This window comes from Triturus cristatus, chromosome 5_2 (assembly GCF_964204655.1).
Source record: "Triturus cristatus chromosome 5_2, aTriCri1.1, whole genome shotgun sequence".
NCBI lineage: Eukaryota > Metazoa > Chordata > Amphibia > Caudata > Salamandridae > Triturus > Triturus cristatus.
This window is the reverse complement of record NC_140588.1, coordinates 486,635,084-487,788,516: the sequence shown is the minus strand read 5'-3', so window position 1 is coordinate 487,788,516 and position 1,153,433 is coordinate 486,635,084. Positions and strand designations below refer to the sequence as shown.

Here is a 1,153,433-nt window from a genome sequence, read left to right as displayed (position 1 = left end):
ATGCAGCAAATAACAGACTAGCGGATGTAGAACAGAGAGTAAGTGATGTGGAAGACAAAGAGCAAAATTCCAACAAGGCTATGCAGGAACTCTCAAAAACAGCAGCAATACTGCTAAAACAAATGGCTGAGATGGATGATCACAATAGGAGAGGGAACATCAGGATTTTAGGAATTGCAGAAGGAGAAGAAGAAAAAAACGGTTCCTGCATGGCCTTCCTACAAGATTTGATCCCTAAACTCACCAATCTGAAGTTCGATATGCCTCTTGAACTAGAAAAAGCATACAGAGTTCCGGCATATAGATCGACGAATATGGCTGGGCCGCGCCCCATAATATGCAAACGACTGAGACTCCAACATACGGAAGCCATTTTTGCACTGGCCAGAAAAGAATTTGATGTGGATCGGCCAAAAAATAATCCTAACTCAGGACTACTCGAAACACACAGTAGATAAAAGGAAACGTTTTCTTATACAAAGGGAAAAACTGAGGAGGGAAAACATCCTCTTCTCCTTCATAGGCCCTACGAAATTCAAAATCACAGACAGAGGCAGAGTGCACATCTTCGAAGACTCCAACGATCTAACCAACTACTTAAGAGGACCATCAACACAAGATATGGAGCTATCGCAAGCAAACGCGAACAAAACAAGAGCCTCACCAGAACTAGGGGAGAGTGTGTGAATCTGGTTCCACCTCATAACCCCGGATACTATCAAATGTACAACCACCTACCTCACCCTCAATATCTACCTCACTTAAACCATTTTTTCTAGACACTCGACTACCTCAAGAACCAAGGCCATGGATCGACCTTCAGAAAAGACTACGTGCTGGGAGCTGCTTGGCACCTGGAAGGAACAATCACCGAATCCAACATCGCAGACAGGCGTTTTAGTGTCTCGAAGCGAATTAAACGAACACTAGATCAATAATATCCTTTTCTTAAAATCAATGTTATGTCACGGACCTCCAGTCTAACTAAGAGGCAAATAGAGCAAATGAGATGCAAGTAATTTGGGAGGCAAAGATGATAAGCATGGTAGAAATACCATCCCAGGGAAGGGGAGAAGGAGCTTTGCCGTCACACGTCCAAAAGTCAACTAGTATGACGTGGGGGGCGCGGGAGGGAGGGCTCTTGTGGGGGGGGGTTTAATTGTCTGTATGTCATGTTAGTTCTAGCTCTGTTTGTCAAGCACTCAAATGTAGCTCCTACATCATGTACCCTCTTGTCTCCAAATCTCTTCACCCACAAACTTATGCACATTGTTGAAACGAAAGGAGCATGGGCAAAAGCGAATATATGCACAGAGAGAGACCTGAGTCAGGGACAATACCCACGAAACACTAAGAACCAATGTGAGTACTATCATATCGAAAGGGGGCAGGGGACGAAACTCACAAGCACAGCTTAGCCTCACATAATGGCCCCCATACAAAATAAGGCACCATCTCTCTCATCCAATCTGAAGATTGTGTCCTTGAATGTCAAAGGCCTTAATCACCCAGTCAAAAGGAAGAAAGTGCTTGACTATTTAGCTAAAACAAAAGCGGACGTATTTCTCCTCCAAGAAACCAGGCTATCACAAGATGATGCAGAACGGATTAGGGCAAGATGGACAGGGCAAATGGCGTGCTCTCAGGCCGTAGGGAAAAAAAGTGGGGTGATCACATTAATAAATAAGAACGCCAAGATAAGCATAGAAGACCATAAATCCGATTTAGAGGGAAGAATCCTATTGACATACCTCAAAAGGGGAGACGAAAAATTTCATGTACTTAATATATATGGCCCAAACAAGGATGATGCCATCTTTTGGCATAATGTGTCAGAAAGGATGGAAGCGCTCCCACAAAATGAGCTAACAGTGCTAGCAGGCGATTTTAATATGGCATTGGACTACACCCTAGACAGACAATCGCATTGCCACACACTACCTCCGGGGGGGGCATAAAGTACTTAGAAATATATGTACCAAATACAACCTGAAAGACACCTGCAGACTTCAACATTCGGACGCAAGAGATTACACCTTCTACTCAAACCCACACAACTCATATAGCAGAATTGACTACATACTGATCTCTGGCTCACACACCCACCCAATAGAGCATACCAACATAGCCATGAGAACAAGTTCAGACCATTCCTGTATCAGCCTACTCCTATACGGCCGCCATAATGAAGACCACCCCCGTAGATGGAGATTTAATAGCGATGTCTTAAAAGAACAAAGTAATAGAACCAGAATAGAACAAGCCATAAAGGAATATACTAATTTTAATGACACAGCCGATACGGACCCCAAAATCATTTGGGACGCCCTAAAAACCACAATTAGGGGAACACTTATGGACATCAAAGGCAGGATGAACAAAAATGCCAAGACCCAGTTAGACCAGCTAGAGCTCGATATTCAAGAACTAGAATCATCACACATTTCAGACACAAAGAACATGGGGATCCTGACAGATCTCGCAAGAAAGAAATACAAATACAATAGAATTCTAAGCGAGAGAGCAGGCCTGTGGGTAAACAAATACAAGGCAATTAACCTGTGTGAAGCCAACAAAGCGGGGAAAATTCTAGCATCTTACTTAAAACACAAACAAAGGCAACACACCATCTTCGCGATCACAGACCCCCATAACATCACACACACACAACATAAAGAGATTCTACGCACATTTAGTGACTTTTACCAGGAGGTCTATAATAAGGACCAAACATTAGATGAAAAGGGCAGTTCAGAATACCGTAACAGCTTAAATCTCCCAAAATAACACCGGAGGACGCACTCAGTTTAGAGAAAGAGATCAGCACAACAAAATAGAAAAGGCAGTTAATTCTCTTAAATCTAATAAGGCCCCCGGACCAGATGGCTATACAGCCATATTCTATAAAACATTTATCACATTACTACAGCCTATATTAAAACAAGTTTTCAACCATTGCGAAGGGACGGGGTCGATCTCTCAAACAATGTCCGAGGCGAACATCATAGTCATACCCAAGGAGGGCAAAAACACTCAGTTCCCACAAAATTACAGGCCGATATCCCTGATAAAAGTGGAATGCAAGATATCCGCAAAAATCCTAGCAGTGTGACTTAATAGGTTACTCCCAAAACTAATAAGGAACACACAAGTGGGCTTCCTCAAATCACGCATGTCACATGACAATACCAGACTCCTTTGCCACATTATCGACAGAGAAGCCAAGCAACTCAACCCAGCAGTGGATATAACACTCGACGCTGAGAAGGCCTTCGACAGGGTATCATGGCATTTTCTAGAACAATGCATGCAGAGTTTTAACTGCGTTCATAAAGAAAGTAATGGCGCTATATGACAAACCATCTGCCCGCATAGTGGTAAACGGGGCCATCTCCGAACCTTTTAAACTCCACAGAGGCACAAGACAAGGATGCCCACTATCCCCCTCTCTATTTCTACTTGCACTTGAACCACTGACAGGGATATTGAAGCCAACAAGCGGGTGAAGGGTTTTGCCATTACAGACACTACAACGAAACTAGAGGCATATGCGGATGATATTCTTGTTGTTACTGAAAGCCCTGAAACCTCCATCATGGCCCTTATGGACTCCATGAATAGATATTCGGCTCACTCCGGCTATGAACTCAACAGAGATAAGTCAGAATGTAAAACCCTCAACATACATACAACTAGAGAGATATTGGGAGACTCGGGCCTCACTTGGCAAAACGGGTTCATCAAATACATCGGAGTCTATTTTGACAAAGATCTTAAAAACACGCTAGAACACAATGAGAAGATGCTTTTGAACAGGATAAAAATGCTGCTTGAGGGATGGTCACCAAAATTTATCACATGGTAGGGGAGGATTGAAACAATCAAAATGATGGTCACACCCATGATCAACTACCTCACTAACATGCTCCCCCTAACCCTCACTGTAGATTTCCACCGCAAAATAGACAAGATGCTAAATAACTTTATCTGGCGAGACAAAAAACCAAGGATGACTCTTAAGAAACTAAGATTGACTAAAACTCTGGGGGGTTTAAACCTGGCAGACTTCAGGACTTTCCAAACGGCCTTCCTAACAAAACAGGGCAGCTACTGGATACTACCAGACCAGGAATATACACCGGCGTGGCTGAAAGTAGAAAGAGCCATCCTAAACAATCTAGAGCCAATAGCACTTCTAACAACCAACAGACACAACACTCTAATGAACATTATACTTACAAACACCAGAAACGCCCTACTGAAGGTTGATCAGAAGTTAGAACACAAATTAACAAACTCGAGATGGGAATCAATATGGTCAAATAACAAAATAAAATACAAATGCAAAACACTCTATATGGAGACATGGGTGGAAGCAGGAATATCCCTCCCCATCCAGCTAGAAGAGGAAGGGAGACCCATCACTTTCAGCTCGCTTAAGGACAAACACACACTACCGGACATCGAACTGTACAACTTCCTAAAAATCAAGACGGCAGTGTCCAGAGTGAGATTGTCCAATGCCATACCCTCAATCTTCCAATATATGTGTGGTATCAACAAAACGGGCCACCAAGTACCACACATCTATAGACTTCTGCGCCCAAATACTTCAAGACTCAACGTCAAAGCACAAACTTACTGGGAGACACAGCGAGGTAACACCCTAAGCGAGAAAGAAAGCCAAACATTATGGTCCTCCCCCACACACAGTAAAGTAACACCGGTACTGGCTCAGACAAAATTCTGGATCTTACACAAACTACACTGGACTCCTGCTCGCCTAGTGAAACTGGGCATAAACACAAATGACCTATGCTGGAACTGTAATAGTGAGAAGGGAGATCTAGCACACCTCACCTTCTACTGCCCTAAAGTTAAAACCTACTGGGAGAAAATCTTTACCTTCCTAACTGACATGCTAGGGTGTTCCCTTAAGGCAGATTTTGCAACCCTGGTAACTACCCCTATCACGACAGAACCACTATCACAAAGAGACAGCGATCTACTTGACCTTTTGCTTACTGCAGGGATTAAAATGATTCTAAATAAGTGGAAGAACACATCCAAGGCATCGTTCAAAGGGTGGCTCAACTCGGTAACATACCTTAGAGGGGCGGATACGTTGTCCCCATGAGACTCACCGTGGAGACAACCCAACAGAGGGATGTGGACATCTATGGACCAGTACATAGGCCCATACGAACCCCCATGAAAAAAGCGGGTGCGACTTCGGCCTAATAGCTGTTAGAACAAAATTACCAAGCTCTCTCTCTCTATCTATGCTCCTGTGCAAGTACCACAGCTCAGGCCCCTATCTCCTCTCTAAACAAACTAGACTCATTACTAGAACAGAGGGGAAGGGCAGACTATAAAAGAAATAGAAGGAAGCGGTGGGTACCTTAGACTATAGAATTCACGGATTTTGTGCATGTTCTATGTGTTTAGCTTTGTATGTGCTGGTTTTGTTTTTGTTTATATGACAAAAATCTCAATAAAAATTATTGAAATTAAAAAAAAGAAGCTGACCTGGTTTATGCTTTTATTTGTTATTTTTCCTTTCCTTTTCAGAGTTTGACTACAGGGGTCTCTCCCTCACTCTCCTGCCATGGGGCGTGTAGAAAGCTCGACCAGGCTAAGATAGCGAGCTAGTCTCACATCCAGTGCTAAATGATAATGCATGTGTTCCATGGTTGCAGTGTCACGTGTTACACACAAATAGCCACTATATGTATGAATGATGCATGTGGGGCATTCTTTTCCTTGTGACCGAATATATATGATGGCAATCTCTTCTCTTTCTTTTTCTTTCTCTAGCACCCATTCAGGTTTCAGGAAATCAACTGACAAAATTAACCACTACGGTGATGGGGTAGTAAATCCCCTTTTCACTATTCTTGTATTTTTCAATATCATATAATCCCCTAGCCGAATAAAACAAATTCTGGCGATTATACTGATTTTTAAGACTCATTCACGTCACGGGCCCTCACTTAGTTTTAGAAGTGCCTCCCTGTCTCCAGGTGTAGGCCCACTCTCTATCAAACTTGGGGGCATATTATCAAGACAGGCGATAAAATTATCGCCGCTTTAGCGGCAGAAAACTGCCGCTAAAACGGCGATAATGGGCTTGATAATATGCTCTATGGAATTCCAATTGAAGCCCATGTTAGATGTGAAGGACATCTAACATGGGCTTCAATTGGAATTCCATAGAGCATATTATCAAGCCCATTAACGCTGTTCTAGCGGCAGTTTTCTGCAGCTAAAGCGGCGATAATTTTATCGCCTGTCTTGTTAATATGCCCCCAAGTTTCTAGAGAGCGAGGACTGCTGATGATGAAGCATGACACCTGGTGGTGTGTGAGGACAGCCCTTCAGTTTTTGTGAGATGCCATCACCCTCTTTACTTAGTATTCTCTAAGTTCCGGTCATTGCACTTGGAGCAGCTTCTGTTGTGTTTTCATGTTAGGTTGGAGGCTGGCTTGCTCCGAGCGCCCTGTGCCTCTATTCCCCCACCCCCGGGACCTTTGGCTGGAGTCAGAGCAGGGGTGTAACACAGGCTCCCACGCTCCAGGGGCCCCCTCCGCGGCCACGCAGCCAGCAACACTTAGTGCTCCACGCATCCGATCTGTCTCGGATGCTGAGAGTTACGATCACCGTAGTTGTCCGCGCGGCCCCGTCATCATAAATTAAATGGTGCGCGGCCGCGTCTGCGCACTCTTTACCCTCAGGGTGGAGGCGGTCCGCCAAGGATTAATGGTGCATTTTTTTGTCATGGTGAGTGGTGACTGTCTGCCCGCTTTATTTATATATTATTGCTTTGATGGGCGAAACTCTGTCGAACCTCCACTGGAGACAGAATAGCTGCCAAAAAGCAGCTGGTGGACGCCTTTCAGCCAGAACTCCACCCGCAGGTCATGATTTTGCTTTCAGTTATAATAGCCATGGCGGTTAATCCTCCATATCAGACCTGGCGGTTTCATACCAATAAAAGCAGAATACAAAGCTCATCTTCATTTCCACATCAATTTTTCATCATGCACCTGATGTTGCAAGGCTTCTCTTACCTGCGGTTCGATATGGATGACAGGCCCCGATGTCGCAGACATAATCCAAGTATGTTAATTTTTCCCCTTAAATAACCCTGTTCTGAAATGTGATCTATTGAGTTAAAGTGTTGTTATTATTTTTTCTAAGCATAATTTTTTAATTATTAGTATTGCAAATGTTTACCTATAGTCTTTAGGCTTAAAAATAAAAACTTTCAAGCAACCTTCTAGATCCTATTTGTTTTCCTGCATTACTATTCATTGTCATAGCATACACCTCCATTAATATGATGGAAGTGCACACCTAACTATCAATGTTTAGAAAACATTTAAAGTACAGCTACAATACTTTTTTTGTTTTCTCTTCATTGCTGTTTTCATATATCGTATGATATTCCTCCTCCTACAGGGGCTACCCTCACACCAGTAGCGGATGGAACTCAGGCACCCCAAAGATTTATTGGGGGTGACAGTCTTGTTTTGAGGTGTTAGGGAGTAGGAGTGCGTATCTGTGAGGGAGCTGTAAGGAGAGATTGGGTGGGTGAAGTGGGTGTTTGGAGGTACTGGGATGGGTGTGGCGCTTTGGGATGATTTATGTGTTGTGCTGGCTTCATGTGTGGTGGTGGTTTGTGATGTGCCTTTGAGTGTTGGTGAGGGTGTGTGTTTGGGTGTGAGTGTGGGTTTGGGTGAGGGTGTGTGCTGGGTGATGGTATGCTTGGGTGAGGGTGTTCTTTGAGGGAGGGTATTTTTCGGATATGCGCTTGCATGAGAGTGTAGGTTTGGGTGAGGGTGTTTTTGGGTGGGTTTTGGGATGTGGGTCTGGTTATCTGTGTGTTTCTTGTGTCTGTGGCATGGTGTGAAAGTTGTGAGTAGTGGTGGGTGTATGTGAGTCTGTGTGTTGGATGGGTCTGTGGTGGAGGTGGTGTGGTGCTGTGTGTTTTGTTTTTTGTTTGTGTATGTGTTTGGTTTGTTGTGTTGGTGATGCTGTGGGAGAGTGTTGTTTTTTTCTGTGTGCACATTGGGGTCTGGTTTTTGGATTGTTTTTGGAGAGGACCGGTTTCGGGGTTTCACCCCTCTTCAGCCAGGATAGCTTGATTCCAGTGGCATGGAGAGCACGGGACTCACGTCTGAGCATACCCGTCCCACGTGGGTCCCTTGCTCACTTTGCCACTGGATTCAAGATAGCCTGGCTGATGAGGGTTATGAACCCGAAACCGGTCCCAGGATGCTAGTTTCCGGTCCAGGGAAGACATGGCTTGGCAGTTCGGGCTGGACTGTTCCCATGAGGCACAGGGTCAGACTGATTTGCATATGGCCATGTCTGAACTGGGGTGGTGGAGTGAGCTAAAGAATGATGATGGATTAAACCCAGATCAGTTGACTGGGGGTGAGTGTTTGATTTGCTCAAACGCTCCGTCCATCATCCCCTTTGGTATCACCCAGAGTGGAGAAGAGCATCAAAGAATGGAGAGTTGCCGAGTGGAGTAGAGTGGCCTAGAGTGAAGTGGCATTAAGTATAGTGGTACAGAGTAGATTGGCATAGAGTGGATTGGTATTGAGTAAAGTAGTATAGACTGCATTGACGCAGAGTGCATTGGTGCAGTGGCGTATAATAGAGTGATGCAGATTAGTAGAGATCAGGCCATCAGCGCAGTAGTTATAGCGTGCAGCTGCAGCATGGGTGCATCAGTTGCCTCATATCAGTCCAGCGGCTAGGCGGCCTGCCTCATAAATTAAATGGTGCGTTTCTGAGCCTCTCAATAGTGAAGATGGGTTGGCCCTCTCTCCTGTTTACCAGCCCAGCATCATTAACTTTGTTGTAGCACATTCTGATGACCAAGTTAGAGATAGAGCTACACTACTATAGGGGCAGCAATTACATGTTACGCTACGTTAATTATGTTTATATACTGCATTCTATGGAAAATATGGACTACGGCCCAAATACCATGTCTGTGTAATCTAAATGTTCTATTGAATGTGTTGTGTTGGACGTTTGTGTGTGTTCGATGCTATTGAAAAGTACTCTTTGGGGCCACATTGTAGCCAGCTGTATAGTATATCTGCTCTATGTGGGGTGTATGCAAGGTCTGTTCAGTGCATTCTGTTCAGTGCTTACGTGTATTTAAACTACTTACAATGCTCTTAGGAGCTGCATGCCATCCAGCTATATGGTATTTCTGAGCTATGTGCTATATAAGCTCTACCCAGTGTGCGCTGTTACATGTCTGCGTGTGATGTACATTATCGAAAAGTGTTATTGGGTGCTACAGTGCATCACAACAGTCATCTGCACGCTCTATTTGAGGTGCATAGTCAACATACCTTTGTAAACTGGTTACAGAGGCTTAGTTTTTGTCTGGTTCAAGTACCCCCTGGGCCCCCACTCTGCCTATTCCTTGCATTTGAAATTTACATTTACTGCTGTAGTGTGAGAATGAAGTTCATGAAAAGGAATAAAAAGTGGGGTTGCCAAAAGAAAAATACCAGCCATGTGTTTAAAGAGTCTGGAAAGACCTCATCTTGGCACTAAATAGGGCTATAAATAAAAAAAGTATGTATTAATTTGTAATGTGACTTTTCTGTCTTTGTTTCCTTTAATTATCAAAGTGTAGCAAAAAGGATCTGTGGATGACGGATCAAAAGAACCTAGCCAAGGACATACGGGTGGTTCACCAATTTGGGGGAAACCAACCTCTGTTAGCCGAAAAGAAACATTTCTTTTCTTGAGTCCCCTCACTCACCCAGGGTTGCCCCTAGGTGACATGCTTCATAATTGGGGCCATTCCAAGCATCTACTGCTTGGGGTGTGCTGCGACTTGCGGAGTTACATAGGAGCACTTATTTTGTGAGGATATGTGTAGTGCAGAGTAGGGGGAGTGGTGTAAGTGATATTTAAAAATGTACCTAACTAGTGAGCCAAAGTTTCATTCCTGCTCCCAGTTGGCAAGGATAAAAAGGGGTTAATAAAAGGGAAAAATAACCGTTATGTAATTATAATCCCTAGTATTGTGTCGACATGTTTCGAGGTATCCCCTAAACCTCTTCTTCAGGACAACAAAGGGACCAGCCCCTTATGTACCACTCCGTACAGGACCTATAGTTAAGTGAAAATAAAGATAATGAATGCACACCTATTGTCATGGTCTTCAAGATGCAGTCTACCCTGGGAATGAGTAGGTCGTATTGACGGAGGGTTGCTGAGCACAGGTTCTACAGGCCCCTCCACCCAGACAGACCATGAGGCGCAATTTGGCCATAAAATAAATACTACGTGTTCAGAATCAACCGTATGTATTTTTTCAAAATGCTCACACAATAGGTGTGCATTCATTATCTTTATGTTCACTTAATTATAGGTCCTGCACGGAGTAGCAAACAGTCATGTGCACTTCGCATGTTCTCCATGAAGGCTGCATCACAGCCTATGTAGAGAACATACCCAGTCCTCCAGTTGCTGTCTGAGCGCCCAAAAACGCGCTCAGACCTCGGCTGACTGGGAGACTCGGTGTACTTCCTGTGGCTGACTCCGAGCGAGGGAGGACTACGAAGGAGAGACGGACAAGGAAGCGGCGAAAAGGTACGTTTTTAATTTAATTTTTTCTTACCCGCTTCCCCGTGTCCTCCCCCCTCCTTCATCCTCCCCCTGCCCCAGCATCCTCCCGCCCCCTGCCTCTGACCGGTGCCAGCCGCATCAACCTTTACTATTAAGCTTTCTGGTTCTCCAAAGTTTTCCAAAACAAGAGGATGAAGAGGAAGCAAAAAAAACAAAGGGTGTGAATCATGACTCTGGGGATCTCTTGGTATCTCAACATGTGACTTTCATAAAAGTGTGTGTGCCCTTGAAATTGGCCCATGGTAAATAAGGGCATTGTGAGTTTTGTATGTTATCAACTGTCTCCATTTTACAAGATGTTTTTAAGTTTGTGAAGTGTGAATTATCTTGTATATTGTATTATTCTGTAGGGAATTACTGAATTAACAAATAACTCTGGAACAAGAATCTAAGGTCACACCTTATTGGGTGTCCATATGGTTCTCAAATGACAATCACACCTCAGTACCACTCAGTGTCACTATCATAGGACGAGGACTTAGAGAGTAACAATGACACAAGAACAAAATACCACAAGTACAAAATACCAATCAGACACCAAATCAATTTGGAATTAGAGAAAAAAACATATGTTGCTTTCTGTAAAGCTACTAATTCTTACTTTTTGTTACGTACACAATTTCGCAGCTCCTTTGTCAGACAGTTACCCAAATTAAAAACATTTTTTAAGCAATACCTGAACACCCCATAAGACCTTAAGCATTCATTCTGGGAGACGGTCTAGGGCAACTGAGTCAAATCATAGAACCCTGTCCCAGAGCCATCTCCCCCACCCTGTGGTCTGTAGGTGGTGTTCTCCCCGGAGCATGCAAAACAGCCCCAGAAACGACTTGTCCCAAGATACCACAGCTTATAAATGGGTTTACATCAAATCAATACATGACCTGTTCTGGTGTTCAGTGATCAAACATATTAACAATGAGGCTAACGCTTTCACCGATCAACAAAAATAGGACCAAGAAGTGCTGTGGTCCTACATACTTCAGATGACACATGTTTCTCTATGGCTAAAGCAGGTCACAAGCTTTTTCAAGGTTTTGGTATAATGCTTAAGTTCTGTGCTTCATAGAACTGTATGGCCTCCATCATGGGCGAGTTTATCTGACGATTTGCTTTCTCATTATATTTTTGTGCCAGTCACCAAAGAATTGTTTAACCACTATTTGATCTGAACATTTAGCAACATTAAAGGGGTTGTGCATACTCTAACACTTTACAGCTGAAGACCCACTTTTTATGCCAAAATACAACCAAAATAAGTATCCTGATAACATTTACTAAAACATTCTCACCAACAAAATAAACGATTACTCCAAAACCACCTTAATTCAATCAAGCCAATATAGAGGTACAGGTACCAGCATAAAGGATGCTAAACAATCATAGCATCTAGTAAAGATCTGGGCCTGGAACACTGAGCACCTGTGTGGCTATGGGGACATAAAGGATACAGCCAGCATACTGCTGGATTTTCTTTACATCGTTGTCCTCACAATGCAGTTCGCCCACCTCCAGATCTGATGAAAAAGGGACTGCCATCATGGGCAAAAAAAACTGCTCTGAATGTAGGAAGGTTGTGGGAGCATGATCCCACCACTGTCGCCTGTTCTAATCCCACTGTTCCCGCTCCTGAGGAGCATGCTCTAGATAGATAGAGAAACCATCTGTGGTCACATATTAATATTTACTGTGTTCCAAAATCTTGTGAAAAACACACATCGTAATTCTCAAGTGATTCTAAATAGTATTAATCCTGTAGACCTCTCATTAGCACTATTTTTGCATCTTCCTCACTGCATATCATCTCCTTTTAGAAAAACCAACAATCTTTTTTGTTTATCTACAAAATACATTTTCCAGCTCCTCTACTGAAGAATGGAATTAGTTTAAAATAGTTATTTACCATGCATGATTGCACCACATGCTTTTCAGGAGATGGCCCTGAGCAACTGGGCCAAATTCTGGACCCTTGGCACAGACCTTCCTCTTGCAACCACAAGGACCGTAGTTAGTGACATTTTAAGATTTTTGGATTCACAGGCAGGACATATTTTGGGACCCCCTGTTCGGAATAAGTTACATTTATTTTCTGTTTCAGCGAATTGAATCTTTATGTTGCCAAGCAGTATTGAATTATACATTAAACTTTCTTTCATAAAAGGGACATGTAAAAAAAGCCAAAACCTCTAGCTGCCCAGTGTCCAGCAGTCAAACTGTGCAAAAGGAGAGCTTGAACAAGCATTGACAAAGCTATTTCATTTTGCAATATTTTTTGTCTTGCAATATTAGTATTTTACTTGGAATTCAGTGTGCAATCAGTCACTTCCTCTCGTCCTAAGAAGAACACAGTAAAGCCGACTTTATGGATGTTCAGTAAACTAATGCTCATATTAAAGTAATACATATTCACATAGCCCTTGAACGTGCATTTTAATTGCCAGATATTCATAATAAAAAATGAAGTCCCTTTCACTATTTGCATTCCTACAGCCACACTCTAAATCGAGTAAACAAAAAAAGTTGCCAGTACTGATTGTACTTTAGTGATTAATTGCCTAGAGGTGCATTGATGTGAATCAAAAAGGCACCTAGATACATTTTTATCAAAATTGATTTTATTCAATCTTTCATCAGAGCAATCACATCTTTTTTTATTTAAATGTGCGCATCACGTTCAAAAAGCACACACGAGAAAAGCTTTAAATGAGCATTAGAAACAACCATTGGTGAGAATCTATACATTGACAGTACATAACAAGAAATTAATATTTTGAGACAACATTTAGACTCAATTTAGACAAAGACCAAGACAACATGTAACAAATAACAAAAAACAAATATGCATTCATAGGAAGAACATTGATTAAACAGAACCTCTATATTAATAAACAATTATCAAACAGTGTAAATGTTCAATAGTAATATACTTCTGCACGAAATCAATCAAATCAATTTAAATGATTTAAATTAGCAGAAGCACGAACTGAAATATATAGCCACACTTGTTTGAAAAAAAGAAGAAAGACTGGTCGACGCGTTTCAAACCCCACGATAAGTCAAATTGGAGATTCTCTTCAGGACCTATTGCTATTAGTGGAGATCAGCCGATCTCGAAATATCACTTAAATCGTGCGTTCAAATTTTTTGTCCAACAGTCGATGTCTGTTAAGCATTAATGCTGAGGAGTAGTCGTTTTATGTTTGGAAAATATCTTATTGCGTGCGTGTGCGGACGTAGCAGAGATGCGCAAAGTATCTTCCAACACGTTAATGGAATCTTAATCAACCCGGGTCCGTGTATGTGGCGTCTCTCTGCAGCTCACTTGCAGTCTGCACTACTCAGAAGATTGGAAAGCCGTGTGTGTGAAAGCTGATAACATTGTTCTTCACTGCCTCATCACTTCTTACTATGTGTGCACTTCTCTGACAGTGACCACTGGCTCTGCTGTGTAAGAGAAGGGTATTGTAGAAAACAATGGTTCTGTCGGGTATGATCAAACAATTACTTTGTTCTACGAATAGATCAAAACACACTGAATTTCTCAATCAGAAAGTGAAAGAATTAATCATGGAGAAGAGTATTCCACTTTTTTTTTTAAAGGACCACGTAAATTATAAGGTACAAATCACATCAACAATGAAAAAATAACAGATCACGATGAAATCATATATGTTGGGTGACATGCTCTTCTTTATATATAAATTGCATCATTTATATTAACACCCATATCATTTATAGCAAAGCACGGTTACCAACGTAGTAAACCATAAAGTGAATTAGTGAATCAGTGAAATAGTGACATGAGTGACAAAATTGTGCATAATATATACAAAAATTGAATACAAAAGATTTTTATGTACACGATATAAAAAGAGGGGCCAGTTTTGAAGAAAGGTACAATGACACAGTTTCCACGAGTAAATCAAGATATGTATGAAACCGGGTCTTAAACTGGTCCAAGCTATTGTCGTCGACGTTTCAACCCAGTGTAAGCGATATTAAATCATCATGCGGGTCTTCATCAGGACTTTAAAAATAAACGATGGCAACCTGCAGAAGCAAGTAAAGTGCGTATCAAAGTGTAGTACTTAATAGTCTAATGTGTGTGGTCCTGAATCTACAAAAGATGTAATAAAAGGGCCATGACTCACCTAGCCGTTAGTTTAGGATGGCATAGTATTCAAATATTCTAAAGACCAGTCAATCATCCAATGGGGTTTCTGAAAATTAGAAGTGGGATGATATTAAATATGACATCATCATCCCGCCTTCACTAAAAGTCATAATACTCCTGTGGAGCTCCACCAGCGATTAAGGGGACTCATAATATTCAAACAACCCCTAGTGCATCATTATACACTGAGGGGATGGTAAAAAGCAAGAAATGCGTCTGAAAACGGTATCTGATTAAACAAACAGAATAGCCCCGTTAGAACCCTCACTAAACGGTGGCTAGTCAGAAAAGCGACTTGTTAGGGATAATATGCCCATGCTGAAAAGCGGAATGCTCACAGGACAATTAAATAAAAAGGCAAGAATTTAAGTTCTTAATATAAAGGATCGATATTGAAGCCAAGTGTAACGGTCTCGTTATGTATCTTACGAAACGAAAACCCTAACGGATTAGCTCACCTCAAAGCGCAGCTTACTGGCTGCAAAGCTATGTTGATTGAATATTGTTCGTTAGATCAAATCTGGTGTCAAAGTCGTTAAATCAGTCTGACAGCGTCTACAATAAACGACAAAGGCACGCTTAATGATACGCTCGTGGCAAAGTGAAAGAAGGGGAGTTAAGACGCTTTAGAATAATACTCACAGTGAAAGATTTCAAGGATTTGCTGCCAAGCGGTATCTACTCACGCTCCCAGGCCACCTTTCGTTGTGGTGGGGAACCGCAAATGACGAACCGGCTGCTATACGTAAGCAAGCTAGTTCAGCCCTGTATGACGTAGGAACGATGACGTACCGTGAGGGTTGCCAAGCAACCCCGGTCGCGTCAAAAACCTAGGACAGCTGAAGGCCAACGTGAGCGTCTGAGAGCGCTATACTGTCGTCAGCCGTGGGGGCCTCAAAGAATTTAAGGCGTCAGCCCAATTAGGTTACTATGTAGAAGGAAACAATGGTTCTTAATGGCCTATGAAGGTCCAGGACAGAGAGGAGCCCTTAAGAGGGCAGGTGATTTAGTATAGGTACAAAGACTCATACGGGAGAGTGATACTTAATATAGAGAAAGGGCACAAGAGAAGTCAATATATGACACTTATTTATTATACATAAGATGAATTCAAGTGCTCACATATTTAGTGACAACAAGCGTGACGTGCAGGTGAGGGTGAACTTTAAAAAAGAACATCGCATTGGCAACAGTAGTGAACCATTTTTTGTTAGATCAGTATAAAGGGTTCAAGTTGCGTAAGGTTGACGACGTTTCGAACTCAGTTATTCGAGTTCATCTTCAGGACAAATGTGAGCATATGAACTCTAAATATAAGGAATGCAAAGAAATAAGTATAAATAACTCATAATGTAGTCCCTGAACTGTATATAGCATCACAATCAATTAAATGTGTGGTACATAATGCTCTCCAAAAAGTGATGCAAAAAGAGTAAACATTTAGAGTGCCTAATTGTGAAAAAGACCAATTGAAGAAATAATCAATAATTAGAATAGGTAAACTGTGTACTACCATAAATAATGGACACATTGATCATTTTAGAAAGTATTCGCATTACACTCTTATCGTCGCAAGGGAAGAGGATTAATTAAAAAATGGAAAACAAGGTGCTAACAGAGTGATATATTCTGATTGCCATCTAGGAAGCGGGGACATGAGGCAGCGCGGGAGAAGTTAAAACACTTACTTAGCATATGGGAAGGTTAATCATTGAAGGTGTCGACAATTAAATAGTGTTTCACCGGTGGTGTCACCACTTCAGTGAGTGCCTCGAGGAAGATCGATGGCCTGGGGAGAGGGGGTAATTTGTGTAAACGAGACGTACAGCAATGTGGCGTGCAAGGATACGGGGTTGGGCCGGAGTTAGCAAAGGACTTACTTGAGAACAAAGCTGTATCCAACCACATCAATTTAGGATGGATCAAGGGTGTTCTGGTGCCGGGAATTGAATCTGCAAAGGAGGGGGAATGATTACGAGCAAGCGGACATGGCGGCCGCGAGGGAGGAGGAGGACGAATTAAGGGTTACTTACTCTTTGAGGCGGCACACAGTCCAATCAATGGGGGTCTCAAGGAGGGGTGGAGCGGGTCCTGTGCGTGTGCAAGTACGCGCAGTGACTGGGAATTGAGCCAGAAGCGCTAGGTATATAATACAGAGGGTTGCTATTGGTTACGTTAAGAGGAAGCAGCTGCGTGCGCTAACACGCGTGTGCACCCGACGGCGGTAGTAGGCTCGGGACATGCCTGATTACAATAGGCAACGAGTGAGAAAGGGAGCATGCGTGTGGGTGCAGAGTAGATGATTGGTAAGAGAAACGTGTGTATTGACTACACGTGAGGGAAAAGGGGCTAACCTCGGGGGCAGTGCATGCTTACAAGATGCAAGGCAAATGAGTGTAAATGCTTGCTACATCTTGATGAAATCACATAAATTAATTAATATATAAACAGCCAAATCGCTAGATTGGTTAATTAATAGGAGTTGCGAGATCAGTCTTAAGTCAAAAATGAAATAAAATAAAATAAAATAAAATAAAGTTAAGTACAATACATTAACCAGTCTCATGGCTGGAATTTGGACAAGAATGCATACATGTAGCGGTGGAGTGAACAACCAATTGGACTGGATTTACAGAATTATTGGCATATGTGGCCATGATATCTGTTTACAGAAGAGTCCTGTATTCATCCAGAGTGTTAAGCCCATGTTCGATAGTGCGGCATTTGAAAATCCATTTGCATTCCATGCGGTTAAGGATTTGTTGTTGGTTTCCTCCTCGGTGGTTAGGGTGTAGACTGTCAATCACTTGCCATGTGAAATCAGTTTCAGAGTGTCCTTTGGCCAAAAAATGTTCCACCAGTGGTGCCGTTTGTATTTTGCAGCGGATCCTATTTCTATGTTGAGAGATCCTTGTCTTGATTTTCTGCGTGGTTTGTCCGATATAGAGCAGTTGGCAAGGACATTTAATACAGTAGACCACATTTTGTGAATTACAGTTAGAAAAAAACTGTAAAGTGTGTTTCATGCCATTAAATTCAAAAGACTTGGTGTTACACGTAGAATCACATGACATGCAATTGTTACATTTATAGTGGCCCTGTAGAGGAGGGAGGCCAAGAAAAGAGTGTAGAGTATTGTCCTTGTGTGTGGGTTTTTGGGCCCTGACTAGGTAGTCCTTAATATTGCGTCCTCTTTTGAAAGCAAATAGCGGGGTGCCTGTGTGAAGCTCCAATGGGCCTAGTACTGACTAATGTTTTTTTATCATTTTGGTGAGTTTATTGCTGACTGGGCAGAAAGTAGTCACACATGTGATCTTGTTAAGGGATGCTCTTTCTTTGGGTTGTAGTAGAAATTCACGATGTGAGTACCAAGCTCGTTTCATTGAACGTTTAACTAACCGTCTAGGATAGCCCCGGTTAGTGAGTTTCTTGCACAGGATTTCAGCCTCCTGGAAGAAATCCTCTTTGAATTTACAATTTCTACGAATTCTGAGAAATTGTCCGTAGGGTAAGCCATCCCTCAGTGCTCTAGGGTGACAGCTATCGTATTGCAAGAGGGTGTTACGCTCTGTCGGTTTTCTGAATAAGGAAGTGTAGAGTTCGCCATTGGAGTTCTTGACAGTGACGTCTAGGTAATCAATTTTGGTGTTGTCAAAATTATAGGTGAATTTGAGATCAGGCTGGATGTTATTGAGCCATGAGCAGAATAGTTGAAGTTCGGTTTCAGTGCCAGACCAAATCATAAACACGTCATCTATGTACCTGCGCCAGACACGGATTTTGTCTAGAAATGGGTCAGTACTATTGAGAATGAAATTGGTCTCAATGTCGTCAACAAAAAGTATGACAAAATTGGGGGCAAAATGGCCCCCATCGAAGTACCTTTACACTGTCTGTAATACTGATCTTGGAACATAAAGTAATTTCTGGTAAGGGCTATTTCAAGGAGTGAAATGATAAACTCTGTGGGGACCTGATGTGGAGCTGGACGTAGATTAAGGTGTTTTCTGATGACTTCTATACCTTTGTCTTGGGGGATATTGGTGTATAGTGACTCGATGTCAAGAGTGACAAGGAGTTCTGTTTGGGGGTCAAAGGGTTGGGATTCAATGAGATTGATAAAGTGTGTGGTGTCCTTTACATATGTGGTAGTGTCTTGTACCATATTCTTTATAAAAAAGTCAATATAACTCCCTAAAGGTTCTAAAATCGAACCACAACCGGAGAGGATGGGTCTGCCTGGTGGAGTTTCCAGATTCTTGTGGATCTTGGGGAGGGTGTATAGGACTGGAGTCCTGGGGCTTTTGTTGTTAAGAAAGGTGAATTCATGTTTGCTAATGTAACCTTCTTCTAAAGCCGTTTTGGTAACCGTGAGGATAAGATCACTGATGTCTTGGAGGGGGTTGCGCATAAGGCGTTCATAATGAGATGTGTTCTTCAGTTGGCGGTGAATTTCATTGTCGTAGGCGATTTTGTCCTGTAGGACGATACCACCTCCCTTGTCACAGGGTTTTATAACCACATCGTCCAAGTTTTTGAGAGTGTTAAGGCTGTGTCTTTCTTCTAGACTAACATTAAAAGGAGTGAACCTGTGGACGATGTGGTTATAAAACCCTGTGACAAGGGAGGTGGTATCTTCCTACAGGACAAAATCGCCTACGACAATGAAATTCACCGCCAACTGAAGAACACATCTCATTATGAACGCCTTATGCGCAACCCCCTCCAAGACATCAGTGATCTCATCCTCACGGTTACCAAAACGGCTTTAGAAGAAGGTTACATTAGCAAACATGAATTCACCTTTCTTAACAACAAAAGCCCCAGGACTCCAGTCCTATACACCCTCCCCAAGATCCACAAGAATCTGGAAACTCCACCAGGCAGACCCATCCTCTCCGGTTGTGGTTCGATTTTAGAACCTTTAGGGAGTTATATTGACTTTTTTATAAAGAATATGGTACAAGACACTACCACATATGTAAAGGACACCACACACTTTATCAATCTCATTGAATCCCAACCCTTTGACCCCCAAACAGAACTCCTTGTCACTCTTGACATCGAGTCACTATACACCAATATCCCCCAAGACAAAGGTATAGAAGTCATCAGAAAACACCTTAATCTACGTCCAGCTCCACATCAGGTCCCCACAGAGTTTATAATTTCACTCCTTGAAATAGCCCTTACCAGAAATTACTTTATGTTCCAAGATCAGTATTACAGACAGTGTAAAGGTACTTCGATGGGGGCCATTTTTGCCCCCAATTTTGCCATACTTTTTGTTGACGACATTGAGACCAATTTCATTCTCAATAGTACTGACCCATTTCTAGACAAAATCCGTGTCTGGCGCAGGTACATAGATGACGTGTTTATGATTTGGTCTGGCACTGAAACCGAACTTCAACTATTCTGCTCATGGCTCAATAACATCCAGCCTGATCTCAAATTCACCTATAATTTTGACAACACCAAAATTGATTACCTAGACGTCACTGTCAAGAACTCCAATGGCGAACTCTACACTACCTTATTCAGAAAACCGACAGAGCGTAACACCCTCTTGCAATACGATAGCTGTCACCCTAGAGCACTGAGGGATGGCTTACCCTACGGACAATTTCTCAGAATTCGTAGAAATTGTAAATTCAAAGAGGATTTCTTCCAGGAGGCTGAAATCCTGTGCAAGAAACTCACTAACCGGGGCTATCCTAGACGGTTAGTTAAACGTTCAATGAAACGAGCTTGGTACTCACATCGTGAATTTCTACTACAACCCAAAGAAAGAGCATCCCTTAACAAGATCACATGTGTGACTACTTTCTGCCCAGTCAGCAATAAACTCACCAAAATGATAAAAAAACATTGGTCAGTACTAGGCCCATTGGAGCTTCACACAGGCACCCCGCTATTTGCTTTCAAAAGAGGACGCAATATTAAGGACCACCTAGTCAGGGCCCAAAAACCCACACACAAGGACAATACTCTACACTCTTTTCTTGGCCTCCCTCCTCTACAGGGCCACTATAAATGTAACAATTGCATGTCATGTGATTCTACGTGTAACACCAAGTCTTTTGAATTTAATGGCATGAAACACACTTTACAGTTTTTTTCTAACTGTAATTCACAAAATGTGGTCTACTGTATTAAATGTCCTTGCCAACTGCTCTATATCGGACAAACCACGCAGAAAATCAAGACAAGGATCTCTCAACATAGAAGTAGGATCCGCTGCAAAATACAAACGGCACCACTGGTGGAACATTTTTTGGCCAAAGGACACTCTGAAACTGATTTCACATGGCAAGTGATTGACAGTCTACACCCTAACCACCGAGGAGGAAACCAACAACAAATCCTTAACCGCATGGAATGCAAATGGATTTTCAAATGCCGCACTATTGAACATGGGCTTAACACTCTGGATGAATACAGGACTCTTCTGTAAACAGATATCATGGCCACATATGCCAATAATTCTGTAAATCCAGTCCAATTGGTTGTTCACTCCACCGCTACATGTATGCATTCTTGTCCAAATTCCAGCCATGAGACTGGTTAATGTATTGTACTTAACTTTATTTTATTTTATTTTATTTTATTTCATTTTTGACTTAAGACTGATCTCGCAACTCCTAGTAATTAACCAATGTAGCGTTTTGGCTGTTTATATATTATTTAATTTATGTGATTTCATCAAGATGTAGCAAGCATTTACACTCATTTGCCTTGCATCTTGTAAGCATGCACTGCCCCCGAGGTTAGCCCCTTTTCCCTCACGTGTAGTCAATACACACGTTTCTCTTACCAAACATCTACTCTGCACCCACACGCATGCTCCCTTTCTCGCTCGTTGCCTATTGTAATCAGGCATGTCCCGAGCCTACTACCGCCGTCGGGTGCACACGCGTGTTAGCGCACGCAGCTGCTTCCTCTTAACGTAACCAATAGCAACCCTCTGTATTATATACCTAGCGCTTCTGGCTCAATCCCCAGTCACTGCGCGTACTTGCACACGCACAGGACCCGCTCCACCCCTCCTTGAGACCCCCATTGATTGGACTGTGTGCCGCCTCAAAGAGTAAGTAACCCTTAATTCGTCCTCCTCCTCCCTCGCGGCCGCCATGTCCGCTTGCTCGTAATCATTCCCCCTCCTTTGCAGATTCAATTCCCGGCACCAGAACACCCTCGATCCATCCTAAATTGATGTGGTTGGATACAGCTTTGTTCTCAAGTAAGTCCTTTTCTAACTCCGGCCCAACCCCGTATCCTTGCACGCCACATTGCTGTACGTCTCGTTTACACAAATTACCCCCTCTCCCCAGGCCATCGATCTTCCTCGAGGCACTCACTGAAGTGGTGACACCACCGGTGAAACACTATTTAATTGTCGACACCTTCAATGATTAACCTTCCCATATGCTAAGTAAGTGTTTTAACTTCTCCCGCGCTGCCTCATGTCCCCGCTTCCTAGATGGCAATCAGAATATATCACTCTGTTAGCACCTTGTTTTCCATTGTTTAATTAATCCTCTTCCCTTGCGACGATAAGAGTGTAATGCGAATACTTTCTAAAATGATCAATGTGTCCATTATTATGGTAGTACACAGTTTACCTATTCTAATTATTGATTATTTCTTCAATTGGTCTTTTTCACAATCAGGCACTCTAAATGTTTACTCTTTTTGCATCACTTTTTGGAGAGCATTATGTACCACACATTTAATTGATTGTGATGCTATATACAGTTCAGGGACTACATTATGAGTTATTTATACTTATTTCTTTGCATTCCTTATATTTAGAGTTCATATGCTCACATTTGTCCTGAAGATGAACTCGAATAACTGAGTTCGAAACGTCGTCGACCTTACGCAACTTGAACCCTTTATACTGATCTAACAAAAAATGGTTCACTACTGTTGCCAATGCGATGTTCTTTTTTAAAGTTCACCCTCACCTGCACGTCACGCTTATTGTCACTAAATATGTGAGCACTTGAATTCATCCTATGTATAATAAATAAGTGTCATATATTGACTTCTCTTGTCCCCTTTCTCTATATTAAGTATCACTCTCCCGTATGAGTCTTTGTACCTATACTAAATCACCTGCCCTCTTAAGGGCTCCTCTCTGTCCTGGACCTTCATAGGCCATTAAGAACCATTGTTTCCTTCTACATAGTAACCTAATTGGGCTGACGCCTTAAATTCTTTGAGGCCCCCACGGCTGACGACAGTATAGCGCTCTCAGACGCTCACGTTGGCCTTCAGCTGTCCTAGGTTTTTGACGCGACCGGGGTTGCTTGGCAACCCTCACGGTACGTCATCGTTCCTACGTCATACAGGGCTGAACTAGCTTGCTTACGTATAGCAGCCGGTTCGTCATTTGCGGTTCCCCACCACAACGAAAGGTGGCCTGGGAGCGTGAGTAGATACCGCTTGGCAGCAAATCCTTGAAATCTTTCACTGTGAGTATTATTCTAAAGCGTCTTAACTCCCCTTCTTTCACTTTGCCACGAGCGTATCATTAAGCGTGCCTTTGTCATTTATTGTAGACGCTGTCAGACTGATTTAACGACTTTGACACCAGATTTGATCTAACGAACAATATTCAATCAACATAGCTTTGCAGCCAGTAAGCTGCGCTTTGAGGTGAGCTAATCCGTTAGGGTTTTCGTTTCGTAATATACATAACGAGACCGTTACACTTGGCTTCAATATCGATCCTTTATATTAAGAACTTAAATTCTTGCCTTTTTATTTAATTGTCCTGTGAGCATTCCGCTTTTCAGCATGGGCATATTATCCCTAACAAGTCGCTTTTCTGACTAGCCACCGTTTAGTGAGGGTTTTAACGGGGCTATTCTGTTTGTTTAATCAGATACCGTTTTCAGACGCATTTCTTGCTTTTTACCATCCCCTCAGTGTATAATGATGCACTAGGGGTTGTTTGAATATTATGAGTCCCCTTAATCGCTGGTGGAGCTCCACAGGAGTATTATGACTTTTAGTGAAGGCGGGATGATGATGTCATATTTAATATCATCCCACTTCTAATTTTCAGAAACCCCATTGGATGATTGACTCGTCTTTAGAATATTTGAATACTATGCCATCCTAAACTAACGGCTAGGTGAGTCATGGCCCTTTTATTACATCTTTTGTAGATTCAGGACCACACACATTAGACTATTAAGTACTACACTTTGATACGCACTTTACTTGCTTCTGCAGGTTGCCATTGTTTATTTTTAAAGTCCTGATGAAGACCCGCATGATGATTTAATATCGCTTACACTGGGTTGAAACGTCGACGACAATAGCTTGGACCAGTTTAAGACCCGGTTTCATACATATCTTGATTTACTCGTGGAAACTGTGTCATTGTACCTTTCTTCAAAACTGGCCCCTCTTTTTTATATCGTGCACATAAAAATCTTTTGTATTCAATTTTTGTATATATTATGCACAATTTTGTCACTCATGTCACTATTTCACCGATTCACTAATTCACTTTATGGTTTACTACGTTGGTAACCGTGCTTTGCTATAAATGATATGGGTGTTAATATAAATGATGCAATTTATATATAAAGAAGAGCATGTCACCCAACAAATATGATTTCATCGTGATCTGTTATTTTTTCATTGTTGATGTGATTTGTACCTTATAATTTACGTGGTCCTTTAAAAAAAAAGTGGAACACTCTTCTCCATGATTAGTTCTTTCACTTTCTGATTGAGAAATTCAGTGTGTTTTGATCTATTTGTAGAACAAAGTAATTGTTTGATCATACCCGACAGAACCATTGTTTTCTACAATACCCATGCCCAGGTTCTGAGGGACACAGGGTTACCCCATTGTTCAGGTAATATGTGTAAGAGAAGGGTGCAGGAGACCGAAGGACAGAGAGGTAAAGAGGACAGTAGAGAGAGCAAGGTGAAATAGAAAGAGAAAGAGGAGCTTGAGGTAAGGTATAGAAATAGGTGAGGTAGAGGAAGTCCTAAGGACAGACATTACGACCAACTATTTTTAAGATAACTGCCGAATATACTAAATTATAATGGCAATTAAATGTATACAATGATTATATTTTTAACAAATATTTCCTATTTATTCCCAGTTATCTCATACTTCAAAACAGAACAACAGCCAGTCCTGGCATTAACTGAATGATGATGACTGAACATAGCTGAGACTACAAACATTGAGATATTGACAAACATCAATACAAACACAAGCATTGGCAAAGCCTATAGATCTGGTCTTAGCAAGGCTTATTTTTGATTTCGTTTTTTGCAAACTTATGCAATAGACATTAAAAGTGCTAGAGTAGCCACAGTAGAAATGATGCTGTCTAAAGGTGGCAGGCATAGGTTTGCAAGACACGTGAACAATGATTAATTGCAAACCATAAATACAAAAATGAAATGAAAGCAGAAATGAAAGCGGAGATTGACTTTCAACTCTGGCAATGAAGTGGACTTCTTTTTGGGTGGCTGTGCACATCTACTGCGACCACTCACAGTGAAGAGAAGAAATGGCTGAAGTGGGCTGCCCCATGCCTTAAGCTGTGGTGTGTGGAAGCAAAATGTGAATGACACATCAACAGACCAATGTCTAAAGAGAGCTGACCAACAGCCACTGTATATCTATAAGCTGATTTTTTTTATAATGATCATTGGAAACATGAGGTTGGTGAGATAGCTACGTCAGAAATAAATGTATGTATTGTATTTAAAGCCTTCACTTGCCTCTACCCACTCTGCCATTCTCTTTGGATTGAGCAGTCCTAGCCCCTTCACCCTCACCACACCGTCTTCTGTTGTGTCTTCCACTCTGTACCGTCTTAGCACTTTTACTCTCACCACTCTGTCTTCTGTTGTGTCTTCCACTCTGTACCATCCTAGCCCATTCACCCTCACCACTCTGTCTTCTGTTGTGTCTTCCACTCTGTACCGTCCTAGCCCATTCACTCTCACCACTCTGTCTTCTGTTGCGTCTACCACTCTGTACCGTCCTAGCCCATTCACCCTCACCACTCTGTCTTCTGTTGCGTCTTCCACTCTGTACCATCCTAGCCCATTCACCCTCACCACTCTGTCTTCTGTTGCGTCTACCACTCTGTACCGTCCTAGCCCCTTCACCCTTACCACTCTGTCTTCTGTTGCGTCTTCCATTCTGTCCCTCTTTTACAGATATGCTACTAAGGATAGAAACCTCCTCCATTTCGGAAGATATCACTTGCTCCCCTGGTTGAAAGATGGCTGGTCTGCAGTTTCTCTAGTGCTGAGGTCATTTGCACCAACTGTTGGCCACATTTCCACTATAGTGGACGATTTCTACAGTATGTTTGGTCAGGAGAGCAATTGAACTGTCCAGCAAGTATACTTTCTGCAAACTGATACTCTACTAAGTAGTTAGCATTGAATGCACCTTTATGTACTTCCTACCTTCTTCAATGCACTACATAGTGCTGCAACTGCCTCTTCTAATGGACATGGATATGAAACTATCCCTCCATGGCAGTACAAACTGCATGGTATTCTTGTTTTATATGTGTGCCAACGTCACAACTCCTTCTGTTTATGGCATGCAAGTCCTTAAGTGTTGCAGTTGAGCACCCTGCATAGAGGGTTCACTCATCTGAAACTGGGCAGATGTTGGGTTACTCCCCTCTCCTTCCTCCTCATTGGAGCCTCGAGTTCAATGCAACACAACACTTACTTGAGAGTCTGTACCACCCTTTACTTAATGAAGAGTATCTGGATAAATCACAATTGTGAGCAACACATTCATCCACCAATATATCTAGTTTTCACACCAAGCTTGTTCTTGCTTTCTGGTACCATTCTCCTTCTGTGGATCCTGTCTTACATGGATGTTTTTTAATTGCGTACATGCTAAGTTGCTTTCCTGTGTGCTCTCCTTGGCTGGATATACTGAGCATATGGTGTTGCACTTTGTCAGAAATGTGATTATTAATTTGGGAGTGCTGCCCCCTACTAATATAATAAACACAATCTAGTTAGGTCAAAGCAGAGTTCTGGGAGAATCTCTTTTCAACCCCTGGTTGTTATAGCACAGATATCAGGAAATCCACAGAGAAGACTGGGCTAAGTTCAAGCAGTAACAAAAATTTCAAAATAAAGAATGCATCACAATAAAATTCCCAAACCATGGTAGAAAAATAGAGAAGACAAAGAGTGGGTAAAAAGACACAAAGATCACTAAAATGGGCTAAGGGTATTGGAGATGTGACTTTCTAAAGTATTAATTTAAAAAGTGCCCAGAAAAAGTACATCGCCTTTGAAAACAATAGTGGTGGACTGGGACCTATGCAAAATTTCAGGCTGACCACTATGGAGCAGAGGTCAGATATACCAAGAGGGTCATCCAGGTCAAAGTTTTTACCTTCAGGCTTTGTCTCTGAAATGGAAGTCAAAATATTTCAGTAGGGCAAGGACCAAGGCTGTGTTCTATGAGGGTCCCTCGAAGGTGGCTGCATCATCATTGGGCTTCTGCTGAAGCAGGTAGCTTTTCTGCGAGAAGTGCTGACTGGGACAAAGCCGACTTTTGTGGCCACTGAGGCTGTTTCATTCAGCTGATAGATTTCTCATCTTATTCCTATTCATTGTTTTACCTTCAAACTTAGGGCTTGATTTAGAGTTTGGTGGGTGAGAGTCTGCCAGTGAAGGTGGCAGAGGACATTACATCTGCCACCATGATGAAATACTACCCACCACATTTGGAGATTAATGACCGCCCAGCGGTGTTCTCTGTACCTGTAGAGGAACTACTGTCATGGCAAAACCTCTGAAGGTACCAAGAATTTTATGGATGGCCACCATTAGTTATGACAGTGGTTCACCAAATATTTTGTTTAAAAAAATTAAAAAAACTCCCAAAGTGAGAGTTTGTTTTTGAAACAAACAAAAACAATGACCCCCACACAGAGGAAGTTTTCCCCTGGTTTTAGCTGTCATTATTTACATTTTCCTGGTGGTGATCAGACTCCCTGCCCTATCTTTGACAGCTAACACTCTGTCAACCAGTCAGAGCAAGTTTCTATTGATGGAGTCAAAAGGAGCACTACTGATGGAAATCTGACGGTCCACCCAACACAAAATAGGGTACGTGTACTAAGTGTTTGGCGCATAGGATAGTTCATCACATTTGTGAGAGAGAATACCCTGTCTGTTAAACTTTAAATCAGGCCTTTAGTTTCCTTTTTGTAGGCCACAATCCTCTAGTGGGGCAAGGCTGGAAGATGTAGCTAGTCACTGCTCTAAAAGGCCAGCTACATTACTACAAGGACCTAATGTTAGCACTGCAAAAAGCTCAGAGCGGGGTGAACCAGGTTTTCTTGCCTACATAGGGTGCAGCCTCCCTACTCACATTGGGGTGGATGTGGGAGAGCATATTTTCTATTTTAACTACAGTTAATCAAACATTGGTGATAGTGTATACATGGGGGGGTCCAACTCATTATTCTAACTACAGTCTAAAAAACATGTGGGAAAGTTAATACTCTGGGGGTGGTGAGATCCACTATTTAATTCCAGTCCAGCAAGTTTTGGAGAAAGTGTATATATATATATATATTAGTGTGTGCGGGGGTTAATTTACTTTTCTAAATCCAGCCTAACAAACATTGGGGATGGGGAAAGAGCATATAAATGGGGAGTGGGTTAGATTTACTATTCTAACTCCAGACCAACACATTTTGGGAAAAATGTGTACATGTGTGGGGGTCTACTGTACTATTCTAACTCCAGTCTAACAAACGTTGGTGAAAGTGCATATGTTTGAGTGGGTCAGATTTAATATTCTAGCTTCTGTCCAACAAAAATCATGGAAAGTGCATACATGAGGGTGGCAGATTTATTATTTTAACTCCAGTCTAGTAAATATTGAGGAAAGTGTATACACTGGCAGGAGGTCACACATACTGTCTGAACTCCAATCTATAAAGTATTTGGGAAAGTGCAAACATTGTGGGTAGGTCAGATATACAGTCCTAACTTCAATATTAATATAACAAACATTGGGAAAAGTGCAAATATACACCCAACTATATGAAGTACCCATTAAAAAATGAACAACTTAAAAATCTTTAAAATATTTTGAAATTAAAATAAATTAAAATGTTTTTCAACAGAATTTTTAACAAATTAAAACTTTTAAAACATCTTAAATAGGAAGGATTCCTCTGCACACAAATAAAACATACTAACCCAAAAATATATGTATATCTTCTTTTACATATTTATGTATTTTTGCATGCAAACAATGTATTTTAATTATAGATAAATATTTTTTTTTTAAAAGCTAACCATCCATTCCTTAAAAGACCCAACAACCTGTCAAAAGTATTACTTAAATGTACTTTATGTAGACATAATGATTTTCACTACAGTCCCAGCAAACAGACTGCACCACTCCAGACCGGCCTGAATGATGCGGACCAAGTAGGATTTGTGAAGGATAGACAAGGCGGTGGCAATGTCAGAAGAATTGCTCACCTGGTGGGGAAGGTCACACACAAGAAAAGTCTGGCGATCCTTCTTAGAAATGATGCTGAAATGGCATTCAATCAGGGGCGGCTCCTCCATTTGGGCGGAGGAGCACCCCCCACTGCTTTTTCGAAGTGCTAGAAGCACAAACATAAAATGAGAGAAAGCAGAGGACAGGGGTATGCCTGGTTGGGGGCAGGCGGGAAGGTATGCCTGGTTGGGGGCAGGCGGTTGGGCGGCTCAGGGAGGAGTGGCTTGCACCACTCTGAGTACTCTGACTGTTTGGTAAGCCCTGGGGCCGACCAAAGCAGTCATGCACACTCTACATTTTCTCTATGTAGGCTGCATGCAGCCTACATAGAGAAAATGGCCTCCTTACAGGTGCCCGGCTGAGCGCTGTCCGTGACTCCGCACCAATCACAACGCTGCCATTTCAGCGTTGTGATTGGTTTACAGGAGGGGAGGGAGCATGCCTGTTCCTGTTTCTGTTAAGGGGAAACAGGAAAACGCGGGACCCGGCCCAGGAACAAAGGCAGCATGGGACCCGGTCAGGTAAGTTTTGTTTTTATTTTAACACCCCCCCGCAGTAACCCCCTTTGCGAACCCCCGCCCCCCACCCGCGAGTATTGCGAGCCGCAACTGCATTCAATAGGATTAATTGGCAATGTCTAGAAGCCTTGCTGACTTGACTGAATTTCAGCTCAAATAACAGGCTAGATCGTAGCTAATTTTAAACAACCCCAAGCAATGTTCAGACTTAAGGGCATCTCCTCACAACCCTTTACCATTTGAGAGCGACACAAGACAGGGCTTCTCCATCCCTTTTGCTATTTGAGTTAGTAGTTTAGCCCTTGACAAGTACTTTGAGACGAGGATAGAGAGATGAGGGATTACATTTGGGGACAATCAATACAAGGTCTGCATGTGTGTGGCTGATGTTCTGTTGACACTCACAGACACCAAGGTTTCCTTTCCTGCTACAGTGTTCATCTTAAATGGCTTTTTAGAAGTCATAGGATTTAAGGTTGAACTGCTTTGAGGTTTTTTTCTCAGAGCTGATTATGACGTTTGACTGATCCTTGGAGTTGGGCGGTTTATGCATTTGGCTATTAAGCTGGTGGAAATTTTGGACATGTGAACCTTCGCAATTGTTGTGGTTTTCTTTTGGAATAGTGGCTTCTACAGAACATTTGTTGCATATCAGAGGTCCGCAGATTAAATGGAATTTTCCAGGCAAATGTTTTGCAGTGATGTATTTTTTCTTGGGGGGGATTTTGAGCAGCATATGACTATAATTTTGGAGCAAGCTTGGAAAAATAAAAGAATGTAAATTCTCCATAAAATTGTATCAACCATTTTTATTGGGTTCTAGTTGAGCAAACCCTTCAAACACAAATATCTGTTTGAAACTGTAGGAAGATTTTCAGGAGTCCCAGGAAATCAGGGTAACATTGGGAACCTTTTGCAATTGCTGTCCTGGGTTACTACTTTGCTGTTGAACACAAAATAGAGCACCACGTACACCCCGTTAGCACTTGACTCTCCTTGACTCTCATGGAGGTGAAGTCATGAAGTCCAGGTGTTACTCCTGGATATGGTTTGGCATGGAAACTCCCAACTCAATCAAGTATATATTAGTAGTAATTAATAATTCAATGTTCAGCTACTGCTTTTACTTGAGAATAAAAAATCCTTTAATCATGTCACACAACTAAACACTGCGCATGAATCACATAATGCGCAAATATGGATATTTCTCAAGTAATGGTTTTAGATTACTCATAGTGCTTTGTAGGGAGCAAAACAACGATAAGGACAGCAGTGCAGTCACTGGCCCCTACTGACTTGTTTGTTATAATCTCTTGTCATTTCCTCTCTGTCAGAATAGTTGGTATCATAAGACTAAAGTGGGCAATACACAGTTTTCTCAAGGCTCCTTTAAAAATCCCCAGAATTTATCAATTAATCCTAACCACCTGAAACGATACTTGCTCACAGTACCTCTGGATGTTGGTACATCCTCGCCTCCCACCATGGCTGTCATGCTACACTTGCTATTGCATGCAATGGCATACACTCGCTGGTGAGAGCAGATCCTTTTTCTTCCCCGGGCCTGAGGCCTCTTCCACCTTCCTGCAGTGGTTAAGCAGTTTGCAGGCACATACCTCTGTTCCAGGAGAGGCTGCGCTGCATGGGCACCAGTGGAAAGAAGCCACTCTTCCCCTTCCTAGTCGGAGTCCGGAGTTTTCCTTCGGCAAGTGAGAAGATCATGATGCCCAATGGAAATGCAGATTTCTGGAGGGGATTATCGTGCTTTGGAGCACAGAGAAAGCAATGTTATTTTTTTTTCTTTTTTAAAGTTTTATATAGCACGAAGTAGACCCGAGACAACGGGTATCAGAGCGCTTTACATGAGCACCAGTTTCGTTACAGAAGGACACATTCATTTTTGGTAGGCACTGGGGAGATTAAGTGATTTGCCCAGGATCACAGTATGTTGAGCATCGTTGCCGAGACTCGAAACAGGTTCCCCAGCTTCAAGGTCGACCGTTCTAGCCGTAAGGCTACGTCCTCTTATTATTATTATTAATATTATTATTATTGTACCGTTGTCTGTAGAGCGCATGAATACCCAGGCATGGGCTTCCCAAGGCAGACAGAAATCGTAAGAAATCCAATGATGAGCTTATTATATAAACAAGTAGGCTTTTAATTGCTTTCTAAAGCTGAGCACGTTATCATTGGCCCTAAGATGGACGGAGAAAGAATTCCAGAGTTTAGAGAGCCGATAAACAAATGATTGCCCTCCACTTCTGGCTCTCCTAATTCTGGAAATCGCCAGAAGAAGGCAGTTGTTTGGTCTCAGATCTCGTGCATTGCTATATGGGACAATTAGATTGCTCACGATATGTGGACCCTGAAGGTACTTTATCTTGTGTGCAATGCAGAAAGGTTTGAAATCAATACTTTTCCTTATTGGCAGCTAGTGAAGGCTATGATTTAGTAAAGCTTAGCAAAATACGGGCTCCCAGCATTTTGAATAGTCTTCAGTCTCTTTAGGACATATGTGGGCTGCCTAGGTAAAGTGAATTACCATAATCCAACCATGAGAACATGAGACAATATATAACTGTTCTTGGGGTTTCCGCAGGGAACCATTTAATTGTCTTCCTCAAGGCTCTTAAAAGGCCAAAGCAAGTCCCTGCAACTTTCTTGGCATGGGAGGCCATGGTGAGATCTTTATCCAAAAGACCTCTCAAGCTTTTGACTTCCAGTGTGGTCCCCCATGCATGAAGGCCAAATGAGGTGGTCCCACAGAGATGGACTGTTCCCAACCACCATGACTCTGGCAGCTAGAGGCCATTCATTTGTTGACTTGCTCAAGGCAGCTAGATAGGTTTACAATGGTTTGACTCATATTAAGTGTCAGGGAGATGACAATCTGGGTGTCATCAGTGTAAGACAGCATAGTAAAACCAAATGAGCAGATAACATCAGCTAAGGCCCGTACTTATATGTTAAAAAGAGTGGGGCTTAGGGAGGACCCCTGAGGCACACCACACTTAAGGTGGTGGACCGCCGACAGACAAGACATTTCTCTGACCTGATCTGTTATTGAGGGACGCAAGAGTTCCCTACATGGCTTGTAGAGCAAGTCCTTCACTGGGTTAAAAAAGCCCTCTATCAGGTGGTTGTACAACAGAACAATGCAGGTAAATACATTGCATGCCTTTACCACGCATTTGTTACCTCACTTTTTTAACCACGTATATGCTTTTACAACGCATGCCATTATAACGCATTGTTTTTATATATAAAAAGAATGTCTTTGTGGGAGGAAACACCCCAGTCACCCACCTTACCTTAAATAAGTAGTAAAGGCATGTGTTGTAAAGGCATATATGTGGTAAAAACATTTGTGGTAAAAAATGCGTGGTAAAGGCACAACATAGTAAAATCCTCATTGTAAAGGCTGTTTGCCCTTCAGGTCATCAAGCACAGCTCCTCATGACCATCTATTCTATAAAGTCTTTCCTTTGTGCAAACATGCATCCAGCTTCCCCCCTCAGCTGTCAGTGGGCTCCTTCCCACAAGGTAGTTTCAAGGCAGTTCTTCCTGGCAGAATGCAGAACGTCTAGGCTCTTGTTTTCAAATCCAGTAAAGAAGAATTATCAGTCAACGACAACAGGCCTGGTGCTCAAAATTCTTTCTCGCTGGCACTGACAGATGAGAATTCCTTACATCTAGATTGGGGTTTCTTTTACTGTACCTATATCAAAGATACCGAGTTTGAGTATTCTACAACTCCAGCTTTGGGATGGGCTCCAGTAATTTCCTATCTGAAACAGGTGAGGACCTGCATTTCATATTGCTGACTAGTAGGCTCCCTCCAACTTCTATCTTAAGTACCACTCATGTATGGGAGTCATTACTCCAGTCCAGTCTGCACGCAACAAAGTACGCCTCAAAGCTACGTCCACACTCCACAGTGCTGCCTCGCAAGCCTCTCTGTTACCGCCGGTGTTTTTCGGATATCGGATGCTACCAGAGGCTACCGGAGGCAGCGGGGGGCAGGGGGTTGGATGTGGGCTCCAAGCAGCCTAAAAATGGGGGAGTCTGCTCTCGGGCGCCACCCATCTCTACTGCCAGCACCTTCTCGCAAGTGCAGCGACTCAGTGCTTTCATAGAACTTCCAGAACTAGAGCAGCAGCATGTGTTCGCTAGAGCTTGAAGGAGCCTGCAGTAGGAGTGGCCAATGTACAAACAAGTAAGTAACCGTGGGAGCATGAACCCCCCTCGCTGGAGCCTGTTTGCCTGTCTCTTGTCTCCTGCCTGCCTGTCTGCCTCTAGCCTTGATTCTGCCTCAATTCTGTCCAGCTTAGCCAGGTCCCTTGCCCCATAAATTATTGCACGTCCTCACACTGATGGGGAGAAGCAGGGGTAAGGGGGAAAGAGGGAGAAATGGAGACCATTGCGGCCCACTGGTGCACAAGTGGAAGCTAGTGCTCCCTACCAAGTGTTAGGCTGGTGGGCCCATGATGTGGCTTTTCCTCCACAGCATGCTCTTCCCCACCAGCCTGCCCCGGGACTTAAAACCTGTGCTCACCGTGCTCATCAGCACCGCCCCAAATAAAATGTTGCTTACAAGGGCAGGGACTGCTCCAGGGATAGCCTGTGCAATGGAAGCTGATTCATATCACCTACCATCATTAGAACTGTATCGTCCAGCAATGCAACCAGTCTCATCACTCATCGTGCTCTGGGCAGCCACTCAGGTGGGCCATCCAAAATTTCGAACCTCTGGGACGCACTGGTACGTTCCCTGTGAGAAGCATGCTTGTGCCTCTCCCCTCAGCCTCATCAGGGCCCTAAGTGCACTGATCGGGAGGCAAGGCAGTGCTATTAACACTCACTTCTACAAACCTAAAGCCTAAATTATATAAACTAATGCTTCAAGCATCCAGGAGAGACCTGGCACTATGACTAAAAGGAAAGCTTTGCCCCAGAATAAACCCAACGCCCTTGCAGACAATTACCTTGCTCCTGTACTGGTATTCCTCTCCCAGGAGCATGAGCCCGGTTCTTTTTCCTCTAACACGTTGAGAAAACCAGGAGTAAAGGAGACTAGTCAAGGAGGTACACTCCCGACCTCACCAACGGCTGTAACACCTGACCTGATGACGTTTCAAGGGCCAAACGGTGAACATACTTATAGGACCCTGATCCAAGGACCCTATCTGCTGTCTCAGGGGCTGGTCAGTGAATATTTACTCAAAGCCCCTCATACAGGATGTGTTAGAAATGGAGGTCTCTAGTTGGTAATGGTTTGCACCGTTGTCCAAGTAGGGACCCTTCTTCCTAGTCAGGGTAAGGGGGATATACTTCTAAAATAACCCCTGCTCATCCCCTTGGTAGTTTGGCAGGAGCAGACAGTCTTACCTCAGAGGCAGTGTGTTAAGCATTTGTAGACACATACAGTAATACAATGAGAACACTACAAATGATCACCACACTCATTTAGGAAAATAAGTAATCTTTATCTAAACCAAACATGACCAAAATGACAAAATCCACAATACAGTAATCAGTCAGTCAGTCAAAGGCTTTATTTCGATAAAAACATATCATAAAAGCATAACAGTTAAAAATGGAATAAGTTAATTTCATTAAAAAAGAAAAAAACTATTTTTACAATAGAGAGCAAAACAGGTCATAAATAATTGTTTAAGAGTGAATTAAACAATTTCCTTGAGCCTTTTACTTCTAATACGCCATGCCCAAGATAAGAATTTTGCAAGGGCACAAACGTACAATGGGCGAGCGTCTGACATTAAAATGCGGAGTGCCACAATATGGTGTCTAGTTCCCAAGGAGCGGCACAGTTGCTTAAGCCATCTTTTCCTTGGGAGGGCGTACTCATGGCATTCAAATAAAAAGTGAGCCACAGACTCACGTCTGGATGTGCAAAAGGGACAAAGATCAGAGGTCTGAGGAAAGGAATTCCATCGTGATGTAAAACTATAGAGTAGGAGGGTCCCGGTCCTAAACTTAAAATACAAAGCTCTGTCAAAAGGGCTCTCGATGATATCGAGATATAGTTCCCGGATTGGATGATCCTTAAAATTCAGGAAGTCCTCTGTAAGTCTCCCCAATGACGTGTTCGTAATCCGTTGGGTCGCAATCCAGTTCCAATATAAGAGCTTAAGCGTGGCTTTCGGAGGGGAAGATCTATTTTCCCATGCTGCATTAAGCCCCAGATTATACAAAAGGGCTTTCATGTCACGCAACCATTTTATCCTATGCCATCCTGGAAGTGACATGATTTCTGAGAGACCTTTGGCATATTTGGCTAGTTCCGGGACCCGCCACAAACGAGCCCATAGCAATAGAGGGCGAAATTTCGCCAAATCACCGATGGGGCGACAACCAAGATCGAGCATTAATGGAATCGTGGGGGTACCTTGGGGAAGTGACATAATGACCCTGAAGAACTTCCTCTCTGCTCTTGATAAGTCACCAATATCACAAGAGCCCCAAAGCTCGGCTCCATAAAGGGCAGAGCTAACTCCTCTTGCTGCATAAATATCAATAACGGGGGCTATCGGTCTTATAGCACAGGAGCGCTGCTCCTTCACAAGAGCCCCTGTAACTCTTTTGTGGGATAACAGCATCTTGCATAAATGGGGGCCCCACTGCATATTATGGGATAAACGAATCCCTAAGTAATCAAACACATCCACCCTCCCCAGAGGTTCGTCATTCAATTTTGGGGGGCGTATAGATTTTTTAGGGGGATTTAACACAAGATACTTTGTTTTGTCTCTATTGATTACCAGTAATCAAAATATGACTTTTAAAAGGTAGAATAGTTCAGTCAATAGCAAACTATAGATGCAACACTTTTCAGCACAAAGTACCTTGGATTCGTCAAAATCATAAACAAAAACAGCCGCAGGGAAGGTGATGCGTCTGTTCCTTACTCCAGGGGAGATGATGCATTGGTTCCTTACTGCCACGCAGGGGAATTAATGTGTTGGTTCCCTACTGAAGGGGAGGTGATGCGTCGGTTTCTTACTGTGTGGGAAGGTGATGCGTCGGTTTCTTACTGCAGCCCCAGCATTAATGTAGACTTGGCGCCCCGGTGCGATGCGTGAGGATAAGGTATGTGTCAGTTCTCGATGCGGCGGCGGCAATGGTGCTGCGTTGGTTGCTCCAGTCGCAGTCCCACGATGCGTTGGTTCTTGCAGCCACACAACACGGCCTGCATCAGAATCGGTGCACGGATCTCGGACTCCATAGATCAGTCTACTCGATGCGGCATGCGGCAATTTCTCCAGCTGCGGGCAGGCGCTGCGTCGGTTTCTTCCGCGGTGCATGGGAAACAGGTGCGGATGCATTGTGCTTCTCGTCGTTGCGTTATTTTTCCAGCTCTCCACAGCAGGAACAACCTCCAGAGGCCCAAAACAGCAAGGTGTACCTCTTGGCAGGTCAGAACTCCCAGCAAGGAAGTTCAGGGGAGCTGGGGGTGGTCTTTGTATCCCTGAGACGTAAAAAACAGGAGACAAGCTCTACTTCAAACCCTTGAAGATTTCCTCAAGCAGGGGACACAGCACACAGCAAAGTCCTTATCCTTTCCTTGGCAGAAATAGCCACTGCAGGCTAACCCCACACAGCACACAGCAAAGGGGCAGTACTTCTCCTCAGTTTCTCCATCTCTTCTCCTTGGCAAAGGTTCCTCCTAATTTCAGAAGTAATCTAAAGTTCAGGGGCCTGGGCCTCACATTTTATAGCACATAATCCTTTGCTCTCTGGTGGCAGAGAAGCTGTTTGCCCAGTCAAAACCAGTTATGTCCTCTCTGGTGCAGCTTCCTGGCAGGAGGTGGAGACAGCATTGTCAAAGGCAGACCAGGCCCATTCAGGTGTGAAAGAAATCTCCTCCCCCTACTCTAAATGCAACCCAGGTCTATTTAGCCCAGCCCTGACCCACCCTGGAAAGGCAGGACACACCTCAACTCCCCAAGTGGCTGTCTGAACAGAATGCACATCCCCATCCCCTGGCACTCTAAAACCAGACAGTCAATACACATCCTAGCAGTGGTACACAGGAGGGCTAAGCAAGAAAATTCCTACTTTCTAAAAGTGGTATTTTCAAACACATAATGTAAAAATAATCCTCACTAAAAGATGCATCTTTATATTCTCTGTTCAGGCATACTAAACTTTCCTTTCCTATCTTGTCCCAATGGGAAGTTATATTTATAAGATGTTATAAATGAACTTCCATTCTATCCTATGGAACAGATAGCCTTTCAATAGTGAAAAACAAAATGAGCAGCATTTCACTATCAGGACATGCCACACACATCAGTGCATGTCCTTCCTTTCACATATACTGCACCCTCTCCACAGGGGTGCCTTGAGCCTACCTTAGGGGTGACGCACATGTAAGAAAAGGGAAGATAGGGCCTGGCAAGTGGGTGCACTTGCCAAATCAACATGGCAGTACCAGACAGCACACAGACACTGCAGTGGCAGGTCTGAGTTACAATTACAGGCTGCTCATGTGGGTGGCACAATCAGTGCTCCAGGCCCACTAGCAGCATTTGGTTTACAGGCCCTGAGCACACACAGTGCACTGTACTAGGGACTGAACATTAAACCCTAATACATAACAACAATTTACAGAGGGAACTCTTGCACTTTGGCATTGAACAGCAGTGGCAAAGTGACCAAAGCATCTAGACCTGCAAAAACAAAGTCCGACAGACAGTAAAACTACAGGAGTCATAGGCAAAAATACAGGGAAAACCCAAGCCAGGTCTAACAGGCCCCACTTACCACCCTCACTGAACTCTTAAGAGTCCAACAAGCTTTCAATGACCCTTCATAGCGTAAGCCAAAATGAATTGCCTGTGGAAAGGCCAAAATCTTGCAGGTTATATTCCTGTCCAGGGCTACACTGGGAGATTCCGGCCGCAGCTTCTCTACTGCGAAGGGGCACCGGCAGAGAGAGCGGGCCCCCTTTCCTGAGCTGTTGCCAGGTTGAGGTGGGCTACTTATCCAATACTCTTAGGTAAGTGTATTTGTTTGGACCCTTACCAGAGGACGCCGCTTATTATTCCCTTTGCCCTGTGGTCTTGGGCTTGCTGCTGCGGACCTGTGCCTGCTGCCATTCCGACATCTCGCCGCACCCGCTTTGCGGGTGCTGCTTCGTGCAGCTGGTGGTGACGCTGCGAGGCGGCTGGCCGACTCAAACAGGGGAGGAGCATTGCGCTGCAGGGACTCATTCACCCAGGAGTCCCTGCACGGCCCCTGACACCTGGCCTGCGCACCCTGTGAGCCCTGCCCCCGGACCGGCACCTTGTTAAAAGGTCCAGCCTCTCCTGACATCTGTGGGATACTCTCTTTGTTTGGACCCTTACCAGAGGACGCCGCTTATTATTCCCTCTGCCCTGTGGTCTTGGGCTTGCTGCTGCGGACCTGTGCCTGCTGCCATTCCGACATCTCGCCGCACCCGCTTCGCGGGTGCCGCTTCGTGCAGCTGGTGGTGACGCTGCGAGGCGGCTGGCCGACTCAAACAGGGGAGGAGCATCGCGCTGCAGGGACTCATTCTCCCAGGAGTCCCTGCACGGCCCCTGACACCTGGCCTGCGCACCCTGTGAGCCCCGCCCCCGGACCGGCATATCCTATACTTATTTGGACCTACTCCACGCTTCGCGGGACGCGTGCGGGACGCGCCGGGAGAAGCCCGGGACAAGGGCGGGACCGTCTGTGGCCGTCAGGGGCCAGAGGAGGCCGGGCAGGGCCATCCCCCTAAGTCGCCCAGGCAAGGAACAGGGACGTGGCCCTTCCTATCAGGTGTCTCTTGCTCTCCCCTGTGAGACGCACTTAGGTTACCCCTTTACCCCTCTAGGTAGCGCGTTGATGTAATTTCGGGCCAGTCGACCATCCCTAAATGCCGATGGCAACTCGCTCGAATAAATTGCGAAGAGGGGGGGGTGACTGTGTGAGCGGCACCATGGATCAATTTATAACGCGTGCCTTTTCTATTGTAGAGAAGGAGATTGTCCGGACGGAGCGTAAACTCTCTCGGGAATCTCTTACCAACAAACGCTCATCCCTGGGCAACCTGGCACTAGCTCCATCTCCCGTCCATGTTCCTGTTTCCCTGATTGTTGATCCTTCACCTCATGATGAGCAACGAGTTAATAGAATTAGGGCAAGCCTGGATCGGCTGTCTCTAATTGCTCAGGGTGGTGTTAATTTAACTGAACCAGATAGCCCTCCAATAGTTCAGCTACCCTGTCCCGTAGTCACAACTTCTCCTGTGCCTCAGGCCCCTAATATTCCCTTCCCAAGTACAGGTAGTGGGGGGAGCTGCCCCAGTCAAAAGAAAACGTGTTGTCAGCCCTCGTAGGGGGAATTTGATCAAACCCCACAATAAGCTAAGGAAGAAAAATCTTCACAAGGGGGTTGTATTGGGGAAGAGCTCAGGGGTGGGGTTAGATCCCTCAAAAAAACAGCAGGCAGTAGCAGGGGCGGATAATCTCCCTCAACAGTCGATTATAGAATTAAATCTGGCCTCACACTTAGGTGCGCCCTCGGAGAGCCTCTTGCTCCCTAAGTTTGAGTGTTTAGTGAAATCACTGATACTTCCGGTTATAGAGAAGTTAATGTCAGAGCGGGTGGATGCCTTTGAACAGACTGTCCTCGACAACTTTTTTTCGGTAAAATCTTTGATTAAATTCAACTCCAAAATTAGAGAGGATGGGCAATCCTCTCACTTGTTACCTGGGCCCCCTGCAAGGAGTCCGAGTCCAACACCAGTCATAGCGGGGAAGACACAGGTTGTAACCAGGGAAAGCATGCTGTGTAAACCCACTTTGCATCCGGGGGGGGGGGGGAGGTACCAGGGACCCCAACTATGGTTAATAAAACACAGCCCAAAACCATTGGTAACCTAAAAAAAACCATTAAATCTGTCATGAAGATCACAGATCATTCAAAATTGGGTGCAGTAGCTTTGGCCAAGAACACCAATACTTCCTGTAGCGCTACTGTTGGCGGGTCCTGTCTAGCACCCTCAACCTCTTCTACCACCCCAGTATCAAAAGTGCAGGAAACGGGGAAGAAGGGGACTTTAACTGCACCACATCTTAGCCTTCCCCCTGGTTGTCAACCATTTGTGGTGGTCCTTACTGGCGTCCCCCCATTAAATCCAGGCAGTCAAGAGTCGTATACTGAGCTAAAAAATAAAACAGTGTTCTGGCTCAGAGAAAATAGACCTCTACCTGGTGACATTGATGGTCGGGTTATTCATGTGAGACGGGTTGGTTGGGTGGGCAACAGGCCAAAGAACCAAAATGGAGATTGCATCCTAGTTAACTTTAGGGATCCAAGAGCAGCTAGGCTTATTTGTAGCCAGGAGTCTGACCGCGCCCTATCTGCCATTAGTACTTGCGATCTTGGCTACTTTTATCGGCCTCCACCATCGTACTGGCCTGGTAGGCAGATAACCAGGGAGGGTAGGGGCAGTTGGTACCCCCGTTATGATACTCTCGATCCCAGTCTCATGTCTCGGAACGTCGGCCCTTGCCCATACCTATCGTGGCAGGACTGCTGACGTGATGATCATGGAGCGGCCAATCCGGGTTCTCCGGGGGCCGCTGGGGCTACATACAGTGACTTGAGCGTATCAGTATGCATTGAGCCTCTTTGTGTTAGTGACCCTTCCTCACCTCCCTCCTTGGCCCCTTTGCATAGCTGCCAGAATGGGATCGCTCCTATTGGATCCAGCACTGTTGCAAACGGAATTGAGTCGGCAACAATTGATGTTGGAAGCAACCTCATTTCCCCTAGGCCGACCCATAACCCCCTCCTACTTCATGTAGTGCACGCCCCCAGCATTGAGAACCTTAAGGTGATCAGCTGGAACGTGGCGGGCATAAGCCATAATTTAGAGCTGACTGATTGGAACTCTTTCATTGAGTCCTTTGACATTTGTGCATTCCAGGAGACTTGGTCTGTAGAACCCCGGCACAAAGTGGGCTATATAACCTTTTGTGTTGCCGCAAGCATATCCACTGCGGGAAGGGGGCGCCCATCAGGTGGGCTACTCATCTGGGTGAGACTTTTCTCGGGTTTGCACGTGAGGCAGCTCAAGACTAATTCCCCTGATTTAATGAGACTGTCTGTGAGGGGCTCTCGCAGTGGCAGCCCTCTGGAGATCTTTAACATCTACACTAGAGGCCCAAAAGGAGGTTTGCCTTCCCCGACCCTAGTGGCCTTGGAGGACGGGCTCAGGGAGTGCAACCCGAATTCATACACTCTAGTCATGGGGGATTTTAACTGCACGTACGAGCCACTTGCAGGGGACGATATCCTAGACACCCTAGGCGAGGACACCAGAAGAGGTATTCCGCCCCTCAAAATAAGCCCAATTAAGAGATGGTCTCAACGTGCAATACAACTGAATGCACTCACACTGGAGTTTGGCCTAAGGGCGACCAATGGGAGATCCATTTCTGATCAGAAAGGGGCACATACATACAATAGGGTTGGACATACATCTAGGATAGATTACATCCTCTTAGATTTTCGTCCTTGGTCCCATTTGGTAGACATGGAGGTTGTTGCATCTACGGATAGCGACCACAACCCGCTTTCTTTGAGCCTAACCCCCTTATGGTGCAAGAACATCAGCCGTGTAACCCCTCCTGTCATAAGGTTGACCGGAGAAGTCTGCCCTTCGAATTGCGGGAGGCGGTTAAAATGGGACAAGTTTGTCCTCGATGAGGAGAAGGTCACGGGCATAAGGGTAATCATGTCAAACATCATACCAAGGCTATCAGCCGCTACACTAAATGCTGATGAGGTTTCCTCCCTATTTAGTAGTACCACTAGATCAATAGGGGATCTTTTTGCTATCCCCATTCGAGCGGACGGCGATCGGAGGGTGCCGCGCCCAAAGGGTAATCCTGGCTGGTACTCCGCCCCCTGTCGGAAAGCGAAGCGAGAATTAATTATGGCAGTGAAGAAAGGGGATGGAGGGTTAGTGGCGGCTGCGCGGAAGAAGTACAGGTCAGCTCAACAGGTCGCTAAGAGAGACTGGGAGGACAAGTTCTGGAGTGACCTGAAATCCGCAAGTGCAGAGAAAAATCCTAGGGGTTTTTGGAACCTATTTAGAGCTAAACACAGGCCCATAGACTCGCTCATCACTTGTAACATTCCTGAGGAGTCCTGGTTTGAGCACTTTTCTTCCCTCTACACTGTGAACATGGAGGATGAACTAGACCCTTTTTTCCCACCCATTTCTGGTTGTCACGACCCAGGGGTGGATGTCCTTTTTACAGCTAGGGAGGTTGAACACTCTATCAAATCCCTTGTCCCGTTGAAAGCTGCAGGGCCGGATGGTTTGCCTGGGGACCTGTTCCGCCTTAATCCGGGAGAGTGGGGGGCTCTTATTGCTTCCTTGCTTAATGTATCTAGGCAAGGAGCACCACTCCCAGAGTCGTGGATGGGTGCAGAGGTCGTCCCGATCTATAAGAAAGGGTCTCGGGATGACCCAACTAACTATCGCCCCATAAGCTTGATAGACTCGTCCCAAAAAGTGGCAGGGAAAGTAATTCTGAGTAGGGTTCTCCAATGGGCAGAAGAGAATAAAATACTGTCTGACTTCCAAGCAGGCTTCAGGGCTGGTACCGGGACCATCGAACAGTCATTTCGACTGTTGATGATTTACTGGAAGGTGGTAGTGATATGCAAAGGCAGTCTGTATCTGGCATTTATTGACCTGCGGACTGCCTTTGACCTAGTACCCCGGGAGCGCCTGTGGCGGGTCTTGGCAAAACTAGGCATGCCCTCGTACCTACTGTGTCTAATAATAAAACTCCATGAGAACAACTTTGCGCAGGTGAGGTGGGGAACCCAGGGACAAAGGACTGCTCGCATTAAAGTTAGCAGAGGTGTGCGCCAGGGGTGCGTCCTCGCTCCCACCCTCTTTTCACTTTATATAAATGGAGTCGTGGATCATCTCCTTAAAATCCCAGCTGATACACCATCCTTGGCAGGGAGGAAGATCCCAACCCTACTATTTGCCGATGACACCCTGCTAATTTCCAAGACCCCGGTTGGCTTACAGAGTCTCTTGGATGGTTTTGATCAATTCTGCGAGTTAACAGGTTTAAAGATCAATACTGACAAAACCAAGTTCCTTGTTTTGAACCCTCCCAAAAAACTTGGACGGCCCCCAGTGCTTAACTTGGCTCCTTTGGAAAGGGTCAAGGAATTTGATTACTTGGGCATACGCCTCCTTGATACCATGAAGTGGGACAGTCACCTCCACAAAATGACCTTAAGCCACAAAAGGGTGGTGGGGGCTCTTCTGAAGATGCAGAAGGCATCCTCTATGAAACCTATCGCCCCGGTGCTCGACATTTATGCTGCTAGAGCCGTTAGTGCGGCACTCTATGGAGCAGAGCTATGGGGCGCTCAGAATATGAGCCAGTTGGTGTGCTCAGAGAATAACTTTCTGAGGGACTTGATGTCCCTTCCTAAGAGTACTCCCACTCTCCCCCTTTTGTTGGACATGGGGTGTCGCCCCATCCAGGACGAGGCTAGGCTGCGTCGTCTTTTGCTGTGGGCTCGCCTGTGGAGGGTCCCGGAACTGGCCAGTTATGCCGAGGGGCTAAAGGAGATTTTAGGCTTGTCTGGATGGGCAAAAATAAGGTGGTTAAGGGACGTGAAAAGCTTGCTGACTGATTTTGGTCTTGAGGGGGCTTGGCATTCTCGGTCTGCCCTCCCAAATCAGTCTTGAAGAACTTATACTGGTCTTGGGTAACAAGTAAAAGAAATACCGATCTTCGCCTGTGCCATGCCTCCAGGGATTTTTTGCTTGTAAAGGATGTGGCAGTTCGGGAACTTTACTTGGACCTCATTACAATTCCCAGGGACAGAGCTCTGTTTTTTAAGTTCAGAATTGGTGTGTTGCCGGTGAGATCATTGACCGCCTGGTGGAAACCTCCGGCCCAAACTATACCCTACTGTCCTTTTTGCCCACTGAAGATAGAATCGATCCCCCATTTTCTGTTTGTATGCCCTGCCTACAAAGCGCCCCGCTCCAGGTGGCTAAAGCCACTGTGCAGGGAGTTGGGTACTCGACAATGCAGCGTGGCCCTGCGAATTTTGAGCTCAGATACTCGGCCGCTGTATGTTTGTGGCTTAGCCAAATACTTAAGCTGGGCGTGGCTTATTAGGACAAAATGGCTTTTACTAATTGTTTAATTATGGTCTTTGCGACTTGACCTTTTTTAGCCACTTATTGTTCATGCTTTTATAGATTTTAATTAACTTTGTTGTGTTTTTATTTCTGTAATACTTTTAAAGATATTTTCATATCGAAATAAAGCCACTTTGATTGATTGATTGATTGATTGATTCAGTGCAGCAAGAAAATTCTTCCACCTTTCTTCCCTCTAGGTTCCCGGGTGACACCGACCCATAGAACTGTCTTTGAGAGAGCAACAGTGGAAAGAGACAACTATCTTCAAAACCTGTCCGACACAGATGACTGGGAAAGTCCTGCCTAGCAAACAGAGCCCATACCGGTGACTGCGCAAGTGCACAAAAGTATGACTGCCCCTTCGTCTAAGACAACACCACTGAAACATGAGTTGGGAAAAAATATATTAGAGGCCAATCACCCTCAATCGCCAGCAAAGAAAACCAGGAGGGAAAGCATATCTGATCAGGAACTGGGCAATTTATCGGACTGCTTTCTCACCACCCTGGAAGCCCAAATTCAAACATCACTGGCACAAACCCCTGTATTCAGATGTGAGTACTACCGCAGGTCCACCAGCCCCATACAAACAGAGACCCCCTCATCTCCCCTCACTGAACCTTCCAGCCACTACCTGGCCTTCCATCAATATCAAGCAAGACACGATAGTCAGATCACTTTTATGGCAATCTCAAAAAATGGAGCTACAGCTGGACTTAACCCAATCTATTGCCCTGAGTTTAGCAGATCGGGGGCTCAGATTACGCTGATTGGAAAACCTTATTGGGCAGGCAGTGGTGAACCAACACTGTTTATGCTCCCCACTGATTGACAAACTAAGCTCTCTGCCTGAAATACTATGGACACTTGCGGATAACGCTAAAGTCAAGGTTTGCTGCCATGGAATAAACACAAATGCGCCACCCGCTAACAATCTCATTCCAGCTGAACGAATTGGCACTAATGGCACCTTTCTCCGGTCGTGGGAACATTGGCTCCCCTAGGATTTGGAAATGGGCCTCACTCTCCTATCAAACAGCACACTTACACTCCTTGTACCACAGTGGCCACGTCTGTCCCAAGCCCGATTGAAGAAGATGCACAAGCCCAACCTTGCAAACCTTCAACAAAGCCAGCTGCTATAACTAACCTTAAACTATTGAGAAAGGCAAAAATAAAATGAAAAAACTGTTTAAAAAACAGCACCTTGCAAAAAGGAGATCTATGACTGCTGGGACCGTTTTCATCTCTCAGGAGCACAAAGAGCAGGGGTCCACAAAGCTCTTTCAAATATTTAACTTAGCATCCAAACCAAGTATGGAGAATGAGGAACACCGAGGCATATCGAGCCACTGACAAGGTCCTCCGGGAAATCTCACCCCTCTAGATTCAGCGTCGGCAGGATCTCCAACAGAATTAGCAGCCTCTAGCCCTGCAAATTATTCTAAACCAAAAAAAAAGTGGCTCAACAAGGAACTAATATGGCACAGGTACCAAAAGTCAGTAATCATGCAGTCGGAGTCACTCCATCACCCACCTCCACCGATGAGCCGCCTAAGACATTCAAGGAGACCCTGGAAGGCATTTGCACACTAAATAGAGTAACAGAATTTATAGAAATCAGCTCCTTCCCAGATACAGCGATGATGGGCCTGTATGCAGAGGTCGCACCTGCAAACCTAATCTACGCAGTAAACAAACTTATAGTGGCCACACATGAATCTATTGGGGCTCAACCACCAACGCCAAAAGTGCAGGGGCCGAGGGCTCCCGCACCCATAACCACCTCTAGGGCACAAATGGTAGAATCAAGTATCAACACAACCCTATTTTGCATTGAATTAACCAATTGGTCTCCCCCTACAAAAGACCCCCTAGGCCAGCAATCAGTTGTCAAAACACTCTTTGGTCTCATGCCATCTTGCACAGCAACTTGGATCAGGGGTGAATACAGCACGGCCTAAGTGTCAACTTGCAAAGTGTCCTACAAACTAGCAGGTCCACTCCACACTAGGTGGCTGGAGGGAACATGGTAATTAGCTATAAACATCATCAAGACAAACAGCCCAGTGGCTGGAGACAGAATGGCCCCATAAGCAAACTCCCCACCAGATCACATGAGCTGCCTTTAAGGTGAATCCAGTCTTCTACCCTTTCTATCTCTAGGTGCACCAGAATCTCAATCCACCAGACCAGGGGAAGCCACCCACGCAGGCACCACGGATCATCTCGAACTGGTGTTTATTCCACACTATACTCTCAAGGGCTCTCACAACATACTAAATAGAGGTAATCCCTTATGTCCATTCCAGCACATTCCAATACTGAAGGACCTGTCTTCGCCCGACCTAATATCAGTAAAATTTGCTCAAATTTCAGAAAAAGGAACCACAGACTCTGCTATAACCACTGGGCTGAGTGAGGGCCTCAGAGACATCATTTTGAGCGAATCAAGGATCTTTGAGGAATGGGAAATAAAGCTGTTAAAGATACATCTCCTGAAATACCAATGTGCTAATGCTGCAGGAACCTCGGTGGCCACACAGAAGTGTTCTGAAAGGCACGTGGGGTGCTACCCATGACTGGCACCCAAGTGCATCAGAAGTGGCAAATTCCCTAGAAGTATTATAAGTCCATAAACAAAGAAATGTAAGACATTACAAGAAGAACCTATCATGAAGGGTGGGGTCAACAGGGGAACTTCCATTGTGGTAGTTGAGAGAAGTACTCCTAGCTACCACCTCCCAGTCCACTTACAACCCCAGAAAACCGCAATGGGGCCTAAGTTTACAATCACATCATGGAACGTGGGGGGCCTTAAGTAAATCTGCACTGACATACCTGCACAGAGTGATATTCTCTGCCTACAGGAGACAGAGACGCTTACCCAAACAGTTCTATAAGGCTTCTACAAGATTTTCAAGACAGCAAAACGCACCAACTTATTTGGTCGTCCATTGGGAGGTCTTTCAATCTTCATTAAGCATACCTCGCAAGGTTGACATTGTGCCCATCAACCGATATTCTCGAGCTTTGCAAGCCGCCACGATTTCAGGAATAACAATCTGCTAGAAACAAACTCCCCTGCTCCTAATAAACTGTTATCATAACGCTCCCAAAGCCCTCAAACTGTTCACAACTGATGGCTCATATGATTGCTCAGAGGTCCTCCTTCTGGACTTTGCCTCACACAAAGTTATGCTCACAGCTTCCACATCAGGGGCCTGGGGATTGACGCCAACCTTGCCCGCAGATCTAAAGAACAAGCAAAAACGAATGACCTCCTGAGGACTTTTAAATGAATCTCCACTGAACAAGCATTCAAGGCTCAAGCTCCTCACCATCAGGCTCCTTTTCCTTTCACCTTCAAAGGAATCTTAACAATCCACTACATCTTCTTGTCTTAATCCTTAGCAAGTCGTCTCATTAACTTTGAGTTACCCAGTGGGTCGGAAGTGACCACAATCCCCCAACTTTAACTGTCGATGCAAGAGCTCCCACAGCAGCCAATTGTCAGTAGTGTGAGCTTCTATGGGAGCCAAAGCAATAAACCTAGTCAAGAGGATCAAATGAAGGGTGACAGACACCTCAACAGTGGTAAAATGGCTTGGCAAGGTGACTTAATCCCAATATCTCCCCGGCAGTCCCACAAGTGGGACAGATTGACTAAGGAGTTAACAGACTTCCTACTGGTAACTGGAGTCTGCAAGCAACATTCAAGGGTGAAAGGGAAGGAGCAACTCAATCAGCAGTAGAACAAGACCATTGTCATGGCAAGGAGAGCCCTAAGAAAGTCCCTTCACATCCACAAGCTCAACCCCACTGTAAAAACTGCAATTCGCATCGTCAACCTGCGCAAAGAACATAAGAAAGTAACGTGGGAAGCAAAGACAGTCTCAGAAGAACTGGAATGGCTAAAGAAATATTGAATGCTCCAGGAAACAAGCCTATCCCAGTTTTGGAATTACATCAACATCAATAAATTAAAATCCCAAATTCAACCGGGGAAAATGAAGTCCCGGAAAGATCTTGGGTGAGACATGTAAAAGTGCCATAGTCCAGCCAGACAGCTGCACCAGATCACTCAGAGAGAGGAGGGTTCATAGATCAGCCCATAGGGATCCAGCAGGACCTAACTACACTGGCCCAGGTCTGCACATTCATTAATGCAATGTAAAACTACTGAGCTAGGCCCAAAGGGCTTCCGGCTGGCATTTTTAAATGTGCCTCGGAGGACTGGGCAAAGGTGTTAACTCTTCTCTTCAATCAAGCTTTCCTCTCCATCCAGGTCCCAAATGCACGGAGGGGCTCCACTTTGAGCCAGATATTCAAGAAAGGGGACCCGACAAAACCAGTTAATTACTGTTGAATAGCCTTCTTGATCTAGAGGCCAAAGCTACGTGTGATCACTAATTAAATAGCTGGAGGTCTGGGTCACGGAAAACAACATTCTTCTATTCTTCCAGACAGGATTTTGAGCATCTGCTTCAACTATAGATAATATCACCACACTCGCTGTCTTGAGCCACCAAGCTGCCCAAAAAAAGCCAGCTACCACTCTTCTGCTGATTCATCGACTATAGTGCAGCCTTCAATAATGTAGACCGTCCCACGCTATGGAGAAAACTGAACACGTGGGGCGTTCCCTCTAAATTATTAGGGACTATTATCTCTTTGTATTCCAAGTGAGAACTGGCCCACAAACCGTCACTTCTAAAATCACCAGCCAAGGCGGCCTGAAGCAGGGTTGCGTCCTTGCACCCCTTTTCTTCAACTTCTACAGAGCGAACTTGGGCAAAGCCCTTCAGAGGAGCTGTCTGGCTCCCCCACAACTAGGCCATTCGAAACTACACACCCTGCAATATGCAGATGACATTGTAGTAATGGACCACATCGAAGTGGACATACAGCTGGCATTGAGCAGTCTCCACGCATACAACTAACAAAACTATCTCACGATCAACCATGATAAAACCAAAGTTCTGATTTTCAGCCGTTTCAAGAACAAGACGTTTTTAGCATGGCACATAGGGACTATGATTATTAAAACAGCAACGAAGTACAACTACTTGGGGGTTTGGTTTACAGAGACCTCCACTCCCACGGCTCACATAGCCTCGCTGAAGAAGAAAGCTGCAGCCATCGTATTTGGTTTCACCTGCCTCAACAAAGAAACTAAAAAGTGGCTTTGCCGCACCTATTCTCAAACAAAGTCATGAAGGCTTCCCTTCCCCCTGCATTACACTAGGGGCACCAGCCTTTTCCCGGGGCCTGTGCTCCTAGTTGAGAGCATACACAGTGCTCAGGGTATAAGAAAGTTTTCCACCTGCCCAGATATCTTCGCAGGTCTAGACTCCGTCTGGAATTTGGCCTGTCAAGTCAAACACTAACCTGTGAGTTTGACACTTCGAAATACTACATATGTATTCTGAAGGCATTCGGTAACTCACTCAAAGCCTGCTTGAAAGAAACATTCGAGAGCCCAGGGAATCCACGGTATCAGCAACTACAAGAAGCAATTACATCTTACCATATTGAAGCACCAGCACTAACACTTTATACCATCTTCTTTTTCACCTGGAAAAAGACAATCAGCGGGCTGCTCCGAATAGCTTCATTTCAGCAGGACACTTTTTCCCCAAAGTCCTCAGGCATTCTGCTTCCTCTGCACACTTCTTATCTGGTAGGGAAACCTCAACCATACATCTCAAAGGCCATCAATAGATGAGTGTGTAGAAACATCTTGTTTACGAACTGGCAGTGGCAAGAGCCCTTTGTTTACGAACTGTACAAACTGGTTTTTATAGATCTGTTGTCCTTATTTGTTGCCCCCAGGAGTTAACCCGGGGTACAGCCACCACTCTCACCAACTTTTGTCCTGAGTCTAACTAAGTACTGTCTTCATGCTGCCATTATCCTGGGCACTCACACCACATCTGGTATCGTTTTCCACAAACGAATATAACATCTCGCACTAGCACTTTATCCACGTGCACTTTGCTTTTACCCTCTTCTCTTGTTTCAGTTTTAGTAACTCAAAAGATTTTATCAAAACTAATCTCCGCCTCCAGTTTGTCACAGAGCATACCTTGAGTTGTAGCAATCATTTTAATGGCAGAGTTAAGACCTACTCTTTTTTTACAGTTGTATCTGGATGGATTTTTATGTTATGGTTTTTATCAACTAAACAATAAATTATGATTGCCATTGACGCTCATGTATGGGAAATCAAAATGTATTCCTGGGCAGTCATAGTTATGCGCAGTGCATAGGTTAATGGTCAGACCTCAATACAGACATCATGTAGACATATTTGCCCCATCAGGCCTCACGTGAATGGAGCAAAGGATCGGGCTGCAGCTGAAACAGGAGTGAGCTGCTCTCATCTTTTGCTGCCATCACTGTCATTCCTCCAAAGCCTAACGGATTAAAAGTAGTCAGGCTTGGTGAAAGAGGGCACACAAGATGTGTCCCATCATACTGCAGAGTCTAGCTTTGGACTTTATCCATGTTACTGACGGCCTTCAGCAAACACGCTTGATTGTTCTATCTCTGAGGTCAAAAAACAAAACTATCAGGAACTTTGCTACATAGAACTAAGGGTAAAGGGTGCACACTCTTTTGAGCAATGCAGAGGAACTTTTCTATTCCAAAAGAAGCATTTCATGATAACACTGGATATTTTCAACCTCATCAGCAGTCTTCTTGAATTTGACGATTCTACTCATTTAAGGAATACCCTTCAAATGCCTGGATGTACTCATTAAAAAATTATTTGTATCATCTTGTACTTCATTATTTTAAATAAATTACTTATAATGCTATGTATATTAACATTTTGATATGCTTAACTTTTTTTAACAATATTCTCTTCAACAATATTTTTGACACCATATTTTGGTTGTTTACATTCAAAGTATGTAAACTTGTTATTTTTGTAGATGATATTTTAGACACAATATTATTGTTCCCGATATTCTATCATGCAATCTGATAGTGAGGAACCTCATTGTATTGCATTATTGGGAGAGTATGTGACTTAACGGCTAGAGTAGCAGACCTTGAAGCTGGGGAACCAGGTTCAAGTCTGGCGGGAGGCTCAAGCATCCTGTGATTCTGGGTAAATCACTTATTTTCCCTGTGTCTAAAATGAATGTGTCCCTCTGTAATGTAACTGGTGCTCATGTAAAGCACACTGATACCTTTGGGTCGAGGTCGCACTATGTAAAACTGCAAAAAAACCAAAATTCCATTCCTTAACCAAATCTAAAATACACTTACATTTAACATGTTTCTTGTGGAACAGGGGGGTGAGAATATATATCTTAACAGTGCTAGCTGGCTCTATTATCCCCTAAAATCCAGTGCTGGAGTAGGAAAACATTTGCTCCAGGAGCCCATAAATTGGGGGGCATGGTGTGGCAGAGGAAAGGAGGATGAGTCACAAGGGGCAGAGTATGAAAAGCAGTTTCAGACAGTCAATTTATACATTTATGTTAAAAAATCAGCAGCAAAGAAACTGGCATAATTTTGTAACACAAGAGAAACTCAAATGTCCATGAGAACATGGTTATCAATCATAAACTTGGAACAGGCGTTCACATGGAACTTGTGTAAGTAACAAACATACTGGGACAGAGAGTACCTGTCAAAATCAATTTGAAGCAACACATATCAGTGACAACCAGTAAGATGTTGTAGCATTCAATTAATCCAAGTTGAAATGTATGCTAGACAAGAAAGGTCAATTTGTACAGGAGAAAATACACTATTAAGTGACTTGTGAGAGAAGAATTTGAGAGAAAGCCCCTAATGATAAAAACCCATAACCAAACAAGAAAAATAGTGGCAAATGAGCGCAAATAAATGGTACATTGGTATTAGAACAGACAGCATTATTCACTTTTGATATATCAGTTAACACTGGGTAATTCCCACAGTGTGTATTTGAAAAAGGGGGTCTGTCTGTGATGGCAATGTTATTTCTCACTTGGGGATTTTCTCAAATTCTTCTCTCATAAGTTACTTAATAGTGTATTTGTCTTGTAAAAATCGTCATTTCCTGTCTAGAATAAATTAAACTTGGATGAATTGAATGCTACAACGTTATACTGGTTGTCACTCATATGTGTTTCTTAGAATTGATTTTGACACTGAGATAATTTTGTTACTCCCATTTCATAAATTGCGAGTCTTTAATATAGCACAGTGCTCTATATACCAGCATCAAGGACCTGTATGCAAACTGTAAGTCATGGGTTTAGAACCTTATTGTTTTTTACTCAATATGCTGTTATTCAAAGATTGCAAAGAAGTGTTGGTTTGGTAAGTAGTAAAGTCTTATTAGACAACCACAACCGCTTCATTAGGTTTTATATTCTGGGTTTGTGTTATTTCTAACTGTTCACTCTAAGGCACTAATTACGATGAGACTTGGAAAGCCTTAGGCCACAGGTCAGAGGCTTTCCGAGTCTCATCGCGGGTTTCACTTTTGACCGCCGCATTACGATAAAGGTGTTCGAAAGTGAAACCGGCCGGTCATTGCAGCTGGATTCCGACAGGCTCAAGTAGCTCGTCGGACAGTCAAAGGCCTGCCCGTAATCCCTATGGATGGTTTTTCTGCCATAGGGATTACGATGTCTGTTTCTCAAAGGGCTTTCTATGTCAGGCTTTCCAACATGGAAAACCTGTTGGAAAGCAACAGTGTGGGACCCTAGCTGGGCCCTCTTCACCCTGCGACCTCAGGTTGAGGGCCAAGGGGGCACCTATAGTGCAGTGACGGCCCGTGTAGGGCGTTATACCGGGGCGGTGACGTGGCGCAGAGGAAGGGCAGGGTGGGGGATTGCAAAATGCGGCAAACGGATTGCGCGCGCTGCATCGCATTTGGCGATGCAACACTCGCAACGAAATTCGTTTTATTGATTTTTTTCGTAACTTACCTGAACTCGGCCGTATGCCGCATTTTGCAACCCCCCCACCCTGCCCCTCCTCTGCGCCACATCACCGCCCCGGTAAAATGCCCTACACGGGCCGTCACTGCTATATTGCCTCCCTGTTAATCGCTGCACTGTGTGGCAGACACCCTGAGGTGCCTGCCACTCAGTGCAGGCATGACCTGATTCTTCAATTTCTCTATGGGAGCTTGTGCTACAACCAATTTACAGCCACTGCACAAGCTCCCATAGAGAAATGGAAGTATGCGACCGCACCATGTGTGGTTGCTTTGTAATGCTGCGCTTGTGACCACTGACCGGAGGTCGGTCGGTCCCGATTCCGCAACGGTGTTGGGCGGTCTTGAGTCTGCCCCACATCGTAATTAGGCCCTTAATGTCTACAAGTATGGATGATATATGTTAGAAATTGGGTTACTGGTTGACTGGGGTGTGAGCCTTGGTCAAGCAGCAACCACAATCCTAGTCAGGGTAAGACACAAGCAAACTCCAAATTAACCTGTGCTCAACCCCCTGGAAGCTTGGCACAGACGAGTCATGCTTAATTTAGAGACAATGTGTAAAGTATTTGTGCAACACTTCAAACAGTAAAACAGTGAAAACACCACACAAATAGAATCCACACTAGGTTAAAAAAATAAAGCTTAATTTAATAAACAAAACAAGACCAAAATGACAAAAAGCCAATCAGTAGAAGCAGTATTATGAATTTTTAAAGAATAAACTGCAATTTAGCGCCTAAAAGCAGAAAGCGCCAACCATGACTAGCTGGTCATGCTGGACTGGGTCAAAGTCAAAAATTGGGATACAGTCCGTGGCTAGTCCCACTGAAGTTTTGTGGTAAGAGTCCTGTTCACATTGGAAAGGGTTGCTGGGAGCAAGGAGAGCATTGCAGGTGATGGTCAGCATGGTGCGAAGAGCAGGCCAGGTGTTGCGGAAGGGCAGGCTGGAGCTTTGCGTTGGCTGTCCTTCACGGGCTGATGATGCTGCTGAGCAAAGATACTGGCAAGCGGCAGCTCGCGCTGATTTTCGGAGCAAGCAGTACGGATCCCAAAAGCTTGATTTCAGGAGCTCGAGAGCCACATCAATGGTCCAGGACCTCATGGGCAACACTTGGGTGTCAGGAACTTGCTATAGACGGGTCCAGGAGCTGTCTGGTGAGCTTTTTATGTCCCTGAGGCTCAGATCAGGAAAATAGTAGACCAGCCCTTTAAGTCACTCTGGGGTCATGGTTTCAAGATGGGTTACAGGCTCAGCTATTCTTCCCCAGGCAAGAGGGCAGTAAGCAGCAGGGCAGCACAGCAGGGCAGCAGTTCCTTTAGAGCAGCAGTTCAGCAGATTGGCAGCCCTTGTAGCAGCACAGCAGTACCTCTTCAGGCAGGGTATCCAAAAGTCCAAAATATATTGAAGAATTGGTGTCCGAGGTCCTTCTTTTATACATTGTTATGCCTTTGAAGTGGGGAGAAGCTTCTATAAGCATGCCTTTCAAGTGCACAGATGCCCTACCTTCCTGGCTCCAGACTAACTACAGAAGGTATGCAGCCCTTAGTGTGGAGGCAGGACACAACCTATTCAGGTATAAGTGAGGGTGGGCCAGCTCCTCCCTCCCAGTGATGGTCCATCCAGTCACACCTCAGCTCCCACTGTGTGTGGCTGTCTAAGAGGAATACGCAAAGTCCAAGAGCCAACTACACCCAGTCATGTGACCCAAGGTAGACTGCAGGCACCAAATGGCTAAGGCAAGAAAATGCAAACTTTCTAAAAGTGGCATTTTCAGAATAGCAGTTTAAAAACTGACTTAACCATAAGTTAGGATTTTAAAATGCGACTCCAGAGACATTAAACATGAACTGGCTATATCTTCCCATTTGGAAGTTACACTTACAAAAGGTAATAAGATAACTCCAGTATTATCCTCTGGGTAGGACTTGCAGTAGTAAAAAACGCATTTGAGAGTTGTTCACAACCAAGCCAAGTAAAACATAAAGTACTTGTCCTACTTCCTAAATACATTGTACCTTGCCCTCTGAACAGTCCAAGACTTACCTTAGAGGTGACTTATATGTATTAAAAAGGAAGGTTTGGGCCTGGCAAAAGGTTTATTTTGATAGGTCGACATGGCAGTTTAAAACTGCACACACTGGTTGTGCAATTGCAGGCCTGAGACAGGTTTAAAGGACTACTTATGTGGGTGGCACAATCAGTGCTGCCGGCCCACTAGTAGCATTTAATATACAGGCCCTGTGCACATGTAGTGCCCTTTACTAGGGACTTATAAGTAAATTAAATATGCCAATTGGGGGGGGCGTGGCTTTGTCGAGCTGCGGAATGGCCGCGAGCTAGAGCGGCTCCGCCGGCCGAACTGAATTAATCCGACAACGATCCGCTAAAACTGCCTAAAGAAGGAACCTGCTGCCATCCGCCTGTCCTGTGGGTGCGGCGATAGCACCGGTGAGCGAAACTGTGACGTCTGGAGATGGCTGTGTCGAAGACGCATGTGTGGCCTACCATTGCGCGTCTCCCATGAAGCCGGGGCCTCGGGTGAGTGCTGTCCCGGGAGGCTCCGTGAGGCGAGAGGGGCGTTGCAAAGAAGTGCGCGAGACAGCGGATGGAGGGTGGACAGAGGTCTATGCTATAAAGTGCACACTGCTGCAGACGGCCGAAGGTGACTGCAGAGGGGCCGGCTGAACTGAGCTCGGTGGGGAAACTGTGTGGAGACCCCCTGACCCGAACTGTGATCGGAAGCGGCGGCGGGGCAGTGAAACATGGCGGAGTGATTGGTCTAAGCTGCATGGGAGCATTCGTGGCGATATAGCCCACCCAACACGAGAGAGGGGGGGCGCTAAACTACCGCCCACGCTGGGGCCAGAAGATAGGACATTGCGCTAGGGGAATGAAGACATTGTGGGGGAGGCCACACCCGGCTGCTGCTAACCGTACCTTGGGCTTCCTGCCTGGATGCCAAAGAGCTTCCTAGATTCGTCGATGGAAGGCTGAAGTGGTCCTGACATTGGAAAGTGGCTGCCTGGGGAGGACTCTGAGTGGAGGCACCGGGTGATGCCGAACAGGTGCACAGATTACAGAGGGTAGCAGCGGATAGTGCGGCACAAGACGGCAGAGGAGACAGGGGTCAGGATCGTCGGCTCAGTGCAGCGGCTTCAAGGACATTGGAGGTGGCAGACAACTGCACGAGGGCAGAGGTGTGGAAAGCGGCTGAGGAGTGGTGCACCATCGATCCTATACGTGGAAGACCAGTTATTGTAACCACGTGCAGGACAGCGCTGATGCTTTGGGGTGCAGAGGCCGGGTAATACCGCGGAGCGCTCCCTGAGGCGCAGGGATAGGAGGGGTCGGCCCCTGGAGTACACAGAACGCGTCAGAAAATAAATGCAGTAAACCGGTCATGCATGGGGAGCCACGTGGGGCAGGAGACGACGTCTGCAAGGTAGAACACCAGTGGAGTAGCTGTGTATAGTGGCGGCGACCCCGCGAGAGCCCAAGAGAGTCATGGAGGAGGAGCTAGAGGCATGCCGGCCCTGCTCATCTAAAGGAGAATAAAACACTGCAGTGGAACTGAGTGGCGGTCATCGATCTTTGACGGGCTTGAGAGGCTAACATCTGAGCTGAACCTCTGGGCTAGCAGTGAAGTACCCGGTACGCGTGAAGACTGCTTGTGGTGGACACTGCCACGCGGAACCAGAAAGCCGGCTGAGATGGGGAAACCGGATACGCGGCAACCCAGGATCAATTTCGACAAAAAATCCAACAAGGGGGCGGATGGTGAGTCCAGCCAGATGAGTCTGGCAGAGGAGGGTGCCACATCGGTGCCGCCGGCAGATGACATCCGATCTATGTTCAAGGAGCTTAAATCAAGTCTTCAAGGCCTCAACTCCAAAATGGACTCCCTGGCAGAGCGAATGGACAGGATAACGCAGAGGATGGAAAAGCAGGAGGGCCGTACGAGTGTACTGGAAACTAGAGTCACGGAGACCGAAGAGGGACACACAGAACTGGACAAAAAACTGCGAGAAATGGATGGAGTGCTGCAGGTGATTAAGTTAAAGAATGAGGATTTGGAAGCAAGATTGAGGAGGAACATTGTAAGAATCATAGGCATTTCGGAAACTACAGATATTCAAAACATGGAGAAGTACATAGAGACCATGATGCAAGAACTATTCGGCCCTGTTTTGTCCCCCATGTTCCTAATAGAGCGGGCCCACAGAATGCTAGGGCCTAGGCCGCGACCAGGTACTCCGCCGAGACCTATACTGGCAAGAGTCCTCAACTATAGAGATCGGGATGCGATCCTCAGATCAGCACGGGAGAAAGGAGACATGCAATACGATGGGTATAACATTGCAATGTACCCCTACTTACCTTCAAGTCCAAATGGCCCGCAGAGAGTTCCTGCCAGCAAGGAAGGTTTTCCAACAAATCGGCACCAAATATTCATTGATATATCCCGCCAAGCTGCGGATTCAAGGTCCTGGCAAACCCACTTTCTTCACGGATGCGAAGGCTGCGCTGACCTACGCTAACAAATGGCTAAGGAGCAGAGACAGAAAAAGCAGTCGGAAGATTCGCATGCAATGAATATTCTGAGCGATAATGACTGAGAACACCGGCATGCTGCACCAGCTGGGCAGATAAGTCCATATTTAAGACTTATTGAAGGGGGGTGAGGTGGCTGGCTGGGGAGACCTTTGGATTTGCGATAGTAATACATGGCAATTACAATTTTTCTTGCAATGTCGGGCTCTCTGGGCGCACATGTTGACCTTGGTGCATGCATTTGATGTCAGCAGGACTTAGGGCAGTCAGCGAAAAGTTCGGCCACCCTGCCATGAGTGCAGGGGTTTTATGCCGGCGGACCCATGTGCCCCATGGGATGATTCCCTTATGGCTCCTTCCATGGAGCTACTGTTTGCAATTGTGGGAAGTTGGGGGGAGAGTCACAACCTGTTTGAGGGGTTGGTGTGGGAGGGGAAGGGGGAGGGGTCAGTTCTTTTTTGGGTATCTGCCAAACAATAAATGTACACCCAGCAGTCGAAGGTGGGGGATGCGAGTGGATATACACGCATGTGGACACAGACAGGCTGTTGATACAGAAAGGGCTCTGCCTGAGTTTTTCTTCGCAGTTGGCCTGGGGGGCACCACATCTACTACAGGTTGTCCATGTATCCATAGTCTACTCTCATTATGTCACATCTAAAAGTCTCACCTGGAACGTTAGAGGCTTGAATGATCGATGGAAGTCGAGACTAGTTCATTCCTACCTCTCCAGACATGGTGCGGACATATGTCTACTGCAAGAAACACACCTGACGAACAGTACCGCGGGTGTGCTTAGAAACAAAAGGTGGGGGGAGGTGGTTGCCGGGGGGGACTCCAACTACTCACGGGGAGTGGTTATATTGTTGCGCAGGGGACTGCAGTGGCGCACACATCACACAATGATAGATAGGGAGGGGCGTTACATTATACTACAGGGCACACTGTTCAATACACCCACGGTGATAATTAATACATATGGCCCTAACATAGATGACTCTGATTTCTTTCGACACATTGGACAAACGGTGCAGGCATTGAATAGCGCTGCAATCATCTGGGGTGGTGATTTCAATGCAGTACTCTCGGATGTGGCAGACAGGCAGGGGGCATCACGTGAACACCACCCGAGGGCAACTGCAATGCTGCAGGAGATTATATTTGACTTACACCTAGTAGACTCCTGGAGAGCGCTACACCCTACTCTTAGAGAGGGCACATGTGTGACACAACACTGCAGCGCCTGGTCGAGGCTGGATTTTTGGCTGCTCTCTAGAGATATGCACACCTGGGTGACCGATGCTGCACACCACCCACGTACACTATCGGACCACGCACCAGCCCAGCTGACAATTAAAGTGCCCAGTCCATACATCTCTCCGTTCAGCTGGAGATTTCCCTCAGGGGCATTGCAAGATCAAGTTTTTAGGGAAGAGTTACGGGGAAAATTGAAGACTGCTTCACACTTAATGAGGGATTGGTGGACTCACCTGGTACGTTATGGGAAGCATTTAAAGCTGTGATACAGGGAGATTGCATAGCACTTAAAACAGGGGTCCTGAGAGCTATACACTCCAATTTGCAGAGACTGGAGCGTGAGATTGGAGAGTTGGAGAAAATGTAAGTTCGCTCCCCATCCCCTGCCATTACGGCGCAGATCCAGACTAAGCTGTCGGAGTTTCAGGTAGAGGCGGAGAGAGAAACGGTGTATTTATATAAAAATGCTCAGGCACGGCGCTATGGAAAGGGGGAAAGAGCTGGGAAAACACGAGCGGGCATGCTCAGGCCACCAAGGGGAGCGAATTATATTACTGAAATGCTTATGGAGGATGGAGAGCTGGTTAGAACACAGCCAGAAAATCTAAACACAATGTACCATTATTACAAAACATTATACACCTCCAAGTCTGACCCGCCGCAGTCTGATATAGTGGACTACCTGGATACCATGGCGTTGGCATGGTTTAGCGACAGTGCCAGGCAATACATGGAGTTCCCCATTACGGTGGAAGACATTAGGCAAGTAATAAGCAGTATGCCGGCGGGGAAGGCTCCGGGGGCGGACGGCCTCACAGCGGCCTTTTATAAAGAATACTCTGATATACTAGCACCTCGACTCTTACAGGTATACCTCGAGGCTATGGAGACAGGCATCCTGCCCCCCACGCTGAGAGAGGCCACTATAGTCGCCCTGCTGAAACCTGACAAGGACCCCGCTGCGCCAGACTCGTATCGCCCACTTTCCCTAATTAATTTGGACGCTAAGATTTATGCCAAACTCATTGCTAACAGGCTGCAACCAATGCTGCTGCAGATAGCATTGCCAGACCAGTCTGGTTTCATACCGGGTCGCTCAACTGCACATAATCTACGTACATTGTTTGGGGTTCTGCACTATCTGGACCCCCCATGTACAAGCAATTGCTGCACTGCTAGACGCCACGAAGGCGTTTGATTCGTTGGAGTGGAAATTCCTCTTTGTGCTGCTGCCCCGTATGGGGTTCAGCCCCCTATTTCTCAAACAAATTCAGTTGCTATACACGAAGCCTATGGCACGGGTCAGGATAAACGGGCAGGTATCGGAGTCTTTTGCCATAACGAGGGGGACAAGACAGGGCTGTCCACTGTCGCCACTGTTGTTCGCCATCGCAACGGAACCATTGGCTGCCCGGCTCCGCCAGCATCATACACAGCCAGCATCATACACAAAGGAGTATTGGATTCACGTCCAGAGGACTGTTGATCTCAATGTATGCCGATGACATGATAATCTATCTTACAAACCCCAGGGACAATTTTGTGGCAGTAATGAGAGAGATCGTGCGATATGGAGGGCTTACGGGCTTACGGGCACACAGGTAAACTGGTCTAAATCCATGATCTTTCCGCTCACCGATAACACCACTCAGGTAGACACAGAATATCCCATACAGTGGGCAAGTGGGGAATTAAGATATTTAGGAATATGGGTGAGTAGATCGGTGCATGAGATATGGCTGGGAAACTACGGAACAGTGGTGGACTGGCTTGAATGCAAAGTACAGAAATGGAGACATTTACCGCTGTCCTTGATGGGTCGAATAGCCATTGTAAAAATGGTGATACTACCCAAGCTCCTGTACCTGTTTGTCAATATTCCAATGCTGCTTAATACACATTTTTTTCGGAAACTGCAATCTCATATCCTAGATTTGGTATGGGCAGGCAAGCAGCCCAGAGTGTCCTGGAAGCTGCTGACACTGCCTTTCGCCCAGGGAGGCTTAGGGGCTCCTGATTTCGAACTTTATGCCTATAGTGCTCAGGCACAATATTTGCATTTCTGGCAGCATCCTACACCCTTTCAGCCCCACGTGGCGGTAGAGATGGATAGGGTTGCTCCCATTCCGTTGAATACCGCGATCTACCAGCCTTATAAAAGGCCCCAATTAGAAATTGACACGGTTGAAACCATGAGATGGGCATGGAAAGGGTTTGCTAAGAGGGCTCATCTGGAGGAGCTATATGCACCGTCCATGCCACTGGGGGGCAACCCGTTGCTAACTCCACTAATGGATAAAGCAGTCACACGAAGAGCCATGGCGCATGCATTAGTGAAGGGTAGGGATCTCTTTCCAGATGATACATTCCTGACATTACAGCAGATGTGCAATTCTCAAACACCGACGGCATCAGACACGCTCTTATACTATCAGATTAGGGCAGCTTGCTGTGCTAGATATGTGTCCTTCCCACAGGTGCCTCCTGCAGTACCTGCGTTAGAAAATGTGCTGTCTAACCCTTCTCCTCGTAAGTTGATTACACGTATCTATAGTATAACACAGCAAGAATCACCGGTCACGGTATGCACGGCCAGGGCGGAGTGGGAGAGAGATTCGAATATTGTCATCACGGATAAGCAATAGCAATACTGCTGCTCGCAATTGGAACAACTCTCACCCAATTACAGGCTGCGCCTAATCCACTTCAACTTTTTACATAGGCTATATCGAACACCCTCCCAGCTGTATCGCATGGGCATACATCCGGACACGAGATGTTGGAGATGCGGGGCCCCTGACGCCACATTTTCACACTTGGCATGGGCGTGTGGACCGATAGAGAAGTTTTGGGTGGAGGTAGTGGGGTACATTCGTCAAATCACGAAGCATCAGGTTCAGGCCACTCCACTGACGGTGATTCTGGGTTTTGTTTTTGATGTCCCGAAGAGCTCTCGAAAGCTCACGGCTATGCTGTTGCTGCTGGCTAAGAGGCAGGTGGCAATCTATTGGAAGAAGCAGCGGCCACCTACAATAGCGGCGTGGTTGAATAGTGCGGCATACGCTAAAAACAAATTGTCACACTATTGGGAATTAATGCCTAGCAGACCCAGGCCGACAGACATTTGGAAACCATTTGTGGCCTGGTTAGACGCTGGAGGCTCAGACCTTCAAAGGGGTTAAGCGGTGGAGCGTGGGTGGGGTTGCTTTACAAATGGGGTCATTGATACATTTCTAGGGTTGCAGTACCAAGTGAAGGGACGCAAGGGGAGAGTAGTTTGAGACCAGAACCATAGAGGGGAGTGCGGGGCGTGTCTGACTATGACAACCACATACACCAAGAGACAGCGGGGTGACATTACAGACATTTTGGGTAAGGCAGAAGGGGTGGGGTGCTGTTGTTTTGTAAGATATTTGTAAGCACAAAGTTGCGTCATACGTTGCACGGTGCTGTCGAGTGAACATAGCATATGTTGTAATCTGTGATCGATACATCGCTGCCAGCCCGCTGGGTTGTAGGCATGCAAGCCGTGTCTTGAGGGTAATGCTGATAATGGATTGTATGCTGCCGGCCTCCTTATTTTGGGCGAACAGCAGTGTTGCACTGAAAATTTCTTAAAAAATAAAATAAAATATATATATATATATATATATATATATATATATATATTCACTGAAAAAACCATAGGTTTCACACATGTTATAGTTAGCTGGACATTTCTCTCATACAAAACCAATGAAATTCCCCCGTTATAGTTAGTTCAGCTAACTATAACTCGCGCCCCCGCAATGCACTGCTGATGACGTCACATATTACATCACTCATGACATGGTCAGTGACATCACTCATGACATCACTCATGACATCTCAAATGACATCACTGATGACATCACTGATGACATCATCCAGTGAATGTCTGTTTTTCTGAAAATTAAATATGTTTTATATATGTATATCTCAAGGTCGATGGAAGAATAAATGGGTATATAAGTGTCTAAATGGATGATTTGTTTTTGAAAAATTGATTGTATAACTGACTGATTAAGTGTATCTTAGTGAATACATGGCTTAGTGAGTAATGTTTAAATATGTAAATATCTTTATCAGTCTCTCACTTTGTGTATAAGTGGCTGCATGGGTTGGTGAGTAGCTACATGGGTGTCTATATAGGTTATTAGTTGTTTTTTTTAGTATCAGTGTGAGTGTGTGTATGGTTCGGTGGGGGGTATTACGTAGTGCATAGGTGCATGAATGAGTGACTCACTGTTTGTATGTGTTGAAGACAGCATGTCTGCAGGACTGTATGGGTGGATGAGTGTGTGTATGGGTGTGTTAGTGAGTGAATGACTGTCTCAATAGTGTCTCTATGAGTAACTACATATGTTTTAAACTAGTATATGTGACTATTGGTGTATATAACTGAGTATATGTGAGAGTGAGAGATTGAAAGAGTTCCTGTATGAATAAGTATGTGTTTCTATAAGTGATTGTTTAAAAGACTAAGTATGTGTAAGTTCCCGTAGAAGTAAGTGTGGTGGTGTGTGTATAACTGTATATGCAAGTAAATGTATGTTTGTTTCTTTATTTTCATGAGTGACTATGTGTGTCAGTAACTCTGTGGATGAGAGGCATTGTGTAACAGGATGTATAGGTGTATGAGTACATATGATGAGTGAGTGCATGTATGAGTGACTGTACAGGACTGTTGGTGAATGAGTGGATGTGTATGTGGATCTTAGAATTACTGAAGAGGTTGTTGTAACTGGTATTGGTATGTCCATTGTTTTGAAAATTGTATTCTCTCTTTTTGAATGTGTGTATCAAAGGTTATATTAGGCTGAGAGGAGGTCTGCCACTCTATCACAAGGATGATGTCATCAGTGATGTCATTTGAGATGTCATCAGTGATGTTATGAGTGATGTCACTGACCATGTCATGAGTGATGTAATATGTGACGTCATCAGCAGTGCATTGCGGGGGCGTGAGTTATAGTTAGCTGAACTAACTATAACGGGGGAATTTCATTGGTTTTGTATGAGAGAAATGTCCAGCTAACTATAACATGTGTGAAACCTATGGTTTTTTCAGTGAATTTGCAAGGTTTTTTAAATGCTAATTCCTAACTATAAAGTGTGTGAAACCTTTGGTTTTTTCAGTGAATTTGTACGTTTTTTTAAATGCTAATTTTTGAATTATTTAATTAATTTTTATTTTTTATTTTAAAAACAAAATTCCTATGTATCCATTTATATATTATCTGTATCCTTTTATTTGTTTTTGCTTTTTTTTTAAAAATTTCGAATAGGATAAAGTTGAACAGTTTTTTTAATTTTTGCAATTAATTTTTCGCCACTTTTTTTTTTTAATATAAATTCTTGGGGTGCGCGCTCTGAGCGCGCTCCTAGTACAATTTCGTAAGTTTTTTATGAATACCATCGTACGTTATTTACGTACGCATATATACGTCATAGTGCGCGCTGGGAGCGCGCACCCAGTACGTATGCGTACGTACGTTCGCATGCGTGCGTGCGTCCTACGCGCTCCACGCGGTTTACTTCTGCATACGCTTAAATTACGCGCAATAACTTTCACGTATACGCGTGTTCAACGTATGCGCGCTACGTACGCGCATATGACGTATGCACATGCGCACCTACGCGTTCGCGCATGCGTAATCACGAGGTGCGCGCTCGGAGCTTGCGCAGTGCGCGCACCTCGGGTTATATGCATAATAAAACAACACTTCTTATTGGTTATCATTACTTTCAGTTTCTGATTGTTTCAACACCACACCCAATCCCCTCATGGCAAGTCATGTGATCAAGAATCATCACTTTTGATTGGCTTGAAGTACTTTCAGTTCCAGATTCTTCCCAAACCACACCTACTCCCCTCATTATTAGTTCTGATTCCTTTGGAGAAGGAGCTATTCTGTTGTTGAGAGACAATGGCTGAACAGCAACCATCTTCAGACAGTGACCAGGACACTCTTGAGAGGCAGAGGAGCAGGAAGCAGAAAGACAGCTTTATATGGCAGTTTTTCACTTTTCCAGAGGGACAAAAAAAGGTAAATGCACCTAAAGTTACATGTGTACTTTGTCAAAAAGTTTTGTCACGTGGGAATCCTAACAAGAAGTATTCTTTTAGCATTCACACTATGTTGAGGCATGTTGACAAAATGCATCCAGTGACTTTTCGTCGAGCTTCTGGAGCAAACCCTCCACCTGCTCAACCGACGACATCTGCAGCAGCACAGCCGAGCACATCTTCGGCAGCTCAGCCGAGCACTTCTTCTGCAGTGGTGCCTTTGCCTTCTTCCACACCTCGTTTTGGACCACCTTGTTTTGCGAGGTTGTCCACACGCTGCACTGATTGCGGTAAACTTATTTCTGTGTGTGAGACCAGTCTTGATCTCATTCAGAGAAAATTTGATGCCCATGAGTGCAGTAGGCCATAGATGTTTTTTCTTTTTTTTTCGTTTTTCTCTTCCTGTTTCCCTCCATTAACTCAAGGGCTCTTTTAAGAGCCACTTAAAAACTAAACCCCAAAAATTTTTGGGGGGGATTTTTTTTTTTTTTTTTTTTAGGGGTGCGCGCACCCTGCGCGCACCCAAGGTTTTTTTTTTAATTTTTTTTTTTTTTTTTAAATTTAATGTACAAAAAGAGGTGAAGAAATGGAAGCATGAAAAGGGAGGATTGAGTAATACTAATATTTTTCACTTATTTTTTTTAAAAAAATAAAGTTTTTTGAAAAAAAAATTTTAAAAGTATTTTGCAAGGGAACAGAATTTTTTTTTTTTTTTCTTTCCAGTTCTGCAAAAAAAGAAAAAAAGTATTAATATTCAATCATACATTACAAAAAGCATTACATGTTTTTACATATTTTACAAAGCAATTTTTTGCCCTTTTTTTGCTGTTTTCAGAATTTTTTATTTTTCACTTAAAATAGTGAAAACAATTGTATTCATCATTTAACAGCGGGCAAAAAAAAACAATCTGAAAGATTGTTTAAAAAAAGCCCTAAAACTTTCCTCACTAAAATATACCTTGTTAGAAATATTACATATATATTACAAGTACTTTTCTAGATGAATAAAATTTTTCTAGACAAACCGTCTTTAAACCTTGTCGCAAAAGCACACATGCCAAAATAATTTCTGTCAAAGGAGTCCACAATTGTTTTTATTACTTTTCCTTTAGGCCAAATAGTAATTTCAAAATCCTTTTTAAGTGATATCTTCAATTATAATCCTTTAAAATTACAAAAAATGCTTTGTTCGGATGCAGTTTTTAGTTTTCAAAATTTAGGTTTCAGAAAAATTAAATAAGAATTGGGTAAATCATAAGGCAAACATTGCTTGAAAATCAATTCGGAATCATTACACAGTGTCCAGCCTTTTTCACATTTAAGATAAACTGTGTAATGTCCAGAAGTTACAGTAGGTCCTTCATGAAAAATTATTGCAACTGTAACAAAAGTTTTTCCAGAAATTGATAATTGTTGTCCTGTAAACTTCTTTATTAAAGTTTCCAATTTTGAACCATCAGCTCTACAACGTTGCATCATTAAAATTACATACTGACCATATTTCTGTAAAAATAACGTGGAAAACATGTCAGATTTGCATTCAGAACATTCCATGTTGTGATTGGCATCTTTAACTAATTTACTAAAAGTCACTGATTTACTCTATGGTAATGGTAAAAGTATGAACCTTTCTGAATCAACATGACTACTACATGTGTTCATACAGTTTTCACAGCAATGTTCCCATTTGTAAGAGACACCAAATACGTTTTCTACTTCTACTCCTTCATCTTCAAGTACACTCAAAATATATATTAAGAATTCCTGTGCATCTTGCTGGACATTTTCTTTAAACTGTGTAGAACCACAACATACATCTAAAAGATTTCTAACATCAGTAGCACTTTCTATTTCAGTTTTATCAGTACTCAGCTTCTCAAAAAGGAGACTCAGCAGAGAACACAATCTTTTTCCATGATTTACTATTATCTGTTCTAGCAACTTTTCAAGATAAAATACAACATTCAGCACTACATTTGCATAGCAGTTGACACCAGAGCTATTTTCAAAATGGCAACCAACAACCTCTTCAACACTGTCCTTTTTCTTTTTCCTTGCTATCACATCACTGTCCTTTTTTTTTTTTGTTCTGTTCATCCACATTACAGATATTTTCAAATCTCCTTTTCCGAGAAGCAACATGTTTTTCAATCACAGGATACTGACCTAAATGAGGAGCATAGGTTCTTCTTAATCTATTATACTCCTTTACACAGTTTGTATCAGCACTAACTTTTGAGTCATCAAAGTCTATCATAAATAAACCAGATAATGTTTTCACTCGTGACAAAGCAACATATGCCATACCTTCTTTGAACACAGTAGAACCAATGTTTACAAAAGCACTATCTACAGTCAATCCTTCAGACTTGTGAATAGTTACAGCATATGCTAGAGAAAACGGAAATTGCTTCCTACGTACATATAAGTCTTTCACAAGCATGAAACGAACTGAACAACGACAAATGTCTTTAACTTCTTCTATCTGATCAAATTTTATTTTTAAACATTCAATTCCTTCTTTTTTCTGATAATTAATAAAACCCACAACTCTTCCCATAGCTCCATTCACTAAACCTTTTTCTACATCCAAATTTCTCCTTAAAATCACTCGACAATTCATGCAAACATATAGATTTTTTTCTAATCCAGCTGTTTTGGAAATGTTCTTCTCTAGTGAATCCAATTTATTTTTCAGTTTGTCTGTTAATGTAAAAGTAATTCTTTCATGCTGAATTTTGTCCTCTGCTTCCATTTTCTTAATCTCTTCCTTTTCCAATTTCAAAAGTTCCTCATTGAATATTGAGCACTCAAGTAGTGTTGGCATTAAGCAGATTACAGTATTTTTTTCTGCAATGTTCTGGTATGTTTTCTCTGCAACTATTTCTTCATTTGGAAATAAATTATGTAGCAACCGACTCTGTAATGCTTTTTTGCCAACTTCTGTGAGTAGTCCAATTCTGATATCTTTCAGAATACTTGCATAATCTTCGTCGTTTGCTTGTCTCATATTGGTAGTGAGTTCTTTGTACTCAAAGAACGACCAAATATTCGCATTACCAATGCTTCCTAATGACTTCTTCGTGTCTTCATGTGTCACAGTATTAAACACTGGTTGTCCTTTAACTGGAGTGAGCTGTAAAAGATCTCCAAAAACTATGACGTGTTTACCTCCAAATAACACGTCATAGTCTCTCTTAAGAATTTGTTGCATTCTTAAATGCACAAAGGCAAGCATTAAATTTGAAACCATGCTCACCTCATCAATAATGAGAACTTGCATCTTCTTCAACACTCTTGAAACTTCGAAGCATGCTTCTCCAGTTAGCTTGTGGTATTCTATTTTGTTCTCATGCTCCACTTGTAATATTAGCAAGCGATGTAAGGTAATTCCTTTTATGTTATAGGATGCTAACCCAGTTGGAGCAGTTACCACACAAGACAAATTTGAAGCTGTTTTTTGCTGTAGGTAGCTTCTGATGACTTTTATTAAGAAACTTTTACCAGTTCCAGCTTGTCCACTCACATACATCCTTCTTGGTTCAAATGATGTGCATGAGCACTCTTTCTTTTCATGTAGTAATCCATGATCAATTTCTTTGGTGACTTCTTCATAAATTTCTTTTTGTTCTTCATTCAGTTGTTGTTCCAGATTTAGTAAGTCGATTGAATCTTCCTGTGCTTGATTCATAGCCGTTTCTACTTCAGTCATGGCTACTGCAGCTTCATTTTCTATGATTGGTTGTCCTAGGGGATCTTGACTAAGTGTTCCTGAACTTTGGCTGTCTTGAGAACTGTCTCTAGCTACTTCAGCTGCAATTTTTGCTTCCTGTTCATTTTCTTCATTTAACATTTGGACATAAGTTGTGAAAGTACTGCATTCTATGCTGTCTTTGCTAGCATTAAAAGAATCTTCATAGCTTTGAAATTCTCCCAGTAGTTCGTCCTCTGAACGCCATGGTTTAAACAGCTGTAAAAGAGCCAAGTAGTAAAATTCCTTTTTGTCAGTAGTGTCGCAACTCAGCTTCCTGTGATTTATCAAACTTCCTTTTGTTTGCTTCACCAAACATCCTTCCTCACCAATGACTTTATATTTTCCATTGTTGATGTCTTCTGTGGCTTTCCGTGAATAAATGTAGTTCTGCAGCACTTCATAGAGACACATGTTCTCAAGATGATGACTTCTTTTTGGGTAATATGTGTCCAACATGTTTGTTTTCAAAATATCTGTACTTTCTGGGTCATTCTCGGCCAAATATTCAATTTCTCCAACAGATTTCAGTACCCGATTTCTCATTCCTGCAAGGCCTAAGCTTACCCAAATTATTCTTCTGGATTTTGAGTAAAGACTTGCAGATGATAACCTATCTGAGCATTCGTAGGATCCAATTTTTCGATGCGATAACATCTTTAAACTGAAACTGTACAGCTTCTTACTGACAGTCTTCTCGTGAGAAATCTCTTCCCACATTTCCTTCAATTCTGTTTTCTCAGATTTAGTGATGTAAGATGTGACATACCGAGCAACAGCAATAGAATTGTCTGCCACATACTGAATATCCATGTTAGCATTCCACATGGATAAAATGACTGGGTTGAAGTCATTTATAAATTTTGACTCTTCTTTTTTTCTTAGGTTGTATGTATTTTTGGGAGATTTTCTGGTTATAGTATGTCGCAGAGCTGACATAAAACTGTTGACTCTTCCTTTTGAAAGAACAGGTCTAGGAAATCCAAATCAACACTTTGTGTAGAATTTATCTTTGGTCTTGTACTTCCGTCGACAGTATTTTCCACACCGATGACTTTGGAAACGTAAAACTTGTTCTTTTAACTTTTTCTCTTCTGTGCTTTTAGGTATAGCACATGTTGCATATTCTTCAATGAAAGATAACACTGCTTCATCAGCATCTGTTCCAAACTTTGGGGCATCCTTGATCCACAACAGCATATGAATATGAGGAGCACCTCTTGCCTGGTACTCTTTCTCCAAAAGAAATCCATTACTTCTCCAAGAGGTGGATTTTTTTTATTGCAGATGAAGGACATCATAGCCTCAAATCTATGATTGAAATATCTGCAAACATTAACTGGATCCAATGAGCACAGTTCTCCAGCTGTCTTGTATTCAATGTTTTTAATGTTTGAATTTGCCTCTCGTAGAAAATCCAGTAAATCACCCCAAGCGTACTCGGCACAGCTTAGGGTTAGAAACCATGTAGGAGTTCCTAAATTCCGTAACATGCATTTTAATTCACCATGGCGTCGGTACCAATATTCATTTGTCCCACGCTGACAAGCCATCAGATTGATCAGTTGTGTTTCCAAATGATCATCTCGGTGCTGCACTTTCTCCATAAAATCCTTAGCAGACACATTATGTAGATGTACTCCACTTTTTAAAATGTGATTTACTGCATAAGATAATGCAGACAAGTCGCTTTCAAATAAAAGATGAAACAAATAAGGAATACTTTGACGAAATCTTGAATCTTCAGCATATAGTCTTGTAGTCCGATACTCAGAAGCTGGAATCTGTTCTGGGCGTTCATCGTATCGTCCACCTTTTCCTGTAGGAAACAGCTGAGGAAAACATCGAGCTTCCAAGCTCTTCTCCCATACACTCACGGGAGTTCCTTTTGCTTTCTTCATCTGAAACAGATCAATAGTGTCTCCCATAGCTTCTTTTGAATGAAGAGGATGTATGCTAAAATGTTCATAAATTTCTTCTTCCTTTGACTTGTCCACTTTTTCAATTTGACCAGTTGGTGTTTCTGTGTCTTCTTGTAAATCTTCTTCTTCTTCATCTATATAAATTGATTCATACCATTTATTATTCCTTTTCAAATATAAATTTGCTCTTTGTACTCTCCGTACATCTACCAGCTCCTGCCAAATCTTCTTATTCTTATTCTTTGTAGGTACACCATTAACCAGAATTACTAATGGTTCAGTTTCCAAAGTATCTGCATATCTGCATCAATAGTTTCCATATTTTTTTTCAAATCCAAGGGCAAATACACCACTCTTCCTTTTAAACCTCTCAGTAAATTAGAAGGAGGTAATTTACCAGTTTTGGGCTCCATACGTACTATGGTCTGGAACGGATGAACACATTGAATGAGTATAGAATCATATGTATTTAATTCAGAAAGTTCGGCAGGAATAGCATCCAATTCTAAATTATTATGTACAGCTCTGGTCGGCATTCTATTTTCTTCTAACTTGTTATAACAGTATTTACAAATACGCTGATCTTCACCCAATTCAAAACAATTTTCAAGAAATATATATGTTGCAAAATCCTTCCACTTATAATTATCTTCATTTTCACTTTTTTTATACAGATCAACATTCCTTGTTTGAATTTTATAATGACTTCTGCGGCAACAAATACAAGTAATATTTGGTCTTTCATTAGAGGTGATAGTAAATTTTGTCATTTCATCCTCAAAATTTTTAGTAATAATGAGTTCTACATTCTGTTCCTCATTTTCCTCATTTACTGTGTCCTTTTCTGCACTTTCTTGTTCTGGACCAAAGTAACAAAACTGAATCTCATCAGTAACCTTCACTACATCTGATACAGATCCACGGAACAGAGCATTATTCAACTCATTCAACTTTACTGCTGGACTTTTAGCAAAATACAGTGTTCTCACAAACTTTCTCATTTCAGTATGATGAACAGCCAGCATCCTAAAATGATGAAAAACACTTTTACACACTTTTCTAGATAGACAAGCCAGAGAATGTCCCTGCAAACCAGTATTTTCTCTCACTCTGCATGGATCTAGTGTTTGAAGCGCCTTCATCTTCTGTTTTACACTCTTTTTACTATATTCTCTTAGAAAGTCACGTAATTTATCAATAGATTCCTGACGCACAGTACAAATACTACTACAGTTCCAAGTGTACACTGGGGCTTTTGGATGTCTCCCCATAGCCTCAGCAGCCATTAATTCTTCCTCATTTCTTGGGACCATTTTCTCTTTTTCCATCACACAACCATCCTTAACTTCATATGCTCTACCATTGGTGTCAACTGCATGCAACAAACTATTACTTTGAAGATAACTCTCTTCATTAAAAAAGTACTTGAACTGTGTTTCCATTCTCCCAAGAACACTTTACAAAAGTTACTTTTTTTCACTTCTCTTTTCCTTTTGCTTTGTGACTTCATTGCATTCACTAATTTATCTAATCTACGCATCCTATTCAAAATTAGAATAAAAAGTTTTCTTTTTATTTCCAAAGCCTTACTTACAATATTTTTTAAACATTTTTTTTTCTTTATAAATTTTGTTTTTTTCTTATATTTTTTAACATCTTTTAGCAAATTTAACATCACTCTTCTCTGAAACATTTTTCGACGAATGTTTTTAAAATCTAATTTTCGTGTTAAATCAGTTTGACATACTTCTGATTGTACATTAGCTTTTTTTTTTTGCTGTTGACTGTGTTGTTGCTTTGTACATAAAACACTGTTTGTTTTACAGTTATTTTTGCCATTTTTTTGTTTTTTGAAAATTTTTTTTAAGAAATGTCTGCTCTGCTTACCAGTAGACTTTTTCTTTTTGCCATCACCAGCTTCTCCTCCTATTTTATTTTTCCCAGTTTTGTCCAGATATACTTGTTGTTGCTTTTCTTTCCTCTTTCTTGTCCTTAAAGGCATTTTTTTTTTCACTGTTGCTCAGCAATACCTGCAAGGAACTTAAAAAAAAATCCTTTTTTTAATTATAATTCATTAAAATATTTTTTTTTACTTTTCATTAATTTCAAATGTTTTTCCATTTGCCTCTCATTTGTGATTTACTAATTTGTGCACAGTGCTAACCACCACAGTTGAAAAAAAACAAGCTGCCCCTTTCCTGCAAGTGCATGTTTTACAGAACAACTGCAACACAAATTATATCTGTGGCCACAATTCCTGTGCGCACACAGCCTCATGGTGTGCTTCTAAGCAGAAAACAGAATTTGATTTGCAAATTCAAAGCACATTTACTACTCTGGAAGATCAAGTGATAATTGCTGTTACAGCCTTACACATTTTCCTTGTATATCACAGAGGCAGAAAAGAGCACATTTCCTAACAGCTACTTCATACCATAAGCATCTGCAACGTGGGTGAGTGTTTAGAGTAGAGCAAAGAAAATGAGGCCTTGGTGACGTTGAATGTGTTTGCATTACACACAGACCTGAGTAGTACGCATGGGAGTGTTGGAGAAGCTGCTGCGTGTGTGCCAAGTGTGTGTTTCTGCAGACTATGTATTGTCAGCTGCAAGAGAGATGAGCAAGGAGATTTCCAGAACTGCATGAAGACTGCAGGGATGTATGTAACAGTGCATGTGTGCTAAGGGATAATTTGTGTAAACACAACAGGCTGCCCCTTTCCTGGGACTGCAATTCTTACTGAACAACAACTTCACAAATTAAATCTCTGCCCACAATTCCTGTGCGCACACAGACTCATGCCATCATTTTAATCACATAACACAGGCTGCCCCTTTCCTGGGACTGCATTTCTTACAGAACAACATCTTCACAAATTAAATCTCTGCCCACAATTCCTGTGCGCACACAGACTCATGCCATCATTTTAGGCACATAACACAGGCTGCCCCTTTCCTGGGACTGCAATTCTTACTGAACAACAACTTCATAAATTAAATCTCTGCCCACAATTCCTGTGTGCACACAGAGTCATATCATCATTTTAAGCACATAACACAGGCTGCCCCTTTCCTAGGACTGCATTTCTTTCAGAACAACAACTTCATAAATTAAATCTCTGCCCACAATTCCTGTATACACACAGACTCATGCTATGTTTTTTGGAACAAAACAGTGTTCCTGAATAGTACCAAATTACTGTTACAGCCTGACACATTTCCCTTATCATTTACAGAAGCAGAAAACAGCACATGTCCTAACAGCTCCTTAAGACCATGACCATGTGTTACAGGGTGAGTGATTAGACTAGATCAATTTAAATGAGGCCTTGGTGACGTTGAATGTGTTTGCATTACACAGTGCTATCTGAAACAGCACACAGAGCTGAGTACTACACATAAGAGTGTTGGAGAAGCGGCTGCGTGTGTGCCAAGAGTGTGTTTCTAGACACTGTGTATTGTCTGGTGCAAGACAGATGAGCAAAGAGACTTCCAAAACTGCATGAAGACTGCAGGGATGTATGTAACAATGCATGTGTGCTAAGGGATAATTTGTGTAAACACAACAGGCTGCCCCTTTCCTGGGACTGCAATTCTTACTGAACAACATCTTCACAAATTAAATCTCTGCCCACAATTCCTGTGCGCACACAGACTCATGCCATCATTTTAGGCACTTAACACAGGCTGCCCCTTTCCTGGGACTGCATTTCTTACTGAACAACAACTTCACAAATTAAATCTCTGCCCACAATTCCTGTGCGCACACAGATTAATGCCATCATTTTAGGCACATAACACAGGCTGCCCCTTTCCTGGGACTGCAATTCTTACTGAACAACAACTTCATAAATTAAATCTCTGCCCACAATTCCTGTGTGCACACAGAGTCATATCATCATTTTAGGCACATAACACAGGCTGCCCCTTTCCTAGGACTGCATTTCTTTCAGAACAACAACTTCATAAATTAAATCTCTGCCCACAATTCCTGTATACACACAGACTCATGCTATGTTTTTTGGAACAAAACAGTATTCCTGAATAGTACCAAATTACTGTTACAGCCTGACACATTTCCCTTATCATTTACAGAAGCAGAAAACAGCACATGTCCTAACAGCTCCTTAAGACCATGACCATGTGTTACAGGGTGAGTGATTAGACTAGATCAATTTAAATGAGGCCTTGGTGACGTTGAATGTGTTTGCATTACACAGTGCTATCTGAAACAGCACACAGAGCTGAGTACTACACATGAGAGTGTTGGAGAAGCTGCTGCGTGTGTGCCAAGAGTGTGTTTCTGAAGACTGTGTATTGTCTGGTGCAAGACAGATGAGCAAAGAGACTTCCAGAACTGCATGAAGACTGCAGGGATGTATGTAACAGTGCATGTGTGCTAAGGGTTATTTTCAGTTTTGAACATATGGCATCTACATGTGCCTTTGCTATTTTGAAAGGGAAATCTACCCTGTTGGTTTCAAATTTTTTAGCTTTTGCCTCCAATTTGCGATTAAGTGATTTCTGCTGAGTGCTAACCACCACATTTGAAGAAAACAAGCTGTCCCTTTCCTGCAAGTGCATGTTTTACAAAACAACTGCAACACAAAATACATCTCTGGCCACAATTCCTATATTCACACAGACTCATGCTGTGTTGGTAGGCACAAAACACAGGCTGCCCCTTTCCTGGGTCTGCAATCCTTACAGAACAACAACTTCACAAATTAAGGAAGGCTCGGAGGATGAACGGCTGACGTGGTCCCACCCACGCTGCCGCTGTGCTTCCTGTTTCTGTAGTCTGTGAGCACGCCCCCATGGACACGGCGCTGCCGCTGCTGCTGCTTCGCTCGGATGTCGGATGATGGACGACGGATGCCGAGCTGAGTTAACCGGAGTTCAGGGGGTCTAAGCTGCGGTTCTGTGCTATCGACGGCAGAGATAGCAGTCTCTCCGCCACGCCAGTGACTGCCTCTCTGCTCGGATCCAAACGGAGCAAACGGAACAACTAAAGCTTTGTGAGTGCCTTGTGAGTGCCTTTCGTGGAGCGGAGCCGAGCTATTGGCTGGTTGCGAGGTAAGGCGCACTAGGCGTTTACCCAGTCCGCGCTCACTGTGTTTGTACCCTTCTGAGACTTTATCCTGACGTGCTGTCAGTGAAGCTGGCCACAAGTAGCGATCACCGGCGGGTAACGGCGTTTGGCGAATAACCTGCGGCCAATAGAAGCTGTTGTTTTACCTGTGGGGAGAAGAGAGGTGCACCGGATCTCGCGCTCATTCTATCACATCATGCTTTTCTTCTACCTTTTCCTAGCTCTGTCCGGATAGGAGCTGGGAGCGCTGGGAGGTTTGCGCATTATCTTCCGCTGCTATTCCACCACCACCAAGAGCGTCTGCATATTTAATTACTGTTGACGCCTGTAAAAGGGCGAACTACCGGGGGTCAAGGGACATTTTCTGCCAGCCCTTAGATCACCCCGCTGAGGCAAGGCATACTGGGCATACTGGGCATACTGGGTTGTGCTGGTGCTGGTGCTGCAAAAACTGAGGGGGAAAATTTATTATTTTTCTTCCGGAGTTCAGTTTAGCTATAGTTCAGTTATAGCCCGTGCTCAGCATTTTAATCGATCTGCTCATGAGGCAAGGTGCCGGGCCCTACTTTGCTGAATTTTGTCAAATGCATTCCTGAGGGCGACTGATCAGAGGTGATAGAACTTAATCTCCCACGGGTTCTAGCAGCAGACCGATTCATATTACAAGTCTCAAAAAAAAAAAAAAAAGAAAAAAAAAAAAAAAGGTTTCAGATGGCGGCAAGAGTGAGGGGCAAACAGACCAAGCCAGAGTTGGGAAAGGACGTTAAGTCGATCGGTTCTCCATCAACTATAAAAGGAGGGAGAAAAAGTAAAAGGAAAAATCAACAAAAGGAAGCCGTAAAACAGAAGGTGCTGGATTCTACCGATTTATACAAGAAAAATAAGTATAATGCGTTAAGGAATCAGGCCAAGGATGATGACAATGAGGAAAATGATCAAGAGGAGGGCGAAGAAGAAGTAGAAGCAGAGAGCCTAACCTTGTCTGAGCTATCTGCAGAACTGAGCTTGCTTGTTGTCGATGACAAAGAAGGGGAAGGTCTGAAAGATAAGGGAATAAGGATGGACCAGGGAGATAAAAGTGCGGAGGAAACGGTTAAAATGGTCTCAAGGGCCTCATTTGCTATTACGTCCTCCACTACCTGCCATGAGAGCCACGAGAGTCTCTCTACCCCGAAACAATACCCTCTTTTTTTAAAACCCTTTCTCCAGCAGGGTCAGTCTTCAAGCACTCCTACACTTGGGGGGTTAAAGCAGGGGGTGGGCACGTCAGATCATAATGCTCTTAACACTGGAGGTCAAGTATGCAGTCCCACTGTGCAGAAGATACCGACAAGGATAGACGAGGCTGCATTACTCACTCCAATGATTTCTTCTGCCACACTCTCCAATACTTCCCCTTCCCTCCACCCTCTTCTGCCACCAGCTTTAAGTTCAAGCCCAGGTTCAAGCGGCAAGCAAACCATGACAGTTCCAAGTCAAATTCAAAGTCAAGCTCCAAGTCTAGAAGCCTCCCCGGAGGACAACTTGCTCACTCTTCCGAGTACTACAAAAGCAAATACGATAGAGGATATCCTGGTTACCATTCTTCAGGAATTAAGAGATTTTAAATCCTCTCAGGCTCAGGAAATCTCACTTCTACATAGCAGGCGTACGAAGATGGAGGAGTGCTTCGGCAATATCCCTTTAAGGGTCTCTGAAGCCGAAGTTTGGATATCTTCTCTAGAAGACTCCTTAACCATAATTCAGAAAAATCTTGTAGAGGCTAATAGAGAGAAATCGCACTTAGAGGAAAAACTACAGGACCTCGAGAACTATAATAGGAGATCCAATTTACGACTTGTAGGTATACCAGAGGGCCTTGAAGATAAAGATGTAGCCAGGTGGTCAGACTCTCTATTGAAAAAAGCTATTCCTGATCTACAAGGTGACCTGACTATTACAAGGGCGCACAGAGTCCCTGCACATAAACCGAATAACTTGAAATACCCCCGTACAATTTTGCTTAATTTTTCATACTTTAGGGTAAAAGAGAACATTTTAAATACCTAAAAGAACTTTCAGCGTGGAGGGGGTGAATAATTTCCGAATTTTTGGCGATATGTCGGTAGCTTCTGCCCACAGACGCAGGGACTTTGTGAAATTAATTGACTCCTTTAAGAGCAAGGGAGCCCAAGCAATGATAGTGCAGCCATCGAAACTCAAGGTCTTGGCTAAAGGAAAGTTTGTTATATTTTCGGCCCTTCATGAAGCTCAGACATTCCTTGACGGACTCGAGGGGTAATTAAATTAAATGCTGAGTATTGCTTTAGTTATTATTACCTTAGGGCGTCCACGGGTGGAAACAGGAAGCACACAGGATGCAACGAGATGGCATCCATAAAGAAGACACAACAGAGAAGGGCGGAAGTGGGACACTGGGGTTTCCGCCCTCTCGGGGGGGAGGGAAGGGTGGTGAAGGGGGGTGTAGCAAGGGGGGGAAAAGAGAGTTCAAAGGCGACATGTTTTTTTTACACTTTATTGAATATGGTATGAGTAAGGTTACTCTATGTTTATTCATCTTTTGCACAAACAATATTTTGCACTCGCTACTTTCGTATATCTGGATTATGTTAGGATGACAAGTCTTCATAAGTATATTTGCCTACTTTGCACTAGGGGGGGTTTAAAATGTTTAACCCCGTGCTGCTATTGTACTATTTTTGCTGCTTACCTGCATATTTGCACAGTTAATGGCATTTTTTTTTGTTTTTTGTGGTCTTTACGACGTTATTATATACGGTCAGATTTTACAATGTGCTGATCCTGTGTTGACCATGCTCTCCATATTGAATCCCACGTTGTGTCGCTTCTTTAGGTCAACACCATTTTATATTTTTGCTGCTTATTTGCATATTTGCACATTGAAATTTAGACTTTGCATGTTTTGCCTTCTACTGTATAATTATATATTTATATACTATTTATCAGCTATATATGATGTTGCTGCTGCCTGTACATTTTTTGCACATTTGCTAATTTGCACATTTGCACACCTGCATGTTAGCTGAGGGCTACGTTTATTACCTTGAACGGTAAATAATATGGTAAAATTTATTTCTTTAAATGTTAATGGCCTAAATAACGTTCGTAAAAGGAACGCCATTGAGTGTTGGTTGAAAAATCTTTTACCAGATGTTATCTATCTTCAAGAAACCCATTATAAAGATCAGGCAGATTCAGCTAAACCCTTCAAAAACTGGGCGAGCTATAACATATCTGCTCCTGCCGGGATGGCCCAGAGAGGAGTTTCCATATTAATAGGAAGACATATAGGTTTTGCCCTCGAAGGGTCCTCTATAGACCCTAGAGGGAGGTGGGCAGTTGCATACGGTAAATTAAACAACGTTTATGTTATCTTTGCCACAATCTACGCACCAATTTTGGACGACCCTCAAGCTATTTTACAGGTCAAACAGGCATTAACCGGTCTTCCTGGATTGATAATTTGGGGGGGTGATTTTAATTTATTACAAAATCCCCGGTTGGATTCTTCCAAGAAAGACCGCCGACAGAATAAACCTCAAGTTGCCTTAGCTGTCCAAAGTTGCAAAACTGATCTAGATGTTACTGAATTTTGGCGTATCTCAAATCCTACCAAGCGCGAGTATACGTGCCATTCTGCAAAATACAATTCTGCGTCACGGCTGGATTTTTTTCTGTCATCCTATGCTTTAGAATTTTATAAATACGCCTATTTACCTAACGCTTTTTCAGACCATGCAGCTCTCTGCATGGAGGTCAAGTTGGGGAATTGTGAACCAAGAACTATAAGTAGATGGTTTTTTAATAAAATCAACCTTCTTGACCAACAATGGTGCATGGAAATCAATGAAAAGATAGAGCAATTTTTTACACAGAATAATGGTACTGCCCCATTAAACACAATCTGGGATACATTTAAAGCCACTCTACGTGGAATAATCACAACTAAAGAAATTCCCAAGCTTAAGGCAAGAAGGGAGGAGAAATCCAAACTTCAAACTGAACTCTCGCAGGCTACTTTAGACCACTACAGGGTCAGATCTACGATCTCTGGACATAAATTGTATGAGGCGAAGCGCAAGATGAAGGATTTCTATTATGATTTAGGTGAGATAAATAGTAATTCACAAACACAAAAGATTTACGAGGAGAGTGAATATACAGGAAAGCTGTTGGCCTGGCAATCTAAAGAAAAGCAGGTGCGTAATAGAATAGATCAGTTAATAGATCCTATCACTAAAATACGAGTTAAGACCACCGCTTCCATCGGTAAGCTATTTTTAAATCATTATGAGGGGATATATCAAGTATCTGAGGGCGCTACATCTGACTCTATCACGGAATTCCTACAGCCACTTGAAATACCTAAAATAGATGCTGAGGGTATGATTAACCTTACACAGGATTTTTCACTATTAGAATTAGATGCAGTGATAGAGGCCTTCCCCAATGGCAAGGCCAACGGTGAGGATGGCCTTCCCATTGAATTTTATAAAAAATTTAGGGGAGCATTACGCAAGGAACTTTTGAAATTAATGAATAGCTTACTTCAAGGGAGCCCCCCGCCGGACTCCTTCCATACAGCAGTGGTGGTCAGTATTTTAAAAAAAGGAAAAGATAAGGAAAATATAAATTCATATAGACCGATTAGCCTTCTGAATACCGATTATAAAATTTTTACAAAACTTTTAGCAAATCGATTAAATAAAATAGTAGGATCTCTGGTAGCACACGATCAGTGCGGTTTTATTGCAGGAAGGCATCTTCATTCCAATACCACATTTTTACTGGAGGCACTAGATTATTTTAAAATTAACAAGGTAGAGGCTCAAATCTGTTTTTTAGATGCGGAGAAAGCCTTCGATCTAGTGTCTTGGGATTGCATGTTTACAATTCTACGCAGTTTTAATTTCCCGAATGTTTTTATCTCTCTTTTACGTCAATTGTATATGAATTCTAGGGCACAAATTATTATCAATAACACTAACATTGGGTCCTGTGAGGTCACTAGAGGCACGCGACAAGGATGCCCCTTGTCGCCAATTTTATTTGCGTTATTTATTGAACCTCTAGCGATTGCCATTAGGAATATTAAAGCTGATATTGCCCCAATATTAGGAATGACAAACATAAAATTATATGCGGACGACATTGCCCTTTTCATAGACTCTAAACCCTCAAGTCAATTGAAGATTTTAAAAATTTTCGCCGATTTTCAAAGGCTTGGGGGTTATAAAATTAATGTAAACAAAACGGAAATTATTCTACTTAACTGCACTATAGACACTTTAGCTCCAGAATTTAGACAGATATATAATACGGATCCAAAGAGATATCTTGGATTATTTATATCAGATAACCCAGATGATTTTTTCTCTCTCAATTTTTTACCTCTATTAAAAAAAGTGGGCTCTCTTTTAGATCGATGGAATTTATTACCCCTGTCTCTAATGGGGCGAGCATCGCTAATTCGAATGTCGGTCCTACCCCTTTTCAATTTCCTTTTTAGCGCAATTCCCTGTGCAATCCAGGCCTCTTATTTTAAGAAAATAGAAACCTTGATCTCTTCTTTCTTATGGGCAAAAAAATCACCCAGACTAGCACTGAGCACTTTATATTTATCATCTACCCAAGGAGGGTTGTCCCTCCCAAATATCAAAGAGTATTATTTTGCGTCTTTTGCACATTATAGCCACAGGTTTCTGCTCCTAGACTCCCAAGAGACAGATAATTTCTTCATGAAAAAAATGTTGCTGGAATTGAAAATCTATGATCCGGTCAGAATCACGAAAGATCCAAAAAAAGTTCGATATAAAACCATTCAGTGGATTTTTAAGGTGAAAACTCAGTTTTTTAAATTTTATGACTTATCGGTTTTGAGTAATAGGACGAATCTAAAAAACTTCAGTTTGAGAGATGCTAGTTGTATGGAACAAAATATATTAACTCTTCGGAAGGAGAATGGTTTCGAGAAAATTGAAGACTTCCTGCTGGGAAACAGATGGAAATCTTGGAACGAAATTCATAGTCAGTTAATCCATTCACACTTAATACTTAACTGGTCCTTTATAAGAATAAATCCAAAACTCAGAGAACTCAATATAGGAAACTTATTCAATAAAGAAAATATCTCGACTATTCTTAATAATAAAATACAAAAGGAAGTGAGTATCTGGATAAAAATATTAAAAGAAAGTAAGGACCATGACATTTATAGCAAGATTATTGAAAGATGGGAGAAGAGTGAAGATATTATATTTAATCGACCGGTATGGGACAAAATAAATAAATTCAATAAAACCCTCTTTCGTGGTGCAAACTTTAAACAAATGCAATTTTACAACAAATGGTTACTATATAGAACTCCGTCCTTTTTACACAAAATCTTCCCGCAAGTAGCAGATAAATGCTTCCGTTGTGATGGAAAGGGCTCTTGGAAACACATTGTTTGGGAGTGTCCAAAAATCCAGGCTTTATGGAAGGAAATAGAAAAATATCTCTCAATTGTTCTCAAAACTAATATTGTATTTGATGATTTAATTCCCCTTCTAGGTTGTTCTCCTATCCACACTCCACATGATGAGTCCCTCTTTATAGCTTCTTTAATAGCTAAATCCCTCATTCTACAGTCCTGGAAAACAGATCTTGTTCCTTCCTTTCAGGCATGGAAGTCAAAGCTACTTTTAATCCAGGGTAGGGAAAGAAAATATGCTCTCAGATTAGGGGCTCTCAAAAAATATGATAAATATTGGAGTGTGTTTGATTTTTAATTTAATCAGATTTATACTGTTGTCTATTAGTCCACTACAACTGTCCGGATTTCGCATGTTGCACTTCATAAATTGTGAAGACGCTTATTGTATTTAAATGACAAATATTCAATTTCGCTGCATTTCAATGATTTTTTAACTGTCTCTTAGTTTTTATACGACCTTGCACTTTATAATTATAATTTTATTACTACAATGACAATCTACACGGTTCTTAATATTTTTATTCTCATACTGTATTAATTGAATTCTATTTGTGTTTATTAATATTGTATTGTCATACTTGAACTCTCAATAAAAAAATAAATAAAAAAAAAAAAACTTCACAAATTAAATCTCAGACAACAATTCCTATATGCACACAGACTCATGCTGTGTTGGTAGGCACAAAACACAGGCTGCCCCTTTCCTGGGTCACCAATTCTTACAGAACTAATGCTAATTTCAAATGTGCTGCCATTTTCCTCTCTTTTCTTTCAAAGTGATTTCTGCTAAATCCTAACCATCACAATTAAAAACAAGCTGTCCTTTTCTTTCAACTGCAGGTCTTACTTTTCAACAGCAACACAAATTAAATCTCTGTCAACAATTCCTGTGTGCACACAGAGTCATATCATCATTTTAAGCACATAACACAGGCTGCCCCTTTCCTAGGACTGCATTTCTTTCAGAACAACAACTTCATAAATTAAATCTCTGCCCACAATTCCTGTATACACACAGACTCATGCTATGTTTTTTGGAACAAAACAGTGTTCCTGAATAGTACCAAATTACTGTTACAGCCTGACACATTTCCCTTATCATTTACAGAAGCAGAAAACAGCACATGTCCTAACAGCTCCTTAAGACCATGACCATGTGTTACAGGGTGAGTGATTAGACCAGATCAATTTAAATGAGGCCTTGGTGACGTTGAATGTGTTTGCATTACACAGTGCTATCTGAAACATCACACAGAGCTGAGTACTACGCATGGGAGTGTTGGAGAAGCTGCTGCGTGTGTGCCAAGAGTGTGTTTCTGGAGACTGTGTATTGTCTGGTGCAAGACAGATGAGCAAAGAGACTTCCAGAACTGCATGAAGACTGCAGGGATGTATGTAACAGTGCATGTGTGCTAAGGGTTATTTTCAGTTTTGAACATATGGCATCTACATGTGCCTTTGCTATTTTGAAAGGGAAATCTACCCTATTGGTTTCAAATGTTTTAGCTTTTGCCTCTCATTTCAGATTAAGTGATTTCTGTTGACTGCTAACCACCACATTTGAAGAAAACAAGCTGTCCCTTTCCTGCAAGTGCATGTTTTACAGAACAACTGCAACACAAAATACATCTCTGGCCACAATTCCTATATGCACACAGACTCATGCTGTGTTGGTAGGCACAAAGCACAGGCTGCCCCTTTCCTGGGTCTGCAATCCTTACAGAACAACAACTTCACAAATTAAATCTCAGACAACAATTCCTATATGCACACAGACTCATGCTGTGTTGGTAGGCACAAAACACAGGCTGCCCCTTTCCTGGGTCACCAATTCTTACAGAACTAATGCTGATTTCAAATGTGCTGCCATTTTCCTCTCTTTTCTTTCAAAGTGATTTCTGCTAAATCCTAACCATCACAATTAAAAACAAGCTGTCCTTTTCTTTCAACTGCAAGTCTTACTTTTCAACAGCAACACAAATTAAATCTCTGTCAACAATTCTTCTCTGCACACAGACTCATGGTTTGATGGTAGGCACAAAACAGTATTCCTCATTGTTACCAGTACACATTAACTTATGGTGAAAACATAGTCCTTAATATCTTACAAGTTCAAGACAGTTAAATATCTCCCAAACCTCAAAATATAAAACATAACTTTTGAAGAAGATTCAAAATTCTAATATTTATCTCAAAAATCACCACATACTTTCCCTCTCAAACTCATAACTCACCTTTAAAATTAGTTAGTTGTTTAAGAAATGTGCCACTCAAACAGCAGACTATCAGAGTCAGAATATCAGAGCTCTACACCTCTCTCCTCTCTGCAGAACCAGTAAATGGCAATGTTTCCCTCTCTTTTTTCACACATATACATGTTAATTTCAAATCTCAGTGCTTCCCACTTTTTTTCAAATGAAATCACACATTTCTATTGGTTGAAAACTTGAACCCCTTTCCAAATGTACCCTTCCCCCAACTTGTCTTCTGTCTGCTACCATAGCAACAGGTCATGGAACACTGCTGTGAGGAGAGAGGTCAGAAGTTCAGCAGACAATGTTTCATATCCAAAGAGCAAGATTGCTTGACTTTTCAAACCTAACAGCCAATCCATAGTAATGTTCTTTGGTAACACATTTTTCTGTACCAATACAAAACATGCTTTTTAAAATTTTTCAACTGTCTTTCATTTCATATTGCCTTTCTACTGAAAGACACCTCCTGAGTGCATCCAGATCTCCTTGGAAGATGTTCACAGTGTGGATTGTAGGTCACAGCTATGTCTTCTGGAGTGAAAAATTTGCAGAAAAAAGAGGTATGGTGAGAGACCTTGCTTTACCAAATGTAGACATTAAATTGATTGGTCAGAGAGGGTTAAAGTGGCACCAATTAATGCCTTTGGTGAAAACCTTTCTACATCTCCCACAGCCTAACCTTATTATTGTGCACTGTGGTGGAAATGACCTAGGCACTTTAACTGGGGTAGGTCTGGAAATGCTTATTAAGGACACCTTTGTGCAATTGATGTCACTTTTTCCACAAACTGCCTTTGTATATTCTAACATATGCCAAAGGTAAAAGTGGAACTGGTCCAACCAACATTGTCCGCAGATTGACAAAGCAAGGAAGCACATCAACAAATCTATTTCTGCTTTCCTCAGAGACTTTGGTATGGGTTCTATATACCACAACAACTTGCGTTACAACATGCAAGACATTTATAGAGGAGATGGTGTACACTTCACTGATGAAGGCAACAGAGTCTTCCTCTTGAACTTTAGACTCTGCATCGGTACTTACTTGTAGGTACCAAAAAACACACAATAAACACAAGGGCTCTTTTTAGAGCCACCTTATATCTTTTCACTTAATTGCGAATTTTTATTATTTAAAAAAAAAAAAAAAATTCTCGGGTGCGCGCTGGGTGCGCGCACTCGGCGATATTTTTTTTCAAAATATAAATCTTTTTTTTTGCCCTACAAGGTCCTACTGTGACCCCCTTACAATGCCTAGTGGGTCAATATCTCCCCACTCTGCCCCCTTTTCACGTTCTCCCCCTTTGTTTATCACCCCCTCTTTATGCGACAGACAAAATGGCGGCCGCCGCTTCCTGATTTCCACCGATTCGAATGTTTACTGACATCTAACAACCAATCAGAAGTGCGCTCGCGCACGGCAAGGTGCGTGCACAGGACTTGCTCAGTGCGCGCACGCTGCGCGCTTACAGATATATATATTGATTTAAATGCTATTTTCTCAGGAAATACTGAACAGATTTACACCAAACCTGCAAAAGGCACTTCATGGACCTTATAGCTACCTCTCTGCCAAATTTCACATAATTCTGTTCAGCCGTTCGGGCTGTAGCTGCGACTAAAGTCCCTACGGAAAAATGCATGGGGAAAACGCGTTTTGGGACCCCCCTTTTTTCTCGGCCCCCACTTGACGAATCACCCCGAAACTTTCAGGGTAGGAACTGAGCGGAGCTCCTCATTAGTTTTGAAAATTTTGCGAAGATTCGTCAACCGGCGCCAAAGTTATTCAAAATAGAATTTTGAGATTTCCTATGGAAACTCGGTCCTAACTATAACTACCTACTGGCGACCGCCAGTAGGTAATATATATATATATATATATATATATATATATATATATATATATATATATATATATATATATATATATATATATATATATATATATATATATATATATATATATATATATATATACATATATATATATATATATATATATATATATATATATATATATATATGCCAATTGGGGCAATGGTGGTTAGCCCACCAAGAGATATACTAGTTGAATCTATGTGCCCCCTGCACCACGCTTCCCTGCCTGGTGGGCTAACTCTAGGGCTGCAGAGGGTCGGTTTATAATTCTAATTGAAGCCTTGGTGGGTGCCTCTTTCTAGGTTTTTGCAGTCATTGTTACAGTTCCATATCAATGCCATGGCTAAAAATCAACAAGCCTATCAAGGCAGGTCAGGCTTTTGTAATTCCACAGACAGCCTCCTTTGGTGGTACCAGGCACAGCTTTTTAGTTTGGGATCAAAGCCAGTGCTGAACATGCAGTTAGCAGCCCATGCAAAGCTCAATAAATGAATCAGTATACAATGTCTCACCTAGAGGGACATTGCTCGAGGGGCTATGGTGCTGGCACAAGCACACTGAATAGGTGAGAGCAGATTATGATGTTGGGTAATGCCACAGTGAGCTGTGGGACCAATAAGCAGTTGGAAGCTGCCATAGGGTTAGTAGCTAACTGTGCCATGTAATCTTGGTGTGGTCTGGACGAAAGGGATGGCAGAGAGACAGTGGTTGAAGCAGGCGAGAGTTACTGGGAACGATTTTCCCAATGTTTTCTAATTGTACACTAAAAATTCCAATACTTCTTGTTTCTTCGCCCCAAATTTGATGACCCTCCACCCCCATTGCACTCATGATAGATCACATACTTATTTTTAAGCACTTCAACCTCTGTAGGGATGTGGCTGTAGGTGCTGGATCCTGCAGAGCAAAGCAGGTTGGTGCCTTTCGGCTTTGCTAACAATTGCCATGTTCCACAGGCCTTCACTTACCACCAAGGGCATGAAATAGTATCAGTCACAAATGTTTTGTGATCCAGTTGTAGAACTTAACATGAAAGGTGTGCTGTTTTGTTTGACTAAAAACCTTTTTATTGGAAAATAATGAATAACACTTTTAATAATATTGTAAACGTATCTGAGTTTCTTGTTTCCTAATTTTGCGGTAGAGGAGAATCATAAAAGTGTCATTTTTGCAGATTGAATTCCTGTGACACCATAGTCCAGAGCTTTTTGATTAAACTGTGCAACACTTTGAAATATTAGTGATGCAACGAGAGCATAAATAAAAACTTTAAAGTAAATTGTTTCTGCATTTCCAGTGTTTATAATGCAGAATTTTCTTTAATATTTGATTGTTGTTTGGATGAAATTCGAAGATTTTGAAGATATGGCAAATTAAAATAAATTAAAAATTATACTAAGTATGAACTAGCCACACAACCTCTTCTTAAAGTGGTTGCACCTGTTTCTTGCCAGTACAAGGCAAACAGAGGCTTAATGTTCAGCTAGTATAAATAGCAAACGTCTCAGAAACATCCAAATGTGATATAAAAAAAAGCAATATGGAAGGCCTATTTTCATTGTTAGCCATCACACGTTTACAGAATACAGGGTCTGGTTGATACATAACAAGTCAGAAATCCCAACAGACCTGGGCTTATACCTATGGTTTATGGAGAAATTTGACTTTGACATTAGCCTCTATGATCTAGACATACTTGAATATGCATTAGAGAAACTCTCAGGGAAGAGTTTCAGTGTCACGGTGATTTCTTGCAGTGTCTTTTCTTCTGTTGGACCTTTCCCTTTTTTCAGGTTTATCGCCAAATCTTTTGCCTTTCCCTGCCTATTTATCTGACCTTCTTTTGTTGACTTTAGGACTCTGGGAGGTTTACCACTGCTAATTAGTGCTAATGTGCATACGCTCTCTCCTCTAAAACATGGTATGATTAGTTTTTCCATGATTGGCATATTTTACTTAGTAATAAGTCCCTTGTGTGTGTCGATGCCCTGTAAATCAGATGCTACCAGTGGGTCTGCATCACTGATTGTGCCACCCACAGGAGTAGCTCTACAAACCTGTCTCAGGCTTGCCACTGCAGAGCCTGTGTGTGCAGGCCCAAACCTTCCCTTTAAATACATGTAAGGCACCCCTAAGGTAGGCCCTGGTTAGCTCCATTGGCAGGGTACAATGTATTTAAAAGGTAGGGCATGTACTTTTGATTCTTACAAGTCATGGTTGGGAAAAACATCTAAATTAATTTTTCACTACAACAAGGCATATCCCTCTGATTGGTTAGCATTGGAGCTGTACACGTGTTTCTTCCAATTAGGAGCAGATAGAAAATTGGAGTTAGGTGTCTCTATACTCACAATTTAAAAATACATCTTTTAGTGAAGGTGTTTTTTAAATTTCAGGTCTGAAAATGCTACTTTTAGAAAGTTTACATTTTATTACTTAAACCATTCTGTGCCTCTGCCTGTTCCTAGAATACAAGTCTGCGTCAGGGTGACAGCTGGGCTTTGTGAATTCACTCTAGACAGTCACACACAAAGGGAGCTGAGGTGTGCCCTGCATATCCTTAATAGCCCATCACCAGGCTGATGGGTCTTCCTGAGCTAGAGGGGTGGGAGCTAGAGTGGTGGGAGTAGTTGACACTTTCGTCTCCCCACACAAAGAGCTGCATACCCCCTGTAGTGGGTCTGGAGCCAGGGCCAGGAAAGGAAAGTTCTTGTGCACTACAAATACCTTTCTTTGAAATCGTCCTGCTTCAAAGGCTAAAATGGGTGTAAGTACTGGACTTCTGAAGTACTGGACTTCTGACACCATATACTCTGAACATTTCTGGACTGAGGACATTCTGCCAAGAAGAAGAGATGTACTACCAGGAGGGACTGCCAATTTGCTGCTTGCTTTGCTATGTTGGCCAGCTTCTTCTGTCTTGGAAGTGAGAGGACTGGACTCTGCATCCTGTTTTCTAAAGGTTCTCCAAGAGCTTGAGTTGAGCTTGCCTCCTGTTGAAAATCTCAGGCCCATCAAAGACTTCACCTGCAGCACCTGGGCTCCACTACTGAGAGTCCTATTCTGCGAAGGGGTGCCAAATCCAGGTCCCGGGCCCTTGAAAGTGAGTTCCCTGCTGAAAACAGGAAAAAATTAACATCTCTACTTCAAGCGGGAAACATCTTTCCAACACATGTGATACAGCACATGTCATTACAATGCAAGTCGTTACAACGACGCCTTGTTACATCACATGCCATTACAACGCAAGTCGTTACAATGACTTGCTGCAGGGGGCAGAAGGTATTGGATTTGTTGGATTTTCAATCCAACACCTTCCTTACTGTTGCACACACTGGAGCTGGAATAGTGTATTATACTATTCCAAACTCCAGCTCCCCCCTACAGCAAGTCATTGTAACGACTTGGTTTGTAATGGCACACGTAGAAAACGCATGACTTGTAACAACTATTATTCCTTCAAGCTTCTCTTCGGAACCGATGCAGCACTTCGACACTGTGCTGTTGCCTGCACCAGTGCCGTGGTCCCTGCTGAATGCAACGACCACGACTTACAATGCAAGTCCTGATGCCACCGCAGCGCCATCCGAAGAAGCACTACAAAGGGAGTCCCACATCATCGAAGTCTGTGGCGCCCGACCCCAACTTCGCTGCCACACCGTTGGCCCTGTGATGTGACATTGACATTGCGAAATCAACGCGCCGTGGCTGGTCCTTCGACACCTCATTGACACCACACCGCCAGCAGAACTGATGCCTACTGCCACATCACCTCCCCTGCGCCTCGAATTGTCCCCGTGCATCTGTGGCTCAATGACTCGGTAATGAATCGGCACCGCCTCCAGGAACCAATGCCTCGCTTGGTTCAGTGATGCCTCACCTCTGTTTGGCAATGCACCATCTCCGTGCACCAATGCAGTAACAACCTGCATAGCAGTATGGACCTGCCTATGCGACGCCTCACCTACCTGGCGCTGTGCAACATCTTTGTTTCTCAACCTTTCCAAGGCACTGCACTGGGAGTCTGTACGACTCTGTAGCCAGTTCGCGCTCCCTTACGGTTGGCCTGAACTTGTGGATTTGTCCTCGTCAAGCACGTCGGAATAGCCCCAGCCAGGGCTATTGTGCTTCTAAACGCTATAACTTGATTTCATCCTTAAAAAGATTCTTGACTTGTGTATGTTGGAGTTTTGTCCTTTTGCTCTTGTTTGATTCTCAGATAAATATTGACTATTTTTCTAAACTGGTGGAGTACTTTTGTGGAGTTTTCCCTGTGTTAGTGTGTGTGCACAAATACTTTACAAATTGCCCAGTTAGTTTAGCCCGACCGCTCTGAGCCAAGCTTCCAGAGGGTGAGCACAGGTAAACTTAGTATGTACTACACTTACTCTGACTAGGACTGTAGGTCCCTAATTGGGCAGGGTGCATACCTCTGCCAACTAGAGACCCCATTTCTGACACCTCCTTTTTACTTCATGCAGAAAATAGTTGTTCATGTGGTAATTTACCTTCTCCTATACGGCTGCAGTAAAGGTGGTGCCGCCTGCACTTTTTCACTCCTACTGCGCCATTTACCCAGAAAGCACTACAGGAAAAAATCACAGGGTTCCATTTAAAAAAGATATCTAAAACGCACATAACTACAGCGAGGCTATCGCTATAAATTGATTGTCTTATGAATTGTGCTTTGGTTATACAATGTGACGTTTCAATTAAGACCTGTGTGTGCCTAGGCACGCCTACACGCATATAAGTGAAGTTTCCCCTTAAAATTAGGAACGTAGACCAGCGTAAGCGCATAACTCCTGCTCAATGGGGAGAAAACAAAGCAACGGAATTGCAGTTTCGAGGGGTTCTGTTGTATTTTCATGTACTCGACACTGTGGTATTCTTCGTACTCTTACTGATGTCCCAGAGAAAAAGTAACACAACAGGTGGGAAAACAATCTGAAACACGTTTCAATCCTGTTGTCAACTAAACAATCTTTAACGATTATGTTCTACTGATGCATCATTCAGTTCAGCGGGAACAAGTTCAGCATCCCCCATTCCTGATAACATGCATTGTCAGGGACCGCTTCAGATCTATTCATTTTGGAACACACGCCATCTGGAACTAATTCAATTACTTTAGCAGAAATTGTTTTGCTGTCAGATTTGCTCTTCTGTTTTGTATTTTAAATTATGAGAATTGTGTGTATTCACGAATTAAGACCATCTGTAACCCATCCCTTACTTAAATCTATCCATTATGTCTCTATTAGTTTGTTGACAAATGCTAAACGTCTTAGTCTGCATTTGTCTTTCACTGCCCCATAAATAAACGTCCCCCTGTGCATTCACCTTCTCACAGCGCGCGAGGGCAGCTGACAGATACTTAGCATAATCAGAGCAAGGACAGATTGAAAGGAGACTGAATGCAATGTATTGGTGGAAATTGTGAAATACATCTATCTCTCTGTCTCTCTGTCTGTCTGTCTGTCTGTCTGTCAGTCCACCGACCGACCGACCGTCCATCCGTTCGCCCACGTCCGTCCATCCATCCGTCCGTCTGTCTGTCTGCCTGTCTGTCTATCTAATCCATCCATCCATCGTCTGTCTCACTCCAACTTTGTCCCTTCTTTAAGAATCCAAAATCCTTTTTCCATCACATAACCTGGGAAACACTTGGTGAAGATATCTGAAGTAGCAAAACAACTATAAATAGGATGGCCGATGTAAAAGTGTGCTTTCCAATTTAGTACTTTATAGGCATACTTTTGTTTGCTGCTATGCAGACACTGCTGTACTGAAATGTTTATAAGGCATAAGGAGTATATGTGGTGGATTCACCTAAGGTCAGACTACAGACCCAGCAGACTTGAGGGTACGTTTATCAAGAGCTAGCATTGCCCCTGGATCACGCAAGGTGTAGCAACGGCAACACAAGCCTGTAACTGAGATATACCATGCCACACCTTGCGTGGCTCTATGTGGTTTAGTACATTTGGAGTAACACTAAGCTGCACAAGTTGCTGCCTTGTGTTTCTCTTCCCTGGGAAGGCGTTAAATGGGTGGAGCATGGGCATTCCCACGCATCCACTCATTGTTTTTGGCGCATTCCCAGATTTACTAACACTAGTAAACCTGGGAATGAGTCAAAATGGTATGGCTTCCCAGGGCAGGTGTAACGAGAAAAAAAAATGTTCGACTCATTTTATTTCTTCATGTATATAGGCATAGAAAGAGGAAAACGCCTCAGAGGGTTGTTTTTGTGCAGGAAGGTTTATCTTCCTGGACAAAAACAATTCAGGATAAAACACAGGCTCCCTTGGACTATGGGGCAAGAGTGCCTGCGTTGGCATCCACTAGTGCACCAGCACAGAGGGAGAGCAGGAAGGCAACATATCTTAGTAGATATGGCCCATTCCTGCCCTCCCCATTTGCCTCAGCAAAGTAAGTTGTCTTCCTATGTTGCACCAAATATTAGTAAATCTGCCACCTGGTTTTAGTCCTGGGTCCCCATCTAACCAAATCACTTCTGATTCTGTGCAAACACCTATCCCCTTATGTCTCAATCTCCATCCTGACATGGTTTAGATTTCAATGAAAGCCATACAAGAATATTAATTTACACCATGTAGTCATATCACTACAGAGGAGAGCGATGAATAGTGACTTGCAAGAAATTTAAACTCCTGCTACCCTGTGGGCCAAATCCTCACAGCAGTCTCCACCTGCCAGAGAGGTGAAGGGGGAACTCCAATCCAGCATGAGCTTTCCTGTTACATTCAGCTGCTGAGATACAAAGCTTACAGTATTGTGATGCACCATGCAGGCATGGTACTATTAATATACTAAGGCCAATTGGTGAAACATGTCACTCCGGCAAGGGGATCAGGCTCATTGTGTATATAACGTTATCAGTGTCTCCTTTTGCAATCTGTTTCATGACTCTGTTGTCATGTTTACCTGTCCTGCATTAGCTCTTCTACCTTCCATCCTCTGCCTAGTGGTCTTGCTCCCACTAGTGAAGTCCAGCTAGCCTTCACTGACACAGTTCAGGTTGAGTCTTAGACACACCAGTCAAGGAGTTGTGACAGTTCCATTGCCTTGTGCATTATCGTGCCTGATGGGAACCCTGCGGTGGGACAGAAGGCTGTTGTGACTTAAACCGAGATTAAAATTCACATTGGCGTGGTCTTTGTTTAACCACCCTTATGTATTCATGCATTTATTTTATTGCTTGACATAATACAATCACATCCCCAAGCATCGAATAACACGGTGCTTTACAACGTAGTACAGTGATGTACACAACAGGTGGAAATAGACGGCTTACATTGTTAAGAAATATTAATATCACAGCAGTGTAGGTGAGAGGAATAGTCAGCGTTGGATAGACATTTTTGGATTGTTTGGGTACAGGGTATGGTTGCAGATTATGTAAGGTTTCTAAGTAACTTCTGATTGGGGAGGAGGAGATTGATGTAGCTTTTCTGATGTGTACCACAAAAGTGTTCCATATCTTCTCCAGCACGTTCCAGGAGAAGGATTGTTTGAGGGTAGAGGGCTTTTGAAAGCTAAAGCTGTCCTGCTTGAGCAGAGCTTGTCCTCTTTAAATCCTGTTTGGGTGAGAGATCATTTAAGATACATTTTCAGGTTTGCTCAGGTGGTTCGCCTTGTATGTAATACATGCACAATTGTAAGCAGACCTATGTTCAGGTGAAGCCAAGCTTTTCTCACAGATCCTCTCGCTCCAAGCTTGGAAACACCACGGACATTCTCCTAGACGGTAGGCGGGTGGGACTATGGTACTAGTGTCGTGACTGGCAACAACTTAATTGGCTTGAAGGAGAGGCTGAGTTTCACTAAACCACTTCAGTGCTTTGCTTCTTGGTTGGAATTCCATCCCTGATTTTCAACTGAGGCAGACAAAAAGTCCCCAAAGGCAAAACAATGTAATTGAATTAATTTAATAATCAGTGGCAATTGATCAGCACCACTGCCAATTCAGCTTAATGCTTACAAAGCTCCAGTTTAATAAGGGGCTACCACAACAATTTATAAGGGATAAAGTACCTCCTTCAGCACATTATAAGACTAATGCAAACCACTGAGACGTTCCACTACCATTTAGAGGAATGAGGCTGAAGGCTGAGTTACTTTATATGGTTATGTAACTTTGAGGTGACTTTCTATATCTTTATCATGTATGCCATGGGGTGCTTTATTCCATATAATATATGGTCATACCATGGCCTTTTCTCACAAACCACTTAAAACCTTGGTGTGCAGCTCTTTCATGTGAAAGAGTAGAGTAAGCATGGTTGCAAAAATGAAGAATAAAGTTAAAACATTTAGTGCAAAATTAAATGCATCAAGAACCTGTTCGCTATTTGTTGCAAACATAAATTAGAAACAGTTCAATTCAAGTCCATTTAAAGAAAAAAAAGCTGCGCTAGCTTGAATGTGTGGAAACATGCAAAAAGATTCTAGCGCTTCTCTAGCTAAAGGGTGCACAAAAATTAACATGTTCTTTCTGCTTGTCATTGTGAGCTAAAATAGAGCAGAAGAAAGAAAAGCAATGTTTGCCTTAGTTGCTTTAAAAAGCTGCTTCAATTATACTCTGTGTCCTGACCTGCCTTTCATCTCAGCTGCTGGTTCTGTACTCCACTGTAATAACTTATAATAGTCCAGTTATTTATTTTTTAACTGTATTTCAGTTTCAAGTCAACCACACAGAGAAGGATGACATGGAAAACACTGGTATGGTACAGAGCAAATGTATCAATCAATCAGCATTTGTAGAATTCAGCACTGTCACCCCTGAGGGTATCTGGTGCTGGGGTGTGAGATCTCCATCAAAAAGCCAGGTCTTGAGGAAATGGCGGAAATAGGGAAGAAAGAAGCAGAACAATGTCTGCAGGGATAGTTGACTGCTGCATACAACCAGTGGTGCAAGTCAGTAGGTTAAGCCCCATACACAGTTTACTGCCTAAGAGGGTTTCTGACATTTATTCTACGGCAATATCAAGCTGGGAGGCTTCATTGGTGATTTCTCAGCAGCACTAAAAAAGGTGGGTTTCTTGCTGCAAAATCTTGGTAGCCCAAACTCAGTAGCAATACAACATAGCAAAATCCTTCACAGTTACTTATGATATGCTTCTTTGAAAGGGCAAATTCTCTGGGAACAGTTTGCACCTTTTTCTGCTGTTAAAACTGCTCAAAACTGATAAATCAGAACAAATTAAAGGTCTGCCAAATGCCACAAAAAATGGAGTTGTGTGGCACAAAATTTGCTTTTTTGGGCAGCTAAATTTGTGAATCCATGCCCAATATCGCATGAAGGGGGGTGAGGGTCTGTGATAAGCACATTTAAAAAAAAAAAACAGTTATAATACACTGTTATCACCACCGGGGAGAAAAATGTACAAAAGGTGCACTGCCATGCTTGAGAGATGGGCTTTCCTTAGTACATGGTAAAAGTTTGTTTGTCAATCATTGGATAGCACTTGAAAAAATCTGTACTTCCATGTATTGGACTGCTTACACACTCTCTGATAATTTTGGAAAGAATGAAAAGCTTTGTCCAAAATCTATTTCACACAACATTGTTGGGTGACTCACTTCCACTGAATAATTTTACATGGTCTTGTACACCCCTCTATCATCTATATTATACATGATTCATGTATATTATATTCTACACTTCCTGTGCCATTTTTCCAGAGCTCAGTGCTCGGTTTATTCTGAGTTCACATGGTGGGGCTTCTAGAAGGACATGGTCCCAATTCAAAGCATCACTTCAGAACAATTTTGCACAATACAGACTTATGATGTATGTGTTTTACAGAAAGCACTATAAGTTTTTATAGTGTGAAACATATAAAAGAAACTCAAAATGTCAGTAACTCTTTAAATTTCCCCAGCGAATACTGTAAAGTAAACATAAGGTGGCATCACCTGTGAAATAAAGTATATTCATGGCAAATGATGAATCATCCTATCTGCCATGACTGAGTGGTATTTAAACATTTAGGACCTCATTATGATGTCTGTCGGATCGTAACCAACAGGTAGTCAGTTGCGGTCCGACTGACATCTGGTGCTGAGTTCCGACCGCCGCATTATGGTGTGGGCAGTCGGAGGCAGCAGGCGGAGTGACCAACCAACGCTTCCAACAGGCTCAGGGAGCCCATCCAACCATTGGAGAATAATACCCTACAGTAGGGGAGGTGCCTGCTCAGGCACTGCCATGAGAATTACGATGTCCCTTTCAGACAGCCTTTAGATGGCGGTCCGCCCACCACAGAAAGGCTGTCGGAAATGGACTTAGGGCACCCCTAGCAGGGATCCTGTCCCACCACAGCTCTGCAATGAGGCCTGGGGGGGCACCTGTTGTGTCCTCCCAAACATCCATACCCTGTGTGTCAGGCACCACGTGGTGCCTGGCACACGGTGCATGAATGTTTGAAAATATCTATTTTTCCAATGCAGCTTGTGCTGCGGCCTGTGTACCGCCGCAACACAAGCCACAAAAGAAAAATTGATGTTTCTGACCATCACATGGGCAGTCGCATCCTAATTTGGCAGATGGAACTGCCAAGTCAGGCGGTTTCCATTCTGAAATGACTTTGGTCAGACACGAGTCCGACCGGCTTTGTAATAAGACCCGTAGTCTTCTATTTCTGGATCTAAAAAAAATGCTTCACCTATTTATCTATGAGAATTATGATCTATTAGGAATATTACCATCACATTTTCGCCTGCTTGGTGCCAGAATTTATCTGTCTGCAGGTTGAAGAATTTGAAAGTGTATTTAACACTCAATCAATGTTATCAGAAATATTAGGTCCAGTATAATGGCCAATTGTTAACTGTATAGTTTGCCAGGCACCTTAACAGGATCAGTAAGGGGTTTCAGTATTACTGTGCCTTGTCAATGATTAGAAAAGTAAAATAATGCCTATTGCATGCACCTTCCTGTCGATTGCTGGCTACTAATACTGTAATTTCCTGTAAAAAATGTAAATGCCTTAGATCAGTACATTAAAAAGATCACTCAATCAGGGTACAGGGAGCAACAAAACAGTAGATCGCACTCTGGGAACAACAACTAATGAGGATAGCAATGTGGGGGAGAGCTAATCCCTCAACTAAATCCAGATATTGAAAGTCAGCCTGGGACAAAGAATAGAGGCCCAATTCACAAAAGTAATCTGAGACAAAATCCTAACTTTACGACTTTCGGTATTCACAAAAGGCATTTAATAGTAGTAAAGTTAGGATTCCTTTACTTATATAACTTTACTATTACTAAATTTAGTACTACGAAATCGTTTTTGTGATGAAAAATCCTAACTTTACTACTCCTAAATGCTTTTTGTGAACACCAAAAGTCTTAAAGTTAGGATTTTGTTTCAGATTACTTTTGTGAATCGGGCCCAGAGTGATAGTAGGAGATTTTGCCTGTAGAGAGGCTAGAATTTGGTAGCTTGGTAAATTGCTTACTAGCTAAATGGCTTGACTTTTTTACCTGGAGGCAATTCTCTGTCTTTGTGTGCCATGTATTTTTGCTCACTTCTAGACTGAGGATCATATTTTTGGTGAAAAGCTACTTTTTCCTGAGAACAGTCTTGTGTACTCATGACAACTTAAGAGTGAGCCCCACCCGCCTATCATCATGGCGGAGAAACCCGGCCTGACTTTTACCGATGAAGATTTCAGTGAAATTCTCGCAGACCCCTCCCTACTGGCTGCTGTAAATATATCACAAATAATAGCCCAAGCTTAATGAGCAGAAGCGCAATAGGATTCGCACAATTCTACACAGCGTGATCCTCACGGAGTAGCTCCGCACCAACACTGCACCTAAAGGCCTACTAGTGACTATCGCTCCCAGAATCTTCCTGGAAGATGCTTCTTTCAGGAAGGACTGGGCGCAGATTGCATGGCACTGCACCAAGGATTGGCTTGTGCTCATCATCAAAACTGCGAAACGACTATCAGATGCCATGATCATCGACATAAAGGCAACCGAAAGCCACCTCAAAACCACGATTACATCATTTAAGAAAAAGCTGGATGAATCCATCAAGGAACTAGCTGAATACAAGGAATATCTTACCCAGGCAAAAATCAATAAATTCCAAAAGGACCTCAAAAGGTTCGCATGCAGCAAGGTTTACTCGTATGCAGATGATAACTATGTCGGCCCAACTCGACAAGACTCACCATCAGACAGCAGCGGAGATGAAAGCTCACGCTCAAGTGGATCCAGTAACAACAGTTCGCATAAACCTAGAGGCAGAGGTAGAACACCTAAATGGCAACAACTATGGGGTACATACCCACACCCAGGCCAAAATTACGGCCCACCCATGTTCAACCATCCACCCCAGAACCCCTTCTTTAGGTGGCCACCAATGTATCATCTGGGACAACAGGCCTATTACCAACCCAATCAAAGGCCACCTTTTTGAGGGAGAGGCCTCCCCAATTGGGGAAAAAGACGGAACCAACCACAGGTACACTGGATGGACGAAGAAGGACCAGTAGGCGCCAACATGAGGAGCAAGACAAAGGAACAACCGGGACACAACGGAATGAGATAACCAGGAACAACTCTGAAACGCCATCCCTGGTATTTAACCTGTCCAACACCACTCTCTCACCCATTGAGGAAGATGTCTTAAACAAAGGCCTCTCTTACGTGCCAACAACCCGCCTGGATAAGTTCCAGCTGCATGCGGAATTGGCAGAATTCTTTGAGAAGCAACCACCCACAGAACCAGAACAACAGATTAATGAAACAGGACTGGGACCAAAATCTACATTCCTTCCTCCACCATCTTGTATCCCAGTCGAGATCACCACCTTTGAACAGGCGGTATGCAACCAAATTGAGGAACTCAATCCACCGAGGACCTTCAATAACCTAACCACCAAGGAAAGGGAAGCAATTTGCAATCTCCAGGATAACCCCTGGATTGTCATCAAACCAGCAGACAAAGGGGGAGGAATAGTCATCCAGAACAAGACAGATTATACCAACGAATGCAAAAGACTACTGAGTGATACCAGGACTTACAAACGCCTACAGGAGGACCCAACTAATGTACTCCGGGACACCATAATCTCACTGGTAGAGACTGCAGAAGCCAACATCCATATATCTAAACAAGAAGCAGAATTCCTCTGTACCAAGAAGGCCAAGACACCTTATTTCCACACGGTCCCAAAAATCCATAAGGAGGTACGACCCCCTCCTAGATGACCTATAGTAACAGGGATCAATTCTCTACTGAAACCTCTATCACGGTTTTGTGACTTTTTCCTAAATCCCATGGTACAGGAGTCCTCCACACACATCAAGGACACAAAACATCTCCTAAACCTGATCAAGGATATACATTTTGATCCCACCTCACAACTCTTAGTGCAATTAGACATCGAGAGCTTATACACGAGCCTCCCACAGGACGACACACTATGGGTCCTCAGAAGCATGTTGTTTGATACTACTTGGGAGCATAACGCGAGGGAGTTCATACTACTCTGTGCAACTCTAGCACTTAAAGAGAACTACTTCGATATTCGAAGGGGTGTTCTATTTACAAACAAACGGAACATCCATGGGCAGTGTCTTCACCCTGAGTGTGGCCAGACTATATGTCAATCACTTCGAGAAGGAACACATCTTGCATGTCACAAATTCCTACAAAACCAACATCCGATTCTGACGTCGTTACATTGATGACATCTTCATGATATGGACAGGATCCAATGACTCACTGACTACCTTCCTCACATGGCTCAATGAGAGGGACCCATTCTTGCACTTCGCGAGTAGTGAAAGCGCAACCAAAATTGCATTCCTGGACCTCAACACTGAGGCAGTGGAAGGAAGATTGCAGACCACCACCTACAATAAACCAACATCTAGAAATTCCCTCCTACAATTTGAGAGTTTCCACCCTAGGAGCCTGAGAGAGAACCTCCCATATGGCCAATTTTTACGTATAAGCCGTATCTGTAACCGGACACAGGACTACAAACAACAGTCCAAAGATCTGGCAAAAAACTAAAAGAGAGAGGATACCCCCAAAAAATAATCCAAACAACTAAAAAATGTGCACGTAATCAACCAAGAGATACGCTCCTGGAGGACACAAGACGAGAAAACACCACCATTCCATTAACATGCATCAACACATATAAAGTGGCTTCTAACCAAGTGGCTAAAATACTCAAGAAAAATTGCCGCATACTCAAAACTGGCAACCTCAAGTGGGAACAACCACTTTTTGCATATAAAAAAGCAGGCAGCCTGCGAGACCGTTTGGTCTCCAGCAGGCCAGAGAAACCAAGGACACAACCCCCAACGCGATACTCAATGCATGGGGTTTTCCTGGTCTAGTGGATCACTACCCATGCGGAGACTGCAGTGTCAGCCACCTCACCCAGGCCACCAAAACACTGGATCTGGAGACAGGGAAAACCTGGTGCCAGATCAAGCACACCAACTGCAACTCATCGAATGTAATCTACCTTATAACATGCATGTGCGGTCTACGCTATTTGGGCATGACCAGTCACAAAGTAAAAACATGTATCGTAGAACATCGCAGCACAATACGATGCAAAAAGAACATAAGCAAATTGACTGACCACTTCATACAGGCAGGACAAACACCTAACGACATGAGGTGGACCGTGATAGAACAAATTAATTCCCAGAACCCCAACGACAGGATACTTTTACACAAAGAACAGAGTTGGATATACCAACTTTCTACCTACAGGGTGGGATTGAACGTTAATATCCCGTGAAATAGTCTGAACTAACGCACACCGGCATTAGCGTGAGCCAGCTAGTGAGCCCTGTGCACAGTATGCCCTATGTAAGCCCGGAATAGCCTGAACCAATGCGTGCACTAGCACCTGTTGGGAGCACCAGTACAAGCCTGGCATACAGTATGCCCAGTATAAGTCCTGCATATCATGAACATCACACATATGACGAAACTTTGAATACACATTAAGCACTAAAACCCCTCCCCGTGCATGATTTTGCATATGTGCGCCAAGTACATCGCGCTAACTATTACGCATCATTTAAAAAATCTCCACACAAGACCGGGATCACCATAACCATGTTTGCCCTGACACCAGAGGACAGACACCCAGTGTCAATATTACAACCTCTGTAACTCACATTTTATTTCCCTATGATATCGCCTATGTGCACTATTGCAGGAGACACTCACATGCTTATCCCTCATGAACAGCGATAGTCTTTTTTCCAGTTTGCGATATAATCCTGACAAAATCGGCCATTATATTTATTTACACATCGTGTAAATAATTTGTAAATTTCATCCCTTTGAGACTTTTTGAGAGTCCACAGTCTTAATATAACTTTATGAGTAGACAACACAACACGTGGACGCGTCTTTTTTTTTTCTCCCCTCTTTACTCCCTAGATGCCACTCTACGAGCAAGATTTCCGGCACCTGGAATCATTCCAAGAGTATTTAAACCCCCGCCCAGCTCCAGGCACACATCGTTGGAGTTCCGATGCGGCCGAAGTAGGTACGAACGCGGGCCTCTGATCTTGAAGTAGTAAGTGGGTCTTTTGACAACAGGGGGGGTCTCCCGAATCGATGACAGCGGAGTTCTCACTCCTCAAGACACATAAGTCTTAAAGCAAGCTCTGTACTTCTTTTTCCTTATAGCACAGTGTGTGACAATAGGTCAGGCCCCCACAACGAAACTCATGGGGCATTTTCCAGATAATTTCTGAGTAAGCAACATCGCCATTACGTTACCTTTTATTTATAATTATTGATATGCACCATGTATACTATGCATTGACTACCACATGGTACCGCATATAAATAAAGCATTTAATACATTCACCAAAATGCCAAGCTCCTTCCTCACTATGTTAATATCCGTATAGAGCACGGACACCATGCATCTACAGTCACCTTTTACATTGTGCTGCAAATAAGCATGTCTTAATGTTTTATGTTTGTATGTTTGTCGTGTGTTTCTCTTTCCACACAGGAATGCCCCGTTAGAGGAAACCATCCTCTACCACATAACGCACCTTAGCATGTGCGACACATAGATGGTCTCTAAAGCAACACTTTGTTATACCACCACCTTAACACCCATTCACATAAGGTCCTGACAAAAGCCACCCAAATAACGAGAGCATGGCTGAAACATGTTGCCAGTAAGGATATCGGAGTTACTAATAACCTAAGTTGATATCCGCCTCTCGCTTTTAATCACTGCCTAGGCCCCAGACATTAATATAATCTCTTTTTGTTACTTGGGACCCTCTGGACAGTTATTTAACTCACATCCATTCAATTGCACTGCACACTCACTGCACAAAACCTGCTCCGCTGTATTCAGGCGTTGATCACACCCGAGGTACATGATGAAGCATGTCACCAACTAGGTTGGTGAATGAGGGTTTTCTAAAAACACAAATGTGTTTCCCCTGTACAAGCATACACTAGGAGCACCGACATTAAAGCTAGTTCTCCTTGATTTACACAAACTCAAGAGTGAAACCTTGATGTCCTGTCTGTATCTGTATCTGAATGGATTTACTGAGCTCTGTGGGGGATTTCAAATTTATTATTCCCACTCCAAGTGAACCACATTGTTGAAAGTGTAGGACTTTTAGTGCGCCCGGTTTACTATTTCCACTCCAAACTTAACAACATTGGGGAAAGTGCTGGACTTTTAGGGTTCGTACTCTCACTAAACTATAACAGACACTAAATTGAAAATAATACTTTGCAAAAAACATTTTAATAGTCCCAAAAAAGCAAACTGCATAACATAAATAAGGTAAATCTGGAGAAGTACAACAAAACACACATATTCACTATAACTATAATTTATAACTATATTTAGCTTAAAACAACAATCAATGTACACTGTGTAAAAATGAAAAGTAAAATATTCTAAATTTTGAAAACAAATTGCATAAATGTATACTTACCAATAACAAACACAAATTATTAAAATACCTTTATTTAAAAAACATGCCAACAATTTTTTTAATGAAAAATATGATTAATAAAAAACATGCATATATTTAAATCTCTAAAATAATTTATAAACAAATTAGAAATTGATATATAATATATGATTTTTTTAAAATAAAAAAATAAAGAACAAAATCACACACCAATTTTAAACAAAACACACATATAAAATAAAAATGTTTATTTGCTCACCACCCACTTCCCCTATAAAATCAACATCTCACTCTTAAGATTATTATACAAAAAAGAAACACAATGGGTTAATGCAACAATACCATAAACAAAATGCACTTAAAACAATATACATTATAACAATATAGCAAACAATAATATTTTAATGATTTTTAATAAACGTGTAAAAAATAACAATATTGTCACCTGCCATATTCTGATCCACAATAATTTTGACATCACAATATTTAAGACTCGATATTTGTGTTTACCAATTCTTCAGATAATATTTTTGCTGGACACCTTATGAGAAAAGCTTTCGAACAGCAGCACTTGACAATACAACTGGGTTTAGAGCAAGAATAAAAGAATAGGAATCTAACTGCATCTACATAGAGAGGGACTAAGGCTGTGGATCCTACTACCCCTTCAGTACCCAAGCTTGGGAAGTATTTCCCAGTGTCTCAATTGTCAGACCTGCTAGCCTCCTGTAGATTGAAGGAGATGGAAAGTCAAAGGAAAGAAATCATGGGGGGAGGGCCGGCAGATTAGTTGGGGCTGCGACCAGTGCCAGAAGCCCGACTAGAGAAATTGGCTGAGATCGCCTCCTATTAGCTGACTGTTTTCTAGTATCCAGCTAGGTAAACACAACTGTCATTGAGGTTCAGGAATGGCCAAGAGGAAGTTACATAACATCTGAAGAGTTTTGTAGTTTGACTGTAGCAGAAAGCAAGACTAGAGAGGTTTTTCCCGGCTGTATTTCTCCACAGCGCAAGTAAACCCTAAAATTACCCCTGCCACCCCAAAATCCCTACCCACCCAAAACCCTAAAAGTACCCTTGCCACCCCAAAACCCATACCAACCCTAAACCATAAAAATTACCCTTGCCACCCCAAAACTCATAGCCACCCGAAACCTATACCCACCTTCAACCCTAAAATCACCCTTGACACCCCTAAACCCATACCCACCCTAAACCTTAAAATTACCCCTGCCACTCCAAAACCCATAGCCATCCTAAACCCTAAAATTACCCTTGCCACCCCAAACCTCATACCCACCCTAAATACTAAAATTACTCTTACCACCCAAAAACCCATATCCACCCTAAATCCTAAAATTACCCTTGCCACCCCAAAACCCATAGCCACCCTAAACCTTAAAATTACCCTTTCCACCCATAGCTACCCTAAACCCTAAAATTTACCTTGCCACCCCAAAACCCATAGCCACCGTAAACTCTAAAATTACCCTTGCCACCCCAAAAACCTATACCCACCCTAAACCCTAAAATGACCCCCGCCAACCCGAAACCCATACCCACCATAAACCTTAAAATTACCCCTACCACTCCAAAACCCATACCCACTTTAAACCCTAAAATCACCCTTGCCACCCCAAAAACCATAGCGACCTTAAACCCTAAAATTACCCATGCCACCCCAAAACCCCTACCCACCGTAAACCCTAAAATTACCCATGCCACCCCTAAACCCATACCCACCCTAAACCCTAAAATTACACATGCCATCTCAAAACCCCTACCCATCCTAAAACCTAAAATTGCCCATGCCACTGCAAAACCATACCCACCCTAAACCCTAAATTTACCCATGCCACCCCAAAACCCTACCCACCCTAAACCCTAAAATTACCCATGCCACCCCAAATCCTATAGCCACCCTAAACCCTAAAATTACCCTTGCCACCCCAAAACCCATACTCACCCTAAATACTAAATTTACCCGTGCCACCCCAAAACCCATAGCCACCCTAAACCCTTAAATTACCCATGCCACCCCAAAACCCATGTCCCCCTAAACCCTAAAATTACCCATGCCACCCAAAAAAATGCATACCCACCCTAAACCCTGAAATTACAATTGCCACCCCAAAACCCATACCCACCCTAAAACTTAAAATTACCCATGCCACCCCTAAGCCTATACCCACCCCAAAATTACCCATACCCACCCTAAACCTTAAAAGTACCCTTGCCACTCCAAAACCCATACCCCCCTAAACCCTAAAACTACCCTTGCCACCCCAAAACGCCTACCCACCCTAAACCCTAAAACTACCCTTGCCACCACCTCAAAACCCATACCCATTCTAAACCCTAAAATTACCCATACCACTCAAAACCCATACTTACCAATTACTTACATTTGAAGAGCATTTCCCTTAACCATTCATGCCTTTACAACAAAATTTGTTGTAAAGGCATGCGTTGTAAAGGCCTATGCATTATGATGGTCACGTGTTGTTACAATGCATGCGTTGTAACGCTTGCGTTGTAATGGCATGCGGGGTAACAGCCGTGTTCCCTGTTTTTCTCCACATTGGGTCTGAGGCTGAATCCTCCAGAATGGCATCAGGAAGATTGGAAGCATATGAAAGTACCAGCCAAAATGTAACTGACACTGCCCCTACTCTCCCAGATTGCATGGACAACAGTTTGCTGGTAACCCCTGTGTATTTTTGGTGCAAGAGTGGCCACTGATGGGCACTTTCGCTAATGTATAATAGTCTGGTTTAGTCCATGTTGAGTTTTACACCCTTATTGTTCATTTGGGCATCTTTTTTAAATTTTCTCTTCTCATTTTATTGTTGTCATTTGGTTGTTGTAGTCATTATAGTTATTTTATTGTTGATTGGTTTCTAGACATTAAAGTTGCCTTGGTGTTGCTTAAATTCTTGAGACGGTTTCTCTGCAGAAAAGACTGCCTCCTTTTCTGTTACCAGGGCTTAAACCCAGTTTTTCTTATTGTAAAAGAATTTTACCTAAAAAGAAATTGATTTAATATCTTTGTGGGAGTTTATAACATTTATTGCCCCCACATAATAATCGAGAATCTTACAAAAATGTTGTCATTTGGCTTAACCTCTTCAATTATTATCAACAGATTTAAATGTTAGATCACCCCATCACTGAAAGTACACTGGTCAATACTACCTTCATTTGTTTTAATCCTAATCTGCACCATTCAGTATGATATCAGCAAGAAAAGCATATGTCCTTTCCAATTATTTAACAGAAGCCGGTTCTATTAGCTTACTTAAATAATGTATTGACTTCAGAGCTGCATGGTCCAGCTTCCATCCATCAGAGGTTGATAAAGGAAGGACGATGGAGTTCAATAACAATAAGTACAATTTTCTATCAATAAGGTCTAAAGAACCTCTGGAGGCTCAATTTGTGTTTCACAAACAAGCCTGCTATGCCATGTTATTTTAGACACTCAAAAAGGCAGATCCATGTACACAAGCCAAAATGCCTCTCTTGGCATTGACTTCAACTCAGAGTGCATTCGAATCTGAATAATCATTAGGGGGTTAAGCCTTGCACAAAAGGTCATTTAAACAATCTAATAGAGATAGAGGAAGGTAAATGGTCTGTCCAACTTTGCCTGAGAACCCTCTCAAATTTACACATATGGGCAGCCTTACTCTCCATTATTGCTCTAACAGATGTCATTCAGGGCTCCCAATGGGGTTGACTACTTCTTCTTCTTCCATAAATGTATTTAACTCTTCTCCCAATTGTTTCCTGAAAATAAAAAGTATGTTGCTCATCTTATATACAGGAAGATGCACTAAATCGTTTCCACCTCATGCATACTCTGCAAATCAGATCATCCCCTTCCATCTTATCGACAGACCTAATAGGATGAACAATGCATTCATTGATGAATTCTCAGATCTCCTCACCAACTCTTCTATCTGACATGCCCACATTACCCTCTTAAGTGACTTCAACCTCCCAGGCAACATAATCTAAAAAAACAAGCAACACTTTCTTTAACCTCATTGATCCACTCAATGTGGTACAGCATGTCACACAAAACACACTCCAAAGGCTACATCGTCAACAATGTCTTCTCAATATCACCAACAATATAATGCAAACCACTCATACCTGTGGACTGCAATGATCACTTTGGCATTCTTATTTTCTTGCTCAGTGCCCTACAAACAACACAAAAGAGAAAACAAACTCCTCAGATCCATCAAAGACCTCTGCATAGACAACCTAAAGTTGAACTCATTTCTCACCCTACCAAATCTATGTCTGATGCCAACCCCCTTCTCAACAAGTTTTCAAAAGTTATGTGGACATACACTTCCCCACATACAACAAGCAAGTGCAAAACAAAGCCTTCAGCACCCTGGTACTCTAATGACCTTTGCTGACAGTAAACAATCCATCTGCAGATAGGAAAGAAAATGGCATCAAAATAGAACTCGCAAGGTCCTCTTGATATTGAAGTCACTTAGTGGAATTCTAAGGCAGCTCATCACGTCAGTCGAAGCAAACTACTGCACCAACACCATCAATGAAGCCACCCCCAGAAGAAGAATGCTGTTTAAGACAATCAAGCACTGCATGAACCGCCTGCTGGACTCAACTATTCCTCACTCCGCTCCACTCCACTCCACTCCACTCCACAGAAAAGTGGAATGCCATTGTAGGAAACTCGGTTACTGGTTGAGGGGGAAGAAACCCTACTCAAGCAGCAACCACAATTCTTGTCAAGTTTAAACACAAGCAAACACCAAATTAACCAGTGCCTATCCCTCTGGGAGCTTGGCACAAAATAAGTCAGGCTTAACTTAGAGGCAATGTGTAAATTATTTATGCAGCACACAAACAGATATAAAGTTTCAAAACAACACAAGAAAAACCCCACAACAATTTATAAAAATAGAGTAAAATTTAGTAAATTATTTGACACCAAAATGACAAAAAATACAATCAGTAGAAATGGAGATATGTAATCTTAAACATTCAAGTAAAAATAGTGCTTAAAAGCACGAAGCACCAACTGTAGTTATCTGAACTCTCCGGATGGGGACAAAGTCACAAGTTCAGGCAGACAATGATTGAGCATAGGCTGAATAAGGGACAAAGTTAGTCCTGCTGAGAAATGTACCACAGACCCTGGTTGCGGAGAGTTACGGCTCGCAGCAGCAGTCCTGAGGAGTGATGCAAGGTCTGCGTCAAGGATGCATTGCACAGCAAAGGGTCACAACGAGCTGCAAGGTCTACGATTTTTACTTGTGTCAAGGCTGCATTGTGCTACGTCGCTTCCGATGAAGAACTGAGAGCTCGGCATCGAAGATGTGTTGCACATTGGCGATTCTGTTGAGCTGCAAGGGGAAGCCTGATACAGGGTTGACATGGCTACTGAAGTGGGTGGCACAATAAGTGCTGCAGGCCCACTAGTAGCATTTAATTTACAGGCCCTGGTTCATGTAGTACCACTTTACTAAGGACTTACAAGTAAATTAAATGTGCCAATTTGGTGTACATCAATTTTACTATGTTTAAATGAATGATCACAAGCACTTTAGCAATGGATAGAAGAGGTAAAGTGCACAAATTCTAAAATATCAACAAAAACCAATTCAGTCAACAGGATGGTGAAAGGAAAGCAATTGGGGAATGACACTGCAGAGAAGGCCAAATCCAACAGGCATCAACCTCTTCTTCAGTGAAAAAACAGACAGAAGATCTGATAGCACATCCACAATACCAAGCCTGCTTCATCTCTTATTCGTAAACCTTCCCCTAGAATCTCTCAATGGCCAACCCTCACAGCCACTTCTTTCCCAAACCTCGATGAACTACTCAGCTCCCTCAAAGCTTCTTCTTAAGAAGATGATTTCTTACCATTGTTTTTCATGAAAGGTCACTCTGGGGTTACTCTCTTACTACCACTTACGATCGTTAGTGACTCTCTCACACGAGACATCTTCCCAGAAGCTCTCAAGACAGGCCAGATACTCCCACTGCTACAGAAACCTACACTAGACACCGATGACCTCACCAACTACCGGACCATTACTCACCTACCATACATTGGCAAGATCATTGAAAAAGCAGTCTATTTTCAACCCCAAATCACATCAGTGCTAACCATCTTCTGCACAACTACCAGTCTAGCTTCAGATCACACTGCAACACAGAGACCTCTACCTTGCTCTTTGTACAAAATGCCTCTTTAAATAGTGATGAAAATGACTACTATATCCTGATATTGCTGGACCTCTCAGCTGCCTTTGACACAGTCGACCATACCACCCTCATACATATCCTGGCGTCTTGAATGGGATTTACCAGCAATTTCCTTCACTGGTTTATACCTCTCCAACTGACATCATTTTGCTCACATACGCACCTCCAGATCACAAAAGATCCCTATCACCTGCAGAGTCCCCAGTGTTCCATACTGTCTCCTCTCATCTCCAACCTTTGCATGGAGCCGCTTGATGCTCTACTCAAAGATCACAGAAAAATATTGGCAACCCTCTTTCCTCAGTTTGGCCAAGCCCCCATTCAATGTATTATTCATAAACACCAAGTGGTGCCTACACACTTTGGTAATCTTTCATACAAACATAAGTAAAAACAACGATCAGAACATATATACTGACAATGGTTTCTGTGGTTGGTTCCGTGTTATTTTTAAAAAGTTCTATATGGAGATAATGATATAATGAATAATACAGGTGCAGGTGCAGGCGACGCAGTGCTCAAATGTGAAAAACATATATACAATATACACATAAGTAGCAAGAAATAAAGGTTCACTGGTTAAGTATTTACAGGAAAATGCACATATGTATATCCCATTACAACATGTGAAGCAATTACTACTCAAAAGCAACCAAGTGAAAACATTTGTTGACGTTTTGACCCCTATAGAATCTCGGGGTCTCCCCAGGACAATAGTTGTCTGACTTATTACCAGGAGATATCTATCCACTGGTCAGGGTGTAGTCCAGTCTGGGGACTCGTCTATATGTCTGGCTTAATTCTTTCGGGGGAATACTACTTTCAGCTGGTAATGCCAATGTCACCACCAGTACTGATAAACATGTCACAATCTGCCTATACGTGGTTCCGCACTTTCAAGTCCTGGCTAAGTTGGAACAGTTCTGACTCTGTTAAGATCAATTGAAAAGTACAGATGCAATGTGTCAATACTCCATCTCCGTGCTCTGCTGATTCTGTTCTGTAATAGATTGAATGGGGGCCTACCCAAATTGAGGAAAGTGGCTTGCCAATATTTTTCTGAAAAGAGTCCCACCATGGACACTGTTTTGTATATAAATAACACTGACCCTAGTTCCCGTGGGCATAGAAGGGGTTGTCCTTGTGAGACTACATACTACTCAAAGATCGCAGCATTAAAGTTTAGCAATATACTGATAATACACAACTCTTCTTGAAAGAATTCTCTGCTTCAGACATCCAACAACTCAAACACAGCATACACATTATCCAGACTTGGATATTTAGCACTTACTTGAAGTTCAACCAAACAAACTCAGAATTCCTGTAGTTTGCCAAGAACAACAAAAAAGATACAGTATAAACTTGTCTCAATTACATGAACGTTGATGCCCTAATTTTCACTGACTGACAAGTCACTTGCATTCACCCGCAACACCAATCTCACCTTCAAGGAACACATTGCCAAAAAAACCAAGATGGACTAGTAACCACTCTCTCTCTTTTAAAGAGAGTCAAACTGTTTGTTCCAGAAAGCAAATTCTAAAATACTATTCATGTGCTCAAACCCCTGCATCTGGATGGTGGCAATGCCCTACTCCTGTCCTCCCATATTCCATAATGGTACCTCTTTAGGACCTTCCTACATGCCAGAGAGCATTTGAGAACTCATAGAAAATGCATCCTGATTTTAGCTCTCCAGAAAAACTAACCACAATTTGTATGATGAAAAGAAATTACACATTTCTTAACTTACTGCAGTATCCTATATAGTAAATGCTTACAGTTGTAAAGCTTTGATTTCATCAAGATGTCATGCCACACTTTTCTCATAAATACAGAAACTATACCACTCCAGTTGCTCATTGGAACACCGTGGTGAAGCTACAGTAGACAACTGAAGAATCAACTGACAGGCTGCTGCTGATGTTGAAGGTGCATTTCACTCAGCATATGAGACTTTTTCTGACATTGATGAGAACGTTATAAGAGAATATATAGAAAAAGTGTCCTCATTGTAGTTTTCTGGAGCACTAAGCATAATTTCTATAACAAAAAAAACTGCCTCATTTTGTGCATTTCTAAAGAAAATGCTTTCAGCATTGAGTCCATAAAGATGGTGTGTAGGACAGTATGCCACACATTTGTCATAAATGCAGAAAGCTAGCACTCTATTTGTTTCTGAGAACACTGTTTTGAATATGCAGTAGAACAACGAGGAATTATCTGACAGGTGCTGCTAGTTTTAAAAGTACGTTTCACTCAGCATTACAGTTTTTTTCTGACATTAATCAGGAAGATATTTGAGAATGTAGGGAAAATGTGTTCTTGTTTTAGCTCTCAAGAGACTAACCATAATATATATATGACAAAAAGAAACCCCTTGTTTTGTTCATTTATTGTATTATCCTCTGTAGGAAATGTTTTCACTTTTACAGCTTTGATTCCACCAAGATAGCTTTCAGGTGTGTCAAACTTTTGTTATAAACTCTAGTTTTTCATCAGAACACTGTTGTGAAGTTGCAGTCAAACACAAGGAAATCAACTGACAGGCTGCTGCTTCTGTTGACAGTAAATGTTTTAGTCAGAATATCAGCTATTCTTACATGGCTGAGGACAATGATGCAAACTTATAGAAAATGTATTCTCATTTTAGCTTCTCAAACACCTTCCATAACCTCCATATGAAAATCACAAGAGAAAACTGTTTTTCTCAAGCACGGTTAATCAAATCCCAGCAGAGAATCAGAATTTTTCAGAGGGAAAATCACCTTAGAACACACCACAATTCCTAACATTATTATGGCACTACCAACAAGCAATTTACATTGTGACTAAAATCTGCTATCATATCACCCTTCAAATGTGTTCCTTGTTGTGACCCTCAAAAGCATGCTTTCTCTAAAATGCATTCCATTGGGGACCATACCCTGACTCCTGTAACAGCTGACACAAGATGTTCATGAGACTGCAACTTCTGCTTGGCATTTAAAACCGTAAGCAGATGTTTGTTTTTTTTTATCCTGAAAACCTTTATTTCTTGGAAGCATGTTGACAAGCACAGTAGCCACAGCCAGAAGCCTGGAAACATATAAAACAACCCCAGTTCACATACACCTTTTGATGGGAGTCACAGCAGTGTAAATGATAGAACAATGAGGTTTCGTTGGGAGTGTGTACAGCGGGCCGGAGTTTAGCTGCTCTCCCCCAGGGTGTGCTTGTCACACAGGTACTCGCCCATGCCATTTTGGGGCACCCCCAGGCGCTTCAGGTTGGTGATATGATCTCCAAGTTCCTTGATGGACTTCACCTGTTCCTCCAGGTACTCGGACTCCAGGAAGTCACAGATGTGGGGGTCCACGTTGTCAGATGCCACCTTGTGCAGGTCCAGCAGGGCCTGGTTGACGGTCTTCTCCAGCTGCAGGGTGGCCTGCATGGCTACCAAGGTGTTGCTCCACTTGTCACACTCTGGTTTCTTGACATCCTGCAGCACCACGCGCCCACCGTGCTTGTTTTGGTACTTCATGAACTTCTCGGCGTGCTCGCGCTCCTCGTGGCTCTGCTCCTTGAAGAACTTGGCTACGAGGCTCAGGGCCACGTCGTCACGGTCGAAGTAGTAGGACATGGACAGGTAGACATAGGAGGAGTACAACTCGGTGTTGATCATGCGGTTGATAGCCGCCTCGCACTCGCGGTTGTAGTTCTGGCGCACCTGGGACTCCATGGCGTTGCTGAGGGTGTGGTTGTTGGCGATAGATGTAGGTAAATAATGGATAAAGTTTTCAGGAGAGCTCTGGACTCAGAGCGACGTTCCGTTCAAACACTGTTGAAGCAAAAACACAACTCAGAGCTTGCCAAGTGTTAAACTCTCCTTCTATCACACACATGTAACCCCTAAGGTTGGCCCTAGGCAGCCCTAAGGGCAGGGTGTTGTGTAAGTAGAAGGCAGGACTTGTACTTTTAAGTTTTACATGTCCTGGTAGTGACAAACAGCAACATTTGTTTTTCACTACTCTAAGGCCTACTCCTCTCATAGTCTAGCATAGGGAATTCCTTAAAACACTTTTAAGCTGTAATTCCTGATTAGAAAGGAGTTGCTACATCACATTTATTATCCTTGGAATTGCAATGATAAATCCTCCTTACTGGTAACGTTGGTTTAACATTACTATTTTGAAAATGACACTTTTAGAAAGCGGATATTTCTCTGTTCCTACTCCTCTGTGTGCCTTGAAGCCTGTCCCCAATACACATCTGGGGTGGGTGACAGCTACACTTTGTGTGTTCCTTTTAGACAGCCACAAACACAGGAATGGTGGGTGTGACAGGGAACTCATCTGCATGTTTCTACATTCTGATAGCTCTTCCTGGGCAGAAAGAGGGAGGGGGAGCTGACACACGTGAATAGGCAGTGTCCTGTTTACCATACAAAGGGATGATTACCCCCACATATAGCCTGGAAGATACGGCTGGGATGAAAGGGCAACTGTGCTCTTTAAGGATCTGCTTTGAACTCACACCCACTTCAAAGTCACATTTGGGAATAAGTACTTGGGCTCTGACCCTACTAAGACAGTACTCTACTGGACCTGTGAATAACTCTGCCAGTAGTAAAGACTGCAGTGCTACAAGGATTGTCACTCTGCTTGACTGACTGTTCTGGAGGAACTGCTTCTCTGTTTTGCTGAGGTGGATTGCTGCCTGGTGCTCTCTGCCCTGTTGAGGAGAATGACTGGAACCATCCCACATGAAGCCAGTGTGACCCCAAGGGCTTGCTGGCTTGCCCCCTTTTCTGAAGTCTCAGGGCCATCAAAAACTTCCTGCAACCCTGCTGCTCTACTCTCCCATCTGTTAGTCCCCACTTGCCGGAGGTGCTAATCTAGTCCTGGTCCTCAGAAGTGGGTTTGGCAGCTGTTTTGCTTCAAAATCGACACAGTGACAACTTTAGCACCCATCAATCCTGTCACACTGAGGCTTTCTCCATCCAAAGTACTTTATCATTGTTGTATCGCGGTCACCTGAACTTTGGATTTGCTCTGGTCCAGCACGACCTCAAGTAACCTTTAAGCGCTATTTGACTCACAGCACTACTTTTTGGTTTATTCTTTAAGAATTCATAACTTTATCTTTACTTATTGGATTTTTGTCACTTTGGTCTTGATTTTCTCATAAAGATATTCACTACTGTTCTAAATCTGTGTGGTGTAATTTTGTGGGGTTTTCATTGTGTTACTGTGTGTGCGTTGCACAAATACTTCACAGGTTGCCTCTTTATAAAAGCCTGACTGCTCTGTGCCAAGTTACTAGAGGGTGAGCACAGGTTATCCTTTAGTGTGTATCGAACTTACTCTGACTAGGATTTTAGTCCCTTCGTGGACCGGGTGCATACTGTTGCCAACAAGAGACCCAATTTCTAACAGTGCCCATACCGAGTACCGCAGCTCTCATTAGCAATTTAAATAATATTGTTCTTTAAATCTAATTAGTGATATCACCAATAATGTCATGTAACATGTCATGAGTAAAGTAATATGTGGGATGAAACTGATTCCTCAAAAATTTACACCAAATAATGAAAAGCACACTTTCTGAGTAAAGTTTTACCTTTCTGCCAAATTTGGGGTAATTCTGTTCAGACGTTTTTGCTTGTATCCATGAGCAAAAATTCCTATGGGAATAAAAATAAGAAATCAACCCTTTTGGACCCCCCTTTTACTTGCCCCTCACTTGATGAATCAGTATAAAACTTTTCCATGAAGGAGCCAAAGTAGATGAACTTTTAAGTCTGACTTAACTTGAACAACTGTGGTGCTATTGCTGCTAGAGTGATACACACACAAACACACATTTCTAAGGGGTTAATAGTTATACTTACCAACCTACCTGTGAAGGAAAGTCACTCTCAATGTAAACCCTTGCAATATAAAGTTATTCTTAATGTAATCACCCAGATGTAATAACTCCAGATGTAATACTATGCAAAGTAACGACTGATATTCCTTGTATAATCTATCTATCCTTGAATTACCTCTATTGCTTTAGACATATGTGTGAGAGATGTACACCATTTCCTTTCCCACTCACGTCCTTTCAAAGTAAATTATCAGCTGAACAAAAGGACATGAACAGTTGTAGTTAAGGGAAATGCTATGTACCTTACTAAAACATTTGGCAACCATAATCAATTGTAAACACATTTTACTGCTTTTTGACCATTCCTTGGGCAATATGTTCTTCAATATAGAGAGTTGATATTTGGGGGCTGCTGAAAATGCCAAGACAATGCTTGTACACATAATTTGTTTATTGATTATTTAACTTGGAATTCTAGTATTTGGGAAGAAAAGGAGTGTATTTTTGGAAAATAAATAAATTGTTTGGGGCATTTGGAGGAAAATCAGTTTCTTTTCAGAAAATGACAAGCGGATATTTTGAGACCAAAATTTTGTATTTTCAAATAATTTCAATCTGATATTTGCATGATAGTTTGTACTGATTTGAAACATGTATTCCTGCCTATTTCCTTGTTGCGAAAGGCTATCTGGCCATTACGGTTATGGTTTTTTAATTCTATTGCTCAGGCAGATAAGCTTCATGATTTAGCTGGATATTATGTACGAGATTATAATCAATGGATGCACCATGTTCTTTGAACCTGAAAGATTTGTGTTAACTAAAAGATATGGCTCCTGTCTGCAATCATACATTGTTTGCCACCAGTAAGATTTGCGTAACCTGAGTATATCTGCTGCTTAAGGCATGGCATTGTGAGATCTGTGTAACAATCCATTATTACATTCTTCCCATTTTTGCCTTTCTATGTGAATTCTCAATCATAGTTTAGGACTAGGAGTCTTAGAAGAGGCAGTGTGAAAATTAGGGGTGTGTGAAATTTGCTCTGACGTAATTAAGTGATATTTCTGGAAAATTACATACATTTGGTTCCTAGATGCTATTTTAAATCAATTGTTTTAACTGTGTTTGTGTGGACTGTGTTTTTAGAAACTGATTTAAAAATAAAGCAAAAAAATAAAGTTAAATGGCATTTTAATTCAAAATCTACAGGTGCTGTAGGAAATCAACTCTGCACCGCACGACGAGGTAGGTGTTACTTGACTTAACTTCAAGTGTTCAAATATTTCATGAGTGGTCAGCCAGAATTGTCAATAAAATCTATGGCTAAGACAACTGCCCTAGAAAATTGTTCTTTAAAATCCACCATTTGACCACGGACCTAATTTATTTCACAAAATGCTCTTGAAAACAGAAATACTGTGGCCTCCACCTGTTGGAAAGAGGTTTCACTTCGCTCATTTGATAACTGAAATTCGAGATTTATAGTTGAATTCATCAGTTTGAAAATTCTTCAGCTGTCCATGGTGCATTGTTTTCTCCACTGAAAATTGAGACGTCACGATCATCATTATAACTCTGAAGACAAATGTGTGAGAGTCCTTTAGTATGAACATTCTCATGCTATATGTAGCCAGACTAGCTATTGCTCACCATTACTGTCCAACAAATTCTCCTTTTCCTCCTGTCCTGCATGATTTTGAATAATTGGAAAGCCGTTACCGCAGCCTTGTTACCACCAATTTCACAAAGACTGTCTTCACCAGCCATTTTGTATTGGACACCTTCCAATCGACGATCCCTTGCTGGCTAAGATGGCGGCTTGGTAGGAGCCACTGCTATCTTGATGGTGTCACCCTGAAGCTCAGTGGCAATACAGTGGTAACAAATCACCTGCATCCTCTGAATTACTCACACACGTTTTACCATTATTAAATGTGAAAAACCCTCAATGATACAACGTTATTACTGCCAAGAGGCTCATATTGCCAAAGAGTAGTAGCAGGGCTGGTCATGGGGAGAACAACATCAGTCCTGGGAATGCCCAAAATACAGGCGCATAATTCCTCAGCCTACCGAAGAAATCTCTGACCAGGAGAGTTGGGAGTGGGGGGGGGGGGGTGACTCCCTCTAAAACTGATATCAAACTCATTTTGCGTCCTCGTTTCTGGGGTCTGTGTACTAAATATATGTACTAAATAATGTTGACTCAAATTCTGAATGACTCTTGACAAATCATATATGTCTATCCATCTATTAGCCAATTGCATGTGCCACAGTAAGTGCAAACCATCGCACTGCTCAGTGCATTACAACTGCATGGTTCTTTCGAAGCTGACCTTCTGCCATGATTTCTCATTGTATTCTGTAGGCATTTAAAGGATATCATGCTGTTGTGAGAAATGGCAAACTTCATCCTGGTGACCTGCTCTGTTTCGTAGCTGTGGCTGGCTATCACTTTGTTGAGCTTTGGAATGGTGTAAAAAGACAGTGCTGTTCTTATGACTTTGATACAGAAAATCTACGCTTGAACTGTCCTTTCCCTGGAGTGATGCTGAAATGACAGACTGAAAACATCCTCACCAACATCCCAGCATCACTACAAAAACACTTCAATGTCACCTACACTGAGAGGGGATTACAGAGGCAAACTGCCAGGACCTTTAAACCCATTAGTTGCCTCCCTGATGCAAATTCAAGGTTGGAAAGAAAAAGTCTCTACTGAGACCCATGGGCTGACAATCAGATTATAGTCCAATTGCCAGTGGATAATGTGCTAAAAGCTTTCCCACTTAGTGTAAATCCGTACTGAAAATTATTCACACTTTACAGGCAGTTGCACCCATGCCACAGATCACAGCTCCAATATGTCCACAGAGACCGAGAGAGATGGTTAGTCTGTAAAACGTGTTGTTTACGTGCATATACCTTTGTAAATGCATGCTCAAGTCTATGCAACATTGCCAACCTACATTTCCACGCTCCGATTTTATTATAAATCCCAAAGCATGCCAGCTGGCTACAGATCTGGAGAGCCGCAATTACTAATAATTGAACATTTTAAAGAAACCTATGTATGAAGTATCATAGCACACACGGTCAGTGGAATTAAAATAAGCAGCCACGTGTGCATTTTGCAAAGACTTGTTATGAATCCTAGCATTTGACATTTGGCTGTTCTAGGTAACATGTCAAATGCATTGGGTCAAATCATTCAACATTTTTGGCTCGCGCTATTACATCTCCTTAGTAGTATGCAAGGCAGTGCTTGGTGCAAACAATGTATGCAACTATTTTATGACAGCAGATTTGTCGAGATGGTAATGTGTGTCAAGAATATTTGTGCATATAGAAGCAGATAGACTACAGTTGAAGTACAGCACCACCACAACACAAAAATGATGCACCATAAGAGACGTAAAACATAAATCCACAACATAAGGAAACAACAATGTAACAATAAAACAACATATATATAACAGAATGCAAGAAACCTACAAAACAATAACCCAATTCGACAATACAACACCACAACAGAGCATAATGGTATAGTACAACAACAGAAAACAAAACAAAAATACACATTTCTAAATGTGTTATGTTAGATTGTCTTGTATTTTATGTGTTCTGGTGTGGTGCTACTGCATTGTGTTATGCTGTGCTGGTGCTGTGTTGTGCTGCTTTGTGGTACATTATTCGACTGCTGTCAAAGTGTACTAATATATTATTGAAGCGTATGGTATTCGTGCACTGGTTGTTTTGCTGTGTTCTTCTGTGCCATTATTCTCTTTTTATTGTGTCATTGTAATATTTTGTACTATGTAATTGCTTTTTATGCTAAATTGTTGTGGTGTCCTTTTGTGCACTGTTGTATTTATGGAATGTCTTGCTGTGTTACCCTGGGGGCATATTGTTGCTTTATATTACTGTGCTGCATTTTGTTGCAGTGGTGACATGTTGTGTTGTTTTTTGTGAAGTTGTGTTTTTGTGTAGCATTATTGAATTAAATTGCTTTTGTGTTGTAGTGTGTTTGCTGTGTTGCAGCATATTTAGTGGCAGATTTACAAGAAACTGACGCATCTGCATAGATGCATCAGTTTCCTTGCGCCAGTGCCAAATGTCCTTGCATTACCATGGATGCGCTGTATTTACAATACAGTGCTCCATGGTGCAAGGGTTAACAGATGGGTCAGAAATAATAACGCATCTGTTGACACAAAAGTGATGTATTGCTGGAGTTGCTCATGAAAGTGACGCAACTCCAGCAATGTGCCACAACAGATAGACGAGTCCCATACAAAAAGCCCTGTGTCAATCCTTACGCCTGGTTTGAGCAGGCATAGGGATTTTGATGCAGTGAAGGCATAAAGTGACGCAGTTGTTGTAAATTTCACTGCGTCAGTTCTACATGGCTTTTTGTGTTGGAACACCCACCCTGCATACACTATACCTGGCCCAGGTATAATGTGATGCTGGGCTTTACAACATGACGCATCTCCCTAGACAATGGCAGCGCAAGGAAGCGCAAGGAGGCGCAAGGGGCTTGCAAATCTGCCCCACTGTTTTTTTCGTTATTGTGTGTGGTGCCATTATGATTTTGTGTTATTTTAGTTTGTGAAGTGCTAGCATGTTGTGCTGTTTCCTGCTCTGTTGTTACTTTATATACATCAATAAATGTTGCAATTTTTCCAACTAAAAGCAGCACTTGCTTTAAAGGTTCAGTAACAACCGACCATTTACCACTGTCTAAGGTGGTAACATATCTCTGCTCAAGCTCTTCAACTGTTTAAGACACCATCAGATCAAAACTGTGGCTTAGATGATGGCTTTAATTATGAGGATGCCTTTGCAAGAACTCCCATTGTCCCTGGTTGAATCTATTCCTGTTGCCTGCACTTGGCACAGACACATAAGTGGGGTAGCACTTTTATCGGGACAAGTGGAGAAAAGCGGTGTTTTAGGAATTTTGTGGATCCCTGCAGGTTCCGGAAGGTTCTGTTACAGGAATGCAGGTAAAATGTGGATTTTTAGGCAAGGTTTGAGGTTTTGGGGATCATTGTGGGTAAGACAACTTTGTGGGTTCCATACAATGCGAACCACCCTGCACTCCCTAAGTGCTTGGTTTTCAGAAATGTTTTCGTAGGTTTCCCTGGGCAGCGGCTGACCCCGAAAAGCACAGTCATTGTGGCAAGTGAGCTGATATTGGGATTTAGTTCCACTCTTCAGGCCCATAAGTAAAACCCTCAAAAGAATCAAAATTTCCCCTTGGGTGCCATAGGAATAGGTGGGGTTACTTTCCTACAGAGCAGAAAGACTGTTGAGGGTTTCGGGGTGGGGCCTGATGTCAGCAGGGGCAAGATCCCACCCCATTGTTTTATAATAAATATTCCTGGCATCCATTGGGCTTTCTGCCCTCCCACCCCATGAGCCAAACTGAGGCAAACCCCCTTTCTTTCCCCTGGCAGAAGATAGGTTGGATTGTTCCTTTTGGGAGTGGGGTTGTGGCCTAATGCCAGGGTGACTCTGCACCTCATTGTTTGGCCAAAATGTAAAATCCATGGTGTCTAGTGGGCTTTCTACCCCCACGGGCAGAGGAGATGCATCCTCCCCATTTGGGACAATCCTCCTATCTGTCCTTCAGGAAGGCAGAAAGACTCTCCTGTCCCTTCTGGCGTGGGGTTATGGCGCAGTGCCAAGGTGGGCCACCATCATCGTTTTGTTTGTTTTGGCACCATTTTGAAATGCCTGGTGTCTACTGGGCTTTCTGCCCCCTAAGACTTGTTTGCTACTTCTCAGGTGGGGGTATGGCCTGTTGTCAAGGTGGGACACCTGAAATCCTTTGTTTTGCAAAAACCTACAACCCATGGTATCTAATGGTCTTTTTGTCCTCCCCTTGGGCAGAGGGCAAACCTCCAGTCTACCTCCAGGGGGAACTAGAAACACTACATTGTCTCCTTTTGGGGTAAGGTCATGACCCTATACCATAGTGGCCTGCCCACACCCATTTGTTTATTTTTCAATAAGCACAATCCCCAGCATCTTGTGGGCTTTTTACCTCCCCGGGGGGAAAATTGGGACAAAAGCCCCAATCTGCCTCACATGGGCCAGAAAGACTATAAGTCCTCCTTTTGGGGAGGAGGAATGACTCTATGCTATGGTGGGCTGTGGGGCTGCTCTGACCCCTTTGTTTTTTTTAGGAAATTATCCAGGTGTCTAGTGGGGGCTTTATGCCCTCCGAGAGGGCAGACTGGGGCTGACACCCATACAAGCCCCTAAGGGAGGAATAAAGAGTGTGCTCCCTTTTTGGGGTGGAAGTATGGCCCTAGGCTAGGGTGGGCTCCTTCACCCCTTTATGTTTTAAAATAGTTTTGAAGGTGTCTAACGGGCAACCCCCACACCTAAGGGTCTGATTGTGGCAAACATCTAATCTGGTCCTAGGGGGTCAGAAACATTATAATGCCCCTTATGGGTGGGTGCATGGCCCTGTGCATGGCAGGCTGCCCCAAAACCCTTGAATTTCTTTTGGCAAATCATCCCTGGTGTCAATTACAGTTTCTTGGGCTTTCTCCTTCACCACCCCTGGGGTCTGACTGGGTGTAATCACCCCTATCCATAAAAAGATAGAAATTATTGGGGCTGTGGGGGGCACAGAGGCATGTCCCCTACAAAAAATATCCATAGTGTTTAGAGGAAGCACCAGGCAAAAACATCCCACTTTTATTGGCGGCGCTTTGAAGAGAAAGGGAAGTATCACTAGAGAACTGAGTTTATCAATTTTCCAACAACTCCTCCCTTTTGGAATAAAGCCCTGGGAGTGCAGAGAACAGGGCTCTTTTCAGCTCCCTCTGTGCTCAAATTGAAAACTGGGAGCGGTTTCGTGTTTGCCAGTCCTGCTAATGATGTGAAAACATTACTGACATGATCATATCGGTGGCAGGACAGTCACAAACCCCTGGTCCAGAGTAGGAGAGTCTCCAGCTTCAACACAAGGGAGTGTGACAAGCCTGTGGGTACCGGAGCAACACATAACAACTGCTGCTTCAGTGCCAAGTGCTTAGATGTGACCTCATGTCCATGTTGTGAGTGCTATGAATATTGAGGTCACGCCCATTGGACTATTGGGGTTAATGGATGCCAGTCTGACACTATGTTACTGATTAAGTTTTCGAGGTTGTCTGTTAGGGGATGGTGTTTTTAGTATTTAAGGGCAGTGTTAATTAGCCAGGGACAACTAACATTTTGTTGCACGTATCCTGGAGTCCAATCTGGAATGAAGTACTCTTTCATTTGGGTATTGTGAACATAACACAATGGCTTAAATTCATGTGGGCTATGGTCTTGAGAAGCAGATAGCATTTAACACAGAGAAAAGCATGTTAGTTAGAAGTCATATGAGGTGTAAGTGTGTGTATGAACATGACCTCACATTTGGTTACCAACACACAGAGGTGCAAAATCACCATTGATGCCATATAAGCATGAGTGTTGAAAACGCTTATGAGTACAAATCACATTTAGATGCAAAGATCAAATCTAGGTGCCAAATGGCTCTTAGTGTGAAGTGTGCAGACGCCTAGTATCACATTTAGGAGGAAAGTCACATTGAGGTGCAAAATCACTTTTAAGCTTTCAGGTACAACATCACCAGTGAAGGATTGTGGAAAAGATTTTATGAACACAAATCACATGTAAATGCAAAACCAATTTTAAGTGCAAAATCACCCTCATGCCTTAATAAACCAACCGTTGTTGTAATGTAATGTAACCTAGAGTCGTGAAGTTTATCAGCTTATGGAAACACTGTAAATGGCACAAATCACATTTAAGAGAAAAAAGCCATTTAGGTGCAAATTCATCTTAGATTTACAGGAGTCTGGTGTCACATTTAGGTACACATTCATTCAGTACAGAGGGAACATTTTTTAGTAATTTGCCATGTTAAGTGTCAAATGTGTGCATGATGATATCAAATTTGGTTGGCAGCACATTGAAGTGTAAATCAAGTTAATGCAACATCAACATGAGCGTAGAAAACTTCAAAAATAATCTGGAATAATAGTTACGGTTGGTAAAAAAAAACTGACTAACTAAAGGCTGACACAAATTTCACAGAACTCTTTTAGATATGAAGTAGACTGGTCAGTCCACTCCCAGCACAGGGCAATCATGACTCTGGGACACATTAACTGTTATCTTGAAGACCTCATTTTTTTTTAACAACAAGCCTACCACACTCATTGTGAATATTTTCTCCTAACCAACACACCATAATCTCCTCAGTGATGTGCATTCAGGATTTTGTCTTACTGATTAATTTAAACTGCCCTCTTGTACATCTAGGTGAATTGGCTCTCTATGAAGGATCCAGAATGGAAACCTAACCTTACCGCAGGTACAGGCATCATAGCAAACAAATAGACACAATACTACACTACATTATTTGTAAACAGGGAGGGGCAATGGGTCACTAGGGAAGACTGGCCTATTTGGTTGCACATATCTAGGAAAGCTATATTCAGCTTCTAAGAAGTCACTATGCCACAAAGCAAGATCTTGTTTTCTCTATTCTTTAATTCCTACTTGGCTCTAATGCTAAGGAACCTAAACAGGTCCATCTTAGGCTATCACATGTGCACAGGTCAGGTGGCACCATGAGCCACCTATGCTTGGCAATTAATTGCTAACTTTCTATAACAAGAGCAGAGATGTATGCAGCAAAAGTGACAGCACTGAAAAATCTTTCATTGAATTAGGAAACATTTATTTGATTCCTAATTGATGAGACTGCCACACTCATCCCAGAAAAATATTTGGAACTTGGACCTTTTTTAAGGTGACCTCTTATCCTTCTAAGCTTCCAAAGCAAACACTTGACATAAAATGTAGGATACTACAGGCACCTTCTGCATGCAAAAAATGCCGTCTTGCTTTCTCTGCTGATGCTGCCTCAACGAAATGCACAATCCTTCACATTTGTTTACTACAATTGTATATACACAGGTCTTCCAAATGTATGGCCAAATTCCTGAGAGCACCAAATCACAGACTCATTCTCAGCGTACACCTGAAGAGATCAGACTGCTTTATATTTTCATGATTTCATAGCACCTGAAAATAAAGCTGGACTTTGGGGGAGTGGAAAGCGTAGTTTAAGTCTTTCCTCTCTGGTCTCGTACACTAGGTCAAGGAGTCCTACCTTGGTTCAGAAATCATTTGCATCACAAGCTAGGCCTTATCCCAAACCTCTTTAAGTTCTACTTGACTTACACAGCAGTGCCTTTATGCAATAAGTATCTCCGTGGCTTTGAATATGTTCAAAATGATATGCAAGAGGCAATATATATCAAGAAGCAGATCAAGACAAGGAGTACTTGGTAGAACAAAAATACATAGGTCCATGCTATGATCTGTGTTGGTAAGATGTGTGGTTGGTTTCAAAATCATGTGTTGTGCTAAGTACAAAGGACGTTAAAGGAATGTAGTTTAGATTTTACCAAATATTTGGAATCTCATCTTAAGTTTGTACATAAGCTTAGAATTGAGAATTGTACTGTAGCAGGAAGCATTAGCTAATGTTTATTAGCCAATCATTAAGTCTGACTTTCATGTCCCAGCACATGTAAATGGAAGCATGCACAACTGCTGTTTGTATGGGTTTCATGTACAAATGCTGTTTTAGCACAATAATGAATGATCTATTGGCTTTGGCCAAGTTGGGGAAAAGTTAGCAAAAATAGCAAAAAAAGGAATGTTTTCTTTATGCATTGTTAGGAGACAGGGAACAGAATGTGACAAATAGCATGATTGTTGGGGGTACTTTTCAGATTTCAAGTAGTCCCTCTTGCATGTCAGTGGAATGATACATCAAACTGAAATAACATAGGTAACAAAGGTAAGAGAGTTATACTCTGGAAGCAGCCAATGCCTACTCTATGTATATTTCACATAACTGTCAGTGATAAGGTCGACTAATTAAAATGCAAATTATTTACATTAACAGTTAAAAATGTGCTTGATTAATGTGAAATTGAAAGCAATGACATGCATTTTAAATTTGCAAACTGCATAGGCTATGTGTATGGGCCATAGAAATATTAAGAAGCAAGCTTCCTTTGACTAGAAGTGAACCTTATATTGCTGAACTGTGCGAAATATAGTTTATTGTGACATGTTTAGAACTGTTCGTCATAACTGCAGAATGTTCCGGTTTTAATCAAATGTAACATATTGTTTGTATTTATTAAACTTCAAATTCTCACCCTGTTTTATATAATGCCTGAACAGAATAGTTGCACATTCAAAACTACATTTCTTGCTTGTAATATTGAAAAGCATTACAAAACAGTATTTTCACAAAGACAATGTTTCTGCTCTTTAGCATAGTTCATTATGCATGCAGTGAAACAATTATTTTAGAAGACCAACTTGAGATCGATGCCTATGGGAACTGAGGCTTATGTTTCCAGACCTTAACTGCATAAGAATGTCTGTAGCTAACTTGTGGAAAGGCTGTACAATCCACATGTATTTTTGTGGGGAAGGAGGAACAGAACATGCACTCAAAGAAGAGTTCTGTAGGTTTGTCTGGGCAAGATTGTTAGTCTTGTTTTTTGAGGAAAAATTCCAATCCAATGCAAATTGATCCAAAGGTGAGTAATCTTTTATTCGCACTCTCTGTATAGGAGTGTATACGAAGGATAGAGAAAGAGGTGGCACAGCCAACACGTGTTTCGCCCCCTACAAGGCCTTCTGGCCTGGGGCTTCCTCAGGGCTGTACAGTTAAGGTGTAATGAAACAGTTTAGAAAACATTAAGTGAGATGTATGAGTATATAGCGAGAGAGTGAGGAAAGCAGGTGGGGCGGGGTATTAGGGTCAAGGGAAGAGAGGAGACGGAAGGAAAAGAAAGGAAGAGGTGGGTGAAAGAATGATAGGTGTTAATGAACGGAGCCCATATCATTAGAGTTTAGTGAAGACACGAGGAGGTAGTGAACAAATGATGGAAGATAAGAGTAAGGTAGTAATTACACCATTGCGTACAAGAAAAATGATTTGAAGGCAAATATCATTACAACAAGAAAGAAGAAAAGAGGAAGGAAGAGTGAATAGTTAAAGATTAGCGGGAGAGAGGAGGGGAAGCACATATTGCAATGCAAATTGTTTAGATACATCATATGTTGAGGAAAAATTATAATATTTTTGGAAAAATAACATATGAACATGTATGGAAGAAAAGAGAACAAGGTAATATACAGTACGACAGTATAGCCGGCCATAAAGTAACATCAAAGCGCGTGTGGACCATAGTCATATTGAAAAGGGGGACAGGTGGAAAGGGGCAAAATTGTGTATAATACAAATTTCAAACAACCGTTTGAGAGTTCACGCGCGTGGGTATTACAAGTTGCATGGTGATTCATAATGCAGACCACGTATTCGAGCCGGAAATTAAATAAAAATTAGACATGTAATGGAAAATAAGGGCAGAGCAAACTATATAGTAAAGATACAGCAGCTAATTCCATCTTGCGAGCTGATAGTTTTCACCCACGTCACAACAGTAGGAAGATCCCAAAAGGGGAACTCCTAAGGACACGCAGGAACTGCAGCGAAGATGAAATATTTGAAGCTAAAGGAAAAAAGATTGTATCAAGGCTAACCCAAAGAGGATATGATCAATCGACACTCAAAGACACCATGTCTACAGTGGCAAAATTAGAACGCAAACAGATGTTCCTACACAACAGTAAAGAAAAAAGAACAAGTCATTGATGCGATTCATCACAGACTACAACAATGGCCATCATCAAATAAGACAAAGCCTCAGAAAACACTGGCACCTGCTACAACAAACGCCGAACTTAATTGAAGATATCAAAACATACCCAGAAATAACATTCAGACGGGCCCCTAATCTGAAAGACATCCTGTGCAAATCCGAGTTTGAAGATAAACATAACCCAACTACCACGTTTTTGGACAGACCACCAGGATTTCACACATGCAAAAATTGCAGTGTTTGCAAACTAAGCCGCAACAGAACGAAGAAAATATCAATCACACAGGGGAAAGAATTCACTATAAAAGAATGGATTGACTGTAACAGCAAATTTTGTATCTATGTGATCATCTGCCCATGCAACCTACCGTACATTGGCAGCACGATTCGACCCCTACGTATCCGGATACAAGAACACTATCGCAATATCCACAAACACGTCTATGGCCACCCATTGACAGAACATTTCGAGGACGAACACCAACACAAAAAGGATTTCCTCTTTTTTGGTCTGGAGATTGTACACCAAACTAAAAGAGGGGGCAACCGTGAACTAAGACTACGGAGACGCGAAAGCGAACTGATTATGAACTTTAAAACAACTGATTTGGGACTTAACAAAGATGCAGATATGCATGTATGGCTGGGGGATGACTAACTCTTTTCTAATGTCCCCTGCTTGTATCTCATTATGTCTTTTCTCCTTCCCTGCTATGTATCTTTGACTACATTCCCATACCTCCGCCCATCTAATTTGGGAATCAGCAGGATCTGACTACCCAAAACAACATATGGTTTTACCACCACGACCACATTCCATTCCATTTTGTGCCCCCGCTTAAATTCTGTACATGACTGTCTGTGCCTACTTACAGAACATACCTTCTGTAATCCCTTACATGACCTTCCCCTCCAAATAGAGATTATCCAGGTCATTTCCCCAATCCAAAATGGTGCCTATTCGCGCTAACCTGGCTCCTTCCGGGTCATAACCCGGATGTTCGTTCCACAGAACCCATATTGGCCGATTTTGTTCAGAGCCCATTTGAACACCAAACCGAACAGAACAATTGAACCAGGCATTAGCCACTACTTTAGGTAAGCGTTGCCACGAACCTCATACTACCTTCCTAACTCACCCATAACCACGCGCTAAGGTATTTTTCTCCTTTTTCCTCCCCCTAGAATCCCTCGGTAATTTTACCATTTACTTCGCTGAAATTACTCGTTACGAAAGCACTCGGTAAGCCCTAATCTGATCATTATTATTCTACCACTACAATTCTGCGCTAATAGTTTTAGAGGTGCACTGCCCGTTTTGGCACTCTCTCACAAACCTAGTCGATTGTTTCGGGCTTACGAGCACGTTAATTCCTTTCTCTCACTACTGCTTCAATCATATCATAACACGCCTATTTTATTTTTCAAGACCGCCCTGACGCTTTGCCGACCTAAAGCTGGAGTCACTTCCATTACTTATGTCCTCACGCATGTAGCGCTTACGAACACCTTGCCCTCGTCCATCACTTTCGTCTCACTTAAATGTTTATCACCTTACGTCAATTCCTCTTACTGAGACCATGTCTACCATCCAGGAGAGTTTGGCTCGAGCCACTACCACTTTTTTTCACCACGCATGGTTCCTTAAATGTTTAAATATCCTAGTCGCCGTTACACGACCTTAAGACCTCTTCAATACGCTAATCTTTACAACTCACCCACTCAACTCCTTGACCACCCCGTTTAAGTCTGATCTATACTGCATTTCCGACAGATTAATATTGACATATACTAACTGTGACTTCTCTCTCATGTAAACATATACAAACTCATTACCTGGCTGACCCTGATGCGGAATTCACTACTGTAAATATACTTCTTTTTCTATTCTACTCTTTTACTGTAATTTATTTGCTTTAAAATATTTCCTTGCGCATGCAATGGTGCTATTGTTACTCTGCCCTTATTTTCCATTACATGCCTAATTTTTTTATTTCCGGCTCGAATACGTGGTCCGCATTATGAATCACCATGCAACTTGTAATACCCACGCGCGTGAACTCTCAAACGGTTGTTTGAAATTTGTATTATACACAATTTTGCCCCTTTCCACCTCTCCCCCTTTTCAATATGACTATGGTCCACACGCGCTTTGATGTTACTTTATGGCCGGCCATACTGTCGTACTGTATATTACCTTGTTCTCTTTTCTTCCATACATGTTCATATGTTATTTTTCCCAAAAAATTATAATTTTTCCTCAACATATGATGTATCTAAACAATTTGCATTGCAATATGTGCTTCCCCTCCTCTCTCCCGCTAATCTTTAACTATTCACTCTTCCTTCCTCTTTTCTTCTTTCTTGTTGTAATGATATTTGCCTTCAAATAATTTTTCTTGTACGCAATGGTGTAATTACTACCTTACTCTTATCTTCCATCATTTGTTCAGTACCTCCTCGTGTCTTCACTAAACTCTAATGATATGGGCTCCGTTCATTAACACCTATCATTCTTTCACCCACCTCTTCCTTTCTTTTCCTTCCGTCTCCTCTCTTCCCTTGACCCTAATACCCTGCCCCACCTGCTTTCCTCACTCTCTCGCTATATACTCATACATCTCACTTAATGTTTTCTAAACTGTTTCATTACACCTTAACTGTACAGCCCTGAGGAAGCCCCAGGCCGGAAGGCCTTGTAGGGGGCGAAACACGTGTTGGCTGTGCCACCTTTTTCTCTATCCTTCGTATACACTCCTATACAGAGAGTGCGAATAAAAGATTACTCACCTTTGGATCAATTTGCATTGGATTGGAATTTTTCCTCAAAAAACAAGACTAAAAATCTTGCCCAGACAAACCTACAAAACTCTGCTTTATTTTGGGGGGATAGGGGTTTCCCCCTGTTTTCGGGCAAGAACCAGTACCAATATGATTAATGCTTAATACCTGGTGAGTAAGGGGTCGGGACCTTTTTCCCCTTTTCTTGAAGAATCCATGCACTCAAAGAAGACCTGGCCTGCCTTTTGATTGGAATAGAGAGGAAGAAGCCTGATACAATGTCTGCAACATATATTCGTATATTTTCTATTAGTGAGTCTTCCTAGTTAGTTTCAATGTTTTTGAGAATGCTTTTTCTGAATGCTTCTCTGAAGGCTTTTTCTCCTATGCTCTCTTTCTCCAAAGTCGGTCCTGGAGGGTCGGATCCTTGCTACATTTTTAAAATAACTACATTTATCTAAATGGGGATATGCTAAAAATCTGTCATAGATCCGCCCCCCAGTACAGACTTTGGAGAACCCTGCCCTAGACTGAGGGTTGTGGCAACTGCTGCTTCTGTGCATTCTTACTTTATTTTGATGCTTTATGTTTATGATTTGCTACTGCAACTGTATGATCAACTGCTTGTATTAATGCGACTCGGCTGAGTTTCATGAACTACCCTTTATGGGAAGTTCCGCTGCTTTAACTTGGCTTTGAGTTTTGTGCTCTATTATTCTCATTAATTATCTTGAGATAGAATTCTTCATTAGTTCTACTAACTCTGAAATTCCCTGCCTGATTCTAGAATAGGGTTTTATACCTTTATGGAATATGCTTGATGCACAATTTAATTAACTGTCCTGACCAAAACTTTGTACGAGATTTCTGTAAACGTACTTGATTATTGGACTAATTTGAATAAAGAAAGAAAAAGAAAATTTACTAATCTCTTAATGAGAGTAAAGGTTTTGAAAATAATTTCAAACTCTCATCATTGACTGAACTTTGAATTTCTTTGGTATTTGCTTGTAAGGCTGAAATAGCTCTTTGAATCATAATATGGTGACCAAGATCCATCCCCTAGAGAAGAAGTGACCAGCCTGGGAATGGGGCTTAACCCTGTAAGTGATAGTAATTGAAATGGTGAACTATATTAATTATTTTTTCCCCCAATCCGGGCTATCATCAGCATAGGTCTTGCACACTTAATGCACTGTTAAGCGTTACCTAAAAAGTAACTTACAAAATATAGAGGACCATATGGGTCTATATATGTTGAGAGAAATGAACATGCAGTGAATGTTTTTCTGAGATGAGAAGATCTTTTTGGATATTAGTTATGTAGCAATTTGATTTTTTGTCTTTTTTATGCTAGAACCCATTGTTATCTTTAGAGATTCAAGATTTCCTTGTAGAATACAATTTAGATATATTGTATTGTCCTGAAGAAGGTGGAGAATACATTAGAGAAATTTCACTAAAAACATGCATAGACAAACATTTTGGACATACGCCCTCTTAAAAATACACTAACGCTGCTTTTGTGGCTCATCAGAGGACTAAACAACCATCATGAAGTGAGATTAGTATTGACATATATTTAGACAGACATGGAATCATGGAGATGCATCAGGCACCATGGCGCCCTAACAGTTTTGCTTGTAGATGGGTCTCAACAGATACATTTCTTCCTATAGTTCTTACTCCCAGGGTTTCTGTATCCATATATGCAGCTGAACTGCTTTTAAATTGATCTAGAAACTTGAAGATCCAGAGGGTTGATATATTATACATGTGGGATGGTAAGACAACAGGAAATTGGTACTCCTGAGAGGCCCTGGGTCAGAAACGGCAGTATTGGGCAGAGATACAAATGTTGGTAATAAACCCTGCATTGGATTGTTCTGGGGTAAGGAGTTTGTGTTTACTGTATAAAATCTGAGTACTTGCACATCTTATCAAGTCTTCCTCAGGCTGGCTATTTCATTCATCAGCTGAATTATCACAACTGCAATTTCCTTCCTTGACACCGTGTTTGATTCTTGATCATTACAATTTTGGCTAGCCTTATCAGCAGTTGGACTGCCATCTTTGTCTGCACCTCTGTTTTTTCCTGAGCTTGTGCTTTTATATCTATTTGGAAGGACGCTACTACTAACTGAACCATTTTAAAGGCAATTGCTGCTATCTGATCTATTTTACGTAGGGCTAACACAACAGTAGTTATTGTCCGACTCAAATGAGGTCCCAGCTAGATAAGAACACCTTCTTGAGGCTTTTCTCATTTATATTTCCCTACTGTTATACTATAATATTAGTTGTATCCGCCTCTGCTTCTCTCAAAATTGTTTGAAATTAATTCAGAAAATACTGTCACATTCCCTGCCAGATTAGTTTTCCTTGATCCCTACTCAGAGGGGGTTTATTTCTCTTTCCATTCATTAAGTTCATCTTCCATTAAGCCTGTCTCTAAATCAACAAATTCAAAAGTACATTGAATGTTTCAAGATAGGTTTGACTAAGAAAAATGAAACACCTATAGTCTTGCAAGAGAAAAATCCCTCTCTATCTGTTCTAATTGAACTGGATCACTTGCTCATGGAGCTTGGACTTGTCTGTTGGAGATCAAGGTTAGGGAGATGCTGGATCAGAAGCAGGTGGAGAAGGCTTGGTCAAGTGTAAGGAGAGGCCTCTTTTTGCATGATTACCCACCAATTTTTAGACTGATGCTGCTAGGTTTTTGACTCTGTTGCGCTGGGGTCCTGCTAACTTATAACACCTTGTAATGCAGAACTTCAGTTTGGGTACAGCTAGAACCATGGCTCAGGACTCAAATTAATAGTATTTTAACATCGAATCTAATGGTCAAGTTGGATTCTTAATTACTATTTAGAAATACATTTTTTTGAAATCTGTCATTTTCCCATATACAGCCTCTAGTACCCTTTCAGAGTTAATTCCCAACTGTTATCTGGCTACATGCTGGGAGGGGTGAATAGATCCTAGGGAAGGGAACAAAAGAGGCCTTGACTGGGAGGAGGTGAGGTGTGACCTCCTCCTGACAGGATGTGCCCACCAACTGCACAACCTTCAAAGGGGCATCCCTGGTCACCGTTAGATGTAAGTCACACCTATGCTTGCTCCTGCCATAGTCCAGGTCTCAAGAGTAGCACCGATCTGAGTAGGGGAAATCTGATCCAGCACTGGTTTGCAGGGTGAATTCCACATTTTGATAGACAAACTTCAGGGGTGTGTCCAGAGCTCGGAGCATGGGAAGAAAGATTCTGCCATGTTGGGTTTTGGCAGACCAGGACACTGTGGGATTGTTTAGGGCCAAACACCCAGGGAGTGATGTCAAAGTTGGAAGGGCTGCCGCTGGGACCTTTTTCCTATTGGACAGGGAGTTTCCCTCACCCACAATCTAGTGCCAGGCATAACAGTGACATTCGTGGGTACCTTCTTCAAATCATTGCTGGACCTGAGGCAGAGAGAAAAAGACTGCGTCTGCCAAACACTTTGAGAATTCAGAAAGAGGACAACACCTACTTGAAGCTATGGAGAGAAGCTGCAAGGGTTTGACCTGCTCCCATTTAAACCTAGGACAGAAGAATAGACACCAAGGGCTAGTTGGCTAGTCTCCTGTTAAGCTACGGGGTCACAAAAGCTGCATTAAGCCCAGTTTCCTGGAGAGCCCAACTGACCAGTTCCAACTGGACTTGCCCTGGACCCTGCTGGTGGCTTCCCCTTGAGTGAGTCATCCCTATGTTTGGCATCCCTATGTTTCTGGGGCCCTTGGATAACTGTTGGAGTCTCCTCTTCCTGCCTAACCCTAAAAGCTGGGACTTAGAAGTTTTTTCCAGGATTTTTGACCGAAGAACCAGAGGCTACCACCAGACCACTGCCGAGCAGCAGCCGTCAATGTTGCACTGCCGGCAGGACTTAAAGTGCTTGTTTGCCCCGCTGAAAGGACCCTAACTACCAAAAATATGTCCTAGGTAGAAATCTTCACCAGGCAAAGGTGCCAAAACTATCTGGGCAGCAAGGAACCACCCTTGGGTACACATTTTAAATTCCTCCCGCTCGGAGCCTTCCTGCCAAAAGTCAATGGATTAATCTGGACTTCACCCAATGGCTATCCAGCCCTGTGGACCGCATCTTGGGCACAACTCTCCACCGGACCAACCTTGGTCCTTGTATCAATCCATACACCATTGCAGTCAGCCTTAACTTTTCACTATGACACAATTTAGTATGATCAGATACCCGCAGTTGGCGCTTTGCATTTTTTGGCACTAAAAACATTTAAAACTTTAAAAAATCATATCTCCAGTTCCCTAAAACCAATTTGTGTTATTTTAATGTCTATTTGCTCAATAATCTTTTTTTCTATTTCTATAAATTGGAGTGGGATTTTTATTGTTTTTCTACTCTTCAACCTTTGGTACTGACAAATGCTTCACACATTTCTCTTAGGTTTAGCCTGTTTGCTCAGTGCTACAGCTACCACGGCTTGGGGTTAAACTATTCTTATTATGGGTAAGACTGGAGAATGTGTATCATTTCTCTAATTAAGCATCTGAGACATCTATCAGAATATTCCTCCAAAAACCTTTGCAAGCATGGCAGAATATATCACAGCTGGTAGACATGTGGTAAATAAAATATCACGCTGTCATAATTTTTCAGATATCAATAAGATCATGCATAAAGCAAGAGGCTGAGTCTGTGGTATCAGATTCATAAAGGGCTTTATTCCAATAACTCGAGTCAAAGGGAGAATATCTCCATCACCAAAAAGGATCTGGACGGGGCTGAAAAGTATTCTCAATATTCTCAAAACATTATTCACAGAGTACAGTATATATACATTTCTCAATTGTACGTAAGCAAGAGAGCAAGAGAGAATGAGATAAAAGCATGTGGGCGTGTAAGTAGGCGTGAAGGTGGGCGTCCATGTGGGCGTCCACTTGATGATAATGGGTAGTGTGGGTGGATACCTGGAGATGATTTCGCAATGTCAGCAGAAATACTTGGCAGAGATGCGCGCGCAGCAGCATGACGTGTGATTGACGTGCAACTAGAGGGTGAAAGGGACTTGACATTTAGCTCTACATGTGGAGACAAAAGTCTGGGGTTATGTCAACCTAATCCCAAATCATATCTAATATCCTATGTTTAAAGAACTATGTTATCCACAAGGGAAGGGCTCTCGGACAGAATCTATTCTATACTGACTGTGTGTGTGTGTACAAGCGTCTAAGTGTCTACACTGAATGCGAGGGGATGGGAATATTCCATGGTGACAGGGCTATGAATTACTTGCATGAGGGCAGAGAAACCGGGCCTTTTGCTTGGTAACTGGAGGAATGTTTACTTAAGCTACTAGGCAGGAATGCATCGGCTGAGGGGGAAGCAGATAATTCGAAGGTGAAATACAGCTCTTGGCAGAGAATAGGCTGATGTCAGGCTTCGTGAGCCGCGCAGAGAATGAGACAAAGTTCATGGTCACAGATGCAAGCTCAAGCTGAAGCTGTCAGAGGCAGAGAGCAGGGAAAGGCTTTGAGGACAGAATCGGGCCTACTTGCCTGAACTGTAAAAATGGAGTAACTTAGCCATATAAAGTCGGTGGCCTTTCATACTTAGGAATCGAATATCCAGCCCATTCATGGCGGATCTGACAGAGGACATGTTAACGGTGGACGCACATGTGTTTGCGTCTTCGAAACTGGAACTGAAGGGAACATACATGTATTTGTAACATGCACATAGAACCGTTGGGGTCCAAGATAGGGGACATAACTGGTCAGGAGAATCCACATTTCCACATTCCCTCCTTGTCCCCTACTTGCCCTTCAAGAGATATCAATCTTCATCAATCCATTGATCTGTTCATATAGCATCATTTGTTCTTCTTTCTTCTTCCGTGATCTTGAATGAAATCTTGGTGGTGGAATACACGATGTGGCACACAGACCACAGATCGCTGGTCCACATTGTAGACATAGACAGCAACTGAATAGTATGAGAAGGCCAATACCTAGGAAGGATAGGACCCTCCATCCAAAGGTAGATAATACACTCCAAAACCAACCGGACCAAGTCCAGGTGCCTGGATTCTGGTGTATCTGGCTTACAATCTTATGAAGGCGAGTTATGGCTTTATATACAGATGGCGAATTTTCTGGTATGAAAAATGCAATAGCTTGATCCGATGACCCTACAAGCTCCGCCCCTATCGGCCAGGATAACGTCAAGGACAGGACTATTTTGAAGCACAACAATCCGCATAGCAGACTGCTCTTCTGTTAAATTGCCTAAGGCGGGAATAGTTTCGTTCACTCCTGCTTCAAGGGTTCTGGTTAATCTACGTATCAGTTTACTATTGGTAACTGTACCTATATAGGGAAAGAAACCTTTATTGAAATCTGTGTATTTTTCCCATGCTGTTTCAGTGTAATTGACAATTGGGAGATCTCTCTGCTGTCTATTGTGTACTAAATGAGTATTTCTATGAGAATCAGGAGGAGCTAGGAAAACAGGTGGTAGGAGGAATGCTATGTAACAGGTACCATCCCAATCTAGAGGTAGGCGTATATATGCGGTCTGGCCACATATAAAGTAGGAATGACGAGAAGCTCTAAATGTAGACTTGCCTTGATCACTGAATTTTATTACAGTGGTGCATTTACTATGGCCCATGTGTATGGAGCCATTCTTTCTTATACATAATTCCTCTTTTACTGGGAATACGGACATGGCGGGCAAGATTGGTGTAGCTTCAGATTCAACGTTCAGGATCATGAGGTTAAGTGTAAAATTACCTAATCCATATACTTCATTTCTTAGATCAGTTCCTGTTCCTTTGGGAAGTCCCTCCTTGTTAGGGTAGCAGACTTTAAGCAAAAACTAAATTCAGGTTTCCCCATACCCAGTTGTCTTGATAAACTGCGGAATTCGAATCTAGGGAATTAATCAAACTAAACCATGCTCCACAGGAGCCATTGTGTGTGAACGGATAGAGAAAAAGGGGCAAAAACTCCCTTATAGTTCTGATAGGGGGGGAGTCGGCCACAGACCCAGCAGTCTGTAGCATTGCTAGTCTGATGTGAATGGTGCAGCATCTGAATAAAGGTATTGTTGCGTAAGGCAAGTCGATATGATAGCTCATAGGATGGCAGATCACTAAATGTGTGCTTTATGGTATCATTAGTGGAGGAGTGTAAAAGTGAGGCAATAGGAGGAAAAATAGCATGTAGTATTAAGCTGATACATATTATCGTGATGCTCTTAAGATATTGAAAAATTACAGTCACTATACATCTATTTGCTTCTTATCTAACTCTCTTATTTTTGCTTTATGTTATTGTCCAAGATCTTATGCGAGCCAGAATACATGTTCAACCGCTTCACCACCTAGTGGACTTAATTGATCAAACGGGTTCTGACTTTTTGAATCAAGGTTTAGCTTTGTGGAAACTTCTGGGCATTCTCCTCTAGAAAATGTTGTTCAAAATCCAAGTTCAAAGTTTTTTTTCCTTTGTAAAAGAGTGGTGAAGGTGCACTTTGACTTTAACGGCCGTCCCCGTGGTCCAGAGCACTGACTTCGGCGCCTGTCATCCAGGAGCGATGGAGTATTCTTTGACCTGGGTGTTGTCAGGGAAGGCGGCAGCAACCTGCGAACAACAAGAGAGTAGTGCAGACATCAAGGAAGCCAGGTAATCTGTCAGCATGTTACTGTCAACATAAGTAATCTTTTAGGCATTGTAGTGCCCACATATTTTGGTGGTCTACCAAAGACCACTTCATAGGGAGATAAGCCTGTTCTAGAATGAGCTACTATTCGCATGTAAAAGAGGGCAACCGGCAGGGCTACCATCCAGTCTATACCTTTGTCTGCGCAAAATTTTAATGTCTGATTATGTCTTTCTACAAGGCCTGCTGCTTCAGGATGTCGCACACAATGGAATTTCCAGGTATACCCTAACAGAAGGGACACCTGCTTCATTAGTACCAGGACATATTTGTAACCTCTACATCTGTTTATTTGGATATAATCCATTTGGAGCACTTCAAAAGGGTGGTCAGGTGGATGGAATCCACCTTGTTCCATCGGAATGCCTTTACCTGCATTGAATTGGCAACAGATCATACATGTTCTGACCTTTTGTTTCGCTGCTGCACGCAGGTGCTTGTTGAACCATATATTCTGTAAGCTATCTATCATTGCTTTCTCTCCTAAGTGTGCAGGACTATGTGCGGTATTTATAATCACTTGTACCATGGTATCAGGAAGAAACTATGTGGATTTGCCCTTTGTCATCCAACCTTGATCAGTCAGTACCCCTCCTTGTTCCGATCATTTCTTTAATTCGTCTACAGTAGCATGTGTCTGAATGTCTTGTACATCCCTGGAAGGATCCCTAACTGTCATGGCTTTGGACAGTGATAGTATCTGTGATTTTGTCATGTCTAGTGGGGTCTGAGCTGTCTGTTTAGCAGTTCGGTCTGCCAGATCATTGCCTTGGGAAATGGGATCTGTGGCTCTAGTATGTGCTTTACATTTTAGGATAGCTATGGCTGTTAGTAAATGTATCGCTTCCAGAAGGGCTTGAATATGGGGGCCATGCTGTATCTTGGCCCCATGAGAGGTCAAGAAACCTCTTTCTCGCCAGAAAATCGGTGTAAATGTTTACTCTCAGGTGCTTAGCTCTTATGCACGCTTGTGTCAGGGCGATGAGCTCTGCTGCTTGTGCTGACAATATGTCTATTCTTTTAGTCTCTATTATTACAGTATCAGCAGTCACTGCATATGCTGCCACTAATTCTCCCGCCCCTGTCCTCATGCATGAGCCGTCAACATATAGTGTTAGGTCGGGGTCTGGGAGTGCAACATCTGTCAAGTCTTGTCTTGGTTTAGTCACGGTATGTATTACTTCAACACAGTTGTGTGGTGAAACGCTTTCTGTACTGGAGGGCAAAAGGGTAGCGGGATTCAGTATGTTGCATCGTCTGATCTCTATGTGTGGTTGAAATAACGTTGGCTCATAATCCGTCAGTCTAGCTACAGTCAGGTGTTGTGTTTGTGTCCGGTTCAAGAGAACCTCTACTGCGTGTGGTACTTGTACTGTCAGAGGGTGGCCCAGCACTATCGAGTCACTTTGTCTTATGGCTAAGGCCGTTGCTGCAACTGATTTTAGGCACGCAGGCAAAGCCTGTGCTACTGGGTCTAATGTACTAGAAAGATAAGCACAGGGCTCGTGTTTTCCTGCATGATCTTGTGTTAGGACAGATAGTGCTGTTCCATCCCGCTCTGTCACAAAAACATAAACGATTTGTTGTAATCAGGGTTTGCTAAAACTGGTGCTTGACATAAAGCTCTCTTTAATTCTTCAAATGCCACAGTGTGTTCTTGAGGACTTTAGTAGAAGCTGTATTAGGGGCTTGGACTAATTCCCCTGAAAGATCACAATAAAACATGAGGAAAAGGGGAAAGCACCATACCTATTTCCTCGGCTTAATTTCTAAGGGGGCTAATTTCTAAGGGGCTTAATTTCTTAAGGGGCTAGCGGGAAGCGAACCTCCTCAGGGGCCAGCAGAAAGCCAATATTCTCCTCCTTCCCCCCCTTTTTGACAGGAGGAAATCTGAAACAGATTTCACTGCTGTCAAACACTATCAAACCCTGTGTCTTGTCAACACTATTAATCCCTGTGTGTAGCTACTGGGCGTAAGCAAAATTATAGGAGATACACAGCGTATGTGAAACGGCGAGAAATCCTTCAAATTAATGTACAAACCTCATTGTGTTAGCTCATAAGCTGGCCAAATGACATCTCATATGCAAATGTCCCTAGTACATGAACCTACACCAACCTGAAGTCAATATTAATGCTAGGAGGCCCTAATAGGAATGCTAAATTACCTAAATATTCGGAAAACCAAGTTTAAGAACAGTTGTTAATGTTGATAATTAATAATTTATCTGCTAAAGAAATCAGTCATTGTGCAATAATTTCCACCTATACAATAAATAGCCTAATTCAAAAACAAGTCAACTTTTGGGGCCACCACTCACAAGAATGAGCTTACTAAAGCAAACTTTAAAAAAGGAAATCCTGTCAGATATTTTTCTCATTACCCTAAATACCGGGCCTCATTTGTCACTCTGTGGTGGCAGTCCTTATTTAAAACAGGCCTTTCAAGAGTTAAAATGCGAGTGCACAGATCATAATTGTTCCTTAATGTCCAATCTGGAAACATATGACCGAGGCTGCCTGTCTATAAGAGAAAGGCAGTTATGTGAAAAATATTTTAGTCTTGCATAGCCTTTTTCTTTTGTTTCATTCATCTCCAACACCAATTAGACATACACTGATAACGTGTTGTCTGCTATTTTGACAGCATGATAATGGTAATATCATGTCTGTGAAATTTAGTAATTGTGCCAAGCCATCAGTATACCGGGCACAGAAAGCATAGATAATTACACTAACATATATAAATGAGCAGCGATGCGTAATTACAGTACCTACAGCTCAGATGCGAACATTCTGGCCTGCTTAATTTGTCAGGCTTATAATCAATAACTTATTTACCTGCCCTATACAACCCCATCTGGCAGTGGGTCATCCCAATGATGACCGCGTCAAGTCTGACACACAGGATCAGCAACAATAATCAAAAAATGACGAACACACGAACCTGTCTCTTTTTTTTTTTTTTTTTTTTTTTTTTTAATAAAAATGTGCTATGCTTCTGTGTACACAATGTACCCTCATGTCCTAGTCGAAGATGCATCCCACATCTTTCCTCACAGACCCGTAACCACTGGATCATTTATCCAATGCAACTGGTGGCAGCTTGTGGCCACAATTCAAAAATGTCTGAATTTGAAAATCGTTTTTATATAGGCACATAGCCCTTAAAATTCCAAACAAGAGCAACATTTTACTTTCTGACCAGAAGCAATATAACAATTGCTAAAAAATAAAACAAATCTTCTCCATAGACATTTCCTCGGGGCTCTTGTTTTGCACAGAATAGAACAAGGGAATCTTTCTCGACTTACATTTCTCAGCTGCCCTGTCTTATCAGAGAAGTTAAAAATAGCCCCTCAGCGCGGCCTGAGCCTGGGCTGCCAGCCATCTTTTTTTTGTTTTTCCTACTCCTGGCCCCAAGGCTCTCCAGCTGCAGGCATTACACAGATGCGATGTCAGAGAAGCCTTCTAAGCAGTGCCCTGTTCTGCTCCTCTCATCGGCCCCCACCTACACTGGCTACAAGGTCAGAATCTGTCTCCGATTTCTGTATCACATTCTGCTCTACACGGCCCCCACCTTCTCCTCACTCTGAAGCTGTCAAAGACAAAAAGACTACTCAATTCCATAAAAACTGCAATAATTCGCTCAATTGAAAAATTATTTTTACATACAATTTGCACTCAGGGGGTCATAATCTTACCGACTTGACCCAGCACATTGGCTCACTGGACCATCAAGAACACAAACCTGTATTCATGAAAAATTTGCAAATTCGAAATACCCACAATTCTTTTTCCAAGCTAAACTTGTCACTAATTATTTTTCGTTAACACTTTGTACATTAGGGGTGTCATCAAATCACAGGAGTTGCTCCTTCTCTAGCTGCACCCCTCTCAATTTCCTATTGACAATGTAGTCAAATGTTGGACCATGTAAACACCAGCTATGCGCTGTTCATTTGGTGGGGGGCTCAAGAACCTTTGGGCTACTATGTAATAAATATATGTATTATAACTGGTCTTTCTACTGGGGCCACTCTTGCTAGGTCCTCTGAAAGGACGGGATAAATACCAGCAACGTCAGTATTTCTTTTTCTGTCAGCCTACGCTCATTTTACCAGCTCTAATTCCTCCTGTAACATCTCATCCTTGGCTTTTCCAGACACCAGTCCACTTCTCTCTGCTTCGTGAAACACTTACTCTGTCCTTCTATGTCACTCCTTGCGCCAAAAACTCAATGGCATCCTTCCAAGCTGGTCTACATTTTCTCTTTCATAAGAGTGTTTCGTTGTCCATCTACTTGTCCTGCTTTTACTCGTATACCTTCCTCAACTAACACGTTTTCTCGGGCTTTGTCTGAATCCTCCCTACTTTTCTCTTCTTTTCTGAGCGCTTACTCTGTGCGTCTATGCTATTCTTTACGCCATAATTCAACAGCGTCTTTCTGTGACTGTCTAGCTTTCCTCTTCCACAACTCTTCTTCGACTTTCATGATACATTCGGCATCCCAGGTCCCAGCTACGGGCCATCTCTGACTTTCTGGTAACTCTTTGGTGTAGTCCACCCATAGATCAAGGAATAATATGGCGTCTAAGCCATGCTTGTGATACATTATTTGCCCTGGAGTGTCCCTAGGAGGAATAGGAACTGCTTCTTCAAGCACCCCTTTTCTAGTAATAATCTGTCTTAACTTCGAAAAGAGCGGCATATTGACAACTGATCTGATACTTAATCTGGAACACACTTAATACAAAAAGCACAATAATGAACAATCATTCATACCACAATATGCAGGACATTTTAACACATTAAACATTGAACATAAAACATTTTAACCTTTAAAAATGACCAACAATGATGACAGTCTGCATAACTAATCACCAAGCAGAATTCTTGACAATAACTAGATACTTCGGAATACTTGATATACTGCTAAACAGTACATATACACTGCTAAACAGTGCAGACCGGATTTGTGTACCCAAATCCGTCTTGACCGGCACAACCTATGTGCGCGTCAACACGCCTCCCCGGCGATGGTACTCACCGAGTAGCTCCTTGAAACGGAAGGCCTCAGAGAATGGACTGGACTCGACGACTGCGGACATCGGACCCTCTGGACATCGGGACTTTGAAAACCTGGTTGGCCTCTGTATACCTCAGACGCAGCTCTCTCGCAGGTGGGCTCTGGGTAGACAATCTGCGTTCCTCACCGCCTCGTATGGATGCCTGGTCACAGTCTGTCCCCTTCGGTGGCCTGAGGGAGTTGGCGGGAAAACCCGCGACGTGCACGCTTGAAGTCCATCACGGCTATGGAAGGGGCAAAACTGGACCTTCATCTCCGGCGTGTGGGGAAAGAGATTAAACTGTTCGGGCGCCATTCTGTGGTAAATAAAATATCACGCTGTCATAATTTTTCAGATATCAATAAGATCATGCATAAAGCAAGAGGCTGAGTCTGTGGTATCAGATTCATAAAGGGCTTTATTCCAATAACTCGAGTCAAAGGGAGAATATCTCCATCACCAAAAAGGATCTGGACGGGGCTGAAAAGTATTCTCAATATTCTCAAAACATTATTCACAGAGTACAGTATATATACATTTCTCAATTGTACGTAAGCAAGAGAGCAAGAGAGAATGAGATAAGAGCATGTGGGCGTGTAAGTAGGCGTGAAGGTGGGCGTCCATGTGGGCGTCCACTTGATGATAATGGGTAGTGTGGGTGGATACCTGGAGATGATTTCGCAATGTCAGCAGAAATACTTGGCAGAGATGCGTGCGCAGCAGCATGACGTGTGATTGACGTGCAACTAGAGGGTGAAAGGGACTTGACATTTAGCTCTACATGTGGAGACAAAAGTCTGGGGTTATGTCAACCTAATCCCAAATCATATCTAATATCCTATGTTTAAAGAACTATGTTATCCACAAGGGAAGGGCTCTCGGACAGAATCTATTCTATACTGACTGTGTGTGTGTGTACAAGCGTCTAAGTGTCTACACTGAATGCGAGGGGATGGGAATATTCCATGGTGACAGGGCTATGAATTACTTGCATGAGGGCAGAGAAACCGGGCCTTTTGCTTGGTAACTGGAGGAATGTTTACTTAAGCTACTAGGCAGGAATGCATCGGCTGAGGGGGAAGCAGATAATTCGAAGGTGAAATACAGCTCTTGGCAGAGAATAGGCTGATGTCAGGCTTCGTGAGCCGCGCAGAGAATGAGACAAAGTTCATGGTCACAGATGCAAGCTCAAGCTGAAGCTGTCAGAGGCAGAGAGCAGGGAAAGGCTTTGAGGACAGAATCGGGCCTACTTGCCTGAACTGTAAAAATGGAGTAACTTAGCCATATAAAGTCGGTGGCCTTTCATACTTAGGAATCGAATATCCAGCCCATTCATGGCGGATCTGACAGAGGACATGTTAACGGTGGACGCACATGTGTTTGCGTCTTCGAAACTGGAACTGAAGGGAACATACATGTATTTGTAACATGCACATAGAACCGTTGGGGTCCAAGATAGGGGACATAACTGGTCAGGAGAATCCACATTTCCACAGACAGACTAATATTTTGTTCTTCTTTCAGTTGAACTAATAGGTAAAATTAATTCTTTTGATTATATTGTGCCCACCTATTATTGATAATTGACTATACTAATTTCTTCAGCCCATCAAATGCAAACATTACTGTGGTAAGGCTCAATAAGTCACTTCAGTTATTATAGAAGAAATATGACCCTTGCTGGGGGGTTTGTAAAAGGCACGCTCATATATTGCAGATGACATATCCTGGTTAACCTGGGACAACAAAGTTCACTACTATAGATATTTGGAAAAGTTTCTTCCAAAACATGGGTTATATTCCTGTTCCAAATCGGTGAATGATTTCAATGTAACAAGATAATATATTCAAACAAACCCGATAATAACTTTCTTTTCCCGTTCCTTGGAGATTGTGTGAGACCATTTGGAAAATTAGGATTTCTCAGTAAGGGAATACAGCCAATAGGCCCAAAAGGATGACACTTGATAAGCCACCTATGATAATGTTTACACATGACATGTAGTAAGGAAAACTTGAGCGGATGACAACATTTCTATCTAAAGAACCTTGGCAAAAAAAATGGTATAGTCCAAAATCACCATCCATTTATCAGACTCACAGTTCCATACGGAGATGTCTGCATGCACTTCGATGATTTTCTGTCTTTGCTACCTTGTTCTCTAAGGAGGCTAAAAGCCACTCCTGAGAACAGGAAATTAGAAGAGACACACACCACTGTGTAGCAACTTCTTTCAAACCTGTTAAGAATTTGACTCATGCATTTGAGTCATGAAGAAAATAAATGAATAATATTAACTATAGAAATTAACTATCACATTGTGAGACTGTGTGGGATATACTTTTTAGATCTTGCTCTTGAAAATTTGCTGCAATTATTCTTGAATGTGAAATTATTGGCACAGAAGACTCCAACTTTATGGATGAATCAGGAATTGGATTTCTTGATAATGCATCTGCTCTTCCATTTTGACATCCTTGTCTAAAAGTGATGACAAAATCATACTCGGCAAAGAATAAAGACATCTTAATTGTCATGCTGGTGATCCTTACCCGGTCTGAGGGAAGTAAGATTTTGTATAGTTTATTTTCTGCAATAAAAGGCTACAGTATCCAACTGGCACGTCTGTGGATGCTGTAGAATGCATTGCTCCAAGGATAGCGTCTGTCGTATCCACTTCTACAGAATATGGTTGTTGGGAGTTTTGAAGAAGTAGTATTGGTGCTATGATAAAATGCTTCTTAGGGGTTTGAAAGGCTTCATTTGCTACTTCAGGTGATTAGAACAACAGCATTTTCTTTACCAGTCTTCTGATGAGAGTGATCACCTTTGATGGCAAAAATTAGCTGTACTGAATATCTCTCACATTTTGAGGAGCAGCTCAATCTAGAATACCTTTAACTCACCTTCCTTCTTGGGCATCAAGAAAAAAGGGATATCAAAAGGTGACTGTTGTGGGGAACAAATAAATCCATTTGTCACATATTCATCCACATATTTACAGAAATGCTCAGTATGTGGCCCAGTCAATGCATACATTCGACTACATGGCATAGCTGCCCCTGATTTCAAGTGAATTGGGCAATCAAGGGGGTGATTATGTGGTAGTGTTTCCACCTTCCTATTGCTAAGCACATCATAATATTCATGATACTGTGGTAAATAATTTAATTACCGGTACTTAATTTGATGCGGAAAATTAATAAGAATAGCTCAATAAAAAAGAGGCAGAATCCGTGGTATTAGAGGTTCGGAACGGGCTTTATTCCAAAACACAATTCGAATTTGTGGGCTTCATATTCCATCACCACGAAGGTTCAGGAAGTGAAGGACAATACTTTATTGACAGGTAATCATTTTTATAGAAGAGGCATTACAGTGAAACAGATGCAGGAGGCGTAACAGTTGATAACAGAGATAAAAACATACATGCGTAACTAAAATGGGTGTAACTAGGCGTAACTAAAGAACGTCATTAGGTATGATGTCACAAATGGGTGGTTCCATGAAAGAATTTCGCAATGTCAGCAAAAATACTTGGCAGAGATGCGCGCGCAGCAGCATGACGTGTGATTGACGTGCAACTAGGGGGTGAATGGGACTTGACATTTAGCTCTACATGTGGAGACAAAAGTCTGGGGTTATGTCAACCTAATCCTAAATCATATCTTACATCCTATGTTTAAAGAACTGTGTTATCCAAAAAGAGAGGTCTCTTAGGATAGAATCTTATTCTATACTGACTATACTGACTGTTAGTGCGTGTACAAGCGTCTAAGTGTCTACACTAGATGCGAGGGCAGAAATCTTCCATAGTAACAGGGCTATGAATTACTTGCATAAAGACAGAGAAGCCGGGCCCATTTGCACGGTAGCTAGAGGAATGTTTACTTAAACTGCTAGACAGGAATGCATTGGATGAGGAGCGGAGCAGAGCAGATAATCTTGAAGGTGAAATACAGTTTTTGGCAGGCAGACAGGCCGGCAGGCCGAGTCAGGCACCGTTAGCCGCGCAGGGAGTAGGACAAAGTTCATGGATACAGATGCGAGCTCAGACTGGAGCTTTCAGAGGCAGAAGGCAGGAAAAGGCTTAATGGCAGAATCAGGGCCTACTCGCCTGGACTGTAAAATGGCATAAATTAACCATATAAAGCCGGTGGCCTTTCATACTTAGGAATAGAATATCCGGCCCATTCATGGCGGATCTGAAAGAGGACATGTTGACGGTGGACGCACATGTATTTGCGTCTTCATAACTGGAACTGGAGGGAACATACATGTACTTGTGACTTATACATGAAACCGTTGGGGTCCAAGATAGGGGACATAACTGATCATAAAAATCCATATTTCCACATTCCCTCCTTGTCCCCTACTTGCCCTTAAGAGATATCAATCTTCATCAATCCGTTGATCTGTTCATATAACATCATTTGTTCTTCTTTCTTCTTCCGGGATCTCGAACGAAAACTTGGATGTGGGATACACGAGGTGGCACACAGACCACAAATCGCTGGCCCACATTGTAGACATAAGCAGCAACTGAATAGTATGAGAAAGCCAATACCTAGGAAGGAGAGCATTCTCCATCCCCAGGCTGACAACACGCCCCAGAACCAACCGGACCAAGTCCAGGTGCCTGGATTCTGGTGTATCTGGCTTACAATCTTATGAAGGCGAGTTATGGCTTTATATACAGACGGCGAATTTTCTGGTATGAAAATGCAACAACTTGATCCGATGACCCTACAAGCTCCGCCCCTATTGGCCAGGATGACGTCAAGGACAAGACGATTTTGAAGCACAACAATCCGCATAGCAGACTGCTCTTCTGTTAAATTGCCTAAGGCGGAAATAGTTTCGTTCACTACTGCTTCAAGGGTTCTGGTTAATCTACGTATCAGCTTACTATTAGTGACTGTACCTATATAGGGGAAGAAACCTTTATTGAAATCTGTGTATTTTTCCCATGCTGTTTCAGTGTAATCGACGATTGGGAGATCTCTCTGCTGTCTATTGTGTACTAAATGAGTATTTCTATGATAATCAGGAGGAGCTAGGAAAACAGGTGGCAAAAGGAATCCGATGTAACAGGTACCATCCCAATCTAGAGGCAAACGTGTATATGCAGTCTGACCACATACGAAGTAGGAATGATGAGAAGCTCTAAATGTAGACTTGCCTTGATCACTGAATTCTATTACAGTGGTGCACTTACTATGGCCCATATGTATGGAACCATTCTTTCTTACACACAATTCACCTTTAACTGGAAATACTGACATAGCGGGCAAAATTGGTGCAGCTTCGGATTCAACATTCAGGATCATGAGATTAAGCGTGAAATTACCTAATCCGTATACTTCATTTTCTAGATCAGTTCCTGTTCTTTTGGGAAGTCCCTCCTTGTTAGGGTAGCAGACTTTAAGCAAAACTAAGTTCAGGTTTCCCCATACCCAGTTGTCTTGATAAACTGCGGAATTCGAATCTAGGGAATTAATTAAACTAAACCATGCTCCACAGGAGCCATTGTGTGTGAACGGATATGGAAAGAGAGGCAGAATTCCCTTATAGTTCTGATAGGGAGGGAGTCGGCCACATATCCAACAATTTGTAGCATTGCTAGTCTGATGGGAATGATGTAACATACTAATAAAAGTGTTATTGCGCAGCGCAAATCTATAGGACAACTCATGTGGGGGTAATTCACTAAAAGAATGTTCAGCAGTAACATTGTAAACATGTTTAGAAATAGGATAATATATGTGTAACAATATACTTGCAGCGATTATTAAAAGACTTAAGAAAAACAAAATTAATAACGTCACTGTGCAATGACTACGCAGTGATTTACAGTACGCATGCTTTTTCAACTGCATTTTTCCGTTTCTTTCTCTATTCAGGTCTAGGGGATACATGTCAGAGACAAATTCGACCGATTCACCTTGGAGAGGACTTAAACAATCAAATTGTCTGACTTCTTAGACCGTAATTTTAGTTTGTATAGTTCCTTATCGCTTAGTTCAACCAAAGGGAGCTTTGAGTCAATCGGTGAAGACACGCGAGGTGTATCGTTTACATCAGACGGTAGTCCATGAAATTTCTTGATATGACTTGAATGTATCCAACCTTTGCGACCTTCGATCTTCACGGCTGTCCTCGTGGTGAGCAGTACAAGTTGAGGCGATTTCCACCTAGGATCCAGCTGAGTCTTCCGGTCAAAATTCCGCACTAACACCAGGTCCCCGGGAACTACGTCATGGGGTTTCACCTCGGTGTTGTCGGGAAAGGCTGCAGCTACCTGTGAACGACAAGATTGTAGTGCAGACATCAAGGAAGCCAGGTAATCTGTCAGCATATTACAGTCAACATCAGTTATTTTGCGTGGTATAGGCGTCCCCCACATATTTGGTGGTCTACCGAAGATCACCTCATAAGGGGATAGCCCTGTTCGAGAGTGCGCTACCATTCTCATGTAAAAGAGTGCAACTGGTAAGGCTACTACCCAATCGACACCTTTCTCCCTACATATTTTGGACAATCTAATTTTCAGAGTTTGATTATGTCGTTCCACGAGACCTGCTGCCTCGGGGTGTCGGACACAGTGAAATCTCCATTGATAGCCTAACAAAAGTGAAACGTGTTTCATTAGTTCGGATGAGAACGGCTGGCCGTTATCTGAGTAGACAACACGTGGTAAACCGTACCGTGGGAAGAATTCTCGAACCAACTGTTTGGCAGTAGTCGGGGCAGTGTAATCTGAGACCGGGTATGCTTCTGTCCAACGGGAAAGAGCACAGACAACTACAAGAACATATTTGAATCCTCGACATCGTTCCATCTGGATATAATCCATCTGGAGGACTTCAAAAGGGTGCTCAGGAGGCTGAAATCCACCCTGTTCTACAGGAATGCTTTTACCTGGGTTAAACTGACAACAGATCATACAGGTACGAACTTTTTGTTTAGCTGCTGCTCGTAAATGTTTGTTAAACCAAATGTGTTGAATGCTGTCTAGCATAGCTTTTTCTCCTAGGTGTGCTGGACTATGTATTGTATTAATGATAACTTGAACCATAGAATCAGGAAGGAACCATACAGATTTTTCCTTCGTCATCCATCCTTGATCCGTTTGGATCCCTCCTAATTCAGTCCATTTCTTTATTTCATCTGGTGTAGCATGTGTCTGTATGTCAATTACGTCAAGAGCGGGATCCTTAACCATCATGCAATGTGTTGGTGTCGGAACTATTGTCTTTGTCATGTCAGATGTGTGAGTTTGAGCAGTCTGTTTAGCTGTTCTGTCAGCTAGATCATTGCCTTGGGAAATGATATCAGTAACTTTCGTATGAGCTTTACATTTCATAATTGATATTGCAGTGGGTAGATGTATTGCATCTAATAAGGCATGAATGAGGGGTCCGTGCTGAATGTGGGCACCGTGAGAAGTTAAATAACCTCTCTCTCGCCACAGCACGCCGAAGTCATGTACAACTCCGAATGCATAACGTGAATCAGTGTATATGTTGACTTTCTTATTCGTAGCTTGAATACAGGCTTGTGTCAGAGCGATGAGCTCTGCTGCTTGAGCTGACAAGGTATTTATGCAATTTGTTTCAATGACTTTAGTGTCTGTTGTGACTGCATACGCGGCCACTAACTCTCCTGTACTTGTTCTCATACATGAACCATCTACATACAACGTCAGGTCTGGGTCTGACAATGGGACGTCTGTCAAGTCTTGTCTAGGTTTCGTCGTGATAGTAATAACTTCAATACAATCATGTGCTAGTGGGTCTGTTCCGTTTACTGGTAACAGTGTGGCAGGATTTAATGTACTACAACGTCTGATTTCTATGTGTGGCTGAAACAATGTTAATTCGTAACCAGTGAGTCTTGCTATAGTCAAGTGTTGTGTTTGCGTTCGGTTCACAAGAACCTCTACTGCGTGTGGTACTTGTACTGTTAATGGATGTCCTAACACTATGGCATCGCTTTGTCTGATTGCTAAAGCTGTCGCTGCCACTGATTTCAGGCACGCAGGCAGAGCCTGAGCTACGGGATCTAATGTACTAGAAAAATAAGCACATGGTTTGTGTGATCCTGCTTGTTCCTGAGTGAGTACTGACAAGGCAGTACCTTCGCGTTCTGTAACAAAGAGTGTAAACTGTTTATTGTAACATGGTGTTGCTAAAACAGGTGCTTGACATAAAGCTTTCTTTAGGCTTTCAAAAGCTTGTGTATGTTCCTGAGTCCAAGGGAGGACAGTCGATGTGGCTGCCTCCTGTGTTGTCAACTGAATGAGTGGTTTTGCTAGAAATGCATACTGAGGGATCCACTGCCTACAATATGAAGTGAGGCCTATAAAAGCCCGCACCTCCTTTTGTGTCTTGGGTATTGGCATGTTAGCAATTAACTGGATGCGATCGGGTGTAAGCTGCCTTCCCTCCTTGGACAGCGAGTGCCCAAGGTAAACAACTCGCTGGACACAGAATTGCAGCTTAGAAGGGGACACCTTGTGCCCCTTTTCGGCCAAGAATTGTAAAACCGTCAGTGAGGCTTTTTCACATTCAGGTTCGCTTCTAGCGGTGATCAGCAGATCATCGACATATTGAAGCAGGGCAGTGTTGACTGGCATGTGGATACTGTCAAGTTCTCGTTTCAGTGCTTGGCTATAGATGCTGGGGCTTTCTGTGAATCCTTGAGGTGCGCGTGTGAATTTAAAGCTTCGTCCATTTAAACTAAATCCGAACAAGTATTGGCTTTCCGGATCTATTGGGACGCTGAAAAAGGCATTCTTGAGATCAATTACAGTAAAGAATGTTGCTTCGGAATCAATGGCTGTCAGTAATGAAGAAATGTCTGGGACTACGGGGTATTGTGGTACAATACATTTATTTAATTCGCGCAGATCAATAACCAGTCGATATACTGGCGGGGCTTTTGGATCAGTTCGTTTAAGAATCGGAATTATCGGGGAATTACATACATTGGAGTCGGTTTCCACAACCACTCCTTGGGTAATAAGCTCGTCAATGATTTGCAGTAAAGCCACTACAGCATCTGGGGGTAACTTGTATTGTTGCATTCGTGGTAGTACCACTCCTGTCTTTAGTGTGACTCGATATGGTGTAATGTTCATGCAACCAACATCTGTAGGGCCTTGTGCCCATAAATGTGTGGGTAAAGTCTGCAGTCGGTGATCCATGTCTCGGGACACGTAGTGCCCTTTGAAATCACGTAAAAACAATCTTACTCCTTCCGGAGAACAACATATTATAGCTCCTAGAGCTTTCAATGTTTTTATACCTAACAAGTTTTCTGGACATGATTTAGTAAGCAATAAATCTGTAGTTCGTGTCAAGGGACCAATCGTAAGGGGAAGAGGCTGTGTTACTTCGTTAATGATAGGTTTTCCTGAAAAACCAAGGGAAATATTCTGTGAGCCTGAGAGGGGTGCCCCTGGAACTTCACTACGTTTTATGGTTGTTCGGCTTGCCCCTGTATCTAGGAAAAATTTTCTATCTTGGCCTAATAGTTCACTGTGTACATAAGGTCCTTCTTGATCTACAGGGACCTCGATAAGGGGTAAGCCAACTTCCCTCTCTAGGCTGTTTCATGAGTATCGTTGATAATCAGGATAGTCATACTGTGCGGTCTGGTACATCTGTTGTGTGGTTGTTTGTGTGGCAGCAATAGGCTGCGGTGGTGGAGCTGGCATAGATTGTTGCGGAGTTGGCATGGACTGTGCATGCTGCGGGCTCCTTGTTGGTTCTGATCCTGTCTAAGTGGCCGTGGTCTTTCTTTTGTATTACCTATGGCGATATTATGTTTTAAAACTGGACAATCGTGTACATAATGACCTGGCTGTTTACAATAGTTGCATGTCCCTTTTACAGGACCTGCTGAAACACTGGACTGTGTCATACCCTTTTTATGACCGTCAGCTGGAACTGTCTGGGAAACTAGCATTTTCATTTTCGTGTCTTTCATGCGTCTTTGTTCATGTTCTTGTTCCTCTCTAATTCTATTGTGATGGTACTGTAGCATTTGTAACATTTGTGACGGAGTGTTACCTTGCCAGGTACTCTCGAATTTCAATACTCTATTCTTAACTTGGGGCAAGGAATTTTCAACTAATTTTGTCACAAACAGATGTGGATACGATTCGCTACTTGCTTTTATTCCACTATTTATACCAAAACATTTTTCGAATCGGGCATAAAAATCACTAGTGTCTTCATCTTGCTTTTGTTTACAGGCTGAGATTGCACCCCAGTCTTCCTTTTTCGTAGTTAATAAACGTGGCAGTACCTGTACTAATAAACCTGGTAGTATTCTGGTCTTTTCCCCGAGCCCTAAACCTGGACCTCGAGCTGTTTCTTCGTTTTCTAATGCTGTCCAATCTATTTTTTGGTCTCCCACCTCCCAATCCTTTTCTTTGAGTTTTTCGTAAATGCCCGCAGGCATTAATACCTTTAATATTTTCATAATGTCGGGATAGGTATACTCTCCCATGAGCAACATGTCTTTAATTTCACGGTGGAAACCCGCTGGGTCTTTGTCATGGCTGGGTACCACTTTCTTCATTTCTAACAGTTCCATTTTAGATATGGGTGTGTATACAAACACACGTTTAAACTGATTGTCATCACCTTTTATCGGGTGGACTTCGCGTAAGGGATTCTGTCTATCCATATAATACGTCGTTCTTTCCTTGATGGGCAGTGAGACATGTTCGGGGCATACAAAAAGAATGTACTGCTTTCTGGATTCCAGTATTTCTCTAATTAACTCAGTACCTGAACCTCTCCATTTATTCGTGAGTAATTCAGTCAATATATCAGGTAGGGGACCAGGATCGGAGTGTTGGCTTTTATATAATATAAGGAGTTGTTGAATCATATAGATACCAGCTAAACGCTGTTCATCTGGGGTGAGGTTCAAAAACGTATGTGCTAGTGTATCATCACTATATTTTCCGGGACTGTCAACCCAGTGAACGGCTGACCTGGCTAATTCTTGTTCGTCCATAGAATCGAGTATATGATAACCCCTTCGTTCTCGGAGTAATTTGTCAGCGGCTTGGAACGAATGTTCGGGGGACCTTATATTTATTATAGGTGTTTGGAAATTTCGGTTATTATCTGGACGTATCGGACGTATCGGATCAGTAAAGCATCTAGTATTATTACAAGATCTCCCTCTACCTACATAGGCCATGGTTTCTAACTGTCCTGTGGGCAGTTCTATTTCTTCCTCCTCCTCGTTTTGTTCAGGCTGGTCTACCGCTAATCTTTCTTCGTGTATGCGTTCTACTTCTTTGCGGATCTTTCGGCACATAGCTACTATACTTAATAGTTTATTATGTCTCCCCTCTGATATATTCCGACTCCATGTGGTAAGAATTCGCATTTCTTCCGGATTTACCCCTGGTCGGTCTTGATTTCTGATCACACAATTTATGAGGAAACGTAACAGTTCCCCCTGTATCTCCACTTTCTGGTACTCCATGGCTCTATTAATACTTTCAGAATCTCGTCCTGACTGGACAAAGTGATATATATTTTCTAAATGTGTAGTCATTCCTGGTAGCCTCCCTAAATATATTGCAGCTCGTCGGATACGTAATGATGCCAGCAGCATTTCGTCCTCTTTGCCGGGCACAGGGTCATATCTACAATCTACTAGCAGTTCCTTAAGCATGTCGGGAGTTACTAGTTTGGGCGTACGTTGGTGGGCTAATTCTTGAAAGGAAAGTTTATTTACTCTGGGTGGCGTGGAAAAAATGTTTGCTGTACCTCCTGTAGCACCACCTGGGGTGCTGGACGTGAAAGGATTAGTTGAACGTGATATAGCAACCATAGGTGTGGGTACAGCTGTAGAAACAGGTGTGCTTGCCGGAACTTGTGTCGGAGTTTGTTGTTGCGGAGGTACAGACGGAGGGTCTTGGCGTTGAACCCCCTCGGCAGGCGGTCTATGTGGTGCAGTATTAGCATACTCGTGAGCTGCGTCGTCTAAATAAGAGGAAAGGAAAACATCTTCTGCGGTTCTGGGATGCCCTTTGGGATGTACTTTTATCGGAAACAATGGCGGTGGCAAGTCTTTTGGTATCTCCGGAGTAGCCTTAGGTAACCCTTCGGCCAGAAGAGGATACATACCATTCATAAGGGCATTTCTTTGTCTGTCTGCTTGTTCTGATTTTGCTCGGGTACCTTCTTCAATTAATAGATTTTCTCGGACTTTATTTGAATTCTCCTTACTTTTCTCTTCCTGTCTGAGTGCTTTTTCTGTACGTCTATATGATTCTTTACGCCATAATTCAATGGCATCTTTCTGTGATTGTCTAGCTTTCTTTTTCCATAATTCTTCCTCTACTTTCATGATGCAATCTGCATCCCAGGTCCCAGCTGCGGGCCACCTCTGAATTCCTTGGTGTAGTCTACCCATAAATCAAGAAATAATATGGCGTCTAGGCCATGTTTATGATACATGAAGTACCCTGGAGTGTCCCTAGGAGGAATGGGAACAGCTTCTTCGAGTACCCCTTTTCTAGTTTTGATCTGTCTTAATCTCGAAAAGAGCGGCATATTGAGAACTGATCTGATACCTAATTTTGAACACGTTTAATACAACAAAACACAATAATGAACAGTCATTCACACCACAATATGCAGAACGTATTTAAAACATTTTAACATTTAACATTTAATGAACAACAATGATGGCCATTTAGGGAACTAGTCACTAAGCATAATACTCGGCACTAACTAGGTAATTCTGAATTATATACTAGACATACTTGATATACTGCTAAACAGTACAGATACACTGCTGAAACAGTGCAGACCGGATTTGTGTACCCAAACCCGTCTTGACCGGCACAACCTATGTGCACGTCAGAAACGCCTCCCCGGCAATGGTACTCACCGGGTAGCTCGGAACGGAAGGCCTCGGAACTGAACTGAACTTGGACCAGACTGGACTCGACTCGAAACTTCGGAACTTCGGAACCTGGTGGGCCTCTGTATACCTCGGATCTTGCTCTCTCAGCTAGGCTCTGGTCGGGATACTTCGCACTTCTCACCGCCTCGTCTGGGTGTTGATCGCAGCCTCAGTTACCCCCGCTCGGCAGGAGGGAGATACAGGAAATCCTGTGGGTACGCGTTGTTGTCCGTCCAGCTGTGGCAGGAGACCGGGCCTGCAACGCACCTCCGGCGCGTGAGATGAGAAAGTGTCCCTGTTCGGGCGCCATATATGTGGTAAATAATTTAATTACCGGTACTTAATTTGATGCGGAAAATTAATAAGAATAGCTCAATAAAATAAGAGGCAGAATCCGTGGTATTAGAGGTTCGGAACGGGCTTTATTCCAAAACACAATTCGAATTTGTGGGCTTCATATTCCATCACCACGAAGGTTCAGGAAGTGAAGGACAATACTTTATTGACAGGTAATCATTTTTATAGAAGAGGCATTACAGTGAAACAGATGCAGGAGGCGTAACAGTTGATAACAGAGATAAAAACATACATGCGTAACTAAAATGGGTGTAACTAGGCGTAACTAAAGAACGTCATTAGGTATGATGTCACAAATGGGTGGTTCCATGAAAGAATTTCGCAATGTCAGCAAAAATACTTGGCAGAGATGCGCGCGCAGCAGCATGACGTGTGATTGACGTGCAACTAGGGGGTGAATGGGACTTGACATTTAGCTCTACATGTGGAGACAAAAGTCTGGGGTTATGTCAACCTAATCCTAAATCATATCTTACATCCTATGTTTAAAGAACTATGTTATCCAAAAAGAGAGGTCTCTTAGGATAGAATCTTATTCTATACTGACTATACTGACTGTTAGTGCGTGTACAAGCGTCTAAGTGTCTACACTAGATGCGAGGGCAGAAATCTTCCATAGTAACAGGGCTATGAATTACTTGCATAAAGACAGAGAAGCCGGGCCCATTTGCACGGTAGCTAGAGGAATGTTTACTTAAACTGCTAGACAGGAATGCATTGGATGAGGAGCGGAGCAGAGCAGATAATCTTGAAGGTGAAATACAGTTTTTGGCAGGCAGACAGGCCGGCAGGCCGAGTCAGGCACCGTTAGCCGCGCAGGGAGTAGGACAAAGTTCATGGATACAGATGCGAGCTCAGACTGGAGCTTTCAGAGGCAGAAGGCAGGAAAAGGCTTAATGGCAGAATCAGGGCCTACTCGCCTGGACTGTAAAATGGCATAAATGAACCATATAAAGCCGGTGGCCTTTCATACTTAGGAATAGAATATCCGGCCCATTCATGGCGGATCTGAAAGAGGACATGTTGATGGTGGACGCACATGTATTTGCGTCTTCATAACTGGAACTGGAGGGAACATACATGTACTTGTGACTTATACATGAAACCGTTGGGGTCCAAGATAGGGGACATAACTGATCATAAAAATCCATATTTCCACAATACACCAGAGGCTAGATGGAGAGTGTAGATAATTTTAGTGACTCAATGTTATCTGTAGAAGTAGCAGCTAGAAACAAACATCTCTCAGGTGCAGTCATCTTTCCATCACTCATTTTGCATCATTGTCCAACATTCAAATTGACATTGTGTATAGGTTAATTGTAAACTACCCTGTCTCCAGTTAATAACTAGATTATGTGTGATCAGTCATCGAAGTCCAAAAATAATAACTGGATTATATAGGGGCAGTCAGACAAGTCCTAAAAAAATATTTGAAGTGTGAGGAGTCCAACAATTCAAAACGTAATATTACCTGTGAAATTGGAATCAAGACTTGATCAGTTCCCGATGAGAGTTTAATGTAATAGTCCCGATGAGGGTTTTATGTATAAATTTGGCGCCCCCGATTTAAAAAAAAAAAGTCAGTCTGGATCTCTTATGTGCTGCTGTTAAACTATGGTTTGACTGCAGTTCAAGTTTAGGTATACCCTATTGCAGCGAATGGGCCCCCGTGTGGGAATCCCCGGGAACACCTAAGTACCTATTGGATCCCCAAGCTCAGCCACTGAAAATAGTGGGTGTAACATGTTGGGGGACATAGTGGAGGGAAGTAACTGTTTGTCTTGGGATATTTGGAGAAACTTGAGTAAAGGCTTGATATCAAGATTTAAATCCCACCAAATTTCAACGTGGTGCACGAATCAACAGTGGCATTTTCCATCGGACAATTCAATTGAGGACGACCTCCAAGCTTCCTGATCTCGCTGACGTGAGGTGGAGGAGGGAGAGGTGTTGGACGCTGCGTTGCCTCCCGTGATTGCTGCCATTCTGCTTTCCTCACTCTCCTGCTTTTGTGCGGGGATCGGCCAGAGCCCACAGACGAGCTGCAGCCGGCCAGGCATTGGGTGCTGCTAATCACGACTGACCCCCCCACGGTGCCCTCTTGTTGTGCTCAGTGCTCAGTTGGCGGCACTCCACCAGGCGGCCGCTGTTTTATCCAGCTGGCACTGGAGGACCTGAGAAGTGGAGAACCACGCGCTTGTGCCCCGTGGTTGGGTGAGTGCAGTGCGTGTGCCACTGTTAGTTGGTGGTAGTGGGGAGTGTGCCTCAGGCGGGGACAGAGGCGGCCCGGGCGGCGCTGGTTGCAGCTTGCGTCCACCTGTAGTGTACCACTCACTGGTAATTGCCTTTTTCTTTTTTGAGTTTTTTTCTTTTTTGTTTGTTTATTTTTATTTTTAATAAGTTCAATATTTAATACCTGACACTCAATAAGTCTGATGACGTTTGCTGCCTAAGTGAAGTAAGTGCTGACAGCTGTGAAGAGATGGGAGGTGCCGGGAGCTGTGAGGAGCGACTCCTTAAACCATTTTGGTCCACCATTAGCTGAGAGGGGCTGTGGCTGCAGTAAGTCCTGTTAAGAGTTTTGCTAAATGTGCCCCCCTTCCGAGCATTATGACCTCTAGAAAATTACGCTCGGGGTGTGTGCTCTCTTCATCTCCAATTTAGTCATATACATTAAAGAGATCATATAGTGGCACTAGACAACTGCAGCAACTCTGTTATAAAGCCAACCCAGCTATTACAGGCTTTTTTCGCAAGGTGCCCCGGATCGCACCTGAAGTGGCAGCAGTAATTCAAGACGGAAAGTTTTCGAACTGCCACACAGCAATGCTCTCTCCCCTTTTTTCTGAGGACTCACTGGGAGACACTTGCATCTTTGCAGGGGGGCTTGAATCGCTCCATGGAAGGGGTGCAAGCACAGAAGATTGATGTTGTCGAGGATGGTCAAAGTGGGCAATCCCAGGTCGCCCCCTCACATGCAAATCCGGATTTTTTCTCTTGTGACATCCAATAGAGCCAGCAACAGTCTTCTCTAAACAGGTTAAAGCAAGATTGTATGTCTGGTGGGTTATCTGTTACACCTGACATTTTTTCATGTACAAAATTGTGCTCAGACTTTCCAGCTAACCCTCAAGGTCAACAATATATTTCTTTGGATGGTCAAAAGTCTGACAGTATGTTTGTTGTTTTACCAGCTGCTTTATCTGCTCGGGGGGACATTTGTAAGTGAATAAGCGGGGAGGGTGTTCTGGATGGTATATTGGACAATGCTCCTGCTATGGTTGAGAAGTCAATTGCATGCGAAGGGTTAAGCCTAGGGGAAGACTTTACTCTCTCAGACATTGACATTGAAACCAAAACAAGAGGCTGGGAAGTCCCTCACAAGGAAGTCTCTCCGGCGAGCGGTCTCAGGGGAAATAATACTCCAATTATAACTTCTTCTCCTAGGCGTCTCTCTCTGCCTCTTCTGTATTGTAGTACAAGTCATTTGATTGGTACTTTTTTGGAATCCGCCCACAATGTTTTTTTGCCTTTTACACAACCAAAGTTGGCAAATGAGAGGGATGTTGTGCCTTCGGAATATCTTGTTTGCAGTGAACAAATTCTAAATTCCATTTTGTCTCTACTAGAGAAATTGGTTTTGAGTTCTGATCTTATATTGGAAATGATCTGTAATGTTATTTGAAGTACAAATGGCAACTAAGCTTGATTCTATTCAACCCAAGCCTACGACACATCCCCATTTGGAAGAACTGGTAAATGGAAGGCTTCCCTCTTCTGTCCCCGTGAGAGAGTTGAGGGATGTTTATGTTCAAGCGGGAATACCTCTTTATCTGTTGCCCCCTAGTGAACCCATGTGTAAATCTTGAGTTATATTTAAGTATTCTATTTGGGGAGGTTGTATCGAATGTTCCCTCTAATTTTGTTCCTCTGTGTGCGACAAAGAAGGATGTTTGTGCACCACAGGTAAGGCTACGTGCGCCGACATACAAAAAATCCCTACGCAAGCAAATGCTCTCTATAAACTAACAAGTGCTTAATGTGTGTTTTGATTTAATTCCAATCAATTCCACCAATTAAATGAGATCACTTCAAAATTAAGGTGCAATTTCTGTGGAAGAAATTGGTGTTCGGGAATTAAGCATCCGTGAGGGCTTAGAATAATTAATGAACACGAAAAACAGGAGCAAGCCCGTTAACCCAGCTGAGACCGGGTAAATGTGGTAACAAAAACAATGTCTCAACAGGGAAAATAAGTCAGGGGACCAATAAATACACGATTTAATCAAAAGACCAAGGAGGGACAAGAGAGACCAAGAAATTGAAAAAAAGAGACAAATTTTATGATTAAATACACAATTGGTATATACAATTTAGAGTAACCATAACGAACATATGTGCACTGACAGTGAAGTGAACAAGTGAACGACGCAGTGACATAAGTGTTAAGATGACAACATGGTGCGGCAAATTAATTCGAATAATTTCAGGGTCGAGAAAGAATATATACAATAAACAGTTTACAAAATATCTTTGAAGTCACAAAAGGCCCTTTAACTAGCCGCAAATAATGCTGTCCAGTCGACGACGTTTCAACCTCCTTGCGTTGAGGTCATCATCAGGACTATGGTTATCAAATTATTTAAAAAAAATACCTATGTGTAAAAGAAGAAAAAAAAAAGAAAAAAGCAATAATGAATTGTGAAGCCCAGAAAAGCCAACGACGTAGAGAACAAGGATGAAAAAATAAATCAAAAAGAAAAGAAGGAAAGGAGGAAAGGAGAAAAAAGTAGAACTAATCGTACCTGTGTACGGGGTTAATTAATTCACAGCGTCATAGCTGAATACAGGAAGGTATTAGGACAAATGAATATGGCAGCAACAAAGAAGGTCCGTCAATCTAGGGGGGTATCTTTAGGTGTCTGAAACAATAATTTAATTAGAATAAATTAATAAAGGTGACCAACTACTAAAGAAAATCATGTAACTAAGTCAAAAGGGGCGAAGGGCGCTTACCTATAAAGGACAACGGAGGAACGAAGGCACACAAAAAATTCGCCTTGAAGGGTATTGGTTGCTGTACTTTAATCAGCAATCTATCAAAAAACGGGAATTACAAAGGCGTGCTATGATAAATGACAAGGATGTGCTATGGTGAACAGAGATACAATAAGGGCATAAAGGCAAGTGCGCTTACCAGGGACAATTTATAAATCTGGAGATCAAGTCTGGGAAAGTTCGAAGCATCCAGCGGTAGAAATCCACGGCGCTGTGTGAATCAGCGATCTGAGGAGGGCGAGGGAACGGGTGTGTGAAAGGCGTACAATTACTCTACCAACCGTAGTTAGAGCAAAATACCATGTCAAGGGGAAGAGGGAAAGGGGTTACTTACTAGGAGGGCTTGTCAAGTTGCCAAAAACGGGATCAGTCCAGGAAGAGTCACGCAGTCAGAACGAGCAAAGCGTGTGTGGAACGCCAGACGCTTTGCTCGTTTGATTCCTTGTCATTTATCATAGCACGCCTTTGTAATTCCCGTTTTTTGATAGATTGCTGATTACAGTACAGCAACCAATACCCTTCAAGGCAAATTTTTCGTGTGCCTTCGTTCCTCCGTTGTCCTTTATAGGTAAGCGCCCTTCGCCCCTTTTGACTTAGTTACATGATTTTCTTTAGTAGTTGGTCACCTTTATTAATTTATTCTAATTAAATTATTGTTTCAGACACCTAAAGATACCCCCCTAGATTGACGGACCTTCTTTGTTGCTGCCATATTCATTTGTCCTAATACCTTCCTGTATTCAGCTATGACGCTGTGAATTAATTAACCCCGTACACAGGTACGATTAGTTCTACTTTTTTCTCCTTTCCTCCTTTCCTTCTTTTCTTTTTGATTTATTTGTTCATCCTTGTTCTCTACGTCGTTGGCTTTTCTGGGCTTCACAATTCATTATTGCTTTTTTCTTCTTTTACACATAGGTATTTTTTTAAAATAATTTGATAACCATAGTCCTGATGATGACCTCAACGCAAGGAGGTTGAAACGTCGTCGACTGGACAGCATTATTTGCGGCTAGTTAAAGGGCCTTTTGTGACTTCAAAGATATTTTGTAAACTGTTTATTGTATATATTCTTTCTCGACCCTGAAATTATTCGAATTAATTTGCCGCACCATGTTGTCATCTTAACACTTATGTCACTGCGTCGTTCACTTGTTCACTTCACTGTCAGTGCACATATGTTCGTTATGGTTACTCTAAATTGTATATACCAATTGTGTATTTAATCATAAAATTTGTCTCTTTTTTTCAATTTCTTGGTCTCTCTTGTCCCTCCTTGGTCTTTTGATTAAATCGTGTATTTATTGGTCCCCTGACTTATTTTCCCTGTTGAGACATTGTTTTTGTTACTAGAATAATTAATGAGACACAGATTTAGGCTATAAATAGGGGTGTAAACCTTAACTGGGAGACAGTGCATTGCTCTATAGGCTGAGACATGGTCCAGCTTCATCGAGTCCTTGGCTGATGTTCTGTCCCACATGAAGACATAGCTGTACAAAACAAATGGGAACACCCATGTACCACCCATGTAACACCCCCTTAACGAAAAGTAATGCAAAGCAGCATTTAGCACTGCTTTGTGTTACTTTTCCATAAAAACCAATGCAGATATATTTTTGCTTTGGTTTGTAAATCCCAAAATGGGCTTTGTCGAGTTAGCATTGAAAAAGTAATGCTAACCTGACGCTAAACCTTTGAGAATCTGGGCCTTAGTATATTATTTATTGTTAAACAGACACACAGCAACTCTCATATCCGGTATAATGTGCAAACAAATGACCATTAAATTGATATTTCTATTTCTGTAAAATATACCATCAACATTGCAAACAGGCATACAGCTGCCACACAGCTAATATTTACATTATCAATTGGCTGTTTATATTCTGCAGTGGCATCTAAGTGCTTCAGTACCTCGTTGGGTTTGGGGAGGCTTCATAAATACTGTACCATATAATTTTCATGTGATGTACTTTCTTTGTGCACGATGCATAATGGACTGCAGGAAGGGTAGCCACCTGGTTTGTATTCTACCACTAGTATTGTAATGTCCGGTCGGTACAAAAATAAGAAGAATCACTTAAAGCTATTATTTTTAGCCCTTATTGGTACAACTTCAAACAGGAATTATAAATAGAAAACTTTTTCAAAGGTGTTCCAGAGTGGAGATAACAATGCCTTAAAAATAACTAAGGTAAATAAAATCAGAACATTCATGTTACTAAGGAGTACATTTGATTCTGTCTACAGTCCTATTTAGTATCATGCCCATGCAGACTCTTAAAAAGGGTTAGTATTTTTCCCCTTGAAAGGTGGTGAACCTAACTGCAGCTCCTTCTCAACAACAGCCCTGTGAATAAACACTGTCCTGCTAAAATGCCCTGTTTGTAGAAAACCTTAAAAGTGACAGAGCTGTGAAGTACAGCTCTGTCACTTTTAAGGTTTTCTACAAACAGGAATTGTTTTGCTCTATACCAAGCAGATGTGGCAGAAGGCAGACCTGGCAAAAGCCCCTCTGTGCAGCTCAAACCCTCAGGCTAATAGTAAAAACAAGCATTTGCAATGCAATAGGTCTCGCAATTACATTATTTTGAGCTATTGACATTGTAAATGGCAATGCCTTTAAAAAAATTAAAAGGCATTGCTATTTACAATACCAAAAGCAACACCTATTGCATTGCATAGCGTGGTGTCCGTGAAGACCCGCGCTTATTAAAGTTACAAAAAAAAAAATGTGTGTTGGGGGGCAGAGAGCATTGGCATAGCCAATAGGTCTCGCTTTTGGGACCTTATAAGTTTTTAGTTATGCAGCACAATATCCTTGGTGCAACAATAGCAACTGTTGCATGGCTAAGCACTTATAAGGTCCCAAAGGCGAGACTATTGGCTATGCCAGTGCTTTTTTTACTTTCTTTTCACTGGAACAGTTGAAATAATGTGAAAATAACGTACAAGCAAATTTCATACAATCCACTAACCCTATGCAGGAGATTTTCACACTGGCATCAAAGTTTCCCAGTCCTCTGTATGACTCACCGCTTCAGTCTAGGTTTTATTTGTATTCTGGAACTGGAAGTCCAGTTTTTTTATAACGGAACAAATAACGCTAAAAATTCCAGAATGCAAAAAAAAAAGATTTGAACTGGGGCAGGCAATCATACACAGGTCCACCTGGGAACATGCACAAGACTGCATACCACTAGAGCTAAAGCTTACTAATAACTAAAGGATGTAGCCTGTAATGTTGGAAACTTTATCAAACTTGGATATTTGAAATTCTTAAATGGAAAGGAAGAAACTGGTGGCACATTGGACAGTATCAATGGAGCAGCCATCGTTGCTTGTGTACCTTCAGGAGTTTTGACATGCATCTTTGTCTACTGTGTGCTCAATGTCGTTTATTACATTATATTACTGTATATTTTACTTTTGCTGATGCACATATCAGACTGCTGTAGATGCACACCTCATTCTGGTGTAGATGTGAATGTTATAACACTGCAGACGACGCAGGCACCATTGCAGAACTATATAACAGAATGGTTTTATGTCGACAGTATTCATTTTATCTGGTGACAGACAGCCATACTCCACATCACGTTGCCTAAGAGCCTCATCTTTATTTTGTTTAAAGCACATGTGATGTGATGCCTTGATTAATAAAATAGGCTTTATCTCTGTTAAAGTCAATATGAAAAAAAACAAAAGGCACGGTATGGCAGCAAGGCCAAACATATGTCAGCATGTATTGGCCCTACACAAATCCAGGAAGAAAGGGACAGGCCAGAAGGAGAAGCAGGGATAGGATAATACAGCCGTGCACCAGAGTATATTAGCGATAGAAGCCACAACCATGCCTGTTATGTTGGCCTTAGTTCTTTGACACCTTCCAGCAATCAAGGTCTATTAACAAACAGCATGTTGAATGCTGTGAGTTTTAACCTCATACTATAAAGGGTGAAAGTGGGATTACAAGGCTCTAAGTGGAAAACACTGATGCCAAAGGTGGCACATATGGCATGGGCTCTATGGGCAAATGTCCATCACCAACAAAATGAAGTACCAAACTTGCTCCCTAGTCTCTATAATACAAGAATAACAGCTGCAACCTGCACATGAGGGAGATGAGGGTTTTGAGGCAGCAAAGCCCGTAAGAAAGTAGATTCCCTAGAGCGGTGTTCCCTCGGCAGGCCCCGCTGTCCAGACAGGGATGATGCACTCCCGCTTGGGAACAGGAGCCTGGTTCTGAGGGTTACACTACTCTGACCAAAGCTGCGTAAGCCTGCAGATGCCGGCACTGCTGACGTCTACACGCGGAAACAAAGCCCCTGGAATACGAGCGCTTACTCGTTTTCTATATATTTATTTTCTGTCTGCTCGGATGGGCAAACCACACCACAGGCAATGCAGGCACTGTCTGGAAAAACTAAATGGTAAGGACTTGAGGCAAAATGGATGCCAACCTGTGCGAACCTCGCCTGTTCGTTCATCGACAATGCGGTGTCATACCCCAGGGCAAGCAGTATGCATATTAATGTTTTATTTACAGCCTTAGCTCCGTATTTCAGTCCCATTAAACCAACAAAGTGTTTTTGAGCAGCGGTTTAACGTTTTTAATGATTTAGATCTGCAGTAGCTAGAAGGCACGTAAAGAGCAGAAATCCCGCCCCCCCTTCTGTGCTCTGGATGCCCAGGATGTTGTGCAGCTTTCAACCACCACAGGGGTCCGACACCTCCGAGCCCCTTCCCAGTGGGTTTCCTTTCTCTTTCTCAGCAACACTGCCTTTCACACTGATCGTCTGTCCAAAAGACGATCTGCTAACAAAAAGCAGGCTCTCTCCTTCCTAATTTCTTGAGCGATCTGCGCGCTTTCAGATTAGTTCTGAGTGCTTGGTGAAGGCAGTGTGCGCGCACGCTCAGGCGCGCAGCTTGGAGGGAACATAGATCAGGCCCCCCCTCCGGAAAAGTCTATAATATACCTTTCCCTTTGTTAAATAATGGTAAAAGAGGGGGCAAAGGAGAAACTAAGAAAATTAGGGGTTCTGAAAAACAAGAGGGTGGGGAGAGGGGAAGGGGAGGTTTTGACTCCCTCTATCTCCCAGGCCAGTTCCTCAGACCTGCCTGAGAAGGAAGGGCCGAAAACATGGAATAGGGGATGCCCCACAACAAATCATAAGGGGGAAAATATGAAAAAGAAACACAAAAAGTTGAGGTGATTTTCTAAACAGAAAATTTCAAAATTGCACTTCTCACGGATTCTTGGAAACCAGAGCGATACTCAAACACTAGAGGAGAAGGGAGACCCCGGTCCCCCGTCTGATGAGGGTGTTCCTTTAGAGCCCCATATAGTGCATATGTCAATGACCGGGAAAACGTGGGTATCTGGAAAATCGATACAAAATTCAATGTCGCTGTCCACCTAAGTATCTCATACTCCCCTGATTAACGAGTTGATTGATCACTCTGAAAGGGAACCACAAATGGGAGGTGGGATTCCTCTGCTCCAGACTCGGTCCGGGGCCTCTGGGGATGGGGTGGCCGAGAATCCAGAGGAGGGGTACCAAATACGGAGCATCAAGCAGGTTGGGTGGAATAGAGCTCTTATAGGGAATATATCTTTACCCATCAGAAGTTTAGAGGTCCCAATTTCCACAACGGTGCCGGATTCGAACATTCAGCCAAATGATAGCTCACATGTGGCCAGTCGTGGTGATAGGGTTCCTCTATGGATCCCCCCAAGGGATGCCTTAAAGAATCTCACTATGGGGCAAAGTGCACTATCCCCCATGATGGATTTTACCTGGCTATTTGACAATGAATTTTATCTTGTAAATCGAGGATCCATTCTAAGTCTATTTTCAGAAATTGAGGTTGATATGAAGTAGGAATATTTGAAATGTGAAGATTAATTTACATGACTCCTCTTATTCTAGAGTTACTTTTTGTTCTTTAATCATTGGCAACTTGGTTATGCAGAATTGTGAGCATTTCCTGAAACGAGGGCTTGACATAGCATCTGTTCCTGAATATGATTAATATCCCTCTATGTGTTTTCCAACGCATTGTCCAACAGCTTCTAGGGCCATTAAATCTTTGGTACAAGATGCAATGGGCCCCGAGATTGAGTATTCTTTGAGCAACAAATATTGGGGGTTCCCTGGATAGAAGGGGCCGCTCAATAAATCTGGTGTCTGATATGGTAGCTGTTCCCCAGGCCTTAGATGTAGAAGCCGAATCAGCCCAGTGGACCTGGGTCGCAAGAGCATTGAATAACACCTGTCCAGAAGCAGAAAGAAGCGCTCCTTTGAGGTAGCCTGGGTGGGTTACTTCTATCTTGGAATATGGCTGGCTTGGTTTACAACGAGGAGCAATTGAATTATTTGAAAACCTTGAATCCCCTAATCATCTGTTTGCAAGAAACTTGGTCTTGCAAGGACTTTGAGTGTGATGGTTATTTTACTTTTTCTTGCCATGCTAAATGTTCCGATAGCGGTCACGCTAGTGGGGGAGTCTCTATTTTGCTTAAGCATTTGATTAACTGGAACCAGAAGGTATTCTGTCAATCTTCAAATCTTTGTATATGCTTGAAGTTGGCTTGTTTGGGAGACCTTGGTAGGCCTATTTTTTTCATTGTGGCAAACCTGTATATCCCTCCTGGGAGAAATTTTGATCATCTGTTAAGTACTTTCTTCTTTCATTCAAGAAATACCCATCAGGGAAGAATGTTCGCTTGTGGTTACTGTTGGAAACTTAAATGCCAAAATTTCCAACTCTGCTCTAGAGATTTATGTGAATATAAATAAAGAGGAAACTTGGCATATCCCTGAGATCCTTTTCCCAGAAAAAATAAAAACAGATAAACGGGGCTTCTCCTTGTTGGATAGTATTAGAAGCACAGACCTTGTTATCTTAAACAGAAGAGTGCCCACTGAAAAAATAGCCCAATTCACTTTTCACTCCCGTCACACTCTTTTAGACTATGTAGTTATGTCTTATCAAATGTTTGGGGCCTGTGAATACGTATGTGTCCTACCGACTGTATGGAGTGACCATAGGATAGTGGCTATGACAATGGCTTTTGCTCTTCCTGTATTGGATTTGGGGAACTTGGACCAGGGCAGGGTGGTTTATAATAAAGTAAATGGACGTTCTTTCTGGACGTTCAAAAATATTGTTGAAGTGAGCTCAATAGTGAAGAAGGCTCATGTAGAACAGGAGGGTCTTGCATATGCAAATGTTGTACAGCCTTTTGAGGCCCAAACGGACGAGATACGGAATTTAAGTTCCAAATCTGCTGGTCCCAGTCTGCTTACACAGGGCAAGTCATCGTTGAAATTGTTAAACCAGGAAATTAATCACCTGGTTCGTATTCAACACATTCAATTTTCAATAGGTCAACAGCAGGAAATCAATCGCCTCAAGCGAATAGGAAGCCACCGCAAACTTAGCAAAAAGAGAAGGGAGTTTGACGCCAGATGGATTGGGCTGAGGGAAGCCGCAAGGGCCAAAGAGTCAAGAAAGTACTGGCACTTGATTGCGGAATACTGTTACTCAAGTCAGACGGCTTTACCAATACCAATTCCAGAGAAGGAGTGGGTGGATTATATCTCTTTATTATATAAAAACAATGGCTCAGTAGCTCCAGTAGCGATACGCATAGGGGAGTCTTTTCTTCTGGAATATGGTCCCCCGTCAGGGGATGAGGTAGTAGGATTTATAAAGAATACTAAAACCTCTCGCGCACAGGGGCCAGATGGAATTCCGATTGTGTTAATTAAAAAGGAGTCAGCTACATGGGGTTCTTTTCTGGAGCCATTGTTTAAACATTGTTTTCTAATGAGTAACATTCCACCCTCCTGGAAAGGAAGTATTACTGTCCCCTTGTATAAAAAGGGCCCGAAAACTACACCAGCTAGTTATAGACAGATTGCTCTGTGGATGCTTCGGGCAAGTTGTTTCCAAAAAGTATTTTAAGTCATCGGCAACAATGGGCCCATGATCAGAACATTTAACTCCAGAGCAAGCTGGCTTTAGAAAGAATCATGGTATTCTGGACAGCATTGCGGTTGTCCAGACCATTGCAGAGAAATATGTATTGCTGCGAAGCATGCCAGTTTATACGGCATTTATTGACTTCTCCACAGCGTTTGACAAAGTTGATCGCCAAATGTTGTGGAGAAAGCTTGATCAACTTGGCATACCACAGCACCTCTTGAGTCTAGTCATAGAATTACACACAGATACTTGGGGGCATATTATCAAGCCCCAGAGATAATTATCGCTGAGCGCGCTTACCGTGCTTTTTATTATGGCCAGCTATCGCTGGAATATATCGCCATGCTAGCGCTGTATTATCAATGCTTAGCGCTATGGCGATAAATATTTCAGCGATAGCGGGAAAATGGCCAAACATCGCTGAAAAACCAGCGATGTCCCTTGTAAAACGGCGATAGGCTTGGTGATAAGGCCCAGTGGCCTTAACCCCATAATCCACCTCCCATGTTAGGTGTGCCTTAGTCAGCAATTTAGCAGACGTTAAATTCCTGCGTTAAGGCAGAGTTAGCGCGATTATGATTATCGCTACGCCTCATTGTTAATATCGCGAAGCTGCCTTAGCGATATTTACCCGTGTTGTTTTGACAGCCACGCCTACTTTGCATCTCATTATCGATGCGATGCGTGTTGTGACAAAAACGGGAGCTAAATCAAGGAGACGCGCTTGCGTGTCCTTGATAATAATACGATAAAATTATCGCCACTTTTCGCCCGGAAACGGAGACTAAAGTGGCAATAATTCTATCGCCAGCCCTTGATAATATGCCCCTTGTTGTCAGGTACTGATGGGAGGTGCGCTGGGGTTATCATGTAAGATTAAAACTTACAATGGGTTAAAGCAGGGTTGCTTGTTGTCCCCTTTATTGTTCTATTTGTACATATCTGAATTCAGTGCGGGGGGATGCCTCCAAGATTGGCACAATGTCCATTGGCTCTTTATTATATGCGTTTGACGTTGCGCTTTTTGATTTAACGCCTATTGGTCTGCAGCGTTGTCTGGATGTCCTAACTAGTTATGCAGAAGGCCCCTTTTTGAAAATAATAATGCTAAAAGCTAAATTTTGGTATTCCGTAAAAAAGGCCATAGATTAAAGAGACATTTTAAGTGGTCACTGGGGCCCAAAGAACTGGAATTGGTGGATTCTTATTTATATCTGGGTAAGGTCTTTTCGAAAACTGGGCGAAATCTAGACCACATTAATCTCTGTGTTAGCAAGGCTGTCTTCCAGGCGGGAGCCTTAAATAGACTCTACAAAACTTGTGGGAAATGCAATTTTGGTTATGTTTTGTCAGTATTTAAGGTAAAAACTCCCTCCTCATTAATACACGCTGTTGAAGTATTGGACACAAAATACTGGCTTTCTTTTGACAGGACTGAAGGTCGACTCTTTCGTCAAATTTGCAACCTAAATTCTCAGGCTGCTGCACATGTCTTATGCCTGGAATTTGGTTTAGTTTCCTCATATGTTCTATCGTAGCCTGCGGTTTTGAGATGGGGTAATTCTCTGTGTTGGGGGGAGGACGGCACTCTCAGGGCTGCTTTGAGATGGGAAATCTTTGATAAATTGAGAGAACTTCAACATTTTTTAGGTCCTTCGTTCAAGCAAATGACTCACTTGGGCTTACTTTGAATTTATATTCCCCCATGTCAAAAACTGGATGAAAGTTGTTTATAAAGAAGTTTGCACCATCTATCAGCTTGGCTAGAGATATCAACTTGAGCCAGTCCAAGCCTTGTAATAAGGTGGTTTGTGGGTGTGTGTTGGGGAATAGACCTCAGCCCTATTTAACATGGAACCTGCCTCATGGAATCAGAGGGGTAATACTTTTATTAAGAATTAATTTGTTGCCCCTAAGATAGGTTAGCGGTATTTGGGACAAAATTCCTAGTGAGGAGAGAATCTGTGAAATGTGCCAATTGCAAATTCAAGATTTTAATCATGTGTTATTTGTTTGCACAAAGCTACAAAGGGCCAGGCATATGTTTTAAAGACCTGTTTTTATCAAATATAATATTCATTCTGCCCAGGCGGCCCGTTCCTTTGTTCTGTCCCCTCCAAATGAAATGGTCTGTTTTAAGATATATCAATTTTTTAAAAAAATTTGGGTTATTTATTAGATAATCTTTAATGCTATTTTTGCACATTGTAATATCTGTTGGCTGAATACGGAAGAATTTTTGTATTGTACATAAAGTTTTCCTTTCTTAATTTATTTGTGCACTTTTGTGGACCTCCGTTGGAGTTCCATATCAAAATAAAAATAAATTGTATTGTATTATTGTGAGGACGGCCTCCAAGACCAAAACCCAAAGAAAAAGGAAGTAGCGGTCTGGTACAGTTTTCCCTCACTGCAGTGGACAGGAATTTAGATCACCCTCATCTGGTCTGGGGGAAGTGCTTACCTGATGAAGAGCTGAAAAAAGTATTGCAATTATCTTTAGACATGCTTTACCCATTGATTAAATCTGCTGCACTAAGGAGAAACCACTTTTTTAACTTCACACGATATATTGGTCCCCACTCAAACTGTCCAAAATAAGAGGTGGAGGAGAAGCCAGATGCACAAGATGCCGTTTCCAGGAGGTGGACGACATACACCTGTTTACTACCTTTCTGCTGCTGAAAGAGTTCTGGGATAACGTGGGTAAGACCCTGTCAGATGCATTGGGCAAAGAAGTGGAGGTACGCCCTTCTTTAATCCTGTTTTGTATTGTGCAGTCTGAGGGTATGGATGGCCCTTCAGGGTTGCAGAGTAAACTTGTGATTTACTTGATTCTCTTAGCAAGAAGGGAAATATGTTAGAACTGGCGCCAGGTGGCTCCTCCAACATGGAGAGGCTGGTGGAATTCTGTGAGATTCTTTAGAGACTTAGACCAAAAGGTGAATTGTTTTAGGAAAAGAACTGTGTTTGGGCTATTTTGGAACTATTAGACTCTGAATAGTGGGTTGTAGTTGGAATAATGTGTCCAATGATTACACCTCTTGGTCAGCTCATGATGTACAGTGCGGGCTGGGTCTCATAAGAACATCAGCTGAGATCAGACCCCAAGATATAAGCAATTGGGATGGTTAAGACCGAGAGGATGCTTATTCCATGGAGGTTATATGAGAACATTAAAAAGTAAAAAAAATAAAAAGGCTTGATCAGTTCCATTGTGCAATTTGAGATGGGTCCTGACCTGTGCCTAGTACCATCAACTGCTTTACTGATTTAACTTCTTCAGATTTATCTTTCTGAGGTATGAGACATGCTGACATTTTAGCATATTTCCAATCAATGACATTTCCTGTAGCATCCAAGGCAATTAAATCTGATAAATGAGTGTCGTCTTATGATCATGCAATGTTACATGTATTATAAGGTGAGAGTAACCCATGTGGACAGTATTTGATATTGATTTATCTGGCATCAAAGGGAAAATGGCGCTCAGAAGGAAGACACCAAGTTTGTTTGTACTTCTTCATTCTCCCTGCCACTGATGCACCGTTTTCTGGGGAGAAGTCTTTATGAAACTTGAATCAGCCCCACAAAACAAACATAGATTCTTGGACCTGCAATACTATTTTTTCTTCATTCAATAGCTGTTCCAATCTGTATTGGTTCTGGGGATACACTTCTACTTTTTTATGCTGATTCATAAAGTGTTCTCTTGCAATCTCTGAACTTAAACTCAATGTGCCTTCTTTCACCTTTACGTTCTGCCACATGGTGTTTTGTTTGGAATGCCAAATGTATTAATGCAACAGAATAATTAGGTCTACTCCATATCTGGGCTAGCATTTGTTTAATATCTTCATTGAGCCCTTTATAAGTGTACCACCCTCTAACCTTAGGCGATCCTGTTTCAAAATCCAAGTGTTGAAACTGTATGAAATAACTCAGAAAATATTTTTTACCCTGTTATAATTCCAGTAATTCTACATTTATGGACTGGAATACTGACCTCTTATCAAAGAGTCACTGACATTTTGCCTTAAATAATTCCACATCATATACTAGAGAGCTATTTTAAGAAACAAAGGTAATGACCAATACAAGGTATCATCTTCTAAATTCTAAATAAGACAAAATAAATGTCACCTTGGACTATGGGATAATACTAGGGGTGGGCGGAACTCACAGAGTTTCACTCTGCGGAATTCGGCGGAGCTAGATGAAAACTCCACCACCCTCTAAGGCATTCCACGAATGGGCAGAATTAGGAAGGTCATGCTGATCACGCAGATTTTTTGTGCCGATGGCTCATTCCATGCTGAAACATCAGCATTAATGGCACCACACATCGTGCCAGAGGGTGCTGTTTCTCAAGTTGATTTTGCTGCCACTCTAGTAGATCTTCTACTTGAGCAGCAGCTTTCTGACGTGAACCGACTTGACCGCCCATGACCACCCGCATTGGGGAAAACTCGCCAGGTGCTCTCCTAGTGACCAAAAATCGTATTACAATTGGTGAGCCACACACGAGAAAAAACTCAGCCACTTGGAGGATGGCGGAATTTGGCTGGAACTCATCATTACATGCGAAACGTAAAGTGGCCAAAACTTCCCCAATTCCACCAGTGGAGCTGAATTTATCGTCTACCCCTAGATAGTTCACATCAACGTCTGGCAGAAAAAAATGAAAACTATATTTAGTTAGAAATTGTCTTCATTATTTGAGGCCTACAAATTTTTTTACAAGAGCTGCTAATGGTATTTGGTCTGATACGACTCCACTGACGTAACTACGGTGTTCGTATAAGAAACTTGAATGCATTGAACAGCAATTTCAAACTGTGATACAGGTGATATTGAATAAATTTACTAGCTCATCTGGTAGATAATGCCTAACAGCTTCAATCAGTCTGAACAATATAAAATATCTGATAACCGTGGACATAAAGATTGATTTCCTGTTTGAGCCTTAGCCATATCTTTTTTAGGGCATTAATAGCTAGCACTATTTTACTCAAGGAGACATTATGTGGATCCATGACACACAAACAGCGAGCCAATGTGATTTCCCAATATGTCAGACTTACAACACCACTGCAGATTTGTCTGGACTTGGATGTTTCTCCGTCTCTCCCACCTTGTACTCTAAGGATGCTAAAAAACACTCCCAAGAACATGGAGGAGAGGGGAATAGGGAAAGACACACATCACTTCATATCACTCTTTCCTGCACCTGGAATAAATTTGTCTCATGCATTTGAGTCCTGGAGGGAATAAACAAACATTTTTCTATATTTTCTTCTGATTCGAACTATTGCCCACTTTCTAAAGTACGGTGTATGTTATATCTTCTAGTGTCGGGTAGCATACTGTGGCTACTAATGCTTGTGAATAGAAATGGCTCACCTGCAATGTATAACATGATGTGTTTGTTTAAGTCTATCACTTCTGCTGTGTACTGTTGTATGCATGCATACTCTAATTTCTTAACTATCTATGCAAAATCAAATGAAGCTTATAATACTTTCAAGAACCACATCAAATGTATAATTCATTGTCTGTAGAAGACGTTGGAGATTGTAGCTCCCCAGACAAAAACGTAATTTTAGTTCATATAGAATCCTTCAATAAGAAATACTGCCTTTTAAGTAGCACCCTAGTCAATGGAAGGTCAAGGAATCAAATGATGAGAAGGATTAAAATAATAAAAAGTTGTGTAAAGGAGGATGTGCTTGCCAGTCAGAGTCACCATTGTCTCACCTATGCTTGCTGATTTGATTTCTTGGGTAACCCACCTACATCAGATGACACTGAGCACAGTGAGCGCAGGCAATCTTTACACTCTCTGTAGGTGCAGGATGGCTTGGGTTGTCTGGGACTTCCACACTGGGCACTTGCCCCAGTAGCAATGCAGGCAAGTTGAGCTTCAGCAGAGCCACTGGCTTTGTCCTAGCCAGAAATATGTGGGTATAACCCAGACTCCACTCTCTGCAAAAAGTTTCAGCAATGAGGGGTTCTTGTGGAACGAATACATAACCAGTTCAGTGAGTTGTAATCTGGCTATAGAGTATATTCTCCAAAGTTTACAGTTGGCAGATGTCCTGTGTCTACACATAAAGAAATGCATTCTTATAATTTCAAAGTTCAGCCAATAAGACTAAGATGGGTTTCCCTCCAAAGGAAGGAATTTCTGATACCAGGAGCCTTTGCCTCTGTGCAGGAGCTCAGGTTGAAGAATCTAGGAATACATCAGGTGGAAAAGTAAGTAGATTCCCACAAACTGCATGAAATAAAGGTGACAGGGCAGGAAACAGGGAAGAATGGAATTGTCCTCTCTGGGCAGCACTCCTGTTGTACTCTATGCCAAATGTTTGCAAATATTTACAGGGAATCCTAATTTAAGCATACAGGTAATGGTCCTCATCCCTTATAATTAAGACAAACTAATGTTTAGAGTGGGTCATGGCCGTGATAGCAGCACTGTACTATTAATGATCATTAATTTCAGCCAAAACAAATCAATAAATGTGGATGGGGCCCATATGCCACAAACGGGGAGGACAGTAGGAAACACAAATAGATATGCCTATTTACCACAAAAATGATAATCGTTTGCCTCCTGCTCGGACTTGCACAGAGGGTGCCAAAGGAGACTTCTCCCTTTAGACAAAACAACGGGGAGTAATGGCAGTTTTCCCACTTCTCAGGACACCCAACAGTGTTATTGAGGAACAGCAGATATATACTTTTAGTGGCTCCTAGGGATTACAGGTCCAGCAAACTCTGCTAAAAATGAAACATTCAAGGAAAACTTCTAGAGACAAAGAAAAAATGGGCATGGATGACACAGCTGGTGTGCTGGTACTGGGCCTTCATCCATTAAAACAATAATAAGATCATGAATAGCAAAGCTTTGCCGACTCAATGCAAAGCAATCCATTCTTGGTGGGAGGATTGTGATCATTGATTTTCCAGTGTGAGGATTAAAATCAGTTAGTGGTCAAGGCCAGTGTTTGATTTCCAATATCATTCTACCATTCAATTTTTCTGGTAACGATATTGATATTGTGCTGCGTTTTTGCCTTAAGAATTGTGCTGGTGTTGTAAGGTTGTATTTCACAATATAGTACACAGAAATGTAATCTGAGAACAAATATAATATCCTGTCTTAAGTCTGTATAAAAATATTGTCCAATATATTGTGTATATTTACATTATTTAAGACAGAGTGTTTGTTTCAGACAATATTCTTACAATAGGATTCTGGTACAATACAGTTCACTAGTATTTGATAGTCATGAACAGTAAATGGAGTATATATGCCAACGCCTGCTTTACCTTGGTATTATGTTGTATTACCTTTTTGTCCATTACTGTGTTTTATGTACTTTCTGCATTTCAATTCCCATGTGTATTGTAAACATATTTATAGATATTTTATTCATAATGCTGGCTGGTCAGTTACATCTTAATTCCAACTGTAACACTAGTGTTGTGCTCTTCCTTGATGTAGACCTGACTATTCATACACTTTCAACCTAAGAGTTAGGGGCGTTTTGGAGGCCAATTTTCCAATGCAGACATAGAAAAATGGTTAGTGGGGATCATTGACGCTCTCACCTTTCATAGGGCCTGACTGTCTCTGTACATGTGTGGACTGAGGAAAAAGCCCAAACCTTCCATAATAGACAACGCTGTCATACAGCTTAAGGCAGAAATGTGTGGTATAAATATAGACAGGTATTACATTGATTTCTATTAATAATATGTGTTCTGGGGGGGCGGAGCTTAGCTCGCAACGAAGATGGCTGCTTGAGCTCGGAGCTCCGGCGAGCCACGTCAAATATTCGCTAATAATCCTTACCCCGACGAATCCCAGAACAACGGTTGGCCCCAGCGGAACGTCCCGAGGTGCTGGGCAGTTGACTGACGCGATTTCCAGCCCGATCGAGCGAAGGGGCGACCACCGGAGCCGGCGACTCGAGAGGCGTCCTAGGCCGCGGATCCCCGGCCTCGGGTGAGGTGGACGGCCGACGACGTGAGGCGACGTGCGGCCAGCGGCGGCCGCGTGAGGCGGACCCGAGGCGCATGGTGGAGGACAGCAGCGATCCGAGGTGGGGACCTGCGGCGAACACAGAGGCAGCGGATGGCGCCGTGAGTGGGGCGCCGAGCAGCAGAGAGCGAGATCGGCGGAGAGCACGCTGAGAGGCCCGGGGTGAGCCCCACGGCGCCCGCAGCGCGGAGGGTCGGCGGTGCCCCCTGCACGCTCCGAGGCAGAGCGACTGGTGGTGAGGCGCGTTGGGGGCGCTCCCGGGCATTGTTGAAGCGGCGGCCTGGACGAGGGGCGCTGGTGTGCCCTACAGCGGTGGTGCGGAGGAGGCAGCAATATTGGAGACAACTCGGGTGAGACACCCCCGGGGCAGGGCTGAGCGCGAACGCCGCGAGCTTGGAAGCCTGGAGGCTGAGGCGGAGCGGGCGGCCTGCCGGACACCTGGTGTAGACGGTAGATGATTGGTACGCCGGGTGAGGACAACAGGTGCTGAGTGAACCGCCGAGACGCCCGAGGAGGGCTACCTGCGATTGTGCCACGGCTGGGTGGTGACGGGGGCTTGCCCAGGCCGAACGGCAACGCGCTGAGCGGAGTGGGGGTACAAGATGGGCAAATCTGATAAAACCCAGTCGAAACTGAAGTTCGAGCAGCGGCGCCCCCAGCCGCAAACACCGATGGAGGGTGCTATGGGAGGCGGGCCTGAACCCGCGGAGGACGACCGTGACTTGAGGGGCCTCTTGTTGTCCATGGAGAAGGGGTTGCAGAGCGGCATCACCGCCCTGGGCGCCAAAATTGACGCGCTCTCCTATCGAATGGACCGCATGGGAGAGCGCCTGGACAGGCACTCGGAGCGCCTAGACCAGGCTGACAGTCGCATATCGGAGGTGGAGGGCGCGCAGACGACACTAGACAGCGACCACAAGAAGCTCGAGCGCCAAATGCAGATGCTGCAGGACAAAACGGAGGACTTAGAGGCCCGTTCTCGGCGGTGTAACTTGCGCATCACTGGCCTGCCGGAGTCCACTGCCACGGGCCGAATGGAGACCTTCGTGGAAACACTGCTGATTGCGCTGCTGGGGAAAGAAGTGTTCTCCGGGATGTTCGTGGTAGAGAGAGCGCACAGGTCCCTGGGCCCAAGGCCCCCGCCAGGAGCACCGCCCCGACCGGTTATAGCTAAACTTCTGAACTATAGAGACCGGGATGCGGCGCTGAGAGTGGCCCGGGAGAAGAAGACATTGTCCTACGAAGGGTCGCCTATCTCGCTCTACCCGGACTTCACGGCCCGGGTGCAGGAGGCCAGGCGACAGTTTACCCCTGCCAAAAAGCAGCTCCGGGAGCTCGGAGTGGACTATGCAATGCTGTACCCGGCTAAGCTGCGAGTCAACCGGCAGGGCAAGTCACACATCTTCCAGGACCCTACAGCACTTCAAAAGGCACTGAAGGCCTGGGCGAAGGAGCAGCGTCGGAGCCCAGCGACGTCACCGCGAGGGGACGAGAGAGATGGCGACCTGGACGCTCAGGACTGACCAAGAGGGCAGACCTCATCTAGTTGGTATTTTGTCGGGACATGCTTGGCTAAAGGGAGGTAGGATTGGAGGGGCACGGGTGGGGAGCGGTTGGACGAGATAGTTATGGGGTACAGTACAATGTGAAATGCACTCCCCACCGGACTAGTCGCAACAGGGAAGCCCATGGACAGTGACTTATCCCCCAGTTGCTCCACTCCTTTATAGGATTATAGAGAATGCTGCTGGGGCCCACCACCTGAGAGGGCTGCTAAGAAGTTGTACCAAGGCGCTGGGAGGGGTCGGGAGACACAATAGTGGCCCGCTGGGCCGGGCGGCGGCAGTTGGGTACTGGGCGCTTCCACACTAACGTGTGAGCGCAGAGCGACCTCTGCCCGCGTGTGCGTCCCACTCCGTTGGGGGTTCAAAAGTTAAGGTTGGGGAGGCGGGAGGTATGGGGTGCCCAAGTTTGGGAATCTGCAAGGCCGAGTTGGGGAGGGTCTGCTGTGGGCGGGGGGGAGGGAGAGGTTTGGGTTACGGGGGTTTGAGGTCATTAGGATGGGGTGCGAGATTTGCACTGCTAGTATGCTCCTGCGCTTGGAGACGCGCTCAGTTGAGGGATTTGCACCCTAGAGCAAGCTATGGCCAACACCGAAGCGGCCATGCCTGAGAGGCGCGACGCACTAAGAATCCTCACTTGGAATGTACGGGGACTTAATGATTACCGAAAAGCCCGTAAAGTACTGCACTACCTTAAGAGGCATGAGATAGATATTGCACTCCTACAGGAGACGCATCTTCCTACTAACAGCCCTATCCTGCGCACCAGGGACCTGAGGGAGGCACATGCAGCGGGGTTCACTACACACTCTAGAGGGGTGCTGACATGGGTCAGTGCGCGGGTGGAGCACAGATTGCAGTGCATTGCTACTGACAACGCGGGCAGGTATGCACTCACGCGCTTTCAGGGAAAGGGCATGGATTTACTCCTGGTTAATTGTTATGGGCCGAACTATGACTGCCCTGAGTTTTTCACAGCGCTGGCGGGAGCGGTGGGGGATACAGGCGCGCGGCAGGTGCTATGGGGAGGCGACTTTAATGTAGTGTTAGACCCGGAGCTTGATAGATCAGGCGGCCCGAACCGAGCGCAACCTGCGGCAGCGAGGGCGATCGCTCGAGGTATGCTATGTTTGGATCTCGTGGATTTGTGGCGCACCCGTAACCCGGCAATGGGGGGCTACACACATTACTCGGCATACCATAACCTGCATACGCGGATAGATTACTGGCTACTATCTGCGCCCCTCATACCGCAGATTCGCGAGTGCGCGGTACTCCCGCGAACGCTTTCTGACCATTCGCCGATACTGCTCTCCCTGGCGACGCCCAGAAAGGCCCCCCCGCCGTTTCTTTGGCGATTTCCCCCTTACTCGCTGCTGGATCCCCTATTTAAGGAGGAGCTGACGGCTGCGATCGAACAATTCTTTGCCACCAATTTGGGCTCCGTGGAGGATTTCCAGACTGTCTGGGAGACCTTCAAGGTCCACATTCGCGGAGTGTCGATGGCTAAACACTCGGGGGTACTCCGAAATATCCGGCGCCGCCTTGCGACGCAGGAGCGTCATCTGGCTGCATTGGAGACCAGACTGCTAGAGACGGGCGGAGAGGACACTACTGAGGAGATAAAAGCTCTCCTGGCAGAGTACCACGCAACTGCTGATGCAGAAGTGCTGCATCTGGGGAAGTACGCTACGGCCAGGGTTTATGGTGAGGGTGACAGACCGGGGTCGGTGTTAGCTAACCTGCTCAAGGCTCGCAGGCGCAGGACCGCCGTCGCGCAGGTCAAGGCAGTAGATGGCTCACTGCTCACGGCTGAGGAGGACGTGGTGGAGCGCTTTCGGTCGTACTACGCTGGGCTCTATGCTTCTAAACAAGCCGGAATGGAAGACGGCATAGGGGACTATCTGGACTATATAAAGTTGCCGTTCCTAGTGAGCGAACACAGGGAGTTCCTATCACTACCTATCGAGAGGGATGAAATTCTAGAGGCCCTAGCGAGCATGAAGGCGCAGAGCGCCCCTGGAGCTGATGGCCTTACTGTCGCGTTCTACCGCGCTTTTATAGACCAGCTATTGCCACACGTGTCGACGCTGTTCGACGATATGTGCACCAAGGGACATATGCCACCGTCCATGCGCGAGGCGCTCTTAGTCGCTATACCGAAGCCAGGCAAGCCACCCGATGAGTGCAGCTCCTATCGACCGCTGTCGCTGCTCAACGTGGATGCGAAATTATATGCCAAGGTCCTGGCCACGCGGTTGGCCCTGCTCGCTCTCGAACTGGTCGCCCCAGAGCAGGCGGGATTCATGCCGGGCAGGAACCTCACATACAATTTGCGGACGGTATTTGGCGTCATGCAACACGTTCGCCCTGAAGCGCGCGCGCTCGCTGTGTTCCTCGACATGGAAAAGGCTTTTGACTCTGTCGAGTGGCCATTCATGCGACAGGTCCTGACGCGAATGGGGCTAGGTTCGATCTTCCTTCAAATGATAGGGGTACTATATAATGGCCCCACGGCGAGAATACGCCTGGGCGATCGAGTCACGGAACCGATAACAATCTCGAGGGGCACGAGGCAGGGCTGCCCCCTGTCGCCTCTGCTGTATGCCCTGGTGGCAGAACCGCTGGCGTGCGCTATGCGAGAATACCACAGCCTACGAGGTATTAATTTCCCAACTTACAGGATAACGATATCCACGTATGCAGACGACACCCTGCTATATGTCAGGGACCCGGAAAATAACCTAGCCCCAGTGTTGAGGGAGGTGGTTCACTTTGGAGCGCTCTCCGGGCTGAAGGTGAACTGGGATAAATCTATCGTGTTCCCGCTGACGCCAGTCACGACCCCATTTGCTATGGAATACCCGTTGCACTGGTCTGAGGAACCGGTCCGATACCTGGGGATCCAACTCCACAGGGACTCGGAGGTGGTGCTGTCTGAGAATTACGGACGGGCCATCAGTAAACTGGAAGACGACGTGGAGACCTGGATCAAGCTGCCTCTTTCGTTATTGGGGCGCATATCCATCATGAAGATGGTGGTGCTCCCTCGGTTTCTGTTTCTGTTTACGAACATCCCCATGGTGCTCTCGCGTGCTTTCTTCACGCGGCTACAGGCGTCAATGCTAAGGCTGGCGTGGGCTGGCAAGCAGGCGCGGACCAGCTGGAGAGTACTGACGCTACCTTACCAGATGGGTGGCCTTGGGGCACCCGACATGGAGCTGTACTATCGGGTGGCGCAGGGGGCTCAGGCGCATAGTTGGATACACGGGGGCGAGACTGTCCCGTATCTCAGACTGGAGACATTGTTTGCGGCGCCGCTGCCGCTCCCCGCGGTCATTTTTGAGCATCCGGACCGCCGCACGGGATTTCTTGATTCCTTGAACTCCACTAGGCATGCCTGGAACTGTATTCTACAGCGCGAGTCTGGGGCGCAGCTGTATTCGCCGGCAATGCCAACTGCCTGGGCGGTGTGGCTGGCCCCTTGTAATGAGGAGGGAGTGCGGCGAGCGCTAAAGGAGATAGGTGTACACACCATGGGTGACATGTTTGCTGACGGTCAAGTCAAGACGTGGGAGGCGGTGGCGGCCTCGGGCGTGGAGGGCACACAATTGCAGCGTTTTCAATATCACAGAGTCAGGCATGCCTGGAAGCAGTTGTTGGGGTGTGATATGGAGGAGCCGGCGGAGGTTCAGGAACTGACATACATGATTAAGAATGACAACCCCCGCGGGTTGATCTCTAAGCTGTACCGAATGGCGCAATCTCATAGGGTGCACGAGTTCGCAAATTGCAGACTGGACTGGCAAAGAGACTTAGGGATCACCATTGACGATGCTATGTGGGCGTACTGCTGCACGGGGATTAGACGCATCTCTCTGCATGGCAGACACCGGCTTGTCCATTTCAAATTCCTCAACAGGTACTACTACACGCCGGAGCGCTTACATAGATATGGGCTGAGTGAAGACTCGGTATGCGAACGGTGCAAGCACCCGGCGGCTGACTTTCTTCACCTAGCGTGGCAATGCCCGGGCATACACAACTATTGGGAGGCGGTCTACCACCAGATAGTGGGGGTGACGGGGGTGGAGTTGGCTCCGGACCCGGCAGTGGCGTTATTGGGGCATTCCAGAGTGGTGCCGAAGGCGGACAGACGCCTGGTGGATATGGGGATGCTAGTGGCGAAACGACGAGTTGCGATGAGCTGGATGCGTGGTCCCGTGCCCACGGTGGAGCAGTGGAAGCGCGATGTGCTGTACTGCTGCACCCAAGCGGAGAGGTTCAGTGAGTTGCTGCCGCCGCGTAGCCGGCCTAAAAACTTCTGGGAATTGTACGAGGACTACCTGAGCGGGCGGGGGGCTGCAGCGGGGAGCCCGGAGGGGGGCCCAGATACGGAGGTTGCAGAAGAGGAAGCTCCTGTGGGAGGTGTTCGTGTGGGTGACGCTAGATGAAGATGAGTGGCGGCTGAGTGCGGGAAGCGATCGAGACTGCGACTGACTTAGGACCTCAATTGTTTAGTTGGGGAGGGTGGGTTAGGGGAGTTGGGGGAAGCGTGAGGGGAGGGAGGGGATTTGGAGTTTATGGCCATAAAATGAGTGACTGTGCCCTACACTTTGGGGGAAGGAACGCGTCAGAGCCTGGCCGCAGACAGGGGGTATATCCCGCACACGAGCGTTGAGATGGAGGGACACTCGGGAAGCATCGGGTATTTATTCAATTAGGTACGGTGATGCCCGGCCTCCGGGATGTGGGATAACCGATATAGTTGATTGCGATGTGAGAAAAGATGGCGGGCCTCAGGTTGATGGCGCACGGATATGTACATTACTGTTCCTTGCTTGCAGTCAATAAATACATTTAAAAAAAAAAAAAAAAAAAAAAAAGAAGACCGTTCCCGCCATTCTCCCCCAAGCAGTGCTTAAATTGTGCCGGTGGTTTCCGGTGCTCAGCACCGACACATAATTGTCAGCACCAGAACTAGTGACAGTCCATCACATGGTGGCGTTGTCTATTTAATTTCAAGATGAGCACAGCAATCGTGTTTATTAAATCAACATGTTTTGAAAATGATTAAAAAAAAAATAAAAAAAAAAAAAAAAAAAATAATATGTGTTCTGGTCCTCTAAAGCAATCCAGTGAGCTGCTATGACCCCTGACTGTGCATTTTATCTAGCATTCGGAATATTCCCTACAAATGAGTCAGTGGTGTCTCGCTGGTGTGACGAGCAGTGTGCGACCAACTTGTGTACAAATTATTACGGCTCCCTTGAGCTAACGGGCTGACGAGCCTTGGATCTGCACCTGCGCGCCATGAGAGGTACTTGACCTGTTTTTAATTACATTTTGGCAGTCCACACGGCACCCCTTTACACTGTCCTGCTCCCTGCTGACGAGAGGCAACTACCTCGAAACACGTGTCCAGGGATGGCTAAATGCAACACATACTGTTCTCTTTACACATCGTGGCATAGGCGTACCCGCCGTCGCCACTACATTTACCACAGTCCTTTGGGGCAACTTGCTGGTGTGACGAGCAGTGTGCGACCAACTTGTGTACAAATGAGTCAGTGGTGTCTCTGCCCTGCCCATTCATAACCTATTCTTGAGCCTCTATGAGTGAAAAATATCTGAGTTGCCATGTTGTTAGTTCTGAGTTGAGCGAAGAAGCTTCACCTGGACAACAGTGTGTGGTGGAATATGACATGTGTTAAAGAGTAATCACTGCATTTAGTTTATAACTTGGTCCTAGATACATGCTGTAGAAAGGGCATGATGAAGCCCATGGACATATGATGATCTGGGACACAGAGACTTATTGTGCTATATTGCACATTTCAGGTTAGAAAGAGGCTTTGACTGGGGGCAGAGGAGTGTTGCCAACACCATTGGAGTCCATCATGGATGCTACAGGTATGTCTCTCCAATATGGCCCTTAGCAAGTTGGGGGAGGGAGATTGGGAGTTACCGATGCCTACTCCTGTATCTCTGTGGTGCTTGGATGTAACAGGCCTTCAGGGTGTTTCTGTAAGCAGTAGAGGAGAGAGCGTTAGTAGACATTTCAACCCATAATCACATTTATGTAATCTTGCATGAACACATAATGCTGTACATCAGAAGCCCTGGAAACATACCAGAGTGCATTCAGGATAACAGCATAGAAATACACAGATATGGGCACCTTCAATAAAGCAGAAATGACTGGAAAATGGCCTCCTAAATATTTCACTGGAAAGTGCCTAGTTCCAACTTCTGGCACTATTACAGCTACAGTGCTATTGTGACACCTTTTTCTTGTTCATGGTGTTCTTACATTTACAACAGTTTGTGTTTGTTTTTCTGGTGTATTGTATGGATGAGAGAAACACTCAGTAGGCCATATGTAGGTAACATACAATTTACCGGTTCATAAATACCGAATTTTACCGAATCAGTAATTATGAATCGGTAAATAGTATGTAGGTAAACAATCGGTAAAAATTACCGATTCGGTAAAATTCGATAAATGAATACCGAATCCAAAATACCGGCCGGAATCATGAATCGGTATACCGAGGTGGTATTTACCGAATCGGTAAATACCGAATCGGAGTTTACCGAATCGGTAATTCAAATAGACATCACTTGATGAATCAGCCAATCCAGTGCAAGGCCAACCCCACCCAACCAGGAAGTGGCCACACCCAGGCAGGTGCACACAATCAACAGACTCTGGAGAGGCTGGGAGTGCAGAGCAGAGCAAGGGAGACAGTGCCTGATTGTGAGCCTCAAACTGACAATGTCCAGCCAGGAGACAGAGAGAGATGGAGGGGAAAGGAGGAGGAAAACAAAATTAGCCCTAAGGAACTGCAGGTACTAGTGGAGGAGGTGGTCAAGCAGCACCAGAAGCTGTTTGGAAAGCAGTCCATGCAAGTGCCTGAGTCGGAGAAGAGGAAAATCTGGCTGGGAATCCAGGCGCAGGTGAATGCAATCGGAGTGACCCCCAGGGACATAGACGTGCTGAAAAAGCGGTGGTATGACCTACGCATCGTCACCAAGAGGAAGATGGGGGAGCTGCGGAAGGAGGCCAGCCGGACAGGAGGGGGAAGGAACAGGGCACCTGCCCTCACAGAACTGGAGGAGCTGGTGGAGTCCACAATAGAGCCCGAGAGTGTCGTGGGGATTGGGGATGCCGACAGCTCTGCCAGAGCCGCCACCACACAAGGTAAGACGCATGCACAGCAATGTGGCCCCCCCTACCCCTATCCCAACTCCCCAAGTGGGCAATGAGTATCCCACTCCAGTCCATGTGTTAGTGCATACTAGCAATGCATTATGGGAGATGTAGTCCGGGAAACCCCAACCATGAACTGAATAGCACAGAACAACAAGGCATGTTACACACATTAGCGAAAAGCAGGCAGAGGACAATGTGAGAGTGTTTCAGAATTGTATTGTGATGCTAGCAATGCAGGGCTTCAGGTACACTGAGCTGATGTTGCATTTCTGTCCACAGACGATACATTGCGCAGGACTGCACATGAGACGGGAGAGAGGGCACACCGGAAAGACAGCTCAGGGAAGGCCACCACCAGTTCTGGGCAGAGATCAGCACCACATGCAGCCTCACCACCACAGCCAGCATCACCACCACAGCCAGCATCGCCACTCATGCTGGAGTCACCGGCATCATCACCGCCTGCATTGCACAGGTCGAGGAGGCGTGCTGCTTCCAGGTTGCAAGTGTCGGAGTCCTCATCCGAAGACTGCAGGGGGCCGGAACCATCCACTGTGCCCCTGGATGGCAGCCATGCCAGTGTGCCCTCCGCCTCTGAGGGAGCACACACAGGTGCCAGACGTCGCCGCAGGGCTCGGGTGCAGAGTCCACCACCACAGGGTGAGAGCCATGGAGTGTTCTCGGGGCTGGAGGCCACCATGGTAAAGACACAGCCCCTACAGGCAAGGGCAATGATGTCAGTGCAGCGGCAAATGCGGGGACTCCAAGATACATTTGTAAATATGGACAGGGGCATCAGCACTATGGCTGAGGGAATGAGTGAGATGGCTGCGGGCATGCGGGACATGTCCCAGTCCATCATGCTGCTGTGCAGTAAGTTTGATGCAGACAGAGCTGCACGGCGCTGGGAACGGCAGAGAAGAGACAATCATACACGGGCAGTCAACCGGCTGGCAACTGCCACTTCGCTGCTCTGCAGGCGCTCTGTGGCAATGCAGGAGGGCCTGACGCACTGCAGCAATGACGTCTCAAGGGGATGGTGAGGGTCACCAGTGCACTGGAAGTGTTACTGACAAGCCAGTCGGCCACAACTGGTGCTGGGGATGCTGTGGACAGCGTTGAAACCACCAGCAGGAGCAGCAATACCCCCCCTGTCCCAGATACACGGAGGAGCAGCAGGCGGCGTGGGGCTGCCACTAGCGAGGATGCACAATCAATGGCATCCCGCACTGTAGTGCGTGGGCGCAGACACTAATGCTGCCCAGCATAGCATAGGACATTTGGGTGAAGTAACCCTTGATTTGCTACTGGTTATTGCACAATATTGAGAGCACAGGTTTTTCTTTGTGTTGTGGCGTAGTGCCGCATAATTAAACTACGTCATGCCATCCAACTACTGGCTGTGTCCCCTTATTACTCAGAAATAGTTGCATGTGATCTCTGCCCGTCTCTCTCTCCCATCTGTTGCTGTTGCCACTCCAGCTGCGTTGGCCTCTGGCTGTGCAGACTCATCATCATTGTCCTCATAATAAGTTAGCTCCACCGCTGTACCTCTCTTCGTGGCAAGGTTGTGCAGCATTGCACAAGTGGCAAAGATTTTGCAGCAGATGATGGGTGAGTACTGGCGTGCGCCTCCGCTTTTGTGGAGGCAGCGGAACCTGCTTTTCAATAGTCCAAACGTGCGCTCCACCACATTGCGTGTTGATTTGTGTGCCACAATATATCGTCTCTCACTCAGGGTTGATGGGTGTAGGTAGGGAGTGAGGATGAATGACCGCACGGCATATGCACTGTCGCCTAGGTGAGTAAGAGAGAACCATCAGTCACATGCCTCAATACACAATAATTTGCACTAAGTGTTAGGGAGCGTCACAGTGATTTACCTAGCAGGTATCCTTCTCCAAATTCTCCGGCAACCAGGCGTGTGTAGATCCCACTGTTCTGGAAGATGAAGGAGTCGTGGGTGCTCCCAGGAAACTTTGCTACGATATCAGTGATGATGTTCCCTGCATCGCAGATTACCTGCACATTTATGGAGTGGGTGGACTTTCTGTTCCTGTATATGTGCTCAGTGGCTGCTGGTGGGCAGATTGGAATGTGTGTGCCATCAATACAGCCTATGACATGCGGGAACTGTGCCATCTGGTAAAAGTCTGTCTTGGTTTTCTGCAGTTCAGCCTGTGTGTTTGGGAAGCTGATGTAGTGTTGCAATCTCTGCATCATGGCATCCAGGAACTTCCTGAAGAAACGGGACAGGCAACTCTGGGATACACCGCCTACTGCAGCTATCACCCCCTGGTAACTGCCAGATGCAAGTAGATGTAGGCTACAGAGTACCTGCACATGTGGTGGTATGGCATGCGCCCTTCTTGTTGGCTGGTCCAGGAGTGGGTGCAGGTCCCTTATCAGGTCCATGATGGTTTGTGGGTGTAGCCTGTACCTTTCATGTATCTCAGCCTCAGTCTGTTGAAAGAGTGTGATGCGCTGTCTGTAAATGCGTTCCTCCCATCTCCAAATCCTCAGACCTGCTGCCTGTAGACGTTGGCGCCTTGCAATCACATACAGATCGGCCATGGTGTCCATGCTGTTGCATTTTGGGATTGCTGATATGCACTGTTGCTGATTACCTACATCTCTTTTCTCGTTTTACCACTTGTATTCGGTAAATATGAATCGGTAATTTAGAATTCGGTAAATATGAATCGGTGTTTACCGATTCTTATTTACCGAAACCTTCTTTTTGGCCTCCTACATCTCAATTGACTAAATACCGGTCGGTAACGGGATATTTACCGAATTTCGGCCGTTACCGACCGGTATTTAGCTACCTACATATGGCCCTCAGTGTGGGGATTATGAATGGGGTCAATGTGTGTGGAGGAATGGGTGAGAGGTGCATGGATTGATGCAGAATGTATAGGTAAGTGAGCTTAGTGGCATGAGTGGAGCATAGACTTCTGCCACCAACATGGCTGTGGCCATCACATTACAAGAGCCCTGAAATTCATGATCCAACAGATAACAGAATTACCAGCCTCATCTGGTATTATAGGGTCTATGTAAACACCATGGACCTTTCATGTTTCCTCCACAAATTTCAGTTGTTGAAAGCAGCCAAAATCTCCTGTGAAACATTAGGGAGAATGAGAATAAGTAGAACAGTACATGATACTCCTGAGATTTCTTGATTTCACAGGGGATTCCCAGAGTTAAACCCATAATTCCTATTGACTCTGCACAGCTAAAGGTTACAGGATGCCCATTGTGGCTAGCTCCAGGGATATAGAATTAACACCCCATTCCAGGACATTTCTAATGAGAATGACCTGCAACATAAAATACTGAATCCTTACATTCCTGAACCTGGCAACTGAGCCTCTATTTGCTTGCAATATGGTCGAACCTGCATCTAAATATTGAAAACAAATCCCACAAGAGGCTCCTACATATTAATGAGTAATTAATTTAGTATGCGGTGCTGCAGAAAGGATGTAGGACCAAGAACATTCCGAGAAGACAGTATAGATGTTCCTTTTATAGCTAGCAAAATCTATCCTTCATTGCTATTCTTTTAGATTGCATTTAACAGCCATAACATCTTACATTATATTTCCTTTATAAGCATATATTTTCACTAGTGCGGCGATCAAGAATTTACTTTCTGAACCCAGACAAAGAAGAAGGAGAGGTGGAAGCTAACTACCAAGCAAGAGAAGACAAATCTTTGCCTAATGTTTGATAAAGCTAAGCCTTGTAACTTCGAATGATGATCCAGAGTCGAAGGTAAGGCATAAAACATTTATTTCCATGTAACCATTTCCCTCAAGTCAGAGAGCAGCTTCCCCAATAATCAGCCTTGCAATAACTCATTCCAATGGAATGCTCCCTCATTACAAACCAACACAGAATCCAGAATGCAGTTCACACTCTACATTCCTTTAACTCATCTCATACCAGGACAACATATCAAAACTAGATCACAACATATCTCCCCCTTTACAACCACAATAGACACAACACTGAAACATATCACACAAACAACAGATAAACCGAAACCACATTCTGCTGCAAAAAACAAATGCATCATTGAGCAAAGTCCCTCAAATACTCTGGTGATCTGCGCAACCTGGTATTCCTTGTAGAAGAATGTTCCACACTCCGTGAAGCCTCATCACCAGTGGCTAATGAGGATGGTCCACTAGCCCGCCCTAATGAGGAAAGACTGCTGGTAAGTGTCTGAGAAGCACTCATGTCATGATCACTCATGAGCATGAAAGTGTTATTCTCTTGTTCTTTAATACCGCAGCCATGACCACCTGTTTGATACAAGGCTACACGTTTGTTATTCTAACTTTCTCCATTCTCCAGAAACACCGAGAATCGAATATAGCATGCTACAACGTATGCTTTTACATCGCGTTCCATTACAACGCGGTCGTTATAACGACCACGTTGTTAGAACGCGATACCTTTAAAACGCAAGTCATTAGATCAACTTGCACTCGATGGCGCTCCAACCTTATGAGTAGTATAATTTACTATTCCAACTCCACCCTGCGCAACAGTGGGGAAGGTGTTGGAATTAATGAGTTGAGATATGACATGAAATACGCCATGGTAGTGGTAGACGCTTATTCAAAGTGACTCATTGTTAAGTTTTTAAGGGCAATCACCACCAGAACTACCATCCTAACATTGAGAGAGATTTTTTGGGAGGAGGGCATGCCCTGTGTCATCATGACAGACAATGGTACTCAGCTCATTACTGCTGAAATGCTTATTTTTTTGGAATCTTTGGATATTCTACACAACTGCACTTCCTTTTACAATTCTCAAGTAAATGGTATTGTGGAGAGAGCAAACAGGATTAGTAAGAGGGGGCATCCAAATGGCAGTTGCAGGTGGGCATGATGTTGATGAGGGATTCTGAGGCAGATTATCCCATCTAACTTGGCTGCTGCATCATCACATTTATGTGTCAGTCCTCTTAGTGAGGGGATTCCCCTCTCAGACCAATGAGATTCACCAAACTGGCAATTTAAATACCTAAACATATAGCTTTTTTGTCTCTGCAATTCTTGCAACGCAGCCAGATGTCATAGGCAGCATGTAGCCTCTAATCACTGCGGCTCCTTCCTTTGCAAAGCTGAGGGGTGGTTGTCTCATAGCCTGCAATGGAGAATGATTCGTTGTGTAATGGAAAAAGACTCTTTTGCTAGTCACTACTCAGAAGAAAGAATGTACAGACTGGATGAATGATGACTCTTTTCTCACAAGAAATTGCAGAAAAGGGTGACCCAAATAATCCACTGGCTAAGAGGGTGCTCCACAGGCCACTTTCTACACATGCTTTACTTGAGATTTGGCTAACAGCTAAAGCTATTGATGCCAGACCCAAAAATGCAGTCTAATTGCCCACAATTTTTTCGAGCTGCAATCAGTTTGTAAGGATGAGACCCTGTGCGATCACTGTAGTCTGTAGTACCACCTACACAACATTTTATGAGTGACTTTTTGAAGATGAACGTTTCATTAGCTGCTTTTGACACATATCCAGATCAGCTTCCGGTTGTCTACTGCAACTGATGACCCCCAGTGTGTATTCATTGTCTTAAGGTATGCTGTGGAAAACTGCCTTTGTAATTTTTTTTGTAAAACCCTAAAAATTTTAATCTATACATGTTGCTCAGGTTGTGGATAAAAAACTCAAACACTAATGAAAAGTTTCATATTCACCATATTCTACAGCTATTGTGTATGCTGCACATAGCTAAGCATTCAACATTTTGCCCCCCAAAAAGTTAAAATAGACCTAGACGTAGATGCTTAGTTTTTCATAGCCTCCCAAATCCCATTTCAAAAGGAATGTCTGCGTAAACTTTGGGGTGCATGGAGAATTTGTAGAGGTTATGTAGCTTTACAAAGCACTAAATAAACATTGCTTATCGTTGTTAATCACCCAGTCATCAGTAGATGCGACGTAATTTGTGTGTCTCTCTCACAACACTAAGTTGGGCTGCATAGAAGAACTTGTTAATTTCAGGACAAGAAAAGTTCCTGTTCAGCAGTTGTGATGCAATACATGTACAGGGGTTCTCTATTTCTTACTCCCCACATAAAACACAACAATTCATCAGGTCTGTTCTAGACCACTTTTGGTGGAAAATGTAGTGGCAGAATTTGAAAAACATAATATTCTTGGGAGAATAGCTGCTGAATTTGATTCCCTCCGTCCAGCTCTGACATTATATAATGGTTGTGTGTTGTTAGGTATGCACACTTTTTAAGGCATCATTAAAATGTATTCACACCTTATTAATGCTCTTCTTCGCCTATTTCCTTTGCATCCATTGTTAAATTAAATATCTCAGATTTGCCCACATTTTCAATGACTTCTGAGACTGATTAGTGACATTTTTATTCTGTCAACATCAATAATCTTGTTAGGAATGTTAGGATGTCACCAGCAAATATTTCTAGCTTTTCCTATGCACTACTTAATGATATAACATATGACATTTATAATAAAATGTTGTCTAAATCATGGTGGGCAATCATTTAAATTGCCAAATGAAATAAAAGTGAACCAGAGGGCACCTCTGCAGTTCCACAAGTTCAATAAAATATTTTCCATGAAATTAACATGTGTTAAGGTGCCTAGCTTACAGACGGCATCTGTTGTCAAAAACCTGTAGCGGCCAATACAATAATAGTGCAGGCTTAGCTTTGGGTCAGGCTGTTGCTGGGGCTGGTGACTGGAAAGTTTTATTGTCTAGTTCAGTTAGTTGCTCCTGAATTATTGGCTTTCCGAGCTGTACTTGCCACACCAATTTAAAACAAATAGAGAAAAATGTAGTAAATAACTAGGCTATAAAACAAATTGGATGCAATCAGTAGAACCACTGAACTTGATCTTCTCAAAGACTTTTCTGTGTTCGAAGGTAAGCTAAGACCGGGCACAATCCACTGCGTGTATCCGAAACATGCTCCATTGCGGGTGGCCTTAACTTCTGACTTTGCCCCAGTCACGTGCAACCAGATACCCGTGGTTGCTGCTCTGATTTTTTAGCAGCTACCATAACTCCAGTTCTATTGATTGGATTTAATTTGTTCTGCTGTCAAATTATTTAATAAAGGTTTCTATATTTTTCCAAATTGGTTTGGGATATAGTTGTTGTCAGGATCTGCCTTCCAGAATCCTCGGGGCTGTGCTGATGCTCAAAAGGGGTCCACCTCTCAACTGCCCCAAGTCCGGAATACAATTCTACGTGGACTAGTGGGATAGTTAAGCGAGGGAAGGAAAGGGTAGGAACAGCAGGGAGGGAGACCTAAGGATGACACAAAAAAGGAAACATAGTAAACGCTCAGTATGTGGTGCAAGACTACAATAGAACAGGAGAACTCTCTAGGTGGTTATTTCGAGGTACATATAAGAACACTCTACCTGTAAAGGAATCAAAGGGAGGGTTCTACCAGAAGAGAGGAGAGGGTGATTGCTGATTTCCAACATAAAACGCTGCACAGAGGAGAAAACATTCATCAGTTTATATATATAGATAAGTCCCACACAGTCCTCACGGTTGTTAATGTAACACACTTTGTTTTGTGCTCCACCTACCCTGATCATGCGTGGAATAGCCCCCAAAGCAACAGAGGAACCTCCAAACGCCCTCTATCTCTCTCTCTTTCTCCTAGGAAAATGGTATATGAAAACAGACCACACATGAACAAAACCAAATCTGATGTGCATGAAACCATCTGCACTTAAATGTCACAAGATTTTCCCCTGGAGGAGTTCAGTAATCTTATGGTCGCGATACATGAGCAAGGTGAGTATAACGTGAGGCAGGCCAGGTTCGGAGATCCTCTAATGCAGACAGTAATTAAAGTTCACCCCTTCAAGCCGGACCTAATGGTCAACATAAGCAGGTTCACTCCCTGCATGAGATCACAGACTTCTCTGGTCTCGCCAACAGGGAAGGATCCACGAAGGAGTGTGGCGCTGTTACATCACAAGCGTCGCACCTCTTTAGGATCTGGCTGGTTACCTGCAAATGAAACAGGTTCTGTAATGACCCAGCCTGTCCGGGAGAACACTGTGCAATGCTTCTCACAAGATTCTCTGCATGAAGACAGCCGGCATGCTGTCTTCCCCAACAGAGTAACAAAAGCCCCCGACCAAGCCGGAAACGCCACTTTCCAGTGCGTGTTGACACAGTACTACGAGGCAAAAGAGGAGCAAGGTGCGGGGAGGCACCCTTACCGCCTTGAACCGATACGGTCACTGACGATCACCACAGCCGCAGGTCCTCGGATTCTTCAGCCGCGTCCAGAGTGCTTGATACTCCTATATCCAGTTACGATGAGCCCCAGCGTCTCGCGGAGCGTGCTCCCGCTGCGGACGCTGGGAAGTGTAGTTTCAGGAGGGACTTCCTGTTTCTCCTCGGGATCGCGTAGTCAGTGGTTACCGGACTACGGATCCTGACAGTTGTATTGTGTTTCACTTTATTACTCTTGGTGTGCTGCATAAATACTTAACACAGTTCCTCTTAGTTAATCCTGACATCTTTTTTGCAACGCTACCAGAGGGTTAAGCACAGGTTAATTTACTGACTTTTCTGATTCACAGTGACAGGGATGGTGGTTGTTGCGTGAGAAGGGTTCACACACCCCTGAATCAAAACCACAATTTCCTACAGTCAAATTATGCCGCATGCATAGCATAGAACTAATATCAGTTGTACTATATCAATTCATTTATCTTTTACAAATAATCAAAACAAGATTTTCAAAAAACCAGAAATCAAAGCAGAAAGTTAAAAATAGATATTCTGTTATGGTTTCATTCCTATTGTTTCAGAGATATATTGCATTTTAAGTTCATTATCCTGGTTCCAGTGTATATCCTCTTAGAAATCCCCTTGTTATTTTTAAGGGCATGCCAGCACAAGCAGACTTTTCAAAACATTTTAATTCCCCCATTCCCCCTCGAATAACCTGGTCTTTGGGCCGGACTGGGACAGAAATAGGTCTGGGTTCCAAAATAAAAGTTTCCCCCAATTAGTAAATTAGAAAGCTAAATAAGTGGTCCATGTTTGCAAATTGGATCAGTTTTCGACTTGTAAGACAAGATATATTGTCAGGGCTTTAAGTGGGATGAAATAACTGGGGGGGTCTCTCAAAGGGGAATGGTCAATGTAATTAAGGGCGTGGCTTAAAAACAGTAGTTAAAAATCTGTGTTTAGCATAGTGTGGCCCCCGACTTATATTTTGCTGTTTCTGTCATTGCATCCAGATATGACACAAGTAACATCATACCTACAAGTCAGGACTATTGGCTTTGTCAATGGTTATTAGTTGCATAAGATAAATAAGCAGCAACTATGGCTTGTATAGAATATTGAAGAAGTTTACACTTAGAGACCTTGTGACACCACAACATTGTTGCTGCTCCTGAGTTTCAAAAAGAGAAGGGAAATCCAGAGAGAAAATGACCCTTTACAGGATTTCCCTTCCCCCTACAACGCTCACCTGGCATGACTGCCATAAATTCTCCACTTGTGAGTAGTGTGAGCAGAGTACATCGATGTGCCTGCTGTCTCGAAACGGGTCCCTTTCCTGCTCTGTTTTGTGCCCTGGCACATTTTTCTGGACTGCAGTGATAGCAGGGTGCTGTCACTGCAGTACGGAAAAAAACAGCGCGTCTGTGCCAGCGCACAAAACAGAGCCCGATAGAGACCCGCTTCGAGGCCCCCTTAAAAACAAGCATTTGCAATGCAATGGGTCTCGCAGTTACACGAGTTAAAGCTATTGGCATTGTAAATGACAATGCCAATAGGCATTGTTATTTGCAATGTCAATAGCTCAAACTCGCGTAAATGCGAGACCTAATGCATTGCAAATGCTTGTTTGTTTGTGTTTTAGCAAACAGTGGTCTGAGTGTGGGGAGAAAGCGGGGTGGTGGGGGTCAGGTGTGCAGCTGTGACCTGCAGAACTGGGGTCGGTGCAGAGGTTGCAGGGCCGAGGGCAAGGGTCATGGGACTACACAGCACTCTGCTTGCTGCATGTGAAGGGCAGTGTGTGTTATCTGAGCCTTGTGCATAACATCCAAGCCAGAGCAGCGGGGGTTTATGGGGTGAGAGGAGGCGGGGGGGGGGGGAAGGGGCGTTGTGCAGGAGCTGCGCACAGCCATGAGCAGGGAATGTTCACTATGGACCGCCCATGGACAGGGGGGCCATATGCGAAACACAACTAGATTCTAGACCTCGCGCAAAAAAAACAATTTGAGTGAATTAGCCAGGGCTGGGAATAGAAAACCTTTATAGGACCCCATACATCGGAAGTCAAAGGGGTGGCAGCAGCAGAAGGGAGGGCTCACGAGGGGGAGTCCTGTGAAACAGAGTGAGTCTGAACCTATACATTTATTTCTAACACAAAAGCCTCTGCACCAAAAGAACAGACAGCATTTTAAAATATCTTCTGAGTTAAGGCACCGGCTGCGGAGACCACTGTGCACCCAGCAAGCTGAAGGGTGTAACAGCCGTAAGATGACCCCCCTCGGGGAGCAGTGTGCATGGTACCAGGCATTAATTTACAGCCTTAATGTTCCTTTTTCAGTCTTTAATTACATTACGATTGATGAAACATTTGCTTTGGGTAGTAATAAACACATGAATAAGTACTTTATATAGAGCTATTACTGTGATCGCCCCCGCCGGATACATCTGGCATTGTTACAGTGCAAGCATTCCTTTCTCTTGCAAACAGCTTGGAAAAGTCGAAAACATGCCTCCAACTCACGGTTTATCTCTTAAGCACTTGTTAAGTGACAACACGCGGAGTATCTCTGTTCCCCGGGGGCACTGGCATCAAGGTGTCAGGCGCCAGCTGGCACGTGGCCAGGGTTTGAAGTGCCCATGGCCCTTTAAGAGGAGGGGTTCGTGGTGGGCCCAGCTGAAGCTGGCAATAGGAGACCCCTCAAGCCCTGCAGTCGACGCAAACGCACCAGGGCCCCGATTCAGAATGACGCATTTGATAGCAAATATAAGCTTGTGACTAAATTTCCTTTGCATGTCTGCCAGGGATTCATAAACGAATGTCTGGCAGGCGTGAGGCGCTTTACGCGTGCGAAGTTCACTGGCACGGGAGCGGCATCCCCCCCGGCCTGTAAATCCCGTTCAAGGGGCGCGAAAGAGGGCATTCCAAAGCATGGCGAAAACTAGAATGCCATCTCATGGGCTTCTGTGGAGCAGATTCCACTTGCGTGTTGAACTGATCATTGGTGTCCTCTGGAATCGGTCAGTGGTTGCATTTTACCTCCAGAAATACGCATATTTGTTATTTCATTGTCCAGCGTCCAAAATCCATATGCTGTAACAACTGGCCGTGGTAGGGTATGTGCGTGTGTGAAAGTAATCGCGATCGCGATCACATCAAAGCAGACGTGCGGCCCGCGAAAGGGAAAGCAAACGAGTGCTTTCAGGCCTCCAAATGGTGCGCGCGCCCGGCCGACGCACATGCACTGTATTTGGAGGCCTGAAAAGCCACTGTTTGCACTTCCAAAACGCGCTTACTATAAGTCTCGCCAGAGCAGCGCTAAAGCGCTGTCTCAGACGAGACCTAAAAAATACCGGTGCTCAGACCTGGTGAGACCCGGCCCACATAAAGCCCAGTCTATGGTTATTTTGCAAGGTATGGAAGACTGCATGGATTTCAGCTTGCTGTAGGCAATGTTTGTTTTAATTTCAGGTAAATCTACAATAAAGACCGGTCCGCCCAAAATCACGGCCACTCACCGACCTTGCAGACGAGCACATCGGGCGCGGCGAGATTGCCCTGTAGGCCAGTCCGATACTGGTCGTGCTTCGAAAAGGCCACAGGGAGCGTGATCGCTGTGCTGTCTGATTCTGCTTTCACAGGTTTCACAGTTTGCGAATGACAGCGACCTGCGACTGCAGGTAAAAACACTGAAGCATACCTCTTCTTGACGAAGCGTGTTTTTCTTCTGCCCCCGTTCTGGTGCTCAGAAACAAAGTGGTTTTGTGCCCAAAAAGTTTACATTTCTGCCATTGAAAAGAACGAATTTCAAGTAACCTACAAAGAAAGGTTGCAGTGTTTAATCTGTTAGATATGTTTCTACAAACGCGTTAAGCACAGTGTGGAAACAAACAAACAAACAAACCATATTGTGAATTTGTTTGACTGAAAATATTTTTATTTCACTCTGTGTTTCTTCTTCCTGGGTCTCTCATTCTTTCTACCCTTTTCTCTTGTTACATCTCTCTTTTACTCACCTTCTTCCTTCTACAATTGCTGACTTGCTTGCTTCCCCTTTTCCTTCTTTTTGCTTTCCCAACTTCCCTGAATGTATCCTTTACCCCCTCTTTTTTTTGCAGTCTACTGTGTATCCTAGTCTTTCATTTCTCCTTTCACTTCGTTAGTTTTGTTTTGTTTAGCTATATTTTTAGACCACTTCTTTCTTTCTTTCTTTACTTCTCTCTCCCCGTCTCACTTTCGTTCTGCCTTCCTAACTTTAATACCCCACTCTGTAGTTCAGAGATGTTTCTCTGAGTCGCAGCAGGTTTTGCATGCCTGCTCATTTGCAGACTCTCTGATTCTGACAGCAATCCGGTATGTGTGGCGGATCAGGAGTGAGCTATGTACCTCTCCAGTAATCACCTCCTTTATCAGACAGGGTTTGCAGAATGGCGCCAGGGAAGCTTATACCATTAGCATTCCAAATGGAGAGTCAGTCCCCAGCAGACCTCTCTCCACTTGCACACATTTGCTCTTACACTATCTTTAACTCTGAAACTACAGTATTAATTTTAATGGCTTGTGAATCCCACAGCTCCTTAAAATCGGACATTCCAAACTGAGGCTAAATGTGATGGGGCTGCCATTCCCTTCTATTGTTTGTCAGGTGTGTGTCATAATTACTGATACTTGCGCCTCTCTATGGTTTACAGTACTCTACTTGCTCGCAATCTTCATACCGCAAAGTGATATTGTATCCGCCTCTTTTCCGCACCTAAGCCGTAAACATCAAGGACTCTGAATTTGCCGCCCTCTGGCTGCCTTTGATGGCGACACAGGGCTTCGTTCTCGAGCCTGTGTTTTTCGAACGCTACATGGCTTCATCTGAAGATCTGAATGCAAACTAAACTGTAAAAATCCACCAAATAATTCAATTGATTAGCGAGACATAATTTTCCCAGAATGCCTGAGACAAATAAAATACCATGTCACACCATTACCTGAAACTATTCATTGGAAGAACTGAAATTCAGCTTTCCTTTTCATCCCCCTCCAACATTTATTTTAAAAAAAGTGGGTGTCATCCATGGCGATACGAGACTTTTTCCTGATCCTGGTACTTACAACTTGGTGCAAAATCCGTAGGCTTCATGCTGTACGGCAACCTATATAAGGCAACCACGCCCAGTGTTGCTGCAAAACTTGGAACATGTCATCCCAAAAACCAACGTGTGGCCAGTACTGGAGAGACAAGTCACCCAGCAGGAATGATAGGAGCACCCTTTAAAAAATATTCTAATGTGCTACTGTGTGTATATAGAGTATGTTATATATTGATCTTTTTTAAGTGAATTATTTATGGTGATGTCCTTGAACTAAATTAATTTGTGATTCTCTGGGGACGTCTTTCTGACATAGGTCCCAAAAATCAGGCTTCCTTTAGTGAAAGAATTCAATAAGCATATTTTTAGCTTCTTTCTCTGGCCCTCAATTCATGTACGATGCACCTTTCATACTGAAGGACTGGCTCAAAAATCGCGAGCCCCTGAGTCTCTAAAGGACCCAGGGAATAACCACATTATCCACGGAGACTTACTGGCACTATCTGGCAAAGAGGAGTCTTAGAAATCCCGATCCATTGGGCAATTTTTCGAAGGCTGTGCTTTGAAACTTTGAAGGTCACTCTCTGTTGTGCTTCCAAGAGCTCTGTCCATCATAATTGTCTTAAAAATTAAGACTAATCCTTTCACTAGGCACCACACCATGAAGATTGAAGCGTGCCACCTGGCCTCTACTATACTTTGTAGCAACCACGCAGCCGTGGTCACTCTACAATACCACCTATACTGTGTGTGTGTGTGTCCTGTTGTTTAGCTGACCTGCGTTCTGCATAAATTGCGACCAGTGCCTATGCATGAGGCCTTTACATTGGATACAACGGTGTTAAGACCCGGTGCCGATGCACCCATCACTGCGGATCATGCTGTGTGGCTCAGTGAAGTTCATACTGTGGCCTGGCTGGGAGGCTCTTACTGCATGAACCGGCTGACAGCGAGTGGTCATGTCGCCTGACTGCAGGTGAGACACATAGAGCCCTAGGCCCAGGGCTGCATCCGCACCCCAGCCATGCGCACATGCGTCTGTCACAGATCTACCACCATTTAGCCATTTTGGACTCCGCGACGGTGGCCTCATGCTGCTGGTGCTAGTGGATAGAACACACCAAACCTTCTTTTGCCCCACGCGCAAGATGGACAGAGCAGTCAAGAGATCCATGATGCTGCATGTGGGCTGTGCAGAGCTGTATGACCTGTTTGAACATCTCCAACAGAGGGGAGGACGATGACTTTGATGCTGCCGTCGCAGCCCTGAAATGCAATTTTGACCACCAGTTGAAGTCTGACTACGAAATGTTCATGCTGAGGCAGGCCAAGCAGACTGAAGACGAAATCAGGGCCCAGCTGATCCAAGGTTGCGGCTTATCTGCCTTCTGGAAACTCATATTTCACCACCCAGTTATCAGGTTGGACAACATCCTGATATTTGCCAGATCCCATGAGCTGGAGGAAAGCTGGATGTAGGACATGGAGGCAGCGCTTGCAAGAGGCAAAGCTCCAACAAACGCACAGAGGACCGTCAAAACAGCAGAGAAGCAAGTCAATGCCATCCAGTGGCACCCTGCCCAGCCACACATTGCTCCGAAAGCCACACAGCCTGAGAAAGGGGTCAGGAACTGTGGATTGACGCATCGAACGTCAATCCACAGTTCCTGACCAACGTGTGCCCAGCAGAAGGGAGATCCTGCTTGAGATACGGCCGAATGAACCACTTAGCCAATGTGTGCTGCAGTTGAAGGTCGAGTACCAGCACAGGATACTGTGGTGGAGGAAGGTCTAACCTCTACCAGATGTTCATCGAAGGAGGTGAAGAAGGGCAGCCCAGGCATCAGGTGGAAGCCATAGGTTGCCCCTATGATAGTGATGACAAAAAGGTATTCACAGTGTTGTTCATTGGCAGAGAAAACCAATTCAGAAGACCCCTGCTGATGTGCAAAGTGGAAATCGGAGAGTCCCAGATCACAGCTCTGATCGACAGAGGTGGCTCTGTGAATGTCATGGACACAACCTTGTTCCACAAACTCATACCATGGCGAGGTTAGAACCCACAAAATCCCAGATCTGTACGTATGGTGTCACAGAACTCATACACCTGAGAGGAGTCATGGAGGTGATGGTGCAAAATGAGGGGGAGAAGACACAGGCTTCAATGTAACGAAAAGAGACACCGGCACCCTTCTAGGCTGTCACACAGCAGAAGACATCAGCCTGGTCTTCTTTGCCCAACAGGTGTATAAATCACATGCAGAGAGCATTCAGAAGGAATTCCCGCAGTTGTTTGTAGGCCTAGAGCACCTTGAAAGGGGTGAAAGTAAAGTTCCTTATTGATGAGACCATAAGACTGGTAGCCATGTGACGAAGGAGAGTACCATTCCACCTACACCTGATGGTTGAAAAAGAGCTGTAACAACTTGAACGACTGGGGGTGATCGAAAAAGTGACTGGGCCGACTCCATGGGTGTCACACCTACTGATAGCCCAAAGCAACCAGGAGCCAGAAGACTCTGCATTGACATGTGGCTCCTGAACAAAGCGATACACTGGGATCGGCACATCACCCCGACAGGCGACAACATAGTAGCTGATCTGAATGGGGCTCTCTGGTTTTCCAAATTGGATCTGAATGCTGGACACCACCAGCTTGTGCTCGATGAGGCGAGCAGATATATCACTACCCTCTCCACCCATGTGGGTCTTCAAAGATACCTCCACTTTGGGATCTTGTTGCAGCCACAGTGTTCCAAGACGTCATTCGATAGACTCTGTCTGGGCTAGTCAGCGTATTGAATGTGAGTGACGACATCTTGATATTCTCAGACACTTTGAAGGACCACCATGTGAGGCTGAGAGCCACCCTGAGGCGCCTACTGGAATGTGGACCAACCATCCACTGGCACAAATGCTGTAGAGGCGCTTCGGGTACCACTTCTCAAGTGACAGACCACAGACCGTTGATCCCTTTGTTTGCCGGCACCGCCAGAAATGGACCACTGAGGATCGAGCAATGGGCTGTACAGCTTCAACAGTACACCTTTGAGGTTGTGTGCCACTCATGGTGAAGAATCCAGCGGGCCACTTATTCAGACTCCCGCTCACGCTGGTGAGAATCAGCAACCTTGAAGAAGATGAAGGTGCAGAAGACTTTGTAAGGATGATCATTCATGATCCCTACCCAAAAGGCCTATCTCTGACGGAGATCCAAGAAGCCATCGAAAGCGACACTTGCATATCAAAAGCCAAATAGGCACTTTGAGGAAAGCAATGGCACAATTTCCTTGATGGCGTCAGTGCACTTGCCACGGATGAGCAAGAGGCAATCAGTCAGATATGGTGAGTCTGAGATGAGCTGAGCACAAGTGAGGGAGGTCTGCTATTGCGAGGACACCAGATTGTGGTTCAGGGGAGTCTGTGGACAAGAGTAACTGAGCGGGCACACCAAGGTCACTATGGCATCACAAAGACTAAAGCCTATCTCTGAGACAGTGTGGTTCCCAGGCATGGACAAACAGGTGGACAAAAAAGGCAGAGGCTGTCACTCCTGTGCTATCACAAGCAGAGTCCCACCAGCTGCACCAGTGATCAAGCCTCACTCCAAGGCCATGCGTCAGCATGGATTTCGGCAGCCTCCCTGATGGCAGACTCACAGTGATAGTCATGGACAGCCACACAAGGTACACTGTTGTCAAACTAGTGAGATCCTCTGCACTTGTATATGTCAAACCTGTGCTGGAGAAGATCTTCATGCTGCTGGGGATTCCTTACAGAATCAAGACTGACAATGGGCCCCCGTTCCAGGGGCAGGATTTCCAATCGTATCTACACAGCCTCAACATTAAACATTTCAAAGAGACTCCGCAGTGGCCCCAAGCCAAAGGGAGGACGAGTACTTCATGTGCACTCTGAATAGAACCTTGAGGATCAGAGCGGAGAGAGGAGAAGATGCAGAGTGTTGCCTGCACCGGTTTCTGAGTGCTTGCCGGCAGATGCCACACAGCACCACCGGATGCACCCCAAGAGACGTATTACTGGGGAGGTGCACTCGGAACATCCTTCTGGCTGGACCCAGCTGGAGGCCAGCAGTCATCGATGTCCAAGCCGTACAGGAAAAGCGCCAAGTCACAAACGACCAGGCTAGCAAAGACCGCAGCGCAGTAGCGTAGGACATCGTTGTTGAAGACATGGTGATCATGAAAAATCAACCCTGAGGGTGGAAGTTCCACACCCCATTCAATCGAGAAGTGTGGGAAGTCATGAGCATCCATGGAACTATGATCTCCGTTCAAAGAGGGGCATCCATTGTGCCCAGAAGCGCATCGTGGTTCAAGAAGATGGAACAGCACCCAACAAAGCCAGCAACCTAACACCTGCTGTACCAAGGGGTTTAAGCAATAGTCAAACCAATAGCCCGGATTCCAGTGGCTGCAGTCAGAGGTATGAACTTTGGCCCAGTCCAGCATCCAGTCAGAGACTGAGAGACTATGTGTGCTTCATCCCGGTTCCATGATTACTCCCATTAATGTTATGTGCATGTATAAGTTGGGAGGGGTGTAGAGTTCCATCCTGCCTCTATGACAATTTGCAGCAACCATGCAGCTCGGAGAGCTGAGAGCGGCCCAAGGGAAAAAAAAAGGTTGGGTGATTGTTCGTGGTCACTCAGTGATACCAGCTATACTGTGTGAGTGTTCTTGTTTTTTAGCTGGGCTGTGTGCTGCATAAGTTGCAACCAGTACCTGTGCACAAGGCCTTTACAAAGGTCTAGTCTCTAACAAAGCTAGCCCGCATTCATCACTGTCTGTTTCAGTGACAATGGTGTATGGCCATGTACTCTCTATGTGCTCCCCATCCTTTTTACATATGAGGTGAATCAGCTCTAAGCGTCTGATCAAATGAGATGATGTAAAAAAAGAGAAGGGGTCTGGATCAGTTTGAGCATAACGGGGGGCGGAGGGGGTTCTCCGATTTATTATACATAAATATTGAAATATTTGTGACACTGACCATGGACAAACACATAAAATTCAAATCAGAAATTAATCACATTTCTGCATACAGCCTTTACAGTACAACATGTTAAGTATAAGCACCACTGATTAAAAATAATCATTCACAAGTTTTTTAGCTGGCCTGTGTGCTGCATAAGTTGCGACCAGTACCTGTGCACAAGGCCTTTACAAAGGTCTAGTCTCTAACAAAGCTAGCCCGCATTCATCACTGTCTATTTCAGTGACCATGGTGTATGGCCATGTACTCTCTATGTGATCCCCATCCTTTGTACATATGAGATGAATCAGCTCTAAGCGTCTGATCAAATGAGATGATGTAAAAAAAGAGAAGGGGTCTGGATCTGTTTGAGAATACTGGGGACGGGGGGGCTCCGATTTAATATACATAAACCTTAAAATAATTGTGACACTGACCATGGACAAACACATAAAATTCAAATCAGAAATTGATCACATTTCTGCATACAGCCTTTACAGAACAACATGTTAAGTATAAGCACCATTGATTAAAAATAATCATTCACAAGTTGATATAGAAATGTAAAATATGAAGCATACTTGAAAACTATGCACGTCTGCAAAACCAAGTGCATGTGAGGTCTTCACCAAAATTTAGTGAACTTTCATGAACTACAACTATGAGGTGCATAAACTTTGGAGAACGCGGAGGGAATCAATTGGTTCTAAGAATCTTGGCTAACAATAAGACCTAAAATGAAATCTTGACAAGAGGGCCAATGCAATAGTGATCTTGTCTTTTGCTATAGGCATTGACCTCTGAGGAGACTTGTAGTCAGTCCACGAAGGTGGCTGTCTAAATCCACTATTGCCTTAATCTTGGAACTTAATTTTGGTTAATGACTTGAACAATTTTATGGAAAAGGTAGTATTGGGTCTTCCTTTGAACATTTAATAATTTTCGGCACTGAATTCACCAAGACAGGGGCTCTTAGGTCTCTGCAGTGTCTTTATGTTATGTTATGTTATGTTATGTTATGTTATGTTAATTTGGATTTTTTAAGCGCTTAATACCAAAAAGGTCTCTTAGCCTGGTAGTTACACTTCAGGCAATGTTCAGTACTGAAAACATGCATTTCATGCAGTAGTGGTATTGACTGCTCGGTCCTCTTGGCACTGCCAATGGTCGATGAGCCAATAATTGAGTGTCTTCTGGGCATCTGTGGCTGAGGTCAGGAAATTATAAGAGTGTGGTTTTGGTTCATCCTGCCAGCTCCTGGCACCTCTAGAATCTGCTACGAGCCTGTCTCTGGAGTTTGTGCACAGTGGCATCTAAAGAGCTGAGCTTCTTTCTTTGGTTTCTGCTGGGTTATTTGCTAAGCAGAAATTTGATGAGATATTCATTGTACTTAGTAAATAACAACACAACACAAGAGATATTTACAAGGTGTCGCAAGTCTTAGTCTGAGATAATTGGAGAATAACATGTGGACCTTAAAAGAATTCCTTATGTATTAGTATTTTCTGGGTATTTTCCAATTTAAATGTCAGCAAGTTTGACCTTCTTTGCATTCATTAGCACTTTAATCGAAAACTATTGTCTTTGCCAATGCTAAGTGTCCTAAGAGTTCCAAGTATTTTTTGTACTGCAGGTTAAATGATACTTTGCTGTTTGGTTACACCTTTTCCACTAGCAGAATGGTCTCTTTATGACCATTGGCTGCAATTTAGCACTATTTTGGGGCCATGAATGTTGGCAATGGTGAGCAACTTCCTACAATGGCCTGAATACAACAACAGGTCAGGCCGGCTCTATGCAGATGAAGTGCAGTGACATGGCGTAGGCCTCCCGGAAAGGTAAAACTCTTTATGCATCAGAATTGAAAAGTGCGTGTGGCCAAAAGCAGCCCTCTCAAAGGCCCATTCACACACTGAGGTCCATTTAAGTACCAGTATTTTTCCCTCCAGAGATGATGAGCTGGCTACACAAACAGTGACACACATTTTTGCTTGATGGCTAGTTTGTTTCACTTCATCTTAGCAATATAGTATTAGTGTGATGAAAACATCCTCTTCTATTTGTGTGCTGCTAGTGTTGTATGTGTGTGTATATAAGTTTTAATTGCCATTGCTTGTGCTGTATGCTTGTGTGTGAAGAACGTTTGCTCTGCTACTATGTTTGCTGTACTTATGCTACTTGCTGCAGTGAAAGCACAAAACAAAGAATGATTGCTTTCTGTGTAGAATGCAATGCATGTATGAGACAAAGAATTCCATATGTGATAATTCAGTTTTCTTTTGAGATGGAAATAATCTGTAATACAGTGGAATCCAAACACTCATTGGGGGGTGGAATGTTTTGCAAACAACCAGTTGCATGAAGCGAGAGCTAAATAGCCCTCTGCTGGAGCAAAAGCCCATCCAATGTATGTTTAAAAAACTGAGAACAATAAAACAAACTGACAGCTCTGCTGTCAATCCAGACCTAAAAAGCAGAACATTATTACAATTATTATCAAATGACTCAATTCATCAAGTGGGCTTAATCACCCAAAATTACAAACAAAGAACATAGAGTAATCTATTTTAAATCAAATGTATTGAAACGTATAATCTCAAGGCAGGCTCAATAAATGTTGCAACTGAAAATAAAAGCATCAGTGTCCGTTGAAAGAGTCATTTTCAGGGCGGCTATTGGACTTGGCCCTCTATGCAGAGTCACCCCCAAAACTTTTCCATTCCCCCTACTGGTTTCAGAAAGTGTTTTTGTTGTTTTTTACGACTCTGTTCACTTTACCACTGATAACCACCGCTGAAGTGTTTCTGCCCTTGCCTTTAAACGTGGAAAAACTGTCTTACACCCAATTGGTACATTCAATGTACTTATTGTTAGACTTCGGGGTCTCTAGTTGGCACAGGTATGCACTTGTGACAAATAGGGACCTCCTCCTCTAGTCAGGGTAAAGGGGTACACTCCCAAAATAACCCCTGCTCACCCCCTTGGTAGCTTGGCACGAGCAGACAGGCTTAACTCAGAGGCAGAGTGTAAAGCATTTGTGAACACATACAGTAACCAAGTGACAACACTACAAATGGACACCACACAGGTTTTATGTTAAAATTAAGTATTCTTTATATAGATTTACCACAAGACCATTAAACGACAAAAACACACAATACTGTTACTTAGATGGTAGAATTTTGCTTAGTTCTCTTAAGTTCTTAAATGCGACACTTTAAGTCAGTGTATCTTCTAGATGCGACACGCAGGGCAACGAAAGTGTTGCAACGATGTTGATGCGATTACGTTTTTGGTGCAAAGAAATAAAGACGTGAAGATCTTCCAGATGCGTTACGCTTCTCCGATGTTGCGAGAAGACTCGACTCGATGCATCAGCTGCAGCGGCATCACCCTTTACGCGATGCGACAACAGCGGCCTTGGCAGCGGCACTCTTCTCCGACGTTTGCGAGACGCTTCTGCTCGATGCGATGTTGCAACTGCGACACCCCTTTACGCGATGCGATGACAGCAGCTCCGACGGCGGCACGCTTCTCCATGGATGCGAGGTGCTTTTATTGATGCGGTGCAATGCAACAACTACGATGGCTGCGATGACGACACGCTTCTTCCTCGATGCAAGACTCTTCTCTTGATGCGGTGCAATGCGTCAGCTACGATGGCTGCGATGGTGACACGCTTCTTCGGCGTTGCGAGACACTTACTGGATGATGCGAGATGCTTCCGCTCGATGCGATGCTGCAGCGGTGACACACTTTACGAGATGCGACGACAACAGCTCCGACGGCGACACCCTTCTCCTTCTTGAGTCGCGCTTCTAGCTCTTTGTGACCCGCAGTCCCTCAGAAGGCCCAACAACAGCAGCAGGCACTTCCAAAGAACTCTGGGGAGCTGGGGGGTGAAGTCTGTTGTTCCTGAGACTTCAACAGGAGGCAAGCTCTTTTCCAAGCACTTGGAGATCCTTCACAAGTTGAGCAAAAGTACACACAAAGTTCCTTTCTCCTCTCTTTGGCAGTAAGGCAACCACTACAGGCCAATCCCCCAGTTTCAGGGATAGTTTCCTCCTCAGCTTCTTCTGGTTCCTCCCTCAGCAGAGGTTCTTCTTGTTTTCCCAAAGTGATCTAAGTTCTTGGGATCAGGGTCCCAATATTTATACCCAGAAATCTTTTGTCCTCTGAAGTCAGAGGGGCCTGTGCCCCGTCCAAACCAGTTCCTGAGCACTCTGTTTACCAGACTTCTCCTTTCCTTTCACAGTGCAGGCCAGAAACATTAGACGCCCCACAGGAGGTGGAGCCAGCATTGTGGAAGGCAAGTACAGCACTGGAGCACTTTGTTGACAGGATTCCTTCTCTTCATTCACTGTGCAGGGCAGAGACATCAGCCGCTCCCCAGGAGGTGGAGCCATCATTGTGGAAGGCAGGCACAGCCCTATTCAGGTCCCAGGTGCAGCTCCTCCCACCCATCTGGATGTAGATCTCTCTATTCACCACTGGGACACCTCACCCTGTCTCCTGGAATTCCCCAGCCCTGTCACTCAAACTCCAGACAAAGTAATACACACAGCCTAGCAGCGGCAGGTTTGAATGGTTAGACAAGAAAATGCCTACTTTCTAAAAGTGGCATTTTCAAACACAGAATGTTAAAACCAACTTTACTAAAAGATGTATTTTATCATCTTGAGTTCAGGCATACTAAATTCGAATCTCTACCATGTTCTCTGAGTCAGTTAGGATTATAAAATGTAATAACCAAACTGCCCATTCTGGCATATGGAGAACAGGTAGCCTTGCAATAGTGAAAAACGAAAATGGCTGTAATTCACTATTAGAACATGCCACAAACACCAGGGCATGTCCTACCTTATACTTACAATGCACCCTGCCCTTGGGCCTACCATAGGGGTGTCTGATATGAAGAAAAGGGAAGGTTTAGGGACTGGCAAGTGGGTGCACTTGCCCAGTCAGCATGACAGTGCCAGACTGCACGCAGGCTCTGCATTGGCAGACCTTAAATGCATGTTTACAGGCTGCTTCTGTGGGTGGCACAACCAGTGCTGCAAGCCTACCAGCAGTATTTGGATTACAAGCCCTGGGCACTCCTGGTGCACTGTACTAGGGTCTGACAAGTAAACCAAACCAACCAATCATGGTATCACAAATTATACCTTAATTTACAATAGGGAGCACTTGCACTGTGGCACTGGACAGCAGTGGCACCAACAAAAATACATGAGGCACAACGAAAAAATGGAAGGGAGACTCACGCCAATGTGCCAGGTCTAACACTTATTAATCCCTAGTCAAGTGTAAATTAAATTATACTATTTGGACTGCAGCACTCATTATGCCATCCACTAAAAGTAGCCTTTTCAAACATAACTGAGGGCTGCAATTGTAGCCTGTGTGCAGTTTTAAACTGCCATTTCACATTGGCAAAATAAAACTTTTGTAGGGCCTAAACCTTCAGTCACCCATAGGGAAGGCCATAAATAGCTCAAAGGGCAAGGTGCATTGTATTTGAAAGGTTAGACATGTACCTTTAAGCTTTACATGATCTGGTAGTGGAAAACTCCTAAATTCGTTTTTTACTACTGCAAGGCCTATCTCTGCCATAGGATATCACTGGGTTACCTTATTACATTTCTTAAGTGATAACCTTTGTATGGGTACAGGTGGAAATGCCATGTTTGGTGTCTAAGGGATTGTAATTTAAAAGAATATATGACGTTACTTCGCATGCGTTTAGTACGCATGCCATTACTACGCGGTCGTTAGTACGACCGCGTTTTTAGTTCGCATACCTTTCCTACGCAATTTGGAACAACGAATTGCAGTAGGGGGTGCTGAATGTTGGAATAGTATAATTTACTATTCCAACTCCAGTCTATGCGGACACTAGGGAAGGTGTTGGATTTTAAATCCAACACCTTCCCCCCCCCTAACGCAAGTCGCTGTTCCGACTTGCTTAGGAAAGGTATGCAAACTAAAAACGCATGCGTACTAACGTCCGCGTAGTAATGGCATGCGAAGTAACGCATGCTAAGTAAACGCCGTTTACCAATTTAAAACCCTCTTTAGTGGTAAAGTTGGATTTTCAGACAAAATTCTGACATTTTTCTTGTCCTATTTGGTGCCTGCAGCCTGTATCCTGGGTCACATGACTAGGAGTAGTTGGCAGTTGGCCTTCATGTATTCCTCCCAGACACAATCACAATGGAGAATTGGGTGTTGGCAGGATGGGCCATCCTGATCTGATGGGAGGGGTGGAGCTGTCATCTTCCATACTTGCACTTCAAAGGAGCTGTCTCTGCTCAAACACACCAAATGTCACACAAGCCTTTTGTGACTACAGACATCCTGATGCCAGGGCATGTAAGAAGGACATTTCAGAACCAGATGAAGGTGGAAACTTAGTAGTTTCTCCCACTTCAAAGCTGGCACCAGGTATAATTATTGGACCCTCAGACCAAATCATTACTACACTCCTGGACCTGTGGAAGACTACAGAAGGACTGCCTTGTACTATAGGGGATTGCCCTGTTGCTTGAGGCCTGACTTGTTTCTTAGAGAACTGCAGTGCTGCTTGAGGACTGCTTGTTACTCAGAGGACTGTCCTACTGCTATTTGAGGGCTACCCTACTATTTGAGGTCCGCCTTGTTCTTCAGAGGACTGCTCTGCTGTTTGAGACCACCCTTGCTGCTGAAGGAGAGAGGGCTAGCTCCTTGAAACCAGGACTACCAGAGTGATTCCAAGGGTAAGTTAGCTGGCCTCATGTTCTTCAGGGACACAACAAGCTCCAGTGGCATTGGAGCAATTGCCCAGCTGACCTGCGTAACTAGCTCTGCCTGGATTTGCAACTGGGTCAGGCTGGACCTGCAACTGGACCTGCCTAGGCCTTGCTGACCTCTGCTAGAGTGAATTCCTTTAAAAAAATATTCTTCATTTAATTGACGTTATTGCAGTGCCAAAGGGCAACAAACAATACAAAAAACACATTGACACTATGGTAACATTAAGGTAAACCTTAGACATTATGCAGCGGTTGGTTGTTTTGATTCATTACGCCTCTATAAAACTGAGGTATGGTAAGGGCCTGCTATGACACTGTACAAGTTAGATCATCGCGTATCAGCATTACAAAAAGTGTTAGCATGATCAAGACTGTGTTTTTTCAGAGGTGCACTCGGTACTTAGGTCCCGAGGGGGTGCAGCCAATGGAAGGTCTTGAGAGGAACCCATATATTGTTGCAGGGATTCTGCTTATGCACAGAACTAAGCGCAGGAACCCAGGACCTCAGAGAATTGTGGTGTACCAAACACTCCCCTCAGAACCCAGAACCCCTTATCCGACTAGCTTAGTGTCCCATTCGTTATCCGAGATCTAGCTCGGCGGTCCCAATGTATAGACAACCCAGAACAAGCGACTTAGAATATTCTCAGGAATGGTGGGAATCAGAAATACCTTTTCGTTGTTATTCTCATATCAGTCCACAACAGAATAAACAGAGACACGGTTAAAGTTTAAAGAGTTCAATTTATAAACCTCGTGTCCTAAGATGCAGTATTTTGGATATCATAAGCAGACAAATGGTTAAGATCAGAACCATCAGCATTGTTACAATACCATAGAAAATGAAAGGAGCAATCATAATAAAATGACAGTGGAAATCAGCCACCCTCCTATCGCTACTAAACTAATAGTATTATTATTAGACTAATAGAAGGTCTCTAGGCCTGAATGGGGAACCCCATACCGTATAGATCAGCTTAGTGGAATCACATCACAGGATCAGCTAGGCTCTCTCCTGGGAACACTCTTCTGCCGACTGACTCTAAAACATGCTGCACTGCAATATTAAAAAGCACTCGTCTTTCAGGTATCTGCAGCTGCGTGCATGTTATGGCTAAATAGTGGTACGATCAACCTGAACACAACAATATGCACCGTCTAGTGACCCAGACTGGTTCTTTACACAATGTACAGACCAAGGTCGCTGCTCACTGTTAAGGATGTTAAACAACAGACAGTTCTCATGTGAAGCAAAGTCGAGTAAGCATTTCTCAATTAATAACATGTAACAACAGTGTCGCGTGCAAAAGCAGCAGAAGCGGCAAGATGGCTCTCTAACATCTAACGCGGTTGTGCTAACTTAGCATTGTATATAGGGAGATAGGTATCTTCACTACAATATCTCTGGGTTTAGAGGACCCAGTCACCCCCAGTCACAGATCTGGGTTGAATACATTATCATTCTTTAGCTCACTTCGTCTCCTCAGTTCAGACCCAGCTATATGCAAATCACTCTTGACCCTGTCTGTGCCTCATGGGAACAACTTGTTTCCGGTTCAGTGAAGACCTGGCTTGGCAGTTCGGGCTGGACTGTTCCCATGAGGCATAGGGTCAAGACTGATTTGCATATAGCTGGGCCTGAACTGAGGTGACGAAGTGAGCTGAAGAATGATGATGGATTCAACCCAGATCTGTGACTGGGGTGAGTGTCTGAAAAGTTTCAGCACTCCGTCCATCATCTCCTTGTGTTTGCTACCTTCAGGTTCGAGGGCCCTGCATGACCAATCATTGTAGTTAGTATGGAGAGCACCTCATTCCAGTATGACTGAACCACACCACAGGTCCATGCCAGATATGAGAATGATGCCTCTGTGGAGCTGCAGCAGGAGCAATTCTATGTTATTCTCAAGCCCAGTCTGTGCAATTGTGAAGGAGTGTAGTAGTCCCACTGCAGGAACTTATAGTGTAGAATATGAAGCCTACTGCTAGAGGACACCAGACCCATCTGGGTGTAGCAGATGGACCACACCTTTTCTGATATGCTGGAGTGAGTCCTGATCCCCAAGAGAAGCCTCCCTAGGTACTGGACCATTGGGCGGCATCAGTCAAGCTCCTCCTGTTAAATCCTGAAGTTTTGAATTCTGGTTGCCTGACTTTGAGAAGGTGACTTGTTCAGCAGAAATAACCTTGTCCCTGTATCCATCCCACACTCCATTGCAGTTGGCCTAAACTTGTGACTTTGTCCTGGTCTGGCGTGACTAGATCCCCACAGTTAGTGCTTTCTGGTGCTTTTTTTACTTAAACCGTTAATTTGGATATTTCCAGTTCTACTGATTATATTTTTGTCATTATGGCCTCATTTTATTTATTGAATTTTATTTTATTTCTCTAAATTGGTTTGGAATTTTGTTGTTTTTTGTTTCACTTTATTACTGTTTGTGGGCTTCATAAATACCTAACACAGTGCCTCTAAGTTAAGACTGACAGCTTTGGTGTTAAGCTACCAGAGCGTTAAGCACAGGTTAATTTAGTGACTTTTGTGGTTCACCCTGACAAGTACTGTTAATGTTGTCAAGTTGGGGTGTCCACCCCCTTAACAAATAACCCAATTTCTCATTTCATCAGAAAGTGCAAAAATGATACTGTCATGAGGATGAAGTGGTCTAATGTCTCAATTATCATGGTACCATAGAAGAACCAATCTAATGTGAAAGCAATCCATTTCCAAAACAAGCTCACATTTCCTATGTCCAGGATTCCCAGTCTAAAACAAGAAAAAAGATTATGCATATGCTGTTGGTACAAGATATCCAAATACATTTCTCACCATGGTAATCTTTGCTTCCAGATATTGCACAGACACCCTACATTCACCTGCTGCTGCAGTATTTGGAGGAGCAGGCCGAGTCCCAAAAGGGATTTCAAATAATCTCAAAAGCTTGCTTAACCCCTTGCATGCCCGCCCCTTTCCCCGCCCAGTGCCGCGCCTTCCATTAGCGGGCGGAGTTCATGACGAGCTGGACTCGTCATGGGCACAGCGCCACCGCAGCCCATGACGAGTCCAGCTCGTCATGGGCACTGAAGGGGTTAAGAATGCTACTGGTTGTCTCCCGGGATACAGTAAGTCTAGGTTGGCTTAAGGATTGCTCATATGATCCACCCAAGGTAAACATTTGGCATCAATTCAATTGCGTAGATTTCTCATAGCATCCCATACAAAGCACTTCTGGGGTGGGGAATAAACAAATCCAGTACAAAAAGGAACTTGATAACTACTTAAAAGATAATACCTCTGACACCTAGGTCTTCCTGTGTTAGGTAAGTTGGCGTTCATTGTGGGAGGATCAAACACACACAAGGTGATGGGAGGGAGCCTTCGATAAGTCTAACAATTGGGAAAGGCTCAGGGTAGCACTCCAACCCAGCCTTCTTTTGCTCACCATGCCACCTCAGTTTGGACCCAGCCATACGCAAATTAGTCTTGACCCTGCTCTTCATGGGAACAGTCCTGCCTGAACTGTAAAGCCGGGCCCTCCCTGAACCGGGAACACAGGCAACCCAGGACCAGTTTTGCCCTAGTTAAAGGCTCATCAGTCAGGTACAGCTTGGTATAAGTGACACAGTGAGCACAGGACCCACGCCTGGGCATACCCATGCCACTCAGGTCGGTACATGAAACACACAAACGGCAATGGGTGGCTGTTTGTAATAAGTATAATCGCTGGTGACAGCTTGGGTAGCCCTCCAACCCATTGTTCTTTTGCTCACTATGCTTATTGGAAACAGCCACCCATCACCTTTTGCATGTCTTAATTTCATTATTGGAGCAACTGTAAGGATGTTAAAAAGAGATTTTCCACATGTGTGTGGGTTCTCACATTAAAAAGCTCTCACATCCTGGCCATATAAATGACTCCTGAAACCCACTTAGTGGCACATGCTTTTAAAGAAGCAGATGCTGCTCAGCTCCACAGTTACTTATTTAGGTTGACTATTTTTATCATGGATAAAAAGTGGACTCACACACAATCGAAGTGGGCTATCTAAATGTGCCCCTTACTCAATGATTTTCTTCCATACAAGTTGTTTGGTTGATTTCCACTCCAATTAACACTCTCAAGAAGTCACCTATTTCAGGTACTTCTATGGCCAGAGCGTTGCCAGCTTTGTCATTTTCCTTTTGTAAAGGATTGGATTAGCTCAGACCCGATGGAAGCCATATCGGTGGGAAGTGTTTGTCCGCAGAAATCAAATCAATTTAGGCACCTGCCAAGCAAAATGCATCCAAATGTTTTGTAGGACAATTTAATCCACCACACTCTGTATATATCAAATAAAGCAAAAAATAGGATTTGCCTTTTACTGGTCACATCTTTCATATTGACAGTTTACAGACCAAATGGCTGATCCCTGCAGGGAAGCCAGCCTGGGCATCAATAAAGACGTTAAGCACAAATGTAAGTAGGAAGGGTTTTCAAACTGACAGGGGGGCCGAGAGGAACTACAGGGAGGAGTACACCCTCCTGGGTTTTTACACTATTTTACCAAAAGTACTCCCCACTATCAGCTCGCAATTAAGTTGCGAGTTGTATTTGAACAGTCCTAGAGCTCCCAGGTGTTGAGGTCCCTAAGTGAAGTCAGAAGAGACCACCACTAATAAGTGGGGAAGGAGGCAACTCCTTTTGTTTTATATTCCCTCACACACCCTAGTGGTGTCATGCTTCATCATTGGGACACCTCGACGCCTATAAGTCGAGGTGGGCTCGACCATGTTCCAGGGAGCTCTTAAGAAGATGTTTTTGGCCAGGGGGATAAAGATTAAAAGCCCGGCAGCAGATCCCAGTATCCCTTTTATTCTTGGACCTGCTGGGGGTGATAATAAAATTAAGTTTATGGGTCAATGGGGATATTATGGTCCTAAGACCCTATAGCCAACATGTTTCAGTCCTATTAAGCCCCATAAAGGGTGCTGGACTTTCTTCAGGGCGGAATATAATGCCCCCTGGTATGGGTAAAGCAGGGAATTTCCCTATGCTACTGGTGATAAGGGCAACTAACGCTCCTTATTAGTTTACGGAGACTAATTAGTCTTACATGTCACTCCATCTATGTAGAGAAACAAAAAGAAAAAAGAGAGAAGAGACCACACATTCTTATATATGGAGATCCAGGAATGTTCATATCTACAGGCGTACGTCTCAACTTATTAATGGTGAAACCAACACCACCAGACATATAGAGGTGGTGGGTGAAAAAACACACTTAGTTTCTCACACGCTCCTATCTGTGTACTGCCCGGCTTGGTGGCGGCATTGCGCCACATCCTATCACCTTTTGCTCTTAGGTGTGTGTCTAAACATATTGATCTTACACCCGTGTAATTCCCTCGTGGTCAAAACACTATAAAAATAATCGCCGTGGTTTGTTTTTAAAAAAAATATATAACATGATCGCGTAACTGCATGCTCACCTTTCACGCTCATGCATACGTCTAATTATTTCATACATTCATTCTTACCCCGTTCTGGGAGGGGTATCGACTCCAAGTGGAAAACCAACATTTGTGGGGTAGCCCTGTAGTCAGACACTTCATGTTCGTAAGCGTTTTGTCATCACACCCACGAGATTCGAGTATCCCGAATTGTTGTTCCATAGTAATGGAAGAGGGCACCCTTTATGGGGCTTAATAGGACTGAAACATGTTGGCTATAGGGTCTTAGGACCATAATATCCCCATTGACCCATAAACTTAATTTTATTATCACCCCCAGCAGGTCCAAGAATAAAAGGGATACTGGGATCTGCTGCCGGGCTTTTAATCTCCCCCTGGCCAAAAACATCTTCTTAAGAGCTCCCTGGAACATAGTCGAGCCCACCTCGACTTATAGGCGTCGAGGTGTCCCAATGATGAAGCATGACACCACTAGGGTGTGTGAGGGAATATAAAACAAAAGGAGTTGCCTCCTTCCCCACTTATTAGTGGTGGTCTCTTCTGACTTCACTTAGGGACCTCAACACCTGGGAGCTCTAGGACTGTTCAAATACAACTCGCAACTTAATTGCGGGCTGATAGTGGGGAGTACTTTTGGTAAAATAGCATCAATAAAGACACCAGGGTAATTCACCTGTGCTGAAACCTTTATGAGAATTATCTCAACAAATGTTTCTCTCACAGATTTGAGGAGAAGGTTAAGTCAATCTTTTACTGGAAAAGCAATGTGCCACCTTTTAAATATGAGGTCCATCATAGTGGTCAACCAAGAGGTAGAAGTTTGGTCAGTACTCTTGGGTGCATTTGCTACATGTTCCAAGAAGGGAACCCAAAAAACTGGATTAGATTTGAGGATGTTGACTGGAACACAATCTGGGCACAGAGCCTTTCATGTATTTTATTAACTCAGACCACTTTAAATATCTTTTAAAGTAAATGGTTCTACCAAGTCTGAAATGATCTGTTTGGGTAAAAAGGGTTAGTAGAAGAGAATAACACCAGAAAATGACCAAATAAAATATGCTCTGATATAGTTTCCTTTGTCTTAGTACCCAAAATGCCACCACTTTTTATAACGTTCAGTCATCATACTTTGCTAGAGCTACATGCAGATTAAATAAATGATCCAGATGGAAAGATTCTTTTTTATTGTGTTTGAGGTTTTCCGACGTGCATGTTTTAGTGGCTTGTTATGTTATGTGTTAGCTACTGTGGTCATTTTTTATGCTGTGGTGGATTTCGTTTTGCTGGCTTAGATACTTTGGGCACTTTGCCACTGCTGAACAGTATCAAAGTGCAAGTGCTACCTGTGTAAATTACAATATGGTTCTCCCTGATTGGCATATTTGATTTACTGGTCAGTCCCTAGTAAATTGCACCGAGTGTGCCAGGGTTAGTAAATCAAATACTACTAGTTGGCCTGCAGTACTGATTGTGCCACCCACATGAGTAGTTTTGGAACGGCAACTGAGACCTGCCACTGCAGTGACTGTACGCAGTTGTTAGCTGCCATGTCGACCTAGCAAGTGCATCCACTTGCCAGGCCCTAACCTTCCCTTTTCTTACATGTCAGACACACCTAAGGTAGGCCCAAGGTACCCCTGTGAGCAGGGTGTGGTGTATGTGAAAGGTAGGACATGCCCTGATGTGTGTGGCATGTCCTGATAGTGAATTACTGTTAATTTCATTTTTCACTATCGCAAGGCTACCTGTTCCTATAGGACAGAATGGGGAGTTTGTTTATAACAGCTTATAAACATAATTTCCCCTGGGAACAAGGTGTGAAAATAAAGTTTAGTATGCCTGAACTCAGAATGTTAAAATGCAACTTTAAGTGAGGGTGATTTTTACATTCTGTGTTTAAAAATACCACTTTTAGAAAGTAGGTATTTTCTTGTTTAGTCATCCAGTGCGCCTCTGCTAGGATGTGAATTGACCGTCTGGGTTTGGAGTGCCAGGGGCTGGGGAGTAGCATTGGCTCCAGAGAGCCTGATGAATAAGGGCAGGGCTGAATAGACCTAGGCTGCATTTAGAGTAGGGGGAGGAGATTTACTTTCACCTGAATGGGCCTGGTTTGCTTTTCACAATGCTATCTCCACCTCTTGCCAGAAAGCTGTACCAGAGAAGAAAGAACTGGTTTGGTCTGGGCACAGGGCTTCTCTGCACAAAGACAACAAAGACATTTTGGGGTATAAGTATTAGACCTAAAACCCCTGAACTTTAGACTACTTCTGGAATCAAGAGGAACCTTTGCAAAGGAGAAGAGCTGGAAAAACTGAGTAGAAGTACTGCCCTTGCTGTGTGTCTGGGATTGGACTGCAGTTGCTGTTTCTGCCAAGGAAAGGAGAAGGACTTTGCTGTGTGCTGTGTTCCCTGCTTGAGGAAGGTCTCCAAGGGCTTGAGTAGAGCTTGCCTCCTGTTTTAAAGTCTCAGGAACACAAAGACTTCACCTCGGCTCCCCTGAACTTACTTGCTGGGAGTTCTGACCTGCCAAGAAGTGCCTGTGACTGTGTGGGGCCTTTGGAGGTTGTTTCTGCTGCATTTTTTTTTGTTTTCTTTTTGCATTTGCCACCCCGAGTGGGACGGGTATGCTTAGACGTGAGTCCCGTGCTCTCCATACCACTGGAATCAAGCTATCCTGGCTGAAGAGGGGTGAAACCCCGAAACCGGTCCTAGGATGCTTGGTTCCAGTCCAGGGAGGACCTGGCTTGGCAGTTCGGGCTGGAATGTTCCCATTGGGCACAGGGTCAAGACTGATTTGCATATGGCTGGGTCTAAACTGGAATGGCATGGTGAGCAAAAAACGATGGATTTAGGCCTAGATCTCTGTACTGGAGTGAATGTATGACATTGTTCTGCATTCTGTCCATCAATAGTTCTTTTTGCTGGGAGATGGAAAGCAACGCAACAACAAGAAAATCGACGCATCTCTCTTCTTGCAACAGTTTATCCGATGCAATGCCATGGGGCGAGAAGAATCTCCCCTGCCTAGCTACCAAGGGGGAGAGTAGGGGTTATCTAGAGTGTGTATCCCCTTTACCCTGACTAGAAGCAATGGTCCCTATTTGGACAAAGGTGCAAACTTCTGCCAACTAGAGACCCCCATTTTTAACACCATGTTAGATTTAATAACAATTCAGTCCTCAGCAAAAAGCGTTTCAAATTGAAAGAGTGTATTGGTTTATTGTTGGTAAGTCATATATCACCAAAAGACTACACTAATAGATGAGACACAAGAATATGATTCCAGCAAAAAGGGTCAGTCGAGATACAACCAATGTGATTATACTGAATACCCTGAAAGAGTTGCAGGAGTTAACAATAGTAAAGATTGTAGAAAAAACATTGACTCATTAAACAGGAAAACTAAAAGGGATTGTTTACAGTGCTAAAGATTTTGAAGTGAAAGAGTTTCCAGGGAGCAAAACCTTGGCACAAGATCAGCCAGTGCAGATGATGAATTCATTCAATTTCATGCTGAATTCGTCTGATAATTATTACACCTGACACTGAAGCAAACAGGACGGTGGATGAACCAATCTCCCCAGAGGAAAGAAACGATTCAGCTCAGTGAGTACTTCGTGAAGATAGATGCTACTGAAAAAAACATATACATCATCTAAAATTGGAATTGACTCATTTGTGGAAATCCTTCACAGACTGCTAAATGAACATGGAAAGTTCTTCAGTGAGAGTGGACAGTTTCTGAAGCTGAAGCCTTTCTCAGAAGTCATCCCTGTGCCAAAGGAAGAAGACACTTCATTATGGCATAACCTGACTACTCGGTTCTTGGCTGACTGGAGTCTGTCATTTTATAAAACTAGCATTATTCAAGTAAAGCCAATAGGAATGGCGTTGGCGACCGTCTTTCAATGATTCATTTTGTTTGGCCATGGTTTGGACAAAACATTATATTTGGGAACGCTCAGGCCCTTATCAATCTAAATAAAGCATTGGATAAAATCATAAGTATTTTTTGGTCGCAAAAAGTACACATTGCAATAGGAGTCTTTGGTACTGAAGGGAACTACTTTTATGTGGATGTGCTCTTTCTGAAAGACAGAATGCTGTCACTCAGTGAAGTGGGCTGACCCATTGCATCATGCTGTAGGCTGAAGTGAGTGAATCTGAATTGCACAATAACAGACCAGCAGATGAACAGGGCTGACTGAGAGTCCTTCTAAGTGAGCATTAATACATTTAAATCTGGATCAAATCAAAAGGGCTTAGCTGACACCAGACTTAGAAGGAAAATGTATCAAAAAAAGTATGAGGCCCAGCGATAAGAGCAGTGCACTCCTTGAAGTCAACAACGCCTAGTATGATTGCTATAGACATAATGAAGCTGCTTGAAAGGCTATTTGAATTGATAGAGGCTAGAAGAGGCACCTTGATTCATTTCCATGCAACTGAGACGAGGCAAGGAGAGAAAATTTACAATGCGGCGCATCATGGCACAAGGATAAACAGATGCGTGTCACATCTGCCGGCGTAAGGTTGGCGCAGTGCTGGAGTTGAGTCACGGGCGCAACGCAAATCCAGCACTGTTCCAACCTGGACTATCCTCAAATGGTGCGTCACGCCTTACGCCTGCTTCAAGCAGGTGCAAGGTTTTGACGCAGTGGCGTCGAAAAAGTGACTGAGTGAAATCTTGTAGATTTCACTCAGGCACTTTTCCGAGGCGTTCCTGCGATGAAACGCCCCCCCCCCCCCCCTGTGCCGGTACACCCACATGAAACCTGACGCAGGTTTCATGTGGCGCAGGGCTTTACAACGTGATGCATCTCCCTAGATGCGTCACGTTGTAAATAGGGCACAACAACTATTGCACTTTAGAGCAGCATGTATAACTAATTTTATGAATCACTTATGCGAGAATGCACAAGGATGACTTTGTGCTATCAGTATGTTCCAACCCACCGAAAATTGATACATGCTTATTCTAGAGGAAGCTGTTGTTGTTGTCAAGCCATTGGGGCGCAACTGAGATTGGAGATGTACTTTACCAGCGAAGCCTGAAAACAGCCGTTAGGCACCCTTGAAAAAGATCTGCTCTCTTCTCGTGAGTGCCATTTAGTATGAAACATGTTTAAAGAGATGTCTATCACCGTTGCACTAATAATTGAGGAGAAACATAAAAATTGTGAGTACAACTACCTTTGAGAACTGCATCCACCACAATGCATTGGAAGTACCAGTGCTTACATTCCAACAGTCTGCTCCCACCCATTAAAACTAGGGGTGAGTGAAACTCACGAAATTGCAAATAGTGTAATCACCTACAAATTCAGCAGAATTACACAAGAAGAGTAATTCTGTATTTAGTTTCTTAGTGCAAAGATGCTCCCTCGCATTCAAAATGGATACAAGGATGCCTTTAGAGCCAAGAAATAGCACTAAATGCAACAGAACATGAATAGCGAACGTGAGCAGCCACTTGTGCTTGCTAAATGCACACTTGGGGTAGGATTTTCTCTCAACTTACTTCCAGCATTTAGTGCTAGTTTCTTAGGACAAAATGTACCCTCACAAACAAAATGAGCATGATGATGCATTTTGTGTCAAGAAAATAGTGTTATATGTGACAGACAATTGACAGCAGCACAAGCAGCCACTCACGGTCGCTAAATGTGCTCTCTCAGCTGGATTTATTTCCCCAACAAACTCTTAATTACACGAGTGGGTGTAATCATATTATTGGTAATTTCATACCAAAATTACTCTGATTACTCGGGGTAATTGAAATTACACCCAGTCTCAATTGAAACTCATGACATCTAAGAAAGCAGAGCAAACACAAGGAGATGATGAACGGAGCGCTGAAACTTTTCAGACACTCAACCTCAGTCACAGATCTGGGTTGAATCCATCAATGTTCTTCCAGGTCTTCCCTGAACCGTAAACAAGCGTCCTGGAACCGGTTTTGGAGTAACACCTCTCATCAGCCAGGATAGCTTGAATCAAGTGGCAAAGTGAGCAAGGGACTCATGTCTGGGCATACCCTGCCAATTTAGGGCCAACAAAGCGAACATAAGGAGATGATGGACGGAGCGCTGAAACTTTTAAGACACTCACCTCTAGTCACAGATCTGGGTTGAATCCATCATCGTTCTTTAGCTCACTTCGCCACCCCAGTTCAGACCCAGCTATATGCACATCGGATTTTACCCTGTTCTCATGGGAACAGTCCAGTCCAAACTGCCAAGTCAGCTCTTCCCCGGACCGAAAACAAGCATCCTGGGACTCGTTTCGGGGTAACACCAGTCTTCAGCCAGGCTAGCTTGAATCCAGAGGCAAAGTGAGCAAGAGACCCACATCTGGGTATAAGCTGCCAACTTATGGCAAACAAAGCAAACAAAAGAAGGTGATGGACGGAGTGCTGAAACTTTTCAGACACTCACTTCCGTTCACAGATCTGGGTTGAATCCATCATCGTTCTTTAGCTCACTTCGCCACCCCAGTTCAGATTCAGCTATATGCAAATCAGTCTTGACCCTGTTCTGATGGGAGCAGTCAAGCCTCAACTGCCAAGACAGGTCTTCCCTGGACCGGAAACAAGCATCATGGGACCAAAAGCAGAATAACAAAGCACAGCAAAGTTTGAGAGAGGAAGCGGATTACAGCCCCCTCCATACAAAGAGAGAAATAGACGTTTCTCAAGGCTCAAGAGTCAAGCATATCACCTACAAAAGAAGAGAACAGTCAACAACATGAAAGACACCTAGCCTTGGTAATTATGTCTCCAATGTAATCAAGTTGAACAAATTGCCATTTTCTATTGAAGCATTGCTAACAACAACAAAAGTTTGTGAAGCTGACGTGACATAAATTGTATCCATGCATTTGGGAAATGAGCAAGAGATTTATGAAATTAATTCATTAGGTCTCATAAAATGGATGGTGAACTTATAATCAACAATTCATATAATCTTTAAAAATATTGATAACATTTCAGATGGGTTGACTGGAGCAAAGCTGTATGCTCCAATATGCACTTATATGCACCAATACGGGCTGACAAAAGTTTGATTCAAATTGGCCAGGGGAGTCAAAACTATTAAGGGTTCAAGCACAGGCATTCCTATTGAGTGAGGTGCCAAGCTTAACTACAGAGGCACAACCACACCTGTGTAATAAAGGTAATTCTCATATGATGTTAAGTCTAAAAGTTGAGTGAACATTTGCACTGGTTAAGTTATATACAACTCTACTTTAATTCATCAAAGTTCAATTTATTTCTTCATCGTTTACACTGTATGTACATACTCTTTGGGCCTTACTTAAAACAAAATCATGCAGCGCGGCACCGCAAGCCATTTTGCTGTACCGAGCGGCATCATTTTAAAAGCACAGGAATGCGTCATATTTACAACAATATAAAAACACTCCCTGCGCTTTCCCTTGTGCCGGTGCACAATTAGTTGCTGTGTGCCAATGCAGGCACCCTTGCACCATTGTGCAAGGGTTTCTGCGTTGCAGGAAAGATTGTTTTTAAACAGGAAGAGACATCTTCCTGCACAAAAACAATAATTGATGGCATTTTATTCTTGCAGAAGAAAACACGTGGCGAAATAAAAGTATTTCTCCTTGTTGCGTCTCACTACGCCTCCCTTGGAGAGGCGTAGGATTCTGATGCATTCCCAAGTTTACAAAATGTTCTAAATCTGGGAATGCTGCAGAATCCATTGGTGTTGCGTGGGGCAACCCACAGCAACATCCATGGCACACCCCTTTCACGCAAAGTGATGAATGAAAACGGGCCGTATTTACAAGGCTAAGGGTGGGTTTGTGTGTCCTTGTAAATATGGGCCAGCACACTGCGCCGCTGGTGTGTCAAAAAAAGTGATGCACCAGTGGCGCAAGGGGCTTTTAAATAAGGCCCTTTGTTTCTGTGTTTCTTAGGGCCCGATGTTCAACCGTTTTTAGTGGTTGCAAATGGAGAATCGGGCCTTTTGGGACCACTAAAACAGCTTCTGGCATGTACTAACCCTTTTTTGTGAGTCAATGACCTATTACTGACTCGCACAATAGGGTTTGCGAATCGCTATTCGGAAGGGGCGAAAGGGCATGTACGATTGTTTTGCGGCTGGAATGCGGTCGCAACACAATTGTAGTGTACCAGCTGCTTCAAGCAGGTGGTAAGCCAGGGCCAAACAGGAAGGGGTCCCCAGGGGATCCCTTCCCCTTTGTGACTGGCAGCAAAAAAAAAATTGTAAGAGCAGGCAATGGTCCCATGGACCACTGCTTACTCTTAAATGAAAAAGAAACGTTTCATTTTACTTTTTGAAACGCATCCTGTTTTTCTTTAATGAAAACGGGCTGCATTTAAAAAAAAAAGTTGCCCTAAAAGCAAACACAGACACGGAGGTTTGCTGTCCCCAGCATGCTGCCATCCCTGTGTTATTGCCTATTCCCAATGGGTCGCAAGTTGCAACTGTCTCATGAATATTGATGAGGCAGGTCATTTGCAACCTAATGTGTCTAAGACACATTAGTACATTGCATTTAGTGACTCGCAAAGTGGAGTGATTAAAAATCGCAATTTGCTTTTAGCAAAATGTAATGGTCGTTCATCGGGCCCTTATTATTTACATTTTCCTACCTATATCTTGGTTTTCTCCTTTAGCTTAAACACTCTCTTTTTGAGGTAGTCCGGCTTGTTTTCCCTTCTTGGTGATAGATGTATCAAATATGATCCTCGGCACATTTTTATCCCCAAAGGCTTGAAGCCTCTAATTGACATGTCTGTTTAAGCAATGTCTTGCTTTTCTGCCCATTCTCTGGCAATAGTTAAAGGCTTCTGTTGATGGGTTCATCTTTTCACCCACCATTGGAAGCATTGTTAACTGCATCTCCTCTACAAACAACCAAATATCCAGTTATTCTACTATACACCTATCGAAGATGGACACCATAAGATACAAATTACTTGATCCAGTTGTGTCGCTGTATCTCTCCATGACCCAATACACCAGTCAGCTCCCAGAAATCTCTGGGTATGCACTGCCTCACCCCTAGCAATGATGTCCGATTGTTACAATATAGATGTAGCGGATCTCATGCAGATACAATGCAGAGGTTTTGATGATAGGAGAAGCAGTATCAGGTCAACGCAATTGTGTTTTTTACTTTCCATAAAACGTCTGCATTTCTCCCATCTTTGTTCCTAGTTTCCGTGTCCTTAAAACACCACGTTCATGTCACCATAGTAAGAATCACTGGCGTAACGAAAAGTGAGGGGGCCTCCCTGCACGGTACATAGAGGGGCCCCCTCCGGGCTCAATCAGAAGCTCTCCGTCCAGAGTGCAGTGCCGAGGGGGCCCCTTGGAGCTTGGGGCCCCCCCACACCGCGGGGGCTGCGGGGCCTGTGTTAAGCCCCTGGTAAGAACTTCAGGGTTCAGTGTCTGCTTCCAAGAGATGAGGGGATACTGAACTCTGCATGCATCAAGTGCTGACCATACTTGGATTTTCCATTGAATGGTTTTATTTCCCAAATTGTGTCTGTGGATTCCTGGCGGACCACGTTCCTCTTTTTCAACCCACCTCAGATCCAGTATATTGGACCCTGAGGCCCTTCTATTTCTACTTATGCTCAATAATCTATTGCACTGCATATGACCTTCAAACTGACGTTAGGTCAAAAAGGAATGACTCAACTGGCAAATTGGACTTATTAAAACACTTTCATTTGTTCGAAGCATATAGTGTTATAAATTTTTTTTTTTTTTTTTTAATCTTTGTTTATTGAGATTTTATGGTTCAATTTCACATACATACAGAAAGAAAAAACATATGCAGGTTCAAATGGCAATGTGGATTAATCGTCACATGAGCATCATATATACCTCTTCCCCAGGAGGCGAACGAGTCCCGTTACACAATAGTGCGTATGGCCAGTGGCCTACCCAAATAATGGGGACATCAGGTAGGGGAATAATGTATATTATAGTTATCCAGAATCGGCCTGGGAGCCCCCAAGCCAATCGTGTCAGTCTTTTCGATCCCTTCCAAAGCATGGCCCCCTCCCAGAAACCCCGCCCCCTCATCACAGAAACAAGAAACAAGCTATATGGAACAGAAGATCAGAATCTCATCACTCCCAAGGCCACACACAGGGGAGCAGGAGAAACAAAGCAGGTGCACCTATAGTGCCCTAGCAGTACACCTCCCTCCCTATGCAGGATGCCAACCTTGGGTATTGGAAGTAGGGTCGTCAGCAGCCATAGGGGGGGCGCTTTCCGCCAGAACCTCCGGATACTGCAACAGATAACTCTGCAATGGCCCCCAGATGTCGGCAGGGCGGGACCGGGCGGGAAGCAGCTCAGAGTATATCAGTACTTGCTCTTGACAATATATAAGATCTTTGAGCCACTCCTTGAATTTCGGGGCCCGTCCCCGTCCCCAGCGGCAAGCAATACGCCGTTTCGCTAATAAAAGCGCCATCGTGACAAATCGACGACATGAGCGCGGAATCTGTTTGGTATATCCTAGTAACGCCTGTACCGGCTCAGGCGCAAGAGGAAGTTCTATCATGTGCGCAATAGCAGAGTACACCTGTCCCCAGTAGCTCTGAATAGCAGGGCATGTCCAGGAGAGGTGGAGGAAGTCTGCCTGAGGGGCGTGACATCTCTCGCAATTATCAGAATCCTGCAGTCGAAATTTGTGCTTGGTTACCGGAGTGCAGTAGAGGCGGTTCAGAAATTTAAAATGTATGATCCGATGTCTACTACTCGCCGAGATTTGCTCCGTCTGCAAGCAACAGTAGGCCCACCTGTCTTCACCGAGCTCCATCCCCAACTCACGCTCCCACTCCCCACGAGCCCTCGAAACAGAAACAGGCGCATCCGAGCGAACCGCATGGTATAATATCGAGATCAAATGGGAGGGTGAGGTTGCCTGTAGGAGCCTATGTAGGGGAGCGAGAATCTCGGGCTCAGCCGGGAACGTTTGCAGTAGGGCCTTCATGCCATGTCTCAGTCTAAAGTAAGTGAAAAGCTCCAGAAGGGTGGGTGCGTAGCCTACAAAGAAGTGATCCCTGTCACGAAACTGCCCGCCTGTAAACAGATCACCCCAAGTCAGAATCCCCAATTTGCGACTTAAGTTTTGAAACAGCTTCTCCTGTAAAAGGGGGAGCTGAGGGTGGTAAGCAATGGGGAGGAGAGGCGAGTACAGAAACGAGCTCCCCACTCGCTTTGATATCTCCACCCACGCATCCACCGTACCCTGGAGGGCGTTGTAGTTAGCGGTGGTATGTGGGAGCACACTATGCAATAAGCCAGGCAGGGGCAAAGGCGCCGCAAGCCAGTCCTCAGCAGCAAGTTGGGGCATGAAGGCAATGGGACGGAACCAGTAATACGCATAATGCGCCTGGGCACAGTAATAGTATAGTTCCAGATCTGGAATATCAAAGCCCCCATGGGAGTAAGGGGAGGTCATCACAGCCCATTTCAATCTAGGTCTCCTCCCCCCCACACCAGCCGTATCAATTCTGAACGTAACCGGGAGAAGAAGTGTCTCCCCGGAGGAAAAGGAATATTCAGGAACAAATATAGGAGCTTGGGAAGTACCACCATCTTGATGAGAGCGGCACGTCCAGCCATCGATAATGGGAGCGTAAGCCAGCGGTCAACGCAAGAGGCGACATGCAGCAGCGTCGTACCATAGTTTAATCGCATCAGCTCCTCCCTATCTCGAGAGACCTTAATGCCAAGATACTTGACTTCGGAATCGCTCCATTCTATGGGGTAGTCAAGCGAGAATTTCCGGGAACCGTCTGTCAGATGGAAAATCTGAGACTTAGACCAGTTAATCCGTACGCCCGACACCTCCCCGAAGACTAAAAATTCCCGAAGTAGAGGGTTCAGATTATTCTGAGGGTCCCGAACATATAGGGTAATGTCATCTGCATACAGCGACAGCAAAATCTGTCGCTGCTCGCAGAACAGCGCCCTGTTCTGATGGTGCTGCCGCAGCCTCGAGGCAAGTGGCTCAATCGCCAGTGCGAATAAAAGTGGGGAGAGAGGGCACCCCTGTCTGGTCCCTCTGGCGATCCGGAAGGGCTCCGACACTCTGCCATTGACTAAGACCCTAGCGCACGGGCTACCATAAAGGATAGCTATCCACCCCAGGAATACCAAAGGAAAGCCCATGTGGGACAGCGCAGCCACCAGGTAATCCCATTCCAAGGAGTCAAATGCTTTTGTGGCGTCCAAAAAGACCGCCACCATCTGTAAATCGGGATCCACATTCTGTAAAGTGGCGAATAGCGTGCGCAAGTTGTGCGACGTCGCCCTGCCAGGTATAAATCCCGATTGGTCCGGGAGAACCAGTCCCTCCATAAGGAGTGTCAAATGATTAGCCAAAGTTTTAGAAAGGATCTTCGCGTCGCAATTAAGGAGGGACAATGGGCGATAAGAGTCCGGGGAGGTTGCCGGTTTACCCGGCTTTAAGAGGGAGGTGATCAGTGCCTCTCTCATGGAAGGCGGAAGCACTCCCAGCGTATGGGCCTCATCAAACACCACCTTCAATATCGGCGCAAGAATATCAATATAAGTTTTATAGAATTCTATCGGGAAGCCATCAAGGCCGGGGGCCTTTCCCGAGGCCATTTGCATTATAGCCTCCCGGATTTCGTCAAGGCCCAGCGGAGCCATAAGGAACTTTCTCTGCGCGTCAGAGAGCCATCCCAGTGTGATCTCTCCCAAGTAGCGGTCCAGCTCCGGTGGGCGTGTGTGAGCGGAGGAATATAAGTCAGGGTAGTGAGTAACAAACGCATGCATTATGGACCGGGTATCTCTGTGGAGGTCTCCCGAGTGTCCCCGTAGTTCGAGGACGTGATTATTAAAGCGAGGCGGTCGCGTCGCCCAAGCTAAGAATTTGCCCGGCCATTCACCCTCCCCATACCGTCGGGCCTGAAAGTATTTCCCCCTGAATCGAACCTCTCTGTCAGCAGTTGCCGTGTAGTCAGACAGCAGGTCTCGGAATTTGGCTTGCGCTTCAGCATTACTGGCGAACGTGGGGCGGGATTCCAGCTCTCTAAGGTCGGATTCCAATTTACGAAGAGTGTTACGTAGGTCTCTGAGTATGCCCCCCCCTTGGAAATGCACATCCCCCGAATGGTGACCTTAAAGGCCTCCCAAACTACCGCCACACTATCCACCGTCCCACCATTGCGTTGGAAGAAGCTCTCAATTTCCTGCGCTAGTTCAGACCGGAAGACGTCGTCTAGCAGGACATTAGGCTGCATTCTCCACGCCATCGGAGAGCCAACCAGGTCTACTAAGTTCACACCCATCGAGACAGGGGCATGATCAAAGTAAGTGCGAGCTAGGTGTTTTACCCAACAGAGCCTGGGAGCAAGCCCAGGAGAAACCAGGATGTAATCCAATCGTGCCCAAGTGGAATGTGCAGCTGACCAATGTGTACCCTCAAGGGTCGCAGGGTGTCTATGGCGCCACGCGTCTATCAGATGGCGATCAGTAAGGAGGCCATGGACATACGCCTGGGAGCGGGAGTAGTGCTGAGGGCCAGGGTTCGCTCTGTCCTGTGTGGGGTCAGCAACTATGTTGAAGTCTCCCCCCCACACTAGATACATGGAGCCAATACTCAGAATCTCAGTCCAAAGCGCCTGGAGGCAATGCGGATCATCCGAGTTGGGGCCATAATAACAAGCTAAAGTCAGCGTATCCATACCCAGACGTCCCCAAATGACACAGTACCTGCCCTCTCTGTCGGTGCGCTCTCCTATGTACGCAAAGGGGGCATGCTTCTGAATAAGGATTGCAACACCTCGTGAGTAGGTGGAATATGAGGAAAAAGCACGATGACCGGCCCAACGCGATGCAAACAGCGAGGGCCTGGAGGGGTCGAGGTGTGTCTCCTGAAGGAACGCTACCCCAATGTGATGTCTATCTAGGTATGCCAGAATTTGCCTACGCTTTCTAGGGTTTCCCAAACCCCTCACATTCCACCTGAGGAAGGTGAGCTGACTAGTACAGTCCCCACCTGTTGGCGGATCACTCATTATAAATCGCCATATTCAAATAGCACAACACAATGCGCCCGCCGCCCCCTGAATGATGCAAAGAGAACAATGCAAACGCCACCTCCTGCCAGTCAGAACCATCAGATACCTTAAATCCCCAACACCCCCCTCCTCCCCCCACCCACAGCAGCATCCCAATCATGCCATCTGGATCAACCCCCTGCCCCCCACCCCCCCACAAAACTCCCCCATAGCAAGTACCATAAGGGATCAACATATAACCGTGAAAGAACAATGGGGTGATACCCTTGAGGGCGCAATCTAGGTGGAGACACTGTATCCCCATGAGCCATTAGAGCATACCCAGTAGATAACCGAGTCCTCTCCATGGACAGAGGGTGCCCAGCAAAGCATAATGTCCTGAAAGTCTGACGCGTCGGGAGTAGGAGCAGGACTCCGATGACTGCCCCCCAATACAGTTCAGGCAGGCTCGCAGGCCATCATATCAAGTTTCGTATCAGCGTTCACTCTCACCAACCTACCAGTCACTGAGCATCCGGTCCCGGCGTTGCACAATGGTGGCTCAGCACCATCAGTCCGAGGTCGGCGTGGAGGGGCGCTCCAGTTCGCGCTTCTTGACACGTTTCAGGAATTCCTCTGCTTGTTGAGGACTCGTGCAGAAGGTTTGTTTCCCCTGATGTGTGATGCGCAAGCGGGCTGGGTATAATAGCGCATAGTCAATTTGTGCAGCCCGCAGTTTTTGCTTGACTACAATGAACTTCTTTCGTTCTTCTTGGACCACGGGGGTGAAGTTCGGGAATATAGTGAAGGAGTTACCATCATAGGATAGGGTCCTCTGTTCCCTCGCCGTCCGAAGGGCTGCGTCGCGGTCTCGAAAGTTCAGCAGGCGAGCGATGATGGGGCGGGGAGGAGCCCCCGGCGTCGGCCTCGAAGCCAGCGATCTATGCGCCCTCTCGACAATGAACTGAGGAGAGAGGGAATCCGTGCCCACCACTGCTCGCAGCAAGCCCTCCACATAGACCTCCATCTTACCCGTGTGGGTTGACTCCGGTACGCCAATGATGCGTATGTTATTTCTGCGACTACGCGCCTCCAACTCCTCGTTCTTGGCTACTATTACTCGGAGGACTTTATCCATACGTGTCACCGTAGCCGATAATTGTGTCGTTCGGTCTTCTGAATCCGAAATACGCCGCTCCGTCTCTGTGAGGCGTTCACCATGGCTATCCACCTTGTGGACTATGGAGTCCATACGTGACTGCATAGAGTCCATTTTGTCCACGATAGTCGCCAGACTCTGCCTCATGTCCAGTAGGATAGATTTGACATCGTCTGCCGGCGGAGCGGCTGATTGGGCCGACCCTCCCGCGTCCTCCCCGGGCTGGGATTTAGTGGACTTTCTTGCCTCAAAGGTGAGGCGAGGCTGACGGCTGTCCGGCTTCCCCATGTCAGTCCCTACAGGTAGACCACTGCAGGCGCGAAGTCGGAAACACACGACCCAGTGTATCCGGGGCGCAGGAATATGAGGCAGTCCGCCCGCACCCCAATGAGTACCACCACAGGACAATCGGATCTTCTCCGCGGTATCGCTAGGGCGACATTCGTCTCCGGTCCCTGCGCCTGGAATCAGCCCCAATCGCTCGGTCAGACCACGCACTTCTTCAGCAGGCCATCCGCCATCAGGATATTGGGAGCGAGTATGACCTCCGCACCCACAGCCGCCGGCAGCCAAAGAGGGGGAGGCAGGATCAGGGCGACACAAGTCAGGGCTCCCCAGATCACACGGCAGGCCTCCTACCTCCGCCGCGGCACCGTCCGGGCCCAGCAAGGGAGGAGCGCGACCCTCCGACCAGTGCCCCCAGGCAAGCAGCAACCGCCTCAGTCCAGGCAGGACGCCCTCGCGGGCGCCGACGCGGGCCCCTCGGTCCCAGCACTAACGTCCTCCAGACAGGGGCAGCGCGGCTTCAGCCTCCTCCTTTAGGCACCAGCACTCGGCCTCTGGCCGGACAGGCAGGCCGCCAGGGCCAGCAGGAGACAGCCGGTCACAACGGGGCGGGTCAGGGAGGGCCGCTTCGTGCCGTACTCCGTCCTCGGGCAGGAAACTCGCGTCCTCACCTTCGATGTCTGCAGTGTGTATTCAGCTCGCCCAATGTCACAACGCCTGTGGTTTCCCCGGGTATAGGCTTCAGGAAGGGTTCCGCGGACCCTCAGCGCCTCCGATGCAGGTCCGATTATCCGGGACCCAGAGGACGCAGCCGGGCCTCTCAGCCCACGTGTGCAGCACCGGCCTCGCGTAGCGGTCACCACCCGGCTCCGGCACCAGCGAGGATCTCACGCCAGTCGGCGGCAGCGACAGCAGCCGTACATCCAGCAGACGCCGGGTCGTCTAGATCCACGAGGGTCGCAATCGGTGGCAGAGACAGCAGTGCATCCACCGAGACCCGTTATGACAGGATTTGCGACGTTCAGGGAGGATTACTTCAGGATTTCAGCGCTGAGCAGCGGGAGCTTCACCCAGAGGCAGCCATTCCGCCGTGCGCCACCTAGCGCCCCCCCTAGTGTTATAAATTATGATTAATTAATTTCATACTAGTTACTTGAGACTGTATGATCCGTTGCCTGAATTTGCACATATACACATTTGGTTCCATTTAAAACTGACAAGTTTGATCACTTGAGCATATTTTCTTGTTCTTATATATGAGTTATCTAAATAAATACAGCAGTAATGCCACTGAATGGCAGGTTTTGCATCATGGCCTATGTTGATCATGAGCATTAACCAAGTGTGTACATACGCCGACCAAACTGTCCTGCGCACTTTGCACCTTCCCCACCAGGCTTGCTTTACACAGCCTGGTGAGGAACATGCAAAGCATCACAGTCCCCGCCTGAGGGCCAAACCACGGTGCTCAGACCAATCACAACGCTACATTTCAGCACTGTGAATGGCTTAGGGGAGGAAGCCTTTGTGCTTCCAGCTCCCTTTCACTATGGAGATGGAGGAGAAGGTGGCTGAAGGGACCGAAGGGGAGAGACGGCCAGCTGGCAGCAAAAGGTAAGTAGATGTTTTTGTCTTCCTGCTCCCCACCCTGCCACTCCATCCCCTTGCAGCCGCCACTGCACTACAGCCAGTGAGTTCACTTTTTAAAGGAAAGGAGAGAATGGTGCCTGCTGCACAGAGCACAATGTGTCTGCTGCACATGCATCTCATACGTGCAGTGAACGCAGAGCCAGCATCAGACGTGGAGGATAGGTGTGGGTGAAGGTAGGGACAATGCCTTCTGGTGCAGGTTTTCACTGGAACAGAAGTCAGGCTCTGCATAGGTGCAAATCAGTGTCATATCCTTTAAAACTCCAGAAACTGTTGGAAGACTGCTGTTTCCTAGTTTGGGTACATCATTATAAAAAGAAGACCTGCTGCAGTTTTTTTATGTGAAGGCAAAGTCATTCATATAGCTGTGTCACTCACCAGAGAAAAGAGAGAATCCCTTACTAAGGAGTGATATGGTTGGTTTTTTGTTTAGAAAAAAGTGACCTATTCTTGGAGACTCTTCTTCACATTTATTTGCATGTGCGTTTCTGAGCTTAGGATGTTTTTGTTGCTCTAATAGGATATCGAAACATCAGGGACTGTGTCATGAGTACGTCACAATTTCCCTGTTTGCACCATGGCGCACCTTTCAAAAGGTCGATTTTTCTGGCTATGTTAGTGCGGGCAGCCATTTTGAGACATATTGGGACATCAGTCATTACGAGACGTCTAACTTTATAGCGGCTGCACTGAAACCAGTCATGTTTGGTATCAAACATGTTGGAATCATACCCCAAGACTGATTCCGGTGCTGGAAGTATGATCCCATGTACTGGGGGCTGCATAGGGGACCCCCTGTACTCCCTGTAGCACCCTGGCTCTCCAACCTTCTGTCTTCCAAAGGAATTATTCAAATGGCTCCTTGTGTCTCTGGCTACTCTTGGTATTCTGGTCCAAGTCCCGTTCTCCTTAGCAGTTTGCATCCCACTTTCTTAATATATGGTTTAGACTCCCTCTGGAGACCAGTGTATATTTGTGCTACTACCTAATTATTGCAAAATATTCTTGTGTATTGTGTTGATATCTCCAGGTAGGAGATATACCAATGTGTTAGTAAGTTTTGTGTAATAAATAGACTTATTTTTATATAGACACTAAGTGGTTCCTTTTCATTTAACTTGCACCATTGATCAAACTTAGCAAAACAAACTGCTTTACACTCCTTCAATATAAGCCTTGAAGGCTGCTCTCCACAGCTACCACTTTGAGAGCTTTCTATGGTTATCAAAGACCACTAAAATCACCATGAGGGTTGTCTGGATTCGTGCAAGGTGCATCACTTGAATAAGTGTACACCATGTACTAAGCCAGCCTCCTACAGTGTCATTGTGTGTTCTCGTCTGAGATGTCGGTTTACAGTGAAGTTTAAAAAGGCTGGCCCAGATTCTAAAAAGAGTCACGCAAGGCAGCACAGCACCCAAAAGGCTGTGCTATAGTGCGTGACTGGAAGGGAGCAGGAGAGCGCCATATTCACATAGAAATGGCTCGCTCGTCCCATCTCCCTAGCGCTGGCACTGATATCAGCTGCCGAGCGTTACACATCTTATCATCATAGCGCTAGTGTGTGTGCGTGAGTCTAGCATAGGTTTTGTACAGGAAGGGTGTCCTTCCTGTACAAAGTACTATGATTAGACAAGTGCAAAAGCTTTTCCTACTTTGCATGTGTGCTGCACAATGCAGCACACATGCAAAGTCAGAAAAGCATGGAGAAATGAAAACATGTCTCCATTTAACGCCTACTTTTCAGTGGTGTTAGTTTTTGGCGCTAGACCCTTTCTACTGATGTTTGAGATTATGGTTTAGTGTCAAAAAGCATGGGTGGGAGCAAGGATATGCCCATGTACCACCTATGTAACCCCCCTTGACACAAAGTAATGCAAAGCAGTGTTTTGCGCTGCTTTGTGTAACTTTTCCATACAAACTAACACAAATACCAGTTTGCGTTGGTTTGTGAATCCCAAAAAAGGTTTACTGTCACAAAGGTAATGCCAACCCAATGCTTAACCTTTGAGAATCTGGGCCGTTGTGTGCACAATTTAAATCACACGTCAAATGCCACAGCTGCTGATTAAGTGCGCAAACATGGTAGGTAGTGAAAGTCTTGTGAACTTTTAAAGTGACAGCCTGCATAGTATTACACTGATGTTAGTTGAGAGAGCTCATTCCAAGATGAGCAGAGCTACTGTGCTCATACTCTTGGGATGTAGCCCGGGGGAGAAGGTACAACTTGGCATCCATGCATCCATCCAGCCAGCAATCATCTACCCATCTATCCATCCATCCATCCACCCTGCCGGCCTGGCCATCTGTCTGTGTCTATCTTTCTGTCTGTATGCCATATGTTTGTGATAAAAGGCTGGCTTTGCTTTCCTCTCTGGCAAGAGTTGGTGATGAAGTCCAGCTCCTACTAGGTCTGTGTGAGTCAGCCCACCTCAAATGATTATATACTAACAATATTAGTCCATCCGTGACTTATATTACATCAATTGATACGATGCAGTCAATTATGCCATGTACTTCATTCATTTTGCTTCACTTACTCATGAGAAATTTATTTTTCTATCAATGTTGTAATGCAGCGCAGATAAAACATACCGGACAGTCAAATTCAGAAATTGGACTAATGGCCTGAAATGCACTGGAATCGAATGAAGCTTCGCAGGGAATAGGTAGTGCTGTCTCGGGAGATGAATGCAAACTGACTTGAGGAAACGGGACCTTGTGTTTACCTGCTGCATGCCCCTGGAAAAGGTGCGAGTAGGAAAACACATTTCAACCTGAAAACCGAGTTTCTGTTTCATACTTTCTGCTGCTGTACTTAATTATATTGCAGATAAATCAAAATTAATACTCACACACATCAAACAAACTGCAATGCAAAAACATATCGTGAACGGCTGTACCTGCATACAAACCTCGTTTATCCGAGCAACAAATTCGTGCATTTTTTTAGTGCAACACGCGCCAATTATGCGGTCTCTTATCCATGTTGAGACCTCTCTACACGGTATCTTTAAATGTCCATCAACCAGAAACACCAGCTAAAGAACCCATTGGATTTATGAGAGCCAAGGAAACTCTGCGGTTCTCGGTGAAAGCCCAAGACAAAGTGAGTAATTTCCTGACAAATAAGACGCCAGAGCTTCCAATTCTCCTGGTAATTTCTCTGTTTTAAGGTGGCCCCTAGGGCCCTACTTGTAATGCCCTTGTAGCTCCTCCACCCCCAGAGTTAACGGTAATTCCAATGGAGACGAATTACCGGGAGAATTAGCAGGAAACGCTCATCAATCCCTTGGTGCCTGGGACTATGTCATGGCAGGGGGACCGACTGGACTGTGGTCTTTGGCTGGTGCCGGGTCAGTGGAGTGTGGCCTTCACACCTTCAAACGAAATGATGGGTCAAGTCATTTTTCTATGTGTTAGAATAGTTATTTGTTTTGTGTGCTCTTGTGTACGAGTCATTACTTTTCGGAAGGTTGTGCAGCATCAGAGAAAGAGGAATGTGTTATTTCTGCCCTGGTCAGTGAGGTCTCTCCTGTGCCCATTGTCAGACAAACATTGGGTTATCCAGGTGGATTAGGTCATAGGGAGTTAGGTCTTCGAGATTCCACCAACCATAAAAATGTAACACGCTCCTTACTTTATTAAGTGAGTGACACATTTTTTAATAATGATTTTATACACATCCCAACTCAAAATTCCTAGGTTTATTTTCATTTATTGCCACACAGTTAGAGAAGAAATCACAACAGGGCCAGCAACTCAATCTTTATTTAGGGTTTGATTTTAATGCTAGACTACCAGGCTATAGGGTAAGGGGAGGGGAAACGCCCGCTGGAAGAGTAGACGAACGGAGTGGGAGCTACAGAGTATTGTTGCGTCCCTTGCACTATACAATATATTGGAGTGGGACGGGAATTACTCACAGATCTTACCCACCTTTAAAGGGCGGAATAGCACCTCCATTATTGATTTCATTTTAATTTCTAATAATCTAGGGTCTATTCTGATTAATGGCACAATTATTGGCACAGATTTTGGGGATCATAATCCAATTGAAATCACTCTGGAAATGCCTTATAGATTGCCACACCACGAAATCTCTGGCCTAGCTAATTTAATTCCAGCTAGTTATAATTGCAGGCTTCGATGGAGGCTGCCGGATCCCGTAAAATTTGTTAACAGGCTGGTGGGTGAGAATTTACAGCTAGTAATGGATTGCTTATCCAAAGCCACTAATGGTGAGTTATTAGTCCTCTCTTTTGTGGCGATTGCAGTTAAATTAAATTAAATTCTGCTTGATAGCACCTGCTATATTAAATATTGGGTAGAGTAATGTATAATAGAATATCAGAATGGGTTAAGGAGAATAATGTTTTAAATGATTGTCAGTGCAGTTTCAGGAGTGGCATAGGAACTGTAGAGCTATGCCTACATTTAAGCCTGATTATTGGGAAGTATTCAGTGGCTAAACCATCAAACCTGTATCTTGCCTTTATGGATTTTAACAATGGCATTTCATTGCATAAACCGGGCAAAACTATGGCAGATTAGTGCACTTGTTGATATCTTTACGCACAGGCACAAGGGCCTGTGTAATTTTTAGAAGTAAGGGGGAAGTGTACAACCAATTCACCGGTAACCGCTGGTCGGTCAGGGATGTGAATTAGCACCATTATTGTTTATTCTGTATATAAATGAGTTGAGTGCAGAACTTATTAAGAGTACCCCTGACACACCCCTAGTATGTGGTATACCTCTTCCTGCCTTACTATACGTGGTTGCTGCTGTTTTAATTGCCTGACCCCTAAAGCTTTGTGACTTTTAATTCACTCTTTTGCTAATTTTATTGCAAATCTTAACTTGTCGACAAATTTTACTAAATAGTTTTTAATGTCCCGTGGTCCAAAAAGTACAAAACTATATTCTATTACTATAGGCACAAGCACTTTATCTAGCATTTTACCTATTTAGGAATTAATTTCAGTACTTCAGGCTCATGGGCTCAACATATAGCACAGTGCAGAGTAAAATTCCCAAGATAGATCCATTGGGTCATTGCTTAGTTTGCCAACATCAAAGGATGGAAGGCCCCTGAAACCCTTACAGCAAATATATCTATCACAGTGCATTACGATTGCAACCTATGGTGCGGGGGTATGGCGACTGGGTTCTCCTACAAATCTCCAGGGGGAGGAGAATTGCTTCCTGAGAAGGTTAGTATCAGCCTCAGCATCTTCCTCCCATTTAATTTTCCACAGGGAGCTGGGCATAGGCTATTGGAGAGACTCTATTCAGAGTCGCCCGGCCACCCTGTGGCTATCCATTTGGAGCGCAGAAGGTGGAACATTAACATAAAACATAGTCAACGATTGTCTGGCCTGCGATAAGGGCCCACTATCCCCTGGTTGGCCTATGTGAAAAAATACTTGGAAAGCGTGGGCCAAATAGATACGTTTTTGGTAAGAGAGCCACAGACTGCTGCTTGTAGGAACCAGGTGAAGCATTTATTACTGGAGAAAGCTGAAGCAGACAGATTATGGGCTAAGAGTGAGAAAAGTAGTATTTTAGATTATCTGCATTTTAACTTAGGGGAACCCAGCGAAGATTACTTATGGAACATGAAAAGCAGCTAAACATGGTCTTTATTGTTGAGCTTTAGAGCTGGAACAATAAAATATGTTTTATGCTTCCCATTTGGGTACCAGCAGGGGCTTGAATTGAGGACAAGCCCATGCAACAACTACTCGAAACAAAAAATGATGCACTTTCTTTTTTATGTGGTTTTTATATGTTATATACTCAGAAATTTCTTAGAGTCAGAGATATACGATCTTTTATGCAGACATATTGATTATTACGTACTCTGCCTGATGATGAAACTTGTTACTGCATAACTATGTTCTTTCAAGCTGCTGTATCCTCTAGGAAAACAATGCTAGATTATTCACCTCTTTTTCTCACATTCCAATGTTTTAAACATCTAATGACTTATGAAATATGGTCCTTATGTAGCATTGCTAATCCCTATTTCTGGCTGAGGTTTACATGAAATGCACTGGGCACACTTGTTCAATATGAATCTCTGAAGAAGCCTCCGGCAGTGTGTAAGCAGGGTCAAACAGGCCTGTTTTTCCATTGGGCATTACCCTGTGGGGGCTGAGGTCCTTGGGGGCTGAATTTGAAAGCCCACTGCCCAACCATTTTCCTATGATGCCATTTCCGGACTAACTCGTATATAAGGGGTCTTTGGTCTATGAAGGATGAGTTGCAATGCTTTTAAATGCCTTATTTTTCCGCACATTTATCGCCCACCTTAGATGTATTTTTTAATTCTTCTTTAAAGGACTTGGAATAAGGTCCAAAAATGATAGAACGTTAGCTTCGATCGATAAACACAGTCCCGCATATGTACCCTCTTAGCTGTCTGTGCCCGTGCAAACCTATTGCACATTCATATAATCTAATACCTTCAAAAGACTCGCCATACCCCAAAATACTAAGAAATGTTTCTGATTTAGGGATTACATGAATAATCCCAAAATTGTTTTGAAGACTAGTATTTAAAATTGACTCTGCTGTATCTAACAGAAAGCCTAGAATCTTAATTGTTCTCTGATCTGAAAACTGCCAAATTAAAGCTTTGGAATCTGGAGTAACGCGAGGTAGTTCACGTTACTGCCTTGAATTACTCTGCGTGGGGAAGGAATTCCATGGGTAGAGTGTGGGTGTTCCCAAGCATCCAGCCAAGTTCCAGATTGACTAAGACTAGTAAACCTGGGAATACGTCAAAAAGCTGCGCCTTCCAAAGGGAGGCGTAACACGGAGAAATATGTTTATATCTCCTCAATATTTCCTCTTTTTACATGTACTGCATTCTGCAGCATAGGTAGAAAGAGGAAATGCCCCTCTGCATTGTTTTTGTGCAGGAAGCTGTTGCTTCCTGCATAAAAACATTCCTGGCAGTAACACAGGCACCACTGGACCATGGTGCAAGGGTGCCCAAGTTTGCGATTGGAAGCCAGTGCAAAGAGAGAGTAGAAATGCATTATATGTTAGTAATTATGGCCATTCCTGCTCTCTCCATTTGATGCAGTAAGTTATTTTCCTGCATTGTGTTATGCCAAAAGTTGATATATCTGCGCCTCAATCTTGCAAGGATGCTGCCTTCAGTGGGCTAACACTTATTTGTGTTTACAAGTTTTCAAGACCACATATGAGCAGATCTGGCAGGCCCCATTAGTTTTTGGTCATTGGGATACATTATTTTAAATCTTACATGTTCTTAGAGTTCAGCAAGATTCGGTGGAAAGTGTGCTATTCTCCCCATTCTTGTCATGAGTGTCAGTGAATGCCTATTGAAGGGAGTACCTGGCAAAATAGCCCATCCTTTTCAATGAGAATGAGAACTGATTCTTGTACTGATTGCTCTATATCCTACGTTGTCTCAATTTGAAGTTGCTGTTTTTGGTTGTTGTTAAAAATCTTTTGTTTTAACAAATGCAGCACAGTTCTTAGCTCAAGCAGTTGATATTTTTTCTCATAAATTTTTAAGGTTAATTTATGTAATACCTTTCTTTATACGTTCAGCTCTGTTAAAGGTTTTGTTACTGTTTGTTACTCTTTTGGTTTCTCTCTCACTTTTGGACCCTTATTTCATGTGCTTGGGAAGAGTTGTCGATAAATATTGCACCCAATAAAATAGGAATACCAGTGGTCGGAATTTATTGGGTACATAATTATTGCCTATTGAGTTTAGCCCTATATAAAGGTGCCTTTTTTTGCATTGTTAGCCCCCACTTTTTGCCTGATGCCTGGTGTGATTTAGAACTGTAAGTGCACTAGGTCCCCATTAACCAGGTCCCCAGTGCCGGATCTCTTTCCCTAAACACTGTACCACGATTGGCACAAGTCCAGCTACCCCTGTAAGTCCCTAGTAAGCGGCACCACTGGCACCTAGGACATGGGTACTAAAGAGGGTCCTCTGGGGCTGCAGCACTGGTTATGACACCTTAGGGTTCTTTCAACAAGGCTATGCACCCTGCCATTGGTGCAAGTAAATCCAAAGAGTTGACATGGCACATGCCATCCATACACTTCATAAGATAAAGGTAAGTCACCTCTCCTGCAGGCCTTTAGCCCTAAGGCAGGGTGCACTATATCCTATGTGTGGGCAAATCAGCACGAGCAGATATGCCCATACAATGTTTAGTCCATTCTGTGATGTTGTAAGTGAACAGTGACTTGTCAACAAGATTTTCCTAGCTCCATGATGAATTCATTGATTTCTAAGATATTTCATATCAAATATCTTGTCTTAATAAATTCTCACTGATACCAGTGTTGGATTTATTAATAAATTGACACAGGAGACCCTTTTAGAGGGTCCCCTGAAACTAAACCAGACACTAGTGCGGTCTCTGGCCGGTTTTCACCAGCCTGCTACCACCAGACATGTTTCTGACCTCATCGGGTGAGAGCCAGCGCTCTCAGAGGGCAGAAACAATACCTGCTCTGTGCAGGGGTGTTTCACACCTCCTCCAGAAAAGTATGGCCTTCCTGGGTGGGAAGCTTTAAAGGCAATGCTGCCTTTGGAACCCAACCCAGGAACCCCCAGATAGTAGGGGAGGCCAAGCCCCCTTTCCTGTTTCACTTTTGGTGGGAGGAAATGAGTTAGATGAGGAGGAGGGCCCCCCTCAGCCTGCACCATCCCTAGTGCGGGGCAGGTGAGTTGAACCCCTCTCCTGAAATTCCACCACTTTGAGATGGGCAGAAAACCTCCAATCAGGGCTAGGCTAGTGCCTCTTCCCACAGGAAGCGCCAAACCCTGCCAGTTGCTCCAAGGACTCCACAATCTCTGCCTGCTGTATCGTCCTGAACCTGTAAGGACTCCAAGAACCCTTTAGCACTTACAACCTTCGAGAAATCACCAAGAAGCTCCCTTGGAGTGAAGGTATCAATCCCCTGCACACTGCAGGCACTGATCCTGAGAAGTCCGGTTTGTCGACTTGCTGCTCCCCGATGACCTCCAAGAAGCACCAAAGCAAGAAGAGGTACAACAGCTCTGCAGGTTTAGATCTGCCTCTCACCAAGTTTGGAGGCACCAGGACCTATCGGAGCCACGGCGTACTAATACCCAGGGTACCAGACCCCCAGTGGTAAAAACCAAGAAGAAGAGTCCACTCCAGACTCCCAAAGCACCAGAAGCAAGCACCTATTGAGGGATGTCAAGAAACCCGAGACCCACTTCCTGAGTGGCCCAGCTGTCCTTAGATCGTCTCTCCAAGTTGCCTGTTCCTGACCATTGGCGCCCTAAAGACGCACGGTTGACCTGTTTACTCTGCACCCGGCCCTACCGGCCCCAGCACGGACTAACCAGCTCTGCTCCTGTGGTCCCTGGCTCTTGCGACCTCCTCCCTCTAAGGAGACTCCCCAGACTTACCTGTAAATCCATCTGTGCAGTGCCTTTTCAAGTTGTTCCCTTTGTCTTTCCGCACTAGTTTCCAAGACCCTCATCACTCTGCTTCCACCTGATCTGGGTCGCTCCTGAACTTCTCCTGCCGGAACTTTAGACCTGGTCCCGATATCGACCTAAAACAACATGGTGGACTTCATGAAAACATTGCCTGATTTTACATGCATTTTTCCTCCATTTCCCTATTGATTCCTAAGGTGCATAATTGTGCACAAAAGTGATATATTTTCCAAATTTAAAAAAATCATAACTCTGAAAGTGCTTATCTTAGAACTGTGTTCTTGGTCTTTACAAAATATATAAAAATTGACCTCGCTTTTCAAATTGGTCTCAGATTTATTCTTGAGTGTGTGTCTCATTTATTGCCTTTGTGAGTACAACAAATGCTTAGCACTACCCTCTGATAAGCCTAACTGCTCACCCACACTACCAAAAATAGAGCATTAGAATTATCTGCTTTTACCTCTGTGTACCATTTGGTGATTCCCTAGATTCACTGCACAGTGTACTTCTTTTTAGTACACTTTCTAGAGAGCGAGGTTCCTATAAGCCCTGAAAAACGGGCACAGCATGTCGATTTTGGTGCTTCCCACAACAAAATCTGCTTGTTCTAGTACGTACTGGGACTTTTCTCACATTAAATTTTGGGAGATTTTACCTGACGAAATGTATTTGGGTGATGCAAACTTTATCCCGCCTGGTAGGTACCGGTTGTAGTAAACTGTACACAATGCATAATACCTCCCCCTTGTTTGCAGAGGGCATGACATTTTCCACCCCAGGTGTAATCAGGGTCTTGGTCCTACTTAACGCAATGATTCACAAAGATTTGTTTGCAATGTTTGTGCGCAAAGATTTGAAAAAAGAATATTTGGACATGGCTGCGTTCAGAAGCACAAATGACCATGCACAGATTATGCTTCATGTGTGCAAATCAATTATGCACTCTAGCTCAGCATCTGCTTTCCCCCCCCCCCCCCCCATCTCTATTCCACTATGCCAATCATGACTGAGAACAGTGCAAGACTCAATAAAAAACAAAAGCGACCGTGAACTTGCTTGCATTGTGAAGCCCTGGAACTGAGTGTTGGTGCACGTAATTACATTTTTACCCCCTATAAATAAAATCTTACACATTTCGGTGGATGGGCCTTAAAGGTTCCTTTCTGGAAAATTACTTGGAGGAGAATGGCGGACCAGTTGCCTGATGTAGTCAGTAGGCTCCTCTTCCTGTCCCCCGAAGCTGATAGGAGCCAATGCATACTACCGGAGTAGGCATGCATCCATGACTTTAGTATGGGTGGTGGTCTGGGACGTGCAGCACTTCATGTCAATTGTCCGGCCTCCTCAATCACTGGGTGAAGCGAAACATAACTTTATGAAGAACAAAATGCTCATTGCAAAGGTGTGCATGCCCTTATGTGAATCTAGTCTTTAATGGGCAGTGATACTGTTTATTATTATTTTCATGGCCTCTAATTATATTGCCAACCATAATTCTTAAATAATTGTAATGAATTTAAAAGTATTCATATGTATTAATTATCCTGTACCTAATTATCCTGTACCTAATTTTGCACACAGCCACTTATACTCTAACACTATTCAGCTATTTAAGAGACTGAAAGTTCACATAAGAAGTTCGTCTGTACTGTTTTATCCTTGACATTGCTAAGTCTAACTGAACTCTATTGTGTCCTCGCAGAAATGCATAGAAAGAGCCTTGGCATATTTTTTAGGTCTTTCAATTCGCTTGTATCAATCACTCTGTCGTAGTATTCATCAGGCTAAGCACTAATCAGATTTCCCATTCTATGGAATTTCATAAATGTTGCGTCTCTGGTTGCCTGTAAAATGCAGAACTGTCGAACAATAGAGAACTCAAGGACTAGGGATGTGGTTGAGAAGGACTGATCACGCAGAAAGGGCCATGCTTTCTTAACCTGATTAACGTCTAGTAAAAGTAGCTTTCTACACCGTCAACTTGTGCCACATATTCAGGAAAAAAGAAATTAAATCAAATTGCATTGACCAATCAACCAATACCAAAATGAAGAGGTACTGAGATGCTATGGAGAGAGACATAGAGGTATACTCCAAAGGACTAACCATTATCACTAAATAATCAGCCGTCAGGTACTGTGTATTCACCATAAATCCATCTGGTTATCATACTAAAGTGGCAATACATTTTCAGTCTATACCAGGCTGTAGTAGGGGGAGAAATGCTGAATCAAATAACGTGCACACTTACAAACCGAATTCTAAGACATCATTTACTTTAATATTAGAATAAAATGCTTTAATTAATGTGCCATTAGTTAACTGGGTCAGGGAACCAGATTACACCAAAGTTGAAGAAATAAAGTTTTTAAAAAAGCGAGAGATAAATCCGTCAAAATGAGGTTTTGTCTGAAAATATCCTTAATGCGAGAACTACCTATTTTTTTCCATGAGACATCTCCCTCAAAACTTTTCTCTGTGGGCCTTTTCATTTTGCAAAGGATTTTCCAACATGCTAAATTTATCATCTTTGCAAAATTTTACAGCTCAAATACTCAATTTCCACTGCCCTGATTTAATTACTTTTTAATATTAAAAATGAATAATACGCTAATTTCTGGGGGAAATCCATAGCTAACCAGAAAAGTCAGGGAAAAGTACATAGTGCGCCATAGGCAGCTGGGAAAACGATAACGCCGTTGATGCACGGTGAATTGGTTGCTCAGTCAGGACTAGCCGCCCCATTCACGACGCCATGTTATGCTGTTCAGACTAGAGGAAACGTCTCACTGTATAAGAGTCGACAGGCTGGCGTTCTGTAGGAAGTGGAGGGGAAGCCCTTCATTCATATGACTAATTAGACCGGCTTCATGCTGGGCTGCTCTTTTCCCGACGCTGATCCTTCTGGTCATGTCTGCTCCTTTCCACACGTAAACAAGGTCGAGTTCCAATGCAGGCCGACTTGCTCCAGACAAGCTTTGCTGACCTTAAACTGGTGTGGGTTAGCTGACGAGGAACTGGCTAAAAGAGTGCAGGGGCTAATGTCAGAAGAAGAATGCAGGTCTGAAGCTTAATTTGAGAAAAAGAGCAACACTTACCTCACTCACTGGCAATTATAGCATGCCACCATTTTGAATAACTTGACGTTGGACAGCCTGATGACGGACTGTGAAGGGCGTCAACGCAGCAACGACCATTGACGGCGTGCAGACAAACTTGTTTCAGTTCGGCAGAAGCAGCTACATTGAAACTGACCGTTACCCGCGTACGAAGGGTTTTAATCGGACACTTGCAACATGATCATTTTTAGAAAACTGAAGTCTTTTCATTTATTAAAGAGAAATGCAAACATGTAATCTAGTTTTTGTATTAGTTCTGATTTCCTGTAGAAAAACGGCACACCAATTATAGGTAGTGAAAATGTTATATCAATTTAGTGAAAAAAATACACGTTTCCTAGTGCTGCAGTTTTTAAACAGGCACTATTCACAGATGGCCTACAGGTGTGATCAGCTTTTTTGACGGGAAATATTTTCTGGTAGACTATCTAAGTAAACAGAAGGAGACTATCTAAGTACCTGAAAGTTTGTATTGCCCCTGCTAAGGGTATTGATGACTCCATTTAAAGTACTCAGAATGTACAAAAGAAACCGGACACAAACTCTCTAAATCTGACTTCTATCACATATTCACAGAGAAAAACTAGGGACAGAAGGCAAGGACGAGGAAGGGCTGGGACTGAAAAGGCAGAAGCATGTGTTGAGAAAATCTGAGGGGTAGGAGTTTAGAGGTGAAACAGTGTCAATGGTAAGGCATGGTGAGGCAAGCAGAAATAGGGGGAAAGGCCAAGGTTGTAAGGGGACATCAGCAGCGTTAGGAGAAACCAAAGAGGCAGAGAAGAAAGTGAGAGTCAAGGTGAGATCAACAACATAGAATTATAGATGGGGAACAGTGAATAACAGAGATGCTTTTTATTCAAGGGGTTCTGAGTGAGATTAAAACGACAACGAGAGCAAAGGTCGGGTTACCGGAGACCCCCCCTCAACCCCCCACCGGTTATTCACAGTTACACATCTGGACATTTCTCCTCTCCACCAACCAAATTTTACGAGCCATACCTAGTGTCCTGCCACCCACTAACAGCCCTTTGCATTTACTCTCCCCTCTTTCAATAAAATAACCCTGAGTCCTGTGAGCCATCCACACCAACCTCTTTTATTTCACTATTGTATTCCTCCGTCACAAATACACAGTTGCAGAATACAGAAAAGATGTGAAAGGAGATGCCATGAAAGAGAATGGTTTGTCTAGAGGATGTGTTAAGTGAGGTGAATGAGATTGGAAGGTAGGTGAGAGAAGTGTAAGAGTTAAGCTTTATAGAAAGAAGATACAGAGAAAGTAGGTTGTGGCTGATGGCCGAAGGTGCCAAAAGAGAAGTTAGACAAAGAGTAGCATGTGAGAAAGATGGGTAAGAAGATAGCATATGAGAGAGTGAGTTGCGTGACACAGGCGATGAAGTGGATAATGTCCTCAAATGTGAATGTGAAGATTTAAAGGAGGTTGAAGTGAATATAATACTATGGCATAAAAGCAGCTGGGTTTGTAAGAACGATGTGACCAAGATAAAAGAGGCTTTGGGTAGGATGTAGAGAGAGGATGAGAAAAGAGGCCATAAGGTAGGTTGTCAGAAGAGTGAAGGGACAAAGAATGACAAAATGCAAAGGAGGCTCTAATCTGTAAAAGTGTAGAAAGAGGGTATGCTTGAGGGAAGGGTGGCTTTACAGCAATGTAAATAGCAGGACAAGGGTTACTATTAACTAAATATAAAGGTGAGTTTTCCTCTAGAGAGCAGAGTGGTTAACGAGTTCCATGTCGAGCCCGTGCAACTTCAGGGGATTAAGTCTAATAGAAGCCCCCCACACTTCCAGTCCCTGCGGCTTCAGCAGTCGTTTCTCTGAGTCACATATACCATGAGGACCGAATGAGAATCATCTGGGTTCGCCAGACAATGCAGAGTTGGCCTGGAATCTACAAGACCCTTGGAGCAGTGAGTAGTTGTCCCTTTGACCCCTGAGGCCTTTAGTGATCCTGCCTACCATGCCTCTGGAGTGGCATCATTATGGCTCCATCCTTACATGTCACAATTACACAACATATACATGCACTTAGCACATGTTCTTGGTGTGCCCTAATTATATTAATGTAAAGTGTTGCAAAGGACATCATTACTGAAGTGCATTCACTGTAAAGTTAGAGAATTCATATATACTGTCTGCCATAACTGTATTAAATGAACATTGATTGTTTAGGTGATTGAATAAACCATCCTCACACTATTAAATGTATTTACTTAAGAAACGAAAATGACTTATGTAATGTGTACACTAATGTTTCATATTTGCATTTAAATGTAGTTCCTAGTCATACTTATACACATGAATTCAAGATTTCACTGTATTCCACATGTAATATGAATCCCTAAAGTACTGACATTTTACATTCACTTGTGTCTGAAAATGTGCACACATATCAAATGTGAACCGTTGATTAATACTTTAAGTTGTCCTGACTAGGCCTATATTTCTTTCTGCATGAAATGCTGTTTTCCATTTTCTGCTTTCATGTCTTTTTCCTTGCAGGTACGTTCACATGGTTTGTTAGTTTGAGAATAGATACAACACTGTAGAAGCGATAGAGAGAGAACCTGGGAAAATGACCTTGTCAAGGAACATGGAGAGCCAGAGTGTTAACTGAAAGTGTCCATTCAGCCACCTATCTCCCGAAGCGCCTCCGGGAGCAACATCCTTTTTACGAGACTTTGCTGTTTTAAAATTTCTGCCACTGCACTTGCACTTTTCGCGCTCTCGCCTCAGCGCTCTTGGATCCTCCCTTGTTGCCCTGCCCCTGCACGCGCCCCAGACCGCCGCTGCTGACCCCCCCCTCCTCACCTGGTTCTCGGTGCGGGATGGGCTGGTCTTCCATCTTGGCCGGGTCCGGGCGCCGCGTCGCTGTTGTTTGGCTCCTCCCCCCCTGGCAAGTACTTTAGGTGGACGCCAGAGAGTGCGCTCATTCCTGTTTCCAGCCACCTATCTCCCGAAGCGCCTCCGGGAGCAACATCCTTTTTACGAGACTTTGCTGTTTTAAAATTTCTGCCACTGCACTTGCACTTTTCGCGCTCTCGCCTCAGCGCTCTTGGATCCTCCCTTGTTGCCCTGCCCCTGCACGCGCCCCAGACCGCCGCTGCTGACCGCCCCCTCCTCACCTGGTTCTCGGTGCGGGACGGGCTGGTCTTCCATCTTGGCCGGGTCCGGGCGCCGCGTCGCTGTTGTTTGGCTCCTCCCCCCCTGGCAAGTACTTTAGGTGGACGCCAGAGAGTGCGCTCATTCCTGTTTCCAGCCACCTATCTCCCGAAGCGCCTCCGGGAGCAACATCCTTTTTACGAGACTTTGCTGTTTTAAAATTTCTGCCACTGCACTTGCACTTTTTGCGCTCTCGCCTCAGCGCTCTTGGATCCTCCCTTTTTGCCCTGCCCCTGCACGCGCCCCAGACCGCCGCTGCTGACCGCCCCCTCCTCACCTGGTTCTCGGTGCGGGACGGGCTGGTCTTCCATCTTGGCCGGGTTCGGGCGCCGCGTCGCTGTTGTTTGGCTCCTCCCCCCCTGGCAAGTACTTTAGGTGGACGCCAGAGAGTGCGCTCATTCCTGTTTCCAGCCACCTATCTCCTGAAGCGCCTCCGGGAGCAACATCCTTTTTACGAGACTTTGCTGTTTTAAAATTTCTGCCACTGCACTTGCACTTTTCGCGCTCTCGCCTCAGCGCTCTTGGATCCTCCCTTGTTGCCCTGCCCCTGCACGCGCCCCAGACCGCCGCTGCTGACCGCCCCCTCCTCACCTGGTTCTCGGTGCGGGACGGGCTGGTCTTCCATCTTGGCCGGGTCCGGGCGCCGCGTCGCTGTTGTTTGGCTCCTCCCCCCCTGGCAAGTACTTTAGGTGGACGCCAGAGAGTGCGCTCATTCCTGTTTCCAGCCACCTATCTCCCGAAGCGCCTCCGGGAGCAACATCCTTTTTACGAGACTTTGCTGTTTTAAAATTTCTGCCACTGCACTTGCACTTTTCGCTCTCTGGCCTCAGCGCTCTTGGATCCTCCCTTGTTGCCCTGCCCCTGCACGCGCCCCAGACCGCCGCTGCTGACCGCCCCCTCCTCACCTGGTTCTCGGTGCGGGACGGGCTGGTCTTCCATCTTGGCCGGGTCCGGGCGCCGCGTCGCTGTTGTTTGGCTCCTCCCCCCCTGCCACGCCCACTGACCTTTCCCTCTCATGTGTCCCTATAACATGGCCACCTATCCTCGGCAGCGCAGCGGACGAGCGCAGCGGGCGCGACGAAGGCGCGACGAAGTTGCACCTAAGTTAAGCCCGTCTGCGCCCGTCCGCGACGGGCCGGGACTAGGGACTCTACACTCTGCCCCGGCTGTGGCGTATTCGGCTGCCCAGCTCACAGCACTATCGTCCTCTCTTCCCCCGCCTCTCCCTCTCCTGCAGCTCCTTGACTCACATGGTATCCTCTCCTCTCCCCCTTCCTATCCGGCACCTATCACTCCTCGTTCTACTTCCTGCCCCTTCACCCCTCACTCTGCTCCCACCACTGCCTCCGTTCATCTTCTCAATACCCGCTCTGCGGTCAGGCATCAGACGGCCCTCTTTAACCTCTTGACCTCCGACTCCCTTGATATCCTTTGTCTGACCGAAACATGGTTTTCTTCCGACTCTCTCCCTGACCTCTTGGCCACCCTCCCCGACTCTCACTATGCCCTTCGAGCTGATCGCCCGGCAGGCAAAGCCGGTGGAGGAGTGGCGATGCTCATCCGTTCCTCTCTTAAATTCCAAATCCTCACTTATCCTCCAATACCTAACGTGGATTACTTGGTGGCCCGCTCACTCAATCTTTCGGTGCCTCTCACCGTTGTTCTCGTGTATCGCCCCCCTCAACCTATGCCTTCCTTTGTTTCTTCCCTCCAGGACCTCTTGGCCACTTTGGTGGTCAATAACTCCTCAGTCCTCTTGCTTGGCGACTTCAACTTTTGGCCAGGCGATATTAGGGAAGACTCTTCTTCTAAAGATTTTTCTGCTACCCTTCACTGCCTCAATTTCACTCCCTATGTCACAGCTCCCACTCATGTTCAGGGCCACACCTTAGACCAAATCTGGTCCACCTGTGCTAATATTTCTTCTCTCCTTATTTCCCCCTGTCTCTGGTCGGACCATTTTAATATTTCGTTTTCCATTTTTCTGGGCATGGCTGTTAAGCCCTCTTTTCCTAAAAACCTGTTAGCCCGTAACTGGAACTCGATTGATTTCGACGCTCTCACGCTCACTTTAGCTTCTTCTGCTCCGGCTCTTAACGACCTCTCTCTCGATTCTCAAGCTGAGACCGTCCGCACTTGGCTCGCTTCTTCTTGGGACCTAGTTGCTCCGCTCAGAAAGGTCAAAACGGTTCGTCCCCACGACGCTCATAAATGGTTTTCTCCAGAGTTGAAAGTGCTCAAACTGGATCTTAGACGGTCGGAACGCCTCTGGAGACGTAACTACAGCCCTTCTCGGCGCGCCAAATACAAATTACTCCTCACGCAATACAAAAAAGCTATCACTGCAGCCAAAACCTCTTATTTCACTGGGAGAGTGGCTTTGGCTGTCAACAAGCCCCGGGAAATATTTTCCTTGGTTAACGCCCTAGCTACATCCGACCGCTCCACCCCCGGCCCTGTTCCTTCACAAACCCTCTGCTCCTCACTCAATGATTTCTTCATTGACAAAATCTTGAAGATCAAAGCTAATATTCCCCCTGTGTCCCAACCCTGCCTGGTCTCTCCCCCCCCCCCCTCCTCCCTCTTCCTTTATTTCCTTTCCTCCCATTTCTCCTGATCTATTCTCTAAACTCCTGGCCAAAGTCAAGTCAGGCTCTCCCGCCGATTGTGCGCCAGCCCGTATTCTTAAAATTCTATTCACTAACTGCTCTGCCCCTCCTCTTGCTCTTCTCAATTCTTCTTTGGCCTCGGGTTCTGTCCCTTCCTCTTTCAAATCCGCTATTGTCCTTCCCATCTTAAAAAAAATGGTCTGGATCCCTCTCTTCTTTCCAACTTTCGTCCCATCTCCCTTCTCCCTTATCTTGGCAAAATTCTTGAAGCACACGTCACCTCTTGCCTCTCTTCTTATGTCGAGCAGAATGGCTTGTTGGCATCTCACCAGGCAGGTTTCCGTCCGGGCCATTCCACGGAGGTGGTGGTCCTAGCGGTCCTGGATGAGCTCAAGGGGAAAGCCGATCTCAATCTTCCCCAAGCTCTGGTCCTCCTCGATTTGTCCGCTGCATTTGACACGGTCGACCACTCCATCCTTCTCGACCGTGTCAGATCAGCTGGTATTCGGGGTGTGGCCCTCTCCTGGATTGCGTCCTTTCTTCAGGATAGGTCCCAGGCGGTCCACCTCTCTGGTTTTTCGGCCCCTTCCCGTCCGGTTACCTGTGGCATTCCTCAGGGTTCCTCTCTTTCCCCTCTTCTTTTTAATCTTTATATCCAACCCCTCATTACTTCCCTCCTCGAGCTGGGGGTCTCTTTATATAACTATGCCGACGACCTTCAGCTCATTTTTGACTTATCCTCTTCTCCCGACTCCCTTCCCAAATTCTGTTCCACCCTAGTTTTTATCTCTGAGTGGATGAGCGCCAACCATCTGAAACTCAATCCTGACAAGACGGAACTTGTCCTCACGGGTGGTCCCTCTAACCCTTGGTCCCCTGCTCATTGGCCCCTTTCTTTTGCCCCCCCCCTTCACCTGTTTCCTCTGTCCGCACTCTTGGCATTAAAGTCAGCCATGACCTTTCGATGCACAGCCAGATTAGCTCCGTGGTATCTTCCTGTTTTCTGTCCCTTCGTCTCATCCGGAAGATCTCTCGGTTCTTTTCCACCGATGCCCTCAAAACCATAGTCTTGGCTCTTGTCATCTCCCGCATCGATTACGGAAATGGCCTGTACGTCGGCATCCCTGCTTCTCAATCTCGCCGACTTCAGGCCATTCAAAATCAAGCTGCCCGCCTTATTCTCTCCCTCCCTAAATCTTCTCACATCACTCCGGCACTCAAATCCCTTCACTGGCTTCCTGTCCACTCTCGATCAATTTTTAAGTTGGCCTGTTTAGCCTTTCTGGCTCATTCTCGGTCCGCTCCTCTCTTCATTACTTCCCTTATCTCTTCTTATGCCCCTTGTCGCACTCTTCGTTCTTCTTCCATGTCTCTCCTGTACATCCCCCGTTTCCGCAAATCCAGAACCGGGGGCACTCGCTTCTCGGTTTTGGCCCCTCAGCTCTGGAACAGTCTTCCCCTATCCATCCGCTCTATCCCTATCTATTCCCATTTTCGCAAAGCTTTAAAAACCTTCCTTTTTTCTCAGGCTTTTTCTCCCTAAACTCTTCGGTTTGATTTATGTGAGTCTTGATCAGGTTTTAGCGCCAGGAAGCCGCTTGGTCGCAGTGCGCTTTATTAAATACCTTTTTCATTTCATTTCATTTCATTTCATTTCACTGTTGCTAACAATCTCAGGTAACAAAGAACAGTACAGTTCCCATGTTCGTGGGGGACATTTGGTGAATGTTGCAGCGTATAAAGTGAGAATGGAAAGGACAATTAAGCCCCATATCATGTGAACAGAGGTGTGGTACTCTGGAGAATCTGATGGAAATAACTAGTGTTCCCACTGTGTGCGGTTATGCTACTTTCGTTTGGACTTTGAGAGATTTACACTTCTGTGCTTCCCCTTTGTTTCTTTGCTAAGTGTGGCTTAGGCTAAACACTCATTTCCGTGACCCAAGAAGACTCTTGACCGAGCTTCTGAAATACTGACACCTTCTCACACTTGCCCACATTTTCCTATTTTTTTAATTTCCCAGATTTGTTAGATCCTTTAGGTTATTAAATCATCCTCCTTAGTTTGGATTTTAACTTACATGATTTTAGACTTCATTCATGTATAGAAGAGAGACTCTGAAACTTCTCTGAGCACCACATTTTGTCGTTGATCTTTTGTATTGCTATGACTGAACTACTTGTTTGCTTCCTGTTGGTACATCTACACTTCTTTAGTAGGTTCGGTTTTCCAGTTGTTATTCTGTACCTTTACAGTATGGCACTAAGATTTGTTTATCTTAACCTGTTAACTTGCAATACACCCCCTTAACTATAGTCACTGATTCCTGGTCCTTACTGTGTAGTCAAAGGTTTACACTGTAAGTTGACTTATTGGAATGCTAACTCCCATTACCTCTTAGTCGGCGAAAAAAAGATCCACCGGATAACTAATGGTAATAGGGTTTGCCCAGAGGCTGCATCACATCTGTGTCGCCTCTGCTCACCCCTCTGCCAACCTTTTCTCCTTTTCTCGTTGCTACATGAAAACTATTTTCACTCTAGGATTTTTCTGGGTCGATGTTTAATATTGGTTGCTACCTCAAACTAAGTTTAACTTTTGTTTGTATGCCGAAAGTTTTTGTTTTACTTTAAATTACTCAAATGGTCCATAGAGATGTAATAATTGTAATCGTAAGATCTTTAAGGGTGGCTTTTAAAATAGATTGTGTGTTTAGTTCTCTTTAGGGATTCTCTGACAAGTGATGAAATATCAAAGAGAGCGTTTTATGTTTAATAATACTACTAATGATGTACCGATATGTAAATATTACTAATCAGTGAAATTTTCTATGCTGGAAATTTAAAAAAAGATTTTTATGCTATATGGTACTTTGTCCTGATAAGCAATGAAATAAAGCATTTCTAAGTTAACTTCTTTGGTCGCAGAAGGCAGGGGTTAATTTTGCTCAATTAGTGCTTATTTTCGAGTGCTTGCATTTATGAAGACCTTGCATGAATGTTTCTGCCCGAGCATGGGAGGGTGAGGAGGATTGGTTAATTGTTAATGCAAGATTTGATTACACCCAACAGGGGCAGCCCTGTCACCCAAACCGGGGGCTTATAAACAATATAGAACTACTATGGTGCGGATTCTTAATTTACATACAAACATTAATGACTTTACATGATTCATGTCAATGAAAAATAATGAAAACAGCACCCTTAAGAAATTTAACAAAAAATGTTTTTTTCATATAATAGGAAATATTTTTATACAAATATGCAATGATCCAAAAAAGTGCCCCTAAGATAACACAGACATATGTCAATAATGAAGACAAACTTTAGTGTAAACATAAATAGTAATAGTGGCAAAGAAAGGAAATAATTATACACAAGGACAAGTTTGTGGAATCACAAAAACAAAAAACAATCAACGCTTCCTCTGATTTTTTGCCAGCGTTTTGACCATAGTCATTTAGCAGGTCACCATCAGGACAGAAACAAATAAGGAGCAACTGTAAATCTTTCAAACGAGGTGGAAGAAAAACTCGAAGAAAAACTCAGGGAACATGGGGACGTAATGGTCACTCAATAAATGAACACAATGCAGATATACGTGGCCAGAGGACCAACGGGGAGGCTATTAAATTCATAAATAAATTCGGGTATCACCGCATTCCGAAATACATGATTTCGGAATGCGGTGATACCCGAATTGCTGCTTCATCTCAGTATCCAATTTTTTGGGACCGGACCGGGAAAGGAATCAAAGTATTTATGAATTTATTATCCTCCTCGTTGGTCCTTTGGCCACGTATATCTGCATTGTGTTTCATTTATTAAGTGACCGTTGCATCCCCATGTTGCCTGAGCTTTTCTACGAGCTTTTCTTCGACCTCGTTTGAAAGATTTACAGTTGCTCCTTATTTGTTTCTGTCCTGATGATCACCTGCTAAATGATTATGGTCGAAACGCCGTTGACGCCTACCCTGGCAAAAAATCAGAGGAAGCATTAAGTGGTTTTTGTTTTTATGATTCCACAAACTTGACCTTGTGCATCATTTTTTCCTTTCTTTGCCACTATTACTATTTATGTTTGCACTAAAGTTTGTCTTCGTTATTGACATATGTCTGTGTAATCTTAGGAGCACTGTTTTGAATCATTGTGTAGTTGTATGAAAATATTTCCTATTATATGAAAAAAAAAATATGTTTTGTTAAATTTCTTGAGGGTACTGTTTCCATTATTTTTTTATTGATATGAATCATGTAAAGTCATTCATCTTTATATTTAATTAAGAATCCGAACCATTGTAGTTTTTATAATGCAAGATTTGAGGCACACGCCTCAGACCCTTTTATCAGGTACTCTATATGTTCAGTCAACCAGGTTAAAGAGGGGCAGTCTGGGCTGTGGCATCTATGGAAGTTTGGCCAGAACCATGTCTGAGATTAATGGGTATGGCAAGGGAATATAAGTAAGATGAAAGATTTCACAGGTTTGCTTGATACTAAACTGTGGTATCCTGTTCTTTGGTAGCAGAATGCTGATCTTGCATAGTGTAATGTATAACGTGGTGAAAACAGTTTTGTTTTGATTGTAATGTTTGATGAATATATGGTGAAAAGTTTATCTTGTTGTACTATCTTGTTCAAAAGACACAGCCATAAAAATGTTTTTTCCAACATCTGGGTTATGTGTTTTTATTTACTAGTGGGAGGGGGGTCGGTGATTCGCCAGGAGTAACGTCATTTGTACTTCCTGTGCTGTTGCCAGAATCAAAGGCTAGACCCTAAATTGATTCCTTCCATTATAGAACATTTCTAGGAAACATTTCAAAGTAATACCCTCGTTGAGGCTGTCAGTGTTTGATGGTAATCTAAGCATATTAGATATTTCTCACTTTACTTTTTTATTTAGTATCTTTCCATAAACAGTTCGTGAATCTAATCCATATTTAAACTTGACAACAGATTGAACTTGCTGCTCCATAATGGACTGTTTGACTAGCCTGTCCCTTCGTATGAAAACTAGTAAGCTCACTTGGGCAAGTGACAGGACTTTACATTATGAATATATCGTTGTTCTCAACAGGAGCGTGTCTGTATGTAGTCATGGCATAGTGCAAACCCAATCAAAAGGGAAGGGGGCGCTGTACATGGTCAAGACTAAGCTACAGTCAACACGTGATTGGAGGGGTAAAGAGCGGAAGAGGATTATTGCTGCCTCCTGATGTGCAGCTATCCACTTCCGCCCTCCCTAACGTGTGGTCTTGCTCCAGCAAAGCATAATTTTAGATCTAATTCGTTGCTTTTCCAGAATTCAGAGCCCTTCAAAAACTGCGTTTGCTATTGCTGACACAAAGTTCCGCTCGCAATTCCTAGCAGCCCACGCTGTGCTAATAGCAGCCTCTCATTATGGCCTAATTCTCAGCAGCTGTGGTTTCCAAAGCTGCAAGTGCTGGTCTGTCAGAAGGGGGGCGTCCTATGTGACCCGGCTGGGACTCTGACTGATATAAAAGGCTGCAGGTTAACCTGCATTTTCCAGTTCAGTAGCAGCCTTGGATCTTTTTCAAAGCTTTCATATTAACTTTGGAATGAGCCAGGAAGGGTTTACATACCAGAGGTCCAGCGCAGTCGCACCAAGAATCAATCCTTTAGTCCACTTCATCATTAAATTACCTAATTAGTCAAGCAGTTTTGGGATGTTTATTTCACATATGACAAAGTATGTTTTTACATTTTCATTCATTTACGGGGCTGAAGAATCATGGCAGTGAATTGCATCACACTAAGTGAACCGAAAGGCAGTTCAGTGTGATGGGACACATTGTGTGATGCACTAACTTTGTTACAAAACTAGGTCACTGAAAGAAGGTGTTAACGTGAATTTAAATGTACTACACGAGAACCACCATCCTCAAGGAATTCATGTGCATTTTATGATGTATTGCTTTTCCGTTTAACAATTCTTTATTAGCATTTTGGATTAGCAACGTGTATCAGACAGATATAGAAATGATAGCAGTAGCAAAGTCAAGGAATGAGCAGGTTTGTGGGGCATATAATGCTATCATATAGTGCATGTTTTACAGGTGTATACAATACACAGCATAGAACTAAATCTTGTGCACACATCATTCTTACTGCACACGTCACAAGTAGAACAGCATTACAGAATTTCAGCCCATTCCCCCAATGGCTCAACAAATAGCTGAACATTACTGAGTATCAGACCTAAAAGGTACTAAGATTAACTTTGTAGGTAGACTTCAGAGGATAACCAACCTCAGTGATAAAGAAGAGGGAGTGTAACATCGAAAAACATTATACAAAACTGTTGAACGTCTAAGTGAAGACTCCATCCATAAGAAAACGGCTCATCAATGCCATATCACAGGGGAACTGGTCTACCTCTGTTCTCACATAGACAGCAAACTTCTCCAGTTTGTGAAATGCGGGAAAGAGAGAAAGAAGGGCTCTGCCTACACAGATGTGGGCGTCTGTCGTGGTTTCTCAACTTGTTGTAAAGAATGCGTCCCATGTCAACGTGATTATGTCCATTTGATAATTAATGCGATAGATCACTCGCATATATAATGCTATTGTGTGCATTTTGTGGGTCTAAGTATGGACATCAGGGCACAAGTTAGCCCTTCATAGTCACAGTATACAGAGTTTTCCCACTGCTAGTGCCGTAGCGAACCGCCTGACTTTATGATACATTAGTTCCGGGTGCCTGGCAGGGTTATGTAGGAGTGCGGCTTGACTTTTCAGGGGGCCAGAGGTGCCTAAAACGCTCCACACTGCATCCCAGACCTCACTCCAGCATTGTGTAATGGAAGGACACTCCCAAATGATGCGGACTATATCACTAATAGGGCTATTGTATCTCTGGCATGATGCTCCCATTTGTATTCCCGCCACAGCAAGCCTCTTGCGGGACCAGTGCCATCTATGTAGAACATTATAGTAGCTAATTTTCAGGCATGCTTCTCTGAACTCTTCATTGTAGTTCAGCATAAGTTCTGACCAGTCTACCTCATTATACTCTATACTGAGGCTGGTCGACCACCAGGACTGCAGCACACTGATGTGGGCATCAATTAAGAGTAGTCATTCAGTACCTTATAAATGCCGAACACTACACTCTTGAATGTTCACAATTTTTGTATATATTGTAGTAATATGGAAATCTTAAAGTAGGTAGGAGTGGCACTAAAGTTCTACTAAAACAATGCCACACTTTGGAAGTCCCAGAACATATATCGGAGGAGGTTGTGGGTCTCCTGCAGCTCTGCGGAAGTTTTCAGCTTATTTTCGGTAAGCATGTGATCAATCGTTCTGACCCCTCTGGACACGAAGCCCCTCCAGTACTGCTCGTTGCCGGCTATGAGGAAGTTACTGTTACCCCAAATAGGTGAGATCTAATGAATGATACACCTTTCCTTCAGTACAGTGTGGCCTTTATGCAGGTGTGTAGTGTCGCTTTATGATGGAGTTAGATGTGATCTTTCACCATTTATCCCCTGAGTATAACGGGTACAGTCTATCCACTCCTTGCCAGAAGGACCATTCTATATCGACCAGGTGTGGGATATCCATGTATCATGGAACATGCATCTCACTTGTGCCAATTAGCCAGTTGTATTCCATGTGCGGTAATCACAGGTCCCCTTGATCAGTATCTGCATACAATTTACTCAGTTCAAGGCATAGTTTCTTCTCTGCCCAGATAAAGGTTTCCATAAGTATGATGAGTGTGTTGAACACATGTACCAGTATGCATAAGGGAAGAAGTGCAAAGATGTATTTCAAAGAAGGCATCAAGGTCATTTTGAATACCTGTATCCTTCCTGTTAGAAATGGGGTCTCTAGTTGGCAGTGGTTTGCATCCTGTCCAAGTAGGGACCCTCACTCTAGTCAGGGTAATGGAGTCACATCGCTAAGATAACTCCTGCTCTCCTCCTTGGTACCTTGGCATGATCAGTCAGGCTTATCTCAGAGGCAATGTGTAAAGCATTTGTACATACACGCACAGTAACACAGTGAAAACACTACAGAATGAGTCCTAAAGCCAACAAAAACAGGTCAGACAAAAAGGAGGAAGAAGGTAAAATTTTTGAGGATAACCCTGCAAAAAAAGGCCAGGTCCAGCGCATCCCCCCTACAGCCTAAAGCCAGGGTAGACTAATCAATACCTTGATGGACTTCCATGCGTAGGGTGATAGAACATGGACCCTGGCCCGCAACAGCAGTGGCACGTTCCAGTTACATGTCTCTCTGAACCCATTTGGATCCCTCTGTTCATACACTCAGAGTCCACTAAGCTAACCCATGGGGAATCCTTCTCCTCATCTGTGGATCCCATCTTTGCAGCATGTAGCCTTACTTTGCTCACAGATGTATCCCAGTAGGCAGACAGTACCACCACGGCCAAAACATTGGTGTGGCCCATTCCACCCTTGGGGTTTGACTCTGTCCCCAATCCAAGGGCAACCCTGACCACAAGAGCAGCAACCCACAATGCCCACTGACAGCTGTCAGTGACAAGAGCCAGGCCTCAAGCTGTGCAGGGCTCTCTAACCTCTGTGGTTTCTCAGAGGGAGGTGCGGTAGCCCCAGGTGACTGGCACCCTTTGTCCACTCTCCCTCACACCATTTCAGGGGTGGTATCCTGAGAATGGTTCTCCAGCTCAGGGTCTGTACCCTTTACCCTTAGGCTGGACAGGAGATAGGGACACGCTCTCCCTCACCCTTGCCTCCCTCCTGGGGCCCTGTACACTTCTTGTGGGAAGTGGTGCTCCCAGAATCCAGAACTGTCAGGGTGCTCATGGCAGCCATCCAGCACAATTCTCCCACCAGTTCAGGGGTGTTAACCGGCAACTGGTCCCCCAACCCAGGTTCTGTACCCTTAGGCTGAGAATGTGCCTGGTGAGCTAGGACTTCCAGGGGAGTACAACCCCCCCAAGGGATACACTTACTGTAAGTGTTATGCAAGAGTCCGCCTGACAATGGTTTCCTGCCGACGAGGGATATGGAAACAGGTGAGTGACGGGAGCAAACAAGACTAAGTGAGGCTCAAGGGGGGTGTGGTTTAAATACTCTTCGATGCAACCCGCGGACTCATTCACTTGTGTAGCACATTTTAGCAGTGTGGAAAAAACCTGAGAGCTGTCAACTGCCAATGCCTCTCCCATTTGCATACTCGTGTCTGTAGTTCACATTGAATGTTCCATCGCATACTTGTGTCTGTAATTCACATTAGATGTTCAATGTAGATCCATCCTATACTTAAAATACGAATATGCACAACTTTCCTTAACCCTCTCAAGACTTGTTTTATCAATCTATCTAGCTAAATATGTTTAACACTTCATGTCTAGTGTGAGAATCATGTTGTGTTCAGTTGAGCAGTGGCCAGATTCATGACAGTACCCCCACCCCCCCAAGGGTATTCTTACAGGGCAGGGTTTGTCTGGGTTTAGAATGTGGAAATGGCAAAATAAGTCTGGGTGCATGTACATATGATGCAGGTTCCCACTAACATTCAGAGGCATCGTAACCTTTCCAGTCCACTAGGTAAAACAATTTCCCCGGTATTCTCGTGGAATCAAGGATACGCTGTACTTCGTATTCAGGCTGGTTGTTTATAATAATTGGAGGAGGGGGATTGTCTTTTCCGGTCATTGGATGATGGGGTTTTATGAGAGAGACATGGAATACTGGGTCTATTGATAGTTCGTCTGGTAGTCGTAATTTTACTGTGACTGAATTCAGAACCTGTTCAATGGAGAAAGGGCCAATAAACCTAGGTTGCAATTTTCTGGGACCATCTAAATGGATAATATGAGTGGATAACCAAACAAGTTCTCCCTTCTTATAACGTGGTTCTGGAGTACTATGCTTTTCAGCCTTTAATTTGGTGTTATCTTTTTTTTAAGATTAAACTCATTCATGCCCTATCTGGTATATCCTGTAACTGCGACAATCTATCAGAAACTGATGGCATGTTATTAGAGTGTGAAGGAAGTAATGTTGGAATGGCACGTGGATGAAAAACAGTTAAAAAATAAAAAGGAGAACATCCCAAATCAGTATGAGTGTTATTAATATACGAAAATTCTGCTCGGGGAAGAGCTTGGTCCTATTGAGAAGTGAGGTCAGATGTTAAACACCGCAAACTTTGCTCAAGGTACTGATGAACATTCTCAGTCTGTAAGTCAGTTTGTGGGTGGGAAGCTGAAGACAATGCCACTTCCATTCCTAAAGCTGTACACAAATGTTTCCAAAATATAGAGGTAAATTGGGGGCCCCTATCAGAAATTATTTTACTCTGGAGGCCATGTAGTTTTACAATGTGATGAAGGAATGTTTTACTAAATTCAATGGCTGTAGGTAATTTCTTTAATGGAATAAAGGGACTCATCTTAGAAAGCATGTCCACACCTACAAGAATAGTGGTGAACCCATTAGATTTTGGTAACTCGGTAATGAAGTGTAAACCAATGGTGTGCCATGGACTAGATGGAACAGGTAAAGGATGTAAAAGACCAGTTGGAGCTACATTTTGTGGATTGTTTCGGGCACAAGTGGAGCAAGCCTTAACATATTCTTGTACTTCTTTTCGAATATTGTCCCACCAGAAATTTCTTAAGCATAACTCCAAAGTCTTGTGTATGCCTGGATGTGCTGCTGTGCTGAAATCGTGCTGCCAAATCAAGATTTGTTTCCTCAATTGTTTGGCGGGAATATACAATGCATTGTTATGGAAAAAGTAACACTCATTTTGAATTTTGTGTTTTGTGTAACCGCTGTTCCTTATTTATTTTTAAGGATTCTTTTTTGACTTTCTTTGAATATCATCGGATTCCGTTACGGCCACTACTTTATTGGCTGAAAATATACTTTGAGCTGGGGCATTTTTTATCTTATTTTCTTTTGCCTCTATTCTAGACAAGGTATCAGATAGTATTTGTTTTTGTCCTGGACGATATGTCATCAAAAATCAAACTCACTAAAGAAGTGTAACCACCTCATTTGACTAGTAGTGAGTGCTTTTACTGTGGTGGAAAACTGAAGATTTTCATGATCAGTAAAAATTGTTATAGTATGCTTTGCCCCTAAAAGGTGGTGTCTCCATTCAGAAAAGACTTCTTTAATTGCTAAAAGTTCACGCTCAGCAATTGTGTACTTTTGTTCTGCCGGAAGTAGTTTCTGTGAGTAGTATGCTAATGGATGCAAATGTCCTGTTCTTGGATCTTTCCGCTATAACACTCCCCCAAATGCTGATTGGGAAGCATCAGCCTCCACAAAAAAATGTTGGTCAGGGTCGGGATAAGAAAGAATAGGTGCAGAAGTGAATGCCTTTTTAAGAGTGCAAAATGGTTCCTCAGCCTCCTCGGTCCAGCAGAATACCTGCCCCTTTTTTAACAACTGTGTAATGAGCATTACTATCTCAGAAAAATTTGCTATGAAACGCCTATAAAAATTGGCGAAACCCAACACTCGCTGAATCTCCTTGACAGAGCTGGGAGAAGGCCACTTGAGAATTGTTTCAACCTTTTTTGGATCCATCGTGATACCTTCCGGTGAAAAAATGTATCCCAACAAATCTACTGATCTTGCATGAAAAACACACTTCTCCATTTTAGCATAGAGAGAATGTTCTCTGAGTCTTTGTAGGATAGCTTGTACATGTTCCATGTGTTCTTGTTCAGTTTTAGAAAAAATCAGTATAGCGTCAATATAGACAATTACACAAATGTCTAAAAAATCATGGAGTACATCGTTTATAAAGTACTGAAATGCTACATGAGCGTTGCATAGGCCGAATGGCAAGACAGTGTATCCGAAAAGGCCAAATTTGGAGTGGAAGGCAGTCTTCCACTCATCGCCTTCCTTTATGCGAATGAGATGGTATGCACCACGAAGGTCCAGTTTGGTGTAAATAGTGGAACCTTTCACTTGGTCTAACAACACAGAAATGAGTGGTAAAGGGTACCTATTCTTGATGGTGACCTTGTTCACTGCGCAGTAGTCTATGCAAGCCCTGAGATCGCCTGTTTAGCCACAAAAAAAGAGGAGAGGAGACAGGAAATGTGGAATGTCTAATAAATCCCAAATCTAGTAGTTCATCAAGGTATTTTTTTAAATATTGCATCTCAGGTTCTGTGAGTGCATAAATTCTACTGCACGGTAGAACAGCCCCAGAAATCAGATCAACTCTACAATCGTACACCCTATGGGATGGTAATTCCGTTGCTTGAATAGGGTCAAAAACATCTGCATAATCCTGATATGCAGAAGTCAATTGTAGGGGTGAATCAGACTGGGTGGTAGCACAGTGTAAGGGAATCATAGGGTCTTGAGCTTCTTTGTAATAATGTGTTCTGCAAACAGCAGAATCCAGGGTCACTGTTGAGCAGTGGGCAGATTCATGACACCTGCTGCTCTCGCAGGGAATCATACAGGCTCTTGAACTGGGTTTTGGGAAACCTGGGCATCTTCCCCCCACCTCCTCCCACTCTGAGAAGGGACATGTGACCCTCTACCCATCCCACTACACTGGTACCTAACTGGGCTACTGCGCACCTCCTCCCCCCACCTCAGTTGTGGAAAACCTGAACCACTCCCTTCAGATTCACTCCCAAAAGCCTCTTCAGACACTCTGGCATGCACTAAAAGGTCTGCCTCCAGTGCAAGCTCCCTGGGGTCAGAGAACACCACACACTCCACCGGGTGTTGGCATAGCTCTGGTAAACCGTGACTTAACATATACTCTCCAGTAATCAAATTGTGCAGCTCCTCACATGTTCACCATACTACCCTTCACCCAACCATCCAGTGCCTTGAAAAAGCACCCTACATTATCACCCATCTGCTGAGACAGCATCAGACTGCCCCTCACACTCAACCTATCCTCCTCTGGAGTGACCTAATACTCCTCTACCAGGGCATCCTCCATGGAAGTACACCTCTCCCTGTCATTCCCTTCTAGAGCCTGTAGATTGTCCCTCCCACCACCAGGAATATGACTCCCTGTGCAAGTTCCCCAATCCTCCTCTGGGACCCTGCACACCTCTGGAGCTACCTCATATGCCTAAGCCCACTGGTGTATGTCACCCCTCTCCTTGAAATTAGAAACCTAGTCTCTGGGTATGTGAACCTCTTCTTTAGTACTGGACATGGTACTTTGGCTGCCGCCATCTGTGCTGGACTCAGCCCTCTCGGCTTTCAACTTCAGCTCCAACTCTCTCATTCTCAGCTCATGGGAAAAAAATGTTTTTTCTCCTCTATGGCCAACATATTCTTCTCCATGGCCAAGGCATCCTTTTCTGCCTCCCTCTAGAGTTTAGCTAGTTCCAACTGGAGCTCTCTCTCCATTTTGAGCTTTTCCAGCTCATACTTGCTAGCTTCCCGCCTGTCCTCCAGCTCCTATGGGGACGGACCTTTGGAGGACACACTGCTGCCAGCTCTGCAGGGAGGGAGGGTAGCTCTTCAACTGTTCAGGCTGGTCCCCCACCGCACAGGCGATGCTGGCTCCTCCAGCAATCCCAGATGCAGACTTTGTTCCTCCTCCTCCATAACCTCCTCCTCAGAGTGCTCATCAGCCTTCCTGGCTACCGGACAGGCCCTTCGTGCCTTTTGCAGCTCCTCCTCTCTAGTGAGGCCTTTCAAAGTACACTTGGAATCCCTGTAGAACCTTTTGAGCTGAGGCACCAACCTCTCCCACTCAAACACTAACTCTGAGAAACTGCTAATGGCTCACCAGACTAAGACATGATAGTGGATCAAAAACTCAAGAGTTGCAGAAAAGTGAAAAATCAAAAACAGTACGTGGCTGCGTAGTGGTCTGCGATATGGAGTAATGTAAACCAATCACTGTAGGTAAAGTACAAACACAAGCCCTATCCTCACTGCTGACCACCAATGTTAGAAATGGGGTCTCTAGTAGGCAGTGATTTGCACCCTGTCCAAGTAGGGATCCACACTCTAGTCAGGGTAAGAGAGTCACACCGCTAAGATAACCTCTGCTCACCCCCTTGGTAGCCTGGCACGAGCAGTCAGTCTTATTTCAGAGGCAATGTGTAAATCATTTGTACATAGACACACTGTAACACAGTGAAAACACTACAAAAAGACTAAGAAAGCCAACAAAAACATGTAATTAAAATAGGAGGAAGAAGGCAAAAGGTTTGGGGATAACCCTGCAAAAAGGGCTAAGTCCAACACTGCCCCACATAGATTGGCCAGGAGTAGATGAACGTGAAAAGTTTTGTTTTTAGTTTGGAGATCAGTGCATCTATATCATCCTCTACCATACATGTCAACCCTGTGTTTATCTAGATCCCCAAATAATGCAGGTTAGTAGTCTTCCAGGTTAAGAGAAAGACTGCTATTAAAGCCACTGTCGTATGGTGTGTAAGTGGCATTGTTTTACACTTACTCCAGTTAATTTTATATCGGTAGAAGTGAGAAAAACAGGATATGGTTTGAATTAAATGATGGATGGACGCCCGCGGATTAGTCAACGTAACTAGTATGTCGTTTGCATAAAGGAGAATTGTGTGCTCCCCAGACTTTGTTTGTACGCCTTCAATTGCCACATTATGTCTGATGGCTTGTGCCAATGGTTCTAATTCCAGAACAAACATCAACATCGAAAACGGGCACCTCTGACACGCGCTGCTGTGTATGACAAAAGGGATAAAGGTGTAGCTTTTTTAAACATCGTCGTAGGGTTTGTGTACAGCCATTTGACATTTGCAAGAACATTTCCCCTAGTCCAAAAGACTCTAATATATGGAAGAGATATGGCCATTCCCCTCTATCAAATTTTTCTCCATGTTTAATGAGAGCTCCCCTTTATCCGCTTTATCATCCTTCATTTGCCATAGGTCATTTGTCAGGGATCTCAGGTTAGATGCGGAGGCACAGTGTGGTATAAAGTAGGAGAATAACATGTTTAAGCCTATTGGCCAGTATTTTATCTAGAATCATCATATCCACATTCAGTTGGGAGATTGGTTGGTAGCTAGCTCAATCGAGCTGATATTTCCTGGGTTTCAAAAGCGACGTGATTTTGACCTCGTTCATCTCCCTCAGGGATGGTGTACCCTACTTAATGGCTCTGAACATGTTACAAAGAGGGGGCACAATTAGGTATTTATTTAGTTTGTAATAATCTGTAGGGTATCCATCCAATCCAGATGCCTTAGTATATGGACATTTATCAATGGCTGAATTATTTAATTGTGGGTCATGTCTTGTCTGTGGGTGGCAGTTTGGAATGGTGTCAGTGGAGGCAAGGATAGTGCCCTAGGAAGTTATTAATGTCAATAGTGGAGTTATGTGGATCTGCTGTGTATAATGACTGATAGTATTCCAGAAATAAGTAGTGTTCACTGGATGGGTAATGATCATGCCTGGCCCATCCCGTGGTGTGGGAATAGTATTTTTTGCTTCTTGTTGCTGGAGTTGTAGAGCTAGCAGTCTACCCGCTGTCATAATGGCGCTGTTGTAGCCAGAAAAGTGACTTCTTTACCAGTGATATATACAATTGGTTAATTTCCTTCATAATGTTCAAGAGATTGGTTAGGTCTGCCATTGAATGTGTAGAGTCGTATTTCCAAGTCAGTAATATACGTTATTTTTTCAACTGGCCCATGTGTGTGATAGCATTTCGTTTCTGGATTGCAGAATCTCTCATCACCTCAACTCTAACACTAGCCTTACCTGCATCCCATAATATTGGGAGAAATGCTACTGAATTTTCATTGTCTTGTATATAGGTTTCCATAAAGGGGCACAGTCGTCATTTGTCTGTTGGCTCCTGATAGTAAGACATAATACGTTTCCATCTCCCCAGGGGTCTCAAAGAGGCCTCGGTCCAACATCAATTGGGTAGTACCATGATCTGAAACCCCACTGGGGACAATATGAGTGTCTAATACTCTGTTCACGAGTGTGGTGGATTGTAGGAAGAAATCAATCCTGTAGCTCGTGCAGTGGGGGCAGGATAGAAATGTGTATTCCCTATCTCTCGGGTGCAGGAGGTACCATGGCTCATGTAGTGAGAAGTCCTGCTGGAGATCTCACAATAGTCCCCTGTCGCCCTTGACCTGAGATGTTGTGTGATGGGATGTGTCCATGTGGGGATCCGGTGCAATGTTCCAGTTCTCCTCCTACTAGCAGTTTTGCATGTGGGTGGGCTAAAATTCATGCTACGGCTCTGAATGTAGCAGTTTTATTCATGATGGAACAGTATATTGATCCACTGATCAGAGTCTGTTCTTGTATTGTAGTCTGTATGATGTAATGACCAATATTGTCTTTTTCCATACTTTATGTGTTTTAGTTGATAGTCCCTTCCTTATGAGGATGGCAACTCCCCTTTTGTAATATGTCTCTATATTCGTACCAGGTGGAACAGCAATAGGCTTTTTACTTGCATAGCACTCCCTTCCTACCCATTCCCTATGTAGTTTTTCGCTCTCCTCTTCAGAGAGATGCATCCTTGTATTATGACAATGTCAGGTCTCAGTGTGCAGTGGTAAGAGACTACCGTCTTATGCTCAAATTAATTGTGGGCCCATTGATACTGAGAGACATTGCCGTGAGATTCAACACCACCTGTATCTCTAGCAGCATGCCTCTTTAATGTACATGTATTGTCCGTTCTCCTTGAGAAGCAATGGGCTGGACAATGCACTGAGTGGTGAAAGGTAGTTCGCAGTACGTGAGCTCTATGATTGGAAGTCAGAGGCTACTAGTGTTTACAATAGCCAGTTCAGAATTACAGTTGGATGTGGGAGCAAGTGCCCAGACTTAAAACAAGAAGTGTGATTAGCAGTTGTCTACTGTATATCAAGATGTAAGCCATCGCGCAAAATGGAGGCCTGTAATAGCACCTTAGTATACAGTGGGCATTCGATGGCTCAGGCCCTGTGTTTGGGTTGTAGTGTTGTCCGAGCAGGACACCCGTTGGCCACCCAACCACCATTAAAAGACAAAGTACCACTGCTACGAAATGTGTTTATGAAATCAGTAAGGGCATGTAATTTAGGTGCAGGGGCATATAACTCCCACTGTTGATATTTCCCTCACATTAGACTTCAGAGGAGTCTGTGGGGGATGGTGCAGTGTGGTGGTGCAGTGATGCTTACAACATCATTTCGAAAGATGGCAGGGTGTCTCTCCCTGGTCAGTGTCTTGTGGCTCTCTGCCGTGGCAGGTTTCATTCCACAGCTTTCAGTCATGAACAATGACAATAACATATATAAACTACTATCCACTAACAATCAAAGTGATAACAGTTTGGGAAAAAGAAATAAACAAAGAATGAATCACAGGAAACTGTGTTTGCTTGTTTGTAGTACTGGAGGGCGCTCATCTTCAATTGTCTCTGGGCATGTATGTTATATCCTTACGCGCAGATGAAGTCCCTGAGACCGAATGGCGTGTTACTTCATCCAGTATCTCTTGCTCATTCAGTGAGGAAACGTCAAGTTTGTTAACAGTCCGAGTCTTCACAATCACTTGTTTGCCCTGGATCTACGTGACCTCCATTGCTTTGTCCTTCAAGGAATCCAACGAAACCTCAAGTTGACTTGGATCTATATAATCCATCGTTTTGTTATTCTGGGTGATCAATATATAGGCGAGATCTAGTAGTGCGTAACGAATTGTGAGACATTTTGGTCTCAGTCCAAGCACTAAATGGACTTTCCGGCTTTGAATAGCATTGTGAGAAAAGTCCTGAGTCACTGTAACTTTCATGTCACCGGCCACAAATGGGGCATTTTGCTTTGCCTCCATGATAACTCTGCTGGTATCGTAAGAAGCAGGCTATGATTTATTGTGGCTCCACCTTTGCTGCAGTGGATCCTGTCTGTAAATTGTGGGGTCTTTGGAAATTAGTTGGTGATTTCAGGTATAAAGCAAGTCAGGAAGGAGATCATACCCGTCCCTTCTAATTTGTTGGGGATGCCTGAGAATTGCCGATTACTCCTCCGGTTCCTGTCCTCCAACTCTACCAGATTCCTCTGCATGAACCAAAGATTGTGTTCCCAATCTAGGGAGGTCAGAAGTTTCTGTTCCACCTGCAGACGAAGGTCTTTGCACGTTAAAAGATGCATCGTAAGATCAGAACAACACAATTTCTTTGAAAGTTTTGTAAATATTTTCTTCAATGATAGAGATAGAAAGCTGCAGTGTGGATAGTTCTTTAAAAATTATGGCCATCGCTGGGTCCTTAGTTGGCATATCTTGATCCTTAGGTGCCTCAAACAGTTTTCCTGCTACAGCTTCATTAAATAACAACTGACAGATTGTCTTGACGTATCAACGTTCACAACGGCAAGTAGAAAGGAAAGGCTGGGGCGTCCGAGTACTGAGAGAAAGAGTTGGAAGTAGGCGGACCCCACTAGGTGGAGTGGAGTGGTATCAGGGTAATCCTATGTGTGTCTTACACTTATCCTGTTCAATGACTGAGCTGGTGGGTATTTTGTTATATTAGTAGGTTTTTAGGACTTAGGTCAAGCCCAGTCATTTAGGTGTGTAGGTGTTCTATTCTCATCCAGACCCCCAGGGATGCTGGTTGTAGAATGACTAGGCATCACCTGAATAGGGCGGAAGTGGGATACATGGCTAAAAGGCACCGGTAGTGAATGCTGGCTGGTGGTTACAAATCCTAGAGTCTCTTATGCATTGATTTGTGCTGGAGTGGCGAGAACGGGATTACCCCATTCCCTCCAGTGTTGGAGTGCCACTGTCAGTATCTGCCTCTGCATCCGTAGTCTGAGAGCAGTAACTAAGAGGGCCTCATATAGGTAAGGTGGAAGACTGTAGTATTGTGCTTAATGGCAAGTTACTAGCTAGCATTAGAATTGTATTAACAATCTAGAATTATAGAATTATCTGATGTGGTGAGAATTCCCTTAGCGGTCATCACTGCTGGGAGACTGTTCGTGTTGGATGTCCTTTCATGCGGGGGCTGGAAATAAAGAAACCTATCTTAATCTACTTTACTGGATTTGAGTCATCTGTGAGATACTACATTAAATTGGCGACGACTGAAGGTCCAGCCCCTGCCAGCTGCTTATTACCAAAATCTTCCACACCGAAGATTCTTCGTTCCGGATTACGTTTAACATGTGTATTCATTTAAAAATCCACACGCAACTAACAGAAGAGGAACATTGCTGAAACTCCACCATTCGTGAATTATTATATTATCTTTGGTTCTTTCTTCTGCAACTATCAACGCGACGCTTGCTTACTTTCAAAGTGCGGTCAACTGCCATCTCACGCGCTGCTGCCTTGAACGCGAGGACGTGCATTTTACTGATCCTCCTGCGTTCCACCAATTTCCTGGCTTACTGTACGCCACAATGTACTACGCCACTGCGCTTAATTGCGAGGTCACGTTGTGTGACCCCAGCAGCCATCTTTGTTTTCCAGTTCCGGATTGAAACAAATGCTAATAATACCGAGCACTACTACATTATTTTCTTTACCCCAACGTTTCCAGTGAGTTTTATACTGTTTAGGAAGAAAATTCAGCGGTTGGTGCTAGCTGTTTACATGCTACTCGGATATTACAGTAAGATTTTTATTTACTTTTACAATTTAAAAAAAAATATATATATATATATTTTATGCAATACAGAACCAAACTATGACATACATCGATACAGCGTGACCCCCACCCTCTAATCTAAGACAGCAAGTTTTAACAGATGCAGGGAGAACAAGATTGTATTACAGCAATAAGCCCAAATTGACATCCACATAAAAAAGCACAGTGAAGAGAAAGGCAAGTTATTGTGCAAGCATCATACCAACTGTTATACTGGAAAGTGCTGATAGTGTAAAGTGCCAGTGCGCAAGTTTACCAATCTTATAATATGATTGTTACATTGCTAAAAGCCTATTACTAATAAAGTGCCTTTTACTTCTAGTGTATACATTGGAAGCATCATTTGAACAGAGTAAAGTGCGGTGCATGAATTGCCAGCCTATAATTATGATTGTAGCGCTGCTAAAAGACTATTGTTAATAAAGTGCCTCGTGTTTCTTGTGCAAACATTATGTACAAAATTAAAGAAGATGAGAAATAGGCAATAATACTAAAGTCATTTAAACAAAGTAAGGTGCTATGCATAGGTTTTCCAGTTTATAAATATGATTGTATCATTACTAGATGGCCAAAGAACTGATACTAATAAAGTGCCTCGTGCGTCTTGTGTAAACATTGCAAACATAGTAAAAAGCTCAAGAGAAGGTTGTAATGAAAAATTCATTTGAACAGAGTAAGATGCAGTATGTCAAAATTGATAACTCTAATAAACCCCAGGAATTCATCTGATTGAGCCACCTGGATAGAGGTTCCCATATGACTAGTCCCTTCCTTTTGGCCCGAATGCCTTTTTTTTAGCATAAATAGCCTTCTCCAGATTACATGTCGCTACCAATCGGCCAGCCATTGAGAGAACAAAGGAGGATTTGGGTCTATCCATACTGAAGTTATACAGATCCTAAGAATGGTCATGGCCACAAAGAATAATGCCCCAGCGCTCTTCCTGTCAATCCTATCCTGTATGCCCAGTAAGATAACAGTGGGGGTTAACGAGATGTCACAAGATAAGACTACCCTTAGGAAATTCTGTATTTTGTTAAGTAATGGCTCATGTTTTATGCAGGTTGAGAACATATGGACTGAGTCTGCACTATATTGTGTACATCTGGGGCAGAGAGTTCACTTGCCAGTTCCCCACTAGGCAATTCTGCTAGGTGTGATATATAAAAAGAAACTACTTTTATAAAACTGTGCCTGCAGTTTGGCGGATAACTGGTCACTCTGGGCAGCTTGCATGGCAAGATAGAAAGTATTGTTGGAAGTCTCCAATTTTTGTTGCCATTTGCCTGCAGTCTTAGCCATGTCATCAGGCATTCGGCTATTCAATACAATATATATACACACTCGATTCGGGGCAAATTAGGATCAAGAAGCTTGTCAATCAGGGCACTAGGGCCCAACCCTTCGGGCCCATCAGCCTTACGTACCAAAAAGTCCCTTATGGCAAGGTACATAAAGGCCTAACTATGGTTCAAATTGAATTGTATCCTGAGCTCATTGAAAGGCCGAATTCCATCAACAGATATCAGATCTCCTAGTTTTAATATGCCCGCTTTATGCCAATTCGAACAATATGATCTCCCAAAGATTGCAGGTAGATTAACATTATTATTCAGAGGGGTATAAAAGTTTAGTCTACCCAAGCCTACAAGCTTGCGTATGTTAGAGAAGACCCTGTAAGCCCCCATCAGAGTCTTGAATCTGACCCGCTTGTAGTATCCATATTCTATCTGTTGCCATAGGCAGCCCTAAGCTTCATCTCCAAGTAATACTTCGAAGGGAGACGGGAGCCCCGCTGTTGTGGAAGATGGTTGTACATTTAATAAGACAATGAAATTCTGCAGGACCGTGGCCCAATAATATAACTTCAGGTTGGGGAGTGCCCACCCCCTCGCACCCGAGGAAGGGACAAAAACTTAAAGGACCTCCTCGGCTGAGTATATGCCCAAACAAATTGAGAGAAAAGTTGTTCAAATCTGTGAAGCATTGTCTTACTGAATTCCAGGGGGATGGCCCTAAAGAAATAAAGCAACTTGGGGGAAAAAAATCCTCTTAAGGATGTTACAGCGTCCCACTATGGTCAAGAGCAGATTATTGATCCGATTAAGTTCTTTCATGGTTTCAACTGCCAGTGGATTCAGGTTCTCGTTAACGATTTGCTCAACGTCGGCAACGATGTTTACCCCTAAACATTTAGCCTTTTGAACAACTCTGCTATCTGCCCATAAAATGTCTTTATCTACTATGATCTGTGTATTTTCTTTGTTGAGTGCGTAACCGGAAATTTTTCCAAATTCTTGAGCCTCTTGTTCTAAAGCTAATATAGCTATCTCAGGGTCCGGAGTAACCAATGCAAGATCATCGGCATATGTCATGATTTTACTATTCAGACCCTGTCTGCTCACACCCAGAATTTCTTGATTATTTTCTATTTTCTTAATGAAAAGGTCGATATAAATCGCGAATAGCAATGGAGTGCAAGGGCAACCCTGCCGAGTGCCCCCTGTTATCTCAATTGACTCAGTTAATTTCCCATTTATTGAAATTCTGGCTGTGGGATTAGGTACAAGGCCTGCACAGCTTGAATCGCCTTAGGGCCAAAATGCAGCCTCCTCATGATGTCCGAAAGGAATTGCCAGGAGACCCGATCGAATGCTTTTTCAGTGTCCAATTAAATTAGCGCGATAGGGTCTCCTGTCACTTGAGCGGCATCAAACAAGGTGATGGTCCGCTGAACGTGTTCGGTAGTCCCTTTTTTAGGAATGAACCCATGTTGCCACTTGGCCACAAGGTGTACAATTCTGGAAGATATTCTAGACGCAAAGATTTTTTAATAGATATTAGAATCACAGTAAATGAGCGTGATCGGCATATAAGAGCCCATGGCCAGCGGTGGCTTATCTTTCTTTGGAAAGATTACAATCTTGGCAGAAGACCATGAATCTGAAGGGGAGACCCCATTAAAGATGGAAACTACCAGTGAGGTAAACAGATCTTTTATTTGAAGAGAAAAGATTTTGTAGATTTCCACAGGAATGCAATCTAAACCAGCAGCTTTACCATCTGGCAGATTTGCTAGAGCTAGGGCGATCTCTTCCCATGAAGGTGGATCTTCTAATTGATCATGATCTTCCTCGCTAAGTTGTGCAAGCAAGACTGTGTTTAGATCATTGAAGGTCTCTGCCTCTCTAAAATCTGATGAAGTGGTATTTTCTTCTGTGTATAGGCTTTTATAAAACTCTCGAAATGACCCTTGGATTTTAGTAGGATCATTAGTAATCTCCCCAGCAGATTTACAATTTTTTTTCAAAGCATTTATAATTGTACAACTCTGTGATACCTAATGGAAGGTAATTCCAGCACAAGGTCTACAGCTACAGCAAACCAATTCTACGTAAAATGTTAGTATCAATCTTTATAATCCAATAGAATTCTTAACTAGTCCAGGAGAGCCCAATGTAAAATAGCAAGAGTGGAAAGAATATTTTGTTAATTACATTGCCACTCTTGAAGACAACTAAACTGTCTTGTCTCCTGAAAGGAAAAAAAATAATTTTAATGCATTGTTTAGGACCTGAAGGTCTTAGAGTTTACAATCAAATGCAGAAAATAGAAAGAAGTGGTGACAGATGTTTTCAAATGCGCAATTGCACATCTTGATGACCATTATTCTCCTGTTGTATGTGTGGCTGTGTATCTAGACGCACATTCTATAAACGAAAACAAGACACCAATGAGTCAATCGAAGATTATGAATCTGCATTAAAGAATTTAACTATTAAATGTAAATTTGGCACTTTACACAATGACATGATTAGGGATCAAGTGGTTATGTACACCAAAAACAAAAGCATTCAAGACAGACTATGGATTGAAGGTGAAGCCAGTCTCAAGGATGTCATTACTTTAGTCAAAAAGGCGGAACTTTCTGAGAGATGTGCTAAATCAGTAACTCTTTCCAATGAAGCTGTATCTGTTAACAAGATCAGTGACAACATAAAAGAAAAAACTCCCACTTACCAACAGCAAAGGCCATATCAAAGCACCAACCTGAGATCATATCAAAACACCAACTTTAGAAAGGAAGAAAACATTACTCAATCAGGTTTCGTGTGCCATAGATGTGGTAGCACATCTCATACCGCAAGATTTGACAGATGTCCTGCAAAATCAGCTAAATTTCTTGAATGTGGAATTACAGGTTATTTCTCTAAAGTTTGCAGAAGGAAACATTCCAAAACACCTCCTGTTATTACAAACAATGGTTCAGACGTATCGGATAATGATGATGATGATGAATCGCCAGAGAATTCTGACATTATTTCCGCTAGTACTGTGAGACATGTTGTTGTAAATAGTTGCAGCTGATTCAGGATCTCCTTTCACCATTATTGCTCGATCCATTTGGGATGAAAATATTTTAACGCTATTGGTACTTATTTACAGCCTACTGATGTGAATCCAGAAAGTTTTACTGGACAGAAAATTGATATGCTAGGCTTTAGGCCTCTCATGTTTGAATTTAAAGGTTGAAGAGCGTTATGCAAATTGCATGTAGCTACTGATGGACCTTCTGTTCTAGGGTGGAAGGATCAACGTTCACTCAATATTATCTTATATCCTAATAGTCCTGAACAAGTTTTAGTTATGTGTGATGCTGAAAATACAAAAAAGTGGGGTCTGGATGAATTTCCTAAAGTTTTTGCGGGTGGCATTGGGAGACTGGATGGTTTTTCACACACGATTTGGATCAAACCCAATGCTATTCCCAAAATTCACAAAGTACGTAATATTTCTCTAATTGCACGAGATGAAGTTAAAAAGGAACTCAAAAAGTTACGAGATGCTGATATAATTGAACCAGTAGAGGCTTCTGACTGGATTTCTCCCATTGTGATAGCCAGGCGTGCCAATGGGAACATTTACATGTGTATTGACTTAAGATACTTAAATGATAATATCATTATTGATCAATTTCCTCTTCCAAGGATTGATGGAATGCTTTCATTAACTAAAGGTGCCAAATGGTTTTCAACCATTGATCTTTCCAGTGCATATCACCACATCTCTCTGCATCCCATGAGTCAGCATTTCACAGCTTTCTGTACCCCTTTTGGTTGTTTTCAGTTTCGCTGCATGCCATTTGGGTTGGCATCCGCTGCTGCGGTATTCCAAAGACTCATGTATGAATTGTTTGGCGATATGCAAGGGGTAGTGTTTTTCTAGGATGATATCCTGGTTATGGGAGCCAATAAGAAAGTCCTCGACAAGCGTTTAAGAAAAGTAATGAGTATATTACAGGACAAGGGAGTGACAGCAGAACTTTCTAAATGCAAATTTTCAGAAAAAAAGTTACTTACTTGGGACATGAAGTCAGTGCTTTGGGCATCAGACCCAAATCCAGTTTGGTAAGTGCCATTGTTGATGCTCCAGCACCAAAGTCCAAAGAAGATCTCAGATCTTTCTTGGAACTTGTGGAATTTTACTCTAAGTTTGTGGGCAAGTTTTCAGAAAAAACCCATGTCATGAGATCTTTACTTAAAAATAAGGTACAATTTATGTGGTGTGCTTCTTGTCAACAATCCTTTGAAGAGATAAAGAAAGCTATTGTTCATGCACCTAATCTTCAGAGTTTTGATCCTTTTGCAAATACTATTGTCACTTCTGATGCTAGCAGCAAGGGCTTAGGAGGTGTTTTAACTCAATTAGATGACAATAAGAAGAAGGTTATTATCGCATTTGCATCACATTCTCTAACTCCCACTGAAGAACGTTATTCTGTAATAGAACGTTAGACGTTAGCATGTGTGTGTGCCCTAGAACATTTCAGGAAATTTCTATGGGGCAGGAAATTTGTTTTACGTTGTGATCACAAGCCCCTTACTAAGCTGCTTACCACTGAGGGTTTGACTAACGCCACTGCTAGAATCGCTAGGCTTTCTATGAGATTACAAGATTTCATGTATGATATACAATACGTACCTGGTGTTAAAAACTGTACTGCTGATTTTTTAAGCTGCATGTCTCTCCTATTAACTGAAGTGGATACCAATTCTTGGAATTATTTTTCTGTTGCCTCTATTTCAGTTGACAAAACACAGAGTAGTTTTAGTAAAGAAGAATGGCTTGAAGCTGAAAATTCTGATCAAATTCTACTAGTACTTAAACAATTGATTGTGAAAGGTTGGAATGGTGTGGACAAAAAGTTTGTCAATGATGAGCTTAGAGGTTTCTGGGAGGTGCATGATGAACTCAGCTTATTTGATTCATTAGTCTTACGAGGTGATAAAGTAATTCCGCCAAAGGGTTTAAGGAACAAAATACTTGATTTATGTCACGAAGTTCATTCTGGTATTACACACACCAAATTCTGCTTAAAAGAACTGTATTGGTGGCCTAGAATTGATTTTGATGTAGAGAGATGTGTGAGGTCAGGCATCAAATTTGCGAAATGTCTGATAAAACTCTTAAAATGTTTAATCCACCGTTAGCTTCTCCTCATTGCCCAAAAATTCCCTGAGAGGTAGTTGCTATAGACTTCATGGGACCTGTCTCATGGCAAGATGGTTCTCAGAAGTACATTTTAGTTCTTGTAGACACCTTTTCCAGGTGGTTGGAAGTATGTGTTGTGAATGTGATAAATACTAAAACTGTAATTTCATTCTTAGATGATATTTTCTTGAGAGAAGGGGTTCCTAAGTTTATATTATCTGATAATGGTGTACAATTTAAGTCTTTTGAAATTATTTTTTTGAATTATCTAGCTGTTTCTGGCATTCAACAAACGTTCACTGCTTTATATCATCCCAGCGGAAATGGTATTGTTGAAAGGGCCAACCGTAGTATTAAAGGGGTTCTTCAACTTGCCAATAAAAGTAATTTATCTTGGGAGGAGGAGTTGAAAAGGCGACTTTGGGCCTACAGAAGCACTATCCATAGTACCATTGGCAAAAGCCCTTTCTCCTTAATGAGAGGCCGGATTCCTCATTCTAAAATAAATCCTGGTTGGCTGGATAGGAATGGAATGATCCAGTGTGATATACCGGCAGTGAGAGAATGTATCAAAGAATCTCAATTGAAAAACAAAATCTACTATGATCAAAATCATGGTACCAAACAAGTAAATTTGTGTGAGGATCAATGGATCCGTGTAAAAAATGCAAAAAAAATTCCCAAAGGAGAAAGTACATTTTGCAACCCTAAACTTGTTGTAAAGGTCATGAATAACACTGCTTTGTTACAGAATGGTGAAGTTTGGCACTTTAGCCGCTTGGAACCAGTTACATCTAGTAGCAAAATAGAAAATGTGGATAGGAATAAAACATTTTGGTGGTTGGATACCTTACATACTCCTCAGAATATTGGAAATTCAAATTATACTGATGTGGTTCCTGAACTTGCTGACACACAAGATGTTTTTTCCAACGACATGCAAGATGCTTTTTCCAATCTCGATTCTGTTTTAGATGAAAATTTACAATATTCTCCAAACTCTGTTGTTCCCTCCATTGAGGAGAGTGTTATTAAAACTTTGAGTGGGAGGATCGTCAAGAAACCCAAATGTCTAGAAATGTTTTTTTGTTTTCCTTTTTAAGGGGGGGATTGTGTAGTATTGTGCTTAATGGTAAGGGGGGGATTGTGTAGTATTGTGCTTAATGGTAAGTTACTAGCTAGAATCAGAATTGTATTAACAATCTAGAATTACTGAATTATCTGATGTGGTGAGAATTCCCTTAGCGGTCATTACAGCTGGGAGACTGTTCGTGTTGGATGTCCTTTCATGCGGGGGCTCGAAATAAAGAAACCTATCTAAATCTACTTTACTGGATTTGAGTAATCTATGAGATACTACAAAGACATTACAGGATTTTACTTCCGTCCACTTTTTCCAGAGAATGTCACAATCGTTGCAAACATTACAAATGTGGTGACGTTTCTTTTTTTCGGGTAGCCTGTGAGTTGAATTCCACAAAGATTGGTTTCCAGTGGAAAACCATGAAACAGAAATTTGTTGATTTGCTTCCCATCAAAACAAGCGAACCCGTTTTTAAAAAAATGTATCATGCAGCAATATTTTTGACCCATGTTCGTGCAGACTCACTTTAACAACCTCCTTATGGGTGAGATGGTAAATTGTTCCCTTACACAACATTAGATATCTTTCTATTTCTATAACTACCCTTTTCTTCTCCACTTCTTTGTTGTCTGTTTGGAAAAAGGATACTTGTCTCTAGATACATACTGCAACGTGATGTCTAAGGTCCCAGGGAGATAGGTGGCTACATCACTGATGTTTTGTTACCGCTTTAATGTGAAGTTGAAGAGAATTGCCATTAAAATTATAGGTTTTGTCCTAAAGAGTTTATTATTGCATTGTTCCTACTGTTTGACCTTGGCTTTATGTCAGGCTTATGAGAATAAAGGCCTCATCTATGTACTGGCGGGCTGGCCTTTGTTCTGTCAGGAAGATGGGGTAAATACCTCCGTTGCCCTAGAGGAGGTCCCTACTGCCAAATTTATAAATGACCGCTACGCTGGTGATCATTTATAAAGCATTGGCAGGAAGTGCCATGAAGGCAGTTCCTGTCAGTGCATATCGCTGTTTGGTCCAGGGATGCGTCAGCATGATGCAACCCTGCACCAAACAAGTTCATTTTTTTATTTTCAAGGAGAAAGTCCTGAAATGGGATTTTCTATTAAAAAATAAAAACAATTATGCTCCCCGCACCATATAAGTCATTTCCCATGGTGGGCCGAGCAATATTTACATTTTACTGACTGTCAACACTAGTACACTAGGTATTGCATGGTAGTGACAGATAGTAAAAATGAATACATGTCCACCCATTTAAATTGGGTGGGCTGATATGCGGCCATTTCTCTGCCAGACCATACCCTCTTGGGCCGTCAGAGAGGTTAGGCTATGGCGGTGACGGAGTAGTGACCTCCGTAGCCAAATCAAAGGTCTGTCCATGTCAAAATCAGGTGAGCAGACCTTCATGTTGGCCGTGTGTATACTCCATTGCCATTGCGATGGAGCACACACACAACCAACATATAACTCAGGCTGTAAGTTCAAATCCAGAGGCTCAGGACAAATGACATGAGGGTCACCAAGTATATCCATTTAGACATGAGCGGATCATTTAGCATTAACTTCAGTCACTTAGGCTTCATTCAGCAGTTTTTCAAACTTTCACATAGTACAAATGAGGACATATATGCTACATACTTCCTTTGATCAGCTTCTTTGATCTTAGATCCACAACAGTGTTGACAGTAAGAAGAGGCATCCTGCAGTGGTATATGGTTACGTTACAGTCTTTGTGGAATGCCCTCAGCTCTATATTCTCTTTGCGTGTGTGCATTCCACTTTGACTTTAGAATACTGCTGGAGTCTTCTGTAGTTGTCAGTTGGTTTCTGCCCTGCTCATGTGGCTGCTAATGTATAAAGTCTTCTCTTCACTTACCTGCTAATTGTAGGGCATCCTTACTACAATCATGATGGCAACGATTAGCAGATAACTGCAGGACCCACGGTAAACTTCGGATGTAGTGCGTCCTTGCTACACATCCCTTAAACAAGTACATTTGAAGCTGGAAGTAAGGGTGTGCGGGGTGCTTTAGCACACCCAAAACAACCATGCTGAAGTTCCGAAGGTGAATGCTTACTTTAAATGTAGTTTTTATCGTGTTACATTTGCTGTGTGTTCCAACCCAGAAGTCAGATATCAGTCCAATGGTCTGACAAATTGCTGCTTATTCTTTTAACATAGATGTGTTAACTTTTGTTTCCCTTAGTGCAAAGTGTGAGGATTTTGTAAAGTGAACGATGTGACAATATTTCTGGTGTGAAAGGAAAGGATGTAGGATGTCTTCTTGTGACCCACAACAAAATTATAATACCTATAAATGAACTGTACAAATACTTCAAAAAATATAAACAGTTAGGAAAGCACAGATAAAACACTTTAAAAAAAATAATTCTGATGTGTGATGGAAACAAAGATTTAAATAGGATCCAATCAAGAAAATTTACTTGGTGAGGCACACTTGAGAAATTGCTGCAGTAAACCAGTTTCCACACGTTATCATTTGTGCGCTATATAGTTTTATCAGTAAGACTGTAGGTGCACATTTAGTGGTCATTTCTGGGCCAGACTGGTAATACCGGGCACCGGGCGATCCCCCGTGAGGCCAGAAGGGGTGGGGGCCGGTTTTTGAAAAATTGGCCCCCAGCAACAAAATCAGAAGACCATCCTGCTTCCAGGCCTGTGGCAGCATGGGTTCTCAGCAGGAATCCGATACTGGAGTTTCCAAATGCAAAAATACACAAGCAGTATAAATAATATGTACTGGCCGGGAGGAGAGGCCCACAGGGTGACATGTGAGAGTCAGAGGGAGGAGCCATGCACGAGGGGCAGTTTGGGATTCGGAAGGAGGCCTCCTGGAAGAAAGGCACCGAACACCGAGGCTGCGGGGATAAGAAGGGAGTGCAGGAGAAATGAAAGGTAGAAGGAGGAAGCAGGGAGCGCTCCAGGGTAAGCGAGAGGCACCGTGGGACAAGCAGGAGCTGCCAGGTGAAGGTGGGAGTGCTGGCATGTAGGATGAGAAGGGCACGAGGACAGAGAGTTCAATGATCCATGCAAGCAGGAGGGAAGGAGCACTACTGCCGGTAACACGAGAGCAAGGACACCCCGCGAGCCCCAAAATAAAGGACCATGAACCCGGAGATCTGGGGGTTTGAGCGAGGAGACGGACAGAGGAGCACGGGCACTAGGGAGCAGGATTTGGGAGTCACTGCGGAGTCCACTGAGGAGCAAGGCCTGGGTGGAGAAACAGTGAGTTTAGTGCACAGTGACCAAGGCACACTGAGGGAGAGTTTCTGAAGGCTGTCACTGAGCGAGCGGTACTGAGGACTGTCACTGAGCGAGAGGTGCTGAGGGGTGCTACCCACGGAGAGGCACTGAGGACTGGCACTGATTGAATGCTAGTGAAGAGCACTGAGGACTGGCACCGTGGATTGGTACTCACAGACTCTCTTGAGGATTGGTACTCACAGAGGGGCACTGAGGACTGGTACTTTGCAAGGTGTACCGAAGACTGGCGCTTAGGATTGCTACTGGCAGAGGAACACTGAGGATTGTCACTGGAGAGGGATTATGCAGACTGACACTGAGCGAAGGGCACTGAGGATTGGTACTCACGCAGGGCCACTGAGGACTGTTACTGAGCAAGCAGTACTGAGGACTGGTGTTTAAAGAGGAGTGACCCTGATCAAGAAGTGCTGAAGACTACTATTAACAAGGGGAGGGGTTAGGGGGTCTGAGGACTAGTATTCGTGAAGGTCATTGAGGACTGGCACTGAGGGGAACTGAGACTGGTATTGAGCGAGGAGCACTGAGGACTGGCACAATAGGGAGGGGTATTAAGGACTGGTACTGAGAATTGGTACTCACCGAGGGTCTCTCAGTACTGATACGGACCAATTGAGCATTGAAGACTGTGTTGAGTGAGGGGTACAGAGGACAGATACTGACCAAGTGACCCTGAAGACTGTGTTCACTGTGGAGTACTGAGGGCAGGTACTGACCGAGTGAGCATTGAAGACTATGTTCACTGAGGGGCATTGAGGACAGGTACTGACAGTGACTTTGAAAACTGTGTTCATCGAGGGGTACTGTAATTTCTGATATTTATATGTTTCCCTCATGTTCATTGCTTGATTTTTGCTCGCGAGAAAGTGTCACTCATAGTCATTGAATATCACTCATAATTACACTGAATTTATGAAAATGTCACACACAGCAATCTGAAACCTTGGCAGCTATGCACAGTGCAGTGTGCACTCCTGCCTCTGCTCTGCGGAGAAAAAGCACAACTGGCATTGGTGAGGTGACCTCTCACTCAAGAATGGCAGTGGTGCTTTTTACCCGCACAGACAGACAGAGATGCTGTGGAGCAGTAGTTGAGTTGAATTTAGTAGTGCGTGTGCCTCACACACACACTACTAAATTCAACCCAAGTTACCATACCAGTCCACCCAGCTACTGCACTGCGTGCGCAGGGACAGGGTGCTGTGCGGCCGGTGAGTGCAGGCTGCAGCACGCGGCCCAAGTACACTTACTTTCGGCACCACACCCACTGTCTACCACCACCCCCCGTCGTGACCAGGCAGGCACTGAGGCACCTGACCTGCCTTAATTGTAGGCACAACGAATGGATAACCTGGTGCTCTTTAAGATCATCTTGTACTATTTACTGTGCTTTAAAAGTTAATACAATTACATTTGTAATGAAAAATGTGCTGTAAAATGCACCATTTTGGTCTGTCTTTTTCCAAAATTTTCTAAGAGGTAGAACCCTGCAAAACCCCCCTAGTAGTGTTTGAGCATGCTCACTGCACTCAATCGCTATGCGCCGCATGATGGCAGCTCTGGCAAAATTTGCCAGGGCTGTTTTCAGTTCCCAGTCCGGCCCTGGTCATTTCAATGAAAAATGCTCAGTTTGTAAATGACAGTGTGCTACCAAACCATGCTTTAGTAATATATCTACCACTCTCCTGCTGAATGGGCCTGGCTCATTTGTGACATTTGTTCTTTGAATTAGATTTGAATTTTTCTGAATCCCTATGAGTTCAGTGAAGTGACATGGATGGCAGCACCTTGACTCCTGAAACATTTTTCCAGCACCACTGAAAAGGTATCTATGATGCCTTGTGCCTGTCAGTATGGTCTTTGTTGCCCATAGTGCTGTGAATATAGTTCTTCTTCTCTAGTGGAGCCGCCTAATGACAATTTGTGGCACATTGAAGGTCTTGTAAGGTGTGGCTAATGAATTGACATCTTCAGAATTTAAGGTGTACGTTCAGTTGAGAAAATGTTCTGCCCACAACAGTCATCCTTGAAGAACCCTTTAGAACCTTATCTGTTGATCCACTACCCTCCAAACACCATTCAAATCCATAATGTACTTTGTATATGTGGCCTCTTATGCACCCCCACCTCTGTACAGTACATAGCACCATTTCTATGTAGATAGGCATATACTTTATAAATAGTACATTCATATATGCATACATAATTGCCCTAATAACTTGTTCTATCTGCAGCCAAGATTAAATAATAATAAAGACATTCATAGGCACTGTTTTAAAAAAAAAGAATTTAGAAGGAGAGGAACATATTAGAGAATGCATATTAATTGTATGTCACATTGGACATTGCCTGCCCTAACCCTAACCCTAGACAATGCTACCAAGATTTTTAGCCCAAAAATAGTTTATTTTTCAGATCAATTAAGTAGAGACTTGAGGCAGCAGCACCAGAGCCGCAGTCCACCTAGAGATGCACAGTTAAAATACTAATATGGGTAAGCAGGAGACAAGTACTGTGTCTGAGGTATTGCTAGCAAGTGTCCCCTACGAAGCATATTTAAAGTTTACTAAGTTCAAGATTTGCCTTTTGCATTTCATGTAATATCACATGATGCAAATACACTCACCACATTAAAATCACAAATACAGAGCAAATTTAATAATCTTCCATTTTTATTTCCTTTCTTCTCAGTTTACACAGCATTGATGGAAAAGGCCTGCTGCCTTCTTTTTTACTTTTTTGCACTTCTTAGTCTTCAGTCTATTGGTGGTTTGGCTGAGGGTGTGCTGAGAGCCACCAGAGATGGTGAGCTTGTCTACAAGATCAGCAGGGGTGCCCATTTTGACGGCTTTGTAATTGCTTCAGCTGGTTTTGAAGATCTGCAAGGGAAGCTAACGGAATTTCTTCCAGCATTGGACTGGATGAGACGTGGTGTGGCATGTAGGATGCCATTAATAAGTGGTGGTGTGGGAATCCATAAAACAGGGAATTAAAACCAAAATATGAACAAGCGAAATGCCTGAATAGCAGTTCTGAAGTCACTATCTTTAGGAAAACATTTCACTTTCCTTAGAAGAGAGAGCTTGGTCCAGTCAATGTGTTCTTTGAGGGCGAGTTTGGTGTCCAAGGTCAATTCAAGTAATGTAGCATTTGGTGAAAGTTGGGGTTTGAAGCTGATAATCCAGGTTTGTACTGCTTCTTGCTTGTTGTTCTTGGCAAATAACAGGAATCTTCTATGACATGGAAATGCCCATGTGACCAACTGGTGTTGATTTTAAACATAGGAGCAGAACTAGTGAAGGACATTGTCAGTGAATCCCTTTCAGGACTCCAGGGTGTGGATGAGAGGTCAAGCAATATCAAGAGGCAAGCCTCGTCTTCATCTGTGGTCAGGAGGGCATTGTGCATGATGTGTAAGATAGTTGTCTTCATGCTGGAGTGTGATCTGAAGCCAGATTGGTAGCCATGCAGGAAATGGTTAGCAATAATGCGATCTTCGAGTTGAATATAGATTGTTTTTCAATAATCTTACAGATGAAGCGTGGTTTACTGATGAACTCCTATAGAAGTATAGTCATTAGGTTGAGCCTAGCCAGCACGCATTTACTGTTTGGAAGACCTGCCATACTTGAAAAGGACTTACCTCCCACCTGCTGGCTTCCCATTGGTTTAGTGCTGTGTCCCACTTTTTTGCTGCATCCTAAATGGCTCATGCAGCGATATGTCACTTTTATTTTCTCTCGCACGAGTACCAGCCAAGTACAGTTTGATTCCTTTTCGAATGTTCTTCAGTTTTGTTAGAGAACTAATTTTTAAAATGTTTGTTGTTACCAGCCCCAATAGGGTAAGTTTCTTGAAGGGAGGCAGCATCCCGCTGGAGTGCTTGAACTCTCCCTTGCTTGCTTTGACTTGTGCAGTCTGCACACCCTGCACACGGAAGCGTTCTCTTGCTGATGGTAGCGGGCGGGAGAAGACGTGCTGCTGGAAGGCATAACGCCTGTGGCTTGTGATTCCTGCTGTTGTCGGTGTGTAGGAGAGAACGCGCTGCTACATTGCGTCATACACTTATTTTCATGCTCAAATTGTGTCTGCTTATTGTTATATCCAGACCTGCAGTCCTTCTGGGGTGTGTGTTACCACCGCTATTCTACCATCTTTGAGAGATAGACAAATGGATGCAATTCCGAACTCCGGGAGACTAACTTCTATCCTCTGTACATTTAGTCTACTCCATATCCCCCTATCTCTGTTACCAGAATCTGTAGGTTTTAGTTCATTCAAATCACAGCTTGCAGTGCTTATTGGGGTTGCTCATCTAATCATCCCATAATGCTTTCCAGGGATAAAACCCTGGTCAATAGGGTTATGGACTTGGGATCGTATTCTCTCTCTCACTCTCCCCCTTTTCATCTCTTTGTCTCTCCTCTCTCACTCACTATTTCTCTCTTTCTCTTTTGCTACTCTCTCTCGTCCTATTTTCTTTCTCTCTCGGGGTCAATCAACCAATCAGGTGGCTTATAGAGCCCGACTACTAACCTGTAAGGGTCTCAAGGTGCTGGGGAGGAACTGCAGGTCCATCAAAGGCGCAGTGGTTCAGTCAAAGATCCCGGTCCTGAGATCCTTCCTGAATTGAGGCAGACTGTGACTGCCTGAGGTGGAGAGGCAGGGTGTTTCATGTCTTTGCTGCGAGGTAGGAGAAGGATCTTCCTCCGACCGTGGTCTTACAGATTCAAGGGACAGTAGCCAGGGCTAGTTGGGCAGAGTGAAGACCTCTGGTGGGTGTGTGGAATGCGCTGCTGTGGTTAAGATAAAAAGGTCCTGCGTTGTGTAGGGTTTTATAGGTGTGTGTGAGGAGCTTGAAGGGGATTCTTTTGATGACTGGGATCCAGTGGAGGTCTCTCAGGTGGCTGGTGATGTGTCTGTGAGACGGGGGATGTTGAAGATGAGTCTGGCAGAGGCGTTCTGAAGGTTCTGCAGTTTCTTGAGGAGTTTCTGGATGATGCCGGCATAGAGGGCATTGCCATACTCGATTCTGCTGCCGATGAGTGCAGATCCTTTAAAGCAGGCATAGTGTGTGGAAGCAGGATGATGAGATGGCGGTAATCTGGCAGCTCATGGTGAGCGAGGAGTCCAGGATGATGCTGAGGTCCTTGCATGGTCTTTGGGTGAGGGGGGTTCCAAGTGCTGTGGCCCACCAAGAGCCATCCCAGGCGGAAGTGTGGAGCCTATGATGAGGACGTTGGTCTTCTCTGAGTTGAGCTTGAGGCCGAAGTTCTTCATCCAGGTGGCGACAGCCTTCATCCCACCATGAAAGTTGTGTTTGTGGGTTCGTTGGTGAGGGAGAGAATCAGTTGGGTGTCGACAGCATAGGAGCCGATGTTAATTCCGTGGTCCCTGATGATTGCTGTAAGCGGAGCCATGTAGATGTTGAAAGAGAGTGGGGCTCAGGGAGGAGCCCTGAGGCACTCTGCAGCTGACCTCTCGGGGTTAAGAGTGGAACGGTGGCAGTTTGACTCTCTGTGTTTAGCCGGTGAAGAGGGAGCAGATACATTCCTCGGCTTTGTCGCGGATACCGGCGTCTTGGAGTCTTGTGCATAGGGTGCAGTAAGAAATGGTATCAAAGGCAGCTGAAGGGTCCAGGAGGATGAGGGCTGCAGTTTTGCCTCAGTCGATGATGGTGCAAATGCCATCTGTGGCGGCAAGGAGGGGGGGTCTCGATGCTGTGGTTGCTTCAGAAGCCGGATTGGGAGAGGTCCAGGATGTGGTTCGCTTAGATGAACTCTGAAAGTTGAGCGTTGATGGCCTTCTCAATGACCTTGGCTGGGATGGGTGTAAGAGAGATGGTCTGAAGTTCTTGAGGTTCGTCGGGTCAGCAGAGGGTTTCTTCAGCAAGGGGTTGACCTCTCTGTGTTTCCAGTCTTCTGGAAAGGTGGCGGAGTTGATGGAGTAGTTGATGGTGCGGCAAAGTTCGGGGGCAATGGTTGTGCCGGGTTTGTTGAAGATGTGATGCGTACAGCGGTCAGAGGGTGCTCCAGAGTGGATGCTCTTCATGATCTTGAGGGTGTCATCAGGGGCGAAGGGAGTCCAGCTGAGTAGGGATCACATCATACCTATAAGGCTATGATATTGTGGTGGTATCTCTCCGGCCCTTTTTGCAGTGTTGTGGACTGTGGCAGGCAATTTTACTTCAGCCCGCAGTAGAAATCTGGACTTGTGTATTCTCTGTCCTTCAGCAGGACTGTCTGCTGATGGTGTCTCACTGGCTCTCATTAGACACCTGGTGCGAATTTCGATTTTCGACAGGTATTTGAGGAATTAATGTACTGCAATACATTGGCGGGAAACTTTAAGATTGTGAATTGTCTTTGCATTGTCTCAACTGTGCTTGTAGTACTTACTTTTTTGTGTTAGTTGTGACTACGTAAGCTGTGTCCCCACACATATTTTCAATTGTTTTATCCATTTTTTATCCTGAACACTGCAAGCGTGTAACTAGTGTGGGCTCTTTAGCTTTAAATTAAGATCTGTTGTTAGGCCGGTATAGCCCTGGTTTGGGCTTTGAACTATGCAGAATAAAGTGGGTGATTCTGATGCTTTGTGGCTGAGTGCTTTCTTTGCAACAGCCTACACTCCACATGTCTTTATTATAGGGAACAAACTGTCTCCTCTGATAATGCCATATAATTCAGTGGCAGTACCTACAGCAAAGCAAGCACCCTCAACCCTCAATCAATACGAAAGGTATCACTTCTGACTCCACTGTATTATAATGCATAAACATAGTTTTATTCAAAATCCACAGTGGTAAAAAATAGGTAACATGGACAGGTGAAATGTCCCACTACAACCCACAAGCACTATTGTTTCTTGCCCCTCCATGGGCCTTCTCAATGCACCCTTATAGTGAGGTTTGATACTGTGATGACATTATGAAAATTTGTGAAGCTTTTAATGATAATCCTAAACTGGAGACCCAAATATTACTATTGTGGCTATGCTACCTATTACTTCCTAAAAGACTACATTCCTCTCCACAGCACAAAATACAATTCCACAAAATTACACTCCAAAACACAGAATCCCACTCCACATAATTCCAATACACTCAATATCACACAATCAGCATCCACATAATTCCACAACAAACTATGTCACATAATTCCAATGCACACATCCACTGCACACCACACAATTACACTAAAACACAATTACACAACTAACTAATCCAATCCAAACCACATAATCCCACAACACACCACATACATACACTCCAAATACATAAGTAAAAAACAAAAAATGCAAGACTTATTGCATAAGTTTAAAACATTGCCATTTACAATGCCAATAGCTCCAACTCCAACAAAGGTGAGACCTATTGCATTTCCAATGCTTGTTTTTAGATTCCACTATGTCTGTGTCAGCAATATGGCTTAGATATTTAGCTGTCACAGGGAGTGGTTAAGCTAAATAGGCCACACATGGAACAGAGGGCTGTGCATGACTTAGCCCTGAAAAAGTGAGCACCTGATTCACAAAGTTAAACTTGCAGTTAAGTATAAGTTTATGATTTTTTTGGTATTCACAAACACATTTTATGAGTAGTAAATTTACAACTGCGGAGCCGCAGCACTTGTGGTGGAGACTCCAAACATAAAAAGATAAGCCTGTCCTATCTTTTCATGTGTGGAATCTGTGCCTTGAGTGTGGACACTCTGCAGACGTAAGGCTACTACTGGCAAAATTTGTTTGTGAATAGCAAAATAAAATTCAAAATTACAAAGAAGTGTACGTTTACCTTTGTGAATCAGATCCTGAGCGTTAGCAGGCTAGAAAAAGGTGCAATACCTCAGTCCATTTCAAATCCCAGTCACTTTAAAAGAGAACATTTTCGGGGAGAAGGAGATTTGTTTTCCTTTATTGTACCCAACATGTGTTTTGTAAAAGAATGTGCTTGAAGTCGATGGAGTAGTTGATGGTGCGGCAAAGTTCGGGGGCAATGGTTGTGCCGGGTTTGTTGAAGATGTGATGCGTACAGCGGTCAGAGGGTGCTCCAGAGTGGATGCTCTTCATGATCTTGAGGGTGTCATCAGGGGCGAAGGGAGTCCAGCTGAGTAGGGATCACATCATACCTATAAGGCTATGATATTGTGGTGGTATCTCTCCGGCCCTTTTTGCAGTGTTGTGGACTGTGGCAGGCAATTTTACTTCAGCCCGCAGTAGAAATCTGGACTTGTGTATTCTCTGTCCTTCAGCAGGACTGTCTGCTGATGGTGTCTCACTGGCTCTCATTAGACACCTGGTGCGAATTTCGATTTTCGACAGGTATTTGAGGAATTAATGTACTGCAATACATTGGCGGGAAACTTTAAGATTGTGAATTGTCTTTGCATTGTCTCAACTGTGCTTGTAGTACTTACTTTTTTGTGTTAGTTGTGACTACGTAAGCTGTGTCCCCACACATATTTTCAATTGTTTTATCCATTTTTTATCCTGAACACTGCAAGCGTGTAACTAGTGTGGGCTCTTTAGCTTTAAATTAAGATCTGTTGTTAGGCCGGTATAGCCCTGGTTTGGGCTTTGAACTATGCAGAATAAAGTGGGTGATTCTGATGCTTTGTGGCTGAGTGCTTTCTTTGCAACAGCCTACACTCCACATGTCTTTATTATAGGGAACAAACTGTCTCCTCTGATAATGCCATATAATTCAGTGGCAGTACCTACAGCAAAGCAAGCACCCTCAACCCTCAATCAATACGAAAGGTATCACTTCTGACTCCACTGTATTATAATGCATAAACATAGTTTTATTCAAAATCCACAGTGGTAAAAAATAGGTAACATGGACAGGTGAAATGTCCCACTACAACCCACAAGCACTATTGTTTCTTGCCCCTCCATGGGCCTTCTCAATGCACCCTTATAGTGAGGTTTGATACTGTGATGACATTATGAAAATTTGTGAAGCTTTTAATGATAATCCTAAACTGGAGACCCAAATATTACTATTGTGGCTATGCTACCTATTACTTCCTAAAAGACTACATTCCTCTCCACAGCACAAAATACAATTCCACAAAATTACACTCCAAAACACAGAATCCCACTCCACATAATTCCAATACACTCAATATCACACAATCAGCATCCACATAATTCCACAACAAACTATGTCACATAATTCCAATACACACATCCACTGCACACCACACAATTACACTAAAACACAATTACACAACTAACTAATCCAATCCAAACCACATAATCCCACAACACACCACATACATACACTCCAAATACATAAGTAAAAAACAAAAAATACAAGACTTATTGCATAAGTTTAAAACATTGCCATTTACAATGCCAATAGCTCCAACTCCAACAAAGGTGAGACCTATTGCATTTCCAATGCTTGTTTTTAGATTCCACTATGTCTGTGTCAGCAATATGGCTTAGATATTTAGCTGTCACAGGGAGTGGTTAAGCTAAATAGGCCACACATGGAACAGAGGGCTGTGCATGACTTAGCCCTGAAAAAGTGAGCACCTGATTCACAAAGTTAAACTTGCAGTTAAGTATAAGTTTATGATTTTTTTGGTATTCACAAACACATTTTATGAGTAGTAAATTTACAACTGCGGAGCCGCAGCACTTGTGGTGGAGACTCCAAACATAAAAAGATAAGCCTGTCCTATCTTTTCATGTGTGGAATCTGTGCCTTGAGTGTGGACACTCTGCAGACGTAAGGCTACTACTGGCAACATTTGTTTGTGAATAGCAAAATAAAATTCAAAATTACAAAGAAGTGTACGTTTACCTTTGTGAATCAGATCCTGAGCGTTAGCAGGCTAGAAAAAGGTGCAATACCTCAGTCCATTTCAAATCCCAGTCACTTTAAAAGAGAACATTTTCGGGGAGAAGGAGATTTGTTTTCCTTTATTGTACCCAACATGTGTTTTGTAAAAGAATGTGCTTGAAGTCATGCATTTGGTTAATACAGAATACAGAAGCACAAATTATATCTGCGTAGGTCATGAACTCTATGTTTCTGGAAATTAAAGGACTGTTATTATAATATATTCTCAAAATCTGATCTTAAGTTTGAATGTCCCCATCTCAGTAGTAATATGCAGTCCTACTCCTCATTTCCCCAATTTTACTGCCCCAATACATTTGTTTGTGCAGGAGACTCAAGGCAGAATCCTCTAGCAGGTGCTTCACATGTTATAGATGTTTCTCACCAACAGTGCTAGTCTCTGAAGACTTCAAATTTTCGGACAAATGCCCTGCCAAGGAGGTAACCCTGGATCATAGAACACCAGAGATCGTCTGTCCATTGGATAGCAAACAAGAGTTCTAAAGGACACAATACTCAAAACCCAAGAACGATTAAAACTTACTAAAGATGTTAAGGGTGAAAAATATAGGAATCATGGAGGGAAGTAATATTGATATGTTCACATTTTTAACCTGTATCATCCTCAAAAAAGAAGAGACTCCCCAAACGGGACACCATCTAAACAAACAAACGGGACACCATCTAAACAAACCCACGAGTACAGGAGAAGAATAATACTAACTACCTTAAGAGATATCTTGCGGGCGTAAGTGAACGTGACCCAGGACCAGATGATTAACCATTGTTTATAAATGTGTTTTAAGAAAAAACTTTTGTTTTGAATTTTTCCTGCAGAAGGCGGAGACTGATCTGATAATCTGCAGAAATGCTGCATCGACACAAGTTCAATTACAATAAGTATATTAGAATTTTGAATAAAAGTTTAAGATTTTTTATGTGGCACAGATCCATATGTAAAGGAAAGTTCTTTTTAATTTATGTGAATTGATTTTATAAATGTATCTGTGTATATGTATATTTTATTAAATTAGGACACTATACAAATAGTTTTGGAATTTATGCAATTCCTTTTTATTATGGATCAATATGAAATATTTATTTAAAGAATGCAGCAAAATATAATTTGTAAATAAATGTTTCTGAATATACATAGAGGAAACATTATTTTGTTTGTTTGTTAGATTTAGCTTTATATATTCCCTGGTATAATTTTTCGGTTCAGTGCACTCTGTTTGATTATTGGTGACCTAGTAAATATATAGCACAAAAGGGTTCCCTTTGTCTTTGAGTTTGGCTAACTACCCAGTCCCTTCTTGGCTTAACTCGGGAGACTCTCTGTTTTCGGAGTAGTCCTTTTTATTCAAAACCAAGTGCTCATTATGAGTTGCTGTTAGCTCTAAGAAACCCGAGTGCCAGGGCACCTCTGGCAGCTGACTGTTATGGAAATTTACAATGATGTCAGACTCCTACCTCAACTTAGGGAGCATGAAGTAGTCCATATTGCCCCTTGACAGAAAAATGGAAAGCTGCATGGCCTATCCACCCTCGTAGATATTGGTACAGTGTTTGTAATTCTCATGACTATCGATCCTAGCAAACTGTGCTCTCAGGTGTTGGGTTGCACATTGATAGCGTTTGGAGCTACAATTCCCAGCTTCCTGAGTGTTCCGGCATTTCTCTGCAAAATTTCATAAGGAGAAACTGCTAGAGAAATATGGAAAATTCTGGAAAAGCAGCTGCAATGGTTAACAGGAGCATTGTGCTAGTGGATCCTTGTCAGTCAACGTTGCTTAGTGGAGTTTCTGCCGTGTTCAGAAGAATTCCTGTTTTCTCTGTTCAGTGATGGATTTCTAATTACTACTGAGAACATTTTCAACATCTGTAGGAGTGTCTTCTGATTGCTCGGAATTTCCACACGATTTATTAAGTCTTACTAAGGGTTTGTAGTATTAATTAGGCTCTGGAAACATCAGGATTTTCTAGTGTTGGACATTCAGGTGGACATTTGTTTGAACTGAGGGGATGGATCTCTAGCTCTATTCTAGGAGTATATTTTCTGGATGTGCAGATTCTGCCATGGATGTGACAGAACTGAGTGTGAATGAGATAGCCTTCAGCAGTTCAGCTTAGGCCATTGTTACACTCAAGTTAATTACATGTCTTTCAATTATTTTTGGACAATACTAAATAACACGATTTGGGAAGATTAGGTAATTCTTCTTTTCTCATTCAGAAGGTGGTGCGAAGCGGACGCGTTTCCAGAGCTCCTCGCACATACAGGGTTTCACCCTTCTCTACCTAATTTATCAGTAGTTGTAGTAGTGGTGCTAACCTAATTGGGATTGGTGGCCCATGCTGCGAGAGGGAAGGTAATAATAAACCTATTTTAAGATCTGACAAGCGCCTACTTAATTAAGAATGATCGGTTCTCTTATAAAGTTGGCAGGGACCTTACACCAGAGTGGACTTTGGCTTGGACCTATCTGCTACGGTTTCTCAATATAAGCTGGACACTTTGGTCAGTTCAGTTCAGAGTTCATGTTTTCTTTCTGAATAGTCTGTACATCTGTGCAGAGAAAGGTTGTTAACAGAGGATACTTTGGCTGCTTTCCATGAAGGAGTAGGGAACAAATCCCGGACTGAGGAAGATACTTTCTGCTGCTGCAGCTTGTTAAAGAACAGGGTTGGACTGCATTACTTGTCCAGAACCTGATTTAAATGCAGCCCAGAACTCAAGTATAGCTGTCTCCTGCTCTGTCATAGGAGCATAGAACTGCAGAAGCTGCTAAGATTTGAGCATTGCTTCTACTGATCAGCCCAAAGACAATATAGTCTAATGTTATTCTATATGTTTATGCCACCCTTTTCTTTCAGCAATAGAATCCACGAAACATATGCTGGCTAAAATTATTTGGAAAAGTACTAGAATGAGTAGAACGGTTTCAACTCAACATCTCATGTTTAACTGCAACCTAATTTGATTAGGATGTTGTAGCAAATAATAGCATTTTTTAGACTTTGAAGTAGAATGAATACTTTTTTGGAAGTTCATGTATGAGCACTTCAGGTGTAAAACTGAGCTCACATTGCTGACATTATTATGTAAAGACACATTCTTAACTACATTTTGAATCACTATTTGTAAAACCTCATCTTTTCATAAAATAATACACTATTTATGCATATTTTTATTATAGGTAGTTTATCTATCTCATCAAAGCAATGTTGTAAAATGTATAGATATTTATAGAAGGTTAGGTATGCTAAGAGGGTATTGTATACAGGTATGGCAGATTAGTTATGGTAGTTAGTAATGGTAGATAGATAGGAATGGGAGGAATTTGGGCAGGTATGTTAGATTAGGTATGGTATGTAATATGGTAGGTATGTATGAAACATAGGTATGGTAGGTAGGTCTGGTAGATTTGTTGCGTAATGTCTGCATTTTCTGCTTATGTAACCCCTCATTGCAATTCATAAATTAATTCTATTTGAGTGCACATTTCGCAGTTATGAACGAGCATTGAATTTAGGATTGTTTGGTGGTGTATAATGTATAACCTGTGCATTATTATAGTTCAATAGTGTATCAGTTATCCATATATATATTCTTATGGTTTATACCGTTTTGCAGAATTAAGTGATGTTGCAACAAGCTTACTATGTTAATTCCTGCATATGACATTATTCAAGCTGAGGTCTGTCCTTTACAAAATGGTTAGAAAAGTGTTTTTATGCTGGGGAAAGACAAGTGCAAGGGAGAGGATTGTGACTTCCTTGGATACTGATATCAAGCAAGAAGAAGGTTGAAACACTCCTCATGAAGGCCAAAGTCACTGGCACCTCAGAGTAAGTCTGGCATTCTCAGTTGGCTTGGCTAAAGAGTGCAGAGAGAGAGACAACAACCTTCTTCATACAGAACAATACTTCTGTTGTTCTACTAAGGTATGCGGGTGAGACGCCATCTTAGAAACTCATGCAGGCCCTATTAGTGCTAAAACAGCTTAGCTGAAGGGACTCACTTCATCTTTTCATTCAGGGAAATTCTGAATTGTTTTTACAATGTTGCAGTTCTTTTTGATGTTTAATCATTTTTATTGCCAATATGTTGTTCATTTTTATAGTTACATCTACAAACATTTTATGCATGAGGATAGGATGTTGAGTTCAATAAAAATCATAAAACATATTTCCAGTGTGTATTCTTGAGTGTTTCTAATTGCGGTGAAAAGAGATTCAGAACTCTATAACAACCACTTACCATGTGAGTCTTACTGGCTTATCGTTAGCCAGAATGTACCATCCTTGTGTATGTATAGATGTTTCATAGGCAATAGTCCACTAGGTTTCCCATTTTAGTTGGTAAGTTGTCATCAATCTGGGAGCCTCACTTTCACTTTTTGGGGTCTACCTGTCCCAGGCAGCATCAGGGCAGGAGGCAGAGTCCTGCAACGCTGATTGTTTGTACCTGGTGGGCCCTAAGAGCTATAAAAGTGAATTCCATGTCCTGTGGTGTGGGAGCTGCACATACATTTGTTGGGGACTACCTGTCCCTGGCAGCAACAGGGCAGGAGGCAGAGCTCTGCAATGGCAATTGCTTGCACCTGCTGTCCTTAAGTGATATAAAAGCGCATTCCAAGCCCGGGTCAAGGTCAGACCCATCTGTGCCCGTCCCTGGCCAGACAAAGGCTGGGCTGAGCCACCCCTCTGATATGGCCCCTTTGAACCACTGCTCTATCTAGGTGAGTTATTTCCAATATCCCTGCCTAATCCTGCAGTATAGGCAAATGTATAGCAGCCGGTGGTCCTGTCCCACAACCTAAGCCCACCAGCATTGACACCATGCTAAAGCAAATGATCACGGTTGTGTATAATTAAATTGATTTGACAAGCGGTGCTGGGTCAAATAGTCTTGGGGAAGCGGTATATCACCCTGACATATTTAGCAATTATGGTCCGACAGAGGAGGCTTTCCCAAGAGAAAGCGGAGTAATAAAAGACTGCCGGGGTCCAACACCCATGCACGGCATCACTCCCTCCACAGTTAGCATGGGCCCTTCTTTGGCATCCTCGAGGCCCAATAGCCCTGCCTCCCCTCCTAAACCGGCTACGAAGCAAAAAAAATGCAGAAGCCGCTCTGGTAGGGCAAAATCAAATACGTCAGGCCCCGGAAGCAGTTTAACACCTTTATAATTGGGAACCTTTGGTCCAGAAGAAATGTTTAAGTGGTTTGGTCAGCCCTATCAGAGCCCGTTTGGATCTAATAGAATCTTGCTTGACTTCCTTACATAAAATCCAACATCATCTAGCCAATGTTGAGATAAATACCTGTGATACCCTACATGTTTTGGCGCTGGCTACTGTGTGACGCAAAGGTATGACTTATAAGGAGTTAAATAACCAGGTCTTGAGAGATTTCCTGAAAGTCAGAAGATTCGTGGAGGACTTGAGGTGAAGCGGAAGCTTGTGTCAGGTGGTGGGCACACCCAGCATGAAGCTGCAGCCGTCCCTCGACGCTCGTTTGAATTTGGGCAAGATCATGGATTTGGCTGTGGAAGATATTAGTAGCCTGTTGGGAATATACCAGCTGAAACTGTTTCGCAGGAATGCGGGTTCTTGATCATGTAGATCCTTGTAGGTGATACAAAGAGCTTTGAAAGTAATTCTATGCCTGATAGGCAGCCAGTGAATCTTCTTCATAGGTTTAGACACAATCTTGAGAAGGAGGCGGTCATTGACATTTTTTAGAGTTTGTAGCTTGTTGAGAACCCTGTTGATGTGCGTTGAGGTAGGGGTCATTACAGTAGTCAAGTTTGGAAATTGCAAGAGAGGTGACTACTGATTTCTGAAGCTGTGATGGGATGAAAAGAAGAAGATTTTTTATCATCTTAAGAGTGTAAAAAGTGACCATGTTTGCTTGGTCAGTACAGGAAAGCTTGTCGTTTGTCAGGACACCCACATTGCGGGTTTTGTTGACTGGCGCTGGAAGAGGGCCTAGCTTTTGGGGCCACCAGGCAGGAGTCCAGAATGAAGAATGGGCAATAAAGAGTAGGACCTTGGTCTTGCCTAAATTTAGCTGTAGGCAATTTTCAGACATCGAGGTGCTAACCGCCCGCATACAGTTACAAAAGCTGGTACCCGAGTCAGGCCCCTCACAACCAAGAGAAACGACAATTTGAGTGTTGTTGGCGTAGGATGTGAGGGAAAAGCCAAATGATTTGATAAGCTCAGTTAAACGGGTCACAAAAATGTTGAAAAGTGTGGGGCTGAGCGAGGACCGCTTAGGGACCATGAAAGGAGGAAAGAAGGGCTGAGAGACAAATTTGTCCCAACGGACAGATTGCTCAAGTGAATGTAAAAATGAGCTAAGTAAGTACAAGGCAGATCCTGTGATATCAATCGCAGTAAGGCGGAACAGCAATCTGCGATGGGGGATGTTATTGAATGCAGCTGACAAATCCAGTAAAATCAGGGCCAATTTACCTCCAGAATCAAGAGACATTTTAATTTCTTTGTTAGCCTTAGTTAGAGTCGTTTCCATGCTGTGGTCTGGCTGGAAATGTATTTGAGTGGCACACTGAGGTGCCGATCACGATCCGGTAAAAAAAATCCCCGTACGACTCGTATCCGGTCTTTTTACCGTACGAATCGTACAAGTGCCGTACAAACTGCAAATTACGATTCACATGGGAAAAAGACCATACGAATCGTATTGGGAATAATTCCCCACACGTCCTCGGGTCGGAAAATGTGTCTGACATGTCCACGGACGATTTACCGTACAAATGTGAAAAGTGAAGTCCGACCGCGGAATCACGATCCATCCCGTGCGTCCGATGTTACAACCGGATGGAAAAAACACCGTCCGCACCGAACTCCCATAGCAACCATGGAGACATGTCCCGCATACGCGCCGACCCCCCCCAGCCCCCGTACGTTCGAGTCATACCCCCGTGTATGTACACCCCCACCCGTGTATGTACACCCGTGTACGTTAGAGATGTACCCCCACCCGTGTATGTACACCCGTGTACGTGTCATACCCCCGTGTATGTACACCCGTGTACGTTCGAGTCGTACCCCCCGTGTATGTACACCCGTGTACGTTCGAGTCGTACCCCCGTGTATGTACACCCCCACCCGTGTATGTACACCCGTGTACATTAGAGACGTACCCCCACCCGTGTATGTACACCTGTGTACGTGTCATACCCCCCGTGTATGTACACCCGTGTACGTTCGAGTCATACCCCCGTGTATGTACACCCGTGTACGTTCGAGTCGTACCCCCCGTGTATGTACACCCGTGTACGTGTCGTACCCCCGTGTATGTACACCCGGGTACGTTAGAGTCATACCCCCGTGTATGTACACCCGTGTACGTTCGAGTCATACCCCCGTGTATGTACACCCGTGTACGTTCGAGTCGTACCCCCCGTGTATGTACACCCGTGTACGTGTCGTACCCCCGTGTATGTACACCCGTGTACGTTCGAGTCGTACCCCCCGTGTATGTACACCCGTGTACGTTCGAGTCATATCCCCCGTGTATGTACACCCGTATACGTGTCGTACCCCCGTGTATGTACACCCGTGTACGTTAGAGTCGTACCCCCCGTGTATGTACACCCGCTTACGTTCGAGTCGTACTCCCTGTGTATGTACACCCGTGTACGTGTCGTACCCCCCGTGTATGTACACCCGTGTACATTAGAGTCATACCCCCCGTGTATGTACACCCATGTACGTGTCATACCCCCCTGTATGTACACCCGTGTACGTCAGAGTCGTACCCCCACCCATGTATGTACACCCGTGTACGTGTCGTACCCCCCCTGTATGTACACCCATGTACGTCAGAGTCGTACCCCCCGTGTATGTACACCCGTGTACGTTCGAGTCGTACCCCCCTGTGTATGTACACCCGCGTACGTTCGAGTCGTATCCCCCGTGTATGTACACCGATGTACGTGTCGTACCCCCCTGTATGTACACCCGTGTACGTCAGAGTTGTACCCCCACCCGTGTATGTACGACCCGTACCCTCACCCGCGTACATATGTAGCGTACCCCCCACCCCAACCATGTATGTACGACGCGTACCCCCACCTGCGTTTGCATGGAGCGTACCACCACCCCAACATTCTGAATACGGAGCGCACCCCAGGCCCCAACATCACCACCTTCACACAACATCGCGCATGTACGAGTCGTACCAAGCCAGACACAAGGACAGCACTGTACAACAAAATGGCCCATGTACACACCGTACACACGCTCTAAACGCACGTACACAACCAGGACAAAGCAAAACAACACAAGAATACACCATTTGAATGGCACAAAGCCACAAAACATGTCCAACAACCACAAAAACAACACATTCACTGACCTGCAACTGCCAAAATCCAAAACAGAGGCCCAAAACACAACCACTCCTTATAACACACCCACCCAAACTTCAAACACAGCCACACCCACCAATGGACCAATAAAAAGGGCCCACACACACAAACCATGAGCCTTTGCAACAGACTCACTGCTGCCAGACCCCACAGACAACCTACAGCACCAAACTAGAACCTTTACTACACCTTACACTTGTACACCTTCACACACACACCTTCACAAACACCCCCTCATCACATTCACACACACACCTGCACAACCACACCCCCACACCCACAACCATCCACACACCCCCCCCACCATCCACACCCACACCCCTCACCATGCCCACTAACAAGAATCCAAAGTTCACTAGCCGAGAGTTGGAGGTCCTTGTCGATGAAATCCTCAGAGTTGAGCCACACCTCTTTGGAACATTGGTCAGACAGACCAGCATTTCAGAAAAAACAGCCATGTGGCAGACGATCGTCGATGCTGTGAATGCTGTTGCGGACACCAGAAGGACCAGGCAGGAATGCCAAGCCAGGTGGTACGATCTGCGGAGGAGTGTCCGAGCCAAAATGACCGACGAACACAACCAGGCCAACGTCACTGGAGGAGGGCCGCCCCGCAGAACCGTACAATACCATCCCTGGGAGGAGAGGGTGATGGCCATACTGCCGGTGGTGGCAGTCGAAGGATTAGAAGGACTCCGAGACCCGGGTGAGTACACAAACAACTCACCTCACATGGGGGGAACGTCATCCACAACCATACTCACAATCAGGCACGCAACCACCCCAAGCTATCGCATGACTCAACCACACTCCATGAACACGCACATGCCACTGGCGCCACCATGCCCCATGCACCCAGCTGGACAATGTCAAGTCACAGGCCACAGAAAACACCAACACATGACACGGTAAGCCGGATGGCGGGAGGGTGGGCCACAAAAATCACATAGTGCAAATCAGAAGCAGACAACAATGCCCCCTGCCCATATGGCCTAGGTCACAGCCAGACAAACAGTGTGTCCCCACACAGGAATGACTTGCCAGCAAATGGCGGACGCCTTGCATCAACACATGGGGGTGACGGCACGTTCTTGCACATGACAGCAGCTAATGAACAGCCAACACTGTGAAAGAGTGGCAGCACACACCACCACAGCAGCAGCGCACACACAGACACTACACCCAATGGGTGCCTGGAGATCAGAAACAAACTCACATCAAAAATCCAAGGGCCATTCAAAGATCTGCTAACAGTGTGTGCACAGGAAGCTGGGCTGAGGTGACAGAGGGTGACACACAGAGGGAGGGAGAGGGGGACAGAGAGGGAGGGAGACACAGGGAGATGGACAGAGGGAGGAGGCTGACACACAGAGGGAGGGAGAGGGGGACAGAGAGGGAGGGAGACACAGGGAGACGGACAGAGGGAGGAGGCTGACACACAGAGGAAGGGAGAGGGGGACAGAGAGGGAGCGAGAAAGGGACACACAGGGAGAGCACATCAGCCTTGTGGTGTGTGGGAATGTCTGCTCGTCAGCAGGTGGACTGCGTGCATGTAGACAAGGGTGGCCAGTGCCAGAACCCCCCCTCTTCTCCATGGCAAAACACAGGGCCATGTCACAACCTGTGCACGAGCACAACGACAGCTACCTGCATTATCTAAGTGTGTGGAACCACTCCATGTGCCCACGTACAGTGCTACACGGAAGGCGCCAATGCATGGCTCGCCACACCTGCCCACTCCACTGCTGACTGCAGTCACAATTGACGCAGCTAGTAAGACTGTGCCACACATAGGTAGAGTCGCAAAAGCTGTGGCCAAGGGACCTACACTGTGAGTGGAATGCAAGACATATCCAAATTCCCAGAGGAAATGTGCCAACTTAGAAACCAATGAAACATGGATGTTGCATGGAACAAAATTAACATTGTCTCTCTCACACACAGGTCAACGTCGTGAATCACCCCCCAACACTGGGGGGGAAGACTCACAGGACCCGGCTCGGCAGGATGACGGAGCCACCGGCAGCGACGACTCTCACCACTCTGTGGACGAACCCGACCCCGACCGACCTGGCCCCTCTGGTATCCAACGACCTGCAGCACCTGCGTCAGGTACAACTGGGCCAACCACCACCCCCACTCCTGCCACATCCCAGGAGACACCCAGGATCCCTGCCCCACCACCACAATGCAGCCAGGCTGGCCAGGAGGGACACGGTGTCCCGGGAACCCAGGAGGAGGCAGGCGACAACGCCAATGCCACCCCTCAGGGGTCCCAGAGACCCGATGTGCCCACAAGGGCAGGCCAGGTGCAAGTGGGCAGGGGTGGTGGGAGTGGAGTACGGCGGAGGCGCGAGCCTGACCAGTTGGCTGGGGAACCGGTATATTCCCATGTCCGAAACATCCTGGACACATACCGGCAGGACACCACGGGCATGGCCCAGGTTGTGTCCATCCTCGAGGAGATCAAGACCCAGCAGGCCCAGCAACATGCGGAGCAACATGCCTGTCTACTGCAACACCAACGGCGGATGGAGGACAGACAGGCTGAGCTCGTGACGGTGTTCACGGGAATTCACAGTACACTCCGTCGGATGGCCGACAACATGGGCAACCCTCGCTGTGCCATCAGGCGTAGAACATCACCACCCACAGGGAGGGATCAGGAGGAGGAGGGGACATCCGATGGAGCATCCCAAACATCGTCACGGCCTGCTTCTGAGGGTCCCCGCAGGAGGGCGGGTCGTCCACGGAAAAGACCGTGAGGGTCGGCGCAACAGCACCATCTCCCAGGACACCTAGCCTGGCACCTGGACCACTGGAGCAACAGCAGCACAGCAGCAAAAGACATTCTCTGCCACATGGACTTGCTGGTCACTGTCTGACCAATGTTGACAAAGACTGTGGCATGGATTCTGAGGATTTCAAATGGCAAGGACACCAACTCCCCTAGTGAACTTTGGATTCCACACACCCGGAAAGCCCCTCATGTCAAACCCCCCCCACCCCAACCAAAGTAAAAAGTCACACCATAAAAAAAAGATGCCTACTGATTGCATTATTACCTTACATGTGTCTTGTAAAGTCTAACCATGCCTGAGTTCTCATTTGACTTCAACCATCCACACCCTGGGGCCTGAGTCTGGCACCGGACACACATGGGTCACATTGTATTAGGCAAGACAGACATGGAGCACCATACACACCCGTGATGGGCCCAACCAGCTGAGGGGGTGGCCGCACAACCGTGCCGACAGACATATTGAGTACAGCGACAGCCATGCGCAGAGGTCAGGGATCATGTGGAGTATCCTGGGGGGCACCCAGGTATGTGTGGACAGGTGGCAGAACCATGTCCTGCAAGCTTGAGTCAGGTGGATGCAGAGAATGGTGGCCTGGCCAACGTTGGATGCATGGGGATGGCACATGTCACAATACCCACACAGTCATGGACATCATGCACAATACACAGTCTAATCCCACACAAACAGCTTGCATCTTGCTACTCGACACATAGACACATAGCCACTATCACGGAAAACCATGCCAGACATGCTGGATGCACCGTGGCAACACACCAGCATTGACTGAGAAGAGGCACCTTGGAGGCATAGGGACACCTTTATTAATCATGTATTCGGGATTGCAGAGGCAATTCGGAGTACACATGAACGGCTCATGTGGAGTAACATGTGGGTCCAACACTGGCACCCCCCTTCAGCAGCACAAATGCGTGATAGCCATGGAACTGGCACACAAGTGTCGGCTAACAGCTAAACACCCCCTGCTGCTCACGGAGAGACTGCCATACACCATTGATCTGCTGATGTGGAAGTCCCACACCATGTCAAGCCAATGCAAACCGTATGTGTCCGAGGGCAGTGTAACACACATTGATGCCATCATCACATTCCACAATCCCATCACTGATGACTGTCAACAAGTCTGACCATCTATTCAGGTGTACCCAGCTGCATGTCATGTGTACCATGGTGATGCGACATGTCTGCAGAGGAACCAAACATCGACAGGGGCAGTGTGCATATATCGTAAACAACTGCCACACCATATACACCCCTGAGGCATCCCTTACCCTAAGGAGACTTCCAAACTTGTCCGTGCGTGTAACGCTGAGTCAGCACACGATGACGTGTCCATGAGGAATAGCAGTGCCACAACAATGCAAGCAGCAGACGGCATGCGCAAGTACCTGGGGATGAGAGACACACAAGAAGTCAGCCACAAAAAGCACAGCCACTTGCATGTGCATGTACTCGACACATGTAAGGATGACAACATGCCAGGTCACAATTATGACTGGGGAAATACACATCACTGGCACCATCACTCCAGTGACACATCCACACACACCTCTGACTCACGTGGCATACATACAGATGGACACACACATCGCAACACATGCCACACGGGGACCAATGCGTGCACACACAGACACTGGTACTCACCACTAAGCAAAGAAGTCGCGTATGAGCCGAGTCCGGATGTCCTCTTGCGGAACCACATCCTCCACATCACTAGCCCCAATGCCAAGACCTTCGTCTTCCACGGGTGGATGGTCCTGATCATCTTGATCCAGGATGAGTGGCACAGCTTTCTCAACTGCCATGTTGTGCAGCATGCAGCAGACCATGAAGATTTTGCAGACCTTCACCGGGGCATATGGGAGGGCGCCGCCGGTCTTGTGGAGGCATCAGAATCGGCTCTTCAGGAGGCCAAATATCCTCTCTATCACTCGCCTTGTCCGGCCATGGGCGGTGTTGTAGCGGAGCTGGGCCGGCGTGATGGGGTTGCGGAGAGGTGTGATCAGCCATGGCATGTTTGGATAGACAGCGTCCCCTAGATGGAAAGCACATGGACATAAGTAGGACAGGAGAAGCGGTCGTGCTGGAAGTCTACGCAAAATACAGGACAGACAGAGTGTACCCACCAACAACACATGCTCGTTCGTTGCGCAGCTGCATCATCATTTCAGGCACCCTGCTACGCCTCATGATGTAGGCATTGTGTGCTGATCCTGGAAAACGAGCACAGACATGTGAAATCACCATGTTGGACAGACACACCACAAGGGCATTGATGGAGTGGTAGTGCTTGCGATTCCTGTACGCTACCACCTGTGCCTGTGGTGGTACCAAAGCCACATGTGTCCCATCTATGGACCCAATGACATGGGGCATCCCTCCCAGGGCATAGAATCCACGCTTGACCCCAGTCAACATTTCAGGGGTTGGGAAATGGATGAACTCATCCAGGTGAAGCAACATGGCCTCTAAGAAATCATGCAGCACACGGCAGAACATGCTCTGGGACATCCCACCAACATGAGCTATGGTATTTTGAAAGGTACCCGTGGCAAGAAAATGTAGGGCTGCCATTACCTTCAGCTTGGGTGTCAGTGCCGTAGGATACCTGTGCAGCGGTTGCAGGTGTGGCGCCAGCCTCGCCGTCAACTCCAGAATCAACGGTTGGGGGAAGCGGTAGCACCGGATACAGTCATTCTCCCGCATGTCAGCCAAGTCCGGAATTGCTCGGGGAAGAGGCGGCGCTCTGCAGTAATTTGGAAGTGACAAGGAAGAGTGAGTGCACTACAACAACAGTTTTTTGGTGCTGAGCACATGTTAATCTGTCAATACACATATGCGACATACGGAGTCAGGTATGTGCCACATGCCCTGGACACGTATGGCTGGCAGGTGACACTCCTACCAAGACCCAGCTACACACGGAGATTGTGAACCTCCACATGCCATGGCATGGGATTAGCTGTGTCCCAGTGTAAGTTGACAGCCAGACGCAACACAGGAGTAACATACATCCACACATCAGCAGAAGTAGGATGTCGATTGCAGAGACTGGTAGCGGAACACTAGAGCCACAGGTCACATGACATTACACTAGGACAGCCCACACACCTTGCCATGAAGGTGTACATGTGATGACTCACCACACATTCATAGAGAGGATGCAGACATGTCCTTGTTACGCTACTCCGTGTCCCATGCATACATACGCACCTCACATCCGATACAACATGTGGCCTGGTGTGCGTAACTGTGTGCCATGTCCATCTACACACAGACACATGTTGGTTGCTGCAACAGCTGATGCTTTTGAGGGAGCTCCAACATCAACCTAATGGGAACACACCACACATACATGACATAGACACATCGTGCACTGTGGGTAGTGACATGTCTGGTGTGGTAACCCCTGTACCGGGCATCAGGGGACACTTGCGTGTGTTGTGGACCGTGCCATGCCAGTGACGCTCATCCCAAGTGTGCAGTACGACATGCACACATGTTAAAGGAGTTAAGGGTATGCCTGGCACACATTGCACCGTCACACATAACATCTGTACACATCTCATTATACATCTGGTGCCTTCTCCACTCAGGAGTAATGTGCCACATCACAGCCTTTCACACCTGTGCCCCACACATGTAGTACTGGCCAGACAATGCCTTGATGTCCATCCATGGACAAGTATGTCAGCACTATTCCTTCCTGTGTGCTGCCTGTCACCACTGTGATGTGTGAAAGGCACCGTACTTTCACTAAGAGGGCCTGTGTCCGTTCCCTATCACTATGGGAGTGCTGCTGTACGTGTACCCATAGTGATAGTGAGCGTACGCACGCGTGTACGGTCCGTACCACTATGGGTACGCATACGCGAGCACACCCATAGTGATACGGACCGTACACGCGTGCGTACGCTCACTTTCACTATGGGTGTCCTCGCGTATGCGTACTCATAGTGGTACGGACCGTACACGCGTGCGTACGCTCACTTTCACTATGGGTGTTCTCGCGTATGCGTACCCATAGTGGTACGGACCGTACACACGCCTGTACGCTCACTTTCACTATGGGTGTCCTCGCGTATGCGTACTCATAGTGGTACGGACCATACACACGCCTGTACGCTCACTTTCAATATGGGTGTCCTCGCGTATGCGTACTCATAGTGGTACGGACCGTACACGCGTGCGTACGCTCACTTTCACTATGGGTGTCCTCGCGTATGTGTACTCATAGTGGTATGGACCGTACACACGCCTGTACGCTCACTTTCACTATGGGTGTTCTCGCGTATGCGTACCCATAGTGGTACGGACCATACACACGCCTGTACGCTCACTTTCACTATGGGTGTCCTCGCGTATGCGTACTCATAGTGGTACGGACCGTACACGCGTGCGTACGCTCACTTTCACTATGGGTGTCCTCGCGTATGCGTACTCATAGTGGTACGGACCATACACGCGTGCGTATGCTCACTTTCACTATGGGTGTCCTCGCGTATGCGTACTCATAGTGAAAGTGAGCGTATGCACGCGTGTACGGTCCGTACCACTATGGGTACGCATACGCGAGCACACCCATAGTGATACGGACCGTACACGCGTGCGTACGCTCACTTTCACTATGGGTGTCCTCGCGTATGCGTACTCATAGTGGTACGGACCGTACACGAGTGCGTACGCTCACTTTCACTATGGGTGTCCTCGTGTATGCGTACTCATAGTGGTACGGACCGTACACATGCCTGTACGCTCACTTTCACTATGGGTATCCTTGCGTATGCGTACTCATAGTGGTACGGACCGTACACGCGTGCGTGCGTACGCTCACTTTCACTATGAGTACGCATACGCGAGCACACCCATAGTGAGACGGACCGTACACACGCCTGTACGTGCCATTGATATGCATTTGGGGTGCCCTAGGGCCCCGGGACACACCGTACCTGTGTGTGGAGCTCCAAATTACATAGGGGACACATGAGGGACAAGTATTAAGGCCTACATGCAAGCTGGTTAGCATGGAGACCCAGTTTAAAGTTAGAAATTTTTTAAACAGGTGCACAGCAGTAGTCAGTTGGAATGAATCAACTTTATTGCAATGTGGTTCTGGAGGTGACATCATGCTGAAGAAAAAAACACAATAAGAACCCACTGACTGTGCTAGGTTTGAAGGGATTGGAGGAAACATAGGATGCAAATGTGAGTGACCAATCACTCTGTACTCCTGTGCATGAAACAGGCCAGCAAGGCAGATATAAGGCAGCCAGGTCCCATGAGGGAGCACTTGCCTGCACATCTTTGTATTCGACGACCCAGCTGCTGCTACTGATTCCCTGGAACAATGTCAAGGTCTGTGGAGAGGTCACAGCCTTTCACCCTGGAGGAGAACCTGGCTTTGCTGGATGTGATCCTCCCACAGTACCCCCTGCTGTATGGCCGACCAGGGTATCAGGTGAGTGCAGAGTCTACTAGCACAGACTGTGTCCCTTTTTTGTGACTGTGACTTCTGCCATTGTGTCCAGGTGTGACACACATGCTATGTACTGTAGGGGGGGTCCCAGGGGGGAAATGCCTGATGTCTCCCAGCCAGAGCATGCAGTGGTGCATGTCTGCCGTCCTCACTTGCATTGTGTTTACTGTGACAATCACTGCATGGTGCATGCCACAATCTGCCTGTCTTGTCCTCCTGGGAATGTAGCCTCTACAGTCCTCATGTGATTATGTGGTCAGCCCAGTGTGACAGGTGACTGTACCCACAGATGTGTGTTAGTTCTGTGTACCTGTGCTGAGAGTGTCCACATGATGTGTTCGTACCCAGGACATGTGTGTGTGTGTGTAAGTCCCCTGTCATGTGGGTGGGTGCATATGTGGAGTGTAGCACCCGGGCTGCATGAGGGATGGATATACCCTGCCCATGTGATGTGAGCAGGGAGCAGTGCTGTGTGTCTGACGTGCAGAGCCAGCCCCACACCTGTGAACCCCCCCGTCTAGTGGCACATGTGCAGAGTGAGGTTTGTCGCTGCATTTGGCAATGGCAGGTGAATGTCCTGTGCCTGTGTGTGTCTGTGTACTCTGCTGCGGTAGCGTCAGTGGCCTGTGGCATGTGACTGCTTAGAGGTGCTGCACATTATCCTGGTGTAGCTTGTGATGCACAGTGTGAGCCTGGATCATTGATTGTGTGGTTGCCCTCATTCCACCTGTGTACTTTCAATGGCACGTACTGCTTTAGCCCTTCCCCAGAGGATCATGTCCCTATGACAAAGGTGCAATGCGTTGGATGCATACTATGCCTTGTTGTAAACAGCAATTTTGTTCAAATATGTCTCTCTGTGACATGTGCCTGGTGTATTGATGTAGTGTCACTTGTTCATCCTCACAGGTAGGCGCCTCTGCCAAGAAGCAGATATGGCTGACCGCCGTCAGTGCCGTGAGGAGTGCGGATGGTCGCAAGCGGCGCCTGGCCCAGGTGAGGAAACGCTGGCAGGATATCCGGTGCTGGACGCGGAGGATCGCACGGGTCCTGCTGGGGGACTCACCTGAGACCCATAAGAACCGCGGGTGCCGCCGTCTGACCCACATCCACAAGCGTGTGCTGGCGGTGGTATTTCCAGACTTGGACAGGCGCTTACAGGAGAAGCAGGAGGAGGAAGGGGGTAGGTACATGTGTGTTTGTTGTGTGTCACCAGCATTTGTAAGTGCACAGTTGCATGGATACACTGCCAGGGTTTAAAGGTGCTGTGCAGATCCAGTTACCCACAGTATAGCGGTGCTCTCCTGCCTCCCTTCCCCTCCTTGCAATGTGTTCCCTGGTCTGTGTGTAGTCACTCCTTCACAAGGTAATGTAGGCTGGCGCTTTCTCCACGTGAACTATGCCTGTAGCATCATGTGTGGGGGTGGTGTGTAACAGGTTTTGGGACCTTGCCTGTGCCCTGTCCAGTTCAGTACATGTGGGTTCCATGTCAGTTGGCACTGATGCTGAGTCCAGACATGGGAGGTAGTCTCTCAAGTGTAATGCCTTACAGCGCGCATGTCCTATGTTGTGGCCTGTGACATGATGTGCATGAGTGTGTGATACGCATGGTGCAGGGATGGTGGCGTGTGTTGCAGTCATTCCCATTCAGGACCATGGAGTTGTGTGGCCACTACTGTCCCCTGGGGCATATTTTCCTAGGTGTCATGGGTGTCATCACAAAACGTGGACACTCTCAGTGTCTACAGCATAGGTTGTGCTCTGTGCCATTGTCCCCTGGCGCCATGTATAATGACGTAAAATGTAGTACAAGTGTCCACTGTACAGCCTGACCTGATTGTCCTTGTTCATACTCACGGTGGCCAGTGCCTGTGTGTCTTGTTACAATAATCTGATGGTGGCCATTTGTACATGATTATTTGGACAGGCGCACCTTGGGTATTTGGCGTCCAATCTTGCATTTATGCAGCCCCTGTTTATTTCACCCAGACTAAGAGATGTAAGGGCCACCTGTGTCTCAACAAATTGTCTCATGTAGGGGGTGGTTGGTGCGGGCCAAGCCTATATGTCAAAACCAGAATTCTCCTTGCTAGGTCTGGCCAGTGTAAGATGTTTGTCTGGACATACACTCAAGGTGCAGTGAGCCAGTCATGGTGGGCATGTTTTCAGTATTACCTATGCAGCATGTGCCTCAATTTCATGGATATGGTCCCTCCTCATCCCTATTTTCGGCAACGTTGTGTCGTGCAGATGCAGCGCTGGATTGTCCCCAGGGCCTGGCTCCTATGTCAAACTCCATTTCATGTCATTTGCTATTGTCTCATGCTCTCCATGGATTTCCATTGGCATGGTGGGTCAACCAACTGTGTGTTGCATGCCCTTCATCTGTACCTTGTTTTGTAGGTGTTACTGATGTTTCTTTTCAGGCTATGCACTGTAACCTATGTAGATTGGACTCATGTGACATATGTATACAGGTGTGTGATTAATTGCTGTGTCTTCACCTTGCCCACAGCATCGTCGAGGGACACGGAGGGAGACATGAGCACAGACGGAGCAGAGGGACCGAGCACCAGTGCCAGCGTTGACATCGTGCCTGGCACATTGAGTGGTACTGAGGCGGAGGAGAGTGAGGCCGAGGACCTGTCCACTGGCACGACTGAATATGAAGCTGACGGGTCCGAGGATGATCTCTCCGAGTGGGCGGAGGCTGCACCAGCAGTTGACAGCGGCACAACATCGCACCCCGCCCCCTCCATTGCCATCAGCCGCCTCCCACTTGCTCGTGTCCCTTCCCAGCGTGCCCGGTCACCACATGTCTCCTTCCTGCCAGGCACCGGACCCCCTGCCCCTGTCTCCACTGCTGCCACCAATGCTGAGTCTGTGGACATCCAGCGGCAGTTGTAGGTTGGTCAGGCTGCGATCCTTAATGTCCTCCATGGCCACAGCCAAGTGCTGCACAACATGGAGGCATACTTGGAGGGCATTTTTTCATCGCAGGCTGACCAACGCCAGTTGCTGAGGTCCATCGACTCAACACTGACTGCAGCAGTGGGTCTCCTGCAGCGCTACGTCCCACACCCTACCCCTGCCCCATCCACACTTCCCACTCCCATGCCTGTCCCACGTACACCCAGACGTCAGCATGCACCCACCACAACAGACACAGGCACCACACCAGCAGGGAAGGTCATACGCACACCTCCTGGCACGCACACACAGAGTGAAGTAGGCACACCCACTGGGTCGGGGGGCAAAACGCAAGTCATGCAGCCAGAGTGGGAGTCTGCATTCCACCCAATCCACTCCCTCCAAATCCCCTCCCCTCAGCTCTCCTGGCCACATATCCGGCAAGGACTCCTTCATGGCCGCTCTGTCCCTGAGCCCCACTGTGACACCACCCCGCAAGCGGTCAAGGGAGTCCCCGGTCAGGGTGGTTGAGTCCCCCCCTGTCCACACCCTCCCCCAGTGGCGCTGCGACCCATCCCTCCGCCCCACCCCTCTCCTTGGGGCCTGTGGTTCCTTCGGGTGCAGGGGAGACGCTGGAGGACCTTGCTAAGGTGTGCAGCGAGATCCTGGCCTTCGCCTTTGGCCCTGCCCCACCCCCTGTGGTGGAGTCCTCCATCCCTGCACCCACGACGCCTACCCTTCGCCCTCATGTCCCTGCGGTGCCTGGTCCTTCCCCCCCACATGATGCCCTCCCCGCTGTGGAAGACGAAGGAGTCTGACTGTGCAGGCAAGCTAGGGGACACGCGTCCCACTGTGTCCCCCATCCAGCTGTGACTCATGGACTGCCCTATGGGCTTTGTAAATATTGAACTTTATCCACACAAACATTTTTTTGTAATGCTGAATAAAGCCAATTTTTTTTTCCTTAGATCACTACTGCTTTTCTGGTATTGCTGTTGGTGGGGCTGCTACATGATTTTGGGTGGTGAACATGTGTTGGGTGTGTGGGAAATGTAGTAGTGTGCTGGTCATAGGGGGGACCCTGGTATCTGTGTGCCATCACAAGGTGTTAGCTAAGTGTCTTTGTTCATGTAAGCAGTTCCTGCATGGTGAAATTGTCCCAAGGTGTGTTCCTTCCTCTGTGTACCCTGACATCTTCCCTGCAGGGTGTTTCCACTATGTGGTGCTGAGCTGTGTCTACATCAGCTGGGGGTGTGACGGACTCCTTCAACTTTGCACATGCATGCAGAGCGATGTCTCCACCTGCATCATTCGTGGCATCCTTGGTGATCACTGTACTTGTGTATGTAGTCTGTTGACATGACTTCATGTGGACATGTTCCCTTTTAGGCTGTATGCATGTGTATACTCCCAGCCTCGCACACATGTGGTACATGTACTGCAGGATCTTTGTGCACCTGACGGACATTTGTGGGCATTGGATCTGTGGGTACTCCACCCTTTTCTTTGCAGGGGCACTGCTGTGAGTGTTAGGCACCCACCCCTCCTGTCTCTGGGCACTGCTGGGAGTGTTAGGCACCCACCCCTCCTGTCTCTGGGCACTGCTGGGAGGACTCTGCACACACCCCTCCTGTGTCTGGGCACTGCTGGGAGTGATAGGCACCCACCCCTCCTGTGTCTGGGCACTGCTGGGAGGACTCTGCACCCACCCCTCCTGTCTCTGGGCACTGCTGGGAGGACTCTGCACACACCCCTCCTGTGTCTGGGCACTGCTGGGAGGACTCTGCACACACCCCTCCTGTGTCTGGGCACTGCTGGGAGTGATAGGCACCCACCCCTCCTGTGTCTGGGCACTGCTGGGAGGACTCTGCACCCACCCCTCCTGTGTCTGGGCACTGCTGGGAGGACTCTGCACCCACCCCTCCTGTGTCTGGGCACTGCTGGGGGGACTCTACACCCACCCCTCCTGTCTCTGGGCACTGCTGGGAGGACTCTGCACACACCCCTCCTGTGTCTGGGCACTGCTGGGAGGACTCTGCACACACCCTCCTGTGTCTGGGCACAGCTGGGAGTGATAGGCACCCACCCCTCCTGTGTCTGGGCACTGCTGGGAGGACTCTGCACCCACCCCTCCTGTGTCTGGACACTGGTGGGAGGACTCTGCACACACCCCTCCTGTGTCTGGGCACTGCTGGGAGGACTCTGCACACACCCCTCCTGTGTCTGGGCACTGCTGGGAGGACTCTGCACACACCCCTCCTGTGTCTGGGCACTGCTGGGAGGACTCTGCACCCACCCCTCCTGTCTCTGGGCACTGCTGGGAGGACTCTGCACCCACCCCTCCTGTCTCTGGGCACTGCTGGGAGTGATAGGCACCCACCCCTCCTATGTCTGAGCACTGCTGGGAGGACTCTGCACCCACCCCTCCTGTCTCTGGGCACTGCTGGGAGGACTCTGCACCCACCCCTCCTGTGTCTGGGCACTGCTGGGAGGACTCTGCACCCACCCCTCCTATTTCACGATATGTACGCTTAGAACATACACGGGTGTGGGTTAGCTCCATGCATACGAGGTGGGGGTACGTGTCGTACATACACTGTTGGGGTGGGGGTACGCTCCATGCATACGCAGGTGAGGGTACGGTTCGTACTTACACTGTTGGGGTGGGACGTATACGTACGCGGGTGAGGATACGGGTCGTATTTACACTGTTGGGGTGGGGGTACGCTCCATACGTACGCGGGTGAGGGTACGGGTCATACTTACACTGTTGGGGTGGGGGGGTATGCTCCATACGTACGTGGGTGAGGGTACGGGTCGTACTTACACTGTTGGGGTGGGGGTACGCTCCATACGTACGCGGGTGAGGGTACGGGTCGTACTTACACTGTTGGGGTGGGGGGTACGCTCCATACGTACGCGGGTGAGGGTACGGGTCGTACTTACACTGTTGGGGTGGGGGGTATGCTCCATACGTACGCGGGTGAGGGTACGGGTCATACTTACACTGTTGGGGTGGGGGGTACGCTCCATACGTACACGGGTGAGGGTACGGGTCGTACTTACACTGTTGGGGTGGGGGGTATGCTCCATACGTACGCGTGTGAGGGTACGGGTCATACTTACACTGTTGGGGTGGGGGGTACGCTCCATACATACCCGGGTGGGGGTACGGTCCGTACATATGCGTCCCCACGCTATGTGATGCTTGTGCGTGCCGTACCCGTGCCTTTGCCACGTGGGTACAGCCGTCCCGCCATTGTTGGGATGACGTAGGTGTGGGCGGGGTACGACTCGTACCCACGCTCTTGAGGCGTGGGTACGGGACGTACCTGTATTGTTGTGTTGCCGGTTCGCGTCGTCAGGCACTTCTGTTGTGGCGGACGCTGGCTTTGCTGGACACGCCCCCACCCCCTCGTAGTGACCAGGGCCTGGGGGTCAGGTATGTCCAGGGCATGTGTGCTGTGTGACTTTGGTGGGTGTTTTGTGGCCTGCCCCTGGTCCTGCCCCCCCCTTTCCCCCCTCCCTTTGTTGTTCTGACCTTCTGCGGCGTCTGCGTCCGAACCTGTAGAGGAGGTCGACTGCTATGAGGGCCGGGATTACACGTAGATTCGGGTCCATGTCTGTCCGTCGCGTACAGGTACTCCTTGTTCGCGTCGTCCTGATTTCCCGGCAGTTTTTGGCAGCCGGAAAATATTTACCGTGCGGGATGACGTTGGTGCGAATCGTGATTCCTGGTTCGTGAATGGCAGGCTGCGTGCGTCCTGACGTCACGTCGGCGCTTTCCCGGATCACATTTGTATGTTTATTTTCGTCGGTCGGGGTTTTGTACGATTCGTACGGAAATGGAGTTTCCGTGCGAATCGTAATTCCATGTATATTTTGACGACCGGGTACGCGTTGGACGGAGAATATGCTCCGTCCGACGGTTCGTAGCCGGTTTTTACCGGATCGTGATCGGCACCTGAATGTTACTAGACTGGATGAATTCACATTTGGGAGTTCTTTACTTCCTCTATAATCTTGGCCAACAGGGGAAGATAAAATATCATGCGGTAATGGTTTGAATGAGAGGGATCCAATTAAGGTTTCTTGAGGAGAGGAAGGGCTGAAGCTTTCTTTCAACAACTCAGATAGGAGTTAAACAGAAATATAACTTTTAAAATATTGGTTAAAATCAGAGCGATAGCTTCAGGGACAAGAGGAGGGATCCTGGGTGGGCAGGGGTCACCGGGGTAGATGGATCTAGCTGCTCTGACAGTCTAATAACTGTATCAGTGGATGGGGAGTGAAAACCACAAAACTGGAGGCTGCTGAAGGGAAACTGGGGGGTGGAGTTGCAATGAAAGGGAGAGAGTATGATAGAAAAGGCATTGTAGATTTTGTTTACTGTCTGTAGGAAAAAGATGGATACCTCGTTGCAGAAGGACTGGCTAGAATTAGTGGGTTTTCTTTCCAGGTCAGTCATGAGTTTGGTAATAGTTTGAAAGAGTTCTTTAGTTGAGTTTTGGGCTAATTCAATTCTCTGGGTGAAGTAAGCTGCCTTGCTGTGAAAATGTTGGTTGTGTAGTGTGAGGAGTCCCCTCTACACACCGTGACACCCGAGAAATGTATAATGGCAGCCGCGACACGACAAACAGGAAGTCAGGTTAGCAGTCTAGTAGACCAACCAGACTTTCCTAATGAGCCACCAATCAGAGCCAACTCGGGCAGAGCTATGGGGGATATGAAGGCAGAGCAGGGAATACCAGGAAGTGCAGCAGCGAAAGAAGAAGACACGGACGCGGAGAAGGAGACGAACACCAAAGGAACAAACAAGGAAGAGGCGACGAAGGAGACGGTATCCGGGGACGAACAGCACCCAACCCAGGAGAAGCAGTACACCGACGGCCGCTCCAGGAGCAACACGCTTGAGTCAAGCCCTCCAACGGTTGGAGAAGCTAGGACTCCCTCCCCCACGGCCCAGGAGGGTCGTGGGTTAAGGCAAGTACCGAGTTGCCTGGGTTCTTTTCTCTGCGGGGCTGGTGGGCAGGAGTCAAGGCTCACAACCCCTTCCTACGCTAAGCCTTCCCCTTGCACTTAGGCACAGCACGACAGGGACACCGGTGAAGGGTGCACTTACCCCCCCTAATGTTTTATTTAAACCTCAGATCTGAGATCTGATTCTTGTTTTCTTTCTCTTCTGTTGTTTCTCTCTACCACGCCCCGTGACGTCCACTGACAAGCCACAGTCTCCCGTCACCTCCCGAGGACGCCCAGTGATACCAGGCAACGTTTCTGTAGCAAGAGAAGAAAAGAACCCCAACTGGATTTGAACTGAGCTTTACCCTATACATTACCCTATGCCACAATTCAGCCCTGTATCCGGACCAGGAGGGCATTAAGCAGGACGCTATCGCTTTTTTTGTATTACTTACATCTCCTTAAAATAAAACAAAAACCTCCTCATAGCAGACCGCAGGAAAGAAATCTCCCCAGTGTGTTTTTTTTTACATAACACTGAATGGCCCGCCCCTACCAGTAACGGTCTTACAGTGGTGTCAGAAGTGGGATCGGGTGTCAGGTAAACATGACACGACCCCTTACGATGGAATAAATGCCAAAGGGCAGCGCCATCTACAGCTAGTGTTTGAAGAACAGACGAAAATGGCACAACGGGAACGCGAAGCCTTTCAGACTGCCTTAAAAGAGCAAGCTGCCTTTATGTCTGCTAACGAGCAGGTCCAGGACACAGCCATTTTACGTCTCACTGACGCCATAACAAGCGCCCGTGTACACCCCAACGTCCCCAGTACTGTCTTGCAGAAATATCAAGAAGGGGACGACCCAAACTCTTTTTTTGTGAATTTTGAGAGGTTGGCGTCCACAGCTGGATGGCCCCCGGAAAGATGGGGACAATACATTGCTCCTTTACTTTCTGGCGAAATACAAGCGGCGTTTCAGGCCGCCAATCCTGCCGGAACCACCCCCTATACCGAGGTGAAGCGGGCCATCCTAGAAAGGTTAGGATGTGACCCCGAATATTACCGTGCACGCTTTCGAAAAGAAAAATGGGTGACCGGAGACAATCCGAGGGCTCTATACTATAGGATAAGAGATCTGGGGAATCGTTGGATCCAACCGTCCACTGCAACAATGGACGACGTGACAGAGAAAATCTATTTGGAACAATACTTAGAGACCCTCCCTCCTCAGACTAGGTCATGTGTCAAACAACACCCCCATCTTACAGTAACAGTCGCCGTCGACCTGGCGTGTGCCTACCACAGGTCCCCCGATTTTAAAACACAACCTCAACGACCCTCCCCAAAACTTTTGCGTCCCCACACGAAAACAGCTACAGACAGTCGTCCCCTTTCCACCCCTATAAGGGGGATATCCAGACCACCTATAGGATCACAACCATTACAGGGAACTCAGCCATTACAGGGACCACAGTGTTTCCACTGTGCAGAGTGGGGACACATAGCCCAAAACTTCCCTTCTCGACCCCCTTCTCAGGAACCCATGGACGTAGGTTACACTCGAGGTCGCATTTACAAGGCAGGAGAACCACCACGGCGATACCAGAAATGAATACTAGTAAACGGGAAAGCAGTCGTGGCTTTCTTAGATACAGGGTGCCACCACACAGTGGTCAGTGAGGAACTTTTGCCAACGGCCCAACCTGTAGGGAAGGAATATGTACAGGTCACGTGTGTACATGGGGAAAAGAAGTTATACCCCTTGGTAGAGGCCTTATTAACGATAGACGGGGAACCACTTCTCCCAAAAGTAGGTGTAATACCCTCCCTTCCCGAATCAGTGCTCTTAGGGAGCGACTTGCCACCTTTTCACAAGTATCTATCATCCCTTTCTTCCCCTTCGGCCGTAGCAGGGTGGCTAGGAAACGCCCCGTTTGCACAGACCCCAATAGAGGGAGGCCCATATAAAAGACCCAAGACACGTAGGGAAAAAAGGGCAGAAAGACTGAAATTCCGCCAGACCTGTGATATGTTGTTCGCCCCCGTTCTTGTCTCCCCAGAAGAACCCTAGGTACCAAGCCGAAACTTCCGAGCCGCCCAGAGGGATGAGGCCACCTTGCAGCACGCCTGGAACCAAGCACAGGAAGATGACCCGGGGAAGGTAGGCCCCATTTTTTGTGTAAAAAAGGGCTTATTGTATCGGGTAACAAGAGAAAAATGGCACACCAAGGAACAGTTGTTGGTACCCCGGCCATTCCGTGAATAAATATTGAATCTTGCACACAACCAGGCAGGGGGTGGTCACTATGGGAAAGAACACACCATAAAATATCTGCTCCATAGGTTTTACTGGCCTGGGGTATACAAGGAGGTAGCGAAATATTGTGCATCTTGTACCCAATGCAATTGTCTAACAACCATGTCCTCCCTCAGGCCCCCCTACAACCACTACCTATTATCGATATCCCGTTCCGACGGGTAGGCATCGACCTTGTGGGGCCACTGCCTCCTTCAGCGCGCGGCTACCAATATGTCCTAGTGGATTACGCTACAAGATACCCGAGGCAATACCCCTAACCAGTACAACCACCACAGCCATCGCCCAGGCTATGGTCTCCTTCTTCTCCCGTGTAGGATTTCCCCAAGAACTCTTAACCGATCAGGGTACCCCCTTTATGTCCCGGCTAATGAAACAGATCTGTACGTTGTTCGGCATTGAGCAAATCCGAACAGCTGTGTACCATCCACAAACCGACGGCTTGGTCGAGAGATATAACAAAACAATAAAAACTATGTTAAGGAAAACCATAGAAAAGATGGGGAGGGACTGGGATCGGCAACTGACCCTAGTGTTATTCGCTATCAGGACCTATGAGTAGAAGTCTACAGGGTTCTCCCCTTACGAATTGCTCTTCGGGCGACCACCCCGTACTCTTCTGGACATGGCAGTTGAACAATGGGTGGAAGAAGAGGACGAGAGCAAACCATTATTACAGTATAGCACGACACTAAGGGATACCTTAGTATCCCTGTGGGAAAAAGTTCACACAAATATGGAGAAAGCCCAGGCACAGCAAAAACGCTCCTATAACAAAAACACTAAAATATGGGAATTTAACGTAGGAGACCACGTCCTCATATTACTACCGACCACTGATATGAAGCTGCTGGCCACATGGCAAGGGCCAAACAAAATCCTGGCTAAAGTAACTCCTGTATCCTATTGAGTGGCTGTCCCCCACAAAGCACAGACAGGACAAACCTATCACGTTAACCTATTAAAAGCTTGGGAAGGACCCCTACTGTCTATACCAGGTAAAAGCTCCTCCATACATCACATCTCCCTGGGTAGACACCTCGATATCCCTTCAGTCCCTTTGCACCTTGATCAGGCAGAATCCATTCACATAGGTCCCCAACTAAAGAACAAAAACAAAAGCTATTGACCTTGTGTTCTTCCTTTTCGGACATCATATCAGGTAAACCAGGACGTACAGACCTGGTCGAACACCACATAGACACAGCAAACGCAAAACCAATCAGGCTAAGACCATATCGGATTTCCGCTGCCAGAAGACAGGCTGTAAATCAAGAGATACAAGCAATGCTGACAGCAGATATCATTGAGCCCTCCCAAAGTGCTTGGTCCTCCCCAATCGTGCTAGTCCCCAAACCCGATGGGAGTATTCGGTTTTGCATGGATTTTCGGCAATTAAACTCCATCTCAAAGTTCGACGCCTACCCCATGCCCCGAGTGGACGAACTTATAGATCGTCTAGGAGATGCCAGAGTGATGTCTACAATCGACCTCACCAAAGGATATTGGCAGATTCCTATGTCCCTTGATTCCCGAGAAAAGACCGCCTTCTCTACCCCTTCCGGACTGTTCTACTTCAAAGTTCTCCCCTTTGGGCTACATGGAGCCCCGGCAATGTTCCGAAGGCTAATGGACATCTTACTGCGTGAACATCACACCTACGCTGTAGCATACCTAGATGATATCGTTGTCCATAGCCCCGATTGGGAGACGCACCTTGTACATCTACGAAACGTCCTACAGGCACTGAAGAAGACGGGTCTTACCATCAATCCCAAGAAAACTACCCTTGGTACCGACCATATTCGTTATCTCGGGTATGACATCCAAGCCGGACAAATCAGGCCACAGATGGATAAGTTAGAGGCTATAAGCAATATACCCCGTCCCACCACAAAGAAAGAGGTCCGTTCCTTCCTTGGGCTCATAGGTTCTTACCGCCGGTTCATACCTCACTTTGCAGCCCTTACAAGCCCCCTCACCGACCTTCTCACAATAACCATGTCCGGGAAAACCCTCCACTGGTCATCCACACAAGAGCATAGTTTTACACAACTCAAAAATGCCATAAGTAACGCACCTGTACTCTTATGCCCCAATTATCAAAAGACCTTTGTGCTTCAAACAGATGCCTCAGGTAGGGGTCTAGGAGCGGTTCTTTCCCAACCTGACAAAGACGTGTTTCTCCGCCCTATCCTGTACCTGAGCCGCAAGCTATTACCTAGAGAAACCCATTATGCTACGATAGAACAGGAATGCTGAGCCATTAAATGGGCCATCGGAGCCCTCCAGTACTATCTGTTAGGACGACAGTTCCTGTTATTGACTGATCACGCCCCATTGACTTGGCTCTCTCAAAACAAAGATTCCAACCCTAAAATTCTCCATTGGTTCCTTGCCTAACAACCCTTTTCTTTCCGGACCTTGCACGCCCCAGAGCGACTACAGACGAACGTTGACTTCCTCTCCCGACATCCAGCATCAGAATGGCCCACATGTCCATTCCAGGAGGGGAGGTATTGTGAGGAGTCCCCTCTACACACCGTGACACCCGAGAAATGTATAATGGCAGCCGCGACACGACAAACAGGAAGTCAGGTTAGCAGTCTAGTAGACCAACCAGACCTTCCTAACGAGCCACCAATCAGAGCCAACTCGGGCGGAGCTATGGGGGATATGAAGGCGGAGCAGGGAATAGCAGGAAGTGCAGCAGCGAAAGAAGAAGACACAGACGTGGAGAAGGAGACGAACACCAAAGGAACAAACAAGGAAGAGGCGACGAAGGAGACGGTATCCGGGGACGAACAGCACCCAACCCAGGAGAAGCAGTACACCGACGGCCGCTCCAGGAGCAACGTGCTTGAGTCCAGCCCTCCAACAGTTGGAGAAGCTGGGACTCCCTCCCCCACGGCCCAGGAGGGTCATGGGTTAAGGTAAGTACCCGAGGCTGGGTTCTTTTCTCTGCGGGGCTGGTGGGCAGGAGTCAAGGCTCACAACCCCTTCCTACACTAAGCCTCCCACTTGCACTTAGGCACAGCACGACAGTGACACCAGTGAAGGGTGCACTTACCCCCCCTAATGTTTTATTTAAACCTCAGATCAGAGATCTGATTCTTGTTTTCTTTCTCTTCTGTTGTTTCTGTCTACCACGCCCCGTGATGTCCACTGACAAGCCACAGTCTCCCGTCACCTCCCGAGGACGCCCAGTGATACCAGGCAACGTCTCTGTAGCAAGAGAAGAAAAGAACCCCAACTGGACTTGAACTGAGCTTTACCCTATACATTACCCTATGCCCGAATTCAGCCCTGTATCCGGACCAGGAGGGCATTAAGCAGGACGCTATCGTTTTTATTTGTATTACTTACATCTCCTTAAAATAAAACAAAAACCTCCTCATAGGAGACCGCAAGAAAGAAATCTCCCCAGCGTGTTTGTTTTTTCATAACACTGAATGGCCCGCCTCTACCAGTAACGGTCTTACATGTAGGTACTCAAAAAAGTTTTAACTTTGCCTTTTGTATATCCTTGTAATTGCGGCACCACTTTTTCTCTTGATTTCTGCAGCTCTACTTAATGGTCCTTAGGTTTTTGTAGAACCAGGGGGAGGAGGCCTTATTTCTCTTAAATTTGGCCTGCTCTGGAGGGGCTCGAGATAGAGCAGCCAATGTGTGTATTGAGCAATGGGCGTGTCAGGATCATCTGAAAGGGTGAGGGAGAGTCTGCAAGGAATGTGGCAAGGTTAACTGATTTAATCTTGTGCCATGCGCGGGTAGAGATTGTATGAGGGGTAGATCGTGGATGATGATAAGGTGCGTTGATAGAAATGTGAAACACAATAGTGCTGTGGTCCGACCATGCTAATGGGAGGGAGCTTGTAATGTTTAGGGAGGGGTTGTTGGCAAAAATGCAGTCTAGTATGTGCCCTGCTAAGTGAGTGGGAGCAGCAACCAATTGTGAAAGGCCCATGGAGGATGTAGTCTGACAAAAGGCTGATGTGTCCGAGTCTGCTGGGGCCTACATCTGAAAATTTAAGTCATCCAGCACCGTGTAATCGTTGGAGAGAATGTTGGTTTCTAGAAAGCTACTGAAATCTTGTGAAAAGGTTTCTTGTGGGTCAGGTGGGTGGAAGATCAGAGTACCTTTAAAGGATTGTGACTTTGATATCAGGAATTTGGCGAGAGGGCCTGTCAAACAGGAGATGATACGGGGTTACAATGAATAACTAAATTGGATTTATAAAGCAGTGCAGGAGTCAGTGGTCTCAAGAGAAAGTTGCAAGTGGGCAGGTATAGTTCCCTTTTAATGGGAAGCTGTCTGTGTCTATAAGGTGGGGAGCTGAGCACTTACCAGTGGAGCCGAGTGCGAGAAGTGCATCACAAGAGTAACTAATAATTGGCCTTTGAACTGGCCTCTGAGGGCCAAGGGGACTGGTGCTCGGCGCAATCCGGGCGTGAACGGGTGGAGATGGGCTTGTCTTTGGGGTACAGGCAGTGCACCTACTGCATGCATTTGCTGTGCAGACGTGCTTTAAGTGCTGTTCAGTGGCCCATCATGGGCAGGAGGTGTGTCTGTGGTTGTGGCTTGACGCGCTCTGCAGTGAGAAGCCGGTAAAGCGGGGGTAGGGGGAATGGGGGTTTGTAAAAGAATAGCCAAACTGGAGTCAGGCAACCCCTGAGACTTTTTTCTGCAGGATCCACTGCCAGGCTGTCTTTACTGGTAAATAAAAACAAGTTAAAATGAAAGTGGGAAATATAAAACATAAAGGGCATTGGACCTTCTGAAATGGCGCTCAGTTCAACTATAAACTATAGCGGGAGCCAGTACCTCCCAGAAGTTGGCATAAGGAGTATGCCTACAAGGAAAGCAAAATCCTTTCAGTCTGGGTCAGTTTGGTACCTTTGATAAATGTCAACCCCTGAGATTCATCTGCAGACTCCCCTGCAAGGCGGTCTCTACTAGTAAATAAATACAGGTTAAAACAAAAGTGGGAAATTTAAGAGATAAAATAAACATATATGGCAGTGGCCCTTCTGAGATGGCACTCAGTGCAACCAGAAACTAGCGCAGGAGCCAGGCACCTCCAAAAAGATGGAAGAAGAAGTCCACATACAAGGAAAAAAAATCCTTCATGTTCAGGTCAGTTTGGTACTTTTGATAAACTTCAGCACAACGTAGCTGCGTGGATGCGCCTTTGGTGCTGTTAAATCGCCAGTCGTGGCCAGGAGGCTTGTCTGTGGCATGACACGCACTGCAGCGCAAAGCTGGTACAGTTGGGGTCCAAATGCCCACCAAAACTTGACAAAAGCATTAAAGAAAATCCCCAGAGTCAGGGCTGACCTAGCAAGTAGCCGTAAGGATTATAAACATGCTCTGTCAATCCGTAAGAGTGAGATCATTGAGAAATCCTGGAAGGACTTTTTGCAACCTCACACTCTAAGCAATAGTGCATCTTTTTAAGGAATGTTTAAATGCCCCTTCTTTTCTGGTGCAGTGAACAGGGTAATAGACTGTACAATCTTTGCAGATGCGTGGGTTAAGCACTTTTCCGAGATTTATGGTAAATCAGCAGAGATTTTGCCTTCTCAAACCCTGGGATTTTTGAGGGAGGATTCTGTCCTTTGTTTTACAGAGTAGGAAATAAGGACAGCCATAACAACCAAGACCAAGAATAAGGCCCTTAGGCCAAATGGGGTCCCTGATGACGCATTCAAACAAGACCCTTTGGTTTGGCAAAAATCTTGACACAAGTATTCAATGCTGCACACAGGAAGGGACCCCCGTATTTAAAAAGGGAGACAGATCAGATCCTAGGTGCTATAGGGAGATTTTCCTTATTGACTCATCAGTTAAGGTTCTGGGCAGGGTGATTCTGGCTAAACTGTCAACTTGGCGTGAACATAAAAAATTGATTTCTTGCCTGCAGTATGGGTTTAGGCAGGGGATCAGTGTCTTAACTCATTGCTTATTGGCAAATGCACAGTGGCTAAAAGAGAGTGGATACACCTAGGGCCCGATTCACAGAACTAACTTAAGACAAAATCCTAAACTTACTACTTTTGGTATTCACAGAAGTTAGGATTTTGTCTTAAGTTTGTCTTAAAACAAACATAAGACAGACTTAAGACAGAAACAGACTTAAGACAAACCTAAGACAGACTTAAGACAAACTTAAGACAGACTTAAGACAGACTTAAGTTAGGATTTTGTCTTAAGTTAGTTCTGTCTTAAGTCTGTCTTATGTCTGTCTTAAGTTTGTCTTAAGTCTGTCTTAAGTCTGTCTTAAGTTTGTCTTAAGACAAACTTAAGACAAAATCCTAACTTCTGTGAATACCAAAAGTAGTAAGTTTAGGATTTTGTCTTAAGTTAGTTCTGTGAATCGACCCCCTAGCCTTTCTGGATTTGTCACCAGCACTTGACTATGTCAACAGAATCAAACTTTGGCTGCTGTTGATCGATCTAGGGTTTGACCATAACATTATTAGTTTTTTGCACGATCTTCACCAGGACCTTAGAGCAACAGTCAGTTTCAATCCAAATGGGACATTGACATTGCCAATAAAAATTCAAAAATGGGTGAGGCAAAGTTGCATTTTGGCCCCACTACTATTTATCTTGTACATTATTCATTTAGGTCCATCCTTGTGTACCACTATCAAGAACATTCCCAAGGTGGGGTCACAGCTTATACTAGCACTTGTGTATGCTGATGATATGTCCTGTTAGCCAAAACAGCGGTGGGCCTCCAGCAACTTCTTAACTCTTTTATAGAGTTTATGGCCTTTCTAGATATGGCTATAAACTATTCTAAATCTCACAGAATGGGCATTGGATAATGAATAAAGCCCATAGGAAAATTATCAGAGGGAATTAGGAAGTGTCCAAAGTCTCTCCATTTCCATACTTGTGGGTCATTTGTGATGAGAGAGGATCCTGGGCCCGCCAAAGCAAGGTTAAGAGAAATCTCCTAGCTAGATCAGTAGCCTCAGTATTTGATTTTACTTGAAGACAGGGGGCTAGACCCACATAGGCAATAGTTAAAGTTTACCAAGCTAAGGCCCTCATTACGATAGCGGTTGGATGCGCATCCAACCCCCATCGTCGCTGGCAAGTGTCTGTCCGACAATGAGTCGGTGGTCCCAACTGCCCTATTAGATGGGACCATCAGCACAGTGGTTGGAATGTGACTTTTTGTATATTCGGCTTGCGCTGCACCCAGGAAAATGGCTGAAACACAAGACACAGTACAAACAGGCACTTTTAAAGCATCCATGCACTGTGTGCAAGGCACCAGATGGTGCCTGGCACACGGTGTATGGATGTTTGGGGGCACCAAATGTGGGCCCCTGGCTACTTAACAGTGGCCCACGGGGATGGGTGCCTTTCTTGGGGCCCCCAAAGATACTTTTCGACAGCCTTTTCATTGCAGTGGGACCGCCATGAAAAGGCTGTGGGACATGGACATCCTAATCCCTATGGTTGTGCTTGTGCAGGCATCGCCTCCATTGTAGGGATTGGTGTCCGACCGCCACCACAAAGGGCTACCTGAGCCTGTCGGAGGCGGGAGTCTGCACCCCGGACTGCTGCGGTCTGAATGCCTGCATTGTAATGCAGTGGTCGGACTGATGGCCTGGATGTTAGTGGAACCGCCACTGAGGGCCGGTCTGTGGCGGTCCCACTGACGTAAAAATGAGGCCCAAAATGTCTATCTATCACTAGTTATGGAAGTAATTTATGGGGTTACCAGGACTGTGGGGAGATACAGAGAGTAGAAACAAGTTTATTAGAAGATTGTTGTCAATCTCCAGTCGTGTACTACATTCATAACCCATGAAGAACTTGGCTAGGCTGGCCCTTCCACCCCTAGTCAGATAGCTCAAAATTGAGTGAATACTGAATTATAGCTGAACTAGGCTATTATAAGAGATTGTCTATCCTTGGACAAAGGCCATACCATCCCATGGTTGCAGTACATTAAAGTCTCATTTGAGAAATTGGGGTGTCCAGCCCTATTTGGGATGCCTGACAGGATCAACAAAAAAAGACCTGTCTTGGATCAAAAAGCTATTTATGATAAAAGCCAAAGATGACTCCTAAAACCCAGGGTTAGGGCGCACACACTTTTAAAAACAGATATACCAATGGAAACCTATCTGAGTGTGGTGACATCACCCCATCATCGCTTTCTTTTAACATATTTTAGGCTGAACCTTTTGCAATAGCTTTTAGCAGAACCGCAGGGCCATCCTAATGTGGACGAACAGGGGCCATGCTCACGTGATAACTACTCGACCGAAGACACAATGCACTTTATCTTTTTTTGTGACCACTATAATATCTTGAGACATCCTTACATTTTACCCTTGCTTAGAGGGAGGGGATAATGCCAGCTAAAACCTGCCCTGATATACCTTCAAATTTTGCAGCTCCCTCTATTCTGTTTGAACTTTGCTAGTTTCCTATCAGGTGCTCTTAGAAGTAGGAAAACATGCTTGAGTTGTTGTAAGTAAGTGATGGTTTTTTTCAACTCTTTTTACTGTATTTTTAATTATTGAGTAGGTTACTTATAGTAGATATGAATTTTATTGTAGTTTGTTCTCATTGTATGTAATGTGCTTTTATGATTTTTAATACCCAAATAAAGAGGCCGATTATGATGTCAGTTGGACCGACACTTATGGCATGTCTGTGTTGGTCCCACTGTCATCTTTAACTGCGGTCAGACCACTGCATTAAGATGCCGTCAATCTGACCGCATTGCCCTAGGGACCAACCGACAACTTCCAACAGGCTCAAGGAGCCCATCAGGCGGTTGGTCCGATCGCATTCCCCACAATCGGGGCGGTGCCTTCTCAGGCACAGTTGTGGAAATTACGATCCACCTTTCCGCCAGACATTTCAAGTCAGTTCTTCCGACGTGAAAAGTCCGGTGGCAAGACTTTTTTCAGGCCCCTAGCAGGGCCCATGTCCCCTGTGGCCCTCCGCTATGGGCCCTGGGGTGCACCAAACATCCCTGCATCGTGTGCCACAGGGTGCAGGGATGTTTGTAAACATGCCTCTTTGCACAGGGCCGCAGCACAAGCCTCAATGCAAAAAGGCATGTTTCCAACCACCTCCATTTTATGTGTTGTATTTAATTATTTCCATTTTATTTTATGTATAATTTTGAATTTTGTGGTTGGTGACTTTTTCATTTTTTAACTAATTAATATTCATATTAATTTTTTCTATCAGTCTTATTGCAATTTGAGTTGTATATTTATTCAACTTGTTTATAAAAATATTTTGTTTTATATTTAGTGAAACAATATTTTGGTGTTGCTGTCTGGATCCTTCTCTTGGTTTATTAGGTACAATGTTGGAAATTTATTTTTTTATAATAGGCTTCTGGCTATTGATTCTAGGTAGTGTTTTCCTTTGTTGTTAATTAAGGGTTTCACTTTACATTTGAGCATGTTGTACATTCTACTTATTTGCTTTCTAATTTTGTGTTTGGGTTACTAATTGTTCCCTTCATAGTTGTTGGTACCTTTGTTCTTTTAGTAGGGCTTCTATACATTTGTATAGTGTTGTTTTGCTTTGGAAGGCATTGTGACATCCTTCTACTGTGTTGTTGGTTTTAACTTGTTGAGCCATGGTGCTCTTGTAGACATTCCTTCAGGTTATCTGGAATTTAGGTTTGTGTCTGTGTCCAGAGTGGTGCAATCTGCCAACCCAAAGTGTCTTCAAAATGCATTAGGGCACTAAACTTGTGTTCATTTTGCTGGTAGAATGGACTTTCATATAAGCAATTTGTAGTGGTTAGCTATCTCTGCGACAGGGACATAGACTAGTGCAATAATTATTTTAATTTCAAAGGCAAAATGAGAGTTAGTTGCAGATCCTACACTGAGGGGCTTATTTTGATGTCAGGCGGAATTGCTTTCACCCGACACTGACTCGGTCATGGGACCGGCCGGCACCAGGTCGGCGGTCCCGACCGACTCATTTCAATGCGACAGAATGCTGTTTGGCCACCTTTTCCTTTTCCTCAATAGGAGCTCATTTTATAGCAATAAGGTGGCCGTAACACAAGCTCCCATTGAATAAAAGGAGGTACAGTTTATAATCGCACCCCCTGGCAGGCACCTCGAGGTGCCTAGCACAAGGTTCCAGGATCAACAGGGGGACACCATAGGTGCCTCCCTCGGCCTCCAACCGGAGGCTGTGCACCAAATGTGGCCCTGCTGGGGGACCCCAAACACCTTTTCTGACATGGTTTCCATGTCAGACAGGCTGGCATGGAAACCATGTTGGAAACTGTGCATTGTAATTTCAAGGGCGGAAAGCTGCCAGATTCCGACTGGTGGACGGGCTCTCCGAGCCCATCGGATGCCCGCCGGAATGACCGACCTGTTTACTTGCCGACCACCTCTATCATAATGAGGTGGACGGAATTAAACCAAGTGGCACATTACAGTGTGTCCCTAGAGGCCCTGACCGCAGATTGGAGTCTTTACGGGCCGCATCGTAATCACCCTCTAAATGCAGATTGTTGCAGGTGTCTCCAAATATTTTGGTTAAAATGGTAGTATCCACCTTGTATGTTTGTACGTGGGTACAGTTTAAGGACAGTTTGAATCATGCCTTGCTTAAAATCTGTTATAATTTTATGCAGGAAGTAGTTGTTTGTTTTCATTTTAATGTGACGTAGTAGCTTATAGTAAGTGCTACTGTGTTTATTATGTAGTAGAGGATATATGACTGGTGTATTAGTGTTCTGATATTCACCATGTATGGCATATATCTGAGGTAATGGTATGGGACACATTTTGAATGTCCCATGCATCATCCATGTTTGACATTGACTTAGTTTTAGTAATGTATCTGCTGTAGAAAATATTAGAATGCATTTATCATTGTTAAGATTATCATGAAAGAGGATAGGCTTCACATTATGGACCTCATCACGATGTCGGTCGGAAAGGCTCTAAAGGGCATTCAGTTTGACCGAACCCGTGTCGGAAGCCAAATTTCTGACCGACTCTGAAACATTTCCGACCGACCAATTACGATACAAGGTAGATGGTCGGTCATTCTGACCGATTACGATATCGTTTTCCAACAGCCGTTCCACCTCGGTCTGTCTGACACAGATCGGCTGTCGGAAACCAACTTTGGTGGGCCCGTAGCAGGCCCCCCTTCACCCAGAGGCCTCCGGTTGCGGCCTGTGGCGGGCCCCTTTTTCCAATCATGCACAGTGTGGCAGGCACCATGGTGGGCCTGCCACAGGATGCAAGGTTTTCCAGAACCACCCCTTTTTTCAATGGGATCCTGTGTTGCCGGTCGTAACGCAGGCGCTCATTGAAGTCTATGGGAGTCCAACCGAACGGTGTTCGGAACCATTGTAATCAGTCGTTTGGACTCCCTGGACTCGAATCGGTCAGAAACCATTCCGACAAGGAGTCAGTCAGAATGTTTTCCGACCGACATCATAATGAGGCCCTATGTGTGGTAGATAAGTGTTCAGGAATTTGAATAGCTTGGTATCTTCTAGGGGCAGAAGGGGTGGCAGCTTTTATAGTTTGCACTATTAAGGGTTTCAAGATAGTTATAGCTGGCCAGTGATGTGTTCAGGGACTTTAAGGTATATATATCTCTAATTATTTTAGCCATGGGCACTTGGGAGCTGGTGCTTGCCTCTCCTAAATCTTGGAGTACTTGCCTTACTTCAATTTCAGTGAGATTTGGGAGTGGTTGTGTTCCCTTACATTAATAGCAACATCATCTTTTATAGTGGCCCTCCCATAGCAAGCATTAGAGTAACATTTAGTGCATTTACAATTCATAGTTTTCATGCTTGTACTTTCTTGGCTGTAAGTGTACCCATGTGAGAGAGTAATTGTTTCACTTTCTGTGATGTGATGTATCATACTCTTTCTGCCATAATATCTGAAAAAAATGAAATAATACAAATAATGAAATGTTTAAAAATGCATAATACATTTATTATTGACATACAAACACATGGTATTTGTTTCCTATTTTATACTTGCATATGTATTCTTACTGGTAATTACAGTCTTTATTTTCAGATTTTTGGCGGTGTTATCAAGTGGGTCAGGTGACTTCTTTTCGGCTGGTGGAAAGTTGCTTTAGCTATATTTTAAATGTTTGTTTATTGGTAGTTAGTGGGGACGAAGTGACTTTAATTACATTTTTTGTGTTTTAGGGTCAGTTCCTATTTAGTAATGTTTTATTTACTTATTGTATGCCTTTTCTAGGTTGGTGATTGCTGTAATTTTTCAGGAGATTAATAGATTCTCGATGTTGTAGTATTTTCTTTGTAGCATCTACAGTTTAAGATTTAGAAGCAGGAGAATGTATTGTTATTTATTCATTTACATTTGTAATGCATTGATGTATAAGCTAGTTTAAAAAATGTGTTTTACTTACTTCAGAAGGTAGTTGTATATGTTTTCCTACTGCTGTTTTGAGATTGTTTTAGGAAAACCCAGCAGAGTATCTTCTTCTTGCAGCTTTTGTAGTTTTTTGGTGTAGGAAGTAGTCACATTTTGTGTGCCTTTTAAATTGTTAGTTTAATTTTATAATTTAATTGTATTGGTTACTTTGGTTTACCTTTTGTTTTTACTGGTTAGTGTTCATTTAGTTAGATTTTTTTGTTCAGTTATTGCCCTTTATAGTGGATTCTTATTAGTGTTTATTTTATATTGTTGAATATATATATTTTTTTTTTATTGGACACATGAATGATGTGTATATGTACAATTATTTTTGTTTAATGTTTAAATGTTAGTACTTGTTTAAATAGATTTTGTATTATTATTGTGATGTAGTGAAGTGTTATTTTGTTTTGGGGTGTTTTAAGTTTATTTGAGTAATATAAAATTGTTAGAATGTTGATAGAATATTTATATATTTTTTAAGTGTATTTTTATTTTTTGTTTTGGTTAAAATGTTTTTTTTATGTTTTGTAATGAATGTTATTTATTTTGGTGTTAATAATGTAGTATATATCACATGCTCTAATATTTTTCACTATTTCTATGTTTATTTAAATGTAACAATATTTTTGTTTACAGTATTTTTGTTATCGATATAAGTAAAAATAGATATTTTTAATTGCGATCATTTGGTTCTCAATTTTCGTGTTTTCCTGAGATAAGTATAGGAGGGTGATCTTTTGTTAACAATATTTATTTTCTGATATTTTTGTGAATCTATATAGTTGCTATTGATATTATGTCATTGAGCCTATGTTGCTGCCTTCAATGTAGATTTAAGGGATAAAATTGATAGATAACTTCAAAACGGTCTTTTTGATTGTTCTTAGTAAATTTTGAGGGGAAGCAGCATTTTTGGCTTTGCACCAGTGTTTGCCTGCTATTCCTGTTAATGACTGTGAAGAGAGCTAAAATGATTTTGGAAGTATACCGCTCAGTGGGCCAGGATACTTTAGGTTCTTGAGCCAAAAAACACAACTCAAAACAAAAAATTAGTCTGAGTGTTCTGATAATGTAACAGATGTACCTTAAACTAAGAAGAAGCAGCAGACTAAACAGAAAACCAGGGATTGATTCCTGCCACAGCAGGAGTCCAACAGGGGTGACATAATTTGAGCCCATTTTTTACAGGACTCTGGTGAGGAAAAAGGAACAGAAAAGAGTGGGCAGACCGAGAATTGCAGAAATGACAAATATGTCAGACAGGAATGTGAGTAGGCACACACGGTAATGGTTAGCGTGAAGAAGGAAGAGAAAGGTTCTGACTCATTTTAAGAAAACAAAAGTAGCTGTATTAACAAAAAAAGAGACATGCATCAGCAAATGCACATACTTTTGCAAAACAGGACTATAGGTCCCGAGACTCTCAAAGAGCATCTAGTAGCGACTCCAACTAGAAGACATATACGGTGAAACACCGTATGGAGATATAAACTCTACTGATAGGGTTTGTGATGTAGAAATATCGATTGAAAGCGATACATAGAGCAAAATCAAAGTAGTATTCTGGTCACAATTAATGAAAAAGCCAAATAGCACCTTTGCAGATGACCATTTCCCCTCCATCATATAAAAGGGATGCCCCTTGATGCAGGGAGGTAATAGTGCAAACATTTTGCTCATTGGTTTATGAAGAACCCAGGGAAAGATCATGTGAGTGGGCTTTGAAGCAGACTTCAGCATTGTTTAGAAACCATGCGGTGGGACAAATAATAAATTAGGCATGCCTCCATTATACAGGGAGCCCCAAGTTCAGGTCAAATACCCATTAAATTTAGAAGATAAGTGAAATTTTAAAGCCATTTTAGACCAATTGCAGGATCAGGGCATAAAAACGCCTTGTCAGTCAACCATGAACATGCTCCTTTTTGAATTTTGAAGCCAGACAATTCATGTAAAATAGTTTTAGGTTATAGAAATTTCCACATGTAGTGCAAAAGGCTTACAGTACTAGACTGATGAAAAATGTAGTTAGCAGGAAATTTAAAACAACATTAGTTATTTAGACCAGAATCTTTAGTAAAAAAAATAGGGCCTCATTACGATGCCGGTCAGATCGGCTACTGCTGCCCTGTCGGAGTTGGTCGGACCACCGCGGTCACATCAGAAGTGGTCGCTCCGAGCACCAGATTACAATGCATGTGAATAGACAGAAATCTGACTTCGACAGGAGCTTATGACCATGAAGGCTTTTGAAAGGACCAAGGGATCCAATCGGACAACAGAGCGGCAGACGAACTGCCCTTCCTATTACGATGCGCACTTCCACTGAGGAGACCTTGGATGTTCAACCACCTCTTCAGAGCTGGCGGAAAGAGAGGCACATAAGGCCGCCAACTACCTCCACACAGCTTCACACATCCTGTGAAGACACGGAGCTTGCCTTACATGTCCTGCCGCTTCTGTACCTGCTCGATGATGACAAAAATCAAGAACGATGTGGACACAAGCGCCAGTAAGTGACACACATATCCCTCCACATCATAGGTACTCTCAAACATATTCTGAGTGGCTGCAAAGTGATGTCTGTGGTGAGCCCAAGGAGCGCATTGATGGTAGCAGGATGGGAGTGAGACTTTGTGGGTGGTGAAATGTTGCAGAATACTTGATTAGAATATTTCACTGAAGTTCAATTAGCTTGCAAAAAAAGCTTCCCCATTTATTTAACATCTTGTTGAATGTTAGTGCTGACTGAAGTAAACAGTAGCCCAGTGCTACCTTTAACCCGGGGGGCCATGAGGAGGTCAGAAGGGCTGCAGGCTGCCCTCTGGCTGTGCTTTGAGTATTACTGGACTCTACATAGATCCTGTAGCAAATCGATGGTCCACCATTAAAATACATGGACGTTCCTTTGGGTGCATGGTTGTGGGTGTTTGAACAATATATGTCCTAGTCATTACTCTGGGACAACTTGCCTATACACATGTGTAGTGAAGCCAGACATGTGGGGGCCTCAGGCCTTTCAGGGAGCCGGATCCTGCTGGTGCTCAGCACGGGTAGTACAAAACAGCATGTGGTGAGACAGGTCCCCATCGGGCTATCCACTCTAGCCATCACCCTCTGGATCAACAAATAACATCTGAACTCTGCAGCATTACCACCCTTCATTGCCTGTGATGTCATTTCAAAGAGACTTTTCATAGTTCTTTCACAGTCTCATCATGTCAGAACATAAATTCTTCTACAATACAACACAACAAAGCCATAGTTCTTGCATATTGATCTTATGCAACTCACAACCTATCATAAAGCCAATAGTCCTGGCTTGTCCAAGGTATAAGGTTACTGGTATCATATACCTGGATGCAATGACAGAAGCAGCTAAATATTAATCACATGGTTCACAAGGATAAGCTCAGATTTGCAGTTTACAGGTTATAAAACACGGCCACAATCACATAAGGCACGCCCCTTTCAGAGACACCCCCAACTAGTCTCAACCCACTTAAAGGCCTGAGGACCTAAAGAGACCCTGGAAAGAGCAAATAGTTTGAGTTGTGTTGCAAGCTTTGAAATGTTCCGGGGTACGTCCATCGTTGGTACCAGCAGGTTGCGAAAGCTGATGCTGATAAGGTACCCAACAGACAATCTATATGTGCCCACTCCCCCTGGGTGGCAAACATTTTCAAACCAGCAGCAGTATCACTTTCCACTGCCGCAGACGGAACACCAAACACTCATAATAGTCCATACCCAGTGTTGGCAGGTGAGAACAGAAGCATCAATGTAAAATCATGCTAGTAAGTCACAGTAGGTCCACCAATTAATAATTAAAAAAACAACCATTGTCACAATCTACAGTCCTCGTCATCTGTAGCTGCAATGTAAATTGTAGTATCAGTTAACATGATGTCGTGCTATGTCACAAGGAGGAATATATATCACTGGGTGGGATAAAATGCCTTTTAAAGATGTACACCTCTCATGCATGTTAGGCAGGCCCTCATGTACATCAGCCATGCCCCTGTGAGATGCCCCCCCAACAGCACATAGATTCCACTCAAAGTTCTCTTGTGGAGAACAAGAAGAACATAATCAAACATTAATTACACTATACTGTACACGTCCACGACAACACAGAGGACAGAAAGTGTTTGTATGTGTCAGTGTGGGTAGCTCAAACATCCCTGCTGAACATCTACAGACACTGCACGTCACCTGACTGAAAGCACTCATTGCCAACTCTGTCACACAGTAAACATCAATAAAGGGAGTAAGACACAACGCCCCCTCCCCCTTGAGTCACAACACAGTGGACAAGGTTAGGGTCATTGTATCCACAGTTCAAACATATCTTGTGTGTCCCGGTACGCAACCTCACATAAAGTATGTTCCCACCACATCTGATCAGTTCCCCCTATGTCCAGATCAGTGACTATGTACAGGCACACACTCACAAATCCTACATGTGTGGACATCTCAGAAGCTGGTGTAATGCAGTGTGCACTAAACAGTGTCATAATACAGCACCTCCTCACAAATACCATAGCTAACATTATGTGTGACACCCTCAAAAACTTAATGAGCTGCACCATGTTGTGACCTCAAAATAAAATCAGGATTGATGTCTCAGGGGGAAAAAACACTCCACCACTGCTAATGCACTGTACTGGGCTTGCACATAGCACACACATGAAAAAGGAAAGGCAGGTAAATGAGATCCCCACAAACCACCGCATCTGACATTTGACACCCACACTGTCACTACTCCCTGCAGATGTGGGTTGCCCAAAGCTGATGGACTCCTGGAAGGCAAGTGGCCAAGGCCATAATCCACACTGCACCAGCATCAACATTTCCATGTGCATAGGACCTGTCATGGTGTACAAAAGGGAAAACCAGTGTTGCCACCAAGTAGCATGCACATGTGACTAACGTGTAAGTGCAAGCATGTAAGTCTCTAAAAAACATTACAGCAACAGCAGTTGTTCAGACATCTATTCCATTTTGGTGCAAATAACACACATGGAAATGCTGGTTCACTAACAAAATATCGACTAGTAAAACATCGACCTACAACAATATCGAGACAAAAATATTGACTACAAAAATATCGACTACCCATATTTAAAAACGTGAATACAAAAATATTGTAAAAAAATATCATTTACAATAAGATAGTTGTATTAAATATTGATTTTTAAATATACAAATTAAAATCTTAAAAATAAAATATATTAAATACTAACAAAAAATTAAATATATTTAATATATATTTGAACAAATATAACAAACTTACTTTCAAAAAGTTAAACGCACATTCATATATACAGATATATTAACATATAATGCCAAACTTCCTCTCTCCTAATGTCCTTTTAATAAATAGAGACGAGCCGCAGCTCATTTCATTGAGCTTGGTGTTTTTATTTGGCCACGATAAACGCCCAACGTGTTTCGAAGCTGACCACACCTTTCTCACGGGGCAGTTGCGTTTGCTTTTCAATGACATAAATAGAATTGCTAACACCCACAAAATGAAAGTAGGGCTACATGGCATATTTAGAGAGCCTTGAATTCACAGAGCGGCCATCTGATAGTGTTCATACTCATGCTGCCAACAAGTCACTATGATTCAACAGGTGCATTTTCAGGCTCGTATTTTAATTTCTACCTTCAATTCCAATATTGCATGTTTGAATAAAATATAATTTAGATGATTACTATCATCATCTTAATAATCTTATTTTACTACATTATTCCAACACATAAACACAAGAAATTCATAACCTGATGTGTCCACCTTATCCAAATTCAGCCCCAGTGGCCAATTTCTGAATTGAAAAATAACTTAATAAAGTTGGACATTTTGTATATTCAATTGAGCCCAAGTGGGCTATCCTTATTCAATAAAATGAATTTCAAGCAAACGACATTTCATACAAAAATTGCCCAAAAACAGGTCGCCCAGCTATCCTGAATAAACCCCGATATAAATAAGCTCTTTTGTATTCCTCTTCTCATCCAATGATATCCATGTTACCTACAGGAATAAAAACAGTGCTTGATCAGTTACAATCCTTCAATTTCTTACTAAAAACAGCAAACACTCACTTAGAGATTTGTTTTGTACATAATACCAAATTGTTTTCCTCCTAGAGACAGATTAATTCTACCATATGCTTCAAACCCAGATGGGTCGATCACTCTTCATATTTATTCAAACCCACAGGAGGCCTGGTTTCATACTTTATAATTAACCTCGACTCCAAGCGATGTACCTCTTGAATTCTATTCCCACCTCTCTCTGTTGTTGGAATTCTGTCAATTGCACAAAATGTGACTAACCTCACATCTTTTTATCGTTTTTTCATTAAAGTGCCTTGCTATTGGATACTGTTTGTCTTCTCTTGTGATCGCTCTCATATGTTCCAGAACCCTTTTCTTTGCTTTGTGAATTGTGCTACCAATATAGAACATCGAGCACAGACAGGTCAGTGCATATACACAGTGGGAAAATCAGCGACTTTTGATGGTTGAATATATTAACATATCCGTATTTAAAATATATAATTAAACAAATATTTTTAAATTATATTATAATTTAAAACAATTTCAATAATATAATAGTATAATAAATATTTATATATATATATATACATACACATAGATTTATATATATACACATAGATATATATGAGTATTCACTGAAAAGAAACACAGGTGTCAGGAACGTTATACATAGTTGGAAATGTCACTCATACAAAACCAGAGAAATTTGGCTGTTATAGTTAGTTGAGCTAACTATAATTCGCGCCCCTGGAATGCACTACTGATGACGTCACATATTACATCATTCATGACATGGTCAGTGAAATCACTTATGACATCTCAAATGACATCACTGATGACATCATCCAGTGACTGTGTGTTTCTGTAAAGTTTAAATATGTTTTATATATATACATGCCAAAGTGTATTGAAGAATGAGTGGGTGTTTAATTGTCTGAATGGATTATTTAGTAGGTGCACAACTGACTGTATAAGTGAGTGATAAAACCTGTCTTACTGAATGCATGGGTTAGTGACTAAACTGTGCAAATGTCTGTATCAGTTTGTCAGTTGGTGTGTAAGCGGCTGCATGGGTTGGTGAGTAGCTACATGAGTGTCTATATGGGTTATTGATTGGTTGTCTGAGTATCTGTATGGGTGCCTGGGTGTCTGTGTGGGTGGGTGGTGTTGTGTGACTCTGTGCATAGATGTGTGAGTGGGTGATTCACTGGGTATATGGGTTGAAGAGTGCATCTGTGAAGGGCTGTATGGGTGGGTGAGTGTGTATATGGGTGTGTTGGTGAGTGAATGGATTTCTCAGTGGTACATGTGTGGGTAACTACATATGTGAAAGGCAGTAAATGTGAGTGTTGGAGTATATAAATGACTATCTGTGAAAGTATGTGATTGTGAGATCAGTGATTGTATAAGAGAGTAAGTATGTGTTAGTATCTGTATGAATACGTGAGGTGGTGTGTGTATAACTGTATAGGTGAGTAAATGGGAGTGTGATTGATTCTTTGCATGACTGACTAGGTGTGTGAGTAACTATGGATGAGTGGCAGTGTGTGAGTGTCTGTATAGGTGTATGAGTGCAAATGATAGTGCTGTATTGATGTGTGACTGCATGTATGAGTGACTGTATGGGTGAATGAGTGGATGTGTGTATGGACCTAGGAATCAGTGAGTGGGTATGTAGTAACTTTTATTGGTGTGTCCATGATTTAAAAAATGGTAGTCTGTATTTTAGAATGGGTGTATCAACGGTTATATTAGAGTGTGTCAGATTATCACATGGATGATATCATCAGTGATGTCATCAGTGATGTCATTTGGGATGTCACTGACCATGTCATGAATGATGTAATATGTAACGTCATCAGCAGTGCATTGCGGGGGCGCGAGTTATAGTTAGCTCAACTAACTGTAACGGCCAAATTTCTTTCGTTTTGTACGAGTGAAATGCCCAACTAACTATAACGTCCCTGAAACATGTGTTTTTTTCAAAGGTTTCTAAATGCTAATTCCTAACTATAAGGTCCCTGAAACCTATGTTTTTTCAGTGAATTTCTAAGGTTTTTTTTAAATGAAAATTTCTACCTATAATGTCCCTGAAACCTGTGGTTTTGTCAGTGAGTTTCTAAGGTTTTTTAAATGCTAATTTCTAACTATGCCTACAGAGGTAGGACATGTGCAGAAAGAGGAAGAGAGGTGCAGAAAAAAGCAAGAGAAATGCAGAAAGAGGCAACAGAAGTCCAGAAAGAGGAAGAAAGGTACAGAAAGAAGGAAGAGATATGCAGAAAGAACCAACAGAGGTGCAGAAAGAGGCCTTGTTGCAAAGTCATCCTGTGTTCTGGGTAACCCTCAACTTTTCGCTGATTGGTGCTGGTGGTAACTGACCCTGGGCTCTGCCTAACCAGGCCCGGAGCCAGTGCTATGCTGAAAGACAATTGCAATACAGTGAAAACACCTATATACACTAGGGTACACTATGGGGTGGGGTACCCCTGTGATTGGTATGACCTCCCCTGTAAGGCCCTAGTACATAATAGAGCAGAGGTTAAAACAAACTCTAAGTCCCTAGCATGCAATAGGGCATGGCAGTTTAGAGGCCAGCAGCCCTTTTCTGCACTTGCATGTTTGCACTGCTGAGCCTGAGGTCATTTTAAGAGTAGCTCTGTGTGTGCAGAAAGAGGCAAGAGAGGTGCAGACAGAGGTAAGAGAGGTGCTGAAAGAGGGAAGAAGGGTATAGAAAGAGGCAAGAGAGGTGCAGAAAGAAGCAAGAGAGGAGCAGAAAGAGTCAAGAAAAGTGCAGAAAGAGGCAAGCAAGTTGCAGAAACAGGCAAAAGAGGTGCGCAAAGAGGGAACAGGAGTGCACACAGAGGCAAGAGAGGTACTAAAAGAACCAACAGAGGTGTAGAAAGAGGCAAGAGGGGTGCATAAATATGCAAGAGAGTAGCAGATAGAAGCAAGAGCAGTGCAGAAAGAACCAACAGAGGTGCAGAAAGAGGCAAGAGCAGTGCAGAAAGAACCTAGAGACGTGTAGGAAAAGGGAAGAAGCGTGCAGAAAGAGGCACAAGGGGTGCAGAAAGAAGTAAGAGAGGTGTAGAAAGAAGCAAGAGAAGTACAGAAGTACAAAAAGAAGCAACAGAGGTATAGAAAGAGGCACAAGGGGTGCAGAAAGAGGCAAGAGAAGTGCAGAAGGAAGCAACAGAGGTGCAGAAGCAAGAAAATGTAGTGAGGAAATGGGGTTAGCTGCAGACATTGTTAAGTTAGCATAAGTAGTATATGCTTGGCTGCCATTCTGCCGCTTTTGCGCACGACACTTCATGGCTCTGTTCTCGTGAAATACGTTGCTGGCGCTGCTTCACATGAGAACTGTCTACCTTTCACATATCCAGCGGGGCACCGCGCTCTCTGTCTGCACATCTTCTTCAAGGTCGAATAACAATGTATGCTGTTGATTCACTTTGGTCAGTCCTACGCACATAGACATAACATGAAGCACAGCGGCCCAACTGAAACTCGGGTGCTTTTAATATAGCATTACATGCATGAGAAGGCACTTGGACAAAACCTTTCCAACATAGAAGAGCTGTGCTGATCCTGAGATGTAATTCACTGCATCTGATATCGTAGGTATGGGGTCTCGCTGACAAAGCCCAGAGGTCTTCTATAATTATTCTAAACTAGCTCATGAGCACCATCATTATAATATGATTTTCTCTTTTGTGCTTTATGGAATTGTAACAATGCCAATTAGATTGTTTTTATGCAGTATGCTGTTCGTATTGGCTAGAGTACTGCACCTTAGAGCACTTTTCTTTAAAAATAAACATTTTAAACTATACAGTGTCTCTGATTACTCACGTTGTGGACAAGTATGAGTGTGAACAAAAGAGTGTTCTTGTTTCCCACTATTCCTGAGAGTTTACTAAGTCGCATGTTCTAGGTTGTCATCATTGGTAGCTTCGCTGTAGTACGGAGAACGAATGAGACACTAATGCTAGTCGGATTGGAGTTCTGGGCACTGAGATGGCTTTTTTGGTACACAATAATACACGAGGTCCTGGTTTCCTGCGCATAGTTCTGTGCATGAGCAGAATCCCTGCAACATGGTGCCCATTACATTTGGTCTGGTACTTACTTACGAGACGCTTTAGTATCCCCTCACTCCTGTTTTCTGGTAAACAGTGATGATGGCATAACCTACCTGTATTGATACTTTGGAAGTCAATTCAAGATTGTTATAAAATAGTTTTCTCATTCATGTGAATTACGAACCTGTTGCGCTGCCACTCTTTTAAGTCCTTATGGCTGAAGTCGATATTGCGGCACATAGCTACACGCCAGTCCGTCATCATTTGGCAGCATATGGAGTGCCAAATGCTGGCATCACACTAATCTTTGTGGTTGGAGCCAATCCGGCTTTCCACTTTGAGGTATTTTACTCTTGGGTAACGTTTACGGCAGTGAACGGAGATGATAATTTGTTCTATACATACGCTCCCACTGCAATACCTGTAGCGTATCAGCCTTATATGACTCTCGAGGTTCCGATTTCAGCATGGCAACACCGTATTTGGTTTAATGGGGCCGTCCCCCACACCATGACTCCGGTCCGGTTAGGCCCTTTGTCGATTCCAGGGGCCACTTGGCCAGTTTTGGCCGGGTACACATCACATCCACATTATCTAGCAGCCACTGTAGACAAATTGCGTGTCTTGCACACCTCCTTGAGTGAGGTGCATAGGGCTCTAGTACCATACGTTTTTCGCAATCTCCAGATGGGAGCACCTGGGGTTGCGGCGCATCCAGCTGACCCGGCCGGGATGTCTATTAGTCCCGTCATGGTTAATTCGGTTATGGGCAAGCGACCACAGAATAAGGATGATTTACCTTACTGGCTTGCTGAGAAATTTGACCAGCCGGAAGCCGTATTTCCTAATACCTCTCCTGTGGAGAAACACAGAATCTTAACAATAGGTTTGCAGAAAGACTTAATACCAGAGGTAACCGATTGTGAGAACTGGGGTAAGGTGTTCGCAGCAGTGTATGCAAAGTGTTTTGGCACACCTTTTATGAATGTGCTACCCTCCATGATTAAGCGTGTTCAGGATGAGCACGGCCGGAGGCGGCAGTTGAGTTGGAAATTAGGCTTGTCGGAGTGTTTGACATAGTTACTGATCTCATACTTGCAAACGTCAAGGGGGATGCGGTTAACTTTCAAGTGTCTAATGCTTTGCGTCTTGTCCCGGAAGAAGAGAAACCCCGAGAGTTACCAAAAATTATTGCCAATGCCGATAAGACCATTGGACGCAATAGTTTGGGTTTTAAGCCTTTTGCTAAAAAAACGGCACAACAGCAAACACAGACGGCACAATCTAATAATGACGACCGTTCAATTTTTCCTAAAAAGAATTGGAAAAATAAAAAACAGGGGAAGCAACAACAGAAACAAGGGTCACATGCAACTTCACCGGCACCCGAACCCTCTGAGCCACTTATGATTTGAGCGACAGCGTGAGAATTAGGTCTCCTGACAGGTTTCAGGTCCCAGATCAGCGTTCTCCTCGTTCTTCACAGGAAACATCGGGCTCATCAGCCGGTGGAGGAGATCGCCAGGATCGCGAAAGAGGTCGAGGTGTCCCGCAAGGACGCGAGCAACCTCGTCAGACTGACAGTAAAGGAAAGCAGGACGATTTTCCTCATCAACGCCCCCCCGTTTCAGAAAAAGAAAGTTGCTGCTTTAACATCGAGATATGCCACGGACAGTGAGTACCCGCCTTCAGAATTTAACTTGGGCAGCAACGCTGCTAGACAGCGCAGCGTAGGTTACCATAGCGTGGCAAGCACTGCGTCCATTTCTGGAGGCGACAGCAACTGACACTTTCATCACAGTAGAAACTGCTGACACCCGAGTGGCTACCCCTGATAGATAATATGAAATTGTATTTTTAATAGAAGGTGATTTACAACGTGTTGTTAAAGGGATTTGTTCGGAAAATCTGACTTCTTCGTATGACATCTTGTTAGCTGAGGCAGACTGGCCCCCTAGGTTTAACGTAGCCAAGGAGCAAGCAATGGCTTTTGCGAACGAGTGGGCTTTGGTGCTTGCACCAGCTCTGTACTGTACTCAGGTGGACTGGGATAAAACCTCTCCGTCTCATGAGATACCATTGCAGTCAATGCCACAGCCACAACCCCAATATCCCGTCTGGCGGGCAGCAAAAGCTCCCGTTTCTGAAATTCTTGAACAATTAGAGTATCAAGGAGTGATTGAGACATGTGTGTCACCGATGAATAACCCTCTTTTTACAGTAACCAAACCAGATGGGTTGTACCGCTTAGTTTTGGATTACCAACATTTGAACTCTCATTGTCGTAACTGTGCGGTTCAGAATACCCATAGCTCAGGACTTGTAGACAGTCTTGTGCGTAAAAAATATAAAACTACACTTGACATTTCCAACGGCTTTTTTAGCCACAATCTGTCCTCTACAAGTAGTCAATGGACAGCATTCACCTTAGGCGGTAAACAAAAACAATTTACAAGATTGGCCATGGGCTACAAAAACAGCCTGGGTGTTTTTGCTGCAAGTGTTGTCTCTCTGTTAGATGACATAGACCCTGACGCGTACTCCTACGTTGATGATATTTATCTACGGCCGACGAATTATGGTCGCATCTTTGTCGCGTGGACTGCGTCATAGTTTTGTTTTTAGACTACAGTTTCAAATTTAACTTTGCAAAATCACACATTGCAGAGTGCACAGTGTTGTTCCTGGGCTATGAGCTCACAAGTGAAGGTAGAGGCCTGGCGCCTCACTTCTTGGAGAAATGTGCACATATGCGCTCTCCTGCAACCCTGAAAAAATTGCAATCTTTGCTGGGATTTTTAAACTTCGGACGAACTTACATTCCCGATTATGCCCAGCGTATCTAGCCGCTGTATGCCTTGATACAACCTACATTTACAAAAGCCTGCTGGCTTCCGGAACATTCAGCTACTCTGCAATCCTTGCAGTCTGATCTTCTTGAATCTAAATACTTATTAACGAGTGATAACCACACAAACCTGGTGATAAGAATTGTGCCAGGGGCTGTGGGTTTCACCGACTTGACATTTAATGAAGGAGACACAGTACCTTTGCTTAAAAGTCACATTTGTACACTTCGGCTGAACTGCGTTTTTCAACTGTTGAAAAAGTATTGACTGCAGTACAGATGGCGATCCTGAAGGAACGTAAACTGGTGCAAGGAAAACGCATGATGGTGTAACACCATATCCTGCTCTTGAAGCTGTGACGAAAGCCAGTGGACCAAACTCAAAAGCTTTACATCCACGTTGGATACAATGGGCTACTTTGTTGACATCATCTGATGTCACCTATATCTTTGACTCCTCATTGCAAACTCAGGAGTTCTTACAGTATGAATTTGTGCATCCTGCTACTCTGTCAATGCGCCCGCTCGAGGACTACCATGTATCATTTATACCGACGGTTCTGTGCAACCGGCGACCGGATCAAAACATTCTTACTCGGCTGCATGTGCTATAGTGGCAGGTACCATAGTGAATGGCCAGTTCAAGTCCAGTGTCGTGCAGATGCAGGTACTAGGGAACTGTACCGCCCAGTTGGCGGAGCTGCGTGCTCTAGTGCTAGCACTGGAGTTTGCTGATCCTAATGTGACTACCTTGATTGTGAGTGACTCTTACTACTGTGTTCAGTCTTTTAATGACAACTTATTTTTTTGGTCACAGAATGACTATCGTGATTCTAAAGGCAGCGCAATTAAGCATAAAATGCTTTGGGTTTGAGTCACAGAGCTTAAAGAACGTCTGCCTCTCACACAAGTAATTCAAACTCTTGCCCACCAGCGCATACGAGTACACGCGGCCGGTAACAGTGTGGCGATGAAGCAGCTAAAACAGCAGTAGCCACATATTCTGTTGCAGCAGTTACAAGATCCATGACTAAGAATGGTGATGACATCTTGGCAGCTATAGCTGCTACAGAGAAGGGAAGTAAGTACCCACAGGGGTTCCCTTCGAAATACTCTTATCATTTAAGTCCCGATAAAGTTCCCTTTGTGAGAATTAATGACGTTGGTGACAGGTTGATTTCCAATGAGGACCGCAGACTAGCATTGATAACAGCCACACACAAAGGCATGGCCTCAGCTCATGCAGGCGTTTCGGTGACGGTCTCTATCTTACAGCAACATTACTGGTGGCGTGGGTTATATAAACAAACCCGTAATTATGTGTTTTCTTGTGACATTTGTCAGCAGATTAAACCTTCAACTGCAGCACGCCCGCCACAAACACAGCTGTACATTTCTAATAAACCATTCAATCGTGTGTATTTAGATCACTGCGGTCTGTTTTCTTCAGATACTGCGTATAAGTTTATCTTGGTAGCAGTTGATTCGTGCACACGTTTTCTTTGGGTTTGCAGTGAGAAGGTAGAGAGCAAGAAAGAGTTTGGCCCCTCTTATCGTGCACCTGTCCCAGTGCTTGGCGTGAAGGGTACTCATACAGTCATTTTACCACCACTTCCTGGTCGCAAAGATAACAGATACATCTCAGTGGACAATGCCAAACTACAACGCCTGGCCGATTATACACAGTATGACACCTGCTGCTTCCTGTCCAACAATATCCAGGAATACAGTCTTGGAATTCCAACAACATCAGGCCTGACACTGCCATAGCGATAAAAGCTGTTACTGATCCTTTGCGAAACCCTCCGGCTTGCAGTCTTCATGAAGAAACTGAATATGCGTATCCCGCTACAGAGTCATTGCCTGGTTTGCAAGACAACACACTAACCCAGTCACGTTTTTCTTTTGACTCTAACTCCACATCATAGAGTCCCCCGTCCAAATTTTCTATTTTTGTCACCTGGTTTAAAAGAAATTATTTGGTTCCTCCCTGGACATACATTTGGTTGGTGCTCATAGCCATTTTTTTGTTCATGTTGATTGGATTTGTGACATTTTTCTTCCTTTTAATAAATGGTCACTACCTCACTGAATGCTCTGCAGTAAAAGTAATTGATGGAACTTTGGCACGGCACTCCTCATCACACATCATGAAAAGGGACCATAATTGTCAACATCTCTGCCTGGCCAGTTGCGGATGGAAAAGTTTGGGATGCAGTGGACTTCCAAATTCATGGCCCCACAAAGGTGGTTAATGTTCCCAATGTGCTTCGAGTTTCTATAGGGGATGTAGTGAAACATAACAAACGCTCTGATGATTGGGACGTACAAGCCGTTCAATGTTTATTTTCTGATTTAAAGTATTATGCTGCATTTGATGCTGAGGATTTGTATTTAAATACTGCAAATTATGCTGATTAATTTTGTTACCAGCATTATGGCCATCATTACCTGCATAAAGCTAATACGTTTAGAAATGTCTTTAATTACACACAATGGGAACATTGCCCGGCTCCCATTGAAGGCAGTTCGAAAACTCTTTTGAAAAATGTGTATATTTCACAGATTTTAATAAATCCAATCCGGATTCATTTTATTTTACAATGAATACTACGTCCAATTCTAAAGTCATGCTAACCCACACTAAATTAGTGTATTCCAAATTCTTTATTGATCAACTGGCAGTGGGTGGCTATGAGCTGTGGAAGGATACAGTAGATCTTAAGTCTGTTTGGGGTTCTAAATTCTGGTAGGTACAAGGCTCTGAAGCTTTGCATTGTGCATGCCTCATCCCAATACAAATCCTGTTTTTGAATAGTTCAATTTATCAAACAACCTGTTTAGGTTTAGCCACTGCAAAACAAAAGAATGCACCTAAAATACCTACACTGGCTACTTATGACAACTGGGATAATCATACTGATTTTGCCATTGATGATTTGCAATTGTTGCTTACCAATAATACTTTTAATATCTCTAGCCTGGACCCCCAGGGTTGGTTGGTTTGGCAAGCAAGTTTAGATTCTTGCCAACACTGTTTTCTAGGTTTTAGGAGACAAGAGTACCCCAATATGCGAACCTGGGGTGATAGTAAATAATTAAGGACAATGGTTCAGGTATGGCCTAAAAGGTCCTAAAGAAAGGTGACCCAAGAAGGGGCACTTGTTTTTTAAGAAGTGAAGTCAATTCCGTAGGGAGCAAAAAACAAAGTACGTAAAGGGTTATGTAGGTCAAAAAGATGACAGGTATTTATTTAAACAAATTCAATTTTTTGAGTGCTCACATAAAAAAGCGTGGAGTGAAATAGTGATAGTGGCTAAAAAGACATCGCATTGACAACAATATAGTTGAGTTCCATAATTGATTTTTTACAAGTTATAAGGAATTCATGTTGTGGGGTGGTCAACGGCGTTTCGAACCCAATTATTGGGGTTCATCTTCAGGACAATGGTGAGCAAGTTGGTTTGAAAGTTTAAACTACTTGTAGAGTATTGGTGTAATTCCTAGATGCTCCAAAACTGGGAGGCAGGGGCTTCAGAAGGCTATATCAATTAAAAGCCAAATGAAAGAGTTTGAACCAAGTGGTAGTTGGTTAGAGCAGCTGGTCAGTACTTAAATTCGCCTGGAAAGTATAATTTTCCTTCGAGGGGCTGCAGGGCAGTGAATGGGAGCCTGAAGCTGAACAGACAGAGACGTCTTGCTGCTGCTGGGGCTGGCTGTTGAATTGTCCTTAATTATTTAAACACTGTTTTCTAGGCCAGGCTACATTCAGGATAGACCTGATCCACGTCTTTCTGACTCCCATTCGGTTATTACCTAGTCAGTAGGAAAATTATGTCATAATTGGTTGCAACACTCAAACCTTACATCAGTTAAACGCCATTTGTTTTTGTTGTCAGGTGACGTTGACTTGACAGATTTTATAAAAGGGCCTTCTGGTCCAATATCAAAAAGATGTATTTATGCCACTTACAATGAAATCTGGAAGCTGTCCCAAATTGAAGCGGCTTTGCGTCTAAGGGCAATAGACCAAGCTAATTTAGAAAAAGTGCTTGCTGTTGTTGCTAATAGTATTAACACTATTTCTTCCCATATGTACACATTAGACAATATTGTTTCATCTGTTGTGGATATTGTTCATGATGAAGTATTTGTTTTGTATCATGGTCAAAATCAATTGCGTTCAATTATGAAGTTTGTATGGACATTGCAAACTTTGAAGAAGGGGAAAGATTCCATGGGATTACATGAACACGTCATCTTTTTTTACGCCATTTAACTTGACAAATAAACAACAGTTTATGTCCATGAAGGATTCCACATATACTCTGTTACATATTGAAAAAGTGGAACCTTTGCCATTTTCTGTTGCTGAAACTAATTCAGCAGTGTGGCTCATCCATGGGGTAATAACTATGCCATTTTCCTTGTTTAAATTTAATTCATGTATGAAACATTATCCCTTGGGCCGTTATGAACCTTTAGGTCATGCATTTCTTCACTAGGGGCCTCATGTAGGTAAATAAATTTTACCGGTTCATAAATACCGAGCCGTACCGAATCGGTAAATTAGAACCGGTAAGTTATATGTAGGTAAAAATTCGGTAACAGTTACCGATTCGGTAACATTCGGTAAATACGAATCGGAAGTCACCGAATCGGTAAATACCGAGGTGGTATCCACCGAATCGGTAAATACCGAGGTGGTATTTAGCGAATCGGAAAATACCGAGGTGGTATTTAGCGAATCGGAAAATACCGAGGACACTACCACCTTCCCTTAACTAAGTAGCCAATATCACAATCATGTCATCATAGAAGGTCTCTCAGGCTTGAATAGGGGACCCCATACCTCAAAGATCAGCTTAGTGAAATCACATCACAGGAGCATCAGGAGTCTCCTCGCAGGAAGGCTCGTCTTCGGTCTGAATAATAAACATGACGTCTGAGATATGAAAAGCACCAACTGTCAGGTATGTGCAGCTGCGCGTGTGCCATGGCTAAATCGTGGGTCGAACAACCTAGAGTGGAAAACATGCATTGTGTAAAATTCCAGACTGTGTGTCACAGCATGTACAGACCAAGGTCGCTGCGCAGAGCTTGGGATGGGAACAACAGAATGCACTCGTCTGAAGGAAGTCTCGAGTCAGCAGTTTATTCAAGAAAGAACATGTAAACGCAGTGTCGTGTGCAAAGACACAAACATGGCTACATAACATTCAACGTGGTAATGCCAACTGAACAATGCATGTACGTATTCAGGGAGAACTCACTACACGCCCCCTTGAGCGAAGCAATATGTAATAGGCAAGAAAAGAGAGAACGCAGAGTTCAGTTTCGTCAGAGCAGAACAGGGCGTAACCAATGCAGCGCCAAAGTCCTACAGTCCAATTAATTGCAGCATACAATTCCAAAAACACAATGCAAGTATAGTAAAAAACTCAAGCAGACCATCAGGAAGAGAAAAACGAGAACTAAAAGAAATAAATGTTGCGCCAGGGTGCTGTCCAGTAGCACAGGCGCAATGGACGACAATCCAGTTAATCCATGAATGTATAGGCAGCATATGTGGCCACGGCTTCCAACAAGCAATCGTTTTCAGGGCCACTAAAAGTCTCAGCCATCCAATTGAGTAAAGAAAAGGAACATACGTGTTCTCCAACCAACGGAGCCTCTAGCACAATCAGAGGGCACCCGGAATGTTCCTCCAAATAGCTCATGGACAAGAAGTCGTAGGCTGCCGCTGAGATGTCCCAATTACCCAGGATACCATGCGCCGCTCCACACGCCATGATCCGGACACCAGAACAGGACAACTCGTGAGACACTAAGGGCCTCATCAGTCGATCGAAATCCGGCACCGGAGACACCATGTTGGTCAAGCACAAATCCAGAGGCCATTCAAAGGGACAATCCAGGCAGTGTAATACAGGTTGTACGCAGGTGAAGTAGGAATACCTGAAGGATAATCCATAAGCCAGGCTCAAAGTCGCCAATGGCAAAGTACCATAGAAGTCAAGCATCCTATCACGAAGAAGATGCAGACGGGACAGGTGCTCGTGTGGCACAGAAGGAGCAGCCATTCCGTAGTATGAAAAGTAAAAGCAGCACACCTGCCACCAGCGCCAGAAGCAGCGGAACACCTCCAAAGATGCTCGAGAACAGTGAATGAACAAATGCCGGAATTACACCACAAATTGTTTGGAAAGAGGTCACGAGACCCGAGCCCCACATGTTAGAAAAAATTGAGCCAGGCCGGTCGTGGACGAGGCATTGATAATACTTTGGATCAAAGAGCCGAAATGCAGGGGGAGGTCAGTATTCAGAGGCGCCTGTTCCTCAGTGCGCGTAGTAGCAACGTGAAGGACAAATATTTTAACGAGAGGAAGTCAAAGGCACCTCTTTGTGGGACAATGGCGCTCTATTCTGCTCAACTTGTTGGACTCTGCTTTCAAGGTTGGAATCGAAGGCCAGATGGAAACATCCCGCCGCCCATGCGGGGGTGGAAAAAGAACAGTATTGCAGCAGACAACTTCATGCGAGACAGTTATGTACGGGATTACCACTCACATCCCGCAGCAAACTTCATTAATCATTATTAAATGAATACCGTTTGCAAGCACAGTGAAAGAAGGTGTAATCACAGGCACTGGGATACCTCGTAGGACGCACGCCAAAATCGGGGCTTGTACATTGCATGCGCCGTGTACTTGCATGTGCCTATTGTCTCATGTATGAATCCTAGAAGTGAGAGTGCTAGAGCTAATATCTATATCGGCTTAGGCCTTCTCCATGTTTGCTTGGTCAATAGCTCTCAGTCTGGAAGCCGCCTCACTGTGCGACAACTTGCAGACCTCGTTGTAAATAGCATACGCGCACCTTTTGGTTCTGCCACCCACGGGACCATTCACAATATCATTCCATTCGGTATGCACATTGATGGAGTGGGTGGACTTCCTGATCCTGTAGATGTGCTCTGTGTCAGCTGGTGGACAGAGTGGGATGTGTGTCCCATCAATGCAGCCAATATAATGGGGGAAGTAATTCCTGAAGGAACGGGACAGGCAACTCTGGGATACACCACCCACCGCAGCTGTCACCACCTGAGAAATGCCGGATGCCAGCAGATGTGGGCTGCAGAGCACCTGCACATGTGGGGGTATGGCGTGCGCCCTTCTCATTGGCCGGTCCAGGAGTGGGTGCGGGTCCCTGATTGAGTCCATGATGGTTTCGGGGTGTAGCCTGTACCTCTCATGTATCTCTGCATCAGTCAGCTGGAATAGTGTGATGCGCTGTCTGTGGATGCGTTCCTTCCGTCGCCAAACCCTCAGTCCTGCTGCCTGTAGACGTAGGCGCATTGCAATGACGTACATAGCTGCCAGGGTGTCCACGCTGTTGCATTTTGGGATTGCTTAGCTGCACTGTTGTTGGTTACCACCTGCTTTCAATCCGTGTTAATTACCGACTCTTATTTACCGATTTTCTTGGATTTCTTAATTACCGAGTGCTCCTACATGTCATTTTAACTTTTTACCACTTCATATTTACCACTTCATAGTTACCGATTCGTTAATTATGTATTCGGTGAATATGAATCGGTATTTACCGCCTCATATTTACCGAAAAGTGGTTTTTGGTCTCCTACATCTCACTTGTCTGAATACCGGTCGGTAACGGAATATTTACCGAAATTGGGCCGTTACCGACCGGTATTTCGCTACCTACATGAGGCCCTTGGTGTGGTCTTTACCATTCACATACAGATGCTTATGGGATGACAAAGAGGTGTACCTCACTGGGGAGTCATGTGATATCTCGCCTGATCATTCTCTTGTGTGTAAGAATTTACAGTTGCATGGCGCATGTCATTTACAAGCACCAAATTTGAAGTGTATTTTGAAGAGTCATCCAGTACCAGCTATCACACCTACGTTTACCCTGCTAGCAAATGGTAGCTATTTGCTTTTAAATAATGAAGATTGCTGCGGCATGCTTGCTGGCACCCCTTACATTGTAACAGCCTCACACCGTGTGGGTTGCTGTAACATTTGTTTTTTCCACCCCCGCATGGGAGGCTCGACATCTCGATTTATCCTTCCATTCCGACCTTGAAGGCAGAGTTAAACAAACTGAGCAGAATAAGAGCTTTATTGTCCCAAAAAGAAGTAGCTCTCACATCTGCCCATGAGACATTCGTCCTTCACGTGGCTAACATCCGTACAGAGGTACATGCTCTTCTTAATACCTATCTCCCACTACATTTCGGTGCATTGATTCACACTATCTTCAATGCTTCTAACACCAGAGGCATTGCCCATTTTTTTTTAAAGCTGTGGGCTCTGGCCTTGTGACCTCTTTTGAAACTATATTTGGTGTGATACCAGCATTTATCCATTCTATTTTTTCCAGCGTCTTCGGTGACTAACCGCTATTACTTGCACTAGCCGCTGAAATTCTGCTGTTAATTTGCTTGCTCCGAAATGGATGCTCTTCCTGTGGCACCAAACAGCCAGGACCGGCTGCTGCTGCTTCGTAGTCGTATGCTTGAATGCTACAGTGCTTTACCACTGGCCACTCTGAGCATGGTTTATGGATTATCCTTTTGTTTTGGTTATTTCACTTGCGTGCAACCAGTCTTACACTGCCTGGAATGTCCGTTTGAATGGGCATTGGATCTTTGCCTCTCCAATATGGTGTCTCCTGCTCCAGATTATGACCTGCTAATGAGTCTTCTAGTGGCGCATGAGCTGGAATGTTCTGGTGTTGGGAATATGGCCTGGGCGGATGCGCTTGGAATTTTAGCGGAATGGGATGTCTGTGCAGCTGCACATGATTTCCAACAACAAAGTTTTCTTGAGGAACACGCAAGTTGTCCACTGATGGTGCTAGAAGCTCCCATTGTTGATGAACATGTATGTTCATTCTCTTTGCTGGAATGGATGGCTACTCTCTTTTCTGACAATATCAATGACTTCCTCTTGGAGGCAGTTGCAACTTACTGCTCATACACCTTAATGGATTAACCTGGATGACTTCGATCATCTGCCGGATATTTTTTGTAATGGTTTTTCTTTTTCACTTTTTTTCTCTCAAATTGAGTTTTTACACACAACGAGGGAAGAAGGATTGAGAAAGAGGCAAGAGGGGTGCAGAAAGAGAAGAGGGGTGCAGAGAGAGGCACAAGGGGTGCAGAAAAAGCAAGAGATGTACAGAAAGATGCAACATAAGTGCAAAAAGAAGCAACAGAGATGCAGAAAGAGAGACGAGGGGTGGAGAAAGAGGCAAAAGAAGTGCAGAAAGAAGCAACAGACATGCAGAAAGGGGAAGAGGGGTGGAGAAAGGGGCAATAGGGGTACAGAAAGAAGCAAGAGAGGTACAAAAAGAAACAAAAGAAGTGCAGAAAGAGGCAACAGAGGTACAGAAAGAGGCAGGAGGGGTGCAGAAAGAAGGAAGAGGGGTGCAGAAAGAGGTAAGAGAAGTACAGATAGAGGCAAGAGGGGTGCACAAAGAAGCAAGTGAGGTGCAGAAAGAGGAAACAGAGGTGGAGAAAGAGGCAAAAGAGGTTCAGAAAGTAGAAGAGATGTGCAGAAAGAGGTAAAAGAAGTGCAGAAAAAGAAAGAAAGGTGCAGAAAGAAGCAACAGAAATGCAGAAAGAGGCAAGAGAGGCACAGAAAGAAGCAAGAGTGGCTTGCACACCTATAGTACCAATTTAACACCCACATTTAGCAATAAGTAACAGGTGACCATTCTAGGTTTACAAAGGACCGGCCACGACACTGTAACACGTGTGGCTGCATTTTTGGTAACGTTTGAGCCGTTTGAGCTAGAAACAAGGATTTTTGTTCCAATCTGCAGATTAGGCAGCAGATGATGGATTATGTGGCTAATGCGGAAAATGTAGAATAGTGCGAAAGTTGGGGCAGCCAAACAGTCGCATAATTCCAATGGCCCTGCTCACACCTCTGACTAGGGCCAGAAGTGCTTCTCAGTGATTCATTCTTTTTTTTGTCTCATTGAGTTCATAGTTTAGCTTCTATGGAAACGAGGAAGACTAAAACTGAGGTTATCACTCCACAACACAGACTACCATATCACATAATTGCTCTCCATAACACATAATCCTGCTCTACATAATTCCTATACATTAAATACCACATACTTACCACATACATATCCACATAATTTGACTGCACAACATACCACATAATTTCCACTACACACAACGTACATCCACTCCGCTCCAAAAAACATTACTAAAACACTTTTACATTTACAACGCCAATAGCTCTAACTCTTGCAAATGCAAGACCTATTAAATTACAAATGCTTCTTTAGCTGGTAGTCATGTTTGCAGAGTGATGGAGAAAGGGGGCTGGGCCTTCAACCAGTGCTCAGGAATTCTGCTGTGTAGGACTTACAGGAGGTACCAGGAGGGCTTCTTGGCCCCCAAAGTCCCTCAGGATTAAAGTGGACTTCATCCCCCAACCAGTACTGTGCCAGGAGGCACATTTGCAGAGTAGTGGAGAAAGGGGGTGTGTGGCCTCCGGAGACCTCTTAGCAATCCTACTGTGTGGGACTTAGTGGAGGTAACAGGAGGGGTAGTTGGCTCCCAAGGACAACCTTGGGGGCCAACTATCCCTCCTATTACCTCCAGTAAGTCCCACACAGCAGCATTGCTAAACTGTCATAGCAGGCCACGCCCCCTTTCCCCACCACTCTGCAACTGCGCTCCCTGGCGTGCTCTTGGATGTGGATTAAAGTCCACTTAGCTGCTGGGTGTCCTTGGGGGCCAACTAGCCTACCTGATACCTCCAGTAAGCCCCACACAGCTGGATTGCCGAGAGTGGTCTGAGGCCATGCCCCCTTTTTGTACCACTCTGAAAATGCGCCTCCTGGCTCACTGTTGCTCTGGGGATGAGGTCCACTTGTGTCCTGAGGCTCACCCGCCCAAAATAACGTAAAGCCTCAGGGAGGTGGTGGTCCCCGGGGCTTAGGGGGCCGGCAAGGCCTCTCCGCCCTAAAATGTAAATGCCCCCGGGAGGTGGGAGTCCCTGGAGCAGCGTGGGGGAGCAGGAGACCCCAAGCATTTTTTTACAAAAACCCCAGGGAGGTGGTGATCACCGGGGCTGCGGGGGGCCTTGTTCCCTCGCCTATTATTAACTCAGCTCCATTGAGATGGCGGTCCCTGAGGCTCTGGTGGCCACCGCAGGGCCCCGCTTATTAATTGAACATTGCCCCCGGGACCTGGCCCACCCAGGGGCTCATAAAAAATGAAGCGCTTTGTTTATTAAACAGAAATTTGGCTGGATTCGCTCACCCAGTGTGAATTCGGACGATTTGTTTTTTTAAAAAAAATGCTTTTTTGAGCCCTTGTGGTCCTTTTGAGACCCCTGAGCAGGCCTAGGGGGTCGGGGTGTTTCTACCCTGCCCCCTTTTCTTGTTCTTTATCCTATTTGTAACTCATTTCTTGTGACTCGGTTTTACCGAGTCACAAGATGGCTGCCAACACATTCTGGTTTGGAGTGTTGGCAGCCAGTGATAATGAAGCTTGTGCTTGGGAGGGTTTGGAAATCCTCCTCGGTGCTCAGATATCGATAATGGATTTTTTAAATTTCTCACCAACTACTGAACAGATTTACACCATTTTTAAAAAAGCACGCTTTCTGAACCAAAACCTACCTTTTTGCCAAATTTGGTGTAGTTCCGTTCAGCAGTTCGGGCTGTAGCTTTGTTTAAAGTTCCTATGGAAATTAACATGGGGAAAACGTGTTTTGTGACCCCCCTTTTTTCTCTGCCCCAACTTGATGAATCAACCTGAAACTTTCAAGATAGGAGCTGACCTGAGCGAAGCATTCGTTTTGAAAATTTCACAAAGATTCGATAAAACGGAGCCGAAGATATTGGCAAAAGAAGAAATGCTTTTTGAATAGAACCAAGATCCTAATTATAACTACCTACTGGTATATATATTACCTACTGGCGGAACCTAGTTTCCATAGGAAAAGCATTTTTTGATTTGCTAATTACTTTGGCGTCGTTTGACGAATCTTCGTGAAATTCTCCAGAAAAAAGGTCTATCCAGGTCAGCTCCTATCCTGAAAGTTTGGGGGTGAGTCATCAAGCGGGGCCTGGGAAAAAAGGGGGGTCCAAAAACGTGTTTTTGTGTGTTAATTTCCATAGGAAATTTTGAGACAGGCTACAGCCCGAACTGCTGGACGGAATTAAACCAAATTTGGTAGAAAGGTAGCTCTTGGTTCAGAAAGCGACCTTTTTTTAAATGGTGTAAATCCATTCAGTAGTTTGTGAGAAATTCAAAAAATAAAAATATCGATATCTAGGTGCGCGGTGGGTTCGCGACTCCTGCCGAGCACAAGTTCAATTCTTATTGGCTGACAACACTCCAAACTGGAATGTGTTGGCAGCCATTTTGTGACTCGGTAACCCAGTCAGAAGAAATAAAGGCAAAAAATAAAGATGAAAATGTAGAAAAGGGGGTAGGGTACAAATACCCTACCCCCTAGGCTTGTTCAGGGTGTCTCACAAGGCCCCCCCAGGACAAAAAGAGCATTTTTTTTTTAAATGGCAGAAGTCGCGCTGGGGTCGTGGAGTCTGGTGAGAATTTTTTTTTAAATGAGGCATTTTGTATTCCAAAAGCCCCCGGGTGGGCCAGGTCCCGGGGGCACTCTGAAATTATTTTGCAGGGGCCCGTGGGGGCCCCCTCAGCCCCTGGGACTGCCACCTCCCCGGGGCACGAATAGAAATTACTGGGGGGGCCTTGCGGGACCCCTGAGCCCCGGGGACCGCCACCTTCCCAGGGTTATAAAAAAAAATTGGTGTGGGGGGCTTAAACCCCCCCACACTGCCCCGGGGACCACCACCTCCCTGGGACACTTAGTATTTTAATGTGGGGGTCCGTTATGGACCCCCGTGCCCCAGGGACAACCACCTTCCCGGGGCTTTAGATCTTTTGGGAGGGGGGCCGCGTGGCGCTTCTCCTGGAGCTCTTGATTGCACTGGGGACCGCCACCCCCCAGGGCCGGCTCCTGCAGTGTCTCACTTCAAGGAAGCAAAGCAGAATTGCTTTTGGACAAGGGGAGCTGCATGTTAGTAGCTCCCCTTGTCCAAAAGCAATGCCGGCTCCCGCAGGAGGCGGGGAGAGGGTGGGACCGTATGGGGCATTGGGGCTCCCCCACGGTCCACAACACCGAGGCCAGGCCCTGGGGGATGGGGTCCCTGGGGCCAAAAGTGGCCTGGTAGGTGGGGCTACACAGCCCTCCTCCTGTTTCCTGTCCCAAAAAAAGATGAGCAGAATAAGAGCTTTATTGTCCCAAAAAGAAGTAGCTCTCACATCTGCCCATGAGACATTCGTCCTTCACGTGGCTAACATCCGTACAGAGGTACATGCTCTTCTTAATACCTATCTCCCACTACATTTCGGTGCATTGATTCACACTATCTTCAATGCTTCTAACACCAGAGGCATTGCCCATTTTTTTTTTAAAGCTGTGGGCTCTGGCCTTGTGACCTCTTTTGAAACTATATTTGGTGTGATACCAGCATTTATCCATTCTATTTTTTCCAGCGTCTTCGGTGACTAACCGCTATTACTTGCACTAGCCGCTGGAATTTTGCTGTTAATTTGCTTGCTCCGAAATGGATGCTCTTCCTGTGGCACCAAACAGCCGGGACCGGCTGCTGCTGCTTCGTAGTCGTATGCTTGAATGCTACGGTACTTTACCACTGGCCACTCTGAGCATGGTTTATGGATTATCCTTTTGTTTTGGTTATTTCACTTGCGTGCAACCAGTCTTCCACTGCCTGGAATGTTCGTTTGAATGGGCATTGGATCTTTGCCTCTCCAATATGGTGTCTCCTGCTCCGGATTATGACCTGCTAATGAGTCTTCTAGTGGCGCATGAGCTGGAATGTTCTGGTGTTGGGAATATGGCCTGGGCGGATGCGCTTGGAGTTTTAGCGGAATGGGATGTCTGTGCAGCTGCACATGATTTCCTACAACAAAGTTTTCTTGAGGAACACGCAAGTTGTCCACTGATGGTGCTAGAAGCTCCCATTGTTGATGAACATGTATGTTCATTCTCTTTGCTGGAATGGATGGCTACTCTCTTTTCTGACAATATCAATGACTTCCTCTTGGAGGCAGTTGCAACTTACTGCTCATACACCTTAATGGATTAACCTGGATGACTTCGATCATCTGCCGGATATTTTTTGTAATGGTTTTTCTTTTTCACTTTTTTTCTCTCAAATTGAGTTTTTACACACAACGAGGGAAGAAGGATTGAGAAAGAGGCAAGAGGGGTGCAGAAAGAGAAGAGGGGTGCAGAGAGAGGCACAAGGGGTGCAGAAAAAGCAAGAGATGTACAGAAAGATGCAACATAAGTGCAAAAAGAAGCAACAGAGATGCAGAAAGAGAGACGAGGGGTGGAGAAAGAGGCAAAAGAAGTGCAGAAAGAAGCAACAGACATGCAGAAAGGGGAAGAGGGGTGGAGAAAGGGGCAATAGGGGTACAGAAAGAAGCAAGAGAGGTACAAAAAGAAACAAAAGAAGTGCAGAAAGAGGCAACAGAGGTACAGAAAGAGGCAGGAGGGGTGCAGAAAGAAGGAAGAGGGGTGCAGAAAGAGGTAAGAGAAGTACAGATAGAGGCAAGAGGGGTGCACAAAGAAGCAAGTGAGGTGCAGAAAGAGGAAACAGAGGTGGAGAAAGAGGCAAAAGAGGTTCAGAAAGTAGAAGAGATGTGCAGAAAGAGGTAAAAGAAGTGCAGAAAAAGAAAGAAAGGTGCAGAAAGAAGCAACAGAAATGCAGAAAGAGGCAAGAGAGGCACAGAAAGAAGCAAGAGTGGCTTGCACACCTATAGTACCAATTTAACACCCACATTTAGCAATAAGTAACAGGTGACCATTCTAGGTTTACAAAGGACCGGCCACGACACTGTAACACGTGTGGCTGCATTTTTGGTAACGTTTGAGCCGTTTGAGCTAGAAACAAGGATTTTTGTTCCAATCTGCAGATTAGGCAGCAGATGATGGATTATGTGGCTAATGCGGAAAATGTAGAATAGTGCGAAAGTTGGTGCAGCCAAACAGTCGCATAATTCCAATGGCCCTGCTCACACCTCTGACTAGGGCCAGAAGTGCTTCTCAGTGATTCATTCTTTTTTTTGTCTCATTGAGTTCATAGTTTAGCTTCTATGGAAACGAGGAAGACTAAAACTGAGGTTATCACTCCACAACACAGACTACCATATCACATAATTGCTCTCCATAACACATAATCCTGCTCTACATAATTCCTATACATTAAATACCACATACTTACCACATACATATCCACATAATTTGACTGCACAACATACCACATAATTTCCACTACACACAACGTACATCCACTCCGCTCCAAAAAACATTACTAAAACACTTTTACATTTACAACGCCAATAGCTCTAACTCTTGCAAATGCAAGACCTATTAAATTACAAATGCTTCTTTAGCTGGTAGTCATGTTTGCAGAGTGATGGAGAAAGGGGGCTGGGCCTTCAACCAGTGCTCAGGAATTCTGCTGTGTAGGACTTACAGGAGGTACCAGGAGGGCTTCTTGGCCCCCAAAGTCCCTCAGGATTAAAGTGGACTTCATCCCCCAACCAGTACTGTGCCAGGAGGCACATTTGCAGAGTAGTGGAGAAAGGGGGTGTGTGGCCTCCGGAGACCTCTTAGCAATCCTACTGTGTGGGACTTAGTGGAGGTAACAGGAGGGGTAGTTGGCTCCCAAGGACAACCTTGGGGGCCAACTATCCCTCCTATTACCTCCAGTAAGTCCCACACAGCAGCATTGCTAAACTGTCATAGCAGGCCACGCCCCCTTTCCCCACCACTCTGCAACTGCGCTCCCTGGCGTGCTCTTGGATGTGGATTAAAGTCCACTTAGCTGCTGGGTGTCCTTGGGGGCCAACTAGCCTACCTGATACCTCCAGTAAGCCCCACACAGCTGGATTGCCGAGAGTGGTCTGAGGCCATGCCCCCTTTTTGTACCACTCTGAAAATGCGCCTCCTGGCTCACTGTTGCTCTGGGGATGAGGTCCACTTGTGTCCTGAGGCTCACCCGCCCAAAATAACGTAAAGCCTCAGGGAGGTGGTGGTCCCCGGGGCTTAGGGGGCCAGCAAGGCCCCTCCGCCCTAAAATGTAAATGCCCCCGGGAGGTGGGAGTCCCTGGAGCAGCGTGGGGGAGCAGGAGACCCCAAGCATTTTTTTACAAAAACCCCGGGGAGGTGGTGATCACCGGGGCTGCGGGGGGCCTTGTTCCCTCGCCTATTATTAACTCAGCTCCATTGAGATGGCGGTCCCTGAGGCTCTGGTGGCCACCGCAGGGCCCCGCTTATTAATTGAACATTGCCCCCGGGACCTGGCCCACCCAGGGGCTCATAAAAAATGAAGCGCTTTGTTTATTAAACAGAAATTTGGCTGGATTCGCTCACCCAGTGTGAATTCGGACGATTTGTTTTTTTAAAAAAATGCTTTTTTGAGCCCTTGTGGTCCTTTTGAGACCCCTGAGCAGGCCTAGGGGGTCGGGGTGTTTCTACCCTGCCCCTTTTCTTGTTCTTTATCCTATTTGTAACTCATTTCTTGTGACTCGGTTTTACCGAGTCACAAGATGGCTGCCAACACATTCTGGTTTGGAGTGTTGGCAGCCAGTGATAATGAAGCTTGTGCTTGGGAGGATTTGGAAATCCTCCTCGGTGCTCAGATATCGATAATGGATTTTTTAAATTTCTCACCAACTACTGAACAGATTTACACCATTTTTAAAAAAGCACGCTTTCTGAACCAAAACCTACCTTTTTGCCAAATTTGGTGTAGTTCCGTTCAGCAGTTCGGGCTGTAGCTTTGTTTAAAGTTCCTATGGAAATTAACATGGGGAAAACGTGTTTTGTGACACCCCTTTTTTCTCTGCCCCAACTTGATGAATCAACCTGAAACTTTCAAGATAGGAGCTGACCTGAGCGAAGCATTCGTTTTGAAAATTTCACAAAGATTCGATAAAACGGAGCCGAAGATATTGGCAAAAGAAGAAATGCTTTTTGAATAGAACCAAGATCCTAATTATAACTACCTACTGGTATATATATTACCTACTGGCGGAACCTAGTTTCCATAGGAAAAGCATTTTTTGATTTGCTAATTACTTTGGCGTCGTTTGACGAATCTTCGTGAAATTCTCCAGAAAAAAGGTCTATCCAGGTCAGCTCCTATCCTGAAAGTTTGGGGGTGAGTCATCAAGCGGGGGCCTGGGAAAAAAGGGGGGTCCAAAAACGTGTTTTTGTGTGTTAATTTCCATAGGAAATTTTGAGACAGGCTACAGCCCGAACTGCTGGACGGAATTAAACCAAATTTGGTAGAAAGGAAGCTCTTGGTTCAGAAAGCGACCTTTTTTTAAATGGTGTAAATCCATTCAGTAGTTTGTGAGAAATTCAAAAAATAAAAATATCGATATCTAGGTGCGCGGTGGGTTCGCGACTCCTGCCGAGCACAAGTTCAATTCTTATTGGCTGACAACACTCCAAACTGGAATGTGTTGGCAGCCATTTCGTGACTCGGTAACCCAGTCAGAAGAAATAAAGGCAAAAAATAAAGATGAAAATGTAGAAAAGGGGGTAGGGTACAAATACCCTACCCCCTAGGCTTGTTCAGGGTGTCTCACAAGGCCCCCCAGGACAAAAAGAGCATTTTTTTTTTTAAATGGCAGAAGTCGCGCTGGGGTCGTGGAGTCTGGTGAGAATTTTTTTTTAAATGAGGCATTTTGTATTCCAAAAGCCCCCGGGTGGGCCAGGTCCCGGGGGCACTCTGAAATTATTTTGCAGGGGCCCGTGGGGGCCCCCTCAGCCCCTGGGACTGCCACCTCCCCGGGGCACGAATAGAAATTACTGGGGGGGCCTTGCGGGACCCCCTGAGCCCCGGGGACCGCCACCTTCCCAGGGTTATAAAAAAAAATTCGTGTGGGGGGGCTTAAACCCCCCACACTGCCCCGGGGACCACCACCTCCCTGGGACACTTAATATTTTAATGTGGGGGTCCGTTATGGACCCCCGTGCCCCAGGGACAACCACCTTCCCGGGGCTTTAGATCTTTTGGGAGGGGGGGCCGCGTGTCGCTCCTCCTGGAGCTCTTGATTGCACTGGGGACCGCCACCCCCCAGGGCCGGCTCCTGCAGTGTCTCACTTCAAGGAAGCAAAGCAGAATTGCTTTTGGACAAGGGGAGCTGCATGTTAGTAGCTCCCCTTGTCCAAAAGCAATGCCGGCTCCCGCAGGTCCACAACACCGAGGCCAGGCCCTGGGGGATGGGGTCCCTGGGGTCAAAAGTGGCCTGGTAGGTGGGGCTACACAGCCCTCCTCCTGTTTCCTGTCCCAAAAAAAGATGAGCAGAATAAGAGCTTTATTGTCCCAAAAAGAAGTAGCTCTCACATCTGCCCATGAGACATTCGTCCTTCACGTGGCTAACATCCGTACAGAGGTACATGCTCTTCTTAATACCTATCTCCCACTACATTTCGGTGCATTGATTTACACTATCTCCAATGCTTCTAACACCAGAGGCATTGCCCATTTTCTTTTAAAGCTGTGGGCTCTGGCCTTGTGACCTCTTTTGAAACTGTATTTGGTGTGATACCAGCATTTATCCATTCTATTTTTTCCAGCGTCTTCGGTGACTAACCGCTATTACTTGCACTAGCCACTGGAATTCTGCTGTTAATTTGCTTGCTCCGAAATGGATGCTCTTCCTGTGGCACCAAACAGCCGGGACCGGCTGCTGCTGCTTCGTAGTCGTATGCTTGAATGCTACGGTACTTTACCACTGGCCACTCTGAGCATGGTTTATGGATTATCCTTTTGTTTTGGTTATTTCACTTGCGTGCAACCAGTCTTTCACTGCCTGGAATGTTCGTTTGAATGGGCATTGGATCTTTGCCTCTCCAATATGGTGTCTCCTGCTCCGGATTATGACCTGCTAATGAGTCTTCTAGTGGCGCATGAGCTGGAATGTTCTGGTGTTGGGAATATGGCCTGGGCGGATGCGCTTGGAGTTTTAGCGGAATGGGATGTCTGTGCAGCTGCACATGATTTCCTACAACAAAGTTTTCTTGAGGAACACGCAAGTTGTCCACTGATGGTGCTAGAAGCTCCCATTGTTGATGAACATGTATGTTCATTCTCTTTGCTGGAATGGATGGCTACTCTCTTTTCTGACAATATCAATGACTTCCTCTTGGAGGCAGTTGCAACTTACTGCTCATAACCTTAATGGATTAACCTGGATGACTTCGATCATCTGCCGGATATTTTTTGTAATGGTTTTTCTTTTTCACTTTTTTTCTCTCAAATTGAGTTTTTACACACAACGAGGGAAGAAGGATTGAGAAAGAGGCAAGAGGGGTGCAGAAAGAGAAGAGGGGTGCAGAGAGAGGCACAAGGGGTGCAGAAAAAGCAAGAGATGTACAGAAAGATGCAACATAAGTGCAAAAAGAAGCAACAGAGATGCAGAAAGAGAGACGAGGGGTGGAGAAAGAGGCAAAAGAAGTGCAGAAAGAAGCAACAGACATGCAGAAAGGGGAAGAGGGGTGGAGAAAGGGGCAATAGGGGTACATAAAGAAGCAAGAGAGGTACAAAAAGAAACAAAAGAAGTGCAGAAAGAGGCAACAGAGGTACAGAAAGAGGCAGGAGGGGTGCAGAAAGAAGGAAGAGGGGTGCAGAAAGAGGTAAGAGAAGTACAGAAAGAGGCAAGAGGGGTGCACAAAGAAGCAAGTGAGGTGCAGAAAGAGGAAACAGAGGTGGAGAAAGAGGCAAAAGAGGTTCAGAAAGTAGAAGAGATGTGCAGAAAGAGGTAAAAGAAGTGCAGAAAAAGAAAGAAAGGTGCAGAAAGAAGCAACAGAAATGCAGAAAGAGGCAAGAGAGGCACAGAAAGAAGCAAGAGTGGCTTGCACACCTATAGTACCAATTTAACACCCACATTTAGCAATAAGTAACAGGTGACCATTCTAGGTTTACAAAGGACCGGCCACGACACTGTAACACGTGTGGCTGCATTTTTGGTAACGTTTGAGCCGTTTGAGCTAGAAACAAGGGTTTTTGTTCCAATCTGCAGATTAGGCAGCAGATGATGGATTATGTGGCTAATGCGGAAAATGTAGAATAGTGCGAAAGTTGGTGCAGCCAAACAGTCGCATAATTCCAATGGCCCTGCTCACACCTCTGACTAGGGCCAGAAGTGCTTCTCAGTGATTCATTCTTTTTTTTGTCTCATTGAGTTCATAGTTTAGCTTCTATGGAAACGAGGAAGACTAAAACTGAGGTTATCACTCCACAACACAGACTACCATATCACATAATTGCTCTCCATAACACATAATCCTGCTCTACATAATTCCTATACATTAAATACCACATACTTACCACATACATATCCACATAATTTGACTGCACAACATACCAAATAATTTCCACTACACACAACGTACATCCACTCCGCTCCAAAAAACATTACTAAAACACTTTTACATTTACAACGCCAATAGCTCTAACTCTTGCAAATGCAAGACCTATTAAATTACAAATGCTTCTTTAGCTGGTAGTCATGTTTGCAGAGTGATGGAGAAAGGGGGCTGGGCCTTCAACCAGTGCTCAGGAATTCTGCTGTGTAGGACTTACAGGAGGTATCAGGAGGGCTTCTTGGCCCCCAAAGTCCCTCAGGATTAAAGTGGACTTCATCCCCCAACCAGTACTGTGCCAGGAGGCACATTTGCAGAGTAGTGGAGAAAGGGGGTGTGTGGCCTCCGGAGACCTCTTAGCAATCCTACTGTGTGGGACTTAGTGGAGGTAACAGGAGGGGTAGTTGGCTCCCAAGGACAACCTTGGGGGCCAACTATCCCTCCTATTACCTCCAGTAAGTCCCACACAGCAGCATTGCTAAATTGTCATAGCAGGCCACGCCCCCTTTCCCCACCACTCTGCAACTGCGCTCCCTGGCGTGGTCTTGGATGTGGATTAAAGTCCACTTAGCTGCTGGGTGTCCTTAGGGGCCAACTAGCCTACCTGATACCTCCAGTAAGCCCCACACAGCTGGATTGCCGAGAGTGGTCTGAGGCCATGCCCCCTTTTTGTACCACTCTGAAAATGTGCCTCCTGGCTCACTGTTGCTCTGGGGATGAGGTCCACTTGTGTCCTGAGGCTCACCCGCCCAAAATAACGTAAAGCCTCAGGGAGGTGGTGGTCCCCGGGGCTTAGGGGGCCAGCAAGGCCCCTCCGCCCTAAAATGTAAATGCCCCCGGGAGGTGGGAGTCCCTGGAGCAGCGTGGGGGAGCAGGAGACCCCAAGCATTTTTTTACAAAAACCCCGGGGAGGTGGTGATCACCGGGGCTGCGGGGGGCCTTGTTCCCTCGCCTATTATTAACTCAGCTCCATTGAGATGGCGGTCCCTGAGGCTCTGGTGGCCACCGCAGGGCCCCACTTATTAATTGAACATTGCCCCCGGGACCTGGCCCACCCAGGGGCTCATAAAAAATGAAGCGCTTTGTTTATTAAACAGAAATTTGGCTGGATTCGCTCACCCAGTGTGAATTCGGACGATTTGTTTTTTTAAAAAAATGCTTTTTTGAGCCCTTGTGGTCCTTTTGAGACCCCTGAGCAGGCCTAGGGGGTCGGGGTGTTTCTACCCTGCCCCCTTTTCTTGTTCTTTATCCTATTTGTAACTCATTTCTTGTTTTACCGAGTCACAAGATGGCTGCCAACACATTCTGGTTTGGAGTGTTGGCAGCCAGTGATAATGAAGCTTGTGCTTGGGAGGATTTGCAAATCCTCCTCGGTGCTCAGATATCGATAATGGATTTTTTGAATTTCTCACCAACTACTGAACAGATTTACACCATTTTTAAAAAAGCACGCTTTCTGAACCAAGACCTACCTTTTTGCCAAATTTGGTGTAGTTCCGTTCAGCAGTTCGGGCTGTAGCTTTGTTTAAAGTTCCTATGGAAATTAACATGGGGAAAACGTGTTTTGTGACCCCCTTTTTTTCTCTGCCCCAACTTGATGAATCAACCTGAAACTTTCAAGATAGGAGCTGACCTGAGCGAAGCATTCGTTTTGAAAATTTCACAAAGATTCGATAAAACGGAGCCGAAGATATTGGCAAAAGAAGAAATGCTTTTTGAATAGAACCAAGGTCCTAATTATAACTACCTACTGGTATATATATTACATACTGGCGGAACCTAGTTTCCATAGGAAAAGCATTTTTTGATTTGCTAATTACTTTGGCGTCGTTTGACGAATCTTCGTGAAATTCTCCAGAAAAAAGGTCTATCCAGGTCAGCTCCTATCCTGAAAGTTTGGGGGTGAGTCATCAAGCGGGGGCCTGGGAAAAAAGGAGGGTCCAAAAACGTGTTTTTGTGTGTTAATTTCCATAGGAAATTTTGAGACAGGCTACAGCCCGAACTGCTGGACGGAATTAAACTAAATTTGGTAGAAAGGTAGCTCTTGGTTCAGAAAGCGACCTTTTTTTAAATGGTGTAAATCCATTCAGTAGTTTGTGAGAAATTCAAAAAATAAAAATATCGATATCTAGGGGCGCGGTGGGTTCGCGACTCCTGCCGAGCACAAGCTCAATTCTTATTGGCTGACAAAACTCCAAACTGGAATGTGTTGGCAGCCATTTTGTGACTCGGTAACCCAGTCAGAAGAAATAAAGGCAAAAAATAAAGATGAAAATGTAGAAAAGGGGGTAGGGTACAAATACCCTACCCCCTAGGCTTGTTCAGGGTGTCTCACAAGGCCCCCCCAGGACAAAAAGAGCATTTTTTTTTTAAATGGCAGAAGTCGCGCTGGGGTCGTGGAGTCTGGTGAGAATTGTTTTTTAAATGAGGCATTTTGTATTCCAAAAGCCCCCGGGTGGGACAGGTCCCGGGGGCACTCTGAAATTATTTTGCAGGGGCCCGTGGGGGCCCCCTCAGCCCCTGGGACTGCCACCTCCCCGGGGCACGAATAGAAATTAGTGGGGGGCCTTGCGGGACCCCCCGAGCCCTGGGGACCGCCACCTTCCCAGGGTTATAAATAAAAATTGGTGTGGGGGGGCTTAAACCCCCCCACACTGCCCCGGGGACCACCTCCTCCCCGGGACACTTAATATTTTAATGTGGGGGTCCGTTATGGACCCCCGTGCCCCAGGGACAACCACCTTCCCGGGGCTTTAGATCTTTTGGGAGGGGGGCCGCGTGGCGCTCCTCCTGGAGCTCTTGATTGCACTGGGGACCGCCACCCCCCAGGGCCGGCTCCTGCAGTGTCTCACTTCAAGGAAGCAAAGCAGAATTGCTTTTGGACAAGGGGAGCTGCATGTTAGTAGCTCCCCTTGTCCAAAAGCAATGCCGGCTCCCGCAGGAGGCGGGGAGAGGGTGGGACCGTATGGGGCATTGGGGCTCCCCCACGGTCCACAACACCGAGGCCAGGCCCTGGGGGATGGGGTCCCTGGGGCCAAAAGTGGCCTGGTAGGTGGGGCTACACAGCCCTCCTCCTGTTTCCTGTCCCAAAAAAAGATGGGCATGCCTCGGGGGATAAGGTCCCGAGGTGAATAAAAACTAGTGAAAGTGGATGTTTTTTTTAAATGGAGTCGCGACCCTAGCGCGGCTCTCAGCACGGCCCCCAAGTGTGAACACAAAGGATGCATGGCTATCAGCACGGCCCCTAATGTGAACACGAAGGGTGCGCAGCTCTCAGCGCGGCCCCCTAGTGGGAACACGAAGGGTGTGCAGCTCTCAGCGCAGCCCCCAAGTGTGAACGCGATGGGTGCGTGACTCCAAGCAAAAAAAAAATGATACATTTTTTCAACAACTAAGTCTTGTGTTGGCAGTTCGGGCTGGACTGTTTCCCTGAAGCACAGGGTCAAGACTGATTTGCATATAGCTGGGTCTAAACTGAGGTGGCGAAGTGAGCTAAAGAATGATGATTGATTCAACCCAGATCTGTGACTCGGGGTGAATGTCTGAAAGGTTTCAGCGCTCCGTCCATCATCTCCTTGTGTTTGCTATGTATGATGTACAAAGTGCTGTTACAGACACATACGTAGTCCAGATTGGGGACTCCCGTAAATATCTGGTATGTCAATGCAATGGCTTATGCTGTGTCCCGGCTGTGATGGGCTCTCCCTCAACTGTGGTCAATGGTTGGAAATTTTCATCCACCTATTTGCCAGACCCCTCTTCCACTTTCCTCATACTGTAAGTTGATATGTATGCTTTTTGCTATCATACATACATGATGTGAAATGCTGTGTACTGCTCACATATGCATGACTGTTAATTCACATGAATGTTGGCTGTATCTTGGTATAACTCAGTGTGGTAGACACTGTTACCACTATCAAGATAAGTTTCCGTTCCACACTGCCTCCAGTATTCTGTTCTTTTCCAGACCTACTAACTATAGAAAAAAGAGACGTAATCAGGAAGTTTCGTCTCAATCGGCAGATGATACTAGATCTATTTGACCAGCTGGAGCCTCATTTAAATCCTCAAAGGACCTATCCCACAACGCTGACAACCAATGTTAAAACTGATGGACACTCTGCATTTCCTATCCACTGGTTCATTCCAGTACACGGTGGCAATCTCAGGTGGAATTAACTCACACAGAAAAAGAGGGGTAGGGGGATTAAGTCCCGCTTGGAACTCCTTCAATAAATATGAAACCACAACATAGAAGAGGGACTGTGTACATGAAATGCTGTAAGTCAGAGGAGTGGGGAAATCACACAGGAGTTTTAAAACTGCCCTCACACGGTAAACTGTGTCATGCTTCATCATAGGGCTGCTAACACACCTCCGCGCAGACCAACGCTGGAGGTGGTGCAATAGGGAGTGGGAAGACAATACAACAAATAGATGACAAATAATGTGGGATCCTAAGTGAAAATAAGTGCAGAGACGGTGATAAAAACTGGCCACAGGGAGACCCATCTAACAATTTTAATACTGGGTACCCTGTCCAGAGTAAAAGTGGTTACACCAGGACCAGTCGATGGTGGTATGGAAAACTTATAATGAGTTACCAACCCCTCCACTCTGCAAAAACCGCTGACATGTTTCTGCCGGCACGGTCTAATAACCCGGCTTTCATCAGGACTTACTACTAAATGATCCCAAAGGTACTGACCCTACCTCCTTTATTCCAGGGGTGAAGGGAAGAAACCCTTGATGAGTAACTACTCAGAGTACATATGATAGAGCGCCTTGCTCTCCAATAGGAACATGTAAGAGAACCAACAATAACACGTGTAAACTGAAAAGTGCTGTGCCCTCTGTGCAGTAAATGGTAACAACTATAGTGATGTGTACCCCCCCCATAAAAACAGCAGTATTAGCAGGGCGTAAAGATACCAGCTCAGGGCTTCGTGAAGTGATAAAGATGCCCGGCGGTATGCTTCTGTTTAATTTAACGTCCCAGGGAAAATGCTCTAATCACACATGTAAATATCACTGATAAAACCAATATTACTGATTAAAAACAGGCGTGTTGCTAGGAGACCGGAAACACCATCATGCATAATGTGAAGCTTACCGAGTTCATTCAAAATCTAAACTTGAACTGGCGGGGGAGCGAGGGCAGCTCCCTATAGCCACACTCTGCAGGAAATAAAGATGAAGGAACACAGTGGATCAAATCATAAAGATGGAACGTTATTGTTAGACCATACAACTCCCCAAAGTGGCGGAAGGGTAGGTCAGAGTGACCCCACATGTGTTGCGTGGCAGAAACAACACCCCATTTGTAGGATAGTTGCATTGCAGACAAACTACCAAACACAGACGGGTGGAAAAAGATTCTCCGACCGGGTGTGTGCTCCACTCTCGACCCGCATCGGGTCTATTTTATAGAAAGGTCCCCCTTACTTTGTCAAAGTGAGCTGCGGCCCCTCTGTGTGTCTCTCCCAGCGCCGTGCAGGTTCCGATTGTTGCGCTGCCGAGGACCTGTTTCTCCCTCCTGTCCCGCCCACAACCGCGTCATAAGGGACGTTCCGGGCGTGAAGAGGAAACCGGAAGGGAGATTGAGTCAGGAAAAAAGTAGAGCGTCAACCGCTGTTCCCATGTTGGGAGCGGAGTGCGGTAGCGCGTCGATATACCTATTGTCTAGAGGGGAACTGATGTGTGGAGAGTAGACACGGCAGAGCTACTGGTACGGCAATCCTGCTAATTTCTCTGGTAATTTTGTTTGCCCAGGAATTTAGAAGGGAGAAAAAAAGCAAGTTTACAAAAACGTGCCTGGGGTGATAAGGGTTGGAGCAGTCTACTGACACTGATTTACAAAACGCTAACAGTGTATGTTAGACCTGGCACCTTGGCGTGAGTTTCCCTTCCACTTTTTGATGGTGTGCCTCGATTGTTTTGCTGGTGTTGTCCGCTCAGGGCACTGCGCCACGGCTAATCCGTGCCGCAGTGCAAGTGCTCCCGAGGTAAAGTGTACCTGTAATTGATGTCCATGATTGGTTTATTGGATTCACTGTCAGTCCCCAGTAAAGTGCACCAGGGGTGCCAGGGCTTGTGAATGCCAATGCTGCTGGTGGGCTTGCAGCGCTGGTTGCGCCACCCACGGAAGCGGCCTTGTAAAGTGTGTCTAGGGTCTGCCACCGCAGACCCTGTGCGCGGTCCGGGACCGTCGCGCTGACTGTGCAAGTGCCCCCACTTGCCAGTCCCTAAACCTTCCCTTACCTACATATTAGCCACCCCTCTGGTAGGCCCAAGGGCAGGGTGCATTGTAGGCATAAGGTAGGACATGCCCTGATGTGTGTGGCATGTCTTAGTAGTGAATTACAGCCATTTTCGTTCTTCACTATTGAAGGCTACCTGCTCTCCATAGGCCAGAATGGGCTGCCGGGATCACGCCAACGCTGTGACCCCAGTGGACTCAGGGAGCATGGTAGAAGTGTCAAGTTTGGTATGCCTGAACTCAGGATAATAAAATACTTCTTGTAGTCAAGTTTATTTTAGTATCCTGGGTTTGTAAATGCTACTTTTAGAAAGTTAGTATTTACTGACCTGACCATCTCAGTCCGCCTCTGCTGTGTGTGTGTGTTCTGCCTGGCAACAGTAAGGAGCAGGGTGGGGGGATCCCCAGAGACAGGTTGGCTGCCAGGTGGTGGGTAGAGAGGCGACACCTGGATGGGTGGGAGGAGTACACCTTGACTCTTGAATAGCCCTGTGCTCTGCCACCACAAAGCCGGAGCCGCCCCCTGTGGGGCGGCTGATGTCTCTGCCCTGCTGCTGAAAGGAAAGAGCAGAGTCACCATAACAAAGTGCTCCAGAACTGGACTGAGCCAGGCCTAGGCCCCCTGGCGCTAAAGAACAAAAGAATCATGGTATAAAAGTAGGAGCCTGGCTCCTAAGAAATCAGAATCCTGTTTACCACAAAGAACCTCTGCCCGACTAGAAGGAGAAGAAGACGCTGGAGGAGCTGGCCTGCTGCTTGCCTTGCTGAGAAAGGAGAGGAAGAGACTTACTGAAAAGACTTTGCTACTTTGTGCTTGAACATTCTCCAAGGGCTTGATCTGAGCTTGCCCCCTGAACTGAACCCCAGGAACAGTGGGTTCTCTGTGCTTTTGCTCGTCCTCCAATTCGAGCCGTGTGTGCATCCCGCTGGAAAGAGACTGCGCCCCTCATCGCCCCTCCTAGGGCCGTGACACCCAGAAGCTCGCCTGCCTCAAACCCGTGAGAGCCCCGCTCCGTCCCGAGCCGCTCTCTGTCCCCGGGCCAGGCCGCCTGCATCCCTGTCACCGCCTGCTACTGGAGCGCGCTGACCGCGCTATCACCCCTCCCGCCGGAAGCCGTCCGACGACTGTGATCTACGCCGGGTCGTCCAGCTGCACTGACTGTGCCCTGCGACCCCGCTTCGCTATCCCCGGACATCTCAGGCCGCGCCGCCCCCGCTGTGGAGACCCTCCTGCACCGCCGTGCTAAAGGGTCGCTGGCCGCGCCTGCCTACGTGCCCACACCTGCTGATTGAGGACCCAAGAACACTTCTTAAGCCGAGAGTCGCACCGACCTGTGCCGACTCTCCACATCACGAAAGAAGTTCCAGTATCGGGCTCGGGGCCCGCAACGCCTTATTTCGCCGTTCGCAGGAGCCGATCGCTGTGAGTACTGGAACCACAAGTAACACTTGCAAGAGACTACAAAGTCTCCATTTGAAGCTAAGAACAAAGAACATTTGCCTGCTTTACAACCTGGTGGCATAGCGAAAACGTTATTGGTCTTGTGATAAGTCTGCTGAGATATATATACCTATTTTTACATAAAGAAGCGTATTTTTATATATATCCAAGTCTGGTGTCCGTTTCTGGGGGGATTGATGTATTTACTGTGTGTATGATTGTAAGTGCTTAACCAACAACGCCTGAGGAATCGCCTTGGCTGCTCACGCCACGCACCTAGAGGGTGAGCAAGGGTCATTCGCGAGGGGTTATCCTGCGCCCTGACGTGGAGGAGAGGGTTCCTGCTTGACACAAGGGCAACCTTGCGCCAACCAGAGATCCCCGACTCTAACATTGTTGGCAGCGGCTGGGATTTCGGATTTGCACTTGTAATTTGCATACAGTGAGTTATTAATCACCAGATAGTGAGAGCAGACCAAGTAACGCAGCCACAGGTTTTCATTTGTTGAACTTTGTCGAGACATCTGCCATTACTGCAACCATGCCTGGCTCACTCTCCGCTGGAAGAGCACTCTCTGTGATTTCCGGAATAGATGAGGTGGATTGGGAGAGACTGGAAGGCTACACGATAGAGCAATTGAAAGGCTACAGTGTAAAATTCCGAGTTCCCCATGCTGGATTCAAGAGGAGAACCCAGTACGCCAAGGCGCTGAGAGCCTGGAGGGAGTCACGAGACCCACGGAATGCGGGGGACATCGTTCCACCCGACAACCTTGAGGAACCCAGCAGAGTCCGGTCGCCAGAGGAGCTGGCAGACAGGGCAGCCGACAGGGCGCATGCAATGGAGATGGCAAAGTTGGCAGGACAAATGGAAATGGAAAAGCAGAAGTTGGCCCTGGAGGCACAACAACGCCAAATGGATCATGATATAAGATTGAAGGAGTTGGAGCTGAAGGCGAAAAGTTTGGACACCGCTCCTTCTGGTGGCAGCACTCCACCAGCGCAGGTAGAGTCCAAGGTGTACATCCCCAAAGATGTAGTAAAGGAGTATTTTAGAAAGGATGACATAGGGCAGTGGTTTAGAGCCTACGAGGTGGCCATGTCCTCACACCGGGTCCCTGAGAAAGACTGGGGAGCGGGGTTGTGGGGAAGGTTCCTTGCGGAAGGGCGGGACACACTGTTAGATTTGCCCTTAGAAGTCCAGACCTCATACCCCCATATGAAGGAAGCTTTAATGACCAGGTATGGGTTAACTCCTGAGCTATATAGACAGAGGTTCAGGGAGACCAAGAAGATCCCTGAGAGTACGTATGTGGAGTATGTGACCTTTTTCTGCAGAGCGCTGGATGGTTGGGTGAAGGGTAGCAAAGTGAATGATTATCAAGGGCTGCTTGATTTAATTGCATGGGAGCACTTGTCCAGTCAATGTTTTCCTGAGCTACGCCAGCACCTGATAGATAGCAAGCTGTCCAACCCGAGGAAGCTTGCTGAGGAGGCGGACCGCTGGCTCAGCACCAGGGTCCACAAGGGTCAAGTGGGAGACTCCGCCAAAGGTGGGCAGGGTCCCCAGCAGAAGAGTGGGGGGGACAAGGGTAAACAGAAGGGGTTCCAAAAAGGCCCCCAAAGTAATTCCCAAGGGAACCAGCAGAAGGGTTCTCAGCCTCCCCCACCCCCGCAGCAGAACGGGGCCCCGACAGGTAGACCTGTTCCAAAGGGGCCCTTCAATTGTTATAGGTGTGGTGACCCGGGTCACATTGCCTCTGATCCTAAGTGTCGCCTGTTTGGTAAGACCGCAACCACTGGTGCTCCACCCCGGCAAGTAGCTAGTGTTAACTTTGGGGAGGAGGTAGCAGTCCAGGAGGGTGGGGGTCCCGGGCAGATGACCCTAGTCTCGCTAGGAGACAGTGAGATGGTCCCTGTAACCTACCTGCCCTCTAACACTAAGAAATATGGGCAAGTGGTGACCATCAATGGAAAGAAGGCTGAGGCTCTTAGAGATACAGGAGCCAGCGTGACCTCGGTGAGGCAACACCTGGTGTCTCAAGAGCAAATTGTACCCAATGCCTACTGTAGGGTTGTCAATGCTGACAACGTAGAGAGTCGTTGTCCAATGGCTCAAGTTCCCTTTGAGTGGGGGGAGGTCTCTGGTACTCTACAAGTCACTGTGAGAACTGACATGCCTGTAGACTGTCTGCTAGGGAACGACCTGGAGAGTTCCCCTTGGGAAAAGGTGGAGAAGACCACGCATCTGAGGATGGTGGGTCTACCCGACTGGGCGTGCGTGACCACCCGGTCCATGGCAGCCAGTAGGTGTGTTGAGAGGGTCCTGGAGCCTGAGGGAGAGGTCCAGGAACCGGCCTTAGGGAGAAGGCGCAGGAGGCGCGGGAAACCGGCCCCCGAAGTTCCCACGGCCCAGGAGGAAGTAGACCCTGAGGGGGATGCTCTGGAGCCTACCAGGGAACAGATTGCCGAACTGGGAGACCTGCCTGAGCTGACCCATTGGCAGCAAGAAGGAGGTCCCTCCAGGGAGGAATTCTGCAGGGAGCAGAAAGAATGCCCTTCTCTCGTGGGTATGCGGCAGCAGGCTGCAGACCAGGCCAACGGTGTTCAGGCCAAAACACACTACGTGTACTGGGAGAGTGACCTCCTGTATTCCGAGCCTAAGGCTGCTGAACCTGGGTCAGCCCGTGTGCTGGTGGTACCCCAGAAGTTCAGAACCTTCCTACTGGGGCTGGCTCACGATGTGCCTTTAGCAGGACATTTGGGGATGGACAAGACCTATGACAGGCTTGTCACCCACTTTTACTGGCCCCAAATGCATAAGAATTCAGATTCCTACTGCAGAACCTGTCAGACTTGCCAGGCAAGTGGTAAGAGCGGAGGGAAGCATAAGGCTCCTCTGCAACCTTTCCCTGTGGTCGGTACGCCATTCCAACGAGTGGGTATTGACATTGTGGGGCCTCTGGACCCCAAGACAGCCCTGGGCAACAGGTTCATCCTGGTCTTGGTGGACCATGCCACCCGGTACCCTGAAGCCATCCCTCTGAGGACAGTGACGGCCCCCGTGGTGGGACGGGCACTGATGGGAATTTTCTCCCGAGTGGGATTCCCTCTAGAGGTGGTGAGCGACAGGGGGACCAATTTCATATCCACATATATGAAATCCCTGTGGAAGGAGTGTGGGGTAACTTACAAGTTCACCACTCCTTACCACCCCCAAGGAAATGGGTTGGTTGAGAGATTCAACCGAACCCTCATAGGCATGATCATGGGCCTGGACGGTCCAATGAGGCGTAAGTGGGACGTGCTCTTGCCATGCCTGCTCTTCGCTTACCGAGAGGTGCCACAGAAGTCTCTAGGATTCAGCCCCTTTGAGCTTCTGTATGGTCACCCGGTAAGAGGACCTCTGAGTTTGGTAAAGGAAGGCTGGGAGCAATCTCCCAGGAAACCTCCCCAGAATGTATATAGTTACATGCTGGCCTTCCGAAACCAGACTCGGCGTTTCAGGCAACTTGCTGAGGCAAATCTGGAAGCCAGCCAGGAGGAGATGAAGCGGTGGTACGACCGGAATGCCACTCTGGTAGAGCTTCAACCTGGACAAAAGGTGTGGGTCTTGGCCCCGGTGGAGCCTTGTGCACTTCAGGATAAGTGGACAGGTCCATTTGAGGTTGTGGAGCGCAAAAGTCCTATCACCTACTTGGTGGACATGCAGACTCCCAGGAACCCTTTGAGGGTCCTACATGTTAACCGCCTTAAGCCCCACTTAGAGAGGACCGAAGTGGGCATGCTGCTGGCCACTGATGATGGAATAGAAGAGGAGACCGAGCCTCTTCCTGACCTCTTAGTGGCCTCTGAGAAAGATGGGTCAGTGGATGGAGTTAACCTCTCACCCACCCTGACGCCCGAACAACAGGAAGATTGCCGCCACTTGCTGGGACAGTTTTCCGACCGATTCTCCCTGGTTCCTGGTGTCACAGATTGGTGCGTCCATGATGTGGACACAGGAGACAGCTTACCTGTGAAGCACAAGGCTTACAGGGTAACTGACAGGGTCAGAGCTTGCATTAAGGAGGAGGTCTCCAAAATGCTTGCGCTAGGGGTGGTTGAGTCCTCCAGCAGTCCTTGGTCCAGCCCCGTGGTCTTGGTCCCCAAAGCTGCTGCGCCGGGAGCCACACCTGAACTCCGGTTCTGTGTGGACTACAGAGGACTCAATTCAGTAACGAAGACTGACGCGCACCCCATCCCCAGAGCTGATGAGCTCATTGATCGGCTGGGGGCTGCCCGGTTCCTCAGCACGTTTGATTTAACGTCTTGGTACTGGCAGATCGCCTTGACCGATGGGGCCAAAGAGAGGTCAGCATTCTCTACACCAGATGGGCACTTCCAGTTCCGAGTCATGCCATTTGGGATGAAGAATGCCCCTGCCACCTTTCAGAGGTTGGTCAACCAGGTACTGGTTGGGCTGGATGCGTTCAGTGCCGCCTACCTGGATGACATCGCAGTGTTCAGTGCCACCTGGCCCGAACACCTGCGCCACCTCTGGGAAGTGTTGATGGCGCTGCGCCGAGCAGGCCTCACGATCAAGGCAAGCAAGTGCCAGATCGGGCAGGGTTCCGTGGTGTACTTGGGACACCAAGTGGGGAGTGGCAAGGTGGCACCCTTGCAACCCAAAATTGAGACCATCCTGGCTTGGGAACCCCCCAAGACGCAGACCGCAGTGAGGGCCTTCCTGGGGCTCACTGGGTACTACAGGAGGTTTGTCAAGGGCTATGGAACGATCGTTGCCCCCTTGACAGAGCTGACTTCCAAGAAGCAGCCCAGGAACGTGATTTGGACTGACACCTGTCAGAAAGCTTTCGACACCCTGAAGACTGCCATGTGCACGGCGCCCGTGCTCTTGGCCCCTGACTTCTCCAAGGAATTCCTAGTGCAGACAGACGCTTCAGAGCATGGTGTAGGGGCTGTTCTCTCACAGATGACTGAGGAGGGCTGGGACCAACCCGTAGCCTTCATCAGTAGGAGGTTACTCCCACGGGAAAGTAGGTGGAGTGCAATTGAGCGAGAAGCATTTGCTGTGGTCTGGGCGCTGAAGAAGCTAAGACCCTACTTGTTTGGGTCTCACTTCCGGGTTCAGACGGACCACAGGCCCCTCAGATGGTTGATGCAAATGAGGGGTGAGAACCCGAAGCTGTTGAGGTGGTCCATCTCCCTACAGGGTATGGACTTTACGGTGGAACACCGTCCTGGTACAGATCACGCCAACGCTGACGGTCTGTCCAGGTATTTCCGCCTTAGTGACGAGGAACCCCCTGGGCAAGGGTAGTTCTCCCCACATTTCAGCTGGAGGGGACACGTGTTAGACCTGGCACCTTGGCGTGAGTTTCCCTTCCACTTTTTGATGGTGTGCCTCGATTGTTTTGCTGGTGTTGTCCGCTCAGGGCACTGCGCCACGGCTAATCCGTGCCGCAGTGCAAGTGCTCCCGAGGTAAAGTGTACCTGTAATTGATGTCCATGATTGGTTTATTGGATTCACTGTCAGTCCCCAGTAAAGTGCACCAGGGGTGCCAGGGCTTGTGAATGCCAATGCTGCTGGTGGGCTTGCAGCGCTGGTTGCGCCACCCACGGAAGCGGACTTGTAAAGTGTGTCTAGGGTCTGCCACCGCAGACCCTGTGCGCGGTCCGGGACCGTCGCGCTGACTGCGCAAGTGCCCCCACTTGCCAGTCCCTAAACCTTCCCTTACCTACATATTAGCCACCCCTCTGGTAGGCCCAAGGGCAGGGTGCATTGTAGGCATAAGGTAGGACATGCCCTGATGTGTGTGGCATGTCTTAGTAGTGAATTACAGCCATTTTCGTTCTTCACTATTGAAGGCTACCTGCTCTCCATAGGCCAGAATGGGCTGCCGGGATCACGCCAACGCTGTGACCCCAGTGGACTCAGGGAGCATGGTAGAAGTGTCAAGTTTGGTATGCCTGAACTCAGGATAATAAAATACTTCTTGTAGTCAAGTTTATTTTAGTATCCTGGGTTTGTAAATGCTACTTTTAGAAAGTTAGTATTTACTGACCTGACCATCTCAGTCCGCCTCTGCTGTGTGTGTGTGTTCTGCCTGGCAACAGTAAGGAGCAGGGTGGGGGGATCCCCAGAGACAGGTTGGCTGCCAGGTGGTGGGTAGAGAGGCGACACCTGGATGGGTGGGAGGAGTACACCTTGACTCTTGAATAGCCCTGTGCTCTGCCACCACAAAGCCGGAGCCGCCCCCTGTGGGGCGGCTGATGTCTCTGCCCTGCTGCTGAAAGGAAAGAGCAGAGTCACCATAACAAAGTGCTCCAGAACTGGACTGAGCCAGGCCTAGGCCCCCTGGCGCTAAAGAACAAAAGAATCATGGTATAAAAGTAGGAGCCTGGCTCCTAAGAAATCAGAATCCTGTTTACCACAAAGAACCTCTGCCCGACTAGAAGGAGAAGAAGACGCTGGAGGAGCTGGCCTGCTGCTTGCCTTGCTGAGAAAGGAGAGGAAGAGACTTACTGAAAAGACTTTGCTACTTTGTGCTTGAACATTCTCCAAGGGCTTGATCTGAGCTTGCCCCCTGAACTGAACCCCAGGAACAGTGGGTTCTCTGTGCTTTTGCTCGTCCTCCAATTCGAGCCGTGTGTGCATCCCGCTGGAAAGAGACTGCGCCCCTCATCGCCCCTCCTAGGGCCGTGACACCCAGAAGCTTGCCTGCCTCAAACCCGTGAGAGCCCCGCTCTGTCCCGAGCCGCTCTCTGTCCCCGGGCCAGGCCGCCTGCATCCCTGTCACCGCCTGCTACTGGAGCGCGCTGACCGCGCTATCACCCCTCCCGCCGGAAGCCGTCCGACGACTGTGATCTACGCCAGGTCGTCCAGCTGCACTGACCGTGCCCTGCGACCCCGCTTCGCTATCCCCGGACATCTCAGGCCGCGCCGCCCCCGCTGTGGAGACCCTCCTGCACCGCCGTGCTAAAGGGTCGCTGGCTGCGCCTGCCTACGTGCCCACACCTGCTGATTGAGGACCCAAGAACACTTCTTAAGCCGAGAGTCGCACCGACCTGTGCCGACTCTCCACATCACGAAAGAAGTTCCAGTATCGGGCTCGGGGCCCGCAACGCCTTATTTCCCCGTTCGCAGGAGCCGATCGCTGTGAGTACTGGAACCACAAGTAACACTTGCAAGAGACTACAAAGTCTCCATTTGAAGCTAAGAACAAAGAACATTTGCCTGCTTTACAACCTGGTGGCATAGCGAAAACGTTATTGGTCTTGTGATAAGTCTGCTGAGATATATATACCTATTTTTACATAAAGAAGCGTATTTTTATATATATCCAAGTCTGGTGTCCGTTTCTGGGGGGATTGATGTATTTACTGTGTGTATGATTGTAAGTGCTTAACCAACAACGCCTGAGGAATCGCCTTGGCTGCTCACGCCACGCACCTAGAGGGTGAGCAAGGGTCATTCGCGAGGGGTTATCCTGCGCCCTGACGTGGAGGAGAGGGTTCCTGCTTGACACAAGGGCAACCTTGCGCCAACCAGAGATCCCCGACTCTAACAGTGTAGGTACAGTGTCTCACAACCCTAGTCAGTGTTGGACCACTAGGCCCCCTCAGATGCTGAAGAGTGCCATGGGCAAATGTACACAGCCATGGGAGAGTGTGAATAAACCCATGGGGGTAGACATACTTCAGGGGGCGGCATATGTCAGGAGAGGGCCCGAGGTGGAGGGCCTAACATCCCTTTATGGTGTGTTTAATTGATTATTCATGTGCATCACACTTTCTTTGTATGTAAGGAACCCTACAGGTTATTCAGGCTGTTCCAAGGAATGTCGTCGTAAAGGCCCACAACATCACTACGGATCCTGTAGATCCATTTCTGTTCTCTAATGAAGAGGGCATTCTCTGGGCTCCTGGTGAAGGCTCCCAGGTTAGGCTTATCCAAAACCGCCCAGAATAAATCCTCGGCAGAGTGATTCTTCTCCTTATAGTGGGTGGTGGGGCGACTGATTGTCCTCTGGCACCTAATGGTGGACCTGTGTTCCATGATCCTCGTCTTCACTCTCCTCTTGGTCATCCCGATGTAAAACAGGTCACAGGGGCATCTCAGCAAGTAGATGACGTTGGTGGCGTTGCAATTAGTATGCCTCCGTTGTTCCCAAGGGTGGGTGAGGCCGATGTCCACTGTTTTGGTGTTAGCAGTATGGTGGCACACATCGTATGTCCCACATCTGGTATGTCCCGTCACGGGGGGGGGGGTCGAAGTTAACCCCCTTTCGCCCGCCACTTCTGGTATCGCAGAGGGCACTCTAGGTCTAGTGTGAACCAGCATATCTTTTATGTTCTGTCCTCTCTTGAAAGAGAAGAGTGGTTTCTCCAGCTGTAGGCCATTGGGAGTTGAGAAATTCTCCAGTTCCGCAGAATGATCTTCTGGATCTTGGTGGAGGCTGTGTTAAATGTGGTTACACATATTGTTCTGTTTGTGAGTGGTTTTTCCACATGTGGCAGAAGTGTTTCGTGGTGGCAGTTGCTCGCTCTCTTCCGGGCCCTACTAACGGTCGGGCGGGTACTTCTGTTGCAGTAATCTGTGCTGCAGGGTGCTGGCGTCTGATCTAAAATCCTCAGTGTTGGAACAGTTACGGCGGAAGCGCAAGAATTGGCCCACAGGTAGGTTCTCTCTGAGAGACTTGGGATGAAAGCTCTAAAACAACAGGAGACTGTTCCTGTCTGTAGGTTTATGAAACATTCTTGTCTGTAGGCCTCCCTCCCTAGGAATGATGGTGAGGTCCAGGAAAGGGAGGTTCTCCTTAGTAATGGTGGACGTGAACAGGAGCAAGGAGTTGCGGCTGTTCAGCCACTCCAGAAATTCATCAATGGATTGTCTGTTACCCTCCCAGGTAAGGAGGATATCATCAATATAGCGCCACCCAGATACCCCTGGGGCGTAGATGTATTGACTGACTGACTGACTGATATATTTATAAAGTGCAATATTGCCGAGGCGCCTTGGCGCTGAGGTGAGTGAAAACCAGGCATACGCTGACATATCTAGAGCTTGGCGAAGAGCCATGTTTTTATCATTTTCCTGAAAAGAGTCCTGTTGGACTGTAGTCAGATCTGTACGGGGAGGGAGTTCTGCTTGGTATGAGAAACCCTTTCCTCCCCATCTGGCTCTTCTTATCTTAGGGGTACGTACGTACCAGTCCAACATTGGTGGACCTGAGACAGCGTGGTGGCACATATCGGTGAAGTAGGAGTTGAATATCCGCAGCTCTTCCTCCATACAAAGCTTTATGCACTAGGCAGAGGGCCTTGAAATCCACTCGCCGCCGAACTGGAAGCCTGTGGAGCTGCTTAATACTAGCAGACGTGGGATGATGTTTGGTAAATCAAGCAGTACCCGAGCGGCCGCTTTCTGAAGTGAATGGAGCTTGGTGATCTGCCCTGTGTCAGCTCCTAAATATAGAGCATTGCAGTAATCAACTCTAGAGAGAACTAATGCTACGACTACCGTTTTCCTTAGTGCAAATGGGATGAATGGAAGAATTTTACACAGAACTTTCAGCGTAAAGAAGCAAGCAGAGGAGACTTAATTTATTTGTGGAGCGAGCGTTAGATCTTTATGAATCAGAAAGCCTAGGTTCCTGGCTTTGGGTAAGGGGACAGGACACGTCCCAGCCTCAGGGAGCCACCATAGTTGGCTCCATACTGAAAGTTTCTGACCAAACTCGAAAACCTCAGTTTTTTCGGTGTTAAGCTTCAAAAAGTTTGAATTCATCCATGCCATTACAGCCGTGAGATAATTGCGGAACCGAACAGCCATCATGTCCACACTTTGCGTAACCGACACCACTAACTGGGTGTTGTCTGCCTACAACACTAGGATAAGACCATGATCTTTTATTAGTTTAGCTAGTGGTGTGACATACAGATTAAACATTGTCGGGGATAGGGATGACCCCTGAAGAACTCCACACGAGAGGTAGAACTTTCCTGACTGAAGTCCGCCCCAGTGAATTAGTTGTTCCCTAGATGCCAAGAAGGATGTAAGTAAGGTTAGCGCCTTATCCCTGATACCTGCTGCCTTCAACCGTCGCAGCAGTACCGCATGGTTTACGGTATCGAATGCTGTGGTCAGGTCAAGCAGGATGAATGCGGCTCTACCCCCTCCATCCATCACCTTATGGATCTCTTCAGTCGCCATAATCAAGGCAGACTCAGTGGAATGCCGAGATCTGAAGGCATGCTGGGTGGAATCAAGGATGTTATTGCGGTCCAGATACCAGCAGGAGACATGATATTGGGCGATAATGTTTAGCCTCCAAGGGATCAAGCCTGGCTTTTTTCAAAATGGGTCTGATGCAGGCCTTTTTCCAAAGAAGTAGAAAAACCCTGAGCTCGTAATCTCATTTAAAAGGGTGGTCAGTGACGCGCTGACCTCCTCGGGAGCCAGATGCATTATGTAAGGGGGCAAGGGTCTAGGGGGAAACCAGGCTTAGTTTGTAGCAACAGGTCTGCAACTTGTTCTACCCCTAACACTGAAAACCGTGACAAGCTACACTGAGTTGCGATATCCACCAGCACCTCTTCGCAGTTCCCCCCAGGGGCATCTGCTGTGTTCAGGAGTTCGTTGTAGACTGTTTGAACTTTGTTTTGAAAAAAGGAAGCAATTTTGTCCACAAAGTTTTGATCAGGCGCGAATAGAGTGTCTCGCGGGCACTTTGACAAGGCTGTCACAGTTTTAAATAGTTCCTTGGAGGACTCCTGAATTTTGGTGGTAAAATATACTGTTTTAGCCTGTTTTATAGCAGTCTTATATTCCTCTAAGGCTGTGTTATAGTCCTTTCTATGTTCCATACTATAATCCGATCTCCAGATACGTTCCTTACGTCTGCATTTGACTTTGATTTTTCTAAGCTCAGCCGAGTACCAAAGTGACGTAGCTTGTCTTCTCCTGGGGTGCTTAGTGACTTCTGGTGCAAGCATGTTCAGTGCTAGACTTAGCCAGTCTTCAAAATTCCTAGCTGCAGCATTGGAGTCTACTATAGCTGGGGGGTTCCTCGCCAGAGCTGTTATCAGATCGTTTTTTGGATTAGTTTCCAAGGACGTGATTTGACCAAGGAAGGTCTATTCCTGCAACAGCTACTAGTTGTTGGGATCTCAACATTGAAGTAGACTGCAGAGTGATCTGACCAGGGTACTGGTCACACACTCACCACTTCGATGTGTTGATTGTTGGTAAAAATGCCATCCAGCGTGCAGCCTGCTAGGTACGTTGGCTCAGATACGATCTGACTCAACCCATAGCCTGCAAGTTTATCTATCAGGCGGGAGGTATCAGAGTCATTATTTGATTCTAAGTGAGAGTTAAAATCACCAAGCCCCTGATATGTTGGGAAACAATTTTATCCAAGTATGTAAGAGGCATGACACTCCACCCTCCCATAGTATTACATTTATGTTTTATAGGTAGATGCAAGGCCGTCAGGGCACAAGATTTGCATCATCTAGGGCTATAATCCAGTTGACCCAGCAATAACGTTGATTGAAGGCACTCACCATGGTTCAGATCAAAGAGTTCCCTTTGCGTGTAAGTATGCACGGAAAAATGGGTAGGGGTTCTGGCGCTGGTCACGCTCCGGGCGCTGACGGGATTGCCTTTAGCGCGCCTTTGGTGTGCCAGCGGCGCGCCCACTGCGCGCGGTCGCAGCATCCCGTGTTTTATGGGAAGTGGTGGTGGCAGACTAGAGCGCTGACCTTGGAGGGCGGGTCCGCTCTTACTGGCGGACAACGCAGTCAACGCAAGTTAACAACTAATAAAGTGCGTGTTGGTAGTGAAGGCAAGTTATAAAGTCTAAAAACAGAATTAAACAGTTCTAAAATGCTAAAAATGCCGAAAGCTCAGAAATCTAAAAGCAAGTAAGCGAGAAATTTCCCCATGCTCCAGCAGCACAAGCTGAGGTGTAACATGTCACCAATTGGTCCTCGAAGGCTGCCATATATAGACATGCAAGACTGGGGGCAAAAACACTCCGCATGAATGTCCCATGAGTCTGGAGGTACTAGGTGTTTCCTCAAACTTGAAATAGTTCTTAGTCAGAGCAAATTCAGACAGATGTAGGATAAAAGGTCCGGGAGTACAGTAATCCCACTCCAAACATATAATCAAAATCAGGGGGTGAGACTAAAATGGAGCAAAATAAATGCACCTAGATGTGAGAGGGAGATTGTCACATCAAACCTCAGTCAATTTCTGATATGTTTATCTGATGACTCTTCTGCGGAGGAGGTTACAGAGTGTTTTGAAAAAATTTGTAAAGATGTGGCAAATAATCTAACAAAAACAGCAAAAAGAAAGGCTCCACAAGAAACTAGATGGTTTCATGCAGAGAGCTCTAGAGCACAAAAAGATCTTAAAGAGGCCCTGCATATAACCCCGGTGATAGGGCACTAATTAGGATAGCGAGACAAACCTATAAAAACGTAATTAGACATAGAAAGGATAAACTTAAAAAACTTGCTTGGGAAGATTTTGAAAGAGCTAGTGCTCTCTATGATTCCAAGCGTTTTTGGGAAGTTATAAATCGCCCCCTCTTCACTAATGATGTAAGGAGCATTGAATCAACAATAACTGGTGAAGCTTGGGGGTTACATTTCTCAAATATATTTAAACCAAAAGGCCTACTACCACATGATCAAAGAGATAAAATAGTAATCAACTTGGAAACTGCGAACCAACTTAGCTTATCTATTTCTCTTGGTGAGGTCGAAGAGGCTCTGACAAAGGGCATCTCCTCAAAGGCACCAGGTCCAGATGGGGTGCCACTTGATTTGTTCAAACGTAATTTACAACTATGGGCACCATTGTTGGTAAATGTTTTTAAATCAGTAATAGTGGGCCATATCCCTAATTCGTGGAAAGAGGCAGTGGTGGTACAAATACACAAGAAGGGTAGCAGGCATGACCCTGTGTGCTATATGTCCATTTCCTTAATTGATGCTACATGCAAGGTCCTGGGTAGAGTAATCCTGGCTCGTCTGGAATCATGGACTGATGATACTGATCTAATGTCCCCTACCCAATAAGGTTTTAGGAAGGGAAGGGGGACAAGCGAACAGTGTCTAAATCTCTCTTTAGTCATGGGTAAGTACATGAAGGCTAGCGGAGGTTCGATCCACCTGGCCTTCATGGACTTATCCTGCGCATTTGACACAGTGAGTCGGGGTAAGTTATGGACACTTATGGAGAAAATGGGCTATGAGGAAGCTCTTATTAACCTGTTACGCAGGCTGCATGAGTCAACCACTGTCTCTATCCGCTACGGCCCAGGAGGAGAGAAGACTAGGCCCATTGTCTCAGCAGACGGCGTTCGACAGGGCTGTATCCTGGCTCCTTTTTTATTTTTTTTATACACAAATGGGGTGGATACATTTTTATTAGGCCAGCACCTGGATTATCCCAGTATAGGAGGGCAGCTGGGCCTCTTATTTTCATATGCCGATGACCCTAACGGCCAATAGCCTTCAAAAAGCGTTGATTGCTTTCACTCAGTTTATGATGGGTTTGGACTTGAAAGTAAATTTTAGAAAATCATTTGTCATGGTATGTGGCCCAAAGCAGACTAAAACGCGAATATTTGTGGTAAATGAAAAGATCATTGACAAGCTACCCAATTTTACATACCTGGGTAATGTTTTTAATGACAAATTAAATTGGGACCATTTGATTGTAACCAGGGTACAACACACTAGTAGAATTATAGAGGGGTTGTTTCGTTTTGCGTCCAAATTGGGACATAAGCCAGTGGCAGAATTGCCTCTCAGTAGCAACATATGGGGCAGGAGTATGGGGTCACCAAAAAAGCAACCAGATACAAATTTTAGAAAACAAATTCTTGATAAGATTATTGATGATTCCAACTAGCTCTTCTACAAAATTTTGTCACTCTGAAGTGGGCTTAGACTATGTCAGAGATAGAATAAATATTGCCCCATTGATCTTATGGGGAAAGGTATGGACTTCGGAAGAGTTACTATTTTCAAGAGAAATCATTAGAGACTGTATGAATTTGGATAAGGCCCTGTCTATTCCCTGGCTTTGTTATGTCAAGAATACTTTTTATAGGATCGGCTTGGGTCACTACTATGATAATCCGGATGGTATACAACCTAATATGAAATCCATTATAAAAAATGCTTATTATAATGAAATAACCATTTCTGACCTGGAAAATAATGTTTTATTGATGGGTTGTGACTTCACCAGCAATTTTATTTGTCCTTTACTATACAAACTCAAGCTTGCTTCCTTTTGACTAGGTTTCGTCTCTCTACTTTGCACTTTCGTGTGGCTTTTCCTAAACAGGTGAGTTGGTGTGAGAGGCTGACTCCCTGTCCTTGTAATAACCAGGCCCAACAAAGTACTATGCATCTTATGCTATTTTGCACACTTTACAAAGATATCAGGGTATGTTTTCTTAAGCCCCTTTTAAAGGAAATTCGCCCCTGTTCTTATCAAGAAGGTTTTAATTATTTACGCTCTTTGTCTAATATTGTAATTTGTAGTGCTGTGCTGAACTTCATTAGAATGGCATTGCCAATTAGGAAAAGGTATGAATTGTTACCAGAGAATTAACTTGATGGAATGTTGCATTTTATCAAAAAGTTTGTTTTTAAAATTGAGAATTTTGATATGAACTCACCCCTACTTTTAAGCAAAGGTTGGTCGCACACTGCTCGTCACACCAGCAAGTTGCCCCAAAGGACTGTGGTAGATGTAGTGGCGACGGCGGGTACGCCTATGCCACGATGTATAAAGAACAGTATGTGTTGCGTTAGCCATCCCTGGACACGTGTTTCGAGGTAGTTGCCTCTCGTCAGCAGGGAGCAGGTCAGTGTAAAGGGGTGCCGCGTGGACTGCCAAAATGTAATTAAAACAGGTCAAGTACCTCTCATGGCACGCAGGTGCAGATCCAAGGCTCGTCAGCCTGTTGGCTCAAGGGAGCCGTAATAAATTAAGCAAAGGTTGGTCGCACACTGCTCGTCACACCAGCAAGTTGCCCCAAAGGACTGTGGTAGATGTAGTGGCGACGGCGGGTACGCCTATGCCACGATGTATAAAGAACAGTATGTGTTGCGTTAGCCATCCCTGGACACGTGTTTCGAGGTAGTTGCCTCTCGTCAGCAGGGAGCAGGTCAGTGTAAAGGGGTGCCGCGTGGACTGCCAAAATGTAATTAAAACAGGTCAAGTACCTCTCATGGCGCGCAGGTGCAGATCCAAGGCTCGTCAGCCCGTTGGCTCAAGGGAGCCATAATAAATTAAGCAAAGGTTGGTCGCACACTGCTCGTCACACCAGCAAGTTGCCCCAAAGGACTGTGGTAGATGTAGTGGCGACGGCGGGTACGCCTATGCCACGATGTATAAAGAACAGTATGTGTTGCGTTAGCCATCCCTGGACACGTGTTTCGAGGTAGTTGCCTCTCGTCAGCAGGGAGCAGGTCAGTGTAAAGGGGTGCCACGTGGACTGCCAAAATGTAATTAAAACAGGTCAAGTACCTCTCATGGCGCGCAGGTGCAGATCCAAGGCTCGTCAGCCCGTTGGGTCAAGGGAGCCGTAATAAATTAAGCAAAGGTTGGTCGCACACTGCTCGTCACACCAGCAAGTTGCCCCAAAGGACTGTGGTAGATGTAGTGGCGACGGCGGGTACGCCTATGCCACGATGTATAAAGAACAGTATGTGTTGCGTTAGCCATCCCTGGACACGTGTTTCGAGGTAGTTGCCTCTCGTCAGCAGGGAGCAGGTCAGTGTAAAGGGGTGCCGCGTGGACTGCCAAAATGTAATTAAAACAGGTCAAGTACCTCTCATGGCGCGCAGGTGCAGATCCAAGGCTCGTCAGCCCGTTGGCTCAAGGGAGCCGTAATAAATTAAGCAAAGGTTGGTCGCACACTGCTCGTCACACCAGCAAGTTGCCCCAAAGGACTGCACCCCTACTTTTGTATAGCAGATTTTAAAAATGTTTTATCAAATTGTTTTATGTATGTATGGACCACTTTTATGATTCAAGTTAATCGAATAAAGTTATTTGAACGAACGAACAAGTACAGAATCTCCTCTACCACAAGCAGTGTCTCCATCTGTGGTATATTGGTGTACAAGGACCCCACGTCCAATACCACCAAGAATTCTGTTTCGGGATCAAAATCGAGATCCTTCAGTAAGAGCAGTATATCAGTAGTATCATTCAGGTACGCTGGTCTTGTTTGGATTACTGGTTTGAAAAAGAAATCAAAACATTGTGAAAGTGTTTCCAGGAGCGATCTGATGTCCAACACTATGGGTCTCCCCGGGGAGGAAACTCCCCTCTTTTTCCGTGATCCAATCATTGCCTACTGCTTCCTCAACAGTGGACTACCTCTTTCCTGATGTCCTCAGTCGGAACTCCTCTCAGGATGCTGTAATTCCTCCTGTCAGTGAGGAGCCTCAGGCATTCTGTGTCGTCTTATTCTGGACAACAATAGCTCCCCCTTGTCTGCCGGCTTAATCACCAGGTCTTGGTTGTTTCTAAGTTCCTCAAGGGCTTGCTTCTCTGCATTTGTCAGGTTCCTGTAGGTGGAACAATTGTTTCCCGCAAGTGATTCAATCTCATGAGTCACAGCCTGTTCAAATGTTTGCACCTCTATGGGGAGGGACCCCACAGTCGGTATAAACTTGGATCTAGGACGAAAAGTGGTGTCCCCTCTTGGTACCGCTCCTTGTTTCGCTCTTTCTTCCCGGTCTCCAAAGAAAACTCTGAGTTTTATATTGCGGAAGAAACCCGCCAGTTCTTGTCGAATCTTGAAGACATCAAGAGTGTTGGTTGGTACAAACTTGTTGAGCACTGCCACTTGGGTGTCCGTGAGCAGGGTGCCAGTGAGGTTCATCACCGAAAAGATCATTCCCTGCTTGTGCCTGGTGATGGGTCCCTCACCATGCTCCTTGTGACCCTCTGTTCGAGGTCCTCCCACTGGACACCCGCTGCTCCCTTCTGTTTGCCTCTGCCTCTCCCTCGGCCTGCCCCTAAAAGGGGCAGGCCGAGGGAGAGGCTGGGCCCCCCTGCATTCCTGGGAATTGTTGTTGGTACACTGGGGGCCATTCAAAGTTGTTACCTGGATAGTTTGGGTATACAGGGTTGAATTGGGGGCAGGATAAAGGAGGTAGGGTCAGTATCTTTGGGATCATTTAGTAGTGAGTCCTGATGAAAGCCGGGTTATTAGATTGTGCCGGCTGAAACATGTCAACAGTTTTTGCAGAGTGGAGGGGTTGGTAACTCATTATAAGTTTCCATACCACCATCCACTGGTCCTGGTGTGACCACTTTTACTCTGGACAGGGTACCCAGTATTAAAATTGTTAGACAGGACTCCTTGTGGCCAGTTTTTATCACTATCTCTGCACCTATTTTCACTTGTGATCCCACATTATTTGTCATCTATTTGTTGTATTGTGTTCCCCCTCCCTATTGCTCCATCCAGCATTGGTCTTCACAGAGGTGTGTTAGCAGCCCTATGAGGAAGCATGACACAGTTTACTGTGTGTGAGGGCAGTTTTAACACTCCTGTGTGATTCCCTAACTCCTCTGACTTACAGCATTTCATGTACACAGTCCCTCTTCAATGTCAGGTGGAATGTCACAACCTATGTTCAGTGGGATTCTACATGATGTGCTGTCGGCACTAATGAGACACATGGATAGCTACATTCAGCTACATTCAGTTTTGGCCACTGTGAAGGGTGACTTTCATGGTATAGGTCGCATCCCACTTGTCGTTGGAGCTATTAATGACACACATAATGCGCTAGTACCACCGTAAGCATGTGAACAGGTGTATAGGAACTGAAAGCACTTCCATTCCATCAAGGTGCAAGTGGCATGTCTAGCTAATTTGTAAATCTCACAAGTCTGTGCCATATTTCCAGTATCTGCCCATGACTCCTACTTAATGCATGACAGCACCATACCCCAGTTAATGTCACGACCTCCAATGGAGAGGGCCTGGCTTGTTGGTGAGTGAGATGTGTTCAACATTTGTGTGTGTGATATCGGGTGGCATCTTCTGCAAATGTGTGACTCATTAATGCTCCTCTATGTGTCTCCCATTTAGATGGCTCAGCGTATTCCAACAGGCCTGGTTGTTGGCCCTGCTGAGGATTCCGACAACGGCAGTGGACGTCCGTTTCAATGAGGCCCATGGTAGAACACTGCAGCTAGTGGAGCAGGCTTTTGGGCTCCTGAATGCCAGATTACAATGTCTGGACAAGACTGGTGGAGCCCTCCTCTACTCACCTGGGAAGATGATCACAGTGGCCTGCTGCATGCTCTACAAACTCGCACTGTAATGGAACTTCTCTCTCATTGCAGAGGATGGAGATCAGCAGGAGGCACCAGATGATAAATCTTATATATCAAATGATTATGATAGTGATGAAGAGGAAGGAGTTGACATGCATCAAGGGCTGATCAATAACTTCTTTTCATGAGTGTAAGTATCTTGTGAGATGTCACGAATTGTATTGCTAAGGTTACTGTAGTTGTGAAGCTGTGAGGAGGTCGTTGATGGTTGATTGTTGGTGTGTACAGCTGTGGGTAACTGTGCATGGCTGTTAGTGGAGGAGCTCTAGACACATGCACACGTTGTCGATGTAGCTTTGTGAAGTTTCATTTTATCCATGTACTGTGTACTCTAGAAGCAGACTGTGATTGGTGTCATATGTATAGTGTCCTGGCTAATATCTGGGTTTTGGCCCGTTGTAGGTACCTTCTCCCTGTCATCTTAATTTGGACATTTTAGAGTAGTGACATCAGCAGGCATATGATGCTTTTCTGCAGAGCAAATGGGACATGGAATGTTCCTGGAATTGTCTGGCACATACTTTGGGTGTACGACTCTGGTACCCTAGCAGCTTGCACAGCGATCGGATGTAATTTGCTGATACACCATAGGATTTCTTACCTGTTGTGTGGTGGTGGTTTGGCAATATGTGTACCATCATATTCTCCATCACAATGCAGCTGTTTGGCCTAATCATGCTTGTCTCTATTCACATTAGCTAAGTCCTCAATGTGTATGAACTGGATGTAAGTGTTAATGTGTCTTTTCATTGTATGCCACAGAGGTTGTGGCACACCACTGACAACTGTTTGTGACATTCTACCAGATACAGCTACTCTTGATTTGACTGTACCTGTACTCAGAAACTGTAGGGAACCCCTGCTGTGGTTCCTAGTTTTATATGATGTGGGATTCCTACTGTGGGGCAGTTGATATGGCTCCAGCTGATTCCATGACACTGTTGTTACATTGCTACAGATTTTGCCATTGTCAGATGTCTCCCCTGCAAACATGTTCCTGAGGTCTGCACATGACATTTGTCCTCACTGACACTGACCATTCTACTGATGTGTCATTTCATCCTGTGTAAAACATTGTGGGTTCCTAAGGTTGGAACACTGTAATAAAGATTTGTTGGGACTGTACACTTCTGTGTCTGTGTTGGGTGACATGGTTGGTATACTCATATGCACATTTTAGCAATTCAACAAGTCCATGCATACACAAGTTGGCTCTACTTACATTTGATGGTACACAAGGTGTTGACTTCATTCTTTGCTGGATGTGAATGATATTTCATGAGCTACTGGATCTGTGAAAAGTCTTTTTGTTACAGTGCTTTTTGTGAATAACATAAACTAAATTTGCAGTGCAATGGCGAAAACACAGGGGTGTAGTTGTCAGTGGTGGTGAATGAAAGCAGTTTAGTTGTAGCCACATTTTCAGAAGCCAAAGTCCAACAATCTCCTGCCAATTTAAATGAAATGTGTACAGGATCAGTCAACAAAGTCAAAGTGTTGCTCACAAAGAAGTACATCATGGGTGGTTGTTCTTCCTGGCTTTGGAGGATGTCTTGCCACCCGAATCTCCTGCATTTGTTTTGGACGTCCTCGCTTAGGTTTGCGGTGGGATCAGGTGCTCTGGGGTGTTTGATGAGTCCTCTAGATGACCCAGATGTAGGTGGACTACATGAATAGGTAGGTGGTGGGGGGAAAGCCCTGCAGAGGGTGGTGTGGATGTCCCTCAGCACCCCAATGAGCTGGCCCATGTTCTCATTGTTTGTGTCCAAGCGGTGGTCAATGGACCTCTGCAGCTACTTAATCTCTTGGAGTTCCTCTAGTAGCTGGCCCACATATCCTGGATTTTTCTCATGTGTGCCAATGACTCGGGCAATGTTGGCCTGGGCTTCAGTGCCACGAGTGGCCTCATTTCACTGGCCCATTGTGTTTGACTGTATTGCAAGATTGTGGGAGACATCCATTACATGAAGGGTTATTGGCATGATCATTGGCTGAACTGATATGCTTCATGTTGACATTAGGGAAGGACATGGCATACGCCAATGATTTGAAGCAAGGACTGTGTTAAAGTTGCATGCGTATTACTGACATCAAACTCCTAAGTATGTCCAATACAGGCATAGTCACAAAAGTGTGGTGTATTTTGCAATGGTTATCATGTGTGCTATGCAGTGTCAATGGCTCACCATCCATGTAATGTCAGCTGTGTTACCTTCATGCATTACTGACATTTCTGTTAGACACTTGATTGGGTGTATGTCATGTTGTCTTTCTTTACATTTATGGACACCTGGCGATTTTTAGAATGAGTAGGCAGACACATGCCTGAGCAGAGCATTGTGTGTAAGGTGCTCAATCTATTTGACAAGGGGATCAGTTTTGACATGGCTTCCAAGTGACTATGGGAAAGGGCACTAAAACATTTTGTTAAGTGCTCAGGCAACAGGGCCTGATGGTTGTTGTAGTCTTGTCATCCCCTCCCACCTCAAAGTTAAGCAATAGCTACTTACCTGTGAGGTGAACCTGCATAGTGAAATGACTGCCAAGTGGCAATGGGTAAAGGACACTAATACATCTTGTTAAGTGCTCGGGCAACAGGGCCTGATGGTAGTTGTAGTCCTGTCATCTTCTGCCATCCCAAACTTGAGCACTAGCTACCTACGTTTGAGGTGAACCTGTGTAGTAACATGGCTGCCAAGTGGCTATGGGTAAAGGACATCACTACATCTTGTTAAGTGCTCAGGAAACAAGGCCTGGTTGGCAGGATGCTGTTGTGGTGGCTCACATGGTTGTACATTTCCACATTATATGGGTCCTGTGATGATGACCTGATGGGAAAACACAGACAGCATTCCCACATGTGCGATGTAATGGAGGGTGAAACATTTGGATTCATGCAGGGCTCCTGACTGTAACTGCCAGTAACACATCTCTGCTAATTTAGCTATTGCATATGGGGCATTTGGATGAGATACATGATAGCAAGAGCTGAGATGTGTGCAAACAGTACATTGAACTGTTGTGCCACTTGCTGAGGTGTTATGTATCAGTCTCCAATCCTCCAGGTATTCCAGTCAAGCCCTCAGTGTGCAGGATGCCAAGTACCTTCTCCTCCCAAACTGTGACTTCTAATGATGACCACTCTTCTGAGCTGCCAGGTGGTGCCTAATGACAAGGTTCTTGGCCCTGGTCTTCAGGTCAGGCCACCTCTTCCTGATGTCCTCCTTTGTGTGCAGGGATGTACCGACATTATTGACTTTGTTGATATCCTGTTTCACGTTTCATTCTTGTTAGCGATGGAGGTTTTGTTGGGCTCCAAACACATGTGGCTCTACTCTAATGATTTCATCTACCATTACTGATAACTCGGTATCAGAAAAACGTGAATTTTTCACTGGTGACATGTTAACAAAATAAATCATAGTTTGCTTGTGAAGATGACGCCAAATGTATATAAATAAGGAATGACAAGGAACAGTGTGTGAATAAACATGTGTGCGGTGTGTGTGTGATGGTGTTTTGCAGTAATGGCTGCCTTCAATCTCTGAACCGATATGGTGTGTGTGGCTACAGTGTACTGGCAAAAGGATGATGGTCAGGAATGAGGTGTGTTTTATACTTTGATATGTCGGTATGTCCACCTAGGCAGTGACCACCAGCTGTGTCATTTTAATTCTACATCCAACCAACACTGTTGTGGTGTTTAGTTGTAGCAGTAGCGCAGCAATCATTTGCCGTGGTTAAACGGCAGAATCAGTACCTCCAGTACGGTCGACATCGGAATCCCTATCGACAAGCTTTCCGATCACTGCGGCCCATGTGGAGAGATTTCAGTTTGCCGCTGTCAGAGGTTTGGACTGCATGCACCGTAATGCGACGGTGGCTAGGTCACATCCTCGGCATTCAGAATGGAACCGTGGCCACGGCAGTCAGACTATTGGTCCGACCGGCATCGCAATCAGCGCCATAGTGCCTGAATTGCTATATCAAACCTTCTTCTCATTCTGCAGATTTCAGTGCTCATATACAAGATTGACACAGGGGTATAAGAATAGACGTGAACTCTTAGATGACAGAGCAATGGGGATCTTACAAAACGATCTGGAGGTGTTATGTTATTTAACTGGCATTTATATCACTGGTAACTTAATTGAACATTTAGAAAGGGTGAACACAACAGTGACAATTATAGTCCAGAATGATTACAAAACAAACTTTTTTAAAATAGATAACTGCATACCTTAATGTGATTTTCCTTGGATATGAATTATCCACTGAGGGTAAAGAACTGGCACATGATGCCTTAAAGAAGGTTTCTACTTTGAAATCTCCAAATACATTGAAACATTTACAAGCCCTGATGGGGTTTCTGAACTGTGCAAGAGCTTACTTGCCAGATTGCACTGACTGAGCTAAGGCATTATATGAATTAATTACACCCACTTTTTCTGGAAAGAACTGGACAAAAACATACACAGCTACCTTAACTGGACTGCATGCTAACATATTAGAGTCCTTAGAGATCAAAGACAACAAGATAAACATGCTAATTAGGGTTGCTTCAGCACTTCTGGCTAAACATACATAGTTTACAATGAGGGACAGACTGTCCCCATAGCTTAAAGATCACATCCATACTCGGCTGCAGAACAACAATTCACTTCTTCTGAGAACATTCTCACAGAAGTTCAGAATACCATTTTCCAATACATGCTTTTGGAGTAGTATTTAAAGTATCTCCAACTTGCCAGCTCTACACCATTGTCGATTGCCGTATGCCGCAATGCACACGTATCAACATTATCGGACCCTGGGCAATCGCTTGTCCCTTGGTTCAGGTAAGCCCCAGCGCTCATCCTTCCCACTTTCCAGGACCATGGGCGTCCGGACCTCTGTGATTCAGGTCTCAGTTCTTTTATTTATGGTTTCTTTTAGTCTCTGGCTGTGACCCCTGATATCTCTATTGACTTGTGGACGTGATTTTCCTTTTGCACGAACCCAGGTAGACCTTATGGACGGCCCCTTTGTGGTCTCATTCTTTATTTTATCTGTTTGGTCTAATCACTAGTTTTTTTAAACTGCTAAGGTGTGTCACTATCTTTCCTTTTCCTTTGGGTACTGGTGGCTACACGGGTGTATTTTCTTTCCTATAGCTTAGCTCTATCGGGTGGCTTTTAATTCACGGTTCCTGTTCTCTAGCCTGTGCACGCTCTCGACATTTTTATATGGTGGCTCACTGGTTAGAGGCGGCAGACCCGTAAGCAGTGAATCGGCCAGGGACCAGGGTTCAATTCCCGACGCGGCAGGGTTGTGGACCAGGGTCAAAACGGACTCGATAATTCTCGCCTCGGTACCTACTCTAACCAGGAACACACTCGGCAACTCTGGGCATTAAGCTTGCCTCATCTCTACAACGGCCCCCCACAGACGCCGGGGATGCCTGGTTTCACCTTGGAGATACCCAGAAAGGGACCATCTCACAGGGATAGCCAGGACGGGTTCCCCAGCGGTCTACAGCGCCGGGACGCCCCGTTGCTGGGGCAGCTGTGCGCTTTACAAGTCTACAACATTTACATTTACATTTATATATCTATTTATTATCCTTTGTCTGGTCATGAAACTGTGCTCTCTTCCCTTGCATTGTGCTGTTTAAATTTGTGCCCAACCATTGTGGATTTTGCAGTGAAATCAACTGTGCTGTTCAGAGGGGTTTTTTGCTTCTTGTATATGTTTGTATTTAGAATGTTTTGAACCTTTATATTTTGGATGTCTAAGTATGTGTGGGTATGCACTGATCTGTATGAACGATAGTGTGTTTGCTGTGTTGGTTGCGCTTTGGTCATTTATTGTTTATTATATATTAATCCTCAAACATCTATATTTTCTGTAATATATTGAATACATTTGATAATTTTGTATCCAATAAACTTGTGTTTCATATTGCGGAAGGCCAGTTTCATGCACATGTGCATATATATCAGTGACGATTAACACTTTTATTACATCCTGCAGGCAGAGGGATCTCTTCTTGATTGTATTTCGCAATGTAGAATGCATAAGACATAACGTTTGAGTATGATCTGACTATTCGAGCTCAAGAATTTCTACCAGTTCAACACCTAAGTATAGCAATAAACAACAGAAAGGTGACCAGTCCAGCTTTGTAAAGAGTGTTCCACTGTGCGGCAACACATGTTGTTGCTTTTGAGTAACTTTTGAACTGTTTGAACCAGAAACAATGTTGTTAAAATCTGCAGGTGAAGGATTAGGTGGTAAATGTGGCAAACCTATAATTATGTGAAAATCGCATAATTCCAGTGGCCCTGGCTAAGAGAGAGGTTGGCCAGTTTTGTCCAGTGGGGAAGCATGTGGGTATAGACATCTTTTTACAATGTTACCAGGGATTGGATCTACAAAGTGGTTTGAGGGTTTTGTTTTTGTGATGATTTTAAAATAGTTTTCTTCTGTAATGGAATGAAAAAAGGTTGCCTGGTCTCTTTGGATTTGCACGCTGGAACAGAGGCAGAGTGGACAATATGGTGTAATAGCTGTTGAATTTTGGTGTCGAAGAACTGTATCAATTGTTCTGCTTTTCATGGTGGGTCTACAAATTTGCTGAATGTGGGTGTGGAGGGGTTGTTGGCGGTTCTAACCAGATCGAAGAGTTGCTTCGGTTGACTTTTAGCTGAGTCCAGCAGGGACCTAGAGTGATTGGATTTTGCCCAGAAGATGTGTTTTTTATATTAGGACCTAGCATTTGGTGGTGGAGGTGGAGGGTGATGGTCTAAATATCTTTTCCAAGGTACTTAAGGCTTTCTTTTCCTCATAAGGGGCCTTATTGAACCATGGCACTGATGGTTTAGGAATGGGACACTTCTTTTTGCTTCAGAGAGGCATGCAAAACTGTGGGAGGTAGCGTTGTTCATATTTGCAGAAAGGCCAATGATGGGAAGTTTCTTTTGGACAGTATTGCTAAGTGTAATGATGTCTATATTTCTGGTCTTTTCAAAACCAGGGGATTGTTTGTTTTGGTTGACTCATTACCATGGAGTGAAAGAGTCATAGGGTGAAGGGAATGAGGGAGTGATTGGATCAATCTTCTGAGATTGGATCATTCACTGAGAGCATATCATCTTTGGAGATTGTTAGGTCTACTATGGAGCCTTTAATTTGTGTGGGCTAAAGTTTATGTTGGATCAATTCAGGGTTGATTAGAGTGGAGACAAAGTTGTTGACCGTAGAGGCTTCAGTGATGCCTCAATGGAGGTTGAAATCACCCAGAAAGATCACCTTGTAGCTCCAGCTATTTTGGTCAGTTATGAGGTCAGTGCAGTCCTCAACAAAGGTGGGTTGTAGATTTATTATGAAGGGAGACTTGTGCTGAGTGTGTAGGTCGAGAGTAAGGCATTGAAACATGGAGAAGGGGCCAATTGGTATCTCCTTACATTACAATGAGTCTCTGTAGATGAATGCAATACTGCCCCTGACACTGCCTTCTCTATTCTTTCTGCTGATGAAGTAGTTTCGAGGAAGTTGAACCAGGTCTCAGTTAGGATTAAGGGTCAAGATTGTATTTAGGGATGGTGTCGGAGATCGCCAGTGTGTGCTTTATTACAGATCTACAGTTGTGGTACATGGCGCATAGGGAAGAGTTAAAGGATTTGGTGTGATGGGTGTCAGAGGATTTCATAATTAGAGAGTTATTATTTCTTATAGGAGGCATCTACTTTGGTCAATACTTGTGTTTCCAACGGGAGAGGGAGATAGTTGGGATTCTCTGCTGACTGGAGATGTCTAGGGTTGAAAAAGTGGTGGTAGGAGGAATAGAGGAGATTGGGGATAGCTGAGTATTGTAACTTATAAGAAGGTTGGCAATGTCAGCTTCATAGAGAGTTGGTGAATATTGTGAAGTGAGGTAACCAACTTTTTTTTAGGTATTTAGGGAGGATAGTATGTCTTTGGCTGTGGGGGAGGGAGATATTGTAGGAGAGATGAAAGTTTGGTGTTTAGTTGGAAGACAGGGGATTGGGACGAGGGCTTTGACAGGGGTGGAAGAAGATGTGAGCTATGGAAGACTGGGGATGGGGGAGAAGGTTTTGATGGGAGGGTGGAGCAGAGCTGGGTTGTGAAAGATGGTCTCATGGGTAGTAATTAAGTGAGGTGGGGATGTTTGCCAGTAACTGAGTGGTGATGTCATATGAGGGGAAGGGGTGTAGTGAGTGGTTGAGGGAAATGTGTGGCTAGAGTGAGAGAGGGAATGTGTGCATAGTCAGAAGGAGGTAGATTGAAGTGTGGTTGGTTGTTCTTAGCAGCAGATGACAGTTAGGAAATACAGGGATTTTGTTGTAAATGTGCGAGTTTAGTTAGGGAGGGGAGTTCTTGTGAGGTAATAGGATGTGTGGTGGGGACGTGAGGTCTGGAGGTCTGGAGCCATCAGATGAGGTGATGCAACAGAGGGATAGTAGGTAGTGTGGATGAGGGGTGTGATGATTTTGTTGGGGAAAGTAAGATCAGTGAGGAGTGTGTGGTGAATGGGGTGTGGCCGGAGGGTAGTCATTGTGTAGGGAGTGTTCTGTATGTGGGAAAAGGAGATATGTAGGCGATTTGTGACAGGTAGAAGGGAGGTACGTGATTGGGGAAAGAGAAGGTAGTAGGAAATGTGGACATTTTGTGGGGTATCGTGAACATTGAGAGGTATGGTTGCGCAAGTGAGGCTATCATGTTATGGGTAGGTGTCAAGACCATTAGTTGATTATTAGAGGGGAACTGTTTGGGGGTTGAGTAGGTTGCCTGGGGTTAGAGGATGTATTGGAAGAGGCTTGCAGTAGGGCGTTGAGGTAGACTGGGAAGATGTAGTCAAACAGTGTGAGGTAAAAGTCTGTGGACTGAATCAGAATCTTACCATTTTTGTAGATCAAGATAGTGATGGTTTCCTCAAGCGGTGATGAAGGAGAGATTTGGAGATTACGGCCAGGGGGAATGATGGTAGATGATGTAAGGATGAGTTTGTCATTGAAGATGTTGGACCAGGGTGTAGTGTTACTTAAGAAGAAGATGAGGTCTGCATTAATCTTTCCACATCAGCCACTGTGATATTGATCAACAAATAGTGTATCTGGAAATTAATTCTTCCACAGTGTTGTGTTTACATTTTTATTTTTATTATTTGGAGAGATTAGGAACATATTTGATTTTGAAGGAGTTGATTCCAGCTATTTCCATCTTAATAGACATTTTGAGGCCAAGGATGCATCAAAGTCAATTAGCTAATTGACACACAGTAGATTGAGCTATGCTGAGGAATTTAGTTGTAAATACGCTTACTGAGCAAGAAAGCTGACCAAAAAGAATAAAACATGGCCAGGGAACTAAGTAGAGTATCTCAATTGTACATAAGGTGGTATTATATAGTGGCCATAGGCCACTCCAGTTTATATTTAGTAGGATGCTCCAATTTAGATTTAGTAGGATCGAATAGTCCAACAGGACCAAAGATAGCCCAAATTCAAAACAGTTACATTAAACAAAAGGTCTCTTAGTGGAGCATTTAGGTCAGAGGGGAGTAAGTCGATATAGGCATTGAAGCCATTTCCTGAAGGGGGGACAAGTGCATAGCCTAAGTAATAGTTGGGGGCATAGAGAGAGGGGCCCCTTGAAGAAATTCACATGAGCAGGAGCCCAGCCTAAGATGGCTACTACCTGGGCAGCAAGTACCATTTGATTTGGCAGTGGGAGGTAACTCTGAAAGAGAAGATAGTGAGACGTTCAATGTTTGTGTTTGTTTCTAGGCATAGGTTTGTCAATTATGCAAAAAAATCACATGGCTGTACAGATGGCTAGTTGCTGTATTGTCAATTGCTGGTTGCAGTGTCTAATGAATTCACTAGGTGGTGCCCTTCAAAGGCTGTAGTGCTGTCAACAGTGAAATAATGATTTAGAGTTCATGCTTTTTTACCCACTGTTTGTGGGTGAGCATTGTTTATGAGATAGAATAAATGAGGTTGCTGCTCCCTGTATTTTGCTCAGAGGAGGATGTTTCGGTTTGGGTAATTTCTACAGTCTCTAGAATACATGAAGTGCAGTTCCTGAGATCTCCTTTTGCATCGTTGCGTGTCATTTGGGTCTTTTCTACAGGCCACAGGGGACAAGAGGTTCAGGTCCCAGAGGTGTGGGACTGGCCTGTGAAAGTAGTGGAGAAGGAGGCTTCTCAATACCCAATCAAAAACAAGCATTGGCATAGCCGGTTGCAGTATCTAATGAATTCACTAGGTGGTGCCCTTCAAAGGCTGTAGTGCTGTCAACAGTGAAATAATGATTTAGAGTTCATGCTTTTTTACCCACTGTTTGTGGGTGAGCATTGTTTATGAGATAGAATAAATGAGGTTGCTGCTCCCTGTATTTTGCTCAGAGGAGGATGTTTCGGTTTGGGTAATTTCTACAGTCTCTAGAATACATGAAGTGCAGTTCCTGAGATCTCCTTTTGCATCGTTGCGTGTCATTTGGGTCTTTTCTACAGGCCACAGGGGACAAGAGGTTCAGGTCCCAGAGGTGTGGGACTGGCCTGTGAAAGTAGTGGAGAAGGAGGCTTCTCAATACCCAATCAAAAACAAGCATTGGCATAGCCAAAAGGCCTAGCTAAATATAAATATTTAGTTATGCAGCTCATTATCCTTGATGCTACAGCATCTACTGGTACTTCACATGTCACTGGTAAACAGCACCAAAGGGTGAGACAGTACAAGATGGTTTGGGGAGGTGAGTGAATCAGGAGGAGATTGTTAGGGGAGGGGTGAGACAGGAACAGATGGTTGGGGGTGAGACAGGAGGAGATAGTTTGGGGTAGTGAGACAGGAAAAGATGGATTTGGAGAGGGAAAAGGAGGAGATGGTTTGGGGGGAGGAGGATGAGATGGCTTTGGAGGGGGAGGAGGAGATGTTGATGGGAGAGAAGACAGCTTAGGGTGCAGGAGGAGATGGTTGAGGGGAAAGGAGATTGATTAGGGAGCAGGACGCGAAGTCTAGAGATGTTTGAGGCAACATATATCTCGAATGTTGAGGAAAGTAGGTGCGGGTGAATTTGGCAAAGGGACAGCAATAAGGGGATTGCTAGAGACTCGGCAAACCTGTGCGACCTGGGAAGAGGCCATTTTTAGGCAAAGAAACAATGTTTGATGGGACACAAGAGGAGTATATTTTGGATTGGGAACTACAAGGGAAAAAAGGGAGATGTTGGAGTTAAAGTACATTGATTAATCTAAGTTATATGGCTGAGGGAATGGGTACTTGGGGACTGAACGATTGGGACAGACTGTGGTGAGCATGGTAACAAGAGCAGGGAAAGTAGATAGTTTTGAGTATTTGTATCAGTCCTTTTGAGGGGATAGATTTCAGTAAAGGGACATTGGGAGGTCTCCGATACAATACATGAGAGTAGGAGAAGTGACCATATATTTAGAAAAACAACTTATTTACTATGCTAGAATTGCATTTTAGAACTCGTTTAAATGTTATTGAAATGCTAGCTTTAGATAATAACTCACAAATAAAAACTTAAATGCACTTTTTAAAAATATGAATAAATATACTGAAGAAGTATCTCATTATGTTAATATAGAAGTCAAAGATGTCACTAGAAATGTTTCATCAATAAATGCATGTTTTTCAAAATTTTGCACCAAATAACTTGCACTTACTAGGCCAATCTTTTCTTTTGACCTTTGCTCATAGTAAAATATTCTTTGTGACTACGTCCAATGGATGTCATCTTTATAAATGTGCAGACTACAATATAATGTTTAATTACTCCTCACTTCATATTAGATCATTCCACTACAGTACAATGAATTTATTTAATCTGTATAGAAGAAATGGTGTCTTCGACTTTATGATGGTCATCTGATTGGCTTGATATTTCCTTACACATTACTGACTAGCCGTTGTCTATGCAACAATTGTACAGTGCATCTTTTAACTTAGGTGAGAGGGTTCTCATGGGAACCTTCTCTTATGTAACAGTGTGGTAGAATTTGTATCCAATCTGATGACAAGAGTGCAGGCTGTGGGAATCGGAAGAAGATGAATCACATGACTGTCAACATCACTTCTTGAATTGTTCTCATTGGATATAGAATGAAGACACCTTCAGAAGTCATTACTTGTGTGAGAAACTATATTAATGAGTGTCCTTAGCAAGTGAACTCACTCCCTTTATGAAGTGAATGAACTGATATTAGCCACAAAATCAGGGTCCCCGACAGATCCCTGTCCCCCCGATATAATACATCTGGCTTCAAGAAGGATCAGTATCTTACTAACCCCACTTTTGAACAATGTTACCAGAACAGGAATCTTCCCTGTTTCCTGGAAGAGAGCCTGTATTAGACCTATCCTAAACAAACCCTCCCTAGTCGCATCCGAGGTGAAGAACTACTGTCTGATTTCCTGTCTACCCAGGGCGGCCAATATCCCTGAGAAATCAATCATGCAAGACTTAAACGCCAACCTTGAAATCAATGTTTTCCTGGATTCTACTCAACATGGCTTCCGTCCACACCACTCCACAAAGTCAGCGTTAATCATCGCCACTGAAGACATCCGCATGCGGATCGATGGGGAGGGGGCAGAGTCGTCCTGGTCCTACTTGACCTATCAGCCGCGTTTAATACTGTGAATCACACGGTACACAGGCAACAGCTGGAGGCAATAGGAATCAAAGAGGCTGCTCTAACTCTCCTCACATCATTCCTGACCGCAGGAGAACAGTGTGTGCTGGGACAATTTTAAATCCAAGAGTTTTTCTCTCCCCTGTGGAGTCCCCCAAGGCTCATCTATATCGCCAACACTATTTAGCGTCTATGTTATGCCTCTGGCCAAACTGATTAGGGCCCATGGTTTTTTGTTGGTGTCATATGCCGATGATACTCAGATTGTTAATGCTATCTCCTCGAGCATAGACACAGTGGTGGGGAGATTTTACAGGTGTTTTGACCACATTATGGAATGGATGCATAACAACTTCCTACATAAATGCATAAATCCCATTCCAATTTCCAAAAATAAAGATAATTTTCATAAACAGATAGACACCAAAATCACAAAATTGAGATGTAAGGAACCAGAGGTATGATTTTTCAAAATGTTAGGTAACTGGTTGCACTTGATCGGATCTAAGTAAAAAAGTTAATGTCGACTGCAATGCAGCGCAGGTCAGATACAACATTTACCTTCTGACGTAGGGCCTGATTATGATCTTGGCAGATGGGATACTCCGTCACAAATATCCAGTTCACGTATTAAAAGTTTCATAGGATGATATGAAATTGTAATTTGACGGACGGGATATCCGTCACATTTGTGATGGGGTATCCCATCTGCCAGGATTTTCTTGGAGAAAATCCTTGTTGGCTAGGTCATCGACTGTTTGGGGTGCTTCCTGGTTCGGAAGAGGGACTCATTGACCATGGTTGGCTGTAGTGCAGGACATCAGTGGAGCCTCAGCATTGGTGGAAGGTTTGAGGTACTTGATGTCGAAAACAGGAAAACTCTGAGTGGGCAAAGTCCAGGCAAAGTCCGAAGATTAGACCAAGGAAAGTGTAGTTGGCATTAGGGTGCTGCCCGACATTGGGCTTGATGAAGGCCTCTACATTCAGGCTTAGAAAGTTTTCTGCAAGTCAGGATACTTTCAGCAGGGCATACTAGTACTTTAAGTCCAACCAGCAGTTCAGCGTTGGCAGCTGTGGGTCCATGCACTCTGGTTTTAGCCTCCGGTTCTTTTTGTGGAAAGTTCAGAAAACATTTCTAGCATTTCTAAGTGTCCAGCTTGGCCATTTAGCACCATCCAATGGTCCAAGGCCTTTTGAGCACTACTTGTGGGTCAGGACTCAATGTCCAGGAGGCCACCAGCAGGGTCCAGGGCAAACACAGCTGGATCTGGTCAGATTGGCCCAGCAGAGTCCTGGGCTTTCTGCAGCTTTTGTGTTTTTGGAGCTTAACAGGAGGCTAACCAGTTAGACCTTTGGGTTGCTCTCCACTGGTTCAAAAGTAGGTGCAGTACCTCTTCAGTATTCCACAGACCCAGGGTTGTTTTGAAGAGTAGATTGTGGATGGCCCCTTTATGCCCAGTGCCAGCCTGTTGGTGGGGGATCTAATGGGCACTCTCTAACCAATGGGTTAAATGTTCTCAGGGGTTGCTACACTTCCTGTGTGCTTTATTATAAACTATCCCACAGTGGCCCTCTCTTTCTAAAACCAATATGGCAGAACCTTTTGTCTCAAGTACAGAACTCTGGGCACACCCCTGATGTGTATCTTAAGGAAATGAGGAACTCTCCCTGCAAACCAGATCTGGACCAGGTTTTCTCCCCACTGAGATTGGTGCTACCCTAGCTCCCTGGACAATGGCAGGGGCAGGCCCAGGTATGAGTTACATCTACCTATGACATGGGATACCAATTTGAATCTTATGCAGTTGGTGGGCACAAGCCCCCAGGCCATCCTGTCAGAAAGAGGTCACATCTCCTCCCAGCCAAGGCCCTGTTGTTCCTTGATGTGTGAGACTTTCATACCTCCTAGGAGGCTGCATGGTGGTGGCTGAGGATTAACTATGTAAAAGCTACTAGAGACTTTTGGCAAGAAAATGTCAACTTTCTCAAAGAGGCATTTTCAAAATAGTAATTTAAAATCTAACGTCACAATTAGATTGGATATTAAATTACTATTAATTGGACTTCTTGAGTCATGGTTCTACCTATTCCCAAAGTGAAGTTATGTATTATAAGGGGAGAACGACCTTTACAATGCGGTCGTTACACCGCGATAGCTTTACAACGTGGTCATTACAAAGCAAGTTGTTACAACGAATTGCGCCGGATGACGCTCTACACTAAAGAATAGTATGATTTACTATTCCAACACCTTCCCTACTGGTACGTAGGCTGGAGTTGGAATAGTAAATCATACTATTCCTAAGTCCAGCGCCCCTAGCGCAAGTCGTTGTAGCGACTTACGTTGTAACGAACACGATATAAACTACCGTGTTGTGAATGTATGCGATGTAACTTCATACATGTCATTCATTATAAGGTGTTATAATGTAACTCATTGCTTTTCTATGGGAGAGCCAGCCTTACCACTGTGAAAAAGGACAAAGGAGATTTTTCACTACCAGGACATATACAGCTTAAGTACAGATGTCCTACTTGATAAATCCCATGCACCCTGCCATATGGGCATTTAGGGCTATCTTGGGGGTGAGTTATAACTAATAAAAAGGCAAGTTTAGGTCTGACAAAAGATTTAATTTGACAGGTCGAATTAGCAGTTTTAAAACAGACATGATTTGCATTGTCACTGTAGCGGTGGCAAAATAAGTGCTGCATTCCACTAGTGACATTTAAGTTACAGGCCGAGGGTACATTGGGTACTATATACTCGGGACTTATAGGTTAGTTAAATTCGAAAATGAGGATTTTAAATAATGTGAAAAATTTTCAGGGGCCAGAGAACAAGCACTGACATCTAGTTATCAGGATTCCAGTGTACAGAGTGACTGTCAGAGAAACTAAACAGCATCAGTCTAAACAAATGGGGGTGATTATGCAAAAACCGTGGGTGTCCAAAACAGTAATTTAAAATTGCCATCTCTAAACTCTGTCAAGAGGGTGAGTCAGTAACAAAGAAATGTGACAAGAAAATTATGCTGAAAGGAAAAATATATCTAAAAAAGCCTCCTATTCTGAATTCTCCCAAGAGAATTATGAATTGCAGGTGGACTCAGTAGTTTGTGCAGCAAATTTTGCATGTATCAGTATTTTCATGCATTTACCCTGGTAAAATTTCACAACTTTTCAGCTGCCATTGAGAAAAGGGTTATGAGTGGTACTGACTGCCATACTTCCAAGATCTGTCGCACATCGAAATTCAAAAGGGCACTCATAATTGGGTCCTCGGGAACCACAACAGTAAGGATGCGGCCTGTTATATCTCTTACAAGGCCCATGGTAGGCAAATTAGAATAAGTACAACTTTCTCCTAATATAACACTCATGGTAGCAATTAATCTAAATACTACACAGTTTAATAAAAATACAAGTACAGGGTTGTAATGTCAGTTACAACACTCAGCCCTATACTCTCCTTTGTGGAAGATATCTATGGACTACCATCTCCAGTATAATATGGCCATACTTTAAATACCCCGAAGATCAAAATTAGCACCTCAGTTCAATCTTTTGTTTTACCTCTTGCATTTACTTGGCACAAAGTCTAATTTTCAAATGGAAGACTAGAGACACTTTCTCTTGTTACGGTAGCATACTAAGTACAGCTTTTACCCCAATGACTGGCATTTCAATTGCTGGCAGTGCAGTTCATGCACCCGTCCTCACAGCCTTGTAGTGGTGGCTTCACTTTAGTAGTGCCACAGAGGTGACATTTTACTGGAACAATGACAACAGTATGAAGTTAGCATGCCAGGCTTGAGCAGGGGTAGTCAGGTTTGGTAGTGACAGCACAATTGACTGGGAGCAGACAGATGCTTAAGTCCGTCAGTTGCAGCCTCTAGGCTGAGTCATCAATGATGGTGTGCCTTAGGCAGTTGCAGGTGCTTGGTGGATCAGGGCTTTCCTCTTTGGCGGCAACACAACTCCTCCCCTCGACATTGTCAGCAACAGCAGCACCAGTCTGTCAAGCTGACGGTGCATTGATGGTTGACACAGTGATGTTTGTTCTTGCAAACCTCTTGTCAAAGTTCACACAGACTGGAGTTCCTCTCATAGCATGGGTTGCTTCTACCATCACTCCCTACGGTAGTCACTTCATCCCAGTCCACATGACATGTAGAATGTAGTACCACAATTGTCTATTGCCTGTCTTCCCTAACCAGCTGCTTCACAAGTGTGACCCTGTCAGACACAGCAGTGAATGTGTATTTGTGATGGTACCTTGCAGTACACATGTCCCTTCTCACCTCCTTGCAATGCAAAGTTTCCCCAGTCTGGCAGAGTGGCAGTTTGACATGCACAACAGGCACCTGCCATGCACTGCACTAGCAGGAGCCACACACCACAATTTGTTTTGACACACATAGGGGCATATTGACACAGGTATTGCGCCACCAGAGCATCACTTCTTACAGCGCTCCATTTGCACAATGCCCTGCTCCATGTTTACAAGGTTGCGCTATGCAAATTTGCATGGCTTACCCCACCTTGCAAATATTATTCAATTTGATACGGTTTTCTGCATCAAAGGGTGCAATGTGTGTTGCTGTAGGTGTTCCAATGCAAAACCCATTGCTGTTTCACTCTGCCCCAGAAATACTTGCATATGTAAATCTGAGGCTGTACCAAAAACGAACACCTTTCAAAATGAGGCTTTAGAGTGGGCCAATGAGGAGAAATCCTTTTTTTTTGCGCTTTCTATGTGTGCTGCATTCTAAAGCACACATAGAAGGAACAAAACACCATATTTGATTGCTTATGTGCAGGTAGGTATGCACTGTCTTTATGATTTTGATCGCAAGTCACCATTAGCTCACAGACACTTTCAGATTAGCTCACAGCCTCCAGTTAATTTTTAAATAAGCACAGGGTCACATTTTCCTTTTAAAGTTAAGGGAAGGATGTGTTTATTTTACATTATTAGCCTTAGGCTGCAGTTAGCCAGGCCTGATAATGAGCAGTGCTCAGTCAGATTTATGGCCAGTCTGGACAGAGGTGAAGAACTGAAGCACAAAGTATTTAATTCTTAAATAAAAGTCCTTGTCAACTCAGTATTGGAGCTGAGTACAAAATGCTGTTTCCGAATGCTTTTAAGTGGGAGAAAACAAACATGAAAAGTTCCCCTAATGATTAAGCTAACTCTTTATTTTAATTTTCTTCCATGTCAAAATGTCAAGCAGCAGGTCTCTTGCTCCCAGTGGCCAGTAGCCATTATGCCATATATGTACTGAAAAAAACAGTAATTTTTTAAATGGGAGAGATTTAAAGTGAAGAAAAATATTTCTAATAAAGTCGCAATGTCTTTCTCCACTTTCAATTAAGCCAGTTATGTCTTAACGTTTAATGAAGCATGTTTTTTCACTTTAAATTTCTCCCACTTTAACAAATGGCTGTACTTCATCTGTTATAAATAGCACAGTGTCTGCAGACCACAGGGAGCAAGATGCCTGGTGTTTATAAATGTGACACTTGGAAATGGGAGAAATTTTAAATGATGAGTTTTAGGGATTCTATATAAACAAAGTTGACTCTTCAGTTTAATTGTCTCCCATTTCAAAGTGTTGCCTTTACACACTGCAGGCATCTTACTTCCAGTGGTTGGTAGACAAAGTGCAATGTTTATAACTGAAAAATACAGCCATTTCTTTAAGTGGGAGAAATTTTAAGTTTAGAAAAAATGCTTCATATTATGCACATTTTTGCAGAACATTTTTGGGCACTTTAAATTTCTCCTATTTAAATCAATGGTTGTATGTTTGCGTTATACAAGTAACAGTGCTACATATGGTGAAAGGTATGTCCTGTGCCACAAGTACATGCGACACAGGCTCCTAGTCACCTATACATACACATGTATCTCTTCATGTGCACACGTGTTAATACATCCCCAAAGACCATGCTCTCACTGACACACATGGCAGCTCTGTCATAGTGCCCCTAGTTAAAGTATTTTGTTCAAACCATAGTATCTGGCTTTATGGACATGAGGGTCAAAGTCAATAAAGCTGGGCGTGTGGGCGGTCTGTCTAGTAGCAATAGGCGAGTTGCTTAGCCTTCAGTAGCTCAGAATGATTTTCACTGATCAGAAGCAGTTCTCACTACAGAAAAGGCTGGAGACCCCTGCCTTGGATGTAGCAGCTTGACTGGAATAAATCAATACCAGCATATAACCGAAGAGCCTACCGCTTACTCACAAGAACAATCAAGAAACCAGCAAAACTTGCGCAGCCTGATCTCCCTCCTTTCTGAGGGAGTGACTCAAGATGGTGGACTGATACATCACGGCACTCTAGAGCAGAGACTGTTTTCACACGCTATGCACACAGGAATGAAATGTGTAGTGAGCTGCAGGGGGATTAATACTCAGGAGCCATGAGAGGTTTTCTCAGCTTGGCATCTGCATCTTTGATATTTTCACACACCTAACACTGAAGCAGCTCCCATCCCAGTGCAATGTGCAGGGACTCAGGGCCCCTGTCAGGGCCGGGGCAAGAGATCACAAAGGCAACAGAGCATGTCCGCTGTGCATTAGGTGGCAATAACGCCTTGATAATAGGAACTCTACTCAGAATTGCAATATACTTTTCAGCTAAATGTAAGCAAGTGACTGAATTGACACTGATATAGGCTAGACAGGATACCAGAGGTCTGGCTTACCTGAAATGTTCAGACAGGGGCATTGTAATGTCAAAGTTAAGATGCCTGATTGTAACTTATCTGTTTTCTATTAAATATTCTACACATGTGTAATGAAGGATTTTTGCACAGTTACATTGTTTGAAGATATGTTATTTTTTTTATTAATGAAGCAAAAATGAGTGGGACGTGACTAGTACGCTTATCTGTGTGTGTGGTGATCACAAAAGTAGCTACGAATCATTTCGTTTAGCTCTCACTTTAGCTAGGGTCCTGTTTGTTTCTCATATTCATATGGGTTAACATTTACTTTGGCGCTCACGTATGATTGACTTGGATTATTTTGTGGCAGTTTTTAAACAACGCATACCTCAGTCACATCACACAAGAAGATTCTGCTACTGAGCCCCATTTATATTTATGAGTCAACTTTGCCAGGTTCATATGCCAGTTTCCAAACTATCTGGATTTACTGAGAACGTTAAATCGGTAAAAGCACAGTAGGTTTCATGGTGTGTTTCAAATTGATCGCGTAAATGTTAACTCCGAGTTTCAAGAGTTAGAAGAGTTGTGTGCCTGTCCTCTATCTCTTCTTTCACCCCCTTTTTTCATCCTCTTTTCTTTTTTCCTTTCCTCTTTGACTGTTAAGACAGGTAGGGAATGCACAGTGCCATAAAGGCAAAAGCGATTGGATGAAAAGATGCAAACCCTGTTGCAGAATAACTAATGTGTTCTTGTCTTAATAATGTAATAAAACTTGTTGAAATAAAAAAAAAAGAAGAGCTTTTCTTCTGCAACTTTATGAGTACCCATTATTAAAGCAAAATGTAAGCGGCGGTGCCTAAGAGACAAGATTAAAAGTGAAACATACATCAAGGCCAGGAGAACAGTAAGAAAGGCGTTAGTTAACTGATATGTGATATCTACATATACTTGGAGATATATCTCAAGGTGAACAATGCAAGTGATGCTGAAAGTGCTGAAAGGTGCAAAAGAAACAATTGTTTCTTTTGAAAGTGCTGAAAGAAGCATAGTCTCTCCTGTTCACACAGAAGTGAGAGAAGTTCGAGGGAAGTATATCATGGACTGCAAACTGAAAGCCATTACAGTAGTGAGAACAGTGGTGGCCAGCGAACAGTGGTGGCAAGCGCAGGTAAGCGCGGTGGGACGGTGGAGTGGGGTAGGGTAATGGAGAATTCGACATGTGACAGAATATGTTTTATTTATTTATTTAATTTTACCAATTCTGTCGTCAGCTGACTTCCACCCCCTCCAATGCCCTCCCACCCCGCCCACTCCACCCCACAGCGCCACCGTGCTTACCTGTGCAGGGTGCCGCTGAGTGAGAAGCATGTAAGTAGTTGAGCTTTTGCTTGTGGCATCTGTATGCAATGTGTAGGTCAAAAGTTAACATAACGGCACATATAGCTCAATATTTCGAGCTTATAAAAGTTGATAAAATAAGCACCTTAGTATTGCAAAACTATAACGAGTTACAGTATTTACAACACTAACTGTAAAGTGCCACACAGGCTCTACACTACAATGTATCACAGCAGGCATCTCGAGGGCTGGGCATGGCCAGAGGGTTTAAATAAATGGGGGAGTGACCGCTTGTGGTCACTCCTCAGAACTCAATGTCGCGTGTTGTCCCCGTTATATGTGCCACAAGTGTACCTTGGGGTCTAGTAGGTGCAAGCATCTCCCGCGCAGTCTACATGGGCAACGAGGATGGTTGCATACCATGCCAGACAGTGGGAGGAGGAGTCCGCAGACATCTTCTATGCATGGCTCAGGAAGCTGGTGAGCACGTGCACTGACATCAGCCAGCCAGATGAAATTAGGGCCCAACTAATACAAGTATGCAAGTCAGCAGCCCTCCACAACTAATCCTGCTCCAACTGGGAATCACTTTGGACACCAGGGCTAGCAAGACTGCACAAATTGGCAGATATTCGGGCTGAAGAAATGGAGGTGGCTCTGGCAAGAGGTGCGGCCTTGGCAGGAGTAACCCGCACCATCAAAGTAAAGAAAGAGCAAGTAGATGCCATACAAAGATGATCCACTCTACCCAGCACATCTGGCAGGACGAAGCCAGCAGAGGAAAGGGGCCTCAACTGCAGCCTAGAACATTGAGTGCCGAACTCCTACCATGCCTGGGGCCAGTCCTGCTCCAAATGCGGGTACTTGAACCACTTCACAAAGCATTTCACAATTACGGACAGGTGCTCCGATGAGAGAACAGGGGCAACGAGAAACCAACCCTGCGACAGCCGTCTCTCAAAGAGGACAAGGGTGAAGGGCCCTATGTGGCTGGCAACCAGAGGTTAAACGCAGGTGATTATGAAGATGATGGCAAAGTATTCAGTATCTCATTTTCTGGAAGAGAAGGCAACAGGAGGAGGTCCCCGTTGATGTGCACAGTGACAACTTGTGGCACGGTTGTGAGAGCACTGATTGACAATGGAGTCTCTGTCAATGTAATGGACTCATCACAGTTAGACAGACTGGTGCCTCACCCCAAGTTGGAAACAACAAAAGCAAGAATCTGCACATACTGTGGCATGGATCCACTGCAACTGAAAGGGGCAGTGGAAGTCGAGGTGGTGAGCCATGGGAGGGCATTGCAAGTCGGTTGAATGTCACGGAAGAAACCACTGTCACGCTGCTAAGTGGAAGACCTGGAGCCCATCTTTTTTACCTGGTCAGGTCTATGAGTCACACGCCGACAACATCATGCTGAAGTATCCTCAAATGTTTGAAGGAATAGAATGACTGAAAGGCATCAAGGTTTGATTGCACATCGACGAGTCAGTGAGGCTAACAGTGCTTTGGCTCTGGAGGGTCCCGGTCCACTGGCAGCCACTAGTTGAAGAAGAGCTAAAGAACCTGGAACCACGAGTGAGAAAGTCACTGGCTCGATCCCGTGGGTCTCACCCCTGGTGATTAACCCAAAACCCAAACAGATGGATGCCATCGAACTGTGCATGGACAAACAGCTCACCAACAAAGATATCCAGAGAGAGCGATATCTCTCTCCAATGATGGACGACATTGTGGTGGATCTGAACAGAGGCCAATGGTTCTACAAGCTAGACTTAAATGCTGGCTACCACATGCTGGAACTTGAGCCAGCCAGTTGTTATATCATGACTTTCTCAACCCATGTGGGCCTCAGATGATATCAGAAGTTGAAGTTTGGGATCTTGTTGGCTGCAGAGGTGTTTGAGAATACCATCCGTGAAACCCTCTCCTTCTTTATGGGCATCCTGAATATCAGCAAAGACCATCCGATATTCTCCGATAGTCTGGAAGACCACCACGAGAGGCTTTGAGGCACTGTCCAATCACTACCAGACAGTGGGTAGACGCCACATCGCAACAAATGCTCGCCCTATCAAGAGTCGAGGTTGCAAGTTGACCCAAAGAAGGTGGAAACATTAAGATCAGCATCCATTCCACAAAATGCTGCAGAAGTGTGTTGCTTCCTGGGCATGGCAACATATTGCAGGAGGTTCATCCCAAACCTAGCAACCCTATTCGAGCCACTAAGCACACTGATGAGAGCTGATGCCTGGAGGGAGTGGGATTCTTGAGCTGTTACGGCATTCTGCCAGGTAAAAGGGTTGGATGCTCTCATGGCCTACTTCAGTCCACCGAGCTGAAGGGAGTTGGTGGTACATGTGATCCCAGTGGGGCTCGGGCCATGTTGCTACAAGTGAGAAACGGAGGGTCCTGGGTTCTGATTGCATATGCTAGCAGAACATTGTTGGACACAGAGACCAGGTACAGGAAGATTTTAGCGCAAGGCACTTGCTATCAGGTGTGCCTGCCACCACTTAAGCTGTACCCCTGTGGGCAGTGGTTCCTGGTCATCACTGACCACAAACCTCTGGTTTGCAGGAACGTCCATACACTCCCTGCCTCGCATCAAAAGGTGACCAGTGCAGCTGCAACCGTACCAATTTGAAGTACTCTACCAATCGGGAGTCAACAACAAGGCCTACTAATTGTCAAGACATCCACCAGGGGAGCTGAGACTGGAGGTAGCCAGGAAGACAAAGGGGTGAAGGATTTTGTGAGGGTGATAGCACAGGAAGTGTGCCCATGAGCGATGTCCCTCGCAGACATCACAGGAGTGACCCAGGCCGAACCCAGCCTCTCAAAAGCAAAGGAAGCAGTCCGAAGGAAGCAATGGTGCAACTTCCTGAATGGGTTCAAGTTGATGGAAGAAACCACCAAGAAAACAGTGAATCAGCTCGGCTGCGTAAGAGACTTACTGAACAGTAGTGGTGAAGGCATGCTACTCAGGGGAAGGCAAACTGTAATACCGCAGAGCCTCCAAACCAAAGTTGTCCACTTGGTGCATCAGGGCCACTAACGAGTGGTCACAATCAAAACCAAGCTGAGAGATAAACTGTGGTTCCCTGGAATGGATACTTTGGTGGACGAAAACGTGCACGGTTGCCACTCACGTGGTGATGCAACCCCAGCACCTGTTGTCATGGAGGAACCCTGTTGGCGACCATGGTCCCAAGTCAGCATGGACTTCGGAAACTTCCCCGATGGACGGTTCATGGCTGTGATCATGGATAGCCACACCATCAGTAGAGATCATACAGTCCATGGCATTCTCCAAAGTGAAGCCTGCTCTGAAAAAAATGTTTGCCATGCTAAGGCTCTCGGCCAAAATCAAGACAGACAACAGGGCCCCGTTCCAGGAACAAGAATTTAAAGAACGAAGCGGGCAATAAACATGAAGCACAGGAATGTGACTTCTTAATAGCCCCAAGTCAATGAGGAGGTGGAACGCTTCATGTGAACGCTGAACAGAACACTCCAGATTGGCTTGGACAATGACGAAGACATGCAGTGATGCCGCCAGAGATTTTAATGAGCATACCTACAAACTCCCCACAGCATGACAAACTGCGCACCAGGGGATTTATTGATGCGGAAAGTCACCCAACACTGCATCCTCACTGGGCCCAGGCGGATACTTGCCATACTGGAGATGCAGGCCACTCAGGAAAGTAGGAGAAACACCAACAAGGCTGGCCTTGCCCGAAGAGCAGCAAATCCAAATGTATCAGTGGTGGACCTAGTTATATTGGAAGACCCTCACCCAGGATGGACATTCCACACACCGTTCGAGAAAGAGGTGTGTAAGGTTGTTGGCATACAAGAAACGATGGTTATGGTCCTGTGGGCCCATGCCACTACAGCCCGCAATGTATCTTGATTCAAACGAGTGAGGCCTCCGGAAGCGCCAGGGAGTGAGAACCAGGAAGAAGAAGCCAAGATTACTCCTGATGCTGGTGAGCCAGATCACCAATTTGGGGGCGCAGCAAACAACACCCCAATGCTGTGGGCCTACTACACACTTCCAGAGGGGCTGCAAGGCAGTCTCTTGTTGGCCCCATGCAGGACAGCAGTCAGGGTGGAGGTGGCCGGAGCCAGAAGAATGGTCTTTGTTCCAAGCTGGCGCCAAGTCAGGGACTTTGAGGCTTTGTGTGTACTGAATAAAAGTTGAATATTTTCTGTTAATAGAAGTTGAAAGGGATGCAGAGTGCCACCCGGACTCTACAATACAATGCACCCCATCAGGCATTCCGTGGGCCGGCCATGGCCCAAGGGCCTAAAAAAAGTGGGAAGCGACCGCTTGTGGTCACTCCGCTGAAACTCATTATCTAGTGTGGTCCCTGTTATATGCCCCATGAGTGTACGGTGAGGCCAGATAGGTGCGAGCGATCCCCGTGCAGTCTACACTTACCAATTACTAAACTGTTGCATTAAGTCATATAGAAATGTGCTTATTTTTATTAAGAGGCATGGCTTTGTAGAAGGCTGCAAATCCCAAAACATGGAAGCAAGCAAGCGCCTGATTTACTATTCTTTGTTAATAGGGAAATGAAGACTGAACTGATTCTCATGCCTTAAATATAGAGGGAGAATAACACATCACTAATACTGCAAAATAAAAATAACAGGAGAATGAAGGGCCCACAAGGCCCATTTTAGGTCTTCAGTGAGTTCCACAATTGTGCAATAAGACCATGGTCAGTGTACTTAATCAAAGTAATACTGGAAGTAGTACACCTATATGAGAAAGGCACTGTGCAATGTAATTAATTCATCAGACATTACAATTACCCTGGTTAGCATAATTTACAGATACAAATCAGGAAATTACCCAAAGTTGACACTGAAAAAGTATTTGGCAGCACGTCGTGAGAGTTTTGAAACATTAATGCATTATTGCCCTGTTCTTGCTGATTATTTAAAGCACTCTGTGAAGATATTTCAGCAACGGGTATTATTAATAGGACACCATATTTTTCGCTTTTGATTTGGAAAATGGTACTTTTGGGGTGTCCTTTCTCCAATGTATGTTTTTTCAAGTTCAAAAATAAATTTATTAAAGTAAAAGAAACCAAGATAGAAAATACAATAAAATGATAACAATCTTACATACATAAATGGAGTTCCAAAATAATATCAAAGTGAAGCTATAGGTTGTACACGGTTTGAAAAATAGGAAAGGGTAATAATCAAAATGATAAAGCACTGCAAGGAAGCAGAGTAGCAATGATAATCACATTCAAATAATTATAATATCAATACAAAGAAAGTCATGGAGGTTTATAAACTTCTTGTTGAAAAAGAGTTCGATTAAAGGAGTTCTGAGCTACACCATCAAGGAAATTAATAACAGGTAACCGTTAACGTTTCAGGGCAAGGGACACAAGATATACACAAGCTGTATCTAACCTGTGATTATAACTTGAAAGGATAATTTAGTTAAGTCTTTCCAGTTCTTTTGCTAATAATAAACCTAGGATTTTAATACTGGAAAACCTTATGGTCCAGGCCTTGGATAGACTTCCCTGAAATGTGTTGGAAAAAAAGGGAGTTGTAGAAGAAAAAAATCAAGTTAATCTAATTCCATAAAGTTTTCCAAAAATTATAAACATAAGGACAAGTAAAGAGTAAATGTTTTATATATGCATGTTCAGAAAGACAAGTCAAGTAGGAATCAGGAAGATCAATATTCATTTTGTGTAATGCCATAGGAGAGAGAAGTAGTCTATTGTAAATAAAAAACGGTGTTTGTATGGTATTTGCTGCTCTAGAGGATTTTCTAATTTTGGTCCATATCTTATTCCAGAATAGGGTAGACGGCTCCACTTCTAAGTAATGTTCCCATGAAATGTCCACCTTAGTTTTTTCTCTATCTGCAGTAGGTACAAGTAACTGTAAGTATAATGTGGAGGCTTTGGGATGCATAAGAAGAAGAGTGTATAAACCGTTGGTAGAAGAAAATGTATGAGGTGTGAGGAGCAGAAATTGGGGAAGTGCAGTGAGAAGAGCATGTTGAAGGAGTCTGTATTTTGTTTGGAAGGAGGGATGAAGGCCGTAAAGACAACTGGCTTGTGAAAAAGGTATAATCTCATTCTTTTCAAATAATTGAGAAATCCAAATTAGACCCTCATGTCTCCAGGATTTCCAAAAAAGGGTTTATTCCGTATCAATACAAACTTATTATGCCAGATTGTAGAATTAAGAAAAGTGTTGAAATCTGTAGGTATAGATGGTGATACAGATTCTAGACGTTTGCATGAGTGCTTAAGGATGGAAGTGGACAACATTTGCAGTTTGCATGTAAAAAATGTAAACTCTATAAATGAAAAGGGGGAAAGATAAGAAAGTTGTAACTCAGCCCTTAATGGACGGTCCAAAGAAGGGTCAGAGGCCCACAAAGACGATTCGCAAAGCAAAAACACCTTGTGGTAGTATAGAGTATAATAGGAACTAACATCATTTTAAATGTATCCAAACGGCCCCATCAGGATAAGTATAAAGGATGCCATTTATTTGTTAAGGTAGAAATTCTCTGTATACATTTGTCCATACATATAGTGAGCAATGATTTAATTGATGAAGTAAAGTATAAACCCAAATATTTTATATGTTGAGGGCTTCATGTAAAATTCGAGGTAATAAAGTCTGTTTTAAAAGTAAATTTGGTTAAGGGTAAGATCTCACATTTCTCATTATTCAATTTATACCCAGAAACTGAAGCATAGGAAGCAACTTCGATATTAAGTTTTTTCTGTTTGGCCTTAAGGTACTTTGCCAATAATTTACCCGCTTTATTTTGGCCCCCAAAATATTTAGCACTAGACTTAAGCAAATAAAGTGCGGCATTGCCTGTCGATTCCTTGTTAAACTGAAATTTAGCTTCAATAAGCTCATAGAGATGTTCCTTTGATTTAGAAGAGTAAAATGAGTGCTCCAATCTCTTTATCTTTGTCAAACGTTCTGTGGCAAGCTTAAGTGAATTCTTAATTTTTGGAGGCATAGCTAATGATAAAATCACAAGCAGACGCCTTGAACACATCCCAGAGAATGGAAAAGGGCAGGCAGTCAGTTTGATTCAATGAGAAGTACTCTTTCAAAAATGAGGTAAAGGAAGAGGTGAATAAAGGATCTGAAAGAAGTAAATTATTAAAACGCCAACATTTAGGAATGTTGGGTTTCTTCAGAATGTCCACCTGGATAGAAATAGGGGCATGATCGGATATTAAAATAGAGCCTATGTCTGCAGCTTTTAAGGATTGGGAAATGTTATGTGAAATGAAAAAATAATCAATCCGTGATTGGATGTGATAGACTAGGGAAAAATACTAGGGTTCTTATGAACCCGAAATGAGAACTCTTCAGAATCCAGGTGATGCACAAAAACGTCCACCTCTTGGCATCCCCAACTCTGATAAGAAACCCACAGAGTATTAGGGCGATCAAGCGAGGGAAGAGAATTAGGAAGGAACAGCTGGGAATAGGAGACCTGTAGAAGAGAGAGAACACAATGAAAATCACATGTAAATCACTCCTACTCTCATATGTTCTCGCTACAACTGAGTTATATCTGAACCACACAGTTGTCAACTCAGATCATGCCTCTCACTCTGAATAGAGCTATCAAGTCACCTTGCAGACTCCTATAGAAACAAAAGACAGGGTTACGTATGATCTCCTCCCATATAGAACAATAAACGCTGTGGGAATCAAACAGAAATGGAGTGAGTAAGAAATGTTAGGACAACACTTCTTTAATCCAAAAGCACTGCTTGAGACATGGGTTCTTTCTTTTTGCACCAAACAATAATTCCCAGAATTGTCACATATTGCCTTGGTATGAAGTTTAATCAAAGAAAACAAAAAAAAATGTTTTTGAGGAGCAGTTGTTTCCCTGGAAGAGGTCTGGAAATTGGAGAGTCATTTCCTTGTTTATTAATTGACCTCGTGGATTAGGAGCACACACAGTTCCTTGAAACAAAAATAACACCAATGACTTACTACCTGGAAGTATAAAGGCCCAGCATGTTCGAGAAGAGAAAAGAAAGGCGGGAGCGGTATAGATTCATTCATACAGCTGCCCAAGTCACCTGAAATCAAGAGGCACTGGCTTCCACTGCGGCACCTCTTAACCGTTGCCGCTCAGAGGGGATCCCTGGTTCAACGCTTGGTAAGTTAGATCGTCTACTGCGATGTGTCCGCAGACTGGCTTCCCAGTGGCAACGCCTTAGGAGTGGAATACCAGCGTGAAAGTTTTTTAAATGAAGACATGGTCTGACAGAATTTCAACCGCGAGACTTGTCCAACTGTTGCTCTCCAACACGGAGAGCGGACCATGCAGCCCTGGTGCTGCCAACAAATCCCCTGAACCACTGGAAGAGAAAAGTGGCGACGTATGGTGGAACGGGAATCCATGGAATCCGACTTGTTCGGCTGAACAAGTCCACGGAAGTTTAATTAGATGAATTACGCATGCCAGTTGGTGTGCGGAAGCAGAATAAATACCTAGCGCCTCTCCTTCCTTTCGGCCCATGCCTTCTGGGACCTGTAGTTCTTGCCAGGCATATTGTAAGTCAGGAAGGCGCTAACGGGCCCGGACCCTGACAAAAATAAGTACATTCCCTTAAGGTAGGATTACAGAGTCTCCAAGCATCCACTAACTTACATTGTTGGATAGTTTGAACAAAAGATCTATGAGCCTTATGTGGTATGAAAGAGACCGATGAATTTCGATCTATAAAAGGGTCAACAACCTGTTTGCAGTCACCTGCTACAATAAAGTTATTGTCCGTGTATTTAGTACACTGTTGAGTAATATGAGTTCAAAAAGAGGGATCACCAATAGTAGGGTCATAAATATTATGCAAAGAGACCAGAGCACCCCCATCATGAATTTTGTATATAACCATCGACCAGTATCATCTGAGTCTTGATATATTAATTTAACAGAAAGTGATTTGTGACATAGAGTACCGACCCCTTTTCATTTACCATCAACTGGTGAGTAAAAAACTTCATCTACCCATCTTCTTTTAAGTTTTAAGGATTCATCTACAGTCAGGTGTGATTCCTGTAAGGGAGCTATATCAACCTTCAACCTAGAAAGATGCGATAGAGCACATTAGGGCCTATGCATCAACAATGCCATTTGCGATTCCTTATTAGCGAAAAATAAGGAATCGCTAATAAGGAATAGCAAAAGGCTATGCATGTAGGAATCGCTATTCAAATAGCGATTCCTTAATATTCCTTATTACCGAATCGGTAATACCGAATCGGTAATAAGGAATACCTACCCATTCATTCCTATGGGCTTGGAGGCCCATAGGAATGAATGTAAAGCCAGTCTGTATTAGCGATTCGGTATTACCGAATCGCTAATAGCGGGAGCACTTTCAAGGGTGCCAGGGTGTCAAAAGGACACCCTGTTGCACCCCTGAAAATGATATGTGCACATATGTTGCACACACACATGCTCTAAGGGCATGTGTGTGCGCAACATGAAACTTTGAAAAATGCACAAAAGTGCATTTTTCAAAGTTTTTGCAAATTACCATGCAGTTCATCTTCATGGTAATTTGCTCCCCCTATTAGCGAAATCGCTAATTTTTTAACTTTGATGCATTGCATTTAAGGAATCTCACTTTGGGATTCCTTAAATGCAATCGCTATTTAAGGAATCGGTATTTAAGGAATCCCTATTTAAAGAATCGCTATTTAAGGATTCCTTAAATAGCGATTTCTGCTTTTGGGTTGATGCATTGGGATTGGGTATTTTTTACTTAATACCGGGAGCTATTACCGAATCTGTATTTTACCGACTGGATTTTGGGTTGATGCATGAGGCTGATTGTCTCTTAATGGGAGAGTTTAAAGCCCTGACATTCCAAGAAACAATCTTCAAAGACATGCAAGTACTTTAAAAAAAGAGAAAAACATTTAACTAGATGGACCTTGCAAAACGCAAAAAATAAACGATAAACCAACCCATTTTCACAGTATATTAATATCGCCATACATAAAGAGTAAGGGAAGAGGACATACAAAAAGAAATAACAAGGGGTAAAAGGAAAAAAGAAACAGAGGTATAGGAGAAAAAGAGATGAATACAGAGGAAGAAATAAAACAAACAGTATCAGGAAACCAAAAACAAAGGAACAGAACATACATAAAAAATGCATAGAAAGATGGGGGAATGAGACCACATGAGACAGATGGCACATCCAGTCAAGACGAAAAAGGAGGATGAAGAGGGACCGCAGCTCACAGGACAGGGAAGAGAGACAACAGCCATAAACAACAATGTTCCTGTATGGAAGGAAAAGGCAGTTAATCAAAGAGAACAACTAAGCTATATTTAACAAATAACTCATTAGAACAGTTGCTAAAATAATCAATGTTTCAGCAAAGTCTAAAACAAATCTAACACATTAGAGGACGATCAAAAAGTCTCTGCAGCTCTATGCAGACTGAGATGCTCTGGACACTTCCATGGTCTCTATCTTGCAAGAGTTGATGAAACTTTTCAGCCGGATTGGATCTTCATACGTTGTAGTTTTATTCTTGTAGATACATTCAATAGACAGGGATGGAATAGACCATAATGAGCAATGAGAGATCTAAGATCAGGCCTCAAGTTGAGAAATTCTTTGCATCTGTCAGCTGTGCTTTTGGCATAATCTTGAGAAAAATAGAGATTATGACCAGACCATAGGATGCGTTTGGTTAACTTGACCACTGTTAGGACATTAGGCAAGTCTGTGTATTCTAAAAAGTATAAGATAGCTCCTCTAGGTTGTCTTGAAGGAGACTCATTGACATGTGGACATTCAAGTCTATGGGCACGTTAAATATTAGGAGAAGTTCCTTCTGGCATGCTCAATATTTTTGGAATAAAGGATTTTAAAAAAGTGAGAGGCTCATTACCTTCCGTGGCCTCAGGCAACCCATAAATGCATAAATTATTCTGTCTATTCCTATTTTCCAGGTCCTCTACCTGCTTCTGGAGTAAGGATACTTGAGACTGGAGGGCATTGACTTTTACCACATTTAGCCCAAGTGATAAAAAGCTTTGTTCTACTGCAGACAATCTTTCATCCATCCTTGACCAATTTTCTGTGAGAAATAGCAACTTTGCATTGGTTTCCTCCATAAATGGTCGTTATGAACGTATCTCCTCGAGCAACAAATCCAGGGAAACAGGAGTGGATCACTTAGGAGGAGAGGGTAGGTCATTTTAAAAGCGCTTCATAGATGCTTTGCCTGAGGCAAGTGAAACAGGAACTGAAGAAGAGGAACCCTTAGACACTGAAACCCTTTTGGAGAGCTGCAAGAAGATAGTAGAGTTTTTAATGGAAAAGTGTGTGGAATGAGTTACAGAAGTGGTCGCCCTCTTCAGCCTTCCCATAAATAGAATATGGTAAACTTTATAGGAGATTGTGTAAAAAAAGTTGAGTAGCAGAACAAAGATACTGAATTGTCACAGACAGGCATGAGAATATCATGTAAATGTACTCTGAATATAAAATCTGCTGCCAAACAAGGCATTAAAAAAAGATGATCACCTTGTATGGCTAGTTTAATATCCCAAAAGAACTGCCAAATCACATAAAGTCAAGTTATTAGAGCCATCTAGTCCAACAGGCTCAAGGAAAGAGACAATGGTGTGCCTGTTGAATTGAAGCAGTAGCCAAACGCATCTTCAGCTGTGTCGCACCGCTGTGAGGAGCCATTGCACATGTAAAATGGCTGCTGCCATCGAACTGGGAGAGTCTTGCTTTGGGCGTAAGGAGGACTGCAGAGCAAGCCCGCAGTCACAAAATAATTTAAAAAATCACCTCAGATGCTTCCGGAACATTTGCGCCAACAGCCGACTGCTGTGACGCAAGGAAAACGGCATTGAGCTGTTGCCGAGCCGTGCTGCTCCGAGGAGTCTCACTCGGATGCCACCATCTTCCGCGACCTCCAAGCCACGCCCCCCCCAATTTATGCTTTTAAAAATATTTTTTGCGTGCTTTGTTCAATTCCCAGGAAAACAAATTTCTACATTGATTTGAGAAATGTCCCCTGCCAGAATTCTCTTTGTTCTCGAGGAAGCCTGCATCAGCAAATACAGAAGTGTAAAATTAGACTTTTGGTCTAAGTTTAGACCAATATTCTAACTTTAATAGTAGTTAAGTTAGACTTTAGGTCCAAACTTAGACTTCAGGTCTAAACTTAGACTTTTGGTCTAAGTTTACCTTTGTGAATCAGGCCCTATGTCTTTAAAATGCATACCTATACAATGCATTGTTACTCACCATAATTGAAAATGCCTTTACCATGCATACCTTTACCCTGAATACTCTTATGACGCACATCTTTGCAACAAATTTGTTTATATAATAGGCAGTATTTTTAAAAGAAATTAACTTAATATAATGGTTTGCTATGAGTAGTTTCACAAGTAATTGAAAAATAGAGTTTTTTAATCGTGATTTTAAAATGTCCCTACCAAGATGGCGGACCACTTTTCATAGGGTCATGATTAAAACCTTAACAGTCAACTGAAACATAAATTACAGGTTTAGCCATGTTTTTAAAGTAAAGAATGCAACCTTTCAGAGGTATATTTAAAAATTAATGTAGGTTTTGCCTCAAAAATAGTATATATACGGGTGTCTATCAATTTGTAATCATTTTGGGCCCTATTCACAAAAGTAATCTGAGACAAAATCCTAACTTTATGACTTTCGGTATTCACAAAAGGTATTTAGTAGTAGTAAAGTTAGGAATCCTAACTTTAATACTACTAAATACCTTTTGTGAATACCAAAAGTCGGAAAGCTAGGATTTTTCTCTGTTTAGTAGGAGTAAAGTTAGCAATCCTAACTTTACTACTACTAAAAGCCTTTTGAGAATACCGAAAGTCGTAAAGTTAGGATTTTGTCTAAGTTTAGTTCTATTAAAGTTAGGAATCTTAACTTTACTACTACTAAATGCCTTTTGTGAATACCGAAAGTCGTAAAGTTAGGATTTTGTCTCAGATTACTTTTGTGAATCGGCCCCTTTGTCATTAACCACTAAGGTGACTACACACACTTGAGTGAACAGCAGCAACTGTCTGACTGACTTCTTTTTCACAGTGCCACCTATCGCTGAATGTATTCCTTCACACAAAAACTAATACTCAAATTATACACATTTTCTAAAATAATTTCTATTAACAATGAATTATTGCTTTCTAGTACTTTTCTGGAAATTGTCAAAATACTTCACTCAGACCAAGACATCAATCATTTTGTGAAAAATAAGAAAATAAAATTATTTTTAATCATCAGTGGCCCGATTCACAGAACTAACTTAAGACAAAATCCTAAACTTACTATCATTTTGGTATTCACAGAAGGCACTTACTCATTTTGGTATTCACAGAAGGCACTTACTCATTTCGGTATTCACAGAAGTTAGGAGTCCTAACTTTAGGACTCCTAAATGCCTTCTGTGAATACCGAAAGTCTCAAAATTAGGATTTTTTTCAGTTTAGTAGTAGTATAATTAGGACTCCTAACTTTAGGACTCCTAAATGCCTTCTGTGAATACCGAAAGTCTTAAAATTAGGATTTTTCTCAATTTAGTAATAGTAAATTCAGGACTCCTAACTTTAGGACTCCTAAATGCCTTTTGTGAATACCGAAAGCCTTAAAATTAGGATTTTTCTCAGTTTAGTAGCAGTATAGTTAGGACTCCTAACTTTAGGACTCCTAAATGCCTTCTGTGAATACCGAAAGTCTTAAAATTAGAATTTTTCTCAATTTAGTAGTAGTAAAGTCAGGACTCCTAATTTTAGGACTCTTAAACTGAGAAAAATCCTAATTTTAAGACTTTCGGTATTCACAGAAGGCATTTAGGAGTCCTAAAGTTAGGACTCCTAACTTCTGTGAATACCGAAGTGAGTAAGTGTCTTCTTTGAATAACAAAATGAGTAAGTGCATTCTGTGAATACGAAAATGGTAGTAAGTTTAGGATTTTATCTTAAGTTAGTTCTGTGAATCGGGCCCAAAGTGAGTTACTTTTGAAATGTAAATATACTATTTCAAACAGTATGTATTATTTTAAATGAAGTAATTTATTTTGTAAAATAAAATTAATAGAATATATTTGCCAACTCCTCAATGGTATTGAACACTGACGGGGGCAGATTTACTATTCTAACCTCTGCCCTGTGACAACTCAGGAAAGGTGCTGGACACTGGCAAGGGAAGATTTACTATCCTAACCTCCACCCCGCACCAACTAAAGGAAGGTGCTGAACAATGGCAGCTGGCAGATTTGCTATTCCCAACTCCCCTTTGCGCCAACTGGGGGACGGTGCTCGATACTGGAAGGGAGGTAGATTTACAATTCTAACCTCCTCTCCGTGCCAACTTGAGGAAGGTGCCAGACACTGGATGGGGGGCAGATGGACTATTCTTACCTCTCTCCAGTGACAAAACGGGGAAGGTCCTGGACACTAGCTATGGGGCAGATTTACTACTGCCAACTCCACCCTTTGCCAGTTCGGGCACGTGGATCAAAATGGAATTAAGAAATACATTAAACATTTTTGTTTCTAAGCTATTGTTGCAGGGATTCTGCTTATGCACAGAACTATACACAGGAAACCAGGACCTCAGTGAATTGTGGTGTACCAAAAACTCACCTCAGAACCCAGAACCCCTTATGCGGCCAGCATCAGTGTCCCATTCGTTATCCAAGTTTTATCTCGGCGGTCCCAATGTATAGACAACCAAGAGCAAGCGACTTAGTGTATTCTCAGGAATGGTGGGAATCAGAAATACCTGTTCGTAATTATTCTCATATCAGTCCACAACAAGAGTAAACAGGTAAAGTTTAAAGAGGTTATTTTATAAACCTCGTGTCCTAAGATGCAGTAAATGGCTAACATAAGCAGACAAATGATTAAAATCAAAACCATCAGCATAGTTACAATACCATAGAAAATGAAAGGAGAAATCATACTAAAATGACAGTGGGTTACAGCCACCTTCCTTTCGCTAGTAAACTAATATTATTATTATTAGACTAATAGAGGGTCTCTAGGCTTGAATGGGGAACCCCATACCGTAAAAATCAGCTTAGTGGAATCACATCACAGGATCAGGTATTCTCTGCTCCTGGGAAAGCTCGTCTTCCGAATGTATATAAAGCATGCAGCCTGCAATATTAAAAGCACTCGACTTTCAGGTATTTGAAGCTGCATGCGTGTTATTGCTAAATAGTGGGCCGATCAACCTGAACCCAACAACATGCACCTTGCGACCCAGACTGTTTCTTTACACAATGTTCAGACCAAGGACGCAGCTCACTGTTAGGGATGTGAACAACAGACAGTTCTCATGTGAAGCAGAGGCGAGCAAGCATTTCTCAATTAATAACATGTAACTACAGTGTTGTGTGCAAAAGCAGCAAAAGTGGCAAGATGGCTTTCAAAATTCTAACGCGGTTGTGCTAACTTAGCATTGTACGTATATAAATAGCAGTCCTCACTACACCCCCCCTTGATCGGGCCACTAACCAGTAGGGGTGCAATTTCAAGAACGCAGAGTTCAAGTCCGATAGAACGGAAATAAGGGCACAAATTGTGAATCCATATAAGGTAAGTGAAAAGTTCGAAGAAAAAAAAAGAGAGAAAAAAACCAATTAAAGGGGAAAAAAAATATCATCGATGGATTGTCAACGAGAAGAAAAAAAACAAAAAGGCATCCCACAGGAATTTCGGATGACTTTCAAGTTAATCCATCAAGGTATAAGCACAATAAGTTGCAACGGCTTCCAAGAGGGACACATTGGAACGTTCTGCAAAATTATCTGCCATCCAATTCAGCAAGGGAAATTAACACACATATTCCTCGACAACCGGAGCCTCTAGTACCATCAGAGGACAACTGGCGTGTTCTTCAAGATAACTTCTTGCCAAGAATTCATCGGCAGCCGTTCCGATGTCCCAATTCCCTAGGACTCCATGTGCTGCTCCACAGGCCATGATCCTGACACCAGAACAGTCTAACTCATGAGCCACTAAGGGGCTCATTAGTCGATCATTATCCGGGGCGGGAGACACCGAGTTCAACAAGCACACATCCAGAGCCCATTGGAACGGACACTCTAGGCAATGAAAGACAGGCTGTACGCAAGTAAAGTAGGGAAACCGGAAGGACAACCCATAGGCTATGCTCAAGGTTGCCAGTGGTAATGTTCCATAAGCGTAAAAGACGGTGTTATAACTGGCACCAGGATCCCTTTCAGGACGCAAGCTAAATTAGGAGCGTGCACATTACATGCACCATGCAATTGAATGTGCCGACACACCACGGAGTGATCCGGAGTGGAAGTGCACTCTTGTCCTTTTAAGTAAACCTCTTTTCCGTCCCTGACACATCTGTAAGTGAATGGGAGTGACCAAACTTCGTGCAGAAAGGCAGTACCTAGTTTTTCATATCGGCCTAGGGCATAATGTTTCATGCAGGAACTGAATTTAAACAGGGGAAACGGTAATGTGATTAAGCCGTGGATAAGCCATACAGTGGAGTTTAATTTGGCAACAGAAAAAGGTAAACTTTTCAATGTGCAGCAATGAGTATGTTGCATCTTTCATGGACATGAACTGTTGTTTTGCAGTTAAATTGAAAGGGAGGAATAAAGATGAAGTATTCATGTAATCCCAAGGGACTTTCCCAGCCTTCAACGTTTGCAATGTCCATGCAAACTGCATAATAGAACGCAATTGATTTTGACCATGATACAAAACAGAAAAATCATCCTGCACAATGTCAACAACAGATGAAACAATATTATCTAACGTATAAATTCTGGAAGACAGGGTGTTAATGGTATTATCTATAACAGCCAATACTTTCTCCTTATGGGCTTGATCGTAATCTGGATGCAGCCTCAATCTGTAATGGCTTCCAGACTTCGTTATAAACAGCATATACCCATCTTTTGTACCTGCCAACCGCAGGACCCTTAACAAAATCATTCAAATCTATTTTGTCATTCAATTGTGATAAATGAAGTTTAACGGATGCTAAGGTGGAATGTCGCAGCCAAGATTGGCATAACTTCCCTACTGAGTAGGTAGTTACAGTGTGAGAGGATTCAAAACGGGGGTCCACACAAACTTGCGTATACCCCGGATTCAAATCTAGAAACCGATGTTGACATGAATCTGAGCTCTTTTGCCATATTAACCACCCATCCGGATTTAATTTGGAAATATTGAAGGTTGTGTTAGAAACGTATGACTGCAACGTATCAATGGACAGATCTGTATGATTATCCCAATTAGGATAAGCACCCAGATCCGGAGTAGAGGGAGAATTTAATTTTTTAGAAGTAGCCAATCGAAAACAGGTGGTCTAAAAAATTGACGAATTCAAAAATAACATGTGGTTCGGGATGAGGCAGGCACGATGCAAAGCTTCTGTTCCCTGTACATGCCACGGTTTAGAACCCCATACTGATTTAAGATCGATAGTAGCTTTCCACAGATCATAATCTCCGATTGCCAACTCGTCCATGAAGGACTTGGAATACAACAATTTAGTGTGGGTCAGTCTAACTTTCGAGGCAGACTCAGCCGCCACTTTAAAGTAAAAGGAGGCAGGATTCGACACACTGAAATCAGAAAAATATGTGAATTTGTCCACTAACGTGGTGGAGCTGCCCAGCCAAGGCACTGGACAGTGTTCCCATTGCGTATAATTTACAAAATTTCTAAATGTATTTGCTTAGTAAAGGAAATGATTGCCATAATGTTGATAGCAAAACTGTTCAGCATAATTAGCAGTATCTAAATACAAATCCTCAGCATCAAACGCAGCATAATATTTCAATTCAGAAAACAGTGCTTCTATGGCCTGAACATCCCAATCATCCGAGCGGATGTTTTGCTTAACTACATCACCCATAGAAACACGAAATACATTTGGCACATTGATTACTTCAGTGGGAGCATGAATTTGAAATTTAACAGCATCCCACGCGATCCTATCCAGTACAGGCCAGGCAGTAATGTTCACAAAAGTCTGGTCCCTTTTCATGATATGTGATGAGGAGTGGGGGGCCAAAGTTCCATCAATTAGTCTAATTGGAGATCTTTCTTTCAGGTAGTGTCCATTTATAAGTCTAAAAAACACTACCACAAATCCAATGGACATAAACAGAAAAATACATATGAGCAGCAGCCAAATGTAAGTCCAAGGGGGAATTAAAAAATGTCTTTTAAACCAGACAGCAAAAATTGAAACTTTTGATGGGGCAATGGAAGTAATTGAATTAGTGTCAAAGGAGTAGCGCGGCTGGTTAACTGTGGTGGATTGTAAAACAAGCAACGGGACATCCGCAGGATAAGCATACGCAATATCTTTAGGTAGACCACCAGCTGTCGCTGGCAACAAAGGACCAGTAACTGTATGCATCTCGATGGCAACATCAGGCAAGGTGGTAGAAGCTGGGGCCAATACAGAATTTCTCAGCATCGCAGGGCAAGAAACCGCTGGAGTCATACTAAGAAGAATCGGCCACTCGCTGTAGCTTGACATTGTCAATAGAGATGTACCTGTTATCCTTGCGACCAGGAAGTGGAGGTAAAATGACTGTACGTGTACCCTGTACTCCAAGCACTGGAACTGGTGCACGATAAGAGGGGCCGAACTCCTTCTTGTTCTCCACTTTCTCACGGACCAGGTCACCAACTCGAGGTAGCCAGCCGACTCCCGGAATCAGAAGCGCAGCATCAGACATGAAGGGCACATCTTCCTTCGCTAGACTGTCTCTGGCTTCTTGTAGATTCTGCAATACAGCACAGTGATCATCTACATCAAAGGGTGCGGCCGACGCCGCCATGTCTAGACCATCAAGGTCCGGGACAAACATTCGTATGCCAAAGAGCATCATGTATGGGGTCCGCCCACCCAGAGACCTTCTAGGGAGATCATTAAGTGCACGTTGTACGTTATACAAGTGGACTAGCCAGTTCCGGCCAGTGCCTAAAACCCTAGCTGTCAAAGATTGCTTTAAGTCACGGTTCATTCGCTCCACCACAATTATTACCCTCAGGTCGGTAGGGAGACGAAAATTTGACTTGGACCCCCAAATTTCTCATGGCTTCTTTGTACGCCTTAGAGGCGAACCCAGGGCCCTGATCAGAATGAAAGGTACCACATGCAAAACTTCCCACAAAGACACGCAAATCCCTGATGACAGTATGGGCATCAGCACTCCTTTGTGGCCATACCCACAGAAAACGTGTGCACCAATCCACTGCAACCAAGATGTACTTGTACGCAGTATCAGAGGTGAATGGACCGCAGTGATCTAAATAAACACACCCTAGTGGTTTATTAGATATGTACAACTGAGACTGTGGTGGGCGCGCCGCAGTTGAAGGTTTAATCTGCTGGCAAATGTCACAGTTAAGAACATAAGCGCGTGCTTGTTTATATAAACCGCACCACCAGTAACGTTGTTGTAACAGAGATACAGTAGCTGCAACGCTGGCATGGGCAGACGCCATGCCCTCGTGAGCCGCTAATATCAAAGATGGTCTGCAGTCCGTGTTGGGAATCAATCTGTCACCAACGTCGTTAATCCTCACTAACGGGACGTTATCAGGTATTAAGCGATAATGGTAACGAGAAGGGAAACCTCTTGGGTAATTTGTTCCCTTCTCTGTAGCAGCAATAGCTGCCAAGATGTCATCATCGATCTTACTTTGTGATCTTGTAACTGCTGTTTTTGCTGCCTCGTCAGCCAGGCTGTTGCCGACAGCATGGACACCAACTCGTTGGTGACCAAGAATGTGAATAACATTCACGAGAGGCAGATGTTCTTTATGTTCCGCCACTCTAACCCAAAGCATTTTATGCTTAATTGTGCTACCTTTGGAATCACGGTATTCATTTTGAGACCAAAAATGTAGGTTATCGTTGTAAGATTGAACAAAATAAAATGAGTCACTCACTATAAGGGTAGTGACTCGAGGATCAGCAAACTCCAGGGCAAGCACCAGAGCACGAAGCTCCGCCAACTGTGCGGTACAATCACCCAATGAATGCGTATGCACGACATCAGATTGGAATTCACCATTCACGAAAGTACCGACCACAATTGCGCAGGCCGCTGAATAGGCATGCTTCGATCAAGTCGCTGGTTGCGCAGAACCGTCAGTGTAAATGACACAATGGTAATCCTCGAGCGGGCGCAAGGACAGAGGAGCTGGATGAACAAATTCATACTGTAAGAACTCCTGAGTCTGTAGAGCTGCGTCAAAGATATATGTGACGTCGGGCGATGTCAAGGAAGTGGCCCATTGTATCCACCGTAGATGCAAAGCTTTAGAATTTGGTACACTTGCTTTTGTCACCACCTCAAGGGCAGGATATGGTGTGACCACCAACATGCGTTTCCCTTGCGATAGCGCTCGTTCTTTCAGAATCGCCATCTGCACTGCCGTCACAACTTTCTCGACAGCGGAAAATCGCAGTTCAGCCGAAGTGTACAGGTGCGATTTGTAGGCAATGGGGACAGTGTCGCCCTCATTGACCGTTAAGTACGTGAAACCCACTGTGCCTGACACAATTCTAATGACCAGGTTAGTGTGGTTATCATGCGTCAGTAAGTATTTTGTGGCAAGAAGGTCAGCTTGCAAAGATTGCAATATAGCTGAATATTCTGGCAGCCAGCATGATTTGGAAAAAGTAGGTTGTACCAAGGCATAAAGCGGCTTGATACGCTGGGCATAATCAGGAATGTACGTGCAACCGAAATTCAGAAAGCCCAGCAAAGATTGTAATTGCTTCAGTGTCGTAGGAGCACGTAGGCATGTGCATTTCTCTAGGAAATGCGGAGCCTATCCTCGACCTTCATTGTTGAGTTCGTATCCCAAAAACAACACTGTATATTCCGCAATGTGAGACTTCGCAAAGTTAAATTTGTAACCGAAGTCTGCAAACAAAGCGACACAGATGCGGCCACAACTCGTCATCTGTGAGATAAATATCATCTACATACGAGTACGCATCAGGGTCAATGATCTCTAACAGAGAGACCACACGAGCAGCAAAGACACCAGGGCTGTTCTTATAGCCCATCGGTAATCTTTTGAAATGTTTTTGTTTGCCGCCGAGGTAAATGCTGTCCATTCACTACTAAGAGAGGACAGGTTATGGCTGTAAAAGCCGTTGGAAATGTCAAGTGTGGCCTTAAACCGTTTTCTCACTAGACTATCGACGAGAGCCGAACTGTGGGTATTCTGTACTGCGCATGTCCGGCAATGAGAGTTTAAATGCCGGTAATCCAAAACCAGGTGGTACGACCCATCAGGCTTCGTCACAGTGAATAAAGGATTATTCATCAGTGACACACATGTTTAAATAACACCTTGATATTCCAATTGTTCAAGGATAGCCGCGACGTGAGGTCTTGCTTCGCGACGCATGGGATTTTGGGGTTGTGGCTGGGGCGTGGGCCGCAACAGAATCTCATGGCTGGGGGACAATTTATCCCAGCCTACCTGATTACGATACAAAGCAGGTGCAAGCACCAGAGCCCACTCCTTGGCGAACTTCTTAGCTTGGTCCTTCGGCACTGTGTACGCCAAGGACGGGAGGATCACTTCCTCCCCTCTAGGAGCATCTAAAATGAAAGCCGGGGGCCAGTCTGCCTCTGCCAATAAAATATCGTACAAAGAGGTCAGATTATCCCAAAAAATCCCTTGAATCGTGCGTTGTATGTCACCTTCAATTAAAAGGACTATATTATACAGTCTTTCAGGGGGAGCCACTCTAGTGTCAGCAGTTTCTACAGTAATGAACGTATCAGTTGCTTGTCGCACTACTGTAACTTCCGCAGCGCTGTCGAGCAGCGTTAGTGCCCATGTCAGGTTCTGAAGCTGCGTCCGCACTATCTGTGGCATACCTCGCTGTTAGCGCAGCAACTTTCTTCTTCTGAAGTTGACGTGCAGACTCGTCCTGCTTGCCTTTGCCGTCAGTCTGACGGGGTTGCTCACGTCCCTGGCCACCCCATCCTTTCCCGCGGTCTCCGCCACCGGACTGTGAAGCCGATGTTTCCTGTGAAGAATGAGGAGAACGTTGTTCAGAAACCTGAAACCTATCAGGTGACTTAATACTAGATCGATCGCGCAGATCATATGTGCGTTCACTAGTCGACTGTACGGGTGAGGCAGGACGAGACCCCTGTTTCTGTTGCTGCTTCCCCGGTTTCTTTGCCCGCCAATTTTGTTTAGGAAATTTTGGGCATTCGTCTTTACCAGACGAGCTCACCTTAGTTTGCTGTACTATATAAGGAACTATTACAGTTGGTTTAACACCTAAGGCACTGCGGCCTATGGTCCTATAGGCTTCCGCAATTATTTTAGCGAACTCCTTAGGCCTGTCGAGTTCGTCCACGCAGTCCAGCTTATTAGCCACTTGGAACTGCATTGCATTGCCTTTGAGGATGCCCATTTCCATGGAAGAAACCACATCGAACACCCCGACAAGCCGCATTCCTAATTCAACAGCAGCCTCCGCACCGTGATTTTCTTGAACACGCTTAATGATAGAGGGAAGTACAGACATATACGGAGTGCCGAAGCACTTCGAGTAGGTCGCAGCAAAGACCTTGCCCCAGTTGTCACAATCGGCCATATCTGAGACTAAGTCTTTCGGCAAACTAATGGTGAGAATCCTGTGTTTCTCCACAGGAGTGGTATGCGGAAAAACCACCTCCAGTTGGTCAAATTTCTCAGCAAGCCAATAAGGTAAATCATCCTTATTTTGGGGGCGCTTGCCCATCACCGAATTAACCATAACAGGACTAATAACCACCGCGTGGTGGTCCGTTGGTTGTCCCGCAACAGCAGGTGCCTGCACCTGCACGTTGCGTGACACGTACTGCACTAAAGCCCTATGCACTGTAATCAGGGCTGTGTGTAGTACCCGCAACGCAGCCACCGCCACCATGAGATAGCGGGGATGAGGCGTAAATCCGGCCAGCACCGGCCATGTGGCCCCTGCAATCGACAACGGGCCCATTCTAGCCGGTGCAACCGCATGGGGAAGGGCGCCATTAAACCGAATGGTATGCTGCCAGGCAGAAATAGGAATTTCTTGTGTCCTATACGGCGTATAGACTGCAGGTAGCTGCGTGGGAGTAAAAGAATCGTCTGCATTCACCGCCGTAAAAGTCACCCAAGAGTAAAACAACTCATAAGGGTAGGACGCATCAGCGCTCACCACAAAAATAACAGCCATCCCATCATCCGGCACCCCATACGTCATCAAATGACGGCGCAGATGTGCACGGCTATGTGCAGCAATGTTAACCGCCATAAGGACACACATAAGAGTAACAACGATTTTAACAGTAGCACTGGGGTTCAGTAAAAACCTTTTTAATGATCAAGCTTGAAAGAACCTATTAGTCGAGAAACAGGTAGGTTAAACCCGTCACTCCCGTTATCCGGAAGCAAGAGTGAGGGTGTCGTGGACTAATATAAGCACTAATAAGGCGTTTCAAATCAATCGACCAAACGTTAGGTGCACCATGTTGCAGGGATTCTGCTTATGCACAGAACTATGCACAGGAAACCAGGACCTCAGTGAATTGTGGTGTAACAAAAACTCACCTCAGAACCCAGAACCCCTTATCCGACCAGCATCAGTGTCCCATTCGTTATCCGAGTTTTATCTCGGCGGTCCGAATGTATAGACAACCCAGAACAAGCGACTTAGGGGCATATGTATCAAATGATTTTGTATTCGCAAACGCTGCAATTCGCAAAAAAACTGTGTTTGCGAATACAAAATCGCAAAATGAGATGTATGAGCCATTTTAGCATCGCATTATTAAGGAATCGCTAATTTTGCGATTTCTTAATTTTGCGTAAGCATTTAAGGAATCGCAAATTGCGATTCCTTAAATGCTATGTAACACGCACCCAAGTTGTGCGATTTCTCCTTAAGAAATCGCAAATTACCACCAACTTCAAGTTGGTGGTAATTTGCGATTTCAAAGTGCCATGTGGCGCACATACATGCCCTTAGGGCATGTATGTGCGCCATATGCGCACACATGCTAATTTCAGGGGTGCATCAGGGTGTCATCATGACACCCTTGCACCTTTGAAATTATTCTCAATTTGCGATTAGCAAATTGCGATTCGCAATTTGAGAATGACTTCCCATTCATTGCTATGGGCCTCCTGGCCCATAGGAATGAATGGGAAGGTATTCCTTAATTGCGATTTCGCAATTTGCTGATCGCAATTAAGGAATATTAAGAATTCGCAAAATATGTGCGAATTTTTAAATACATCGGGCCCGATTCACAGAATTAACTTAAGACAAAATCCTAAACTTAGTACCATTTTGGTATTCACAGAATGCACTTACTACTTCTGGTATTCACAGAATGAACTTACTACTTTTGCGATTCACAGAATAAACTTACTACTTTTGCTATTCACAGAATGGATTTACGACTACTAACTTTACGTCCGCACTCGGGCCGGAAATTCCGGCCCGGAGGCGGAGCTTCTGGCCCGGAGGCGGGGCTTCCGGCCCGGAGGTGGGGATTCCGGCCAGTGGCGGAGATTTAACCATGGCCAAAATCTCCACCTCTGGGCCGAAAGCTCCGCCTCTAGCCCGGAAGCCCCGCCTCCGGGCCGGAAGCTCCGCCTCTGGCCCAGAAACTCCGCCTCTGGGCCGGAAACTCCGCCTCTGGGCCGGAATTTCCGGCCCGAGTACGGACGTAAAGTTAGTAGTCGTAAATCCATTCTGTGAATAGCAAAAGTAGTAAGTTTATTCAGTGAATCGCAAAAGTAGTAAGTTCATTCTGTGAATACCAGAAGTAGTAAGTGCATTCTGTGAATACCAAAATGGTACTAAGTTTAGGATTTTGTCTTAAGTTTGGTCTGTGAATCGGGCCCATCCCGTTTTGCAATTCTCAAATAGCGATTCTCAAAAAATCGCTATTTGAGATTCGCAAATGGAGATTTTGATACAAATGCCCCTTAGTATATTCTCAGGAATGGTGGGAATCAGAAATACCTGTTCGTAATTATTCTCATATCAGTCCACAACAAGAGTAAACAGAGACACGGTAAAGTTTAAAGAGTTTATTTTATAAACCTCGTGTCCTAAGATGAAGTACTTTGGCTAACATAAGCAGACAAATGATTAAAATCAAAACCATCAGCATAGTTACAATACCATAGAAAATGAAAGGAGAAATCATACTAAAATGACAGTGGGTTACAGCCACCTTCCTTTCGCTAGTAAACTAAGATTATTATTATTAGACTAATAGAGGGTCTCTAGGCTTGAATGGGGAACCCCATACCGTAAAAATCAGCTTAGTGGAATCACATCACAGAATCAGGTATTCTCTGCTCCTGGGAAAGCTCGTCTTCCGAATGTATATAAAGCATGCAGCCTGCAATATTAAAAGCACTCGACTTTCAGGTATTTGCAGCTGCATGCGTGTTATTGCTAAATAGTGGGCCGATCAACCTGAACCCAACAACATGCACCTTGCGACCCAGACTGTTTCTTTACACAATGTTCAGACCAAGGACGCAGCTCACTGTTAGGGATGTGAACAACAGACAGTTCTCATGTGAAGCAGAGGCGAGCAAGCATTTCTCAATTAATAACATGTAACTACAGTGTCGTGTGCAAAAGCAGCAAAAGTGGCAGGATGGCTTTCTAACATCTAACGCAGTTGTGCTAACTTAGCATTGTACGTATATAAATAGCAGTCCTCACTACACTATACTGTAACATTTCTTTTAAAATATTAGATCACTATGAAGCCATCAACAGATAAGTGAAAACAAGATTGGAAAATAAAAGAACGTCCACATTCTTTTACCAAACTAACAGGTAAACATCTCATCAAACAGCGCAACAACAAAATAATCATTTTCTTCCACATATTTATAGGAGAATAAAAAAAGATTCAAACATCAATCTTATCACTTTGTAAACTGTTATTCAAATATATAACATATTTCTTTCCGGTTCAACATACATATTTCAAATATAGATTAATAATTGTAACATACTCTAGAACCACATGAAAACTGAAGAAGGAAAAACAACCACCAACATCTTTCTTGAATTTCTTTTCAAAATACACACATACAGCCAAAAGTCCACTTAAAAAATTAACAGGTCCACAAGTGATGAAAAAGAACACATTAAAAAACTTCTCTTCACTTTTATGACAAAACAATATTGATTTTTACTTCTACCGCAGGGGCGGCTAGCAAGTTTATGCATTGATGGGAGGGGCATTTAAGTGGTGGGTGGGTGCGTGCATGCAGTCGAGGTAAGTAGCAAATAATAAAAAATAAAGTTACTTAACTTGCCTGTTGCACATCCGACATCCTCCTCGGTCCCTCTTCTGTAGGCTTTGCGAGCTCCAGCCTCCAGGAAATTCCACTAACCAATCCTGGTGCTGCTCTCACCAGCATGAGAGCAATGCCAGTATTGGATGAAGTGTCCTGGCTGGACGCTCCTTCAGGCACTTTTCGCCCTGTGCTTGGTCTCCACCCAGCTGTCTAAAGCAGCTGGGTGAATAGCTTCAAAGTGCACAAGACAGCCAAACAAATTGACGTGTGACGTGTGCACTTTGGAGCATCCAGTCAGCCCTTCTTCAGTCTTCCTCTGCTGCCAATTGCCAGCAAAAGAGGACACACCCATATTTCTCCCGGCTGGAGGGGGGCTAGCAGCTGTTGTGCGCTAAACGTGAAAAATAAAACCGCAATGAAATCCTTACAACGCCATTATATTTTTCAAGTTTAGTGCCGCTGCAGCTGGTGGGGCAAGGAAGCTCCCCTGCCATCACGAAGAAACCAGCAGGAAAATTACCCCCTTTGCACATTTTCTTAAGCAGAATTCCAACAACTAATACTATTTATTTTTTTAGTTCAACAAGAGAAACAATTATCAAATTTTTTAAACTTTCCACACGATAAAGCAAAGCATGTAAAACATTTTCAATATATATTGCTAACATATTTTCATTTTTCTGTCATAGATATTCAACATGGAAAATTCAAGGCAAGTGCATACATCTGTTCTAATAGAGGAAACAAACTTCTCAAATAAGGTCGGTATCTTTATTGTAAGGACAGACATACTGAGCCCAAAAGCCATTGGAGGTATGTGGACTACTTCTCAATTCATTGCAAAGGCAGAATCATTACACTTGGTGATATCTTTAAAAGAAATCCAGGGAGCATAACCACTCTGCCTCTGCAACAGAGTTGGAAGTTTGAGAAAATGTATAACATATTAAGGCACTTGGTGCTACCTTCAATGAACACTGTGGCTCAGTATCGAAAGGAGGAAGCGCAGGACATCCTCATGCATGTTGCTAGCAAAATGCCCACTATTCCTAATCTGTGAAGAATCCTTCTCTATGACAACTAACACCCTCAAAAGTGCATTCAAATCTTTGCAACCCTTCATAACACAGCTACTATAGAAAACTGTGACATTTGGATGAAGGATGACACCTTTAAATCCACACCCCATACTTCCACATCCCATCCATTCACCCAAATTTACACAATCCATGCTAACACTAATCACATTACTATCCCAATGATTTTGCATTAAAGATGATGAACACTATTGTTAAATTGTACCAAAATACCCAAATTCAAGGATGTTGTTTTCACGTTTCAGAGGACTATTTGGGGGAAAAAAATCCAAAAACATGAGGATTACATGTCAAACAGTAAATTACAATTCAAACATAGAATGTTAACGGATTTGTATCTTGTGACTCTTCATTGTGTTGATGACGTCTACACATCAATTAGACAATCATCATTCTTTACACAATAGGAGAAAAAATTAACTCCCCTTTTAAATTATTTTGAAGATACATGGATTGGCCATCTAAGCAGATTGGTCACAGGAGGAACCCATGATTTCCAATTGAATTGTGGAGCTGCTAATTGACCTGCTTAGAAGGAGGTGCAAAAGCAAATAATGCCATCAAGAGTTGGCATAACTCCTCTAAGAGTTAATTTGGGAAACAACACCCCAACCTGTATAATTTCCTGGAATCTTTACAAAAGGAACAAAGGGCCTGATTATGATGACGGTGGGACCGCCACCAACAGCCCATTGGTGGCCGTCTCACCATCAGCGGAATGAGGATTCCCGCCCGCCTCATAATGATGTGTAACTGCAACAAATGATGGACAGAATGCTGAATGATTCAAACATTCTCCCCCAGGCAAGAGATCTGGGTTAAATCGATTGTTCATTTGCCCACTACGCCACCCCAATTTGGACCCAGCCATCTGTAAATCAGTCTTGACCCTATTCCTCATGGGAACAGTCCAGCCCGAACTGCCAAGCCAGGTACTCCCTGGACCGGAAACAAACATCCTAGGACCAGGTTTGGGATGTGTCACCCCTCATCAGCCAGGCTATCTTGAACCCAGTGGCACAGTGAGAAAGGGACCCACGTCTGGGAATACCCGTCCTACTTAGGGCAAAAAGTGTAACTGCAACAAATGATGGACTGAATGCTGAAGGATTCAAACATTCTCCCCCAGTCAAGAAATCTGGGTTAAATCCATTGTTCTTTTGCCCACTGTGCCACCCAAGTTTGGACCCAGCCATATGCAAATCAGTCTTGACCCTATTCCTCATTGGAACAGTCCAGCCCGAACTGCCAAGCCAGGTCCTCCCTGGACATGAAACAAGCATCCTAGGACCGGGACCGGTTCATAATGATGGCAGGTGGATATATGGTGCATGGATCCGAAGGGCTCCGTTGAATGAGCAGTAATACCTAGAATGGTGGCAGTGCCTGCCATACACCGCTGTAAGTTTTACAATGTTCCTTTATGCCAGCCCATTCATGGCGGTGAACCCGCCATGAAAAGGCTGGTGGAAAGGGACATTGGGGGCTGTCGCCTTCCCCTCTTTGCCCCTGCACCTCAGCTTTGGTGTTGGGGGGAGCCTATGATGCCCCCTTACATATCCCTGCACCATGTGGCAGGCTCCGCATGGTACCTGCCATGTGGTGCAGGGATATGTAAGATGTCCATGTTTTGTATTGCTGCATGTGCTGCAGCCCGCAGCAGTCGGGCGGTCCCATTTCTGAATGGATGACAGTGGGATGTAAGTCCAACCTCCATCCTCATGAGGCCCAAAGTTTTTGCTAAATGATTCAGGCACAATCTTTAATAGGTAGTCTAAATTCTTGCGTGTCAAAAAAGCGAAGCAATGTCTGAAAGACTGATGGCCAAAATACAGCCGTTTTCTATTTTGGGAGGTTCAGACTACCTGGAAAACATTAGTTACATCCTACACTATTAATCTTACTAACTTTTAAAATGCATTACTCTCCTGTTTTTGCATATTATTTTAATAAAATTGGCATTTTTGGAATTGTTTACTAACAGCATTTTTGTTTTAAATGTCCTACGTTTAGAAGTCTTCTTGTGATATTTTTAACAATTCACTCAACAACAGTCTTTGGTAATTCAAAAAATAAGTTAAAACATAATTCAAAAATCTTACAAATGAATTCACAAATCCTCCTTAGTTGCACCCAGAAAATCTCCAAGCAAAATTCTTAAAAACTGGATTCTTTCAGAAATCAACTTCCATAAGCCCTAATAAAAATCAATCCAAATCTTTCCAAAGTTTCTGGCTCCTCTTTTGTGTAATCGTTGTGTCCTTGTCGAAAGTAAATTACTAATACAAAAAGGTGACATAAACAATTAAAAAAATGTTGGTATTTTTGTCATTTAGATTTAAAAAGAAGTATTTCTAATGTAGTGATCCTTCTTTTTAAACCTATAATTTAAAAATAACAACCATTGCATTGTGCGTATAAGAACACAACCACTATGGGGATGTAAAACAGGTTAAAATAAGCATTACATATAAATATATAAATATCATTTAACATCAACCTACCTTCCTCCAAATTCTGACAATAAAGTGCCTAACCAATATATTAAAAGAAATAAAAATCAATCTTACCTAACCGCAGCTCCTCCGCACTTCTGATCTTGACTGCGATGCTCCACCAACTGTAGAAACAGATGCACAAGCAAAAACGTCAACCTTTAAGGTAAAAACTAACAAAGGACAATTTCTCCCATTGAAATCAATGCGAAAACGTGGGTAGAAGTTTAAAAAATGATTTTTAAATGTTGGACTATATGTGGAAAATGTCTAATTTATTATATTAGATAATCTTATAGTTTTTATGAATTAAGACATTTTTTATTATTTTTTCATTTGCACTTCAACTTCAAAAGAAAATTATTTTACTTGCCTACATATTATTTTGTGGTTACATTCCTGTCATTTTGGGGCTGAATACTATGTCAGTCTGAAAGCCTCCGAGGTCAAAGGCTTTGTGACCGACACAGTCGGTTCGTAGTCTGACCACCTGATTATGATGTTGGTGGTCAGGACGTAAACTGGCTGGTCATTCCAATGTGGTTCTGATCGGCTCTCAGAGTGTTCCAGCCGGTCGGAACTGCACTGTAACCACCTATGGACAGCGTTCCGCTGTTGGGATTACAATGTCGGTTTCACACAGCCTAACCGTGCTGGCCTTTCTGACATTGAAAGGCTGTCAAAAAGTGCCTTTGGGGGGCCCTAGCAGGGTCCCCTTGCCTCCGGTCCCTACAGTTGTTGGTGAAACACACCCATTTCTATATAGGAGACTGTATTACGGCCAGTTTACGGCTGTAGCACAAGCTCCCATAGAGCAAAGTGAGTATGTGACAGAACAGTGGGGAGAGGATGTAGCCTTACGGCTAGAGCGGTCGACCTCGAAGCTGGAGAACCGGGTGTGAGTCTCTACAACAATGCTTAACATCCTGTGATTCTGGGCAAATCACTTAATCTCCCCGTGCCTAACAAAAATGAATGTGCCCTTCTGTAACAAAGCTGGTGTTCATTTAAAGCGTTCTGATACCCGATTTCTCGGATCTAGTTTGCTCTATAGAAAACTCTTTAAAATAAAACATGAGTAAACAAAGCACATTGAGGCACAAAGCAAGTGGCATATAATATGCCAGAAATTATAAATCTTCACAGTCTTCGACGTAGAAGCTTCTTCTTTATTGTTTTTCAAAAAGACGAGGGATATACACAGCCACAGCCAACGCGTTTCACCCGAAAGGGCTTCCTCAGGGCTGTCAATATGACAATGAGTTCAATTAACTAATATACACCATATAAAAAACAAAAACAGTAAACAATCAATTGAAATCAAAATTAAATCATAATCAATGATCATCAAAATAGTTAAAACACAGTCCAATGGCAGGTCTTTCTTGGTACGTACAATTCTTAATATCATTACAAATGACCAAACAGGACAGTGACTTTACAGACACATGTCTGCAATTCTATGAAGATCCAACACCGAAGAACCAAAAATCTGTGTGAGAAGCAACGAAAAGAAGAGGAAAGTACACTGAAAGGGGGAAAGAGTATGCATACCAAAAGTTCCATACTGCCCCAATATTTGAAAAAAGAAAATAAAAAAATGAAAGAACAACATTTACAGACCCACAATGCCTTTCCAACAAAACATTCATGTCATGTCAGTGTTACCACAGGGAGAGAATAACCACTCTCTTACCTAAAACACCAAGTAGCACGATAGATCACGGACTGGTTTCTGTTCTTTTATCCACCATTCAAAACTACAAAGACCAAAACAGATACTAACACACTTGAATCAAACTCAAATGTATAGAGCCTATTACGAGTAAATCACCCTATATTTAAGCAAACAGCATTTGGCGAAATTCAATACCTTTTCTCCAAAGATGTGTATCCAAATGTAAGGCAAATTAATCATCTCATCTGCAAGAAGACACGTGTTGAATAAACTCGGATAAGCGCAATCGTAAAAACTACAACAGAATTTAGAGATAAAAGACTTTAGTCATAAATGTATGTCTTGTATATTATATACTAGAACTTATTTTGATCATTAAAAGACGAGTGCATAGAAGCACTATAATCAGTGTAGCCCGCAAAGTCATGCGAAAAGAGTATCATCCAGGCAAATCCGCCCGAGACGCGCACTCCTGTTGTTGTGATAATTAAGATTAGACTGCCTACTCGATTGGAAGCAAGCTGTTATTCTAAAAGAGAAGCTAATAAAAAACGTTACTGCAAGCGTAGGCAAAGTATCCCCACAGAAAAAAGAGAAAGGGGGAGGCATATTTCCTAGTCTGTGCCATGATTATAACTGCAACCTTTAAATCACGGATACATGTAAGCGACTTTCGGATAGTTGTTATAACAACCCACCCTCAACAAAGGCACTACGGATAGTAATCAAATCCCTCTAACACTATGCCTTACATGGTTAGTCGAACAAAAAGCAAACGGCAAGCAAAACTCATCTAAGAGCCTGCTAACTTACCCTAGCTCAAGCTGTCATCACAGGGTAGAAAGACACCGAACCGAAGAGTAATCAGTTAATTTCTGAGTCGTGTACTGTAGCCGGTAAAGTTCAAAGACATTTAACCTATCCTCACTTGTAACGTCATTTGATGGGCGTGATTTGCCGTACATCAACGTGATGTTTGCAGCCTAACCTCACTTGCAACGTCATTTGATGGGCGTGATTTGCCGTACCTCAACGTGATGACTTGAGCCTGTCAGCCTGTAATGCATCATTAACGTAAGGCGTAGTTAGCCTTGTGTCTGCGTACTAAATGCGGTACCAGGTGCAACAAAAGCTTTATTGATCTAACATTCCTCTACATTCATCTCCGTGCACACCCAAAAAACATTTTCACAACTTTATTGAACTGAAAGTGCACACTTAAAACCCTACTAACATCTAACATTATGTATATACAGTGAAAATCACTCAGCCAACGCAGTCTTTAACACCATATTTACAACAAAGTTCACAACACGACCAAGAATATATACTGGTGTGTGGGAAATTCTAAAAATCCCTGAAAAAACAGAACTCCCCCCTCACAGTCAATCATTTAAAAACAAAACTGAACTAACAGTATTATTTTTAATACATTTTGTATTATCCTGACGTATCCTACATTCAGGCAGAACTAAACTAAATCTAGGTATTTTTTGAGAGGATGCAATATTGATGAAGAAAAACAAGTATAAAAAGTGTTTTTCAGAAAACAGGTGGTGAAAAGCAGATATATGAGGATATATTAAAGATCATGCAAGTGCCAAAAAATTAACACTCCGACATTAATGCCTATTCTAATGTGCGAGTATAGACAAACAGTACGCTTCATTGTAATACTCGGACAATGCATATAAATTAACTACATTATAAAATTCAATACATTGAATTTTATAATGTGGTTAATTTCAGTCCTTTTGTCTGGAGGTTAAGGAGTGGTCTCAGCAAATTTACTGAGACGGTACAAAACGCTATTCGAAATTCTTGATGTTTGTAAACAGATATCAACTTAATTGTGAGTGTATAATCACTATGAATATATGCATTGTCCCAGTATTACAATGAAGCGTACTGTTTTTGGCACCGTGCTCGGTGGCCACCTAGGGAAACCTACCAAACCCACACATTTCTGTAAACTAGAACTGGGGAGTCCAGCGAGGTAAGGCTTGCGTGGGTCCCCCATCGTTTTTCTTCCGGACCTCCCACGCCTATACTACCCTGCACCACATCTCAGAGAGCTTCACTGGCTTCCTATCCCAAAGCGTTGCCAGTTCAAACTTCTTACACATACATTCAAGTCATTACACAACACTGGGCCCGCATACCTCAATCACCGGCTTCACTTCCACCAAACCATTAGACAATTTCGCTCAGCATTACTCTCACTTTCCTACACACACTGCATCCAGAGAAGCAGAACAGGAGGTTGATCATTCTCCTACCAAGCTGTCAAATCCTGTAACGACCTCCCCCAACACATCAGGGCCTCTTCCTCACTTCGTGAATTCCAGAAGAAGTTTTTGGAAGTTTTTGCTTTTTAATTAATCTTCTTGTGGGACCATCGAGAATGCATGTACTCAGGCCCAGACTCACCACACACCTACTCTCACCTTCTGAGTATCTGGACACCAACACAGGTGACAAGCAGGGCTCTACAAATCCACCTAACATTACACAACAATAGTATTGCTTCAGACTATTAACCAACCTATGTGCGGAGGTTTAGTAGTAAATATAGAAGGGATGGGGGAGTGGCTGTAAAATGGAGAAGAATTACTACTAAAGAGGGTGTTTTGTAAGAGTAAGGCTAGGCTCAGAAAGGTTTATGGAGGGAAGTGCACCCACCCACAAAAGAGTAAGCTCAGTTCTATTCAAAAACAGCACTTTTATTGTTACTACAGCCACAAATGACCAAATACAGTTGTAGATGTACTCCAGCTCTGAGCTGGAGTAAGTCCATTGTTGCTCATGTCCATTGAGAGGTACTGCAACACACTCCCACAGATAATAATAAAGGTAGGGACTTAAAATAATATGTCAAACGAAGTAATGTTAAAATAAAATAAGTCATTTAATCTTTAAAAAAATATATAAATGTATTCTAATGTTTAAAAAAGTAAGTTATACATGAACACCACTTTATTACAAATATTTTAACATTATTTATTAATTAATATTAATTTCAAAATAAATGTAACTTTTACTTTTGATGGGTCTTTGTTTTTTAAATAGATCATTAAAGATAATTTTAATATATTTTAAAATACTTGACGGAAATACATTTTTATAAAAAAATGTAATTAATTGTGTTTAGCATATTTTTAATTAATCTACGTTTAGACTAGATCTATACATTACATTCCAACTTACAAATGCTTTAAAAAAATAATCTTTAGCAAATTTTCCAAAACCTCCTAATATTTACCATAGGGAGATCTCAGCCTCAATTGGTGAGGTCTCTGTCAAGTGTGCAGAAGATCAAATATTTTGTAAAGGATCTCTTATCATGCCAGACATTTGATGTCTGCATGTTGTGTTGTGGAGCTTTTTTTCTCACAGGTGCCCAATTCAGCCACACAAGCGGGGTAGTGTTTTTATTGGGAGAAGTGTTGGAATACAGAATAGTAAAACATTTATTATTCTCTGCTCGATTAATCTTAACTTTTTGCTACCAGATGTAACCCAGTGCAATAAATAACAGATTTTGAAAAGCACCTTTTAAATATGGGTAACCTCAATTTCAGAGGTGTGCAAATACTCACTATTCCTAAACTCAGTATGTTTTGCACATTTATAAATGCACAGGGTTCCTTCAGTCATTAGGTTTTGCCATATGAATTGCTGCATGTTCAGTACACATTGGAAAATCATTACAAGCTGTAGCTCAGTAGTTGGCTCCAGTGTATAGAATGTTTCTGGACAACCTACAAATACTATATAACCCTGTGACCAAAACTGTCTGGAGGATGTATGGTGAGTATTTTTGAAAATCGGGCATCAGGGCAATAAAATTACACATGTAAATGTTGTCATTAATTGCTAGTTTTGTCTGCTTGCTTCCTTTATTTGTTGGTTTCGACTATTACGGGGAGATTTTCAAGCATTTTGTGCTGGGTTAGCATTACAATTGTGACGCTAACCAGCTTTCCAGATCAAAACTTGTTCTGCGCTGGAAAGCACCCTTGAAGTAGCGCGAAGCACTGCTTTGCGTTACTTAGTTCTGAGGGGGTGTTACATGAATGAATGAATGAATTAATATTAGTCTTATAAAGCGCAAACTTTGCCCAAAGGCGTCAACGTGCTACATGGGTGGAACATGGGCATTCTCATGCAACCAGCCATGCCTTTTGTCGCAAAACCATATTTACAAAGATTTGTACACATGGTTTTGCGACAAAAGTTAACGCCCCTTTAAAGGAGGTGCTTACAGGAGAAATGCTTTCATTTCTCCATGCTTTTCCGACTTTGCATGCGTGCTGCACTGAGCAGCATGCATACAACGTGGGAAAAGCTTCCCATCATGTCTAGGCATAGTGTTGTGTACAAGAAGGGTACCCTTCCTGTACAAAACCTATGCTAGACTCATGCACCCAACCTAGCACTATGGCACAAAGGTGTGTGCATAGCACACAGCTGCTGAAATCAGCACTGACGCAAGGAAAAGGGGAGGAAAGAACCATATCTCTGAAGATATGGAGCTCTCCTGCTCCCTCACTGTTGCGCAGCGCAGCCTCGCGGGGGGCTGTGCTGCGTTGCATGACTTTTTTGTAAATCTCCACTTTAGTTTTTTATAGAAAACCATTAGCAATTCTACACAAATGATCTCTTGCTGAATTTGGGATGTTATCTTGTTTTCAGAAATGTATAGTTTTCTGGGTTCACCCCTGGGTTTCATACCTGTTTTTGCCACACATGTAAAGTAGAATTAAACCACAAAAAAGGGAAAAGTTGACTACCAGTTAGAAAAATGCAATAGCTGTGGTACAAAATTGGTTTTCTTTCACAACTCTGCTTGGCACTGGAAGGTTAGAAGATGTTGATTTTACCAAATGAAACCTTTTGTTGATGCAATTTTTAGGAAAAAGATCACTTCCTTGTGCAAAACCTTTTTCCCCAGGAAAAATTCAATATTTTTATACTATTATTTTCATAGTTCCCGTCCAGAGAATCAACAAACCCAGGGTACCTCTGCAATCTCCAGAAAGTGGTGGAAATCCCTCAAATTTGGCCTGAACAACTTTTGAGAAAAAAGTTATATTGGCTTGGATATGAAGTGTCCTAAACAAGAAAAAGGGCTCAGCATTGGGATGGGAAATGCTTCAGCTGCTTAGGGTTTAACATATACAATATGTTTGTATAAAAGTGTACTGATACTCATTTTTTAAACATACCTATACTGCTATAAGTTTTAAGCAAAAATGTATTATGATATACATTAATACAATTACATGTAAGTTAATATAACAGTAAAGGTATTTCGATGAATAATAATAATAAAACAATGTTGAAAATAATTAGGACAGTTTTAAGAGTAAGAGACATGTATTTAGCAGCACAATTGTTACATTAATCCTTCATTAAAACATTTGAAAAATATGGAGGTAAAAAACATAGGGCCTGATTCACAAAGGTAAACTTTCACTTGTATGTAAGTTTACATTTTCTTGGTATTCACAAACTATGCGTCTAATTACGATAGCATTGCAGTAAGAATGAGACTGGTCGACAAGGAGTGGCAGTGCCACCTGCCATATAACAATTAGACTGCAGTGTAGGCAGTGGGAAACTACCTTTTTCGCCTGCAACTTGTGCTGCAGCCCAGAAAAAGGGCCGCAGCACAAGCCGAAGTGGAAAAAGACAGTTTGTGCACATCCATGCACCGTGTGCTAGGCACCATGTGGTGCCTGGCATAAGGTGCATGGATGTGTGGGGGCACTACATGTGGAACCGTGGATCACTGATAAGTGGCCTGCACTTATCAGTGATCCACGGTTACGGGGGCCCTGCTTGGGGCCCCCAAAGTCCCTTTTCGGCTGCATTTTCATGGCAGTGGGGCCACCATGAAAAGGCAGTTGGAAAGGGATATCCTAATCCCTACGCCAGTGCCTGCGCAGGCACCGCCCCAATGTAGGGTTAGTAATCCCACCGCTGTCCCGATGGGATCTTTGAGGCGGAGGCGGTGATCCTATCCCCCATTCTCTGCCCTCTGACCGCCGGTATTGTAATCCGGCATTCAAACCGATTCCCAGCATGTTGGATGGACCGCCACCGACAGCCTGTTGGTGGCCGTCTGCCCGACATCGAAATGACCCCCTCTGAGTCAATATTAAATTTATGACTGTGGAAAATGTACAGTAGGGTGGAGAACTCTGCTCATAAAAAGAGAGGCATGTCCTGTCTTTCGTTTTTTTGCGCTGGATATCTGGTTAATTGGAGAATGATGACATCACATCATTATTGCCTGTTGTATCTCTTCTCCTGGTACATAAAATGCTTCTCCACAGTACATGTCTTTCACAAGAACTTTGATTCCATTCCTTTATCCACAGCTGAGCATCAATATTTTGATTTCTGCTCACAGTATCAAAAACGTTTGAGAGTTCTTTTGCTTGGTTGTTTAACACTGCTAGAATGGAAAGTGATGTGGTAGATGTCTCAACCTGTTTTGTCTGACATGAGAGCACATTTGCTTTTACATGCTTATTTGCCAGCCTGTAAGTGACTAAGTAGTGACTAAGTAGTTACACCCCACTCCCTCAGAAAGCTTTTGTATCAGTAGCTGAGACATGTACACTTGCTGCCAAAAGAAAAATCTGCTTCCCCTCTGGACCCTGCCTCACCTGCCATGTTAAAACGAGGAAAGGAAGCTATTCTTCCTATTCTCTGTGATCTGCTCAATCTGTCTTTCAGCATGGGTCAGGTCCCTACTAATTGAAACCCTCCTTAGATCCATCTAAACAAGAAAACTTCAGTCCTATAGCTCTGCTACCTTTTTTTGCGAAAATTGCAGAAAAACACATCAACCAGCAGTTGATGAGATACATCGACGAGAAAGAGATTCTGCATGAAACTCAGTCAGGATCCAGATCACATTTTAGTACAGAATCCGCACTTCTGTTGGCTTCAGAGTTTCTGAGACGTATTGCTGATGAGGGTAAGACAGCGGCCCTGATCATGTTGGACCTATGTGCAGCCTTCATTACTGTGTCCCATGGCCTTCTGTTGGATCGGCTGTAGCAACATGGCATTGGGGTCGTGCTATTGAGTGGCTTGCAGATTATCTCCAGAAACATACCCTTTAAGTGCTTTAGCAGCCATGCACCTCTGAGATCCTTCTTGTACAGCAGGGAGTGCCACAGGGTTAGGCCTTCAGTCCGACCCTATTCAACCTCTATATGCACCCTCCTGCTGAGGTGATCGAGTGTCATGGGGTCAAGATTGTCTGATATGCCGATAACACTCAGATAATCATCACTCTGGTACAGAAGGAAGGCACAGCATCGGCCAGCTTTAGATCATGTCTGGTGGATGCAGCTGAATGGATGGATCTCAGCTGCATTAGATTCAGTGCTAAAAAAACTGAAGTCATGGTAGTGGGGAAACAGCCCTCACTATGGTCTTCGGCCTGGTGGCCAGATGACCTAGGTCCACCACAGACCCCCAAACCAAAAGTCAAAATTCTGGGTATTGTATTTGACTGTACTCTCTCCTTTGATAGCCAGATCTTTGCGCTGGTCGGAACCTGCTTTTGCATTTTGAAATGCTCAGAAAGATACTTGGCTTTTCACCTGAGTCAGTGAAACAGACAATTGTCCATGCTCTCTTGGTGTTCAGGTTGAACTACTGCAATGTGCTATATCTTGGGTCTTCCCAGGTTACACTGAAAATGCTTCGGAGAGTTCAAAATGTGATCCGAATTCAGAAAGGTCCACAATATCTTTTTCTGAAGATTAAACAATACCTTTCCAATAGGTGCCTCAGATCCTCAGGCATAGCACTTGGCTGAGGTCCCCAAGATAAAGAGAGCACATTTGGGTGGCAACTCCTTTATATATTTAACTGCTAAACTATGGAATTCTTTGCCATTGGTTCTGAGACTGGAACGTTCAGAAGCCATTTTCCAGAAAGAAACGTTCAATCTGGCTTTTCATACAAGCTGAGAAGAGCGGTGTGAGGTCGACCTGTAGGTTTCTGGGAAGTCTAGCGCGGGAACATTCTGAATGGAGTAACTTTACTCTATAAAAATCTTCTAAAAAAGTCCATTGAGAATGTCTGGCATTGCCAAAATTTATTGAGGTGAAGTGCAGTAAGTTCTTATGGTCTGGTCAAATGAAAATCTGATGAAGTACTTTTTCCAGTTAATGTCTTAATGAATAAAGGCTTACCTTATTCTATATTGTAGGCGGTGTAGTTTCTTTCTTCTTCAGAGACAGTACATGAAGCATGGTCCACAGGTTGCAGGGCTTTTGTCTTAGAAACTTAAAATTATGTTGCGACAGTACTAATCCAATTGTTTATGAGAGAGAGTCAATTTAGATTACAAGGGAAAGAGTCATATCATAATGTCTAAATATGGGTGCCGCGTGAAGTTGACTAAAATCTCTGAAATGTCTGATTTTGCTCTTCTCTCCAATATAATTATGAACCTTTTGTGGTAAGTCAAATGATAGACTAAATAATGGTGGAAAAATCTTGTATGAATTGCTGGTAAAAAAGGACAAGTCTGAAGAATTGTTGTACTTGTTTTACTGTTTTCAGAATGGGCCATTCCAATACCACTTTGACTTTGGTGGAATCCACACTGATTTGGCAATTTTAAAACCCAAGAAGGATATTCTGGATACTTCATAAATGACAGAGGTAATGCCAGTGTCTGTTGAACTTGCTCCTTTGGTGACTGAGATCTCTCCACCAAGGTGGAAATCTCTTCTGTGTGGAATCAACTTTGTGGGGAAGCCTTTAGCAGGATTTATGGCAATGGTTGAGGTACCTGATGTGAAAGTGGAAATGTATCGATAAAATGGGGCTACACTGTCAGTGTTCATATATTTGGTCTCCGAAATATGGTGAGGAGATGTTTGCCAAAATGTTAAAGACAACAATGTCCCTTTTTTATAGAGGTTAAACACCCTTGCCATGCTGGTCTTTGACAGTGATAACTACTACAATGATAGTGGCGACTCAGCTGGGGCTGCAGAACTGCCATCATCTTTGATACCACCACCCGGGCGGACATGAGAGAGGCAAAGAAGAAGGTGTGTGTTCTCCGTCATAAACTGAGCAATGAATACAGAAGATAAGCCACCAGGACTGTTTTTTGCCTGATCCCTTGCTACCACGCCCCATAAATCAGGGCACTAGGGCCTAATTTATGGTTGACAGATGTGGTACATTCACTAAAAAATTGTGATGTTACGTCGACCAATGTCATGGCTCCTCTGCCCCGTTTGGAGGTAGAGAAACCACAGAGTTTCCAGAGGTAGATCATCAAGTCACTATACGAACAGAAATGCTTAACATAGGACCATTTGTCACTGGACTACCAGATGACAGTGACTGTTACTGGTCCGATTCAGGCTGGGGAGACTGTCACTGAATTTCTCTGTCCAATGCTGTAATGCAAGGCAATGGCGTTTCCTTAGTTGGAAAACAAACAATGGTCCTAATGCAGAGAAATTTCCCTCCATGACAGGGCTATTTTATTGTTTCACTGAGAGAAACTTTAAAACAAACATATTTGCTGTGTGAGTTCAATAAAGCAGCTAGCCACTTGACAAAACACTCTGCTTGCAATGCACTGAAAACACAGAGATCCCTGCCAGATGGGTTAGGATCTTTCATTTTGGCAGGTGGGGGGTCGTTCACCATAGGAGCCAAGACCAGGGCCAAAACAAGCGCATCCGCTCTTCGGGTGGTAGTTCGCCTGCCCGAATTTAGATGAAGCACTTAGTCTCAAATTATTTTTTAAAGGCAGTTGATGTACTTACCTCATAAGTTGCTCTCTCATTATTTATTTATGTTTCAAGTATGCCAGCTTCAACTGCTATACATGTTGATCACAACTGACTACGTTATTAGCAGAAAAGTCTATAAGTTAGAAGTAAAAAGGAAAATGCAATAGCTATAAATGGCTACACTGGGGAGAAGCTGCTTTCATCATGAAAGGCAGAATGCAGCACAACAAGGCACAGCAAAGCATTGTGTTTATTGTGGTCGAAAGGACTACCTTCTGGCTTGATTTATTGAGCTGTGGTAGGCAATGAGATTTATACAAAGTATATGTAGTTGACCTTTGTACTTACTTTCATTCCTAATAATTTTAGAGTTTATCTGTTTGTATCTCTTCCTTGAGTGACTTTACAACTTGTACATTTGCAATTTTTCCCTCCTTTCACTCCACTTGTATATATAACTCTAACCACTAGTATATGTCGTAGACCTTTGTACTTACTACCATTCCTATGTGATTTTAGAGTTTATCTGTTTGTATCTCTTCCTTGGTTGACTTTACAACTTGTACATTTGCAATTTTTCCCTCCTTTCACTCCACTTGTTAATATAACTCTAACCACTAGTATATATAGTAGACCTTTGTACTTACTACCATTCCTATGTGATTTTAGAGTTTCTCTGTTTGTATCTCTTCCTTTAGTGACTTTACAACTTGTACATTTGCAATTGTTCCCTCCTTTCGCTCTACTTGTACATTTGCAATTTTTTCCTGTTTGTATCTCTTATGTAACTCATGTAGTCCTTGTGTAATTCAACTGGTTCTTTTGTAAAGCGCTCTGACACCTTCGGGTAATGTTTGCGCTATATAAAAATCACATTACATAAATAAATAAATAAATGCACATGTAGGCCATCTTGGAATAGTTTTTTCTTACCATTTCAAGGTCCCAATGTGTGCACATGCGTTGCACTGCATACACATATACATCATGGCATGTGTGAATGCATGAAGAGTGATGTACCAGGAGCCGTTTTGGCTTTTTAACCTTTTTTTTACATTGGCACAAAAATATTGATGCAAACAAGCATTGGCATGGCAATAGTTCAGCATTCCTCTTCTAAAAGCGAGACCTACTAATGCTTACAAATGTTCTAGTTCATTACGACATTAATTTAATCACTTACGCTCCTGACGATTTGGAATGCAAATAACCTATGTTCTGTTTTGATCAACCACCACTCTGTCCCCAGTTCTATGGGGTCATCACAGTTCCAGTACAGTTTGTTACACTTTGACCTCCAGTTGCAAAACATTGAAGTAAGAATGCACCAAACTGGTGTACAAAACGGAGAGTGTTCCTTTTTACAGATCAAGTTCCAATTACTCACCATAGACCCATACCAGTCATGTAAGTGGCCACTGACCTGTGTCCCCGTCCTTCTGCCAGTCCACTTTAAAGCTTGCATAGCCCCACTGTGAGTTCTTATCAAAATCTCTTTTTGGTGTTTGTGCAACATGTTGACACCATTCATAAAATGCCTTAAAATACTAAAAGAGCAATTTATATATTGAGAGTATCTTTGATAAAAAAAGACTTCTACGCGTTGTATGTCCCAGAATGTATATCATCCAGTTGACCTATCTTCATAACATTCAGAAAATACTTTGAAAATTGTGTTATGCAGTATAACTTGCACTGATATAATTTATTTAGCTATAAAACTGTAGAGATCTCATACTGAAGAAGTGAGATTGCTTTTATTTAAAGAAAGTGATCGGGCACCTTGCATTTTTTAAAATACACAAAAATCATTCTGCGATCTGTGTTTTCAATAAAAGGCCCTATTTCTTTCATCTCTGCTAAAGGTTTGCTTTGTTTCGCATTTGCTTCCACTTCATTGATGCATTTTTTTTCATGCCAAGGCTTTTATCAGGGAAACAGTTTGATAAAACATTATTTAGCGGTGTGACACTGCAAAAAGGATTCTACACTTAGAAACATTCACACTCTCTAAAGTAACTTTCTGTCGTCTCACATTCAATGTAGAACACTTCCCTGTGGGACGCTTTACTCCACTTGAGTGCTGTTAAGGCACATTAATAAAGTTCTTTCAGTTTGCTAAATCCTTGGTAAATATTTAATGGACGCATCGAGCGCCCCATTTAATCTTCTCGGCATTCAAGTTCCCGGGCCTCAGAAGAAAGATATCATTTACAAGGGTAATCAGGTTCTTTGTATTGATTGCCTGGGTTACTAAGGCCTTCTGAACAATTCCTATAAACAACAATCATCAAAATGATTTCATTGCATCAGATGCAGTGCCACAAAACGCTCTTATGTACAATTGCTCTTGCTGCGTCCTGTTTCTCTGTTGTACAACTGCACAGCCAGGCTGCGAGGAAGGAATAGCGGTTACATCGACGAAATTGCGTCGAAAGAAGCAGCAAATGGGCCTCAAATATTAGATGGTGTGGCCTTCAGTGCAAATGTGAAGGAGTTTTTCAGCTTAACGGGGACTAAAGGGCATTTGATGTGCAAATGGTCCCACGCAGGGGCAGTCCAACACATCTGGCATTAAGAGAGAGAAAATGAAGCTGTTGGGAGTGCAAGAGGGTGAGAGGATTCTGTGCAGGGAGCTTATGGTCAAAGGCGCAGATGAGGGTGTGGAAGGGTGCTGGTGTAGATAAAGGCGGTGGGCTTTGGTGCTCGAAACATTCTCAGAATGGGGGTGCTGGAATGATGTTAATACTGCACATGGTATAGATTTATAATTCAGAATCCTCACACGCTGTTAGACACCCTTCACTCTATACACAGATATATGGGATAAAGTACCCCCCGCTGTACAATACAAGGATTTGCTAGTCACTGAGTATTTCAATCAAAAATTTCTTTTTTTCGGCCGATAAATGCAATAAAAGCACATAAAAACACCCATAATTCAGGTCCTGTCGCAGCAGTACATACAGACGTAGCTAGACATAGAATACAAACAAATATATAAAACATGATCATGCCATAGGATAATACAATTACAAATTAATTACTAGCATACATAACATACCATGATGATATGAAACACGAGACAACTTTGAGCAAAATAGAAATGGTTATGAATGAACAGTGTATGGGGTTCATCCGAATAGGAGGACTGATTGGGGGGTTTTGGTGGGAGCACAGGCCCTTGCCCAAGAAGCAGCTCCCCCATTCAGAAAATCTCTAGGGCCCGATTCACAGAACTAACTTAAGACAAAATCCTAAACTTACTATCATTTTGATATTCACAGAAGTCACTTACTCATTTTGGTATTCACAGAAGGCACTTACTCATTTCGGTATTCACAGAAGTTAGGAGTCCTAAATTTAGAACTCCTAAATGCCTTCTGTGAATACCGAAAGTCTTAAAGTTAGGATTTTTCTCAGTTTAGGAGTAGTAAAGTTAGGACTCCTAACTTAACTACTCCTAAACCGAGAAAAATCCTAACTTTAAGACTTTCGGTATTCACAGAAGGCATTTAGGAGTCCTACAGTTAGGACTCCTAACTTCTGTGAATACCAAGATGAGTAAGTGCCTTCTGTGAATACAAAAATGAGTAAGTGCCTTTTGTGAATATCAAAATGGTAGTAAGTTTAGAATTTTGTATTAAGTTAGGTCTGTGAATCGGGACCCTAGTGTCTGTTGGAAGCACCAAGCAACCACAGCCCACTGTGCTCACCTGACGCTCTGCACTGAAGGGACATACTATTGACACCCTGACTTTCTCAGCTTTCCAATGTTACCCTCCTATTGGCACGTTTCCTTGGGAGCATGGAGAAAGGGTTCTGATTTCAGCTTCCGCTGCACTTCCAGGGAAACTAGCAAGTGGCTTCCTCTGTGTCAGAGTCACATCCCCCTGGGCCAAAATTGGAGAGACTCCTTCTCTGACCAAGGATGGTTTGACATGGGTGGTGGGTACTGGAGAAGCACCCAATAGTTGCTACCCTGGTGCCTGGAGCTTGAACGTGACCTCCACTTCCATATCTTCCAGTTGGGCGCTTTATAGAGAGCTCTTCCATATCACTCTAATGGTTAAACTGCAGTTGTAATGATGCTCTCTGATCTTTCACCCTGGCTTTTGACTCTGGCAAAAGGAATTGTAATACAGTTGAGTAGTTGTGTCAAAAGTCACCTGTGACAAGGATATTAGTAACAAACATGGGCATGGATTACAGGCTCCCATGTATACAAAGTTATAACAGTCTATGGTCTTAAAAGAGTGACATGCCTCATTCCAGATAACTCATTTTAGACAGATAAAAGCCCACAGAAGAAAAAAGATTCCCTCTGTATTTGGTAGAATGTAACCCAATGCCTTACAGTAGCACCCTATTTATGAAAGAGAGCAGCGGGGTGATTGCAGAGCTTCAAAGAATCAAGGTACAACTACACTAAAAAGGAAGATGCAGTATCTTTTGGCAAATAAACCAAGGATATGTTATATTGGAAATGCTTTTCCTTGAGTAACTCATCACTATTTTTTAACTTTCGCCATGTTCTGGACTGTTACATTTTTTTAAAGTTAAAAAATTCCAAACAGCAATTAAAAATATCTCCAAAATAGACGTGTAGTAGGAGGAAAACCATTCAAAAAAGCTGAAGTTTAGGGAAAATAATTTTGTCTTGAAAAATATGTTTGTGAGAAAATTCTGAGGCGCAAGCAGGATGAAATGGTGCACAAACACAGCTTGTTGTCCGCCTGCTTAGCTTGCCCCAGAAATCAACATAGGCCAATGGCTGAATACACATCTGTTTTACAATACTATGTTGTTTATTCTGCTTATGTTTACTCAGCAAGCAATTGACAAACGTGCCCTGCAACATGAACTGGCACCACAAAAGTGCAAACAGGGCATGCATCTTTTCTGGTTATACCATAATTGATTGTTGTTCGTGAATTAATTAACGTGTGACTCATTTATAAATTAGCCAACCCACTCTTCATGAGACATTTTCTTTGGTGTTTGAGGAAGCATACATACACTGTTACACATGCATAAACATCCTGTGTACAATGCACCTGAATCCTGCACCCTGACAGGGTTTTCCTATCTGCATTATTATGCAGATGACATGCTCTAATCAGCTTGACCCTCAAAGTGCTGCTACACCTTTCAAACGGACTTTCTCTTTTTATGCAGCAGAATACATTGGAAATCAATCTCATCAAAACCAATGTTATAAAACTCAGCAAGAGATTAAGAACACCTGGCATGACGACAGGCTTTGACTCATGTGTCTAACAACACAAATAATTAGGGAGGTAATTTGACTCCAGGGGCACCGGGCACCTTTGCCCCTCACACGCAAGCCCTTAAAACTAAAGCTGTCTCTTTAACATCAGGGTCCATGTCTCTTTCAAGAACACTGCATGGCCCTATACAAAAAGACATGGCTGCGAAATTCTTACTAACAATAAAAAGCATTCGAATGTGAAATCATAGCAGTCAAAGAGGGTATGCTCTTAGACCTACTGACGGGCAAAGCCTCTTGGTCCGCATTCAAGCTTCCAGGATACACTTCACATGTATAGTTGTGCCTAGAGGTAGACCTGATAAAATAAACCTGACCAATAAAAAGTAGCTTTCTTAAGATGTGTCACCGATTCTGACTGGCTGAAACTAATTCCCTAGCCACTCCAGTATGATAAGAAATTAATAAGCAGATGCACAGGACTGTATACAGCAGGTTACTAAAATATGCAATATTGTCTTTACAAGCCATGAACCTATGAAACCTACAGGTGTCACCCAGTGAATACATTAATTTAAAAAGAATGTGTTAGAAATGGAGGTCTCTAGTTGGCAGAGGTAGGTACCTTTGTCCAAATAGAGACCCTTGCTTCTATTCAGGATAAGAGGTATACACCCTTTTAGATAACCCCGGTTCACCCCCTGGGTAGCTTGGCACAAACTGACAGGCCTATCCCAAAGGCAATGTGTAAAGTATTTGTACTCAAAAGACACAGTAAAACAGTGATATCACCACAAAGGGACACCACATCAGTTTAGGAAAAATAAAGTATCTTTATCTAAATTCAACAAGACCAAAAATCCAACATACCTGTAATAAGAATATGACTTTGAAAAGGTTTAAAAAACTGGGTCCTTACAAAATTATGGATGCATGAATTCTAACAAAGTACCTGTAGATGGGCCAAAATTCACAAGGCCAAATATCCGCAGAGATGGGAAGCATCAAGAAACAAAGAGATGCATCAGTTCCGGAGACCATGGGGAACAGTTCTGCTGCACGCAGGAGAAGTGATGCGTTGAATCCGGTATGTAGGGGGAAGTGATGCATCAACTCCAAGATGATTTTGGTCTGCGGGTGATGCCTCGGGAAAACTTGCTGCACAGGTACGATGTGTGGAAATCCGGGATGCATTAGCGATCGATGCGGCGGCTTTGAGCGGCGCTGCAGTGGTTTCTTCACCCACGATCCCTCGATGCGTCAGTTCTTGCTCTGGCGACAGGCACTGTGTCGGTTCGGTGCGGGGCGGCGCGGCGTTGCATGAAGATTCTTCCCGCACAGCAGTGCTGTGTAGGAAAAACAATCCCAAGAAGAGTGATGCATCGATTTCTTCAGTTCTTTGGGTTGCTTCCAGCTCCCAACAGCAGGAACAATCTCCTGAGGCCCAGAACTGGAGCAAGCAGTCATAACTCCAAGCAGCAGAGTTCAGGGGAGCTGGGGTGGAAGTCTTTGTGTCCCTGAGACTTCAGAACAGGAGGCCAGCACACACAGACCCTTGGAGATCTTCCTCAAGCAGGTTCAAAACAAAGTTCCAAACTTTGTCCTCTCCTTGGCAGAAACAGCAACTGCAGGCTAATCCCCCAGAGCACACAGCAAAGGGGCAGTACTCATCCGCACAGCTCTTCAGCTCTTCCCCTTTGCAAAGCTTCCTCTTGAGCCCAGAAGTGATCTAAAGTTCTGGTGTTTTAGGTCTAATACTTATACCACAAAATGTCTTTGTTCTCTTTGTGCAAGGGACTCTGAGCCCAGTCCAAACTTGTTCTGTACTCACAGGTGCAGTATGACCACAGGGGGTGGAGACAGAATTGTGCCAGGGAAACAGGCCCTATTCCGTTGCAAGAAAATCTCCTCCTTCTACTCTCAATACAGCCAAAGTCTATTCAGCTCAGTTCTGAGTCATCTAGGAAGGGTCAGGCACACCTCAACCCCCCTACATTGACTGTCTACAGTAAATTTACATCCCCAGCCCCTGTCACTCCAAAACCAGACAGTCAATACACAAACAGGCAGAGGCACACCGAATGGTTAAACAAGAAAAGGCCTACTTTCTAAAAGTGGCATTTTCAAACACACAATTTAAACACCATGTTTTACTAAAAGATGTGTTATTAAATTATGAGTTCAGAGAGCCTAAACTTTATTTCTCTAACTTGTCCCAATGGGAAGGTATACTTATAAGATGTTCCAAAGCATTTCCCATTCTATCCTATGGGACAGATGGCCTTCCAATATTGAAAAATGAAATTGCCAGTATTTAATTATCAGAACATGTCACACACACCAGTACATGTCCTTCCCTTCGCATACACCGCACCCTGCCCAGGTGGGTACCTTGGGCCTACCAGAGGGGTGCCTTACATGTAAGAAAAGGGAAGGTTAGGACCTGGCAAGTGGGTGCACTTGCCAGGTTGACATGGCAGTAACAAAGTACACACAGACATTCAGTGGCAGGTCTGCGATACCGTTTCAGGACTACTCAGGTAGGTGGCACAATCAGTGCTGCAGGCCCTCTAGTAGGATTTTCTTTACAGGCCCTGGCACACTCAGTGCACTTTATTAGGGACTTACCAGTAAATCAAATATGCAAATCAGGGAGAACCAACTGTAACAGCAATTTACAACGAGAGCATATGCACTTAAGTGCTGATTAGCAGTGGTAAAGTGCCCAGAGTTCTATAGCCAACAATAACAGGTCAGGAAAAAATAGGAGGAAGAAGCAAAATGTTTGGGGATAACCCTGCAAAAAGGGCCAACAAGATCGCAACCAGATGACTAAATCCCTCCCTGTTAAAGACAACAAAGCAACCCTGGCCAAGAGAGCTCATGCCTGGCAAGTTATTAATTCGCATAGGTCATTAAAACCCCAGCCATATTTTGATCACGGGTGCCTGTATCAAATAAAGCTCACATTCAAGCGACTTTGCCTAGGGGTTCAGCCCACTCTAGGCCTGGCCCTACCTGGTCCTCAACAGCAGAAACAGAAGGGTGTAGGCTCTGCGACACGGCAAAGGAGGCCATGATGCAAGCTATTTCCATCTGTCTAGCATTGCTACCAGAACTGAGAAAATTGTTGAGGGAAGTTTTCATTTGAGCTGGAATAAGCACCTGCAGACAAGTCCTCATTCAAGGCCTTAACCCAGATCACACCCGACTGACTCCATAGGTATTGAAACTTGCACTATTATTTGAGGCATGAATAAAGGCTCATAAGGGCCAGACCAAACCTGAAAGACAGCTGAACCAGTGTCTCTAATGAAGAAGCCCCTTGTTGCCGCCACTTATTGACTGAGCACCGCCACATTAGCAACCTTTGAGTTAATGTTTTCTGCACAGACTGTTACCAGATAATTGCTGGCAAAGTGGACACTGGGGTTTACATCCTCCCTGTGATGTTGACAGAAGAACACTGGGGTACACCATTTAGTAGAGATGCCATGTTTACCACTTTTTTAAACTGTGGGCCGATTTAACTCCCTGTGCTATGAGTCTCATTCACACAACTTACACTACACAAATCATAAGAACTACAAGCTCCAGTCACATCATGTTGTCTTAATACTATACATTTGAGTTTTTATTGTAATTAACAAATTATATTAAGGCAACTCATATCCCTTGCTCAGGCGTTTGCTAACTAAGGCACTTCATGATTACAAACCTTACAGTAAGCTCAGTCAATGATCTAGAAAGCCCTGTTATACCATACAATAATGCAATTTTGTAAATGTAATGTATCTGTTGTTTTAAAGTGTCTTTTCTTTTAAGTGTAATGGTTTTAATTAACTACGCACTTTAGTAAAAAACATGAAACTTGAAACATGATGCATTAGTTCTCTATCTGCATCCCTACAATCTCCTGTGTCAATATGGGTTTCAAGTTGGCTGATTACATCACTTTCCATGATTTCACTTTATCTTATTTAGGAAAAGTCTAATATTGGGGAGTTTGACCTTAATCTCAGTGTAAAACTATAGTGGCACATTAATACAGTTAACATGTATTGTGATGCAAATAATATTGTGGGACATTACAGTTAAGAATATCATTTTTCTGCTTTGGAAATACCAAATTGTTTAATGACTTTTTGTGTAATATTGTGCATCTAATATCTGTTTTGTTTTCTTTGTAGTGCTTTATTAGTTTTAATGTTGAAATGGCTACTTTGAATGTTATTTGTTGTAATTTATTGGTGGAAAAGGGTTATTGTTCGGGGTGCAGTGATATGAATAAATAATTAGAAATTAATTTTGAATATTTTTGTAATTTTTTGTGGGGTGTTAAATTTGAAGCAAAATAGGATGGAAAGTGTAAATGGTGTAAATCCGTTCAGTAGTTCCTAAGAAATTAAAAAAATAAAGGTTGGAAAATCAATTTCCGATAGGAAACTTTAGACACAGTTATAGCCGAAACTGCTGAACAGAATTACACCAAATTTGGCAAAAAGGTAGCCCTTGGTTCAGAAAGAGACCTTTTTTTTTAAATGGTGTAAATCCGTTCAGTAGTTTCTGAGAAAATCAAAAAATAAAAGTTTCGATATTTAGAGGCGCTGTGGATCCGCGCACCCTCCCGATCACGAGCTTAATTCTAATTGGCTGTCAACACTCCAAACCAGGAATTGTTGGCAGCCATCTTGTGCCTCGGTAACCGAGGCACAAGAAAACAGGGAAAACAGACGCAAAAAAAAAGAAAAGGAGGCAGGGTAGAAACACCCTGACCCCCTAGGCCTGCTCAGGGGGTCCCACAAGGACCCCCAGGGCCCAAAAAAGTATTTTGTTTTTAAAAACGGCGAGATTCGCGCACCCAGCGCGAATTTCAGCTGACAATTTCCGCGCTTTGTTATTATTTAGCCCCCGGGTGGGCCAAGTCCTGGGGGCATTCAATAATGTAATTGCGGGGGCCCAGGGAGGCCCCTGCAACACCGGGGACCGGGCTTTCCATAAATATTTGCGGGGGCACACAGCCCCCCCACAGCCCTGGGGACCGCCACCCCTGGGGCTTTTATTAATTGTAATCACGGGGGGCACACGGCCCCCCTGCTGCCCCGGGACTGCCACCCTCAGGGCTTCTATCTTTACAAATATACACCTGTGTGGGGGGGCTCAAGCCCCCCCCACATGCTCCGGGGACCGCCACCTCCCCAGGGCACTAATGTTCAAATTAGGGGGTCTGTAAAAGACCCCCGAGCCCCGGGGGCCACCACCTCCCGGGGCGGTGCAATAGGTGGGACGGAGCCACAAGGCCCCCCTCCTGGAGCCCTTGATGGCCCTGGGGACCGCCCTCCCCAGGGCCGGCTCCTGCAGTGTCCTGGGGTGCCCACCCCCAGGACACTGCTGTTTGCAATGACGGGAGCAGCGCGGCTCCCACCCTGTCATTGCAAACTGCTTTGCTTCATTGAAGCGAGAGCAGGGAATCCTGCTCTTGCTTCAATGAAGTAAAGCTGATTGCTTTTCCACAAGAGGAGCTGCATGTTAGCAGCTCCCCATGTGGAAAAGCAATGCCGGCACCCGCAGGACGTGGGGAGCCGGCGGGACCGTGGGGGCATTGGGGCTCCCCCCATGGTCCCCAATGGAGTGGGCAAGCCCCGGGGGATGGGGTCCCCGGGGCTAGAACTGGCCCGGGAGGGGGGCCACGTGGCCTCCCTCCCCCAAAATGAAAAAAAAAATAAAACAAAAAAAAGGCCGGCCCCTGGGGATGGGGTCCCCGGGGCCTATAGAGCACTCAGGAGGGGGGCCACGCAGCACCCCTCCATAAAAAAAATAATATTTATGTGGCCATGCCCCGGGGGATGGGGCCACCGGGTACCTCCAGTAAGCGCCGCTGCGTTGCAGAGAGGTGGGCCAGGCCATGCCCCTTTTTACACCTCTCTGCAACGCAGCTCTGGTGCGCTTACTGGAGGTACCTGGTGGGCTAGTTGGACACCAGGGACCCTCAGGATTCAAGGGAAATTAATCCCCCAACTTACAACGTGCCAGGGGGCATGTTTGCAGAGTGGTGGAGAAAGGGGGCATGGCCTTTGTCTACCTCTCACCAATCCCACTGCGTGGGGATACTGGAGGTAAAAGGTAGGCTAGTTGGCCCCTAAAGGACCCCCAGCAGTGAAGGGTACTTCAATCCCCATCCAAGAGTGTGTCAGGGAGCGCATTTATAGAGTGGTGGGCAAAGTGGGCATGGCCTGGTACGGGTACTTACCAGTGATTACCAGTGATGCTGTGTGGGACTGAGTGAAGGTAATAGTTTGGGAAGTTGGCCCCCAAGGATGTCCTTGGGGGCCAACTATCCCTCTTGTTACCTCCAGTAAGTCCCACACAGTGGGATTGCTAAGACGTCTTCAGAGGCCATGGCTCCCTTTCTCTACCACTCTGTAAACGTGCCTCGTGGCAGACTACAGGATGGGGGATGAAGTACAATTTAGTCCTGAGGAAGTTTGGGGGCCTAGAATCCCTCGGGGTACCTCCTGTAAGTCTTACGCAGCAGAATTCCTGAGCGTTGGTTGAAGGCCCAGCACCCTTTCTCCAGCACTCTGCAAACGCGACTACTAGTTAAAGTAGCATATTTCTGCACCTCTGACTTAGACGTAGTTTTAATCCCCCTGCCCTATTATGTACTAGGGCCTTACAGCGGAGGTCATGCTAATCACAGGGGTACGCCAACGCATAGTGTTCCCTAGTGTATGTAGGTGTTTTCACTGTATTCTAAGTGTCTTTTAGCATAGCACTGGCTCTAGGCCTGGTTAGTCAGAGTCAGTTACCACCAGTTCCCGTCCGAAAAAGTTGTGGGCACAGGATGATTTTGCAACAAGGCCTCTTTCTGCTCCTCTGTTGGTTCTTTCTGCACATGTCTTGCTTCTTCCTGCACTTTTCTTCGTCTTTGTGGACTTCTGTTGCTTCTTTCGGCATTTCTTTTGCTTCTTTCTGTGCGTTTTTTCTTCTTTCTTCACATTTCCTACTTCTGTTGGCAGGGAGACCCATAGTGTCGGGGTGTGGTTCCATTTTGGAACCCCTAGGACAATATGTGGACTTCTTTATAAAGGATTTTATACCAAAAACTGCATGCTATGTGAGAGATAGCATGGCAATGATAAACCTAGTTGAACACCATCAGTTCAAACTCACGTCTGATTTGTTGTGTACAATGGATGTTGAATCCTTGTACACCAACATTCCCCAGACCCTGGCCATGACCATTATCAAGAAAGTCCTCGACTCCAGGCCCCGCCCACATGCTGTCCCAACATTATTTATACTCCAACTACTCAAACTGTGTCTCACCAGGATTTTTTTTTACCTTTGACAACGAGTATTACCAGCAAGTGAAGAGCACATTAATGGGGGCTGTTTTTGCCCCCAACCTAGCAATACTGTTCATGGATCATCTTGAAATGACAGTAATCCTTTCTCCCTCAAATCCCTTTTTCTCTGGCATCACAATAGCGCAGATACATAGACAACAATGAGGACACACTTCATCAATTTTTACACTGGCTAAACAATAATTGCCTGGGTCTGACATTCGCTCTCACCCTTGACCACTCGGCAATCGCCTTTTTGGACCTTACAATTTACCACTCCAATGGTGAATTACTGACGAAGCTCTACAGTAAAACCACGGAGCGTAACAAGCTCTTACGCTATGAAAGCAACCACCCAAGAGCATTACGAGATTCTCTTCCAGATTCCCAATTCTTACGCATTAGATGCAATTGCTATGCAAAAGAAGACTATTTTCATGAGGCTGCTACATTATGCACCACGTTAAAAGCATATGGGTATCCCATGAGACTGGTACGCAATGCACACAAATGGGAATGGAACTGCCCAAGAGAAGTTTTGCTATATCGTAAAGAGAAAGCTAGTAACAATAGAATAGTTTGAGTCATGACATTCTCTTCTGTATCCAACCTCGTCCGCAAATCCATTCTCAGACACTGGTCTATATTTAATGCTGGTAAGTTAAATATAGAGCGCCCCTTGTTTGCTTTTCGGAAAAGCTGCAACTTGAAAGATCACCTTGTGAGAGCAGCACTACCGAATCCCAAACCGAACATCACTCTAGATGACTAGACACTCAAAATGTTGTAACTGTAATGTATGCGATTTCACAATAGAAGGCAAGATTTTCAATTTTAACAATGTTGTAATCAGATCACGTACCTTTTCAAACTGTAACACCTGCAATGCAATTTACCTCATTCAATGCCCCTGTCCAAAGGTCTACATTGGACAGACTACACAGAAAGTAAAGACTCGGATTGGACAGTATAGTAGTAGGGTGCCCTGTCAAACACCAAATGCACCTCTAGTTGAACATTTCAGTCTTGCTGCTCATAGTGAGAACGACATCAAGTGGACAGTCCTCAATGTTGTGAAACTGCCCCCAAGAGGAGCAGATATGGGCCAACTGTTAAACAAGGAGGAACTGAAATTGATCATCTGTATGGACAGCATTAGGAACGGATTGAACAGAAATGAAGATTGGACCTCCTTACTCTAACAAACAATTATGCATGTTCATGACTACTAGTGTACAACCAATGAACTGAGATGAATTGTTGATACCCAAGTCCTTAACATGTATTTTGTATCACACAAAATGCGATTTCTGGTTCTCTCCCTGAACTCAGTTTTATGTATGAAATGTACATGGTTCAACCTCATGAAAAACTAGCTTGGTTTGTAATAACTTGATGGTTATTTTATTACTTCTGGTTGCATATCCCACCTCCTTAATGATTTAACTTATGTACAGGGCTAACACAATTACCAATGGTTTTTTAACTTTTAATTGTTCCCCCAATTTCAAAGGCTTCTACACTCGACATTCACTTCTCTTCACGCCGTTATTTTACTTAGGAGCATGCCAGATTTAGTCTTTCTTCCATGCCCTTTAAACCCCTCACCCAACATCGCCGCCACTAATTCCACCTAGGTCACATGGGGAGCACGCCTTTAAAACGAGCCTCCACTAACACCAAGCATCGCAGCCACCGTGCTCGTGATCTCACGTAGTATCCAGCCATCGCGCTAATTACCTTCAAGCACCGGTAAGTGCTAATGCATCCCCGCGCTCACTCCCCACCGTGCCCGCCCTCCCTTATCCCTCTAAGTTCATATTGGCTTCCCTCCTAGGGCTCATTGACGTCCGGCATCTCCCACCTCTTTGAGGCTCTCTAACGTGATCCCATCCCACTTCACCCTTGAGGCAACAAATCTCAAGGTAAAGGCAGTCCCCCTTGAAATCCAGATGGGCATCGCGAGCCATTTTTCCCGCTCTTAATGGTTCCATATTTTCTTTCAGATCACCCCTTTTGCACACGAACAAATCTTGCCCGTTTACCGCTTTCATCGCAGCCATCAGGGCCAGCGTCATTTCGCGCAAACCACTGCAGCAATCACGGAATCTCCTGATCGAGGTTTTCTGCCCTCCTTAAGGTCAGCTGACAGCCAGCTGCCGCTGCCATAGCCCGCACATAATACCAAGTGAGCGCCACGTTCTCCCTCCACCTCATCTGATATACCCAAATTGATCTTACTTCACTTGCTTTCACGCTACTTGCCCTCATTAAGCCGAGCAAATACCCGCTGGTTCCCGCCGCTAATCTTCACCCAACAAGCACGGTGTCCTCCCTTCACTTACTCTGTAATAGGACCGGACTGCTATTGAATTAGTTTCAACAATATTCACAAGCAAACCTGCATGCTCTTACACCAATTATCACCTGTTAGGGCATATTGTCACAGGAACCACCACTCTAGACTGGACGAGTCTCTCACAATTTTCACAGCATAGACCACTACTTACCCATGTTTCCACACATGTGTGCAACCCAATGACTTTGGTCAGTATCTCCACAATCATCACTGTGCATGGTTCTGCAGCACATATGTAGGAGCAAGCGCAGGGTTTCTCGCCAGGAGCTCAACTTCAGCTCCAGTTTACATGTTCCTTAATATATTTTTTCTTTCTGCCTTTTTCCCCATTTTTTTCCTTTATGTCAACAGGCAGTGTATAAATTCAGGCTTGTTATTAACCGCCCTGATGATGATCCCAATATTTTGCTAAAGGGGATCGAAACGTCATCGACTTTTTAAACAAGTTTACACGTTAAACCACTGAGTTAAAACTAGTGTGAATATTGTTTTCTGAAAGCTTGCCCTACCTATCACCATTGGCTACAAGCTTCTTCCTTTTTGCCTGAACTGCTATTTGTCTAAATGTAATTGTCCTTGTTTGTATGTTGGACGTAGACTTGTGTCCCACTCCATTTGTGTGCTCCTAACATGCTTACCAATTCTTGGAATCATTAAATTGTTTGTCCGACTGGACATCCTCAAATATAGCATTGATCCTAGTCTATATTAATTATTACTATAAATTGTTTTTTTAAGGACCTATGTTTGTGATAAAAAGTTGATACCCAAGGTCCTTATTTACCTTGCGGGTTCCCTTTCTAAACACTTTCTAAAAGTGGCATTTTCAAAATTGTAATGAATAATTTGAATTTGCCATTAAAGTAGGTTCATTAAAACAACTTCATAGGTACCAACCATGACATATCAACATGCTCCCAATTAGGAATTACAGATAATTAAATGCAATACAGAATCATCAATGTTATCCCATGGGAGGGTTAAGCCTCATAATAGTGAAAAACGAATTTAGGAGTTTTTCACTACCACAACATGTATAACTCAAAAGTACATGCCCAACCTTTTCATTAGACAGTCTCCTGACGCATGGGCTACCTAGGGTCTACCTTATGGGTGACTTCTATGTCATAAAAGTGGAGTTTAAGACAAGGCGGGGGGTTTAAATGCCAAGTCGACATGGCTGTGTGACACTGCATTCAGGCCGCATGGCACTACATTCAGGCTGCAATGGTAGGCCTGGGAAAAGTTTTGGATGGCTCCTTAAATGCGTGGCACAATAAGTGCTGCAGGCCACTGGTAGCATTCAATTCACAGGCCCTGGTTATTTGGTATGCCTCTCTACTTGTAAGTAAATTAAACATGCCAATTAGGTATAGGCCAATTAAACCATGTTTATGGGAGTGAGCACAGGCACTTTAGCACTGGTTAGCAGTTGTTACGTGCAGAGTCCTAAGGCCAACAAAAACTAAATTCAGCAAAAATTGAAAGTAAGCAGGCAAAACTTTTGGGGCAATGCCACCCTAAAGCTGACAAGTCGAACAATGGTGTGAATAATCTAAATAACATTTTGCACTATTTTTCTACTTGTGTAATTCGGAATGGAATAAACAATTCTCCCGAGTCCACATTACAGAAAGTTTGGTGCCCTAGGATTACAATTAGAAAATTGATTGTCGATCTATTTCTAAACTCATATAACACCGTTTTAGGTAAAAGTGGCATCACCTAAAAGTTTTGTGTATATTTCTCCTTTTGTATATCTGGCAAGGGTATTGTGTTCGGTCCGACTAATCAGTGGCAAGGTATAAATCTCTGTTATTCGACATGTCTATATGGCTTTTCTGTATGCATTTTTTTTGTTTGATCTGATTGGGCACTGGTAACTGTAAAATCCTCGCCCTTTGGCTTGTCTGTATGGCTTTTATGACAAAGGCATTTGAACTGTTCTGATGCCATATGCTTTGATTCTTTTTTAATACAATTTTTGAACTGTTTTTATATGTATTTTATCTTTTATGGTCATATTTTTTGTATACCGAATAAAGATTTATCTCATCTGAAGTGGCATCGTGATTTTAACAAAAATGTCTTAGTCTATAAGCAATCCCTTTAAAAAAAATAGAGAAAACGGATTTGCACTTTTATTGCTACTTATGTAATACAAACTAACAAAATTAATTTGCCTTACACATAGTCACATATTCCTAATTTGAAATGTAGAACTACTGTTTTTCCTCCATGTCTTCAAATGTAAACATAGGGAAATGTTTTGAAATCAGTTTGCGCCATGTCTGTCCTGGTGTAACTTCTCTTTCCTTTTACACAAGGATTAAAAAGATTCAAACAAATATGCCGTGCTTGTTTTTGTTTGAGTATAAAATTACTTTTTATATCACCGGGCCAACTAGGTCTGTCTATTCCCCCTCCCCCCTCCCTTTGCAGATTCCTTCTTTTTACCGATATGACTACCTTTTATGCAGGTTTCAACTTCAGCAGTCCACTATAGCAACATAGAAACAGAATAACCATTTCGACTTAATTTATAAACATGTGTCAAAACAAGGTAATTTATGAACATCAATTGTGTATTTCTATCGTATGCCATTTAAGTTATTTAAAATCGATGCACAAGCTACTTTACAGGAATTCTAAATCCAGGCCTGTATTGCACGCAACCTTTATTTCCCAGTATACCTTGTTCCTAAGATGTTCAAATTTCACTTCTGTCTCCTTATCCTTGACTTAACATGCTCAGAAACATTGACGTGTCTGTGGAAGGTGCCAAAAACGATGCTTTCTCTTGGGGAGTGGCAACCGGGTAAAGCTGTCAGGAACAAGTAGGCTTTTATCAGTTCTTTCTGTTCACCAAGGACAGATGACTTTCAAAGAGATGTCTAGAGAGTTGAAGCACTGGTGTGTCACAGCTCTCTGACTCTAGGGTTCCATCCTCTCTCCCAGGCTCAACTTTACGTGAACTTGATAAAAACAGCTGTAGCAGTTTCTTGTCTTTTTCCTCTAGATATGCAGCTATGTACATTTCTTGGCATGCTTGCCTGCCACCTTGGATAATCGATCAGAAATCATGTTCCGTCTGATTTACATGCCAGTGTATCTAGACAGCCATTTGATATGTTTTAATTGGAAAGCAATCAATATACTCTTTTTGTTAGGCCTTAATAAATGTTTTTCTTCAAGAACCGACAAGACATGCTGCTTTAGCCTTTTCTAATTTTGTCTAATCTTAGTTTTGTTATGATTGTTTTATTTCCCTTCAATCTTCCCTCCCCGTAGACGCGCCCTGGCATTAATGTCCTCTTCAAAACAGAGGCAAAAATAATGCACCTTTGACCAATAAACAGGAAACAGTGGGGTCAAAATGAACTTGCAGAGTGTTCAGGGCTGGCTTTACTGCTGGTGGCGCCCGGTGCGACAATCTTTTTTGGCGCTGTTGTGTCTTCTGTTTGTATATATGAGGCTTCTAGTTGTCCTCAATAGACTTCTTCCACACCTTCCACATATTACATAATTGGTTTGGTGTGACTGGGTGTGGTTATTAAAGGTGACGACGCAGGGTGTTCAGTTAGCGGTTGCATGCTGAAGAATAAAGGCATGCAAACCAGAGCTCTGTGTATAGCATGGTCTTCTGCTCCCAGGCTGGGGACGACGCTACAACTGGTGACGAGATAGGGGATCTGTAACCTGAAGAATTGCGAGTGTTCTCCCAGAGTTTGCAGTGATCCAGCAAACTGCTTGTGCGTGCCACAGGCACCCCAAGAAGCAGTCTGCTGTTGGCTATGTGGAGTCAAAGCGCATCTACCGAGGCCCTAGAAGAATGTTAAGGCCCTATAGAAGTGCACACTCAGTAAGCCTGCCAGAAGTCGACTGGTGAGGCCAAAAGAAGAGATACTGCACTACAACATACCACAGTGCCATCATTCATACAATCTATAAAATGCTAAATGCAGTGATTGTAGGAGAGTAGGATCTGCTTCACATGTATACCCCCACTTTTTGCTGGTGTTTCACTGTTTTTCGACTTTAGTCTGACTGGTACCCTGCTATTCAGGCCCCCAGCCTAGCTGCTTCCTCTCTAAATTGATTACATGTACATTAGGTACATCACAGATTAGATTCTGGAGTGCCCTTATAAGTCCCTAGTATATGGTATACTATGTACCCAGGGCATAGGTACCCCAGAGGCCTACCATTGCCTAAAGCATGTATTATGCCATCCCTGGAAAGCCACCCAAAATGACACCACAGGTCTGCTACTGCAGCCTTTTGTAAGGTGGTGCATGCACCCCTTACTGTGATATAGGTTACCTATATCACTATATATATACACACATATAAACCTATAAGTCACTCCTATGGCAGGCCTTATCAATCCTAAGGCAGAGTGCTTGGTTATTATGTGAGAGGGTGCCCCTGCATGAGCAGAGCCCCTCTGCAGCGTTCAGAGACACTTCTCTGATGCTGTTTGTAATGCAGCCTGACCATATACTCTTAAGTGCATTATAACCTTGGGGTAAATGCTAACTTTGGGATGGCTGCACAGAAACATGTAGTGATTGGTGTCAAACACTTTGGAATCCTATCCCCCCACCAGTTCTGGCGGCGGGGGTAGAATTCCACCCTTCTAATGGGAAAGATATGACAGTACTGGGTTACCCGGTAGAAACTTAGTAGAAACTTAGCAGAGCCCTGGCATCACAAAATGGATGCTGCAGCCACAGAAACGGGTCTGGCCTCCTGCTGCTGACCGAAACTCCGGCAGGGAAGGCCTGGACAATAGGTTTCCTGTCACAGGGAGGTGTAACCACCTCCCAGACAGGCTTATGTGTATTGGGGCTGGGTGGGAGCACTCTCTGAGTGCTTTGAAGTCCTGCACTGGGGACACATTTGGTGACCCTGTGCATAGTCCAGCTCAAACCGGTTCAGGGGCTTCCTGCCCCTGCTCTGGTGCGAAACCGGACAAAGGAAATGGGTGTAGCCACCCCTCTTTCCAAACCCTCCCATTGGTGGGTCCCCAGAGCTAGTCCAACCCCTTCCTTAGGTATAAGTAAGGGACCTCTGTAACCAGAACTTTAGATATCCCTGGATGAAACTCTGAAGCTGCATCCTGGAACTTCGACGCTCTACTCAAGACTAGAGGACTGTAGAAATCTCCCTTGGGGTCAAGGAGTGACTCCCCTGCTTGGCACGCACCAACAAAGCAATTTGCCATTCTGCATTTCCGAAGCTCCCACCGGGCTCTGAAGTATTTGCAGGCCATGATGTGGATTTCCAGACATCTCGCAGACCAACCCGAGTTCCCAGCAAAGCTTAGACCCGCAGCCCTCATGAGTAGCGTGGAACCGGAACTCCTGGTCGCCGTGCACTTTTACAAGTGCATAGTCGTGCTTGGGCTGACTTATAGCCCCCACCTCGAGCACTGAATCCTCCGAAGATTGTTGGCCTGGTCATTCTGAGTGACCCGTGGGCCGCCATTTTGTGTTTCGCCTTGAGGCCCATTTGCGATCCATGGTCCGTTGACTGGTGGGTCTTTGAGGGGGTAACTTTGATTTTCCTTGGGCTTCCCTGGTTGCTCCAGGTGTGCCCCAACTCCCTACCAAGTGGTGAATCCCACAGACCTTGCTGGTCTGCACCAAAGCATCTTTCTTGTTTCTGCATGGGTTGCTGTTGCCAAGGCTTGTTGTGTCCAATCCGGGCACCGATGCTGCAGCACTCGACATCCTTTACGCCTCCTGTTCTTTGTGGCTGAAGAGTCAAGCTTCACCTTCTTCATCTGAAATCACCCATCATCGGTGGGCATCTGCCTATCGCCTTCCTGGCCACTGGCTGGTGACCCAGATTCTGTCCCCTTTGCATTCAGGTTCTTCTTATCTTCGATCTAGGCTTGGATCTCATCGGACACTTCGCATCTTCCCGGCAGCAGCACTTCTTCGCCAGCTCCCATTGAAATCGACGACGCGACCCGACACCAAAAGACACCTATGCACCCGGCTTCCCTGGGTGAGGTAACATGAGTACTCCGGTGCTCACGTAGGTGCTAGCCCTAGAACTTCCAAAGTCCAAAAGGGTTTGGTCCTGACTCAATTCTAAGCGTCCCTAATCTTTAAAAATCTAACCGCGACTTTCCCCATAGAAGCTAACAGGAGCTCGCGGCTGTGTTCACACACTGCACACGGCCCCCGTGGGTCCCCTGTGTCACTACCTTGGGTGGTTCCTTGGGGTCCCAGCGATTCTACAGGCTCTAGGCCTTGTGTCTAGTTAAGTTGTGGTTCTTACACCACTATTTTAGTATATGGTTTGGCTCGCCCCAGGGCCTGACGTGTAACTTATGTGTTTTGACCTCTAGTCTCATAAAGAGACTAGGAGGGTGTGTTTAGTAATAAATACATATATTTTATATATATACCTGGTGTGGATATCTTTCATTTAGGCACTCAAGAGATTATAGACTGGTAAAACAAGCTGCTTTACATTCCTTCAAGACTGAAGGCTGCTCTCCATAGCTACCACTAGGATAGCTTTCAATAAAGGTTGTCTTTAACCTATAACCAATAAGGGGTTGTTTGGACTGGTACAGGGTGCCCACTATAACTAGTGGACAGCATATACCAGGCCAACTTCTCACAGTGATAGCCAGGGGCGAGGAAGGACCAGGCTAGGAATAGTCAGACAAAGAGTAATGCCAAAGGCAGTGACACCCAGTTTTCAGAGAGTGTAATTGTGCTTACCAGACCCAGAGTAAAGAGAGCCATTCAACCTCAGCAGTGCGTGAAACAACTCTAGTTAATTCAACGTGGTTGTGAACTGTCAGATCTTTGCTGACAGTTCATAGGTCACTGTACTATATTAGGATTGTAACTCATGAAATGCAAGTAAGGATCTCTGTGTCAAAAACAGTAACCTACTGAGCTATCCACATAAAACACATTTCTGTGATCTGCATGGTACACATTCTTTACAGCAGGCATATTAACTCTCTGTGCTATTTTATGATGAGTCAGAACTGCCACTAGACAAAACTCCATCTCTCCCAGCAGGAACAGTTGTCATCAGAGTTATCTTGACATTTATATTGTGGCCTGAATACTGTTGGACACACAAGGAACTCTGCAGCGGGTGCTGTTAAACCCGTAAATTATTTCTAAAACAACACCCCTCTCCCCCGAGATCAGAATCAGGTGGGACTGCACCGATCTTATTGACCTACAGCCTGCCGTGCGAGTGTTGAACACGTATGGTCCATTCTTATGACCTAGAAGAGGGCCATCTCTTGTTTTTTAACTCCACTGGATGACTCTAGGGCTATGCCAGAAGTAGGTCCTCAGGAAAACCTGCATACACAGTTCGGGCCTAGAGAAGACCTGACATGACTATAGCTTATTCTAGTTACAGTGAAGGTGTATGCCACTAGACCACACTGTGCTTGTAGGGGGGTGCAAAGGTAAAAAAAAGGGGTTAGAGAAAGACGAACAAATAGATAACATTACCAGGACTTCCTGGAAATTAGTATTGAATTTCACATTTCAAAGGATGGCAATCAGTCAGATTGTAGCATATTCATGTTAAAACACCAAACTTTAAATTGTCCCCAAAACACCTAACACAAACACAACATCAAACTGTAGTGCCTCTAAGAGACATTAACTAAACTGCCTAGCGTTCTAGAGGCGTTCAGACAAATTATGCACTTTAGACACACTTCATTATGTCAAATGAACATAACTGACTAGATAACATCCTATTTCATCATAAGGATGCGATCAAAATTTACTGCACTGCATCTTAGAGATTATAATTCACCTGTACAGGTACCATTCTAGGGGAATCAACAATTTTTACTGCACCATAAAGATGCACACAGATCTCCCTGTACTGCATCAAGACATTTTACGACTTCATAGTGACACTAACCAAACACATTGAACACGAACACGCAACAATACATTTTAGAGACACTAACACAAAATAATGCACTCCTGAGACATTACCCCACTATATTGCAGTTAACAAACAAACCACATTGCACTGCACCCTACGGACAGTAACCCATTGATTGGCATATTATCCTAAGACACCAAACTCGCTCCTGTTGCTGTGCTTTTTTGAGCACTAATTCACACAAAGCTGTGCGCATTCAACCCAAAACTGGATCCTAAGGTCAGTATCCCAACAAACTGCACAGCCTCCTGGACACACTTACACAATATAATGCACATTAAGGATGCTAATGCACCACAGTAAACTAGCCTCTTGCAAAACAAACGGAAAATGCTACATCATTATGCCTCGAACCTAAAACACTGCATTACATCGTACGGACACTAACTCACCGCACTGCAGTAAATCCTAAGGATAATAACTTAAAATATACATGTCATCCTTAAGACAAAATAATACCACATTGGACTGAACTCAAGGGCCATTAGTTAACAAACCACACTGGAAATGTTAAGACACAATGCTACCCTACACATTAGGAACACTAACAAACGCTGCAGCATTCCATGTAGAGAAACTAACCATATTGCACAACATCCTAGGGACACCGACTCACCACAAGTAATCCAAGGGATGCTCACATACCACAGTACATTGCATCCTAAGGAAACTAATCCACCACATTCCACTACAATCTAGAGATAATTTTGCATCACACTACATTGCATTATTAAAATACTATTCTACAGCATTGCATGATAGGGAAGATAACACACTGTACCATGAATGCTGCCTGTGCACACCCCACTGCACTTCAACATTGTGGTGCAAATCCAGTGCACTAAATGGTATCAATATGACATCAACCACTAGTCTGCTCTATAGGAATGTGAACAAATAAACCTGCATTGTATTTTATGGAGCTTTCCTTTCACACTGCACTGCATCTAGGGAAGAAGAAAAATCCACACACGCAACACTTGATGCTATGGGAACGAACAAATGACAATGCACTGCGTCTTCAGAGCAATACCCCCATATACTGTATCCTCGGGGTATTATTCCACCAAACCACACTATACTGCAGCATACCCTATGAGCACAATGACCTAACGCCATGCACTTCATTGTAACAGTACTGGCCTACTACCTACAATACTAGACTGCATCCAACGAATGGTAAGACAAACTCCACATTGGGACATTAGCACACTATATTGCGCTTTAAGAATGTTAAGATGAGGGGGAGGCGTGGCTTCGGCACCACTTAAGATTGACCACCTGAGAAGGGAGTTCAGCTGCATGAATGACTTACTGACACTCTTTTTGCATCTGTGGAGCATTTTTTGAGGAGACTTTGGGTTCTGTGAACAGACGGGACATCAGAGGATGCCTGAAAGTTGACTGGAGTCTGTATTGAAGCTTTTCCTAGCTTCTGCGTTGTCGTCACAACCACCGATCCGATAGTGGCCGCCATTTTAAATTATTTTTAGCCTCATCTCAGCACTCAAATATTGTGTAATGTCAAAAGGCGAGTCCCGTCATAATATTCTGACACTTTTTCTCCAGCATTTTATATTTTTGGGGAACTTTGCCCATTCAATTTATAAAGAGAGCTCTATATTTCTAAAGGATATGTACTAATTTTTGGTAGCCTTGCCTGCATATGCTTGTAGTAATTTGAGTGGCTTTGGCAATGAATGTTTTTACTGTATATAAATATTCAACTACGACGTTGAAAAACAGAATATTTGTTTCCTAGCCATTATATTTTCCTCTCAGCCACGGTTTGAACGCACCCGCCATTTTGAGCTCTCTTCAGCCGGTCTTTAACTGCAGAATATTATGATATACTACTAGGTGACTTTCCTTTTCATGTATATTGATATACTTTTTCTTCAACATGCTACATTCTGCTGGAGCTCTACTTTCACACATTTTCTCTAAGAACTCAAAAGTACTATGACTCTAAAGGATCAATATTCATTTTTGGTTGCCAGCCTATACTTGCACTACACTGGTTGTTCTTGGCACCTGACTGTCATTGAAATGTAAAATAGTGCAATTCATTCAATAGTATATAGAGTACCTCTTCTCTTGGCAAAATTGTAGGTCATTTTGAGCTGTAACCCTTTGCAAATGTATTAACCTGACGATTTTGTATTGTTTTGTCTGGGTAGCTTAAAAAAGGCATTGTGTGTTTACATCTAAACCACACTCTACCCTTGCTTCAAGTATATGCTCATCTTCCAAAAACATGTTGATGGATAAACCAACATCTTCTGGAGAAATGGCTAACTCTGCTACTCCTCGTGCTTTGTCCATATCGATACCTTCAAATAAAGATTCATCACCCTCTTCAACCAACAAGCGCTTGAAACAGATCCTCCTTTGTTGGAAAAGTCTCCATCTCCCATTTCTCTAAAGATGCCGTTAAAAGAAATTTGAGCACTGCATCCTTTTGCTGAGATGACCAAAAAGTGCATTCAAGAACTTAATGATAGATGGACTCTTATGGAAACTTGTGTATCTTTGAAGGAGCAGCAGATTGTTGGCTTACATGATGAAGCAAATAAAATTTCATTTTTCGAAAAAGAAGTGCTCCAGTCAAAGAAGTATAGGGAAGATTTGGAAAACAGAAAAGGTGGCCTGCCTGAGAGAATAGAAGGCAGTGACCCGGATTCCTTTTTTATCTCATTCTCCCAAAGGTGTTGGACTTACCTTCTTCCACCTCGCTTAGCATACAAAGAGCTCACAGGCTCTGTCCTCGCCTCTCTTTCACTGCATCTTCTGCTAAGCCAAGAGGAGTTATAATCCTATTCTTGGAATTCACTGACTTATTGAAGGTTCTTACTGCAGCCAAGTCTAAACAACAAATTACTTGGTTGGGGAAGAGGATCTTCCTGTTGCAAGATATTTCCAACGCCACTGCTACCAGATGGAAAGAGTTCCTCAATCTTCAACCTGCTGTGCAAACTTTGGATGAATGGTATGGTCTTTTCCATCCCTGCTCTTTCAAAGTTACTTATCAGAACAATACCACCTTGTTTGCTGATCTAGTTGAACTTAAAAAGTTTAAGAACGCTCATACATCTGTCACCATGGACAAAGCTGGTCATTCTACATGCTGATTATTTTCTCTGACATAGTTCTCATATATTCTATTGCATTTTTGAACTGCTATTATAATCAGTATGTATCTTAATATGTTCTTCTTGGTGTTTTGACTTCTTTTACCTTGTTAATCCTTACAGATTCATCATATATGTTTGCTGTATATGGTTTCCCTCCTGCTTATATATGGTTCTCCTTTGGCATGTAGCCATCCATTTTCGGATGTATCATCTTCACTCGTGTTGTCAGAATACCGTTTTGCCTTTTGTTACTTGTTCTGTTATGTGTTTTCAGTCATCATGTTTTGACATGTACTGTCCCTCTTGTAACTTTTCCCGCTTTAATATTCTGTTCCTTTTTTTAATTGTTTTCTCTCCCTATATATCGTTTCTGAGTTTTATTGTAATTTCCTTCTATGTTGCAGTGTCCTCATTAATTTTATCCCTTGCATTTGTCGCAAACTTCAGAGTAATCTCATGAAATTTTATAGATGTCATTAATCTGATCAAGCAACAGAAGGTATTCTCCCGTTTAGGCAAATCAAATCCTGATTTAGTTCTTCTCCAAGAAATTCACCTTACTGAATCTGAAGTTTTAAAATTAAAAGGAGTTGGGTGGGTTCTGTATTTGTATCCGCATCACCAAATTAGAAGAATGGAGGTATTGTTTCATGTAAGAAATCGCTTAATTTTACAGTGCTTTCACAAAAAAAAGATGATATGGGTAGGTGAGTCATTGTTAATATTCTCATAGATAACATTCCTCCAAATGTTATGAACGTTTCTGCTCCCACACAACCTGATCATACTTTTTGGCCTTCAATAGCAAGGAAGTGTACACATTATCACGATTCATACTTCATTCTAGAAGGTAATTGTAATCAAATTATGGATCCATTCCTAGATTTATGAGGTGTGAACTTCACACCTCATAAAATGCACAAACAATTTCACTCCACTATCTCAAAATGTGCTTTGGTTGATTCTTCTAGATTATCTAATCCTACATCCAGAGATCCATTCTGTTTATCGATCACATGAATGTCTCCAAATCCCTATCACAGCTTATCATACAGTCCCACATAAGTCCCATCTTACTCTCTGATCATGCCATGGTCATTACAGACTTGGATTTGGTTCCTCCCCATTCTAACTCACATAGACACTCTACTAACACTCTACTACAAGATACACAATTCTCTACTTCCTTTATATCCTTTCCTTCTGATTTTTAAAAATTTAATGATACTTCTACTATTTCCGCTCCATAATTATGAGATACGTTTAAAGCAGCTGTGTGTGATTTTATTCTAGCTTACGTATCTAGAAGAAGAAGAGTTGCATCAAAGAACATGCTTCACTACTCTCAATCAAATCCTTAGAACAACATTTTTCTTCTAAATCAACTTCTGATCATTAGTAAATACTTAAGGCAAATTGCATTTTAACACTGTATCTACTAATGAATTCAATTCCATATTACTTAGAAATAATGCACGTTATTATGGGTGAAAAACAAAGTAGGTAAATTACTAGCTAACTATTTGATAGTATGAAAAGAAATACATACGATTAACTTGTTATTATCTCCAAAAGGGCACCTGATTACAAGTCATCAGAGTGTTTGATTGGTTCTGATGCTCCGTCCATCACCACCCCCTTTTGTACCGCTTTGTTCGCCATAAGTTGGCAGGGTATGCTCAGACGTGAGTCCCTTGCTCACTTTGCCACTGGATTCAAGCAAGCCTGGCTGAAGACGGCTGAAATGCCAGAAACCGGTCCTAGGAAGCTTGTTTCCGGTCCAGGGAAGGCATGGCTTGGCAGTTCGGGCTGGACTGTTCCCATGAGGCACAGGGTCAGACTGATTTGCATATGGCCATGTCTGAACTGGGGTGGCAGAGTGGGCTAAAGAACGGTGATGGATCAAACCCAGATCTGTTGACTGGGTGTGAGTGTTTGATTGGTTCTGATGCTCCGTCCATCACCACCCCCTTTTGTACCGCTTTGTTCGCCATAAGTTGGCAGGGTATGCTCAGACGTGAGTCCCTTGCTCACTTTGCCACTGGATTCAAGCAAGCCTGGCTGAAGACGGCTGAAATGCCAGAAACCGGTCCTAGGAAGCTTGTTTCCGGTCCAGGGAAGGCATGGCTTGGCAGTTCGGGCTGGACTGTTCCCATGAGGCACAGGGTCAGACTGATTTGCATATGGCCATGTCTGAACTGGGGTGGCAGAGTGGGCTAAAGAACGGTGATGGATCAAACCCAGATCTGTTGACTGGGTGTGAGTGTTTGATTGGTTCTGATGCTCCGTCCATCACCACCCCCTTTTGTACCGCTTTGTTCGCCATAAGTTGGCAGGGTATGCTCAGACGTGAGTCCCTTGCTCACTTTGCCACTGGATTCAAGCAAGCCTGGCTGAAGACGGCTGAAATGCCAGAAACCGGTCCTAGGAAGCTTGTTTCCGGTCCAGGGAAGGCATGGCTTGGCAGTTCGGGCTGGACTGTTCCCATGAGGCACAGGGTCAGACTGATTTGCATATGGCCATGTCTGAACTGGGGTGGCAGAGTGGGCTAAAGAACGGTGATGGATCAAACCCAGATCTGTTGACTGGGTGTGAGTGTTTGATTGGTTCTGATGCTCCGTCCATCACCACCCCCTTTTGTACCGCTTTGTTCGCCATAAGTTGGCAGGGTATGCTCAGACGTGAGTCCCTTGCTCACTTTGCCACTGGATTCAAGCAAGCCTGGCTGAAGACGGCTGAAATGCCAGAAACCGGTCCTAGGAAGCTTGTTTCCGGTCCAGGGAAGGCATGGCTTGGCAGTTCGGGCTGGACTGTTCCCATGAGGCACAGGGTCAGACTGATTTGCATATGGCCATGTCTGAACTGGGGTGGCAGAGTGGGCTAAAGAACGGTGATGGATCAAACCCAGATCTGTTGACTGGGTGTGAGTGTTTGATTGGTTCTGATGCTCCGTCCATCACCACCCCCTTTTGTACCGCTTTGTTCGCCATAAGTTGGCAGGGTATGCTCAGACGTGAGTCCCTTGCTCACTTTGCCACTGGATTCAAGCAAGCCTGGCTGAAGACGGCTGAAATGCCAGAAACCGGTCCTAGGAAGCTTGTTTCCGGTCCAGGGAAGGCATGGCTTGGCAGTTCGGGCTGGACTGTTCCCATGAGGCACAGGGTCAGACTGATTTGCATATGGCCATGTCTGAACTGGGGTGGCAGAGTGGGCTAAAGAACGGTGATGGATCAAACCCAGATCTGTTGACTGGGTGTGAGTGTTTGATTGGTTCTGATGCTCCGTCCATCACCACCCCCTTTTGTACCGCTTTGTTCGCCATAAGTTGGCAGGGTATGCTCAGACGTGAGTCCCTTGCTCACTTTGCCACTGGATTCAAGCAAGCCTGGCTGAAGACGGCTGAAATGCCAGAAACCGGTCCTAGGAAGCTTGTTTCCGGTCCAGGGAAGGCATGGCTTGGCAGTTCGGGCTGGACTGTTCCCATGAGGCACAGGGTCAGACTGATTTGCATATGGCCATGTCTGAACTGGGGTGGCAGAGTGGGCTAAAGAACGGTGATGGATCAAACCCAGATCTGTTGACTGGGTGTGAGTGTTTGATTGGTTCTGATGCTCCGTCCATCACCACCCCCTTTTGTACCGCTTTGTTCGCCATAAGTTGGCAGGGTATGCTCAGACGTGAGTCCCTTGCTCACTTTGCCACTGGATTCAAGCAAGCCTGGCTGAAGACGGCTGAAATGCCAGAAACCGGTCCTAGGAAGCTTGTTTCCGGTCCAGGGAAGGCATGGCTTGGCAGTTCGGGCTGGACTGTTCCCATGAGGCACAGGGTCAGACTGATTTGCATATGGCCATGTCTGAACTGGGGTGGCAGAGTGGGCTAAAGAACGGTGATGGATCAAACCCAGATCTGTTGACTGGGTGTGAGTGTTTGATTGGTTCTGATGCTCCGTCCATCACCACCCCCTTTTGTACCGCTTTGTTCGCCATAAGTTGGCAGGGTATGCTCAGACGTGAGTCCCTTGCTCACTTTGCCACTGGATTCAAGCAAGCCTGGCTGAAGACGGCTGAAATGCCAGAAACCGGTCCTAGGAAGCTTGTTTCCGGTCCAGGGAAGGCATGGCTTGGCAGTTCGGGCTGGACTGTTCCCATGAGGCACAGGGTCAGACTGATTTGCATATGGCCATGTCTGAACTGGGGTGGCAGAGTGGGCTAAAGAACGGTGATGGATCAAACCCAGATCTGTTGACTGGGTGTGAGTGTTTGATTGGTTCTGATGCTCCGTCCATCACCACCCCCTTTTGTACCGCTTTGTTCGCCATAAGTTGGCAGGGTATGCTCAGACGTGAGTCCCTTGCTCACTTTGCCACTGGATTCAAGCAAGCCTGGCTGAAGACGGCTGAAATGCCAGAAACCGGTCCTAGGAAGCTTGTTTCCGGTCCAGGGAAGGCATGGCTTGGCAGTTCGGGCTGGACTGTTCCCATGAGGCACAGGGTCAGACTGATTTGCATATGGCCATGTCTGAACTGGGGTGGCAGAGTGGGCTAAAGAACGGTGATGGATCAAACCCAGATCTGTTGACTGGGTGTGAGTGTTTGATTGGTTCTGATGCTCCGTCCATCACCACCCCCTTTTGTACTACAAGTCATCAAGACATCCTGAAAGAGTTTGTTATGTACTACTAATCTTTATAAACACCTCAAACTCCGGCTCATCCTTTCGACATCGAGGAGTATTTACGCCATAACCCCAACACTATTCCCTCAAATTTAGGCTTCAAATCTTTAAAAGTCAGTCCTACATCTGATGAAATCTCTCAGGAATTAAAAGCATTCAAATGAGGGAAAACACCAGAGCCTGATGGCTTTACAGTAGTACTTTGTCCTAACTTTCCTAATATTGTTCTGCCTTATTTATAATGCCTATTTCATCCTTTTACCGAATAAAACTCAACTTTCAGGACGTTTCAGGAAGCGTTAATATGTCTTATTCACAAAGACAGAAAAGACCCCACTAATTGTAAAAATGATATACCCATTATACTGGTAAATGGGAATACAAGATTTATGTCAATGATTTGGCACCTTGTTTGGATTCTTTTCTTTCACATCTTATCGGGAAAGAACAGTTGTGGTTCATTAAGGGCAGATTTCGGGATGGAATGAAACATTCTGCCCACACCTACTCCAGAGGCACCTACAAGAAACATAAGCTCCAGGTCAGTGGAAAAGTAAGGTCTCTTATTTTTTAATTTTGTTTTCTCTCAAAGTCAACGGAAGGTGTGACTTATGGCCCTTTGTTAAAATTCACAATGCAAAACTAATCTCAACTGTTATGTATGGGAGTAAAATAATGAGAGGGAAGGATTTTGACCTTTAAGATAGGCTGATCACTAAATCCTAACCGGCATACTTTTGGTCTCACAACATATGCTGCTCAATCATAAATTCATGTGAATTTTGGCCTTGTAAAACAAAGACTATCCAGGCGTGGAACATTTCTCAAAAGCTGTCATCAATTTAAAAATGGTCACCCAGTATCCCCGGACAAGTTAATCTGGCAAGAGTGAAGTGCTTCTATGAGTTCATCGGTATTTAGAGATTATATGGTATCCATCCTTCAGCAGTTACTGACTTCAGAGTTGTTGGCTGTCCAGTGTACAGGAGCTGTATTTAAAGGAATAATAAATAAGCAAATACACTTCTTACTGAGGCTAGAGGATAAATGTGGCATGGCCAAGTGTGCAAATTCATGGCAGATTATTAAAAATGAACCCTACCCTTGTCCACATGTTTATTTGTCTCAGTGCTAATCACAGGGTTGAAAAAGTGAGCCTATTTAAAATATCGTTTTGGGGCCTTTCCAACTTTGGACAGGCTTCCAATATATGCAAAGGCACCAGCAATTTGAAAAGCAGGCTTTGTTGTAAGGCTGAATAAATATAAAAAAATCAGGGGGAGAATGGATCACTTGTCCTGTGAAATCAGGGTCTAAGTAGTGTTAGAACCATATAAAAACCCTCATAAAACATACACAGGCCACTGGCGGTATATCTTGATTCTCCACCTTGGTGTAACGTTACAGCATCATCATAGGGTTCTTGGATAGTACGTATGCTGTCCTCCAGCCGGAGGTAGACCAACGGATTTGCCAGTAGTGTCCAAAGATTTAAAAAAGTGAGGGCATGCAGGTGCTCCAGTGCAGTGAGGTTAAAATTCCCTACATCACTATGTGGCACAAAAATGTTATTAGAAAGACAGTAATGAGGGAAAATAAAATATAGTAGTGGTGCGTATGTAGACCCAGTTACCAGTCTATCGGACTATTGGGTCAACATGTTTCAGCCTTCTCGTAATTTCTGAAGGGTTTCGTCAGGACCGGATGTGTTTAGGTGCTTGTTGCAGCTCCTAATTAAGACCCTGATTTCACAGGACAAGTGATCCATTCTCCCCCTGATTTTTTGATTTAACCTTTGGAAGCCAAATGGATCACAGCTTCTTATTCCCTCCACATATTTTATGTATTTGTTCTAATCTCCTAGCTGCACGAAAACAGTACTTCAGGAAGCACCTAAACAAGTTGGGGTCTGTCCATGTAGGCATGAAGTTATTGAGTGCTTGTAACCCACCAATACAACATTGAATATAGGCTTTGTAAGATTACTGTTGTTGTTTATGAAACGGATCAAGACCATATCATTTATTGTTTTTCTGTGCTTTAGAGAGTTTTGATTAATCAGAAGTGTTGCCTGTTTTGTAAGGTTGTTCCTTTTCATGCCTGTAAGAGCTATTAAATAGGATATTATGTTAAGCATTTTATGACCTGCACTCGGTATAGCACATTAAGTTTTATAAGGTTGTATATGGCCAATTTTGGTGGCATGTACTTTAATGCACGAAGTGTGCACAAAACTTATTTTACTGCCTGAATGGGTATGAAGATTGAAATCCTTCAGGAGATAAAGCTTTCATTCAAACTGGTTCCTGTGGAATCTCAATATCTATTTTGACTGATTTTTTTTCTTGGGTTCAGCTCATCCAGATAGGATATTGTTTTAATTATTTAGCCAAGCCCAACTTAACTGGATTGCATGTTGTATGGCATTGTCTTTTAATGTGTTTTACTGAACATGTAATAGTTTTAATTAACTATGCATGATAAATAAATTTGAATTTGAATGTGCTAATTAATACACTCCTTTGTTGTTTGTGAAGAGTTTTTCTTTAAATTGTAGCTTGTTGTGTATTATTTTGGTTTGTTTGCTATGTTTAGGTACAATTTGGTTTATAGATTGCTCCATTCGTAATTATTGGTAGCTTTGCTCTTTTTGCAATGCTTTTATAAATTGATAGAGTGTAAGTTGGGTTCTGCCTAGTGTGGATAGGAAGACATTGTGCCATCCTTCCACTTTGTTGTTTGTTGTGTCTTCCTGTGCCCAGGTGCTGTCAAAGACATTCCACCATGGTATTTTGAATTTGGGTTGGAGTCTGAGTCTGGAGCAATTTTGTCTGCCAACCCAAGTATCTTCAAAATAATACATTAGTGGGCTTAGCTTGTATTCGTTTTGTTGGTATAAGGGGCTTTCAATTAGTAAATTGTAGTGGTTAGCTACCTCTGTGACAGGGATATAGGCCAGAGTTTAGAGTAATATTTAGTACATTTCCAATTCACAGTTTACATCGATATACTTTCATGGTTGTATGTGTAGCCCTTGTGACTCAATAATTGCTTTCCCTTCTGTGATGTTATTTATCTTGCTGTCACTATGTTTGGAAATATTGTAATTGTATTAAGAATAACACATTTAAAATGTTTATACATTTGTTTTTTACATGTGAAATTATGCAACTAATTTTCTTGTTTATACTTACATGTATGTTCTTCTTAGATGTTTCACACATTTTGCAGCTTTTTCTATGGGGTGCTGTAATGTGGAGCAGGTGTTTTCTTTTCTTTTGAAAATGTTTAATTTTAAATGTCTGTGTGTTGGTAGTTTGTAGAGGTTGAGGTTGTTAGGTTTCATTTTTTTCAGTTTTATGGTAAGTTTCCATTTTATAATAATCTATATAAACGTACTATTTTATGTATTTTTTCTGATATGTGATTGGTGTTGTTTTTCGGTAGGTTAAGACTTTCTTGAAGTTGAAGTATTTTCTTTTAGTAACTACATCTAAAGAGATAAAAGTTGGCGAGTTTTGGTAAATATTTGATATTTTACAATTTTAATTAAACTTAAGTTTTAATTTAAATATTTAAATAGTTTTACTTACTTTGTAAGGTAGTTGCTGAGATGTATGTTTTCAGACTTTGGTCAGAGATTTCGGCAGAGTATCCTCTTCTTGCAGCTGTTTTTGTTTTTGGAGTATTAAGTCGATAACATTTGTGTCCCTTTTATACTGTTGATTTAATTGTTTGTGTGTGTGGTTTTATTGGTTGTTTGTTTACAGTTTCATTTTGTTGGTTAGTTTTGTTTTGGTTTGAATGTTTTTTTAAATCAGATATGTCTTTCTATGGTAAACAATAATGTACGTTTTATTTATAATGATTAATATGTAATTCAATAATTGTGAAGATTAATTTATTTCTGGACATATGTTAATTATTATTTAGATTGTTGTATACATGTTTGTAGTTTATGTTATTATCTTTTAGCTCATATTGTTAAGTATTTAGTTATATTCTTCTTTGGGGTGAATTTTATTTATTGTGTGAGGTAATATATGTTTATTTTGTTAAAATGTGTATATATTCTTTAATGCTTATTTTGAGGCTTTGCGTAATGTAAAAGGTAGTTATTTTTATGTTGATTAATGATAATGTAATCATTTTGATAGTATTACTGTAATTGATCTTTTGTGAGACAATATTTTTCACAAATCATATGTTTATTTAAAAGTCACAATATTTTTCTTTTGATATTTTTGTTTTCGATATAAGTAAAAATCGTTATTTTAACAATGATATTTACATTCACAATATTTGTAGTTTTATTAGTTAAGTATTGGACGGCGATATTTTTGTTAATGATATTTAATTTCTGATATTTTTTTATATTGATATTGTTTGCATCCATATTATGACAGTAATCTTATAAGCCACATCCTGGTTTCATTTAACAATGGCCTCCATTAAGCTTGGTAGGCTAGCTCGTTTGTTAAAGTTAAATTGGATTTTTTTTTTTTTAAATAGCAAAGTTGTCAGATTCTCTTGAATGCTTCTCTTCTGCATTCACATATTGAGTGACCTATTTCATTTCCTGAAGGGCATAGCTGATTTGTAGTGCCCCAGGGTCTCTTGTAGGCTGCATACATGGGAAATATTTACAGAAACTAAAAACCTCTGCTTGGGTTGCGGGACTGAAGTAGGATGGGGGATTGTGTATTCTCTGAATTGCTGAAGACATGGTGGTCTTTTTTTGTTTAAGCTGCTCCAGATGTATTGAGTGGCAGTCTTTGGAAATCACCAATTGTGTTTTTTCCAGAATTTGATTCCCACAATTCTAAATGTGATCTAAAAGCAAATGTTCCTTTTGTAGAAAGTCAATCTGGTGGCTGCGGAAAGATAGGCTATTGAGTTTTCTGTGATGTTTAATCTCATTACTCCATATACTGTTGTTGGACTCCATTTTCAACAGCTACCATGTGAATTACAATCACTAGGAGTCAAATAAGAAGGGAAAGCAACTCAATAGTTCGAGAGGTCTGATGGGGAGCTGGATTCTCCAAATCTGCAAACCAAATTCAATTCAAAAAGAATTTTGCAAAAAGGAGGACAACTATTTTCTCCTGTTTGTTTTAGGAAGCCTTCCAATAACAACTCAGTGGAACTTTGTTAAACATTCAATAAGGATACTCAATGTTTTCATTCGTACACTTTCTTAATCTAAATTGTACTAATCGTAAGCTGTCGAAAAGCTGCCTTTCCCCGTGTCATTGCAAGTTGAACTCATGCCATTCTAGAGTTGGGAGCAAAAATATCATCAACTCTTTCCACAGTAATCCAAGATTGCAGACCTCTTTGGGAGATAGAGCTTTGTTGCATTTTTGCTGTTAACCACTCATCTCTACCTCAAAGGGAAACAGGCTATAAAATGCGAGTCAGAACAGAGGAAGTGACCAAGTGCTGGGCTTGAAGCCAGAAGGACTACTTTGATTACTGTGAGGACAAGACATCACCCAATTGCCTAATTACAGTCTAAAGGCCTTTTCTAGGCTCATTTGAGAAATAGCATTTATGCTACCTATGAAGGTCCAATAATGTATAGTCACTGTCATCCAAGTGAATGCCAGATATGGCAATTTCTATCACAGTTCACTAAATAAGCATTATATTTTATTATCTGGTGAAATTGTAATTCAGAACATAGATCTCACAAAACTTACTGGCACATGCATCAACGTAGGCTTTTGCGATTCCTTAATTGCGATTATTAAGGAATCAAATTAAGGAATTACAAAAGCCTATGCATGTAGGAATCACTATAAAAATAGCGATTCCTACACATTCCTTAATTGCGACTCGCAAATTGCGAGTCGCAATTAAGGAATGCCGTCCAATTCATTCCTATGGGCCTCCAGGCCCATAGGAATGAATTGGAGATTGCATGAGCAATTTGCAAGTACCAGTAGGTACTCGCAAATTGCTCATGCAATTTCAAGGGTGCAAGGGTGTCAAAATGACACCCTTTTGCACCCCTGAAATTGATCTGTGCACATATGTTGCACACACACATGCCCTAAGGGCATGTGTGTGCGCAACATGAAACTTTGAAAAATGCGCAAAAGTGCATTTTTCAAAGTTTTTGCAAATTACCATGAAGTTCAACTTCATGGTAATTTGCTCCCCCTATTAGTGAAATTGCTAATTTTTATACTTTAATGCATTGCATTTAAGGAAGCTCAATTTGGGATTCCTTAAATGCAATCGCAATTTCATTAATCGCAATTTAGAGATTCCTTAAATTGCGATTTTTGCATTTGGGATGATGCATCCCAACTGCAGAAATACCGGTCGCAAAGGGGCAGATTCTGAGAATCTGCCCGTTTGCGACCGGTTTTTCCTTTGATGCATGTGCCTGTAAGATCAGATTTAGATGTTTCATTGACAATTACAAATGCTGTCCTTGTTAATATTAATAAGAACTGCCACTGGGCAATTTTTAAAAATGTTTATGCTTATTTATTCAAAAGATTGGTGATAAAAGGCATGCATGCTTCTGTTTTTTACGTCTCACCTGAGACGCTTGCATGTCTATTGTTCTTTAGAAAAAAACTTTAAAAGGGCTTAAAGCCTGCGCGTAACCTTCCATTGGTTGGCTTCATCATCACTGTTATTTCCTTGTTTGTCATTGGTCAGCACCTCCCACTTTGACTTTCTCTGTGCGTTTCAGTTTTTCCATGCAGCATGTAGCATGGACCAAGTACAGCTTCCTGTCCGTGGCCACTGTCCATCCACAGACCATGTACTTTCAGAGCAGAGGTATTTAATCTATGGGGCGCGACCACCAGGGGGGCCGTGAGCCTTGGGAAGGGGGTCGCGCATTTCCAGGCCTCATTTCTGCCTGGAGTCCAGAGCATAAGCTCTTCCTTTATGAAAATGACAACCGTCTGGGACACTTCATTCTATCCTTGAAAAGCTTCAGCTTAAGTTAATTGAGGCTTCTGTGCTGTAGAATGAAGAGACCCAACAGACAGGTACAACAATCCTTTGTGCCAGGGTGCCTGCTTTTCTGAATGAAATACAACCCTGCAAACCTGCGCTATGAGTTAATCTGCAAACCTAAAAGGTGCTTGAGAGCAGTTCTGGCCTTAATTGCTCGATTCACTCCAAGCATTGTGATGGCAAAGATTTGTTTGTTTTTTAAGTGGTAGTACTAGGAGTTAACAACTGGGCTGTGAAGTGCATGCTTTTAATCCTAATTGTATTCACACAGCGGATAGTACCCCTGAGGAGGTGCTGCAGGGGCAGTTAAGCAAAAAAAAAAATGCTTTACTTATGGTCATCTAAAATCCACATTTTGGAAGGTCCTTTTTATATTAAAACAATTTGCACATTTTGTAACAGTTTATCTTACAATGTGTGTAATGCAAGCATAAAATAATGACATACACATTCACAGTGCTTTCTGTCACAGGCTGTTACCTCATAGCACTAAAAATACACAAGTCACTGCACCAACCAAATTTAATTCTGTGGCTCTCTGGTTACACACTGACCTCTGCACTGCATTAACTAATAGAGGTTTCATAATGTACTACACTGCATTTCCCTCTGAGTAACAAATGTTTAAAATGTATTTTTCATTCAAGCTACCCATTATTTTATATCTAGCTACCTGATGGTGAAAGGCCTAAAGATCTAACAAAATATTTTGGGGCTGATTGATGAGAGGCTTGCGCTGCAGCACTTATTTTTTAAGCCCCAGCAGCACAAGCGTCTCAATCATATCTATGATGCAGCGCAAAGTCACCCTGCGTGGTTTTGCATGGCCTCATAGATGTGGAGTAAGACAAAGCAGTGCAAGTCGCTGCGTTGTCTTACTCTATGTCAAGTAGGCGCTCCATGGGCATTGCGATGGGTGTTCTCATGCAACACCAATGGATGAACAAAACCATGTAAACCTAGGGAAGCGGCAAATCATTACTCCTCCCCATGGCAGGCGGAACGAGGAGAAATATTTTAATTTCTCCACGTTATTTCCTCTTTCCATGTGTGCTGCAGAATGCAGCACACAAAGAAAGAGGAAAAGCCCTCTGTGCTGTGGATTGTTTTTGTGCAGGAAGGTGCCCCTTCCTGCACAAAAACAATCCTGCCTACATTGGCGTTAGGCAGCAATTTGTGCACCAATGCAGAAAGATAGGACAGGAATGGACATTATTTCATAAAAAAAGGTGCATTCCTTCCCTTTCACATTGGCGTAGGGCAGCGCAGCAAGAAGACTTGTGGCACTGCCCTATACCAATTCCTCATAAATAAGGCCCTTTGTTTCTAGCCACACCTTTGACTATGCCCTCACGCTCACTGACCTTTGGTTTGCTAAACACTGTTTAATATTATTTCCCCACTGTAAAAATGATTTGCTGTGGAAACTGGGGGTGTTTATGGTTGTCGATAGTTGTCAATGAAAAGGAGTGCCAAGTTCTAGAAATTTTTATCAGGAGAGGGTCCTTACTCCTAAAAGATTTTGACAAGGGGGTCTTGGCATCAAAAAGGTGGAAAAGACCCCTGTTCTAGAGTTACTTTTTTTTATTTGACTTGTTGCACTCTATAGGGGTACATGTGTTTGCAGTTCCCCTCTCACCCTATGTCTCGCCCTACTACCATCCACCATTTTTGCTTGCCCCATTCCCCTCATGCTGTCCTCGTGTATGCACCCTATCCCCATCCTGTCATTGCTGTTTGCCTTCCCTCCTTCCCTTCTGCCTCCTGTTCTTGTTGCTTGTTTCACATCCTGTGTCTCACTGGCACTGTGCGAGCTCTTGTTTTACTTCTCTCCCCCTCACGCTTCCATGCAGGAAAGAAGTGCAGGATTTGTTTGTTCCTTCCTCCTGGGCTGAAGTCACCACCCTCTCCATCTCACAGTATTGTTCAGTGCTCCCTCCCTCTCACCCTTCCCTTCTATTTGTGCTGTTGAGTGCTACCTACCACACTCTCCATCTCTCTGTATCAATGCATGCTCCCTCTCACGCTGCTTTCCCTTCAAATTATTGTGCAGGCCTTGTCACCACTTAGTAACAAAAGCAGCTTTTTCTCGGCTTATCTCTTCCAGGGGTCTCTGTCACGGTTCTCACCTGATTCGCCTCCACAGAAGTATCATGGAAAAACCTAAATGTTCTAACTCTCCTACCTGAGTCTCCAGCAGTTCACTCAAAATGTACACATGAAATAAAGAACACACCAGGGGAAAAAGGGTAGGGGGAGAGAAACATGTGCTGGCAGTGTAGCAGTTCTGAAGTGCTTCTGACTGTGGCTCATACAGAACACTTCACTGGTACCACCTTGGAAGTGGGAACATATGCACAAAAGAATGTAAGCTTTATAATAAGAATCAGACTAAATATTCAAATTAAAGTGTGTAATAAACCCTGTGATGATTCGAAATCTAACTTGGTTTATTTAGTTGAATGACAGCACATTAAGGTTTGAAGCTTAAATTATTATTCTGAAGCCTGCCCTGTTTCTCAGCCTGTATGCTGGCATGTATATATGTGTGCAAAATGCTGTAATGCGTCCTCTTTTGACCTGCTTATCATTATTTTGCCATTTCTGCCTACTTACCTCTCTGCATGTGCTTACATAACCGGGGCCCAAGAAGTTCAACCGAAAGGCACCAAGTATGTGAGACCTATTCACCCTACAGCAATGCAGGTTCAGAAAAACATTTAATTTCTTATTCCAGTTGTAGCAGGAGAGCACAGGAGTAATGTAGTCCTGATCCTCTTGGTGCACACGAGTAGCTATGGGATGTGCTTATTTAGTTATTTAGTCATCACATACTGCTTGTCAACATTGGTGTAAACCATTGATAATCAAATTACGGCCCGGGGGCCGCATGCAGCCCTCCTGACCTTTACATGTAGCCCCCGGTCAAGAGCAGCACTGGGCTGCTGTTCACTCCACTCAACACTAACAATAAAAAGATGTTAAATATATAGGCAAGCATTCATTTAAAGGTTAATTGGTTTCAAAGAAAGGATGTAACTCGGTAGTCATGCATCACTTACATTAGAACCACATCTTGCTAGGGTAGGTGTAACATTATGACAGTCTCTTCAAAATTCAAAAAGTATATTAACATGCAGAACTGATTTCAGCACCGGTGCTAGTGAGAGGGGAGGAGAGTGCCTTATTTTAGTAAATAGGGCGCTCTCCTCCTCTCTCCTTTTTACATAGCGCAGGCATCATTTGCGGGTGCTGCAGTGCACTACATGAAAAAATAGTAAATCTGCCTCATAGATGTTTGGTCTAAACTTAGACCAACCGTCTAACTTTACGACTTTGGCAATTCACAAATGGCATTCACGAGTAGTATCTTTATGTCCGCAATCAGGCCAGATCTTCGCCCGGAGTGAGGACATAACAATAGTTCTCGTAAATGCCCTTTGTGAATCCACAAAGTTGTAAACTTAGACATTTGGTCTAAGTTCAGACCAAATGTCTAAGGGTGCCTTTGTGAATCGTGCCCTTTATTTCTTTCCCCTATGCTGACAAAAATGCCAATAGTGAACTAAAGAGGCATGTCAGGTGTTATGTCACTCTTTGGGTGGCCTGGGTTCCTATTATACATGAACAACATTAAAGTTTATTAAATCAAACACAGGATAAGGTTTTATACAGTGCACATCCTGAAGCCGTGTATTTCGAGGTCGTTTTATATGTGATAATGATGAAAAAGAGGGAAAGTGAAATAAAACTATTGCCTAGGATCACACAATTTGGTAAAGTGAAGAAGCCGGTAATGATCCCAGGTTTTCTGGTTTTACATTGTTCAATTCAGCTACTAGATGTATATGCTTCGCTTTCCCTACACCCACCTTACCACCAATCCCCTCGCCCGACGTTCACGCCGATGGCCTTGGGCACATCACACACCAAACCTTTTGGCCCCTGGGAAAATGTTTGTGAACCCTTGGTGTAAACCCATCCTTTGCTTCTTATAATGAAAATGGATTTAAAGCAACATCGGGAATAGCATCCTAATTAAATAAAAAAGAAAATAACACCCAACATGCCAAATGCTTATTTGGCTATTTCTGAAATGTGTCATGTGATACTTTTGCAAGGGAGAGAGAAAGGCACAATATAAACTAGGCATTCAGTAGCAGTATGATGAAGCATCAAGTTACAGATATATACGTGCTCAGCATCTTGCACATACTTGCTATGTAGCTACTTTGTGGTGTACATATTGCTAGTGAAGTGATTTACTCATCATTGTTTTACACATCTTCACCTGTGCATTTTACTCAGGATGGTTTTCATATTTTACACAGGTTGTATGTAGTATTAGCCACACACTTTACATAATACAGCAAATGCTCACTTGACTCACGAATACACAGCTGCTTAGTGCTTGAACATGGAAATATTGAGCACAGGTAATGATAATACCAAAGTACCTGTATGCTATTGAGAAGCGCTGATACTCTCCCATTTAAATAATCGAGCCCCTGCTGAAAAGTGATGGTACTCCTATGTCAAATGTGAAAAGTATGGGTACTGCGTTTAAAGCACTATGGGCCAGATGTGCAACCTTTTTTTGCGGTTGCAAACAAGAAATCAGCCTGTTTGCGATAGCAAAATTGGTCTGCCTTATTTACAAACACTATTTTGCAAGTTGGTAACCTATTACCGACTTGCACAATAGGTTTTGCGACTCGCTATTAGGAAGGGGTGTGCCTAGGGCGTCCCTTCCTAATAGCGACTCGCACTTCAATGTACGATTGTTTTGCAGCCATAATTGCAGCTGCAAAACACTCACAGTTTGCCACCCATTTCAAATGGGAGGTGTGCCACTCAGAAACAACTTTGTGATTGGCATTGAAAATATTTTTTAAGAGCAGACTGTGGTCCTATGGACCACTGCCTCCTTTCATTTCATTTTGTTTCATTTTTAAATGCATCCCGTTTTCCTTAAAAAAAAAAAAGGAAAACGGGCTGCATTTAAAAAAAAAAACTGCTTTATTGAAAAACTAATTACAGACATGGTGGCCTGCTGACCCCTAGCAGGCCTCCATCCCTGGGAGTGCTAGCCAGTCCCATTGGGGTTGCAACTGCACCTGCCTCAAGAATATTAATGAGGTAGGCAATTTGCGACTCGCAAAGTGGAAGGGTCGCACATCTGGCTCTATATGTGCTCTGTGAGTTACTTTTGGATCGTAGTACTGTTGTTTACTCAGATTTGCATGTGTACTTGCAATTCATAGTATTCACTGGAGTGCATGTGTTAATTGGGTGCTGTGAATGTTCAAGTTGATGCTGCGTTATACATGTGCTCCCCCCTGTTCAGGTGCTCGGTGATGTACATTTAGCAGAAGCCCACATGCAATCATCTTCTGTGGCCAATGTGGCAAGTGCAAAGGCCTGTGGAGAATGCGTACAGGCGGTTTAAATAGCGCTTCCCTACCCCTGGAGAGGCCCACAACGCTTCTAATACTCTGTTTTGTAGCATAGTGTCATTATGCCTGTTTATCCTTGCTGCTGCACCTGCAACCTTGAGGCTATGCCCCTAAGAGAGTCTGAATGTATAATGGAGAAACTCAACTCCTACATCATTTAAAACATAGAAACAAATTATGAGTCAACAGGAATGTAAAAGCTTTAACCAAAAACAACTACATTAAAATGGCCTCTTTTAATAGCAAGAAAGGAGAGGATCTGAGCAACTCCTATGTGACGTGTTGTTTTTGTGAGCTGCGTCTTTATTCCGGCTGGTGAGTGAACTATCCAGGCTGCTGCTTTCATGTGTAATCTGAGCAAGAGTTTGCAGTAACATTAAAGAGAGCGTTGGTACTGTTCATATTCGGATGGCTGTGTTTATTCAATAACTTAGATCTTGCCTCGAGGCCCTGGGAACTCATAGAGCTTCTGTCACAAATAAACATTGGCAGAGCTGAAGCGAGAGCTAGTGTCTTTGTCACAGTCTTTAAGCTATGTTGTACAGCAGCATGACTGCAAGTAAAGGGGAACCAAGCATTTGCAATACTACGGTCTCACAATAAATGACAATGCCTTTTATTTATCTGTTTTGATCACTAACACATAAATAAAAAGCATTGTCATTTACAGTGCCAATAGCTCAAAGTCTTGTAAATGCGAGACCAATTTCATTTTAAAGAAGCTGCCGCCATTGTCCTGGGCTGCTTGGAAAGTGAAGGCGTGTGTGGCGCGCTGAACGTTGCAGGAAAGCATGGTGTGCCTGCAGGAGGAGAAACTCATTAAAGAAAATAATGCTTACAGACTAAATAAGACATACAGTTTAACAACAGAAGTAAAAGGGCCAGTCCTCATCCAGACTAGACCTAAAAAGGCTATGATGCCGTCAATGCTGGCCGCATCATGACACTTTTTTTCCCTTTACTTTTAGCCATGTTGACCATGCTTCTGTACAACATGGCTAAACAAAAATTGAAAAAGCCAATTCCTCTTCTGTGGGTGATATGTTATATTTGCTTGTTTAATATGTGCTGGCGATTATTGATTTGAGTGACTGCTTGGGCTGCTGCCTGCGCCTCCAAACTACTGCCAGAATTTTCTTCTCTTGTCGTGCTACTTATGAATGTGACAGCATTCGGCTTCCCGTCCCTTGCTTCACTCAGACTTCTGCGACAGCAAAGGGCTTCATGCCCTGCCCAATCCAGTTGTTGGTAAGATCTAATTTTTATAAGATCCGCCATGCTGGCTGTTGCACATGCCATGTATCCGAGCTTTCCTTCTTTGGTTTTCCCCTCATGAATGTGATGGGATTTGCCTCACGTCCTGCCATATGTCAGTTCTTTATGGGTGTTCCTCTCCAATTGTGTCGGTTGGTGTATGCTTCCATTCAGTGCAAAAACAACAGTTGATGGACAGAATGCAGAACAATGTCATACATTCACCCCAGTACAGAGATCTGGGCCTAAATCCATCGTTTTTTGCTCACCATGCTATTCCAGTTTGAACCCAGCCATATGCAAATCAGTCTTGACCCTGTGTCTCATGGGAACCGTCCAGCCCGAACTGCCAAGCCAGGTCCTCCCTGGACTGGAACCAAGCATCCTAGGACCGGTTTCAGGGTTTCACCCCTCTTCAGCCAGGATAGCTTGACTCCAGTGGCATGGAGAGCATGGGACTCACGTCTGAGCATACCTGTCCCACTCAGGGTGACAAATGCAAAAACAACAGTTGATGGACAGAAAGCAGAACAATGTCATACATTCACCCCAGTACAGAGATCTGGGCCTAAATCCATCGTTTTTTTGCTCACCATGACATTCCAGTTTGAGCCCAGCCATATGCAAATCAGTCTTGACCCTGTGCCTCATGGGAACAGTTCAGCCCGAACTGCTTGATTCCGGTCCAGGGAAGACATAGCTTGGCAGTTCGGGCTGGACTGTTCCCATGAGCCACAGGGTCAAGACTGATTTGCATATGGCCATGTCTGAACTGGGGTGGCATGGTGAGCTAAATAACGATGGATTAAACCCAGATCTGTGACTGGGGGTGAATGTTTTGCCAATGTGCAACATTCCGTCCATCATCTTGTGTGTTTAGCTTCCATTCAGTAGAAGCTTGGGCTGCACTCACACTATCAAGCATGTTGTTGGCTGAATTTGTACAGGTATGTTATTGCTTTTAATTCTTTTGCACTTCCATATTGAGCATTAACTGTCTTGCATATCACTGAGGCTTAGTTAATGACACCATTTATCTATTGGCCGGTATGTTCACTGTATTGGTTGTTTTTTCATTTCTTAATATTACAGGAATTGATCACCATTCTGACTACCTGTGACTACCTTTGGCAATGTAGCTCTCTAGCACTTGCACTGCTTTAGCACCCACATGCTTTCAGGTCTTACCTACCGTGGCGGTTCATTAAAATACATTATTCATCTATTGCCCGATATTTCTACTCTATTGGTTGAGTTTCTTGATTTTTTAAATATTTAAGGAACAGGTTTTCTCAGTCATTTACAATACTGGATGCCTCCAGTTTCACTTTTCAACACTGCACCTATAGGTAAGCCCACCCTCATCACTTCCACACTGTTGTTTCTTTTGTTTTTAGGTTTCGGCTCTGACTGCATGCATGAGATGTCATCAAAACCTATTGTTAACCAAAAAAAGACTTTAAAACAGGCTTAGACCCTGCCCATTACATACCATCAATTACCATTGGTTTGTTTCCATGTCACTCTTCTTTCCTTACTTTTGATTGGTCAGCACCTCCTGCTCCTTCCTGCTTCATCCAGGTATTTCCGGTGTCGATCCCTGCTATGGAGTATGGACCTAATACAACTTCCTGTGTCCTTTCACTGGCCAAGCGCTCCTGCAACTACTATTTGTTTACTTTTGCCCATGCGCTCTCAAAGATTGCCTGTCTGTAGTCAGTCTCCCGTCCCTCCCTTGTGTGTCTTGTGCCCCCCGCGATCCCTGGAGTTGCTGCTTCCTCGATACTTCCACACACCTCCCTGGAGTTGGTCCCCCTTTGTAGCTGTCCGTTGTTGCTGGTCCCACTCTCTTCCCTGTGCCGCTATTGTGTGGAAACTCGATCCAAAGGTATAGGGATGCTTTACATGAGCACCAATTACATTACACATGCACAAATTCATTTTTTAGCCACAGGGAGACAAAGTGAGCTTATACCCCCTCTTGTTGTTTCTGCTCCAAGCTCTACTCCCTCACATATACGTGGTGTTGCTCTCCCCACTCCTGCTGTCCATTGTTGCTGCGCCGTCCCTCCTCCCTCGAAACCTCCCTCCTGTGGCTTGCCCACCTCACGCTTGGTTAAAAAACAAGCATTTGCAATGCAATAGGTCTTGCATTTACGAGAGTTTGAGCTATTGGCATGGTAAATGACAATGCCTTTTATTAATGTGTTGTTTTTTAAACAGATAAGTAAAAGGCATTACATTGCCAATAGTTTAAACTCTCGCAAATGTGAGACCTATTGCATTGCAAATGTGTTCGGCGCCCATGCTAAAAAATTTTAATTAAGTGTTAGGGGAGAGCCTGTCCTGCCTGCAACAGGAGGCAAGACAAAGCTATTTGAGAAAATAGTGCTCCTAGGCTGTAATTAAAGCCTACTACAAGGCCACAATCCCACCATTCTAGGTGTAGAGTTTTGCTCTTGTATGTGTCCAAAATCATCCTCTCCTCTGTCAGAACCTATCACCAAACAAGAATATATAGGGTTATTTTTTACCACAATCGCCAGCAGACAGCGATCAAGCCTATACTGCAGACAAGACTAGTGTATGGGAAGCCAAGTGCTGAGATTCCCTTTTCACACCTGTGCATGCTCTGTGATCTGCACGTGTGGACTATGTAAAATGTCAGTTATGACCATGGTGATATATACCCTAAGAGGGATGCTTCATGAGATGTTAGAGTTTAAAATGTATTCTATACAAACATTTTAAAGCAGGATTGGTTTCTTTGGCAGGCAGGCAAATATGTACTTATAGGCACTGGGGCACAAAACAATTTGAAGACCTGTGACGTAAACTGAAGAAAGGGCTGATTTTCTGGCAAGCAGTTAGAAGTATATGATAAATCTATAGAATGGATGAAGTATTGTTTTGGTCAGTTTTCTATCTTATGTATCCCTTCCATCCAGCCTTTTGAAACATTCACGCTGTGTTTGCTGCATTCTTGTTTACATTCTATGATTTATATAAATAGTTAAAGGAAGGTGAGGCAAACAACTTTCATGGACTATTGCAAACTCTCTCTTTAGGAACACAGGAAAATGTATTAGTCAGCGCAACAGTTGGTTGTGAGAGCAACTCTCACAAATATTATCGAGTATTGCTGTGTAGCTGTCTCTTTCTTTTCATGTCTGTCTCACTTCTCTGCCTTGCTCAGAGGGCATGTAAAAGTAAAGAAAAAAAACTGTATGATGCAGCCAGCTTTGGCCACGTCAGAACTCTTTACATTAAGCTATGTTGCACAGCAGCGGGGGCAGCCCTGCAACATAGCTTAAAGTTAAAACAAATGCTAGGACGTGGCCAGCGTTTACTGGGCTATAGTGCTTTTGAGGTCGAGCCTGGGCAGCGCATGAGCTGCTCTGTGAGGCATGCTATATTCAGGTAGGGACTTGAAGCTCCACCCACTCTCCATTCATATTTTTCATTGGCTTGTGTCATTGTCCACTGTACACTGTGGCTGTTCATTGGTCAATAGGCTTAGTAGTCCCTCCTTAGTACTGCCCTGTCTAATTTTGTAACCTCCCATGGCGACACCCCCTGTTAAGTGTGTCACTCGGTTAATGTTGGGCACTAATGGCAGGAAAAGTGAATCACGAGATTACTGTTTGTTTGTGAAATGAACGTTACATCATCCCTCCTGAGTGAGAGATATAGATGAGGCCCACATAATGGAGAAGGCTGAGAGGGTGATTTGGCAGAGAATAATGAGGAAGGGTTAAAGAAAGACAAATGGGCTCCACGTCAGCCATGTACAGGCAATTCCTAACTCTGGATGTAGAAAGCTATCAATCAAAGTCAATGATCAGGCAAATTGGGTAAGTGGATAGTGTAGTGGGGCTTGATGAGAGGGAATCTGAATACAGTGACTCTGCTTTGTAATTTATAGACCGGTTTGATAGTTGAAAATGACAAATTTGCAAATTGTGAAGTTGAAAATACAATTCAGAAATATTTGGAATTGTGGTGCTGTTGGAAAGGTTATCATGATTTTAAAATTCACATTGTGTTTCAAGTGCAGGCTCAACAAAAGAGGGGCGAAGGTTGTAATGATTTTCTGTTCTTCTTCTTTTATTACTTGCTGTTCACTGCCGTTCGGGAGGATGGCAGAGCATTCGAAAATATGCTTCACAATGCAAAATGAGTTATGGTTCCATAATAAGCAAACAAATAAAAGCAGCCCGAAGAAGAGCGACGAAAAATCAACTCTTCAAAAGAAAAGAGATTGTAATTCATCCATACTCTGAAATTACAGCAAATAACTTATCTTAAGCAAACAACATTTGGGATATCACCAGGTAAAGCTCTCATATGTTATTTGCATATTCGACAGTTAAATAACTCCATTCTCAAAGCAGCAATGGCGAAATAGTAGTGTGCGTATGCTTCCTTACGTCCAATATAGGTACCATATGAGGCAGTTGGAGTTTCTCGATCCAACACTAATCCCCTATCTACATCTTTCCTCTTTCCTTTTTCCTTTTCTTTTTGAATGTCTCTGGGATCAGCTATTCACTAAGGGACTAGGCCTTGAATACATACAAATAATTAGGCCTGCTTGAAATTTTAATTACGAAGTCAAAATTCTTGAAATTCACCTTGAGCGAAATTTGCAAAATGTTTTTAAAGTTGTGCAATTTTTTGTAATGTTTGCTTGTGGAGATTGGTTCACAAAGAAAATGTCTCATGGAGAGATATTTTCTGCTCAAACCATAAGTCTGCCAATAGCTTGCAAGCAACATTTTTATACAACATATTCCCTCATATAAAAATAAGTCATGCCAGATACAGCCAAACACATTTCACACAGAGAAAGAGTAGTTTCGCTAAATGTTCATAAAATTCAATAAATAAATACTTACTAATTTCTGTAATACCTTCTACTTAATTTGATTACCCTTCTCTTTAGAATGCATGCTAATCTTGTACTGCCAATGGGCCTATTTCTTTCAAAGAGCAATTTCAATCTAACATTTGCCACAGAATAAAGACTTAGAGCCACAGATTTGTAGTTCATCATTTTCCTTGCCAATGACACAGGTTGGCTATGCAGCGTTCTTTTGTTAGATGGAGGTAGTTGCAGCGTTTGTGACTGTTAGAAACATGCATGCACTTTCTGAGTTGTTGGTTCACTAACCTTTCTCAATGACCCACAAAATATTTTCTTTCTTCCTACTGATGTTACTGTATTTGCAAGTGTGTACAGAGTTAGCAGGTGGTTTGTTGTAACGGGGCAGTACGTTTATGAGATCCACTGGTGAGGGGGCTTCTGGTTGTTGTGTTCCGAGCGCGATTGCTTTGCAAGGCATATGGCGATTAGGTTTGGTATTTACTAGCTCCCCATTGTGGTCACTGACATTTCACAATGTCCCACAATCTTGGCAGTAATGCAAGACCTCTAAAATGGTTATTTAAATCTGGTGCTGCTCTGGTCCAAAAAGCAAAAAAGGTGCGAGGAATTGCACCAACTTCCAGGTATGCTGCACTGACTCTGCTGCTAGGGGTACTCATGAAATATTCCAGAAGTTCCACTGGGAGTCAAAGGTTCACCTCTTCAAGAAAAACGATAAACAATGGTTGCAAAATGGTACATTTATAGCCCAAGTTCCTTAAAACTTGGTTAAAATGCCATGTGTGTGTAATTTCACATGGCATGTTAGTTTTCCACACATATATATCATCTTTCCTCACCTCCATTTTCCATTTCTTTTCATTTTGACACTCGGCACCTTCTAAGTAGATCTTAGGTTGTATTCAATGACTGACAATCTAGTTTGAGGGGATAGAGTGTGACAATTCTAAGTTACACAGTAACTACAGTCTCACCTCGGTAGAACTAGGTAATGTTAGACAGCAGAACTGCTATTGAGACTACAAAGTACTTAAAAGTTCAGACTGGCTGTGCCACTCTTACTGGTATAAGCCTCATAAAAGCAGTGATGAAAAAAACCTAAAAGGCTTTATCATTAGAAATGATGACATACCTCATGCATCATCAATGATATATACCTGAAACTGAATTTTCAGACTATATTAGTAGTTGTTGCCCATAACCTGTGATTCAGCGTTTTCTGGGCCCACAATTCATATATAATTACTTACTTCCTATCTCAGTGCTCAGTCATTTACACTTTGTCCTCCGATGGACTTTCTTATCGCACTGAAGGGTGGAAGTTGCTTGGGTGTCACAGTTAATTAATTCAATTAACAGTGCAACCAATTTGGCTACACAATGAGGACCTGGAATTGGTAGCCAAGTTTCAAGGTGTTTATTACAAATTATTACTCAGATAAGACAAGACCGTTCTATAGAAATATAGTATTGCAACAGGGAGCCAAAGTATCCTAAGCAAATTTAGGTAGATCAATATGAAGCAAATGAGAAGCTCTGTAAGTGCAACACAAGCTATCAGAGACAGGGTTGGCAGGGGTTCAAAGGGAATTCTGCATGGGGTTGCAGAAGGGGCATGGCATTAGATGCACAAAGAGTCAGCAGGGGAAGGTTCAACAAAGTTCTATAAACCCTCTCTAAGGGGCTGAAATTGAAGAGCGTCCCAAAGATCTGCAGAGTTTTGTTATTCATGAAAGCTGTCAATAGGTTATAATCCATGAAAGCCACAGGTAATGCCCACTTAGAGGATACCAGCTCTGGTCACTATATTCTCACCTGCCCCTCGGCTACAGCCTGCAGACACAGGTGCAAATGATAATCTAATTTTACCGTGACCTGGAAGCTTAAAAGCGGGAACTTCCAGGCACAAAAAAAACAAAGCACCAGAGAGCTGTTTGATGGGGCAAGTTAGATGACATGTGGGGTCTCGACCTTGATGAAGGAAGTCTTGCACGGAGGATTTTTAGGATTGTTAGAATACAGGCCCTTCAAGAGGCAGTGAAACAGGATATTTTGGTATCCTTGTAACTCGCTCCTATTTCTATAGAAGGACAGGGGCGTGGTTTTATGTTTTAAGCATATCTGAATTGTTGTTGGGCTTCCATATACAACTTATACTACATGCAGGGCCTCAATATTTTGCCTACCATTCCTGTTCTAATCATAGTAGGACAAGATATATATTTTTTTAAAGATTCTCCTGTGTTTTCCATAGAGATGATATCTGTCTAAACTCTATCCTATATATCTGTTCGTGACTCAGGAGTGTGACTACAGGAGAGACCCACCCCGAACAGACCATGAAACACCTAGCTAAATAGTCCTACATATTTAATTGTGTCTGCTTTCTTCATTTTGATCACTGCATGATACACACAAGACTAACCTCATATATGTCACCAAAGGCACTCACCCTAATCACTAGTTTGTTGTTAATTAATTTGTGTCATATAGAGCTACATATTTTATTTTTTTGGGTAAAAGCGACCATCCCTCTGATCGAATATTGTGCTAAGTTAAACCAACAGTAACTCCTTGTTCACCTATTTAATGAACAACAATTTTTGCTGCTTTTTGTATTTATCTCATAGGTCATCACTAATTATGATACCAGTTGAGAGGTAGGACTTCTGTTTATTTCTAAGCCCACCCAGCACTTACTAATTGCAGTGTAGGGGGCATAGACACGGCCCTGATGAATGCCTTAGACCCACAGGTGATTAGAGGTAGAAACATGTTGGCATAATTATTTTTACAGTGATGCATACAGGTCACTACACCTAAGTATGCCTCCTGCATTTTCCCCTTGGCAACCTTTTAATCAACCAGGGATACCACCAAATTAAAGGAAACTTTACTAAATTATCTCATGTTTTTTTAAAGTCATAAACTGGACCTAAATCATTGTCCTGAGAGAAGAAATATCTAAAAACCCTCTCTGAAAAGCCCCATTCTAAGGTTGAGTCCACCCTGGTAGTAATATCTTACCAGGGTGGGACGAGGTGGCAAATGATGAAGCATGTCACATTATGTGAGTAAGCCATCCTCGTCTAATTCTTGGAATTGCCTTGAATTAAGGTAACAAACAACCAGCAGCAGACAGAGAACTCATTGGGTCTCTGGTACTAATCTGCTGACCTACTGATTAAGAAAACAGCATTTCTCTGAGGGTATCATACCGATTTTTGGGTTTGTTTGAGTTAGTAGGGGCAGGTGTGAGCCCCATAATGCCCCTATTGTCTCCCCTTTGTGATATTATAGCTCTACTTAGTCACATTGTCATAAGCAGTTCATTGTCAATAGTAACCACACGCTCTAGGCTACAACAGTAGAGACAAATCCCACACTGGACATGGGAATGAAACATCTTTCACACACTCATTTCAAAGTTGAATAGTCCTATGTTAACGATTCAGTTCTCGTGTGCTCATTGTCAAAATTCCTTTCTCAGGATATGTATCTATTGCTGTTATAAGAAATGTATCTATTCTAACCTAGCAATGAATAAGAACATCTGCAAGAATGCTGAGTTAACAGAAAGAACAGTACAATGATTTTATGAAAATGCGGTAAGTAGAAATACAATGCCTTAAGAGTAAATGCTAACTGAAGGCATTAAATCAATAGTGCACATTTAATATGCATGTGCACATTTTACCATATATAAACATAACTTCATTAGTACTTTTAGTTTAACATATAATGAACAATCAAATTACACAATAATAAGTATGACTTAGAACTACATATGAAAGTACAAATGTGTAACATTAATGCATACATTGAATAACCTTTGTCGTTGGACTTGTGCTAGGACACTTCATATATAAATATAGTTGGGAGCTAACAACCATGACCCTAACAGTTACACAGACTATATAGCACACTTTTAGGAATCGTGAGTAAGATTTCAACAGTGAAGAAAAGAGGATGGTTTAAATTCAGTTAGACATTACAAATGTTCATCCTTGCAATGTTGCACATGTTAAAATTCATAAATCTTTTAGTTGCAATGAAGCACACACATTGTGTTATTACATGTCAACCACTTTATTAATTAACATCAAATGATTATTTCTAGATCATTTATATTTTTGATTTCAAAAGAGTTTATTATTTTAAAGGAGCAGATGAAAACATAAAATACAAGCATAAGTGATACAAATGATATCAGCTGGAGCATACAATATGGAATAATCTGTATATAACAGAAAATCAATTAAATTATAGAAACATCAAATAATAACTGGAGGAAGTAATTATCAAAAGTATCACCATCAGATATTATTTTAGGTAAGGAAGGAAAGAAAAGAAGAAAGCAAAGATAGAAAAGATAGAGTAAGACTGAGGAAAGACAAGAAGAGGTAAAAGGAGAGAGAAGGATTTCCAAAGGATTCACCCAACATCCAAGAGCGTATTAACCAGACAAATCAAAAAGGGTACTGTTCCACCAACCCCTCCGAAGCCCTTTCCATATACGTATCTAGAGCCTTCCACACACCATTAGATATAGAAGGAGAGAGATGAGCATTATCAACTGAAGTATGAGCACTCCTTGAAAATGAAACCCACGCCCACCAAGTATGATAGGAAACTGAAGAGAAAGATTTCCAATCCATGAGAATTACTTTAACAGCAATAGTTAGTAAAAGATCCAATAATTGTAACTCCATGGAATCTAAAGGCAAAGGGACCGAGGCCGCCAATGGGCCTAACAGAATTAATGGGAAAGAGAGTTGAAACTTGATATTAAAGATAATCATTAGGTGTTTGTGAATTAAACCCCAAAAGGATTGAAGAAGAGAGCAGTCAAAAAACATATGTTGAAAATCGCCTGGTGCCAGATCACAGCTCCAACAACGATTGTCTTCTTTTAAACCTAGCGAATATAAACGAGTGGGGGTCCAGTGAAGAAGATTAATAGAGAAAAACTTAGATTGCATTAATGAAGGGGCAATTTTATTACGAAGAGAACATTTTCCAATATCTTGCCAAGTGTCTGAAGAAATATGGTCGGTAACACCATGATCAAAATGATGCAGCCATTTTTGCTGTGCAACAGTCTGGGAAGGAGGTGTAGAAGACGACAGAAATTTATAAATCCTAGAAGCCACATGACCAGACCTAATCCATAATTGAAAAAGCGTAATCAAAAGAGGAGGAAGGATGCAGGTGTACCTTAGCAAGTGCTACCTTTATCTTAAGAAAGGTATAAAAGTCTAGATTAGATAAAGAAAATTGTTGAGCCAGGTTAGAAAAAGGGAGAGGATGATTGTTGGAATCATAAAGATGTTTGACAAGAGAGATACCTTTCCCAGCCCAGTAAGACAACAAGTCTGAATCAATATTGATTTTAATTTTGGAATTCCGCCAAATAGATGACCAATTGGTTTTATGTAGTGGGACCGCCAATCTCTTATCAACCTTGCGTATCGCAGCAATAGTGTCTAGAATAATGGATCTAGAAAATGGAATAGAGAGGGTATTCGTGGTTAAAAAAGCGGCGGTCGGAAGAGGGGAGGCCAGTTCCTGTTCAATTAGCAACCAAGCTGGAACAAGAGTAGAGGGAGAGGAAAGCCACAGCGCACCCTGAGAGGCCAGAAAAGCAGATTGATATTTCTCCCAATCAGGAAGATTGCATCCTCCCATATCATACGACTTCCGCAAGAATTTATAGGCAATTCTAGCCCTTTTGTTATTCCATAAAAATTTGGAAGTTAATAGATCCGAATCATGAAAAAAGGCATCAGAGAGCTTTACCGGCAGCATAGAAGAAACAAAATTAACAATGGGTGTTATCATCATTTTAAGAGTTTGAAGTCGGCCCCACCACGAAATATGCCTCGGAGACCAATTATCTAAAAGACTTCGTACCTTAAGAATAGTTTGAGATTCGTTATAAGTAACCGTAGCATAAAGGGTGGAACAAAAATAAATACCCAAATATTTTAGTTGCTTGGATTGCCACTTAAAGCCCGCCGAGCCCATGTGAGAGGAGAAACAATAAGCATTTAGAGGGAACATTTCTGTCTTATCTTTGTTCAGGGTATAACCTGAAACTTTTGAGAAACAAGAGATCGTATCAGAAATGGCAGGAATGGCCAGAGCAATATCATCTGAGAAGATGAGGACATCATCAGCGTACGCAGCCGTTTTTATCTGATGAGATCCAAAAGAGAACCCCTTAATGTCAGGATGTACGTCGATCATCCTGAGAAGAGGATCAATGGACAACAAAAATAAGAGAGGAGACAACGGGCACCCTTGTCTAGTCCCCTGGCGAAGATTAAAAAAGGACGACGTAGCTCCATTCACTCTTATGTTAGCTCTGGGTCGGGAGTAAAGAGACATAACCATTCGAATAAAGGATTCACCAAGGTTGTGTGCGCATAAAACAGCTCGTAAAAAAGGCCAAGAAACCTTATCAAAGGCCTTTTCAGCATCCAGGGCCAAGGCCGCCGCCGGCAGGTTAGATCGTTTAGCTGCACCTAGAATATGACAAAAAGTACGAATATTATCCCGTGCAAGACGCCCCTTTACAAAACCTGTTTGGGAAGGGTGAACTAATTGCGGAATAAAGGACTCTAAGCGCTTAGCCAAGATTTTAGCAAAAATCTTAGCCTCCATGTTAAGAAGGGAAATAGGACGAAAATTCTTGGGGTCTGAATGATCTTTCCCTTCTTTGGGGATTACAACAATAGTAGCATCAGCAGCAGAGACAGAACCTTCTTTAATAAAGGCGTCAAAAACGGATTGAAGTTTCGGCACAAGCACAGATATAAAAGTTTTATAAAACAAAATAGGATAACCATCAGGGCCTGGAGCTTTACCAGAACGAGTAGCTTTAATTGCAGCAATGATTTCGTCAGATGTAATCGGACCATTCAGCGAGTTATTATCTTCCTCCGATACCACTTTCAAAGGGACTGACTTCAAGAACTCCTTGCATTGTTCAAAAGAAGCTTGAGTAGAAGGGGTATATAACTTATTATAGAAATCGCGGAAAACCTCGAGAATTTCCTCAGTTTGAAATTTTTTCTTACCAAACTGGTCAGTAATAGAAGAGATTTGGGAAGATTTACAAGAGGATTCCTGGAACTTTAATGTGGCTGCAAGGATTTTACCCGCACGATTTTTTAACAGCAACTTCTTAGATTTCTGAGCCTGGAGACCAATATGAGCTCTCTTGGTGACTATAGTATTGTACTTATACTTTAAATTCTTAATAGACTAGAGACAGGCCTTATCCTGAGAATGACGAAAAAGGGATTCCTGACGTTTAATATCCTCTGCTAAATCTGTGAGCTCCTTTTTAATCGCTGCATTCCTTCTTGACATATACTTAATGACCTGACCACGGAAAGTGCATTTAAAAGAGTCCCAGAGAACCACAGGAGAGCTGACTGAACCAACATTTTCAAGAAAAAACGTCTCAATGTCATTGGAAAACTCTCGAACCTGGGAATCGTCATATAACATTTCTGTATTTAGTCTCCACGAACGAGATCTTGCCCTAGGGGCAAAAGACACAAGAGTGAAAGTCACCGCGGCATGATCTGAAACCAAGATAGGATGAATAAGCGGAGAAGAAGAAGATTGAACAAGAGAGGAGTGAACTAAAAGATAGTCAATGCGTGAAAAGGACGAGTGAGGGGAAGAAAAAAAGGAGAAGTCACTGCCCGTAGGATTATGAAGATGCCAGACATCCTGAAGATGGATCAGAGAACACATATTAATCATATGTTTATGTGCTTGAGGGGGTCGAAGATTAAAGGCAGAGTTCCTGTCCAAAATAGGATCCATTGGTAAATTAAAGTCTCCACCTACAATAAGATTGCCAGAATGAGGTGTATCATTAAGCTTTTTAGTGATTGCCTTCCAAAAAGACGGGTCATTCTTGTTAGGGGCGTAAATATTCATGACAAAGAGATCGGCATTACCATCGGACATCTTAGATAGCAACCACCGACCCTCTGTATCCTGCTCAGAAGAAACAATAGACAACCCAGAGTGTTTAGAAACTAAGGTAATTACCCCATTTCTTTTACCACAAGCATCTGAACAAGCAACATCAGAGACCCATTCTTTCTTCAGAAATAACGCCTCCTTGGCAGAGACCTTTGTCTCTTGAAAGAGGACTAGATCCGAAGAAAGAGATTTGCAATAGTCTAAAATCTTCGACCTTTTAACTGGGTGATTTAACCCTTTAACATTAAGGGAAAGAATGTTCAAACCAGCCATAGAATCAAAAATAGAAGAAAAAGATATTCCATATATGATATATGAACTACAACATCTAGGAAAGCCCGCCACCACACACTAGCAACCACCCCGGAATGAAGGGAATCCAAAGAGGAAATCCGAAGAGAAAAGAAGAAAGAAAAAGAAGAAGAAAGCAAGAAAATAAGCAGAGAGAGAAAGAAAAGGGCCCAAAAGGCAGGTCTGAAAAAGACCAAATTCATACAAGGGGGAACATGGAAAAATGAGCAAGGGGACCAACCAGAGGAGTAAGAAACATCAGCATAAATAGCCCCAACACAATACATAGCTGAATATATGTGTATAAAAGGAAGAACTGTCTAAACAATATGAACTATAGTTAATTATAGTATACTGGAAGCAGAAAGCATTAAAATCCATAAAGGCATCCCATTGAACCAAATTGATAAATAAGTAACAGCTAAGACATATCATAAAAATTGAGAAGGCAGAAAAGAAGAGAGAAAGCAAAAATGAAAACAAGAGCTGATGAAAAGTGAGCGAAGAGCTAATAATAGTATTAGGTAGAGCAAAAAAACAAAGCAGGCATCATGAAGAAGAAAAGAGCAAGAATAAGAGATAAGAAAATACATTCCAAAGCATACTATATGGTACATTATGGGAAACAGTAATTGAGACATAGTAGAGAATAGTATGTAATAAACAGCTCAATGCATCAAACAATGAAGCCCTAGGGCAGATAAATAAGAGAATAATACTATATATAGATATATAGAGAGTCTATAAATAAGCTTATAAATAATTAACAACAAATATATAGAACCGGATATACTCAAATGACTAAAAGAGATAAGAATCACATAATTATATGAATATGAAAATAGAAAAACATAAGTCTATCAATTACAAGACAACTATAGAAATCCAACCTAGTCGAAAAATATAATCAATAATTTAAATGAACTAATCAAACAGTGAAATAGCAGTGAAAAAAAGTAAACCACAAAATATATAGAAGAGGCATATTAACTCTAATTTTAGCAGAACATAAACATCCAGTAAGCAACTACAACTCAGAATGTACGCAAACTAAACATCAATACTATCAAAGAACAGTGGTATGTTCCATACAAACAAGACAACAAAAGACTACCATCAGACAAAAAAGACCAAAAACAAGGAGAGAAAAAAACCACGTCTCACATGAAATTTTGGCGACAAGAAAGAAGTCATACAACGGACTAAGAAACAGATCGGGACCTAATACGGCGAAGGACAAACTGGGAAGGAGAGGGGTGCTGAGGACGACACGCGAGCAGGAGAGAACACAAACCATCAAGAGATGCTATCACAAAATATTGGAAGAATCACACAATAAAACTAACGACCATAAAGACCTCTACACCATAACGATAGGGAGAAAACACCAGAAAACAACAACGACACAACGAAACCCATGGACATTAAGACCACCACACAGATCTAAAAGCACCTAAGCTTAAGAGATCTGGCAAAGAGAAGAAGACATAGCAGAATATAAACCTCATCAGGTGCCAGAAGAACCAGGCACAAGCGAGGCCTCCGTTTGAAGTTCCATCTGTAGTTCCATCTGATTATCTAAAAACGAGGCCAAGTCAGCAGGTTCATCAAAGATTCTGGAACGACCTTTGAAAGTAATGCGGAATTTTGAAGGGCCCGCAAAAGAAAAGGGGATATTCATCTCAGATAAACGCTTCCGAAGATTAAGAATGCCCTTCCTCCGAATTACCGTGTCTCTGGCAAAGTCTTGAGAAATGGAAATGCGATGGCCATTCCACGAGACAACTCTAACCTTCCGCATATGGGCCAAAATTTGTTCTGTGTGCTGATGGCGCAGAGGTTTAAAAATTATTGCTCTAGGTTGAGTAGCGGACTTAGGGCGAAAGGTAGGGACACGATGTGCACGTTCCAGCTCAAAATCCCTTTGGAAAGAAATTTGCAGCGTAGAGGGAATCCATTGATAAAGGAAATCAATCAAGGAAGGTGCATCCTTCTCCACCTCTTCCGGAAGACCAAAAATACGCAGATTGGATCTGCGATTACGATCTTCTTGCTCAGTGAGGTCTTTCCGCAATGCCGCCATTGAGCGCTCTAACTGACAGAGAGATCTAGATTGCTTTTGCACGGAGTCTTCAGCGCCACTAATACGTGCTTCTGTGTCTGAAACACGAAGGGAAAGAGCCTTGAAATCATTCCTAATGGCTAACACCTCCACTTGCAGTAAATCTGTGTTAGTCTTAGTAGACTGCGCAATTTCATGCACTTCATTAAGGCGCGACAGGATAGTCTCAAGAGTGGAGTTAGGGTCCTTCAGAACAGACTCAGGTGTAGGGGAAACCTGTTTGGACCTCTTGAGGGACGCTTTAGAGTCCTTTGCGTCTTTAGCATTTGGTGAGGGGCCCATATTCGCAGCCATAGAGCACACCACCTCAACAGGAGCAAAATATACCCTTCCGGCAAGGATACGGAAAGGAAATGCCCGAGGTTGTATAAAAACACACTAAAGAAAAAGGAAAAGAGCAAAATAATAATTGCGGCTTTCAACGACAGGACAAGGAACCACCTATGAAATTAATATGCCCTGCAGGCACCAATAGGACTCCTTCCGACCTCAAAAAACAGCTAAGAAGCAATAAAAAAACCAAAGCCAAGAAACCCCTTACACAGGCCTTGGCGGCGTTCTGAGGAAAAGAAAGCCAAAAAAATGCTCACAGACGGCAGCAATGCAGCAGGAAGGAAGAAAAAAGCAAAATAGTCTTAGAAACTGTGAAAAAACGTCACCAGCTCATGGTTGTCTTCAGTTCCGACCAGTCCGCTGAGGAGAAGAAATATCTGCGCCAGTGAGGAAACAAAATGGCGGCCGCTCGTAGAAACACCGAGCGCCACCAACAGACGTCCAAAATACGATCACCGGCAGCACCAAAGTTCAGGAAACCTCCTCAAAGCACACACGACAGCATCGTAGGCATGACACCACCTTCTGGCGTATACGGGGCCATCCGAAGCGGCAGCAAAACCTCCGTCGGCCGTTGCTCAAGCGCAGACCGCCATCTCGCAGCGGCGGGCAAGCCACGCCCCCCCCTAGATCATTTATATTAAATGCATCTCTTATTTAGTGAATACGGTTCCCAAGTTAAAAATCCGAAATATTTCTCTCAATATTAGTTAACATTCTATTTGAGAAGACTGTAACTGCAGTAAAGACTCTTTGCAACGGCATTTGTAGATACAATGTGTGCATACATCATGGTGGCATGAAGGAATTATGTCCATGTGCACGCTCTTTTTGTGTGTTATATATCATTCTCATTAGACTTCTGTGACGTGTAAAGAATGGGCAACATTCTGCTGTACCACTTGCAATTATTTTATTTGTGAGTGCATTGCTTGCTTAGCTTTCTATTGCAAATTCTCTGAAATCATGTTATACTAGTAACTTTTGTGCATTGTGTAAGCAAGTGTATCCTTTGATACATGAGTATTCTAAAATATGGTCACTCATAAGCATTTTGAATAAGAGTGCATAATTTGTTCTGTTTTTCTATGCAAGTGACTGAACAAAAATATCACTTACATCAACATTCTTGTCAAAGTTTGGATTTTCTTGTTGTAGCATCCTATGTGCAGATCTGTGGGCACTTTATATAATTTCTCATTTTTTACAGGAATTGCATATACAATGAGAAGAATATTTCAATGTGAATTTGCACATCCCTAAAATATGCATATTTTGATATCAAACATAAGCTTTTTATTTTGGGTAAATAAACTCAATTCTCCAGAAGAAAAAAGGGTGTCATTTACTACAGCTCACATAGACGAATTGTGTTTTACATAATCCCATTTTCATGTATCACCAGCAAATGCCACCAATATGCCTAATGATTATGTCAAAAGTACTTACAATATGCTTAGAATGGGCACAACTATCCAGAGCAGTTGTTATGCCTGAGAGGGGCTGCTTAATTCCAAGGATTGCCAGCACTATGCCATAATAATAAATATAAACGGAACTTCATTAGCACTTCACAATGCATATGAATTGCTTCTACAAACCATTAATAACAGATTTTACTATTAACCAATTTAATTATATTTAACTTATGGTTTTGGAAGAATAGAACTCTATCTAGTGGGGACTGATCTTCTGACTTCATCACTGCTATGTGAAAGAAGAGTGCTTATTCGCTGAAATATATTGGCAACATATGTGGCTATCAAACTGCTAATGATACTCACAATATGCAAGGAATGACTATTATTATGGCAGGGTTAACATTATCCCAACGGTGGGCTACAGAACAACAACAATGATCAAACCTATTTCAAGGGTAAGCATCATCATACAAAGCATGTCCTCAATTTACAGAGAAAAACCATCCTTATGCCAGGGCCACAAATATAGCATAAATGCAATCTACAATGCGAGGATGGCTTGCATTATGCCAGCTAGGGCTCTATCATGACAAGGATACCTCCAGGGTGGTAAGGATAGCAGGCATTGGGCAATAGGAGGCTATCATCATGTCAAGGATGTCCATAATATGCCAAGAATGACCCTAACTATGCCTGAGATGTACTATACACCTGTCTGCAAGGATGAAAGCTTTATGCCGGGTGTGGTCACCCCAGAATGTGGATGAACACAATAAGCCAATGAGAGTCAATATTATACCAGAGGTCTCCACCATCATACCAATTAAACCCTCAATATAAGAAACCCCCCGGTATGCCAGGGCAACCTGTATGCATGGGTAACAACAGCACACCAAGAACGGGAATATCATTCCATGTAAACATTATACCAGGAAGTGTTTTCCAAATGCCATGGATTCCTAGAAAATACAGAGTGCAATGGCACCGTTGCATTAGTGTTACCAGCATGGACGTCGAGTCACCAAACTGTCAGGGGTAGCAGAAGTGACATCACTTGTTCATCATATGGCAGTAATTGAAATCACATGACTTTTGACCCAGGTGGTTGCATGATAAAAAAACGTTGTCACAGGAAGTGAAATGACTGAAGTAAAACTAACAGGCACTGGACTGATATAAACACATACTACTACTAAAGCTGATTACAGTCTAATTTGTTTACAAACTACATATTAACTCATGTACTGCCATGATATGCTAGAAGCAAAGTCTTGATATGCCAGATCTAAGCTGTCATCTACACAACTACAACCATCATGTGCTTAACATAGTCATTGGCAATTAGAGACTAAAATTCACAAGACCCATACGCCCCAAATGCCCATGCGAACCTTAAATAACCATGCATAAACATGGTATGGCCAGCCACACCCAACATATCTTCAATTGTAGCCTCACTATATCAAGTGTATCTGCATTTGCCATGTGCAGGCTCTAGGATGACCATGTCACTCAAGGCCATTATGAACACTGCCTCCAGTCCTGAACTTTTCACCTTTGGGTATGCTGTTGCAATTGGCTCAACTGAAGCAAGCCTAGATTACAACTACCAGAGTGCACTTATCAGATATATGAAGGACCAGGACTGGAAACGTGGTGTCATGCCATCTTGAAATGATTTGGCAAGCCCTAGGCATTTTTTAATGTAGAGAGGTGCATGGTAATAAAGACTAAAAGAAAGAGAAGTACCCGATTGTCCAAGGTGAAAAAAGGAAATGAATGAAAACGACCCGATTATGGCCATAGCAATACATTGAGGACACATCTTCAAACTCCTTTTGGTTAGGGAAACAGTCTGAGAAACCAGACACTACAACTTTACATGTAGCACAAATAACTACATAGAGGTGGGAGGAATACCATTTATATTCATTGCCTGCTGCACCCCTTTTCCACCCCAAGCCGGTTGCTGTGGGAATCATGAATGAGGTTATGCATTGTGCTCATAAATCCATGTTGCACTAGGGGTGCATTTTTACAAAGGCAAGGATCTTTCTCTTTGTTCACTCTCCTCAACAGACTTTCTACTCTTTGCATTCCTTTGACCTTGACCTTGCCTGGTAGGCTGCTCCCCCCGCTGTGGCTCCGCCTGCGTTCCTGCTGACTCCTGCTGCCGCCGCTGAAGTAGATGCCCTCCACCACCCGCAGGCTATCACCTGCACCTCATCCCTGGTGGCTAGTGGTGGCCTTAGGTTTGTATCTGCTCTCTGTTGTGCCTGTATTCTGTCTGCCCGTCTCTCTTTTGTACTCCTCTGCCCTCCTTCTGTACACCCGTTCCTCTTCTGTACCCCCCTGCCTCCCGTTCGCTGCTGTGACCTCTTTTACTTCTGTGCCCCCACTGCCCGGTTTTCTCCCTCTGTCCCTCATCTGCCTCCCGGCCCTGCTGCGACCTTTCTGCTCTGTGCCCCCTGCCCATCTGTCCGGCTGCTGCTGTGCCCCCTTTTCTGCTTCTGTACCACTTTTTGCCTTGTTTTCCTACCTTGCGACCGCTTCGCTTTCCTGCTCCCGTCCCCGCTGCTGCATCCCCTGTGCCCCGCTCCCTCCGTGCCCATTCGCTGCCCCTGCCACCCGCCTCCCGCCTCCCGCCTCCCAGCTGCTCCTCCCTCTCCATCTCCCCATATATGGCGGTCGCTGCGCGGCCTCATGCAGCGGGCGCGCCGTTGGCACACAAAAGGCGCACCTAAGGCAAGCCCGTCTGCGCCCGCCTCCTTTGCTGTACATATTCTTCACAGAAAAAGCTGCATGCAATCTGCAGGCCTCCAAGGATTGTGACAAATCTTGTGGTTCCCTAACCCCTCCTCAAATGAACAGCTACAGAAGTGGTTGACTGCAGCCACTCTAAATCACTTCACTTCTATGCCCTTTGAGCTACAGGCAGCTGCTGACTGCTCGTATCACTCTTCCCCCATACAACACCTCAGGCCATCCTTGGGTCATAACAAACCCTATTTACAGAACCTCAAGTTAACCCAACCATAACAAACAGCATTGTATCTTTTAGTTACACCCCGCACCCCCCAGGTGCTACAGACTAGGAGGCCTATATCTGTTTCAGAGTCCCAGCATTTGAAGTGCAACTTGCCTCCAATAGTTTCTTGAGTTTCACACAGACTTGAACTGTGACGTGAGTTACTGCGATGAGTTATAATAATTTATGCAGTTAATTAGAATAAGGAAGGGAAAAGACTGCAATGATTCAAGCACATTTTATAAATAATGTTTTCCCATACAGAATCCCTTGCTGTGTTAGAAACACCAACCTTTGAACATGGCCAGCCACGCCTATAATTCTCTGCGGTCTAGACATGACAGACTGCCAAATGTTGCACATAGTAACAAATATAGCAACCCAAGGGAAGCCTGGTCATGCTGGGGCACGAGGGGGCTATGAAAGTGGGCTGCTAGGTGATCTGATACGTTGCAGCAGTTTTCAAGTGCACGTGTTTATACGGTATCCGCCCCAGCCACAGGCAGTTTCGTTTTTAGAAGAGCTAAAAGGAAAAAGACAACAGGAGCCCCTTTTATTCACTGCCTTTATGACTCCAGGGGACAAGGGTCGCAAGGCCAGTGCCAGGGGTCACAAGCGACCAGCCAGGGGTTGCATTTTGCCCCTAAATGATGCCCATGGTTACCAGTATCACAAAATTGGATGCTATTACTACAGAATCAGTCAGTGTATGCTGGATAAAAGGGTGCACACGATGACATGGGTGGTGCCAAATGCCAGCAGCCATGTCACTGCCCAGGAGAGTCACAGCTAGGCTTGCAAGACACCAGACAACCTAACGCTCTCTCTCGGAGGCACGCACACACACACATTCACACACGCACACACACACACACACACACACTGCCTCCCTAAATAGCAGTTGCAGTGGCATACAGTCCCATATGGAGGCACCTACACTGAGGGACTTGTGCCACTATGTGCTGCTTGGGAGTTTTGGGGGAGAAAGCGAATGGAAATTGAAACTTAGGGGATGTTTCATGAAAAATATAAACACAACCATTTTTAAGACCAATTTTGCCCAGAATGCTATCAAAGTAGCTCCCTTAAAAATGAATTCTTTTTAAAATGACAATGGGGCCGGTAACGATGTCAGAGGCATGTTTCCGACTGCCTCCCCGATGGTCGGATCATAACTAGGCAAGCAGGACCACTGACTACCTGCCGGCTGGTCCAGTTCCTGCAACGATGGCGGTCAGACGCGTGTCCGATCGCCATCGTAATTGGCCCCTATGTTATCAATTTATTTGGATTTTTAATTAAACATATGTACATCTATCATATTCACTGCTTATTTGTTTATGAATTAACTTGTTCGATTGTAATATTTACTTTTAAGTTATTTCCAAAAGTATTACTTTTAAGTTAATACGAAAACCTATTTACATGTTCACCACTTACATCTTAACACAAAGGGTCTCATTCACCAAGCTCTTCAGTGAATTATCGGAAGTCTATCCAAATCAGTTTTGTTTGGAGTAGATTTACATTTTTAGGATTTACGAAGCATACCTCGACAATTCCTTAAATCTCCAATTGCCGTACATCCCAAAATTCCTCAAAAGTATTTTCCACGAGGTTGAAATCTACATGAGTAATTTAGTGGGTAATATGCAATTGTACTTGCAAATTGTAATGTTCCATTAAAGCGACTATATCTACATTCTTATGAAATATGGGGGTATTCTTTTTTTATTGTCCCTTCTGAAAAGCCTCTTACCGTCAATAGTTTTATGTGCATTTTCAGGATCTACAGTAACCGCCAAATGTTTGTGAATATTCACACACTTGTGATATTGTTTACATACACTGCATTTTGCATGGGCTCCCATCCTCTAATTTCCTTTTATTACTATGAACCCTATACCTGTGGGCAGTAGGAAATCCACCATTCTGGTATACTTTCCACAAATAAGGTTCTCTGCATTCAGCGAAAATTCAGTGAATCAGGAGGATAAATTTTGAATAGCAAACATCTTTTTAGTCCACCTTAGTTACTCTAAGGCGCTCAAAAAGGCTTGTGAATCAGGCTCACCGTTTCTGCTTTGTTGTTAAATCCCCAGATGTTTTGTTCTATAAACCTATATGTAGCCCATGGGGGTAGGAGGAATATTGGTTGCTTTTGTTTTTATCTAGAAAAAACAAGTTAAAATAATTATATATTTTTGGCATGTGCTTTTTAAAAGCAATTATGAATTAAACCTTTGTAAAATAAACATAATTTTAGAATCATTTTAATCTTATTAAAGACATGATTTCGGCGTCATTTGGCCAGTTATATGCCTTAAATTGACCAGTCCTCTTCTTGCCTACAGCAGTGGTGTGAACATAGAACTGTAATAAAAAAAATAAAAAAAAACTGTGATCATTGCTGTTTGACCTACATATCAAAAACTGAGAGCTTAGGCAATGCTGAAGAAGATGGTGGGAACACAGTTTTCTCAATGCCCAATGCCAGATTTGACCGGGCGGTGGGGTCCATCATCAGAGGAAGGTCTTTTGTTTCTGTAAATAGAGCAATCCCATATGCTTTCAATGAGACACTATTAAGCTCTCACAGGCTTCAATACCAAAAATAAAGAGTTGACTTCCATTAGTCGCCAGCAGTAGCACAATGCAGGGTAGTATCAGGGTTAAAACTGGACAGATTAAGGGCACACTCCAATGAGACAGCAGATCTTATATGCAAATACATTGCTGTCAATCTACCATTATCGTAAATAAAGTCACTGGAAATTATATGTCAATAAAGAATCCATTGTATTTTTTTTATAAAGTATTTTCATTGGTTTTCAGAGATATTTATCATATCAGTAAACAAAACATATAAAACGAAATATAAGGGACCATTGACAACCCAGATCACAAAATAGTAGAAGGATCCGCTTCTACCATGCCAAAAGTCCAAAATGTTCTCACCAAATTCCCCATATTTTACTGTGTTTTCAATGGCAGCCACATGCTGCATACACCAGTTCCTTCATGTTTGAACACCAATCCAATCCATAGCAGTCTTTGATATCCAGCACCTGGCAATCTAATGTTTCCCCAGCAAGGTCTCTAAACCCACCATGTATCGCTTACCCCCCAAGCTCCTCCATCAAACCCAGAAAAACAATCTGAGGGGAACAGTCTATCAGCCTCCCCAACACAGCTAATATACCCCCCAGAAGTTGGGACCAATATTGTTGTATGAATGGGCACAGCCAGATGACATGATAGAAATCAGCGGTATCAGCATCACAACGATGACATGCAGGTGATGGGAGTTTACCCCCCTTCCACAGCCGTTCCGGCATCAAATAGGTTGTATGGAGAACATTCATTTGAATCAAATGTTGCTGGGAGGAGATGACCAATTCCCTATGGCACCAGAAAAGCTTCCCTCTATTCCCCATCTTCAAGGGCACCCAACCAAGCCTCCCACGGAGTATGGAGTGGCAGAAGTAAGTCCGGGAAGTTGGCGACCAGAGACCGATAAATCTGGGAGACCAACTTGAGTCCCAGGCGTGACATAAGGACCTTCACCTCTGTAGCACTGTACTCAGGGACCACCCCCAAATCGAGTTGGTGCTAGGATAAGGCATGACGGATCTTCAAAAAATGGAAAAACTGGGTATGATGGAAATGAAAGTCAGCCTGCAACTTAGAGAAGGGATGCATTGCAAAGCCTTGCCATATATCGCCAAGCTGGGAGATGCCAATGAGGTCCCATTAACAAAACCTCTCCAGGCCTGACACATGAAAGAGAAGAGTGCCCCTATAAAGAGGGGTCTGTAGTGCGACCCTCCCCTCATCCAGTCCACTTCGTAGCCTACTGCCAGATCATAAAAACCATCCCCGTGAGATCTGGTAAAGCTTGGGGAATCGGAGACCCATTTAAATGATGAGTAATCATCTCCCGGGATATAAGAGAAAGTTCAGTGTGATACGACGGGTCTTTGCACCACCCGTTGAAGCATTCATTTAGGACCATCAAGGAGGTGCACTAGTAAAGCCACACATCGAATGCAGCCCGATCCCCAATAAAGGTGGATTGCAGACATTTATGGAAGGCTATATGCAGAATCTTGTGGTTCCTCAAAAAGGGACGTATAAGGGCCTGGACCGAGCGAAACCATGCTGAGGGAATACTGTGGGGGAATTTCTGTAGAACGCACACGAACCGGAGCTAAGACCACCATTTTAAAAAGCGTGATTCTGTCCAAGAGGTATAGCGGTAGAGATGCGGGCAAGATCTTTCCTCAAGGTGTAATATTTAGCAACACATTAGGGCGGGAACCAATGAGATATGTCTGCCACGGTAAAGAAAGCTTGGCTGAGGAAGGGTTATAGAGCTGTGCCAGCCATGATCCCACAGGGACCCATCAAGGGAATCAGCATGGACTTGTAATGGTTAACCAAGAGTCCAGACCAGTGGCGGCACCTCCGCTAAGGCAAAGGGGAGTCGCCTCAGTGCTCTATGAGCAGTGCAAAGGAAAAATAAAATGATAATAGCAGAATGTTACTATCATTTTATTTTTAGTATAATGGGGTCAGGTTAGGGCAGGGCGGGGCAAGGCTTGCGTCAGAGGGAGGAGTAGTTGGTGCACCATGAGTGCGCATGATGGTCTGGCAGGTCTGGGTGGAGAACATGCACAGGCTCCCACTTCCTGTCTGAGCGCCGAACCAGGCCGCTCAGAATTAATCACTGCTGCTGTCATGCTAGTTACAACAGCGTTGTGATTGGCTACGGGAGTCTGGGAGCCTGGGTGCTGCTGGAAGCCAGGAAAACAGTAAGCACAGAAGAGAGGTGGCGGCTGGCGACCAGCAGGCAAGTCTTTTTTTTTCTACGGCACCCCTCACCCTCCCGCCACCATTACCTACCAGCTGCCAATGGCCCAGATGCTTGGCCATAGAGGTTGAGTATGTCTAATACCTGAAAACCTGAAGACAAGAGATCATGGAGGAAAAGCACCATGTCATTGGCAGAAAGCGCGATGCGGTACTCTGGCACAGCATCTTCCCACCAGAATCCCTGTATATGTGTGTCACACTGCACCCATGTCGCCAACGGCTTTATTGCAACAGCAAACAGGAGAGGGAATAAGGGACAACCTTGTCTAGAGCCCAGTTGAATCGGGAATGCTCAAGAGAGAGCGCCGTCCAAACGGATCTGCGTAGAAGCGAGAGTATGTAAGGTTTGCACGGATCTGATGAACAGGGGACTGAAACCCGGTCAAGCCAATAAATACCAAAGGAAATCCCAGACAATAGAGTAAAATGCCTTCTTGAAATTAAGAAGGAGGAGGGTGTTGGAGCGGGGAATGAGATGGGGGTAGGCTACAGCCACTGGCACCTGCCAGATACAGTGGCAAGATCCGTGATGAGGCATGAAGCCACATTGATCCAAATTGATCAACGTGGAGATTACATGAAGGAGGTGGTTAGCGAGTGTCTTAGCCTTAAGTCTGAGTTCAGTGTTGATAAGGGAAATTGGGTGACATGAAGTACAGGACTCAGGTGGGTGCCCTGGCTTGTGCCCACAATCGTGGTTTTGTTCAGTTCAGCTGGAAACCGGCCATGAGAGATGGCCTCATCGTATGACACCAGCAAATGCCGTAGCAACAGGGTCTGAAGCTGCTTGTAATATTCAGCAGGGAACTCACCCGAGCCTGGTGTCTTGCCTGAATTCAGGTCAGAGAGGGCAGATTCAACCTCTTCAAGAGCAAAGGGCTCATCCAATGTAGCTGCATCGTTGGGTGTGAGTGAACAGAGAGGAAGTTTTGAAATGAAGGAAGAGGGAATTTGCAGTAGGGTTGGGTGTGGTGGGCATCCAGCTCACCATAGTAGTCTGCAAAGGTAGCCGCCTTAGTACTAGTCTCCGTAAAGCAAGTCTCCCTCAGGGAACCAGATGCTGGGGAGAACTCTACCGGTAATACCGATAGAGACCAACCACTATAAAAGTTTGCTGGATTTATCACACCAACCATACACCCTGTTCTAGGAGACAATCCAGCATCATCGAGTCTCAAGTGACCCAGCAAGAGCTATCCCAGGGCAAGCTGACAAAGCTCAATGGGATCTGCCACTGATCCTTCCTCCGCTATAGCAACACAGAGTTCTAGCCCTTCAGCTTACAACAACTGCTGTTGGTCTAGATTGTAAATGTGTCTGGGCCACACCCCACATATACACCTTACTGAAAGCCCAGAGAGTCCCGGGAGACTCCACAGACCCACCATTGAGTTGCAGAAAGGTGAGCAGCTCGTTAGACAGATATTCGACCATAGTCATGTTCACAGGCTGCAAGCATTGGGGTGCTAAATAGGATGTTAGCCCTGGGCCTCATGACCCAGCTGGACAGTGACGGGTGCGTGATCAGGAATGCCACATGACAGAATCTGTGCACCTGTGGTGAGGAGCACATCTGTAGCTGGCATAAAGACATAATCAATGCTTGAAGTAGATTTATGTGCAGCAGAAGTTTATGTGTAGGCACGGAGTGGGGGTGCTAGGCCCGCCAAATGTCACAGAGGATAAGGCCAGATGCCCATTCTATAAACCGGGTATTTGGAGTTGCGGGAGCCAGTCAGGGCCTTAGAGCTATCCCAGAACAGAGATATCAGCATATTAAAATCACCACCAAAAATAGTCATCCCCTAGGAGTTCCCAACAAAATGTCTCTGTACAGCATCAAGCATGAGGTTACCTATTTGGAAGGGTACATAGACCCTCAACAAGTGGTAGGCCTGACTGTCAATCATCCCTTCAACCAATGACAAATCTACCCTGGGGATCGGAGGTGCTATGAGTGACTGACATGGGCAAGTGCCTGTGGATAAGGATGGGTACACTCTGGGATCCCTTATTGTAGCCAGCGTGATACACCAAATCATACCTATAGTGGGACATGAAAGGTAATTGAGTGCCAAGGAGATGGGTCTCTTGCAAGAGGATAATATCAGGTGCATGGCTCTTCATACACCCCAGGACAGGACTACATTTCACACGGTCATAAAGCTGTTGACATTCCATGCCATTATCTTAAGAACTGGCACAGAAAGGGACACCCGCAGAGGCTTAGGGGTGGGTAGAGCATCTATCTAGTAGGCACAGAAGGACAGGGGTCTGCAGCTTGCCAAAAACTAAAACCCAACATACAGGGTCAAACGGGTCCAACTACCCGGAACAATTCACCCAACCACCCTCCCCACCCCATACTTCCCCAGAAGCATCTGTCACCCCCAAACATAGCTACAAACCACAAACGTGTACCCTACAGGGCATGCACAACATCCCACTTTCGGAGGAGAACAGATGAAGAAGGATACAGTGGTGCTGGCTCAGGAGATACTTACAGCTTAATAAATAGTACATAAGTGCCCGAAAGGGTCAGGTCCCAGCATCACCTCATGTATCCTGGGAATAATGTGCGGGACCTTGGATGATCCCAGATGAGCCGATGTGGCTGCTGCTTCTCTAACAGGGTCTTGGGAATGAGTAGGAGTTGTTTGAGAGGAGGAGGCAGTGGACCCCATGGCCCATTTACCCTGCAGGGTAGGCCGATCTCTCTGGCCATGGACACGCTGCCAGGCCCCACCAGCAGCACCTCCATTGGAAGAGAGATCCTCTCAGAGGGACAGCAAGTTAGTGCGTAAAGGCTTCATCTGCGTAGCCCATTCAAAAGCTGCCTCGGATGTGTCAAAGAAATAGGATTTGGAGGCGTGGATAACCTTGAGATGGGCAGGGAACAGGGGCAATACTGGAGGTAATCCGGGAGGACTGGAAGTTCATGGGGGCCAGTTCATTGACAAAGCACAGGATCACATCCCTGTCTTTGTATTTCAGGACCTTCGCAATCACTAGCCGTTAAGGGTGCCCCAGGCAGAAACGCCGCCATCAGAAATCTATGGGCACGTACCATTACAAGGCAGGATGACAATGTCCCTCAGAGACCCACGACAGGATCCATTTCTCCAAAATATCCACATGAGATTTCATTTCATTCCCTTTGGGGAACCCCACAAACTGGAGATTATTGCGCCGGGCTCAGTTTTTGGCATCTACTCAGATTTCCAAGTTACGGGGCGCTGTCATAAGGCGAGCCATCTCTAACTAGAGAGAGCATACAGAGTCTTTGAGGTTGGAGATATGCCCCTCAGCATCACCCACATGGCGCAGAAATTGGCGTAGGAGAGCCACATCAACGTCAACCTCCCTGATCTTAGATTCCCAAGCAGATCGGAATGGCTTGGATAGGCAGTAGAATGTCATTTGCATTTGGCGAGCCTTCTGGATGAGAGCGATACCAAAGGGGATGATGGACGGAGCGCTTGAGCAAATCAAACACTCAACCCCAGTCAACTGATATGGATTTAATCCATCATCATTCTTTAGCTCACTCCACCACCCCAGTTTAGACATGGCCATATGCAAATCAGCCTGACCCTGTGCCTCATGGGAACAGTCCAGCCCGAATTGCCAAGCCATGTCTTCCCTGGACCGGAAACAAGCATCCTGGGACCGGTTTCGGGTTCATAACCCTCATCAGCCAGGCTATCTTGAATCCAGTGGCAAAGTGCACAAGGGACCCATGTCTGGGCATACCCTGCCAACTTAGAGCGAACAAAGCGATACCAAAGGGGATGATGGACGGAGTGCTTGAGCAAATCAAACACTAACCCCCAGTCAACTGATCTGGGTTTAATCCATCATCATTCTTTAGCTCACACCACCACCCCAGTTTAGACATGGCCATATGCAAATCAGTTTGACCCTGTGCCTCATGGGAACAGTCCAGCCCCAACTGCCAAGCCATGTCTTCCCTGGACCGGAAACAAGCATCCTGGGACCGGTTTCGGGTTCATAACCCTCATCAGCCAGGCTATCTTGAATCCAGTGGCAAAGTGAGCAAGGGACCCACATCTGGGCATACCCTGCCAACTAAGGGCAAACAAAGCGATACCAAAGGGGATGATGGATGGAGCGCTTGAGCAAATCAAACACTCACCCCCAGTCAACTGATCTGGGTTTAATCCATCATCATTCTTTAGCTCACTCCACCACCCCAGTTTAGACATGGCCATATGCAAATCAGTCTGACCCTGTGCCTCATGGGAACAGTCCAGCCCGAACTGCCAAGCCATTTCTTCCTTGGACCGGCAACAAGCATCCTCGGACCGGTTTCGGGTTCATAACCCTCAACAGCCAGGCTATCTTGAATCCAGTGGCAAAGTGAGCAAGGGACCCACGTCTGGGCATACCCTGCCAACTTAGGGCAAACAAAGCGATACCAAAGGGGATGATGGACGGAGAGCTTGAGCAAATCAAACACTCACCCCCAGTCAACTGATATGGGTTTAATCCATCATCATTCTTTAGCTCACTCCACCACCCCAGTTTAGACATGGCCATATGCAAATCAGTCTTACCCTGTGCCTCATGGGAACAGTCATGTCAAGCCATGTCTTCCCTGGACCGGAAACAAGCATCCTGGGACTGGTTTTGGGTTCATAACCCTCATCAGCCAGCTGAGAGGGCAGGGAGCCTCTGACATGTTCGGCTGAGAGGCCGGGGGCAGGCCAGTCGTGAACTGATCAATTTTGGATTGCGTAAAGGATGGGGGCCCCCTTTCCCATGATGTGCAGTGATGCATTGCAGTCCATAGGTCGAGTATACACCCGTAGGTAGGGCACCAGTACACCAGTGCACGAAAGGCTGTCAGCAATGGTGGGGCAGTAGTCAAGGGGTACACTCATGAACCACTTGACCAGGGTAATTGCCTCCGACAGCATGAGCAGTCGGAATTCTGAGACCCCACAAATATAAAATGGTCGCAGACAGAAGACTTCAGAGCAAAGAAGAAGGTGGGGGGGGTTTATTACCATAATATAGCAGGCTCCACCAACACCAGATCAAACATGGCCCACAGGATGGCCCCAGAAGTAGGTAACCACTACCAGCAGGAGGCGGGGGAAGGGGGTGGTCAGCAAGGTACATGAAGCATAGAAAAGAGGGTCCCTCCTAATACTCGGGAGCCCCCAACTGCAGGAGATAGGCAGTCCAGGCAGCACCATCATGAGCAATAAAGACAGCTCCCCCATCAGCAGCAGAGCTGAAATCGCCATGCCAAAAGATAGGCCTAATAGCGCCTCTATGGGCGTCATAACAACAGGTCAGGGGAAAGACAAAGGAGCTGCTGTATTCTCCCGTGGGGCTCCATTTAGACAGGGGCAGCCCACCACACAAAGCCCAGGTGGCCTGGAGGCAGTGCGGTGATCAGGACAGGCAACATCCTTCACCAGGGCTGCGGTGGGCCAAAACCAGAAAGAGTAATGCAGTCCCACCACTCCAGGTGACCACAGCTGGGGAAGTCTCATCAGGCCTCCGAACTCTGGCAAGCTCAACACCCCCATGACTTGAGGAGAGTGCTGAAGCCATCAGAAGCCACCTTGCAGGCCCGGAGCACATCATGGCCCAGCACACTCCTCCTGCATCTGGAAGGCCAGAGGCAGCAAAAAAGGCTATCCCCAGAGTCAGGGAGCTAAGATGAATGCGAGTGGCCCCTCATTGGCTAGGCACAGCAGTGCCAGCAGCCAGAGGATCACGGAGTCACCTCGGGAACCGAGAGCTCACGGAGAGCCGCCTGCCGTCTTGATTAGCCATGCCATGCCCCGTAGTAAAGAATCCATTATTTATATATTCAGCAAAGGCACATATATTCGTAATGAGGACATCTTGAAGAAACAAATAGTCCTACTTCTCAAACATCATGGCAAACTGCATGATCAGGGCATGACACAAACTGTTAATTTCCCTAGTGTTATCTACTAAAAGCAATTTGAAGTAGCTCAAAAATGGTCTAAACAGCTCTAAACAAGTCTGTTTAGTATCCTGCTAAGTGGGCTCAAGTTGATCTAACACTTAATGTAGGTTGGTGATCCCTTCAAACATTTACCTTTGTGTTCTTTTGATGGATCCCCCATACATTGACTGACCAATACATCAAAATTGACTTTACTATTACATCAACTTACTTTTACTTTTACTGTACAAATGTCTTAGTTTATCTCCAGTCTCAACAATTATGGTGCTAGAGCCATGCTGAGGTAACAGTAAGTTGCAGTAATGGTCATTCACCACATAGTCATCTGGCCAATGTATTGGTCAGTTGACGCAGTTTGTCAAGGTAATGGGAAATCATGATTAATTGGTGCTTTATAGTCAGTTGGAAACTGTTCTGTTATTTGGCATTTGTGAAACAATAGTGCAGTGGGGGGCTCTTGTAATTAAACACTAGGGGGCTTAATTACAAACCCTGGCGCCACCCAGTACATCACTTTTCCCATGTTAAAAATGACGCAAAAGTGGTGCAAGGGGCTTGTAAATAAGCCCCTAGAGTCATTTATGTCTGGAGGAGAATATTTTTGTTTACACTTTCTTTTTCAGGCAATGAGGGGGTAGGGGGGTTGACACCCGTAGATTTATTAAGAAATGCAGAACTGGGGAAAATATTTGGTTTTGCGTCAAGCAGAGGTTATACGTGTCTGTAAAAGGACCACATGGCAAACAAAGATGACTAAATCTGCCTGTGTCCATAGCATTGTAAACTAAAACTGTAGGGTATATTTAGTCTTTGAGATGTGGCCTGCCACCCCACAAAAAGAGCAGGGCACATGATCTTCACCACCCTTGAGGAGGGATGCCTGGCATAATTAGAGATTCCCACCTACCTGTCCGGTTTCTAACTGCTGTGAAGGGAGCCACTGCCACAGAGATTCCTTGCACACCAGTGAACTCCACTGAGCGGTCACCATATCTAAAGTGTCCAATGGAATACAGTTTTCCTTTTCAAGAAGTTCTCCTTGAAAACAAGAAACTATGGCTCGATGCACAAGGACATTTTTTCCATGCGTTTGAGGGCCATTATTAATTTTCCTTGCCTGTGTCCAGCGTGCATTGAATGGTGGTGGACAGACCGCTGGGTCAAGGGTTACAGCCCTTGTATGTCAATAGTGGCTCCACCAGCGATTCCCCAGGGGCTTCCCTGACTCTAAATAAAGAGGGTGAAACTGCATGTTTGCCTGGGTGTGAGGAGCAACTTTCAGCTGTGTTTGTGCAGCTTAACCAAACACTGTTGCCCTCATTCACAAAGGTAAACTTACACTTCTGTGTAAGCTTATGTTTGCTTTGAAATTCACAAAACTGCATTTTAATAGTAAGTTTATAATTGTGGAGACTCCGTAGTCAGAGTGGAGAACGTCGCACATGAAAAGATAGGCATGTTGGATCTCTGCCCCCCCCCCCACTGCGGAGTCCCCACACTCGTAAACTTACTATTAAAATGCAGTTTTGTGAATTTCAGAACAAACGTCAACTTACGCAAAAGTGTACGTTTACCTGTGTGAATCAGGCCCTGTATAAGCCCCCATAGTGGCAATTTGATTTCATAATGCGAAGGGAGGGGAGATATTCCTGTCTACCCACGACAGGAGCTGTTTTCCTGCTGTTCATTTGCTGTGGGATTTCCTCAATTAAACTAGTCAACAAATGCTACCTTTGATTCATGTTTTTCTCATTTCTCTTTTTTTCTGCTGATCATGTTACTCAATAACCACTGCAAGAACGGGTCCAAACACGCGATGTCATTAGAAATTCCAAAGTTAAAAAAAAAAATCATTTTAATAGGTATATATAACACATTTAACTCAAACTCCTAACCAAGACGCACAATACTGATAAAATACGTTTAAAAACCACATTGTTAGTACACTACTAAGAGAGCGGCTCAGTGAATCCCACGAGCATATGTTCTCAATAATCTACAAACATCATCTGAAATACTAGATGTGGGTATTCCACACAAAATGTGAACTCTTAAAAGAGTTTTTCAAGCCCTCTAGTCCTCTGGAATGCAAAATTGTAGGAGCTTGTAGAAAGCTTGCTTAGAGTCATAGCTTAGCGCCGAAGATAACGCTTTGGCAGAAAGCTGTCCAGGTCACTTACAATTGAGTAGATGAGAGGAAAGCTTTTGCCTAATAAATTCCAGCTTTCCTCCTGAGACCCACAACTAATATCCCCTCCCCCACCCCTTTGCATTCTTTAAGCCAACTCAAGTGGTTAAATATACACATTTTGTGGCATAAGAGATCTTGTAATGCTAACTCGAGTAGATGGAGATGGAATTACACCCCAGTATCCTATGTTTAATGGAAATGCATTACACTCAAATCACATTAGCTTTCATTCTTAAATTACAGACTGTGTTTTAAAATTCTAAGCTGCTTCCAAAACCACTTATAACTTCCTTTTTGGAGTTTTAACTCTTGGCTCTAAAAGTACCTCCTTTAGAAAGAGCACTGATTGAAAGCAGTAATGAAAATGGAATTCCTGTTTGTCCTGATTACCTTCATAATTGTTACCATTGTCATCACTGCCGGCCTGCTATAGACATCTGGTCCCCTGGGTAGAAAGTGAAAGTCTATTGTGCTGGCACCCCTCCAGTCAGTCTTCCTGTGACATAATGTACACAACTAAGCAGTAATTAGAGAATCTGACAAACCAGTTCCCTCCCCTGTAGAGTTTTCTCATGTGGTAGTTGTTGTGCATAAGTCAATGCATACAGCAAACTTTAGTGAATAATTTTGGTTAATAATGTCTTTAAATATCTAAACCTTAATATAAAGTCACAGCAAGGTAGAGTGTCATATAGAATATTTTCAGAGTGTCATATAGACTATTTGCGCAGTTTTCACATCTTCATTTGTGTAGCTCTGTTCGGATCATTTCACGTTCTAACAATTTCAAATGTCAATTTGTGAAATTCTAGAATCACTCTCTGGGGCATGCAGATGTGTGGGCCATTAAGCACAATAAAAGTGAGGATGTTGAATGTTCTTAACAAGTGCGTCTTGCACTAGATCTGTTGCGAGAGGTTGGCCTCATTAAGACTCTTTGGCTCTGGGTGGAAGTGCATGAGCAGTCAAAGCATGTCTCAAGTGAGATCTTGAATTCCCTTCAGTCTCTGTTTAGACTCGCTCCCTCTTTTTCCTTACTTTAAAAAGTCTCAAAAATCATACAATAAGCAAATACCAAATGTCCTTCTTTTGACCTCTGCTTTCTAAGATGTATTAATATCAAGTCACACTTAGCCATCATTTTTTATCTCAGTTGAAACAAAATGTTTCTAACTTCTCCCTTCCGGTTCAGCTTTCCCTTTAAACTACTTACCTTCTGGATTATCCAAGTACTGTTTCTAGAAAGCAAGAAACATAATGAAAAGAAAGGTCTTGAAGTGTATTCTTTCTAGACTCTTCCCTCCTCTATCCCTCTTTTAACTCATCCCAAACAGGGCCGGACTGTCTGTAGCGGGCACACTACTATGATCTCCCTAATAACCCTTTCTAGACTCTTTCCCTATCCCTCCTTTGACTCATCCTGAACCTCATGTTTGCTACTAAGATCGCACAAATAACACTTTCTCTATTCTTGCCTCCTCTATCCCTCCTTTATCCTATTCAATCCAAGTAACAAACTAACATGCGCACAGCTCAAATTAAAAACGTATTTTTCCTATTTTAATTCACCACTAACCCACTGTAGGTTCTGGAGTAGCGTGCTACTCGCTAAAAAGCACTTCAATGCCTCCTCAGGAGAAGTAAGCGCTATATAAGTACAATTACAATTGTAGGAATATCCCTTGAGCGTCACTGACAACATTATACTGAAGTTGAAATACTGAAACATGACTATAAGAAGCTCATTTATGAAAAAATAGCCACAGGAAAGCGCTGGGAAGAGGTGCTAGATGCCGTTGCTGATGATAAAGAATGAGTTTCTGAAGTCTTGATGTATGGGATTTTGAGAAAGCTCTAATGACATGAGTGCTAAGTGACAGCGGAGGATTGGAAGTCATTTCTGGGTACTTGCTATGTCAAGGGTAATAAGAGACAACTATTAATGGCATAACAACATGAGGCATTCTACCACTCTTAGAGAATATTTGGAAATCCCTAGCTTCTATGTAGATGTATTTTCTTCTTTTTCCTCCTTCCTGGTCATCTCATACAAGAGAAGTGGTTGGGGAAGGTGTTGCTCTTGGGGCTGGGCAATCAGACCGTAGTTACCGTTCTCCCGGATGGATTAATGATGTTGGATACAAGATGTTTGGAGGGTGGTGAGGATCAGCATTTGGTTTAAGGCAGCCATTGCTGTGATTAATCAGAAAGTGGCTGGGGTGATGATAACGTTACAGATAGGAAACCAAAAGTGGAAGTGGCTGGTACAGTGTGACCGGCATTGTTTAGGAACTAGCACTTATATGAAGGTAAGTACTGAGGGTCGGCTTCCGGTGTAAACAAGTTTGGGGAGTCTAGGAAGAATATTTTAATCCTGGCATTACCTAACTCTTTGTCTGGTTTCAGTATTGTTTGTATTGTCCACTGGATTAGACCCAAGCTCATCAGCTACTCACAGAAATACTCTGAGATTTTTGCATGATCTGATCTAGTCCAGAGTGAGCTGGGATGTTGGGATGTTTACAATTGATAATCAATATTCTTGTATATGTAACTAATGATCTTAAACATGCCGTGATTGTCTTTCCATGTGCCTTTCTTCATTTGGTAGCTTCTTGTATTACGTGGACCTGAAGATAAATGTACTATCGTTTGTTCTGTGATTTTTACCTGTAACCAAACTCCATATATATATATTTTTTTAAAGTACTGATGGATGTCTATGGTTTAAGTATTGTGATTTGGGCAGAGTGGGGGTGCAAATGCCCCAATAACTCTGTAAATGAATGGCCGTCCTGATGCAGTAGGTCCCGTTCTCACTGCTGGTACATTTCTTAAGAGGCACAGCCATGATTTGGACTCAACAGAGAGGGGGTACTTGCCTCAGAAGTCCAGAGGTTTATTGTCAGTGTGGTGTCAGCAGCTGTGGGAAAAGGTCAAAAGATAGCTGTGATGTGAAGGAGGAATTGGAGTCTGGGCCTCAACTTGCTTCATCGGAATGAATTGATGAAGCAACCGATGTAGCATGGCTGGGATGACACGGCTATACCCTCCCAGGAGATGCACTCTGTGAGGGGACATGTTTAATAGATATGAGCTTTTGTCACCTTCTGGCCTCACTGTTCACAAATCCACGGAGAGAGGGGTACACCAGGAATAAAAAGATGCAGAAAAACTGGTAATGTTGACTTTCATGGCCAAACTGCAGCCCATAGATGAAGAGAAGATGGGCCTGGTAAATGCTATACTTGTAGAAAATGGATGTAGCCAAATGTTGTAGGGAGAATGGTTATGACAGCAGAAGACATAAAGCCCAGGAACTAGATGAACAAGAAGGAGGATGCCACCTTGAAAACGGCCTATGCTGCATTGTGTTTGACGTTGAAAGTTGGTGTTTGTGGCCAAATTATTGAAGCATGATTTTCAATCTCTGTTTGATTGAATGTGTTGAATGATGTAGCATTTCATTCTATTAAGACTGCACATTTCAAACTTTGGTTCAGTGCTACCTGCTAAATGGGTTATTTTTGTTTGTGAATGGCATATGGAAACAAGCCAGAAAAATTTACTTCTCCTCATGCGATTTGGAAAATTAGCTATTTGTCTGTTTGGCAATGATATATATGATAAGGTGCGGAAGGCATTTGAAAACAGGAAATTTGTTTTCCCTTTTCATGACAATTTCAATTTCAATCTGACTCTTCTGCTTTCAGGGACTGCCGCTGTAAGGACTGACTCTTAACCTAGCTCTGGTCCTGGCTCAGCTCATTCAGCTCCAGCTTCAGTGCCAGAATACCATCCTGGGTGATGTGTGTGCTATACAAATAACATAACATAACATATCAGAACATAACATAACAAAGCTGTGGCTTTTCCTGATTTATTTGTAGTTTCAAAAACCCCACTTGCCCACAAGGGCAAGAAGGCTTATTTCCTCCCTCCGCAGAAGACGTCAATTTATTACTGCCTGGCAGCAGACCCCTGTTCAAGGTGCTCCAGCAAAGAGCTTTCTGCAGGTGATCTAGGATGTGTGGCAGCTTACCTTTCAAGACCCACGGCTTGTGTCCATGATGACCAGAGGTTATTGAATCATGAAATGACCATGATCAAGCCAGCATAAGTCTCTTATGGAAGGCACCCAGGTACTGATGAACAATAAAGCAGTGGTCCCAGTTTCGCCCTGGAATGGGGTCACATTCCATCATTTAAATTTTATTACATCAGTAAAAGGGCAAGTCTGGATGGTGTTGGAACTGAAGCAACTGAAATTATGGTTCCTGAATCAGATTATCAACAAGGAAACTTTACACTGTGCACCTGTTGGTCCACCCTCATGTGTTTCTGTCATCATAGGATCTGCAGGACACTTAGGGCCTGATTTAGAACTCGTCGGACCGGTTACTCCTTACAACGGTGATGGATATCCCATCTGCCAAAATCTAAATCCTATAGGATATATTGGGATTTAGATTTCAGCGTACAGGATATCTGTCACCACTGTAATGGAGTAAACCATCTGCTGAGTTTGAAATCAGGCCCGTATTGTCATATTCTGATTTTGCCAGAGATATTACTTGTTCATCATGTGCAACAAGCACTTCAAGTTTGTGGTGTTGTCCTTATGTCTGAAGTCGACTCCCAAAATGTTTATCAAGGTTATTACTCTACTGTTAGTACTGTTCCTTCCAAAGGGGCTCATGGCCCACACCTACCTAGATGACTGGATAAGCTATGCCACTTTCTATCATCAGGCTGCGTTTCACACAAGGCATGTGTGTGTAGTTCTTCACATACATGGATTATGGTTCAATCTGTTCAAGTCCCATCATTGGAGCTGAATATCGTACAGCTTTAGCAAAGCTGTTTCATCCACAGCACAAGATGCAGGCCCTGAAGTCGTCTGTATCTGAAATGGTAAGAGCTGGGGCAGTTCAGGTTGCAGTCTCATTGAGAGTCCGGAGGCACATGGTTGACTGCCTTTCTTGTACCTTGGGCCCAATATAATGTTCTCCATTGGTGAAACATCTGTTGAGTGTTCTATGGAGTCAGAGGAGTATGGAAGGATGTTGATAGCTCTTCCAGCACTGTGTTGCTGCTGCAGATGATGTCTTCTTCCCAAACATCTGCATCATGCAGTGGATTTTGATTCACCAGCTACTTGTGTTCTCATTATAGATGCTAGTGTCTAGAGCTGAGGGACAACTTTCATGACTGGGTCATTAGAGACTGCTGGAGATGCTTCATTCTTCAACACAAGGAAACTACAAGCTGTCTGGATGGGTCTGTTTGACTTTGCTCCTTCTCTGGGAGCTCTGGGAGTTGGTATGGACAAACAACATAGAGTACAAGATATATATCAAGTACAAAGGAGTTAACAGGGTGAGATGTTTGCACAATCCTGCTTTTGGATGGGAATTCAATTACATCCCTCTGGGTGGCCCATCTTTGGGGTGTGAACAATCAGCTGGCAGATCATCTCCACCCTCTGTTTCCAGCATACGGCAACTAATGCACTTCTGAAGGGCCATCTTATCCTTTTTCCTTCAAGTCTGATGTTCCGTAACAGATTTGCTTGCCACCAGGTCCAACAGAGAGGGACCCCGGTATATTTCCTTGTTCTAGGATCCTCTTTGTGGTTGCATTAGTGGTGCCAGGTCCCTGGACCTACTGTACAATTTTGTGTAAGTCCTTCACAGAATCATGAAGGAAAAAGTCGACATGACTGTGGTTCCACCTTACTGGCTATACAGAGTTTGGTTCCTACTGCTCATGAGGCTGGCTGTGGCTCCAGCCTGGATCCTCCCACTGATGCCTTGTCCTCTGGCTCTCCTTACACTTCCATCATTGTCACAGGGCAGTCTGAAATTGACTTTCTGAAGGCTAAAAAGGAAAGTTTGTGTTGTGTGAACAACTTATGGGAAACACTTAGACATTTCAACCATTTTTTACGACTGTCTATCAGGAAAGTATGGTCACCCCTGGGTTTTATTGCATTCCTGGTCATGCTCTGTCTTGCCTGCTTATTGGATTATGGATCATCACCTTGATGGTTTAATCAAGGCTTGGCTATTGCTTCTCTTAAGGTGCAATGGTGAGGGCTTTCCAGACCCTACAAAGTGAGCTAGAGGTGCTTGATCCTTTGTTGAAGGACTTACATTCTGTAATCATCAGAGAACAGTTGTCCTCATTCTGTGGGATTTGTCTGTCATTTTAGGGTTGCTGCAAGATCCACCATTTGAACAATTGGATTTGATCCCACTGGGCCTCAGTTATTACAATGTAGCTTTCTTCGTAGCCATTTCGTTCCTATGTTAAATATGTAATTTGGGCTCTCGCTTACTCACATTTACTATCCAATGTCCTAGTTCATCACCTTGGCCCATCGTTTATGCCAAAATGACTCTCCAAGTTTAAACTAGAGCAGGAAGTGATCATTTTGGGATTGATGGTACTCCTCAGTCTTTGATGGGGCTCCATGTTCCTAAAGCAGTTTCACAATGAAGACTTCAGAGCCTGTGAAACCTGTTTTGTTCATTTTTTGATCTAATCATTGGGGCTGGTCTCTCGTTTCCACTGTGCGTATTTCTTTAAAGGAATTGAACTTCCCCCAGTGATTCAGTGTAGTTCATATGGGGTGGTGGTATCTTGAGCTTGATCCATGGGCATTCCCTTCTGGATATGTAGAGGAGTGATTTGTGCTTCCCCTACAACATTTGTAATTTAATTGTAGTTGAAGCATCCCAAAAATACAGCAGTGCTGTTCCTTCTGCTATTGGGAACTGCTTTTGCTTGATTTGTTAGATACTTCATGTATGTTTAAATCATGAAACATTTTGATGTTGGTGTATTTCTTGTAGTCATGCTTCACCCACAAGGGCTTATTGGCTATTGGCTTATGCTGTTATAAGTTGAACAAGGAAGATGATGATGAAGGTAAAATGCTTGGATTACAAATGTTATTCTTTACTATGCCTCAATACATTCATAACATTTGACTCACCTTCCCCAGGAAGTTGTGACAGGGGTCTCAATTATTCAAGATATGGTCATGGCTCTGTTCTACATTTAACACACCAAGAGTGTAGCCAGCATATCATAGGCCCTAGTGCAAGGAAAGAAATAGTTTTGATGGTAAAATACAGCACCAATCAGGGTTCTTTGGGCCCCTCAGGCCTCTGGACCCGGTGCCACTGCACCTGTTGCATCAATGAAAGCTAGATCCCTGTAACACACTGAAACATGGACAATGGACATCTGATTCCAGTTAAATGCACCCTAGACTGTATTTGTCCCTTTTAAGGGACCATCACTGCAGCAGAAATGTAGGGTGTGTAGGGTATTCATTCTCCTGGTCTTTCAACAGCTTGAACCTTATTTTTGATGAAAACATGAATGGAACCCTACCATCCTCAAATGCAAAATGAACATTTTGTCAGATGCAATTTTTTCGACATTGGTTCGCTTTGCTCCTGCTTTTATCAGACAAGGACTTTATCATGGAAGTCCTGATAAGCATACAAATTCATTATTACAACTCTTTGCTTCTTAGACATCGCCAATAACCACAGATGGTGTAAAGAATGATTTGGACTGATCTAACAAATCACAAAGGTTTCTCACCAGTTTGCGCATCCCTGCTTAGGCTACTGTATAGGAAATTAATTTGCTTGAAGATTGCTTGTGTAGCATTTGAATGCATCCTCCATATTGCCTCTTCAACGGACCAAGGTGCAATCTCTAGGGTAGAAACTTGAATCCTTTGATTGAATTTTGCTGCATACTCTTAAAGTGCATCTCGTTTGGAAAGACCAATGAGGACTCATCTTTTTAACTTACATGATCAGTGATAATAATTCTCTTGAACTGGCACAGTGTGGTTAATTTGAGGGTGTCCATAAACACACAAGCCTCATGTGCTATGATGGGAAAAGCTAGCTATTGCTTGGCCTGTTCCTAGTTCCAGTGCTTTAAATGGACAGATACATACACTTATTTAAGTGAATGAGAGATTGCAAGCACTTCCCATAAGGGTGCAGTGAATTTATTGGGAGATTACCAGAACTTCTTAGTAGCAGAGAGGTGAGCTAGGATAGTGAGTACGGAATTTGTATAATTAAATTTCAAGCAATGGCTAGCATTGTATACAGTATGTCAAATAATATGTGTGCGAACAGTTCTTCTGCAGGTTCTCTCTATCCATGTTGCTTTGCAAATTGCTTTTATCAACTCCTTCTCTTAGTCCTGAAAAAGTTGTGCTGCCCAATTCTGCCTTCATACAAATTGGGTGTGAAATTCCACAAGGTTTCTCTCCCCCGATATACTGCGAGAGATGGGTTGGTTGAATAGATAGATGAAATTAACAGCAATAAACAATACAAAAAATTGGAAAAAGCCAAAAGGCGTCTCATTTGCTGACAACCTATTGGTTTCTACAATGTTTTTTTGCTTTTTGCCTCAAGATGACGTCTTGGTGCATGCATGGTGGCCATCTTGTAATGGAGTGCAAAAAACCTAAGAAACTACATGTGCAAGAATCCGCATGCATGGAGGCCATCTTGTAATGAAGTTTCTTGTTGTTTTTTTAAAATTCCTTTGCAAGATGGTCAGTGTGCATGCACCATGTCCATCTTCTTATAGAGTTTCTTATGTTTTATAAATTGATGATGATGCACTGCAGTCACCTTATAATGGTGTTTATTATGTTTTTTTCTATACTCCTCCGACTTCTTAGAATACTCAATAGATATGCCCTGTGCTTCTTGTCACTTCATTGCTTAGGATTTTTTTCTAATCCATCCATTTATGTGCATGCATGTACACATCCATTTTGGAATGATTTGGCTTTGCCAATGCTTGCAAAGCATTCCAAACAGTTCTGGCAAAGCAAAAGTACAAGCCTGCTGGTGCTAGATAGCAAACAGTGGTCACAGCAGAGGACAGTGGGACCAATCACATCCTTCAGTGGGCATCCTTTCACCCAGCCAAGCATCCTTTCACTTATAAACCATTTCACCCATCCTTTCTTTTAACCTTCCGTTCTTTCCCATTTCTATCAAGCCACCATTTTTCCATTTTTAGCCTAAAAACCACTGCTGTAGCAGCTAAAGTTGGGGGGTTCAAGATCACAAGTCACAACATCACCCCTGTAGCTAGTGAGTATAATAGTAGATGTCAATAAGAAAGCAATGTGACTTACCACTGACCGTCTTTGCTTCCCCCCCTCAAGCCAACTCTTCTTTTTTTTTTTAAACTTTTTTTTTATTAATGTTCCACAAACCATATCATTACAATAAGTAAACAAACATAAAACCAAGTTAAACATATATATTGATGTAACCAAGTTAATCATAATATTTACTCATCAAAATAATCTTTTAACGGGCGCCAAATAGTAAGGCCAAATAGTCTTTTACGTGTTTTTTTTAACATATACATACTAATTTCAAGGTTATACAGATTAAATAGCTTAGATCGCCACATATCAAAACTCGGGGCTTGTGGTTGTTGTTGCCAACTCTTCTACTGCAGCGGAACTTGAGCAGGCACTGTTGATCGATGTGGCTAGAAACATTTTTTACACATTTTTTAGATGATAGACACGCCTCCCCTAATTTTTTTACCAAAACAAATACAACAATACATCACTGCAGTTTGGTTAGCAGTATCCTCTATCAAAAATATCACTCTGGGCAATTTGTTGGTTGACAATGTTAGAAAAGTCAGGAAGTCAAACCAACCAAAAACCTTTCGTAATGGAGGAGTAGAGCTATAGCCTATGATGATGACTTTGAGACATTGAAGTGCAATGAAGGGGTGGAATAATGGTCAAAAAAGACATATGGTGTTGGCTAGAAAATGCAATGGACCTCATACTTTCCAGCCATGATGCACTCTCATGGAAACTGCTGGTATACTTTATAAATGAATTACATAGCATTCACTCATTAACCATAAGAGCATGAGCAAGAAAAAGAAAGCCTTCTTAACAAACATGCATGGTGAATATTATTTATAATACTAACTTACTTGGGCCTGCAATCTTCACAGTAGACAATAGAGTACCAAAAATCTGTTCTTAGTCGTACAGTACCACAAGGTATATAGGGGAGAGAGAAAGATTACTAACACATAAAAAGAAAACTACAGACAGGAGAAATTCAGCTACAAAAGAAACATGGAATATGGAAAAAAAGAATAATGCAAGGATGACAAAAATTAAACAAAATTTGAATTGGTGAGTTGGAAACAAAAAGAGAGAGTATAAAAATATAAACTAGGGAAAATTAAAACTGGTATAATAGTGTGCAGAGGTAAAAGTTAGAGAAATAATGATAATAAATAATAAGACTTATTGGGGTGAGCAGAGCCCTCAGCAACGGCGCTGGTGGTCGTCACCTCCTCACCAGCTCTGCCAGCACCCGCCTCCGAGCTTCTCCTTCTTGCCTTTGGGTGCTCATGTAAGAAATTAAGAAGACAAAACAATGTATTAGTGGTACAAATAATCTCCCCCAAATTATGACACACAAATGCAGTAACATTGGACGTTTCTAAATCAGATCACCAATAGTACTAGTATTGACTATCTTCGAGGTGGCCACACTAATCCTAAAATTTCCATTCCAAAATTCCTTAACAAAAACTTCATTTGGAATTAATGCATTGCAAAGAATGATCTTTAATTCTAATCTCATTTCTCAACCCCCATGATGGACCAATTCAGTCTCCCTTTTTTGCAACAGATAGATGCATACTACACATCACTGTGAAATTGCTTGGGAATGTACGAGCTACATAAAGAATGTCACAGAGAACGCTAACTCACTGATATCACTAATTCACTATAGTGGCAGGAGGATAGAGGAGTCTGCAATAGCTTATATAATCAGCCAAAGCGAGTGCTGAGAAGTACGATTAAGTAGAGCTGAGCATCTGCCTCGCACAAACTGGATCACATAATATCTTTAACTTAACTTACTTCTGACTGTGAGCAGCATGGTATTCTGATTTTTTTTTAGCATTGTAGAACACAAACAGAACAAATAATTACTCTCCGAGCCAATCTCGATGCCTAGTAGGTCAAGAAGGTCCTGCGCCCGGTCCAGGGTGTCTGGCCAGTGGCGCGTCAACTGCTGCTGGGTGTGTGGGACCTGGGCGATGCAGCGCACATAATGGCACACCCTCTTCCAATGTAGTCAATGACCCGCAGGGGGTACCCGCTCCTAGGCCTGCTGCCTGTTGGCAGCATGGAGGGGAGGTGGCACTCCACAAAAAAATGAGTGCTACCACCTTAATCTTGCAAAAGATTGCACAGGGCTACATCCCTTGGCTTCGCCATCGTCCACGCATTAGGTAGCTGCTGCTTGCTTTTCTGGGTGCCTGGCGCCATAACTCCCCTGGTCGCCCTGCTCTGCCATGATGTTGGCTTGGGGACAAAAGAAAAGAAAGTGGAAAAGGAAGGAACAAAAGGAACAAAATAAGTAAGTAGGGGAAAAATAAAAAGTCACACAAAAAATGGAATAAAATGGAAAAGCGTAAAATACACAGGCACAAAAGCACACACCAATAAAATAAATAAAAATGAGAGTGTTAGACCTAGCACCATTGGCGTGGGTCTCCCCTGCAGTTTTTGCCTTTTCCTCCTGTGTTTTTGCTGTGTGTTGGACTCCGTTTTGCTGATCTAGATGCTTTGGGTACTTTTCCACTGCTGTTCAGTGCCAAAGTGCAGGTGCTCCCTTTGTAAATTGTTGTTATAGATTGTTGTTTCCATGATTGGCTAATTTTATGTACTAGTCAAGCCCTAGTAGAGTGCACTCACAGTGTGTGCTCAGGGCCTGTAAATCAAATGCTGCTAGTGGGCTGCAGCAATAATTGTGCCACTCACATAAGCAGCCTGTAAATGTAACTCTGGCCTGCCATTGCAGAGCCTCGGTGCAGTCTAGTACCGCTATGTGGACTTGGCAAGTGTACCCACTTGCCAGGTCCTAACCTTCCCATTTTTTACAGGTTAGTCACCGCTAAGGTAGGCCCAAGGTACCCCTGTGGGCAGGGTGCAGTGCATATGAAAGGTAGGACATGCCCTGGTGTGTGTGGCATGTCTTGATAGTGAATAACTGCCAATTTCGTTTTTCACTATTGCAAGGCTACCTGTTCCCATAGGATAGAATGGGGAGCTTGTTTATAAGATTTTATAAACAACCTACCCCTGGGAACAAGGTAGGAGAATAAAGTTTGATATGCCTTAACTCAAAATGTTAAAATGCATCTTTTAGTGAGGGTGATTTTTACATTCTTTGTTTGAAAATACCACTTTTAGAAAGTAGGCATTGTCCATTCAGTGTGCCTCTGCTAGGTTTGTGTATTGCATGTCTGGCTTTTGGATGACAGGGGCTGGTGAGGAGCAGTGGCTCCAGAGAGCCTGATGAGTCAGGGCTGGGCTGAATAGACCTGGGCTGCATTTAGAGTAGGGGGACGAGATTTCATTTCATCTCAATGGGCCAGGTCTACCAAGGACAATGCTGTCTCCACCTCCTGCCAGAAGCTGCACCAGAGAGGACAGAACTGATTTTGACTGAGCACAGGGCTTCTCTGCCATCAGAGAACAAAGGATTTTGTGATATAAATATTGGGGCCCAGACACCAGAACTTTAGATCACTTCTAGGAATCAGGAGGAACCTTTGCCAAGGTAAAGAGCCGGAGAACCTGAGGAGGAATACTGCCCATGTGCTGTTTGCTGTCTAGGGTTGGCCTGCAGTGGTTACTTGCTGCCAAGGAAAGGAGAAAGGACTTTGCTGTTTGCTGTGTGCCCTGCTTGAAGAAGATCTCCAAGGGCTTGAAACGGAGCTTGCCTCCTGTTCTGAAGTCTCAGGGACACAAAGACTTCACCACCAGCTTCCCTGAACTTCCTTGCTGGGAGTTCTGATCTACAAAGAGGTGCCTATTGTTTTGGACCTCTAGAGACTGTTTTCCGCTGGGAGCTGGAAAATCAATGCAACACCGAGAAGCGTGATGCCTCCGTACCTGTTTCCGACGCATCGCCGAAGAAAAAGTCGCAGCACCTGCCACGGCTCGAGAAATCACCGCACACCGCATCAAGTTCAATAAACTCCGAAGTCAGAGATCACTGCATCGATTCCGACGCAAGACCTCCTGTGCGGCAGCAAGAATCCACGCATCATCCCGGATGGTCGCATTGCGGCGCTATGTCTGTTGCATCATTGGGGGATGTAGTAAGAAACTGACTAGCCTGTGATTCGGCTCTAGAAGTGAAACAATACTCCATAAATGGAGTCAAAATAGACCTACAATGTCTAACTAACTGTAAATCCACTAACATCATATACGCCATTCTATGTCCCTGCAATAGAACTTATATAGGGGAGACATCGAGGTCGATGGCGACTCGTCTAACGGAACGCAGGTCAGCGATCAAGACTAAAAAGGTACAAGCACCGCTAGTCCAACACTTCATTGAGCATAGCCACACCGTGAAAGATATACGATGGCTCATTATCGAGAAAATTAACATTACTGGGACGCAGGGAACTGAAATTCGAAAAAGGAGAGAGGTTTTTTGGATATTTTCTTTGGACACCTATAAGAAGGGGCTAAACAGTGAGATACCATGGAGTCAAGCCATACGATATAACAACTAATGCCATAGCCGATAGCGAACAATTTCTGGTACAAAAAAAGAAAAAAGAAAAAAGAACAAATAAATAGTGGGGTAGTATCGCTTTAAGCGCAAGAATAATGTCCGTGGGAACGGACCAATGATCGGGGAGCTCTTGGTATAAGGGAAGTGGTTTCATGCCCAGTCCCCTTTCTATCTTGATGATCTGCTGACAAGAAGAAGGGAGGACTTACGCGGCGAGGTGAGTGTTGTAGGAACACACTAGAGAACTAGCTCTACGGCGCTTCAATGCATCGGTATGCTTTGGCACACCAGTAGATATATCGAATTAATTATACGCCGTAATGCTTTGGCATATTCGGTAACCAAGTAGATTTATTGGTCTAATTATATGCCCCTAGGTTCGGACGACTCGGACAAATATTACAAACCACGCCGATGAAGCACCATTGAAAAAAGTCGAAATAACGAGCCTTAATAGAAGATTATAGTGATCGGGTAAGTTATAACGGATCACCCACGATTACTATACGTTAGTGCGCTATACTAGAACCAACAGCTTTATGTGTTTCAATTTAGAACCCGCGATAAAGGGCTGAAAGAACATATGCAATTCAAAAACAAGCCCCTCCCCAGATAGCAACGAAGCGTGAGAGGACGAACACGGAATCTCCGCTACCTCGGTAAGTGCTATCGGGCGCCTTAAATAGTCTATACTAGTTTTTAACCTCAGTACCATGATTAAAAGAATAATCCGCTATCTTATCTGGCGTTTTTCTAGTGCATATATGGTCAGTGCCCTAGTGACCGTACAAATGATTGGCTGATGCACACTCCACTGGTAAAACAACACCGCCATCAGAAAAGAGTGAACTGGATAGATTATCCACTTGACAGAGGGAACCTTGGATACAGACATACTTTGAATAGATAAGGTAAAAATAATCAGTGAATGTAGCAATCAACCAACAAATCTGATAGCGAACACAAAAAGTTAGCTTTACCTTACTACAATCATACCGAGGAAGTTTTTTGGCTCCTTAAAATAACAGTGAGGTAACCAGATGATCACAAAAAGGTAGTGGAAGGCATCGATAACTCGAAATCATAGAAGATAGACACTCATATTAAAGGGGCAACAAGGCATTATAAATACAATAATGCTGGTTATAAGCAAATGTATATGTCATTATAATGGATATAACCATCATTTTTGTTTCTGACAACCCACAACATTATTGAGAGAAGGTTATTGTTGAATAATCGATTTACAGTCAGTGTTACATAGATTAAATGTATATAGGTGTATATATGTATATATGTATAGGACTAATGTAGGGCCTTTTTTAATGTAAATGTGCACTTGATTTAGTGGTAATGTACTATGTGTTACAGACTATTCTTTTTCTTTATTATGTCTTAGGATTTTTCAATACCATGGCCGCCTGAGGAAGGCTGAACGCCGAAACGCGCGTAGACTGAAATAAGCCATGTTTATTATGTATTACTTTGTGTATGATAAAAGTTGCACTATAATTGAAGACGCAATTGTATAGAGTCTAGCAAACCATATTCTGATAAATGAATGTCTAGATAAATTATGCTATGACGTTATAACATTTTGTGTGTATAAGTATTGGTTTGAATCAATAAGGGAAAAGGAAAACAAAGGAAAAATACGGGAATAATAAGTTTATTTAAAAAAATGATATAATGTTATAAACATCACTACAAAAAATATTAAAGAATGAATTTTCAACTAATTCCCTTTTTTGTAATAGTCATGTCTAACTTCTGATATCGAACAAATTGTACATTACCAAACTTTTTAATTACGGTTTCCTATATATTTTTCACAAGTAAGAAACTGACGCATCACCTGCCCACACAGTATGAAAGTGACGCATCACCTCCTCTCCGATAAGGAACCGACACATTACCTCCCCTGCGCAGCAGTAAGGAACTGACGCATCACCTCCCCGAACCAAGGAACCGATGCATCACCTTCCCTGAGTGTAAGGGACCGACGCATCACCTTCACTGTGGCCCGTTTTGTTTGTTTGCGTGACACATCCAAGGTACCTTGTGTGAAAAGTGTTGCATCTGCAATTTGCTTTGAACTGAACTATTTCTACCATCTGAAAGTCATATTTTTATTACTGTATTGTGCATTTTTGTTGTGTGGTCTTTTTGTGGTTTAGATACAGATTACTTATTTTTTTAAACTGATGTGGTGTCCATTTGTAGCGTTTTCACTGTATTACTGTATGTTTTCACAAATGCTTTACACACTGCCTCTGAGATAAGCCTGTCTGCTCCTGCCAAGCTACCAAGGGGGTGAGCAGGGGTTATTTTAGGATTGTATCACCCTTACCATGACTAGAAGCAAGGGTCCCTATTTGGACAAAGGACCTCTGCCAACTAGAGACCTTCATTTCTAACAGAGAGGCAGATTAATTAGGAGGGTGGAGGATTGAAATGATTGGGAAAAGATTGAAAAACAAGCCCAGAACCATGAACAGAACAGAGAAAACAAGATGGATGCGCCGATGCGAACTGCGAGGTGCCATTCGCATGCGATTTCCAATGCTAGTATGTGTTATGTGCTGCATACGATGTAAAAACATAATGTGAACGGGCACGCAGAGCAGCTCCGCCCACTTGCAGAGCTCCGTGTAGCTCAACTCTGCGAACTCCATCCGGCCTAGTAAAAACCCCTTTTCAGTGACCAATCTTCCAATTGATCTAAGAAAATCCTGCCCATTACCTTAGCAGTTGAATTGATTAGTGAGATGTGCCGTTAACAGTGTGGACCGATTCTATCTTCCTTCTTGTAAATAGGTACAATTATGGAGGTAGAACAGTATTTCAAAGGACCACTCTTTACAGCACTCCTCAGAACATTTACATTCAACTGGGCCCACAATTCTATGTAATCTTTAAATAAATCAATTTGCACCCCATCTGGTTCTGGGGCCGTATTCCTAGGACTATGTTTGATTGCTTATATTACTTTCTTCAGAGTGATTGGGGCCAGTTCATTGCTACCCATAGTACCATCACTCAGAGTTGGGCTGACCATCATCCTGTTACATCTTGCTGCTGTGGTGCTTTGACTGCTCGTTCCAGGGTCCCTTCATTGGGCAACACATGATCTGGCTCTTTGGACAAGTCGCATTTGACTGTGGGGAGAGCCGCTGCTGAACGCAGCCACTGAGGACGACTCTTCCCATAGTCCCCTACTGGAACATCATCTGTTGCCCACTAGCGCTATTTAAGAGTGTTGAAGTGCCGCTGACCATCATCCCAATACATCTTCCTGCTGGGGTGATTTGACTGCTCGTTCCAGGTTCCCTTTGTTGGGGACACATCATCTGTCTCTTTGAACAATCCGCATTTGACTGCAGGGAGAGCCGCTTCTGAACACAGCAGCTGGGGACTACACGTCCCATATTTAACTCCAGGAACTTCACATGTTGCCTACTAGCGCTATTTCAGTGCGTTGCAGTCCCACAACACGGGACACGCCTTGGCAAAACCTGGGCCAAGGGCAGGCCCTTTGCACCTGTCAGCAACTGGAGGAGGCTGGGCTGGACCCCTCCTTTTGGGTTTTGGAACTCTTTAAAGGTACTGTTCTAACACTAAGGCAACTTTCATTACCAATAGCTGTCCTTGCCTAGAGTTTTCCCTGCTGATGTAGTATCTCGCTGGCATATGACTTTTGACACTATAGTGGGCACTTTTAATCTATTTGGTTTTTATTTCATCGTCTGGGTTGTGTCATGTATACGTGCTTAAGTGTTCTTGTATCGATTTTAGAGGTTGTTGGTTGTAATCTGCAATAAAAAAAAATCTTCAGAAGTTACTTACTTTTTTGATTGTTTAAATTTGAGTTTCACCCAAAAACCTTGGATCACTACTGATTTTACCTTTTTGTTTAATTCTTTCATTTTATGATACTGGGCAAACACAAAGGGGCATATTTACAATAACTGGCGCATCCCTGCACATCAGCAGGGATGCGCCAGTTATTGTGCGCCACAGCTTCGCCACAGTGGATGCGCCGCATTTACAATGCGGCGCACCATGGGGCAAAAACGGCACAGATGCGTGACGCATCTCTGCCGTAAAAGTGGTGCATTGCTGGAGTTGCGTCGTAAGCGCGACGCAGCTCCAGCAATGCTCTGGGGGCCCTATCTTGTTAATGCTGCGTCAATCCTTACGCCTGCTTCAGGCAGGCGCAGGGTTTTGACGCAGCATGGGCCTAAAAGTGACTGAGTGAAATCTTGTAGATTTCACTCAGCCACTTTTAGGAGGCGTTGCTGCGTCGGAACGCCCCCCCTGCGCAGGAACGCCTACTTCTGGTGCAGGGCTTTACAACGTGACGCATCTCCCAGATGCGTCACGTTGTGAATACCCCGCACCATGGCGCAGGATTTGCGCCGCCGCTGTGTCACAAAAGTGACGCAATGGCGGCGTAAATGAGGCGCAAGGGGCTTGTAAATCTGCCCCAAAGCGTCTTAAATTGGTGCAAGGACCAGCAAAACACAGTAAAGCCTCTAAGCACCCTAATAATTGCACACTGAGAGAAATCGACCTCCTTATTAAAGAGTTGGAATCTATTTTAGAGGGGGATTGTGCGTCCCAAGATGTTCAATTAGGAATGCCCAAAAAATAACCACCTACACTTTCCACATATTTCAAAGGTAAAACGAATAGGAAAAAACGTCTAAGGCTCCTCTGCCACCAGATGCTGTTTCAGGCAGTGTTGAAGTCCATGACAATATGTTACATCCTTCCCTAGCTGCTTCTATGGTTACCAAATGTGCACACATTGTTTCTCTTCTCTAGTAGATTTACTTGGGTGTCAAGTGATTCTTGATCCCTCTAATGGTCTTATAGACACCTCTGATATTGAGCCGCCCATCATTGACGATACTGCATGCCTTTACCGCCAAATTAAGGACATGAGGTCTGAGGTGGGTCACTTAAAATTAGTGATAATTCACCTAAGTAGTACTTTGAGCCACGTTTGACAGCAAAAGGACACTAGTATTTTGAAAAACTCTGTATCTGGTCCCCCTGAACATACACCTGATCTTGTGATGCCTTCTGCAAATCCGACTCCGCCACAGGTTACTCGTGCTATGCACAATGTTGGTCTGATGCAGTGTCCAGTGAGGCTGACCCTACCTACGAAACAAAAAATGTAGAGGGGCGTAGGACCAGCCCCGCAGCTCAAACAAGGTGTATCCTCTTCAGTCTTCGCTTCCTCTGCAACTTACTTTTAAAATTTCAAGTATGTAGAGCAAGCAGCTTAGTAGACCCGAATTTTAGAGGCTGACCTCCTTTTTATTCTAGCTTTATTCTCATGGTTAAAGTTCCTAAAATATACCCTCAGGCAGGGCATGAAAATGAGGACTCCCTAAAAAATAAAGCAACCCATTGGATCCGTCAACTGCGAGGATGGCGTTAAGTTATTAATGACGACATCCTCCGAGCGGAAAAGCATGATTTAAGGAACCAATCTTGTTGGACTTGGCCCTTTTTGCAGGGTCATCCCTAAACTTTTTGCCTTTCTCCCAGCCATTTTTCTGACATGGTGTTGGTGGTTTTAGGACTCTGGGCACTTTAGCACTGCTATCCAGTGTAAAGTGCGTGTGCTCTCTGTGGTAAATATGGTAAGATTGGTCTACACCTGTTTGGCCTATTTAATTTACCTGTCAGTCCCTTGTAAAGTGGTATCTCATATACCCAGGCTGGTAAATTAAATGCTACTGGTGGGCCTGCAGCGCTTATTGCGCCACCCACCAAAGTAGCCTTTCAAACTTATCTCAGGCCTCTGCCATTGCAGAGCCTGTGCCCGCAGTGTTACTGCCGCTGTGACGTGGCCTCTAAAGTGTGTGCCATGTCAGTGACCCGCCTTTTACTACATATCAGTCACCTCTAAGGTAGGCCCTCCTTAGCACTATGGGCAGGGTGCATTGTAGGTAAAAGATAGGATATGTACCTTAAGTGTGCCACATGTCCCGGTAGTGACAAACAGCCATTTTAGTTTCTCACTACTGTGGGGCTGCCCTCCCATAGGAATGCATTGGGGATTCCCTGATAAGTTTTTCAGTAGTAATTCAGTGTGGTCAAGTTTGGTATGTTTGGAATAGTAATAATAAATGCTGTGCAATGGGGTGCGCAGATTTATTATACCTATTTTAGAAATGCCACTTTTAGAAGTTGGCATTTCTGAGTGCTATGTATCTACCTGCCTGATGTGAATTGCATGTCTGGCTTTTGAGTGACAGGGGCTGGTGAGGTGTGTGTGGTTCCAGGAGGGGCAGGGTGAGTCAGCGCTAGGCTGAATGGTTCATCTGCATTTGGAGTGGTGGGAGGAGAAGTCCCTGGTCCCTGAATAGGATTGTGCCTGCCCTAGTGAATGCTGGCTCCGCCCCCTGTGGTGTGTCTGATGGCAGAGCACCCATCTCCCAAAGAAGGGTGTGAGCACTGTAAACAGAATGCCCCAGAACCAGTTCTAGCTGGTCCCCCAAGTCCTGTGCTCTGCAGACAAAGGAAAATGTGGTATAAATGCAAGGACTGTGACCCTATGTTGCTGGTGCTGTTCCTGACTTTGCTGGGGCACGCTGCTGTTGGGGGGCCCGGGAGGAACCACCACCAGGACTTGCCTGCCTGCTGGAGGGCCCTGTGTGATGGCCTCGCTGGGCCCAACTATGCCCCAGGGGCCTAAGGACTTTGGTTGCCTCTAGCGCCTGTTGAGCGCTATATGTAATCTTCCCAGGAGCGAGGAGCTTTTATTTTTTGGCATCTACAGCGCTGGTGAGCATCCTGAGCGCTGTGCTTTATTTCTATATTTCCCCAACAGAAGAGGAGAGGAGCGTGTGGGTCTTGCAGCGCCGAGCTGCAACTTGTTGGGAGGGAATCCCGACGTGGGGATCCCCCCATTGATGTCGTGGAGCGGGTGCCCACCGAGCGTTTTTCCAAAGGAGAGCGGGAGCCTACCCCGCTTGTGGGTGCTCTAGCGGGTGCCCACCCCGCTTTTGTGCATTTTTGAAGAGCGGTGCCCACCCTGCATTTTTATGCCTTTGATGGATGGCGGATGCCCACCCCGCATTGCCGCTGTGTGTGCGGGTGCCCATCCTGCACTGTGCTGCTGCTGAGAAGTCACCGCCGCGGCTCGCTCCTGAAACCAGAAGTCAGGCACTTCCGCATGATGGTGGGCGAGGCTGCAAGCCTACTGGATGCCAGGCGAAGCCAGGCTGCGTGCGGAGGGAGGACGGGAGCCTACCCTGCCTCACAGGGCGTCCCGGTGCAAGAGGAGAAGCTGAAGGCAAGCGGGAGCCCACCCCGCCTTCGTGGATGCTGATAGTGCGGCTGGATTCGAGGCGGGGCTCCCGAGAGATGGAGAGAGCCCTGCGTGTGGAGGAAGTCTGGTGGCTGCAGAGGGGAGAGACCAAGGCACGTTGTCAGTGCCAGCCCCCGCCACGGTGGAAGAGCCCAGGAGAGCCGCCCTGGTAAATGGGGCTTCGCCCTGCAATTTGTTGGTACCGGTGTCTGTTCTGGTCACAGCTGCCCGGCCTGACAGTGGGCAGCTCCAACTGTGGGTCCATGTTATTTTTTTAAGAGAGTATGCAAAGAAGGTACAAAGTTCCTCAGAAACAAAACAGGGGGGGGGCGATACTAAAGGGTGCGGGTGATAAAAGTAGTCCCAACTTACTAAAAGATAAGAAAAGTGAAGTGAAACGGTAAAAAGGGGCAAAATTCCCTTTACGGAACTAGAGCTCTCACACAACCGGCAAGCTAGGTGTCATGCTTCATCATATGAGCCTGCCCCTCGTCAGGTTGGCGCTGCAATACCTGACGGGCTCCCAAACCGGGGCTCTTTAGCGGGGATCTTTTGTTCCTGCAGTGGGGATGAGGGGCCTAGTGTGTGTACATGTGAATGAAAGTGGATTAAAACAGGTCAGTTAGTCCTAACCATTATTTTATTCATAAGGTAAACCGCCTTATTAAAAATATAAAGAGTGGCAGTATATTAGATGCAAAGTGTTGAGTCGTGTAGCCCTACTCTCAAGATCAACATGTTTCGTGCCTCTAAAGTCAGGAAGATCTGGGCACTTCCTCAGGATCAAAGAAAACCTATCTACACTACGTGGTCAAGTGAGCTCTACGTACCACGTTCACAGGTCGGTGACCTGAAATGCAAACAAAGGATGAAGTAATGTTAACCATAATGTCTATTTAAAAAAATCATATCGTATCTCATCGGCCCCTAAAATGGGGGCAAAATTATCATTATCTAGGGTGACACTGTAATCATGTTATTGCTGGTGTTCCCGTGGGCCACTGTACCAGATGTGATCACACTTAAATAATTTTCTCACCGTATAGTGCTACTAAAGTGAGAACAACCATGACAGTGAGGTATAAAAAACTCATGGTGCTACTAAAGTGAGAACTATCATGACAGTGAGGTATAAAAACAAGTTAAAACTCATGGTAACACCTAATCACCAAGTAACAACTCATGGTAACACCTAATCATCTAATGGGCAGGGGAGAAGGTTAGCAGACTCACCTATCCTGTCGCTTAGAATAGCTAGCAACAGTCCTGGCGGTTGTAAAAATGGACACCGAATGGGTCCTGTAAAAATAAGTAAGCCAAGAATGTGAAGGACTATCAAAGTAAATCCAGAGTTACCAAGAGAGGGTCGGCGGTGCGCCCGCCTAAGGTGGCGCGACATTCAGGAGCTACCCGGAAATCGGGGCTCCCCTGTGTGGGAACCAAGGCAACACACAACTAAGCGACAGCGCGGGGCACGTATGCTAAGCCGTGTGTCACATCGTAGCGGCTGTGATGGAACAAAGGGACCGGCAGTCAACCTCCAAACGGGAAAGCCGATGGCCTATGAACAATAATGAAGAAGTACCATTATTATTGGTTGTTTTGATTGTTGTGGGTTATTGTGATCCCAATACTATGCCACCATATTCCATTGCCTTTACGTATGCCGCCATTTACTCTACTCCTATCTTCTCTTGCTTGCAGAACCCTGCCATCGACACTGCAACTTATTGATTTTTGTTTGATCCGAATCCGTGCCAAAATGGCTGCGGTATTAGTCACCACTCTGTGCAGGAGTTTAGTCACCCCGTAGTCATGCGAGAGGGCCGCCTATCGCGCGACTCCGCCCACCGCCGAGTAAGCAACAACCATATCTACACAACAGCACGGTAACCAGGTACCATACCGGTGGCAGGGTAGGTCATAGGCTCGGCGTGCTCTCACGTGGGTGAGTACTATCTCCACTTAATCCATTGACTCCATGGGCTCCAGACCGGACCTTCGCAAAGGTAAGCCATATTGAGTTGCACACTTGGACATCAGCTTCCCCGTGTGGAGGTTGACTGCCGGTCCCTTTGTTCCATCACAACCTCTACGATGTGACACACGGCCGAGCATACGTGCCCCGCGCTGTCGCTTAGTTGTGTGTTGCCTTGGTTCCCTCTATTCATACCACACCGGGGAGCCCAGATTTCCGGTTCGCTCCTGAATGTCGCGCCACCTTAGGCGGGCACGCCACCGACCCTCTCTTGGTAACTCTGGATTTACTATGATAGTCCTTCACATTCTTGGCTTACTTATTTTTACAGGACTTATTCGGTGTTCATTTTTACAACCGCCAGGACTGTTGCTAGCAATTCTAAGCGACAGGATAGGTGAGTCTGCTAACCTTCCCCCCTGCCCATTAGATGATTAGGTGTTACCATGAGTTGTTACTTGGTGATTAGGTGTTACCATGAGTTTTAACTTGTTATTATACCTCACTGTCATGATTGTTCTCACTGTAGTAGCACCATGAGTTTTTATACCTCACTGTCATGATTGTTCTCACTTTAGTAGCACTATACGGTGAGATGATTATTTAAGTGTGATCACATCCGGTACAGTGGCCCATGGGAACACCAGCAATAACATGATTACTGTGTCACCCTAGATAATGATAATTTTGTCCCCATTTTAAGGGCCGATGAGACACGATATGATTGTTTTATTAGACATTAAGGTTAACATTACTTCATCCTTTGTTTGCATTTCAGGTCATCGATCTGTGAACGTGGTACGTAGAGCTCACTTGACCACGTAGTGTAGATAGGTTTTCTTTGATCCTGAGGAAGTGTCCATAATCTCCTGACTTTAGAGGCACGAAACATGTTGATCTTGAGAGGGCTACACGACTAGACACTTTGCATCTAGTATACTGCCACTCTCTATATTTGTAATCAGGCGGTTTACCTTATGAATAAAATAATGGTTAGGGCTAACTGACCTGTTTTATTCTACTTTCATTCACATCTACACACACTAGGCCCCTCACACCCACTGCACCAACCGACAGGAACAAAAGATCCCTGCTAAAGAGCCCCGGTTTGGGAGCCCGTCAGGTATTGCAGCGCCGACCTGGCGAGGGGCAGGCTCATATGATGAAGCATGACACCTAGCTTGCTGGGTGTGTGAGAGCTCTAGTTCCGTAAAGGGAATTTCCCCCCTTTTTTCCGTTTCACTTCACTTTTCTGTGCGGGACTACTTTTATCACCCGCACCCTTTAGCATCTCCTCTCCCCCCCACCCCTGTTTTGTTTCTAAGGGACTTTGTACCTTCTTTGCATACAGTCTTCTGGGGCTCTTACTCTGGACCTCGTTAAACTAGCCCCCCTTGTCCCCATATTTGGATATCATTTTTTTAAGAGTCCCAGTGGGGGACTCACGGCCAGGTGGTGCCAGCGCCATTTCCCGTGGGGGCAAATTATGTTGTGAGTCCCAAAGTGGGGCTCCCCTGAGGCACATTGTCGGTGCCTGGAGCCCTTCAAGGCTCCAGAGGGCCCTGAGGTGCCCATGCCCATTTGGCCACATATTTGTTTATAGAGTCCCAGTCGGGCTCCAGAGGGCGCAGTCAGTGCCAGTGCCTGATTTCCTTCACAGATGCTTGGCAATTAGCGGCAGCTGCAAGGTTTAGGCCAGAGCATTCTGAGGAGTCCCAGTGGGGACCCAGGAGGCCCAGTGGGGCCAGCACAATTGCGCACTTGGATTCTGCTACTGTGGCGGCACGCCCTGACATTTAGGACATAGGGCATTTTAGCCCTCTAAGAAGGCCAGTTCGTCTGGGGGTCATTGTGAATACATGTGTGTTGGTAGTGCACAAGGCCCTAAGGTAATGCCCACATTTCATGTGGTTAGGCTTATATGATGATTGCATAATATTCTTTATGCCGTAATGTGATTGCGTTATGTGATTTATGCTTGTGATGCCTATGACAAAATGTATTTATGTTTAGAATGTTTATGCATAATGTGTTTATGCTGGTGAGGCCCAGTGCGTAATGTTTTTATGCTAATGAGTTTTGGGCCTAATGTGATTTATTGCCTAATGTCATGTTATGATATTTCAGGATGGTGTCTAATGGTAATATGATAATGCTTAGGTCATTATGGTACCAGTAGTTACTGGCTGTGTTTTGCATTTACTTACCTGCGTTTTGATGGTTCTGACCATGGCTCGATTTGCCCGGTCCTATATATAACCCCCTTTGAATATTGCCTAGTGCCAGTTGGCACAGTGTAAAATGTGTGATTATGTTTCTAATGTGTTTACGATAATACAAAGGCTATTTTTGATATAACCTTGTGTGGAGTTTCTTTTGTAGTGTGCCTAGTGTGTTGCTGCCGTGTGTGTGTTTCGCAAACGCTTTACACATTGCCTCTGGGATAAGCCTGACTGCTCGTGCCAAGCTACCAAGGGGGTGAGCAGGGGTTATCTTCAGCATGTAACTCCCTTGCCTTGACTAGAGTGGTGGTTTCTGCCTGGCTTTGGAGCAAGCCTTAGCCAACCAGAAATCCCATTTCTAACAAATCTTATGATAACATTGAGCTACTGTTAAGAAGTGGGAATCTTGTTGATTACTTGGTGTCCTTGGATTTGAGGTGTCCTCGGATTTGAGATCGCCTTCACTTTACTCTACACAAATTTGGCTAAAATATTCATGCTTAACTGAAGGTTGTTTAAACTCTGTGCCCAGTAAAGGCAATATGGCTCTTAGATCCCGTGCTTGCGAGGAGGACTGACTACCTTTTTCTATCAGCCATCTACGTTTTTTTTCATTTGAATTCTTCACCTATCATTCCCAGAAAATTAGAACCACATTTAAACTTTTAACTTTTCTCTACCTGTCACTCTGCAACAAATAAAATTGCGATTATTAACCTGAATCATTCAACCCTCTTACTTGCTACCATTTACTGAACCAGTCACACCGGTCAGTCCTTGTGCAACACTTAGGAACCAGGTTAACCTATCTTTTCCAATTTCAAAAGTGCCTGAGCGTCTGTTGATTAAAATCATTTCTTGGAATGTGGCCCATCTCAAGTCAAAGGCGACGTTACCAGAGTGCAGTGCGTTCATGGGAAATTTCGATATTTGCTTGCTACAAGAAACATGGAGCACTGATCCAATCTTTAAACCTAAATATCTAAACTTCTACATTCCAGCTACATCAAATCACGTAGGGAGATGGTTTGGGGGGTTTGACAAAATGGCTTAAAGTTACTCTGAATTGTAAAATTCACCACTTAAATATTGATTCCCCCAATATCCTAGGCATTAGCATAGAGCCTGATAAATTACCAAGGGTAGAGACTTTCAATATCTACTCCAGGGGTGCAAAGGGAGGTACTGCTTCTAAAATCCTTCAGATCCTTAAGGGCTATTTTGACAGGACACAGACAGAATCTCGTATTATCTTATCAGAGGATTTTAATACCACTTTTGAGTCCTTGGATTTGAACAATATAGAACTAAATGGCAAGGAGGATGAGAGGTGGGCAATCCCTATGCTGGACATACCGCCCATTAAAAGGTGTACACAGGCCGCATTACTGCTTAAGGCCTTGTCAGTTCAGTTGGGGATAAGAGCAGTTAACTGTCGGACTAGATTTGATATCAAGGGGGCTCACACATACACAGACCACAACACACAAGTCGTTTTGACTATATTTTAGTTGATCTTAGACTTTGGTCACTGGTTGAGGATTTGGTAGTCATGGAGCGCTTGGAAAGTGATCACAATCCTCTTTGCTGCACCATACGGGCTTTTTTTTGTACTCATCCTTTCGATTTTAATGCGCCTTCTACTGTTAGGAATCTAGTGCCCACAAATGACATGCATCCTATTAAGTGACGCCAGGTAGTTCTCAAACCATAACCGATAGTACAGCTACTCCTATTTCTAATCATATATCTCCCTCAAACTGGGTCAAATAATTTTCCAACTTGTACTCTGGGGGCACTTCAGCAACTTCTACTGCACCTTCTCTATTGCAAGACATTCCTCCCTCTGAGAGCCTGCTTTTTGATCTGGTTGATGTGTCTGCTGCTCTCTCTTGATGCCATCATTAGACATAGGGCTGTGGGACAGGATGGTTTACCAGCAGACCTTTTTTTCAGATAAATTAAGCTGGTTTAAATGTATTTTAGCCCTTCCTAATTCCATTGCTAAGGGTTCTTTGACGACTGACTCATAGAAGAGTGCCACAGTCATTTTGGCTTCTAAAAAGGGTGACCATGGCTCCACAACAAATTACAGACCTATTAGTCTGATAGACTGTGTACAAAAGATTTTCTGTAGAATGTTGCTGAATAAAATCCTTTTATGGATAGAAGATGACAGCATACTGACACCTTTCCAAGCTGGCTTTCACAAAAGGACCAGCACTATTGATCAGATCTTTCAGTTTCATTCCTTATAATGGAGGACAGTGGTGATTGGCAGAGGCAGCTTGTATGTTGCCTTTGTCAATCTCAAATCAGCTTTTGATCTGGTTCCTCGTGGTAAGCTTTGGCAGGTACTCAGTGACATGGCCATCCATGCCCCCTGAGCCTTTGGATTTGCTCATTCGACTACACAAATTACATTTTCCCCGAATCATTGGGGCACACAAGGCCAGCTTACTGACTGGATTCCGGTTAACAACAGTGTCCAACAGGGCCATGTCCTTGCTCCCACACTCTTTTTGTTATATCTAAATGATATAGTTGACTTCATCACTTAGACCCCCTATACTTCTGTTCGCTGACAACATCTTTTTGATCTCTTAAACCCCCAGTGGGATGCAGTTATTGCTGAACAGATATGAGGAGGTCTGTGGCCTATGAGGGCTCAAGATCAATGCAGCAAAAACTAAATACATGTCTTTTAAAGAGCATAAATTATTTAGTTGGAGGCTAGTATTGGTGGTACATTCCTTGAGAAAGTCGACTCATTCAACTATTTGGGAGCAGGATTGTCTTCTAAAATTTCATGGAAGCACCACTTAGATAAAATGACTATCAAACACAAACAACTATCAGGTGCCATCCTGAAGGAACACCAGTCATCCTATACTAAAGCTATTAATCCAGTTGTGCAAGTATATGAGGCTAAAACTGTAGGATCCGCCCTATGGAGTGTGGAACTCTGGGGCATTAATAACTACATAGACCAACGAGGAGTAAAAATAAATTCCAACAGAGTATTGTGAATCTTCCAGCTAGCACTCCATTACTTCCGTTGCATTTTGACATGGGCAGGAAACCTATTGAAGGCAAAGCAAAACTACGCCCATTACTCTATTCAAGAAGGTTATGGACCACTTTGGAGATTGAACATTATTCCTCATCCCTACATGAAGTTATTTGATTTGACAAACTCTGTTAAATTCCATGGCTTAATAACATTACCATTCCACCGTCCAATAATCTCTTTCTACTCCAAACACTCATATATTATGTAAGCAAGTGTTAGCAACCTATCAATGTATTGTAAATGTATTTCATATGCTCTCATACACTGGCTTCATTTAAATATAAATCCTCTGAAAAATCAATGAATCATAGGTAAAAAGGCGGCAATCCTCACCTCATTCTTCAATAACTTAATGTAAATTCAGAAGTCACATAACGGCTATTTTCTCATCGGAGCAAATCCTTACCGACACACAAATTATATTCTATGCATCATGACTCACTATTTACTATAAAAACAAATGATATATCGTATCCAATTAGGTCATGTCAGTGATCCAATCATAAAGGCACGTTGGCCCAAAATCAAAACAAGGATATGTATTCTAAGAAACACATGACACAAAAAAAGGAGAAAAGGCATTGAAAGGTAAATAAGTTGCAAAGACCCTAGGCAGTAGTAAATCATCACTGCTCATTGTCAGCCACATATAAATAAGGATTCGTTCAGGGCTCATTTGGGTGTTCTTTAAATATTGGAGAATAAGCAAAGTACAGAAAGAGAAACAATAAAAATCAATAGACAAATCACAAGGTGATCATCAACACTTAACACTTAACACATAACTGAGGTGAATTGTTGTTGTATCTCACACAGTACTGCCACACTATGCTTCGATATTTAAATGATCATTCTTCACCAGTCATCCTAAATAAGTATGGTGTCATTTAATTCTCAACCCCTGTTCCAAAAGCTAGCTATACCAGCGTCCTGGATATAGGAAAAAACATTAAGAACTTACTCACTATCAGAAGTCAAAAGATACAAATCTAATTTACCACGTCATTAATCCTTAACAAAATATTAAGAGTCCTAATTTTGTCCGCTCTTTTTTTTAAAGTATAGGTGTACAAACCTATTCTACATTTAATCCTCCTAGTTCTTCCATGGTTCCAGAGGTGCTTATCTTCGAATGGATTCCCGAAAAATAACTGAAGTCATTAATATCTTGAGATGTACTGTATAGGGATAATTTAATTGTAAGGAACACACACCTCTGAGCTCATTGGAAAATAGCACCAATATAGATAAAAAACAGCTAATACAGCCAGAGCTCTAGTAATCATGGAAACCTGTGTATGGTGGAAGAGTTCTTTCGCATACATGAAATCTATTCAGAGAGAATGTCACAAAGTGAGACTACAATTTGTCAACCTGGAGGTTTTTATTTGTATGAACAATTTTGATTGAACGGAAGCAGGTGAGCTACTTCATGACAGTTTGGATAAAGCAAATAATAAGCCCTAGTGGTCAACCATTTTCAAATTGAAAACTGGTCAAGTAGACTAGGGGCCAGATGTACGAAACAATCATTTCGCGATTTCCTAATTGCGAATATTTCTGAACCGCAATTAGGAAATCACAAAATGCCATGAACATTCATAGAAACGCCAGAATTTGTGACTCTGTAATGAGTCGTATCACTAAATAGGAAATCGCAGTTTGCAATTACCTATTTGGACGCTAATTGCGAATGCGTCAAAATTGGGAATGCAGTAGCAAATTGCAACTGTTCTATAAAAAAATGCAAATCTGTTTCCCTGGTCAGGGAGAGGACCCCACAAACAGGAAGTGAAAAACCCAGGAGAGCAGGTAGAGAGAGCAGGGGAGAAGTGCTGCACAATCCAAGTGTCCTGAGGAGCCCCAAAACATACAGAGATACCCCAGGAATGGCCAGCCAACAGGCATAAAAGGAGGCAGGATTGAGAAAATGCAAATTGAAGTTCTCTGAAAAAGAACTGGAGATACTAACCGAGGAGTGATGTGACAACTATGGGCAGCAGTTTGGCTGTGCATCTATGACTGTGCCTGAGACCCAGAAATGCAAAATCTGGCAGGACATGCAGGAAAGAATTAGTGCAGTAGGAGTTGCGCAGCGCTCCATGGATGAAATATGGAAGAGATTGTATGACCTCTAGTCTTGCACCAAGGAAAGGGTGACAACATATCTGAGTGAGTCAAAGGCAACAGGAGGTGGTCCCTCAACTGTACCCTCACCCATGACACTGGAGGCAATGGTAGAGACTACCCTGGAGCCAGTGGCAGTAGTTGGTTTTGGCAGCCTTGACACTTCTGCATCTGCACCATTGCAAAGTAAGGGTACATTTATATAACTATAGACCACATGCGTGTAGAAATGGAACTGAGACAGGCAGATCAGTAGGAGACCATAACATAGCTGAATTACCCCTTATGGTGCATCATCTGACTTGTAGTCAAGAAATTACACAGTGTATTCAGGGTCATTCATTTATTACAACATAATGTACAATTAAAGAGAAATAGGATCCCTATATAATTACATTAATAGCATGTCTATTCTTCAAATAGATGCACCTGAGGAAGAAATGGAATGCCCAATTGATGAGAGAGAAGAATAGGCCCATACGGTGGAGGATGAAGCTGTTTTGGTGAACAGCATGTCATGCCCACTCTAGTTGTGTATCTTTCTTCCCACCGCCACCATCATTTGAGCATGAGCATGCATCCATCCACCCACTCCAATTGCGCCACAAATTTCAGGCAGTGTACTGCAGTGCATGGTTGTAGGTGTTGCGATATTCCTCATGTGCACCAGCCTTCTGGGTCCCTGGCAACTTCAGAACAGCAAACCCAATTTGGTGGGCTTGAGGCATCCATGCTGCAGATTCAGCACCTGCAGCACAAACAAATGAAAGTAATTAACAGAAAGCCGTTACAATACAGTGGCCTCGACTATAGACAACACAACTAGTGTCATGTAAAGGCTAAGTACAAAGATGGCAGGGGACACTAGCAATCAGAGACACAGAGAGAGGGGCAGTGCTGTGCGTATGGGTGCCTTAACAAGCTCCATTGGAAGTCCACCTCAGACATATCAAAGTACACTGTGACACTACAGGAAAAAATGGGCCACTTCAGTTTGGATGTTCCTGGCCAGATTACCACTTCTGTGGAAGCCATGCAGAGAGCATAAATTGCAAGTAGGGGGGTTGAAGGGCAACCTGATAGTGTGAAATTGTTGAGTGTCAGCAGCATCTCTTCCACAAATGAATGAGTGCTGCAACAAAGTAGTAGACGTACTCCTGCACCTCAACATGGTGGCCCTCCCATTATGCATGCAGTCACAGACAAAAATTGAAGGGTACTGATCAGATAGTGCCTAAATATATTTTGTTTAAGTAAGGTTGGCACTGTAACCAACTTACATGTTTTTTTTTAAACAATTTTTTTTTTATTGTTATTGTCTCAGATCTATACATTTCTTACAGTGATACGATATTACAGGATCACTCTTATATTTAACTTTCAATGTGAAATAGCATCTTGTTCGCTTCCCACAGTTTTTCCCGTCTGCCACAATTGCATGCCATGATGCTCGATTCATCAAATAATATATATCTCCAGAACAACAACAAGAACATTCCCTCCCCCCTCCCCTTTCTCCCTGGGTCCTTACATATCTCCCATTTTCATGTTCGGCCTGCGTCCAATTGCTTCACACATCATACACATTGCACATTTCGTACTGCTTTGTGCTGGTCTGACCGTGTCTCGGGCTCATCCACTACCCTGTGTGTTGTCATTAGTGGTAGGACAGTCTACATCTAAGGCTCGCCCCGTTTCCAGCATAATATCCCAATCCATCGCAATAGGCGTCCTCCTTAGCCCTCTCGCTTCCTCCCGTCTCAGTGCTGCGCTCTCTGCACTACCCCATCTCACCATCTCAGTATGCCATGCATAGATTGTAGGCGGCATTTTAGATTTCCACCTTTTGGTGATTGCTCGCACTGCCAATAAAAGTGCTAGGTTCACAAACCTGTTCTGTACTTTATATTTTGAAGTCCCCGCCCTTAGTCCTAAGATACAGCTCTCAATTGTGGCCGGTACTTCCCTACGTGTAATCTCCGCCATATGGCGCCTAATCAAGTCCCAGTACCCTCCAAGTCTGTGGCAGGACCATATCATATGTATAAGGTCCGCTCCATCTAGTTGACATCTAGGGCAATGATGTTCTGTAGCTGGGTACATCTTATCTAGTCTATGCGGTGTCAGATATGCCCTATGTAAGATCATGGTCTGGATGTACTTAAACCTTGCATTTCTTGATACCTTCTTCGGGTGTCCACCACTCTCTTCCATTCCCTGTCCTCTAAGGCTCTGCCTATGTCACCTTCCCATGCTGTGCGCAGGGGTAGCAGATCTATTTGTGTATGGGAACGCAGTCCCACATACAGCCATTTAATAAGGTGTCGGCCCCTCCCCATGTAGTAGAGCATTTTAACCAGATCATTTGTGGCTGGCTCCTGTCTTTGCGGGGCCCAGTGTGTTCTGACATATTGTAATAGTGCTGCGTGCAAGAGATATAGATGGTCCGGAGCTCCAGTTTCTCGTACAAAATTGTCGTGGTCCATTAACATCCCGTCTCTGAAAAGATCCGCCACCGTGCTGACCGCCTCATCCAACCAAGGCGTCAGCCTGCGTGTCGTCAAGCAGCCATCTTGCAACGGTATCCCGAGCAGGGGTATGTTCCCGCATATGCAGGGGTTGTTCCCGTGTACTGCAGGGCTGCCCTCCAACATCGCACCGCTGTGTGTAAAAGGGGGGGAGATCCCTCGGGACCCTGCTGTGCGGCAACAAAAGGGTATGCAGAGCCCCTCTCTCAATATCCTTCTCGGTAATCCCTATTTCCTGTAGGTTGAGCCCCGCTGTCCAGTAGGAAAGCCACTGCAATTGACAGGCATAAAAATAAGCTCTGAGATCGGGTACTCCCAAGCCTCCCCCCGAGGTGCTGGGTTGTAGCTTCTTAAGGCTAATTCTCCGCCTGCCTGTCCCCCATATAAGATCTATTAATAGTGTATTCATCAATTTGAAAGTGGTGCCCGATAGCATAATCGGTATATTTGTAAAATAGTAGAGCAGCCTCGGGAGGACCACCATTTTTGCTATTGCCACCCGGCCTGCTACCGACAATGGCAGAGCAGTCCAAAAGGCAATGCTAGATCGCAAAGCCCTAAGCGCTCTATTCAGGTTGCCCTCTATCATGTCTGCATGAGACCGGTAAACATGTATGCCTAGATATTTGAATGTTTGAGGTGCCGCTTTAAACTGTAGTGTACCAAACCGGAAGTCCCGCTCCGGCATCTGCTCCTTGAAATAAAATACCGTCGACTTCGTTGGATTGATAGCTAGTCCCGACAGCTGCTCAAAGCATAGAAACATCGCTGCCATAGTGTCCACCGGGGTACGGAGGTCGCGTAAGTATAATACAATGTCATCTGCATACGCCGATATCAAATGCGTGGTACATCCCACTCTGATCCCCGTATCCCCTAGTTCAGCCCTAATTTTTAATGCCATGGGCTCTAGCGCCAGTATAAAAAGGAGCGGCGACAGCGGGCACCCCTGCCTCATTCCCCTATGTATCTTGTATTCTGCCGAGATATGCCCTCCCGTCCGCGCTCTAGCCATGGGGCACTGTAAAGAAGGCGAACCCACCGGATATACTCTTCTGGCAGTTCGAATCGTCCCAGGGCCTTGAACATGTAGTCCCACTTAACAGAATCGAACGCTTGCCGCATGTCAAGTGAGATACAGCCCGCATATTCATAATGCTTCGGGGCTTCCGTAATCGGATGGTGCATTCTCCTCGTATTCAATGATGTGCTTCGCGCTGGCAAGAAACCAGTCTGATAACCAACTTACATGTTGACCTCTTGTTGCATACATGTATGCATAATACAGATTGTTTTGATACATTAGTGAAACACTTGGCAATAAGGGTATCTGGCACTTTGATAAATCAAACTATTGTGAAACCATTTTATTTCAATCTGTTGAACTAACCATGTTCTACCTTGCAAAGTAATGTGTGGCAATGTGGTGCCTGCGCCTCCACCCCTCCACTTCTCTGCTCTCATCTGTTGCATGCTGAACTGGTGGGCCGGGTTGTTCATCTTCCGATTCGGAATCTGACACCGAACTGTGTAGAGACATTTCCTGTAGGCAATGTTGTGTACTATGGCACAGGTTTCTACCATCTTACAGGCAATATCTGGTGCACATGGTAGGGCACCCCGACTCTTGTGCAGACAGCAAAACCATGATTTCAGGAGCCCAAATGTCAACTCAAATACAGTCCCGATGTGACGATGTGAAGTACTATATCTCCTCTCATTCTGGGTGGTGGGAGAGAAGCGGATGTTGTGATCTAGGGGTGCAGGGCATATGCACTGTCACCTAAAAAACATGCATTAGTGTGAGTCAACATACATTTAGGGCCTAATTATGAGCCTGGCTGTCCATGGACCACCAGACTTGTGGGGATGCGGTGATGGCGGTCTTCCAACCGCCCTATTACAATTAGGGGGTTCAGACCGCCATTCACCCACCATAGCTGCCAGGGAACTGCTGTACCTTGGCAGTGTTGTGGCTGTCAGGTGGCCGCAATATGCTTAGAGGGACCACCACGGTCCCGCCAAGCATATTACAAGTTTCCTCTCTGTCACGGTTTTCATGGCAGTTCCTCCTCCATGAAAACCGTGGCACAGAGGAAACAAAGGCCTCTGCTCCATGGAGTGCATGTAGGAGGGCATAACATGTGCCCCCACTGTTTGAATGCACCCAAGTTCCTGCAAGGCCTTGACTTTTCAGTCCATGCTGTGCAGTAACTGTTTTTTTTGGGCATTCCCATTGTGGTGCCCATTTTCTGGGCATGGACGTGGGAACATAAAAAAAGCCGAGACACGAGAATCACTTGTAATCTGGCAGGCGGCACAACCACAGGTTTGGCGGTGCGGCGGTGAGGAGGAACCAGTGCTACACCCCCAAACACATAATCAGGCCCTTAGTGTGGATTGGGCAATTACAACTATGTTTTGACATTTATTTTTAGTGCCTAATAAATATCCAACATCAAACTCCACTCTTTCCAGTCGTCTCTAAATTCCACTGTGGCTAGACATGAAGGATTCATGGGTGCTTCCGGGATATTTTGACATCCTATATCAGTGAATATATTGTGGGCATTGCAAGCCACTTGAATGTTAAGGGAATGTGTATTTTTGCAGTTCCTAAATAGATATTCAATATGGGATGGGGGACATATGGCCACATGTGTCCCATCTATACCCCCTATGACATGGTGGAAATGAGCAATTCTGTAAGATAGCAGTATAGTACTTTGTGTATTTCCTGTGCATTGCTTTGGTGGTGGATATAGATAAGCATGGCAGCTAGGAATCGCCTGAAGAAACATGAAGGCGAACTTTGAGGCATCTCTCCCCAAAATATCCCCATACAAAAATATTGTTACATAAATATCAATGTTAATAATATTGTCATACTGTACTTATCATGTAAATTATAAAAATATTAGAAATAAATATCGTTGTCACTAATATCGTTGTATAATAATATCTTTTTTTAAATATATATAAATGTTAATAGTAAACAGTAAATATATTAAATAATAACACTAATGTAATAAAAATAACATGCATGTAATGTTTTTTTTTAAAATAACAATTATATTTATTTTCAAAAAGTAAAGCACACATATATATTAATGTATATATATTTATTTGCATACATCTAATTGAAAAATCAAATTAAACAAATAATTTTAATATATATTATAATTATCATAATTTTTATAAATGTAATAATATAAAAAATATATATGTATATACATATATCCAACAACATAAAGGGCGTCATTACGATGTTGGGCACAATCACTTCCGCTCGACACTGCATCGGTCATGTGACTGACCAACACCCAGTTGGCAGTCCCGACCACCCCATTAGGATGCGACCGAACACTGTTCGGTTGCATTCCTATATTTTACTATGGAAGCATGCATTCCAGCCGTAAACCGGCAGTAATGCATGCTCCCATGGTAAAATGGGAGGTGCGGTTCATCCCTGCACCCCGTGGCAGTCATGACTCAAGGTGCCAGCCCCCTAGGTGCAGGGATCAACAGGGGGGCACCATAGGTGCCCCCTCGGTTCCAACAGGAGCCCGTGCACCCAAGGGGGCCCTGCTGGAGGCTCCCAAAGACGATTTCCGACATGGTGTCCATGTCAGACAGACCAGCATGGAAAACTTATTAGAAACCGTCATTGTAATGTAAAGGGTGGAGAAACGTGCTCTTGAGATTACTTGAAGCATTCCGACTGGCGGACGGGCTCTCCGAGCCCGTCGGAAGCCAGCCATAACGACTGGACAGATTCCCTTCTGACCGCCTCCATCTAAATGAGGCAGTCAGAAAGGAATCTGACCGGCCCCTTATGATACGGCTCAGAAGGCTCCGACCTTAATCGGCCTCAAAATATTGAAAAAACAAACCATTTTAAAGACAAAGAAAAAATTCAACAAAAGAAAAAATTACGATTTACTACAAACATGTTACTTATTAAAAACATTAATATTTATAAATATTATAAATTTAAATAACCTTAAACATATGATATAAATGTAAACAATACAAACTAGACTATAACAGTTTACAATTAATACATATACTACAATTTATACAAAAATAGACAAAGGGGTGGTCCCGACCGCCTAATTAGGATGCGACCAAACACAGTTCGGGTGCATACCTACATTTTTCCTATTGGAGCATGCATTACGGCTGTCAACCAGCCGTAATACATGTTCCCATGGGGAAATGGGAGGTGCTGTTCATCCCTGCAACCCGTGGCAGGCACTTCAAGGTGCCTGCCACAGGGTGCAGGGATGAACAGGGGGGCACCATAGGTGCCCCTTCAGGCCCCAACAGGATGCCGCGCACCCAAGGGGGCCCCGCTGGGGGCCCCCAAATGTGCATTTAGACATGGTTTCCATGTCTGACAAAACAGTGCATCGTAATCCCAAGGGCGGAAAAGCCCGTCCTTTGGGATTACGAGCCGATCCAACTGGCCGACGGACTCCTTGAGCCCGTCGGAAGCCAGCAGGAATGACAAGCCGGTTTATTTTCTGACCGCCAGCATTGTAATGTGGCGGTCGGAAAGTAAACCGAGGGGCTGATTACAATGCATTTGGAGCCTTTATGGGCGGTATCGTAATCAGCTCCAAAGTGTTATATTCAGGAGGGGTAAAATTTACTATTCCCACTCCAGTCAGTAGAACCGTAGGGAAAGTGTTCGATAGCGGAGGGGTCAAAAATTACTATTCCCACTCAAGTCAGTGAAATAGTAGGGACAGTGTTGGATTGCAGAGGGTAAAATGTACTATTCCCACTCTAGTCAGTGCAACATTAGAAACAGACTGATTAACTTGAACAAAATAAAATCATTTCAAAGGCATACTAAATAACAAACAAATATAAATATTTAAATATAAACAATATAACGTTTTTTAAATAAATTAAATTAAATTAAATATTTATTACAATGTTTAATACATATAATAAATAAATACAAATATTACTTTAATTAAAATGCACAACTATATTCTCAAATTAATATCAACCAATAAATACAATGTTATTTACATTTAAAAAGGACAACACAATCCACACATACAATAATAAATAACATATTTCTAAAGCATTAATTAACTATTTTAAATGTATTATTACTTAAATAACTTTCGACCCTATATGTCTACAAAGTACACTACACATATCTACAATTACATCTTTAAATGGTATTATTTGCATATGTTACATGATTAAATATTTCTTTTAATTATTAATCATAATTGCCTTTTACTAACATAATTATATTTAATTACCTCCCCACCCTTTATTCCATACAAAACAAACAACCCACACCTAATATATAAACTCAGAAAATATGATTTGCATAATTTTCATAATTAATTCTCAATTAAACAATTATTATTATTAATAAATAACTATAAAAATGTAATTATATTTAATTAACTTCACTTATTTTAATCCTACAAATGCCACAACTCACACCAAATATTTGAAACATAAAAAATATCCTAATTACATATTTTTCAAAATGATTTATAATTTCAATAAATTAACATTATTAATTAATTATTATAATTAATTTCCTACACACCCTTTAACCCAAAAAAATAATTTGTGTTACACAATTTACATAATTGTCAATTAAATTATTTATATTAATTAACAATTTATTATAATTAATTTACTTCCCATTCTTAACCCCTACAAAACATGCCCTGAAGTGTAATTTAAAAACATATATTGTACAATTAACCTAATTAATTATCAATTACATAATTAATTTTAATTAAAAGCTATTTATTGACTAATTATAATTAATTTACTTCCCTCCCTAGACCCCTACAAAACACACAGCTTAATGAAAATATAATAATTATTCAAGTAACAAATAATTATCAATTAAATAAAAAAAATTAGTTCAAAATGAATTATTAATTAATTGTAATAATTTACTTCCCACCCCATACGACTACAAACCCCACAACCCGCTACGGTACTAAAAATGAAAAAGAAATATAAAATTAAATTTCAAAAATAACAATTTTGAAAGTTATGTTAAAAAACATTATGAACAATTAAACAAACATTTGTAACATTTATAAATAAAATCCATACTAAAATACATTAAATATTTAAAAAATAAATTCTTTAGAACGAATTTTTTGTAAACAGCATTAATTATGTAGTGTTAAAATCGATGTTACTTACCTTAAAATCGATATTCTTGACAACGATATTCTTGCGCATGATATTTCTTTGTGACTGTATTTCAGACTCAATATTTCTGTCTGACGATATTTTTTTCGATATTTTGTCTGGATAATTTAAATGTGGATTTAGAAGGTCTATGTTATCCAGGATGACTGTGCTACTTAGCCTGTATCAGTCATACATTTTTTCTTTTGTTTGTCGGGAAAGAGTCAGCCTGGAGCGAAAAATCTGAATCCTCCTTGCTATCAGCAACGGGGCAGCCATTGTGGATGGCCGTGATGCATTCTTGACCAACTTTTATAGGTTGGACCCATTTACCACCTCGTTTGAATTGGTGGCAAATGGCATGTGCAAACGGGCCAAACAGCGACTACTCACTATTTGTGACTCACCTATTCATACCATTTGAGAGTCAGTAGTAGTGATTTCCTAATACAGACTCACTATTTTTGATTGCTAAAATTTGCGAGTCGCAAATCAGTCACATCGCAATTTTAGGTTTGCGAAAGGCTTTCATACATAGTATACAGGTCTTTTTGCATTCACAAACCAGTTTGTGGCCGATTTGCGACTAGCAAATTGCTTGTACATCTGGCCCCTAGCTGTTAGACTTCACTTGTATCTCCCTTTCTAGAGGCTGATTGGTGAACTAAATGGGGGCCACCTCCTGAATGATATATAACAATGAACAGCAGCTCATATGGGAATCATTTTAAAATAAATTCATTTAACCATTAGACACATGACTCCTCGAGTCACTGATTAGTGGTAGAAATAAATCAGAGCACGTTTTATAATTCATAATGTAGTCAAAGAAGAATTAATGGTTTTTAGTGCTTAGGTGATCACACAATGAAAGTACAAAACCTTGCTATACAAAACAGAAGTATTGGATCAAAGAATACACTTTGTAAAGCAACAGGCTCTGTCCAGGCCAATCACGTCGGGCCGTTTTTTAAACCAATAGTTAATGATCCTAATGCCCCTGCTGTCATTGGTATTTCTACCCCTCAGCAATTATCGAGGTCATCATTAGGATATAAGGTGTTCTGATGCCAAACATCACAATGCTTTTGCAGTCAATATAGTTGCAAAAAGTTTCATGGAAAGCCTTTGCAAACTCGTCAAGTTTAGGGCCGATTATGTGGGGCGGATCGCCACTGCCAGGCCATTGGTGGAGGTCCGCCTGACATCGGAGACTGTGGTCCGACCACCACATAATGATGCGGTCGGTCGGAGCGCAGCGGGCGGAGGATTGACCAACGCCTTCATCAGGCTCAAGGAGCCCGTCGGAGCATCAGTCGGAACCTAATCCCTACAATGGGGGCTGTGCCTGCAGAGGCACCCCTATAGAACTTACAATGTCCCTTTTCCCCCTGCTTTTACATGGTGGTCCGACTGCCATATAAAGGCAGATGGAATGGTACTTTGGGGGTCCATACCAGGGCCCCAAACCCCCGTTGGCCTCCAACATGGTGCCTGGCACACGGTGCATGAATGTTTCAAAACATGCCTTTTTCAATTGTGGTTTGTGCTTCTGCCCTTTTCCAGCCCGCAGCATAAGCCTCAGTCGTAAAAGGCATGTTTCCGACCGCCTTCACCGCGTCAGATTGTAAAAAGGCGAGTGGAGCCTTAGATCCGAGGAGGGCCCTTAGACAGTAAAAAAGGGCAAACATTTAACTGCAAAGTTCCAATATGAGCACCTGGACAATATTTTCAAGCTAATTACCATAATTTATTTCTTTTTTTCCGTTTGATATATTACAAACTCAGCTGAAGGGCATCGAAGTGCCTCGCATGAGCACCAGGTACATTAGATAAGGTCAGATTCTCTATTTAGGCACTGGGAGGATAAGTGATGTGACCAGAATCGCAGGATGTTGACCCAACAGCGAGACTTAAACACAATTCCCCAGATCCAAATTCGGCTGCTCAGGCCATAGCGCCACATCCTATTTGAGGGATCTAGATGGTTGAATAATGTGACAAGACCCAAGGGGGCTCAGTTATTTGATCGTACTGGTGAATTAAAAAAAAGACCTGGGCGATTTAGCTGGGTGAAAAGACAGCACTATAATCATCAGTACCAAGGCTCCAGCATCCTTGGTGCTCTGTAATAAAGCAAGGGATTTACCAAATTCCTTAAGTGAGGATAAGAAAACCTAAGCCTTCAGAGCTGAGTGCATTTCTTGGACCTTGTTAATCTTGTTGATCATGACAACGAGGATAGAAAACGTTACTTTGATATATTTTCTTTTTAAATATAAAGCTACAATCTAGGGTTGACTTACAACAAGGCAGGATTTTAGTTTCCTTATATCATTCTTTTGTCATTGTCCACTAACTCTCCAAACTGGGGGTGAGCGCCTTTAGCTTATAGGTGTATTTCTCAGCTTGTAGGTGGGGTAGTTACATATTATTTGGTTGTTTTTTCTTCTGTAACAAGAATAATTTTCTGAAAGAAGAAATGTCTTTCCTCCCACGTACGATGAGTGTGGGACAAACCTTTGCCAATTTTGTTTGGAATTCTCACAAATTCAACACTTTTGGGGTTTTTATGTGATGGGTAATAGCAGCTCCCTTGAATTTCATAAGGGAGTCCCAAATTTACTGCCCCAGCCCGGTCGATCACAGGAAGATTTTTCGCAGTAGCACATCTGCCTGCATATCTCCACAACTACATCTGTCTAATGCGGATAAAGATGTAACTTTTTTACACTTGTAAACTTAAAAGGCGTTTTATTAATCAACCGTAGTTTTGGAGCTAAGTTACGATTCGATATACATGGCTCAGTTAGTACTCAGTACAGGAGTGATGTCCAATGGGGTCTGTGTGATTAACTGACTTGCATTCCTCTATCTTCCTGATTTATTGTCGCCATTTGTGAAGCAGTTATATCCCTTCATATTTTAAGGTTTTCTAGAAAGAAATAGCTTAGCTTTCCTGCACAAAAAGCCAAAGAGCACCGTTTTCCTTTTGCATTTTGGTATTATAGTCAAGGTAACAAAAATGTTTTAGAGATAAATTTCTTCTGCATGTTTCTTGTCGGTAAGTTTTAAATAAATGCTAAGACAAATGTTTGGTTTGAGGGCAATGAAAAGCCTGTCAGCTTGTGGTGAAGCGAGCGGCAGATAAATGTGCAGAATGGACGGCTTCAGATATGTCTCCGTCATTTGTATGATAGGAATAATGGCATTTACCTCAGTTTGAGGGGCCTGGTGCTGGAAGGTCGGCGAGCCACAGGAGAGCGAGCTATAGGTGAAGGCGGCCGAACTGTTGAGCGCTCCATTTGTCAGGGGGTGCCTCGCAACGCATCCCAGATCCCCGGCTTGACCTCCCCGCCCTGCGGGGTGATGGCCTTTGCCTGTCAGACCTTCCACAGTGCACAGCTTGTACACACAGGATCTACAAATAAATGCGAGGATGGCTCATCCGGTGACCCTTTTGTGTTCATGGTTTATTTGGTTATTAATGCTTTTTTGTGACATCACACATTGAAGTTATTCAAAATGGACGAATTTCTAAATAAAGATGCTTACTGCCACGGGCTGTACGAAAAGTGCTGTTTGTACAGAGAGGTAATGTTAGACAACATCATTTTAATTGCTTTTGCATTGTATTTCTGGTACATGTACTATAGCCCCTAATGTAGAACCTCCTCTTACAATAATCTAGGGTAGGAGAAGATCATTCCTAAATGTCAAGGAATCATGTAAAACATCTGTTTATATTAATAACATCGATGCCAATGTTTATAATAATAAATTCATCTGTAAGAACGAAATTGCATCTCTGTTATCAAATTCACCCGTCATGAACTCTGCATCGACCCTGACTCAGAAATACCTGGTCCAGCAAGTGCTGAGACCTAGGCATGACTTTATTGATTGACAGGTGTGATGGCACGTAGCCAGCAGATAAACATGTGAACTAGAAACTCAGGTCAGTCCCCCAGATAAGTGCAGGGACACCACAATGGTCCAAGGAGATTGTCCCCCCATAAAGCACATATGGCTAGAGAGGTGAGCACTTTCCCCAAAACACAATAAAGTCAGATGACACATGAAGTTAGGAACACAGCAAATCAGGGCACAGCACACAGTACACGCAGTGAGCACGTGCCCCTCATGCCGGTCATCTGGACACGTTACCCACTGGCCCCATTTTGTTCACGCAAGATCGAGGCCCACGTGCATTTGTTATCAGGAGACTTATTTATGGCTCCAAAGACAAGGCCTGCATTCTTTTTTTACCAAAAAAGGATCGACTGAAACACTTTATGATACCAAAAGAAATTTATAATACCATGTTCAGATTGATTGTACTTGGAGACAGTCCTAAGACCCGCTTCTGTAACTGTGCTCCCAGCTAAAGTGCTTAATTGAAACAACTGTTCCTGTTTTGCCAAATGCCTCTTTTCTTTTGTTTTTTCAAGGTAACTTCATATTCGAGCAACAGATCAAAAATACTTTTGCTTGCACAGCTGTTGTAGTTAATCGTGTTATTATTCTACGTGATTTCTAAAACATGATGCACTTACTTGGTATAATGTGCACATTAATCTGTAATCATGAAATGGTCACAAGATTCTGTTCAGTGAGTTCATGCGGTGCGTGTGGTTTTTGAACAAATATTGGGACACAAATATTGGGAAAAAATGTTGTGATGCAAAAATATTGTGTTAAAAAAATAAACATAGGGCCTGATTATGATGGTGGAAGGCCCGCCACCGAAAGTCTGTCGGTGGCGGGCCCTCTGCCATCAAACTTCAGTTTTCCACTTGCCAGATTACTATGGCGGACCACCTGTCGGAGCAGCCACATTGCACAGCATGGCAGCAGTGCCTGTCAGGCACTGCCGTCGGGATTATGATATCCATTTTCTGCTGGTTGTCTAGCGGCGGTCAACCCACCACGAAACAGCAGGCAGAAACGGATTTGGGGGCTCATAGTGGGCCCCCCTCAATCCCTGGGCCTGGGTCTAGAGCACTAGGGGGCATCTATGGTGCCCTCCTATATTTCCCTGCACCATGTGGCAGGCACCGCATGGTGCCTGCCACGCAGTGCAGGGAAATGTCAAAGGTGCATTTTTAGCATTGTGGCGGGTGCTGCAGGTAGCAGCACACGCCGCAATGTTAAATATAGCAGATGCGACCGCCGTGGTGGCGGTCGCTTAGTAATTGCATATGTGGGACCGCCGCCTTATAGGCAGGTGGTCCCCATCCCCGGGATGATGGCGGACGGACAGAAGTCCATCTGTCATCGTAATCAGGCACATAGTTGTCAAGAATAGCTTGTTCTTAGATAAGTAATTTCATTGTGGAGAATATTTTTTTTAAATATCTTTTCAATAATATGGTTGTAAAACATAGTTTATTTTAACATTTTAATGTGTTTTAGTTCATATATTAATATTATGTGTTACTATTGTTTGTGTAATTGTTATTTTGTAAATATAGTTTGTCATTTTGAATGATTTAGAATGTTTTACGTAATTGTTAATAGTCATTTATAGTGTTGTAGCAGGTTGTTGGGTTGTAGGGGGATAAGGTATAAAGTTAATTGAGCAAAACAATGTATTTATGAATTAATAATTTGCAATTAATTATGTGATTGATAGTGAGTGTGTAAAATATGGAATACTGATTTATTTTAGTTAGTTATATTTTAAGTGCAGGTTCCTAGGTTTGACTAGGATGGCGGTCGGAAAACCAGACCACCGTGGTAGCAGAAATTAACCGCCCGCATGCACCGCGGTAAAAGCGGCGGCCAGATTACGATGAACCGCCAGAAAAATCCGATTGCGGCGGACGGATTCCACAAAAGACTGCCAGGAGCGTGCGGAGCAGGTGAAAATCCGTCCCCGGTGGTCGGATTCGCTGCAGAAAGACCCAAAACCGCTGCACGTCCAGCGTAATGACCGCATGTTAAATTAGGATACCATTGCAGTGACAGCGGAACGATCCGCTGTTTCTGACTGCCGCGATCACGACAATAGATGAATGGGAGAGCCGGCAGAAGGGCTGTTGTATTCCCACCACCGCGGTCACTCCCGAACAGTAATGGCGGTCAACAAAAAAACACACCACAAGGCTACCAATTGTGTCCATCAACCTGGCTCTGCCTTAAAAAAACACCAAACACACCCCAATTACACATTCTCATGGCAAGTCAAAAATACAAATCCCAGGTCAACCCACACAACACACCTGACAGGAATACTCCATTTGGACCCACCCACATAGCTGAGTATAAAATCATCCCCTTCCCTGACCAGAATCCTTTGCACAACTCCACAACTAAAGGAACCAACCCCACAGCTGAAAGGAGAGGCAAATCACCACACATCTCATCAGCACAGCAACACACACACACCACACACACCACCACCACCACCTTCACAACTGCACTTTTCGCACATTTGCCCACCATGTCACAGAAGAAAATGCCCAAATTCACTGACAATGAGTTGTCAGTGATGGTAGATGAGGTAATCAGAGTAGAACCACATTTGTTTGGAAGCCTGGTCCAACAGACACCACAAGCCAGAAAAAATCAAATGTGGGAAAGGATAGTCAACAAAGTCAATGCTGTAAGGACCGTACCCCGCTTCAAGAAGGAGATCAGGAAGCGGTGGAATGACCTCAAGAGCAAGGTGAAAAAGAGGAACCACAAGAACATTAAGCTGGCTCAGATGACTGGCGGTGGCCCTCCCATTCCACCATAAACATTCACCGAATGGGTGGAGAAGGTGCTTGCCACACTGCATCCAGAGAGTCTCACTGGAATACCCGGGGGAGTGGAGGCTGGTAAGTACCAACAAATGTCTACCATTAAACTGCTATGTACTGTCTTGCACAACTACAAAGCTACACCTCCTCGGCCCAAATGCATGCATGTGCACTACACTCTCCCCGAACCATGCATCACAGATCCAGCATCCACTCCCTCTGATATAACCCAAAGGTAGCTAGCAATATTACCATGGGGGCATGTGCACAGGCAGCCAGCACTACGACTCCCACCAGGCCCCCTGTCCCAAAGCCCAGCAGGAGGGAGCACTCCCCACACCCCCAACCATGTGGCAGCCATTGCATTGCTCTCTTCAAACTTACAGGTAGGTAGCCATCTTTTGATCTTGTGTCCCACCCCAAAGCTGGATGGAACCCTCCCCCATCCAAGACCCATGTGTAACCTATTCCCTTCCTCTGCTCCACTTCACAGGGAGGTAGCCATCCTCACAGCAAGGGGTGTTTGTGGGTGGGACGCCTGCACTACAACTCCCACCATGCCCCCTGTCCCAAAGACCAGCAGGATGGAGCACTCCCCACACCCACAACCATGTGGCAGCAATTCCCCTCAACTGTGTCGCAGAACAGGTATGTAGACAGTGTATGCACTCTGCCATTCCTCTAAAATTGCATGGACACATATGACCACACCAGCCCTCACATGTCATCCAACTTGGCATAGATCCAATAGTCAGTGTGCAGACAGAAAAGTGTACGTAACTGTCACATAAATTAAAGTTTGAAACACAAAGTCACATGTCGCAGATATTCAGGGCACAATCATGCACAGCACTGAATGCCATGTGTAAGTGCCATGTGGGCAGAGCATCAAGGCCCATATGAACACAAAACATGCAGGGTCAGGAGGTAAAAGAAAGTTAAGTACATGATATGGCAAAGGTATGCATATAATTACAATGGCAAGTTCTTGATCAGATGTACCTTCTTCCATGCTGCGTAAACAAAACAGACGCCTCACACAAAGTTGTCATGCTGCTAGTTGTTAGATGTCGACATGTCCTTGTAATCACACAATCTGTATGTGGAGCATGGTATCTATTGACATGTCACACCAGGGACAAGTAATGTATGTACCTCTATATAATGTCATGATGCTCAGTACCATGCAGCCAAAGTGAGATCAATGTAAACTGTGTGGTGTATCACATATAACATCCAAACATCTAACACCAAGCCTGTGGGGTGCACTTCAATGACCATTTCACCTCTGTCCAAAAAGGAATCAACAATTGACTGCAGCAGAAGAGAACACCGACCTGCAGAGCCCGTCACCCCCCCCGGAACATGGACCCTAGGATGCAGACTCCCTCAGTTTCTCGGATGCGGAGAACAAACCTGGCCCATCCGGACTGCCAGGAAACCCACGTCCCAGGCCTCCACTGTCCCCACCACCACCACCTCAGCAACAACAGCAGTGCATGCCCCTGCTGCAACGACCTGTGCACCCTAAACTACCACCACCACCACCAGTGCTGCCTGTAACACTCTCTCTGCCTCAGAGGATACCAACACCACCCAGCAATCGGAGGAGGGTGGAGAGAGTCTGCGGGTGCGTCGAGTGGCAACGCCACAGGTGCGGTACAGCAGGGCAGGTGGCAGGGCAACTGGGGCACAAAATCCACAGGACACTGGTGCCGAAGCCCTGGCCAACATCGCCCGAGTCCTTGGGGCATATGAACAAAGCCAGGGACATGTGGGACAGGTTCTGGAAGAAGTGTGTGAGCTCCGCCTGCTGCTGAGGTCCATGGACATGTGTATGGGCCAAATTGTGGACCTCATGGGCCAGCTTGTGGGTGTTATGAGGTACAGTCATGCAGCCGAAAGGACAGCTCAACCTCGCTCCAGTGGCCCACTGGACGTTAGTCCCACCACCTCAGCTGTGGCCACAGGGAGGGATGAGTTGGAACAGGATGACTCCTCAGACACCGCTGAGCCCCCAGCAGAGGCCCCCCCTGGAAAAAACAAAAAGGGCCGTCCGAGAAACCCTACGGGAGGATCATCTGGCAAAGCACCAGCCACACCCAAGTCAAAGAGCCAGCCATGATGGCACCTCTCTTCACCTTGACATTGACTCTTTTGACTATCCTTACCCACACTGCTATGGTGATGGTAGGTGTCTGTTGGACTGTGTCACCACATCAATGTGGTGACTACTCTATTGTCTCGTCTATCATCACTGACGACTCATTGAATCACTTTGCACCATTTTCTTAAACCCCACTTGTCTGTCACAAACAATCTTTGTAAAAAAAAACACTCTGTACATGCCTAGCTTTGGCTCAGCTCCATGTTTATCACAGGATGTACAATGTTGACTCTGATTCTAATGTATCTGAAGCTTGGATTGTGACGAGGCATTGAGACGCTGAAGGGACCTAGAAAGACACAAGATAACAACATTTACTTGTCAGGTGATGACATCACAGCCAGTACACAATACTAGCCATCAAGGCACACAACCCAGCACACATTACAGTGAGAAACAATATCAACGTATACATCATGTGGCTGGTCATGACTACACTGTGCCACAAACATCAGCCATCAGCACAGAGCCAACAACAGGCAGCAGTCAGAAAGCTCCCATAGGCCTTTGCACAACCATCAAAGATAGCAGACAATGTCACTGTTGTACAATGTCACTCACACTCAAGGGAAGTAGCGGTTGATGAGCTGTTGACACAGGTTGACACCTTCCTCCTCTCCACTATCCATGTCACTGGACATGTGTGGGTTTCCTGGCGGGGGCATCTGCTGCTCATCATCGTCCAGGAGCAGGGGGATGTCTTTGCGCAAGGCCAGGTTGTGGAGCATGCAGCATGCAACTACGATCTCACACACCTTCTGGGTGAAAGTAAAATCGTGCACCTCCGCTCTTGTCCAGACACCGGAATCTAGACTCCAGAAGACCAAAGGTACGCTCCCCCACATGACGTGTCCTCCCGTGGGCCTCATTGTAGCGGACTTCACCCGGGGTCCTGGGATCCCTCAGTGGGCTCAGCAACCAAGGCTAGTTGGGTTATGCGAAGTCATCTAGGTGTGAGATACACAGACACATTTTGTAATATAACTGTGGCAGAGGACAGCATGTCACACATACAGCACGCTACTTATCTCTGCGTACTCACCCACAATCCACGCTCACTCCGGATTCAGATTTGCCATCAGCTTTGGCACGATGCTATTACGCAGTATGTAGGAGTCATGTGCGGATCCTGGAAATTTGGCACAGACCTGGGAAATTATCATATCCGCATGGCATACCACTTGCACATTGATGGGATGGAAATGCTTCCTATTCCTGGAGATGTGCTCACATGCCTGTGGTGGAACCAGGCCAACATGTGTGTAGTCAATGGCACCAGCAACATTGGGGATGTGGGCAAGGTCATAAAATTCACCCTTCACTGCGGCAAATTCATGGCTCCAGGGAAAATGGATGTAACTGTCCTTGTAGGTCATCATAGCAGACAGGACATCACATAACACCATGCTGAACATTGGTTGAGACATCCCACCTGCGCTGTACTGGAACAAACCAGTTGCAAAGAAATGCTGGGCTGCCATAACCTTACAAGTTGGTGTTAAAGCAGTCGGATATGTTCTGTGAGGCCTCAGATGGGGCTCCAACTGATCACATAGGTCTCGAAGGGTAGGTCAGTCCAAACAGAATTTACGTATGATGTCCTCATCCTCCATGTCCGCAAGCAATGTGAATGGATGATGCACCTTTGGTAGCCTCCTAGGTAAGAGGAAAGGGGACACATGTCAATTCAATCCCCCTATGAGATGTGTTAAACATCCTACGTTTTGACTGACACAGCACCAGCAATGACTGGCCTGAAACAACAGCTTACAGCACAAGTCACATGTAGAGACACCTTGATCCAAAGTAGTTGTACACGTGTCCAGTATGTACAAAGTGAGTACCCCAAAACAGATTCAGACTATGTGAATGCCAAATGGTACATTCCAACATCCTGTTTCACCAGCCCGGAGAGTAGTCGACACAGCACTTGTGTGAAACAGCAACACTGCTGACTTCTAAGTAGCTGCTGTACCTGCCACACCTTCTTGCGTGATTCGGACAGGGCACCCATTACCAACACGGTGAGCACAGTGTGTGCATGAATATCAAGTATGGACATGAGTCCAGCAATCTACACAGTGAAATAGGCACATTATGGAGTGAGTCCATCATGACTGGGTTGCTTAGCCATCTCACACATTGACATGTGTACACATTTGAGAATCACTCACACAACAGATCTGTGTACATGCACAATAACATCATAAGTCACATGTGAGGGAGTACATGCCAGTGCATGTAATCCTGTGCACTGACATGGCATATGTAGGCATCAGTGAGTTAAATGTCACACTAGCAATTGATTACGCTGTCTGGTGGCATGATTCATTGTAAGTGTCTACTGTTTAATGCTGTGAACTGGCCATTGCCATAGCCACAGCCACAGCATGATGTGTCCATAGGTGCCGTAAGCGTGCACCGTCACCGCAATCACAGCCATTAGCACTAGTGTAAAGATGCCAAATCACGGTAGTGACTGCCTGGTCCCTGCAGTGTGGCACCACCAATGCCCATGCCCCTACAGCCAATGGGAACCGCAATCGCGGTAGTAAAATGCACTTTTGAAAGGGCCGGTCATTGGATACAATTGAAAGATGCAAGATTGCGGGAGTGACCGCCTGGGCCCGCGGTGTGACACCGCCAATGCCCATGCCCTTTCAGCCAATGGGAACCTCAATCGTGGTAGTGAAATGCACTTTTGAAAATTGGGGTAGGCGTACTCCGCTTCCATGGGGCCGGTAATTGGATACAATTGAAAGATACACATTTGCGGTAGCGAATGCCTGGGCCCAGCGGTGTGACACCGCCAATACCCATGCCATTTCAGCCAATGGAAACAGCAATCGCGGTAGAGAAATGCATTTTTTAAAATCTCAGTAGGCGTGCTCCACTACCACGGGGCCGGTCATTGGTCACATTTGAAAAAAGCTGACCTGGAAATCCAATTGTAGCAGCTGAGTACCACTGAAACAACCCCAGGGGGCTATATATGTCTGGAAGGGACCCTCACATTTCCACTGCATCCAGACCCTGCTGACTGACACCCTTCACCACCAACTGCTGCTATTCCTGTCTCCTGAACACATTGATGGCGAGAACTGAGAACATAAGGCCCGTCCCTCACCACAGAGGAGCTGGAGGTCCTGGTGGACGAGGTGCTTTCACAGTATGGGAGGCAATATGGTGCTCCTGATTTAATGGTAAGTGTTTCAGAGAGAAATTTGGAGAGTGCAAAGAATGCACACATGAAGTTCATCTGCTGTAGTCTGTGCCTGTGAGTGCATGTTTGTGTGATACACTGCCTAGCATTCTGACTTCAGGTAAATGGGGTTTGTAGCCTAATTTCCACAGTTTCCTGACTGCATTTCAGGATGGGAGAGACATGCAGTGTTTTGCAGCCATACAGTGACACTGCTGGTTTGTACAGTGGAAGTCAGAACAAACATTGCCTGTGCTAATGGATGTCAGAGTCTATGAGGTTTACACATGCTCATTTGTGACATCGCCAAAGTTTTTCATCCAGAGGGTACTAAAGGAAGTGTGTTTAACTTTCATATTGCCACCATGGATATGTCAGCATCACGCACAAGATTGAAATGCCTCAGGGTGACACTCTTGGTGGAAATTCACATATGACACAGCAGATTGCTGTACGTCTGAAGCCTCCTACTTCCATTTTTTTCATTATGTGTACTGACTCGCGTGTTTACGCACTGTTTGCCCTCTCATATTGTACATGCATGTGACTGTTCAGATGGCCCACGTTTAAACTCAGTGTGAGCCCCCCTGGCCTGCACAGTTACTGGCCAATTTGACAGGGACCTATCAATAAATGGACAGAGTGAGATATATGTGTTGTCTGCCACCCTATTCATCAATGAGCTATCTTAGGCCTGTGGATAGCACAAGACAGAGCTTGTGAAAAGGGTGTGAGAATGTACTATCATGTTCCTAAATGTGACCTCCATGACACAGTGAGTCATTCACAGGCCAAGGACATTGCGGGGTGTGTAGTGTTGGTCACAGTGAGTCTGCCCCAACACATCATTTCCAATGTAATGTATGTCTTGCTCCTTCACATACTGGATCGCCGATGAGGGTCTTCTTCACATTGCTTTCTGTGCTGGCATTCTGCGCGTGTATGAGATGGCCAGGGACTGTGTCCATCCTCATACCTGCATGCATTTCTATATGATTATCTGATGCTAATGTACTATGTGGCATGCTGTATGGCCTCTGCTAAACATATCTGTATAGCTGTGCTGAGTTTGTGCATGCTCCTGTACTGAGACACAGTGGTGCATAACCCAGTGTCACTGAAACTTCCTCTTCTTGTCTCCCATGCCTGCAGCTTAAAGTCCACCAAAGAAAGGCCTTATGGAGGGACATTGCACGCAAGGTGTGGGCTCTGGGTGTCTCCAACCGATGGCACACACACTGTCACAAGAGGTGGGATGACAACTGCCGGCTGAGCAAAAACGTGGCAGTGATGACACTGGTGCTGCTCCCTCAGACTGGCAGGTTGGCGCGCAGGAGCACAACACCACTAATGGCACTCATCTTGGCAGTGACACAGCCAGAGCTGGATGAAAGTTTGAGGGCCCATCACCAGCAAGTTGGGGGTGAGTATTCTACGAAGGGTGACTTTGGGTGTGAGTGACTGCATGTATCCCAACGCTGAGCCAGTGCGGAGCTCTGTGATGTTTCTAGTGTGATGCAATAGCTTGTAAGTGGCCTCTGTGTTGAGTGCAGCTGTCATGTATTTATGCTACATGTACTTTCTCATGTGTTTAATATAATGGCCCTTGACAGTGCAAGATGAGATGTGGCCTTATGACATCTGCTGCATTATGGGTGTCATAGACATCACCGGGAAGTGAACAGCAGTGTGCCTCATCTTTTTGTGCTTTCGTCGATGTGTGCAGTGCCTCGCTTCAAAATTGTGAGAAATACACATCTGACACCAATGTGCAAGGGTCGTTGTGCTTCAAAGCACAACATGGTGGACATCAGTAGCTCATGGCCATAGTATATGGACATTCTGGAGTCAGTATCTGTGTTGTCCCTTTAAAGTGACTCCGTATGTGACTGTGACAACATGTTGATATGTACATCTATCTCACCTATAGGCACGTAGGTATGCTTACAGAAAGCAGTATGCCAGGTTACAAAGAGTCACGGGCCAGCTATTTGGCTGCTTGAATGTCACATGGGTCATTAATGCCAACTATGCATGTTTCCATGCATCTTCTGAGTTTTGCATTAAGGTTGAACATGCAGACTGCACAGGGTGGTGTGCAACATGGGGGTATCATATTCTAGTTTTGTGCCTTGTGTGCATATGATGTTTGTGAGTATGGCACTATACTGAACCTATGTCTCTGTCTTTTGCAGCATCTACCAAGGGCACGGAAGGACAGGGGGTGGACACCTGTGGTTATGCATCCGGCACGACTGCTACACATGAGCTCACTGACACTGATGTGACCAGTGCCTCGGAGGGGGACAGGAGTGCCCTGGAAGAATCACGCCCAGAAACACCAACCTCAACATCATCTGACTCCAGCAGTGACTCCTCGATGTTGGCGGGCACATGGAGTGGGAAATCTGCCTCTTCGTCCACCACACATTGTCCAGTGCCCACCCTCCCGGCTACTACCAGTAGTGCTGCCCGTGTCCGCAGCAGTAAGAAGGGTAGAGTGTGCTTCCCCCCAGGCACCGCTGCCCATGTCTCTCCTGCTGTCCTCAGTGTTGAGGCGATGGACCTTCTGCACCAGCTGTGTGTGGGTCAGACTACTCTCCTGAATGCCTTCCAGGATCATGACAAGAAGCTGGCACAGGTAGTTGCCTTCATGGAGGCATTCATTCTGACGTGGGTGGGCTACACAGAACTGTCCAGTGTTTGTCCTCCACAGTGACGTCAGCCATTCAGCTGTCACGTGCTCAGAGTCCAGCTCCAGTCCCTTCAGCAACCACCCTGCCAGTGGCAACATCTGACTTGAGTGAGCACACACCACAGCCCTCAGGCTCCAAGTACTCATCACACAGCACACAACAGCAGCACTCCAAGCAGCCCAGAGCACAGACACCATTCCCAAAACAAAAATACAGGCACACAGGAGCGCAAAAGTCCTTTAGGTGACACTCAGGGCCATCAGACAAAGAAGCAGGTCTCAGGTTCACATGCATCCAAATCACCCACATCCAAGGACATTCCCATCCCCAAACCTGCTCCCAAAGACAAAGAAACAGTTGCCCTGCCTACTGTGAATCTCGTGCCTGCAAAGAGTCAGCACAAACAGCTCTCTAAGGCAGATTCACCCACAACCTCAACTCCCACCCACACCCCTGTGAAGCTGGGACATGAGAGCAATGTGGGGGGGTTACCTGGTCAACAGAGGATGGAGGGCAAAAGGCAAGGCCAGCCCAAGCGTACCACCGGATCCAGCAAAATTCCCACAGGGAGAGCAACCTGCACCTGATGCACCTTTGGTGGAGAGTGAGGCTGTTGTGCCCACCCCACTTCCCACTCCTACCAAGACAATTCTTACCTATGGAATCCCCAAGAAGTGGAGAGGCAGCCCTCCACATTCATCCAAACACACACTGTGTCTCACAACAGCATGTCTCTGCCTCCCCATGCCACTACACCACCTGGTCCAAGCAGCCCTCCAGCTCCCAAAGCCACTGATGCCTCTACCTCAGCTGGTCCTCTCTCTCCCAGGTCCAGTCCTCCAACTGGCCCCAACAATCAGCCACCTCCCAGTTCAACTGACAGCCATGTCTGAGGCAAAGTCCCCCTCCCAACCCCATCTCTCCCACAGCGGTGCCTGGACTGCCCATTTGTCTCCCCCGAGCTGTGGTGATTCCCATGGAAGTGTACGGTGTTACCCATTCCCTGTGCAGGTTCTCATACACACATGTACATACTTTGAACTATGGACTGGCCAATGGCCTTGCTGTTTGTCATTTTGGATGCCCATTCCCTGTGCAGGTTCTCATGCACACATGTACATACTTTGAACTATGGACTGGCCAATGGCCTTGCTGTTTCTCACTTTGGATGCCCATTCCCTGTGCAGGTTCTCATGCACACATGTACATACTTTGAACTATGGACTGGCTAATGGCCTTTCTGTTTGTCACTTTGGATGCTCATTCCCTGTGCAGGTTCTCATGCACACATGTACATACTTTGAACTATGAACTGGCTAATGGCCTTGCTGTTTTCTACTTCTGAGCCTATCTTAGTGATATATAATAAAGACAGTTACTCCTGTTGTCTGCTTTGTCAGTGTCCTTGCTAAATAAAATGTTTTCTGCATGGGTATGGTTGCATGTGACAAATGCTCTGTATGCCACTTTAACATTGTCAATTGGTTGTTTTACTTTTTCAGAGTTTGCCAGAGGTGACAGGCACTTTAGTTCTTCCTGACTCTGAGGCTTGAGGGTGCAATGATGGTTGTTTGTGATGATCTACTGTTATCCTAATCATCATATGGTCATGTTAGCTTAATTGTACACATGTCATGTTATGATGCAATGCCACAACAGAGGTGACTTCTATCCACAGGATTACTTGCGTGGTGGCCACAGTCCATCATATCTGTGTGATCTTTCTTGATGTGTGTACAGCAGTGTTTATGTGTGGTCATCTTGTGTATGCCTGTCTTCCTAGTCACATTAGTACATTAGGATATGTGAACCTGAGTGGTCATACCGTGTGAATGGGCTGTCATTGTGAGTAGTGTCGATTTGTGTGTGCCCCTGAAATGCCAACTGCACACATGTGTGATCCATGTAATGTGTGCCTGTTTTTTTCATTTGTCTGCCATGTGCTTCAGATTGTGGGCACATGTAGGAGTTGGTAGGTTGGGTATTGTCCAGTGTGTTGGTGTGTCCTTGCACCCCTGAGAGACATCTACTTGTTGGTGCTGCCAGTTGTGAGTATGCAGAGTGTGTGACTGCCAAGTCTGTATTGTGTTTTGTTGGTCAGCCATGTGTCTTGTTTCAGTTTGTGCTCACTGTGCAGACCTGCTAAGCCACTCTGACATTATTTGTGAGTTTCCTCATGCATTCCTGTCACTTGACACATTTTTGGCTCCAGTATGCTATGTGGTATGTGGAGTCATGCCATCCCCTATATGTGCTTCTGATGCCTCAACATTGTGAGTGACTACTCTACGTGTTTGTGTACTGTACACTCCTCACCTGTCCACTACTGACGTCCACACCTCTTCAATATCATGTCTTCCACCCCATGGCTTGCCAGTGTGTGAGCCTTCCCACCACTTCATAGTGTGACACCATGCTTTGTGAGGCTGAACTGTGTACAGGACCAATGTGCCACTCAGGACAGTTTCCCAATTAGTTATGTGTTATTTTCTTCTACTATTTTGCAGTCATGGTTGCTCATGTGCAGTGCATATGTTTGGGCAGCACAGTCCTCTAGTCTGGTTGTTTGCCCCTGGGTTTCTCTTAGTTGTGCATCTGTGGGTGTTGGGTAAGCTGTATGTGTGTTTGCTGAGGTACTGTTACCCTTCCTGAGTGTGATGTTCTCTGTGTGCTGTGATGATTTGTGTTGTGGGAGTTCATGGTGTGGCTCTCAGATGTGTGTGCTACTGATTTTGGTTGTCAGTGTATGTTGCCTTGTACTTGCTTGGTGTGCATCCCCCTGATGTCCAGCTGAGTTTGCAATGTGATGGATTGGCATGTGCATCTGTTGTGTTTTTGTTGTTGATGTATGCAGTGTTTGGCCTGTGTAGGCTCTTTCTACTGACAGATGCTATGTGTGTGTGTGTGATGTTCTATTTGCATGAGGTTGTGTGTGAGTAGTAGTTGCTGTGTGATACATTCAGATGAGTGTTGCAGGTGTTGTGTGCATTACTTGTGTGTCTGTCACATGCAGCAAGGTGGATTCTTGTTACTGGGCTTGTTATGAGTGTACATTGGTGGTTTGTCCTCCTTTTGTTGACCTGTCACTTGTCAGGATTGTGCATGTGCATGCTTGTGGTACACTACAGCACCTTATTCACTTGATGAGGGGTGTCTCTGTCTGTGTTAGCTGATTGTCCCATTGATCCCAGTTAGTGGTCATGATTGATTTTTGAGGTTGCACTCCTTGTTTGTGTATTGGCCCTGAGTGACAATGTTGTGTATTCCTGTTCTGTCTAGGGTCACATTGCCTTTCCACTGTTTGGCTACACATGTGTTTGCTTGTTGGACTTCTGTGTATGTTGTTTGTGAGCTTTGTGTTTGGCAATTGTTACTGTGTCAGCATTGGTTCAGGCATCCCTGAGTGTGAGTGTGATGTTTGTGGATGCACCACAGGGATTGTGATTGGTTGTGATTGAACTCAGAGGACATCATTTTGACCATTATGTGTGTTTCTCGCAGGTGTTGAGTGTTGCAGGTGTGAGGTGGGTAGAGGAGGGGTATGTGTGAAGCTCCTACTTGTGTTTGACTGTCAAGGAGTGTGACAATGGGCCATGTGTGTTGTCATGATGACATGCACATGTGAAGTAAGTTGACACAGATGTGTGGCTGGTCACTGTATGGGTTCTAACACTTCCTATCATTCCTGTACCTATTCATAACTTGCATTGCTATATCCCAGAGATATTGCACAGATGTCACTTAGGTTTAATTACAATCACTATGCCACCCATGTCTGATTTGATGGCCTAAGGGTTGTGTGATCTGTTCCTCCTCTTGCATGTATTGTAGAAATGCTATGTGGCTTGCTCCATGGTTTTCCAGCTCTGTGCACTACACTTTGGGCTACTCCATTTCTTGTCATACATTGCTGCTGACCTATGGTATGTGTATGTGGCTGAGTGTGAGTGTGGGATCTTTCTGAGTGACTTGACATGCAGTGTGAACAGTTCAGTGGTTGTTAATATGTTGCATGAGTCTTCAGTTCCTGTTTTACTCCACTTGATTCACATGAAAGGTAGGTAGGTGTGAGGAGGAGGGTTGTCCAGCCCCTGAGCTTCTGTGCAAGTGTTCCTCTTCATCCCCACCTTCCCAGTCAATCTCCCTTGTCCTTTGATGTGTGAGGTGCAAGGTCTGGCTATACCGGGCAGTTTAATTGTGCAGGGGGGCACAGGAGGAGCCGACAGCATGTTCTCAACTAGGTGTAGGAAGCGTGGTGTGGGAAGGGTGAGGGTGGAGCCCTGTGAATCTGGGCAGACTGCCCATGCATGGCGCAGACCCTGCCTACTACATTGTGCGCAGGTTTTCCTGCGTCTTCACCGCTGCGGTGACCTGACCGTGAGATTGCAGTGATTTCACGGTTGATGGGTGACCCGGACGCGGAGGGGTGAGTTTCTGATAGGTAGGACATGTGTGTGTACATTGGGGGATATGTTCCTGTCCCCACCAGAGTGTCTGATGTGGACAGGAACCGTATGACAGCACAGGAGTTGTGTGTTGTTGTTGTGTGCGGAGTTGTGTATTTGCGTACCTGCGGCGTTGTCTGCAACGGTGCATTATTTTCTGGTAGGGGATGGGGTACATCAGTGGAATGGCATGAACAGCTGGATACATTGCAGTCCGGACCGGGTAGAGGGGACCGGGAGTCTGGTTTCACGCTCTGCTGTCGTGCTTCCGCCGTCTCCGGGTGGGTGGATTCTCTGCTGTGGTGTGATGGGCTGGTTGCGGCATCGTGATTTGTACGGCAGACGGGACGTCATTCCGCACGGCGTTGTGTCTCTATTGGCTCCCTCCGCTGCGGTGGCGGGCTTAAAAATCTGGCGGTTCACATTACTCCGCAACGGACGGAAAATGGGCTATGTTTGCCCATCATAATATGGCAGACACGAGGACCGCTGCTGGAGTGGAAAAGGTCATTTTCCACCACCGCCAGCACCGCGGTTGTGCCTCCGCCCGCCGTCCTAATGAGCCCCATAGGGTGGGCACTTAATTAGGTAATAATTAATTAACAAATCAATTATTATTGTATGATTAATTATTTATTTGATTATTAATGATGCAAATTGAGTAATTATTATACACTTTTGTTATGTTTTGTTATGTTTTAGGTGTAGGCTGCTGGGTTTGTAGGTGTATAGGGTGGAAAGTTAAGTAATTGTTAACTAACAATTAAATATTAATTGTTAATTACTTAATTGACTATCAGTTATGCAAACTGTGCTATACTTATTTATTTGGGTTATATTTCAGGTGTGGGTTGTTAGGTTTGTTGGGGTAAAGGGTGGGAGGTTAAGTAATATTTAATAAACAAATATTATGTATTTATTAATTATTGTTTAATTGAGTATCAATTATGCAAATTGTGTAATACTTATTTTAGTTATGTTTTAAGTAATAATTACTCAACAATTAATTATTAATTTTTAGTACATTATTTAATTGACTATCAGTTATGTAAATTGTGTTATACTCATTTATTTTAGATGCTGGTTGCTAGGCTTATAGGGGTATAGGGTGTGAACTTGAGTAATAATTAATTAATTATTCATTGTTAAGTATTTAATTATTTATCAATTATGTGCACTGTGCTATATGTATTTATGTTTTCAATATTTTAGGTGTGGGCTGTAGGGGTATAGGGTGGGGAGTTAATTAAGAAGTAGTTAAATAACAACTATTTGTAATTGATACTTAAGTATTTAATTGTTTATAAATTAAGTACATTGTTTAATTGTTTTTAAGTTTTTTTTAAATATGTATACATCTTTTATATCAATAATGTGTATAATAAAAGTCTAATATTTTTCTAGATCAATAGGGTTAATCAAATATGTAAAGTGTTTGAAGTGAAGTACTTTTCCCTACTGTTACTTTGACTGTAGTGGGAATAGTCAATGTAACCCCAACAAATTCCAAAGCTTTTCCTATTATTGCCCAGACTGGAGTGGGAATAGTAAGTGCTACCCCTCTGAAGTCCAATACTTTCCCTACTGCTGCACATACTGTAATGGGAATAGTAAATCTTACCCCTCTGAAGTCCTACACTTTCCCTTCTATTGTGCTGTTTGGAGTGGGAATAGTAAACCTAAGACCTCCGAAATCCAACACTTTCTCTACTATTGCGTTGTTTGGAGTGAAAATAGTAAATTTAACTTCTCTGAAGTTCAATACTTTCCCAACTGTTACTTATACCGGAGTGGGAATAGTAAATGTAACTTCTCCTAAGTCCAGTACTTCTCCAACTATTGCTTAGACTGGAGTGGGAATAGTAAATGCAACACCTTCAAAGTGAAACGCTTTCCCTACTGTTCCACTGACTAGAGTGGAAATAGTAAATCTTACCCCTCCAAAGTCCAACGCTTTCCCTGCTGTTGCATAGACTAAAGTGGGAATAGTAACTCTAACTCCTCCAAAGTCCAATACCTTCCCAACTGTTATGCTGTTTGGAGAGGAAACAATATATGTTACCCCTCCAAAGTGCTCCACTTACCCGACTGTTGCTTAAACTTTAGTGGGAAAAGTATATTCTATATTCCCAGAGTCCAATACTTTTCCTGGTATTGGTTAAATGGTTATTTTATACTATTTGTTTATATTTAAAAATGACCATAATATTTTTTGTAAATGTCTTTTATTCTTTTTTATACTTTATTTGGTAATATATTTGATGTTTTATAATTGAATTGTTAATATTTTCATTTTGTATAAATATATATCTGACAAAGTGTAACTCCAAAACAACCTCCAGCTAACAAGAACTGGTGAAGGAGGAGACAGACCACAAAGATTAGGCGAGATGGAGTTTATTCAGCCCAGTTACAGCAGTGACGCGTTTCGAGCCCAGGAGCCCTTGATCACACATCGGTCACAATGAACATGATTCTTTTTAAGTGCTTAAAGGTGTATTACTATGATTTGCTCGTGTTTGATTATGTGACCATAAACATAGAGAAAACACTATCCGTTTTGTATCCTGAGCTTGGTGCTCACAATGAATTTATGAAAATATCAAGTTCAATCTCAAAATATGATAAATACCTACATTTGTAACATATACAAATATATACATGTGCAGCCTAATTGTAGTGACTGGACTAATACATATAGGTTCATTACAAATTTGCTATGTCTGTATAAATACTTAAATGATAGGTGGCTTTTTTATTTCTTTTACAAAAAATCCTATTTTCTTTCTACAGATTCCATCTAATCCAAGCTGAACCAATTTGTTGTCATTAACTGATGTCGGAGTAAGATATCTAGCCCAGTCACTAAACATATATAAACCAATTTAGTGCATTAATCTAAATTGCATTATTTAATCAAAATTCATTGAATATTAGATAGTCAATAAAGTGCAAATAACAAAGCAGCCATCAATCCACTGTGCAAAAATATCATATTGTACAGATATCGATAGTTGAGACTTCTGACATCTGATTGGTTGAGGCGTTACGAGCACGAGCTTGTGGTTCATTGGCTGCGAACTGTTGAGACTAGGAAGTGTTGGCAACCATTTTGTGATTCAGTCTGTCAGCTCGTATCTCTCCGTAGTTCTACCTCTGCAAGGCAATACTGATAATATACCGGAGCTCTGTCTGTACGAGATTCCTGTTTCACGCTCCCTCTCCCCACATCACCACTTCGCAGCTATGCCTTTAGAAGCCAGTCCATCGGCTCGCAGCTGTCTACCTTTGCGAGCTAGTATGCTGCTGTTCATTTGGGAGCGGACGGTCCATAGTTCTCCCTCTGCGAGTGGAGCCCACGGGCCACAGCTGTCCCTCTGCGAGCCTGGGTGCAAACTGTTGACAAGTCACACTATATGAGCATTGAAAAGCCATTTTGTGATTCAGTCCGTCAGCTTGCATCTGTACGAGGCAACTCTGAAAATATACCTTACAATACACCTTGGCATTAACATATATAAAATATATTTAAACTTTAGAAAAACACACATTCACTGGAGATGTCATCAGTGATGTCTTTTGAGATGTCATCAGTGATGTCACTGACCATGTCATGAGTGATGTAATATGTGACGTCATCAGCAGTGAATTGCGGGGGCACGAGTTATAGTTAGCTCTACTAACTATAACGTCCGAATTTCTCTGTTTTTATACACGTGAAATGGCCAACTAACTACAACGTCTCTGAAACCTATGGTTTTTTCAGTGAATTTCAAAGGTTTTTTAAATGCAAATTTCTAACTATATCGTTCCTGAAATATATGGTTTTTTTCAGTGAATATATTTACAATATATATATATATATATATATATATATATGAAAGAAAGATAGATATGTATGTGTGTGTTCATATATTACCTACTAGCGGTCGCCAGTAGGTAGTTATAGTTAGGACCACGTTTCCATAGGAAATCCGCAACATTCTATTTTGAATAACTTTGGCGCCGGTCGACGAATCCTCGCGTTTTTCCCATGCATTTTTTCATAGGACCTTTAGACAGGGCTACAGCCCGAACGGCTGAACAGAATTACTAGAAATTTGGCAGAGAGGTAGTCCTCAGGTCAAGGAAGTGCCTTTTGTAGGTTTGGTGTAAATCTGTTCAGTAGATTCTGAGAAAATAGCCTTTAAATCAATATATATATCTGAGCCAGCTTACGGTGCGCTTACGGTACGCTTACCGTACGCGTACGGTGGCGTGCGCGAGCGCGATTCTGATTGGCTCTTAGATCTAAGTAAACATTCGAATCGGCCGAAACCAGGAAGCGGCGGCCGCCATTTTCTCTCTCGCACTGAGAGTGATTTTTAAAATATAAAGCCCAAAAACATGTAAAGGGGCTGTTTAGACAGCTCCCACACACATAGCCATGTTGAGGGAGTCCCCAAAGATCCCCCAAGGCCAAAAACGGAATTTTTATTTTTTCGGTAATTTTGCCGATTACGCTTACCGTACGCGTACGGTAAAAAATTAAAAAAAAAAAAAAAATATCCACACTCTCTCCACCCCGTGTGCAATTTGTGCCCGTAGGGCACCAATTGTGCATGGCTTATTACACCTGAGATAAACTAAAATATTTAAAAAAATAATAATAAAAAAAAAAATTATCCACACTCTCTCCACCCCGTGTGCAAATGGTGCCCGAAGTGCACCATTTGTGCATGGCTTATAAAATATACAAAAAATTAAAATATTACCTTTCAAAACGAAGTGCATCATATGTCCTCCATGTGCGCACGGTGCGCGAAGCGCATCGTGCGTACATGGCCCATCTAGCGTAACGTGGGCACGCGGTGCGCGTAGCGCACCGCGTGCCCACCGTGCGTGCACGGCACTAACTGCGTAAAGTGGGCGCGCGGTGCGCGAAGCGCACCGCGTGCTCACTGTGCGCGCACGGTGCGCGAAGCGCACCGTGCGCGCACGGAACGAACTGCGTTAAGTGGGCGCGCACGCCACGAATGGCGTAAAGTAACTTAGCATTTAAAAAACCGTACAAATTCACTGAAAAAACCATAGGTTTCACACACGTTATAGTTAGGAATTAGCATTTAAAAAACCTTGCAAATTCACTGAAAAAACCATAGGTTTCACACATGTTATAGTTAGCGGAAATTTTACTGATAAAAAACCAATGAAATTCCCCAGTTATAGTTAGTGCAGGCAACTATAACTCACGCGACCGCAATCTTCTGCTGATGACATATGTGTCTTTATGAAAAAAAAATATTTGTAATATATGTATAGCTATAAATGTATGGAAGAAGACATGGGCAAATAAGTGTCTAAATACAGTATTAGCATCAGCAGAGGATTGCGGTCGCGTGAGTTATAGTTGCCTGCACTAACTATAACGGGGGAATTTCATTGGTTTTTTATCAGTAAAATTTCCGCTAACTATAACATGTGTGAAACCTATGGTTTTTTCAGTGAATTTGCAAGGTTTTTTAAATGCTAATTCCTAACTATAACGTGTGTGAAACCTATGGTTTTTTCAGTGAATATATATATACATATATGTGTATGTATATATATGTGTATGCTTTTCATATTAGTAGACTTAATATATTAACTAAAACAAATTATTATGATGTAAAATATAGATTTTTATTAATTGTGTTGCACTATAAATATATAAACACCCACATATATATTTCTGTGTGTTTATATAAGTATATATTTATACATAGTATTACATATTTGTAGAATGTATTTATTTACATTATATTAAAGCTATATATTAAAATATGTAAGATGTACTACCTTAAACAATTTTTATATGTTTTAGTGTGTATTGATATTTTAATTGCAATATTTTTGTGCATACCATTATAAGTATAGGAATACAATATTTTGGTAAATAATATTTTGATGCAATATTGAGTCAGTGATCTGGTGCATGTATATTGCTAAGTTGTTACTTTCTCCTTTCTTCTATCCATGAGAATGGGTGAGGTAAGGAAATATTTACATAAAAGCAATTCCCAAGATTTAAGTCAAATATAGGCAAGGGCACAAAAGCTCCTCACACTAACAGATGCATGTACACCCTCACTAACTCCCTCACCATAAAGTTAAGCAAGATTAAAACTGGCACACACTGGGAGTTCGTCTGGTGAATATATAGATTTTTGTTTTGCTGGCAAAATGTGGCACGCTGAACTACAGGGGTTGAGTTATCTGTCTTTTGTCAGATAGAAAGCTCCACCAATGCATTTCGACCTGTCCAGTCTTTGTCATGGTGGTGAAACTCTTTGTTATTTCTTTGAGATACAAAATATACCAATCCTGCCTCCCACGTGGCATTCTGGATTTGTAGTACAAATAATTTAAAAACCTCATTCAATCAACAAACCTAACAACAAAGACATTTTCTTGGAAATAACTCGTTGTAAACATATAACAAGCTGATCATCATCATGAATTGGAAGCCTTTTTATGTAACACTGATTGCATTCAGCATTTCATATTTTGCAGTAACCTACGGTAATTTATTATTAAATTTTCATTTTATTCATATAACATTTCTACTACTGTTTAAGCAACAAATAGGAGAGACAATTGAGGTTTCCATTGAAATGCTTGAAGCTATTATTATGTGCCCGAGTTAGGCCCATTTAGCAAAGCGGCTCATTTCTTACATTGTAGTATTTTTCACAATTCTGGAATAACACTTCCCTCAATCACTAACAATGATTACACCGTATCACACAATTACATCAAACAGTTAGGTGTACCAATCTGTATCACATTATTTTTTTTTTTGTAAAAAGGGACGAAAAAAGTTATACATATAGCACAATAAAAGTGTGTCATCAAATCACAATTCAACAATATTAAAAACACAAGAATTGCATTATTACACAATAGCAAATTGAACCACAATTAATAACCACCTGTTATGAGCCCGCATAACAGAAAGAACCCCCAGAGACAATGCACTTTGTCATGTATTGCACATCCTAACACAACATCTTTGTCCACAGTTTGTCATATATTGAACACGATTCTATCTCCAAATACTGTGATGATCCTTTGGATTGTGCTTTCGGTTGCGTCGACGCGTTTCGATGGAATTTCTTATTTACCCATCTTTATCAAGACAATTCATAGGCTTAAGATGTTGTCGGTTATATAACATCCTATTGAAAAATAAATATATTTAATGAACTTAATTTGTAGGCGCCTAGCAATGTGATCATCAACTTAGTGTGACATCTTTTATATCACATTCTAACCCTTTTCTATCAACTAGAACTTTTTTCTAGATCACTGAGATATGTTCCTTGTATTTTTACCCGTTCCCACGGTAATATTACCTTCCACTACCCATATAAATCTAAACTGTCAAAGCTTGCAAATAGGGGCTATTGTAAATAGAGTGTCTCAAATGTGCGCCTTTCAAACTTGTCCTGGCCTCCCTAAAGATATATCAACATGATTATATACTCTGTATTTCACATATTCGTCCATTCTGTGTGCTACCTTACTGGTCCATGTTGGTTTGATAATTCTATTTCAAACTCTAAAGATGCAAATAATTTCATCCTCACCTTCGTGTTTCATGTATATTGTCGCACATTTACTGCTCCATAATGGCGTATTCTATCCCGCATTCAAATACTATCTGTTCACGTGCGGGGAATGTGGGGTACCGATGTCCCGTGTACTGAAAACGTAAGCAATAGAAAAATAGAAAATTCAAAATTTCCCCATTTGTAACCTTAATGTTATTGTGAATCTTATTACTTCCCTTTTACACCACAAAAAAAGAAGAAGGGGGAGGGAAGGCGCCTACCGTTAAAATCCAGTCGTACTTGTGGCTTTATTTTAAAATGAAAATGGTGAGTCGCTCGCTTTTTACTTAGCGAGTGGCGGTGGGGGTCCGTTATAATCCTCCCTTTATTCGCGCCACCTATTCAAAAATATAGAGTGGATACACTTTAGCGTGATGTATAATCTCCACGATACCCAATAATAGTTTTCACCCTGGGTACATTATTACACTCTAAAAGGGTTCACGGCCTCTTCTTACCTTAAAAAATGTGTCCGGCGTCAATGCGGAAGTGCCCCGGCATTGTCTTCCCTAATTTTTTTCTTTCTACCCCATCTGCCTATTTGTGGAATCTAAGAGGGGTCGTCATTGGTTCGAAGCTACACGTGTTGGGAAACACGTGATTGTGCCTACCAATGAAGTGTGCGTATTTGTTTGTTTATGGAACCTTCCTTCGAGTGCAGAATTACATTGTTTTTTTATTTTTTTTTATTTATTAATCCTTGTTGGAGATTTTATATACATAAAGCCCTATTTGTATACATAATTTAAAAAACGGGTTATAGCGGCGTGTACGTATTTTGCTCCTGTCTCCGCACGCATTTTATACGTGTGCGCCTGGTGATCTATCCCGTAATAGCAGACACGCAGACTAAAATTGTTCGCCACTGTTATTAACATTTGAATAATTCCCTTCCGCTAACTTGATATGTCTGCTCTACTACTGGCTTTTTGACACCCGTGGTTGCCACATCCCAGGGGCATCATATCATGTTATGTGATGCCAAAGCGTATTCCAATTTGTGTTTTAAAATGCGCTAACTCCCACTTCGTTCTATTGATTCCAATAGCAGTCAACTTTATTGTTCCCATAATGAACAAACCTCAGGAACATCATGTCATATTCCATCATAGCACAATATTAATTGAATCTAAATAATATTTCATTTACATAGGTATACAACAGAACTTAGACATTGTACTCACTAACCTACTGAACGGTTTAGACTGGGCGATATCATTAGTTACAATTTATGGAATTAAGTCGCAGTGTTGTTATGATAACATAGTTGCCTAAACAGTCTCACCCGTCCTTTTTTAGTTCATTTATATGTAGACAATATTCGATTTATGGCAGCAGCTATCCTGTAACCCGCTTTTGTATCCACATATTATACGGATAGACATCATGCCAGTTGTCTCTATCTATTTTATACATACATTTTCAAAAATCATTACAGATACTGTGTTTACACCCTCGAAAAGTTCTTATATAAAACCAAAAGACCTTTCTATATAGTAGCCATCAAATAAAGACCGCTGTATCTCCAAATTCAACTTATGTGGCAATTATACTCATCCAATCTTCTCTCGTATTTAATCCCCTATCTACAGTATTTAAATGACACATGTACCACTGTTCTCTTTGTTTCCTTTTTTTGTGAATATCACCTCCTCTTCTGTTAACTACCACCTTCTCCAGGATAAACCATTGGAATTGGTCACAGTTATGGTTCATTTTCGAGAAGTGGTCAGTCAAAGGAGCGTTATCTTTCTTCGTTTTGATTGCCGATTTGTGTTCTTTTCACAATAACATTTCTGCCATGACCTTATGCACACATTTGCGTGCAAGACAATGTTGAATTAGTTTCTCTGAAACTACATTGCTTACACTTCTAGCTTGGCACAACAGTATCACAATGCCTGCAACATCATGTACAAGGCCCTTCCATGCACTATGTAAAAATATTTTTCTATCTTCATCCACGGGGCGACAGGGCTATCTATATATCCATAACATTGCTAATCCAAACGCACATCGCAAGGCTGCTTTCTCTTATAAATAAAGAGCATTCCAAAAGATTAGCAGAGGAGGCACTTCAGCTGACACCAAGGGTCTCTGCATGCTAAGACTTCACTATGCAGTGGTCCGATATCTCAGTAAGGAGTGTCCAGTTTGTGACCAAGATGGGTTCCTAAATTCTCTCCCGCCAGCTAATGGTTATGGATAGTCCCTTGGTGTGATTACTGGCTTCATACCTACACACACTCTAGGTACATACAGAGTAGGGTTTGCATTGTAGGAATACACCTGATTACTGCCTTGTGTATATGTCTGCATATATACACTGTTTTAGCATCATGGTAGAACTATATCTACTACTTCTGCTTTTTGGGATTGTAATTGCTTTCATCTGCTTCTGTCTACTGATTATCGCAGCACATTAATTCAATACAAGAATAACGCTGCCTCAGTAAATATATTGAAAATGTCCCACTGTGTATTCTTTGTATATTTTTCGGAGCACAAGTAAGCAAGAGTGACTGAGCGAAATGTTCTGATCTGTTTCCATGATCCCTGAGGGGTCAAGTTTATCATGTTAAGTGGTTGTCAGAAACCATTGACTCCCTGGTAAGGTTATGGGGGCTTATGGTGGCACTGTGAGCTAGCTGCTCTCTAGGCCAATATATCCTGAAATTAGTCTAGGCACCTCGCCCCAAGTCTATGTTGTCCAACAAATCTGCAGGTCCTACCGATTAGTGAGAACTACACAAGATGGCGCCGCCAAAATTGGTTGGGTTCATATTTAATGGTCTATCTGAGTTGTTCCGTTGTGCTTTTCGCAGAGACCTCTACCCACTGCCAAACCTGAGACATCCTTGGTGGGAAGGGGAAATCCAGCTCAGCTGAGTAGGTATACCCTATGTATTGGCAACAGGTTATTCAATCATGTAGGACAAAATGTTTCCCTATTGTGCAAACCTAATGTCCATAAATTCATTTACTAAAATTCTTCTCTCTTCACACAATGTCCATAAGTGGAGAAGCAGGTGGAGAAGAAGTAGTTACATTAAATATTACAGAGAATTGCAGACATGCAGTTACTATGAAATGATTACATTGCAGCCTCCGGGCAACAGGTGGGGACATTACCTTCATGGTTGAGGCAAAAAATGCATTCGGACCAGAAGTATTCTATTCGTGGGTTAAGTTCCCCGCTGCGGATGCGCGTACACAATTGTTTCTCACTTACATTAAAAATTAAGCACCAGAGGAATACTTTCCGTATGTGGACATACAAAGTCTGTTTACTTACCAAGAACACATACATTTGTTTAAAGGCATCCTCCCCCATACAATAGAAAATCAAATGTGTAACTCTGTCCGCTCAGTAAAGAAGAAGAGACTTGGCAGGTCTGAGCTGCTTATGAAATGCATCCTAATCTTGATAATTTAGCTACAGCAGAAATAACAACACTATACAAGAACTTAGTGAAGATTTTCTGAAATCTCACACAGTTCATTATGCGAACACTGACAGTTAACCCTGTGCGGACTGCTCAGGCTTCACAACTACAATTGGCTACCAATGGTATCAGCCCCCAAATTCTGTAATTTGATTTGATTTGATTTATAGTCTATAAAGCGCTTGAATCACCCCTCAAGGGGTCACTCTGCGCTGGGACCTTACTTTCGTCGGCCAGGGAAAGGGACCAAAAATGAAAGATTCCCACAAGTTGGAACAAATTCCATTCTGGGCAGCACAAAAAGCAAGCCAGTTTGAAGCGTTTATTCCCCATTTGGGCCTGCAGGACAAACACAGAATATTAACAATTTGCTTTTACTTGCCGATGGGGATGGCTCCCCCAGTGGAAGATTGTGCCACTTGGGGTACAGTCTTCACTGCAGTTTACACCAGAACGCATCATACCCCTTCAACAGCAGTTTTACCTGAAGTACTGAAACTAGTACTGAATGAGTATGGGGCAGCACCTGCCCTAGACTTAGGGGTGAAACTGCAGCATTGGCTATACACCAACACCTGAGGGAATTCACTCCTGCACAGCAGGAGCGGGAATTGCCTAAAATTATCTAAGAAACGTATGCTACATTGGGCAGAGATAATCTTGGAGCCAGACCTGGGAAACCACAGGTTAAGAATAATTCTGCAAAGGATGACTCTAAGCAAGCACTGGATTCTTTAAAGAAGAAATGGGACGATAAACAAAAAAATAAACAAAACAAGACAGAATCACAGGGTGGGTCTCCACAACAGGAAACAACTGACAAGAAGTATAACTTAAGAAACCATGATAATATTAGAAAGCCTGATAGGTAGCAGGATACTGATACACATTACTCTTGTTCCTTTCAGGATTCATCCAATACACATTCGGAGAGAGGTGGATGGTTAGAGTGCAGATCAGAAGAGCGTGTGCAGCCGAAAAGGGAAGCACATCACACTTCAGACTACATCCTTAAAAAAGAAGACATGCAATGACTCCTAAACCTCAATTTAAAAAGAAGAAGGTAGCTGGGATTAAAATAAGACATGCTCAGGCTACTGAGGACTCTGCTTCTGAATAGGGAATGAGCAGGGACAATGCTGGACAGCGCAGCATAAGTAACAATAGCTCTCTGAAACTTGAGGTATTATCAGGTGGTAGTAGCGCTGAATGAGCATATCACAGTGGAAACACCTGATACAAGGGTAAGTGTCCCACATCATTTATATGAAATAAAGCTCCAAGTGAAGGGGGACTTACCTAGAAACATCAAGGCTCTCTTTTGGGAGAACCTGACATATAGTTACAACATTCTTTTGGCTGAAGTGAGTAATTGTAATATTACCTGCTTTCTCTGACCTCTTTCCAGAATCATTTAAACATTGATACGCCAAAGAGTGGGCATTAGCGCCTGCTCTTACACTATATCGCAATCATGTTGGGTGGGAAGATGAGTCTCCTCATCACGAAATCCCATTAAAATTGACTCCTCAACCACAGAGATAGTACCCAATAAAGTATGAAGTTAAAAAACAAGTTAGGGAAATCCTAGATCAACTTGAGTACCAGGGTGTAATAGAAAATTTCACCTCACCCAAGAATAAACCCTTGTTTCCTGTATTGAAACCAGACTATTCATATTGTCTGGTTTTAGACTACAGACATTTGCACAGTTCCAAATGCACATTTGCAGTACAAAATGCGCGTAGTGCCGCACTAATGAATAACATTGTGTGGAAAAAATGCAAACCAACATTAGATATCTCAAATGAATTGTTCTGCCAGAATATAGCGCCTTAAAACAGATATTTGACAGTGTTTTAAGCACTCAGTTCACAGAGTCAATTTTGCCATTTACCTCAAGGGTATAAGAACAGCCCCAGGATGTTCTCAGCCATGGTAACAGAATTACTTCAAAATTTTGATTAGGAGACATTGTCCTATGTAGACAATATTTATCTGACGGATGATGAATTAATGGAACACTTGGCTAGAGTGAACCACATAACTCTTGGGTTTACTCACCTGGGCTACAAATTTAATTTGACAAAAAAAATGCAAAATTGCCCATCTCAATGTCCTGTTTCTGGGATACAACTTGTCAAGTGAAGACAAAAGCCTGTCAGCACATTTTTTAGAAAAATGCGCACTGCTCCAACCTCCAACTACTCTAAAAAGACTACAATCCATTTTAGGATTCCTGAATTTTGGCAGAACATACATTTTGGATCATGCAGAATGAGTAAAACCATTCTACAATTAGACCTGACTTTTCAATCAAACATTGGACACAGGAACATACCAACATTCTACTTTCCGTACAAGCTGATATGATAGCTTCTAAACATTAACAGACACGTCTCAATACAAACTACCTGGTGATCCGGGTATTCGCTGGACCAACTGGTTACACTTATATCACTTTCAATAAAGGTGATCCAGTACCAATTGCATACAAATCATAGTTGTACACGAATGCTGAAATGAATTTTGCACCCACTGAGAAAATTCTCACATGGGTACAGGCTGCGGTAGTGAGAGAGAGAGAGCACTGGCTCAGGGGAAGCAAATAACTGTCATTACCCCTGTACCAACCTTAGAGGCCGTTACAAAGCGAGCATTCCAAATGCCAAAGACTTACATCCAAGATGGATTTAATAGGCTAACTCTCTCACTGCAACAGATGTAGATTACAGATTCGAACTACATTACAAACACCTGCATTCCTGCAGTATGAATAAGAATATCCTCTGCCAAATTAAATCATGCATCTAGATCAATATGATTATATCATCTATACTGATGGAGTTGCTCAGCCTGCCGTAGGGACAAGACACCAAGATTTTGCGGCATGCACAATTGTAAAGGGGTGCATGCAATATGGAAGGTTCTGTCACGGAAAAACACACACACACAGTCACTAGGGGCCGCAGCTGGCAGAACTCAAAGCCCTGATACTGGCACTACAAAGTATGGATCACAAATTCCCCACACTAATAGTGTGTGATTAAAACTACTGTGCCCAGTCCTATAATGAATATCTTCACTATTGGGGCCAGAATGAATTTCAAGATTTCAAGGGTTGCACAATTAAGCACAAGTTGCTTTTGGAACAAGTGGCAAACTGAAAAAATGCTTGTCACGGGCTCATTTTATCCACAAATTGAGTCACCAACGTTTTGGCGTTCACGTTGAAGGGAATGCCATGACTGATGAAGCTGCTAAGGCAACAATCCGCACTGCTGCCATTGCTACAATCACTTGTTCAGGTACGAGAATAGAAAGAGACATCATGGTGACCTTCAATGCTGCCTGCAGTGACATCCACCTGCCGAAAGGCTTTCCACTCAATTTAGATGCACAAAATATTTTGTATGTTCAGATTCCAGGAGTGAGGGATAGAATCATACCAAACACTGAATGCAGATAGGGACTAATACTAGCTGCACACGAGGGTCTAGGTTTAGAACACACAGAGATTACTGCTTCAGTCTCGTTACTGAAGCAGCGATATTGGTGGCCAGGCCTAAGTAAACAGACCAGGGACTTTGGCCTGAAATATGACATCTGCCCACAGATGAAAGGCTCAACCATAACACGTTCACCACAGACACCTCTATTGATCTCATACAAGCCTTTGGAAGTTGTTTATTTCGATCACTGCAGACCCTTACACTTAGATGGGGTTACAAGTACATCCTAGTGGCAGTGGATTCATGCTCCAGATTCCTGTGGATTTGGCTGCAGCACTCGGCTGAAGTTCAAACAGTTATAAGGGATTTGCGAGTCTTTATCTGGACATATGCAATTGGCATACTACATTCCGACCAGGGCTCAGCATTTAGCTCTTTTGCTTACAAAAAAGCCATGGGAAGTCTGGGTGGGGCTTTGTGGTACACCTCTCCCTATCATCCCAAAGGAAATTCAATAGTTGAGGAGAGGAAAAGCCTGTAACAGCAAGTGTATTAGGCTTGGATCACAGTTGGGTCAATCACCTATATGGGGTCCAGAGGGCACTCAATAAAATGCCAAGAAAATCCCTAGGGGGGCTTACTCCATTTGAAATCTCGTTTGGTGTGAGAATGTGGGTACCAGAGCTCAATAATGTCAGCACAGTGTTAGCGGAAACACCATATGGCATCAATGAATATTTGGCTGCTTTTCATGAACTCAATGAATTCTGGGCCGCACAGAGCAACGTCTAGGTAAAACGCACCGCCACCGGAGAAGTGAAGGTCGTACCAGCAAGAACCAGCTGGGTCCCGAAGATTGGGGACTTAATCAGGGAAAAAATTGTAGGCAAGAAAGAATTTGGTCCTGTACCTGTCCTGGCTGTCGAAGGTACCAGAACTGTACTTCTTCTGCCTCTTGCCGGTTGCAGAAACAAAAGTTTTGTCTCCATTGATCTGATCACACCACACTATGTGCTTGATCTCAACACTAAGCTCCATGACTCCTGGGTAGCTATTGCACTCCTCTCGCTACCGTTCAGGAAGTTCAGATGGAAGCTTTAATAACTATAGAAGATTCCCCTCTCTAAAGAGAAGCTGTAAACAACAACGAATTGATGCTTCTTCCTGTTGAAACAACTACAACTGTACAGTAAACAAGTACAGAAAGTCAAATTTCAATTCAAAATTATGACAATGTCTATGTGAACATGCCACAGATCAAGTCATTTCTCAGTCTACAAAACCTGCTGAGCTGCAAAAAATAGACCTGACAGTGTCTGACTACTTCATGCATTATGACGACTTCTCATCAGATTCAGGTGAACCTGAGCTGCCACCACCGCCGCTCCCTTTTAAGCTATGAGTCTATGTTCTCTATCTTTGGCTGAAAAAGACATACTTTGTTACTCCTTGGTTACATCTCTGGATTACAATTGGATTGCTTTTTCTGGTCCTCTGAATTGGTTTGTTAACTGTCTTTTTCCTACTGCTTAATGGACACTATCTCCCAGAAGGCTCTGCAGTACAAGTTGTGAACTTGGTACTGAAACTAAATGCATCATCACACTGTGTACTAAGGGACCTATGCCTGGTGAACATTTCAGCAGTTCCAGTTCTGGAAGGAATATTTTGGGACACGGTATTGTATGATGTGCATGGTCCTACTGAACTTTTAGAAATATCTTTTTTGTTTAAAGTTTCTTTAAATGATATCATCACCTCTAGTACTTTTTCTGATGATTGGGACATTGACACTGTACACAATTTGCTTGCAGATCTAGAGTAATCAGCTGCATTTTCTAACGATGAATTGTATGATGGTACATCTAACTTTGGCTACATGTTTTGTTATCAACATTATGGTCACCATTTTTTTACACAAAGCTAGTATCCCAAGCGCTGTTTACTATTACAATCAATGGGAACACTGCCCAACACCACCAAAAAGTAGTTCAAAAACATTTGCACAATGTTTGCTTATTTTTCTGGTTTTGACACATCAGACCCAGCATGTTATTATTATAGGCTTGCACCTATACCTGCAAAGAAAAATATGCCAACAAACACCAAGCTGATATACTCTGCTTCTTTTATTTCCCAACTGTCTGTACAAGGTTTCGACTTTTGGAAAGACACCATGGATACAAATTCTGTCTGCGGGACAAAAGAATGGTAGGTTCAGGGAACTGAGGCCTTATTCAGAGCATGCCTCATACCACATCAAATGATTTTCCTGAATAAAACAGTGCAGTCTTGGAATAGCTAAAATGATTTGAGTACACCTCGTATTCCCGCATTTTCACACTTTGAGAACTGGCAGCTTTTAACACACTTTAATGAGGATACACTAGATACCATGATATGTAATGGTTCTTTTAATTCATCAGATCCCAATTGGAAGGGATGGTTGGTTTGGCCTGTGGACACAAATGGGCGACAACCTAGATTCCTAGGCAACACCAAAGGGTTTATGATTAATAGGTCTGATCAGCAATATGTACAATCAGAACTTTCTGGGGTGGGTACATCATATAGGGGCCGATTCTGACCTGGTTCGGAAGGGCACCGAACACGATTCGGCCAGAAAAACTACGAGCCATACGCATGTTTTCCGCCCGACTCGTACAGCTGTACGAGCGAGCAAGTACGATGCGAGCCATGTGAAATTCACCGACCGAGTCGTTTCCGGGTCCGCTCGGTCGGACTGCAGGACTCCGGCTCGGTCGGAAAACACTCCGGATCCGGCTCGGTCGGAGTGCTTTCCGACCCGGATCGGAATCGGCACCATAGTATTGGGAAGTTATGCCTTGATTGGCTAAAACTTCAACACTCTTTCAGGTGAAGCAACACTTGTCCCTTTTTTCTGATGACATGGATCTCAGGGATTTCTTGATAGATCCCCGGAACCCACCTCAAAAGTGCTTCTTGAATGGAATAAACAATGAGCTGGGGAAAATTTCTCAACAGGAAGCTGCTGAGAGGTAGCGCGAGATCGACAGGGTTAAAAGGCTTTTTCTGTGGTTGACAATGGTATGACCACATTATCATCCAGAATATATTCACTGGGCTACATAGTATTCTGCAATTGACATAATAAAGCAAGACATGCCTATTTCACAACATGGACAATTACAACTCCTGTCCCTTGTAAAACTAAGTCAGACATTGCAAACATTATTTTCTGACCATGTGCCATGGCATTACATCAACATTATGAGTCCGTTTTCTAATAGAAAGACAGATAGTAATGGCATGCAGAGATGCAAAATATACCATGTTGCATGTTGAAAAATTAGACCAATTACTTTTCAGCGTGGCTGAGAAACCATCACCAACTGGATAATCCATGGTTACATCACCCTACCAATCACGACTTTCCAATTCCAATATTGTCTACAATACCAAAAGGTAGGCAGATACAAAGCGCTAGGGGAAGGTTATGTGCATGAGTCCTTGGAATTACCATTCAGGTTTAGATGCAGGAATGGGGACACAGACATTTTCCTTTGTGGTTCTGAAGAACCAGGGCCTTATGGGCCTGGCGTCGCAGGGCACACCTTAATCTCCTGAGTTCACCTGCTTTGTTGAACAGAGAAACAGGACATTCTGTTGAGCGTAGAAGATCAGGTTTATTAGCTGCAGCTAAGTACAGTTGTCTCAGAAGTACACTCATTATGTTCTTAGGAGACTGCCACTTTACTCCGTGGGGCACAATCTTTTATAGCGCATAGATTCACCAAGAACACTCCCAATGCATACATGGTTATCCAATGAGAAGAGTTTGAAAACAAGATATAACCAATGAGAAAAGTTTGAAAACAAGATATCAAGTAACCCAAATAAACCTCTCTTCCAACTGTTTTTGTCACCCCTCCCCACAAGTTAATCAGTGGTAGTGTCTACAACTCAACTTGCAGGTGGCAGGACATATTTATATGCTTTGGAGGACAGTTGTGAAATGAGAGAATACAAGTAGAGAATAGCGAAGGCCAGAAGATAAGATAAAGTTAGGAAAGAATGGTGTGAACCGACAGACAGTTGAGACAGGGTTTAGTCAAACCAGACGAGTATTAGTGGACTCAGCCAGTCCCTGACATCAGTCTCGTAAACAGAGGCAGAAGGTTATTTGACACGTCGCAGATCAGCAGAAAAACTTTGTTCATTGTGCTGCCTGAGTGAGGGCAACACAAAATGGCGGTGGAACACAACTGAATACAAGCGAGATCAAAAATCGAATTTCCTCAGACCCTCCTTTTGCCATAACTCAGGCAAAACACACAGATTCACTTTAATCTGAATCAATGTCAATAGCCATGAGGTCGTCAAACTGTTGCTGCAACATCATTTTAATGTTCTCTGTTTTCTGTGACTCAGGTCTTGGGACACACAGAGTGGCACAAAGACCGCAGATGGCGGGGCCACACTGCATACAGAGACAACAGGAAAAAATTATGGCCAAAACCACTCCAAGGAAGGTTAGTACCTTCCATCCCCATTTAGATAGTAATCCCCAAAACCATCCTAATAAAGACCAATCTCCTTCGTCTTGATGAATCGATTCGGAGATCATGTGTAATTTGGAGATGGCTTGGTATACCGTAGGGGCGTGTCAGGTATATAAATACAACAGCTAGATCCGATCAATTTACAGACTCCACCACGATCTGCAAGAATAACATCTAGTGCAATCCGGTTCTGCAAAGTCATAAGACGATCCGCCTGAAGTTCAGCTGTGAGATTACTCAAGGCTCCCACTGTGACATCTATGGTAGTCTCAACAACACGAACCAGCTGTCTCATGTTTCTGCTGTTGGCCATTGGGCCCCAAAACGGAAGAATCCTTTGAGGAAATCACTTCCCTCTTGTCCTGCCGTGTCTTTAGAATCAATAATCCCTCTGCCATATCTGTTTCTATGATGGCCTGAAGGAGCAGTGTATGTAGGAGGGAGAAGAAAAGCTATATAGCATGTTCCTGAAAAATCCGTTGGTAGCCACGTGTAAGCTCTATCGTGGCAGACAAAATTTGTGCCCTGGGATGGCACTAACGGCGGTGAATTCTGAGACGTGTAGCTTTTTCTTTGTCCAGTGTCAGTAGTCTGGCCATTCATTTGTAAACAGAAATTACCTTGATGAGGGACAGTCCAAATTGGTGGAGATTTTCCCTGTTTAGTTTTATCTGTAAGGCTAGTAATGTAATGAGTCACGTTCCAATTAGTATATGTTTGTCTCTCGTCAACAGGAACCTTATTATTCTCCACAATTTTAGTCATAGCCACCATTCCCTTTATCAGAGAATTAGGACTAAAATTGGCTTACTACCATAGGAACCAACTGGACGTCTAAATCGGTTCTGATATGCATTTGAAAATATTACAAAATAGGCCCAAGCGGAATCTTCATAAGAAAATGGAAGGACTAAATATGGCATCCCTTTATCTGTGGTATGAGGCATAAGTCCACACACCCAACAGTCGGTTGTGTTGACTACCAATTGGTGCTGGTGCAACAATTGGATAAATGAACTATTAAAATATTCTGTTCTCCTGATTAGTTCATGTTGGGGAAGTGTATATAATTGATGTGGGGAGATAGAAGAATGAAGAGGCAAGGAGATAGAATTAGGGACAACTTTTTGCTGCATAGCATGAATAACCCAACCTACACAAGCCAATAAGATACACAAAAATATAGAAACACACAATGTTACGCCACATCGACTGTACAATATTTTACAATATTTATTTCTCATCTCTTCCTTATTATCCTTCTTTCCTAATTTAACATCCATCCTCTAAAATTGTTGCTCACGGCAATCTTCCTTACTCACTTGGCTGTGATTATTCGTCCTGGGGGCCTAGCCATTATACAGGTCACAAACCAAGACTCCTACCGTGACCCTGCAACCTGGACGGATGATAAATGTAGCAGATGGAAATCTCAGGTGTCCTTGACCAATCTAGGTCTTAAATTGTATCTAGTCCTTGTTGGTACAGTTTGGTCTTGAAATAGGGTCTGTGGCTCTGTAGTGTTTAATCGGAGATGGGAAGGTACGGCTTCTTGTAGAATGTCGTCATCTTCTATCTCCGATCGAGTTCCATCCAGGTGTGCACTACTGAAAGGTATGAATCGGGGGACTTTTTCTCCTTCAGAATCACTTATACCCTTACAAACCCACTGATCAAAAGGCAAGGGCTAGGGCACTTTCTTGCAGTGCACGCCATGGATCCAGTTCTTTTTCCCTTCGACTTTTACTGCTGTGCGAGTTGTCAGGAGAACTTGTCGAGGCGCCTTCCTGCGAGGTTCCAAATTCTTTGTCCTCTGAAAATTTTTCACACAGACCCAGTCTCCAGGTTGGATAGTATGACCTGGGTCTGTGGAGGCTTCTGGTAAAGCGTTTTGAACCCGTTGGTGAAGAACACGTAATTTAGTGGTGAGGTCATATAAATAGTCAATCAGCATTGGATACTGTATATCAGAATACTTTCTAGGGCGAGGGACTCCCCATACATTAGCTGGGCGCCCGAAAACAATCTCGTATGGGCTGAGTCCCAAACGAGAATGTACAGCTGTTCTAGTGGACAGGAGAGCCAAAGGTAAAGCATCGGGCCAATTAAGACCTGTGCTGGCTTGTACTTTGCAAGCTTAAGTTTGAGAGTGCCGTTATAGCACTCTACCAAACCCGCGGACTGAGGATGATTTGCCGCATGAAACTTCTGCCTTATACCAAGACGGTACACACCTTTTGCATAATTTAGCCTACAAATTCACTTCCATTGTCACTCCAGACAATGCGCGGCAAACCAAACCTAGGGAAGAACTCTTTTTGAAGAACCTTGGCAGTGGACAAAGCAGTGTTGTCTTTCAGGGGGTAAGCCTCTATCCATCTGGAAAAGGCACATACCACTACCAGAACATATTTAACCCCTTCCCTGCTCATGACGGAACCGTTCCGTCATGAGCCACGGTTGTCGTGTGCTCATGACGGAACGGTTCCGTCATGACAATCCTGCCGGCGGCCGCTCCGCCTGCGCGGCGCTGTTTCCCCGCCTGTGCGGGGCGACAACGCAAATGGGCGGAGTCATGACGGAACCGTTCCGTCATGAGCACAGCTCAACTGTGGCTCATGACGGAGCGGCTCCGTCATGAGCACAGGCCCGCCGCGCTGCCCCCCTGCCCCCCCCAGCGCTGCAGCGGAATGTCCGCAGCAGCGAAGGGGTTAAGATTGTTACATCGATCCATGTGAATGTAGTCGATTTGCAACACCTCAAAAGGATATGTTGGGGAGCAAAATGACCTGCCGGAGTTGGGGTTCCCTTTCCCGGATTGTACATCAAGCAAATGATACAATGCTTCACCACATTATCTGCACATTTTGGAATCCCTTCGTTCAGCCACACTGGAGACAGAAGTTTACATATTCCTTTTGCACTGATGTGGGCTGGACCATGCGCCATAGTAACTACAGGCAGTACGTAGGCGTCTGGTAACAGCCAACGCTGGTGTTCTGACAATTCTATCCAACATCCCGTTGAGTCTAACATTCCTGTACTCTCTTTCCACTTTCTCAACTCTTTCTCTGTAGCATCTCCCTGAATCGATCTCACACTTTCTATTGTGTTCTCACAAATCCCTCTTTCCCTGACCCAATTCGCAGGGCCCGTAACATACATGCGACTTGTAGCATCTCTGGCTGTCCTTTTTGCTACCTCATCGGCAAAAGCATTTCCGCGACCAACATCATCAGTAATGCGCACTACATTTCACAATTGCTATCTGGGTAGGCAAAACAAGTGACTCAAGAAGATCAGGTACCAATTGACTATGCTGTATTTTAGTACCGTGGGAGGTAAGGAATCCTCTTTCCTTCCACAAACGACAGAAGCTATGCGCCACACCGAACGCATACTGGCTGTCGGTATACACATTCACTCTCTTTCCTTTAGATAACACACACGCTCTGGTCAAAGCTATCAGTTCAGCTGCCTGAGCTGAATTATGTCTGATGCGTGCTGTCTCCACGATTGTATACAAGGTGGTAACAGCATAAGCTGAAGTTGTCTCACCATTTGGGAGTTTGAAACAAGACCCATCCACCCATAGGATCCCATCTGGATCCACTAGCGGCGTATCTTTCAAATCAATCCTGCCTTTTGTCTCCTCCTCAGTTTGGAGAAAACAATCATGTTGTTTCCGAATATCTTTCTCTTCTGGAAGAGGTAACAGTGTGGCTGGGTTTAAAATATTACATCGTTTGATGTGCACATGATTAGCCAAGAGCGTCAGCTCATATCCAGACAATCGAGCACTTGTAAGATGTTGTGTTTTTGTCCTATTTAGCAAGGTATCCACTGCATGTGGTACCATAACAATGAGAGTATTATCTAGCACCACTCCAGCAGACTGACGAATAGAAATCGCTGCTGCTGCTGTAGCTTTGAGACAACTAGGCAATGCCTTGGCTACTGGGTCTAACGTAGCTGAAAAATAGGCACATGGCCGCTGTTTGTCTCCAAATCGTTGTGTTAAGACTGACAACGCACAACTCTCTCTTTCATGGACATAAAGCGTGAAGGGCTTACTGTAATCTGGAGTACCCAACACAGGAGCAGAACACAGAGCAGTACGTAAATCAGAAAAACTCTTCTGACATTCGTCAGTCCAAGGAATGGGGTTGGGGTGTGTCTTTCAAAGTGAGTGCTAACAAAGGTTTGGCCAACAAAGAAAAATTCGGAATCCATTGTCTACAATAAGAAGTGATGCCCAGAAAGGCGCGCACCTCTCTTTGTGTAGATGGCACAGACATTTGCGCAATTGCTTGAATTCGTTCTGGGGTTAATCGCCTTCCCTCCTTTGATAAGAGATGACCCAAATAGGTAACCTCTCGATGGACATATTGTAGTTTAGAAGGCGAAACCTTATGATTAAGATCAGACAAGTGACGTAACAGTGCAACAGTCACATTCTTGCAGACATCCTCTGAATCAGCAGCAATTAACAAATCATCCATATATTGAATAGGAGTAGCACCTGGGGGCAAAGGAAAAACATCGAGCTGACATTTCAGAGCTTGACTATAAATGGAGGGGCTTTCACAATAGCCTTGGGGTGCGCGCTTGAACCGGAAACTTCGGCCTCCTAGAGAGAAACCAAAAATATCCCTACTCTCTTTGGCAATGGGAATGCTGAAGAAAGCATTTTTCAGATCAATAACAGAAAACCAAGCCGCTGAGGCAGGTATCATAGTTAACAGGGCAGTGATATCTGGAACAACAGGAAACTGTGGTACTGTGGTACAACAATTTTATTGACCTCCCGAAGATCAATCACAAAACGATAAACAGGAGGCTTAGAAGGATCAGTGCGTTTAAGAACAGGAAGAATAGGACTATTACATACATTTCCTCTCATTTCCTCAATCACACTTTTCTGAACCAAATCATAAAAGATATCCAAAAGCGCTCTTTCACCTTCATTGGAAATTCTGTATTGAGGAATGCGTGGCAATTTAGCATTGGGCTTGAGAGTTACAACATAAGGCGGGATCTCAAGACAACCAACATCATTTGGACCCATAGCCCAGAGCGTTGCAGGAAGAGAGAGCAATTCAGGTGGGAATTGATCTTTAGACAAATACATTGAAGAAGTCAATTTCTGCCCTAAAGTAAGATGCACACCAGAAGGAGACCAATATATCGTTGCATGCATTCTTTTCAATAGATCCAAACCCAACAGATTCTCGCCGCAACCAGTCGTTAAAAGAAGAGGAGCTTCCATATCATAAGGGCCAATTGAAATAGGCAAAGGACAGGAGACCGGGTTACGAACTGGGGCGCCAGAAAATCCTACCAATACATTTGTTAACCCAGACAAAGGTGCCCCAGGGAGTTTAGAATGAATTATAGAACTTCTCATCGCACCATTATCTAAAAGAAATGGCTCTAAAACACCCATTGTAGGGACATTGACATAAGGCCCATCCTGATTTACTGGAATCGATACAACTCCCTCACTTTGTCTATGGCTGTCCTAGTTAGCGTGAAGGCTTTCATTTTCACCTTCAACATGATAATCATCATTGTAATACTGTGTAGACTGAGTATTCTGCTGATCGAAGTAGTTCGTAGAATTTGGAGGGGGTAAGTTCTTGAGGCATCATACCTCGACCTCTACCCCTGTATATTATCTGGAAACCACCACGGCCTCGTGGAGCAGATAGTTCTCCCTTACGTTGCAATAAAACCGGGCAGCTATTCTTAAAATGACCTTCCTCTCTACAATAGGCACATTGGTTAGGACCTAATAAAGGTCGCGGAATAAAGGGCTCAGGCTTTTTATACACCCTCTGAAACTGTGGAAGCTGTTGAAACTGGCGCTGAGTATAACGAGGAGGATAAGCTTGTTGCAGAAGAACCTTCGTTTTTAATTCTTTTGTCTTCTTCTCTTGCTTATCTTTCTCCTCTTTATCCCTGCTCTCATAATATTGAGCAGTAGCCAATATCTGGGCAGAAGAAGAAACAGCCCATGAACTCTCGGAGTCTTTCAACTTATGTGACAGTTCGGGAAGCAAATTAAATACGAATTTATCTATAAATAATCGCTGTCCACCCTCCGTAGTCATATCCTGACCACTGTGATCAATAAACGTCTCCTCAAAACGAGTGAAGAAATCAGAGACACTCTCATCTTTCTTCTGCTTACACGCAGCTAATTTATCCCAATTAACTCGCAAGGCGGGCATCATCGTTTTCATTAAAGTAATAATTCTACCAGGGAGTTCTGAAATCAAAACATCAGGCTTAGCACCACCCAATTGGGCTGCATTCGCAGCAGTTATAGCAGCCCAATCGCCACCCAATGCTTGGGCGTGATCCTCTCTACGAATCCGAGAACATAATGCTTGTGGGACTACATTTCCCATCAACATATCAATATCGGCTAAATTCATAATACAGGCATCAACAGTCTGGGACAACTCCTTATAATAGCCAGCAGGTTTTTTACGGGGATCCGGTAGAGACTGTTTAAGAGCCAAAACTTCAGATCTCTTCCAGGGGACATGTACCCATATTCGCTGGAAGTGCGCGGGAACAGCTGGATTAGCACCTGCTTGTGCAACCGCTTCTCTCCACACTGGAGGAACCTCTGTCATGGGATAATGTTTGGATGTCAGCCTAACAGCAGGATCGGAATAAAAAAAAGTCTGTGAGGAAAATAAGGACCTAAAAGTGACAAGTGTCCTTACGGCATCCTCAACCTTAGAACCCACAATGAGTCCCTTATCGAAATTAGCCTGAACATCTAACAAACCCTGAGGAAGTAAACCCAAATCCATATCCTCCCATTCTTTAGCGAGAGTGTCACACATAACATTAAATACATATCTCTGCGTGGGCGCCTCCCACTGATGAAAGGTGGTCATGATATCTTTCACACTATACTGGGGACCATTCTCGATCCATTTGCGAGCGAGAGAGTCCAATGCCACCCGTTCGTCGGAACCTGGAAGTTGACTACGAGACTGTCTTCGAGAAAAAGCCAGAGACATATTCAAAGTCTCAAAGAAAGGAGACAGAAACCCAGAGACAGTATCTGTGATTCGTTTGCGCACAGTAGGAGAATTAGACATAAGAACAGGGGACAAGGTATTAGGTGAACTAAGAGAAGAATTAACAGTTATAAGGGTTGCGAGGGGGCCATGTAGACGTTGAAGAGGGTGGGGCTGAGGGAGGAGCCCTGGGGCACACCACAGTTGGTCTCTGTCAGTTCCGAGTGTTAGGGAGGCGGTCTGACCTGCTGAGTTCTGCCGGTGAGGTAGTAGCATATCCAGTCGAGGGCTTTGCAGCACATGCCAGAGGTGTGGGGTCTGGTGGCTAGGGTGCAGTGGCAAATGGCGTTGAAGGCAGCCAAGAGGTCCAGGAGGATGAGGGCTGCAGTTTGGCCCTGGTTGAATTGGGTGCAGATGTCATCCGTGGCGACGAGAAGGGCAGTCTCGGTGCTGTGGTAGCTGCGAAATCCGGATTGGGAGATGTCAAGGACATTGTTTGCTTCGGTGAAATTTGCAAGCTGGGTGTTGACCACCTTTTCTATGACCTTGGCTGCAAAAGGAAGCAGGGAGATGGGCCTGAAGTTGTTGAGGTCCGTCTGGTCTGCAGAGGGGTTTCTACAGAAGATGGTTGACTTCAGCATGTTTCCAGTTATCGGGTAAGGTGGCGGTCTTGAAGGAGCAGTTGATCATCCAACGTAGTTCAAGTGGGATGGCAGAGGCGGCTCTGTGGAAGATGTGCTATGGGCAGAGGCCAGAGGGTGCTCCGAGGTGGATGCTTTTCATGGTCTTCAGGGTGTCTTATGTCGTAATTGGAGTCCATTTGAGCAGTGTGTGTTGGGTGGTGTCTCATGGAAGGAGAGCTGGGGCAGTGAGGAGGTCTTGGTTGTCGAAGTTGTCATGGAGCATCTTAACCTTAAGGTGGAAAAAGGTTCTGAGTCTGTTGCAGAGGTCTTGGGAGGGTGGGACATCTGTTGCTTTGCTGCTGGGTTTGGTGAATTCCTTGATGATGGAGAAAAGTTCTTTGGTGTTGTGAATGTTGGTGAAGATTCTGTCTTGGATGGATTTCTTCCTTGTGGGTTTGATGAGATCGTGGTGTGCGGTGGAGGCTGCTTTGTAGGCGGTGCGTGTTTCCAGGCTTTTGTTGTTCCTCCAGGTCTTTTCGAGTCGTCTGTAGGAGAGTCTGGATTCTTGGAGTGCAGGGGTGAACCAGCTTGCTTTCTTGAAGTGTCTTCCTGTGGCTTTCTTGAGGGGGGTGAGTACGTCGGTGCAGTTCATTATCCAGTGGTGGAGGTTGCCTGCCGCAGTGTTTACGTCTGCAGTAGTAGGGTACTGATAAGGGTGGAGGTGAACTGATTTCTATGGCGTGCTTGCGTAGGGAATGTATGTTGAGGAGGATGCAGTTGAGTGGTTTGTTAGTGGTGATATCCGGTAGACTGGGAGATGCTACTGGGGTATGGAGGTTGCTGAAGGTGCAGCGGTAGTGTAGACAGGAGAGAGGGCCTTGGGTGTTTTTCGGCATTGAGAGCAGGCAGTTGTTGTTGCATCCAGGGTTTAGATCGTAGAGAGTGCTGGAGTTGTAGCGGAGGCGAGTTGGACGGACCAGGGTCCCTGGTGCCAGTCATGGTCTGGTCACGGATGGGTGCAGACGGGCTTGCCTTGGGGGTGTTTTCGGCTCACTGAGCAGTGGCTGCCATTAAGTAGGGATCAGGAGGAGGGCAGCTGGGAAGCAGGAAGGATGCACTGGAGGGGGGAGAGGCCATAGGGGCCACAGCGGTAAGAGAAAACACAAGGAAAAACAGAACCAGAAAAGGTAAAAGAAAGAGAAGGAAGAGAAACAAAGGGCACAGAGGAAAGACAAAAGAGGCAGAGAAGGAAAGGAAAGGAAAGGAAAGAGGAAAGGTGCAAGAGAGGCAGAACAGCAGAAGAGCAAAGTGCTCTCCAACTGGACCACCAGGGATGATGCTCAGGTTGGAGCCTTTGGGTGGAGGAGGGCCTCAAACATCCTGCAACAGTGAGCTCAGGGCTTAGTACTCAGTGGTGGTGCTGAGCTGGGGGAGAGCAGTCACACTGACCAGCTAAAAATGTGTATTGGATCTATGCCAAGGATCACAATCGGTTGCACCACTGGACATTGAAGTAATGATGGAACACTTCAAGGCCCATGAGTATTATTGTCCCCACCGTATTCCATTGCTGATGAATGTATTCTTCGAGCCACCTTGGGATGCTTTGGCTCCTAGTGAAATGAACACTGACACTATGATACGCTTACAGGAAGCAGTCCCTTCCTCAGCGGTTGCTGTGAGAACTAGATGGAATCATCTTTGCTCCATAAACATGCTTCGAGGTACGCCTCTGAGAACGTTGTCTGTGGTTGGGGAGAACAGCAATTTTGCGTTTCCCATTCGGAACACATAAACAATTGGCTTTTTCTGTGTGGTGTGAGCCACTTGGCCTGTTTTTAAACAAAATTAATCAAACAGCTTTTGCTTTATTTTTCTAGGCACCATGGCTTCCTGAGGGATTGGGATTTAAATAGTATAAAGACTTCAGGGCTTTTATATAAATATTTTAAAGTGAAGCTTGCTTTTAGATGATTTTAAGAGTAGGTTTTAAACCTTTTTTTTAACTTTGCTTCATTATGGCCTGCTGGCGTTTAGATAGCTTTTATATATTGACCTATAGTTGAGAAGTGGGTGTTATGTGCCCGGATTAGGCCCATGAAGCAAAGCAGCTCATTTCTTACATTGTCCTATTTTTCAGAATAAAATTTCTGCCATGACCTTTTGCACATATTTGCACGCACAACAATGTTGGATTAGTTTTTCTGAAACTATTTTGTTTACACATCTAGCATCACACAACATTATCACGATGCCTCGAACATCATGTACAAGGCGCTACCTTTATCCACTGGGCGGCAGGGCTATCTACATATCCATAAGATCACTATTCTATATGCACATCGCAAGGCTGCTTTCTATTATAAATAAAGAGAATCTGAAAAGATTAGCAGAGGAGGCACTTCAGCTGAGACTTCACGATGCAGCAAGCAGTCGGACATCTCTGTAAGGGGTGTCCAGTTTGTGACTAAGATGGGATCCTACATTCTCTCCCATCAGGTAATGTGGTTGGATCGTCCCTTGGTTGGATTCTTGGCTTCGTACCTACAGACACTCTAGGTACACACAGATTAAGGTTTGCATAGTAGGAGTACACCTCATTACAGCCTTTTATATGCCTGCATATATACACTGCTTTAGCACCATGGTGGAACTATATCTACTTTTTACACTCTTGGTGCTTGTAATCACTTTCATCTGCTCCTGTCTACTGATTATCAAAGCATGTGTATTCTATACAAGAATAATGCTGGTTCAATAAATATATTGAAAAGTCCCACTGTGTATTCTTTGTATATTTCTCTGAGCACAAGTATGCAAGAGTGACTGAGCGAAAGGTTCTGATCTGTTTCCACGATCCCTGAGGGGTCAGGGTTGTCATGTTCAGTGGTTGCCAGAAACCACTCACTCCCTGGTAAGGCTAGGGGGGCATATAGTGGCACTGTAAGCCAGCTGGTCTCTAGGCCAACATATCCTGCGGGGATGCTCAGAATCAGTCTAGGCACCTTGCCTAAAGTTCATGTTGTCCAACAAACACGCAGGTCATACGGATTAGTGGGAACTACACAACACTATTTTATGTAAATATACTCTCAGTCGTGCTCATGACTGTCTATTTATATTGGCGCATGTTAGACCTGTCATTCTTGGAGTGGTATTCCCACAAACATTTTTGCCTTCACCCCTCCTATTTTCCGAATTTGTTTTTGTTGACATTAGAACTTTGCCACTGCTAACCAATGCAAAAATGCTTGTGCTCTCTAAAACATGGTAAAATTGGCCTCCTGATTGGCACATTCAATTTACTTCTAAGCCCCTAGTATATAGTACTACATTTACCCTGTAAATTAAATGGTACCAGTGGGCCTGCAGAACTCCTTGTGCCACCTACTAAAGCAGCCCTTTTAAACGTGTCTCATGCCTACCACTGCAGCCTGTAGCGCAGGTTTACACTGCCATTTCGACCTGGCAAAATAAACCATTCTCCTTGCCTAAACCTTCCATTTTATTATACATAGGCCACCCCTAAGGCAGGGCCTAAAGGCCCAGAGGACAGGGTGCATTACATTTTAAAAGTAGGACATGTTGGTTTAAGTTTTACATGTCCTGGTGGTAAAAAATTCCTAAAGTAATTTTACTGTAAGGTTTATCTCTCTCATTGGCTAGCACTGGTTACCTTATTACATTTAATAAGTGCTATCTTTGGGTCGGTGCTCATATAGAAATATGCTGTTTAGACTCAAATGAATTTAAAATCCTACTTAATCAATCAATCAATCAAATACTTTATTCGACAACTTAATGTCATAAAAGTTAACAATTCGATCAATCATATATTACAGTTAAAAATTAGATAGTACAGGATATCATCTACCAACTCATGGTGAATTACTAAACAGATTAAAATAAAGATTCAAGATAAAAACATACAAACAATATGAGGGAGCAAAACTACCATAACTTTTCCTATAGTTCATCTTGTAAGATTAATGATTTTCTGGGCATATATAAAAAGTGCAAAATGCAAGTAAATTAGGAAACAAAATTTCACGTTACCTTTCCCATGATACATAAAGTGCAAAGTGCGTAGTGCAAAAGACGCATACAGAATAGAGTGCAAACATATCAATCAATGCAATCATAGGGTATACCGGAGGTAACCCTACGAGCAAAAGTGCGTCAAAGAAGGAACTATGTGCAAATAGGCCAGGCTCAGAAGTTTGGGGTGATCAGCTAAAAACTCAATACATTATTATATAACTAAAAAGATCCTTCAGTCAAAATTACAAATACGCAGAGCCATATTTACATTATATCATTTAAAAATCTAAACAATCAGATATCGGGAGTCTATTTTTTTTCTTTTTGGACCGCATGGCTGCAACCAAAAAGTAGGCAATATTAAAAATATCCCATGGTGAACTTAATGACTGGAGATAAAGTAGTGTTGGTCTAACCTGCAGAAAACCCTTGCCTTTCAGAATTGGGATTAAATACTTATTCCAAAAAGAGGAATAAAAAGGACAGAACATCACAAAGGGAAGGGTATTCTGGGTAGAGAAATTGTCACACTTACAGGGGGTTGAATACTCGGGATTACACCACTCCTGGAAATCTCCTAATAAAAAAGGAACTAAGTTAAAGCGAAACCTGGTTAAAAGCCAACGATGGTAGGGAATGTTTACCGTTATCAAATAGGGTTCAATACAAGTGTTTGTTTTTGTTAAGAAATGAGCCCTTACAGGAGGTTTCTGCAACTCTAGTTCCTCCCGTTCTGCAGACAACAAGTTCTTAAAATTATATTTCACCCACAGAACATCCTCCTTCCGTATCTTTTCGGGGGCTTCAAATAACTCAGGCCGCCCCAATTTAGTTGTAGAAAGGAAATGGTCCCAGAACATACGTAATTAGAAAACCTGAACAGAGTCAGCAAAATAACTAATGCAACAAATAAGGCGTATCGAAGTGTTATTTAATCACACTTGGAGCAGGCACATGAATGCGTATGAAAAATCACATTATTCACATAAGTGCAGGGTGCCACGGGGGAGGGGAGGGAGTGACGAATTGGGTAGGGTAGTAGGATAAGTGACATATAAATATTCATAACAGTAGTACAAATCAATTGCTGGGCACGTTAATATCGTGCCAAATGGTCAGGGTGAAAATCATTCATAACAAAATTGAATGTTTTGCCAAATAAACCATATACAAGTGAAAGTACACAGTGCTCAATGCACTATTGAAGGTACTGGCATAGTGAAATGTCGACGTTTCGACCCCTCTTCCAAGGTAGGTTGATTTGGTCCTTATGGGTGAGGTCTTCCTCAGGACAGAGAGGATGGTGAAACAGGAAGGGTAGGCACCTATAAAAACATTCGGTGGGTATTAAAAATAGTAGCAGGGCCAAGCGGAATTAAACAGCGAGGCTGGATATGGAAGGGCATTGCCATAATTACCAAATTAGAGAACGGACATCTAATCAGTGTCAGCTTGGCGTCCAAAGGCGCAAGGGCAGGAAAGCTCCAGAGACGGGTGGGAGTGACAAGCACCTATAACGAATTTAAGGTGACATTGAAATCATCCAAACAACAGATATATGGATTAGTAGGGTATGACTCCATCTAAATGGGAACTTACGGATATTAGTCGAATCACAAAGGAGGGATTGATCACTCCATCATACCACGCCGTGACGTGGATCGGTGTGTTGAGTGAAATTAATCACTGAAAAGTCGGCCTCTAAAAATCAAATGGAAAGATCGCTCTTTAATGAAAAACCTAATAGGTGATCCAAACCTAGAGAAATACACAGCCACAGGGACCTGGTCCCCCAGCCTATCATCCGCATACTAAGATGTTATAAAATGGGGGGAGAGACTAGGCGGGACGGGCAATAAATCGCATAATTATGAATACATAACGGACATAGAATGGGATCCTCACAGAGAAAACGATACTCTAGAAATTGTGAATAGTCATTAAAAAGGGATATCGCTTTCAAAATATGAATACAAGGGGAGCAAAGTCATCTGCTCAAACAGGAGAAGGCTAATCGTGCACAAAATAGAACCCATGAATGAAAACATAGGTCGATTTAACCAAATTAAACGGAGGTGGATGGAGCGGTTCCCCTACCTTTAGACGGCGTCCATGAATGCGGTGCTCGAATCTGACAAAGCACTGAATCCGCGGAGAGGCTCCCTCATATGGAGAACGCCTCGCGCCGCGTGACGTTAAACCGGGCGCAGCCGCTAGATGCTGCCCGTAACGGGATAATAGAAGAAAGACACCCGAGTAGTTCGTTGGTGAAATGAAACTAATGATAAAAGAAGTTATACTAATAAATTAGAATGGTGATCTAGAATTAAGTAGGCACGGCTAACAAGTGTATCTCAAATAACACGAGTATTGTTAATGCATTATTTGGGTGAAATGCAAATCTTAAAGTTTATCGCTCGGAGGGAGTGATCGAGGGCCGATTAATGGACATAGTCGACCAGATGATGGTGTGGAAAAGAAGCTCTATGCATTGTGAAAACACGTGCAACTGTGGAAAATACAGAACATAGAAAAAACATTTATATTTGAAGGTGCATAATTTGTAAACAAGCATATGAGTTCATGTAGATCGACATTATCTTAATGAATAAAGAGGATAAAGCGAAAACAGATTGAAAATGGTGAGTTCATTGGGAAAGAAACAGTCAAATTGTCATATATATATTTAGTACATTGGTCATATGCGTCAAATGGTCAGTATGACAGGACGTTCAAGAATAACATTTGACAACAGGTTAGACTACGAGCTTGAAAAAACAGAAGAAAATGAACATTGTTCACTAGTTGCTAAGAGTGGCTAATTGGGCATTACTGGGGTCTTGTTCGTTCAAACCCGTTAGAATAGTATCAAATCGAATCATCATTTTGGACTCTCTAATGAGCAAGATAGAGGATATAGTGCCTCCCCTGGGTCCCAGTTCGGTTTTTTCCAAGACAATCCATTGCATTTCATCAGGGCTGTGTCCCAGTTGGTGATAGTGTTCAACTAGAGGTGCACCCGTCACGTTGCATCTTATCCTGCTTTGGTGTTGAAGAATTCTTGCTTTGACTTTTTGCTGTGTCTGGCCAATATATAGTTGGCCACATGGACAGAGAATCCCATAGATGACGTTACTGGAATTACAGTTAGTATGTGATTGCAATGTGATGGTCTGATGTTTGTATTCAAAGATCTTTGATTGAATAGTTGTGGGGCATGCTTTACATGACCCACATTTGAAATGACCTAGGATTGGTGGTAAATTCCAGAGCGACCGGATGGTCGGTTCAACTGGGTCCTCAAGAAAGGAATGCACCACATGGTCCTTGATGCTCATTGCTTTCTTGAAAGAATGCATCGGTAAGTTTGGTTGGTCAATCTCGGTAGATACAATGCTCCAATGTTTATTGATGATCTTTTTCACTGCATTACTTCGAGTGGAGAATGTTGTGACACATATCATCTTATTATTTTGTAGTGATGTAACGGGATTTTTGGATGAGAGCAGAGTGTCCCGTGGGTTGTACCAGGCCCTCTTCTGGGCCCTCTTCACCAATCGTTTTGGGTAACCTCTTGAGATTAACCTGGCAGTTAGGTTCTCAGACTCTGTTGTGTAGTCTATTCGCTTCGTGCAGTTCCTGCGGATCCGCAGGAACTGTCCGACGGGGAGATTGTCGCGCAATCCGTGCGGGTGGTGGCTACTGTACCTCAGTAGGGAATTTCTTTCAGTCGGCTTCCTATATAGGGTAGTAAGGAGTTTCTCATCTTCATTAAAGATTTTCAGATCAAGGAAGGGTATCTCCTGTGTATTGAACTGAATAGTAAACTGGATATCTTGATCGCACTGGTTTAGCCATTGGTGGAACAGATTGAGTTGAGTGGTTTCACCATTCCAAATTATTAATATATCGTCGATATATCTCTTCCACATATTAATATGTGCCGAGAATGGGTTGTTATTGAGGACGAAACGCTTTTCAAAATTATCCATGTACAGGATCGCTAGATCTGGAGCAAAGGCAGCCCCCATCGCAACTCCTTTCGTCTGTACATAATACTTTCCTTGGAAGTAGAAGAAATTCTTCTTCATAGCGATGGTCAAAAGGGCTATAATGAAATCAGTAGGTACCCTTGTTGGTGCTGGTCTCGAATTCAAAACTTCTCGCATAACCGCCAATGCTGGTTCCTGCGGAATGCTAGTGTATAGTGAGACAATATCGCAGGTGACAAGTAACTGCTCACTAGAGTTGAATGGTTGTTGGTCAATCATTGCAATGACTTGCATGGTATCTCGAAGGTACGTTTCTGTTTCTTCTGCTATTGGTTTTAGAAAAACGTCTATGTACTTGCATAGAGGTTCCAATAGTGAACCGCAACCGGATACTATAGGGCGACCAGGTGGATGAAGGATATCCTTATGTATCTTCGGTAGGGTATAGATGGTAGGTAGTCGTGGATGTTTCTGGTTCAGATAATCATACTCTAATTTGCTTAGAAAGCCACAATCCAAACCATCCAGGGTGATTTGGTGGATTTCCCCCATCAGGTCCTTTGTGGGATCAGACTTCAGTAAGGAATAGCTGACGCCGTCTTGTAACTGCCTTAAAATCTCCGACTTGTATGCGGTCGTGTCTTGTACCACTATACCTCCACCCTTGTCGGCAGACTTGATCACAATGTCCTTGTTATTTTTAAGGGTTAGGAGTGCCGCTTTTTCAGACTTGCTGGTGTTAGGTATGGTGTGTTTGTACATCGTTCAGAACCATGCTCTCGTAAGCCAAAATCCTACTACTCATAGCATTGGCAGGCGGAACAAACTTGGACGGAGGCCTTAATCCGGTGAATGACTTGGAAGGACTATCTTCAGTGTTCCTGAAAAAGTACCTAAGACGGATCTTACGGAAAAAGCCATGGAGTTCAGTCTTAAGGTTAAATGAATTCGGATGAGCAGTTGGGACGAACGACAGACCCTTTGAAAGTACAGCTTGTTCGTCAGTGTTAAGATTATATGCAGAGATGTTAACCACTGGATTATCGCTGGGCTCTACCATCTGTAGACTTTGCGCCTCGTGGATATCTCTCCGTGGTTCTCTTGTTGGAATCTGACTTGCTTCGGGGTTGTACCTCGGCCTCTGTCCCAATTGGTACTCGGTGGATTCTGATGGCCTCTCGGAGGTCCTCTTGGCCAGTTGCCACCTCGTCCTCGGGGTGGTCTCCATTGGCCTTCCCCTAAAAAAGGAAAATAACCTTGAGGAGGGTACCAGTTATCACGGTAGTTGTAGTCGTAGCTAGGGCCAGGGGCCTCTTGATCACTATCTGAGCTCACCGTGGAATCGGAAAAAGTAGTGTAGTTCCTCCTTCCTCTGAAGGCACCTCTACCTCTCCCCGTGAAGCGACCGGAGTTGTCCTGTTTATAGTAATCCTCGTTGAGGTAGGGATATGTATTCTTTTTCTCATAGAACCTAATATCCTTAGAGAGTTTGTCTAATTTTTTATTCTGCGTAGTGGTTTCAAAGTCTTTTAGTGATTTTGTAAGATTTTCCAGAGCGCTTTTGGCATTGATCAAGGTTGAGTCACCTGCAATTTCTTGTTTGAGGGCGGCTATCTCTCTAGTTAAGACCTGAACCTGTTCGGCCGCGGTTTCTACTCCGAGAACCATCCAATGTCGCGAGGCGTTGTTTGCAATAAAGCTGAAGCCTTCTTTGAATTTTGGTAAATCAACGAAAATGGCAGGTTCATTTTTTATCTGTAGTCCAACAGGTATTATACTAGCCTGTAAATATTTAGTGAGCAAATGACCATGGAGTTTTGTGCGAATTAGTTTCTTTTCCAAACGCTCGAGTTTTGCTATCTTGTCATTGAGTGTGAAGTCAATATTGGGTGTATCGGATGACAGAAAGAGATTCCTAGGGTCCTGTAGCAGCTGGTTGATGTATTCCTCAGTATAGGAGAGGGTTTCACTCTCCACCATTTTATAGAAGAAAGGAAAATTCACAAGGAATACCTCGCAGGTGTGCACCTGCTCGTTTAAGCGTTAAAACAAAGGGCAAACCCAATAGTCACTGGGACCTGGGTAACAAACAGTAGAAAGGAAATGGTCCCAGAACATACGTAATTAGAAAACCTGAACAGAGTCAGTAAATAACTATTGCAACAAATAAGGCGTATCGAAGTGTTATTTAATCACACTTGGAGCAGGCACATGAATGCGTATGAAAAATCACATTATTCACATAAGTGCAGGGTGCCACGGGGGAGGGGAGGGAGTGACGAATTGGGTAGGGTAGTAGGATAAGTGACATATAAATATTCATAACAGTAGTACAAATCAATTGCTGGGCACGTTAATATCGTGCCAAATGGTCAGGGTGAAAATCATTCATAAATTCACAACAATTTAGTTAGCCCGCTTTTGACATAAGTCAGCCACTTGATTTTGTTAGAGTTGTCTAGCTGTGCACAGTCACTTAGGATCTTATGGTTCAAAGTCAATTCAGGGTTTAACCACACTTTGAGTCAGCAGAGCAACTGAGCTAGGCTCAAAGTGTCTGAAATGTAACCAATCCCAAGTTCCTGATGTATAGAAAAGACTGGCGCGGATTGTAGGACTGATAAAAGGCTACGTAAAAATTTGTTTTCGGCTATTTGAATGCCTGGTTGATTTTTGAAGCCCCATATAGAGGAACCGTAGGTCGCAATCGCAACGCACTTTGCGCTATATATTTTCAATATGCTCTTAATTGGTCTAGCCCCCAAGCGTTTAGCAAACCCCATTAATCCTAGAGCAGAACGTGTAATGGAGTTCCTTTTAATTTTCTGCTGCAGAATCCAGGAAAACTTCTCATCAAAGACTACCCCTAAATAAGTAAAAGAGGAGACCGAGGTCACCTCTTGACCATTACAATAAAAAAGGTGGGGTTTTCTTGTTTTACTACCGATGACAGGATATGGGACTTGCTATTGTTCACAACTAGGTCCAGCGACTGCATGTGGGCCCCTTACTTAATCATAAAGTTAGATTTTGAGTCACAATTCTGAATATGCCACTTTTATAAAGTTGGCATTTTCTTATCTTAACCATTTGTACCTTATGACAGTGTCCTGGGTCACATGACTATGAATGGCTCTGATGTTGAGGTCAGTGTATTCTTCCCAGACAATGACAAAAAGGGGACTAGGTGTGGGCAGGATTGGTTATCCGACCAGGATGGCAGAGGCAGATCTGCACACTATCCCACTTGCACTTCAAAGGGCTGTTCTCCAGCACACACAACAGAATCAGACTATTGTTACCCCAGACAGCGTGGAGCCCTGACAGAGGAAAGGAAGAACTCTCCAAAACCAGATGTGAGAGTAGGACAGGGTGTGCACCTCACACACAAAGGCTGGGACCAGGTATAAATATTGAACCTAAAGAAGCAACTCTTCAGTACACTCCTGGACCTGTGGAAGATTCAGATGGAGGTCTACCCTGCTATCCTAATGCCAGAAGCACTTCCCTGCTGCTCTGCTGATGAAAGGACTGTCTTGCTGCCTGCTATCTGAAGAAGGAGGTCTAGGTTTTTTCCTTGAACCCAGTACTTCCAGAGTGACTCCAATGGCTAGTTGGCTGGCCTCCTGTGTGAACTGCAGGGACATACCAAGCTTTTGAGGCTTTGAACCCGGCTAATGGCCTCTGCTGGAGTGAGTCCTAACCCCCCAAGTGGTGTTCCCAGGTCCTAGATACTTGGAGGTACAGCTCCTGCCTAACCTTAAATTCTGGGCTTAGAAAATGTTTTTAAAAATCTGCATGGAAAACTGACAGGAGACCGGGACCTACCTGCCAGCTTATTGGCCTGAGGTATGTCGCCAGTCTGCCTGACTTCACTATAGCCCCTGCTATGTTCTTCTTCGCAACAGCAAATCCTGTTCAGCAGTACCTCCTGCCAGCGGTATCCTTCCTTGTGGAGCCCCCTTTATCTTCTGCCTGCAGCCTTCCCCGGCAGGGTGAATCCGAGCTCTAGAAAATCTCTAGGTCCAAATGCAGACATTTGTTTCCGGGTTTGACGATGACCAGTGCCTCATCTACGATCAAGTCAAGACCAGGCCCACCTGACCCATGCTCCAAAGCCATCAGCCTTAACTTTTGACTTCGACCCAGTCTGCCGCATCCAGTTACTCGCAGTTGGCGCTTTGATCTTTTAGGTACTAAATTACACAAAAAACCTTTGAACATTCATAAATTTGGTTCTACTGGTTGTAGTTAATTACTCTCAGTGTCATTTTATTTACAAAAATTTACTCTATTTTTCTAAATTGGTCTGGGATTTTTCTTATGTTATGTTTTCGCTTTATTACTGTTTGTGTGCTGCATAAATATTTTACACCTTGCCCCTAAGCTAAGCCTGTCTACTATTGAGCCAAGATGCCAGAGAGTTAAGCACAGGTTAATTTAGTGACTCTTCATAGTTCACCCAGACAAGGGTTTTGTTTGTTAATTATTTGAGTGGGGCTTCCAATTCTCTCAACGATTAACCCAATTGCTTACAGTGTCATTCAAGTTTCTCATAGATAATAGCATAGCGACAAAAGTTAAGAAACGCTAAATAAGAAAGCAACTATAATTCTGAAAATACGTATGGCCTGCAAGTGGTTAAAATGCACACATCAGTCACTACACCATGTACACTCTTCTTATAACCATATTTTTGGACTTGGCCCTTTGTGCACGGTCACCCCCAAACTTTTTGTCTTCACCCTCCTGTTTTCCGAACCCTTTTGTTTTGGCTTTTAGGACCCACTTTACCACTGCTATGTGCTGCCAGACCATCTGTGGATTCAGCACAACAGACACATCTCCTCTGTGGCGCATCTCCCGCAGAACTGGCGCATCACCTTTGCTGCTTGATGCATCTCCCTCAGAACCGATGCATCGCCTCTGCAGTGCTGAGTTCCCTGACACAAAGACTTGGCATGGCCCACCACAGCACATAGGAAAGTCTGCTGTGAGACACATCTCCATATAAGGACATCACAACACACTTCGCAGATCCCCAGAACCACTGCTGTGTGACATCTTCAACACAGTACTCCACATCTCTCGTTACCAGGCTCTGTTGCAGTCGGCCTGAACTTGTGACTTTGTCCCTTGTCTTGCATGACCAAATAACCAGAGTTGGTGCTTTGTGTTTTTTGCCTTTATATCACATAAATCTTCAAAGTTGCATATCTTCAATTCTACTGATTTTAATGTTGTTGTTTTGGTCTTGCTCTATTTATTAAACTTTACTCCATTTTTCTAAATTAGTTTGGAATTTTTCTTGTGTGGTGTTTTCACTTTATTACTGCTTGAAGTGCATAAATACTTTACACATTCCCTCTAAGTTAACCCTAACTGCTCCTTGCCAAGCTACCAGTGGGTCGAGCACCGGTTAATTTGGGGTTTGCTTGTGACTTCACCTAGACAAGGATTGTAGTTTCTGCATAAGCATTGTTTCACCCCCCTCTAACAGTAACACAATTGCTTAGACATATGTTTAGTGGTTGTATGAGGTTTTACAATGTTTAAACTTTGTATTTAATTATGCAGCTTGGTAGCTTTGGGAAAGAAAAGTGCAAAACACATAAGGAGAGTGTCACCCCATATTTCAGAAGCTAAGATTTTTCACCCTTTAATTCTAGCTCTTATTTTGGAATATTCCATGTGTGTTCTTGACTGATAGACTATCTCTATTTATGTTATGGATGACATTTTAAATTGCTTGACCAAAATGAATCATGCCTCCTAATCCTCCGTGACCTTTCCTCCGCATTTGACACGGTCAATCACGACAACCTCCTATCCATCCAGAAGAACAGGATGGGTTTCTCTGGTCGGGTATTACAATGGTTTTTGTCCTTCCTCCACCATAGATCACAAAGAGTCATGGTGAACCACTCTCTCTCACAACCCTCCCCAGTTCTCATGGAGGTACCCCAAGGGTCCCCCTATGTCCCATACTTTTCAACCCTTTCATGGAACCATTAGCTAACTCATTAAATTCCATGAACATTCTCTTCCATATGTATGCAGACGATACACAACTTTATTTAAAAATCTCCGCCTCGGATAACATCATCTCACTCAACACTACCCTAACATCTATTCAAAATAGGTTAACTGAGAACCATCTCCTGCTCAACACCTCCAAAACTCAATTCCTTCTCATCTCGTCTCCGACCCACATCCCTAAGCCAAACCTTCGGTTGAATCACCTCACGGCTTTTAACTGCACCCCCCTCATTATAAACTCAGCCAAATCTCTCGGAATTACCCTGGACAAGCACCTGAACATGAAGAATCATATCAGCAATGTGCGTAAGGGAACAAATCACTTGATGAGGACACTTAGAAATAGCAAACCATTCCTTCCGCAACTTGATTTCAAGCATGTGGTCCAAGCGCTTGTCTTATCGAGATTAGACTATGGCAGCGCTACGCTCTGTGGCCTCCCCAAACACACCCTGGCTCCTCTAATGGCATCACTGAATTCTGCGGCTAGACTGGTTACAGGTACCAAACGAAATGTGCATATATCCCCAGTCCTAAAATCTCTCAAATGGTTGCCCTTTGAAGCTCGAATCCAGTTAAAGATTGCGGTTCTGGCGCACAAAGCCCTTCACTTCAAAACCCCCAGGTACTCAAGCGCAAAAGCTTGAATTATCCTGTGGTGGTAGAGCCTCATGAAGCGCTAACACATTCCTCCTGAAACCGCAAATCTTTAACAAAAAGAGAACTTGCCACCGAGCCTTCTCCGGCGCCACTCCAAAGATTCGGAACTCTCTGCCACCGGAAGTACGCAGAATCTCCTCAACGACTGACTTCAAACTGGAAGTCACAAGATTCCGAATGAACAAATTCCTACCTTAATGTGGCTAGTCTCACCTGCTCAAAGCCATTGCCCCTACAACCACTTGACAATCATTGGATATTGCTCTTCTTTACTGCATAATATTTCCCCCCTGTGGTCCGATATTTACCTGTTTATTGTATTACTCTCCTTTGATCCATTCGTAGTGCAATTATGCGATTATTCTTGTTTCTACTCGTACCTGATGTTGTTACTGCATTTATGACCTTCCTTCCATCCTTTTGTAAAGCGCTCTGATATCCTTCGGGATCTTGTTCGCGCTATATAAAACTTTATAAATAAATAAATAAAATAAATACAATTGCAGGTCTTCCCCTCCTGCAGTTCTGATGTTTTTCCAGTCGTTTGTCTTTCTTGTACAATTGTCTGAAAGTGAAATGTTAACGCCTTTCATTTAAATTCCGAAAAATGTAGTCTTGGACACATGTAATTTCTTGCTGAGATGAACTGTAGCCTACCTAGGTATTGTGTTCAAAACTGAACAAATGCCCACCTCTGCATCGGAATCCAGTAAAACTTCTGCGGTCAAATGCGGCATAACACATTCCGGTTCCCAGCCCTAAGATAAGAACATGTCTGCTGGATAAGGCATAGGTGACAGAATTAACAAGTTGCAGGCATGACAGATGCCGCCTTTTCGATTTCCTGTCGCCTTCAAAATGGAAAACAGGAGTTGGGCTGTGCGTTTTTATCTCGTTTATTTTTCACGCTTAGTGTAAAACTCTCTCGAATCGTATATAGTGCACTTTTACACACCACTCTGTCTTGCATGTGGTGCCTAATAATTCAGAGAGAAATACGTTTTCAACTTTTCTCTACATTTGCATTATATATTTTCAAAATGTACGTCAGCACAAGACCGTTTCAAGAGTCTCTTACACGAGTACTGTCATCTGGAACAAGTAACGAAGGTTATCGCGAAAGTCGAAATGGGTTGACGGGAGAGGGAAACTATTTCCTATTATATACAGGAATTATTGGTGTAAATTGGATTATTTCAAATCAATCTAATTTACACCAAAAATTCCTGTATGTGTGAGCACACCAAATAATGCGAGTATCCATTTAATTAATAGGGAATTATAAATCATGCAAAGCAAGTAAAGATGAACGTATGGTTTCGAAAAGGAAAATGCTTCCCTCTTTCTGTAGATACCACCATTGTAATTTGTATGTCCAGAGGATTACATATTTTTAGCAATCAATGGAACCTTGACAAAAAAATGTATCGTCGATTCCACAAAAGAGTTCTGATACATGAATCGCTAATAAAATATTAGCTTTGTACATTGTCGGAATTGCGTACCTATAAGGAAATGTATCCTAGCTAAAAATGTCAAGCAAATATTGTTTACTTTCTTGCAGGATTAGTTCATATGAGAGATACTTCTTCCAAGAGACTTACAGGTCCATAAGCTGCCACCATCATCTTTAGGTCCCACCCTGAACTATCCAAGGGAATGCTAATAAAATCTGAGACTGCTCATAACAGGTCATACTAATGACTGGCCGAGCGGTGTGCCCATGCCAATAATAACTCTTTGCAGGATCTGACTCTATGCAACATGTAGATTGTCTCGACGTCACACCCTCTAATGAAAGCTTTGTCAGAAAATACACCTTAAGTGCTACACAAGCCCAAAATATGCACGCACCTGTGTAGTCAGAGGATGACCGCTATCTACTAGATGTTAGGCCTGGCATATGCTAACTAGTCTCTACTGCATCATCTGACTTACGATACAGCCTCAACTACTTACCAGGGGGCTTATTTATGAGAGGCTTGCGCCACCGGAGTGTCACTTCTTTTGACTCTCCGGCAGCGCAAGCCTCTCAATCATATCTATGAGGTGATGCAAAGCCACTCTGCACGGCTTTGCATGGTCTCATAGATATGGAGTAAAATAAAGCAGCTCCAGTCGCTGCCGTGCCTTACTCTGCATCGAGGAGGCGTTCTAGGGGCATTGTGGTAGGTTTTCCCACGCAACGCCCATGGATTTTGACGGATTTTGACGTGGCCCCAGATTTACTTAATCATGTAACCCTGGGGCAGATCCTAAACCGTATCCCTGCCCAGAGCAGACGTAAAGAGGAGAAAATGTTTTGTTCTCCTAGTTTTTCCCTTTTTCCATATGTGCTGTATTTTGCAATACACATAGAAAGATGAAAACGCCACTTCTGATTGTTTTTGGGCAGGAAGGTACCCCTTCCAGCACAAAAATAATCCTGCATGCAACGGAGGCACCCTTGCACCTTGGTGCAAGGGTGCCTACGTTGACGCAAGGCAGGAAATTGTGCGCCAGTGCAGGGAGAAAGGACAGGAATGCACCGTAATTCATCAATATGATGCATTCCTGCCCTTTCACATTGGCGTAGAGCAGCAAGAAGACCTGCGGAACTGCCCTACTCCAATTCCTCATAAATAAGGTGCCAGGTGCATATAAGCAAAGTACTACAGGTGGGTAAAAGAACTTTGAGTCATTTTTTTTTTGCTTTTGAGCTGTCTTGGCATTAAAGACGAACCATGAAAATGTTGTGCAGCTCTATCTACAATATCCATTTCTAAGGCTCAAAGTTAGCACCCGCACAATGAGGGAGTTCTGCTGTTTGCATGGGGCCATACGTGACTGCAACGGATTGACTTCCTTAACCTCTATAGGTGGTCCATTCTATAGCAGATGAAGCTGGATTGGCAGTAAGGGACCACGCCATAGGGATAAACTCCATTTACCATGTGACTTCTCAACCACCCCTCTCCAAAGGAACATCACGATGTCGTCTTCGACTCTTCAGGGGCTTCATGTATCCAGTGCCATGTGCAGCATTTATGGGGACAGCCATAGGGCTTCCTGTTAGGAAACAATATGGCATTTTTACCCTTTTTCTGCCAAATCCTCTTGATCTCAAACAATAATAAATCATGGCTTAAGCTTTCAGACATGGGTGCACACAAAAATCAGAGAATGATCAAGCTGCGCTCTGCCTGCTGGCTAAATTATTCCCAAAAGAAACTTGAATAAGCATTTATAAAGCCATTTCTTTTTGAGCTTGGGTCAAGACTTTCTGATGTATTGCAACAACATCTAACATGCTTATTCTGTGTCTAATCAGACTGTTGCTCCTATTGTTGAAGAGACATAGCAATGGTGACTTCGAGGATGTTTGGTGGAGTAGTGCCCAATGATGAAATAAGGCACATGCACACTGTGCTTAAAATTGAAACCTTAGTTGCTGGATATGTTTAATCCCAAATAAAGTCTTTTCTCAAATGACATTCTCGCTGCAACAGTGAAAACCAGAGCACTACTTTGAAGAATTTTCACCATTTGACTGGGTGAAATCTGATACTTGTCTCATGAATCACTTCCCTGTCTTCTCCCTTCATAGGTGAAGTAGTGAGATCTCTATGGAGAAATACGATGAAGGAGAGAGCTGGACAAAAGGAGAAAAGATCTATAAATACAGGCCAGGTGAAGAAAGCAGCTAGGCAGATAGAAGAAAGAGAAAGAGGGGTGAAGGGTAGAAAGAGAGATGAGGTGTAAAGGTAAAACTGGTGAAGTAGAGACGGAGTTGAGGAAGAGAAAGAAAGGTGAGATTGATAATGAGGCACTGAGTGAAAGGATGAGGTAAAGACAGAGGGGAGGCAACAACCTGAAGAAGTAGAAGTGAAGTAGAAAGGGTGAGTTGAAAGGAAGAAGGAAATGCAGCTAAAGGTGCCAGAAAGAGGAAAATGAGGACAGAGAGAGAGAGCTAGCAAGAAACAAGTAAGATAGTTTAGAGGTGAAGTGGAGGGCAGAGGGAAGTAGAGAGAGAGGGAGTTGAAGAGGCCAACAAACAGTCAGATAAATTGAGACTGTAGGGAGTGAGAGAGCCAGGTGGAATAGAGAAAGGTGAGGTAGTGGGTGAAAGATGAGGCAGAAAAATGAGTTACAGAAACGTGAGGTAGAGTGCTGAGATAGATAAAGGGTTTAATGAGTTCAAGGTCAAGTTCTTTATTTGAGTACACAAAGTAGCCATAAAAGCACAGACATATACAATAAACACACATAAATACATAGTAATATGCAATGTATAAAACCAATCTTTTCAAAAGATCTTTGTCTACAATACAATCACAAGTCAAGCTATCCTGGCTGAAGAGGGGTGAAACCTAGGATGCTTGTTTCCAGTACAGAGAGGAACTGGCCTGGCAGTTTGGGCTGTACTGTTCCCATTGGGCACAGGGTCTAGACTGATTTGCATATGGCTGGGTTCAAACTGGAATGGCATATGTGCAAAAAAACTATGGATTTAGGCCCAGATCTCTGTACTGGGGTGAATGTATGACATTGTTCTGCATTCTGCATTGTTGTTTTTGCATGAACCTGTAGCATCAAAAGTAAGTCCTTGGTAATGAAAAGTGCGAGTGCCTTTTAGTTAGTTTTCCCCAATGGCAAGAGTGGACAACTGACATTTTCTGAGGCCACAGGACACAATATAGGATTTGGCATAATTTGTGTGCATGTCTAAGTCACCCATAAAGTCCACAAATCCATGTACTAGGAGGCACAAGGCTCTTGGAGTGCATGCCATCAACACGGCATTGTCCACATACAAGAGAGACGGAAGGGGAGAGCCTTTGACTTTTGGGGTGTCAAGAGTAATAGTAATTAGGATGGTGTGGAGATTATTAATATATAGGTAAATAAAAGTAGGGCTCAAACACAACCCAGTTTTATTCCTCGAAAGACTCCTATATCATTGGAGACCTCCCCATGAGTGCTGAGTCTGACTGGTGCCTTCATGTTCATGTGCAAGTACGCTAAAAAGTGCACCAGAGCTTCACCCATCCCGCACAAAAGAAGGTTAGGCCACAGCTTTGAAAAATTTACAGAATCAAATAATAATCAAGGTCAAATTTAAACAGTGTATGATGGTCCCGACCCGACTTTGGAATCCATATTGGCAGGGGTAAAGAATGTGCTTCTCCTCTATCCAATCCTTAATTCTGTTGTACAGAACCCTTCCTATTATTTTTTAATGTTGAATCTATTAAGGAAATGGGCCTGTAACAACCCAGCTGCATACGGTCACCCTTTTTAAAGATAGGCACTATAGTGGAGGTTGACCATGAGGTCGGCAGTGGGGTGTGGACAGGATTGTTGCAAGATAATGAGATACAGGTGAGGTATAGAAAGATATACTGTGATAGATAGGGGACATCAATAGAGATACAGTAATTGAGGAGAGGTGCAGAGACATGCGATGGAAAAGGGAGTGAGGTCTAGAGATAAGGGATGAAGAAGCGAACAGGTTGAGGAAGAAAGGGGGGCTTGAGAGGTAGAGACGGCGAGGCAGACACTGAGAGTGATAGAGAGAACTGAGGTCATGAAAGAGAGGAAGAGAGAGGTGGGGTAAAGGGAGGTGTATTGAGACTGAGTTTAGTTATACATAGGTGAGGTAGAAATAGTTTAGGCCAGAGAGAAAGAGTGGGTATATAGAGATGTTCAGGTATGTAGACTAGAGAGAGATAAGAGACAGAGAGAGAGATAAAGATAGAGGGGTGAGTTGAAGTAGGGAAAGAGATATGATGCAGAAAGATACTTTCCACTAACTACCTTAGAATAAGGGATTTGAGGTTGCAGAGGTCAGGCACATACGTGAATCATTTATGAAGCTGTCAAATTGAAAAATATTCCGTTTTATACACACTTTCCCTGTCACAATCACTTTATCAGGGGATTCCTTGAAAGTTGGGGGCACTGGGCAATTTCCCACTTTCCTGATACATAAAAAGCGCAGCTTGTACCTCGACAGTCAGATGCCAGCTTAAAACAATATTGAGTAACGGGTAGACTGCTGCTCAATGTTTCCATGTTGTTCTGTAAGCACCACTTTTTGGTACATTAGGAAGATTGCCTGGTCAGCACATGACATACCCAATGAGGGTGCCCCATGCACAAGCTTGGACTGTGTGCCCACTGTAACCACACCCAGTCCCTACTATAGTTGAAAACGAAAGAGAAACCGGACATTGATGAACCAGAAATTGTGTTCTGTTTGAAGCTAATATCCACAGACCCACTATCAGCAAAAGAAGGTAAATATAGGTCTTACTAGTAAGTAAGGATTGTGACACAAAATGACCTGCTGAAGTGGCATCAGACAAAAACCAATCTGCAGCCACAGAAGGCCCTCGTTATGAGTGACACATTATTTTCTGATCCCTGCACAAATGCCTGCCTGTGCAGTTATATGAAGTACAGGTTTTGCAGTAATCACTGCATATCCATATTTTTCCTCAGGTCATTTAGTTAGGTCAGTCTATCAGAATTTTCAAGAGGAACATTGTTGCAGATTTTGGGATGGAAGGCACCAAAACATGCGAGTAATTTCCCTGTTTATAGGGGGGGACTTGTAATAGGTACTATTTGAAACAATCAGCAAACTCTGAACTCTGTGATATCAGATTTTTATCAGGTGCTGGAAATACTGATCCCCCATCAGAGTCACTGGAAGTGTTGAAGAGCTAGAAGCAGGCCCTCTTGAGAAGACTTCACGAGATTGGTCTCCGTGGAACGGTGTTGAGCTGGTTGAGATCTTACCTTGCGGGTCGTCGACAAGTGGCCTGGCCCCCGCCGTACTCCGCAGAGGTGCCGCCTATGGATGTTGGAGTCCGACCCTTTTTAACATCTTTATGACTCCACTGGCGGTACTTGCGGAGTCCATGGGTGCCCAGATCATATCATACGCTGACGACACCCAGCTTCTCTTCACCTGCAAGAAGGGCATGGAGTTTGACGGGGAGAGCATCCGTGGTTGCCTGGGGGCTGTTTTCGACTGGTTTTAGCGAAGCAGCCTCAAATGCAACCCTGATAAATCTGAGGTGCTTTTCTTTGGCTGTCTAGCTGATCCACCGTGGCAGGAATGGTGGCCGGTGTGTATGTCACCCCCCTCCTCTTCCTCGGTGGTTGCAAAAAACTTGGGGATCAAAATCGACAACACCCTTTCGCTGAAAACACAGATCACGGGTCTCTCCAGTACCTGTTTCGGTCTGTTAAAAACGCTGCGAAAATTTCTTCCTCTGCTCCCTTTAATCCACAGGAAGCTGACGGTACAAGCTTTGATTTGCTCCAGGATTGATTACTCAAATGTCCTCTACCTGGGTTTACCGGACTACCTCTTGCACCAACTTCAGGTAGTTCAAAACTCCGCAGCAAGGGCGATTTTTGGCCTACCCCGACAAGCTCGGGCTTCAGAGCTGCTTTCTTCCCTCCATTGGCTCCCAGTTAAGAAGCGGATTACTTTCAAGGCTCTCACTTTAGCCCACAAGGCACTCCATTTGGTTGGGGCCTCTTACATTCAGAAACGGCTTCTTTTTTATAAACCCACCAGATCTCTCCGATCTGAATGTCTTGGCCTGGCAACGGTTCCTCCCATTAGAAGGGTCAGGATAGGTGGTCGTTCCTTTACACATCTTGCCCCAAAACTATGGAACTCCTTACCTGTGGATCTGCGCCGTACGTCTAATCTGCTTGCCTTTAGAAAGGCCCTGAAAACTTGGCTTTCCAAGCAGTAACTTGTTATGTTGGTGTTTTCCTCCATCTTCCTTCTCAGTGTGGGGTCAGAAAGCGCCGGGACACTCCCTGGAGTAGCCGTGCGCTATATAAGCAACCCCAATAACATAACATAACATAAATGTCCGAAACCAGACGCTTGTCAGTCGCTCTCAACAGGAGCCCGCGTTCAAAGGGGGTGAGCCGTTGCTCTGCCCCCGTACGAATAGAGGGTTGCATCACCAAATGGAGTACCTGGGTACAGTGCCATTGCTCTGTTTCAGGGAGTGCAAAGTCTGTACTGAGTGCTTCGAAAGGGAGTGGGCCCTCCGTATCAAATACGTGTCCGACTGGTCTGCAACCCTTCTGCACCCAAACCTGGAATGAGGGCTCCTGATAGCCTGGCTGAAACTCTGAATTGTTAGCTATAGGAGTGAGTGGCGAGGGGAAGGTGGTTAGATTCCTTTGCATCGCTAGACTATCCCACAAAGTCATGGAAGCCTTAGTGATTGGGAAATGCATGTCTCTTTAACATGGTGCAAATAGGATAAGGTTTCAAAAGGAGTCCTTTACAATATTTCATCACTTAGTTACCGTGTAAGGATATCAGTAAATTTTACAACATTTGATGGTAGTGAAGAGAAGGGACTTGCGTGTCCATTGTCAATAATATATCACAATTTTACTGCACACAAATCTCTTAATTTAGGAATGTTGGTGTGTTAGGACAGTCTAATGGTGACATACAGTGTATTAAAAAAGAATCAGTGTGGGATACCACGTGGAAATAAGTGAGTGAAAAATTGGTGAAAACATAATGAAAAACACCAAAAACACCCATTTCACTTCACATTATTGAATTGACCATTGTTTATATGTGTTAGTACAGAAATACAGTTTTATATTTCTGATCTGTAGAGGAAAAGGGACGTCTTTATCATTGTGAAGTTGACCAGCAATGGGTAGTCTTTGTTCATGGTCTGTGTTTTTGTTTGAAATGCACATCCGTATGTCCCTCCCCTGCACTACTAGTTGAGACTGAGCCTTGACCATGGACAGGCAAAATAAAAGGCCAAATAAATGGTGATCGAAAGATATTTTTGACGAACCAAATGTTTCCTGTTGATGGGCCCAACTGATTAAGATGTTGTTGAGCATTAGATATAGCACACACAATTATTTGGCACACTCCACTCTGAACATTTAAAGGACGTTTTTGTACAGCAATAAAAGAGGCCGGGATTAGTGGCAGCAAACGTTCCTGATGTTTCCACACATGCGGCCAAGTGCTCTATCGCAATAACCAAGTCTCATCATCTTGGTCCAAAATGTAGGAAACAAACCAGGTGAGGCTCCATCATTCCACTACAAAACTACAGCAAGATCCAGGCCTTGTCTTCACAAGTTTATATCATTCAGGTCAATACTTCCTTTGATCACTGAGTCCCAGAGACTCCTGTGTGGACTGCAATCAGGGATTGCATCTCAGGCTTCACCAATACCTGCAGTAGATGATAGTCTCTCCTAGATTTCTTTCGGGCTTGTGCTTGTTATAGACTCAAATGACTGGATTGCTGTAATGTAAGTGAGCTATGTTCAAAGTCTGTTAAGATTGCTTATTCAGGGAAATTTATATTGGTGTGAGTGGATGGTTGGATCTAGGGGAGTGCGGGTGCATATGAGTTTGATGGACTAGTGTTGGTAACTGTGTTGCTAACTGTTGATGAAAAAGAATGTGAGATTAGAGTGACATGCCATGACATACAGCTTTCTGAAAACGTAACATACACCTGCAAGAAATGTGATGTGATCACAAAACATGTCTAAATATCAGCATGGTAGGTTCAAGCAAATATCTGAAAAATAATTCATAAAGCAAAAAAGATTTTAAGACACTTATTTAGTTCAATGTTCTATGAGAATATATTTGCAGTAGATGTCACTCTGGAGATATCCCACTGTTTTACAATGTGTCTGATGCCAACATCGGCTGTTAAAGTAGTCAAAATTTGCACAGTCTGATAATTGGGACTAGCCGGGCAATTTTGTTATGTATCTAAGGGCTAAATGTACAAAGCCAATTTGCACTTCTTAACTCTGCGAATCACAATTTCGAACTGTTTGGAAATGCAAAACGCCATTTCCGATGGCAAGGCATTTTCAGTGGTGCAACTTTTACATTTTTACATTTCAAAATTGGAAATTGCAAATTGGTTTTATCAAAAAGCAAACGCTAAAACTATGTACAAAGGATTTCCGAATTGTGATTAGTTGAAAAATGGCCATTTAGGAAATGCAAATACCATCAACGTGTTTCAGGTGGTAATCAGGTGCAAACTATAAAATGTCACCTAAAATGCGTCTGGCTCGTTCAGAATGATGGCTCTGTATGTCTTGGCAAGGAGATTGAGGATTTTGTCTGATAGGCAGAGAAGGGGACATGAAAGGATATTTAGGATGAGAGTCACCCTTTTTGAAGTGACTTAAGAGGATATTTATGAGGGGTATAGACTGAGTAGTGAGGTAATTTTATGTTGATCTGCTGAGTTACATCTTCAGCTACAAACAGTCAGAAGCAATGCAATTCCACCACACTTGCAGGTATTGTGCTGTCTACACCTTTTAGCTTTTGGCAGTTGCCATTGAGTTATAGCAGTAGCAGGGAGAGTATCACACAGTGCATTTTCTAGATTTTTTTCATAGTTTTTTGGTTGGCAAATTGAACCAATAAGTTTTTTTCCAAACACTCCCCTAAATATACAACACACAAAAATAATGATTTATCAGGTAGCAGTTTCTGAACATTATTGGTTGTGTTGATGTTACACATATTGCCATATGTCCCCCTCTGCAAATGAATTAATTTAAAACACCCTTTCGCTCAATGTTCAGGTAGGGTATGATGCCTCATGCATCATAACTGACCTTGTAGCCAAATTACCAAGCAGCACACATGACTCCTTTATGTTCCGCCAATGTGGAATAAATAACCATCTGTCTGAGGGTGAATTTGGTGATGGTTTTTAACTTGGTAAAAGGATTACAAAGTCAATTCATACAGTGTTCAATAGCACAGTTGTAAAATGATCTAATTATTTCTCCTTCTCATACTATTTAGGGAGACAGTGCATATACCTTGCGCCCTTGGCAACTGATGCCATACTTGAATGCAAGAACCACATGTAAAGCAGTACAACAGGACACATAAAACAATGTGATCAATAATTGAATGGACATTTAGAATGCTGAAATCACGTTTTGGATGCCTACATAAGACTGGTGGAGCACCACTCTACAGACCAGAGACCTGTTTCAAAATCATGCCACATGTGCTATTCTTCACAACACAGCCACGAGGAAGGGTCTTTACAACATTAACATTGAGCCAGAATCAGACTCAGATGAATAACTACCACCACTACAAAATCAGCAGGATGGGACACATGCAGCAAATGGTTGAGCATGAGGCACAGAAATCTAAAACAACTACTTTCAAGGTAAGAATGATGACCACATCTAAGAAGTAGCCAACACACATGATGGTAATGTTTTCCCATTACGGAAAGATAACCTTTTATTCAGGTTGTAACAATGCATTATAATTGTGTATAATCAACTTTATCCTGATAGGATGTCATTGTTTAAACAAAGCAACAATGTTTGACAACACAGACATAACAATCTAATATCATACATCTGAGTACATCAAATAGTTGCTTTTTACGACCTCTGGTGTTGGTCGCCTTTTCAGCAGGACTTGGCTGTGGAGTTGGGGATATATCTGTGCCAGATTTGTGACAGCATGTTTGCCTTGTAGATCATCCATCTGGAACAGACATGCCACTGAGGCTAAAGCCCTCTTTTCTTTCAGGTGGTGGTGATATGTTGGGGACCGACAGGTTATGTGTGAATGTTCTCCAGAGCTGTGGTCACTTGGACCAGACCATGTGCTACATCTTGGCAGCAGTTCCCCATGTCATTTTGGATGTTCATAGTTCTCCAGGCAAGAGTGGTGGTGGCTACTGCAAATTAATTAATTGATTTTATAAATGCGTCTTAGTGTGCCATGTGCTGGTACCTCTGTGAGTTTGCATACATTGCTCCTTTTCCATGGCAACAATCCAATGCTCTTGATTTTGCAATTTCAGCATTGAACATGACATGCTTTGCAGATGCCTATTCACTATATTTATTAGTTTGACTTGCAGGTGCTGTACTGTGATGATTGATTTCTCAAGCCCACCAAACAATTGTGAACTGTCTGACATCATCAGAGATGTCAGAGTGTTGGACTCTACATTGTCTTGGTGTCATGTGCACAGATGAAGTTGTGTTCCTGTCTTGTGTCTGCTCTTCATCACCTTCCTCAATGTCTGTTAATGGAGCCAAGTTTGCTCTCCTCATAGTTGGAGTTTGAATTATGGGTGTAGGAGTAGCAGTTGTGCTGTCATCAATTTCCACTTGTGTGTCAATTGCTTCATCAGGCTCAACGTTTTCAGACATATACTGGGGTGATCTGTGGAAATGTATGTATAGAGTTATTGTAAATAAATGGTTACTAAGTTTGCGTAATATAGTTTACAATGTGATTTATGTGTTTTTGTCATGAAGATTATATATTGCTATATGTAGTTCATACATCGACACACACTACACCATATTACTTGATTGTACTACAACTCCCATAATGCATTGTCAAATTACAGCAAACATATAAATGGAGTTTTTGTAGCTAATATGTTGCACTTGAAGACTAACAAATAATACGTTATGGAACATTTTATGCAAGAAAATAATTTACCTTGGCTGGAGCCCGCAGGAATGGAAGTGTCAGGTTCAAGTGTCCACTCAATAAGTGATTGCATTGGAGTGAGAGGAGAATGTTTGGAAGGAATATCACCTGTGTCACGAGTCTCAGCCATCCTGCTGGCCACCATCTCCCTTGTACGGGTTCTTAGGTCATACCAGTGTTTCCTTTTTTCTCATATGGTCCTCTGGGTGACACCAAGAGAGTTCACTTTTTCAAGGATGGAGTTCCATATTTTTGTTTTCTGGGCTTAAGGTACATAAAAAGATGATTTGCCAAACAGCTGGTCTGTGTGTGCCACAACTTCATCGGTAAACAGCCTATCTCTTTATCAGCAAATTTTGTTTTCCTCTTCCTGCTGCCAAGGTCCTATGCCCATCATCCTTAGACATGGTGTTGTAGGCAAATGTAAATGTCACTGCCAGTAATCACACAGGAGCAAACCTTCCTTCCAGCACCTTACTATGCCTCTGAGTTGTGGCATTTCTAAAATTCCTGGTACTTACATCATCGGTCTGCATCCAAAATGTGACTTTTCCTAACTGCGATTTCCTATTTGGAAATTGCATCAGTGTGATTTCCTAATAGGAAATTCCTAATTGCGATTGCGAATTTGACTGAATCGCTAATAGTTGACTGCTTACTTCGTACATATCATTTTGCGATTTCCAAATAGCAATTTCCATTAAATTGAAACTTCGAAATCGCTAACCAAAACTTTCATACATATGGCCATAAATGTATACTTTGCTGCAATGTAAGCATTTAGCTCATATAGAAGACTTTCCCTCACCAGCATTAGTAGCTCATCCCCTCATGGCAAAGCTGATGTCAACATATATTCAACTCTTATGAACTAGGTTGCCACAAATATGGAACATGCCTAACATTGTACACATGGAAGACCTGGAGTATGCCATGAAATAGTGAATCTGTGGGTAGCTTTAATAAGAAATAATAAAGGGGTGTCCACATCTACTGCATTTCTCTTTCCCAGGACAATGTAAAAAGATATTTGGGTCATTATCACATAAAGTGAGCCCTAGGAACTCTAATTTAAGTTAGCTTTTTGCAACAGTTTTATTTAGGCTGACTGATGTTTTAAATAGTTAAAGAGCTGGAAGAGTGGTGTTTTACCACCTTAAATGGTTGGTTACCCTTGGTAATTTGAAGTAATAATTTGTATACAACAAAACATAACACAATAGCATAGCACAAAGTGACAAAACAACAAAAAGCAACTCAACGAATATGTACAAACCTTTCTGTCGCACATTTATAAATCTGTTTTTATGACACAGTGGTGAAATGCGTTTGCTCCAAGCACAGCATTACTAAGTATATATAATAGGAAAAAAAGGTTTTGGGATCTGACCTCGGGCTCCAGCAAATATGAAATTCAGTAGGTGTTGATTTGTAAATTAGAAATCAGCACTCATAGATGCACCTGTTTTCACTCTGCTGTCAACGTGGACACAGCAACTTCTTTGAACTGCTGCTTTATCTCTCTGCAAAGGAATTTGGCAACGGCTCATCTTTCTGAACACAAAAGGCATGGAGCATGATTTGAACCGGGTGCTATAAATTGTGCCACCAGGGCTGCTGATAATATTTTGGAAAGATTATAAAATAGGCAGAGCAGAAATCTTGCTAGAAATATAAGTGGGACAAGTGACAGTTTCTGTGATAAGTTGGATAATTAATTGGCTGGACTCTTGTGCAGAGGACTGAACATTAATATGTTTCTAAATCTGGGGCATGAGCAAAGCGTGACGCACACTGATGATATCCCTCATACTCCTTTTGTCTGCGTACACCATTTTGTAAAGTGTGATATTTGAGTGCGTTTTTCAAATGGAAGGTATCTCAAAAGTGCATATCTCGTCTTCCAGAAGAGATTTTGCATAAAGCAGTGAGAATGTAAACAATATTCCACACTCTTTAAAATGCCCCCTTGTAGAAACGAGATGATATGCTTTGTTTCAAAGCTCATGGAGTGCACACGGGTCTATTTTTGCCCAATTGGTGTGCTAAACATTTAATTCAAGTTTGACCCATACTCCCCGAAACTCCTTATTTTTTTGGTTGCCAGACAATGCCATATATATGCCTATTCAAGAGCAGTTTGCGCTCTTTAGAACCAATGGTTGCCTCTGAAGAAAGCCTGTTTCGCCCATTTGACTTGTACATATGTAACACTGCTGCAGCTCGTGCAGCTTTTCGTACTTATTAAATAAAGGACATTTCTCTAATTGGCCAGAAGTTGACATATTACTGGATTTTCTCGCTAGAAAATGTTGTAGAAGTCTATTTCAAATAACACTAATTTGATCTGCGATCCAGCTACGACCTAATTGTACACAGGTGCTGAGAATGACACATGATTTGAAATCAATTGTTTCTGGCGATATTTTATTCAGGTAAATAGATTTTGTTTTAAACGGATGTCGCCTTTAATGAATTTGCACAAAGAGTGTTTAAATTTTTATTCAACATTATGGGCCTCATTACGATGTTGGTCAAAGTTGCCTCCGACCAACTACACCACAGAATCGGGACCGACCGACCTCTGGTCGGCGGTCCCGATCACAATATTACGATGCGACCGCACATTTCTCTATGGGAGCTTCTGCGGTGGTCACAGCCAAGCGCCCATAGAGAAATGGGTTTTTGTGTACATCGCTGCACCCTGTGGCAGGCACCGCATGGTGCTTGCCACACGGTGCAGGGATTTGCAGTTCCACAACCGTAGCCTGTGGAGGCAAGGGGGCCCTGCCAGGGGCCCCCAAAGTCACTTTCCAACAGCCTTTCCATGTCGGAAAGGCCGGCATGGAAAGGCTGTCTGAAACCGACATCGTAATCCCAATGGTGGAAAGGCCATCCTTCTGAGATTACGTTGTGGTTCTGACTGACCAATGGAAGCCAGTCGGTCAAACCGGCTCGTTTACACTCGGACCGCCTTCTTTGTAATAAGGCAGTTGGACTGTAAACCGGAGATGTCGGCCAGAAAGCCTTCGACCAACATCATAATTGGCCCCATATGTTTAACCAGCTTCTTAATGAGTGACTTTGTAGTATTAAAATGGACTTTTGATTTAAATTGTGCTATTTAATGACAAATTTTAAAGTATTTTTTTGAACTGATAAACACATAAAAAACATTTAATTTAACTAAACTATGGTTGCCATGTTTTAACCGCTTCAAAGATTGTTGTTGAATCTGGCGTACAGATGTAGTGAGAGGCCAATTTTTGTAGTTATCACATACCTTTATGTTACTAGGCATTGAATCAATGTATAATTGTAAATATAATCCTGGAATCCTGGAAAGCCCTATACGCAGGAACCACCGCCAAACTTCAGAAACGACTACAACGCATACAGAACGCCTCCGCACGACTCATCCTCGACATCCCTCGCCACAGCCACATATCCGCCCTCCTGAAAAACCTGCACTAGCTCCCCATCAACAAGAGGATCACGTTCAGGCTCCTCACCCACACACACAAAGCGCTCCACGACATGGGCCCCGAATACCTCAACAACCGCCTCTCGTTCTACACTCCCACCCGCCAGCTCCGCTCAGCCAGCCTCGCCCTCGCCACCGTCCCACGGATTTGAAGAACCACCACCGGAGGAAGATCGTTCTCCTACCTGGCAGCCAAAACATGGAACACCCTCCCCGCACACCGACGTATGACCCAGGACCATCTCACCTTCAGGAAACACCTCAAGACCTGGCTCTTCGAGCAGTAGCAGCACCCCCCCACCCCCCCTTTTCAGCGCCTAGAGACCCTCATGTGTGAGTAGCACGCTATATAAATGTTTTGATTGATTGATTGATTGGATTCATTGAATGACTTTCGTCAGCTTTATTATGATACACTTTCTGTACATTAAGGTATTACAGGGTCAGATACTTATAGGTCAATCTTGCACTGCCAGAATGGCTGGTCTGACAGATCAGTGGGCGGGCTGGTTTTTTTGGGCTATTTGTGGGCCTATTTAATGGTGTGAGGGGTCGTTGTTTACAGTTGATTTGTCTTATATTGCTACAAACATTGACTACAGCAAGCACAAATGCAGGGTGCCTCCTATACTTTGCAACACACCTTTAAAAGGTCATAGCTATCCCATTTTGTAAATGTGGGCCACTTTTATAGCTATATGATGAATTAATAAGGACCACTTTAATTTTTGTACCTGGGCCTATTTCCTGCCCCAGTCCGATGCTGGGTTTAACCCCCAACCTCGTTGGTCTCTGTTTGCAATGTGTGCCATTGACCAATGACGGTATCACCTTTTCATCTCTACCAGCACCCTCCAGCTGGCTATATCATGCCAGTGAAAAAGTGATGGATGACATTTCTTGCACCAGTTTTAACTACAGTGAATATATCTGGACAGCGTTCCATACATTTAGATTAGGTGTGTTCGGAAGGAAATGTGTCCATCACGATTTTGCAGGATCGAACTCCTTCCCTAATTAACCCAAGAGTAGTCTTGATGATTGATTATGACGAGCTAAGTAAAATAAATCTTGGGGATTTCCACTAAAGACATGCTGCACAAAATGGAGGTTGATGGTAGCCTATCAGACTAGCATTGTGTATTCCTGAAGCCTATGTGAAGAGTCAGACTCCAAGTTGTGGGAGGTATGTAGACAATAGTCACTTTAGATGCACAATGGCAGCTTATCTTTTGCCAATCCCACCTTTTGATTGGAGGAGGGTGTGGAGAGTCTGGAGACAGTAGTATCCTTAGAAGTACATGTTTAGATTTTACAGGATCTGGCCTTTTAGTCCCCTGCAGTTTCTTCTCCCAAAAATGTTGATAAATATGAATGGTGAGGGTTTACTTCTCTATTGTGTCGATGTTATGGGTTTCTTCCCGTGGAGACAGACAGCCTTGACAATCATTAAATGGAGACAATGCATGTGACTGAGCTGCTTGAGCATCGATAGGCAAAGCTGCTTAACATCCTTGCCAGTATAATTGATTACACGAAGAGTGTTGGAGAATCTTCTGAGTCCCACTGCTAGTGATTTTGACAATCAGCATCTCCATCAGGGGAAAGGACACTTCCTGTCGAGGTCTGTATTGATCTTTTAGAAGCACAATCAGTCTGCCTTGTAAAGGCTTGCCCAGCTACAGCTGCCTGGTGGAGGGGTTGCCCAGAAAATCGTACTGAGCTCAGCAACTGAAGTGAGAACCGAATCACAAACAAAAGAGGGAGAGTGGTGCTGCAAGGAGACTGTGGTGACCCACTGCCACTTAGTGCTTGTCCATGGTCACACCCTACAGGGTCATGAGTTTTCATCAGCCACCCTCATTTCCGTGAGAGAATTTGTTAGGATTAATGGCCTGGACTGTGGGGAGGCTCAATCACACAGATCTACTTGAAATCTGCCCGGTCCTTGAGTACTCCAAAGAAAACTAAAATGCAAATTTGTGACTGCTGCTTGGGACTGAAATGTGATCTTAACAAGTGTGTAACTTTTACCCCTCAATAACAGGACCTTGTGGGTGCCAGATCAATAGTGTTAGGGACATGTGGTCCCCTTACAAACTCTTGCCTCAATTTTCTCCATGGATCTGTGGATGGGGCATGCTTAGTTGGACTTGAGATGCGGACTCCAACAATCACGACTGCTCACCAGCCTGACTGTGACCAATCTGCACCTGTTAGAAACCACTGACAAACAGCAGCCCTAGGATGACATGGTGATGTGGTCACACATAACAGATATGGCTCTGGAACTGACGCATTGTTGCATTGCACACAGCTAAACCAGCCCTTAATGAGCAAATGATTGGGGAGCCATAGAACTTGATCTAGGCTGTTTCAGCGGCCAATAGACCACAGACACACCCAGAAACTGACCAATCATTATGTCACATAATAAGCACCAATGAGCCTGCACCTGTCTAGATTTCATGGATTTCTTTCATTCTTTCCCATACTCATTAGCATTGCCGTAGTTGTTAAACCTTTGCATCTCTCTAGATCTCTTTGTGTAGTCATAGAATAAAGTATTTTTTATTGTTATAGTAAAAGCATTAGCTTGAAGGTCTGTCATTGAGTGATATTGTATGACTTGCTGAATTAGGACTCATTAGCCCCAATACCATTTCCTGAGTTAACCTTTAACGGCTCACTCTGTTGCCCTAAGGGGCAAGTGTTAAAAAGGTGTACTCAGTATTGAAATATCAGTGTTTCCACCAGGACAGACTTACAAAATCAGTGGTAAATTATCTCAACCACCTTGATTGAGGCACAGTAGCTCTTATGTGCCTGGGAACACATTTTTTTCAATGACTGCAATAACTGTCCCCACAGGGACATAATAACAACTAGACTTCAGTAGGAGGTCTTATGTGCCCCATTCGAAGGGCATCTGCAGCATCTATCTTTGAAATTCTCAGCGGAATAAACAAACATCAACTGCAAACATCCTCCCATCAAGCCAGTTGAACTTTCATACCTGTAATTCTCCTCTCTCCACTGACAAGTCACACCTCAGAGGCGACACCAACAAAGAATAGTTACACCCCTGGTTCACACTTGAAAAGCATCTCAAAAGAATCTCTTGTTTCTGCTTTCACTAAGAATGCATAATAAGTTCATATTGCACTTACTGTCCTATACCAAGTATCAGGACCTGAGGGCCAGACACGAATATCTACCCCGCCAGACTTACGAAAAATACTGAGGAAGCTGATTCCTACCAAATGTGGCCAGTCCACTCTACTTACTCCAAAAAAGCACCAAGCCTATTGAATTGGATACTTTAAAATGGCCGGACAGCAAATACCCTTCACTCTGTAATCCATAACTTTTTTGAAGACCATAATCTGGAAATTTTTGTATCACTAAATCCTGGCTTAATGCCCACCCGCAATCCATCCTTGATCATGTTGTGCAACACATCCACAATATCACCTTTGGTGAAAAGAAGTTCAAAGAAGTGGCAGAATAGCATCTAGTGAGAGTCTCTCCAAATCAGTTTTTATCCGTCCACTAGCTATTAATCCTGTTAATATCTTGACTAGTCAGTCTTGACTTCATCTCCAGTATACTTCACATTCACACTATCTCTCACCCCTTTGAAATTAAAGGTAACATATCTAGAACATTTCTATAAATACCTGCCCTCCAGCTTAATGCTTCCAACAAAGCATAATATTCTAGTTCACTTCAAAATCGATAAAGGAAACCCTAACTCCAAATCATTGTTGACCCTTAAGAATATAAGTATCCTGAACAACCTTCACCATATCTCCTCCCTTCCATCACATAACAAAGGCAAACCTCTGGACCTCACATTTACTTAACAAAATGATAACATTTGCCTCATCTGACCATTTACTCGTGGCATTTTTAATGTCTTATACCGACCAGTAACTCTAAAATAAAATCAGTTATCAAATAAAACCACTATACTCGACAGGAGATCAAATATCTCACATCTACCATCAAAGTTCAGTAATCCAAACACACACTGTTGTTAATAGGTCAAGATGTGCAGTCTCTCATTGTTAATTTTCTCCATAGGTTCAAGTGAATTCATCATCAAATTTCCAAAATTACAGCCAACACGTGTTTTGGGAACCACTCCTTCCTCAAGGCTGCAAACAGGAACAAACATACAAATTGTAAACATCATGCTAAAAAAGCAGCTTCCTAAAACCTGTTTTCCATTTTGATAGTCAGAACCTGCTTCTGACATTTTGCCCGATACAATTCCATACAATAGTTGCTCCTCAATAGTTACCATAAATGATTCTTAACCCGCTAATAATAAATTATTTTCAATATCCAATCACAGTTAGGGATAACCAATTTATAATAAATTATCACTCTCATTTTATCCACATGATCCTATTCATCAATCAATGTGATATTTTTGTCTTTCCATCAGATTGTCATATATTAAATAAAAAAAATCCCATATGTGTAGTTTCTCATTTCATACATCAATGTATTCCTGCATCTTTCCTTGCCATACATTATCCAGGTGACAGGATCCCAACCCCCTCCATTGCCTCTGCAAGCCACCATTCATTTAAAAACACATCTCCCAACATGATTCCTAAATCTCTTCATTGATTTTGAATGTTTATCTCATTTACGCATGACATCCATTTCACAAATGTGGTAAACTTAGTTGATCCAAATCTCACCCTATATTTCACATATGTCCAGTTTAAAAACTCCCTTCCAAAATTTCAGATATAGGTACCTCCACAGATTTAGTACCTAAAAATATATTCAAAACACACAAATACGGACCAATTAGATCAAAGCTCATGAATGCAAACCATCAATGTCAATGAAGATAATGCCTGTGGCCAACTCACCAGATAAGGTACCACATCACAATTTAGTCAAATCTTTACTAATTTCCTGAAAGAAGCCCTCATCATCAATGATGATTTAGTGCCCCCACTCCTCTGGGTACCTACAAATATATATATGGAACAGAAAAAAAACTGTTAGAACAAGAATAAAAAATATAGGCAAAAGCCTCAGTTTCTTAGGGCTTACCAGGACTAATCAGTTTCCCGGTGTTGCATGAAGAGGACAATAAGAAGAAAAAGAGTGCACTGCCATTGATAGACTTGTATTTATGCTCAATGTAATTAAAAAAATGCCAAGAATCACCTATGTGGTCTGACCCGCTACCGACAGCCCACATGGAGAGCTACCCGATCCTACTTGTTAGAATAGAGACTCACAATGATTTCTGATGTGTCACAATGCAGACATCCTGAACCTATTCTAAAACACACTTTAAACAAGTACGTATTTGCCAAGCCAACAATTCACCACACCATCTAAATAACTTACAGGTTCAATTGGGATTCGATTATACAAAAATGTTAAGAAAAGTAAAAAAAAAAATATATTTTTTTTTTCTTCAAACAGATGCACTAAATCCAATCTGTGTTCAAACCCCTGCTACTGACCCATAAGACAGAATGTTCAACTCATGTTGTGATAATCACAAACACAATAAAATACATCATTCCCCATTAACTTCTACAATTCCAAATAGAGGAAGTTACTTGTGACTATCCAAATTTCTCCTAAGAAGAAACAATATCAAATAACTCAAAGTTACAGTATCACTCACACTCTCACACAGGTACATTAAAAAGTAATATACAGTCCACTTTTATCTTACCCAAACTTACTTTAAGTAATTCTACCTTCTGTACCTGGACTTGAACCCTGATATATGCAAAGGAAAGATTAGAATAGCCTCCATTGTTCCACACTTAATATCAATGCGGGTCCTATATCCAAATCCTAAAATTAATCCACACATGAATTCCACACAGAACTGACAGGAGATGCAAACAACATCTGAATGACTTACAAGTGCATATAAAATTACCTATCTTCACAGTAAAGTATGTAATTCTCTGTCAATGTTCAGACCTTTACCCACTATGTAATCTTTCAATCCAAAATGTTCCTTTTGTTATTAAACGTTGTTCAAAATTAACTCTTCATATTCCTAACATGACCTATTCATTTCCCAGAAAAGGTATTGGTATCAAAGTGAATGCCTTATGTTTTTCATGTAAGTGTTTGCCTATCAGATATTTCCTGTCACCATTTGTAATTGATCTTAAATGCTTCCTCCATCGCTCCATGAGTTTCTTCAATGTGTAAGCCCCAGAACAGACGATCAAATGGATCCAACATTTTCAATTACAGATAATGAATGACTGAATTTAGCAAATTGGCATTTTCTCCGAATACACAAGTTATTTGGTCTCTTTAAAAAAAATATATAACAGTTACTACCCCACAATTAAAATCACCATTTAATAAAGAGGAAGCAATTGTGCTCCCAGTATCATATTTGTATAAGTATATCTATTAGTATCACTGGGACACAAAATCAATTTGAGGGATTTAGTATATGTTATTCTGGGTATCTTTGTAAGATAGTTGTAAATGTCTTCATCCATGGTTAGCATAGTTGTAAATCTCACCATTTCAATGTCATTCTTATTGGATTTTCTTTTCATTTTTAACAGTTCAGAATGTATTGGCCTTGCTAAGAAAGTTTGGTTTGCTCCCTGTAATCGCATTCCAAGAACTTCTTCACAGTGATGTCTTCCTCCTTCTTATAGTCTGTCATGCGGCTACAGTTCCTTTTAGCTCTAAGGAGCTCTCCATACGGAATATTGTCTTTCTGTTTCCTTGTATAGGCTGATTCTGAGTATAATATTAAAAGAAGTTGGTTTCCTGCAAATTCTGATGGAGAAAATGTTATTCTCCACGAATAATTCTACATCTAGAAGTACAATTGAATTTTTGTGAAATTTGAGTCTCAAAGTTTTGTTAAACTGATTATTATTAAGATATTCATGATAAATTCTCAGCTCTGACATGTGCAGTTCCAAATCAGAATATCATCTATGTACCTCCCTGAGTACACCACTCCTCCAGCATTGTACAACGGACCATTCCGGGCATGCTCTCTCTCATACAACCCTGTTAAAAAGCTTGCATAAGGGGAAGTAAACCTGGAACCCATTGTGATTCCATGCTTCTGTTGGGGCAATCCCTCACAATACATAAAAACAATTATTTTCAGTACATATTCTATTAGTTGCAATAAAGTTTTAGTGTGTAAAAGATAACTTGCTGATTTCATAAAAAGAAAGAATCTGATTGTTTCTAACCTTTAAGTTTGCATAATAATAGTGTTTAGAATGGAGACCTCGTTAGTAACAAGATAGTAGCCTTCCTCTGAGGGTATCTCAGAAATTTTACTTAAAAGGTCCTTAGTGTCCCGTATGTAGGATGGAAGTGTTTTAACCATTGGAGCTAAGTATATATAAATGAATGCTGAAACTCTCTTTGTATCAGAGATGATCCCTGATATTATAGGGCATCCAGGAGGGATCTTGCCTCCTTCCTTGTGAATTGTGGGAGGAAACTAAATAGTTGCGATCTGCGGGCTCTCAACATTCAGATACCTGAATTTGTCACCTGTAGGCAAACCAGTGTCACTATGTCTTTAACATATCTCTCAGTTTATTTTTTAACCAATAAGTTTGTCACTTTCAACAGGTATATAATTGGCGGGTAAATGCAATTGTCCATTCATCATAATTTGTAAAGTTAATTTATTAATTTATTTATTTTAGTGTTTTATAGAGCGCAGACTTGACCCGTTAGGGTATCAGAGCGCTTTACAGGAACAAAACAGTATACAATAGGTTAGAAGTCACAAAAGTACACAATAGTATAGGAAGGGTGGGGTGCTGGGTACATAAGGGATAGAGGGTACGTATATACATTTTACATTATACATATTACTCATGGCGATAGTCTCAAAAGTGTACAATAGGGTAGGAGGTGGCAGGGTGCTGGGTACATAAGAGATAGAGGATACATATGAACATTTTGCATTATACATTTACTCGTGGGGATTGTCTTAGATGTCTCTGGGGGGTTGAGGCGAAAATTAAGCGAGGAATTTGCCCATAAGGAAGGTTTTGGCATCCTTTTTGAAGCGTGTCAGTGAGGGGATTCTTCTGATGGCGGGTGGGAGAGAGTTCCATACTCTTGGTGTGGTCCCAAAAAAGGCCCGATTGTAGTTTTTTTTTCCCGCAGATGCGCAGGTTGGAGCAAGAGGTCTCTGGCGGACCTGGAGTTTCTGGTTCCTCCAGAAAACACGAGTTTCTGTGCAAGATATGCAGGGGAGTTTGAGTATAGTGCCTTGTGCGTGATGCATGCCAGTTTGAGTTGAATTCTGGCCTCGAGAGGAAGCCAATTCAGAGCTTTCAGATGAGGTGAAATGTGATCGAATTTCCTTGCGCCAGTAAGAAGTCTTGCGGCTGCATTGAGGCAGGCTTTTAAAGGTGCCAGGGAGATCTTGGGTGGTCCCGAGAGGGTAGAACAGCCATATTCCAGTCTAGAGATGACTAGTGCCTGGACTGACATTTTTAGTTCGGGAGCGTCGAGGAAGGGTTTCAGTTTCCAGAGGTAGCTCAGGTGGAATCTGGCTGCTTTAGCCATCGAGTTGATGTGGTCTTGCATGTTCAACTTGCAGTCAAGGGTTATGCCCAAAGATTTGGCCTAGCTAACAATGTTCGGTGGGCAGTTTAGGGCTGTGATAGCCTTAATCCATGTCTGAATCTCAGGGTTACATTTTGGTGGGGAAATTAGGAGAAATTCTGTTTTCTTTGCGTTGAATTTGAGTTGATTGGAGGCGAGTCATTGGACAGTCATTTTCAAGGCCTCATTCAGGGATAGAATCTCCTTGACGGATGAGGTTTTGATGTAGATCTGGGTGTCGTCAGCATACATGTGTTAAGAAATGTTCGCGGAGCGTAGTACTTCGGCAAGCGGTTCCAGGTAGAGGTTGAAGAGGGTGGGGGACAGGGTTGAACCTTGAGGGACTCCAACCGTGACCAGGGAGGGGTCAAGACAGGTTACCGTTAATTAGGAATCTTTGTGATCTATTTTGGAGGAAGGACCTAAACCAGTCTAGAACAGAACCATCCAATCCCATCCTAAATTTGAGGCGTTTGAGTAATTTTCCATGGTTGACTGTGTCGAAGACCGAGGATAGATCTAGAAGGATTAGGAGACAAGTTTTGCCTTGGTCGAGGGCTTGGAGGACATCGTCTACGATGTGGAGCATGGTGGTTTCAGTACTGTGCCCGGGTCTTAATCCTGATTGGAAGTCGTCAAGTAGATGAAAGTTGTTGATGTGATGGCTTAGCAGCTGTTGCACACACTTCTCCAACACTTTGGCTAAGAGAGGGATATTGGAGATAGGTCTGAAGTTGTCAGGGGAAGCTGGATCCAGAGACGGCTTTTTCAAGATGGGGAGAACTTGGCCGGCTTTCAGAGAGTCGGGTATCGATCCCTACCTGAGAGAGGCGTTGATTATTGCAGTCCAGCTAGGAATGGTGGATTGGGCGGTGGCAGCTAGGCATTTGGAGGGGAGCGGGTCATTAAAGTGGTTGTTCGGGTTTACGGTAGATAGGATTTTTGAGACAGAGTCTTCATCATAGAGCTTGAAGTTTGACCAGCGTGCTTGGTTTTTGGGTGAAGCCTGTGGGGGCAACACGGAAGGAGGGGGCAGATCCGGAAAGGGTTGAGAGTTTGTGGCTGCACTGAGTTCGTGTCCTAAGGCTGTGATTTTGTCGGAGAAAAAGGAGGAGAAAACCTCAGATGATATTAGCGACTTAGGGGTTTCTTTCGATGTTTTGGCCAGTTTATTAGCGAGCCTTAAGTTCCCTGAGGTCCAGGTTTTTGGTGTCTCTCACCCAGCGTTTTGGAATCACCGGTTGCGGTGCCCTTGTTTTGTGAGTACCAGGTAATTGGAAGGAGATAGTATGGTGGTCCGACCAGTCGCATGGGTCTATAGAGATAAGTTTAACTGTTGACTCCTTGGAGATGATCCAGTCAAGGGTGGGCCCTTTCGAGCGTGTAGGGAGTGTGCAGGCTTGGGTCAGGGCTTGATCGGCCAGGAGGTCTTTGATGGCATTGACATGAGGATCCTTAGGATCGTTCCAGTGTAGGTTGAAATCCCCAAGGAAAATGTCATTAGCTTTGAAAGAAACCTTGGCTGTGATGATGCCATGAAGTGGTCAGTGAAGGTGTCGTTGGTGCCTGCGGGGTGGTAAAAGATGTGCAGATTGTACAGGTGGGTGGAGTTGCTGCAAATGGAAAGGGCGAGGTATTCGCAGGATTCGAAGGTGTCCGCTAGAAGTTCTGTGATAATGAGGGTATAGCGGTAGATGCAGGCGATGCCTCCTCCTTTTTTGCTGGATTGCCTATCCAGCCTAGCAATGTTGTAGTTGGGAGGGACTAGGAAGTCCAGGCATGGAGATGAGGATTCATTGAGCCACGATTCGGTCAGGATCGCTAAGTCAAGGTTTTTGCTCAGGATGAGATCAGCATGCCTGACAGCCGAACGGCAGTTGATTAAAAGGCCAGACAGAGGGGGGTCGGAGGAAGAGATGGGAGTCGGGCGGACAGGGGTACGGGTGCTAGATTGTTATTGACCACGCTTCTGTTATGGAGGGTAGCTGATCTGTTGGGGTTGATAGCGACTGTACAGATGGCAAGGTCAGCCTTCACGTCCGGTCAACTGGGGGAAACTGGGGCAGGGTTGCAATCAAGGGGACTTTCTTCTTCAGTGAGGTCTATTGGTCATGGGGTGGCCAGGGTAGTAGTGGTGTAGGAGAGGATGAGAGCTAGGATTTCCTCCTCCGAGAGGGGGCATGGTTGCTTGCAGGGGCGAAGGTGTCTCAGGGGTAGCAGTTGAGGGTGCTTGGTGGCATAAGTGGGGGAGGAGTCCCACGGGGGCTTGAGCTTAGCAAAGGAGAATTCAGCAAGGTGAAGGCGGTTCTTTTGGTCAAGAATGGAGTTATAGATGCTCTGCGTTAATTTGGTTGTTCTGGAGTGCAGAGTTTCGATATCCATATAGGAGGGAAGTGCTTGAGGGCAGGGGGCAGTGGTTTAGGGGCAGTTCTATCGGCATGTGTCAGAGAAGGGGTAGAGGGGCTAGCTCGATCTGTGTCATAGGTCATTGGAGGAGTATCAGTCTCAAGGACAGAATGGGGAACTAGCAGGAAGGAGACCGGAGGGCTAGCGGCCATACTACTGGCAAGCCCGGCCGGCATCCTAGAGGTGTTGGGATGATCTGTGTCGGAAACCCTTTGGGGGGGAGGTTTGAGGGTGGCTGGGCACGTTAGACTGGCTGGTTGGAGGGTCAACGGGGCCGGTGTTGGATACCCTGATAGTCATGCACGTGGTTTCTGAGGAGGGTAAAGAGGTCCGCAAATTTGTTAAGGTTTTTAGTTGTATCTTGGATCAGGACGATGCCGTTTTTATAGAGAGTGATGGTGAGGTCAGCTTGCAGGATTGTGGAGGGCGCTATAGTGAGCTGAGTGCCGTATGGAATGTTCCTGGTTGCACGTACATAGAAGAGGTGCGCAAGGATTTTGCGCCAAGAGGAGGTTCGTCTGGAATAGAAGATGGGGTCATTAATGATTGTGCCATTGTCCGTACTGTATCGCAGGTCAGATATCAATGACTCAGGGTGCCTTTTTAGGGTGGCGTGTTTGAAGGATTTTGCAGCGGATTTAGAGAGGTTAGGGGGGTAAACCAGAGTATACGAGTTTTCCCCAGTAGTGGTTAGGCCAGGGCCTGCCATGCTGGCTAGGGTGGGTCACTACTAGTTCCCAGAAGCGATGTGGAGAAGCAGGGGTTGATCCAGGTGTATCCAATGCTGAGATTTCTTGAGGGAGCAGGATTGTCAGAGCATTAAGGCAGGGGCTCGAGCGTACTGGCGATGGTCGGACTTGGGCGTCTACGGGGGTGGACTGCCGCAGAGACTAGGAAGACTAGGAAGCCGGGCCATATACCGTGCCACTAGATCTGGGTGATAAGGCAGAGAGGGACCCAGTGGCAGTCAGAGCTCACCGGACCCCATGAGGGAGCAGGGATAACGTTCAAGGGGCAGCGCAGCAGAGGCCCCAGAGGGAACCCTCCTACTTGCAGCTCTTCAATCAACCATGATAACAAAATTACACTATTTGTCTGCCTGTCTAATAATTATAGTGGTATTATTTCTCAGATTCTTTACATCTTCATGCTCATCTTTATTCAGATTATTTTTGGTTTTACTCCTTGAAAACATATTTAATTCAATAAGTAACAATCTCTAGAAAACATATATGAGATTGTCACTACTCTTTTCTGGTGTGAACTTAGACTTGGGTTTAAGTCTACTGTTGGGAGCGGAAACCTCAACTATTCCAGTTTGTTCAGCTATATCTTCAATATCAACAGTACCACCATCCTCCAAGCTCATTAGTGTGGCTAAAGCCACCAAATCCTTGATACTTCTAGGATTCACATTCTCTTTAATATCAATGTGTGATCTCTGTGTGGCACTTTATCAAAATTAGGCCAGAGCCTAATTTTAATTACGCTGGCATAATCAAAGTAATTTCAGTAGTTCTGCATTAATCTTTGATGCAATCTAACCTTTAATAATGAGAACAGGTCTGGCTGAGTAATTAAGAGTAATTTAGGGAAAAACAGGCCTACCACAAGAACATGTTTAGCGGCCGCGAGGGGCTGCTCAAGCTCACTATTTGTGTTCTGCTGCATTTGGTGCTATTTTTTAGTAATTTGAGGGGAAAATTGTACCCCAGCAGCTTATTTAGCACTATTTCTTAGAGCAAAATGCCTTCTCGCACCCATTTTGGACGTGAATGGTACATTTTGCACTAGGGAAATAGTGCTAAATGTTCGGTGTATGTTAGGTAAGAATACTACCTCAAGAGCACATTTAGCAAGTGCGAGCAACTGCTCACACTTGCTATTCAAGTTCTGTTGCATTAAGAACTATTTCTTAGAGCAAAATGTATTCTCACCCCCATTTTGGATGCAAGAGGTCATTTTTGGCCTTAAGAAATAGCACTAAACACAGAATTGCTCTTTTCGTGTAGTTATGCATAATCTCGCAGAATCTTTCGGTAAATCTGCTTGATTATGCTACACTGAATTAAGCATGTTCTGCCCACCCCTAATCAAGATATTTTTTCAACTTCAATTTTCTTGTAAACCTAAGTAAATCAGCCATCACTTGTAAAGCATATGCATGTCTAGAAGGGGCCTATCAGATAAATTGGTTGCCGCTGTTCACTTGGTATCCTCTTTCCTGGTTTTGGCTCTTTGTGCTCTGGTCCTTACTCCATCCTTTTCTACATTTTATTTTGTTATTACAGTTTTGTCCATCTCTTCTACCTCTTTTGGTTTGTTTCTCTGATTTTATCTTTCCTTGTTCTTTGCATAAGCTCTTTCTCTGCCAACCACATTTGTTTTATTTCCTCTTAAAAAGTAATTGATATCGTACTAGTGAGAATATCATTGATGGACACATTCTCAGTATCCAAACCACTAATTTTCCCTTCTGTACTCGATAATGAACTCACACTTGCTGTTTCACTAATCTGTTTGCTGAGTTCCATAACAGTTCCCTATTGTTTCTTCCTGATAATCACATCAAATTTACAGGCACAAATATCTCATTGATTGATGAATATGATCATGTAGAAGAAATGAGAGATATCATTTAATATATATTGGGTATCCCTAACTGTGAGTTGAAATGTGAAAGTGACTAATGATGATTTGAAGCGGATTGAGAATCTTTCTACGGTAACTCTCTCCTTTTGAGGAGCAACCCTTGTATGGAATTGTATTGGGTGGTAGAAAACTGTTTTTAAGTATGATATTTACTATTTGTTTACAACCTTGAGGAAGATGTGGTCCCTAAAACACATGTTGGTTGTAATTTTGGAAATTTGATGATGAATTCACTGTAACCTACTGAGAAGGTTAACAATAAAAGACTGCACATCGATACTGGACCTCCTGTAGAGTATACATATATAAAGATTTTACCAGTGGGGTTGGTGCTGGAGGTCGAGGCATCAGTCAACTAATTATTTCCAACCCTGAAATTTGACTTTCATCAAATACAACCAGGCCCACCAAGAAACTATATCCAGAGTCTCTAAAAGTACGCCTTGCATAAAGATCTAACATTCTTGATCACTTAATGGACATCAAATGACAAACAGTGAGAAAAACACAATGCTTTGGCATGTTGCTGATGAACTGATCCCCTTAGAGTGCACTAAAAGTAAACCAATCATCATACTCCATTCAACTAATTATAAAAAGAAAACTAATCAGGTAAATGGAAAACAAATGGCGCAAATCCAAGGACCGCTTATTGCTGTCCTCAATAAATAACTGGGAAAGAAATATGAAAAGATTATTCTTTTTTCCAAAGACTATTACATCCAGGAACAGATCAATTCTGCTTTAAACAGGGTTTAGTGCCTATGCTTGCACAAAAAAGAAAACTCATCCACCACAAGGAAACATCTCTCAGCTCCTCTCAAGCCAAATATGATGAGATTTTGCAACTCTTCTCTGACAAAACAAAATAAATCACGAATATTTTTAAGTTTTTCCAAACAAATATTCCAAATCCTCCATCCAAAATTAAAATTGGGCATTTCTGAAAAATAGACAGCCCAGGTGTCCAGGGTGGCACATGACTAGTGTGGATCCTATGATGTTGTGTTTCCCTGGATACCCTGAAAATCTCAAAATTTGGCAAACATCACACATTCTCCTCAAATGTCTGTGAAGGAAAAGTTCCAGAATTTGTGAGGATTCACAATATTCCTACTACCAACCATTCATATCAATGTGGTAGACAAACCATCCATATCCTCACACTACAGAGGTATTGGAATGAGCATGAATATTCGTTAACCTCGTTACAGAGGTTAAACATCTCAATATATTCCTCTCGTTGTACCTTGTAGGTAATCAGATGGTTGAGCTGCAGGAGAGAGATAAGACAGTCTTAATATGATCCTTTTCTCAGTTTTGGCAAGGCCCAACCATCTGCACCCTAGAAGGTAAATTGGTTTCTGTGAGGAATTTCTGGCTCACCCTCCATTCAAGCACTGAGGCTTTCTACCGAGAAATGTCTGTGGCAACAACAAAAACAATAATACAGTTATGGAAAGAGAGACTATAAAAAGGTCCAAATCAAATTAGATATGTTTTAAGAAGTAAATAGTCACAAATATGATATGAAGGAGCTTTGATTTAGAGGTCAATGTACATAATTAGCAGTCTGTAGGAAAAAGAAGTGTTTCTCATACAATGTGCATTAGGAAAATGTCCAAATATTGGGGCCTAGTTCTTCAGACAACTGTCTCTGAGCACAATTTGTAGGAGCACACATCACAATTGAAGTGCAGGTGCACTAACTCCAGTTTAACCTGGTCCTTAGACTATCTCTTCAGTAGTGGTAATCACGGTATAAGTTTGACTTAAACCTGAAAGAATCCTACACAAATCTGGCCTTTGATTGTATGAACCCAACAGTGGGTGAGCTAAATGACAAACAGCTTTTAGAGCACCTTGGATTTTTTTCAGCTGAGGTTCGGTCGTCCTTTTTATTTCTTCACCTGTAACATAATGCTAAATTAAGGAAAGCATCTACAATAAGTTATCTATTGTTGTCTTTGTAAGTTAATTAACGGTATACCCATTTCAAGTCATTTTCAAGTCCTTTATGTTTTGAAATAATTTGTTTTTATGTAATGTTTGTGTAATTATCCATTCACGGAAGCTACCATGTGCCCCTTTTTTTTTTAAAACACTTTATTAAGTTTTCATGAGAAGGAGCATTGGGTTACAAATTGCATTTATCACATTAAACATATAGATGGTAGGGGAGAAAATGCAGGTGATAAAAGTCAAACCTGTGAATAAATGTTGTAAGTATGGAATTGCAGCCACATATCACCTCAGGATCCCCGGAGGTCCAGCAACCTGGTACATTGAAATGTATGGCATACCCATCTCTCAGTATATCGTACTCATTGGGGGGGGGTATTGCCCGTCTAACAATCCCACAACCCCCCAAACTCCCAACCCCACCCTAAACCCACCCACTAAACCAAAACATGCCGCCACTAAAAATCAGTCTGAGTGCCGCAAGGCATTTCCCTAGGGGGAGCGGGGGGGGGAAGAGGAGGAGAGGGGAAGGGAACCACATCCCACGCCCGCAGCTGGGGAAGGAAGTCATCCACACCATGACACATTCAGGGAGTATTAGATAAATGAAAATTCCCCAGAGTGCCGGGGGGGGGGGCGCGGAAGGCAGGAGGCTCGACCCACCCAACCCGCATGCAGCCTCCATCAGCTGGGATACGTCTTCATTTAATGCCAGGGGACTGGTTCCAGCAAACATCAAACCCAATCGTCCACATACATCCTACCATGTGCCCCTTGACATAAGAAAACTGAATTACAGGTCTTCATTTTGCAGATTGCTCAGGATTTTCAAGTTTTTTATCAAAGCTTTTGATCTACACAGAGATCAGTAGTAAAATTACCAACAAGTGCATCTTGATACAAAAAGAAAACATTTTCACATTTGTCTACGAAATACATCAATTAATCCATATTTAAAAATCTCTTAAAAAATTTACAAATTTGATAACCTATTTCATCAGCCGGTTTATATAAAAACTGAACGGATGCTCCAGCCGATTTAATAGCATATGTTAATAACAGGGGTTTTGAAAAATGATATCTAGCCTGTTTCAAAACAGGGCAAACAAATGATACATGATCCACCATTTATACTGCACCATTGCACAAATGACATCGGCTATCATCCCAACTAATATGCCGCCATGCATCCACCGCACAACTTAAGTGGAGGCAATTTAATCTAAACATAAGCATGTAGCAATGAACCCCATGTTCCATATTCCACCCTAAATAGGGCTAAAGGGCTAAAGGGCCATTGTTCTTTGTTACTTCCATCAGCCTTTTTAACTTTCGTATAATGGTGAAAATCCTGATACATCGACTTAAATTTCATAGAGTATTTTATATAGGCTTTAGGACAAAGAAAGCTCACATCTTGCAGGTCTACCAATCTTCAGGCTAAAGTGTTCAAGTGCTTGAATAAGATTCAACATCAAGGTAGATTCTCCCTTTTTCGAGGTGAGGCATTCAATACTTATACGTTTCTTTAGATAATTCTCTCTTGAGTGCATAAGATGATAGCCCCACCATAATGCCTCTATTGGTGCCATGGTATTTAAGTTACAAACCACTTCATATAGTAGTGCAGGTAGAATTTTCATCTTATAGATTGTTCACATATGAATAAATTGTCTTTGGCCCATGGCTCAATAGAATGTCGAAAGGGTTTTCGCATGAGGACCCGCCTTATTTGTCAAATGGGTAATATGTTCTTTCTCACTCAGATTATCTGTGACAATTTTCCCTAGATATAGGTAATATTTAACTCTTCCTATAGGTACAGTACCCAGGACCATCTATAACTCGTTCTCCGAGAGACCCCCTTCCTATAAAATGTTATTACTTTTTACATTGATTTTAAGTAATGGCTATCTGCTTAGGCTGCCAGAGCATGAAGACGCTTCTGCAAACCTTCGGGGTTCAAATCCAACAATATAATATTGTCTGCATCTAAAAGATTCCCTATCAGGTATGACCCAACTGTTGGTGAATCTCATCCCACATTATCCATCTGCCATGGCAAATCAGCCAAGTTTAGGGAAAAGAAGAAAGGCACTAATAAACAACCTTGCTTTAAGCCAATTTTTGTTTCAATCTTGTGTTTAAGGCCACGGTTGCTCCCCCACATAACTTGGCACCAAGTGGGCGTATGCAAGACTATTATCAGTTTTGAAGACCATCTGGGAAAACCATGTCCATTAATTTGTTCCACAGGGTATGCCTGTTCACGCGGTCAAAAGCAGTATAGAAATCAATAAAGCCACGTAGACTGGCACATCCCTTCTTCAGGGCCGGACTGGGAACCAAAACCGGCCCAGGCAAACTGCTCGGCCAGCCCCCCCAGGGCTTAGGGGTGCCACCGAGCTCTTTGCCAGGGCCGGTTTTCGGCTGATTTTGTTACAGGGCCCCATCCGTGCGGCGCACCGGGGGATTGCCCGGTGCCCGCTACGGCCAGTCCGGCCCTGCCCTTCTTTGAACATACTTTTCTAGGATTAGGTGCAAGATGAAAATTTTATCTAAGGAGGAGCAATTTGGTCGAAAACCATCCTGTTCAAGGGGCACAATCTCCTTTCCCTTTACCTATTCCTGGAGATGCCATAATATGGACTATGCTAACATTTTTCCCATTGTGCCAAGGAGAGCAGATTGCCTGTAATTACTGAGAATGCTGCTGTGTTTTTTATGAAATGGGAGTACAAGTCTGCCCTGCCAGGAATTCGATATTACCCCGATCAAATAACAGAATTGAAATAAAGCAGCCAGGTAAGTCACCCACAGATCCCTCTCTAACTTAATCACTGTGATTGCCAACTGATCGTTACAGATAGCTCAGTTTCACAACATTCTCTTGAATCTAAAAAGCGAAATGTGTCCTGCGGTTTCCAGTTGTGGTACCAATAAAATATTATTTGAAAAATATTGTGGTACAACAATATAGTGTCAAAAATATCATAAATTAAAAAATATTGAGAGACAGAATGCACAATGTAGCAATGTCATTTTTATGCATAATATTGTTTTGTTTTCATATAATTTTAATATAGTTGTATTAAATATAATTTTAAACAAATATGTAATATATATTGGTTACATTATTTGTAGGTGTTTGTTTTATTATAACATTTGTTTTAATTCACTAAAATAGTTTATAAGATTTAGGGTCTCATTATGATGTCGTCGAAAATGTTCGCAATGGCATTCTGATTTTTCTAACCTGTGTCGGAACCCATGTTTCCAACCGACTCAGTAACATTTCCGATCGACCGATTACGATGAAAGGTAACCGTTTGGTCATTCCAAATCGGCTTTCAGAAAATCTGAGTCAGTCGGAGCCAAATCGTACATCTCTATGGACCGCATTTCTGACCTACTTATTACGATGTCAGATTCAGACAGCCTTTCCGACTAGGTCTGTCTGACACAAAAAGGCTGTCGGACACTGATTTTGGGGGCCCGTAGCAGGCCCCCCTTCACCCGGAGCACTCCGGTTGGGGCCCGTGGGGATACCTATGGGACCCCTCTTTGCAACTATGCACAATGCGGCAGGCACCATGGGGTGCCCTCCACAGGGTGCATGGTTTTCTGCAACCAACCCTTTTTTCAAAGGGAGCCTGTGTTGAACCATTTTTTCAATGGGAGCCTGTGTTGTCAGATGGAACACAGGCTCCCATTGAAGTCAATGGGAGTCCGACCGAATGATGTTTGGAAACATCGTAATCGGTCAGTCGGACTCTCCAAACCTGAGTCAGTCTGAAACCATTCTGACAAGGAGTCAGTCAGAATGCTTTCCGACCGACATCGTAATGAGGCCCTTAGTGTACTACACTTAGCAATTTATAATTTTGATGCAGGTTGTTGGGTTTGCAGGGGAACAGGGTGGGAAATTATTTAAATGATAAATTATTGTATAATATTTTAAATTATGTTTATGCATATTAAATATGTCATTACAAATAATTATGTACGTTGTTTAATTGATTTTTATTTCAATTATTTAAGTGCAATTTGTGAATTTGGTGATTAATTATATACAATGTTCAATTGTTAGTTTAATTATTTAATTGTATTTTGGGATTTTAATGTGTAATTTAAAGTTTCGACAGTTGAATTAATAATTTGCAATTTAGTAGTGAGTTGTTGGGTTTGTAGGCGACCAGAGCGGGAACTTATCAAAAATATTCATGACTATTTTTAAATTGTAATGAGTTTTTTAGGTTAATTAAAAGATTACATGATCATTTATTATTTAAAATGTATAACTGAATATTTGGCATGCCAATTATTTGTTCTATTTCAATTCATTGTTAATTCATAGAGAAGTGTATTTAATAAGAAACTTTATTAAATGTATTTTATATTTATCCGATTTAATTTTATTTAATTAATGTTAATATTATTCATTTTTTATTTTTTATATTGTAGCATTTTTTTGAGGTATGAAAGAATGTGCTTGTATTTGAAATTTATATATTTTGTCTTATATGTATTAAATTATTTGTGTCTACATTTTACATATACTTTTATTTATTATAGTACAGTTACATTTTATTTTAAATATGTTTTAATATTTCTATGTTAAGCATTTTGAATGATTTTTAAAACAGGATTAGAAATTGGAATGATATATTTAACTGTTTCAAAGTCCAACACTCCCCCAGATTTTGTTTACTTTTGAGTGGGAATAGTCAATTTAACATCATAAATTTGCTTAAATTGAAGTGGTAATTGTAAATCAATACTCGCCAAAGTCCAACACTTTCCATGGTTTTGCTAACGCTGGTGTGAGAATATCAAATCTAATCCCTCCAAAGACCAACACCTTTCCTACTGTAGCTTAAATTGCAATGGGAATAGTAAAGCTAACACCTCCATAGTCCAACAGTTTCCCTACTGTAGGTAGCTTAGGTAGAAAGGAAATATTAAATCTAATGTCTCTAAAGACCAACACTTTCCTGGATTCTGCTTACATTTGGAGAGGGAATAGTCTATGCAACTCCTCCAAAGACCAATACTTATTCTACTGTTACTCATATTGAAGTGGGAATAGTAATGCTAACCTTTCCAAGTCCAGCACTTTTCCTACTGTAGCTTAGATTGGAGTGAGAATACTAACTGTAACCCTTCCAAAATCAAACACTTTCCCTACTGTTGTTGAGATTGGAGTTTGAATAGTAAATCTAACCCCTTGAAGTCCAAACCTTTCCCTGATATTGCTTATGTTGGAGTGTAAATAGTAAATATAACACCTTCAAACTCCAACAGTATCCCTACTGTTGTTTAGATTGCTGTGGAAATAGTAAAACTAACCCCTCTAAAATCCACATAGTGCGTTTCAGAAAAACCCCTGTTGGAGGAAAAAAGCCCCCTCCACGGATGGCAAAGGAATCCAAGAGCGGACAGAGAAATCCAAGAGAGAGCATTAGGATTCCAGGACTGGGCAGAAGGAATCCAGGGAACAGGCTTAGCAACCAGGACCAGACTGATGTAATACACAGGAATACAAGGAAGAGAAAATACCAAATAGGAACCAGGGAACAACTGGAAACACGTTGTGAGCAAAAAGGATAACAAAAAGACTGCCAAAATGTTGCAATACAAAGGAAAGAACTCTGAGTTCATTTTAGATCCCAAAAAGCAGGTAATTATATCAGGAAGGATGGTGCCATGATGGACTGTGAAGACCTAATAATGGTCCATAGGTGGCCGCCATCTTGGATTGGGAAGCTATATACCATAAACTAGAGGATTCTGAGATGAAGATTGTCCCTGGCAGTGGAGCTGCCAGAGGAGCCTTCTAGCCACTATTCCTTCAGGAAAAGAACAGAGATGTAGGGGATTATACTAGCAGGCTGGCCACTGCATGGTAAGTGCCTGTAAGGAGAGTGGCATCCCGCTGATTCTCCTAGCCCACTCCTGCCCTCTGTGTGCTCAGCGCGCCCTGCTAACATGAGAACTCCATGGAAATCAGTGTCAGGCGAGGCAGCAGCGCAACAGGGAATAGTAAATCTAACCCTCCAAAGACCAACATTTTTCCTACTGCTGCTTAAATTGGAGCTGAAATAGTAAATCCAATCCCTCTTAAGTCCAATACTTTCCCTGACATTGTTTACATTTGAGTGGAAATGGTAAATAACTCCAAAGTCCAACACATTTCCTATTTTTGTTTCGATCAGAGTGGAAATTCTAATTCTAACCCCTCCAAAGTCCCACATTTTCTCTGACATTACATACATTGGAGTGAGAGTAGTAAATCAAAGCAAACACAAGGAGATGATGGACGGAGTGCTGAACATTGCAAACACTCACCCCCAGTCACAGATCTGGGTTGACTCCACCATCAGTCTTTAGCTCACTTTGCCACCCCAGTTCAGACACAGCTATATGCAAATCAGTCTTGACCCTGTGCCTCATGGGAACAGTCAGGACCAAACTGCCAAGCCATGTCTTCCCTGGACCGGAAACAAGCATCCTGGGACCGGTTTTGGGCTAACAGCCCTCATCAGCCAGGCTAGCTTGAATCCAGTGGCAAAGTGAGTAAGGGACCCACGTCTGGGCATACTCTCCCAACTTAGGGCAAACAAAGCAAACACAATGAGATGATGGATGGAGTGCTAAACATTGCAAACACTCACCCTCAGTCACAGATCTGGGTTTACTCCATCATCGTTCTTTAGCTCACTTTGGCACCCCAGTTCAGACACAGCTATATGCAAATCAGTCTTGACCCTGTGCCTCATGGGAACAGTCCAGACCGAACTGCCAAGCCATGTCTTCCCTGGACCGGAAACAAGCATTCTGGGACCGGTTTTGGGCTAACAGCCCTCATCAGCCATGCTAGCTTGAATTCAGTTGCAAAGTGAGCAAGGGACCCACATCTGGGCATACCCTGCCAACTTAGGGCGAACAAAGCAAACACAAGGAGATGATGGACGCAGTGCTGAACATTGCAAACACTCACCCCCAGTCACAGATCTGGGTTGAATCCATCATCGTTCTTTAGCTCACTTGAGTAGTAAATCAAACCCTTCTGATGTCCAGCAATTTCCCTGCTATTACTTAAATTGGAGTGGGTATAGTAAATCTAACCCTTCCTAAGCCCAACACTTTCCCCACTTTTGCTTACGTTGGAGTAGGAACAGCAAATCTAACCCCTCCGAAGTCCAACACTTTCTATACTTTTACTTAAATTGGATCTAGTACAGTAAATTTGACTTCTTTGTCATCCAACACTTTTTCTAGTGTTGTTTATTTTCGACTGTTTGTATTTTTTTCATTCATGTTTATATTATTTACTTTAAAAAGTATTTTTTATTACCATTTTATTTTTATGTTTTTATTAACGTTGTTTTTTTAACTGCCATATATGTTTCTGTTAATGCATGTTTTTATTTTATACTAAATATTTTAATGTCTTTTTAAAAATTGTTTAAACATTGTTTTTATATTATATAGGGTACATATATATAACATATGATTTATATATTTAGTTACATTGCTAATTAAAAATAATTTAGTAATGTAAATTATTAAATTACATTTCACATTTTTTTTTCATATACATATATATTATTGTTAAGTTTTACTTTTAAGTAATTGATAATGTCAATGTAATGTTTATTAAAAAAATTGTTTACATTTATTTTAGTTTTTAGATTGTTAGAGAATATATATGTGTGTGTCTACATATATATGTCCTTATTACAGGAACTTGAAAGCCTGCAAAGAGACAATTTAATCCAACTTAATCATGGAGACTTAAATGAATCACAACATGCAACTAATATCTCCAATGTAACATCTAATGAAGTTGCTGCTAAACCCAATACGTCCTTCAAAATTAAATCAAAATTTACTCCTATTATGCCTCGTGGATCCTTGGATATTTTTAACGAGCAGGTGGTAGCTCAGGTTAAAAAATGTAATTTTACCCTACACAAGACAAAGAAAAAATATACAAATTATGAAAGGAAATATTACCAACTAATTGAGAAATTGCAGAAGGAAAAATAAGTGGTCATTAGAAACTCTGATAAAGGGGGTAACATTGTCCTGTGGCCGATTGTAGACTATATGGAAGAAGCATTATTACAGCTAAATGACGTTGAGTGTTATAGAAAAAGTTCGCTCCAAAAAATGAAGAACATACACGATTATGCTTTTGCAAAATTACTGGCATGGAAAAGAATGGGCCTTATAAGTATGGATTAATATACATTTTTAAAGAAAGAACATCCATTAATACTCTCCATATATTTTATCCCTAAAATTCATAAGAACATGCACTATCCACCAGTCAGGCCCATTATAGCGGCATGCGATGGCCTTTTAGAAAACATGTCCAGATATTTAGATTTCTTCTTGGAAGATCATGTGAAAGGTTTACAGTCGTATGTGCAGGACACCAGTGACTTTTGAAACAAACTTCAAAAAGTACAATGGCAATCTGGATATTTGTTGATTGCACTCGACGTCACATCGCTATATACGAGTATCTGACACAAGGATGGTATCAGAGCGGTGGAATACTTCCTCAACAGTTATCTAAAATTTGCACAGCACAATCGAATGTTGATCAACAGGCTTACGTTCTGCCTGGAAAATAATGTATTTATGTTCAAAAACCAAGTCTACCAAAAGATGCGAGGTGTGGCAATGGGGGCCAGCTTCTCTCCCAGCTATGCTTGTTTGCATATGGACTGGTGCGAGGAGCTGGTCCTCAAACAGCAGTATGGTCACATACTCCAAGATAAAATTGTAAGTTGGTTGAGGTTTATTGATGACTTATTTATAATTTGGAGCGGAACGAAGCAAAGTGCATTCGATTTTATTTCACAAATCAATGTAAATAAGATGAATGTGAATTTTACAGCTACCATCAGCTCAGAGCAGGTAATGTTTTTAGATGTACAGTTGTATATTAAGAATTATCAAATCAAAACATCTTTGCACTGAAAACCCACTACAGGCAATACAGTTTTGGATGCCACAAGCTCACACCTTATACAGAGTATCCCTTACAGAGAAATGTTAAGGATCAGGAGGATCTGTAGTGATAAGGCAGATTTAGCTATAGAATAACAGCAAAGCAAGGAGAGATTTTTGGCCCAGGGCTATAAAACGCAAATTATAGATGCCACCATTAGAAAGTCAAAGTTAAAATCTAGATCTGATCTCCTTGAATGCACCATCAACAAAAGAAGTATTGAGAGTGGGGCACACAGTACATCACAGTAGGAGTCTACAAGATTAATTCTAACGTATACCAAGCAGGAAAAACAACTCAGGGGCAAAATGAAACAAAACTGGCCTATAGTATTATATGATCCAGTAATAGGCCACCTGCTACCCAAACACCTTCCATCTCCTATAGAAAAAGCAGCTTCCATGGGAAACACCCTAGTAAAAAGTAGCCCAGAGGATATACAAACAGGTTCTTGGTTGATTGCAAGAAAAGGGTTTTACAAATGCGCCACTTGCAAAGCCTGCAAATACGGTATCAATAAAACCACATACCATACAGAATTTAGTGACAAAATGCAGGTCAATAAGAAACATCTAACATGTAAAACAGACCACGTGGTTTATCTACTGGAGTGCAGTTGCTACCTCCAGTATGTAGGGAGCACTAAATTGCAAGTACAGAAAAGAATCTTGCAGCACACTAGGGCCATAGTCAACAAAGATCCCAGTTACCCAGTGGGAAGGCATTTTAGAGAAATGCACAACAGCGACCTCAAGCATTTTAATTATTGTTTTATTAATGCTGTCTTTGCACACAAAAGAGGAGGTAAACGGGAGGAGAAGCTGAGGAGATTAGAAACCATGTATATTTTAGAATTAGATACATGTTACCAGGTGGACTGAATACAAGTGAGGACCTACATACATATCTGTGAATTAAAAATGGGTTTTAATGATTGGAGTATTTCAACTGACAGGAGAATTGCTTTGTAATCAAACTAAAATATCCCCAGAAAGAATTATTCTATTTTGTGTATTTATATTAAAAAGATTGTAAGGTTTTAAGGTTTTGCTACAGTGTTTGTATTGTCAATTTTATAACAATCTGTATTAACAAATTTGAAAGTTTTTTATATATGTATTTATATATATTCCATCTTTATAAACTATAGCCACCTTGAACCCTTGATACAAACTGGAATTTATTCTTAGTATTTGATTATATGCACTTTATATTGTTCAAATTGGGGAATATGTCTATCATCGATCCCTGTGTGAATCTCCTCAGACTTTAAGTGAAAATTTAAATCCACAGCTGCATCTCTTTTGCACAAATTAAGCACTTTAAGCATTATGCACTTTACGAATCCTGGCTGGGAAGGATTTTATATTTAATATGCACATAAAGACTTTTGTAGATCAGCACGTAAATTATGCTGAGCTATGCAATACATGCAACAGGTATGACTATGGATGAAGAAAAAATCATTTAAATTAATAACATTTCCATCCTGATAGCCTTGCAAGGTGTGACAATTAGTTGAGATTAAAGTTACAATGGAAAGTAAAAAGTATTTATACAAGGAATGTATTCTAACCTATGTACTGTAAATCAACTACTCTCATACCTATAGTCGGCAATTAATAAGTATTTTATTTTATACTATTTAAGGGAGCGATAGGAGGACAAATCCTGGCTGGGAAGGATTGGATGTCCAACACATTATTATTGTTTATGTATGTACATATATATATTTATGATGCATATATGGTTAATATGAAGTGTGAAGTTAAGTAACTGCATTAAGTTTAAAAAAATGTATTTAACCAATAATGTTGAAGCAGTAAGATGAGCATTTATAAAGTGAATATGCACATTATTTTGTGATCAGTCTTTTTTCCATATTTATTAACCACATGTGGAAAACTGAGCACTATAAATGGTGGATTGTCTCTTGCAACTTTGTCATGTGATCAAGGCCGGTAAACGGCTGAAACGCGTTATGGCAGCAATAACTCGAAAAGACTAAAATAAAAATAATTGCACTTATCGTGGTCCGCACTCATTAAGGAAAAGATGCGATGAGAGTTGGAAATATATATACATTCTGAGTCCGGGTCTTTCCAAGCAACAGGCAGCTGTGCTCCAACCAATCGTATAGGGGCATGGTGTTTTTAAAGTGTGGACTGGTGAATTAATCGTGAGTTGACCGCATTTGATAAAGTCACTGAAGACGAAACGCGTCATGCAAAAGTCACAATATAAAGCAGCCTTTGGAAGACCCGTGTGTGCTCTCCTTTCTTGTATCCCACGGGAGTGCGGAGTGAATGTTTAGGAGCGGCCACAAGTGCCAAGGAGTACCCACCCCAAAGCAGTTTGGCGGTGTTCTGTGGCTAACTGTTGGAAATTCTAAAAGTACTTTGGGAACGCCGAACCGCCGCTTACCTGTGATTGTGCCATGCCATTGCCGAATGGACTGCGACTTCGCAGGGAGTTGCCTCTTACTGAAGTGGTGCCTACGGGTGAGAACTGGGACTGTTGCGGTGGGGTGAGGGTCCCAGAGAGCTGCTTGCCACCACATTGATATCTCGACTGGCATGGTGAAAGGAGCGGACACGGCCCACTGGGGGCAGTACTTACGTGAGTTGTCCGCTCCCACTCGAACTTGGATTTCCGAGTCCGGGTCTTCCCAAGCAACAGGCAGCTGTGCTCCAACCAATCTTAGAGGGGCATGGTGTTTTTAAAGTGTGGACTGGTGAATTAATCATGAGTTGACCACATTTGATAAAGTCACTGAAGACGAAACGTGTCATGCCAAGGTAACAATAAAAAGCAGCATTTGGGAGACCCGTGTGTGCTCTACTTTCTTGTATCTCAAGGGAGTGTGGAGTGAATGTTTAGGCACGGCCACAAGCACCAAGGAGTACCCACCCCTAAAGCAGTTCGGCGGTGTTCTGTGGCAAACTGTTGGAAATTCTAAAAGTACTTTGGGAACGCCGAACCGCTGCTTACCTATGATAGTGCCCTACCACCGCCGAATGGACTGCGACTTCGCAGGGGGTTGCCTCTTACTGAAGTGGTGCCCACGGGTGAGAACCGGGACTGTTGCGGTGGGGTGAGGGTCCCAGAGAGCTGCTTGCTGCCACATTGATATCTCGACCGGCATGGTGAAAGGAGCGGACAAGACCCACTGGGGGCAGTACTTACGTGAGTTGTCCGCTCCCACTTGAACTTGGATTTCTGAGTTTGGGTCTTCCCAAGCAACAGGCAGCTGTGCTCCAACCAATCGTAGAGGGGCATGGTGTTTTTAAAGTGTGGACTGGTGAATTAATCATCAGTTGACCGCCTTTGATAAAGTCATTGAAGACGAAACGCGTCATGCAAAGGTCACAATAAAAAGCAGCCTTTGGGAGACCTGTGTGTTCTCTACTTTCTTGTATCCCAAGGGAGTGTGGAGTGAATGTTTAGGCGCGGCCACAAGCGCCAAGGAGTACCCACCCCCAAAGCAGTTCGGCTGTGTTCTGTGGCAAACTTTTGGAAATTCTAAAAGTACTTTGGGAACGCCGAACCCCCGCTTACCTGTGATTGTGCCCTGCCATTGCCGAATGGACTGCGACTTCGCAGGGGGCTGCCTCTTACTGAAGTGGTGGCTACGGGTGAGAACCAGGACTGTTGCGGTGGGGTGAGGGTCCCAAAGAGCTGCTTGCCGCCACAATGATATCTTGACCGGCATGGTGAAAGGAGCGGACACGGCCCACTGGGGGCAGTACTTACGTGAGTCGTACGCTCCCACTCGAACTTGGATTTCCAAGTCCGGGTCTTCCCAAGCAACAGGCAGCTGTGCTCCAACCAATCATAGAGGGGCATGGTGTTTTTAAAGTGTGGACTGGTGAATTAATCGTGAGTTGACCGCATCTGATAAAGTCACTGAAGATGAAACGCGTCATGCAAAGGTCACAATAGGAAGCAGCCTTTGGGAGCCCCATGTGTGCTCTACTTTCTTGTACCTCAAGGGAGTGTGGAGTGAATGTTTAGGTGCTGCCACAAGCGCCAAGGATTACCCACCCCCAAAGCAGTTCGGCGGTGTTCTGTGGCAAACTGTTGGAAATTCTAAAAGTACTTTGGGAACGCCGAACCGCCGCTTACCTGTGATTGTGCCCTGCCATCGCCGAATAGACTGCGACTTCGCTGGGGGTTGCCTCTTACTGAATTGGTGCCTACAGGTGAGAACCGGGACTGTTGCAGTGGGTTGAGGGTCCCAGAGAGCTGCTTGCTGCCACATTGATATCTCGACCGGCATGGTGAAAGGAGCGGACACGGCCCACTGGGGCCACTACTTTTGTGAGATGTCGGCTCCCACTCGAACTTGGATTTCCGAGTCCGGCCCTTCCCAAGCAACAGGCAGCTGTACTCCAACCAATCGTAGAGGGGCATGGTGTTTTTAAAGTGTGGACTGGTGAATTAATCGTGAGTTGACTGCATTTGATAAAGTCACCGAAGACGAAATGCGTCATGCAAAGGTCACAATAAAAAACAGCCTTTGAGAGACCCGTGTGTGCTCTACTTTCTTGTATCCCAAGGGAGTGTGGAGTGAATATATATATATATATTTCAACATTGACAAAGCCGCAAGGCGAAAGGCGTCTGTTGGGGTGTTGAGGGGTCTGTAATAAAGCACTTTTGTAATGGATACCAGTCTGCTTTCCTCTTTCGACGTCGGAGAAAATACGCCGATAGTTTCTCAAATATATATATATATATATATATATATATATATATATATATATATCCACATCAAGGTACTCAAAGCTTGAAAGAGCCTCACGCAGTGTGTTTCTTTTCCTCTTTATTGGCAGACTGCGGGGAAGTAACACAGCTAGTTTCAGCATAATACGCCCATTATCGCCATACGCGTTTCAGGAGCCTCGTCCCTTGTTCACTGGCTAGGCATCGTGGAGAACAGGTAGGTGGAAAATGACGCCGCACTCGCAGCTTCTTTATCAGTCCCGCCCTTGTGGGCGTGTTCACGCAGTGCTTTGTGGTCTTTGAAGTTCATGATCCTTTAGTAGGTACCTACGCACTCCTCCTACTAATGTCTCTTACCGCAGTGGGTTTGCAGGAAACATCCCATGAAACTGCCTCGCTTTATCAACGTCGCGCCAACAGGACACACTGCTCCTTCAGCACCTCGTACATCATCGGTGCTGCGGATCCACTCTGTCAGTCGAGGGGCTCTTTCGCGACCGGAGCAGGCCGCTAACAAATCCACATCAAGGTACTCAAAGCTTGAAAGAGCCTCACGCAGTGTGTTTCTTTTCCTCTTTATTGGCAGACTGCGGGGAAGTAACACAGCTAGTTTCAGCATAATACGCCCATTATCGCCATACGCGTTTCAGGAGCCTCGTCCCTTGTTCACTGGCTAGGCATCGTGGAGAACAGGTAGGTGGAAAATGACGCCGCACTCGCAGCTTCTTTATCAGTCCCGCCCTTGTGGGCGTGTTCACGCAGTGCTTTGTGGTCTTTGAAGTTCATGATCCTTTAGTAGGTACCTACGCACTCCTCCTACTAATGTCTCTTACCGCAGTGGGTTTGCAGGAAACATCCCATGAAACTGCCTCGCATTATCAACGTCGCGCCAACAGGACACACTGCTCCTTCAGCACCTCGTACATCATCGGTGCTGCGGATCCACTCTGTCAGTCGAGGGGCTCTTTCGCGACCGGAGCAGGCCGCTAACAAATCCACATCAAGGTACTCAAAGCTTGAAAGAGCCTCACGCAGTGTGTTTCTTTTCCTCTTTATTGGCAGACTGCGGGGAAGTAACACAGCTAGTTTCAGCATAATACGCCCATTATCGCCATACGCGTTTCAGGAGCCTCGTCCCTTGTTCACTGGCTAGGCATCGTGGAGAACAGGTAGGTGGAAAATGACGCCGCACTCGCAGCTTCTTTATCAGTCCCGCCCTTGTGGGCGTGTTCACGCAGTGCTTTGTGGTCTTTGAAGTTCATGATCCTTTAGTAGGTACCTACGCACTCCTCCTACTAATGTCTCTTACCGCAGTGGGTTTGCAGGAAACATCCCATGAAACTGCCTCGCATTATCAACGTCGCGCCAACAGGACACACTGCTCCTTCAGCACCTCGTACATCATCGGTGCTGCGGATCCACTCTGTCAGTCGAGGGGCTCTTTCGCGACCGGAGCAGGCCGCTAACAAATCCACATCAAGGTACTCAAAGCTTGAAAGAGCCTCACGCAGTGTGTTTCTTTTCCTCTTTATTGGCAGACTGCGGGGAAGTAACACAGCTAGTTTCAGCATAATACGCCCATTATCGCCATACGCGTTTCAGGAGCCTCGTCCCTTGTTCACTGGCTAGGCATCGTGGAGAACAGGTAGGTGGAAAATGACGCCGCACTCGCAGCTTCTTTATCAGTCCCGCCCTTGTGGGCGTGTTCACGCAGTGCTTTGTGGTCTTTGAAGTTCATGATCCTTTAGTAGGTACCTACGCACTCCTCCTACTAATGTCTCTTACCGCAGTGGGTTTGCAGGAAACATCCCATGAAACTGCCTCGCATTATCAACGTCGCGCCAACAGGACACACTGCTCCTTCAGCACCTCGTACATCATCGGTGCTGCGGATCCACTCTGTCAGTCGAGGGGCTCTTTCGCGACCGGAGCAGGCCGCTATCAAATCCACATCAAGGTACTCAAAGCTTGAAAGAGCCTCACGCAGTGTGTTTCTTTTCCTCTTTATTGGCAGACTGCGGGGAAGTAACACAGCTAGTTTCAGCATAATACGCCCATTATCGCCATACGCGTTTCAGGAGCCTCGTCCCTTGTTCACTGGCTAGGCATCGTGGAGAACAGGTAGGTGGAAAATGACGCCGCACTCGCAGCTTCTTTATCAGTCCCGCCCTTGTGGGCGTGTTCACGCAGTGCTTTGTGGTCTTTGAAGTTCATGATCCTTTAGTAGGTACCTACGCACTCCTCCTACTAATGTCTCTTACCGCAGTGGGTTTGCAAGGGCGGGACTGATAAAGAAGCTGCGAGTGCGGCGTCATTTTCCACCTACCTGTTCTCCACGATGCCTAGCCAGTGAACAAGGGACGAGGCTCCTGAAACGCGTATGGCGATAATGGGCGTATTATGCTGAAACTAGCTGTGTTACTTCCCCGCAGTCTGCCAATAAAGAGGAAAAGAAAACACACTGCGTGAGGCTCTTTCAAGCTTTGAGTACCTTGATGTGGATTTGTTAGCGGCCTGCTCCGGTCGCGAAAGAGCCCCTCGACTTACAGAGTGGATCCGCAGCACTGATGATGTACGAGGTGCTGAAGGAGCAGTGTGTCCTGTTGGCGCGACGTTAATAGTGCGAGGCAGTTTCATGGGACGTTTCCTGCAAACCCACTGCGGTAAGAGACATTAGTAGGAGGAGTGCGTAGGTACCTACTAAAGGATCATGAACTTCAAAGACCACAAAGCACTGCGTGAACACGCCCACAAGGGCGGGACTGATAAAGAAGCTGCGAGTGCGGCGTCATTTTCCACCTACCTGTTCTCCACGATGCCTAGCCAGTGAACAAGGGACGAGGCTCCTGAAACGCGTATGGCGATAATGGGCGTATTATGCTGAAACTAGCTGTGTTACTTCCCCGCAGTCTGCCAATAAAGAGGAAAAGAAAACACACTGCGTGAGGCTCTTTCAAGCTTTGAGTACCTTGATGTGGATTTGTTAGCGGCCTGCTCCGGTCGCGAAAGAGCCCCTCGACTGACAGAGTGGATCCGCAGCACCGATGATGTACGAGGTGCTGAAGGAGCAGTGTGTCCTGTTGGCGCGACGTTAATAGTGCGAGGCAGTTTCATGGGACGTTTCCTGCAAACCCACTGCGGTAAGAGACATTAGTAGGAGGAGTGCGTAGGTACCTACTAAAGGATCATGAACTTCAAAGACCACAAAGCACTGCGTGAACACGCCCACAAGGGCGGGACTGATAAAGAAGCTGCGAGTGCGGCGTCATTTTCCACCTACCTGTTCTCCACGATGCCTAGCCAGTGAACAAGGGACGAGGCTCCTGAAACGCGTATGGCGATAATGGGCGTATTATGCTGAAACTAGCTGTGTTACTTCCCCGCAGTCTGCCAATAAAGAGGAAAAGAAAACACACTGCGTGAGGCTCTTTCAAGCTTTGAGTACCTTGATGTGGATATATATATATATATATTACCTACTGGCGGTCGCCAGTAGGTAGTTATAGTTAGGACCACGTTTCCATAGGAAAACCTCAACATTCTATTTTGAATAACTTTGGCGCCGGTCGACGAATCCTCGTGAATTTCTCAAAATAGGTGGGGCGCTACGCTCCGCTCCTACCCTGAAAGTCTCGGGGGGATCCGTCAAGCGGGGGCTGAGATAAAAGGGGGGTCCCAAAACGCGTTTTTCCCATGCATTTTTCCATAGGACCTTTAGAACGAGCTACAGCCCGAACGGCTGAACAGAATTACTCAAAATTTGGCAGAGAGGTAGTCCCTAGGTCAAGGAAGTGCCTTTTGTAGGTTTGGTGTAAATCTGTTCAGTAGATTCTGAGAAAATAGCCTTTAAATCAATATATATATCTGAGCCCGCTTACGGTACGCTTACCGTACGCTTACGGTAAGCGTACGGCGGCGTGCGCGAGCGCGATTCTGATTGGCTGTTAGATCTTAGTAAACATTCGAATCGGCCGAAACCAGGAAGCGGCGGCCGCCATTTTGTGTATTTCACTCTGAAAAAAAAGAGTGAAAACAAGGAAAGGGGGCAATGAGGAGAGTTACAGACCCCCTAACATTTGTAAGGGGGTCAAAGAAGGACAGAAAAGTACAAAAAAAACATTTATTGATTTTAAAAAAAATCACGGGGTACGCGTACGGTAAGCTTACGGTAAGCGTACGGTAAAAAAATAAAAATAGATAAATGAAAAGCAGATTTAAGAGTTTAGAAATTAGGGAGATCTAAAAAGAGCTGTTGTGTTTATGAAGTCATTTTTTTAGTGGTACCTACAAGTAAGTACCGATGCAGAGTCTAAGGTTCAAGAGGAAGACTCTGTTCCCTTCATCATTGAAGTGCACACCATCTCCTCTATAAATGTCTTGCATGTCATAACGCAAGTTGTTGTGGTAAATGGCACCCATACCATAGTCACGGAGGAAAGCAGAAACAGACTTGTTGACGTGCTTTCTTGCTTTGTCAATCTGCGGAGAGAAATGATTGGACCAGTTCCATTTTTGCCTTTGGCATATGTTGGAAAACACAAAGGCAGTTTTAGGGAAAAGTGAAAACAGTTGTGTAAAGGTGTCCTTCATAAGCATTTCCAGACCTACCCCAGTCAAAGTGCCTAGGTCATTGCCACCACAGTGCACTATTATGAGGTCAGGGTGTTGGATTTGAATGAAGGATTTCACCAATGGCATCAATTGGTGCCACTTTAACCCTCTCTGACCAATCCATTTAATGTCTACATTTGGCAAAGCAAGGTCTCTCACCATACCTGTTTTCTCTGCAAACTTTTCAATCCAGAAGACATAGCTGTGCCCTACAATCCTCACTGTGAACATCTTCAAAGGAGAACTGGATGCACTCAGGAGGTGTAATTCAGTAGAATGGTAAAAAGAAATGAAAGACAGTTTGGAAATGGAGGCATACATATATATATATTTTTTTTTTAAACTGATTGGCTGTTTCATACCATTCTAGAATAAAAACTAGGCTGTATGTGTAAATTTATACAAGCATGTTTTGTATTGGTACAGAAAAATGTGTTACCAAAGAACAGTACTATGGATTTGCTGTTAGGTTTGAAAAGTCAAGCACTCCTGCTCTTTGGAAATGAAACATTGTTTGGTGAACTTCTGACCTAACTCTGCACAGCAGTGTTTCAAGAGCTGTTGCTATGGTAGCAGGCAGAAGTCAAGTTGGGGGAAGGGTACTAGGCAGAAGTCAAGTTGGGGGAAGGGTACTTTTGGAAAAGGGTTGGTTTTCAACCAATAGAAATGTGTGATTACATTTGAAAAAAAGGGGGAAGCACTGAGATTTGAAACTTACATGTATATGTGTGGAAAAAGAGAGGGAAAGTTTGCCATTATCTGGTTCTGCTGAGAGGAGAGAGGTGTACAGAAGAGAGATCCTGGCTCTGATAATCTGCTGTTTGAGTGTCACATTTCTTTCACAACTAACTAATTTTAAAGGTGAGTTTACAGTTTGAGAGGGGATGTATGTGGTAACTTAAGAAATGAATAATAGAAATGGAAATGGAATATGTGTACTGTATTATAAAATGTTTTTAAAATATTAATACTTTTTTCTTTTTTTCCAGATAGATATAGAAAATTTTCGAAAACTACAACCATTTTTAAAACTATTTTTTAAAAAAACAAATGAATAAATATTTTTTTGAGTGAGTATGGTAAGTCAATAATAATAATTGTAGTCTCTCAAGGACCTTGTAATGTGATAATTGATTTTTAGTGTTTTTTTTAAAAAATAAAAAAAAGGTACGCGCACCGTACGCGTACGGTAAAAAAAAAAAAAAAAAGGTTTTAAAAAACATATGTAAAAAAAAGATGAAAGATAAGGTTGGCTCTTAAAAGAACCGTTGTGTTCATGCAGGGACAGAGGAAAGGAAGCATGGGAAAATCATTCAAAGCTACAAATGTGCTGATCTATTTTGTTGTTCACTAGGGAAACACTGGTCTCCCTATGACAAATTAGACCTTTACAAAATGTGCAATGAATATCAACCTTCCGAAATCGAAGGTTCATTTCCAGAGGGCCAGCAAAAGGAGATTCTCCCCCCACAGATGAAGGGCTCACCTGACCTGCAGAAGAAGGAGTCAGCCCTGCAGATGATGGTCCAGGCTGAGCTGCTGTGGATGTACTGGCTCGTCTTTCTGAAGAGTTACCTCCAAAAAGATGACCATGTGTCCTTCTGTGTACATCCTGGAGGTGCCTCTTCATGGTGTGATTCCCAAAGGAATACTTCCTGTTAGGATTACCTCTAGAAAGTACACGCTTACACAGACAGCAAGTAACTAAGGGTGCATTCACCTTTTGCTGGCCTTCTGGAAAAGTAAAATAATCCCAAACATAAGAAGGCTTTTGTTTCCTCGATCTCTGCCTCAAGACAGTGCTGCTGGTGCTAGGCTCACTCTCAGAAGAGCTCTGCTGTTCTGCCATCGTATCCCAAAGACAAACCAGCTCCTTCTCCCAAGGGATCACAAGCAGAAATGAGGGGAATGGGTGTGGTGTAGGAGAGTTCTAGAACTGAAAGTAGTTTCAACCAATCAAAAGTTGTGTTTCATGATCACATGACCTACCGTACGCTTACGGTACGCTTACGGTACGCTTACGGCAAAAAGTACGCGTGCGCGTAAAAAAGACACGCGCTTCCGCGCATGCGCATAACAGTCACTCCCTGGCACTTCCGCGTAACGTGCGCGTGTGGCGTAAGCGCGCACGCGTCCCACGCGCAGTACGCGCGGCTACGCAAATTGCGTAACTATACGCAAGCAGCGTAGATAGATTACGGACGTTGCGTAAACCGTACGCTTACCGTGAGCTTACGGTACGCGTACTAAAAAAAAAAAAAAAAAAAAATCTGGTAATAAATTTTACATGTTTATTTTAAAAAATATATTAAAAAAAAATATTTAAGGATTTTAAAAATTTAAGCATAGTCTTTATAAAATGAAAGAAAATTAAATTAAAAATATGTTTGAAAAAAATGAAGAATAAAAAAAAAAATTAGCATTTAAAAAACCTTGCAAATTCACTGAAAAAACCATGGGTTACACACACGTTATAGTTAGGAATTAGCATTTAAAAAACCTTGCAAATTCACTGAAAAAACCATGGGTTTCACACACGTTATAGTTAGGAATTAGCATTTAAAAAACCTTAGAAATTCACTGAAAAAACCATAGGTTTCACACACGTTATAGTTAGGAATTAGCATTTAAAAAACCTTAGAAATTCAGTGAAAAAACCATAGGTTTCACACATGTTATAGTTAGCTGGACATTTTACTCGTAAAAAACCAATGAAATTGCCCCGTTATAGTTAGTTCAGCTAACTATAACTCACGCGCCCGCAATGCACTGCTGATGACGTCACATATTACATCACTCATGACATGGTCAGTGACATCACTCATGACATCACTGATGACATCTCAAATGACATCACTGATGACCTCACTGATGACATCATCCAGTGAATGTGTGTTTTTCTGAAAATTAAATATGTTTTATATATGTATATCTCAAGGTCGATGGAAGAATAAATGGGTATATAAGTGTCTAAATGGATGATTTGTTTTTAAAAAATTGATTGTGTAACTGACTGATTAAGTGTATCTCTCACTTTGTGTATACGTGGCTGCATGGGTTGGTGAGTAGCTACATGGGTGTCTATATAGGTTAGTAGTTGTTTTTTTGAGTATCAGTCTGAGTGTCTGTATGGTTCGGTGGGGGGTATTACGTAGTGCATAGGTGCATGAATGAGTGACTCACTGTTTGTATGTGTTGAAGACAGCATGTGTGCAGGACTGTATGGGTGGATGAGTGTGTGTATGGGTGTGTTAGTGAGTGAATGACTGTCCCAATAGTGTCTTCAGGAGTAACTACATATGTTTTAAACTAGTATATGTGACTATTGGTGTATATATGTGAGTATATGTGAGAGGGACAGATTGAAAGAGTTCCTGTATGAATAAGTATGTGTTTCTATAAGTGATTGTTTAAAAGACTAAGTATGTGTAAGTTTCCGTAGAAGTAAGTGTGGTGGTGTGTGTATAACTGTATATGCAGGTGAATGTATGTTTGATTCTTTATTAGCATGAGTGACTATGTGTGTGAGTAACTCTATGGATGAGTGGCATTATGTAACAGGATGTATAGGTGTATGAGTACATATGATGAGTGAGTACATGTATGAGTGACTGTATAGGACTGTTGGTGAATGAGTGGATGTGTATGTGGATCTTAGAATTACTGAAGAGGTTGTTGTAACTGGTATTGGTATGTCCATTGTTTTGAAAATTTTAGTCTCTATTTTTGAATGTGTGTATCAAAGCTTATATTAAGGTGAGAGGAGGTCTGCCACTCTATCACAAGGATGATGTCATCAGTGAGGTCATCAGTGATGTCATTTGAGATGTCATCAGTGATGTCATGAGTGATGTCACTGACCATGTCATGAGTGATGTAATATGTGACGTCATCAGCAGTGCATTGCGGGCGCGTGAGTTATAGTTAGCTGAACTAACTATAACGGGGCAATTTCATTGGTTTTTTACGAGTAAAATGTCCAGCTAACTATAACATGTGTGAAACCTATGGTTTTTTCACTGAATTTCTAAGGTTTTTTAAATGCTAATTCCTAACTATAACGTGTGTGAAACCTATGGTTTTTTCAGTGAATATATATATATATATATATATATATATATATATATATATATATATACCACCAATCCCGCTTTGTGGATAAAAACGGGTCTGACACATGCTTGGGTTGCACTTCAGAAATTTAATGCCACCATGCAGCACTATTTTAATATCGCGATGTCCTCTCTCACAGCTCCTGGCAGACGCGTTTCGGCGGATGCCTTTATCAATGCCGGTTGTGTGCTGGAAAGTTCAAAAGTAAAGACTTTCGCGGGTAGTTCGTTTAAAAACACCAGGTGAGTAATCCCATTGGACCCTAGATGTAATCCTAGAAAGAGGACTGTGAAAGTTCCAAAGTAAGTACTTGTCCCCTCTCTAAGTTCAAGGTTCCTCCAGTGCACCAATCACGCTTCGGGAGCGATGAACGCTGGAATCGCGAGCCCGGTTCAGTAACCCGCTTGTGCATACATTTGTGCACTGACAGAGTCAGCCCTCAAGCGCCATGCTCCTTGTAAGTTGCGCGATCCATGGCGGATTTCATGGCCGACGTGCAACTCATCAACAGTACATCTGTTGCTCTTTCCCCAGTGCCTTCCAATATCCAGGCTGGGGGGGTGCCGCATTGTGCAGTTCATGCACGGTGTCCACAAGGTTGCCGGCGATATGCGGAGCACCAAACCAAGAGGCGTGTCAGAATGCAGAGCCGACCTCCGCCACAAATATACCACCAATCCCGCTTTGTGGATAAAAACGGGTCTGACACATGCTTGGGTTGCACTTCAGAAATTTAATGCCACCATGCAGCACTATTTTAATATCGCGATGTCCTCTCTCACAGCTCCTGGCAGACGCATTTCGGCGGATGCCTTTATCAATGCCGGTTGTGTGCTGGAAAGTTCAAAAGTAAAGACTTTCGCCGGTAGTTCGTTTAAAAACACCAGGTGAGTAATCCCATTGGACCCTAGATGTAATCATAGAAAGAGGACTGTGAAAGTTCCAAAGTAAGTACTTGTCCCCTCTCTAAGTCCAAGGTTCCTCCAGTGCACCAATCACGCTTCGGGAGCGATGAACGCTGGAATCGCGAGCTCGGTTCAGTAACCCGCTCGTGCATACATTTGTGCACTGACAGAGTCAGCAATCAAGCGCCATGCTCCTTGTAAGTTGCGCTATCCATGGCGGATTGATTCGCCGAAGTGCAACTCATCAACAGTACATCTGTTGCTCTTTCCCCAGTGCCTTCCAATATCCAGGCTGGGGGGGCGCCGCATTGTGCAGTTCATGCACGGAGTCCACAAGGTTGCCGGCGATATGCGGAGCACCAAACCAAGAGGCGTGTCAGAATGCAGAGCCGACCTCCGCCACAAATATACCACCAATCCCGCTTTGTGGATAAAAACGGGTCTGACACATGCTTGGGTTGCACTTCAGAAATTTAATGCCACCATGCAGCACTATTTTAATATCGCGATGTCCTCTCTCACAGCTCCTGGCAGACGCGTTTCGGTGGATGCCTTTATCAATGCCGGTTGTGTGCTGGAAAGTTCAAAAGTAAAGACTTTCGCGGGTAGTTCGTTTAAAAACACCCTTTGGGAGACCCGTGTGTGCTCTACTTTCTTGTATCCCAAGGGAGTGTGGAGTGAATATATATATATATATATATTTCAACATTGACAAAGCCGCAAGGCGAAACGCGACTGTTGGGGTGTTGAGGGGTGAGGGGTCTGTAATAAAGCACTTTTGTAATGGATACCAGTCTGCTTTCCTCTTTCGACGTCGGAGAAAATACGCCGATAGTTTCTCAAATAAATATATTTCTATGTTTTAATATGCCATTTTCTTTTCTCTTTTTTTATTTATTATTTTATATTTTTCCCTGTTTTTGTTGGACATACAACTCAGGGATACACATTTTTTTCACTTCATTAATTTGACATAGACTCATTGATTTGTCTGTTTAGACTTTAAATCTGAACCAATAGTCAATTCACTTAATAGTGTTTTGTTTATAGAGTTTTTAATTTTACCATTAAAGCGTTAAATTACAAAATTGTGTGTAAATATTATAACTGCATTTTATGCAGCCAAGCAAGCTTTATTATAATATTAATGTTAGGTTTCCATATCTAAAAAATTGCAGAATTTGCAAATTTTTTCTCTCTGTGTGTTTACATCTTTGCGCTATTTGCACATTTGAATTTTTTGTATTCTATTTTTACATATATATACAAATGAAATGACTTAATGAATTTTAATCTACAATATTTGCACTTTATTGCGTCATTTGCACAGTCAACCTGATATGGACACCAATATAACAATAAGTTTGGATAAATTGCATTATATGCAAAAAAACCATGTTAAAACATATACATGTTTTATGAATTTATTTTACAGAAATTTACAACTCAATATTTTGCTTACGCTTTGTGGTTCTTGGATTTTAACCAATATACATAAGTAACAAACACAATGGTTTTTTATAGAAATGTTTGGAAAACAGACTATACGTTTTTCTGAGTAGTATGTCTTCACTGTTTAAAAATCACATGGTGTTGAGAAAAAGAAGAAAAAAATGTAACCAATTGTAAACCTTAAGGTATTTAATGGGCTTATTTTTACTGGCTGACTGTCTGTGAGCAAGGGCGGATGCCCGAAACGCGTCAGATTGGTGAAACTCGGCTTTTAATAAAGTAAAACAACTGTGCCTTACCTGGATTTGCGTGGTTTTCATTCTTCGTTGATACGGATTTTTGTGGAGCTACAATTGGTGAATATATATATATATATTCACTGAAAAAACCATAGGTTTCACACATGTTATAGTTAGCGGAAATTTTACTGATAAAAAACCAGTGAAATTCCCCCGTTATAGTTAGTGCAGGCAACTATAACTCACGTGACCGCAATCCTCTGCTGATGCTAATACTGTATTTAGACACTTATTTGCCCATGTCTTCTTCCATACATTTTTAGTTATACATATATTACAAATATTTTTTTTTCATAAAGACACATATGTCATCAGCAGAGGAATTTCACTGGTTTTTTATCAGTAAAATTTCCGCTAACTATAACATGTGTGAAACCTATGGTTTTTTCAGTGAATTTGCAAGGTTTTTTAAATGCTAATTCCTAACTATAACGTGTGTGAAACCTATGGTTTTTTCAGTGAATTTGTACGGTTTTTTAAATGCTAAGTTACTTTACGCCATTCGTGGCGTGCGCGCCCACTTAACGCAGTTCGTTCCGTGCGCGCACGGTGTGCTTTGCGCACCGTGCGCGCACAGTAAGCACGCGGTGCGCTTCGCGCACCGCGCGCCCACTTTACGCGCCCACGTTACGCTAGATGGGCCATGTACGCACGATGCGCTTCGCGCACCGTGCGCACATGGAGGACATATGATGCACTTCGTTTTGAAAGGTAATATTTTAATTTTTCGTAATTTTTATAAGCCATGCACAAATGGTGCCCTTCGGGCACCATTTGCACACGGGGTGGATGTGTGGATAATTTTTTCTTTTATTATTTTTGTTTAAAATATTCTAGTTTGTCACACCTCTGATAAGCCATGCACAATTGGTGGCCTGCGACCACCAATTGCACACGGGGTGGGGAGAGTGTGGATAGTTTTTTTTTTATATAATTTTTTACCGTACGCGTACGGTAAGCGTAATCGGCGAAATTAGCGAAAAAATAAAAATTGCATTTTTGGCCTTGGGGGGTCTTTGGGGACTCCCTCAACATGGCTATGTGTGTGGGAGCTGTCTAAACAGCCCCTTTACATGTTTTTTGGCTTTATTTTACAACCTAACTCTCAGTGCGAGAGAGAAAATGGCGGCCGCCGCTTCCTGGTTTCGGCCGATTCGAATGTTTACTAAGATCTAAGAGCCAATCAGAATCGCGCTCGCGCACGCTACCGTACGCGTACGGTAAGCTTACGGTAAGCGTACCGTAAGCTGGCTCAGATATATATATTGATTTAAAGGCTATTTTCTCAGAATCTACTGAACAGATTTACACCAAACCTACAAAAGGCACTTCCTTGACCTGAGGACTACCTCTCTGCCAAATTTCTAGTAATTCTGTTCAGCCGTTCGGGCTGTAGCCCTGTCTAAAGGTCCTATGGAAAAATGCATGGGAAAAACGCGTTTTGGGACCCCCCTTTTATCTCAGCCCCCGCTTGACGAATCCCCCCGAGACTTTCAGGGTAGGAGCGGAGCGTAGCGCCCCACCTATTTTGAGAAATTCGCGAGGATTCGTCGACCGGCGCCAAAGTTATTCAAAATAGAATGTTGCGGATTTCCTATGGAAACAGGGTCCTAACTATAACTACCTACTGGCGACCGCCAGTAGGTAATATATATATATATATCCACCAAAAGATTGCTCACACGCTTGAGGCCGCAACCCACTGCAGAGAAAGGAACATCCTTTATTTAAACACAAACGGGCAGTTTTGGATCCAGTATTATTCACCCCAGCCTGACGCGTTTCAGAGATTCTCTCTCTTTCCTCAGAGGCAGTTCGTCACATGGGTGGTCAAAATTCAAATGCTCTGCAAATGTTTTCTTCGTGCTTTTAAAACGCTCCTGATTGGCATCTGGTGTTTCTCATTACCATATTCCGTATTGCACGCTGGTCTTTGCAGTCCTTTCAGCAAGGTTAACACCCTCCAGTGGGCCCACTCATGTCGACAGTTTCAGGGTACCATTCAAAGCCCTCCATTAGGCCCCCGGATTCAACTCTGTCCATTTAAATTAGTGTACCTGCAGCGCCAATTCACAAGCATGATTCAGCCTGTGTGGTTCCCATTTCCCGGGCGGCGCGATCCCTCTGTGGCTGGAGCCGCCACAATATATCCACCAAAAGATTGCTCACACGGTTGAGGCCGCAACCCACTGCAGAGAAAGGAACATCCTTTATTTAAACACAAACGGGCAGTTTTGGATCCAGTATTATTCACCCCAGCCTGACGCGTTTCAGAGATTCTCTCTCTTTCCTCAGAGGCAGTTCGTCACATGGGTGGTCAAAATTCAAATGCTCTGCAAATGTTTTCTTCGTGCTTTTAAAACGCTCCTGATTGGCATCTGGTGTTTCTCATTACCATATTCCGTATTGCACGCTGGTCTTTGCAGTCCTTTCAGCAAGGTTAAACAGACAGAGTTGAATCCGGGGGCCTAAAGGAGGGCTTTGAATGGTACCCTGAAACTGTCGACATGAGTGGGCCCACTGGAGGGTGTTAACCTTGCTGAAAGGACTGCCTCTGAGGAAAGAGAGAGAATCTCTGAAACGCGTCAGGCTGGGGTGAATAATACTGGATCCAAAACTGCCCGTTTGTGTTTAAATAAAGGATGTTCCTTTCTCTGCAGTGGGTTGCGGCCTCAAGCGTGTGAGCAATCTTTTGGTGGATATATATATATATATATATTACCTACTGGCGGTCGCCAGTAGGTAGTTATAGTTAGGACCACGTTTCCATAGGAAATCCGCAACATTCTATTTTGAATAACTTTGGCGCCGGTCGACGAATCCTCGCGAATTTTTCAAAATAGGTGGGGCGCTCCGCTCCGCTCCTTCCCTGAAAGTCTCGGGGGGATTCGTCAAGCGGGGGCTGAGATAAAAGGGGGGTCCCAAAACGCGTTTTTCCCATGCATTTTTCCATAGGACCTTTAGACACAGCTACAGCCCGAACGGCTGAACAGAATTACTAGAAATTTGGCAGAGAGGGAGTCCTCAGGTCAAGGAAGTGCCTTTTGTAGGTTTGGTGTAAATCTGTTCAGTAGATTCTGAGAAAATAGCCTTTAAATCAATATATATATCTGAGCCAGCTTACGGTGCGCTTACGGTACGCTTACCGTACGCGTACGGTGGCGTGCGCGAGCGCGATTCTGATTGGCTCTTAGATCTTAGTAAACATTCGAATCGGTCGAAACCAGGAAGCGGCGGCCGCCATTTCGTGTGTTTCACTCAGAAAAAAAAGAGTGATAACAAGAAAAGGGGGCAAGGAGGAGAGTTACAGACCCCCTAACATTTGTAAGGGGGTCAAAGAAGGACAGAAAAGTACAAAGAAAACATTTATTGATTTTAAAAAAAATCACGGGGTACGCGTACGGTAAGCGTACGGTAGAAAAAAAAAATAAAAAAAGAAATGAAAATCAGATTTAAGTGTTTAGATATTAGGGGGCTCTAAAAAGAGCCGTTGTGTTTATTAAGTGATTTTTTAGTGGTACCTACAAGTAAGTACCGATGCAGAGTCTAAGGTTCAAGAGGAAGACTCTGTTCCCTTCATCATTGAAGTGTACACCATCTCCTCTATAAATGTCTTGCATGTCATAACGCAAGTTGTTGTGGTAAATGGAACCCATACCATAGTCACGGAGGAAAGCAGAAACAGATTTGTTGACGTGCTTTCTTGCTTTGTCAATCTGCGGACAGAAATGATTGGACCAGTTCCATTTTTGCCTTTGGCATATGTTAGAAAACACAAAGGCAGTTTTAGGGAAAAGTGAAAACAGTTGTGCAAAGGTCTCCTTCATAAGCATTTCCAGACCTACCCCAGTCAAAGTGCCTAGGTCATTGCCACCACAGTGCACTATTATGAGGTCAGGGTGTTGGATGTGCATGAAGGATTTCACCAATGGCATCAATTGGTGCCACTTTAACCCTCTCTGACCAATCCATTTAATGTCTACATTTGGCAAAGCAAGGTCTCTCACCATATCTGTTTTCTCTGCATACTTTTCACTCCAGAAGACATAGCTGTGCCCTACAATCCACACTGTGAACATCTTCAAAGGAGAACTGGATGCACTCAGGAGGTGTCTTTCAGTAGAATGGCAATATGAAAAGAAAGACAGTTTGGAAATGGAGGCATACATATTTTTTTCAAAAAAAAAAGAACTGATTGGCTGTTTCATACCATTCTAGAATAAAAACTAGGCTGTATGTGTAAATTAATAGAAGCATGTTTTGTATTGGTACAGAAAAATGTGTTACCAAAGAACAGTACTATGGATTTGCTGTTAGGTTTGAAAAGTCAAGCACTCTTGCTCTTTGGAATTGAAACATTGTTTGGCGAACTTCTGACCTGACTCCACACAGCAGTGTTCCATGAGCTGTTGCTATGGTAGCAGGCAGAAGTCAAGTTGGGGGAAGGGTACTAGGCAGAAGTCAAGTTGGGGGAAGGGTACTTTTGGAAAAGGGTTGGTTTTCAACCAATAGAAATGTGCGATTACATTTGAAAAAAAGGGGCAAGCACTGAGATTTGAAACTAACATGTATATGTGTGGAAAAAGAGAGGGAAAGTTTGCCATTATCTGGTTCTGCTGAGAGGAGAGAGGTGTAGAGAACAGAGATCCTGGCTCTGATAATCTGCTGTTTGAGTGCCACATTTCTTTCACAACTAACTAATTTTAAAGGTGAGTTTAGAGTCTGAGAGGGGATGTATATGGTAAATTAAGAAATGAATAATAGAAATGCAATTCTTTTTGTTGAAGTTGTGTTTATTATTTTCTGTTTTGGGAGAAATTTAAATGTGAGGAACATGTAAAATAATATGGACTATGTTTTCACAATAAATTAAGGTGTACTGGTATAATAAAAGAATAGTTTAAGGGTTTGAGGTTGGACTCCGTAATGCAAATACATTCAGCATCACTAAGGCTGGTTGCCCTTGCTGGAGTGTAGGCAGACACCCAGGTTACAAATGATGCTGGTCTGAAAAAGCAGTTTGGACATGTGCTTTGTAAAAAATCTGAAAAGTGGATTCATAATGTGTCAGTCTGTAAAAGTGTTTATCACTTGCCAAAAAAAAGAGCAGTAAGTGTGCTTTCAAATTGGCAAAGAAATTTCGTTTTGTGACTAATGTGAAAACATGACTCTGTGTGCAAATAGGAATTACAGGCAGAGATTTATTGCGTATTGCTCTGGTGATTTCACAGTTGCATTAGATGGAAAGGGGGAGACATTTTTTGGTGCAGAAGCAGACTCTTAGCACACAGGTAGCTGCTTACCATGTGGAATCATGCACAGTATTCACAAGCGAGTGGGGTTTGAGGTTTCAGTCAGTAATGCAAATACATTCAGCATCACTAAGGCTGGTTGCCCTTGCTGGAGTGTAGGCAGACACCCAGGTTACAAATGATGCTGGTCTGAAAAAGCAGTTTGGACATGTGCTTTGTAAAAAATCTGAAAAGTGGATTCATAATGTGTCAGTCTGTAAAAGTGTTTATCACTTGCCAAAAAAAAGAGCAGTAAGTGTGCTATCAAATTGGCAAATAAATTACGTTTTGTGACTAATGTGAAAACATGACTCTGTGTGCAAATAGGAATTACAGGCAGAGATTTATTGCGTATTTCTCTGGTGATTTCACAGTTGCATTAGATGGAAAGGGGGAGACATTTTTTGGTGCAGAAGCAGACTCTTAGCACACAGGTAGCTGCTTACCATGTGGAATCATGCACAGTATTCACAAGCGAGTGGGGTTTGAGGTTTCAGTCAGTAATGCAAATACATTCAGCATCACTAAGGCTGGTTGCCCTTGCTGGAGTGTAGGCAGACACCCAGGTTACAAATGATGCTGGTCTGAAAAAGCAGTTTGGACATGTGCTTTGTAAAAAATCTGAAAAGTGGATTCATAATGTGTCAGTCTGTAAAAGTGTTTATCACTTGCCAAAAAAAAGAGCAGTAAGTGTGCTTTCAAATTGGCAAAGAAATTTCGTTTTGTGACTAATGTGAAAACATGACTCTGTGTGCAAATAGGAATTACAGGCAGAGATTTATTGCGTATTGCTCTGGTGATTTCACAGTTGCATTAGATGGAAAGGGGGAGACATTTTTTGGTGCAGAAGCAGACTCTTAGCACACAGGTAGCTGCTTACTATGTGGAATCATGCACAGTATTCACAAGCGAGTGGGGTTTGAGGTTTCAGTCAGTAATGCAAATACATTCAGCATCACTAAGGCTGGTTGCCCTTGCTGGAGTGTAGGCAGACACCCAGGTTACAAATGATGCTGGTCTGAAAAAGCAGTTTGGACATGTGCTTTGTAAAAAATCTGAAAAGTGGATTCATAATGTGTCAGTCTGTAAAAGTGTTTATTACTTGCCAAAAAAAAGAGCAGTAAGTGTGCTTTCAAATTGGCAAAGAAATTTCGTTTTGTGACTAATGTGAAAACATGACTCTGTGTGCAAATAGGAATTACAGGCAGAGATTTATTGCGTATTGCTCTGGTGATTTCACAGTTGCATTAGAAGGAAAGGGGGAGCCTTTTTTTGGTGCAGAAGCTGACTCTTAGCACACAGGTAGCTGCTTACCATGTGGAATCATGCACAGTATTCACAAGCGAGTGGGGTTTGAGGTTTCAGTCAGTAATGCAAATACATTCAGCATCACTAAGGCTGGTTGCCCTTGCTGGAGTGTAGGCAGACACCCAGGTTACAAATGATGCTGGTCTGAAAAAGCAGTTTGGACATGTGCTTTGTAAAAAATCTGAAAAGTGGATTCATAATGTGTCAGTCTGTAAAAGTGTTTATTACTTGCCAAAAAAAAGAGCAGTAAGTGTGCTTTCAAATTGGCAAAGCAATTTCGTTTTGTGACTAATGTGAAAACATGACTCTGTGTGCAAATAGGAATTACAGGCAGAGATTTATTGCGTATTGCTCTGGAGATTTCACAGTTGCATTAGATGGAAAGGGGGAGACATTTTTTGGTGCAGAAGCAGACTCTTAGCACACAGGTAGCTGCTTACCATGTGGAATCATGCACAGTATTCACAAGCGAGTGGGGTTTGAGGTTTCAGTCAGTAATGCAAATACATTCAGCATCACTAAGGCTGGTTGCCCTTGCTGGAGTGTAGGCAGACACCCAGGTTACAAATGATGCTGGTCTGAAAAAGCAGTTTGGACATGTGCTTTGTAAAAAATCTGAAAAGTGGATTCATAATGTGTCAGTCTGTAAAAGTGTTTATCACTTGCCAAAAAAAATGAGCAGTAAGTGTGCTTTCAAATTGGCAAAGAAATTTCGTTTTGTGACTAATGTGAAAACATGACTCTGTGTGCAAATAGGAATTACAGGCAGAGATTTATTGCGTATTTCTCTGGTGATTTCACAGTTGCATTAGATGGAAAGGGGGAGGCATTTTTTGGTGCAGAAGCAGACTCTTAGCACACAGGTAGCTGCTTACCATGTGGAATCATGCACAGTATTCACAAGCGAGTGGGGTTTGAGGTTTCAGTCAGTAATGCAAATACATTCAGCATCACTAAGGCTGGTTGCCCTTGCTGGAGTGTAGGCAGACACCCAGGTTACAAATGATGCTGTTCTGAAAAAGCAGTTTGGACATGTGCTTTGTAAAAAATCTGAAAAGTGGATTCATAATGTTTCAGTCTGTAAAAGTGTTTATCACTTGCCAAAAAAAAGAGCAGTAAGTGTGCTTTCAAATTGGCAAAGAAATTTCGTTTTGTGACTAATGTGAAAACATGACTCTGTGTGCAAATAGGAATTACAGGCAGAGATTTATTGCGTATTGCTCTGGTGATTTCACAGTTGCATTAGAAGGAAAGGGGGAGCCTTTTTTTGGTGCAGAAGCTGACTCTTAGCACACAGGTAGCTGCTTACCATGTGGAATCATGCACAGTATTCACAAGCGAGTGGGGTTTGAGGTTTCAGTCAGTAATGCAAATACATTCAGCATCACTAAGGCTGGTTGCCCTTGCTGGAGTGTAGGCAGACACCCAGGTTACAAATGATGCTGGTCTGAAAAAGCAGTTTGGACATGTGCTTTGTAAAAAATCTGAAAAGTGGATTCATAATGTGTCAGTCTGTAAAAGTGTTTATTACTTGCCAAAAAAAAGAGCAGTAAGTGTGCTTTCAAATTGGCAAAGAAATTTCGTTTTGTGACTAATGTGAAAACATGACTCTGTGTCCAAATAGGAATTACAGGCAGAGATTTATTGCGTATTGCTCTGGTGATTTCACAGTTGCATTAGATGGAAAGGGGGAGCCTTTTTTTGGTGCAGAAGCTGACTCTTAGCACACAGGTAGCTGCTTACCATGTGGAATCATGCACAGTATTCACAAGCGAGTGGGGTTTGAGGTTTCAGTCAGTAATGCAAATACATTCAGCATCACTAAGGCTGGTTGCCCTTGCTGGAGTGTAGGCAGACACCCAGGTTACAAATGATGCTGGTCTGAAAAAGCAGTTTGGACATGTGCTTTGTAAAAAATCTGAAAAGTGGATTCATAATGTGTCAGTCTGTAAAAGTGTTTATCACTTGCCAAAAAAAAGAGCAGTAAGTGTGCTTTCAAATTGGCAAAGAAATTTCGTTTTGTGACTAATGTGAAAACATGACTCTGTGTGCAAATAGGAATTACAGGCAGAGATTTATTGCGTATTGCTCTGGAGATTTCACAGTTGCATTAGATGGAAAGGGGGAGCCATTTTTTGGTGCAGAAGCTGACTCTTAGCACACAGGTAGCTGCTTACCATGTGGAATCATGCACAGTATTCACAAGTGAGTGGGGTTTGAGGTTTCAGTCAGTAATGCAAATTCATTCAGCATCACTAAGGCTGGTTGCCCTTTCTGGAGTGTAGGCAGACACCCAGGTTACAAATGATGCTGGTCTGAAAAAGCAGTTTGGACATGTGCTTTGTAAAAAATCTGAAAAGTGGATTCATAATGTGTCAGTCTGTAAAAGTGTTTATCACTTGCCAAAAAAAAGAGCAGTAAGTGTGCTTTCAAATTGGCAAAGAAATTTCGTTTTGTGACTAATGTGAAAACATGACTCTGTGTGCAAATAGGAATTACAGGCAGAGATTTATTGTGTATTGCTCTGGAGATTTCACAGTTGCATTAGATGGAAAGGGGGAGCCATTTTTTGGTGCAGAAGCAGACTCTTAGCACACAGGTAGCTGCTTACCATGTGGAATCATGCACAGTATTCACAAGCGAGTGGGGTTTGAGGTTTCAGTCAGTAATGCAAATACATTCAGCATCACTAAGGCTGGTTGCCCTTGCTGGAGTGTAGGCAGACACCCAGGTTACAAATGATGCTGGTCTGAAAAAGCAGTTTGGACATGTGCTTTGTAAAAAATCTGAAAAGTGGATTCATAATGTGTCAGTCTGTAAAAGTGTTTATCACTTGCCAAAAAAAAGAGCAGTAAGTGTGCTTTCAAATTGGCAAAGAAATTTCGTTTTGTGACTAATGTGAAAACATGACTCTGTGTGCAAATAGGAATTACAGGCAGAGATTTATTGCGTATTGCTCTGGAGATTTCACAGTTGCATTAGATGGAAAGGGGGAGCCATTTTTTGGTGCAGAAGCTGACTCTTAGCACACAGGTAGCTGCTTACCATGTGGAATCATGCACAGTATTCACAAGCGAGTGGGGTTTGAGGTTTCAGTCAGTAATGCAAATACATTCAGCATCACTAAGGCTGGTTGCCCTTTCTGGAGTGTAGGCAGACACCCAGGTTACAAATGATGCTGGTCCGAAAAAGCAGTTTGGACATGTGCTTTGTAAAAAATCTGAAAAGTGGATTCATAATGTGTCAGTCTGTAAAAGTGTTTATCACTTGCCAAAAAAAAGAGCAGTAAGTGTGCTATCAAATTGGCAAAGAAATTTCGTTTTGTGACTAATGTGAAAACATGACTCTGTGTGCAAATAGGAATTACAGGCAGAGATTTATTGCGTATTTCTCTGGTGATTTCACAGTTGCATTAGATGGAAAGGGGGAGACATTTTTTGGTGCAGAAGCAGACTCTTAGCACACAGGTAGCTGCTTACCATGTGGAATCATGCACAGTATTCACAAGCGAGTGGGGTTTGAGGTTTCAGTCAGTAATGCAAATACATTCAGCATCACTAAGGCTGGTTGCCCTTGCTGGAGTGTAGGCAGACACCCAGGTTACAAATGATGCTGGTCTGAAAAAGCAGTTTGGACATGTGCTTTGTAAAAAATCTGAAAAGTGGATTCATAATGTGTCAGTCTGTAAAAGTGTTTATCACTTGCCAAAAAAAAGAGCAGTAAGTGTGCTTTCAAATTGGCAAAGAAATTTCGTTTTGTGACTAATGTGAAAACATGACTCTGTGTGCAAATAGGAATTACAGGCAGAGATTTATTGCGTATTGCTCTGGTGATTTCACAGTTGCATTAGATGGAAAGGGGGAGACATTTTTTGGTGCAGAAGCAGACTCTTAGCACACAGGTAGCTGCTTACTATGTGGAATCATGCACAGTATTCACAAGCGAGTGGGGTTTGAGGTTTCAGTCAGTAATGCAAATACATTCAGCATCACTAAGGCTGGTTGCCCTTGCTGGAGTGTAGGCAGACACCCAGGTTACAAATGATGCTGGTCTGAAAAAGCAGTTTGGACATGTGCTTTGTAAAAAATCTGAAAAGTGGATTCATAATGTGTCAGTCTGTAAAAGTGTTTATCACTTGCCAAAAAAAAGAGCAGTAAGTGTGCTTTCAAATTGGCAAAGAAATTTCGTTTTGTGACTAATGTGAAAACATGACTCTGTGTGCAAATAGGAATTACAGGCAGAGATTTATTGCGTATTGCTCTGGTGATTTCACAGTTGCATTAGAAGGAAAGGGGGAGCCTTTTTTTGGTGCAGAAGCTGACTCTTAGCACACAGGTAGCTGCTTACCATGTGGAATCATGCACAGTATTCACAAGCGAGTGGGGTTTGAGGTTTCAGTCAGTAATGCAAATACATTCAGCATCACTAAGGCTGGTTGCCCTTGCTGGAGTGTAGGCAGACACCCAGGTTACAAATGATGCTGGTCTGAAAAAGCAGTTTGGACATGTGCTTTGTAAAAAATCTGAAAAGTGGATTCATAATGTGTCAGTCTGTAAAAGTGTTTATTACTTGCCAAAAAAAAGAGCAGTAAGTGTGCTTTCAAATTGGCAAAGAAATTTCGTTTTGTGACTAATGTGAAAACATGACTCTGTGTGCAAATAGGAATTACAGCAGAGATTTATTGCGTATTGCTCTGGTGATTTCACAGTTGCATTAGAAGGAAAGGGGGAGCCTTTTTTTGGTGCAGAAGCTGACTCTTAGCACACAGGTAGCTGCTTACCATGTGGAATCATGCACAGTATTCACAAGCGAGTGTGGTTTGAGGTTTCAGTCAGTAATGCAAATACATTCAGCATCACTAAGGCTGGTTGCCCTTGCTGGAGTGTAGGCAGACACCCAGGTTACAAATGATGCTGGTCTGAAAAAGCAGTTTGGACATGTGCTTTGTAAAAAATCTGAAAAGTGGATTCATAATGTGTCAGTCTGTAAAAGTGTTTATTACTTGCCAAAAAAAAGAGCAGTAAGTGTGCTTTCAAATTGGCAAAGAAATTTCGTTTTGTGACTAATGTGAAAACATGACTCTGTGTCCAAATAGGAATTACAGGCAGAGATTTATTGCGTATTGCTCTGGTGATTTCACAGTTGCATTAGATGGAAAGGGGGAGCCTTTTTTTGGTGCAGAAGCTGACTCTTAGCACACAGGTAGCTGCTTACCATGTGGAATCATGCACAGTATTCACAAGCGAGTGGGGTTTGAGGTTTCAGTCAGTAATGCAAATACATTCAGCATCACTAAGGCTGGTTGCCCTTGCTGGAGTGTAGGCAGACACCCAGGTTACAAATGATGCTGGTCTGAAAAAGCAGTTTGGACATGTGCTTTGTAAAAAATCTGAAAAGTGGATTCATAATGTGTCAGTCTGTAAAAGTGTTTATCACTTGCCAAAAAAAAGAGCAGTAAGTGTGCTTTCAAATTGGCAAAGAAATTTCGTTTTGTGACTAATGTGAAAACATGACTCTGTGTGCAAATAGGAATTACAGGCAGAGATTTATTGCGTATTGCTCTGGAGATTTCACAGTTGCATTAGATGGAAAGGGGGAGCCATTTTTTGGTGCAGAAGCTGACTCTTAGCACACAGGTAGCTGCTTACCATGTGGAATCATGCACAGTATTCACAAGCGAGTGGGGTTTGAGGTTTCAGTCAGTAATGCAAATACATTCAGCATCACTAAGGCTGGTTGCCCTTTCTGGAGTGTAGGCAGACACCCAGGTTACAAATGATGCTGGTCTGAAAAAGCAGTTTGGACATGTGCTTTGTAAAAAATCTGAAAAGTGGATTCATAATGTGTCAGTCTGTAAAAGTGTTTATCACTTGCCAAAAAAAAGAGCAGTAAGTGTGCTTTCAAATTGGCAAAGAAATTTCGTTTTGTGACTAATGTGAAAACATGACTCTGTGTGCAAATAGGAATTACAGGCAGAGATTTATTGTGTATTGCTCTGGAGATTTCACAGTTGCATTAGATGGAAAGGGGGAGCCATTTTTTGGTGCAGAAGCAGACTCTTAGCACACAGGTAGCTGCTTACCATGTGGAATCATGCACAGTATTCACAAGCGAGTGGGGTTTGAGGTTTCAGTCAGTAATGCAAATACATTCAGCATCACTAAGGCTGGTTGCCCTTGCTGGAGTGTAGGCAGACACCCAGGTTACAAATGATGCTGGTCTGAAAAAGCAGTTTGGACATGTGCTTTGTAAAAAATCTGAAAAGTGGATTCATAATGTGTCAGTCTGTAAAAGTGTTTATCACTTGCCAAAAAAAAGAGCAGTAAGTGTGCTTTCAAATTGGCAAAGAAATTTCGTTTTGTGACTAATGTGAAAACATGACTCTGTGTGCAAATAGGAATTACAGGCAGAGATTTATTGCGTATTGCTCTGGAGATTTCACAGTTGCATTAGATGGAAAGGGGGAGCCATTTTTTGGTGCAGAAGCTGACTCTTAGCACACAGGTAGCTGCTTACCATGTGGAATCATGCACAGTATTCACAAGCGAGTGGGGTTTGAGGTTTCAGTCAGTAATGCAAATACATTCAGCATCACTAAGGCTGGTTGCCCTTTCTGGAGTGTAGGCAGACACCCAGGTTACAAATGATGCTGGTCTGAAAAAGCAGTTTGGACATGTGCTTTGTAAAAAATCTGAAAAGTGGATTCATAATGTGTCAGTCTGTAAAAGTGTTTATCACTTGCCAAAAAAAAGAGCAGTAAGTGTGCTTTCAAATTGGCAAAGAAATTTCGTTTTGTGACTAATGTGAAAACATGACTCTGTGTGCAAATAGGAATTGCAGGCAGAGATTTATTGTGTATTGCTCTGGTGATTTCACAGTTGCATTAGATGGAAAGGGGGAGCCTTTTTTTGGTGCAGAAGCTGACTCTTAGCACACAGGTAGCTGCTTACCATGTGGAATCATGCACAGTATTCACAAGCGAGTGGGGTTTGAGGTTTCAGTCAGTAATGCAAATACATTCAGCATCACTAAGGCTGGTTGCCCTTGCTGGAGTGTAGGCAGACACCCAGGTTACAAATGATGCTGGTCTGAAAAAGCAGTTTGGACATGTGCTTTGTAAAAAATCTGAAAAGTGGATTCATAATGTGTCAGTCTGTAAAAGTGTTTATCACTTGCCAAAAAAAAGAGCAGTAAGTGTGCTTTCAAATTGGCAAAGAAATTTCGTTTTGTGACTAATGTGAAAACATGACTCTGTGTGCAAATAGGAATTACAGGCAGAGATTTATTGCGTATTGCTCTGGAGATTTCACAGTTGCATTAGATGGAAAGGGGGAGCCATTTTTTGGTGCAGAAGCTGACTCTTAGCACACAGGTAGCTGCTTACCATGTGGAATCATGCACAGTATTCACAAGCGAGAGGGGTTTGAGGTTTCAGTCAGTAATGCAAATACATTCAGCATCACTAAGGCTGGTTGCCCTTTCTGGAGTGTAGGCAGACACCCAGGTTACAAATGATGCTGGTCTGAAAAAGCAGTTTGGACATGTGCTTTGTAAAAAATCTGAAAAGTGGATTCATAATGTGTCAGTCTGTAAAAGTGTTTATCACTTGCCAAAAAAAAGAGCAGTAAGTGTGCTTTCAAATTGGCAAAGAAATTTCGTTTTGTGACTAATGTGAAAACATGACTCTGTGTGCAAATAGGAATTACAGGCAGAGATTTATTGTGTATTGCTCTGGAGATTTCACAGTTGCATTAGATGGAAAGGGGGAGCCATTTTTTGGTGCAGAAGCAGACTCTTAGCACACAGGTAGCTGCTTACCATGTGGAATCATGCACAGTATTCACAAGCGAGTGGGGTTTGAGGTTTCAGTCAGTAATGCAAATACATTCAGCATCACTAAGGCTGGTTGCCCTTGCTGGAGTGTAGGCAGACACCCAGGTTACAAATGATGCTGGTCTGAAAAAGCAGTTTGGACATGTGCTTTGTAAAAAATCTGAAAAGTGGATTCATAATGTGTCAGTCTGTAAAAGTGTTTATCACTTGCCAAAAAAAAGAGCAGTAAGTGTGCTTTCAAATTGGCAAAGAAATTTCGTTTTGTGACTAATGTGAAAACATGACTCTGTGTGCAAATAGGAATTACAGGCAGAGATTTATTGCGTATTGCTCTGGAGATTTCACAGTTGCATTAGATGGAAAGGGGGAGCCATTTTTTGGTGCAGAAGCTGACTCTTAGCACACAGGTAGCTGCTTACCATGTGGAATCATGCACAGTATTCACAAGCGAGTGGGGTTTGAGGTTTCAGTCAGTAATGCAAATACATTCAGCATCACTAAGGCTGGTTGCCCTTTCTGGAGTGTAGGCAGACACCCAGGTTACAAATGATGCTGGTCTGAAAAAGCAGTTTGGACATGTGCTTTGTAAAAAATCTGAAAAGTGGATTCATAATGTGTCGGTCTGTAAAAGTGTTTATCACTTGCCAAAAAAAAGAGCAGTAAGTGTGCTTTCAAATTGGCAAAGAAATTTCGTTTTGTGACTAATGTGAAAACATGACTCTGTGTGCAAATAGGAATTACAGGCAGAGATTTATTGTGTATTGCTCTGGAGATTTCACAGTTGCATTAGATGGAAAGGGGGAGCCATTTTTTGGTGCAGAAGCAGACTCTTAGCACACAGGTAGCTGCTTACCATGTGGAATCATGCACAGTATTCACTAGCGAGTGGGGTTTGAGGTTTCAGTCAGTAATGCAAATACATTCAGCATCACTAAGGCTGGTTGCCCTTGCTGGAGTGTAGGCAGACACCCAGGTTACAAATGATGCTGGTCTGAAAAAGCAGTTTGGACATGTGCTTTGTAAAAAATCTGAAAAGTGGATTCATAATGTGTCAGTCTTTAAAAGTGTTTATCACTTGCCAAAAAAAAGAGCAGTAAGTGTGCTTTCAAATTGGCAAAGAAATTTCGTTTTGTGACTAATGTGAAAACAAATGTAGTAATATATTTAAATAAAATAAAGGAATTTTTTTTTAGTTTTTTTCAGGTATTGCTGAAGAGCAGTGAACAAAATTTAAGATGCCTACAAAATCCAGAGTAAAAAAAGAGCAGAAAAAAAACCTATATTTGAAGACAACTGGAGGACCTAAGTTAGTTGAAGATGCTCATGTTGGGAAGAAGAAAAAATCTTCTGGTAAGCAAAAAAAAGATTTTCTAAGGAACATATTCAAAAAAAGGAAAAATGTACAAAATGTCTCTACTGGAAAGAATGATTTGAATCGAAAAGGACAGGAAAAAATTGAGAATTCAGTTAATGCAAATATACCTTCTGCAACTAAAAAGATAAACTTAAACAGAAAAACAGCGTTTAAAGAGATACGTAGAAAAATGTTTCAGAGGAGAGTTATGTCCAATTTGATAAAGGATGTGAAGAAATATAAGCAAAAGGCAAAGTTTTTTAAGAGAAAAAAAGAAATTGAAGCCATTGCAGCTAAGGCATTAGAATTAAAAAGGAAACTATTCATTTTAATTTTGAATAGGATGCGTACATTAGACAAAATGGTTAATGTCCTGAAATCACATAGCAAAAGGAAAAGAGTAGTGAACAGAACAAACTTTTGTAAAGTGTTTTTAGGAAAATGGATGCATAGTTCAAGTAGTGAACCTTTTTTTAATGAAGAGAGTTATTTTCAAAGTAATAGTTTGCTGCATGCAGTTGACACCAGAGGTCGTGCTTATGAAGTGAAAAATGGTTGCATAATGGAGAAGGAGATAATGGTTCCAAGAGATGAGGTACAAGTGATGGCGGATGAGGCTATGGGGAGACGTCCTAAAGCCCCAGTGTACACTTGGAATTGTAGTAGTATTTGCACTGTGCGTCAGGAATCTATTGATAAATTTCGTGAGTTTCTAAGAGAATATAGCAAAAAAAGTGTGAAACAGAAGATTAAGGTGCTTCAAAGTCTAGATCCATGCAGAGTGAGAGAGAATACTGGTTTGCAGGGTCATTCTCTGGCTTGTCTATCTAGAAAAGTGTGTAATAGTGTTTTCCATCATTTTAGGATGCTGGCTGTTCATCATACTGAAATGAGAAAGTTTGTGAGACGGTTGTATTTTGCTAAAAGTCCAGCAATAAAGTTAGATGAATTGAATAGGGCTCTGTTCCGTGGAACGGTATCAGATGTAGAGAAGGTTGTTGATGAAATTCAGTTTTGTTACTTTGGTCCTGAACAAAACAGTGCAGAGAAGGACACAGTAAATGAGGAAGAAGTGGAAGAAAATGTAGAACCCTCTGTAAGTAAGACATTTAATGATCACATAACAAAATTTGCAATAATCTCTAATGAAAGACCAAATATAACTTGTATTTGTTGCCGCAGAACTCATTATAGAAAACAAACCAGGTATGTTGATCTCTACAGAAAGAGTGAAAATGAAGATAATTATAAGTGGAAGGATTTTGCTACCTATATATTTCTTGAAAATTGTTTTGAATTGGGTGAAGTTCAGCGTATTTGTAAATACTGTTACAACAAGTTAGAGGAAAATAGAATGCCGACCAGAGCTGTACATAATAATTTAGAATTGGATGCTATTCCTGCTGAACTTTCTGAATTAAATACATATGAGTCTATACTCATTCAATGTGTTCATCCGTTCCAGACCATAGTACGTATGGAGCCCAAAACTGGTAAATTACCTCCTTCAGATTTACTGAGAGGTTTAAAAGGTAGAGTGGTGTATTTGCCCTTGGATTTGAAAAAAAATATGGAAACTATTGATGCGGATACTTTGGAAACTGAACCATTACTTATTCTGGTTAATGGTGTACCTACAAAGAATAAGAAGATTTGGCAGGAGCTGGTAGATGTACGGAAAGTACAAAGAGCAAATTTGTATTTGAAAAGGAATAACAAATGGTATGAATCAATTTATATAGAAGAAGAAGAAGAAGAAGATTTACAAGAAGACACAGAAACACCAACTGGACAAATTGAAAAAGTGGACAAGTCAAAGGAAGAAGAAATTTATGAACATTTTAGCATACATCCTCTTCATTCAAAAGAAGTTATGGGAGACAATATTGATCTATTTCAGATGAAGAAAGCAAAAGGAACTCCCGTGAGTGTATGGGAGGAGAGCTTGGAAGCTCGATGTTTTCCCCAGCTGTTTCCTAAAGGAAAAGGAGGACAATACGATGAACGTCCGGAACAGATTCCAGCTTCTGAGTATCGGACTACAAGACTATATGCTGAAGATCCCAGATTTCGACAAAGTATTCCTTATTTGTTCCATCTTTTATTTGAAAGCGACTTGTCTGCACTGTCTTATGCAGTAAATCACATTTTAAAAAGTGGAGTACATTTACAAAATGTGTCTGCTAAGGATTTTATGGAGAAAGTGCAGCACCGAGATGATCATTTGGAAACACAACTGATCAATCTGATGGCTTGTCAGCGTGGGACAAATGAATATTGGTACCGACGCCATGGTGAATTAAAATGCATGTTACGGAATTTAGGAACACCAACATGGTTCCTTACCCTAAGCTGTGCTGAGTACGCTTGGGATGATTTACTGGATTTTCTACGAGAGGCAAATTCAAACATTAAAAACATCGAATACAAAACAGCAGGAGAACTGTGCTCATTGGATCCGGTTAATGTTTGCAGATATTTCAATCATAGATTTGAGGCTATGATGTCCTTCATCTGCAATAAAAAAAATCCACCTCTAGGAGAAGTAGTGGATTTCTTTTGGAGAAAAGAGTACCAGGCAAGAGGTGCTCCTCATATTCATATGCTGTTGTGGATCAAGGATGCCCCAAAGTTTGGAACAGATACTGATGAAGCAGTGTTATCTTACATTGAAGAATATGCAACATGTGCTATACCAAAAAGCACAGAAGAGAAAAAGTTAAAGGAGCAAGTTTTACGTTTCCAAAGTCATCGGTGTGGAAAATACTGTCGACGGAAATACAAGAGCAAAGATAAATACTACACTAAATGTCGATTTGGATTTCCTAGACCTGTTCTTTCAAAAGGAAGAGTTAACAGTTTTATGTCAGCTGTGAGACATACTATCACAAGAAAATCACCTAAGAATACCTACAACCTTAAAAGAAAAGAAGAATCAAAAAATATAAATGACTACAACTCAGTGATTTTATCCATGTGGAACGCTAACATGGATATACAGTATGTAGCTGACAATTCCATTGCTGTTGCTCGATATGTAACGTCTTACATTACGAAATCAGAAAAAACAGAATTGAAGGAAATGTGGGAAGAGATTTCTCACGAGAAAACTGTCAGTAAGAAGCTGTACAGTTTCAGTTTGAAGATGTTATCGCATCGAGAAATTGGATCCTACGAATGTTCAGATAGGTTATCTTCTGCAAGTCTCTACTTGAAATCAAGAAGAATAATTTGGGCAAGTTTAGGCCTTGCAGCAATGAGAAATCGGGTACTGAAATCTGTTGGAGAAATTGAATATTTGGCCGAGAATGACCCAGAAAGTACAGATATTTTGAAATCAAACATGTTGGATACATATTACCCAAAGAGAAGTCATCATCTGGAGAACATGTGTCTCTATGAAGTGCTGCAGAACTACATTTATTCACGGAAAGCCGCAGAAGACATCAACAATGGAAAATATAAAGTTATTGGTGAGGAAGGATGTTTGGTGAAGCAAACAAAAGGAAGTTTGATAAATCACCGGAAGCTGAGTTGCGACACTACTGACAAAAAGGAATTTTACTACTTGGCTCTTTTACAGCTGTTTAAACCATGGCGTACAAAGGATGAACTACTGGGAGAATTTCAAAGCTATGAAGATTCATTTAATGCTTGCAAAGACAGCATACAATGCAGAACATTCACAACTTATCTGCAAATGTTAAATGAAGAAATTGAACAGGAAACTACAATTGCAGCAGAAATAGCTAGAGACAGTTCTCAGGACAGCCAAAGTTCAGGAACACTCAGTCAAGATCCCCTAGGACAACCAATCGTTGAAAATGAAGCATCAATAGCCATGAATGAAGTGGAAACAGCTATGAATCAAGCTCAAGAAGAATTTATAGAGTTACAAAATTTGGAAAGACAACTGAATCAAGAGCAGCAACAAATTTATGAAGAGATCAGAAACAAAATTGATCACGGATTTCTACATGAAAAAAAAGAGTGCTCATGCACATCATTTCATCCAATCAGGATGTATGTAAGCGGACAAGCTGGAACTGGAAAAAGTTTCCTTATAAAAGTCATCAGAAGCTACCTACAGCAAAAAACGGATTCTACTTTGTCTTGTGTGGTTACTGCTCCAACTGGGTTAGCAGCATATAACATAAAAGGAATCACTTTACATCGTTTGCTAATGTTACCAGTGGAGCATGAGAACAAAATACAATACAACAAGCTAACTGGAGAAGCATGCTTGGAAGTTTCAAGAGTATTGAAGAAGATGCAAGTTCTCATTATTGATGAGGTGAGCATGGTATCGAACTTAATGCTTGCCTTTGTGCATTTAAGAATGCAGCAAATTCTGAAGTCAGACTATGACGTGTTATTTGGAGGAAAACACGTCATAGTTTTTGGAGATCTTTTGCAACTTACTCCAGTTAAAGGACAACCAGTGTTTAATACTGTGACACATGAAGACACGAAGAAGTCATTGGGAAGCATCGGTAATGCAAATATTTGGTCCTTCTTTGAGTACAAGGAACTTACAACTAATATGAGGCAAGCAAACGATGAAGAATATGGAAGTATTCTGAAAGATATCAGGATTGGACTACTCACAGAAGCTGGCAAAAAAGCATTACAGACTCGGCTGCTACATAATTTATTTCCAAAGGAAGAAATAGTTGCAGAGAAGATATACAAGAACATTGCAGAAAACAAAAGTGTCATCTGCTTAATGCCAACTCTACGTGAATGCTCAATATTCAATGAGGAGCTTTTGAAATTGGAAAAGGAAGATATCAGGAAATTGGAAGCAGTGGACAAAATTGAGGATGGAAGAATTACTGTCACATTAACAGGCACACTGAAAAATAAATTGGATTCACTAGAGAAGAAGATTTCCAAAACAGCTGGATTAGAAAAAAATCTATATGTTTGCATGAACTGTAGAGTATTTTTAAGGAGAAATTTGGATGTTGAAAAAGGTTTAGTTAATGGAGCTATGGGAAGAGTTGTGGGTTTTATTAATTATCAGAAAAAAGATGGAATTGAATGTTTAAAAATAAAATTTGATCAGATAGAAGAAGTTAAAGATATTTGTCGTTGTACAGTTCGTTTCATGCTTGTGAAAGACTTATATGTACGTAGGAAGCAGTTTCCGTTTTCTCTAGCATATGCTGTAACTATTCACAAGTCTCAAGGATTGACTGTAGATTGTGCATTTGTGAACATTGGTTCAACTGTGTTCAAAGAAGGTATGGCATATGTTGCTTTCTCACGAGTGAAAACATTATCAGGTTTATTCATGATAGACTTTGATGATTCAAAAGTTAGTGCTGATACAAACTGTGTAAAGGAGTATAATAGATTAAGAAGAAGCTATGCTCCTCATTTAGGTCAGTATCCTGTGTTGGAGAAACGTGTAGTTTCTCGTAAAAGGAGAAATGAGAATATCTGTAATGAAGATGTAGAGAGGAGGAAAAAAAAGAGGAGTGATGTAATTGCAAGCAAAAAGAATAAGGAAAATGAAGAACAGGTTGTAGGATGTTATTTTGAAAATAGCTCTGGTGTCAACTGCTACGCTAATGTAGTGCTGAATGTTGCATTTTATCTGGAAAGTTTGCAAGAGCAGATAATAGTAAATCAGGGAAAAAGATTCTGTACTGTGCTGAGTCTCCTTTTTGAAAAGCTGAGTAATGATAAAACTGAAATAGAAAGTGCTACTGAAATTAGAAAAGTTTTAGATGTATGTTCAGGACGAACACAGTTTTCTCAAAATGTACAGCAAGATGCACAGGAATTCTTGATGTATTTTCTTCAGGTACTGGAAGAGGAAGGGGTACAAATACAAAATATGTTTGGTCTCTCTTATAAATGGGAACATAGTTGTGAAAACTGTTATAATATATGTGGCTCTAATGTTGATTCTGAAAGGTTTATTTATTTAACATTGCCAGAGAGTAAAACAGTCACTTTTGCTAAATTAGTTAAAGATGCTAATCATAGCATGCAATGCAGTGAGTGTAAATCTGACATGTTTTCAACATTAATTTTAAAGGAATACAGACAGTATGTGTTGGAAATTCTCCACTCCCACACCGGAAGAGGTTGGTGGTAACGGAGTCTTTCCAGGACATACAGTGGTAGCTTGGCTCGAGTGGTCAGGAATCAGGCACCGTGCTAAGCATACGCCATACCCATACAATAACCATGCGTGCATCCGTTCCAAAAACGACTCTACACCGTAAAAATTATGAAAATATCTTTCTTTATCTTCTTTTTCTCTTAGTTGCTGATTAGATAAATAATACAATCACAATATACAAAGCTTTTTAAATAGTGCAGGTCAAATAAATACTGGCTTAATGATTCAATAAATAGGGGTGATCATAAATAATAAAGGCATAAATATAAGTGCATTACATACAGGCAATTAAATATTCTGAGGCAATAAATACTGCAAACCAATAAATATTGTGCATCAATAAATACTGTGGAACAATAAATACAGTGAAGCAATAAATAGGTTAAATACAATAAATACAGTGCCCTCAATAAATAATTAAAAGCTGACAGTGACACTTATAGAATCAGATCACATTTGAGATTACTATGGGCTGATTTGGCCCAGGCACAGCTTGTGGGGATGTGGAAGGCTTGAGGGTGTCTACTCCCTGGCTTGGACAAGGCTGAGGCCTAAACTGAGGTAGATCAAAATACAAGAGACCTGGCTCTCTCACTCTACACAACCCCTCTAAATTAGTCTCAGCTCACCCCTGGCACAGTCCAGCTGGTTCCAGCACCTCTCTAACCCCTAGAGTAATCTCTTAGGATTCCACAGGGCCTTTGGCGCCCTCTATTCCACTTACTGCCCTTTTTCTGAAGCTCCGACGCCGCTGGAGTCGTGTCGACGCCGTGAGGCGGTTCCGGTTCTATGTCGGCGGCCTCGGCACAATGTCAGTTCTTGACGACGCCGGTAGGCGGTTCCGGTTCGATGTCGGCGGCCTCGGCTCGATCTCGACCTCCGATTCGATGGCGTCGGGCAGTCTTGGCTCGATGTCGACTTCGGGCGGCTCCGGTCCGATGTCGACCTCAGGTTCGATGACGTCGGCCGGCCTTGGCTCGATGTCGACTTCCGGCGGCTCCGGAGTGCGATCCCCACTCCCGACCTCCGGTGCTCCTCTCCTCAGGTTCCGGCGACTCCGGAGTGCGATCTCACTCCCGACCTCCGGTGCTCCTCTCCTCAGGTTCCGGCGACTCCGGAGTGCGACCTCCACTCCCGACCTCCGGCACGATTCTCTCAGGTTCCGGCGACTCCGGAGTGCGATCTCCACTCCCGACCTCCGGCACGCTTCACCTCGGTCTCCGGCGACTCCGGAGGGCGGACTTCACTCCCCCGTCGACGCCGCTCACTCGACCTCGGGTGACTTCCTCCTCGACCTCTGGTACTCTCTACGACCTCCGTCGGCGCCCTCTCTCGACCTCTGGCGGCTCCGGGTACGACGTTTGCTTTTCCAGTCAGCGCCGCTTCTCCACCTCGGGCTCCGGGTCTCAGGCTTCTCGACGTCGGACTCCAGGGAAACCAGTATCCAGGTCAGGACTTTGCTGTTCTTTGCTTCTAAGGCCTGTTCCTGCTGTCCAGGTCCTTAAGATGGTTTTTCTTGCTTCTTCCCACACAGGGCTCCAGGCTGGGCTCAGTCAGTAGGGACTAGTATCAAGGGTGGGTTTATGGACCCCACTCCAGGCACAAGTTTCCACCCCTGCTGCCTCACTCCTTCCTCCTTCAGGTTTCTGCTGCTCACTCTTCACCAGTCAGGTGCCAACTGCCAGCTCCAACTGCCAACTCTCTGTCTTAGCTTCCCAACATTCTAAACCGCCTCCAACTGTCACAGGGTTCTGGAATGTTCTGGAAGGTGCTAGAAGGTTCCAGTGGGTGCTGGTGATGTCACAGGTGGCCACCATTTTGTGCTCCAGGCCCTCAGACAGAAGTTTCAGGGGTAGATAAAATGGCTCCCTGAATCTGCAGCAACACTAAAAAGTCTGGTGGTTCCCAAAAAGGAAAAATTCAAACAGGGTTTGAGGCAAAAGTGGGACAAAATAAATAATGATGAGGAGGGACCACCCAAAGGGCTGACAGGTCTAACATGCGTCCCCCCCAGCTGAAAGTGGGGAGAGCTACCCAACCCCTTGGGAGTTCTCATCACTAAGGCGGAAATACCTTGAGAGACCGTCTGCATTGGCGTGGTCCACTCCAGGCCGATGTTCCACCTGATAGTCCATTCCCTGTAGGGATATAGACCACCTCAACAACTTGAGATTCTCCCCCTTCATCTGCATCAGCCAACGAAGGGGTCTGTGGTCGGTCTGAACCAGGAAGTGCGAGCCAAACAGGTATGGCCGCAACTTCTTCAGAGCCCATACCACTGCAAAGGCTTCACGCTCTATTGCACTCCACTTCTGTTCCCTGGGAAGTAGTCTCCGGGATAGGAAGACCACGGGTTGATCCAGACCCTCTTAATTGAGTTGCGATAACACTGCCCCAATGCCATGTTCTGATGCATCTGTCTGGACAATGAACTCCTTGGAAAAGTCTGGGACCCTTAAGACCGGGGCCTCGCACATGGCTTTCTTCAATCTCACAAAGGCCTGCTGACAAGCCTCCGTCCAGACTACCCGTTGAGGTTGTTTCTTGGACGTGAGCTCCGTGAGAGGGGGCTACGATGGTACCGTACCCCTTCACGAAGCGGCGGTAATATCCCGTGAGGCCCAGAAAAGCTCGGACCTCAGTCTGTGTCTTGGGGGGTTCCCAGGCCATGATGGCCTCGATCTTCGCCTGGAGGGGTTGCACCGCTCCCCTACCCACCAAGTGTCCAAGGTACACTACCGACCCCTGCCCGATCTGGCACTTGCTGGCCTTGATCGTCAATCCAGCTTGTCTCAGGGCCTGGAGAACAGCTTGCAGGTGACGCAAGTGATCCTCCCAGCTGTTACTGAAGACGGCTATGTCATCCAGATAAGCAGCAGATAAACTCTCCATTCCGGTGAGGATCTGGTTTACCATGCGCTGAAACGTGGCAGGTGCGTTCTTGAGCCCAAAGGGCATCACACAGAACTGGTAGTGGCCATTGGGCGTGGAGAAGGCTGACCTTTCCCTTGCTTCCTCAGTCAAAGAGATCTGCCAGTACCCAGAAGTAAGGTCAAAGGTACTCAGATATTGGGCAGCTCCCAGCCGGTCAATCAGTTCATCCGCCCTAGGGATCGGATGAGCATCAGTTTTGGTCACTGAATTCAGTCCCCGGTAGTCCACACAGAACCTCAGTTCCGGTTGGGCACCCGGTGGTGCAGCTTTTGGTACTAACACCACCGGACTGGACCAGGGGCTGCTAGAAGGTTCGATCACTCCTAGCTCCAGCATCTTAGTGACTTCACTGTTAATGCTGGCCTTCACCTTGTCTGACATCCGGTAGATCTTGGACTTCACAGGTGGGCTGTCTCCTGTGTCCACGTCATGGACGCACAGGTGAGTCCTACCCGGGACAAGGGAGAACAACGAAGAGTACTGCCCCAGGACCTGGCGACGGTCCTCCTGCTGTTCAGGAGTTAGAGATGGGGAGAGAATCACTCCCTCCACCGACCCATCCTTTTCTTGAGACGCAAACAAATCGGGGAGAGGCTCGCTTTCCGCGTCCTCTGCTCCGTCAGTCACCATCATCAAGATGACTTCGGGCCTCTCGTGGTGGGGTTTGAGGCGGTTGGCATGCAGCACCCGCAGGGGCTGACGAGGGGTCTTCAGGTCCACCAAGTAGGTAGCCTTACCCTTCTTCTCCAACACCTCAAAGGGTCCTGACCAGCGATCCTGGAGGGCGCTAAGCTCTCCTGGTTCGATCACCCACACCTTCTGGCCAGGCTCCAACTCCACCGGGTGAGCATTGTGGTCATACCACGCCTTCATCACTGCTTGGCTGGCTTCCAAGTTGTCAGAAGCTTGCTTCCACAACTTAGCCATTTGGCTCCGGAAGGCCAGCATGTAGCTCACCACATCCTGGGGAAGCTTTCTGGGAGTTCTTTCCCATCCGTCTCTCACCAGGTTGAGAGGTCCACGTACAGGGTGCCCATACAGAAGCTCGAAGGGGCTGAAGCCCACTCCCTTCTGTGGCACTTCCCTGTAAGAAAAGAGTAGACAGGGTAGGAGGACGTCCCATTTCCTCCGCAGGCTTTCAGGCAGACTTCTGATCATGCCTTTCAAGGTTTTGTTAAACCTCTCCACCAGACCATTGGTCTGGGGGTGGTAAGGAGTTGTGAACCGGTAGGTCACTCCACACTCCTCCCACATTGCCCGCATGTACGCTGACATGAAGTTGGTCCCCCTGTCGGACACAACTTCCTTGGGAAAACCCACTCGGGTAAAGATTCCCATCAGGGCCCTAGCCACAACAGGTGCGGTTATGGTCCTCAGAGGTATTGCCTCTGGGTACCGTGTGGCATGATCCACCAAAACCAGGATAAACCTGTGACCAGCTGACGTTGGCGGATCTAACGGACCCACAATGTCGATGCCCACCCTTTCAAAGGGGGTGCTAACGACAGGAAGTGGTTCCAGGGGAGCTTTCAGCTTCACCCCTGTTTTCCCACTGGCTTGGCAAGACACACATGTCCGGCAGTAGGTATCGGACGACACTTTCATTTGAGGCCAATAAAAGTGTGGGACAAGACGGGCGAAGGTCTTGTCTTGCCCCAGGTGTCCTGCCAAGGGGATCTCGTGAGCCAACTCCAGAAGGAAGGCTCGATAACGTTGAGGGACTACCAAGGCTCGTGACGATCCATGTAGGGGTGCCTTGGGTTCACTGTAGAGGAGACCATCCTCCCAGTAAACACTGTAGTTCCCTTCAATGTTCCCTGCTGCCTGGGCTTCGGCCTGTCGCCTCAGCCCCTCAAGGGTAGGGCACTCCCTCTGGCCCTGGCAGAATTCCTCCCTGGACGGGCCTCCCTCCACGTGCCACTCGGCCGGGATGGGTAGGTCCTCCAGTTTGGTAACGTCCCCCTCCGCAGACTCCTGGTCCACCACCTCCGGTGGCCTATCCGTCCTACGGGGTGTGGACGCCGAGGCAGGCTCCTCCTGTCCTCGGTTCTTCCCTTGACTGGCAGCTGGCTGGGCCTTTGTTCCAGGCTCCAGCCGGAGCGAACTCCCTCTCCGGGTAGTCGCGGACCTTGTGCTCACACAGGCCCAGTCAGGTGTACCCAGCATCTCAGTATGAGTCCGGTATTCCACCTCCTTCCAAGCATTGTGCTCCATGTCATTCCCCAGTAGACAATCGACTGGCACGGCAGGGCTTACGGCAACTCGAAGTGAACCTGCAACCCCCCCCCCATTCAAAGGGAACCTCGGCCACTGGATAGTGGCCTGTTCTGCCGTCAGCCATCGCGGCTGGGTGGAGTACATCGGGAATTACCTGCTCTGGAGACACCCGTTGGCTACGCACCATAGTCATACTGGCTCCTGTGTCTCTCAGAGCCTCCCCTCTTTGACCGTTGATGGTGACCCACTGCCCATACTTTACAGTATTTGAGGGCACCTGGATCTTAGGAACCATCTCCCGTTCTCCCAGGGACACTAAAGTGACACCCGCCCACTCCCTTCCCTTAATTAAAGGCATCTCCTCCCCGAGCACTACACTAGCTACTCCGGGGGTCTTTCCTCCAGTGGGAGGGGGTGGTCGTTTCAGGCACTTCGGATCTCCTTTATAGTGTCCAACGCCACCGCACTCGTAGCAATGGACAACCCTTGGCTGCTGACTCTGGCCAGGATTAGGGTTTCTGGGTGGGTTAGCCCTAGGGGTGAATCCTGTTCCCTTCCCTTGGAAGTTATTTTGGGGGCCTTTGGAGAACTCCTTTTTCTTTTCCCCTCCCTCTTTCTTCTGGGGGGCGCCCTGTCCGGCCTTTTGAGTATCCCCTCCAGTCCCCCTTGTGGACACCCGGGTACTAGCCCAAATGTCCGCCTCCTCAGCAAGCTTCCGGGGACTGGTCAGCTTGCTATCCACCAGGTGTTGACGCAGTTCAGGGAAACATTTCTCGAGCAGGTGTTCCTTCAGTACTAGGTCAAACAACCCCTCGTAGTTCCTCACTTCACTGCCCTGAATCCAACCCTCTAGTGCCTTCTTTGCATAGTCCAGGAAGTCCACCCAATTCTGCGTGCCCAGTTTGTGACTACCCCTGAACTTCTGTCTGTACTTTTCGGGTGTTAGTCCAAACTTTCTTATGAGCGCCAGTTTCATGGTGGGGTAGTAGGTCTGCTCATCCTCTTCGAGGGCCAATAAAGCATCCCTACCAGCTGGAGGCATGTACTTGTACAATCCCCCTCCCCAGTACTTCTCTGGAACCCCATGGGCCCTTAACGAGACCTCATAGGCCGCTAGCCACTTGGCAATATCGTCGCCCACTCCATAGCTAGCTACTATGTCCTTTGGCAGGTAGGGTTTGGGTTCCCTGGTGTACTCTCGTTCTTCGCTGCCACCGTTAGGTACAGGGTGTGCCCCGATTCTCAGGATCTGAAGATCTATCTCTTTCAGCCTTATCTCATGAGCCATCCTCTGTTCCTCCTTCTCTTTCTCCAGCCTTGCTAAGTCCCATGTGAGCTGTCTTTTCTCCCTCCGGTCTGTTAACTCCACTTCAGACAAGCCACCGCTAGAGGCACTGCTGCCCTTCCTGGAAAGTGTCCTGGGCCCCGCTGACAGGTTCCCCACCTCAGGTTGGTACAAACCAGCTCCCTCACTGTCGGGCTCTCTATCCCTGTCCTCCTCCTCAGCCTTGCTTTCTCGGCGTGCCTCCCCCCAAGACCTTAAGCTGGTTTGGAGTGCACCCTTCTTTGCTCCTGGGGGACAATACACCCCCTCTCGCTGACAAAACTCCCTGAGTTGGGCCACAGTGTACGTTTCTAAATTCTCCAGTACAAACTCCATCTTGCCCTCTCAGGTCAGAGGACAGTTACTTGCAGTAACAATGCAGGGGGGTACCTTTAATAATACCTCCTCCCATCACCAGAGTAAATTTGGAAAAAAAAACAAAAACCCACAATTAGGAAGGCCGCTTTGAGAAAACTCCCGGTGTAGGCCTATGGACTACCCACAGTTATTGTTGAGTATACGTAGGCACAGCTCTATCCCACCACTGAACACCAATTAATGTTGGAAATTCTCCACTCCCACACCGGAAGAGGTTGGTGGTAACGGAGTCTTTCCAGGACATACAGTGGTAGCTTGGCTCGAGTGGTCAGGAATCAGGCACCGTGCTAAGCATACGCCATACCCATACAATAACCATGCGTGCATCCGTTCCAAAAATGACTCTACACCGTAAAAATTATGAAAATATCTTTCTTTATCTTCTTTTTCTCTTAGTTGCTGATTAGATAAATAATACAATCACAATATACAAAGCTTTTTAAATAGTGCAGGTCAAATAAATACTGGCTTAATGATTCAATAAATAGGGGTGATCATAAATAATAAAGGCATAAATATAAGTGCATTACATACAGGCAATTAAATATTCTGAGGCAATAAATACTGCAAACCAATAAATATTGTGCATCAATAAATACTGTGGAACAATAAATACAGTGAAGCAATAAATAGGTTAAATACAATAAATACAGTGCCCTCAATAAATAATTAAAAGCTGACAGTGACACTTATAGAATCAGATCACATTTGAGATTACTATGGGCTGATTTGGCCCAGGCACAGCTTGTGGGGATGTGGAAGGCTTGAGGGTGTCTACTCCCTGGCTTGGACAAGGCTGAGGCCTAAAGTGAGGTAGATCAAGGGGGGATACCAGAGACCTGGCTCTCTCACTCTACACAACCCCTCTAAATTAGTCTCAGCTCACCCCTGGCACAGTCCAGCTGGTTCCAGCACCTCTCTAACCCCTAGAGTAGTCTCTTAGGATTCCACAGGGCCTTTGGCGCCCTCTATTCCACTTACTGCCCTTTTTCTGAAGCTCCGACGCCGTTGGAGTCGTGTCGACGCCGTGAGGCGGTTCCGGTTCGATGTCGGCGGCCTCGGCACAATGTCAGTTCTTGACGACGCCGGTAGGCGGTTCCGGTTCGATGTCGGCGGCCTCGGCTCGATCTCGACCTCCGATTCGATGGCGTCGGGCAGTCTTGGCTCAATGTCGACTTCGGGCGGCTCCGGTCCGATGTCGACCTCAGGTTCGATGACGTCGGCCGGCCTTGGCTCGATGTCGACTTCCGGCGGCTCCGGAGTGAGATCCCCACTCCCGACCTCCGGTGCTCCTCTCCTCAGGTTCCGGCGACTCCGGAGTGCGATCTCACTCCCGACCTCCGGTGCTCCTCTCCTCAGGTTCCGGCGACTCCGGAGTGCGACCTCCACTCCCGACCTCCGGCACGATTCTCTCAGGTTCCGGCGACTCCGGAGTGCGATCTCCACTCCCGACCTCCGGCACGCTTCACCTCGGTCTCCGGCGACTCCGGAGGGCGGACTTCACTCCCCCGTCGACGCCGCTCACTCGACCTCGGGTGACTTCCTCCTCGACCTCTGGTACTCTCTACGACCTCCGTCGGTGCCCTCTCTCGACCTCTGGCGGCTCCGGGTACGACGTCTGCTTTTCCAGTCAGCGCCGCTTCTCCACCTCGGGCTCCGGGTCTCAGGCTTCTCGACGTCAGACTCCAGGGAAACCAGTATCCAGGTCAGGACTTTGCTGTTCTTTGCTTCTAAGGCCTGTTCCTGCTGTCCAGGTCCTTAAGATGGTTTTTCTTGCTTCTTCCCACACAGGGCTCCAGGCTGGGCTCAGTCAGTAGGGACTAGTATCAAGGGTGGGTTTATGGACCCCACTCCAGGCACAAGTTTCCACCCCTGCTGCCTCACTCCTTCCTCCTTCAGGTTTCTGCTGCTCACTCTTCACCAGTCAGGTGCCAACTGCCAGCTCCAACTGCCAACTCTCTGTCTTAGCTTCCCAACATTCTAAACCGCCTCCAACTGTCACAGGGTTCTGGAATGTTCTGGAAGGTGCTAGTAGGTTCCAGTGGGTGCTGGTGATGTCACAGGTGGCCACCATTTTGTGCTCCAGGCCCTCAGACAGAACTTTCAGGGGTAGATAAAATGGCTCCCTGAATCTGCAGCAACACTAAAAAGTCTGGTGGTTCCCAAAAAGGAAAAATTCAAACAGGGTTTGAGGCAAAAGTGGGACAAAATAAATAATGATGAGGAGGGACCACCCAAAGGGCTGACAGGTCTAACAGTATGTAATTTTAATGATGCAACGATGTAGAGCTGATGGTTCAAAATTGGATACTTTAATAAAGAAGTTTACAGGACAGCAATTATCAATTTCAGGAAAAACTTTTGTAACAGTTGCAATAATTTTCCATGATGGACCTACTGTAACTTCTGGTCATTACACAGTTTATCTTAAATGTGAAAAAGGCTGGACACTGTGTAATGATTCCCAATTGATTTTTAAGCAACGTTTGCCTTTTGATTTAGCAAATTCCTATCTAATCTTCCTGAAACCTAAATTTTAGAGAGATTTGACAACATCTGGAGAAAACAATTTTACCATTTTATTGGATTACCATTTGGAATTTACAAATAAAAAGATTTAACAAATTATCATTTGGCCTAATGGAAAGGTAACCAATTGTAATGTGGAATTTTTCCATTTTTTAAGGAAACTTTGGAAAACCAAAAATTTAGAAAAAATCGGTAACATCTGCACAATTTAAATTTTGGAATGTTATTGGATTGCCATTGGAAATTTTTTCAAAAAAGATTTTTAAAATTACTATTTGGCCATGCGGAAAAGTAAACAGTTCTATTGTGGACTTATTTAATTATGAATTAATCTTTCAGAAACCAAAATGTTACAGAGAAACGGTGACATCTGTACAATTTAAACTTTTGTTTTTTATTGGATTACCATTGGAAATTAAACAAAAAAAGAATTTTAAAATTACTATTTGGCCTAAAGGAAATGGAACCAGATGTATTGTGGAGTTATTTGACATATATTATTGTGATTATACTTCTGAAACAAAAATATCAGACGGTATTTTAAAGAAATAAGTATAGATATTAGATGATATTTTTTTAGAATATTATGCATTTCTTTAAAGTTATGTTTATGAAAAAAGAGATTCTGGGCTTTTTTAAAAACAATCTTTGAGATTGTTAATTTTTTTTTGCCTGCTGTTAAATGATGAATGCAATTGCTTTCACAATTTATAGTGAAATGCAATATTTTCTGAAAACAGCAAAAAAAAGGCAAAAATATTTTTTGAAAAATATGTAAATATGTGTACTGTATTATTAAATGTTTTATTAAATATTAATACTTTTTTCTTTTTTTTCAGATTGAGATAGAAAATTTTCGAAAACTATAACCATTTAAAAAGCAATTAAAAATAAATTAAATGAATAAATCTTTTTTTGAGTGGGTATGGTAAGTCAATAATGTCATGGTCCCTTTTTTCCACTTCTCTACAATCACATTTGCAGTTTTTAATTGTACTCTCAAGGACCTTGTAATGTGATAATTGAATTTTAGTGTTTTAAAAAAAAAAAAAAAAAAATTACGCGTACCGTACGCGTACGGTAAAAAAAAATAAAAAAAGTTTTTTAAAAAATATATAAAAAATAGATGAAAGGTAAGGTTGGCTCTTAAAAGAGCCGTTGTGTTCATGCAGGGACAGAGGAAAGAAAGATTGGGAATATTAGACGGTACGACAAGTGTGCTGATCTATTTTACTGTTCACTAGGGAAACACTGGTCTCCCTATAAGTAATTAGATCGTGACAATGGGCGCACCGTACTTCAACCCTCGCAAACCGAGGGTTAATTTCCAGAGGACCAGAAAAAGGAGATGCTCCCCCCACAGATGAAGGGCTCACCTGACCTGCAGAAGAAGGACTCGGCTCTGCAGATGATGGTCCAGGCTGAGCTGCTGTGGATGTGCTTGGTTGATTTACTGAAGGGTTACCTTTAGTAAGTCGAGCATGTGTCCTTCTGTGTACATCCTTAAGGTGTCTCATCATGGTGTGATTCCCAAAGGAATACTTCCTGTCAGGATTACCTCTTGAAAGTACACGCTTACACAGCTTGCAAGTCACTAAGGGTGCATTTACCTTTTGCTGGCCTTCTGGAAAAGTAAAATAATCCCATACGTAAGAGGTCTTTTGTTTCCTCGCTCTCTGCCTCAAGGTAGTGCTGCTAGCCTCACTCTCAGAAGAGCTCTGCTGTTCTGCCATCGTATCACAAAGACAACCCAGCTCCTTCTCCTAAGGGATCACAAGCAGAAATGAGGGGAATGGGTGTGGTGTAGGAGAGTTCTAGAACTGAAAGTAGTTTCATCCAATCAAAAGTTGTGTTTCATGATCACATGACCTACCGTACGCTTACGGTACGCTTACGGTGCGCTTACGGCAAAAGTATGCATGCGCGTAAAAAAGACACGCGCTTGCGCGCATGCGCTTAACAGTCACTCCCCGACACTTCCGCGTAACGTGCGCGTGTAGCGTACACGCGTACGCGTCCCACGCGGAGTACGCGCGGCTACGCAAATTGCGTAACTATACGCAAACAGCGTAGATAAATTACGGACGTTGCGTAAACCGTACGCTTACCGTAAGCTTACGGTACGCGTACTAAAAAAAAAATTAAAAAAAAAGGAAAAAATGTATTGCTAATAAATTTTACATGTTTATTTTATAAAATATATTTAAAAAAACATATTATAGAATTTTAAAAATTTAACCATAGTCTTTAAAAAAGGATAGAAAATTAAAATAAAAATATGTAAAAAAAAATAGAAGAAAAAAAAAAAATTAGCATTTAAAAAACCTTGCAAATTCACTGAAAAAACCATGGGTTTCACACACGTTATAGTTAGGAATTAGCATTTAAAAAACCTTTGAAATTCACTGAAAAAACCATGGGTTTCACACACGTTATAGTTAGGAATTAGCATTTAAAAAACCTTAGAAATTCAATGAAAAAACCAAAGGTTTCACACATGTTATAGTTAGCTGGACATTTCACTCGTAAAAAACCAATGAAATTCCCCCGTTATAGTTAGTTCAGCTAACTATAACTCGCGCGCCCGCAATGCACTACTGATGACGTCACATATTACATCACTCATGACATGGTCAGTGACATCACTCATGACATCACTGATGACATCTCAAATGACATCACTGATGACATTATCCTTGTGACAGAGTGGTAGACCTCCTCTCACCCTAATATAACCTTTGATACAAACATTCAAAAATAGACACTAAAATTTTCAAAACAATGGACATACCAATAACAGTTACAACAACCTATTCAGTAATTCTAAGATCCACATACACATCCACTCATCCACCAACAATCCTATACAGTCACTCATACATGTACTCACACATCATATGTACTCATACACCTAAACATCCTGTAACACAATCCCACTCATCCATAGAGTTACTCACACACATAGTCACTCATGCTAATAAAGAAACAAACATCCATTTACTTGCATATACAGTTATACACACACCAGCACACTTACTTTAACAGAAACTTACACATACTTAGTCTTTTTAACAATCACTTATAGAAACACATACTTATTCATACAGGAACTCTTTCAATCTCTCACTCTCACATATACTCACTTATAAACAACAATAGTCACATATACTAGTTTAAAACATATGTAGTTACTTATGAAGACACTATTGAGACAGTCATTCACTCACTAACACACCCATGCACACACTCATCCACCCATACAGTCCTGCACACATGCTGTCTTCAACACATACAAACAGTGAGTCACTCATTCATGCATCTATGCACTACGTAATACCCCCCACCGCACCATGAAGACACTCAGACACTCATACTGATACTCAAAAAACCAACTATTAACCTATATAGACACTCATGTAGCTACTCACCAACCCATGCAGCCACTTATATACAAAGTGAGAGACTGATACAGGTATTTACACATTTAAACATTACTCACTAAGCCATGTATTCAAAAAGATACACTTAATCAGTCAATTATACAATCAATTTTTCAGAAACAAATCATCAATTTAGACACTTATATACTCATTTATTCTTCCATCAACCTTGAGATATACATATATAAAACATATTTAATTTTCAGAAAAACACACATTCACTGGATGATGTCATCAGTGATGTCATTTCAGATGTCATCAGTGATGTCATGAGTGATGTCACTGACCATGTCATGAGTGATGTAATATGTGACGTCATCAGTAGTGCATTGCGGGCGCGCGAGTTATAGTAAGCTGAACTAACTATAACGGGGGAATTTCATTGGTTTTTTACGAGTGAAATGTCCAGCTAACTATAACATGTGTGAAACCTTTGGTTTTTTCATTAAATATATATATATATATATATATATATATATATATATATATATATATATTACCTACTGGCGGTCGCCAGTAGGTAGTTATAGTTAGGACCCTCTTTCCATAGGAAAACCGTAACATTCTATTTGGAATAACTTTGGCGCCGGTCGACGAATCCTCGCGAAATTTTCAAAACTAATGGGGCGCTACGCTCCGCTCCTACCCTGAAAGTCTCGGGGGGATTCGTCAAGCGGGGGCTGAGATAAAAGGGGGGTCCCAAAACGCGTTTTTCCCATGCATTTTTCCATAGGACCTTTAGTCCGAGCTACAGCCCGAACGGCTGAACTGAATTACTTGAAATTTGGCAGAGAGGTAGTCCTCAGGTGAAGGAAGTGCCTTTTGTAGGTTTGGTGTAAATCTGTTCAGTAGATTCTGAGAAAATAGCCTTTAAATCAATATATATATCTGAGCCAGCGTACGGTGCGCTTACGGTGCGCTTACCGTACGCGTACGGTGGCGTGCACGAGCGCGATTCTGATTGGCCCTTAGATCTTAGTAAACATTCGAATCGGTCGAAACCAGGAAGCGGCGGCCACCATTTTCTCTCTCGCACTCTGACAGGGGGTTGAAAAACAAAGTGCAAATCATGTAAAGGGGCTGTTTACACAGCTCCCAAGCACCTAGCCATGTCGAGGGAGTCCCCAACGATCCCCCAAGTGAAAAAAGGCAATTTTAATTTTTTTGAAAATTTCGCCGATTACGCTTACCGTACGCGTACGGTAAGAAATAATAAAAAAAAAATATATATATCCACATTCTCCCCACCCCGTGTGCCAAAGGTGCCCGTAGCGCACCACGTGCCCACCGTGCGTGCACGGCACTAACTGCGTAAAGTGGGCGCGCGGTGCGCGAAGCGCACCGTGCGCGCACGGAACGAACTGCGTTAAGTGGGCGCGCACGCCACAAATGGCGTAAAGTAACTTAGCATTTAAAAAACCGTACAAATTCACTGAAAAAACCATAGGTTTCACACACGTTATAGTTAGGAATTAGCATTTAAAAAACCTTGCAAATTCACTGAAAAAACCATAGGTTTCACACATGTTATAGTTAGCTGTACATTTCACTCGTAAAAAACCAATGAAATTCCCCCGTTATAGTTAGTGCAGGCAACTATAACTCACGCGACCGCAATCTTCTGCTGATGACATATGTGTCTTTATGAAAAAAAAATATTTGTAATATATGTATAGCAAAAATTTAATGGAAGAAGACATGGGCAAATAAGTGTCTAAATACAGTATTAGCATCAGCAGAGGATTGCGGTCGCGTGAGTTATAGTTGCCTGCACTAACTATAACGGGGGAATTTCATTGGTTTTTTACGAGTGAAATGTACAGCTAACTATAACATGTGTGAAACCTATGGTTTTTTCAGTGAATATATATATATATATATATATATATATATATTCATGTCCTCAAGTAGAAATTTAATTTACATTACTAATTACAATTATTTATTTTAATATTTTAAATAAATTGCATAAAATGGTATGTACATGAATGTTTATTACCTCGTTCGTCAATATTTTGTTCCACAATATGTTTTACTCAATATTTCGATACTTTACATACAATGCGTCTAAGCTCTTTTTTAGATTATATTTTTGACAACATACTCTGATGACAATATTGTTGCTGTCAAGATTCTATCATTTAAACTTTCAATTAAGTTTGAGCTTAACAAAGGATACAAGAATACATTTCTATCACCTTAGTGAAATAAGTATGCCAGTTCTGCAAACTCATTGGATAAAACCTTCACATAAATGTACTTAATGCTAGAAGGACCCCACCAGCTGCAATACAAAACATGAGGTCTGTATTTAACAATTTAAATAGGTGTAGGAAGCTGGCTCTTTCAGTGATATATTGATAATCTAATATACCATGTAAAGAGTCCAGGGGTTCCCTCACTGGTGGTCAGGGCTTGCTATGCAATCCCAAAGTGCTCTTTTAGGGGGTAGTGTTGTCAGGCAGCTGTAGGCTTAACTCAGAGGAATGCAAACATTTGCAAATACACATAATGATTAGTAAATGACGACACAACTCAAGAAAGAGATGCACACCAATTTATAAAAATAGCAAGTATCTTTATATATGTTTAGGCATCAGAGAAACATTGCTGTTAAATATACATTATTTTCACTTTCAAAGTGGACACAGTGCAATATTAGAGTTCTGCAATGATATCCTATAGAAGAAAAAGCAAGTTCAGAAAACAGGTACAGTGCTTCGACTTACAAGACAAATATCTGAGAGTTAAGGTGAGTGGTAGGCAAAGTCCAGGGCAGCACCAGCAGTACACCACCATTGGCATGAAGGAGGCCGGGTGAATGGTGCAAAACAGCGTTGGGTGCCCAATAGGTTTTAATGGAGATTGGTCACTGTGAATACTGACTGCTGGTTCTGGCTAAGACGCCAGTCTAGCTGAACCATCAAGCGGGCTCAGGCCTTGCAATGTTTGGGGATGGGAGGGCACCTTTGGTCCTCTTCTCCAATACCAAGGGGTAACGGGTGCAGAGGTACCTTTTGGTGTCTGTTTTTTCTTACTGGAGCAGTCATGGTCGAGGAATGCTGCGTGCAGAGGCTGCAGGCGAAGTCGGGAAGTCCAGGAGAGGTGAAACTACAATGGACTTGGGCTCTGGAGGACTAGGGAACCTTGTTGGCCCCATTGGCTCACTTCAGCTTTGGCCGTAGGCGACGGTTGCAGCGATTGCTTCAGGTTCCGGTTATTGGTGGATCCGGAGGCCTCAGAGTCTCTTCTTTTGAGTTTCTTCTTGAACAGGTTTGCTGTTCACGGGATGTCTTGGCTTTTATTGAAAGCAGGCAGTACACCCAGGGCTTTGGAGATGCACAGCTGCAGGAAATGAGACATCTTTGGTACAGAGCAGACAGGTCAGCTGGGCCGGGGCCAAGTCGGGTGCTCTCTTCAGTCTTCTCTGAATCCGTGGCTCTTTGTGTCCTTCTTCTTCGTAGGTCATCAGGATCTGCTTCTCTGGTGCCATGGACATCCCTAAATACTGAATATAGGGGCATTAGGGGAGTATAGGGTAGTAGCCAATGGGCTACTGGCCCTTGGGTTCACTACGTTCCCTATATGACCACTTGCCGTGGGAAATGGGCATGACTATGTCCCAGAATTCCTAGGTATGCCATCACATAGATGGCTACATATGAAAAATTGTGTCCACTTTGTAATTAGCCCACCTTAGGGGAGGTACTAGCCTGTAGGTGTCATGTCTACCTGACTATCTATTTTCCCCACCTGTGTAGGTACCAAGGGGGCTCTGGACAGTGGGTGGCTCCTTCTCCTTTGAGGGGAGGCAGATTCTTATTCCAAAGGTGGCATCTTCTTTGAAACTCGCCACCCAAGGAGACTAATCAGCAGGTCATCCTGTGGTAGGAGGTGTTATATCCTCTTCCCAGACAGGATGTTGTTCTGGATCTCCTAAGAGAAAAGGCTCTCACACTAAGAGGGCAGAACAGCGTCTCGGGGGCAGGCTGGCTAAATCCAGGCAGCAAGCCCACCAGAGGCTGGTAGGTTTTCAGGGGGCACCTCTAAGGTATCATTTGAGTGCATGGATTGATAAATCCAACACTAGCATCAGTGTGGGTTTACGAAGACGAGATGTTTGGTACCAAACATCCCTATTTTGGGTGAAGCCATTGTGTAGATGGGGAACTAATTTTTACCAGTGATCACCACATGTCTTAAGATGACTTTCCTGGTCACTTGCACTGGCAGTAATAGGACTGACCAGCACAGGGGCATGTTTGCTCATGCAGATATGTCCTCACATATAATATTAAGAACCTTGCCTTAGGGTTATCCGACCTGCTGTAGGGGTGACTTACATATATCATATGCAGTGGTAGGGAACATGGCACACAGGGATGTGTAACATGTCGTGTTTTCACTTTTGTCTACACCAAGACATGCACCCTGCAATGGAAGCCTTGAATGTACTTGGTGAGGGGTCAGTTAGGGTGGCACAATTTGTGCTCGAGCCCTTAGGGTCCTTCTTTAGTACCTCAGGTCCTAGGTACCAGGGCACCATTTACTAGAATCTTAAAGAGGGTGCTAAAGGTTTTGCCAATTGGGGGAACAATTGTACAGTTTTGGGAAAGATCTCTGGCACTGGGGACCTGGTTAGCAGAAACCAAGTGCCCTTTCAATCAAAATCACATCATGTGCCAGGTAAAAAGTGGGGGTAACCGTGTTAAAAAGGGGCACTTTCATACAATAGGTCAGAAAATATCTTGCAAATCAAAAAGAATGTATCTCAAGACCGCCAGCCTGTACAATAACTTTGATGCCAAAACTATATTTCATAATACAATGCTAACCGAATCATATCATTTGATATCATAAAGTGTCCATTTATTTATACATTGCTAAAGAATAGCCAAATTAGTGTTATGATCCCTAAGTATAGACTTCTTCAACGTACTCTTCAAAAGAGAAAGGGACCAGTTACTTAGTTGGCATTTCTGGGGCATGACCTGACTAATAAACTATTAATCAGTATACCAATGCAGGTCGTGAAGGAGTTTGGGCAGTGGTTGGATACTGTTTGCTAATTAAGATGATAACGCAGCAGTAAATCAAATAGTTGAATTTCACTAGAAGTGCAATTCAGTGTGGTCTCGCTTCTCCAGGATCTTGGCTGGAGAATTCATGGCTCAAATGTAAAAAATAATCCATGGAGATTTTTACTGATGTGGCAGGGGCTTGGCTTTGGAGTAATTTTCAATCACATTCGTGTGGAATGAAATTGCTAGTCAAATGGTATAAAAGAACAAAAACATTGTTTTTTATTACTTCCACATATTGGTGGGAGTGAGAACCATTGGGGACCTGCTGTTTACCATAAATATTGTTTTCTGTTGGATGCTTAGTCTAAGGTTCATAAAACATTCTGCCAAATACCCATACAGTTAGATTGCTAACTGCAATGGTTTAAGGTGCTTAAGGTTTAACATATTTTTTGACAAAGATTGTGGAAGAGTAGCAGGAAAGATATCCCTGATGTATTGTCTTTTTTTAGGTCTCACCTACAGACAGCTATTAGATGTCTGTTGATGAAGACCTAGCGTCCACATTGCTAATACTACACCACAAACAAACCAATCAAAAACAGGAACCCTTTTGTTTTGCACATGAGTACAAACTGGAAGTGAGAGAAGATTATGGTTTGTACTATACATCGTCCCAAGAGAATATACAATACACTAAGAGAGTATAGTGAACCGACCTAAGACAACATTGCTACACAGTCCAATGTGTACAAATGTAACTTTTGGGTAGGACTTGGAATGCTCACCCACGATTGGTGCATGATTCATCACACAGTTTCCTCCTACACCAAATGTAAAAAAATGTCCCAGAATGGGCTGAGCCATTTTGCGACAACATATTGTGGAGGAATATTAATAATGATATCCTTATTACATAAGATTGTTACGAAAATGATCTGACAGTAGGGGCCACTGCCAAGATTTTTTTTTAAACTATTGCAATGTTCGGAATTATAATCATTCCCACACTAAGTAGTAGCAACAAATAAATAAGACCATCATCGGTAAATGGTCTCTGTTAGGACCTCAGGTCACTACTACTCTCCCTATTCTGCTTATGTGTAGTTGTAATCAGCTATAAGGAGTAAAAGGAGATCAATCAAAAGAATATTCATGGTTATTATTGTTGTTAGCAATGCAATGCTTATACATAGTACGCAAACATATAATTTTATCGATCACACACAGGTCAGGCAGAGCAGGGAGATGGAGAACCACGCCTCCGCTCTCACCTGAGGCTCGCTGACTCCCGGCTCCTGGCTCCTCCTTCCTTGACCCGTGCAGAACGTGTGCTGCGGACGCCGGTGGGCGCGGTGGTCAATGGCGGACGGCACCAGAAGATAGCGGAAGATAGCGGACGACTCAGCGCTCGGATTTCCTTTCTTTTTGGCCGTGAAAGCGGGACAGCGTGACCGCTTCTGGATGTGCTGCTTGCAGTAGGACGGCTCTGGCATCGATTACAGCTCCACTACAGCTTTGGGCTTTGTGGCTGACGACGAGGCTGCAAGGTGATGCGACGCTGTGAGTGAGGCGGCGGGTGATTCAGCCGAGTGCAGACAACGTTTTCAAAACTGCTTCACTCAGTTGGCTATTCTTCTATGGCAGCAGTAGCACGCAGTGAGTTGGTCATGAACTGAGTATTCCTGTTTATTTCTTTTCGGATCTGCCATCTTGTCGGCTTGCGGCCTCTGGCTTTTGGCTCGTTGCTTCTGGCTTTTGGCTTGTGACTTGCTGGGCAGTAATCCTGCTGAGGGCGGCATTATCCTCATTGGGGTTTTTTTGGACTTTCAGACTTTGGGGGAGAGGCGAAGAGAGGAGACGAGGCCCGTAAGAGCGGGCCCTTAACTTTATCTGCACTCTAGTCGGTGTAAGGGCTTTTTCTTTTGCTTGGTTCAATATGGGCAAACTGCTTAACACACGCAAGGCCAAAGTTCTTCGTCTTCAGGCTAGAGAAGCCAAAAATGCAGCCAAATTATTGGGCCATAACGCTGCCAATAGTCCCAGCTCGGATGCTGCTGTAGGAGACGCAAGAGTTAGGGTCAACAGCTCTGAGAGTTCCGAGGAATTGGAGGTATCTCTGGGCGAATCTCTAACTCTGGACGCAGAGCCATCGCATACTGTAGAGGTGGCTCCTTTAACTCCTATTCCAGGCCATTCGTCTAAGCAAGACAGAGCCATGGATGCGTTGAAGGGGACCAAACCATTTCCTCTTTTCGACAAAAAGAATCCAGCGCTCTTCTCAGACTCTGCGCTTCCAACTTCCTCCTCAGACTCCCCCAATAACCCCAATCCTCCTGTACTTTCAGCAACTTCATCATCATTACCAAAAGAGAAAGACAACTCCTCGACGTACCTGCATACAGTTTCAGAGGCTTTCTCCCTGGAAAGTACAGCTCCATTACTGACCGACAAACCGCCAGATACTCCTGCCCATTCTGTTAATCTGAGTTCTCCCGGTTCTTCAAGCCCCTTGTTAGATCTTGACACTAAGACTGTTGGGGAGATTCAGATGTCAGTTAAAGACATGTTAAATTTGATTCTTGACGAAGTTCGAGAACTTAAGAGGGCTCAAAGGGCAGAGCTAGCTTCAATTCATCAACGGTTAGAGAAAATGGAGGCTCTCTTTTCTACATTTCCGGTTCGTCTCCAAGAGGCTGAAACTCGTATTTCTAGTCTGGAGGATCAGATGACGGAGGTTAAAAGAGATGTTAAACACCTTTCTGTGTGCACACGTTCGTTTGAACATAAATTGGATGATTTGGAAAATTACAATCGCAGATCAAACCTTCGGATAGTTGGGGTTCCAGAAGGTCTTGAAGGCTCCAATACGGTGCAATGGGCAACATCCTTTTTAAAATCTAAAGTGATCCCCGACTATGAAGGCGACTTATCTATTACACGCGCTCACCGCGTTCCTGCTCAGCCTTTTCCAAACTCCTCCCTTCCCCGAACAATACTACTTAATTTTTCTGATATCCGGGTCAAAGAGACTATCCTTTCAGCGGCAATTCAGAAAAGACAATTTTTTGTTACCGAGACTGTCAAATGCCGTATCTTCTCAGATATGTCTGCCTCTGCCGCCCGGAGAAGAAAGGAGTTTGTTCAAATGTTGGGACTCTTTAAAGCTAAAGGGGCTCAAGCGACGATCGCCCAGCAGTCCAAGCTTAAAGTGCTAGTTAAAGGCAAATTTTTTATGATTTCTGATATATCAGCGGCACAGGATCTCCTCAAGGAGATTTCATCTGTATAATTCAAGGTTTCTTCCTTTTCCCCTTTTGTTTTTTCCCTTTTTCATATCCGAGATGCGGGCACAGGGTCAGGGGGGGGTCTGTGGAGTCTGCGGGAGTCAGGCAACTCAGGTAGCCTAGGGGGTGTCAACAGGTCGCCCCAATGGTGTGGGCTAGGATCCTCTGGTCAGCGTGGAGGGAGGTAGCTAGGCCATTGGAGGGTGGGGTTTGGGGGGGTGGTGGTGGTGTGGTTGCGGGTGTTTGGGTTGTGGGTGGTGGCTGGGTGGAAACTAAAAGGAAACTGATTGTGTCTGACTATATTTACTTATTTTGTCCATTTGTTAACATGTATTCATTGTATTTAAGGGGCCAAGAGCAGATAATTCTCTACAGACAATTCAACTCCGATTTTAATGTCTAATAAGGAGAGTTTGAAGTTGCTTTCTTTGAATGTTAATGGCTTAAATAATATTAAGAAAAGACGCGCTATGGAAGTTTGGTTAAAAGCTGAGAATCCCTCCGTTATTTTGTTACAGGAGACTCATATTCCCTCTTCCAAACTAGATAGGTTCTCTATGCTTAAATCCTGGGCTTCGTTTCGGTGCTTTGCATCATGTGATGTATCTCAGCGTGGGGTGGCAATATTCTTGAATAAGAACCTATGTGCAGATATTATTCAATCACAACAGGGTGGTGCAGGACGTTGGTGCTGGGTCTTATGCAGAGTCAAAACCAGGCAGAGACCTTTTATCTTTGTATGCTGTTACGGACCTTTAACAGACGATGCTAGTTTGTATGAAGACTTGTTTCAGTCTCTATTGATGGTCTCAGGTGATATCGTGATTGGTGGTGACTTTAATTTGTTAATGGATCCGCATTTGGATACATCATCCCAATTATCCAAACAACTCAAACCGAAAGTCTTTCAAACCATCTCACATTATATTAAACTATTCGATCTCTCTGATCACTGGCGGGCTGATAATCCTTCTAAAAGAGATTATACTTGCTGGTCGGGCAGATTTAAATCTTCATCCCGCATTGATTTTTTTATAGCTTCACGTAACCTTAAACTCGGCTTTTGTAATACGGTGTTTAATGTATTCTCAGATCACGCTATGCTTATTCGGGAGTTCGTTTTTGGGGATATTAGAAGATCCCCTAAAAGATGGGTCTTCAATAGAGCTTATCTCAATGATGATAAATGGGTCTCTGAATTAAAAAACAAGATTCAAGACTTTATAACTCTTAATATGGGCACTGCCCGTATAAGTATAATTTGGGATGCCTTAAAGGCTTTTATTCGCGGATTCATTATAGCGAAAGATGCGGCTATGTTAAAGGTATCCAGGGCTCAAATCAAACTATTGGAATCTCGCATACAGACACTTAGCGTCCAAAGGCAACAAAATCCCTCACGATTGGTTAAAGAACAATTAATTGACGCTAAACATAAATATACTACTTTTTTATATGAGCAGGGCGAGGCATTCTTTCGTACCCATTATCAAAAAATATATGAAGAAAGTAATTTTACTGGGAGATTCTTGGCTTGGCAGGCCAAGGAACACGCAGCATCTAATTTAATTCGGGAGTTAAAATGTCCGGTCTCACATCAATCAACAACAGACCCAGATAAAATAGGTTCGATAATGCATTGTCATTATCAAAATATATATTCACACCAGCTAAAAATCAACCAGTCTAAATTAAACTCCTTCTTACGGCAGGCTGAGATTCCTTCTCTCTCCCACCCCGAAGATTTAACCATGGCAGATGGATTTTCTTTGGAAGAGATAGAGGGGGTGGTGAAAAATCTTCCATCAGGGAAAGCTGCCGGTCCGGATGGACTGCCTGCAGAGTTTTTTAAGGTTTTTCTTCCTTCTTTCTCTAATTTGTTCTTACTTTTGCTCAACTCTATGTTGTCTGGCGCCTCAATCCCTGACTCTTTTCGCGAGGGCACTGTGGTCAGTTTCTTGAAGAAGGGGAAAGATGCTACTGATCCTAATTCATATCGCCCCATTACTCTTCTAAATTCGGACTACAAGATCGTCACTAAACTATTGGCTATTCGATTCAACCGCATCTCGTCGGATTTGATCCATACAGACCAAAACGGTTTTATTACTGGTAGACAGCTTATGACTAACACTCACTATCTGGCAGAAGCTTTGGATTACCTGGAGACACAGAGAATCCCTGCACTTATTTTGTTATTCGACGCCGAAAAAGCTTTCGATTTGGTGGTTTGGGAGACACTTTTTATTATTTTGCAGCACTTCCATATTCCAGGTATCATTATTAACTTCATTCGTAATCTTTATTCTGGTGCTGAAGCCAATATTATTATTAATTCACATTCGGTTGGATCTGTTGCAGTTAATCGTGGAACTCGTCAGGGGTGTCCCTTATCACCGATTCTTTTTGCCTTTTTTATCGAACCCCTCGCAATAGCTATTCGAAAGTCTGCAGAGATCTCACCCCCAATCCCATTTATGTCTAAGATAAAACTTTATGCTGACGACATCATGTTGCTCATTAAACCCGATTTGCAGTCTCAAGCTCAGGCATTTCAGATTTTTGAGCAATATGAATCTTTTGGGGGTTACAGGATTAATAAGAAAAAGACCGAAATATTGATTTGTGGCAATCACGTTCCAGAACTATATCCGGATCTACGCGGTTGCTTAAATAATAAACCTAAAAGATATTTGGGGGTGATTTTTTCTTCTTCAGTTACAGATCTTTTCGGTTTGAATTTTGTCCCTCTTCTCCAAAGGGTTCGTTCGATGTTAACTCGCTGGAATAAATTACCTTTATCATTACTAGGTAGAGTCGCCCTGATTAAAATGTCCATTTTACCACTGTTTAATTTTTTGTTTTCAACAATTCCGTGTTCTCTCCCAGGGTCTTTTTTTTCTAAAATAGAATCCTTATTCTCAAGCTTTCTCTGGTCACATAAAAAGCCCCGGATTGCGTTGACTACCCTCTATGAGGGTTTAGATAATGGCGGTCTTGCACTTCCAAACATTAGAGAGTATTATTACGCCTATTTTGCTCAGTACTTAACTCGTTTCAAGGTCCCTACTTCGATTCCAAATGATTATGTTAGTTTTTTTTTCGATTTAATCTTTTCAGAGAGTCAAATATCCTCCCCTCTTCAAATACCCAAATCTCCAAAATTGGTTAGGTATAAAATAATTGCTTGGTTTTTTATGAAGCGTAAGGCTTTGATTAGTCGATACTCTCTCTCTCTTTTCAATACCTCCTCCTCGTTGATTAATTTACTCTCCTCAAAAGGGCAGGGGGTAAGCCCGCAGTTAATGCGCTATTGGTCTAAAGCCGGCTTTAGCACAATAGGCGACTTTTTACATCATTCTAGGTGGTTAACTCCGCCCGAGATGCGCTTACTACTTTCAGGCAACTTTCTGTTAGCCGGGTCTTATCATTTAATCTATAAACTTTTACAGCCGTTTGCTCCCACCTCCTTTACTCAGATTTCCCCTTTTAACAACGATCTCTTGTTTAATAGTACTTTAATAAGGAAACCTGGTGAGTGGAAACGTCATCTTGCTCAGATCAAACAAGACGATTTAGAATCGAAAGCAGTTAAAAAATGGTGGGAACACGAAAAGCAGGTTCTATCTTCAACGACGTGGCGGACTATTAATAAATATAATTTTTCCATTTTACGGGGAGCCAATTGGCGTAGAATGATATTTTTTGGGAAATGGCTCCTCTACTATACCCCGGCGGTAATTGCCAAAATGTCTAGTAATTCTGCTCCGATTTGCTTTCGTTGTCAAAGTTTTGCCCCCGCTAACTGGACACACGTTATAGTTGAATGTTGCATGATTAAAGATTTCTGGAGAGATATTCTAGCTTTTTTATCCTCTATTTTTCATATCCAGATATCTTTAAATTCCAATTTGATGCTGCACGGTCTGGATCAGAATCTAAATATCTCTGTCTCATATGCTAAACTTCTGTTTATTTGTATGGCAGTGGCAAGATCATTGCTCCTTCAGAATTGGCGATCAACTCAGACTCCATCCTTTTATGAATGGTTGCGTAAAATGCACAGAGTTAAGATTAGTGAGCGTAACTATGCAGCAAGGATTGGCGGGGGGAGAAAATTCGACAAAATTTGGGAAAACTTTTTTTGACTCTCTTTTCACTCTGGTTACTTTTAATTTGCTTTTGTTTTTGTTATTGTACAAAGATTTTGGTTTATTGTATTTGAGATGCTTTGGTTCTTTCAATGCGATACTTTCTGTATTAACATGAATGCTGTATGACACCTTCAGTTTCAATAATAAAAAAAAAAAAAAAAAAAAAAAAGATCACACACAGGTCAGCAAGACTGGTGAAAATCGCATCTGTGGTGAAAGTATAGAAGATATATGGGTAAAGACCAAAGTCAGTTCTTATTTTACATAACTGGGCAATTCGTCCCATGGAGGGGAGTTATATCCCCCTGTAGTCACACACTAATGTCAAACAGGAGTAAATAGCAATGACAAATAATTGGAGGCTTCATAGTGATGATCGAGGCTCTTAAATGTTAAAAATAAATAAGTTGATTGGGAAAATTCAGTATGCAGGACTTAGTTCCTCAAGGGAGGGACTCGAGTTCAACACCTCTCTGACTGGATGGGTTGTACAGTCATCATGCTCAATATATACTGAGACAGTAACGCTGCTGCCTTGAGGAGGCAAGACTTATTAGTCGTAATATGCATGGAAATACAGAATTCATTTTGTCCCAGATGTGCGTAGTGCACGTGATTCTCAGTGTCATGATAATGCAGAAGACAGAAAATGACCACTCCTTATATCGATGTGGTTGTGTATAATAAACAAATGTTCTGCTAGCATTGAATCCTATCTACTTTTCAAATGTATGTTAAGACACCGATTTCAGGCTATGTGTATTAATGAATTGTAATACTTGTAATGCACATTACATTTCGTCTACAGGGGCCCCTGATATGACAGCCTACTCACATCATTTGGCTTTGCCATCAAACATGCAATGGTAGTGAAGATGTATCTCTAAGTGTAAGGAGCACCCGTGAAGGGAAATGATTATATACTACGGGAGTCCTAGAGTAGGTTGTGGAGATGTTGTTCCACATGTAAGCTCACCTTCATAGTAATAAGTATATGCTTGGAATCTAAATGCTTCGTAGCCAAGATGAGCCTATGAAGAGTTAAAAGTATATGAAATTAAATCTGGGAGAACCGGTGGTTATCTGTTATTTCTTTGTACTCACGGTATTTCAAATATATAGTCCATTTACAGGAGTGTGAATAACCATTTGAGATTTAACAGCCATCGCCCTTGTTCTTTAAGACAGAATCTCCCCCTTTGAAAATGTTTGCAATTTAGATGCAATTGCTCAGCAGGGGTGGATTTTGAGGATCAAACATCGAAGTATAGACAATATAAAAAGATAATTCGGGCGCTCAAAAACTGCCTTCAACAATAATTGTGAAGCCCTACTTGAAAGTTACCCACATACTGCTAAAGAATGGTTAATATGTGTCATGAATTACACACCCATTTCCAATAAGGTCAAAACTTTTAACTAAGGGGCTAATTACAATGGCAGTTGGTCGGACCGCCGGACACTATTGCGGCAGTCAGGAGACCACCGACAAGCATGCGGCCGGTCTGACTGCCATATTGCGATACGACCGCGAGGCACATACATGGCAGGGGCATGCTGAGGCTGTGGGAAAGACCGCAGCACATGCACATCCATGCACCGTGTGTCATGCACCATGTCGTGCATGTCACATGGTTCAAGGAGGTGAGTGGGGACACTACATGTGCCTCCTGGGCCACTTTTCAGTGGCCCATGGCAGACAGGAACCCTTTTTGGGGCCCCCCATAACCCTTTCTAACAATCTTTTCATGGCGGGATTCCCTCCATGAAAAGGCTGTCGGAAAGGGATATTATAATCCCAACGGTGGTGCCTGCCTCAGCACTGTCACCATTCAGGGATGCTGCTCCCACCGCCGCCCCGTCAGGATCTATGATCCTGGCAGAGCCAGCAGTCATGCATTCAACAGCTTAGGGTCCGACGGCCAGTATCAGAATACGGCAGTCGAACCGAAGGGCTGTCACAGGTCAGACTGCCACAGACTGCCTGTCAGCTGTCCGACCGCCACTATCATAATGAGGCCCTTTGATTGGTGGTTGCTTAACACAGGCAATATGACACTGGAAAACTGTTGTATGGACATCCATGATAACTTGGTCCATAAATGCCCCTAAAGAAAAAAGACCAGAACTAGTTAGTTCTACTCTGTGGGGCTTATCACCAGTCACTGAGCATTTTCCATGCACAAATGTAGTGTTTGCCAGTTAACAAAACCGACAACCAGTGTATATTTTGAACTCCAAAACACATGGGGCCTCACTAAGCAGAACAACTGTAAATTAGAAAACGGAATCTGTCTGATAACTTGTCAATGCATACTCATGTATGTAGGCATGACAACCTTTTAATTCTTAGTTGGTCCATTTAGTTATGAATCATTTGCATTACAACTACAGTACAGTGTTTCAAATGGATGCTACACCAAAAAGGCACATGTAGTGTTGTTATGTTATGTTATGTTAGACGGGGTTTTGTTAAGCGCTCAGCTACTCAAGCAGAGGTTCCCGGCGCTGTGTCTTTAGTATGTACTGTTACAAACTGAATTGTGTGTAGTGTAGTCTATATGTTTGCCTGCTCTAGATGGGTAGCACATTATTAACAACAATAATACTGTGAGTATATCTTTGATGGCTCTTGTTTCTCTCCTTATATCTCAATCCAATTAAACATAAGTCAAAAGGAAGGTTAATACGGATCCAAGGTTCTGACAAAGGTGGCTTATCATGAGTTTGGCACTCCAACCGCCCGAGAACGGCATCCAGCTCATCTACAACAATGCTATGCTGGTGATTTACAACACATCGTATTACAAGTTGTGCTGTCTGAAGTGCTGATTGCAGCCATGGCGGTCTACCCGGCAGGACCGGAATGGTCTACGATGCTGGCGGTGCGTCCTCTGATGCCTCCAGGTCCGGGGTCCAACCACCGAGCATATTACAACTACATAGTCGAACTCGCAGTCCCACAGCGGTGCTCAACAAACTGCATTTACCCAATGGCTGTTCACAACTGCGGTCCATACCAAAAAAAAAAATACAACAGTGACCATTGGATGGATTTAAAAACTACACACCTGATGTACTTTGGCAAGCGGACATTCCTGCAAATCACACTATAAAACATACCCCATCCCTGACAAGCATCCTTTGCTCCCAAACTGCAGCACAGCAAGACAGGCACTATTTACTGCATTTTAGATAAGGCACCCCTTTTTTCATTTTCCCATTTCATCTACATCACCTGTAATTTTTGTTTTGCACTTTTTTCCCTCTATCACTTGTTTGTTTTTCATTCACATACTCACTCACATTTTAATTTTTCACCATGTCTGGCAAAAAAAAACAAGCTTCACTGAGCAAGAGTTGACAGTCATGGTGGTGCAAATCATTAGAGTAGAGCCACACATTTTGGGAGCCCAAGTCCAGCAGACTCCTCTCAGTTGGAAAATAGAAATCTGGCCCGGCATTTCAGGCTCGACTGTTTCAATGAGGAGTAGGGTCAAGACTGATTTGCATATGGCTGGGTCTAAACTGGGGTAGCATAGTGAGCCAAAGAATGATGGATTGAACCCAGATCTCTTGACTGGGGGTGAGTGGTTGAAAGGTTTCAGCACTCCATCCATCATCTTGTTGTGTTTGCTATGTTCACCTAAATGGCCATGGGAATGCCCAGACGTGGGTCCCTTGCTCGCTGTGCCACTGGATTCAAGCTAGTCTGGCTGATGATGGGTGATATCCTGAAAAAGGTCACAGGATACTTTTTTCCGGTCCAGGGAGGCCTGGCCTTGCATTTCGGTCTGGACTGTTCCCATGAGCAGCAGGGTCAAGACGGATTTGCATATTGCTGGGCCCAAACTAGGGTGGCATACTGAGCAAACAAACAATGGATTAAACCCAGATCTCTTGACTGGGGATGCGTGGTGGAAAGGTTTCAGGACTCCGTCCATCATCTTGTTGCGTTTACAGTGTTTGCAGCAGGGCAAACAAGAGCTGCTGCAAAAGTGGGTAGGACTGCAGCTGGGTACTTCTACCCCATTGGTTAGTGAGGAGCTCAGAGTCACCCCACCAAACAGCAGGTACCAACCCCAAATGTGGCACCCCAAAGCATGCTCCTCAGAATGCTTTCTGAACCTGCAGAATATTAGAAGAGGGCTTGTCCTGCAGTCTGTGACCTGGGAGGAGCCTAGACTTGCTTCCTTTTGTACCCAGGACACAAACATGGACTGTATGGGATGGTTGACTGACCTCCAGTGTGGCTAAAGGGACACAACAAGCAGAAAGAGGCATAACGCCTCAAGTGATTAGTTGACTAGTACCCACTGGAACAGGATTGGACGTTACGGGTGACCTCTGCTGGAGTTTGTCCTGCCTACTAAGTACTGTCCCTGAAATCCTGAAAAGTTGAGACATAAAAAATATTTGAATGTCTGAGACCTCTTTATCCAACAGGGGGACCTTGCAGCTGAGTTGTCCAATTTCTATGCACCTAAATGAATTCAATAAACAAGATGCTATGCAAACCTGGCACAGTGACATGAACCCCCAATTTTCACCAAATGCCAAATCACTTGACATTTGGTGAAAGTTGAACACCAACTTCATCCACAAGGAACACATTGCCAAGAAGCATGGATGCTCTAATAACAACTCTCTTTTCTTCCAAAAAAGAGACGTAAGAACTGCTGTTCAAGAACTCGCACTCTTGAAATTGGATGGTGGTAATGCCCTCCTAAATGGCAACCCAGGCTTCACTTTGCTGCCCCGTAGCAGAACCCTACATGCCACAGCATGTCTCATCAAGGAGCTGTAGAAATGTGATTACATCACCCCCATCCATCACCAGCTTCATCATTTACAAAGCTATTACCACCAACACCCTCACTTATTTTGCAGACACGTTCCCCATCTCTGGTGGATCTCTGCACACTTGCTGCCGGAACATCATCAGACTGCAGATTAGGAAATGTTAAAAAGGAAAATTAAAGGCAGAAGGCCTTTTCCATCTATGCACCCAGGACCTGGAGCACCTTTCCCAAACCTATCAATCCTCAACGCTGCTCCAATTTAGGAACATAAAGAACAATACATTACAATGCAATAATCATCAACAATTCCGCATCCTCCCCTCTGACTCCTTGAATGTATGTTTGTCTTTCACCATGTAAAGCACTCTCCTGCCTTTTGGCTAGGCTTCCTCTATAGAACTATCATTTAAATACATACTGTTCTACATGGCCTTTTTTGCAATCACCCCATGATTTTTGCCTTCTGTTGCTGAACCAGTTTTTGTTGGCATTAGGACGCTGTGCACTTTTTCCCTGTTAACCAGTGTTAGAGTGCTTGTGCTCTCTCCCTTAAACATGGTACAATATGCATATACAGGATTGGCACATTTAATTAATTTAATTGTATGTCCCTAGTAAATGATACTACCTATACCCAGGGCCTGTAACTTAAATGCTACCAGTGGGCCTGCAGCACTCATTGTGCCACCCAATAGCGTAGCCTTTTTAAAAACATGCCTCAGCATTGCCACTGCATCTGATAGGGAAGATTCAAACTGTCATTTTGACCTTGTAAAATACACCTTTTGCCAGGCCTACACCTTCCTTTTAATACTTATAAGCACCCCCTAATGTAACCATAAAGGCTCTGAGGGCAGGGTGCATTGTATTTAAAAAGTGGGAAATGTGTATTTAAGTTCTACATGACCTGGCAGTGAAAAAATCCTTAAGTTGTTTTTCAGTGATGTAAGACCTATCTCTCCCATTGACTAACACTGAGTTATCTTATTACATTTAAAAAGTGCTAACTTAAGGTTGAGAGCAGATAAAGAAACGCTGTTTACACTCTAATTGTAATTTAAAATCCTCATTAATGGGGAAGTCGGGTTATAGTTTATAATTCTGAAAATGCCACTTTTAGGAAGTTGCCATTTTCTTGTCTCAACCATATGTGTCTTCTACCAGTGTCCTGGATCACATGAATGTAAATGGCTCTGCTGTTAAAATGTGTGCATTGTCTCCAGACAGCAACACAAACGAAACTTGGGTATGGACAGGGTGGGCCATTCTGACAGGATGGTTGGGGAGGTACTGTACCCAGCCCCACTTACACTTCAAAGAAAGTAACCTGACTCCTGTCCTAACCTGCCTTTTGTCACCCCACACAGTTTGGAGCCTTGACTAGGGAAGGGCAAGAACTGACCAGAACCAGTGTAGGAAATAGGTCAGGGAATTCCTTCACACAAAGGCTGGTACTAGGTATACATATTGGTCCTCCAGAGCCACTCATCAGAACAATTCTGGACTTGTGAGAGTAACAGAAAAAGGACTTCCTGCTTGTAAGAAAGTGGCTCTGTAAATACTGCACCAAAGTAAGGTTCAGTGTGCACAGATTCCACAGTCCCCAGAGGTTTGACAGAGGCTAAAGTTAGATATAACCTTACTCTTTAAAGTGTTAGCTTGGTCGAGCAGTAAGGCAGTATCAGAGGACAGTGTAAAGCATTTGTTGTACACACTCAGTCAGCAAATGGTCTCACACACTCAAGAACTGAACTCTAGGCAATTGATTTGTACATAAAAATATATAGTTGTTTTATAGAACCACAAGTAGGTATCAAAACACTTTCTCAGAATGAAATGGTGTAGTTATATACTTTCAATAAGCAATATACTTTTAAATGCAATAGTTACAGTTGTTGCAATAGGCAACACAATTCAAACACAATTATAACATTGAGGTCAATGGGAGTTTTTAAGTAAATGCAATTTCAATTACTTTGCGTGCGATTTTCTTACTCAGGGTTGGATCCTGGATTCAGCCCTGGTGCATTTCCTGTAAACAGTTGAAAGAAATCGTTTTTGTTACACAGGCGATTTTTAAGGAATATTTGTATGTTTCAAAAATCGACACAAGAATTTCTTGCACAAACCAGGCAATGTTATCCTATGGAGGCAAATCAAGTTATCGGTAAGTACTGTTGTAATTACTTTTCAGGGTCAGTGCTGGGCACAAAGATCCAGCACTGGGATCTCTCCTGATAACAGGTGAGTAATTTTGTTTTCGTTGTTCGGCTGATTTTTAGTGAATATTTTAAAGTTTCAAAACTCGACACTTAGAAGAATTTCCAAGTGAAACCAGTCAATGTTACCCTATGGAGAAAAAGTGAGTTATCAGCTTTCCGGTAAGTACACGACTGGCAGAGTTAAGGTTCTGGGCATAGACTCAGGGGTCTCCTAGTGTCAGGTAGGTACAGTTGTTACACCCTCAGCGGCACAGGGGCAGCCTGGTGCAGAGAGAGTTAGGCCCAATGTTAGCCTATGGCAGGCAGGGGGCCTTTGGTTGGTGGCTGCTAGCAGGCAGGCCAAGTGGCAGTGGGAGCTGGGCTCCTGGTCACTCCCACAGGGCAAGTGGGGAAGTAAGATAGGATAGAGATTGCACTTCCAGGGGCACTTGGGCAGCTGGGTGAAGGGTGCTTTTGAGCCGTCAGACGCTCAATGTATTTCAATGGAAAAGCTACCAGATGAACAAAGGCTGCAAGCTCGGGGACGGAGATTCTTCAGATGCGAACACCAATTCGAGAGGTAATTTGGGAAGCTGTAGGTTAGGTAGGCACCCAGGAGCTGGGCACCCAGGGCTGCAGGGCGCCGGGTGCATGGTTGTCTTTTCGCATCGAGAAATCTTACCGTCTGCTGGTCGTGGTTGGAGGGGTCCCTGGTTCTGAGGCTACAGGCGTCGTCAGGAGAGTCGAGGAGGGTCCTTGGGTGCTGGATTCTTGGTCACAGTTGCCAGGGGGGTGTTCTTGTGATCTTTGTCCACTCAGGCACAGGCCGGGCTCGGTGGGTGCAGAGTGTGCAGGAGTCGCGGTTCCTGGCTGGCACCAGGGGTTTGTTGCTTGTTTGAGCAGAACCACTGCTTGTGGGAGTCCCAGTATTTTAGATGAGCAAGGCAGTCAGGTCCTCCGGGGTTTTTGAGGTTGCTGACCACTGGAGTTGCCGGGTTTTAGCAGGAGCAGGTTCGAGGGTCGACAGGCCTGTAGGGCTATGGCCAAGTCAGTTGGTGTTGTCCTCTTGTTAGCAGCTGCACGGCTGGTCTTCTTTAGTCTTGTTCTTCTTTCTTGTTTCGGATTCAGGCTCTGAGGAAGGAAGGTTCAGGGTGGCCCTAAATACTAAATTTAGGGGCGCTACAGGTAGGTGAAGGTCAAGGACCAATGGGTCCCTTCCCTTGGGTGGGTACACCTCCTATCCTGCCACTCTCCAGTGGGAGGGGGGCAGGAGCCTAGTCCTGATTAGGTAGGGCTCCCCATCCTCAAGATGACAAGAGCCCGGAGTTGTGCTTCACCTCGCCTCCTCCACCTGAGGGGTGGGGTTGGCAGAGGCTGGCACTCCCCCTTTCCTCACTTAGGGTTTCCCGCCGATCTTCCCGCCAGAGTGGGGGTCAGAACCGGTAGGGGCCAGTTGCTGAGTACAGCAAATGGCCTGGAGAAGCTCACAAAGGCGTCATGCCTTTGAAGCTTCCCCTGCCCATCCTGGGGGAGGAAACCTAGCACCTCGCCCAGGACGTGCATTGTTGCAGACCCACTAAAGCAGATGGCTCTCTACCCAGGGGTCCAGCAACATGTCTGCTGGGTGGCAGCCTAGGCAGCCTCTCAGTCAGGACGCTGGTTGTTGGTTAGGTTCAGGGGGCATCTCTAAGATGCCCTCTGTTGTGCATTTTATATTAAATCCCACACTGGCATCAGTGTCGGTTTAATGTGCTGAGAAGTTTGATATCAAACTTCTCAGTCTTCAGTGCAGCCATCATGGTGTTGTGGAGTTTGTGATGACGATCTCCCAGCACCATATACTCTTAATGGCAGCACTGCAGTTACAGTGCCCAGGAATGGACCTGGGTACTGTAGGGGTACAGGGCTCATGCACCTGTACCCACACCACTGGCATAGGGCACCCAGCTAGAAGGGTGACTGAGGTATGCCAGGGCAGTGTGTTTTGTGGGCATGGCACACAGGGATGTGTGCCATGTCGACTCTCTGTTTTGTTCTGCACCAAGACACTCAGCCTGCAAAGGCAGTGTGTGTGTGTCAGAGTACAGGGCCTTTAAGGGTGGCACAATAAGTGCTTCAGCCCTTAGGGGCCGTCTCTGGTCACAGGGCCCTGGGTACCTAGGGTACCATTTACCAGGGGCTGACATGTGGCCAGAGATGCCCATTGGGTTTAGGCTTCAATGCAGTTTTAGGGAAGGAACACAGCCCCTGGGTACCTGATTGGAAGGAGCCCAGGGCACACTCAGTCAAAGTACATCAGCAATTCAGCAAAACGTGGGGGCATACCATGCTAGAAAGATGGTACTTTCTCACACAACCCCCCCCAAACGAATGTTGATGAGACTAACCTTGCCCTATGGAGTCTTTATTGTCTAAGTGGAAGAACCTGGAAAGTCCATCTGCATTGGCATGGGCAGTCCCAGGTCTGTGTTCCACTTCAAAGTTCATTCCCTGTAGGGAGATGGACCACCCTAGTAGTTTTGGATTTTCCCCTTTCATTTGCATTAGCCATCTGAGAGGTCTGTGGTCAGTTTGAACCAGGAAGTGAGTACCAAACAAGTATTGCCTCAACTTCTTCAGGGACCAAACCACAGCAAAGCTCCAATGCTGCTCTCTGGGGAGAAGTCTCCTGCTTATAAAAGCAACAGGTTGGTTTTGGCTTCATCATTGGTCTGGAATAGGACCGCTCCTATCCCTAGCTCCGAGGCATCAGTCTGCACTATGAACTGCTTGGCATAATCTAGAGCTTTTAGGATTGGTGCTGAGCACATTGCTTTTTTCAGGGTGTCAAAAGCCTTTTGGCAACTAACTGTTCAGTTAACCTTCTTGGGCACCTTCTTGGAGGTAAGTTCTGTGAGGAGAGTTACAAAGGACCCATATCCCTTCACAAACCTCCTGTAGTACCCAGTCAATCCAAGCGATTCCCTGACTTGGGTCTGGGTTGTTGGAGCTGCCCAGTCCAGGATGGCCTGGATCTTGGGCTGTAAGGGTTGTACCTGGCGTCCACCAATAAGGTGGCCCATGTACACCACAGTGCCCTGTCCTATGGATGCCTTGATAGTTAGGCCTGCAGTTTGCAGGGCTTCTAAAGCCTTCCCAAGGTGGATCAGGTGATCCTGCCAGGAGGAGCTAAAGACAGCAATATCATCAAGATAAGCTGCACTAAAGGACTCCAACCCAGCCAGGACTTAATTCACCAGCCTCTGGAAGGTGGCAGGGGCATTCTTTAAACCAAAGGGCATCACAGTGAACTGATTATGCCCATCAGGTGTGGAGAATTCTGTTTTCTCTTTGGCTCCTGGGGCCATGCTATTCTGCCAGTACCCCGCAGTTAAGTCAAAGGTACTGAGAAATTTGGCTGCCCCTAATTTGTCTATCAACTCGTCTGCTCTTGGAATGGGTTGAGCATCTTGGTGACAGAGTTGATCCCTCTATAGTCCACACAGAACCTCATTTCTGTCTTTCTACCCTGTGGATGAGGATTTGGGACCAGAACCACTGGGCTGGCCCAGGGGCTCTCAGAGGGTTCAATAACCCCTAACTCCAGCATCTTGCTGACTTGAGCTTTGATGCTTTCCTTGACTTGGTCTGACTGTCGATAGATCTTGTTCTTGACAGGTGCACTGTCACCAGTGTCCACATCATGGGTACACCAGTTTGTCAGACCAAGGGTCAGGGAAAAGAGGCTAGCATACTGCTGCAAGACTTGCTTGCAGTCAGCCTGCTGTTGGACAGAGAGAGTGTCTGAAAAGACAACTCCATCTACTGACCCATCTTTTGGGCTGTAGAAGAGGAGATCTGAGAGAGGTTCACTCTCTGCTTCCTGTTCCTTATCAGTCACCATCAGCATGGTGATGTCAGCCGTGTCATTGTAGCGCTTAAGGCGGTTCACAAGGATAACCCTTTTGGGTGTCCTGCTAGTGCCCAGGTCAACTAAGTAGGTGACCTCACTCTTTTTTTCTAGGATAGGGTAAGGGCCACTCCATCTATCTTGGAGTGCCCTTGGTGCCACTGGCTCCAAAATAAGCCTGGGCAAAGCACTACGCTACGCTCGCGTAGTTTGTGAAGTTTGCGCTACTTCGCACTACGGGAACTGCACGTAGCACAGTGCAAACACGCGTATCGTAGTGCTGCGGTAATTTTTTGCTTGTTCGCGATCAGCAACATCAAGTTGGCGATCGCGAGCATGGAAAATAAACCTCCCGGCGAGATTCCCAAGGCGAGGAGGTCAGGTTTCTCATTGCGAGTGGTCGCGTATGCTCGCGACCGCTCGCGATGAGAAACTACCAGTTCGCGTTGAGAAAGCTGCCGCTCGAGTAAAAATCTACTCGAGCAGCAGAAAACTACAGCTCGCACTGTACAAGATGCCATTTTCAAAGATTGCACAGGGCCGGTTGCTTTTCCGCACTGTGCAATCATTGAAAACAACATCTGGCACAGTGCGAACAAGGTACAGTTCGCGAAGTTCTACGCGTAGCTCGCGTAGTGCGAACTGCACTTTGCGTAGCTTCGCGAAGTGCTACTTCGCGAACTATGCCCAGGGTTACTCCAAAACACACACCTGTTGCCAAGGTTGAAATTCAATCAGTGCAGCTTTTTGGTCAAACCAGTGCTTCTGAAGTTCCTGGCTGGCCTCAAGATTATTGGATGCCTTTTCCATGTACTCAGCCATTCTGGACCAAAGGCCAAGCACATAGTCCACAATGTCTTGCTTGGGTTCTTGGAGAGGCCTCTCCCAACCCTCTTTCACAAGACAGAGTGGTCCCCTCACAGGATGACCAAACAGAAGTTCAAAGGGGGAAAACCGTACTCCCTTCTGTGGCACTTCTCTGTAAGTGAAAAGCAGGCATGGCAACAGGACATCCCATCTCCTTTTGAGTTTTTCAGGGAGTCCCATGATCATGCCTTTCAATGTCTTGTTGAACCTTTCAACAAGGCCATTGGTTTGTGGATGGTAGGGTGTAGTAAACTTGTACTGCACTCCACACTCCTTCCACATCTGTTCCAGGTAAGCAGACATGAAGTTGGAACCTCTGTCTGAAACCACCTCCTTAGGAAACCCTACCCCGGTGTAGACACCCTGGAGGGCCTTGGCTACTGCAGGAGCTATAGTAGTCCTAAGTGGAATTGTTTCAGGGTACCTAGTAGCATGATCCACTACTACTATAACAAACTTGTTCCCTGAGGCTGGGGAGGTTCAAGTGGACCCACAATGTCCACACCTACCCTTTCAAAGGGAACCCCCACCACTGGCAGTGGCATCAGGGGGGCCTTTGGGTGGCCACCTGTCTTGCCACTGGCCTGACAGGTAACACAGGAGCTGACAAACTCTTTCACCTTTTGGTGCATATGGGGCCATTAAAGGTGACTAACTAGCCTTTCCCAAGTTTTGGTTTGCCCCAGATGTCCAGCTAGGGGGATGTCATGAGCCAAAGTTAGGAGGAACTCCCTGTACTTCTATGGCACTACCACCCTCCTGGTGGTTCCAGGAGTGGGGTTTCTTGCCTCAGCATACAGTAATCCCTCTTCCCAATAAGCTCTGTGGGTACCACTGACATCTCCCTTTGCTTCTGAAACAGCTTGCTGCCTCAGGCTTTCAGGAGTGGGACAATCTTGCTGACCCTGGCACAGCTCTTCCCTAGAGGGTTCCCTTGGGCCCAAGAGTTCAACCTGGTAAGGGTTAAGCTCCTTAGGCTCAGTTCCCTCAGGGGTGTCCAAGTCCTCTCCCTGTGGATAGGGGTCCTGAGTGGTTTGCTGTACAGAAGCTGGTCCCCCCCTCTTCTTACCTTTTCTCTTGGTTGGTTGGGCCATACTTTCAGGCTCCAAACCTACTTTTTCACCCTTCCTCTTGCTCTGTGCTCTAGTTTGCACACACACCAATTCAGGGATACCCAGCATGGCTGCATAGGTCTTCAGCTCAATCTCAGCCCAGGCTGAGGTTTCCAGGTCATTTCCAAGCAGACATGCAGCGGGTAAATTTTGAGAGACCACTACCTTTTTCAGGCCAGTAACAACCCCCCCCCCCCAGCCTAATGTCACCATAGCCATTGGATGATTAGTGGTAACACTGTCAGCATTGGTGACTGGGTAAGTTTTCCCAATCAAGTATTGCTCAAGGGAAAACAGTGTGTCTCTCACCATAGTGACACTGGCACCTGTATCCCTCAGAGCTTCTATCCTAGTTCTATTAACCCAGGGGTATTGTAAGTATTTCTTTAAGTTGGGTGGCCACACAGCTACAGTGGCAAACTCAACTTCCCCTTCTGAAACTAGAACTGCTTCAGTGTGCATCCTGATTTGTTCTGGGTACACTGCTGATCCCATCTGTAGACTTGCCACCCTAGGTGTAGCTGTACTGGTTGCCTTAGGGGCTTGTTGTGGGGGCAAGATTTATCTACAGTTAAGTGTCCCAACTTCTTACAGCTGTTACACCAGGCCTTTGTGGGATCAAAGTTCTTCCCCCTATAAGGTTGAGGCATATAGGGAGTAGTTTGGGACCCACCCCCCTGAACAGGTTTTTGGGGCCCTTTGGAAGGCTCAGACTTTTTTATCTTGGGGATTCTCACCACCTTTCCCCTGGGAAGGTTTCTTCTGGTCACCCCCCAGTGGCTGTCCTTGTCACCCTAGTCTTGACCCAGTGGTCTGTCTTCTTTCCCAATTCATGGGGAGAAATTAGAGCTAGGTCTACCAAATGCTGATGCAACTTTTCATCTGTGCAATTACTTAGTATATGTTCATTCATAAACAAATTGTAAAGGCCAGTAAAATCATGCACATTATGTCCAGTTAACCAACCATCCAGTGTCTTTACTGAGTAGTCTACGAAATCAATCCAGGACTGGGTCTGGGTTTTGTGAGCCCCCCCTGAATCTAATTCTATACTCCTCAGTGGTGAGCCCAAATCCCTCAATCAGAGTCTTCTTCGTGAGGTCATAGGACCCTGCATCTGGCCCAGAGAGGGTCAGAAGCCTGTCTCTGCAGTTACCAGAAAACAGTTCCCACAGGAGTGCCCCCAGAAAGGTTTTTTTACTTTTCTCATTTCACAAGCCCTCTCAAAGGCTGTGAACCACTTGGTGATGTCATCACCTTCCTCAAATTTAGGGACAATCCCTATGGGGATTTTAGGATCAGAAGTTTCCTCCCTATCCTTAGTTTTAGTATTGCTGCCACCATTGATGGGTGCTAAACCCATCTCCTTTCTTTCTTTCTCTAGAGCCAGGAGTCTGGACTATAGATCCAATCTTTTAGCCAGCTTTGCTAGAAAGCTGTCCTCTTCACTGGGGAGTTCCCCAGTTTGTTCTCTGAGACCTGGTCCACCTATGTGGTCTCTAGGTCCCCAGAGGTTGATTCTTGGAGTTACGGGTATGGGGGCCCTTTCCTCCCCAGGGATTACTGGAGGGGGGTGGGGTTTACTATCCTCCTCATCCTCCTCCATTTCCTCATCTGAATGGTCATCACCATGTTTAGATGGGTGGTCTTTGGCATACTCAGCCAGGAGCTCCTGGAGCCCTTGTTTGGTTGGATGCAGGCCCATTGGTATATTTTTTAGTTTGCATAGTGACCTCAATTCCTTGAAAGACAAGTGTAAGTAAGGTGTGAGGTCGAGCTTCTCAACCAGGTCCTGCATGGTATTATCTTCACTAATAGCTGGGTTTCTTTGAGACATTCTAACCAGACAGTTCTAACCCTCTACCCTTGACTACAGTGACTTTTATTTTTCTAAAACTCTAAAGGGACTTAAGCAAGGCCCTGACAAGACTTTTAGTATTTTGGAAAGTCCAATTTAGGAAATCAGAATTCTAAAGGCAATTTTAAGAGTTCTGTTGTGTGATCAGATGGTAACCAAGTAGTCCAACAAATGCAAGTTTGTATCCCACCGCTGATCCACCAATGTAAGAAAGTGGCTCTGTATATACTGCACCACAATAAGGTTCAGTGTGCACAGAGTCCACAGTCCCCAGAGGTTTGACAGAGGCTAAAGTTAGATATAACCTTACTCTCTAAAGTGGTAGCTTGGTCGAGCAGTAAGGCAGTATCAGAGGACAGTGTAAAGCATTTGTTGTACACACTCAGTCAGCAAATGGTCTCACACACTCAAGAACTTAACTCTAGGCCAATTGTTTTGTATATAAAAATATATAGTTGTTTTATTTTAGAACCACAAGTAGGTATCAAAATACTTTCTCAGAATGAAATGCTGTAGTTGTATACTTTCAATAAGCAATATACTTTTTAATGCAATAGTTACAGCTGTTGCAATAGGCAACACAATTCAAACACAATTATAACATTGAGCTCACTTTTTAAGTAAATGCAATTTCAATTACTTTGCATGTGATTTTCTTACTGAGGATCCTGGATTCACCCCTGGTGCATTTCCTGTAAACAGTTGAAAGAAATCATTTTTGTTGCACAGGCGATTTTTAAGGAATATTTGTATGTTTCAAAAATCGACACAGAAGAATTTCTGGCAAAAACCAGGCAATGTTATCCTATGGAGGAAAATCAAGTTATTATCGGTAAGTACTGTTGTAATTACTTTTCAGGGTCAGTGCTGGGCACCAAGATCCAGCACTGGGATCTCTCCTGATAACAGGTGAGAATTTTCATTTTTGTTGTTCGGCTGATTTTTAGTGAATATTTTAAAGTTTCAAAACTCGACACTTAGAAGAATTTCCAAGTGAAACCAGTCAATGTTACCCTATGGAGAAAAAGTGAGTTATCGGCTTTCAGGTAAGTACTCGACTGGCAGAGTTAAGGTTCTGGGCATAGACTCAGGGGTCTCCCAGGGTCAGGTAGGTACAGTTGTTACACTCTCAGCGGCAAAGGGGCAGCCGAGTGCAGAGAGAATTAGGCCCAATGTTAGCCTATTGCGGGCAGGGGGCCATGGGTTGGTGGCTGCTAGCAGGCAGACCACGCGGCTGTGGGAGCTGGGCTCCTGATCACTCACACAGGGCAAGTGGGGAAGTAAGATATGATAGAGATTGCACTTCCAGGGGCACTCAGGGTGCTTTTGAGCCATCGGGCGCTCAATGTATTTCAATGGAGAAGCTACCAGATGAACAATGGCTGCAAGCTCGGGGACGGAGATTCTTCAGGTGCGACCACCAATTTGAGAGGTAAGTTGGGAAGCTGTAGGATAGGTAGGCACCCAGGAGCTGGGCACAGGGGGCCGCAGGGCGCCGGGTGCAGAGGTGTCTTTTCGCATCGGGAAATCTTACCCTCTGCTGGTCGCGGTTGGAGGGGTCCCTGGTTCTGAGGCTGCAGGCGTCATCAGGAGCGTCGAGGAGGGTCCTTGGGAGCTGGATTCTTGGTCACAGTCGCCGGGGGGGGGCGTCCTTGTGGTCTTTGTCCACTCAGGCACAGGCCGGGCTCGGTGGGTGCAGAGTGTGCAGGAGTCGCGGTTCCTAGCTGGCACCAGGGGTTTGTTGCTTGTTTGAGCAGAATCACTGCTCGTGGGAGGCCCAGTCTTTTAGATGAGCAAGGCAGTCAGGTCCGCCGGGGTTTTCGAGGTTGCTGACCACTGGAGACGCCGGGTTTTAGCAGGAGCAGGTTCGAGGGTCGACAGGCCTGTAGGGCTAGGGCAAAGTCAGTTGGTGTCGTCATCTTGTTAGCAGCTGCACGGCAGGTCTTCTTTCTTCTTGTTCTTCTTTCTTGTTTCAGATTCGGGATCTGAGGAAGGAAGGTTCAGGGTGCCCCTAAATACTAAATTTAGGGGCGTTACAGGTAGGTGAAGGTCAGGGACCAATGGGTCCCTTCCCTGAGATGGGTACGCCGCCTATCCTGCCACTCTCCAGTGGGAGGGGGACAGGAGCCTAGTCTTGATTGGGTAGGGCTCCCCATCCTCAAGATGGCGAGAGCCCGGAGTTGTGCTTCACCTCGCCTCCCCCACCTGAGGGGTGGGGTTGGCAGAGGCTGGCACTCCCCCTTTCCTCACTTAGGTTTTCCCACCGATCTGGCCAGAGTGGGAGTCAGAACCGGTAGGGGCCAGTTGCTGAGTACAGCAAGTGGCCTGGAGAAGCTCACAAAGGCGTCATGCCTTTGAAGCTTCCCCTGCCCATCCTGGGGGAGGAAACCTAGCACCTCGCCCAGGACGTGCATTGTTGCAGACCCACTAAAGCAGATGGCTCTCTACCCAGGGGTCCAGCAACATGTCTGCTGGGTGGCAGCCTAGGCAGCCTCTCAGTAAGGATGCAGGTTGTTGGTTAGGTTCAGAGGGCATCTCTAAGATGCCCTCTGTTGTGCATTTTACATTAAATCCCACACTGGCATCAGTGTGGGTTTAATGTCCTGAGAGGTTTGATATTAAACTCAGTATTCAGTGCAGCCATCATGGTGCTGTGTAGTTCATCATGACGATCTGCCAGCACCATATACTCTTAATGGCAGCACTGCACTTACAGTGCCCAGGAATGGACCTGGGTACTGTAGGGGTACAGGGCTCATGCACCTGTACCCACACCATTGGCATAGGGCACCGAGTTAGAGGGGTGACTGAGGTATGCCAGGGCAGTGTGTTTTGTGGGCATGGCACACAGAGTTGTGTGCCATGTCGACTCTCTGTTTTGTTCTGCACCAAGATACTCAGCCTGCAAAGGCAGTGTGTGTGTGTCAGGGTACAGGGCCTCTAAGGGTGGCACAATAAGTGCTGCAGCCCTTAGGGGGCCTTCTCTGGTCACAGGGCCCTGGGTACCTAGGGTACCATTTACCAGGGTCTGACATGTGGCCAGAGATGCCAATTAGGTTTAGGCTTCAATGCAGTTTTAGGGAAGGAACACAGGCCCTGGGTACCTGATTGACAGGAGCCCAGGGCACACTCAGTCAAAGTACATCTGCAATTCAGCAAAAAGTGGGGGCACACCATGCAAGAAAGATGGCACTTTCTCACACAGCTCCCATAGGACGGCCCTGCTTCTTGAAGGGCGTCCTTGCTGTCTGAGAAGCAAGATTGGAACTGCATGCCTTCATCCCAGGCTACCCTATAGCTCCTGTGTGAGCTATAGGTACACAACAAGCTTCAGAGGCCTCCCTGCAACTGGACACTTCTGAGTCCTGCTGCTGGCCTCTGCTAGAGTGAGTCCTGATCCTCGAGGGGCTCTCCCAGGTCCTGAACCCTTGACTGGCATCAGTGAAAGGGCCCGTTTGCGCCAAGTCTCTTATTGCGCCCAACGATCGCCAATGAGAAGCTCCAGTGAAACTTGCCCTTCAAGCCAACAATGGCTGTCTGTGCCGACCGACAACACGAGACCTGCACTTTGCGCTACAGCATAACCTCCCACAGCGATAACCTCCCACAACGCCTGACCTACTCTTTGCACTGCAGCGATGACCGTATGCGACGCTCTGCCTCCTCCACCACGAACAGAACTATTTGTATTTGACTTAGAAGGTACATTTTCAAGGGGACTAACCTACTCTCTGTAACTGACCCACGCTCTATCGCAGTCGGCTTGTACTTGTGACTTTTCCCTTGTCTAGCGCAACCAGATGACGTCAACTGTCGTATTTTGCTTTTAGGCGCTGCTTTTAACCAAAAATTTTGAAACTGAATATCTCCGGTTCTACTGATTGGATTTTTGTTGTTCTGTTATCAATTTATATATTAAAATACACTCTATGTTTTTAAATTGGTTTGGGATCTTTTTTGTGTTGTGTTTTCACTCTTGTAGGTGAGTGTCTGAAAGGTTTCAGCACTCCGTTCATGGTCTCCTTGTGTTTGCTTTGTTCGCCCTAAGTTGTCATGGTATGCCCAGTAGTGGGTGCCTTGCTCAGTTTGCCACTGGAATCAAGCTAGCTCGGCTGATGAGAGGTGTTAACCTGAAACCAGTCCGAGGATGCTTGAATCCGGTTCAGAGAATACCTGGCTAGGCAGTTCAGGCTGGACTGTTCCCATGAGGCACAGGGTCAAGTCTGATTTGCATATAGCTGGGTCTGAACTGAGGTGGCGGAGTGAGCTAAAGAACGATGATGGATTCAACCCAGATCTGTGACTGGGGGTGAGTGTCTGAATAGTTTCAGCGCTCCGCCCATTGTCTCCTTATGGTTGCTTTGTTCGCCCTAAGTTGGCAGGGTATGCCCAGTCGTGGGTCCCTTGCTCACTTTGCCACTGGATTCAAGCTAGCTTGGCGGATGAGGGGTGTTAACCTGAAATCGGTCCCAGGATGCTTGAATCTGGTTCAGAGAATACCAGGCTTGGCAGTTCAGGCTCGACTGTTCCCATGAGGCACAGGGTCAAGTCTGATTAGCATATAGCTGGGACTGAACTGAGGTGGCGAAGTGAGCTAAAGAACGATGATGGATTCAACCCAGATCTGTGACTGGGGGTGAGTGTCTGAAAAGTTTCAGCGATCCATCCATCGTCTCCTTGTGTTTGTTGTGTTTTCACTTTATTACTGTTCATGTGTGGTATAAATACTTTCCACGTTGCCTCTAAGTTAAGCCTAACAGCTTGAAGGCCAAGCTACCAGAGGGTTAAGCACAGGCTAATTTAGAGACTTTTTGTGATTCACCCTTACAAGAATTGTGGATATTGCCTGAGTGGAGCTTCCACACCCAGTCAACCAATAACCCAATATCTTACATATACAAATTTAGAAGCTGTTACATCTGCACAACAGCAAAAAGTGTTATCCCAAACTACTTTTCAAGTATTTTTTTGAGAGGCCAAATTACTTTGTTAAAATAATTCTCTTTCGTTGTCAGTGTGACTGGCCAGCAGATAAAGGTAGACTAGTCCAGTGATTCGCAAATCGTGCCCACTATTACAAAAAGAATTTGCCCAGTCTTTTTCTTGGAGATTTATGTTAAACTCGAAGGAGTAACTCGTCATATGGTATGGTAATATCTCTTTCTGGAGGATGTATTTATGCTGCCATTGGGCCTTCGGATACTTTTTGTCCATGAGAAAAAATATAATCACAGCTGAAGGCCTAGGAAGACATATATGTTTACACATGCACAAACCCCTGCATTGCCATTACGACATTTGGAAAGGCAGTCGGCCCTCGAGCCTGCTTGTTCACAGGGGGTGCTATCAGTTGTTGATACGGCCCCGTCCTGGAACAGAGACAAGCGGTTTCCTCCTGTAATGCGCCACTTGTCTGATGTGGAGCCCGCCGAAAAGAGATAAGCTATGGAGAAGATTTTCTGGGAGCCGTGTCTATCTTTTGCACCAAGTGACCAGCCAACATTTTCCACAGTTGCCACTTAGAGATATGCAGGGCTGCTCTGGGGAAAAGGGCACAAGGAAAAAGCAAAGGTGAGAACAATTGTTTCCACCGAGCTTTCTTGCATCCTAACGCGGTTCGTCAGACAAAGCTTTCCGATCGTCGTGCCGCACACAGGCATCTAAACAAGCACCGTAACGTTGTTCTCAAAGCAGGGTGGGAGTGGCCGGCTAGAAGCAGGGGTGGTTATCTGGTCTGTGTTGGGGAGTGCACAGAGGAGGAAAAAGCTGCCCGTTCAACTCGTGATGTGGGCGGCTGCGGCTATGTAGACCTAGCGACGTATTTAACAGGTTATGGCAAAGTCAAACGGTCTGGCTTTGTCAATGCTGAACAAGCAACGTGATCGGCTTTCCAGTGCACGCCTGGCTATTTGAAAAGTATACAAAATAGCTTTCTATACTTCCAAGGTAGCCGCTGTGCTGCCTGTGGGGAAATGCGTTGCGTCGCCCCATCGCATCTTCAAATGTAGTGGCTGTTTAAAGGTATTGAATACAGTTTTTGATACCCCGTCGATGGCTGCAGCATTGCAATTTGTAACGTGATGACACAACACATGTTGCATCACATAAATCGTAACCATTGTTTTGTTTACTGTACCTTTACATGGCTGCTTGAAGTGATAGGATTTTCCAGTCCTGGGGGGGGGTTTAAAAGTCTCCAGCATTGGCAAAGTCTAAAATGTCAGCCACCATGATGCGAGAGAAGGGCAATGGGGAGGAAGGGGAACTGAAAACATAGAGAAGAGTTCAATTATATCAGCCTTGGGAGGAAACACTAGACAGCCAATTGAGAAGAATGGTGAAAGAGCTAAGCTGCAAAAACTGGGAAACACAGAACAGGTGGAAAGAAGCAAATCCAAACCACAACATTAAAACAGACAAGAGAGAAAATCAGTGAAATAACCAAAAGTACATCCTCAAAGTGTGGACTACAAGGCTGTCTCCAGTGAACAGGAAAAGCTCTAGGGAGACCTCGAAAATGTTTAGGTATGTGCCCTACATTTCAGTTTTCATGCTGCAGCAGAACTCAAAGACAAATGATCCAACTAGTATTATGTAATCAGTCCTATATTTAGCCTGAAGAGGGTCTGTATTTGAAAGGGCAGGCTCATACCTGCCAACTTGAAGAACAATCTCACAGTGTGAGGAGGGGGCGGGCCTTGAAGGGGGCAGGCCCTCGTGCCCAGAAGTACCTAGGAGGCACCTTTTATCCCCACCCCGCCCCAAGCCCCCTCCTCTAAAAAAATAATGTAAAAAGCTCACTGAGGCTGGTACCAACGTCCTGGAGTGTTTTCACACTCTTTCATGGATGTCGGCTGTTCAAAGACTCTCGAAAACGAGCTGGAAAACCATTTATAGTGGTTTTTAGCTCGTTTTCTCTGCCACTGTGTGATATTGGCCCCTCGCCGGGTGACCGTGTAACGGGAGCCGATATCGTGTGTCACACTATGGCACCGTGTGAGTTGGCAGGTATGCAGGCTATTATTATTGTCTCCGGCCAGGTGTGGGCTAAAGTGCAACAAATTATTGCCCAGACCTACATTTCAGTGCCTTTGACATCTTTTTACTCTGCATGACAGATTATCAGATCTGCTAAGCGGCAGCATGTCATGTGGGACGGTTTAAGTCAGTCCCATTTTTAGACAATATCACTTTCAATGCTGGGGCATTTAAGCCCATAGTAAGATGTAAAAAAGAAGATATATGTTCCAGAATGCACATGCTGCCGGGTAAAAAGACTGTCTGATGGTGCCAGCCATTGTACAGGACCATTAGACAACCAATATATCATTTTATCGACTAAGGGTGAGCTTGAGCTCTGGCTGTGCTCTAGTAAGGTACCCATCACATGCAATCCTCAAGAGCAGTGGTCTTCAAGCAGGGGGGCGGGCCCCCCTGGAGGGGTCTTACTGATTCTAGTGGGGGTAACAGGCTCTGGTTAAAAGAAGCATCAAGCTGATAGCAGTGCTTTGTTTTAAGCCGAAAACAACTGATCAGCAGTAAGCCACTCTGTGATGGGCCATTACTAACATCTTTTGTCATTTATATGTGGCTGGGAGTATGTGTCAAACAGGAAGGGACTCCAAATATTCTTCAAACCTCCTCACACCCATTTAGGACAATTTGTCTGTGGATACTTGTACATGTTAGTAAGGCCTAGTTATGCAGAATAGTATGTTTGCAATCATGTATTAGGTATAAATGGAGCGGTGTGCGACCCACTTCGCATTTTGTATTTAAAGCTCCCTGAGCTATGGGTTGACGAGCCCGGATCCCGCACCCGCACGCCGTGAGAGGTACTATACCTGATAAAAAATTTTTGGCAGTCTACAGCACCCCGCATACGTACCTGCTCCCTGCTGACGAGAGGCAATTACCTCGAAACACGTGTCCAGGGATGGCATTTTAAACTTTTTACTCGTGGCATAGGTGTACCCGCCGCTGTCACTACATCCTCCAGAATCCTATGGGGCTATTTGCTAGTATGACGAGCGGTGTGCGACCCACTTCGCATTTTGTATTTAAAGCTCCCTGAGCTATGGGTTGACGAGCCCGGATCCCGCACCCGCGCGCCGTGAGAGGTACTATACCTGATAAAAAATTTTTGGCAGTCTACAGCACCCCGCATACGCACCTGCTCCTTGCTGACGAGAGGCAATTACCTCGAAACACGTGTCCAGGGATGGCATTTTAAACTTTTTACTCGTGGCATAGGTGTACCCGCCGCTGTCACTACATCCTCCAGAATCCTATGGGGCTATTTGTTAGTATGACGAGCGGTGTGCGACCCACTTCGCGTTTTGTATTTAAAGCTCCCTGAGCTATGGGTTGACGAGCCCGGATCCCGCACCCGCGCGCCTTGAGAGGTACTATACCTGATAAAAAAAATTTGGCAGTCTACAGCACCCCGCATACGTACCTGCTCCCTGCTGACGAGAGGCAATTACCTCGAAACACGTGTCCAGGGATGGCATTTTAAACTTTTTACTCGTGGCATAGGTGTACCCGCCGCTGTCGCTACATCCTCCAGAATCCTATGGGGCTATTTGCTAGTATGACGAGCGGTGTGCGACCCACTTCGCATTTTGTATTTAAAGCTCCCTGAGCTATGGGTTGACGAGCCCGGATCCCGCACCCGCGCGCCGTGAGAGGTACTATACCTGATAACATTTTTTTGGCAGTCTACAGCACCCCGCATACGTACCTGCTCCCTGCTGACGAGAGGCAATTACCTCGAAACACGTGTCCAGGGATGGCATTTTAAACTTTTTACTCGTGGCATAGGTGTACCCGCCGCTGTCACTACATCCTCCAGAATCCTATGGGGCTATTTGCTAGTATGACGAGCGGTGTGCGACCCACTTCGCATTTTGTATTTAAAACTCCCTGAGCTATGGGTTGACGAGCCCGGATCCCGCACCCGCGCGCCGTGAGAGGTACTATACCTGATAATTTTTTTTGGGCAGTCTACAGCACCCCGCATACGTACCTGCTCCCTGCTGACGAGAGGCAATTACCTCGAAACACGTGTCCAGGGATGGCATTTTAAACTTTTTATTCGTGGCATAGGTGTACCCGCCGCTGTCACTACATCCTCCAGAATCCTATGGGGCTATTTGCTAGTATGACGAGCGGTGTGCGACCCACTTCGCATTTTGTATTTAAAGCTCCCTGAATTATGGGTTGACGAGCCCGGATCCCGCACCCGCGCGCCGTGAGAGGTACTATACCTGATAACATTTTTTGGGCAGTCTACAGTACCCCGCATACGTACCTGCTCCCTGCTGACGAGAGGCAATTACCTCGAAACACGTGTCCAGGGATGGCATTTTAAACTTTTTAATCGTGGCATAGGTGTACCCGCCGCTGTCACTACATCCTCCAGAATCCTATGGGGGTATTTGCTAGTATGACGAGCGGTGTGCGACCCACTTCGCATTTTGTATTTAAAGCTCCCTGAGCTATGGGTTGACGAGCCCGGATCCCGCACCCGCGCGCCGTGAGAGGTACTATACCTGATAAAAAATTTTGGGCAGTCTACAGCACCCCGCATACGTACATGCTCCCTGCTGACGAGAGGCAATTACCTCGAAACACATGTCCAGGGATGGCATTTTAAACTTTTTACTCGTGGCATAGGTGTACCCGCCGCTGTCACTACATCCTCCAGAATCCTATGGGGCTATTTGCTAGTATGACGAGCGGTGTGCGACCCACTTCGCATTTTGTATTTAAAGCTCCCTGCGCTATGGGTTGACGAGCCCGGATCCCGCACCCGCGCGCCGTGAGAGGTACTATACCTGCTAAAAAAATTTTGGCAGTCTACAGCACCCCGCATATGTACCTGCTCCCTGCTGACGAGAGGCAATTACCTCGAAACACGTGTCCAGGGATGGCATTTTAAACTTTTTACTCGTGGCATAGGTGTACCCGCCGCTGTCACTACATCCTCCAGAATCCTATGGGGCTATTTGCTAGTATGACGAGCGGTGTGCGACCCACTTCGCATTTTGTATTTAAAGCTCCCTGAGCTATGGGTTGACGAGCTCGGATCCCGCACCCGCGCGCCGTGAGAGGTACTATACCTGATAAAAAAATGTTGGCAGTCTACAGCACCCCGCATACCTACCTGCTCCCTGCTGACGAGAGGCAATTACCTCGAAACACGTGTCCAGGGATGGCATTTTAAACTTTTTACTCGTGGCATAGGTGTACCCGCCGCTGTCACTACATCCTCCAGAATCCTATGGGGCTATTTGCTAGTATGACGAGCGGTGTGCGACCCACTTCGCATTTTATGTTTGCAATCATGTATTTGATTACATTTTTAAAAGGTTTAACATAACTGTAATTTTTAAATATGTCTACACATATTTAAACATTGCATTTTAAAAGAATAACTGTAAAAAAATTCTAGGGGCGGGGCTCCAAATTTTTTTTTTATACTGAGCGGGTGTGGCATTAATAAGTTTGAAGACCACTGCTCTAAAGGTCCAGGGAGGCACCAAGTGTGACCGTTGCGCCTAGGGTGACCAACCGTCCTTAAATTTCACAGACAGTCCGTAATTTCGTCCGTCTGTCCGTTGTCCGTGAAGGATTCTTTAACGGACGCCATTTGTCCATAATTTTAACCAGGCACCGGTCGCAACACCCTAAAGCCGGCACATGTTCCACCCAACTCCCTTCTTGACGCCGATGCAGTACCAAAGCTCAGATACTCAGCAGCACTGGAGAGGCACAGCGGGATGGAACCCTCACACCTTCCGCCCTTGATGAGCTGTTAAGAGGTGTTTGAAGGTGACAGAGGGAGGGGCTGCAGCTTCAGGCGCAGGGGCATCTATTCATATGCAAACAGCCCTGAACGCCTCATGTCTCTGCAATTTAGAGGGGCCTCACACATTCCCTTTCTGCCCAGGGCCCCAAGCACCCTAGATCCGGCGGCCCTGATTACACCAGGCAGCACGTGGTTCTCTTCACAGAGCTTAATTACTGTCACTAAATTGTAAGAGAACCTTGGTTGTTCAAACATGCAGTCTATAATGTATTAAAATAAAGAAATGGCACAATCGCACCCACACTGATTAACAAAGTATGGAGGACAATCAGTTAAATCAGTTCTATTGGAGTAACTCCTTTAAGTACTGTACATCACAGTGGGGATTGGCAAAACTAACATTTTGGAAAGAGAGTGTCTTCTCGTTGTCTTGTCAAGGAGAGGGGTGAGGAGCCCCACCCCACCCTGGAAGAGTCAAGTCAAGTCAAGTCAATAAATGTAAATAGCGCGCTACATACCCAGAGGGTCTCAAGGCGCTTGAAGAAGGGTGGGGACTTACTTGTCAAATATCCACGTTTTAAGTTGCTTTCTGAATGCTAGGTGGTTCTGAGTAAGGCGAAGGTGAGTGGGAAGTGAGTTCCAGGTTTTAGCTGCCAGGTAGGAGAAGGATCTACCTCCCATGGTGGTTTTGTTGATGCGAGGTACAGTGGCAAGGGCCTGGTTGGAGGATCGTAGCTGGCGGGGGGGGGTGTAGAAGGACAGTCGTGTGTTGAGGCATTCGGGTCCGATTTCGTAGAGTGCTTTGTGTGCGTGGGTTAGGAGGCGGAAAGTAATCCTCTTATTGACGGGGAGCCAGTGGAGGATTTTCAGGTGACCAGAGATGTGTTCTTTACGCGGTATGTCTAATATGAGCCTAGCTGAAGCGTTCTGGATGCGTTGGAGTTTTTTCTGGAGTTTTGCGGTGGTACCGGCGTAAAGGGTGTTTCCGTAGTCCAGTCGGCTCGTGACCAGAGCGTGGGTGACTGTTTTTCTAGTTTCGGTGGGGATCCAGTGAAATGTTTTTTTGAGCATGCGAAGAATGTTGAAGCAAGATGAAGAAACGGCATTGACTTGTCTGTTCATCGAGAGTGAGGAATCCAGGATGACGCCCAGGTTCCGTGCGTGGTCTGTCGGGATGGGTGCTTTTCCAAGGGCCTCTGGCCACCAAGAGTCATCCCAGGCGGAGGGGGAGGTGCCTAGGATGAGGACTTCTGTTTTGGCTGAGTTCAGTTTCAGACGGCTGTGTTTCATCCATTCGGCTACTTCTTTCATTCCTTCATGCAGGTTGGTTTTGGCGGTGTTAGGGTCTCTGGTGAGTGATAAGATCAGTTGAGTGTCGTCGGCGTAGGAGATGATGTTGAGGTTATGTTGGCGTTCGATGACCGCGAGGGGGCTCATGTATACGTTGAAGAGGGTGGGGCTGAGTGAAGATCCTTGTGGTACGCCGCAGATGACTTCAGTGGCCTCTGACTTGAATGGTGGAAGGCGGACTCTCTGGGTTCTTCCGGTGAGGAACGAGGTGATCCATTCCAGTGCTTTTCCTTGGATTCCGACGTTTCTGAGGCGTTGTAAAAGGGTGCTATGACAGACCGTGTCGAAGGCTGCGGAGAGGTCGAGGAGGATGAGGGCGACTGTGTCTCCATTGTCCAGTAGAGTTCGAATGTCGTCTGTTGCGGCGATGAGGGCGGTTTCAGTGCTGTGCTTGGCTCGGAAGCCGGATTGTGAGGAGTCGAGGGATTTGTTGGTTTTGAGGAAGGCGGCGAGCTGGTTGTTGACCGCTTTCTCGATGACTTTGGCCGGGAATGGGAGGAGCGAGATGGGGCGGTAGTTTTTGAGTTCGGTGGGGTCAGCTGTGGGTTTCTTCAGAAGGGCGCTGAGTTCGGCATGTTTCCAGCTTTCCGGGAAGGTGCCGGATTTGAGGGAGCAGTTGATGACGTCTCGGAGGTGTGGTGCTATGACGGAGTCTGCTTTGTTGAAGATGTGGTGAGGGCATGGGTCTGTGGGGGATCCTGAGTGGATAGAGTTCATCAGACGGATGGTGTCCTCATTGGAGATTGGCTTCCAGTCATTGAGGCTATTCGGGGGGGGGTGGGGGTCCTGCAGGGGGTTGGGTGGGTTGGTCTCTGGGTCGGTTGTCGAAGCTGTTGTGGATGTCTGCAATTTTGTTGTGGAAGAATGAGGCTAGGGAGTCGCAGAGGGCTTGAGAGGGGGTGATGTCGTTGGAGTTGGCCGAGGGGTTGGTAAATTCCTTGACGATGTTGAATAATTCCTTGCTGTTGTGGGCGTTGTTATCTAGTCGGTTCTTGAAAGCGGCTGATACTAGAATACTGCATGCCCACCCCTGTGCCCACCCTGGTGGATCCTGTCCCCCCTCCTGTGATGGCTCCTGTCCCCCCATGTGGTGGCTCTTGCCCCCCCCCCTGTGATAGCTCCTGCCCCCCCCGTGGTGGATCCTGTCTCCATCCTGGGTGGCTTCTGTTCCAGCCCTGGAATAGCTCCTGCAGCGAGGGTGAAGTTCTTGATGGGCCTCTTCTCAAAAAAGGCTCAGCTCAAAATTAATATGAAAAGGTGGGCGAGTGAGTAAGTGAAGGGATGGGTGGATGGCTGGATGAATTAGTGAAAGGGTGAATGGATGAATGAACGATTGAATAGATGGATAATGAGAGAGGATGGATGGATTGATGAGTGAGTGGAAGGACGTATGAGAGAAAAGGTAAATAGCTGGATGTATGGGTGGAAGGGTAGCTGGATGGGTAAAAGGGTGGATGGATGAGTGAAAAGGTGGATGATGAGTGAGTGAGTGGGTGGATGGATGAGTGAAATGATGGATGGATTGATGAATTGTTAAGTGCAAGGGTGAATGGATGGACAGATGAGTAAAAGGGTGGATGTAAGGATGGATGAGTGAGTGAAAGGGGGTAGATGGACAAAAGGATGAATAGATGAGTGAAGGAGTGAAAGGATAGATGGATGGATGAGAGAAAGGATGGATGAGTGATAGGGTCAATGGATGGATTCATGAGTGGATGAGTAGATGGATGGGTGGGTAGATGGAAGGAAGGATGGCTAAGTGAAAGGGTCGATGGAGAGAGAAAGGAAGGATGGATGGATGACTGAAAGGGTGGATGGGTGGAAGGAGAAGTGACTGGGTGGATGGATGAGTAAGTGAAAGGATGGCTGGATGGGTGAAAGGGTAAATGACTGGATGGATGAGTGAATGGATGGATGGGTGGAAGAGTGGATGGATGAGTGTACAGATGGATAGGGTGAAAGGGTGGATGGATGGATAATGGATGGACGAGTGAAAGGATGGATGAAGGGATGGATGAGTGAAATGATAGATGGAAGGATACATGATGGATAGGTTTGCAAATGGTTGAATATGTTTGGATATGGCTGCAGTGCTTAATTTGTGCCGCTGCTTTCCGGTGCTCAGCACCGGCACTTCATTGTCAGGGCCGGCGCTATAAATTATTTTCAGGAGGCAGTGGTGGTGAACGTAATTAAAAAAAAAAACATGAACAAAGGGGATACCCTGCTGCGCTATTGTGGAGGTTTTTGTAAGGATGGATGTGATTCTGCTGTGTTCTTGTGGCGGTGAGACGTCCGGTCAGTGGTACCTGATAGCGTTATGTTGTAGGGGGGGGTGTGGTTGAGTAAGGAGCCAAGAGATGCTCTCTGTGTTATGTACACTTCACATGTGACGTGGGGTCATGCCTATTTACGGTACATCATGTGGAGTTTAACAAGGCCTTGCGGTTGCCTCCTGATAGGACGCCGCCTTACTATGCTAGCACATTCTAAGGGGGTGGATGTTGCTTGTTCTTGAAGGGTGCCGAGTTGCACCTTGAGGCATGGGTGATTACACAGTTTAGTGGTGTTCTGTGGGCCGACTATACTACAGCTGGGAAATAATTCCTTTATCGGAAATAGTATTTCACAGATTTTTGGGGCTTCCGTTTTCTGCGAGCGAACTGGGAATTTGGTTTCACTGGGTGTTTTTCCTTCTAGTGCTGTGAAATGGCTAATTTGGTAATTGGCTGCATAATGTGTTTTCTTTTTCTTGAGTTGTAGAACTCGTCTATTTGTCTTGTGTATAAATTGTGTTTTCGTATGGCATCCTCCTGTTAAGAGGAATGGGGTTGTGGGCTTTTGTTTAAGTCACAAATTTGAATCCCGGCAGGGCCACTCAGCCTTTCATTCTCCATGGTGAGTAATTGAGACCCTTTGAACTGGTAAATATTAACACCTGTTGTGTACAGATCGTAGAAAGGGGCAGAAGGGTGGTATGGAGCCATAAACATAACTTTATTAATAATAAAACAGCATGACTTGCAATATATGCGTTGACCCACGAAGAGTACTGTGCCCTCTAACTTCTTATCATATGAAGTAAATATGCTCCTTAAAGAACGTCTCATGCTTCTAAGCGCTGTAACTAACAAGTATTATTCCAGTTATCAATGGTACTTGGTGGCATCTTTGCTGAGAGTGGATAAGGACATCAGGAGCCACTTGAGGCTTTGCCCTTCTTTATTGATGGCCCCTCTCCACATTTCACAGTGGGAATAAATAGCATAATACACTCGGCGCATCTGCACCAATGCTACATATGTACTACTGCAGTTTGGCCACGTTGTTAATATAGGTTCGGACTAGAGACTGTTGTGCATGTGACTGTCACTCAGTGCCTCAGGGAAGGGACTGCCATGAGTGATCATCACTCAATGCCTCAGGGACTACCATGAATGACCATCACTTGATGTCTCAGGTGGGGAACTGCCATGAGTGACCATCACTTGATGCCTCAGGCGAGGGACTGCCATGAATGACCTTCACTTGATGTCTCAAGGAATGCCATAGGTGACCATTACTTGGTGACTCGGGGGAGAGACTGCCATGAGTGACCATCACATGAATGACCATCACTTGATGCTTGAAGTGAGGGACTGCCATGAGTGAGCAGCACATGAGTAACCATCACTTGATGGATCAGGTGAGAGACTGCCGCGTGTGACCAACACTGGAAGGCTCGGATGAGGGACTGCCATGAGTGACCATCTCTTGATGCTATAGGCAAGGGACTGCCATGTATGCCCATCACTGAATATATAGGTGAGGGACTGTATGTGCAGAGGTGTGGCTCACTGGTTAGAGGCGGCAGTGGAGAGGTGTGGCTCACTGGTTAGAGGCGGCAGACCCGTACGCAGAGAATCGGCCAGGGACCAGGGTTCAATTCCCGACGCGGCAGGGTTGTGGACCAGGGTCAAAACGGACTCGATAATTCTCGCCTCGGTACCTACTCTAACCAGGAACACACTCGGCAACTCTGGGCATTAAGCTTGCCTCATCTCTACAACGGCCCCCCACAGACGCCAGGGATGCCTGGTTTCACCTTGGAGATACCCAGAAAGGGACCATCTCACAGGGATAGCCAGGACGGGTTCCCCAGCGGTCTACAGCACCGGGACGCCCCGTTGCTGGGGCAGCTGTGCGCTTTACAAGTCTACAACATTTACATGTGCATGACCAGCACTGGATGGTTCGGTTGAGGGACTCTATGTGCGTGAACATCAGTGGAGTGTTCGGTCTAGGGACTGTATGTGCGTGACCAGCACTGGATGGTTTGGGCTAGGGGCTGTATGTGCGTGACCTTCAGTGGACAGTTCGGGCGAGGGACTGTGTGCGTGAGCCAGTTGGTTTCTGTGGCTAACTTACTGCCCGTCTGGCAGGTGGCCATCCAGCAGCGAGGACCCCTGCAGAGTTGATAATGCTCCTAGAGTAAGTGGGTGGAGTCAGTGAAGGAAGTGAGTGGAGCCAGGGAAAGTGGATGTGGCCTCCTACAAACATTTGAGCACCTGGACTTCATATTTTACAAATTAAGCACTGCATGGCTGGGCTTACTTATATACTATTGCGTGACCTCCTCTGATGTGTCTGTAAAACTTACCTATTGTCCTGAAGTTTTGTCCTGAATTTTGACTTCCTGTCCTGAATTTGTGTCCTGAATTTTTACACTCACCGTCCTGAATTTGCACCAATGCCAGTTGGTCACCCTAGTTGCGCCATCTATAAATGTCCTGGCCCCCTTGTGCCCCACCACCAGCCTTAGCCATAGCTAGTAGACACAGACACTACCCTCTCGGGCTGAGAAAAGCAAAGCTGTTCCTGGTTTACTTTTCCCGTTTAGTTAGTCCTGCATTCCTTAACCCCTTCGCTGCTGCGGACATTCCGCTGCAGCGCTGGGGGGGGCAGGGGGGCAGCGCGGCGGGCCTGTGCTCATGACGGAGCCGCTCCGTCATGAGCCACAGTTGAGCTGTGCTCATGACGGAACGGTTCCGTCATGACTCCGCCCATTTGCGTTGTCGCCCCGCACAGGCGGGGAAACAGCGCCGCGCAGGCGGAGCGGCCGCCGACAGGATTGTCATGACGGAACCGTTCCGTCATGAGCACACGGCAACCGTGGCTCATGACGGAACGGTTCCGTCATGAGCAGGGAAGGGGTTAAGAGAGTTGTTTTTTCCAGGATGGTGTGTTTCTGTAGTTTGTTGCATGCAGCACATTATTCGTGTATAACGCGTACTGTAAAAGGAACCGTCTCCATGTCTCCATGTATCTGTGTGAGTTTAGGTTGTGGGTGGGTATTTATAATGGGTCACGATGGCGAGCAGTTGAAATCAGGCCGAAGGCAGTGAGACTGTCTCACACTGTTTATCAGAGCTACAAGTGAGTGGGTGGTGGTGTGGTATGTTGAAGGTCACTGGAGATGCAAGGGAGTAGAGCAGCAGAGATGACATCCAGAAATGACACCTGTGCCCCATCCCCTCTCTAGTCAATATACCCTCGCCTTCAGAAATGCATGTCTCTCACCGTGAGATAAATATTCAACACACGCTGCCTGGAAGAGTGGCCAGTCTGCGTTCTGTAGCCTGATCCAAACCTGTCCACGGAAGATGTTGTCACTAAATCATATATAGTACAATATATGGGGCTGGTGACGTTTTACAAGCGTATTGTACTGTATTGCAGCCTTTGAAAAGCGCGTGACTGACTAGAACTCTATATACCTGCGGTCTAAACAGAGTATTGCTACAGCTACGTTTTCCAGATAGGAGCCATTTTCTGAGAAAATGCGCCGGTTCCTGAGGCATTCGACCCCATTGGCTCGAGATAATCAACGCACGACAATACAGAGGTGCCCTTTAAATGAATGAGATTTTCTTTCTCACTAGGCAACGCGTCCAACGAGTCCAGGCGCTATCTGGAAAGTCTGATAGGCCGCGTCTCCCGGCGGAGGGGTGTGGGCGGCAGCGCGAGCGCAGAGGAGACAAGCCTCGGCCTCGCCTGCCCGGGCCGCAGTGCTCTCGTCTGCTTCCCAGACAGAAGTCTGACTGAGCGGTAGCCTCGCAGCGGTAATGAGCGCAGGGAGCTGGGGTAAAGAGCGCCCTTCCAGATAAGGGAGGCCAAGAGGGGAACGCTTTGCTGACAGAAAAGAAATATACGTTGGAATGACTTCTAGTGCCAGTGATATTTTAATCTTGTTGGCAGAGTTGTTTTTTTTCTAAAAAAAAAAGTATGGAATTTTGTACTTCCAGTTCCCTCCTACGCTTGTTTTGCAAACTGAAGCAGAGCAGGGCTAGCACCCTTTATACTATTTTGTCTGTCTCTCACGTAATGCAACATAGCCTTGCATTTGTGTTGTAATAGATATCATTTTTTTTTGCATCCGACCCTCGGTTTTTTCGACAAAAAAAGCAAAAAATGAGCGTCAAAAAAAAAATAAAAAGAATAAAGAAACACTGTTTATATATATTTTAAGATTACCTTAGCAAGAGTGAATGAGAATGGCAGAGGGACATACTAGCGAAAGAGAAACAGTAAGGGTTGGGGGCACCTGCAACCTTTACCTTCCCATAACATTGTCAGGCGCCTATATCGGATCTTGACAATTTTACGCTGGTGCCAAGCATTTTTGCACCAGTCTTGTCACAACATTTACACTGACCAACTGATACAAAATGTCACTGCAAATTTCTGTCCAACACAAAATTGAGGAGTAAATTTATGAAGGTTTTGCGTCACTCTTGCACCATGCACGGCGGTGCAATGGCGACACAAATCCTACAACAGATTTATCAAGCCACGCAAGGCCACCCTGCGTGGTCCTGCATGGCTTGACAAATCCAGAGCAACATAATGCAGCACAAATTGCTTTGCTGCATTACTCTGCCCAGGGAGGCGTTCCATGGGTAGAGAGTGGGTGCTCCCACGTTTATACCCATGGATTTTGGCACATTCCCAAACAAACAAACCTGCTACTGCATCAAAATGCTACACCCCCCAGGCAAGGCACAACATGGAAGAAACATCTTTATTTCTCCTTGTTTTTTTTAATCTATGGGGCACATTTATTAGAAACTGGCGGATTACGGTGTTACACCAAAATTGGTAACATTGTGCTTTGTCAGTTTCAAAACTCAGGGATGCGCCGTATTCACAAGAATGCGGCGCACTCCTGTGTTGCCCTTAGCGCTGGTGCTAAAAAAGCTGCCTAGCACCAGCGCAGGCATCCTTGCGCCACATTGCAAGGGTGCCTGCACTACAGGGGTGACACCTTCCTTCACATAAAATCTTTACAGGCGATTTGCTCTTTCTAAGTGTGCTGCAGGGGAAGATCCAAATATGAGGGGAAATTAACCATTTATCCTCGTATCGCCTGCTTAAGACCAGGTATTCCCTGGGGATATTTTTGGCGCTTCCCCATACCTTATAAAAATGGGGCAGTCTCAAAATGCAATGGGTGTTGCGGCGGAATGTTCACTGTAATATCCATTGCACCCCCTTTCATGCGAAGTGCTGCGTGAATAGGGGCATTAATTATAAGGCGGTGTTAAGCCACATTAACACTGCCTTGTAAGGCGAAGGACTTAACAACACCAGAACGTTGAAAAAAGTGACGTTCTGGTGGCTTTAACTCCTTATAAATATGCCCCTATGTGTGCTGCTTTCTGCATCACACATAGAACTGGGAAAAAGCCTCAGAGGATAGTTTTTGTGCAGGAAGGCGCCCCTTCCTGCTAAAAAACAATCATGTCTGCAATGCAGGAAACCTTGCACCATAGTGTAAGGGTGCCTGCGTTGGCGCCAGACAACCAAGGACAGGAATGCGTCGTATTTGTTAAATACGGAGCTATCCTGCCCTTTCTTTCAAGCAGCACAGCAAGGGGGCTTGCTGTGCTGCATTGCACGAAAGCTTTATAAATATGCCCCTTATTAAATATGGTAAGGCAAAATATAATTAAAAAAAATGGAATGTACCTTAATTTAAAAAGAATGTAAAATTTCTCCCACAAAATCAAGTCAAATCACTTCAAGCTGCCTTTGATGAGTCTCTAATAAACGTTCTCTGTTCCAGATCACAATATTTTTTGTTGTTTTAAACCTCACGTTTTATCATCTTTCTGCTTCATCTCATCAGTGCACGTCGGCTATATCACACTGATGAGGTTTAAGCAGAGCGAAATACATCTGTGAATATTGCACATTATTCAAAATTGAATGTGTTTGGTTTCCATAGCCACTTTTGAAGTGACAGTGTTTTAGCCCATGATGTAGTTCCGAGCTTTTGCTTGCATGGCATTTGTCAGTGAGATGTACACAGTCTCAGCTTCTGCTGGTGCAGTGATTGTCATGTGTCCTCAAACTGCGGCATCCAAGGTGTTGAGGCTGAATGAGAAATACTTTCTACCCTCATCATCTTAAACCAAATTCTTTTTTTCCCTCTTCTTTTTTCCACCATATGGTCAGATTGTCAAAGCCTTGGTGTTGAACTTTAAAAATATTGCTTCCATACGATTTCCTCTATCACTTTGCAAAGTTTTTCTTTGCCAACGTCGGAAAACTTCACAATCTGTGAAGGCTGGTGAGGTTTTCGACTTTGCCCAACTTTACTGATGCAAGCTTTAACTTTGATTCCCTGAAGAAGGATGTCTCAATAGAGAAGTGTGAAATGCCAGGCTGAAGGATGTTGGCTTTCGAGAATTTTCCCACCCAGGGCAGCCTTAAGCCCTCGGTGGCTTTGGAAAAATGCTGCAGTGCCCAAAAATTATCCTTTCCCTGCCTGCGGGAAGTTCCACCCTAAGGAACAGGAATTAGGATGTACAGAGAATGCAGCCACCTAGTGGCTACATGATGGGGATGAGGAAGGCTCTGAGGGTCAGTGGACATATTTTCCTGCTATTAAACAGGGCTCCTTTCTACTGTGTTTTGCTTCATACACGAGGTTGCTGATGAATGCCCTAAGTTGTAAACCATTTAACTTTAGAACTTCACACAACACTAATATTCCCACAGTTTGGAACACATTTCCAAGTTTATCGCCGGAATGTTCTAAGTTTTTAGTAGAATATTGTTGACATGCTTCGGCCCTAACTCAAGCCTTCAAAATAACAAGGCATGTTTTGATACTAGGTACTAAATACATTTAGTTGGTCAGCCTGGTTAAAGGAGAGGTCGGAGCTGACTCCGAGCTAGCAGTTGAATTCCCTGTAAGAAATAACCCCATTTGGAACGCACTAATGGTCTCAATGACAAAAAAAATATTCTTCCCAGCCAGGAATGCCTTGTGCTTACACACAAACATATCTACACACCCTAAGCTCATGCACAAATGCCTCAGATTTGCTCCATTTATATTTACAGTTTCTTAACTTTATTGGCATATGCCTGAGTTGCACCAAAATACCCCAATTTTAAAGAGACACAGAGGAATGGAAGGCTTCTTTTATGGAAAATACTCTTCAAGGATATTACTATCCCAAAAGTAACCCATAAAGCGAGACTATACGAAAAATGCACAAAATATATTTTTATTCCTACGTTTCAGGAAAATTGTTTTTCATTCCAGGTCTTAACCTCATCCAGACACTTTTTAAAAAACAAAATGTTGGCACATGGCTCCCCTTACATATCACTTATCTTCTTCAGAAGGGTGATGTTAGAGTCTTTTCTCAATTTTCAATGCCTTACTGTGCACGTTACATCTATTGCCACTAAATTAACAATACTATATATGATCTACTGTTGGAAACGATAATTTTTGTGCTGTGGCATTCCCCCAGATTCTGACCATTTTTGGTTTTCCTGTTTTTGCTGGTGTTAGAAATGGGGTCTCTAGTTGGCAAAGGTATGTTCCCTGTCCAAGTAAGCACCACCACTCTAGTCTGAGTAAGTCACATACACTCCCTAAATTAGCATGTGCTTACCCTCTGGTAGTTTGGCACAGTGCAAGCAGGCTTAATTTATGAGGCATAGTGTAAAGTATTTGTGCAACACTTATTGCAGGAAAAAAATTAAAACACCACACAAAAATAATCCACACCTGATTAGACATATAGAGCTTGATTTACTGAACAAAACAAGACCAGAATTGTGAAAATCCAATCAATAGAACCGGAGTTATGAATTTTTGAAGAGTAAATCAAAAACAGTACTTAGAAGTCAATAGAGTCAAAGGTAACTTGAGGCCGTGGTGGACTGGGTCAAATCTGAAAAGTCAAGCCAACCATAATGGAGCATGGGTCAGATACAAAAGCCACTTAGGCCCTGCTGAAACAGTACCTTTGGATGCAGCAAGCATCAAAGACTTGGTGTACCGGCTCCGATTCACGCAGTCGGGCCGATGCGTCAGAGTCTAGCTTCGCAGTCAGTGTTGAAGGGTCGGCACTGCATCAAAGTCGAGCCTCACAGCGGCATTTTCAGATTGGTGCTCTCATAGTCGAGCCATGCAGTTGGTACCCACGTAATCATTGAAGCAGCACTACATTGGTGTCAATGGCAAATGCGTTGGTTCCGACCGGTGCAAAATTTGGACTGCGTGAGTTTTTGAGCAGAACAGCACTGAAACCCACTTCTGAGGCCCTGGACTGGAAGGGGCTCCTCAGGCAAGGGTAGGACTCACAACTGCAGGGTCCAGAAGCTGGATGGAGAGTTGCAAGCTGTCTTTGATGTAATTGAGACTGCAGGAACAGGAGGCAAGCAATCAAGCCCTTTTAGTCACTCTGGGTTCAAGAGGTGAAGGTCCAGTCCTTCTCACTCAGACAGAGAGCAGAAGCCAGCAAGCAGGCAGCACAGCAGAAACATCCCACAGTGTAGCAGTCCTTCAGCAGCACAGCAGTCCTTCTTCCTGGCAGAGTATCCACAGGTCCAGAAGTGTACTACTTTGGTGTGGTCAGAGGTCCAGTATTTATACTTTAGTGCCCTGTTTCTGGGAAGTGGGAGAAGGTTCTGGAAGGGGCCTTTCAATTGTACACGTCTTCACTTCCCTGCCCAGGTTCCATATACACTACAGGGGGATATGCAGCTCTTTGTGTGGGGACAGTCACAGCTCTATTCAGGTGCAAGTGTCAGCTCGTCCCGCCCTTCTAGCTCAGGAAGGCCCATCATTCTGGTGATGGGCAATCAGGTTGTGACTCACACACCTCAGCTCCCTTTGTGTGTGACTGCTTAGAGGGAATTTTCAATGCCCAACTGTCACCCAACCCAGACATGTATTGGAGGCAGGCAGAGGCACACAGGGCTTAGGAGCAGAAAACATCCAACTTTCTAAAAGTGGATTTTTTAAATTGTAATCATAAATACAACTTTACCATTAAAGAGGATTTATTATTACAAGTCCATAGGTACCAAACACTACTATACTGCTCCTTCTCAATCAGGAATTATACTTAACAGATGTCTTAAGTAATCCGTAATGTAAGCCTGTAAGAGGGGTAGGCCTCATAATAGTGAAAAACGAATTTGGGAGTTTTTCACTACCAAGACATGTAAAACTGAAAAGTATATGCCCTGCCTTTTACTTACACTGCACTCTGCCCAATGAGCTACCTAGGGAGTACCTAAGGGGTGACTTATATGTAATGAAATAGTAGTTTAAGGCTTGGCAAGTGGATTCAAATGCCAAGTCGACATGGCAGTGAAATTGTACATACAGACTCTGCAGTGGCAGGCTTGAGGTAGGTTCGAAAGGCTACTTAAGTGGGGTGGCACAATCATTGCTGTAGGCCCACTAGTAACATTTAATTTACAGGTCCTTGGCACATATTTTGCACTTTCCTACAGAGTTATAAGTAAATGAAATAAGCCAATTGTGGATACATCAATGTTACCATACTTTAGGGGAGTGATCATATGCACGTTAGCCTGGTTAGCAGTGGTAAAATGCCCAGAATCCTAAGGCCAACAAAACAGATCAGCAAAAATTTAAGCAACGCATGCAAACAGTTTGGGGGAAGACCACCCTAAGGCTGGCAGGTCTAACAGCTGGCAATAGGATTCTGTGCACTTACTCCTGCTAAGCAATGGTAAAGTGCTTGTGCTCTCCTTTTAAAATTGTTAAAATTGGCATATATCCAGTTGACATATTTAATTCACTTACAAGTCCCTTTTATATGATACTACATGTACACAGGGCCTGTAAATTAATGCTACTAGTAAGCGGTGTGAGAAGTTGGCCTGGTATATGTTGTCCACTAAATATGTGGACACCTTGCACCAGTCCAAATGACCCTTATTGATGATTAGGTTAAAGACAACCTTTATTGAAAGCTATCCTAGTGGTAGCTATGGAGAGCAGCCCAGTGCTTAATTTGTAAAACATTAAGTGCCACGGCTCTGACCAGAAGGCCACTGCAGCTTGCACCACCCATCGCCCCTGTCATCGCTGCCAAAACAACTACTAACCATCTGTCTCACATGTAAATGCAACAGTACAGATTATTCCAGGTCCCCAAAGCCAAAGGAATGGCTGGGGAGGCAGCTATTAGTAATTTTTGATATATATTGTTTTCCTAAACAACTGTTATACTGCTCATCTCTAAATTATATGAGCAGCACCACCTTGTGGCAGACTGCCCTAAGTGTGGTGTTGACAATTAGGTGCCGGTGCCGAGCACCGGAAACCAATTAAGTGCCGGTGCTCAGCACCGGAAAGCTCCGGCTCAAATTAAGCACTGGAGCAGCCTTCAGGCTAAGTCTCGAAGGAATGTAAAGCAACTTGTTTTACCAGATCAGAATCTCCCGAATGACCAAATGAAAGGAGAATCACACAAGAGATATATAAAATATATGTATTTACTACTAAACACTCTCTACTAACCTCTTTATGAGATTAGAGCACAAAGCACGCAATATTAAATCACTAGAATTACAGTAATAGCACAATACACAGTGGGCTCCAGCGGGAGACCAAACCATATACTAAGAAAGTGTTCCTGAGGTGTCCTTATTGGGACTGAGGCATCTACAGACTCCCTCTAGGGTGTTCGTGACAGTCACCTTCCCCATCCACCTCAGCTGCCACTGGATTCCTACAGCCAGCTGTTGGAAAACAATGTTTGGGGTTATGGGAATCGAGGACTGTGCTTGGGTAGGCAAATGCTGTATGTCCCGATGTAGGCACTTCCTCTGGAGACCCTGCAACACTGTCAACCCCTCTAGCGATGGGAGAAGGAGTTCTAATGGAGTCAAGGAGTTGCTGAAAGATGCCATTGTTCATGGGGGGGCAGGATGTCATCACTAGCAGGTTGGTTATCCATGACAGGCAGCGGGTCAGGAGGTGTTGTTTCTCCCTCTACAATGAAATTGAGATATGTTAACAATGATTTATAGTAGATATTGACATGAGTAATCTGGGTGGCATACAGACATTATTCTCAATAATTCTGAGTTCAACATTGATGTGTTGGACATGTGTGATTTATAGGAATTGAGGCCAAGATGCATTGTAGTTGCCTTTCAGATGGCAGCATCTCAGCTTTGTTCACACTGCCCTTGTGTAACAAGGGTGGCTTTTCATGTCAGATCATAAATTGCTCTCAGCCCACCCACTGGCCTCTCCAACACCGACGACGCTGCCCACAACCTCAGATGATGGATTGATGACTGCGCCAACACCCTCGCCCTGCTGAAAAAACCCACCTACAGAGACACCAGCAAGAGAGTCAGCTGGTTCACCCCGGAACTCCTAGCATCCAAGCGTACCTGCCGGAAACTAGAGATGAAATGGCACAGTGAAAAGACACAGGACAGCCACGCAGCCCACAAAGACGCCATCCACAAACACCATCGCCTCATCAGGGCCGCCAAGAGGATCTCCTTCAAAGACCGCCTCGACAACAACGCACACAACAGCAAGGAGCTCTTCAACATCGTGAAGGAACTTTCCAACCCCAGCTCCAACACCAACGACATCCCGCCGTCGCAAGCCCTGTGCGACTCCCTCGCCACCTTCTTCCACCGCATGATCACTGACATCAATGACAGCTTCAACACCCAGACAGCCCCAACAGACACCGACGCACCAGACTCGCCACACATCATCGACCATGACCCCTTGCCAGCCTGGGCCAACGTGAACATCGAGGACACCACCAAGACCATGAGCACAATCCACTCCGGCTCCCCGTCAGACCCTTTTCCGCACCACATCTTCTACAAAGCCAGCAGTTCCATCGCACCCCACCTGCGCAATGTCATCAACCTCTCCTTCGAGACCGCGACCTTCCCAGAGAGCTGGAAACACGCCGAGATCAACGCCCTGCTCAAAAAACCCAAGGAGGACCCGAGAGACCTCAAGAACTTCCAGCCCATCTCCCTGCTTCCTTTCCCAGCCAAGGTCAATGAGAAGATCGTCAACAGACAGCTAACCCGATACCTCGAAGAAAACAGCATCCTGGACCCATCCCAGTCAGGGTTCCGCAGCAACCACAGCACCGAGACTGCCCCCATCGCTGCCACCGATGACATCAGGACCCTGCTGGACAACGGTTAGACCGCAGCCCTCATCCTGCTGGACCTCTCCGCCGCCTTTGACACTGTCTGCCACCGCACTCTACGCGCACGCCTCCACGGCGCAGGGATCCGAAACAAGGCCCTGGAATGGACCACCTCCTTCCTCTCTGATAGAACCCAGAGCGTCCACCTCCCCCCGTTCCAATCCGAAGCCTCCGAGATCATCTGCGGCATACCCCAGGGATCATCCCTCAACCCGACACTGTTCAACATATACATGGCCCTGCTCGCACGCATCGCCCGGCAGCACAACCTCAACATAATCTCCTACACCGACGACACTCAACTGATCCTCTCCCTTACCAAGGACACCCTCACCGCCAAATCCAACCTCCGTGAAGGAATGAAGACCGTCGCCGATTGGATGAAGAGCAGCCGACTAAAGCTGAACATGGACAAGACGGAGGTCCTCATCCTCAACTCCAACCCTTCAGCCTGGGACGACTCCTGGTGGCCTACGACACTGGGGGCAGCCCCGACACCCATCGACCATGCACGCAACCTGGGAGTCATCCTCGACTCAACGCTCTCCATGGCCAAGCAAGTCAACACAGTCTCCCACTCCTGCTTCAACACCCTCCGCATGCTCTGCAAGATCTACAGGTGGATCCCAACAGATACAAGAAGAACAGTCACCCAGGCCCTCGTCAGTAGCAGACTTGACTATGGAAACGCCCTCTATGCGGGAGCCCCGGCCAAGCTCATCAAACGACTGCAACGCATTCAAAACACCTTGGCACGCCTGATCCTCGACGTACCACGCCACAGCCACATCACCCACCCACCTGAGAAACCTGCACTGGCTCCCTGTCGACAGGAGAATCTCCTTTAAACTCCTCATCCACACACACAAGGCACTCCACAAGACCGGCCCAGCCTACCTCATCAGATGGCTCTTCTTCTACGTCCCCAACCACCAGCTTCTCTCCGCCGACCTCTCCGTCGCCACCGTCCCCCGCATCCGAAGAACCACCGCAGGCGGCAGATCCATCTCCCACCTCGCCGCCAAGACCTGGAACACCCTTCCACTCAGCCTACGACAGACCCAAGACCTGCTGACCTTCAGGAGGCTACACAAGACCTGGCTGTTCGACCAGTAGCGGCACCCACCCTCCTCTCCTCCCTTTTTTTTTTCTTCCCCAGCGCCTTGAGACCCTCGCGGGTAAGTAGTGCACTCTACAAATTCCGTGATTGATTGATTGAACACAGTTGGACAGCCTGTTGGTCTGCCCCACAGGTGCAGGTAAGGTGATGTAACATCCACATCTGCCTTGGTGATTAGTTTTTTTTTCAGGATGGCTATTCGGAATGTGGTTTGACGTATTGAGACTACTACAGTGCACGTTGCGCACTACACCACGGCTGTCTACCTTGTTGTGCTGTCCTGCAAGCACACTGTGCATTCATGTGGCCAAGGGCTCATATGTCACATGCATGCCCACAACTCTACACAGCTAGCAAGCTTGCAACAATGCGGGCATGAACTTACCATGGTTTTCCTCTTTGTGTATACTCACTGTGAGAAGTTGGCCTGGTATATGCTGTCCACTAGTTGTAGTGGGCACCTTGTACCAGTCTAAACAAACCTTATTGATGAATAGGTTTAAAGACAACCTTTATTGAAAGCTATCCTAGTGGTAGCTACGGAGAGCAGCCTTCAGGCTAAGTCTTGAAGGAGTGTAAAGCAGCTTGGTTTACCAGATTATAACCTCTTGAATCACTAAATCCAAGGAGAACCACACAAGGTATATATAAAATATATGTATTTATTTCTAAACACTCACTACTAATCTCTTTATGAGATTAGAGTTCAAGATACACAATAATTCAGTTCTAAAACGACAGTAAATAGCACAATATACAAGTGACACAGGAGACCCACGGGGGATGCGTGCAGTGTGAGAACCCAGGCGCGAGCCCCGTACTATTCTATGGGAAAGTTGCGGCTGGAATTGTAGAAGTTAAGGACACTTAGGAGAGGACTTTGAGCAAACCCCTTTAGACTTAGGGTGTTCTAGGGCCAGCACCCACGGGAGCACCGGAGTACTCAAGTTACCTCACCCAGGGAAGCCGGGAGCATAGGTGTCAAATGGTGTCGGGAATCGTCGTTGATTTCAATGGCGATCTGCTGTAAAATGCTGCTGCCGGAAAGAAGAAAAGTGTCCAGTGTGATCCAAGCCTGGATCAAAGATCAGAAGAACCTGAAAGCAGAGGGAACAGAGTCTGGGTCACTTGCCAGTGACCAGGGGCACGATAGACGAATGCCCATCGGTGTCAGGTGTTTCAGGTGCGAAGAGGTGAAGCTTGACTCTGCAGCCACAAGGACCAGGAGGTGTTGAGGATGACCAGGAGCTGGATTCAAGCTATCCCGCAAAGGATGTCGAGTGCTGCGATGTCGGCGCTCGGATTGAACCCAGCAAGCCATGGCACCAGCAACCCACGCAGGAAGAGAAAATATGCTTCGATGCAGACCAGCAAGGTCCTGGGGACTCCCCAAGCAATGGAGAGTCTGGGCACATCTGGAGCAACCAGGTAAGCCCAATTAAAGTTAGAGTTGCCTTCACAGGGATGCACCAGTTGACGGATCCGGGATCGTGAAGAGACCTAAAGAGGAATCACACAATACCATCCCACGGGACACTCGGTGAGTGTAGGCCAGTAATCTTCGGTGGAGACACTGCTTGGGGTGTGGACTACAAATAGCCCAAAGCACAGCCTCAAGGATTGATGAGATGCATATGCACTTTCAAATGTGCACGGTGTCCAGGGGTTCCGGTTCCATGTCCCCACGAGGGCTACGGGTCTCAGCTTTGCTGGGAGCTCGGGTCAGCCTCTGGGAAGTCTGGGAAACCCACCTTCTGTGTTGCAAATTCTTCAGAGTCCAGCGGGAGCTTCGGAGATGCAAACTGGTCAGATGCGTCTTAGGTGCCTGCCTTGCAGGGGAGTAACTCCTTTACTCCAAGGGAGATTCTTCAGTCATCTAGCGCCTTGTAGATCATTGAAGTTCCAGGATTATGTATCAGAGTTTCGTCCAGGTGTAATCTAAAGTCCTATAGCCAGGGGTTCCTATCTTATACCCAAGGAAGTGGTGGGACAAACTCTAGGGACCCACCTATGGGAGGGTCAGGAAAGAGGAGTGGCTACACCCATTTCCTTTGTCCAGTTTCGTGCCAGAGCAGGGGCTGGTAGACCCTGCAACCAGTTTGAGCTGGACTATGCACAGGGACACCAAATGTGCCCCCATTCAGACTTCAAAGCACTCTTTGGATTGCACCCACCCAGCCCCAATACACTAAAGCCTGTCTGGGAGGTGGTGACACCCCTCTGTGACAGGAAACCTATTGTCCAGGCCTGCCCTGCTGGAGTTTCATCCAGCAGCAGGAGGGCAGACTTGTGTCTGTGGCTGGCAGCATCCATTTTGTGATGCCAGGGTCTGTTAAGCTGGTGCCGGGTATACCAGTGCTGTCATGTCTCTCCCTCTAAAAGGGCGGGATCATACTGCCAAACCAGTTACTACATGGCTCCTCTGGCAAGACTCATTTAGTCTCTGGTACTCCACTTACTGTCACACCCTGATGGCACCCAGATCATACACTGACTCTCATGCGACACCAACACCAACAATGTGAGTCACCACATCCAATTGACTGACATTGCTGCCTGTATTTGAGGGCTATTGATAAAGCTGTAACCCACATGCTAAAAGTTCTGATAATCTGTGACATGTACCTACCTAGGTTTCCCACACAACTATGCCCATACACCTCATCCTCCAAACATTCCTGAATCCTGCCCATAGTTGTGGCAACCTAGCTTATACTGTCAGTTCATAATTCACTGTTTCAAATCCTCCTGCCTTGACGTATGTGGCATGGTAAGACATGGCCTCGGGGCGTGGCCTCGGCCTTAATGGCCGCTTGGAGCTGAAGCTCCGTGGAGGCCCCATGCGCATTAACTCAAAGCGGCAGGTAACTGCCTGTAAACCCTGAAAAGCATCCCGATTTAGCAAGAGGAATAGCTGGAGCAGTGGATGAGGGAAGAGATGCCTGAGCATAATTGCGGTGAAGCCGAGAAAATCACCCAAAACTATATTGGCCGAATGGAAGATAAAATGGTGCCCGTTATCAGCAAAGCAAGTATTGAAGCCACCCTACTATCGCATGCTGAATCCTAGAAGAGGACACCCGCTTCACTAAATGGCAAATCACTATTTATTTGTGCCAATGGGTGAATATTAGCGCGTCCCAGGCACCTTGGGGAACCCCTGTCTTTAGAAGGGATTGGGATAGTGTGAACTGCAACGGGGTGGAGCCGCTCGAGAGACGTAGGACGACTCCGATTCAAGCCACCGGCCCCCGCTCGCATTGCTGGTGACTTGTGTGCTGGGACAGGGACGGGAGCAGAAATAGGCAGCTGGGGACCTCGAAAATTGTGTAGACACCACCAACAGGTTGTTGGTTCCAAACAGGAGGCCGCAAAACTGCCGCGGGCAGCATCGGGCGATGCTCAAGAGAGCCCCTGCACGATCCTTCCTCCATGAGATCCCCTCACCCATAATAATAGCGTGGCATCATTGGACCGTGATGAGATAATGTTAAGGACAGTACCCACGCCAGTAAACTCTAAACACCCTTCACTATGTGCCGGAACTAGGGGTTACTTCGGTGGAAGCATGCGCATTACTGGGTGACGGTCACATGGCGCCGAGGGAGGTCTGAGTCCACAATGCCTGTCTATAAAATGGCAGATGCACTGCGTGGAAATTGGCCACTCCGTCTTAACCCTGCTGCCACAGTGTGGCAGATGCAAATGGATTTGTGGCCACACTTGCTGCAGTGCACTCCTACTCCTCTCACAATCCCACAAAAACTCTCCAAGTACAACAGTGGGGAGGGGAGATCACTGGACAAGCCAGCCCTAGTCGTCCCTGGGTGATAACCAGGAGTTTGATCGGTCTGCAGTTCACTTCTCTCCATCCTCCCGGGTTTAAACTCCAAACCTTCCAAGGAACCGTGATTATTAACCTGATCGCGGAGACCGAGCAATCTGACTGATGCCCGGTGGAGCTGCCTAGACAGCTATAGAGGAGATCAGCTTTGGTTCACCCCCTCGGCCGTCACCTACCCAGCCGGACATTGGATATTGTGTTCCTCGTTTTCCGTGCTGTCTCCTTTACTCCTCCCTACCATGTAACATTGTTTTTTATATGTCATTGTATTTTGTAACCCTGTAACTGATGTTATTTGTAACTTGTAACTCATTTGTCCTCATGTAAAGCGCTCTGATACCTCCGGGTCTAGCCAGCCCTATATAAAACTCAAGTAAATAAATAAATAAACACGTGCTACATCTTCACCCAGGTACACATCACAAGTAGGAAGTATTACACCAATACCCTCTTCTTTGCCATCTCTTCCCTGCTGCGACACAAGTGTGATACAATCGGACACAGCAGTGCACGTATATTGGTCAGGCTAACTTGCAGTACACACATCACTTCTCACCTCCTTGCTATGCAATGTCTCCACATTCAGAGACAGTGCCAGTTCTTTGTGCTCAGCAACACCTACAGTGCACTGCACTACCAGGGGCCCTCCGGGCTCACACACCATCTATTCCTTCAACAATCACACATGAGGGCTTATTTCTGAGAGCCTTGCATCACCTTTGTACCCTGACGCAGGTTTCTGAATCAGATTAATGAAGCCATGCAAAGCCATCCTGCATGGCTTTGAATGACCTTATAAATCTTGAGTAGGGCAATGCAGAGCAAATCGATGCCCCCCCCCATACTTTGCACACGGGAAAGGGGGTTTCCATGGGTACTGCAGTGCATGTTTCCAACAGCACCCATGGATTTTGACACTGCCCCAGAATCACTAAAACATGTAAACCTGGGGAAGCTCCAAGAAGAAATGTATTTATTTCTCCTCATTTTTTCCTCATTCTATGTGTGCTGCATAATGTGGAAAACACATCTTAGGATTGTTTCTTTGCAGGAAGGTGCCCTTTTCTCCACAAAACACAATCCTGCTGCCAATGTAGGCACCCTTGCACCATGGTGCAAGCATGCCAACGTTGTCACACGGCTGGCGAAATGGCGCAAGTGCAGGAAAAGAGGACAGGAATACACTGTGGTGCATCAATATGGTGCTTTCCTGACCTTTAACTTTGGCGTAAAGCAGCACAGCAAGGTGACTTGCTGCGGTAACCTACCCCAAATTCCCATCAATGAGGACCATACCTGACAGAGCTGGAATGAGCTGTACAACATGTAACTGGGAAGTATGACATATGTATGTGATGTATGATTGTAAATGAGAAAGATTCCTACCCTTTCCCTTGCACACAGTGCAATGCAGCGCAGTGACAAAAGTTTCTGTGCTGCACAACATGACATTTTTACCCATATTGTCCCTTATTGCCACTTACCTTGAGGGTCTTGTTGGTCCTTATAGTCAGCACTGTCCTGTCCGGGAACTCCTGTCTCCAACTCTGCTGGGATGACTGCTGTAACCTGCTCCTCCAAGATGGTCAGCTTCTCCGGCTCCTCTGGTCTTCCTCCTCCGGTCCGCATGGTGGCCCTCAGGTTTGTGGCCAGTTTCTCCTTTAATCATGCCAGCGATTCTTGCACACTGCCATCTTAGCTTGCCAAAGACTGTTAATCTTGTCCACTATGTACTATCAAAATGCCTCCTTCTTCTCTAATGGCAATTTAAAGGTGCCAAAGAGTTGATGATCATACTTTGTCACTTCTGTTACCAGCATTTGATTCTCCTCCTCACTAAAATTACTCTTCCTCTTCACCTGGGGTCTATCTAAACATCCTGGCTGGGGTTGTTGGAGTTGTTGCCATGGCTGTCGCTAATTGCTCCATCTTTCTGTTTTGAGGTGAGGGAAAATGTTTTTTTCAAAATGTGTCACTTTTTGAGGGATTTATGATGCATGACGCTCTCCAATGTGATGCTAGAGTGATTCACGTTGCTTTACGTGCTGCAAAGCAGTCTAACATCACTTTGGCTGCACATGCGTCAGTTTTCACGGTGGCAGCCATCCCACGAATGTGCCATATTGTTTTACATACCATGGGAGATTACGTCATGATGCGTCATACCGTGAATACGATGCATCCATGGCATTTTAAAATTACTCATCTTTTTCTGATGCATCGCTGCCTTGCCGCAGATATGCGTCACTTCTTGTAAATGAGGCCTCTAGCTCCTATGTATAGGTGTAACTTCCTCTTGTAGTACCCCAGGCCTACTCCTGAGTTCCAGGAGAATGCCTGGAATATTCAGGAGTAAGCCAGGACTACTACAAGACGAAGTTTCATTACACAGGCTAAATATTGCACAATCATGCAGGGCCCGATTCACAGAACTAACTTAAGACACAATCCTAAACTTACTACCATTTTGGTATTCACAGAAGGCACTTACTCATTTTGGTATTCACAGAAGGCACTTACTCATTTCGGTATTCACAGAAGTTAGGAGTCCTATCTTTAGGACTCCTAAATGCCTTCTGTGAATACCGAAAGTCTTAAAATTAGGATTTTTCTCAGTTTAGGCGTAGTATAGTTAGGACTCCTAACTTTAGGACTCCTAAATGCCTTCCGTGAATACCGAAAGTCTTAAAATTAGGATTTTTCTCAATTTAGTAGTAGTAAAGTTAGGACTCCTAACTTTAGGACTCCTAAATGCCTTCTGTGAATACCGAAAGCCTTAAAATTAGGATTTTTCTCAGTTTAGTAGTAGTAAAGTTAGGAGTCCTAACTTTAAGACTCCTAAACTGAAAAAAATCCTAATTTTAAGACTTTCGGTATTCACAGAAGGCATTTAGAAGTCCTAAAGTTAGGACTCCTAACTTCTGTGAGTACAGAAGTGAGTAAGTGTCATCTGTGAATACCAAAATGAGTAAGTGCCTTCTGTGAATATGAAAATGGTAGTAAGTTTAGGATTTTGTCTTAAGTTAAATCTGCCCGCAGTTCTTGAGTTTTTGCCACGAAACTCCCATTAAGAGATCTGTGAAGCCATCTTTCATACAAGAACATTTTAGTGAGTTGGGTAGTTCTACCTACTTCCTGTCCTTCCTATTGGAAACTCACGGATAGCAGATACACATGGAAGTCAGTTGGGTTTAAAAACGTATGATCAGAAAAATAGATTTGGCTTATCTGTAGACTACTTGCCGGTATTCCTTGTCATTTTCTGTTTTAACTTTGTATGTGCATGATCTGGCCATTTCTCTTTCCACTGTTTATCTTTTTCATTTTTAAAAGCATTGTCTTGTATGTGTACTTTACAAAAATTAAATTTGTATATATTAATTTTAAATAAAACATATAATAGTACTTTGTTTTTTCTATTTATAACTTTAGCAATACTTGATGACTATTGAAAATATATTGCTTTTTTTATTAGTATATCAATTGGATTCATTGTACTTCTTGTTTTTCATTGAGTGAAATAAAAAAAAATTACTGAGTTAAATTTGGATAGTCATCATTTTAACTCTTTTTAAACAGGAGAAAAACAATTCGCTGAAAATGAACACTATTATTTGTAAGTAGACTTACTTGCCAAGGTTCCCCGAGATGCTTCCCAGTGCCACCTTAAACGCTAATACTGTCGATGGCAGTGTTATCACTGGTATGAGTTAATGATTTGTATCAGTTATGAGATTCTTCTTCTGTCTTCAAGCTACCATGAATCAAAGTGCCCTTACAATCACTACTCACCATGAAACACTTCAGCACTTTAAATCACGAAACAGACAGAAGGGAAAACAGTCCTGCAGCCGGAAAATGCACCATCACATGAATCCCTTGGTTACCCTGTGCCTTAGCTGAGCGCTGTACTTCCTATGACATATGAAGAAAGGGGGCAGTTTAGGTTAATTTCCACCTCTTTGTGCTTTTATCTGTGCTGAGTTGGGAGGGTGTTGAGTGGCGAAGGGTTTCATTGTTCACCGGTACCTCATGGCTCTTCGACACCCACCACCGCTGCTGCCTCACGTCAAAGGGAAGCAAATAGGCTTATTAAATAGCTGTCAGGCCGAATGAGCCTGCACAGAGAACAAACACAAGGCAAATTGGATTAGTGGTTGAGTACACGCCACACTAAACAAGAGTTCAGATTTACTGTTTTCCAGCAGCCTCACCAGGCATCATGGGGTGTCTGAAAAGGCCCCCTTGCACAAGAAATTTGGGGGAGCTGGGTTCATGGGGGATTAGGCTGGCTTTTCCCCCTTAGGACTATTAACGCAGGTATAAACACAAGGGCTAAAATCCAGGCCACTCCCCTTTTCAAAGTTCCCTCAAAAACATGTGTGGCAGCGCATGGGTTTCCTTCCGTTCCAGCTAAGCCTCTGCCATTGAGATTTTACCTGAGTAAGGCAAAGGATAGTTTGAAACCAGTAGCCGAGCTGTATTACATTATTGTGCAGTTGCAAACCCGCGGATTGCGAAATCACAGAATTTGCAAGCACAAAATTACATTTTAGTATTTACTAAATATATTTTGTCATTTGGAAAAGGCTTCTCAGATTGCAAAATGTATTTATTCTGTGATCTATTCCAAATTGCATTCAGTGTGGAGCATGAAAGGAACGACCCCTCCCACTTGCGATTAAGTATAAGATGCATCAATGGTTCAAGGCTGCAGCTGCAGTCGAAAACCAATTGAACATTATCCACCCCAGGATGGAGGAGGTACCAGATTCGCAAAGGGGACGCGGTCCTAGTTGGACAGCTTACCCCATAGGAAGCTTTTTGGATGGCATTAAGGGAAGCAGGCATTAGTCCGGTGGGCCACTCCCTGCTCCCTCTCTTACTTTCCAAATGGGAAATGTTTACTTTAGATTTTTATTTAAAGCCTCACCATTTCCTTTAAGAAACACAGGCAGCATTAAAAAAAAACTCCTGAGTATGCTGTTACTTGCAGACCACCATCCTGTTTTTGCAGCAAACACTGGGGTCGCATATAGCCCTCTGCCTAATTAATATTCATTAGGCTGCTTTTTCTGAAACCCCCTGATTCTGGAGATTTAGCAATGCGACTTATCAATACATATTTTGCATTACAAATTAAAAACTGATGGTAAAATGCTTTTGCGCAAATGTTGATCAATGTCTTTCTAGACTAGTGTTGGTTACAAGAAGAAATCCAATGACACTTGGTAATTTTATGAGCCCTGTCAAGCATTTTGCTTCCTTAGGTAAACCATTTGTACAAACAAACGCCCCTTGGTCGTTCACTATTGACCTATGGTAAGGCACTTCACTTTCCAATTATTGTCATGCTCTTTCTAGGTCTGTCTACAGTGCAGAAGTCTGCCAAATCTTTTGCCACTACCCTTTTAAATAACCATTAGAAGTCCTTTGGCCCCTGACGGAAATCAGCAAAAAGAAAAAAATATGTTTATTTCAGCTGTTGAACATCGTCAGTCACACAGCACCCACAGAGTGATGATGTATACACATCCATGAGTCACCATATATGCACACATTTACACCATTATGCTGGGTTTTTAATTTACTGTACCAAGAGGTCATGCCCATCTAGGAGCAATATGTTTTAAAAAATGCAAACAGTGCTTGGAATTGCATTTGAGAAAAGAGAGGCTAGGTTGCAAATTCCAGCTGATGGGTCTTGCTAACAAGGTTTTAAAGAATTAAACATTAAACAAAACTGGATGATGACAGGGAGAAACGTATGAGTTGGAGGGAACGGGGAGCAAGTCAATGCCACTGTGGAGCAATGATGCAGGGATGGGCAGGAGAGCAAAGAAGGAGCGGTGGGGGAATTCAAACAGCCGAGCAGGACAAGGAGGATTGAAGAAAGTCACAGACTAGTTGGGGAGTGGTCTGTGTTTGTGAAGGAGGATCAGCATACAGGAGAGGGGGGGGGAGCAAAAATTAGATGAGGAAGACGGTACCAGCAGTAATGATGATTACCAGGATGTAATCCAAACATTATATGATAGAATTATTCCATGCCTCTCAAATTACCACGAAAGCATGTGGCTCAACCTGATTGCACTACAACAAAATTATTGACTCCAAACTATTATTGTACTAACATATCTAAAGGTAAAACATATGTAAAGTAAAAATATACATTACAAAAAAATTGCCTCTTAAAATTAACATTGAAAATGACAATAATGTTGCATTAAATTTTAACAAGTTGCAATACCTTTTTTTTTTTTACATATATAGTTAACAAAATGTATCCTGTAATTAATGTTAAAAAGGGGGAACATATTTAATTTATAAACATATATCAATTCCCAAAAATGTTTTTATAAAAATCTATTTACCTGAAATTAAAAATAAAATTAAACATCTTCACTAACAATTACTTTTCGCTGTTAAAAATGCAAAATAATTACATCAAAATCTGTAAACATAAAAAACCTGAAACATCAATATTAAAAAAATTAACATATATTTGTGGATCAGATTTACTATTCCCCCTCTAAGCTAACCAACATTGTGGAAAGTGTTGAAATTTGGGGGTAAGGAGTCAGATTTGCCATTTACACTCCAATTGAGCAATGTTGAGTAAGACTTTGGACTTTGCCGGGGTCATATATACTATTCCCACTCCAAAGTACATAATTAGGTAAAGCATTGGGCTCCGGGGGGGCAGTCCTGCCATTCAAACTCTAAAGCAATCAAAGCAAAAAGGAAAAAAAATACATAATTAAATATAAACTAAATTTAAAAAGATCAAAATAATAATATTTATTAAAAACTAAAACCAATAAATGTAAAATAAGTGTAAACATTTTAATAAATGTAATAATATATGACATAGCAAATTACATTAACATAAGTTATTTCACAGAATCTAAATTACAGTTTTAAACAATGAAGTATTTTTCTTAAATAAAAATATATTCCTAAAAATTATTTGTATTATTACATCAAGACATACAAATTTGTGAACATAAAAGCATGTAAATATTTAAAACTAAAAAGTAAACATTTTAAAACTCTACGCAGCCAAGTCCCCAACAACCAAAACATAACAAGAAGCAATATATATATTAAGGAAAAGAATACAAAATAATAAAAAAAAATTCACTTTAAATTTAAAATACTCCAACCCAAAACCCCTACAGCACCCAACATCCCAAAGAATGAAAAAAAAATTAAACAAAAAACTCGATTTTTGAAAAATATCATTGAAATAAAAGAAATCATAAATATTTTAGAAAGTAAAACAATTAAATCACTATCCACCGAAAACCCCTATAAACCCAACAACATGAAAACATTACAATTACAAACGTAATTAAAATTTTATATATGTATCATGAATCTTTTCCACCAAACCTTGCCGCTCACCATTCAGCGGTGCCTCCAGCTCACGAGGATGGACTCGCGTACACACTTTACTCCTTGAAAATAACGCCAGGAACACTGGGCTTAATAGATCATTTCATCATTTTATTTTCAAATCAGCGTGTAACTAGAAAACTGACAGACGCGTTTCGGCCACCGGGCCTTTGTCCATGTCAATGGACATTGACAAGGGCCAGGTGTCCGAAATGCATGTTTTACAGCTGAAACGTGTCATGTTTCTGATGTAGCCTAAATAATATGACAAACACCCTTGAGTGCCATCCTCCGCTTATTTTATGGAAGTTCCTTATATATATATCTGCCTCTCTTCCAGCCGGAAGAAGTTGAGCCACACTCATGGGTGGATTTCCAATCCTTGCTTTTTATTCTTTATTTAGATTTAGGCTGTATACAATACACAAAACATCCCTACATGTTTCAGCCCCACAGGGACCTTGGTCACAGGATATATATATAATATATATATATATATATTCACTAAAAAAACCATAGGTTTCACACACGTTATAGTTAGGAATTAGCATTTAAAAAACCTTGCAAATTCACTGAAAAAACCATAGGTTTCACACACGTTATAGTTAGGAATTAGCTATTAAAAAACCTTGCAAATTCACAGAAAAAACCATAGGTTTCACACATGTTATAGTTAGCTGGACATTTCACTCGTAAAAAAACAATGAAATTCCCCCGTTATAGTTAGTTCAGCTAACTATAACTCGCGCGCCCGCAATCCACTGCTGATGACGTCACATATTACATCACTCATGACATGGTCAGTGACATCACTCATGACATCACTGATGACATCTCAAATGACATCACTGATGACATCTATGGGCTACACAGCCCCCCTTCTAAAAAGCAGAGGGGGAAAAAAAAGGATCGGGCTGGAGGCCACGCCCCCTCCTTACACCACTCTGCAAACGCGCCCCCTGGCGCTTTTGCAGAGGGGGAACAAATTCCCCTTCAATACTGGGGGTCCCTGGGGGCCAACTAGCCCACCAGGAACCTCCAGTATGCGCCAGGGGGCTGTGTTGCAGAGAGGTGTAATGAGGCCATGCCCCTTTTTACACCTTTCTGCAACGCAGCTCCCTGGCGCTGACTGGAGATACCTGGTGGGCTAGTTTGCCGCTAGGGGACCTCAGGATTCAAGGGGACTTAATCTCCCAACTTAAAATGCGCCACGGGGCGCGTTTGCACAGTGGTGAAGGTAGGGGGCGGGGCCTGAGGGGATACTGTGCAAACACGCCCTGTGGCGCGTTTTAAGTGGGGGAATTCATTCCTCTTCAATCCAGAGGTCCCCTAGGGAACAAATAGCCCACCAGGTACCTCCACTAAGCGCCACGGAGCTGCGTTGCAGAGTGTTGTAAAAAGGGGTGTGGCCTCTGAACACCTCTCTGCAAGGCAGCTCCCTGGCGCATACTGGAGGTACCTGGTGGGCTAGTTGGCCGCCAGGGCACCTTAGGATCCAAGGGGACTTAATCCCCCAACTTAAAACACCCCACGGGGCGGTTTGCACAGTGGTGAAGGTAGGGGGCGGGGTCTGTGGTGAGATCTGTGCAAACATGCACTGTGGCGCTTTTTAAGTTGGGGAATTAATTCCTCTTCAATCCTGAGGGTCCCTGGGGACCAACTAGCCCACCAGGTACCTCCAGTAAGCGCCACGGAGCTGTGTTGCAGAGTGTTGTAAAAAGGGGCGTGGCCTCTGAATACCTCTCTGCAATGCAGCTCCCTGGCGCATACTGGAGGTACCTGGTGGGCTAGTTGGCCCCCAGGGGACCTCAGGATTGAAGAGGAATTAATTCCCCAACTTAAAACACGCCACAGGGTGTGTTTGCACACGTCACCTCAGGCACCTCCCCCTTCCTTCACCATTGTAGAAATATTCCTCTAAAATTAGCCGAACTACGAATTCCAATTTACTCACCTGTTATCAGGAGAGAACCCAGGGCTGCATCTTTTAGCCCAGCACTGACCCTGAAAAGTAATTCGAAGCGTACTTACCAGTAACTTGTATTTCCTTCCATAGGAATCCATTGTGTGGTTTTCACCAGAAAATTTTCAAAGTGTCCATTTTTGAAACGTACAAATATTCCTCTAAAATCAGCCGAACTACGAATTCCGATTTACTCACCTGTTATCAGGAGAGAACCCAGGGCTGCATCATTTAGCTCAGCACTGACACTGAAAAGTAATTCTAAGCGTACTTACCAGTAATTTGTATTTCCTTCCATAGGAATCCATTGTGTGGTTTTCACCAGAAAATTTTCAGTGTCCATTTTTGAAACGTACAAATATTCCTCTAAAATCAGCCGAACTACGAATTCCGATTTACTCACCTGTTATCAGGAGAGAACCAAGGGCTGCATCATTTAGCCCAGCACTGACCCTGAAAAGTAATTCTAAGCGTACTTACCAGTAACTTGTATTTTCTTCCATAGGAATCCATTGTGTGGTTTTCACCAGAATATTTTCAGTGTCCATTTTTGAAATGTACAAATATTCCTCTAAAATCAGCCGAACTACGAATTCCGATTTACTCACCTGTTATCAGGAGAGAACCCAGGGCTGCATCATTTAGCCCAGCACTGACCCTGAAAAGTAATTCTAAGCGTACTTACCAGTAACTTGTATTTCCTTCCGTAGGAATCCATTGTGTGGTTTTCACCAGAAAATTTTCAAAGTGTCCATTTTTGAAACTTACAAATATTCCTCTAACATCAGCCGAACTACGAATTCCGATTTACTCACCTGTTATCAGGAGAGAACCCAGGGCTGCATCTTTTAGCCCAGCACTGACCCTGAAAAGTAATTCTAAGCGTACTTACCAGTAACTTGTATTTCCTTCCATAGGAATCCATTGTGTGGTTTTCACCAGAAAATTTTCAAAGTGTCCATTTTTGAAACGTACAAATATTCCTCTAAAATCAGCCGAACTACGAATTCCGATTTACTCACCTGTTATCAGGAGAGAACCCAGGGCTGCATCATTTAGCCCAGCACTGACCCAGAAAAGTAATTCTAAGCGTACTTACCAGTAACTTGTATTTCCTTCCATAGGAATCCATTGTGTGGTTTTCACCAGAAAATTTTCAGTGTCCATTTTTGAAACGTACACATATTCCTATAAAATCAGCCAAACTACGAATTCCGATTTACTCACCTGTTATCAGGAGAGAACCCAGGGCTGCATCATTTAGCTCAGCACTGACTCTGAAAAGTAATTCTAAGCGTACTTACCAGTAACTTGTATTTCCTTCCATAGGAATCCATTGTGTGGTTTTCACCAGAAAATTTTCAAAGTGTCCATTATTAAAATGTACAAATATTCCTCTAAAATCAGCCGAACTACGAATTCCGATTTACTCACCTGTTATCAGGAGAGAACCCAGGGCTGACCCTGAAAAGTAATTCTAAGCGTACTTACCAGTAACTTGTATTTCCTTCCATAGGAATCCATTGTGTGGTTTTCACCAGAAAATTTTCAAAGTGTCCATTTTTGAAACGTACAAATATTCCTCTAAAATCAGCCGAACTACGAATTCCGATTTACTTACCTGTTATCAGGAGAGAACCCAGGGCTGCATCATTTAGCTCAGCACTGACCCTGAAAAGTAATTCTAAGCGTACTTACCAGTAACTTGTATTTCCTTCCATAGGAATCCATTGTGTGTTTTTCACCAGAAGATTTTCTAAGTGTCTATTTTCACAAATTAAAAATATTCCTTTCTCATGTGCACCACTCTTACTCCCGACTCGACCATGTTTTTTATAGCCAGTCCCTCCAGGGGTCTCTGAGGGAAGCAAAGATTTTTCCGCTCTCCGTCTCTGATCACAGTCTGTTGGCGCTGGGCCTCCAGTGGGCTCCGGAGGGGAATGCGCCGCGACGATGATACTTTCCGGCGTCCCTGGTGCGGGATGAGTCTTCCTGCAAAGACCTCCGTAAGGCGATTCGGGAATTCTTTGAGCTCAACCCGGTGCAGGACACCTCGATCTTCACTACCTGGGATGCCTTTAAGGCGTCGATTCGGGGTAGCTGCTTGGCCCTTAATGCAGCGCTCAATAGGCTGCGGAGGGCAGAACGGGAAGAGCTGGAGCGGGAGCTCTCAACGCTGGAGCAGGCGCATAAGGCAATCTGTCCAGGCAAACGCTGCGCTCCCTTACTGCTCTCAGGGGCAAGCTCCGGGCCCACTATAATAACAGGGCAGAGTTCACTCTCCTGAAGCTCCGCCATCTCTCTTACTCCCAGGGGAACAAGGTGGGGAGGCACTTAGCCCGCCAACTACGCCATGAACGGGAGAAGGAGTACATAGGGGGCATAAGGGACGCCGCCGGCTTGCTGCAGCACAACGACGCGGTCAAGGCAGACCTCTTCGGGGACTTTTATGCAACGTTGTACTCGGGGGACGCCTTGGACCCCGCTGCCCAGGAGGACTACCTATGCACTCTTCCTCTCCCCGTGTGTCTACCGCATGGAATGACCTGCTCTCTGCCCCCATTACTAGGGAAGAAGTGTTGGGCACCATTAAATCTCTGAAGCCCCACAAGGCGCCTGGCGCAGACGGGTTCAAGGCCCTTTTCTATCAGACCTTTGCTGTGGATGTCTGTGAGTTCCTGGTTTGCCTGTATAATGAAATGGCCGACGCAGGGGTGTCCTCAGTTTCCATGGCGGAGGCGGTCATCTCGGTGATCCCTAAACCTGGCAAAGATCCCTCTGTTTGTTCGTCCTTCCGGCCGATAGCCCTTCTCAACCTTGATGCTAAACTTTACTCTTCCATTCTAGCGTCGCGCTTACAAGACCTGATGCCGGCGTTAATTCACCCTGACCAATCGGGTTTCATCAAGGGGCGGCAAACTCATGATAACACTAGGCGGGTGGTCCACCTTATTGAGAAGGCCAACCGGTTTAACATCCCGGCAGTGTTGATTGGCCTGGATGCCGAGAAGGCATTTGACCGGGTGGACTGGCAGTTCCTGTTCCGGACCCTTCAAGCCTTTGGATTCTCGGACAGGTTTGTGACCATGCTTAAAGCCAACTATAGCGGCCCCCGGTCTAGAGTCGCGGTGAATGGGTACTTGTCCCCCTTCTTCTCGCATTCGCGTGGCACGCGACAGGGTTGCCCTCTCTCCCCCTTGTTGTTCGCCCTGAGTATCGAGCCCCTAGCAATGGCGATCCGGGACCACCCGGATATCCGGGGACTGCCTTTCACGGGGGAGCAACACAAGATTTCTTTGTTTGCGGACGATGTCCTCCTATCCCTTGCGGATCCGGCGCACTCCATCCCCCATGTGCAGAGGGCCCTAGCGCACTTTGAGGGGGTGGCAGGGTTTCGGGTCAATTACGGCAAATCTTATATCCTTAATGTCACGCTCTCGTCGGCGGAGATGGACCGTCTTCGACTGCTCTCGCCCCTACCGTGGTCCCACTCTTCCCTATTGTACCTAGGGGTTCGCTTGACCCCCACGGTTAGTAGGCTGTACTCCGCCAACTTCCCCCCGCTCTTGGCGACTATCCAAACTGATTTGCAGCGCTGGAAGCCGTTGTTTATCTCCTGGCTGGGCAGGATCCATGCGATCAAGATGACGCTCCTACCGAAGCTCTTATATTTATTTCAGGCTCTCCCTATTGTCCTCGACGGGGATTTCTTTCGCCGCATAAAGACCCTCCTGCTTCGCTTCGTGTGGCAGGGGGGCCGGGCTCATTTTTCCTTTGCCACGCTTCGGCGACCGCGAACGGAGGGGGGGTGGGCCTCCCTGACATGCATCTCTACTATAAGGCAGCGCAACTGAGGGTCTTGGTGGAGTGGACCCAACCCCTTTCAGAGAAGCATTGGCTCCACATGGATAGGAGTGTGGCGGGTCGCACGATCTGGGACCTGGTGTGGAAGCCTAGGGGGGATAGGCCCAAGAATGCTTACATTAGCACCCCTACCGGCACCACCCTTAAGGTCTGGGACTCGGTTTCCGGAGACGAGCGTTGGACTACTTTCCCATCGCCCTTCACTCCCATACATTTCAACCCGGCCTTTCCGCCTGCACTTCGGGAGGGCCCTTTTGATGCCTGGAGGGAGGGAGGCTGCCTTGCTCTCACGCATCTGTTCCATGGCCATGCCCCGCTGACTTTCCCGAATTGTGGGCGGGACTATGGGATTGCCGAGACGGAGCAGTTCCACCACGCTCAGTTGCTCCACTGGGCCCTATCTCCGTCAGTTCGAGCAGTGGCAACTCGGCCACCCACCCCCTTTGAGGCCTTTCTTTCTCGAACCACGACCATGCGCGGGGCCATCTCATTCATCTATAGCCACCTCCTGCCCACCGCGGTCTCACCTAGGCCACGATATATGGGTCATTGGGAGGGCCTCCTTGGGCGTGACATCACGGATGAGGAGTGGCCCCATCTGTGGCGGAACCTGGCCAGACATAACCACTCGCTGGAACTTCGAGAGGCGCATATTAAAACTATGATGGATTGGTACCTCTCCCCTGCCAAGCTCCATCGCATCTTCCCCGGCTCCTCAGACAGGTGTTAGAGGGGATGTGGCTTGTTGGGGGACTTAAGCCATATCTGGTGGGACTGCCCGGTCATCCGCCCCTATTGGGAAGAGATCCTGTCCCATATTAAGGACATCTTGGGGTACCCGATCAGGGATTCTCTGGAGCATGTGCTGCTGGGCCTCCGGGACCCGCTTTTAGAACATCAGACTCGAGCGGACAAGAAGATCTTTTGGCTCTGCATAGAGGCGGCTAAAATCACTCTGGCGGCGGCCTGGAAAAAGAGGGAAGCCCCAGCGATTTCTCTGTGGCGTGTGCGGTTGTGGAAGTTGTTGAGCATGGAGCGCATGGCAGACATATTTCTGGGGGACTTCAAAAATTTTGTTTTCCGTTGGGGGCCCTTGGTGCACTTTCTATCGGAAGGGCTACCAGCTGCTGTGTGCCCGCCGTCGATCAGAGCCCTCCATCTGTTTCAGGTTTGAATATCATTGGATGATTGCGGAAGTGTGATTGTGTGCTGCCACCACTGGAGGGTAGGGGGGGGTGGGGGGGTGTTGGGGGTGTGGGGGGGGCTTTTTTCCCGGTTTTCATTTTAATTTTTTTTGGGTTACTGTGACAGTCCTAAATGATAAGAGGGGAGAGCCTGCAGTACTGGGATTGGCTGGTCCGGCCCCGGTAACTTCACTGCAGTTGTACATTCTTGGTGGGCGGGACTCAGTCGCCCGTACTGCATCTGTGCTGGAGGCCTGGACTTGGACCCTCTTCTTTTCCTTTAGACTTATAGCTTAGCTGGGCCGGACAGCAGGACATTTGCTAGTCATAGTCCCCCCCCCCCCAAATTGTGCATCTCCCCTGTGTGGTAATTGTTGCGGGATTGTCGCGTGTGTTTTTTTTCTTTTTTTCTCTTTTTTCCATTCCCTTGTTTTATACCTTAATAAAAAACACCTTTGAGAAAAATATTCCTAAAAAATCGTTTATATGACTTAAACACATTCTTTCAACTGTTTACAGGAGGTTGGCCAGTGCTGGATCCAGGATCCACCACTGAGTAAGAATAAGTAACGATAACACTACTTACCTGCTAAGTGAATTTCCTGCCGTAGGATAACATTGGTGATTCTATGGGAAAAAGTTTCTAAGTGTCAACTTTTAAAATACAATAATATTCCTTAAAAATCACTGCTGTAACCAAAGCACTTTTACTCAACTGTTCACAGGAGATGTCCAAGGACTGAATCTAGGATCCAGTCTTGTGGTTAGAAAAGTACTCCATAAAGTAACTAATTGCATTTAACTCGAAATTCACATTGAGCTCAATGTTGCTTTGTGTTTGAAATTGTGTTGCCCATTGCAACAACTGTAACTACTGTACTTAAAAGTCTGTTGTCTATTTGCCAAGTATTTAAACTAAAGTAATTCATTCTGAGAAAGTATATTTTGTATTGTAATGTATAATGTAATTATAATGTAATTAAAAAAAATATATCTAAAAATAAATAGTTTAAAAAATGTAGTAAATCAGTATAAACAAAATCAGCATAACAATTAATACATTCAAAATTGTCATTCAGAAAACCTTTGAAATTCACTGAAAAGACCATAGGTTTCAGGCCTGATATAGTTAGGAATTAGCATTTAAAAAACCTTTGAAATTCACTGAAAAAACCATAGGTTTCAGGGGCGTTATAGTTAGCTGGACATTTCCCTCGTACAAAACCCTAGAAATTCCCCTGTTATAGTTAGTTCAGCTAACTATAACTCACGCCCCCGCAATGCACTGCTGATGACGTCACATATTACATCACTCATGACATGGTCAGTGACATCACTGATGACATCACTGATGACATCACTGATGACATCACTGATGACATCATCCATGTGATAAATTAGTGTATCTTCTCACACCCTTTGATATACTCAATCAAAATTTCAGACGTCCATTCTCAAAACCATAGATACTCTAATACCAATAACTACATACCCACTCATTGACTCTTAGATCTACACACAAATCCACTCACTCACCTGTACAGTCACTCAGTACAGGACTATCATATGCATTTATACACCTACATAGACACTCACACACCACCAATCATCCATAGAGGTACTCTCACACCCAGTCAGTCGTGCAAATAATAAATCACACTCCCATTTACTCACCTATGCAGTTATACACACACAAGTTCACTTACTCATAAAAATAGTACCACATTCTTACGCTCTTATACAATTACTGATACAAGCACACACTCATCCATACAGCCACTCTCACAATCACACACTCTCACATATACCCACTTAAATACTCTTACACACATATATACTGCCTTTCACACATGTAGATACTCACACATGTATCACTGAGATATACATTCAATCACTAACACACCCATACATACACTCACCCAACCATACAGTCCATCACAGATGCACTCTTAAAACCATGCACCCACTCACACATGTATGCACAGTGTCACACACACCCCACCCACACAAACACTCAGGCACCCAAACAGATACTCAGACAACCAATCACTAACCCATAGAGACACTCATATAGCTATTCACAAAACTATGCAGCCGCTTATACACCAACAGACAGATACAGTCACACAGTTTAGTCACTAGTCTGCAGTAAGATACGTTTAATGACTCACTTATACAGTCAGTCACGCACCTACTAAATCATCCATTCACACACTTATACACCCACTCATTCTTCCATACGTTTTTCCCTGTATATATATTAAACATATTTAAAATTTACAGAAACACACACTCACTGGATGACGTCATCAGTGATGTCATCAGTGATGTCATTTCAGATGTCATCAGTGATGTCATCAGTGATGTCACTGACCATGTCATGAGTGATGTAATATGGGACGTCATCAGCAGTGCATTGCGGGGTGCGAGTTATAGTTAGCTGAACTAACTATAACAGGGGAATTTCTAGGGTTTTGTACGAGGGAAATGTCCAGCTAACTATAACGCTCGTGAAACCTATGGTTTTTTCAGTGAATTTCTAAGGTTTTTTAAATGCCAATTCCTAACTATAACGCCCCTGAAACCTATGGTTTTTTCAGTGAATATATATATATATATATATATATATATATATATTATCTACTGGCGGTCGCCAGTAGATAGTTATAGTTAGGACCGTGTTTCCATAGGAAATCCGCAACATTCTATTTGGAATAACTTTGGCGCCGGTTGACGAATCCTCGTGAATTTCTCAAAACTAATGGGGCGCTACGCTCTGCTCCTACCTTGAAAGTCTCGGGGGGATTCGTCAAGCGGGGGCTGAGAAAAAAGGGGGGTCCCAAAACGCATTTTCCCCATGCATTTTCCCATAGGACCTTTAGTCCGAGCTACAGCCCGAACGGCTGAACAGAATTATGTGAAATTTGGCAGAGGTAGCCCTCAGGTCAGGGATGTGCCTTTTGAAGGTCTCGTGTAAATCTGTTCAGTATTTCCTGAGAAAATAGCATTTAAATCAATATATATATCTGTGGGCGCGCTCCGAGCGCTTACGGTAAGCTTACCGTACGCGTACGGTGCCGTGCGCGAGCGCGATTCTGATTGGTTGTTAGATCAAAGTAAACATTCGAATCGGTCGAAACCAGGAAGTATTGGCCGCCATTTTCTGTCTCTCGCACTGAAAAACAAAGGTTGATAACATGAAAAGGGGGCAACGAAGAGAGTTGCAGACCCCCTAGCGTTCGTCAGGGGGTTCACGAAGGACCAAAAAGTATGAAAAATAAATGTAATAATTTTAAAAAAAAATCGCGGAGTGACGTGTACGTCACGGTAAAAAAAACAACAAAAAAACCCAAGAATTAACAATCACATTTAATATATAAATCTAAGGACCCCCAAGGGAGAAAAAAACAATGATATTTTGTAAAAAATGGCGAGGCGTGCACGGTATGAAATGCGCAACGTGGGCACTCGGTGCGCGATGCGCTCCGTGTGCCCACAGCGCGCACACGGTGCGCAAAGCGCACCGTGCGCGCAAAAATTAAAAATAAATACATAACTTAGCATTTAAAAAACCGTACAAATTCACTGAAAAAAACATAGGTATCACACACGTTATAGTTAGGAATTAGCATTTAAAAAACCTTGCAAATTCACTTAAAAAACCATAGGTTTCACACAAGTTATAGTTAGCTGTACATTTCACTCGTAAAAAACCAATGAAATTCCACGTTATAGTTAGATCAGGTAACTATAACTTGCGCGCCCACAATAAACTGCTGATGACGTCACATATTACATCACTTATGACATGGTCAGTGACATCACTCATGACATCAATGATGACATTTGAAATGACACATTGTGCATTGCGGTCGCGCAAGTTATAGTTACCTGATCTAACTATAACGTGGAATTTCATTGTTTTTTTACGAGTGAAATGTACAGCTAACTATAACTTGTGTGAAACCTATGGTTTTTTAAGTGAATATATATATATATAGTGGCATTTAAGCTATGATTGTAAGTGAAGAAACTATTTGGGGACAATTTGTTTTTAATTTGCATTGTTTTGCACAGTTCAACCGAATGTCATTTGCACTATGTTTTCATTCTGTTTACACTGATTTGCGATCTTTGCACTTAATTGGCATTCTTTGTCCCTAAAAAGACATTTAAACCCGTGATATCATCATGCGAGTCTTTTAAATACTGATTTCTGGGGGAATGTTAGAAAGCTAGCGTATTGTTGATCATGTAATAACGTGGTTTAAAGCACTGTCACTTTTGAAACACACTTGCACTTTAAATTACAAAAAAAGCAACAAGAAAAAAATGGTTTAAAAATAATGTGAATGATGACGAGCGCGTCATGTGATGAAGGCCCTCCGGGGCTGAAACGCGTAATGGCTGTTACATCGCTGCACTGAGGGGAAAATAAACGCACTTTATCGCTGATTTGATGTGGTCTACGCTCCTTTTTGTTGGAAGGATTGAAAAAGCTTACGAGGAGTTTGTGGATATATATATATTACCTACTGGCGGTCGCCAGTAGGTAGTTATAGTTAGGACCACGTTTCCATAGGAAATCCGCAACATTCTATTTTGAATAACTTTGGCGCCGGTCGACGAATCCTCGCGAATTTTTCAAAATAGGTGGGGCGCTACGCTCCGCTCCTTCCCTGAAAGTCTCGGGGGAATTCGTCAAGCGGGGGCTGAGATAAAAGGGGGGTCCCAAAACGCGTTTTTCCCATGCATTTTTCCATAGGACCTTTAGACAGGGCTACAGCCCGAACGGCTGAACAGAATTACTAGAAATTTGGCAGAGAGGTAGTCCTCAGGTCAAGGAAGTGCCTTTTGTAGGTTTGGTGTAAATCTGTTCAGTAGATTCTGAGAAAATAGCCTTTAAATCAATATATATATCTGAGCCAGCTTACGGTGCGCTTACGGTACGCTTACCGTACGCGTACGGTGGCGTGCGCGAGCGCGATTCTGATTGGCTCTTAGATCTTAGTAAACATTCGAATCGGCCGAAACCAGGAAGCGGCGGCCGCCATTTTCTCTCTCGCACTGAGAGTGATGTTTAAAATATAAAGCACAAAAACATGTAAAGGGGCTGTTTAGACAGCTCCCACACACATAGCAATGTTGAGGGAGTCCCCAAAGATCCCCCAAGGCCAAAAACGGAATTTTTATTTTTTCGCTAATTTCGCCGATTACGCTTACCGTACGCGTACGGTAAAAAATTATAAAAAAAAAAAAATTATCCACACTCTCCCCACCCCGTGTGCAATCGGTGCCCGAAGGGCACCAATTGTGCATGGCTTATTAATGATGAGTTAAACTAAAATATTTTAAAAAAAAATAATTAAAAAAAAATTATCCACACTCTCTCCACCCCGTGTGCAAATGGTGCCCGAAGGGCACCATTTGTGCATGGCTTATAACATATACGAAAAATTAAAATATTACCTTTCAAAACGAAGTGCATCATATGTCCTCCATGTGCGCACGGTGCGCGAAGCGCATCGTGCGTACATGGCCCATCTAGCGTAACGTGGGCACGCGGTGCGCGTAGCGCACCACGTGCCCACCGTGCGTGCACGGCACTAACTGCGTAAAGTGGGCGCGCGGTGCGCGAAGCGCACCGTGCGCGCACGGAACGAACTGCGTTAAGTGGGCGCGCACGCCACGAATGGCGTAAAGTAACTTAGCATTTAAAAAACTGTACAAATTCACTGAAAAAACCATAGGTTTCACACACGTTATAGTTAGGAATTAGCATTTAAAAAACCTTGCAAATTCACTGAAAAAACCATAGGTTTCACACATGTTATAGTTAGCGGAAATTTTACTGATAAAAAACCAATGAAATTCCCCCGTTATAGTTAGTGCAGGCAACTATAACTCACGCGACCGCAATCTTCTGCTGATGACATATGTGTCTTTATGAAAAAAAAATATTTGTAATATATGTATAGCTAAAAATGTATGGAAGAAGACATGGGCAAATAAGTGTCTAAATACAGTATTAGCATCAGCAGAGGATTGCGGTCGCGTGAGTTATAGTTGCCTGCACTAACTATAACGGGGGAATTTCATTGGTTTTTTATCAGTAAAATTTCCGCTAACTATAACATGTGTGAAACCTATGGTTTTTTCAGTGAATATATATATATATATATATATTGTTTTTCAAGGTGCCCTGAACATTTGAGAGGCACTCGACAGCGCCTTGGCAAACAACCTTGTAATGCAGCCTGCCTCCTGCTCCCCCTTGTATTTCGCCGACGCGTTTCGAGGTCGCAAGCCTCTTCCTCCTGGGCTGCTTGGAAACATCACACTGAGGCGCACATTGCTGATTATCGGCTTTATTTATTCATGAACACGCCCCCAGTGGGCAAGTGCATGATGGATGTTCGAGTCCTTAATGTGAGCATTAGTGTTCGCATATAGTATGTTCAGTGCGCGTTTCAATTGAAAGCTTCATTAGATACACGGCAAAATACTAAATATTGCATAATTATGGTCCAATGAATAGTTTTGTCCGACACTTATCATGGGGTCATAAATCGCCTGATACAGGCGGATTGCCGATCCACGGCTCTATAACCAAAAGATTGTACTGTGAAACATATCCAATGTGATAAATTTATTTTTTGCACTTCCATTGATGAAATGTTTTAATATACTTCGAAAAACATTCATTGTTTAAAATTTCACAGCTTAAATCGACGATTATATATTCATTTATGTTTGTATCTGAACTATTATCTTTTGACCCTTCAAAGATGGCGCCCAAACATTTCGGACCGCTGTTCCCTCTGACCTCCTCTATGTCTAATTTTGAGTGATGTATATAAGATGTAGCTCACAATGAATTTAGCAACAGCACTGAGGAAGGACTAGCTCCGAAACGCGTCTGTTGTTTACTCCTTTGAAATAAACGAGGCTGCCGTACTGCTTACCCGTGAGTGCTTGATTCTTTTCTGGGAACTTGAAGGAGTCATGGAGCATCGATATATATATATATATATATATTACCTACTGGCGGTCGCCAGTAGGTAGTTATAGTTAGGACCACGTTTCCATAGGAAAACCTCAACATTCTATTTTGAATAACTTTGGCGCCGGTCGACGAATCCTCGCGAATTTCTCAAAATAGGTGGGGCGCTACGCTCCGCTCCTACCCTGAAAGTCTCGGGGGGATTCGTCAAGCGGGGGCTGAGATAAAAGGGGGGTCCCAAAACGCGTTTTTCCCATGCATTTTTCCATAGGACCTTTAGAACGAGCTACAGCCCGAACGGCTGAACAGAATTACTAGAAATTTGGCAGAGAGGTAGTCCCTAGGTCAAGGAAGTGCCTTTTGTAGGTTTGGTGTAAATCTGTTCAGTAGATTCTGAGAAAATAGCCTTTAAATCAATATATATATCTGAGCCAGCTTACGGTACGCTTACCGTACGCTTACGGTAAGCGTACGGTGGCGTGCGCGAGCGCGATTCTGATTGGCTCTTAGATCTTAGTAAACATTCGAATCGGCCGAAACCAGGAAGCGGCGGCCGCCATTTTGTGTATTTCACTCTGAAAAAAAAGAGTGAAAACAAAGAAAGGGGGCAATGAGGAGAGTTACAGACCCCCTAACAATTGTAAGGGGGTCAAAGAAGGACAGAAAAGTACAAAAAAAACATTTATTGATTTTAAAAAAAATCACGGGGTACGCGTACGGTAAGCTCACGGTAAGCGTACGGTAAAAAAAATAAAAAAAAATAAATGAAAATCAGATTTAAGAGTTTAGAAATTAGGGAGCTCTAAAAAGAGCTGTTGTGTTTATGGAGTCATTTTTTTAGTGGTACTTACAAGTAAGTACCGATGCAGAGTCTAAGGTTCAAGAGGAAGACTCTGTTCCCTTCATCATTGAAGTGCACACCATCTCCTCTATAAATGTCTTGCATGTCGTAACGCAAGTTGTTGTGGTAAATGGCACCCATACCATAGTCACGGAGGAAAGCAGAAACAGATTTGTTGACGTGCTTTCTTGCTTTGTCAATCTGTGGACAGAAATGATTGGACCAGTTCCATTTTTGCCTTTGGCATATGTTGGAAAACACAAAGGCAGTTTTAGGGAAAAGTGTAAACAGTTGTGCAAAGGTGTCCTTCATAAGCATTTCCAGACCTACCCCAGTCAAAGTGCCTAGGTCATTGCCACCACAGTGCACTATTATGAGGTCAGGGTGTTGGATTTGCATGAAGGATTTCACCAATGGCATCAATTGGTGCCACTTTAACCCTCTCTGACCAATCCATTTAATGTCTACATTTGGCAAAGCAAGGTCTCTCACCATATCTGTTTTCTCTGCAAACTTTTCACTCCAGAAGACATAGCTGTGCCCTACAATCCACACTGTGAACATCTTCAAAGGAGAACTGGATGCACTCAGGAGGTGTCTTTCAGTAGAATGGCAATATGAAAAGAAAGACAGTTTGGAAATGGAGGCATACATATTTTTTACAAAACAAAAAGAACTGATTGGCTGTTTCATACCATTCTAGAAAAAAAACTAGGCTGTATGTAAAATTAATAGAAGCATGTTTTGTATTGGTACAAAAAAATGTGTAACCAAAGAACAGTACTATGGATTTGCAGTTAGGATTGAAAAGTCAAGCACTCTTGCTCTGTGGAATTGAAACATTGTGTGTCGAACTTCTGACCTAACTGCACACAGCAGTGTTCCATGAGATGTTGCTATGGTAGCAGGCAGAAGTCAAGTTGGGGGAAGGGTACTAGGCAGAAGTCAAGTTGGGGGCAGGGTACTTTTGGAAAAGGGTTGGTTTTCAACCAATAGAAATGTGTCATTACATTTGAAAAAAAGGGGGAAGCACTGAGATTTGAAACTTACATGTATATGTGTGGAAAAATAGAGGGAAAGTTTGCCATTATCTGGTTCTGCTGAGAGGAGAGAGGTGTACAGAACAGAGATCCTGGCTCTGATAATCTGCTGTTTGAGTGACACATTTCTTTCACAACTAACTAAATTTAAAGGTGAGTTTACAGTTTGAGAGGGGATGTATGTGGTAACTTAAGAAATGAATAATAGAAATGGGAATTGTTTTTGTTGTAGTTACACATGGTGGATTCATAATGTGTCAGTCTGTAAAAGAGATTTTCACTTGGCCCGAAAAAAAAAGAGCAGTAAGTGTGCTTTCAAATTGGCAAAGAAATTTCGTTTTGGGACTAATGTGAAAACATGACTCTGTGTCCATAGAAGAATTATAGGCAGAAATTTATTGCGTCTTGCTCTGGTGATTTCACAGTTGCAGTAGATGGAAAAGAGGAGCGAATTTTTGGGGGAAGAAGCAGAGGCTTAGCACACACCCATGTGCTTGCCATGTATAGTCATGCACAGTTATTAGAAGCGAGTGGGGTTTTCAGGTTTAAGTCTGTAATGCAAATACATTCAGCATCACTAAGGCTGGTTGCCCCTGCTGGAGTGTAGGCAGTCACAGAGAATACACACGGTGGTGGTCTGAAAAAAAAACAGCTTGGACATGTGCATTTAAATAAATTTAAAAAAAAGGTTTCAGAATGTGTCAGTCTGTAAAAGTGATTTCAAAGTGTAAAAAGAGATTTTCACTTGGCCCAAAAAAAAAAGAGCAGTAAGTGTGCTTTCAAATTGGCAAAAAAATTTCGTTTTGGCACTAATGTGAAAACATGACTCTGTGTGCATAGAAGAATTATAGGCAGAAATTTATTGCGTCTTGCTCTGGTGATTTCACAGTTGCAGTAGATGGAAAAGAGGAGCGAATTTTTGGGGGAAGAAGCAGAGGCTTAGCACACACCCATGTGCTTGCCATGTATAGTCATGCACAGTAATTAGAAGCGAGTGGGGTTTTCAGGTTTAAGTCTGTAATGCAAATACATTCAGCATCACTAAGGCTGGTTGCCCCTGCTGGAGTGTAGGCAGTCACAGAGAATACACACGGTGGTGGTCTGAAAAAAAAACAGCTTGGACATGTGCATTTAAATAAATTTAAAAAAAAGGTTTAAGAATGTGTCAGTCTGTAAAAGTGATTTCAAAGTGTAAAAAGAGATTTTCACTTGGCCCGAAAAAAAAAGAGCAGTAAGTGTGCTTTCAAATTGGCAAAGAAATTTCGTTTTGGCACTAATGTGAAAACATGACTCTGTGTGCATAGAAGAATTATAGGCAGAAATTTATTGCGTCTTGCTCTGGTGATTTCACAGTTGCAGTAGATGGAAAAGAGGAGCGAATTTTTGGGGGAAGAAGCAGAGGCTTAGCACACACCCATGTGCTTGCCATGTATAGTCATGCACAGTAATTAGAAGCGAGTGGGGTTTTCAGGTTTAAGTCTGTAATGCAAATACATTCAGCATCACTAAGGCTGGTTGCCCCTGCTGGAGTGTAGGCAGTCACAGAGAATACACACGGTGGTGGTCTGAAAAAAAAAAAAAAGCTTGGACATGTGCATTTAAATAAATTTAAAAAAAAGAGCAGTTTGTGTGCATTCAAAATGGCAAAGAAATTTCGTTTTGTGACTATTGTGAAAAGAAATGTAGTAATATATTTAAATACAATAAAGGATTTTTTTTTTAGTTTTTTTCAGGTATTGCTGAAGAACAGTGAACAAAATTTAAGATGCCTACAAAATCTCGAGCTCAAAAAACGCTAAAAAAAAAACTATATTTGAGGACAACTGGAGGACCAAAGTTAGTAGAAGATGCTGATGTTGGGAAAAAGAAAAAATCTTCTGGTAAGCAAAAAAAACAATTCCTAAACAAAATATTGAAAACAAACAAAAATGTACAAAATGTCTGTTCTCGGAAAAATGTAACAAAACCTACAGAACAGCAAAAAATTGAGGATTTAGTTAATGCAAATATACCTTCTGCAATTGAAAAGTTTAACATAAACAGAAAAACAGCATTTAAAGAGATACGTAGAAAAATGTTTCAGAGAAGAGTTATGTCCAATTTGATAAAGGATATAAAGAAATATAAGCAAAAGGCTAAATATTATAAGAGAAAAAAAGAAATTGAAGCCATTGCAGCAAAAGCATTAGAATTAAAAAGGAAACTATTCATATTAATTTTGAATAGGATGCGTACATTAGATAAAATGGTTAATGTACTGAAATCACAAAGCAAAAGCAAAAGAGTAGTGAACAAAACAAACTTTTGTAAAGTGTTTTTAGGAAAGTGGATGCATAGTTCAAGTAGTGAACCTTTTTTTAATGAAGAAAGCTATTTTCAAAGTAATAGTTTGCTGCATGCAGTTGACACCAGAGGTCGTTCATACGAAGTAAAAAATGGTTGCATAATGGAGAAGGAGATAATGGTTCCAAGAGATGAGGTACAAGTGATGGCAGATGAGGCAATGGGGAGACGTCCTAAAGCCCCAGTGTACACTTGGAATTGTAGTAGTATTTGCACTGTGCGTCAGGAATCTATTGACAGATTTCGAGAGTTTCTAAGAGAATATAGTAAAAAAAGTGTAAAACAAAAGATTAAGGTGCTTCAAAGTCTGGATCCATGCAGAGTGAGAGAGAATACTGGTTTGCAGGGTCATTCTCTTGCTTGTCTATCTAGAAAAGTGTGCAATAGTGTTTTCCATCATTTTAGGATGCTGGCTGTTCATCATACTGAAATGAGAAAGTTTGTGAGACGGTTGTATTTTGCCAAAAGTCCAGCAATAAAGTTAAATGAATTGAATAGGGCTCTGTTCCGAGGAACGGTATCAGATGTAGAGAAGGTTGTTGATGAAATTCAGTTTTGTTACTTTGGTCCTGAACAAAACAGTGCAGAGAAGGACACAGTAAATGAGGCAGAAGTGGAAGAGAATGTAGAACCCTCTGTAAGTAACACATTTAATGATCACATAACAAAATTTGCAATAGTCTCTAATGAAAGACCAAATGTTACTTGTATTTGTTGCCGCAGAACTCATTATAGAAAACAAACTAGGAATGTTGATCTCTACAGAAAGAGTGAAAATGAAGATAATTATAAGTGGATGGATTTTGCCACATATATATTTCTTGAAAATTGTTTTGAATTGGGTGAAGATCAGCGTATTTGCAAATACTGCTACAACAAGTTAGAGGAAAATAGAATGCCGACCAGAGCTGTACATAATAATTTAGAATTGGATGCTATTCCTGCTGAACTTTCTGAATTAAATACATATGAGTCTATACTCATTCAATGTGTTCATCCGTTCCAGACCATAGTACGTATGGAGCCCAAAACTGGTAAATTACCTCCTTCAGATTTACTGAGAGGTTTAAAAGGTAGAGTGGTGTATTTGCCCTTGGATTTGAAAAAAAATATGGAAACTATTGATGCAGATACTTTGGAAACTGAACCATTAATTATTCTGGTTAATGGTGTCCCTACAAAGAATAAGAAGATTTGGCAGGAGCTGGTAGATGTGCGGAAAGTACAAAGAGCAAATTTGTATTTGAAAAAAAATAACAAATGGTATGAATCAATTTATATAGAAGAAGAAGAAGAAGAAGAAGATTTACAAGGAGACACAGAAACACCAACTGGACAAATTGAAAAAGTGGACAAGTCAAAGGAAGAAGAAATTTATGAACATTTTAGCATACATCCTCTCCATTCGAAAGAAGTTATGGGAGACAATATTGATCTCTTTCAGATGAAGAAAGCAAAAGGAAATCCCGTGAGTGTATGGGAGGAGAGCTTGGAAGCTCGATGTTTTCCCCAGCTGTTTCCTAAAGGAAAAGGAGGACGATACGATGAACGTCCGGAACAGATTCCAGCTTCTGAGTATCGGACTACAAGACTATATGCTGAAGATCCCAGATTTCGACAAAGTATCCCTTATTTGTTCCATCTTTTATTTGAAAGCGACTTGTCTGCACTGTCTTATGCAGTAAATCACATTTTAAAAAGTGGAGTACATTTACAAAATGTGTCTGCTAAGGATTTTATGGAGAAAGTGCAGCACCGAGATGATCATTTGGAAACACAACTGATCAATCTGATGGCTTGTCAGCGTGGGACAAATGAATATTGGTACCGACGCCATGGTGAACTAAAATGCATGTTACGCAACTTAGGAACACCAACATGGTTCCTTACCCTAAGCTGCGCCGAGTACGCTTGGGATGATTTACTGGATTTTCTACGAGAGGCCAATTCAAACATTGAAAACATCGAATACAAGACAGCAGGAGAACTGTGCTCATTGGATCCGGTTAATGTTTGCAGATATTTCAATCATAGATTTGAGGCTATGATGTCCTTCATCTGCAATAAAAAAAATCCACCCCTTGGAGAAGTAGTGGATTTCTTTTGGAGAAAAGAGTACCAGGCAAGAGGTGCTCCTCATATTCATATGCTGCTGTGGATCAAGGATGCCCCAAAGTTTGGAACAGATACTGATGAAGCAGTGTTATCTTACATTGAAGAATATGCAACATGTGCTATACCTAAAAACACAGAAGAGAACAAGTTAAAGGAGCAAGTTCTACGTTTCCAAAGTCATCGGTGTGGAAAATACTGTCGACGGAAATACAAGAGCAAAGAAAAATACTACACTAAATGTCGATTTGGATTTCCTAGACCTGTTCTTACAAATGGAAGAGTCAACAGTTTTATGTCAGCTGTGAGACATACTATCACAAGAAAATCACCTAAGAATACCTACAACCTTAAAAGAAAAGAAGAATCAAAAAATATAAATGACTACAACCCAGTCATTTTATCCATGTGGAACGCTAACATGGATATACAGTATGTTGCTGACAATTCCATTGCTGTTGCTCGATATGTAACGTCTTACATTACGAAATCAGAAAAAACAGAATTGAAGGAAATGTGGGAAGAGATTTCTCACGAGAAGACTGTCAGTAAGAAGCTGTACAGTTTTAGTTTGAAGATGTTATCGCATCGAGAAATTGGATCCTACGAATGTTCAGATAGGTTATCTTCTGCAAGTCTCTACTCGAAGTCAAGAAGAATAATTTGGGCAAGTTTAGGCCTTGCAGCAATGAGAAATCGGGTACTGAAATCTGTTGGAGAAATTGAATATTTGGCTGAGAATGACCCAGAAAGTACAGACATATTGAAAACAAACATGTTGGACACATATTATCCCAAGAGAAGTCATCATCTGGAGAACATGTGTCTCTATGAAGTGCTGCAGAACTACATTTATTCACGGAAAGCTGCAGAAGACATCAACAGTGGAAAATATAAAGTTGTTGGTGAAGAAGGATGTTTGGTGAAGCAAACCAAAGGAAGTTTGATAAATCACCGGAAGCTGAGTTGCGACACTACCGACAAGAAAGAATTTTACTACTTGGCTCTTTTACAGTTGTTTAAACCATGGCGTACAGAGGATGAACTACTGGGAGAATTCCAGAGCTATGAAGATTCTTTTAATGCTTGCAAAGACAGCATACAATGCAGTACATTCTCAACTTATCTGCAAATGTTAAATGAAGAAATTGAACAGGAAACTACAATTGCAGCAGAAATAGCTAGAGACAGTTCTCAGGACAGCCAAAGTTCAGGAACATACAGTCAAGATCCCCTAGGACAACCAATCGTTGAAAATGAAGCATCAATAGCCATGAATGAAGTGGAAACGGCTATGAATCAAGCTCAAGAAGAATTTATAGACTTAGAAAATTTGGAAAGACAACTGAATCAAGAGCAGCAACAAATTTATGAAGAGATCAAAAACAAAATTGATCACGGATTTCTACATATCAAAAAAGAGTGCTCATGCACATCATTTCATCCAATCAGGATGTATGTAAGCGGACAAGCTGGCACTGGAAAAAGTTTCCTAATTAAAGTCATCAGAAGCTACCTAAAGCAAAAAACGGATTCTACTTTGTCTTGTGTGGTTACTGCTCCAACTGGGTTAGCAGCATATAACATAAAAGGAATCACCTTACATCGTTTGCTAATGTTACCAGTGGAGCATGAGAACAAAATACAATTCAACAAGCTAACTGGAGAAGCATCCTTAGAAGTGTCAAGAGTATTGAAGAAGATGCAAGTTCTCATTATTGATGAGGTGAGCATGGTATCAAACTTAATGCTTGCCTTTGTGCATTTAAGAATGCAGCAAATTTTGAAGACAGACTATGACGTGTTATTTGGTGGAAAACACGTCATAGTTTTTGGGGATCTTTTGCAACTTACTCCAGTTAAAGGACAACCAGTGTTTAATACTGTGACACATGAAGACACGAAGAAGTCATTGGGAAGCATTGGAAATACAAATATTTGGTCCTTCTTTGAGTACAAGGAACTTACAACTAATATGAGGCAAGCAAACGATGAAGAATATGGAAGTATTCTGAAAGATATCAGAATTGGACTACTCACAGAAGTTGGCAAAAAAGCATTACAGAGTCGGCTGCTACATAACTTATTTCCAAAGGAAGAAATAGTTGCAGAGAAAATATACAAGAATATTGCACAAAACAAAAGTGTCATCTGCTTAATGCCAACTCTACGTGAATGCTCAATATTTAATGAGGAGCTTTTGAAATTGGAAAATGAAGACATCATGAAATTGGAAGCAGTGGACAAAATTGAGGATGGAAGAATTACTGTCACAGTAACAGGCAAACTGAAAAATAAATTGGACTCACTAGAGAAGAATATCTCCAAAACAGCAGGATTAGAAAAAAATCTATATGTTTGCATGAACTGTAGAGTGTTTTTAAGGAGAAATTTGGATGTTGAAAAAGGCTTAGTGAATGGAGCGATGGGAAGAGTTGTGGGTTTTATTAATTATCAGAAAAAAGATGGAATTGAATGTTTAAAAATAAAATTTGATCAGATAGAGGAAGTTAAAGACATTTGTCGTTGTTCAGTTCGTTTCATGCTTGTGAAAGACTTATATGTACGTAGGAAGCAGTTTCCGTTTTCACTAGCATATGCTGTAACTATCCACAAGTCTCAAGGATTGACTGTAGATTGTGCATTTGTGAACATTGGTTCAACTGTGTTCAAAGAAGGTATGGCATATGTAGCTTTGTCACGAGTCAAAACATTATCAGGTTTATTCATGATTGACTTTGATGATTCAAAAGTTAGTGCTGATACAAACTGTGTAAAGGAGTATAATAGATTAAGAAGAACCTATGCTCCTCATTTAGGTCAGTATCCTGTGTTGGAGAAACGTGTAGTTTCTCGTAAAAGGAGAAATGAGAATATCTGTAATGAAGATGTAGAGAAGAGGAAAAAAAAGAGGAGTGATGTAATTGCAAGCAAAAAGAATAAGGAAAATGAAGAACAGGTTGTAGGATGTCATTTTGAAAATAGCTCTGGTGTCAACTGCTACGCTAATGTAGTGCTGAATGTTGTATTTTATCTGGAAAGTTTGCAAGAGCAGATAATAGTAAATCAGGGAAAAAGATTCTGTTCAGAGCTCAGTCTCCTTTTTCAAAAGCTGAGTAAAGATAAAACTCAAATAGAAAGTGCTACTGACATTAGAAAACTTTTAGATGTATGTTCAGGACGAACACAGTTTTCTCAAAATGTACAGCAAGACGCACAGGAATTCTTGTTGTTTTTTCTTCAGGTAGTGGAAGAAGAAGGAGTTCCCATTGACATTTTTTTTGGTCTCTCTTATAAATGGGAACATAGTTGTGAAAATTGTTATAATATATGTGGCTCTATTGTTGATAATGAAAGGTTTATTTATTTGACATTGCCAGAGAGTAAAACAGTCACTTTTGCAAAATTAGTTAAAGATGCTAATCATAGCATGAAATGTGGTGAGTGTAATTCTGACATGTTTTCAACATTAATTTTAAGGGAATACGGACAGTATGTAATTTTAATGATGCAACGATGTAGAGCTGATGGTTCAAAATTGGATACTTTAATAAAGAAGTTTACAGGACAGCAATTATCAATTTCAGGAAAAACTTTTGTAACTGTTGCAAGAATTTTCCATGATGGACCTACTGTTACTTCTGGACATTACACAGTTTATCTTAAATGTGAAAAAGGCTGGACACTGTGTAATGATTCCCAATTGATTTTCAAACAACGTTTGCCTTTTGATTTAGCAAATTCCTATCTAATCTTTCTGAAACCTAAATTTTAGAGAGACTTGGCAAGATGTGGACAAAATAATTTTACCATTTTACTGGATTACCATTGCAATTTTGTAGAAAAAATATTTTTTAAAATTATCATTTGGCCTAAAGGAAAGATAACCAATTGTAATGTGGACTTTTTAAATTTTTAATGCAATTTTGAAAAACCAATAATTTAGAGATAATCGGTAACTTCTGCACATTTTAAATTTTGGAATGCTATTGGACTGCCATTGGAAATTTTTACAAAAATGATTTAAAAAATTACTATTTGGCCATGTGGAAAAGTAAGCAATTCTATTGTGGACTAAATAAATTATTCAAAACATTTTTGTGAACCAAAATGTTACAGAGAATCGGTGAGATCTGGACAGATTAAACTTTAGAATTTTAATGGTTTTCCCTTGGAAATTTATTCCAGGGAAAAAAAAAAATACAATTTGGCCTAAAGGAAATAAAATCAGATGTATTTTTGAGTTATTTGAGATATAATATTGTGATTATACTCCTGAAACAAAAATATCAGACGGTATTTTAAAGAAAAAAGTATTGTTTTTAGATGATATTTTTTTAGAATAATATGCATTTCTGTAATGATAAGTTTAAGTGAGAAGAGATTCTGGGCTTTTTTAATACAATCTTTGAGATTGTTATTTTTTTTTGCCCGCTGTAAAATGATGAATGCAATTGCTTTCACAATTTATAGTGAAATGCAATATATTCTGAAAACAGCAAAAATAAGGCAAAAATATTTTTTGGTAAAAAATGTAAATATGTGTACTGTATTATAAAATGGTTTAAAGATATTAATACTTTTTTCTTTTTTTTCAGATCGATATAGAAAATTTTCGTAAACTACAACCATTTTAAAAACTATTTTTTAAAAAAACAAATGAATAAATATTTTTTTCAGTGAGTATGGTAAGTCAATAGTAATAATTGTAGTCTCTCAAGGACCTTGTAATGTGAAAAATGATTTTTAGTGTTTTTTTTAAAAAATAAAAAAAAGGTACGCTTACCGTACGCGTACGGTAAAAAAAAAAAAAAAAAGTTTTTTAAAAAAAATGTAAAAAAAAGATGAAAGATAAGGTTGGCTCTTAAAAGAACCGTTGTGTTCATGCAGGGACAGAGGAAAGGAACCATGGGAAAATCATTCAAAGCTACAAATGTGCTGATCTATTTTGTTATTCACTAGGGAAACACTGGTCTCCCTATAACAAATTAGAGCTTTACAAAATGTGCAATGAATATCAACCTTCCGAAATCGAGGGTTCATTTCCAGAGGGCCAGCAAAAGGAGATTCTCCCCCCACAGATGAAGGGCTCACCTGAGCTGCAGAAGAAGGAGTAAGCTCTGCAGGTGATGGTCCAGGCTGAGCTGCTGTGGATGTACTGGCTCGTCTTTCTGAAGAGTTACCTCCAAAAAGTAGAGCATGTGTCCTTTTGTGTACATCCTTGAGGTGCCTCATCATGGTGTGATTCCCAAAGGAATACTTCCTGTCAGGATTACCTCTAGAAAGTACACGCTGACACAGCTTGCAAGTAACTAAGGGTGCATTCACCTTTTGCTGGCCTTCTGGAAAAGTAAAATAATCCCAAACATAAGAAGGTTTTACTTTCCTCGCTCTCTGCCTCAAGACAGTGCTGCTGGTGCTAGCCTCACTCTCAGAAGAGCTCTGCTGTTCTGCCATCGTATCCCAAAGACAAACCAGCTCCTTCTCCCAAGGGATCACAAGCAGAAATGAGGGGAATGGGTGTGGTGTAGGAGAGTTCTAGAACTGAAAGTAGTTTCAACCAATCAAAAGTTGTGTTTCAAGATCACATGACCTACCGTACGCTTACGGTACGCTTACGGTACGCTTACGGCAAAAAGTACGCGTGCGCGTAAAAAAGACACGCGCTTGCGCGCATGCGCATAACAGTCATTTCCCGGCACTTCCGCGTAACGTGCGCGTGTTGCGTAAGCGCGCACGCGTCCCACGCGCAGTACGCGCGCTACGCAAAGTACGTAACTATACGCAAGCAGCGTAGATAGATTACGGACGTTGCGTAAACCGTACGCTTACCGTGAGCTTACGGTACGCGTACTATAAAAAAAAAAAAAAAAAAAAAAAAAAAAAATCTGGAAATAAATTTTACTTGTTTATTTTAAAAAATTTATATAAAATAAATATTTAATGATTTTAAAAAATTAAGCATAGTCTTTATAAAAGGTAAAAAATTAAATTAAAAATATGTTTGAAAAAAATGAAGAAAAAAAAAAAAAATAGCATTTAAAAAACCTTGCAAATTCACTGAAAAAAACATGGGTTTCACACATGTTATAGTTAGGAATTAGCATTTAAAAAACCTTAGAAATTCACTGAAAAAACCATAGGTTTCACACACGTTATAGTTAGGAATTAGCATTTAAAAAACCTTAGAAATTCAGTGAAAAAACCATAGGTTTCACACACGTTATAGTTAGGAATTAGCATTTAAAAAACCTTAGAAATTCAGTGAAAAAACCATAGGTTTCACACATGTTATAGTTAGCTGGACATTTTACTCGTAAAAAACCAATGAAATTGCCCCGTTATAGTTAGTTCAGCTAACTATAACTCGCGCGCCCGCAATGCACTGCTGATGACGTCACATATTACATCACTCATGACATGGTCAGTGACATCACTCATGACATCACTGATGACATCTCAAATGACATCACTGATGACATCACTGATGACATCATCCTTGGGATAGAGTGGCAGACCTCCTCTCACCTTAATATAAGCTTTGATACACACATTCAAAAATAGAGACTAAAAATTTCAAAACAATGGACATACCAATACCAGTTACAACAACCTCTTCAGTAATTCTAAGATCCACATACACATCCACTCATTCACCAACAGTCCTATACAGTCACTCATACATGTACTCACTCATCATATGTACTCATACATCTATACATCCTGTTACACAATGCCACTCATCCATAGAGTTACTCACACACATAGTCACTCATGCTAATAAAGAATAAAACATACATTTACTTGCATATACAGTAATACACACACCACCATACTTACTTCTACGGAAACTTACACATACTTAGTCTTTTAAACAATCACTTATAGAAACACATACTTATTCATACAGGAACTCTTTCAATCTCTCCCTCTCATATATACTCACATATATACACCAATACTCACATATACTAGTTTAAAACATATGTAGTTACTCCTGAAGACACTATTGAGACAGTCATTCACTCACTAACACACCCATACACACACTCATCCACCCATACAGTCCTGCACACATGCTGTCTTCAACACATACAAACAGTGAGTCACTCATTCATGCATCTATGCACTACGTAATACCCCCCACCGTACCATACAGACACTCAGACTGATACTCAAAAAAACAACTAATAACCTATATAGACACCCATGTAGCTACTCACCAACCCATGCAGCCACTTATACACAAAGTGAGAGATACACTTAATCAGTCAGTTACACAATCAATTTTTCAAAAACAAATCATCCATTTAGACACTTATATACCCATTTATTCTTCCATCGACCTTGAGATATACATATATAAAACATATTTAATTTTCAGAATAACACACATTCACTGGATGATGTCATCAGTGATGTCATCAGTGATGTCATTTGAGATGTCATCAGTGATGTCATGAGTGATGTCACTGACCATGTCATGAGTGATGTAATATGTGACGTCATCAGCAGTGCATTGCGGGCGCGCGAGTTATAGTTAGCTGAACTAACTATAACGGGCAATTTCATTGGTTTTTTACGAGTAAAATGTCCAGCTAACTATAACATGTGTGAAACCTATGGTTTTTTCACTGAATTTCTAAGGTTTTTTAAATGCTAATTCCTAACTATAACGTGTGTGAAACCTATGGTTTTTTCACTGAATATATATATATATATATATATATATATATATCTGTATAAAAGAAATTCAAGAACCGGACGTCGCTGCTTCAACCCGTCCTGGGTGCTCGCTCCTGTGGTGGTGAGCCGCTAGTCATTCAACAACAGAAGCATGCATTGTTACGCTCCAAATAGAAAGCACTCACAGGTGTAATTTCAGCAAAATACTTTATTGTGCAGACCCCACTGCACTGACAGACGTGTTTCGCCTTATGGCTTTTTCGATGTGCCAAGGCCAAGGACATGGTAATGTGCCGAGTCCGTTTGAGATTGAAGATTGGCTTTAATGGCTGGATTCCTTTTTTAGAGGTCCACCAGAGGGCAACAAATGTTTTACTTATACAGCTGCACAGAACCTACTAAGGAAATATTTGTTTTTAAAGAGGTATTCTCGAGCACAACAGAGACTTGGTACTATACATCCCAGAATGCATCAACAAGGATACTTGCCCAATGTGGGGCCCACTGGGGGTAATTGCAATAAAAAGCAGACTGGGACATATGCCTCTTTGTAAAATACTGTGCAGCTGATATGATGCCTGTGAGCAAGGAGTGAAATATTCCGAAACGCGTAAGGCAGAAAATAAATGTTCTGAACTTTGAATGCTGGCAGCCTTCACTGAATCTCTTTCTGAGTGCTCCTCGAACCGGAGGAAGTTTGTTTGACATCTATATATACATTTTCTATAGCTGATCGTAGGGGACATTAGACAAATGCAAGACCAAATTAAATGAAATGAATTTGTGTTTGCTTTTTATATACTTTTATGAACTTCATTAGTATATACAGTCCGCGCTGTGTTATTTTTGTCTAATTTTATCCTGTATTTCTAATGATTCTAGATATGGGCTTAAAACTATGGTATTTTTGTGGCTTTTAGCTATTTATGTGATAGTGTGTTTTAGGAAGTTGGTTGCACTTGCACCTTACATTTATGGGAAATTTTGATATTGGAATGGCACTTTAATATGTACCTGTCACTTTTATTCCAAGATTTTCTTGTTGATATTAGGCACTTTAGTTTCTCCTCGATGCATTTAAGCAGATATTTGTTGAAGAAAATAATATGAGGAGAAGTATCTGGATAAGTAGAACTCTGAATTCTAAGATGTTTCTTAGAAAATATGCGATCTTTGCACAGTTAATAAGCTTAATATATATTATATAATATTTTTAAATAATAATATCAATGTGTAGAGATGCAATATATGTATTTTAGCTGTTTATGAATATCTATATTAAGTGTGAAATATTTATTTAACTGTGTTGAGCCTTGCCCTAAAAAACATAAGTTGAAATGTAATTTTTTACTTCTAAATTATTGAAGTTTTTTCTGGAGTTCATTGGGAGGTTCAATTTAAATGAATTACAATGCATTTATGCAATTATATTATATATCTTTGCCAGATAATTTACGGCAGATCAATTGTGCAGACACAACATGCTTGAAAAACAGACTATTTTGGCGAACGAAATGCAAACTGACCTGTGAGCAAGGGCACTTTGTGTCCGAAACGCGTCAGGCTTGAGGGTTTTCAATAAAGTATATCTGCCTCATATTACCGGGTTCGAGTCTCTGTTTGCCGGACTGGAAATGCAGAGAACGTTGTTGAAGTATTTTTCATATATATATATATATATATATTTGAAGAAAGGTTGCCCTTGCATGAAAAAGCACTCGCAGATAGGTATAGCCACTTTTTATTGAGGACATCAACGAAGGCAGAATATGGCTTTGTCTCAGTTCCAGAAAGACCCGACCGGTTTCGGACTCACACGTCCTTGCTCACAGGCCAAATGCAATGTCGTTCAGCAACTAGTTAGCAGCACAGCTGTTAAATATCGCATTCCCGCCCTCAGTGGGCGTGTACACACAAGTTGCATCATGTTACTCGTAGTGCTGCAAAAGTTATTCAAACCCAAGTGGGTGTTACTGATGACTTTAAATACGCAGTTCTTACCAAGGGGGGGAGTTCAAAGTGACATTTTAAACCACGTTGTAAATGTTCGTCTCCCAATTCGTGCCCATCTGCTCGGCAGCGTCTCCATTCCTGAGACACACGCGACCCGCTGTTAGGTCTAGCGGTGGTGCTCTTTCGTGGCTGGACCGGCCGCACAAACATTTGAAGAAAGGTTGCCCTTGCATGAAAAAGCACTCGCAGATAGGTATAGCCACTTTTTATTGAGGACATCAACGAAGGCAGAATATGGCTTTGTCTCAGTTCCAGAAAGGCCCGACCGGTTTCGGACTCACACGTCCTTGCTCACAGGCCAAATGCAATGTCGTTCAGCAACTAGTTAGCAGCACAGCTGTTAAATATCGCATTCCCGCCCTCAGTGGGCGTGTACACACAAGTTGCATCATGGTACTCGTAGTGCTGCAAAAGTTATTCAAACCCAAGTGGGTGTTACTGATGACTTTAAATACGCAGTTCTTACCCAAGTGGGGGAGTTCAAAGTGACATTTTAAACCACGTTGTAAATGTTCGTCTCCCAATTCGTGCCCATCTGCTCGGCAGCGTCTCCATTCCTGAGACACACGCGACCCGCTGTTAGGTCTAGCGGTGGTGCTCTTTCGTGGCTGGACCGGCCGCACAAACATTTGAAGAAAGGTTGCCCTTGCATGAAAAAGCACTCGCTTATATATCCATCCGACAATTGACAATGTTTCGGTTCTTTATTGGATGACAGTTACAGCAAATGAAAACTGGCAGAATGCATCTGGTAATCCAAGCCAGACGCGTTTCGGGTGTAATCCCTTCCTCAATGGCCGAATGCTGCAAACACCAGTGACAGCTTTGCGTACTCTTTTTAATACCCAGGACCAACCCCAGTGGGCGGAGCCCATCGCTGACATTCTGGTCCTCATAGTGCTGCAAATGTCATCTCAAGTGAGTCTGTCTTGGTGAAGTTCTGCCGTGTCAGTAATAAACACCCCAGCGGGTTGATGCAAACCATTCCACTTCCAATACTGTGTAATTCAAACTGACATCCCCGAAAGATTGCTCCCGTTAAGACGATGAAGCCGCATGGCGTCATCTACGGCTCACACACCAGTGATGGGGCTCTCCCGCGGCTGGGCACAGTATTTTTTTTTTAAGGACTGCCAGCAGCGTGTGACCAACTGGGGTTGGATTGTACTATGAATCCCAGCATGGATCTCTGCTCATTGGAGCGAGTACCTACGAGATGTTGAAATAAAAGAGGACAAGAGTCATTGCACACAGCTGTTGTCCGTTTGCATTGGTCCATGAGGAAGAGTTACACTTGAAACGCGTCGGACCTGAGACACAGTGGGGAATTGTGCCTCTGCTCTTCGCTGATTTGGAAGCTTTAAATTCTCCTGGGTGTGCCAGGCTTATCTAAAACTTTCTTTCAATACATTAGTGTCTCACCCCGCCACGGCGCGGCACCACCGCGGTAACAGCGGGTCTGCCTCTGCCTCTGATTAGCCATGAGCCGGAACGGGAGGTGCTTTTGATTGTATGAGCGATTGCACAAGGACACTCCTAATTCCCTGCTTCTTTATTTTTTAAGAACTGCCAGCAGCGTGTGACCCACTGGGGTTGGATTGTACTACGAATCCCACCATGCATCTCTGCTCATTGGAGCGAGTACCTACGAGATGTTGAAATAAAAGAGGACAAGATTGGTTGCACACATCTGTTGTCAGTTTGCATTGGTCCATGAGGAAGAGTTACACTCGAAACGTGTCGGACCTGAGACACAGTGGTTGATTTTGCCTCTGCTCTTCGCTGATTTAGAAGCTTAAAATTCTCCTGGGTGTGCCACCCTTGGGTAAAACTTTCTTTATATATCCAACAAACTTGCCTCTGCCGTTTTGGATTCCTGAGGACACTCTGTGAAACTTTGTCCATGCCTCGCGGAACCCGCTGCGCGGGTCCCGCTTCGCAGAGGGGCGCTTTCCTGGGCTGAAGCTGCTGCGGGAGTGCACCAGGGGCCGAGGGCTGCGAGCAAGAGGGCTGGGACTCCATTTCCCAGGAGCCCCAGCAACCCGCGCCCGCTCCACCTGGGCTGCTCTCCCTCCCCGCCCCGCCCCCAACGACCAGGTGAATTAAATACCGGCTTGCCCTGCAGTTCGTGGGACCCTCCAACAAACTTGCCTCTGCCGTTTTGGATTCCTGAGGACACTCTGTGAAACTTTCTCCACGCCTCGCGGAACCCGCTGCGCGGGTCCCGCTTCGCAGAGGGGCGCTTTCCTGGGCTGAAGCTGCTGCGGGGGTACACCAGGGGCCGAGGGCTGCGAGCAAGAGGGCTGGGACTCCATTTCCCAGGAGCCCCAGCAACCCGCGCCCGCTCCACCTGGGCTGCTCTCCCTCCCCGCCCCGCCCCCAACGACCTGCTCACCTCCACCACAGCTATAAACTAACGCGTGAGTACCGCTGCGCGGGAGCGCGCGGGAGCTCGCCGGGAGAAGCCCGGGATAAGGGCGGGACCGTCTGTGGCCGTCAGGGGCCAAAGGAGGCCGGGCTGGGCCATACCCCTTATCCTTTCCACCCAAACTCTGGTTGAACTCTGCTTGTGCATAAGGTGATGCCCTCACCTGCAGCACGTGAAACTCCAGCAAGGGAGGGGGGTAGCAATACTGGGACGCTGGACAATTACTTCAAACCCGCCAAAGGAGATGGGGGCAAAGAAAACTCCCTAGAGAGACATAGGGCGGACCGTCGGCGATCCATTGAATCAATGAAGAGTAGACCCCTGACTGAAATTATCCCGTATCCTATCTCTCAAGAGGAGGGTACTCCCCCCAATAGCTTGAATCCGACGACCCTTGAGGACTTCCCCCTCTTACTTCGGGACCCCTGGCATGCTGCCTGAAAAAGTCGCAGACACAACTCCACTCTTGTCATCTGACACTCCAGTTAACCTGGTTATCCAATCTCCCCCCTCGAATATAAATAAGAAGAGCAAGCCAAAGCAAAGTGTTGTGGTAGAGATGCACATGCCTCCACCTAGCAAACGCAGTAGGAAGTCCATGGGGGGGCGGGGGAAAACCAAACTATCTCACCTAGATTTTGGCAAAAAACATAAAAATGCATTCCAATCTGGGAAGGACAATGAGACTGCGCCTATCGCTGTCCCCCCCAAAGATCCAAGCCCCAACACAGCTGCTATTAACAGCGATCCAGTGGCCAACACATCCAACACAAACCCCCCTCTCACATCTATAGGGAGTATAGAATTCTTATTTTGTTCCCTCTTGCAGCCTCTTAGTGACAGCCTGAAAAAGGTTGAGATAAGGCTGACTATACTAGAGACATCCCTAAATACCTTAGTTAGTAAGCAATCCAAGAATGTGGGACCTCATCTCCCTGTAGGAAACGCCCCTAAAACAGGAGCTTTACAGGGTACCAACATAGTCCCCTCCCGGGGTGCTCCTACTGCTCCCCCCTGCAGCAACTAATGGCTATTCCAGTCCAGCCACCGCGTAATAATCCAACTTATAGGCCTTTACAACCAACAGACTCTGCCCCCCAAAGCTCTCAGACAGGGACCAATGATGGCCTCCCCGAAGCTGGAAGCACCCTCCTTCTTCCCCCGGGGCGACCAGTCCCAAGACCACGAAGACCAGATCTGCCGCCAGAAGCTAATAATTTAACGGTGGTGTTAGCAGGTGCTCCTCAACTAAGAACTGGTGAAAATGAAGATTACCAATCCTTAAAGAAAAAGGTGATCGAGTGGCTAAATTGGAACCGACCCTTACCATCTCATTTTAACAACGAGATTATTATGGTTAGAAGGGTCCCTTGGCTAGGGAAGACCAGAAAAACAATAATAGGGGACTGCATTCTGGTAACTTTTAAAGATCCGGGCACCGTTTTGCATATTTGTGAAGGAGTAAATCGTTCATTGGATTCCACCATCCAGACCCGCCCAGTATCCTTTTTCTTCCCTCCTATTCGCATGCACTATGCTCCTCTGCATGACGAATGGATAAGGGTGGAACGTAGACGCGGACACAAAGCTTATGCACAGCACCCTAACTTCCAAGTGCCTGATACACCCTATTTCCACTTCAATTGTTTTAACTGCTTGAACAGCTTGGATGGGGTTGACTGACTCTCTGCTCACAGCCCAGTGACTCTGGATAATGGCACCGACGGATTTCCTGATCCATCTCCCCCGATCGCTGGTAAAATTCCTGGTCTATTGAATGTCACGGTGACCCCGGACAATGGCTCTTGCAGACCCTCTGATCCACTCGCCCGTAGTGCTGGCAATGTTCCTGAACTATTAAATGGTCCAGAGCTCCTGGATAATGGCCCCTGCAGTCTCCCTGAGCCATCTGCCCCCACCGTCGGTAATGTCCCAGAACTATTGATCGAAGCGGCACCTGTAACCATCTCCTCCAACCCTTCTGGCACGGCAACTGACACCTCCGAACACCTAAGGCTAATCTGCTGGAATGTTGCTGGACTGGCCAACAAACTGGGTGACCCGGACTGGGTAAATTACATCGAGACTGGAGATGTATGTATGTTCCAGGAAACCTGGGCTAGAGAGAATTATGGTCATCAAGGCTACATGTCCTTTTCCATCCCAGCTAGGTGGGAAGGCAAGGGCCGTCCGTCAGGGGGGCTGACGATCTGGGTTGCATCTCATCTAGGCTGCACGGCAACACGGCTGCCGGCTAACTCAGAAGACATTCTTGTGGTTTCATTATCCTGGCCTAACCAAGCCAAACTTGTGTTAATTAACATCTATTCTAGGCCAGTGGGAATTGCAAAGGAATCACCGACCATAGATGAACTCACAAACTTTATATCTGAACTACCGAGTGATTCATTTTATGTGGTGGGAGGGGATTTTAATTCTCATTTTGAGCCACTTCCTGGTCTTTTGGAGGGGTTCTCATCGGAAGAAGAGGCCAGATGGGCAGTCCCCCCAGTGGAAGCTCCCCCCCCGAAGGCTTGGACCCCACTTGCATTACAAATCACAGCTCTAACCCTAAAGTTCGGAATCAGAGCCTGTAACGGGCGAATGAAATCAGATATACCCAGTAAAACCACCTACAACAGACTGGGAAGAGAGTCCCGCCTGGATTATGTCCTGGCCCAAATAGTGAAGTGGCCGACCATTCAGGATTTTAGGGTTATGGAACGGTCAGATATCAACCATAATGCGCTCGAGCTCGACCTGGTCACCCCTGGCCCTCAAGCTCCTGTGACCAATGTAGAAGGGAACAAACCTGCGCTTCTCCTGGAAAATAGTAGGAGAAGAATCAGGTGGGAGCACTTGGTTACAAGTAAGAACAAACTCCCCATGCTCTATGACGGGATAACTCCCATCTTGGAAACTGTGGGGAGTTTGGACAACGAGGCAAGCATTAATGATTCCCGGGCTAAATTGTACAAGGCTCATGAGGACCTTATAAAGGCTGCGGCCCCTCATCTCTCTAGTAGCTCACGAAAACCTAGACAGGGGCGACAAGGCAAAACAACATGGTATAGTCCGGCATGCAGAAGGGCAAAAGCAGAACTCCTCAGACTTATTAAGGAGGGACTAGGGGGGGATAGCCTAAGACAAAGCAGGCGGGCTTACAAGAAACTAGTTACCCACGCTAAGGCCGAGTGGGAGGAAAATCAGTGGGAAGAACTTAGCAAGGCCCTAGCAACCCAAAACCAACGTCTGTTCTGGAGGATAGTGAATGGGGGGTCGGGGCATCTTCAATCGGCAATAGAGCCCAATATTGCCCCAGGGGTGTGGCAGGCTCACTTTCAGTCTCTTTACAGTTCTGAGCCGGGAGAATCTACTACTGTCACAGAGGTTGGTTGGCCAGGCTATGAAGGAGAGCTGATAACGCTGGGTGAGGTCACCGCTGCCATCTCAGGTCTTGCTTCTGGAAAGGCGCCAGGACTGGATGGCTTACCTGGGGATATGTTCAAACAGGAGCCCATTGTATGGGCCCCCTACCTTACTGCCCTTTTCAATGGAGTTCTAAGTGGCATGGAAATCCCTGGTACTTGGCTGGGGGCAGAGGTGGTCCCTATCTTTAAAAAGGGCTCGCCTCTCCTCCCGGCCAACTACAGACCCATCAGCTTAATCGACGTAGCACAGAAGCTGTTTGGCAGGGTTTTGCTGAATCGCCTCCAGGATTGGATGGAAGAGGTGGGTGCCCTTAGTCCCTATCAGGCGGGATTTAGGAAGGGGGTATCCACAGTGGACCAGGCTTTTAGGTTGAATCTCATCTATTGGAGGGCAGCAATATTCGAGGGCGGCAGTCTGTACACAATTTTTGTGGACTTACGGGCCGCCTTCGATCTGGTGCCCAGGGGAAAACTCTGGAGCGTCTTGGCAGAGATGGGCATCCCCCCGGACATCCTAGTAATCTTACAGAGGCTTCACCATAATAATTATGCCCGAGTGAGGTGTGGGAGGTCGGGGGAATTGACCGATAGATTCCCCGTTGACCGAGGGGTAAGGCAGGGTTGTGTGTTGGCACTGACCCTGTTCTGCCTCTTCGTCAACGGGGTAATCGCCCACCTAAATGCCACCGATTATACTGACGCCCCCAAACTTAATGGCAGCAGGGTGCCCGCAATCATGTTTGCGGACGACACCCTGCTGCTATCTAAAACCCCCATGGGGATACAGAGGATCCTTGATTCATTTGTAGCCTTCTGTACGGACAGAGGGCTAGAAATCAATGCGGCCAAAACCAAATTCATGGTTTTAAATCCGAGCCAAAAATTGCGGCCGAATCCGCAATTGGGAGTAGCACGGCTCGAGAGGGTTGTCACCTTTGAATATCTAGGTGTGACTCTCAATGAAACCATGACTTGGGGATCCCCCCAGATTAGGGCGAACCTCAAACTTACACAAATTACTGGGGGTATCGCCCGGATGATGACCGGCTCCTCATACCGCCCGCTGGGGGCCCTAATTCAGATATACAAGGCCCAGGCCAGGGGAGCGATCATGTATGGGGCGGAACTGTGGGGACACACACCATGCCATAGCCTGTCATTAATAGAAAACACGTTTATAAGACAGATAACCGCGCTTCCCCCCAGTACCCCGCTCCTCCCCTTGAGGCTTCACCTCGGTCTACGACCATTATCTGATGAAATAAGCCTGAGACCAATAGCCTTCTGGCGTAGGTTGTGGAGCAGTAATGATCTTGCAGCATACAGGGCGGAACTGGCAGAATTATTGAACCACCCAAAAGCGCTCCGTATCCCTTGGGTCAAAAACATCCAATCCACCTGCATGGAACTAGGGCTCCCCGACTTATGGACTGACCCTGCGAATGCCGCACTGAATATCTCTAAAAGGTCCCTGACTAACGTATACTACGAACGCAAATTAGCTAGGGCCCGAGTTACCCAGGCAGAAGGGTCTCTATCCTCTGTGTTTTTGTAAAGCAAGGACCTTTATAGGTTTGAGAGGGTATTGGATCCTATCTTTCCGGTACTTGCTAGGAAGCTGTTTCTCCAATGGAGATACGGCTCACTGCCCTTTCGGTCCTTTACAAGTACTTGGTCATCGCCCCCCACTACGACGCAGTGCCCGGCTTGTGATGCCTTGGAGGAAACCGATTTACACGTGGCCTTCTTCTGCCCAGCCTACAGGGCAGCGCGGAAATACTGGCTTCTTCCCTTGATTAGGAATATGGGCGGCAGGGAATATGTTCCAATGTATAGAATTTTAAAATCTGATCTCTCTGGTCCAACTGTCCTCGCATTATCAAAATTTCTTACTAATGTTTGGCATACGCGCAACCGCATTTTAAAGGTGTTGGGTCCCCCTTAAAATTTTAGATGCACAGTTTTTATTGTATTTTTAACATATGTACTTCCAATGTTTTAATGTTTGGATTTATTGTGATTGTATATGTGTATTGTTTTTCTTTTATGGCCAAATGGCCGAAATAAAGATTGGAAAGAAGAATATATATATATATATATATATATATATATATATATATATATATATATTTCACTGAAAAAACCAGAGGTTTCACACACGTTATAGTTAGCTGGTCATTTTACTCGTAAAAAAACACTGAAATTCCCCCGTTATAGTTAGCTCAGCTAACTATAACTCGCGCGCCCGCAATCCACTGCTGATGACGTCACATATTACATCACTCATGACATGGTCAGTGACATCACTCATGACATCACTGATGACATCTCAAATGACATCACTGATGACATCATCCAGTGAGTATGTGTTTTTGAAAAATTTCAATATGTTTAATATATATAGGAAAAGGCCTGTTTAAGAATGAGTGGGTGTACAAGTGTGTAAATGGATGATTTTCTGTGGTGCATAACATGATTCTTTAAGTTAGTCATTAAATGTATCTTACTGCAGACTAGTGACTAAACTGTGTAAATGTGTGTATGTGTCTGTATGTTGGTGTATAAGTGGCTGCATGGTTTTGAGAACAGCTATATGAGTCTCTATATGGGTAACTGATTGGTTGTCTGAGTATCTGTATGGGTTCATGAGTGTTTGTGTGGGTAGGGTGTGTCACTCTATGCATAGATGTGTGAGTGGGGGATTCTATGGGTGCATGGTTTTAAGACTGCATCTGTGATGGACTGTATGGTTGAGTGAGTGTTTGTTTGGGTGTGTTAGGGATTGAATGTATATCTCAGTAGTACATTTGTAACTTACTACATATGTGAAAGGCAGTATATGTGCGTGTAAGAGTATATAAGTGAGTAGATATCAGAGTGTGTGATTGTGAAAGTGACTGTATGGATGAGAGTGTGCTTGTATCAATGATTCTATAAGAGTGTAAGAATGTGATACTAATTTTATGAGTAAGTGAACTTGAGTGTGTTTCACTGCATAGGTGAGAAAATGGGAGTGTGATTATTTGCATGACTGAGTAGGTGTAACAGTAGGTCTATGGATACTTGTTAGTGTGTGAGTTTCTATATAAGTGTTTAAATGTATATTATAGTTTTGTACGGAGTGACTGTAAGTATGAGTGACTGTACAGGTGAGCAAGTGGAGGTATATAAAGACCAAAGAGTTAATAAGTGGGTATGTAATGATTGCTATTGCAGTATATATGGTTTTGAGAATGGAACTCTCAAATTTTTAGTTGGTGTATTAATGGTTATATTAGGGTGTGTGAAGATGTGGTAATTTTTCACATGGATGACGTCATCAGTGATGTCATCAGTGATGTCATTTGAGATGTCATCAGTGATGTCATGAGTGATGTCACTGACCATGTCATGAGTGATGTAATATGTGACGTCATCAGCAGTGGATTGCGGGAGCGCGAGTTATAGTTAGCTGAACTAACTATAACGGGGGAATTTCATTGGTTTTTTACGAGTAAAATGACCAGCTAACTATAACGTGTGTGAAATCTCTGGTTTTTTCAGTGAATTTGCAAGGTTTTTTAAATGCTAATTCCTAACTATAACGTGTGTGAAACCTCTGGTTTTTTCAGTGAATTTGCAAGGTTTTTTAAATGCTAATTCCTAACTATAACGTGTGTGAAACCTATGGTTTTTTCATTGAATTTCAAAGGTTTTTTAAATGCTAATTTTTGTATTTTTTAATTATATTTTTTAAATATTTCTTTTTCAAAAATTTCCCTATGTATACATTTATATATTATCTGTATCCTTTAATTTGGTGTGGCTCATTTTTATTTTAAACTTTCAATTAGGATAAAGTTGAACAGCATAGTTTATATCTTCTATTAAGTTATGTCCACTTTTTTTTTTATATAAATTCTTAGGGTGCGCGCTCAGAGCGCGCACCTAGTACGTTTGCGTATGTTTTTCATGAATTCCGGCGTACGTTATGTACATACGCATACATACGTTTTAGTGCGCGCTCGGAGCGCGCACCCAGTACGCATGCGTACATACGCATGCGTGCGTGCGTCGTACGTGCTCCACGCGGTACACTTCCGTATACGCGTAGAGTACGCGCGCTGACGTTCGCGCATACGCGCGTGCTGCGTATGCGCATTATGTACGCGTATAGTACGTAAGCGCATGCGCGCATACGCATTCGCGCATGCGTAATTGCACCGTGCGCGCTCGGAGCTTGCTCAGTGCGCGCACCTCGGGTTATGTTAATAATAAAACAACACTTTTAGTTGGTTTTCATTACTTTCAGTTTCAGATTGTTTCAACACCACACCCAACCCCCTCATGGCAAGTCATGTGATGAAGAAACATCACTTTTCATTGGTTCAAAGTACTTTTAGTTCCAGATTCTTCCAAAATCACACCCACCCCCCTCATTGTTAGTTCTGATTCCCTAGGAGAAGGAGCTAATCTGTTTTTGAGATACAATGGCAGAGCAGCAGCCATCTTCTGAGCATGAACAGGACACTCTTGAGAGACAGAGGCAGAGGAAGCAGAAAGACTCCTTCATATGGCAGTTTTTCACTTTTCCAGAGGGACAAAAGAAGGTGAATGCACCAAAGGTCACCTGCAAACTGTGTCAGCGCGTCTTGTCACGTGGGAATGCTAACAAGAAGTACTCTTTTAGTATTCATACTATGATGAGGCACGTTGAGGCAATGCATCCAGTGACTTTTCGTCAAGCTTCTGGAGCAAACCCTCCACCTGCTCAGCCGACGATATCTGCAGCAGCTCAGCCGAGTACATCTTCGGCAGCTCAGGCGAGCACTTCTTCTGCAATGGTGCCTTCACCTTTTTCCACACCTCTGGATATTCGTCCTTGTTTTCGGAGGATGGGTACACACTGCATGGATTGTGGTCTTCTTATTTCTTTGGGTGAGAGCAGTATTGATCTCATTCAAAGAAAATTTGAAGAGCATCTTTGCAAAAGGCCATCATTTTCTTATTTTTTTTTTTCGTTTTTCTCTTCCTCTGTCCCTACATTAACTCAAGGGCTCTTTTTAGAGCCACCTAAAATCAAAACACAAAAACTTGTTTTTTAGAATCTATTTCTCTTTTTTTTTTAGGGTGCGCGCACTCAGCGCGCACCCAATGGGTTTTAAAAAAAAAACAAAACATTTTTTTCACCTTTAGTAAACCTTCAGGGACTCCCTGACAAAGAGAGGGGAGTGGCAAAGTAATTAAAAAAGAGATGGTGTACATTTCACAGATGAAGGGAAGAGAGTCTTCCTATTAAACTTTAAACTCTGCATCAGTATTTATGTATAGGTACCCAAAAAAGATAATAGCTCATTTTAGTGCTGCATTAGAATTGCCTGTATTTACAAGGAGAGGAAAAGACACACAAAGAGGCTTATCCTCTCCTTGTAAATATGGAAAAGCACCCTGCGCCACTAGTACGTCAAGAAAAGTGACGTAGTGGTGGCGCAGGTGGCTTGTAAATCTGCCCCAGAGATGTTAAGGAAATTAAGGGTAAAACAGACAAACAGAGAGTAACAGATACAGACACAGAGAGCAAACAACTGAGAAGGAGTAAGGCAGTTAAAAAGACTAAGACATATGCATACAGAAAAAGAAACATGGATGAAAAATTAGTGATGGAGGTAGTAAAGGTAGGGGAGTAGTAGAGAAGCAGTGAGGGAGTTACAAAAGAGTAGTAAAGCAGGAAGAGAGAGTGAGAAGAAAAATGAGAAAAGTAGAGTAAGGAGAGGTGAAGAAAAGGAAGCATGAAACGAAACCAGTGACACATACAGATATGTTAAACTTACCTGACCATCAAAATAAATAATTTAGAATTAAATGTTTTTATTTAATTGCAAAGATAACTGAATTACATCTTCTAAATTTTCTTTCTAGTTCTGAAAAAAAGAAAAAAAGTATTAATATTCAACAATACACTTTATTAAACAGTACATGTTTTTTCATATTTAGCAAAACAATTTTTTGCCCTTTTTTTGCTGTTTTCAGAATGTTTTGATTTTCACTGAAAATAGTGAAATCAATTGTATTCATCATTTAACAGCGTTCAAAAAAACAAACAATCTGAAAGATTGTTTAAAAAAGCCCCAAATGTATCCTCACTAAAACATACCTTAATAGAAATGTCAAAAATACCTTTTAAGAACAATAACAATTTTCAAGAAATTACGCCTGTAAACCTTGTTACAAAAGAACATTTTCCAAAATAATATCTGTCAAAGAAGTCCACAAATGTTTGTTTTACCTTTCCTTGAGGCCAAATGGTAAGTTTAAAATCTCTTTTGAGCGAAATATCCAATTTTAAGCCTTTTAAATTTTAATAATGCTTTCTTCCGATGATGATGTTAGTATTTAAAATTTGGGTTTCAGAAAAATTAGGTAAGAATTGGGTAAATCATAAGGCAAACGTTGCTTGAAAATCAATTGAGAATCATTACACATTGTCCATCCTTTTTCACATTTAAGATAAACTGTGTAATGACCAGAAGTTATAGAAGGACCATCATGAAAAATTATTGCAACTGCTACAAAAGTTTTTCCAGATATAGATACTTGGTTGCCAACAAACTTCTTTAGTAAAGTTTCCAATTTTGTTCCATCAGCTCTACAACGTTGTACCATTAAAATGACATGCTGTCCATATTTCTTTAACAATAACGTTGACAACATTTCAGATTTACATTTAGAACATTCCATGTTGTGATTAGCATCTTTAACTAATTTACTAAAAGTCACTGTTTTACTCTCTGGTAATGGTAAATATATGAACCTTTCAGAATCAACATTAGTATTGCTTGTGTTCATACAGTTATCACAACAATGTTCCCATTTATAAGAGACACCAAATACATTTTCTACTTCTACCCCTTCATCTTCTAGTACCATCAGGATATACATCAAGAATTCCTGTGCATCTTGCTGGACATTTTGTGTAAACTGTGTACGTCCAGAACATACATCTAAAAGATTTCTAACATCAGAAGCACTTTCTATTTTAGTTTTATCATTACTCAGCTTCTCATAAAGGAGACTCAGCAAAGAACAGAATCTTTTTTCACGATTTAGTATTATCTGCTCTTGCAAAAAATCAAGATAAAATACAACATTCAGCACTACATTTGCGTAGCAGTTGACACCAGAGCTATTTTCAAAATGACAACCAACAACTTCTTCCACACTGTCCTTTTTCTTTTTGCTTGCAGTCACATCACTATCTTTTTGTTTTCTCTTCTGTACATCCTCATTACAGATATTCTCAAATCTCCTTTTCCGACAAACAACACGTTTTTCAAACACAGGATACTGACCTAAATGAGGAGCATAGCTTCTTCTTAATCTATTATACTCCTTTACACAGTTTGCATCAGCACTAACTTTTGAGTCATCAAAGTCTATCATGAATAACCCAGATATTTTGTTCACGCGTGACAAAGCAACATATGCCATACCTTCTTTAAACACAGTAGATCCAATGTTTACAAAAGCACTATCAACAGTTAATCCTTGAGATTTGTGAATAGTTACAGCATATGCTAGAGAAAACGGAAACTGCTTCCTACGTACATATAAGTCTTTCACAAGCAAGAAACGAACTGAACAACGACAAATGTCTTTAACCTCTTGTATCTGATCAAATTTTATTTTTAAACATTCAATTCCAACTTTTTTCTGGTAATTAACAAAACTCACAACTCTTCCCATAGCTCCGTTCACTAAACCTTTCTCTACATCCAAATTACGTCTTAAAATTACTCTACAGTTCATACACACATAAAGATTCTTTTCCAAACCAGCTGTTTTTGAAATGTTTTTCTCCAGAGAATCCAATTTAGTACCCAATTTGCCTGTCAATATAATAGTTATTCGTTCATGTTCTATTTTATCCACAGCTTCCAGTTTTTTGATATCTTCATTTTCCAATTTCAAAAGTTCTTGATTGAATACAGAGCATTCATGTAGTGTTGGCATTAAGCAGATTACAGTATTTTTTTCCGCAATTTTCTTGTATATTTTCTCTGGAACTATTTCTTCTGTTGGAAACAAATTACATAGCAATCGACTCTGTAATGCTTTTCTGCCATGTTCTGTGAGTAGTCCAATTCTTATATCTTTCAGAATACTTGCATAGTCCTCATCATTGGCTTGCCTCATATTGGTAATGAGTTCCTTATACTCAAAATATGTCCAAATATTTACATTGCCTATACTTCCTAACGACTTTTTCGTGTCTTCATGTGTAAGAGTATGGAATACTGGTTGTCCTTTAACTGGAGTAAGTTGCAAAAGATCTCCAAAAACTATGACGTGTTTTCCTCCAAATAACACGTCAAAGTCTGTCTTCAGAATTTGCTGCATTCTTAAATGCACAAAGGCAAGCATTAAGTTTGATACCATGCTAACTTCATCAATAATGAGTACTTTCATTTTCTTCAATACTCTTGAAACTTCCAAGCATGCTTCTCCTGCTAGTTTGTGGTACTGTATTTTGTTCTCGTGCTCTACTGGTAACATTAGCAAACGATGTAAGGTAACTCCTTTGATGTTATACACTGCTAACCCAGTTGGAGCAGTAACAACACAAGACAAAATGGATTCCATTTTCTTCTGTAGGTAGCTTCTAATTACATTAATTAAGAATCTTTTTTGAAAGTTCCTGCTTGTCTACTTACATACATTCTCATTGGTTCAAAAGATGTGCATGAGCACTCTTTATTTTCATGTAGTAATCCGTGATCAATTTTTTGTCTGACTTCTTCATAAATTTGTTTTTGTTCTTCATTCAGTTGCTCCTCCAAATATGTTAAGTCTACTAAATCTTCCTGTGCTTGATTCATAGCTGTTTCCACTTCGTTCATAGCTATTGCTGCTTCATTTTCGACGATCGGTTGTCCTAGAGGATCTTCACTGAATGTCCCAGAACTTTGACTGTCTTGAGAACTGTCTCTAGCTACTTCAGCTGCAATTGTTGCTTCTTGTTCAATTTCTTCATTTAACATTTGAACATAAGTTGTGAAAGTACTGCATTCTATGCTGTCTTTGCTAGCTTTGAAGGAATCTTCATAGCTCTGAAATTCTCCAAGTAGTTAGTCCTCTGAACGCCATGGTTTAAACAGCTGCAAAAGTGCCAAGTAGTAAAATTCCTTTTTATCAGGAGTGTCGCAACTCAGCTTCCGGTGATTTATCAAACTTCCTTTTGTTTGCTTCACCAAACATCCTTCCTCACCAATGACTTTATATTTTCCATTGTTGATATCTTCTGTGGCATTCCGTTTAAAAATAAAGTTCTGCAGCACTTCATAGAGACACATGTTCTCAAGGTGATGACTTCTTTGTGGATAATATGTGTCCAACATGTTTGTTCTTAAAATGTCTGTACTTTCTGGTTCGAACTCTGCTAAATATTCAATTTCCCGAATAGATTTCAGTACCCGATTTCGCATTCCTGCAAGACCTAAACTTTCCCAAATTATTCTTCTGGATTTTGAGTACAGACTTGCAGATGATAACCTATCTGAGCATTCGTAGGATCCAATTTCTCGATGCGATAACATCTTTAAACTGAAACTGTATAGCTTCTTACTGACAGTCTTCTCGTGAGAAATCTCTTCCCACATTTCCTTCAATTCCGTTTTCTCAGATTTAGTGATGTAAGATGTGACATAGCGAGCAACAGCAATAGAATTGTCAGCCACATACTGTATATCCATGTTAGCATTCCACATGGATAAAATGACTGGGTTGTAGTCATTTATATATTTTGACTCTTCTTTTCTTCTTAGATTGTAGGTATTTTTAGGTGATTTTCTTGTAATAGTATGTCGCACAGCTGACATAAAACTGTTTACTCTTCCTTTTGAAAGAACAGGTCGTGGAAATCCAAATCGACATTTTGTGTAGAATTTATCTTTACTCTTGTACTTTCGTCGACAGTATTTTCCACACCGATGACTTTGGAAACGTAAAACTTGCTCTTTTAAATTTTTCTCTTCTGTGCTTTTAGGTATAGCACATGTTGCATATCCTTCGATGAAACTTAAAACTGCATGATCAGAATCTGTTCCAAATTTTGGGGCATCCTTGATCCACAACAGCATATGAATATGAGGAGCACCTCTGTCTTGGTACTCTTTTCTCCAAAAGAAATCCACAACTTCTCCAAGAGGTGTATTTTTTTTATTTCAGATGAAGGACATCATAGCCTCAAATCTATGATTGAAATATCTGCAAACATTAACCGGATCCAATGAGCACAATTCTCCTGCTGTCTTGTATTGGATGTTTTCAATATTTGAATTTGCCTCTCGAAGAAAATCCAGAAGATCATCCCAAGCGTACTCAGCACAGCTTAGGGTAAGGAACCATGTAGGAGTTCCTAAATTCCATAACATACACTTCAATTCTCCATGGCGTCGGTACCAATATTCATTAGTCCCACGCTGACAAGCCATCAAATTGATCAATTGAGATTCCAAATGGTCATCTCGCTGTTGCACTTTGTTCATAAAATCCTTTGCAGTCACATTACGTAGATGTACTCCAGTTTTTAAAATGTGATTTACTGCATAAGATAGTGCTGACAAGTCACTTTCAAATAAAAGATGGAACAAATAAGGAATACTTTGACGAAATCTAGGATCTTCTGCATATAATCTTGTAGTCCGATACTTCGAAGCAGGAATCTGTACTGGACGTTCATCATATCGTCCTCCTTCTCCTGTAGGAAACAGCTGTGGAAAACAACGAGCTTCCAAGCTCTCTTCCCATACACTCACGGGAGTTCCTTGTGCTTTCTTCATCTGAAACAGATCAATAGCGTTTCCCATAACTTCTTTAGAATGAAGTGGATGTATGCTGAAATGTTCATAAATTTCTTCTTCTTTTGACTTATCCACTTTTTCAAGTTGCCCAGTTGGTATTCCTGTGTCTTCTAGTATTTCTTCTTCATCTTCATCCATATAAATGGCTTCATACCATTTATTATTTTTTTTCCAATACAAATTTGCTCTTTGTACTTTCGTACATCCACCAGCTCCTGCCAAATTTTCTTATTCTTTGTAGGTACACCATTAACCAGAATAACTAATGGTTCAGTTTCCAAAGTATCTGCATCAATTGTTTCCATATTTTTTTTCAAATCCAATGGCAAAACCTCTTTGTAAATCCGAAGGAGGTAATTTACCAGTTTTTGGCTCCATACGCACTATGGTCTGAAATGGATGGACACATTGAATGAGTATAGACTCATACGTATTTAAATCAGAAAGTTCTGGAGGAATATCAACCAATTCTAAATTATTATGTACAGCTCTAGCTGGCATTCTATTTTCTTCTAACTTGTTATAACAGTATTTACAAATACGCTGATCTTCACCCAAATCAAAACAATTTTCCAGAAATATATATGTTGCAAAATCTTTCCACTTATAATTATCTTCATTTTCACTTTTTTTTTATAGAGATCAACATTCCTTGTTTGAATTTTATAATGGCTTCTCCGGCAACAAATACAAGTAATATTTGGTCTTTCATTAGAGATAATAGTAAATTTTGTCATTTCATCTTCAAAATTTTTACTAACAGTGAGTTCTACATTCTCTTCCACATTTTCATCAATCACTGTGTCATTTTCTACATTTTCTTGCTCTGGACCTAAGTAACAAAACTGAATTTCATCAGTAACCTTCACTACATCTGATACAGATCCATGGAACAGAGCATTATTCAACTCATTTAACTTTAGTGCTGGACTTTTAGCAAAATACAATGTTCTCACAAACTTTCTCATTTCAGTATGATGAACAGCCAGCATCCTAAAATGGTGAAAAACACTTTGACACACTTTCCTAGATAGACAAGCCAGAGAATGTCCTTGCAAACCAGTATTCTCTCTCACTCTGCATGGATCTAGTCTTTGAAGCACCTTAATCTTCTGTTTAACACTCTTTTTACTATATTCTCTTAGAAAGTCACGTAATTTATCAATAGATTCCTGACGCACAGTACAAATACTACTACAATTCCAAGTGTACACTGGGTCTTTAGGACGTCTCCCCCAATAGCCTCATCGGCCATCACTTGTTCCTCATTTCTTGGAACCATTTTCTCCTTTTCCATTACACACCCATCCTTAACTTCATATGCTCTACCATTGGTGTCAACTGCATGCAACAAACTATTACTTTGAAGATAACTCTCTTCATTAAAAAATGGTTCAGTACTTGAACTATGCTTCCATTCTCCTAAGAACACTTTACAAAAGTTTTCCTTTTGCTTTGTGACTTCATTGCATTGACTAATTTATCTAATCTACGCATCCTGTTCAAAATTAAAATGAATAGTTTTTTTTTATTTCTAATGCCTTGGTAACAATACTTTCAATTAATTTCTTTTTCTTATAAAATTTTGTTTTTTTCTTATATTTTTTCACATCCTTCAGTAAATTTAACATCACTCTTCTCTGAAACATTTTTCGACGAATGTTTTTAAAATCTATTTTCCGTGTTAAGTCACTCTTCCTAACTTCTGAGTCTATATTAGCATTTTGTTTTTGCTGTCGACTCTGTTGTAGTTTTGTACTTGAAACACTGTTTGAATTTATCTTTCGATCATTTTTTTTTTTGGGAAGATATTTTTTAAAAATTCTTTAGTTTGCTTACCAGAAGACTTTTTCTGTTTTCCAACACACGCTTCGCATCCTATTTTTTTTTTACCAGTCGTCTTCAAATATAGTTGTTGTTTCTTTTCTTTTCTTTTTCTTGACTTTATAGGCATCTTTATATTTTTTCACTGTTGCTCAGCAATACCTGCAAAAAACTAAAAACAAATACCTTTATGTAATTTTAATTCATTTCAATTTTTTTTTTCAACTTTTCAAATCCTATCACATTAGCTGATCCTTTCCTACGAGTCCAAGTCTTACAAAATAGGAGAAACATGAATTAAATCTCTGACAATAATTCCTGTGTGCACACAGACTCATGGTGTGATTCTAGGCAGAAAACGATATTTGATTGGCAATTTGAAAGCACATGTACTTGTGTTGAGGAGCAAATGATAATTACTGTGACAGCCTGACACATTTTTCTTATATTTTAGAGAAGTAGAAAAGAGCACATGTCCTTACAGCTATTTGACACCATGACCATGTGTTACAGGGTGAGTGATTAGACTACAGCAAAGGAAATCAGCCTTGATGACGTTGAATGTGTTTGCTATGTGTTTGCATTTGCCTCACATTTTTGAGATACTGATTTCTGCTGAGTGCTAATCAACACATTTGAAGAAAACAAGGTGGCCCTTTCCTGAATATGCAAGTTTTACAGAACAACAGCAACACAAATTGGAACGCTGACAACAATTCCTGTGTGCACACAGAGTCATGGTGTGATTCTAGGCAGAAAGCGATATTTCCTTTGGCAATTTGAAAGCACATTTAGTACTGTGGTAGAGCAAGTGATAATTACTGTGACAGCCTGGGACATTTTTCTTATAGTTTACACAGACAAAAAGGAGCACCTGTCCTAACAGCTCCTTGAGACCATGACCATGTGTTACAGGGTGAGTGATTAGACTAGAGCAAAGGAAATGAGCCTTGGTGACATTGAATCTGTTTGCGTTACACACTACTATCTAAAACACCACACACAGCTGACTATTATACATGGGAGTGTACGAGAAGCTGCTGCGTGTGTGCAAAGAGTCTGTTTCTGGAAACTGTGTATTGTCAGCTGCAAGAGAGATCTGCATGGAGACTTCCACAACTGCATGAAGAGTGCAGACATGTGTATAAGACAACATGTGTGGTAAGGGTTAATTAGACTTTTCAACATATAGGAACCACCCCAGCCATTGCAAGAATTGATGAAAAATCTACCATGCTATTTTCAAATGTGTTATTGCATTTGCCTCACATTTTTGAGATACTGATTTCTGCTGAGTGCTAACCAACACATTTGAAGAAAACAAGCTGGCCCTTTCCTGAATGTGCAACTTTTACAGAACAACAGCAACACAAATTGGAACGCTGACAACAATTCCTGTGTGCACACAGAGTCATGGTGTGATTCGAGACAGAAAGCATTATTTCCTTTGGCAATTTGAAAGCACATTTAGTACTGTGGTAGAGCAAGTGATAATTACTGTGACAGCCTGACACATTTTTCTTATAGTTTACACAGACAAAAAGGAGCACATGTCCTAACAGCTCCTTGAGGCCATGACCATGTGTTACAAAAAACAAGCTGCCCCTTTCCTGTGAGTGCAAGGGTAATAGAGCAAGACCAACATGAATCAAATCTCTGATAACATTTCCTGTGTGCTCACTGTCTCATGGTGTGATTCTAGGTAGAAAACAGTATTCCTGGGTGATACCAGTACACCTTAACTTATAGTGAAGACATACTCCATAATATATAACATGTTCAAGCCACTTAAATATCTTCCTTAACATAAAATGAAAAACACAACTTTTAAAGTAGTAGGAAAATGTACCATACTATTTTCAAATGTGTTTGCATTTGCATCCCATTTGTGAGTAACTGATTTCTGCTGAATGCTAACCATCACACTTTAAGTTAACAAACTACCCCTTTTCTGCGAGTGCAAGGCTAACAGAACAAAAGCAACACAAATTAAATCTCTGACAACAAATCCTGTGTGCAGACAGACTCATGATGTGATTCTAGGCACAAAACAGTATTCCTCAGTGATAGCAGTACACCTTAACTTACAGTGAAGACATACTCCATAATATCTTACAAGTTCAAAACAGTTAAATATCTCCTAAACCACAAAATGTAAAACTCAACTTTAAAAGAAAAATGACATTTCTATTATTTATATCAAAATACACCACATACTTCCCCTCTCAAACTCATAACTCACCTTTAAAATTAATTAGTTGAGAAATAAATGTGGCACTCAAACAGCAGATTATCAGAGCCAGAATCTCAGAGCTGTACACCTCTCTCCTCTCAGAAGAACCAGTAAATGGCAATGTTTCCCTCTCTTTTTTCACACATATACATGTTCATTTCAAATCACAGTCCTTCCCACATTTTTTCAAATGGAATCACACATTTCTATTGGTTGCAACTTTCAACCCCTTTTCCAAGTCATCCCTTCCCCCAACATGACATCTGCCTGCTACCATAGCAACAGGTCATGGAACACTGGTGTGAGCAGAGAGGTCAGTAGTTTACAACACAATGTTTCAAATCCAAAGAGCAAGAGTGCTTGACTTTTCAAACCTAACAGCAAATCCAAAGTAATGTTCTGTGGGAACACATTTTTCTGAACCAATACAAAACATGCTTCTAAAAATGTACACATACAGCCTAGTTTTAACTGTAAAATGATTTGAAACAGCCAATGAGTTATTTTTATTAAAAAAAAATATGTATGCCTCCATTTTACAACTGTCTTTTTGTTTACATATTACCATTCTACTGAAAGACACTTCCTGAGTGCATCCACATCTCCTTGAAAGATGTTCACAGTGTGGATTGTAGGTCACAGCTATGTCTTCTGGAGTGAAAAGTATGCAGAAAAAAGAGGTATGGTGAGAGATCTTGCTTTGCCAAATGTAGACATTAAATGGATTGGTCAGAGAGGGTTAAAGTGGCACCAATTAATGCCTTTGGTGAAAACCTTTCTACATCTCCCACAGCCTAACCTTATTATTGTGCACTGTGGTGGAAATGACCTAGGCACTTTAACTGGGGTAGGTCTGGAAATGCTTGTTAAGGACACCTTTGTGCAATTGATGTCACTTTTTCCACAAACTACCTTTGTATATTCTAATATATGCCAAAGGCAAAAGTGGAACTGGTCCAACCAACATTGTCCGCAGATTGACAAAGCAAGAAAGCACGTCAATAAGTCTGTTTCTGCTTTCCTCAGAGACTATGGTATGGGTTCTATATACCACAACAACTTGCGTTACAACATGCAAGACATTTATAGAGGAGATGGTGTACATTTCAATGATGAAGGGAACAGAGTCTTCCTCTTGAACTTTAGACTCTGCATCGGTAATTACTTGTAGGTACCGAAAAACACTCAATAAACACAAGGGCTCTTTTTAGAGCCACCTAATATCTAAACACTTAAACTTGATTTTTAATTCTATTTTTTTAAATGTTTTTTTTCGGGTGCGTGCTGGGTGCCCGCACCTCGCGATGTTTTAAAAAAAAATTAAAATCTATTTTTTTTGCCCTTCGTGGTCCTACTGTGACCCCCTTACAATGGCTAGGGGGTCAAGAACTCCCTACCCTGTCCCCTATTCACGGTCTCCACCTTTCCTTTTCAGTGCGACAGACAAAATGGCGGCCGACACTTCCTGATTTCGACTGATTCGAATATTTACTGACATCTAACAACCAATCAGAATTACGCTCGCGCACGGCAAGGTGCGCGCACAGGGCTTGCTCAGTGCGCGGACGGTACACGCGTATAGATATTGATATGCTTTTAAATGCTATTTTCTCAGGAAATACTGAACAGATTTACACCAGACCTGCGAAAGGCACTTCCTTGACCTTATGGCTACCTCTCTGCCAAATTTCAAGTAATTCTGTTCAGCCGTTCGGGCTGTAGCTGTGTCTAAAGGTCCTATGGAAAAATGCATGGGGAAAACGCGTTTTGAGACCCCCCTTTTTTCTCGGCCCCTACTTGACGAATCACCCCGAGACTTTCAGGGTAGGAGCTGAACGGAGTGCCCCATTAGTTTTGAAAATTTCGCGAGGATTCGTCAACCGGCGCCAAAGTTATTCAAAATAGAATTTTGAGATTTCCTATGGAAACACGGTCCTAACTATAACTATCTACTGGCGACCGCGCGCGCCGAGAAAAAGTTTTGTTTAAAAAAATATATTAATAAATACATAACTTAGCATTTAAAAAACCGTACAAATTCACTGAAAAAACCATAGGTTTCACACACGTTATAGTTAGGAATTAGCATTTAAAAAACCTTGCAAATTCACTTAAAAAACCATAGGTTTCACACATGTTATAGTTAGCTGGGCATTTCCCTCATAAAAAACCAATGAAATTCCCCGTATAGTTAGTGCAGGCAACTATACCTCACGCGACCGCAATCCGCTGCTGATGACGTCAGATATTACATCACTGATGACATATGTGTCTTTCTGAAAAAAAAAAAAATGAAACATATGTTTAGCTAAAGATGAATGGAAGAAGACATGGGTAAATAAGTGTCTAAATACAGTGATGTAATATCTGACGTCATCAGCAGCGGATTGCGGTCGCGTGAGTTATAGTTGCCCGCACTAACTATAACGGGGAATTTCATTGGTTTTTTACGAGGGAAATGCCCAGCTAACTATAACATGTGTGAAACCTATGGTTTTGTAAGTGAATTTGCAAGGTTTTTTAAATGCTAATTCCTAACTATAACGTGTGTGAAACCTATGTTTTTTTCAGTGAATATATATATATATAAATATATATATATTCACTGAAAAAAACATAGGTTTCAGGGGCGTTGTAGTTAGTTGGACATTTCACTCGTACAAAACCATAGAAATTCCCCCGTTATAGTTAGTTCAGCTAACTATAACTCACGCGCCTGCAATGCACTGCTGATGACGTCACATATTACATCACTCATATATATATGATCAAGGCCTCTAGGGGCTGAAATGCGTCATGGCGGCTGGGCACTTTTTCAAATAAAGAAATCGCACGCATTCAAGAGGTGTCCGTTCCTTTCTGATTCCAGTGACAGGGAATCGAGTAAAAGTGGTATGGTGGATATATATATATATGTGTATATATATATATATATGTATGTGATCAAGGGCTCTGGGTGGCCCGAAACGCGTAATGGCGGCAGAAGCAAGAAATAAATAATTATATGCACGAAATAAGTGGAGTCCGTTCCGTTCTTGTTTGTAAAACAACAGAAGGAGTATCGCAATATATATATATATATATATATATATATATATATATATATATATATATATATATATATTCACTGAAAAAAACATAGGTTTCAGGGGCGTTATAGTTAGCTGGACTTTTCACTCGTACAAAACCATAGAAATTCCCCAGTTATAGTTAGTTCAGCTAACTATAACTCGCGCGCCCGCAATGCACTGCTGATGACGTCACATATTACATCACTCATGACATGGTCAGTGACATCACTCATGACATCACTGATGACATCTCAAATGACATCACTGATGACTTCACTGATGACATCATCCTTGTGATAGAGTGGCAGACCTCCTCTCACCCTAATATAACCTTTGATACATACACTCAAAAATACAAACTAACATTTTCAAAACAATGGACATACCAATACCAGATACAACACACCTATTCAGTAATTCCAAGATCTACACACACATCCACTCATTCACCAACAGTCCCTAAACAGTCACTCATACATGTACTCACTCATCATATGTACTCATACACCTATACATCCTGTTACACACCGCCACTCATCCATAGAGTCACTCACACACATAGTCACACATACAAACAAAGTATCAAACATCCATTTCCTTGCATATACAGTTATACACACACTACCACACTTACTTCTACAGAAACTTACACATACTTACTCTCTTAAACAATCACTTATAGAAACACCTACTTATTTGTACAGGAACTCTTCCAATCTCTCACTCTCACATATATTCACTTATATACACCAATACTCACATATGCTACTTTAAAACATATGTAGTTACTCAAAAAGACACTATTGAGACAGTCATTCACTCACTAACACACCCATACACACACTCATCCACCTATACAGTCCTGCACACATGCTGTCTTCAACACCTATAAACAGTGAGTCACTCATTCATGCATCTATGCACTAAGTAATACCCCCATCAAACCATATAGACACTCAGACACTCATACTGATACTCAAAAAACTAACTAATAACCCATATAGACACTCATGTAGCTACTCACCAACCCATTCAGCCACTTATACACAAAGTGAGAGACTGATACAGATATTTACATATTTAAACATTACTCACTAACCCATGTATTCACTAAGATACACTTAATCAGTCAGTTATAAAATCAATTAAAAAAAAAATCATCCATTTAGACACTTATATACCCATTTATTCTTCCATCGACCTTGAAATATACATATATAAAACATATTTAATTTTCAGAAAAACGCACATTCACTGGATGATGTCATCAGTGATGTCATTTGAGATGTCATGAGTGATGTCATGAGTGATGTTACTGACCATGTCATGAGTGATGTAATATGTGACATCATCAGCAGTGCATTGCGGGCGCGCGAGTTATAGTTAGCTGAACTAACTATAACGGGGGAATTTCTTTGGTTTTGTACGAGTGAAATGTCCAACTAACTATAACGCCCCTGAAACCTATGGTTTTTTCAGTGAATTTCTAAGGTTTTTTTAAATGCTAATTTCTAACTATAACGTGCCTGAAACCTATGTTTTTTTCAGTGAATTTCAAAGGTTTTTTAAATGCTAATTTCTAACTATGCCTACAGAGATAGGACATGTGAAGAAAGAAGAAAAAACGCACAGAAAGAAAAAAAAGAAATGCAGAAAGAAGCAACAGGAGTCCTCAAAGACAAAGAAAAGTGCAGAAAGAAGGATAACGTGCAGAAAGAACAAACAGAAGAGCAGAAAGAAGCCTTGTTGCAAAATCATCCGGTACCCTCAACTGTTTCAGACGGATACTGGTGGTAACTGAGTCTGACTAACCAGTCCTAGAGCCAGTGCTATGTTAAAAGACACTCAGAATACAGTGAAAACACCTACATACACTAGGGAACACTATGCATTGGGGTCCCCCTGTGATTAGCATGACCTCCTCTGTAAGCCCCGTGTATATAATAGGGCAGGGGATTAAAACTACCTCTTAAAATGTGCCACAGGGCGTGTTTGCACACGTCACCTCAGGCCCGTCCCCTCCCTTCCCCACTGTGTAAACACGCCCTGTGGCCGTTTTAAGTTGGCTATTTAAGTCCCCTAGAATCCTGAGGGTCCCTAGGGTCCAACTAGACCACTAGGTACCTCCAGTAAGCGCCACAGAGCTGCGTTGCAGAGAGATGTAAAAGGGGGCACGGCCTAGACCACCTCTCTGCAACGCCGTGCAGTGGCGCTTACTGGAAGCACCTGGTGGGCTAGTTGGCCCCCAGGGTCCCTCAGGATTGAAGGGGAATTATTTCCCCAACTTAAAACGTGCCACAGGGCGTGTTTGCACATGTTAACTCAGGCCCCGTCCCCTCCCTTCACCACTGTGTAAACACGCCCTGTGGCCGTTTGTAGTTGGGATATTAAGTTCATTTGAATCCTGAGGGTCCCTAGGGTCCAACTAGCCCACTAGGTACCTCCAGTAAGCGCCACAGAGCTGCGTTGCAGAGAGGTGTAAAAAGTGGCACGGCCTGGACCACCTCTCTGCAACGCAGCTCAGTGGCGCTTACTGGAAGCACCTGGTGGGCTAGTTACACCCCAGGGGCCGTCAAGATTGAAGGGGAATTATTTCCCCAACTTAAAACGCGCCATAGGGCGTTTGCACACATCACCTCAGGCCCCGTCCCCTCCCTTCCCCACTGTGTAAACATGCCCTGTGGCCGTTTTTGAAGTTGGGAGATTAAGTCCCCTTGAATCCTGAGGATCCCTAGGGACAAAATAGCCCACTAGGTACGTCCAGTAAGCGCCATTGCAGAGAGGTGTAAAAAGGGGCACGGCCTGCACCACCTCTCTGCAACGCAAAGCAGTGGCGCTTACTGGAAGCACCTGGTGGGCTAGTTGGCCCCCAGGGTTCCTCAGGATTGAAAGGGAATTATTTCCCCAACTTAAAACGCGCCACAGGGCGTGTTTGCACACGTCACCTCAGGCCCCATCCCCTCCCTTTACCACTGTGTAAATGTGCCCTGTGGCCGTTCTAAGTTGAGAGATTAAGTCCCCTTGAATCCTAAGGGTCCCTTGGGTCAAACTAGCCCACTAGGTACCTCCAGTAAGCGCCACAGAGCTGCGTTGCATAGAGGTGTAAAAAGGGGCGTGGCCTCAGAACACCTGTCTGCAACGCAGCTCCCTGGCGCATACTGGAGATACCTGTTGGGCTAGTTGGCCCTCAGGGACTCTCAGTATTGAAGGGGAATTAATTCCCCAACTTACAACTGGCCAGGGGGCGCGTTTGCAGAGTGCTGCAAGGAGGGGGCGTGGCCTCCGGCGCGATGCCGGTCTTTTATTTATTTAAATTTTTTTAAGAAGGAGGGCTGTGTGGCCCCCCTTCTTATTCTAATTTACTGGCCCTGGGGACCCCATCCCTCAGGGCCTGCACCCTAATTTTTTTTGTTGAAAAAATTAAATTTGGCCCTCTCAAGGCCTCTCATGACCTTTTTTTTAAAAAATTCTTTAGGAGGGGGCTGCGTTGCCCCCCTCCTCAGGCCAATTATGGCCGGCCTTTGTTTATTAATATTTTAAAAAAATATATATTTATAGAAACACCTAGGACATGCTGGACAAACTGTATGTACCTATCACCATGACGATTTGCGTGACATTCATTAAAAGGCGACTATGCATAGAATGAATCCACATGGAATGTATTTACACTGCTAGTGAAGCTCTGATGTGTCTGACGCCCTACCGTGCCTAATCTCGGCATCCCCGCCGGTGGGTATTCTCCAAGTAGACACCCTTGTCGTTTATTTATACAAACATGGGTAGCTATTGACAGGCACATTTAATATACATGCACACCAAGCCATTCAAAGGGGAATCGACAAAAATTCGACCAAACTATGCAAGAAATCCTCCTCACGGTTAATAAAACACACATCCACCGCCGGATGTGTAATACTTTTTATTTTACTCTCTGGAAAGGAGACGAACCTCACTTGAGAGTCACAGCGTGCTCCTGACTGAGCCCAATGCTATGTTACACCCACCAGTGCCCGTCGAGTGCCTCACACCTCTGTGTTGCATTCCACCAGCTAGTGCGTATGCTATGACACTCTCTAGCCCATGTGCACTGTAACACCACCCCGTGAATATGTCATGCCACACTTGCCTTCGCACGGGTTATATTGCCCCATCTAACGTGCCTTCCTCGATGCCTATGTTATAACGCACAGCGCTATGCCATACATATTACAATCTGGGATCCATATGTTTGTCACAGTGCATATGCAACGTTACACTCCCCAGCACATATTTTATATTACAACTTTAGAGACTAGTTAGGTTACACAGCACTGCCCTGTGCATATTACACTCCAATGTGCATATCGCATAGCCCGCGCTAGTGCCTGTGCTATCTCGCGCTCTCCAATGAATCTGTCATTGCGCACAATGTATTGCATATTATTGCAACTTGATCAAATGAATGATTTAATCTGCAATATTAATATAAATTTGGATTTGAACATCTACAGAAATGAGTTGGGTTGTTTATTCACTGAAATGTGTTAATGAAAAGGTTAATTAGAGTATTAGAAATTCACTTAAATCTACAACTAACAGATCCATCCCGGTCATGAGGGGAATACCAAATGTAGAATCTAGGGCCTAATGAGTATAAGAAGGGTTTGTAGGTTTGTTGCTCATTAGGGTAAAGTGGTATCTTCCTCCCTCATTATCCAGCACTTGGAAGGATAATCGCCTCTCGTACGGACTGATGGTGAGTGTGTGTTGGTGTTATGGGCCCCACCAGCGAATGTATGGACAGTGTGCGTGTGTGAGATCTTTTGGTCCGCAACGGTAGGGAGGGATTTTGCACTCCGCGCTGGAGCACTGCCCTCCATTTAGCATGATGTACCAGTCCACTCCTCCCGCCCTCCATTGCCCAATTCTATGGCCCATCATTGACCTCCTGATTAGCCTCTGTGCTTAGCTTGCTGCCGCTATTCTCCTTCCCCCTGCCCTCTGATGTCTTTGTGCATGCCCCTGCTCCATCCTTTTTGCCCACCATGTTCCATGGACCTGCCACTCCTATCTACTCTGAGTGTTCTGTTGAGCTGCCACTCCCCTCCCACCTGCCTAGCATTGTCAGATGACTGTAACCTGTCCCTGCGACCTCCACCCTACTTGTCCACATGCCATGCCCCTATCCCCTTCCTCCTGTCCTCCATGGTCCATTTTACTGCCACACCCTTCTGCCCTCCCTGTCTGTTGTGCTGCAACTGCTTCTCCTGCCTGCCTGCGCGGTCTGTTGTGAGGCCCCTTCCCCTGAACTCTCTTGTCTGTGCCCAGGTCCTGGCCCTCCCTTCTATCCTCCATGGTCCTTTGTGCATGCCCCTGCACCCTCCTTCTTGCCCATCATAGCCATTGTGCTGCCACTAACCCTCCCGCTTGCCATGCATGGTCTTCTGTGCTGCCATGGCCCCTCCCACCTTCCCTGTGTGGTCAGCTAGCTGCCCCTGACCCACTCCCACCTTCCCTCCATGGTCTGTGTGTATGCCATCATAGTCTCATTGTTACTCTCCATGGTGTGTTTTGTTTCTAGTGCCCAACCTGCCTGACCTCCATGGTCATCTTGCTGCTCCTGCCTTGCCCCCATGCCCCCAGCCCGCTGTTTTCATGTGCAGACCCCTATTCCCTCCCTCCTGGCTTGTCTGTTCCATTGTAATGACCCTGATCCATCCCTCCTGCCCTTTATGGTCTGTTATGCTGCAGCTTTCTCTCCTGTCTGCCCATTATGGTCAGCTAGCTACCATTGCCCCTTTCCCCTCTGTTCTCTGCTGTCCATGTGCATGGTCCTGTCCCCTCCCTATTGCTTTCTATGGATTGTTGTGCTGCACTCCTGTCCCGCATGCACTGTGTGGTGTATTGTGCTGCTGCAAACCCTGATGCCTGCCCTGTAGGGTCAGTTTGGTGCACCTCTCCATGTCCCTCCTGTCCACTGTTATCCGAGTCCATGTCACTACCCCAATTCCTTCTGCCTACCATGATCCAATGTACCATACTTGCGAACATTTTGAACTTGGTAAGAGGGAGATTTGGAAAAAAAACTTGGGTATTGAATTTCCCCTTTGAGTTACATTGAAAAAGAGGAGATTGTAGACAGGAGAGAGATCAAATAAAGCCCATTTGAGCTTAAAAACATTGGACGTTTCCTGGCTGAAAAGTGTCTGTTGGCTTGTATGGTTGTACTACCACTGCCTCTTCCTTCTGCCCACAATGATGTATTATATTGCCACAGCCTCTCTTGCCAGTCCTGTATTGTTGGTTTGTTGCCCCTGCCCCCCTTTCCACTGCCCTCCATTGTCTGTTGTGCTGCCACTGCCCTTCCTGCCTGCCCAGTGTGGTCAAATTGTTGCATCTGCACTCTCCTACCTGCCTTCAATTTTCAGAGTCCGTGCCCCTGGCCTCTGCCTCTCAACAGTATCCCAATGAACAACTAGATTGCTAACATTCTATATTTATTACAAAAGTGTGGAACGCCTGACGTCATCTTGATGTAATCAAAACTGTAATACCTAGAGTATTTCCTTTAGAAATTACATATATGAGAGGGTCTTATTTGCATCAAAATTATGGTTAGTGCTCTAAAAAACTAAAATGAGGACATATTTTCTGAGTTTTCAAATAGCGACAAAGAACTTTTACATTATTTGTATTCATTATGTTTTTTTATCCAGTTGACCACTTGATTAAATGTTGCACCTAGGGGAGAGGATGTGGTGTTACTTCCAGAGCTGCAGACTTTGCAACTGGGGAACAAGGTTGGAGTTTCTGCTTCAGCTAAACATTCTGTGATTCTGGTCCAATCACTTAATCTCCCCATGTCTACAACCAAAATGAATTTGGTCTTGTGTGATGTAACCAATGCTCATGTAAAGCACTCCAATACCTGTCAAGTCTGCAATATATAAAACTGCAAATACTCAAAATATAAGTGTTTTGGACACTTCTGTCATTGGGCTACATGTGAACTACATCTGGGTGATATTTGTGCTGCATTTGGGCTCTTTTGTCTCTGGTGGCCATCTTGGGAGATTTATTTGTTATGAAGTTTCCTAATTTCCTCATTTACAGCAGTCTCCTCAGTAGGAAATGCTTTCAGTTTTTTACTTTGATTCCATCAAGAAGGTATTCAGATATGTCACACATTTGCCATAAATTCTGAATGTTAGCACTCTAGTTGCTCATTAGATCACTGTAGTAAAGCTACTGCTCACCACGGAAGTCTGCTGCTGGTATTAAAAGTGCATGTTTCAGTCTACATATCAGAAGTTTTTAATGAAATAGAAGAGGATTTGAGAAGTCACTAAAAATGTGCCCTAATTTTTCTTTCTTCAGCACTAATCATAATTTCTATGGAAAATGAACCCCCTCATTGTGTTCCTTTTTAAATTAAATGTTTTAAGTGTTACCAGTTTTTTCCAATCAAGATGGCTTCAGGTGTGCCATACGTTTGTCATAAGAAAGACAGTAAGCACTCTAGTTGTTCTTAAGAACACTCTGGGACATTCTGTCATTGGGCTATACTTGGGGCTACATCTGGGTGATATTTGGGCTACATTTGGGCTCTTTTGTCTCTGGTGGCCATCTTGGGAGATTTATTTGTTATGAAGTTTCCTAATTTCCTCATTTACTGCAGTCTCCTCAGTGGGAATACTTTCAGTTTTTTATTTTGGTTCAATCAAGAAGGCATTCAGATGTGTCACACATTTGCCATAAATTCTGAATGTTAGCACTCTAGTTGGTCATTAGATCACTGTAGTAAAACTACTGCTCACCAGGGAAGTCTGCTGCTGGTATTCAAAGTGCATGTTTCAGTCTGCATGTCAGAATTTGTTTATGAAATAGAAGAGGATTTGAGAAGTCAAAATGTGCCCTAATTTTTCTTTCTGCAGAACTAATCATAATTTCTATGGCAAAATGAACCCCCTCATTTTGTTCCTTTGTAAATTAAATGTTTTAAGTGTTACCACTTTATTCCAATCAAGATGGCTTCAGGTGTGCCATACGTTTGTCATAAGTAAGACTGTTAGCGCTCTAGTTGTTCGTTAGAACACTCTGGGACATTCTGTCATTGGGCTATACTTGGGCTACATCTGGGTGATATTTGGGCTACATTTGGGCTCTTTTGTCTCTGGTGGCCATCTTGGGAGATTTATTTGTTATGAAGTTTCCTAATTTCCTGCAGTCTCCTCAGTAGGAAATACTTTCAGTTTTTTACCTTGGTTCCAACAAGAAGGCATTCAGATGTGTCACACATTTGCTATAAATTCAGAATGTTAGCACTCTAGTTGCTCATTAGATCACTGTAGTAAAGCTATTGCTCACCAGGGAAGTCTGCTGCTGTTATTCAAAGTGCATGTTTCAGTCTGCATGTCAGAATTTTTTTATGAAATAGAAGAGGATTTGAGAAGTCAAAATGTGCCCTAAATTTTCTTTCTACAGCACTAATCATAATTTCTATGGCAAAATGAACCCCCTCATTTTGTTCCTTTGTAAATTAAATGTTTTAAGTGTTACCACTTTATTCCAATCAAAATGGCTTCAGGTGTGCCATACTTTTGTCATAAGTAAGATTTTTTGCGCTCTAGTTGTTCGTTAGAACACTCTGGGACATTCTGTCATTGGGCTATACTTGGGCTAAATCTGGGTGATATTTGGGATAAATTTGGGCTCTTTTGTCTCTGGTGGCCATTTTGGGAGACTTATTTGTTATGATGTTTCCTAATTTCCTCATTTACTACAGTCTCCTCAGTAGGAAATACTTTCAGTTTTTTACTTTGATTCCATCAAGAAGGCATTCAGATGTGTCACACAATTGCCATAAATTCAGAATGTTAGCACTCTAGTTGCTTATTAGATCACTGTAGTAAAGCTACTGCTCACCAGGGAAGTCTGCTGCTGGTATTGAAAGTGCATGTTTCAGTCTGCATGTCAGAATTTTTTAATGAAATAGAAGAGGATTTGAGAAGTCTCTCAAAATGTGCCCTAATTTTTCTTTCTGCAGCACTAATCATACTTTCTATGGCAAAATGAACCCCATCATTTTGTTCCTTTTTAAATTAAATGTTTTAAGAGTTACCACTTTATTCCAACCAAGATGGCTTCAAGTGTGCTATACGTTTGTCATAAGTAGGACTGTTAGCGTTCTAGTTGTTCTTTAGAACACTCTGGGAAGCTGCAGTAGAACACAAAGGAATCAACTGACAGTCTCTGCCCTTGTTGGATGTACATGTTTTACTGAGAATGTCAGACTTCATTCTCACATGACTGAGAAAGATAATGTGAATTTACAGAAAATATGCTCTCAGTTTAGCTTATAGATCACCTTCCAAACCTCTGTGGGAAAAGCATGAGAAAATAGTTTTCTCTCAAACATGATTCATGATATCACAGCAGAAGACTTTTTAACATGGTAAAATCACCTTAGAACACACCACAATTCCTAAAATGAGTATGGTACCATCAACAAATGATTTATAATGTAACTAAAGTCTTAAAACCTTCTATTAACTGCAATGCTTTTTAATGAGGTTCTATCATGTATATTGGTCCCAAGATGGCTGCCAACACTTCTTGGATGAAGTGCTGACAGCCAATCAGATCTCACGATGAGATGTGTGGTTAGGCTCCGCCCAGATATATATGTGATTTTACTTTTGATTTTCTCAGGAACTACTGAACCGATTTACACCATATATGCAAAAGGCACATGCCTGACCTGAGGACTACCTCTTTGCCAAATTTCAAGTAACTCTGCTCAGCCGTTCGGGCTGTACCTTCGACTAAAGGTCCTTCGGGAAAATGCATGGGGAAAACGTGTTTTGGGACCCCCCTTTTTTCTCGGCCCCCGCTTGACGAATCACCCCGAGACTTTCAGGGTAGGAGCTGAGCGGAGCGCCCCATTAGTTTTGAAAATTTCACGAAGATAAGTCAACCGTCGCCAAAGTTATTCAAAATAGAATTTTCAGATTTCCTATGGGAACTCGGTCCTAACTATCACTATCTACTGGCGACCGCCAGTAGATAATATATATATATTACCTTCTGTTATAGTTAGGACCTATTTTCCATAGGAAATCCGCAACATTCTATTTGGAATAACGTTGGCGGCGATTGATGAATCTTCGCGAAATTTTCCAAACTTTTGGCCAGCTCCGGTCCGCTCCTATCCTGAAAATGTCACGGTGATTCGTCAAGCGGGGGCCGAGAAAAAAGGGGTGTCCCAAAACGCGTTTTCCCCATGCATTTTCCCATAGGACCTGTTGACGCAGCTACAGCCCGAAGTGCTGAACGGAATTACACCAAATTTGGCAAAGAGGTTGTCCTCAGTTCAGACTCGTGCCTTTTGCTTAAATGGTGTAAATCCGTTCAGTAGTTCCTGAGAAAATCAAAAGTAAAATCACATATATTTACATCTCATCGTGAGATCTGATTGGCTGTCAGCACTTCATCCAAGAAGTGTTGGCAGCCATCTTGGGACCAATATACATGATAGCACCTCATTAAAAAGCATTGCAGTTAATAGAAGGTTTTAAGACTTTAGTTACATTATAAATCATTTTTTGATGGTACCATACTCGTTTTAGGAATTGTGGTGTGTTCTAAGGTGATTTTACCATGTGAAAAAGCCTTCTGCTGTGATATCATGAATCATGTTTGAGAGAAAACTATTTTCTCATGCTTTTCCCACAGAGGTTTGGAAGGTGATCTATAAGCTAAACTGAGAGCATATTTTCTGTAAATTCACATTATCTTTCTCAGTCATGTGAGAATGAAGTCTGACATTCTCAGTAAAACATGTACATCCAACAAGGGCAGAGACTGTCAGTTGATTCCTTTGTGTTCTACTGCAGCTTCCCAGAGTGTTCTAAAGGACAACTAGAGCGCAAACCGTCCTACTTATGACAAACGTATGGCACACCTGAAGCCATCTTGGTTGGAATAAAGTGGTAAATCTTAAAACATTTAATTTAAAAAGGAACAAAATGAGGGGGTTCATTTCGCCATAGAAATTATGATTAATGCTGCAGAAAGAAAAATGAGGGCACATTTTGAGTGACTTCTCAAATCCTCTTCTATTTCATTAAAAAATTCTGACATGCAGACTGAAACATATACTTTCAATACCAGCAGCAGACTTCCCTGGTGAGCAGTAGCTTTACTACAGTGATCTAATAAGCAACTAGAGTGCTAACATTCAGAATTTATGGCAAATGTGTGACACATCTGAATGCCTTCTTGATAGAATCAAAGTAAAAAACTGAAATTATTTCCTTCTGAGGAGACTGTAGTAAATGAAGAAATTAGGATACATCATAACAAATAAGTCTCCCAAAATGGCCACCAGAGACAAAAGAGCCCAAATGTAGCCCAAATATCACCCAGATGTAGCCCAAGTATAGCCCAATGACAGAATGTCCCAGAGTGTTCTAACGGACAACTAGAGCGCTAACAGTCTTACTTATAACAAAAGTATGGCACACCTGAAGCCATCTTGATTGGAATAAAGTGGTAACACTTAAAACATTTAATTTACAAAGGAACAAAATGAGGGGGTTCATTTTGCCATAGAAATTATGATTACTTCTGCAGAATGAAAAATTAGGGCCCATTTTGACTTCTCAAATCCTCTTCTATTTCATAAACAAAATCTGACATGCAGACTGAAACATGCACTTTGAATACCAGCAGCAGACTTCCCTGGTGAGCAGTAGTTTTACTACAGTGATCTAATGAGCAACTAGAGTGCTAACATTCAGAATTTATGGCAAATGTGTGACACATCTGAATGCCTTTTTGATGAAACCAAAATAAAAAACTGAAAGTATTCCCACTGAGAAGACTGCAGTAAATGAGGAAATTAGGAAACTTCATAACAAATAAATCTCCCAAGATGGCCACCAGAGACAAAAGAGCCCAAATCTAGCCCAAATATCACCCAGATGTAGCCCAAGTATAGCCCAATGACAGAATGTCCCAGAGTGTTCTTAAAAACGACTAGAGCTCTTACTGTCTTACTTATGACAAAAGTATTGCACACCTGAAGCCATCTTGATTGGAATAAACTGGTAACACTTAAAACATTTAATTTAAAAAGGAACACAATGAGGGGGTTCATTTTGCCATAGAAATTATGATTAGTGCTGAAGAAAGAAAAATTAGGGCACATTTTGAGTGACTTCTCAAATCCTCTTCTATTTCATTAAAAAATTCTGATATGCAGACTGAAACATGCACTTTTAATAACAGCAGCAGACTTCCGTGGTGAGCAGTAGCTTTACTACAGTGATCTAATGAGCAACTAGAGTGCTAACATTCAGAATTTATGGCAAATGTGTGACATATCTGAATACCTTCTTGATGGAATCAAAGTTAAAAACTGATAGCATTTCCTACTTAGGAGACTGCAGTAAATGAGGAAATTAGGAATCTTCATAACAAATAAATCTCCCAAGATGGCCACCAGAGACAAAAGAGCCCAAATGCAGCACAAATATCACCCAGATGTAGCCCACATGTAGCCCAATGACAGAAGTGTGCAAAACACTTATTTTTTGTGTATTTGCTGTTTTATATAGTGCAGACTTGTCAGGTATTGGAGTGCATTGGTTACATCACACAAGATCAAATTCATTTTGGAGTGCATTGGTTACATCACACAAGATCAAATTCATTTTGGTTGTAGACATGGGGAGATTAAGTGATTTGACCAGAATCACAGAATGTTGAGCTGAAGCAGAAACTCCAACCTGGTTCACCAGTTGCAAAGTCTGCAGCTCTGGAAGTAACACCACATCCTCTCCCCTAGGTGCAACATTTAATCAAGTGGTCAACTGGATAAAAAAACATAAAGATTACAAATAATTTAAAAGTTCTTTGTCGCTATTTGAAAACTCAGAAATATGTCCTCACTTTAGTTTTTTAGAGCACTAACCATAATTCTGATGCAAATAAGACCCTCTCATATATGTAATTTCTAAAGGAAATACTCTAGGTATTACAGTTTTGATTACATCAAGTTAACGTCAGGCGTTCCACACTTTTGTAATAAATATAGAATGTTAGCAATCTAGTTGTTCATTGGGATACTGTTGAAAGGCAGAGGCCAGGGGCACGGACTCTAAAAAATTGAAGGCAGGCAGGAGAGTGCAGAGGCAACAATTTGACCACACTGGGCAGGCAGGAAGGGCAGTGGCAGCACAACAGACTATGGAGGGCAGTGGAAAGGGGGCAGGGGCAACAAACCAACAATACAGGACTGGCAAGAGAGGCTGCGGCAATATAATAGACCATTGTGGGCAGAAGGAAGAGGCAGTGGTGGTACAACCATACATGCCAACAGACCCGTTTCAGTCAGGAAACATCCAATGTTTTTAATCTCAAATAGGCTTTATTTGATCTGTCTCCTGTCTACAATCTCCTCTTTTTCAATGTAACTCAAAGGGGAAAATCAATACCCCAGTTTTGTTTCAAAATCTCCCTCTTACCAAGTTCAAAATGTTCGCAAGTATGGTACATTGGATCATGGTAGGCAGAAGGAATTGGGGTAGTGACATGGACTCGGATAACAGAGGACAGGAGGGACATGGAGAGGTGCACCAAACTGACCCTACAGGGCAGGCATCAGGGTTTGCAGCAGCACAATACACCACACAGCGCATGCGGGACAGGAGTGCAGCACAACAATCCATAGAAAGCAATAGGGAGGGGACAGGACCATGCACATGGACAACAGAGAACAGAGGGGAATAATGCAATGGTAGCTAGCTGACTACAATGGACAGACAGGAGAGAAAGCTGCAGCATAACAGACGATAAAGGGCAGGAGGGACGGCTCAGGGGCATTCCAATGGAACAGACAAGCCAGGAGAGAGGGAATAGGGGTCTGCACATGGAAACAGAGGGCTGGGGGCAAAGGGGCAGGGCAGGAGCAGCAAGATGACCATGGAGGTCAGGCAGGATGGGAACTAGAAACAAGACACACCATGGAGAGCAACAATGAGACTATGATGGAATACACACAGACCATGGAGGGAAGGTGGGAGGGGGTCAGGGGCAGCTAGCTGACCACACAGGGAAGGTGGGAGGGGACATGGCAGCACAGAAGACCATGCATGGCAAGCGGGAGGGTTAGTGGCAGCACAATGGCTATGATGGGCAAGAAGGAGGGTGCTGGGGCATGCACAAAGGACCATGGAGGATAGAAGGAGGGTCAGGACCTGGGCACAGACAAGAGAGTTCAGGGGAAGGGGCCTCACAACAGACCGCGCGGGGCAGGCAGGAGGAGCAGTTGCAGCACAACAGACCAGGGAGGGCAGAAGGGTGTGGCAGTAAAATGGACCATGGAGGACAGGAGGAAGGGGATAGGGGCATGGCATGTGGACAGGTAGGGTGGAGGTGGCAGGGACAGGTTACAGTCATCTGACAATGCTAGGCAGGTGGGAGCGGAGTGGCAGCTCAACAGAACACTCAGAGTAGATAGGAGTGGCAGGTCCATGGAACATGGTGGGCAAAAAGGATGGAGCAGGGGCATGCACAAAGACATCGGAGAGCAGGGGGAAGGAGAATAGGGGCAGCAAGCTAAGCACAGAGGCTAATCAGGAGGTCAATGATGGGCCATAGAATTGGGCAATGGAGGGCAGGAGGAGTGGACTGCTACATCATGCTAAATGGAGGGCAGTGGCAGCACATCAGACCATGCATGGCAAGAGGGAGGAGGCTAGTTCATGGATTCAGGCAACAGAGGATAGGGAGGAGGTGGATGGGGCAGCAAGCTAACTGTTTAGAGAAGGTGGGTCTTAGGAACTTTATTGTTTTTAAAATGTGTGTCTGTGCAAACTACTTAAAATATGAACAAGTATGCAGCATAATCTCACTTTTATTCAGGAAGAAGAGGACGTTTGTGACTCCGGGCTCACTTGGCAGAAACACCCCCTGACCCTCCACCCCCCATTGCAAAATGTAATGCCTGTGAAAAGGGTAGGTGGGCGCAGTGTTATATAGAACATAGTCCTGAGAGCATGATTGAAAATGAAAACTAGATATAGTATATGGTATAAACTATGCACCAAAAAGTGTGATATAAGATGAACCGGGGCGTGAAATATATTATGCAATACATTGTGCGCAATGACAGATTCATTGGAGAGCGCGAGATAGCACAGGCACTAGCGCGTTCTATGCGATATGCGCCTTGGAGTGTAATATGCACAGGGCAGTGTTGTGTAACCTAACTAGTCTCTAAAGTTGTAATATAAAATATGTGCTGGGGAGTGTAACGTTGCATATGCACTGTAACAAAGATATGGATCCCAGATTGTAATATGTATGGCATAGCGCTGTGCGTTATAACATAGGCATCGAGGAAGGCACGTTAGATGGGGCAATATAACCCGAGCGAAGGCAAGTGTGGCATGACATATTCACGGGGTGGTGTTACAGTGCACATGGGCTAGAGATTGTCATAGCATACACACTAGCTGGTGGAATACATCACAGAGGTGTGAGGCAATCGGCGGGCACTGGTGGGTGTAACACAGCATTGGGCTCAGCCAGGAGCACGCTGTGACTCTCAAGTGAGGTTCGTCTCCTTTCCAGAGAGTAAAATAAAAAGTATTACATATCTTCTGGCGGTGGATGTGTGTTTTATTAACCGTGAGGGGGGTTTCTTGCATTGTTTGGTCAAATTTTTGTCGAATCCCCTTTCAATGGCTTGGTGTGCCTGTATATTAAATGTGCCCGTCAATAGCTACCCATGTTTGTATAAATAAACGACAAGGGTGTCTACTTGGAGAGCACCCACCGGCGGGAGGGCTGGGGTTAGGCACGGTAGGGCGTCAGACACATCAGAGCTTCACTAGCGGTGTAAATACATTCCATGTGGATTCATTCTATGCATAGTCGCCTTTTAATGAATATCACGCAAATCATCATGGTCATAGGTACATACGGTTTGTCCAGCATGTCCTAGGTGTTTCTATAAATATATTTTTAAAAACAATAATAAAAAACAAAGGCCGGCCCCGGGGGATGGGGTCCCCGGGGCCATAAGTGGCCTGAGGATGGGGGCAACGCAGCCCGCTCCTAAAGAATTTTTTTTTTAAAAAGGCCATGACCCGGAGGTTGGGGTCCCCGGGGCCGATTAAGGCCTTGGGAGGGCCAAATTTAGTTTTTTTCAACAAAACAAATTAGGGTGCAGGCCCTAGGGGATGGTGTCCCCAGAGCCAGTAAATTAGAAAAAGAAGGGGGGCCACGCAGCCCTCCTTCTTAAAAAAATAAATAAATAAAAGACCGGCATCATGCTAGAGGCCACGCCCCCTCCTTGCAGCACTCTGCAAACACGCCCCCTGGCCAGTTGTAAGTTGGGGAATTAATTCCCCTTCAATACTAAGGGTCCCTGAGGGCCTACTAGCCCAACAGGTATCTTCAGTATGCGCCAGGGAGCTGCGTTGCAGACAGGTGTTCTGAGGCCACGCCCCTTTAAACACCTCTATGCAACGCAGCTCTGTGGCGCTTACTGGAGGTACCTAGTGGGCTAGTTTGACCCTAGGGACCCTTAGGATTCAAGGGGACTTAATCTCTCAACTTAGAACGGCCACAGGGCGCGTTTACACATTGGTGAAGGGAGGGGACGGGGTCTGAGGTGACGTGTTCAAACACGCCCTGAGGTGCGTTTCACGTTGGGGAAATAATTCCCTTTCAATCCTGAGGGACCCTGGGGGCTAACTAGCCCACCAGGTGCTTCCAGTAAGCGCCACTGAGCTGCGTTGCAGAGAGGTGGTCCAGGCCGTGACCCTTTTTACACCTCTCTGCAATGGCGCTTACTGGACGTACCTAGTGGGCTATTTTGTCCCTAGGGATCCTCAGGATTCAAGGGGACTTAATCTCCCAACTTAAAAAACGGCCTATGGCGCGTTTTAAGTTGGGGAAATAATTCACCTTCAAACCTGAGGTGGTCCAGGCCGTGCCACTTTTTACACCTCTCTGCAACGCAGCTCTGTGGCGCTTACTGGAGGTACCTAGTGGACTAGTTGGACCCTAGACACCCTCAGGATTCAAATGAACTTAATCTCCCAACTAAAAACGGCCACAGGGCGTGTTTACACAGTGGTGAAGGGAGGGGACGGGGCCTGAGTTAACGTGTGCAAACAAGCCCTGTGGCGCGTTTTAAGTTGGGGAAATAATTCCCCTTCAATCCTGAGGGACCATGGGGCCAACTAGCCCACCAGGTGCTTCCAGTAAGCGCCACTGCGCTGCGTTGCAGAGAGGTGGTCTAGGCCGTGCCCCTTTTTACATCTCTCTGTAACGCAGCACTGTGGCGCTTACTGGAGGTACCTAGTGGTCTAGTTGGACCCTAGGGACCCTCAGGATTCAAGGAGACTTAATCTCCCAACTTAAACGGCCACAGGGCGTGTTTACACAGTGGGGAAGTGAGGGGATGGGGCCTGAGGTGACGTGTGCAAACACGCCCTGTGGCATGTTTTAAGAGGTAGTTTTAATCCCCTGCCCTATTATATACTAGGGGCTTACAGATGAGGTCATGCTGATCACAGGGGGACCCCAACGCATAGTGTTCCCTAGTGTATGTAGGTGTTTTCACTGTATTCTGAGTGTCTTTTAACATAGCACTGGCTCTAGGACTGGTTAGTCAGACTCAGTTACCACCAGTATCCGTCTGAAAAAGTTGAGGGTACAGGATGATTTTGCAACAAGGCTTCTTTCTGCTCTTCTGTTTGTTCTTTCTGCACGTTATCCTTCTTCCTGCACTTTTCTTCTTCTTTGAGGACTTCTGTTGCTTCTTTCTGCATTTCTTTTTTTCTTTCTGTGCGTTTTTTCTTCTTTCTTCACATGTCCTATCTCTGTAGGCATAGTTAGAAATTAGCATTTAAAAAACCTTTGAAATTCACTGAAAAAACCATAGGTTTCAGGCACGTTATAGTTAGGAATTAGCATTTAAAAAACCTTAGAAATTCACTGAAAAAACCATAGGTTTCAGGGGCGTTATAGTTAGCTGGACTTTTCACTTGTACAAAACCATTGAGATTCCCCCGTTATAGTTAGTTCAGCTAACTATAACTCGCGCGGCCGCAATGCACTGCTGATGACGTCACATATTACATCACTCATGACATGGTCAGTGACATCACTCATGACATCACTGATGACATCTCAAATGACATCACTGATGACATGATCCTTGTGGCATACCTCCTCTTCCCCTAATATAACCTTTGATACACATATTCAAAAATAGAAACTAAAATTTTCAAAACAATGGACATACCAATATCAGTTACAACAACCTATTCAGTAATTCTAAGATCCACATACACATCCACTCATTCACGAACAGTCCTATCCAGTCACTCATACATGTACTCACTCATCATATGTACTCATACACCTATACATCCTGTTACACAACGCCACTCATCCATAGAATTACTCACACACATAGTCACTCATGCTAATAAAGAATCAAACATCCATTTACTTGCATAAACAGTTATACACACACCACCACACTTACTTCTACAGAAACTTACACATACTTAGTCTTTTAAACAATCACTTATAGAAACACATACTTATTCATACAGGAACTCTTTCAATCTCTCACTCTCACATATACTCACTTATATACACCAATAGTCACATCTACTAGTTTAAAACATATGTAGTTACTCATAAAGACACTATTGAGACAGTCATTCACTCACTAACACACCCATGCACACACTCATCCACCCATACAGTCCTACATACATGCTGTCTTTAACACATACAAACAGTGAGTCACTCATTCATGCACCTATGCACTACGTAATACCCCCCACCGAACCATACAGACACTCAGACACTCTTACTGATACTCAAAAAACCAACTAATAACGTATATAGACACTCATGTAGCTACTCACCAACCCATGCAGCCACTTATACACAAAGTGAGAGACTGATACAGATATTTACATATTTAAACATTACTCACTAAGCCATGTATTCACTAATATACACTTAATCAGTCAGTTATACAATCAATTCATCCATTTAGACACTTATATACCCATTTATTCTTCCATCGACCTTGAGATATACATATATAAAACATATGTAATTTTCAGAAAAACACACATTCACTGGATGATGTCATCAGTGATGTCATCAGTGATGTCATTTGAGATGTCATCAGTGATGTCATGAGTGATGTCACTGACCATGTCATGAGTGATGTAATATGTGATGTCATCAGCAGTGCATTGCGGGCGCGCGAGTTATAGTTAGCTGAACTAACTATAACTGGGGAATTTCAATGGTTTTGTACGAGTGAAAAGTCCAGCTAACTATAACGCCTCTGAAACCTATGTTTTTTTCAGTGAATTTCTAAGGTTTTTTAAATGCTAATTCCTAACTATAACGTGCCTGAAACCTACGTTTTTTTCAGTGAATATATATATAAAACCTATTGGCGGTTGCCAGTAGGTAGTTCTTGTTAGGACTTCGTTTCTATAGAAAAAGTGTTTTTTCTTTTGCCAATATCTTTGTCGTCGTTTGACGAATCTTCGAGACATTTTCAAAACTAAGACACCACTCACTTCAGCTGCTGTGTGCAAAGTTTCGGGGTGATTTGTCAAGCGGGGGCCGAGAAAAAGGGGGGTCCCAAAACACTTTTTCTCAATGCTAATTTCCATATCAAACTGTGACAGAGCTATAGCCCGAACTGCTGAACGAAATTCCACCAAATTTAGCAGAAAGGTAGTTCTTGGTCCAGAGAGCACTATTTTTGTTAAATGGTGTAAATCCGTTCAGTATTTCCTGAGAAATGTAAATATTTCTCAGATATACAACTGGGGCCCCAGAGGATCCGCGAATCCTCCAGATCTCGAGTCTGCAATCTGATTAGCTGCTAACACTTCAAACCAGGAAGTGTTGACAGCCATCTTGTGACTCGGTTGAACAGAGTCACAAGAAAAAAGGTTAAAAAAAATAAAAAAACAAGAAAAGGTGGCAGGGAAGAAACACCCTGACCTCCAAGGCCTGCTCAGGGCTCAAAGAAAGCATTTTATAAAAACTTTTCGGAAGGAGTTGCGGTGGATCCGTGAATCGCGTTGAAAATTCAAAAATAAACAAGCACGGCTCCTGTGCTTTGTTTAATTAGGCTCACGGGTGGGCCAGGTCCCAGTGGCAATTGAATTAATAATGCGGGGGCCGCTCGGGACACCGTAGCCCTGGGGACCGCCAACTCCCTGCGGCTAAATAAATATTAGAATGCATGGGGCACCAGCCCCCCATGGAGTCCTAGGAACCGCCACTTTCCCGGGGCCAATGATTTGTAATTTTGGCGGCATCGTGGCCCCTGCAGCCCCGCAGCCCCGGGAACGTCCACCTCCCTGGGGCTTTAGAAATATTGGCATGCATGGGGGGACTTCAGCCCCCCTTGCAGCCCCAGGGACTGCCACCTCCCGAGACTAATTACAGTGTGAAATGCAGGAGGGCCACGCAGCCCTTGAAGCTCCGAGGACCGCCACTTCCCCGGAGCACTGATTACAATATTGAATGGGGGGCTCCTGCCCCCCCACCAACTCCGGGCACTGTCATTTCCCCAGGGCTATGCTTGAAAATAATGTGTGGGGGCTACAGCCCCCACACACAGCCCCGGGGATCACCACCTCCCAGGCCTATTTCAAAGATGGGAGGGGGTTGCACGGCCCCCCTCTTGGAGCCATAAGTTGCCCTGCGAACCACCATCCCCCAGCAATGCCTCAGGGTGCCCACCCAGGGACACTGCAGTTTGCTAGGCCTGGCAGGAGCACTGCTCCCGCCAAGGCATAGCAAACTCTGCATCGCTTCATCGAAACGAGAGCATGAAAAATGCTCCAGCTTCCATGAAGCGGAGCAGAATTGATTTGGGCAGAGGGAGCTGCATGTATGGACCCTCAACTGGCCAAGAGAACGGGGACCACGCGACGCCCTCCCTTACAAGAAAAAATGGCTAGGCCCCTTGGGATGAGGTCCTCGGGGTCGAAATTGGCCTGGGGAGGGGCACAACATGGCACTCCTCCCCTTTCAAAACAATAAAGTAACAATGGCCCAGCCCCGATGGATGGAGTCCCTGGGGCAGAAATCGGCCTCGGGAGGGGGGCGGGGTGGCCCCCTTCTGTTTTATTTCAATTGAAAATGAAAAATAGGTCAGGCCCCGGGGGATGGGGTCCCTGGGACCCAAAGGGTAAAGGGAAGGGGGGCCTCACAACCCCCTTCCAAAAATTAAAAAAAACAGAAGCTGGCAACTTGCCAAGGCCCGTCCCCTTTCTCCACTGCTCTGCAAACATGCCTCTTGGCACACTCTTGGTTGGGGGATGAAGTCCCATTCGCTGCTGAGGGTCCTAAGGAGCAAACTAGCCCACCTGTTAGCTCCAGTAAGCCCCACACAGTGGGATTGCTGAGAGGTGGTCAGAGGCCATACCCCTTTCCCCACCACTCTGCGAACGCACCTCTCGGTGCACTGCTGGAGGGGCGATGAGGTCTCCTTGCCTCATGAGGGCCTCAGGAGTAAAGTGGACAACTTCCCCAAGCAGCAGTGCACCAGGAGGCACGTTTGCAGAGTGGTGTAGAAAGAGGGTGTAGGCATCTGACCACCTCTCAGCCATCCAGCTGTGTGGGGCTTACTGGAGGTAGCAGGAGGGCTAGTTGGCCTCCTTGGACCCTCAAGAGGCAAGGGGACTTCATGCCCCAAATAGTAGTGCACCAGGAGGCACGTTTGCAGAGTGGTGTAGAAAGGGGTGTGTCCTGTGACCACCTCTTACCAATCCCACAGTGTGGGTCTTACTAGAGGCAACAGGTGGGCTAGTTAGCTCCTAAGGGCCCTCAGCAGCGAAGGGGACTTCATCCCCCAAACAACAGTGCTCTAGGAGGGGGGTTAAAGAGTGGTGGAGAAAGGGGGTGTGGCCGGCTATCAGAACTCAGCAATCCTGCTGTATGGGACTTACTGGAGGTAATAGGAGGGTTGTTGGCCCCCAAGGATGTCCTTGGGGGCCAAATACCCCTCTTGTTACCTCTAGTAGGTCCCACACAGTGGGATTGCTGAGAAGTTGTCTGACACCACGCCCCCTTTCTCCACCACTCTGCAAATGTGTCTCCCAGTGCACTACTAGTTGGGGGACAAATTCCCCTTGGCTCCAGAGGCACCTTGGGGGCCAAACAGCCCTACTGGTACCTCCTGTAAGTCCTAAGCAGTGTAATTCCTGATAGCACGTTGGAGCCCCATGCCCCCTTTCTCCACCACTCTAGATACGTGACTGCTAGTTAAAAAACCTTGGAAATTTACTAAAAAGACAAAGGTTACAGAGATCTTATATTTAGCAAGGAATATTTAAAAAACTTTAGAAATTTACTAAAAAAACAAAGGTTACAGAGACGTTCCAGTTACGAAATGGAATTTAAAAAACCTTAGAAATTCAGATACTCACACACCTACTCACATACACTCACTCACCCATAGAGTCAATCACACAGCCACCTCCTCACCTATAGAGTTATGCACCCACCCACTCACTTATTCATACAGAAACTAGCACATACTCACTCACCCTTACAGCCACTCTCACAATCACTCCATCACTCAGTCACTCACACATAGTCACTCATATACTCCAACACTCACCTATACCCATATACCACTGACACATCCATTCACTCACTGACACAGCCATACACATACTCAGTCACCCATGCATCCCCTCACATATGCACTCACTAACCCATACAGCCACTGACTCACCCACTCACTCATCCATGCAGGCAATCACACATCCCTAACCCACCCACATAGACACTCATACAAGGATTCAGACAACTAATTAGTCACCCATACAGCTAGTCACGTACCACCACTCACCCAACCATATAGCCACTTAAACACAAACTGACAGACAGATTCAGACATTCACACAACCAGGCACTCATTCATACATTCACTGTGACACCTAATCATTCACGCATATAGTCAGTCACACACCCACTGAATAGTTTTGATACTCTAACTACAGCCGTACTAGAATAGGAAAAGGCATATATAGCTGTAACATTCCTACCCAAGACGGTAACATGGTGCCTCATATGCAGGGGTTTTTAACAGTTACTAATCTGTGGTGCTTAACACTGCAGGTACGCAAGTCCAAAAACTAAGGGCCAGATGTATTAACATTAGTGATAACGATTACCAAATAGTACATTTTTTGAGAATCACTAATTGGTAGGCGCTATTACTAATGTATTAAATTTGTATCGGACCCTTATTTCCCAATTAGCAATTTGTAGTGGGTTGCCTCCTACCTACCTCATGAATATTACTGATGACAATTTGTGACCCATTAGGGTTCGCTGCCAACACAGGGATAGTTACATACTGTGGTCACCAGACCATCATGTCTGCGATTGCTTTTAAATAAAGCATTTTTTTTGTTTTTAAATGAAGGACATTTTCCTTAAAGGAAAAAGGGATGTGTTTGTGTTAAAAAAAAACTTAACGTTTCATTTTTTTTTTTTAAGAGTAAGCAGTGGCCCTACTCTTAAAATATATTTTTTAAACATTCTCAAAGGGGAAAGCGTCCCTAGAGGATCCCTTCTCATTTGCAAATGGGTTGGTGGTAAAGTACGAATGTTTTCCAACTGCATTTTGGTTGCAAAACATTAGTACAAACTATTCAGATTCCTTATTTGGAAGGAACATCCTGAACACGCCCCTTTCAATATACCGAATCAGTATTAGGCCGCAAATCCAAATTGCGATCCAGTAATGTGTTAACGAATCGCAAGTTGGTTTTGATACATTTGAAAATGCCTTTTTGCGATTGCAAACTGCCCAATTCTGCAAATTGGTCCATTTCCGACAACAGAAATGCTTTATACATCTGGCCCTAAATTCTTAATGTACTAAAGAGACATTGAGTCGCAAATGAATTTGTGTAGTGCAATGACCACAATGCAAGCCCTTGATCCTCATAAATAAAAGGGGGCATGAAAAAGAACACTACCCACTTTCCTTTCGACTCACATTATACTTTTTGACTGTTACTGCAATTCGAAACCATTAAGTGGGAACTGACACCTGAAAGGAGTGGTAGCCATTCTCAGTGTCTGCGAAACACTGCTTTCACTTTGTGAATCTCAGCTGCGGGCACGGGGGAGAGCATGCTGAGGTGTCGGGGACCATTATAAGCATTCTATGGTGCCATAAAAAGTGAATTTAGTCAGGATTAAACTCATCATTGAAATATCTTTTCACACAAATGATAACGGACCTTTTTCAGGCCACTCGTCTTAATACTTAGAATGCTTAATGCTCGAAACTGTATGTATTGCTGACTTGAATCACTATTCCGACTAACAAACGAAATGCAAATACAATCTTATTCTGCATTCTTACAAATGCAATATACTGCCATTTCTTCCTAACTCACCATACACATTAAATTTCAATCCACCATCGCAGCCATAGGCTGTGAAAATAAAAAGGTCACTGAACCCAGTTCTCTGTTTACTCATCAGGCAGCCGGGGCCATCTTGTGCTGAGAGTCTCCATGTGTGGCATCTGCTGTCTGTCACTCTTCGTGGGTAATCTGACAGGCACATTTCATCAGCAGTGACGCACACTGAGTGAAGTGTTGATCTCTGTGTCTGATGGAGGCCTGTCTGCATCTCTGTGTAATCACACACTTTACCTCATCAGTGCTGCCAGGCAATTAGCCACTTCTAACGAGACCAGATAACTCCTCCCACAGCCTGAAGGAAGAAGGCTACTGGAAGAGAGAACAGATTTATCCAAATTGGTTGCTGAGAACATGCATGGTTTGTTTTTAGCAGAAATGTTGTGGCGGTCATGCATCCGCAACATTTCAGATTTAGAAAAACGCTATTAGTATGGCAGAAATGCATATATATAGGAGTCCATTAATAATTGTTCAAGCAGTCAGAGCAGGTTTCTCGTGGTCTAACATTGCTGTTATCAGGTTCTTTATCACGAGGATGGCTTTCAGCTAACCCGGGTTTCAGAGACTAGCATTCTGGGAGTTGTAGTTTCACATTAACGTTGTACGTACAGGTTTTCAAGATCCAGTATGCTTAGTACTGCTGGCTAAAAGGAAGTACTGGGTGGATATCAGCCTCATGATAAGGTGCCATCTGACAACGAGGTTTCTAACACAATGTGGGTTCGAAATCAAGAAGAATGTGATTTCATAATTTATTGCGTGACATTTAAAATTTGGAACAGCCGATCTGTTCTAATTTAGGTACTAGATCACATAAAACGGCTATGCGTCTTCTAAGAACCAACACTCGAGAGGACATAGTTGTTGCGGTAGCCAAGTTCCTCAGTTGGTCTTGGGCTATACGTAGGGTCCAGGTTAACAGGAACAACCCCTTGTTGCTTTCAGTTTTAGAATACTAGATTTACCTAGTCTTGCCATACCTAGCCTTTTTATTCTTATTATTCTTAGATAATGAAAGATATCCACCTTTTTATATGGTTTTAGTATGACCTCTTGGGCTGGTCCCTTTTGGAGGATTTGTCGTATTTGTGTTCTATGTATACTTTTTGTTCCTTTTAATTCTTTTATCTTATTGTACTGTATCTTTTATGATGTAACAATCGAATAAAGATTTGTTGATGATGAATTGGAACCTTTTTCTACCAATATTTTCTTTTAATTTATTCCTCCTTCAAGAATGATAGTTAAATCTAAAAAACTAATAATTGTGAACATTAAAACTGGTCATCTCGCAAAGGCGGCACCAACCCTAGCATTGTGTTAACAAAGGAAGGTGGTGTAGATGGTTTGTGAGATATGGGTACAGAACAATAACAGTGCAGTACATGCTAAGTATTATGGTGAATTCAAAGGGCCAGAATGGTTGAATTCAAAGAGTCAGAACAGTAAGGAAGAAGTCGGTCCCAGGGAAAGTCCACTAATCCTGGGCAATAAAAATCAAATGTTTGCCTCTCCTAGCTCGCCTAATAACAATATTCCAGGGAGGAGTTGAGAAGGTGGGCTCTGACTAAGAAAATACCTAATGTCCGCATTGAGTCACGGGCCATGAAAGAGATATAAACAAGTTCGTCTGAGGACACAACTGCACATGGAACAACACTGTCCTCGCATCAGCAGTCATCTGTCTTTGCTTTTAAATTAGAAAAACATACAGACACCGTCCAACAATACCTCACAAGAAGAACTGTTCACAAAGCGCAAGGAACCCATTACTTTCCACACGAATATATTGACTGTTGTTCAAATGTCCAAATGCTTTCTTCAATTATTAAATATCGGCCTTCATCCATACCGACTATTGAAATCTACACTTCCAAATAGTTTAAAAGACAGATCTAAGAGAGGCTACATTCAAATAACTCATTTATCTTTTTGTGTAGCAAAAAAGGGTTAGCCTAGGAAATTAGTTATGTTTGATTGTGTTTTTATCAAACCCACGACTGTCACATGCGTTATGATCCTGGTGAAGCTTAATGCATCATATTCTATTTATAATTTTTCATCTATTATAAAAAAGCTCCATTGATCCCATTGTATCTCTCTTCCTTTCTCTTTTTTTACATTTTTCGTTTAAACTTGTTTACTCTTCGTTGTTGATTATTTTTAGTATTTTGATCGTACATTTCTAATTCATCAAAAAATTACACATTAATTTCTCTACTCATTTCTAATTATATACAGCAGTAAAATTCAGCCAACAGCTTATGTTTTATTATCATTATTAGATCTAATAGTGATTTACATTTTTATTGTTAAAGGAATTGGCATACTGTTGTACTTCATCCCGCATAACTGTCATGATCTTTTATTTTTTATTTGAGTTTTAATCATTTATAAAAACCCCGATAAAAACTGAAATTAAAAAGAAAAGGGTTTTTTTGGTAGATGGATTCTTAATCATTTTCTGAATCAACCTTGGCTGTACATCTGCTTGCATTTGAAAGGAAATATATTCTACAAAGGGGAACATGGAGCTCTAGGTCGGCTTAAAATCTCTAGAATGGAAGATTGACACTTTGATAGAAATGTACCCATGTAACAATATAAGAGAAATGAGTACAAAATATACTAAACCAGCGTCAGGCCTTGACCATTCATTGGTTAATGGTGATATTCAAAAATATTTTAATGACTATCAACAACAGCTGAGTTCGCAGAAATATAGGAGGCAAATAATGCAAGCATACATTGTATATATCTTTAGAATAGCAAAGGACTTCGATTAGAGGCAGCGGAGAATACAACAGTTATGTGGTTTTCTAAACCTTAAAGAGAATGTGTCAGCATGAATACGAATTTGCAAGACATTTTTAATTTCTTCGAATTAATTCAATTTGTACCATGGTGTGTGAGTCCTTTCACCTATAGGATATCATTGGAAATTGCTGCTACTTACAAATGACTATATATTCATATTATTTGGCGAGCCGGAAGTCCCACGACCAGTACCCCTGTTGCTCATCGTGGTATGCAGTCTTCACTCGACTCTGATGGATGATGGGCCTCATCCAGGTGCTATTCCTTTTACATGGGTGTTTACCGTCCCCATGTCCTTGCATTACAGGACTAATGATGGCAGCTGTTTGGCAATAATGTGGTACAGGTCTTTGTGCCGAGGCGGCCTACTGGCCCTCCCAGGCAAATCCATGTAGTCTGTGATGATTAGAAAGAACCCTGAATTACCCCAGAGGGTGAGATGCGTGTTTTGTATATAATATCTATGAAAGTTTTGATAAACAGTCAGAGATGAGCATTTCTTCTCCAGCTGAACAAAAGAAACAAAAAGTGATAAAAAGACCATCATAATACATTTTCCAGCACTAAGTGCTTTAAATGGGCCGGTACTCACAGGTATGGAGTACCGCCACTCTTTATTTTTCTCCCTTTGAGTACCGGAACTTTTCCTTCGCCAAGGACAGTACCGGTACTCTTAGGGGAAAGTCAGGCAGTGCAGGCTTGATGGCATTGGGGGCTGTGCTGCTGCGCAGAAAGAGCTCTGCTCAGCCGCTGCCGAAAAAGAGAAGGCAGAATGGAGGGAGGGGCATTCTATATCTCTGAATGGAGCCGCTGCTGAGCAATCCCGCAGCGCCTCATTTGCATCACTTAAGGGCTGTTTAGGGTTGTGAATGCCCTGCGGCCCTCTGTGAATATAAGTTAAGGGTCCAATGAGACCCTGCCCAGGCAATCACACTGTAGGTGTGGGACTCTGAGCCTATCCCCTATCCCACAAATCTAATTACAGCGTGACACCCTGAGATGAATGCAACTCTTAGCACAAGTCTGGGTGGGGGTGGGGGGGTGTGGGGGGGAGGCTGAGAGATTTCACACACTACCCAGCATCAGATTGGGAAGGGGACATTGGGCGATGGTATGGTGCCTAAGGGTCTCTCTGCTTTTCTTCCCTGCTCCCTGTCCAGGCTAGCGCCCTGAAGCTATAGTTTGCTCTGAAAGGGGGAGAGTTAGTGAATTGGCCTTGCTGTGTGCCTGTTGTTAGCACCTTCGCTCCAGTGTCTTTCAAGTCTGGTCTGAAGTACATTATGTATTTTATGTACCTAATGCCTTGCTCAATAAACATTTTTAAAATACAAAAAAAAGTCTTGGTGGGGGGGTTATGTTTGCATAGACTGTGAGGCATCTTTCCCAGATAGAAAAATTGAGAGGATGTAATGTTAGGGTCAGAGCTGCCTAATAAGGAACTATGGAAATATGTTTGAGTCCCAGCTTCAGCTCAACATCCTGTGATTCCGGGCAAATTACTTTTATGTGTCATATGTGCCTCAGAGACAATCTGCATTGGTATGACATTCCCACAATAATAAACGTAACCTTTTGCACATGGGAGAAAAGACCAAATACTCTACAGTTAGCAGAAATATTTCTGTATTATCAAGCACAATTGGCACTAAGAAAATGTGGCTCCCTTTAAATGCCTGCCTCCAAGCTCTGCCTCTAGCCCCGCCCACAATTGCCCCTCCTCCATTCACTGCTTAAATTGATGAGTACCTGCACTTATTTTTTCCCATTTAAAACACTGCCAGCACTCCTCGGTGCTTGTCTATTTATAGGTTAAATCTAAAAGGAATGGAGGGAGGTGATTAGAATACTTTAGGAGAACATTGAATGAGCATTTATGAGAGTATTCTACAGTTTATTCATTTCACATGAATATTTTCATGCCAAGAAAATACTCCAACATAAAAGTAAAATGACTACATCGCAAGAAGCTATTTTGTAGGAATTTGATATATTAACGGTCCACGGATCAGTGTAGCATTTTGCGTGGAGTATTTTTATTGTATTCCGAAGCATCCCACAAAGGAAGTTCAAAGAATTGCATATTTAGTTCTAGACTAAACTACAGAAATGAGCAAAGGCACTTCCGGGATTTGGAAGCAGCAAAGTTAGGAGTGACATGGGAGGGCGCCACAAACAAACCAGCCATCTTGGCTTTCGGAAGTGTTGGAAGACCCCTTTGACTGGCAAGAGTGCCTTCGGCAGGTAGATTTTCTGTGAAAACCTGTATTCAGCAGATGTCGGGTAGCAGCCATTAGTGGTAGGGCCATGTGAACATTATAAGGTCAAGTATTCTTTTCACTTTCAATCTCCTGCGTGTTGGTCCAGCCGCCCCCTTCTGTTGGATCCCCTGGGTCCATGACTGGAGTCCACACTCAATTTTTTTTGCTCGCTTCCCTGGGGGGGGGGGTGAAGGCATTTCCAGGCTGGTGCATTTTGGTTGGTTAGCTGTGGACAATGTCCCCTTGTTAAATATCTTGGGCCCACAGCAATACGGGTACAACTTCACTGTAAAACCAGGGCAGGTGCTAGGAAGGTGGCACAGCGGGTGAAAATGGAGAGCACGCGGGGACCTGAATTTTGCACACGCGCTTCAAGTAATATAATGGGGAAGACGAAGACACGCAGTTATTTACTTGAGAGAGCAGCATCGTGAGTCCTGAAGAAGGGTAAGTGCTGCGTTTTTTCCAGCTATGGTGGACCTTTGAACTGTTGGTTTTAGTGAGCACCACTTTGCACGTCTTGGAGGGCTAAGTGTGTGCTGCATATGTTTTTTTATCATCGGAATTTCAATTGTGCAGCGCTTGTCCAGCCCAGTTGTGATTGACGGCAGTGAAAGCATTTATTTTATGTGTGCAATTGTATTTCAGTGCAGTCATTTAGGAGCTTAACAGATGTGTTGTGTGGGAAGCTTTGAGTTGAATGTGTTGCTTCCAGTCATATTTGAGACTGCTGCATGTTTAAAAAAAAACATTTTTCAAGTGCTTGAGTGTGGCAAAATTCAATTGATTTTATCACAGCTCAGGGAAGTTGGGCAGTAAAGGGTTGCATTCAACAGTATTTAGCAACGCTTTGACACTATTTGTGTGGGTCTATTGGAAGAGCTTTATTGCATTTGTTAGGTGTGAATCCTAATTTTCTGGGCTGCCACAAGCAATGAGTCTCTTCACAAGGCCTCCCAAATCAACAAAAAGACGGGCAACGCTGGACGACCACGATGCAGATTTGGCTAGGGTGATGGGAAGGCTTTTTAATAAGCAGGAGATGGTTTCAATACTTTGTCCTTTATTGCTTGTAGTTACTAGCGGTGAGGAATTGATGCCGAATAATGGGGTTAGATTGTAGACAGTGCCCCCTGCTAATGCAAAAGAATGTTCTAGGAGGTTAAGCATTCCCCCAAAATCAGCTTTCCCTCTACTTCCGTAGACGGTGAGGATGTAGGGGCAGGTGAAAAAAGGAATCAATCAGTTGGGCGACTGTCTTAGGGTTGATTGACAAAGGAACCGGACCACAGAAAGGGAACGCTTTGAGCCAATGCAACAGTTTCCCAACCTAGGGTAGTTACATTGGTGCCTCTAGATGGAAACGGACAGGTCTTGGTGGGAACTGAACCCCCTCAGCTCGAAATGGAGGAACAACAGCAGCTGCTGCAGCTACAGTGAGTCCCGTTATACTGCAGCAATAAGGGAGGAGGGGATCATACAGTCAGCTGGTTTGGCTCAGGTGTTGCCCTGGTTGTCAAAGATGGGCGGGTTGTCAGTAGTGGCCAGCAATAGTGTAACACTCGTGATGACAGGTAAGGGTGAGTTGCACACATCAAAGAGAACGATATTTCTTTTTCTTTTTGTTAGATGATTTCTTATTCCTGGGGCCCTCACATTCCCAGCAGAAAAATCTTTCCCTCTTCTTCATCCTGGAGTTGCTTTCCACCCTAGGTGCATTCTTAGTGAGACAGAAAGCAGCAAGCCTAGCAACAGCACTGCTCTTCCTAGGTATTGATACAGGCAGGGTCTGTGTAGGCTGCCCTGGATAAACAAAGGCTTTCCAGGATTATATTATGGTGTTCCTAAAAGCATGCAAAGTAATATTGCTTCAGCTGAATATCTCGCTGGGTCAGTTTAACTTTGCACTGCACATTATACTTATGGATTATCCATTTTGCAAATCAATTACGCAAGCTATGGGGGAACTCGAGAAGAATCATTACTGAACAAGGGTATCCGCTCAGATCAAATGGGTGTTTTGCTTTGTTCACATATCCTTGATGGTTTTAGTGGGACTGACATCTGGCCAGCCCTGCTGGCTTCTAATTTAGAATTGGGCTTGTACACCGAAGTATTGGCTTTGAGTAATATTCAGCAGTAACTGGTGTGCCCAAAGTTGGCTTAGTGAGTGGCTTGATTCTGTACCGGTGAAGAACATGGAATTTCGTGAGTTGTTTCTTATAGTTGTGGCTGGACTGATTGCTCCTGTGATCGTGCTGTGGTGTTTTGATTAGATAAAATATGTGTAGTGGAATTTATAGACCAGCACACAAATGCAGGATGGTTTTGAGTTTACTGAAGGAAATTGTGCTGGTATGCTTGAGAGTAACATCTTGTCTAAAGCTAAACATATCTCTGGTGTATTGAACAATGCTGCTGATGCTTTGTCTCATTTCAATATGCAGGATTTCAGACGACTTCATAACATCCAGCTTAACTCCAAAGATCAGAAGAGCCTAAAAAGGGCCTTCTAGAATTATTTGAGTTTCACTGGAGGAGTTGAGGGCTGACGATTTTACATCGGTGTCACCAAGGGCTTTTCTGACAAAGCTAAAAGGGAGGACATGCCAGCTGCATATGCCATACGTCATTTTTCAGCCCTGGCATTCATTGCAAAAGTAGCTGATGAGTAAGAGTGCCTTATTCCACACTGAGCAAAGGTGGGTGCTGAGGCTTGCCTCAGACAAAGAAGGATTAAATGAGGACATTCCCTGGAGCCTGCTGACTAGATAGATCATCCACACTTCTGTACCCCCAATCGGCATATTCCAGGATGGTTAGCGATCAACACAGAACTTGGGGTGTGTTCTATATTTATTTGTAACTCCTGAGTGAGACTGATGGATTTTGTATACCCACCCCATTTTGCATGTCATCTTATTAATTAGATTAATTAATTAACTATAATCGTACTAATGGTTTGGAGTGATGTGGAAAAGACTTATCAACCTTATTAATGACCGAAATACACGTGGGATTTGCATCTGCATGGCCTAATTAATTATGTGAATTAAATTTCGTGCGCATACTAATGATAGATAAATAGAACATTGCATGATATATGTTGCTTTGGTGATGTAATTGTGATTCGTGCTTTATTTAGTAAGTTTAAACCACATTGAGTGTTGCTTTTGGCTAGATAAATACACACACATATGGGTATTAGCAAGGGAATAACATTTAATTAGTCATTTCTATGTATTAATTATGTTTTTGTGTTTCTTTGCTTAAGTTGACCATTTGACCCGCCGAAAGATGGCTGACTTTGGTACCTAACCCGACTGCCAACGCTGAACAAGGCTTGGGTGAAGTGCGCCTGCGCTGAAAACAGATACACAGTGGCCTGGACCTGACCCCAGATGAACATGTACCTTTCAAGGACAGTCTGGGACGTCGTCGAAGTATTCCAAACAAAGACTGTTGTGTGAACCGGAACTGACAAGGGTCATAACCCAAAAGACACTTTCGTGAGAAACCAAAAGGATGATCCCTGATTCTCCAATCAGCGAACTCCGATGCCCAAATTTTGTTACTTGTTATCATCAATTTTACTATAAATTATGGTAGAATAGAGAGGTAATTACGTCGCTTCTTCGATTTCCTGATGATATGCTGATGGAGAGGACGGTGACACTGCAGGACAGCTGTTAGCCTGAATCTTTGACGGACTGAATTAATGCCCAAAATCCTGACGATCTTAACCTGCTAGAATTGATGGGCATAGATTTGCGAGACTGCAAAATTTGACATAGAGGACGACTTTAGCCAGAATAGGTAAATATGAATGGCAACTTGATAAAAAGAATGATTTAATCTGCAATATTAATATACATTTGAATTTGAACATCTACAGAAATGAGTTGGGTTGTTTATTCATTGAAATGTGTTCATGAAAGGGTTAATTAGAGTATTAGTATTTCACTTAAAACTGCAACTAACAGATCCGTCCCAGTTAAGAGGGAAATACCAAATGTGGAATCTAGGACCTAGTGAGTATAAGAAGGGTTTGCAGGTTTATTGCTCATTAGGGTAAAGTGGTATTTTCCTCCCTCATTATTGAGCGCTTAGAAGGATAATCACCTCTTGCACGGACTAATGGTAAGTGTGTGTTGGTGTTATGGGCCCCACCAGCGAACATATGGATAGTGTGCGTGTGTGAGATCTTTAAGTCCGTGACAGTAGGGAGGGATTTTGCACTCCGCGCTGCATCAAGACCACACACTCTTGGGACACTATTATCACTAGTTGGACCTACACCGACATCTTATCCCACATCTACATTAGTGTCCTTTATCAATTGTGTCTTTTTGAGACACTCTGGGCTGTCTTTATCCAGTATATAACTTCAGAGTTACTGATGCAGGATTTTGATTTCCCTTAAAAAGATTACTTTTTAACACTAAGATATTTCATGACATCATCATATGCCACTGATAACTGGACATTCTAAGATGGCCGATACCTCCACTGGGCTCCACACTGGTTTTCGGACCCTGTTCATGGGTTCTCATTACTCCAAGATGACGCCCGCTATCTGACGCCAGGGTCGAAGCACAAGCGCTTCTCCCAGTGAGGCTAGGATCCCTGTACTCTTTCTGCTGACGGCCGCAGGCTTAACTGTGCCACGCCTGTGTTGGCCAGTACCTCCCGGTCCGGACAGAGTGTGGGGAAGGTCCTCCGACATCTCGTGTAGAGAACACGTAAGTCACTGACTTCTTCCTTCTTCTCAATGGGTAAAACTCCATGGATTCGTCGACATTTTCGACTCAGGTGAGCCTTTCATTGCTTACGAGGCTACGGGCCACCAGCTGCCTCGCTTGGAAATCTCCAGACGCCGCGGTGTTACGCTGTGTGCGGCACAGTTGACACAGCCCCTTTGTGCACCAGGGTTGGGAACGTCTCTGTTCCATCCCGGTGCAATTCGTGTTTGGGAGCTGGGCTATGCTGTGCGCCTTTGCGCCGCACCGCGGTGCTCTGTGATTCCGACACAGTCCTCTGTGCACCACGCTCAGGACCCGTAACATAAGCTTGATGGACACCCTGGGCTGTTGGTGTCCTCCGAACCTTGGGTCATTGTTATAGGTGGGGGCTCCAATTGACAATATGTGTTGCACCACATTTGAGCTTAACATTGATTTTCTCCCCCACCTTGTACCATAGGACACTGCACCTTTCAGTGTCATCACACTCCGGGAAACATTGATACAAGCCTTCAACCCCAACGGGTGAGTTCTCGCCTTCTTAGCTGCTTAGTCAAACTGACAATTTTAGAATCATATGTTTTGGTTTTATATAGCCGCCTCACGCAGGGTCACAGCACTACGGCGTGAAGCATGTTTTCCTCACTTGTTGAGTGTTGCACTGGTAATTTCCAATTGGTGCAGCAAACTTTATGAACATCTACATAATTATGCTTTGATTTTCTGTTTGCTTTGACAGGTTGACCTCCTTGATATACATGTACCACACTTAGGGTGCTGTGTGTGGTCTATCACTTACATGATACTGGACCACCATTTACAGTGTAGATAGAATTCACTTTGGTCCTGATAAATTGCCGTCAAGTTGACATTTAGGCGAGAAACATGTTGACCTGAGAGCGCGGTACCCTGTAACATTATAACAGGGGTGCGTCATACTTAGCTTTAATCAGGATAGGGGCCATACTCATTAAAATAGTTCTGTTTGGACCTCTACCTCCTGTTTTATCCTCACCGGGTCCAACGACCCATTATCTCCCCACATCTAAACTCACTAGGCCCCTCACACGCACTCCACCAAGCGGCATGGAATAAAAGATCTCCGCCAAAGAGCCCCTTATAGGGTGCCCGTCAGGTATTGCAGCGCCAACCTGACGACATGACACCTAGCTGCCTGGGTGAGTGAGGGCCCTAATTCCAAAAGGAAGAATCCCCCTCCTCAGTCAAGTCATTAAGTGAGCTCTGTTTCACTTAGGCAACCTGTTCTGTCACAATTTTATTCTGTCAGGAACTGCATACCTCTCTTTATTGATTAATTGTTGGGCCTGGTTAAAAAACCCTGAGTCCCGTTTTTGTAGACACACACAAAAGCAGCTGATGCCCATAGCTTAGCAGCCTGCTTCTACAGAAGGGAAGCATTAAAGGGTTGGGAGAGGGGTGAGTTGAAGAAGAGGGATACCAGAAGATCCAACTACTAAAGAAAATTGGGGCAGCGAGTGGAAATGTGCTTGAAGTTTGCAACTTGGATTCTGAGACCATCATTTTGAAATCAGTATTCTCTCTTGCCTTTTGTGAAGCATTCAGATTTGGGAAAATAGTGGCTAAATAGAACTAGGAGCAGGTTAGTAAGCTTGCAGGGAATAATAGTTGGACTCGAAATTCATTAGTATCATCATCCCTTCATCAAAGACTGAGCAGTTCAGTAAGGGGGACCATGCAGTATTCAACAGGGCCCCAGTTTTCAGCAGCTGACCCATCCGTTGAATTAGAAGAGTACAGTAGGATTTGTCTTCTTGGGCATAGTCTAACGCTTTTCTTGCATGCAGATGGGAGTCCCGGTTTCACAATTCCAATTCAGCAGTGTCTTAGACAGGGCTCTAGTTTGGACAGGCATTGGTCAGGCAAACTTTAGCTCAGAAATGACGCAGTCACTTTGTCTTTTGGGTTGATATGGATCTGAGATGTAGAGGTCCAATTGCTGCAAACCCTATGTGCACCATGATATGGTCTTACATTTGTGTCTTTCTTCTCTAACTTCTTTGATGTAGGTATTATGCAGGTCCAGGCAATTGTAAGACTGTAGGGGAGAAGAAGGATCATGTGCTCACAAACTGGTGATGGAGAATGAAAGTTAGGATGTCCATCTTCTAGGTGACTCTGCATGATTGATTCTGTGTGGGGATCAATAAATCGTGTATATATTTATAAAATGAAATGTATGTATTTATTCCTGTTGCAGTACATACTGATGGGTTATGGTATTTTAATTTCCCTTTTCTTAATAAATATGGCGTGAAATATTTTTACCAAACCACAAACTATTTTCTGGTCCCAGGCTGAGTTTATTTGGTTGCTGTTTTCTTTCGGTCCTCTGACCTGCTCAATGGGTCCCTTCCTTCTCAGGATGAATTTGAGCAGAGCAATGAGATCTACATAGCCGCTGTGTAGCTGAGGTTATCTTTTAATTACACCTATTTAGAAATTGAGTCAATGAGAGATAAAAGTGATTTCCCCAAAATTACAGATGATTTTTTAGGTCAAATTCCACACCCAGAATTAGAATCCAAAGCTCCAGGTTCCATGGTTTAATGGTAAGTTGCTATATTAAATCTCCTCCCATTAATGAATGTTTTATCAATAAGAAAAAGAAATATAAATGCAAATGGCAGATGTGGCTTTTGTGCTCCAATTGTTTCTACATGGAATCAGATATAATATTTTAACAGTAACATATTAAGACATTGATATTGATGCAAGATACTTTATTCAATGTCTAAATAGCCCTTTGCAACAAAAAACACAATATCAGACTTGAAATATTTGCGTACTGATTTCTGGATTTCCGGACTCAGACGTTCAGTCTCCGACCCACTAACGTATCGCTAAAGAAAAATCAGTTTAAAGAAAATTACACATTAGCATGAAGCAACTTTTGACTTTTGAGCACAACAATTTAGGATGGACATATTAGTAAGCAATTTACGTCCTGATCCTGAGTTGGTTGGAGGTCTCCACCCCCAGTGGATATGCTTGTTTGTTCAGGGGTCGAAATTGGGGATTGGGTGATTTTTATCACACTCACTCTTTACCAGGTGAATTAAATATGTCACCCTTTCTTAAATTTCAGAAAGTCAAACCTGCTGGAACTAAACAGAGCATAGCAATACTGTATTTACTGTGACATATGGACTCTAGTGCAGTTAGCACCAAATCCATGTGTCATTTCCCAAAACGCGAAAAGAGTGCTTTTTATTACACCCAATAAATTCCGAAACGCAGGGAGTCAGATTTTATTGGTTGCTCAAAATAGCACCTACTCCTCCGACCAAACAGCACCATAATGTTGCGTTGCATAAAGTCTAAAGTAATCAGGCAGACTGGGTATGTACAATACACAGTACCATAAGCATCACCAAAAATCTGTAAACCCGAATTTACCAAACTGCCGCAACGTAATACGTGAGCAAATAGAACCACCATAGCCCTGTGTCAAATGAAATCAGGAGGAAAACATGGATAAAATCAGAGGCATATAAATGGGACTTCCATGCCCCTCTCTCTCTTTCCCTTAAAGTGCCACAATAGAAGTAGGATTGTGGCAACAAAGACTTAGGGGCATATCAACAAGCAGGCGATAAAAAATTATCGCCGCTTTTGCGGCCGTTTTCGGCCGAAAAGCGGCGATAATTTTATCGCCTAATCAGCAAGGTCACGCTAACGCGTGAAACCTTGCTTTAGCGTCAGGATTCCTAACGCCCAGCTTTGCATCTCTAATGAGATGCAAAGTGGGCGTTCCTGACCTGGCATGACAGGAGAAATGTCGCTAAGCGACATTTCTCCCATCAGCAAGCCTAACGCTATGAAGCATAGCGTCAGGAAAAGTAGCGATAACCCCTGTTATCGCTACTTTCCTTACGCCTGCTTCAGGACTGACTTAGCCATGATATCCTATGGAAGGTGGATATCATGGCCAAGTTTGTGAGTTCCTATCAACTAGCTAACGTGAGATTATCGCTGAGTTTCCAACGATAATCTCACGTTAGCCAGTTAGCGCTAGGATTTTTATCGCCGATGAGATAAGCGTTGCTAATAGCACGCTATCTCAGCGATAAAAATCGGCGCTAGCCGGCGATAATTATCCGAGCGCTAAATGCGCTCAGCGATAATTATCGCCGGTTGTTGTTGATATGCCCCTTAGACTGATAAAAATGGCAGGAAAGGATGCCAGAAGAATGTTGCATAGGGAACAATATCCAGAATGAGGGTGGCACAGTTTGGGTTACCGGAAGAAACCATTAAAAGTACAGACTAAGCAGTTCAATTAAATCACACCTATTGATTGGCAGCATCCTTTGAATCAACTGCAGATAGATCCCATGCAACACCAGCACATGTGAGAGAACCTGCTATATGGGGTCTGGTGTCCTTAGGCTCTTTCTAGCTCACATGTGCAGCAGAAGCTTGTGTCTACCATACTGCATTTCTTCCACTTAATCTCGAGGCAACTTGTATTTTAAAGAGAAAACTGACCCTCGACAACGCACACCCATATTAATCAATAGGTTATAAATAAGATTCTTCTGCATAGCATAAGACAAGAGCACCTCAGGCTCTTCAAGCCAGCCATGATACATGTCTTATCTTAGCCACTTGAGGAAATGGCACACATTTACAGGAATAGGGATTATATATAGGGCTCTCGGTTTTATGGTATTTATGTTTTTGCCATTTCCGTCTGTATTTATCCATATTTATTTTTTGGGCATTTTTTCTGTATTTATCCACATTTATTTTTGTCACAAACAAAAGATGACACTACAGCTAGTATTTTTCCACATTTATTAAAATTGACAATGCATGATTTTCAGTAATATATATAAATTCGCTGCTGCTGTGTTACAACAATATTGAAAACACACCTCAATATCCAATAATTATTGATGTAAACACATTTAGAATTTGAAGGAGTGTTCCTGTGAGCTCCAATGACCTGGCAAAAGAGGGCACGAAAAGCTGAAACACATGCTGGTTTCATAGTAAAAAGAAATTACATGAAAACTGTAGTTAAGCACTCTTTTAAAGATATATTCAAGGCCATTAGGGCAAGAGCTGGCTCTATCAGGGGGCCCATGAAAGATTAAAGTAAGGCAACATTTCAAATTGCTGTTTGACTGCAGTGTAAGTAAGAGGCCATAGGGGTGAAAGGGCATGCACAAGATGTCAGGTGGTTTGGAACTAGGGTGCTGCTGACCACGAGCAACTGAGGCCAATGAAAATGATAGAATGAGGAAATATTGTGCCCAAGAAAATTAGTTTAATGTTGATATATAATGGTACCAGTGTTCTATTTATTAACATCTTTATTTTCCAATTTCTTTCCACAACAATATACACAATGCCCCAAAAATCAACTCAGCAGTCAAATCATTAATGTATCCCGTGGGGAGTACCAGAGGCGCAACTAGAGTAAAATATCGGGAGGAGCTAATCAAAATTTCGGGTGAGGGGGGCTGATTCTTCCATAAATTGAGTGAAGATGCAGGGGCTCAAGGAAGGGGTGAAAGAACAACAAAGCCTCGTTAACAAGTAAAAGGTGTTTTAAAGACCTGTGAAGTCCTCGGGTGCGGCTGTGTGTGAGTCCGATAAGCTGTCTCCGCCGGGCTGACACACACAAAGGGGATGGGATGGGGACTGAAGCCCTTTGAACCCAATCGGTGTTGTGCGCCTGGGGAGTACAGTAAAAAGGCGAAATTCCAACATTTCTAAACATATGCAAACACATTTTCCCCTCAGCTAGATTCTCCATACAATGTATAACACACTACCTTTGAAATCAAATAGACATGCTCTGACGAACTGGGGACCTTTCTCGCTCTTTCCATTTGGACCCACTTCATGAGGGTGGCATTCCCACACAATGAAACCGAGAGGCAGACCAGATTCTGCACCTGCACTACCAGTGGTCGTCCAACTGATCCTGGCCGGCCTACGCTGTCTCTAACATCGATTATGGCTGCTAGTGATGGAGGAAGCAGCCATAACCGAATGGGGCCTGAGAGAAACCCGCATGGTGCCGCTCCCCCACCCCCCAGAACACGTGGTCGGCCACTTGCCCAGAGGACGAGTCAGGTGTGCAGGTAGCCCAGTAGCGAGACTTTGCAGGAGCTGGGCAGGCCCGAGAGATGAAGAACAGGCCGGGGCTGCCCTCAGCGCCGGAGGATAGAAATGTGCACCAAGGAGGGCCCGAGAGGTAGAAAGCTCTGACCAGATCGGGCCACAGAGCCCACCTTGCAGAAGGTGAGACGACGAGCCGGCCCCTGCTATACCAAGAAGTTCATGTGCGCAGCCTCCTTCCGGACAGCACCGACGGTGTAGTTGGTACAGCGGGTTGGGACATTGTTAGGGTCAGGGTGGCACGGGGGCTGCTCGGTTGCAGTAGTGGTACAGGCGTTATGGCAGAGGTGGCAAAGAGGACGCTGGAGTACATGTCTGGTGTGCGGTGTTTGTTTGCTCCCACCCTCCCCCTTCGACCTCCCATGTGCCCTGGTTCTTTTCGAGTCTACACGTACCTTCTGAGTTGAAATTGCGGAGGGCTGGTTCAGGGCCACGCAGTAGGTCACTAAAAGACCCTGGTTGGAATGATTAGAAGCAATTCCCAGTATCAGGAGGGGGCGTGGCGAGATAACTCTGGATTCGAGCACGGCAGTGCGGCAAAATTTGCTAGTATTTTGCAATTTTTACAAATAAATACAGACATAGGAAAAATTGTTTTCCGTATGTATTTATATGTAAAAATCTGTTTAAACGGAAAACCGGGAGCCCTAATTATTTACAATCCATTAATGTGCAGGTAGTCTGTGAAGCAAAATACTGCTTCAAAATGATAGTAGTCAAGCTCCCAGAGAGTACACATAAATCATACATTTTCAGACCCACACTATCCATTAGCATATTGAAAGTGTTTTGTATAGGGTGCAGAGAAAGAATATCGAATCAAAAATATCGATTTACACAAATATCGAGTTAAAAATATTGTGGCTCAGAAATATCGAAAGACAAATTCTAGTGGTCAAGAATATCAAATTTAGGTAAGTAATATCAATGTTAAAAATATCGAAGTGTAAAATATTGTTTGCAAAAAGTAGTTGTTAAAAATATCGATTTTGTTATTAATGTTATGTATTTTAGTATATATTTTATATGAATGTGATGTATTTTTTGTATAAGATTTATTTGTATTTTTAATATATGTGTTACTTTTTTAGTAGTTATTTATTATTTTTTATTTGATTTTTGCTTTTTTCGTTCCGTAGCGGGTTGTGGGCTTATAGGGGAATAGGGTGGGAAGTAATTTAATTATATTACATTTATTGAATATTTTTCATTTATTATTATTTGTTTAATTGAGATGTTATAGTGTTAAATGGGTTAAGTAATTTATTATGAATTAATTAATAATTGGTTGTTGATTAATTTTAATTAGTTAATTGGCAATTAATTATGGTGATTGTGTAATTAAGTTTGGACGTGTGTTCTGGTGTTTATAGGTGTAAAGGAGGGGAACGGTGGGAAGTAATTTAGTTTTAATTGCTGAATTAATAATACGTTGTTAATTAATTTTAATTAATTAATTAGTAATTCATTATGGTAATTGTGTAATTAATTTTAGGTGTGTGTTGTGGTGTTTGAAGGAGTAAAGGGTGGTGAGTATTTTGTGTTTAATTAATTATTATACAGTTGATAATTAATTTTAATTATTTGATATTTCTTTTATTGTAATTGTTTATTGTTTGTGTGTTGTTTTTACTTTTAAAGAGGTAAAAGTTGGGTATTAAATAAATTTTTAGATATTTAATTATTAGTTGTTAATAGTAATAGTTTCTCTTTTAAAAGTAATATTTAATTGTGTTTTATTATTTTATAGTTTAAATTAGGAGTCTGTTGTGGATATTCTAGTGTTAAAGCATGAGTACTCAATGAATGTTTTTTTTATTATTAAGATTTTTTAAATTGAATATTAATTGTGTTAATTATGGAATTAAATGTAAATGAAAATGTTGACGTGTTTTGTTATTGTTGTGGTGTTATATGGTAGGAAATAAAATAAATACATTTATGTTTTAATAAATTTGTTAATATTTGCTACTTTTAAATAATTATTGTTTATAAATGTATTTATTAATTTATGTTGTATAATATTTGTAGGTTTTTGTGATATGTAATTAATATTCTAATATGTGTTCTTTTTATATGTTTAATATATTTAATTTTATATTCTTAAAATAGTATTTATTTATTTTTATGATTTTTTAAATGTTGTAATATTTTTAGTTTTTTTTCAATTGTTTAAGTGTCATTAGTAATTTATGTTTCTCTGCTATTCAACACTTTCCCTAATGTTGTAAACACAGGAGTAGTAATAGTAATTTTTACCTCTCTGATGTTCAGCACTTTCCCTACTTTTGCATTCAATGGTGTGGAAATAGTAATTTTTACCCCTCCGCTATCCAGCACTTTTCCTACTGTTGCACTCACTGCAGTGGGAATAGTAATTTTTACCCCTTTACTATCCAACACTTTCCTTACTGTTGCACTCACTGCAGTGGGAATAGTATTTGTTACCCCTCTGCTATCCAACACTTTCCCTACTGTTGCACTCTTTGGAGTGGGAATAGTAATTTTTGCCCCTCCGTTATCCAACACGTTCCCTACTGTTGCACTCATTGAAGTGGGAATAGTAATTTTTAGCCCTCCACTATCCAACATTTTCCTTACTGTTGCACTCACTGGAGTTGGAATAGTAAATTTAATTCCTCTGCTATCCAACACTTTCCCTACTGTTGCCCTCTTTGGAGTTGGAATAGTAATTTGTTCCCCTCCGCGATCCAACGCTTTCCCTACTGTTGCTATCACTGGAGTGGGAATAGTAATTTTTACCCCTCTGCTATCCAACACTTTCCCTACTGTTGCACTCACTGGAGTTGGAAATGTAAATGTAATTTTTCCGCTATCCAACACTTTCCCTACTGTTGCACTTATTGTATTTTAATAGTTTAAATATTTAATTTATTATAGAATGTTTTTTATTTTAAATTATTGATATATATATATATATATATATTATTTTTATATAATTTTAAAGTTTAAAAGTTAAATAAAGATAATAGTTAATTATATTTAAGTACATATATGTATATGTATACATTTTTATGTGTGTGTGTTTATATATTTTTTAATTAAGTTTATTTGTTATATTTAGTCCAAATCTATTTTTGTTTAATATTTGTGTACTTACCTAAGGTATTGGAGTCAATGTCAGTAAGCCTACTGGTGGTACTTCTGACAGACATCAGCAGAAAACATTTTGTGAATAGATGTCTGACATGCAACATGTGTAACATGTGCTAAACTTCTCCTAATAGGTGACCAAGCTTATGCATTGAGATCACAGAATATTACACAAAACCTTTGCCTTCAGAAAATACAGCATATAATACTGCACACAAGTAGACAGGCAGTAAAATAAAGAAGAATTTTGGAATCTCAAATCAATATTCAGATGCATAAACTGCTGTGCAAATCGAAAAGGGTATGTAATGTGAGTGTTCTTTCTTGCACTTTATACAATTTAGATCTAAACGGTGAACTGCTCCATGGTGAGTCCCCAGCAATGATGTTCAAAGGACAAACAAGATTGAATAAAACATCTTTATATGTGGATCTGTACACAAGTTTAGACCATCATGTCTGTTGCAGTTTGCTGATGCTATGAGTGTAGATGTTGGCTCTTGAATTGATTTTGTGATGTTTGCCACCATCAACATTGCAGTGCCAAGTAAAATAAAGCCACGTCAAGTATCACTTTATTCGATTTGAACAATGCAAATCACAAAAGTTAATAAAATAAGACATTTCAACAGAACTTAAAACAATAGGCAGTATAATTGGACCAACAAAATCATTACATCTCAAAGACTTGAATTTGAATCACTTGATAAGAACTGTGAAAGATGACAACAAACATTTGGGTGCAGATTCCAATCCTGTTAAACGCGGGTACGAATCGTCGTACGGAGCGTATTCTCCGTACGACTCGTACCCGGGAAATCCACCGTACAATCCAGCAAGTACCATTCGTACAGAAATACCATTTCTGTACGAAACGTACGAAACACTGTACGGCTAAAAAATACCTACGAGTCTGATCCTGGACAGCGCGTACACAACATCCATAAGGAGTCAGGCAGCGTTTTACGGACCAGCAAGTACGAATCGTCCCTACGTCACTCTGCACAGCTATTTTTTTACGGCAGCCAAAAAATCCTGGAAAACTGAGTCCGACGTGAAAACGGAGCCCTGGTACGCGACGGACAGCCATGGACCCCATCCTACTTGTCATCCCGGCCCTCTTAGCCTACGACCTGGTGCACCGAACCCGACGCACACGCCGCAGAAGGTGAGAACAGCACCCAGGGGCCAAGGGGGGGTGAGGGGCAGAAAACATACCCCCTACCCAAATTAAAACCTACAATATTGAGGACATACATTACCTCCAGGGTCTGGTCACTTCGGGGGGCGTGTCCACCAATCCCTGCATCCCGCAACAACGGAAGTGGACGTGTATGCGTACCCCTACGGCAACACTACAATAGTGATACGCAACGTACTCACACATCCATAGCATGGGTACGGTCCGTATCACTATTGTAGTGGGGCCGTAGGAGTACGCTTGGTACGGACCATACACACGCTCTGAGAGCGTGTGTACGGCCCGTATCACTATAGTAGTGGTGCCGTAGGGGGACGCGTGGTACGGCCCGTACACACGCTCTCAGAGTGTGTGTACGGTCCGTATCACTATTGTAGTGGTGCCGTAGGGGTACGTGTGGTACGACCTGTACACACGCTCTCAGAGCGTGTGTACGGTCCGTATCACTATTGCAGTGGTGCCGTAGGGGTACGCGTGGTACGGACCGTACACACGCTCTCAGAGCGTGTGTATGGGCCGTACCACACGTACTCCTACGGCACCACTACTATAGTGATACGGACCATACCCACACATACGTAGCGTGGGTATGGGCCGTATCACTATTGGATTGACCGTACACACCCTATGAATGCGGGGGTACTGTCCGTATCACACTTACCCCTACGGCACCAGTACATTTGGGATACAAGGCGTACACACGCCACAAATGTTGGCTTATGGCCTGGTGCAGCATATTACCTTTATATTGGTGTGTGTGTAGGCCCAGGACAGCAGTGTACTGCACCAAGGGGGTGGGTGGGTGGGTGTGTGGCTGCATAGGATTCCCAGCAGTGGACAGACATGTGAGGGGTGGGTGCAGAGGACTCCCAGCAGTGGACAGACATATGTGGGTGGGTGCAGAGGACTCCCAGCAGTGGACAGACATGTGAGGGGTGGGTGTATATGACTACCAGCAGTGGCCAGAGACATGGGTGTGGGTGCATATCACTACCAGCAGTGGACAGACATGTGAGGGGTGGCTGCAGAGGACTCCCAGCAGTGGACAGACATGTGAGGGGTGGGTGCAGAGGACTCCCAGCAGTGGACAGAGACATGGGGGTGGGTGCATATCACTACCAGCAGTGGACAGAGACATGGGGGTGGGTGCATATCACTCCCATTAGTGGACAGACATGTGAGGGGTGCGTGCAGAGGACTCCCAGCAGTGGACTGAGACATGGGGGTGGGTGCATAGCACTACCAGCAGTGGACAGGCATATGTGGGTGGGTGCAGAGGACTCCCAGCAGTGGACAGAGACATGGGGGTGGGTGCATATCACTACCAGCATAGGACAGAGACATGGGGGGTGGGTGCATACCACTCCCAGCAGTGGCCAGAGACATGGGGGTGGTTGCATATCACTACCACCAGTGGACAGACATGTGAGGGGTGGGTGCAGAGGACACCCAGCAGTGGACAGACATATATGGGTGGGTGCAGAGGACTCCCAGCAGTGGACAGAGACATGGAGGGGTGTACATCATTATCAGATGACCACAACTCCATGGGTGTGTGTACGCATCCCTAACTTTGGACTATGATGATAGTGCCATAACAACACATCACTGACAGCAGTGTCCCACTCCCAGGAGGATGGAAATCTTTCCCCCACTGCATGACACACCACATGTGGGTGTGAGGACAAATAACCAATGCATACCCACCCCTGGCAGATGCAGCACAATACACACACTGAGATCATGCCACAAGACTGTATAGTCATAGTCATGTCTCTGCCTACTGAACTAAGAGAGCCAAAGGGAACACACACTGTCACGCACATCCCAGGACTGATAGGAATATAGAGGTGCTGGGCCAGCCACCAAGATGTTGCCTCTCATGGAAGAAATAGGGTGGAGTTCCCACAGATACAATGCCCACAATTGTGAGTCAGGTGCCCAAATACCCTGCAGAACAAGTACCATATGTGTGCTAGGCCAGGAGTACACACATGCATAGTGCTGAAAAGGGAGAATTTCTCCATGAAGTCATTTCAACATACTCAATACACAAGTACAGTGACTAGCAAGGATGGCACAGACGATGCAGCTGGAGACATTGCTGAGCAGGCATGGCCATAGTTGAAGGGATCCGTCACCAACAAAGGAAATGTAGACACAGGTCAGCACAACAATTGTGCAACTCTTTGCAGGGAAAATGTCAGGTGCCACAGAGGAAGGAACACTCCTTGGGACAATGTCTCAAAACCAAAATACCACACACACTACCAATGATTCTTTGCAGAGACCTTGTGATGGCACGCAGATACCATGGTCCACCTCATGACCATCAGACTAGAACATTTCTCAGAACCATAACACATTACCACAACACCAACTCCTGGAGCCTCAGCACCAACATCAATACCTGAAATGCAATAGTGTTCAAAGTAAAAATAAAATGCTTTATTCAGCATAAAAAACAAATTATGAAATCACACTATATACAAAGGCCAATGGCCAGTCCATAATAGCAGTCCTTGGGGGGACACATGGGCAAGCGTCTCCCCTAGCCTGCCTGCACAGTGGAACCCTCAGGTTTGTCGACCAGGGGGGGCATCATGTGGGGAAGGACCAGGCACCGTAGGGGCAGGAGGGGGAAGAGTAGGTGTGATGGGTGCAGGGGTGGACGTCTCCACCACAGGGGGTGGGGCAGTGCCAAAGGTGGAGGTGAGCTCGGCGCTGCACACTGCTGCCAGGGCGTCCAGAGTAACCCCTGCACTTTAAGAAACCCCAGGGCCAACGGAGGGGGGGTGGCCGAGGGATGGGGTGCAGCGCTCTTGGGGGAGGGGGTGGACATCGGGGGACTCAACTCCCCTGCCCGGGGACTTCCTCACCCGCTTGCGGGGTGGTGTCACAGTGGGGGTGAGGGCCAGCTCACCCATGTCGACCTCTTTGGGTGACAGTTTGGCAGGGGAGCCAAGGGGAGTGCTTTTGGAGGGACTAGGTTGTGAGGCCTGCGGACTCAGACTGTGGCTGCGTGCATGTCTTTTTGCCCCAGACCCAGTGGGTGTGCCTACATCCCCCTGAGTGTGCGTGCCAGGAGGTGTGCGCTTGCCCTTACTTGGTGGTGTGCTGCCTGTTTCTGGTGGGGTGCGTGCTTGGGAATGTCTGGGTGTGCATGGGACAGGTATGGGAGAGGGAAGTGTGGATGGGGCTGGGGTAGGGGGGGACGAAGCACTGCAGGAGAGTCACTGCTACCGTCAGGGAAGAGTCCATGGACCGCAGAAACCTGCGTTGTTCAGACATCGTTGCTGACATGCCCTCCATGAACGACACCATCTGTGTCAGCAGTATGGTGTGGCTATGGAGGACATTCATCACCAATGCCTGCCCAACCTGCAACTGCCGCTGTATGTCCACAGACTCTGCACTGAGGGCAGTAGGGGTGACAGGGGCAGGGGATGCGGTGCCTGTCCCGAAGGAGACATGGAGGGGCTCTGCACGGACAGAAGGGACCGGAGCAACTGGGAGGGCAGTGATGGGAATGGAGGAGGTGGGGACAGATGTTGGGCTGCTGCCAGGTGTTGTAGCAGCCTCTGCCACCTCGATGAGGTCAGCCTCGGACCCGTCTGCGTCGTAGTTGGGCTCGCCACCAGACAGGTCCTCCGACTAACTCCCCTCACCCTCCGTGCCACTGGCTCCCGCAGACTCGCCAGCACTGGTGGCACTGGTGCTGGGTCCCTCCTCCAGGTCCGTGCAGGTGTCTCCCTCGGTTTCCAATGATGATGCTGTGGGCAAGGTGAAGATACAGAAAAACATCAGTCACCTGTATACATCTGACACATGAGTGCAAAACCAATAGGTCACAGTGCATATCAGGCAATGCATCATGAGTAACAGCTAGATTACTCTGCACATATGTAAGCCCTGTACTCCTTAGTTGGTAGACCCACCATGCCACTTGGACACAAGGAAAAATAGGACACACCAGCCCAAAACTTGAATGAGAAATTCACTGAGAAGCTAGTGTCTGGGAAGAGGTGAGCACAGCAATACAATGAAGTCATGCCACCTCTTGTTTACCCTGAAAGAAACAGTAGTGGTGCACCAAAGGCAAACTAACACACCTCAATACTAAAGGTGTCTCCACACTCAGAGACCTGTAAGTACTTTGGAACACAAAACGAAAAAATGTTGGTCCCTTGGGAATCACAATACTTTACACAATCGACATGTTTAGAATGTGGCAATGTGCCATTTTGTGAACAGAACACACATGTGCCTTCATAAAAGATGGCTCCCAAGGAGGTGCACACAAAACTACATTTACCCAGTCATTGAAGAAGCTGGCAGCCTTATTTAAAGAAGCCACTGTTAGAAAGAAATGGTGTTGCAGAAAGTACATGTACATGGGCCCACGGAGGTCTTGATGACTTGACACTCATAAGTTGGTATCACCAACAACCAAGGACTTACCCAAATTCCACAACACTGTGGGAACATGTATATGTATAATCTGAAAAACAGTCTTATTAGAACAGTGCCTTCTTTTAAAATGTGCCAGCGTGTTCCCTGAAAGTGTAAAGGTGGTTTGTTGTGCACTTCCTTGGGAGACATCTGTCATGCAGGCACATTATTGTTCTTAACAACAAAACATCAAACTAAAGCATTTAAAACATGAAGACCTGTTGACAAGTGTTGTGAGTGCCAAGGTACAATACTTTTTGACTAACAACTTGACTTATGTCAGTTGTCACATGGCCATTCGTTACCTGATGACACAGTTGGCAACACATCTGACCCACTGCCTGTCATGTGGAGTGGCACACATGTCCAAACCCAGGACAATGCATAAGCTAATGGGCCTGCAATTGTGTTGTAAAAAGGCATACCTGCACTGAGGAGACAACCTCATGGCAAGTCAGAATGTCCACACAGATGTCAGCACACAAAGACCAAACTACGTAGCATCTGGACCACACACTGGTGCAAAAAAATTATGAGCAGGAATCATGTATTTAAACAATTGACACATGCTGCAAAGCACAAACATTAAACCATGCACAACATCACTGGGTCACTGCACGTTGAGTCTCTGTCCAGCCAATTATCACACTCAGGTCAGACCTGGCAAGGAGACATAAGGTTTGGCCATGGAGGCCTCGCCCGCACAAATCCCCCATACCTGAGACAATGTGATTGAGACAGATCAAGAAGTGACACCTCTTAATCAGGGTTTACAAAAATGTGCTGCAAGAGTTCCCAAATGTACTCCACACCACCTCGTGAGGCTGGCAACACATATTTGTGACAAACAACCATCAACAGATAGTTGTGAATAGACACACAGGCACTGCCCAGTGTGAGTATGCACACACCAAATGGGGTCTCCCTGTCCAGTGGACACATGTAGCACACTTTGGATAAATACAAATGAGGCCAGTGAACAATGCCACAGAGGCAAACCTATGCTGAACACACAGAGAATGGGCACAGTGTTGGATGACACACATGATTACGAGGCAAGAGTGTCTCAGGGGACTGTAGTGGGCACACTGCTCCTTGTTCCTGGAACGATCTGACTGTAACATGAGCAACCGTCCTGGCACTTGCGTATCTCCCACTCATGCACATCATGTCTGAGGCCACAACATTGGTCATGCATGCTGCAAGTGTGTTCATTTGAAACCTCACACTCCTATGTTGAGACTCATCATCAGTGCCAACAAATATGGACCCCCAACAGAGTGAACAGTACAGGGCACAGGCAAGGTACCAACACATGTCACAGACCACCCTCCCACATGATGCAGAAAGCAATATGCACTTGGATTAACTGGCAGCCTAGATGACCATGTGCAATTGTGATTACACACAGACCAGGGGACACATGTCAAGGAGGGGAAGGGATGAATAAGAGCACCGGTTGACTTTGGGGAACAGAATATGCACTGCACATATAAACCCTGGCAGTGTATCCAGGCTACAGAGCACTTCCAAAAGCTGGTGACACACAACACAACAAACAGACATGTACCTACCCCCTCCTTGCTGCTGTCTCTCCTGTAACTGCCTATCCAGGTCAGGGAAGACCACCGCCAGGACACGCGTCATGTGGGTGGTCAGGCGTTGGCGCCCGCCGTGGGGGCGTGGAGGTGAGAGCCCCAGCTGGACCCGGGTGATCCGCCGGGTCCAGCACCGGATGTCCTGCCACTGTTTTCGGACTTGGGCTAGGCCCCGACTGCGATCCCCCGCCGATCTCACAGCCCTGACGATCTCCTTCCAGATCCCCCCCCTTCTCGTAGGCAGTTACCTGTGAGGATGACAAAGCGAGACAACATCACTACACCTGCTCCATGTCACAGAGACACACATTTGAACATCTTTGATATGTTGAACAGGGCATAGGATGCTGCCAAGGAATTCCATCTTTCTCATATAGACATTGGCCTCTGTGGAAGCCCTAATGCACTACATGGCATTGGAAGTACACAGGTGGCAGGAGGGGTGCGACACACTCCCTGATCATGGCACACACTGTGCATCACACAATATAGTGCGTTGCCATAATCGAGGCGAGAGATAACCATCGCCAGGACTATGAGTTTTAAGGCAGAAAAAGAAAAGAAACGGGAAACTTTACGAATGGTGCGGAGTGAAAGAAAGGAAGAGGACACCACTAAACTAACCTGGGAGTGCAGAGTGAGGTGGTCATTCAACTTAATCCCAAGAGTTTTCACAGAGGAAGATGGAGAAGGGGGGGGGGGCCCAGGGAAGGGGGACAAAAAAGAGAAGTCCAGTGACTGGAGCAACCGCCTGTCAAAACCAGCTCAGTTTTGTCTGGGTTTAACTTCAGGTGGTTGTAATTCATCCAGTCCCGGATAAAAATCATAACAGACTGGAACTTAACCATGGACTCAGGGGATGGGGACAATTTAAAAATAATCTGAAGGTCGTCCGCATAATTGTAAACGGAGACCTCCATTTGCTGAAGGGCAAAAATAAGAGGGGCAATGTACAAGTTAAATAAAAGAGGGGAAAGGGAGGAGCCCTGAGGAACCCCGCATTGTACCTTCCGGAAGTCCGCCGAAAAGTCACCCAGGCGCACTGCCTGGGTGCGGTCCCTCAAGAAGGAGGACAGCCAGACCAAGGCCGAGCCTCCAACCCCCGCCGCCCTGACACGGGAAAGTAGGATGGAATAGTCAACCGTGTCGAAGGCGGCGGAGAGGTCGAGGAGGACCAGGGCCTGGGGATGGTTAGTGTCCATGCCCTCCCTGAGGTTGTCGAGGACCGATAGCACCACGGACTCCGTAGAGTGTGCGGGGCGAAAACCAGCCTGACGGGGGGCTAAAACGCCATTCTCCTCCACAAAGGTACTGAGCGCTCTGGTCACATGGCGCTCCAATACCTTCCCCAGAAAGGGCAACAATGAAATGGGGCGGTAGTTGACAAGAGCGGAGGGGTCTGCGCCAGGTTTTTTGAGGATAGGGACGATGATGGCCGATTTAAGTGGTTGAATACCAATGCCCTGGGACAGTGAACTATTGAGAAATTTGAGAGGGGGCTGCACACAAACCGAGTAGATATACTTGAGGATGTGGGCAGGACAGAGGTCTAAAGGGGAACCTGATTTAACCATAGAAAGGAAAGACTCTTCTGTCAAGAGGGGGAACGAATCAAGACGTGCCCCGACTGACGGACACTGGGGTCAACAAAATGTTAGAAATTTTGTCCAGAAAATAAGTGTTGAGGGAGTCGCATAGGTCCTGGGAAGGGGAGGGTTTGAGAGTAGCTCTATCGGAGAAGGCGAGATTGTGTACAATGGAAAAAATTTCTCTAGGCTGATTTTCGGCAGCCAGGATTTTTGAGGAGAAATAAGCAGTCTTAGCAGCCAAAATAGATTTTTTGTACTGGGAAAGGAGGATGACATACAGGGTTTTACGGTTGGGGCAGTAATCTCGCCTCCAGGCCCGCTCAGCGTGGCGCACAGTTAGTTTTATGGCCTTCAATTCCTCATTGAACCAACGGTTTGCGTCGTTCACACGCCTGGAGGACACCCGCCTGAGGGGAGCGACCGAATCACAGCCTGTCAGGAGCCAGGAATTAGTAGAATCAGCTTGAGCGGAGGACGACAGACCGTGTAGATCAGGACTAGATGCAGAGAGTGTGGCAGACAGAGAGGCCACATCCACCTGGTTCCAAGAGCGCGCCCAGATGGTTTTGAGAAGGGGGGCTTGGTGACTGTACTAAGGTGAAGGGAAAAGGAAATCAAGAAGTGATCGGACCAAGTGCAGGGGGAGATGGACAAGGAGGCTATTGGACAATTAAGGGACCAAATCTGATCAAGGATGTGACCCTGAATGTGAGTGGGGGAATGAACGTGGGAGTCAAAATTGAGGGAATGAAGAGTATCCGAGAATTCTTTAGAAGTCGAGCATTCTGCGGGGTCTGAGGGCCAAACATTAAAATCTCCTAATACCAAGATGGAGGAGTTGTTGACCGCTAAAGTGGCCACCAGATCTTGGAATTCGGAGAGAAAATGTTGAGAAGGTTGAGGGGGCCGATACATAAGCAAGCAGGTGAGTGGGACTCTGAAAGACGGTGAACGGACAACTAAAAAGTCTGATGAACCAATAGGGGAAAAAGTTAGAGGCTGAAAGGAGAATTCTGTACGGGCAATCAGAGCGACGCCGCCGCCGGAGTTGCCGGAGGGTCGGTCGGCGCGCAGAGCATAATATGAGGCAGGAAGGGCAGCTAACAGAGAAGGAAGGGAGTTGTCACAAAACCAGGTCTCCGTGAGAAATAGGAGATCCGGCTTGTGCGAGTCCAATAAGATGAAAAGTTTGTGACAGTGCTTTACTGCTGACCTAGTATTAAGATAGTAAACGGATAGGGTAGCTGGCAAGGGAGGAGCAGGGACATCGGAAGATGAACCAGGGGGGGGAGAAGGAAGGGGGGGTAAGGACGGGAGATAAGGGAGTGGACAAGGAGCTGTCAATCCCAGTCTAGCGATGTGCAAAATCGCAGAATCAGCCAAAGGCCACGGGCCTTGGAGGTTGCGGAGCTGCACAGAAGAGTATTGTACAATTTGGGCATGGTGGGGAGCCCCTAGGCCTGGCCGGCCGCGGACGGGCACAGACGGGCTTCCCTTTGGCGCGCCTTCGGCAAGCAGACGGCGCGCCCGCTGCGCTCGTCCGCTGCGCTTCCGGAAGATGCACATAATTTATACGGAAATGTGAACGGCAGGGGGCGTGTCGTCTCAAAAAGGGGCGTGGCCTGTTGGCTCGGTGAAATGGCGGCAATGGAGTTAATACTTTATCCCGTGGCTAAGATCCGCTGCACGGGTATGTCAGGAGCTTAAGAGGTGCCCAGAAACAGAGCGCTGGGAGGATGTCAGGTACAATTTAAAATTACAATGAGAAAAGTGACACTCAAGTTCTAAAATTAGCTCTGAAGTCGTGCTCCCGGCTTCCGCCTCAGGAGGTTCAGGTACAATTGTGAGACGCTAGCATTCAGCGTCCTTTTGTAGTGACAGCAGGGGGCGTGTCGTCTCAAAAAGGGGCATGGCCTGTTGGCTCGGCGAAATGGCGGCAATGGAGTTAATACTTTATCCTGTGGCAGCACTAAGATCCGCTGCACGGGTATGTCAGGAGCGTAAGAGGTGCCCAGAAACAGAGCGCTGGGAGGATGTCAGGTACAATTTAAAATTACAATGAGAAAAGTGACACTCAAATTCTAAATTTAGCTTTGAAGTCGTGCTCCCGGCTTCCGCCTCAGGAGGTTCAGCTACAATTGATGGCCGCATTGCAACTGAAATCTCTGTATCCATGACAACCAGCATGCATTTTGGGCCTAATACTTGTCCCCTATGTAATTTTTGAATCCAAAAAACATGTACGGTGTGTTTCACATGTACCCGTACGGTACCACTACAATACTGATACGCACCGTACTCACACATCCATAGTGTGGATACGGTGCGTATCACTATTGTAGTGGTGCCGTAGGGGTACGCGTGGTACGGACCGTACACACACTCTCGGCACCACTGCTATAGTGATACGGGCCATACACACGCTCTCAGAGCGTGTGTACAGTCCGTACCACGCATACATCTAAGGCACCACTGCTATAGTGATACGGGCTGTACACACGCTCTGAGAGCGTGTGTACGGTCCGTACCACTCGTACTCCTATGGCACCACTGCTATAGTGATACGGGCCGTACACACGCTCTCAGAGCGTGTGTACGGTCCGTACCACGCGTACTCTTACGTCACCACTACTATAGTGATACGGGCCGTACACACACTCTCAGAGCGTGTGTACGGGGCGTTTCACACGCGTACACTGGTGATAGGAGGCGCACACGAAAGGAATGGAGGTCTCCGACTCGTACAAGGCCGTACATCAAGTCATTGTCATTGCAGACTTGCATGTGCAGGGCCTAGGTGTGTCAGGCAGTGATATTGCACATGTCTCTCATGTAGTTGCACAATTGATGTGTGATGACCTGTGTACACATGTCATGTGTGATGGGGCACTATGTGGCACACTTCCCCTTCACACTTTGCACATGTGTGCCTGTAGTACGAATGTGTCAAGCACAGCATCACTGGTATGGCACAGTCACCACCACCCGCAACTGTCCCCTGATGCCAGGGACAGGGACACTAACAACTGACATTCACGATCAGCGTGCCCCGATGTGACTATGTCATGTGTGTGTCATGTGTTCCCATGAGCTTGCTGTTAGTGTTCCGTCAACTACATCTGCTGTTGCTGCATCCAACATGTGTCTGTGTGGAGATGGGCATGGCACACATCTACGCACACCATGCCACATGTGGATTCCCACGTAAGCACGGTCTGTATGCATCGGACATCATATTTTCACATGAGGACATATCTGCGTCGTCTCAATGTCTGTGTTTTCTGTTTTCACGTGTACCCCTTCATCGCAATGTGTTTGATCTGTACATTTGACATTCCATGTGACCTGTGCATCTAGCTTGCCGTCAGCTGTCTGTATGAGATGATATCCTTTAAATGCAGCTATGTGGATGTATGTCACTCCTGTGATGTCTCTGGCTGTTCACTCAGACTGGCCCCCAGCTCGTTTCAGGGCATGTCATGTAGACTTGTCAATCAACGGGTGTATCTGGCTTTTCATAGGAGTATCACCAAGCTGGCATACGTGTCCTGGATGTATTGCACAGACCAGACTCTGTATTTAGCTGATGTGTAGTAGCAGTTTAGCATGTGCTCTGTTCATTGACATTGATGTTGATATGCTCTCAATCTTCGTTATTCAATACCATTTTCTGCAGGGCACCGCCTGTTCCCTGACCAATGCCAGACTTGGCTGCCATGAGGGAACGTGCCTGCATCCGACGTTACAGATTCACTCAACAGTTGAATGAGGACTTGACCGACAAGCTGGCACCACACCTCCAACCGCGACACAGGTATCCTACTACGCTGACCCCCAAGATGAAGGTGATGTCAGCCCTACATTTTTTTGCCACAGGTATGTTTCAATTCACCATAGCTGATGTTGGTGACATGTCACAGACAATGTTCAGCCGTGTCCTGCGTGATGTTTTGGCAGCCATGTTGGAGCACCTTGATGAATTCATCCATTTTCCTACTCCTGAGGAGTTGACAGGTGTCAAGGGTGATTTCTATGCCCTGGGAGGGATGCCCCATGTCATTGGGTCCATTGATGGGACACATGTGGCTTTGGTACCACCACAGGCACAGGAGGTAGCCTATCGCAACCGTAAACATTACCACTCTATAAATGCCCTTGTGGTGTGTCTTGCTAACATGCTGATTTCCCATGTCTGTGCACGTTTTCCAGGGTCAGCACACGATGCCTACATCATGAGGCATAGCAGGGTGCCACAAATGATGCTGCGGCTGCACAACGAACGAGCATGTCTTGTTGGTGGGTATACTCTGTTTGTCCTGTGTGTTGCGGTATCTTTGGCTCTTACGGCATCTCCTGACCCACTTATTTACATGATGTTTCCATGTAGGGGACTCTGGCTATCCCAACATGCCATAGCTCATGACACCTCTCCGCAACCCAAGATCAGCTGCAGATCACCGATACAACAATGCACACGGGCAGACCAGGCGAGTGATTGAGAGGAGGTTTGGCCTCCTGAAGAGCCGATTCCGGTGCCTTCACAAGACAGACGGGTCCCTCCCATATGCACCGGAGAAGGTCTGCAAAATATTCCTCGTGTGCTGCATGCTGCACAACATGGCAGTGGAGAAGGCAGTGCCACTCATCCTGGAGCAGGATGAGCAGGAACATCCACCCGTGGAGGATGAAGGGTTTGGTCACGAGGCAAGTGAGGAAGAGGAGGAGGAGGCGGATATCCGGAGTCAGCTCATACGCAACTTCTTCTCATAATGGTGAGTCACTGGGTCTGAGTGTGCACGCTTGTAGCCTTGGGTGGCATGTGTTGCAATGTGTGTGTCCAGCTGACTGTATGCTAAGTGACTTAGATGTGGGTTCTGATGTGTCACTCGAGTGATGATGTCATTCCACACATTTTAGCAGAGACACTTTCTTTTAAATTTGCATGGGGACAACATTGTTCATATTTAGTAAATGACCATGTATGCGGAGAAAAATCTTTTAGCTGACTTCTTGTGTGTCTGTCATTCCCAGGTTCTTGCGCATGTTGTCTGCTCGTGTCATCGTTGTCCTCCTGCTATTCCTCATGAGTATTGCAACGTCTGCTGAATCAGCGTTCCATGCACGGACATGGGGAAATGTCATTTTGGGTAAGGATTGCAGCAAGGCATTTTGGGGGTGGTACGTGTTTGGAATGTGTGGGGACTGCTTCTGTGCATGTTGTGTTACCATGCATACATGTCTACTCACCATGGGGCACATAACAATTCAATTCAATTCAAGCAAGCTTTATTCGACAATTGTCATAAAAGCACAATACATACATTACTCATAAAAATTCATATCCTTACTTGAAAAAATGTAAAACATTGCACAATAAAAAACTTCATAGTCTAAAATGCAGATGCGATATTTTCATAATAAATATAATACAAACAGGGTATTAGAAAAATCAACCACTAATCATATTCCTCCTTAGAGCTCAAGACCACCCAAGAAACTTTGCCACTGATATATAAATGAAAGGAATGGTACTTGTGCAAATAATTCTAGCTGCTAACACACCACTCCTAGTACCAAGTAGCTTACACATAGGTCTCAGCCATACCCTGCGGGGGGCAGAGTATGCCGGGCACTCAAATAAAATATGGATAACTGATTCCATAGGTGCTGGGCAACTAGGACAGGTGGCCATTCCGCCTTTAGACCATCTCGATGTAAATGCTCTAGTTGGCAAACTTCCAATTCTAAGTTGAAAATAGAGCTTCCTATCAAGTGGCTTAGCTATGTCATCCCAGTATGCTTCAAGGCCAATTACATCTTTAAAATCTAGGAAAATCCCTGAGAGCGAGAGTGGAGCACTTGACCTAAAAGTCTTAAATGCTACAATCTCCCAAAATTTATCCTTGAGGGCCCTCTTAGATGGAAAACTAGCATTAAGAAGATCCTCCCAGAGTATTTCCATTCCCAATTCTCCAAGAATGCCCCTGATGCCAGCTAACCATTTGATTTTATGAAAGATGTCATGCTTAATAATATCCATAAGGCCTGTGGCATATGTTCTTAATTCAGGGGTTAACCACAAGCGCCTCCAATATAGCACCGGGCGCAATTTAGCAATTTAATTAATTGGATTCATTCCTAAATCATAAAAGAGGGGACACATAGGAGTACTCTGGGGTAAATTAATAAGATTACGTAGGAACTTGTTCACAGATACAGACATTTTTGTTAAATTCTCAAAACCCCAAATCTCAGCACCGTAGAGTGCAGAACTAACCACCTTCGCATCATAGACTCGGAGGACTGGAGCAATTGGCTTAGAAAATGATTTGGCAAACTCAGAACATAAGGCTCCAGTCAATTGGCGATGTGTAAGCGTTGCCAGCTCTGTCTGCTGGTTCCAATGCAAATCATGTTGGACATTTATACCCAGATAACTAAATGCTCTCACTTGGTCAAGAGGTAGGTTATCCATAAAAAGTTTTCCCTTAAAGGTTTTGTGCTGATTAAAAGACATACATTTAGATTTTAACACATTTACCTCACGGCCTCGAGTCGTACAGAATTATTCAAAAATAACTTGTGCTCTCTGTAATCCACTTGGGGTCTTGGAAATAATTAGGGTATCATCTGCAAACATTAAAATGGGTACTTTGACACCAGCTAAAATTGGGGCATTAACATTGACTGCGATCATTAGCTTGGCTACACCATAAATATACAAGGTGGGTGCCAGGACACAGCCCTGACGTACCCCTCTCTCTGCTGGGAACTGGCTGGTAACATTTCCAGGGGAACCCCACCTAATCTGAGCATAATTATGCTTATGGAGTCTCATGACCAGTGTTAAAAGGTCACAAGGCATACCCAAGTCATACAATACCGACCACAATGTAGAACGTGGAACAAGATCAAAAGCCGCCCTTAAGTCGATAAAGGCAGCATATAAACTACCCTTATCCAATTGTACTGTCTTCCAGTGCAACATTGAGAAATGTAATACTTGGTCAATGGTGCTGGTGCAAGCCCTAAATCCTGCCTGGAGGGTGATAGGATATTCTGCTCTCACTCCCAGTCCTGAATTTTATTTAAAATCATTCTACCTAAAAATTTTTGCATTGAATCTATCAAACTAATCGGGCGGTAATTACCAGGGAGTGACTTATCCCCCTTTTTGTAAACTGGTATAATTTCCACACCGTTCCATGAGACCGGGATGGGCGCTCCTTTTGCCACTGCATTCGCTAATAACAGTATATACCTACCCCAGGACTTTTTATCATACAAAAAAGTGTCTGCTGGGACACCGTCAATGCCCGGCGCCCTGCCAGCAACCACAGATTCCAGTGCCAAGTTTACATTCCCTAAGTTAAATGCCTCATCCAAAAAAGGTGTGTAGGTAGGTTGATCCCTTGTACTTACTGCCTGACTTTTTGCATATTGGGGCTTAGAATAGGCCACCCAGTCATCCTGAGCAACCCAGTTATGGGATTTTTCAGGTTTCCCACCACATCCCCACTTGATTATGCCCCAAAAACACTTTGAGCTTTTAAAGGCACTAGCTTTTTTAAGCTCTTGCCACCTCTGTTCATCCCATGCACGTTTTGCTTTATACATTGCATTTTTGTAGTCAATCCTTGCGCTGCAGACAGCACTACTAGATCCTACTCTTATAGCCTGCCCCAAAGCAAAACAAGCTTGCCTACATTCTTTGTTATACCAGCGTGGCGAATTATTGGGCAATTCCTTACTTGACTTATATGGTCTAACGAAGAGGCTTTTTAGTTGCTGAAAAAGCGTTTCGTGGACCCTAGTAAAAGACTCAAAGTCCGAGCTGCTACATAGAATGGTCCCCATCTCGTGGGTTGCATGTGCTAGCTTACTAAAAATAAAATCTACTTTCACCTGGTTATCTACCATTTGTGCCCAATTCAAATGGCGCATATCATTTGTAGGAACTATATTTGGGGGGGACGTTTCGTTATGCACACTTTCGGGTTCGGTCAATACCCAATAGGATAAAAACATACATAGGGGGTTATGATCGCTCTCCAAACGATCAATAACCAACATATCCTCTAGGCAGTCCCATAGTCCTAGACTCACTAGAATATAATCTATTCTACTTTGGCCCAAACTGCTCTTATAGGTGTTTACCCCCAACCTATCCTGCGCAGTCCTGCCATTGGCTGCCCTAAGGCCTTTGTTTAAACAAATTGAGTTGATCTGGATAACCACCTCAGACCATCTTTTAATTGGCGCAAGTTCCAATTTTGGAATACCCCATTGTGCATCTTCTTCCATTGTAAAGTTCCAATCGCAACTTAGCAAAGGCTGGAATGTCACATTAAAATCACCAGCAACAATTATATACGATTGCGTGGAATTTCTTTCAAGAAGGTCTTCTAAGGCAGCTATTGTCTCAGATTTCCTACCCCCTGTGCTCCTAACGTATACATTGTAAATATCCACAGGTTTAGACTGCCCTTGTTTTAAGACTGACGATCTGGATGTCCCTGTGATTAGATGGGAGTACCTTCACACTAATTTCCAGATTCTGCTTTATCCAGATGGTCAATCCCCCTGAGGGACGCCCTTTTGCGCCTTTCACTGCAGGTATATTAAAATTTAAACCCCCTACAAGAAATTGTGGGTCGAGAAGCCATGTTTCCTGGAATATGCAAATACTGTGCAAATTAATAAAAGTGGTCCATTCTGGAATCAGTACTTTTGAATTGAATCCTGCAATATTGCAAGATAAAATTGAACCTGAACTCTCTAAAACATCAGAGGATTTAGGAGTCTCAATCTCGTTAGAATCATTTGGACAATTTCTTGGCCCGGGGAATGATAAACCTTCCAATAACCGTGGAATTACTAAAGTGCTGGTAATATCTAAATCGGGGACCACATGTTTGCTCTGGCTTTCCACTACCTTACCCTGAAAAGAATTAGATAGGTCACTTGACACTACTAGTCAATCATTAAGCTCGAGGCCCGAACAGCCCTTACCTTTCTCAGTTAACCATTTTATCTGGCTATCGTGCCAATGTTGGGGGAGTGTGGGTCTAAGTTGAATAGCCGAGTAATCTGGGGAACAACTTCTAAACTCCAATAAGACTAGATTTTCAGCCATGAACACCTGCTTAAATGTCAGTTCAATACAATCGGTTGACTCCCCACAGTGAATAGGCCCGCGTGCCCAAGTAATATCTTCTCTGATCACAGAGCGACAGCCCCTGGTGTGCCTGATCCAATGAATAGCCTTATTTGTTAAAGAATCTATTGATTCTGTGTCTTTTCCTAGGCCCAGTCTCGGGACATTCACCATATAAACTTTAGGTACACTAGGCATCTTTACAGCACTTGGGTAATCTCCCCTAGCATCAGTGGCAGGTTTACTGCTAGCTTGCTTAGATACAAACGAAGAGTTACTATGCCTATCACTTATTTGTTGTCTATTGCTCCTTTCATTGGGCAATAATTTCCTAGGGCCATCGCTTTTTTGGTTTGCGTTATGTGCATTCTCAACCCCCTTTTTAAGTTTGACCACCTCACTATATGGGACGGCAGTTTCGGGCAGTCCAATATCCCTACATGAGCCATGCATAATGGATTGCACTATCTCTTTTTTCTGAACTTTAAATGTACCGCTTGATTGCTTATTTGCTAGGCAGGTTGGACAGTGGCCTTTATCTAATAGGCTACTACTCACTACAGAGGTGAGATTATCAATCTTGACTTTCATACATTCAACTGCCTTACATAGTAGTTGAACCATAGAGGTCAGGTCAATCCGACCATCCACATTGAGTGCATGGAGATCAGACACATCACCCAATATTAACTCTTTGTCACCCTGGGGAGCATCAGACTCACATGCACTGGACAGGGGTAAATCATGGCCTTCCATGTGATTATCACTTACTGCATTTGCTAAAGCTGAGAATCTATTTTTACATACTATAATAGGATCAACCACAAGGGGGCAAATATCTCTTGACTCAATATTGATATTGGGGGTTACACCTCCCCCCCCCTCTGGGTTATGTTGGTCTGGCCCTTTGTTAAGATTGTCACCCTTATTCCTAGCTACAGACATTTCGGGAACCACTGGGCCTTGTTTTTTGCCAACCCCCATTTCTGTGGCTCAATTTTTACACCCTTTTTCTACCATCTTTCTTGGAAGGGGGTTGGCTATAAGTAGGTCTCCACATTCCTCAATGAAATCATCAATACGATTCTTAACACAATTGTTCCCCGTATGCGTGGCTAGTTTCCTTGTCTTCCTTGCTTTTTTTACCTTGGTCAGCACACTTAAACCTTCATCCCCGCCCTCAATGCTCTTCCTTTTCCCCATGATATAGATCTTATTTGAGGCAACTGGGCTTTTATAGCCTGGAAGAGTCAGTGTCAATTGAGTCTCTTAAAAAAGAAAGAATAACAGAACAACAGTACCTTTAAGTCATAGAAATGGGGGTGGCCCAGCCCGGCCTCATCCGGTCACAGACGGGCAAGGACGGGCCGGCCCTTGGCCCGGGCTTTGCCCGGGCACCGCCTGCGCGCGTCCCGCGCTGTGGGGCACCGGCTGCGCTTATGAGCAGCCCTGGCACAGCCTAATGACACCAGTGGCAGTCGCCTGGGCTGGAAGCGAGGCAGCTGGGAGATGGAGGCCCGGCCTCAGCTAGATCCTACGCTGGCCGTTCCCCTCATGGCGCATGAGTGCCTGGATTGCCGTTCCCCCACGGCGGACTAGCAGGTAAGAATTGGCCCTTGGTATTATCATAAGAGCAGGAGATTGTGGTGGCGCGTCCCGCGCTACGGGGCACCGGCTGCACTTATGAGCAGCCCTGGCACAGCCTAATGACACCAGTGGCTGTCGCCTGGGCTGGAAGTGAGGCACATAACATGTAGCATGACTCCCATGAATTGATAGTCACCCTTCGTGACAGTCATCTGTAATGGATTTTGGATTCTGATGAAGGCATCAATGTGTGTAAAACTTCCCTCTGAAACATACGGGATGCTACGGGTGGACATAGTGTGGGACATTCCCATAACAGGCTCAATGGGGAATTGCAGCCTCTCCGTGTGCAGCAGGAGGTGTTTGGCTCATCCCCTTAACTTGTGTGCCAGTTCATTTGGATTTACAACATCTGTGTTGTGAAGGGGGTGTCCAGCATAGGTCCCACATGTTCAGTCAAATGACCTGTGAGTCTGTTCATATTGATGCATTTCCCTTAGTGTGAGTTTGAGTAATATAGGTGTTTCTCACCCACCAAAGTGCCACATCTCTGTCAATGCAGGTCTCTTGCCACTTTGCATGCGTCATCTCTGGCATAGTTGTCAAAGATTGTGCATATGAGTGTATGTGTAGTTCGGCAACATGCATGCAGTTCTTCATGGCTAATAATCTCTATTGTGCATGAAGTCCATGGTTGTGTATGTATTTGGGCAGGTTGCTCCCCCCAACGGGCCATCAATGCCTGCTGAGGGTGTGTCTCCTGTGCGCAGCTCGGCCTTCTGTTTCCTGATCCTGTGTCAGTCATCTTTGGTGATTGTTCATCCATTTTCTCTGGGTGAGCCATGAGTAACCTGACACTCCTTCCTTTACGTAAGCCTGTTGCAGTTGTCCTTTCTGACATCCTTGTTTGTGTGTGCTACTTTCGGCCTAGTTTCCAGTACATGCTGCCTGCTGCTGCGGCCCCTGCGGCAAGGGCCCACCAAGTTCCCGGATTCTGCAACCCACACGCCTCCAAGATGCTCCTCCCTTCCTCCCTCAACCCATTCATTAGGCTGTCATCAGCTTGTCTGTGCTACTGTTGCGGCCACACCGTGCCAAATGCAGGACCGTCAGCGCATGCAATGTGCACATTGCACGACCCTCATGTCCTTGCATGACACACATCACACAACAGTCTCATGTTGCAGCCACCCTCCAAGCAATGTCCAACCGAAAATCAACCGCCTGCTCTCAGGCATACCCTAAGCGCACACACGACACCTTCGCATGCTGAGTGTGCAACTCCAACTGCCTACGCAGCGCTGCCCCACCTTCCAGGCCCTGTCACACCAACCAGGTCATGTCCCTCCTACTCCACACAGGCTCCGTCCAACAGCACGCCATTGGACTTTGTTACCTCCTCAACACAACAGGCCCACACATCAGCTTCATGACAGTGACCTGGATAAAAGCATCCTCAGCACACAACTTCTTCATTGCCATCTCAGACGGATACAAGAGCACCCGCAGGGATGGCACTAACAACCCCGGAGGATGAATTGATATCTATTCACAAGTACACACTCAGGGTCACAAATCCAGTTTGGCACAAACCCCCTGCAAACCCTCAGAGTAACACTCATCTACAGATCTCCAGGCCTACATCCACAATTCCGCAAAGCCATCAACACGTCCATCTTCACGCACGCCCTCACATCCACAGGATACATGTGGCTGTGGGCCAGGAACTTCTGCCTGGATGAGAACCACACCAGCATCCATCATTGGTCCATCCACATTAGCATCCACGTCTCCCACAAGCAACACACTGCCACACAACCCGCTACAAATCCCCCAAAGATGCTTGATGTAAGTCTACACAGACATGCTGTGTGGTACACTGGAACCAACACCACCGCCACACCCTGCAACCTCACACACTGGATCAGCAACTGATCCAACAATCTAGCCACATTGACGGACTTTCCAGTGACGCACAACAACAATTAAGCCACCTGGGACAAGGCAGACCTACTGGACTCATACACGTCTAGCAGGACTCTTGTGCACAGCTTGCAACACAAATAACCATCAGTGGCCTTACAACCCTGGAAAACGGCACACACAGCCATCACCATATCATCAGCAAGGACAATTGGAGATCCTTCAGATGGGGCGAAAAAACGCACGACATCAAGGAGCTCATCAGCATTGTGAATGCACTGACATCAGCTCTCTATCCAAAAGACACCCCACCCTTGCAAGGCTGAGCCAATCCCTTGCAACTTTCTACCACTGCAAGCTCATGGACATACACGCCAGCCTTGGCACACAGAGGCAGAACACACTATTATACGCGGGATCAACCCCCATCAGGTTTTGGACATCCATCATCAGGAAATACAACACCCGGCTCATGTGCAACATCCCCTGGGGATCTCCATCAGGCCCCTTCCCACACAACATCTCAACCACATCATTACCCATCCTTGTAGCCCCCGTCCAGCACGTCATGTATGTATCATTGGAGTTAGCCACATTCCATGGTAGATAGAGGCATGCAGTGACCCAGGCCCTTCTTAGACAACGGATGGCAGGAACGCAGGCTTTCAAGGAACATCACCGTGCTTCCCTAGCCAGCAAATGTCACCAGGAAGACAGTCAACGAGCAACTGACAAACTTCCTCCACGCAAAGAGCTCCAGGCAACCTGCACAAGACCATCTTCCACAGTAATCACCCCACTGCAACTGTCATCATTGCCACCAACACCGACAACTTTGCCCTGCTCAACAATGGTGAGGCCACCCCCCTTGACCTCTCCACAGCATTACACACAATGTGCTCACACACTGTCAGCTCACACATCTCCAACACTGGTATCCAGAGGATGGACCAGGATGAAATCACCAAGTAGCTCACCAGCAAGGCCATGGGAGTGGGACTCAAGCCTTAAGCATGTACTACAGTGGCGTCATCTGGCACATGGCCCAGGGCTCATCTCTCAGCGTGTCAATCTTCAATGTGTCCATGACCCCCCTCTCCACCATCACATGCGCACACAACCTCATCATCATCTCGTATGCAATTGACAGCCAGCTGCTCCTCACCCTCACCAAAGACACAGCCATCGCCAGTTCCAACCTTCAAGAAGGCATGAGGTCCGTTGATGAATGGCTGAACATCAGCCACCTGAGGCTGGACTTGGCCAGGACTGAGGTAATCATCTGAGGATTGTCCCCTTACAGCTGGGTCAACTCCTTGTGTCCCACCCGCCAGGGTACTGCACCAGCACCCAGTGGCCACGCACACAAGATGGTGTGCATCCTGGACTCATCGCTCACAATTGCCATGCAACTCACCAGCATCTGTACCTCATGCTGCAACACCCTCCGCATGATACACATTATCCACAGATAGATCCACTCCAAGGCAAGACAGACCGTCCCCCAGGTCCACGACACCAGCTGTGTCAACTACAGCCCCGCCCTCTACGGAGCAAGAACAGCCAAACTCCCGGAGAACTTGTCCACATCCAGGGTGCATCTGCACACCTCAGCTTCAACATCCCGCGCCCCAGCCACATCACCGTCCACCTGAGATAGCTGCAATGGATCACTGTCTGCTGCAGGATGACCTTCAGACTCCTTAGCCGCACTCAGGATGCAGTCCACAACCCCAGACTCCAAACCAACCTTGGACGTTTGTCATCCAAGACCCCGTTGGGCCAACTCCGTGCATCCAACCTTGCCCTGGCCACCATGCTTCACATCCACCGAACTCCAGCATGCAGGAGATAGTTCTCCCACCTAGCCAAACATACCTGGTACTCCCTCCCCGGGAACCTCCACATGAGCCATGACCTCTACGCCTTAATGATGCTCTTCCAAATGGGTCTGTCCGCACAGTATTGCAAGCCCCCCCTCAGCAGCTTGAGGCCATCACGGGTGAGTATTGTGCTCCATGTCTGTATTGGATGATACATTGTGACCCATGTGTGTCCTGTACCGGACTCAGATTCCAGGGTATGGATGGCTGGAGTTAGTTCAACACTCAGGCATAGTTTGACATTTCCCCACACGTATGTTGTGGACTCATGCAAAATGAATGCAACATCTAATTAAAGAAATTTAGTTTTATTCTCGGTGGGGTGCGTGTTTTGTGGGAAAAAATAGGTGCTATACAGTGTGCCTAGAATCCAAAGTTCACAGGGGGAGATGGGATCCTTGGTATTTGAAGTCATCAGAGTCCAGAACACAGTGTTTGTCATCATTGGTCAGACTGTGACCAGCAAGTCCATGTGGCAGAGAATTTCAGTGAATGAGGTGATGCTGTTGCGCATGAAGGACAGGTGCCAGGCCAGGTGACCTGGGGGATGTGGACAGTCTGCTGCCACTCACAGTATTTTCTGTGGACGACCCACCTTCCTCGCGGGACCCTCAGATGCAGGCCTTGACGATGCTTGGGGCGCTCCGTCGGACTAATCCTCCTCCCTCCCTGTGGCTGGTGGTGGTCTTCGCCTGGTGGCACAGGGAGGGTTGCCCATGTTGTTGGCGATCCGACGGAGTGAACGGCTTATGTCCGCTTGCACCGCCAGAAGCTCAGCCAGTCTTGCCTCCACTAGTGTTCTTGTTGACTGCCGTGTTGCTCGGCCTGCTGGTTCTAAATCTCTGTGAGGGTCTCCACTACCTGGCTGATGGCCCTGGTGTCACGCCGGTATGCGTCCATGATGTTGCGTATTTGTGACATACCGGTCCCTTCAGCTGGCTGGTCAGGTTCTCGCTTCTGCCTACCTCCACTCCCACCACCCCTGCCCACACGAGCCTGGCCTGCTGTTGTGGGCACATTGGGTCTACAGGACCCCTGAGGGATGGCAGTTGCGGGGTTGTCTGCATCCTCCTGGGTGCCCAGTGAACCTTGTCCCTCCAGGTCAGACTGGCTCAGTTGTTCAGTGTGGGCAGGGCTCCTGGGTGTCTCCTGGGATGTGGCAGGAATGAGGGTGGTGGTTGGCACAGATGTTCCTGAAGCAGGTGCTGCAGGGGCTTGGACACCAGAGGGTCCAGGTGGGTTGGGGTCATCCGTGGAGTGTTGAGAGGCGTCGCTGCCGGTGGGCTCAGGTTCCTCCAGAGCCTGGGACTGTGATTCTTCACCCCCATTGTTGGGGGGAGATCCATCAGGTTGCCCTGTGTGTGAGAGAGAGACAATGTTAATGCTGTTTCATGCGACATCCATGTTTCATACATATTCAAGTTGGCACAGTTCCTCCAGGTAGTTGTATGTGCCTAGCATTCTCCTCAATGTTCACTTGTGGATGGGTATGTTGCGGGGGACAGATTGATATGTTCTCCTGAGTGTTTGACATGTAGATTTTTGGCTTGGATGCTTCTTTGGCTATGGATTGATCGTGTTGTGTCACATGTCCATTGTGAGAGTGGGTAAATCCATTGCCTGCCCCGGGGGTTTGTGCTTGTGTAGGGTGTGTGTGTGGCAGGACCTGCTGGTGGGTGTAGTGTGATTTGGCAGTGGGTCTCCCAGGTGATGTATCTGTCCCCCCATGGAGCATGCTGCCATGACAGTGAGTGTGAGTTCCTGTCCTAGATATCTGAGCTTGTTGTGTTGGTGTTTGAGTTTGCAGTGGTCACAGGAGGGCCTTGTGCTGCCTACAGCAGGGCCAAGTGTCAGCTACCTTGTCAGTACTTTGCCAGTCCCTGTGCATTGAGCATGGTGCATGGGTATGTACCTGGGCCATATGGGCTGAGGGCAATGGTGTCTGATTCAGAGTTGAACAATGTGTTTTGTGAGCCCCACCCTCTCAGCATCCCAGGCATCCAGTCTTGGGTTAGTGCTTCGTGTAGCCTGGGACATGGCATGGCCTTGATTTGTGAATGGGGCATACACATGTTAGTGGCATGAGCATTGTTTTTGAGTGTGGTTGTGTCCGGTGAGGGCTTGGGGGTATTTGCGTGCATTTTGTGTAGTTGGGGTGTGGATGCCATTCCCCCATGTTCCATGAGTTGTTTGTGTACTCACCAGGCTCTGGAAGTCCTTGAAGTCTGTGTACTCCCACCGGCGGAAGCAGGGCCAGCACCTTCTCCTCCCAGGGATGGTAATGTACCGGTTTGCGGGGCAGCCCACCTCCAGTGATGTTACTCTGGGCGTAGTCCTCGTTCATTTTCTGCTTGACTGCCCTCCGCAGATCGTATCACCTGGCTTGGCATTCATTCCTGGTCCTTGGAAAATAAACCCCCCAGCGAGATTCCCAACGCGAGGAGGTCAGGTTTCTCATTGCGAGTGGTCGCGTATGCTCGCGACCGCTCGCGATGAGAAACTACCAGTTCGCGTTGAGAAAGCTGCCGCTCGAGTAAAAATCTACTCGAGCAGCAGAAAACTACAGCTCGCACTGTGCAAGATGCCATTTTCAATGATTGCACAGTGCCGGTTGCTTGTCCGCACTGTGCAATCATTGAAAACGACATCTGGCACAGTGCAAACAAGGTACTACGCAGTTCGCGTAGTGCTACGCGTAGCTCGCGTAGTGCGAACTGCACTTTGCGTAGCTTCGCGAAGTGCTACTTCGCGAACTACGCCCAGGGTTAATGACTATTAGACCACACCAGTTGATTTATAGACTTACGGTGCAGGCCTTTTTACCTGCCACCCAGTGATAAGACTGCCTACAGGCCCGTTGGGAAAATTTACTTAGAAGTCACATGGTGCTACAGAAAAAGCTTCACTGCTACATTCTATAAAAGGGAGAGAGCAACACGGTTAAATGACACAGTATTGTGGTAAAAAATATTTTTGACAAAACTATTGTGTCAAAAATATAATTTATCACAATATCGTGATCCTATACCTAATATGGAAATGACAACAATATTGTAAAAAATATATAGAAAAGTAACATCATCCAAAAACAAGCAATATATATACATATACAAACAAGCCTTTGGATTACAAGCACTGATGGACACCTTTGCGGCTCATTGAAGGGCCGTTTGCAACATTTTTTCCATCCCATTTGGGTTGAAGGTAGGCTGCAGCACTACATATCCCAGCCAACACTGGGGTTCTCATTCGAGTAGCCCATTGGAGGGCGGGTATTTAAATTAATTGCTGCAGCATTGCGAGACTTTGGGACTATGCCTATGATTAAGGGAATGTTCTCCCGAAACGCGTCAGACAGCAGAAACAAATAAAGCGTCTGCAGTGCTTGATGGATTATTCTTGTGTCAGAGTGCGCCCTCGTTTTGCTGAGCAAACTGTTTCTGATGTTTTCGCGCCGGCTCCAGGGCGTGGAGGGCGCACCACCCAGCGGATTTCATGGGGCCACGGGGCGCTGAATTTTCTGCCGCTCCACATGTGGGGACAAACAAGCCTTTGGATTACAAGCACTGATGGACACTTTTGCGGCTCATTGAAGGGCCGTTTGCAACATTTTTTCCATCCCATTTGGGTTGAAGGTAGGCTGCAGCACTACATATCCCAGCCAACACTGGGGTTCTCATTCGAGTAGCCCATTAGAGGGCGGGTATTTAAATTAATTGCTGCAGCATTGCGAGACTTTGGGACTATGCCTATGATTAAGGGAATGTTCTCCCGAAACGCGTCAGGCAGCAGAAACAAATAAAGCGTCTGCAGTGCTTGATGGATTATTCTTGTGTCAGAGTGCGCCCTCGTTTTGCTGAGCAAACTGTATCTGATATATATATATATATATATAGAGAAAGAGAGAGAGAGAGAGAGAGTGAGAGAGAGATAGATATATATAAAGTAACAGCAGTGGGCACATCCTTTGCCCCAGGATATGCCAATCTAACAATGGGGCACTGGGAAGCAGAAACAGTATGGACAGAGAAAAATAATGATGATTTGGGAAGGTGGTGAGCATGAATGAATTTTTTTTTTAAATCATTGAAAAACAACCCTCAAAAGCTGCAATTTACATATGAAATCAGCAATGCTAAAATCAGTTTTTTAAATACTGAAGTTTATGTGAAAAAGAGAAAGATGTGCACTATACTGCATCGAAACCCAACAAGCTGTAATAGTATTTTATATGCCAATAGTGCTCATCCAAAAGCATTAAAATTGAATATTCCATATGGAGAGCTTTAAGATTCAAAAGATGGGGATATCCAACTAGTGTACTTAAAGATGCCTTAATAAGAGCATAATTGAGAGCAAGAGATTAACTACTGCTTCTGAAAACTTCTAGAAAGACAGAAGAAGAAAAGATTGTAAGATATATAATGGATTTTGATCGAGCAGATGTGGGAATCAAAAAATTGTTGAATACTTATTGGAATATACTTTAAAAATATGAGGATTTAAAAGGCAAAATGTTGAACCATCAAAATATCACCTATAAAAAATAGCTTCATTAGAAGATATTTTGACTCAGCCATTTTGTAAATTAGAGAAGTGAATCAAAAATTGGCAAAAAAAAAATGGCTTCTATAAATGTCAAAAATGTAAAGTGTGTCAAGTTGGCCGCAATACCACATCTTTCAGAACACTGGATGGAAGTTTGAAAAACATCCAAGAATGGATCCATTGTCAGACTACAGATGTGATGTATGTTCTAGAATGTGGTTGTGATAAAAAGTATATAGGAAGCACCGTGAATAAATTTAAACTTCGTATACTTCAACATTTAAGAGCAATTGTCAGTTGAGACTACAGTTATGTAGTTGTGAAACACATCTGGGAAGAACATGGAGGAAACAAAGGAACACTATGCTATTATGGAATGCAACACATTGGAATTAAATCCAGAGGAGTAGATTGAGAGGTGGCATTGAGAAAATGAGAGTCTAGATGGGTACTTGCCATAGGAACTGAGATCCCTTGAGTTCTAAATACAGATGCTGACCTCCATATACTGCTTTGACCCGCATCTTGATAGATCACACTATTTGAACATATCTCTATGTGATTGATTAATCCTTCCCTGTCTTAATCTACTTGAAAAATGGATAATGAAGTTTGCACACTCCTATTAGGAATTGTAGATATTTTTTAATATAAATGATTTCCAGCTGATTTTAATTACTTATATTTTATATGTATATTGATTTACGAGAATTGTGATGATTAATTAAGAAAATTCTCCTAATTCTAAGATTAGATGATAGGTTAAAAATAAGGAGTGTTCTAGATAACAGGATTGTATTTTTCGCTCAGTAGAGCACTTCAAATATTATCATACAACTACTTTGTATTGGCATCTAATAATAACAATCTCTTTCACTTCCACTCTTCCTATATGGCACTTTTGCATACTTTGCAGCATTGTTCAGCACTCTTTTTCACTTTTTTTTACTTTGTGCACTTTTTTGCACTTTTTGGCACTATCTTGCACTGTTGGACAGCGTATCGTTGCACATTTCTGGTGATTGTGCACAGCAATGTACAACTTACTACAATGAAGTAAGAAAGTAAATTGTATAAATAGAAATATTGTTGTTTAAAATATGACAATTTACAGCATTTATCTATGAAATGAATTTCAACAGAGATTACAGTAAAGTATACTTTTTATTTTATTGTTAAAATAATGTTTTGAGAGTTGTTTAATGTGCAAAAATACCGATCTTCTTTTGGTAGTTTTGAAATTGAGGTAAAATAATACAGGCACTCTTCTCTAGACGTTCATTAAGGCTTAATGTACTTTACACAGAAAAATTATACAAATGCAAAAAAGAAAATGATTATAAAAATACTCAATTCAATACAAAGAAATTTAAAAAATTGTAATTAACAATATTTTTTCTTTTTTGCATCTTTATAAAGTCTATGACAAAAGATACAATACCAGAAAAAGAATTATGATAAGGTTTAATGCTTTGATTTTAATTGGGTGATGGTGACAAAGGGAGGGAAGTTTCCAAATTTCCCTTTAATGGACACTCGATGGCCCAGTAGAAGGCTTTTGCCAGAACGCGTAGGCCTGTTGCACTTTCACAAAGATGCCCCTTCCAAGACCCAGGGCCCTTGGAAAGGTGGTGCGCTCTTCTAGCGGAGCTTGCCGGACAGTTTAAGGAATCCAAACTATGCAAGGATGCACACACTCAGGAGGGTCATGGTGCAGGTGATGTAATGAATCTCGTAAACCATTTTGACTGCGGACAGGCTTGTTCACACAGAGATTACAAAACAATCACCTCATACATATCCTGTCCAGACATAGATGATGAACTACATGTGGAAAGTACACCAAGATATCAAAAAATTGAGCCATCTTGTAACATGCATGATCTAACACCAAATAAACAAACAATTTTGTGCTGAGTAATCAATGCAAAAATAAATTGAAATGGAAAACATATGTCTTGTAGTACATAATGATGATATGGCTTATAGTGCCTACTGTACATTACTGTACATTACAGTGTGCAGAGATAAATTTGCCAACAAATGTATTACACCATATGTACATTCCCCTGTTTCCCGCTCACCCATACAGCTACTCACACACCCACTTATTTACCTCCACCTCTCAACACAGCCACTCACTCTCCCATAGAAGCTCTCATACATTCACTCACACGACCACTTACATACCCATTCACACACCCATACAAGCACTCACATATTCCTGTACTCACCCATACAGTCATTCACAAAGACACTCACTGTCCAATACAGTCACTCACACACGAAATCAATTAATGAAATACCTACTCAAACAGCCACTCACTCACCCATACACCACTTACACACCCACTAACTCATACAACCATTAAGACACCTACTTACTCACCCATACAATCACTACACACCCACGTACACACTGATGGAGCCACTTACACCGTCACTCACCCACTCATACATCTACTGACACACCTACTCACTCACCAATAAAGCCACTGACACAGCATATCACTCACCCACACAGCCACTTAGACAACCACTTATACAGCCACATAGACACTCATTTGCAGAAGGATACATACAGTCACAAAGAAACTCATATGATATATATTAAAAGTAGTATAACTCATTAGTAGTACACCTAGTATACTACTTTAAGTTTTGTAGTACCTTAGTATATATGTTTAACAATCATAAACTATTACAAAATGCTTACACTCACTGGATGTTGTCATCAGTGATGTCATTTAAGATGTCATCAGTGATGTCACTGACCCTATTATAAGTGTTATAATACGTGAGGTCATAAGCAGTGCATTGCTAACGTATAGTAAGTTCAGGCAACCATAACTACTTGCTAAATTTCACTGGTTTTGTACGAGTGAAATGTAAGCCTAAATCTATATATATATTCACTGGAAAAAACATAGGTTTCAGACATGTTATAGTTAGGAATTAGCATTTAAAAAACCTGAGAAATTCACTGAAAAAACCATAGGTTTCAGGGCTGTTATAGTTAGCTGGACATTTCACTCATACAAAACAAGTGAAATTCGTTATAGTTAGTTCAGCTAACTATAACTCACGCACCCGCAATGCACTGCTGATGATGTCACATATTACATCACTCATGACATGGTCAGCGACATCACTCATGACATCACTGATGACATCTCAAATGACATCACTGATGACATCATCCAGTGAATGTGTGTTTTTTTAAAAATTACATTTAATATATGTATATCTCAAGGTCAATGGAAGAATAAATGGGTATATAAGTGTCTAAATGGATGATTGTTTTTTTAAAAAATTATTGTATAACTGACTGATTAAGTGTATCTTAGTGAATACATGGGTTAGTGAGTAATGTTTAAATATGTAAATATCTGTATCAGTCTCTCACTTTGTGTATAAGTGGCTGCATGGGTTGGTAAGTAGCTACATGAGTGTCTATATGGGTTATTAGTTAGTTTTTTGAATATCAGTATGAGTGTTTGAGTGTCTGTATGGTTCGGTGGGGGGTATTACGTAGTGCATAGATGCTTGAATGAGTGACTCACTGTGTGTATGTGTTGAAGACAGCATGTGTGCAGGACTGTATGGGTGGATGAGTGTGTGTATGGGTGTATTAGTGAGTGAATGACTGTCTCTACATATGTTTTAAACTAGAATATGTGAGTATTGGTGTATATAAGTGAGTATATGTGATAGTGAGAGATTGCAAAAGTTCCTGTATAAATTAGTATGAGTTTCTATAAGTGATTGCTTAAGAGAGTAAGTATGTGTAAGTTTCTGTAGCAGTAAGTGTGGTGGTGTGTGTATAACTGTATATGCAATTTAATGGATGTTTGATACTTTATTTGCATGTGTGACTATGTGTGTGAGTAACTCTATGGATGAGTGTCAGTGTGTAACAGGATGTATAGGTGTATGAGTACATATGATGAGTGAGCACATGTATGAGTGACTGTATATGACTGTTGGTGAATGAGTGGATGTGTGTGTAGATATTTGATTTACTGAATAGGTGTGTTGTAAGTGGTATTGGTATGTCCATTGTTTTGAAAATGTTAATTACTATTTTTGAGTGTGTGTATCAAAGGTTATATTAGGGTGAGAGGAGGTCTGGCACGCTATCACAAGGATGATGTCATCAGTGATGTAATTTGAGATTTCATCAGTGTTGTCATGAGTGATGTCACTGACCATGTCATGAGTGATGTAATATGTGACGTCATCAGTAGTGCATTGCGGGCACGCGAGTTATAGTTAGCTGAACTAACTATAATGGGGGAATTTCACTGCTATTGTACGAGTGAAATGTCCAGCTAACTATAACAACCGTGAAACCTATAGTTTTTTCAGTGAATTTCTAAGGTTTTTTAAATGCTAATTCCTAACTATAACATGTCTGAAACCTATGGTTTTTTCAGTGAATTTCAAAGGTTTTTTAAATGCTAATTTGTAACTATAACATGCCTGAAACCTATGGTTTTTTCAGTTAATTTCAAAGGTTTTTTGAGTGCTATTTTCTAACTATTCCTACAGAGGTAGGACATGTGAAGAAAAAACACACAGAAAGAAGAAAAAGAAATACAGAAAGAAGCAACAGAAGTCCTCAAAGACGAAGAAAAGTGCAGGAAGAAGGAAGACGTGCAGAAAGAACAGACAGAGGAGCAGAAAGAAGCCTTGTTGCAAAATCATCCTGTACCCTCAAGTTTTTCAGATGGGTACTGGTAGTAACTGACTCTGATTAACCAGTCCTAGAGTTAGCGCTATACTAAAATACACTTAGAATACAGTGAAAACACCTACATACACTAGGGAACACTATGTGTTGGGGTACCCCTGTGATTAGCATGACCTCCTTTGTAAGCCCCAAGTACATAATAGGGCAGGGGGATTAAAACTACCTCTTAAAACGCGCCACCGGGTGCGTTTGCACACTGGTGAAGGGAGGGGGAGCTTCATGTGACATGTGTGTAAACACGCCCTGTGTCTGTTTTAAGTTGGTAGATTAAGTCCCCTTGAATCCTGAGTGTCCCTAGGGTCCAACTAGCCCACTAGGTACCTCCAGTAAGCGCCACAGAGCTGCGTTGCAGAGAGGTGTAAAAAGGAGCACGGCCTGGACCACCTCTCTGCAACGCAGCGCGGTGGCGGTTACAGGAAGCACATGGTGGGGTAGTTGGCCCCCAGGAGCCCTCAGGTTTGAAGAGGAATTAATTCCCCAACTTAAAACGTGCCACAGGGCGTGTTTGTACACATGTCACCTCAGGCCCCGTCCCCTCCCATCACCACTGTGATCCTGCGCGGCCATAGATATCAAAACGTTTTTACTTTTGATTTTCTCAGCAACTACTGAACGGATTTACACCATTTAACAAAAAAGGACCTTTCTGAACCAAGGGCTACCTTTTTGCCAAATTTGGTGTAATTCCGTTCTGCAGTTTGGGCTCTAGCCGTGTCTAAAGTTTCCTATGGGAAGTTGCAAGGGGAAAACACGTTTTGGGACCCCCTTTTTTTCTCAGCCCCAGCTTGACGAATCACCCCGAAACTTTCAAGATAGGAGCAGACAAAAGCACCCCACAAATTTTGAAAACTTTGTGAAGATTCGTCAATCGGCGCCAAAGTTATAGGGAATAGAATGTTGCGAATTTCCTATGAAAAATAGGTCCTAACTATAACTGCCGATTGGCGACTGCCAGTAGGTTTTATATATATATATATATATATATATATATATATATATTCACTGAAAAAACCATAGGTTTCACACATGTTATAGTTAGCGGAAATTTTACTGATAAAAAACCAATGAAATTCCCCCGTTATAGTTAGTGCAGGCAACTATAACTCACGCGACCGCAATCCTCTGCTGATGCTAATACTGTATTTAGACACTTATTTGCCCATGTCTTCTTCCATACATTTTTAGCTATACATATATTACAAATATTTTTTTTTCATAAAGACACATATGTCATCAGCAGAAGATTGCGGTCGCGTGAGTTATAGTTGCCTGCACTAACTATAACGGGGGAATTTCATTGGTTTTTTATCAGTAAAATTTCCGCTAACTATAACATGTGTGAAACCTATGGTTTTTTCAGTGAATTTGCAAGGTTTTTTAAATGCTAATTCCTAACTATAACGTGTGTGAAACCTATGGTTTTTTCAGTGAATTTGTACGGTTTTTTAAATGCTAAGTTACTTTACGCCATTCGTGGCGTGCGCGCCCACTTAACGCAGTTCGTTCCGTGCGCGCACGGTGCGTTTCGCGCACCGTGCGCGCACAGTGAGCACGCGGTGCGCTTCGCGCACCGCGCGCCCACTTTACGCAGTTAGTGCCGTGCACGCACGGTGGGCACGCGGTGCGATGACAAAGCAAGAAAGCACGTCAACAAATCTGTTTCTGCTTTCCTCCGTGACTATGGTATGGGTGCCATTTACCACAACAACTTGCGTTATGACATGCAAGACATTTATAGAGGAGATGGTGTGCACTTCAATGATGAAGGGAACAGAGTCTTCCTCTTGAACCTTAGACTCTGCATCGGTACTTACTTGTAGGTACCACTAAAAAATCATTTCATAAACACAACGGCTCTTTTTAGAGCCCCCTAATATCTAAACACTTAAATCTGATTTCCATTTTTTTTTTTTTTTTTTTCTACCGTACGCTTACCGTAAGCTTACCGTACGTGTACCCCGTGATTTTTTTTAAAATCAATAAATGTTTTCTTTGTACTTTACAGTCCTTCTTTGACCCCCTCACAAATGTAAGGGGGTCTGTAACTCTCCTCATTGCCCCCTTTTCTTGTTTTCACTCTTTTTTTTCTGAGTGAAATACACAAAATGGCGGCCGCCGCTTCCTGGTTTCGGCCGATTCGAATGTTTACTAAGATCTAAGAGCCAATCAGAATCGCGCTCGCGCACGCCACCGTACGCTTACGGTAAGCGTACGGTAAGCGTACCGTAAGCGGGCTCAGATATATATTGATTTAAAGGCTATTTTCTCAGAATCTACTGAACAGATTTACACCAAACCTACAAAAGGCACTTCCTTGACCTAGGGACTACATCTCTGCCAAATTTCGAGTAATTCTGTTCAGCCGTTCGGGCTGTAGCTCGTTCTAAAGGTCCTATGGAAAAATGCATGGGGAAAATGCGTTTTGGGACCCCCCTTTTATCTCAGCCCCCGCTTGACGGATCCCCCCGAGACTTTCAGGGTAGGAGCGGAGCGTAGCGCCCCACCTATTTTGAGAAATTCGCGAGGATTCATCGACCGGCGCCAAAGTTATTCAAAATAGAATGTTGAGGTTTTCCTATGGAAAAGGGGTCCTAACTATAACTACCTACTGGCGACCGCCAGTAGGTAATATATATATATATATATATATATATATATAACTCCACGAGCCCGATAAAGCTGAAGGCTGTCTGGTAGGGCAGTCCGTGCAGGGGTAATCGGCAGCCCCTAAATATAACACAGCAAAAGATTTCCAATATGAAATCACACGGACACCCAGGAGATTTGCAGTTCAGATTGATTTATTGACTGCAAACACAACGCGTTTCGGCTTTCGCCTTGTTCACGCTCATGTCAAATTTTTTTTTTTTTTGCATAAAGTTAAATACACTTCAAAGTATGTAAACACAAACGACAGACCGCTGACTTCAGCAGTATTGAAACTTATTACCAAAGGGGCGACCATTTTAACAGTGTCAAGCTAATAAATGACCCAGCTGAATGAAAATATTTACGATGTAATTCAATTATTAGTCAACAAAGAATGTTCTTGACATAATACAAATATAAAGCAAATATACTGATTGTCTACTGCCCAAGTGGGCAGAATAACACAGGTAAATGCTAAAGCTTGCAAAGGCTCATTCCATGATTCAAAAACAATCATCAATAATGTAAGGACCTATATGCACATATTGGCAATTAATATCAGCAGGGGGTATAATATATCCTCTGGAAATCATGAAAGTATGCCAAAATCAATGCATCAAATAGTCAATCTATAGAGCTCTAAGACAAAGATCATGCCCTACAAAAGCTCTAACAATAAGCCCAAGTGGGCCAATAGCTAGCAAATTATGAATCAAAAAGGCCGCAAACTAAAATAACAAAATACTTAATTTCATCAGTGGTCTGTTCAGGCCTGCAGTGCCACTACCTGAAAAATACAATAAAATCTGTATAAGCATAAAATCACAAATGCCAACAGCTAACACTCGATATAGCACAAATGCAGTAGACAATCAGTATATTTGCTTTATATTTGTATCATGTCAAGAACATTCTTTGTTGACTAATAATTGAATGACATCGTAAATATTTTCATTCAGCTGGGTCATTTATTTGCTTGACACTGTTAAAATCGCCGCCACTTTGGTAATAAGTTTCAATACTGCTGAAGTCAGCGGTCTGTCGTTTGTGTTTTCATACTTTGAAGTGTATTTAACTTAATGCAAAAAAAAAAAAAATTGCCATGAGCGTGAACAAGGCGAAAGCCGAAACGCGTTGTGTTTGCAGTCAATAAATCAATCTGAACTGCAAATCTCCTGGGTGTCCGTGTGATTTCATATTGGAAATCGTTTGCTGTGTTATGTATATATATATATATATATATATATATATATATATATATATATATATATATATATATATATATATATATATATATATATATATATATATATATTCACTTAAAAAACCATAGGTTTCACACATGTTATAGTTAGCTGGACATTTCACTCATAAAAAACCAATGAAATTCCCCCGTTATAGTTACTGCAGGCAACTATAACTCACGCGACCGCAATCCTCTGCTGATGACGTCAGATATTACATCACTGTATTTACACACTTATTTACCCATGTCTTCTTCCATTAATCTTTAGCTATACATATATTACAAATATTTATTTTTCAGAAAGACACATATGTCATCAACATGTGTGAAACCTATGGTTTTTTAAGTGAATTTTCATGTTTTTTTAAATGCTAATTCGTAACTATAACGTGTGTGAAACCTATGGTTTTTTGAGGGAATTTGTACGGTTTTTTAAATGCTAAGTTATGTTTTTATTTTCTTTATTTTTTTTCAGGTTTTACACCGTGCGCGCACCGTGCGAGCACGGTGTGCTTCACGCACCGTGAGCCCTCTGTGGGCACTCGGTGCCCTTCGCGCACCGAGCGCCCACGGTTCGCAGTGCACGCAGGGTGCGTGCACCTCCCGATTTAAAAAAAAACCTTTTTTTTCTCCCTTGGGGGTCCTTCTGTGACCCCCTGACCAAGGCTAGGGGGTCAGGAACTGTCCACTCAGCCCCCTTTTCACGTTCTCCACCTTTGTTTTTCACCCCTTCAGACTGCGAGAGACAAAATGGCGGCCGACACTTCCTGGTTTTGACCGATTCGAATGTTTACCGACATCTAACAACCAATCAGAATTGCGCTCGCGCGCGGCAGGGTGCGCGCCCAGTGCGCGCACGGTGCGCGCATATAGATATTGATATGCTTTTAAATGCTATTTTCTCAGGAAATACTGAAGAGATTTACACCAGACCTGCAAAAGGCACTTCCTTGACCTTATGGCTACCTCTCTGCCAAATTCCACGTAATTCTGTTCAGCTGTTCGGGCTGTAGCTGCGACTAAAGGTCCTATGGAAAAATGCATGGGGAAAACGCGTTTTGGGACCCTCCCTTTTTCTCGGCGCCCGCTTGACGAGACTTTCAGGGTAGGAGCTGAACGGAGTGCCCCATTAGTTTTGAAAATTTCGTGAGGATTCGTCAACCGGCGTCAAAGTTATTCAAAATAGAATTTTGAGATTTCCTATAGAAACTATAACTATCTACTGGCGACCGCCAGTAGATAATATATATATATATATATATATATATATATATATATATATATATATATATATATATATATATATATATATATATATATCCACCATGCCACTTTTACTCGATTCCCTGTCACTGGAATCAGAAAGGAACGGACACCTCTTGACTGTGTGCGATTTCTTTATTTGAAAAAGTGCCCAGCCGCCATGACGCATTTCAGCCTCTAGAGGCCTTGATCATATATATATATATATATACGCTCAGGACAGCTCCTGTCTTGAAAGGTTCGGAGTGATTCGTCAAGTGGGGGGCTGAGAAAAGAGGGGAGCCCCAAAATGTGTTTTCCCATGTTAATTTCCATAGGAACTTTAGACACGGCTACAGCCCGAACAGCTGAACAGAATTACACCACATTTGGCAAAACGGTAGCTCTTGGTTCAGAAAGCGACCTTTTTTCTAAATGGTGTAAATCCATTAAGTAGTTGCTGAGAAATTCAAAAAATAATAATATCGATATTTGAGCACCGAGGAGGGCTCGTGAACCCTCCCGAGCATGAGCTTCATTCTGATTGGCTGCCAACACTCCAAACCAGGAAGTATTGGCAGCCATCTTGAGACTTAACCGAGTCCCAAAAAAACAGTTGTAAAATGATAAAAAACAAGAAAAGGGGGCAGGGTAGAAACACCCAGGGCCAAACAAACAATTTTTTAAAAAAAATCTCCCGAATTTGCACTGGGTGTGCAAATCCGTCCGAAAAAATAAAAAAACACAAAGTGCAGGCTCCCGCGCTTCTTTTTCTATAAGCCCCCGGGTGGACCAGGTCCCGGGGCAATGTCTAATTATGTAGCAGGGGCCCGCGGGGGTGCCCGCAGCCCTGGACACCGCCACCTACCCATGGCTTAGATAATTATATGCGGAGGCACACGGCCCCCGCAGCCCCAGGGAATGCCACCACCCGGGTTTTTTTTTTTTTAAATGTGTAGGCAGCTCCTGCCCCCCCATGCTGCCCCAGGGACCACCACCTCCCTGTGGCATTGTTATTTTAGGGTGGGGGGCCTCACAGGCCCCGTCAAGCCCCAGGGACCACCACCTCCCCGGGGCACACTTTATTTAAATGCGGGGGTCCGATGCGGATCCCTGGCCCCAGGGACCACCGTCTCCCTGGGGCTTTACAACAGTTGGGAGGGGGGCCACATGGCCCCTCTCCTTGAGCACACGATGGCCCTGGGGACCGCCACCCCCAGGGCCTGCTCCTGCATTGTCCCTGGGTGCTCATTCCCTGGACATTGCCATTTTCTATGGCATGGCTCCCACCCTGCCATAGCAAACACTGCTTTGCTTCCTGGAACCCTGATCTCCCTTCCAAGAAACAAAGCAGAATTGCTTTTGGGCAAGGGGCGGTGCATGTTAGCAGCTCCCTTTCCCCAAAAGTAATGCTGGCTCCCTCAGGAGGCGGGGAGCCGGCTGCACCGTGGGGGCATTGGGGCTCCCCCACGGTCCCCAACGTAAGGCCATACCCGGGGAATGGGTCCCCGGGGACATAATTGTCCTCAGCCCCTTCCCGTAAAAAATAAAAATGGGTCAGGCCCTAGAGGCTGGGTTCCCCAGGGCCCAAAAAATACTAAAATAAGGGGGGCCACACAGCCCCCTTCTAAAAATTCATATAAAAGGAAAAGCCAGCATCTTGCCGGATGCCCCGCCCCTCCCTGTACCACTCTGCAAACACACCTCCTGGCATGTTCTGGGTTGGGGGATTAAGTCCCCTTGAATGCTAAGGGTCCTTAGAGGCCAACTAGCCCACCAGGTACCTCCAGTAAGCTCCACACATGGGATTGCTGAGAGGTGGTCTGAGGCCACGCCCCTTCTTACACTACTCTGCAATCTCACCTCGTGGCACATTGCTGGTGGGGCGATGAGGTCCTCTTGTGTCCTGAGGGCCTCAGGACTAAAGTGGACTTCATCCCCCAAGCAGCAGTGCGCCAGGACGACGCATTTGTAATGTAATAGGTCACGCATTTACAAGAGTTATAGTTATTAGCGTTGTAAATTGAAAAGCATTTTCTCAATATTTCTTGGAATTATGTGGTATGTTGTGCCATGAAATTATGTGGATAGAAAGTATGTGGTATTTAGTATATAGGAATTATGCAGAGTGGCAGTATGTGTTATGGAGAATAATTATGTAGTATGGTAGTCGGTGTTGTGAAGTGGTAATCTCAGGTTTAGTCTTCCTCATTTCCATAGAAGCTAAACTATGAATTCAATGAGACAAAAAAAGAAGAAATCACTGAGGAGCATTCCTGGACCTAGTCAGAGGTATGAGCAGGGCCACTGGGATTATGCGACTGTTTGGCTGCACCAACTTTTGCACAATTATACATTGTCTGCATTAGCCACATAATTCATCATCTGCTGCCTAATCTGCAGATTTGAACAAAAAAAGCCTTATTTCTAGCTCAAACGGCTCAAACATTACCAAAAATGCAGCAACAAGTGTTACAGTGTGGTGGAAGGTCCTTTGTAAACCTAGAATGGTGACCTGTTACTTATTGCTAAATGTGGGTGTTAAATTGGTACTAATGGTGTGTAAGCCACTCTTGCTTCTTTCTGCACCTCTCTTGCTTCTTTCTCCATTTCTGTTGCTTCTTTCTGCATCTTTCTTTCTTTTTCTGCACTTCTCTTGCCTCTTTCTGCACATCTCTTCTACTTTCTGCACCTCTTTTGCATCTTTCTGTACATCTGTTGCCTCTTTTGCACCTCACGTGCTTCTTTGTGCACACCTCTTGCCTCTTTCTGTACCTCTCTTGCCTCTTTCTGCACCCCTCTTCCTTCTTTCTGCACCCCTCCTGCCTCTTTCTGCACCACTGTTTTTTATTTCTGTACTTCTTTTGTTTCTTTCTGCACCTCTTTTGCCTCTCTCTCCACCCCTCTTCCCCCTTTCTGCATGTATGTTGCTTCTTTCTGCACTTCTCTTGCCTCTTTCTCTACTCATCGTCCCTCTTTCTGCATCTCTGCTGCTTCATTCTGCACTTATCTTGTGTCTTTCTGCACCTCTCTTGCTTCTTTCTGTACCCTTGTGCCTCTTTCTGCACCCCTCTTCTCTTTCTGCGCTCCTCTTGCTTCTTTCTGCACCTCTGTTCCTTCTTTCTGCGCTTCTTTTGTTACTTTCTGCACCTCTCATGCTTCATTCTGCACCCTCTTGCCTCTTTCTCAATCCCTTTCCCTCTTTCTCCACCTCTGTTGCTTCTTTATGCAACTCTCTTGTCTCTTTCTCCACCCCTCTTCCCTCTTTCTGCACCTCTGTTGCTTCTTTCTGCACCCCTCATGCCTCTTTCTGCACCCCTCTTCCCTGTTTTTGCACCCCTCTTGCCTCTTTCTGCAGCCCTGTTGCATCTTTCTGTACCCCTCTTGCCTCTTTCTGCACCCCTGTTCCTTCTTTCTGCTCTTATTTTGTTTCTTTCTGCACCTCTCATGTTTCTTACTGCACCGCTTTCGCCACTTTCTCCATCCCTGTTCCCCCTTTTTGCATCTCAGTTGCTTCTTTCTGCACTTCTCTTGCATCTTTTTCCACCCCTCATCCCTCTTTCTGCATCTCTGTTGCTTCTTTCTGCACTTCTCTTGTTTTTACTGCACCTCTGTCCCTTTTTTCTGCAACCCTTGTGCCTCTTTCTGCACCCCTCTTCCCTCTTTCTGCTCCCCTGTTCCTTCTTTCTGCATCTCTTTTGTTTCTTTCTGTAACTCTCTTGCTTCTTTCTGTATCCCCCTCGCCTCTTTCTCCTCCCCTATGTGTACCTCTGTTGCTTCTTTATGTACCTTTCTTGTCTCTTTCTCCACCCCTCTTTCCTCTTTCTGCACCTCTGTTGCTTCTTTCTGCACCCCTCTTCCCTGTTTTTGCACTCCTCTTGACTCTTTCTGTACCTCTGTTGCATTTTTCTGCACTACTCTTGTTTCTTTCTGCACCACACTTGCATCTTTCTGCACCACTCGTGCTTCTTTCTGCACCCCTCTTCCCTCTTTCTGCACCCTTCTCACCACTTTTTCCACCCCTGTTCCTCTTTTTGCGTCTCAGTTGCTTCATTCTGCACTTCTCTTGCCTCTTTTTCCACCCATAATCCCTCTTTCTGCACCTCTGTTGCTTCTTTCTGCACTTCTCTTGCTTCTTTCTGCTTCCCTGTTCCTTCTTCCTGCATTTCTTGTGTCTCTTTCTGCACTTCTTGTGCTTCTTTCTGCACTTCTGTTGCTTCTTTCTGCGCTCCTCTTGCCTCTTTCTGCCCCCTTCCTCCTTCTTTCTGCACCTCTCTTGCCTCTTTCTGCACCCCTGTTCCCTTTTTATGTACCTCTCGTGCCTGTTTCTGTAACTCTCTTGCCTCTTTCTGCAGTTCTCTTGTCTCCTTCTGCATCTCTGTTGCTGATTTCTGTATTTGTCTTTCCTCTTTCTACACCCTGATTGCTTCATTCTGCACTTCTCTTGCTTCTTTCTGCACTTCTGTTGCTTCTTTATGCACTCCTCTTGCCTCTTTCTGCACCCCTCTTCTCTCTTTCTGCACCTCTCTTGCCTCTTCCTGCACCCCTGTTCCCTTTTTCTGCACCTCTCTTGCCTGTTTCTGCAACTCTCTTGCCTCCTTCTGCACCTCTGTTGCTTCTTTCTGCACTTGTCTTGACTCTTTCTGCATCTCTATTGCTTCATTCTGAAATTCCAAAGTTTCTTTTGGGTTTTTTTGCACCTCTCTTGTTTCTTTCTGTATCCCTCTTGCCTCTTTCTCCACCCCAATTCTCCCTTTCTGAACCTATGTTGCTTCTTAATGCACTTCTCTTGCTTTTCTCTCTACCTCTCTTGCTTTTTTCTGCATCCCTTTTGCCTCTTTCTGTACTCCTCTTGCCTCTTTCTGCAACTCTGTTGGTTCTTCTGCACTTCTCTTGTCTCTTTCTGCACCCCTCTTGCCTCATTCTGCACCACTGTTGAATCTTTCCACACTTCTCTTGCTTCTTTCTGCACTTCTCTTGCTTCTTTCTGCACTCTCCTGCCTCTTTCTGAACCCCTGTTCCCTTTTTCTGCACCTCTCTTGCCTGTTTCGGCAACTCTCTTGTATCTTTCTGCAGTTCTCTTGCCTCCTTCTACATCTCTGTTGCTTCTTTCTGCACTTGTCTTGCCTCTTTCTGCACCCTTGTTTCTTCATTCTGTACTTCCCATGCTTCTTTCTGCACCAGTATTGCTTCTTTCTGCACCCCTCTTGTCTCTTTCTGCACGTGTTTTCACTCTTTCTGCACCTCTCTTGCCTCTTTCTGCATCTCACTTGCTTCTTTCTGCACTTTTCTTGCTTCTTTCCACACCTCTTTTGCTTCTTTCAGCACCCTTCTTGCCCCTTTCTATACCTCTCTTCCCTCTTTCTGCACAACTCTTGCCTCTTTCTGTACCTCTGTTGCTTCTTGCTGCACTTCTCTTGCCTCTTTCCACACCCATCGTGCCTCTTTCAGCATCTCTGTCGCTTCTTTCTGTACTTCTCTTCCTTCTTTCTGCACCCCTCGTGCCTCTCTATGCACCCTTTTCCTGCACGTCTCTTGGATCTATCTGCACTGCTCTGGCCTCTTTCTGTACCTCTCTTGCAAAGTTCTGCACCCCTCTTGCCTCTTTCTGCACCCCTCTTGCCTCCTTCTGCACCTCTGTTGGTTTTTTCTGCACTGCTTTTGCTTCTTTCTGCAACTCTTTAGCCTGTTTCTATAACTCTCTTGCCTCTTACTGCACTTCTGTTGCTCGTTTTTTGCTCTTCTCTTTCTCTTTCTGCACCCCTCTTGCCTCTTTCTGCACATGTTGCTTCTTTCTGCACTTGTCTTGCTTCTTTCTGCACTTCTTTTGCTTCTTTCTGCACCCCTCTTGCCTCTTTCTGTACCTCTTTTGCCTCTTTGTGCACCTCTCCTGCCTCTTTCTGCACCTCTCGTGCCTTTTTCAGCAGTTCTCTTGCCACTTTCTGCACCTCTGTTGGCTCTTTCTGCACTGCTCTTGCTTCTTTTTGCACCTCTGTTGCAAATTTCTGCATCCCTCTTGCCTCTTTCTGTATCCCTCTTCCCTCTTCCTGCACCTCTCTTGCCTCTGTCCTCTATTTCTGCTCCCCCTTTGCCTGTTTTTGCCACTCTCTTGCCTCCTTCTTCAGTTCTCTTGCCTCCTTCTACACCTCACTTGCCTCTTTTTGCACTTCTCTTGCTTCTTTCTGCACTTTTCTTGTTTCTTCCTGCAACTCTCTTGCTTCTTTCTGCACCCTTCTTCCCTTTTTGCATCCCTCTTGCCTCTGTCTGCTGTTCTCTTGTCATTCTCTGCACCTCTCTTGCCTCTTTCTGAACCTCATTTGCCTCTTTCTGCACTTCTCTGGCTTCTGTCCACACCTCTATTGCTCTATTCAGCAGTTCTCTTGCCTCTTTCTACACTGCTCTTTTTTCTTTTTGCATCTCTGTTGCAAATTTCTGCATCCCTCTTGCCTCATTCTGTATCCCTCTTCCCTCTTTCTGCACCTCTCTTGCCTCTGTCTGCACACCTGTTCTCTATTTCTGCACCCCTTTTGCCTGTATTTGTAACTCTCTTGCCTCCTTTTGCACCTCACTTGCCTCTTTTTGCACTTCTCTTGCTTCTTTCTGCACACGTCTTCCCTTTTTTCTACACATCTCTTGCCTCTTTCTGTACCTCTCTTGCCTCATTCTGCACATCTCTTGGTTCTTTCAAGCACTGCTCTTGCCTCTTTCTACACCCCTCTTGCCTCTTTGAGCACCTCTTTTGCTTCTTTCTGTACTTCTCTCTCCTCTTTCTGCACCCCTCTTGCCACTTTTTGTACCTCTGTTGCTTCATTCTGCACTTCTATTGCTTCTTTCTGCAACTCCCTTGCTTCTTTCTGCACCCCTGTTGTTTCGTTCTGCATCGCTGTTGTCTCTTTCCATGCTTGTCTTTCCTCTTTCTGTACCTCTCTTGCTTCTTTCTCCACTTTTCTTGCTTCTTTCTGCACCTTTCTTGCTTCTTTCTGTACCCTTCTTCCCTTTTTTGCATCCCTCTTGCCACTTTCTGCAGTTTTCTTGTCATTTTCTGCACTTCTCTTTCCTCTTTCTGCACCTCATTTGCCTCTTTCTGCACTTCTCTTGCTTCTGTCCACACCTCTAATGTTCTTTTCAGCAATTCTATTGCCTCTTTCTGCACTTCTCTTCCTCTTTCTGCACCCCTCTTGCCTCTTTCTGCACCTCTCTTGCTTCTTTCTGTACTTCTCTTGCTTCTTTCTACACTTCTCTTGCTTCTTTTTGCGTCCTCTTGCCTCATTCTGTACCCCTTTGCCTTTTTGTGCTTCTCTCCTGCCGTTCTCTTGCCACTTTTTGCACCTCTGTTGGTTCTTTCTGAACTGCTTTTGCTTCTTTTTGCACCTCTGTTGCAAATGTCTGCATTCCTCTTGCCTCTTTCTGTACCCCTCTTCCTTCTTTCTGTGCCTCTCTTGCTTCTATCTACATACCTGTCCCCTATTTCTGCACCCCTTTTGCCTTGCTTCTTTCTGTACTTCTCTTGCTTCCTTCTGCACCCGTCTTCCCTTTTTCTGTACATCTCTGTCCTCTTTCTGCACCTCTCTTGGTACTTTCTGCACTGCTCTTGCCTCTTTCTGCACCCCTCTTGCCTCTTTGAGCACCTCTTATGCTTCTTTCTGCACTTCTCTCTCCTCTTACTGTACCCCTCTTGCCTCTTTCTGCACCTCTTTTGCTTCTTTCTGTACTGCTATTGCCTCTTTCTGCACCTCTCTTGCTTCTTTCTGCACCCCTGTTGTCTCTTTCTGTACCGCTGTTGTCTCTTTCTGCACTTGTCTTTTTTCTTTCTGCACCTCTCTTGCTTCTTTCTGTACTTTTCTTGCTTCTTTCTGTACCTCTCTTGCTTCTTTCTGCACCCTTCTTCCCTTTTTTGCAACCTTCTTGTCTCTTTCTGCTGTTCTCTTGCCATTCCCTGCACCTCTCTTGCCTCTTTCTGCACCTCATTTGCCTCTTTCTGCACTTCTCTTGCTTCTTTCCATGCCTCTGTTGCTTTTTTCAGCAATTCTCTTGCCTCTTTCTGCACTTCTCTTGCTTGTTTCTGCACCTCTTTAGCGTCTTTCTGCACCTCTGTTGCCTCTTCCTGCACCTCACTTGCTTCTTTCGTCACCCCTCTTGCCTCTTTCTGCACCCCACATTTCTCTTTCTGCACCTCTCTTGCCTCTTTCTCTACCCCTGTGCCCCTTTTCTACACCTTACCTGCCTGTTTCTGCACCTCTCTTGCCTCTTTCTCTACCTCTGTTGGTTCTTTCTGCACTTCTCTTGCTCTTTCTGCACCTCAGTTGCTTCTTTCTGCACTTCTCTTCCTTCTTATTGTACCCCTCCTGCCTCTTTCTGTACCTTTCTTGCCTTTTTGTGCACCCCTCCTACCTTTTTCTGTACCCCTCTTGCTTCTTTTTGCACCTCTGTTGGTTCTTTCAGCACTGTTCTTGCTTCTTTCTGCACCTTACTTGCCGCTTTCTGCACTTCTCTTGCTTCTTTCAACACCTCTGTTGCTTCTTTCAGCAATTCTCTTGCCTCTTTCTGCACTTCTCTTCCTTCTTTGTGTACCCCACCTGGCTCTTTCTGTATCTCTCTTGCCTCTTTGTGCACCTCTCTTGCCTCTTTCTACACTTCGCTTGCTTCTTTCTGCACCTCTCTTGCCTCCTTCGGCACCTCTGTTGCTTCTTTCTGTACTTGTATTGCCTCTTTCTGCACCTCTGACTTAGAGGTAGTTTTAATCCCTCTGCCCTATTATGTACTAGGGCTTTACAGGGGAGGTCATGCCAATCACACGGGTACCCCAACAAATAGTGTACCCTGGTGTATGTATGTAAGTGTTTTCACTGTATTCTAAATGTCTTCTCCGCATAGCACTGGCTCTGGGTCAGGTTAGTCAGAGTCAGTTACCACCAATACCAGTCAGCAAAAACTTGGGGGCACAGGATGACTTTGCAACAAGGCCTCTTTTTGCACCTCTGTTGGTTCTTTCTGCATATCTCTTGCTTCTTTCTGCATTTTTCTTCGTCTTTCTGGACTTCTGTTACCTCTTTCTGCATTTCTCTCACTTCTCTCTGTGCTTTTCTTCCTCTTTTTGCACATGTCCTACCTCTGCATAGTTAGAAATTAGCTTTTAAAAAACCTTAGAAATTCACTGAAAAACCATATGTTTCAGGGACGTTATAGTTAGAAATGAACATTTATAAAACCTTTGAAATTCACTGAAAAAACCATAGGATTCAGTGACGTTATAGTTAGATATTAGCATTTAAAAAATCTTTGAAATTCCCTGAAAAAAACCCACAGGTTTCAGGGATGTTATAGTTAGTTGGAAATTTCACTCATACAAACGCAGAGAAATATGCCCGTTATAGTTAGTTGAGCTAACTATAACTTGCGCCTCCGCAATGCACTGCTGATGATGTCACATATTACATCATTCATGACATGGTCAGTGACATCACTGATGACATCTCAAATGACACCACTGATGACATAATCAACATGATAATCTGATGCATCTCCTCACACCCTAATATAATGATACACCAACTCTAAAATACAGACTACCATTTTCAAAACCATAGACATACCAATACCAGTTACTACATACCCACTCACCAGTTCCTAGGTCTACCCACACATCCACTCATTCACCCATACAGTCACTCCTACATGCAGTCACTCATCAATACAGCACTATCATTTGTACTCATACACTATACAGACACTCACTCACCACCACTCATCCATAGAGTTACTCACACACCTAGTCAGTCATGCAAAGAATCAATCACACTCCCATTTACTCACCTATACAGTTATACACACATCACCTCACTAATTCATACAGATACTAACACACATACTTACTCTCTTATACAAATACTGATACAAGCACACACTCCTCCATACAGCCACTCTCACAATCACTCACTCTCACATATACAATTTATATACTCAAACTCTCACATATACTGCCTTTCACATATGTAGTTACTCACACATGTACCACTGAGACATCCATTCACTCACAATACACCCATACACACACTCACCCACCCATACAGCCCTTCACATATGCACTCTTGAAACCATACACCCAGTGAATCACCCACCACCCACTCACACAGACACTCAGATCCCCATACAGATACTCATACAACCAATCAATAACCCATATAGACACTCATGTAGCTACTCACCAACCCATGCATTTGCTTACACACCAACTGACAGACTGATACAGACATTCACACAGTTTAGTCACTAACCCATGCATTCAGTAAGACACGTTTAATTACTCACTTATACAGTCAGTCACACACCTAATAAATCATCCATTCAGATACCTATACACCCACTCATTCTTCAATGCACCTTGGCATATATATATATATATATATATTAAACATATTTTAACTTTACAGAACCACAGTCACTGGATGATGTTATCAGTGATATCATCAGTGATGTAATTTGAGATGTCATCAGTGATATCACTGACCATGTCATGAATGATGTAATATGTGATGTCATCAGCAGTGCATTGCGGGGGTGCAAATTATAGTTAGCTCAACTAACTATAACGGCTGAATTTCTCTGGTTTTGAGCGAGTGAAATGTCCAACTAACTATAATGTCCCTGAAACCTGTGGTTTTTTCAGTGAATTTCTATGGTTTTTTTAATGCTGATTTCTAACTATAATGTCCCTGAAACATATAGTTTTTTCAGTGAATTTCAAAGGTTTTTAAATGCTAATTTCTAACTATAACGTCCCTGAAACCTATGTTTTTTCAGTGAAAATATATATATATATATACATACACACACACCCACACCCACACACACACACACACAGAAATATATATGTATAAATATTAGATTCCCATTTCAGCTGCTGTCTGGAAAGTTTCTGGGATATCTGTCTATTGGGGGCTGACAAAGCGCGTTTTTCCCTTGCAATTTCCCATAAGGATTTTACACATGACTACAGCCCGAACCACTGAACAGAATTAAAACAAATTTAGCAGAATGCTAGATAATAGTCCAGAAATAGTGTTTTTTGTAATTTTGTGTAAATCTGTTCATTACTTTTGGAGTAATTAAAGTAAAAAGATTTATGTATATCTAGAGTCGCAGATCGAAAAAGGTCTACAGATCCACATGCAAATAGCAATGCAGTGATTGGATGGCCACAACTTGTGAGGAAAATTGTGGTAGCCATTTTGTGTATCGGGACACGCTTACCAGGGATGCAATAAAGAGTAAAAGTGACACAAGGGGTCAGGGTAGAGGAGCATCCTTTTAACTATGGCAGCTTCTTCTGCGAGCAATTTCAGACCACTGCCATAGTAAAATGGAGGTTTCTGACCTCCTTATGGGCGGTCGCATCCTAATACTGAGGTTTGAACCGCCAACCTAATATCGGGCAATTCCAGACTGCACAGAGTTTTCCGCCCGACATTGTAATGAGTCCCATAGTTGCTACTTCCCATTTAATAACAACTGTTTAATTAAATAAAACAACGATGGATGTCAGGTCAGCACAAGCTATAGCTGTTCACCAAATGTATTTTGATCAACCGGACTCACCCCTTATTGAGTGGGAGGAATACATTGGGAATTTTGAAAACTATTTGAAGGCCATAGATGGTTTAAAGTTTTGAGCATCACGGAAGAAAGCATTCTTCATCAATGCTTTATAAAAGGAAGTTCAACATATTTTTAAATTTTCCCGTAGTGCTGGTCTGACCACTATCTGATCCCCATGACACTCTCGGGGGTAGAGCCCCCTTGAAGGGTGCTCCAGAAGTTCTCTCTCAAACGCCCCTGGCACAAATTAAATTTTGACCATTCCCACGCCCTCCTCTCTATGAACACACCCAGCTTGCTGGACGCTGCTGATAAAGCGATATCAGACTGGATCCTTCACCCTTTGGACACACTTATTCCTGTTAAATGGTCTAAGTGCCGTAACACCAAATCTAGTCCTTGGTATAATGACAAGCTTGCTACTATGCGTAAAGCCTGTAAGAGGTTCAAGTGAGCGTGGCGATGAGATTATGACCCAATCCTGAAAGGGTGTTATCAGGAGGCCACCAAGAAATATCACAGGGCTATTCAGAAAGAACGGGCAGCCTACTTTGCAGACAAGATCAGGAGCAGCAATAACCCCACCAAGAGTATTTTTTCCATACTTAAAGATCCTAAATCAGCTGGGGTATATGCAGCGCCCTCTATCACGTCGGATGAGCATGGTAAGGTTCTCGCCTCCTTCTTTGTCAACAAGGTAGAAAACATCTATAAGACCTTTCCTCAAGTGGATATATGCTCTGACCCTCTGGGTAAACCCCTTACCACTCACACGCTTGCCACCTTCCCGCCGATCTCCCAGGATGTGCTGCGCTCATTATGCAGTAAGGTTAAATCCGGCTCTCCTAATGATCCCATGAAGCCTGAACAATTTATGAAACTGCTACCTGTGCTTCTTACACCTCTGGGCCAGGTGATTAACATGTCACTGTCTATGGCAGTTGTCCCTAGTACTTGCAAGCAGGCCAGGGTTGTTCCCCTGTTAAAAACCTACCCTCGATACAGCTAAGCCTGAGAACTTTCGTCCTCTCTGAGTACTACATAAATTCCATATTGACAGGTTTTTGGGAAGAGAATAACATACTTGACCCCTCTCAGAATGACTTCCGTCCAGGTCACAGCACAGAGTCTGCCCTCCTAGCGGTAACCGAATATCTGAGGGTAGCACTGGATGAGGGACGTACTTCGGCACTGATCTTATTGGATCTCAGTGCCATGTTTGACACGGTCTCTCACCAGATCTTGCTGCAAAGGTTGGAGGAGGCAGGCATTGTGGACCCTGCACTAGACTGGTTCGCCTCTTTTCTTTCTGAGAGGACCTTCCAGGTAACATCCCCCCTTTCACCTCCATGGTTTATACTATTAAACAGGATGTGCCACAGGGCTCAGCTTTGAGCCCAACCCTTTTCAACCTGTATGTCCAACCATTAGCAGCGGTGGCCAGGAGTAGAGGGTTTACAGTAATATCATATGCAGATGATATGCAGTTAGTAGTTGCACTCTCCGATGACTATGTGCAGGATGCTCATAAGTTTCGAAGTGATCTTGCTGCTGTCGCTCAGTGGATGACTGCCAACTGCCTCCAGCTCAATGCCAGCAATTCTGAGGTTTTACTGGTAGGGAAAGATCCTGAGCAGTGGAGTGAACGATGGTGGCCTGCTACCTCGGGTGTGCACCCGCCCCCAAACAGGTGGTGAAAAATCTAGGTGTCTGGGTCAACTCGGCTCTCAGGTTCCAGGCCCAAACTAAGAAAGTGGCAGGGACGTGTTTTGGTATACTATGGGGGCTCAAACTGCTGTTGGGTTTTTTCGATCCATCCATCAGGCAGGTTATTGTCCAGGCCTCCGTTTTGTCGATACTGGATTACGCCAGCTCACTCTACCTGGGGGCCAACAAGACTGAGATTTTGAGGCTGCAGAGGGTTTGAAATGCAGCTGCCAGAACTCTCCTTGGCCTTCCTAGAACCTGCTCCACCACCAGCGCTATTCGTCAGCTACACTGGTTGCCTGTGGCCAGACAAGTGGAGTTTAAGTCTCTCTGCATTGCTTTTAAGATCTTGAATTTTCCCTCTCCTGGCATCTTGGCCAACCTGCTTTCATCATGAACCCCCACCCGCCAACTCCACTCAATAGGTCATTACCTGGCAGTTGTTTCCCGGGTAAGGAGGGTACGTGCTGGTGGGCACTCTTTCCGCACACCGGCAGCTGAACTCTGGAACTCACTTCCTATACACATTCACAGCATCGATAATTACCTGGCTTTTCATTAGGGTATTAAGACCCACCTCTTCCCTTCACTATAGGCCTCCTTTTGTCGATTGCCTCCCTTTCTGTTTGCTATTAGCGCTGGGACGCCCCTTTGCTGGGGCAGCTGTGCGCTCTATAAAACTTCATAACATAACATAACAGATGATCAGTTAATTGTGCAGTGCAAGAACAAAAGAATGCAGGAGAAGTTGATTACTGCAAGATATACAATTTTGCAAGAAGCAATCAGCATTGCTAAAATAGTAGAGATGGCTGACTCATGCATGAGGGAAATGCAACAGATTGATGCCAGATATTTGGAGTGAGTCAACGTTGCGAGTAGAAGAGAAGGAGTAGACGAAGGGCATCGACAGTAAAGAAAAATGAGGGGTGGAAAAGGGCAAGGAAAAGTCAAGAAATAAGTCAAGGGATAAGGGGTGTAACAGGTGGGGAAGCATGCTACATGCAGCTGACTACAAGGGGCGCTTTGCCAGTGACAAGAGCTGTTGCAGATGTAGAAAGAAGAGACCCTTGGCAAGTGTGTGCAAAGATATATCCAAAGGTCGGTAGCATGCTTAGAGAAGGAAAAAGGTATTATGGAAAGGGTGCTTTGTAAAGAAAGTGGAGAGGGTGCAAGAATAAACATACCTAGAGCTGAATTTATGATGAATGGTAGCCCGATTTAACTAATGCTTGATACCATACTTCCAAAAAATGGATTTAACACAATGTGATCTGGTGTGGTGTTATAACTAAGTGATATACAACCCAAAGGTTATATAGGAAAAATAGACATATTGTAGGTTTATGCAGTTCAATTTTGGATTTAAAGGGAGATAGGCAGAAGGGAAGATGTATGTGTGCCATGATGATCCTACAATTTTGTGTTGGGTACTGCAATATGAGGTACATGTTGTTATATCCGATCTCAGATCCAGCGCACAAGTGTTGGTTGTGCGTGAGGAGGAAGGTTTGGAAGTCATCTTGGACAAATTTACAGAAGTGTTCATAGACCAAGGGGTTGAATACGATGGCGTACAGATTAAAGTCTGTCCGCCATCGTCTCGAGGAGTGGGATTGCCTGCCTTCAAGGCGGTGGTTCCACAGGTGGTATTATCATACGGCCACCACCAGGGCTGCCGCAAGTGCCATATATAACATTGCAGCAGGTGCTGCTGGCTGCAGCACCGGCTGCAATGTCATAAATGCACTCTTAGCATTTCCCTGCGTTACATGGCAGGCACCATGCGGAGCCTGCCACATGGTGCAGGGAAATGTAGTGGGGTGCCATTGGTGCCGCCAACCCCAAAACCAAAGTGCCCGGTGGAAAGGGCGGCCCGCTACAGGCCCCCAAAGTCCATCCCCACCAGCCTTTCCATGGTGGGTGAACCGCTATGGAAAGGCTGGTGGGGATCGACCATCGTAATCCCAACGGTGGTGCCAAGTCGGCACCACCATCATTTCTGGGAATAGGAGGGCCTCTGCAGCATCGGTGTGCTCAAGGAGCCCGTCCGATGTGTGGCGGTCGGAGTTTCCAACCGCCACAGTACCGCCCGCCATAATATTATGACCTCACGATGGCAGTGAACGTTCACCGCCATCGTAATCAGACCCAAAGTTGGGAGCCTGAACAGGTAAATGCATGAGATACACTAAAGGAAGGACCACACCAGTTAGACATGGGGTGTGAAAGATTCCCATAGCTTTTCGGATTGCGGTAAACAAAATGTTGGATGGTATGCAGAGAGGGGGAATCATCAAACTGGTAGAAGCTTCTGACTGGCTTTCTCCAGTAGTGATCACAAAGAAAGGAGATGGTCACCTTTGTTTTACGTCGACTTACAGTCCTTAAAGCGGTTCATTATGATGGACAATTCCCCTCTTCCTAACATAAAGAAAATGGTGTTAGTTCTCAATAATGTCAAACATTTTACTAGGTTGGATTTGAAGTCTACATCGCACCAGATTAAATTACATCCCAAATCCAAAAAAGAGACATCATTACAATGGAAGGAGTGTTCCAATTTGCCAAACTTTCTTTTGGCTTGGTGTCAGCCTCAAGCATTCTTCAACGCCTGATGAGTAGATGATTTGGAGGTACAGCAAATGCATGTTTCTTACCAGATGATATATTGTTTTTTGGAACTGAAAAGGAGGAACACAATGGATACCTAGTAAAGAATTGGAAGTGTTTAGAGATGCAGGTCTGACCCTTCGTAAGGTAAAGTGTCAGTTTTTGTTGGAAGAAATATAGTACCTAGGTTACACTATCTAAGAACAGGGTGTCTGGCCCATGGAGGAGTTAGTTATGTTCATAAGACTACCTCTGACTCCACAAGGGAAAGATCAGTTGCTTTCCTTTATGAGGTTGATAGAGTATTATGCAAAGTTTGTTGACAATTTTTCAGAGAATATGAAGGCAATAAGAAAGTTGCTAAGAAATGGCAGTGAGTTTGCATGGGGTGAACGGCAAGAGCAGGCATTTGTAAACATGGAGATTGCCTGTTTAACAATTGTGACCCAGGTTGAACCCAAATGTAAGAGCATTTTAACAATTAATGCGAGTGCTCACGGGATTGGGGCAGTGTTATCACAGTGCAAGGGTTGTGTGAAGAAATCATTTGCAATTGCTTCAAGATCTTTAAATCAAATAGAGCTGAATTATGCTGTTATAGTGTTTTGTGCAGGGAGATCGAGAAATGGTTGAAGATTGGCACTGAAGCAATGGGAGTGATGGGAAAGTCCTTGGACGAAAGTGTGTGCGAATTTCATTGGTTCCATGGATTATTTAAGCGAGGCACAGGGTTTTCTGTGGTGATGGTGTTTTCAAGATGGGTGATGGTGGAATTTGTGAAAAACATTATTTCTGAGAGCGTTGTTAAAGTCTTTCAGCGAATGTTCACGAGTAGAGAAGGCCCGTGAATCATGGTGATGGATAATGGGACCAATTTTACATCCAAAGAACACGGGATTAGGCAAGTCTTCACATCATTATATAATCCCCAACAAATTACATGGTTGAGTGTGTCAGTCGCATGGTCAAAGGTATCATACAGATGGCTGCGAATGGTGAGAAGGGAGTGAGAAGTGTGTTGGAGAAAACGGTGTGGGCGTACAACACCACAGGTAATGGGGTTACAGGTAAGACACTGTTTGCGAGGATGAGAGGAAAAGAAGCAAGGATGAAGCTGTCACCTCAGTTGTAGGAGAGTAGGATCTGCTTCACATGGGTACCCCCACTTTTTGCTGGTGTTTCACTGTTTTTCGACCTTAGTTTGGCTGTGGCCCTGCTAATCAGGATCCCAGCCTAGCTGCTTCCTCTCTAAAATGGTTTCCATGTACATCAGGTGCATCTCTAATTGGATTCTGGAGTACCTTATAAGCCCCTAGTATATGGTATACTATGCACATAGGGCATAGGTACCTCAGAGACCTACCAGGGGCTGAAGCATGTATTATGCCACACCTGGGAAGCACTCCAAAATGACACCACAGGTCAGCTACTGCAGCCTGGGTAAGGTGGTGCATGCAAACATTAATATGGCATAGGCTACCTATAACATTACCATTGCACACACATATAACGCCTATAAGTCACTCCTATGGCAGGCCTTAACAAACCTGAGGCAGAGTGCTTAGTTTTTATGTGAGAGGGTGCCCCTGCATGAGCAGAGCCCCTCTGCAGCGTTCGGAGTACCTCCTCTGATGCTGTTTGTGGTGCAGCCTGACCATATACTCTTAAATGCATTATAACCTTGCGGTAAATGCTAACTTTGGACTGGCTGCACGGAAACATGTCGTGTTTGGTGTCAAACACTTTGGAATAATATCCCCCCGCCAGTTCTGGTGGCGGTGGTAGCATTCCACCTTTCTAGAGGGAGAGACATGTTCATACTGGTCTACCCGGTAAAGACTTTCTAAAGCCCTGGCATCACAAAATGGATGCCACAGACACAGGTCTGGCCTCCTGCTACTGACCGAAACTCCGGCAGGGGAGGCCTGGACAATAGGTTTCCTGTCCCAGGGAGGTGTAACCACCTACCCAGACAGCCAGATGTGTATTGGGGCTGGGCGGGAGCACTATCTGCTGCTTTGAAGTCCTGCAATGGGGGCACACTTGGTGTCCCTGTGCATAGTCCAGTTCAAACCGGTTGCAGGCGCTACCTGCCCCTGCTCTGGCGTGAAACTGGACAAAGGAAGTGGGTGTAACCACCCCTCTTTCCAAACCCTCCCATAGGTGGGTCCCCAGAGTATGTCCAACCCCCTATCTTAGTATAAGTATGGGAACCCAGTCCTTGAGACTTTAGATTACCCTGGATGAAACTCTGCAACATATATCCTGGACCTTCGACTTTCTATTTTCGCTAGAAGACTGAAGAAATCTCCCTTGGGGTCAAGGAGTGACTTCCCTGCTTGGCAGGCACCAAAGAAGCAACTGTCTGGTCTGCAACTCTGAAGCTGCTCCAGACGTGCCCTGACTTACCCTTGCTGGGTGAGTCCCCAGACCTTGCTGGTCTGCACCGACTTCTTTCTTCTATTTCCACTTAACTTGCCATTGCCAAGACTTGTTGGGTCCGTTCTGGTCGCCGACACCGCAGCACTCAACAGACTTTGCGGGACAGCTCGAATCCACTCCTGGTCATTGTCGACGCCTCCTGGACCTCGTGGCTGAAGAGTCAAGACACCCGTCAACTCACCTGAAGCACCCGACATCTGTTGGCATTGGACTATCATGCCCCTGGTCACTGGTAAGTGACCCAGACTCTGTCCCCTCTGCTTTCAGGTTCCTTCCATCCTCGATCCAGGCTTGGATTTCTTCGGACACTTCTCCTCTTCATGGCAGCAGCACTTCTTTGCCAGCTTCCATTGAAAAGGACGCCGCGACCCAACACCATTTGACACCTATGCACCCGGCTTCCCTGGGTGAGGTAACTCGAGTACTTCGGTGCTCCCGTGGGTGTTGGCCCTAGACACCTCTAAGTCCAAAAGGGTTCGTTTATAGTCATCCTCTAAGTGTCCTTAAACTCTTAATTTCCAACCGCGACTTTCCCCATAGAAGTTAATGGCGATTCGCGGCTGTGTTCTCACACTGCACGCGTCCCCCGTGGGTCCCCTGTGTCACTACCTTGGGTGGTTCCTTGTGGGGCAAGCACTTCTACAGGCTCTAGGCCTTGTGTCTAGTTCAGTCGTGGTTCTTATACCACTTTATTGGTATATGGTTTGGTACGCCCCTAGGGCCCAAACGTGTATTTGTGTTTTTACTGTTGAATACTGACTTGTAACTTAAGTACTTCGAACTCTAGCCTCACAAAGAGACTAGAGGGGTGTGTTTTATCTTAAATACATATATTTTAAATATATACCTGATGTGGTTGTCCTTTCATTTGGTCATTCAAGAGATTATAGACTGGTAAAACAAGCTGTTTTACATTCCCTCAAGACTTAGCCTGAAGGCTGCTCTCCATAGCTACCACTAGGATAGCTTTCAATAAAGGTTGTCTTTAACCTATCTCCATAAGGGGTTGTTTGGACTGATACAGGGTGCTAACTATAACTAGTGGACAGCATATATCAGGCCAACTTCTCACATTGGTGGCAGTGTGTGGGATTCCAGCTTGCTATTGTTTTACCAGATAATCTCAATTGAATTGATCAACTGAAAACCACTAAAGGTACCTTAGGTACATATAATATCAAGCATACTATACAGTAGGTTCTACTGAACTTAGAGTTGTGTGTCAAGGGCTTAGCACACCCTTTCTACAACTCAAGAGAGTTTAGTAGGCCACACTAGTGTAGGTAGTGCAATACACCACACCACACTAGTAATGTCTAATCAGCCAGGAACTAGTGGGTCCCTGCCAGAAGCCAGTGGGCTTCTCCCCTATAAGTATGAGAATCTCACCTTTGCTCAGCTTAGGGCCTTATGTTCTATTAGGAAGCTGAAGACAGGCAAAAGCCCAACCACCCAGCATCTCTTGCAGATACTCAGGCTGGATGATCTCTCAGGGCCTAGTGGGCCTGAAGGGGTAGGCAGAGTGGGTGGGGCAGCAGTTGAGAGTGGACCTGGGGGTGGAACTCCCTCTGGCCCCACCTCTGCTGCTGACTAGACTTATGACAATGATCAGGATCTGGGAAACCCAGCTCCCCTGGATGAGGATGATGAGGAAGAGCATAATGCTCCCCTCTTTGTCCCTCCAGGAAGAGTTGAAAGTAGGGTTAGAAGGGATAGATCTCTCGCAAGGGAGTCTGTCCAGTCTACCTCATCTGTAGGGACCTCTATTTCTTCTCACAGAGGGAGGGAAACCTCCCAGGAGAGGAGAGAGAGAGACTGCTGAAGTATGAGCAAGCTCAGCTTCACCTCAGAAAGCATCAGATGTCCCTAGATAAGGAAGCCCTAGAGCTCTACAGAGCTAGAAAAAAGGAGGGACTAGAGTCCCTTGGTGGCAGCAACTTCCCTAGAGATAGGGAGAGGTCTTATGACCATAGAAACCTAAGTAAGATTGTTCCTCCCTACCAGAGTGGGGACGACATCCACAAATGGATAACTGCCTTGGAGAGGGCCTGTAAAGTACAGAGGGTCCCCCAAGGGCAGTGGGTAACAATCTTATGGCTCTCCTTTGCAGACAAAGGTAGAGATAAGCTCCTCACTGTAAGAGAAGAGGATGCTAATGATTACCAGGTCTTGAAAAGTGCACTGATAGATGGGTTTGGCTTAACCACTGAGCAATACAGGTTAAAGTTCAGGGATACCCAAAAGGCACAAAATCAAGACTGGGTGGACTTTGTTGACTGTTCTGCTAAGGCTCTGGAAGGTTGTTTATTGGGCAGTAAGGTGTGTGACTTCACAGGATTGTACAATCTGATAATGAGTGAGCAGATTCTTAATAACTGTCAAAATCAGCTGTGGCACCAGCACCTGGTAGACTCTGATCTGACCTCTCCCCAAGAATTGGGAAAGAAGGCAGACAAATGGGTCAGAACCAGGGTGACGTACAAGGTACAGAACCAAGGTGGTGACCCTAAGACGCAAGATTCTAAGAACTAAGACAAGGGTGCGGAGAAGGGTAAAGACCAGAAGTCTTCTCAAGGGCCCCAAAAATCTTCTTCAGGTGGGGATTCACAGTCTAACAATGGGAAAGGCCAAAAGAAACCATGGTGCAAAGTCTGTAAGCAAAAGACACACAGGACCAGTGATTGCACCAAGTCCAAAGAGAATACTCTAGCCCCCACCAATGCCCCTAAGGCACCTGCTCTCCCTAGTGCAGTTACAATTGGTGGTGGGAGTACACAAGCCAAGGGTTTAGTAGGGTTGACCCTGGGTACTGAGCTGGGCTTTGGCCTAGTCAGAGAAACCACTCAGGCTGTTCTTGTCTGTGATGGGGTCATGGATATGACCCCTCTGTGAGTCCCAGTAACTTGGGCAAGTACAGACAACAGCCTTTAATCAATGGAGTACAGGCTTTGGCATTCAGGGACACCGGAGCAAGTGTCACTATGGTGACAAAAGATCTTGTGGATCCTGGGCAGATTATGCTTGGTGAAATGTACCAAGTGACCAATGCTAGCAATGTCAGAAAGACCATTCTCTGGCGGTTGTTAACTTCAACTGGGGAGGGGTAACTGGCCTTAAGAAGGTTGTGGTGAGTGCAGACCTACCAGCCGAATGCTTGTTTGGCAATGATCTAGTGACTTCAGCTTAGGCAGAAGTAGAGATCAGGACTCATGCGGAAATGCTGGGCATCCCTGCAGATGTGTTTGCTGTGACCAGGTCACAGGCCAAAATGTCTGAAACTGAACAGGCCTTGGATTCTGGAATAATGGACCAAGTGCCATCCAAGAGGAGGAGCAGAAGGGTTAAGGCAGAGCCTTCCCCCCTGACTCAGAAGGAAGATCAGTCTCTTGAAGGAGATGATCACAGTCCTGAAGAAGGAACTGTCCCAGATGAGCTTGAGCCTGATCAGGTTGAGTTCCTGGGGACAGGGGGCCCTTTAAGGGCAGATCTAAGCCAGGAGCAGCAGAGCTGCCGCTCTCTTGAACCCCTCAGACAGCAAGCTGCTGCTGAGGCTGCTGGGAATGCTAGTGGTCCCCATAATGTGTATTGGGATGATGGACTCCTGTATTCAGAGAGTAGAGACTCCAAGCCTGGTGCCACCAGGAGGTTGGTTATACCTCTGAAGTTCAGGGGCTTCCTATTGACCCTAGCCCATGATATCCCTTTAGCAGGTCACCTGGGCCAGAACAAGACTTGTGACAGACGTGTCCCTCACTTTCACTGGCCCCACATGTCTGAAGACACAAAGGAGTGTTGTCGCTCCTGTGTCACCTGCCAAGCAGTGGCAAAGCAGATGGTACTACAAAGGCCCCCCTGATGCCACTACCTGTGGCGGGGGTGCCCTTTGAAAGCGTGGGGATTGACATTGTTGGTCCCATGGATCCCCAAACAGCATCTGGGCACAGATGTATCCTGGTGGTAGTGGATCATGCTACCAGGTACCCAGAAGCTATTCTCCTTAGGACCACTACAGCACCTGTGGTGGCAAGAGCCCTGTTGGGAATTTTCTCAAGAGTGGGTTTTCCTAAGGAGGTAGTATCAGACAGAGACTGAAGGACTGAAGAAGGGTATTGTATGAAAATCAAATTGGGAAGGAGGAGAGATAGTATTAACAAATTCTTGGATCCAAAGGAAGTGCGAAAGGTTCATGACTGACATGTTGTTCTAAAAGATGTACAAAGATGGAATACAAGGAGGGTGGCTCTGTAGTATAAAAGAAATGATGTTATGCAAATGAAATGGGAGGGTTCTGAAACAAGTTTATTTAGACATTTGTCCATAAAACATTCTAAACAAAGCACACTTAACAATTAACCTCTTCCATGCTCATGACGTCTCCTGGCCGTCATGAGTCACAATGGGCGTGTGCGGACGACGGCCGGGCGACGTCATGACCACGCCCGCGATTGGAATGTCCAGCACTGCGGCGGAATTTGTGCCGCAGTGAAGAGGTTAAAACATTTAAAATAATTAAAACATTTAATGAAGGATGTGACGAGGGGAAAAAGAGAGGCAGTGGTTTTATGTTGATGGATGACGAGGACATGGTGAAATCGGGGTGCTGTAGGAATGTAGAGGAAAGGAGAGTTATGGATGCCAAGAGGAAGAGTCTAGAAGGGGAAAAATATGTGGTTGTCAGTTCATGGGGTAAGGGATGCAGGCAACATCGCATTCCTGTCAGATTTCAAGACTGTATTATGAACTAATGTATTTTGTTTCTTGTGTGAGAAGGGGATGTTTGCATTATTTAGGCAACCCATGGGGTGGTGTCATGGGGAATGAATTTCATGTGTTTGTTATGGGGATTCATTTTAGGTTAATTTATATTTAACAGTTATATCTTGTTCAATGTGTAATGAAAGGAGACATTTTATGATGAGAGCTGTCACCCAGCTTGCTAATTGTTGTCAAGGTGTCCAGGATTAGGTTGAGTTAACAGAATTCTCAGATAGCGGTTAGATCTACTGTGGTGTCAGTTACAGTGAACGTGCGAGGGATCTTCATCCATGTATCCACATATCCACATATCAACATATATAAAGCACACCTATAGTCTTTGTCAGAAAATAACCAATAATTATAATCAAATGTATATTTAATCAAATCGCACAATACAATGCTTAATAAAAAGTGATTGCCTAACAAATATTTTTTTTATAAAATTTTACTTCGAAAAATTAATGGAATCAACCAAAAGTCGGCTCTGCACTCCAGCTGAAGAGCATAGAGTTCTAGCTAGGAGTGAATTAAAAATATATGGCAAGCTCTCCTGGGGTTATTGATTCAGGAGTGTTACTGGTTTTTTCATTATTATTTTGCTGACAGGCTGCGGCATTCCGTGCAGCCCCCCTAACATTAATAAAATGTTTGGTGATGGCCTTCCCTCTTTCAGGCACACCACACACATGAACGTCTATTTTGTTAAAATGCCTTAGGGCACTCCTCGCTAGAAGCAGTGAATAACAAATGAGTCGTTACCTACACATCTAAAAGCCCGGCAACCTGTGACTAAAATATAACTTAAATAACTCACTATTAAACTATTTACATAATTCTCAATTAATTAAATAACTAATTTGCAATTACATTTTGTTACCATTTATTTTTAATAATTTTTATAACTTAATTAACTTCCCACCTAATAACCCTACAAACCCAAAAACCCACTGCTAACATTTTATATACTATTCCTAGTAATAAAACTCAAATAAAATTCAAATTACAATTTTAAATTCAAAACATAATATAACAATTAAACAATTTACATAATTCAAAATCAAATACAATTATTTACCGATAAGAAAACTAATTGCCATTACATTTTAAAATATTTTTCATTTAAATAACATTCCTCTCTATCCCCTAGAAACCCAACCACCCTATATGAAATTATGAAATACAAATGTAATTTAATAATTTAAAACAAGTTACTAAATTACTTAAAATTGCAAACCATTTTTTATATAATTAATAGCAATTAATTCCAAAATTACTAACACCTAAAATTAATCTAAAACTAAAACACATTAAAATAATTACAAAAAAACAATATTTTCCACAACTATTTTACTGAAAACGATATTAAAGACAATTATCTCCTTCAATACTATATTATTGACCAAAAAAAACATAATTCTTGACAACATCCTATGTCACTTTTTGTATCACGATCTTTTTTACAATACTTATGTGCCATGATATTTTAAACTTAATATTTTGTCCAAACACCAAGCACTGTATTGCCATATTTGGTAAGAAATGGCGCTGTTGCTCCGCCCCCCAGTGCAATTTAGCCTGCTTTGTGCCACTCACACCCCATGCACCATAAAGCAAGGGTGTCTGCATATCTATCATAGGTTTTATACTGGAAGGTCACCGCTTCAGTATGAAAAACGACTTTTAGACATAGTTTAACCCCTTCCCTGTGGGGGTAATGCCCCCACGTTGCGGGGAGGCCGTGGAACCGCTGTGCTCGTGACGAGCTCAGCTTGTCAAGACTCACAGTGGAGCTGTGCTCATGACGAGCTGAGCTCGTCAGGACCCCGCCCACTGATTAATTCTCCCGCACAGGTGGGGAATTTATCGCGCGTGGGCGGGCCGCGGCCGTTATGACGAGCTCAGCTCGTCATGAGCACAGCACCACTGTGACTCATGATGAGGTGAGCTCGTCATGAGCATGGAAGGGGTTAAAACGTTTCCAAGTTTTTATGTGTGCAGTTCATTACAGCACACATGCAAAGTATGAAAAGTTTGGAGAGAAAAAACTTTTCTTCAACTTTACATATGCTTCAATGAGGTTTACATTTTTGGCTCAAGCTTGATTGCATGAAGAGATTGCAGACTTCTTTGTTATATATATTTCCTAGTCATTGAGTGAGACAGAGTTATTATGGGGTAAACAGATATCTCTAGTACCAATTTCCCATTCAACATTGTCAAGCGTATATTGGCTAATTTTCAATGTGTACACTGCCTTGAGTCATTTGACAAGATGACAAACGGATTTTCAGAAGCAGAGCCTATGTTACTCATAGTCAGAAGCATCTAAAGTTATTTGGTAGCAGCAAGCAATAAAAGAACCGCAATCAAAGTAGCAATTACTAAGGGAAGACATATTACAAAAGTACTCACTGGTTTCAACTGGATTAATGAATACATTACCTAATAGCAGGGTCTTTGTATATTTTAATCGCCACATGAATTGAATTATCTTTATAATGAGTAAGTTGCAACTTGGGAGGATGCCCTCCACAATGAACATCAACCAAAAAAGCAACTGCGCTACGAAAATTTTATCTTAAAATTTTACTGTGCCAAAAAAAAGAAAAGATTCTCTGAATTACATCATTCTCTGCTACATATTTTCCTGGAACAGTACACAATCAAATGACTGAATTAATGGTAAGCAAAACACACAAGATGATAGACGGAATGTTGCACATTGGCAAAACATTCACCCCCAGTCACAGATCTGGGTTTAATCCATCGTTATTTTGCTCACCACGCCACCCCAGTTCAGACATGGCCATGTGCAAATCAGTCTTGACCCTGTGCCTCATGGGAACAGTCCAGCCCGAATTGCCAAGCCATGTCTTCCCTGGACTGGAATCAAGCATCCTAGTACCGGTTTCGGGGTTTCGCCCCTCTTCAGCCAGGATAGCTTGACTCCAGTGGTGTAGTGAGCACGGGACACACGTCTGGGCATACCTTTCCCACATAGGCTCAAACACTCCGTCCATCATCCCCTTTGGTATCGCTTTGTTCGCCCTAAGTTGGCAGGGTATGCCCAGGCGTGGGTCCCTTGCTCACTTTGCCACTGGATTCAAGATAGCCTGGCTGATGAGGGTTATGAACCCGAAACCGGTCCCAAGATGCGTGTTTCCGGTCCAGGGAAGACATGGCTTGGCAGTTCGGGCTGGACTGTTCCCATGAGGCACAGGGTCAGACTGATTTGCATATGGCCATGTCTGAACTGGGGTGGTGGAGTGAGCTAAAGAATGATGATGGATTTAACCCAGATCAGTTGACTGGGGGTGAGTGTTTGATTTGCTCAAACGCTCCGTCCATCATCCCCTTTGGTATCGCTGAATTAATGGTAAGACATTCTATTCTCATTAAAGAGCCTAACAGACAGACTGCCACTCAGAACGTCGCCTGCACCTTCCGGCACGGTGTGGCATACATGCCACACTGTGCAGGAACTGGTGGTATAGATTTACAGGAGGGCACTACATTTGCCCCCCTGCATGCTCCCACCAGGCACAGAGGCACAAGGGGGCCCTGTAAGACCCCCTTTGTTGCCTCACTATCACCCTTTTAAGGCACTTCAGCACTGCCAGCATATTTGGCCTCAAACTGCTGGCAGACCACTGCAGGACCCTTGATCCATGCTGGTAGCAGCAGTTCATTGGCAATCCAACCACCTCACTTATAATACTGCTGGTGGTCCCGCAGTTTGGCGGTGGTTGGGCCATGACTATGGCAGTCCCAATGACCGCTGTAGTTGTACTAAGGCCCTTAGGTGCAGACTTACCTACACTTTGTCTCGGGTTTGCGCTACTTTTTAAATGCAAACCCGATGCAGTGTTGTAGTTGGATTTACTATCCAAAAGAAATCACAGTTTACATTGGTTTGTAAACTGAAGTATTACAGAGCTGCTGAATGCACTGACTTGTGTGCCTCAAGGCGCATTCTGTGGATGGAGCATGAGCATTCCCATGTAACCATCTATGGATTATGGATCAAAGCCATAGCTACAAAAAACTGTAGACAGGGATTTACTCTAAAACCCTGCGCTTCCCTGAGGCAGGCATGTTTCCCACTTTGAATGAGTGCTGCATTCTACAGCACACATACAAAGTTAGAAACACCTTAAAGCATAGTTATTGTACTCGATGTGACCCCTTTCACAATAAAACCTATGTTTCCCACAGTGCCAGCACCATTGCACAATGGCACAGGGGTGTCTGCATTGGCACATTGTAGTCAAAAGTATGCCAGCACAGGGAGAGAGCAGAATAGCTCCACATCTTAGTAGATTGGGTGCAAATCACACAATACAGTGCAACAACTTTACTTGCTGGCCTGCGTTGAGTGACTTCTATGTAAACCTGGGCCTAAAGGTTTGCTGCTTCCTTAGGGTTTTGCCAGTGTTTTCTGTATCAGCGTAATTGGAAGCCAGGAGGGATGATTGAATTCAACATTATATTCCACTCCATGCATAGGACCATGATCAAATTCATATTGTACCACTAAACTGCACCAACATTGGATATCAGATAATGAGTTTATCAGTGGTCATGTTTAGATTTGAAACAGTGCTCTTTAGTTTAACTTTTCCTTTGAAATGTGGATCCCCTTAGATGTACTCTGCTTGACAATTTTCACTGAGCTTTCCAAGCTTGAAACCTCAGCAAAACAAAACTATTGATATAATTAATATCTTTGGCACAGAAATACTTTGAGTGCTCAGGAATCACTTTTGTAAATACAAGCAAAGCATAGTTGACCTTAGTAAAACCCATAAGATGTTCCGTAGCTGAAGAGAAAACGTTTCTAAAGGAATCGCCATAGTTGATATTGTTAGCAGTCTGGCAATTTAGGGTTGATCTATTTAAAGGCAGATACTTCTTACCACACTGAAAAACACAGGACAGGATTTTGGTACTCATTAATTCTTACTCTCCATGGTTTCTCAAGCTGATGTGCATGAGCAGAAAAGTTGCTATTACCATGAACAATTACTTGGTTGCTACTGTGACTAATTGACCCTGGAGAATATCTGGTAGTACAATAAATTTCATCTAAATGCGTGAAACCAGTGTGAAATCTTATGGTTCACAAGAGGAATATCACATCTCTCCTTATTATTTCAATGATATGTACCATTATTTCCATTAAGAGGTGGCACAGTATAAAGAGTATCTAAAATGAGGACACTGAGAATACCAATCTCCCCCTCATATCCATGTAGGTTGTTAGCAATATTTTATATGATTTATATCTCTGGCCTACATTCTTTCCTGTCTTGATTGTTTTACTGATTTATCTCCGCTAGCCATTGTTAGAACTGGGGGTCTCTAGTTGGCAGAGGTAGGTACCTTTGACCAAATAGGGACCCTTGCTTCTAAGTCAGGGAAAGGGGATTACACTACTGGATAACCCGTGCTCAACCCCTTGGTAGCTTGGCACGATCAGACAGACTTATCTCAGAGGCAGTGTGTAAAGCATTTGTGAACACATACAGTAATACAGTGACAACACTACAGATGGACACCACACAGGTTGTATTATAAAAATAGGTATTCTTTATACAGACTTATCATAAGACCATAAACAACAAAAATCCACAATACTGTAATCAATACTAATTCTTCAAGATGGTGGAAATAGTTCAAAAATAGGTTATTCACTTAAAAGCAGTCTTTAGCAACAGATAACCCCAACTGGAGTTATCACGACGTCAAGGTCAAAGAAATCCCAAAGTACGGCGCCGACCGCGAGGTGCGCGGCGTTGGGCCCGGAGTCAAAACAGACCCACAAAGAACAGTACTTTGGAAAAGCAAGAACAAAGATAGCTCATGGCGTCGGGGAGGTGCGGCGTCGTTGGCGCATTGTGGCGTTGGTTCCTTGCTTCGGGGGAGATGATGCGTCGGGACCTGGATGCTTGCGCAGGCAGGGGAGGTGTCGGTTCCTGACCGGAGAGGAGGTGACGTCACGATGGCGCCGAAACCACGGTTCCGTACGATGTCACAATGTCGATGAATTCTTGGCCACCCACGTCGATGATTGGCTCTGCGATGATATCGGCTTCGGAGTCGATGCAGCACGGCGGCCGGCGTCGTGTCTACGTTGCAAGTGGGAGCAGCGCTCACGGCTTCGATGCAGAAGACGGTGTCGCTCTCCGGCGTAGGTGTTGCAAAATTCCTTCTGTAGCAGCTAGAACAGCAAGTTCCAGATGCAGGCAGACAGAAGGGGTGACGTCTGGTATCCCTGAGACTTCAGTCAGGAGACGAGCTCAAATCAAGCCCTTGGAGTAATATTCTGCAAGATGATGAAAGTTCTTTAAAAGTTCCTTCTCCTCGCCTTGGCACTGAAAACACCACTGTAGGCCAACCCAGGAACACAGCACACTGACAGGGGGCAGTCCAGCTCCTACAGCTTCCTTTGGTGCTTCTCCTTGGCAGAGGTTTGTCTTGTTGTTCCAGAAGTGATCTAAAGTATTGGGGTCTGGGTCCCCATATTTATACTACTAAATCCTTTGTCCTCTGAAGGCAGAGGGGCCTGTACCTAGCCCAAACCAGTTCTGTGCAGTCCTGGAGCACTTTGTTTACAGGACTCCTTCACTCCTTCTTCCCTTTGACAGTGTGGGCCAGGGACATCAGATGCACCACAGGAGGTGGAGCCAGCATTGTGAAAGGCAGGCACAGCCCTATTCAGGCCCAGGTGCTATCTCCTCTCACCACTCTACATGCAGATAGGTCTATTCAGCCCTGTGCTGACTCACCTTGTCTCCTGGAATCCCCCAGCCCCGTCACTCACAAAAGCAGACACACACTACACAAGCTACCAGAGGCAGGCTGGATGGTTACGTAAGAAAATACCTACTTTCTAAAAGTGGTATTTTCAAACACAGAATGGAAAAACCGACTTTACTAAAAGATGTCTTTTATCATTCTGAGTTCAGGCATACTAAACTCGAATTTCTACCCTGTTCCCTCGGTCAGTTAGGATTATAAGGTGTTATATATAATCAAACTGCCCATTCTGGCCTATGGGCACTGGTAGCCTTGCAATAGTGAAAAACAAAAATGATTGTAATTCACTATTAGGACATGCCACACACACCAGGGCATGTCCTACCTTATACTTACATCGCACCCTGCCCTTGGGCCTACCTTAGGGGTGTCTGATATGAAGAAAAGGGAAGGTTTAGGGACTGGCAAGTGGGTGCACTTTACCAAGTCAGCATGGCAGTACTAGACTGCACACAGGCTCTGAAATGGCAGGCCTGAGACACACTTTACAGGCTGCTTCTAAGGGTGGCACAACCAGTGCTGCAAGCCCACGAGCAGCATTTGATTTACAAACCCTGGGCACCCATGGTGCACTGTACTAGGGTCTGACAGGTAAATCAAATGAACCAATCACGGAGTCACTAATCCAATACAATACTTTACAATAGGGAGAGCATATGCACTTTAGCACTGATCCGCAGTTGTAAAGTGCCCAGAGTCATAAAACCAACAAAAACAGGTCAGAGAAAATACAGGAGGAAGGCAAAACGTTCAGAGATGACCCTGCAAAAAGGGCCAAGTCCAACAGCCATCATGTCCTTTCAGGTAGCTCCTGGAGGGAGAATAATTGAAGACATGTCTGTGACTCGTGTGCATCAGTGATGTTGGGCAAAGGTTGCCCTACACCAACTGTGTGTCTGGAAACAAAGATGGTACTAGTATGGTGCTCCAATGTAATAAGTATCACATAAGTACAACTTTCAGTTACAGGTATTGGATCACTCAGTGGAGCTGCATCACCCAAGAGGCAATTTCTTCAACAGCAAAATTCTCCCGTTCCATCTTTTCCACAGGAGTGATAGATCTAGTCGTTTTCTCGTGCTGTGCTCTGGAAAACATGTGGATTTTCTTTAGCATTCTCTAAATAAGCGAATTTGTAACCTTGACTCTAAGTTTGTGGATTTTCTTGGTATGAGCATTATGCAGGAGCATTGTTAAGGTGCAAAAGGTGAGTGCCTGTAAATCTGTGATGTTTACAGATTTCTGCATGGGCTTCTCTAGATTTTTTTGATTCTCAAAAAATGACCAAGTGTGTGCAAGTCGTAGGCATGGGGACATAAGGTAAATGTACACATTTTTGTGAATCGTGTGCATAATTGTCTTGTTGGATCATGAAACAATTTGACCTAAAAACCTCTTGATTGGTACTTTATATATGAGATGAATGGAGAGATTTTAGACAACTTTGTAACAAAATACTTTTACCCCAAGGAAAATTTGACAGTTGAAAATATCTTTGTGGTCTATTTAAGCTAGTCTACTGGCACAGTTATGCATTCATGTCACTGCACTGATTTAAAACATTCTTCTATGGTTTCAATACTGAACGGCCAGTCAGTAGATTTGTATATGGCAATATTGCACCACACCATTTGTATCTGATTTCTGGCCCACTGCTATGCTCATTTGCACAATACACTCCTACAATAATCAAATAATTGAATTTAGATTCATGCTTTAGAACTGATTGGTTGAACTTCTTTTCACATAGGGCTCTCATTTCTCACATATGGAGTACACAAATCTCTGCTCAACAGTGTAAAATCCTGTAATACTTTCCAATGTCAGACAATGAAAGCAGCAGTGGTATTACATTTTAGAACTGATTTAAGCATCATTTGGCCTATAAGCCCTATGAAAAAATGAAGGGAAATATAAAATGCAAGCAATTGTTTTGTTTAACATAAATAACCAGTGTTGTGATAGAAGTAGTTACAATTTGGCCATTTGCTAAACTTAATCATACAAATGTCTTACAAAGATTTCTCAATATTTCCTTGATCCATGTATAAGACAAAAATTTAAGCAAACTCAACTGGGCCCTAGTCACACATACAAATGCACATAACGGCTTATACACAAAGGTATATAACAGTACACAAAAGAGTACTGTACAATACTATTTGCCGCACACATACATGTCTTTGTGAATTATCCTTAAATCATCTGACATGGGAATAAAATGGGAATAGTCAGGTCATATTCACTCACATACATATAGATAGCACTGTGCCTCTTTGTACTTTTGCTCATAGTGAATTCGCAATTTTGGGGTCGAGTCAAAACATTATATAGGACTATACTGTAGCACTACTTCTGTACTCAGTCAGTCAAGGCTTTATTTCGATAAAAACATATCATAAAAGCTTTACAATAAAAACAAATTATTTACATTGAGCTTTAAAATCCAATGATTACAGAAAAAGGCAAAATAAGTCATAAATAGATATTAAGAACGAATTAAACAATTTCTTTAAGCCTTTTACTTCTAATGCGCCATGCCCAGGATAGAAATTTTGAGAGGGCACAAACATACAACGGCCGTGAATCTGACATTAAAATGCTTAACGCCATGGTGTGATGTCTAGTTCCTAAGGAACGACACAATTGCTTGAGCCATCTTTTCCTTGGGAGGGCATATTCCTGACATTCAAATAAAAAATGAGCCACGGACTCTCGTCTAGATATGCAAAAAGGGCAAAATTCTGAAAACTGAACAGAAGATTTCCATCGTGATGTAAAAGCATGGAGTAGAAGAGTCCCGGTTCTAAATTTAAAATACAAGGCTCTGTCAAAAGGACTCTCAATAATGTCAAGATATAGTTCCCGGACCGGCAGGTCTTTGAATTTCAGAAAGTCCTCTGTGAGTCTGCCCAATGACGTATTCAAGTTCCGTTGGGTCACAATCCAGTTCCAATATAAGGACTTAAGCGTGGCTTTCGGAGGGGAAGATCTATTTTCCCATGCTGCACTTAGTCCCAGATTATACAGAAGGGCTTTCATGTCACTCAACCATTTTATCCTGTGCCATCCGGGAAGTGACATAATTTCAGAGAGGCCTTTGGCGTATTTAGCTAGTTCCGGGACTCGCCACAAACGAGCCCATAGTAATAAGGGGCGAAATTTCGCCGAATCATCAATAGGGCGACAGCCTAAATCGTGCATCAATGGGATCAAAGGGGAACCTTGGGGAAGTGACATAATGGTCCTAAAAAACTTCCTCTCAGCTCTCGATAATTCACTAATGTTACAGGAACCCCAAAGCTCGGCCCCATAAAGAGCAGAGCTAACTCCTCTTGCTGCATATATTTCAATAACAGGGGCTATAGGTCTAATAGCACAGGCGCGCTGCTCCTTTACAAGAGCCCCTGTTACCTTTTTGTGAGTTAACAACATCTTACATAAATGGGGACCCCACTGCATATTATGGGATAAGCGGATCCCTAGGTAATCAAACACATCCACCCTCCCCAAAGGTTCATCATTCAATCTCGGTGGACGCACAGATTTTTTAGGGGGGTTCATCACAAGATACTTTGTTTTATCAGTGTTGATTACCAAGCCTCGTTCTGTACAAAAGAGCTGAAAATTATTTAAAAGTTTTTGAAGGCCCATAGGGGTTTTAGAGAGTAGGAGTGTGTCATCCGCGAAGAGGAGGGTGGGGATACGTTCCCCCGCCAGGGATGGTTCATCTGAAGGATCTTTCAATAGATGCTCAACCACACTGTTGATATATAAGGAGAAAAGAGTGGGAGCTAGGACACATCCCTGACGGACCCCTCTCTCTACCGGAATTTTGCTGGTTTTCTCCCCATCCCTCCCCCACCTAACCTGAGCTAAGGTACTTTCATTCAACCTTGCCATTAGCAAAAGAAGATATTGGGGCACCCCCATGCCAGCAAGAACTTTCCAAAGGGATTCCCTAGGAACTAGGTCAAAGGCAGTCTTTAAGTCGATAAAAGCGAGATAAAGACTGCCTTTGCCCAGGACCACCACCTTCCAATACACAAGCAACAATCTGAACACTCGTTCGATTGTGCCGGTACCTGCTCTAAAGCCAGCCTGGTAGTTGGAGAGGATGTTGTTTTCGTCAATCCATTGTGATAATCTGACCAGCAACACCTTCCCAACCACCTTCTGAGTTGTATCTAGCAGGCTTATGGGTCTATAATTTGATGGGTCGTCCCTTGCCCCCTTTTTAAAAATAGGGACAACCTCCGCCCCTTTCCAGGATGCCGGAATAGGCGCTCCCCTACTGATAGCATTAAGCAAACATTTAATGAATTTACCCCATTTCGGGATGTCTGCTCGTAGTAAATCCCCGGGTAAACCGTCTGGGCCAGCTGCTTTTTGGGGCCTGATGGCACTAATTGCATACTCCACTTCTTTGATCGAGAAGATGGAGTCTGTCGCCCAATCGTTTAATGGCAAAGCTATGCATAGCGTTCCGGTTACTTGATCCATGCTTCTTAATGGAAAATCGGGAATTACTGAGGGCACCTCCTTTATCTGTTTGCTATTGGAAATGACCGTGCGGTTAGCTGTAGAGATAGCACCAGTTTGACTGGCATACAATTTGGAAAAATGATTGACCCAAGCTTGGCTGGTGATATTGCACGTGATAAGGTCGGTATCAGGTCTATTTTTGGTTCTAATTATATCCCAAAAACGCCTTGAGTCTTTCCCCTGACTTGCCTCTTTTAAAGAACGCCAATGTTCGTCTCCCACTCCTTTCTAGCACTTGCCAGGATTTTCTTGTAATTTAGCCTAGCTCCCTTTATAGCTCCATGGATTTTGCTTTTAACAGCTTTAATCAAGAGCGATTTAGCATGTCTACAGGCAGATGTATACCAATCATGCTTCCTTCTTGGGAACCCAATTTCCGCATTGTTACCCACATGATTCGTATTTAAAAATACATTCCCAATTGTCCTGATAGTTTCCTCAAAGATAGGAGTAACCCGATCGGGGTTTGACACGCTCCGATCTAAGCTATCCAATTCCATCTCCAGCTGCGAGGCCGTGAGGACTGAATTAATTATATTTAATTTGGTTTCATCCTGGGAGACCCTATTCCATTTTTATCGTCTCCCACAAGAGGAAACAGAGATTTTATGAACTGGATTAAGGGATATTGTGGTCTTTTCATAAGGCCATAGATTCCTAAGGGACAGAGAAAGCGAATTATGATCGCTTTCAACTGTGGGCTGGACTACCATATCCTGCACAAAGCCCCAAAGGAAAAAATCTAACATAATATAATCAATCCTCGAGGTATGATAGGGTCTATTAAACGTGGCCGCACCCAAGGGATCTGAATTTGTGCGGCCATTGGTTGCTCTTAATCCAAATTCCAATGTTAGGGCGTTCAGCTGAATGGCAGTTTTAGACCATTTTTTAATCGGAGGGATGGTCAAGATCGGGATACCCCATCTTTCATCATCCTCACTCAGGTTAAAAAAATCATCCTGTATAAGGGGCTCATAAGTGCAGTTGAAATCACCTGCAATCAAAACTTGGGATCCAACTAAGTTTTCTCTCAGTGCAGTTTCCAGTCTAGACACTGTCAGAGATATAGAACCATTTTTAGTACCTCTAGCATATACATTGAATAAATCAAAAATAAAACCTCTTTGGGGTCCTCTCAAGGAAATGCCTAAAATGTCAGGAGAGTCAATTCGCTTTAGCTCAATCCGGAGATTTAGGGCACTGCTTACCCAAATGAGTAGGCCTCCCGAAGGACGGCCTAGCCCATTTCTGGGACGTGCTGCAGGAACAAAATAAGTAATGTAGCCTACCCTATACAAAGGTTCCAAGCTCCAAGTCTCTTGGAATAGACAAATCATATGTGCCTCCACTAGGATGTTCCACTCAGGTAACCTAAGTTTCCTGTGGATACCAGCTACATTCCAGCTGAGAATCTTTAAGGTGTCACCATCATTATGGCGAACAACTTTTCTTTGGACACTTGGGCATTCAGTACAAGACAAGAATGCATCGTGGGACGCAAGCTCAATACAGGGTATAGGAGATACATTCCCCAACCCTAATTCAGGAGTATAGCGTAAGCAAAGAGCAGGACCCAACAAAGTTTCTTGAGAAATAGGCTTTGGGGCGGTAGTGATCTATATAATAGAAGAGCCATTTACAGGCAAAGAGCTAACTACAAGTTGGGGTGGCTTCGGACTAGTATGTTATATACCCTCAGGGGAAAATCCTGAACCCAATAATGGTCAGTCCACTTCTTCTAAACAGCTAAATCTGTTAGCAAGTGGTATGCCACTCCAACCTTCAGAGAAAGCTATATCTCTGCCCTCTTGGCCTAACCGCGTCTCCCTCTCCCTTCTTTTGTTCCAAGTGGTTATTTGGGACGTGCTCCTATCAGGAGTTTCGGCACAACAATTTATAGGGGGAGAAAAGGAGGAGAGTCTTCTCACCTTTATTCCATCCTGCTTGGGCCACATATCTCGGCGGCAAATATAGTCAGCCATCCGTGGATTATCAAAGTTAACTATGATACAGTCTCCCTGGATCTTTTTCTCTTCACTACCTATCCAAGGGACCCTACGCACCATTAGAATCCTGCTACTACAGTAGGGGGGGAGCGGTCTGTTAGTAGTAAGCCAATGTTGTGTCTTATTTTTTAGAGACCACGTTGGTTCCTCTTTATGTGGTCTTAACTCGGGAACACCGGTCATAATCACAACATATGGATCGGCTTCAACTGGTAAGTGTATGGAATGACCATTCTCCCTTCTAAATTTATCATTGTGGTGTGCTGGCCCCAAAGGTTTAGGTAATATTTTTTGATGTGCTAGCTCCAGTGGTTTGGGTAATATATTTTTCAAGATTTTGGAGGAAGCAGAGGGCATGGAGGGCTCACCAGCTTTCTTCGATGCAACTGGTAAAGACTTTGCAATGGGTTCAGATTATCAGGGGGAGCACATGCCCCCACTCGCTCCGTCCTCGGAGTAAAGGGGGTAGCTCGCAACTCCTCGTGATTAACCAATCCATCACTCTTTAGTGCATTGAGAGATAAATTCATAGAGACTATGTGCTTTTCAATATTAGAAAGAGAAAGTACTATAGGTTGCACATAATCTCTAAAGAGCTCACCTAATGAAGATAGAAGTTGGTTTTTGGCCTCGCATACTTTGCAGCCCATGGCCAAACTACTTGAGTCACTAGGAACTGGGGGATTCGTCAAAGGGGCTGCTATATCAGTGACTGTAGTGAATAGGGCACTCTGAATAGAATTGATATTGTTTTTATTTTTACTTTGTGCCTGGGCAGTCGGGGTTTTTTTAGTAGTTTTAGTGTTGCCTTTTTTCTGTTCCCTGGGCTTCTTCCGTTTGAGAATGGCACCCTCCCTTCTCCCCCTTGAGTGGTTAACAATGGAGCCCTCCTGTCTTGGGCTTACAAACAGGTCAGGCGTCCTCTCAAGGTCTTTACTTGAATGCATATCTGAAAGAGCCAAGGAGACGGACAGGTCAACCGTGTTAAGTACAGCATGAATATCAGCCTGGACATCAATAAGAGGCCTAATAACATTTGGTATTGTAGGTGTCGTTGCTAAGGCCATAGGACCTAAGGAAGAACGCCTTGCTAGAACTAGATCCTGCGAAACTCTCCGCTCCAAGAGTGATATACCTTGGTTATTATTATTATTATTATTATTATTTATTTTTATAAAGCGCGTAGTCACCCGGAAGTATCCCAGCGCTGAGGAACCTTAGAGACATGACTGAGGACTGAGTTACGGGCAGGGCATAAGGGCTAAGGGAAAAGATGTGTCTTTAATCGTTTCCTAAAACGGAGGTAGTGGGGTTCCAAACGAAGATCTCGCGGGAGGGAGTTCCAAAGACGGGCCGCATGGACCGAGAACCGTCTTCCTCCTGACCGTGCTTTCCTAAACCTTGGGGCATTGATAAGGTTTTCTGCATTAGAACGAAGGGATCTTGTGGCTCTATAAGGGGTAATGAAGTTTCGGAGAATTGGAGGGCCTTGGTTGTTCAGGGTTTTGTGCACCAAGCACAGGGCTTTGAATTTAATTCTCTCCCTTATGGGGAGCCAATGCAGGAATTTGAGGGCAGGCTTGGCCGATGATCTGGCCGGGGTGTTGGTAATGATCCGAGCAGCGGTATTCTGGATCCTCTGCAATTTAGTCAATGTTGCTTCCGGTGCACCCAAATAGATCGCATTACTATAGTCCAGTCTTGATATAATAAGACCCTGGACTAAGAGTTTTTGCGATTTCGGAGGAAGAAGGGGCAGGACCTTCCTCAGGGATTTTAGCAGACCGAAACAGGTCCCTACGACCTTTTTTGCTTGTGGGGCGAAGGAGAGTTCCGAGTCGATCCAGACACCCAGACTTTTCACCTCTGTCTTTGGGTCTGGGGGGGGACCTAGACATGTTGGCCACATGTCCAAAGGAAGTAAGGATCCTTTTGGGCCGAGTACAAGGACCTCGGTTTTTGCCCCATTTAATTTTAGCGCTGATGTGTTCATCCAGTGATGGACCTGAGTGAGGCAGTTAAGAAGATCGGCTTTCTGATGTTGAGGGTGGGACAAAGACACCACTAATTGTGTGTCATCAGCATAGTTGATGACACTCACTCCGAAAGGGGTGATGACTTCCTCCAATGTGGACATATATATGTTAAATAATGTAGGGCTAAGGGAGGAGCCCTGAGGCACACCACATTGGAGGGGCATTTCGGAGGAACGGGCGTCTTTCTCCCAGATCTGATAAGATCGTTGTGACAAGAAGGATGAGAGCCAGGAAATGGCTGTGCCTTCTAGACCAACTTTTGCCAGTCTTTCGATGAGGAGCTGGTGGTCCACGGTGTCGAACGCTGCACTAAGGTCGAGGAGGATCACTGCCACTGATCCTCCGCCATCTAGCAGCGTTCTAGCTTCCTCTACCGCTGCCAGGAGGGCGATGTCCGTGCCCTGTCCTGGTCGAAAGCCCGTCTGGGAGTTTTTTAGCTTGTTGTTAGCTTCTAGATACTCGGAGAGTTTCTTGTTGACAAGTTTTTCCGCGATCTTACTTACTCCTGGGAGTAAGGAAATGGGCCGATAATTCGCCAAGTTATCAGGGTCCAGGGTGGGTTTCTTTAATAAGGCCTTTACCACTGCCTTCTTCCAACTCTGGGGCACAACTCCCTGTTGAAGTGATGTATTAATCAACTGAGTGAGAGCGGGGATGATGGAGGGGGCTACCTCTTTAAGAATCCGAAGAGGTGCAGGATCTCTGGGGGAACCACTTTTCATAGAGTTAAGCGTTGTTCGCACTTCATCTGAGGTGAACTGGCCCCATGTGGATAGGCCGGTGGGAGAAGTCGAATGTGGAGAAACGGTTTCTTCCCTTGGGTGCAAGGGAGGAATTGAATCCAGGATTAATCGGATTTTGTCCTGAAAAAAGTTAGCCAATTGTTGGCATTTCTCTTGATCGGCTGTAGGGTCAGAGGGGGGTCCATGGTCTTGTACTGATGGCTTTGAAAGTTCTTTCAGGATAGCGAATGATTCCTTTCCGGAGCCACCTGCTCTCTCTATTCTCTCCTGGAAGAACACGCTTTTGGTAATCCGGATCGCGGTTTTATAATTGAGGAGAGAAATAGAGTAGAGTTTTTTGTTCGCTCCTGTTTTCTCACGTCTCCATGAGCGTTCGGTCTTTTTACATTCTTGCCGTAAGGTTTTAAGCTCTGGAGTATACCACGGAGCAGGGGATATCTTTTTAGGTTGCTTAAGAGTGGTAATTTTTGGAAGCAGAGTGTCCAGAGACGACGTAATCCAGTCACTGAATTGTTTATCGGCCAGATTTGGGTCCGAGGAAAGATTAGGGGTGGACTCGGTCAGAGAACGGGTCCAAATATCCAATGACAATTTATGCCATTGGCGATCAGTAACCTGGGTTTTAGGAATAGAGTGATTAGACCTGGGAGTTTCCCAGAAAAAGGGGACCAGGAAATGGTCAGTCCATGGGAGGGCCACCGGAGGATCGGTGGTCATCGTTGGAATATTGGAAAAGATGGGATCCAATAGATGGCCCTTCTCGTGGGTGGGCTCGTTGTTCATCAGACCTACCTCTAAGGCTGTGAGGTCGTGTCTAATGTCCACGGCCACACGATCCGTTGGGTCAAGGAAGTGGAAATTAAGATCACCTAATAACAGAAAGTTAGAGGTGGAGGAGGCTAGTTGAGAGATGGCTTCAACTAAAGAGTTGGGGAAGTTGCCAGGGGCCCCAGGGGGACGATAGGTCAGAAGCCCCGCCACAGTGAGGGCTGGAGTGATTTGGATGGAAAACTGGCCGCACTCACAATCCTCAATGTCAGCGTTCGTCATCCTGCAGGCATATCGTTGCCTGTGGATTATGGCTATCCCGCCTCCCCTCCCTTTAGGTCTATTTAACGTTTGGCAGAGATAGCCTGTGGGGAGAGCTGCGACGACATCCGGATCAGTGTAATCCGAGAGCCATGTCTCTGTAAGGAACATTAGGTCATAATCATGATCATGGATTAGGAGGTTTATTTCGGTGGCGTGTTTCGGAAGGGAGCGGCAATTGAGAAGCCCGGCTTTCAAGGCCGGTGTAGTGCTTTTAGGGGGAGGGACTGGATTGCAATGTGGACAGGTCGAAAAGATCTTACCTTCCGTAACCGTGTGGTAACAGGGCAAGGTGGTTTTAGGACGCAGGGCTCGTAATGTGTCAGCTGTATACATCACTCGCTCCTGAGGGTCACCTGGCAGAGTAACGGGGCCAAGGGCCGTCCGGGTCCGGACGGGCCCAGACGGGCTTGCCTTTGGCGCGCCTTCGGCGCGCTGACGGCGCGCCCGCTGCGCCCATCCGCTGCGCGTCCGGTAATTGCACATTGTTTTAAGGGGTTAGGGAGGGGGGTGGGCGTGGCCTCAGGTAGGCGTGGCCTTGCTTCCTCGCCGTAAATGGCGGCGGGAAATTGTTTGTCAGGGGTTTGCTCGTTGCAGCGAAGGAGTCGCTGTTTCAGCGTGTCTCTAGCCCGCTAAGCCTGTTTGCCGGGTGAGTGCGCTTTTTAAAAGGTACAATTTCTAGCGTGACACAAAATACAAGGTGATGGTTTTAAAAACAATTTTTCAGCGTGCTCCCGGCTTCCGCCTCAGGAGTGTATCAGGTTCTGCCAATTACACGCTTCTGATCGCGTATATATGCTGAGGGGGGTGGGCGTGGCCTCAGGTAGGCGTGGCCTTGCTTCCTCGCCGTAAATGGCGGCGGGAAATTGTTTGTCAGGGCTTTGCTCGTTGCAGCGAAGAAGTCGCTGTTTCAGCGTGTCTCTAGCCCGCTAAGCCTGTTTGCCGGGTGAGTGCGCTTTTTAAAAGGTACAATTTCTAGCGTGACACAAAATACAAGGTGATGGTTTTAAAAACAATTTTTCAGCGTGCTCCCGGCTTCCGCCTCAGGAGTGTATCAGGTTCTGCCAATTACACGCTTCTGATCGCGTATATATGCTGAGGGGGGTGGGCGTGGCCTCAGGTAGGCGTGGCCTTGCTTCCTCGCCGTAAATGGCGGCGGGAAATTGTTTGTCAGGGGTTGATAGCTTCATTGGCCCTAGTAATGTATTGATCGATTGGGCCAGATATAAAAGCTGTCCCTTGAGCATTTTTGCTCCTAGAACCCCTCGTCATCCTATCAGACATATATTTATCTATTGAATCTAAAAGCTAATAAAATCCAGCAATTGGCAATTTACTAATAAGGCTGTGGACTATATATTACAATTAATAGTATCTACAGTACCACGTCAGAATATAAATGTCAGTGGGATGGCCCAGTCCAGTCTTACCCGGTCTTTAACGGGCTTAAACAGGCCCGCCCTTGTACTCAGAAATGCCTTTATGAATCACCTTCAACTATTTGTACAGTGAGTACGTTAAAGCAAATTTACATTTTCATCTTAAGTGTTAATTATTGAACCCTATCTAAAGAGATTTGACTTTCCTATGGACACGTGGAACAAATATGATTACATTTATACATACATTTTAGCAGTATCAAATAGGTCAATTAATTGAAGAATTAATTGTTTTATTACATTTAAACGTTTTATGGATGAATGTAACTACCAGTAAATTATTATTAAAGTAAAAACATGGATGTCAATTCATTCAGAAATGTTCAATATTTCTGAAAATTCTGGTTACCAGTGTGAACGGCTACAGTAAAATTAAGAACAAGCATTTAAAAACAAAAAAGAGCCACTACAAGATGAGAGCGCATAACCATATGAAACGTTCGTGGCATCACGAAATCTACACTGACAATTCTGTAACTTGATATAATGTAAAGGTGAAAAAAGACTCCAGCGCCTGCAACACTCAGAACCCCCGGACTGTTGAGCCTGCATAAAGCTAACTGCGCACCAGGGCTCGTCACTGCTGTCTGGCTCCAGAGGGTGGATGTCAGAGGGCTCTCCGTACAAACTGGAATCAGGCAATGGCGATGCGAGATAAGATACAGTCGGCAATCAGCTGTGACGCAGCTACTGCAGACTTCTGGTCTGCGAAAGACGGCAGGCCACTGTCCTACCCGGCTGCACGGAGGTCTCTGCTACTGGGAAAAGGGGGGTTCGCCGCAGTAGGCATTAGTAACAAACCCGAAATTGGCTTGGAATCAAAAAATTAAAAAAAAACGTATGAACTAAATGTGTCAGATTAAAATATTTGGAGGAAATAGGCGCTCTTTTCATGCATTCGAGGATATTCATGGATGTTGAGCTCAAAGACAACATTCTGGACTGTAAAGTGTCTGCTGTAAATTAAGTCGTGAAGATACGCTGGCAGACTCAAGGAGTACATTAGGAGATTTGAGACTGGAGACAGCGTGCCTCCCATCGAGACGTCCTCCTCGGCGCTCCCGGGGCCTTGATAGTAAACACAGAACTCTTATCAAAGTACAATGTTGAAGAGTTAACTAAATAAACATCCCTGTGGATGAGAATGGTTCACGAGTACCACGGGTATACCTTCAGATAGGTACCCTGGGACTAGCCCAAGAGACAGTCGGTGCGCTTCATGTAGAAGCCTTAAATGCACACCCTCCAGCGCATAAAACTAATTTTATTTATTAGATGTTTCAGAGCAGGCCACGGTAATTAATTGTGTGAGAGACCAAAGGCTGCTATTATGTGTTGTATAATTCAAGCTTAGCTGTTCAGGCTTCTTCATAACAGCATACAACATGGAAGCAATGGCGTGTTTATTTGTTCGCGAGGGAGTATTTAAGAGCCCATCCTGTGAGTGATGTCACAATACGTTTCAAAGCTGAAACATACGTCACCAAACAAAGACACATTGTATAATGGCAGTTGTCGATTTCTACCGATGCAGGACTGATTAATAAAAAAGACGTTCTGTTTTTCTACCCCCTTTGCTGGGTGAGAGGCCCTATCCGTGTTTGCTCTAGGGTCTGGGGAGAAGTGCACAGAAAAAAACCCCTTGTTTTTCCAAACAGCTTTTTGGGGTAGTAGGGTAGCAAGAATATGGATGATGACACCAGAGTCCACCAACCAACGACCTTTCCCACCTGTGCAAGGTGACTTTTTGGCTTGGGAAAACAGAAGGCCTCATCCTTTGCTCCACCCCCTCTGCATGGGACGACACCTGGTGGCCTCCTGCCTTCAGAAACCCACCCACCCCAAGGGACCATGCACGTAGTAACCTCGGCATCATACCCAGCGCCGTGAGACCCACACGGGTGAGTAGTCCGCTTTACTAAACCCTGATTGATTGATTGTTTGGATGGAAACAGTGGCGGGGACAACAGCAGAAGGACAACAGGGGGTGTTCAATGTGAGTGAAAAGGACCTGCTGGCAGCTTTGGCTAACGCCCCCTCATAAATAAAGTAAAAATAGTGAAGTGAAAGGAGAGCAGGTGAAAGATGATAAGAAGATTAAGTGAAAAGCAGGTTACGAATGGAAAAAGGGAGGACTGCTGAGGCGGAAGTGTCCTAACCACATTTAGCCAGGACAGAGCAGGTTCATTACAGGCTGTTACATACCTTTGCATAGTCGTTTCAGAATTTTGTCCAATGGTACTGAGAGAAGGGGTTAAGGTATACGAATGTTGTCTCTCCTGTTAAATGTGATTCAGCGAGGGAAGAAAATGGAAACTCACGAATACTGGGCAATATAGAGTGAGAAAGCTAGGCCTTGAGGATGGGAACTTCCAGAATATAAAATGCACTTTGGGTCTGGGTCAACGATTTGTAGTTGTTTTGGCTCTCGTCATTCGAATAGTTCGGCCACCTGCCCCTACGCCCTGCAACTTTGTTGTTTTGTCCCTTTAGCGTTCCCTTCTCTGGTTCTTACATAGAAACCCTTCTTTGGCTTTCCCTGTCTGTCTTGATATCTGTAGTTGGAGCTCTTCTCTCTGCTGCTACTCATTAATCTCTCATTCCTGGGTGTCCTAAGGAGCAATGCCAGTATAGTGATCAAAGTCTGTTCGCAGCATCTGCTTAGGACTCCGGTAAGACTGATCGCCTTGTTGTGACTACAATCTCATGAGACGACATATTTATGAAATGCCTGCTTATTGATGTCTGCTTATTTATTTTAGCCTGAGCTCCATAAACCACCTGAGAACAAGCACTGGTCTGCAATCAGACACTATTTCTACTCTGGGTTTTGCCACACTGACCTGCAACAACTGCTCGTCTTTGTCCTGCCTTCCCACTTTTCCCCTTTTTTATCTTGTGAGTTATTTAATCTAATTTACCTGTGGTCCTGACAGCATGTGTCCTCCAAAAAAATGCTACCTTCCAACAAAATATTGCAAACCGTTAATAAGCAAAAATATATTTTTAAAATTGTTACTGGGTTATGTAGCCCCGAGAGGTTGGTGCCTTTGATGGTACTGTCACAAGAATTTTGTCTTATCTTGAATACTTATGCCATCAATAAGATTAAAATAATTAAACATAATATTCCTTCTAGCAATGAGAAGCCACTCATTGACTGTTTGCATCTTTCCGCAGCTTAACAAAGAACAGCTTCTTCTGTTAATGAATAGGGTGAAATCAGGCACCATGAATGATCCAGAATTATCTCTGCCCTCCTGAGGTTTTTTAATTCTTCTTCACGAACATTATAGAAATACTTTTGTCTTTATTAAATAGTTCACGAACGCAAGGAATACTTACAATTCCTTTAAGGAAGCAGTTGTGATTCCACTCCAGAAAGTACAGGTAGAAGACAATATGCTCCTAAAAAACTATCCCCCTTTCTCCTTATTGCTTTTTCCTGTGAAAATCTTAGAAGCCCATGTAGCCCACAGCTTGTTCTCTCATCTCGAATCTTCTAATTTTTTAATCCAATTCAGGTGGGTTTCCATCCAGTGTGCAACCCTGAATCGGTTATGCTCTCAGTGTTTGGTCATAGCGCAGTGATGGTGAGAAAGGCTTAATCCTCTGCCCTGGTCCTATTAGAGTTAGTGGCAACCTTTGGCACAGTTGACCATTCTGAAGTTGCGAATTCACAACATCACATACCGTTCTCCATGAACTACCTTCCTTGATCATTGAGCTACGATAAATTCTTGTAAGAAATTAGATTATTGTTTGTGGAGGACTACCCACTTCAAAGACCTCAACCCCCTGATGACTATGGCACAAAGCAGACAAGATTAACATATTCCAATGTGTAATGTAATTATGCAGAACCAAAACAGTAGTAAACGCAAAACGCAAAACGCAAAACAATAAAAATCCCAAACTGAATTAAAACACATAGAGTAAAATGTAATTATCAATATGACATGAAAATGACAAAAATCTAATAATGGGAAACAGATGTGAATTTTTAAAGCTTTCAGTAGAGATAGTACCAAAAAGAGCTAGGCAACAATGATAGTCTATGGTCACTATATACAGGGACCTAAGTGCAATTTCAGGCTGACTGCGATGGCGTGTGGGTTGGATACACCAACCAGCTACGCCCCAGCCAAAAACATTACTTTCTGTCGTAGTCTTTTAAGCACCAATCTAACCAGGGAGTACACTTCTAGGGTCCCCACGACCACATTGGGGGCAACTAGAGACTATAGAGTCTCAGGCAGAGGTCAACACAATGGCCTAGTTCAGGTCCACTTGCCACTGGTCAGCTGGATACTTGCAGGAAAAGCCCTCTTGCAGATTCCTGGCTCCCTGTAGTCACACAGTTTGGAAACCAACTGAGCCTTGAAGACCACTTCTTTGCCTTGGGTACAAGAGGGAGCAGGTTCAGTTCTTTGGGGTTCCTCTGAGGTCACCGCAGGCAGGCCCAGTTATCTCCTGACCTTCTGTAGGTCCAGAAAGTTTTCTAAAGAGGGTACCAGAGCATGCCAAATGTATGCCTTGCACTAGCAAGTGATTTAGGTGGGTCCTAGCACCTCCCTAACCAGTAAGGCACAAGTTCCCAGGGGTAGCTCTATCTACTGTTGCAGCAGATTCTGTCTGCCTTGATGCAAACAGACTCAAAATACCATGTGTCAGGGCATTTTCAAGAAAGCACAAGCCTTCACCTACACTAAACCTGGGCTCTGAGCATTGGAGGGTGTGAGTGGTGAGTGAACTATGGTAATATGAGAGTCCTCGTCCATCTAACACGAGATTTAAGCTTGAAGAAGGCACTGTACCGACAACTGAGCCAGTTGTGTAGTAGGACAGATAGGAAGGTATTTCAACAACCAGACAGGAGATTCACAAGAATTACCTTGTCATCCTGTTCTATCCCTTTCAAGTGTTCCACAAGTATCACATGTGGCTCAACAGGCCTGTCAAGCAGGATTTGAAAGTGTGGTGTCCCAGGATGCCCACAGCCTGCACACTGAATATTCTTTGGTGATCAGAGGAGACTATGTTTGTTCAGGTCAGTCTATTGTTGGCTCCTGGGAGGCAATTCTCACCTATTTCAAACCTAATCAAGGCTGAGCACTGGCTGACAGCTGGCAGAGGCTTATGCTGGTTAGCGTTCTGAAAGTTCAAGCAGTTAAAGGGTAATTTTCTAAAATGTACTTTTCCTACATAGAACAGCTAGCCCAGTGAAAATGGCTTTCACTGTAATGACATGGTAACAACAATTTTCAACATGTCCCAATTTTAAATACGATGCATCTTCCCGTATGGGGTACAAGGCTTATATATGGGTGGCTTACCAATATTTAAGAGTGAGATTCTTACCTGTCAAAAAGGGATATTTTAACAGTTCATACTCCAGGTTTTACATGGCAGCAATCAGGCTACAATTGTAGGGCTAAAGCTATGTTTTTTCGCCACACTAGTCGATGGCACAATAAGTTCTGAAGTGCACATGTGACAGTTAACGTTTCATTCCATGGGTGTGCTGAATATGCCAATCAGGGATTAGCCAATTTCTCCATGATTTAGCCATCACATACATTCGGCACTGAACAGCAGTGCGCTGAGTGCAGAGTCTAAAAGCAAAACAAGAAATTAAATAGAGTCCAGGAAAAGGTGACAAATTGGGGGCGACCTTGCAGAAAAGGTGGATTTCCTACAAGTCAGACATATTATATTGGGGGGCGTGGCTAGCGCCCGACGAAGATGGCGGCTGGTCCGTAGCTCTCCGGCGCTGACGGGAGCGGAAACGGCGCGGACGCAACATCTTCTGCAGACATGGGCTGCAAACTTGGAGAACTAACCTTTTGACTTCTTGAAGCACCGAAGGAACTTAGTATAACACTGCTTGGGGTCCTGTCGGTGACTCTATTCGTCATGTAAGTTGAAGCGTGGCTGTTATACGCCCGCGTCCGCCATTTTGAGTGCTCCAGCTGACGGAGCCTTTCTTCTCCTCAGCGCGATAAACGCGGTGTTCTCACAGTCGCTTGCAACATTGGAAATGCTTTGTTTGCCCCTCTTAACGTGACGCCTGATTCCACAACTCCTCTTCTATGCAGGTTTCAATTCGGTTTGAAGAACCCAAGGTCATCATTTTATTCATATTTGTGGACAATTTAATCGCATGGGTTTTGCTCTATTTACCACTTTAAAAAATGGCCCTTATCTATTTCTTTCAGCTATAACCAATTGTGACTGCCTCTTCATGCGGACATTGTATTTTCTATAAATGCCTATGTCATTAGAATCATATTCCTGGCATGTCTTTGCTGACACCTCTTTGCGGCATATAACAGCTTTTACATAATCCACGTTTATCCCCTTTGACCACCTTAGTTGCCTTGTGTCCATTTAGGCGACTGTGATTGTTTTATGGATTTGCGCCTGATTTTATGCATCTCTACGCACATGTGTGTTTTTATATTACATCAATGGACTAGGTTTTGGGCTGCTGCAAGGTGCGTTACTATTTTCATTGTTATTGTTTTAAATAAAACTTTACTCTAATTTATGGGTAGAATAACTAAAGGCTTTTTTCAGCCTAAATCTTCCACACGAAAATCTTTAGTATGCACCAGCTCACGCTATAGCTGCCTATCCATGGATGACTCAACCAACACCTCACCCAAAGGTGCATCAACATCTACTACTTCTTCAGTTCCTGGTGCTACTAAAGCACCGAGTAAACGACTGAAGAAAGACCCTCCGTCGCCTCCTAAACAATCTACTTCAGTCACAATGGACCTCTTGCTAGAAGAAATCAGGGCCTTACGCCCGTTTGTTGAGGAGACTAATTCTAAACTACAGCTTCTCTCTGATAGATGGTCATATGTGGAAGAACGTGTTATTGCATTGGAACACAATGTTGATTCCTTAAATTCTTCTACTTCCAAAGTTGACTCCTTATGCTCCCAGGTGTCAATGTTACACAAACAAATTGAAAATTTGGAAAACATAAGCAGAAGAAATAATCTCCGCATTTATGGTCTGCCTGAAGGAACGGAAAGTACAGACCCCATCACCTTTTTTACAACATTCATCCCAAAGCTACTCAAGTTACCGGAAGGTACTCTTCTTAATATTCAGAGAGCTCATCGGCTGGGACCGGCATCATCATCTTCGACGACCTCTTCTTCTGGAAGAAAGCCAAGAGGAGTGATCCTATATTTTTACAATATACTGACTTGCTCAAAATTTTGTCTGTGGCTAGGGCAATGAATCGCATTACCTGGTCAGGGGCCTCTTTATTCTTTTCTCAAGACTACGCTAAGCCAACTGCAGATCGCCGCAAAGAGTTTCTAGCATTAAGACCGCAACTCCGCTCCATAGGTGCACGATATGGCCTCTTTCATCCTTGCTTATTCAAAGTGACCATCAATAACAAAACTAATACTTATGAGGATCCACTAAAGCTGAAGAGTTTTCTCTATTCCTATCAAGCTGACTCTATAGATACTTCTTCATCAAACGCCAAATAAGCATTTTCTGTTTCTCACATGGCCTTATCCTAGCTACAAGTTTTATTTCTGATGTTGTTTTGTTTGCAGGTTGATAATCAGTAAACATAGCATCCTTATATTAACCTCTTTTTTCCACTCAACTGACTGATCTTCCTTTTCTCTTCACAGATATTTTCATGTTATTCCTCTCCATATGTTCCAGCGTCCGTTGGTTCTGTTGTCCTCTCCATCTTCCCGTGTGAGCTTGGGACACGTCATTGTTCCGTGTGGCCTCACATCCCTCCACCTTCCATATGTTCTGGATTGTATGTAAGTCCTGAATCTTATACAGTCTTCTTTTCTCTCTCATCATGTTCTTTTTCTTTTATCTTCATATCATTCTGAATGTTTTTCCTTACTACATTTTTATGTTAACATCTCTCCATGTTTCACGTTTCTCCTTTACATTTCAAACACTATCTTCTTACTGTATCTTTCTTTTTCTTTTTTCTCTTCTATCTCAGTTGAATTATTTCTTATATAGTTGGTTTGTTGTTTGGTACAGCATAACTCGATTAAGGTTTTGTTTTAATCGGTGTTTAATATTTGTATCCAGTCTTAGTTTATGCCCTTAAAATATGTCTCGTGGAATGTCAGAGGTTTGCATTCACCTATTAAGCGACAGAGAGTCTTGACCCATTTAGCTAAATTGGGAACTGATATTGCATGTTTACAAGAATCTCATTTGAAGGCTGAAGAATCTGCAAAACTTAAAAGAGGATGGGTGGGGGAGGTCCTTTTTTCCCCAGGTGATGGTAAACGTAATAGAGTCATCATTCTCTTTCGTAAATCCCTTTCTTTTAAAATATTGTCGCAATGTGCTGATGCAGTTGGTAGGTGGATATTTGTTAAATTCATAGTAGATGGTGCGCCAGTCTCTTTGTTGAATATTTATGCGCCTACAGCAGGCGCCTCTTCTTTTTGGACTTCCCTAGCCCAACAAATTACACAACATTTCGATGACAATTTTATCCTTGCAGGAGATTGTAATGAAATAATCGATCCTTTTCTTGATAGAAGTTCATCAATCCCCTTAGTCCCTCACAAGTCCCATAAAATTTTTACACAAACAATTAAGCAACATAAACTCATAGATGCTTGGAGACTTTGTAACCCTACATTGAGGGAATACTCTTATTACTCCCCGACACACCATACTCAGTCACGATTAGATTAGTTTTTTATATCCCATAATATGTCTCAGTCATTGGTGGCAGCGGACATCGGCTCCATCTTAATTTCCGACCATGCCCCTGTCACTATTCATCTTGATGTTTTGTTGAAACCTAACTTACCTCGAAAATGGCGTTTTAACAACACCCTACTTTTGGATTCGGCATTTACATCCTCCTTTGTTTCTTTTTTTGATGAATATTTTCTTATCAACCAATCAGATACTATATCCTTTCATGTGGTGTGGGACGCCTTTAAAGCATCAGCCAGAGATTTTGTTATTAGATTTGTCTCAAGAAAACGAAAAAAGGTGCAACAAATCACTAATACCCTATTATCCCAAATAAAGAGATTGGAGCACTCTTATTATTCTTCCAAATCAAAAGTATGTTTGTCAGAGCTTATGAAGGCCAAATTACAATTTAACCAGGATACAACTAATAATGCCTCTAATTATCTATTGAAGTCTAGTGCAACATTTTATGGTGGCCAAAACAAAGCTGGTAAATTGCTTGCTAACTATTTAAAGGTCAAACATAACAAACTTAATATAGAATCTATTTTTGATAGAAATCACACATTGAAGTTCAAAGATGATGATAATCTTGAAGAGTTTTTCCAGTTTTATAAAACATTATATACATCTGAAACTCTCTCTTCAGACCTTTCCATTTCTCAATTTCTGTCTAAAATCCAATGCACACCCGCCACACTCCCAGATCTTTCACTTTTAGAAACTGACCTTACGCAGAAGGAGCTTATTACTGCCTGAAAAACACTCAAAAAAGATAAAGCCCCTGGCCCGGATGGATTCACTGTGGCATTCTTCGCTCACTTTGCACATTTACTCATCCCTAAGTTACATACCCTCATAACCACTTTCTTACAGGCAGAAGGATCGTCTGGCTCTTTCTCGGATGCCCTTATATGCCTAATACCTGAAGGTGGCAAGGACCCACAACATTGCAAAAATGACCGTCCTATTTCTCTTGTCAATATAGATTATAAAATTTTCTCCAAAGCCCTAGCATCGCGTTTGGAATCCCATATGCCTGACCTATTAGGTGCAGAACAATCCGGTTTTGTTAAGAGCCGACTCCTTACGGATAATACTCGCTTATTCTTCGATGTCCTTTCCAAGGTTTCTCAGGTTCCTCATTCCTTAGCAGCGATAGCTTTAGATGCAGAAAAAGCATTTGACAGAGTTGAATGGTCATACCTTTTTCATACACTTAAGTGGTTTGGTTTTGGTCCAAAAATTATGGCTCTGATATCTATTTTGTATGCTAACCCGAGGGCGGCTGTATGCGCAAACGGCGGTGTCTCTTCTTATTTTCAACTTGGTAGGGGTGTCCGACAGGGCTGTCCACTATCTCCGTTTCTTTTTAATCTTGCTTTAGAACCTTTTCTATTGAGAATTCGTCAAAATGACAACATTCATAGTTTCACCTTCAAAGAAACTAGCGTTAAAATGGCAGCTTATGCTGATGGTGTCCTTCTGTTTCTTTCGCAACCTCAGCTCTCCCTTCCTGCCTTTTTAGAAGAAGTTGACTCCTTTGCATATGTTTCTGGATATAAATTAAACAAAGATAAATGCGAAATTTTGCCTCTCACCAAATATACTTTTAAGGCTGACTTTGTTACCTCTGGTTTCACATGGAGTCCCCAATACATTAAGTATTTAGGTTTACACTTTACTTCTTCCATATCAGGAACCATATCACGATGTATGGATAATTGCACACAAAGGTTGCTCTCCTTAACAGCGAAATGGTATCCGCTATGCTTGTCTTGGTGGGGCCGCTTAGATACCATAAAGATGATGCTTTCACCTATAGTTTTATATACAGTTTCTAATATCCCACTCTCTATTCCCTTAAAATATTTTTAAAAATGTAACTCTATTTTATCCTCCTTTCTGTGGAGTAACAAGAAATCGCGCATGTCTCTATCAAAGCTGATTCGCCCAAAATCGGAGGGTGGTGTGAACTTCCCTGATTTCCCTACTTATCATAAACCCTTCTTATTACATCAGGCTTCAAGATGGCTCTCTGAATCCTATATCAACTGTCCTCTTTGGGTCACGCTTGAGCAGTCTTTCACTTCCCCATTTTCATTCCAAGAATTTCTGTCTTTCGCGCATAAACCCCAGTCTGTGTCCACTCCTATAATTAAACATACATCTAAGATTATACCATCTCTCACCTCCTTGACCCCTCCCGATTGGATTTCCTTTCTCAACCTTACTATATGGCATAACGTCTATATTTTAATAAATAATAAACCTATATTTTGGAAATCTTGGCGACAATGGGATCTGATTTGGGTGCATCAATTATATGTTCATGATAAGATTATGCCCTTTACACTTGTGAGTAGCTCCTTTGACCTGCCTGCATCCTTTCGCTTTAAATATTCCCTCCTGACGCAGGCTATTCAAACTGCCCGCATGCAGTGCATAGCTTCCCACCACTCTACTCCACCTGCGTCCGTCCATGCAGATAAAATCCGGTCTCTTCTCCTTCATAGATCCAGGGCTTCTGCTATATATAAACTTTTACATAGCTCACCTAGTCCAAGAGAGAAGACCAAGGTAGAACTATCTTGGGAGAAAGATCTCAAACTTTCTTGGCCCGTGGAGTTGTGGGACAAAATCTGGTTTAAACTTAGGAAGTCATCTAGGGCTGCAAGTACCATACAGACACTCTTTTTTATATATAATAGGCTCCTGATCTCTCCACTTACTCTTAATATAAGACATGTTGACCTTTCAGATGAATGTTGGACTTGCTCCTCACCACATGCTGACTTACATCACCTACTCTTCACATGCAAGTCCGTTCACGATTTCTGGGGAAAAGTATGGTCTGAAATTAATTTGATCTTTGAGTCTTCTCATCATTTTTCTATTTCACATGTCTTCTTGGGAAGTCTATCTCCTATTTGGGAGAATTGTAATTCTAATGTAAAGATAATTGACTTACTGTTGGCAGTTGCTTTTCAACTAATAACTAAGAATTGGAAGGATTTTATTAAACTATGGTATCAAGCATGGTGGTATGCTGTTTGCCACAACCATAGTTTAGATACAACATATGTGTACCCGATGCACATGGCATCAAAACGCTTAGATTTATGGACGCTTGTCACACTCTTCATTGATGCCAGTGCCCGACGATCTCTGTCTCTTACTCCTTTCCAGCAAGAAGTGACTAAACCTCCATGACTTCCTCCATGTTGATATTATAAAGTTTAATTATATTCAATTTGTAACTGATATATTAGCATTAAGTATAATTATCTCTTTTTGCACCGATTTTCATGCAATGTTGATATTTGACTACACTATGTTTATTGGACTTACATCCACATTATTTATGCTTTATCAAAATTGAATGACTTCATTGTTTGTATACCTTCATTTTTATTAATATTGTATTTATTGCTTTAATCTATTCTTTTTTCTCAGTAAATTTATTTTTAACTTAAGACATATTATATTATCCTAAATACATTGGATCATTGTGCAATCTCTTAAAGCTGAACAGAAAAGCATCACTATTCACAAATAGCATTCACAATGTAATAGTGCAGAGGTTTTGATTCCCCACACAAAACAATTCTCTGCTCTTGAGGAATTCTTGTATAATACCTCAGCCATGTTTGGATCTTCTGGTTTTCATTGGAGTGTATCATTTCTTATTGCAAAGAAAAAAATATTTTCTGAACATAACAATCATTTTGGACATAGATATATTGTATGATATTGCTGTGTCAGAACATATCTTTATTCCAAACCTATAATGACTCCCTAAAGTAGGCTGTTCCATAACTGCTTGACCTTGCAACCCCATGAATGTCATGTATGGAAAGGACATTTCGCTATCCAATTAGAATACAATAGTACCTAAGGCACTGGGACAATAGAAGTAAACTAACATTTCCACACAGATAATGTTTAGTATCTAGTGACTGGCATGGCCAAGGAAGTGGCGCGTGTGCATACATCTGCATATATCTGACATCGCCATTCTTGCCATTCTTGCATCATAATGAGCCTGGGCATTCCTTCAGTGAGCGATGGCTTTCTTAGCTACTGAGGATACGTCAGCTCGGCCAAGACTCCTTTTCAAGTGGTAAAGAATTTGTGAGTGAGGCAGCTTTGCAAATTTAGCTTATGTTCATGATTGGCACGTTTCAGAGAACCTCTTTGGGGGTTTAAGTTTGAGAAAAGAACACTGCTTGTTGTATTGTAGATTTAAGCTGATTAAGAGGTTTTGAAAATCTCTTGACTTTATGCACAACACTGTGAAGCAGGTATGAAGCAACTAAATCAGGCAATGTATTAAGATGGCAATGAAGTGTCAACGAATAACCCAAATACCTAATATTTTATCTTGTATTTTAAACCTGAGCGTTCTAGTACTTTGCTTCTGCTTAACTAATGTTATGCAACTAGGACTGGCTGAACTGTTCCTGTGCTTCCACTGTATCAAATATACTGCAACTTCACTATAGATGAACACGGGCATGGGCAGCGCTCTGATTTGTAAGAATGAACTGGAAGCTGCATCCTGATTGGCCAGGTGGTGCACACATGTGAAAAGCACTGCAGAGGTGCATCTTGCATGATTAACTTGCATTCTTTCATTTTTTTTAAACAATGCTTTTATTGACATTTAAATGCGCTATACAGCATTACTATTGTCAAAAAACAGCAGCATGCAATTCCAACGGTCAGAGACTATTTTAGATTTAGATGGAATTCAAAATGATAAACAAAGCATCTTAAAGCCTGGTTCTCACAGCAATCAACATATTGCCTGTACGTTATTCCATCATTGAAGAGATCTATATACCTCTAATCGCAAGAATACATACAACACTTAAGATGCATTAACTACAAGTATCAAATTTTTCTAAATTGAAGGCCAATTCAAGGGGGTCTTAGGCCAGTCTACTCACCCATGCCCTACAGTTAAGCATACTACATATTCTGCCTTTATGAAAACATATTAGCAGATGATTTCGTTTATCTTGTATTTCATTTGAACTTTCCAGTGTTCTTAAATCCTTCAGAAACTTTTAATCTAATGGGTCGGTTGAGCCCTTTCAAGTCAGAACAATAGGACATTGGGCCAGATCCAGTTCCAGTAAAAAGAAGTTGCAGTTTGAGCTTCTTCTTCGTGGATATACAATTGGAGACAAACTCAGACCCAAACAACAGAAATAAGACACCTAGGGGGATATTCACAAGGATCTATCGCCGAGTCAACGGCACTTTATCACAGCCAAAGTAGCGATAAACTTTTCGCCCCAATCACAAGCTGGTGTTAACATCCCACAGCACCAGTTTACCCGCGATAGCAGCCGCAAAAAACATCGCCATAGATGACCCCGCAACTATCACAAATGTGATGCAGAGTAGGCGTTCCCGTGCCAAAATCTGAGACAACACCACTCCACAACATTCTCAACAACCAGCCAGATCTGCGATAAGAACACAAAACAGGTGATAAGGCGCGTTAGCAGCAGGAAAATAACACCTGCTCTGACCTGGTGCAAAGTCGGAAGGGAGCCTATACCACAAAAGGGAGCCCAGCCCAAAGCCACACCTGAAGAACAACAGATGCACCCAGGCAACTGAACATGCAGCTCGGAGGGCCGAAAGGGCAATAACACCCACTAAAGACATGCCACATCAGCTACACCTAAACATGTACAAAATAATTCGCATGATGTCGCACAATCACAACTGGTGACATGCATGCGTTGTCACAAAAATGAGCATCACACATTCATTTCCAAAGCAACAAATGAAACTTTATTAAACATGAACACTGAATTGAAATGAAGACACATGGCGGCTTCCCTCGGGACAATCTGTAGGTCACAGCCTGCAAGACAAAAATCATGATGAGAAGGTGTGTCCTGCACACATCAAAGGATGGTGAGAGAGCGAAGGGGGGAGAAGAAGAGAGGGGGAGAGAGAGAGAAGAAGAGAGGGGGAGAGAGAGATAGAGTGCCCCCCTGCGCACCCAGGCCTCACTGCTCACCTGCTGACACCGGTGTGTCTCCAACCACCTGCCGGTATGTATTGCAGTTTACCAGGTCACACATCTGAGACAAACCCGTCATCTGAAACAGAGTCCAGATACATGATTGGCACAGTGCACACAATTACACAAGACAACAGCGTCTGCCTGCCCATGCACTCCCAGGCAGAGGCACCCCAGCCCCTCCGCCGCCCATAGGAGCATGCACGCCCAGGCCTCACTGCTCACCTTCCGCCACCGGTGTGCAGACAGGAGGTCCCACCACGTGCTGCTGCAAGCCACAATTCTGGGGCCCACGGGCATGGCACCCTCCACACCATGCAGCCCCACTCCGCAGGCCACCAGGTCTCAAGTTTGGTGCTGGGTCTTGATTACTCCAAGGCCGAGGCCATACCAGTGCACCCGGCCTCATCGCAGGCTGCACACCCGCTCAGCCTAGTAGGTGACACTAACTCTGGGATCCCGGAAGCGAGGCCACGTGGCGGTATGCCCGCGCTGCCTGCTGTCTCTGGCCTACACTGAGGTCCAGCAGGGCACACAAAACCTGAACTGTCCGAACCGCCGGGATGGGGCATCATCGCAGGCTGCACACCCGCTCAGCACTTAAGGTGACCCAACCTCAGTGCATCCAAAGTCACCGTCCCATGGAGCGCATGCGGAGTGGTCTGGCCTGCAATACGCCGGACCAGCGCTGGGCTTGCAACAATGATTCATGGGCTCTGGGCGTGGTTCAGTCCATGTCCAGACATGGAAGTGACTGATGCGTGTGTCCCTGTTGTAGTGTCCGCGGCACCCAGAGCACAATATGCAATATAGCACCCTCTGACTGGCATCCCACAGGATGAGCATCATTGACGCAAGGGAAATCACTGTCCCTACATTCATCCGCACATTCATACATGAATGATGAAAGACATGACACAATAGTGCGTTACTGGATGTTTATTTCACATCCAGTGCAGTTTTGCAGCTGGAGCGGTACAGGGCAATGCCAAGCACACTCCACAATATTGGCCCGTGGAGGGCCAGCCAGAGTCCATCCGGGGATGACAAGTACCGCGGAAGAGGAAGGGTACAGTCCGCAGTCTGGTTGGTGTGTCATTGGCCATAAAACAGGATATGGCAGTCCATGTCGCTGTCCAAGGTGAGTGCATCGGAGTGAATTGGGGGTCAGTGGGAAGTCATGGGGCCATGTGTGGCACCAAGCAGAAACAGGCCAGGTGGCGGAATTGAATGCTAGTGCCTCCTGATCACAAACCCATCCACGTCCTCTTCCCCGGATGTGTGTTCTGCCCCACCTGTGAGTGTTGCAGTACCGGCTGAGGCACTGTGTCCAACTGACACATCAGGTGCCGGAGTGAATACGTCTGCTGCACTGTGAGGCAATGGCACACCAGGGGGTGGAGAAGTGGATGGTGTGGGGGCAGCAGCATTCATCATCGCCACGCCTTGTGGCAGCAATGCCATGATGAGGATCTGCAGGGCATGGGAGATCCCAGCTACATTTCGGTGGTGTGCAGCGCTGGCTGCCATCCTTTCCGCCTCCATCCGCACCATGTCCTTCATAAGCCTCCGCATGTGTGCCAGCTCACGGCTGGTATCGCTGGAGCCCCTCTGAGCGGACAGGTGTTCTTCTCTCCGCGTCATGACACCAGCGATGTCAGTCAGGGCTCGTTGGAGACCATGGAGCGGGACTAGACACCCATCGACCATGGATGGCGTCCGGTTTGGTAGCCATGAGGTCGAACCCCACCCGCACCTGCTCAGCCGTCTCCCTCTGGCCCTACAGCACAGTGTTGGAAGGCCGTGGGTGCCTCCTGCTGGGTGGTTTGGGTGGTGGGTGGGGTCTCCTCGATGCAGCTGGGCAGCCGTGATCCTGGAGGTGAGTCGAAGATGATGTCAATGATGTCTAGGAGGGCTTGTGCATCGATGCTGGGGTTGTCCTCCTCGTCATCAGTGAACAACGGCTGGGACTGCTCTGCAGGGGGTGTTGACGGTGGCCCTGCAATGTGAAGGGGAGATGGTGTATTGCAATGTGTCCACGTGTATGTAGTCGCATGGCACATGTTGACAATCAGACAGCTTGGCATTGTACATTGTGACACTCTATAGAGCTGGGCAATGACCCAGAATCATTGAGGGTGTGCAATGTGCTGTGCTTGATTGTGCATGTGCCATTGTGGCCATCACCACCCATCCCCCCAGTACCTGGTGGTCACTCACCCTGTTGCGGTTGTGTTCTGTCCTGTCGAGCAGTGTCCGGTCCCCCGACTCCGGCCACAGTATCCACACTGATGACTGTCGACACCAGCTCCTCCATGTCATCCAGCACGAGCTGTGGTGCTGGGCCCCCACCTCCAGTCTGCATTGCTGCCTTCTGGTTGCCTGTGAGTTTCTCCTTGGTCTTTCGCTTGATATCATTCCATCGCCTCTTGACCTCGTCCATTGTCCTCTTGTACTCTCCGACGGCATTCACATTGTCCATGATGTCCCGCAATATTCCAGTTTTGGTGCCCAATGACACGTTGGAGGTGACAAACAGTTGTTGATGGTGTTCCATCACCTCCGTGACTAGGATCCTGTTCGCCTGCGGACTGAATTTCGTCTTCCTCTTCTTCTTGTCCTTGTCCTTCCCTGTCCCCGAGGTCCCGGGCTGGTCACCTGGGGTGCTTGTGGGGTTGCGCTCGTCCTCTGTGCCTGCTCCGGCTGCCTCCATGGTGCTTGGGTGTTGGTCAGTTTGTGTTTGGGTGTTTTTTCTACTTTTATGATGATTTTTCCCGCCTGCCAGGTGTGTGTTGCAGGCCTGGCACTGCTTATCTCTGATTTCTTTCCTCATCGCGCTTTGGCCCATCGCAGGTTTTTTGACTTTGGGGTTTGTGTTTTTATCTTCGTCAAGGTGCTTGTATCGCAGACATTGTCCGTGTTTTGGGCGGACTATCGCATGGTACTGCTGTGTTGTGAATTCCACGTTGACACAGGTTTATTTTCCCGTGATAGGCTGCGATGTGTAAAGTTGCGTTAACATTTTTTGGTGATGTTTAGCACACGTTCTTGTGAATATACCCCTTGTTTAGCACCTTAAAAAAACCACAAAAAAAGAAGCAGTCACTATGCATTCCTATCAAATTTGCCAAAACTTGGTTCCACTTCAATGGCATTTAGTAGAATGGGCCTGATGCAATTCATGTAAAACCACTGGAGTAACATAGGGTCTCATTAGGTGTTTATAATGAATCATTTTACTCACATTCTACCTGGATACCACTTTAGAATGTTCACAGGCCTTACCCTATTTACTGTCTGACATCTGAGATCTGACTTCTATTTGCCCCTCACTTTAGCCATGGAGAAAGCACACTCAGGGCTCGATTATGAGTTTGGATGTGTGGCGCCAGGTCCGCCCCACCACAGCACTGCCAAACCCGTGGTGAGGTCGGCCACCAGATATGGGGTTTCCTCCTGTCTGGTGGGCTTTTTTTGGCATTTCCTTGGTGGTGCCTCTGAAAATGGTCAGCGCAATGGGAACGCCAGAAACAGTTCCTGCACGGCATATACTGAAAAGTCCATGCCGTGCAGGAACTGGTGTGCATGCACACAGAGAGGCCCATGTTGGGCTCCCCTGTGTGCATACACAGGGCGCAAAGGCACTAGGTGGCCCTGTAGGGCCCCCTTTTTTTTCCTCATCGCCAAGGTTTTTTAATGGAGGAGGAACCGCCATGAAAACCCTGATGGAGAGGATACTCCTTAAATCCTTGGTGGGACCGCAGTGGTCCCGCAAAGCATACGGAGGCTTCTACACCATCGTAACACAATGGCAGTTCCCTGGCAGCTACGGCGGGGCTGTGGTGGTCCCACCGCCCATCTTCTGATAGGACGGTTGGGAGATCGGTATGCCCCCTCGAGTCTAGCGGTCCGTGGGCCACCAGCGTAATCAGCCCCCTAGGGTGTATTGCATGATAGAAGGTTGAATCCTTCCACAGCCCCGTGAGGGACAGTCTTACAACTAAGTACCCTGGAGTTGTCTCTGCAGGTTTGGATCTTTCCCCTCAGTCAGTTGCACCTTCAGCTATTTTGGATTCTGCTATACATTTCCAGTTCAGAGGAACTTGGACCCCCCTTCCACTGAGCCAAATATTGTACAATGCTGGGCAACAAGCTTATCTTCTGCACCTGGCTTGTCTGATGCCCTGCTGGTGCTTTCCGTACTGTGCTGCTACACACTCATGTCAATACTCAATATTAATTTGTGCCTTAGGTCCCATGGTGCCAAAGACTGTATAACAGTATGGAGAAATGAACAGGTAGTTTGACCTGTAGCATAGTGTTCTAATTTCCCAAGAAGCCCAGAAAGCTACATCTTGATTGACAAGAGGCAATTCAAAACCTGAAATTGCTGATAGGTGCATTTCAAATTTTTCAGCTACCATTTCTGATGCTTGATTGCTTTTTTGAGAACTGGCATTTGTTTCAGGTGCAGTATAACTTGTGCATATCAGCCAATGATCGTATGCCAGCACTGAAAGATGAGGTGTGGGCATGGATAGTAAATTAGTGCTCTTAGTGTACAGTGGGATCATGAAAAAAACCAGTTTTGACTCAATTTCTTTACATGAAAAAAATAAATACTGTTTTCTCAAACAGGAGATTTGTTTTCATATGGTTACAAAGTTTCATTAAATTTAATGTTTCATCTAGGGATGACAATCAAATATTTAGAATAACATTTTGCACAACAATTATTATGTAAAAGTCAGCTGAAGGAGGAGATGTATTATCTAGGCCTGGGCGAAGCACTACGCTACGCTCGCGTAGTTTGCGAAGTTCGCGCTACTTCGCGCTACGCGAACTGCACGTAGCACAGTGCGAACACGCGTAGCGTAGTGTTGCGTAGTGCTGCGGTCATTTTTTGCTTGCTCGCGGTCCTCAACGTCAAGTTGGCGTCCGCGAGCAAGCAAAATGACATCCTGGCGAGACTTTTTCCTTGTTCGCGATCGCGAGCATGGAAAATAAACCTCCCGGCGAGATTCCCAACGTGAGAAGGTCAGGTTTCTCATTGCGAGGGGTCGCGTATGCTCGCGACCGCTCGCGATGAGAAACTACCAGTTCGCGTTGAGAAAGCTGCAGCTCGAGTAAAAATCTACTCGAGCAGCAGAAAACTACAGCTCGCACTGTGCAAGATGCCATTTTCAATGATTGCACAGTGCCGGTTGCTTGTCCGCACTGTGCAATCATTGAAAACAACATCTTGCACAGTGCGAACATGTTACTTCGCAGTTCGCGAAGTGCTACGCGTAGCTCGCGTAGTGCGAACTTCACTTTGCGTAGCTTCGCGAAGTGCTACTTCGCGAACTACGCCCACCCTTAGTATTATCTCATGGGTAATTCCTGAAATGTATAATGCTAAACAGCAGTGCAGAGTGAAATAAGTCCCATAAGGGGATAGAGGAATACGTTAATGAGAGTTACAATACTACTATGACATCATTAAATGCTCTGTAATCAATTTATTTAATAAACCTCAGTGGATACAGTCAAAGGAAACACTGGGTTGGTTTAACATCTTCAGGCACACAATGGATTCTTGAACTTCTAGTTCCACACAACCATCTCTTTATGGTTAAAATAATATGCAATACCTTAAAATAATTCCAGAATTCACAACTTACATAAACCTGAGAATTAATTAAGGAGACAGTTTTGAAGTATTGGACATTAGTAGATAAGACAGAAAAAGTTAATCAATTAGATCTGCCGTCTAGCAAACACATTTCTACCTTTAGTGTGACTATGTTTTTGAAGAATGTTGTTTTTTGGAGCTTAGATAATCATTTTGAAGACTCCTACACTTAATTTTGTATCAGCAATAGTCTGACGTAGTCAAAAAGAGTGTGACACTACACTATAAAAAACTGGACTTTACTGTGTGCTATGAAAGAGTGATATATAATTTAAATAATCTGGCAGAATGTTTGACGCTATCTTGAGTCCATACTCGAACCAATAAAAATACTTCTCCAACCAAATTGGTTAAATAATAATTGCCATAACAGTTCACTAAAGTGTTAACCGGAAGTGTGAGATTGTACTGAGTGATATTACATGCACATGATATGTTGTCAGACACCACACCCCCTAGCCCCATTCACTCTCCATGCCCTTATCTTCTCCCAAAATGTAAGTGTCTGTAAAGGTCTCCTGTTTTTTTTATCATTAATTACATTATCATGTGTTAACCGTTATGACTTTAATTGTTGGTGTCATTATAACATTACCCTGTTTAGAGAGATTATATGTTAAAAGGTGACATAATCTAATAAAAATGTTTACAAACAAAAAATGTATTCTAGATAAGTCTAAAACTACAGACCTAAATACGTACAGGGCCAATAAAGGCATACAGAATATATTGTGAAACAACATACATTTAAGTGCTAACAGAGAAACTAAAATGCCCAAATAAACCTGTTTTATGTTGCCGCTAAAAAAGTCAGAGATTAATAGGAGGATCAATAGCGTAATTAGTACTGGGGAAATAAAAGTAGAATGAAAAGACATATAAAACATACGTCTAAAAAACATTTCAACTGTAAAGTTACTGCCAAGAAAAACGTAATGTTGACATTAAGCATATAACAAATCACACCCAAGTAGGAACGTTTGAGTTAAATGAAGGACACAAAATATCTAGCATGTTTCTGTTAGCATTCCGATTAGATCTGTAAACTACAGGTTTTCCAGTTTATGATAGAGACTATTAAAATCAATCTATTGGTGTCCGTATACTCACATAGTAAAAATAAATGCAAGGGCTGAATTGGAGGCAGTGCGCTTCTTAGGACTCTCAGTCAGTCACTCCCTGGTGCTTCTGTTGGGAATCCTTTTGCTGTTTTAGTTTTGTAAATAATAAAAAGAAGCACTTGCAGTGCAATATGTCTTACATTACTGTAAGTTTGAGCTATTGGCATTGCTAATAATAATGTGAGAGCGGTTGCATTGCAACGCATTCGCTGCACTTGTGCTTTAGCTTTAAATATCAGTTTTGTTTCTATTTCTTGTGCTTTAGCTTTAAATATCAGTTTTGTTTCTATTTCTTTACTTTTGAAGCAATCGCGGCACCCACGCTTTAGCTTACGATTTTTAATGCTAAAGGACGGGTGCCACGATTGTAACAAAAGTAAACAAATAGAAAATAAATTCAGCTGCACACTTTTTTTCTATTTATTTACTTTTGTTTCAATGGCAGCACAAGCGCTTTAGCTTTAAACATCTTAAGCTAAAACGGGTGCCACAATTGCTTCATTACTTTTGAAGGAATTGCTGCATTCGCACTTTAGCTGAAGATGTTTAAAGCTAAAACGTGGGTGCTGCCATTTTAACAAAATTAAATAAACAAAAAAAAGGCATGCAGCCACACACTGTGCCGCAAATAAGGAAAGAAAGGCATGGCCACCATTATTCCAGCCGAGGGGTGCTGCGCTGGGTAAATAAAAAAAGTAAACATTGTGGGAGAGCTTGTCCAAGCCATTTAAGAAAACAGTGCTCCGAGGCTGTAATTAAAACATACAGAGTAACAATACATATAACATGGGGTTGCCTCATGGGAGGTTAGAAGAAGAGAAAAGGCGGTACTGAGGAGGGCCTACTAAGCTTATGGACCAATGAAAAGCCACCATTTAGAAAGGACAGTGACAGAAGCCAATTAAACAGATGGACAGAAAGTGGGCGAAGCTTCATTCCCATATCCTGAATACAGCATGTCTTGAAGAGACTGCGCATACAATGCCTGGGCGAGACCTAAAAACAAGTCTTAAGTAGAAGGTTTAACATTACATAGCACAGACGCATAGATGACTACCCTGATGTTTTTATGTGAACACAAACTTTCTGTTCATGATAATGGTCTATTGTGTTATCCAAAATGGTAGCAATTTGTGCACCATACAAAGTAATGGTTCCACAGAATGAAATTTTGTATTACATAGCTTATTTTCCATTTGAAGCAGAATACTAAACTGCTCTCGAAAAGACTAATGGCCCCATTCACTTGTTTAGCGATCTCCTCCGCCAAATCAATAGTTGTCCTCCTCCTAGGTGGACATTTTTTCCTGAAATGGCTTCTTCATTCATAAAAGGTGCCACTTTAAGCAAAACAACATGAAAAAAGTTCTACCTTGCAGTGATGGCATGACAAACCTACTGTTATTTCTGAGATTTCCTAAGCAGACAAATAAATTGACCTCCTTCTTATTAAATATTAGAACTAATGCCTCTTGTGTGCTTTTAGTTTTCTCCTTATATTACAATGGGGTAACCCAGTAGACAACAGGACCTGGGTATCGTTTTGTACAAATAACATGTGGTCCTGTTGGGACAAAACTATTTACATAAACAGTAGCAATTAGAAGAAAGCACATCTGAAAATGAATGGACTGTATTCAGGAGATACACAACCAGAGCTTGAATTGTATTATTTGTATGTATTAAAGCAATCGCACATTTAGATATAAATATAATAATATATGCACATCATAATGACGGCTGCTTCATTGGTGCGAAAAGTGCTTGTTCAATGTAACAAGTGAAAACTCTGTGAGTGAAAACATGGAAAATAGCAGTGCAAGTGTTGCCTGCACAATGCCGATCTGATATATTATGATTATTTATTCCCATAAATTAAGGGCAACCCATAATTCTTCCTCAATGCCCTTCAGGAATGATGACTCATTACAGGCCAAAGATCAGATCATCAATGTTACATCTCAAAATAGGGCATTTACTAGGAATCTTCCGGGTAGGTCTTCATCAGGACGTGTGTGTGTGGAGCAAACTATGTAAGGATATATGGGTAAATTAAAAACCATATCTGGTGTGTTTTCTGGTTTGAGTAATGTTTGCTTTCATGCAAACCTCACCTAGTCACATGAAAATCACCTCTCCTATGGGTGCTGTCTTAGTATATGTTGATGGCGGGCCCACTCATCTATAGGCCGGAAACCTCAGCAATGTGGGTCAAGGTATAGAAAATATGGAAGTTTAAGAAAACATCACCACACAAAAATGAAAGTGCTTAATAGAAACACACTTTACAGTTTACAAGATGCATCTTCTCATAGATGGATAATAGTTGTACTGGTCTTGTTTTTGGTAAAGAGTTGAACAATGCATAAGGTAACAATTTGTGTGTAGTTACAATTGGCAATATCTTTGTCAAGATCAAGGCTGTGTCTATAATAGGGGGAAATGCTTGTTTAAAGTATATATCAAAAACAAATTTCAAGACAACAAAAACAAAGTGAATACAAAGAAATACATTTGAACAAATGAAACAAAAATTATTATAGACAGATAGTGTTCTGGATCCCCAGAACTTTATATGTGAGGAATAATGCACAAAAGTAGTGGAACAATAAAGAAACCTATTATGGCATTCATACAAACGCTGGTAAACCATGTATGGTGTCACGAGCTAGTCAGGTATTAACAGACTTAAGGGAATAAACAAATGAGATGTAGTTCCAAAAGTGTATGTGATCAGCCATTGTTCAATGTAGCAACTTGTTTCACAGTCTCCTCAAATTCATTTAGTCCTCTTACTGCTGTATCTAACAAATGAATTCCCTAATGTTGAGGATAGTGAATACTGGATAAGTTCCCTTCTCTGGAGTTAATGGTAACCTTTTCCACTACAAGCCACCTAGACTGTCAGCTGGATGGTCCAATGAAGTGAAGTGTTCAACCAAGTGTGCCCCTGGACCTTGCAATGTATTCTACTACAAGATTCGGGCCTTCACCTTTTGTAATGTCTGTCCAACATAACATTGCTCACATTTGAATTTTATTATATAGATTACATTTGTACTATTAAAGTTAGAGTGACCCCCTTAAAGTGTAGTTTCGCTTATTGTGTGCAAATTCTTTGGTCTCTACTGTTAAGACACAAGCCTTGAATCTATCACTTTTGAAATGACCAATGATCAGGGATAGGGTCTATTGCAATAGTAAAGCAGGCTGACTAGGTACCTTCAAAGGGGCACAAACTACATGGTCTTTTACACTTTTGTCCTTTTTGAAAGCATACATAGTTTTTTCCCTAGTGTCAAGTTCATCCGAAACAAGATCCCAGTGTTTATTATTGATTATTTTTTTAATTCATTTCTCCGGTTGCAGTAGGTAGTGAAACATAACATTCTCTGCTGGGAGTTTTCTAATTTCTTTTTGGGTTTAAGTAAAATATGACAGGGACAGTACCAGGCCCTTTTCCAAGACTGCTTCAGTAAGCCCTTAGGAGGCCCGTGCTCGTAGTCTATTTAGGAGGGCATCAGACTCTTTGAAGTAATCAGCTCAATGGGAACAATTCCTTCTAATTCTCATAAATTGTCCCTAAGGGAGATTGTCACACAGATTCCTGGCTTGGTGACTAGTATATCATAGCAGTGTGTTTCATTCTTTCATTCATTCTTTCTTTGTGGAAAACTGTGGTATATATTTTCTCATTCTCTACCTTGATGCTGATGTCTAGAAAGTTAATTTCCTGTCTACTGTGTGCCAATGTGAATTGTATGTCACAAGATCTGTTATTGAGCCAGTTATGGAATAACATTAGATCAGCCTCACTGCCTGTCAAAGTTGTCAAGACATCCTCTATGTGTCTTTTCCATAGTGTGATGGTCGCAGAAAAGAAGTTACTTTTAAAGAGGATAGCCAGATCAGGTGCAATTCCAGTTCCCATCGCGACTACCTTAGTTTGAAAATAGCAGTCGCCCTGGAAAACAAAGAATTTTTTTGTAATAGCTATTCCCAACAGGTTAACTATGAAGTTGATGGGGACCTGAACTGGGTGTTCTCCATGGTTAAGGACTTCCCTGATGACTTCTAAGGCAGGCTGTTGCAGAACATTTGTGTTTAAAAACATGATATCCATTGTCGCTAGTATGGTAGGATAGTAAAAAAGTGTGATCATCAATCAGTTTGATAACCTCCATGGTATCTCATATAGGATCTGGTGAATGGATCCAAGGTTTGAGGTACAAACCTGTGTATTTACGAAGGGGTTCAAGGATAGAGCCACACCCGTAGACAATAGGCCGTACCAGAGTTTTTTGCCAGGCTCTTTTGGAATTTAGGAAGAGTGTAGGATGCGGGCATCCGCGGATGTTTCTTAGAAAGGAATTCATATTTACGATCATTGATGAGTCCCTCCGTGAGTCCTTAATGAGTAACTTGTTTTACCATTTTGGCTACCTCATTGGTAGGATCTCCCATTAGTTTTTGGTTGTTCTCATGTACCCCTAACTGGGTTAAGACTAAGAATTCGGCTCTGCTATGTTTGACATGACTGACCTGGATAAAAAGTACATAGATATGAATGGGGTCACCTTCAACCCCATTCTAATTACTGCAAGATCTAAGTGGCCTATTTACGAGGAAGTCACCAGTGCAGTGCAGCAAGTCATGACTTGCTGTGCTTCACTGCGTGACAGGGAAAGTACAGGAATGCGCTGTATTTAAGGCAATACGGTGCGCTCTTTTCCTTGCCTCTACACTGGCGACCTTTTGGCTGCCTGGTCACAATGCAGCCACCCTTGCACTATGGGTAAGGGTACCTGCATTGCATGCAGGACTGTTTTTGTGCAGTAAGGGGTACCTTCCTGCACAAAACCATTCCTGGGAGGCGTAATCCTCTTTCTATTTGTGCTGCAGAATACAGTACACATAGAAAGAGAAAGAAACTAGGAGAAATAGAGATATTTCTCCTTGTTATGCCTCCCCTGGAAAGGTGTAACATTTTGGTGCATTTCCAAGTTAACAAGTTCTTGTAAATCTGGGAATGCGTCAAAAACCATGGCAGTTGCATGGGAACACCCACACAATGCCCATGGAACACACTCCCAGGGCAAGGTAACTCCACGCAGAAATTTGTGTTGCGTTGCATTGCTCTAGATTTTTGGAGCCACTCAAAGTGGCTTTGCGCGGCTACAAAAATCTGTCTTAAGGTTTGGGTCACACTTGCACCACATTAAGTGGTGCAAGAGCGATGCAAATGGCCTCATAAATAGGGCCATCTGTGAGTTGGGAAAACAAGAGGGACATTTTGTCAGATATTCTTTTACTACTTTCATCTAAATGAGACCCTCATTCCTCAAGCAAGAACCTCATTTAATCCAATGTAATATCTTTGTAGTGGCATCTGCATTCACTGTTTTTCAAATAAATTTGAGTTGTATTCCAGTAAACTTAATTTAATACAAAATTTATTTTCTTAAATTAATTCCAGTTCAAGTATTTATGCAAGTTGAATATCTGATCATTTGATAGTGTCAAATAGCTGATCTACTGGACATTTAGGAAATTGATTACAAAAAAAGAAAAGAAAAAACAAGAAGGCAGAAATGATGCACACTTAATTACAAAAATGATAAACTGAAGTAATAACTATAAGTTTAATAGAAATCTTATACAAGTATTAGGTTCTTTGTCCTTCCCGCATGACAGACAACTCATTTGGAGCGTGTGTCATATGCAGGCGACACCAAGCTGTTTTTCAACTTCAATCACCCTATGGAAGAAATTCAAAAACTTCTTAACCCCTGTTTCTCTGCTGTTTGGGTATGGATGAGCCATATTAAGCTCAAACCGAACTCAGAGAAGACCACACTTTTGGTGTGTGGTTCTGGATCTCCTTGGACAGAAAACCTCTGTTCTGATAGTCTTGGCTCTCCCCCTAAACCTCTTGACGTGGTGAAGAGTTTGGGCTTTAAGTTGAACAAAGAATTATCCCTAGAAGTGCAGATCAATCCAGTGGTATCCTCTTGCTCGAATCAACTCAACTTACGAGCAAAAGCTTAAACGTAATCTCATGTACATCAAAGGCCAAAAGTAGTAGCAATGTCAATTCTCTCAAGGATTGATTTTGCCAATGCCTGCTACATGGGCTTCCTATTAAGATACTGAATCAACTACATCTTATCCAGAAAGAATACAGCTGTGATGCTGGCTTGTAGTGTACGTCAGTTTGACCACATTATGAAAGCCAGCAATAAACTACACTAGTTTGCGATATACTGGAAAATAGAATTTAAAGTCCTTTGTCTTGTTTACAAAGTTCTTCAAGAAAGGTATATATTAAGAAATATCTCCCAAATAGGCCCATCTCTCTGCCTCAAAAATCCTGGTGTTGGTGCCTCAGTTTAGAACAACTAGGTATGAAAGGAGGGCATTTTGGGTGACTGCAGCAAATCTTGCAACCTTCTTTCTACAACCTTATAATCTATTACTGATCACAATGCCTTTTGAAAAAGGTTAAAAACGTACTTGTTCATTGAACTATTTCCTAATGAGTTCTTTCATCTTTTTTGGATGTCTTTAACTTTGCATCCATCGAGCGCCAAGATGCTGATTGAGTATGTTACACTTTTGAAGCACCTTTTTCCTTACCCTTCTTCCTTTTATTTTTTTATCATAGGGTACCGTTTGCGCCATATAGTAATTACAATATAGTGTCCTGTACAAATATCTGAGTGGTTATATCATGAGGCATGGTTTCTTGCTAATCAAACCCATTCTTACTAACATAAAATGTGGATTCTCTCATATTTTAATTGATTGAAATCCCAGCCTGAAGAATAAAAATGTGTACAAAGGCTCTGATTATGAGTAGGTCATGTAGGTTACGCAAATTAATGAAGTTGATAAAAGTCCAACATTCAGATGTTCAGAATATACTGGATGCAAAATATATTCTATATTCAGAGTTTAACATGCAGATTTTCAGGGGCGTGGCCAGGCAGCCGACCGTAATTGCAGCGCGGCTCTGAAATTCCACTGGGTTTTGGCCAAAATCCTTCATCATCCGCAAATCCCACGCTCCTAGAAGTAGCGGTCCATCACCTTCCAGTCATGAACCAAGCCAGGGGAGTTAGACTGAGCCGACTGACTGCCTTCTAATGCCAAATTCAGAAAAGAAGGAGCGCTGAGGATGACGTTGTGCAACTCCACCATTGCACTGAGGAGGCCCGTGAGTGATCCGCATGCTTGAAGAGCTTTCCTGTGGCGAACGCGTGAATACTGCAGGAGGCAGAGAGTAGCCACCGGGCTTGTGGGCTCCGAGGTGAGTGGGACCCAGGACACGTACCCCCCTCATCGACGCCTCCTAAATCCGGTGTTTCGGCACCGAGCCTCGGCCTGCTTCTCCCCGGAAGACCCGTGGCGACAGGCAGACTGATTCCTGTGGGGAGGGGCGGTCCGGGGCCTGCCCTCATATGGCCGTGCCGATGTTGCTGACAACTCGGCTGCAACGCAGTAGATAGAGACCCCCGGAATTATTGGGGTCCACCAAAACTTGTTGCATGGTCTTGTTTGTAGAATCTTTACTTTCGGACCTGTTTGGTAAGGAGGCTTTAACCACCACTTTCCTGGTAGAACAAGCCCACTGCTCCCTGGGACCAAGACCCAACCCAGGTTGTCCACCTAGGCCCATTGTCGCCTGCCTACTGAACTTTTGGAACAGGGACACTGCCATGAGGCTGGCTAAAGAACTTGGCACGTTAACCTGGCAGGGCTTCGCTTTATCTCTGTTGTCTAACTTTACGGCTATGGTGCAGGATGCTAGGTGCAAAAACAGCAGGGTCAAGGCGACACTTCGGAACTTGAGACTACGATACCGCATAATTTATCCGCTGCGACTCCGTGTGGATATAGAGGGTTGGTCTCGCATTTTTGACACTCCACAGGTGGTTCAGGAATTTTGCAAAGGCTTTAAGTGAAAAGATGGATCCAGAAGCAACGATAAACAGAGAGTTCCACACCGCATAGTGGATCAGCGGCCAGTGAGGAACTTTTTTCAAATTAGTAGTGCTGGGCCATTCACATTTAAATAAGCATGGACAATGCATAATGTTCTGCAGTAAGCAGTGGTGATAGTATCATCTCGAGGTATATTGCACTTTTCGGGTTCTGGCGTGGCGTTGCCACACCCCTAGTGTAGTAGCACGTTTTAACTGTTATATTGATGAAGATGTATCTTAGTTTGCAGTTATTCATTCTATTGTGTAGTTTACAGGATGTTGTTCAGAGTTATTAATATGGGATTTCCCTGAATAGGGGTTTGCAGGGATGGGAGGGGATTGAGGGTGGGGTCGAAGTTTGTGAGCCGGTTCAGACTGTCTCTGACACAGTTAATTCACTGCTGTTCATCGTGTACTCGTATAGATCTATATCTACAATCCACCGGTCATGTTACATGGGATGATGCCGGGCAGGCTGTCTTTGGTCTCAGACGTTAATTTTATCACCTGGAATGTTAGGGGATTGAATAACTCCGGAAAGGGAAAGCATGTTTTAAACTATTTACAGCGTCATAAAGCTGATTTTGTGTTTCTGCAATAAACCCATTTGTCCCCTACTTCTTCTAACTCTTTTGCCTCTAGTTGGGGAGCGCATCGTTACTTTGCGAGCTACAGCACATTTTCTAGAGGTACTGCTATTTTAATACATAAACACTTGCACTTCCAGCTACATAAGGTGCATAGTGATAGAGAGGGTCGCTATACTTTAGTTACTGGGAGATTCATGGGATACGGCATTGCTTTGCTATGCATATATGCACCAAATGTTGATGACCCAGACTTTTTCCATAGCTTACACGCACAGCTTCTCCCTTTAGGTGCGGATTATATCTGTATGGGCGGGGACTTCAATCTCCTCCTCAATCCGGGTAGGGACAGAACAGCAGACTCCCCAACCCCGGGCTCGCTGCGTGCTTATTGATATTTGTGACTCACTGGGTTTGGTAGATATATGGCGTGCGCGCAGCCCGAATGATCAGGCATTCACACACTACTCTGCAACTCATGACACCTGGACATGGCTAGATTTCTGGCTGGTCTCACATAGCATGGCCCCTTGGTTCAGATCTACTATCCACTTGCCCAGAACATACTCAGACCACTCCCCGATGGTATCAAACTTCTCAGCACATTAAACCCACACTGATGCCAGTGTGGGATTTAATGACAAATGCACACAGAGGGCATCTTAGAGATGCCCCCTGAAACCTAACCTACCACTAGTGTCCAGGCTGAGTGGCTGCTTTCAGCTGCCACCTCCAGACATGTTTCTGGACCCCTGGGTCGGGAGTCTGCTGCTCTCTGGGTTCATGAAGGGGAAGCTTCAAAGGCTTTCCACCTTTGTGAGCTTCCCCAGGCCACTTGCTGCTCTCAGCAACTGGTCCCCACTGGTTCTGACCCCCACTTTGGGTGGTAGGACTGGAGGGAAAACAAGTGAGGAAAGGGGTGTGCCCACCTCTGCCAACTCCACCCCTCAGGTGGGGAGGCGAGGTAAAGCACAACTCTCAGTCTATGCCATCTTGAAGATGGGGGAGCTCAGCCAACCAGGGACAGGCTCATGCCCCCCTCCCACTGGAGGGTGGCATAATAGGGGGTGTACCCACCCCAGGGAAGGGACCCATTGGTTCCTGCCTTTTACCTACCTGTAACGCCCCTAAATCTAGTATTTAGGGGCATCCCTGAACCTTGCTTCCTCAGACAAGAACCTGCAAGAAGAAGAAGAAGACGAAGGACCGAGCAGCTGTGCAGCAGCTGACAAGATGAAGACGCCCACTGACCTGGCCCCAGCCCTACCGGCCTGTCTCCCCCTCGAACCTGCTCCTGCATATAGCAACCTTGAAAACCCCGGAGGACCTGCCTGCCTTTAACTATAAAGACTTGTCTCTTGTGAACACCGGATTTGTTCATCTGCAACCTCTGGCTCCGCCGGACTCCGCAGATCCGCCCCACTCTTCACCCGCAGGCCACAGCCCGAGCTTGAGTGGGAAAACACCATGAGGAAGTCACCTCGCCGATCTTGACCCGAGATCCGGCGACCCCTGACCTGCCTCAAGCCTCCAGCCGATGCCTGCAGTCTAAATCTAGAAGGCCCCCCTAACCGCGACCAGGAGCTGGTAGGAAGATCCGACCCTAAAAGGCACCCCTGTACCCGTAGCCCCACGGCCTTGTGTGCCCACACCGACGGTGCCTAACCAACCCCTAACTTCCCAACTTACCTCTCAAAGTGGTGGTCGCACCCAGAAGACCTTCATCTCCCTGTCTGCAGTTCTTTTGCAAACTGGAGGTTCTTCATTGAAACCAACAGGGCGTCCGACTTTGAAACAGCACCCTGCACCCGGCCGCCCTAGTGCTGCTGAGGGTGCACCTTTGGTGCTAATTTGTTTCCCCATTTGCCCTGAGCTAAGGTCCAGGAGCGTTTCTCCCACAACCCAGTGGCCTGCTCGTCAGCAGCCACCAACGGGAGGCCCACTATCCCCCATTTGACAACATTGGGCCTCAGCACTCTGCACCCGGCCGCCCTAGTGCCGCTGAGGGTGTAACAAGAGTGCATCCTTGACCCTGGGGGACCCCTGAGTCTACCACCAAAACCTCAACTCCCACTACCAAGTACTCTAAACCGATAACACTATTTTCCTCCATAAGATAACATTGACTGTTTTTCTGTGAAAAGTTTTTAAGTGTGGAGTATGAGAAACTAAAGAAATTCTTTAAAATTGCATAATCTAACAAAAACGATTTTACTTACCTGTTTTCAGGAAATGTCCCAGAGTAGTATCTATTCAAGTCTATGTACTGCATTTACTAAGTATTGCATTCCTCTGCATCCATACTGTAAATCAAATCAAAGTGCATATACAATTATCATTCAAACTGTATTTCAATTGCATTAGTACTGTGAAGTACTTATTGCTTCCCTGTGCCAGGCTTGCTTGCTTCTAGAAAATAAAATAACTAAAAGAATATCTTTATACAAAGAAAATTGGTCTGAAGTTCAGTCTTTGAGGGTGAATTCATTTGCTGACTGAGTGTGTACAACAAATGATTAACACTGTCCTCTGATACTGCCTTACTGCTCGACCACACTACCACAAATAGAGAGTAAGGTTCTATCTAACTTTACCTCTGCCTACCTTTGGGGTTCCACTGGACTCTATGCACACTATACCTCACTTTGGGATAGTATATACAGAGCCAGCTTCCTACACATATACATCGGGACACGGAACAGATTATCCGGCGGAACTATGGTCCGGCAATATATACATTTAGAGATGAAGATTGAGCATTGGTTGAAACTCCCGTTATCTATGGCAGGTAGAATCGCGTTAATGAAGATGATTGTGCTCCCTAAATTCGTGTGCCTATTCCACAACATCCCTATCCCACTTCCAAATGGATTCTTCGACACTCTCAAATCACATCTCATAAAGCTTGCGTGGGGCGGAAAGGGACCCAGAGCATGCTGGGACACTATGACACTACCATACGAAAGGGAAGGTTTTGAAGCCCCAGACTTCAGGCTTTATTATCTAGTCGCACAATGCAGCTTCGCTCACAGCTGGTATCACCTGGATGCTCGAAGTCCCTACAGTAAACCAGAGGCTGACCTGGTGCTTCCAACCCCCCTACATGCTCTCCTGCCTCAGGGGTTTCCGTGGGAGCCCCGTGACATTCAGACAGTGTCAACGAGTTGGGCATGGCGTAAATTGTTGCGAATCACGGGGGGATCAACCCTCTACTCCTCTGAAATTCCAATTGTAAATAATCTGTAGCTTCCCATTCTGGAGGAGAAATTAGTCCTGCGCACATTGTCATCCCATTCTATCACCAAGTTCAGGGACTTGTTCCTGGACGGACATGTATTTACTAGCGTAGAAGGAGGAAAGTTTGGTGAGGCGTCCTTTATGGACCAATTAGTTTTTACTAGAGTCCGTACTGCACTCCGCGCCAAAATCATGGAGTATCCGCTGGAGCCTGAGTCCTTTGCTCCTCTGACGCTTGAATATCTAGCACAAGTGGGGACCAACTAATCTCGAAGCTGTATAAAGCAAGCGTGGCCCTTGTCCCGACCCACCACAAAAAAATCAGTGAGGTATGGGAGCAAGAACTAGGACACCCAATTTTGGATGACCGGTGGTCATTCTGCTGTACTCAGACCAGAGAGGTATCACGAAACAATAGGCATAAACTAATTCATTTTAAATATCTATGGAGAGTTTATATGTCGCCTGCAAAACTCCACGCCATTGATTCCAATCACCACCACAGTTGCTTAAACTGTGCCAGCCCACATGCTGACTTTGCCCACCTAACGTGGAACTGTCCTAAGATCGGGGACTTTTGGAGGGCAATATTTAGGTTAATTTCTCAGATGACACACTTGGCGATTGATCCCAATCCCGAGGTTGCGCTGCTAGGCTATGTTTGCAACATGCCAAAGAACCGACTCAAATTAGCGCTGTTGCGCTATTACTTGCTAAGCGTGAGATTGCTTTTAAGTGGGGCAGCAGACTATTCTCTACTACTAATGCTTGGCTATTGAACCTTATTTTCTGCAAACACTAATTGTGAACTCTATGCCACGATGCAGCCCCCATCCTCCCGATCAAAAGACATATGGGGGCCACGTAAAGATTATCTATTGAGTTTAGATACACACTCTCCTGCATTGCAACTTGTGGGGATAGTCACGACTGGGGTGGGCTAGTTTGGATTGAATAAACTTCTGGAAACACATTGGGACTACAGACATAGTTGTTCGATATGGCTGGGGGTGAGGGAATAATTATAATGCAAATGTAAATGTAAATGATACATAACTAGCTGTCTTTTTTACTTCTTGACTGTATATGTGCACGATGTCTCGATACAGATATGTTGATTTGTGATTGAATCGTTTTGCAGTGAATTACTACAGTCAGATGATGTATATGTCAGAAAATGATAAATCAATAGTTAAGAAAAATAAAAAAAAATAAAAACATGCAGATTTTCAAACTTACTGCTTACCTAGTAAATACTGTGCCTTTACCTCTTGTTAAGTTCTGGCAGGCTTAATCTGCTGAAATTTAAGGAAGGGTGTGGTAGTTATCGCACCTGGTAATTATTGGGTGTGATAACCATACACTTGTAGTTGCGATCCCTGTGGAACCTAGTGATGACAATTTAACTGGCCAATTGTAATCATGCCTTAGGTGATTTTTCCCTGCTGCAAAAAGTAGCCATTTTTAGGACTTCAACATCACACCCACTTTATATATAAATAGACCTATATCTCCTTTCAAAATTCTATTGATTTATTGAGAAAAAGGAAGGATAACATCCATCTGTGTGGGAGTCTACCTTATTTTGGTGTGGTACAGTGTCAGCTACCTTAGATGCTCTACACAGGTACATAGTCAGCTGTGAGATATATGTATGTTACATTTCAGCAGTAAATAGCTATTTAAATAATCTAAAGTAAGACCTGCCTCAGTCAAAGCAACATCTGCAAATAGCTTGATATGAAACTTTAAAAAGAAAAGTTACTTAACAAATTTAAAGAAATAGATCATTGTGGTATGTTCTTAACAATCTTACTAAGTATTTGTAACAATAAAGTAATAATCTTCTTTGCATTATTAAATTATTGCCATGCAAGTTCAATTGAATAAATGTTACATCATCATTGACGTCAAAATAATGAGGCTACTTCTTCTCCATGTAGGCAGCTCGAGCAATAAACATTCCTTGTATGAAATGAAGGCATTATTCAGCTAATGTTTGTGTAGTAAGTCTCTTTGCTGTATTTCGCTAGATTGAGCAAACAAAGAGCTGCAAGCATTTGCCAACCAAATTTGTTCTGCAGTACAGAGGCACACCAGTTCCTGACCTAGTACTATTGCTCATCTTTTAAATATGACCTTAATCCAATTTATTTTATTGCCTCAGTGAAATGACTCTGAATAAATTGAAGATTCACATAGGAAACAAGCATTGGCATAGCCAATAGGTATTGCCTTTGGGACGTTATGTGTTTAGCCATGCAGCACATTATCCTGGGTACTGTTCCGCCAGGGATTGAACAGCTATACAATTACTACACACTGGGTCATGCAGTCTGATTCAAGAATACATGCTTGCCTCAGGAAACATTTATGGACACATTCCAAAGCTTTTAATGCACAGGCAAAACGACAAGTGACTGCATCACTAGAATATCGAAAAACCTATAAAAAAAGCATTGAAATACTTTCCAATGGCAGAGATGTCACATCCCTCCTCTCCCAGGCCTCTATTCACCAGGTGCCCTTCTCTAGAGTTTTCCATTCAAAACACCACTCGCACCATCCGTTTACTAGCAAGCCCCTGGTCCAGCCCTCTGTCCCAACCCCCTGACAAAATGCACTAAGATAACTGTTTTTTTTAATGTTATGGCCTTATGTGATGCAGGTTAATTGTTTTGAAGCCAGAAAGCATATTTCATATATTTTTAGGCATTTGTGGTACAGTGCTTCGCAGATCAAGCTCATTGTGAAAATTGTGTACAGTTGAAAACAAAATCTTGTTTATAAACTATTAATTGTGGGTGCATTCACATGAACTAAAATTTGCATTTGAATAGAAAGTCCAGTGTTGTCCATGTCATAGATTTGTTTGGGTGTTTATCATGAGATACAGGATTTCCTATACTTCTGACCTAAAACGGGAAGGGCCTTGGGAGTGACATCTCTTTTTCACCCTGAAATGAGAACACAGAAGTGACATTACATATCCTTAGATAGCAATGACCCAAGTAAAAGTGACATCATTCAACTTTTGACCGCAGTAACAGACTACTGTACGTTTTATAAACAATCTTTATTGACTGCTTGAGGCTGCCACACATTAAGGCATGAGGGAATACCCAGCTGTTAAAACTAGTTTAAGTGAAAAGTATTTTAACTTAATAAGCAAGAGCGTTGCAAATTAGAGGAAGAGGTTAGAAAGCAACAGGAGATGGGCAGTGGTTTCCACCTCTAACTATCTCTAACTGCCTCTAACTAGGCTATTAATGCATAATCTGAGAGTGTTGGCACTGAAAGAACATAGTGCTTGTAGGGAACTGGTGAGAGATTAGTAATCAATCAATCAGGGGAATTGTAAGTGCGCTACTCATGTGTGATGGTCTCAAGGCACTGGGGGGGGGGGGGGGGGGGGGGTCAGCAATTCAGTTCAGCCGAAGAGCCAGGTCTTGAGAGCCTTCCTGAAGGTGTTCAGGGAGAGGGTGCATCTGATGTCGATCAGGAGCTCGTTCCATGTGCTGTTCTATGCTGATGGGGTGGTTCCGAGGATGAGGACTTCTGTCTTCTCCGAGTTGAGCTTCAGGCAGCTGTTGCTCATCCAGGTTGCTATGTCCTACATTCCTTTCTAGAAGTTGAGTCTGGTGGTGGTTGGGTCCTTAGTGAGGGAGAGAATGAGCTGGGTGTCGTCGGAGTAAGATACTATGTTGAGGCGGTGCTGTCGGATGATGGTAGCGAGGGGGGCCATGTAGATGTTGTAGAGGGTTGGGCTGAGCGATGAGCCCTAGGGCACTCCGCAGTTGCTTTCTGTGGGTTCGGAGAGGAAGGGTGGCAGTCTTATCCTTTGGCTTCTGCCGGTGAGGAACGATCATATCCAGTCGAGGGTGGTTCCTTGTATGCTGGCGTTATGTATTCTGGCTGGAAGTGTGTGGTAGGAGACGGTGTCAAAAGCTGCTGATAGGTCAAGTGGACTCAGGGCTGCGGTGTGACCTTGGTCCAGTACGGTGTGGATGTCATCTGTGGCGGCGAGTACGGCGGTCTCTGTGCTGTGGTTGCTGCGGAATCTGGATTGGGACGGGTCGAGGATGGCGTTGTCCTCGATGAACTTTGTCAGTTCTGTGTTGACGGTCTTCTCAATGACTTTCACAGCAAAGGAGAGGAGCGAGATGGGCTGGTAGTTTTTGAGGTCCGTTGGATCTGCTGAGGGCTTCTTGAGCAGGGGCCTAACTCCTGCGCATTTCCAGTCTTCGGGGAAAATGCCGGTCTCGAAGGTGGCATTGATGGTGAGTCGTTATTCTGGTGCTATGGCGGTGGTGGCTCTGTGGTAGATGTGTGGTGGTCAGGGGTCTGTGGGGCCCCCCGAGTGGATGCCTTTCATGATCTAGGTGGTGTCTTCAGTAGAGATCGGTGTCCAGGAGGAGATGGTGGGCTGGCTGGTGTTGGCGGATAAAGGGGTGGTTGCGGAGTCAGATGTATGGTCGTTGAAGTTGTTGTAGAAGTTTTTGATCTTCAGGTGTAAGTAGGATCCAAGCGTATCGTAGAGGTCTTGGAAAGGTGTGATGTCTATGGCTTCGCAGGGGGACTTTAGGAACTCCTGGATGACGCTGAAGAGTTCTTTGGAGTTGCTGGAGTTGGCGAGGATTTTGTTGTGGATGAAGGTCCTTTTAGTGGTTCTGATATGTTGGTGGTATTCTGTCATGGTGTTCTTGTAGGTGGTGTGGTTTTCTGGCGTTTTGTTGTTTCTCCAGTTCTTCTCCAGGCGTCTACATGTGAGTCTGGTTTCTTGGAGGTAGGTGGTGAACCAGGCAGCTTCCTGTGGCATTATCCATCGGAATTGCGTAGCAGGGTGAGATCCATGTGTGGAATTCTCTGGCTGTGAGGTTGGCGTTGGTTATAGGGACGGGGGTGTTGTTGTTGAGGGTGGAGTTGAGCTGCTCCTCAGTGACTCTGCTCCAGTTCCTGCGTGGGGCACAGAGCTGGTGTGGGTGGCATGGGTTTGTCGATGAGGAATGGTACGCAGTGGTGGTCAGTCCATGGGGGTTGTATGGTGTGAAAGAAGTGGACTTTGTTTCCTCCTGTGAAGTTGGGGTCGAGGGTGTGTCCTACCTTGTGGGTCGGTGTGGTGATGAGCTGTTTCAGTCCGATCTTGGCGAGGTTGTCCCGGAAGGCGGTGGAGCTGGGGTCGCTGGAGTTGTTGAGGCGGAAGTTCAGGTCACCGATGAGTACGTAGTCTATCGAGGCGATGGCGTGGGGTGGGATGTGGTCGGTGATGAGTTGGCAAAGAGGGCACGGGGGTCGAGGGGTCTGTAGGCGAGGGTGTCCCAGATTGTGGAATTGGGTCCAGTCTCGACCTGGAAGTGCAGGTGTTTGGCAGCGGGGAAGGTGTCGCTGGAAGTGGAGAAGCAGAGGAAGTTTTTGTGCGGTCTCCTCCCAGGTGGTTGTTACTGTCCTTCCTCTGGATCTTGTATCTGTCCGGGATGGTGATGGCAATGTCCGTAGCGGAGGAGGCGTTGGTCCAGGTTTCTGCAAACATGGTGACATCGGGTGAGAGGGTGTCCAGGAGGTTCCAGATCTTCATGGCGTGTCTGTGTAAGAAGCGCACGTTGAGGAGGATGCATCTTAGAGCGTCGGTGATGTTGGCAGTCGGGGTGGTGGAGGTGAAGGTTTTGCGGCAATGGTGGCAGGAGAACTGTCTGTGGGTCTTGTTTGGTGTAGACTGCTGGCAGTTGTTGTTTCTTCCCGGGTTCAGTGCAAGGAGGGCAGCTAAGTTGTAGCGGTGAGTGGTGGGAGATCAGGGTCCCTGGCGCTGGTCACAGTCGGGTCACGGACGGGCGCAGACAGGCTTGTCTTTGGCCTGCCTTTAGCTCGCCAGTGGAGCACAAGCGGCGCGACCTTGCAGTGTCTGCCAATAAATAGGAAAGGGGAAGGGACGGGCAGCTGGGAGGCGGGAGCGGGGACCGTCAGGGACCGTCAGGGACCGTCAGGGGGAGGGGTCGCAGCAGCCGGAGCAGAGCAGGGCACAACAAGGTTGACAATAATCAAAATAAGCAGTTCCAACAATATTAAACTTAAGGAAAAACAAAAGCAGAGATGCAGGCACCAATTACTTGAACACGAAGGACACCACGGTTATGGGCCAAGACCAGGCGGGGCCTTGAACACCTATAGGAGGAGGTCAGCGAGTCAAACGGCGGGGCACAGCAGAGCTGCTGGGGAAAGAGCCACCTTAGATCAGAGGTCTTGCTCGCCCTCCTCCGCAGCGGCCGCCATTAAATAGGGAAGATGGGAGGGACGCGCAGCTGGGAGCGGGGACTGTGAGGGGGGAGGGGCCGCAGGGGCAGCAGCAGCAGGAACAGAGCAGGGCACAACAAGGTTGACAATAATCAGGGATAAGTAGAGCTCCAACAATCTTAAATTAAGGAAAAACGAGTTCCAACAATATTAAACTAAAGGAAAAACAAAAGCAGAAATGCAGGAAACAATTACGTGAACACGAACGACACCACGGATACGGGCCAAGACCAGGTGGGGCCTTGAACACCTACAGGAGGAGGTCAGCGAGTCAAACGGTGGGGCACAGCACAGCGGAGCTGCTGGGGAGAGAGCCGGCCTTAGACGAGAGGTCAGAGGTTTGAAGTAGTCCAAACATTTTAATCACCAGCACTTGAAATTCTGTTTGCTTTTGGATATGCTTATTAGGAGGAAATGTGTTCAAAGGGACTATGCTGTCTGTGTTTGATTTCATTTGCTTATGGGTGTACAGGTTCATTTTAAAAACTTGATTGACCTGCAGTTGCTCTTTTGTGTATCTCTTTCACACTATATCATCATCTAAATACATTGAATTGAAAAAATAGTGCTGGTGTGTTATCAGTTTGGCGTTTTATTGGTGTTAAATCCTATTATGAATTGTGATGAGCACTTCCTAGTATATGACTAATTCAGCTATTTACAAATAACACATTTACATAAATTGGTCAACTCAGTTGTGTAGCCTCAAATCACACCAGCTGAAAAGGTTCTTGAAATCGGTGATGTTCCCTCTCAACACTCGGTTAAACTTTGTGGACAGAGGTAAGCTAAGGCCTGTGCCGATATACGAAAGGGACTCATGAGGAGGCCAGAAGCTTGAAGTAGAGCAATGAAAATAATGTTGTGAAGTGTGAAATGACGTACACATCAGTTTGTGAGTCAGAATACATCCATGGTCCACACTCCATGTGCAATGATGTCAGGTTGCAATCTTTTGAACATCCCAATCACGTAAAAAGAACACTTGTTCTAATGTGCTAATATTAATGTGTACATTACAATTACTCTAAGAAAAGTAACTATGCAGATCAGTTCACTTGATTACAAAAAAGCCTGACCAGCAGTGGACATTACAAGACTGCGCTCTGTTTGGTTCCAGGGCAGAGGGAAAAAGTGGTTGCATGTAAGTAACTGAGGAAAAGTAACTTGCCAAACGTCTGTGTTATGGCAGATCTACCAGCTAATTCTGCAAACAAATAAGAGCACATTGTGCTTTCTTATGTGATTAAATGTTGCAGCTAAGCATAGCGGCCCCTCCTTTTAAATACATCATTACTCATTTAATAAAAAGCACCTCATAAAATGCAAAATTGCACATCACAATCACCACAAGCACTTTAGCCGCAAAACTGGATTTCCAATTGCAGAGGAACACGATTACGTGCGAACAGCTGTTCTGGGGCAATACTCCTGGGGAGTGAACAAGTTGCAAAAAGGAGGGGCCAGGGAGACAAATTACCCACTGGCAAGCAAGCAATTTTAAAAGACAAGTGATTAGACAAATGAAAATAAATGGGAGTTCAACCCCACAAAGTACATGCAACAGATCATCCTGACACTGCAAGCACTGTCTAGGCTCGACCTAAAAATGGCACACCTGCTGAAAATTCTGTTTTACAGCACTCTCAATAGAGGCACTTGAAAATAGGCAACTACTTTAATGCCATTCATGACTGGAAAATTAACCAGCACAAAATCCAACCTCAAAAGAAAAGCCAGTGACTCGTCCATAACGAGAAGGACGCAACACGCAATCTATCAGCTGATGGGGGCTTACCTCAAGAGCCAATGACGGAACTGGTTTAGCTGAGGTCCCATTCAGTATATGATGGGATGGGATGGTTTTGCAATTGTGATATAGCTCTGGTAACAGCTAAAGATATTAAAACAGACCTAAAAAGGATGTACAATAACAATGAGTTTTAAGAAATAATGTATAGATTTCATAGTAGCAATGCTATCACATCATTTTCATGCTGCTTGGACCCCATAAATATTATTTAAATAGAGACAGGTGAAATTCCACTGGGGACCTTGTAATTTAGTATTCCCCAGTAATTTAATGGTTTATTGGGTGACACTGGTGCTATATACATTTGATAATGGAGTATAGGAAATAATTAGGCTGTGGTCTGTGAGGTTAAGGTAAATTTTATCACAGTTGCTTTTTGCAATGTACATTTTTTACAAGGTAAATTCATTACACATTAGAATTCTAAAAAAACTAAAACTTACAATCAATGTACAATGCAAGACCAACATCCATTTATTCCATTCTTCCCAGAAGGCAATTGTATTCTGCTTAAAACAACCATAAATAAATACACTCATTTAACAAATTCAAACAACCTAAAACAAAATGCATTGCAGTACAGCTGCAGATTCCTGAGTATGCATACTTTTGTTTTTAATCCATTAAGCATCCAACCTTGGTGAACCACAACCCTCAAACTCAAAAGTGCATCATGAAATTTTGTGTAAGAGAACAGCTCAAGATAACTTAAACAATTCTGTCCTAGAAATTCTCATATACACAGCAGATGATTTTAACATCTAATACCACAATGGCTTTGTTGTGAAATAATGATTTTATTAACATAACTCTAACTGCCTTTGTTTTTGTGCTCATGCTAACAATTGCATAAAGGAAGTGTCAATCTCTGATGTTTAGTTCCTCTTAAATCAAATCAAATCAATCTTCATATGTATTTATATTCAAATCCATAAAAGAGACAGAGAGCAATAATAAAAGAGTGTTGCTATAATCCACGTACTTACAGGTAAAACCAGATATGCCAATCAGTTTGTTAAAAGTAGAATATTTATGAAATAGTGCAAATTACAGTTACCAAAGTTTTAAAGTGCTAGCAGAGAGATGTTTATATACATTAACAGATGGGTCTTTCCTATTAAAAGTAAGTCAAAGACATTCTAGCACAGTCCAAAGAACAATGATTACATATACCTCAGCCATCCCTGTATTTAACTTCCTAAAAAAACATGGTACTTAAAAGGATATCTATGAGGTCTAATAGAGGATCAAAAATGTACATATCTTAGCAGCCATTTCAATTTTCTTCATAGCGTAAACCGTAAAAATGGATTCATGATTTATGCGTATGAAGAGCCATTTTAATGTAGACAAGGATCGTGCAACACGTGCATATTTGACAGATATTTTAGAAAAATGAGGGCCTCCTGGTGATAAATAATGCCCTGCGACAGAAAGTGGGGTTGTAGCATAGACAATCTAATATCACTATAAAATTTACAAAACAATATCAAATGAGTTGTCAACTGTGTTGCCTTTCCTTCACATGGGCATCTTGGTAGATGCAAGTGCCACAAGTCTGTTCTTGGGAAGACCACTAAATGATGAATCAGGTCTAGGAGTCATCTGGTCAACAAAAATCTGTTGTCAGCATTTTTCACACCTACCAACTAACCTTGTATCTCGTGTTCAAATTGTCCCATACAGCACCTACTAATCATAGGTTTTATTATTTCCTAGTGTTCTCTATACAGATCCCTTTTTCCCACCGGGATGAATTTGATTTCCTTTTTACTAAATTGCAGGATACAGTGGGGTTCTAAAGGATTAAGGGGCATATCAACAAGGGCTTTATCTCTGCTTTTTTGGCTTTAAAAGCCAAAAAAGGAGAGACAAAACTAGAGCCCTATCAACAACAGGGTGCTAACATGCAAGTTTGCATGTTAGCACCCTTTTACTCTACGCTTCCCCTTGCATCTCTAATGAGATGCAAAGGGGGCGTTCCAGAGTAAAATAATAGGAGAAATGTCGCTAAGCGACATTTCTCCTATTATCAAGAATGTCGCTAACCCTGTTAGAGACAAAAAAAGCAGCGCTAACCGCGGTTAACGCTGCTTTTTTACATCTGGTATTTTTCTGACTTAGCCATGATATCCTATGGAAGGAGGATATCATGGCTAAGTTTGCCTGTCCCTATCAACAAGGTAACGTGAGATTATCGCTGGGTTTCCAGCGATAATCTCACGTTAGCCTGTTAGCGTGAGGATTTTTATCGCTATTGAGATAAGCGTTGCTAATAGCACGCTATCTCAGCGATAAAAATTCACGCTAGCCGGCGATAATTATCCTAGCGCTAAGTGCGCTTAGAGATAATTATCGCCGGTTGTTGTTGATATGCCCCTAAGTTCTTTCCCTAGTTCATGTAATAGGGTATTTTCATACTGGAGCCAAGGTATTTTATCAAAATGGTCCATGCCCAGGCAGTGCCTAATGAGCTCCCTGGCAAATTTGGTACCCTTTTTTGACCATATTCTATGCCACTTCATAAAAATGTTGAGGTGGATGGTCTCCTTAATGTACTCAATGCCGGGTTCTTTGTCTACTATAAAAGCAGGAATCGAACTTGGCACTGCCAAAAAGCTACTTAGGAAAATATTTTCTTGCACCTGCAACGGGTTACACTTTTCCCTACCCCATACCGGGGAAACCATACTTAGTTACCAAAAGGCATTTACTCCTATACGGTTTAATTATTTGCTTTATTGGCTTGCTTCCTATTTTCTGGCCAAAACTGATAACAGCAGCAATGGCCCTTATACATTTTTATTTGGTGATTTCCAAGTGGGATCGCCAATCATCTTTCTGTAAAAAAGTAATGCCCAAATAACTGAAGGCTTTTAACTCTTCTAACTTTTTTTCCTGCAAACCATGATGTTTGTTTTGGTTAAATTCTATTTTAAATCTCTGCTCTACATAAAATGTAGAAAATTGTCTATCAAATGATAAAGGGCATTTGCCGTCCTGGATGTGAGCACTGCGTCATCTGCATAAAGCAAGATGGGGTAAAGTGGGAACCCACCCTGTGGGCATCAGCATTCACGTTCTGTAGAAATTGGTCCACCCCATTTCTGTATAATTAAAACAATAGTGGTGCAAGCAACATCCCTGCTTCATCCCTCGGGTCCCTGAAACATCTCTCTGTACATTCCCCGTGTTTGCCATAATGCACAAATGATGTTAAAAAGGCATGCAGCTGGGAGAGGTGACAAATAATAGTATTTGGGGTGCCCATGTCTATTAGAACCTGCCATAATTTGGCATGGTTCACAAGGTCGAAGGCACTGGACAAGTCTGCAAAACACAGGTGTGTATGCCCTTCCCTTGCCAGGGTATATTTACTAATAATGAGGTGCAGATTAATTCCCTTTTTCACAGCGCCTATTTTCTTCCTGAACCCGAATTGGGACTCCATCAAAATATATTTTTCCTGGGCCCAGTTTTGCAGCCTTGAAAGGATCGCTCTACCCATAGTTTTCACCAAAGAACCTAAATTGATCTAGGCTGATAGCACCTAGCATCGCCTCTGTTCCCTTTTTTAAAAATGGGAACGATCACACTTTCAGCCCAAGTTTTCGGGAAATGGCCATTTGCAGCTGTGTTAATAGTTTGGGTTAGGATCGGGACCCATAGGGAGGGATATGGCTTAAAAGCATCCACAGGGACCCCATCGGGCCCCGGGCCTTTTCCTTGGGTGCTATTTTTTTAAAGCTGCACTAGCTTCCTCCATGATAATTAACTCCAAAGGCTCAAAGTTAATTTTACTAAAGGTATCCAGTGGTATGTTAATAGCAACACTGTCCAGGTTAAACATAGCTTCAAAGTGAGTAATCCAGGCATCTGGCAAAACGGACCCCTCAAGGATAGGTGAAGAACTCCCTTTAAGAAAAGGTCAATTAACAATTTTCCACTGCCAGATCTAAATCTGCCCATACCTGCTCCTGTGGTTCCTTCTTCCTTGCTTCTAACACAGTCCTATAGTTCCTTCTTAAAACCCTATTTCTTAAGGCTTCTTAGAGGGGCCTTTCTTAATGCCTGCTTTGCTCTTGTCCAGTAGGAATTAAACCAACCTGGAACATTTGATCACTTCCCCATATTTTTGGCCTTTCCATGTAGTTTGCTGGAAATAGCTGTTATGTTACAAAAAGCTTCCACCAATTTATTATGATCCTCACCCTATTCTGTACAGGTAACAAACGAGTCCCATTGCTCTGAAATAATAGTTTTGAGTCATTTGGGTTTATTTACGCCAGCCCATTTAATTGTAACCCCATTATTCTCCAATGTTTTAACAGCTGGTACTGTTTCCAGGGCCTTCGCTCGACTGTAGGGGATATTTAAGGTCAGGGCTAGCACAGCGTCATCACTGGGCATACTGCTTTCTGTTTTGAGGTTTTTAATTAACTTTAAATCTTTGACTGAAATCATTATGTGATCAATAATTGAAAAATGCCAGTTACCAAAAAAGTAGGCATCACAGAACCATTTTCTCCCAGTTCTTGACCAATTATTTCTAGGTTATATTTATATAACAATTTATTTAATGAATCTTCATAAGGGTAGAGTGGAAAATCGGTTTGGTCAAACCCAAACCAATCTAAAAAACCCACAAACTGCACTACTTTTATTCTGATATTTATTTATATTATAATCTCTAGCCCAAATGTACATATGATTTGAACCTATTTGTTTGAAACAACGTCTATATTCTTTCCTAATTCTGTCACAATCCTGCTGCGTGTATTATTAAAAATGTTATTATAAAAATTAATTAAAATGACCTCTACCTTTGGTCAGTTATAATGTGCACCAACTGTTAATAAGTAGATCTGCTAATGGTATTCCTAACAGTAGTGGGTAATAAGTTCGAAACAATTATTGCCAATCCCCCTTAGACTCGCCCATTTACAGAGGGTATAGTTGGGGTTTGAATAGAAAAATAACCATTAATGTAAAAATCATCCCTAGCCCAAGTTTCCTGTAGAAATATAATAAGGGCAAATTCAATACTGCTTAGGCAATCCGGGTTGTTTACTTTTCATTTTACTCTGCCACATTCCAGCTCTCAATTTTCAATGAATCATTCAAATTACCCACATTGAAGCCTTTTCCCTGGCTACTCCTCTCTTGTCCTTTTGGGATCTGTGTCCTTAAACCTTTATCCCCACTAGCAAGCTCCATGGACTGGTCATGTCCGTCCTGATCATTCAACTGAGATAAAGGAGCGTATCTATTTGCTGTGGAGATGAAGGGAAGTGCTATGCCATTTAAGACATTGCTGATTGGCGTGCTGTCTTTCTCCTGGGTGTTCAATCCTACGGGGAACACTATGGGGTTCTATAATGAAAGAGTTGGGTCTACTATGTCTGAAAGGTCTATAAAAGTTGCCTAAAGGGAGGGCTTCAATTTTACTTGTACAAAAGGGCCCTTGCGCCAGGCACTGTAATATTTTTCTAACAATATATGATCTGTGAAAAGTCATAATGAGGCAGTCCCCTGAATTTTCTATATGGTGAATTCCCACCCATGGCATTCTCTTTACATGTACCATCTCTCTGGACAAATCCCCTGTCCAGCCAGAGTTTAATTTCAGCCAGTGCACCGACCTATTTTGCAAGGCTACATAGTCCTTTCTATCCTCTTTAAGGAGCCTTGGCACACCCTTTAATATAATAGTGTATGGAGTACATTATGTAGGAAGATGGGGGTATCCCTTAGCATAGCATTGTTCCTTCACATTCGTTTTTCCTTGTGGACCTGTATTACTGTGGTTAGTACTGGTTGCTAAACCTAAAGGGGAGTCAAAAATCTGTGGTACTAAGGGGATATATATGGGGGCTGCTTCTTTTTTTCTGATGCCTTAGGGTACTACACTTTTGTGTAGGCTTGCTTTTTTCAGTATTCACAAATTACAATTTAATAGTAATTTACTACTGTGGAGACTCCGCAGTTGAGGCGGACAACCCCACACATAAAATGAAAGGACAAGCCTATCCTTTTATGTGCAGAGTTCTCCACCCTGAATGCGGAGTCTTTGCAGTTATAAAGTTAAATTAAATCGTAGTTTGTGAATACAGGAAAACAGTAAACTTACACAGAAGTGTAAGTTTACCTTTGTGAATGAGGCCCAATACCTATGATCAGGAATGGGTGTGCATGTGTTTTGACAACAAAGCATCCAAAGGCACCATTAAGGGTGGTTCTAATCTGTTGGGGTGAAACGAACAAGGGGATCTGGACATGTAAGAACTTCATTGTACCATCCTCGTAGCAAGAGCCTTGTTGAGAGGATGAATCAGATAGTGAAGGACCAGCATCAATTGGCTCTAGTTAGTGGTTTGGATTGGGAAAGAGTAGACATGAATATGTTGTGGGCCATGAGAACCAGCCCACACATTAGCACATGAGTGTCACCCTTTTCCTTATTAAGGGTTAGAGTTGCCTGTATGCATTTGAATAGGGAGTGGATCAGAAGGAAGAATCTGTATGGTGAAAAGGTGAGAAGTGCATTGGATGGGCAAGGCTGTGTACAGTAAAGGTATGGTTGTAAGAGGGGTGGAAAAAACTAGAGAGTGGTTTGTGTTTGAGCTGGTGATTTTGTGAGGTGGCTGATTCCTTGACACGCTTGCAAACAATATTCCATGGTTTTGCCACTGGTTTGATGAAGGAAGCGAAGGACCACAAGGTGATTCTTGAGAACGGCAAAGTTTGACACAAGAGTAAGGTGATTGTGGTTCCCAGGCCCAAGCTGAGTATGGTTGCAAAAAGATGGGGGTTGAATGGCCCAAGGGATCAACAGGGTCTATGAGTGTTCGTGGTATTCGGCCTGGTCCAGTGCAAAGGAACTTCTTACTTCAGAAATTCAGTGACTTTGTGATGTAGGTTTTTCATGCATTATGGAAGAGTTTATTTGTTGTACATTTTGATGTGAAATGTTCCATGCATATATCATTCTTTTTAGTGTTACTATGTTTTTAGCATGTGCTATACTGTATATTGGTAGTTCTCATATTTCTTGTATATTTCTTGTACATATTGTTATCAGATGTTATAATTTCTAGTTCGCTCATATTTGACAAATTTCTGTTGTTGGGAATTTTGTAAGGAAGGGGGATCTGTTGGGTCGTGACTTCTAATCCCCTCGTGCCCTGAGGAGACTGGAATGCAGGATTGGAAAACTGTGATGTGGAACATTTTGGTGATTTTGAGATTGGCAGTTGCTGCCTGACTTTCGGGGCTGATGTACTGAATAAACTTACCTGCTCCAATAACACGGTTTCATCGCTTCACCAGGGCACCAAAATAAAATTGACCCCCTATAGTGAACCACATAGATAAAAAAGTTGCCTACATTTACAAATCAGCTTTGAATTTTTAAAGACTTGCTGTGCAGGTTTTCTGCAGAGTATGGGACACTACATGTATTTGTGTTTTCTGCAGGCAATGCTGTTATATTATCTTGGAAATCATCAGTGAAAACCGGTCCACCTGGCAATATAACAGGCCCACAAGCAGCCAAAAAACGGCCCACACCCTGATCTGTCAGACCAGCCCATCGAGCACTACCTGATTACCCCAAAGGCCAGTCCAACTGTGGAAAGAGTGGATAGAGGTCAAACAACCACTCTGAATGAAGAGCAACGATTGAAAACAACGCAAGTCACTTGACTAAGATTAAAAAAAGTAAGCATATAATGCCTTGAACTGTATTTATGAAATCACTCCATATCAGAGTAAACATGCCCACAAGTTTTGGAGGTAGCAACATTATTAAATAATCTTCCGAGATTGATAAATGTGTACAACACAACCGACGTTATTAAACCATAAAAATTCCACGATCCCCACAATCAAAAAAGAATCTTATGCTCGACCCCCTTGGCAACACTACATTCACCTCACTCACTTTGAGCTGCTAGACCACATCCATATACTCTGGATTGCTGACTGATGCCTGTTGTTAATCTGCCATACTACATCAATCAGACTTACATCGTACACCCCAAAAAGAGGTTGCAAAATAAAGATGTTATTAAACAAGCAACAGTGGCAAAACCAAGTGCGAGCAAAATGTGGTGTACTCTGTGTAATTTATATAGCGTCAGGTGCACAAACCTGATGCAGGATGTGTTACAAAAAAATAAACAATTAATGTTTGAACAGCCTTATTTTATTGTGATCCCATGGGGATTCACAGGCATTCATGTAACGTTTGTCTAACACAAGTGTTGAAGCAGGATTGGGGAAGGACAGAGAAAGAATGAGGTATACATATCCGACCAGCTTACAGCTGATGGAGAGGAATTGTAATGAAGACCTGGGATGTGGAACTGATGAGGTAGCAGTGCAAAGATCGGTTGGGGGTAATGCCTTGGGTCTATGTTATTTGATTTGGAAGTTAGATGTTTTTACCAGAATGGGTGCTTATAATCCTTGCATAGAATGACCACTTCATAATTCCAGGATGGGTCTGTTAAAATGACAATAAAGGATATTGGGGACATCATGCTCGAAATGTTTTCCTTATAGGACTTTGATCTTTGCTGAGGATTCTATTGGCATGAGGACTCTAAGTTCCCTTTATTATTATTTGTAAGCAATAGTGGTCACTGTCAATTGTCCACAAGACTACAGACCTGCTCCAGTCCTTTGCATTTGTCAGGATATAGCCAATCACCGCGTTTGCCCTACATGCATTTTAAGTTGGGATACCACATTAACAACCCTCACAATTGATTTACCTCAAGATCACCGCTTCACTACTGAAGCTTTGTAGACAACTTCCTTGATGGTTCTGCTTTGGAGAGTGTGACAAAATTAGTATTCCAATGGATCTTCTCAGCTCGTCCAGCCTTGTCAATTCATTCCTGAATTGGCCTAATCTGTCATCAAAATATTGAGAACAGACATTTCAGGAGCCATTGATAGTTATACTATTAGTTCACTAATTTAGTCAACAGCAACTCAAAATCAGCTATTTTCATGAGTGGGCTTCTGTGATGATTAACCTAATGACTGATCCATTCAGAAGAGTCATACGTTTCACCCAGATGCACCCTTAGACTTACCTCACAACCCTCCCCAGGTAACTCTCACAGTTCAGTCCAAGTTTATTGCAGTACCAGTAGTTAATAGATCATGATAAACTTTCTTAAGTATGGGTATGTAACTTTCTGAGTAATATCAGACACATTTCAGAAGAGCGGCATTGTCCTTTTCCAAAGGAAAAATTGATTATCCTTTAAAGCAGCATTTAGTCAATCTCTAGTGTCCCTTCTTCTACGGACCCCATACATTGACTTTTTTGTATAGCCTTGTTCTTAGATTTCAACAGCTCTCACTTCAGTACATGTTGGAACTTGAGTGTTGTTTGCCATTCCTGTCTTGTAACCGCCTAATGACTAATCCTTTAACTGCTTGCCTCCTCTGAATAGACCTTCATCGGACTGGCTTTCTGCTTAACCAGTTGTGTAGGAGACCCATAGTTATTTTTTTCAGCACAGGCATATTCTTTCTCAATGGTGTGTTCCTCATAAACTCTTCAATTTCAGTTAGGAAGTGAGATGAATTTCTCTGCCTTGGCCTTTCAATAGCTGTCTAGGAAAACTCAAGGCCAGTGAATGCAGAGTCAGAGATAAGGACTAGTACTAAAACAGCATTTTTATTTGTTTATTTATTTATATAAGTTTTATATAGAGCTAGCTAGACCCGTAGGTGTCAGAGCACTTTACATGGTCGTGATGCAACACAGTAATGCAGGCATGCAATTAACATATGAGTTAGTAGTTCAATAGACAAATGGTGCCCATCAAAGGTGCAAGTTGAGTGACCAACACTGCAGACACAATTTGAGAGGATCTAAATGTCAGAGAAGCACAAAAAAGAAAGAGAGAACTGCTGCTTCAGACAGAGGGGCTAGGTCTGATAAAGCGATACTTCACTAAGATTCGTAGACTAGGAGTTAAAGTATTTGTTGAGGAGTAGGAGTTTCAGGTTTCTCTTGAAGCAAGGGTAGGAAGGGTTGCATCGAAGGTCTCATGGTAGGGAGTTCCATATTCTTGGAGCATTTCCATAAAAAGGGCGCAACTTGGTTGCTGTCTTTTTTAGACTGGGAGGTAGGAGCAGAAGAGCATTGGAGCTTCTCAATGATCTAGTGGCTCCTGCTTTTGTCAACTTGTTTTCTAAGTAGTTAGGTGTATGAGAGTGATGGGCTTTGTGGATGATACATGCAGTCTTGTAGGTACATCTTCCTTCAATAGGAAGCCAGTTGAGGCTCTTGAGTAAAGGAGTGATGTGCTCAAACCGTTTTTTACGTCTGAGATGAGCCGGGCTGCCATGTTAATAACTGATCTCAGGGGGGAGGTAAGTTTTAGGCATCCCAGTGAGAGTGGCATTACCATAGTCTAGTTTAGAGAGGAACAAAGATTGCACCACATTTTTTAAATCATCTGCGGGAATAAATGGTTTAAGTTTCTTGAGGTTTTTGAGTGTGTACAGTGCTCCTTTTGCTGTATTCTTCATGTGCTCTTTCATTGACATGTTGTTGTCCAGGATGAAGCCAATGGATTTTGCAGAGTTTGATAAAGTAAGATATCACTTTAAGGCATTTAGGTCAATGAGCCATTCGTGTATTGGAAGGAGAGAAAAGAATAACTTCTGTCTTGATGGGGTTTAGCTTTAAGTGATTTGCGTAAAACCAGGATTGTAACTTCTTCAGTATGAGGTTGAGATGTTGAATGTCACTGGGTGATTTGGTTTTGTAGTAAAGTTGGGTAAGCATCTTTATAATATGTGAAAACTTCTTCTCACAACAGATCAACACAATCCTGTAGGTCAAAATAAGAAGCATCTTTGCATATAAAGCCAAAATCTGGGATTTGGATGAACAGATTTCGTGCATGGAATATTGCAAGAGAAATTATCGGCTCCTGGTTACTCTCACAGATTGGGCCAGTCAACTTGGCAGTAAAGTCAAGCAGTTTACTCCCATCTAGTTGTCTGTTCTAGACTCAATGTGTGACATGTGACTTCCACTTACCTGAATAGTCTGCAGTGATATCTGCTGCACTAACTGTGAATGATTGGGGACAAGGCAGAAAAAAGCAGCAGACTAGTGGCCAGTGTAATAGTGCTGTTCCAACTCCAAAGTTGAGTCTCTAGAGTGTGCTAGCACAAGAGAATATGAAGCCAGCCTGGAACCTGGGACCTCGGGCTCAAACAGTCACCCAAAATGGGAAGCACAGGCAGGCTAGCAGTGTGTTGTGTTTGGGCATGGAAAGGACACCATAGCCCAATGGAAGACAACAGGCTAAGAATGTACAATACCTTTGTTAAGCAACAGTGAATTAATTTAAACCATGAGATTTGATCCAGGTGAGGCCAAGCACAGTGATGGGGCTCTTCATGGCACGAATGGATCAAAAATATCACAGGACCTGGACTGACATTTACAGCAGCATGTGAAATCAATAACTTGGCAGCACCCAGTGAATTGTTTTCATTTGCTTGAATGTTTAGACTACCCCTACAAAACAAAGAGGCAAGTGTTCCGCTACATACGTGGTGTTCCTGACCACTGGCAAAAACCGCCAGAAATGAACAATGGACTGGTCTTTGGCATCGAGAATTCAGACCCAGTTCCCCTTCTTTGGCATTGCTTTAATCAACTCCAAGATGAACGTCGAATCACGTTTGAGAACCTCTGCCAGACTTTCCAGTTCCTATATGTGCAAGCCCTTCCGATTTAGAAAAATCACATTAAAAAAACATCTGCAATTACATGTGTTATGCTTGGCCAGCCAACATCTTTTAGTAGTTATCTCTTCCATGTTTAGACATGCAGGATGCCAAACAATGGCCACACCAGAAAAACAATTCACCTACAATCCTCATTAAAATCAGTCAACTTTCTTTCTCTGTCTGACTTCTGCACTGCTTTCCAAGTAGAAACAGAAACTAGGGACATATTTATGAAATTTGTGGCAGAGGGTGGTGCAGTAAGTCACCTTGCTGTGCTGCCCTGTGCCACAGGGAAAGGGCAGGAATCCACTGATTGTATCCAATATGGTGCCTTACTGTCCTTTCCCCTTGCGCGGCTGGCACCGTTTCGGCAGCCTAGCACCAACGCAGGCAACCATGGTGCAAGGATGCCTACATTGCATGCGACCTTCCTGCACAAAAGCAATCCTGAGAGGCGTTTTCCTCTTTCAATGTGTGCTGCAAATTGCAGCACACATAGAAAGAGAAAACAATGAGGAGAAAAGGACATATTTTTCCTCGTTACACCTTTTCTGGGGAGGCATATCTTTTTGGTGTATTCCCAGGTTTACCAGATTTGGTAAATCTACAGATGCATCAAAAACCATAGGAGTTGCGTGGGAACACCCACACAACGCCCATGGAACACCTCCTGGGCGCAGAGTAATGCAACGCAGAGATTTGTGCTGCGTTGCATCACTTCAGATTTATGAAGCTATTTAAAGCCACACAAAATGGCTCTGTGTGGCTTCATAAATCTGACTTAGAGGAGTGTTGCGCGGTGCAAGCATGATGCAAACCGCTCATAAATATGCCCTTTAAAATAACATCATAACGCAACTGCATAAGGTAACATAACCAATCAAGGTAACAGAGCACAGCATAACATAACGTAATGTAACTTAACATACTACACCATTAGTACTTCCTCCAAATGGTTGGTTTAACCAACTGAACTGTTAGCCTAATTCATGTATCAAGTTCCAACTAGAAATGAGCCAGAATATAAATAATGCTGCACTCTTTTATTTCTACCTGCTTATTCCATTTTGCTGGGAGTGAAGCAATAATACAAGGGAAAATGAAAGGGCCGCTGCTGACATGTGACCTTCTAGATGAAGGTCAAGAACATGCAGTGCTAAAGAATGCAATACAGTCCAGACTGTTGGGTACATCTGGCAGCAGTTGGCCTTAGAAAGCATTTCACATACTGTAGCCATTTCTCATTGAGTGTTTTTATGTGGATTTACACATTAATGTACACATAGACAATCCCTCTGGTAAACAGCTCTGTTATCTGCCGCACTGTGGAGATAAGACTTTCAAAATAATCCTTTCTGGCTCTCTGCTGAAGAGCAAAAGGGGCCTGTGTGTAGCTGTTCACGTACCACAGCAGTCTAAAGGGCCGGGAGAGATAGGCACTAAATCTTCACTGATCCCTCCACTTTGACTTATTTATTCATATCACAATAAGACTGTCAAAACTTAGATGCTCTTCCAGGCAGAGGGACTTGTGCTTGGGTGTCTGGAAAAACTAGGTTCGTTTCTCTACTGTTTCATTATTTTTCTTGAGTCATATTATAACAGATGCATATTTCACACAGTCATTAGTGGCTCTAGTCTTCAGGGTGGATACTATAGACTGATAGAAAAAAATATTAAGAGGATGAGAGTGGAGACCACCAACTGGATGACCCCCACCTCTACTCTTGTGTCTCCCCGGGGTCGCTGGCCTCTTTATATGTGTGAGCTGGCATGTGTGTACTTCCTCTCTGATCACTATATGTAGCCATCCCTGCTCTCTATGTTCATCAGTATATTGTAAATGCTGACCTCTCCCATATGTGTGCTGCCTTATTGATTTATTTATTTGCCGTTTTTTATAGTGCAAAGCTAACTCCTTGGAGGAAGCAGAGAGCTTTACAGATGTGCAAAAGAAACAAAACCATGATGGTTTTACAACAGGAAGACAATACAAAAATCGAACTGTAGCATAACATCTAAAAGGTGACAGTATTGGTCACAGAATAAGAATTTATTAATGTCTGTCACAATTAATGGTCTCTTTTGAGGGTGGTATGCCGCTGTTATATTGCGAGAGGTTACTAGAAGAGAAGGGCTTTAAATTCTCTATTTAATTTGACTCATGTCAGGGATTTGCCCCAATGGTAGGAGAAATGACATACTATGCTTTGGTAGCAATACCCAAGAAAGCTTGCTTCCGGCTTCTAGCTTTTATGAGTACAGGAGTTTCTAGTTATAAATAATCTGTACTTTGGACATAGCAGGAACCTCCCGAGTTGATTACTTTGTTTGCCATGAAGCTTGGTGGCCTCCCATCATAGCCTTGTAAACTATGTAGTACATCTTAAAATGTTCCTGAGCAATGGTGAGCAAATTTAATGTGCCAGGATTGGGATGATGTGCTCTGATCTTCTGGAGATGGAGACTAGGTGTGCTGCAGAATTGTAGGATGCCTTGTGTGGCTAAATGAACTCTGAGAATGCCAGTCAAAAGTGGATATCCATAATAATGGTTAGAGAAGACTAGTGAGTAAATCACAGTTTTAAAGACATCTTCTGAGATAAGAGACTTGATTATCCTGAGGAGTCTAATTTGGTGTTTATCCTTTGCTACAGTGTTAATGTAGGCATGAAGATTTAGGCATTTGTCAATAGTAATTCATGGATTTGGCGCTCTCCACAGTGGATGGTTTGCATTCGCCCAAGTTTGAAGCCTCCAGACTGGCAAGTACCGATGAGGTGCATTGTGATGTAGAGAGCAGAAGGAACTCCGTTTTCAGTGGATTTAGGTTGAGATGATGGAATTATACCCTGGATCGGAGGTTGCTTAGAGTCTTTTAAAGACTGGCTATGTCTTCCAGTGAGGAGTTCTTCAAGTGCAGCTGTGTATCGTCCGACTATAGGTAAAAGGAGTTGTTACATTTTCCCAGGAGAGAGCTGAAGGTTTTCATTTGCAAATTGAAAAGGATGGAGCCATGGGGTGCGCCTTGTTAAATAGGTGCGGAAGTGGAGTGAGTTTGCTAGTTTTACTTGTGAGTGATTTCTTTAATGATTTTTAGAATGGAGGTGTGATTGACCCTGTTAGATTTTTTCTAAGGATCCCATCTGCCCTGATGTACATTCCCAGGTGTTTTTTACTACTCGTAGTTCTGACTGCCATTGAGGACTGAAGTCTGCATTTTGAGTTATCCCCCCAAGGATCCTATCGGTTTTTTGGGGTGCCCTCAAGCCAAATGTTGTTTGCAGACAGTATTTCTTTCATAGCGTCACTGAATAATGAAAGCTAAATGTTATATTTCTTGGCCGGTTGCAGCAGCATTTGCCAGAAATGAAATACACATGTGACACTAGTTTGTAATGCCTGAATCTGCAATTGTTTTGGCACAATATTGCACCCAAATGATACTCTTTTGAGAGGCTATAAATGTTACTTTAATTCAGCCATCTCCAGTTCCAGTCAATATGCACAAGTCTGGCTTGCACTGACCTAATCAGGATAACATAACTGTTAATGCGTCTTTATAGAAAAAGCCTGACTTCGATGTTACACTTTTATTCCAAACAATTCTGGGCCATTACTAAGTTAATTAGCCCAGGGTGCTTTATAGGGGTGCTTTATTTGTAAATGAATGAGTATTGGTGTCCGGAAGCCCGCGGCTGTTGCAATATATCGTCAGTGCGCTGAATACAAAAAGCTGTAAAGTCCTCTTTAATTTATCACCAGATACTCCTTCACCCTCAGTCGCGGCCAGCATGACTCGCGGAGGGGGGGCAGGGGGCACGCGGGGAGGGAGTCGCGTGGGGGGGGTTAATTTAAAATATATATTTCTTTTAATGTAACTTTCCTTTGCGGCCCGCTCCGGTTTGGTCCCGCGTCATACCGTGTCCTTTCCTCCACACAGGAAGCAGCCTCCCTCCCCTCCTAAGCCAATCACAGCATTGTGATTGGCTGAGACGCAGACCGAACAGGCGTCTATGGAGAGGGTGTTTTCTCCATGCAGGCTGCATGCAGCCTACATGGAGAAAACGGAGTGTGTGCATGACCAGTTTGGTCGGTCCTGGGGGCGACCAAACAGTAAGCGCCCACAACAGTGGGCTAGCCACTCCTCCCCTGCCTGAAGCAGGACCGCCTACCCACCCGACCCCCAACCAAACCCTTCTGCTTTCTAGCAGGGCGAGAAGCAGAAACATAAAATGGTATTCATATTACCATTTTATGTTTCTGCTTCTCGCCCGGCCAGAAAGCAGTGGGGCGACACTCCTCCGCCCACACGGAAGAGCCACCCAGGCTCCCCATTCTGTCTCACTCTTGCCTGTTCCTGCTTTTTCTTTTATGACGGTCAGCAAGCTTTTCCAAGAAAAGGAGACTTCAAAACTCTTCAACTTGAACAGAATTTGACGAGATCATCTAATTGTCACCCACGATCCAGATCAAAGGATTTTTATTTTCTAACTTGTATCATCCCCTTTATTTAAAAAATATCAAATCGATGACAGCCTGATAATATTACACATTTTGTGGAATGTGTACCACATCTTTGCAGTACCCAGTATCAAAAAAGGTACTAAAAGAATAATCAGTTTCTGTCTGAAAACCTTACAGATCATACTGAAGCCAATTGGATGCCCTGTGCATAGGAACCATTGTGGACATGCTTCTCTGAAACACTCTTCATGAGTTGGGCAGATATGTTCAGGCTACATTTTATGTCAGCATATTTGTACTGAGCAAACGTATTATTGACAATGATAAAAGCTTTTGAAGTTACAATGAGTGTCAGTAATATAAATGAAATAGCATAGGTTATGCACTAAACTACCTCACCAGCATCTCAAGCAGCAAGAAACAATTTGCGTGAGCGACCTGTTGGAATCAATAAAACCAGCTCTTCAGAAATTGACAGACTACACCAAAAGGTGACTGCACTTGGTCAAAGAAAGCAATCATGGGATAGGGCTCGGGTTTGGTGATAGTGTTCTCCCTGGATATTGCAATAACAGTAAAATAACAGAATCAATACCAAAACAGCATTGATAGAGTAACTAAAGGAAGGGGGTGCAACCCTCTGAAGCATTTGGGCACCTACACCCAGAACAGAGGGCGGTATCTGGGGGTGAGCTGTCCAAAGTAACACCCAGTTACCAGGGCGACATGGGCACATCAGCCAGAATTATGGAATTAGTCATGAAAACGTAGGGCTGTTTATCCCAAAAGAAGTATAATGCTTAGAGAACGTCGTAGCCAATGGTTAAGGGAATTTTAAAAGGAAGGGTGTGATTGTCCAAGGCGCCACAAACTTCAGGTGTGCAAAAAGCTGGTACTAACGCCTGTACTGTACATAGGATTATAAGAGCTATTGATCGATACATGTACACGGGTAGGGAAATGGCGGTGAGACATATCTGACCTATAGAGGAGGCGAATATTTTCAGATCCAGGACCATCACCAGGGTAGTGAATGTTAGAGGATCAGCTTCCCTTCTTACCGTTAGTGTGTAGTATTTGCGTGAGTGTGGTTATATGAGGTGAGAATGGGTATATATACCTGGGTAGGATGTTAGCTCATTACTATGTGGATGCATCTGAAAGGAAGGGGTCCCAAATGTCCTTGAAGACGTGCATGTGATCATTCAGCCTGTGTATTACTGACTCATGTAATGCTATTGTTCCATTTCTCTGAGCTATGCTCGGATTTTGAACAGACTTTTATGGAAGCCTTTTTGTGGCAAAAAACACAGAGATACTAAACTATTTTTGACAGGCAGTCTTCAAGTTAGTGCTGCACTAATCTAATAGACGCACCCCAAAGTATTCTTGACTTCATTACAGTCTAGTGGGAACAGGATGCCAAACTCGCTTCCACCCTAGAGGATATTAAACAATCACCTGTATGTCTTAGGTCGCTACAACTATTTCCCTGAGCAATAAAAGAGATATAAAAATGCATGTTGGATTACTTTGAACTATATATGACATGCTTGTTTTTTCAAATCTTTATCAAAATCCCTCCGCAACAGATTCTAGTCTTGTAGTGTTCCCCATTATTTGCCTGCTCGTAGGTTTACAGACATTCCTGCTTTTCCCATGCTTATGCACTTATGCAGTTTTCTCTCAGTGGTGTTAGATGCCAATGGTAACTCATGAGCATAAGATGTTTAGCGTTTGTCTCCAGTACTCTGAAAATAAATCAGACTGGTAACTAGTGAGCGCTTTGCGTACACGCAATGATGCATAAAGAAGCAGCATAAGAGTCCTTAGAGGTACAGCGTGGGTCTTGCCATGAAAGGAGCAGTATCTGGTTGTTGTGGGAGTAGGATGCTGAAAAGTACAGCGTCAGAGGAGCGGGGGTAGTGAGCACAAGGAGAGGAACCTGCATTACTAGTGAGAGATTGGAGCGCACAGAGGAAAGGGTGGTAGGAGCTTTTGAGTGGCTTTAGCAATTGGATGATATGGTAAACAATACATAGCAGAGTGATGGGACTATTATAGGGTTCGGTAATGGAGGGGTGTCTTCAGAGACCAGTGGGGACATTTGGTGGACACAGAGGGAGGGCACATGTAGCTACATTGTAATGTTGAAAGTTGCAGGTGCAGTCATCTGTCACATATGTACCCATTATTTTGCATTATGGGCCACCCATATATTTTTCAACAGTGGCAATAGATCCCAGATATCCCTGGTGTTGCAGGGATTCTGCTCAGGAACAGAAATATGCTTGGGACCATAGGACATTGGCATGTAGGGACAGAGTCACCATACCACCTCAGTACCTATGATCCAGAGTCTGACAAGCTATAGTGCCTCACTTGTCCTCCTAACCTTACCTCAGAAACAAGTGAGTTGGCACCCCAGAACACAACCCTCTCAACCCTCTCAGGGAATGCGGTAACAGGACACACCCTTTCACTCTCTCACGCATACTCATCCACAATAAAATAAATGAAAGGCACAAAGGAAGTTTGAAATATTTATTTAAACTATTGTGTCCTAAAATGCAGTATTCATCCCACAATCAGAAAACAAATGCATATAAAAAACACTGTAAGCGTGGCCATTGAACCATATACTATAAAACACCCTGTCATGATATAAGACAGATCAGCCTCCCCCTCTTTCTTCCCTTTCTACTGAAGCCAAATAAATTATACATCAAAGATCTCTGGGATTAGTAGCGGAACCCTGTACTTTAGCATACATACATAGATGTTCTACATCTTAACTTCTGCAATGATCTTGTCTCAGAACTCTGGCTCCATGTGTTTTCCTGCTCTCTTGTTCTCAGTAATATGAAAATACATATGTGCTCATAAACAGCAGCTGTGTTCTCATGTTATGTCTAGGTGCTAGTGCCTGACCAGAGAGAATAACAAACATTTGCAATGCAAATGGGCTCGCCTTTGGGACCTTATATGTATTTAGCTATGCAGCACATTGGCCTGGGTGCTGAAACATCTACTGTTCTTTAACATGGAGGGGAAGTAAGTACCAAATTGTGTGACACGCTGCCAGGTAGGGGAACACATGGAGAGAAATATTGCCTTTCAGCAGGAAATGATATTGTCCAAAGCTCTGTTTTTAATATAAAATCAGGGCCTTCGGTGGTCATATCACTGAAAATACAAGACTTGAAAAAAAACTATTATTGTCTATGGGTGCTCATGGAAGACCATTTCTATGGACTGGAATCTAGAGAATGCTAAAGTAATTCTGGTATTTTACTGACCTCTGTTGGTCGGTTTCTATCAAGAAAGTTAAATAGAGGTAGTTACCCAAAAATTTTTAAAAAGTCCCCCCCCGCAGAAATCAATTCTGGTATTTTACTGACCTCTACTGGTCGTTTTCTATCAAGACAGTTAAATAGGGGCAGTTGAACAAGAAGAAAGCAATTCTGGTATTTTACTGTCCTCGACTGGTAATTTTCTATCAAGATAGTTAAATAGAGGCAGTTAAACAGAAGAAAAGTCCCTAAGCGGAAGCAGACGAGACCTAGGGCTGATCTCCAGAGCCCATAAAGTACCTACACATATAAGTATATACTAAAGTATAGACAAGAGGTTTCAAATGCTCGACCTAAAAAGGGACATTGTTGCTTGACCTTGTCTAGGGTGTTCATACTAAATCCCAAGAAAAGAACAGACCGCGAAAACATATGCAGGTTCCGTGTGAAAGTACAGTGTGGCACAAAGCAAGTATGTTTATATAGTAACATGTGCAAATGAAAATGCAGCCTACAATGTGCAAAATTAGGCTAACATAGGGAAAACTGCAATGGGTCATGCAGGGAACACATAACATTGGCACAGGAGCTATGTAGTTTATATTGCTCTTTCAGCATATTCACACAAATTGGGAATGTTCACAATTTTAGGTCTCAGTGGCCTTCATGTTAGGTGGCAAAGAGTCAACCTTGTTCAGAATTGTGCGTTAACCCTATTTCACAAATGCATGTTCTTGAGTTGTTTTTCCATCCCCTAATCTAAATTTGATTTCTCATGCACCCAAACAAGAACTTACTCTCCTTCTTAAAGTAGAAATACCTCAAGTTTCTTCTTCAGTCAGACATCATGTGGTCTCTCATGGTTGACTTTTCCACTTACACCATAGATCCAATGAGATCTGATTGCTTAGGAACAGTTCCGCAAATCACTTCTCATCTCTGCACATGCGCAATACAGGGCAAACTATGCTTTTAAAGGTTGAACTCACAGCAGCTCTGACACATTTTATTGCATGTTGCAGTGGATTTTAAATATATGTTCAGTGAGCAGGTGAATTATGAAATTAAGTTATTAACATCATATAAGGTCATGAAGCTGGACTGAGATCCAGCCGTGGTCGGTAGTGGGAGTAGCTGCCGGGCGGTGACGTGGGGAGGGGGAGGGGCAGGGTGGGGGGGTAGTAAACTATGGATTATGGAGGTTTACAGGTAAGTAAACATATAAATTAAAAAAACGAATTTTGTTGCGCGCACTGCATCCCCCAATGCGATGCAGTACAAGCAACACAATTCGTTTTATTAATTTATATGTTTACTTAACCGTAAACCTCCGTAATCCATAGTTTACTACCCCCCACCCTGCCCCTCCCCCTCCCCAGGTCACCGCCCGGAAGCTACTCCCACTACCGACCACGGCTGCTGAGATCACATGTTAGATTTATGTGCTACAAGTTTTTAGCACTCACAAGACCTCCTTTGCAGTTCCATTACCCAACACTAAACACATTTCTAAAAGTAGAATGATGGCTTATGTCATTATCACTGAACAGATGTTTATCAAAACAGGTTGAGGGGACGGATGGTGGGAGTGAACAAGGAGCATGATGGACACTGACACCCCCAGACAAGTGACTATCTGCCTTGATGCATCAAGGGAATTGTTAACTGCACAATTTGTGATGGATGAAGGGGGTCAGAGTGTAACCTGCAGAGGAATATATGCAAAGAGGAGATGTTTTTTGAAGAAATGTGATAAAGGTTTCTAGGCAAAGTGGTCTGCGATTATCAGACAGATCTGATGCAGTCCCCTCAATAACTGGAGAAATGAATGAAACTGAAATAAATTATTTAAAGTCTGAAGAATATGTCACACCTTCCAAGGGGCCGAAGGGAAAGTGCATTTTGTGTCTATCTTACTTCTGTTTATTTCCCTATCTCAAATTTTAGCATGTAATTCAATATTGTTTGTCATAAGGGGGCTTGACTTAGCAGATATTGAGAGAAATAATATTTAAATTTGTTCTGAATCGGGGCCCCAAAAATATTTCTTGCCCATTGTCTTCAAAATCCTTAAGACAATCCTTGATGACAATCATTGATGACACAGTTATAGATGGGTTTTAACCAATACATTGGTTAAAAGAAGAGAAAAGGCAGCAGACAAGGGAAGAACAGAGGAATGACAGTGAAGGCTCTTAAGAATGAATTTGAAGTGATTCTAAAGCAGTTCACACATAACTACTATAAGCTTTACTAAGAACAATACCAATTAACTGCAGTTCTTTGCTACATTGAGTTAAAAAAACAGGGAAGTGCAGAATCGATAGGAGCAGATAAGACTACTTCCTTATTTGTTTAAACTTTTAAGGGGTCCAGTCATATTTCTTTTACTTAGTCTTAGTTTTCCCATTTTGACCCTTAACGATTTCCGTCCTCTGTGCTGGGCTGCAGAAAGGAAAGAAACGGATATTTTTAAACCACTCAACTAAAGTGAAATCCACGGGAAAATATACAATCGTATCACACGCGCACCTCCATCCACTTTATGATGTAAGTAATTCAATCAATTTAAAAGCATTTAAACACGCAGCACCAGAGAATGGAAATCCTACTTCACCCTCCCTTTCTTTCAACCGAACCATAGTGGTTTTTCTGCCTCAAAATGTTCAACATGTTCATTTTCAGCATTGAATATATGTATTTGCTTAATTAACTCACGGAGAGGTCGCGATGCACACCTTGAACGCAGTTTACAAAATATGTCGAAGCCCTCGATTTGCATAATTTAAACCTTTGCAAAAATAATAATTGTTTTTTATTAAATAGAGTTTCGTATTGCACTTATGCCGATTTTTGGGGCGCTCATTAGAAGCCAGCCGGTGGTATGTTCAGTTATTTCCCCTGAAGTTTCTGATAAAAGTGGTATAGGTAACACTGGCGGAGGGAAGTGGCAAAATGCCAACATATGGCATTTTGATATATAACTTTCGGGGATAGGTGTTTGAGCACCGAGAAGTCTCCGGGTGAAATACTCCCGATCCGCGGTGTTGATGTGTGTTACAGTCAGCGCTCTAGCGTTTGCCGCTAGAGCGCCCTTGTCACCCACGACGTGTGTACGCCACGACGGTGGCGTACGCGCGAAGGATAAATAAAGGGGGCGTGCCCCGTTTGGGCATTCGCGCACCGACATAGCAAGCAAGTGTGGTCTCCGTTATTTGGCGCTGCTGCCAGGCCCGCTGCACAGCCGCGTAACACTGTCGACGAGGCGGCCGGACCCGCCGCGTGACCCAGTGACAGCGCCCCCTCCCGCTGAGCGCATCGCGGCAGCCCCGCAATCGCGCACCTGATTCGACTGGACCCCCTCGAGCCTGCCCTGCGGCCGCACCAGCTGTCCCGGCACTGCCAAGGCCTGCTCCTCGAGGTGAGCACGTGTGCACCAACCACGGCCTACAATACTTAGCGGATGAAGATTCCCGCCCTCCAGCCCTGCCTCAGGCCTGCATCCTCACGCCACTGCTTCTAACCAGGCTCACGTGCCAGCCATTGCCTGGGGCCCCGGCTGTGCTGCCCGTCGTCCGGCCTTGGTACACCCACTCCACCGCCCGGAGCCACCCTCCACTGCAGTGCCATGGGGGATGACAACCCCCCACCGCCTAACCACCCATTCCACCCGCCTACAGGCGTCCTGCCACCCTTCAGTGAGACTGCTGACCCTGCGACAGCCGCAACGCGCTGGCAGGCGTGGATTGGGCGGTTGAACAACTATTTCATCGGCTCCAGGGAGACGGATGGCGCGGTGAAGCGGTCACTCCTTCTTCACTACGCGGGGGAGGAGGTCTACCTGCTATTCAAGCACCTCCCTAACACTGGCGGCGCAGACGACTACGACGCGGCCGTGACGGCCCTCAACACGCACTTTGACCCCCAGATGAATCCGGATTTCGAGGTATTCAAAATGCGTCAGGCGAAGCAAAAAGATGGGGAGTCGGTGGACGCATTTCATGCACGGCTGAGGGTGCTTGCAGACACCCACCTGGTCGGCGACCGCGCGAAGGAGGAAATCAGAGCGCAGCTCATCTACGGCATCCGTAGTAAGAAGTTGCGGAGCCTCATCCTCCGCCAACCGAACATTCCGATGGCTGACATCCTGGTGCTAGCCCGCTCCCACGATCTATCCGACGCGCGGGCGGAAGAGATGGAACAAGCACTCACGCGAGGCGCGGGGCCAAGCGTGACCATCAAAACGGAGCGCGCAGACCAGCAGCTAGACAGTCGCCCCCGACGCAGTGCGACTACTGCGGGTATGAAGAACATCAAGGGAAAACCTGCCCAGCGAAAGGGAAGACGTGCACCAACTGTGGCACACTGAACCATTTCTCCTCCGTCTGCAGGAAGCGCGCCACAAGGAAGGATGCTCGAGGGAAGAGGCCCACAAGAGGCATGGTGAGGCAACTATCCCAACTATCCCTCTCCTCCAGAACCGACACAGGGCCTCGACACACGCAAGCCCTACAAGAAGACGACTCGGAGTCCGACGACGAAGAAGAGACATACGTGGTTTCGTTCACCAGGGTCTTAAAAAGCACAAGACGCCCTCAGCCTCGGTGCGACATCATGGTCGCCGGATCAAAGGTGAACGCCGTGATCGACACGGGAGCATCCGTCACTGTTATGGGAGTGCAGCAGTACAACCGCCTCCGACCAAAGCCAGAACTCCAAACCTCGAAGGCCCGGATTTATGCCTACGGCAACGATGTTCCTTTGCCCCTCCTTGGGAAAATGACAGTGCCGGTGGGGACGGAGGATGCCGAAATCACCATTGAGGTGCATATCATCAATCAAGAGGTAGACACCCTCCTGAGTGGGCATGCCCTTGAAGACCTGGGGCTCCTGATGTTCCTCCGGAAGGTTCAAGACACGCAAACGGCCGACCTTCTGGATCAGTTCCCCGAACTATTCACCGGCCTAGGGAACATCAAACGCCCACCGGTCAAACTCCACATCGACCGCTCCGTCACGCCCACAGCCCTGAAGCACAGGCGAATTCCGTTCTGTCTACGACCTCTGGTAGAGGAAGAACTCAAGAAACTCGAAGAACAAGGGGTCATAGAGACAGTCACCGGCCCCACTCCGTGGGTGTCCCCGATGGTACTCGCGGAAAAACCTCGTCAACTAGGCAAGATCCGGGTGTGTATCGATATGAGGCTCCCCAACAAAGCCATCAAGAGGGAGAGGCACATCACGCCTACCATGGATGACATCATCGCAGACCTTAACGGCGCGCGATGGTTCTCCAAATTGGACCTAAACGCAGGCTACCACCAGCTAACGTTGGCCAAGGAGAGTAGGTACATCACCACTTTCAGCACACACCTAGGACTGAGACGATACCGGCGACTCAACTTCGGGATATCGTCAGCGGCGGAGATCTTCCAGAACACTATCAGAGACATCTTACAAGGCCTGCCCGGGGTCATGAATGTGAGTGACGACATCCTGATTCACTCTACAACCGTAGACGAACACTATCGGCGGGTCAGAGCCACACTGACACGCCTCAGAGAGTACGGAGTCACACTTCACAAAGACAAGTGCCAGCTGTTTCAGCAGCGGATAGAGTTCTTCGGATACACGTTTACAAATGACGGCATCCAAGTGGACCCCCGGAAATCCCAAGCCATCAAGGACGCTCCTGCACCCACATCCGCCGCAGAGGTGCGCAGCTTTCTGGGGATGGCCACGTACTGTGGAAGGTTCATTCCGAACCTAGCAACGATTGCAGAGCCACTCCGACAACTCACGAAAAAGGACGCCCCATGGCAATGGGGGCCCCAAGAAGACTCGGCGTTCCAATCCGTCAAGACAGCGCTCCTCGACCAGGCTACCTTAGTATATTTTGACCCGGCAAGGAAGACAGAGCTGATAGTTGACTCCAGCCCAGTAGGACTTGGGGCAGTCCTCACCCAAGAGCAAGAACCAGGCCGGTGGGCCACGTTGGCCTACGCAAGCAAGGCCCTCACAGCGACCGAACGGAGATATTCCCAGATTGAGCGGGAGGCACTAGCCATAAGATGGGGCTGTCGACATTTCCACCTGTACGTCTGTGGACATCCGTTCACGGTCGTGACGGACCATCAACTGCTGGTACCCCTGTTCAGAGGAACAGCTCCACACCCCCCGCCGCGAATAGAACGGTGGGCCATCGGACTGCAACAGTACCACATGGACATAACGTACCGGCCTGGCGCCAAGAACCCAGCCGATTTCCTGTCCAGACACCCGGGCCATCGCGAACACATCCCGGCGGGGACAACGGAGGAAGACGATGCCGAAGCACACCTCGATTTCATCGCGGCACTAACATGCCCACAAGTACTGACGTTACAGGAGATTATGCAAGCCGCGGAACAAGACCCCGTGATGACCAAGACCAAGGAAGCCCTACAGCGAGGGTCGTGGGCCAACTTCCTACAGTCTGCCAACACGTGGACACAGGAAGAAAGGGCGGACCTGCATCAGATCTGGCGAGTACGGAACGAGCTCAGCACCACCAGAGACGGAATAGTCCTGAGAGGAGCCAGGATCGTCGTGCCAACAGCGCTGCGCCGTCAAGCCACCCTTCTTGCCCACAAGGGACATCAAGGGACGGAGAAAATGAAGGCCAGGATGCGAGAAAAGGTGTGGTTCCCAGGCCTGGACGCCCTGGTGGGTGATATCGTAAGGAGCTGTCCAGCGTGTCAGATGACTAGCGGACCGGAACATCCAGCCCCCATCGCAACTGAAGAGCCAGGAAGACACCCCTGGGACAAAATCAGTGTTGACTTTGGGACCCTCCCCGATGGAAGAGTAACGCTAGTAGTGATGGACAATTTCTCCAAGTACCCCCTGGTGGAGGCGCTGCCATCCACCGCGTTCACATTTGTAGGACCAGCACTGGAAAAGATTTTCCACATGTTCGGACGCCCGTCGGAACTAAAAAGTGACAATGGGCCGCCGTTTCAAGGCCACGAGTTTAAGGAGTTCCTCGCCCTCCAAGGAATACGACACCGGCGGATCACCCCGCAGTGGCCTCAGGCAAACGGCGAGGTCGAACGCTTTATGAGGACATTGAACAAGATCCTCCGCATTGCCAGTGCCGAGCGGCTGGACCCCGAGCGAGAAGTTCAGCGCTTTCTGGGAGAGTATCGAAGCACACCCCACTGCTCCACCAAGCAAGCCCCCTGGGCCCTCATGCTGAAGGGGACCCGCCGGGATGGTCTACCCACAGTCCCAGGATGGGCCCCCCCACCATTTGAGGCGGAACAAGCGCTGCGACGACGATCACGCTGAAACCAGCAAGTGAGCCGGGCGAGAGGGTGTCGGGAGCGCGCCCTTGGGCCGGGGGACAATGTCCTCATCAGGGACCGACGACTGGGGGGAAAGTTCAAGCCACGATACGAGCCGGGAAGTTGGACGGTAGAACGCCGCTGGGGGACAATGGTCACGGCTCGCCGGGGAAACAAATCAGCCACCCGAAACATCTCGTGGTTCAAACGCATCCCCACAGCCACAAGACACCGACTAGAGTCCGGGGGAGAGGAAGAGGAGGACATCCGGGCCCCCGTGAGAGAACAGCCACCACCGCCCGACCAGCCCGAAGAGACGGCAGCCCGGGACGGGCCCAGCTCCGAAGCTGAGGAGGCGGAACGTGACGGCCCGGCGACTACCAACACCTGAGCGACGGCCAGGTATGAGCTGCGACGGAACCCTCCGCCAAGCAGCCATCTCAAAGACTTTGCCTGCCAAGTAAGTGACTGAAAAGAGGGACTCCTGGTCCAAGTTTCATTATCCTAGTTGGATAGGGATGTTACAGTCTGCGCTCTAGCGTTTGCCGCTAGAGCGCCCTTGTCACCCACGACGTGCATACGCCACGACGGTGGCGTACGCGCGAAGGATAAATAAAGGGGGCGTGCCCCGTTTGGGCATTCGTGCACCGACATAGCAAGCAAGTGTGGTCTCCGTTATTTGGCGCTGCTGCCAGGCCCGCTGCACGGCCGCGTAACAATGTGGATCCCCTAACGATGACGTGCTCTATCAAGAGTGACCAGGATATTAGAATGAGGAGCTACATGATGCAATAAGTTAGAAATATAGGGAAAACTGAAGGATGCAGAGATGAGCTGGCATTGACAGGATTCGAACTTGTGACCTGCAGGTAACAGCAAACGTACAGCAAGTTACCTAACAGCTTACATGCATTTTTAGATAAACTACAAAAGTATGCAGGCAAATCCTAGTTTTCCAGACTCCCGGTCCTCCATACAAATGGCAAGTGGGTTTTCTTTCACAGGGCAACATTTAGACATGGTGGAAATGTGCAAAAGAATATTTATTCTTAGATTTTTGTTTCACCTTTTTAGTGTGGAATACCTGTTTCCTTAACACTGCCATGAATATGTATTTATTTCATTTCTTAATTATGAGTGCTGGAGTCAAATCACAGGTACTTTTGAGGTATGTACAGTTCAAAATGAAAGTTCAGGAGTGCAGAGTAGAGTCCATCAGACATATGGGCTGGTCCAAGGCTAGCTTGAATAACTCTAGTAGGAGTTTTTTTTAAATTAAGATAGTTGTGTTCTGCCCTTAATGTTAGATTCAAAGCATGCGCAAATATCCATCTTGGAGCTGCAAATTACAATAAATTATACTTTGTGCTAACAGCATTGAAAATGCAATAGGTCTGGCACTCGTTTAAGTTAAATCAATTCTGTTTGTAACTAGGTGGCTTTTTAGCTTTGCTTTTATTAGTGTTTTTCAAACTTTCATGTACATAACATGCATATGTATGTATATATGTATATGTATGCATTCATATTTGTATTTATATAGATATGCAGATGTATATATATGTTTATATATGTATGTATGTAGATATAAATATACACATACATATAGATAAATGCATATGCATATTTATGCATATTATCTACTGGCGGTCGCCAGTAGATAGTTATAGTTAGGATCGTGTTTCCATAGGAAATCCGCAACATTCTATTTGGAATAACTTTGGCGCCGATTGACGAATCCTCGTGAAATTTTCAAAATAGGTGGGGCGCTCCTCTCTGCTCCTTCCCTGAAAGTCTCGGGAGGATTCGTCAAGCGGGGGCTGAGAAAAAGGGGGGTCCCAAAACGCGTTTTCCCCATGCATTTTTCCATAGGACCTTTAGTCCAAGCTACAGCCCGAACGGCTGAACAGAATTACTTGAAATTTGGCAGAGAGGTAGTCCTCAGGTCAGGGATGTGCCTTTTGCAGGTGGTGTAAATCTGTTCAGTATTTCCTGAGAAAACAGCATTTAAATCAATATATATATCTATAAGCGCGCACCGTGCGCGTACGGTAAGCATACCGTACGCGCACGGTGACGTGCGCGAGCGCAATTCTGATTGGTTGTTAGATGTCAGTAAACATTCGAATTGGTCGAAATCAGGAAGTGTCGGCCGCCATTTTCTCTCTCGCAGTCTGAGGCAATGAAAAACAAAGGGGGAAAACGTGAGAAGGGGGCAGGATGGACAGGTCCTGACCCCCTAGCCTTTGTCAGGGGATCACTGAAGGACCCCCAAGGGTAAAAAAAATTAAAAAAAATTTTGCGAAAAATCGTGGAGTGCGCGCACCGTACGCGCACGGCACGAAACCACGCATCGTGGGCATTTGGTGCGCGAAGCGCACCAAGTGCCCACAGCGCGCGCACGGTGCACAAAGCGCAACGTGCGCGTATGGTACGCGCACGGTGAGAAACCTTAAAAAAAAAAAATACATAACTTAGCATTTAAAAAAACGTACAAATTCACTGAAAAAACCATAGGTTTCACACAAGTTATAGTTAGGAATTAGCATTTAAAAAACCTTGCAAATTCACTTTAAAAAACCATAGGTTTCACACATGTTATAGTTAGCTGGACATTTCCCTCGTAAAAAACCATTGAAATTCCCCCGTTATAGTTAGCGCAGGCAACTATAACTCACGCGACCGCAATCCTCTGCTGATGACGTCAGATATTACATCACTGATGACATATGTGTCTTTCTGAAAAAAAAATATTTGTGATATATGTATAGCTAAAGATTAATGGAAGAAGACATGGGTAAATAGGTGTCTAAATACAGTGATGTAATATCTGACGTCATCAGCAGAGGATTGCGGTCGCGTGAGTTATAGTTGCCTGCACTAACTATAACGGGGGAATTTCAATGTTTCAAGGTTTTTTAAATGCTAATTCCTAACTATAACGTGTGTGAAACCTATGGTTTTTTCAGTGAATATATATATATATATGTGCATATGTGTGCGGGTAGAGAGAGGTAGAGGTAGAGAGAGGTAGAGAGAGAGGTAGAGAGAGAGGTAGAGAGGTAGAAGAGTAGAGACTGAGTAGTAGAGAGTGAGTAGTAGAGCGTAGTAGAGAGTGAGTAGTAGCGAGTGAGCTGTAGCGAGTAGTAGCAAGTAGTAGAGAGAGAATAGTAGAGAGTAGTAGTAGAGAGTAGTAGAGAGTGAGTAGTAGAGATTTAGTAGAGAGTGAGTAGTAGAGTAGTAGAGAGTTAGTAGAGAGTAGTAGAGAGTGAGTAGTAGAGAGTAGTAGAGAGTGAATAGTAGAGAGTGAGCAGTAGAGAGTAGTAGAGAGTGAGTAGTAGAGAGTGAGTAGTAGAGAGTAGAGAGTGAGTAGTAGAGAGTGAGTAGTAGAGAGCAGAGAGTAGTAGAGAGTGAGTAGTAGACAGTAGTAGAGAGTAAGTAGTAGAGAGAGAGTAGTAGAGAGAGAGTAGTAGAGAGTAGAGAGTAAGTAGTAGAGAGTGAGTAGAGAGTAGAGAGTAGTGGAGAGAGAGTAGTAGAGAGTAGTAGAGAGTGAGTAGTAGAGTGAGTAGTAGAGAGTTGTAGAGAGTGAGTAGTAGAGAAAGAGAGTAGTAGAGAGTAGTAGAGAGTAGAGAGTGAGTAGTAGAGTGAGTAGTGTAGAGTAGTTTAGAGTGAGTAGTAGAGAGTGAGTAGTAGAGAGAGAGAGTAGTAGAGATTAGTAGAGAGTAAAGAGTTCATAGTAGAGAGTAGTAGAGAGTGACTAGAAAGTAGAGAGTAGTAGAGAGAGAGTAGTAGAGAGAGAGTAGTACAGAGTGAGTAGTAGAGAGTAGTAGAGAGTAGAGTGAATAGTAGAGAGTAGTAGAGAGTGAGTAGTAGAGAGTGAGTAGTAGAGAGTAGTAGAGTGAGTAGTCGATAGTAGTAAAGAGTGAGTAGTAGAGAGTGAGTAGAGAGTAGAGAGTGAGTAGTAGAGAGTAGCAGATAGTGAGTAGTAGAGAGTAGTTGAGAGTAGTAGAGAGTGAGTAGTAGAGAGAGTAGTAGAGAGTAGTAGCGAGTAGTAGAGAGAGAGTAGAGAGAGAGAGTAGTAGAGTAGTAAAGAGAGAGTAGTAGAGAGTGAGTAGTAAGTAGATAGTGAGTAGTGGAGAGTGAGTAGTAGAGAGTGAGTAGTAGAGAGCAGTAGAGAGAGAGTAGTAGAGAGTGAGTAGTAGAGAGAGTAGTAGAGAGTGAGTAGTAGAGACTAGTAGAGAGAGTAGTAGAGAGTTTTAGATAGTGAGTAGTAGAGAGTAGTAGAGAGTGTAGTAGAGAGTAGTAGAGAGTGAGTGGTAGAGAGTGAGTAGTAGAGAGTAGTAGAGAGAGTATTAGAGAGTGAGTAGTAGAGTAGTAGAGAGAGTAGTAGATAGTGAGTAGCAGAGAGTATTAGAGAGTGTAGTAGAGTGACTAGTAGAGAGAGAGTAGTAGAGAGTAGTAGAGAGAGAGTAGTAGAGAGAGAGAGTAGTAGAGAGTGAGTAGTAGATAGTGAGTAGTAGAGAGTAGTAGCGAGTGAGTAGTAGAGAGAGTAGTAGAGAGAGAGAGTAGTAGAGAGTAGTAGAGAGTAAGCAGTAGAGACTGAGTACTAGAGAGTAGTAGAGAGTGAGTAGGAGAGAGTGAGTAGTAGAGAGAGTAGTAGAGAGAGAGTAGTAGAGAGTAGTAAAGAGAGAGCAGTAGAGAGTGAGTAGTAGATAGTGAGTAGTAGAGAGAGAGTAGTAGAGAGTAGTAGAGAGTGAGTAGTAGATAGTGAGTAGTAGAGAGTAGTAGAGAGAGAGTAGTAGAGAGAGAGTAGTACAGAGTAGTAGAGAGTGAGTTGTAGAGAGAGAGAGAGTAGTAGAGAAAGTAGTAGAGAGTAGTAAAGAGAGAGTAGTAGAGAGTGAGTAGTAGAGAGTGAGTAGTAGAGAGTGAGCAGTAGAGAGAGTAGTAAAGAGAGAGTAGTAGAAAGTGTGTAGTAGATAGTGAGTAGTAGTGAGTGAGTAGTAGAGAGAGTAGTAGAGAGTGAGTAGTAGAGAGTAGTAGAGAGTAGTAGATAGTGAGTAGTAGGGAGTGAGTAGTAGAGAGTAGTAGAGAGTGATTAGTAGAGAGTAGTAGAGAGAGAGTAGTAGAGAGAGAGTAGTAGAGAGTAGTAGAGAGTGAGTAGTAGATAGTGAGTAGTAGAGAGAGTAGTAGAGAGAGAGTAGTAGAGAGTAGTAGAGAGTGAGTAGTAGACAGTAGTAGAGAGTAGTGGAGAGTGAGTAGTAGAGAGTGATTAGTAGACAGTAGTAGAGTCCACATGTACGAAAGACATGTCACATCACTTACATTACACGCCAAGCATAAACACCACACAGACACATACCACACCCACAGACAGACACACAGCTCATTCACAGATACTACCATACATACACGCAACAGACATGAAACATCAACACAGAAACACAGACACACCACACAGACGAGCAATGATGGCAGATGTGTACATCCTCATGCAAACCACCCACACCTTCTCCACACACTCACAGAGAGACAGTACATATGCATCAGGCACTACAAACACGGGGGACACGTAGTCACACATGTCTCCTGCCGCATCTGTACTTCCAGTATCCTGCCATGAACCTTCTGCAGCTGTGGCGGGGGCAGAAAGAATGCTGGCAGGGCAAATACAAGCTGCACATCTGTCCTGACAGCACTTTACACCGTTCTCCTTCATTAACGGTGCTTATGTGGATGGAATTAGCGTTCCTATTTACATTTTAATGTGATCTTTATTAGATTTATCACCAGCTGGTTTCAGCTTATGCAGACACTATGCTGTGTGCACAGCCCCAGCTTCCGGCTCAGATTCTGTCCGGCTGCCCTTGTCTCGAGCTCTGTCGACCGTTCTGCAGATATATTTCCCCTCTGTTAATCTCTCTCCGGTCACCTCAGAGCCGTCCCTGTTGAACTCTGCATCCTGCGAGCTGGTCGTGCTTCATCCCTGCTGTCCGTCTCATTCTGCTCCAATAAAACACGGAGGTAGCTCTGTGGGCTGTTCACCCTCTGCGGATCACTCATTCAATCCCCACTAGTACCAACCCAGTTATTCATCCTTCTAAAGCTAATCATACAAGCCCCAGTGAGTTGGGGGGCATTATTAGCCACCTTGACTTCAGCTGTGCCATTATTTCAATGTATCCACTTTGAGCTCCAGATGCCTCCTTGGTAGCAAAGTTAATCTCTGGGCTCTGAAAGGGTTGTGCCTCCTCCATGTTGCTGACGTCTAGAAGACCCTGCTCACCTCAGCAACATGGAGGAGGCAGAACACTTTCGGAGCCCAGAGATTAACTTTGTTGGGCTGCATGCAGCGGCACTGTGCTGCAGAAGTCCCCTTGCTCTACTAGGAGAGCATGCACCACAGAGGGCCACTGGCAAGGAGGTACAGCGTGGCCCTAGAAATCAGAAATACAACTCCTGTTTATGTGTGGTGAAACCCAGAGTGCCATAGCGCCCCACTCCACTACATTTCCTGGCAAGCCACACTAATACCAAGGAGGCATCTGGAGGCGTGGGGGGTGCTTTTAATGGGGGGACGCGGTCCTCACAGATAAGGGGAGGGGGAAGTAAACAGACGCTGCTCTAAGTGGATATTAAAATAATGGCACAGCTGAGTTCCGAGCGGAACACTGAAAGGTAGACCATCTGTGCTGTGAAGAGCTTGTGACTCGGCTCTGCCATTACGTGAGGAGCAGTCACACAAAAGACATAGAAACAGCACGGCGCTCATGAAATGGGCGCCGCGCTGAATAGTTTAAAGTAAGCAGCAGAATTCCACATTTTGCGAGGGTGGGGGGCTGAAGCAGGAGAGGCTGTCCGAGCGGCCATTATAAGCGTGTGGACGGCTCTGCAAATGAGAAAAAAAAGTGCTTTGAGACCTTTAAAGGAAAGACTGTAAATTCACGCGTAAACAATCCAATCCCGGTGGGCGGGGATCAAAGGAGGCAGGGTGGCGACAAACAGTGAGTGACATGCCTTCAGTGCAATCATATCACTGTCTTTGGGACAATTCGTGACGCTAAACGACACGCACGAATCACAACTGAAGGCGGAGCAGGGACGAGGCTTTTGGAATCGTATCGATTCCAAGAAGCCTCGTAAGACGAGGGCAGCGCATGCGCTGCTTACATCAGGCCGAGACCTAGGAGCTGCCTGTCAGAATATTGCACCAGCAAAAGCCCTAAAACATATATATATATATATACATATATATATATATCAGCAGAACGCTCGCTCTACTTCTCCTTGCTGAGCTGCTGGAAAAAGCGAGAATGGACCCAACTTGGTGCTTAGTAGATTTTATTATGCAAGCACACCTTCCACCATGACGCGTTTATATATATATATTCACTGAAAAAACCATAGGTTTCACACATGTTATAGTTAGCTGTACATTTCACTCGTAAAAAACCAATGAAATTCCCCCGTTATAGTTAGTGCAGGCAACTATAACTCACGCAACCGCAATCCTCTGCTGATGCTAATACTGTATTTAGACACTTATTTGCCCATGTCTTAAATTTTAGCTATACATATATTACAAATATTTTTTTTTCATAAAGACACATATGTCATCAGCAGAAGATTGCGGTCGCGTGAGTTATAGTTGCCTGCACTAACTATAACGGGGGAATTTCATTGGTTTTTTACGAGTGAAATGTACAGCTAACTATAACATGTGTGAAACCTATGGTTTTTTCAGTGAATTTGCAAGGTTTTTTAAATGCTAATTCCTAACTATAACGTGTGTGAAACCTATGGTTTTTTCAGTGAATTTGTACGGTTTTTTAAATGCTAAGTTACTTTACGCCATTCGTGGCGTGCGCGCCCAGTTAACGCAGTTCGTTCCGTGCGCGCATGGTGCGCTTCCTGCACCGTGCGCGCACAGTGAGCACGCGGTGCGCTTCGCGCACCGCGCGCCCACTTTACGCAGTTAGTGCCGTGCACGCACGGTGGTCACGCGGTGCGCTGCGCGCACCGCGTGCCCACGTTATGCGGGATGGGCCATGTACGCACGATGCGCTTCGCGCACCGTGCGCACATGGGGGACATATTATGCGCATCGTTGTGAAATGTATTCTTTATTATTTTCATATGTTTGCAATGCCATGCACAAATGGTGCCCTTCGGGCACCATTTGCACACGGGGTGGGGAGAGTGTGGATAATTTAAAAAAAAAAAAAATGTTTTACCGTACGAGTACGGTAAGCGTAATCGGCGATTTTTCGAAAAAAAATAAAAAAATTTGGGGCCTTGGGGGTTGTTTGGGGACCCGTATATCACTGCTGGGCCCAAAAAAGCATTTTTTAAAAATAATTTCGGCCGAAATTACGTTGGGGTTGCGAATTCTGCCGAAATAAAAAAAAAAATGAAGCGCGGTCTCCCGCGCTTCATTTCAATGAGGCCCCTGGGTGGGCCTGGTCTCAGGGGCAATGTGGATTAAATTTGCGAGGGCCCGCCGCAGCGCCAGGGACCACCACCTCCCTGGGGCTTATTTAATAATTAGGAACACATTTTGTTGGGCAACACGCACTGTCCAAGCCTGCCTCTGTCTTCGTGAAACGGCAAATCAACAGTTCAGTTCGCACCTTTTATATGTAGAAATCGCAGTGCGTGATGCAGCCCACGCCTGCTCGCTATTCTGGAGTAAGCGCACCTTACATTGCCTCATGATTCAGACTTCTGGGTCACTGAAGGTCTCCGAAGTAGCACACCGCAGGGATTTTTCAGCTGCTGTGTGTGCTTCGGCTATTCTCGCTGACTTTCTTTAACCTGTTGCTGCTTTTTTTTTGTCGTGACGCTTGCCAATCACACGAGGACTCTGGAGGGGAGTCTTTCTGAACTAGGCACCTGTGCTGGTGTTTTTTGTGCCTGAGGTGGTGTTCCCGTTGCACCTGTTCTAGTGAACGCACTACATCGATTCCAGTACAACAAGCAGGAAATGAGACTGGTGATGGTAGATGCACCTCCCGGGTTCCATTCCGTTGTGAGTCTTTCACATGGTCACTTCCTGTTCACCTGATCGCGGGACACCATGAGTTCAAGGAAGCTACGAGTGCAGCCCCTCCCATAACAGCAGACTTCGGAGCTGTCAAATCGATGAGTTTACCTGCTTCTTCCCAGCTCAGCCTCTCTCTTGCTGCCTGGATAGGATGGGGGTGCTCCAGGAGCACACAGCAACCGCATCCGATGCCGCGCTCAGTGCTGTGGGCCTGGGGGCCAGCACTGTCCCTGGAGGTCTTAGCCAAAGCATGGTGTCCACCGTGTCTCAAGGGGACGAGATCAGGGTGCCGTCTTCACACTAGATTACCCTCACGTGCAGATTCTCTTTGAGATCACCCTGTGAATACTGCTGGCATCTCTTGATAAAATAGGTGAGTGACAAAGCTAACTGCAACTTTTCATACTTATGGGCTATTAAGACAAACAGCACATGATTAACAGGACACCAAATTTCCTCCACCCCCCCCCCCCCATCTTTGTTATTTTATGCCCTCAGAAAGGATTTGCTAAGCTCTATAATGGAATTACAAGTTTTGTCCTAAGTTTTGTATGCCCAACAAATGATAAGTGCAGGGGTACCGGAACATCTCTTATAGTAATGTTGTCTGAACATTTTCCAGTATTTATCAAAGCTAGCTCATTTACAGCCAATTTTAAAAGCAACATTAACTGTACCAACACCATCTTTGATTTTTGTTTGGCACAAAAATTGGCTAGGCACGTTCAAATAAGTTTTCCTGAAATGTTCTTGATTCGATTTAACATGTCAGAATTCCCATATTTCCCTTGAATTAAGTTTTTAGTAGGTTTACGTTCAGTTCAGACACAATAGATTTCAGGGTAGCTACAAAGGAAGAGGTTTGTCAGGGATGGAACAGGTGTACCCCCAGTGTAGTCCTGAACCACAGGAAGTACTTGCATACCAAGGAAACTGTATTTTGCTGGAAAGCAAGACTAAAGATATGTGTAAAAGAGAAATATCTGCATTCAATATAAGCAGGCGCTCTACTATCCCTCCATAGAAACTAGAAGGCTGACACCTTGGAAATGTATTTAAAAATCCAGGGTGACTGTACAAAAACGACATGAAAAATAAGCAACCTAATATAGCGTGATATCTACTTGTCAGAGTGGTCATAACCTGTATTCTATACAACTTATGACACACACATTAAAAATGTAAATAACCCTGTAAACTTAAAAAAAAACATCACCCCTGGGCATAGCAAATAGGGTGATTCAACCAACCCTATTCAGGGTTTGGGAGAGGAAACATAGCTATGAATAACTTAATGATATTACAGAGACTAATTATAGGTTCCACTTGATGATGAACACCTCCAGAGCTCGAAATTCACCTTTGGCATTGTCACTTTAAATGTAAAATGAATGCAGAATTGAATTAAGGTAAATGTATTTAGTGTTATGCAACAGTGTGGTATGCATCTTGTAGCATATGTGCTATTAACACATTTGTCTTTGGGTAAAGGTCCATATGTAGGGTTAAGGGAAGAGGAAGATTTTAAAGACTCTTCTGAAGGAGAGGAAAAAATGGAATACTCTGACGTGGAAGATGAAGAGATACTAGGCTTAATGAAAGAGAGGTGGAGGTTGGTCCTTCTGCATGAACACACAGTAGCTGTGTTATTGGGGTGCATGCAGAGCAGAAATAGGATTTAAATTATGGCGTGACTCACGCAGGGATCCCATAGAAAAATTGGTTGAGTTCATCTTTGTGTGCCATCAGTGAAATAGATGGGTTGGCTGTGAGAGATTTTTCGGGGGGTAGAAGGGTGTCCGGGGTTTATTGGGCTTCAAGTGTGTCAACTGAGGTCACTCACCACTGCTTTCCTGGGGTCTATTGTCACTCCAAATAATAAAGTAAGCACAACCCTTTAACACTTGATTCTCAAGATAGATAAAACGGAACAGTCCAAGGTTTCCACAGGAAGGGGAGATGGTTTGGAAACTCCTAGATGAATAAAACACATTATACCAGTCAATAAAGCATTGTCCTGTTCGTGGTTTTACTTTTAGAAAGAAAAAATAATGTATGCAAAATACAGTTGGCAAAACAATATAATAAATTGCAAGCACAGTGACAGGAAATAACAATTTAAAATCATTCCTAAAGAAAGCCTCACCTACTCTGAATATTTATAACAGATGGAAACTAACTCCTTAAGTATAGTCTGCCTGCGCTGTCTGGAATATATCTACTGATTAGCTGTGTGCCTGCAGACCGTAACATGGAAAACTACAATGTCCCTAAATAAGTCTACTGAATTACTATGAACTCTTCAGAATCAGCAAATAGCAATGCAGACTTTGCCAACACAATCACAAAAAAATAAAGGCCTATTGCTTTTGACAATGCATTCACATTTGTTAAATCATATCTGCAACACCATTGAGACGTTATCCGTAAGCCTCTGCATACAGAGATCTAAAACAGCCTCTAGGTAGCCTTAATGTATTTAAACATTAATGAGCACTTCACCTGAGAGACATAATAAATGTTTCCAGACCTGATAAAATGCCTGTCACTGTTAACCATGGGCTCTCACGAGAGATCTAGGTATGCTCAGAGTGGACTCAGTTTTTCACTACAGAGGCCATGGATCCCCTGTGACTTACGCATTGTGTATCTCAATCGCCTAGCAAACCTCAGGACACTGTAACATCTGCCACAGGCACAGTATTCTCACCAACAATGTAATTTAAGATGTCACAAGTGTTGTTATGAATACTATCATTTTACATGGTACAGGTGATTTCATTTGGAAGGGTCTCACCAGTCCCTGGAGCAGGTGCCAGTTATAGTTAATGTAGTTTGGTGAGTGAGGTGGCAATAATGTGTAGAGTGGTGAATGACATATAGTATTTTGAAGGTGGTGTGTAATTTAAAAAATGTAACTTACAACCATAACCTTAGAATTTCGAATGTTTGTCTAGTTTAAGTTGTGTTTGCATAGAAAGAATAAATAAAGGATCCCAACTATAACTTACCCCTAACCTTAGTTGTTTCCATTGAATATATATATATATATATATATATATATAGATAGATAGATAGATAGATAGATAGATAGATAGATAGATAGATAGATAGATAGATAGATAGATAGATAGATAGATAGATAGATAGATAGATAGATAGATAGATAGATAGATAGATAGACAGATAGATAGATAGATAAATATTAGAAATTAGCATTTAAAAAAACCTTTGAAATTCACTGTAAAAAACATAGGTTTCAGGGAAGTTATAGTTAGAAATTAGCATTTAAAAAACGTTACGAATTCACTGAAAAAACTACAGGTTTCAGGGACATTATAGTTTGTTGGACATTCCACTCGTACAAAACCAGAGAAATTCCGCCGTTATAGTTAGTTCAGCTAACTATAACTTGCGGCCCCGCAATGCACTGCTGATGACGTCACAAATTACATCCTTCATGACATGGTCAGTGACATCACTGATGACATCACTGATGACATCTCAAATTATATCACTGATGATGTCACTGATGACATCATCCAGTGACTGTGTGTTTCTTTAAAGTTTAAATATGTTTTATATATATGCCAAGGTGTATTGAAGAATGAGTGGGTCTGGATTGAGGATTTAGTAGGTGTGTGACTGTTTAAGTGAGTGATTAAATGTGTCTTACTGAGTGCATGGGTTAGTGACTAAACTGTGTGAATGTCTGTATCAGTCTCTCTGTTGTTGTATAAGCTGCTGCATGGGTTAGTCAGTTGCTACATGAGTGTCTATATGGGTTATCGATTGGTTGACTGAGTATCTATATGGGTGCCTGAGTATGTTTGTGGCTGGGTGGGAGGTGTGTGACTGTGCATAGATGTTTGAGTCATTGATTCACTGAGTGTATGGGTTCAAGAGTGCATGTGGAAAAAGCTGTATGGGTGGGTGAGTGTGTGTATGGGTGTGCTGGTGAGTGAATGGATGTCTCAGTGGTACATGTCCAAGTAACCACATATGTAAAAGGCAGTGTATGTGTGAGAGTTGGAGTATATAAATGACTATACATGAGAGTCAGTGATTGTGAGAGTGGCTGTATGGATGAGTGTGTACTTGTATCAGTTATTGTATAAGAGAGTAAGTATGTATTTGTTTCTGTATGAATAAGTGATGTGGTGTGTGCATAACTGTATAGGTGAGTAAATGGAAGTGTGATTGATTCTTTGCATGACTGAGTAGGTGTGTGTAACTGGATGAGTGGTGGTGTGTGAGTGTCTGTATAGCTGCATGAGTGCATAACACAGTGTTGTATTGATGAGTGACTGTATGTATGAGTGATTGTATGGGTGAATGAGTGGATGTGTGTGGAGACCTAGGAATCAGTGAGTGCATATGTAGTAACTGGTATTGGTGTGTCGATGGTTTTGAAAATGGTAGTCTGTATTTTACAGTGGGTATATCAAAGGTTATATTAGGGTGTGAGGAGGTGCATCAGATTATCACATGGATAATGTCATCAGCAGTGACGGCCCGTGTAGGGCGTTTTACCGGGGCGCGCGCTGCATCGCCAAATGCGATGCAGCGCGTGCAACGAAATTCATTTTATTAATTTTTTTCGGAACTTACCTGAAATCGGCCGTTTGCCGCATTTTGCAACCCCCCCACCCTGCCCCTCCAATGCGCCACATCACCGCCCCGGTAAAACGCCCTACACGGGCAGTCACTGGTCATCAGTGATGTCATCAGTGATGTCATTTGAGATGTCATCAGTGAAGTCACTGACCATGTCATGAATTATGTAATATGTGACATCATCAGCAGTGCATTGCAGGGGCGCAAGTTATAGTTAGCTGAACTAACTATAATGGTGGAATTTCTCTGGTTTTGTACGAGTGGAATGTCCAACTAACTATAACGTCCCTAAAACTTGTAGTTTTTTCAGTGAAGAGATATATATATACACACACACACACACACATATATATATATATATATATATATATATATATATATATATATATATATCAATTCCACAGTCCAAAACCCATGCGGATCACGCATAAATCAGGAACAGACCACTCCGTGATGAAAGAATAACGTGCTTTAATCCTTAAGTGACAGCAACATGACGCGTTTCGACCGGGAAACCCGATCTTGATCACATGACATGAGCAAAGACCATAGAGTTTAAATACAGTGAAGTTTGCCTCCAATGCACCACCCACTAAGTAGTAGAAATGGAAAAAATACTGACACAGAAAACTTGAGCCTACAATAGGATTCCTACTATCAAAGAAAGGCAAATTACATAGTCAAGACCATTCTAATACAGAATTAAGAATTATTGAAATGTAAGTACATTGAAATAAAAAAGTACAAATATATAAATATATATTATCTCAATAATTCTGTAAAAATTCATAGAGGGTGCTAGACTAGTAAAGGGCAAGTGCCCATAGATTGCAAATGATAAATAAAGTCAAGATACTATAATATCTGCCAGTAAATATCATAAATAGGGGTCAAAGTGCTAGGAGCAAAACAGTACACTGTAATAAATATTTGTGCAAAAGTGCAATGATAATCGAGTATTAACTCATAATCGATTAAAAGATATATAGAGATGGGCACCTCAAAAAGGCAAAGTGCAAAAATATCAAATGCAAAAGTGCAAACAATTCTCTAAAATGAATTCCAAATCATTAACACTAGTGTTCATATAAGTAACAAAATTAAATACATTTTTCTTAAAGCAGATAGTTAGGAAGACTTTTTCAGTATGATCAATTAATCATAACAAACTATTATAAAAGAACAGCAGGATCACGAAATTAACAATAAATCCTGTTAAATGGATAAATTCAGCAATCCGATACCATATATTAAATCCAATCTCTGCCAAATAAATAATTACCCAATCCCCACACCTCGTCTCTACCGAATTAAAACCGGTAAAACCAAGAGTAAAACCAGCTAAAAATACGATAAAAAACAAGGCATAAAAGAATCCAGATAAAAATTCACTATAGCAGAAAAAAGATTTAAGATCCAATCAATATAAAAAATAGCAGTAACAACCAACAACAGTTCATTCATTAACAAGTTTGTGTAATGTAAAAGGGTTGTAAAAGGGTAATGGGACAAACCGGCCCCATTAAAGGATCAGATGATGTAAAAACATTTTTATAAATAAAAATATTCTTAAAAAGATCCTACCATAACCCCAAAAAAACTATAAATACAGTAGACCCTATAAGAAATTATAAAGGTCTTCCCCGGTATTGAGACCATTAGGAATCTTAGTGTCCAGAAGTAAAATATAATGGCTTTCCAAATGTCTAAGTTTTCTCTCTCTATCTCCTCCTCTTTTAGAGGATGGAACTGCGTCAATAACAAAATAACTTAAATCTTTAAGATTATTTTGATGGACCAATTTGAAATGATGCGCCAGAAGTTAGCTAGAGTCGGAGTTAACAATAGCTCTCAGATGCTGTAAGATTCGATTAAAGACTTGGAGTTTGGTGCTCTCAATGTAACGAAGATGGCAAGTATATTGGAGCACATAAACAGCATAATCTGTTTTACATATCAATAGACCCTTAATCTTGCATGATTCTTGAGTAAAAGCATCACAATATTCCGAAGTGTTCACTCCAAATTTGCAAGCTCTGCAAGAACTACATTTAAAAAAACCTGATCGATTGGAGAGCCAATTAGAAAGTTTAGTTATTTCTGGACAGGTCTTAACCAAGGCATCCCTCATAGAGGGTGCCCTTCTTAAGGTTATAGCAGGTATATCACTGAGTAAGGGTGCAAAGGTAATATCAGTTTTTAAGGTAGGCCAATTCAACTTCAAGATGTTCCTAACTTTCTTCTCATGACAACTATAAGTAGTAATCAGTCTAATAGCCGTATCTTCTTTGTGGGATAATCTATCTCAAACTGGAATGGCAACCTTAGTGTTAGGGACCTGCGAAAACTCATTAGTGGTTATACTCAATTTATTCATAGCATTTTGTAAATCAGCCCTTTTATAACCACGAGCTAGAAATCTTTGAAAAGATTCATTTAGACAATTATTGAGATCTGTTTCGCTACTGCAGATTCTATAAATCCTTCAAAACTCCCCATAGGGGATGCGAACTAGATGCATGCAGAATCGAGTTCACTGCTGTGGACTTTCTGTGTAATCTAGTCTGAATTTTGTTCTCAACGACATAGATTTCAACATCCAGGAATTCTACTCTTTCATTGCTAATTGTAGCAGTGAATTCCAAATTGAGCTTATTTATATTGATGTCAGCAACAAATTTTTTGGCAGTTTCCCTATATCCATGCCATATTAAAAACACATCATCTATGAAACGCCACATATGAACAATGCCATTTCCTCGGTAATCAGTTTCAGCAAGGACGCGGCCGAGGACATGCTCCTCCCACCAGCCCACGTGTAAACACGCATAGCTGGGGGAGAAGCAAGCCCCCATAGCCACGCCTCGCAATTGTTGCAAAACCTCATTGTTGAAGAGGAAATAGTTATTACATAGGCACATCTCAATCATTTTAACCAACATCTTACTATGCTCATTATATCTAATGTCTCTATCGGATAAGTAATGTTGGATAGCATGTAATCCATCTTGATGGTTAATGGAGGTGTAAAGAGAACAGATGTCCATCACAATAAAATAGTAATCAGAGTTCCAGAGAACGTCATTCAATTTAGTAAGGAAATTACCAGTATCTTTAATTTACGTAGAGAGGACCTCCATATAATTATGAAGAAAAAAATCTACAGACTTAGATTTAGGTTCAAGTGACCCATTCTGAGCAGAGATGATAGGACGCCCAGGTATAGGAGACACACACTTATGTACTTTAGGTAGAAGGTACAGGTAGGGATAATAGGGTGGTCATTTTTTTTAAAAAAGTACTCTTTTTTGCTAATTAAACCCTGCCTTTTCCAATCAGATAACTGTCTGTGAACCTGGTCTTTAACTCTATTAAGTTCATTGATGGAGGCCTTTCTGTAACACTGAGAGTCATTGAGTTGTCTTTCAGCTTCTATGATGTAAACATCACGGGCCATAAGACCACATTACCCCCCTTATCTGCCTTATTAACAATGATGTTGCCATGGTCATTGATTTTGCGAATGAGATTAGAGTACTGGATCTCTATGTAACTACGCCGCTTACGATTCTGGGAAATAGAGTGATTCAATCCCTTCAAATCATCAATCATGCGGTCGCTAAAGACATCTATAGCGTCTCTAGGCATCATGGTAATAAAGGTGGAACGAGGGCAGAACGGACTCAAAAGTGCACTACTGCTATGAATACCCATTAGGCGTAATTCCTCCTGAGTATTGGAAGGAATATTGTCACTTGGCTCAGATAGAAAATGCAAAGTTTTAAGGGTAGAGACATCAGAAATACAAATATTTTTACATGGTTGGGAGTTGGAGATAATATTAGTAGCAACACTGTTAGCTTTATTTAATTTGAAAAATGTCATTCGTTTTAATTTTCGGATAAACTTGAATACATCAATACGCAACTGCACGTATTTAAAACCATTTTTGGACAAAAAGAAAAGCCCAAAGCTAAAAGCTGAGTTTCTGCAGCATTCAAGTCTAAATCAGTAAGATTGATAACAGTGTTAGCCACATTAGTAGTCGCAGTGTTCATTAGTTTGACTGAGGATTCCCTCTCCCTCTCCTCTTTCTCATTGCACCACCTCTGCCTCCTCCTTAGTTTGCGGCTTTTGTTGCATTCCCGCTGCCTTTCATCTGCGGTGGTCCTCTCGGCCTTAATGTGTGCCGTCTGTCCTCTATTATAAATCCCAATTCTTCAGATGGGGTGAAGCCACTAAGTGCCGGCTGAAGGTCTGCCCTTTGAATGTCGTCATCAGACTCATTACTACTTATCAATAAGTTAAGATCAGTATCAGATGCTTTTGGATTGTCAGTTTGTTGAACTTGGGCAGCAGGTACTTTAGTTGACATTGCCTGCCGTTTCACAGATTCAAACTTCTTAGAAAAGGTGAAGATTCGTCCATTTTCATGATCAGCTTTATCGCGTGCGAATTAAAAAACTTTGCGCGTTTTAATTGTTTTTTCGTGTTTGTCCAGGCGTTTTTTTATTTCTTCTCTTGTCTTCGCTATAATTCCTGCTGATCCATTGCATCTAGTTCAACATTCAAGGCATCAATCTGACGAACAATGTCAATCCTATCAATCTCCGCATACTTGATAAGAATGCAGACCATATTCATTGAGGCTTCCAAATTGTTAGATGCCCATTCTTTCAGTATAAGGGGGTTGGGGTTCTCAAAAGATGGAGCAATGAGAACCCTCAACCCCCGTGGCACCCTTCCGGCTTATATATATGATCTCCTCCGCGTCAAGATGACAGGAATCCTCCTTGTATCATGAACAACAGACACTATTGATCAATTTCTTGTCCACCTACTTAAGGCAGTTTTAATGATTTGTCCACCACGGATAGTATATGTCTTGTTTATACCCCCTAGTTTGCAACTCAGTTATACTATATTTCAGGTTAAATCCCTTTGTCTGCAGTACCCTATATATGATCAATTACAACATATGTCCATGCAGCAACCTCAAGTGCGTTTATGAAAATTTAGATCAAGTGAAGAAATGATTCTGGTGTCCGTGACTGGTAAAACTTCTGTGCTTCATCTTAGAAAGTTCCCAATTTCATATAAACCTCTTTTAAAACTTCTTTGCAGTGTATAAGCTATAAAGTACCCAGTTTACAGTGTATGGACCAATGCATTAGATATCATTATGGTTGGAAGCTAGTTCCTTAAGATTACCTTGTTGGGTCTCAGGATAAGTCTCACGACCTATTTCATATTGTACAAATTAGAAGACTCAGTCTCCACCACTGACGGCGGTTTACTGATAATCACATTCAATTGGAAGGGCTGTGGATCCCTGTTGTTTGAATCCACTGTCAATTATTAAATCATGGGGATCCCCCCTCAATGCTGGTTTATAAATATATAAATATATATAAAACCTTACAAATATATAAATAGGTATCAAAATATAAAATTATCTATAAAACCAATTTCTAATCCTACCTCAGTATTGTATGTAAAGTAAAAACGGGTTCATGTCTCATGGTCTAACATAATGTACACATCCTAAATTAACTCTTCAGTGTCAATTGATATACTCAGTTAACCCATACAAGTATGTAAGTCTTCCGTGATATTAAGGCCACCTGGGGTCTTGGAATCTAGTTGAAGGATGTATCTTGTCTCCAATTTTCGTAACTTAGATTCTCTGTCTCCTCCCCTTCTACTGGGTACAATCGCATCGATTACATGGTATTTGAGTCCACAGTTGTTGCAGTTGTGGACCTCCCTGTAATGTCTCGCCACAGGATATGTATTATCCTGATTGGATATGGCACGAAGGTGTTGCAAGATGCGTTTATGTGCAGCCAACTTAGTGCTGCCTACGTACTTAAGCCCGCAGGGACAAGTGAGTACGTACACAGCATATTCCATTTTGCAGGTAAGGAGCTTGTAGATCTTACGCTCCCTACCACTGAAGGGGTCTGTATATGTTTTTGTATTTACCCCATGGAGGCAAGCCTTACATGTTTTACATTTGTAAAACCCACTGTTGGTCTGCAACCAGGTGGTTTTTTTCTATCACTTCCAGATTTGTGTTAACTAATAAGTCCCTCATCGCTGGTCCAAGGGCACATGTTTACTGTAATTCCATATGTGCATATATTTACAATGTGTTTACTACAAATGCCAATAAAAAGAATAAAAAAAACAACAACTAATAAGTCCCTCATAGAAGGGGCCCTACTACTTGTAATGGACACCCTGCTAGGCAACGTCGGTCCAATGACTGGGTCACTGAGTATAGTGGGCCAATTCCTATTGATGATTTTATGGAGGCTGGAATGTTGCCTGCTGTAGCCCATGATGATCCTAAATGGGTTGATTGTGCCTCTCCCACCCACTTCATCTGTTGCTCTACCCTGGGGTTCATTGCGAGACACCACCCTTTTGTCAATGAGGAGCTCATCTCTATCTTACCTCCTAGATTTCATAATAGCACTGTTGATAACCTGCTCTGAATATCCCCTCTCTCGAAATCTTCTTTTACTCTGCTGCTGTGCCTCCCGCAAATCAGATTCATTGCTACATATTCTTCTGAGTCGTAGCATTTCTCCATAGGGGATACTATTGATGAGGTGTGCCTAGTGTGCACTGCTAGCCTGCAGGGTAGAATTGCCCGAGGTTTCCTTTCTGTGCAATCTTGTTTCGATGTTGTTATTGTGTATATTTACCTCGGTGCCTAGAAATGTGATGGAAAACTGACTCATAGAGACTGTAAAGTGGAGGTTCAGATCATTGATATCTGTTACAAACTTTTCTGCCTGTTCTTTAGTGAAATTCCAAAGTATAAATAAGTCATCAATATATCGCAGCCAAACAATCACATTTTCATCAAGAGTTTTACCAAACTGGCTCCTGAGGACCAGTTCCTCCCAGCAACCCATGTGCAGACAGGCATAGCTTGGAGAGAAACTGGCCCCGATAGCTACCCCCCTCCGTTGCTGGTATAAAAGGTTATTGAACATGAAATTGTTATTTCTGAGGCAATGTTCCAGCATCTCTAAAAGCATATAATTGTGATCCTTGTACTGTGATGGTCTTTGCGATAAGTAGTGTTGAACCGCTCGTATGCCAGCCTCATGTCTGATGCTGGTTTAGAGGGATGTTACATCCAAAGCCAACATCCAGTATCCCTCTAACCAAACCACTTCTTTGATCTTGCGTAGAAAATCCCCTGTGTCCTGAACATATGATTGCAATGATATAACAAAGTCCTGTAAAAAGTAGTTTAAATATATAGATGTCTTTTCCAGGATCCCATCTCTGGCCGAAATAATTGGTCTACCAGGTGGTTTGTTGATGTTTTGGGGATTTTGGGGATTAAATATATTGATGGGGTTAGAATCAGAACCTCAGTCCCTTTTTTCTACTAATTTACGCCGTCCTTCCCAGTTCTGCCCTCTGGGCTCCACTATGGGCCCAGAAGTTACGGTGTTTGAACAAAAGATGTTGGAGGAGATCTCCAAATTGGAACAATCTGATCAGCGGGGGCGCCCTTTCAACAACATGAGCCGTGAAGATTGGAAGGCTCTGAAGACCCTCCAGAACAATGCTGCTATCACTATAAAGAGCACAGATAAGGGTGGAGCCATAGTGGTGATGAATACCTCAGATTACAATCATGAGGTATTAAGACTGCTAGGTGAGCGGAAGAATTATCATCCCCTCCCTAGAGATCCTGTCCATGAACTACAGGAGATGATTACAAAAATGGTGGCGGAAGCTAGGTGCAAGAACTGGATTACGAGTAAGGAGGCAGGGTTTTTAGTCAACAAGCCGAGAACCCCAGCCTTCTATATACTCCCGAAGGTACATAAAGCACAACGGCCCGCCCCTGGGCGTCCGATAGTCTCAGGAATTTCCTCTATTCTCGAGCCACTTTCTCAATTTGCGGACTTTTTCTTAAGGGAATCCGTCTTGAGACAACAATCATATGTCCAGGATACAACAGAGATTTTGAATATTCTTAATGAGCTGGAGTTTGACTCATCGCAGCAGTTCCTGCTTACTATCGACATTGAGTCCCTTTATACCAGTATCCCCCAGGAGGCCACGCTGGTGGCAGCAGCGAAGGCCCTGGAGGAGCAAGATTGGTTTTATGACACGCCCCAATCATTCGTGCTCCAATGTATTGAGCTCGCCCTTACACGTAACTATTTCAGTTACAAGGATGACCTGTATTTACAGGTGTCCGGAACATCGATGGGCGCAACTTTTGCGCCCAGTCTGGCCTGCATATATGTAGGCCAGTTTGAGGAACATTTTCTGTATCACACATCGAACCCCTTCCAGAGACACATTTGCCTCTGGAAGAAGTATATTGACGATGTGTTGTGCATTTGGAAAGGGAATCAGAACACACTCCTGGAATTTTTTAATTGCCTCAAAAGTCTCGACCCGTGTCTAAAATTTACTTGGACATTCAGTAATGAATGTGCGGTATATTTAGATCTTGACATTAAGGTACAGGGTAAAGCCTTGAACACAATGGTTCATCAAAAGGGGTCAGATAGGAATTCACTCCTACATTACAATTCATATCATCCGAGAGCCTTACGTGATAACTTGCCGGTAGGCCAGTTCTTCAGGTATCGACGCAATTGCTCCACTGTGGAGACTTTTGCTCAACAAGCAGATGAGCTCTCTAATAAGCTGATACAAAGAGCATACCCCAAAAAAATCATCAATAGAGCGTGTAAAAGAGCATGCAACACACCACGGGAGGCGCTCTTAGAAAGGAATAAAAGAGAGACAAGTGATTGCCTTACGGTGGTTATGACTTTTGACCCTTTGGCCTCCAAGATTTGGCAATTGATGAGAAAACATTGGTCATTGCTGTCCACTGCAGATTTCAAAATGCCACAACCTAGATTTGCATTTAGGTGTGCAACAAATTTAAAGGATAAGCTAGTGCACACGCGACCACAAGCTAAGCAAAGATCTTCATCATTGCCGGCTGGACATTACCCGTGTGGTGGATGTTCAGTTTGTAAATTGACAGATAAGACAAATTATGTTAATCTCAACAGTGGTAAAAAATGGCATCTGAACACATTTTCAAATTGCAACACAACAAATGTGATTTATAGACTTACTTGTGAGTGTGGGCCTTAGTACATAGGCCTTACTACCAGAAAAATAAAGATACGGATTCAGGAGAATTTGAGTACCATCAAAGCCGGCAAGCTCACCACGCGCCTGGTACAACACTTTGGTGAATCCAAACATGACCTGCAAGCCTTGAAATGGGTTGTCCTGGAGAGGGTGTTAGCCAGTAATGATACCATAGATAAAGTGCTGGCAACCAGAGAAGCCCGTTGGATTTATACTGAGAAGGCGGATCTCATAGGCCTGAATGATCATATTGAGTGGAATAAAGTGAGCAGATAGTAACACCACTCCACACATATTGATCTAGCTCCACATTAGCAGTTCACATGGTTTGAGGAATATATAAGCTAATCCTATGTGTTTCCTTTAGTGTGGGAAATTGCTGTGTTGTGGCTGATTATTAAACAACTTAACATCCTCATTTGAACATCTTATGAACGACAGGGGCTTCATATCGAAGTCTGTTAAGGAATTGCAGGAATTTATTCCCTTGTAATAATGACACAAACTGATTTAGTTCTAAAATGGTTGTTTACATGGTTTGAGGAACGTATATGAGAAACTTGTGTATTACATTTAAAGTGTGCTGTCATGCTGGATAATTAAACAATTGAAGATCTGATTTAGAGCTGCCCGGGAGCGATAGTGACTGCTCTAAGATGGCCGCCGTGGTCGTTGCAGATTCGAGCCGTCGCTACTATTGGCAGTGTAATACGTGAAGCGGAAGGAGGGGCGCGGCATAGAGAGACTACATCAGAGGCTGTGAGACGAATTTGACTTGAGGCGGTGACGAGATAAGGATCGCTCCGACATTGGTTACGGTGAGAGTTCTTAGAACCCCGGTACAAAGGTGGTGAAATGCTGCGGATGCGGCACGGTGTGCCGGGTGTTGGTAAATGTAACTACGGTGAATCTTTGTGCTGCTGTAATGAGTCCAAGGCGGGACCATGTTGAGCAATGATGTGTTGATGAAAACGGATTTGTGGTTAAAACACTGCCGGTGTTTGAATGTAACTGGCTTTTAGAGACATATAAAATGAGATTGTAGGTGATGCAGTGGGTATATACTTGTGGAAATCACCAATTTTAATATGCATCAGTACTTGATGATAAGTTGCAAACCTCTTTTCCACAGGTGGAACACGCGCTAGTTTCAGCGCACTTCCGAGAATCGGGAAAAGGAATATTTAATAGAACCCCGATTGACATTGTGAAGGCTGGTATGAATGCCCTCGGCCTTTACATGGTAAATACACCTATGGGAACGAGCATTTGGTGTAATTGATGAATGGTTGGTCCATATTTTATTGAAGATTACATAGAAAATTGCCATTCTATTTCTCTTCTTTCCTGTTTTTTATACAGCCCTTCTGCAACACAAAAGTGGATGTCCAGTGAGGCGAGTGATTAAAACCCTATGCCCTGATGAAATTGCCACAATAAAGATTAATGGCAATGAAACATGTTGGCCTTCCTTATAAAGGTTAGTGACATATAGTGCTTTTATTTTTGAGTGAACTCACTGGTTGTGAATAAAGAGGGTGACGTAAAGTTGCGTACGTAAGGTGCCTTCTCATCATTCACTCTTCACTTCTCACATCGACTTTCCTGACTTTTTTGTGGGCTGTGGTGTCATACTTTGCGTGAGGTAATGAAGGGCTGTATTGCAGGTTGTTTTAATTGAAATTCAAGAGGTTCAGGACCTGGCTAAATTTGGACGTGTTGCCGTTGGTTGGGAAATAGTTATTCCCAATAGTAGTGGAGGTCCTTGAATTGAAAAGTGAGTCCTCTTGATGCCAAGCCATTATTGGTGTTGATAGGGGTTACTGGGTTGTCTTTTTAAAAAAAAATAATTCTGCAGTATTCATTGTGTGCTACCTTCATGGCAGCAGGTGTGTTTCGTATGTAACATTCTGTATCATTCAGTTGTGAGTATGCTTCCCTGTCGTAATCATCACGTGTTAAAAGAACAATATTTCCTCCTTTGTCACTGGCTCTTACAATCATGTTCTTGTCTGCTTTCAATTTACGGATAAGAGCCTCATATGGTTGTTTTTGTTTATTGTGTTTACGTCATTTGTTTTGCGTTTCATTGTGTAATTTTTTGATTTGGGCTGTGACATTTTCATGGAGGACGTCAAGCGAATCATATTATATATATATATACACGATGGGAAAAGGGGTAAGGAGCAATGTCTGAGTAGGTAGGGGGAAAAGTAATGGCAGCTGAGTGATGCGAGACGCGATGATGCTTAGGAGCAACAAAGGAGCTATGTTGGGGTGTAAAAAATTACACAAAAAAGACAAAATGAGCAGAGTGTAAAGGGGTGGGAAATGCAATGAATTAGCTGGGGTGGTAATATGGATAGCACGGGAGGTGGAGATGTTGGAGAGAAGCAACACATGAGGGAATGTGCAAGAAAACATGTGCACTCCCTTAGAGTGCTTACAGCAGCAAGGCTAAGAGCCTCAGTGTCCAGCGCCACATATCTACAACCTCACAGTCTGCTGCCAGTATTAGCAGAAGGAAGCAGCCCCTGGTGAAAGAAACTATAACTGTAAGGGGTGCAGCAAAATGAGGTGGAGGGAGTGTGGGCAGAGGGCATTAACAGCCACTGTGTTTGCATCCGAGAAATCCATAGCTCCGGCGACATTCACAGCAGAAGAAGAAAGTGGCAGCAGTTGCCGTGGAGCCCACCTAGCACCCTGAGGAAGGCACAGAAGAGGCTATATATTCCAGAACAAATCCAGTGTTTACCAGTTCCACACATGGACTTATTGGGTACAATGGGAATCTACAGAAGCAAAGTGCAGCATGACTAATTGCAGAGATGAAAGGTATTAGAACTTAACAGAGTAGAAAAGTAAAAATTTCAGCCTCCTCTTCAACTGTAACGAACTTCCAACAACAAGGGGTACTCAAAAGAAAAAGGGAACAGCCACCGTGGAACTAATAGAGAATTATCATGACTATGCCACTCATCGTTTTAATGGTTATTTCCATCTTTGTGACCTTTCAACATTACATGACCCTTTCTAATAATGTTTCTAGAAATATAACAATGCATATTTGAAAATCCATAGAACATATGTATTTGCATTGTGGTATTCCCTCTGTGCTGCTTGATGAAGTTTTTCTTCCTTCAAGTGTCCAGGAGAGCACCTTGCATCAAGTTCTCTCCCAAAAAATGTTTAGGGTTTTTCATATGGTAATCACATGGTTGGCGAGCATGGGTCATTTGCAGGGGCGGCTCCTCCGATAAGGCATAGGAGCACCGCCCCACTGTTCTTCGAGCAGTGGAAAAAGGAAAAATAAAATGATAATAACTCTATGTTATTTTCATTTAATTTTTCCGGCTTATGGGGTGGGGCTAGGCTGTCAACACATCCAGAGATGGGAGGAGTGGTAGGCACCTTAAGCAATTGATGGTTTGGCTGGCTGTCTTGGGCCGGCCAACCCATCATGTTTACTTTGCATGTTCTCTCACCCAGGATGTATTACAGCCTTGGTGAGAGAACATTCCCAGGCCCCAGTCCCTCTCTGAGCACCAATCCATGGAGCTCAGACAACTCACAATGCTGCTGTATGGCAGCATTGTGATTGGTCAGGGGAGCCTGGGTGCTTCCGAGAGCCAGGAGCTGAGGGAGAATGAGGAGAGGAGGCAGCTGGCGTTCCGAAGGTAAGTCTTCTTTTATCTTTTCTTTCCTGCCCCTGTTCCCTAGCAGCCACCACTGGTTATTTGGATGGTTTTGGTTGAGTATGTGTCTATTGGCTATTTTACAGATTCCCTGGGTCATCCAGGGCTTTTTTCACCTATCACCCATACAGAATGACAGAATATGGACTTTGGGCCCGATGTAGAAACACTAAGAATACCGATTTCCAATGATATCCTCTCCGAATCGCAATTAGGAAATTGGTATTTCTAATGTATTAAACTCTTCTGAGTTCGATTAGCGATGCCTAGTCACTAGCAAATAGACCTACCTCAATAAAATACAATAGAATTTATAAAGTGTGTGGCTGCATCCGAAGAGGCGTCCCTCTTGCATGCATATTAATGAGGTAGGTCACAATTTGCGACCCATTGGGAATTGCAGCCATCACAGAGATGGTGACCTGCTGAGGTCAGCAGACCAACATGTCTGTGATTGCTTTTTAATAAAGCAATATTTTTTATTTTTTTAAATGCAGCAGTTTTGCTCCAAGGAAAGCGGGATGCATTTAAAAGGAAAAAACAAATCTTTGTGCAGTTTCATTTTTTAAGAGCCGGCAGTGGTCTGCTCAAAAAATATTTTTTTAACATTCTGGAAGGGTTATCACCAATTTTAAACTGTTGGTAAGGTATTACTGTTTTGCAACTAGAATCTGGTCGCAAAACATTTATACATACCATTCTGATTCTGTATTTGGGAAGGGAGGTCACAAGATGAACAGGGTCTCCCATAACATATAAAGCACCAAGAGGCATCTTGTAATAGGGACAAATAAACGAAGTATGACAATTAATTGGAGTGGAGCCTAATAAGTAAACATGCCCCAAGGTAAGATAACAGGCAAGGCCCAATCAAATCAAGGGAGGCTTACCTTTACCAATCACAAAATATCCACGATAACATCCATGTTAGCAAAAAGCCGGAAAGCATAACAGGCTCAATGCGGCATGGTCTAAATAGGCAGAGGTCTGAGTAGATACACGTGTGGAAGAAAAGGACTAGACCGTAAACTAGGAAGTGTCATATTGGGGAAGAATCAGAGTAGAGAATTGAAGTTTTGGATATAATAGGGGCCATAATGGAATGGAGAGAAGATCATTGAGGCATAGCTGCAGTGTATAAAGCAGTAAAGATAAACACGGATGCCAAGGACTGCTAAAGGTACACACACAAGGGGATCCTAAGAGCGTTCCATGTAAGGTGTAGAGAGAGGCCAGTCGTCCTGCAAGGGGAACAGGAACCGCATCGGGAAAGGGCATGAAGAAACTCATGGTAAAAAGCTCATGATGAACAAGGGGTGCCATCTTAGAATGGAGCAGAGCAGCTAAACAGGGACGTCGCCAAAATGCCGGTACCCCAAAAGATGACAGAGCCAGACAAACAAGAGAATGTATAATAATTTGGGCTAGGGACTAAAGGGGTACAGATCGCCTCAACAAAAGTTATAGCATAAGAGCAGGGGTAAAAAAAGACCTAGAGATTAAAGTACTACAATAGGTAATCAATGTTCCAGGAGAGAATCAAAAACAATGAATTCACACTTGTCTGTGTAGAGAGGCGTTCCATTTTGAACCATAAAATCAGACAAATCATTAATTCCCAATGGCATATTTTGAACACCAACTGCTCCACAGGGAAATTACCCAAACCTACATTTGCTTTCAAAGATAATCGAAATTTGAGGAACATGCTAGTTAAAGCTCAGATTGACACCGAGAGAGTTTTTGTTAAAAAATCTGTTACTGGAGAAAGAGCTATAAATGGCAACCACAAGTGTGACTCTTGCCATGAGTGTGAGAGAGTCATTGCGACTGATTGTCCTGGGGATGTAAGAAATTCATGCTGTCAGATATGATAATTGTAGGACCTCTAACATCATCTACCTCATCCAGTGTCTTGCTAACTAGGATATGTTGGCAAAACGAGCCGTGAATTTAGGTTCAGAGTTAGCAAGCACAAATCAGCCATCAAAAATAGAGTGTAGAATGAGGATTCCAACAGAAGATCTCCATGTGAATCATGGCTAATACACCATCGGTGTGAGACAGAATAACATCTAGGACTCTAGTGTTGATAGTATCTCAAGATCCTCATTCTAAAATCTGCACTTATGTGTTCTTTTCTTTTGGCCTCACTTTTCTTTGTATCACATAGCCCCAGAACGATATTTATTCTTAGGTTGTCCACATTGAATTCGAATGAATGATTTCAATGTATACCCTGCATGTCACCTATTGCTTGCCAGGTTGAACTAGTTTTTCACTTGGTGGTGAAGAGATATTTGGCTCTAATGGGCACTTATTTGTATGAGCTTGCATGCACACTTTAAAAAAAAGTTATCATGTATTCACAGCATAATTTGTGTATGTATAGGTTTTATGATATGTTTGTATTATGTGTTTTGTAGCCCTGAAGAAGTCCGTGTGGACAAAACACGTTGGCTACAGTGAAAAATCAGGGGAAAAAATAAAATATTTTAGTGGAATAATTTATGAATAAAGAATCTCTTTTTCTTAAGAAAAAGATTGTGGGAATCTGTGCATCTTGTTGTGTAACTATTGCTGTCACCAGTCTAGTTATTATTAATTATATCATTTTTGAGGTGTGGGTGCTGAGTCATAATTTTGCACAATTCTGATGGATTTTTTCATGTTTTGGAGACTAAGAGGGCTGGTTCCCGAGATTCGAGCACCACCATCTCCTAAATAATGAGTTAAATAAGTGTTGTGTGCAGTAAATTTTGCCTCAGCCTTCTCTTTGTCAATCATTATGGAATGCACATTGTCTGAATTAAAAGTTGCATTAATATGTATGGGACTCAAGGTACCAGATTCTACTGACATCAAATTGCAAGGATTGTTTTTTGCTGTAACAGAACTGTTCAAACAACTGTCTCAAAGTGAAATAAACTGTGTAGTTATTATGAATCAGGGAATACAACACCACCACTCTTCGAATCCCTTTTTTATATCCCATGAGAATGATGATGATCTTTCCCTGGCTCCGAAGAGCTACCCATGCAACTTAAATGCTGGTTTAATATTTGTTTTCAATTAAATATGGTACTCAAGTAAAATGGCATAATCACATTGGGAATATATTCATTTAAAGAATATGTATCTTAGTCTGTAAGGTGAGAGTATTGATAGCCCATCTCTAACATTCTGCCAATCCTTTTTAGTATTTAGTAAATGAAAGGATGTCATCTCAGAAGATTCTTTCAAAAGGTACTTAATATTATTACTGTTATTTCATTATGCTTGTAAAAGCAAATCAGGCAAATAAAACATGTTCTTGTTGTTAAATCTGCCTGATGTGCTAGAGTACTCAATAATACAGGCAGCTATCACAATTGTAATATTTCTTGAGCTGATCACTTTGGTAAAAATGGAAATATTTTTTTACTAGCTCAAGATGCTTTTTTAATGATCAAAAGTATCTGTCGTTATACACAAGATTGGAGGTCCTTGCCCTGTGCTTGTATTTATATCTAAGATAATTAAATTACAAGACACTTATGGACCGCATTTGATTGACTTAATATGTACTCATATTGGGGCTTATTTACAAGCCTCTTGCGCCACTTTTGCGTAATTTTCAACATGGGAAAAGTGACGTACGGGTGGCGCAAGGGGCTTGTAAGTCTGCCCCACCTAATTTCTAGCTGTGCATGTTTTTTAATTGTTAATGTTTATAACATAAGTATGTCATTGTGGTGCTTCTGAATCTGATATTTAAGGTACTCTAAGATCTTTAGTTCTCTCCTGTGACATTCCTCTTTAAGAAATGCCAAACCATGCTGCAAGCACACAGAAATACTGTATAACAACACTATTTTGTCTGCATAGAAAGGAGAAGCTCCATGCTTTCCCAAACATTCATGAAAATCCTAATCACCGCTCTTCATTAGCCAAGTCAATGTATATACATATTTGACAATAGGGACTATGAAGCAGCCTATGTTACATTTAATACGTTCAGAACGCTAATCCTTTTACCATGAAAAACTAAAAATTAATGCAGTCCAGGCCTTTTCATACCTCTCACTGATATAGACAAATCATCAAGGTGCCTCCCATTTTTCATCAGAACCTCCCTTTTTCCACTGTTTTGAAAGATGTAAAAAAAAGTCACCAATGCACAAACAGCTGTCCGCCCACAACACATACGGCACAACAAACCATCAAGACAAGGGCACTGCATTATGCATAATGGACATCTATGCATGAAATCAACCATAGGCACAATTGCTGAGCATTTCCCTCACTCCATTAAGTGGCTCCCAGGTACTTTCCCAAAAATCATCAGTGATGGGAATCAGTTGTCAAAAGATAATAGTTATAGAGAATATTGCCATTGTCTTTCTTAGGGATGGATATAAGTACCAACCCCTACAAAATTCCTGAACCTTCCCTGTCTCAATTTCAGCACCAAATAAAGCCACCAACAGTTCCATGCAACTATCAAACTGGACTTTAATCCCAAAAGAGAACTGCCCATCAGGACCATGACTTTGAATTCCTAACTCGCAGAAAATGTTTCTCATTTGCCAGAGTTAACCTTAATAGGGGGGGATTTATACTATGCCAAATACATTACAAAAACTGCAGGTTTATCATGAATCAAAAACAGCAGGTATTTAACCCAATCTGTACGAGATAACTGAGCCCAAGTGTTTCACGTTTCTCAACTACACCATCAGCATTGGCTTTTTAAATCTTTTGTCTTGTGCATCATTAGTTATAGAAACATTTGGCACCAATTCCTCTTGAACATCTCCTATTTTTGATGCTTAATAATATTTGTACGTTTTTGTTGAAGATTAGGGATTCTGGTGAATCATATTCTATGAAAACAAGGATTGTGTTAGAAAGAAGCAGCAGACTCAAGATGCGAAGATCCTCAGGCACCAGCTGACAACTGATGCTCACCAACATTCTAAGGTGAGCTTTACTCTTAACATTCTAAAGAGGAGACATACCAAGGTAGAGGAAAAGGAGGGGTGGAAGGGACGGGAGATACCATCTATGGAACAGGTTACACATCATGTAAAATACAGGCATAGATTACAACACACCTCCCTTTGAATAGGGAGGCGAACAATGCATTCTAAAAGCTTGTAAAGATGAACCCTCAATACAAAGAAGAGGGAGAAGTATCACATTTCATAGTCCTCTTGCCATCGCAGGGGTTGGCGTGTCCTGACTTCCTTGGGCTGTTGCATGTTGGAGAATGAGTCATCCTGACCTTCTTCCCTATTAGGCCATGGAATACACACTTTGGGGCAGTGAAGTATATTGTCCATGCTCCAACTGCTCCCATCTTCCAAAACTACCGAATTGTTGTTTACACGTTCGATTCTTAGAGGTTTGGAGAACGCAGATACTTTTGACAATTACCCATTGGCCCACATCCCAATCCTTCCTGATGGTTCCCCACTTCGTGTCGTATTTGGCTTTGTAATTATCTTGATGCTGGCCCACTTTCTCCATGACAGCTTCCCTATCCACCCTGACGGGGCTTCCACCATTTAACCAATTTGGAAGTTTAGAACCTGGATTCCTCCCTTTAACAGACACAAAAGGTGAAACCCCTGAAATGGCATTGGGAGTTGAATGATATGACCATAGCATCCGTCTCAGGGCTTCTTCTATGGGTTCATGGGATGTGAGCACCAACTGAATAGTGTTCTTTATCATTCTATTTGCCCTTTCCACCAACCCATTAGCCTTTGGACAATGCAAAGGAGTTCTCACATGTGAGAAACTGGTCCTTCAGCTGGTGTAGAAGAAATAGGGGAAAGGATCTGGAGCCGCCCCCACGCAGCCAATCGCGCCAATTTGTTAGAAAGAAGCAGCAGACTCAAGATGGGAAGTGAGCTGTTTATTAGACCAGATCCTCAGGCACCAACTGACAACTGACGCTCACCAACATTCTAAGGCGTGCTTCACTCTCAACATTCTAAAGAGGGGACATACCAAGGTAGAGGAAGAGGAGGGGTGGAAGGGACGGGAGATACTATCTATGTAACAGGTTGCACAACATGTAAAATACAGGCATAGATTACAACAGATTGCACACTATCACCACCGTCCAATTAAACTCCAAAGAATTAACATTTGTGTGTCTGTCTTTCCCCCCTAGAAAATAAGAATCTGCATGCCTCCTTCTGATCAAAATAAGTTTGCTAAAAGCATGAATCCTAGCAATTGGTAGACAATACAGGCCCAGCATTTGATACTTAAATCTTTTCAAAAGCATACCATAACTTCAGGGACCCATACACTCTTCTACTCTATGATTATCTAGGATTACAACACCACTGTTTTTCCTAGCTAGCTTAAGCAGCAAAGCAGACAAATCAACCTTAATACATGGTGCACAGTCATAACTCTCCAACCACAGAAGGAGAAACACTTCCCTAATGGTCAAAAGCCTTCACGCTAGATTATAACTATAATGAAGACTTTCAAACTATTGGGACATCAGGTGCCATATAACAGATAGTGCCCCAGGGGACCCATCGGCCATGAGGATCTACTTTTTGCACCCTCGGGGCACTATGGTATAACTGATAGGGGTCTCAGAAGCTTGTGTGACCTTTCTGTAATGTTGGTAGTGGTAGGGGACATGTAGCACCAGCGCTGTCTTTAGAGGGCGTTCCCTCAATGGCATGGGGTATGGCCCCATGCAAATGAGGGAATCACTTTGACTCTGCGCCTGTGCTGTATTATGGACAGGGGCGCAGAGGCAAACATGTCCTTAGGAGGCACACTGACAGTGCACCAACTCCTAAGTATGCACTTGAGCAGCCAGATGCCACGACTCCCCAAAGCCTTAGCCTATTCCTTCCCATTTTTAATGAGGCCCTTTGCATATTATTTCAAGGGAAGTGATCATAATGAGTACTGATACATATTTAGAATGCACATTGTTAGTTCATTTGCTTTGCCCTAGCATGTCAGGTTCTGTCATTCCCATCACTTAAAAACTCTACAAATTCCTTAGATTATTAGATATAAGTCAACAGTGATTATTTTATGTGCTTTGAAATTAACTAGTCCCCTGCCTTTTAACATGCAACAGGCAAATAATTTTAATGGTTACATGGAATGACTGGACAACTCTAATCTTCCCCAAACTAACTTGAAAACTGCAGATATTACCATCAATCTACAAAAATTATAGCAAAATATTACTGACTCCCCATAATTTGGGAACCAACAATAACAGCATCTGCATGAAGCAGATTATTGAATTACTCCCCTCCAGGGGTGAGTCACTGCATGCCTGCATTTTTACATAATTGAAGAATCAAGGGATATGAAAAATATTTAAAAATGTTTGTCTTTGTCATAATAAATATATTCTCAACCTAAACTATGACTCTGGTTACTTTCCCAAAATCTGCATCTTCTGGTGACTAGCCCAGCCTTATCATTAAATGGTTGCTCAAAAGGAAAAAAAACATGCACAGTGGCTATACCAAGGCCCAGCACATTGCTTTAAGAATGTCCTCCTTAAAAGCTCAGCAGCTTTCCTTGCCAGAGCTATCATCATCCACTCCGCTGCATCTGGACTATTCCAGATGGACCTCAAGACCTCTAAGATTAAACATATTCTTAAAACTAAGGCAGTGGACGCATAGATCCTACAAAATGCCAATATCTTTGTTGAGTTTTTATGCAAATCTATGGAAAGTTCTGCCCCTATCCAAAGGTCAGCATTGAATTCATCAAAGGAAACACACATTTCTTTGACACCACTGAAAGACCACAACGTGTACAATTATTATCTGCAAATTCTGACCATTCTCTTCTTAGCACTTGGGAGCAACTTGAAAAACCAATCAGCACTTGCAGGGGCCACAAGAGCACCCCAGCAGCTGACCTGGCAGTAGGTCACATAGCCTTTCCGTGGTAAATTGCCTTCTACCAATCCCAAGACACCGCCTCTTCCTGCAACTCAGAAACAACTTGAAAAGGCCAATCAGCATACACATGCAAAGGTCAAATGAGCTACCAATTTTACATTGCAGCAGCAGGTCACTTGTCAGCAGAATAACCTGGTCCTTCTGATCTGGCAGAAGAGATGATAGGCCTGTTTCTTCCCCGTGTCCACCCCAAAGCCAATGGCAGTGTATTGGTGTGTATAACTATGGTTTTGGTCCCAAAATGAAGCCAAGAAAATAGAAGAATTTGATGAGAAATATGACTCATCGAATCATGGATTTCACAGACCTGAGTCCAACCACTAACCACTTTGAGGAAAGTCCAAGAAGTGTGGCAAGGTGCATAAGAATGTATTTAAGTATAGATGTTAATAAATGTATAAATACAGAGTTTAATAAACGTATATATCACTTTAACTTCTAATGTGCATGTATTAAGGCTAACTCATGAATAAATACAAATACTCCTTGTCATAGTACTCTCTAATATTAAATTGAGAAAGCTTTGCTGGTTAAAAATGTTTTTATACTACTTATTAGAAAAGGAAAGTGCATGATTATTTAATGTGCCAAAGGCACTGTCTTTCATTCTATGATTTTTTTATTAATTGATTTTGACTCTTGGGTGCCTGATATTGCACACTGTTATTTAGTTACAATACAATACAATACAATACAAAGGCATTTGTTTAGCACACGGCTGTTCCTAAGTGAGTGTCCCAGCACCAACAGCAGGACTGCCATATCAGATGGAAAGAGACTAAGGGCCTTATTACCAGTTTGGCTGTACTCCTGTTGGTCCACCACTGCCACGCTGACAAGAGGACTGCCAAGCCCGTCATGTCCCCGCTCACTAGTTTCTGAGTTGAATTCAGGGCGGGCTGGTGGCACTGCGGTGGTCTCACAGCGGAGGCTTCTGTAGGGCTCATAGGAGAACCTTAGCAGCAGACCACCGCCGTAACAGCACATGCAGCACGTTCCTGCTGGAATGTGGCTGCAATTCCAGGGGGCACAATATGTGCTCCTGCATGCACCCCAAGCCCAGATCGGCCAGAGGCCCTGTAAGGGCCCCCTTTCCTGCATGTCTGCCACCCTTTTCATGGCTGGCTCAGAGCCATGAAAAGGACTGTGGATATTTAGGTCGTAATAATATGCTCGGTGTTGCCTGCATCAGCAGCGCCAGCGTATTGAGGCCGGTTGCAGCCCGTCGGCTGCAGCCTGCCGGCGCAGCGGGATCCTTGATCCCAGCAGAGCCGGTGGGTTTATGGCGGTCTGAGCGCCACACTCAGAATACTGCGGGTGGACCCGCAGTGGTCAGACCGCCACTGCAAGTACGGTGGTCCTCTACTCATAATTAGGTCCTAAGCATTGAACATGTGGGTCTTTGGGCATTTCCTTAAGATCCCTCCGGAAGGTTCAGAATATCCGTGTTGCCTCACAGGTGATTTGCATAACTCATTATTCTTAAACTCCTTTCGGAAATGGTTCAGTTTTTATCATATTTACTAGGTAGTATTTCCTACACACATATTTTTTGTGTGTTTCCTCTTTCGTCTCTTTAATTTTTTATTGCAGCTGTGTCTATCTGAATTTTACTTCTATTCTCAATCTCACCTTCAATAGTGCAAATAATGTTTAGGATGAAGGCATTATTATTATTGTTGTATTTGTTTTCAATTGTGCTCTCACTCACTAACCTTGTTCCTATTTCTTTGATTTTGTCACAATATAACGTTTCTCCTACAATGTTTACTGCCACAGATCCTTATATTCTCAATCTGAAATGTACAGGTAAAGCTTCTGATGATCTGGGTCAGATCTTGACACTGGTACTGTTCACTTAGATTTCTGGTTGACTAGCAAATTAATCAGGAATGAGTGTGGTTTATGCAGAAACAGCCAACAAAGATGGGCACTGAGATATGGTGTTCCAATAAGATCATGGAAATGTGTCTCGTGAAAACTCAAACTTTCACTGCAATTTATCCTGTGAATTATATTTCAGCAACTTACAGAAGTGACTACAATGTACTGCTATTAGATTCAATTGCCATTTCTGTACTACCCACAGCCAAAGGTGGCCCAATTCACATTTGACCCCTTTACACTCAATTGACATGGAACAGTGCTTCAACAAGAGCCTGTAATTGCTGCATTTGCAATTGTAAACCACCTAAAGCTTCTTTGAGTATAGAACTGTGAACTTACCATGCAATATTCCTCTCTGCCAATCCCAACTCACCTATCCTTCCCACCACTTAGCAACAACTTAAAAAGGTCAATCAATCCATGCACATTCCTGATAAACATCCCAGCAGCCTTCGTACCCTACATTATCCCTTTATCTATTTACATTAGAACCTCTAGGATTTCCAGAGCTCAGGTAGGAATTTTTAGCAAAGGTTGGATTTAGACAAAGGAGTCACCTGGTTTGGCCTTTTTGTGACTGGAGGGTTCTTGGTCCAGTGCCCTTTACTCTCAAATTAGCCACCCCCACCAAGTTCCCCACACACACACAATGCAGAGTGTAAGACACCCACATGCACATCAGTACAAAGCAAACGTAACCTATGACTCTTGTAATGCCAATTATCACATCCACTTACTACTCACTGGCACATCTGCAAGACCTACAGGACAAGGACTCCAACTCATACTCATTCATCAGTTAACACTCAACACCTGCAGTGACCCACACAGATATATCTGACATCATCACATATCACCATTAAGATGCACTCTTTCTCATGGAAACCAACCGTAACACACATCTAAAATATCTTCACCCCTGTAGATTAGAGCATTCAACAGTTAGACTGCACACACAACATAGAAGGGCAGCCTGCAGTCATTCACAAAGCTTCTTGGTTGTGTGCCCTTATCGATCCAGCAGGACTTATATCATTTGAGCTGCCCATCTACCACTTCCTACTCTCAGCATCTCAGACAGCCTCCTGCCATCTGATCTACAGTCCACCCGGACTCTACAAGAAATTCATAGAAGAAATATCAGATCCAATCAAATCCATCTAAATTCAGCTCACTAACCCCATATTCCTCCCAGACATCAACCTGCTTGGCAACCACATACAAAAATAATTAAGGAATCCCTTGACACGCTGCTCAACGTACTGGGCATCAAGCAAATCATCACTGTGTTACCCATGTGTGACCTGCGCAGGAAAGAGCGGTGGGGTTGGCGGGGAGGGCAGGGAGGGTGTGGAGTAATCCGACTCAGAAATGCCGTGAGTGCAAGGTAAGTGGTTTTATTTATTTAGTTTCCCTATTCCTTAATCTGTCGACTTGCTCCCCCTCCCCGCCCTTTCCTGCCCCACCTCACCACTCTTATCTGCACCAGCCACGCTTGGGGTTACCCACAACATGCAAAACTCTCTACCGCCTCTTGTCAGCTTTATCAATAATTCACTGAAAGGCTAACATGCTCCAGGGCTGGGTGAACTCCTTCATCAACACCTTTTCCTTTCTTCATATCACAACTTCTGATGGTATTTGACTGAAAAAAAGAAGAAAAAGCAATCTGCTTTCTCAAAGAACTCCCTATAAGTGCCCTCAAAGAGAACTCATCAACCTATCTAACTCCCTGCTGCCCTTGTCAAATGTCAATCAATGATATCTGCAACACAACTTTGAAAAATCATGCAATAATCAATGCTTTAGTGGAAACTTGATCTTCTTAAGTTGAAACCTCTGACACATGGAAAGGAAAATTACCTTTGTCAAAATAAGTAAGTCACCCCTAAAATGTGCCTTGTTGGACCAAAGGGCAGTGTGCCTCATTTATAAAAAAAAAAGTGGCATATTACGTATGTAAAATATGTGCCTTTACAGTGACTGAAGGCCAAAAAGCTCTTCTCACTGTATAAGTTTGGACTGCATTACCTTGGAACAGGCCTTGATATAATTAAAATTATTAATGTGTATCTCTGCTTCGCAAAAGACTGGCAAAATTACTCAAGATTATTTCTCACTGTGGGTCCGATTTTTATCTTGGCAGGTGGCCCATTTCTCCACCAGGGTGATGGAGTAAATGACTCAGTCACGCTGGCAGAGATGCCACCCTGCCGAATTCAGAAATGAGCCCCAAGCTGGCGGTCAATTCTAAAGCATTGGTAGGAATTGCTATTATAGTGGTTCCTGTCAATGCTTTTCACCTTTTGGAGCAGGGCTCCATAAGCATGACAGAGACTTGCACAAACTGGTTTCTCTTTCATGTTCAAAAAGAAAGGCCTGAAACTGGATTATCTTTTTGAAAATAAAAAAGATAATGCCCCCATCACCACTGGAGCTATTTCCCATGGCAATGGAGGCATTTCTTGTTTTTTACTGTCCCTTACCACCAGAGTTTGCCTGGCGGATATAGACAGTAAAAAACAGCATTATGTCCACCCAATCTAATTGGGTGGATGGACATATAGCCAATTCTTTGACTTACTCTATCGTGCCATCAGAGAAGCTTGGCCATGGCAGAGATGGAGTAGTCTCTGCCGTTGTCAAACCTCATATAAATCAGGCCGACAGACCACTGTGTTGGCAGGGAGGGAACTCAGTGCTGTTGTGACGGAGTTCCCTCTTCAAAAACATATAAATCAGGCACTTATTTTTCAGAATTTACTTTTAGCTGCTCAAGCCAAACCTGGCTTAGTACCAGTTCTGCCACTCAATTCACCTCACACGGCCAATATACATTCCTGGCTGAAGTTAACAACCTGGCCCTTGAGAGAACAATGCATGGGCTCTGGACAGAGAAAGGCAGGGATGTTATTAACAACTGGCCATTTAGCAGGGATTAGCCACGTGGAAGTGGACAGGAGCAGTTCACAGAACAAAGAACATAATTTATACTACCTTTCTTGACTTGGAGATGTCAAGTGTGTTACCAAAGCCAAGAAGAAGTGTGGCAAAATGTAGTGGCCTTTGTATAAGAAGGTAGACATCACTAACGAGTAGAATTAAAGATATTTTGGGAAATTTCTGTACTTGATTTGAGCAACATACCTGACAATGGCGGGTACCTTGAGACATGGATGTACCTCTATCTTCTGGTGACCACCATTTGTATCAGCATCTTTATGGTATTGCATATCACCTAGGCACTTTTTGCTAGTGACTCAATAAGTGCCCTCACAAATGCCCACTCCACCTTCTCTTGGGCAAATTGAGGGCAGAAACATGTTGGCCATGTATTAGAGTCAGGGACGAGTCCCCTCCCTGGTTTACACCTTTTGTTTCAATCCTGTCCCTGTTAGACAGAACAAAATTGGAGGGTCTGACCAGGCGGTGGTTTTATTTTCACCACCTATCACTTTTGCACTTTGCCCAAGCTCAACCACACCTCACACTACCATAGGGTAGGCAAAAACATTCAAGAGCTTCTTTTATTCCAGAAGTTTTTATGTGAGGAGGAACCCTATGATGAAGCATGCCACCTTAGGGTGGGTGAGGGTTCACAACCTAAAGAATCTTTTCTTCTCTTCTCTTTGTCTGAAACATCAACCTTTAGTAATTTTCTTATTATTGGTTTTTGATTTAAGTCATTAGATTTATGTACTTTTTGTGCTTGTTTAGGACTTCATTAAATCCAGATAAGTCATATTTGCCCCCGCTTGGTCCATGGGGAGCCGTTGAGACCATGGGCCTGATTCACCAAGGTAAACTTACACTTTTGTGTAGGACAGTCCTATCTTTTTATGTGCTGAGGCTCCGCAGTTGTAAAGATACTACTAGTAAAATACCTTTGTGAATAGCAAACAATCCTAACCTTACACAAAAGCGTAAGTTTACCTTTGTGAATCCGGCTCTGTGGACTTCCCAAGCCTACCCTTAACCTGGGAACAGTTTGCCTTTAAATACCTTGGGTGCTGGTTTTCTGAAATGAGTCTGACAGACCTAATATAAGGAACCATAAATAGGATGCTGATGGTAGGTTGGGGCTTGTCTGTGTTTTGGAGGTGACTCACACTCTCATCCCCAGGCAGAAGAGCAATCACCAAAGTGATAGGCTTGCTCCACTTTAAACAATAGACCTCAGTACGTGTCCAAGGAAATTAATTCTGTACTAAATAAAGGGAAGACACAGATTTAGGTAGGGCCTCATTGGATGAGCAGCAGCTTACCACAACTGAAGGAGGACTGGGGGCCCAAGATATTCAACTATATTATCTGGCGGCTGTTCAGAGCCAAAAGGTAGCATGATAGCTCACATGGACAGGGAATTCAGAAGCATACCATGGGGTGACAATAGTTTTGACCCACTTATTGGCTGATTGAAACAGGCACAAAGAAGCCTCAAAGCTAATGGAGGGCAGCCGGTACTGATGGAGTATGATGCTCTGCAGAACAAAAACTTTAATGGCCTATTCTCTGGTCCTACTACTGTGGTGCTATTTAGATTTGTGATTACCCAAGCAGATTGAGCTGCATGGGCTGGTGCATTGATCCCCACAATAAAGGACTTGGTAAACTAAGGCCAACTGCACACATTTCCAACTTTGATATTGGAAATGGTGTACTGGTGGACAGTTTCTGGAGTTTGTTGATCTGGTGGGCCAATAGCACTTGTGGACTTGACAGATTGTTAACTCTGCAGAATGAAAAAAAGAGCAATGCCAAAAACATATAACGCTCGGCTAACTAAAATCATACTAATCGGCCTAAATGAGCAAAGGGCCACAGCTATGGATGGAGACGTATTGGACAACGAACTGACATACATGGTGAGTTACCTTAGCCTAGTATCCAAAAATGCTAGATTCCAATTTATACAATAAAAAATAATACATCACCTGTATCCCACTCCAGACTGGCTACACAAAATGTTCCTGACAGTGGAAACTAAATGGCTTCTGTGCTAAGAGGCAGAGCCCAATTTAATGCATGTGTTGGATCACTGTCACACCGTAAGACACTTTTTGGAAGGGGTGATCAACTGCATAGACAACAGATGGTAAAAAACTGGGACAGACCACCAAAGAGTGGAGTTACTTAAAAGACCCAAGAAATCGAGATTGAGCAGTAAACTGCTTCATCTAGCCAATATACTTGTTAAAATACAAGTGACAAAGTAGTGAAAGTACAACCAAGTGCACACAAGTGACCACCTAAATGTCAGAATTGGTTAAATAGATTGGGCCGGAGGATTTGGCCATAACTAAAGATAGTAGGGCTAAAGGAGTGAAGCAGCAGATTATGAATTGGATGAAGTGCCACTCCAGTTGATGCACAAGGATGATAATACTCCTGTTTGAAGAAGCAAAGTGATGTAGCCCTGACTGTGAGATGTGATGCAGTAGGGAAAGGTCCTAGGGTGGAATGGGTTAAGAACACGGAGAAAGTTTTCCTCAAGTTTATAGAACAAATAGAAAATAAACCAGCAGGTGCTGTAGTAGAACAATGTAAATATAATTGAACTGCACACAGACAGGTGAAGTGGATTTCATTTTAGCCTGAGCTTCCACCCACAACTTAGCAGAGGCTATAGGATGTGAGCATTACGGGAGAGGCAGACCAGGTAGGTGATATGTGAAACCAAACCCCCAAATAGCTCACAATTATTATGTTGATTAATGCTGAAACAACTGTAATCAAACTTGCCAGAATGCTGCATAGCTTGGAAAAATGCAATGACATTTTTTTTTAAACATTCACTGACTTGTGCACAGGTTAATACATGCACCTCATCAGCACCTCCTCCAAACAGTTCTGGACCTGGGAAGACTGCACTTGAAGAAGAAACCCCTGCTGGAAGAAAGAAGACTCAGGTACTCCTGACTCCTGCTTTCACTCAGGAACTATGACGGGTCTCCATAAATAGACAACTGTCCTCCTGTTTGCTAATTTAGAGACACACAAATCAGAGGGATTCCCGACTGCAAGAGGGTCCAGTCTAGGACAGAAGAAAATACTATGCAGGAGCGGTGCTTGAGCCAAACCTCTTGCCTAGGAGCCTGTTTTGAGGACCTAGGGGCTGCAGGAGTGACCATAAAAAGCTCTCCCAGCAGTTGAAGAAAAGTGAAACTAAGGGTCTGATTTAGATCTTGGCGGACCTTTTTCGAAGGTCTTTCCACCCGCCGACTAGGTGGTTCGCCCGCTCCGTTTAGATTCAGGCGGTTCAACGGACGAAAGATTGTTGTGGTGCCACCAACTCCGCATCGTCGGCGCAATAGGTAAAAGCGGCTGTCAGAGGGATTACTGCCAGTTTGTTCGCCGGGCCAATCACAATATGCCTTCCCGTTGACGTGACTGTGGCAGAAAAACTGCACACCTGAGATGACGGATAGGAAGGGATATAAGGCAGAAACTCACCTTTTCTCACTTTCACACTTCCTTTTCCATCCTGTCTCTGCTGCTGCTTGATGATGCACAAAATCTACATTGGCGTGGACGAAATCACCGGTGAGGTTCACTTTGACCTGTTACCTTTTGACTTGTCTGTTAGCATTTGCACTGGACTTGTTCATTTTTAAATCTCCTTTTCAAGCAAGCAATGGCATACCAGTATGCAAGGCATATGTCTGTAAATGTTGACATTTAAGAAATTTAAAGAACTCATCTGTATGATCACTTTGTATATATAAATTTGGTTCAAGCTGCCTTAAAAAAATGAAATTTGCACCAAAAGGATATCAAATCAAAAATCAAAAAGTCACAATACAATTGTGTTTAAATACACTTTGAAAATTGTCACATTAAAAACATACCAAACACACATAATTGGGATAAGTGCAAAGTAACATGATGTAGAAATTGCACTAAACAAGGTGTAACTTTTACCTTATGAATTACCAATAAAGTAAATGTCCATCCCAAATTTGAAGTATTCAACATATAGATCCATGTAACATTTCCCCTTGTCTAGTGCAAGTCCTGTATTGTATCCAATTTGAAAAGTCAAAATATTTTATAAGGTGTAATACATATGTGCTCATACCGTTCAGTAATCAATGTGAAATAAGCACACCTGGAGTAACACATACCAAAAAAAGTTTCAACATCAATTAGTTGGTGCAAGTGGCCATTAGCATGATGAATGCCTGCTCAGCTCCGAGAGGACAAGATCCAGTTTTTAGTGACTTTTCCTGTGTCCTGTACCTGGTTTCCAGGATTACCATGCTGTCCCTGTGATGGGAGAGCCCCTCAGTCTACTAAGCATTTTATGCTGTGTTGCACTATATTCTGCTTTTAGGTCACGATTTATCCGACCCATATTAAATGGGAGGTCTTTTAATAAACATCAGGAAGGCTTACAATCACTGTTCCCAATAAGGTGCGCACGTGCGCTCACACGCACCTCTATTACCTGTAGCGCGCAGTGCTGTGTGTGGAGTGCACACACACACACAGCACATCCAGCGAGAGCGTTAGCGCCGCTCCTTTTAACAAGCGAGCGGCGCGAAAAATGGGTGTTTCCTGGCAGAGCGGCGGAATAGACTGATGTTAATCGAAAGCGAGGGAGCGGCAGGAAAGTCTTGGGCACTTGATATCTTCTTTTATATGTAGAGCCTGGCTGCGGTGCCTACTGTGTGCTTTTGTTTAAGTATTCATGTTAATTGCAGGGCCGTCAGGAGCTGCGTTTAACATGAATACTTTAACAAAAGCACACAATCAGCCCACAGCCGTGCTTATGCAACAAAAGAAATTCAGCAAGTTTACAAACATGGCATCTAAAGTTCAGGCCGTTTATGTAGACTTGCTGAATTTCTCTCCTTAACAGAGCTGGGCTACGGGGTGATTGTCTGACTTTGTTAAAGTTTTCAGGTTAATTGCAGCTCCAGACGGGCGCTGTGATTAACCTGAAATCTTTAACAAAGTCCCACAATCACCCCTCATCTGCACTCTATTAAGAAAAGAAATGCAGCAACTCTACAAACACGGCATGTAAAACACACGTCGTGTTTGTAGACTTGCTGAATTTCCCTTCTTAATAGAGCGCAGCTGAGGGGTGATTTACACATTTCTGCTCTTGGCAGAATGTGCCACCCGACTTGTATTTTCCTGTTTCTGTCATTGCATCCAGACAAGTAAGATCATACACAGGGCTTTAAGTGGGATGAAGAAACTGTGGGGTGGGGGGGGTCTCGCAAAGGGGGTGGCCAGTGTAATCAAGGGCTTAGCTTTAAGACACATAAGCTAAAAATCTGTATTTTTAGCATAGTGCACCGCCCGACTTGTATTTTGCTATTTCTGTCATTGCATCCATCCATTGCATTGGGACAGAAAAGTGACCAATGGGAATTCAACAGTTGGCTTGCTTCTAAATATTGTTCAAATTGTAGGGTGGTTATTCTTTCCAGGTTTAATGGGGTCAGAGGAAGGAAGAAAGGGTAAATGTATGTGGCATTTCTCTAATTTTTTTAATTTAGGTGCTCATTATGGCAAGTCTAAAGAATAGACTAGATGAACCTTGACCCAGTTAGACACTGATGATGGTAACAGTAGTCTCGAGCAGTGGAGGAGGAGAGACTATTTTAGGGTCTTATTTATTGTTCTATTATTGTCTTGAGAAACTGACATCTAGAGTGTGTTTTTTATGCATGATGATCTGTGACCTGAGCATTCCACGGGACTAGATGATGTACCAGTGCAGTGATGGTGCAGGTTTTCACAGATCTCTGTCAGCGTTGTAATGTTGGTCTAAATTGTTATTTTTTCCAAGGATTTGAAAGTTGCATAGCAGTTCAGTGATCACTTTTCTCATCTATAAAAGCCTCCAAGCGCACTGCCCACTCTAAGTCATTCCGTTTCACTTCATCTGAAAGTTTTCTTGTTAATTGCAGCTCCAGACGGGCGCTGGGATTAACCTGAAAACTTTAACAAAGGCACACAATCACCCTGCAGCTGCACTCTAGTGAGAAAAGAAATGCAGCAACTCTACAAACATGGCATGTAAAGCACACACCATGTTTGTAGACTTGCTGTATTTCTCTTCTTAATACAGCTGGGCTGTGGGGTGATTGTGTGACTTTTTAAATTTTTCTGTGCTTGGCATAGTGTGCCCCGACCTGTATTTTCCTGTTTCTGTCATTGCATCCAGATATATGATACATCAAGTAACATGGTACCTACAACAAGCTGGACTATTGGCTTTGTCAGTGGTTGTTAGTTGCATAAGATAAATAAGAAGCAACTATGGCTTGTATATAATATTGAAAAAGCTTCCACTTAAAACCCTGGTGACTCCATGACAATGTTGCTGCCCCTGAGTTTCAAAAAGAGTAGGGAAGCGAGTGTTAGTGAAGAGAATACTCCCGAAAGATGGATCAGTCATTCACACACTGGCAGCTGCCATTTGCTGAGACCTGCATCTTGGCAAGGCCTAACCAGCCTTCCACCCTTCTAGTTCGATCAGGTGAGCACGGTTACATAGAGCAAGCGTTTAGAAATGACCAGATGGCAAAAAAGGCTCCTTCTAGAACCCCCCAACATCGATGTGCAGAGACGCTACTTCTGAAACATCGCCAAACCACACTCGCTGTCTTCTCTGACATATCTTTTGTCCTTTTTTCTTCCGCTCCCCAGCTGCTCTTGCCAGCTCCTTCTCTTTTCTTCTTCCTCAAATCAGTCCCACTCCACGTTTATCCACTTTCCCCTTCTCCCCCATCCCATTCTTGACTCATTTCCCTCTCACTGACTTTTCTTTGCTTTCTCTATTACCGGTTTTCCATTCTCTGTTCTCCCTCCCAGTTCTCCAAAGCCTCTGACTGCCTTTCTCTTTCTGTCCCTCTCTTACCAATTTCTCCATTAATCCATTATTGTCATGGCGTGTGTATCCAAATTGAAAATCTGCCTTAAGCCCCCTAACATGGGTTGTATGTGTGGAAATGCACTGTGTTTTCAGTTTTTTAACCAAAAGTTTGGAGTGATATTTGGCGCTGCGCACGAGCGCGGTCTGGTTCCTGGCCATGGCTGCAGTGCATAGAGAGCCTACTCTGCCCCACACAGAGGAAACAAGTTAGAGGGAACATTGCTTACAATTCCTTCAGCACCTTCAGACTATGGCTATATGCTATTCAATTTTGAATTTTATCACACAGGCATTGAAAATTAGAAGAACATATACAGTGTAATTTGAGAGATGTTTTTATTTTAATATTGAAGTATACCTGATGATAGTCCTTTTATGATGAGTTTTATGAAAGTTTTCTTTCTTTACAGGGTATGTCTTTTTATTCTCTGTATCTTGTAATGGGGGAATTTAGTAATTCTGTGATTGAAGTGTTGTAGTTTTGGTTGCAATAAGATGCCTTTTGACCTAGTGTTGTTGTGATTTTAGTGCTTTTATGGTTGATTGTCCAAATAAAGTTGTTTCACTGACTGACTACATCTTGATTCATTTCTACATTTGCCTAATGAGTCAAGTGTTGGGCCTGATTTGGAGTTTTCCTGATGGGATACTCTACATATATGTGATTGAACTTTCCATCTGCCAAGATCTCTTTAAATATCCAATTTTTCTCCATCATTGATTTATCCTCTGGACTTTGAGAAATGGTTCGGGGTATGTTTTACTCTGTCACCAATGTGTACACATTCCTGTCTGTGTTACAACAAACATGGTATTCCTATCACAATTATTTGTCCAGAATCAGACTGGCTTACACACTCATTTGTGAAGGAGTAAGACATCATGCAAATCTGCCACTTTTAGCATTTGAAACAATGTTTCAAACACAATTGGGATAGGTTTTGAATCCAAAATGTAGCCATTAATTCTAATGTGACTAGTCATTTTGGCTCACATTCTCACTATTGTTTGTGTAGATTTGTAACTATCCAATGTGATGTTTGCTACATCCACTGTACCATAAGTGCATATTATGCTATGTCATTTGTAATATGACAACCATTACATCTTCCACAATAGCGAAGGAGCATCACACCAGACACAAGAAAGACTAGTGACCTCTTTGGTACAACTGGCCCTTATGACAGCAAACAACCTGATTTTTGTAGTTTAGGCGGCCATGTGTCTTCTCAGAATAGACCTTTGGTAGTAAACAGGAAATTAATAGACAAAGCACATCATCATACACATTGTTCAAAACTTAATCCTTCAAGAAATCTCTTGTGCGTTGGGCATGGGCCACCCTTAATGTTGGTGGGAAAAACCCAGGCTGTAACAAAATATAGTCAAGTGACATTAGAAACTCAAATAGGAACTTACTCATTTGCCCATTTTGGGCTCTCAACTGCTGATCAAGCTGGGGATAGGCCATTACAAGAATGCGGGCCATTAGGGGAGGTCAGGATGTGGCGCACGTGCTTCCCATGTTGGGAGGACTGCCCGAGCTGGACTTTGGCTGACTTACTGGTCCAGCATCATAAGTCATCCCACTTCTTCCTGTAGTGGAGGTTTCACCACTTGTAGACCTCCAGGGTCCGCACCTTCCTGGAGATGGCATCCAGATATTCTACTTCTGATGGGCATTGAATGTATGGATACAAGAAAAGAAAGAAAAAAATAATGTTTTGTGACTTTTTGTTTGTCTGTATTAATGTAACAGAATTTTACCACATCTTTCACAAGCATGAATCATAAGTTACCATACAACATGTGTATTTTCACATGCTGACCAAAACAAATATATTAATACAAACTTTTGTAGTGACCTGTTGGCTACCCTCACCCCTTGCCATTGCTTAAACTTACTAATCAAGGCCAGTGACATCATCTAGCCCAGGGGCTCCTACATTTTCTGTGATGTGAGCTACTTTAGATCCATGAACCACTCAAGGGTAAAAACAACTTGCATATTGGTACCAGTCACCCTCATGTCATTGGCTTGATACCTAAAGTCTTTAGAGCCAGATACTATGGTTTGAACTGCATACTTTGACTGAGGGCACTATGAAAGGGCTTCCATGTGTCTCAGTGAGAGCTTGCTCTTTGGGGATGTATGAACATGTGTACGTATGAAGGGGATCTAATTGTACATGTGACAGAGTTTGTGTGGTATGTACTTGTAGCACAGGACACACCTTTTGGCATATATGACACAGTTATATGGATGACACAAACATACAATTGTCTGTTCTTTTGAATTGGGGGAATTTAAAAGTGCAGAGAAATATTCTACCAAACACTTCATATCATCTGCACTTTAAAATTCTCACATGTAAAAAAGGACTGTACCATGCAGAAGTACTTATGGCACAGTGAAAACTGAAATGGGAGTAAAATGAAATGAATTGTTAGATCAAGATAACTCTCCATTTCAATTGTCATCCATTTAAAAGCCTTCAGGGGCATATTTATGTGCATACCTCCAGTTTTGAGTTCACAAAGTAATATTTTTGTGACGGATATACCTCAGTGATTCAGTTGTTTGTCCCTGTGACTCACCCCTAGCCTATGATTCTGACTGAGCATTGCTCATTGTCTGATCATCATGATGTCATATCCTTGAACTTTTATATGGAAAAATGATCTTGTGCCGATCTAATAGCTGACCTCAACGCTGTGTGCTATTCTGAAAGTGTCTGGGAGCTACTGGTAGCTGCAATCAACTGTTTGGAGACCCCTGATCTAGCCTGCATGATTTGTGGGACAATGCACATAGCAAATATCATTTTCATTTGGTTTGTACAGACAACATATATATGTGCAGTTGTAAAGACTATATCATGTGTTTCAAATTTACTTTATGTGAGATTTCTACATTTCACATGTAATTCAAACATATACATAGATGTTTCTCTACAGACACACCAAATAGCATGTAGGGCTTTAAACCCACAACACATACGAATGTTGTTTTTGAAAATTGTAAAGTGCTTACAAATCCTCAACGCAAACACAAGGAGATGATGGACGGAGCGCTGAAACTTTTCAGACACTCACCCCCCTGTCACAGATCTGGGTTGAATCCATCATCATTCTTTAGCTTACTTCGCCACCTCAGTTCAGACACAGCTATGTACACACAAATATTATGTGTGTACATATCTTGTACTGATACAGCTTGCACAGTGATTGAATAGACATTTTTAGGTCTCGCCTGACCCAGCGCATGCGCTGGTCTGGCGAGACTTTTTGATTGGGCTCCAAAAAGTGCTACCATGGCCAGCTTAGAGCTACTGTGCATGTATGCGGGCGCGCGCGCCGCGCTTGATCGCGATTACTTTCACTTTCACGGCCGCTTTGATGTTTGATCGCGATCACTTTAGCGGCCGCACAGCCGCTTGGCATAGCCAATAGGTCTAGCTTTTGGGACCTTATAAGAATTTAGTTATGCAACTGTTGCAACTGTTGCATCGCTAAACACTTATAAGGTCCCAAAGGCGAGACCTATTGGCTATGCCAATGCTTGTTAAGATTGCAATTGTCTTGTGTTCTGTTAAATGGTGGCACCAAGCCAATATGTGCTGCTTGATTTGCTCTAACCACATGTGGAAGTCAACCAAAAGCATAGTCATGCTCCTTCACAATGGTCAAATGTGTTGAGTATGAATATGTTGATGTGCCTCATCATTGTAGAAAAAACGTCTTGTAGCACAACACAAAGTTGATTGTGACATTCCCCCAAATAGATACTGCAAAAGTGTTTTGGACTTACCTTGTGGACACAAAATTGAGTACTGCCAGTATTTAGGAGTATTGGTGTTATTGTTGTGCAATGCCTGTTGTGAGGCTCCAGCTGATGACATAATCCAATAATATTTGCCTACTGAATCCGATTCTTTTGATTAAATCCCCTTCTTCACTGGTGGCAAGGTGTGGAACTGGAAATTTAAAAATGCCACTGAGTATTTGTGTTACGTATGGTTTGTTATGTTTAGTAAACATTTGACAGAACACTCTGTTTCATATTTGATGAAATACAAGTGGATGAGTTTTTGGTATTTTTATTTTGTTGGAATTGTAGAAATTAATGGGAAACATTACCTACTTGCAATTCATTTATAACGATGCAATCCTTTGGTTGTTTACATTTTTAAATGTATGATGGAAGGAAAAACAATTGAATAAATAAAGAAAATAACTACAGAACCAGTCTTTTGTTTTCCTTGTTTTTTTTAAAACAAAAGGAAATAAATAGGAAAAAGTCAATCATGGTGAATGAAACTATAATTGTTAAGCCAAAATTGTTTGGAGTCCAATGTCCAAAATACAACTGGCCCCTGAAAGGTAAATGTGACCAGAAAATAGTCCACAGAGTGAATGGGAGTCACACGCTGGAGGAAATTCGGTTTGGCTTCTCTTGATGGTGGTAAGGGTCTTGCTATCCTTTCTTGTTAGTCCGGATACATGTGTGCTTCTGCAGGGGGTTGCTGGATCCACAGTTGCAGGGACTGAGGTGGGTACAGGTGTTGCTTTTTGTGGCCTTCGACCTTTCTATGGCTAAGGCAGATGTAGTAGGGTTAGTTGTAGTTGGACCACAGAAAGGGGAAGATGATGCAGGAAAAGCCCTGCACATATGGGTGTAAATGACCTGTAGCAGCCCAGTCAGGGAGCCCAAATTATAGTTCAGATTCTCCATCTGAACATTGTGCTCCTTCTGCAACTGCTTCAAGTCCTGGAGCTCTAAAAGGCCTGGCCCATCATGTCTTGGAACTGATGGAGGGCTCCCAAGATTTGGTTGATGGTGGACTGGGTGACAGTCACCCGTACAGAACCTCTCCCCTGACCCCTACCCCCACTAACTTGTGGCCTTGAGCCAGTCTGCCCCGTCAAACTGGGTCCTGACTGAACTGCATGTGGTTGTGGTGTTGTCTTAACCACCAGCCAGGACTGGGGGGCACAAGATGGGTGCTGTATTGTTTTGGACAAAGGAAGTGGAATTATCCATCTGCTGAGGTGTTGTAAAAGCTGGGGTGGGAGGTGTAGGTGTGGGTCGGGGGAGACTCACTTGGAGCCGTCTGTCCAGGTAGGCCAGTTAGACCAGGCCTCTCCTCTACATCCAGACTTTCAAGACTCGAGTTCTCCCTGGAGAGCTAATCCTGGGCTGGAGTGGAGGTATCCTGAGACACAGATGTTAGGCCACGTGCTCTGGCTATTGGACATATAATGAACATAACAAAAATAATATTTTGTAATGTGTGGATGACACACCCAATGAGTTTTGAGAAGATAATGTAGCAACCTAAAAGGGAAAAGGAATTCAATATCATGATTAGACATTTCAGTGGAAATGTAATTAATTACATAAACAGTTTATGTTTCATACACAACTACTTCAAATAAACAGGAAGAAGATGTTCTGAAATGAAAAAAGATAAATTAGTATGTATACATGAAATGTATCAACCATTCAACACAACACAGCAGAGGGAGAACCATGAAATTAACCATTTGAAGGCCTAGCAGGCTAAAAAACAGACATTTACCCAACTTAGAAAGATGTTTAGCATTAGTCATCTTATAAACAATGCAGAGTTTAGTTTTCAGACATGCCACTTTTATTAAGCATACAATTGTTCATGACTTACATTTTTCAGGTCAACAAGCTTTGATTTGTGAAACTAACACCAATTCAATTACATGACAAGAAAAGGACAACATACAAAATTCAACACAGACAATTTTCAAAGGAGAGCTTTAAATAGAGATTGGGCACTAAAGGACACTTTGCCATGGGTGAATTTATGATAGAAAAGGGAGAATGAGCAAAATTAAATGGCAATATTATTATCACAAAACTGAAACAAGGCATTGTGGTAGTTGTAGTTATTTCAATGATACATTCACATCACTTGTAAAATTGTGACTTGAACATACTTCTGTAAATCTGCAGTAGAAAGAAAACAGACATTTACTATGTGAAACACATATGTTATTTGTTTTTGGAGTACAAACACAAGAAAAATAACATCATGTCTAATATTATGGCTATGGAAATCTGTTATTCTAAATACAGCTCAATATATTCAAACAAACAGGCCAAACAAGATGTTACTCATAAATTTAGGTTTCAAAGTAAAATAAATTGTAGTGACAACATTAGCAACAATTAACTTCAAAGCAAACAGGACATTTAGGCTTTGTGACACATTTAAAAAAGATATAACATACATGTCTCCACTCCACCAGGTATTCCTGTCAAGCCTTCAGGATGTAGGATCTGCAAGACCTTCTACTCCCAGGGAATGAGTTGTTAGGGGGGACGGGGAGAACCACCACCAGTCCTCTGGGCCTCCAGGGGACGCTTGGAGGCCAGGGAATGTACTCTGCCCCATAGGTCGGTACTCTTCTTCCTACTTTCCTCCTGGGTGTGCAGGTTGTTAGCCACAGCATTCACTCTGTTGATTATTCTGGACCACATTTCCCTTTTCTGCGATGGTTAGCCTTTTTGGACTTGGGCTTCAAGCAAATGTGGCTTTACTATTATGATTACATCCGCCATGACTGACAATTCTTCCTCAGTAAAATGTGGATTTTTTTTGCCCTGGCATTATCCAAATAAATATGATGAAATATATATTTTTTTTAAAGGAAGTAAATGGAAGAAGAAAAAAGGAACAAGAAACAGGGAAAAGCAACAAAATAGCCTTTCAGTGACCAAATTTCATCTTTCAAATGTCATGGTGCTGTGGAATGGCAAAAGATCATGGTTTGAAATAGAGTATGTTTTATAGTGTAGTATGCAGATGCAACAATTAGCCAAAACACATCAGTTGTGTGATACTAATATCCAGCCTGCAGCGACAGGAATATTCCAATGTTGACCGTGTCCCACGACGGATTCACTCTGTCGGAAACCCGCCACTAGAACACTGCCAGCACAACTGTGAAATCTAAATAGGCTTGGCACAACCCTGCCACTCAGACGGTGATGGCGTACTATTCGCCAGCAGAGGAGTCTGCCACATCGGCAGTGGTGAGCCGCAAACAGTCTATTGAAGAGGACGGAGACTCAAGTTAGCTTGATGGTATACTTGGTACCCCCACCGTGGCAGGGCAACAGTAGTCCTGCCAAAATCTAAATCAGGCCCTTAGCCATTTTTTCAACGTCTGGAGGACTGGGACAAGGTGTTGAACCTTTCCTAAAGAGGGCAATCACAGGCCAAGCAAGAAAACCAGATTTGTCCCACTCTGATCATTTTGCCACACTGAAAATGAGTTCAGCTAAACCTCATAATGAAGGTAACCAAACGTATGGAGCCATGCCTAGCTATATCCAGAGGATATTGAGAACCAAAAAAGTAAAACCACGGACCTCTGGCAAAGTGACCTCAGTTGCTTTGACATTCAGCTTTGTTCGGTTCTAAACTTATGGCGCCAAAACCATTTTCAGTGGGTACCTAATGATATATCTAACTTGAGGAACCCTCACTGGCTTCAGCCTTGCTCCTTGCCCCACTAAAGGACTTAACAACTATGACCAGGGTGACCTCCCTTGTGTATCTAATCTCAGCTCCATCACAGTGCCCCTTAAATCGCACCTGTGTCTCAGTCAATTAGGGACTTGTACTTCTGATTGGCACTTTACTTTTTCTAGGTAACTTTTGTCATAAAATTTTAAAACTTCACATCTCTGTTTCCCCCAACAGGTTTTAAAATGTTGGTGTTTTTGTCTCATTAAATTTCTCATAATGTTTTCTAAATTGGTTTTGGAATTTTAATGTGCTGTTTTCTTGACTTGTAAATTGTTGGTACTGCTTGAACTCAAAATATACTTCTCTGGTGCCTTATTGCCTGCTGCATATGCTACAGCTATCAGGCAGAATTTTTTAACCTAACCAGATTATGTTTATTAAGCAAATATCTCCTCTGACTCATAAGGATTTGTAGATGCCCGAAGCAAAACAGTTATTTGTCTTTACTGTTATTATAATGGCAGCTAACAAACAGGGGGCATGATTCACAAAAGTAAAGTTACACTTTTGTGTTAGTTTACTTTTTATTGTTATTCGCAAATAATTTTTAAAAATGTTACTAATAGTAATTTTAAGACTGCAGAGACTCTGCACCTAAGGCACCTAAGGCAGAGACTCTGTAGATAAAATGATAGGCCTGTCCTATCTCTCTATGTGTGGAGTTCTCCGCTCTGACTGCACAGTCACCGTAGTTATAAATTTACTATTAGTTTACTATTAGTAAAACTTAAGTTGTAGCTTGTAAATACCAAAACAATAGTAATCATAGCGTAGGTTTACCTTTGTGAATCAGGCCCACGGTCAAACCGTCTGAGGTGATCTGTAACTCTGCTGTAAGTTAAAGAGAATCCAGAATGCCTGAAAAATCCGAAATTTATATAGCTCCCCCCCTTCAATCTTTCTACAGGCTGACTTTGGCTAGACAAATCACAAATTATTTTCAGTAAACCCATGGTCATATATCTCTTCTTGTTAAAATTGTTGTACTTCTGTATAAAATGGATTGCTGCAACCAATGTACTCCTGAAATCTATAAGATGATCTTTTCCCCTCATGCATTTGTTCTTGGAGCTATTACAAACAAACATTGGCAAATCCAATAAGTCTGGTAGGTCTGCCATTGGCTGCCAGCCATTTGGCTTTGTCGAATACTTGGTTTTGTTACTTAGCTTTTCTGCAGTTTATTATTAGAAAACTGCTGAGCCTTTATTGATCTAAAAAAGACATTGGTTAAGAGCAAAAATATTCTTTTACTCTCGAAAATAACACATTTGGATGAGAACGTAAACGTTGCAAAACTGTGTGAAACATGCCAACAAAACATGCATGTAAGTATAAAAAATAGAAGTAATTGCATTTTTAGATGCTAATAACAAACATGTAAGTATAAAAAGATACTATATATTTATACTCTTGTACTACTTACAGATACAATGACAGAGGCCGCCAAGTTTATAACTTCACAGAAAGAAAAACAGTTTCTAAATCACATAGGCTACACTTACAGTCAAGAGAGTGCATCATCAGAAACTATAAATTGGAAATGTACTAAATATTATTCTAAAGCATGGGAGGACAATTACAAAAGATGATGTTGTAATTCATGTAAGAGAGCACAACTACCCCCAAATGTGACAGAAATAGAAGCTAGAAAAAAATTGCAAGATATAAGAGAGGCAAGCACTAGCTCCCATAAACCCACAAGCAAAATCCTGAAAGATATCCTACCTAGGGTCCCCCAACACATAACAGGGCAACTACCACCTATTCCCACTTTACAGCAATTAATTTCATGAACCATATAAGCCACAAGCAATGATCCACCTGCCTCTAGAAGATACGAAGATATACCTGGACATTTAACAGTTGTATTTACACATAGTGAGGAATGTTTCCCTTTACATGACATCCTAAATAATGAGAAACAAATTCTAATATCCTCTACAGAAAACAACTTAATAAAACATAGCCAATGTCATACTTGGATGATGGATGGGACCTTCAAAATGTTTCCCAAACCATTCACCCCTGCATGGTGAATATTAAAACACAAATCTCCATTATATATTTGCCCTACTACCAAATAAACAAAGCAACACATACTATGAGCTCCTAAGCCATTTAAAATATGAAACAAATAGCATTGGCATTGTGGCTCAATGGCTGCATCCAGCTGGAGCCCTGCAATCCCTTTTTGAAAAGATAGCAGCCCCGTGTGCTTCTGACCTGCATTGACGATGCTAACCTGTCCTGATGTTTTTGCCTGCATTTACTGAGGATTTGGTGCAGAGGTTGGAAGCTTCTCTTTGTCCTTTCTGGTGTTTTTTGATGGCATCCATGCAGAGTTAGCATCAATGTCAAAGTGCCCAAGATGACGGCTTTCGAGGGCACAGAGCCATTGGAGCTGGAGGTTCTCCTGCTGTGAGCACCTGTACAGCAAAACAGCTTTATGTACAAAGGCCCACCTGTCAGGTTTCCGCAATCAAGGACCAACATTGCTCACTTGGGAGCCATCACCTCCAGTAGTCAGGGTCAAGAATGCCCGTATGAAACTCAGAATCATTGCGACCGGATGCAGGATTTACGGAAGGGACTGCAGGAGGTGGGTGAACGCAACCAGGGTTGCCGGTCTAGACTCTCGCGGGTGGTTGAAGGTCCAAGGACAGACTCAGCTGTGAAGTGCGCAGGCAGAATTTGGCGCACATCACCAACGTTTTCACAGAGTGTGCATCTCCCACGCAAGCGCTTTAGTTAGTCAGGAGGTTAGAGTAGCACATTTTCTCTCAAGCATGTGTAGTTTCTAGTGCAGGGTAGTATTCGTTTTCAGAAGCGTTGGTCAGTCAGCTAGGGAATAAGAGATTTAGAGTATTATGAAAGAATTCAAGAAAAAGAAGGAAAAAAGCAACTGGAAGTAAGAAAGAAGCTTACCTGAAATCCGTGGTATTCAGTGGGTACTAGTCTTCTGAAGCAACCAAACCGCAAGTATTTAGCTGTGAAAGAAAAAGGAAAAGATGTAAGACAATGACAATGTACTTAATGCTTAAAACTAAGTAAATAATTCTACCACAGAGTAATAGGCAAAACATAGTAAAGGAGCGCAAATATTTTGGAAGCTATTCCTTACCTGAATGAAAGAAGAGAAGCAAAAGCCTTTAGCTTAGAGGTTAAGAGAATATAAATTGAATAAGGTACTAGGAAATTCAGTTGAGTTAAGGAAGTGGATTAATGTTTGTGGTGTCAATGGCTTACAGTTCACGAGAAAAAACACAAGAAGTAAAACGGATCCCAGAAGGGCATAGAAGAAGGCAGTAGAGTGAACCAAGGAAAAGTGAGGCAGTCTCTTCTCTGTCCCCTCCCCTTTCCCCAGGCAGGGTTCACACGAGCGCCTGTTGTTCAGGAGTTCGTGGGAAGGTCTGTTTAGGGAATTTGGAAATATTCAGCATTCTGCCCCTGGGAGTTTCTTGAAGTAAATCATAAGTACCACATTGGGTTCTTGATACCACCACAGCTCTATTGGGGAATAGTAACTGCTTACAATATATATTTATATTTGTACTGGCGCTGCCTTGGAGTGGCTGGTTAATACTGAAGGAGGACTGGAGCACTCTTTAGACATCTGCACATGTGTATTATCCTCATTCCATGCAACAGAAGAAAAGTGGATGGTTGTCTCTACATTATTTTTAAGGTACTGTGAATACTAGGTCCCTCAGATTTAATTTATTTCACCATTGAAGCTGGTGTCCTGACACTGATTGAAGCAAAGTTGCATGCCTAGACTCATTCTAAAACAGCTCATTGGATCTGCGGTGTGGTTGACAGTCAAGTAATCTAGCCTTCAAAGTTGAATTTAGCAGCTGGATTACATCATATTACTGCCCCAGGTACTTAGTTATCCAACAGTTAGCCTTGTATCTCTAATAACTGACCTGATGCCCAAAGGGAAGACTACCCGTCAGCTTCTACTCTCACAGACATTGCAGGTGGAAATTCGAAGCCTGATCCTCCCAACATGGCAGATATCACCTTGGAAACACTAATGAGAGAACTTATAAGAATAAAGACAACAATGGATTTAATGCATGCAGATACAAAATCCACATCGGTTGATCTTGAATGCCTGAGATCAGACCTTAGTTCTTTGCATAACCGGCTTGATGAGATGGATCACATGGTGAAGATTTGGATGAGCATTTATCCATCCTGGCAATTAATCCTGATGTGGGGAGTGTGGTGTGACATCTGCGCAAGAAGTTAATAGAAGGTGAATATCGTAGTCACAGAAAAAAATATTTGCTTTTTTAGAGTGCCAGAAGATGTGGAGGCTAAAGACTTGGAAAGTTTTCTTTCTGTTTTCATTTCTGGATTGGTATTTACACCTCTGTTGGAATTCCAGAGTGCACATTGAATCCAAGATAGAGATGCCACATGACAGAATACCTCACAACCAATTATAGCCTGCTTTCTATGTCATCATCAAGTTCGCCAGCTGATTACAACAGCCAAGAGATGCAATGGCTATTCACATGATACTGTGCATCCTCAGAAGCAATTTGGGACATTTCGTCTGGTATTCGTTATGGCCTTCTGGAACCGGTCACTATGCTCCTTACTATAAGTGGTAGGGATAAGGAATTTGAGAAACCAGATGAACTTGAACAGTTTTTGTCCACTGAGCCCAGTGTGGACATGGAAGTGTCACAAGCTGACCCAAGTCGCGCTCCACAGCCAGGTTCGAGTCTGCGAGAAAGCCTGAAAGATAATGTCCTAGAATGTCAGAGGCTGGATTCTGTGCTAAAATGTAGGGAGGGGAGGACCTCTAGAGAGGGGTCTGAAGCTGCTGCAAGAGATATTGACAAGTCAAGCTTTGACTTCCTCTGCCTTTTGAAGTGCATACTGATATTGTTGAATTTATGGTTACAAGAATAGAGATTCTATAGTGTAAATCTATGAAATTCTGTTCTCTAGCAGGGAGTCACTCCTCTCCATTATGGTTAAAAAAAATATTTGTGCCATGTAGAGGGGCCTGCCTGTGTATGTGGGTACCTTTCCCAGAGTAGCAATATATATATAATGGTGTATCCTTTTGTGAGTTTTATCCACTTTTGGAAGTTGACCGTTATATATGCCCTTGAACAATGCAGTAGTGGTGATGCCGAGTGGAGTTTCGGGGGGTCCAACTTAGTGCTGCAATGTTATTCCAATGCACTTGTGATAAGGGGTGTTGGTGTGGCAATGGGTTGGGAGGTTTTCCTGCCTCTTTGAAGTAGTTTTCGTCTTTTTGTATTTGAAGTCACGCTTTTATTATTTTTGTTTTGTTTTAACCTATTACATTCTTGCCTTCTTAAGTGTGTATATATATATATATAAATATAGAGACCTTACTCACGGGGAACAACAAACAAAGCGCGCCATTGCTGCATCTTTTTTAAACAGGTTGACATCACTTCCTGTAACTTTTCGCCTTGCATTGTGGTATCTGTAGTTTTTTAAAAACAGCATTTCTTGCCATTATTAATACATATTTAGTCTATATTTTCCAATTATAACCAATTTTTCAAGCTTATGCATGTTGAACAGAACAAGACATTGTTGCAATAAATCATTACATATCTGATTAGAGGCCACAATTAATTATCAATTTGGCAAATCTATAATTATGTCCCTTTTATGTTGCGCAAATTATTACTGGCCATCAAGGTCCAGCCCTCCAGTGGGCCCAAATAGCAAACCACAATTCATTTGTAGTAATAATATTGCCTCCATGTTACCATTCAATTACGCCATGTATTATTATATACTCAACCCTCCAGTGAGTCATAAGGGTCCATTTTGTATATACTTATACTCATGTTTTGCAAATTTCTACTCTATCAGTTCAACAGTAATCGCTAATCTCATCTCAATTCAATATTTATATAAAAATATGATTTTTAAGAATAAGAAAAATTAAAATCATCAAAGGGAAACCAATATGAGCAATCATTCTTGTATAATCCTTAAGTCCCAATTCTAAAGGGTTTGTTTCAACCAGTCTGTATTTAGTTGATTATCTGAGAGTCTGGGTTATTGAGTCATTATAAGTGTGAATGGAATTCTTCGTCTTGATTTAATCCCATCGGGGTCAGTGTGCGAAAGTTGATAATATGTTTGGATTCTTTCTGTCGTAGAATCTTTACTCTATCACCGCCCCTTACATTCATTTCCACTTGCTCAATTGCGTAAAATTTTAACTTCTTCCAGTTGCTACCATGTGCCTTTTCCATATGCTTAGCAATGGCGTTGCTTCTGTCAATGTTAATCATCGCTCTTACGTGTTCCACTATACGTTTTTTTAACTCGCAAATGGTGCTTCCAATATATTTTAATGGGCATGGGCATTCCACTGTGTAAATCACGAATTGACTTTACATGTTATTAATTGATTTATTTTCCACATCTTTTTGTTGAACATTTCAATTTCTTTCATATTTCTTGCTATTGTGCAGACTTTACAGTGTGTACACTTAAATTTTTTTTTAGTTTTTAGCCTATTTTTTGGTCGTGTATTTTCAAAGTGGCTATATACCAGTTGGTCCTTTAAATTATTTGCCCTTCGATATGTCACCTTGGGCGAGTCTCCCACTATCCTTGCCACTGTGGGATCCAGTGATAGTATATTCCAATTTTTACGTAATATCATATTGATCTGTTTATTTTCTGTGGAAAATGTTGTTATTAGACAAATCTCTTGATTACTATCCTACTATCCTCTTGTTTTTTTTGTTCACTTTTGACTTTAATCAATTCAGCTCGTGTTAATCTTTCTGTTTTTTGACGGCAGGCATCTATCACTTTGGTGTTATATTTGAGTTTCTTGAATCTTACACTTGCCATTTTGCTGTTTTTCTGCCATTCGGTGTCTTGCAAGCAGATTCTCCGAATCCTCAGGAATTCTCTGAATGGAATATTGTTAATAGTACTGGGTTGATGAAAACTTTCAGCATACAAAATGGCATTTGTGGCAGTACTTTTGCGATGCAATGTAGTGTGGACTTGATTTTCATAAACATAGATTTCCGTGTCTAAAAAGATCGTTCGCTCTTCACTTATATTATAGGTGAATTTCAGATTTGAATCCGTGTTGTTTAAGATTTCAAAGTATTTTGCGAAATCCTCCTGGCTTCCATTCCATGTAATGAATAAATCGTCAATGTAGCGTAGCCACATAACGATTTTGTTGACAAAATAATCATTTTTAATACTCCAAGCTTGATTGCGCTCCCACCATCCCATGGTGAGACATGCGTAACTGGGACTAAATACAAATCCCATCGCGGTGTCGTTTACCTGTCTATACATCTCTTCTCCAAACATAAATATGTTTTCTGTCAGGCATGTTCTTATCATTTCTAATAGCATTTGATTGTGATTGTGAAATTGGATGTTACTTTCTTTTAAGAAAAATTCACAAGCAGTCAAACCAATATCATTGTTGATATTCGTGTAGAGTGATACTACATCCATCGATATCAATTTATATGATGCTGCCCATGGAATTTCCTGTATATGGCGTAATAAATCGCCAGTATCTTGTAAATATGATGTTAATTTTTTTACGTGTAGTAACAGGTAAATATCCAAATAGTTTGCTATGGGTTCCAAGAGGGCACACTTTGCCGAGATTATTGGTCACGGAAATCTATGTTTATGAAAATCAAGTCCACACTACATTGCATCGCAAAAGTACTGCCACAAATGCTATTTTGTATACTGAAAGTTTTCATCAACCCAGTACTATTAACAATATTCCATTCGTAGAATTCCTGAGGATTCGGAGAATCTGCTTGCAAGACACCGAATGGCAGAAAAACAGCAAAATGGCAAGTGTAAGATTCAAGAAACGCAAATATAACACCAGAGTGATAGATGCCTGCCGTCAAAAAACAGAAAAATTAACACAAACTAAATTGATTAAAGTCAAAAGTGAACCAAAAAAAAAAGAGGAAAGTAATCAAGAGATTTGTCTAATAACAACATTTTCCACAGAAAATAAACAGATCAATATGATATTACGTAAAAATTGAAATATACTACAACTGGGTCCCACAGTGGCAAGGACAGTGGGAGACTCGCCCAAGGTGACATATAGAAGGGCAAATAATTTAAAGGACCAACTGGTACATAGCCACTTTGAAAATACACAGGCAAAGAATTGGCTAAAAACGACGTTTTTATTTAAGTGTACACACTGTAAAGTCTGCACAATAGCAAGAAATATGAAAGAAATTGAAATGTTCAACAAAAAGATGTGGAAAATAAATCAATTAATAACATGTAAAAGTCAATTCGTGATTTACACAGTGGAATGCCCATGCCCATTAAAATATATTAGAAGCACCATTTGCGAGTTAAAAAAACGTATATTGGAACACGTACGAGCGAGGATTAACATTGACAGAAGCAACGCCATTGCTAAGCATATGGAAAAGGCACGTGGTAGCAACTGGAAGGAGTTCAAATTTTATGCAATTGAGCAAGTGGACTGGAAATGAATGTAAGGGGCGGTGATAGAGAAAAGATTCTACGACAGAAAGAATCCAAACATATTTTCAGCTTTCGCACACTGACCCCGATGGGATTAAATCAAGACGAAGATTTACATTCACGCTTAAAATAACTCAATACCCCAGACTCTCAGATAATCAACTAAATACAAACTGGTTGAAACAAACCCTTTAGAATTGGGACTTAAGGATTATACAAGATTGATTGCTCGTATTGGTTTCCCTTTGATGATTTTAATTTTTCTTATTCTTAAAAATCATACTTTTATATAAATATTGAATTGAGATGAGATTAGAGTTTGCTGTTGAATTGATAGAGTAGAAATTTGCAAAACATGAGCATAAGTATATACAAAATGGTCCCTTATGACCCACTGGAGGGTTGAGTATATAATCATACATGGCGTAATTGAATGGTAACATGAAGGCAATATTATTACTACAAATGAATTGTGGTTTGCTATTTGGGCCCACTGGAGGGCTGGACCTTGATGGCCAGTAATAATTTGAGCAACATAAAAGGGACATAATTATAGATTTGCCAAATTGATAATTAATTGTGGCCTCTAATCAGATATTTAATGATTTGTTGTAACAATGTCTTGTTCTGTTCAACATGCATAAACTTGAAAAATTGGTTATAATTGGAAAATATAGACTAAATATACATGAATATTGGTAAGAAATGCTATTTAAAAAAAAAACTACAGATACCACAATGCAAAGCGAAAAGTTACAGGAAGTGATGTCAACCTGTTTAAAAAAGTTGCAGCAATGGCGTGCTTTGTTTGTTGTTCCCCGTGAGCAAGGGCTCGGCGGAGACCGAAACACGTAGGGGTTGCTGGCTTCCTTGAAAAAAACATCTATGGAAAAGCACGACGGAGTGGAGTAAATTAATGGTCGGATAACTACGAGTGCATGAGGAATTAAAAGCTCAAATGAATACGTAACGGCGAGGCTCTGCCGTACCTTAGTGCACCGCCAAAGAGCGCCTGAAAACCGGGACAGAGGACCACAGATGGAAGCAATATATATATACATATATATATATATATAAATGTAAATATATATATTCACTGAAAAAACCATAGGTTTCAGGGGCGTTAGAGTTAGTTGGACATTTCACTCGTACAAAACCATTGAAATTCCCTCATTATAGTTAGTTCAGCTAACTATAACTCGCGCGCCCACAATGCACTGCTGAGGACGTCACATATTACATCACTCATGACATGGTCAGTGACATCACTCATGACATCACTGATGACACCTCAAATGACATCACTGATGACATCATCCAGTGAATGTGTGTTTTTCTGAAAATTAAATATGTTTTATATATGTATATCTCAAGGTCGATGGAAGAATAAATGTGTATATAAGTGTCTAAATGGATGATTTTTTTTTGAAAAATTGATTGTATAACTGGCTGATTAAGTGTATCTTTGTGAATACATGGGTTAGTGAATAAGGTTTAAATATATACATTTCTTTAGCAGTCTCTCACTTTGGGTATAATTGGCTGCATGAGTTGGTGAGTAGCTACATGAGTGTCTATATAGGTTATTAGTTGGTTTTTTGAGTATCAGTATGAGTGTCTGAATGTCTGTATGGTTCGGTGGGGGGTATTATGTAGTGCATAGATGCATGAATGAGTGACTCACTGTTTGTATGTGTTGAAGACAGCATGTGTGCAGGACTGTATGGATGGATGAGTGTGTGTATGGGTGTGTTAGTGAGTGAATGACTGTCTCAATAGTGTCTTTATGAGTAACTACATATGTTTTAAACTAGTGTATGTGAGTATTGGTGTAAATAAGTGAGTATATGTGAGAGTGAGAGATTGGAAGAGTTCCTGTATAAATTAGTTTGTGTTTCTATAAGTGATTGCTTAAGAGAGTAAGTATGTGTAAGTTTCTGTAGCAGTAAGTGTGGTGGTGTGTGTATAACTATATATGCAATTTAATGGATGTTTGAGACTTTGTTTGCATGTGTGACTATGTGTGTGAGTAACTCTATGGATGAGTGTCATTGTTTAACAGGATGTATAGGTGTATGAGTACATATGATGTGTGAGTACATGTATGAGTGACTGTATAGGACTGTTGGTGAGTGAGTGGATGTGTGTGTAGATCTTGGAATTACTAAATAGGTGTGTTATAAGTGGTATTGGTATGTTCATTGTTTTGAAAATGTTAGTTTCTATTTTTGAGTGTGTGTATCAAAGGTTAAATTAGGGTGAGAGGAGGTCTGCCACTCTATCACAAGGATGATGTCATCAGTGATGTCATCAGTGATGCCATGAGTGATGTCACTGACCATGTTATGTTATGTTAAGGAGATTTCTAGAGCGCGCTATTACCCGAAGGTGTCCTGGCACTAGTTACTTCTCATACAGCAGAACTCGGAAGAAGGCGATTATTTGTCAAAATGCCAGGTCTTCAGGCCCCTCCTAAACGCTAGAAGGTTAGTAATATTTCCCAAAAGAAATGGAAGACCATTCCAGGCCTTTGCTATGCACAGGGCGAAGCTTCTGCTGCCCCACTGGGCTTTTTTTGTGGAAGGGACTATGACCAATTTTGCTTCCGATGATCATAGAGTTCTTGTTGGTTTATACCACTGAAATTAGCGTCTAAGATGGTCAGGTCCCCATCCTTGCAAAGCTTTAAAAACTATGCATAGTGATTTAAACTGCACTCGGTTCCTCACGGGGGGCAGTGCATTTTTTTTAATCTCTTTAGAGATTGGGGAGAATTTGGGTGTGCCCGTAAGAAGTCTGGCCGCGGCATTCTGGAGCAACTGAAGTTTATACCAAAACTTTTGCTGAATGTTCAGATATAGACTGTTACAGTAGTCCAGCCTTCACAAAACCAGGGCTGTGACTACTGTTTTCCGACATTCCAATGGAAGGAGACGCACAACCTTCTTCACTGTTCTCAAAACATGGCCTATTTTTGAAACGACCGCATTGACCTGGGCTCCCAAGGACAGTTTCCCGTCCAGCAGAATACCCAGATTTTTCACCTTTTTTGAGGGTGTGGGGAGTGGTCCTAGAGAGGCCGGCCACCAATTGGGGTCCAAAAATTAGGATAATTCCCAAATAGCATCACCTCGGTTTTATCCGAGTTCAATTTTAAGCAGTTACCCGCCATCCATCTTCGTACTGCTTCCATGCAGGACTGGAAATGGATGTCTATTCCTGTGTTATGGCCGGGTAATAGTGACACCACAATTTGTGTGTCATCCGCATAGGATGTAATCCCAAACCCATGAGCACTAATAATAGGAGCCAGAGATGAGACGTACACATTAAAGAGTGTTGGGCTCAAAGAAGACCCCTGCGGTACACCACATGGCAGTGAGAAGAGTTTTGATTGAAATTTTCCCAGGGATACAATCTGGCCTCTGTCTGAAAGAAAAGACTTGAGCAGATCCCAGGCTTTGCCCTGTACCCCACAGTCTCTGAGACGGTCCATCAGAATCCTGTGATGGGCCATGTCAAATGCGGCAGAAAGATCCAATAGGATCAGGGCTGCCCTACCTCCCTGATTCACTGCTATTCCAATCTCTTCTGTAGCCTTGATAAGAGCAGACTCCGTGCTGTGTCCCTCTCTAAAACCGTGTTGGAAGGGATCTAACACTTGGACTTCCTTCAAGAAAGCACTAAGTTGATCATTCTTCGCCTTTTCGACCCTCTTCGCAGGAAGAGGAAGGCGTGAGATCGGCCAAAAATTGTTAGGGTCACTAGGATCAAGGCTGGGCTTTTTTAATGGCGGTAGTATCGAAGCCACATTCCACTGCTTCGGAAACTGTCCAAATTTAAACATAACCTTAAAAATGGCTGTAAGTTATAAGGCAATTGGGTCAGGGGCCAGTTGAGTGATTTTTACTGGGCAAGGATCAAAAGGCGAGCCCGATTTGGCTCCTATTAGGAGCGCCAACGTATCATGCACGGTCAGTGGTCTAAATTTGTCCAGGGCATACGGAGGGAACCTTATGTGTTCAGAATCATCCTTCACCGTGATCAAACCACCATCGTTGGAATCACTAAAGGCTGAAAATATTTGTCACTTGCGTTCGGAAGAAATTGGCAATCTCCTCACAGAGGTCAGGACTAGACTGGATGGTAGCTGGCCTCTGAGAGGGAAATTTAGAGACCGTTTGGAAGAGCTCTTTAGGGGAGTTCTCTGCCAGTTCAATTTGGGTTGCATAATATTTTTGTTTAGCTGAAAAAATGGCTTGTTTGTAAATTCGCAGGCTAGATTTATACAATTTCTTCTCTGCGTCCGAAAAGCATTGTCTCCAATTGCGTTCTAAACGTTTACAGTTACACTTATGAATTTTTATCTCCTCTGTATACCATGGAGCCGAGGGATGTAATCTTTTCGGTAGGACAATTTTACGAGGGCTCACCTGACTTCAATCTGCCAGGGATTGGGGCGCTGTGCGCGGCCCGAGTGCGGACGGGCACAGACTGGCTTGCGTTAGGTGCACCTTTGGCGCGCCAGCGGCGCGCCCGCTGCGCGCAAGCGCCAGCGTCTACCTATGTAGCCAGCACTGAGGAAAGACTAGCCTGCTACCCCCTGTCCTCCCAAGATGGCTGCCTCCGCCTGCCTCGAGCGCGAGCAAACAATGTCAGCAGCAACTGTGGAAGACTCTGGAGCAGGTAGGTTTAAGAAACTTTGCTAAAAATTTTGCTTAAAACACTTTAAGAGCAATATGTTGATTTTAAAATGCAGCGGAAGCGCTGTTCGCTACAAGTGCAAAAACGCAATACTGTACAACTTCAGGGTAAATATGGATAAACAGTACCATGAGCAGTAGAAGACCAGAGTGCTAAGTCCAAGTCTGCCTGTCTCCCGGCTCAAGCCTCAGGAGAGTAACAGGGCGCGCTCGCGCCAGTGTCTACCTATGTAGCAAGCACTGAGGAAAGACTAGCCTGCTACCCCCTGTCCTCCCAAGATGGCTGCCTCCACCTGCCTCAAGCGTGAGCATACAATGTCAGCAGCAACTGTGGAAGACTCCGGAGCAGGTAGGTTTAAGAAACTTTGCTAAAAACTTTGCTAAAAACCCTTTAAGAGCAATATGTTGATTTTAAAAGGCAGCGGAAGTGCTGCTCGCTTCAAGTGCAAAAACTCAATACAGTACAACTTCAGGGTAAATATGGATAAACAGTACCATGAGCAGTAGAAGACCAGAGGGCTAAGTCCAAGTCTGCCTGTCTCCCGGCTCAAACCTCAGGAGAGGCCATGTCATGAGTGATGTAATATGTGACGTAATCAGCAGTGCATTGCCGGCGCGCGAGTTATAGTTAGCTGAACTAACTATAATGAGGGAATTTCAATGGTATTGTACGAGTGAAATGTCCAACTAACTATAACGCCTCTGAATTCTATGGTTTTTTCAGTGAATTTCTAAGGTTTTTTTAAATGCTAATTCCTAACTATAACGTGCCTGAAACCTAACGTTTTTTCAGTGAATTTCAAAGGTTTTTTAAATGCTAATTTGTAACTAACGTGCCTGAAACCTATGGTTTTTTCAGTGAATTTCTAAGGTATTTTAAATGCTAGTTTCTACCAATGCCTACAGAGGTACGACATGCGAAGAAAGAAGAAAAAACACACAGAAAGAAGCAAAATAAATGCCGAAAGAAGCAACAGAAGTCCTCAAAGACGAAGAAAAGTACAGGAAGAAGGAAGACGTGCAGAAAGAACAAATAGGGCATATTTGCACACGTCACCTCAGGCCCCATCCCCTCCCTTCACCTCTGTGTAAACGCGCCCTGTGTCCATTTTAATTTGGGAGATTAAGTTCCCTTGAATCCTGAAGGTCCCTAGGGTCAAACTAGCCCACTAGGTACCTCCAGTAAGCGCCGTTGCAGAGAGGTGTTAAAAGGGGTACGGCCTGGACCACCTCTCTGCAACGCAGCTCAATGGCACTTACTGGAACCACCTGGTGGGCTAGTTGGCCCCCCTGGGCTCTCAGGATTGAACGGGAATTATTTCCCCAACTTAAAACACGCCACAGGGCGTGTTTGCACACGTCACCTCAGGCCCCGTCCCCTCCCTTCGCCCATGTGTAAACGCACCTGTGTCCATTTTAAGTTGGGAAATTAAGTCCCCTTGAATCCTGAGGGTCCCTAAGGTCATACTAGCCCACTAGGTACCTCCAGTAAGCGCCACAGAGCTGCGTTGCAGAGAGGTGTAAAAAGGGGTGTGGCCTTAGCACACCTCTCTGCATCGCAGCTCCCTGGCGCATACTGGAGGTACCTAGTGGGCTAGTTGGCCCTCAGGGACCCTCCGTATTGAAGAGGAATTAATTCCCCAACTTACAACTCGCCAGGGGGCGCGTTTGCACAATGGTGAAGGAAGGGGGCGGGGCCTGAGGTAATATGTCTGCAAACATGCCCTGTGGCGCGTTTTAAGTTGGGGAATTAATTCCTCTTCAATCCTGAGGGTCCCTCGGGGCCAACTAGCCCACCAGGTACCTCCAGTATGTGCCAGAGAGCTGCGTTGCAGAGAGGTGCTCAGAGGCCACGCCCCTTTTTACAACACTCTGCAACGCCGCTATGCGGCGCTTACTGGAGGTACCTGGTGGGCTAGTTGGCCCCCGGGAACCTCAGGATTGAAGAGGAATTAATTCCCCAACTTAAACCGCGCCACAGGGTGTGTTTGCACACATGTCAACTCAGGCCCCGCCCCCTCCCTTCACCACTGTGCAAACGCGCCTGTGGCATGTTTAAAGTTGGGGGATTAACTCCCCTTGAATCCTGAGGGTCCCTGGGGTACAACTAGCCCACCAGGTACCTCCATTAAGTGCTACAGAGCTGCGTTGCAGAGAGGTGTAAAGAGGGGCGTGGCCTCAGAACACCTCTCTGCAACGCAGCTCCATGGCACATACTGGAGGTTACTGGTGGGCTATTTGGCTCCCAGGGACCTCCTGTATTCACAGGGAATTAGTTCCCCATCTGCAAAGGCGCCAGGGGGCGCATTTTCAGAGTGCTGCAAGGAGGGGGCGGGGCCTCCGGCGCGATGCTGGATTTTTTTTATTTTTATTTTTTCAAGAAGGGGATCTGTATGGCCCCCTTCTTTTCCTAATTTGTTGGTCCTGAGGACCCCATCCCCCAGGGCCTGCCCCTATTATGAAAAAAATTTGGAAGGGGGACACATGGCCCCCCTCCCGAGGCCTTAATAAGCCCCGGGGACCCAATCCCCCGGGGCATGGTCTTTTTTTGTTATTGTTTCGGAGGGGGGCTGCGTTGCCCCCCTCCTCAGGCCACTTATGGCCCCGGAAACCCCATCCCTCGGGTCCGGGCTTTTTTTTAAAAAATTTTGAGCAGGGGGGCCGCGTGGCCCCCTCCCAGGCCACTTCTAGCCACGGGGACTCCATCCCCCGGGGCTGGCCCTCTCCGTTGGGGACTGTGGGAGGTCCCCAATCCCCCCACGGTCCCGCCGGCTCCCCACGTCCTTTGGGGCCGGCATTGCTTTTCCACATGGGGAGCTGCTAAGATGCAGCTCTCCGTGTGGAAAAGCAATCGTCTTTGGTTTTTAGAAGAGAGAGCAGGTTTCCTGCTCTCCAAAAACCAAAGCAGTTTGCTATGGCTGGGCGGGAGCCGCAATGCTGCCACCCTGCCATAGCAAACAGCAGTGTCTTGGGGGTGGGCACCCCGGGACACTGCAGGAGCCGGCCCTGTTGGGTGGCGGTCCCCAGGGCCATGACAGGGCTCCAGGAGGGGGCCATGCAGCCCCCCTCCCAACATTTCCAGAGGTGGTGGTCCCCGGGGCTGGGGGGTCCGTCACGGACCCCCCTATTTTAATATTTAGAGCCCCGGGGAGGTGGCAGTCCCCGGGGCGGGGCGTGTGTGGGGCTCGAGCCCCCCACACAGGTTTTTTTTTTTTCAAATGCAACAGAAGCCCCGGGGGGTGGCGGTCCCTGGGGCTGGGGGGCTGTGAGTCCCCCCGCACATATTTTATAAAAGTCCTGGGGGGGACTTGGCCCCCCTGAGGGCTAAATAGTAACGAAGCGTGAGAGGCAGCGCTTCTTTTTTTTTTTCACGGCCAGATCCGTGGAGGTTCCCATTTTTAAAAAAAAAACTAAAAACCTTTTTGGGGCCCTGGGGTCCTTGTGTCCTTGTGGGACCCACTAAGCAGGCCTAGGGGGTCAGGGTGTTTCTACCCTGCCCCCTTTTTGCATTTTGCGCACTTGTATGACTGATTTCTTGCGCCTCGGTTCTACCGAGGCACAAGATGGCTGCCAACACTTCCTGGTTTGGAGTGTTGACAGCCAATTAGCATACAGCTCGTGATCAGGAGGGTGCGCGGATCCTCCGTGACCATACATATATAAAGATTTTTAGGGTTCTTTCTGAACCAAGGGCTACCTTTTTGCCAAATTTGGTGTAATTCAGTTCAGCAGTTCGGGCTGTAGCCGTGTCTAAAGTTTCCTATGGGAAAATGCATGGGGAAAACACGTTTTGGGACCCCCATTTTTTCTCGGCCCCCCCTTGACGAATCACCCCAAAACTTTCAAGATAGGAGCGGACCGGAGCGGGCCATAAGTTTTGAAAATGTTGTGAAGATTTGTCAACCAGCACCAAAGTTATTGGGAATAGAATGTTGCGATTTTCCTAAGGAAAATAGGTCCTAACTATAACTACCTTCTGGCGACCGCCAATAGGTAATATATGTGTATATATATATATATATTCAATGAAAAAACCAAAGGTTTCACACACGTTATAGTTAGCTGGACATTTTACTCGTAAAAAACCATTGAAATTCCCCCGTTATAGTTAGTTAAGCTAACTATAACTCGCGCGCCCGCAATGCACTGCTGATGACGTCACATATTACATCACTCATGACATGGTCAGTGACATCACTCATGACATCACTGATGACATCTCAAATGACATCACTGATGACATCACTGATGACATCATCCCGTGAATGTGTGTTTTTCTGAAAATTAAATATGTTTTATATATGTATATCTCAAGGAATAAATGGGTATATAAGTGTCTAAATGGATGATTTGTTTTTGAAAAATTGATTGTGTAACTGACTGATTAAGTGTATCTTAGTGAATACATGGCTTAGTGAGTAATGTTTAAATATGTAAATATCTGTATCAGTCTCTCACTTTGTGTATAAGTGGCTGCATGGGTTGGTGAGTAGCTACTTGAGTGTCTATATAGGTTATTAGTTGGTTTTTTGAGTATCAGTATAAGTGTCTGATGCCTGTATGGTTTGATGGGGGGTATTACGTAGTGCATAGGTGCATGAATGAGTGACTCAGATTACGAGACCCCTGCTAGGTACTCCATTGTTAGCCAGTCGAGTTGTGGAATGAACCATTTGAGCTGCTGCTCCTGAATTGTGTCAGTTGTTGCTCTGCTTTGAATTTTTAAACTTGCTCGTTTGCACATGTTCATTTAATGCCATATTTGCACATTTCTTAAATCACATTTCTTAAATCGTTTTTAACCTCTGTATTGTGGTTACCTTGACTGCTATACTTTTGCTGACTACTGCATCACCTGGTCCGCTGCCCCTGACCCCGTTCCGCCACGGCTTGTGCCGATTGAGCGGAGGGTCGGCGGGGCTAGCAATTACTTCCGGCTGTACTGGGCACTGCAGGTCAGCGCTCTAGCGTTGCACGCCTAGCACGCTCCCCTCTCTACTTAATTGGACTGAGGGCGCGGACGCGCGCAGCGGCGCTCAGATTACGAGACCCCTGCTAGGTACTCCATTGTTAGCCAGTCGAGTTGTGGAACGAACCATTTGAGCTGCTGCTCCTGAATTGTGTCAGTTGTTGCTCTGCTTTGAATTTTTAAACTTGCTCGTTTGCACATGTTCATTTAATGCCATATTTGCACATTTCTTAAATCACATTTCTTAAATCGTTTTTAACCTCTGTATTGTGGTTACCTTGACTGCTATACTTTTGCTGACTACTGCATCACCTGGTCCGCTGCCCCTGACCCCGTTCCGCCACGGCTTGTGCCGATTGAGCGGAGGGTCGGCGGGGCTAGCAATTACTTCCGGCTGTACTGGGCACTGCAGGTCAGCGCTCTAGCGTTGCACGCCTAGCACGCTCCCCTCTCTACTTAATTGGACTGAGGGCGCGGACGCGCGCAGCGGCGCTCAGATTACGAGACCCCTGCTAGGTACTCCATTGTTAGCCAGTCGAGTTGTGGAACGAACCATTTGAGCTGCTGCTCCTGAATTGTGTCAGTTGTTGCTCTGCTTTGAATTTTTAAACTTGCTCGTTTGCACATGTTCATTTAATGCCATATTTGCACATTTCTTAAATCACATTTCTTAAATCGTTTTTAACCTCTGTATTGTGGTTACCTTGACTGCTATACTTTTGCTGACTACTGCATCACCTGGTCCGCTGCCCCTGACCCCGTTCCGCCACGGCTTGTGCCGATTGAGCGGAGGGTCGGCGGGGCTAGCAATTACTTCCGGCTGTACTGGGCACTGCAGGTCAGCGCTCTAGCGTTGCACGCCTAGCACGCTCCCCTCTCTACTTAATTTGACTGAGGGCGCGGACGCGCGCAGCGGCGCGCCGGCGGCGCGCCGAAGGCGCGCCAAAGGCAAGCCCGTCTGCGCCCGTCCGCGCCAAGTCCGCTGCACGCTGCCAGTCTCCTTGTGCCCTCAGCTGCTACTATGCCAACATACACACGCGAAGGGCTTCTCTCCCTTTGGGACCGCTCAATCTGCACCCCCCACCTCCTCTACCCTGGCTCACCTATGGTACAATGCCCTCACTGTGGCTACACCACTACGGAGACCCTCTTACTCCCTGACAAGTTCACACACCTCAAGGTGTTTAGTCTGAACTGTAGGTCCCTGGTTAGTCACTATGAGGATATTTATGATCTTCTGGCCGACCAAACACCTGACATTTTGTTTCTTACGGAAACATGGCTAACTAACGATACTCTAGCCATTCCGACCTTGTCCCTTCCACCAGATTACTTAATACAAATTCAGAACAGACCTGTAAAGAGAGGGGAGGTCTAGCAGTGATTTTTAAATCCTCCTTTTCCTGCTCGCTCTCTCCGGCTAATATTGCGGATTGTGAAAGCTCTCTTTTTAAAATAAAGATCCTGGACACCTTCACTCTAACCGGGCTTCTGATTTACCGCCCACCTGGCCCTGTTAGGTCATTTCAGGATTCCCTGATGGCCACTATCTCCACTATGACTTTGAACTCCGCTAATTTTAACATATTGGGAGACTTAAACCTTCATTTTGACTGCAGTGAGACCTCGACGGTGAAAGGTCTCCTAGATGATCTAGAAGCATGTCAACTCACACAATTTATTAAAGGGTCCTCCCACGCAGCTGGCCACTTATTGGACCCAGTGTTCTCAAATATTCCGGACATTATTGCCTTTCCTCCAAGCCCCCTCAGCTGGACAGACCATTATTTGATCCATATTTCCATCCGGATAGCTAATAACTTTCAAAGACAGCTTCCCCCTCCTATCCCAAGACGCCCATGGCACAAACTAGACAGTAGTCTGCTCACAGACAACTTGAAAACCACGTGCCCTGTTTGGCCGGCGAATCTGGAGGCAGCAGATGTCGCATATAGAGAGTGGATTAATAAATCGTTAGACCAGCTGATTCCCGCAACACTGTCCAAGTCCAAACGTGGGCAACCTCATCTCTGGTATTCAGAAACTCTTGCTGGACAAAAAAAGCAATGTAAGCTGCTTGAACGCGCCTGGAGAAAATCCTATGACCCCCAGGCCAAAATTATATTCAGGTCTGCAACCAAAAAGTATCATAAACTAATAAAAAAAGCTAAAGCCAGCTATTACACTGACAGGATTTTGTCAAGTGCAAATCAACCTAAAACAATATTCGCTATGGTGAAAGATATGACTAAGTTACCAGAAGGCCCTAACAATACGATCACTTCCAATGCTCATTGTGATGAGATTGCCACCTTCTTTATAAGTAAAGTACAGGGTATTTATAAGTCCTTCCCTTCGATTGCTGTAAGGCCTGAGTCTACCAAAGCCGAGACTCTACAAGATCTTCCACATTCTCTTTGCACTCTCCCTCCTATTTTGGCGGATCAGATGGACAGGCTGACTGCAAAAATTAAATCCGGATCCCCTGAAGACCCGGTAAAACCAGAAATGGCGCGACTTCATAAGGATCCCATTTTGTCAGAAGGTCGTATTCTGATCAATAAAACCCTGGAATTAACTACTATACCCAGATCCTGGAAGCATGCCAAGGTCGTCCCTTTATTAAAAAAACCTACCTTGGATTCCTCTAAGCCGGAAAATTTCCGACCGATATCCCTGCTGCCTTATTTATCCAAGATAGTGGAATCTTATGTAAATTCCACTCTGATTAATTATCTAGAGGTCAATAGAATTTTAGATGACTCTCAAAACGGTTTTCGGGCGAATCATAGTACTGAATCGGCCCTATTAGCCGTTACAGAGCAACTGAGGGAGATACAGGACCAAGATGGTACAGTGGTACTGGTCCTGCTGGACCTAAGTGCAGCGTTCGACACGGTCTCCCACGAGATCCTCTTAAGAAGACTGTGGGAGATCGGAGTCCGAGACGGAGCACTAGAGTGGTTTGCCTCATTTCTGACAGACCGCTCCTTTCAGGTCCATGCTCCACCGTATAAATCAGGAAGGTTCCCGCTGTGTTGTGGCGTTCCCCAGGGATCCGCACTTAGCCCCACGCTATTTAATGTATACGTCCGCCCCCTGGCCGTATTAGCCAGAGCTCGTAACATCAAATTAACATCTTATGCGGATGATACACAGTTAATTTTTTCCTTTTCCAGTGATACAGAGGCAGATATAACTAAATTTCAGGAAGATCTATTGGCAATTGCAAACTGGATGACTGAAAATCGCCTCCAGCTTAATTCATCTAAGACGGAAATATTACTGGTCGGTAAGGATCCTCAAAAATGGAACGATCAATGGTGGCCGTCTGCATTGGGCCCTGCACCCACCCCTAAGAAGGAAGTCAAAAACTTGGGTATTATGGTCGATAACCGCCTAGACCTTGACTCCCACGCCAAAAAGGTGGCAGGCACGTGCTATGGCCGACTACGGTCTCTGAGACCCATCTTGGGCTTTTTTGAACCCCAAGTCCGTCAGATGATCATCCAGGCCACGGTGCTGTCTAATATTGACTACTGCAATGTCCTCATGCTAGGCTCCAATCAATCCACAATCTACAGACTTCAAAGAGCGCAGAATGCGGCTGCACGCAGTCTGTTCGGTCTGCCTAAAAACTGTCATATCTCCCCCATACTTCATCGTCTGCATTGGTTGCCTGCAAAGCAACGCATTCAATTTAAGGCACTGTGCCTTATCCATAAAATTCTCTACTCCTCGGGCCCAAAAATTCTGCAAAATCTAAGTTCTCTATATGTCCCTACTCGGGCTCTCCGTTCTGCAGATCTGCTTTTGGCCCACATTCCTAGGATCCGGAGGAGTAGAGCTGGAGGTCGATCCTTTAGATACCTGGCCCCAAAATTATGGAACACAATCCCGCTCGAAGCTCGTGTTATTACGAATCATCTGTTCTTCAGGAAGAGAATTAAGACCTGGCTATTTGCCACTCTCTAGCCCGACTCTGTGGCTCTTCCTACCATTGGCCTGGTTGCTCAGTATCTAGTCCGTCTGCAAAGCGCTGGGACGCCCCGTTGCTGGGGTAGCCATGCGCTATACAAGCTACCGTAACATAACATAACATAACATAACTCACTGTTTGTATGTGTTGAAGATAGTATGTGTGCAGGACTGCATGGGTGGATGAGTGTGTGTATGGGTGTGTTAGTGAGTGAATGACTGTCTCTACAGTGTCTTTATGAGTAACTACATATGTTTTTAACTAGTATATGTGACTATTGGTGTATATAAGTGAGTATATGTGAGAGTGAGAGATTGAAAGAGTTCCTGTGTGAATAAGTATGTGTTTCTATAAGTGATTGTTTAAAAGACTAAGTATGTGCAAGTTTCCGTAGAAGTAAGTGTGGTGGTGTGTGTATTACTGTATATGCAAGTAAATGGATGTTTGATTCTTTATTAGCATGAGTGACTATGTGTGTGAGTAACTCTACGGATGAGTGGCATTGTGTAACAGGATGTATAGGTGTATGAGTACATATGATGAGTGAGTACATGTATGAGTGACTGTATAGGACTGTTGGTGAATGAGTGGATGTGTATGTGGATCTTAGAATTACTGAAGAGGTTGTTGTAACTGGTATTGGTATGTCCATTGTTTTGAAAAGTTTAGTCTCTATTTATGAATGTGTGTATCAAAGGTTATATTAGGGTGAGAGGAGGTCTGCCACTCTATCACAAGGATGATGTCATCAGTGATGTCATCAGTGATGTCATTTGAGATGTCATCAGTGATGTCATGAGTGATGTCACTGACCATGTCATGAGTGATGTAATATGTGACATCATCAGCAGTGCATTGCGGGCGCGCGAGTTATAGTTAGCTTAACTAACTATAACGGGGGAATTTCAATGGTTTTTTACGAGTAAAATGTCCAGCTAACTATAACGTGTGTGAAACCTTTGGTTTTTTCATTGAATTTCTAAGGTTTTTTAAATGCTAATTCCTAACTATAACGTGTGTGAAACCTGTGGTTTTTTCATTGAATTAGCAAGGTTTTTTAAATGCTAATTCCTAACTATAACGTGTGTGAAACCCATGGTTTTTTCAGTGAATTTGCAAGGTTTTTTAAATGTTATTTTTTTTTTTTCTTCTATTTTTTTAAACATATTTTTTATTTAATGTTCTAACCTTTTATAAAGACTATGATTGAATTTTTAAAATTCTTTAATATGTTTTTTTAAATATATTTCATAAAATAAACATGTTATAATTTTTTCCAGTACATTTTTTCCTTTTTTTTTAGTACGCGTACCGTAAACTTACGGTAAGCGTACGGTTTACGCAACGCCCGTAATTTATCTACGCTGTTTGCGTATAGTTACGCAATTTGCGTAGCCACGCGTACTCCGCGTGGGACGCGTACGCGTGTACGCTACACGCGCACGTTACGCGGAAGTGTCGGGTAGTGACTGTTATGCGCATGCGCGCAAGCGCGTGTCTTTTTTACGCGCATGCGCACTTTTGCCGTAAGCGTACCGTAAGCGTACCGTAAGCGTACGGTAGGTCATGTGATCATGAAACACAACTTTTCATTGGTTGAAACTACTTTCAGTTCTAGAACTCTCCTACACCACACCCATTCCCCTCATTTCTGCTTGTGATCCCTTAGGAGAAGGAGCTGGGTTGTCTTTGTGATACGATGGCAGAACAGCAGAGCTCTTCTGAGAGTGAGGCTAGCACTAGCAGCACTACCTTGAGGCAGAGAGCGAGGAAACAAAAGACCTCTTATGTATGGGATTATTTTACTTTTCTTGAAGGCCAGCTAAAGGTAAATGCACCCTTAGTGACTTGCAAGCTGTGTAAGCATGTACTTTCAAGAGGTAATCCTGACAGGAAGTATTCCTTTGGGAATCATACCATGATGAGGCACCTCAGGGATGTACACAGAAGGACACATGCTCGACTTTTTGTAGGTAACCCTTCAGAAAGTCAACCAAGCACATCCACAGCAGCTCAGCCTGGACCATCATCTGCAGGGCTGACTCCTTCTTCTGCAGGTCAGGGGAGCCCTTCATCTGTGGGGGGAGCATCTCCTTTTGCTGGCCCTCTGGAAATGAACCCTCGATTTCTGAGGGTTGATATTCGATGTGCCTCTTGTCATGATCTAATTTGTCATAGGGAGACCAGTGTTTCCCTAGTGAACCTCAAAATAGATCAGCACACTTGTCACAGAGACTAATTTTCCCATTCTTTCTTTCCTCTCTCCCTGCATGAACACAACGGCTCTTTTAAGAGCCAACCTTATCTTTCATCTTTTTTTTTATAGATGTTTTTAAAAACTTTTTTTTTTTTTACCGTACGCGTACGGTGCGCGTAATTTTTTTTTTTTTTAAAAACACTAAAAATCAATAATCACATTACAAGGACTTTGAAACACTACAATTATTATTATTGACTTACCATACCCACTCAAAAAAATATTTATTCATTTGTTTTTTTTTTTAAAAATTGCTTTAAAAATGGTTATAGTTTTCGAAAATTTTCTATATCAATCTGAAAAAAAAGAAAAAAGTATTACTATTTTTTAAACATTTTAAAATACAGTACACGTATTTACATATTTACCCAAAAATATTTTTGCCTTATTTTTGCTGTTTTCAGAATATATTGCATTTCACTTTCAATTGTGAAAGCAATTGCATTCATCATTTAACAGCGGGCAAAAAAAAATAACAATCTCAAAGATTGTATTAAAAAAGCCCAGAATCTCTTCTCACTTAAACTTAACATTACAGAAATGCATAATATTCTAAAAAAATATCATCAAAAAACAATACTTATTTCTTTAAAATACCGTCTGATATTTTTGTTTCAGAAGTATAATCACAATATTATATCTCAAATAACTCCACAATACATCTGATTCCATTTCCTTTAGGCCAAATAGTAATTTAAAAAAAAATTTTGGATTAAATTTCCAATGGTAATCCAATAAAATTCTAAAGTTTAATTTGTCCAGATCTCACCGATTCTCTGTAACATTTTGGTTCACGAAATTTTTTTAAATAATTTATTAAGTCCACAATAGAATTGGTTACTTTTCCGCATGGCCAAATAGTAATTTTTAAAATCTTTTTTGAAAAAATTTCCAATGGCACTCCAATAACATTCCAAAATTTAAATTGTGCAGATGTTACCGATTATCTCTAAATTATTGGTTTTTGAAAGTTTCATGAAAAATTTAAAAAGTCCACATTACAATTGGTTATCTTTCCATTAGGCCAAATGATAATTTAAAAAATCTTTTTTTTAGAAAATTCCAATGGTAATCCAGTAAAATGGTAAAATTATTTTGTCCAGATCTTGCCAAGTCTCTCTAAAATTTAGGTTTCAGGAAGATTAGATAGGAATTTGCTAAATCAAAAGGCAAACGTTGTTTGAAAATCAATTGGGAATCATTACACAGTGTCCAGCCTTTTTCACATTTAAGATAAACTGTGTAATGTCCAGAAGTAACAGTAGGTCCATCATGGAAAATTATTGCAACAGTTACAAAAGTTTTTCCTGAAATTGATAATTGCTGTCCTGTAAACTTCTTTATTAAAGTATCCAATTTTGAACCATCAGCTCTACATCGTTGCATCATTAAAATTACATACTGTCCGTATTCCTTTAAAATTAATGTTGAAAACATGTCAGATTTACACTCACCGCATTTCATGCTATGATTAGCATCTTTAACTAATTTTGCAAAAGTGACTGTTTTACTCTCTGGCAATGTCAAATAAATAAACCTTTCATTATCAACATTAGAGCCACATATATTATAACAGTTTTCACAACTTTGTTCCCATTTATAAGAGAGACCAAATAAAATATCAATTGCAACTTCTTCTACTTCCAGTACTTGAAGAAAATACATCAAAAATTCGTGTGCATCTTGCTGTTCATTTTGAGAAAACTGTGTTCGTCCTGAACATATATCTAAAAGTTTTCTAATTTCAGTAGCACTTTCTATTTGAGTTTTATCTTTACTCAGCTTTTGAAAAAGGAGACTCAGCTCAGAACAGAATCTTTTTCCCTGATTTACTATTATCTGCTCTTGCAAACTTTCCAGATAAAATGCAACATTCAGCACTACATTTGCGTAGCAGTTGACACCAGAGCTATTTTCAAAATGACATCCTACAACCTGTTCTTCATTTTCCTTTTTCTTTTTGCTTGCAATTACATCACTCCTCTTTTTTTTCCTCTTCTCTACATCTTCATTACAGATATTCTCATTTTTTCTTTTACGAGAAACTACACGTTTCTCCAACACAGGATACTGACCTAAATGAGGAGCATAGCTTCTTCTTAATCTATTATACTCCTTTACACAGTTTGTATCAGCACTAACTTTTGAATCATCAAAGTCTATCATGAATAAACCTGATAATGTTTTCACTCGTGACAAAGCAACATATGCCATACCTTCTTTGAACACAGTTGAACCAATGTTCACAAATGCACAATCTACAGTCAATCCTTGAGACTTGTGAGTAGTTACAGCATATGCTAGAGAAAACGGAAACTGCTTCCTACGTACATATACGTCTTTCACAAGCATGAAACGAACTGTACAACGACAAATATCTTTAACTTCTTCTATCTGATCAAATTTTATTTTTAAACATTCAATTCCATCTTTTTTCTGATAATTAATAAAACCCACAACTCTTCCCATAGCTCCATTAACTAAACCTTTTTCAACATCCAAATTTCTTCTTAAAAATACTCTACAGTTCATGCAAACATATAGATTTTTTTCTAATCCAGCTGTTTTGGAGATGTTCTTCTCTAGTGAATCCAATTTATTTTTCAGTTTGCCTGTTACTGTGACAGTAATTCTTCCATCCTCAATTTTGTCCACTGCTTCCAATTTCCTGATCTCTTCTATTTCCAATTTCAAAAGCTCCTCATTAAATATTGAGCATTCACGTAGAGTTGGCATTAAGCAGATTACACTTTTGTTTTCTGCAATGTTCTTGTATATTTTCTCTGCAACTATTTCTTCCTTTGGAAATAAATTATGTAGCAGCCGACTCTGTAATGCTTTTTTGCCAACTTCTGTGAGTAGTCCAATTCTGATATCTTTCAGAATACTTCCATATTCTTCATCGCTTGCTTGCCTCATATTAGTAGTAAGTTCCTTGTACTCAAAGAAGGACCAAATATTTGTATTTCCGATGCTTCCCAATGACTTCTTCGTGTCTTCATGTGTGACAGTATTAAACACTGGTTGTCCTTTAACTGGAGTAAGTTGCAAAAGATCTCCAAAAACTATGACGTGTTTTCCACCAAATAACATGTCATAGTCTGTCTTCAAAATTTGCTGCATTCTTAAATGCACAAAGGCAAGCATTAAGTTTGATACCATGCTCACCTCATCAATAATGAGAACTTGCATCTTCTTCAATACTCTTGAAACTTCCAAGGATGCTTCTCCAGTTAGCTTGTTGTATTGTATTTTGTTCTCATGCTCCACTGGTAACATTAGCAAACGATGTAAAGTGATTCCTTTTATGTTATATGCTGCTAACCCAGTTGGAGCAGTAACCACACAAGACAAAGTAGAATCTGTTTTTTGCTGTAGGTAGCTTCTGATGACTTTTATAAGGAAACTTTTTCCAGTTCCAGCTTGTCCGCTTACATACATCCTGATTGGATGAAATGATGTGCATGAGCACTCTTTTTTTTCATGTAGAAATCCGTGATCAATTTTGTTTCTGATCTCTTCATAAATTTGTTGTTGCTCTTGATTCAGTTGTCTTTCCAAATTTTCTAAGTCTATAAATTCTTCTTGAGCTTGATTCATAGCCGTTTCCACTTCATTCATGGCTATTGATGCTTCATTTTCAACGATTGGTTGTCCTAGGGGATCTTGACTGAGTGTTCCTGAACTTTGGCTGTCCTGAGAACTGTCTCTAGCTATTTCTGCTGCAATTGTAGTTTCCTGTTCAATTTCTTCATTTAACATTTGCAGATAACTTGAGAATGTACTGCATTGTATGCTGTCTTTGCAAGCATTAAAAGAATCTTCATAGCTTTGAAATTCTCCCAGTAGTTCATCCTCTGTACGCCATGGTTTAAACAACTGTAAAAGAGCCAAGTAGTAAAATTCCTTCTTGTCAGAAGTGTCGCAACTCAGCTTCCTGTGATTTATCAAACTTCCTTTTGTTTGCTTCACCAAACATCCTTCCTCACCAACGACTTTATATTTTCAATTGTTGATGTCTTCTGCGGCTTTCCGTGAATAAATGTAGTTCTGCAGCACTTCATAGAGACACATGTTCTCCAGATGTTGACTTCTCTTGGGATAATATGTGTCCAACATGTTTGATTTCAAAATATCTGTACTTTCTGGGTCGTTCTCGGCCAAATATTCAATTTCTCCAACAGAGTTCAGTACCCGATTTCTCATTGCTGCAAGGCCTAAACTTGCCCAAATTATTCTTCTTGACTTCGAGTAGAGACTTGCAGAAGATAACCTATCTGAACATTCGTAGGATCCAATTTCTCGATGCGATAACATCTTCAAACTGAAACTGTACAGCTTCTTACTAACAGTCTTCTCGTGAGAAATCTCTTCCCACATTTCCTTCAATTCTGTTTTTTCTGATTTCGTAATGTAAGACGTTACATATCGAGCAACAGCAATGGAATTGTCAGCTACATACTGTATATCCATGTTAGCGTTCCACATGGATAAAATGACTGGGTTGTAGTCATTTATATTTTTTGATTCTTCTTTTCTTTTTAGGTTGTAGGTATTCTTAGGTGATTTTCTTGTGATAGTATGTCTCACAGCTGACATAAAACTGTTGACTCTTCCATTTGAAAGAACAGGTCTAGGAAATCCAAATCGACATTTAGTGTAGTATTTATCTTTGCTCTTGTATTTCCGTCGACAGTATTTTCCACACCGATGACTTTGGAAACGTAAAACTTGCTCCTTTAACTTTTTCTCTTCTGTGCTTTTTGGTATAGCACATGTTGCATATTCTTCAATGAAAGATAACACTGCTTCATCAGTATCTGTTCCAAACTTTGGGGCATCCTTGATCCACAACAGCATATGAATATGAGGAGCACCTCTTGCCTGGTACTCTTTTCTCCAAAAGAAATCTACTACTTCTCCAAGAGGTGGATTTTTTTTATTGCAGATGAAGGACATCATAGCCTCAAATCTATGATTGAAATATCTGCAAACATTAACCGGATCCAATGAGCACAGTTCTCCTGCTGTCTTGTATTCAATGTTTTTAATGTTTGAATTTGCCTCTCGTAGAAAATCCAGTAAATCATCCCAAGCGTACTCCGCACAGCTTAGGGTAACGAACCATGTTGGTGTTCCTAAATTCCGTAACATGCATTTTAATTCACCATGGCGTCGGTACCAATATTCATTTGTCCCACGCTGACAAGCCATCAGATTGATCAGTTGTGTTTCCAAATGATCATCTCGGTGCTGCACTTTCTCCATAAAATCCTTAGCAGACACATTTTGTAAATGTACTCCACTTTTTAAAATGTGATTTACTGCATAAGACAGTGCAGACAAGTCGCTTTCAAATAAAAGATGGAACAAATAAGGAATACTTTGTCGAAATCTGGGATCTTCAGCATATAGTCCGATACTCAGAAGCTGGAATCTGTTCTGGACGTTCATCGTATCGTCTCCTTTTCCTTTAGGAAACAGCTGGGGAAAACATCGAGCTTCCAAGCTCTCCTCCCATACACTCACGGGAGTTCCTTTTGCTTTCTTCATCTGAAAGAGATCAATATTATCTCCCATAACTTCTTTTGAATGAAGAGGATGTATGCTAAAATGTTCATAAATTTCTTCTTCCTTTGACTTGTCCACTTTTTCAATTTGTCCAGTTGGTGTTTCTGTGTCTTCTTGTAAATCTTCTTCTTCTTCTTCTTCTATATAAATTGATTCATACCATTTGTTATTCCTTTTCAAATACAAATTTGCTCTTTGTACTTTCCGCACATCTACCAGCTCCTGCCAAATCTTCTTATTCTTTGTAGGTACACCATTAACCAGAATAACTAATGGTTCAGTTTCCAAAGTATCCGCATCAATAGTTTCCATATTTTTTTTCAAATCCAAGGGCAAATACACCACTCTTCCTTTTAAACCTCTCAGTAAATCAGAAGGAGGTAATTTACCAGTTTTGGGCTCCATACGTACTATGGTCTGGAACGGATGAACACATTGAATGAGTATAGACTCATATGTATTTAATTCAGAAAGTTCAGCAGGAATAGCATCCAATTCTAAATTATTATGTACAGCTCTGGTCGGCATTCTATTTTCCTCTAACTTGTTGTAACAGTATTTACAAATACGCTGATCTTCACCCAAATCAAAACAATTTTCAAGAAATATATATGTGGCAAATTCCTTCCACTTATAATTATCTTCATTTTCACTCTTTCTGTAGAGATCAACATTCCTAGTTTGTTTTCTATTATGAGTTCTGCGGCAACAAATACAAGTAAAATTTGGTCTTTCATTAGAGACTATTGCAAATTTTGTTATGTGATCATTAAATGTGTTACTTACAGAGGGTTCTACATTCTCTTCCACTTCTTCCTCATTTACTGTGTCCTTCTCTGCACTGTTTTGTTCAGGACCAAAGTAACAAAACTGAATTTCATCAACAACCTTCTCTACATCTGATACCGTTCCTCGGAACAGAGCCCTATTCAATTCATTTAACTTTATTGCTGGACTTTTGGCAAAATACAACCGTCTCACAAACTTTCTCATTTCAGTATGATGAACAGCCAGCATCCTAAAATGATGGAAAACACTATTGCACACTTTTCTAGATAGACAAGCCAGAGAATGACCCTGCAAACCAGTATTCTCTCTCACTCTGCATGGATCCAGACTTTGAAGCACCTTAATCTTCTGTTTTATACTTTTTTTACTATATTCTCTTAGAAACTCTCGAAATTTGTCAATAGATTCCTGACGCACAGTGCAAATACTACTACAATTCCAAGTGTACACTGGGGCTTTAAGACGTCTCCCCATAGCCTCATCTGCCATCACTTGTACCTCATCTCTTGGAACCATTATCTCCTTCTCCATTATGCAACCATTTTTTACTTCGTAAGAACGACCTCTGGTGTCAACTGCATGCAGCAAACTATTACTTTGAAAATAGCTCTCTTCATTAAAAAAAGGTTCACTACTTGAACTATGCATCCACTTTCCTAAAAACACTTTACAAAAGTTTGTTCTGTTCACTACTCTTTTCCTTTTGCTATGTGATTTCAGTACATTAACCATTTTGTCTAATGTACGCATCCTATTCAAAATTAAAATGAATAGTTTCCTTTTTAATTCTAATGCCTTTGCTGCAATGGCTTCTATTTCTTTTTTTCTTTTATAAAACTTTGTCTTTTTCTTATATTTCTTCACATCCTTCATCAAATTGGACATAACTCTTCTCTGAAACATTTTTCTACGTATCTCTTTAAACGCTGTTTTTCTATTTATATAAATCTTTTCAGTTGCTGAAGGTATATTTGCATTAACTAAATTGTCAATTTTTTCCTCTCCTTTTTTGTTCAAAACATCCTTTCGAGTACAGACATTTTGTACATTTTTCATTCTTTTGAATATATTTTTTAGAAATTGTTTTTTCTGCTTACCAGAAGATTTTTTCTTTTTCCCAACATGAGCATCTTCTACTAACTTTGGTCCTCTAGTTATCTTCAAATATAGGTTTTTTTTGTGCGTTTTTTGAACTCTGGATTTTGTAGGCATCTTAAATTTTGTCCACTGCTCTTCAGCAATACCTGAAAAAAACTAAATAAAAATTCCTTTATTTTATTTAAATATATTACTACATTTCTTTTCACAATAGTCACAAAACGTAATTTCTTTGCCAATTTGAATGCACACTTACTGCTCTTTTTTTTTGGCAAGTGAAAATCACTTTTACAGACTGACACATTATGAAACCACTTTTCAGTTTTTTTAAAAAGCCCATGTCCAGACTGCTTTTTCAGACCACCACCATGTGTATCCTCGGTGACTGCCTACACTCCAGCAAGGGCAACCAGCCTTAGTGATGCTGAATGTATTTGCATTACAGACTGAAACCTCAAAACCCCACTCGCTTCTAAATACTGTGCATGATTATACATGGAAAGGAGCTGGGTGTGTGCTAAGAGTCTGCTTCTTCCCCCAAAAAATCGCTCCCCCTTTTTCCTACTAATGCAACTGTGAAATCACCAGAGCAAAACGCAATAAATCTCTGCCTGTAATTCCTATTTCCACACAGAGTCATGTTTTCACATTAGTCCCAAAACGAAATTTCTTTGCCAATTTGAATGCACACTTACTGCTCTTTTTTTTTGGCAAGTGAAAATCACTTTTACAGACTGACACATTATGTAACCACTTTTTAGATTTTTTTAAAAAGCCCATGTACAGACTGCTTTTTCAGACCACCACCATGTGTATCCTCGGTGACTGCCTACACTCCAGCAAGGGCAACCAGCCTTAGTGGTGCTGAATGTATTTGCATTACAGACTGAAACCTCAAAACCCCACTCGCTTCTAAATACTGTGCATGATTCCACATGGTAAGCAGCTGGGTGTGTGCTAAGAGTCTGCTTCTTCCCCCAAAAAATCGCTCCCCCTTTTTCCTACTAATGCAACTGTGAAATCACCAGAGCAAAACGCAATAAATCTCTGCCTGTAATTCCTATTTGCACACAGAGTCATGTTTTCACATTAGTCCCAAAACGAAATTTCTTTGCCAATTTGAAAGCACACTTACTGCTCTTTTTTTTTTGGGCAAGTGAAAATCACTTTTACAGACTGACACATTATGAAACCACTTTTTTCGATTTTCTTAAATGCACATGTCCAAACTTCTTTTTCAGACCACCTCCATGTGTAACCTGGGTGGCTGCCTACACTCCAGCAAGGGCAACCAGCCTTAGTGATGCTGAATGTATTTGCATTACAGACTGAAACCTGAAAACCCCACTCGCTTGTAAATACTGTGCATGATTATACATAGAAAGGAGCTGGGTGTGTGCTAAGAGTCTGCTTCTTCCCCAAAAAAATCGCTCCCCCTTTTTCCTACTAATGTAACTGTGAAATCACCAGAGCAATACGCAATAAATCTCTGCCTGTAATTCCTATTTGCACACAGAGTCATGTTTTCACATTAGTCCCAAAACGAAATTTCTTTGCCAATTTAAATGCACACTTACTGCTCTTTTTTTTTGGCAAGTGAAAATCACTTTTACAGACTGACACATTATGAAACCACTTTTCAGATTTTTTTTAAAAAGCCTATGTCCAGACTGCTTTTTCAGACCACCACCATGTGTATCCTAGTTAGGACCCCTTTTCCATAGGAAATCCGCAACATTCTATTTTGAATAACTTTGGCGCCGGTCGATGAATCCTCGCGAATTTCTCAAAATAGGTGGGGCGCTACGCTCCGCTCCTACCCTGAAAGTCTCGGGGGGATACGTCAAGCGGGGGCTGAGATAAAAGGGGGGTCCCAAAACGCGTTTTTCCCATGCATTTTTCCATAGGACCTTTAGAACGAGCTACAGCCCGAACGGCTGAACAGAATTACTAGAAATTTGGCAGAGAGGTAGTCCCTATGTCAAGGAAGTGCCTTTTGTAGGTTTGGTGTAAATCTGTTCAGTAGATTCTGAGAAAATAGCCTTTAAATCAATATATATATCTGAGCCCGCTTACGGTACGCTTACCGTACGCTTACCGTAAGCGTACGGTGGCGTGCGCGAGCGCTATTCTGATTGGCTGTTAGATCTTAGTAAACATTCGAATCGGCCGAAACCAGGAAGCGGCGGCCGCCATTTTGTGTGTTTCACTCAGAAAAAAAAGAGTGAAAACAAGAAAAGGGGGCAATGAGGAGAGTTACAGACCCCCTTACATTGGTGAGGGGGTCAAAGAAGGACTGTAAAGTACAAAGAAAACATTTATTGATTTTTTAAAAAAATCACGGGGTACGCGTACGGTAAGCTTACGGTAAGCGTACGGTAGAAAAAAAATAAAAAAATAAATGAAATTCAGATTTAAGTGTTTAGATATTAGGGGGCTCTAAAAAGAGCCGTTGTGTTTATGAAATGATTTTTTAGTGGTACCTACAAGTAAGTACCGATGCAGAGTCTAAGGTTCAAGAGGAAGACTCTGTTCCCTTTATATTGAAGTGCACACCATCTCCTCTATAAATGTCTTGCATGTCAAAACGCAAGTTGTTGTGGTAAATGGCACCCATACCATAGTCACGGAGGAAAGCAGAAACAGATTTGTTGACGTGCTTTCTTGCTTTGTCAATCTGCGGACAGAAATGATTGGACCAGTTCCATTTTTGCCTTTGGCATATGTTGGAAAACACAAAGGCAGTTTTAGGGAAAAGTGAAAACAGTTGTGCAAAGGTGTCCTTCATAAGCATTTCCAGACCTACCCCAGTCAAAGTGCCTAGGTCATTGCCACCACAGTGCACTATTATGAGGTCAGGGTGTTGGATTTGCATGAAGGATTTCACCAATGGCATCAATTGGTGCCACTTTAACCCTCTCTGACCAATCCATTTAATGTCTACATTTGGCAAAGCAAGGTCTCTCACCATATCTGTTTTCTCTGCAAACTTTTCACTCCAGAAGACATAGCTGTGCCCTACAATCCACACTGTGAACATCTTCAAAGGAGAACTGGATGCACTCAGGAGGTGTCTTTCAGTAGAATGGCAATATGAAAAGAAAGACAGTTTGGAAATGGAGGCATACATATTTTTTTCAAAACAAAAAGAACTGATTGGCTGTTTCATACCATTCTAGAATAAAAACTAGGCTGTATGTGTAAACTAATAGAAGCATGTTTTGTATTGGTACAAAAAAATGTGTTACCAAAGAACAGTACTATGGATTTGCTGTTAGGTTTGAAAAGTCAAGCACTCTTGCTCTGTGGAATTGAAACATTGTGTGGCGAACTTCTGACCTAACTCCACACAGCAGTGTTCCATGAGCTGTTGCTATGGTAGCAGGCAGAAGTCAAGTTGGGGGAAGGGTACTAGGCAGAAGTCAAGTTGGGGGCAGGGTACTTTTGGAAAAGGGTTGGTTTTCAACCAATAGAAATGTGAGAGTACATTTGAAAAAAAGGGGGAAGCACTGAGATTTGAAACTTACATGTATATGTGTGGAAAAATAGAGGGAAAGTTTGCCATTATCTGGTTCTGCTGAGAGGAGAGAGGTGAACACAACAGAGATCCTGGCTCTGATAATCTGCTGTTTGAGTGTCACATTTCTTTCACAACTAACTCATTTTAAAGGTGAGTTTAGAGTTTGAGAGGGGATGTATGTGGTAACTTAAGAAATGAATAATAGAAATGGAAATTCTTTTTGTTGTAGTTGCGTTTATCATTTTCTGTTTTGGGAGAAATTTAAATGTGAGGAACATGTAAAATAATATGGAGTATGTTTTCACAATAAATTAAGGTGTACTGGAAAAAAAAAGAATAGTTTAAGGGTTTGAGGTTGGACTCAGTAATGCAAATACATTCAGCATCACTAAGGCTGGTTGCCCTTGCTGGAGTGTAGGCAGCCACCCAGGTTACACATGGAGGTGGTCTGAAAAAGAAGTTTGGACATGTGCATTTAAGAAAATCGAAAAAAGTGGTTTCATAATGTGTCAGTCTGTAAAAGTGATTTTCACTTGCCCAAAAAAAAAAGAGCAGTAAGTGTGCTTTCAAATTGGCAAAGAAATTTCGTTTTGGGACTAATGTGAAAACATGACTCTGTGTGCAGAGAGGAATTATAGGCAGAGATTTATTGCGTATTGCTCTGGTGATTTCACAGTTGCATTAGATGGAAAGGGGGAGCGATTTTTTGGGGGAAGAAGCAGACTCTTAGCACACACCCATGTGCTTGCCATGTATAATCATGCACAGTATTTACAAGCGAGTGGGGTTTTCAGGTTTCAGTCTGTAATGCAAATACATTCAGCATCACTAAGGCTGGTTGCCCTTGCTGGAGTGTAGGCAGCCACCCAGGTTACACATGGAGGTGGTCTGAAAAAGAAGTTTGGACATGTGCATTTAAGAAAATCGAAAAAAGTGGTTTCATAATGTGTCAGTCTGTAAAAGTGATTTTCACTTGCCCAAAAAAAAAAGAGCAGTAAGTGTGCTTTCAAATTGGCAAAGAAATTTCGTTTTGGGACTAATGTGAAAACATGACTCTGTGTGCAGAGAGGAATTATAGGCAGAGATTTATTGCGTATTGCTCTGGTGATTTCACAGTTGCATTAGATGGAAAGGGGGAGCGATTTTTTGGGGGAAGAAGCAGACTCTTAGCACACACCCATGTGCTTGCCATGTATAATCATGCACAGTATTTACAAGCGAGTGGGGTTTTCAGGTTTCAGTCTGTAATGCAAATACATTCAGCATCACTAAGGCTGGTTGCCCTTGCTGGAGTGTAGGCAGCCACCCAGGTTACACATGGAGGTGGTCTGAAAAAGAAGTTTGGACATGTGCATTTAAGAAAATCGAAAAAAGTGGTTTCATAATGTGTCAGTCTGTAAAAGTGATTTTCACTTGCCCAAAAAATGAGAGCAGTAAGTGTGCTTTCAAATTGGCAAAGAAATTTCGTTTTGGGACTAATGTGAAAACATGACTCTGTGTGGAAATAGGAATTACAGGCAGAGATTTATTGCGGTTTTTTTTGGTGATTTCACAGTTGCATTAGTAGGAAAAAGGGGGAGCGATTTTTTGGGGGAAGAAGCAGACTCTTAGCACACACCCATCTGCTTGCCATGTATAATCATGCACAGTATTTACAAGCGAGTGGGGTTTTCAGGTTTCAGTCTGTAATGCAAATACATTCAGCATCACTAAGGCAATATATTCTGAAAACAGCAAAAATAAGGCAAAAATATTTTTTGAAAAATATGTAAATATGTGTACTGTATAATAAAATGTTTTAAAAATATTAATACTTTTTTTTTTCTTTTTTTTCAGATTGATATAGAAAAATTTCGAAAACTAGAACCATTTTTAAAGCTATTTTTTTTAAAAACAAATGAATAAATATTTTTTTGAGTGGGTATGGTAAGTCAATAATAATAATTGTTGTCTCTCAAGGACCTTGTAATGTGATAATTGATTTTTAGTGTTTTTTTTTTTTTTTTTTAAAGTACGCGCACCGTACGCGTACGGTAAAAAAAATAAAAATAAAAAGTTTTTAAAAACATATGTAAAAAAAAGATGAAAGATAAGGTTGGCTCTTAAAAGAACCGTTGTGTTCATGCAGGGACAGAGGAAAGAAAGCATGGAAAAATTAGTCTCTGTGACAAGTGTGCTGATCTATTTTGTTGTTCACTAGGGAAACACTGGTCTCCCTATGACAAATTAGATCATGACAAGAGGCACATCGAATATCAACCCTCAGAAATCGAGGGTTAATTTCCAGAGGGCCAGCAGAAGGAGATGCTCCCCCCACAGATGAAGGGCTCACCTGACCTGCAGAAGAAGGAGTCAGCCCTGCAGATGATGGTCCAGGCTGAGCTGCTGTGGATGTACTTGCTTGTCTTTCTGAAGAGTTACCTCCAAAAAGATGACCATGTGTCCTTCTGTGTACATCCTGGAGGTGTCTCTTCATGGTGTGATTCCCAAAGGAATACTTCCTGTCAGGATTACCTCTAGAAAGTACACGCTGACACAGCCTGCAAGTTACTAAGGGTGCATTCACCTTTTGCTGGCCTTCAGGAAAAGTAAAATAATCCCATACATAAGAGGGCTTTTGTTTCCTCGATCTCTGCCTCAAGACAGTGCTGCTAGTGCTAGCCTCACTCTCAGAAGAGCTCTGCTGTTCTGCCATCGTATCCCAAAGACAAACCAGCTCCTTCTCCCAAGGGATCACAAGCAGAAATGAGGGGAATGGGTGTGGTGTAGGAGAGTTCTAGAACTGAAAGTAGTTTCAACCAATCAAAAGTTGTGTTTCATGATCACATGACCTACCGTACGCTTACGGTACGCTTACGGTACGCTTACGGCAAAAGTGCGCATGCTCGTAAAAAAGACACGCGCTTGCGCGCATGCGCATAACAGTCACTACCCGACACTTCCGCGTAACGTGCGCGTGTAGCGTACACGCGTACGCGTCCCACGCGGAGGACGCGCGGCTACGCAAATTGCGTAACTCTACGCAAACAGCGTAGATAAATTACGGACGTTGCGTAAACCGTACGCTTACCGTAAGCTTACGGTACGCGTACTAAAAAAAAATTTTAAAAAAAGGAAAAAATGTATTGCTAATAAATTTTACATGTTTATTTTATAAAATATATTCAAAAAACATATTATAGAATTTTTAAAATTTAACCATAGTCTTTAAAAAAGGATAGAAAATTAAAATAAAAATATGTTTAAAAAAATAGAAGAAAAAAAACAAAATTAGCATTTAAAAAACCTTGCAAATTCACTGAAAAAACCATGGGTTTCACACACGTTATAGTTAGGACTTAGCATTTAAAAAACCTTAGAAATTCAGTGAAAAAACCATAGGTTTCACACATGTTATAGTTAACTGGACATTTTACTCGTAAAAAACCACTGAAATTGCCCCGTTATAGTTAGTTCAGCTAACTATAACTCGCGCGCCCGCAATGCACTGCTGATGACGTCACATATTACATCACTCATGACATGGTCAGTGACATCACTCATGACATCACTGATGACATCTCAAATGACATCACTGATGACATCACTGATGACATCATCCTTGTGATAGAGTGGCAGACCTCCTCTTCCCCTAATATAACCTTTGATACACACAATCAAAAATAGAAATTAAAATTTTAAAAACAATGGACATACCAATACCAGTTACAACAACCTATACAGTAATTCTAAGATCCAAATACACATCCACTCATTCACCAACAGTCCTATACAGTCACTCATACATGTACTCACTCATCATATGTACTCATACACGTATACATCCTGTTACACAATGCCACTCATCCATAGAGGTACTCACACACATAGTTAGTCATGCTAATAAAGAATCCAACATACATTTACTTGCATATACAGTTATACACACACCACCACACTTACTTCTACGGAAACTTACATATACTTAGTCTTTTAAACAATCACTTATAGAAACACATACTTATTCATACAGGAACTCTTTCAATCTCTCACTCTCACATATACTCACATATATACACCAATAGTCACATATACTAGTTTAAAACATATGTAGTTACACATAAAGACACTATTGAGACAGTCATTCACTCACTAACACACCCATACATACACTCATCCACCCATACAGTCCTGCACACATGCTGTCTTCAACACATACAAACAATGAGTCACTCATTCATGCACCCATGCACTACGTAATACCCCTCACCGAACCAGACACTCACACTCATACTGATACTCAAAAAACCAACTAATAACCTATTTAGACACTCATGTAGCTACACACCAACCCATGCAGCCACTTATACACAAAGTGAGAGACTGATACAGATATTTACATATTTAAACATTACTCACTAAGCCATGTATTCACTAAGATACACTTAATCAGTCAGTAATACAATCAATTTTTCAAAAACAATTCATCCATTTAGACACTTATATCCCCATTTATTCTTCCATCGACCTTGAGATATACATATATAAAACATATTTAATTTTCAGAAAAACACACATTCACTGGATGATGTCATCAGTGATGTCATCAGTGATGTCATTTGAGATGTCATCAGTGATGTCATGAGTGATGTCACTGACCATGTCATGAGTGATGTAATATGTGACGTCATCAGCAGTGCATTGCGGGCGCGCGAGTTATAGTTAGCTGAACTAACTATAACGGGGCAATTTCAATGGTTTTTTACGAGTAAAATGTCCAGTTAACTATAACATGTGTGAAACCTATGGTTTTTTTCACTGAATTTCTAAGGTTTTTTAAATGCTAATTCCTAACTATAACGTGTGTGAAACCTATGGTTTTTTCACTGAATTTCTAAGGTTTTTTAAATGCTAAGTCCTAACTATAACGTGTGTGAAACCCATGGTTTTTTCAGTGAATATATATATATATATATATATATATATATATATATATATATATATATATATATATATATATATATATATATATATATATTTATGCCTGCTGGAAGGTTGCCCTTGTAATGGGAAGCACTCCAACGCTGTTTTTAGTAGAAAACCTTTTAATGGTATAAGGGGAAAAGTGTCACCAAAAGCGTAGACAGTTCAACGGCGTCCTTTCCGCCTGCCGCGTTTCGAAGTAAAATCCTCTTCCTCAGAGGCGTGGACGCAGGTGAAAGTTCTGTGCCTTCAGGACCACCCTCCTTTAATGCAGGTAAGCCCGCCCTATATGGGCAGTTCCGATAGAACGCAAGCAAAGATTGCTGGGCCTCGTAGTCCTGATGGATTGTTTCTTTAATCCCCGCACAGGTGATTAGCTGCCGCAAGGTTCCAAGCCCTCAAATGGGCCTCAATGTACACATCACGTCTGCGGTATATCGAAGATTTGTTCATCATCTGGGAGGGGTCTTGGGAACAAGCCAACAGCTTTATCTCTAGCCTGAATTGAATGACAAGAATTTGAAATTTGAAGGAACTTTAAGTAATCAAAGGATTCAGTTCCTGGATTTAGAAATTGAAGTAGTGGAAAACAAACTATGTTCTAGACTCTATCGCAAAACGTCTGCCGGGAAAACTCTGCCACTTGCAGAAAGCAGTCACCCTAAAACCCTGATCCGCAGTATACCGTATGGGGAATTTCTCCGGGCCCGGAGAAATTGCAGTACGGAAGTAGATTTCAATCGTGAAAGCGATTGTATGACCAAAAGGTTTTTGGAGAGAGGCTACAAACCTAATAAGATAAAGGAAGCATATTCCAAAGCAGCACATTTTACACAAATTGAGATGTTAGAACCTAAAGAAAGAACAGTGGAGAAAGAGGATCAGGTTATCAGATTCATTACCACTTTCAATTCTAGCTCTTATGAAGTCAGAAAATGTCTTAATAGACATTGGGAAATCCTCAAGACAGAATCTACTTTAGATGATGTAGTGGGTTATTCTGCCAATATCACCTATAGAAAGGCTAACTCACTAAAAGACAGATTGTGTATGAATGAGGTGCCGTGTATGAAAGGCTCCAATACGGGTATTCAAGGCTTTTTCACCTGTATGTCTTGTAAAGCTTGTAGAACGAGCACCAATGTTAAAAATGTGCATTATCCAGTATCTGAGTCTGATAGGCCCATTGAAAAACATCTTACTTGTCAGTCTGATTATTGTGTCTATGTTCTGACTTGTCCGTGCCCCAAAAAATACATAGGCAGTACTATGTTTGCCGCAAAAAAACGTATTTTGGAACACATGAGAGCAATCCAGAATAAAGATAAGTTATCCCCGGTGGCGAGACATTTTGAAGAGTTTCATAAAAGCAATCGTAACTTGTTACGATTCTTTGTCATAGACAGAATTATGCCCTCAAATAGGGGTGGTGACAGAATTTGCAAACTACGCCAACTTGAATCCAGGTATATCCTGGAGCTCAGTACTAAGATTCCGGCGGGATTAAACCCTGAAGAAGAACTGTCTTGGCATTTGGGGGATTAATTGCAACGTTTTAATTTTCCAGCAATTTTTTCGGTGTATATCTGTTATTGCATATATTAGTAGACTTTTGATTTTCAGATCTAGTCTTAAGCTTTTGGTGTGATGGTTTTATCTTTATCTTTATTTTATTTGCATTCGTCATTTCATTGTACTGTTCTATGCAAATTCTGAAATCTAGTGCAATGTTCGATTGGCTTTCAATTTCAGCTCCAAAGTTGATTCTGGTATGATCCTGTTTTTAGATTTGGTATTAAGGAATTATGACGTGAGACTAGTCTATGAGCTGACAGTGTTGTTTATAATGTGTATTCCTTTGCGTTTAGGTGGTGTTGGTTTGAGGAGAAGACTGATTTGAAATACGTATAATTCACATTTAGAACATAGAAAAAAGAAAAATGAAAGAGATTAATTGAGAACAGAAATAAGAAGACAAGTAAAAGAAAGATTAACTAAGTGCCCACTTGGGCTAAGTATGTTATTTATTTACTTTATAACATTTATCTGTTTATTTTATCACATTTATCTGTTTTTCGTCCTCAAACAAAATGTGTTTTGGGTTTAACGTAAGAATTGTTTACCCACTTGGGTTGCATATGAAGTATATATTTTGAGACTCAGTTCCGCATTTTCGTTTTGGGCACCTGAGGATCTAGAATTTGAAATCATTAAATGCTGGTCTCTTAAATATCTATTGTAGGTTTTAGCATGTTTATATAACTCTATTAGAGGTACATAACAATCTGAATTGAAAATTAGGCATTAATTCAATACAGCAATCTCTAATGCTGCGACCTACATGACACTCTAGAAATTATGAGTGTTAAATTACCCTGATGTATGAAGTAACAATGAATTTCAGCTAGCATGTATGAATTAATTAATTATATGCTCAGCCAGCGGAAATGTGTAACAGAACTAATTGTGTTTTAGACTCTGTTAATTTGAATTATTGTAATTTGTATTGTGATTTTGGAACATTTCTAAATTAAGTGTTTCATTATTTAAGCACAATTGTTCCTCTATTCACATTTGCCTTTAACCTTTCAAAGATGGCCGACGCATATATCTCCAACACAGTCACAGACATTTGCCCATTCTTTATGTTTAGTCTCATTACGTTGCGGACATACTATTGGTGTTTGTGTATATATGTTTTTTCACTGAGCATAAAGTTACCCGTGAACAAGACGATATTTTCATCGAAACGCGTTGGGCTTTCTTATTCTGACTAATATGCACTTGGAATAAATCCAGTTCAACTTAATTCAAGAGTGCTGTTCGTTTATTTGGGAAGGAGTGCATTCGTGTACCTGATGTGCATGGTGAAACTTTATATATATATATATTCACTGAAAAAACCATAGGTTTCACACATGTTATAGTTAGCTGGACATTTCACTCGTGAAAAACCAATGAAATTCCCCCGTTATAGTTAGTTCAGCTAACTATAACTCGCGCACCCGCAATCCACTGCTGATGACGTCACATATTACATCACTCATGACATGGTCAGTGACATCACTCATGACATCACTCATGACATCTCAAATGACATCACTGATGAGATCACTGATGACATCATCCAGTGAATGTGTGTTTTTCTGAAAATTACATATGTTTTATATATGTATATCTCAAGGTCGATGGAAGAATAAATGGGTATATAAGTGTCTAAATGGATTATTTTTTTTTGAAAAATGTATTGTGTAACTGACTGATTAAGTGTATCATAGTGAATACATGGCTTAGTGAGTAATGTTTAAATATGTAAATATCTGTATCAGTCTCTCACTTTGTGTATAAGTGGCTGCATGGCTTGGTGAGTAGGTACATGGGTGTCTATATAGGTTATTAGTTGGAATTTTGAGTATCAGTCTGAGTGTCTGCATGGTTCGGTGGGGGGTATTACGTAGTGCATAGGTGCATGAATGAGTGACTCACTGTATGTGTTGAAGACAGCATGTGTGCAGGACTGTATGGGTGGATGAGTATGTGTAAGGGTGTGTTAGTGAGTGAATGACTTTCTCAATAGTGTCTTTATGAGTAACTACTTATGTTTTAAACTAGTATACGTGACTATTGGTGTATATAAGTGAGTATATGTGAGAGTGAGAGATTGAAAGAGTTCCTGTATGAATAAGTATGTGTTTCTATAAGTGATTGTTTAAAAGTCTAAGTATGTGTAAGTTTCCGTAGAAGTAAGTGTGGTGGTGTGTGTATAAGTGTATATGCAAGTAAATGTATGTTTTATTCTTTATTAGCATGAGTGACTATGTGTATGAGTAACTCTGTGGATGAGTGGCATTGTGTAACAGGATGTATAGGTGTATGAGTACATATGAGTGAGTACATGTATAAGTGACTGTACAGGACTGTTGGTGAATGAGTGGATGTGTATGTGGATCTTAGAATTACTGAAGAGATTGTTGTAACTGGTATTGGTATGTCCAATATTTTGTAAATTGTAGTCTCTATTTTTGAATGTTTGTATCAATTGTTATATTAGGGTGAGAGGAGGTCTGCCACTCTATCACAAGGATGATGTCATCAGTGATGTCATCAGTGATGTCATTTGAGATGTCATCAGTGATGTCATGAGTGATGTCACTGACCATGTCATGAGTGATGTAATATGTGACATCATCAGCAGTGGATTGCGGGTGCGCGAGTTATAGTTGGCTGAACTAACTATAACGGGGGAATTTCATTGGTTTTTCACGAGTGAAATGTCCAGCTAACTATAACATGTGTGAAACCTATGGTTTTTTCAGTGAATTTGCAAGGTTTTTTAAATGCTAATTCCTAACTATAACGTGTGTGAAACCTTTGGTTTTTTCAGTGAATTTGTACGTTTTTTTAAATGCTAATTTGTGCATTATTTAATTATTAAAAAATATTTTTAATAAATATAAAATTCCTATGTATTCATTTATATATTATCTGTATCTTTTTATTTGTTTTTGTTTTTTAAAAAAAATTTAAATTAGGATAAAGTTGATTATTTTTTATAATTTTTACAATTAATTTTTCTCCACTTTTTTTTTTTTTTATATAAATTCTTGGGGTGCGCGCTCTAGGCGCGCTCCTAGTACAATTTTGTAAGTTTTTTATGAATACCGTCGTACGTTATTTACGTATGCAAATATACGTTATAGTGCGCGCTGGGAGCGCGCACCCAGTACGTATGCGTTCGTACGTACGCATGCGTGCGTGCGTCCTTCGCGCTCCACGCAGTTTACTTCCGCATACGCTAAAATTACACGCAATAACGATCGCGTATACGCGTGTTCAACGTATGCGCGCTAGGTATGCGCATATGACGTATGCACATGCGCTCCTACGCGTTCGCGCATACGTAATCACGAGGTGCGCGCTCGGAGCTTGCGCAGTGCGCGCACCTCGGGTTTATGCATAATAAAACAGCACTTCTTATTGGTTATCATTACTTTCAGTTTCTAATTGTTTCAACACCACACCCAATCCCCTCATGGCAAGTCATGTGATCAAGTATCATCACTTTTGATTGGTTAGAAGTACTTTCAGTTCCAGATTCTTCCCAAACCACACCTACTCCCCTCATTATTAGTTCTGATTGCTTTGGAGAAGGAGCTATTCTGTTGTTGAGAGACAATGGCTGAACAGCAACCATCTTCAGACAGTGACCAGGACACTCTTGAGATGCAGAGGAACAGGAAGCAGAAAGACAGCTTTATATGGCAGTTTTTCACTTTTCCTGAGGGACTAAAGAAGGTAAATGCACCTAAAGTGACTTGTGTACTTTGTCAAAAAGTCTTGTCACGTGGGAATCCTAATAAGAAGTATTCTTTTAGCATTCACACTATGTTGAGGCATGTTGACAAAATGCATCCAGTGACTTTTCGTCGAGCTTCTGGAGCAAACCCTCCACCTGCTCTACCGATGACATCTGCAGCAGCTCAGCCGAGCACATCTTCGGCAGCTCAGCCGAGCACTTCTTCTGCAGTGGTGCCTTTGCCTTCTTCCACACCTCTTTTTGGACCACCTTGTTTGGCTAGGTTGTCCACACGCTGCACTGATTGCGGTAAACTTATTTCTGTGGGTGAGACCAGTCTTGATCTCATTCAGAGAAAATTTGATGCCCATGAGTGCAGTAGGCCATAGATGTTTTTTCTTGTTTTTAGTTTTTCTCTTCCTGTTTCCCTCCATTAACTCAAGGGCTCTTTTAAGAGCCACTTATAAACTAAACCCCAAAAATGTTTTTTTGAGGGATTTTTTTCAATTATTTTTTTTAGGTGCGCGCACCCTGCGCGCACCCAAGGGTTTTTTTCAATTTTTTTTTTTTTTTTTTTAAATTTAATGTTCATAAAGAGGTAAAGAAATGGAAGTATGGAAAGGGAGAATTGAATAATACTAATATTTTTCACATATTTTTTTAAAAAAATTAAATTTTTCTAAAAAAAATTTTTCAATTATTTTGCAAGGGAACAGAATTTTTTTTAAATTTTTTTTTTCCAGTTCTGCAAAAAAAGAAAAAAAGTAATAATATTCAATCATACATTACAAAAAGCATTACATGGTTTTACATATTTTACTAAGCAATTTTTTGCCCTTTTTTTGCTGTTTTCAGAATTTTTTATTTTTCACTTAAAATAGTGAAAACAATTGTATTCATCATTTAACAGCGGGCAAAAAAAAAACAATCTGAAAGATTGCTTAAAAAAAGCCCCAAATCTTCACTAAAATATACCTTGTTTGAAATATTACATATATATTACAACTACTTCTCTAGATGAATAAAACATTTCTAGACAAACCGTCTTTAAACCTTGTCGCAAAAGCACACATGCCAAAATAATTTCTGTCAAAGGAGTCCACAATTGTTTTTATTACTTTTCCTTTAGGCCAAATAGTAATTTCAAAATCCTTTTTAAGTGTTATCTTCAATTTTAATCCTTTAAAATTACAAAAAATGCTTCCTTCAGATGCAGTTTTTAGTTTTCAAAATTTAGGTTTCAAAAAAATTAAGTAAGAATTGGGTAAATCATAAGGCAAACGTTGCTTGAAAATTAATTGGGAATCATTACACAGTGTCCAGCCTTTTTCACATTTAAGATAAACTGTGTAATGTCCAGAAGTTACAGTAGGTCCTTCATGAAAAATTATTACAACTGTAACAAAAGTTTTTCCAGAAATTGATAATTGCTGTCCTGTAAACTTCTTTATTAAAGTGTCCAATTTTGAACCATCAGTTCTACAACGTTGCATCATTAAAATTACATACTGACCATATTTCTGTAAAAATAATGTTGAAAACATGTCTGATTTACATTCAGAACATTCCATGTTGTGATTGGCATCTTTAACTAATTTACTAAAAGTCACTGATTTACTTTGTGGTAATGGTAAAAATATGAACCTTTCTGAATCAACATTACTACTACATGTGTTCATACAGTTTTCACAGCAATGTTCCCACTTGTAAGAGACACCAAATAAGTTTTCTACTTCTACTCCTTCATCTTCTAGTACACTCAAAATATATATTAAGAATTCCTGAGCATCTTGCTGGACATTTTCTTTAAATTGTGTTGAACCAGAACATACATCTAAAAGATTTCTAACATCAGTAGCACTTTCTTTTTCAGTTTTATCAGTACTCAGCTTCTCAAAAAGGAGACTCAGCAGAGAACACAATCTTTTTCCATGATTTACTATTATCTGTTCTAGCAACTTTTCAAGATAAAATACAACATTCAGCACTACATTTGCATAGCAGTTGACACCAGAGCTATTTTCAAAATGGCAACCAACAACCTCTTCAACACTGTCCTTTTTCTTTTTCCTTGCTATCACATCACTGTCCTTTTTTTTTGTTCTGTTCATCCACATTACAAATATTCTCAAATCTCCTTTTCCGAGAAACAACATGTTTTTCAATCACAGGATACTGACCTAAATGAGGAGCATAGGTACTTCTTAATCTATTATACTCCTTTACACAGTTTGTATCAGCACTAACTTTTGAGTCATCAAAGTCTATCATAAATAAACCAGATAATGTTTTTACTCGTGACAGAGCAACATATGCCATACCTTCTTTGAACACACTAGATCCAATGTTTACAAAAGCACTATCTACAGTCAATCCTTGAGAATTGTGAATAGTTACAGCATATGCTAGAGAAAATGGAAACTGCTTTCTACGCACATATAAGTCTTTCACAAGCATGAAACGAACTGAACAACGACAAATGTCTTTAACTTCTTCTATCTGATCAAATTTTATTTTTAAACATTCAATTCCTTCTTTTTTCTGATAATTAATAAAACCCACAACTCTTCCCATAGCTCCATTCACTAAACCTTTTTCTACATCCAAATTTCTCCTTAAAATCACTCGACAATTCATGCAAACATATAGATTTTTTTCTAATCCAGCTGTTTTGGAAATATTCTTCTCTAGTGAATCCAATTTATTTTTCAGTTTGCCTGTTAATGTAAAAGTAATTCTTTCATGCTGAATTTTGTCCTCTGCTTCCATTTTCTTAATCTCTTCGTTTTCCAATTTCAAAAGTTCCTCATTGAATATTGAGCACTCAGGAAGTGTTGGCATTAAGCAGATTACAGTATTTTTTTCTGCAATGTTCTGGTATATTTTCTCTGCAACTATTTCTTCATTTGGAAATAAGTTATGTAGCAACCGACTCTGTAATGCTTTTTTACCAACTTCTGTGAGTAGTCCAATTCTGATATCTTACAGAATACTTGCATAATCTTCGTCGTTTGCTTGTCTCATATTGGTAGTGAGTTCTTTGTACTCAAAGAACGACCAAATATTCGCATTACCAATGCTTCCTAATGACTTCTTCTTGTCTTCATGTGTCACAGTATTAAACACTGGTTGTCCTTTAACTGGAGTGAGCTGCAGAAGATCCCCAAAAACTATGACGTGTTTACCTCCAAATAACACGTCATAGTCTCTCTTAAGTATTTGTTGCATTCTTAAATGCACAAAGGCAAGCATTAAATTTGAAACCATGCTCACCTCATCAATAATGAGAACTTGCATCTTCTTCAACACTCTTGAAACTTTGAGGCATGCTTCTCCAGTTAGTTTGTGGTATTCTATTTTGTTCTCATGCTCCACTGGTAACATTAGCAAGCGATGTAAGGTAATTCCTTTTATGTTATAGGCTGCTAACCCAGTTGGAGCAGTTACCACACAAGACAAATTTGAAGCTGTTTTTTGCTGTAGGTAGCTTCTGATGACATTTATTAAGAAACTTTTACCAGTTCCAGCTTGTCCACTCACATACATCCTGATTGGTTCAAATGATGTGCATGAGCACTCTTTCTTTTCATGTAGTAATCCATGATCAATTTTTTTGATGACTTCTTCATAAATTTCTTTTTGTTCTTCATTCAGTTGTTCTTCCAGATTTAGTAAGTCAATTGAATCTTCCTGTGCTTGATTCATAGCCGTTTCTACTTCAGTCATGGCTACTGCAGCTTCATTTTCTATGATCGGTTGTCCTAGGGGATCTTGACTAAGTGTTCCTGAACTTTGGCTGTCTTGAGAACTGTCTCTAGCTACTTCAGCTGCAATTTTTGCTTCCTGTTCATTTTCTTCATTTAACATTTGGACATAAGTTGTGAAAGTACTGCATTCTATGCTGTCTTTGCTAGCATTAAAAGAATCTTCATAGTTTTGAAATTCTCCCAGTAGTTCGTCCTCTGAACGCCATGGTTTAAACAGCTGTAAAAGAGCCAAGTAGTAAAATTCCTTTTTGTCAGTAGTTTCGCAACTGAGCTTCCTGTGATTTATCAAACTTCCTTTTGTTTGCTTCACCAAACATCCTTCCTCACCAATGACTTTATATTTTCCATTGTTGATGTCTTCTGTGGCTTTCTGTGAATAAATGTAGTTCTGCAGCACTTCATAGAGACACATGTTCTCAAGATGATGACTTCTCTTTGGGTAATATGTGTCCAACATGTTTGATTTCAAAATATCTGTACTTTCTGGGTCATTCTCGGCCAAATATTCAATTTCTCCAACAGATTTCAGTACCCGATTTCTCATTCCTGCAAGGCCTAAGCTTACCCAAATTTTTCTTCTGGATTTCGAGTAAAGACTTGCAGATGATAACCTATCTGAGCATTCGTAGGATCCAATTTCTCGATGCGATAACATCTTTAAACTGAAACTGTACAGCTTCTTACTGACAGTCTTCTCGTGAGAAATCTCTTCCCACATTTCCTTCAATTCTGTTTTCTCAGATTTAGTGATGTAAGATGTCACATACCGAGCAACAGCAATAGAATTGTCTGCCACATACTGAATATCCATGTTAGCATTCCACATGGATAAAATCACTGGGTTGAAGTCATTTATAAATTTTGACTCTTCATTTCTTTTTAGGTTGTAGGTATTTTTGGGAGATTTTCTGGTTATAGTATGTCGCACAGCTGACATAAAACTGTTGACTCTTCCTTTTGAAAGAACAGGTCTAGGAAATCCAAATCGACACTTTGTGTAGAATTTATCTTTGGTCTTGTACTTCCGTCGACAGTATTTTCCACACCGATGACTTTGGAAACGTAAAACTTGTTCTTTTAACTTTTTCTCTTCTGTGCTTTTAGGTATAGCACATGTTGCATATTCTTCAATGAAAGATAACACTGCTTCATCAGTATCTGTTCCAAACTTTGGGGCATCCTTGATCCACAACAGCATATGAATATGAGGAGCACCTCTTGCCTGGTACTCTTTTCTCCAAAAGAAATCCACTACTTCTCCAAGAGGTGGATTTTTTTTATTGCAGATAAAGGACATCATAGCCTCAAATCTATGATTGAAATATCTGCAAACATTAACTGGATCCAAAGAGCACAGTTCTCCAGCTGTCTTGTATTCAATGTTTTTAATGTTTGAATTTGCCTCTCTTAGAAAATCCAGTAAATCATCCCAAGCATACTCGGCACAGCTTAGGGTAAGGAACCATGTTGGAGTTCCTAAATTCCGTAACATGCATTTTAATTCACCATGGCGTCGGTACCAATATTCATTTGTCCCACGCTGACAAGCCATCAGATTGATCAGTTGTGTTTCCAAATGATCATCTCGGTGCTGCACTTTCTCCATAAAATCCTTAGCAGACACATTTTGTAAACGTACTCCACTTTTTAAAATGTGATTTACTGCATATGATAATGCAGACAAGTCGCTTTCAAATAAAAGATGAAACAAATAAGGAATACTTTGACGAAATCTTGGATCTTCTGCATATAGTCTTGTAGTCCGGTACTCAGAAGCTGGAATCTGTTCTGGACGTTCATCGTATCGTCCTCCTTTTCCTGTAGGAAACTGCTGGGGAAAACATCGAGCTTCCAAGCTCTCCTCCCATACACTCACGGGAGTTCCTTTTGCTTTCTTCATCTGAAACAGATCAATAGTGTCTCCCATAACTTCTTTTGAATGAAGAGGATGTATGCTAAAATGTTCATAAATTTCTTCTTCTTTTGACTTGTCCACTTTTTCAATTTGACCAGTTGGTGTTTCTGTGTCTTCTTGTAAATCTTCTTCTTCTATATAAATTGATTCATACCATTTATTATTTTTTTTCAAATACAAATTTGCTCTTTGTACTTTTCGTACATCCACCAGCTCTTGCCAAATCTTCTTATTCTTTGTAGGTACACCATTAACCAGAATTACTAATGGTTCAGTTTCCAAAGTATCTGCATCAATAGTTTCCATATTTTTTTTCAAATCCAAGGGCAAATACACCACTCTTCCTTTTAAACCTCTCAGTAAATCAGAAGGAGGTAATTTACCAGTTTTGGGCTCCATACGTACTATGGTCTGGAACGGATGAACACATTGAATGAGTATAGACTCATATGTATTTAATTCAGAAAGTTCGGCAGGAATAGCATCCAATTCTAAATTATTATGTACAGCTCTGGTCAGCATTCTATTTTCTTCTAACTTATTATAACAGTATTTACAAATATGCTGATCTTCACCCAATTCAAAACAATTTTCAAGAAATATATATGTTGCAAAATCCTTCCACTTATAATTATCTTCATTTTCACTTTTTTTATACAGATCAACACTCCTTGTTTGAATTTTATAATGACTTCTGCGGCAACAAATACAAGTAATATTTGGTCTTTCATTAGAGGTGATAGTAAATTTTGTCATTTCATCCTCAAAATTTTTAGTAATAATGAGTTCTACATTCTGTTCCTCATTTTCCTCATTTACTGTGTCCTTTTCTGCACTTTCTTGTTCTGGACCAAAGTAACAAAACTGAATCTCATCAGTAACCTTCACTGCATCTGATACAGATCCACGGAACAGAGCATTATTCAACTCATTCAACTTTACTGCTGGACTTTTAGCAAAATACAATGTTCTCACAAACTTTCTCATTTCAGTATGATGAACAGCCAGCATCCTAAAATGATGAAAAACACTTTTACACACTTTTCTAGATAGACAAGCCAGAGAATGTCCCTGCAAACCAGTATTTTCTCTCACTCTGCATGGGTCTAGTGTTTGAAGCACCTTCATTTTCTGTTTTACACTCTTTTTACTATATTCTCTTAGAAAGTCACGTAATTTATCAATAGATTCCTGACGCACAGTACAAATACTACTACAGTTCCAAGTGTACACTGGGGCTTTTGGACGTCTCCCCATAGCCTCAGCAGCCATTACTTCTTCCTCATTTCTAGGGACCATTTTCTCTTTTTGCATCACACAACCATCCTTAACTTCATATGCTCTACCATTAGTGTCAACTGCATGCAACAAACTATTACTTTGAAGATAACTCTCTTCATTAAAAAATGGTTCAGTACTTGAACTGTGTTTCCATTCTCCCAAGAACACTTTACAAAAGTTACTTTTTTTCACTTCTCTTTTCCTTTTGCTTTGTGACTTCATTGCATTCACTAATTTTTCTAATCTACGCATCCTATTCAAAATTAGAATAAAAGGTTTTCTTTTTATTTCCAAAGCCTTACTTACAATATTTTCTCTACATTTTTTTTTCTTAATAAATTTAGATTTTTTCTTATATTTTTTCACATCCTTTAGCAAATTTAACATCACTCTTCTCTGAAACATTTTTCGACGAATGTTTTTAAAATCTAATTTTCGTGTTAAATCTGTTTGACATACTTCTGATTGTACATTAGCTTTTTTTTTGCTGATGACTGTGTTGTGGCTTTGTACATAAAACTCTCTTTGTTTTACAGTTATTTGTGCCATTTTTTTGTTTTTTGAAAATCTTTTTTAAGAAATCTCTGCTCTGCTTACCAGTAGACTTTTTCTTTTTGCCATCACCAGCTTCTCCTGCTATTTTTTTTTCCCAGTTTTGTCCAGATATACTTGTTGTTGCTTTTCTTTCCTTTTTCTTGTCCTTAAAGGCATTTTTTTTTTTCACTGTTGCTCAGCAATACCTGCAAGGAACTAAAAAAAAAATCATTTTTGTAATTATAATTCATTTAAATATTTTTTTTTACATTTCATTTTTTTCAAATGTTTTTCCATTTCTTTCATTTGTGATTTACTAATTTGTGCACAGTACTAACCACCACAGTTGAAAAAAAACAAGCTGCCCCTTTCCTGCAAGTGCATTTTTTAACAGAACAACTGCAACACAAATTATATCTGTGGCCACAATTTCTGTGCACACACAGCCTCATGATGTGCTTCTAAGCAGAAAACAGAATTTGATTTCCAAATTCAAAGCACATTTACTACTCTGGTAGATCAAGTGATAAATGCTGTTACAGCCTTACACATTTTACTTGGAAAATCACAGAGGCAGAAAAGAGCACATTTCCTAACAGCTAATCCTTACCATAAGTATCTGCAACCTGGCTGAGTGTTTAGAGTAGAGCAAAGAAAAAGAGGCCTTGGTGACGTTGAATGTGTTTGCATTACACACAGACCTGAGTAGTATGCATGGGAGTGTTGGAGAAGCTGCTGCGTGTGTCCCAAGAGTGTGTTTCTGCAGACTATGTATTGTCAGCTGCAAGAGACATAAGCAAGGAGATTTCCAGAACTGCATAAAGACTACAGGGAAGTACGTAACAGTGCATGTGTGCTAAGGGATAATTTGTGTAAACACAACAGGCTGCCCCTTTCCAGGAACTGCATTTCTTACTGAACAACATCTTCACAAATTACATCTCTGCCCACAATTCCTGTGTGCACACAGACTCATGCTATCTTTTTACGCACATAACACAGGCTGCCCCTTTCCTGGGACTGCATTTCTTACTGAACAACATCTTCACAAATTAAATCTCTGCCCACAATTCCTGTGCGCACACAGACTCATGCTATGTTTTTTGGAACAAAACAGAGTCCCTGATTAGTACCAAATTACTGTTACAGCCTGATACATTTCCCTTATCATTTACAGAAGCAGAAAACAGCACATGTCCTAACAGCTCCTTAAAACCATGTCCATGTGTTACAGGGTGAGTGAATAGACTAGATCAATTTGAATGAGGCCTTGCTGACGTTGAATGTGTTTGCATTACACAGTGCTATCTGAAACAGCACACAGAGCTGAGTACTACACATGAGAGTGTTGGAGAAGCTGCTGCGTATGTCCCAAGAGTGTGTTTCTGAACACTGTGTATTGTCTGGTGCAAGACAGATGAGCAAAGAGACTTCCAGAACTGCATCAAGACTGCAGGGATGTACGTAACAGTGCATGTGTGCTAAGGGATAATTTGTGTAAACACAACAGGCTGCCCCTTTCCAGGGACTGCATTTCTTACTGAACAACATCTTCACAAATTAAATCTCTGCCCACAATTCCTTTGTGCACACAGACTCATGCCATCTTTTTACGCACATAACACAGGCTGCCCCTTTCCTGGGACTGCATTTCTTACTGAACAACATCTTCACAAATTAAATCTCTGTCCACAATTCCTGTGCGCACACAGACTCATGCTATGTTTTTTGGAACAAAACAGAATCCCTGAATAGTACCAAATTACTGTTACAGCCTGATACATTTCCCATATCATTTACAGAAGCAGAAAACAGCACATGTCCTAACAGCTCCTTAAGACAATGACCATGTGTTACAGGGTGAGTGATTAGACTAGATCAATTTAAATGAGGCCTTGCTGACGTTGAATGTGTTTGCATTCCACAGTGCTATCTGAAACAGCACACAGAGCTGAGTACTACACATGAGAGTGTTGGAGAAGCTGCTGCGTGTGTCCCAAGAGTGTGTTTCTGCAGACTATGTATTGTCAGCTGCAAGAGACATAAGCAAGGAGATTTCCAGAACTGCATAAAGACTACAGGGATGTACGTAACAGTGCATGTGTGCTAAGGGATAATTTGTGGAAACACAACAGGCTGCCCCTTTCAAGGAACTGCATTTCTTACTGAACAACATCTTCACAAATTACATCTCTGCCCACAATTCCTGTGTGCACACAGACTCATGCTATCTTTTTACGCACATAACACAGGCTGCCCCTTTCCTGGGACTGCATTTCTTACTGAACAACATCTTCACAAATTAAATCTCTGCCCACAATTCCTGTGCGCACACAGACTCATGCTATGTTTTTTGGAACAAAACAGAGTCCCTGATTAGTACCAAATTACTGTTACAGCCTGATACATTTCCATTATCATTTACAGAAGCAGAAAACAGCACATGTCCTAACAGCTCCTTAAAACCATGTCCATGTGTTACAGGGTGAGTGAATAGACTAGATCAATTTAAATGAGGCCTTGCTGACGTTGAATGTGTTTGCATTACACAGTGCTATCTGAAACAGCACACAGAACTGAGTACTACACATGAGAGTGTTGGAGAAGCTGCTGCGTATGTCCCAAGAGTGTGTTTCTGAACACTGTGTATTGTCTGGTGCAAGACAGATGAGCAAAGAGACTTCCAGAACTGCATCAAGACTGCAGGGATGTACGTAACAGTGCATGTGTGCTAAGGGATAATTTGTGTAAACACAACAGGCTGCCCCTTTCCAGGGACTGCATTTCTTACTGAACAACATCTTCACAAATTAAATCTCTGCCCACAATTCCTTTGTGCACACAGACTCATGCCATCTTTTTACGCACATAACACAGGCTGCCCCTTTCCTGGGACTGCATTTCTTACTGAACAACATCTTCAGAAATTAAATCTCTGTCCACAATTCCTGTGCGCACACAGACTCATGCTATGTTTTTTGGAACAAAACAGAGTCCCTGAATAGTACCAAATTACTGTTACAGCCTGATACATTTCCCTTATCATTTACAGAAGCAGAAAACAGCACATGTCCTAACAGCTCCTTAAGACAATGACCATGTGTTACAGGGTGAGTGATTAGACTAGATCAATTTAAATGAGGCCTTGCTGACGTTGAATGTGTTTGCATTCCACAGTGCTATCTGAAACAGCACACAGAGCTGAGTACTACACATGAGAGTGTTGGAGAAGCTGCTGCGTGTGTCCCAAGAGTGTGTTTCTGCAGACTATGTATTGTCAGCTGCAAGAGACATAAGCAAGGAGATTTCCAGAACTGCATAAAGACTACAGGGATGTACGTAACAGTGCATGTGTGCTAAGGGATAATTTGTGTAAACACAACAGGCTGCCCCTTTCCAGGAACTGCATTTCTTACTGAACAACATCTTCACAAATTACATCTCTGCCCACAATTCCTGTGTGCACACAGACTCATGCTATCTTTTTACGCACATAACACAGGCTGCCCCTTTCCTGGGACTGCATTTCTTACTGAACAACATCTTCACAAATTAAATCTCTGCCCACAATTCCTGTGCGCACACAGACTCATGCTATGTTTTTTGGAACAAAACAGAGTCCCTGATTAGTACCAAATTACTGTTACAGCCTGATACATTTCCATTATCATTTACAGAAGCAGAAAACAGCACATGTCCTAACAGCTCCTTAAAACCATGTCCATGTGTTACAGGGTGAGTGAATAGACTAGATCAATTTAAATGAGGCCTTGCTGACGTTGAATGTGTTTGCATTACACAGTGCTATCTGAAACAGCACACAGAACTGAGTACTACACATGAGAGTGTTGGAGAAGCTGCTGCGTATGTCCCAAGAGTGTGTTTCTGAACACTGTGTATTGTCTGGTGCAAGACAGATGAGCAAAGAGACTTCCAGAACTGCATCAAGACTGCAGGGATGTACGTAACAGTGCATGTGTGCTAAGGGATAATTTGTGTAAACACAACAGGCTGCCCCTTTCCAGGGACTGCATTTCTTACTGAACAACATCTTCACAAATTAAATCTCTGCCCACAATTCCTTTGTGCACACAGACTCATGCCATCTTTTTACGCACATAACACAGGCTGCCCCTTTCCTGGGACTGCATTTCTTACTGAACAACATCTTCACAAATTAAATCTCTGCCCACAATTCCTTTGTGCACACAGACTCATGCCATCTTTTTACGCACATAACACAGGCTGCCCCTTTCCTGGGACTGCATTTCTTACTGAACAACATCTTCACAAATTAAATCTCTGTCCACAATTCCTGTGCGCACACAGACTCATGCTATGTTTTTTGGAACAAAACAGAGTCCCTGAATAGTACCAAATTACTGTTACAGCCTGATACATTTCCCTTATCATTTACAGAAGCAGAAAACAGCACATGTCCTAACAGCTCCTTAAGACAATGACCATGTGTTACAGGGTGAGTGATTAGACTAGATCAATTTAAATGAGGCCTTGCTGACGTTGAATGTGTTTGCATTACACAGTGCTATCTGAAACAGCACACAGAGCTGAGTACTACACATGAGAGTGTTGGAGAAGCTGCTGCGTATGTCCCAAGAGTGTGTTTCTGAACACTGTGTATTGTCTGGTGCAAGACAGATGAGCAAGGAGACTTCCAGAACTGCATCAAGACTGCAGGGAGGGGAACAACCTTTACAACGCAACTTTTACAACGCACTACACTTACAACGCATTTTTTACAACGCAAAATCCATTACCACGCATTCCATTACATCGCAGGACACTACAACGCATTTTTAAAAACTACCTTTACAACGCATTCCATTACAATGCATACTACCTTTACAATGCATACCATTACAACGCATAATATTACACTACACTATCCAACACTTACCCTACTGTTGCACCCCCTGGAGTTAGAATAGTAATTTTTACCCCTATACTATCCAACACTTACCCTACTGTTGCACCCCCTGGAGTTAGAATAGTAATTTTTACCCCTATACTATCCAACACTTACCCTACTGTTGCACCTCCTGGAGTTAGAATAGTAATTTTTACCCCTATACTATCCAACACTTACCCTACTGTTGCACCCCCTGGAGTTAGAATAGTAATTTTTACCCCTATACTATCCAACACTTACCCTACTGTTGCACCCCCTGGAGTTAGAATAGTAATTTTTACCCCTATACTATCCAACACTTACCCTACTGTTGCACCCCATGGAGTTACAATAGTAATTTTTACCCCTATACTATCCAACACTTTCCCTACTGTTGCACCCCCTGGAGTTAGAATAGTAATTTTTACCCCTATACTATCCAACACTTACCCTACTGTTGCACCCCCTGGAGTTAGAATAGTAATTTTTACCCCTATACTATCCAACACTTACCCTACTGTTGCACCCCCTGGAGTTAGAATAGTAATTTTTACCCCTATACTATCCAACACTTACCCTACTGTTGCACCCCCTGGAGTTAGAATAGTAATGTTTACCCCTATACTATCTAATACTTACCTTAAATGCAATTTAATATAATGCGTTGTAATGGTATGCGTTGTAAAGGTAGTATGCGTTGTAATGGAATGCGTTGTAAAGGTAGTTTTTAAAAATGCGTTGTAGTGTCCTGCGATGTAATGGAATGCGTTGTAATGGATTTTGCGTTGTAAAAAATGCGTTGTAAGTGCATGCGTTGTAAAAGTGTGCGTTGTAACGACATACATCCCTGCAGGGATGTACGTAACAGTGCATGTGTGCTAAGGGATAATTTGTGTAAACACAACAGGCTGCCCCTTTCCAGGGACTGCATTTCTCACTGAACAACATCTTCACAAATTAAATCTCTGCCCACAATTCCTTTGTGCACACAGACTCATGCCATCTTTTTACGCACATAACACAGGCTGCCCCTTTCCTGGGACTGCATTTCTTACTGAACAACATCTTCACAAATTAAATCTCTGTCCACAATTCCTGTGCGCACACAGACTCGTGCTATGTTTTTTGGAACAAAACAGAGTCCCTGAATAGTACCAAATTACTGTTACAGCCTGATACATTTCCCTTATCATTTACAGAAGCAGAAAACAGCACATGTCCTAACAGCTCCTTAAGACAATGACCATGTGTTACAGGGTGAGTGATTAGACTAGATCAATTTAAATGAGGCCTCGCTGACGTTGAATGTGTTTGCATTACACAGTGCTATCTGAAACAGCACCCAGAGCTGAGTACTACACATGAGAGTGTTGGAGAAGCTGCTGCGTGTGTGCCAAGAGGGTGTTTCTGAACACTGTGTATTGTCTGGTGCAAGACAGATGAGCAAAGAGACTTCCAGAACTGCATCAAGACTGCAGGGATGTATGTAACAGTGCATGTGTGCTAAGGGATAATTTGTGTAAACACAACAGGCTGCCCCTTTCCAGGGACTGCATTTCTTACTGAACAACATTTTCACAAATTAAATCTCTGCCCACAATTCCTGTGTGCACACAGACTCATGCCATCTTTTTACGCACATAACACATGCTACTCCTTTCCAGGGACTGCATTTCTTACTGAACAACATCTTCACAAATTAAATCTCAGACAACAATTCCTATATACACACAGACTCATGCTGTGTTGGTAGGCACAAAACACAGGCTGCCCCTTTCCTGGGTTATCAATTCTAACAGAACTAATGCTTTTTTCACATGTGCTGCCATTTTCCTCTCTTTTCTTTCAAAGTGATTTCTGCTAAATGCTAACCATCACAATTAAAAAGAAGCTGTCCTTTTCTTTCAACTGCAAGTCTTACTTTTCAACAGCAACACAAATTAAATCTCTGTCAACAATTCTTCTCTGCACACAGACTCATGGTTTGATGGTAGGCACAAAACAGTATTCCTCATTGTTACCAGTACACATTAACTTATGGTGAAAACATACTCCATAATATTTTACATATTCAAAACAGTTAAATATCTCGCAAAACAGAAAATGTAAATCACAACTTTAAACAAATAATCATAATTCTTTTATTTATATCAAAATTAACCACAAACACCCCCTCTCAAACTCATAACTCACCTTTAAAATTAGTCAGTTGTGATAGAAATTGGCAGTCACACAGCAGTTTATCAGACCAGAATCTCTGAGCTGAACACCTCTCTCCTCTCAGCAGAACCAGTTAATGGCACAGTTTCCCTCTCTTTTTTCACACATATACATGTTAATTTCAAATCTCAGTGCTTCCCACATTTTTTCAAATGAAATCACACATTTCTATTGGTTGAAAACTTCAACCCCTTTCCAAATGTACCCTTCCCCCAACTTGACTTCTGCCTGCTACCATAGCAACAGGTCATGGAACACAGGTGTGAGCAGAGAGGTCAGAAGTTCAACAGACAATGTTTCATTTCCAAAGAGCAAGAGTGCTTGACTTTTCAAACCTAACAGCAAATCCAAACTAATGTTCTTTGTTCACACATTTTTCTGAACCAATACAATACATGCTTTTTAAAATTTAAACATACAGCCTAGTTTTTAGTGTAGAATGGTTTGAAACAGCTAATGAGTTCTTTTTATAAAAAAAAGTATGTGTGCCCCCATTTTTCAACTGTCTTTCATTTCTTTTTGCCTTTCTACTGAAAGACACCTCCTGAGTGCATCCAGATCTCCTTTGAAGATGTTCACAGTGTGGATTGTAGGTCACAGCTATGTCTTCTGGAGTGAAAAATTTGCTGAAAAAAGAGGTATGGTGAGAGACCTTGCTTTGCCAAATGTAGACATTAAATGGATTGGTCAGAGAGGGTTAAAGTGGCACCAATTAATGCCTTTGGTGAAAACCTTTCTACATCTCCCACAGCCTAACCTTATTATTGTGCACTGTGGTGGAAATGACCTAGGCACTTTAACTGGGGTAGGTCTGGAAATGCTTATTAAGGACACCTTTGTGCAATTGATGTCACTTTTTCCACAAACTGCCTTCGTATATTCTAACATATGCCAAAGGCAAAAGTGGAACTGGTCCAACCAATTTTGTCCGCAGATTGACAAAGCAAGGAAGCACGTCAATAAATCTATTTCTGCTTTCCTCAGAGACTATGGTATGGGTTCTATATACCACAACAACTTGCGTTACAACATGCAAGACATTTATAGAGAAGACGGTGTACACTTCACTGATGAAGGCAACAGAGTCTTCCTCTTGAACTTTAGACTCTGCATCAGTACTTACTTGTAGGTACCAAAAAACAAACAATAAACACAAGGGCTCTTTTTAGAGCCACCTTATATCTAAACACTTAAATGCGATTTTTTATTATTTTTTTTTAAAGTTTTTTTTCGGGTGCGCGCTGGGTGCGCGCACTCGGCGATATTTTTTTTCAAAATATAAATCTTTTTTTTTGTCCTACAAGGTCCTACTGTGACCCCCTTACAATGCCTAGTGGGTCAATATCTCCCCACTCTGCCCCCTTTTCAAGTTCTCCCCCTTTGTTTATCACCCCCTCTTTATGCGAGAGACAAAATGGCGGCCGCCGCTTCCTGATTTCCACCGATTCGAATGTTTACTGACATCTAACAACCAATGAGAAGTGCGCTCGCGATCGGCAAGGTGCGCGCACAGGACTTGCTCAGTGCGCGCACGCTGCGCGCGTACAGATATATATATTGATTTAAATGCTAATTTCTCAGGAAATACTGAACAGATTTACACCAAACCTGCAAAAGGCACTTCATGGACCTTATGGCTACCTCTCTGCCAAATTTCACATAATTCTGTTCAGCCGTTCGGGCTGTAGCTGCGACTAAAGTCCCTGTGGAAAAATACATGGGGAAAACGCGTTTTGGGACCCCCTTTTTTCTCGGCCCCCGCTTGACGAATCACCCCGAGACTTTCAGGGTAGGAGCTGAGCAGAGCGCCCCATTAGTTTTGAAAATTTCGCGAGGATTCGTCAACCGGCGCCAAAGTTATTCAAAATAGAATTTTGAGATTTCCTATGGAAACACGGTCCTAACTATAACTACCTACTGGCGACCGCCAGTAGGTAATATATATATATATATATATATATATATATATATATATATATATATATATATATATATATATATATATATACATATATATATATATACACATATATATATATATTACCTACTGGCGGTCGCCAGTAGGTAGTTATAGTTAGGACCACGTTTCCATAGGAAAACCTCAACATTCTATTTTGAATAACTTTGGCGCCGGTCGACGAATCCTCGCGAATTTCTCAAAATAGGTGGGGCGCTACGCTCCGCTCCTACCCTGAAAGTCTCGGGGGGATCCGTCAAGCGGGGGCTGAGATAAAAGGGGGGTCCCAAAACGCGTTTTTCCCATGCATTTTTCCATAGGACCTTTAGAACGAGCTACAGCCCGAACGGCTGAACAGAATTACTCAAAATTTGGCAGAGAGGTAGTCCCTAGGTCAAGGAAGTGCCTTTTGTAGGTTTGGTGTAAATCTGTTCAGTAGATTCTGAGAAAATAGCCTTTAAATCAATATATATATCTGAGCCCGCTTACGGTACGCTTACCGTACGCTTACGGTAAGCGTACGGCGGCGTGCGCGAGCGCGATTCTGATTGGCTGTTAGATCTTAGTAAACATTCGAATCGGTCGAAACCAGGAAGCGGCGGCCGCCATTTTGTGTATTTCACTCTGAAAAAAAAGAGTGAAAACAAGGAAAGGGGGCAATGAGGAGAGTTACAGACCCCCTAACATTTGTAAGGGGGTCAAAGAAGGACAGAAAAGTACAAAAAAAACATTTATTGATTTTAAAAAAAATCACGGGGTACGCGTACGGTAAGCTTACGGTAAGCGTACGGTAAAAAAATAAAAAAATAAAATAAATGAAAAGCAGATTTAAGAGTTTAGAAATTAGGGAGCTCTAAAAAGAGCTGTTGTGTTTATGAAGTCATTTTTTTAGTGGTACCTACAAGTAAGTACCGATGCAGAGTCTAAGGTTCAAGAGGAAGACTCTGTTCCCTTCATCATTGAAGTGCACACCATCTCCTCTATAAATGTCTTGCATGTCATAACGCAAGTTGTTGTGGTAAATGGCACCCATACCATAGTCACGGAGGAAAGCAGAAACAGATTTGTTGACGTGCTTTCTTGCTTTGTCAATCTGTGGACAGAAATGATTGGACCAGTTCCATTTTTGCCTTTGGCATATGTTGGAAAACACAAAGGCAGTTTTAGGGAAAAGTGTAAACAGTTGTGCAAAGGTGTCCTTCATAAGCATTTCCAGACCTACCCCAGTCAAAGTGCCTAGGTCATTGCCACCACAGTGCACTATTATGAGGTCAGGGTGTTGGATTTGAATGAAGGATTTCACCAATGGCATCAATTGGTGCCACTTTAACCCTCTCTGACCAATCCATTTAATGTCTACATTTGGCAAAGCAAGGTCTCTCACCATATCTGTTTTCTCTGCAAACTTTTCACTCCAGAAGACATAGCTGTGCCCTACAATCCACACTGTGAACATCTTCAAAGGAGAACTGGATGCACTCAGGAGGTGTCTTTCAGTAGAATGGCAATATGAAAAGAAAGACAGTTTGGAAATGGAGGCATACATATTTTAAAAAAAAAAAAAGAACTGATTGGCTGTTTCATACCATTCTAGAATAAAAACTAGGCTGTATGTGAAAATTAATAGAAGCATGTTTTGTATTGGTACAAAAAAATGTGTAACCAAAGAACAGTACTATGGATTTGCTGTAAGGTTTGAAAAGTCAAGCACTCTTGCTCTGTGGAATTGAAACATTGTGTGTCGAACTTCTGACCTAACTGCACACAGCAGTGTTCCATGAGCTGTTGCTATGGTAGCAGGCAGAAGTCAAGTTGGGGGAAGGGTACTAGGCAGAAGTCAAGTTGGGGGCAGGGTACTTTTGGAAAAGGGTTGGTTTTCAACCAATAGAAATGTGTGATTACATTTGAAAAAAAGGGGGAAGCACTGAGATTTGAAACTTACATGTATATGTGTGGAAAAATAGAGGGAAAGTTTGCCATTATCTGGTTCTGCTGAGAGGAGAGAGGTGAACACAACAGAGATCCTGGCTCTGATAATCTGCTGTTTGAGTGTCACATTTCTTTCACAACTAACTAATTTTAAAGGTGAGTTTACAGTTTGAGAGGGGATGTATGTGGTAACTTAAGAAATGAATAATAGAAATGGGAATTGTTTTTGTTGTAGTTACACATGGTGGTTTCA

At 43.5% G+C, this 1,153,433-nt stretch overlaps 1 pseudogene; it reads right to left on the bottom strand.

The window, feature by feature from the left end:
- Positions 1-113,833: 113,833 nt before the first annotated feature.
- On the bottom strand, positions 113,834-114,397 carry LOC146823194 (ferritin heavy chain B pseudogene; annotated as a pseudogene).
- Positions 114,398-1,153,433: the final 1,039,036 nt, after the last annotated feature.